Source organism: Mytilus galloprovincialis, chromosome 13 (genome assembly GCF_965363235.1).
Source record: "Mytilus galloprovincialis chromosome 13, xbMytGall1.hap1.1, whole genome shotgun sequence".
NCBI classification, from domain to species: Eukaryota; Metazoa; Mollusca; class Bivalvia; order Mytilida; family Mytilidae; genus Mytilus; species Mytilus galloprovincialis.
In genome coordinates, this window is record NC_134850.1 from 35,071,807 (window position 1) to 36,225,239 (window position 1,153,433).

Sequence of the window (1,153,433 nt, forward strand, 5' to 3'; positions counted from 1 at the left end):
AGATGCATAAAATCCTTAATCAGCATTCATTTAACTAAAAGCCCACATAAACAGATGTAAACAATTCAAATGACCGATTTTGAATGTTTTGCCTTCTCTAATTAAGAATTCCGTTTCTGTTGTTTAATTTCAACTGTATTTCCGCCTGATAGTACTATGTTTGTCATAAAATCGACTTGGGTGTACTCGATATGGTTAATTGTTAAAACATTTTTTCTTCACATGAATTTGTGTTTACATGTTTTCCTATTTTCTCTCATTCATTTATAAAATTGGAAATAAAACCCAAGAGGGAATATATAGGAGAGGACTACATTTTAAAAATATATAAATACATATATATATATATATATATAACTTGCAATTATTAGCTGCTAAAACTATATCCATTTCGTTGTCCGCCATGCAATCGATTATATTACACGTTTAATCTTAAATCAAAGTAAGAACAGCATGATCAATAATTATTGCATCACTTTCTTTTTTTTTGGCAGTAAGAATATTTTTCCATCGTCTTTATCCATTTTGAAACACACAACGCATGTTTTGAGATAAAAAACTTAGTCCGAACGGACGCAAAAATACAAACTGATTCGCATAAACACATAGCAATACATGTTGTTTACTCTCAAATGTACTTTATTTTTGAATATTGTTTAAGTTAGGCTACGGTTTAAAAGGGGCAAAATGTAGGATACTGTAAATACAGTTTATCCACAAAACAATTAACACTTGGTGAAAATAAATCTCAACAAAACTTTGTAATTGTTTGCTTGTTCACCTTTTTACATGATAAACAATGTGTTAAGTAAAATAAAAGTCTCTTACAGTCCATTCTGTAAAATATTGGACTGTTATCAGCTAATACCTTTTACAATAGATCCATTCCCAGGGGCTCAGTACTTATATATCCCGTCATTGTGTCAATTTACTTAATAGGTAAATGTGTGCATTCTTGTCTTTCCTTTTTGCTAATGTGCCATGTCTATATGCCTTTTTGTTTTTCTTATTTGACAAATGTGTTTGTTTAAAGTGGTTAAAATTAAAACATAAAATTGACTGCAGTACCCATATTTTTTACATTTGTTCCTTTTATATCTGTTTCGTTCAAAAATCTTCGCCAATATGATGGAAATTAAGTGGCTGTCATTCAAGTGGGAGGTTTAGTTATTTATAAAATCAGGTTCAATCCACCTTTTTCTACATGATAATATGACATTTGTTGTCCATTCGTTTGATGCGTTTGAGCTATATTTTGTCATTTGCTTACGGACTTTCAGTTCAGAACTTTTCGCAGAGTCCGGTTATCTTGTACTTTTACTTTATACTCCCTCAAAATATCCATCTTGTTTCGTATAACATCAAACTCATTCAAGTGATCGTGAAGGCACTTAACATAATTGACGATTTTAAGGTAAGATATTTCGCATTTTGCGTTTAATTCATCATTTATTCGAAAATCTTACTTGTTTTCGTGTTTTTTTTTTTTTTTATTATATCTAAGAGTGATTGTTTTGCTTTTCAATTCATTCCTGATATTTTATCTGAATGTTTTATAATATATTTAAGACGTCAACTATATTTTTGTTATTACATTAAAAATAATGTTGAAGTTTTAGGGACACCACTCATTCGAACAGCTGGCACACACTTTCCATGAGTAGTCTGTGTGCATCTCAGAAAAAAATAATTTCACTATGTGAGAAACAGTACAATTCCTTTTTGTGGTCGTGAACTTCATAATATTCATTGAGATGTATCTGAAGTGGTTGGTATTTTTATATCCGCTGCACGATGGTTCTGTGTGCACCGTGTGCCCTATGTGACTGTGGTTCTGATAACAGCTAATACAAAGAGGCTCTTTACAGTCAATACAATATCTAGCTATTTTTCTTTTGCTTTTGAATTGTTATGGAATGCATGCATTTTTTAGGTTAATTGCAGGGACTAATTTGAAAATCTGACAAAGTGAGAAAATGCTTTTAAAAACAGGATTCTTTCATCTCTAATCTTATCAACAGCATATCTAAATCCAATTAGTAATACGTGATCATCAATGTATTACATACTTTGCAACTATTTGTAGCACTAGTGAAATCCATTAAATGATTATAACATGTAAAATCCCATACAAATGTCTTCTCTTTTTTCCCCAATCATATAATGGAGATGAAATAGAATTATATCTTTGATATTTTAAAAAATACGCAAGAAGATTAATAGGTAGTATCTTTACAGCATAAAAATGATCTTTATTTTATCCAACTTTTCAATTTCAAAAAGATGATTGCAAGAGCATGAAGAGATGGGGTAAGATACTTATTTGTTTGTTTAAATGTGTTCCTCTTGTTTATCTTGTTATCTATATTATCAGTTCACATTGTATAATGTCTATCATATACTTTTTTATTTTATGTAATTACATGCTTGTTATAAGCCCTATGATTAGGAAATAAAATACCTTTATCTTTATCTTATATACGGTGGCATTTTGTCTTAAGTTATATACTAGTATATATCACTTTGACACGGTTACGAAAAGGACAAAACATTGTCTGAATTTTCAGTTTTATGCTCGTATGAAGCAAGACAACACCAATAGAACAGTCTGTTCTTGCATACATAATTCTACTTAATTTTCATCCTATTGTATAAAATACTTATGGTTATATTTTCACGAAAATCATTTCGTCGAGAATACTATTTTTGAAAATTGTGCAACCCAACTATTTCCAAAGGTTTATTCAACTCTATTCTGCTTCCAATTTCTCCAAACAAATTGTACTTGCAATATACATAAGTAATGCTGTTCAGTTCAAATTCTCATTGGCATGCATTCTATAATTTATTTTAATTTCGAATTAATTTACAAATACAGTATTTTCTGTAAAATTAAACAATATATGTATTTTCCTGTTCATATTTTTACACATAATCAACTAAGCATGTTTAACAACAAAATTGTTTTCATTTACCTGACTGTGTATAATATGACGCGAATTTCTTTCGAATTTGATGTTTTTCTAAAATTATTAAACATTTCACAGGACTTTTATACTTTTAGTTCAATAATTCATCCTTTATTTTTATTAACTACTTATTAACATTGTATCACAGATCAAAATTATTCGTTCATTATGGGTTTATTTTTGTCACTTTGTTTTTTGTTTGAGTTAAGTCTTTCCAATTGATATTTTATAGCGTGTCTTTCTGTGTTGTCATGTTATACTACTGTTTCAAAAACAGGAGATTGTTTGGTACCATTAAAACGTTTAATCCCGCTGCCATTGTTTCCATCTGATGTTCAGTGGTTGTCGTTTGTTTATGTGGTTCATAAGTGTTTCTCGTTTTATATATAGATAATACCATTGTTTTTCTCGTTTGAATGGTTTTACATTAATTTCTTGAGCCATTTATAGCTTGATGCTCGGTGTGAGCCAAGGCTCCTGTTGAAGTCCGTACCTTGACCTATAATGGTTTACTTTTATAAATTGTGACTTGGATGGAAAGATGTCTCATTGGCACTCATACCACATCTTCCTATATCTATTTTTTTCACATGCATACAGTATATATATTTTTTTCCCTAAACATGCATGCAATTTATGTCACTGGACATTACGCGACTAACAATTTATCAATACAGTATTTATGATAATACAAATCCAAACTAAAAACCATTGTCTTTTCTGAATAGCTACTCTCATTAACCTTTAACTATGTCAGACGAAATTTCAGCATTATATATTGTGCCGTTACCTTTTTAAAATCAACTTTAAATTTGTATTTGCAGTGTCAGAAAGAAGAGAGGGGAAAAAATGAAAAACCATAGGCAATATTTGTTTTCAAAAATAAAAGTATTCACACAATCTGTTCTTTTTTCGTAAGCGAAGACCATTGTTCAAATAACATGGATATATTTCAATAATAAAATGTTCAATAATGAAATAATTCAGCTGGGTTTTTCTGCATATAACCTATTATACCTTAATTTAATTTATTCTTTTAGCAGCAATATATATACGTAGGCAAATGATTTAAGATACCAACTTCAACAATGCTGTTCATCTATTTCGTGATCCAAGTTGTTTTAATCATTTACAAGTGTGAATGCGCAGTGTTGTGTCCCGATCTTTGTTCCTGTTCAAACGTGAAGACATCGTGTACCAGTAAAAAATTGACGTCAATCCCTAATGATATTTACGAGCAAACCGAAAAATTGTAAGTAACTTTCTGATCCTAAAACGTCGATATATATACAAATGTTGAATATTTGGGTCTTATGTTGACAAATTAAAAAATAAATATCATGGAAAAAAAAGTTGAATACATATTGAAATTGAATGTTGAATTAGAAAACAACTTTTGAATATTGAAATCCAATGTCGAAATCTTTTCTTTTTTTAAACAGGCTTTGCAAATTTAAGGTAATACATACCTATGCAATTACGTATCATATATTTACATGAAAACCTTAATGTATTGGTAATTAAAATTAAAATCTACGTTCAGCTGATGAAATACTATTAAATCTTTTGAAATAAAAAATTGAAATAAAGATCAGTACATTTGTATCTTTTGAAACAATATGTTACAAATTTTTAATAAATTGTGCAAATTAATATGCGTTTTCATTAATATATATATACAAATGTATATTGTGTATTATTATAATATTGTATGTACTAACAAATATGGTATTATTATTTTGAGGACTCTACAAAAGATAATCAGATTATCCTCTTGAAATAAAGATTATTTTTTATCTTGATTTTTAGCTTATAAACGACACAAGCAAATAGCTTAGGGCTATTTCTTTTATATTTCAAAGTGACCATGAAAAAATCAAATGAATAAATAATGCATTTTAATTGTTTTGATAACGGCGATGACTGATGACAACACCAGTGGGAAAAGATCAATGTTGCTCATGAAAAAAAATGCTTTTAACGAAAGTCGACTATCTTTTTTTTTAGATCATTATGTATCATTTTTCTGCTTTCTGTTAGATACCTGGGGGACAATGCCATCGAAAGTATTCATAATGAAAGTCTAAGCGGATTGAATAACCTGCAAGTGTTGTAAGTAGTTACATTTGATAAATATAAAATTATGTATAGTGTGATGAATTACATCTCATTTTGAAAATGTTGTGAGACACTAATTGGAACATAATTATGGGGAATAATAGTATTATAATATTGTTTGCACTTATACATATGGTATTATTTTTTTGAGGACTCTCAAAAACATTAGTGAGATTATCCTCTTGAAATAAAGATTGTTTTTATAAATTTTTTTTATAAGTTATCAACAAAACATTAACATTTGTGATGAAAATGAAATAGCTGTTTTTCTTTTATGTACTCAATTCAGGAATCCATTCAATCTAGAACCATGGACTTAAAAAATGTGCCTAAACTATTCTATAAAAAGATATTTGGTTCAATAAGCTAAGTTTAAGGCATATTTATTAAAAAAAGACAAACAAAGTACCGCAGAAAATTGACAATTGAATTTAAAGGCAAATATTAAGATAAACTTAACGCTATGAAAAAGTTCTATGTTGTACAATACTTTAATCAGCCTTAATACTTAAAAAAATAAATGGGCTTGTTTTTTTTTAATTTTAGAGACTTAGAATCAAATAACATCAAAGATATACCAACCGGAGTCTTTTCTACTTTATATACCTTAAATCATTTGTAAGTATGAATATCATTGATTTTAATGCAGAGATAAATGCTTTCTTAAATTCAAGATTTTATCAAGCATAATATGTTTTAAAATATTTTGTTCTGTGATACGATAAGACCTTCATCGGACTTTTAGCTCCTGGGTTATAAAAAGTCCTTGCTTATTCAATGTCAAATTTATCGGATATTTTTGTCTTTCGTTATATTGTTTTATCATATACACCAGAGTAAAGTATTCATTTTTCGTGACTTTTATCATTTGGAAAATACCTTAATATTGATAATGAAATACAACACACGCAGATAGAAAGGTAACTCATTAAATTTACATCAATAATACGATTTATTCTTTTTGTTAATTTGATATAGGTACAATATATATTTTAGGAACTTAAAGGAAAATGACATAGAGACAATAAGGAATGATACATTTAGTGATTTGGGTAATGTGACATTTCTGTAAGTCTATTTTGTAGTTTGTAAGCTTTTGGTAAACTTAATCATTGTTAATCAAATTTGTTCTTGTTACTTAGTTTTAAAAGCTATTTTTTTAAGTTAGACGACGAGGATTTTTTATGTTCGCTGACTAAACTTCATGTAGTTTCGAGTCGATCTTTTTTGTTATCTCTAATTGCGTATTTTTAAATATATAAACAAGGATAAAATACGATTAAGACAGGCTAAGAAATGAAAAAAAATCAAGGAATTGCATATTTTTTTTACCCTTCAGTTTTATTCGTTATAAAAAGTACTTGATTTAAACTAATGCTGTTATATTTGATAATATATGATATTTGATATTTTTATAGATCTTTGGAATCGAATAGAATATCAGAATTGCCAGCAAAAGCATTTGTCTCTCTAAAAAAGCTGACACTGCTGTAAGTATTGCTGTGGAAACTGCTTATTTGAAAATGTAAAAAATGTTCATAAGAGTACAATTCAGCCAAGCTTTTAGATTATATGAATTCAAGAATGGCATATTTCATTTTGTATTATTGATTCTTATTCTTTAAAAAAAAAATTTACTTCACTTCAACTCATTATTTCTTTTATAGATCTTTGGAATCGAATAGAATAACAGAATTGCCAGCAAAAGCATTTCGCTCTCTAACAAGTCTGACTGTCTTGTAAGTATTGCTTTAGAAAAAGAAACAAAATGTAAGTCGATATTTTTAAACATTTATAACTTGTTTTTTAAAAAGCTTCAAGAATACATGTTTCTTGTGAAACTATTTCTTTCGAGAGTATAAAGCCTATGTTAAAACTCACCTTAGTACTTAACAGTCTTGTTTATGTTTAGATTTGATGATTATTCAACCTAAGCTATAAAATCTTTTAGAAATATAATACTTATAGTGACATTTTATCATCAAACAATGATTGCTATGCTTAAACATTGTACAGGTTTATACATCCGTGAATTGTGATATAAATAACATGTTGAAAAGCTGCAGTTCCTCTAACATATTTAGATGTATAAAGCTGTGGTATGAGTGTCCATGAGACAGCTCTCCATTAAAATAGCAATTCATAAAAGTAAACCATTATAGGTCAAAGTACGGCCTCGAACACAGAGCTTTGACTCACAGCGAACAGCAAGCTATAAAGGGCCCTAAAAATAAACAGGAAAACCAACGCTCTAATCTATCATGTCTATACAAAAACGACAAACGGGAAACTCATTTGAATTACATAAACAAACGACAACTACTGTAAATCAGATTCCTGATTTCGGACAGGTGCAAACATTTGCAGCGGAATAAAACGTGTTAATGGTACTAAGCCTTCTTCCTTTCCTGAAACAATAGTATGACATTACACTATAACATATCAATTGGAAGGCTTAACTCAATAAAAAAAACGCAAATTAACGCAATAAGTATACATAGATTACGTTATTGCATTTTACCGAAGACGAAGCTTAACATTTACTTACACTCACGTAATATGATGTAAATCATTTTGATTTTTCAAGAAATTTAGCGGGAAACTTCATTAAAGCTATCAACGAGGAAGTGTTCTTTGGTTTGCACAATCTCAACTATTTGTAAGTGTATTAACTCTATAGTTAGAGCTGATAACATTTGTCAATGACACAAATATACAATTCTTAGAAAAACCAATTGCAAGAATTTTGAATTATATTTTAAATAAAGTAACTTACATGTTTTAATGGCAATGTTTAATCAAATAACATTAATTTAAGCACTGTTTACCTGGATATGGGATTGAACAGCACATCTCAAAGTACATTCAAATACCTTGTGTTAAATACAATTTAATATATAAGTTCTATCAATGCCTCTAGTGTGATACGATATTTATTCACTCGAAATATTAAATCTAAAATTCAAAACAAGATGGTCACCGATTAAATTTCGAGAGAGGACAAATATTGAATAACATGAGAATTGACGGTGAAATCGGTTTCTATTATGATTTTTATACAATATGCTGGCAAACGTATTCCGTTTTATAATATGATCTGCAACAGGAAGTGTTTTTTTTTTTATCTGTATGACGTCGCAATAAGAAAATCGAGAGAAAATTTGATGTCTCAATTGAATTTTGATCAATGAATAACGTAGATCAACCACATCACACGTTGATTAAATAATAATAATCAACAGGTCAGATAAGGATAAATTGGGTAAGAATTAGAGAAACCATTATATCAAACTATTAGCAAACGACGCAAGAAAATAGCTGAGGGTTATTTCTTTTACATTTAAACATTACCAGGAAAAGATCAAAAAAATAAATAATGTATTATAATTGTTTTGATAACGGTGAACTCTACTGACGACAATACCAGTGGGAAAGACCACCGTTGCTCATGACAAATGCTTTCAACGAAAGTTGACCATCGTTTTTAGATAATTATGTATGAACCTTCTGCTTTTGTTCTGTTAGATACCTGGGTGACAATGATATCGAAAGTATTCATAATGATAGTCTACGCGGATTGAATAACCTGCAAGTTTTGTAAGTAGATGCATTTAGTAAATATAAAATTCATTGCACCGTGATAAATTACATCTCATTTTGAAAATGTTGTAAGACACTAAATAGAATATGAATATGGGGAACGATGTATTCATATATAATAACAATAGATGTATGTTTCATTACAATACCTTATTCTGATTGGCTACAATGCAACCTCGCGTTATTCTTTAATCAACTTCATTACACAATGAAATTTATCATTCATGTTGACACGAGGTCCCACTTGATAAAAATCGTGTTTTCATAATCCTGGCTAAAAAATGTAATTATAAGTATTGAATGCTTCTTTTTGTAGCTTCATAGGGTTGTAAAAGCGTTAACCGTGCGCACATTTTTCGAATGGTAGCCCTTCATACAAAATGTACTTTTGTCAACGCTTTTACACCCCAAATGAAGTTTAAAAAAGAAGCATTCAATACCTGAATATTCTGCAGGGATTGCAATGGGATCAACTACGACTGAAAATCCAACACCCGGAGGTAGACTTTCACTGTCAAAAAAACGAATTTGTTTATTAGTCCATCAAAAATGTACTACATACTTAACTACAAACTATATAATAGATATAAATATCTATAAATACAACAAATTCATAGACAATTCAATCTCAATTGCATGAGTATATCGAGTGCATTATTATTTCCGATGGACTTGTATCGTATCTTGATATTAAAGAATCAATTGACAACAACTAGTAGGAACATTATTGACAGGTGAGTTTTTTTTCATCACATTGTTTGGAATATACATTTTGTATAGTAAGCCCTTCTGAAGTACATGAGTTCACCACCATAGTTAAATGGAAAAAAGGTGCTTTTTTTATTTTTGTATAAGGTAAACGCTCGTAATACACTAACCTAACATAAACATATTTTATGATAAGGTGAACCAACATAACCAACTTTCTATGTTTGTTTGACTTATTGACGATTGCAGTTTATGATATTACATCTCCTAAATAAAGTGAAAATTTTCATCCGCATGGAACCATATTTCTGTACAATTTGTCATTCCGTTTGTATCTTGACGCATATCTTAGTTGAATCTGCCATGAAGATTGTTAACCAATTCCTCATGACAATGTATACAACATAATTTTACGTGTGAACATAGTTTTTCAGTATTTAATTTTAGCATAATTTGACACGATATTTATACATGTAACCTTTGAAAATATAAAAAATCCGCTATTGAAAGTTATTTAATGGAACTGATTGTTTGCATAACTCAAAATTAATATTTCGAATTAAAGTGTTTTAATTTATTTTACAGTTTTAAACACGTATACATATACCTAAAACATAAAGATAAAAGTCATTTTAACAAATTCAAAAACATTTCCAAATGTACACGAAGTTTATTTTATAATTTACACAATAACATTACGCAAAAATAAACGCAAGTGCACGTAAAAACCAACTTGTAAGATCTATAGTAAATGTGCACGTAATAATAAACTTGTGAAATCGGAGGTAAACGACCGTTTTCTTCTGACTAAACGGACTCAGAGTAAACACGTGTTTTACTCGGGTAGACATTTATAGTTTCAATTTTGACATCGTTAACGTAATTATAGTAAACGCGAGAATTTAAGTTAACTAACGAAATATGTGTACGCGGCGTTAACGTGCGTTTACTTTAGGTTAAACTGGCTCTGTACCCAACTGTATGTCAACTCTTTAATAAACAAAATGACAAAGCGTGCAGAATTGAATACAATTGTAAAACATATGTGCACAATTGTCTAGAATTTACCAGGAGTCTTCAGTATACCTTCAATTGACTTTGTTAAAACTGGTTATCTTAAATTTATGTAAAATATGGGGTGTCATGAAACATGCTTAGCAGCTTTAATTCTAAAAAGTAAAGACACACTATATTTCTCTGGGCCATTGGTAAAAGTCAATAAATATACAGAGAGATTGCAAGAACTAACCTTGAAAGTTATTTGTACCATAACTATATGGCATTTATCCTTTTTTTAATCGTTAGAAATGTTCAAAGAAACAAATTACAGTATTTGCAGAGTGGGGTATTTGAGGATTTGTTAAACCTTGAAAAACTGTAAGTTTATGTTTGTTTCATTGTTTATAGTTATATTATTAATGCATTAGTACATGTAACATTTATTGATTTTATCTTTCTCATTTTGAGCCATGGCTTTTTTGTCTCTCTAAACAAGTTTGTCTAGGCTCAGACGAAAGTCACAGAAGGTTAGACATGCATCATGTACGTTTTGGTTTTCCTGCGGAGGCATTACAATTTGTTAAGTTTTCTCTTTAATTCAGTTTGATAGGAACTACTGATTAACGTGAGATAGATGTGATATAGATGAAGGATTTTTTCTTTCCAGTATGATTTTTATAAAACCTTATTAATGGCTATTTCATTGGTCTGCCTCCTTGGTCATTGGCTACTGACTTTGGATTAATCATTTATTTTCAATGTTATTATTTTTGTTGAAAACAACTGATTGAACTAATTGTAATTAGGACAATATTTCCTATAAAGTTTACTTACCATCAGTACATAGTAGTCACACTATAGTATTGATTTGAATTAACATCAAATATACCAAAATATAAAATCGTGTTAAAGTTTAACCTTTTCTGTTACGGTGAAAGACGCATTCTTGATTACGAGTATGAACATATATATTCTCTTCTCTTCTTTCGATGAAAGTATATTTTATCATTGAGCATGTCTTCTTATTTTATTTGTAACATATTAAAATAAGCAGTATATACGTGAAACAGAAAATCACTTTTGAGTATGTAGGACCATTTTGCAAAAGTTCTAAAAACATAAAAGTGCTACGATGAGCATTGCATTCTACAGCCTTATCAAGTCACTAGTAGGGATATTAATATGTAATGGCAGCTAAAGCAGCGGGCTCGAATAATCAATACATGAACTTTCTTTATGTTAATTTTTTTTATGTTTTAAAATTAGGGATGTCCGCTACTCTCTATCAAAATAACAATATTTTAAAATTGATTGTATATATAAATAAAGGAACTAAAAAAGCAATTTGAAATAAGGATCCATGAGATTGTTTAGAAATATCAGCCATTGAAAATTTGGCAGGAAATAATTCTCTCTAGACTTTCCTTACATCAACATTGATAACATTTCTTTTCTCAAAAATTATGAAAAAAACAAGGATGTTATAGATTTTTCAAATATGACGTTTTAAACTGTTTAGATAAATTTATCCTGCAATTGGGTGTTCTGCTATACAGATAGAGGCGTACATATCTCGCTATGTTGCATCTGTATACTATACATATATCGCTTTAAAACTCCGCCCACTGCCGGACTAAGTATTGTATGAACCTGTGTGACCTCAGAATGTGTATTGCAGTTGCATTCCAATGACGTATCAATTGCGAATCAACAATTTCTTTTGTTCGTTCCGTTTGTTTTCAAACATTTCTGTAGAGCAGTAATAGTTATTAAAGATACCAGGTTTATAATTAAGTACGCCAGACGCGCGTTTCGTCTACATAAGACTCATCAGTGACGCTCATATAAAATTACTCATCAAGCCAAACAAGTTCATATAAGAATCACACCAATTGTCTGACAACATACACACATGATTTCAAAACTTGAATGTGAATGATTGAACAAAAACAACTATGTCAATTAACCATGCATGTTTAATGAATTTCGAGTCTGAAGCGTAGGACAACTCGTCCATTGAGTTGTTTCAAATTTGACAATGTTTTGTTATTTGTCCATTGAGTTGTTTCAAATTTGACAATGTTTTGTTATTTGTTTTTACTGTTGAAATTAGTTGTTATGTTAAAATAGATAGTTATTCACTTTGAGCGATGTATTATTGTTGATCATTCGAGATTCTTTTTTGTTTGTGAACCCGTTTCCAGCTGAATTTGTGATTACTGTATCGTATTACTACACGGGCCTCAATGGATTTCAAATCGAAAATAAATGCAAAACATTTGTTTTTGTGTCTTTCAAAACACAAATAATATACATAATTAATTGCAGTATAAAGACAATAACTGTTTAGTGTCTTTCAATATTAGCTGTATTTGTACTCGGCATGAAACAGGTGTAATAGCTCGATAAAAACTCGCAAACACCTTGTTTCATAGCCTCGTACAAATACAGCTAAAATTTAAAGTCACTAAACAGTTATTGACTATGAATACTTTATTGCAAAACGCATATATATATATATATGCTAGCTATATAACAAATATATGAAAAGAAAAGCATGGTTTAGTAGGGAAGTGTTTTGAATTGCACAACATATATAGATAAAACCAGAGGATTTTGGATATCTGGTATATATTCAAAAACAAGAGGAATGAATATCCTTAAACATCACCCAATTTCAGATATAAAGAGTACTTTACTACTTTTAGCATCTTAATACAAAATGAGATTACGGATGTTGGTGCGGGAGTGTTTAAACACTTTTCTACAATGACCCAAATGTGAGTTTACCTAGTTATAATTTTGTGTTATTTTTTGTGTTATAGTTTTTTAACTAGTCATGTTCATACACATCCTTGGCTTTCAAATATTCGGTTTTGAGCTTTTCTAATGGAAGTAAATCATGAAAAGTGCTTCGCACGAATTTAACTTACACGTGTTGTTTTCTTTTTCACATCATTCGGTGGATACCTGTATTGGAGGACTTTCAGTTCCTGACGTAATCGTCAGTTCGGTATTCAGTTTTTCGGTACAAACACAATTTAAATCAAAACTTTTCCGTTAATGTATTTCAAGTTTTTTATAAATAAGGGTTTCAACTCCCATCAGGCAAATCTGGAATTGGTTTATTTCTTATTTACATGTAGCTTTTCAACTGTTTATGATCTTATACATCCTAGCCTCCAAATATTCGGTTTTGAGCGTTCCTGATGGAGGTAATTCCGAAAAAGCGCTACGCACGCATTGGAACGTGTTGTTTTCTTTCTTTAAAGTAAAGTGTTAATTCAGTTGAATAGTCATTACCTCGGTACTGGCATTACCATTACCAAACCTTTTTGAAATTGTTCGTTTATAAATATCGATTTTTTAGAAACTCGGTTCCAACTCTTTAGGCAAATTTGATCACAGATAGAATAGGCTATTTTTTTAGTTCCTTCATGTTATATAACTCTTCAAATGTGCTAGTACTTCTTTTGCATTCAATATTCGGCTTTAAATATTTCATATGAAGGTAAAACAAAAATCGTGATTCGGACGCATGGTTATTGTACCAAGCTGAAAAAAAATCAACACTGGGTGAATAACTCAGATACCGGACTATACGCTCATGAGATTATCATTAACGCTGTAGTTAGTACCTCGGCTCTGATATGATTTATAACTAACCTATTTTTAAACTTTTTGTTAATAAATTTCAAAAGTATTAGAAATGCAGGAGTCATCTCATTCAGATGCAAAACAATTATTCAATATTTTTTTAGGAAACTACATGTGAATCTTATTCATACTTTGAGAAATGGAACTTTTGAAGGAATGTTGCATCTTCAACTCATGTACGTAACTTTGCTTAGTTTTTTTTTCGGAAGCCTCTTATCAGCACGAAGCCAAATATATTAAACAAGAGATAAGGAAAACATTACTTAACGTCTGTTACTTTTTGATAAGAACAGATTAAATACAGAAAATCATATAGACAAAAACAAAAATTCTTTTAAATTCCTAATTCTTTGGTTTTATTGGTTTATACGTTGTAAAAAGAAATAAAACTTCCAATGTGAAAGCTTTCAGCTAAGGCACACGGATCTTTTAACAGGTAATTTACGTACTTACTCCATTTGAAGTTCATATGCGAAATGGATTCGCAGGATTTGAATATAAGTAACATACTTACGCATATGTAGTATGATACGATATTCGTTACTTATCCCAATTGATAGGGAGTTGCTGTTAATAAAACGGTCTCAAATCAAAGCTTTGAAAGGGGTAGAATTATCTCGTTTAATTTTCTTATAGTTTAGAGGACATATTTACTTTGATCTGTAAAAACAAATATGATATTTCTAGAAATTTGAACCGCACAATTAGTTAGAAAATAACATGACCGATTAAACGAGTTGGTTGATTACTAATGAATGCCTGTTCAATTGAGAACCACAGATGTCTTCCAATTGTCGTAAAAAAGACCCGTCTTGTTTCCTTGATTAGGACATTACCAGGATTATTGAATGCTATTTAGAGTTTTTAATATTATAATATTTTATGAATGGCTTCGTCTTTCTTAATATCAAGCTTATTATCACAATTGAACTTTGAATTTTGAAATGTATGGTAATAACAAATATTGATAAATCTTGAATTGTGTCTAAGACAGTTTTATTTTTCACCAATGGTAATGTTTTAAAAAAACTTTGTTTTATATTTGTTCGTCAGAAAATTATCAAGAAATGATATCAACTTGGTTGAAAAGGGTGTTTTTCGAGGACTTTATGAGTTGGAAGAATTGTAAGTAACTATTGTATAGAAAAAACGGCTTAACTTGTTGGATTTATCTAATGACATTATATATCATGTGTCAATTTGCATGATTCAGGGGAAGAGTTGTCTGTGTGCGATGGAATTGCCTATGAATTTGTTTCTCAGTATTTATGCGTTGTTGTGAATTTTTTTATTACTTTTCTCATCATGATTATTTCTCATTATTATTTTGATTCGTTTTATATTATAATATAATTTTAACGTCCGAAGTTATGAGGTGCTAACTTTAAAAGATCGGTACAACAACTATCTAATTCCTAAACTGATATATATTGTGGCCACTTCGTGAAGGATAAGTGGCTCTTGCATTGACAGTTATGTTTTTACAATTTACGTATAGTTCCAAACTTATTATTTTGGTAGACTATTTTGCAAAAGAAACATATGCTCTGTTCTTTCCTCGTTCAATGACTAAGAATTTGAAATGCAGAAAAGCACAAATTAGATAGTCACTAAAACTTTATTCTGTGTTATCATTTCCATAAAACAAGCGAATTCCGACTAGTTTACATTTGTACTGACTGAATGCGATCCAAATCGCAACTAAGGAACTTGTCTTTGACCAAAAATATATCTGTACACTTCAATCATGTAATTATAACACAAGGTACTTAACTCTTATATCTTAGAAATGTCACCAGGTAGCAAAATGTCAATATATTTCGATTTGGCGGTTGTCTGTAACACTGACAAGTGTTCAAATTTTGTACAATTTGGTGTGTAACATGCCTATGTCTATTATCGCAAACATTCATAATAGGCTTTATGGCATGTCAACCGTTATTATTTCGTCTTTGCATAGTATTTAAAAATATTATGTGGCTTTGAATTGTTAATTTTCATTTTCCCTTTGGTGTGTTTCCTCCTTCTGATGTATGTCTCAGTTCTGATTGGTCAAATCTTATGTTGAAAATAAATGATTTTTAGTTATCTGAATTTAATATAAAAGTCAAGAGAAAAACTGAATACCATGGATGAGCTTGAAATATTTGATTTTAAAATGAAAAAGCAAAACTCATTAATTGATATTTAAAATTAGATTTTTCAGGACATCTTTTTAAAATTTGCTATCTAGTTGATAATATAAAACAAAATATGTGGTATAATTGCAATTGAAACAACTCTCCACAAGAGCCAAATGACACAGAAATTAAAAAAATATAGGTAACCGTATAAATTTCAACAATGAGAAAAGCCAATACCGCATAGTCGGTTCTATAAAAATAAAAAGAGCTATTGTTTAGAATCTCTCCGGAATAAAGTCTAAATTAAAAGGAAATGTGTGATCTTTCAACTAATTTTGACTGCAAAAAAAATTATCATTAAAATAATCCGGTTTAATAAGAAATAGTAAGTTCATTTATCAAAATTTATACTTGAATGTTAAATAAAATTATACATTCTTCTTTGCAGATTGATGGCATTCAATAGCTTGAGTGATGTATCCGGTTTGTTCGAGGATTTGAAAAAATTGAAACAGTTGTAAGTTTGAAATTGATGAATAAACAGTATATTTAACGAAAATTTTGATCTATTTTGTTTTATAGAAATTGTCTAACCTAACTGACAGGTCTGTACAAGAAAAAGAAACAAATTATTAGTATTTCTAAATTTAACAATATTTTACATTTTTTGTCATAACTGAACGACACTTCATCTTTTTACGTTATATCAGTTTGCTCTTACTTCTCACGAAAGTTAAATCGCTGATTAACATATCATAAACAATACATGAAAACGCTTAAACCCGCTGCAATTGTTTGCACCTCTCCTAAGTAAGGAATTTGATGTTCAGTAGTTGTCTTTTGTTGATGTGGTTCATAAGTGTTTCTCGTTTCTCGTTTTATAAAAAAAAGAATAGACCGTTGGTTTTCAACTTTGAATGGTTTTACACTGGTGATTTTGTGTGCCCTTCATAGCTTGCTGTGAAGTATGTGCCAGGCTCCGTTTTGAAGATCACACTTTGACCTATAATGGTTTACTTTTATAAATTGTGACTTGGATGGAGAGTTGTCTCATTGGTACTTAAACCTTATCTTCCTATATCTATGACATATTTTATGACCAATAAGATGACAAATGATAACTGATAACGTACGGAATATCTGAGCAAATAACTGTGTATCTATGCGATAGGTTGATCCCTTTTCAATTAATTTGTATTGTTTGTTTCTATGTTGTATATTTACGCCACTATTCCTAGGGTTTAGTGTCAAAAAACTAATTTAACCCCGCCACATTTTGTTTGTGTCTGTCTCCAGTATGGAGTCTGTAATTCAGGGGCTGTGTTTTGTTGCATTATATCTTTATTTTTGTTCACTGTTTTGTACATAAATCTAGCCGTTCAATTTCTGGCTACAGCTGATCCCTTACCAAAACTGTGTTCTAGTTCAGTGAAAATGAACGTCATACTAAACATATATTCTTACTGAAATTCAAAACAAACAAGACAAGCAATGGCTACTAATTTGGGGCAGCGCAAACAGAGGCGGGATTGATAAATATAAGAATGTGTGGTATTAGTGCCAATGAGAAAACTCTCCATTTAAGTTATAATTTGTAAAAGTAAACCATTATAGGTCAACACGGAACCTTGGCTCACCCCGAACAGCAAGCTACAAATGGCCCCAAACTTAAATAGCAAATGGTTTTGTGAGATCTCACCCTTCCCCGGTAGATTAAATAAACACACAGCAATACGCACAGTAAAATTCAGTTTAAAAGGAATCTCAGTCCGATGTCAGAATAGGTAACGGAAGAAACTAAGCAAAATGAACTAAATACATAAATTAACCAAACAAAACTACTAGCAGTTACTCCAACTCCAGACCACAGTTAAACTGTTTGTGTGTTTATCATAATGAAATCAAGCACTATCCCTCCCGTTAGGTTTTATCATATACCATCATAAAATAAAAACATAACCCATATCATGCTTACAGCTGGTTTTAGAAAATAAAAGTGTTTATTTCCAATGCAAGGACCCTTTCAAGGAAACAATATAAATATTAAAATATGCCATCTTCAATTACCTGACAACAGGATCGTAACTGTATCCTTTTGAAAAAAAAGTATTGTTACCTTTCGAGGTGAATGCCGAAATTTTGTGCTTTGCAAAGATTGGGTGTGAAATACCGGAATGTATAAGAAGTCTGCATGTTGATATATATTTACGAATAATGTCCTTGATCGATGATAAAATTTAGTTTATGTTTTGACTAGTTAGTGATATTGAATACCCTGCTCTTATCATTTTTCAGTTATACATTTGTTTTCCCCGTTAAAATCAAATACGTTGTTACATACACGAGCGAATCGAACAAGTTGAGATATATAAACGCTGTACGATGGTTCGTAACCATCTAATATATATCTTTTGTATCATAAATTTTGGTATTAAGCTTCCTATTATGATGTAAATCTTAAGGAAAGAACAGTGTTCATTGTTAGCACTAGAAAGACAATATGATAACATTACTACTCTTTGATTATTCTAAAATCTAATTATTTTTTTTTTCATGTCAAAAGGGACTTGCAAAACAACCTAATAACATCCATAGATATGAAGATGTTCAAAGGACTAACAAATTTAGAAATTTTGTAAGTATATTCATTTATGAATTATTCCTTAAGGTAGATAGGGTGTCTTCCTCCATTTTGGATTTTGAAATACCAGAAAACAAGGTCTAGATTTTTGATAAAATGTGCAAATTTTGAAATTAGTAGGTAATTCATGAGTAAGATTTTTCACTATAATATAGAATATGCCATGTTTTATCATATTTATAATTGTATTTTACCAAAAAACAAATGCTTTTGTTTGATTCATTTTTTTCCAACTTTGCCAAATAAGGGGAGACAACTCAAATGCAAGGGCAGATAATTCAGATAGTGTTACTTTTACTATAGAATGTGTTAGGAATTTACCCATTTTATTATGTAGCAAGAAAACGAGTCCGGTGACCCCATTTTTTCTTCTTCTCATCTGATAGAATAGCTTTGGAGCTATCTTCTCATATTTTATCTCAGAATTCTATGGTGTAGTTTTCGTTTTATGACAAAAAATTGGGTTTTCCATGCATAATCTATACAAAATTTGACAATTTTGTACAACCTGTAGTGTGAAAATAAGTCCGGTGACCCATTCTTTTTATTAATGTTCTTAAACAAGCAGGATATAAACTACATTTTGGCAAATTATTAAGAAATTCTATGGATTATAATTTAGACACCCCATCTACCTTAAAGAAATGTTGCATTAATGATATCATAATCAAGAAGTAATAGTGTAAATTTTACTAGTTCCATTTCATACTAGTGCATGCATTCTTCTTCTTGATTAGAGCGCGTTCATTAACGGTAATTTGCGAAGATTTTTTTGAAATTGACAATTGCATGTTCATATATTTGCTACTTTAGATTAGTGTAACTTATTTATCGCAAAGAACAACAACGATTTCTTGAAAAATAGGAGAGATCATGTCGATGAATTTACACAATGAAGGATCAAAACACAAATATGTCTATGTTGTTTTAATAAATGCAAAAAAACTACAATTAAACTATACCTTTATCCTGGAAGTGATTCTATTAAACGACCTTTTGTTTTTGTTGTTTTAAAAATGGATTAAATTTGAAATGGATTTTTGTAAAACATAAATTATCATTATGCTTCACTTTCTATTTATATATAAATTGTGTATATTAATTCTACTGAATAAAACCAATTCAATGGAATACATTTTACATGGAATTCAGCTTCAAATACATGTACGACATTTTTTCTAAACATTCTACGCAATATAAAAAAAAGACATTATTATATTGTATATAATCCTTTACAAAAAAGGTCAGCACATGTCAATAACATACGTGTGCAAAAATATTCTTTGAAGGGATCTTTCTGACAATCAGCTCATTTGTAACTGTGCCCTAGTAAGCTTGAAAGACTTATATATTGTTCTGGATCATGGTGATGGTATTATCTGTCCGGACACCACAGGAGTCGATCTTCAGACCATTCCAGATTATGACCTGTGTACAAACAAAGGTAAGGTTTTTTTCACCCAGAATACCTATGTCGCGTATTGCATTGACCTATCGAATTAGACTATTTACCGAATTTGTTATCACATAATCAACACGACGGGTGCCACATGTGGAGCAGGATCTGCTTACCCTTCCGGAGCACATGCGATCACCCCTAGTTTTTTGGTGGGGTTCGTGTTGTTTATTCTTTAGTTTTTTATGTTGTGTCGTGTGTGCTGTTGTTTGTTTGTCTTTTTCATTTTTAGCCATGGCGATGTCAGTTTGTTTTAGATTTATGAGTTGGACTGTCTCTTTGGTATCTTTCGTCCCTCTTTTTGCACCCTCATGCGTGCTGGTATTGGTATAATTAGTTTAAATACTTATCATTTTTGTTCTAGAAATGTCACCATTTGACCAGGAAGACTATGTTTTGGTGTTGGACAGATTAACACTCACTTTGACTTTATCATAAGTTATGAGGTCTTATTCATTGAGGGTTAAAAAAATTTAAGAAAGTTAAGTAGTTCTAAACGGTACTCTTTTTTCTGTATCCTTTTTACCTTCTGTTTGTTCGAAATAAAGGCAACAGAAGTTTTCCTTCGTTCAAATTCATAAATAGATTGAGATAAAACACATCCGGGTAACATGTTTAACCTGAGGGAAAACATCAAATATAAGAGGAGAACAACGACACAACAGAAACACTGAAATTCAACACACACAGAAACAAACTATAATATAACAATGGACATTTTCTTGACTTGGTACAGGACATTTTAAAAAAGCCTGTTTTGCATTTAATCATTTTAATTACGCTAACTTTATAGTGTAGAGCATCAAGAAATATTACGAAAATTCGTGTCGTGCGCGTCATACAATTAGTATTATAAGTGTACTACATGTATATTATCATTGCTTTTCCTATTTCATAACCGGAATAACCAAAGATTGCATTTCAAATATCAAACAATTGTGTGACAAGAATTGACAAAAGTGTTTTCGAAATTTTTCTTCTTTTTTATTGCTCTCTTTGGTATACTCACTTTTTCTTCTCAGACGGCAAACTAGACGATGCAAAAAACGCCAAACATAAAAGTCGTGAGCAAAATTACTTGATTTTGTTTTGCACACATTTTCTTAATCATTTTAATCAGTTAACAATAACAAATCTATTTTTTCCTTTTAATTGCAGGTGATTTCTGCAGGCATAAAAATGTCACAATTATACATGGCCATTCTATTGATACAGTTTATGGTATCAGTGTCATCAGATGCGCATTCATGTGTGACGTCAATCAGGAATGTAATGCGTTTCAACACGACAATGATCTGCAACAGGTCTGCAATCTATGGAACATCAGGCATAAATCGTCATGGTTAACGAATGTTACGCGATATGTAGATCTTTACGATCGATGTTAACACTTTTACATCATTTTTCTTTAGCTTTGCTCTTTGCTTTAACTTTTTATATTTGCGATTACATTTTGTATCAAACTACGAATATTTTACAATATAGATTAATGATTACATTTGACTTATAAAACAGGCGAAAGATCCAAGTCAAAATTTATAAAAGTTTACCATAATAAGTCAAAGTACGATCTTCACTACGCAGCCTTTGGTAAGCTATAAATGGCTCCACAAATGAGTAGTGTAAAGCCATTTAAACGGGAAAATCAACATTCTAATCTATATAAAAACGAGAAAGAAGAAACACTTATGAATCACATCAACAAACGACAACTACTGAACATCAGATTCCTCAAACTCGTGTTTGGGAAACAAACTGTCCATATCGTGACAGAAAACGAAAAGCGACGAAAACTACAAAAGCACAACATAATTATCTCAAGATTTAGCAACACAAATCTAAACAAAGACTTGACTAATTTCAATTGCTCCGGAAGTGTTACATAATGCTGCACCACATGTGAAATCCGCTTTTTCACTCATTGAACTAATTAGATACTATAATCCAATGATTGGGGCATCACACAATAGAAAATTGGTAACCATCGGTTTTGAGAGTTTATACCCCTAAAACTTGGCAAGGTATGATATTATGAAGTTAAAACTTTTTTCATAATATAGGATTGACAATACTTGAGAGGTGGAATGTCCCTTTGGGATACTAAAAATCCAACAAACCGTGGATAATGCAAAATAACAACAACAACAAAATATCAGATGGGTTTCACAAATCAACTTACAAAATATAAAATACTATGCACTAGACTTATGATACACTTGAGAGCAAGAACATCTTGTAGTGGTTATTATTTAGTAGTGTTAACTCAATTGTACATAGACTATTGATAAGCATTACAAAATCAGTTGATGTTAAAGATTTGGTTCTTTTTTTTTGTAATGTTTGATCATCTTCAAATACATAAATAATCATCATGTTCGAAGAAAAATTTTAAAAAAGAGACATTTTACTTTCGTGCATGAAAAGTGCTCTCTTTAATTTACTATTTGAAATTTTGAACCTTTGATGTTTGAATAAAAATATCTCTCAATTTTTTTTTTAATTTGATGTCTGTTAAATCTTTTAATATTGGAAGACAATTTTTTATCTTCATACAGCATATTAAATCGAATTAATAAACTATTTAGATTTATTAAAAGAAGATATCATAAAAAAACAATGAAAATATGAGATACTAATTTTACTATTGCATCTTAATACATGGGTTATAGTATATTTTTTGATATTTTTCCTACATGTTGTAAGGTTGATATAAATGAAATACGAAACAGAATTAAAATGTCAATTGTTCCTTGAACAATTGAGAGGTCTTTCCTTTTGTAATGTAAAATACATGTTCCAATAGACGTAGAATGTATTGAAAAGTTCTAACACAGGTTATGCCCCTTACATAAAGGTCAAATCTCTTCGGTCAAATGTAAAAAAGTTACACCTCATCCACCTCAACGTTTTTCACTATTTACTATTTCTGTAAGTACAATCGTTTTTGAGATATCGACTAAAAAGTTGTAAGGTCAAAGGTCAAGGTCAACCTTAAAAAGCTGTAAAACACACTGAAAATCCTTTAAATAGGGTCAAAAACACATAATTCGCTATATGGGACATGACCTTGACCTTTGTCAAGGTCATTAGTCCCCAATGTCATTGCTGAAGACCCCATGGGTCTAGGACCTTTTGTTATATAGTAAAAGCTGATTTTCTCTTTTCAGAAACCTAAAACAGGGGTTATGCCCCTTACAGAAAGGTCAAATCTCTTCGGTCAAAATGTAACAAAGTTGCGCATTAATGACCCAAACATTTTCCACTATACAACACTTCTGAAAGTATTAAGGTTGCTGAGATTATCCGGTAACAAGGTGTTAGGTCAAAGGTCAAGGTCAACATACACATTTGACCTTGAGGTATTTTTCAAAGTCACATGAATTGATGATGAATGGTGAAGATCCTAGGTGTCTACGACTTACGGTTTCTGAGTTTTGGTGGCCAACCGACACCGGTTAATTTTAATAGGGGCATAACCCTACCAATGAGTCGTTGAATCTTTTCGATCCAAATGTAACGAAGAAACAGGGTCTGGTCCTGAACAAATTTCACCCTTCGTTTTTTTTCTTCCTATTACGGTTACGGTGTTGGAACGATAACAAGGTTTTTGGGTTTCGGAGGGATTACTCCGAACCAACAAAATATTTCGACTCACAGGGTGAGTTCCGGATAGGTATTCATGACACCGATACAAAGTGTGAACATGAAAGCGACACGTCTTACAGTTAACGCGGATAAATTTGTCAAAGTTTGGTGGAAGAATAATAATAAACAGAAGAAATACAGTAAGGTCTTTCCCTTTTGAAAAAGGAAAGACCTTAATAATAAATTTATTAAAATTTTAAAACGGATATTGAACGAAATAATGGGGAAAAAATATTTGATTTTTTTAAAAAAGTTTTAGTTTTCGTGCGATCATTAGGAGCAAATGCAATACAAAACTGTCTGTCATCTGTCATACAAAATCGTTAATAATACAACCTGTCCGTACATATATATGTCTCGCCTTTCTGTAATTTTCATATTGCAAATATTAAAATTAAAACAGCAATCCCTTGAAATTTTAATTATGCATATATTCAAAGTTTATGAACTATGAGAAAAGATACATGATTATACATCGGCAAGAAAATGAGATGTGCCAATGCTTATACAACTGCATACCAAATTCCATAGACTTATCATTAGTTGTTCTCTTTAAACAAACATGTACAGTAGTTGTCGTTTGTTTATGTAATATATACGTGTTTCTCGTTTTGTTTATATAGATTAGACCGTTGGTTTTCCCGTTTGAATGGTTTTACACTAGTAATTTTGGGGCCCTTTATAGCTTGTTGTTCGGTGTGAGCTAAGGCTCCGTGTTGAAGGCCGTACTTTAACCTATAATGGTTTACTTTTTAAATTGTTATTTGTATGGAGAGTTGTCTCATTGGCACTCACACCACATCTTCCTATATCTATAAACACGAATACTAACTTACAGACTATGTAAAAGTTTCGAAGTCAGTACCAATGGGTGGGATTATACAATCTCTTTGATAATTTGACTTGCAAATTCTAACAAATTTGATTACAAAAAATGAAATCACAAAAATACTGAACTTCGAGAAAATTTCAAAACGGAAAATTCCTAATCAAATGGCAAAATCAAAAGCTCAAACACATCAAATTAAACTAATGGATGACACAAGTAAAAATTATATTTATAGTTCCATTGAAATAAGATGTACCAATACTAATACAACTACATACCAAATACCATCGACCTACTGCTAGTGGGTCACCATAATCTAGACCTAATCAAAACATTATACATTGTTTACACCGCCACTGCCGATGCCGCCGTCGAGGTCTGAAACAGCGTGCATATGTATCACTTAGACTCTCAGAAAATAGAATAATATTAAACAACAACGCATATTCCCTCGATTTTGAAATGAAAGGGCTTAAATGTATGTCAATAAATATTTAGTTTTCCCGCATATCATACACTAGGAGTAAGCTTAAACAATAACGTGACCGATTTTCATTGATGTAGATCGCTCAAACCCCAAAACGTTAAAGCCATGGATGTGAATATACCACAATGCGTTATGATATATATAACCATTAATAGGCCAGGTGTAAAAATGATGATTTAATCATCTCCGGATAACCTTACCCAAGGGAGTTTGAACCTTGGTTTCTGAATAATTTCATAATCTACCTATGGTCAATCTGTTTAACTGATGTTAAAAATTATGTCAGTACCAACACACTGTCCACTGAGTTGATAATGCAGTCAATCATTAATGCCATCGACTAAGTGCTGGTAAATGCGGGACAACACGATGATAATTTAATTCGATTTTTATCAATTTTCTAGATCAATTTTCATCATGAACGCTCAAACTTATTATCTTAAAGCAAGGGAAATTATTAGGACCGAAAGGAGCCGTAAAACATCAATTTGAAATTAAGCTAAGAAAACAAACGTAGAGCCATTAGGAAACACCGACTAAAAAGCACCACAAAATTAAAGCGAAATTTATATGCGGTGAATTTAAAGAAAAAAGGATGATATAAACATGATTATCCTGTCAAGACTGTAGTGCTGATTATTAAACTGGAGATACCATTAACCACATAACAATCAATCAGCAGCCATAATAAATTAAGATAAATCTTTATACATGTCGTGCATCCGAAGCGCCTTTTTTATCGAGGGACTCTGACACCTATACATTTAAAAGAACAGTATGTTTTATTTATGATTTTTGCACCTCGTGTTTGCAGTTTACCATTTTCCCCGCAAGTTTACTATTTTCCGCTTTGTTAAAATATATCTTTTCACTCTTTTGTCGTTTTGAAAATGTTGTACTGTATTAAGACCCTTCTATAATTTTGTTATGCATGCACACGTATGAAAATTGTAGGTTTTATCCAACGGAATCAAAGGTTTGAACATTGTTTTCAATAAGTTTGTTTTATAATGTATAATTATATACGTAAATAGTTATCAAAGGTACCAGGATTATAATTTAGTACGCCAGACGTGCGTTTCGTTTACATAAGACTCATCAGTGACGCTCATATCAAAATATTTATAAAGCCGAACAAGTACAAAGTTGAAGAGCATTGATGATCCAAAAGTCCAAAAGGTGTACCAAATACGGCTAAGGTAATTTATGCCTGGGATATATATATATAAGAAAATCCTTAATTTTTCGTAAAATTCAAAGTTTTGTAAACAGGGAATTTATAAAAATGACCACATTATTGATATTCATGTCAACACCGAAAAAGCCTTATCAGTAATTTAACTGAAAATATATGAAAAAGCAAGCAAATGAGTTCAACACCAAAAACTGTCATATAAGAAATCAAGTCCTTTTCATTATTCATGATAACAGAACAATGTAATGAAAATATAATGCAATTCTCAAATTATCCATACTAATATTTTCCTTACTTGTCAAGAAGTTTCATTTTGAAATTGTATTGTGGTTCAAAAGAGTTTTAAGGGTAACATCCTCAATGAATGGCTTTTAACAGAAATGCGCAGATTGTCAACACAACGTATGACAAGATGCTCAATTTTGCTAGAAGATAATTAGATAATAAAGTAAAACTAAACTATATGTATAAGATTTATTTATTTGCATCATGTTTGTAGGTAATCACAATATATCCACTTTTTATAACTAATTTAGTTTTAAGACAATAATAGTTTAACTTACAAAAAAGAACGAAAAAGTTACATTTTTTCACTATCATTATACATGACATACTGTATCTATTAACCATATTATTTTCACAATATGATTGGCTTGTTTAGATTTCGGTACTATACTGTTAATCGTTAAAAAAGTTTTACAGTTCTTTAATTTGTAATGAAACTAATCTGAGGATAACGAACCTAAACTCAATTTACTAATTCATGGAATTGGAATACAGATTTACGGACGAAAGAATATTCATATATAGTTTGATTTTACTCTAAGTAAGTCATGTTCAATATGACACTGTTTACTATAATCATATCTTTATATGAACGCAGCTTAAAGGGAAATATATTCATAAAAAATAATTTCTATTCATGTTTGATAAAGAATCTATGCATGTTTAGACATTGCTTATTTTTTTTTTGTCCTATTTTTAAAGTAATTAGCCCATGTTTTATGACAAAAATCAAACTGTAATCTGTACAACACTTAACAGTAATTAATACTTTGAGAAAACGTGCAGCCCTTAATAACCTTGGTGCTACATTAGGGTTCACCATCATGTTCTAAAGAACACCACTATTATTAAAACTTATGAACTCTCAGAAAATATGGAGGAATCATAATCAATCAATAATAAAATAAAAGCTTGTCTAGTGTCACCCTAGTTCATTCACCAAATTGTTATCTATAGGTTCATGGAATTTATCTTATCTTAATACTTAATTTATACGAAAATGTGAATAGAGTAAATATCAGCTTTTTATGCTGACATACACGAAAGTTATATAAAGAAACACGTGTACATTGAAAAAAAAAAGAGTAAGCTAAACAACATCTTTACAAACACTAAAACCAACATTAATGTTAGGCAAAATACGTCAGTAGCTATGGTGGGGTAGTTATTCTACGTAGAAGCAGTGACTATATACGTCATATTAAAGTTAGTTTATATGATTTGCAAGTCCGGTAAAACCTTCCACTTAAGCAAGTACAAGGCTTTACAAATTCCATGATAGACTAAAATTACCAAAGCCTTAAAACATTTGATTCTAAACACTTCACTACAATTAGTGTTACTGCTTTGTTTACTTTGGAGTTCTATAATTCACCTCTTCGTAATGGTTGCCGATTGCTTCTTCATATGAAGGCAGAGCATAATTGATATCACTAGAAGTATCGACTCTGTCCAGCATTGTTTGGCTGTATCCTGTGTAACTTGGATTTGAAGCTGAAATCTGGTATGCAGTTGGGTTTTCAAAGCCGTTATCATAATCATGATTCATATGATTGCTGCGAGCCATAGGGTTTGGTCTTTGTTCATGTTTGTTTCTCCTAAACAGTAAAATATAATAAATCTTATTTCAAATGTTTGGCTTTAAGCGTTCCTGGTGAAGGTAAATCCAGAAAAGCACTCCGGACGCAAGAAACTCATAATGTTTTGTTTTCAATTTTTTGACATAGCATGCATTGCAAGTCCTCTGGTACATTAATCATTAAATCAAATTTAAGAAATCTCTAAAACCAAGAAATGAATATCCGAATGATGACAATATTAACTTAACATAAAAGAACCTAAACAATACAAATATAAATATACATCATTTGTTTTATTGGTAATATAAATATAGCTTATACACATCATAGTTAAAAACATCGTTGGTGTTTTATTGTTCTAGATGAATATCAGTTCAGAAAAGCCTATCGACCCGACCGTAAAATATGTAATATGGATAATTACTGATAAGGCAATTCTATCAACTACAAATTATACAAAGAAATAGGTAATTGACTATTCGGAATTAGTTATTTGACATTATGCAACAAATCAATTAATGTAGTAATACCGATTTATTAGCAGGTAGTTCGGTTGAATATTAACAGATAAGTGAAGTTACTTAATAAAGATCGTAGATAGCAAATACAACAACAGATCGAGGGTATATCACAACACAGAAAAAAACAAATATCAACGTGAATACCATAAAGTTTTTTGGTTCATCTATTTTTCATTTTCAATCTGGTTTTTGTTTCTCTATTAAAATTTACTTCATCGATATTGATAGAATTTTTTTCAATAATTCAAAATATGATATTTTCATTGTATTTTTCCCAGAGAACCTGAAGTTAAGATCAATTACAGCGAGGTCTACTTTATTACTTGACGGATATTCACAAATCATGTTTATTTTCTTGGTTGATTTACAATTTCCGTATACGACTGCTATCCAACGTTCTGTTATAAACACCATGTTATGTGCCACTAGTTAAAAACCTGAGCTTAAAGACTAACCTTGATTTTAGAATACAAAGCAAAGCAATAATTGCTATAAGCGATGTGATTCCAACAGCCGTCCCTAGACAAATTTTCACTGAAAAAGCCAACACAATTTTGAAATTAATTGACATGCAAGGAATTTTATAGGTAACATTTGTGAACTTCTCAAAGGTTGTAATTACATATCTTTGCATAATTCGTTCGAAAAATTCAATCACAGGGAAACTTTAAAACAAACAGTATTGACCTAATATTTGGCTGAGATAAATTCCAAAGTCGCAGAGTGCATCTTCACATGCAAATTATCATTTTTTGTAAAATTTCCTTAAGTTTAGAGCATTTTGAAATGTTAGACATTATTGCTGTGTCCATGGCAACGGTGGCCATTTTGAAATTCAAAACTCAAAGAGTTCATCTACACATGCCAGTTACTATTTTTGTAAAATTTCTTTCAGTTTGGAGCATTTTTGAAGTATTTGAAATTTTTGACGTTTTTGCGGTTTCCATGGTTACAGTGGATAATTCCAAAATTCTAAAAGAAGACATCTCATTGCCACATGTCATGTTATATATCCATACAGTTGCATTGACTTTAATTCAATACTCTCTAAGAAAAGACTGATAGGATAAGTGATAAATTTGCTCTTAGTTTCCATGACAACGACGGCAATTTTGGAATATCTTAATATTCTCTACACATTTCCAAAAAAGTTGTGTCTTTTAATAAAAGATTTAGAATTTTTCATTATAGTGAAGTTCCATCAACATTGGTCTATTGTAATCCGAGAAACACGACGGACAAAATGTGTGGAAGAATAAGAAAAATAAGGGAACAAAAGAAACGTAAAATAACAATATGTCAACCCAACGCCGTTTAGGGTGCCATAATAAACTTTAAAAAAATTGTAGTAACCCTCCAATTACTACTGACTAAACGTTTTAAGACGCGTATATACTCAGGTAGACATTAGACATTTCCATGTTGACCGCGGTAACGTATTGACAGTCAACGCAAACATTGAAAGTAACTAAGGAAACATGCACACGGGGCATAAATGTGCATTTTATTTATGCAATGAATGATCTGAAATCAAATGTATCAAGGAAAGGTTTACATACAAGATTTGTTGTTTTGGCTTTCGTTGTGGATTTTGTCATCGTCGTCATCGTCGTCGTCATCGTCATCTTTTTTCTTGTGCTTATGATTTGGTGAGTTGTTAGCTTAATATAGAATATATATGTATAAATATAATATACAAAATATAAAAGAGATTTTAATTAGACGTTTTGTTTTATAAACTTATTTCAAAATACACAATACACAATACTACTCAACATTATTCACAAAATAAAAAATGAAAGCGTTTAAAATGACTAGACGTCAATTTTTAAAATTTATATCTTTCATTAAAAAAGATATAATGAAAAAACAAAACAAAAGCGGAGAATTCAATAACAGCTACCCAAATAAAAATTCATCAAACAACAGAACGCGCGAAAAAGCAAATGTAATTTCTTTCTCTTTTTGACACTTTCCTAAGAAAATGCTGGATTTCACCTGGTTTTGTAAAAGAGTTATTATAACCTCGATTATGTTGACAAAATAGGGATGTTAATGTACATTAATCATTATACGTATACAAAATGTTTCGTGGAGTACAACACATTATGTGATGAATAAATTGTTTAATACTTTATATTATTTGTATCGTAAGGTCAACTAACAGTTCGTGAAGGACGTTGAAACTATAACATAGCATAACAAGACAGCAAATTGTTTTAACAGCCTGTTTTTGAGAGGTGTAATCATATTCAAGGTAAAGTTGTCCTGTAAATAAATCGAACATTTGATATACTGAAATTTATGTATTATATAATTTGTGCACGATCCTCTTTTTTTAACTCGAGATAACATTTTTATTCAAAATTCTGTGAGGAAAAAACAAATTGCCAGATACGCACAAGAATATTCTAAATTTTGAGAAGAGTCATCCTATTTGTCGTAATTAGTTTGTTGTATTTGTAATAATATTCTAAATCTGAATTAAGTAAGAACAGATACATTCCAACTTTCACATATACGGATATATTGATTTTTGGACATATTATATATTTCGATAAAGTGCACGTAATAAAGAGGTTGATGTGGATTGAATCAGTGTTATAGACATCATAACATTGATGGTTCAAATAGGTTGACTATAAACATACCTTTCTGTGTAGATGTAGATGTTGGTATACCATTGGGGTAGTATTTTATCAGTGGAACAATTGTTTCATATCTTGATTCTAAAAAAACATATAAGATATACATTTTTCGCTGATTTTAATGTCAAATTATATTTAATTTATGTTATTAAAACAATGAACTCTCAAAAAAGTATTAAAAAAATGAAAAGTCAATCAGAAAAACCTTAATTTTCAATTACTTCTCACAAATAAAGGCAACAGTAGTATACCGCTGTTCAAAACTCGTAAATCTATGGACAAAAAACAAAATCGGGGTAACAAACTAAAACTGAGGGAAACGCATTAAAAATAAGAGGAGAACAACGACACAACATTAAAATGTAACACACACAGCAACGGACTAAGCATTAGACAAAATCCGACGAAAATAACCAATATAACAAAAACCTTAATTTTTCCTAACATGCGGATCTTACTGCAAATGTTTGATAAATAAACACTGATGAATTAATTTCAGAAACGAAAGAATTTTGTGTAAAATCTGCATATTAGAGGCGTAAAATAAACTTGTGAAGGTAAAATTAAATTTCATTTAAGGACATACAGCGATACATTCATAAATGATGAACGAAAGATACCAGAGGGACAATCAAACTCATAAATTGAAAATAAACTGACAACGCCATTGCTAAAGATGAGAAGACAAACAGACAAACAAATGTACACATGACACAACATAGAAAACTAAAGAATAAGCAACACGAACCCCACCAAAAACTAGTGGTGATCTCAGGTGCTCTGCAATGGTAAGCAGATCCTGCTCCACATGTGACACTCGTTGTTCTCATGTTATGACAAATCCGGTATATAGTCTTTTTCGGTAGGTCACGTTCATGAAAGGGAAGGGAATGATAGTTACGACGTAAGGAAAAATCCGATATCATCTGGGAAACGGTTATTCCATAATTGTCAACCAACTCGTGATGGCGTCCGTAAAATGAAAGGACGATTTCAACTACACCATTTGGAACTCTTGGTGTAATTGCTTCCTTGTGAGCAGCAACCCTCTATCAAGAAAATCATAAAAATCAAGTAAAGTGTGATATTTTTCGTTGATATATTATAAGAATAAGATGTGGTATAATTGCCAATAAGACAACTCTCAAAAAGATATCAAATGAAAAAGAATTTAACAACTATAGGTCAGCACATGCGTACGACAACCAACAATAAACAAAGCCCTTACAGCATAGTAAGCTGAAAAAAAATGACAAATGTTAGATAATTCAAACGAAACTTCTAAATGTAACGGTCTCATTTTTGTACTAAATAATGAACGAAAATTTAATATGTAACACAGCAACATTTGAATACCACTTAATTAAAGGTTCCCGACTTAAGACAGCCACAAACACAATGTGGCCGGGTTAAACTTGTTTGTTTACGCAAAATCGTATTCCTACTTTTACTTCATGATTGAATGTAAAACTTATTGATTTTTTTTAATGCAAGTTTATTGTACGTACAAGAGTACCAAAACTTAAAAACAGCGCTTCCAATGATTTTCTTCATAACACATATATGAGAAACTTCGAACATGGACCATCATTTTTCAAATTAACTCAAGTTGATTATTTAATCTATTAATTAATATCCATATCAGATATTCAAACCTCTGTATTTAGAGATTAGATACCAGGACTTTAAACTAACGTATACCGCATGAACATGTGTATTCCTATTAGAAAACTTTTGTTATTTGATTTTGCCATGTGATTATGGACTTTCCGAATTGATTTTCCTCTAAGTTCAGTTTTTTTGTGATCTTACTTTTTAGCAGTTTTCTGTTCGCTCCATTTCAAATTTAAAGCAACTAACTTACAATTTTATGTTTTAATATGTATTATCTCTATAAAAAGTAGGCGTGATTGCCTGTGATATAACTATCTGAGTATGATATGGCGGCAATAGTTTATCGATGGCAACATTTAGTGAATCAAATAGGAAGATGACGTTCAATAGGGAACACGGTAAACAAATAAATAAACTGAAATAAAACCATCACCTTCAAAGTAAAAAAAGACCTGGTGCCTAAAAAACTAACGGCCTGATATATGTACAAAACAATAAATGAAAAAAGATACAAACGACAACCATCACACTTAAGGATCCTGAATTTGGAAAGGTACATTCATGATATGACGTGGTTAAAGTACTTTTTGGCATCACACCTTCCACTAAATTTGAACAGTGGTGTATTAGTTCAACTACAGAAATCTGTTAAAAGGGCTCAAATACTCATATCGATCAAAAGCAGAAACGCATCTAACAAAAACACAAACCTTGTAATGTACGTAGCAGAGTATTTATGCATCTCAACAACAAAAAAAGACACTTAGTACCGATCATAGAGTACTTGCAGTTACTCACAGTCAGTTCAAAGACAATAACAACTAATAAAACAATCATTGAAAAGGACAGTTATTAACGTTTTCTTTAATTAATTTTAATATTCGGCAGTATATTAGGAAACTACTTGATTATTTTGACAAATGATATCATAAAAATATGAATGAATGTAATTGAACTTTTTTATTTTTGGACATCCAAATATTGTTGTTATATGCATAACAACCATTCATCATAACGGATTGTGTTTTATTATCTCAAGTTTCAATTTCGGTATTTAATTACATCTATCAACCATAATTTGTGAGAAGAACATTAATTAAAACTAACCTGAACATTCATAATATATAGTAGCATACAACAATGGTGCTAATGAGCATGGATGGTAGTTCATTGTCACTGTACATGTATCTTCCCCTATACACTGGTCTTGTAAGAGTTGGTAGGAAATTGAGTATTTGCAATCATTCCATGAATTGGTCAATGTTTTACAAAATAACGGATTAAATAACCTCCATTCAAAAAATTTCCACTTCGTTTCGTACAGTATATTCGTTATAACAATAGACTGTCTGTGTGGACATTGTAAGTAAACGTCGCTATCCATGCATACACTTTCTACAAACAGCAATGTAATCATAGATAAGAATTGCAAATAGTTTTACATATCGAATAATTATAAGAAAGACACGTACGATCCTACATTTAATTTACAATATGTATGTGTTGATCGAATACGCTTTCCAACGCACAACATAGTGCAATAAGTTTGAGAGAAAAATAGTAGATAACAAGAGTATCGTTTTACTTGCTTTGGACAATGTATGAATATTTAAAGCAAGTAAACCTTCAAAATTTCAAGGTATGCAAGTTGTACTACAATCGAAGTATGAAATTAAAAGCTGTTGTATAATTTGAATATCTGATGAGGTGTATTTAATCTGCAGTACATCAAGATGTTTTGTTTGTTATGTTTGCCTTTTAAATGTTTAATCTGAGGTAAATTATTATAACTTTAAATCTAGGACAAGGGGTTTTGCGCAGAGTTGTTGAATATTTATATTGCATAATAGGATTGCGTGTAATCAGTTTGTATTTTCGTTGTACTGTACAATTGGGACAGATTGCACAATAAATGACATTTTCCGATTTACAGTTCATGCTTTTATTCGGTTTGATTACTGTGCCGGATTTCAGAGTTTTACTTTGTCCCACTTCTAGCCTTCGCACGTTCGACATCTGGGATCCCCGCATTTTTGTATTGTTACCTTCTGTGTACTGAGTTTTGCTCGTGTAAGAAGTTTCTTCAGATTTGGTGCGTGTCGACAGCTCCCAATAAGCTGTGATTCGTAGACAAGATACTTCATTTTCTTTGATTGATGTAGAATAGGTCAAGACCCTTTAACAGAATTTAAGATCTGGTGATTACGTGGATTATCAGTTATAACAAACGAAATTGATTGTTGTTTATCTTTTTTGGCATCCCTTGATACTGTTTCTTAGTTCAGCGACTGGAATGCTCAAGGCATTTTTAATTCCATTGTCAATTAAACTGACTGGGTTGTTTTGTATTTTTAGATAGTTTTTCAATTCCTGTAGTCTCTTATCACGTAACTCAAAATTTATTACTATTGTGCATATACGTTGGGCTAAATTAAAAGGAATATTTCGTTTGATATGTGACGGGTGACATGACCTAAAATCCAAATATTGATGGGTATCAGTGGGTTTACAGTATAAGTCCGTTATTATTTGTTCACCTTCCTTGATAATATTGATGTCTAAGAACGGTAGTTTTGCAGAGCTGGAATCGTAAGTGAACTGTATTGATTCATTTAAGGCATTCAGCATTGAATGAAATTTATCTAGTTCAACTTCACTTTTTGTCCAGAAAATGAAACAATCATCAAGATATCGCTTCCAATTTTCTTCAATATAAAGCCTGAAGTTTTCATCGAATTCGGAAGGTATCTTTTCGTATAGTTTTGTTTCTATGTAACCCATAACCAGAGTGGCATATGTTGGTGCCACCTTGGTACCCATCGCGGTCTTTGATTTGAAGGTAATAAGTGTCGTTAAACTGGAAGTAGTTGTTCTCAAGGATCAGTTTTAATTCTTTGATGATGAAGTCATTGGAAAAACGTTCCGGAATTTCATCTAATTACTTTTCCAACCAGTATTGTACAGCTTGTAATCCTAATTCGTGATGACTGTTCGTGTAAAGGCTTATTATGTTAAAACTCACTAGTATTGTATCAAGAGGTACCCGGTCTGGAATATAGTTAAGAAAATCCATGTCATCTCTGACAAAACTTGGCACTTTTATACAAAGTGGTTTAAGCAGAATATCAAGGAGGTTGCTTAGCCTTTGGGTACTTCATGAAGGTCCTGCAATAATCGGTCTTATTTTAAGATCAGTAGGTTGGTTGATTTTAATATACATAGAATCACAGTTTTCTATATGTTCTTGAATTTTTCTTGGATTTGTGGATTTTCGGAAGGCCGTAAAAATTGCTGGTTTTAACCTCAAAATTTTTAAGATAATCTATTTTCTTATCGGTAAGGTTGTTAAAATATTCCATTATTAGTTTTCTTATTTTCGACATTGTGCTTTTGTCTCTATTTCCATTCAGTTTTTGGTAGAATACACCGTCTTCAAGTTGATAAAGAACCTTTCTGTAGTGATCTTTGTCCATACTATACCCCCGCCTTTATCCGACTCTTTTATTATAATTGATTCATCATTTTTAAGTTTCTTTATAGTCTTTTGTTGAGACTTCGGCAGATTTGATTTTACAAGTGAATTGACACTACATGTGTTGGCGGTTTGTTTTAGACAGTTGATATATTCTTCTAAATGTTTGTCCCTATTCGGTTGAGGATTAGTACCCTTTTTGTTCCGTACCTGGGATCCATCTTCATGATTAGTGTTTCCAAAGAATTCACTAAGTCTGAGTTTTCTGCAGAATTTGTCGGTATCGCTTATAAGATCAACATTGTCAGATATTGGTGTTGGGGTAAATTTTAAACCATGTTCCAAAAGATTTATTTCCTGGTCATATAAATGTCTACTCGATAGATTAATTACCGTCGGTTTGTCTTTGAGAAGTTGGGAAGTTTCCTTTTTTCCTGCGTTTTTTCTACATCTGACCTTCCCCTAAAAAATGATTGTTATTTCCGGGATTAGGTGTTCTATCTCTAGAACGCTGATAAGTATGAGCATTCCTTTGTCCTTTATTGGAAATGTTTTTAATTTACCTTTGTCTACGTGGTCTTTGCGGCAAAGCGTCAGGACGGTTATGAGTACTTTGCTATATTATTTGATGGTTCTCTTTCGTTTTTAACCACTGAGGCATAAGTCTTCTTATTTATAATTGACCTGGACCTTGATCTACTCCGAGGAAGAGACTGTCGGCCTTTCTTTTTTAGGGACTGACAGATTTGACGGGTTCGTTGCCGTAATTTTCTTCGTATTTGTCGAACCACTCGTTCTTTGATTCTAATATTCGTTCTGACTTTTCTTGAGTGTCAGAGTGCCATAGTTCAAGGAGTTTTTCTTGAATTTTCCTACTACTCCTTTTCTTCATTTCATCTTGAATGAAATTGTCCACTTTTTCAACAATTGCTTTGTATTTATTTGTTATAACGTAACGTCACAAGTCGTTACTATTAACGATAACAATTCTGTGAGATTAACCGCAGGAGATGCGGTGAAAGCGCTAACAGAAACAATGTTCTATTTATGATGTGATTTTTTTGTGTTTTTTACTTTTAAACTATTTATATATATACAACTTTCCAATGCAAAGAAACAAGTGCCTAAAGTCTGTAAGCATCCTACATGTCTGTTACCTTTTTAAAGGTTATGTTTTGATTTTTTTTATAATTATGTGTAAAAATAAAGTGTAATTACCCCCCCCCCCCCCTTTTTAGAAGCTTTAGAGAAGGGAGTGTATACTGTTTCACCTCTGTCTGTCCATCCATCCATCAGTCAGTCCGTCAGTTCGTCTTGCCGTCCCATGAATATTTTCGTCCTATTTTTCTCAGGAACTACAAAACAAGGATTTCTAAAATTTGATTTCAGTGTATATATACATGTAAGTCAGCTATACTTTGTGATATGTTTTTAGATTCATCAATTGACAACTTCCCGTTTACCGAACACTTACATATATTTACACTTTTAAAATTATCTACTTGCTGCGGGGTATCATCAGTGAGAAGTAGCTCAGAGTTTCACTTGTTTTAAAAATGGGATTAGAATTTGTTGTTATGCCCAATCTATTGCATTATGTTTTCTTGTCTGTGCGTCCATTTGTCCGTGCTTATGTTTGTCTGTTCGTCTGATCGTTCTTCTGTCCCGGTTCAGGTTAAAGTCTTTGGTCAAGGTAGTTTAATCTAACATCAGACTCAGACTTCTTTTTTAACTGCGTTTTCCCCCGAGGGTATTACAAGCCCAGTAGTCGGTACTGTTTGTGCTGACATGAACTATCATTGATATGGTTATATTTATAAATTAACTGTTTATAAAATTTAGATTTTTTTAAAATACTATGTCTTTTCTACCTCAGACGGAGATTACCTTAGCTGTATTTGGCAAAACTTTTAGGAATTTTGGTCTTTAATGCTCTTCAATTTCGAACCTTATTTGGCCTTTTTAACTTTTTTAGATTCGAGCGTCACTGATGAATCTTTTGTAGACGAAACGCGCGTCTGGCGTATATACAATTAGTCCTGGTATCTATGATGAGTTTATGTACTGTGCGTATTGTTGTGTTTGTTTTTTTTTCTACTTTAGCTAGAGGTATAGGGATAGGGGGTTTGAGATCTCAAAATAACACGATTAACCCTGCCGATTTTTTGCGCCTGTCCCAATTCAGAAGCCTCTGGCCTTTGTTAGTCTTGCGATTTGGGCATCTAAGTACTAAAGACACATTCTTATTTTCGACTATTTTGACATATATATAATGAATATTGTCATACTAATCAAAGACCATGTCATACGTCAAACAGATTAGTGAAGGTGAAAGAACTAGTCACAATGACAAGAACTACAATAAAGCAAACAATATATATTATGAATATAGAAAAATTTTAGTATACAGATAGTAGCATGTACCAGCTTCATCCTCTTCATATATCTAGATGGGGAAGGGTGTACTTCAATTTAATACCTAATTGATAGTGGTGCCTTGTTGTGTTACCTCACCCTGTTTTAGATTTTAAAGGTATATACCTTTCCATATATTGTGCTCGAAAAAAAGTAACCTCGAGCTCTTCCCATATTGATTTGGTTTCATGTGGTTTTATGTTAAATTTGAATACTTTAAAAGTGTCAAAAGAGAAAAATTGGTTGATAAAGACACAGCGGGAACACCAAACAGGTTGACAGTCGAAGAAATTATTGGAACTTTATTGTCCTTATCATAAATATTTGATATCTTTTTTAACTTTTCACATATTTTAAGCTTATAAAGGTGACCTATTCCAGAGACACGTCCTATCACCTTGTAAACAGAAGTGCTCCAAATTCCAACCTCAACCCCTACCTGAAACATAAGTACTGAAATGGAATTACACCGATATTCGAAAACACCCTTTTATGCATGTGTCTGTATATTTTTATTTTAGATAATTAATATTAAGATTTCTTAGCACTAAATAGGTGGTTTGTCGTTATATTGTCTTTTTGTCGCTGATAAGTGTGACCCCTCCCAGCACTAGATGCACAATCCGTATATATCAGCAATACCTGGTGGTTTTGATTTGTTTGTTGATGTTTCAATATTGCTTATCCCCTTAACATTTACTTAGGAGTTTGTTACTTTTTACAATTTGCATCTTAAATTGCCCTTCTGTTTGAACATATTTAAAATTAAATCTTGTCAAATATAAAACGAAATAGCGTTGCGATGGACACAGATGTGTTGCTAGGGAGAAACAACAGTGAATTTGGCAAAAATGAGCATTTGATTATGTAACATATAAATAGTGTACAAGTGTAAAGTTCACTACATGCTTAACAGGTTTAAATTCAAATATAAATAGATTTAAGTTGTATATTAATCACACTTGATTACTTTAAATCCGCCATTATATTTGTTGCTAGGCAACATAATAAACGAGTCAGACCCAAAATGCATTTCTTTTCAGAAGGTCTATGGTATAGAGTTACAACATGACAAATTAAATTAAACTGGAGGTGGGGCCAAAAAAGGCCCTTATAGCCCTTAGTCCTTTAGGAAGTACAAAACACTTAATTTATCATGTTTATACGTCGTATCACATATTTTAACTAAGTTTCAGATGAGTCGCGGCAATACAAATCCTCTTCCTTTACATGCTTTGGAAGTATAGATACGCACGCAGCACGCAACACAGTCAAAAACTTATGTTAGATATAGTTCAAACATATAAACAGTATTGCAGAGTTATCTAAGGGGCTATAAAAACGTTTAACAATGTTGATTTTCTATCTCAAAGTTGTTTTATATTTTTTTTTATCACAGCGAAAATTGAAATAAAAATCGAAAACCAATAGTACATGTATGATTCAAATATTGTGTATTAACCTGGTTTTCGTTTTGAAACATTAGTGGTGAAAATATCACAAGGTTATAAGTATCAAATGTAATGAACGGATATGATAATTCAGTGGTGATTGCGACATAAATATTTGATTATCCAGAACCTAAACATAAAAGACTAACATGTAAAGAAAAAACCTATGATCCACAAAATTTGTAACTAAAATACGTTAAACAAAAAGTTACGTATACACTTTGACTTAATAAAGAAAATAATCAGTTATTGCTTACTATGTAAGACCTGTCGACTTGAAGCGCTTTGGACGAACAGAATCATAATCATCAACTTTATTATTTCTCCCACCATTTTGAAATCGTTACGATTATCTACGTATGCTTCCGTTTATCTGTGTTTTATTTGCACAAAAATCGATGAATTGTAAGTTATAACCGTTTCTCCACTGATAAGCGTGATTTAAGACAGGGAAAGGTGAATACATATAGAAAAGTAAATACATTTGTAATCAATTTAGAAATTGACGATGGCGGATATATTTGATATATCTTTATATACAATGTTATGCATTTGAGATATAAATAAGTTTTAAAATAAAAGTCATATTAAAGCAGTTAAAGCAAACAGGTATATTTATATATCTATCTATTTTCAACAGTTGGTCAATGTAGATATAAAAAAGGTAACAGTATTTAAATACAAAACGACACCTGCAAGTATAGAAATCAACCTTAGATCTGTCCAAATATATACTTTTTTCTTTTCGCCACATTATAAACCGTTAGTTTTCTCGTTTGCATTGTTTTACATTGTCATATCGGGGCCTATTGTAGCTGACTATGCGGTATGGGTTTTGCTCATTGTTGAAGGCCGTGCGGTGATCTATAGTTGTTAATGTCTGTGTCATTTGGTCTCTTGTGGAAAGTTATCTCATTGGCAATCATACCACATCTTCTTTTTTATATTTATATGAAGAGAGGCATGGAATTTCTATCCATAACGAGGTTTGTTGCTATATTTGCATTTGGGTTAAGCTTTCACTTTTAGCGGACTATGTTTTAAAAGTATTGAGAATTGTGTATGAATACCTAAGGTTTTCTCGTTTTTGTTTTGTTTTTTTTTTCATCGTGTTTTTTTTTTTTTTAATTATGTCTTTAATATGGGTTAAATATGATTTTCAATTTTACATTCTCCAATGTACGTTTTGAAAAGAGAATTTTTTCATGTAAAACCAATCTTTATCAACTGTTGGATACAATATTTGTTCGATATGTCATGTGTATGGCAGACCACTTTCCAATGTATACACTACAAACACGGAGTAGGGATACTTTTCACACCAAAACATCCAGAAAGCAAGAAATACTTGCTTTTCCTATTCATTAACAAATTCATTTGAAGTTATTGAACATTATTAAAAAATCTTTGTACTGTGTATCTTTAATTTTCTGGAGACTTATTTTACAATGAAGGCTTTCAAATATTTGGCAAAAAGTCCAGCACAGATCTTCGGACGCATCAGCTTTATAACGTGTAGTTTTCAATTTTTAACTGACAATGAACAAACTTGTTCAATAGTAGTTAAAACTCAACTGAGAAAAGTAAAGACTAAGTAATACTAATTTCACAAAAGCCGGGGGTTACATGATATCAAACAAATATACCTGTGATGAACATTAGCAGTAGTTTTGATAATTATGTCAACAAAACTTTGAAACATAGAAGATAATTTCAGCTTCCCGATTGCGAACCTTTACATTTCTAGGCAGCAACATTTCAGCACCACCTGCATACAGAGTATATATCTTCAAGTTGATACGATATGCAAGGGCTTGTACTTCCTGTCTTGATTTTATTTTAGAAAGGAAACTACTAAACTAAAAGTTCAAAGTGGTAAATGTGAAACTATTCTTTTGTAGATTTTAAGGAACTCATAACTAGTTGGTTGACCGTTGATATCGGACGCGTTCCAAATGTCGTAGCAACAATCCCGTTCCTTTTTAATCGAACGTAATTAACCTACCGAATCAGACTTATGTCTGGGTTTGTACCAACACGATCAACACGACCCTTACAGTGTACCTTAGAACACCCCAGTAATTGGTGTGTTGTTTTGTTACTCAGTCTTTAGGTTTCTATGATGTGTACTAGTGTCTATTAATCTTTTCTTTAAAGCATGACGTGGTCAATTTTTTTTCGACTTTTGAGCCTGAATGTCCCTTTGGTATATTTCACCGCTTTTATGTGAGTCAAAGTTAGAATGTCGTGCCGTCTAAGCCGCTTTTTGCATATAGCCTCAACAGGTGTGATAACCATATTACCAATAAGAAATAAATATTAACATAGATATTTTATGATTAAAAGTCAAATCTGAATACACTTATTACAATAGAGATATTAAAGGGAAAGTCCTATAAACTTTTTTTAAATATGCAGGAATAGGGATATCAGGTGCGGAAGTCAAAACTGTATAATAAAATAGATATAAAGATACAAAAACTCGACTAGAAAGGCAAGAAACAGAAACCGGACAACTTAAAATGTAATAGTTGGTAAGATGGGATGGTCGATATAAAACACACAACACTTACAAAGACTAGAGGTTCCTCTTTTGTGACAGATGTACCTATAAATCGGGATGAGACATGTTTTGTGATATCTCAACCCTCTCCCTTTATATCTACATAACGCGAATCTCCAGTTCTGAGTCTGAGTTCGGTGTTTGATAGGCAGGAAACAGAAAAAATAGGTAAGACGACAAAAACAAATATTACGCAAAGATAAACTACTAGCTGTTACATATGCGCCAGTCCCACACCTGAATTAAACTTATACAAAGATTGTGTCTTTGTCATATATATGAAATCAACCACAATCCTTCCCGTCGATTATTTAGTAACAATCCAGTATGAATCAAAGGTGATTAACCGTATCATGCCAACATCTATTTGTTAGAATACATAATTTTATATTCTATGTAAAGACTCGACGAGTGGATCAGTATTGATTAAAAAAAACATCGTTAATATTTTGACAACAGTATCGTAATTAATCCTTTTACGATAAGACTATGTGTAAAGTCACAGTACAACTAGATAAGTTTTGGGAGGGTGAATGGCGACATTTTTGTGTTATGTACAGAATACTACCATAGACAATAGGATATGAAATATGTAAACGTATTAGTTGTCTGTACATGATTTGTATTTAGAAATAATTTCGTTGTTAGGACGATAAACAAGTAAAGAGGTTGACAAGTTTGCGTTGAAATCTTTTTATAAATAAAAATAGATATTAGCTGTGTCGGTCACAACTGTTCAAATATATATGAATAATGTATATGATCTTGATACAAATACTGTATAAATGTATCAAAATATTTTAGAAATGACTGCAATTTTTTTCTGTCTATAATGAAATAACATACAAATGTGGGGCACACTGAATTACCCGCATGGCGTATCATTTTAAAGTGTGCACCACATTTTTTTTATTACGAATAGATAGAAAAAATATTACAGTTATTTCTCATAATTTAATTCTAAATTCCATTTTAAACCGGAGTAAACTATGGAAAAATCGTTAATAACGTCACAGTCACATGACTAAATTATGTCTTTGAGCTGATAAACATAACAACGTCAGCCATTCAGATGATGCATTACATCCAAAATTAAATTATAATAGAACAGAGACTATAAGAAAGTTTCAACACTCGCCTTGTGTTTTAGAAACTACATACGGGTTTACTGCTGTCCGATACAATATGTCTCCCAACTCATTATAGAAATGTTTTGTTTGTGTAGATCCTCAGATATTAAAAGCGAAAGGCGAAAGTCAAAAACAAATTGAAAATGGCATGGCAATAAAAAGAAAAAACAACCGAGAGAAAATTATTCGTTTACAAAATACTACGAAGAAAACAAAAGAACAACAACAACCCCACAACAACAGGGGGTTGTCTCAAGTGCTTCTATAGGGTAAACAGGTTTTGATCAACGTGTTGCTCATTGCTTTACCAACTCAGTGATAAGTCTAATTCAGTAAATCATATTTGAGTATAAAAGGATGTGGTGATGGTTACGACCATAGGAATAGTAATCTGATTATTAAATATATCAGTTATCACCTTTATCCAACCATAACATTTTAACTGAATGTAATTTGACATGAAGAGTGACGAATGCTTAATGTAGAAATGATTAATCTATCGAAATTTGTGTGATTCCCGTAGATTTCAAGATCATCTGTGAGTTATGGTTTGAGTGGTTTGAAAATGCATTATAAATATATTGACGCATATTTTTTCATTCAATTATGAACGTTTCTTGTAATACTTCTCTATAAAATATATCTAAGACCATAAAAACGTTTAAATAAAATCAAATAAATCAATAAAGTAGTTATCAAAGGTACCAGGATGATAATTAAGTACGCTAGACGTTCGTTTCGTCTACATAAAACTCATCAGTGACGCTCATATCAAAATATTTATAAAGCCAAACAAGTACAAAGTTGAAGAGCATTGAGGATCCAAAATTTTTAAACGATTGTGCCAAATACGGCTAAGGTAATCCATGCCTGGGATAACAAAATCCTTAGTTTTTTTTAAAAATTCAAAGTTTTGTAAATTGGAAATTTATAAAAATGATCACAAAGGTAATGATTTTTTTTAAATATTGCCGTTATTTTTAGAACAAGTTCCTGAGTTCCTGTCTATTTCATTTATACTGAACTGCCTCTCATTTGTTATGTTTACATAAAAATCTTCACGGATATATATGTGGTTTATCATATCGAAGTGTTTAAAGATGTAAATCTCAGTGATAAAACACATCTGTCATGCCATTGCTGTAATTTCGTATTTGGTAATGGTCCTAGTTTCCATGTTATATCAATAGACCTAAACATCATTTGTGACCGAGATTTGAAATCATTCCCAAGTAAGGAATTGAATAACCTTTTTATTGTCCCCGTCAGTTATTAATTTGACTGAGTGTCGTAACATAAACCACGACTCACCCCGCACTTTCTTGATAGAGGGTTGCTGCTCACAAGGAAGCTATTAAACCAAGAGTTCCAAATGGTGAAGTTGAAATCATCCCTTCGTAAATTGTACGAACGCCATCACGAGTTGGTTGACCGTTATGGAATAACCGTTTCACAAATGATATCGGATATGTTCCTTACGTCGTAACTACAATCCCCTTCCCTTTCATGATTGTGACCTACCGAATTATACTATTTACCGGATTTGTTATCACATAAGCAACACGACGGGTGCGACAGGTGGAGCAGGATCTGCTTACCCTGATATCACCCATAGTTTTATGGTGGGGTTCTTGTTGTTTGTTCTTTAGTTTTCAATGTTGTGTCATGTGTACTATTTTTTGTCTGTTTGGTTATTTTTATTTTCAGCCATGGCGTTGTCAGTTTATTTTCGATTTATGAGTTTGACTGTCCCTTTGATATCTTTCGTCCCTCTTTTTTCTGCTTTAAGTGAATAAAACGAGAAAATGGTGATAAGAAATCCGTAGATTATTTTTTTAATTCAGTATTGAACATAAGTGATATAAGTAAACAACAATTTTTAGATGTAAGTCAAGATGTGAGGCAGACTTAAGTAAGTCTCTTGTATCCTTTATCCCTAGTTCGATGGGATAGATGCGTTCAACATAGTCACCAAGTCTTGAAATATTTAGTGAGAGACAATCATCTTTATAGCGGAAAGCAAAGTTAAAAGGATATTGCAAACTTCTTTTCGTTCTTTCTCAGAAGTTCCTGTATGAAGTCAGCCTCATAAGAATAAACTTGACAAGAAGAGGGGCACCAATGGTTCCCATGGAAAAGTGTGATAGTTTGTGAAAAAACACGTTCTCCAGACGTAAAAAATATGTTGTCAACCAAGAAATCCAGCAATTTGGTAATGTCGATCAGATGCTGCGAATTGTTGTCTCAATCAGAGTGATACACTTGTACCCGTATACGTCGTGAAGAATTATTCAATAATACCCATTCTTCTTTAATACAGGCATACGTATACTTTTTCTGCATTAAAATTCTGAAGACACTGTTAAACAAGATAGTCGTTAATGTGTAAATACGAATGGTTGTTATGACTATCAAACCTTCTTGACCATTATCAAAACGTTAATATGTTTCTTCCAAAAACATTATTCAGTATTCGTTCTTTGGTGCAGTATTGATTGACCATATCTGGGCTGAACTAGTATATATATTTGTTTAGGGGCCAGCTGAGGGACGCCTCCGGGTGCGAAAATTTCTCGCTGCATTGAAGACATGTTTGTGACTTTCTGCTGCTCTCTGCTCTATGGTCGAGTTGTTGTCTCTTTGACACATTCCCTATTTCCATTCTCAATTTTGTTTTTAAATCTTCACTGCAGTCATATAACATAGTATTTTTTTCTATTTGAATAACTGTGCCGGAATGACAAATAAAATATACTGAACCCAAAAAAAATTAGCAACACTTTTTTTTTTGTTTTGTTTTTTTTTTGTTGTTTCTGGAAAAAAAATATATGAACATCATTGATATAATCGTTAGTGGTGATTGATTTGGGGCCATTTCGTGTGTAATTAATGTTTTACCTTCTGTACCTGTATTTTTTAAACGATATTAAAATTTCTTTTTCATAAACGTTCAGAAACACACCATTGGTAAGAAAAACACATACACCTTTGAGACAATTGCGTGGGGCATCAACGAGGCCACCCCAAAAATGGCCAGAATGAGTGTTGCTGACATCTTGGCTCGATTTAATGAATAAGGAAACAGCTTAGAGACTAACAAACAGATATCGACAAATTGCAACTGCACAGGTTATGTCGATATCTCGTAGACCAATCAAACTATCGTCAGGGGAGAAGCGCTACCTTCGCTTTACGTCAGAACGTGACAAGTTTTTTTTCCGGCCACAAAAGTGTTGCATGACTCAAGGCAGCTGCTGGTGTGCCTGTCAATCCTTCATTGGTGTACTTAGGGCATGGCTGAGAAATTTATTTTGAAAACACTATTCTCATTTCCGCTTTTTTACCTTCCCGCGCTGCATACAAAGAAAATCCTAATGAATGTAAATAATACATATTCATGTTGCTTCTGACAAGTCATTATTCCATTTTGTTATTGTTAAAATTAGATGTTATGATTTTGTAATAAAATACAATTTCGCATCTGTGTTGCTAAACTTTTTTGGCTCAGTATAGTATACAATAAAAATGAAACAATAGAAAATGACATATAATACAATATATAAGTTAGGTTTCTGTCGTACTGTCTCTTATCTGTTAATCATATTAAGAAAATATTATTAAAAAACGAATAAGTCAGCGATATAAATTTCTGCAATTATGTTTCCTTGGAGCAATAATATTCATAAATCAAAGAAGGACTCTTTATGAATATTGGATTTATATAAGTGGAAGAGTTCATGATAATCACGAAAGCACGTGTACATTAAAATAAATCACTGAAACGCAGGGTTAAACATGGTAGCAACAATTATATTTCCTAATCTACGAATGACATTTTCAACATGTTACGGGAGACAACTTTACATGGACTTTGTCAATATTTTACTGTTAATCTCAACTATAGCATTGAATGAAACTTGGATTTACATATAAGTTGACATGATACTCATAAGAGCATATGTACATTAAAACAAATGTTCCTCTATAGTTATATGCATTTCTGTATGTATGATAGACAGATTTAAAAGTAGCTCTATAATGCTTGATTGTGATTGGTCAGTCAGTTTATGCAATGCCTACAATAGTATTCAGAAACTAATTGTATGTTCTACCGAAATTCATATTCTTGTATGAGATTCATCTGTAAAGGCCAAATTATTATGCTCTAGTGTCCCATAAGATGGTGGTGCTCCATTATCAAAAGGTTTATTCAGTTTAGAATATCGTCCGATATTGTAGTCGATGATATCGCCATTTTTCACCGATCCAATTATCGATGGTTGTTCTTCTTTATATAGGTTGCCTTCCTTGTCAACTGTAAATTCCTCGTTCTTTTCTTCTTCTTTTATATCCTTCAGAATACATTATTATTGTTATTATTATTATTTTTTTCTATTTCTTTATTATTATTTTTTTTTTATTATTATTTTTTTTTTTTATTATTATTATTATTACTATTATTATTATTATTTCTACTTCTTTATTATTATTACTATTATTATTATAATTTCTACTTTTTTATTATTATTATTATAATTATTTTTATTTTTTTTTATTGTCTTTATAATTATTATTATTTTTATTATTATTATAACTATAATTATAATTAATATCACAAAATACGTATCTGGAGATCACTAAATACAATCCCATATAACTCATATTTAATCGATTCCTATATCGATATATTTAGTAACTTTGTTTGCATTTAAGAAGAATTTGATTTAGTTTCTACCCGTCATATGAACCCCAATTTTTCATAGCACCAAAAAGTTATTTTTTAAGTTAATAGTGTAGGTCTATCTGACCTTTTGTTTCGAATTGTCTCCCAATAAAACATTAAAAAAATCAATTATATTAAGAGATACATACTTAATTGTAAATGCACTAAAATTTCGGATTACACATCGATATTTATAATGTTTATAAAAAATAATTAAATGACAGCCGATATAAAGGTTAATTAACGATATGAATTAGAAACACAAAACTGTCAGCGTCAAAGAATAATTCATACTTAAATTAATCTAACTATGTAGAATGTTTATACAAAGTATTTTGAACTTAAACAGGCAAGCAGCCCGTGAAAAATCAAACAAACTTTCTGCTTGCTTTGCATCACGGTGTGAAACAATTTATTTCATTCATAATTCACGTCATCTTCTTGGAATTATCACCTAACAAATATCATTTTGAATCGTTGCCGTTTCATTTGTTCAAATAAGGGACTTTCCGTTTTGAATTTTCATCAAAGTTCGTGTTTTTGTGATTATTCTTTATTTTTTACATTTTAACATCTTACCTCGGGATCCTCGAAGTCTATATAACATCTCAACCACCGACGGAAAGATGATGGCAGGCAGCAGAAAATTCTATCAAACAACGGAATCAAATATTTTGGATCAACATCAGATTTTCTTGTAAAGCCTATTAATGTAAAGTTGTTATGTAACGCAAACATGTCTCTGTTTATAACAGCAAATTACAACGGTCAATGTTATGTGACAACACAGTCATTATAGTTGATTCAAATACCAGGGCAAATTTTGTATACTGGGTGTATAGTAATAAATGTGATGTATATCTAATGTGAAATGGCAACTCTGTAGAAAAATAAATAGAGATACTTGTAACACTTTCTGTGATAAAATGATTTGATTTTGATTTTTTAAAATTTTAACGCCACTTTAAAGCACACACTTTCGGCTATTTTTGGCGGTCAGTTTTTATTGATGGAGGAATCTGGGATGCACGGCGAAATCCATGGATCTTCGATAAGAAAAACTGACAAACCTAGTCAATAAGAATGGATCCGAGAATGGAGAATGAACGTCTTTAGTAAAGAACAATTAACTGCTTATAACTGTGATATGGCATATTCCTATTTATAGGAATGATCTTCTTGTATAATATTTATTGTACAATTATACTTGTGTACCTCATTATTATCTACTCTTTATATTTAGTGCTCACCTTTCTCCAAGCACTTTTTTTAAGTCAGTATTTTCTATACTATAAACTACATCTAGACCCGCATTAATGTCATGCAAGGTCAGAATAACGCATTTTTAGTGGACAAACCCAAACTCATGTATAAATACAAACCTGTTATTGCGCTAACTATCATTCCGACTACAACAACAGTGGCAGCTCCTATAGATGGGTACCATAAATATGATACTTTGTATAGATCTGATATTCCTCCTGACCTACAAAATGTAAAACAAATACGTTTTTAACACCAATTTCAGAATTTTCATTAAGTCATTCGAAACCTGGTACAGTTGAAGACGATCGTAGTTTACTGACGCTTTTTTTGTTTTAAAGTTTCCGATTTTTTTTTAATTTTCTTATTATTGCTACGAGTTTTTAGGAAACGTATGTTTCAGAATCTAAAGTTACTTATTCATTCAAAACTTTCTTAATTTCAATCCTGTTATCTAGGATGAGTTTTTTTTCTTCTGAAATAACACTACAAATAGAAAAACTTTTGGTTACTTTACATAAAATAATCATTTGCACATACGTCAATAACACGTTAAGTTAAAGTGTCATTCTTCCAAACACTATTAAGGGAACACCAAAAGATGTATTCCATAGCGACAAAAAATATTTATCTGATTTATTCATTAAAACCGACTGTGTCTATATAGTACATTGTAGTACATACTCATGTAGTTAGCGTGTGAAAAATGCCGTTAAAAGTATATGTAACTGATAGCCGATGTATTTGAAAATCGTGTTGACACATGTCACACATTTTTTTTAAACTGTTATTATCTTACTTTTTTTTTTTATTATCTGGACGCTTTTCACTATTTTTATTCGTTTCTGTTGTCTTATCCTTGTTTATCTTTTTTAAGCCATGTGGTTTTTTTAATATTATTCGAGTTAAGGTTTTGGATTGTCTATTGATAATTTTCACTTCTGCTTTTAAGGAGATTATAAAAAATGAAAAAAAAACTCTTTTCACTTAATATTATAACATAAAACCTACGATTCATCTGGCATGACAGTAGTAGATATTTCTGTGGAAGTGACGTATGAGCTCGTGCTGTTGTCTATTTGGTTGTACATGTAGCACAGTGACGTATTTGTTGGGAGATTTGTTTTTCCTCCAACGCTGTATGCACCTATACTAATCCACATTGGGAGAATAAAACCTAAAATACTCCCAATAACTGCTCCCTACAAAAGTGATGTTATGTTTAAGAATTATCATCTGCCTTGCATTGAGAAGTTGTAGAAAAAGTATCTGTTAACAAAATAACCAACTTCAGTACAAGATATGGACACAAAGTTGCATCTGCGGTTAGTTTAAAATAATGTCATTTTGCTTGTAGACGATCTCAGATTTTTTCAAACCTTTAGTTTATTTTATTTTTTGATAATGCAATATCTACACAATTATACGTACGTTAAGTAATATCGCTGGATTTTTTTTCATTTTTAAGATTGGCTTTATTTTCATTTTGTATGCGTACCTTACCTGTTAAAACAGTATCGCCTAATGGTCGTCGTTTGCACCTGTACTAAGTCAGTAATCTTATGTTCAGTAGTTGTCGCTTGTTGATGTGGTTTATAAGTGTTTCTTGTTGGCTTTTTATATATATATAGATCAGACTGTTGGTTTCTCGTTTAAATGGCTTTACACTAGTCATTTTTGGGGCCCTTTATAGCTTGCTGTTCGGTTTGAACCAAGGCTCCTTGTTGAAGACCGTATTCTCACCTATAATGGGTTACTTTAACAAAATGTGACTTGCATGGAAAGTTGTTTCATTGGCACTCATACCACGTCGTCTTATACTTATTTAATACTTATAAACATTTCAAAATAAAACGGTTTGTGATTCCTGCATTTACGCATGTGCCTAGTGTCAAGATGTTCGAGTCCAGCACCCGATTTTTTTCAAAGTCGGTTATGGAGAAAAATTGTTTCGTATCAAATACGACCTCTGATACTTTTTGTATCAAAAGTTTGCTGTTTCATTGACGTATATCCAATACATACTTACAAAAACCGACAAACCATGAAATACTCACGATCCAGTTGGCCCATGGAAAGAAAGCTCCAAGAACAAATATGCCTAACAAAGGACCAGAAGCAGCTCCGGTAAAACTCAGTGAAGCCTAAAATCATACAAAGATCAAAGAAAACTGTATATTTTTTATATTATTTCAGTAATCCATTTGATAAATATGACGTGGCTTTGTACTTATACATTTCGTCATTATATTATTGTGTTATTGCTAATATTTGTATTCTTGTCTTTTGTTTTTTATAATGTGCTTTGTTTCATGCCTTTGTGTGCTTCTTTAGTACAAACTTGTTTGTATTTATAGTGATTAAGATTATATCATAATGTTGACCGCTGTACCCCTATTTTTGACATTTTTACCTTTTATGTCTGTTTGTTTTGTTCACACATCGTTGTCAATATAATGAAATTTGATGCGACTGTCATACAAATGAGAGGTTTAGCAAGCTATAAAACCATGTTTAATTCACCATTTTCTACATTAAAAGAATGCCTGTATCAAGTCACGAATGTGACAGATGTTATCTATTAGTTTGGTGTGTTTGAGCTTTTGATTTGGCCATAAAATTATGATTATGGACTTTCTGTTTAGAATTTCTTCGGAGTTCAGTAGTTTTGTGATTTTACTTTTTCATACTTTTTTAGCTTTCTCATATTATCATACTGCATTAATTCATGAATATGTTGCTTTGGGGTTGGTTTGCTTGATACAGTGACCATAGGGTATATTATAATTAATAATGAAATTTTTCATTTAAATATATATTAAATAGCTGAACCCATAAACTAATGTGGTACCTGTTGTATTCTAGATTTATTCCAAGTTGATATAGCATTTATGTGGACGGACTCGAACAATAATGATTTATCTTAGTCGTAAAAATCTAATTTGTGATAATGAGTAACCTAATTCGTGAAAATGAGTTTGTGAAGTATTAATAACGAGCTAGCTAAGTTGTACTAAAAAATCTCATGACACTTAACAGCTTCTATTCGTTGGTACACGAACTAACTATTTTATAAGTTTTTGCTGAAAAACTTAACTAAAAATTAGAAAGACAACCAAATATACCACCAAAAGGTTACATTTAGCCAATTAGAAAAAACAAAGCTCACTTTCCTTCAATTTGTTGAAAACATCAAATTCAGATGGTATGCACACCTTGGGTGTAGTTAATAACTATCGTTCTGTATGAACTGAATGAGGAAACCAATTATTTTATGTTATGGAACGGACGGGAAAAGGACGAAAAAGGAACAGAAGAAAGACATGACAGACAGCCACGACTGAAACAATATGGCTATTGCTTATCAAATAAAATAGTTCGTACAAAGTGTTCATAAGTTGAGCTGCGTCGAATAGAAATTGACCTTATACAACTACACGGATACATGTGCATGTGCAAGACAGAGAGATTTTAGAACATTCAATAACGAAATAAAAGATTGTTTTGCTCCTTTTAGTTGGGTTTTTATATCAACTCATTTTTGCGAACAGTTACAGACTTCGCATAGAGATTTTGTCAACCCTAAATCGGTTAACAGACGAATAGATATTCATTTGCATAAGGTCGAATTATATCAGGCGCAGCTCATATACATTGTATCAATAAACGAAATAATATTTTTAATGTACAATATAAAATACCTGTAATACAGTTCCTCCAAGGTTCATTGCCATGAAGGCCATACCTATACCACAACCTCCATAAAACACCACTATCAAATTGTTAAAAAAAAAATAAGGTATCAATTAATACTTTGAATACACATTTTTACTTTTTTACCTGAAGACTAGGGGAAACAACTATGTTTGAAGACTTCTCGGTATATTTATATATGAAAATAAACTCAACATAGATACCAGGATTGAAATTTTATATATACGCGTTTCGTCTTCAAAAGACTCATCAGTGACGCTCGAATCCAAAAAAAAGTTTAAAAGCCAAATTAAGTATTAAGTACGAAGTTGAAGAGCATTGAACACCAAAATTCCTAAAAGTTTTGCCAAATACAGCTAAGGTAATCTATTCTTGAGGTAGAAAAGCCTTAGTATTTCAAAAATTCAAAATTTTGTAAACAGTTAAAAACGTCACATAGCATTCTACTTTTAAATGAGAATTCCGCTTTCTCACTGTAAAAACTACCACTTATACAATGACATAAAAATACACATAAGCTGTTTTAACAAATTATAATTATCTCAGATTTCAGAATAACAAAAAATATATGACCCTATACTTCTATGTTTAAAAACAACACGTCATCAATCATGCAAATATTACTATGGATTTTCGTACCAAACACCTGCATGGACAAAAACAATTGGAGACAGCCAGAATCCTTGTAATAAAATAGTTTTTCTATTTTTTTTTTTATTTTCAAACATATTCATTAAACAATTTTTTCAGTTTTTTTTGGGGGAAAGATATAAAGCATGTATATACAAACCTAATATTCTTGTCACCCAAATTTTCTTATCTTCTGAAATATTGCCCCAGAAAGGTTTTAATATATCTTCCCACGTGACTGCAGCTAAACTGTTTAAACATGAGGACATTGTACTAAAAAAATAAAACAGTAAAAAGTTGTAAAGAATTGTAGTTATTGATATACATTGAAAAGGTCCGTTTTAAATTTTGAATGAAAGATAAATATGTACAATAAAAGTACCCTTTTCAGGTTAAATAAGTGGTATTGGTTTTAGCTGTTCATAGTTGGAGGCTGTACGGTGTCCTATATGTGCTAACTTCTACTTAATTTGTCTCCGATGGATAATTGTCACAATGACAATCATACTACATCTTACAATTGTTTAACTTATACGGGAAAATGTTCAGTTATTAGTGTTAACAGATAAAAATATGAAAGTTAATGTTAATTTGTGTTCAACTTCGATATCTGTATCAACCAAAATATCGTCACTGTTTAATGTTGGACGTTATGATATGACAATAATGAGAAAGCGTCACAAAGAAACTATGGAATAGTCACCTACTGAAGAACATTTATTTTTATCAAATTGTTTACCTGAGAGCTCCGCTGAACAAACATGAGACAAATAACCCAGGTAATCCGGGGTAAGCCAATGTTTTCATGACAAAGAGTGGAATTATCTGAAATGATATCAATGAACACAATCTATACTGGTATCTGGCTACACACAAACAATGTAGACAATTTCAGTAGTTTAATTGACACAATATACGCAAACACTTAAATGAAACTGTCAATTATAATTATAATTCATGAATCAATTTTATTGGACATTAATATTGTTCTTTTGAATTCCATTAAATCTTTGTTTGCCTGTGATGTCTTGGTTTTGGGGGTTTCACTTTAAATTTGATAGTTTGAGTCCATACTTAATGGTAAAAAATCTGTAAAGTTATATGAAAACAGTCAACTTCTTGAAATGATTCTATATATGACAAATATATTACTTGGTTTTTTTTTTACAATTTGCTAACTATGAGAAATGCTTGTATGTATGTGTCTGTTCTAAGTTAGGAGCCTGTAATTGAGTAATGTCGTTTGTTTATGTGTTATGTATTTGTTATTCTTTCTTTTTTTTTTTACATAAATTAGGCCGTTAGTTTTCTCGTTTGAGTTGTTTTACATTGTTATTTCAGGGCCTTTTATAGCTGACTATGAGGTATGGCTTTGTTCATTGTTGAAGGCCGTACTGTGACCTATAGTTGTTAATTTCTATGTTATTTGGTCTTTTGTGGAGAGTTGTCTCATTGGCAATCATACCACATCTTCTTTTTTATATTGTCCAAATGTTTAACCTACCTGATTTTCGTTGCTTACTTGTCCATTGGCCAATGGATCACAGCCAATCACTCCATTATAATATGCAAACACAACAATCCCTGCCAAGCAGGTTACAACTAACAGTATTACAACTCCAAGAATGTTTAACAACACAGCGCTAGAAAAGGGGAAATGACTATCAAAATACACAAATCCTTTTAGAATTTTCGAGTGTCAATAGTAAAATGGTAACTGCTTCCCTCACAAAGTACATTATATTAACCTGGGGTTCCTATTGTTTTCTTTTCTTTTTTTTTTAGTATATTTTGTTGGTTGCATTTTTTCGACTTACAGTTCTTGGTGGTCCCTTGTAAATGTTAATAATGTTCTATATGACATTGTATCTTTCTATATTGTTAACCTAAGTATACATATGATATGGCTCGGCATTTATACACCCCGCCATTGTGTTATTTTGCTATGGTCTTTTTCTGTTTTCGAGTTTTTCATTTTTGCTTATGTACCTTGTCTATACAGTGTCTTTTTGCGTATTTGCCTTTATTTGTTGAAGTAGTAATTTGTTGTTTATAGTGATTGGAGGTTGTAACACAATGTAGACTGCTGTTCCCAAATTTTTCACATTTTACCTATTGGATTTTGTTCTTTTGCTCATATATGATTGTCAATATAATGGAATTCTATGCGACTGTCATGCAAATGAGAGGTTATTAAACCGAGCTCAATCCATCATTGTCTGTATAACAAAATTAAACTCCTATATCAAGTCAGTTGGTTACACTTCATATTATGTGTTTCCACTCATACCACATTTTCTCATATCAATTAAGCTTTTAATTTAGCCATTTGATATAAGAATTTCCGTATTTTTGATATTCTACTTCAAAATTTTGAAACATACAGCTTTACCTGGAAAGGTAAAGACAGTAGGCAGTTTATCTAATCACTAACTTTGTTTACAACCAAACGACATATGAGCTGCTTCAAATAGAAATCGACCTTATGCAACTACACATGTATAAAAGACTATTTACTGTTTTTGGAACATTTAATTACGAAATAAAAGATGAATTTTGCTCTTTTTGATAAGTGTTTTATATCAACTCAACTTTATAAACAGTTACAGACTTTGTATATAGATTTTGTCAACTCGAAATAGGTTAGCAGATGTATTGATAAAATTGTGAATGAAAATGGAGAATGTGTCAAAGAGATAACAACCCGACCATAGAAAAGACAACAGCAGATGGTCACCAACAGGTCTTCAATGTAGCGAGAAATTCCCGCACCCGGAGGCGTCCTTCGGCTGGCCCCTAAACAAATGTATACTGGTTCAGTGATAATGAACGCCATACTAAACTCCAAATTGTACACAAGAAACTAAAATTAAAAATAATACAAGACTAACAAAGGCCAGAGGCTCCTGAATAATCATTTGCAAAAGGTCGGTTCATATCATACGCAGCTCATATATCATAAAACATACAGCTTAGCTTTTGCTAGTGTTGGTACTGAACAGTATCTCTGTACACTGGCCTGATTCACACCATATGTCGCTGTCCAGCCTACCATACCACCAACTATCAATGACCAGAAGGAATGGCGCTGAGTGGGATCAGGATTAAAGCTGTTAAATAGTAATAAAAGTATACATTATAAAAAAAAAACATGGGGTTAAAAAGATTAAAGCTACATACTGGTATATTTACAAATATATAAGACAGAACTTAAATTTAGGGTTATGTTGATTAAAGAAAATAATCTTACAAGCCTGTAGAGAGTTCATCTCAAATATTATAATTTGCTGTAACAAAATTTAAGAAACAGTTACTATTTAATATTAAGGAATGCATCTTTCTCGTGCAAAGGTCTGATTTCTTGCCCGGCTTTGGCTATACTTTTTGGTTTATAGCTCTTTTTATGAATTTATGAATTTTATGGAATTATTTGGCCTCGAGCATCACTGCAGAGGCTTTGGCTGTCGAAATTTGAATCCAGTTCAGAAAATTTGGTACCGTTTATGTTATAAATATTAGTGAAGACACCGAAATCATTTTATGATGCAAGACTGTTTAATGTATTGTTATCAACAGTGAGTCAAATCAGTGTGGTCCTGTATATCTAGATACTAACTTCATCATGCCAAGATTTTTCCTGCTCTAAATCAAAATCACAAATTTGCATTTCATAAATAGTCAAAACTTTTCTTACTCAAAGAAATCGATCCGTCCCCACTTGTCGTTGATTTCCCACACGTCACCCATGCTTCCGACTTCTACCACTCCCTATAGGTACACAATAATTCATGCTTGAATACATTTTCTTCATACGAAACATTTTTTTCTGACACAAAACTATTCATCTTTACGAAAACTTTTAATTTCTGATACAAAATAGACCTTTTTTTACCTGAATGTATAAACTATTGAAAGATCTTTTTTCTTGGTAACCTTTTAGAAAAAATAATAAAAAAAACAATGTCTGTTTACGGACTGATGTAATTCCAGACAATAATGTACCAAAACAAAAAGGATGAAATCTTCTAAATTTCCCCAACCTTGCACTTTAAAACCATGCTTAGCATGGCTCCAAATGAAGCGTACTTGACATATTAAACTAGTTATCAAATTAAAAGCTATTGCCATTAATAGATGATTCTCTAAGGTATTTTTACAGAGCAAATATATTTTCTAGCATATAAGTAATGTGTAGCATATGTAACATTGTAATGGTAAATCATTTATTCAGGTATAAATATATAACAAGTATTTGAAGCAGTGAAGACGTGCGTTTTTGTTTTTACAAAAACGCTACTTAAGACCTTTTAATGCATGTAAACTACTTGCATGGTAACGGCATCAATGATTAGTTATCCCTACCTGAATTACAATGGCTAGTAATCCGGCTATCATAACTAATGACTGGAATACATCTGTCCATACAACAGCTTTCATTCCACCCTATAAATGTGTAAAAATAATTCATTATGATTGCGTACAAAATGTAAGCAATATAAGTTGAACAGTACTATTAATAAAATATTAAAATTTCAAGGGAAGTTTTTTTAATTTTAAATCAGTAAAGATAATTTTATCTGCAATGCAGTTTACATATATTTATTTGATAAATCTACGGCAAATATACATTCAAGAGTGTTTTTTCTCATTTGGATTTGAAAAGGATTCCGTTTTAGTATTACTACAATGATCATTGAACAGGCAGTATCCTATATTGTACTCTAGACTGTTCCTTGTCCTTTATCTGAGATACCCGTATGTTGCAAAGGGGGGCCAGCTTAATGGATGTCTTGTCACAAAACAATTCGATTATGTGAACTTGTGAATATTAGTTGGTAAATAGATTAACAACAGATGATACATAAAGCAAACTCACCAGAAACGTATACAATGTAGAAACAAGACCAACAGTAACAATTGTTGCCCAAGTTGGAAATCCAGTTACTGTTAATTAAATAAAATATATCATTATGTTTCTTGCTAAATTGTTTGGATTATGAATTGTATCTAAAACAAAATAAAAAGAAGAAGAAATCATTAAAAGAAATCATAATATAAATGTATGTTAAAGACAATAAAAGTATTAAGGTTTTATATGACGGGATATTTATTTTCTTTAGTCTGACTTGTAAATCTCATCAATTTAATAGTTTCGACATCACACGATATCAATTTTGAGTTAACTCACCAGCTTCCAGTGCTGTGGATGGAGCAAATGATGCGATTCCCATATAGATGACCTACAAAATTAAACCATAATATTTTGGCATATTTACTGAGCTTACAAAAAGTACTACTCAACGGTGCCATTCGTCTCAACTCGGACCATTCCGTACCCTAATTTAGTTGCAGGTTATACCTAGGATTGCTGAATGCAACGGTGTAATAGCTGTCAAATTCTCAGTACCTTGATCAATCGGCAATCCTCGGGTTAATCCGCTACTCTGGTACGGAAACGGCCGAGTTGTGACGTATTGTACTTGGCTGTTTTTTCAGTGTTTTATTCGTAGACTTTTCTCTAAATTTTGTTTGAGATCACTTTGGTGTCATATGACCTATCATTTTGTTGTTGGATGTATTAGTAGAGCAAAAACGGAATTTTTTACTTCATAGACCCCAGTGAGATATAAGATATTTTATTTTTAATTTAAATTGTCTAAACTATTATTAAATCTTTAACATAAGAATAAATAGGTGAGAAAGATAACAGAAACTAATATATAAACCATTAGAAAGTAAAACAACTTAAGGATTGAATTAAAGAATTACTAATCGAAGAATTCAAATCACGGTAGGTTTAGTGTCCGGCTAGGATTTAGGTTTTTTGAGTGATTTGATCGTGCTTTTTCGAGTGTTACCACTTTTTTCGAGTGATGTTGATCGAAAATGTAAACAAACAGACCTCCTTTCTGACAAGACGTGATATAGACGCTTTAGTTTAACATACAAGATATACAAGTTGTGTTAGCATTTAAGATAAAAAAAAATATTATCAATCCGATATTATTTTTGTTAAAAAAAAGTTGAATTTAGCCTTACAATGCTTTTATTCCAAAAACAGAATAAAGCCAATTTTATACAAATACCAATGCAAATGTTGATGTAAATGCATTCATAGAATCCGTATATCCTTAGATGTACAGACACTTTGCAAAAATTCTTGTTATTACATTGAAAACGACATTTTAAGACTAAATTGTTCGGAATTTTTCGAGAGCAGTCCGGGCCTTATCGAGTGCGTCCGTGTTTTATCGAGTGATTATACATATTTTCTACAGCTTAAAATGTTGACTGCCACATTTTTAAGGAATGGGACTACTGACTTAGCTATGCAAATGACCCACGTTGACGTCACACCATCTATGGCGTAACGCTCACTACATTGAGCGCCAAATTTGACTCAATCCAGTTTCTCTATCTCCGTATTAAAAACGTCTTATATTTAACTACCTGTATGGTTCTACCAAAAGTAGTACCCTACACCCCGTAAAAAATATGTAAAATTTCCAAATTTCAATAAAACTTTATTAGATAATGAAAAAAACGTTGTTTTCACGTTACACTTTGTACCCGAATTTTCATAAAACTCGCCCGATTCGGACTAAGACCGGGGATAAATTCGTTATCTACGTTCATATCCGTAGATATGGCTATTTTAACACCCTTCAGTACCCTGTACACCCTTCGGCTACGCCTCATGGTGTACTAGGGTACTTCAGGGTGTTAAAATATCCATATCTACGGATATGAACGTAGATAACTTATAATATTTACGTTTAAAAACAATAAAAAAAGAGTTCAAATTATGCACTTGTTAAGGCACGAAACCAACAATTTCATCAGTTTAATAATGTTGTACTATACTTAAACTTTATATACAAGTATCGTTCATTTGTAAATATTGTTGTTTGTCACTTCTTATAAATTACATGTTTATTATATATATTCGTGATGCCAAATATATAATGTAGGCATAGACACTTATTTGAATTGAGACGTACGTACGTACGTCTGTAAAACTGATAAACTATTCATTTAATTGTTAACTGTCAATATAAAATTCTTTCATTAGAATATTTCTTATTACATAGCATATTTCTGATTTTACTCTCCTGTCCAGTAGGTTTCTTATTGCGTTTTCTGAGAATAAAGTTCATTCTCATATGGTTGTGGTTTATTATCTGCACAGCGTGTTATACGAAAAAGAGATACGAAAATCTGCGTTTATTTGATTTGCTTATCCAGAATCATAAGATGATATTACGACATCTCATTTTTATTTAACATAACGAGAGTGTTATATTGACCATATTAAGATGAATAGGTTTAGCAACTTGTGAAAATGGGAAACAGTTGGACATCAACTATTGTTATTTAATTCTCATAAAATAAACTCGCTGTATTTTATTGACATTAAATAACTAGAGTTGGTATCAAGCGATATCTATGAAAACTATCAATAATTTCGTAATGTCATATTAAAACTTTATAAAAAAAACGAAAGGGAGGTTACCGTATTATATGTAAAGCCGTCACAAAAGTTTCGTGAAAACTTCTTAAAGCACTTTGAAAATATTGTCTGAAAACTGTAAAATCACCTCTTTTTAGCTCATCTGGCCCAAAGTGTCAAGTGAGATTTTCCCATCACTTTACTTTCGTCGTTACTTTTTACAAAAATCATTATCTCTGAATCTACTGGACCAAGTTCATTATAGACAGAGATAACTGTAAACAGCAAGAATGTTCAGTAAAGTAAGAATAACAAGCAAGTCACCATCATCAAAACAGAGAATTCTATCATAAATTCAATTGTTGTCTTCAATGTTGATAAGTGTCCTTTGATTGATATGCACTGCATTACAAAGACCAAGGTGGGCGACACATGCTTTTTAAGGTCTTCAGTTTGTTTAATAAAATCCAATAACTCGGAAATGTAAAATCTAAAATTTATAAAATCTGAAAGGGAGGATACCTAAGTAGATACAAACAATTCTCCGAAGTTTCATGTAAAATGGTTACAGCGTTTTTGAGTTATTTTCCAACTTGCTGACGACGAACGGACAACGGTATACCATGAAATGTCCCGTATAAAAACTCTAGGTTCACCACAAAAAATATAACTAGCTGTGACAACGTTAACAAAAGAACCATGAATTGAAGTTGAAAAGATTACGAGTCCCCTACACTGTGTTCTAAAGACCTTTTTTATAAAGGATCCAATAACTCGTAATTCAATACTGGAAAGTTGTGGTAGAACGTTTTCCGAACAGAATTAAATGATCACCGTAGTAATATGGTTTTGTGATTTGTTTGGAAGATATGATATTGTTCTTCACGTGTTTACATTCATAAACTAGAAAAAGTCATATTTTTAAGTCAAGAATACCTTTTTTTTATCACAATTTTCTTTGAAAAAACCATGACCATTTGTTAAAAAACCCGGACGATTTCACAGTTGCTCTCGAAAAGAAATACATATTTTTTGGTTAGGTGCAAGGAACTGTGCTACTTTGTTGATCAAAACATGTCGAGTAATCAAAATAAGTTGTGTAGTCATGAAAAAAACTATTATAATTAGGAATTAGCTATTAGTTGACCTTATTGCATGTTTTTTCATTCGAAAAAGTCCGATCGACACCCGAAAAAAACGGACTGAATCACTCGAAAAAGCACGATCCTAGCCAGACACTATACCTACCGTGAAATATAGAAAAAATTGCAACGAGTGACTAACTTCTGCAATGAACACAAAACAAAATACATATACGGGCAAATGCGTTCATTCAATCGTTAAATCAATTAGAAAACTGCCGGGAAACACCCAGTTTTATTTATTATCCTTAAAACCAGACAATTCAAGAGAGTTATGTTTTACTGCACTTTGTTTGGTGTTTTACTACATGTAAGTACAATAAACTTCGTATACATTATTTTTACAACCTGTTAGACAGATGAATGCACTTCATATTTAATATATTACAAGACAAAAAAAAGTAAACGCGTAAAATCAGTTAAGTCAACAAAAAGTAAATTTTAGACATTCAGGAATAAGTTATAAATAAACGCATAATGTACTTTTCACCATAAACATTACAAGAAATAGTATGGCAATCTTAGTGTCGTTTTCCCTTTTTTTTTTTTTTTCGTTTTCTACGTTGTTTTTTTTTTTTTTGGGGGACAAACATATGAAACTTGAGTAAAATTCACAACAGAAACCGTAAAATAGAAAAATATCGGTATTTTTGTTTGGAACTATTTTGATATACGTGCTTAACAACGCCGTCACTATCTTTTCAACGTCATGGTGCAAAAACTAATTATATTTTAGAAATGTATTAGTTTGAAGGAAACTTCATTGTTTCTTATGTTACGGACTTTTAGATGAAATGCTGCCATAAATTAGAATATGATATGGAGCATTGGCTAAGACTGAACAACAAGTTCTGGCCCCGGACTGACTAATGTAAAACAATTTCATCAGTAAAACCAACGATCTTAATAATTATCTGTATAAAATAACGAGAAACGAGCAACATATATATATCTTAATATGAACCAAACCAACAAACGACAACAATCGAACAAAGTATCTAACATATAATTAGGTCAGGTGCATAAAATGCAGCAAGACTAAACTAGTAAGATGCAACTAAAGTTAAAACTCTCGCCTACCTGGGATAGGTGTTCTCAAACATTTGTATGCACCACATTATGGCTGGGTATGATTTTTTAAAAACAAATTTGTTTCTAATTTTTAACTGTCGGGGTACCTTTTCGATCGACACCTCAGTCACTTGTATAATACTTTAAAATTCTACTAGCAGTAAAATGGGAATGTACTATTTCCTTGTTTGGACTGACATTTATATAACCAGAGATTCTCTAATTTGTTTTTATCTACCACACCATACCTGTTGCAAGATCATCATTATTGTCTCCGTCAATTTAGCTGCTTTCGAATCGAAACGTTTTTCTAGATACTGAAATTAACATTGAAAAAATGATAAAATACAAAAACGTTCACCAAGTTTCTTTTCTCCACTTAAGGAGGATTGAGGGTATAAAAATTTCAGAAAAAAATTAAACATTTCTTTTTTCATATATAATCTTTTACTTTATTAGTTATTACTTTATCACAAAACTCCTTCAGAAAAAAACAATTCGTGTAGGCCCCAGATGACTTTTAAAATGTATATATCATTGAAAAAGCTTGAAATTATCTGCCTTTGGTGCAAAAATGCCATTTGTTGGCATTAAAATTGAAATATCTATTTTAACTCATCGGTGACCTATATTTTTTATTATTATTTTCAAATAAGCTGTACTTAAACTAAACTATTGTAAAATTTGAGCGATTTCTGTAATTTAGTTCTTTTTTTATTTCGATATTGCCTTTTTTTTCTCATATTAGTTCAATAGAAAAAAAGTACTTTTACAAAAATGTATGCTTCTTTCGAAGGGATATTGTTAGTTTAAATGAATGGTGACCCCATTTTTTTATTTTATTTTTCAATTAAGCATAAGATGAAGTTCATTTATAAGAAAATATAGCGAAATCCTATATTTTAAAAAAAAATGATTTATACCCGCGAGCCCCCTTAAATAATCTTATTTTTTTTATGAAAATCAATCTTAACTCATTTCGATTTATTTCGATTTATTTCTGATACCAATATAATACATTTAAAACAGATCCTTACTTCAATTCCTGTCCCCTTATATTTCATTAGAAAATAAGTAAACCCAATTACCCTCATAAGAGAAGAATCATGAGAATCTTTTTACCCTTCAAAACCTCCGGTATTTTCCGCGGTTTTTTTTCTGTTATTTTTTTTTTTTTGCATTCATGTTGCTCTGGTACGCTCTTCACATTTCTTAGCGTGGTTCCTCTTTTTGAGATTGCATTGCCTTTTTTTAATTGTGATGAGTTAATGAGCCTTAGTTTTAATATATATTTTTCTATTCGATATGGCATACGTTTAAATTAATTTAATTTAAATGCGGTAGAACAAACCTAAAAAGTTCAAATAAACTAACCTCAAATGAACTTGTGAGATTTAGAGGATAAAGCAGAGGAACGAACAGTTGAGAGGCCAGGATAACAGCCAGAATCATTCCAAACAGGTAAACAAAATACTGGGTTCCCTGTGTATACATTTCTGCTGGAGTTCCAAGGATAAGAATAGCTGACATGAAAGAAACCAGTATAGATATAGCGACTGGTATCAACAGCATCTGTCTGCCTCCCATCAAAAATTCTTTTGTTGAGTTTTGTTTCGCTCCTCGTATAGCATAGTATATCCCAATGGCTGCTGAGACTGACAACATTGCAGCAAACAGAAGCCAGTCCCATTCGTTAAATTCATCTCTTGAACGTGCCATCGTGTCTCTTATACTTCACAATTGTTAATCTTTAATAAATTGTTCCTTTTTTATTGTATTCTAAATCGTTTTGGTCGCAATCTAAATGCAGACATTTACAGCACTACAACCATAGCTCTGTAGTAGTTAGGTCAATTATTGATGTATTCATTAGTTGCAAATTTTTCACACCAGTCACAATATAAACACCGACAGACAATTCACACCAGTAACAATTTAAACACCGACATACAATTCACACCAGTCACAATCTAAACACCGACATACGATTCACACAGTCCACAGAACCTCAATCTATTCTCAGACGGCTGATTGTAAATTTAAATTTACCGTCGTCCTCCATATATATTATTTTAATCTCAATAGATACTCATCTCCACACTGTACAATTTATATTTATTTACATGTCATTGTATATATAGATAACGGCCAGTAAATCAAACTTTTTATCTAATATATTATATTTAATTACCATTGGAGGACTTTCCAAGTGTAGCTGTATTTTAATTGTCCGTCTTCATCGTGTTTGGAAATGATATGAGAACTAAATCTAATATATGTGTTTGCCCAAAATACCATATTATTTTTACACTTTCACACCAATATGAACAACAACAAGAATCACCTTCCATCTCATTGTTTATAATGAGCATTTTGAAATTGTTCATTTGTAATGAATAAAACATAAGAAATTGAACTAATAAACTGACCACAAAAAGCCCGCGCTAAATCCCCCCCCCCCCCCCCCCCCCCGTTTTTTTCACCTGCTGTACCATTAACATACATTGTAACTGAGAAATAAAAAAAGAACTAAAATAATATGAAAAAGGGAATGACAGCTGATATATAGTATGTCAAGTCATTAATTTTTATTTAATATTCTGAATGTTCCCTTTTCACATGTACAAAATCTTGGCCAAGAATATTGCAAAGGTGAAGAAATAAATGACAAATATTTCTTACATACATTTTTGACAAAGATGACGTTGATATCATTAATTCAATTTGATCCTATTTCGGACAAAAACCATATTTGGCAATGTCTAAGTTTATGCTGACAAAGAAAGTGGTGTTGGAGTACCATCAATTAAATAATTGCTACATGTAAATCTATATTACTTAAGGTGGTACCCAACACTTTCAATAAAATTAATTTGACTCGTTTAATTTTCATAAAATTTTGTCAAAGTAAAGTATTTACTTTGACCCTTTAACAAAAATATAAAAATATAAAAAATTTTGAACCAACCGTTTTGTCAGAAAAATTACACTGGTTATTTAGCAGTTTGACAAACACCAATTTTGATCACTGAGAAGCTTAATATTCCTTTTACAACACAACGTAATTAAAACGTTTAGCTGACGTTACAGAGTTATCTCCCTGTAGTGTTAGGTTCCACTTTAAGGAAGAGGCTGATTTCATTGAGCTGCATGTTCTCTGAAACCAAACAAAATGTACCTCCTTTGAAAGTGTACCAAAGTGTCTCTGAAACCAAACAAAATGTACCTCCTTTGAAAGTGTACCAAAGTGTCTCTGAAACCAAACAAAATGTACCTCCTTTGAAAGTGTACCAAAGTGTCTCTGAAACCAAACAAAATGTACCTGCTTTGAAAGTGTACCAAAGTGTCTTTGAAACAATCTTTCACTAAATACGCATTTTTGATATACGCTTTCACCAAATGCAAAACATCCTCGTTTAGGGTATTTTGCCTTATGCGACAATACTAATATTTTCTGAATTTACCACTTTTTATATTAATCCTGGGCAAAACAGATATGTTTGGTGTTAGTTGTTTATCATCCTGTTTTAAAAATTGAAATCAAATAGTATTATGATCAACTTCCAACGCAGTATCCATGAACATCCATGCTCACCGTCATTTTAAAAAATAAATCAATAAAAAAATATATATTGTACCCTTACATCCAATCACAGCGCTTCTAAGTGGCAATTTGACTTCCTAAATCTGCTACTATTTTCCCTTTACACTTGCCCAGTTGTACCGCGACATCACGGCATTTTCTAGTAAATACAAATTCTGCTCCAGAATCGGAATTAAACATATGTATTCTAAAACCAGCTGTTGGCATGACACGGGTTATGGTCTTCTCATATATTTTATGATTGTATAATACTAAACCCCGAACGGGGGGATTGTGCTTTATATTCATATGATGAAGACATAATCTTTCAATCAGTTGAATTGAGGTCTGGAGATGGCATGTCGGTAACTGCTAGTAGTCTGTTGTTATTTACTTATTATTGTCATTTATGTATTTTCTTTGGTTACATCTTTTGACATCGGACTCGGATTTCTCTTAAACTAAGTTTTACTATGCATATTGCTGTGCGGTTTTTTTTCTACATTGGCTAGACGTATCTGGGGAAGGTTGAAATCTTATAAACATGTTTAACCCCGCCACATATTTGCGCAGTTCCCAAATTAGGAGCCTCTGGGCCTTTGTTATTCTTGTGTGATTTTTAATTTTAGTTTCTTGTGTATAATTCGGAGTTTAGTATGACGTTCAATATCACTAAACTAGTACAATATATGTGTATGGGCCAGCTGAAGGGGCGCATTTCATTTGCGCCAATTTAAAAAACATCTTATCTTTCATTTGCGCCACAAGGTTATATTTCATTTGCGCCAAAATATAATAACTTCATTTATGCAAATTTCACAGGTAATACAGGTAACAGAAGACAGAAAAGTTAAATATTCATTGCTGTATCGTGAATAAGATTTGTTTCTACAGTTTTCCTCCTGGATAATTGTTTATACTCATTTCTTATTCAAAACTGAGGTTTAGATTTATAAAGTGTTCACATGTTTGAGATTGAAATTGTCAGTTCAAAGACAAACAGGGGAAATAAGTCTGTATTTTTATTATGACCACACAAACGGTATATAGCTAATCATATGCATCATATTAACAATCGTTTAAGTGTACCACAACACTTGCTAAGCCAGTATAACAAATGGTATGGACAGAATTATGACTTTACTAAAGTGTATAATGTTTATAACTGTCTCGCAATTTTACTCCTTTTTAAATATGTTCAAAGTAAAAGAACTGTGTTTGAACATATCCTCGTATGGTTTTATGATCACTGAATTTTTTAGAAATATGTTTTATTATGCATAAAAAAAGCTGTCTTTATCATAGTAATTCTTTTTTTGAAAAAAAAACGCCATTCCTTATACTATTTACCTGTATTTATCTGTATTATTGGCGCAAATGAAAGATTTTTTAGTGCAAATTAAATGCAAATTGGCGCAAAAGCAAATCAACCGAGCTGAAGGGCTCCTCCGGATGCGGGAGTTTCTCGCTGCATTGAAGAACCATCGGTGGCCTTCGGCTATTGTCTGTTCTATGGTCGGGTTGTTGTCTCTTTGACACATTCCCCATTTCCATTCTCAATTTTAAAGTTTTTATTTCAGTTTTTAACCAAGTTTAATTGGAATAAAGATAATTAGTTGTAATATTATCATAAATCAAGTTTAAAAAACTATTTAGTGTTTTTTTATTAGGAAAATAATTGAAAAACATTTCGTTTATTTTGTTCTTAACGTTGAAGGTTTTAGATTTGAAACTTATAGTTGTCAGTCGATCCCAGCCTGCCCCTATATCGACTGCAATGCCATACACATTCCTAGGCATTGTTAGCGTCTAGTCCCCACCATGATGCACCTACTCTCACAGAATTAGTTCTTCTGTATAGAGTCTGGGGAAAATGAACAGTAAACATAATATATTACATTATTACGCGAATATCGACCTACTCTTTATTACAATAAATGGAGTTTCATTCTTTTTACACAATACAAATACATAAAAAGATGAAGAAGAAAAGCATATATCATTTATATATTAACATTGTAGATATATTGAATTAGTTTGGTCATTAATTTGGACTCGCTAAAATGAAACAAACCCTTGATCTATAAAAAGTAGAAATATAAACAAAGGTATTTGTTAAATTAATATCGAACATATATTTTCTTTCGTCTAGAACAATTGTTTTATACACTTAAATTAATTTTCTGTTTATGTAGTCTATTAAAAACCTGAAGAAGCAAAAGAGCTTATAGGTTTATCATAAAAGTATACATGTATATCATTATAACAGAACATTTTAAGTCTATAGGAGGCAAGAGGGTCATTTGTCCTTTCTGTGTTTTGTCTTTTTAGATAAATATATCCGAAATGTTTGTATTCGGAACATATCGGTTATTTTGCTTAAGCTGAGGTTACACATATACAATTTTTACTGCTGTCCTTGACAGGACCATTCCCGATTAAAATTTGTCAAAAGACTGATCAAGATCCTGTGAATGAATCGTGGATGGAAATTCAAACCTTAATTAAAGTTTGTAATGCGGGGTTCACACATTGACGATCATTGCTCCCGTTTAGGATCAGACAGCAATAGGTCACGAAAAATGAAAAAGTCGGAGTACTATCCTCAATTATGTGGAATGTTATATCATTGTCTAACCGCAGTCGTTTAAGTTCGTTAAAGATTCCTACGGGTCGGGAATGGTCCGGCTAGTTCGGTGAACCACCCCGACAGTTTGGTGCGTCCCGTAACATTCGTGGAAACTCAGCGGATTACAAGCGTGACTATGTCATGACAGATTCTGCTGTATCAAGTCAAAATCCTAACAATGTTATGTGTTTTCTTGATGGTGTCATGTGGAGCGGGAATGATCTGGAGAATTTTTTCATTGCTGTTTTTCTGCCGATTGAGTCCAGATTGCATCCAGATCTTGTCGATTGCGAACCGTCTGTGCCAAAACTGTTTCGGAACAGTCCCATTATTAATAAGAAATTCGTCAATGATACCCACGTCAGAATCCCGACAATTACAGAATACAATACGACTGAGACCAGACAAAGCCGTTTGCAATGCGAAAAGAGGACCGTGATAGGATTACGTTCCGACAGTACCTGATCATCCCGAGTATGTTGACAGTTTTCGAAAGCATAACTTCCATCAGCGTCGGTTCACTGTCTGGTCACTGTCTGAGCTATGTCGGATTACATTCGGTAGAATCAGGACGCAGTAATGACAGACTCGGTCGAATTTTACCATGCGAAAGATACAAATCGGATTAGAAGCGGATTGAGAACGGGATTATCGGGACAAATTCGCTTGGAAACGGTTGAATATCGACGCTTCCTAAACAATATCCGATTGTTGTCGTGATTAGATTTAATCTGACTAGACAAAATCGGCTGAGTTTTCCCGAATGTTAGGGGGTACTTCGCCTTACTATTCGGACCCATCCCGACCCGTACGGATCTGTAACGAACTCAAACAACTGCGTTCAGACAATGATAGGACATTTCAGATAATTGAGGATAGTAATTCTACTTTTTCACTTTTCGTGTCCTATCGCTGTCTGATCTCAAACGGAAGCAACAATCGGCAATGTGTGAACCCCACATTAATGGAGATTAATGTATTCGTATACAAAATGTAGCAAGTTAGAGAAGAGACTGTAGGTTGTTTTAAAGATAACCGGAAGTGATGTAATTGTAGTCTTCGACTGGCGGTTATAATATGCTTCTTCTCTCTTGAATGGATCTCTGCTTATCTATATTTTACCGGTAAGTATAACATTAACGGTACCAATTTTTTTATGCACCAGATGCGCATTCCGAAAATAAAAGTCTCATCATGGATGCTCGAGGCCAAAATATTGAAAACCAAAATCAAATGAAGAACTATAATAATCCAAAATAGTACAAAAAGTATAGCCATAGCCGGGCAAGGAAACAGAGCTTTGCATGAGGGTGATACATTCCTTAATTGAAAATTTTAAAAATATGTATATAAAAAACAATACAAATCAACATTTACCTTTAATGAAGACTAAAGGTCTCCTGGAAGAGTAAACATTTTATGTAAATAGTTATAAAAGGTACCGGGATTATAAAATCAACTAATACATCCGTTTGAATTTTAAATATTATCCATATAAACCTCATTGTTTCAACGCTAGTCATTTATTTATTGCAAACTTCATGAAAAGATTGAATTAGCAAATCGTTGCAACAGTTGTTTCTATAAAATTTATTTGAATCACTCTGGCCCTTTTGGTGCTCTTGGAGTTGAACTTCTATAATTCACCTCTTCGTACATGTTTCCGACTGCTTCTTCATATGAAGGAAGAGCATAACTGCTATCGTTAGCTATATCGACTCTATCCACCATTGTTGGACTGTATCCTGGATTTGAAGCTGAAATCTGGTATGCCCTTGGGTTTTGAAAGCCGTGATTATAACCATAAGTCAAATGATTGCTGCAAGGTGTAGGGATTGATCTTTGCTCAGGTTTGTTCCTTCTAAAGAGCAAACACAAAAAACCAGTATTTTACTACTCTGTCAATCGCAAGTACTCTGTTATATCAACTATTAATACAAATTATCCAATGAATGTTGTACAATACTATTTAAAACGATATTATAAAACAAGCAGCAGTACAAATCTTAGCTTAACATTATAGTTACTAATGTGTTTCTTATAACTGTTGATGTAAATGTCCTTTGGTTTTGTGAGTCTTTGTTTACTCCTTTGTTTTGATTGTTATGGTGTTGTTTAGTTTGACAATCAGGAAATTTATGTTATTAACTTATAAGAAATAGTATTCACATATAACAATTTTAAACCTGTAGTTTTTTAATCAACATATTCTGGGCCTTTTAAATTATTTTTCAGTTCGTAGTCTCTTGTGTTTGCCATGGCGTTGAGAGAGTTTCTCGACTTAAGGTGGTACCAAACACCTTGACTAAAATGAGTTTGGTTCGTTTAGTTTTTATAAAAGTTTGTCAAAATCATTACTTTGACCCTTTCACAAAAATATAAAAACTTTGAACCACACACTTCCACGGGAAAAAATCATTGGATATATAGCAGTTTGATAGACACTGATTTTGATCAATGAGATCATTAAGAATACAATGTGAGTAAAACGTTAAGCTGGTAGAGTTAGGAACCACATAAAAAGTCTTAAAAGAGGGACGAAAGATACCAAAGGGACAGTCAAACTCATAAATCGAAAACAAACTGACAACGCCATGGCTAAAAATGAAAAAGACAAACAGAAAAACAATAGTATACATGACACAACATAGAAAACTAAAGAATAAACAACACGAACCCCACCAAAAACTACGGGTGATCTCAGGTGCTCTTAAATGTTCTTTGGTATCTTCCATCTTTCTTTGGCATCATTGTAAATATAACGGAAGACTGTCATCAAAGTGAGAGTGTTAGAGCTATAAAACCAGGTTTAATCCACCATTGTCTACATTTGAAAATGCTTGTACCAAGTCAGGAATATGACAGTTCTTGTCCATTCGTTTTTTATGTGTTTTGTTATTTGATTTTGCCATATGATTATGGACTTTCCGAATTGATTTTCCTCTAGGTTCAGTATTTTTGTGATTTTACTTTTGTCCACATAAACAGTCTTAAATGTTCTTTTGATATCTTCCACATCTTTTTGTTAATGTTTGTTTGACACAAAAGAAACTATATTTGATACAAATGTTACGTTAGTTATATAAATGTAACCCCTATGCTTTCTTGTACGTACACATCGTTTTTTGTTCTAGCATTTCTACTAAATTAATCATGCCCGTCAGCTAAAACACGATGATTTCAAATGTTTATTTACAACCAAGAAAAAAACACATTTGAAAAATGAGGTCAACGTGAAAACCGTAAAGTTTTAATTCATCTATTTATTTGACTTAAAGTTTTGGTCACCAGTCAGTCAGTTAATAACAAAATGGTTACATCAAAATGATAAAAATTAATCGTATAACTTGATATTCGAATATATTTATTGTATTTATACCAACTTTAAATCTCCGTTTACGACTTACTTTCAACCAAAGTCATAAACAATACGGTATGTGCCACGTGCTTGGCTAAAACTGGTTATCATTCCGCAAACATATAGTTCGAAACTGTTTTGTTTGGGTTATTCTGTTGGGTTGTTTGTTTTGTTTGATTTGTCTATTTGTTCTCTCTGATAAATCTTATTGCTTAGGTTATTATGTGTCTTGTCTTCCTGCTAGATTTTTGCCTTCTTTTTAACTAAATCAATCACACACAAGAGAAAAAAAACCAAAAAAGCGAGCTTCTCCACTTACCTGTATTTAAGAATGCAAATCAGAGCAATAACTGCTATAATCGATGTAATGCCTAAAGCTGTCCCTAGTCCAATTTTTACTGGAAAAGTTCAGAAAACTTTCAAATTAACGAAATGAGTTGTCAGTTTGTTGTGGTGTGATCAAAGTCCATTAAATATAATAACAAACTTCACTGAATAATTCGGAATATTATATAGAAGACACTAATTGACTTCTTAGAATTAAGATCGATATTTGTTTTTGCATTATTGATCTATATTAAACGTCCATATGCTTTTTTGAAAGTGTGACGCCACTGCTGGTGGAGATTTATTTCCTCGAAGGTATCATCAGCCCAGTAATCAGCACGTCTGTGTTGACCTGAGTTATCATTGATATGTTCATAATAATAAATTTACTGTTAACAAAACTTTAAATTTTTGAAATACAAAGACATTTCTACCTCAGGAATAGATTACCTTAGCTGTATTTGGCAAAACTTTTAAGAATTTTTGGTCCTCAATGCTCTTTTACGTCGTACTTTAATTGGCCTTTTAAACATTTTTTTATTTGAGCGTCACTGATGAGTCTTTTGTAGACGAAACGCGCGTCTGGCGTTTTTATAAAATTTTAATCCTGATGATGAGTTTATTCATAATTTCACTATGCTATTCAATTGTATAAAGAATGAGATAATATTGCAGGTTATTGTTAAACTTGTATTTGCTTTAACTGCAAACATAAATTCAAAGGCAGTTTAAAGGTAAAGTATTTTAAATAACATTTTAAGAGAAAATACTATTTACTTATGTATTTGATTATGTATTTTGAATCTACAAAATAAATGTTTACATACATGAGTTGCTGCTTTGGCTTTCGTTGTCGTTGTCGTCGCCGTCATCGTCATCATCATCTTTTTGATTATCCAAATGAGGAGTTGATTTATCAGCTAAAAGTAGAAATATGTATAACTTTAAAAAAAATCCAATAGGTGATAAGGTTTCAGTTATTACGTTTAGTTTAATAAACTATTCAAAAATACTTTTTCATGGGTTTGGGATTTTCTGGTATTGTTGAAGACCAATTGTTGGCCTTCGGCTTTTTTCTGCTCCTTCGTCTGGTTGATGTCCCTTTGACTGAGTACCAGTTTCCATTCTGAATTCTCAATGCATTAGTAAACCTGTTTCATGTCGACATGTCACTATAGATTGCATTTCTGTAAATATTTACAATGCAATTTCCCATAGGAACTCCTTTCACGGCTAAAACTGTACCACTTTTACTATGAAGTTTTGAAATCTTATCCTAGAATAGAAAGTTCATATGCACTACAATTTTTTTAAAGGTCAAAATATAGGGCTATGCGGCATATTTTCAACGTTTATATGCTCTGAACTTCTCAGAGTTAAAACTAACACTAATTTTCTTAACTACCCCTACCTCGGATGAAAGGTTACCACAGATTTCAATGCTAACAATATGCACATGTATATTTACTGGTAACATTCCCAAGTTATGTATCTGTGAGATGGAACACAGAGAGCATAACTGGGAACCAGTATGTAAACAAAATTAATTTTTTACGAATATTTAAGAGGTTTGGTTTGAGAAACAGCTATATTTACAAAGCGCAACCTCTAATTGGCATATATGTTTCGAAATTAACATACGTTTGCTAAGAACAATCATTGGCAATTTTAATGAGTATGCCCTGGTCTCTAGAAAATAAAAAAAAAAGACGCGTCCATATACATTCTGTCTTTTATGAGACCTGTCGATATACGCTGCTTTCGTAGCAGTTATGAACATATAAGATATTTTTATTCAGCACTTTGTACATAATTTTTACGTTTCAAATTGTGTTTTTACTAACATAGCTAATGATATACATACGATTCTGTACATGTGTAGATGTAATATGCGGTATTCTACTGTCGTAGTATTTAATCAGTGGATAAACGTGTTCATATCTTGGATCTAAAAATACATGTGATGCTTACATTGTTAATTGAACATAAGGTAAAATCGGTGTTTATGTACAAACAACTAACTTAGGGAAGTGTGATATAAGTGAGAATTATAAAAATTCAAATTAAGTTACCATGGTAACACTCACCTTAATTTTCAAATAATATGCGGATGTTTTGGTGCAATCCGAATTATAGAAGCTTCGATGATCTTGTTAAAGTTAACTTATTTTTCATTGTATTGGCATAAAACGATGCATTTAAAATAATCAAGTTTATTGTGATATTGCTCCTTGCTATATTACTGTGAAATTGAATAGAAAAGTTATCAACTAGCTTTACACAAGTTCATTGTACGTCCATAAGAACTAAAAGCAAGTGAAAAAATCTTTTCTTGCTGTTCATCATTACAAAGTCTCAAAGAGAGGCCTTGGAAATGGAGCAACATCTTTCAAGGAACTTCATGTCTGTGTTTTGAATCAAGTGTGGATTAATTAATTTTTAGATATTATATATCTGAATTTTAAACCTATGCATATAGCGATTAAACACCTCGATTTGAAATTTACCCATGTGTAATTTTGGTCTCTTGTGGACAGTTGTGTCATTGGCAATCATACCACATCTTCTTTTTTTATATTAAATGAGAGATTGGCATGAAGTCCAAATGCGATAAAGACTATGTTTCTTTGCCTTAAGTTAACGCTACTTAAAATGTTCTGTTCCAAAACGGTATTTATGAAATTTTCTTTATATGAGTACAACAACAAATGTAACATTGTGTCAATTTTCCCATTTTTGTTGAAATTATTAAAAGGAAATAGTAGTGCAAAACCTAGAAATGTCAATCATTTATATAAAATGCAAAAGTGTAAAAAAAAATTATTAAACAGCTACACATGTTTCATGTAGATAAGAACTGTAGACGTTTTAAGAATTCACATCTGATTGACAACGTAAGTAAAATATTATTATAACAGTATTTGTCAGAGAAATGTGTTTAGAACTTTTAACATATACTAAATCGAATATATTGATGACCTTGCAATAAATCATTCTTTATACGATTTTTGGTGAAGTTAAGATGTCCAGTTTAAAGATATGAGATTGTTATCGTTCTTTTTATGTTGACACGAAAAAGGACATAATTTTGAAACTAAAATCAATGAACACTGTGTATGTCTTTGTCTGCTGTAATAACAACATATTTGTTGTGAAGTGAAAAAGACTTCCACAACCTCAAGAATTTTTAAAGGATCAGAAACAAGTGACCTTATCGTGCATTGTAGATTTGAATATGCTTCTTAATTCAGCTTTGAGCGGTCAGGTGTCCATCTTTTACGAAAGCTTCTTTTCATAGACATGATAATAATTAACCTTATGGCTTGTGTTCTATTGAATTTTATTGTATATCAATTTCGGTAATATTTTTAAATAATATCCTTCAATTGTAATTTTTAGGAACTTTAATGTAAAACAAACCTATGCATTTATAGTATATTGTAGCATACGCCAAAGGTTCTGAAAAACATGGATTGTAGTTCATGACCACGGTACATGTATCTGTCGCCATGCACCGGTCCTGTATGTGTGTGTAGGAAATTACGGATTTGCAATCATTCCATGTGTGATCCAATGCTGTACAAACAATCGGAGCAGAAGGCTTCCAGCTAATATCATTCCACTTTGAATTGTAAAATATTTGATATATACCAATAGACTTCTTGTATGGACATCTTAAGACAACTTCGTTTTGCATGCATACATCTTCTACAAACATATTGATTATGTGTATAGATTGATAATGGTTTTGCGCAATACTCATTATTAGTTTGACAATCCTTACAAGTTATATGTCTACATAAAACAGTTAGATTACATTTAGAAATAAATAAAAAAAAAATGTAATCGTAAACACCCTTTTATTTTATACAGGTAATGTATGAATATTCAAATACAAACTTCAAAATCTCTATTTTACGAAGTACGCAAGTTGTAATAAAAGAGAAGTTTGAAATAAATTAGAATTAAAACTGAAATTGATATTTGATTTTAACAAAAATCGGACATTTCAATTTTGTATTGGCAATTGCTATGAAAGGAGAGACTACAGCAAAGGGGCAATCGAATATATCAGTCAATGAACGATAAAACAATCAAGTAGTCTAATATCAAGACACCATGGCGTAAAAAAAGAAGAATATCATCAAACACAACATTCTTCAGATGACTCAGCATACAACTAATTTGTGAAAACAAGAATCAAATCCACAAGTGTGAATATAAGACAAAGGAAAAGAAAAAATAAACATATTTTGTTCTATTTTGTGTTGGTTTATCCCTTTGGTATATTTCATCTGTCGTTGATATCAAGACATGACACTTAATTTCGAAACGACACAACCAATTTTAAACTTTAGGTCAAACGTACTCTAATTATAACAGATTGATTTAGCAGGCATGAGAAACATTAAAATCGTTTAGCTTGTTTTGAATCTCAAACTATCTTTCCCATTTTTTGTTTACAGTGAAAGCTGAACAAATGTTACCAAGTCAAGAAAATGGCCATTGTTATATTATAGGTTTCTATGTGTGTTCATTTTAGTGTTGTGTGTTTCTGTTGTGTCTTAGTTCTCCTCTTATATTTGATGTGTTTCCTTCAGTTTTAGTTTTTAACCCGGATATTTTTTTCTCAATCACTACTGTTGCCTTAATTGAATCGATATTTTGATTCATATGTCCATTCAATCCACCATTTCTACATAAGAAAATGCCTGTACCAAATCAGGAATATGACAGTTATTATCCATTCGTTTGATGTGATTGACCTTTAGATTTTGATTAGAACTTATATCTAGAAATTTACTATCAGGGTCGGTTGAAAACAAAACTTAACAAACACACACGATGATTTCAGCTTCCTGATTGTGACCATTGCATTTTTAAACCAAGAGTTGAAATGGTGAAGTTGAAGTTATCTCTTCGTAAATTTTACGGAAGCCACCACAGGTTGACCGTTAAGGAATATTCGTTATAAATACAAATGATATCGGATATTTTCCTTATTTCATAACGACCAACCCCTTCCCTTTTCACGAATGTGACCAACCGAATTAGACTATTTACCGCCTTTGTAATAATATGAGCAACACGACAGGTGCCACATGTTGAACATGATCTGCTTATCCTTCCGAAGCACATGTAATCACCGCCAGTTTTTGGTGGGGTTCGTGGTGTTGTTGTTGTCCTATTTGTGATATTTTGTTCATTGTCGTTGTCAATATAATGGAATTTCATGAGACTGTCGTACAAGTGAGAGGTTTAGCTCTATAAAACCAGATTCAATCTACCATTTTCTACATTTGAAAATGCCTGCACTAAGTCCGGAATATGACAGTTGATGTCTATTCGTTTGATATGTTTTGTCATTTGATTTTGCCATTTGATTAAGGACTTTCCGTTTTGAATTTTCCTCGGTGTTCAGTATTTTTGTGATTTTACTTTTTATTACACCTGTTTTAGTAGTCTCCAAACATTAACAGAAATAATTTTTACAAGATTAACTGTATACATTGTAATGAACCGGAAGTGCATTTTGACAATTTATGTATCTTTGGTGATGATTTTAATATATTGTGGCATAGATATTAGATTATAATAAACCTGCCAAAAAGGACAAAATTAAAATCAAAACCCGGAGTTATGCATTTCTTAATTTTAACATGGTCCACCAGTTTTGTAACAGCAAAACGGTAAACAAAAGAGACGTATCCATCATATGTTACTAATTAATACAGACGAAAATTAATTATTACTTACGTTCTAAGGAACGTCCATTTGGAACAATTTGAGCGAATAGATTAAGAAACAACAAATGTAGAAGATGTCCCACCATTTTTATTTCATTAGGTTTATCAACGTATGTTTTCTTTTTATGTGTGTGTTTATTTGCACAAAAATCGATATACTGTTAATCATACCCGTTTGCTAACAGATAAGTGAGATTTATGGCATTCAAAGGTAGATAACTATATTAAAGTCAATACATGTGTAAAACATGAATCATTTTAGAAATTGACGATTGATGAACTACTTTAGTTGTTAATTTCTGTGTCATTTTGGTCTCTTGTGGAGAGTTTTCTCATTGCCAATGATACCATATCTTCTATTATTGATCTCATTATTATATTCATATAACATGTTAATCATTTAACATATCAATTAGTTTCAACCAAACAGTCATATTAAAGCAGTTATAGCAAACATATATATTTATACATATATCTAGTTTGCACGGAATGTCAATTTAGAAACCATTAAAAAATAAATCAAATATAGCAGAAAGCTGCTCCAAACCAAACATGAGAAATAAGCAGTATTTAGTAAAAGAAAAATAGAACTTAACTTTACACATAGAACGACACCTGTTAGTGCGGAACATAATCAACAATGTTCAAATGTAAATTTCAATTCTGGTATCTATGATGAGTTTATCTACACCCACTTGGTCAAGGCCTCTGTTGGTGGAGTTTATTTAAAACCCCGAGGGTATCACAAGCCCAGTAGTCAGCACTTCTGTGTTGACTTGAGTTATCATTGATATGTTCATAATTATAAATTATCAGTTAAATCTTTTAAATACTAAGACTTTTCTACCGTAGCCGTATTTATTATTCGAGCGTCACTGATGAGTCTTTTGTAGACGAAACTTAATTTCGCGCGTCTGTCGTTAATATAAAATTTCAATCCTGGTATCTATGATTAGTTTATTTACTTGAAGGGACGCATAGTATTTCTATCCATAATTAGGATTGCATTTGGAGTAAGCTTTCACTTTCAGCAACCTATGTTTTATAAATATTGAGTTTTGATTATGTATATTTATGTTTTTTTTTCGTTTTTTATTTTGTTTTCTTTTTAATTGTTTTGTTTTGTATTTTAAAGTTTTTAATAGGGTTTTATAGAATTTCCCATGTAATTTCTACAATAAACGTTTTGAACTTTTTGAATGTATTAACGACAAAACCATCACTCCATATTTTAATGAATAATATTCACACCAAAGTGTCCGAAAAGCAAGAGATTCTTATTTGCCCTATTTTTAAATAATGTCATTTCAAGTTATTGAACATTATTAAAATGATTTGTATTATTTATTTTAAATTTTTGCAGCTTTATTCTGCAATGCAAGCTTTTAAATATTCGGCTATGAACGTTCTTGGTGAAGTGAATACAACAAAGGGCTTAGGACGCAATAAATTAATAACGTGATGTTTTAATTGTTTTATGGAAATGAACGAACAGTAGTAGATAAAACACTAAATTGGAAAGTAACGACTGGGAAATACGAACCGTAAAAAAAATGGGATGTAAATGATATCAAAAACATATTCCTGAGCTGAACATAAACAGTTGTTTCGATATAGATGGAAACAAACTTTGCTACAAAGGAGATGATTACCGCTTTCCGAATGTGAACCTTTACATTTCTAGGCAGCGACATTTCAGCATTAACTGCATACGGAGTATATATCTTCAAGTTGATACGATATGCAAGGGCTTGTACTTCCTATTATGATTTTATTTATTTAAACATTGTTGTGACGTCATTCTATTGTTTTACCCGTTCTTTAGTTCAGTGATTGGACTATCATTTACCTGTAAGAAACCATTATGTTACCTTTAGCTGTCCAATAGTTTTAGGAATATCCCTCCTTACGCTAAATGTAGAATAACTTATTCTTCCAGGTAAATGATAGATTAAAAAAAACATTTTATAAAAGTCATCTTCCAATACAATAATTTTGTCACTCATCAAAACGGTTTCTTGAGAAAAAAAATCATTTTCAAATTAATTTAAACACTACCAATACTTATATGACACCCATTTTTTTCATGTTTTTTTGGGTTGTTTCATTTAGCACTTATTCAATAAGTTGATAATGCTTGTTGTAAGTCTTGTTTTTGCTGGTTATCAAAATTTACCTCTGGTTTTGCTCTGATTCTTCTTAACATTATTTTCAACTACAATAAAAATGAAAAAAGCAATAAAGAAATGCTTCTAAAATTTGATGGATCATGTTGCATTAAAAGTTCCATGAACAACCTAAACCTTATCCAGTTTACAAAATGCGAATCTAGAACTTCCTTCATGAACTAAGGGACTACAATAGTTATGTAATTTCCAGGCGTTAATTTTCAAGTTGTTGTTTTTTAAGTTTGATATTATTGATTTAATGCAACACTTCGCTTATGAACGACGATGAATATGGGAAGCAGAATAAAGGAAGACATTACCGCATTTTATCTGTTAAGCAAACCAATCGTGTTTCCGATTCGCACTTTTTCGCAGTGATCGTTTTATAATTATTTATTTCTAAACAAAAATCAAAACAAAACTCAATAAACAAATAAACGAAAAAAGAGCGACATGACATTGTAGAAACAAAATAGAAAAAGAGGGGGGTTATTCAGGTGGTATCGTTTGGGTAAATATTAACAGTCTCTTAAAAATTCCAACAGAAGAATATAACTGATAGCATGTTGTTATAACTATTGTTATCAGTTCATTTGTTCATATTAATTGTATATTTGAAATAAAATCGACTGCAGTGCACTCGAATTGGTTTAATAAGAACCTGTTTCCATATGTTATTCTTTTTTTCTTAATCACCTCTTAAAAAATAAAACCCGAGAAAAAACAACAATGGATTGTTATCGGCTTATATCCCTTACAGAGGATCACAAAGAAACTACAAAAGCATAATATCTTATTAGTGAATTTTAAACCTTTTTTTTGTAAATACTACGGACGCCATCACTAGTTGCTTGGCCGTATATCGTTTCACAGATGATAGCAGATATATTCCAAATTTCGTAACTACAATCCCGTCCCCTTTTCCTCAAATGTGAACTACCGAATCGCACCTATTTCCGGTTTTATACTCACACGATCAACATGCAGGTGTTCTACATGTTCTATGTTGTGTACTTTTGTTGGTCTTTTGGTCGTTTTTTTTAGCTGTGACGCTGTCAGTCCATTTTCGACTGATGAGCATGACTGTTATTGGTATCTTCCTCGTCTGTAATAGTGAGTCAAAGTTTGAATGTCCTGCTGTTTTATCTGCTGTCTGTGTGAAGCCTCAACAAGTTTACTTAACATGTAACCTATGAAAGTCAAAACTATAAAAATCGATATCTTATAATAAAAAGTCAAAACTGATTCAATATATATCACAATAGAGATATCAAAGCTTAAGAGGAAAGTCATCAAAACTGTATAAATATGAAGGAAAAGGGATAGCAGGTTGGGACATAAAAACTGTATAATACAATAGATACAAAGATACAAAAACTCTACCAAAGAGCAGAAAACAGCCTTTGGCCACCATCGGTCTTCAACGCAGCGGAGCAATTTCAAAACCGAAGACGGACTGTAACTTAAAATTAAACAGACATTTATCACAAGACTAAAAAATGTAAATTTCATTGTTTCTTGTTGAAAAACAATGGCATATGTAGTAGTGTTATTTTTACGCTTATTAAATAATAGTAAACATATCTTTAGAGTACTTCAAATTAATTGTATTTAATATAAACGTTTTACTCTTAAATTTTGATAAAGGAATAATCACTTAAGTCCAAATCTACACTTTACTTTTTATATTTAGTTCATGAATATTCAAAGGGTTCTTTTTTTAAATTACGTATCTGATTAGTCATTGTGATTTCGCGGTCAATTTATATTGTGTATTGATAAGTTAGATTTGAACGAGATTGAAAATTACAGTCGCAGGAAATTGTATCCCGAATTTATATTTCCTGTATTATTGTTATTTTTTTCATTCTTGTAGACACAATATATTATCTGATTAATGTAAGTTATGTTCTTTGCTGTATAATTAATATTTTCACATGAAATAACATTAACAGTACCAATTTTCCTGCACCAGATGTGCATTTCGACAATACATGTCCCCCCAGTAATGCTCGTGGCCAAAATATTTGAAATCCAAAGCTTATATAAAAGATAAAGATCTAAATGATAATTTTAGCAAAGTTTCTATTGTATGACTTCTTGCTATTAATGTTTGGTTATTAAATTACTATATGCCACTGCTGGTGGACGTTTCGTTCCCGAGGGTATCACCAGCCCAGTAGTCAGCACTTCGGTGTTGACATGAATATCAATAATGTGGTCATTTTTATGTTTACAAAACTTTAAATTTTTCGAAAAACTAAGGATTTTCTTATCCCAGGCATAGATTACCTTAGCTGTATTTGGCACAACTTTTGGAATTTTGGATCCTCATTGCTCTTTAACTTTTTACTTGTTTGGCATTATAACTATTTCATATGAGCGTCACTGATGAGTCTTATGTAGACGAAACGCGCGTCTGGCGTACTAAATTATAATCCTGGTACCTTTGATAACTATTTACACCACTGGTTCGATGCCATTGCTGGTGGACGTTTCGTCTACGAGGGTATCACCAGCCCAGTATTCAGCACTTCGGTTTTGACATGAATATCAATAATGTGGTCATTTTTATAAATTTCATGTTTACAAAACTTTGAATTTTTCGAAAAACTAAGGATTTTCTAATCCCAGGCATAGATTACCTTAGCCGTATTTGGCACAACTTTTTTGGAATTTTGGATCGTCATTGCTCTTCAACTTTGTACTTGTTTGGTATTATAACTATTTTGATATGAGCGTCACTGATGAGTCTGATGGAGACGAAACGCGCGTCTGACGTACTAAATTATAATCCTAGTACCTTTGATAACTATTCCCATCGCTGGGTCGATGCCACTGCTGATGGACGTGTCGTCCCCGATGGTATCACCAGCCCAATAGTCAGCACTTCGGTGTTGACATGAACATCAATAATGTGGTCATTTTTATAAATTTCATGTTTACAAAACTTTGAATTTTTCGAAAAACTAAGGATTTTCTTATCCCAGGTATAGATTACCTTATCCGTATATGGCACAACTTTTTGGAATTTTGGATTCTCATTGCTCTTTAACTTTTTACTTCTTTTGGCATTATAACAATTTTGTTGTGAGCGTCACTGATGAGTCTTATGTAGACTGGCGTACTAAATTATAATCCTGGTACCTTTGATAACTCTATATAGATGTACCCGAGAATATTTTATTTGGCTTCGTGCAACATATATCTTATTATCTACCGTAAATTTGTCACGATAGAATATGGAACAAGATAATTTACATAGCTATTTGATAATTGACACAGAAAATTGATATTTCAAAAATGGCGGTATATTAGACAAAATAAGGAAAAGTGTAAAAGTTGATATTTATTAGAACACTTACATTATACATTGTAATGTAAGAAGTATAACCATGAATGGACTTATCTTGTCATATTGAATATTTTAATATTTTATGAGTTCGAATGTTTATGATTACATTTTTGTTTTAGGGCCCCATTGATGAGGTAGTGTATAGAGGTATACTTGTGAATTGTGCTTAATCCTTGCCAGTATATCTCACTCCACAAGTGGTTAGACAGAACGTTATGGATTATTTCCCTTTCAATATGCGGTTTGAAGCATATTTAATATATTGGCTTAATTAGTTTTTATAAAAAAAGTATTTACAACTTAATGAGTGTTGTAATGTAATTTAATCTAAAGAACAAATAATATCTTTTGTTACGATTAGTTTAATGTAATATCAACAATGAGAAATAAAGTACACGTGACATCAATTAAAGATAAAAACGTGACACGTGACATCATTTTACTGAATGCATTTAATATTGAATTAGTTATAAAGTACACAGTGTTAAAGAACATTGTATTTTACTATTACCATAGGTGATAATGTGTAATTAAAGATACTTGTGTTTTATAGTTAGTCACCACTTCAGTTTAATTATGTATATCTATTATATAGTCATTTTATAAAATTTACTGTTTGCAAAAGTATGTATTATTCTAAATTCTAAATAATATTAAAGGATGGTCTTGTCCCAGGTGGATAACCCTCACCGTATTGGTCACAATTTTTTGGAACTTTTGGTCCTTAGTGTTTTTCAGCTTTGTACTTGTTTTAGCAAGTTATCAAATATATATATGTATATAAATCAAATGAAATAGATGGTGATTCCCTGGGCATCAGTTATTGTTAAACCCTGCTTCATATAAATTATTTTTGGGGTTTCTGTTTGAAAAACACGGACTTCGCCATTGCCTTAAACATGGGAGTACCCTTGTTGTACACTCAATTCATTATTTCTATATTAATTTAGCAGTTAACAGTACATTCTCTCATTTCAAAATTCTTGTATTTAAATTACAGGTAAAGTTAATTGGAGTAAAGCTTGGGCGGAATCTGTTTCTTAGTAATTTGTATGTAAAATCAGAATACCAAGTTAGAACAGTGACAGAATTAATAGAAAAAATAGCATCAACATGTCCTTGGATAGAGATTTACAGTCGAAAAAGAAAAACAGACACAAAAGAAAAGGAGACCAGCACAAAAAAAGCTAAAGTGATCATAGATGAGATAGACACTATAGATTATGTAATGAAAAAGCTATCACCCATACCAATGGGAAACAACTACCTGGGTAAGTTTTTTATGGCCCACTTATGATAGTAGAGGGGCATCATGTTTTCTGAAGTCTTGTTTACTGAACACTTACATATTTTAACACATAATAAGTTCTAAATTTTCGTCACAATTTTCTCAGGAACTGCAGATCACAGCTCTCTGCAATTTGGTATCAAGGTTTATATAAGGGACCTCTACCCTGTGATGCGTTTTAAGAGTCACTCAACAACTTCCTGTTAACGCTTGACTTGTTTTTATACCAGAGTTGAAATTTGAAAAAAAACAAAAACATTTTAACATTTTTTGGTTTGAAAGCATCCATTCACCTTAAATATAATTCTAGTATACTGCATCTTTAATTTAATTGATAATCACTTTATTCTTTTTATTCTAGGAAAATTTGAAGTTAATATATTAACATTAATGCCTCCACCAGAAAAATATTCGGTTAGAAAAGTGAACCATGATTGGGTGAGACTGCTCAGACAAAAAATAGAAAAATATCCAAATGTTGTTTCAACAATTTTCCCAGTACTGATAGATCCGTTGCAGGTAAGCAGAAAGCTATTTATGTTTGTAGTACAAGAATGAAATGCATTTTATATAGATCTATATCGGATTAAACTCATTATTTTGGAGGTTATTGATTTGTAAACTTGGTTGATTAAATCTCAAAATGAATACCAGTAGTTCTAAATGAGAACATTACTTATAATTTATTATATTAAACTTTCTTTACACATCTGAATTCCATTATGTATTGCGCATGAATACACTACAAAGTTCTCTTTCCAAAGGAAGAAGCTCTTACGGTCCAATCACATTTAAGTATTTGTGGATATGCAAATCATATAAGAAATATTATAATATTTAATGTTTGCACATTCACAACTTATGGAAATGCCTACCCTGCCGGTGCACCTGATTCCACTCCTGGTTTTTAGTAGAGTTGGTGTTGTTTCTTATTTATTATTTTTAGCTCACATGGCATAAATTTAAAAAGACTATGCGTCCATAATCACAATCCATAATTCAGAGAAGTATTAAGCTTGAGTGTTATGGATCAATACTTGCCCAAAATGATCAGGTTTGGACTTCTGTGTTCTTATCAGGCTGCTCCTTTATGTGCATTTTATTCCTCCATCAAATTTACAACTCATATGATATGTATAAACTATTATTCAGGTGAAGGAAAGATCAGAATTTTCAGCAGAAAAGTTATCCACATACCAGCTATATACTTTAGGTGGAAATCATTTAAGAACTGCCATGCAAAATCTGGCAAAGGAAGCCTATCTGGATGAAATTAGGTATGAATTAATGTATTACACCATTATTTCTTCAAATATACACATACGATACAAATCATGCACATTGTGATAAGGTCAGTTGAAGAGGGCCACTGATGAGATGACAATACATATAAAAATGTTGTGCCAAATATGGAGGTAGAAAATCATTAGTATTTCGAATATTTCATAGATTTCAAAAAGTAAATTTATAAAAAAATGAAAATACCATTGTTATTTCATATCAACACAAAAATGTTGACTACTGGGCTGTTGATACCCTCAGGGACGAAATGTCCAACAGCCGTGGCATTGAACCAGTGGTTGTAAATACATGTGCATTCAGTTTTTGCCATTCAACAATCCAAGGCAAAGGATTGTGTTTTGAATGATTTAATTTATTTTAAATTATTAACAAATATATGAATATGTTTTTTCTTTTAGAAATGTACAGATCCATCTCTACTTTGGATTGAATGAACAAGAGGCAATGACTGTTTCAAATAGTCACAATGGCACACAAGCTTATCTCAAACCAACATTTCAGGTAATCTAGATTGTTTAAAAAAACAAATCATGTCATATTGTTATGATAATTTTTTGACATATCAAACTCAATTATCTTTGAAATGATTAATATTATGATTGTCCGTCATCCAATCATTTTGCATCAATTTTTTTTATAAACACCTTCAAACATTGAGCTGGTATATTATCTGCAAGTGATCATGTTTGATGAGTTATAGTTCAAGGTAACTATTCATAACTCTGCAGATTTTTGTCAGAAAATCCTGCCATGGACTTTTGTAGATATTGACATTCCTGTAGTTCAGTCACATTTAGCTTTTTGAAAAAAAAATATTGGTTATATAAGATGGAAATTTGATTAAAAATATTAATAATGTAATTTTGCTAAAGAAGACATTGTTCTTTAATGACCCATTTGTTGAACAATAACATAAGTTGACGTACATGCATTTTTTTTTACATTTAAGTGTTGATTTTTTATATTCAGGACACTGTTTACCAGGCTTTAAAACTAAAAGAAGCAAACAAAACATCTCTTCCAGCAAGTGTGGCACAGATGCTTTCTGAAATAGAAATGAAGGTGAAACTATTTCTTTTTTATTATTATTATTATGCAATAACAAAAAAGGTATGATCCTGAATGAAAAGATATTTGCAATACATTATTTATAATTCACTTAAATGGTGCTTCAGACGGAGAGGCAACTCAGACAATTTTGTATACATATATAAAAGAATTTCAGTAATACACTATGTTGTAGCAAAAAAGATACACACTTTTTAGTGGCAATTTGAAAACTTTTCTACATTGGTTAGAGGTATAGGGGGAAGGGGAGATCTCACAAACATGTTTAACCCCGCCGCATTTTTGCGCCTGTCCCAAGTCAGGAGCCTCTGGCCTTTGTTAGTCTTGTATTATTTTAATTTTAGTTTCTTGTGTACAATTTGGAAATTAGTATGGCTTTCATTATTCCGGGTGCGGGAATTTCTCGCTACATTGAAGACCTGTTGGTGACCTTCTGCTGTTGTTTTTTTATTTGGTCGGGTTGTTGTCTCTTTGACACATTCCCCATTTCCATTCTCAATTTTATTTTATAAGGTGTAATAAGATGACATCTCAATTGAGCATTGTTTTAGGCCCCATGATTGTAGAGAGTATTTTGTTTTCTGGTCCATTCATCAGTCTGTCTCTCTCTCATATATCCAGGATCAGGGGAAAATTTTAAATTTTGGTAGTTTATGATGAGCAGAAGTGCAACCAACTAAAAAATAAGTTAACATTTCATATAAGATTAGTTTTTTCTTAATTAGATGCTGAAAAGGGTTTTACCACATCTGCAATTTAGAGTGTCCCTGCTGATGAGAAAGTTTTAGGGTCCCTAAAAAATTTTGCCATTGCAACAGCCCAAATAGCCTACTCTTAACGAAAATACATGTATTTAGGAGTTTTTTTACATGCACAGAGAGTAACATATCCCTATACACTGGGCCTCAGATTTAACGTCCCATCAAACTGACATGGTTTAAACATGGCAATTGACAGTGCAAACTCTGCCTCGATGTTCTATTAACATATTAAATTCTTTGTAGGAAGTTGCAAAGGAAAGTGTTGGCACCATTGTCAGTGTGGCAAACTATGGACAAGTTAACATGAAATTGTATAATTTGCTTGTCACAAAATTTCAACAGAAAAATGGAAGTTTTAAAAGCATCCCTCAGAATGTAAGTACTTATAAAAAAGAAGATGTGGTATGATTGCCAATGAGACAACTATCCACAAAAGACCAAAATGACACAAACATTAACAACTATAGATCACCATACGGCCTTCAAAAATGAGCAAAGCCCATACAGCATAGTCAGCTATATATATTCATGTAAATAAAATAAAAAAGAAGGAAAAACATATATGTAACACATGAACAAACGACAACCAACATGTGTAACCCTGCCAGATTGTGCACCTGTCCTAAGACAAGAACCTATAGCCTTTGTCAGTCTTATATATTTTTTTTCTTCTAGTTCATCTCTGTTGAAGGCCCATTCCGGTGGGCTTAAAATTGTTTTTGTACGTTTTGGTTTGGTTGTTGTCTCTTGACATTTTCCATAGTTTCATTCCTATCCAATTTTATACAACCACAAAAAAAATGTGTTTGTATATTGCTACCACGTTGTCGTCGCCTGTAGACAGATTGGTTTCCGGACAGTAACTTTAGTAAAATTTTATGGATCTCTATGAAACTTCACCCAAAAGGTTCAATACCACATGAGGAAGGTTAGGATTGTTTTTGGGGGTGTTGGTCCCTCCCATTTGGGAATTTGGGGCAAAAAACAAGCATTTTTGTCGAGCCTGCGACTTTAGTTGAAGAAAGCTCAACATAGGGATAGTGTTCTGGCGGCGGCGGCTACGGCGGCGGCGGCGGTGTTAGCTCTCTTCTTAAAAGCTATATATTTTAGAAGGTGGAAGACCTAAATGCTTCATACTTTGTATATAGATGTCTCATGTTACGAAGTTTCCGTCAGTCACATGTCCAATGTCCTTGACCTCATTTTCATGGTTCAGTGACTACTTGAAAAAAAAGTTAAGATTTTTTGTAATGTTAAATTCTCTCTCATTATAAGTAATAGGATAACTATATTTGGTATGTGCGTACCTTGCAAGGTCCTCATGCCCGTCAGACAGTTTTCACTTGACCTCGACCTCATTTCATGGATCAGCGAACAAGGTTAAGTTTTGGTGGTCAAGTCCATATCTCAGATACTATAAGCAATAGGGCAAGTATATTCGGTGTATGGAAGGACTGTAAGGTGTACATGTCCAACTGGCAGGTGTCATCTGACCTTGACCTCATTTTCATGGTTCAGTGGTTATAGTTAAATTTTTGTGTTTTGATCTGTTTTTCTTATACTGTATGCAATAGGTTTACTATATTTGGTGTATGGAATGATTTTAAGGTGTACATGTCTATCTGGCAGATGTCATCTGACCTTGACCTCATTTTCATGGTTCAGTGGTCAAAGTCAAGTTTTTGAGTTTTGGTCTTTTATTTTAATTCTATATGCAATAGGTCAACTATATTCTATGATTGGAAATATTGTATGATCTATATTTCAGTCGCACAAGTTTTATTTGACCTTGACCTTCTTTTCATGGTTCATTGCACAGTGTTAAGTTTGTGTGTTTTGGTCTGTTTTTTTAATCTATAAGCAATAGGTCAACTGAAATTGTTGTATTGAAGAATTGTTAGCTGTATATGTCTGCCTGCCATTGTCCATCTGACCTTGACTTCATTTTTATACGGTTCATTGCTCAATAAAATTGAGAATGGAAATGGGGAATGTGTCAAAGAGACAACAACCCGACCAATGTTTAGTTTTCTTGGTAAATGTTAAGTTTATGTGATAATTGTAGTAAAGCTATATAGTTAGCACTATCAACATAATATCAATGATAAGTAAAGAAGGCGAGACATTTCAGCATGTGCACTCTTGTTCTAGTTTCCAGACAATAACTTGTGAATCAATTTTTTTATTGCTCTGAAATGGTACCAAAAGATTCAATGCTGCAAGAAGAAGGTTGGGATTGATTTTGAGTGTAATTGCCAAAACCATTCTGGAATGAGGGGCAAAAAGGGGCCAAAAAGAAGCATTTTCTAGTTTTTAGACAATAACTTGTGTGAAAGTGTATGGATATCTCTAAAATTGTACCACATTTAACAAAAATAAAAATTCTTTAAAAAAAAGGGGTGGTGGGGTGTCAGAAAAAAATAAGGGGGGGGGAGGGGGCATTTTTTTCTTCTTCAGGATGTCTATGTAGGGTAGGCATGCAACAGATGTAACCAGAATATAAAGCAAATGGTTGGGTTTTTTTTATTTTAAAATTTTATTTGCACCTGAAGTAAGATTTGCATCAAGCCATTGACCTGAAACTTTATGATGTATGATTTAGAATGACTATCAATGAGACATCTCTTCATCAGTCAAAAAATACAAACTGATGTAATTTTTTTATTAGTTTACTTCTAGGTCACTTTATAAAAAGAAGATTTGGTGTAATTGCCAATGAGACAATTTTTAACAAGAGACCAAATGACACAGAAATAAACAACTATAGGTCACAGTATGGCCTTCAACATTTTTTCCCAACAAAAGTCTGACTATATAAGCAGCTTCAAAGGATAGAATCTGTTGTATTAAATTTTAAAACATTAAACATCAAGAAAAACAACTGCCTTTATTTAAAGGTTTTGACAAAATGTGTATATTTTAATATGTTGATTCAAACTATTTATTACTGTGCATTTTTGTTGGCAAAATTAATAGCATTAAAATACAGAAAATAGTTTGACAATCAAATTTTGTTAATCAAATAACTGTATGTCACTGCATGGTCATTTGCCATGATAATGAAAGTGGCCGTGCACAATTAAGGATTTGATTGTTAATAATTTGAAAATTCAGTGGTCTTAAATTTATACAATCAAATAAAATTTCAGTAGGCTTAACTCTATACACATCTAGTGTTATCATGAAAATAAATTAAAAATAATCTAGCTTGTCAACCAGTGAATAAGAAATAGTAATAAATTAAAACATCAAATCCATGTTTGTTCAACTGTGACTTATATCAGCACACACAAGTGTATTAGCAGCATTTTGTTTTTGTTTATTTTTTACATACTGCGTACCTTACACAAATATACGACTTGCACAGAAAAGGAAGAGGACAACAGGGCTTGCTCTTCCTAATTTATCATGTTGCTTTGTACATGTAAAAATTGTTTGTGAATTGATTTTGTTTTTCATTAAATTTTGTATATTATCCTTTTTAAAACTCTTTTCTCAATGCATACATGTAGGTAGAAAAATTTGGTTGACAAAAATGCAGTTTTTTATTAATTATCCTCTGCTTATATATTTTAGCTATTCAAAGAACTTCAAGGCATCAAAGATGAAGACAGGACATCTTTTCTTCAAGATGCCCTTGACAAGTCAATTGAAGTGTCACTTAGAAAAGTTAAACTTGCAAAGAAAAGAAAAAAATTAGAGGAGTGTATGATGAAAATAACAAAATGTAAAACTCCAGATTCGTGTAAAGAGATATATCCAGACCATTGGGATGGAATTGACAGATTTATAGGTATTAGAAATTAAGTTGTATTACAATTACCTGAAGATAAAAGCAAAAACGTAATTTATAAATATTTAAACAAGGGTTCAGTTTTCATAATACCTGTAAATTTAAAGAATAAACTGAATTAACACAATCATAAACTTATCTGACACCCTCAAATCTAAAAGCTGCATTATAAAGAATTTAATATGACAAACAAGTTCATAGTTGGGGCTAATAATGTTTTTCGTGTGGTTTGGGTATGTTTTCTATTTCTGGCATGAATAGATAGTTCTCATATTACACTGTCCTGTGTGTTATACAAAAATGCCTTTATTTGTTTAGCCAATGAAACCTCCTGAAACAATATTGCAGCATTTTCATTGGCTATTTGTTAGGTCATTGGTGACAGTTCAAGGTCACAATGATGTAATTTCTTCCAAACGTTTAAAAATGTTTGAAAAGGACATGTGACGTCACAATGCAGTTTTAATGTGAAAGCGACTGGTCATACATTTCATTGATTTTTTATAATGCAAAAATGAATGTTTACCATAAGAAAAATAGGTTCAACAACTAGTGAGAATAAGATAATATTAAGTACAAAAACAATGATAAGTACCAACTACAGGTGTCAACCATTGTGTTGCTCATGCAAGTTTAAATTTGATGAAATCTCCTAACTGTTTGTAATTCTTTTTAATTGTATATTTGCAGGATTGGAAATAACAAAGAATGTGATTCCTGCAGTATTTGTAGAATATTGCCAGGAAGCATCTGAAACTGCTGATTTGGATGATTGTGTGCTGAAGGATTTTAATCCTGAAATTAAATTCACAGTGACTTTAAATGGAAAAGATATAACGCAAATTTGTAACATTGAAACAATCATGAATACAAATAAAAAAAAGGCTTTCTTGAAATTAGTAAAAAAACAAAATGAAATACTTAAGGCTGTTGATGAATCCATATGTACTGATAAAGATGACACCATGACCATCAGTAACGACTCGGGTTTTTCTGATACAAGTATTGATATAAGTGACAGCGCTTTTATTCAAGATGAATCTCTTACAGATTCACTCACTGATTTGTTGAATGAAAGTAATGCTGAAACACAGCCGCCAGAAAACTGTACATCACAAGATTTATTCAGCAATTGAAAATAATTGATATTTTGTACAATTTAAGGTGGTACACAACACTTTCACTCAAATGCATTTGGCTCCTTTAATTTTCATTAAATTTTGACAAAACATTTACTTTGACCTGCTCAGAAAAGTATAAAAAGTTATAGATTTTGAACCACATAATTTACGGGCATGATGTCACTGGATAATATAGCAGTATGACATCATTGAGAAGCTTAATTTCTCTTTACTATTAGTACAAGATTAAAATGTTCAGTTGATTTTTCAAGAGTTGTCTCCCTGTAGTGTTACGTACCACCTTAATAATTTTTAATATTTTATAAATCAAATGTGTACATAAAAAATGTAAAATGGTAGAAATAAAATTACAACATATGTAAATTATTCATCTCATATATATTTTGTAATACAAAGTAAAACTATTCTGTATCAAACTAGCATGTTTTATATGTACTGTAGAGATAAAAATATGAAAAATAATGACTGCACAGGAAAATTTTGTGTTTTATAGAAGGAAATAAACTTCTTGTGTTATATATAAAGTCATAGATATTTGTGTTTATCTTATTTTATATTGAATTTTAACTAAGGTTATGATCATTCAATGTTTTGTGGGTTTGTCATTCTTTTAATAATCTTTAAATGGTTTAACTTAGATTTTCTCAAACATTAATTAATAAGGAAAACAATAAACATAGTTGGTTAATTGACATAGATTTTGGGGGGAAATTTAAAAAAAAAAAAGTCTTGTATACTTTATTTTATCACAAAAAGCATCTAATTAAAAAGAGAAAATGTTTGTTCTTAGAAAATAAATCCCAAAAGAAAAATGGATGGTTTGTGCCTGAATAGTTAATAAGAAAGGGAATAAAAAACATATGAATATCTTGTATAGACATAATTACACTTGTATGCAAATTAATCCACCATTAATGAAAAACACACAAGTTCCCATAAAAAATTGCATCACAATTCAAAAGGTTATTTGGAGACAAATCTGAGGTCATTTGGAGACAAAATTCAGCTGAATACCCAAAGTGTAAATATATATTGTTCTCTATTTATCACTTGAAATGGATATTTTTTTTTGTACCAGTAGGTTTTAGTTGCTTCAAGTACTTTTTGGTATGTCATTTCTTGTTATTAGTCAGGTTCTGTAAATGATGCTGTTGACCAAAATGCAAATTTCATGGTTTAAGTCTGTTTATATGCAAGTTTTACAAAGTTTCAGTCATAAATTATATTCCACTAGTGTTTCAATTTTTTTTCAAAAGTATAGTGTTTGAATATAGAAATAAGAAGATGTGATATGATAACCAATGAGACAATTCTCCAACAGAAAACAAAATTGAACAGTTTATTACTCATATTTTCATGGTCTTTGTTACCTGATAGAAATGAAACTCCCACGATGCAAGAAAGACAGTGATGCTCTGCTTAAGTTATTACTGCTGCCAAACAAAAAAAGATCCATATAGTAACAGACCTAAGACCATTCCAAATTGGTCAATGTGATATTGCCATTCCAAAAAGGTCAATGTACTGTCACCATTCCAGAATGGTCCATCCCATGTTGCCATTCCAGAATGGTCGATCCAGTATTGCCATTCTAGAATGGTTGGACCCAGTATTGCCATTCCAGAATGGTCAATGTACTTTTACCATTCCAGAATGGTTGATCCAGTTTTCCCATTCCAGAATGGTCAATGTACTTTTACCATTCCAGAATGGTTGATCCTGTATTGCCATTCCAGAATGGTCAATGTAGTTTTACCATTCCAGAAGGGTTGATCCAGTTTTCCCATTCCAGAATGGTCAATGTACTTTTACCATTCCAGAAGGGTTGATCCAGTTTTCCCATTCCAGAATGGTCAATGTACTTTTATCCAGTATTGCTATTCCAGAATGGTCAATGTAGTTTTACCATTCTAGAATGGTTGATCCAGTAATGCCATTCCAGAATGGTCAATGTACTTTTATCCAGTATTGCTATTCCAGAATGGTAAATGTAGTGTTATGATGTACTCATATAATGATTACCATTGGCCAACAAATGATTAAAAAAAATAATATCTGCTCAAATTACCATGGCATTGGACACAACAGATATTGGTATTTATGTTTTGCATGACACAATCTCAGTTGAAATTGAAAATGCATATCGATCTACTTTCTAGAATTCTTAATAAACTCTAAATTAAAAAAATTATCTGTTTTGTATGTAAATCGATTAAATTTCTATTCTGGTAAATCGATCAAGAGCCTCAAAACTAAAACACAATACTGTCGTGGAATGATTGACATTCCACATCAAATTTAATCATGAATGAATTTTCCCACGGTCGGTCAGTAAGGTCACCTGTGTTTACTGTTACGACATTTCCCGCCATATAAAAATCTCGTGCAGTGGACAAAATCGATCTTTAATATCTTTTATTAGCATTCAATATTATTGTGAGTGGAGTCAAGTTAAAGTTCAACCACGTGCATACGCTGTTGATCACTGATATGTGTATCATGGAATTGTCTTTTCACGGCAATTTTTTCTTTTAGATTGCTATAAAAAATATAACATACAAGTTTCCTTTGTTACATGGATTGTGCGTAAATTAATATTATGCAAATAAGTTCGGGATTTCGGGATTAACCCTTTCGGGATCTGGGAATTCTTTTTTCGCGAAGTCGGGATTTAAATTTATTTAAATTCGGGACCTTGTGACTTCGTGTTTTTAAGCCCGGGATTTCGAGATCCGGACCCCTTTTACCCCCAACCCCCAAATGCAGATCAATTATATTAATTTAGCATAATGAACAAACACGGAAATCTTAAAATAAACTTATGCCCAGGAAGAATCAATATTTTCTTCGAGTGTTATTATTTGCGTTCTATTTTAGTCATACATCTCCAACTTTCGGACAATATTTGTTTACAGTAAAAAGTAAAAACTACAAAGAATCATCAAGCTACTAATAATATACAAGTGTTGCTCACTGTAATTATTTTTATCTCGGAACTGACACAACAGACTGAATATTAAATACAAATTTTAGAAATATTTTGCATGTGACTGCGTCAAACTAAAATGTATGCAGCAGCACTTGAGATAGCATTCTGCTAATCAATGGATTTACGTGGAAAATAAATCAGTAAAATAAAAATAACCGTAAGCTTCAAGAAATAGAATACATGTAAAAATATATATGTTTAAACAATTTATGCAAACAAATAACAAAAAGATACAAAAAAAAAAAACAAACGAAAAGGAACATAAAATAAAAATAATTTTTAGGAACAAAGAAAATAAATATTAACAGTTGAAATATCAAAACCATAATTAACAAAAATAGGCTATTTTTATTAAACAAAGTTTTCTCCAGTACTTCACCTGTAAAAATATTTTATGTCAAATACGATGTAGAACTAATATAATCAATAAAGTGACTGAGAGGTTAAAATTACAGGTAATCTGATTCTGAAATCAGTGAACCGTAATTTTAGCAACACGGATTAAGATGAAAGGACCATTCACACCTGGATCTGTTGTTTAATGAACATACTACCTACCATAAAAATGTCCGATTATTCATATCCGACTAGACGGATTAAGACATCCATAAAAATAAGTCCCTACCCGTACTGTGTAAGTATAAGGTCTAGTACATGACTTCCAACGTTGCACTGTGAGATACCTTTATATCAGTCAAATCAGCTATGATTGCTCTGATCTTTGACAGCTTGTTTTGTAAAAGGTTGGGCTATGGCTCTCAAGAATCCAAACAGTTCCCCAAAACAGTCCTTTAGAATTTGATACATATTTGAATGCATATTTTTTTACAAACGAGAAAACTAACCTCCTTATTTATGTGCAAAACAATAAACAAAAAAAAATAAAATCGGATATACATTGTACAGCAGCAAAAACCACTGAATTACCATGGTTACAGACTCCTGAAAATGGGACAGGCACATGCAGAATGTGGTTGGGTTAAACAAATTTGGTGGTACCAAATTCTGTGTGTCACATTTGCCCTTCAACAAATAGTATGCTATAAATATGATAAAAGGCCATGAAATGATTTATTTTAAACAATTGTTCAAACGAGAAAACTATTAGCTTGATTGATGTACAAAACAAGAAACTAAAAACAAATATGATAAACAGCAGCAAATAACAACCCCTTAATTACCAGACTCCTGAAAAGGGGACAGGCACATGCATTGGGTGAGGTTAAACAGGTATGCTCGATGCTGGTGCGAAATCTTGTGTGTCACATTCACCCTTCAACAATGAGTTAAACTCGTACCAAAGAGTTTTCTATAAAAGGTCAGGAAATTACTTGTGTTAAACCATATTCAAACGAGAAAACTAACGGCCTGATTTATGTACAAAACAAAAAACAAATATTAAATAACAACAACCACTGAATAACAGACGCATGAAAATGGGACAGGCACATGCAGAATGTGGTAGAATTAAACATGTTTAGTGGTGCTAATTTCTGCGTTTCACATTTACCCTTCAATACTGAGTTTAAATAGTATGCTATAAAAGGCCAGGAAATGACTCCTGTAAAACAATATTAAAACGAGAAAACTAACACCAGATTTAAGAAGTAAATAGTAAACGAAAAACAAATATGTATACAGCAGCAAACTACAAGCACTGAATTTCAGACTTTTGAAGATGGGACAGGCATAAGCAGAATGTGGTTGGGTTAAACATGTTTGCTGGGGTCAAATCTTCCCCCTAACCTAGGGGACAGTGGTGTAACATGTCACTTTTTGTGTGTAGCAGTACAGCATAAAAAAAACCTACAAAAAAGTTGGAATGGGCTTTGTGTTTATTTTATTGTTTATTTTTTGTATTTTAAGCTTCAGCATGTAAAGTCACTGAGAAAGAAAGTGTTGGCTTCTACAAAACCAGAGGAGTTTACTGTTGAAGTAGCTGATAGTGGTGTTGTCATAGGAACAGGAACTATTCATGATTCTTATTGGTCAGTTACTATTCCTGAGGATGGCAATCACTTTGATGGAGATTCGATTAGTTGCACTTCACAAGACATTTTTGAGAATGAACATGCTGATTTAGATTTAGAAATTGTTGTTGATGAAAATTCGGCTGAAAACCCTTGTATACAAATAATTGGAGAAGTAGAGAATAGTTTTGAAAAAATAGATATAGAACATTTAGATGAAAATTTGGCAAAAGAACATGGTATAATAATAGATGGAGAAGAAGAAAACAGTTTAAAAACAAATCAATATGTTGGAATTGGCAATGAGATGGTTTCATCTGAGAGCAATGAGTTATCCGGAGTTATTTCCCCTATAGCATCATATAATGATAACAATTACAACACTGTTCAAACTGATTGTTTAAGTGAAACAGTTCAATATGTTGAAATTGGCTCTGAGATGGTGTCATCAGTTATTGATAACAGTTACAACAATGATCAAACTGGTGGTTTAAGAATAACTGAAAAAATGGAAAATAGTTCTGAAACAGTTCAATATATTGAAATCGGCTCTGAGAGGGAGTTATCTAAGAATAATGAATTATACGGAGTTGTTTCCCCTATAACATCTTTAATTGATAACAGTTACAACACTGATCAAACTGGTGGTGTAAGAATAACTAGAAACGAGCAAAATAGTTTTGAAACTGGTCAATATGCTGAACATGTTGAAATTGGGTCTGTTATGGCTTCATCAGAGAATAATGAATTAAACAGTGTTGATTCCCCTTTTCCATCATATAACAGCTATAGTGCTGTTTTATATAAAAATAACAGTTACACCACTGTTCAAACTGACATTAGTCAACAGGATTGCAATGATGTATCAGAGAGCAATGAGTTAGGGGGAGTTATTGCCCCTGTAACATTATATAACAATAGCAGTTACAGAACTGTTCAAACTGACATTAGTCAACAGGATTGCAATGATGTATCAGAGAGCAATGAGTTAGGGGGAGTTATAGCCCCTGTATCATTATATAACAATAGCAGTTACAACACTGTTCAAACTGACGCAAGTCAACAGGATTACCATGATGGATCGGACACTGACAGCACCATATCAAATGATTTTGTCACTGTTAAAGTTGAATTACCTGATGGAACTACAGAATTATTAGAAACTATTCCATATGAAAATTACCCAACAGTTCAGTCTGAACATGCTGAGATAGACCTGTATGGTTCACATACTGAAAATGTAAACATTCACAATAATAAGATTATGTCTGAATCAGAATTGTTCAGAATAACACATAATGTGAATGCTATTCCTGATCAGTCAATGCCAGGAACGTCAACTCAGTCTTATATTCGTGATAATGATCAGGTTGAGGGAGGTCAAGACAATTGTCAGGAGTGGGATATTGGAATGCTTCCATTTGTTATGGAGACTATGAAGGAACAAGAAAATACACAAAGTAATTGCTTGTTTTGTTTTTTTTAATTTTCAAACATATAATTTTTTAAAGGCTTTTTTATTTTACTATGTGAGTTTTTTTTTAACAACACATCAACTAATGCGTTACCATGGTTACAGAAGTAATATTAATTGCTTTAAGATACACTTTTTAGGTCCAGAAAGTTATCAATGTAATAAATTCTCAGAAATCAGAAATTCAATTCACAAAATGATGTTATAATTTTATTATTACGTAATTTGGACAAGGGTTAGAAATCAAATATCTGTTCTTTAATAGTTCAAGTCATATAAATTGGAGTTATCTTCCTTTATCTAGAATTGTAATTGAATCGAACACAACCAATGCTTTATACATGTTATACAATGCAATATTTGTTTTAACTGATTTCCTAATGCTGATTTCCTAATGCTTGCAAAGTAAAACTTTGTTTGGCTTGCTTGCTTTGTTTGTATAATTGTTAATACAAGCTTAGTAAATAAGATTGACATCTTTAAACAATATATATAGGCATTGTTTAACCTGAATATATTATATTTGAATTTAATTGGGTGTTATCCTATGGATTGTACAATATAAAAACCAAGCAAGCAAGCTAACCAAAGTTTTGTTCTACATGCATAAGGGAATTAGCTGTAACACTGATAAATTAAAGCAATCTTTACCCTTCAGTGCTTACAAGCACTTTTATTTACTAGTGTTTCTGTTGAAGGTTCTATGTACAATGAGTTGTTGTTTTGTTCAATGGATTTCCTTTACTTTTTGTTTATATTTTTCAGGTTTACTTGACAAAAATATGCAAAAGGCCAAGAAAAAGAAAGTTCAAGAAGCTAAATTGAAGGCTGATATATGTAGTTTTAATAGGTGCTGCCCAGGATGTGATACCTTTGGAAATCATGTACGGAAGCCACCAAAAACCAAGAAGACAAAAACTACTAAAATTGATTCAGGTAATTAATGATTTCTTAACTTAATTTATTTGAGCCATGTCAGATAGAAAACCGCCCTTATGCAAATGCACATATAAATGTACATTTAAGGTGGTACCTAACACCTTCACTAAAATTAATTTGGCTTGTTTAATTTACATAAAATTTTGAAAAAGAATTTACTTTGACCATTTGACAAAAATATAAAAATTTCAAAAAATTTGAACCAACCATTTTATCAGAGAAATTACACTGGTTATATAGCAGTTTGGCAAACACTAATTTTGATCATTGAGAAGCTTAATATTTTCCTCAACGACACAACGTAATTAAAACGTTTACTTTATTTTACAGAGTTATCTCCCTGTAGTGTTAGGTACCACCTTAACATACTGTGATTGATTTTGGAACATTCAAATTTAACATGAAAGTCAGAAAGATGAGTTTGGATCTATTTTGTCATGTTTTTAGGGTTTTTATATCAACTTAATTTTCAAACAGTTACAAATTGTGCATAGAGATTTTTTCCACCCAAAATAGATTAAGAGATGTATTGGTAATCATTTGCATAAGGTCGATTTCTTTCTAAGTCAGCTCATTTGATGATTTTATGGCTCTGCATTAAATCAAAATTTATATGAAAAAATAAAGAATCAATAACAACAATAATATTGATTGATGAATTAATTGGTGTTAATGCCACTTTCAGCACTATTTGCTGTTTTGCTCCGGCCTTTTCTTGTTGATGAAGCAAGCCAGAGTACCTGGATAGTGGGTCTCATTGGGGTCTAAGCGTGACGCGGGATTGCCGATTTTTTGTAAGCGTGACACGTGAAAGTCAAATTATTGTGTCGGGGAAAACAGGAAATAAGGTCTAGCGGGACCCGGGAAATGACCAAAAAATGAGAATTGCCTACGTACATAGTGTAAGCGGGATACAGGAAATCTGACAAAACAGTAAGCAGGATCCGGGATCGGAACCCCCCCCAATGAGACCCCCTGGATAAAACTGCATGCCTTTCCCAGGAATACTGACTATCCTAGTCAACTAAAATTGGAGTCAAATGCATCTGTTTATGTTTGGGGTTGGAACTGTTTACTCAGTGTTGACTAGCTGTGGAACCGTAGCTCTTATGTCTTTGTTATTTTTTTGGGATACGATTGCTTTCAAGCAATCTGTAGACTTATACCGGTGGCTCAGAGCATTGCCCTCACGTCAATCGTTTTATTCTAAACATTAAGGAACATCTCAGATTCTTATGATTGTCTTGCTTTAAAAGGTAAAAACAAACAAAGGGATTGAACTTAAACAACTTTCCTATAATGTTCTTTTCATAATCTTCATGTTTGATAATTCCTTTGACTAATACGTGTTTTAAACAACACGGAAAATCAGATTTAAGCAGTATTTATATTTAGTATTTTTATAAATTTAGAAACACGTCAGAGGGAATTCCCAGTTTTGATAAAATGCGAGAGTTCTCTGAATTCCGATAAATCTATTTCTGTCATTTAAGAACTGAAGTGGAGTTTTTCTTATATGTTACCGTTATGAAACTGATATTTGAGATTGTACTTCCATAAAGAAATAGAGAACCATCTAGGTCAATTAATAAACATTTAATATACGTTCTTGCTCCAGGGTTTGTTTTGGATTATGCGCATGCGTATAGTTTTCTTGACTTCAAGGGGTTTCAGATTGAATGGTTGCTCTGGATTCTCCACTCAATTATTTTTTTTTAACTCATGGGATCTTTTCTATGTATGTCTGCTATTGAAGGTTATTGTTGTTGCATAATTTTAAATCATATGCATCATTTAAATTAAAATAAATGTAGTCCTCATCGTAGAACACCCCTTCAGGCGAAATGGAGTCTTCCATATTATCGTTTCGAGTTGTCTCCCTTCCGGAAGTAACTTCCGTGAATTCTCAATCAAAACACCACGTCGAGTATTAGCTCGTTCTGTCAATAAACGTCGTATTATAATAAAAACAATCACATTTTAAACCGATAAATGTGTACGGAAAGGAGTCATGATCACTGACCCAAAGGAAATTAAATATTTAAAGAGTTAGGAATGGGGTTCCTCCTAGAATTAACGTAGGAAAATAAGTGATAAGATACGAAGTGAAATACCTTCTCTCAGCCTGAGTCTCAGTGACTGCTGTGGAAAGTAAACTTGGAATTGATAGTACAAAAATAAAACATATTGGCTATTTTGTAACTATTTTAAATGTGCAGTTGAATTAGTTTTGAAAATAATATTATCCAGCTACATGTATACATGTGTCAATGAAACAACGGCAATTGTATCCCTCAGAGCAATCTGCTCTTTGATTACTATTTGCGGACTGAAGATATTCAAAAAATAACAGAAGGATCTTCGAGCTACAGTTCCTCAGCTAGCTATTGACATCAAAATAATCCCTCTCAGATTTGTGTTGTTATTTGTAAAAATTCTATGCAGAACAATGTTAACATTGTTAAAATAAATGTGTATGGAGAATAAAACAATAATAAGGTAGGTAGTAGATAGAGAATTGATATAGGAAGATGTGGTGTGAGTGCCAATGAGACAACTCTCCATCCAAATAACAATTTAAAAAAGTAAACCATTATAGGTCAATGTACGGCTTTCAACACAGAGCCTTGGCTCACACCGAACAACAAGCTATAAAGGGCCCCAAAATTACTAGTGTAAAACCATTCAAACGGGAAAACCAACGGTCTAATTGATATTAAAAAAAAAAAAAAATATATTAAAAGTACAAAAAAAAATAAAGGTAAATTACATGAAACATGGAACCATAAAAAAACAATGGTAATGTCCTTAATGGTACCAAAAAACAAAGGTGTTAACATTGATTGTACCAAAAAATACCAAAGATAATATTATTAATGGTACCAAAATAATGCAAAAGGTAATAACATTTATAGTACCAAAATAAAACCAAAGGCAACAACATGAATGGTACAAAAAAAAACACAGGTAATAAATAACATGAATGGTACAAAAAAAAAACAAATGCAATATAACATGAATGGTACCAAAAAATCAAAGATAATATCATTAATGGTACCAAACTATAAGGTAAAGACATTAACAGGATTAATGATACCAAAAAAAAAAGGTAATGACATTAATTGTATCTTCAAGACAATCGTGATAACATCAACATCTCGTTTTCATTGGTACTTATATTCTTTATTAGCTTTAGATGAGGAGAAAAGTCGGAGTCCGAAAGTTTATAGACGCAAATTTCCTATGGAAAGATGTGATTTTTGTCCTATGGTATTTAGAGGTGCTTGGCCAAAATATAAAAAGCAAAATCATATCATCGCTGAACATTGTTCGAAAGGTTTGTATTACTACCTAAGTATAATCCTAAAATTTTTATACAACCACTAAAATTGAAATTATTTTGGTAGTTTATTGGTATGACGTTGTCGTCGTTGTCCAAAGACATTTGGTTTTAGCACTCTTAACTTTAGTATAAATAAATAGAAATCTATGAAATTTAAACACAAGGTTTATGACTATAAAAGAAAGGTTGGGATTGATTTTGGGAGTTTTGGTCTCAACGGTTTTGGAATAAGGGGCAAAAAAGGGCCCAAATAAGCATTTTTCTTGGTTTTCGCACAATTACTTTAGTATAAGTAAACAGAACTCTATGAAATTTTAACATAAGGTTTATGACCACAAAAGGAAGGTTGGAATTGATTTTGAAGTATTTTATTATTTCTCTGGCTAGTCCCACAACAGTTTATATTAGAGAAGAAAAAAAATCATGTCCTATTAATATCCACAATTTTTTTTCCATAGATTTAATAAGCAAATATTTCTCACTCTCTTCTCAAAACCTGGAATTTTAATATTGTCAGAACACCACTGGACAAGATTTAATTCTGTCTAACATCAAAACACATCTATATATTAAATACAGAGGATGCAAGAGTAGTACCCCTTGAAAAATCATAATAAACTGCTGATGAGCATCAGTTTGCGATGTGGTTCACTACTGAAATAAAAGGATAGGAATCTGTTCCCACATGTATACCGTGTGTGTCATTTACATTGTTAGGTTCAACGAGGCCAAACATAATAATACTATGCCAGATTTTTCACTGCCATTTTTACTTTAAGATAATTAATCGGCAAGAACACATTTCTATTACGACCCACGAAATGCATAAAATTTGCATTAGTTTATTTTCATATTTCTTACACAGAACTAAAACAGAAAATTAAAAAGCTGAAGATTTAAGTACTATTCTACATATAAAAAAAAAACATGCAGGCAAATGATTTCATTTGGAACCTTTTTTCTGCTGTCATCGATAGAAAAAAATTAAAAGTTTTCATAAAATAAAATGTTTTACCTACCAACCCTACCGTATTTTTTATACGACCGCAAAAATTTTAATTTTTTGGTCGTATATTGCTATCACGTTGGCGTCGTCGTCTGCGTCGTCGTCGTCGTCCGAATACTTTTAGTTTTCGCACTCTAACTTTAGTAAAAGTGAATAGAAATCAATGAAATTTTAACACAAGGTTTATGACCACAAAAGGAAGGTTGGGATTGATTTTGGGAGTTTTGGTCCCAACATTTTAGGAATTAGGGGCCAAAAAGGGCCCAAATAAGCATTTTCTTGGTTTTCGCACTATCACTTTAGTTTAAGTGAATAGAAATCTATGAAATTTTTACACAAGGTTTATGACCACAAAAGGAAGGTTGGATTGATTTTGGGAGTTTTGGTTCCAACAGTTTAGGAATTAAGGGCCAAAAAAGGGCCCAAATAAGCATTATTCTTGGTTTTCGCACAATAAATTTAGTATAAGTTAATAGAAATCAATGAAATTTTAACACAAGGTTTATGACCACAAAAGGAAGGTTGGGTTTGATTTTTGGAGTTGAGGTCACAACAGGTTATGAATTAGGGGCCAAAAAGGGGCCCAAATAAGCATTATTTTTGGTTTTTGCACCATAACTTTAGTATAAGTAAATAGAAATCTATGAAATTCAAACACATGGTTTATGACCATAAAAGAAAGGTTGGGTTTGATTTTGGGAGTTTTGGTCCTAACAGTTTAGGAATAAGGGGCCCAAAGGGTCCAAATTGAACTTTGTGTGATTTCATCAAAAATTGAATAATTGGGGTTCTTTGATATGCCGAATCTAACTATGTATGTAGATTCTTAATTTTTGGTCCCGTTTTCAAATTGGTCTACATAAAGGTCCAAAGGGTCCAAAATTAAACTTAGTTTGATTTTAACAAAAATTGAATCCTTGGGGTTCTTTGATATGCTGAATTTAAAAATGTACTTAGATTTTTAATTATTGGCCTAGTTTTCAAGTTGGTCCAAATGGGGGTCCAAAATTAAACTTTGTTTGATTTCATCAAAAATTGAATAAATGGGTTCTTTGATATGCCAAATCTAACTGTGTATGTAGATTCTTAATTTTTGGTCCAGTTTTCAAATTGGTCTACATTAAGGTCCAAAGGGTCCAAAATTAAACTAAGTTTGATTTTAACAAAAATTGAATTCTTGGGCTTATTTGATATGCTTTATCTAAACATGTACTTTGATTTTTTATTATGGGCCCAGTTTTCAAGTTGGTCCAAATCAGGATTCCATATCAAGTATTGTGCAATAGCAAGAAATTTTCAATTGCACAGTATTGCACAATAGCAAGAAATATCTAATTGCACAATATTGTGCAATAGCAATTAATTTTCAATTGGAGTTATCTTTCTTTGTATAGAATAGTAGTTGATAATATATGTTGGAAATTTGCCAGACATGACTATGATGTCATTTTGTATTTTTATTTGCCAATAACTTTATGTAAATAACTTCATTGGAAATTTGCCAATATAAAATGTTGCTGATGAAGCTTTTTTTCCTTATCTTATCTAAAATGTTTTTAGATAATGTATATTGGACATTTGCCAGACATGACTATGATGTCATTTTCTATTTTTATTTGCCAATAACTTTATGTAAATAACTTCATTGGAAATTTGCCAATATAAAATGTTGCTGATGAAGTTTTTTTTATTGTTTTATACAATAAACAATGTATATTCACTTTTACTATCAACCAATCTTTACCATTCAGTGATAACAAGCACTTTATTTTACATTTTAATATTTTATGATGTATTTAAAAGAGTAGTTATTGTTGCAAACCCCATTAGAAATTTGAATTGATATCAGTTTTGGAAAAAGGGAAACGGGGATGTGAAAAAAAGGGGGGGGGGTTAAATTTTTCTCATTTCAGATTTCATAAATAAAAATTTCTTCAAACATTTTATTTAGAGGATTAATATTCAACAGCATAGTGAATTGCTCAAAGGCAAAAAAAAACTTTTAAGTTCATTAGACCACATTCATTCTGTGTCAGAAACCTATGCTGTGTCAACTATTTAATTTTAGATTTAAAAAGTTTGAAGAAGAAATCTTTAATTGATTTGTAAAATCTTGACATTTGTTTTGTGTAAAAAAAAAACCATGCAATGTCAAAAATTTGATCACAATCCAAATTCAGAGCTGTATCATGCTTGAATTTTTTGTCCATACTTGCCCCAACTGTTCAGGGTTCGACCTCTGCGGTCGTATAAAGCTGCGCCCTGCGGAGCACCTGGTTTCAGGATGAAATAGGAAACACACTATTTATTTTGGCCTAATCAACTAAAAATGTAAAAAAGGTTGTTTTTAATAGAATTTTTTTTGGACAAGTAGCAATTTCATTCGGACAAGTAAATTTTAGACAAGTTGGAAAAAAAGTTATTGTAGAGGCATGTAAAATTGAATATTATTTGATATCATCAAAAATTGAATTCTTGGGGTTCTATGATATACTGAATCTAACCATGTATTTAGATTTTGAATATTGGACCATAAAAGGTTAATGTCAAATTTAGAATTTGCCCCAACTGTTCAGGGTTCGACCTCTGCGGTCTTATAAAGCTGTGCCCTGCGGAGCATTTGGTTCATTATATTCCCATTTTTAAGTAAATTGTATTTGGTATGTAGTTGTATTATCATTATCATTGGCATTTTTAATTTCACTGCGGTTATTAAGGTGGTATGGGTGTCTTCCCCCATCTTGGATTGTAAAAAACAGAGAACCAAAGGTCCAGATTTTTTATCAAGTTAGCAAAATTTGATGCAGGAATGCAGATATTTAATGTGAATTTTTATTTAAAAGAACTAATTTATAAAAATATAACTTATAAATATTGATATTTTTGCAAATGATGATTGGTTGTTTTTAGAAATAAATTAAATTGGCATTTTAAGGGGAGGTAACTCTAAAACAGTGCATTTTCTGAAGGATTCTACATGGAATTTTCCTATTTTGTATTTTAGCAGGAAAAAACGTACGGTGACCCCATCTTTTCTTTTGATATTCTCAAAGCATTGTCTGAAAGCTATCTTTTCTTTAAGTATTTAACAATTCTATCATTTTGTTTAGTTTCTAATCACAAAATTGTGTTTTTTCCTGTATAATCTATACAAAATTTGTCATTTTGTTACGCCCTGTAGCTTGAGAAAATGCGCGGTGATCTATCATTTTTATAACATTTTTCAACATATATCAATAGATACTACATTTTGGCAAAGTATGAACAAATTCTATCATTTTTATTTTAGACTCCCATACCACCTTAATGTCTTTCAATGTTTTGCATAAATAATATGAGATTTTGTCTTTTGTGGAGATATATCATTGCAATCATGCCACATTTTCTTTTTTATACATTGTATTACATCATATTTAATTTTAGAGAACTATTTATCGTATCTAATGTAAGAGTGTTTTCACTCATTTAATCAGTTTTCAATACTGTTTTTAGTCATGCTTGAAGATATTGACTTGATATTTTCTTTTTGTTTACACCATGACAAGTTATAGAACAAGTTAGCATTTTGTTCAATTATAATGAATGTTTACCCGGTAGGAGACTGTATTGCCAGAATGTTTATTGAATAATGAACATGATATCCGGTTGCGTATGAAAAAAGGTTGTAATAAAAAAATCCCTTGAATTTGACGTTGTAAGTAATTTATTCTACATTTCATTGCAGTAAATTATTTCTGAGTCATAAGCATATATCTTTTTGAAAATACCATTGGTTTTTTTTTATTTGAGGTTTCTATAGAATATTTTGGAAACTTAAGGTTACATGGTTACTAAAGCTTGCACATAGATAAAAAAGATGTAAAAATTTGATTGGTTAACTTTTAGTGATCATTGTGATGGTTATTTTTTTATATGCAAGACATGTTATGTGTAATTTTGTCTGTGGTACTGGACAGGATAAAGCTTTAATCATCTGCTCCTGCCAAATATATATTTATTGGAAACTAAGATAAATTCTGCATAATCTTTTTAAAAGTGCAAATTTAACAAACAAAGACTTATAAATGTTATAGGTGAAAATTAATAGTGTTATTACACCTATAATCACAGACATTTGAATGTATTTTTGATGCCCCCACCATAGCGAAGTGGGCATTCAGTTTTACCCTTATTCTCCTATAAACTTCTGTACGTCCCATAGTTCGTTTTTGCTCTCTAATATTTACAAATTTTCAATGCAGATGTCCTGGAAGAGCTCCGGAAAAGGAAAAAGAAAAATGAAGTCTTATCTGAACCTAAACCGAAATTTGTGGAGTACTCGAAAAAGCCAAAGTATGAAATGATTAGACTAGATTTAGAGTTTCCAGATTACCTCTATGGGATGGAATGCATAGAATGTAATAAAGTTATAAGAGAGGAACATTTTAGGTAGGTGGTTAAGGTACTAAAATTATTTCCCCTTCATCAATCTCTTTTCAGTATAAATGTTTCAATAGGCTGTTTGTTTTCTCGTTTGAATTGTTTTACATTGTCATTTCGGGCCTTTTATAGCTGACTATGTGGTATGGGCTTTGCTCATTGTTGTAGGCCATACGGTGACCTATGATTGTTAATTTCTGTGTCATTTTGGTCTCTTGTGGACAGTTGTCTCATAGGCAATTGCAATCATACCACATCTTCTTTTTTTTATGAACTTGTATGAATGTACATGGTTTAAGATAATTTCAGCCAATTACGAAGGATAACCTACGATTTCATCCAATGCTATTTCTTGATCATGAAACTATTTATTAATATCTCAAATATTTTATCTTTTGAGATTCAAGCATAAATTATGGTTTTGCAAATGTTTACTGAAAGACATCCAATGACATCACATTATTTATACTTACATGACTTAACTTTATTTTCTTATTTCAGAAAATTTTTAAAATGTACAAAATGCAACTATTCCACAATGTGTTCAAGGGCTTACATAGAACACATGATTAATATGCATGGAACAAAAAACAGATCTTCAAATAAATATGTTCCATGTTCTTCAAGATTTATGGAGTGTGCCTGTGGCTTTGTTCATATTGAAGGCAATAAAATGGGTAAGGTTTATATATATAGATTTTTATTTGATTTTTAAAATTTGAGTTCCTAATTTCCATACATAACAATATAAATTAACACAAATTTGTATTAAAAAATGGTAAGCAATGATCAAATAACACATCAATAGTAAAATCTGATCAATCTGTTTAAAAAACTAGGCAGATTGAAAAATGAGATGTATTTGTGTTAAAATGACTCTAAAATGCATAGAAAATTATAGTTTGATGTTTCGAATATAAAAGAAACTATAGTCAAAATTTTTATGGAGCAATGTCGGCAATCTTCTGTCATAGATAGTTTTATCGTTTACTTTTATTATCGCGAGATTTCTATGAATGCAAAGCAGAGCTAGCGTGCAGTAGTCACATATGCAGTGGAATGAACATCTAACACAGATAATTTCTAAGTCCGTGGAAAACTCACTCAATATTGAGCTAGGAACAGGAAACAAATCTATTTTTGTGGTAAGTTTTTTCCATCAATCAGCCAAAGCATTAAGGTGGTACCAAATACTACAGGGAGATAACTCTGTAAAAATCAGCTAAATGTTTTAATCACAGTGTATTGTTAGGGAAATATTAAGCTTCTTAATGACCAAAACTAGTGTTTGTCAAACTGCTATATATATATATACATGATATAACCAATGAAATTTTTCGGATAAAGTTGTTGGTTCAAATTTTTAGAAATTTTATATATTTTTCTCAAAGGGTTAAACACTTTTGTCAAAATTTTATGAAATTTAAACGAGCCAAATAGATATAAGTCAAGGTGTTTGGTACCACCTTAAATGTTAAACTTTGTAAGATCTGGACGCGTACTCATTTCTTCAGCAAATTTTCAAAAGGATGGGTTATCATTTTTGTTTTTTCATCTAGATAAAAAAGTTGGCGAACCTATTTAGATTGTGCACACATTCCATTATGAAGTTGTTGAATATAATATTTTTAATACTTTCTGACACCAAATTACCTCTGATCATGACAAAATGATACTATTATTACTGTTCTTCATCTGAAAGTCACAATTTTGCACACCAAAATAATCAACCAAAAAATGGAAAGGTATTGTATTCTCCATTGTGTATTTACTCAATTCATTTAAACATTATTAATAAACAAGTAATTCATCAAAATTGTATGAAACAGTGGATAATTGCCAACATTGCTCTGATTCTGCTTTTCCTGTTTGGTGATTGATATCGTTTAAATTCTGATCATTCCGCAACTTTTGGTCAAATGGTGTGCGCATAAGCTTACTGTAAACCAACCTAATTTTGCGAGCGATTAATTTTTGCGACTTTCTCGAGTAGAAAAATAATACAAATATGTATAACTTGGATCTTTCCTTATTAAACTACATCAAGTTAATTAGAAAATCGCGAAATTAAATCACCGTGAAGTAGACTAGCTGGAGATAAACGCGAAATAAAGTATCCACGAAAATAAGTTGGTTTACAGTATATAACGAGGAATTTATAAAATTATTTACAAACAAAATGTGCTGTACAGATATATTCAGATAAAAACAAACGGCTTTATTGCACACCAAAAAATACTTTCAAATTATAATTTATCTTACATCCATTTCTAGTAAAATGAATTTACTTGCTTAAGCAAACATATAGAGAAAATCATAGATCTTCTTCAAAGTTACAAATATACATAACAAATTATCTTCAAAACAAAGTTAACATGAGTACCCAAAGTAGACAGAAATGCCAAGGCTTACTAAAAAAGTATGTGTGGTTCCAGTTACATCTGAAAAAAAGTTAGGGTAGGTAGGTAGGGATTTTTTTTTATTTTATGTTTTTTTTTACATTGAGTCTATGGGAGCAACATTCTGACTTTAACAGTGCTTAATGAAAAATGACAATAAAATCTTTAGGGTAGGCTATTTTTAAGCTGAAAAAGTAGGGACAGTAGGGTTACTGGAACCACACATATATTTTTATTTGGCCCAATCGACCTTCAACACAGCTAGAAAAACTAACACCTTGAGGCGGGCTTCAACTGGCACCTAACAAAAAAAGTGTACTTGTTCAGCAAAAATGGATGTCACATTAAACTACAAAACATATAAATGACTCAAAATTAGTTCCAATTGCAAAATTGTATTCCAAACTTTTCATACCAGAGGAAGCTTGCAATCCAACTGTGTAAATTGTTTTTGAAATGTCATCAGATAAACTATAAGTTAACCAATTTCACAATTGATATTGTTTTAAATAAATATACTTTGAAATGCAAAATATTAACCTCTATATGATGCACTTGAATTATAAATAAATTCATTTATTTCAGCTGAACACATAAATTTATGTCGGCAAGGGAAAAAGTCTTGTGAAGTGCTGAACATAGGTTATAGTTTTCCAGGTCATTTCATAGTATAGTAAAACCTTGCTATAGGTTATAGTCATCCATGAAGTTCATGTTATAGTCCGTTTGACTTCTATAAATCTTCAAAAAATATCTCTTAAAAATTCATTTTTAAAGATAATAATTTTTTTCTTCATGTATGTTAATGTATGATATATACGAACTCTGACTATGAATATCATAATTTTAAACCTAAAATCAAGAAAGTTACTCATTAGGTCTCTATGTTACTTCAATTTATTTTAAATATAAAATACTCAATGGAGTACGTATGAGTAGTGTAACAGCCTTCCATTCAAAACAAAAACATAAGACATGTGCTCTTAACCTGTTTCATTGTACCATGTGACTTTACTCATTTAAATAACTCTGGTCATGTGTGCATGCTTTTGTATTTCTCATTGAATACAGAAAGCTCAGTATAAATCACATGACCAGAGTTATTTAAATGAGTAAAGTCACATGGTACAATAAAACAGGTTAAGAGCACATGTCTAATGTTTTTGTTTTGAATGGAAGGCTGTTACACTACTCATACGTACTCCATTGAGTATTTTATATTAAAATAAATTGAAGTAACATAGAGACCTAATGAGTAACTTTTTTGATTATAGGTTTAAAATTATGATATGCATAGTCAGAGTTCGTATATATCATACATTAACCCTTTCGCCGATGAGTCCCAGTTTACCGGGATTCACGCTTCAGATAGCTGACGATGAGTCCCGTTTTACCGGGATCGGAATACATCTTTTATATTTCCCGCTCAAAACAGTGCAAACATGAGTTATCTTTCTTTGATGAATACCCGGATGAAAGTGTAAACATGGCGCTTCTGTTTGTTGAAAACCGTGTCAAAATCAGACGAATTTACGAGAATTTGAAATGAGGGAACATTTTTTTTGAAAGAATATGGAAGAATTGAAGCCAAACTAGTATACTTTTTTTACATAAAATGTCGTTTTATGTACAAAACACTTGGAATGGACATCGTTCAGTGTGAGGAATTTCTACAGCCTCATAAATTTTTTCAAAATTTGGCCGTTTTGGGTTAAAAAATTGTGATTTGGGGTCTAAGAGCAGAATTTTGAGAATTTCACCTAGATAATGCCGAAAATTTGAAAATTTGAATATTTTATGAAGAAAAAATTATCACAACATGAACAAAACTGTGAACATGGTGTTAGTGCATGAAATAAATACACAAATAACTACAAACAAGTTTTTATTGACATTTATTATGAAGATCTCCCACTTGAGTAATAGTAGCCAGGGAAGCCATCATCTCAGAGTAGCTTCTGTCTGGGCAGCAATCGGTGAAAGGGTTAACATACATGAAGAAAAAAAATATTTATCTTTAAAAATGAAGTTTTAAGAATTATTTTTTGAAGATTTATAGAAGTCAAACGGACTATACAGTAAAACCTGCTATATAGGTCACCTACATTGTACACAGGCAAATTTCCCTCATCTGAATAGAGATTCAAAAGAAACTTGAATTGATTCCATGTGAGTCTCAATTACAACTCATATGAATATTACATAAATTTGTATTCACATGAATTTCGCAAGACTTTTCCAAATAGATTTATTCAAATAACATCCAAATTATTTATTTCAAATAAAATCTGGAAAAAATCTTTTTTTTTATATAAGTTCATGTTAAATTTAGCATTGTTTAGGGGGGAAATTCCACATCATAAATTCTTGTGAATTACAGGTATAAGCTCATTTGACGTGGAAATTTTATTCATATGAAAAATTTCAATTGAGAAAAATTTGCATGTGTATATTTAGTGAAAACCTCTCTTATCACCTTGTCATCCTCTTCTTTTATTAATAGTGTGCAATTGTCCTAATAGGGGAATTTCTAAAAATGTAAAAAAAAAAATTTATTAAATCAATGTGATATTAAGGGAGATAATTCAAATTCACTTAATGAAAAAATGCACTGCTATTTAAGGTAGCACAATACAAAGATTTTTCATCCCCAATCCAACATCTTTAAACTGATGTAATTCCACTCATCTTTCTTTAAATTTTATAAATGAGGTACCAAAAGAAAGAAGAAGGATTAATCTTTCTAATTGTGATAATTTCATTATGACATAATTATTACATAATAAATTGTTATGTAATTGGTTGCCATTCTGTGATGTCCATACTTGAATGAATTTAGCTTCTTTGTTCTTCATAGCATCCTAAAAAAATTATAGATTCTTGCACAACACAGTTTTACCTCCAAAACTGTGTCTCAGATTTTTCCTATTGTATTTCATTCTCTCATAAATCTTCAATGATGTTGGCAACATCAATTCATTATAGACCACAAAATTCAATTGGGTATAAAATTTGTTCTATTGATGTTTTTGGAAATCTGAGACCAGTTTTGGAGGTCAAGCTGTGTTGTACAAGAATCTATAAAATATTTTAGGATGCTATGAAGAACAAAGAAGCTAAATTCATTCAAGTGTGGACATCACAATATAGCGACTAATTACATAATAATTAATTATGTAATAATTATGTCATAATGAAATTATCACAATTTGAAAGATTAATCTTTCTCCTTTCTTTTGGTACCTCATTTATAAAATATAAAGAAGGATGAAATGAATTACATCAGTTTAAAGTTGTCTGATTGGGAGTGAACAAATCTTTGTATTGTGCTACCTTAATAGGAGAAAATCAGCCAATCTGATTGGGAGAAATTACTCTGAATCAGGATGATTTGAATATGAAAATTGTTTAAAATGTTTAAAATCTTTCTTGATTCAATGTATTAAGGGAGATAATTTCGAATTGGCTTTATTAAAAAAATCATTATAATTTATTAGGACAACATCAGCCAATCGAATGGGGAGAAACTACTCTAAACCAAATTATAAGTTTGTGTTAGTAGTCATTGAGGCAAATTATATATTCCAATGCAAAATAAATGTGAATCTTCTTTTTATGCCCCTCTATGATGCTACCTACGATAATAGAGGGGCATTATGTTTTCTGATCTGTGCGTCCTTCAGTCTGTCTGTATGTTAGTCTGTTTGTTTGTCTGTCTGTCCGTCTGTTCGTCCCACTTCAGGTTAAAGTTTTTGGTCAAGGTAGTTTTTGATGAAGCTGAAGTCCAATTAACTTGAAACTTAGTACACATGTTCCTTATGACATGATTTTTATTATTTTAAAACCAAATTGGACTTTTGACCCCAATTTCATGGTCCACTGAGCATAGAAATTAAGAGTGTGAATTTCAGGTTAAAGTTTTTGGTCAAGGTAGTTTTTGATGAAGTTAAAGTCCAATCAACTTGAAACTTAGTACACATGTTCCCTATTGGTTGATCTTTTTACTTTTTTAGGCTAAATTAGATTTTTTACCCAATTTCACGGTCTATTGAACATGAAAATGATAATGCAAGTGGGGCATCCGTGTACTTTGGACACATTCTTGTTTGAAAATACTCTGACAGTTTAACCAACATTGGTACAAAGTTATCCTCATTTGGTCCTAGCTGTTTGGAAAATATTGATAATGTTTTGCAATCTTTGATTCTGACTAATATTTTAAATTATTTTTCTCTGCAACTACAAGATGAAATGTTTTCAAACTTGATAAAATTAAAAAAAACTTAACCCCCAATGGAAATTTGATATTAGCAATTAAGAGATAAACTTGCCAAATAAGTGATCATATTTAAAACTCAGATAATATTAGACAGGTCTAGATAGATGCACATAGAAATTGTTATAAAAAAGTATAAACAAAAATTTTTGATCTATAAAACAATTCTATATATTCAGTGATATTGTTTGCCTTAAATTACCGGAGAATAAAGGCTTTTCCCCTGGAGAAGAATCCCAATTTGAAAAAAAAAATGGCTTAAAATTATTCCCAAAAAGACTAACTTTTTCCCAAATAGTGTAGTCTCAGTAGTAATTGTGCATGAATTCAAACTGAAAAACACTTGTTTAAACATTTTCATGCCTAAAATGACTATATGATCAGATTTGAGAGTCGATTTATGTATCATCACTGACAATGAGGGGTCTTATTTCAAGTGAATGTTTATTTTTTGAAAGGGGGTCTGCAAATTGAAGTTCCAGTCAAATTCATGTTTTATTATAAATTTCCCAATTTGATAAAAATGACGCTTATTTTCCCAATAAAAAAGGGTTGAAGTAGTTTTGAAAAAAGCCAACAATATCACTGATATTCTTTATTTTTGTAACTAAAATCATATTTTGTTTATATAAAAAAAAGAAAATGTGGTATGATTGCAATTGAGACAACTCTCCACAAGAGACCAAATGACATAGACATTTACAACTATAGGTCACTGTAAGGCCTACAATAACTAGCAAAGCCCATACAACATTGTCAGCTATAAAAGGCCCTGAAATGATAATGTAAAACAATAATGTCAATTAGACTGGTACACTAAAACCAAGACAATAAAAGGCATCAAGACAGCAACATACATTGATCAATCAATCTATTTACTCTTTGGAAACCATATACTTGTTCTGTAACCTAGACCCAAAAAAGAAAATCTAAAAAGAAACTCTGTCATTCCAATGTTTCTTGAAAACAATATGGTTGTAAGGTATTGATTATTATGTTGTATTCTGTTTAGAATTTGTTGAGTTTATTAGCTGTAACAGATGCTTCTTTTGGAAATTCAGATGAGATGACGGAGGTTTACATTCCACAAAATGGATCGTTCAATATTTTTTTTTGGAAATAAGAAAAACATTCTAGGGACGATGGGTTTATTAACTTAGAGTCTGTTGATCAACTGAAACTACACGTCATAATATATTTTTTTTATTGGCCTTATCATATTTCATCATTTAATTCATTGTAAATACCTTTTCAGCTAAACTTAAACATGGTAAGAAACGAGGCAGGAAACCAGCTACCGAATCTCTAGTAGAAGATGATAAGTTATCAAAGGAATTTGATACGATAAGAGTGAAAACAGAAAACAATGTAGAAACATTGGATAATACACCTCTTCCAAAAGGCAAAGCCTTGGACACTTATAGTCATGCTAGTATTAATCATAATAGCTCACCTTATCTGACAGATATACAACATGTTAGAATGGCCACGGAAGATGATTCAGGAACATTGGATAATATTCCCCTTCAAAAGGGCAACGCCTTGGACATTTATAGTATTACTCATAGTAGCTCACCTTATCTGACAGATATACAACATATCAGAAAGGAGGAGCAAGAGGAGGAGCTAGTAAATTCTAATTTAAATAAACAAGCATCAAATGAGACATCAGATAAAGATTGTTTTTTAAACACAAACTTATCTATAAAAGCTACACAAAGTATTAATCGGCAAATAGTTTACAAACAGTTGCCACAACATATGCTTCAACAAAGTGAAGATGAATTTAAAAAAGTAATAAATTATTATAATCCTTTGTTTTACCATAGCTATAGCTTACCTTATTGGTGTGAACCTGAAAAATCTAAATCCTCTAATCAGAAGGATTCAATATTTATTGATAAAAATAAGTCCAAATCTTATTTGTTAAATGAACAGAACTTATTGATACCATCACCATCGGCTCATATGAAGGATGTAGAGATAACAGTAGTAACATTGAACCAATTATCCAAGAAGACGAAAACAAATGCTTCTGAAGGAGACCAGAATGGCTTCAAACAGGTATCTATAATGCCAAAGATTAATGAGAAAGGACAATTGGTATTAGCGATAGATAAGAAAGGTAGTAAGATGAAGATAAACATGATAAAAGATACAGAAGATAGTAAGAAGAGAATAATAGATTCCGAAGATAGTAAGAAGAAGAAGACAAAAGTCACGCAAGATAGTAAGAAAAATAAGACAGTTGCCATACGTGATGATCCAACATTATTGCCATATTTAACAATTTATGAAAAGGAGATGCTCGCATTAAAGAATTCAAAACAGAATTTATTGCAAATTCAGAAAGAAGAAAATTTGATTTCTTATACTTGAATGCAAATTTGGAAAATAACCTTTAGGATGGTTAAAGCAAAAACATTACTGTGAATTCAGAAAATATTGCGAGGTTTTTATTAATGTTATTATTGTGAATAATGCGACTGGGTGAGTATCACAATAATAAGAACTTGTATTCTGATATCCCCTTCCCTTTCATAAATGTGTATACCAAATAAGACTATTTACCAGATTTGTCATCTCATAAGCAACACGACGGGTGCCACATGTGGAGCAGAATCTGCTTACCCTTCCGGAGCACCTGAGATCACCTCTAGTTTTTGGTGGGGTTCGTGTTGTTTATTCTTTAGTTTTTTATGTTGTGTCATGTGTACTATATATTGTTTGTCTGTTTGTCCTTTTCATTTTAGCCATGACATTGTCAATTTATTTCGATTTATGAGTTTGACTGTCCCTCTGGTATCTTTTGTCCCTCTTTTATACATATATCTGTATGCAGATTTCCCTGATTTCGCAATAATTAATCTCACTTCTGTCTTCATCTGTTCTTCAAACATTGCAATAAATTAATGCACACAATAATTTCTGGATTTACAGTATGCAAATGAAGTTAGTAAGCTGGTAAGCATGAAGAGAATAAGGATAAGGATGTGTTACTATAGGGTAACCATGGTAACAGACCTTGGAATGTTTTACCTGGAAATTGGGCAGACTTTTTTCAAAAATCCTTTTCATGATGTGAAATTAATTATGAACATAAACCTTTTCTTATTATATGTTATGGAACTAGTCTGAGCAAATTAAAATTTGGTGGCCTTGGGAGGGCTGAATATATAGTAATAGGTCAAATTGCCCGCTTATTCATTCATGTCATTAGTCAAAATTCAATTATGATATTAATTTTTCTTGCTTTCCTCTGAATGATGCCATTAAAAAAGGGCAACCATGCCTGATGACATCACATAGAAAGAACACATCTTTATTCAGATCTTTTGAGAAGAAGGCAGAAGTTTGCCTGTTTACTGCATAAAAATCATAAGAGAAACTGATTCCACCACCAAATCTCGTGAAATACAATATTTATCCACTCTGGACAGTTAAATTTTACAAATTTAAAAGGCTTGCAAGCCTCGTGTTTTAAATTTGAAAAACTTAACTGTCTCGAGAAGCTTTATGTATAGTATCACACTCAATGCAGTGGAAGAATCTATATTTATTCAACAACATTTTAGGGTCTGAGACCTTGAAGCCATAAAATGAGAAAGATATAAATAAACAATTAAACATTTTTTGAGAAACAAAATTGTGTAAAGATTCTCATCCCTGATGGTACCAGTAGGGCAATTGATGATAAAGTCAATCATTAAAGATTCGCAACCCTGATGGAACCAGTAGGGCAATTGATGTTATTGTAACATTTATTTACACATCTCAGAATATCATGAATATTTAACATCAGTTGATTTTACAAATTTTCTTTTATTGTCAAGGCTAATATTTTTGTAGCAAAAGCGAGCCATAGTGATCCTACATCCATTCAGCATCAGTGTCCACAAATGTTTTCTCTATGGTTTTTGAAATTTTGATATCTTTCTTGAACTATCCTGGATTTCTACCAAACTTGGTATTTGTGGTATTGTTGGACCAAAAATTTGTATCAAGAAGTATATGTTTCTAAACCCCGTGATAAATTACATGTTTACTCCCATAATTTACCATTGGGTTTTGAAATATATACTTTTTATAATTTAATAAGAATTTTTGTTCAAACAATACCTATTATATGTATTTATTTTGTAAATGAATACAAATAAATGTAAATACAATATAAGTATTTTGATATTTGCTCATTTAGTTACATAGATTTTGTAAAGATGTAATCATGTTTGATCATAATTCTTTTAGTATTTTCAAAACATTAAAACTTTCATTTCTATTTTGTTTAATCAATCTTATCATACAACAAGAAATGATGTTCAAATATATTGTTTACATTAAACTAAAGACTTAATCATTTATTGTAACTCAAACTGAATAAGTTGATGAATATTTGTGAAATAAATATATATAGCTGACTATACTGTATTGATTTTTTTCTAATTGTTGTATATAAAAAAAGAAGATGTGGTATGATTGCCAATGAGACAACTCTCCACAAGAGACCAAAATGACACAGATATGAACAACTATGGGTCACTGTACCACCTTCACAATGAACAAAGTTCATACCACATACTAAGCTATAAAAGGCCCCAAATGACAACGTAAAACAATTAAAACAAGAAAAATATACAGAACTCTATAGTTTTGTACATGCACCTTGTATAAACTCTGGTAGATAGTTGTCTCATTGGCAATCATATCTCATCTCCTTACTTTTGTATTAAAAAAAAATCAGATGCATTTTGATTCTCAATGCTCTTCAACTTCGTTCTTTATTTGTCTTTTTTAACTTTTTATTTGAATCGAGACTCACTGACTGGTCTGTTGTAGACAAAAAGTGCATCTGGCGCAAATTAAAAATTTCAATCCTGGTATCTATAATGAGTTTTTTTTACATACATTTGAACATCTTCCTCATTTGACTCATTGGGTTAACATATTTGGGCAAGTTTAACTTATCAGATGCTATCAATTTAGAAACAATTAACATCATGTGAGTTAGTAATGCCTCAAATATCGACTAACATGTTAACTCAAAGCATTGTGATATAAACATGATAAAATATACATTCAATACAATCAGATTATTACCTTTTCAATACTGATAAGGACAGGAGTTTTATTTACCATCCAGCTCCTTTGAATTGATGTCTTTGTCATAAATTTCAAACAAAATAAGGACTTACAATAATACGAGTCACAGATTTAAATAGTAGACTAGCCAAACAGATAAGAAATCTATCTCTCTGTAGGACTAAGCTACTTTAAAAGGAGGGAAGTTTACCTTACCTAACAATGACTTCACGGTTCAGCTAACAAGCAAGCTAACCAAAGATATTACCATTAGCTACATACTGACTGAAATGTGCTGTAATTATAAAAATTGATTTATGATAGCAGTGTTTATGTAAAAGCTAGACCTTCTAAATCGGTGACTCATTATATTTAGTCCTTATTTTGTTTGAAATTCATGAAAAAGACAACTAACGGGGGCTGGATGGTAAGTATAACTTTTTATTTCACAGCACTGACTTCAAACTAACAACCTTTCACTTGAGCAATCTGTTAAAATATTTTACTAATTGATCAGATTGTTGGACAAGAATTCAAACTGCAATTTGGTAAACTGTTTTAGCCATTGCTAATGATATATCAAAAGGTTACTAGATAAGCACAGTTAAAAGGTGTGGGATTTTTTTTTGATTTTGTGAACAAGTTAGATTAACGTAACATATTCGTTTCCCAGACCTCAGACTTCAATTGACTAAATAAAGGCAACAACAGTCTGATTAAAATCAGCCCCCACTATCCACTTGTGTTGTAGGCAAGTGGATAGGGGGGGCTTGTTTTAATCAGACTGAGACAACAGTAGTATACCCTTGTTGGAAAGTCATAAATCGATTGAGACAACATCAAATCCCGAGTAACAAAGTAAAACCGAGGGAAACACATCAAATATAAGAGGAAAACAACAGAAACACTGAAGTGAACGAAAAACAAACAACAATGCAACACACACTGAAACGAACTGAAAGATAACAGCTGCCATTTTCCTGACTTGGCCCAGGACATTTTAAGAGAATATGATGGGTTGAATCTGGTTTTGCGGCTAGCCAAAAACTCAGATGTTAACTATTTAACAAAACTTTTAAGAAGATTATGTTCTCTATTCTCCTCACCTTTTATTTAGCCTTAAAACTTATTTATCCAAGCGTCATTAATGAGTCTTGTCGATAAAAGCGTGTCTGGCATACCAGATTATAATCCTGGTAACTAGGATTAGAATACATAGATTATGAGACGGAGTCATCTGACCTTGAATCTATTTTCATGGTTTATTGATAAATGTGAAGTTTCTGTATTTAGGTCTATTTTCCGTATTTTAGCGGTAAGTTTTTAGTATTTGTGTCCATTCGTCGGTCTATCTCGCTTACGGTTAAAGTTTATGGTGGAGGTAGTTTTTGATGAAGTTGAAATCCAATCATCTTGAAACTTAGTACACATGTTTCCTTTGATATGGTGTTTCAAATGTTTATGCCAAATTTAAGTTTTGACTGCAATTTCAGGTTCCACTGAACATAGAAAATGAAAGTGCTAGTTGAGCATCCGTGTACTATGGACACATTCTTATTTTTAATTTGCCCGATGGTGTCATCAGCTAAGTATACAGAGCTTCTGAATAATTTTGGTTTAATTCTACCTGTGTTAATTAGAAAAGTATGACGGAGTTTTGTTTACGACTACCTCATTCAAATGTGCCTCACATCAACATACTAATCATCGCCTTTAATTTGATACTACTACATTGGTGAAATTAGAATGTTTTGATTAAACAAAATTGTGTATGGCAGTGCAACAGCAATAAAACAAATTCACACAGGGATATTGCTCTTTGCGCACACCAGCTTTAGATCCAATGTCCTGCTTTGACATTCCTCAAATAATGTTTTGGTTTAACCGAACGTGTTTTTTTTATCCTTATCTATTTTTGCCCCAGATGTAGGGGAACTGTCATTCAGTTTTATCCTGGTGACTGTCTGTACTTCTGTCCATCCGTACGTCCCAAAGTTAGTTTCTCTAACTGTAGTTTACTTCAACCAGATGTTAGGAAACTTATACACAATGCTAATTACAACAAAACGCAGATCAAGTTAGAATTTAAGTGGTTTTCCTTCAACCATTCTAGAGTCATGTCCGTTTACAAATGGAAAAAACTGTTTGAAATTTTCGTTTCTGTTCTCTTGAGTTTGACTCAACCAAAAAAATAAAACTAACAAACAATACTACTCACCACAAAACTCGGATCAAGTACACATTTTGGTAGCCCCATTATAAACATTATTCGGTAATGTCCCTAATAAACTTATATAACATACAAGAGTGGCATCATCTATGTCCCATTGAGACATGGGACATATTCTCCATTTATTTAAATATACGAGAGTCATGTGTAACCATACTTCAAGAAAGGATATTTTCAAGTTTTCTTCTTTTCCATTTGCAGCGGAACATTTACTTTTATGTGAATACAACCAGTTGAGTTGTAAGATAGTTAATTCGAAACAAATCAGCAGCCGACGTGAAGATGGTGAGTTTTATATTTGGTGCAAAGCTAAATAATGGTGGATTCTTTTTGTTGGTTTACCAAAGTCCGCATCAACCAAATTGAAATTTGTATTAAGTTAAACATTTAAATTCGTGGCACACATATGCATGTACCCACGAAAACCAGGAAAATTGGTATTCCACTAATAGTAATGAATCCACAGTAGTGGGCACTTTATTTTCTGTGTTCGTATAAAGCAAATTCCTAATCAACATGTTAATATGAAAAAAAGGTAAAACTAGCAAGTTTCAAAGACGGTGTTATACTGTCAAACTGGTTTACATTTGCCCGTGTTTCCATCCTTCCCATACAAATGTAGTTGTGTTTTTTCTCTACAAATCAGAGCTACTCAAATTTAGGTATAAAGCTTCATGTGAGCTTATATTATTGTGTGATATATTTGTAGATTTATCACTCACAAGCTCCTTGATTATTGAATAGTGATGTATTTTCATAGAAGCAATTCTGTGGACTCATTTATTTTCATGGGTACCAATTTTCGTGGCTTGAGTAAAACTTTCATTTTCGTGGATATTTGAATTCCTAATTTTTGCCAAGGTCTGCATACATTTATATATAACATTTGCAATTCGTTGGATATTGAAATTCGTAGTTCCCAGGTAATCATGAAATTCACGAAGATTTTTTATCCAATGAATAATATTGAATCCACAGTGTGTAAAATTTTCATCCAATTTTATTTTGCTTGGGAACTTCCAAGTTGGGTCTTTATGAAATTACGAATTAACCTCGTGTGTTCATATTACATGTAGTACACAGTAAGATGCATTTTCCATGCTTCAATCATCAGATCATGTAAAAACTCAGTTCAACATTTTAATTTTGATACTTATATTCCTTTACAACATGTTTATAAACCAGATAACAAATCTCACTTGAACATCGATTGAAAAGTAATTGATAAAGGCAGGTGTATACTAATGAATTGGGCGATTCAGAATCTAAGGAATAATGGGTAGTTTCATTATTTGTACCCTTAAATAAAAAGAACGTCACGTCATTGGTTGAATTTCCGTTGTTTATGACATTTTTAACCAATCACGATGTTCTGGTGTACACTTTTGAAAATATAACCAATTCTGAAAAGGCGAATTAACAGATAACATCACTCGCTGACTTAATTATTCTAACAAATTTCACTGGATTGCTCTTTGAGATAATGTATAAATGCCAGGAAATGTTGGGTATTGTACAATGAAAGAGCAACCAAACAATACAAATGACCAATGCCATGTGGATACCAGTCATTCTTTTCTATATTTTCATGACATTTTAGACCCAGATATCGATGTAATTACCATTGAAGACTACATAAATGAAACATCTCAGGAAATAGAATCTACAGAAATCAGTGATGATGCGGCACTTCAAGAAATACCAATACTATCAAAATTACTTCACAATTATAAAACACATAAATGCAGCAAGTGTTTTATCATACTTAAAAAACAAATTGAAGAAGAAAAACAACGACAGGCAATACAAGAGCTGAATGAACACCATAACTACAGTAAACCATCATGCTTATCACTTCAAGCTGATTCAAAAGATGTTTATGTCTGGGCACCTCGCTTCTCGTCTGGTATTCCAAAAGTCGTTAATGAGTCACTTAGTACAAACTGCGTGATTTCACCAGTTAGTACAAACCGTGAGATTTCACCACTTAGTACAAACCATGAGATTTCACCAGTTATAGAAAATCAAGCACTACAGTCTGTAAGACAGTGTTCTTGGTCTATGGAAAATTGTACCAATAGTCAACGGAGAAAAGATTTGAAAGAATTGATTCAGGAAAGACAAAATTTGGAAATATTGATTCGGCAAAATTGGAAAGCAACAAAAACAAAAAGATGTAATGTCCCTAACAATTTGGAACATGTATTTGGGCCAACACCAATAGAAACAATTAATAAACTAAGTAGAAAGTTGACCTTGGAATTTTACCAACACCAACACCAAAAAAAATAATTACGAATATAATTAGAAGCACAAACCATAACGTTTTGGAACGTGAAAGTAGGCGAAAAATGGCTGATCTTTTCACTGGATTGAAGCATAGTGTTAAAAAATATTCTGATAAAAAACAGTCGATACCAAAAATTAAAATTTTGCAAGAAGCAGAAAAATATATAATAAGTCTTACGAAAGAATCGTCTGACCTTGAACATGAAAAAGAAAAGCTGCAAAGGCAAAACTTTCTACTCAATGAAAATTTAAAGCATTGTCACAGTGAAAATGTGATAACTGTTTTACCATTAACTTGATCTTTAAATCAAACCTGATTATTACAAGATCACTGGTATCTTTCCTCAGTTGTCTGACTACACATCTACATTCTCTTTTGAGTGTTAGTTATAAAAAAAAAAAGACTTTAAAAAAAAATAAACTTAAAATTATTTTTTTTGATGCAAAGTGTACAGTTGCACAGATATTAAAGATCTTGTACTATATAGACAGATGTTGATAAATGTTTGATATGTTCTTGTTCAGAAGCATCTTATTCTTACTTTTCAAACCATAGACATAATTTTTCATTTATTCAATGTAAGATTAAGTAGTCATTTTAAATGAAAATATGGGATCCTCCTTATGTTTTTTTTTAATTATGTGATTACATTGCTGTTTGTACAGTGATTATTTGAAATATTTCATGTTTATTTTTATAATATCTAGCACTATATTTTTTATTATTTGATTATTTTGTTAAAAAAATAAAGATTATGTGACTATATTCAATTTGGCAAAAACAATTGTGATTATGTGATTACTATGTCACCCACATGAGGGGCCTCAAACATACAATTTTAACAACTAAGACCAGACAGGAAGACATAAGCGTGCAATCACTTATCTCAATGCTCTTCAACTTTGTACTTAATTTGGCTTTTTTAACTTTTTTTTATTCGAGCGTCACTGATAGTGTCTTTTTTAGACGAAACACACGTCTGGCGTACATATTTAATTTAGTCCTGGTATCTATGATGAGTTTATTTGCACCTGTAGTGTTAAACACTTGATTTCATTTTTGATTTAATTAGTTGAAGAGGTATTGGTTTGTCAATGATGTTTTATTTTAATTTGTATTATCATAATACAATGGGGAATGGTAGCTTATCTAATTTTAATGGGGATCATTAGATTCATCCCCTTTAGTCAAAGTCCAATGAGTCTGAAACTTTTGCATATTTTAGAGTGTTATTAAACTACAGTACATGGCCAAAAGTATTCTTCACCTGCATTGTTTTGCTACATATCATATAATAACACATTTTTTTCAAAATAGATATTTTTTTATGGTTGGATTTTTATCACTAAGGCCTAAAAAAATGTAGAATAGTCTAAAGCATGTTTGTTTGTTTTTTTAGTCATAGGTTTGCCTTCAGGTTTGTTTTCTTATGATTGAACATTTTATAATTTAATTTGGTGGAATATATAGCGAATTTCTGAACAGAAAATAATAGTTTTGTGATCTTGTGAAAAAAAAAACGAAAATGATCCACAAATAAATATAACAAAATAAACCTGTGACAATTCTGCTTCTTTTTTTTTTGCTTTTAAATCAAACCAAAATGCAAAAAAAATATTGTTTAAATAGTTTTATATACAATATATGAGTGAGATAGCGGCAATCTGTATCTATATAGTTAAAGACAAATTGCTAATGATAAGTCCATGGTATTTGGTAGACAGATGTTAAAGTATTTCATGTATTTAGAATATTTCATTTTGTTGTGACCATGCATTCTCAATCATGGTCTATAATGTATTAGAATTATTATGTATAATTTTTTATTGTATTTGGTATACAGTTTTATCAGCATTGGTGCGTGTCACTAACTCAGAGTGGTTGAATATCCAGCCATGATTGTTTTATATGTAATTTACAATGGGGTGCTAGTTAAACTTGTCATTTAAAGTTAATGACAGAGCTTTTTCTTGAAAGATTAGGAACTCTGGTACATCTAAGCAATGTGTACCTTTCTTCAACAAGGATAGAAGAAAACCTTTTGACATTTGTTTCGTTTCCAATAGACTTTGACTTTGAAGTTTTTTTAATGTAAATTATCAAAAAGAATACAGACATGACCTGCTTTTTGTGTGCCATTTTTTTTCTCTTAATATGATATGGACATACAGTTGCTTCTGAGATACAAGGCAGATTAATTCCTGTGTGTGCATTGTTGCAGATCATGAAGTTTGTGGTCATATTTCCTGTATTTTGCAAAATAAAATCTGCTTGGTTACTGTTATTTTGTTATGATACTGCATGTTTTTCACTCTAACTCTCCATGTAGAAGTTTCATTTGTTTTAAGTTATTACAGTTTTTGTTATTTGTATCACTTTTTATTATGACTTGGTTTACAATGAATTTTAATTGTGTTACTTTGAAAAAAGCTTTTTTAATTTTTTTTTTCTTTTTTATTATAAGGAAATTTGTTTGTAAAAAACATATACAACAGTCATTTCATGTACGAACCTTAGTTAAATGCTTTGCACTCTTCCTTAGCATTTTATATTATTTCTGAGCATCAATTCTGTGGTTTTATAAAAGGTTGACAGATTAATTGAAAACAGCACTGATGTGAAACCATCTTTGGAGAATTGTGTCCAAAAACTTTGTACTTTTGCTGTCAGTATCAAGCATAAATAGAAGTTGCCCGTCCCGTGTTCATTATGTTTTGTAAACTGTTTTTATTTCGTGCCAAATCATTCGTTTTTGGAAATGCAGTTTTTTATGCCCCCGCATTAAGTTTTACCTTTTGTCCATCTGTGCATACGTAAGTCCCAAAGTTGGTTTCTGTTCTCTAACTTAAGTTTGTCTCAATCAAATGTAATGAAAATTATACATAATGCTTCTACCACAACAAACAAATCAAGGTTGAATATTGGTTGTATAGATGTAACCGTTCTAGAGTTATGCCTCCTTACAAATGAAAAATTCATCATCTTATATTACTCGATTTATTTCACATGACTGGGCGGAGTTTAACCGATTCGCTCACAATAAACCAGTCCATCTATAGATAGGTGTTTTAGGATAAACTCATCAATGAAGTGTCCAGTCATTGTTTTTATGCCCCACCTACGATAGTAGAGGGGCATTATGTTTTATTGTCTGTGCGTCCGTTCGTCCGTCCGTTCGTCCGTTCGTTCGTCCGTCTGTCCCGCTTCAGGTTAAAGTTTTTGGTCGAGGTAGTTTTTGATGAAGTTGAAGTCCAATTGACTTCAAATTTGGTACACATGTTCCCTATGATATGATCTTTCTAATTTTAATGCCAAATTACAGATTTTACCCCAATTTCACGGTCCACTGAACATAGAAAATGATAGTGCGAGTGGGGCATTCGTGTACTGAGGACACATTCGTGTTTAAATTCCTTTGATGACACTGATAGGTGATTAGAAATCAGTAATAATTTTAACGGCTATCATCCTTATTACACACATCTTCAAATAGACTGTCCTTATGCAAATTAAAATGTAAGCTCCGCCCGATCAGTTGAAATGACATTGGTAATAATAATAATCCAAAATAAAAATACATTTATTTTTATCTGTAAATAGCTGTTTATGTTACTTTGTTGAGGTAAATTAGTGTTAGCAACTAGCATCATAAATAATTTTTTAAAGACTTTGGGAAAGTTATCTGTAATTTCACCCAACCATGAAAACTTGAAAACATCGTGGAGATTACATCGACACAATAGGTTTGGCTGACTATGCCACCGAGATTTCAGTAACTCTAAAAGGAAACCAGCGACATCAATGTGGGAACCAATTCAGTGATGAGGAACCATGCATAAACAATCACTAAGAGGAAAAGCACAGTTATATAAAGAAGAACGTCAAATTGACAACCATTCGTACCGAAAATATACATCCTTATACAAAGGCTCCAGAAGATCAAAGCCAACCAGATACAGGTAGATGGAGAAACTCTACGACCTTCATCGAAGATGCACAGTAACATAAACAGGCTTTAACAATGAATAAATCATATTTTTTTTCAAAGGGAACTTATAGTCCATGGATACTACATCCAAGCCATCATCCTCCATATGGATGATTGATAGATATTTGTTTTGTGTTTAAGGTCCAGAACGTCGACAATCATAGACAATTAAGATACATTTTGTAGGAGTCGAACAGATCTGTCTTTTTTGTGAGATGCAAACTCTAAAATCTGAGCAATGTCTGACAAATGATATAATTTATGTTTATGGACCACTCTGCCACCGATGCCCCCTTCCACAACATGCATAGAAATTCAACAATAGTGTGCAGTGTGTTTTATTGACATTTTGCAAACAGTCTCAGTTTATTTGTATATTTTTATTAAATGCATTACTTGTTTATTTTATAATCATTGATTGGGTTTAATTTCAAGAATTTATAATCTGGAATGTACTGTATACCGTATAGCGGGTTATTTTTGCGGGGTGTAAATTTTCGCTTATTTTCGCTTATAGAACAAAATCGCCAAAATAAATTCCGCCAATTTAAAGGTGCATATGCAAAGGTATTGAGAAAAACTTTGAGTCCACCAAAATAATAACCGCCAAATTATTTGTATATCTAATTCAACGACAATCGCGAAATTATACACCCTCTAAAATAACCCGCCATACGGTAATACAAATTAAGTGTCTGTAATGAAAGTTGTATCTGATGCAAATATATTTTTCAATACATAATGTGGCGATTTTATCAATCTTTTATTACATTGTTCGTCATTTTATACGAGGAATAAGTTGTTTTTTTGTAAATCTTTGTAAATTTTATATTAGTCCACATTGATGAAATAAATGAACAGTTTCCATATTTTTACTTTTTTTCAAAATATTAATCCGTTAATATGATTAATATCATTCAATAGTTAATTTGAGCGGGATAATTTGTAATTATAATCACATGTAAATAATATATCCCTTATTATTGATTTTACTGATCTTTTTAATGAAAGTCATATTCACTTTTTTTTTATTTTCATGCCATTTTAGACCCTGAAACATCATCATGGAAAAAGAAATCAGTAGGAATCGTGGATGGTGTTACACTTCATCAAATATCGAAAGGAAAGATTTGCGGGAGCTTCCCATCAAAACCACTTAAAAAATTTAGAAGACATAAATGCAGCATTTGTTATGCAGCCCTCAAAATACGTATGGATGAACAACAACGTTTACAAAAAGCAGTATTAGAGGTTAATGACCACCACAATTATAGTAAACCAGCATGTTCTTCACCTGGCACTAACTCAAAAGGAGCACCAGGATGTTCTCCACCTAGCATTAACGCAAACGAAGCGCCAGTATGTTCTTCACTTCGCACTGACGCAAACGGAGGACCATCATGTTCTGCACCTCGCACTAACCCGAACGGAGGACTAGCATGTTCTGCACCTCGCACTAATGCCACCGGAGCACCATCATGTTCTTTGCCTCTCACTAATGCAAACAGAGCACCGTCATGTTCTTCGCCTCGCACTAACGCAAACAGAGGACTATCATGTTCTGCACCTCGCACTAACCCAAAAGGAGGACCATCATGTTCTTCAATTCGCACTAACACAAACGGAGCACCATCATGTTCTTTGCCTCGCAATAAAGCAAACGGAGGACCATCATGTTCTTTGCCTCGCAATAACGCTAAAAGAGCACCAGCATGTTCTTCAACTCGCACGAATGCAAACAAAACATCATCAGGTTGTTTGCCTTGCACTTACGGAAACAGAGCACCAGCATGTTCTTTTCCTCTCATTTACGGGAATGGAGCAGCAGAATGTTCTTATCCCTGCACTTATGGAAATGGAGCACCAGCATATTCTGATCCTCGCACTTACGCAAACGAAGCACCATCGCTTGTTAGTAAATTGGATAATGTACCCTCTACATCTGATGATCAACATATCTGTGATGCGTCACATGATTTACAAGTTCAAAATGATCAGGCACCGCATTACCCTAGACCTAATTCGTTTAAATCGTTCAGCCAAGATTGGGCCAGCAATGAACTATTGCAATTAAAAGATACCAAATTGAATGAGCAAAACAAGAACAAAGAAAAGGAAAAGAAATGCACATCAAAGAGAAAAAGAGGCAAAGGAAAGGGAAAGAAAGCTAAACCAAAGAGAACATATAACAATGGCAAGGCAAAGAAAGCTGAACCAAAGAGAATATATAACAATGGAAAGTGGGAACGGAAGCCAAGCGCAAAGTCAATACATAATATAAAAAATCGTGAAGAAAGACAACTTTTGGCAAAGCTCTTCCATGAATTGTTATGTTGTGTTAATGGAAATTCTTCCGTTAATAAGCAGAATAAAAGAATAGCAAAAATACGTATTTTGAAAAAGTCAACGGACTGCATAAAATTTCTTAGAACAGAATCTTCGAAACTTAAACTAGAAAGAAAATGGTTAGAAAAAGAAAATTTGCTGCTTGTTGAAAATTTGCAAACATTGCAAAAAAAATTTAATGTAAGTTGATTGATGCTATATCTGGTGGTTTTTTTTTAAGTAAACTTGATCTTTTTTCACCAAACTTTACAGAATGGTGACTTTAAATTACCTCTTCTGTATTTCCATAACATTCCGAGAGATGTGATATGATTGCCATTGAGACGACTATCAACCAGAAACAAAGGGACATAGGTTGTGCATTCATTAAAACTTGTTATTTATAGACAATCAGATCTAAAAAAATAAATGAATCATTTGGGTAACTTGTTTTAAAAATGTGTGGCGTCACCCTGCCAACCAACCAAGATGGCCGCCATGGCTAAAAATAGTACATAGGGGCGAAATGTAGATTTTGGCTTATATCTCTGAAACCAAAGCATTTAGAGCAAATCTGACCGTGAATAAATTGTTTATCAGGTCAAGAACTATCTTCCCTGAAATTTCCAGACAAAACAGACAGCATGTTGTTGGGTTGCTGACCCAGAATTAGTAATTTTAAGGAAATTTTGCAGTTTTTGGTTATTATCTTGAATATTATAATAGATAGAGATAATCTGTAAACAGCAATAATGTTCAGCAAACTTAGATCTACAAATAAGTCAACATGACCAAAATTGTCAGTTGACACATTAAGGAGTTATTGCCCTTTATAGTCATTTTTAAACAATTTTCATAAATTTTTGTAAATTTTTAGAATATTTTTTCCACTAATTACTGGGCCAAGTTCATTTTAGATGGAGATAATTGTAGCAAGAAGAATGTCCAGTAAAGTAAGATCTACAAACACATCATGATCACCAAACACAATTTTGTCATGAATTTATCTGTGTCCATTGTTTAATATGCACATAGGTGAGCGACACAGGCTCTTGAGAGCTTCTAGTTTTATTCGAGCGTCACTAGTGAGTCTTTTGTAGACGAAACGCGCGTCTGGCGTTAATATAAAATTTCAATCCTGGTATCTATGGTGAGCTTATTTGTATCCGATTGTCATATGCACACATTATGTTCTGTTTTCGGATCCCCAATGCTCTTCAACTTTGTACTTGTTTTGGTTTTCTAATTTTTTATCTGAGCCTCATTGAATAGTCTTGTTTGTTTCTAGTCGTATTTTTCTTTGTCATGGCGTTGTCGGTAAATTGTATGTAAGAAATCTGCGACACTTGGATTATTGACGTTTAACAACAATCGCTTTTGTTTGTTGCGTCAGACATTTTCTACTGTGAAGGCACAATTTTTCAGGTACATTTGTCATGTTTGTGATGTTTAGCAAGGACAAACAAATATTAATAAAAAGTTATCAAAGGTACCAGGATTATAATTTAATACGTCAGACGCGCGTTTCGTCTACACAAGACTCATCAGTGACGATCAGATCAGAAAAGTTATAAAGACAAATAAATACAAAGTTGAAGAGCATTGACGACCCAAAATTCCAAGAAGTATTGATGTGTATTTGAATATTTCTTGGTATCTATAGTCTCGTTGCTTGATGAGCAGATGAAATCGATAGAAACCAATTTAAAAAAGAATCAGTATATATTTAATTTTGGCAGATTTCTGGTGCAGAAAAATTAGTACAGTAAATTTTGTTAAGGAATGCCGTTCAATGGGTATAACAAACTGTTTGTTCTTGATTGCATGTAATTAAATTACATTTATTTTAGCGAATATATTAAATTATTATCATACCATCACCTTTCTTTGTTAACGATTGAAGATACAATTTTTTTTTATTTCTATGTATATTCGAAGGTGTAACTTTTCAATGTGATATTTTATTCGCTGAACCTTTTTTTACAAGTAATAAATGAAGTGTTAAACCTGTTCATGTAGCAGATATTGCAAATTATTGATAAGAATCGCTTATGTAGTAACATTGTACATGTTTGATTATATTGAAGTCATTTGTAATTAAAATATTGAAACAGTAAATATTTGTTTTAATATTAGCTATTATATGTTTACACTTTACCTACTAGCCATACAAATGATTAAAATATTGGGCCAACAATTTGAGCGGGGGAATACAAGGGAAAAACTGTAAATAGCTAATTAGTTTCTGTCTTTTAAGGAGTTGATATTTCCTTTAGTACACTTCAGAATAATAAGACTACTGACTGTTACTTAAACAAAGAGGGACGAAAGATACCAGAGGGAGAGTCAAACTCATAGATAGAAAATAACGCCGATGGCTAAAAATAAAATGACAAACAGACATATAAAAGTACAGAAGACACAATATAGAAAACTAAAGACTAAGCAACACGAACCCCACCGAAAACAGTAACTTTGGGTGATCTCAGGTGCTCCGGAAGGGTTAGCAGATCCTGCTCCACATGCTGATATTATATGTATATGTTGATTGGTTTGAACGTCCCTTTTTAACTGGTTCCAATTAGATCAAATATAAACCATTGGCAGTTAGATAAAACGAATTTCTAGTAGTATTTTCAATAGGAACGACCAAGTTAAATATTTTGGAAACAATACTAAAATGGACCGAAACAAAACAGGAAAAATCGTTCAGCTTTTCTCCCATGTTATAATTTTAAGTGACATTTTTCTTTGATCCATATAAGTAGAAAACAGATGTTACTGAAGTAATGCAATACAATTATTTTAACTTTGTGAACCCATCAAAAATTACCATATCAATGATAACTCATGTCAACACAGTAGTCCTGACTACTGGGCTGGTGAAACCCTCCGAGTATTAAAACTCCACCAGCAGTGGCATAGACTCAGCGGTTGTAAATAAACTCATCATTGATGTCCACAATCAAACGGCCAAATTAAAAGCTCAAAAACATCAAACAAATGGATAACAGCTGTAATATTCCTGACCTTGTACAGTCATTCTCCTTTGTAAAAATAGTGGATTAAACCTGGTATTATAGCTAGCTAAACCTGTCAATATTCTTGACTTGTTATGCACAGACATTTTTTTATGTAGCAAATTGTAGTGGGTTAAACCTGGTTTTATAGCTAGCTAAGCCTCTCACTTATACGACAGTCGCATCAAATTCCATTATACTGACAACTATGTGTGAACAAAACAAACAGACATAATAGGTAAAAATGTCACAAATAGGTATACAGCAGCCAACATTATGTTATAACATTAATCAATATAAAACAAACAAATATGTAACAAAGGAGAACATATAGGCAAAACACATTAGCAAAAATTAAAGGCAAGAAAAAAAACCTTACAATAGCATAATAACACAATGACGGAATGTACAATGTATACGTACAGAGCCATTTATGCGTCATACCGTATAGCGGGTTATTTTCGCTTATTTTCGCTCATAGAAGAAAATCGCCCAAATAAATTCCTCCAATTTAAACATGTTAAAAGTGTACTTGCAAAGGTTTTGATAAAAGCTTTGAATCCACCAAAATATTTCGTATACCTTTTTCAATGAAAACACCCGCAAAAGTAACTCGCTATATACGGTACCTTGTATGTAGATACCTTATGTTAGGAAATTTTCGTCTGTCATATGTCTATCGTCATTGACCTCATTTTGATAGTTCATCGACTACTTGAAAAGAAACTAGTTTTTCGTCTTTTGGATTTCGCGCTATTTGTCCCAATATTAAGCAGTATGTCAACTAGATTCAAAGATTGTCAGATGAACATGTCTGTCTAGTCGGTATCATCATGACCTCATTTTTTAAAATGATTTATTTGTCAATTTTAAGTTTTTTCGGGGGGGGGGGATTCTGTTCCCTCTTAAAATTCTGGTTGCAATAGGTCAGCAATACTGATTTGAAGTAAGGTGAAAATGTCTGTCTGTCAGGTTAATCTTTATAGTTCACAGGCCAATGTTAGTTTTTTGTGTTATGATATATTTTAAATTCCCTTAAGCCAGGTCAACTATATTAAGTGTATGGAATAATTGTAAGGTGAAAATGTCTATATAAGAGAATTAATCTAAACTTGATCTTCTTGTCTTGGATTTTTTTTAATGTGAAGTTTATCTGATACCTGTGGTAAAAACTTTATCTTTGGGACTCCTACATGAATACAATGGTTAGTAAAGCAGGCGAAACATTTCAGCGTGTTCACTCTGTTTGCAATACCGCTCAGAATTAAAGCAATTTGGTGAATCATTTTTCGGAACTTTTCAAAGTCACATATACTATCCTGTAGATCGCAGCTGTCTTGATATATACGCAAATAAAACGAGTGAGCAACAAAATCCATACTGAAATTTTAATTGCCTATTGTTAATATTGGTATTGACAATTTCCTTATATGTATTATACCTAAGAGGCCTAATACTAATGTGGTTAAAACATACTAGATTATGATTATGAAAGAGTTAAAATATGATACATATATCAACAAGACTGCAATTGTATTGAACACAAAGAATTGTCATAGAATGGAGGCTTGAAATCTAATTGCAATTGCATTTTATTGTAAAATTTTACATCGAATTAAAGTATGTTTGATTGATTGACTGACTGATGTTTAACGCCACTTTTGACTTAACTATTTTGTCAAGGTATATTTTTTATTCATGGAGGAAACCGGAGAAAACCACAGTATTGCGGTAGGAAAACTGAATATATATGTTTATCAAGAATGGAGTAACCTGCCACCTGCGAATCAAAATGAATTTAGTCAGAATTCGAAATGTGACACAGCGATACTTCGCATAGAATATTTGTTTGAGTTGCTTTTTATATGTCCTTCTAATTTGTTTGTAGATCCAATGTGTAATTGTAAAACATGTAACATGTTTAAATTTAAATCACCTGTTGAAATGAATGCATAATGTCTGAACCCCTACGAAAACAAATGAGACTATGAACCTATGACTGTGGTAAAGGATTTTAAAATTACCCTTGATGTGAATCAGATTCAAGATAAACTATCCCTTCATTATTTGCATTCCAAATGCCTGTACCAAGTCAGGCATATGACAGTTGTTATCCATTTGTTTGATGTGTTTTAACTTTTGATTTTGCCATTTGATTGGGGACTTCCTTTTTTAAAATTTCCTCTGAGTTCAGTATTTTTGTGATTTTACTTTTTACTGAAAAGTGTTGGAACTTTGTTTGAGGACAATGGAATTTAATATACAATAGCCCTCTGAGGTCATATTTAAATCTTAAAATGTTTTATTTTGCTGTTGTGTATATGGGAACTTTGTTTGAGGACAATGGGATATATACAATAAATAGTCCAAACAGTTCATTTACATTTGTGAAATTGTTAGGTTTTTATATTTGTTGATGCATGTATCTTCTTTTCCGGCTTTTCTTTTCCTGCATTAAGACGTTCACTGAAAAATCATTGCTTCCAGTTTAAGACTTATGCACATTAACTGTAATAAGGTACCAAACGGCACGCTCAATGAAAGATATCCTTTAAATTACATTCTTAAATCTATTTTTTTATTTCATTATTGTTTACGTTAAAACATATTGGAAGGAATAAATAAAATATGCATTTTTATTTAATACTGACGATTTTTCACAAATCAGTTGTTGCCGATGTTAATTTAAAACATCTTGAATCTTAAAATATTTGTTTTATTCTTACTTTGCAAAAGAAAAAAAGACAAACGGTGAAACAGAATATGTTTAATTTTACTTACAGCGAATTATCATTTAACAGTTTTATTTCTGTTATATTGGAAAAAATTAGACAACAAAATTACCGAATGACAAGAAAATATTAAAGTCCATCATCAAATTGCAAAATCAAAAGTTCTTCCCATCAAACGAATGGAAAACAACTGTCATAATCCTGACTTAGTACAGCCATAATCTATACTATTAAACGAGAAGACCTCATTTTGTGTGTCGCTTCTCTTCCTTCCACAATAAATCAATTATCATGCCTCTAAGTCCTATAGGTAACATGCATAGTCGTATTATATATATGCGTTTACTTTTCTTTTCAATCATCATGCCTCTAAGTCCTATAGGTAACATGCATAGTCGTATTATATATATGCGTTTACTTTTCTACATTGGTTAGAGGTATAGGGGGAGGGTTGAGATCTCACAAACATGTTTAACCCCGCCGCATTTTTGCGCCTGTCCCAAGTCAGGAGCCTCTGGCCTTTGTTAGTCTTGTATTATTTTAATTTTAGTTTCTTGTGTACAATTTGGAAATTAGTATGGCGTTCATTATCACTGAACTAGTATATATTTGTTTAGGGGCCAGCTGAAGGACGCCTCCGGGTGCGGGAATTTCTCGCTACATTGAAGACCTGTTGGTGACCTTCTGCTGTTGTTTTTTTATTTGGTCGGGTTGTTGTCTCTTTGACACATTCCCCATTTCCATTCTCAATTCTATCGTATTTGTCATCCATTCTTATGATTATTCAGATTGAGTTATTTTGAGAGAAAAACGACAATAAGTTTATAACTGTAGTGTATATGACAAAGATGTTTTTTTTCTTAATTTAACAAAACACTTTGATAAAACTATGCAGTGCTGTGGAAATAAAATTCAAAACAGGATATCCATTAGTTTAAGAGTTTAAATACATTATTGTGACATGATTTAATTTTTACAGTTATTCAATTTTGAACTGAAACGGTCATATCAAGAAAGTACGAAATTAGGAAAAAATGTAGCTCTGATGTTTTGGCAGAGTTCATTTTTGTTTTTTAATATTTCAACGATAATTTTCCAATAAAAATTTAGAATTTCCACCTTTTGAGGAGCATAATTGAAAAAAAATCAGGAAGAGAATTTTGTCTTGAATAAAAAGCTGAAAATTTTAAGTTAAACCGGAAACAAGCTGTAAGTTGACCGCATTTTCCGTATAACCTGCTCTGTATTGACCAATGTTAGATAAATACTACATACCAAACTCCCCGGCAGTTCAAGCTCCGATCCGCATACTACTCTACACTAATGGAGTAAAGAAAGATAGTTCCGAAACGGAAACGATCACTGTACGTATTTTGACTACTTACATGCAGAATGGTCAGAAAAGCGCATGCAATTCACAGAAAAGTTTTTATGTATTTATCTGTTACATTTAAAAAAAAAAAAATACTCACACCTTGTATATCATATCGTAAAACTGTCTTCATAAAAGTTGGAATACTTGTAACTAACGCATATAAAACCCAATTAACACACATGCGAGCTAAAAGAATTGCAAGAAATGGTGGATTTTTCGCTATCTGACACCATGGAACAACAGCTGTCTGAAATGAAAAAAACACAAAACGTCTTTTAGAAATAGCAATTATTCTTAAACATTTAACTCTGACTGAGGGGTCTACAAGATTTGATGACAAAAAAGGCAAAAAAATAAAGATAGTTTACGTGTATCTCTGTCAGCATTATTCTATTATGAACACATTTCTGTTTAGAACTATTTTTTTAATTAAATGTTAGTATATAATACAGCAGAGATAATAAAGGTGTAGTCATTTTTACAAAAAGTTTGAGATACCAAAAACAGCAAAACGTATAAGCTGGGATAAGACAGACAACATTCTACAATGGTCTACTCAAATAAAAACGGAAAAAAACCAATCAACGGTCTACACAACTCAATAATAAAGAAACGTTTCGATTATTTGTTTACAGTAAGATAAGAATTTTAATATACTCACACTTTTTATATCATATTTTAAAACTGTCTTCATAAAAATTGGAATACTTGTTACTAATGCATATAATACCCAGTTTACACAAAAGTGAGCTACAAGAATTGCAAGAAATGTCGCTATCTGACACCACGGAACAACAGCAGTCTGAAAGAAAAAAAATATACAATAAAAAAAAAACATTTGAGAAATCGTAATTCGCACAAGATCAATGAACTCTTAATGTAGGGTTCTCATTATTTGATGAAATAAAAACATAAAAAAACAGAACGTGTAAATATATCAGCATATTCTAAAATCTGATATGACCATACTTCTGTTTAGAGCATCACCTTAGCAGTTTTGTGTTTTCTTTAAGTGCCCGTTTTAATAAAATAAAGCCACGAATAATAGTTACTTCTTGTATGACAATTCAAATGACTGAAACATATAATGTGTTCAATGTAGACGATGTCAGCTTTTTCATGTCATCTGACAGCCTACTAATACAGAAATGGCAGAAGACGAACAAAACAAAAACCTGCATGGCAAAAAAAGTCTCGACAACAGCATATCGAATTTAAAAACTGAGCAACACGAATCAAATCACAAAAACCGTGATTAAATTTACATTTGTAAAAAGAACAAATAATGTCGAATAAAAATATTACCCGTTTGCTTGTGTCAAATTGTATGTTCGATTTGATATAATTTAATTCTTCTTTGGAAATCCATTGATTTTGGTCTGGTGTATCCCGAGCAATTAAAAACCATGCTACAGCCCATAAAACGGTACATCCACCTGAAATTATATATAAAATATAATTATGATTGTGACTTTATGTTTTGCATGAAAATATATTTGTTATCTCACTGTGCGATTGCGTGATATGAATGAGTGATACGACAAATATGCGTATTTGATTGGCTTATCAATCATTAAATAGTATAACAACATATCCGGTGTGTATTTATTCCATCACAGAGGACTTTCAAAGGTCAAAAGGATGTTCATATCTTCTGTGACAAAGAAAATTTGTGATTTCTGCAATGATACATAAATAAGGTCGTTAGTTTTCTCGTTTGAATTGTTTTACATTGTCATTTCGGGGCCGTTCATAGCTGACTGTGCGGTATGGGCTTTGCTCATTGTTGAAGACCGTATGGTGACTTATAGTTGTTAATTTCTTTTCCATTTTTGTCTCTTGTTGACATTTGTCTCATTGGCAATCATACCGCACCAACTTATTTTTTTATATCTACACTCAACTTTTATTTCTATCGACTTTTGATACCTTCTTAAGTGTTCAAAACGTTTTAAAACGTATAATGTTAATGTTTGATGACGTAACAGGACATACCACGTCATACTGGTTTATGAAATAGACTAGATCAACAGGGGCAACGGATACTATGTTACACAAAGAGAATCTTTATGATAAGATAAATAGGTTTTACAACTCCGACGAATTGGGTATCGCTCATCATGATGTGATTTGGATAGTTTTGAAAAACAACTCAGAGCCAAATTCAAAAAAGTTTACTCTTTAAAAATTGACAAAACCAAACCTCTCGATCGACAAAGAAAATAGTGGGTTTTTATATTTCTTTAAAAAAAAGTGTCTCAACTCAATAGCAAAATTGATTGGTTATCTGATTTCTTCAGATACCACGTACATACGAACTTAAATAATTTGGACATTTTGACTGAACATTGATACACATGATACATGTATAGCAGCAGATAATTAGGGGTATATGTCCCTTTGAAGAGCACACGATTACCTTATAATTTGAGTGTTTAATTTTCTTTTTCTTAATCGATTCATCAGATTTGAACATCGGTTAAACCAATCTGTTCACTAAATTATATTCTAAATTACTAGTTTATCTCACTACATGGCGATGTGACAGTCCCTAGTTAGGAACCTCAATGACGGTTGTTGTTAGACGTAATATTATGATTTTGTCCTTACAAAAGTATTGCAAGACAGTCTTTATTTATGTCGATATAAATTATTTTTGCTATGAAACAGTTTTCAGGATACAAAAAAGTATATTAACCACTTTGAGGTTAACTTAATTGACTCAAACCAAAAGTGTTCTTTTGTTCTCTTTCAATAATGCCAATCTAAATGACTATTGTAGCTCTTTATTTCCTGTTGCTTGAAAATAAAACCACTACCCAGTGTGTTTATTATCCTCGCGTGATATGACTGTGTTAAACAATTGGTGTAATGTTCTGTTTATTGTTGTGCAATGATTGATGCCTTTTGATTTTCTTTACATTGGTTTTATTAGCAATAGTTAATATTTTGTATGAAGACTTTCTTATATGGTGTTTAATGATTTGAATTGATATATTAAAGCATGTCTGTTTAAGTTGCGATGTAACACTATTGTTTCTGATACGGGCGAATGTTTGTACCTATCAAATCGTTTAAACCCGCAGCATGTGTTTGCACCTGTCGTAAATCAGGAATCTGATTTTTTAGAAAATGTCGTTTGTTTATGTGGTTCATAAGCGTTTCACGTTTTTATATAGATTAGACCGTTGGTTTTCCCGTTTGAATCGTTTTATACATGACATTTTTAGCCCTTTATAGCTGGCTGTTCAGTGTGTGCCAGGGCTTCATGTTGAAGATCATACTTTTATCTGTAATGGTTTACATTTACAAATTGTGACTTGGATAGAAAATTGTTTCATTTGCACACATACCACATCTTCTTATATCTATTTTAAATCAACAATTAATCAACAAAATGATAAATTTAAACATCACTCACCTGTTAAGTAGAAAATTGATCCCCAGCCATTGTCAAAGCCATGCTTACACAGGTACCCAGATGTTATAAATGATACCACAATACCAAATGCCACTCCTGTAACAGAGTTACTCAATTTTTGAAAATGGCTTCAAATCGGAATACTTATTTTTCTAATTCTTAAAAAAAGCAGAGTCGTATATAAACAACATTCTGTATGAGCCAAGGCTCCACATTGAAAACCCTACCTTGACCTTTAATAGTTTACTTTTTCAAATTGTGACTTGGATGGAGATACTTCAAACCATCACAGCAAGGCAAACATGTGCAATTACTATAGATTGAAATATTTGTCAATCGTCGTTTTTTACTTGTGAAGGAATGATTCCTGTGGATTTAATCAGTCAGGAGTATTTTTCGTCCATCTTTCTCTTTTAATGTTGACATTCTTAACTTTTGATAGCTGAACACGCCTAGTTCATGATTTAACAATCCCCAACTGAGAGTTTAAAATGAAGGTCACTAAAATACGTAATAAATGGGGTTGAATAATTGACTTTCAAATCCGTAATGCATCGCAGATGTTTTGGGGCTTATCTTGACAACATTTGGATCAAACTGAAATCTTATATCGAGGTATTATTTCAAAAAATTCAACTTTTATTGATACTTGAAACAGAAAGATAGATTTCAAATGTTTGTCTAAATAGTAGATAATGCTCCTTTACGTATTGACTGTTAACTTATTATTGGATTCAGTTTTTAATGTTATATGAGATAGTTTTCTTACATGTTTTAACTTTAAACCCATTATTCAAATACAAACATTGAATTTATTACTTTATTTTCTTTTTGTATTTTGTTGTTGTAATGCAGAATAAAAGGTTATAGTATGACAGTAATTTCATTAAAAAACCATAACAGTTTTGGAAATAAGCTTTACTTTTTGTAATTTTTGGTGAAAATTCACCTAAATAGGACAACAAATTACGTTTATAGAAAATCTTAGTTTTTGGATGAGTATTATATAAAAAAATAAATTAAAAGACCAATATCTCACTGTGATTTCAGAATGATTGTAATGTAATACCAGAAGATGTTGGTCGTCCCAAATACCAAGTTTTACAGTAATTTAAATGGCTTATTATAAAAATTACTATTGTTTATTATTGTTCGGGTACAAAAACAAAACAAAAATAGAAATACAGCGGCCTTTTAGGTAATTATAACTAAAAGTCCTGCATGGAACATTCACAAACAGTATCTAGGAAATTTGTTGAATATATACACAGCAAAAGATCTTTCTTAACGCATGGAGAGTTTGAATTAAGTAAACAAGCTCATAATACATAAACATGTTTCTTACCTAAGCATGCAAAAGACGTCAGTTTGCTCTTTTCAAAAAGTGGTGCCCAGCGACCAATAATTGAATTGCCAGAAGGAAGAACAAACTCCCTGTAAATAAACTAAAGTTATTGATCAAAGAATTGAAACGAAATATATTATATGCAATCAAAAGAATTAGTCAAACAAGGACAAAAACATCATAACTCTTATATATTCAATACGAAAATGTCAATCAAGATATATATATAACATAAACCGACAAAAAGAATTGAATCTTAAACGTCGACACTGTAAACAAAAACCACCAACCAAATCTTTTATAAACATCAAAATCTAAAGATTTTGAAACAAGAATGCTATCACAATATTTTACGAACTAACATTATACAGAAGGTTAAGCTGCTTCCGCTACTTTTTCCATAACACTTAGCAATAAAGTAATAATAGGAAAATAGAATACAGTCGTGATCATTGGAAACTGAGAATATGTATGAAATAATAGAAACATGCTTCGTTTGTTGAAATATTATTAGATTTTGATAATCTATATAATGCCGTAAAAGACATTTCAGTGCATCAAAGAAGAAAAATGGTAAGGAGACAAACTCGATGACGTGCCCGGATGATAAAATGTGTGGGTTTTGCGTATAAAAAAACAGCTCAAGCGTCAAATGACGTGAGTTATTTAATCCCCCCAATCATAATTGCAAAGAATGTTGTGATAAAATTTGTATTTAACTCATTTCTCAGCGTTTTCAAATAATGTAAGTGAAAATTTTTGTGTGGCTGTTAACGGACATATTTAATTGACCGATCTGAATGAACCACACGCAAAACAAATAATGAAATATTTCTTATTTTAAAAAATTTGAATTATCCGACTTTTGATAGTAGTAGTTTTATCCCTGTCTAGGCCAGGCGGAATATACAGTCGTTTTGGGGTTATTTACCACGATTTCACGTTTGTATTATGTTTTATATTTTTATACATTTGTCAACAAGCCACACAAAAAAGAAACGGTTACTGTCGAAATGAGTATGTGTTGCATTAAACTTGGAACCATTATCAACAATCAGCATAAGATCAATTTTTTTCTTGGGGTTTTTCTTTTCTTTCATTTTACGCTGTTTTCTCGATTATAATTTTTTTGTTGATAATAATTTATGTTTCACCAAGTTCTGCACTTTGAATGGAATCAATGTATATTTAAACATTCAATATGTTTTTGTTGTGATCGTTTTTTCGTTAAAGTATAGGTTAAATTTAGCTCGCGTGTCAGTTGGGAAATGTCTATATTGTCCAATTTTCTTTCGATTTAATCAATACTTTTTAATTCAAACTGGACATCCCGATGTAAACTCTTTAGCAAAAAAGGAAATATTTCTATTTCCGTTACCTTATTAGACCAATATCCTTGGATTCCTTATTGTACGCATCTCCAACAAAATAATCAATGTTTCAAGGAAATATGGAGTTTAGGGAAAACTTTAAAGTACGCTGAAATAAGAAAATGAAAAATAATATCTGATTTTACTTGATTTTCATCATGACGACAAATATAATTATTAAATTAGACAATATTGCACATGGTTAAATAACGGCTCTTTCATAATTACAATTTCCAACTCGGATTTAAAATCTGCATTATTGTATTTGCCATACTCCTCCAATTGTAACGAGTATGAAAGCGACAAGCCATGCTTCATTACACGGCATATAGAGATGAAAAGCATGTAATTCACTACAACTTCATAATATGTTTACATTTAATATTATTAACATAAAATAATATTGTAATTGCTAATAAAATTGTAATATGTAACCCAGAAAGTTTACTTTTAAGTGGTGATATACAATTACGTTCAATTTGATTTTTCCATTTCGTGTTAAACTTTCACTTGCGCAGGACACAAAGCAACTGCTAATAAATCTATCAACAAACATATGGTATGGAGTCTATTACTGTCTTTTTGAAAGCTTTACATTGCATCTATACAATGACTTATGATATTGTACCCCTTACAAAGAGTTGTTAAAAGATAAACGTGAGTAGGAAACAATATTCTGAACACAGATTAGAACTAATCGGTCAAAATAAAACAACTCAAATTAAAGTCAAAATGTACATGCAACTACAGAAAGCAAATAAAACACCTGTCTATATAATTCAACCCCTCATGAAAACAAATACATCATAAATAACCCTCTTGGGGAAAATACTGTGGCTTAGAAGATTGTAATGGATACTGACTTGGTGGAAATCGTACACCATCTTCATATACTATGACATGTATTTAGTGAATATCATTAAAAATTATAAAATTATAATGAACTGTGAAATTGAAGATGTCGTCTAGATCGATATAACTTTCTCGGGAGATATTATAGATGTGATATGGGTCGGGTAGACGAACAACAAATAGTCTGACACTTGATTGAGTTTCGTATCACCATTTGTAATGGTAACAAATTCATAGTAAAAAAAACTAAAATCAATTTGAGGACTTTCCTTTTTTGAATTTTCCCCGGAATTTTGTATTTGTTTTATTTTACTTTTTAATGTAATTTAAAAATACAAGATTAGTCAGAAAAATAGAAGGGAAACTCTTATTTCATGTTTAACAATAATGATGATTGTATGACGTTATTCTCTTCCCTTAATAACACGAATTTAATCATCTAAAGGCTTTTATTATCAAGTAAAATATTTGGTGGATTTAATTGCTATATTGTTTAGCAAATACATGCAGGTTGTTGCCATACAACAAACAGAAAATAAATATCTTTAACCATTCAACTACTGGATATCAAATAATGAAAAATACTGATTACATACTTATGCACATATATGACACAGTACGCTTTGTTTGTAAGAAAGCACGAAAAAGGGGATGGTATAAAGTTTATGTATATTGCTATCTAACATAAGTACTAATCCAGTGATAAATCTCATTTTGTGGTGTTATTTCCAAAAAAGGGCCACACAACTACCATTACATAGCAGTGTCCACTATGAAGAAGTTTTTATAAGCATTGGGTTCCTCTTTGTTGAGTTAGTACAAGTCTTTCATACTGCCCACACAGTGGTCGTCGTGTCAGCCACTGCCTCACCTAGATTTCTCGGCGCCCGTTGCTGTCTACACCATCTTGTTCGTCTTCTATGAACTCTACAAGCTCCTTCACACGATAAACCTGTCTCTTTGAGCTCTTACCATCTTGCCCACAAATCCAATTGCTCTATTTCTATGTAGATATTTTATATGTATGATTTTACTCGGACCTTCTACCGAATAAAACCAAATAAACGGAGAATGTGTCCATGGGACAATTAAAATGCCCTAGCTAGCATATATAACATTATAAAGGGTCATTACTAAAAAACGACCACCCAAATTCGCATTCGAACTGTGTTTTATGGTAATAAGCATTGTGTATACGGCTTTCATAAAATTTGGTTGAGGTAAAATAAAATTAGAGAACGGAAACTAATATTGTTGGGACGTATTTACGTACGGACTGACAAGGGTAACACTTTATGCCCACTCCGAAGCGACATTTGTATACTAAAATTGTGCATACCCGACAAATTCTCGATAATTCCTACGATCCATATACGATCAGGTCGATCTGGTCTGGTCGAGATCAGGCTGAGATCGTGAATAGTTGATTTGGTCTACTTAGTCGAGTAAAGATAGTGAATTGATCGGAATTATCGAATAAGTATTCATTTTGTTGTCGGGATAGAGTCATTAAGGAGTCGTGAATGGTCGAGTTAAGGTCGTGTACAGTCGGATGGCGATCGGGTAAAAGTCGTAAACAGGCCCGAAACAGGAATTTGGTTGAGCTTGGTCGTGGAAATTTGGAGAATCGGGATCATCGAGTTGATCTGATCGGCAGTGTGAACCTAGCTTTAACATCCTGACTACGTTCATACTACGACCATAACGAGTTCTAGCCATGCTCATTTACATTGTCACATAAAGTATATAAAAGCTCTCCATGCTTTGTTTGGCTGTATTTTATTTGGACCTCATGTCCCTAAATTCCAACAGCTCAACCATACATGTACTTGACACATCTGTATCATTCCCACTAATGTTCAATGAAATATCGTCATTTGATCTTGATGGACCAGCAATACGTTGTGATTCAGGTTGGATAGGTTGATCCGACATTTCTTCTGGATCAGGCTTCCTATCAGATGCCCTATTGACTCTACCTCTACACCTACCACCAAGCCTACGACTTCTGGTAGATTTTGGTGGCATGCATGTATTGTTTCCGAGAATTCTACGTATAGATGACAATAAGAAGGGATGGAACAGTATTTTTATGTAACATGATTTTGACGTTATTGCTGATAGTGTAGTTAAAATAGTTAACTCTTTATAAATTATAAAGTAATTATAAATACTATTTATGAGTTACATTTTAATATTTTATGATGTATTTAAATGAGTAGTTATTGTTGCAAACTCCATTAGAAATTTGAATTGAGATCGGTTTTGGAATAAAGGAAAGGGGGATGTGAAAAAAAAATTGGGGGGGGGGGAGGGGTTCAATTTTTCTCATTTCAGATTTCATAAATAAAAAGAAAATTTCTTCAAACATTTTTTTGAGAGGATTAATATTCAACAGCATAGTGAATTGCTCAAAGGCAAAACAAAAATTTTAAGTTCATTAGACCACATTCATTCTGTGTCAGAAACTTATGCTGTGTCAACTATTTAATCACAATCCAAATTTAGAACTGAATCCAGCTTGAATGTTGTGTCCATACTTGCCCCAACCGTTCAGGGTTCAACCTCTGCGGTCATATAAAGCTGCGCCCTGCGGAGCATCTGGTTAGCTAATAAGTACCTGTCTTTTAAGGAGTTAATGTTTCTTTAGTACACTACAGAATAATAAGACTATTGACTGTTACTTAAACAGGTCGTGACCACTACCTTATATGGAAATGCATAAATTAGCATACTTATGTTCTCGCACATGTAATTGTTTATTATCATGTGACGCAATTTATTTTCACCTAGGTTTTTGACCAATCCACTAAATGAGTCACAATGCATGATGGACTACTACGTGTTTACAATCAACCAAGAACACGTGTTATTTACTGAAATACAACACATTTTTTCGTGCAATGCGGGATTCACAATTTCGCTTAGTTTTTCATTTTGTGTATCCTCATTTATAGTTCGTGATATAAAGTATTACTTCCATGCTCAGATTAACGGAGAGTTGTTTCTATGCGCAGCAAAAAGGGTTTGAATTACCCGATATATAGCCATTAACATGTTTGATGATAACACGGAGATGTCATGTATTCCTCCACCAGACAGCAACGAAACAACAGCGAAAAACACAATTACCCATGAGAAAAACTTACAAGTGTAAAGTAAGCCGTCGATAACAGCCGGTGCTAATATTCACGAGTACAGCAATTTTCGTATAAATATTTAAAGGCAAATGTGTGATCCTTGAATTTTGTGTTCGGTAAAAATGCGAAGAAATATTTACATACATGGCATTGTTAACAAAATCTATAAGTATTTATTTTTGTCACATTTCAGTATATTGGACTTCCAAACTGTTCCCTTTGTTTTGAAGGTAGTGAAGTCAGCAACTGTAGTTTCAGTTTGTATTCGTTTTTTAACGGGCTCGGACATTTGCCAAACTGAATAAAATCATTACAGCTGATTTCTTATGCCTGCAAAGTAAAGTCTTGGTTGGCTTGCTTGCTTTGTTTGAATACTTGTTTATACAAGCTTTTAAAATAAGATTGACATCTTTAAACAATATATATATAGGCATAGTTTAACTTGTATATTTTATATTTTGTGCAATATACAAACAAAGCAAGCAAGCTAACCAAAGTTTTGCTCTACATGCATTAGGAAATAAGCTGTAATGATGTTATCCATATGTATGTGCGACAAGGTGGAAAATTTGATATGTTTTGTGAAAATTGCAGCGATCTAATATAAAAAGAAGATGTGGTATGATTGCCAATGAGACAACTGTCCACAAGAGACCAAAATGACACAGAAGTTAACATTTATAGGTCACCGTACTGCCTTCAACAATGAGCAAAGCCAATACCGCATAGTCAGCTATAAAAGGCCCCGATATGACAATTTAAACAATTCAAACGAGAAAACTAACGGCCTTAATTATATAAAAAATGAACGAAAAACAAATATGTAACACATAAACAAACGACAACCACTGAAATACAGGCTCCTATAGAAATCTATATATTTTTTTTTTGATGGGATAGATTTCTTCTCCTTTTATATATTTAATTGGGCCGGGTGTTTTTTTTTTGTTTTTTTTGTCTGGATTGTTTTACACAAGTAATTTTGGGGTCATTTACAGCTTACTTTTTAGCATTGAACCTATGACTGGTTACTTTACTAGATTATGTCTTTGTTGGAAAGATGTCTCATTTGACACTCATACCTCATCTTCTTATTTCTATATACAAAGCACGTTTTAGAAGAAGAAAAAAAGGTAATATGGCACCCACTATGATCCAGAGACTTTAAATATTGGAGATGTATTTAGCTATATACCGTAACCGCTCAGTGGCGGATCCAGGGGGGGGGGGGTTTCCGGGGGATGGAACCCCCCCTTTTTTTTGGACGATCAATGCATTTGGATTGGGACATGTAGTTGGAACCCCCATTTCGTCCAGGGTTAGGACCCCCCTTTTTAAAATGGCTGGATCCGCCCCTGCCGCTTTCATAACACTTATTTTTAGCATACTGAATATTATGATGTTCTTGCTTTTAGTTCAGGTCCTGATAAAAAATTTACACATCCAGTACAGAAAGAAGTGTTTCAATGAAAGTTTTCTTGTTTTTCTAGGCAGAAATGATTTTGGAATGACATTATACAGGTTTAAAAGAGCTCAACAAATTTCATAGTGGACAGTGGTCATTTCATCTGAAATTTCACTGTTTCAGGTCGTAAAATTATTGCACAGGTACAATGGAAAAAAAAACTGTTCAACAACTTTAACAAGGCGAAAAGAAAGTCGAATAGTGCAGCCCGTAAACAATACTTTTTTAATCTGAGCATGCAAATTGAAGATTATATTATATATTTTACAATAATCACATTCACAGAACAAAAACATATATTTTGAGAATCCCAGACACATTATTAGTTGACAGTTCTTCCACTAATTCCACGTGTTTTCAGTTTATAGTAAACTCGTAGTAGCCCACAATGCATTGTAGCTCATTGAGTCGATTGGTCAGTTTTTCAAGGCCGTATTGGCCTTGTGTTTTGGAAATTACTATGCAAATATATTCTGACGTAAAGAAATCTAGAGTTCTCGACCTGTTACAGCAGATTTCAGTCAGTATGTAGCTAATGGTAATATCTTTGGTTAGCTTGCTTGTTAGCTGAACCGTGAAGTCATTGTTAGGTTAGGTAAACTACCCTCCTTTAATAGTAGACTAGCCCAATAGATAACCAATGTATCTCTCTGTAGGACTAAGCTACTTAAAAAGGAGGGTAGTATACCTTACCTAACAATGACTTCACGGTTCAGCTAACAAGCAAGCTAACCAAAGATATTACCATTAGCTACATACTGACTGAAATCTGCTGTAAACTGCTGATGTTATATGTATTACCAATGTTATTTCAACTGATCGGGCGGAGCTTATGTTTTAATTTGCATAAGGACAGTCTATTTGAAGATGTGTGTGATACGGATGATTGTTGTTATAATTACTATTGAATTCTAATCACAATCAGTGTCAACAAACGCATATACAAAAGAACTGAGTGTATGATATGGGACGAATAACTGGACACTTGGTCCGAGTACACAGTTATCGTCCTTTGATTTTCGTTGTCCCCAAATATAGTCCTTAATGTGGACAGTGTGTTACTTGCCAATTTTTGTTATACCCCTTCCAAATTTAATTCTCCATGTTTTATGCCTCATATAGCAAGTTGGGGGGTGAAATGACACTGTAAAAAAATTTGGGTCATAAATATTTAGGTAAAGTAGTGATTAGGTCCAGCTGAAAAAGGTCAAAAATTAGCACTTCGGAAGCTGTCAAAAGATTTCAAGACCCCCTTAACACAAAATTGTCCATATTTTGAGTTAGAGCTGATGAAGTTTTCTATAAATTTGATATAATTTGTCCCAAAAGTAGTACAACATACTGTAAAAATGTTATTGAGAAAGCGCAGGTGGGATTTTTTTTATTTACATTTATTGTCTAAAAGAAATGCACTACGAAATAACTGTGTACTCGGACCACTTCATTGATGAGTTTATCCCAAAACTCCTGTCTATAGATGGACTGTAATATATGCTGATTGATTTTAACGTCCTTTTGACTGGTTCCAATTAAATCAAATATAAACCATTGGCAATTATATTAAACGACTTTCTAATAGCATTTTCATTAGGAACAACCATGTTAAATATTTTGGAAACAATACTAAAATGGACCAAAACAAAACATGAAAAATTGTTCAGCTTTTCTCCCATGTCATAATTTTCAGTGATATTTTTCTATAATCCATATATAAGTAGTAATGCAAGAAAATGCTTTAAATTTAAATATTTAAACTGTTTTCTGTATATCCACTTTAACAATTCGTAGCAGGATACACGGAAACTCAATAAATGCAGAGCGAGGTAAAACTAATGCTGAAGGCGTGTAATTTAACAAACATGCTTTTATTAGATCACCTGTATTACAAAAAGAAACTTACAAAAAGAAATGTACATAGACGGACATGGTTTAATATAAGAAGGTTGCTAAATTCACGTAATTTGGTATCGGGTGGAAAGTTTTTGAATAAAAACAAAAGATTTTGTTTTCGGTTACCGTATATTGTGAAATTCCTTTATAAAAATCATAAATTAGAGGCAACAGTTATTTTCTGATGTTCAAATCTCATAAATTCATTAAGAAGATAAGTCTAGGACAAAAAGAAAACATTCAACTCCAAAAATAGCGAGACCATCTTAGCCGACAGCGTAAAATTTGTATAATACATCAAAATGATATGATATATTTATATTCATATAATATTCAAGATATGTTATAGATTCTACCAGATATATGTGTTTTACACATTTGTTAGAGTTGTCACAGATTTTAGAATGTATGAAATAAAAACATAATATACGACTGCAAGGTAAGTTTTTGTAATACAACCTTGCAAGAAGCAGTAGAGGAAAGACGTCGCCCAACTTATGAAAACTGTTTGTTATATAGTCTGGAAAACGAGAAGTCTAGGGGCTAAACAGTGGATGCGGAGCTTCAACAAAGTTACATGAATGGAAATATGTGTGTCTCGTATTATGCGAGATATGGGGATTACTATCCTGCGGCGGCATAATCTATTTATATACAGCTTGATCATATTTATATTTCTTAAGATAGAAAAAAGTAAAATCACAAAATTACGGAACTCCGAGGAAAATTCAAAACGGAAAGTCCCAAATCAAATGGCAAAATCAAAAGCTCAAATGGTCCGAGACCACGACAAATATAGTCCCTAGTGTTGACAGTGGGTTACTTGCCAATAATGTTTATACCCCTTCAAAATTTATTTCTCCATGTTTTGAAGGGGGGGAGGTGAAATTACACTAAAAAAATTTGGGTCCAGAATTTTAAAGGAAAGAAGTGATTTGGTCCAGCTGAAAAAGGTTAAAAATTAGCACTTCGGAAGCTGTCAAAAGATTTCAAGACGCCCTAAACATAAAATTGTCCATATTTTGAGTTAGAGCCGATGAAGCTTTCTATAATTTTGATATAATTTGTCCCAAAAGTAGTACAACACACTGTAAAAATTTCATTGAGAAAGCGCAGGTGGGATTTTTTTAATTTTTATTTATGTTCTAAAAGAAATGCACTACGAATTAATTGTGGTCTCGGACCAAACACATCAAACAAAAGAATAACAACTGTCATATTCCTGACTTTGTACAGTCATTTTCCTGTGTAGAAAATAGTGGATTGGACCTAGTATTATAGCTAGCGTAACCTCTCACTTGTACGACAGTCGCATCAAATTACATTATACTGACAAATATATGTGAACAAAACAAACAGACATATTAGGTAAATAAAGGCAACAGTATTATACCGCTGTTCAAAACTCATAAATCCATGGACAAAAAACAAAATCGGGGTAACAAACTAAAACCGAGAGAAACGCATTAAATATAAGAGGAGAACAACGACACAACACTAAAATGTAACACACAGAGAAACGGACCAAGCATCAGACAAAATCCCACGAGAATAACAAATATAACATCAAAACCAAATACATGAATTTGGGAAAGACAAGTACCGTGACACGTCTTATAAGGTAAAAATGTCACAAATAAGGATACAGCAGCCAACATTATGTTAAAACCTTAATCAATATAAAACAAACAAATATGTAACCAAGGAAAACATAGGCAAAGCACATTAGCAAAAATAAAAGTCAAGAATATAAAAACTAACAAACGCACAATAACGGGTTGTATAAGAAAAAAGTAAAATCACAAAAATACTGAACTTAGAGGAAAATCAATTCGGAAAGTCTATAATGACATGGCAAAATTAAAATACAAAACGCATCAAAAACGAATGGACAAGAACTGTCATATTCCTGACTTGGTACAGGCATTTTTCAAATGTAGAAAATGGTGGATTAAACCTGGTTCTATAGCGCTAACCCTCTCACTTTCATGACAGTCTCGTCAAATTCCGTTATATTTACAATGACGGAATTGAGTCATTAATTCGTATGTAGATACCTTATGTTAGGAAGTTTCCGTCTCTCATTTGTCTATTGTCATTGAACTCATTTTGATGGTTCATCGACTACTTAAACAAACTATATTTCCGTGTTGTGAATTTCGCACTATTGATGAGTAATATGATAACTATTTTAAGTATATGAGTTCCTTGCAATGTCTACGTTGTCTTTGGACAGTTATCAAAGTTAAAGTTACGTGATAAGGTTCGTCTCTCCGATACTTTAAGCATTAGGTCAACTATGTGGTGTATATTAAAAGATTGTAAGTTAATTGTAAATGTCTGTCTAGCCGGTATCAACATGACCTCATTTTAATGATTAATTTGTCCATGTTAAGTTTTTTGTATTCTGTTTGCTTTTCAAATTCTAGTTGCAATAGGTCAGCAATCCAAATTTGATGTAAAGGTTAAAATGTCTATCTGGCAGGTATCATCTGACCTAGGGCCAAAGCTAAGTTTTTGTGTTTTGGTATATATTTAAAGTTACCATAAGCCATGTCAACTATATAAGGTGTATGGAATAATTGTAAGGTGAGCATGTCTGTCTAAGAGAATCTATCTGAAATTAACCCTATTGTCTTCTATTTTTTTTTAAATGTGAAGGTTATCTGATACTTTTAGTAAAACCTTTATCTGTGGGACTCCTACATGAAACTAATGGTTAGTAAAGCAGGCAAAATTTGTCAGCGTGTTTCTCTGTTAGCAATACCACTGTGGGGAAATTAAAGAAATTGGTTAAAGCATTTTTCGGAACTTCTAAAATTTTATATAATCCTTTAGATCGCATCTCTCTTTATATATATATGCAAATGAACCGAGTGAACAGCAAAACTCATGCTGAAATTTTAATTGCCTGTTGCTGATATTGTAACGGACAATTTCCATATATTTATTTTACCTTAAGAGTCATATGCGAATGTGGTTAAAACTAATCGAATATGATTATAAAAGAGTTTAGATATGATGCACATATCAACAAGACTGCATGGAACCTAATCAAAATGTATTAATAAGATTGAGAATGGAAATGGGGAATGTGTCAAAGAGACAACAACCCGACCATAGAACGAACAACAGCAGAAGGTCACCAACAGTTCTTCAATGCAGCGAGAAATTCCTGCACCCAGAGGAGTAGTATAGTATGAGGAGTATGAGCCCCAAAACCTTGGACACTGGACGCGCGCTGCGCGCATGCGCTGACGCTATATTTGGGCCTTAGCGTGGACACCGTAGTTGACTCTGAAATCTAAGGGAATGACTCACAGGCCGACACCATATTTGGGCCTTCGCGCGGACGCGAGCGCTTTAGTTGGACCTGAGCGCGGACGCGAACACTATATTTGGGCCTTCACGCGGACATCGGGACACCCACTCCATATTTGGACCTGAAATCGAGACGCGAGACGTTATAGTTGGACCTGCGCGCGGACGCGAACACTATATTTAGGCCTTCGAGCGGACATCGGGACACCAACTCCATATTTGGACCTGAAATCGGGACGCGAGACGTTATAGTTGGACCTGCGCGCGGACGCGAACACTATATTTAGGCCTTCGAGCGGACATCGGGACACCAACTCCATATTTGGACCTGAAATCGGGACGCGAGACGTTATAGTTGGACCTGCGCGCGGACGCGAACACTATATTTAGGCCTTCGAGCGGACATCGGGACACCAACTCTATATTTGGACCTGAAATCGGGACGCGAAACGTTATAGTTAGACCTGTGCGCGGACGCGAACACTATATTTGGGCCTTTACGCGGACATCGGGACACCAACTCTATATTTGGACCTGAAATCGGGACGCAAGACGTTATAGTTAGACCTGCGCGCGTACACTAACACTATATTTGGGCCTCAGCACGGACATCAGAGTTGGACTCGACATGGGGATGCATATCTAAGGATATGACTCACACGAACGTCGTATGTGGGTGCAGAGGCTTTAGTTGGGCTTAAGCGCGGGCGCTTTACCTAAATATTGGACCAAGCTACCCTTCAAGTTGGACGTTACGTCACACCCTTAAAAGTAGACGGTATACCCTCCAAAACGGACGTGCAATTTTGCTTTGCTAAACGCTTACCCAACACCTAGATAATACGTCTGTGATAAATCTGAAAAAAAAATATTCTACCTCTTTAAATAGTTACTGCTTATACATGCTTATAACAACTGTAAGAATTCTCCAAGATATCCTATTTATATTAATCAGATAAACTGTCACTCAATCCAGTAGGCGGTACTATAAGTAGATGCACGTGTAAAGATAATTGGATTAAAATGTTTGAAATCAATACATAAAATAATTATCTTTTTCTTTTTTATTTTTTGGATTGCTTGTCTTATTAACATGACAATCGTCAAACATTCAGTAGTATTGCTTTGCGATTTCTTTCAACCACTTAATTAATATCATATGGTGCTGATTAAAATGACACCTCAAATAATTAGATGAAGAGATAAAGCACATCTGGTGATTAAAAAATCAGTATCTTTATACACTTTCTTTCAATAACATGTTTACAGGTGTACACTATTTTATCTGCTCCTAATTAACGGACAGCAACTATAAAAATATCGTCTGTGACATGAAATACTTATCTTTCGTTTTTAGATTTCTTATCTTATAAGCCGTAAATATTCAGTAGTATTGCTTTTCTACTTCTTTGAACCACTTATAATTAATATCATTTGATTAAAATTTTACCCCGAATAATTAAACCAAAACCACATCTTGTTAATACAAATTGTTTCTCATTTAACATATCTTATCTATATAGTTGATCCACTGTCGTCATTTTTATCTTCAAAAATACTCGGATAATGTATTTAATCAATCTATATTTATATACAAGGAGTTTGGATGGGGTTTACGGACTAGGGAATAATGAGCAAAAAAATAAAGAAAGAAAGAATAGAGAAAGATAGGGGAGAAAAAAACAAAGAATAAAGAAATATAACAAAAAATATAAAAATAGTGAAATATGGGCTGCTAGAATATAAAGAATAGAGAAATATACGGCTGCTAAACTATAAGGAATAGAGAACTATGGGCTGTGAAACTATAAAAAAAAAAGGAATACAAAAAAATATGACTATATTTAATTGCAGTAAGATTTCTCTTTTTCTTATCCTCCGTTGTTTAAATTGTTGTGCACGTGAAGGAGTTATTTCTGTGCAGAGAAACAAGAACCGGTTTGAACCGGTTGAAATTAGAGGATACTGGCTATGTATGTGGGATCAACATGATTAATTGCAATCTTTGCCGGAAAGTGTATGTGTGGCCGCACGATCTTCAAAGACATATGAGAAGTAAGCATTCTTCAGATGAGCAACTATATCAACAAGTTCTAACCCAGCAGCAGCAGCAGCAGCAAAAACAGCAGCAGAAACAAAAGCAGCAGCAAAAGCAATAAAAGCAGCAGCAGCAATAGCAGCAGCAGCAAAAGCAGCAGCAGCAATAGCAGCAGCAGCAAAAGCAGCAGCAGCAAAAGCAGCAGCAGTAATAGCAGCAGTAGCAAAAGCAGCAGCAGCAATATCAGCAGTAGCAAAAGCAGCAGCAGCAATAGCAGCAGCAGCAAAAGCAGCAGCAGTAATAGCAGCAGCAGCAATAGCAGCAGTAGCAAAAGCAGCAGCAGCAATATCAGCAGTAGCAAAAGCAGCAGCAGCAATAGCAGCAGCAGCAAAAGCAGCAGCCGCTGCTGCTGCTGGGTTAGAACTTGGTGATATAGTAACTTAAAGCAAAGACCGGGAACATTATCGAAAATAACCGAATATAAATGCCAAACCCATGGTAAAACAGATATATAAAAAAAGTAAATAATTACTTTGTTTTGGTGCAAATGATTTTTTATTCAAATTGCTGCAAATTCTATACGCTGATTTAATATTTAATTGCTAGCCTAATGAAAACAAATGTGTGGTGCAAATATTGTGCAAACATTGTTTGTCTTCAAATTGACTCAAATGCAATAAATACGCTTATTTAATATATAATTATTGTAAAAAAAGGGGGAATTATTGTATAAATTCGGTCATATGATTACATTGTATTTAACAAGAATTTACACAAATTACGCAAATCTTTTACATTATCAGTGCTGAGAAGTTGCACTAATTTGAACGACGATGGACGTCTATAATAATAAGGTTTAATAAACTGTCTCCTTAATTCTCTATAATAGCATTCGCATTGTAAAACAAAATTGAATTCAATGAAAGGTTGTTGATATATCGTTTACTGCACCTCTTACTCGGTTTGCTGACACTGAGACTACTTTAACACAGTGTTGACAGAATAGTTTTATGAGGGACAAAATAAACAGTTTCAATTCGTCTAAGTCCTTATTCAATTAAATATTATCTCTGACATATTGTAATCAATACCTAATTAATATTCAAAACTCATATGAATAATTTATGCTAATTTAATTAAATATGCACGTTAATACAATTAAAAACCTGCAATTATTTCATATGTATTCTTAAATTGATTGATTTCCTAATTGTTTTGTTACCCGCTGGGTAATTCCAATAACATTAATTTTTCACCTATTAAGAAATTAAAGAAACTAAGACAGGTCGAAATATGTAACTGGACATCGGTCAAGCTTGACCCGTTACCAATGTCAACAAATACAAACAATATAATATATTGATTACACAATAGATAAATGGTCACTCTCTCATAATCTACACCGGATTGTAATCATGAACCAACAAAAAGGTAAAAGTTTTTTTTAATATGAATGTTATGGAAATTGTTGAAAAAAATTATCATCTTTTTAAATTTTTAAAGAATATTAAAATGCTACAAAATTTAAGAAAAAAGCCATCAGACTGAAATTTTGTATATCAATTTTATACATGTATAATAATATACAGCCGGCTACATAGAAGTGCAACGGGAAATAAAAATGCGTGCAACTAAACGGTATCATATTCTCGAAATAGATATAAATCATAAAAATTATCCATATAAAATACAGGAAGAGATACAAAGCAATCAATGCATGATCAATCATGATATATTATGCGGAATTTTATCGATTTTGAATAAATTACAATTCATGGAAACATAAATTTTTTTACACGTATTTAATTAATAATAATAAAAATGTTATAATGGGATATTCAGATAACAAGGGAGTGGAGAACGGCGTTGAGGGTGTTAAGAAGCGCCACCCCTTTCCGCAATTTATAATTGAAATTTGTTTTTCTAAATTTATATTTTAGTTCCATGTCCCGTTTTGCAAATTCTCGGTCCACCACTCTATTGGATTAAACATGAGAATTTAAAATCATACAGATCATGTCTGGACGGGCGTATGACATTTGCGCCGATTTTGAAATTTTTCACTCTTTCATTTGCGCCGATTTCAATTTTTCATTTGCGCCGATTTTATTTGTTCTCCTAATTGGAATTACAGGTAAGTTACAGGTAAGTTAATACTTTAACATGGACTGAGCACAGAGTATAAAGACAAATTAAAGTCATAAGAAACCTCAAATAAAAAAAAATAATGCATATGTTTATTAATAACTCAATGGATAGTTTTTATTATAAAACTTATGTACATATACTTTTTTCTGAAGAAAATTCTTTAATTTATTCATATTTAGAAGCAGACGAAATCACAAGCAAGGAATATATTAGATGTGTTGCTTATAAACACTCGACAATTTGTACAACTGGCTAACGGAAGAGGTTGATAAATGATAAATGAAAAATAACATGACTGGGATAGAGAGTTGTCTCATTGGCACTCATACCCCACCTTCTTATATCTGTTCACCTGTAATTTACCTGTAAAAAAATAGGCGCAAATGAAAAAAGAAATCGGCGCAAATGAAAGAAAAAATCGGCGCAAATGAAATGCAAATCGGCGCAAATGCAAAACGCCGGTCTGGACGCATCAACAAACTCTCTAACGATTGTTTGTATTCAAAAATCGGTCATATTTCAACTTGAACATTATAAGTGTTATGTTAGTATAATTTCGACGTAATCAATATTTATACATTAGTTATGTATTTATATAGTATATTTTTATTTAATTCATTTTAATATGATGGGATTGCGAGAGTATCGATACAAAATAAATTTTTAAAAATCAAACAAGCGACATACAATCGCCAATTACAACTATCGATTTTGAATAAATTACAATTCATTGAAATTTATTTCTCTATTAAACAAGTAATTTTTAATGAACAATACTGAAATTTAGTATTATAATGTAATACATAGATAGCATGGGAGTGGAGCACGGCATTTAGAGTGTCGAGAAGCGCCACCCCTTTCTGTTTCGTACAAGAATATATAAAACTTATTGTTTCGGGGTGGGGATCTTGATAGTTTACAAGTTCTTAAACAGGAGGGGGTGGGGTGACACTCAGGGACTCCCCCTATATTTCATTTGATTTGTTTTTTTGTCCCATACAAGAATATATGTAACTTTAATTTGTGTTTTCTATAATTTTTTAGTTCCATGTCCCGTTTTTGTCACGAATATTAAAATATATATTTAATTTATTTCAGTACATCCCGGACAAGATGGGTCGCAGCCACCAGCATATACCAACCAACAACAACCATATACCAACCAACAACAACCATATACCAACCAACCACCAGCACTGCCGCCAGGTTTGTTGTTGATAGCTATACCGTTCTCTGACCTTGTCTTACCGTTCTCTAACCGTTCTCATAACGTTCTCTTAATGATCTCGTTAGAAGCCACGAAGTTTGTTGTTAATAGCTATACCGTTCTCTTATCGTTCTCTGACAGTTCTCATAAACTGAGCCATAAGGTTTGTTGTTAATAGCTATACCGTTCTCTGGCCGTTCTTTTATCGTTCGCTGACCGTTCTATCGTTCTCTGACCGTTCTCGTTAGAAGCTACCTTGTTTGTAGTTATTAGCTATACCGTTCTGTTGTCGTTCTCTGGCACTTCTCTCAACCTTATCTGACCCTTCTTTTGCCGTTTTCTGACAGTTCTTTTTACCGTTCTCTTTAGAAAATTAACCACCGAAGAACACAATTTCGTTTAAGAGAATAAAACGGTCATACAAATAAACACGTGTTTGTGTACAGAAGAAACATATTTTTTTAACATTGTTTTGCGTATTCTTCCTTTATGATATACATGTATGAAGTTAAAACACCGAACGATTCATTTATACATTGTAGTTAGAAAATGAAGAAAAAAAGTACTCATTCAATGGACGTTAAGCAACCAACATTCACTCAGTCTTCAGTTTGATAACCTCAAATTGTCAATTTTCGTTGTGTTCGATACTGATTGCGAAATCACCCCTGCCAGTGCTCATAAAGTTATATAACGTCAAATTGTCAGTTTTTGTTGTGTTCGATACTGATATTGGAATCATCCCTTCCAGTGCCCATTATGGTTGATGATAAGAAATGTTGATCTGCTAAAGTGAAAAATTCATTTCAAGATGAATTATTTAAACAATTGGCGAGGTATCAAGCTTACACAACAATATAAAATGTTCCGGATCTAGCCATTTTTAAAAGGTGTGTGTGTGTGGGGGGGAGTCACAACCCAGGATAAAGATGGAGATCCAACTATACATTGTATTTCCCCATTCAAATGCATTTATCGTTCAAAAAGGGGGATTCCAACGCCCGAACCATCCCCCACCCTGGATCCGCCACTGTACTCGAGCATTTTACCAGTCTTTGTTGTTGTAGCGTTTGTATGACAGGGAGTACGTATGGACATCTAACTATACAAATCATTGTGAAAAACCAAGTTGAATTCCTTGCGAAACATCACTGTAACAGTTACTATTTATGCTGCAAGATAAAAATGGTTGGCTTTATACATTTTGTAGTTATAAAAATTAGAAAAAGGAGTTAGGAATTTATTAATATCCAAGTGTGTACAAAGGAATTAAAAATTAAAATAAATATTTGTGGGATAAGTTTTGTCCGGCGCTTTTAACTGTTTAATCACTTGTTTTAAATATTCCATTTGAAGTATAAAGGATTTAAATTGGACTGTTGTACTATAAATGGACTTTAACATGATGTTTACATTTTAATACAATGACGTGTTCGAGCAAAAATCGAATTAAATTATGTCATTTGAATTCGATTTTATAATTATAATCATTGTTTCTTGTAAAGGATAGTTTACCTTGAAAATTCTCCTAGGGGTTAAACATTTTTTTCTTGCGGTTAAATACCACCATTGTTTTTCCCGTATTAGACTGTTAGATTTGCAGTTTTGTTTTTAAATTGTGAAGATTGTATCTTTGGCACGAGTAAAGTTTTATAATATCCAGTACGATAATAGACAAAGTTTCACATAACTCATTGCATTTAAAAAAAAATTAATCACCACTGGAAGTTAACCAGTCAAATTTCTACCCTTTATTTTCTGTCTTAACCATGTAACCTCAAGTTTCATTTTTTTTAATAGAAACACCCCCAAAAAATTAATGGTGCTTTGAAACACCCAATACATGTATGTATGATTCAGCATTTTTTTTTACTGCAATGAAATGTAAGATTAATCCCCCCCCCCCCCCCCCCCCCCCACACACACACAAATGTCCTGTGAATATTGTTTTTTTTTACCCTTTTTCGTATGCAACTGGTTATTGTATCACACCTTGATATTGGATGGAACTCGAAGTATTATTTTCGGTTATTAATGAGGGGCCTGGTGGGTTATTTTTGTTCTTCGTGATCGGCGCATTTTCGCTATCGTGATCCGTTTTTAATGTCACACAAAAGGGCGGTTAAAAATCCAAATCGAATTCTCAATGTTGAAAATACATTTAACATGATACGTAATTTTTTACTTTACTTTATTTCTAGTTATGCCCGCGAATACCTCTGTTTTGCTATGTATTTTTGCCCTTTGGTAGTGTAATGTATACGCTATATATATATAATTGGATATTTAGTTTGTTTCAAGCTTGCATAAATGACAAATATTTGAAACTTTCTGTGTTTTGATATATCAATTTTGATAATTGCGTAGGTGTTTGTAGCTGTTCTTATCTATTCCAATTCTTGAACATACTGTTAATCTGTTTTCATGTGTCACTTCAATTTTTGTCCTCTTCAATCCGAATGACTGATATTTGTGTAGAATAAAATTGAGAATGGAAATGGGGAATTTTTTAAAGCAACAACAACCCCGACCATAGAGCAGACAACAGCAGAAGGTCACCAATGGGTCTTCACTGTAGTGAGAAACTCCCGCACCCGGGGTCGTCCTTCAGCTGGCCCCTAAACAAATATGTATACTAGTTCAGTGATAATGAACTCCAAATTGAGTATCTGTATCTCTCAATAGATTTGTTTCATTATTTCAGGATTACCACAAGCCAACCAACAACAATGGATGCCGGCTGTAGGTGCTTCTGCAGGCTGTCCGTCTGGTCTGGAATATTTGACACAGATTGACTCAGTTATAATCAAACAGCAAGTGGATTTAATTGAAGGTATGGTTCATTTTGATTATAAATCAATACAAATATTTTTTTTAAATTGATGTACAATGTAGTTAAATTTAAATAGTGCTGAGCAGAAGGCAATGCTTACACGACGGGTGCCCCATGTGGAGCAGGATCTGCTTACCCTTCCGGAGCACATGATATCACACCTAGTTTTTGGTGGGGTTCGTGTTGCTTAGTCTTTAGTTTTCTATGTTGTGTCATGTGTACTATTGTTTGTCTTTTTCATTTTTAGCCATTTCGTTGTCAGTTTATTTTCGATATCTGAGTTTGACTGTCCCTCTGGTATCTTTCGTCCCTCTTTTACACTAATCCGTTTTCTATAAAATGGACATTTAGTTTGTCAGTACTATTTCTTTGATAAACAACCAGAAGTAAAAGTATTAATCATAAATTTTCGAGGGCAATATCAATGGATTCATTCGTTTTTCACATACAGTTTTCTGTTCTAAATATTCGAAGATTTTTGGGTAAATGAGATATTAAAAAATAACAAAAATTAAATAAAGTTTAATACTAAAACATGTCTGTTATAACCTCATGTAAAATGTCTTTAAAAAGTTCCGATGAAGTCAATCTTTCTGTTCACAGAACTTCCTGTTTGACTATAATTTTGTTATAAACAATAGATGCTATAATATTTGTTCCTGTTGGAAAAATGTTCTCTACCCTTTATTCCACCAAGAGCAGAACAATGTTGTAATGTTTTTCCAAGTGGAAATGAAATAGTTCCAATATGCTTCTTCCATTATAAAGGAATGTAAGGAATTTCTATTCCATGACAAGGTATATCACTCAGTCTAATGTATTTTCTTCCAAGTGGAAATAAAATAGTTCCAATATGCTTCTTCCATTATAAAGGAATGCAAGGAATTTCTATTCCATGGCAAGATATATCACTCAGTCTAATGTATTTTCTTCCAAGTGGAAATAAAATAGTTCCAATATGCTTCTTCCATTATAAAGGAATGCAAGGAATTTCTATTCCATGGCAAGGTATATCACTCAGTCTAATGTATTTTTCTTATAAAATTTATTTAATTTCTGATATTTTCTTTTTAGCCTTTGTTGGATGGGAACAGGCAAACAAATATCAAATAACCAATAATCAAAACCAACAGATCTACTTTGCTGCTGAAGGTAAGCTTTATTTTAAATTGTCGTTCTGTTAAATTATGCTCATACAATTCCTTGTTATAACACTGAAATCACCATACAATAACTATTATTATCGATATTTTGTGCATTTTTCCTTTGATCTTTTTTTGTGGTAATTTTCATATCATGCTACTCGCTTGAGATGAAAAATTATCACTAGAAACTAAGCATGCACGTGGTGTTGCTAACGAAATTGACATGAAATTGACAACGTCGTCATATGTAAAATAGCGATAAAAAGATTATCATTGTTCATCTCAACTCGATTGCCTTTCTCGTTGAGATGATCACCGATAATCTATAAATATAAAAACAAGAAGATTCCACACGAGAAAAAATAACATAGGGACACTAAGGTCTTAAATAATGAGCCAAACTCATATGATACCTCATAGTAAGCTACAAAAGGCCACGAAAAGTGAAAAAAAACTTCTTATGTACAATTCATCTTATTCTGTTCCATATTCAATTTTATTACATAATTCATATTTATCCGGAACAAATTGAACTGGACCGATTTCTTAAATCACCGTATTTATCGACTACCTATAATTTATGTGACACCGTCCGCTTCAATATTTTCAACACATGGAAATGGACGACATTTTAACTTTCTGAGGAAATCGAGACATACCACTGTCAAGTACGTTTGATTCAATCATAAACTGTGAAAATTAATCTGTTTAACTCCGTTATATTTGGATAAGTAATTTATAAATACATACGAACTGTAAGTTATTTATTTCCGAGAAATGAACTGTAAATTCTACTTTCGTTTTTGACTCGATTAATAATCTTGTATTTAACTTTCATATTTAATTCGTACACATTGTAAAATATTGTATTTTTATTTCTTTCAGTTTACCAATCTACTGACTACTTGAAACCTTTCTGGTGGAATATATTAATTACAATTTATCAAAACAAGTTGTGTTCGTTATATATTCATCGAGATTGCGATTGCAGTCACCTGGTTAAGCTAGTTGAGTCCGGCTCAGCATAGTAAATTGACAACAACTTGTCTACACATCTCCTGATCAAGAAATACAACGGAGCATCGTTCGTAGCTGTTACATCGACACTACGCAACACAGCTTGTGCGTCCTAGGCAGCAAACCAACAACGTTGAACAAACATTGCCGATTTACATCATGGATCCCAGTCACGCGGAACAGCAAGAAGAGGTTCAGCCCCCAGAGGAAAATGTCCCAGATCTAGAACTACTACAAAATCCGTCTAACGCAACACCTTTAGATGAAAGCGCAGAGACTAGGCGAGTGCGCGAACTTACCGAAAGGGGACAGGGAGCCTTTATAGAAAAACGCGACAAGTTCTATAACGACTTAGAGGCCCTATGGTCAAACCTAGAATCTAGATTATTAGAAACGACCAAGCCTCCTAACGACCTTCAGCAATTGTTAACAGCACAAGATAAAATTGTACAAGCCTGTACTAATTATCGCAGGCTCACAGACGAGTACTTGCAATTTCTCAAAAGTACAAAAACATTAGACAGCCTTCAAGACATTGATACCTGCAAATTGTCAACGGATATCCGAATGTCTAAAGTTGACCTAGCAATTGAAACTTTGCACGAACATCGCCTTACCTTGACAACGGCTAAATCAACAAAAACGAGGATATCTAAGGCCAAGAAAAGCTCGCACAGCGGTAGCTCCAATGTCTCTGACATGTCAAGTCTTGCACGGAGGAAGCGCGCCAAAGCAGAGGCCGCTAAATCAAAAATAGCCTTTGTTGAACAACATTCACTTATCCTACAACAAGAAGCAATGTTAGAGGAATAAGCCCTGTTCAGACAATCTGAATTAGAACAAGAGGCCATACGCAGAAAATCACAAATCACACAAGAGTCTGCACGTGTAAGCCGAGAAAAATCCGAACTGAAGGCCAAGTTAAACCTTCTAGAAGCACGCAAAGAGGCTGCAGCCGCAGAAGCCGAGGCCCGTATCCTGGAATATGATGACAGCCACGCGTTTAGCGATCTCCCTGACGATAAGGAAGACCCGCTCCAGCGTGTGCAAGATTTCGTCAATAAACTTCCAGTATCACCCGCTGTAAAGGAAGTAACAGAACCTCAAAAGAAAAAACAAATTCCTGTTAAAATTGAGCTGAGTCATGAAGCGCCAGCGTTCGTGCCATCTGTGGCACTGAACTTGCCATCACAAACACCTAAGGTCTTGCCTACACGTACTAAGTCACCAAATGTTAATGTATACCCAGACCTGGGAACTATAACTGGCACAGGAAAACAGGGCGTTTCAGAAAAGATCCCTGTCTTACACCAAAATCAAGGCGTCATAGAAGAGATCCCTGCTGAACACCAAAAACAGGGAGTTATAGAAGAGATCCCTGTTGCACACCAGCAACAAATCAACCTCACATCGGAGATAACTAGATTCCTCTTACGTAAGGACCTGCTTTTCTCCCGGTTAACAAGCTTTAACGATCGGGCAGAATCCTTCCATACTTGGAAAGCAAGCTTCAAGAATGTGACTGATGAGTTACAAGTCTCTGACTCAGAACAGATCGATTTACTGATCAAGTGGCTCGGTCCAGAGTCTGCTAAACACGCCATTAGCATAAGAGCGTCGAACGCCAATAATCCTACCATAGGGATACAGAGATTATGGAAGAGGCTTGACGAGCGGTATGGTGCTCCAGAAATGTTAGAAGCCTCTCTCATGAGTAAGCTTGCCAAATTCCCTACCTTAACAAATAAGGACAACACACGTCTCTACGAACTATCCGACATTCTATCAGAAATAGAATATCACAAGGAAAATCCCAAGCTGGGATGTTTGCTAGGATATTTTGACTCCTCATCCGGGATTAATCCTATTGTTGAAAAATTACCGTACGGACTCCAAGAAAAGTGGACCACAAGGGCTACAAGATACAAGTCCAAATATGAAGTTGCCTTTCCACCTTTCACAGAATTCTCTGCCTTCGTCAGAGAAATAAGCAAAACAAAAAACGACCCTGGGTTCATCTTTGGGTCAAAAGCCACACCAAATACAAAAGGTGCTGCGCCAAGGTTTACGTCTTACCCCAAGACTAAAGTTGGCACCCATAAAACAGCGATTGAGCAGCAATCTGGAGACGCCAGCAAACAAGGTCTTTGTATTCTGCACAATACAAAGCATTCCTTAAATGAATGTCGAGCGTTCCGAGCCAAGTCAATAGAGGAGCGCAAAGGTCTTTTGAAAGAAAACAATGTATGTTACAAGTGTTGTGATTCTACCACACACAGGAGCCGGGAATGCAATGCACGCATAAGTTGTAAAGAATGTGGAAGTAAACAACACACTACCGCACTTCACATCACTAGACCACAGCAACCTGCAAATTCTCAGTCTAGCTCGCCTAAGCAAGCCTACGGCGGGGAGCCTATAGAATCGGCTGAAACTAAAGCAACCTCAGTTAACTCTACATGTACTGAGATCTGCAAAGATACATATGGCGGGAAATCTTGTGCTAAAATACTTCCTGTGAATGTTCATCACAAAGATAATCAGTACAAAGTTATTCGCATGTACGCCATCATTGATGACCAAAGCAACCGGTCACTAGCATCGCCCGAATTCTTTAATCTCTTCGACGTCAAAGATAAACCGGAGAACTATACTTTATCAACATGCTCCGGCAAAGTAGTCACTTCCGGCAAAAGAGGAAGAGGTTTCGTCATGGAATCAATCAATGGTTATGACAAGTTTGACCTCCCTGTACTGATAGAATGCGATCATATTCCCGATAATAGGGACGAAATACCTACTCCGGAAGTAACAATGCATCACCCTCATTTAAAAGAACTTAGGGGTAGCATTCCACCCATAGATGAACATTGCCAAATTCTTCTCTTAATTGGCAGAGACCTTATAGAAGCACACCATGTGCTTGACCAGCGCATAGGACCACCCAGAACTCCATATGCACAACAATTGAAGCTAGGTTGGGTAGTGATAGGAGAAACTTGCATTAATAAGCAGCATGTGCCTCTCGAGTTAAATGTCAAAATAACCAACATTTTACCTACGGGACAACCTTCAACCTTTCAACCATGCACAAGCAAGTTTGACATCCGAGAAAACTACACAGACCCTGTAACGAAAGATTTACAATCGCCACTCTTTGAAAAAACGAGGGACGATGATAAGCCTGGACAGTCATATGAGGACAAAATGTTCATGAAGCAGATGGACAACGAATTTGTGAGAGACTCGGAAGGAAGTTGGGTAGCACCGTTGCCGTTCCGGGTGCCAAGACAGCCATTGCCAAGCAATAGACAACAAGCTCTTCATCGTGCTAATATGTTAGACACCAGTCTGAATAGAAACCCAGTTAAGCGGGAACACTTTCTTACGTTCATGAGTAAGATCCTAGACAATAATCATGCAGAGCTCGCTCCACCATTGGACGACCATGAAGAGTGCTGGTATTTGCCATTATTTGGTGTTTATCATCCAAAGAAACCCGATCAGATCAGGGGAGTGTTTGATTCTTCCGCCAAATGTAACGGAATTTCACTCAACAGTGTCCTGCTAACAGGTCCAGACTTGACCAATGATCTTCTTGGAGTACTGCTGCGTTTCCGGAAAGAAATGGTCGCAGTAACTGCAGACGTTCAACACATGTTTCACTGCTTTGTAGTGAGAAAAGACCATCGAAATTATCTGAGGTTTTTATGGCATAAAGACAACGACCTACAAGAGAACCTTGTCGAATATCGCATGAGAGTTCATGTTTTTGGAAATAGTCCGTCACCTGCCGTTGCTACACTTGGACTCAGAAAAGCAGCTCAAGCATCAGAACAAGAGTTCGGCAGTCACGTGACTAGTTTTGTTACAAGAGACTTCTATGTCGACGACGGTCTTACGTCATGTCCTACAAAAGAGGAAGCTGTTAAGCTCATGAAGGACACACAGCAAGCATTAGCAAAGTATGGAAACTTAAGGCTTCACAAGTTCGCCTCTAATTGTGCAGAAGTTATGTCTGCGTTTCATGCCAGTGATTTGGCTTCAAATCTTAAGGATCTAGACCTAGAATCCGATAGCAAACCCCTACAACGTAGTCTTGGTCTCAGCTGGGACGTAAACACTGACAAATTCTTATTTCAATTATCTTCAGAAAACAAACCGATCACTCGGAGAGGAATTTTATCGACGATAAACAGTCTCTACGATCCTCTGGGATTTTTGGCTCCGGTGATTATACAAGGGAAACTCCTATTAAGGAAAATAGTATCAGAAACCGTCGATTGGGACCAACCTCTCTCTGATGACACAGCAGCTGAGTGGAAATCTTGGAGAGATACTCTAATTGCTATAGAAACATTGCGCATTCCACGTACCTACGTGCCGTATCTCAGCAAAACCGCCACAAAGGAGTTACATGTCTTCTCTGATGCATCAGAAAAAGCCATAGCAGCTGTTGCATATCTACGAACGACCGACAGTAGTGGTGAACCTAACATAGGTTTCATTCTTGGGAAAGCTAAAGTTGCACCAACAAGTGGTCATACTATTCCACGACTTGAACTATCTGCTGCCGTATTAGCAGTTGAGATCACACAAACGATTGTGGATAACTTAGATTTACAAATAGACAACGTGAAATTCTACACAGACAGTAAAGTTGTCTTAGGTTACATCAGTAACGAGACAAGAAGGTTCTTTATCTATGTCGCTAATAGAGTGGAGAAGATTAGGAAATTTAGCTCTCCAAATCAATGGAATTATGTACCAACTAACCGTAATCCCGCAGATTCGGGAACGAGGTCCGTACCTGCTCACGAAATTCATAGCAGTGAATGGTTATTAGGACCAAGACAACTTCTTTTCTCAGAACAGAAGAATTCTGAGGACATATATCAGCTAATAGACCCAGAGGAAGATGGAGAAATACGTGCAACTGTTAATGTTGCAAAAACATTTGCCACACCTGAGCGTAAAGGTATCGGAACTGATAGATTTAACAGATTCTCCAACTGGACATCACTTGTGCGAGCTATAGCCTTTTTAGAACGCTTCTCCCGTTTACACGGGTCAAAACAGGCAGCACCAGCGACTTCTCTGGAAGGCTTTTTGAATGCCGAAAATTTCATCTTAACATCTGCTCAATATGAAGTTTACGGAGATGAAATAGATTGCATTAAACGTCAGGAACAAATTAATAAGCGGAGCCCGATAGCTAACCTAAATCCGTTTTTGGACGAACAAGGACTATTACGAGTTGGAGGCCGTATTGCTAAATCTGACTTAAACCTCCGTGAAAAGAAACCATTGATCGTCCCTGGACGCCATCATATAGCGACATTATTAGTCCGACACTACCATGACAAGATAAAACATCAAGGTCGCCACTTCACAGATGGAGCGATTCGATCCGCAGGATTCTGGATCGTCGGAGCAAAGCGTTTGATCTCTTCTCTCATTCACAAATGTGTGACATGCCGCAAGCTAAGAGGAAAAACTGAGTGTCAAATCATGTCTGATTTGCCAGAGGACCGTCTTGAACCGTCACCTCCGTTTACCAACGTTGGAATAGACACATTTGGACCCTGGACAATTGTTTCACGTAAAACACGTGGTGGATACGCAAACTCAAAACGTTGGGCAATTCTTTTCACATGCTTAGTGACTAGAGCTGTTCACATCGAACTAATCGAGGAAATGAGCTCTTCAGCTTTCATAAACGCCGTCAGAAGATTCGCCGCTATAAGAGGTCAAGTTAAGACTTTCCGATCCGACCGTGGAACAAACTTTATTGGCGCAATCGACGATCTAAAGATTGACTCTATCAACGTCGAAGATGGACCCTTCAAGAACTTTTTGTATAATTCTGGTACAACTTGGATCTTCAATCCGCCACATTCGTCCCACATGGGTGGAGCCTGGGAAAGAATGATAGGTATCGCAAGGAGAATACTTGATGCTATGCTTATCAACGCCGCTGGAAGGAGTCTAACGCATGACGTGCTTAATACATTCATGGCAGAAGTTTCAGCAATAATCAATTCAAGACCTCTGGTACCAGTATCAACAGATCCAGAGAATCCGCTAATCTTAACACCAGCTATGTTATTGACACAAAAGACCGATTACATCTTTACTTCAGATCAGCTTGGAGAATTCGACAAACGGGATCTATGTCTAGCCGAATGGAGACGTGTACAGGCTCTGGCCAGTGTTTTCTGGTCCCGTTGGAGGAAAGAGTACCTGCCGTTACTACAACAACGACGAAAATGGACCGAAGATCGTCGTGATCTCATCGAAGGAGACGTCATTCTTCTAAAGGACAAAAACCTTTGCCGTACCCAATGGCCAATTGGAATTATAGTGAACTCATTTTAAAGTTCAGACGAACATGTCCGAAAAGCAGAAGTACGAATAATTGTAAATGGAAAAGCATCCGTCTACACACGACCGATCGTGGACATGATTCTTCTCATCGAAAACGACTGTGTATAATTAATATTACAGTGATACCTTGGATTTATATCATCAGATATTCAAGTGTGTGATATATTTGAAATAGTGATATCAGTTAGACATCAGACGGGGAGTATTCTGTTCCATATTCAATTTTATTACATAATTCATATTTATCCGGAACAAATTGAACTGGACCGATTTCTTAAATCACCGTATTTATCGACTACCTATAATTTATGTGACACCGTCCGCTTCAATATTTTCAACACATGGAAATGGACGACATTTTAACTTTCTGAGGAAATCGAGACATACCACTGTCAAGTACGTTTGATTCAATCATAAACTGTGAAAATTAATCTGTTTAACTCCGTTATATTTGGATAAGTAATTTATAAATACATACGAACTGTAAGTTATTTATTTCCGAGAAATGAACTGTAAATTCTACTTTCGTTTTTGACTCGATTAATAATCTTGTATTTAACTTTCATATTTAATTCGTACACATTGTAAAATATTGTATTTTTATTTCTTTCAGTTTACCAATCTACTGACTACTTGAAACCTTTCTGGTGGAATATATTAATTACAATTTATCAAAACAAGTTGTGTTCGTTATATATTCATCGAGATTGCGATTGCAGTCACCTGGTTAAGCTAGTTGAGTCCGGCTCAGCATACATCTAAAACCGGATAGTTGTTTCAATGGTAATCACACCAAATTTCCTTATTTTTATATTTAAGAATATGGCAAGTACAAAAGAGAGACAAAAGTTACCTAAGGGATATTCTTAAGTCGAAAACAAACTATCAATGTCATGACAAAAAAAACAGTACAAAACACAACATAGAAAACTAATGACTTCAGTAACCATGGTAACATGAACCAATATGTGATATTGTTATTTGCAAGAATTGCATATTTGTCAAACTCGTTAGGGCAAAATTGTTCGCACAATTTATATTTGTCAATCATAATTTAAGAAATTTGAGGAAATAATTTGGAAAAACGCTATAATTTGTTTTTTAAAAAGATTTGTTTGGGATATTACAATGACCAAAAACGCACAAACGCATGATTTATATTATATATTATGTTCTAATTCATAACTTCAAGCGAACATAAATTATTTACAAAATAAACTCAACACCTTTGTATGGGATCAGCTCGCCTGACAGTGTGCAGCAAAGCTTTAATTTTATTAAAGACAAATGCAACGTAAAAAATGTTCATCAGTGTTACTGTCTGCCTAGGCCGCTGCAGGTAACGAACACAAAAACCAATCTACAAAAATAAAAACAATTTTCATTATGTACGAAAATACATATTATGAATCAAATAAAGATTCTGTTCTTACACACATTATTTTTGACATAATAAAAAATAACACAAATAAAATACATTAAGTCGGGTGGGAGGGTGGGAAACTTTACTGCACCAAAAGCGAACCTCGAATGACAATATCTTTAATTTACAAAACCGCCAAACGTATAGCACGAAATATTTGAAATGACCTTATTCAAATATTATGGTCAGTTCTACCTCGACCAATGAAAAACATTTAACCTATTATATACTTTCAAACACGTGTAATTTCATAAACAAATACACGTGGTAATGTTTACATACCGGTGTACATAACTTTAATAAATATATTTATGTTCTAATTCATAACTTCAAGCGAACATAAATTATTTACAAAATAAACTCAACACCTTTGTATGGGATCAGCTCGCCTGACAGTGTGCAGCAAAGCTTCGAAAAGAAAGGGTAAAGAAAAAATACAAGAAAAAATACATAATTAAATCCCAATATTATTTGTTACAGACAGTCTATCCTTCAAAGACTCTTTAACATAACCGTCTTTTGCCGTGTCACTTTTCCACCGACCATGCTTTTTAAACAATCTGTCCTCTACACCAGCCGCTGCAGCAGCCGATGCCCCTCCTGAACGGAGACTATGCAGTCCAAATTTTTTACTATCTAAGCCTATACTCTGTAAACTTGAAAGTAGTATTTCCCGAGCTCTCGTGTATGACAACGGACCTGTACTTCTAAGTTTATAAGAATTATCAGACTTACAAAAATTAACGGATCTAAAAATAAATTCATCAGAATTTGATGTAATACTAGCTAATTTGAGATATCGTTCTAGCATACAGACAGGACAAGTTACAAGATTAGTTCTAGAAATAACCACATCCCTCCCTTCTCTGTAAATATCAGTTTTACTCTTCGCCAAATAGAAATTTGCATGTGTAGAATAAATCTTTATATCGATACCTCTCAAATTAACTAGTTCTGAAAACCTTAAAAAACCTGCATAGCTTAATAAACACATACAAACAGTTCTTAAGTCTTTAAGATTACTATTAAGATGACCATAAGTATGAACAATCTTTCGCAAAATGTCTGGTGTAATAGGATCTTTCTTAGTGATAAAATGTCCCAATTGTCTCTGTGCTCCTTCGTTTACAAACGTTACTAATTCAGATGTACAAGGATTATTAAATCCAGCCAGTTTATGTGCCCAGCTAATGGCGTATATTACTTCATTTGTCTTGCTTGCCGATTTTGCATTCTGTGAAATGTGAATCAAATATAGAGAAACTGTATAATCAGATGAAGGTAATGGAGTAATATTATGTATTTTAGTCCACTTACAAAAAGCATTAAAGGCATACTGGTACTTTTTACGAGTGTTCAGAGAACGTGAGCTCAAGCAGTACTCTGGTAGTCTAGCTTTCAATGTAGAAAGTTCATCCGAAATATCTGAATTCTGTTTCCATCTACCAACTCGAAAAATATCTGAAAAATGTGCAATCGTGAAACAAACATTATAAAATGTCAAAGTATTAAAAACTTATATACAAATGAACCATGCCACTGTAAACATAACAGGACCTTGTCCAATATTTATTTGACCATGCCAGCTACAATGCTATATACATTAGTGCCGTGTTGAATACAACCATGCTTTCTACAATGTATATACACACTAGGGCCTTATCAACAACAACCGTGCCTGCTACAATACACATTCATGTACTAGGGCCTCGTTACTTTAACCTCGCCAGCTACAATACACATCAGTGTACTAGGACCTCGTCACTTCAACCTCGCCAGCTACAATACACATTCGTGTACTAGGGCCTCGGAACTTTAACCTCGCCAGCTACAATACACATTAGTGCACTAGGACCTTGTTATCCTTGTCGCATCTAACTTCACTGCCAATACTGGAGCAATAAAAGGCTCAGTGCCAAAAATGGATTTTCTATTAGAACCACTGACAAAAATACCACTTGTATTTTTAAATTCAATAACATCAGATATGTAATCTCTGTAATTCATATTTTTATCAAAAATGAAAGGCCAATAGGTCGCAGATATCCATTTTGGTACAATTAAAGTACCTCTAGCTTTACAAGCGATTACATGTTTTATAGCTCTCAATACTAAGTAAATAGGTGGTACAATCCAATTGTTTTCACCAGACCAGTTCTGAGTAAAACAGTCTACAGCTTCTGTATTTACATTCCAGAATAAAGAGTTAAATCTTTCTAATTTTGTGTTACGAGAACTAGCAAAACGATCGACTGTATAAGGACCCCAAAGGTCGTTAATAAAAGTATAGAAAAATTCTGAAACTCCCCAGTCTTCATAATCAATGATTTTACTGATATAATCAGCTTTCGAATTTTCACCTCTCGGAATCCATTGTATGTTAATGGAGATTCCCTTTTGTAAACAAATAGAAAAAATGGAAATTGCTATATCTTGCAGTTTTTCTTTCATGCTTCCTGCTTGAACAATTCTGACACAAATTTGATTATCAGTTAGCCATTTTAAGGATTTTCCAGCAAATGCATGTTGATAAGACATCAACGCCAATTCTATGGCCTTTAGTTCCCTCCACGTGGAACTCTCTAACATTTCAGTGGATTTCCACATAGTGTGAAAAATTTTACTTTCCAACTCTACTGTACATGCTCCGGCAGCTATGCTGCTAGCATCAGAATATACCATTACATGTGACTGACTATATTGATTTAATGTTTTAAAATTTACATTTGCAATGTTATCAAGCCAGAACTTTAATTCTGATATCACAAAACTTTTACTTTCTAAAACTAAATAACTATCCCATGACATTCTACTTTCAATAGACATATAGCAATATCTAGTCATTATTCTAGTAATATTTCCGATCACAGGAGACATACTTATAATTCTACCCGTTACCTGGGCTAAATTTCTGGCAGAAATATATGGAATTTCTCTGAAAACATTATGAATAGATTGTAATAATTCGTCAATTCTTCTTTGAGGAATGCATAAAGTGAAATTACATGAATCCCAAATGATTCCCAACCACTCCAACTTCTGTACAGGAGTAAAAACTGATTTTTCTTCGTTCAGAAGAAAACCCGCACTCAAAGGTGATTGTTTCACAAATTCAGCATCTTTGATGCATTCATTATTTTCGTTATTCATACCAAATCCATCATCAAGATATAAAACTATTTTTAAACCATTTTTTCTCCAAAACTTGACCAATGGTCTGAGACACTTTGTAAATATGTAAGGACCCGTTGAAAGACCAAATGCTAAAACAGTGAAGCAATAAAATTTATCTTCCCACGAAAAACCTAGATACGTGTGCTGCTGTGGACATATATCCAAATGAAAATAACCAGATTTTAAATCAAATTTATACAGATAATCATTTTTCTGAAAGTATTGCACAGCTATTTTCCAATCTTCAAATTTAATCTTTTCCTTTTTTACCGATAAATTCAAAGTGCTCAAATCTAAAATTAGACGCCTTTTCCCGGACTTTTGAGTAGCTACACTGAGCGGATTAACAATGTAAGGATGAAATGGTACCTCAATGACGCAACCTGAAAGAACAAGTTCATTTACAGATTTGCTAACAAATTCATCATTCTTAAGAGCAGATTTGTTATTTTTCATGTACATGCTCGAAGGAGTATCAATAAATGGAATAAGATAACAATTTTTCAGTGTGTCTAAAATAAATGAGTTAGCACCAATATGCCCCCAGTACTGAATACTTTTAGCTAACCTTCCCTTTACACCATAAAAAATACCCGTGTTAGATTTGAAATCTTCAAAAAATCTTACTTGTCTAAGCAAAATCTCAATATCATGATTTAAACAATAATCACTATCAAATTCAGAAAATAAATATAAATACTTATCATTAACTAACTGTTCATTGTTAATTGTTCTGTTGTGTATTGTTGAAGTTGAACTGGTTGCGTTTGACAAGTGGACAGTTCTTCCTCCAGTGGCCAAATTGTTTACAGGCATGGCACATGTCGTGCTGGGACGGCTCACGCCGCCCGCTGCCAGCTCTAAAGGGCGGCGGGTTCTGACGCTGATACTGATTGGAATAATAAGGATTAGGAGCAGTTTCAACGGGAGCCGGTCTAGAAGTTGTCTTGTAGGGATTTGGGCGTCGGGATTTGTCTTTAGTCGAACGCATGGCTCTGGACTCCGCCTGGCGGATTTTCTTTTCATCTTCAGAGTCTGAAGCGATAACATTTGCTTCATACTCTCTGACAGTAGCCCAACCACCGGCTGAAGTATCTGCTATGCGTATCAGTTTGTTTCTGCCCTTAACCTTATCTATGAGGTCTATGATGATACGTGACACCTTGGTTTCTGAACGGGGAACAAAGCTATAAACCTTGTTTAACTCGGTAATAGTTTCCTCGTTAAATTTGTATTGTATTTTGTTGCCCTCGTGCTTGAATTTAAGGGAAACCTCTTCTTTTAACTTTTTGGAAATTACGTCCTGTTCACGGACCAAATCTGATTTAAGATCTACTAGCTTATTGTCAAAATACACTTTAAAAAGTTCAAAAGTATCAGCTAAATCACGGCGCTCTTCTAATATGTGGTTTCTACTTTGAGATTTACCGGTTGAAATGTGTGAATGCTCAGTCTCACCTTCGGACATTGGACTTCCTTCTCTATTCTCAGACATACTCAGGTTAAGCACAAGCTTACAACTTTACTGCACCAAAAGCGAACCTCGAATGACAATATCTTTAATTTACAAAACCGCCAAAAGTATAGCACGAAATATTTGAAATGACCTTATTCAAATATTATGGTCAGTTCTACCTCGACCAATGAAAAACATTTAACCTATTATATACTTTCAAACACGTGTAATTTCATAAACAAATACACGTGGTAATGTTTACATACCGGTGTACATAACTTTAATAAATATATTTATACAATTCTCATTGTAGAATCATCTATGTTACAAAGACAATGTTGTGGACCAAGCAGAGGGTTCACTATTCACATAACAGACAATATGAACCAGGTAGATACCATATTACTTCAAGGGTCTGGATCAGGGGTTCCTCATTCTACTTTTTTTTTTTTACCATTTTTCTTTATTCTTTTATTTTGTTTTCCCATCATTCTCCATCATTATTGCTTTCGCATATTTTCTCTAAACTACCTTTTTTGACATTTATTCAGCAATGTTTATTCATTATTCTCCATTGGTCTCTATTCTGTAAACCCCATTGAGACTCTAGACCAACGCTTGAATTTGTTACAACACACTGATTTGAGGGAGGGATGAGACCGGTGATGAGACGTAGTTTTTGTGTCGGATTTCAATTTTCTCTAAAGAATAGCAATGTATAATATTCATAAATACAGTCGCTACTATCAGAAAAAGATATTTTGCATAGAACTACTAATCGTAATTTATCAGACTTAAAATTATTTAAATAATTTTGAGCTTGCTATAATGGCACAAATTTCATAAAGCCGTAAATTGATGTTTTCCAGGTTTAAATGTCTATAAAAAGTTTATAAAGTTGAATACAAGTACTAGTACATAAAAATTCAATATTTACTGCATATTTTCAGGAAGTATTACGGCTTGTAAGGGATTTCAAAATGTTTGCTGGATGTTGCTGGTGCGCAACCGGAAGCTGTAACTGCTGCGCACATGAAGTGCGCGTGGAAGCACCTATTGGACATGTTATCGGATACGTACGACAAGAGTAAGTACCAATTATTATTTTTTCAAATGCCCTGTTACAGCTCAATGCATAGCACATCTTATTTTGCTTTGTAGTTTTTTAAATATCTTTCACAAATGTCCTATCGTTTACAGGTAATAAAGCGCAAACGTCCTGTGCCCATAAACTTTATTTTGTTTAATGAAATCAAATTCTAATGGGTGCCGTAGGAGCACCACTAGAGTTTTGAGCACGAATTTCTTGTCATATGACAGATAGAAATCTTGGAGTTATGATATTTCATGTAAATTTTGAACACTGGGAGGATTACCCAGGCATCCTTTGCAAAAAAAAAATCTTCTATGAGACTTCGGATTTTATGTTTTGAATTGTAGTTCCACTTTCCATATTCAGTGTTTATTCGGAGTCAAGTGCCTGTGCGAAGACTCCAAGTAGACAACATGCATGTGTATAACGGTATAGTAGCCTTTTCTTATAAAATGATTAATTATTGTTGCCTGTACGGTACATGAAAAGATCGGTTTAGAAAGCAAGGTTTTAATTTTACTAAGATTGGAAAGCTTATTTCGAGGGTTGAAAATGGAGCGAAAAAAGTGGGATTGGGGTGTTCTACCGGGGTTATTTTTATTTCATAAACGCTGCATTTGAAAGTTTTATATTTTTTTTATTTAATCTTTAACTACTATTGGATGTCGTAGGAGGTCCATCGGAGTTTTGAGCAAGGATTTCTTGGCGTAACAAAAAATATATTGGTCCGAGAAACGTGAACACATAAACCTGACCAACATTGAATTTCTGCTGACCAATGTCCTCACTGAGTGAAAGTTACATACGTTTTATTAACATATAAAGAAAACTTTCAATGTAAAACATATAAAAATATTAAAATATATAAGTTGAGATTTTTTTTTTCAAAATTTGAGAAAAAAAATTTCGAGTTACATTTAAAAAAAAATACATCATATCTTACTGTAAAGAGAAAACAAAACACAAAATGCATTTTTTATCTCCACATTTTAAGGGAGAAAAAAAAGAAATTGCAAAAATTAACTCGGTATATTTTTAGGTTCGTTCGTTCTGGTTTTTAGTGAAACTTTCGCCAATACATGAATAAAGAACGTTTTAAAAGCCTCTAAATACACAGAAATGTAAACAGTTGTGTTAAATTTACATATATCTGCATTTTATATCATTCCTTATCATTGAAATTGTATTGAAACTGTTTATTGGAGTATATTTGGGTATATTGGGGTAAAAAGTCATTTTGTGATCGTAAGCGGCTGACATGAATTGGACAAGTTACGATGAAAAAGTGATTTAAGATTAAATATATTTATAAAATAAAGTATTATTTGTGTTAAAATAACCTGAAAATGCTTAAAATTTATTCAATAATAATATGTTGAAACTGGTTTTTTTAGGTATATTGGGGTATATTGGGGTAAAAAGTCACGCCGTTCATAAACCAACTCAAAAATGATGTTGATCAAAATTAAGTACTATTCATATACCGTATATATATGCTACTTGGGCAGGTGCCAGTATGGTTTAAGGGTACATAGTTCCAGCTGAAAATGTTTGAATAGCTGAACATGGTAGAAACATAATAAATATGTTTTTGTATCTCAATTTTTGAAAATATGTACATATTTTCAAAAGCATGAAATTTATATTTTCAAAAGCAAATAAATTCAACATAGCTTGCCATTGTTGTTCAAATGATGGACATTCCCCAAGAAAATGAAATTAATCTTCATTTCATCTGAAGATATTATGAGGAGTATCTATTTATCAAAATTTCTATTATTTGACAGACAGAGTTGCTGGGCTCCCAGATTTACCATTAAAGATGCTGACCATAATGATATACTGAAAATAAATGGTCCTTGCTGTGTACTTAGTATGCCATGCTGTGAAGATGTTTTCATGGTAAGTGAAGTAAAATATTACCTTCTTATGATATATAGATCTCTATGCAAATTTAGAGAGGGCCTTTGGGGATACACGCCTTTTAAAATGAACTGGTAATAAAACAAAGAATGTGTTCCCAATTTTTCATATTTATACCGCTTGTTTGTTTTCATTCATTTTTTTTCATTTCAATTTTAGTTGATATATTAACTAACAATGACTAATAGCAGACGACATATATCACTGTATTCCTTTATCTGTTCAAATTCAAAAATCAAATTGAGGTAAATATACCAATATAAATACAAGCTCTTAAACAGGTGTAATACATGCTATTGTACATTTTTAGCTAAAGAATGCAGAAGAAACAGCAGACCTTGGAAAGATTTCGAAAAAACCAGGCATGGCTGAAATATTTACTGATGCAAATACATTCGGAGCAAACTGTAAGTATCTTTAAAGCACGTATGAATTTCCAGTATTCTATACCCCTTAAGAAATTAAGCATACTTGTTGTCCACCCACCTACTTATTCTTATATAGATGTTTTTGTAGTCTAGTATTAAAGTTTAATTTAATATTTTCATAATGTTCATGACAATGCAGAGCTTTTTAGTTTCAAAGCCTTGATGAAAATAATTGTCGAGCTTGGCTTAAAGTTTCGAGGAATCTTTCGACTAAAGTATCCAGATTCTAACTAAATTACATATTTATATAATATTGTTATATTGTACTTGTAGTTCCCATGAATCTTGATGTGAAAGCAAAGGCATGCGTTTTGGGAGCAGTTTTCCTGATTGTAAGTTTATTTATTTTTGATTTAAGATTTTTCAAACGAGAAAACATAGAAAATTATGAATGTATATTATGTAAACAGTTGAAAAATTTCAGAAAATCACATAAACAATGAACAATACCATGTAAACATAAAGCAGATCATGCAGTGATATTGTTGACTTTTTTCAAAACTACCTCTACCCTTTTTAATTGGGAAAATATGCGTCATTTTTATCAAATTGGGAAATTTATAATAAACTATGAAATTGACTGTAACTTCAATTTGTGGACCCCCTTTCAAGAGATAAACCCTCATTTGAGATAAGACCCCTTATTGTCAGTGATGATACACAAATAGACCCTAAAATTTGCACATATAGTCATTTTAAGCATGATGTGTAAATGAGTGTTTTTCAGTTTGTAATATGATGCATAATTACTACTGAGACTGCTCCGTTTGGGAAAAAGTTGTCTTTTTGGGAATAATTTTAAGCCATTTTTTTTTCAAATTGGGATTCTTCTACAGGGGAAAAAGCCTTTATTCTCCAGTAATATAAGGCAAACAATATCACTGCAGATGGGATAGGATTGCCAAATTGAGACAAATATTCACCACAGTTCAAATGAAAAAATGTATTAAAGCAATAGTAAACTTTCAAAATAAGAAAACCCAAACTGTATAAGCTATGAAAGTCAAGGCCCGGACATGAAAATAATTCAAACAACAAAACGAACATTATATTATATTATAATACGATTTTGCAAAGAATTAATTAAATTTAATCTAAAAATGTGTGATCAGAAAAAAAAACAATGAATGTGTCCTGGATAAAAAGTGTTGAATGATGGTAAAAAATAAATTTTATATACAGTCACACCTGTCTTAAAGACCACATGTATTAAACAAAAACCTGTTTTATTTAAGAATTGCATGCTTCTTTTTGTAAATTTATTGGGGTGTAAAAGCGTTGACCGTGCGTACATTTAAAAATGTACGCACGGTCAACGCTAAAACCCTATAAAGTTACAAAAAGAAGCATTCAATACTTATAATTACATTTTTTAGCTATGATCATGAAAACACGAATTTTATATATTCTATTATTTAATTCACCTGTGCACTTTATTGTTTGAGCACGTGTTATCACGAGTGAAAAGTTGTATTGAGCGATGGAACTGCTTACGGAATAACACGTGATGTGCAGTTAGCCAATCAGAATAAAATATTATAATGAAACATACATCTAATGTAATTATAAGACTATCAATTTTAGATCCCTATGTAGTACTTTTCATATAGTTTGAACCTGTATGAAGAGACCACCTGTATTAAAAGACCACCTGTCTTAAGAGACCAAATTGTTGTTCTCCCTTAAGTAGTCTCTTTAAACAGGTTTCATTGTAATTATAAAAAAAACTAAATGCAACATTTCTTGTTACAGGATTTCATGTTCTTCGAAGGAGCTGGAAACAAAATGATGAGCTATAATTAGAATCAAAAGTGAAAGGGAAAGGACTCTTATTCAATACTCCTTAATTCTACTTCTTTGGTAACATTTTCATTAGTCTGAGAGAAAAATGTACAGAAAAAGTCAAGTTGTAGCAACTAGTGCTTCATATGTATTATGTAAAATGAATACTCCTCTGGTCCAATAAATTTCATTGCTTAGAATAAAGCTACATGTATTTGTTATGCCCCAACCGCTAGTCGAAAAGGTTGCATTCAGTGTTCGTCTGTTCGTCCGTCCGTACATACATGTGTATGTTCCGATATTGGTTTCCATTCTCTATCATGGGTTTGCCTTAACCCCATGAAAAGTATACACAATCAAGTTTATCACCCCAAAACACAGATATAAATTTAAGTGGCGTCACTTTTACTGTTCTAGAGTAATTTCCTTTAAAAATATAAACAAAATGCTCAGTTTTTCATTTCCATTCTCTATCTAGTTTGGCTTAACCAAATGTGACATGTGGTTATACATGTACGCACAAAAACAGCCACTTTTACTGGTTTTGAGTTTTGTCTTTTTCTAACGTTATTTGCAAGCGGAGGCTTCATCTGTATCCCATGTACGCATTTTTCTTAAATCTTTTCAAAAGTGGCATAACAATCTTTATAAAGTCACTTATACTCATACGCATTCAATGTGCATGTTTTTTATCAATCAATTTTTTTTCTCGATAATTTAAGAGGGGGTAAAGATACAGAGGGACATTAAAATTCGTTATAATAATAAACAATTTTAATAACAAAAAAACTAATCAGATAATTCTAAAAACAAATAGATTCATTGCAAAGATTCAATTGAATCAGGACTAATCCTTGTACTAATCCTTGTACGAAGCACAACACATTGTGTACAAAATTGTTTATTGTACACAAGCCAAATATGGTTATATTTATGATCAAGTTCAATCATGCATGTTCAATGTTTGTAAGCATGTTCAGCCATGCATGAGTCACCGCATGTAAATTATACTGCATTTTTTATATTTTAAAATGTGTATTTACAAAAGATAAAAAGAATGGTTGTGGTATATGTATCCGTACGTTTATTAATTAATGTGGGAAAATAATGTATCATTTCGGATGAGTGCTCCAACTTGTTAAACTTTAATTATTTGTGCATTACACATATACATTTTGACGAAAAAAGATCAGTAGATAACTAAAGAAAACTTGAATAGTAAACTCACCATATATAATCGTTAAATCCAGTGGATAATGTTTATATTTAGACGACACACATCAAAACTATACCCAATAACGCACATGCGAAAAACAACACTGTGCCCAATAATAATGGAAACACGGATCATACCGATAACGGAGTTTATTCCGGAAAAAATAAATACTATGAAAAAGAGAAAAAGAAACAAAATGTAATCAAGGATTTGTATAGTAAGACTTACTATACAAATCCTTGATGTAATGTATGCGTATAATCACAATAATTTATCAAATATATTTTGTGAAATGTCTTATGCTATGAATACTAATATTATGAATAAATATATCTTGCCAAATAGTGCTTCCCTTAACTATTAGGTAAGCTAACATGAGGGATACTAAGTTAAAGCTGTAAACTTAGTAAATTGTTTCAGCAAATATGCAATAAAGATATTGTTACGTTAAAAAAAAAAAAAAAATCGTTATTCGAAAATAAACATCGCACAAGGTCATGTTTTTCTCTGACTGTTTATGACGTCTTTACACTAAATCCATTGGATGTTGGATGATAACTGATTGAAAATTTAGTCTAAGGTGCAAGATTTAAAAAAATAAATTATTAGTTGTTATAGGCTTTGAACTAACAGTCAGTAACTGCGAATACTCTCAGATCAGTTTGTGTATTTTTGTTGTTGGGATAATAACCCAGCCGTGTCCACTCTGTGGTTATGTAAGATGTATTTTTATTTGTATCCATCTGGTGAGTTAAGTCTTTGACAACTGATTTTTATAGTTCGTTCTTATGTTGTACGGTTCCACCACTGTCCCAGGTTAAAGGGAAGGTTGGGTTTTCAACTCGACTCTTCGACGTAGACGCAGTCATGGTCATCGTCATTATACATCACCTTCTCTGCATGATGTCTCTATTAATGACTTGCTGTCATTCATACAAAAGCCATTAGGTATTCATTATATTAGCACGAAACTTTATTCATTACCCCTTTCAAAACTTCATTCTCTAATCAATTTATGTTTGGAATCCACTGTTACAAACCCTCATTCAAACCAATACAAACTTCAAGCTATAATTTCGGATATTGCAAGTCACAGACTTTTCAAGCCAGTTCGCATTGGAAAAGATGAAAAAGAGAAAAGATCTTTTCTAAATCTTTCCTTTGCCAACAAAGATCTCGATGGCGTCAACCTAGGCAATATCCTTCATCATAAATTAGTTCAATCGAAAATACCTCCTTATTTCAAAGACCAGTCTGTACCAATAATTTATTATACCTATACCAAACCTATTGCAACTAAAATTTTCAATTACAAACGCGTTTTGCAGAATCTCGATATTGACGACTTCAAGTCTAAACCTCCTGATTGCACTTGTGCTAGTTCCCAATTCATATATAATCCTGCTGGCCACGTTATTACCGGTGACCTTAACATTGTTAATAACACTTCTCTACGAAATGTGTTATCGAAAGGTCCGAAATATCGTGAGCCTAAATCCATCAATTGGAAATACAACTTTAAAATTTTGATGGACTCAGTCGAGGATTATGCCAGGCAATGGGCTAAACGTGAAAAGGAAGACGTAGACACTCTATCCGAAGGGATTAGGGCAGTGAGGTCGTTAATACAAATCAGAATCAAGAAACTGAATGGGTCCATCAATGCCCATGTAACGTCAATCTTTAAAGACCCAAATGTTGCTATACACTTATCCGACCTCCATGATAAATATGTTGTTGTCCCCGCAGACAAAGCCCCAAATAACATCGTTTTTGTCTGTAAAAGTCACTACACTAATTGCTTGATAAACGAATTAGGTATAGACAATTCACTTGGAAACTCAACGTATACCCTCACGACACTTACCAAAGAGGAAATCCTGGATAATCATAGGTCTGTTCTTTGTTCCTTTGGTATTTCAACCAAAGATGAAGAACTGGATCTTCCATCACTGTATTGGATAACTAAACTGCATAAGTGTCCTTACACACAACGTGCTCCAAGTGCTCCACGAAACTTCTTTCTAAATTATTAACATCTATTTTATCAGCAATCAAAGACGGGCTTAAAAGTTATTGTGAAACTGCCTAATCTAGAGGTGGCGTGAATCAGATGTGGATACTTAAAAATTCCAAAGATCTTTTAGAGTACATACAATCTAACTCTCTTTCATCTTGTAACAGTATTAAAATATTTGACTTTTCTACTCTTTACACAAGTATTCCACATTCCAAACTAAAAGACAAATTGAAAGAGTTGGTATTACTTTGCTTCATAAAAAAGAATGGCCAACGTAGATACAAGTATCTTGTCTTAGGGAGGGATAAATCATACTTTGTAAAGAATCACTCTGATTCAAACAAAAAATTCTCTGAAACCGATATTATCAAGATGCTTGATTTCTTGATTGAGAACATATTTGTAACGTTCGGAGGACGTGTTTTTCAAAAGACTGTCGGCATCCCAATGGGAACAAACTGTGCCTCTCTACTTGCCGACTTGTTTCTTTATTATTATGAGGCTGACTTCATTCAGGAACTTCTTAGGAAGAAAGATAAGAAGTTAGCAATATCCTTTAACTCTACTTTCCGCTATATAGATGACGTTCTTTCACTAAACAATTCAAAATTTGGTGACTATGTGGAACGCATCTATCCCATAGAATTGGAGATAAAGGATACTACAGATACAGTTAAGTCGGCTTCATATCTTGACTTACATCTAGAAATTGACAATGATGGTCGGTTGAAAACAAAACTTTACGACAAAAGAGCTTTCCAATTGTGAACTTTCCATTTCTAAGTAGCAACATTCCAGCAGCACCTGCATACGGGGTATATATCTCCCAATTGATACGATATTCCCGTGCTTGCATTTCCTATCATGATTTTCTTGATAGAGGGTTACTGCTCACAAGGAAGCTATTAAACCAAGAGTTCCAAATGGTGAAGTTGAAATCATCCCTTCGTAAATTTTACGGACGCCATCACGAGTTGGTTGACCGTTATGGAATAACCGTTTCACAAATGATATCGGATATGTTCCTTACGTCGACACTACAATCCCCTTCCCTTTCATGAATGTGAATTAGACTATTTACCGGATTTGTAATCACATAAGCAACACGACGGGTGCCACATGTGGAGCAGGATCTGCTTACCCTTCCGGAGCACCTGAGATCACCCCTAGTTTTTGGTGGGGTTCGTGTTGTTTATTCTTTAGTTTTCTATGTTGTGTCATGTGTACTATTGTTTTTCTGTTTGTCTTTTTCATTTTTAGCCATGGCGTTGTCAGTTTGTTTTAGATTTATGAGTTTGACTGTCCCTTTGGTATCTTTCGTCCCTCTTTTGGGATCTCGCTAAAATGTTAAACGTGTCACATTCTGTATGTATGTGCCTGACCCAAGTCAGGATCCTGTAATTCAGTGGTTGTCGTTTGTTGATGTGTTACATATTTGTTTTTGTTTATTTTTAACCGGATTTTTGTGTCAAAAATGTCGGTTATTGATTTGGGGATGTACGGCGGGCGGGCGGGCGGGCGGCCGGGTCGCCGGGCGGGCGGCAACCAAATGTTGTCCGTGCATTTACTCATGAAGCGTTCAACAAAACCTTTTAAAATTTAATATGTTGTTACTGACAACAAAATGGAGGTCAAGTTCAATAATGACGATTTTGACTTTTACCTTTCAGGAGTAACGGTTCTTGAAAGTTTAAAAAAAAGTTGTGTCCGTGCATTTACTCATGAACCGTTCAACCAAACCTTTTTAAATTTCAATATGTTGTTACTGACAACATAACGGAGGTCAAGTTCAATAATGACGATTTTTACTTTTACCGTTCAGGAGTTACGGTTCTTGAAAGTTTAAAAAATGTCGTGTCCGTGCATTTACTCATGAACCAGTCAACCAAACCTTTTAAAATTTTAATATGTTGTTACTGACAACAAAATGGAGGTCAAGTTCAATAATGACGATTTTGACTTTTACCGTTCAGGAGTTACGGTTCTTGAAAGTTTAAAATTGTTTTAGATATTTTCAAAATCCTACATTTTGTAGGTAGAAGGACTTAGTAATTTTTTCTTACTTTATGCATTAAGGGCACACAGTTTGTCCTGCTAGAGGGTCATTTTCTATCTAGTTTATATGTTGTTATTGTTGACAACATGGAAGTCAAGTTTGATATTGATAATCATAAATTTTACCTATTAGAAGTTTTGGTCCTTGTAATATTGATAAATGCCAGAACACGAATAAATGTTAAAGAATCCGGTTTACTGTCATTTTGACAGCTCTTGTTTGTACATAAATTAGGGCGTTAGTTTTCTCGTTTGAATTGTTTTTTATTTTTGTCATTTCGGGGCCTGTTAAAGCTAACTATGCGGGATATGGAATTTGCTCATTATTGAAGGCCGTACGGTGACCTATAGTTGTTAATTTCTGTGTCATTTGGTCTCTTGTGGAGAATAGCCCATTGACAATCATACGACATCTTCTTTTTATAACGCTCTGCTTTAGAAATAAAAGACAAGCAGACCAACAAAAGTAAACACAACAGAATATAGATAACTAAAGACTAATCAACACGAAACCCATACCGATGTGCAAATACCTCATATTAGTACCTCACTGAAGGAAAATCCGAATCACACGAACTTAAGGCGGAGCGAGAACATGTACGTCGACAGGGTCAACAACATCTGTTACGTGTATGACAGTAAAACATAGTGCTGGATTCTTCAGTGTGTTGAAGATCTGTTGGTGGTCTTGGACTGTTGTGTGCTCTTTGGTGTACAGGTAAGTCAACCTCAAGTGAATGTACCAAATGGGTGAGTAAAGTAAAACAGATAAAGACATTGAAATAATAATCTAGCCTTACTTACCTGTACATGTCTAACTATTAATGGCGACTTCGAATTGAACATCATTCAGGATAAAACTGTATATACTTTTACTAGGATGTTGAGCGAATGAACGTTTTTTTAGTATGACAATTAACATGAACACACTTAGAACGAACCATTAAAAAATAGAATTAAAAAACACTCAAATAAAATATCAATTTCTATATGCCAGTTGAATATACTAGCACTAAGTTTTATAAATACATAAATATGGCTTACATACATATTTCATATAACTGTTAAATTCAAACTCTGTATAATATAACAAATACTTCATGTTACTCAGGGTCAAACAGGAACGGATCGAGCAATATCTAAAAGAGGAATCCCAACTCAGGGTAAAAGGGGGGATCCAACTATGTGTCCCCATTCAAACGAATTGATCGTTAAAAATGGGACCGACCCCCGTAGTCCTATCCCCGTTGGATCCGCCTCTTTGCAAATTGTAGTTTCTGGACCATTTGGTCATCTCCAAACACCTTGTAATATTGTTTCTTAAAATAATGATGTCCAATTATGAAAACATGATAATTTTGTCATTTTTATAATTGCATGAACCCCCTGAGGGGTTCATGCTTATATATTGGCGAGTTTTGGATGTGTCTATGGGCCACTCGATTTCTCTCGGCCGGTAGTCAGAATAAAATTCTCGGAACATCTCTAAAGTTTTCGGTCATTCATACAGGTCTTAACAGGTTGTTATCTGTGACGTCTTTCATGTGGTCCCTTGATGGCCCTTGACGACGCATTTATATTTATTTTAAAACGACCACTGTGCACTGTGTGTATCTGGGTCAATTATAACGTAGTATTGTCTGTTGTCTCGATAACATGTAAACTAATTATGTTTGAAGATTTAACCACGGGATACTGTGTATTTCATCATACTAGACTTAATGGGAGATAACATTCTGGTTAAAATATTAATATTAGATCGGAAAACAGAAAGATAATATTCTTATCAAAAGTATTTAATTCAATAGGAATCAAACAAATGTATACAAAATAAATACTGTATTTATGTTTCTGGAGAAACTAACAATGATTGAAATCAGAATATTTTCAGAGTTGCAATTAAAGTATTTTATATGACAAGATACTCTGCTTTGGTATTTCTAAATATTCATTTGTAAAGGAAACATAAAAATTAAATCCAAATAAATTCTTGCATCCTACAAAAAAAAATGTGTATAAACAATAATCATTATATTTCTACATTAATTATACCATTTTAGGTTTTATGTTTTATGAGTATTTATTATTTTTTTTTGTATTGTATCCATAAAACGGAAAGTAAGATCAATTTATTGAATATTTAAATTTTAAACGGTCGTGAATAAAAATACCTTTCAATTTATAAAGCATGATTTTAAATTTTTTACAATATTTTCAAACTTATACAAATCATTGCAGCTCACAACAACCGTACAAATAATTTACAATAATTACAACAAAATTTAATTACAACTATCGGTTTGCGTTCTCAAAAATTCCGGATAAAATGTTAATGAATCCGGAGTCAAAACATTTAATGTAGGCCGTTTGACATTCGATTTCAACTATTAGATTAAGATATGTGATGACGCAAATGCGTATTCTTTTCCTGAGTATCAGTGAGATGCTTGCTATTTACTATTTCGTGTGCTAAAATACTACTTGCATGCAATACTATTAAATTCACTCGTGGAAGCTTATTTTTGTTTTTGTTATCTAAATTCAGGACACGATAGAAAGAGCTTTACATGTGACCTTCAAGCACGGTCATCATTACTAACGGTGTTCTGACCTCGAGTTGTTTCTCTTTTGTTTCTTTTTTGAGTCACTGTCCTATTATAAACTTTGACCTTTTCAAAAAGCTTAGGATTGTCTACCAAGGAATAGATTCCTTAACTTTGTAATGTATTTAGCCTTTTAAATTTTTTCATTCGAGCGTCACTGATGCTTTTTTTGTAGACTTAACTCGTGTCTGGCGTTTTTCATATCTACATACCTTTTTATATAAATTGGTTATTTTGAAAGTGTGTACAGGTATTCATAAACTTCTGAATAAGAAATTTTTTGGCAAAACTAAGTTTCTCTGTATAATTTTTGAATTGATTTAAGTAAAATCAAGAAATCCTTAAAATTTGAGATGTTTTATGAGACCAAAATAAGTCTCTTCATAAGAGGTCCCAATCAATTGCATGCTACAGGTTTAATCGCATACAACATCCACCATGAGTAAAGACAGCTTCAAATACGAGTTGAGAATATAAAGGCATTCATTTAGGAAACAAAATATAAAGATATGAAAGATAAAATAAATGCATCCAGAATTCCAGACTATAAAGCAAACTGAGTGCATAAATTTATATTGCGATAGGTTTGAGCAATTTGCATAAGTCATCCGGTTAGTAGAAATTAGGATTTGCCAATGGGTTATAATCGGGGAAAATATGTACATTCCCAAGTAATATATAAAATAGTCGAGCTTTAAAATAACTATTCAAATAGAAGCTGTAAATGTATACGTTCAACTGGCTTCTTCTATTCACAGTCCATTGTTTCAATTCAAAAGCGAACACAAATTCAGCAACAATCTTTTGGTGACCCGACAGTCAGCGGTCTTTGGTTCATGTATTGCTTTTTTTTTTTTTTTTTAAAGAAAGCAACTTAACATACAACCAATAGACATTTGACAGTGGCGGATCCAGGGGGGGGGGGGTTCCGGGGGTGCGCACCCCCCCTTTTTTTTTGTCGATCAATGCATTTGTATCGGGACATATGTTTTGCACCCCCCCTTTGCCCTGCTTTGCCCTGGGTTAGCACCCCCCCTTTCGAAAATTCCTGCATCCGCCCCTGTTTGATGACGCATATTGATAAAGGGGTTACAGAACACCTAAGGGAGTTCATGCACTTTTAAAAATCGGCTGAGTATTAGTCTTTCGTTTGTGTGTGTCTGGTAATATCAAATAACTCGGTTAGAAAATTGGTTAGAATGATAGCAAATTACAGAGTTATCTCCCCTTATTCGATAATTTCTAGTGCATTTCAACCAAATTGTATCTTCTAATACCAGAACAGAAAACGAAAATGAATGTTATTTTTGTGCATAACTACATATTATGAACTGAAATCAATGTCAAATTGGTGGGGTTTTTTGGTCATGTTTTCACCACTGCCTGATTCTTAGGCAGACTGGCACTTAATTGTGTTAATTGTTCAAATTTCTAGAAATTTTTCATATTTTTGCAAACGGGTCAAAGTAAATATTTTGTCAAAACCTTGTTAAAATTAAACGAGCCTATCTATTTTAGTCAGAGAGATGGATACCCTCTTTATATAGTTGTAGAATTAAGAATTGAAACAAAGAATGTGACGCTGAAGAGAAACAACCCGACCAAAAAGCAGAAAACAACTTAACACCACCAATGGGTAGTACACACAAAGAAAATCCTACACACACTGGCCCCAAACAGTAATTTATACTACTCTGTAAAATAGACGTCATACTAAACTCCAAAAATGTCATCTGCACGTGCAAGCTTTTTCAGTACATGAGATTCAGAGTATTCCAGCAGTAGTCAGTAGGAACAATTGATATTAAAAGATAAACAAAACTGACAAATATTTTTCACGTTTTACACAGGGAATGTATGTTAAATGTCAAATAAAGACACAATCATGTAACTTAATGAAGGAATGATGGATTTATGTCAATACGTACAATAACATGACGTATGAGAGTTTGAAAAAACGTAAACACAATATTTAGAACATTTTGATTTGTTTATTGCTTAATCAGCATGATTAGTATATTTCGGAGTAGTTTCATTTTTTTGTAGACACAAGCACCTTATTTAATTTTTCCATTATTTCCGTGCATTTCAAATACATTGTTCTGACTAAATAAGTTTAAGAGAAACTTTTACTTCTAATAGATTTTTTCTTTAAGGAATGACTGTAATATTTTTTCTGTCTGAATATCGCGCGTAGCGGGTTATTTAACAGTGTGCACCACATTTTTTATGTGATTTCGAATAGACAGAAAAAATATTACAGTCATTTCTTATAATTTAATCTTAAATTCAATTTTAAACCGTAGAAAACATGAAAAAACGTTGATGACGTCACGGTCACATGACTAAATTATGTCTATGGGCTCATAACAAAATAACGTCAGCAAATCAGAAGACGCGTTTCATTCAAAATTAAATTATTTTGATATATTATTAAAAATATGTTTTTAAAAATGTTTTATAAATAAGAGTTGAATATTAGGTAACACACTTTAAAAGAAAACCACAAATAATTTCTTTGCACAGAACACGTTTCTGCATAAATTTTGTCATTCTTACAATATTGATTATATAAAATGAAAAGGACGAATCACGTGCGATTCAGATTTGGACAAAGAAAGAAAGTAAAAAAGGTAAAAGTTCTATGATAAATTAGTACCACGATTGAATATCTTAACTTTAAAAGTGGTTTTGTGCACATAAGCATTGGACCTACATGTATGATAGACTTCTGACAATATACTTAGGTCTAGTAAAATGTCCCAGTCTTATTTGATCTTTGATAAAAATCTAATAGATGTATATTTTATTTTTCAGTAGTTTTATAACTTCACTTCGTGTCTAGTTTTAGGCATTGACAATGCAATTTCCCATAGGTCCTCCTTTTACGGCTAAAAGTGTACCACTTTTACTATGAAGTTTTGAAAAAAAATCTTATCCCAGAATTGAAAGTTCATATGCACCACAATGCTTTGCAAAGGTCAAAATATAGGGCCGTGCGGCATATTTTCAACGTTTATGTGCCCTGAACTTTTCAGAGTTTAAACTGACACTAATTTTCTTAACTACACCTACCTCGAATGAAAGGTTACCACAGATTTTAAATGTAAACAATATGCACATGTTTATTTTCTAGTAACGTTCCCAGGTTATGTCTCTGTGAGATGGAACACAGAGAGCATAACTGGGAACCAGTATGTAATCAAAATTAATTTTCTATGAATATTCGTGATCTCCCCAAAAGAGGTGTGTTTTGAGAAACAGCTGTATTTACAAAGTGCAACCTTTGCCAATAATCATATTTAGTGCAATCAGAAAAGTTATATAAAACAAGAACATGTTATAAATAGTCATTTGTCACAACTCGGCCGATTTTGTATCTCCATCTAAATGGAGAGAAGCGGAGTCACCCGAGGTTTGCCGATTGATAAATAGTATGTCATTTATTTAAGAATTGAATGCTCTTTTTTGTAAATTTATTGGGGTGTAAAAGCGTTGACCGAAGTACATTTTGTATGAAGCGCGGAAGAGCTTCATACTTAAAATGTGCGCACGGTCAACGCTTTTACAACCCTATAAAGTTACAAAAAAAAGCATTCAATACTTATAATTACATTTTTACATGTACCTATAGGATCATGAAAACACGCCTTTTATCAAGTTTTTGTTTCATTTACCTGTGCACTTTATTGTGGGACCTCGTGTCATCATGAATGGGAAGTTTTATTGAGCGACACAACTGCTTAAGGAATAACACATGATGTGCAGTTAGCCAATCAGAATAACGTATTGTAATGAAACATACATCTAATGTAATTATTACATATCGACAGAGACATATAAAACATCATATGTCCTTGATATTGAATATCAATATATAATTCAACATTAAGATAATGTACATGCACATGCGAGGATAAGTCTTAATTGGCTAGAATGCTACATCAATTAGTCCAAACGTGCATCTCCCGTCTGAGAAATACTAGCCTCAATTGTCTTATCACCTTTGCCTCAGGGAATTTTAACCCGCTAGCATCTTTCCCTTATTTGATGTTAAAGAATGTATAAAAAAGCATAAGTTATATAAGCGTAAGATTGATGATCAGTCATTACTGGAGACATGCAAAAAATTGCTGCATTCTTAAATATTTATATTTAGCAATAAAATGTGATTCTTAGTCACAAACATTTATTTATGTAATTGTTTTATAATAAAACCGCTTATATCAATGTATATTAGGCTGTCAAAAACCTTTTTTTTTATTGATTTATAAATATAAAGTACAAACTTGTACATGTAGGCAGTTGCAGGTAAAATCTATATTGTCAAATGTATCATTTGTAAAACCATTTGTTCTATATGATGTATTTAGAGTTTAATCAATTTGAATCCTGATTTTTCAAAAATATCACCTTAATTGTGGCCTTGACAGTTTAATTGAGAAAAAACTAAAACACAAGCTTTTCCCTTTTTGTAAACACGACTGTAAATAATCCAAATATTTTGTTTACAATTTTGCTGTTTTACCAGTCTTGCATGAAGCGGCCGGATTGATCACATCCAAGCATCTCCAACTCTACCCCATATTGGATATCTATGTCAGGACAAAGAAACCTTTTGTTTAAGAATTGAATGCTTCTTTTTGTAACTTCATTGGGGTGTAAAAGCGTTGACCGAAGTACATTTTGTATGAAGCGCGGAAGCGGAAGCGCTTCATACTAAAAATGTGCGCACGGTCAAGGCTTTTACAACCCTATGAAGTTACAAAAAGAAGCATTCGATACTTATAATTACATTTTTTTGGCAATGATCATGAAAACACGAATTTTATTATTGTTTTTATTTAATTCACCTGTGCACTTTATTGTGTGACCACGTGTTATCATGAATGAAAAGTTTTATTTAAGAATTGAATGCTTCTTTTTGTAAATTTATTGGGGAATAAAAGCGTTGACCGAAGTACATTTTGTATGAAGCGCGGAAGCGCTTCATTCTAAAAATGTACGTACGGTAAACCCTTTTACAACCCTATAAAGTTACAAAAAGAAGCATTCAATACTTATAATTACATTTTTTAGCTATGATTATGAAAACACGAATTTTATATATTTTATTATTTAATTCACCTGTGCACTTTATTGTTGGAGCACGTGTTATTATGAATAAAAAGTTGTATTGCAACTGCAACTGCTTACGGAATAACACGTGATGTGCAGTTAGCCAATCAGAATAAAATATTATAATGAAACATACATCTAATGTAATTATTGAGCAATGCAATTGCTTACGGAATAACACGTGATGTGCAGTTAGCCAATCAGAATAAGGTATCATATTGAAACATACATTTAATGTAATTATTAAGCCTTTGGGACTGCTGTACTTTAGTTATAGATTATCGTTGATCATCTCAACGAGATTGATTTTCTCGGTTGAGCTGGTACAGCGAAAGTGAGAAAAGCAATCGAGTTGAGATGATCAATGATAATCTGTTTATCGCTATTTTACCTATGACGACATTGTCAATTTCATGTCAATTTCGTTAGCAACGCCACGTGGCCTCCTCAGTTTCTAGCGATAATTATTCCATCTCAAGCGAGAAGCATGATTTGAAAATTATCACAAAAAAAGATCAAAAGAAAAATGCACAAAATAGCGATAATATAATTTATTTGTATAATATCTATTTCTATTATATTTGTGTTATACTATAGAATATAAAAGGGTCGAAATATATCAGAGGGACATTCAAACTTATATAACGAAATTAAAGTTACAACGCCATGGAGAAAAGAGAAGAAAAAAACCCAAATAGACAACAAATAGCTCACAAGACACAGCATAGAAAACTAAAGACTACCAAAGCAACACGAACCCAACCAAAAACTTGGGGAGATCTCAGGTGCTTCGGATGAAGATATGGGCGTTTTGTAAAATTATACTGTTACAATCAGACTAAAAAAAATGTTTACAGCAAAAATATACCCGGCATTCCAAAATAACCCAAAGTTTCGTGTTTTCCTCTCCAGAGAGCGATACGAAGTTAACCCTAGACCGATGTGTCGTTGTTTGTCAACTTTTTCAAGAGCAAACACGAGAAAAAAAGAGACAGAACACTTACACAAGAAGATGTGGTACATGATAACATTTATACCAATGAGACAATGAAATCTCTCTCATAAACCAAATGTATAGAAATTATGGGTCATCTTACAGCCTTCAATAATGAGCAAATCCCATAGCATGACATCAATATCGCTGATAACTTTAACTATTTTTATTTTCATATTATTGCTAATATTAAGACAGTGGGATATGTGCAGGAACTATTCTCCACCATATCTACAAAATCGTCCCTTAAATTTTATCCATTACGAAATTGGGATGAATTACTATTTATCTTTTTGTAGACTTTCATTAAATTATTAAGTAGTTCCCTCATCTACAACCAGATAATGGATTAAATTATACCACTCTTCTTCTCAAGCAGACAACTGAGGATGAAGAACTTAAAACCTTTAAATACTCGTATAAATGGTCTATTGTATTGGTAAGATTTCTGACCTATCTAACTGATCCTCCTTTTTTTCCACAGGATAGTTCATTTAATGACTTCATCCTTGTTTAAACTTTGCAAACTTTTTTATTTCTATATGTTGTTGAAATATTTGTCGCTGGACATTATGCAAACACAAATCTATTAGTTAATCTATTATATATTATATGGTATATTTTATTTTCTGTAACACGCTATCGGATTATACAGTTTGTATTGACAGTTTTGTTCCGCCAAAAAGCGCTTAACTGATTCAAGATTACTAATTTTCCACAAAATAAATGCAAAGAGGTATTAACATTTCTTCACTTTTCTTATGTAAATAGTACTAAGCCATATTATTATTTCATGAATTATATCCGTTTTTGTGCTAACTATCATCATGATTTTTTTTTTAAATGAATCAATATGAAACCTCATAGTCACCACATGTACAGGACAATATAGTCTTTCGTTGTTTTTCTTTTTAAACTTCTTTACATTTTGGGGAGTTATGAAGAAATGGAAATCTGAAAGTTTATTATATTTATCTGATGGTAACTTCCTAGATATTTAAGGTGCATTACATTAGTGAGATGCTGGCAATGATGATTTGTTTGAAATTAAGATTACTAATATTAATTGATAAAACCCCCGAACAGTCCGGGCACAGTTTAGATAATTTAGTACATGAAATAAAGGTTATTAATGATAATTTTAATAAAATCCCCGAATAGTCCGGACACAGTCTAGAAAGACCACAACACACAATAAGGATTACAAATAAAAAACTTTTGACAAGAGATTTAAAGATAAATGGAAAATCCAAACATCTACATGTAGATATTTTTTGTTGGCTTATTTTGTCATGAACGAATCACCATCCCGAACAGGTGAACACAGTCTTCTTTATAATACTACTACAATTAATTTAGGAATAAGACATATAAAAATGAACTAAACCGTAAATAAATCATGGTTTAATGATAGAATGCACTTCATAGATTTGCTTGTTACTAACTATCTCAAAGGACGCATATATAAGTAAAAATCTAACTTATACTTCCTTGCAATATCCTTCCACACAAAATACATTGCACCATTTGGTATGATTAAGTGTCTTTGAAAGAATCGGGCAATTTAGTAGAATTTCAGAGCATGGTCGAAAAAAAAACTCACCGACCTTACAATTCTATTTTGAAGGTACCCTCATCCTGAATTAAAAATGGTAGTTTCTTTTTTTTCTGCGTTTCTGGTAATTCGAGAAATCTCTAGATAACTTTTGGTTAGAATGTTAGCAAATTACGGAGTTAGCTCCCCATAATTTTTTTTTTTTTTAGTGCATTTCAACCAAATCATATCTTGAAAGACAGGAACATGAAAAGGAAACGAATGTTATTTTCGTGCACTATTATACTTTTTGAACATAAATTAATGTCAACTTGAGTGAGTTTTTATCGTCATGTTTTCAAGGCAGATTGGCATTTAATGTCAAAGATGTTTGGAGACATGTATTTGTGCTTCGCGTTCAGTTCTTCATCTTCATCAATGATCATCATGATGTTAATTTCTACCACTTGTCCAAATCAATTAACACAGAAGTGTCGAAATTTCATGTTACAATCATAAAAAAGTTCATTTTGATAAAATAAATTACAGAAGATATTTCTTGTTTGTATTGAATAAACTTTTGTTTATGAGAAATGGATTTTTATAAAAAAAAATCCTTCAAAAGATACTTTGTATTTCTTGTCCGCATTGAATAAATTTGTGTTCATGAAATACAGCAATGTAACTTTTAAATAGAATGAATTTAAAGTGGCCAAATAGAACTTGTTTTTAAGTATGCAAACCAAACATAAAACTTTTCAAAGTCAAATGGCGAAACACTATTGACCTCTTTGTAAATGAATTTGTTTTAAATTTAACAATTTCTTGTGTTCGAAGCGATTTTCTGGGTGTACTTTATGAATCATCAGAACGTTTAAAAATATCAAAAGAAGAAATTGAATAAATGCGGTTATTAAATGGGGAGAATTCCGTTTGCCCCAAAAATGGGTCCTTTTTGTGGCTCAGCTCAGAGATATATTTTCTAAAATTTTAATTATATTTACTTAGGACTTTAAACTTTAAGCACTGTATACAAATCTGTCAAAAAAAAGAGAGAAATTTTTCAAGTTCTTGTCATAATTTTATTTTTTGAATAAGGACCACAACATAACTCAAAAATATTTAGCTGAAAGATGTTTACTGCAACTATGTTAATGACGATAAATTAGAACAATTACAGGTCAGGAAATGGTCTCGCGTGTATATATACGTTTTTGTGTGAGGCACAGCAACAAATAATTAATACTAATGCAAAACAGCAATACATTATATTTTTGTATTTTTGGCAGTCATTTAAAAATCTACAATATCTCTTCCAGACCGTGTGCCGTAAATATATTTTATTTTTTTGGAAACAGAACTCCAAGGATAAAAGATCCCTGGCTTTCTTTCTGTGTCTGCCTATTTTCTATGTTGTCAAGTTTTATCAATCATCAAGCAGGATACTAGTGATTTGAATCTTCAGCACTTACTTTTTAAGAGAATATGTCTTGTAGTATAGGTGCACAGTCATGCCTTATTTTTGCCGATTTGAAAATGTTGATGTATCATAGAGATCTTCAGATACATCACCACAAAAAGAATACATTGTTTTTGTGTTGATTCAGTACCACTTTACAGCTAGTGTCTGGTTTCTCGTTTTCTTTCAATTGACAACTTATCTTCGATATCAGATGTATGTTTTCACTCTTACTGATGAAATATTTTGAGGTCTGAATTTTTTTTGGACAGGATTTGTGCCATATTTGCCCAGTGATTCTGGAATGCTTCTGCAGTTTCATAGCCTTCATTCAACTGTTTCAAATTGAGCGAAAGGAAAACCAATTCATGACCCAACATCTTCGTTACTTGCATTAAAGGAGTAATTGACAACTCAAATGTCTATGTCTGTACTGTTGACATTGCAAACCCTCACATGTCCTTTCTTGCCGTTTCACACATTCCTTCTAGTCTATTCGTGCATTAGCTTCTTCTGATATCCAGCTCCAGTGTTTTCGAAATCTACAATTTTGATCCTTTCCAACAACAACTTTCGGTCATACATTATATCATATATACGTAATTTCTGTTTTAAAAAAATTACTTAGGCAAACATGTAAGTAACAGTAATTCTGATATTTATATCTTTATTTCGTAAACATGTGCATGCCTTATCTGACCACTTTGTGAATATCCAATATAAATTAACAAAAGAGATATTTTTAGCGTCAATTGAGATCATTTGAGCAGTTGATGTTCTTATAAAAATACTTCCAGATATGAAACTCATTATGTCTGCAATCAAGGATTTTGGAAGTTGTTCCATATAAACGCTAGGCATTGTACTTTTTCAACAAATGTTGCAGACAAAGAAAGTTAATAATTATCATAATTATTCACACATATGTTACAGAACATTTAAAAATTCTATTGATTACATGTAAATATTTCCAGTTGTACATGTACAACGTGACAAAATTCAAAAAATTCAATTGACAAATTCAAAGTGATGTTTTTTGGCATATTTGATAGATTTTTCATATTTAAGCTTGAATCAGAGCGTTTTTAATGACTAAATCAGTTAAAATCTTTCACGTAAACTAATCGAATCAATTGAAATAGACATTTAAGTGTTTAAAAAGTGTCCAAAAACTTTCGTTAGATGAACTTGAAATTTGAGGCCAAAATCGGCCCTTACCGGACCTACTCCTTTGTTTATTTTTCAATATATTTCAATGTACATATAATGCATTTTTTTTATTTTTATCGAATAATGGCTACCTATTTGGGCTTAAAAATTTCAAGATTTTTCAAGATGGCCACCTTTCAATATGGGTAATATTTTCAAAAATGTTGTTCAACCAGACAATTGGAATCAACATTGTTATTCTATTAACCAGGTTTCATATCAAAATCTTCTCTAATATCATTTTCATGATTTTTTTTATAAATTTGTAGAGATTTTAAAATGGCCACCTCTCCCGTCATTATCGACTTTCAGAGTGGGTCCATAGCTTAAAATGTTGTCCATGACATATACTATTACTATGCCAAATTTCATGCTTTTACCAAAATTTGAGCAATTTTGTTAAAAATCTGCACAAATCGACTGGACTAGTAGTGGTGCCGTGTTACATTCCTTTATTAAAACAAAACGGTACTGAGAAAAAAATCTTAAAAGGTTTCAACAGACGAATAACTTGATGATTAAGATGGAAATAAATTCATAAAACACATTTAAACTTACAAGTTGTTATTGTTTACATCTGTTTTTGTAGGATCAATGGAAGTATAGTATCTTAATGCTAACGCTATTGAAGACTTGCTCATAGGTCACTAGTCTAAATTTCACACGTTAAGATAGTCGGTAAGATAAATTCGTTCCATAGTGTGCTAGTGACGTAATACGGTATATATGGGGTCGGTAAATTCCATATGGGGATTTGAACTTCGCTCTCACCCCATATGGAATTTACTGACCCCATATATAGCGTATTAGGTCACTAGCACACTATGTAACTAATAATATTTTATATGATAAAATGTAGAATTCAAATGGGGAATGTGTAACCGGGAGGCTGGCTACTGATTTGAAGTTGAGAACGAGATGCATCCCACGACCGCTTGCAGATGTTGGCAATGCCAACGGTAGACAATGACTATGGGATCTAGTCACTTGACTGTGAATACTCGCTTTAACTCCACTTGTAGTATTATACACTAGTTCTAAGCAGTAGTTAACAATTTGATGATTCAGGATTGAATACATGTAGTTTTACATAATGTTACAAATTGATGTACTTTTACAAATTGAACAAATTGATACAAATTGAGCGGATGATGCCAGTAAGAATGCCCGACTCTCACTGAAGTTAAAACTTCAGAAAACATATTTAAATCAAGAATTTACATGGTGACAATTTCATAATAGAAACGAGATTACTGAATGACAATGAAATAATACGATAAGGATTAACAAAAGAATATAAGAAAAAACTATTACAATACTTCCAGATATGAAACTCATTATGTCTGCAATCAAGGTTTTTGAAAGTTGTTTCATATAAACACTAGGGGCATTGTACTTTTTCAACAAATGTTGCAGACAAAGAAAGTTAATAATTATCATAATTATTCACACATATGTTACAGAACATTTAAAAGTTCTATTGATTACATGTAAATATTTCCAGTTGTACATGTACAACGTGGCAAAATTCAAAAAAATAAATTAAATTATCATAATTATTCACACATATGTTACAGAACATTTAAAAATTCTATTGATTACATGTAAATATTTCCAGTTGTACATGTACAACGTGACAACATTCAAAAAATTCAATTGACATTTCAAAGTACTTTATAGGTACAATGTATCACCTTCCCCATTATCAACAAAACAAATTATCCTATAATCAGCCAACTATTATAAATGAAAGGTATACAAATCTTTTCTTGCTTTAGTTGTACTTGTAAAATAAATTTCTCCTGTTATTCTATGTTGAACAAACGGTAGTATGAATATTGCTTTTAGCGTAATAGACCTTAATATCCTTTTCGTGGTTGGCGTTTTAACTATGTCGATTACTTTTAAGCATTTATAAGACCATGATTCAGATTTTAACAACTCAAGCCTCAAGTGTTGGGTGTGAACTTTTGGATAAAAACAATAAAAGTACATTGTCGGAAAATATAAAGTTATTTGTACTACCCGCTACAAAATAGAAGAAAAACTCGAGAGGGGGAGGGGGATAGGCTCGCCTTTTGTCCTCTTTATATAGCTCAAACAATTAAATTTGTATATTTTTGTCAATGTACATATAATGCATTTTTTTTTTATCGAATAATGGCTACCTATTTGGGCTTAAAAATTTCAAGATTTTTCAAGATGGCCACATTTCAATATGGGTGATATTTCAAAAATGTTGTTCAACCAGATAATTGGAATCAGCACTGTTATTCTATTAATCAGGTTTCATATCAATATCTTCTCTAATATCATTTTCACGATTTTTTTATAAATTTGTAGAGATTTTAAAATGGCCGCCTCTCCCGCCATTATCGACTTTCAGAGTGGGTCTATAGCTTAAAATGTTGTCCATGACATATACTATTACTGTGCCAAATTTCATGCTTTTACCACAATCTGAGCAATTTTGTTAAAAATCTGCACAAATCGACTGGACTAGTAGTTGTGCCGTGTTACGTCCCTTTATTAAAACAAAACGGTACTGAGAAAAAATCTTAAAGGTTTCAACAGACGAATAAATTGATGATTAAGATGGAAATAAATTCATAAAACACATTTAAACCTTACAAGTTGTTATTGTTTCGTCTGTTTTTGTAGGATCAATGGAAGTATAGTATCTTAATGTTAACGCTATTGAAGACTCGCTCATAGGTCACTAGTCTAAATTTCACACGTTAAGATAGTCGGTAAGATAAATTCGTTCCATAGTGTGCTAGTGACGTAATACGGTATATATTCGCTCTCACCCCATATGGAATTTACTGACTTCGCTCTCACCCCATATGGAATTTACTGACCCCATATATACCGTATTCGAGCTTCGCTCTCACCCCATATGGAATTTACTGACCCCATATATACCGTATTAGGTCACTAGCACACTATGTTACTAATAATATTTTATATGATAAAATGTAGAATTCAAATGAGGGAATGTGTTAATAACGAGACAACCGGACCAAAGAGCAGAAAGCAATCAATGGGACTTCGACACAGAAAGTATATTCGGCACCAAGAAACGGGCTTCAGCTACCCTCTAAAACAAAAATGTGGAATTATTCAATGACAATGGACGTACCACTTAATTTCATTTCATATAAGATTTGTGCTTACTGTCCTTTTGTTGTTTGGGTGTAGAAGCACAAAAAATTTATCCGGTCACGTACACTCTGCAAGTGTTTTTGTCAGATGTACTTCTATCTGTACCCATCTGATGAGTTAAACCTTTTACAACTGATTTTTATAGTGCGTTCTTAGGTTGTACTGTTACACCACTATCACAGGTAATGGAAGGATTTGGATCCCGTTAACATTTTTAACCCCACTAAATTCTGTATGTATGTTCCTGTCCCAAGTCAGGAGCCTGTAATTCAGTGGCTGTTGTTTGATGCGTGTTACATATTTGTTTTTTGTTATTTTTTGTACATAAAATAGGCCATTAGTTTTCTTGTTTGAATTGTTTCACACTTATCATATCAAGCTGGCCTTTGATATAGCTGAATATGCGGTATAGGCTTTGCACATAGTTGATTTGCTCATTTGTGATGGCCGTACGGTGAACTATAGTAATGTTGTCGATTTCTGTGTCATTTGTTCTCTTGTGAAGATTTGTCTCATTGGCAATCATACTACATCTTTTTTTGTATGAAAATAATGAGAATACATTCAAGACTTACAAAGGCCAGAGGCCCTGGGTTTGGAAAGGCGGAAAATTGCGACTGTGTTAAACATGTTTTGTGAGTTCTCAACCCGCGAAATTAATTTTTTTTCTCAATTGCGAATTTTTAAAACATAATTTGCAAGAAGTTCACAGACAATGTGTGGAAATGGTTTTGATTTGTTAGGCGAGAGTAGCTACATGTAATTATTATTTAATTCTTGGTTGCTTCAAAGTGCCAAAAAAATATGATTGGTTTTCATGCATACAACTCGAATTTGTATGAATTGAACACCTACTATGAATTTTGAAGTTGTCAAGGGGTTTATCGATTTTTTTAAAATCTTTATTTCCAAGCATTTTTGTTACTTTGTCATGGAGAGCACGTGAGGTCAGTTTGTCTTGTGGCTTTTATTAGGAATAAAACATCATGCTTTAAAACACTTTGTCATTATTCCAGCATATAAAATGGTAAAATCGGTTATGATCAATGACATTAATATACTGAAGAATTTTAGTATTTTTTTCCTATTTCAGAGGCTTCACAAGGATTTTTGTCAAACTCCCTTATTTGATTATTTCGCTTAATCAAAAATAATAATTAAAAAAAAAAACACGATACGAAAGAAAGCTGGGAGAACTACCTAAATAAACCAACAGCCCCTAAAACACAAGAAGTAATATAATTTTTCTATAAAATTGTATCGAATCATCTGTCATAGACAAAAAGCGGTGTATTAATTGCATTCCAAGTTTGCAATGCACTGGAACACATTTTTAATTACATAAACTGTGCATATATACATACTAGCCAGCGATAGAATCGTTCATATACCGTAACGTACTAATCAGCGATTGGACCATTCATAAAATAACTCTGACGGCTTAATGTCCATCTGTATTATACTTCCTTCTTCCGCACACATAAATCAATCATAGCCCATTGTTTTAGTATGTTATTTTTATATGATATTAAGTGACCACTTATTTAATCACCTGTACTTATCAGAATAATAAATGCCTTATGGTTACAATAATGACTACAATAACATATTTGTTTATGATGGTCCACTAAAAAGGTTTGACCGACAAAAGATTATCAATGTGTCATCCCAAAATTTCAACTTTTGTCCAAAATGTATTTATAAAAAAATATTAGAAAATCTGGTATGGTTACCAAGCCTATGAGACAACTCTACAAATGGCATATGTATCAGTTAACAACTATAGGTCAACGTGCGACTTTCAACAATGAGCAAGACCCCTACCGCATAGTAGACTTAAAGACCATGAAATGACAAATGAAAATTCATACGAGAAACTAACGGCCCGATTTATGAACAAATCAATAAACGGGGAAAATATCACAAACAGCAACAACACAACTGTATCACAGAACGTCTTCTCATTTTTACTATCATTCACATCTATCTATTTTATAAAGGGATTTCAATAACGCTGTAGCGATTTTCAGAACATGTTATACATTTTTAAAAAGCTTAAACATTTGGTAGACTTTGATAAATTGATTTATTTTTGCAATGTCTGAATAAGATAATTGCGTTCCTTACACATTGAATGTATAGTGAATGGTTGGGAGTTAAGATACAAATCATTTCCTGTTTAATGAAGCCACTCGTTGCAAAATTTTGCAAAAACACACGAACAATATTTAATATATTTAAAAAGTCCTCTGAAACAAAATGAAACGCTGAATATAATTTAAGGACTGTGTAAAAACTCAAAATGTTTGAACTGATTTTATTGATAACATATTTGTTACGTTTGGAGGGCGAGATTTATCAACAGACAATCGGCTGTCCGATGGGAACGAACAATGCTCGTCTTGCTTGGACATAGACTTCTTTCCGTAGCTTATCGAGAAGAGTGAAACGAACATGAAATTTTCCTTACATCTTCATTCAGCTATATAGAGGGGTTTCTCCCACTTAAAAAATCATAATTCGGTGACTATATTGAATTAATCTATTCCATCAAACTCGAAATAACGGATGCCACAGAAACAACAGTTCAGTCGTTCTCATAGCTCGAATTACATGCAGTTGACTATATCAAGGCATGCGAGCTCTAGAATCAGATGAAGTCAGATGATAACAAAGCTTAAAGTCAAAAGAGATGATTTTAGCTTTCCAGTTGTCATTTTTTTATTTCTATGTTGCGAAAGCTGCATATATATACACATGGAAAAAAGTATTGCAACACCTTGATTTTTTAAAATTTGAAAAATCAGCCTCTTTTTTTGGATGAAATATAATAAAATATGTGTATAATATTATTGAAACATAGTTTATAATAACATTGGCATCGAAACGAACAAAAAATGTTTGAAAAAAAATAATTTATATAACCACAATTTTAATACCAAAATGGAGTGGTTTTTGTACAAAAAAAAATGCATTTTACAACTTTTACTGTAGTCGAACTTTACAATGTCATACATTTCAAAATTAATCCTTAGATGACTGTTCATATCATGGTTGATTGTTATACGCCAAAGAATTAGTACTTTATGCGCAGCCTCCATTCAAACGGATAACCGCATCTAAACGTCTTCTGATTCCTGTCATAAATCGACTAATTTGTTGCTAAGGTAGCAGCAACCATTTCTGATGAAGGGCATTGTTTATTTCATGATGTGTTTGAACTGGGGTGTCCTTTCGCGCACTTTCCGCCCCAAAGTGTCCCAAATATGCTCGATATGGTTGAAATCCGGGCTACGATCGTGCCAAGGAAGATGAACCGAATTCCATTTGAACATTGAATCTTCCTCCACGATGCTAATTTCCAACTTTGGCGAGCTCTGCACTACATTGGATACGGAAAACTGTTTGTCTGTTTGTTAGCAAAGGTCTCCGAAATGGTCTTATCGCACGATCACCAGTAGCGATGAGTCGATCTCGAACAGTTCTTGTTAAAAAGCTCCTGTATGGCCACCACTCTCTTTTTAGGGGGTCTTCATTATCTCGGAATGTCTTTAACAGTGTTTATTGCCTGATTTATTCTCAAAACGACTTATAGTGAAATGGTGATGACCAACAGTACGTGCAGTTTTTACATCGACATCCCTGCTTCCCTTATGCTGATAATCTGCCATCTGGCTGCAGTTAAGAGTTGTCAAGGACCCATTATAAGGTGTCAATCACATAACTTTAAAAATTTGGTTATTTAAAGGGTTGAAAACAAAGAGGATAAAAACAACTATTTTGCTGTTTACGGGTACAGTAGCTGCATGTGCAGATAAAAAATTATCGAGTCGATATTTTTTGATTAAACTCAGGTGATACTTAAATAATGTTTAACTAGTTTTATTTTACCAAATTATATCCCAAAAAAATGAAAAGTGTTTTTTTAATTTCAATTTCAATTTGGTGTTGCAATACTTTTTTCCATGTGTATAGTATTTATCTTGCGGAAAGATACGGCATTGCAGAGCTTGCGTTCGATATCATGCTTTACTTGCTGGTTGAATACTGCTTGCAATAAAGATATTGGACCAAGGATTCCAAGTCGTAGATTGAAGTCACAGCGTCGGAAGGTTTATTGACGCAGTCATGAGTTGGTAGACAGTTATGGAATTTCTCTGTTGTAGATTACGATGAATATGTCTGAACTGTCGTAGCCATTTTCCCATACTTTTTTCCACGAATTTGACACCACCAAGTAAGACCTAACATTTTTTTCGGAGCACATCAAATAATTCCAGGTTTTTGGCGGGGTGTGTGTTGCTCGATCTTTAGTTTTTTATGGAGTACTGTTGTTTGTTTTTTTTGTTTTTTCTTACTTTTCCGTATTTGTCGTGACTTTTTCGGTCTCTCTTCGACACGAGTGTTGATGCTTAATTTGGGTTTCTCTGACTCTGTTTAAATAACAATATATTTGTATCACATAAATATCTTTAAAATGAAATGCTATAGGAAAAAACAAAATTTTGAGAAAAGTCTACCACAAACTTTTAAAACTGTTTCAAAGCTTATTAGAACACACCCGCGAAATCGCGGGCATTTAGTGCGTGGTTGAAAGTATGTTAAGTGCTGTAGGATGAATTTTCGTTAAATATTTTATGACTGCATGGCTAATTTTAAGAAAGGTATCAAAAGTCTTAGTTTGCGGTGCCGTGTTTACAGGACAATTTTGTTTTAGCCCTCCCCCTTTTTTCCAAAGACCGTTATTGTTTGTTTTTTGTTTTTTATGTATACTATGAACATGTATGTACATATACTAAAAATAAAGTGTATTTGTTATTTACTTTTCCTAGTCTACTATTTATGGCAGTCACTGATTTAGTATCTATAGACACTCTTTATATAATATATCAGCAACCACGTCAGCGACCGCCGTGGACAGTAAACTTGTCACTGAAGGTAAATAGCAAATACATTTTATTAATAGTATATGTATGATCATAGTATACAGAAAACCTAGGAAAATATTGTCCTGCCCTAAGTACTTTTGAACAGTTATAAACGGAAGTCTTGCTTATATATATGACTTAAAATATAAAAAAGAAGATGTGGTATGATTGCCAATGAGACAACTATCCACAAAAGACCAAAATGACACAGACATTAACAACTATAGGTCACCGTACGGCCTTCAACAATGAGCAAAGACCATACCGCATAGTCAGCTATAAAAGGTCCCGATAAGACAATGTAAAACAATTCAAACGATAAAACTAACGTCCTTATTTATGTAAAAAAAATGAACGAAAAACAAATAGGTAACACATAAACAAACGACAACCACTAAATTACAGGCTCCTGTCCGTCCGATGACGGAAACAAGACTCGCGCGGACGTCTTTTTTTTCGTTTGTCTCCCAAAATAACCTAAACTGAATAATCATAAGAATGGAAGACAGATGCAACTATGCATGGTACCTATAGGACACGGGGGCATAATGATTAATTTATTGTGGAAGGAAAAGAAGCGACACACAAAATGAGGTCTTCTCGTTTGATAGTATAGAAGATGTCTGACTTTAAGCAACATGTACAGCAACATACAAGAATGCGATTTTGTAGATTGATTGTGTAAACAATGAGATTTCCAAAAGCTATAAAACATATCACTTCCATTTTTTTCAATTTTACTTATATTATATTCATATATTATATTTTGCACGAATTGTCAAAAACGACAAAATTATTACCATAATTACAAAAAATCATGATATATATGTATATGTAAACAAAAACCACATCGTTAGCAAAACACGACATAAATGATTGTATACCTTACATAGGTAAGGGCTTATTAATTGAAAGTATGTCATCTATAGATATTAATCAAACACCTTCGAGAAATCTATTCTATGTCTCATGACTTATGTGCCTATTTATAAAGGGAGGTAATTAACAGGTGATCTCATTTTTTGTAGGACTTTCTTGTAGTAGACACAAAGCAGATATGAAGACATATCTTCAATTATCCGTCTTAATTGTGGCTTTAGTTTTCATGTGTGCTTGTAAGTATATTAAATATATGAAATATCTTTTAGCATTTACGTAAAATTTTGTATACTCAATATTCAATTATCAGTTTTGATTTTGGCATTAGTTGTCATGTGCGCTTGTAAGTATATTGAGTATCTTTTAGATTAGAAATTACAAACAATATATTGCATACTCAATATCCATAATATTATTAACACATACAATGTAGATTTGTTTTTGTTTGATAAAAAAAAATGTTATATATCCAAGATTAAAACAATTATGCGTCAAATAGTTTATCTAGTAAATTCAAGACAAAAACAAATAAAACCATTACTCGTAAGGGCCAATACGTACATAAAGGTTCTACTACATGGTCAAACAGTATGAAGTTCGAGAAATGTTATTAGAAAAAGAGGGGGTTGGGTAAAAGTTTGAAAGCAAGCACGCCACATTCAGCCCTCATGTAATATTCGATTGAAGAACTAAAGGGACATTTCCTTTCAGATTAAATATTACAATGTATTTTTGAATAACGTATGTAATTAACTAATTATGCATGTTCAATCCGATATTAAACTATTCATATGATAAGTATTACTACAACACATCCGAATAAGAGAGAACATGGCCATAGTATGAATTGACAACAGAAGCGCATGAATTTGTATGTAACCGAGAAAGTTAAAAATATGAAGATCGAGTCGTTAAATAATGTTGTTATCTCTCATTACAGCAAAGTTTGTTTTTCTCAATTGTAATGCTGAAAAATAGATAACAATTAATAAGAGTAGATAGATATTAAATTTAAAGCATGAAGATTTGAAATAAAGTATATTAACTTTCACTTAGTTTAAAAGTCACGAATGGCTGTTTTCTTTTCGGGAAACTATGTGCATTATTCCCTTCACTTAAAATAGAAAAAGAAAAAACAGAAAGAACATGCCGAGATAAGAATTGGCTAATTTGCTTTAAGTGTTAACTTTTGCAAAAATCTCAGATATTTACATTAAAACATGAATTCATATTTTTTTCTTTTTTAAAGAGTATACAATAAATGCATTAAGGTTTCTGTTTTAAATTGCAGATTTCTAAAATATTTTTGACACAGACTTTAAGATAAGGCAACATTTTATGTAGGAACTATTTTGTTTTAGTTAAACGTGTGTACTAAATGTACTTTCTTTTTGAGCGTCTGCATTTGGTGGTGTAACATGTTGCAAAGATTGACTATTTGAATTATTTTGCAAATGATCTCGCTCATACCGGGTCCGGGTACCGTCTTGAACATGCAGATTTTTTGACTCCGTGTTGAAGGCCGTCTTTTAGTCAAAGAACAACAGATTCTTTGTTTTTTCTAGGATGTTTCTTGCTTATTTTCTTATGCTGAGTTCACACGTAATTCGAATTTGATTCGCATTAACTAATTCGAATAAGTTTAATTCGCATTCGAAACATTTTACGTCCTAACGTCAATTCTAATTCGAATTACAATGCGCGTCAAATTCGCTTTACAGTCTAAACGACGTTAACTTTTAATTCGTATTAACAAAAACGAATTTCTAATTCGAATTGGGTATTTCGAATTAGCGAATTCGAATCAATTCGAATTAAAAAAGAAGAGTGTGGGAACGCGTTTAGCGAATTCGATTCGAATTCAATTCGAATTAAATGTCCGTGTGAACAAGGCATTAGGTTAAAAGTGTCTATCTCAGCAAGTTAAACATGTTTTTTTTTCTTCTCTCCAAACCGTACGAATCTTCTTCATACATGTATCATTTATATTTTACATAATTTTACCGTGTTAATTTATGTGATGTAATTTAAGTATGAAAAATAATTTATGTTTTGATCCCCAGTTAAACTTTCGTTAAATTTATTAGGTTTACCACACATTTTACATTTATTGTGAGCATCTAAAATCTATGTAATATTTGTTCACATTGGCTCGGTAAATAAACAAAGCATTCATTTGCATTGTGTCTTCTTTTTTTTCCGAAATCGGGACATTGCTAATCCATTTTACCTGTGGCTAAATATCGAATCCCCTGATTTTCCGTTTCACATCCAGTGGTTAAATTTTTTTTTGTTAAGTCTTTTGTTACATTATAACCAAAAAATACAGGTTCATTATACTACGATTATCAGTTACTGTAAATTAAGAATGCTCAAAAGAAAGGAAAAGACATAACACGGATTCTCCCTTTTCTGTGACCATAAAAAGCCCCAACCCAAAGCACTTGTTACTAAGTTTTACAGTCAATCCGCAACACCTTTTTTATATAGCGTCGCGGTTTACTGTCATATTTGTAACAGTTATTTCTGTGCTATTACCTTCTCTGTGCATTTATAGACAATATCTGTTAAGTGTCTTTATTTGAACAAGGCTAAGAAACAGGTGTAATGCGAGCTTTAGCGAGATATTACTCCTGTTTCTAGCCGAGTACAAATACAGCGGATATTTAAAGACACTAAACAGTTATTGTCTTTATCCTGCAATTAATTTAAGTGTATTGTTTGTTTTTTTTAAAGATACAAAAACTCACATTTTTTTTGCATTTCTTTTCGATTTAAAATCCCTTAAGGCATGCGTAGTAATATTAAAGTCACAAATTCAGCTGAAGATGGGTTCCGAAAAAAGAATCTCCAATGGTCAACAATAATACATAGCTCAAGGTGAATAATTATCTATTTTAACATAACAAATAATTTCAACAATAAAAAACAAATAACAAAACATTGTCCAATTTGAAACGGAAGTGAACGAGTTGTTCTACGCTTCACACTTGACATTCACAAAACATGCATGCTGAAATTGACATGGTTGATTTTGTTACACAATCATACACATTCAACTTTTGAAATCGACTATTGTCATCGTAGAAAAGACTGCTGTTCATGCGTGTATGTTATCAGAAAATTGGTGTAATTCTTATTGCTCTAAAGAAATGTTTGAAAACAAACAGAACGTATAAAAGTAATCGTTATTTCCATAAGGTCAAACAATACGGCTTTGGAATGCAACTGCAATACACATTCTGAGGTCACGCAGGTTCAGACAATACTTAGTCCGGCAGTTGGCAGAGCTTTAAAACCATATCTGTAGGGGTTTATCTGTAAAGAAGAACACCCAATTGAAGAAAAAAACGTTGTATGCAGCCTGCTTTAGTATGTTAAGGGAAAAACAAGACGACTGCAATTAAACAATGAACGCCATTTTCTAAACAAGGGTGTAAGTAAGATCACAAAAATACTAAACTCCGAGAGAAATTCAAAATACGAAAGACCATAATCTAAGGGCAAAATCAAAAGCTCAAACACTACAAACGAATGGAAACACGTGTGAAAACAGTTGGTTTCCTTTATTTGATTCAAAATTATTTATTTACACAGCATACATTTACTGTTCACGGTTTTACCATGACGAACAAAATGATTTCATTCGTTATAAATCGCTATCGAAAGTGCAGACAAACCCACTAATCTGGCACAAAATGTCAATAATTAATTTATAGAAGGTTTGAATTTATCAATTACATGACCTGTAACAAATTAATATTACATTTAAACCCGACAAAAACGCTTAAGAAAATAATAACCGTCGCTGTCGTGTCTAAACCAAGCAAGGACAGCTACATGTGAGGTTTTTTTCTATATGTTCAAAACAATCCAAGATCATTTAATGTATACGAAGATTTAATTGATGTCACAAGTATGGAACGCCGTAGCTGCCTTATGTGTACTTGTTTTTAGATACGCTTATACTTTTCAATATATGCACATAGTTTTTCTATATATGCACATACTTTTTCTCTATATGCACATATTTTACTTTATATAGTTTACTTTATATGCACATAGTTTTTCTATATATGCACATAGTTTTTCTATATATGCACATAGTTTTACTATATATGCACATAGTTTTTCTATATACGCACATACTTGTTCTCTATATGCACATAGTTTACTTTATATGCACATAGTTTTTCTCTATATGCACATCTGTTACTTATTCGTTTTTAATGCGCGGAGTATACGGTTGCACTTTGAATTAAATCGTTTTTCAATTGTGTTCATGTCTCTGGTGGTAACAATGTGTTCTTACAGATGAAATGACCCTATAAGCGCGATTGCAACCGTTCCAGTGCTCGGTTAATACCCTGTTACTTATTCACTTATTATACGTTTGTTGTACGTTGCACCTTTTAAAAAAAAAATTCAATTGTGCCCATGTCTCTTGGTGTAACAATGTGTTCTTAGAGATGAAATGACCCTATTAGCGCGCATGTACCCGTTCCAGCGCTCGGTTGACACCCTGTTATCTATTCGTTACCTATTCGTTATCTATTCACTTATAATACGTTTGTTGTACGTTGCACCTTTTAGAAAAGGATTTTCAATTGTGTTCATGTCTCTGGTGGTAACAATGTGATCTTAGAGATTGAATGACCCTATTAGCGCGTATGTACCCGTTCCAGCGCTCGGTTAATACCCTGTTACCTATTTGTTACCTATTCGTTACCTATTCACTTATAATACGTTTGTTGTACATTGCACCTTTTAGAAAAGGATTTTCAATTATGCCCATGTCTCAGGTGGTAACAATGTGTTCTTAGAGATGAAATAACCATATTACTGCGTATGTACCCGTTCCAGCGCTCGGTTAATACCCTGTTACCTATTCGTTACTTATTCGCTTATAATACGTTTGTAATACTTTTTATGTGTAGTGTAGTATGTTCAGACTTATTTTTGTTTGTACGTTTTGGATGATTTTGTTTAAATATTCCATGTGTAATGGCAGTGTAAACATTCAGAGCTTGAATTTTTTAGAATAGTAAATTTAACATTTAAGAGAAAGCTGTAGTTGTCACAAAGCTGCCACCAAAAAATAGGGACATTGCTTTAATCTACAATTTACTATGACAATGATATATGTTCATTAAGAAGAGCAAATTTTTATCTTTTATTCATCATATTTGATTTTCAACCATATTTGTCAGGGTTCTCCAAGGAAAAAATGTGCAAAAGCAGAAACATGTAAATACTTTAATTTTATATAACAGGTAACAGGTTATTTACCGAGCGCTTGAACGGGTACATGCGTGCTAATAGGGTAATTTCATCTCTAAGAACACATTGTTACCACAAGAGACATGGACAAAATTGAAAATCCTTTTCTAAAAGGTGCAACGTACAACAAACGTATTAAAAGTGAATAGGTAACATGGTATTAACAGAGCGCTGGAACTGGTGCATGCGCGCTAATAGGGTCATTTCATCTCTTAGAAAACATTATTACCACCAGAGATTTATAATATCAAAAATAGGACAACGCGTGACCGAACGACGCATGGATTAAACGAGTGCGCAGCACGAGTTTAATCCATAGCGGCGTTCGGTCACAAGTTGTCTAGTTTTTGATATTCAAATACGGCGATTAGTTTTTCTTTTTATTACATTGGCAAATGGCTTTTTTTAATGAAATTAATGTAAAAAATGTAAGGAACTATATCTTTTTCCTACGCATTGACAATTTGTTTTGATCCGACGTTATCGACGTCTTGACAACGCCTATTGTTGTATGACGTCAGAGAGTGAAATAACCACGTTTATTTCACATGTGAAATTATCGGTTTTTATCTAACTGGGAAATCAATGTAATTCATTGCAACCAATGTAATAAATGAACTTAATTGAAAATCCTTTTCTAAAAGGTTCTACGTACAACAAACGTATTATAAGTGAATAGGTAACAGGGTATTAACCGAGCGCTGGAACGGGTACATGCGCGCTAATAGGGTAATTTCATTTTTTAAAACACATTGTTACCATCAAAGACACGGACACAATTGAAAATCCTTTTCTAAAAGGTGCAACGTACAACAAACGCATTATCAGTGAATAGGTAACGAATAGGTAACAGGTTAATTACCGAGCGCTGAAACGGGTACATGCGCGCTAATAGGGTCATTTCATCTCTAAGAACACATTGTTACACCAAGAGACATGGGCACAATTGAATTTTTTTTTTAAAAGGTGCAACGTACAACAAACGTATTATAAGTGAATAAGTAACAGGGTATTAACCGAGCACTGGAACGGTTGCAATCGCGCTTATAGGGTCATTTCATCTGTAAGAACACATTGTTACTACCAGAGACATGAACACAATTGAAAAACGATTTAATTCAAAGTGCAACCGTATACTCCGCGCATTAAAAACGAATAAGTAACAGATGTGCATATAGAGAAAAACTATGTGCATATAAAGTAAACTATATATGTGCATATAGAGAACAAGTATGTGCGTATAGAGAAAAACTATGTGCATATATAGAAAAACTATGTGCATATATAGAAAAACTATGTGCATATAAAGTAAACTATGTGCATATAAAGTAAACTATGTGCATATAGAGAAAAAGTATGTGCATATATAGAAAAACTATGTGCATATATTGAAAAGTATAAGCGTATCTAAAAACAAGTACACATAAGGCAGCTACGGCGTTCCATACACAAGTATTTTGAAATCATAAATCTTAGGTGGTACATACATAATATAAGATAACATGTGTAAATGTATTAAAATTACACAAAAGTCATTGCAGGGAGACATATATATTTGACAAGGTGATAAGAACATGCCTTTTAAATTTTATCGGATATTAATCAGACAAGCTACTCAATTTATCATAACTAATGAATTACAACATATAAGGTTTTGTGTGATGGTGTGTCATTAACATAATTTCCAGTTCTTAAAACAGTTTTAATAAATTGAATTTATTAAGGTTTTTTGGTTGGTTTATTTTTACAAATAAGGACGCATTTGAACTGTGCAAACGCTTTACTTCATGACACTTACAAACTTTACTAAAATTGTCCGTTTATAGATTTTGAAATTATTATGAAACTAAGGTTTCAACTCCCTCAGGCAAAGTTGGCTTTAGATGAATTTGGCTATTTATTTTAGGTATTTTTAACATATAGCTCTTCAACGATTTTCGGTACTTATACATCTTCGGATTTCAAATGTTTGGCTTTGAGCGTTCCTGATGAAGGTAAATCCAGAAAAGCGCTTCGGGTGCAATAAATTATTAAACGTGTTGTTTTATATTTTTACATCACTGGGTCGATACCTCTGCTGGTGGACTATCAGTCCCCGAGGGTATCATCAGCTCAGTAGTCAGTGCTTCGGTACTGACATGATTAAACAAACTTTACTAAAATTGTCCGTTTATAAATTTTGAAATTATTATGAAACTAAGGTTTCAACTCCCTCAGGCAAAGTTGGCTTTAGATGAATTTGGCTATTTATTTTAGGTATTTTTAACATATAGCTCTTCAACGATTTTCGGTACTTATACATCTTCGGATTTCAAATGTTTGGCTTTGAACGTTCCTGATGAAGGTAAATCCAGAAAAGCGCTTCGGACGCAATAAATTAGTAAACGTGTTGTTTTATATTTTTAAGGATATTTGACACACCTACTTAAAATTTATTAATAAAATACTAAAACGTATATTAAAATTACAAGAAAATATTCAAAAGATACAATTTTAGAATAAGCATCGACTCGTTAAAACGAATCAGCATATCTTTGTATTATATACAAAAGCCATCTTATTAACCACTTTGATGTCCATAGACTGTCGATAGTCATATGATCCGAAATTAATATAAACGTCTATAAATAGACAGAAGAGAAGATGACGACTGATTAAGATCTGTTCAATTTGTCTTAGATTAAATTAAAAAAAAATGTAAATAATTATTATTCCTGAACAACAAGGAATTATATAAGCTTAATATCATATATAAAATTACAGATATAAATTTAGAAATGAGGAATTTTTGTATGATTGCCAATAAAATAAAAAAAAAACACACCAAAGGCCAAGGATGCAAGCAACTATTGGTCGTGGTACCATCTTACATTTAATTACATAAGCAAATGATTTTTGTTAACGGTAACCGAAATGTTTCTATTGGAGATGACTTGTGCTGCTGGCTGACTTGACAAAAAGACACAATGTAACAAAGAGTTACAGATAAAAGTAGAAGAACATAATTTCTTTGACATGTAAATTATTACATTAATAATATTATTTCAGTGGCAAAAAGTATGAATGTAATTATAAAAATCTATGCAATAAAAAAGAAAAATCACAAAAATACTGAACTCTGAGGAAAATTTAAAAAGAAAAGTCCCCTATCAAATGGCAAAATCAAAAGCTCAAACATATCAAACGAATGTATAGCAACTGTCATATTCCTGACTTGGTACAGGCACTTTCTTATGTGGAAAATGTTGGACCAAACCTGGTTCTAAAGCTAGCTAAACCTCCCACAGTAACCCATCTATCCACATATTAATGATTCATATTACTATTTTAGGTACAGTTTACGCTCAACAAGAAAATGAAGCTGAGTGTCGCTGTGACTACTCCTGCGATGACAACACTGAAGAAGAAGGTTCAGATTACATGGCTAGAACCCAATGTGATAACTACTATCATAAATGTTGCATTCTAATGAAGTTCTGGGTTGATTATCCATCGTCAAATAATTTTGGATAATAAACTAATTAGTGCAATGGTAGGATGTTACAACAAAAACAGATTTACAAATACTGATTACAATCATCGAACGTGACATTTTGTATTAAAGTTTATATTTTATATTTTGTATTTCATATTGTTATATTAGGGAGCTACCATTTGATTTTTATGGGGAAGGGGGGGGGGGGGGCTAGGATGAAAAATTTTGTCCTGCATTTTTTTTTCACTCTATTCGGTCCTGCCTTTTTTTTATTAGTTTATCCTGACTTTTTTTTACCTAAATTTTCATCCTGCCTTTTTTGTTTTGCAAAGTGTCTCATCCTGCCTTTTTTTTTTTACTCAAAACTCCTGTCCTGCCTATTTTTTTCAAATTTCATCCTAGCCCCCCATAAAAATCAAATGGTAGCTCCCTTAGCGTGTATACAAAAGGAATAGGTTATCGTAAAACAGTCACATGCGCATTTTTATCACACAAACATATTTATAAATACTGATTACAGTAATTCAACATGACATTTTGTATTTAAGTTTATTTTTGTATAGTTCATATTGTTATATATAAGCGTGTAAGTGAAAGAATGATATATGATAAAGCAGTAACATTCTTATAACAATGTATAAAACGGACACGAACATTAATATTTGGTGTGAAATGACAATTAAGTTCCAAAACAAATTATATAAATTGCTTTTAATATAGTTTTATTCATCTTTATCTTATGAAAGAATCTTATAAACTGACACCACCTCTCTGAAATTTATGTTTTCTGTTTTCTTATTATTGTGTAAACACATATCACAAATACACTTAGTTTTCTTACATTAAAAGTGTGTTGTGTAATGGTTGCGTCTGGTTCAATGGATTTATGCAACCGGGTTCAAATAATCAACAAAACTTATCCCAGGAAAAAACATCAACTTTCAATCTTAAATATTATTATTTAAAGATGACAGGCTTTTAATCATTTACGCCTTACGTACGTTTCATCTTCAAACGACTCACGAAACAAACATATTAAACAGAAGTATGAACCAAATAAGGTTAAGATTCATTTTCAGATTTTAGAGATACAATCACTGAAACTATGACTTGGTTGCAGAGGCGATGGTTGCAAGTCGATGCATACAAAGCCGCGATAAAATTGAGAATATCGTTGAAGCCCATTTATGTCCAAACTGTTCCAAAAGGTTTAGACAATTAAAGCAAATGTTATATTTTTTTAGGCAAAAATTCAAACAATTCAGTTTTGTAAACAGTTAATTATTAAATTATATATGAAAATGAACATATCATTGATAATTCATGTTAACATGGTTAACGCAAAAGTGCACACACGCACACATATATCATTTTTTTTTTGTATCATATTTCCCAAACTTATATAAGACAATTAAAAACGACAGATATAAGATATCAAATACCCTGTGGACACCCGGAATTAAAAGAGATGAACAACAAATTAAGTAAAAACTATTTATGTTTAGTTTTTAAATTTTCCCCAAAATTGCAAACATAGTAAAATTCTTTTAAGCTTTTCAAACATTTGTCAAGTAGGAGTATGTTAATTGCATTAATAAATAAATCACGTGATGTAATCTGGATAGTTAAATGCAGAAATGTTGCTGGTTATGTCACTATGTAGTAATAAACATGTCGACATTGGCATGTTTAATATATTTGGTATGTAGGCAAACTAGATATCAGCTATAAGGTCCTACTCCAAAATGATATTTTACCTACAGTTATACATGTTATATCTTTGAATAAGACATCTCGTTGCAATATATACTAGGCTTATAACTTAATATTAGAGACAAAATTTCAGAGTAAGGCTTATTTCAAATTGGCAGTATTTGCATTGAATGCAAGAAATTTGAATGCTTTGCAAATTTCTATCACTGATGAGTCTTTTGTAGACGAAACGCGCGTCTGGCGTACTAAATTATAATCCTGATACCTTTGATAACTATTTACACCACTGGGTCGATGCCTGTGAGTCTTATATAGACGAAACGCTTGTCTGGCGTACTAAATTATAGTCCTGTTACGTTTTGTCCCCGAGGGTATCACCAGCCCAGTAGTCAACATTTCGGTGTTGACATGAATATCAATAATGTGGTCATTTTTATAAATTTCCCGTATAAAATTAAGGTTTATTTGTGGCACATATGCGCATTTCCCTTGGTAAACATATTGATTTAAAATGATTGTTACATCTAAATCTGTGAAAGAATAGCTATGAAATATACTTGAATGTTGATTTCTCATTTCACGGATGCATGGATTATTTATGTCAAACTACTAAAACTCGTATGACATGCCGTTGACGTGAATATACGTATAGGGGCTTCTAGTATGATAATCAAATATTTGTTTGATAATGTTCACAAAAACCGAAACGCATAATTCAATTTTTTGACTAATCCGACATAAATGTTTCGACTTAAAGAACAAATAATGATTTGCACTGATCAGTTTACAACAATATTTAATCAATCAACCCCAAAATACACATATAAGTGTTAAGCTTTTGCTTATAAAAAAATAGAAAAATTGAAAATTGATGTAAGATATAGAGACAGACCATAAATACACGTTGACATATCAATCTTTAGATCACAATGTTATCATTTGTGCGTTCTTTCTTACTACATACACAGAAGACACTTTGGTGAGCAAAAGTACTACACTAAACATATGTATATTAAATATAGTTCAACTGTGCCGTGGCTCTAGATTTTAATCGCGTAGATTAACAATACGGTAGAATTTTATGTTTATTTGAACCTGAGGGAACACATTAACTATAAGAGGAAAACAATAGAAACACAGAATCGCAACTGACGACAACATACATAGAAACTGACTATTTAATAGCAACTGGCATATTCCTGACTTGGTACACGACATTTTAAGAAAAAAAAATACATGTGAGTTGAACCTGGTTTTATGGCAAGCCAACACTCCCGCTTATGTGGCATTGATAGAGAATTAACTAGGAACATTTTTCTCCATGAATCACCGTGGATCGTTTACTGTGTACCATTCAACGAATTCACATTTCAATAGACACATAACTCATATATCTAATATAGCTGACTACATTAAAGAGCCTCATGTGACAATTACATCTGCAAGAGCACTTACATTCTGTAAAACGCATTGAACAAATAACTATTCAGATTTATGATTTGTTTCTCCAGACCAAATGAATATTGGTGAAAAGGACTATCACATTAGTTGTGTTGCATATAGAAAATGAGATAAATGAATAACAGTTTTTTTTTTGCACTTCGGTGTTCTTGTTGTTCCTTTCTTTTCTTCTTATAGTCGATGTATTTCACTTGTTTTGGTTAGTAAGCTTGATTTGTTTTTTCTCAATCGATTTATGACTTTTGAAAACCGGCCGTATACAACTGTTTGCACCTTCTTTATACTTTAACACACATAATGTCTTGGCCCGATTATATAATCATTTGTTAATGATCATCTGGTGCAGAATTACTTGTACCATTAATGTTCTTAATTATTTCTCATTGATTAAAATACACTGCGTTGTTGAAAAGAAAATTTAAGTGTAAAAGGGCAAAGTACACTATGTATACTAAGTAAATATGAGTACCAAAACAGGAAAAGATACTGAAGGGCCAATTAACAAATTCAGGTCGGGAAAAAAACTTATCCCCGACTTAGTATATTTCTAGGATTTTGATTTGAAAACGCACGTCGTTACAAAACCTATAGCCCCTGTGTGTTGCTAAAAATTTCAGCGGACGTTGCTTACCTACCCATTACAACGGAGAACTTCACACACGCGTTTTCCTAAGTATCATTGTTGTTCCTTATGATATATTGAATTCTGTAGATTATCCATGTTGTCTGTTTATTTAGATACTTAATACACTAATGATTTAATCTTATTATTTCAATTATTCGTACTCATTTTTGTAAATACATCACTATGCTGACACATTGTCAATGAACGTTGACGTCACACTGTCTATGATATAACTCTAACAACATTGAGAGCTTAATTCGGTTTATTTCAGTTTCTCTCTGTCTAGCATAAAACGTCTTATATATGTCTACCTGTAGGGTTCTTCCAAAGTTCGTACCCTACACCCCGTTAAAAATATGTCAAATTCCCAAATTTCAATAAAATATATTTAAAAGATGGAAAAAAGTTGCTTTCACGTTTTTACTTGTTTTTTTATTTGAATTAATCTGTTTCTGTTGTTCCTTTTTTCCTCTTAAAGTTGATTTTATTCACTCGGTTTCAGTTAGTAAGGCGGATTTGTTTTTTTTTCTCAATCGATTTATGACTTTTGAACACCGGTATACAACTGCTTGCACTTAATTTAACTTTTACACTAATAATGCGTAAGCATGATTATATAATCGTTTGTTATTAATCATCTGGTGCAGAGCAATTTAAACATTAATGTTATTAATTATTTTTCATTGATTAAAATGTACAGCTGTTCATCTATAATAAAAGACACCATATTATGTTGATCATTGTTGCTTCGTTAAAATTTTATCGGCGGAAAAAAAAATATTAATGCATTTACATTTATCAAATTACCCATCCAAAGATTGGTGAAACTAAGTAAATAGCGTGTTACATTACAAATAAACAAGTTGAGGACATGAATCTTCTTCAGTCTTTATTTGTAACCTTTATCTGTACATTTATCATTCCTTTTCAATTAATATCTTTTAACATTGGTTACCTTGCTGTCTAACTTTTTTTGTTCTAATTAAGGTCACTTTATATGTAAAATTACTAAAGATACATGTATAATAGAAGACATTATTTCTTGTTCATTTTTTTATTTTTACTAATATAAAATTATATCGGCAGACAAAAATAGTAGCTTTTGCATTATATCAATTAAATAACTATTTCGAAGATAAATAAAACCAAGCAATTTTAAAACATGAAGCACAGTAAGTCAATATGATGTGTTCTGACTTTCAAAACTATCTCGATTTTTTTTTTTTTTTTTTTTAAATTATTCGAGATATATTTATAATTTTGTTAAAACAGTCATCATAAATAACCAACACTGTCACGTTTAAATGTTTTTTTTTCTTCTAAAAGTTGTTTATGTGTGAGGTTAGAAAAAGAGTTCGTCATGTTATTGTAGGAAGATTATTACTTCTTAACATCAGCAACAAATTGCATGGGCTACATTAATCGTCACAACTCGGCCGATTCCGTACAAGAGAGTAACGGATTCACCCGAGGATTGCCGATTGGGGCTACATACGCCGAACAAATGACCATACGGATTCACCCGAGGATTGCCGATTGGGGCTACATACGCCGAACAAATAACCATACGGATTCACCCGAGGATCGCCGATTGGGGCTACATACGCCGAACAAATGACCATCCGGTGCACATGGTTCGCTCACAGTATTTTAGCGGGGTTTGGGTGTAAATTAGTCTTTACTTTTTCTATGTAGTATTTTGTCCGACGTTATGTCTAAATTCTGTTAGCGATGCTGTTATCCTTTTTTTGTAGTATCCCAATTATACCTTCTTATTTGTTTTTCAGTAATTTATTTATTTATACTTGTACACGAAAAATTGCACAGGCACAATTGTCTAACGTGACGGTATCCAGATTGTACCTATTTAGACATTTTTTGTTCACCCACGTATAAAAAATGAACCTGACTTAAGTTTCCAGTTTTGTGTTTATTTTGCCGATGTGTCATTATTTACTAAATGGTCACAGCAATTTAATTTTGAATCCGTATTGAATCATAGAAAAACGGATTTGAACCGACCTCCGAACGATAAATAATTCTATAAACAGAAGTAGCCAAATTGTATTCTTGCTTCAATTCACATTCATAAAAATCGAATAACAGATGTTTTGTTTTATTTCATCAAATATTTAAAAAAAAATGACATAAGACCATGCTTACTATCAATTTTTTGATAAATTGTAGCATATCTAATTTGCTCATTTTCAAAAGATTACTTTTTATATACGTCTCATGGCGACGTTTTCGTAAATTTACTCTTTCCTGTAAAAGCTTCATCTGTTGATATATACTGTAAACGTTTTGTGTATATTCAAATATATTTACTTTTGTTAAAAGACGTGTATAATGTCAAATCATAAATATGCCAATTGTTTATTCTCAAAGAAACGTGATGTAATCTGGATAGTTAAATGCAGAAATGTTGCTGGTTATGTCACTATGTAGTAATAAACATGTCGACATTGGCATGTTTAATATATTTGGTATGTAGGCAAACTAGATATCAGCTATAAGGTCCTACTCCAAAATGATATTTTACCTACAGTTATACATGTTATATCTTTGAATAAGACATCTCGTTGCAATATATACTAGGCTTATAACTTAATATTAGAGACAAAATTTCAGAGTAAGGCTTATTTCAAATTGGCAGTATTTGCATTGAATGCAAGAAATTTGAATGCTTTGCAAATTTCTATCACTGATGAGTCTTTTGTAGACGAAACGCGCGTCTGGCGTACTAAATTATAATCCTGATACCTTTGATAACTATTTACACCACTGGGTCGATGCCTGTGAGTCTTATATAGACGAAACGCTTGTCTGGCGTACTAAATTATAGTCCTGTTACGTTTTGTCCCCGAGGGTATCACCAGCCCAGTAGTCAACATTTCGGTGTTGACATGAATATCAATAATGTGGTCATTTTTATAAATTTCCCGTATAAAATTAAGGTTTATTTGTGGCACATATGCGCATTTCCCTTGGTAAACATATTGATTTAAAATGATTGTTACATCTAAATCTGTGAAAGAATAGCTATGAAATATACTTGAATGTTGATTTCTCATTTCACAGATGCATGGATTATTTATGTCAAACTACTAAAACTCGTATGACATGCCGTTGACGTGAATATACGTATAGGGGCTTCTAGTATGATAATCAAATATTTGTTTGATAATGTTCACAAAAACCGAAACGCATAATTCAATTTTTTGACTAATCCGACATAAATGTTTCGACTTAAAGAACAAATAATGATTTGCACTGATCAGTTTACAACAATATTTAATCAATCAACCCCAAAATACACATATAAGTGTTAAGCTTTTGCTTATAAAAAAATAGAAAAATTGAAAATTGATGTAAGATATAGAGACAGACCATAAATACACGTTGACATATCAATCTTTAGATCACAATGTTATCATTTGTGCGTTCTTTCTTACTACATACACAGAAGACACTTTGGTGAGCAAAAGTACTACACTGAACATATGTATATTAAATATAGTTCAACTGTGCCGTGGCTCTAGATTTTAATCGCGTAGATTAACAATACGGTAGAATTTTATGTTTATTTGAACCTGAGGGAACACATTAACTATAAGAGGAAAACAATAGAAACACAGAATCGCAACTGACGACAACATACATAGAAACTGACTATTTAATAGCAACTGGCATATTCCTGACTTGGTACACGACATTTTAAGAAAAAAAAAATACATGTGAGTTGAACCTGGTTTTATGGCAAGCCAACACTCCCGCTTATGTGGCATTGATAGAGAATTAACTAGGAACATTTTTCTCCATGAATCACCGTGGATCGTTTACTGTGTACCATTCAACGAATTCACATTTCAATAGACACATAACTCATATATCTAATATAGCTGACTACCTTAAAGAGCCTCATGTGACAATTACATCTGCAAGAGCACTTACATTCTGTAAAACGCATTGAACAAATAACTATTCAGATTTATGATTTGTTTCTCCAGACCAAATGAATATTGGTGAAAAGGACTATCACATTAGTTGTGTTGCATATAGAAAATGAGATAAATGAATAACAGTTTTTTTTTTGCACTTCGGTGTTCTTGTTGTTCCTTTCTTTTCTTCTTATAGTCGATGTATTTCACTTGTTTTGGTTAGTAAGCTTGATTTGTTTTTTCTCAATCGATTTATGACTTTTGAAAACCGGCCGTATACAACTGTTTGCACCTTCTTTATACTTTAACACACATAATGTCTTGGCCCGATTATATAATCATTTGTTAATGATCATCTGGTGCAGAATTACTTGTACCATTAATGTTCTTAATTATTTCTCATTGATTAAAATACACTGCGTTGTTGAAAAGAAAATTTAAGTGTAAAAGGGCAAAGTACACTATGTATACTAAGTAAATATGAGTACCAAAACAGGAAAAGATACTGAAGGGCCAATTAACAAATTCAGGTCGGGAAAAAAACTTATCCCCGACTTAGTATATTTCTAGGATTTTGATTTGAAAACGCACGTCGTTACAAAACCTATAGCCCCTGTGTGTTGCTAAAAATTTCAGCGGACGTTGCTTACCTACCCATTACAACGGAGAACTTCACACACGCGTTTTCCTAAGTATCATTGTTGTTCCTTATGATATATTGAATTCTGTAGATTATCCATGTTGTCTGTTTATTTAGATACTTAATACACTAATGATTTAATCTTATTATTTCAATTATTCGTACTCATTTTTGTAAATACATCACTATGCTGACACATTGTCAATGAACGTTGACGTCACACTGTCTATGATATAACTCTAACAACATTGAGAGCTTAATTCGGTTTATTTCAGTTTCTCTCTGTCTAGCATAAAACGTCTTATATATGTCTACCTGTAGGGTTCTTCCAAAGTTCGTACCCTACACCCCGTTAAAAATATGTCAAATTCCCAAATTTCAATAAAATATATTTAAAAGATGGAAAAAAGTTGCTTTCACGTTTTTACTTGTTTTTTTATTTGAATTAATCTGTTTCTGTTGTTCCTTTTTTCCTCTTAAAGTTGATTTTATTCACTCGGTTTCAGTTAGTAAGGCGGATTTGTTTTTTTTTCTCAATCGATTTATGACTTTTGAACACCGGTATACAACTGTTTGCACTTAATTTAACTTTTACACTAATAATGCGTAAGCATGATTATATAATCGTTTGTTATTAATCATCTGGTGCAGAGCAATTTAAACATTAATGTTATTAATTATTTTTCATTGATTAAAATGTACAGCTGTTCATCTATAATAAAAGACACCATATTATGTTGATCATTGTTGCTTCGTTAAAATTTTATCGGCGGAAAAAAAAATATTAATGCATTTACATTTATCAAATTACCCATCCAAAGATTGGTGAAACTAAGTAAATAGCGTGTTACATTACAAATAAACAAGTTGAGGACATGAATCTTCTTCAGTCTTTATTTGTAACCTTTATCTGTACATTTATCATTCCTTTTCAATTAATATCTTTTAACATTGGTTACCTTGCTGTCTAACTTTTTTTGTTCTAATTAAGGTCACTTTATATGTAAAATTACTAAAGATACATGTATAATAGAAGACATTATTTCTTGTTCATTTTTTTATTTTTACTAATATAAAATTATATCGGCAGACAAAAATAGTAGCTTTTGCATTATATCAATTAAATAACTATTTCGAAGATAAATAAAACCAAGCAATTTTAAAACATGAAGCACAGTAAGTCAATATGATGTGTTCTGACTTTCAAAACTATCTCGATTTTTTTTTTTTTTTTTCTAAATTATTCGAGATATATTTATAATTTTGTTAAAACAGTCATCATAAATAACCAACACTGTCACGTTTAAATGTTTTTTTTTCTTCTAAAAGTTGTTTATGTGTGAGGTTAGAAAAAGAGTTCGTCATGTTATTGTAGGAAGATTATTACTTCTTAACATCAGCAACAAATTGCATGGGCTACATTAATCGTCACAACTCGGCCGATTCCGTACAAGAGAGTAACGGATTCACCCGAGGATTGCCGATTGGGGCTACATACGCCGAACAAATGACCATACGGATTCACCCGAGGATTGCCGATTGGGGCTACATACGCCGAACAAATAACCATACGGATTCACCCGAGGATCGCCGATTGGGGCTACATACGCCGAACAAATGACCATCCGGTGCACATGGTTCGCTCACAGTATTTTAGCGGGGTTTGGGTGTAAATTAGTCTTTACTTTTTCTATGTAGTATTTTGTCCGACGTTGTGTCTAAATTCTGTTAGCGATGCTGTTATCCTTTTTTTGTAGTATCCCAATTATACCTTCTTATTTGTTTTTCAGTAATTTATTTATTTATACTTGTACACGAAAAATTGCACAGGCACAATTGTCTAACGTGACGGTATCCAGATTGTACCTATTTAGACATTTTTTGTTCACCCACGTATAAAAAATGAACCTGACTTAAGTTTCCAGTTTTGTGTTTATTTTGCCGATGTGTCATTATTTACTAAATGGTCACAGCAATTTAATTTTGAATCCGTATTGAATCATAGAAAAACGGATTTGAACCGACCTCCGAACGATAAATAATTCTATAAACAGAAGTAGCCAAATTGTATTCTTGCTTCAATTCACATTCATAAAAATCGAATAACAGATGTTTTGTTTTATTTCATCAAATATTTAAAAAAAAATGACATAAGACCATGCTTACTATCAATTTTTTGATAAATTGTAGCATATCTAATTTGCTCATTTTCAAAAGATTACTTTTTATATACGTCTCATGGCGACGTTTTCGTAAATTTACTCTTTCCTGTAAAAGCTTCATCTGTTGATATATACTGTAAACGTTTTGTGTATATTCAAATATATTTACTTTTGTTAAAAGACGTGTATAATGTCAAATCATAAATATGCCAATTGTTTATTCTCAAAGAAACGTGATGTAATCTGGATAGTTAAATGCAGAAATGTTGCTGGTTATGTCACTATGTAGTAATAAACATGTCGACATTGGCATGTTTAATATATTTGGTATGTAGGCAAACTAGATATCAGCTATAAGGTCCTACTCCAAAATGATATTTTACCTACAGTTATACATGTTATATCTTTGAATAAGACATCTCGTTGCAATATATACTAGGCTTATAACTTAATATTAGAGACAAAATTTCAGAGTAAGGCTTATTTCAAATTGGCAGTATTTGCATTGAATGCAAGAAATTTGAATGCTTTGCAAATTTCTATCACTGATGAGTCTTTTGTAGACGAAACGCGCGTCTGGCGTACTAAATTATAATCCTGATACCTTTGATAACTATTTACACCACTGGGTCGATGCCTGTGAGTCTTATATAGACGAAACGCTTGTCTGGCGTACTAAATTATAGTCCTGTTACGTTTTGTCCCCGAGGGTATCACCAGCCCAGTAGTCAACATTTCGGTGTTGACATGAATATCAATAATGTGGTCATTTTTATAAATTTCCCGTATAAAATTAAGGTTTATTTGTGGCACATATGCGCATTTCCCTTGGTAAACATATTGATTTAAAATGATTGTTACATCTAAATCTGTGAAAGAATAGCTATGAAATATACTTGAATGTTGATTTCTCATTTCACAGATGCATGGATTATTTATGTCAAACTACTAAAACTCGTATGACATGCCGTTGACGTGAATATACGTATAGGGGCTTCTAGTATGATAATCAAATATTTGTTTGATAATGTTCACAAAAACCGAAACGCATAATTCAATTTTTTGACTAATCCGACATAAATGTTTCGACTTAAAGAACAAATAATGATTTGCACTGATCAGTTTACAACAATATTTAATCAATCAACCCCAAAATACACATATAAGTGTTAAGCTTTTGCTTATAAAAAAATAGAAAAATTGAAAATTGATGTAAGATATAGAGACAGACCATAAATACACGTTGACATATCAATCTTTAGATCACAATGTTATCATTTGTGCGTTCTTTCTTACTACATACACAGAAGACACTTTGGTGAGCAAAAGTACTACACTGAACATATGTATATTAAATATAGTTCAACTGTGCCGTGGCTCTAGATTTTAATCGCGTAGATTAACAATACGGTAGAATTTTATGTTTATTTGAACCTGAGGGAACACATTAACTATAAGAGGAAAACAATAGAAACACAGAATCGCAACTGACGACAACATACATAGAAACTGACTATTTAATAGCAACTGGCATATTCCTGACTTGGTACACGACATTTTAAGAAAAAAAAAATACATGTGAGTTGAACCTGGTTTTATGGCAAGCCAACACTCCCGCTTATGTGGCATTGATAGAAAATTAACTAGGAACATTTTTCTCCATGAATCACCGTGGATCGTTTACTGTGTACCATTCAACGAATTCACATTTCAATAGACACATAACTCATATATCTAATATAGCTGACTACCTTAAAGAGCCTCATGTGACAATTACATCTGCAAGAGCACTTACATTCTGTAAAACGCATTGAACAAATAACTATTCAGATTTATGATTTGTTTCTCCAGACCAAATGAATATTGGTGAAAAGGACTATCACATTAGTTGTGTTGCATATAGAAAATGAGATAAATGAATAACAGTTTTTTTTTTGCACTTCGGTGTTCTTGTTGTTCCTTTCTTTTCTTCTTATAGTCGATGTATTTCACTTGTTTTGGTTAGTAAGCTTGATTTGTTTTTTCTCAATCGATTTATGACTTTTGAAAACCGGCCGTATACAACTGTTTGCACCTTCTTTATACTTTAACACACATAATGTCTTGGCCCGATTATATAATCATTTGTTAATGATCATCTGGTGCAGAATTACTTGTACCATTAATGTTCTTAATTATTTCTCATTGATTAAAATACACTGCGTTGTTGAAAAGAAAATTTAAGTGTAAAAGGGCAAAGTACACTATGTATACTAAGTAAATATGAGTACCAAAACAGGAAAAGATACTGAAGGGCCAATTAACAAATTCAGGTCGGGAAAAAAACTTATCCCCGACTTAGTATATTTCTAGGATTTTGATTTGAAAACGCACGTCGTTACAAAACCTATAGCCCCTGTGTGTTGCTAAAAATTTCAGCGGACGTTGCTTACCTACCCATTACAACGGAGAACTTCACACACGCGTTTTCCTAAGTATCATTGTTGTTCCTTATGATATATTGAATTCTGTAGATTATCCATGTTGTCTGTTTATTTAGATACTTAATACACTAATGATTTAATCTTATTATTTCGATTATTCGTACTCATTTTTGTAAATACATCACTATTCTGACACATTGTCAATGAACATTGACCATGTTGACGTCACACTGTCTATGATATAACTCTAACAACATTGAGAGCTTAATTCTGTTCATTTCAGTTTCTCTCTGTCTAGATTAAACGTCTTATATATGTCTAACTGTAGGGTTCTACCAAAGTTCGTACCCTACACCCCGTTAAAATTATGTCAAATTCCCAAATTTCAATCAAATATATTTAAAAGAAGGAAAAAAAAGTTAAAGTTGATTTTATTCACTCGGTTTCAGTTAGTAAACCGGATTCTTTTTTCTCAATCGATTTTTGAACACCGGTATACAACTGTTTGCACTTTATTAAACTTTTACACTCATAATGCGTAAGCATGATTATATAATCGTTTGTTATTAATCATCTGGTGCAGAGCAATTTATACATTAATGTAACTTATTAATTATTTTTCATTGATTAAAATATACCACTGTTCATCTATAATAAAAGACACCATATTAATATGTTGATCATTGTTGCTTCGTTAAAATTTTATCGGCGGAAAAAAGATATTAATTCATTTACATTTTAAATAATTACCCATCCAAAGATTGGTGAAACTAAGTAAATAGCGTGTTACATTACAAGTAAACAAGATGAGGACATGAATCTTCTTCAGTCTTTATTTGTAACCTTTATCTGTACATTTATCATTCCTTTTCGATTAATATCTTTTAACATTGGTTACCTTGCTGTCTAATTTTTTTTTTGTTCTATAATTAAGGTCACTTTATATGTAAAATTACTAAAGATACATGTATAATAGAAGACATTATTTCTTGTTCTTTTCTTTATTTTCACTAATATAAAATTATATCGGCAGACAAAAATAGTAGCTTTTGAATTTTATCAATTAAATAACTATTTCGAAGATAAATAAAACCAAGTAATTTTAAAACATGAAGCACAGCAAGTCAATATGATGTGGTCTGACTTTCATAACTATCTCGACTTTTTTTTAAAAATCATTCGAGATAAATTTATAATTTTGTTAAAACAGTCATCATAAATAACTAATGCTGTCACGTTTAAATGATTTTTTTTCTAAAAGTTGTTTATGTGTGAGGTTAGAAAAAGAGTTCGTCATGTTATTGTAGGAAGATTATTACTTCTAAACACCAGCAACAAATTGCATGGGCTACATCAATCGTCAAATCTCGGCCAATTCCGTACAAGAGGGTAGCGGATGCACCCGAGGATCGCCGATTGGGGCTACATACGCCGAACAAATAACCATACGGATTCACCCGAGGATTGCCGATTGGGGCTACATACGCCGAACAAATGACCATACGGATACACCCGAGGATCGCCGATTGGGGCTACATACGCCGAACAAATAACCATACGGATTCACCCGAGGATTGCCGATTGGGTCTACATACGCCGAACAAATAACCATCCGGTGCACATGGTTCGCTCACAGCATTTTAGCAGGGTTTGGGTGTAAATTAGTCTTTACTTTTTCTATGTAGTATTTTGTCCGACGTTGTGTCTAAATTCTGTTAGCAATGCTGTTATCCTTTTTTTTTGTAGTATCCCAATTATACCTTCTTATTTGTTTTTCAGTAATTTATTTATTTATACTTGTACACGAAATATTGCACAGGCACAATTGTCTAACGTGACGGTACCCAAATTGTACCTATTTAGACATTTTTTGTTCACCCACGTATAAAAAATGAACCTGACTTAAGTTTCCAGTTTTGTGTTTATTTTGCCGATGTGTCATTATTTACTAAATGGTCACAGCAATTTAATTTTGAATCCGTATTGAATCATAGAAAAACGGATTTGAACCGACCTCCGAACGATAAATAATTCTATAAACAGAAGTAACCAAATTGTATTCTTGCTTCAATTCACATTCATAAAAATCGAATAACAGATGTTTTGTTTTATTTCATCAAATATTTAAACAAAAATGACATAAGACCATGCTTACTATCAATTTTTTAATAAATTGTAGCATATCTAATTTGCTCATTTTCAAAAGATTACTTTTTATAAACGTCTCATGGCGACGTTTTCGTAAATTTACTCTTTCCTGTAAAAGCTTCATCTGTTGATATATACTGTAAACGTTTTGTGTATATTCAAATATATTTACTTTTGTTGAAAGACGTGTATAATGTCAAATCATAAATATGCCAATTGTTTAGTCTCAAAGAAAACTTGTAAGATTTCAGCGATTTTTGTTGAATAGGTGCTATTTGGGTACTCGGTACAATTTGGGTACTGTGACTGTTAATCGTTTGTCAATCTGGTGCAGTACAACTTATACCGTTATTTTTCTAATAATATCATTGATTAATTGTTCTGTTGTATTTACAAGAAATTTAATGTTTTTAATCATTTAAGCATTGATTAAATGTACTGTAATATTTAAATGAGATGAAAGTTGTCAATTTGTGATGTATTAACATGTTTGTTAAAAAGTACAAAATATATCGAAATGTCATTATTTCATTGGACACCCAACATTCATAACGTACTATAAAAATCTACAATTTCCGATTTCTTGCGTCAAATACAGTTTTGCCGAAATCAACGTTCACATAATTTGACAATTACATCTGCAAGAACACTTACATTCTGTAAAACGCATTGAGCAAATAACTATTCAGATTTTTGATTTGTTTCTCCAGACCAAAAGAATATTGGTCAAAAGGACTATCACATTAGTTGCGTTGCATATAGAAAATGAGATAAATGAATAACATTTTTTTTTGCATTTCGGTGTTCTTGTTGTTCCTTTCTTTTCTTCTTATAGTCGATGTATTTCACTTGTTTTTGGTTAGTAAGCTTGATTTGTTTTTTCTCAATCGATTTATGACTTTTGAAAACTGGCCGTAAACAACTGTTTGCACTTTCTTTATACTTTAACACACATAATGTCTAGGCCCGATTATATAATCGTTTGTTAATGATCATCTGGTGCAGAATTACTTGTACCATTAATGTTTTTAATTATTTCTCATTGATTAAAATACACTGCGTTGTTGAAAAGAAAATTTAAGTATAAAAGGGCAAAGTACACTATGTAAGTAAATATGAGTACCAATACTTATTCAAAACAGGAAAAGATACTGAAGGGCCAATTAACAAATTTAGGTCGGGAAAAAACTTATCCCCGACTTAGTATAATTTAGGATTTTGATTTGAAAACGCACGTCGTTACAAAACCCATAGCCTCTGTGTGTTGCTAAAAATTTCAGCGGACGTTGCTTACCTACCCATTACAACGGGGAACTTCACACACGCGTTTTCCTAAGTATCATTGTTGTTCCTTATGATATATTGAATTCTGTAGATTATCCATGTTGTCTGTTTATTAAGATACTTAATACACTAATGATTTAATCTTATTATTGCGATTATTCGTACTCATTTTTGTAAATACATCACTATGCTGACACATTGTCAATGAACGTTGACGTCACACTGTCTATGATATAACTCTAACAACATTGAGAGCTTAATTCGGTTCATTTCAGTTTCTCTCTGTCTAGATTAAAACGTCTTATATATGTCTACCTGTAGGGTTCTACCAAAGTTCGTACCCTACACCCCGTTAAAAATATGTCAAATTGCCAAATTTCAATAAAATATATTTAAAAGATGGAAAAAAAGTTGCTTTCACGTTTTTACTTGTTTTTTTATTTGAATTAAGGTGTTCCTGTTGTTCCTTTTTTCCCTCTTAAAGTTGATTTTATTCACTCGGTTTCAGTTAGTAAGCCGGATTTTTTTTTCTCAATCGATTTTTGAACACCGGTATACAACTGTTTGCACTTTATTAAACTTTTACACTCATAATGCGTAAGCATGATAATATAATCGTTTGTTATTAATCATCTGGTGCAGAGCAATTTATACATTAATATTATTAATTATTTTTCATTGATTAAAATGTACCACTGTTCATCTATAATACAATACCATATTATGTTGATCATTGTTGCTTCGTTAAAATTTTATCGGCTGAAAAAAATATAGATTCATTTACATTTAATAAATGATCCATACCAAAATTGGTGAAACCAAATAAATCGTACATTACAAGTAAACAAGATGAGGACATGAATTTTGTTCAGTGTTTATTTGTAACCTTTATCTGTACATTTATTATTCCTTTTCGATTAATATCTGTTAACATTGGTTACCTTGCTGTCTATTTTTTTTGGTTTTAATTAAGGTCACTTTATATGTAAAATTACTAAAGATACATGTATAATAGAAGACATAATTTCTTGTTCTTTTCTTTATTTTCACTAATATAAAATTATATCGGCAGACAAAAATAGTAGCTTTTGCATTTTATCAATTAAATAACTATTTTGAAGATAAATAAAACCAAGTAATTTTAAAACATGAAGCACAGCAAGTCAATATGATGTGGTCTGACTTTCAAAAATATCTCGACTTTTTTTTTAAAATCATTCGAGATAAATTTATAATTTTGTTAAAACAGTCATCATACATAACCGACACTATCTTGTTTAAATGATTTTTTTTCTAAAAGTTGTTTATGTGTAAAGTTAGAAAAAGAGTTCGTCATGTTATTGTAGGAAGATTATTACTTCTTAACATCAGCAACAAATTGCATGGGCTACATCAATCGTCAAATCTCGGCCAATTCCGTACAAGAGAGTAACGAATACACCCGGGGATCGCCGATTGGGGCTACATACGCCGAACAAATAACCATACGGATTCACCCGAGGATTGCCGATTGGGGCTACATACGCCGAACAAATGACCATACGGATTCACCCGAGGATCGCCGATTGGGGCTACATACGCCGAACAAATAACCATACGGATTCACCCGAGGATTGCCGATTGGGGCTACATACGCCGAACAAATGACCATACGGATTCACCCGAGGATCGCCGATTGGGGCTACATACGCCGAACAAATAACCATACGGATTCACCCGAGGATTGCCGATTGGGGCTACATACGCCGAACAAATGACCATCCGGTGCACATGGTTCGCTCACAGTATTTAAGCAGGGTTTGGGTGTAAATTAGTCTTTACTTTTTCTATGTAGTATTTTGTCCGACGTTGTGTCTAAATTCTGTTAGCGATGCTGTTATTTTTTTTTTTGTAGTATCCCAATTATACCTTCTTATTTGTTTTTCAGTAATATATTTATTTATACTTGTACACGAAATATTGCACAGGCACAATTGTCTAACGTGACGGTACCCAAATTGTACCTATTTAGACATTTTTTGTTCACCCACGTTTAAAAAATGAACCTGACTTAAGTTTCCAGTTTTGTGTTTATTTTGCCGATGTGTCATTATTTACTAAATGGTCACAGCAATTTAATTTTGAATCCGTATTGAATCATAGAAAAACGGATTTGAACCGACCTCCGAACGATAAATAATTCTATAAACAGAAGTAGCCAAATTGTATTCTTGCTTCAATTCACATTCATAAAAATCGAATAACAGATGTTTTGTTTTATTTCATCAAATATTTAAAAAAAAATGACATAAGACCATGCTTACTATCAATTTTTTGATAAATTGTAGCATATCTAATTTGCTCATTTTCAAAAGATTACTTTTTATATACGTCTCATGGCGACGTTTTCGTAAATTTACTCTTTCCTGTAAAAGCTTCATCTGTTGATATATACTGTAAACGTTTTGTGTATATTCAAATATATTTACTTTTGTTAAAAGACGTGTATAATGTCAAATCATAAATATGCCAATTGTTTATTCTCAAAGAAACCTTGTAAGATTTCAGCGATTTTTGTTGAATAGGTGCTATTTGGGTACTCGGTACAATTTGGGTACTGTGACTGTTAATCGTTTGTCAATCTGGTGCAGTACAACTTATACCGTTATTTTTCTAATAATATCATTGATTAATTGTTCTGATGTATTTACAAGAAATTTAATGTTTTTAATCATTTAAGCATTGATTAAATGTACTGTAATATTTAAATGAGATGAAAGTTGTCAATTTGTGATGTATTAACATGTTTGTTAAAAAGTACAAAATATATCGAAATGTCATCATTTCATTGGACACCCAACATTCATAACGTACTATAAAAATCTACAATTTCCGATTTCTTGCGTCAAATACAGTTTTGCCGAAATCAACGTTCACATAATTTGACAATTACATTTGCAAGAGCACTTACATTCTGTAAAACGCATTGAGCAAATAACTATTCAGATTTTTGATTTGTTTCTCCAGACCAAAAGAATATTGGTCAAAAGGACTATCACATTAGTTGCGTTACATATAGAAAATGAGAGAAATGAATAACATTTTTTTTTGTTTGCCTTCGGTGTTCTTGTTGTTCCTTTCTTTTCTTCTTATAGTCGATGTATTTCACTTGTTTTGGTTAGTAAGCTTGATTTGTTTTTTCTCAATCGATTTATGACTTTTGAAAACTGGCCGTATACAACTGTTTACACTTTCTTTATACTTTAACACACATAATGTCTAGGCCCGATTATATAATCGTTTGTTAATGATCATCTGGTGCAGAATTACTTGTACCATTAATGTTCTTAATTATTTCTCATTGATTAAAATACACTGCGTTGTTGAAAAGAAAATTTAAGTATAAAAGGGCAAAGTACACTATGTAAGTAAATATGAGTACCAATACTTATTCAAAACAGGAAAAGATACTGAAGGGCGAATTAACAAATTCAGGTCGGGAAAAAAAACTTATCCCCGACTTAGTATATTTCTAGGATTTTGATTTGAAAACGCACGTCTTTACAAAACCTATAGCCCCTGTGTGTTGCTAAAACATTTCAGCGGACGTTGCTTACCTACCCATTACAGCGGGGAACTTCACACGCGTTTTCCTTAGTATCATTGTTGTTCCTTATGATATATTGAATTCTGTTGATTATCCATGTTGTCTGTTTATTTAGATACTTAATCTACTAACGATTTAATCTTATTATTTCGATTATTCGTATATACTCATTTTTGTAAATACATCACTATGCTGCCACATTGTCAATGAATAGGACTACTGACCTAGCTACGCAAATAACCCACGTTGACGTTACACTGTCTATGCTATAACTCTAACAACATTGAGCGCTTAATTCGGTACATTTCAGTTTCTCTCTGTCTAGATTAAAACGTCTTATATATGTCTACCTGTAGGGTTCTACCAAAGTTCGTACCCTACCCCCCGTCAAAAAATATGTCAAATTCCCAAATTTCAATAAAATATATTTAAAAGATGGGAAAAAAAGTCGCTTTCACGTTTTTACTTGTTTTTTTTATTTGAATTAAGGTGTTCCTATTGTTCCTTTTTTTCCTTCTTAAAGTTGATTTTATTCACTCGGTTTCAGTTAGTAAGCCGGATTTGTTTTTTTCTCAATCGATTTATGACTTTTGAACACCGGTATACAACTGTTTGCACTTTATTTGACTTTTACTGTAAACGTTTTGTGTATATTTAAATATATTTACTTTTGTTGAAAGACGTGTATAATGTCAAATCATAAAAATGCCAATTGTTTAGTCTCAAAGAAAACTTGTAAGATTTCAGCGATTTTTGTTGAATAGGTGCTATTTGGGTACTCGGTACAATTTGGGTACTGTGACTGTCAATTTGGTGCAGTACAACTTATACCGTTATTTTTCTAATAATATAATTGATTAATTGTTCTGTTGTATTTACAAGAAATTTAATGTTTTTAATCATTTAAGCATTGATTAAATGTACTGTAATATTTAAATGAGATGAAAGTTGTCAATCTGTGATGTATTAACATGTTTGTTAAAAAGTACAAAATATACCGAAATGTCATCATTTCATTGGATACCCAACATTCATAACGTACTATAAATATCTACAATTTCCGATTTCTTGCCTAAATTACAGTTTTGCCGAAATCAACGTTCACATAATTTTTATTACTTGAATTGAAATGAAGATTCAGTGTGTAGCTGCATTACTTTGCTTGCTTATGTTTTTACATTCAGAAGGTAAGTGTTCGATTCGATTGTTTTATAAGATCTGTTATAAGTATGATAGTCAGTTCCCGCAACTAGGAATAAAAAAGAGGAAAACTCAAACGTACAATTATGTTATTTTGCATAATTATATACTTATATAAGATATTTTTAATTAAAAAAACAAATTTTCATTTTTCAACATCTTGTTAAACATCAAATAAAGCATACAGTGCGATAAGGTCCTTATTTTGCAAAATTATCTATTGGAATCAGAATTTAAGAGCCAGTCATGCAATTGTAAAGTTAACATAACATTGAATCTCAATAGGTTAATTGTTCTGTCTAAAATTCATAATAGGAAAATACCGGGGCAGGGGTCATTACAGAGGATGGACCAGAGGGCATTACAGAGGATTGACCAGAGGGCATTACAGAGGATGGACTAGAGGGCATTACAGAGGATTGACCAGAGAGCATTACAGAGGATGGACGACCAGAAGTCACTACACATCGAGTTACAATGGCCAATACGAACATGGTGGTAAAAGATACTATCATCACAAATACAAAAGCCAAGGTAACTCACCTAATTCGTGTGAAGGTAAGCATCAAATAATTTCATTAAATATTAGATCTGTTATATAGACAATAACTGTTCAGTGTCTTTAAATATCAGCTGTATGTGTACGAGGCTAGGAAACAAGGTGTATGCGAGCTTTTATCGAGCTACTACACCTGTTTCGAGCCGAGTATAAATACAGCTGATATTTAAAGACACTAAACAGTTATTGTCGTTATCCTGCAATTAATTCTGTATATTATTTGTGTTTTGAAAGACACAAAAACACATGTTTGCATTTATTTTCGATTTGAAATCCCTTGAGGCCCGTGTAGCTATACGATACAGTAATCACACATTTAGCTGAAGACGGGTTCGCAAACAAAACGAATTTCAAATGGTCAACAATTATACATCGCTGAAGGTGAATAATTATCTAACAACTAATTTCAACAGTAAAAACAAATAACAAAACATTGTCCAATTTGAAACAAGAGTGTACGAGTTGTCCTTCGTACGCTTCAGACTCGACATTCACTAAACATGCATGCTGAAATTGACATGGTTTTTTTTTGTTACACAATCATACACATTCAAGTTTTGAAATCGATAGTTGTCATCGTACAAAAGAGTGCTGTTCACGTGTTATCAGAAAATTGGTGAGATTCTTATTGCTCTAAAGAAATATTTGAAAACAAACACTTTACAGAACGTATAAAAGAAATCGTTAATTCGCAATTAATACGTCATTGGAATGCAACTGCAATACACATTCTGAGGTCACGCAGGTTCATACAATACTCAGTCCGGCAATGGGCGGAGATTTAAACCGATATCTGTATAGTATTAAGATACCGCATAGCGATATCTGTAGGGTTGTATCTGTATAGTAGAGCACCCAATTGCAGGATTAATACATGTATTTCGTTAATGAAGATTTAACATCTGATATAACTTGGTAAGAATATATTTTTGTGTGTTTATACCAACTTGATAAGAATAGACAAAAACTACATGCTGTTCAATCTGCATTCAGTATGATCAAACTACATATATAACATCATGGCAGTTATCAATTAACGGCAACTATAAATAGATAACAATTAGGGAAATAAGTATACCAGCAGGAAGGTTACACAATTATACGGAAGCGTATTAGCGCCACACAACTTTTTTTAATAGTTGTTCCTATATTTGCGTTATAACGCAAACATTTGCGAAATAACGCAAACCTTTGCGATATAACGCAAACCTTTGCGAATAGCGCAAACATCTGTTTTATTTTATTTCTTATTTAAAAATCAAAGACAAGAGCAGTTATTAATTGAGGAGGCTATATATATTAAAATTTATTACCTTTGTAGTGATTGCAAAGTAAAATGCTTGAATAATTAGAACATATCATTGACTAATATTGAGCAGAATAATATAAGAAGATTTGGTATGAGTGCCAATATGAAAACTCTCCATCTAAGTCACTATTCGTTAAAGTAAACCATCAAAGGCCAAAGCAGCAAACTATAACGGTCCCCAAAACCGATATCCATGTTATTACTAGTATATATAATACAAAGAAAATTGAGAAAAAGTCAGGTTTTACCGATAAAAAAAATCAACCCTGCTGATATAGCTATAACAGAATATAAATATACTTCGAAAGTAAGCGCTCGTTTGAGAGGTGTGTAAAGTTGGTTAGAAATAAGCTACCCTTTGGCAATAAATGTATAGAATGAAGATGTTTTATTAATAAAATTATGTTCTCTCCATTCAAATTGCTACCCAAGCATCTTACACATACTTCACTATATTGAAATGAAAATTCAATGACTTTCCATAAAAGAATCTTTAGATATCATATTCTGAGATTTATTCTTGCTTCAAAATAAAAAAAAAATGTTTCCTTGTTAATTCATTTGAAAGCAGAAAGATCATTATGCTATTTGACTTGGAAGTTTAACAATTGTATGACATTGTTTTTTGATCTTTTAATTTAAATATGCCTATATACTACACTATATCTATTTTCTTGTTAAATTATAAACTTTTCTGATGCACTAATCAGTCTTAATTTATGTATAATTTCACTTCAAGTATTCCAGTATTCCAATGCATATTTATCATAATGATTTGGCCTTGTATGTATGTTTCTTTTTTATCTACTAGTAAATCACAACCGAAATGAACGACAGACGGACATATATGCAAAACTTAATGATTAATTAAAATCAAGATGTTTGCGTTATAACGAAAAGGTTTGCGTTATATCGCAAAGGTTTGCGTTATTTCGCAAAGGTTAGCGTTATATCGCAAAGGTTTGCGTTATAAGGTAAAGATAGGAAGAAAAATATAAATAAAAATGCGTGGCGCTAATACGCTTCCGTACAATTATTTTTTTTTTTTTTTATAAACTTAGAAGTGGACCTTATGTATATATGTATATATAACTGTGACGAACACCAATTAATGAAATAATACAAAGTTTTATGGTTCTTAACATTATTATTAAAGTGTCTTCTATTTCAGAAAAAAAGAAAAATCTGAAAAAATGACCATTCATCTATAGTATGTTTTTGAAAATGACGATCAGCAAATGTGCTAAAGAAAATAAATGATTCTTTAATTATGTTTACAGCTCCCTGTAAATCTCTTCCAACGACATGTCCCGAGGGATATACGAAACTCTTTGATCAAACTATAAGCCAAAATTGTTACCTTTTTGGAGGGAATACTACGCTGAATTTTACAAGCTGGCAAGTTGCACTTGTAAGTTTGTCAAATTATCCATATTACACCTGTTGCTTTGATAAACTTTCCTTCAGGTTTTTTTTTGCGTGTAATTTATCGTGTTGGTCTATTTGTCGTTTTTGAGTAATACAGAATGCGGTACTAGTATTCAATACACGGTGATACACTGATGCCTTTTTCATATTTGGAGTTCGTGCAATTCACCAGTTTGTGTTTTATACCTTAGTATGTCTCTTTTTAATATATTTATGATGTTTAAACATCAACAAACTATTGTTACCTTAATTCAAATGCCTGTACCAAGTCAGGAATATGACAGTTGTTGTCCATTCGTTGGATGTGTTCTATTGTTTGATTTTGCCATTTGATTAGGGACTTTCCGCATTGAATTTTCCTCGGAGTTCAGTATGTTTGTGATTTTACTTTTTATAATAACACTAATTTGAGAGGGTTTTTGAACGGTTAAGTATCTCTGAAAGGAAATATTTGTACCCTTTTAGTTGTAAATGTGCCGATCTCATATTTGCAGGCGAGATGCCTTAATACACCTGGTGCCTACTTGTGGATTCCAGAAACACCAGAAGAGGCCGAAGCAGTTAGAGTCAAATTCAACATAAGTAAATCTTTAGAAATATTCATTTCACGAGCGTTTTTTGTTTGTTAAATAAGAATGTTATACATGTAGGATCCTCAAAATACAAAAAAAGATGACCAAAGGCATAACAAATAACAGAAAAATTAATTGACTAAACATGTTATCTTCAGGCAGATAATTAATTGATTACAAAAACATTTTTCTAATCCAGTGATAACATGGCTTACCATTCTTTCAATGTTGAACTGACAATTACAGAGAGACACAATAACACCAAATATATCACTGCAATCAACCATAAACAGACGTTCAGACAGACGTATTACAAAATACATTTTACAACAAATTGCGATTTGCGTAGTTTTATTGGTTAATAATATTCGTCATTTCAACATGAACCAAAAACTTATTAAATCAATGTAGGTTAATATGACAGAAATATTCGAAAACTTAAATAGAAACAACAGCCAAACCAAACATAAAAACAAAAAACGAATGAAAATCATGTGGTTTAGATGCTATTTTTTAATTTAGTTGTATTTTCCATCTAATATAGACAACGAAACTTAACTGTGCGTCAGGCGTATTAAATTATAAGCCTGGTACTTTTTGATAACCATAGACAATGTGTAATATTCAATTTTAATTGAATATAGTTTTTATATGAGTCTTATTCAAGATATTGATCAGAAATGGGCACAAATATATGGTCTCAATATTCAAGTTCTGTTTCAGTGCTGGCATTTTTTATAAACAAATATACTGCAATACATTTTGTAAAAGAGTTAGAGATTCAAAATGAATGCAAAATATTTGCTTCAAATCTGATTTGATTCGTTATGCATATGCAGATTTTTTTCTATAAAATTAATGATTAAATGTTGCCATATTTATTTGCTCTTATAGTTGAAGCTAGCTTTGACGTATATACCGGTGCAAACAATCTAGCTGATAATAATACATACGTTTATGCAGTAACAAATGACTCATTTAATTGGGACAACCTTCCATTTGGAATAAGTATATATATTTTACCATTTAAATAAAGATAATGTACAAGTATTCCATAAAAATAACCCCACTTTGACAACTTACTACACATAGTCCTTTCTTAATTAGCTTCAATATAAGGATAGAGTGATTGCCAATTAGACTCCTCTGGATCAGTGACCAAAGGACGAGCATACAATCAACTACTGGTCAACTTCCTTCAATAATGAGCACAACTCGTATCGTATAGTAAGCTATACATTTAATTTGATTTTTGGTGTTTAACGCCACTTTTAAGCAATGCCTTTCGGCTATTTCGTGGAGGTAAGGGATTTTTTTTGGTGGAGGAAGCATATATATATATACCCTTTTTTGCTGCTCTGGATGTTTATCCCTAAATGGAATATGTAAACGAACAAAATGAAAAAATAATCCATTGTTAATACACATCTATCATTTTTGCTTCAATCTCAATATAAAAAGACAGTGATTGCCAATTATAAACTGCAGGACGAGCATGACATCAATTACTTGTCAACTTATGTCCTTCAATAATAAAACTCGTACCGTATACTACGCCATACAAAACAGTGGCATTGAAAATGTGAAACATGTCAAAAAGAAAAAAAAAATCCCTTTATGTATGTTGAAAAAAAATAAAGGAAAACAAAAATAATGAACAGCAAACAACAATAACCCTTTTTTCTATAGGTTCCAGACTTTGGACATGCGCATAAAGAATGTGGTGAATAATGGGGTGGAGCTATACATTTTTTAACACTTAACCTTCTTCTCTCCGGTGCAGAGATCATATCCGTTCCGTTCAATACTTAGGAATACTACACTCAATATGTTTTGTGTTTACCTTCATATTTGGCGAGAATCCTAGTTGAAGCAGATAAATTTCATATTCCTCCATAATTGCCACATTACTCAAACCTTCCGCTTAAACATTTTCGGCAGTCCCTGGTAGGTGATGTATTGGGCATCGAACTTTGCAGAAAACACCGAACTCTTGTCGGCCATGAGTCAAAAAAGACAATGCATGGCATATTAAGTGCACTATTGCGGAGCATGTATGGAACGGATATGAACTCTGCGCCGGAAATTGTTAACCTTCCTCTCACCTATCTTCTCTAGTACTCTTGACATATGGTCTTCCCTTCACTTTATTATAACTAAATACTAATTTGCACTATCCCTGATTAAAATACTTTATAATCCATTATAACTTAGCTCGTATATAATTTTGTTTCGTGGCCAAATGAAGCACGCCTCCGGGTGCGGGAACTTCTCGTTTTAAAACCAATTGGTGGCATTCGGCTGTTAACTGCTCTTTGGTCGGGTTGATGTCTCTTTGACATATTCCCCATTTCCATTTTCAATTGTATACGTTGATCCCCATTGTGACTTGTAAAAAAAGGATTTTTTCGATAATTTATTCTGATCTGGGTTTTTTTTCAGAAGATGGATTCGGAGGCCTTGAAACCTCAAATGGCTGATTCGAATTACAATTCGACTTTTATGATAACGGGACAGCTTTTTTTGCATGGGATTCTGATATATGTTGTGAAGAATCCGAGGCATATATTTGCGAATTTCCAATTGTAAGTTTAAATTAAACAAATATAAAACAATGATCTAAGATTTTTAATATTTCTTAGGTCTACATTTATTTGTTAATACGTGACTCCGAAACCAACCTTCACAGTTCTTACACACAGAATGGATGAGATCATCGTATGTGATTTTCGGTTTCGATATTGAGATGGAAGACAGATTGTATATCCCTGACCATGTGGTCCTGACATGATATCGTTAACTACTAGACAATAAGCATTGTGTACATTGTATATCAAAGAAGAAAGGCTGGTCTGGTTTTTATTACATCATTGCAATTCGCCGTTTCAGAATCTAATGCAGCCTGGGTAATATTTTCAAAAGTGTACACCAAAACGTCCTGATTGGTTAAAAATGTCAGGAACAATGGCAATTTAACCAATGAAGTGACGTTATTTTCATTTTGGGGTACGAACAATGAAATTACCCATGCTGCTTAAGATTCCGAAACGGCCAATTACTATTTAACACTTTGATGATTTTATCGTCCGTCTGAATAACTTCGGAGCTGCAAAGTTTTACATGTTTTAGTATAGATAATCACACGTCAAGTTCATGTATGTGGATGTTTAAGTTTTTGTCGTTTCATTTTGTTCTAGTTATAGTTTGTCTTTGTTTTCTGTCCTTCATAATTTTAGCTTTTTTTTCTCTTGTACAAACTTTCGATAACACCTCGTTTTCAAAAAGTCAAATGTAGCTTCTTTTTATACTGAAGCATATGCTCATTTCAACAAGTCGATAATGAGTGTGTCATTGGCTCGAGACCAAACGTTTTGATATTTGTAAAGAGAGCGAGAGTGATCAAAAAGATATTCAAAGTCATAAGTTGAAAACAAACTGACAATGCCAATTCGTCTCAACTCGGCCGATTCCGTACCCTCATCTAAAGAAGGAGGAGAGTAGCGGATTCTACCGAGGATTGCCGAATGTGACAATGCCATGTCAAAAACGAAAACAATGAAAAGGCAAACAGTACAAAAAACATAACAAAGAAAAAAACGACAGAGCAACAAGAACCCCTCTAAAAACCGAGGATAATCTCAAATGCTCTGGAAGGGTAAGCAGAAAATCCCTCTAAAAATCTAGGATAATCTCAAATACTCTGGAAGGGTAAGCAGAAAACCCCTCTAAAACCGAGGATAATCTCAAATGATCTGGAAGGGTAAGCAGAAAACCCCTCTAAAAATCGAGGATAATCTCAAATGCTCTGGAAGTGTAAGCAGAAAACACCTCTAAATATCGAGGATAATCTCAAATGCTCTGGAAGGGTAAGCAGAAAACCCCTCTAAAATCCGTGGATAATCTCAAATGCTCTGGAAGGGTAAGCAGAAAACCCCTCTAAAAATCGAGGATAATCTCAAATGCTCTGGAAGGGTAAGCAGAAAACCCCTCTAAAACCGAGGATAATCTCAAATGTTCTTGAAGGGTAAGCAGAAAAGATGTATTAAGGTGGTACCTAACACTACAGGGAGATAACTCTGTAAAATCAGCTAAACGTTTTAAATACGTTATGTTGTTAAGGGAATATTAAGCTTCTCAATGATCAAAATAAGTGTTTGTCAAACTGCTATATAACCAGTGTAATTTTTCTGATAACACGGTTGGTTCAAATTATTTGAAATTTTTATATTTTTGTCAAAGGGACAAAGTATATACTTTGTCAAAGCTTTATGAAATTTAAACGAGCCAAATTAATTTTAGTGTTGGGTACCACCTTAATACAACCAGTGATTATTATTTATAAACCATAAAGAGATGATTAAATAAGAAAATAAAAAGGGCTGAAATTATAACACAACCCGAAAAGGAATCAGAGCTAGGCTTGAGGGAGGTGCATTCTTTTATATAAAATAATTTTCAAAAGCCTGTAACAGAATTATATTGTTTAATGTCAGACAATAATCTAATCGTTGCTACCAGGATTATAATGTGTGTACGCCAGACGCGCGTTTTATCTACAAAAGACTTATAAGTGATACCGGCGTCACACATCAGCGTATAGCACCGACTTATGCAGGGCGTGATTAAAAACCCTGAACACTGACAATACGCTTGTTATTTTGGACGCAGTCAACTTGTCAATCCTATCTGTATCGTATGCACAGTGAGCTTTAAGGGAGTTCGCTTTTCAGTTTCAAAGTAATTAACTTTTCAAAAGACTAGTTTATATTAATAGGGGATTAATAAAGGAATCCATAGAGCCAAAAAAAAATATATAGGTCGCCGTGCTCGTTTTCGATATATAAGTCATTGAAATTTTGGCGGGAAAATATTCTCTCTTGATTTTCCATAGCATTATCATTGACAAATTAAAGTCCTCAAAAACTATTAAAAAGTAATTAAAATTTTAAAAGAATTCAACAGACAGCTTAAAACTAGAAAAAGTAAAAGAATTATAAAAAGAAAAATGGGGGTCACCGGGCAAAATTTGTTAATGCATTCCAATGGATAAAACCAGAGGATTCCGAAAATCTGACCAATTTCATAAATGTGTTTAGGACGAAGGAGAAGCTTACATAAGCATTTATTGGGCGTTGAATAACTTATGTTGACATATGTCTGGCGTAAGTCTTACGCAGATGATGTGCACTCTACGAAGAAAACGTCCCTTGAACGTACATGTATTTCAGACGCATATCGGTGATACCTGAGACGATAATCTGTTTCCGCGTGTCTGGCACGTGTTATCATGAGGTGTTATAACTACTTCTGGATACACTGAACTTGGTCTTTAATTTTAACTGGATTTGTTTTCAAAAATTATTATAAGCAAGGGTGGATCCAGGGAGTGTAGAGCTCGTGCCCCCATTTTGATCGCCATAAAGGAAAACGAATAAAATCTCATGTTTTTTTTTACGATATAGGCCTACATCAATTTGTTTTATAAAATCGTTATTATGTTTTTTTTTTACTCGATCTGATCATCGTTGTATATTCAATTGTCGGGAATAACACCCTCTTTCAAATGTCGTGGATCCGCCTACCCTGATGTGTATGTTAGATGAGTCAGATATTTGAGTTAGGTTCAAGTAATGCCACACTGCCAGATTTGTTAATTAAGAGGTACTTCAAAACCATTATCAACATGATAATTGTAATGCGACACACTAAACTACAAAACATGTAAATGAACTAAAATTTAGAAAATATACAAGACTAACAAGGGCAGAAGATCCTGACTTGGAACAGGCGCAAAAATGCGGTGGGGTTAAATAATTATTGTGAGATCTTAACCCTCCCCCTATACCACTAGCCAATGCAGAATATAAAGTTTTAGATCAGACGGTTGTCAACATACAAGACCGACCTATCAATTACACAAATGATATAATTATGACTTAGTCTAATGTCATACTACTATTAATCAATGTTTCCCTAATCGTAACATAATTTAGTAATCTAATATCTAAATTTTATTTAAACGGGAATACACATTATTTTATCTTTTTATTCAGTGTTCATTGATTTTAGCATTTTTGTTTTGTTTTATACATTTGTTTATTAATAACGTTTTTAATGATATAAAATATAGAACGACCGACAAAAGTGGAAAATCTTCGTTACTGCCGTACACGCCAATGACATACAAGAGCAGTTAGTAAGTAAGTAAAATATAGAAATCTACATAGATTGAATTATTACTTGGTTTTCTTTTATTGTTGTAATACTTTATAATAAAGCATGTTTTCTTTTACAGGCATCATAAAGTTAGTAGTCATGGAGTTCAATGAAGAGTACAATCTAAGTTTTTTGAATAAAAATAATATCAATTTATAATATACAGTCATGTGTTCCGCATGTGATAAAAAAGGAAGCCTCCCATATATGATTAATTTATCCCTTCTGGGATTCTGATTCTGGAGCGATTTGCTGCTTTCACAACAGTCAAATCTGAAAATTGCTCCAAACTTACGTTTGTTATCATAAATCGGAAGATGTGGTGTGAGTGCCAATGAGTTTGTCTTCCTATATGTATGTCTGTCAATTCTTCTATGTCGGACGATTAAACCAATTTCAATGATTTACATATTGCGTATTAAATACTGTAATTTCAAAAGTCCCCTTCGTTTTTTTTTTCGTTTTATTTTTATTTTATCTTGTTAAAATTACAACAAAAAGGTGATATTTTTGTCATATTTTGATTCCCAGGGAAGTTTTTCTAAAAAGTTACTACATAGGTTACCATATACAATATACTGGTGCCACATGTGGATCAAGATCTGCTTACTCTTCCGGAGCACCTGAAATCATACTCTTTTTTATTGGGTTCGTGTTGCTTAGTCTTTAGTTTTCTATGTTGTGTCTTGTGCACTTTGATTTGTCTGTTTGTCCTTTTATTTGTTAGCCATGGCGTTGTAAGTTTATTTTCGATCTAGGAGTTTGACTGTCCCTCTGGTATCTTTAGCCCCCCTTTAATAACAATAAATATCAACAATGACCTGTCAATTTTCAAACAAAATTATACGAACAAAAAATCATGTCTTATTTTTATATGTTATTGACGATAACATTATATATCCTTGTTTAACAGGGAAATATTCAGGTTTTTCTTGTCATTACATATTTTGCAGATAATATTTCTTATGTATAAAGATTTCTCAAATACACAGCTTTCTCTTTAAAAACGATCCCATACTTTATTTCCAAATAAATTGTTCTCATTTTCCTCAACTCATTATTACATACTAAGAGTTGAAAACTTTAATCGATATCACTGAAACATGTGTTTTGTTTGTTATAAAAACTTATAGCAGTAGAAGAAAAAGTCCAACTACTTGTCCAATTGTTGTTTGTGTTTTGTTTAATTACTGCTTCGATATTAAAATATAAAAATATTGAATAAGTCAGGATTACGATTACTGTTAAAACTCCTGTTTGATGTGTTTGAGATTTTTACCCGCCATTTACTTCGGGGCTTTCCGTAAAGAAATGTCCTCGGATTTTTTTTATCATTTTACTTTTTACAGGTTTTTCACGACATGTATGTAATTACCAGATAAATTAGTGTTGTTTTATTTATATCCCGAAGTAAATGGTGAATAAAAATCTCAAACACATCAAACGAATGAATAACAGATATCGTATTACTGACTTGTAATATATAGGAGTATGCAATATTTTCAATATTTTAAATGGACATCAAAGCAGTAATTAAACAAAACACAAACAGCAATTGGACTTTATCTTCCAGCGTATAAGTTTTTGTTATAAACAAAACACATATTTTAGTGATATTGATTAACGTTCTTAACACTTAGTATGTAATAATGAGTTGAAGAAAATTAGAACATTTTTTTTTATATTAAAGTGAGTGTAACAATGATAATTGTTTATCGTTTTTAAAGAGAAAGCTGTGTACTTGAGAAATCTTTATACATAAGAAGTATTATCTTCAAAATATGCAATGACAAGAAAAATCTTATTATTTCCCTGTTAAACAAGGATATATAATGTTATAGTCAATTACATATAAAAATAAGACACGATTTTTTGTTCGTATAATTTTGTTTGAAAATTGACAGGTCATTGTTGACATTTATTGTTATTTTCGCGATGGAGGGTAGATGGTAGTGGATCCTTACCCTTGGCAAGCAAAGATGTGATTAATATAAAGTGGAGGAAACCCGAACGAGTTTATAAAACACAACATAGAAAAAAATATCACCTGGTGACGTCACGATCAAACAAAAGAGGATCGGATTGTGACAACGACACTAATAATATATATGTGGTCATATGTAACAAAAATATCACACAACAGTCAACCAACGCGTCGTGACGTCTGTAAATTAATCAAATGGATGTTTGTTAAAGGGGGGCTAAAGATACCAGAGGGACAGTTTAACTCATAGATCGAAAATAAAAAAGACAAAGAGACAAATCATAGTGCACAAGACACAACATAGAAAACTAAAGACTAAGTAACATGTACCCACAAAAAAAAGGGGATGATTTGAGGTGCTCTGGAATGGTCAGCAGGTCCTGATCGACATGTGGCACCGAATACTGTATATTGTAACCTGTGTGGTAATTTTCGATGAATTCCTAGCACAGACAAATTTATTCTCAAAAGCTTTGTACCTTTAACAATGCTTTAGCTAGCTGTAAAACCAGGTGCTATCCACAATTTTCAACACAAGAAAATGCCTTTACCAAGTAAGGAATATGAAAGTTGTTATCAGTTCGTTTGATGTGTTTCAGCTTTTGATTTTGCCATTTGATGACAGACTTTCCGTTTCCTCGGAGTTCAGTATTTTTGTGATTTTAATTTTAACAATATTTTACGGCAATGCCTTTTCCTCAGTTGAAAAAAAATAAATTTTTTGAGAATAGGAGTTAATTTTTGATAACATATTATACCTATAAATCTATTTGTGTCTAAATCCTAACACAAAATTTGTTTCTCAAAATTTGTTAACTTTTAGAAAATCTAAAGTTTTTCTGCAATTATTCCCTGGGAATCAATATGAAACAAATATCACCTTTTTGTTGAAATTTCAACTTAATAAAAAAAACTTTCTTAAAATTGTTAAAGAGAAAAAAGAAACAAACGAAGGGGACTTTTAAAATTATTTAATACGCAATACATGTATGAAAATTATTGAAATCGGTTTAATCGTCCGACATAGAAGAACTGACGGACATACATATAGCATGTATAGGCAGACAAGCTGATAACAAAAGTATTTTTATTTCTATATTTTACTTACTTACTGTTCTTGTACGCCTTTGGCGTGTAGAGCAGTACCGAAGATTAGAGGGGGAGGAGTAAGATCTCACAAAAAATGTTTAACTCCGCTGCATTTTTCCAACTGACCCAAGTCAGGAGATTCTGGCCTTTGTTTGTCTTGTATGTTTTTCTTTTTACATTTTAATTCATTTATATGTTTGGAGTTTAGTGTGACGTCCATTTTCACTGAACTAGTATACAATTTTATTTAGGGTCAAAGTGAGAACCACTTCCGGGTGCGGGATCATCTTGCTGCGATGAATACCCATTGGTAGCCTTCAGTTGTTGCCTGCTCTTTGGTCGGGTTGTTGTCTCTCTGACAAATTCACTGTTCCCGTTTTTCAATTTTATTTGATAAAAAAAAATGTGTGAAACTGAGGACATCAAACCTTTTGAATTCCAGTTTTCCAATACTTTTTTGTATGATATGGATTTATGTACTTAATCAAATTAGACTACACCATGGGGTCACCAATAAGAAATTTATAATGCAAAAGGCATTTAAAATAATGTTGGACCAAGAATTACAATGATCATGTTAATAAAGGTTTTGAAGTACGTCTAAATAAAAATGTCTGGACGTGTGGCATTACTTGAACCTTACTCAAGTATCTGAATCATTTAACATAGATATAGGAAGATGTGGTGTGAGTGCCAATGAGACAACTCTCCATCCAAATAACAATTTATTAAAGTAAACCATTAAAGGTCAATGTACGGCCTTCAACACGGAGCCTTGGCTTACACCGAACAAAAAGCTATAAAGGGCCCCAAAATTACTAGACAAGTGTAAAACCATTCAAACGAGAAAACCAACGGTCTAATCTATATACCGCCTCAAAAGAAGATACAATTTAGTTATGTTTTAATTTGCTAATGACAAAATCGATATTAGTGCCAATGTAAACTATATTCAGAGATCTAATTACAATATTGGTACGATAACCCTTACTTATAAGTTGGTTTAAAGGTTCGATGAGTTTACATGGATCACATAGTGATTTCCTCGCTTTATGTAGAATAGTACCGTAACATTTAGAATGTGAAATACAATTTTTAATAAGTTTTCTACAGGTACAGCCAAAGAATTTAGTAAAAGTTTTAAGTAATTTATGGTATCGAAATCCCTGACACAATAATTTCCCAGTGATGCATTGATTACGATCGTTAAATTCTATGACATCAGAACACACACGGGCATACCGAACAGTTGGGATATATAAACACCGTATGATGGAGCCAAAGGAAAAAAAGAAAATTAACAATAGGAAATGAAGAATCGTCTCTTTTGTCGTAAATTTTAGTATGTAGTTTCCCGTTAGCAATTGAAATGTCTAAATCTAGAAAAGGACAACTGCTGCTGTTTATGTTAGATTTAGTTAAAGTAAGTTCTTTTGGGTAAATTTCGGAAGTATATTTAGAGAACTCTGGATTATTCAACGAAAAAATATCATCCTGATAACGGTAGGTATTTTTGAATGTATCAACCAAATATAACAATGATGGGTCTTTACTGAGTTTAGTCATAAACTGAGATTTATAGCAATATAGAAATAAATCTGCTATTAAAGAGGCACAGTTAGTGCCCATAGGAATACCTACTACCCGACGATACACTTTATCGCCGAAACGTACATAAATGTTATCTAGCAGAAAAGTTAAAGCTTCAATCAAATCCTCACATTTTCAGTAAGTGTATCTAGCATACTTTCCTTTTTCGTTACAGAAAAGGCTTTAAACGAGTTACAGCAAATATAATTACAATGAGATTTTTCGAAAGACCATTTTTATAAAATACAAAAACCTTTTCTTTATAAGATTGTGTGGAAGTGTAGTGTGCAGAGTAGAAAAATCATAACTGTCAACAGAATTATAAGGACCATCAAAAGCATGTATTTTATCTAAAACCTCTAAACAATTTTTAACACTCCAAAAATAGTTAATACCCATTATTTTCATAAGCTTTATTACAAAAGTTAATAACCAGTTCTTTGATAGTAATAAAGGAGGTTGTTAGAAGTACTGATAGATAAGTAGTAGAACACTTACTCGATGCGGAGATGAAACGGAATTTAAATGTTTTTTTGTGTAATTTTGGTAACCAGTACATGGTAGGGTCTTTCAAATGTTCGGAAGATGCTTTAAGCTGGGTAGTTGTAGTGTTATGCTTGTTAACTCTTGTTGACTCTCTGTGTAGTATATGATTCACACCACCACTACATAATTGGCTGCCTTGTCTTCCGGTACCAACACAAACCGCTCTGCGAATACCTTGAGTTTATTTTCTATTCTAGAAATGGGAATATCATGGTTCCTTTTATTAATTTCAGAATTGTTTTCTAAATGAGATATTCGAATATTAACAGTATTCATAATTTTATTCAAATAACTGTCTAAAGATTTTTTATCAGATTGTTCACGTTTGCACCAATTTTTACAGTAGACAGACGTCTTTAATGACCTGACGACACTGTTTCCTATCTATTATATGGAGGATGGTATTTCGGTCCTTTCTTTAGAAAAGTTATGACCTCACGGTCTTCGAAGATGTTGAGGTCTCCTGTAATAACATGACCATAGGGAACTTATCTAAAACTAGATGTTTCGCAGTCTCAAGTGGAAGGAACATTATTTTCTATATTGACGTCTGCTGAAATTGAAGTTCTGCTACATATCCGGGGCGGAAACACGACATTTTAAAGGGGGTGTTATTCCTGACAATTTAATATATGACGCTGATCGGATTAAGGCAAAGAAAAAAATGAACGATTCTATTATAAAGTTTTATCTAGGCCTATATCGTAAAAAACATGTTTTACGCCCCTTTGATCCACCACTGCTTATAATGATTTTTGAAATTTATTAAAACAAATCTTGTAAAAAAGAGGCTATCCAATTAAAATCAGGATCCATAATACTTTATAACGATGTGACTCATTTCAAAATAAAATCTGACGAGAAAACCCATTTCAGTATAAATTAAGATTAATTTTCGTCGTAAAATAGCCTTTGTAAAAAGAGCACAAATTTACGTTTAGAATATGCCAGCAGTCCGGACATTTATATTATGTATTAAATACTGTTGTGTGTCATTTGTATTCATTCATAATTTACCATATAGTTGTAATTAATCCTGTTATTGTTTGATCTCTTATTTTTTTGCAGTATTTGTATGTCATCTTTATCATAAAGGATAATCATACTTCTTCAATTTGAGTTATGTTACTTAGTTTTAGCATTTATATAGTAAATTAGCCATAAAAAGTTTATGTCAGTTTTCCTGTGGTAACTTAGGGACGACACATTGACATCTTTTCTGTTAAACCCTTCCAGAGCATTTTAGATCACCTTCGTATTGCTCCGTCTTTATTTTTCTTTATTGTGTTTTGTGTACTGTTTGTATCTTCGTTGTTTTCGTTTTTGACATGTCATTGTTTTCGACTTATGACTTTGAATATCCCTTTAATCACTCTCGCCTCTCTTTGCAATTACCAAAACACTCATTGTCGGCATTTTGAAATGAGCATATTATGCTTCAGTATTAAAAGAAGCTACATTTGACTTTTTGAAAACGAGGTGTTATCGAAAATTCGTAAAAGAGAAAAAAAAATAGCTAAAATTATGAAGAAAAGAAAACAAACTATAACTAGAACAAAAGAAAATGACACCAATTTAAACATACACATAAATGAACTTGACGTGTGCTTATTTACATAAAATAAACATGTAAAATTTAGAACTCCGAAGTTATTCAGACGATAATGTCTGTTTGTTTTTGTTGACATATCGTTGTCAATATCATGGAATTTCATGCGACTGGCATACAAGTAAGAGGTTTAGCTAGCTATAAAACTAGGTTTAATCCACAATTTTCTACATAAGAAAATGCCTGTGCATACCAAGTCAAGAATATTAACAGTTTTTATCCATTCACTTGATGAGTTTGAGCTTTTGATTTTTCTATTTGATTACGGACTTTCCGTTTTAAATTATCCTAAGAGTTTGGTATTTTTGTTATTTTATTTTTTTCTACCTCATCCATTGATTCACTTGTTGAATATATCAAATAAGTAAGTGGAAATATATATAACCAAGTATAGACAATCAGTAGACAGTCAGGTTTCAGGTTTATAATACCACATGAATAAGTAATGCGATCTTGACCCACTGTACAAACTCACAATCTGTACTTAAAAAGTTTAAATATCTCTTTGATTGATCGCTATACATAGCAACAATCACCACTGATTTTCCATTAAACATTTCTTTCTTTCTAAATTAGGAGTAATGGTTACTCTTAAAATTAAAATCGAATAAACTGGATATTTGATACCATCAGACATATTGTAAGGTAAATCAATGTAGAATTGGGTTATATGAGTTAATTCTAATTTAAGGTGGTACCTAACACTACAGGGAGATAACTCTGTAAAGTTAGCTAAACGTTTTAATTACGTTGTGTTGGAAAAGGAATATTAAGCTTCTCAATGATCAAAATTGATGTTTGTCAAACTGCTATATAACCAGTGTAATTTTTCTGATAAAACGCTTGGTTCATTTTTTTTTTGAGTTTTTTATAATTTTTTTAAAAGGGTCAAAGTAAATACTTTGTCAAAATTTTATGAAAATTAAACGAGCCAAATTAATTTTAGGGAAAGTGTTAGTTACCACCTTATGGTTCCCATATATTTGTTATTACTTTCTATGTTTATCGATTATCATTAACAACATTGCCCCCCCCCCCCCTGGTGTGTCTGATAAGGGTAATATGCCATATCTGTCCGCAATTCGTGGGTAAGTCACGATTTATAATTTATAATACAATCTAAACTGTCTCTGGTTTTTATTTAAGACTTATATCTCTAATTTGACATACGCAGTCATCTAAGTACCAGAATCTATTACAAACGAGACTATGTTAATTTTGATATTATCATTTCCCATACCGTAATTCTAGCTTCACCTATGATTTATTTATATCCCAACTTATTCAGTAATCAAGAGCTTACAGCTGCCATTAAAACTTGTTAAAAGATGCCAGTGTCTGAGTAGAATGTTAATGAACCAGGGGTATGACATAGAAAGTCTCGTCTTTTTTCTATAAAAAGTTCATCGGAAGGTACCAATACCTTGTCCGTATCAACTTCACAAAAATACACGATGGTCTTGAAGTATAGATTCTGTGTATTGACGTTGCTTATCATTCTATTATGTGTCTTGATGATTATGACTTTTACTGTTATAATGAAATCCATTTGACGTTGCTCTAGCTGTACTTGTACATCCTGTCATTGTGTTATTGTACTATGGTAAACTATCATCTTAATAACGTGTTGTTGTATTCTTTTATTTGTCCTTAGGCATATTCCGTTTACTGTTTACTCTATTTTTGGCGGTATCCATTAGGTGTGGCTCTAAACTTATACTCTATATGTTATTGTGCTGTAGGAAATTTTGAAATTCTTGTTTTTTATATTTTGGATAATTTTTCTTATCTATATAGATAAAGGAATATGTGGTATGAGTGCTAATGAGACAACTCTCCATCCAAAAAACCTCACAGGCAAACAACCAATAACTTAAAATTAAAAGGGCATACACTACACGCACGGGGACATATTATACTGCATCCACACAGCACGAGTAACAAACCCTGCAGTAGATAGATATATGAAGATGTGGTATGAGTGCCAATGAGACAACTCTTCATCCAAATAACCTCACAGGCAAACAACCAATAACCGAAAAATATAAAGGCATATATACATGCCTTTTTGTGTTTCTTTGTAATATATTTATTTGTTTTTACAGTGATTAAGATTAAACACATTATTGACTGCTGTACTTCTTTTTGACATTATTATATTTATTTGTTCACACATCGTTGTTAATATAATGAAAAACAAATGATCGGTTAAGCTACAAGTAGCTATAAAACCAGGTTGGTCGACCATTTTCTGTTCATCCGAAATGTCTAGACCAAGTCAATCCATTCCTTTGATGTGTTTGAGCTTTTGATATTGACATTTGATTACGTGCTTTCCAATTTTGCTTTTCGTAGGAGTTCGGTATTTTTGTTATTTTACTTTTTTCTACCTACTCCAATAATTCATTTGTTGAATATTTCGAATTTGAACTGGAAAATAGACACAACCCAGTAGACAATCATTTTTCTGTTTTATAATAAGTTATGAGATTTTGACCCACAATCTGTATTTAAAAAGTTTAAATATCTTTTTTTTTAATGATCGCTATACATAGCAACAATCACCACTGATTTTCTTTTACATTTGTTTTTCTAAATTTAGAATAATAGTTACCCTTAAAATTTAAAATTGAATAAACTGGATATTTGATACCAACATAAAATCAGGTAAATCTATGTAAAGGCGGTTGTGTGATTTAAAACGGTAATTAAAATAATACGACAGATAATTGAAGGGTTCCAATATATTTTTCATTACTTTCAATACTAATCGATAATTATTGACAACATTGCAACCCTGGTGTCTCTGATAATGTTATTCGGCCATTACTGTCCTCCAGTCGTGGGTATGTCATGATTAATAGTTATGCTGTTTCTGAGCGTTTGACTGATATTAAGTAAGTATGTCTTTATGCATCTCTTTGAATGTTATTCTGCCATTACTGACCTCCACTCGTGGGTATGTCATGATTAATATGTATGCTGTTTCTGACGGATATTAAGTAAGTACGTCTTTTAACATCTCTTTGAATGTTATTCTGCTATTACTGACCTCCACTCGTGGGTATGTCATGATTAATATGTATGCTGTTTCTGACGGATATTAAGTAAGTACGTCTTTTAACATCTCTTTGAATGTTATTCTGCTATTACTGACCTCCACTCGTGGGTATGTCATGATTAATATGTATGCTGTTTCTAACGGATATTAAGTAAGTACGTCTTTTAACATCTCTTTGAATGTTATTCTGCTATTACTGACCTCCACTCGTGGGTATGTCATGATTAATATGTATGCTGTTTCTGACGGATATTAAGTAAGTACGTCTTTTAACATCTCTTTGAATGTTATTCTGCCATTACTGACCTCCACTCGTGGGTATGTCATGGTAACGTTATTCGGCCATTACTGACCTTCACTCGTGGGTATGTCATGATTAATATGTATGCTGTTTCTGACGGAGATTAAGTAAGTATGTCTTTTAACATCTCTTTGAATGTTATTCTGCCATTACTGTCCTCCACTCGTGGGTATGTCATGATTAATATGTATGCTGTTTTTGAGCTTTGACTGATATTAAGTAAGTATGTCTTTTAACATCTCTGTGAATGTTATTCTGCCATTACTGTCCTCCACTCGTGGGTATGTCATGCTTAATATTTATGCTGTTTCTGACCGTTTGGCTGAGATTAAGTAAGTATGTCTTTTAACATCTCTTTGAATGTTATTCTGCCATTACTGTACTCCACTCATGGGTATGTCATGGTAACGTTATTCGGCCATTACTGACCTCCACTCGTGGGTATAGCATGATTAATATTTATGCTGTTTCTGACGGAGATTAAGTAAGTATGTCTTTTAACATCTCTTTGAATGTTATTCTGATATTACTGACCTCCACTCGTGGGTATGTCATGGTAACGTTATTCGGCCATTACTGACCTTCACTCGTGGGTATGTCATGATTAATATTTATGCTGTTTCTGACGGAGATTAAGTAAGTATGTCTTTTAACCATCTCTTTGAATGTTATTTGGCCATTTCAGTCCTCCACTCGTGGGTATGTCATGATTAATAGTTATGCTGTTTCTGACGAAGATTAAGTAAGTATGTCTTTTAACATCTCTTTGAATGTTATTCTGCCATTATTGACCTCTACTCGTGGGTATGCCATGATTGTTTTTATGCTGTTTCTGACGGAGATTAAGTAAGTATGTCTTTTACCATCTCTTTGAATGTCCGTGTAATACATGGTCATTCGTATACATAACGTTTTTGACTGCTGCATAGGTTATACTCATCAAAGATAAATTAAGATTTCCGCCTTTAAGATTGCCTTTCTTCTATCACAAAAAGCGATTTCAAACGGCTTATATTTAACAAAATTTTCGTAGCAACTAATTGAACAAAGTCGCTTATTCTCTCTTCAACTTTGTTCGTCTTTTTAACGAATTTCTAGTTTTACCTCTGAATTCCTCTAGTTCCAGCAGAATCCGTTCAAACTGACAATCATAAACACGTTTATAATTATTTACAGGTTATATATTAGTTGGACAGTTTTGGTAATTTCAACAAATAAAAGGAACGAAATGAGATAGGTTCGTGATAATAAAATAAATTGATTTATTAAAAAATGGACATTTTCTGCTGGAGGTACAAAATAATCTTGTATATATGATACTCGCTCGTTTTGAAAAGCTTACAATGTTGTATAAATCATCTTTTCTAAAATTATATAATTTTCAATGTTGACAATAAATTGTTATTGATCTTTACAAAACAATACACTAGTTCCGTACATACAATAAGTTCTCCCTATGTTAACGAAACGTGAGAAATTATTCTTGTACATGCATACGTTTACTAAATTTTGACTGTTATTTCTTTTGTGCACAATTTCCACTTGTGTATGTGTAATATTGTATCTAGATAAATTTTCATAATCAATTGAAACATATACAATTGTTTACATGTATCATCGTCTGAATTATTCATCCTGTATACTATTTAAGGTAAGGTTTGCGTTCACAGGGAGATAACTCGAATTCAAATAATTGAAAAAAAGAAGGGACCCGCCATTTTGAATTGCTTTGGTTAACCAATGTTCGATAACTACAATATTATCGAAAATAAAACAACAACAATAATCGTCCTTTTGATGTAATTTTATCAAAATTTGAATCGTACAAGTAACGTTATGACCTTCAGTTTGTTAGTTTAAATTTATATGACGTCACGTTTAGCCCTAACGTCTTTGTGCAAAAACAAATCATGAAGTTTCGCGGAGTTTTATTTTATTTCATAAACGCACATTTTTACACCCCCGCCGTAGCAAAGGGGGCATTGAGTTATATCATTTTCTGTTTGTACGTTGATCCGAAAGTACGTATCATAGTGTACGTCCGTTTTTTACAAAATTGGTTTCCATTCTCTAACTTTAGTCTTCCTCAACCAACTGATATAAAACTTATGCACAATGCTTTTTGCCACAAAACCACAGAATAGATTTGAATTTTGATGTCGTCCCTTTTACAGTTCTAGATTATTGAATGGTCGAACAGGGGATACATTTCTCAATTCTCCCGTCCCCTTTCTCTTGTCACCCGCCATAAAACCTTAAAAAAAACCCTAATGTATGGGAAGCTGATTTCAATAGAAATCGGTCTAATTTTTTGTGTTTTTATGGCTTGACCCCGTCTTGTCCTTTCACAAGATAAAAGTGTTGTTTATTCTGCTTCAAGAACCCCGGTAACTTTTTTACTGACTGTTAAGCTGTCTTTTTATTGAATTTGTAAGTCTGATGCACGCCGTTTCCGATTTTTTATACAATATAAATACAAAGTATAGACACGCAGGATTAAATGAAAAACGGCACATTTTTGTGAAACTTTTAGTCAATTTAGTTTAAAAATTTACATAATGCGCCATGTGTTTTACTGATAGAGGATGCATATATCTATTCCCAGATATTTGTATTGCATAATTTTTACGAATGACAGAATGTTGAACTTGGTCTTTTCCGCAAATACGCACACAACTAACACGTTTACATCATTCGAAATGTATTTTATTTTTATCAATCACTTTTACAACTGACGGAGTGTTCTAATAGTAATTTTTTATGGATGCATTAAGACACAACTATTAAATTGTGTTGTCCTGAACATGCCTGAAGTATTTGCCACTGGACATTTTTCAACTTCTAATCAAACAAACTTCTATGCATATCAGTCAACTTTGAATCAATTTATCTAAAAACAAGGATGGTAATAAGTGTCTCTACACACGTACTCACTATTTGTTAGTTTTTAGTCTTTCTCTTTATATAAGAGATCATAATAAAGTAGAGACGACGCTCGGAGTATTTTTATGAGGTCGTTTTCTGAATTTTTCGTTTCTGTTCTCCAACTTTAGTTTGCTTTTACCAAATGTTATGGAATTTATACGTAATGCTTTATAATGTTTCATGTTTATGTAAGAGGGGCATCATCAGTGTCCATTTATTCCAAGCTCTAACGTATTATTTCTTTGTGTAATGCATTATAATCGGAATAACATAACTGTGGTTGAAGAGTAGCCACAGTAAATTTTGATTTGACGGTCGCAAATTTCCTTTTTACTGTCTCCCCTAAGCGTGGACAGTATAACTGCATTTGCGAACATCAAATCGCCAGTTGACGATGGGGATTCCTCAACTACAGTGCCGTTACTCCTGTGAACTTTATTGAACTGATTTCAATTTATTGAAATGTGGAGGATTTTCATATTACAGGTCTACATAACTGCATTTCTTATTTTAAATATCAACAATACATATACGGCTGGTCATTTGTATTCCAAGGCCATCGTCTCTTTCATCATGTATAAGGAGCATGTAGTTTGTTTCTGAACATCATGTGTAACAATTGGACAAATAATACCAGTAATCTTATATTTCTCCCGCAAGGCTTTCCCCTGCTTAGTCATAAATGTTTGATCATATTTGAATTACATTTGTTGATGTCTAGATTTAAATGATTGGAATAAACACGGCTGCTGTAAATGACTTTACTATAGTCAAAAGTGATGTCTTTTCATCCAATTGCTGCATACAAACAATTTACTAAACATGGGACAATGAAGCAATTTTCATTACTTTTAATGGCAATTTGAATGCTTTTCTAAGATTTAAAATATTACAGTTTGAAGCAGTGAAAGAATATAAGTGTTTCCTTCAAAATCAGAGTCTTGTACATGTATATCAAAATACGACAAGTATGACCAAAGTTAAACACCTCCCCTTCCAACTGATAGTTGTGGGCATAAAAATTAAGAGACGACATCAAAAGTTTAATGTAGGTTAAAATAGTTTGTTCACTGACCCTTCCCCTCCCCCTCATAACCTAATTTGGGAAAATTGATTAACCGATATGACTATATGTAAAACTATTTGAATTAAGTTTCTTATCCTACATTGATCTTTTGATGTCATCCCTAAGGTAATCACTGTTTTCTCCCATTGATTATGGTCAATCAAAGTGTTACAAGACAAAATGATTCTTTATAAAAAGATGCTATTAAAGATGACTTTTTTTTTTGCAGATCAACAAAAAAAATATTTTTGTGTTTTACAGAAATGACAGATAAACACATATAGTTCGGGGACATACCAATTTTATTAGCTCATTACAATGCAAATAGTTAATTCCTTAAGTTCACTGTTTTTTTAACAAAAACGGTGGACCCGGAAAAGGGATATTTTTGGCTTTTTGTTGCCATGGCAACGTTTTTTTTTATCCCAAAATAAAAAAATCTTGTTTTTAGGAATTTTGAGCTTTTCACCTGAAAAAACGGGACGGGCGATTTTCGATTTTTTTCATTAAATGATTGGTAGTGAACAAAATGATGTATCACATTGATATAATAATACTAAGAAAAAAATCCAGGTTTTATGCAACCCTTACCTTAAGAAGTAATTCATGGCTTTTCATAGATTTGTTTTCATTTAACCATGGGTTGGGCATTTATATTCAAGTATTTTACCCCGGCTGCCATGAATTATTTCGATTCTAATAGGACACGTTCGGTAATTTGGTTAACCGTGAAAGACCTATACATACGTTACTGTTTTTGATGTTCCGTTTTACCAAATTTTGATAATATTAGTATAATTATATAATTCAACGATTATTTGTTTTAATCGCTTATTTTCACGTATATATTATCTTCCAATGTAATTTTTTTATTCGTTCTGAGGCGAACAAAAAGCTTTCTAAAACGCCCGGTATCAGTTGTCAGGATAGTCATATATGTTTATGTCAGCTATACATGTAAACAGTAGGCTTAATTTGGTAAAAACCAGGAGCAAATTGTGGCTTTTGAAATTATAATAAGAGTCAATTTAAATGTTTTGTAATTTTAATTGCTACATGAACGATTACCTATACAACTGTATTTTAAATTTTCTGTAATTTTGATTGCTACATGATAATATATCTATATTGTACATGACCTTATGACATATGAAAGACACATATTGTAAATTAGTATATTGCATATTTAAAAAAAAGAAAATTGTAAATCAAATTTTAAGATAATTAGATTCCTTATCCACTATTTACATTTGTAGATGGGATCTTCATTATTGTTTCCCACCAACATGGTACTATACTTCCATATAAGTAGTTTAGTCATAAGTGTTGTTTATTTATGGTGATAGATAATTGAAAACGGTTAACAAATGGTTTTTCTCAATTTTTACAATTTCTCAATTTTTTTTATTTTTTTTAACTTATTTTTTGAAAAATATAAAAAAGGACTCAAACATTTTATTCTCATTATTTTTTTACACCAACACAGTACTTGACTTCAATACAAGTAGTTTAGTCATACATGTTGTTTTCCTCTGATGATGGATAATTGAAAACTGTTAGAAACTGGCTTTTCTCAATTTTTACAATTTTCTCTACGTTTGCATTTTTTTTACCTTTCACCTTTTTTATTTTAAAAAAATATAAAAAAGATCTCAAAAATTTTATTCTCATTATTTTTTATACCAACATAGTACTAGACTGCAATATAGGTTGTTTAGTCAAAAGTGTTGTTTTCCTCCGGTGATGGATAATTGAAAACTGTTAATATATAGTATATAGTTATCAAAGGTACCAGGATTATAATTAAGTACGCCAGACGCGCGTTTCGTCTACATAAACTCATCAGTGACGCTCTAATTTTAACTGGCTTTTGTCCCATACATTTCAATGAAAATTCGCAGTGTTTGCGCTTATATTGAATTTCATAGAAAGAAAGGTCAAATTCGCAAAAAAAATAGTGAAAAACATATATTCCCAGTCAGTAAGTTATACAGAAAGGGTAAAATATATTTTTGACCAAACTAATTTTGTTTAGTTGAAGAGTCCTGCTTGTTGCTCTCTGATATTGCTTCTTAAATAGTTATTAACGGTACCAGGATTATGATTTAACTGTCTTTGGTTTTTATGTTAATGGTTCCATTTTCTACCTCATATAATGATTCAAATGTTTAATATTTCGAATTTACAAGTAGAATATAAACAACGTAGTAGACATTCAGTTTTCTGGTCTATAATAAGTGTTGAGATCTTGACCTACAATCTGCATTTAAAAAGTTTAAATATCCTTTTAATTGAATGCAATACATAGCAACACTGATTTTCTTCTACATTATTTCTAAATAGAATAATTGTTACCCTTAAATATCAAATCGAATGAACTGGATTTTGTACCAACATAAATTCAGGTAAATCTAAGTAGAATTTGAACGTAAGAGGCAATAATAATTTAAACGATAAACTTGCAGCAATTCTGACCTCCACCCCCAAATTAAAATGTTTCCTTTCATCATGAATTAAAATGTTTGTATAGCTTAAGTTTTACCGTGAAATAATGAAATGTTTTCAAAACGCGCAAATCTTTCACTAGTATTTAAAACTGATCAAAACGGGGAACACTATTGAAATTTACTGGATGCTAATTCCACGGTGAAAATGTGTATGAGAAAAAGTTATCTGTTCTTGCACTGAATGTTTGATATTGAATATTATCGATAATTACTGTACTCGTGTTATTTGGCTTGGAATATGGCTAGTTTTACGCCTATTTGTACTCGTTAAAAGAGGTGGATGCTAATTGTCAATAAGTCGTCAATAAAAGCACGTGTTCGACTTGTAAAACTTTTTTCTTCATTACTGGATTAAACATTTATTTTTTTAATCTAACGTTCTATTTTTTATGAAAACTTCATTAAAGGAGCACGCGGGTCTAAATCTTCTTTTTTAGCTCACCTGGCCCGAAGGGCCAAGTGAGCTTTTCTCATCACTTGGCGTCCGTCGTCCGTCGTCCGTCGTCCGTCGTCCGTCGTCTGTCGTCCGTCGTCGTCGTCGTCCGTCGTTAACTTTTACAAAAATCTTCTCCTCTGAAACTACTGGGCCAAATTGAATCAAACTTGGCCACAATCATCATTAGGGTATGTAGTTTAAAAATTGTGTCCGGTGAACCCGCCAACCAACCAAGATGACCGCCATGGCTAAAAATAGAACATAGGGGTAAAATGCAGTTTTTGGCTTATAACTCAAAAACCAAAGCATTTAGAGCAAATCTGACCGGAGTAAAATTGTTTATCAGGTCAGGATCTATCTGCCCTGAAATTTTCAGATGAATTTGACAACTGGTTGTTAGGTTGCTGCCCCTGAATTGGTAATTTTAAGGAAATTTTGCTGTTTTTGGTTATTATCTTGAATATTATTATAGATACAGATGAACTGTAAACAGCAAAAATGTTCAGCAAAGTAAGATTTAGAAACAAGTCAACATGACCAAAATGATCAGTTGACCCCTTTAGGAGTAATTGCCCTTTATATTAAATTTTTAACCATTTTTCGTAAATCTTAGTTATCTTTTACAAAAATCTTCTCCTCTGAAACTACTGGGCCAAATAAAATCAAACTTGGGCATAATCATCATTGGGATATCTTGTTCAAAAATTGTGTCCGTTGACCTGGCCAACCAACCAAGATGGCCGCCATGGCTAAAAATAGAACATAGGGGTAAAATGCAGTTTTTGGCTTATAACTCAAAAAACAAAGCATTTAGAGCAATCTGATATGGGTTGATATTGTTTATCAGGTCAAGATCTGTCTGCTCTAAAATTTCCAGATGAATTTGACAACTGGTTGTTAGGTTGCTGCCCCTGAATTGGTAATTTTAAGTAAATTTTGCAGTTTTTTGTTGTTATCTTGATTATTATCATAGAAAGAAAGCGCAAAAATGTTCAGCAAAGTAAGATTTACAAATAAGTCAACAGGACCAAAAGGGTCAGTTGACCCCTTTAGGAGTTATTGCCCTTTATAGTCAATTTTAAACCATTTTTCGTAAATCTTAGTTATCTTTTACAAAAATCTTCTCCTCTGAAACTACTTGGCCAAATAAAATCAAACTTAACCACAATCACCATTGGAGTATCTTGTTTAAAAATTGTGTCCGGTGTCCCAGCCAACCAACCAAGATGGCCGCCATGCCTAAAAATAGAACATAGGGGTTCATTGCAGTTTTTGGCTTATAATCAAAAACCAAACATTTAGAGCAAATCTGATAAGGGGTTGATGTTGTTTTTCAGGTCAAGATCTATCTGCTCTGAAATTTTCTGATGAATTGGACAACTGGTTGTTAGGTTGCTGCCCTTGAATTGGTAATTTTAAGGAAATTACCGTTTTTTGTTATTATCTTGAATATTGTAATAGATAGAGATAAACTGGAAACAGCAATAATTTACAGCAAAGTAAGACCTAAAAATAAGTCAAACATGACCAAAATGGTCAATTGATCGCCTAAGGAGTTATTGCCCTTTATAGTCAATTTTTTACAATTTTCATAAAATTAGTAAATGTTTACTAACATTTTCCACTGAAACTACTGGGCCAATCTTATAGATAGGGATAATTGTACACAGCAAGAATGTTCAGTAAAGTAAGATCTACAAACACATCACCATCACCAAAACACAATTTTGTCATGAATCCATCTGTGTCCTTTGTTGAATATTCACATAGACCAAGGTGAGCGACACAGGCTCTTTAGAGCCTCTAGTTTCATATAGGATTTCGCTATATTTTTCTATAAATAAACTTGATCTTACACTTAATAGAAAAATAAAATTTAAAAAATGAGGTCACCGTTTATTTTCGCTTTCAATCTGCCTTCGAAAAAAGCATACATCTTTGTAAAGGTACTTTTTTTCTGTTGAACTAATAGGAGAAATTGAAGTAATATTGAAATAAAATAAGAACTAAATTACAGACATCGCTCAAATTTTACAATAGTTTAGTTTAAGTACAGCTTATCAGAAAATTATAATAAAAAATGTAGGTCATAGATGAGTTGCAAAAGATATTTCAATTTTAATGCCAAAAAATGGCATTTTTGCACTAAAGGGAGATAATTTGGAGCTGTTTCAATGATATATATCTTTTAAAAGTCAGGCAACACGAATTGATTTTTTTTATCGATTTTTGTCCCATATGATAAAGTAACATCTAATAAAGATAATAAATAAAATTTGTAATGAAAAATAAATGTTTATTTTTTTTCTGAAATTTGTATACCCTCCAGACTCCTTAAGTAATTCAATCGGTTGACTATCTTGATCAATAGTTCACCTGTCAGGTGTGTCGATCTACCAGTATACGTAATGAGTGATTTTTAGCTGTTTATCCATCAGGGCTTGAAAACTGTACCCTAACCCTAAACTAAACCTAAACTGGAATATAACACAAAAATCCTAAGGGTTAATCTATTATAATTGCAAACGAAAATGGCGGCGGCTAGAAAAACGAAAATAATTTTTACAATGGCGCCTACAAAAACCATTTTTTTTATAATGGTGGGTATCATTTGACTGTGGTGGAAGATAATCAACGATGACGGGGAGCTTTTGACGTTGGCTAGATATGTTTTAACGATGCTTGGCTGACATCATTGAACAAGTTATGGTGATCCATGGATATTGTAGTGAAATGGCGAATCTTGGGTTTTTGAGTGATTGTGGTGAAGGGTAAAGCTACAGCTATAAGTTTGTGTGTGATTTTGTACTTGATTTTACTCCATTGATGTTTCTCCGATTTTAAGTGTCTTTCATTTAAGATGGTCAATCATGGAAGGGACATTAAGAACGTTGTGATATGGTGACGGCGCGTGCTAGCTGCCCTACCCAAGATAATACTTGCTTAGCAGTGATGTTCTTAAGATTGGCATCCCATGATATGTTGTTAGATAAAGTTATACCAAGATATTTTGATTTGTTGACAGATTAAAAAGGGGGGTCTTTTAGAACATATAGTTATGTTTTTATGCATGTAAATGTCAAATATTTACAGTGAGTAAGTTGCATTTTCCCTGATGGAATTAAAGACCCCAAGTACAAAAGAACTGAATTAAAAAAAAAACAAATCCATTTTTAAGCAAATTATCAAAAAAAGCACTGTTTATAAATATCTTGATTGCCAATTAACAGTTGACTTTTTCTACACATGAAAAAACAAATTTGAAACATTTGTTTGGTGAAAAGAAATATTCAGTTTGAATATCTAAAAAGGAAAAAAGAAAAAGGAAAAAGGAAACAACTTGTGTCTGGTCACTTTCACCTACTTTTTAATCAAGTAAGTTATTTTTGTATGACAAAAGCCTTCCATTCAATGGTGAAAGACATCTATTAAAGTCATTAGAGTTCGGAAGAGGTGTACTAATCTATCCAATTTTCTGATAAATCCAAGATATGCAAAAGCTTAATACTAAAAACTGACTGTAAAATTTTAGACAGCACTCATACGCACTACATGTATTATTGACATAAACAACTCAAGACTGAACAACACAACCCACACAAAAAACAAGGGTGATCTCAGGTGCTGTGACAGCAGGGTAATCAGATCCTGTTCCATTAGAGGTACCTGTTGTAAGAAGTTACAAACCTGGTGATCAATCTAATTTGGTAGATCACAATTACAGACAAAGAGACGAGAATGGGGTCAAAAAATTGGAATACTATATCTATAATCATCTGTGAAAGATGGTCAACCAACGTTTGATGGCATAAGTTTTTTAAAAGTATAAATTCAAGTTAACGACTTAGAATTCTTGATTTGATATCTTCCTTGACGAGCAGTGACTCTTACAATAAAATTGGTAAGGTACAACAATCATTACTATTTTCAACAGTATAAAAAAAGTCAATTTTGAGTTCAGTCAAAAATCGAAAGTGAATTTGATAGGATCAATGCTAGCAACTTTTTCTCAAAAGTCCCAAAATCGGAAATATTCAGTTTATAGATAATTTGTATAAAATTCTTTGTGTTTTCTTCTTTTCCAGAGTAATGGGTTAAAATTCTTTCGTGATGGCTACGAATTCTCCGAGAAGAGACAGGACACCTCTGTCTGCTAGAAGCGACAGGTCATCAGTATCAACTAGAAGCGACAGGACATCTGTGTCTGCTAGAAGCGACAGGTCATCAATGTCTAACAAAAAGCCCGGTATAAAGTTTAATGTTAATGAATATAGATTTTTGATTGTCCATGAAACAGATGGTATTTAAAAAAAACTAACTTTTATCTCTAGAGTTTGATAAATATATACTTGTAGATAAATAGTTGTTTAAAGCCTCGGTCACACCTTACCGGATAGCACGAACGGACGCCTAACGGATGAAAATAAAAGTTGTCCGTTGACAAAATTGTTATCCGTTGGGCGTCCGTTGATGTACTGACCAAATAAAACGGACGTATAACGGATGCATAACGGACACACACACCGGATATGCAACGTACGAGAAACAAAAACGTACCGGACAGAACGGATGTCGAACGTACATCCAACGGACGAGTACCGCATAAAACGCACACCTAACGGATGCGTACCGGATAAAACGGATGAACAAGATATACAAAAAAATCAAAGGCGACAATAATAATACATGTAAATCGCATAAATATTTAAAATGTTTCTATGTAACTGGTTTTGGTTTGGTCTTCAAATTCCGTCAAAGGGCAGTGTCTGGCCTGAATAAGAGCTGTTGATTGTGAAGACGTGCATACACTCTAAGATCGATTATGAATGATAAGAATTCTTAAACCTTAAGTAATCTGTCATACCAATAATTTGCATTTCTGACGCGAAATTTTCAATTGCCATTTATCCGTTTCAGATCCGTTCATCATCCGTTTATCCGTTATACGTCCGGTAGGAGTCCGTTTCTCATCCGTTCAACATCCGTTTTATCCGTTAAACGTCCGGTTGAAGTCCGTTGGTGAATTTATCTTCCAGACCTCTAACGGATGTATAACGAACACGTAACGGATACAAAACGGAAACAAAACGGAAGAGTACCGTACAAAATGGACGCCTAACGGACGTTCAACGGACATGTTATCCGTTGGACGTCCGTTCAAAGTTTTGAACATGCTCAAAATTTTCCACCGGACAGAACGGACGTCGACGGATAAAACGTACGCTTAACGGACATGCAACGGATATGGACAGACGTCTAACGGATAAGAACGGACGTCTAACGGACATAAACGGATTGAAAAAAGTTATCCGTTAGGCGTCCGTTCGAGCTATCCGGTAAGGTGTGACAGGGGCTTTATGAATGTACTAAAATTAACTTGTCTATATTGCTAATTAAAGAGAGAATATCAGCCTCTTTCTGTTATGCTATTACCGCCCTTTGTTACATTGTTTGTATTTTATATAAACATTGCTAAAATGAAATGTCGCCACACATCATCGACGTTTGTCTATGCTGCACGCACTAATGATGTTTTCAGTTAATGTTTCGTTCGTGTTCGTGAGATGTTATGGTTGAGAAATTACAATTATTTGTCGATCCAGTTTGAATTTTTATGAACAAAACATGCCAATTAAAAGATATAGTATTGACTGCCATGAGATAACTATCCATAAAGACCACAATGACTAAAATGTGAACAACTACTGGTCATGATACGACCTATCAAACCTATGCGGTATATTGTAATTCTGGATTTAGCAAAAGGTAAAATAACTAGAGTACAGAACTCCAAGAAAAAATCAAAACGGATAGTCTTTTCTAAAATGACACAATAAAAAGCTCAAATGCATTTAACAAATGGAAAACAACTGTCATATACCTGACTTGGTACTGGCATTTCCTTATGTAAAAATTGGGGAATTTAATCTAGTGGTATAGCTAACTAAACCTCTTGTTAACTGCTTCAAAAATCAAAAAAAGAGAATTACATGACTGTTCTGTCTTCATGGTCTATACAAATAGATTTTACTTCGTTCTATTTGTGAGTTTTATTTTTTTTATCAGTAGATAACAATAATGAGATATCATACATATGTATCTTATAATTTTCATAGAATTCAATCTGCACTTACAAAATTCTAATGTGTTTGTTATTGTTTTTTTGTTTGTCATTAGGTAAACCACGAATGTCATCCTTAGTTGAAAATTTAATGGTCAAGAAATCACAGTCAGCAAAATGGAAAGTGGCAAAACCTGTTACAAAGTATGTCTTATACAACTTTCTCCATTACATATTATTTCATTCATTTTATTCAAGAATCACCGATTTTCTCTTTAATTCGCTGTTATCTTTACCGAAGTGTGACTTGATTTAAGTTGACACATGTAAGCTTTTTAATTTGTTCTCGTCCCGGATATGCATGTCACTGGACGATAAACCAAAAAAAATGAACATAGTTTTCCTATTTCCCGTCTTTCTGAAAGTCTGTTTACGCACTTTATATCCTTATAAATAAGAGGATGTGGTATGAGGGTCAATGAGACAGCTCTCCATCCAAGTAGCAATGTTTAAAAAGTTAACAAATATAAGTAAAAATACGGCCTTCAACACAGAGGCTTGACTCACATCGAACAGAAAGCCATAAAGGACCCCAAAATGACTAGTGTGAAACAAATTAAACAAAAAACAACAGTCTAATCTATGTAAAAAACGAAAAAACTAGAAACCCCTGTGAAGCACACTAACAATTGAGAAGATATGGTATGACTGTCAACGAGACAGCTGTCAATCCAAGTCACCAATATACAAAACGTTCATAATCATAGTTCCAAGTATGGCCTTTAACACAAAGCCTTAGTTAAGATAAATAAACAATAAAAAAAAAAAAAAGCAGTCTGATCAAATAAAAAAGAATTAAAAAAAGGAAACCCCTATGAACAAAACCTTAAAACGACTTCCACTGAACACCCGGCTCTTTACCTAAAACAGTTGCATACAAATGCACCGGGTTTTAACGTTTCAACTGGCGTAATCTTTCATCCTAAACTTGGATAGACGTGTAACATTACAACATTAAAAGACACACTTTGAAATATCAATCTTGATTGTCTAAATATTGAGCTTAGTTGTGTCTCATTCTGATAGGTTGTTGATCTGGCATGCACGAGGTAAAACATTTGATCCTTGACTTTGACTTAAGGAAAATTGCTTGTGATGTTTTGGAATTTTTTGGCAGACATACAGAATCCTCTGGTTTTATCAATTCGAAAGCCTTAAACTGTTTTGCTCATTGACCCCAATTTTTCTTTTTATAAATGTATATGTATAATTATAAGCCATGTGTAAAAGTCTAATAAAATCTTTGTTATTTAATAATAGGTTTTGAGAACTTAAACATGTCAATGATAAAGCTATGAAAAATGAAGAGGGATAATTTTACTGCCTAAATTACAATGGCTAATATCTCGAAAACAAGCACATTGACCTATATATATATTTTTTGCTCTTATAAACTAGTGTTGCGAAAGGCTTGTTATTTTGAAACTGAGTATTGAACTTCTTTTAAAACTTTTTGATACTTCCCGCAACATGCTGCATTCAGCAGTAGATGCCAAACCTTTTTTAGATTTTGGTGAAAAAATAATGTGCTTTGTTGTGCTAACATTTCTTCTGCCAAACTATAATCTTTTGAGATAGTAAGTTTGAAGATCTTGCACAGTCTGTACATCTGTCATGTAAAAAGGCAGAATATGTATTGAAATCACATTAACATGGTCTCATCCTTGTCTCTAGCTTAAAGGCATATGGAACGAGTTTCTTGTAGTTTTGATATTATCAAAATTATTGAACAGATCCATGCATATACACTCAACTGTATAATAATTCATAGATTTACAATGAATCTTTATGATCGAAAAATACTTTTCCATTCTGTGACTGTTCCTTCCAAGCTGTATAACTGTCACATGTGTTACCAAAATTTACCGGATCGTGACAATACATTTGATAAACAATCAACACACATCACATGGATGTTGGAGCACGTAACAAATAAGTATTTGTTTATACTTACCCTGTCTTCCCATTTGTCCATTTAATTTTCCTGAACTTGTTGTTTAAGATTTGTACTTAAGAAGGAATCATATTTTTCCAGTACACATATCTTTACATTCTTTCAACATGGTATTCCCATCGCACTTGCGCAGTGCTATTATGGAAGTTCACCGATACTGGAATATATCGGCGAATTATACTTCTTCGGTATTCAAAGTCAAAAGTCTTTCATGAGAAGAAAGAATATGTTCAATTTTTTTTTTAATACTATAGTAACATATCAGTGTTCATTTACAGTTTTATCTGTTTTAGCTTTGTGATTTATGACACCAAGCTTAATCTGGTAAATCCATATAATATGACATTATTTCAGTTATTTTGTGGGTTTTTTTTCTGTGAGACGAACACTTAGTTCTTTAGATTATCGTCCTTCCCATCGCCTATCACACCCTGCTTAGTCGCTCCGTAATTCTTGTTTATCAGCTTTGATAAAAGAACAGACAATGACGTCACAATGTCTGAGGAGAAGTTTTCAAACTTGTTTTTGTCAAGCCTAAAACTGTTTTCGAGAGGGAGGAAAGACCAGTAATAGAACAATAAATAAATAATCGGGTTTTCTTCGTATAGATATCTTAAAATATCAGCCGCATCAGTATTTTTGCTCGTTCGCTACGCTCATTCGCCAAACAGGTTCACATTGTGGCTTGTGGCTGATATTTTACGATAATTATCATTGTGTAGAAATCCCAATGAACTGTACATATCATGCACATATAGGTAATTTCCCTCACATTGAATGAACTAGATAAATTGATATGACTTCTTTCCTGTACATCTTGTATTTACCCTGTATATTGTATTGTGTTTAACTTGCTATTTAATTTAATTTTATCAATATAAAGATTGAATATTTATCTCTTGCAGAAATATACAGCGGACAATAAGTAGAGAAGAAAGTTAGTTCCTTTATATTTCTTAAAGCATTGTGTTGTATATACATCATTTCGAGAATGCAACGTATTTCATAATAAACAGACAAATCTATTGTAAATATTCAATTGGTTGGATTCAAATTACATTGCTATGAGAGAACTCTCCACTAGAGACCATTAGGCCATGGTATCGCAATGCGCATAGCCAATACTGAATAGTCAGATAGGAAAGGACCCGCCATGTAAAATAAATAAAAAGAGAAACCTAATGTTTTTAAATTTAATCAAAAATATCAGTCCAAAAAGGTTATGCTCATAAGAGAAATACACATAGGAAGGCATCTAACAAAAAAGAAGAGTGGACGTTCAACGCTAATTAAGCATCTGCAGTGAAAGACGTAGGGTTAAGATCCGAAAATACTTGCAGTTACTGACAGCTAGTTCAAAGCCAATAACAACTTATGCAAAACCAATCATGCATCTAAGACGACCGAAATATAAAAAAGAAGATTTGTTATGATTGCCAATGAGACAACTGTCAACAAGAGTTCAAACATGACACAGACATTTACAACTATAGGTCACCGTACGTTCATTGAGGGTGTTCATAATCACCTTTTCGTTGGCCCAAAATACACTTCATGTTGAGAAACTTTGGTCAATAATCTTAATTGGATTTCCATCAACTTTTTTTTTAATATTACAATTTAACTGTCACGAGTGGAGAAATATCGTGGAACACTTGTTGCAGTGATGGAATCTTTATATTAATATAAATACAATGAATTTTTGGCAGGTAGAATAATGGAAGAACAGACAAAGAAAGCTGAAGCTAAGTTTGAGAGGTTATTAGAAGGATGCTTGGATGATTTACCTAACTTACCTCACTCTACAGTTAGGATATTTATGAGCTCTACCTTTTCTGGTATTTATCACATTATTCATTGTTATTGTAGCCCATTTAAAGAGGTGGTAGTAATAGAAAAATTATATTTGTCGAACCTTTCATCTCCCATAACCAAAATGACGTTGACCTATAGTTGTTAATTTCTGTGTCATTTTGGTCACTTGTGGAGAGTTGTCCCATTGGCAATCATACTGCATCTTCTTTTTTTTATATATTATATCTATAAGCTTTTCTCATTTTTTATATGTATTTTTGCCTGGCAGCCAGAGGATATTAAGATTTTTTTTATAAGTTATAGCCGTCCTAATTTTAGATTTTTAATGTTAGAACTAATTAGAGAATTAATTGCATGATTTAGCACTACAAAAATGAGAATGCATGACATCCTAAAGATTCAAAAACAAAAAGATCACAATTACATTTTAGTAAGTCTGTCATAGGCGGGTGCATGCATACTATTTGTTGGGTCTCTATGAACATGCTTTCTATTAGATGTAGAAAATGGCTGCCTGAGTAAAAATCATTGGTCATCTCTGAAATCACAAGGCACATTTAAAACATGAATTATAGATCAGACGTTTCTTGTATTTCTCTTTAAATCATGTAAATACAAAGCAAACTTAAAGGAAGGAGACTGGCTCTGTTTTGATTTTACAAATACTTTTCTTCTGGTTTAGGTTATATTTGTTATGTTAATAATTCAGATATGAGAGCTGAAAGAAATGCCATCGTCAGAGAGGTCATTCCAATCCTAGAGGAGTATTGTGCAAAATATGACCTTGACTTTCAGATGGTAGATATGCGCTGGGGTGTAACAGAAGATAGTATAAATGACCATAGTGTGGGAAAAATTTGTTTGCTAGAAGTTGAAAATTGCCAGAACCTTTCTTTAGGACCTAATTTCATTGTAAGTTGAAGACATTCAATCAATACTTTTCTAGTCATGTTTCAAAACGTATTTTACTCTAATGTACTAAAATTTCTTCCAAAAGTTATCGGGTTTGATGATAGTAGATACTCAAATTAATTGAATATTGGTGGTTGAATTGCCTTTAAGATTTTTCGGTCTTTTTTGCGCGTCACTGATTAATCTTTTGTAGACGAAACGCGCGTTTGGCGTATATACTAAATTTAGTCCTGGTATCTATGATGAGTTTATTTACAACCGCTGGGTCGATGCCACTGCTGGTGGAGATTTATTTCCCCGAGGGTATCACAAGCCCAGTAATCAGCACTTTTTGTGCTGACATTAATTGTCATTGATATGGTTATATTTAATAATTTACTGTTTACAAAATTTTGGAATGTTTAAAATACTAAGGCTTTTCTACCTCAGGCATAGATTACCTTAGCTGTATTTAGCAAAACTGTTAGGAATTTTGGTTTTCAATGCTCTTCAACTTAGTGCTTTATTTGGCCAGTTTAACGTTTTTGGATTCGATCGTCACTGATGAGTCTTTTGTAGACGAAACGCGCGTCTGGCGTATATACTAAATATAATCCATGATGAGTTTATTTGCAATGAATGAACTTGGACCTTTACCATTTGATATTTAAAATCATTTTTTTCATTTCACTAGTAGTGAATATTTTATTTACAAATACATTTGTTATATTACAGCAGTATTTACTTTATGATACTACCGAATAATGACAAAACGGGAGATACTGACTGAACATTTAAAAAATAACAAAACTAACATTTTTTACCCAAAAAAAATCAATAATCGCATTTTATCAACACGTAATGAACGAAAATATATATCATTCCTAAATTCTTGCAACTGGAATTGTGACTTTCGTATCTATCATATCAGGAGACGGGTAGTACCTCATTTTTGAAATCATAGATATGCTTAAGGTAGATCCCGACACGAAGGGAAATAACCCAATTACGACTGGTTCCCTATATTTACGCGCAAATGTGACGATTAGAAATCGGAGACCTGGGAACAGTCATAGTGTCGACTGGTAACAAATAAACAACAACGATGGCTCGTTTCCGGAAGAACGGGAAACTAAATAAAAAGCTCTTGAAATGCAAGAAATTATTTGCAAATCTGACTTTCAATGTAACAGACAGATAATCATGAACTTTGTCTTCCACTTTCTTTGTAAACATTTGTTTTAGATATTGTTAAGAGAAAAATAGAGATAACAAAGTTTAACTGAGCTCAACCATTTAACTGTACAGTTAAACATAGAAACGGAATTGATCTTTATCAACTTGTTTTCATTGATATCACAATTAATTTATTATATACACATAGAAAAAAGTATTGAAACACCAAATTGAAATTGAAATTAAAAAAACACTCTTTATTTTTTTGTGATATAATTTGGTAAAATAGAACTAGTTAAACATTATTTAAGTATCACATAAGTTTAATCAATAGATATCGACTCGATAAGTTTTTATCTGCACATGCAGCTACTGTACCCGTAAACAGCAAAACAGATGTTTTCATCCTCATTGTTTTCAACACTTTAAATAACCAAGTTTTTAAAGTTATGTGATTGACACCTTGTAATGGGTCCTTGACAACTCTTAACTGCAGCAAGATGGCAGATTATCAGCATAAGAGAAGCAGGGATGTCGCTGTAACAACATACGTATTGTTGGTCATCACCATTCCACTATAAGTCGTTTTGAGAATAAAAATCAGGCAATAAACGCTATTAAAGACCTTCCAAGATAATAAAGACCCCCTATACCATTTGCTAGGGAAAATCAAGCATAATGAAGGTTGGTCAGAAGGAAACCCATTGCATACAAGACAATTCTAAAAAAAGAGTGTGGCCATACAGGAGCCTTTTAACAAGAACTGTTCGAGATCGACTATTCGCTACTGGTTATCGTGCGACAATACCATTTCGTAGACCTTTGCTAACGAACAGACACACAGTTTTCCGTATCACACGTAGTGCAGAGCTCGCCAAAGTTGGAAATTAGCCTCGTGGAGGAAGATCCAATGTTCAAATGGAATTCGGTTCATCTTCCTTGGCCCGATCGTAGCCCGGATTTGAACCATATCGAGCATATTTGGGACACTATTGGGCGGAAAGTGCGCGAAAGGACACCCCAGTTCAAACACATCATGAAATAAACAATGCCTTTCATCAGAAATGGTTGCTGCTACCTTAGTAACAAATTAGTCGATTTATGGCAGGAATCAGAAGACGTTAAGATGCGGTTGTCTGTTTGAATGGAGGCTGCGTACAAAGTACTAATTCTTTGGCGTATAACGAACAACCATGATGTGAACAGTCATCTGAACATTAATTTTGAAATGTCTGACATTGTAAAGTTCGACTACAGTAAAAGTTGTAAAATGCACTTTTTTGTACAAAAAACACTTCATTTTGTTATTAAAATTGTGGTTATATAAATCATTTTTTTTCAAACATTTTTTGTTCGTTTCAATGCCAATGTTATCATAAACTATGTTTCAATAATATTATACATATATTTTATTATATTTCATCCAAAACAAGAGGCTGATTTTTCAAGTTTTAAAAAATCAAGGTGTTGCAATACTTTTTTCCATGTGTATATATACTTTCCTACATGTTAAATCAATTTTAAATTTTGAATTTCATTGTTTACACGTTGTTTTTTTTAATTTTATTGTTATATTTTAGTTTATATCAGGTGACAGATATGGATTTAGACCAATCCCAGTAGAAATTGATGAGGAAGAATTTGATACTTTAAAGAAACTAGCCAAGAAAAACTCTTTATCTGATACCAAACTATTGGATATTTGGTATTTATTAGATAAAAATGCTATACCACCACGGTACATTTTACAGGTATGTTTAATGTTGGTATTGTGCTTTGATTAAAATGTATTCATAAGTATCTTCAGCTTTAAAAAAAACCCATCACGTTACAGTTTCAAATGTGGCTGGTGCTGGTAAAACGTTTTTCCTTGACCGTAGTACTGATATAAAGTGATGCGATACTTTATGAACTGATGTTGATAATTTTGATTTAAACTTATCTAGTCAACTTCATTTTATTTTCTGAAATTGACAAAAACGGGTCTATTGGTGTAATAATGACTAGAAATATATATAGTTATATGTATATGTAAGATAAATCAAATACCATTTATTGGGGTTAAGTGTAAATGTTCTTTTTGAATGTTAGATAGAAGAAAAACATGCACAGCAACAAAAACCTGATATTCAAGTTTTTCTCGTTAAAGCCATTCAAAGACAAACAAAACAATACAGTGAGTGACTTTATATGTACTATTTCTTCTAACTCTGCCATAACCCTTGAAAATGTTTTCAATTGTAACTCTTTCAGCCAATCATATCAAAGTTTATTTGTTTTTACTATGCCATAACCTTGTAACTGTTTTAATATCAATTCTTTCAGCCAATCAGATCACAGTTTAAACACTTTGGAGATCACTCTGGTGGATGTGATGAACAAAGAGCTAAAGATAACACGGGTTGGTCGGAAACCTCTACATCTCTACAGACAGTGTTAAGGAAAGCAGCAACGTTAGCCTGTGAAGCTAAACAACTCAGCAAGGACAAACTTCACACATACTTATATTCAGGTTGGAATTCTTTTTAGAAAAACAAATTGAAAAACAAACTTCAATTAAGATTTCAATAAAGTCAACTTAATTATTTCAGAACATAGAAATACCATGCATTCATACCAAAATGTAGTCTCTAGAATGTTTTGAGGACTGATCAATATGTGATTGAGTGGGGAGGACTGGAGGTATTTAAATTATTATATATTTTATGCCTTTTAAAAGTACTCCTCTCCATGTCCTTTATATGTAAATGTATAAAGATAAAAGACTACTTAATAAAAAGCAATTTTAAAAAAGGACGAACGATGCCAGAGGGACAGTCCCACTCATAGATCGAAAATAAACTGACAACGCCATGGCTAACAATAATAAGACAAACAGACAAATAATAGTACAGAGGACACAAGATAGAAAACTAAAGACTAAGCAACACGATTCAGATCAAAAAATGGGGGTGATCTCAGGTGCTCCGGAAGGTTAAGCAGATCCTGCTCCTCAGGTGGCACTCGTCGTGCTGCTTAAAATACATTTGGCATAGCCCTTTTTAATTTTTATTTTCTTGAAGGCTTAATAGGAATGTAACAGGACGACATAAACATTTTCTAACTTAACTATAAATTCTAATATGACAAAATTCTTTCGCTTTGTGAACAAACCCATGCTCTTAATCCAATACAATTTGTTTGCACATGCGTATTTTGACTTTCTCAGAATAATGAATTTAATCAAATTATAATGCACTTAATATATGTCCTTAGCTTTAAAACACTTTCAAACTCTTAAAAGGTGCACATGATGTTACCAATTCATTTATTATGATTGTACATGTAATGTATTGCATTTCGAAATTGACATATACAACTGTTTATGCTGGCTGTTCAAACTCCTTTCTCTGAAACATCACAGTGCCAGCCGTTTGCTTCTTTACAAACCAAAAAAGGGAGGTTCATGGAAGAGCCTCAACAAACGCTTTTACACTTATACTTATCGGATATAGAAATTACCTTCATTGTCCTATTCAGAATCTTTAAACATTACATATAATGCTACTTTTTTGTCATACATGTACCTATATTGATGTTCCCTTATACGTCTTAATTTAATTTGCACTTTCAAATAATCGTACAAAATAAATCTTTGTTTCAAAAAAGAAATATCTCGCATGAGTCTCGTTTTATCCTGTCCAGAACTATAGAAAAATATTCACATAACATTTCATTGCATATAAGAAAATAACCATTACTGTAAGTTAACCAATCAAATTTCCCCCTATCTTAACCTGTGTACCAGCATTAATAACCTTGTAAACTCAAGTTTCCAAAATATTCTATAGAAACCCTAAATAAAAAAGTTATGGTGTTTTGAAATACCGAAGATATATGTTCATGACCCAGAAATATTTTACTGCAATGAAATGTAGGATTAATAACTTACAACTGTCAAATTCAAGGGAATGTTTTTTTTGCGACCTGTTTTCGTATGCTACCGGATGTGACGTACTATGATTTGGTGATATTGCAACTAAACACCGAAAAATTAAAACGTTTACATACAGTATAGACATATGTCTATAATTAGATGAAGACCTTATAGAGACCCCAATATTATGTGTTCTATGTTATTATTGCTGTTGAATTTAAGTGGACATTGCATCTCCATTAATACATATTTCATAAATGTAATGGAACCAGAAACGAAAGGTTTCAACCTTACTCAGCAGTAATAATGATGTCCATTGCGAAAGTTTTGCATGGAATTCTAGTCTGTTACAACCCAAACCTTCTTTAATTCATGCTTTTGTCAGACATTCCATATTTTACTCTGTTTAATGATAAAGAGACTCAGCAGTTGCAGATGTGACTCAGGGGTCTGTGTATTTTAGTTATTAATTTAATACAATTTGTTTTAAAGTTACTGAGATTGAAGTCACTAAAGGTATTTTGACTGCCAAAGAACCCAACCGTCATACCAGTATCTATCAGAGAGACTTACATGGCTTGGATGTCACAGATGACACAATCCTTTTACCTAATGACAAAACTTAAATTAAAACTGTTTTATAAACATTGCAAGTATTAATTTAAGAATTTCATAAAAAAATGCAGACTTTTTGTTATAAATAACAAATAATTATATTATTTCCCATATAAAATTTATATTCTTGTTCCTTTTGCAACAAAGGTAATACATGCATAGACTAATCAGATATCTGTCATATATATAACTCTCAGAAACGTGTTCAAATAATATTTATTACGATGTTAAAACATTTTCCAACTTGTCATGAACACATTGTACTATATCTGAAAACTCTACTTTAAGTTAGTATTTGATGACGAAGCAAGGTTGCTTAGAGAGAAAATAAGAAAACAAATTCCATCTGCTTTGAAGAAATCTGCCCGAATCCATCAGTATCAAGTTAAATGGCATAATGGTGGAATTAATCCTGAAAAACATGTGGAGCAACGTGATTATATCAAAAATCTTTGTGCCGATCTTATCAAGGACATTTGTGAACTTATTGATCAGGCCAGAGAAGACCAAAAAGATCTGATAAAAACAGAATATTACACAGACTATCAAGAAGTACTTCACCATCAGCACTTTTGTAAACTTAAATGCGAGATTTTCTGTGGTAGGAAAGATATTTTACAGCAGGCAAGAGAATATATCCTGAAAGACATGTCCGGAAAGCCACTTATTTTACATGCTCCTTCCGGTGCTGGAAAAACATCTGTTATGTCCAAAATTTTGCAGAATCTCCCAGTGTGGTATAAAAAGGAGCCTCACATTGGAATTATTAGATTTTTAGGCACATCTCCTTATAGTTTGAACATATATGATGTACTATATGGAGTTTGTGGACAACTTGCTGACTGTGCAAAACTAAGGATGGAGCCAGTAGGGTACAGCAATATGAAAAAAAATAGTCGAATACATGCCAAGATTCTTTCGTCAAGTATCAGCGAAAGTGAAAAAGCCAATTGTTATTTTGCTGGACTCTCTAGATCAGCTTTCAGCAAAAGATGATTCTTACCTGTTAAATTGGCTACCTACAGTGCTCCCACCAAAGATGAGAATGATTGTATCAACACTACCTAGAGAATATGAAATTTTGGACACATTACAGAAACTGATTCCAGACACTACCAACTTTATAGAAGTTCCATCTCTTCCAGATGATACATGCTTTAAGATAATCGACGAATATCTAGCAAAAAAGAAGAGAACTGTTACACAAACTCAGAAAAACAAGCTTGTCAGAGCGTTCAGAGAATGCCCAGGTCCATTATTTCTCAAACTAATTCTCGATGAGGCTGTTAACTGGAACTCATACACAACAATTATTGGAGTAATTTTAAAAGATTCAGTACAAGGAGCCATAAACTTGCTGTTTGAAAACATGGAAAAGAAATTTGGGCAAGTTCTAATAAGCCATGCTCTCGGTTACATAACAGTTGCTGAATATGGAATTTCTGACCCTGAATGGGAGGACGTGTTATCCTGTGATGATGAAGTATTAGATGATATATACCGCTATCACGACCCTCCTGTCAATGGCATTGTACAAATGCCGCCAGTACTTTTAGCAAGGATAAGATATGATCTTAAAGAATATATTGTTGAGAGACGATCATTTGGTAAAACAACATTAAATTGGTATCATAGGCAGTTTACTGAGACAGCTCATGAAAGATATGCAACTGGCAATGCAGGCAACAAATTACATAAGGTATTGGCACAATATTTTATTGCCAATAATGGTATAAAACGGGACATAAAACTTCACAGACGAGGACTAACAATTGCGAAAGCAGATAGACAAGTCATAAAACAACCTCTTGTTGTGAAGAATCAACGAAAACTGATAGCTGTTCCACATCACATTATCCGTGCAGGGGATCAGATAGATCCTTCAATTGCCAAGTCAAAATGCTTTTGTAATTTGAATTTCCTCACAGTGAGAATACAATCATTGCCATTATCAACCTTGGTGGACGACATGACAGAATATGTAGACAAAACAAAGGATAAAGAGGTGGCCCTCTTAAGAAAATTCTTTCTTGCCTCAAAAACAGGAAATGACAGCGGAACAAACCTTTCAATCAATCTACTGTCGCATTTACATGTAACGGAGAGTCAGAAATATCTAATGGAATTACTACAGCAAGCTAAGGATACAGTCTATGCTAGTAAGTCTCCATTACTTATACCAGTATTTCCATATCTGGCACCGAGTAAAGATGCTTCGTCAGCTCTTTTGAAGATTTATGATGATGTTGTTGATATCATTTCAAGTGGTTCAGAATCAGTTTTGATGACACATGCGAAAGAGGCAAATGACGATCAAAAAGGGTACCTTGTTTTTGATTCAAATAGTAATGATGTCAACCAATTAAGCCATGACAAAGGATTCAAGCCAGTTATGCCACCCATCTTGGATCATTCCACGAAAAGAATAATAAACATAGGCAGAGACAGCTTTCAGATTTTCCATTTAAACAATCACGTTACAAAGAGGATGAAGTTTTCCGACATTTTTGAAGATCTAGGAAAAGAGATGTACCCTACAATGAGTTGTCTAAGTACCGATTTCTTACATTTGACCATTTTATTTAGCAATGGAGAGGTTCTAATAATGGATACAAACAGTTTCCAGAAAGTTGACTTCATCACATTGAGAGAACAAGCAAATGATGTTTCTAACATTATTACTACAAGTATTGACAATTTAAAGATTATTTTCACTATTAAAACTGTTGCAAGTGAAAATGAATATGAACAAGAGGGCGTTGTTAGAATCCATCTTGTTGGTGCTGCAGAAAATGGAAAAATAGTGAAAACGAATCATACTTATACCAGAGGTCTTGCTGCAGTTGGTTTTAATGAGAACCTGCTTGTAGCAACTGGTGATAGAGAATCAGATGATACTTTGACAGTTGTTAACCTAGATAAGGTCAGGATTTCTATCACACATAAATGGTCTTCTAAAGTAATGCAGCTATCTGTAGCACAATATCATGCACTGGCTGCCATTTGGTTGGAACAAGGCTACGTAGCTGTGTTCGACATTTCAAATGGAGAGGTTGTCCAACAGTTAAACATAGATAATTATGTAACAAGCTTTGGAGTGAGCTGGGAATATGATTTAATCGTAATAGGTGACAACCAAGGACAGTTAATTATGTACGAAGCACAGACAGGGAAACACTTTGAGGATTTCAAGGCAGAAAATAATGAAATCGTTAAAGTGGCAATACTTGAAGATCAAGTTGTTACAGTAAGCAAAAGAAAATCAGCAAAAGTTTGGGTGCGAAGAACATTACTAAATACTGATGCTAATGAATCATCAAGAACAGATGTCAATGGAGAAGGTTCTGAAAAGCTGGGACATAAGGATATCATTAGTTTTGACGTTGACCTTAAAGGACACTGCATCATAACTTCATCAGACGACAACAATTTGAGAATCTGGTCAATGGATAGTTTTCAGCTAAAACAGAAGATTTACATTGGAATCACTGGCCATAAAGTATCAGCAGCAGTTAATTCAATTTGTATTGTTTTCGACAATCAAGCCCAAACATTAAAAGTGTTTAATTTCGAAGAAGGATATGAGGAAAAAAGCTTCCGAGCTAGACCCGTTTTAAGTTTCTGCCTGGGAGAAGATCATAAGACATTATGTATCCTTATAACTGACGAAAACAATCAATTTATTGAAATAATAGATCTCGTTCGTCTAAAATCTACAAAAACCATTCCGTTGAAGCAGGAGCTGACTTATGAAAGTATAGATCTGTCTATAAATAAATCAGAACGCTATCTTATCCTTAGAATTGCAATTCTTGGAAAAGAATATGCTAATATCCGAACCTTATGTCTTAGGCAAAGTGGAGGATTTTTTCCGCAGTCTCATAAACACAGGTTTTATGCTATAGACAAATTGCACGCTACAGGAGAACTAATTCCATGTACTCGAGTTCTCACGAAAATTCCACATCTAGGAGAAGTTGTCTGCCCCTATCAAGGAAATGTCATGATGGTCACAACTGGTGACAAGGTTATGTTTTGGGATATTAGTACTGGCAACTGTGAACAAATAAAGACAAGAGGAGAAAAACTAGGATTTATCATGTTTATGCACCGACCAGACCACTTGAGAACATCATGCAAAGGTACAAGTCTAGCAATGGAACAAAGTAGCGATGGAAATTATGTTGCTATAGGATATGAAGATGGTTATATGATTGTGTGGGATGCCAACACTGGCTACCCAGTGGGAAGAAAAGAACAAAAGAAAATGCACAAAGCTTCGGTAAGATTATTTAAAACTTTTTTTGGGTCAACTGCTATCAATGTAACAAGAGCAAGATTTATTGTTTTCCATTTTGATTGACATCTTCATTGTTGTGTTCGTTGTTAGATTTTGTTATCTGGTAAAGTCAATTTTAATATAGGTAAAGTTTATATGATTTAATTCATATATATATTATACTCAATGCATTGTATATTCAGAAATTAATTCAATCTGTTTTAAAACTATTCAAAATGTGAAACAGAAAGTGTTGCTAGTAGTATTGTTCTCAGTCGGAAACCAGGTTGAAATTGAACAAAAGAATCGAAGCTTTTTGTTAGAGAAGGCGATAAATGTTTACTGTATTGTTTACTATAGTGACACATTTTTTAAAAGTTAATAGAAACAAACAAAATTGCAATTTTCTTCTCAATAACGAGGTGTTTTATTTTAAATACACCATTTGCATAAGTACATAGTACATGATCATGTACATAGTTAAGCAGAACAATTAGATATCAAGTCGACGACATGGGTATCTTTCAAGTTGGATGAAGAAAATGCATAACCTCCGATTTTTTTGAAAAAATTACCACGGACGGAAAACATATCAATCTATTAGTTCAGTAATTTTCGTGTCTGCCCTTCCATTATGTGACTGAAGAAAAAATTCCAAAAAAAAAGTAACAATTGTATCGAAAAGAGAAAATCGAGTGCACCTTTTTATGATAGGGCGTGTTTGAGTTGAGTATTTTGTCTTGATATCGTACGAAGTAAGAATATTTCATACATCCTCTCGCTTCAGATTCTATCATTTTTATATATTAAAGCTACAGGTTGACTTATAACACAAATTTTTTTTTCTTACTGAAAGTACTTGACGACAGTCTTACAAGTTGGATGATGAAAATGCATATCTTCGAAAATTTCTAATTTTTTGTGTGTGATAACTAGGGTTTATAGTCTTCATACACTAAAAAAAATCTAGTCTGCCCCTCCACGAAATATTTAATTAGAATTTTTTTAAATGTTTATGAATTTTCGAAAATTTCACCTGATAACCGATCAGACAATAGTTTTAAGTTGAATCAATGCAGACAAGATCATTAACTGATGCTCATTAGCGAGTTGATACATTTGTCTTTTAAAATGCAACTGACATATAAGGATCGTACTGGTTCAATGTGGATACATTTATCGGTTTCCAAGACCAAAATTGGTAGCGCGTCATCCCTACAATGGCTTCCATTTCTACGATTGTGAAAATGAACTGGCGTAATGGGGAGATAATTTTGACGAAGTAGGATCCTCATTGTTCTATAACATGCAGATTCAGAATTTTAGTGGATACCAATTTGTGTTGATATTTGTTGTAGAATATGCTGCATTAGCACCTTTTTCATTTTACTGACCACAAAGAATTTATGGTTTACTTATTCTTGCCAAAAAAAACAAAGAAAAATAAAAAGTATTGTAGCATTTTGAAGACTATTTTGGCTTCTAAGTAAATAGCGTCTCTGACCTACATTTCCTACTTCATTTTAGATTTACATCTCAGTATCTTTGACTAAAAGGTAACTTAGAACAGTGTTGGACTCATATTGTCTAAAATTGATTAGGATGTATCTTTAAATAGATATGATAACCATCCGTCTCTAATGACATATTGTCCACTTTGAATTACAATTGCAAATTACTTTATTAATCCGTATGTATTGCCTTTTTTCTGAAATTCAATAATTTAACAGATAGTTCAACAAAAGAAAAACTATGAATGATCTATTACCTGTGTTATTCAGTCAAGCTTTATAATCGACTCTGTGTAGTATTTGTATTTCTATCCATCTGATGAGTAAAACCTTTTTGAACTGATTTGTATAGTTCGTTCTGTTACACCAGTCCCAGGTTAAGTGGAGGATTGGGATCTCGCTACCATGTTTTACCTCTCCACATTCTGCATGAATGTACCTGTTCCAAGTCAAGAGCCTATAAATCGGTATTTGATATTTTGTTTATGTGTTCGGTATTTGTTCTTCGTTCTTTTTTTTTTGTATTTAAATTAGGCCGTTAGTTTTCTCGTTTGAATTATTTTACATTGTTATTTCTGGTTCTTTTATTACTGACTATGCAAAATTGGCTTAGCTAATTGTTGAAGACCGTACGGTGACCTATAGTTGTTAATTTCTGTGTCATTTTGTGTCTTGCGGAGAGTTGTCTCATTGGCTATCATACCACATCTTTTTTTTAATTAATATTAAAGTGATGTTTTTATTAATTATAACAATGGATTGTTGATACGCATTAGATTGACATGTACTATTCACTTTTTTTTTTACTTTGTATCAGCAGTCTACTTATAATATTCTTGTTTATATAAAATAACAGATTAACATCTTAGCCATCAGAAATGCAAACAATAATTTCTAGGACATTTTTTTCTTTTATTTCTAATATTGAAAATATGTGATCAAATTTTAAAGAGTTTTTCAGCCATAACTGGAAAGATATTTTTTATTTATATCAGAACATATCTCACTCATCTAAAAATGAATAATTTCATAATATAAAAGAAGTGCACTATTTTGTTTGTAGGTGGTTACCATAACAATATCACCAGACAGTAAATGGGTTGCGTCTAGGTGTCTTAATAACATGCTGATATTTTGGGACATCACTACTGGAATAGACGTCATACAACTAAAGATCCCCTCTGATGTCCAACAGATGAAGTTCACAGCTGATTCTAAACATCTTGTTATCAGGATAGGAGTTCAGGCTACTAGAATTTTAGTGTACAAACTTCATCCCGGTCAACAGTAATACTAAGGCAAAGTTTACACGACGGGTGCCACATGTGGACCAGGATCTGCTTACCCTTCCGGAGCACCTGAGATCACCCCACGTTTTGGTTGGGTTTGTGTTACTTAGTCTTTAGTTTTATATGTTGTGTCTTGAGTACCATTATTTGTATGTTTGTCTTGATCTTTTTTAGACGTGGCGTTGTAAGTGTATTTTCGATCTAGGAGTTTTAATGTCCCTCTGGAATATTCCCCCGTTTTTACATTGGCAACGTATAATTGTACATGTTCCGCCTAAAAATTAGTTCCACGAGAATCTTTGTTACAAACAAATGTCATAATATCTGTTTCTGTTTGAAAAAATAATTTTTACCATTCATTCAGTTAGGAAAATAGAAATTCACTGAAAATAATATTCCAGAATATATTTTTTCCATTTTGGAACTTATATTATAGAGGAAAACAATCTTATTTTGTTTTTAAATACTCTACAATTAATAAGCTTTAAACAAACAGTTGTCTGATTTTGATTTTTTCCATAGAGGAAACTTACAACTGATTTCAATTACTGATATATTACGGATTTCATTAAGGGGAGGTAACTAGGGTACTGTAAAAAAAAGTTTTAAAAATGCAGAATCTTTTGGAGTATCACGTGTAGTAATAGACATTGATAACACTGTTGACTATTTTTTATTGAAGATTGTTATATATAAAATAATAGGTAGTTGAGTTTTTGATTCTGACTATATCATGTGCAATATCTAGACGAGCCCGTTAGGGCGAGTTGAAGATATTCAACATGATATAGTCAGTATCAAAAACTCAACTACCTATTATTCTGTTTATCGGTAATTATGACGTCACGCAATGTTATGACGTCACACAATGTATTGTCTAATATTTTCAGTGATACAGCCAGTACGTTGATACTCGAAAATATTTGGCAGTAAGATCAAAGGGAAAATATACTAATTACCGATAAAGTTAAGAGGGTGTCCATGGAAAAAACAGGCAGTGGATGTCACATGACATATTTTGTTTTCAAAATTTTTTCTTCTATTTCATATTACAAATTCATTCTTCCTCAAAGTTACATTTTGTTTTTTTATTAACTGCAACAAATAATGACAAAAAATATAAATAGAAAGCACTGAAAATTCATTGAAAAAGGGAGATAACTCTTCATTTTGTACAGAATTTTTTGCTTTGTTAGTGAACTTTAAAATTATTTTCTGAGCCATCCACTGTTAATTCAGAAATATCTTTGACATATATATGTCTTTTGTATGATAAAAACATTGCATCGGAACCAAATATTCAGTGGGACAAAAATTATGTTGTGCCATCCATATCATAGGATTTGCCTGATATTTACTTGGATAGCCTCTTAAATTATTAATAAAAAAGAACAAAAAATGTATGCATTTTTTCAGTATTGTAATATTTTATATTATTTTATTATTGTATTAATTGAATGACAAATCAAGAAAAAGGTGCCGTGTCTATTTCTAAAATATGTTACTGTGGATTTTTTTTCGTGGATTAAAAAATCTTTTCGTGGATATTTGATTTCGTGGTTTGGTCAAAGTCTATATACAACCTGATGGCAAATTTGTGATTCGTTGAACATTTAAATGCGGGGTTCACATGTTTCACCAAAAACAACGAAAATTGATATCCCACGAATAATAATGAATTCACTGTATATAAACTTCAACCTATATATTTTACTATGTTTAACATGTACTATATAACTTGATTTATGTTCATGTGTAAATAAAAAGAAACTCATTTAAAAAAGGTGCATGTTTATTTAACAACTTTAATGGACCTAAATTACTGCAGGCTAACATTGATTTCTTTTGTAAGCCATTACCGTGATATTGCTTTTTGCATAGTCTTAGCTTTTTCATAAAATGGAAAGAAAAAGAAAAAAATATGTTGACATTCAAAATGCAACTCAACAAAATATTCACTTTTGTTTCTTTTTTAAAGTCTCCACAGTGTTGATTTGGCATTAACTTAAATTTTAAATACTTCTTCAAATAATAAAACTATATTTCCTTTTATTTGGCTTTACTATATTCGTTTTAACTCATTTTTAAAGATATGCACACTGTCTTATTTCCACTGAGTGTTTAAAACAATTGTTAGTTTACATTTCATCGATATTTTTGAACTGGTTTTGTTAAAAAGTAATAAAACTACATTTGGTATAGTTATGAGGCCTTGCCGGCTCAATTTTTCGAATAAAATCATGTTTTTCGACATATATTTGATATACATATAATTCAGTGAATTTCCGGATTCATTTCATCGACCTATCCGACAATATCCGAAGTTGATTTACTTTTAATTGACGAATTGCTTTAGCACTGCATCATATTATTGTTTTGTGTTTATACCAATTAGATATATTTTTATTGATAGTATCATAGGTTTTATTGAACAAATGTGTAAAAAGATTTGTCTGATAAATTTCGGTCAACAATGAAAACAGCTTTCAGGAGAATACAGAACACACGTTTAACACGAAACAAAAGCATGGTCTATGACAAACATGTAATACATCCACATAATTGACTATTGGGATTATATAAAAATTGAAAATTGTAGTCATTTGTTTTGTTAGAATTATATATTCATATATTTGTTATTTGTAGAATGTAAAATTTATTTTTTGTTTTTAAAATAGAAAATTAGAAATATTGTTTGCTTAACCTTTTTACTCAGTATATGTATATAATATAGATTTTATACCAAAGCTGTTGTTATCATTTTTATAATTTTTTATGGGGCGAAATGTCCTATGTCGATTTCTATCTACTCTCACACACATGTTAGTAAGAAGCATTAAAACTAGGTTAAATCCTCCGTTTTCTGCATAAAAAAAAATGCCTGTACCAAGTCAGGAATAGGACAGTTGTTCCTGTTGTTATCCATTCGTTTGATGTGTTTGAGCTTTTGATTTTGCCATTTGGTTAGAAACTATCCGTTTTGAATTTTCCTCGGAGTTTAGTGTTTTTGTGATTTTACTTTTTCATGCTGACTGATGAACCCTCAAAAGTTTGGGCCAGTAGATACTTTATAATTGCGAAAAAGTAAACTACCTGTTAAAAAAGGGTTTAACCAGTAAGCTTGCAATGACACTTAAAAATTAAAATCACAAAAAAACAAACTGATCTCCGAGGAAATTTCAAAACCATAATTCCCTGAACCAATGGCAAAAGTCTGGGAGAACATAATATATGTATTATTTGTAATTGTTTCTGACCTAGCTTTGAAAAACTAAGAACAAACATTTAAGCGTATATCGAATCTTTTCTGATAGTTACTTATTTTTGGGTTTCATATCGATCTATTACTTTAGGTCAATTGCAAGTGATAAATACAGTTATGTCATATGTTGTGCTGTTACATGACTGTTAAATGCTAAAGGGGAAGAGGGACGGAAGATACCAAAGGGATAGTCAAACTCATAAATCTAAAAAAACTGACAACGCCATGGCTAAAAATGAAAAAGACAAACAGAAAAACAATAGTACACATGACACAACATAGAAAACTAAAGAATAAACAACACGAACCCCTCCAAAAACTAGGGGTGATCTCAGGTGCTCCGGAAGGGTAAGCAGATCCTGCTCTACATGTGGCACCCGTCGTGTTGCTTATGTGATTACAAATCCGGTAAATAGTCTAATTCGGTAGGTCACATTCATGAAAGGGAAGGGGATTGTAGTTACGACGTAAGGAACATATCCGATATCATTTGTGAAATGGTTATTCCATAACGGTCAACCAACTCGTGATGGCGTCCGGAAAATTTACGAAGGGATGATTTCAACTTCACCATTTGGAACTCTTGGTTTAATAGCTTCCTTGTTGAAGTTGAACACTTACAAACATGCTTAACCCCGGCCGCCACATTCTGTATACAATTGAGAATGGACATGGGGAATGTGTCAAAGAGACAACAACCTGACCATAGAACAGACAACAGCAGAAGGTCATGTTCATTTTCGTATTCAGTGAGTGTTGATGGTTAATGTCTGTTATATCTGTTTTTCATAAATTGTAACGTTAACGATTAAGCCGTCAGTTTCTCGTTAACAAAGTTTCACACACACAAATATGTAAGTCTATTATGACTGACTAAATGGTATGAGTTTATCTGATTGTTGCGGACCGTACCATACCATGACCGTTAATTGCTAACATAATCACATTAGTGTCAATCATAAAACATCTCCTTTATTTTTCATTTTTATATCAATTATAAAAGAACTTGTGCATTACTTGACATTTCTACAGTTCCTTTGTTATTCCTATAATAAATTATGATATGAACCCTGAAAAGAGAAGGCTGTCATTACCCATTCCCCGATTCAATGAGTATAGCATTTAGTCATCTTTTTCTCGAAACCTCTGTACTGAATGAAACCAGTATGAAAGTTTTTTTTTTAAATGAAATCATTTGTCATTTTCTTTATTGTTTCAACAGGATTTTTGTATCTTAAAATGTCGGATCCTAATTGGAGTTTTCATTTATAACCTGGAATTGCACCGAGCTGGTGTTGTATCGAGGTATTGTCATTTATGCACCGGCGAAAATGTCAGGGGCATATTAAATTACCCCTGTCCATCCGTCTGTTCGTCCGCCCCTCTGTTCGTTTGTTTTTGTTTGTCTCTCCGGGCATACATTTAGATACATGTTATGTCCAACTATCTTATCCTACAGTTTTTGAGCTACAACTTAATATTTTGAAGGTTTGTAATCGACGCGTTCACGTGCACATGATTTTGATTTATTCAATATATAAAATCCAAGATAGTTGAACTTAGCCATTTAATTGTACTAAAATGAGAAAGGGGATGTTAGATATTCACAAACACCGGTAGATGGACTTCACTTCCTTTCGCACTAGCTATATAATTAAAAACATGGTTTGTAATATAAAAGTATGTGGAACTATACTCATTCATAACTTTGACAGGACACACATGGCATAGTCTATATTTAGGTTTTACTTGAGTAGAATTTTTTTAATCTTTAGAGTCAATATAAATGGTTACTAATTCATATTTTGTCGCAACACTTTAATAGTAGCCGTACATGAAAGATGCTGAAAATAGAAAAATAAAAATACTCTTTATTTGTTACCGTTTTTTTATTGTTTGGCTCGGGATAGTCAAATAATCATGACGCCGTAAAAGGCTATTTTTTGTGTGCTAATTTTACATAGCTTTAACACATTCAGAACTGCAACAAAGAGAGATATAAAAGAAACGATATTTTGCAATTGTTATGATTAACAGAATCCTCCAGTCTCTAAATACTAAATAAGTCGGAGTAGTAAACTAGTCCGTCTTTTTTTAATTAGTGTTTTTGGCCACTGGTCCGATCTTCTTGCCTAAAAAAAGAATGTTTGTATTTGATATTGACTTTATCATGTTTATTGTTTATTTAATACGTTTGAGTAATTTAAATCATAAATGTCCAACTTTTAACTAGGGTACGAAATTTCGATTCTAATTGTTCGTTACCAAATATTTTTTCTAACAACATACATAACTTCTATAGTTGTCAGTTGCTGCGAGTACTCTCATGTCTTTACAATGTCTCTTTTATGTGGAGATGTATAAGTTCCACGCCACGTCCACTCTGTTTCTGTTACTTCTTTTTGTGATTTGTTTGGATCTCATAAGTAAAGCCCTTTCAAGTGATTTTTATAGTAACTTCTATTTTGAACTGTTACAACCCTGTTAGCGAAGAGTTGGGATCACTCTAATGTTTTGTAACCCTGCAATTTTATGTATTTGCCTTTTCAAAGTCAGGAGCCTGTAATTCCTTGATTGTCGTGTGTTGCTATTTATCATATTTGATTTTCGTTCATAATTTTTTACCTAAACCAGACCGTTATTTTTTCGTTTTAATAAGTTTGTATTTATCATTTCGGGGACTATTATAAAATTGAGAAAGGAAATGGTGAATATGTCAAAGCGACAACCACCCGACCATAGAGCAAACAACAGCCGAAGGCAACCAATGGGTCTTCAATGTAGCGAGAATTCCCGCACCCGTAGGTGTCCTTCAGCTGGCCCCTAAAATATGCATAATAGTACAGTGATAATGGACGTCATACTAAACTCCGAATTATACACAAGAAACTAAAATTTAAAATCATACAAGACTAACAAAGGCCTTACTATAAAACGTTTACAGTATATATCAACAGATGAAGCTTTTACCGGAAAAAGTTAATCTACGAAAACGTCGCCATGAGACCTTCACAAAAAGTCATCTTTTAAAAATGAGCAAATAGGTATAATTTCTCTAACAATTATTAGGTAGCATGGGATAATGTCAACTTGTTTTACATTTTTGAAGATATAAAACAAAGCATCTGTTATTCAATTTTTATGGATGTGAACTTAAGCATGGATGCAATTTGGATTCTTCTCATTATAAAATATTTACCATTTAGAGGTCGGTTCAAATCCGTTTATCTATGATTCAATATGGATTCAAAATTAAATTGCTGTAACCATTTAGTAAATAATGACACATCTGCAAAATAAACACAAAACTGGAAACTTTAGTCAGGATAATTTTTAAACGTGGGTGACAAAAACTGTAAAAATAGGTACCATTTAGGTACAATCACGTTAGACCATTGTGCATGTGCATTTGGGTCGTGTATAAGTATAAATTAATTATATATTACTGAAAAACAAAAAAGAAGGTATAATTGGGATACTAGAAAATAAAAAGATAATAGCATTGCTAACAGAATTAAGACACAATGGAAATAATGTCGGACAGAATATTACATAGAAAAAAGTAGACTATTAAACCCAAATCCTGCCAAAATACTGCACTCCTTCTTAACAATCATAATTTATTTATCATACTAAAACACAAAAAGTATTTCTTTATACAATTTTAACTTTCACATTTGACTGTCTAAGTATATGAGTATTCTTCTATATGTTATCTATCCGAAATTTTTGTTATTATGTATATTATTGTTTAAACGTCTCTGTAACCTTGGTACTATCATGGTTTTATGAGAATAACCTAGATATCTGTCATTTGTTCAGCTTTTGTATCCCCAATCGGCAATCCTCGGGTGAATCCGTATGGTCATTTGTTCGGCGTATGTAGCCCCAATCGGCAATCCTCGGGTGAATCCGTTACTCTCTTGTACGGAATTGGCCGAGTTGTGACGATTGATGTAGCCATGCAATTTGTTGCTGATGTTAAGAAGTAATAATCTTCCTACAATTGCATGCAGAATTTTTTTTCTAACCTCACACTTTAACAACTTCTAGAAAAAAAATGTCATTTAAACGTGAGAGTGTTGGTTATTTATGATGACTGTTTTAAAAAATTACAAATATATCTCGAATCAATCTTATTAAAATAAGTTCTCATCACTTGCTCCTCGATTTTTTATATGTCGCCGTGTGAGCACGGCGACATATAAAAAATCGAGGAGCAAGTGATGAGAACTTATTTTAATAAGATTGCAATCATTTCGGACTATTATTAATAATTATTATTTTAATCATGCGTTTCGGTATTTGTGAAAATAATCAAAAGATATTTCTATTATCATCCTTGGAGACTTTGCATATATTTCGTCAACGACTTGTCAAACAAGTTTTAGTAGTTACGTGTATCCGTGAAATTAGAAATCAACATGTATAGTCATAGCTATTCGTTCACATATTTAGATGTAACAAGCATTTTAAAATAATATATGTTAACCAAGGGAAACATACCGAATAGATATAGGAAGATGTGGTGTGAGTGCCAATGAGACAACTCTCCATATAAATAACAATTAAAAAGTAAACCATTATAGGTTAAAGTACGGCCTTCAACACGGAGCCTTGGCTCACACCGAACAACAAGCTATAAAGGGCCCCAAAATTACTAGTGTAAAACCATTCAAACGGAAAAACCAACGGTCTAATCTATATAAACAAACCGAGAAACGAGAAACACGTATATATTACATAAACAAACGACAACTACTGTACATCAGATTCCTGACTTAGGACAGGTGCAAACATTTGCAGCGGGATTAAACGTTTTAATGGATCCAAACCTTCTCCCTTTTTCTGAAACAATAGCATAACATCACAACAAAGACAAACATACGATAAAATATCAATTGGCAGACTTAACTCAATCAAAAAACGAAGCGCATATGTGCCACTATAGAAACCTTTCTGTGTCCTTTCTTCGTTTTTCAACCTATAAATAGATTGTAACTATGACGAGGTAAACAGTAAAACATAACAGGAAGAAGGAAAATTTAAGGTAAGATTATGGTTAAATGAATTTTAAATTTAAATGAAACCATTTTATTCAAGTTTATTTTGATTTATTTCAACTGAACTGTTCGTAGGATTTGAAACATATCTATTCAATTGAAGATAGATAACATTATTTACAAAAATATATTGGCATGTCCATCCTAGTGATGTCAACTTTTTTGGAATCCAATTACAATACAATATCGACGTTAAGCATTTTGATCATTATTGTGTAATTTTTTAATGCTTAATGTAGCAGAAAGAAAACAGCAATTATCATGTGATTATAAAGACAAATCTACCTAGTAAAAAAGAAAATGTTTATTTAAACAATCAGAGTTATCTCTCCTCATTCACTTACTGGAATTTTATGATTTATATTTTAATTTTTATAAAGCCAAACAAGTACAAAGTTGAAGAGCATTGAGGATCCAAAATTCCAAAAAAGTTGTGCCAAATACGGCTAAGGTAATCTATGCCTGGCATAAGAAAATCCTTAATTTTTCGAAAAATTCAAAGTTGTGAACAGGAAATTCATACAAATGACCACATTATTGATATTCATGTCAACACCGAAATGTTGACTACTGGGCTGGTGATACCCTCGGGGACGAAACGTCAGATTTTAATGTAATGTTCTAATGTATCGTATCTGATTAGCATATTCAGAGCGATACGAGTGAGAGAAAAAATGTATGAAAGTGTAAATGTTCGTTATAAATTTTGTAAAGTCCGAAAGGGCCTTGTGATTAGGTTTATGTAAAAGAGTTCAAGTTTTAATTTCAAGGATAAATTGTAACTTCATTCAACGTACGCTGAAAGATTCAAAGGTCTGCAAATACATTCAAGGTGGGTGTTGTTGATGTTGACCGTTAATAGTCTCTTATAACGTAGTTGATTACTATACACTTTTCTGGCCCTCATCTGGTATTAAACTATTGCTATGAATACATCAAATCATATCAAATTTTCCTAAATTGTTATGAGCCAAATTGTTTATTTTTCTACTTCCTTTACATATAAGTATATTATAATTTTTCTGTAATTAGTACCACTTGTTTATTCAGTTAACGATATCACTAATATAAAATAAAATCATTCAAAAAATCATTTGTGAAAATAATGAAATAGTCATGGTTTATGTAGTGGTTAATACCTGAAATAATATTATGTATTTTCCCTTCACATTAACAGGTTCTAAACTACGCCAGTCCTGATTACAATGTCTGGTGCAGGGGAAAAGTATGACGATGGGGACAAAGACTTAGCTCCTGAGGTAAAACGTATGAAATCGAGCTTCGAAAAGACAGACATAGCACTTATTGTCGATGGCAAAAGACTGTATATTAACAAAAATAAACTAATGGAGAAATCGCCAGTTTTTAAGACAATGTTAACAGCAGATTTTAAGGAAAGAAATGCGCTTGAAATTGAATTACCCAAAAAAGACTTGCATCATTTCTTGATGTTTCTAAGGTGCACCCTTGACGGGCATGATGATCAGATAAATAGTAAGTTTTAATAATAACATTTTTGAAAAGTTTGTTCCTCAATTGTAGTTAACATATTGATAATTGGTAAAATTGAAGGGTATTTTAAAATGGATTCACATAAAATGTGACATTTTTTGTAACGAAACACAAATATGACAGACGTGAACCAACGACAATCATTAAACTACAGGCTCATGAATTGGGACAGGCACATACATAATGTGGCGGGTGGAATATGTGTGTTTGCGTTCAACCCTTCTCTTATAACATTAACGGTACTAATTTTCCTGCACCAGATGCGCATTTCGACAATACATGTCTCTTCAGTGATGCTCGTGGCCAAAATATTTGAAATCTAAAGCTTTTATAAAAGGTGAAGAGCTATAATCCAAAAGGTCCAAAAAGTATAGCCAAATCCGTGAAAGGAATCAAAGATTTGCATGAGGGAGATACATTCCTTAATTTATTATAATTCTAACATTTTGTAACAGCAAATTTAAATAACACAAAAAATCCGTATTTACATGCTAGTACCGAAGTACTGGCTACTGGGTTGGCGATACCCTCGGGGACTAACAGTTCACAAGCAGAGGCATCGACCCAGTGGTAGTATAATAACATTAACGGTACTAATTTTCCTGCACCAGATGCGCATTTCGACAATACATGTCTCTTCAGTGATGCTCGTGGCCAAAATATTTGAAATCTAAAGCTTTTATAAAAGGTGAAGAGCTATAATCCAAAAGGTCCAAAAAGTATAGCCAAATCCGTGAAAGGAATCAAAGATTTGCATGAGGGAGATACATTCCTTAATTTATTATAATTCTAACATTTTGTAACAGCAAATTTAAATAACACAAAAAATCCGTATTTACATGCTAGTACCGAAGTACTGGCTACTGGGTTGGCGATACCCTCGGGGACTAACAGTTCACAAGTAGAGGCATCGACCCAGTGGTAGTATAATAACATTAACGGTACTAATTTTCCTGCACCAGATGCGCATTTCGACAATACATGTATCTTCAGTGATGCTCGTGGCCAAAATATTTGAAATCCAAAGCTTATATAAAAGGTGAAGAGCTATAATCCAAAAGGTCCAAAAAGTATAGCCAAATCCGTGAAAGGAATCAAAGCTTTGCATGAGGAAGATACATTCCTAAATTTATAATACTTCTAACATTTTGTAACAGCAAATTTAAATAACACAAAAAATCCGTATTTTCATGCCAGTACCGAAGTACTGGCTACTGGGCTGGTGATACCCTCGGGGACTAACAGTCCACCAGCAGAGGCATCGACCCAGTGGTAGTATAATAACATTAACGTTACTAATTTACCTGCACCAGACGCGCATTTCGACAATACATGTCTCTTCAGTGATGCTCGTGGCCAAAATATTTGTAATCCAAAGCTTATATAAAAGGTGAAGAGCTATACTCCAAAAGGTCCAAAAAGTATAGCCAAATCCGTGAAAGGAATCAAAGCTTTGCATGAGGGAGATACATTCCTTAATTTATTATGATTCTAACATTTTGTAACAGCAATTTTAAATAACACAAAAAATCCGTATTTTCATGCTAGTACCGAAGTACTGGCTACTGGGTTGGCGATACCCTCGGGGACTAACAGTTCACAAGCAGAGGCATCGACCCAGTGGTAGTATAATAACATTAACGGTACTAATTTTCCTGCACCAGATGCGCATTTCGACAATACATGTCTCTTCAGTGATGCTCGTGGCCAAAATATTTGAAATCCAAAGCTTATATAAAAGGTGAAGAGCTATAATCCAAAAGGTCCAAAAAGTATAGCCAAATCCGTGAAAGGAATCAGAGCTTTGCATGAGGGAGATACATCCTAAATTTATAATACTTCTAACATTTTGTAACAGCAAATTTAAATAACACAAAAATCCGTATTTTCATGCCAGTACCGAAGTACTGGCTACTGGGCTGGTGATACCCTCGGGTACTAACAGACCACCAGCAGAAGCATCGACCCAGTGGTAGTATAATAACATAAACGGTACTAATTTTCCTGCACCATATGCGCATTTCGACAATACATGTCCCTTCAGTGATGCTAATCTGTTACAGTGGTGTATCAATATATCATAAAAACAAACTTCAAAAATCAGTAGACGGATATAAATAGAAAGACATCTAACAAAAACACAGAGTCAACGTGAACTTTTACTTATACATCCCCATAACACAAAAAAAACCAAAGTACAGATCTGAGAATACTCACAATCACTGACTTCTAGTTATAAGCCAATAACAACTTATACAAAATTATGTATCTAAGACTAAAATGTCAATCAGTACATATCCAACATTAAATGGATTTATAGTAAAGACGTCTTAAACAGTGAAAGAAAACATGACATTATGTGATGCCAAACTATAGGTATCGGAAGATTTAATATAGTTCATGTGCATATGTGTAATATTTAGTATAATTTTAATTTACTGATATCAAAATCAATATTCATACCAATAAACTAATACTCAAAGATTTAATAACAGTGTTGAATAGGTAACCTTTTAAAATAAGTTCATTCAAAGGATTGATAAGTTTACCCGGGTCGAATTTAAACTTCCGGGCCCTGTTTACAACATCACTTTAAAATTTGGTATGTGCTATTCCGTATAAAATAAGTTTTCTGCAGGTACAGCCAAACTTGCAGACCAAATCTGTGTATCTGTGGAAGATTCAAGTAAATGTTTTATGTTATTTGTGTTAACGAAATCCCTGCGTTAATGATTTACTTGTAATACATAGATTGCGCTCTTGAAATGCAAAGCGCCAATACAGACACGAGACAGTCAGTATATTTAACGATTTGGGCTTCGACTTCCTGTATTTTCCTCTTTAAAGTCATAGGAAATGAGTGACTAGCGAAAATAAATATTAATCCAATTCTTGAACCAATGCATGTATATATCATATACTTAGCCTTCTGAACACGATTTAATAATTTTTTATGCCTTCATATCATATAATTGTAGAAAAGATTTTTTCTCTCTGTCTGTTATGATATGAAAATATGGCAGCTAATTTATTGTTGTGTTCTGATGCCGTAGTTTACTGGTTGTCACCTTATATAAACAACCAACAAAGAAGCATTGATTTTAAGCACGTGTATAACATGTACATTAAGATAATAGTGTATTTCAATGACAGATCTATGCGTATTGCGATCACTGGATGTTCACGCTGAATTCACTGCTTATGGAAACAATTGGCGAAATGTTTACTGGAAGCAAACAATTAAAAAAAATCTTCAAAATTTTTACAAATTATAATTTTTTTTTTAAAGTATATGTACATAATAGTTATCAAAGGTACCAGGATTATACTTACATAAGTTTTATAACAAAAACTAGCTATTTAATTATAAAAAAAACAAATGCATCATTTTTCATTTTAATCTGAAGTTTCATACGACTTTAATTTTGGTAGTTTGCAGGTTAAAATGAAATGTAAATCCTATCTTTCTATCAAACATAATTTTAATTCGTTTAGAATAAACTGCCTGATATACGAACTTACTAAAATTGAGGGACTAGACGTGAGGGTATTGCCTGATTTTTCATTTCAGAGGTACAGAAAATTTGACGTGACCTCAAATATATCAAACGTTTTCACATGAACTCAATTAGATGGATAGTCCGATATTACTTTGACGTCAAACGGCTGTTTTGTTAGACAAGCTATGGCAATATGACCTTAGAGAGCGTTCAATATCAAAACATTGATATTTGCCCGTCCAAAATTGATGCGCCACTTCGATGCTGGACTGATGTCCTTGCAATCATATAAATGGAGCCTTAATTTATTATTTTTTCTTTATCACTTATCTATATAAGTTTCTCGGTTTTGACATAAATATCAATAAGTTGGTCATTTTTGTAAATTTCCTGTTTACAAAACTTTGAATTTTTCGAAAAACTAAGGATTTTCTCATTCCAGGCATAGATTACCTTAACCGTATTTGGCACAACTTTTTGAAATTTTGGATCCTCAATGCTCTTCAACTTTGTACTTGTTTGGCTTTATAAATATTTCGATATGAGCGTCACTGATGAGTCTTATGGAGACGCAACGCGCGTCTGGCGTACTAAATTATAATCCTGGTACCTTTGATAACAATTTCTTCTTCTAAGATAAATAGTTGTGTTTAAATTTAACAAAAAATTTCATTTCACAAGATTATTATAAAAACGAGAAATGCTAAAAGGAAAATTGCAGGCTCAACAATTACTTAAGCAAAGTTTTGCATCAATGATTGGTTAACATATGAGATAGTGCATATTGGTATCCTTTTGTTTAAGCAACAAATATAATTGTATTGTGGTATTCTCCAAATATCACAACCAAAGATCTAGAAAGTCAAAAAACTTTAGGCCATTGTGAATCTTTTTTTAATTGATAATTATTGATTTTTATGACTCGGATTATTTGTGAGACAAGAACTTGACCGTATGCGATGTTTCACATTATTCTGTTGTATGAAAAAGCTTATTTCCACTTTTATTTTTCAGACATCAATGTTCACTGCATCATTCCAATAGCACACGAATATCAAGTGAAGGAAACTTTAGATAAAGCTGATATATTCTTGTCAAATAAATACCTACAAAGAAGTCTGAGGGATTGTTTAAGTACAGATATAATTAATGGTATTATCGAAGCCGAAAAATACGGTCTCACTCGAACGTTGAAAGAGTTGATAGACCGTGCATCAAGAAAAAAGTTTGAAACTTTTTCTAAGACAAGTGATTTCGATGCAATTTCAAAAGGAACTTTATATAAAATATCGATGGCAAGATGGCATAATGATATTGATGGTAATACTGGTGAACCATGTTCATTTACACTTGCTACAATCAATTCCGGAGTTCGAAACTAGTATTTTTAATAACAAAAAATTCATCATGATGAATTCTTAACTATATATTTTTCTGTCTTTTGCATTATGGTGAATATTATATCAGGAAATAGATATCAAAGTATTGACTAAAACTACAAAGAGCAATACTTATACCAGAATTAACCAGCAGTATATGACACAACAGGAAGAGTGGGTTGGACAGTTATTTTTTGCCGTGTTACAAAACTGTCATGAAATCATATATTTTTTTTGTCTCATTTCTTCTTTTAACAAGTATTAATTATCTGTGATTTCGCAAATAAATTTGAAGTTAACGTGTAACCTGTGTGGCTATTCTGTATCAAATGTGTGGATCATCAATTAAGAAGAAAGCAAAATATTGCCACATTTAAATGGTCATTTGATTATGACAGAATTGCTCCGTTTTTGTAGATCTCTGTTTTAAAATAAATAAAAAGAAGCTGAAAAAATTTCGCATAGTTAATCATATTAATAGAATGTTTTCATTGCATTTTGAAATGACGAATTTTGGTCGATTTGATTTTTTGTTGTTGAAAAAAATGAAAGAAAATGTCAATGACAATTACACTTTATATAAACTGTGTCTGAAATGCTTTCCTGTGATTTCCTCTACAGGGAGTGGTCAAACACTCCAAACAATAAAAACCAACGATATGTAATACATAAATAACATTTCGTGTTTGACCGATTAAAAAAAGAATAGTTCTTTTTATTATAAAGTTAATTCAATGATTACCAAATTCTTTATAAGCCCTTATTTGCATCACATGGAAGGAAATTCTTAATTTTGAATTTCAAAGTCGCAGGAAATGCCAAACATTAAATAAATCCTACCATTAATATTTCTATTTGCTATGTTCTCATGAACAGATTGACGAACGTCAATAACAAACTTACGCTGGAGGAATATTGAAATGTTTGCCCCTTTCTGTGTAATATAGAACGGATCTATAGAGAACATATATTCAAATATTGAACACCAAGTTAAACGGCAAATGAACTTTCCGATAAACTCTGTCAAAAAGTCACAGACACATAATCGTCCTTTAACGAAGTTGTTCATAACAATGTAATAGTCCTGGAAAATCATCAGATGAATGAAGCGCTAGATAATATATCAATGTTAAAACTTTCCTTGCTACTTATTTTTTAGTTCAAACGTTTGTTGAAACAGTGTACAGAATTATATAAGTAAGAATATTTGTATACAGATTACTGTACAACATATTTCGTAAATTAGATATATAATTTAAACTTCTTCCAACATATTTATTCAGTAGCAAAATTATATGAAGTTTCTTCCCTGCATCCAACTTTTAACTTGATATGTACACGTACGATATAGCTAGTTTTGCAAAGGCAATGTCGTATTTTTTTTCATCGCATTGTAAATAGTTCACATTCATAACATTAAAAGTGTTAAAATTACATAACTAGGAAATACATATATCATGATTTTAAATAATGCCGTGATTTTCCTCATTTGTGCTAATTTAAAATATTCTTTCCACTATACATATCAAGTAACAAATTACCTGTCCATAGCGGTATTAATCTTAATTGTTCACAAATGTTATAAATACATTTGTACTAAAAAGGAACTTGTGCAAATTTGTCCCATCTAACACTCCACCCCCCCTCACCCCCTCCCCCTATAGGACTATGATCCCGCAACGACTTCAGACCTTATAAAATTTTTAGAAGTTGAAGTAAGAACGCGATATTCTTAGTTAGGACATGCCAAGGTCTTCATGTTCGTGGAGGTTCACAACCAGATATTGAAGACCCCGTTTAGTGCGCCCTTAAAAGAAAACTCCAGTGTGGGAATTACGGCCGACTTATAACTGAATTTAAAGATGTAAAATCTACACTCACTCTTCAATTTGTTAGGGATGCCTGTAGATATGTTTGATGTATAATGGAACACGCCAAGTCATTCACAAGATAGACACCACGTAAGTGTCAAAATTAAAGGAGGGCTTGGAAGATATATAAGGCTTTTTGATTTCCAGAGTCAGATCAATAAAGTTTCTCGCAAGCTCTCCCATAATTTCATATTTTACGTTATAGTTTAATTAAATATTTTGTTTGAAGAAAAGGAGTAGTTGACATTACAAAGATTACACACTTGTTGTTGATACATCATATGCTTATTTTGCCATATGAATTATTAAAATTGATCATATGTGGGTTTTTAAGATCGCCTGGAACGAAGGACCAAGTGAGCTTTTTTCATCACTTGACGTCTGTCGTTTGTCGTTTTTAACTTTTACAAAATCTCCTCAGAAACTACAGGAAACAATGTAACCAAAGTTGACTTTATACGTCATCGGGGTCTTTAATTAAAAAACATGTGTCCGATGACCTCTCCTGCCAACCCAGATGGCCGACATGCCTAAAATTAAAACGTTTGTGGGTGAATTGTCAGTTTTGTCTATTATTTTGAAACCGTTATACTTATCAAACAGCTGCTATTACAACCTTATTCTCCGAAGAACAACTACTAGATGTTTGGAACAGTTTCAATGATTAAATTGATCATTGTGCAGATTAGATATACATATGTTTCACGTAAATAAACTCATCATAGATACCAGGACTAAATTTTGTATATACGCAAGACGCGCGTTAACGTTTCGTCTACAAAAGACTCTACATTTTGTAATTTAAATTTGGTTGTTCTAGAGAATATCGAAGAAAGAGTACTTAAAATCGAGAACCATGTGAAATGTGACTTGGAATGGAACTTTAGTTTTTTTACTTTCACTCAGTTGGCAACAGATGCTAGTGGAATATTAGTTTACCGTAGAGTACCAGTGATCCGTGCAGAAGCCATTGATTTTCATACTTAAAGTATGAAGTTTGTCTGTTAATTCCTTTGTAGAAGTTACGTAATTATATAAATATTACGGTTGACAAATTTTAATGTCGTGTGTAGAGTCTCTTAGACAAAAAGGAGTCAGTACGCATATTTCAAAATATTACGACATACTTCAGTTTTCTAGTAAAATAAGATGGCAGAAACAAAATGAAGGAAGGTGATTTTGAAGAGAAGGTGCATCAAACGTTATTACATTGTTGGTCTGGCAACCTCTTTTATTGAAAACCTTATTTAGCATTTGTCTAATAATCAATCGCCAGCAGAAGTTAAAGCTCAGATACACATGATACAGTGTGGTGATTAAATTTTCATATTTCTAGGAATTATATTCTTTATGGCCATCGTGATGTCGGAACCACAGCTTGTCTGAAGACCTGCATGTTAATCGTGGTTCAAAAATGACCACATTACTGCACTCAGAAACCATTCGCAGGATAAAATATTTTAAAATTGCAACACAGAATCAAATTTTATATACTTGAAATATAAATCGTATAATGCTGAATATCATACTTCATGTGTGGTTTTCGTTTGTTGCTCGTTTTGAATTAGTTAGGCCGCGACCTTTTTTTCCCTCAATTTTTTATATTTTGATATGTTGTGACCTTTTATAGATTTATATATATACGGTGTAAGTTTTGTAAATTGTTGAAAGTCATACGGTAACACATAGTTGTTATCATCTACATCATTTGGTCTCTAGTCAATTTTTGTTTCCTTGCCAATTATACTACATCTTCCTTTTTTTCTAGAAAAAAATTTAGGTATACGTTTTAAAAATAAAATGACAAAAATACCGGATGAACATTCAAACCGGAAAGAATGTAGTAAAAAGGCAAAATTTAAAGCCCAAACACATTGAACGCATGGATAACTGCTATATTTCTGACTATGTATAAATTGTTGGATTAAGGGGGCTCCTGGGTATAAATGAATTTTTTTTCTAATATAGGATTTCGCTATATTTTTTCATAAATGAACTTTATCATATACTTAAAAGAAAAATGAAATAAAAAAATGGGGTCACCGTTCATTTAAGCTAAAATCTGCCTCTGGAAGAAGCATACATTTTTGTTAATGTCCTTTATTTCTGTTAACTTATAGGAAAAAAAGAGGAAATATCGAAATAAAAAAATAACCTAATATAAGAAATCACTTAAATTTTACAAGTATTTAGTTTATGTACAGCTTATTTGAAAATAATAATAAAAAATATAGGTCACCGATGAGTTAAAAAAGATATTTCAAATTTAAGGCCAAAAAATGGCATGTTTGCACCAAAGGGAGATAATTTGGAGCTTTTTCAATTTTTAAAGTCATTTGGGGCCAAACCAAATCAATTTTTTGGGTTGTTTTTTGTAGCATATCATAAAGTTACAACTAGTAGTGTAATAAATAAAATTTGTAATGAAAAAATAAAGGTTTAATTTTTTGCTAAAATTTTTGTACCCATGAGCCACCTTAAACCTGGCTGTGTAGCTAGATTAACCGCTCACATATATGACCTTCTCTTAATAACTTTTTCGTTAGTCTGGCATAGCGCATCACTAAAGATACATTAATTTTCAAAATACGCATCTGGTACAGAAAAATTGGTATCGTTTATGTTATAACTACCTCTGGGTCGATTCCCTGCTGGTAGACTGATAGTACCTGAGGGTATCACCAGCACAGTTGCCAGTACTTTAGTACTGGCATGAGCATATGGATTTTATATTATCAAAATTTGCTGTAACGAAATTTTGGAAATTGTTTAAAATTTAGGATTGCATCTCCCTCTGATTCCTTGCCCGGCTTTGGCTATTATTTCTAGTCCTTCTTTGTTAATAGCTTTTTATATTTTTATTAATCTTTGGATTTTCAATATTTTGGCCTCGAGCCTCGAGCATCACTGAAGCGACATTGATTGTCGAAATGCGCATCTGGTGCAGAAACATTGGTACCGGTTATGCTATTAAAGAAACATATCGGTATTTGATATTATATTCTGCAGATATAGGTTTCTGACACAGAATAATTGCAACAAATACTTTCTTGTATAAAGTTAAACTTAAAGATTCAAAGCTTTGTACTTTTTGTAAGATTTCTGATGAAACCATGGAGCATTTATTCTATGAATGTCCAATAACACATTTTATATGGCAATCTTTTTCACAAAAATTGAAAAGATATTTTGTGAACTTTACATTATCTAAGAAGCATATTTTTCTTGGTCTTCAAAATGAGAGTTTACTGTTGAATTTGATCATTATTATTGCAAAGAACTATATATACAAATGTAAGTTGTATGAAAAGAAACCAAGTATTATAGGACTATTAGCAAAAATAAGAAAATATCAGGAAAATGAACATTATATAGCAAAGAAAAATGGTACCACACCTTATTTTCAAAAATTCTGGGCCCCAGTAGATTACATTTTTACTGATTAGTAATAATTACTTTTGATTCAAATCATATAAAATAAAAAAAAAATGAAACTTAATTTATAAAGAGCAGATCTTTACAAGGATAACATTTTTCTTTGCAATACACAAGTTGATATATATGTTTTGTTAATGCAATTGCGAGAATGTGTGTGTGTATGTGTGTGTGTTTTCTTTTCCCCTTTTTATTATAATGTTAATATTCAAATAGTATATATTCACAGTAGAAGAAAAAAAAATGTAGTCAATTTTTTGTTGTATATATTAAACCCCTTAACACCATAGTCAGGTGGTGATGTAAAGGGATTGTAAAAGCCTGACTACTGAAAAAAAAATAAAAAAAAAAAAAAAAAAGTTTCTGATACGATTTAAAAGGAGTTATTGAAAAAAGGTTAATCAATGTAAGTGTGGTTTTCACGCATCGTTGACAATGTAATGGAATTTGATGCGACTGTCATACAAGTGAGAGGTTTAGCTAGCTATAAAACCAGGTTCAATCCACCATTTTCTACATTAGAAAATGCCTGTACCAAGTCAGGAATATGACAGTTGGTATCCATTCTTTTTGATGTGTTTGGACTTTTGATTTTGCCTTTTGATTTTGTACTTTCCTTTTTGAATTTTCCTCGAAGTTCAGTATTTTTGTGTTTGTACTTTTTTCTTCACTATTCAAAGAATTGTTCTAGCGACAAACAGATGTTCAGTACATGGTATCAAAGTTTTACCTCGGGAACTTATAGCAGAATAGTTTTAGTTTTCTCGGCGTAAGATTACCTGTAGTTTTAACATATGTGCCTTTTTTTGATAGTTTTGTTTTCATTGACAATCACTTTTTATGATAAAATTCATTATACATGAACTTTCGTTTTTATGTAAATGTTAATACTAATTAGGTAAAAACAATTTTTAGAAGGAATATTAAACACAAAGTCTCCCTGATTGTCCGAAAATGGCTTATTTTACTGCACTTAAAACTAAAAAATTATAATTAAAAAATATAATATCATTCTGCTATGCAAAACCTGAGTAATATCTGATGACAATTATATAAGCTCTAACAAACAGACGAACGGACAATGTAATTTTAATATGACATTTATTTAATGAATGGAGTTAAAAAATTTCGACATTTTGTGTTTCACCAGCTGAACAGTGATATTCAATTCAAAAGTTCATATTTCAGAGAAAAAAAAAGATTGTACTAAATAAATCGTATCTTAGTATTCGTGGTAGAAATAGTCAACCAGAAAGCGTAAACATTTTTTTTAAGGAGAATGTGCCTTAAAACGAGCCCATGTTTTGATGACGTTGTACAAAGCTGTGCCTGGACATGTAGAGGTACTAACATCTCGATGTCCAAACAAAGCGTAGGATGATGAAACTTTTCCTTTAGTGATTCCACATTGGATCAACTTTTTAACAGCATTTAAAGCAGCAGAATTGGGAGAACGGGTAGCAAAATTTCCCATAAATGAGGCGGCTAACCCACGGCTGTTATAGCCTGAAGTATGAGCCCCTACTTTATCCCAGCCTCTTCCCTCATAGATTTTTCCATCTTCACCAACAAGGAAGCTGTAACCAATGTCTGCCCAGTCTGTAAATATTAAATAATTTTTATTTAATTTGGTATTTTTTTTGTACATGAACAAAGGTGGTATTAAAGACCATTGTAAATATATCACGTTTTTTAATGTTTAACATCATATCGTTATTTGCATGCTTTCTCCCTTGTTTTCGTCTGCCTGTTGTCACACGTTTTAAGGACAAGGAACCAGTCGAGAGTTTGCTATTGTTAAGTGAAATTACAAATGCTGTTGTCGCATTCTTTTAGTGATCGTGAACATTCTTTGATACAGTATCATCTTGTATTGCTTAACATTCAGTTGGGTTTTTCAAACAAGATATTGTAAGGCAATATCTAACGTTATACTAGGGCTTTATTTCCTCACAAGGAATGTATAAACCAATGTTGCCGAGTGATGATGCTAAATTGATCTATAAATACATTTTACGGACACCATTACGAGTTGGTATATTTCAACTGTCATAACTACAATCCTGTGTCCCTTCCTACAAATGTAACCTAGCAAATAAGACTTACCATCGTATGTGTACTTGTATGTGCAACACGACGGGTGCCACATGTGAAGCAACTGAGATCATCTTCATTTTTGTGGTAATCATGTTTCTCAGTCCATAGTTTTAATGCGTTTTTTTTTTATTTAATGTTATCTTCTATTTTCTATTATCTTTTTTATACATAGATTGTCAGTTGATATGTCCCTTTTGGTATCTTTGGTATCTCTTTTTTTTTGTTACGTTTTCTAGATAACTTTTATTATTTTACCGGTCGCTGTAGCTTGAGAATTGGTACTTTTGTATATCTAAGAAACATATCGAAGTACAAGCACATATTTGGATATCGAAAACGCTTAAAGCGTTAGGACCAAAATGATTTTTATAATAAAACCTAAATCCAGCTAAGGTAAATTTTGCTTTAAAAGTGAAACATAATTTCCTAGTTACAACATATCTATTGCTACTGATTCCTACCTAACTTTGAAAATAAAAGCGAAGCAAGGGGAATACAAGATGGGCAACTATATTTAATTTTTAGTTTTATAATTTTTATTGAATAACTCACTGCGGCTATCCATGTGGTAATTTTGTATTCCTTTCATTTTTGATATGCATGTAGAAAACGATGTACAATATCCACCAGCAGTATGATGTATAAAGAAGTCGGGAACTGGCGTATATATTGTCGATGTACTTCCTGGTCGTCGAGCTCCCCAGCTGTCACGTGATATTATCTTTACATCAGAACAGTCACCAGTATCTTGTTCTACAAACGAATTCAATAATATACTAATAACTTGAACATATTTATATTGTCTAATGGGCATGTTCCTACCATATGAGCTTGATGAGTGTTTGTACCATACGCGTATAATCCAACCTTGTCCTTATGGTCGAACTATATGAGTATTATACACGTTTGTTTATTGACGGAGTGGACCATGTTAGTATTAAGACCATGTAGGTATTTTTCTAATCAAGTTTTCTAAGTTGCTAATTGAATTAAGTTATCTTAGTGTAAAAATAATGTTTCAGACAAAAACTTCTTATATAAGAAGAGGATTTAATAACACAAATTCATGTGTGTTAAGCAACTGCATTCTTGCTAAAAAGTTCATTAAAATATTCTTTTTTCTTTTTATTAGGACAAATGGAGAAAAAAAACAATTCACTACGAATCTAACTTGTAAATTGATTTCGCTGTGTCCATTTATCACGTCACAATCCCTTCCATATGGAATAAATCAACATTCCCTTTGTAGAATCTTTTAAATAATAGGACTGTTATGCATGGTCCGGTAAAAAAATATTGATAAATACCCGATCAATGCGAGTATGTTAGTACCATACGATAATTCATGTATGTTCCAAATAGAACCGGTTTGGTTTCTTTATTCATGTCTAAATGAATGTATTTCAATGACATGAATGAGAAAGTACGAATTTATCTATATAATTATGTGAAATTATGTACATTTTGAAAATCTCTAATATTATAATTTTTATAGATATCTTCACTAATTATAGGTTATTTGTCATGAGTCATCAGAAAAGAAAACTAATTTGACTAGTCCTTGTTAAATTTCCCATTGTACACAATCGAATGCAATAGTAAATAACAAATTCTTTTACAGCATATGCCCTGTATGCATTTGGCTGTCTTTAATTTGGCTGAAACATAAGCAACACGACGGATACCACTTGTGGAGCAGGATTTGCTTACCCTTCCGGAGCACCTGAGACCACCCCTAGTTTTTTTGTGGGGTTCCTATTGCTTATTCTTTAGTTTTCTATGTTGCGTACTATTTGTCTGTCTGTCTGTCTGTTTTTTTTAATTTTTACTTTTTAGCCATGACATTGTCAGTTTATTTCCAATCTATGAGTTTGACTGTCCTTCTGGTATCTTTCGCCCCTCTTTTGTATAAAAAAAAAACCATGTAATAGCATGTGATTGCAAAATGTATCATGCTTTAATGCTAGGCAAATAAGCTTTCTTTAGCTGTATATCCCGTTCTCAAAATATAATCGACTTTGACTCACGTACTGTCAAGATATACTACGACCTAACTCAACAAGAAATGCATCTAAATAACCCGAATAATGGTTCAAAGGTGCCAGGATTATAATTTAATACGCCAGACGCGCGTTTCGTCTACATAAGACTCATCAGTGATGCTCAGATCAAAATAGTTATAAAGCCAAAAAAGTGCAAAGTTGAAGAGCATTAAGGACCCAAAATTCCAATACAGTTGTGTCAAATACGGCTAAGGTAATCTATTCCAGAGATAAGAAAATCCTTAGTTTTTCGAAACATTTAAAGTTTTGTCAACAGGAAATGTATCAAAATAAGCACATAATTGATATTCATGTCAACACCAAAGTGTTGACTACTAGGCTGGTTATACCCTCGGGTATGAAAGTCCACCAGCAGTGGCATCGAGACTTTCTTTGAAAAAGGATTGCACGAGTTGTTTGAGAGTTGAATTTCTTATGATAGTCTGCTGTACCATGTTTGATATATTTTATGTTACGTACCAACTGCTGTTGTTTTACAACAACGTATGGTCGAACTACCAGTACATTTCCCTGAGTAGTATGAACCACTGCATGTGTTGCTGTCATCCTGACAACTACCGCCTAGATCGGTGCATGGCTGGTCAACATCTGAAATTAAAAAATTGAAAAAAAAGTAAAAGCACAAAAATACTGAACTCCGAGGAAAATTCAAATCGGAATGTCCCTAATCAAATGGCAAAATCAAAGGATAAAACTCATCAAACGAATGGACAACAACTGTCATATTCATGACATTTTCAAATGTAGAACAGGTGGATTGAACCTGGTTTTATAGCGCTAAACCTGTTACTTTTATGACTGTCGCATCAAATTCCGTTCTTTTTACAACAATGCGTGAACAAAACAGACACAGTCGGTAAAATAGTGAAAATATGGTTACAGCAGTCATCACTGTGTTACAATCTCAAGACAAAAAAACATATACAAAAAAAACACAAATCTTTCCTATGTGCCTTCTTTTCTTTCTATTTGTAGTTCCAAGTTCTATACATCATCATGCAGTTGAAGTGTAGTGAACACCTTAGCGCCTGGTTGAATGTATTACTGAGACATTGAGACCCCGTCTTTTTTTGCTTTGATTTTGTCAAATTTCAGCACGTATTCTGTGTCATTAATATCTGTACCGTACTTATACTTTTTTTCTATTTAATTTATTTGTTTAAACTGTTCTCTTTCTTGATTTGCCTGAAGTTTGCGTCAATTGGTGTTAAGCAAACAAATTTATAAAAATTAAACATTGTTAAACTAATATGTAAACTCTAACACACATACATAAACATGCAGAACCTTTTTCAATACTGTTTTGTGCCATTTCGTTTTGTTTATTAACTTTCTTATTCGTGAACATATACATGTATGTCTACACTTCTGTGCGTCTTCAAGTTTCATTGATTTTGGCTGTAATATTTTGATAGAAACATGTGTTAAGCAGCTTTAAACCCCGATCTGTAAAATACACTCTACGTACCAACTGCTGCTGGTTTACAACAACGGTTGGATGCACTACCAGAACATTTCCCTGAGTAATATGAACCACTACATGGGTTGCTGTCATGCTGGCATTGCCCTCCAAAGTCTATACATGACTGGTCACCGGCTTAAATTGAAACAAAAATAAATACCTTACATATATGCCTTGTCTTTCTTATTCTTTCTATCTGTGCTTCTAAGTTCTAAAGGTTGTCGTGCAGTTGCAGTTTGGTGAAATGTAATGTTGTGTCATCATTATGTTTACTAAATTCCTACTCCAAACCAGTCCCGATCCCCCACTCCGGTCCCTGCCATCCGACCCATCCCCATTTTGTTGGTTTATTTCACTCGTTTTCTTGATTAAAGTACTTGTCTTTTTGCGTAATGCAAACTATTTAAAGTTTATATAGATCAAATATAATATGTATATACAAAACAAATAAACGAAACGCTTACACTCATGAATAAAAATACAGAAACATTTTAACTACTCTTTGGTGTCATTTTATTTTAGTTTACATTCCTTATTTATGTAAACATGTGTCTGCCTTTTTCTATTTTTTTTTCTATCCATGTCACGAAATTTGTTAAAATTGCCCCAATTATTACTCAAACGATGGTTTACATCGTCTTCTTTGCGAGTAGCTATTCTATTGACAGTCAATTGCTCCATGTTTAGTATATATGTCACGTTTACATACCCACTGTTGTTGGTTTACAACAACGTCTGTTTGTACTACCAGAACATTTCCCTGAGTAGTAAGAACCACTACATGGGTTGCTGTCATATTGGCAATTGCCTCCGAAATCTATACATGGCTGATCACCGGCTTAAATTGAAAAAAAAACTTTTAAAAGTTACAAATATGTCTGATCATTCATATTCTTTCTAGTTGACGTTTTAACTTCTATAGACTGTTGTACAGTTGTAGTTTTGTCAAATGTGCGTTAACATTTTGGGTCATTGGTATGTTTACATATTAATTGAAGACCCATTTGTGGACTTCGGCTGTTATCTTCTCTTTGGTCAGGATGTTGTCTCGTTAGAGTAAGTTCAATCCTGGTATCTATGATGAATTTATTTGACATACTCCCCATTTGTGTTGTAAACACAAATGATCGAAATGACTATCTTCATAAAATTATATTAATTCCATTAACTATGTCAAATGTATGTGACAAGAATTTCCATATGATTGAAAAAGTCAAAATTTGAATTTAAGAAACGTTTACTTTTAAAAGACACCTTTTCAACGTTCATCATGCTAATTATACGTACCATTAGCATGGTATTATCATATTGTATTGTGTCTCAAGTACTGTCAACGTCAAAAAAGGAATAATTGTAATTTTTTTTTCTGTCTATGAAGTGATTACATCAAAAATGTGTTGAACACTGAATATCCCAAGTAGCGTGTTATTTTGAAGTGTGCACCACATTTTTATGTTATTTCGAATAGACAGAAATGATATTACAGTCATTCCTTATAATTTAATTCTGAATTCCGTTATAAATCGGAGGAAATCATGAAAAAACGTTGATGACGCCACGGTCACATGACAAAATTATATCTATATAAAGCTGATAAACAAAAGAACTTCAGCTAGTCAGAAGACGCGTTACATCCAAATTAAATTATATTGCGATAGATTTAATTCAAAACGAAATATAAAAGATATGAATAATGACTGACGACTTCTTTGAAAGTCCTGATTCTATTGACAAGCGATTGAGCCATATTACGTACCCGGTGTACAACAACGGTTAGAAGCACTTTCAGAACATTTCCCCGAGTGATATGAACCACTACATGGGTTGCTGTCATGCTGGCATTGCCCTCCAAAATCTATACATGGCTGGTCACTGGCTTAAATTAAAAAAAATATAAACAATAATGTTTAATTTTCTAGTTCTTTCTAAAAGAAAATTCGCACATCTTGTCGGGGCCATACAGTCTTACCCTAAATGAGCCTTCTACAGAAGGAAAAACAATAAAATTAAGTCATACCCTTTCTTTGCTTTTTTTTAAAAGATAGCTTCCTGTTTATATGATAGATGTGAGTATGTATGTCATCAATATCTTTCATAGATATAATTTTGAGTAGTTTAAACGGTGAAAAATAGTTTCTTGTTAGTGTATCCATGGCAACAATATGCGTTCATATACTATCAAATATGTGACCCGCCATGACATTTGCAGGCTTATGGAGGTAGAACGTCATTGTTAGAAAAATTATAAACATGATAAATATCGAGATTCAATGAAATACGTATTTGTGAAAAAGAGATAAACACTTTCCTTGTCTTCTTTTTTGCTGACGCCGAACTATACATCATATATAAGTTTTGAAAAAGTTTAACTTTATCGTTTGAAGTGAAAAATATTTGAATCTACATTTTAAATTGATACAAAAAGAATAAAATTTCTGCTCTATAGATTTCCTTTCATAAATGAAATCTGAAATATATCCCTAACAAATGCACCGTATAAAATGCATATAAGAGAACACCTACTTTTAAACTGTTACGCGTCGCATACTAAGTATAGAGACATGCATAATAAATCTAAATTAAAAAAAGGAATTCTTAAAGCTTACTTTGACAAATTTAAACTAACTTCATTTCAACAAGTTTAAATTACATGTTCTAAAATAGAGCTAAGAATTGTTTGTATTATAGTAAATTTAAGTCTTTGAAATTTTTATTTTTTAAAACTTTTTTGGATTCGAGCGTCACTGATGAGTCTTTTGTAGACGAAACGCGCGTCTGGTGTATATATAAAATTTAGTCCTGGTATCTATGATGAGTTTATTTACAATCACTGGGTCGATGCCACTGCTGGTGGAGATTTATTTCCCCGAGGGTATCACAAGCCCAGTAGTCAGCACTGTTTGTGCTAACATGAATTATCATTGATATTCTTATATTTATAAATTAACTGTTTACAAAGTTTTGAATTTTTTGAAATACTAAGGCTTTTCTACCTCAGTCATAGATGACCTTAAAAGTTAGCTGAATTTGGCAACACTTTTAGGAATTTTGGATCTCAATGCTCTTCAACTTCGTAATTTATTTGGCTTTTTTTTTAAAACTTTTTTGGATTCGAACGTCACTGATGAGTCTTTTGTAGACGAAACACACGTCTGTCGTATATATAAAATTAAGTCTTGGTATCTATGATGAGTTTATTTACTAAGAGCCAATAAATACAATAATTTTGTATTTTATAAATTAGTGCCTTCAATAAATAAAAGCCGTCATAGAACAGTCTCATTTTCATACCGATATTCGAAATGACTATTACAACAAATATGTCATAATAACATGACAGAGAGTTTTGTTTCGGAATATTCTAGATAAATATACAAAAAGCAAATTTTAGACATTGTACCCTCCCAAGCCTGGAAGTGGCTAGTCACATATAGTTAACGGCGTTTTTCTCACAATGACGTTCTACCTCCACAAGCCTGGATATGTCATGGCTGGTCACATATTACGAAACAGAAATTGTATGAAAAATGTTGGCAAAGGTTGAATAATTTGTCAGATGAATTCTTTAATTTATATTAATCCATAGTGTCATGTTTTGACATACTCGTATTTATTATTTAGAGATAAATAAAGCAATTTGAATATTTTTTGTTTAACTTTGGACTGTAATTTTATGGTCGAATTAACATAAATTTTGACTCACCCAGGTCTAACTCATCAGGAGTTAAAATAAAGATTTCTTTTAAGGAACAAAGTATGAGTATCGGTAAAAATTCGATTCCTCCGAAATTGAGAGCCAAAAAGGTTCGAGACAACGAGCGATACAGAATCGATCTAAAGATTAAATTAAAAAAGTGTTCGTAAACTTTAAAAATAACTTGCTTACCTATGAACGGTCGTATATTGAAAAAACGGACAGTAAAAGAGACAATGGTCCTCCCCCCCCCCAAAAAAAAAAATTATATAAGAATTATAATGATAGTCTTATTAACCCACTTTAAATGCTTTGTTAGTCATCATATGTTTACAAATAAAATATTTTGCACAACAATATTGACGACCACAAAGGCAAAAATTCAAAACCACGCTCTTAAATGTGTATTGATACAGAATCTGTCATTCTGCAGTTTTATTGACTTTTTTTAAACCCATTAACATACTGAGATACTTTTAGAATATGGGTTAACTATGATGAGTGACGTTTTTTGACGAGCGGGCCCATTCGTGTCGCTTGTTATACACTTATCCGTAACTTTTTAAAGTCATGAAATCACATATTTAGTGTCATGATATGAGGTCACCTTAGATTTCTGCATCATCTCGAAATGCGGAGTGATCAAATAGATCCGGCATGGCTGAATCAAAAATCCTGTGAAAAAAGGGCTAAACTCGTCCGATCGATACAAAGCAGGAAAAACAAACATCTTACAAAAACACAAACCGGACGCAATAATGTATTTGTACATGTCTCAAAGTTCAAAGGTATTAAGAAATTTTACGATATAGTTTTAAGTGAATATTATTTTTATCTACGTATTAAATTAATTTTTAAAAGTCAAAATTATCTGCTCTATAGATTTTCATTAGCGAAATCTAAAATGCGTAGTAAAATATAAACCATTTCAAGTGCATATATGTAAACAACTACTACTTAAAAAATATTACGCTTCTTAGGCAGAGTGGTGTAGAGATATTCATCATATAAATCAAAGTTAAAAGGGAAAATAAAAAACAATAATTACAAAAGCTTTTTTGGCAAAATTCAAATTACATTTTGAAGTACATTTGTGTCTTGTGTACTTTTATTTGTCTGATTGTCCTTTTATTATTAAGCCATCGATTTGTCAGTTTATTTTCGATCTTTGAGTTTGACTGTCCCTCTGGTGTCTTTTGTCCCTCTTTGTTTCTTTTTATTCTTGAATTATGATGTATAAAAAACAACATTTATGAAAATCTTTATTCTTCAAGAATTAATCCTTTTACACATTTCCTCTTATATCTATATCATCGATATTCTAAGTTATGTTGTTCGAATCAATTTAAGATATCAATTAAAACATTAGTCATTCATTTATTTACAGATGATCATTTAACCATGGATACTACTTATAATTACAGATAACGGTATCAGGATTCGTTTGCAAGTAATTCCATACCCACTGTTCTATGATCCAATATATTAATTCAAAATCAAGTTGTTGGAACTATAAAGTAAAATAGGGATGCATCTACAAATAAACACAGAATGGAAACTTTAAACTGGGCCATAATAGGTTCAATTTGGGGTACCTTAACTTTAGAGTTTTAACTGGCAATTATACAAATTCCGATGCATTTTAACACGTATGTACGAAATTAGAACTACTGTATCCTGTAAAATTGATAAACATGTTTTCAAAGTGTTTGAAATTCAAAATTATCTGCTTTACAGAGTTGTCGTTAGTCAGCCCTGATCTTTTACGTAACACATGGTTATAAAAAATAAACTTCATCGTAAGTACGTCTTTATTCAGTCTCTTGTGAGAATTTTATAATCTCCAGAAAATTAAAATAATTTTTCATATCATTAAAATTGAATAATAAAAAAATCAACCGTATCGATTGAATATTTGATAAATAGTTTTGTTAACTACTTCTTAAACTGTTATGTGTGGTCGTAACACGCATAACGAATCTGTAAAACAATAAAATGTTAAGAAAACTCGACTAAACGCTCCCATTTAGACAAATTCTCAATGAATGTCTTTGTACGGCAAAACTGCATTATGCATTCATCTGTATTTTTCACTTTAACATTATTCAATTAAACTGACCTCCATCCATCACTGTCTTAATAAAATGCAAAGAATTACTATTGTGATAATTGTTTTAAAAGTTTCTCGTATTCAGTGCATTAAATAATTGCCACTAGACGTTACGAAATCAATCAATCTAAATGAATATAACTCAAAATATATCATTCAAAATTCTTACCCAGACAGCAGCCATGACATTCAAAATTTGGAAAATTGTATGAACATATTTCCTGATGGTCAAATTCATGCAGCTTTAAACCAGAAAAGGTTAGAATTAGAAAATATTAGAGGAAAAAAAATGAAGGTGTTTTTTTAAGATCCCACGCTAACTGGCAAGAGAATGGGGAAAAGTGTTCAGAGTTTTTTTTGTAAATTGGAAAAGAAACATTTTATTAAAAAAAAACGATAACTGAGCTCATAGACGAAAAAGGAAAACATATCTCAGATCAATCTAGAGTTTTACAAGAAGAAATGAATTTTTTTTAAACATTATACTCAAGTAAAAATCTGGAATGTGATGATGAATCCTTTTTCAAGCACAATGTTAAACTCACAGAAGAAGAGAAGGATTTGTGTGAGGGTACTATTTCTTTTAAAGAATGTGCAGAATCACTAAAATCTATGTCAAATGGAAAGAGTCCAGGCTCAGATGGGTATACTGTAGAATTTTACAAAGTCTTTTGGCGAGATATTGGACCTTTTCTTTTTAGATCGTTATATTTTGGCTATGAAAATGGGGAATTTTCTAAATTTCAGTATCAAAGTGTCATTACATGTATTCCAAAAGAAGATAAAGATAGACGTTATTTAGCTAATTGGCGCCCAATTAGCCTTATGAATACTGACACCAAGATTGCTTCTGCTGTGATTGATAATAGAATAAAACCTGTTTTACCATCTATTATCAGTGACTGTCAGAAAGGCAGTTTGTATAAAATATCCAGTTTATTTCATCTTATATTAGCGCTCCGATTTGTTGAAAACATCATTATCTAAATTTCATTTCTAACCTCAGTAAAAATGTATTAACCCCAAAAAAGTAAAACAGAAGTTACTAAAAAATTCGAAGTACACTTTGGTCGTTTTATAGTTTGTGTGTACTTACTTATAGAAAGACAACTATTGTGCTTGATACTCATATGATGAAGACATAATATTTCAATCAGTTTAATTGAGATCAGCTGGAGCTGGCATCTCAGTAATTAACTTCTAGTAACCCTTTGTGAATTTATGTATCATTGTCATGGAATCGGACTTCTTTTGAACTGAGTTTTACTGTGCGTATTGGTGCGTTTTTTTTTTTTTTTTTTTTTTTTTTTTTTTTTTTTCTTCAACATTGGCTAGAGGCATGGAGGGAGGGTCGAGATCTAAACAAAAAATTTATCACATAAACAATTGAATACATCCGCACCGTTGTCTACGTACAAGTTACTTTCAAAATAAGTTAAAAAAAAACACACACACACACACACACGTATATCTTTCATCATTGTTTTAAACAAAATAATGGAAAAAATAGCTAAATTCCAAATAATTAATTCATCATGAGAAATGGAAAAATAAATAAAAATGAAATAATTAAAAGACAGAGTCAATGTCCTGTTGAATAAATAATAAAATAATAAAGAAACGGAAAATATTCAGGTTGACTATGAATTAACTTTGTAAATGTACTACTACAGACAAATACATTTGTTACTGACAACTGAATGATAAAAATTGTAAGCTTATCATGATGTCGGAACTTGAACGCTTTCACTGTATATTTAGCATGTTTAGTCAGCTTTCTAGGGTCGTTTGTCATCAAAAAGAACATTTTTCCTCGTTGATTATATCTATTAATTCATTGTTAAAAAATACAGTGTTAAATGAACTCTCTGTCTCAAATCATTGTAAAACGGGATCAGTGGAGAGAAAAGGTGACACTCATTCTCCGTGGAGCTGCTGTTACAAAAAAATACATTATAAGTGTTCATTCGTTTGCTCGCCGTTATATCTTCCCGTCTCTAGCATCAAAAGAAGAATTCCACAATATAAAAAAGAAGATGTGGTATGATTGCCAATGGGACAACTATCCACAAAAGACCAAAATAACACAGACATCAACAACTATAGGTCACCGTATGGCCTACAACAATGAGCAAAGCCCATACCGCATAGTGAGCTATAAAAGGTCCAGATAAGACAATGTAAAACAATTCAAACGAGAAAACTAACACAACGCAGTTAATTTGTTTGATAGTTTCAAGTAAAAATTAAACACACGACAAAAAAAGGGGGGGGCGGGGTCGACTCCACTCAGAAAGCGCTTGTGCCTTAATTGGCATCTTGATCACAATAGATAACTTTTGTATAATTATACCCATAGACTAATAGAGACCCCCTTTCTTATGGAGCTACTTATATAATTGTACGCGTTTAATTTAAATAAAGTAAAACTCCAAAATTATGTAACCTTGTTCAAGTTTTTGCCTTACCCTTTCAAAAATTTTGATCCGTGTCTTATTACAATATGAAAAATAAATTTATCAATAACAATAAATAAATATATTTTATTTTATATGAACAATTGCTATTTAATATGTAACAGTATGCAGCTTGTGAGCATGTGATTATGAAAGATCTTCCCAGATCATGGGGATGAGATCGAATTTGTTGCGATTATTATAGGCAGATTCAATTGAACCAATCAAAAATAGGAAATTGTACGGCGGCCAAAATGGTGGACAATTTCGAAAACAGAGGTTAAATGTGGAGAACCTTTATCATTTACATCAAACTGTCTTCTCATTTGCCAAACAATATCAATAGATAGAATAACAAACTAAATATATCACTATTTAAGAAATTCTCAACTGGATAGACAGTTCCATCCGAAAGAAACAACCAGGTAACCACGTACGCTAAGTTTTATCGAAGCAAAATAACATGCACAAACTTGCTCTTCTTTCGTCCAGATGATCCCGACGTCTGCTGAGGGTGAATTAAAAAAGCATTACAGACGCAAATAGTATTTCCACTAGTTTATGAGATGTTATTTTTATATTGATAAACAATAAACATATCGTCGTGTCATATGTTTTCGTATGTCATATGTTTTCGTATCTGGAGTAATTGCATTGCTTTGTTGTACTGGTTAAATTTTCAAATCCTTTCTGAAAAAAAATCATTAGACTATTCTCTGTATATACAGTAAAATATTTAATACTATATTTTCATAGCGTTTTCCTTTGAAGGCATATGCAATCTTTCTTTTATTCATTCCATACGATTTCCTTGGTCGCCATCTTGGAAGTACACAAGCGATCACCAGAACCACGACTTTAGAAAAAATTTATTTCCGGATTTTGTAGTCATTTCCTGTCCGTGTACTGATCCAATTTTTATTTCATACGAAAACATATGACGCTGTTTTTTTGACATACAAAAATCGCAAAGTAATCGGAAACAGTAAAAAATCGTAGAAATCATTGACAAAAAAACTAGATACCTAAAATCAATCTACAGAACATGCTTTTTAAATCTGAGTAAACACCTAAATAAAAACTCAACAGTAAAAACCGTAAGCAGTGAAAATTGTTATTAGTACGAAAACACATTACACGATGATAATAAAGTTATATTCTGGTATCTTCAACGTTATTATTGTGTTGAGTTATCTCCCTTAGTCAGCCAGATTTATTCTTCTTAATTATTTGGAAGGATTTTGAAAAAAGGTGCAATTCAATCTCATTATCTTACTTGTCTCAAAAATTTTATTTAAATGTATTGAAACTTAATTTCATCTAACATGTCTTGAACAATGGTAGTTTTATTTTTCTATATATATCATTATTAACATGAGGAAGCAAACTAAGTAACGATCGACTGCTATATTACAGGGTCAGTATACCAAGGTCAACCTTGATGTCACCACACCGTGTCAAACCACAAAGGAGGAGTCAGTATGAACCTTCGGATTCAATGGCTTTGTCGAAGGTAATGCTATATTTTGTAATGATTTGATCATGTTGATAAAAGTAATCATACAGGTGATTTTATAAAAAAGATTTGTATCCTATGAAACCTTAGCTATAAATTCAGAAATTATTGTGGCATTCATTTAGGGGCCAGCTGAAGGACGCCTCCAGGTGTGGGAATTTCTCGCTACATTGAAGACCTGTTGGTGACCCTCTGCTGTTGTTTTTTATTTGGTCGGGTTGTTGTCTCCTTGACACATTCCCCATTTCCATTCTCAATTTTATTATTGTGATTTTGTTATTTAAGACTAAAATGCGAGAAAAAAAATTGCAGTATTGAGAAAAATCGTATTTAGTTCATATAAAAATTAATGCAATTATAATCCTGTCGCATTTTTGGCAAAAAAAAAACCATTGCAATAATTTCTGAATTTACAGTATATGAACCTGACAATGGAGGTTCAAAAATTCTGTCATGAATGGCATGAAGATATTTTGGCTTCCAAATGATATGTTATTTTTGTTCAAATTCGAGTTCCACTGTACGTGTAGACTTGACATAACCTTTTTTGTTTGTTCTGTAAAAATGGCATTTTCAAATGTCAGTCTGGTCATACAAATGTCAGATTTGAATTCATTAAATATATAGAGACTTCCATAAAAATTTAATAGAATTGCAGTTATGAATATAAAATAATGATAAAGATTTTAAACTATAAAAAATATTTGCCATCAAACACACGTGAATATAAGTTAAAGTAGTACAGTGAAACCTGGCTAAACTGAATCCTGCATACACCAAAAACCTGAATAAACCTTAAGCTCTGTCATATCAAATTGTATGCGTTGTGAACCTGACAAAATTGAACACAATCTTAAGTCCTGAAGAGGTTTGGTTTAAACAGGTTTCACTGCAATTTCCTTTTATATTTTTATAGCATTGTGTAATGGGATATGAGAGCTCCATCCCCTCAATGGTACCTGCTGCTTCAAACGTTGGTTTAAAGGATGCAACAACAGGAGTCAAATCTAAACTTCAGACGGTATGTTCATTATTTATACACTATAGTGTTGATATTTTTGAGTGAGCTGCTCGTTTTGCTAATTACAATTCAGAATTCTGCATTTGCGATAGGTTGTATGAATTTTATTACATCAGACATTCAGATATCAGAATGTTTGAGTTATTTCCAGAATACTTAACGGAGTTATCAAACTTTTTTTTTTAATTCTTTTAAAAAATACTACCATAAAACCCCCAATTTTAAAGATTTCAATTTAAATGGTCATGCTGTACATGATGTAAATCCACTAATTCTTATGCACACATATTTCTTTCAAAATAGAATATTTTGATATCAAATGAAAGCTTAAGGACTGATGATTGCAGTTGAACACTTTTGACTGATTATGTTTTTAAAAAAAAAAGCATGACATTTCAAAGGTGGACATACTTTCCCTGTTTCTCAGGTCGGAAGTACACATTTTCTGTAGTTGTGAAGTTCTAGGAATGTTGGCTTTTTTCAGCAGAAAACAATGAAATGTTTATCCCTTTATTTGAATTCAAGACAAAAGCATTTACAAGTAATGCTTGAAATCAAAGAGTTTAACATAGGAAAAAGTAAAATAACAAAAATACAGAACTCCAAGAAAAATTCAAACCAGAAAGCAGGAAGTAATGGGTGGAGAACCATTGATGTTCGTCAAGGAAAATTTCTTCAAAACAGATCAGTGGCAGACAAACTGAATTTTGGTTTTAGTTTTAGAAAATCTTCCAATCTGTTTTGATCTTCATGTGAATTTTATATTTAAATTTTATTTTTTTTAGTTTTAGAAATGAATTTTGTTATTGGTGTAAACATGGTCTATATACCATGCAATTTGTAATTAAAGTGCATTTTAAAGGCTTCCATTTACAAAATGATTTATGTAGTATTTTATATTTCAATTCCAATTATTTCAGGTTTCAGATGACTTTCATCAAACTGTTATAAAGGTGGTCATTGACACGATTTGCTTCCATTTAATAATATTAATAGTTACAAATGTTCACTAGTTATGTTTATTATATTATATATGTGTATTGTGTATCACTTGTCATCCATCATACAAACATCTTTTTAGTGGTGTTGTCAGGTTACTGTCTTATTGACATTTACCCAACTCTTCATATATCAGTCAGGGGACTTACTTAAACAAGTGATTTTCTAAATCACTGATTCAAGTAACATTATTTCCATAAAGGTTGGAAGTTAGAGTTGTCTTTCTTTAATAATCACCTATTTAAGTAGTACAAATTAATCACTAGAAGAAGTGATTTAATATTAGTGTAGCTTTAAATATAGAATACTAATGATCCAGGGACTAATTATGTTTCTAAACTTATCAGAACCAACATCTGTGTTGTCTAGGATGACCAGGTCATTTCAGGTGATGACCGTGTACTGAATCTAGGATAATGACATAAATATCACTTGTTTAAGTATCAGACTCAAATTCCTTCCCAAAAATCACTTCTTTAAGTATCATTCTTTTAATAACCCCCACTAATTTCAACACCCCCGAACAGTGAAATTTTTATCGCGAACAGTAGAATTTTATTACATAATCTGAAAGATGAAACCTTGAACTTCACAGGAAAAATACTCCCACTGCTGTGAAAAATCTTTTAAGAAAGTATCAGTTCATTATGCAAAGCCATTATTATAGCATTTTTTCAACTAAAATAGAATTTTCAGGTAAATGATAGCATCAGAGGCATAAACCTTGCTACTTAAAAGAAGCAAAAAGTTCATATTTTTAAATTTTATTAATTAAAAGATGTTATTTAAACCTATGTGTTTAAAATTTTGAAAAAAAATACAAAATCCCAATTTGTGACAAAACCTTGAATTTGCTACTCAAATAAGTGATTTAAAAATCACTTATTTCAGTAAGTCCCCTGACTGTATATTAAGTAAGCAAATTAATAAAAAAAAAAAAAAAAAAAAAAGAAGCAAATTTTGAATTCAATTAACTAATAAGACCTAGTTTTCCATTCAAATGTACATTCTGGGGAAGCACACAGGTATAGAACGGTTGTTCAGCGCACAGAAATATGCATAATTGCTTCCTCCCTGCATATTGTACATGAGAATGCAACAGTCTTTTAGTTGTTGGAATATTTTCACTAAAAGTTAATGTAAATTAATGTAAACCATTTCCTCTTGTAACCAGGTGAAGCATACACATTTTAAACATATTTATTTAATATGAGTAATTCCAGATATTACAGTAATACAGCTTTGATGTATTTAACATTCTAGATATTTATTAAGCTATGAAATTGTTAAAAAGGGATTATATCCAATTTTACATTTGGTTGTTAGTTTTATAGTGAATTCCCACAATTTTTTAAATACTATATCGAAGATTTCAGCTTAAGATGGTTGATTCTTTAATGATAAATTATATATCCTGATATATTATTAATTCGTATATTTTAACAAATTTGATTCGTTTAGGGATAGTCACATGTTAAACTATATTTTCGAAGGTAAAGAAAACGGCGGATAGCAAAACGCATATTGACCTGAAAAAAGCATATTGCACGGTTATTTTTAGAATTTCTAAAAACCAATATACTCTGTGACGTCATGTAATGAATTTCAGGATATTGTTTAACGTTTGGAACACATGATATCTGTGATCGATTATTTGACGAAAAAAATCTTCAAATACATAAAATGTCCAAAAAAGGGTAAATGAAATAACAACTAATATGTTGTTATTGTCAAGGAGACAATGTAATATCTATAAAATTCCAACAAACCTAAATGACGATTTTTATACAAATATGGTCAGAAATTAATAATATAACAAATATAGCCTTTGTATGAGGTCAATACAGGATATATCGACCCAAAGAAGTATATCGACCTCGGACTTCGTCCTCAGTCAATATACTTCTTTCAGGTCAATATATCCTTGTATCGACCTCATACAAAGGCTATATTTGTATAATATTATAATCTTCATGATTCTTAGAAATAACAATCTTAAAGCACTTTCACAATACAAGATATATTAAAGTTTGTGAAAGAAATTGTTGCACTACAAAAATTTCTGGAATGACTCATTTATATATGATAATAGTGTTTGATACCTCGTAATTCAGTTTATATACAGATATATTGCATGAATTACAAGATTACTGTTTATATGTTAAAATTGTTTGATTTTTGCTGTGTTTTTTCCATTGCTTAATTAACAAGTTTTCCTTCCAACAAATAAATATAAAATATATATCAAGAAATATTTAACCTTTCAGAAATGTGTAGCTACTAACAAAGTTGTCAAGCTTTAAATTTTAAAATCTCCAGTTTTTCATTCAAAATATAAAAAAAAGTTTAATATTTGGGTGGTTTGTATGTACAGCTTTGATAAAAAAAACAGGTATTTAGAGGCAGTTGAAATTAATCTCTTAACTATAAAAGAATACAAATGATATATTTGTCTTTACTTTTTTTTGGGAGGGTTGATTACTACAAATATGAGGTCAAACCCAAAATATAACATTTAATAGTAAATTGTCAACAAATTAGACATACTATGAACTTATTTACACATATGTTTGGTACTTACTTTCAATGATATCGTTGGTATAGACCACAGATCAACATTTAACCCATTGACAAATTAAGGTGAATTTGAATTCAATAGTTTCTGTGGTTACCATGGTTACCAAATTTCATGGATTGAAGAAGAAAAAAATATTTTCCTGGATATTTAATTTTGTGGTTTTAACAAGGGTTTGCAATGAACCTATAGGATGATAAATACAAACCAAAATATGAGAAAGAAAATGATTGCAGACATACATTTATTTTTAATGTTCCTGATGCTTTCAACAATCAACATTTACCTATATGATCTTTAATATTTTGTCAGACACGTAAATAAGATTTATTGACCATACATAATTATGAAGTGCTGCCTGACATTTAATAGTATCTATTAAATGTAATTTTAAAATGTTCTTTAAAGTGTTATATGTAGAGTGAATGCCAATTGTGTATATTATGTTGAATAATTTGTGTATAATTGTAATAGTGATAAGGACAAGGAGAAAATGCATTATAATAAGTTTGGCAAAATGTGTGAATTTTACTTTTCTTTTTATGGTGTTGGGAACTGCTCATAGTTTAGTTTTCATTAATCTCTCTACGATTCTTTAAAATTCTGTTTTTCTAATATTCCAATTCTATTTTTAGACATTGGCTGATGCGGAAAGAATGGCGACCAGTTACCCATTCCCTTACACGTCACATATGTCAAGCGTGAGAAAACCAACAAAAGAAAACACAGATTTGTACAAATCCTATATGGACATGACCCTACCTAGCAGTATGAAGTCTAACATTCCTGGAGTTGGTGAAGAATCTGTGTTACTGAAGAAAGCAACGGAAGATCTGCTTAACTCTACCTACTCAATGATGTATGAACTCGATAAAATCAAACAGGAGAGAGATTTTAAAGATTCTAGAAGTCTAGGACGTGTATAAATTGACTTATATTTTTATTTATTTTATTTATGACTATACTGACATTAAAAAGTAGAAGGATTTTAAGACATATTATGTGTTCTTTTTCTGTAAACTTAAAAAAAGGGACAAAGGACAAGTCAAGTTGTTTGATTTTATAATTTCAGATAGCACAGAACAAGAGCAATCATATTTATTCCATTTAAATCAATTTTATTATAAAGGTTGAAAGATTCCAATCAAGACTTGTTATACAGAATATCTGCCAGACTAGTAAAAAAAAATTGGGACTTCAAAAGTGGAGAATCCCTTCTTTCATCTTAGCCATTGAGAATCAATTATCCAGAAATTTTAACTGATTTCGTAGATGTTTTTAACATACAAAATGTATTCATCACAGTTCCCATACTTTCAATATCAGTTTCTAAAGTTGGAACTGATGTAAAGATTACTTTGAAAAACCCAAGTTTGCCGCAACCTTATAACAAATGCTTTATATGTGCTTGTACCATGTAGGTCTATCTTCCTGTCAAGGAGTAGACCAATTTTGAGTGTAAAATTTCCAGCGTGCTGAAAGGCTAAACATTTTCAAAGTATGCACCATTAAAATGAAATCTGTTTATACAAATAAAAAGTAAGATGGTATAAATTAGTTGAGGAGTAGTTTCGACACTCTGGCAGCTTCAATAATGTGTTGGCAATGGTCCCTTGACTGGGAAGCTAGAATATCTTAGAGGTAGGGTATTCCAAGATATGAGGATGTCATCTGCAAATAGGCATATGGTAGAATTAAAGCCAACTGATGTGTCATTGATGTAAAACAAAAATTTAGAAAAGACCTATAATCGACATTGCATCACTAAATTCTGCAGATGCTCCTGGAATACTTGAAGCAAAAGAAGATAATCTGTCTTGATTTTGAACATTTAAAAGCTAATGATGGGACTCTAAATCTGTTAATGGTTTAAAATTTTGATTGGTCCTCAGTAAATTTTTATTGGTCCTCAGTAAATTTTGGTTTCTTAATGTGTTGTAATAAAAAGATGCAGTGTCTGAAAAGGTGTGTGTTATTCAATGTATTGCTCATAATTTAGAATTAGCCAATCTAGATACTATTAAAAATTAACTATATGACAAAATTTGAAATGAACATACTTATGGGGAGATTTAAAGCCCTTTTCAACTTTACTTTTGATTCGCTTGATGTAGTCAAAAAGCGAGACATACATATATAAGTACGCTGTTTCCAAGTCGGCGGAGTCAGCTTCAACAATGTGGTAGGTCAATCATATTAGGTATGCAGTTATTTAAGCATTGGCACATCTTATTTCCATGGAGATTATTTAGACTTGCCCCCTCAGTCATGGTCTATTGATTTTGAAACTTGCTTAAAACCATTAGTGGCAGGCCAATATTAATTGGTATTCATTTGTATAAGCATTTGCGCATCTCAATTCCATTGAGAATATTTGACCAGCCTCCTAAGTCATGGTCTATCGACTTTAAAACTTTTGCTTAGTTTACACGTATTAGTGAGTGATTAGGACAGTTTAAGATGAACTGCTAATGTTAGGTCAATGATACTCTAGTATTTAATTTTTATGCGACAATTCTTTACTTTATAATAAAGATATTTTTCGCTGGAATTTACTGATTGTCAAAGTCATGTGATTTGCTATGGTGGAGTTGACCAGTGAGTCGAAAAAACGTCGCTCAGTCATTTTGAAATTCAAATTACAGTAACATATTGCTTAGGCTGAGGATGACAATCATGACACCTTCCGGTGAAAGCAACATAGGCTTGAGCAAGAACGTATTGACTTCCATTTCACTATTCCACCAAACAGAAAGTAAATACTCTATAGACTAAAAAAGTTCCACGGCAATATTATTTACCTACGAAAACATGTTTAACCCCAAACGCCCCGGCCTATTTTAATAACATAGCTGAATAATGATCCCCGGTCAGTATAAGCTCTAGATATATTTAAAGTCTAAGGTACGAACCATTTGATTTGAGGATACAGTCGGAGATATTTGAGAGAGAAAAAATTACTGATTTTTGCTTTAAATAAAAATTTTGGCTTTAGCTGGATTGATAACAATAATCTTGTCCACTGTTTTTGCTATTAGAAACGAAAATTTCCAACAGAATTATTTAGCATTAAATGAACATGATGAATAAAAACGGGTATATTTTTTTTGAGGCAGGGGTTTGCATGTCTGACCGAAATGTCTGTTTCGCCGAACGGATATATTAAATACTTTTTTCAAGACCAGACTGCAACCTGCCTGCTGGGTGTGGTGTGGCCTTTTTGTCTCCATTTGTCGACCGTCGTTCATAAATTCGTTGTCATTTCAGACTCATTCGTAGCTTTTGGTTGATTTGGAAACCCTCACTTCCCTTAGTTAATTTTGTTGGGTGAAACATATCAACCAAACATCTGGACAAAAATTGCTTGTTTGTCTTCTTTAATTGGTGTCGTATTGAAAATTGCAATAAACTTGTGGCCAAGATGTTATGCCACAAACATAAGGTGTCAATAATTTTTAGTACACCAGATCCGGATTTCGACAAAAATGTCTCTTCAGTGATGTTAGGGATCGAAACGGTAATTGGAAGGCCATAAAATTTACCCTCAATTTAATATAGAATCTTGAATTTTAAGAGTCAATGTAGGATGAACGGATCATATAAACCGGAGGGAAAATATGATACCAGCCCAAACGAAAAAATATAAACAAGTCTAAATTGAAAACTATGTTCAAACCTATGATTGCGATGGATAAAAACCGCAAGCTTTGTACGTGTGCATGTAAAACAAATTTCGTAGTAGAAGGGTCTAAATACAGCACAAACAACATTTTCCAAAAGACCAAAAAAGTGAAAAAGTATTATTTAAACAAAACGGCTACGCATTTGACTTACAGGTCGAACAACTGATGTTCTTTAACCGTGCTGACTGCCATTGGCGATTGCCAAATAAAATTGATCACAAGATGTAACAAAATGAATCTAAATATAAATTTATACTAAACAGAAAACAATAAACTTGTGGCCAAGATGTTATGCCACAAACATAAGGTGTCAATATTTTTTTAGTACACCAGATCTGGATTTCGGCAATAAATGTCTCTTCAGTGATGTTAGGGATCGAAACGGTATTTGGAAGGCCATAAAGTTGACCATCAATTTAATATACTCTAGAATTTTAAGAGTCAATATAGATATAAACCGGATGGATAATATGATACAAGCCCAAACGAAAAAATATAAACAAGTCTAAATTGAAAACTACGTTCAAACCTACGATTGCGTTGGATAAAAACCGCAAACTTTATACGTGTGCATGTAAAACAAATTTCGTTGTACAAGGGTCTAAAAACAGCACAAACAACATTTTCCAAAAGACCAAAAAAGTGAAAAAGTATATTTAAACAAAACGCATTTGACTAACAGGCATGCAGGCCGAACAACTGATGTTCTTTAACCCTGCTGACTGCCATTGGCGATTTCCAAATAAAATTTATCACAAGATGTAACAAAATGAATCTAAATATAAATGTAATACTAAACAGAAAACAAGAAACTTGTGGCCAAGATGTCATGCCACAAACATAAGGTGTCAATATTTTTTTAGTACACCAGATCCGGATTTCGACAATAAAAGAGGGACGAAAGATACCAAAGGGACAGTCAAACTCATAAATCTAAAACAAACTGACAACGCCATGGCTAAAAATGAAAAAGACAAACAGAAAAACAATAGTACACATGACACAACATAGAAAACTAAAAAATAAACAACACGAACCCCACCAAAAACTAGGGGTGATCTCAGCTAGGTGCTCCGGAAGGGTAAGCAGATCCTGCTCCACATGCGGCACCCGTCGCAATGTCTCTTCAGTGATGTTAGGGATCGAAACGGTAACTGGAAGGCCATAAAATTTACCCTCAATTTAATATAGACTCTTGAATTTTAAGAGTCAATATAGATATAAACCGTTGGGAAAATATGATACAAGCCCAAACGAAAAAATATAAACAAGTCTAAATTGAAAACTACGTTCAAACCTATGATTGGGTTGGATAAAAACCGCAATTTTTAAACGTGTGCATGTAAAACAAATTTCGTTGTAAAGAAGGGTCCAAATACAGCACAAACAACATTTTCCAAAAGACCAAAAAAGTGAAAAAATATATTTAAACAAAACGCATTTGACTAACAGGTCGAACAACTGATGTCATTTAACCCTGCTGACTACCATTGGCGATTGCCAAATAAAATTGATCCACAAGATGTAACAAAATGGATCTAAATATAAATTAATACTTAACAGAAAACAATAAACTTGTGGCCAAGATGTTATGCCACAAACATAAGGTTGTCAATATTTTTTAGTACACCAGATCCGGATTTCGATATATATGTTACAGGCATTTTCTAAATTTAGGCATTTTGTAAAATGGTTGATATTTTTAGGCATTTTCTAAAATGCCTGCATGATTTAGGCATTTTACAAATTGACTATTTTTTTCAGGCATTTTATAAAATGCCTGAAAAAATTGTAAGGCATTTTACAAAATGCCTAAAAGACTAAAACTGAATATTATGTACTCAAAATTAAACGACTTGAAATATCAAATAGATACTTTTATTCTATCATTAAATAAAGCATGCAATTTAAACAGTTACAGATTTTTAATTGTAATTGAATTATTTACATAAACAGTGAAGTTGACAATTATTTGTTGCTTCATGTAAGGTTTGGATGACAGCGACTGTTACACATTTGTCCCGACTTTTTGCAAAGACAACGTTTAGTGTTACATCTAGTCTTACCACTAGCACTACAGCCACATTTTATGTAACCCTGACCATTACATAAAGAAACTTTACTGACAGCTTTTCTAAAGGATATTTCATTATCATAATTTACAGATTGAATAGCAATAAAGTTACTGTCAGACAGTTCAAACTGATTCCTGGTGTAAAGTCCACGTAGTATTCCTTTTTTAATTCCCAGTTGATAACGATGCTCTTCCTTTCCAGTCACAACAGCCATAAGGTTAGGGGTCATCCATAATTGTCAACCATTTTCCAAAGTGTACAAAACGTACACTTGGATGGAGGGGGTTAAACAATCAAAATTTTACCGTATGCCTTTTATAAGTAAAACAGCCAGATATTTTTCAATCTATTTTCAATGCAAATTTTGATATGAATCTGAACAATAATAGACAGGATCTTCTTTTTATTAGGAATGATTGATTCTTGTCTTGAAATCTGAAAATGGTTGATGTACACTTTTTGAGGGAGGGTGGGGGGTCGGAAAAAGTGTATGTTTTGTACACTTTGGAAAATGGTTGACAATTATGGCTACATTTTTAAAGAATAATCTTTAATTTATTTTACTTAACCCTTTTGTGTAGCTTTACAATATATTTTTATCATCTATTTCATGTATTTCATATTTACACAATTTGCCTGAAAAATTTCAGGCATTTTACAAAATGACTAGGTTTTTTTAGGCATTTTGTAAAATGCCCGCCAACTTTAGGCATTTTAGAAATGGCCTAAAAATTCAGTCATTTTACAAAATGCCTAAATTTAGAAAATGCCTGTAACATATATATATATATATATATATATATATATATATATATATATTGAGTATATATATACATTATGTACACAGCCATGTATCACCATCATTGATGGCGATCCGATGGATACATCTGTTGTAGAGTTGTCACTGACTCAGACGTACTTATGAATATAATTATTTTCTGTGACTGTATATTACATTAATTTGTAGGATCCTTTACTATAGATAATTTAGCTGATCTGTAACAATAACATCTTCATGCCTTATATATCATGCACTGTAGTACGCCGCTAGATTAAAACTGACGTGGAAAGGTAACACATGCCCACCGAAAGCTCTTTTTTTGAGAGCCCAGGTGGTCGTGTGGTCTAGCGGGACGGCTGCAGTGCAGGCGATTTGGTGTCACGATATCACAGTAGCATGGGTTCGAATCCCGGCGAGGGAAGAACCAAAAATTTGCGAAAGCAAATTTACAGATCTAACATTGTTGGGTTGATGTTTAGACGAGTTATATATATATATATATATATATTGAGTTTCATGAATGACTAGTTCTGTATTTATCTACACGGGGTACACTGGCAAATTTGCATTGTGTGAAGGTTGGTTCCTAAATATTTTCTTCCCAAAAGGATTAAGCGATTATTGGTGGAATTAACAGCTAAGAAACATTCAGACTATTCTGTCGTTTGCAGTTTTAAGATCAGTTAATTCTGTAAACGAAAATTGAGTTTGCTCATTGTTTGATCTCACTGATCTGCCAGTTATAGTTAAGGAAGTTTTTCTACATTGCAATCTTAGTATTTGTATGAGGTGTTTTTCTCTACATAGACGTAACTTGGTGTGTGCTTTTTTGCAAGGTAAGTGGATCAGATATCTGAAAGAAAATACAGATGGGACAGCATCAATTATAACAGGAATTTACAGAAATGAGAATAATGAGACAAAACTAAGAAAAATGGATAAAAAAATAAAGAATAGACTAACGGAGATACAATATACTGACGGCTGGTTGCTTAATGTCCAGTGGCAAATATTTCATGCATGTTTATGACGATATGATACAATAGAAAGAATGGAGAAAAGTGGTGTGCTATAATTTGAAAAATAGATAATAATGGTATTGTATAGTATGAAGATAAGAGAATAAAGTGGACTAGTGTGAAATAATATAAGAATATATAGATTGATTTTAGGTTATACTTGGTTAATGCCGTCTTGCGGTAAATAATGATAATGTTAATGAAAATAAATTAACAATAAAGATACTGAAAAAAGGAGGTCCAAAAATTGTAGCCCGTTCGGGGTACAGGTCGGAGAAATTATGACTCACTAAAAAAATAGGGTATATTATATTGGGGCAGAAATATAGATTTAAGTGCAATGGTCCACCTATACGGACCCCTTTTTTAGCGCGCAGAGAGCGTGGTATCTTCTATACATGGACGGATCCAGAACTTGTTATTAGGGGGGGGGGGGGCACAACACTCACTCATGGTATACAGTGTTTCCCTATATAATCCAACTAGATTTTTCAATCGAAAAAAAGGGGATGGATCCGCCTATGACGAGTGCTATAAGATTTAGATAGGGCCGTAACGAGGGAGGCGTTTAGGTGCCGTCGTCTGCTGTACCCAGGAAAAAAAATATGCGTTTGGGTAATCGAGACTAATCAACTATAAGAGGAAAACAACGAAACAATAGAAATACTAAAGTGCAACAAAAAACCCAAACGAAAATGTAACACACTTCAGTTTGAAGGACTTTTTTGGAAATGTTATCATAGGCAGTTTAGTGAACTAAAAATTGTTTAACCACTATACACAAAGTAACCAGCTGTTCGTGCACACAGAGTCTAACGTATGATACTATGCAAGTGATTAGAAACATTTCTGAAGTTTTTTTGTATTGTTTTATTTAATCATTTGAACAAGGTTTTTTTCGCATTGGACTAGTTACAATACGTTACATCGATACTTATTTTATTTTCACAACTGAATTTAAACTCACACGAATTAATAATCCAACAGTGTATGGGTGTTATTTCGACAAGATTGAATAAATCAAACAAATATTGCATAATTTTCAACTTTTTGTTCTATTTCAAGTTCCTTTGATTCTTTCATTCTAATTCAGTAGATTGTATTTCACCCTGTTCTGGTATTTAAAAAGTTACGAATAGACTATTGATGTGTAAAAATACAGCATTTAAATTCGTTTATAATGAAGTTAAACGGATGAACTAAACATAATTAATAGGACTGATTTCAATGGAAATATGAAAATTTTGTCCTCAATGCTCTTCAACTTCGTACTTTATTTGGCCTTTTTAACTGATTTGGATTCGAGCGTTACTGATGAGTCTTTTGTAGACTAAACGCGCGTTTTAAAATTCAAAATTTAATCCTGGTCTCTATGATGAGTTTATTTATTTCTTTTCTTCCAACAAGGCATGTTGTATTGATCTGACGAGTCAAGCAATTTTCAACTTATTTTTATAGTTTGGTCTTATGTTATTCTATATCACCGCTGTGTCAGATGAGGGGAGGGTTGAGCACTCACAAACATGTTTAACAGCGCCACATTCGTTATATGCCTGTCCAACATAAGGAGTTTTTTATTCAGGGGTTGTGTGGTTGGTTTAAAATGCCTGTTATGCTTATCTTCGTAAATTGTTTATGTTAAAAATCGGGCCGCTATATTTCTCAGTTAAATTGTTTCATATTTTTCAGGCCGATTATACAGTTACGGTTTGCTCACTGTTGATTGCAGTATATGAGGGTGGTAAAGGGTTATTTTCGTGCAACGTTTTCGGCCTTTTTATTTCACGTGTTTTCGTGTTTTGGCGTTTTATTTCTCGTTTTCTCGTGTTTGGCTCGATTTGCGTGCTTCGTGTTTCCCCTTATTTATTTTCCGTGTTTCGTATCGGTGCTCTAAATTTCTCGTACATGTCCCGCATTTGATTAAAAATTCAGTCTGTTATAATACCTTCTGAAACTTGTGTAATCCAATAGAAATTGATGTATAAATAAAGGCAACAGTATAATCGTTACCATTGTACTTTTGCAATATGTGTGGTATTAATGAAGTCCATCAAATTACTATGAATAATATTTGTTTTCAAATAAGATGCAAGAAGCGGATGCTAAAAGGTGACCACAAGGTCTTTATGTCCATTAATAATGGCTGCATGATCTCCAAGAACGGCTGAGTAATAACTTCTGGTACTTTTTCCCTTAAAATTTACGATTCTATTTTACTATTTATCGTGCTTCGTTTTTCCCGATTTTTATTTCTCGTGCAACGTTTTTGCGATTTTTATTTCACGTGTTTCCGTGTTCAGTACCCCCCCCCCCCCCTCGTATATATGTTGCTTATACTTGCTTACATTTATTGCATTTGAACTTAGGGCTAAGGCGGGTAGTTGTTTCATTGGCACTCATACCACATCTCCTTATTATATATGATACACATAATGTAGGGGAGTTCATAATGCGTGCGTGCAAAAACTCAACCCCCTAAACGAATACCGTACGTAGTGTAAAAGCACAACACTAAAACAAACTCCGAAAGTCACTCAAAACGGTCTTGACGCATGAGATCGGCACGAGGCACACAAAAATAGCAAAAAAGGCAAAAGACAAAGTGATGTCGTAGTTATTTTTCGCTATTTTATAGCTTATTACAACTAAAAGATAAATAATATTTAATCTATTATATTTGAAAAGAAAAAGAAAAGTTATGTATGGTTATGTAAACCACATCGTGATATCATGCTTAGAAACATTGTGTGCGTGAGAACGCTTATCAGCACACTATATATTTGATAAAATTATGACAGTATATATAGTATTGAATTTGAAGAAGATAAACTGAAAATACGACATGTTTATTTTCAGTTCGTTGCTTTTTTCCTGTTGAAAAACACCCGGATCCTAAACAAGAGAAAGGTTTTGTGCTCAAGGTCAATAGATACATTGATTCGAATTATGTATGTCTATGTAGCAACATACCAGCAGCGCCTGCATACGGAGTATATATCTCCCAATTGATACGATATTCCCGGACCTGTATTTCCTATTATGATTTTCTTGATAGAGGGCTGCTGCTCACAAGAAAGCTATTAAATCAAGAGTTCCAAATGGTGAAAATCATCGATCCGTCGTAAATTTTACGGACACCATCACGAGTTTGTTGGCCGTTATGGAATATCTGTTTCATTATGTCGTAATTACAATCCTGTTCCCTTTTCACGAATATGACCTACCGAATTAGACTATTTACCGGGTTTGTAATAACATGAGCAACACGACGGGTGCCACATGTGGAAAAGGATCTGAAGCCCCTGAGATCACCCCAGTTTTTGGTGGGTTTCGTGTTGCTTAGTCTAGTTTTCTTTGTTGTATCTTGTGTTTTATTATTTGTCTTTTTCTTTATTTAGCATTGTCAGTTTATTTGCGATATATGAGCTTTGACTGTCCCTCTATAGTGTCTTTCGTCTCTCTTATGTATCTCAATCAGTAAACTAAGTTAAGAGTTACAAGTTTTTGTCATGGACTGATTCTAAAAAATAGTTTAATCCCACCCGATATTCAAATGCGTTTCCTTTGTCGAATGGTTTGTCTTGTGTCATACATACATTTTATTTTATTGTTTCGAGAATAGTGTTTTGACGTCTCAGTTTTCGAAAATGATATTTTTAAGGGTTGATATATAAATAAAGGCAACAGTAGTATAGTCATAAATCGAATAAGAGAAAACAAATCCGGATAACAAACTAAAACCGAGGGAAACACATCATCTTATATTTTCAAACTATGTATCCTATAAGACAGAGCTGTTTTAATACAAATTAAGCTTATTGTCCTCTTAAAAACTAATTTAACCCCGACACATAATTACGTGTCTGTTCCAATTCATAACCCTCTTAAGGGATTAATTGCCCTATGTCTTATCGAAATATCTCCTTTTTTTTTCTTTCTTTTTTTAGAATTCAGTGTAATTGGCTCAATTAACAGTTGTGAAACAGTTAAGAAAATTTATTATAATAATGAATCGAAATAGTTTAAGAAAAAAATCTGCCCCAATTTAAAAATCTATTCTGCTGTAAATATACTTAGTATGTTTATTTTGTTATATAATAGTGTTCAATGTTAATAATGATTACCATCATATATAACTGGGAATTTCATGATAAGAAGCTAGCAAAATATCAATTTCCTTGAAATATGTTTTTTTCTAGTAAAGATAAGGGTCTTTCTGGTTGTGATTTTACATATTTTTTCTTAATCTACTAGTCTCAATAGTTAAATCCATCACATATTCATTAGATTTGTATAGTGTGTGTTGCATTGTCATTTGTTTTTTTACACTTGTTTCGGGGTTTTTTTCCACTTATAGTTGATGTGTTTCCCTCGGTTTAAGTTTGTAACCCAGATTTGTTTTTTTCTCTCAATCGATTTATGACTTTCGTACAGCGATCTACAGTAGTATACAATGTTGCCTTTATTGAGTTTGACTTCTATTTTGATTATTAACAGTGGACGAACTAATGAAGCGTAAACAATAGACCGTTGTAACTCTTTTAACATTTAATAGCGCTGACGGAATTTTTTGTTTGTTCACGCCAGAGGGCATACTTACTATTAAAAAATTATTTCGAGCACATTACTTATTTTTTTAAATACTGTCTATCAAACTATACCATGCAGCTAGAAAATGCATGCAAACCCATATTATGTTTCAGTTTTATTCGCGATGTATAGAAAATAACCTTATAATACTGATAACGTTTTTGCTGCATAGTAAGGGGGAAAACAGGAGGAATTGAGTGCATACACAAAATAAAAGCGCTTCTGATTTTCAGAGTATTCTTTACAGTCCTTAGCATTGTACAATTTCCCGAAATCTACCTATAGAACAAATTTCTTCTTCTTCTTTTTCTTCTTCTTCTGGCCTCTCCGCGTCGTTCTTGGAGACCTTTCCAACCCAATTCGTTAATTATGTCCGTGTGTAGCGCTTGATGATGTATCGCGCAGCCCTCCTTTGAACTTTTTTAATTTGTTTCTGTGTGTGAATATACCGATTTAAAAGTCTGTTCATGTTAAGATATTTAAGGAAATTATTATCTGTGAAATTATTTTACATTACGAAGTCTAGACTTAACCTGTTTCGTTTGTCATTTGAAATTACATAACTTTCGAATATAAACTGGTACCCATGAACCCAATTTTAAATGATCAAAACTGAAATATTAATTAGAAATTAAGTGTTTATCTGTTTCCAATAAACAAATCTTACCACAACATTATTGGGTTACATCATGTTTGCTTGTATAGAAATTTTACAATTGAGCTGACTTGCAATAAATTAAAGAAACACGACACCCATTGATAACGATCGAATTTTGATGTGTAATTACAAAAATATATATCGATTTTGATGTTTAATTAAAAAATATATCATCTGTTATTAAAGAAGAATTTAGAAATGTATGCATTTTTGATTGTATTTATAGCACTAATGTGACTTGATTAGCATGATAATATAATTCGGAGAAAACACTGTGCGATATTTTTCATTCTTATTTCTTAAGACGGATAAAAATACCTAATTCAAACATACTTCTTGCAATGATTGATTTTTATAGTGGAAATGAACGCATATTTCTTCTATGATTATTTTGGTGTATTTGAAATTACAGACACAATTATTTTTATTGATTCTATCAATATACAAATCAGCATATATTGTATGATTTCCCAATGTGACCAGGAGTTTCTTAGAAAGTATACAAAGGGATAGCACTATCCCTTCACTTCACGTTTATAGATATTGTCATGTCACTAAGTTATCTTAGGTTGGTGATAATCGATTATTCGAATATCATTTTGGTATTCGATACCCGGTACTATCGAGCGAAACCCGAGTACCGTACTCGTTGACATCCCCTTAACTTTACGTTCCGCTATATAGATGATGTTCTCTCACTAAATAATACAAAATTTGGTGACTATATTAAACGAATCTATCCCATCAAACTAGAAATAAAGGATACTACAGATACAGTTAAGTCTGCCACATATCTTGACTTACATCTAGAAATTGACAATGAGGGTCGGTTGAAAACAAAACTTTACGACAAAAGAAATGATTTCAGCTTCCCAATTGTGAACTTTCCATTTCTATGTAGCAACATTCCAGCAGCGCCTGCATACGAAGTATATATCTCCCAATTGATACAATATTCCCGGGCTTGTATTTCCTATCATGATTTCCTTGATAGAGGATTGCTGCTCACAAGGAAGCTATTAAACCAAAAGTTAAAAATGGTGAAGTTGAAATCATTCCTTCGTAAATTTTACGGACGCCATTACGAGTTGATTGACCGTTATTGAATAACCGTTTCACAGATGATATCGGATATGTACCTTATGTCGTAACTACAATCTCCTTCCCTTTTCACGAATGTGATCTACCGAATTATACAATTTACCGGATTTGTGATAACATAAGCAACACGACGGGTGCCACATGTGGAGCAGGATTTGCTTACCCTTCCGGAGCAACTGAGATCACTCCAGTTTTTGGTGGGGTTCGTGTTGCGCAGACTTTCGTTTTCTATGTTATGTCTTCTGTACTATTTGTCTGTTAGTCTTTTTATTTTTAGCCATGGCGTTGTCAGTTTATTTTCGATATATGAGTTTGACAGTCCTTCTACTATCTTTCGTCCCTCTTTTTTAATATCCATGCATTTGTTTAATAATTTCTTAGAAAAATATAAACAATGCTTTGAAAATATCATGTGTCCTAATCAGGAACGATCAAAGCCGAATATTTTAAAGCCAAGGATGTAAGAGAATCGAAACAGTTGATCCCAGGCATAGATTACTTTAGCCGTATTTGGCACAACTTTTTGGAATTTTGGATCCTCAATGCTCTTCAACTTTGTACTTGTTTCGCTTTATAAATATTATGATATGAGCGTCACTGATGAGTCTTATGTAGACAAAACGCGCGTCTGGCGTACTAAATTATAATCCTTGTACCTTTGATAACTATTTACACCACTAGGTCGATGCCACTGCTGGTGGACATTTCAACCCCGAAGGTATCACCAGCCCAGTAGTCAACACTTCGGTGTTGACATGCATATGAATAATGTGGTCATTTTTATAAATTTCCTGTTTACAAAACTTTGAATTTTTCGAAAAACTAAGGATTTTCTTATCCTAGACATAGATTACCGTAGCCGTATTTGGCACAACGTTTTTGAATTTTGGATCCTCAATGCTCTTCAACTTTGTACTTTTTTGGCTTTATAAATATTTTGATATGAGCGTCACTGAGATGAGTCTTATGTAGACGAAATCTAATAATTATGAAATATTGACATACTAATGCATTAAATATTATATTCCCAAAAATAAGCTATAACCTAGCGATGTCGACCTGTTTATAATCATATTTTAAAAAAGTTTAAACATCACACAAGTATCAATTGAACTTATAATTGACAATCTTTAAAAATCTGTGATTTCGAGGGTGTTATTGGGGTTTACAACATAGATAATAATGTACCAAAAAAATTAAGAATAGATAGAAAAAATAAAAAATAGGCCACAACATACAAATAGTGATGGGGGTTCTAATAAATTATGTAAATAAATATCTGGCTAATTCTATACAGAATATAGAAAAATAGCCCTCACGATTAAACCCCATGTTATATTCTAACATGCGACTATCATTGTTATATATTAACTTAGTTAACCCACGTTTGATACGCATTTGTTAATCCACATTTGCTCGGTAGACATGGAAAAGATTGTAAAACTTTTACTGTTTATAATATCTCACGCAGCAATTCCATGTTTTGGACAGGCGGGTGGAGGGGATGAGGCAAAGACTCTTGTCACTAACCTGTTTTCAAGTTATAGTACTATGGTCCGACCTAACAAGGATTATTCGGAACCGATGAACGTTTATCTAGACATGACCCTTGTTGGTATTAATGGTTTAGATGAAGTCGAGGGTAAATTAACAACAACTGGTTACCTATCCGTTAGATGGATCGACGAATATTTAGTCTGGGACAATGATATCATGCAACTGTACATTCCTCAAAATAAAATATGGAAACCAGATTTGACACTTAAAAACGGCTTTACAAAATTGACCACACTTGGGTCCGATTTTATCCTAGTCCAGGTTATGCAACTGGGATTTGTATGGTGGCAGCCGTTCGAGGTTTTCGAATCTAAATGTTCGATTGACATTACACACTTTCCTTTTGATCAACAAACGTGCGACCTTGTTTTTGTAGTTTGGTCATACTTCATAATGGACGTGAATGTTACAAAAGGTACCAACGGAATTGAAACAGAAGATATGGAAGAAAGTGCACAATGGAGCATAGTTTCAACTTCTGCAAGAGAGGATAAAGAAGGAACAGAGTCAAAGGTCACATTTACACTTACAATACAACGGAGCTCTGGGTATTATATTTTCAACATTATCATCCCAGTTATATTTCTCGGACTACTAAATGTGTTTACCTATGTCCTTCCAGCGGATAGTGGAGAAAAGATGAGTTACGCTATGACTGTTTTCTTATCATTCGCCGTGTTCCTGACAATCGTAAGTTCGGAATTACCCAAGTCATCAGGATCCTATTTCGGATATTATTTAATGGTCTTATTAAGTTTTGGTGTGATAACAGTTTGTGTTACGGCACTTGAGCTCCGCCTGCATCACAGTCAGCGCAAGGTGCCAAGTTGGATAGAAAAGGTGATGCAATGTGCATGTTGCTGTTGCGAAGACAATCGCGTCGATGATTTGGGAAACACTAAGAGGAAAAAGCACGTGACTTGGTCTGATTTTATCGCTTTTATAGATTTTGCAATGTTTTGGATTTTGTTTATGTCATTCGTAGTTTTAACAGTAATTGTAATGATTATTTTGAAACTTAGGATTAAAATGTGATTTTGATTCGTAGAATCGTTTCTAAGGATTTATCTGTCTGCTTTACATGTGTAGCGAGGTTTAAAAATAGACAGAATGTAATGGGCTCGAAGATTGTTAATGCTTTGTCATAACCGGGGTCTTTATATCTCCGTTCTGCAATTTTGTATACTATTTTTCTTTCGTCTTTGTCTATTTTGTACATTATTCTTTATTCTTAGTATTTTAGCAGCCATTATTATATCTTCTTTATTATTGTGGTTCTATTTCTGCATTATTTATTTTGTTTGCCTTTCTATTGCACTTTTTGACCATTATTCTCTATTCTGTAAACCCCAGTAACTTGTTTTTGCGCGATCTATCTTTCAAACATAATTTAATTATATTTAAAGTAAACGTATGGTATTCGACAAGTAGAATTAATTCAATTTATCGCACCGCGGGTAAATTATGACGTTATGATTGGTTTAACGCCGTCACGTGGTGACCCCCTATGAGACCGTAGGGGGGTAGTAAATTTCATAGGGGGTTCATGACGCGTTAATGGTGACGTCATTTATTAATGTTGTTGTGTTTCATTGTTATTTTTCAACAAAACGCAGCAGAAAAATTCAAGCGTGCGATAAATTCGTTATACGGTAAACTTCTGACCCCCTACGGATCCATAGAGGGTGAATAAAATTCATAGGGGATTCGGCCTCCGGAACATGTAGGACAACCGGAAGCGCCTGAGTAAGGAAAATCAATGTACTGTAAACAAACAAGAACAAAAACGGAATGATGGTGTGATTAGCATACGCAACTTACATTTCGGAGTAGTTGAAACAATTAGTAGATGTCTGACAGATCTGACAAGCGCACATACGCTTACAACTCATTATTGACATCCTACTAAAAGGACATTATTTTGCTGATATATCGCAGAGAAAAGAGTCACGAAATTTTGCTTTTTAAACGAACTGACGGACAGAGAAGAACTGACTAGTGTTTGCTTAACGCCCGAATGACAAATACTTCATTCGTATTCAAGACGAGAACGAATACACTTTCAACAAAGGGGGTTCGTACGAGATTCAGACTTCTGAATAAAAACCAGCGTGACACTCTACCAACATGATGCAATTTTACGTATCATTTCGACTACATGGATTTTACCGTCGAATGGAAGGAGGCATGGCATTACAATATATAAAAATCACATTCAACAATGACTGGGCTACTCATTTCCTTCATATACAATACAAGAAAGTAACTCAATCATCCGAAATTTTCTTATAACTGTATCATTTCACTCCTTGACGAGGTCCTTATTGAAAGTTTTATTTAACAAACATCTGGCGGAAATTTGAAATTAACTAAGTATTTGCTCTTTTTTAAACAACATATATTCAAACATCAAAATATTATTCAGTGCTTATAAAACATATTTGATATGCCTTTGTCAAACTTAAAATAAACTAATGTCAACGATAAGTAAAATGAATTAATTTATATAATTAAAGGTGCACTAGCTTCGAGATATATAAAAAATATAAAGTTTGATTTTATTCTGTTCAATCAATAATGAAAGTAAAATAGTGAAATAACAATTCGCTTTTTGCAGCCAAAAAGGTTCAATTTTGTCAAATTACGTTAAGAAACATTGATAATAAGTTGTTCATTTGCAAGTGAATGAGTCAACCTCTTTAAATCCGTATTCATGTGACCTTCAATTTAATCCCTAGCTAGAGATTGACAACGCATGCATTGTACGTGTACTGGTTATTTAAAGAAAAAGAATGTCAACAATGAAAGTGAAACTACGGTAAATCATTTGATTACTAATTCGATGCACATAAAATCATTCTTATACGGTTAAAAACAATGAGAAACATCTATTTTTAATCTATAAAATCAAATCAAACAGACCTATAAAAATACAATTGCACGTGTTGGTTTAATCTATTCATATCTTTATTTATGTTTACATCGCTTATATGGTCATCTGAGGTCAAATCAATAGTTGATTAGATGGCGTCTGGACTAAAATACACACGAAACGAACCTATATATTGTCTACCACATGCTCTTTAAACTGTTCATTTTAGACTTTTGATAGTTTGGATAAATGTTTTACATTGTTATAAATCAAACATGAGAATTTGAGTCAAATCGGTGACCATAAATTTGACAGCTAGTGCCCCTTTAACATAGTTACTTGCAAAACAAGTTTGGTTTGGGTTAATAATAGCTTATTTATTGGGAAAATCTTATAATTTGGTGAAAGCTTACAAAAAGTGCACAGTATTTAAACTTTAAAATTTGATAAGTAATATGATAAAATGCTGTAATAACCTAGAACTATGAACACACTTATACTTAATGTCAATAAAAGGACTTTTTCAAAAATAATTCAGTAGAGAAAAGATATAATAGGTATGAATTAAAGGCATTCAAAACGTATGACAAGGGTGAGCTACTTGTAAGATCTCTGTCGCTCACAAATATCAAAACAGGCTACTAGTATATCAATGTTTATGTCATTCAACAACTACATTATGATTTAAATGAACTAAATAAACTAACTGTGCATGGGGTAATATAGCAGAAATTTAATAAAAATCAAACATAAAGATTGCCGCATTATTCTCAAGTCTTTTCTCTCTTTCTTTTCGGTTTAATTCAGTCAATTGTAAACACCTTTGTTTTAGTTAAAACCAGGACAACTTACGAAACTATCTATTTGGACAAATATAGCATTTGAATTCGTCTACAATTATTGTTATATCGAAGGAACAGAAAGGTTTTGGTGGCAGCGTTGAAATATATATATTAACGGTTTTTCCCCCTTCAAGTCGTTATATCATACAACGGGCATGACACTTGAGGCGTTGTCAGTTTATTTTCGATTTATGAGTTTGACTGTCCCTCTGGTATCTTTCGCCTTTTGAGACACCATATTGCACACCCCCATTGCGACAAGGCATATACATCTTTTGTTACCGGGCTGTTGCAGCACTAGTGTCATTGCCCGACATGATTAGTCCAGATGACCATATTTCTTTTCACCAACCAACCAGTGTAGTTATGAAGAAGCTAGGCATTAAACTTTAGAAAACAGTGAGAAAAAGAGTTATTTCAACGAACTGTCGGACAGAGAAGAACTGACTAGTGTTTGCTTAATTTCATAAAAATTAATCCAATAGAAACCTTGGACAAAGATGGTTCGCCAGGGACTCAAGACTTCCAAATGAAAAATGATGCAATTTCGTCTCCTTTCGAAAATATTCGGCTCCAAAGCATGGATTTTACTGCCGAATGGAAGGAGGCATGACATTACAATATATCTAATTCCTTAAAATAAATGAAGAAATCAATGTCTAGTAATTGAATTGACACAATTGTTTGTCCCAATAAAAACTGAACAGCCATCAGAGATGAACTATCGGCACCTAAATAATTTTAATGCTCTTCAACTTCGTACTTTAATTGGCCTTTTAAACTTTTTTTTATTTGAACTTCACTGATGAATCTTTTCTAGACGAAAAGCGCGTCTGGCGCAAATACAAAATTTCAATCATGGTATCTATGATGAGTTTATTTACGAACAATTAACCATAAAATTAAGACTGAACAACACGATCAGATTTAGAAATAGGTTTTGAATTCGAATTTCAAAATAGGGTCAGCATTTATGAATTATACTATATAATTTATGTTTTTGTAATGTGCTTATTTGCAAACTACATATATAAATATCATAGTTACTCATAGTATAAAGTATACTTGTGGTAGTAAGTCCATAGTACATCAGTAAAGTATAAACAAATAAAAAATTATTTTGTTTAGTCATTTTTACAAACTTATAAATAAATAATAATAGTGTACAAATCTCAGGCAGCGTGAAATACCAATTATCAAGTCTTGCAAAGTGATAAAACCTACAACCTCCTATAATCGACGTGAGCTTACTTCCAATAAACGAGCGAGCCGTTAAAGGTAATATCAAAGTTAACGCCCTTCAATCTGTTTAAAAAGTGATTGAAAAATCTCTTTCCATCTCATGTATTTTGAGAATTCAGAGTTTTTTTTGTGTTTTTTTTTTCAATTATGTTTTGGTCACATTAGCATGTAAACACAAGGTGATAATCCGTTTGCCAGTGTGGAAAGAAATAAGTACCGAACAGGTAAAACATTCTGTTATTCATTGTAATGGAACAAAATTCTAATTTGATCTATAAATAGTCATGGTGTAAACTACATAAAAATATCAAGTCAAAATCTTCAAGCATGACGACAAAAATGTTGAAAACTGAATATTTAAGTGAGTTTTTTATGTCCAAAAAAAAAAAAAAAATTAACTCTGCACAAAATCATTAGACCGGAACAAAATAACAACTTGATCTGTAACTTGTCATGATAAATCTGTATACAATTTGATAAGACTGTCATTCAATAAGGAGAGGTTTAGTAAAATAAAACCAGGTTTAATCCACCATTTTCTACATTTGAAAATGCCTTTACCAAGTCAAGAATATAACAGTTTGATGTGTTTTATCATTGGATTTTTCCATTTGATTAGGAACTTTCCGTTTAGAATTTTCCCTGGAGTGCAGTATTTTTGTGATTTTACTTTTTAATTATCAAATCAACATCTTCAAGAATGACAAACAAAACTACCACTTAAATATTCAAACAATTTACCTAAGACAAGAAACAAAAATGTCATTTTGTCTTTTAAATAAAAAAAAAGATTAATTTCCCTTTGAACAGAAATCTACTAATTAATAAGTATTTCATCAAACATTAAATTATAGGAAAAGGGCTTTAAATGAACAAAGAGAAAAGGTTAAATCGTGAAAATTGAACTTGACCTGTAACTTGTCATGATAAAACAAAATAATGAAATATCAAATAAAAATCTTCAAGCACAAAGAAAAGTCTGGAACACTGATTTGCCGGACAGACAGACGGACTGAATGCAAACCTAAAGACACCTTCGACTTCGTCGGTAGGGGACTAAAAATAAAAGATACAGGGTTTCTGAACCATGAATGCTGAATACAGGTGTATGCGTAAGAACGTTCAACAGCACACTATTTAGATCAAAATGCCATGCATAATACTGAACTAAAATACAACATGAAGATAAACCAAACTGATCTACAATCTAGATTGACACAACTAAGCCAAAGCGATCTTCACTCTGGACTAATTTTTATGGTCTCTCATTTGAAAATAAACAACTTTTTTATTCCCTTCCGTTTATTTCCACTTTTCTTTGTAATTTCCAGTTAAACAAATCTTGGACACTAATATGTTCAAACCGTTAATTTGCAAGTGTGAGATTTTTTTATAACATCAATATATAGTCAAGCTATTTATCTCAATCAGAAAAATAAGTTTTAAGTTTTTTTTAATCTGATGATGCCTATCAACAGATCTAAACGGGTTAGGCTATAAATTGAATTGAGTTCTATCTCCTGTCTATTTTTTTAATTTGCTTCAAAGGATTCTACATGAGAAAAAAACTACCAAGTCAGGAAAATAACAGTTTTTATCCATTCGTTAGATGTGCTTGAGCTTTTGATTTTGCCATTTGATTAGGGACTTTCCATTTTGAAATTTCCTCGGAGTTCAGTATTTTTGTGATTTAAGTTTTTTTCAATTTGGCTCAAAAATAAGTCACTATACTGTAAGCAGAATTATAAAAAACTTTTGTTACTCTTTCTGGCAACATTATGCTTTAAGCATGTTTCAAATATATATTGTAACATACATAGAAAACACCATTTTTATTAGAAGAAATAATTCAAAAACGCAAATTTCAATATTTATTTTTTAACAATTCAATATTACTATCTTGCTCCTTCCAAATGACAACTACAGTAGACATATTTAAAGAAAGTCCTAAAATTCATTTTCATAATATCAATATAAATTGAAAATAAAATGAAATTGACTTATAGTATGATTTATTTGATCACCTTGCACTTTCACAATGTGACTGGTTTGCTGAGGCTTTTCTATACCTCAGGAATAGATTACCGTAGCTGTTTTTGGCAAAAAATTTAGGAATTTTGGTCCTCAATGCTCTTCAACTTTGTACTTTCTTTCGCCTTTTAAACTTTTTCGGATTCGAGCATCACTGATGAGTCTTTTGTAGATGAAACCCACTTCTGGCATACAAAATTTAATCCTGGTATCTATGATGAGTTTATTTTCTACATCAGTTGCTAAAAATAACTGACCAGTTAAAAAGTTTAGTTTGATTCAACAAATTGTAATTTTCATAGAATTTTGAATAAACTCTAAAAGCTGGAGAGCAACACTAACAGACACGTTAGAGTAACAGGATCCAGCATCAGTTTACACACATAGTATCATCTGGTTTCAACTATAAAGTATTGAGGCCCCTCATGGGGGGGTCCTAGTAATCACATAATCACCATTTTTTTGCCAATATAATCACATAATCATTAAATATTTGCTTATCTTTAGTAATCAAATAATCATAAACTAAAAATACAGTCCTAGGTAATCAAATAATCATGAAATATTTGGCTTAATAATCAAATAATCATTAAAAAAACGGCCAAGTAATCACATAATCAAAAACCCCATGAGGGCCCTCAGTATTGTAACCAGTAAACTAGTCAATAACAATGGTCCAGCAATAGTAAACATAAGAGTTCAGACTTTAAATTCTTTAGTTTTCCTATGAAAAAGGTGTCAGGTCATGTAATAAATTGACGTCAGTACTCTATCTTTAGATGTAGAAAGCTAATCTATATAGGTTTCACCTCTAACAAGAATGTGTCCATAGTGCACGGATGCCCTGTCCGCACTATCATTTTCTATGTCCAATGGACCGTGAAAATGGGGGAAAATCTCTAATTTGGCGTTAAAATTAGCAATATCATATCATCGGGAACATGTATACTAAGTTTCAAGTTGATTGGACTTCAACTTCATCAAAAACTACCTCGACCAAAAACTTTAATCTGAAGCGGGACAGACAAACGAACGAACAGACAGACGCACAGACCAGACAACATAATGCCCATAAATGGGGCATAAAAATAGATTATAAGCATGAATTCTGAACCAATTTTCATTAGTCTTTATTCAACAACTTTAGCTCATATCTTTTGTTTCTTAAAATGCGTTCTAATCATTACTATTTTTAATGGTTTTCCTCAAACTGCTTAAGACATTAAACATATTACTATGTGAGAAATATTGGTTTGAGAAATTACGGTATTTTTTATACTGTAAATTCAGAAATTATTGCCATGTTTTTATTTTTTCGAAAAGTGCAATGATGGTTATAATCGCAGTAATTTATACTCTCATTTTGAATTATTTTTATTTGAATTAAACAGGATTTCTCTCAATATTGCAAAAATTAAAATCCAATTTTAGTCTAAAAGGACACATTTACAATAATAAATGCACGCAATAATTTCTGAATTTACAGTAGTTGATTTTCATTTCTGACATTACAATATATTGCATTCAATGATGAATGATACGTATACAGTAACCTTTTTATCAATATTTACTACTCCTAAATTGTCAGCAATTACTAGATGTCACTTGAGTTACTGTGATTTCAGAAAGTTTTGCAATGTTTTTATTAATGCAAAACTTTAATGGAATGTTATGGAAGTTTTGCATGTTGAATGGTATTTAATTGATTTAGGACACTGCAAGAATTTTATAGCATGGAATTTGAATTGCTGCTACATTCAAACAAACCAGTTATTGGACAAACTGGAAGAAATACATGTAAATAAAGGTAGATCTATAAAGACTGAATATTTTATTTTGGCCATATTTGTTGTCTTTGAGATTTGTCCATTTTTCCAAATGTTGAACTCTTCTGCGATTTAGCTGTAGAAAACTGTGGCTTATAAACCTAAAATTACACAAATAAACTACAATTAGCACATTGAATACTGTATCTGAATATTTTAATATTGAGAACTTTCAACATACTGTGGATTAATTAATATTAGTTGGATACCAATTTTCGTGGATTTAGTGGGTACAGGTAAACCACAAAGTTAAATGATCAACGAATAACAAATTAAATATAGGCTTGTGATCAGACTTTGGCAAAACCATAACATTTAATATCCATAAACATATATTAAAGTTTTCCTTTAACAACTAAAATTGGTAACCATGGAAATAAATGAGTCCAAAGTATCTACTACAACTTACACAATATCTTCTATCTAGATCTATATTTGTACACTTAGAAAAATGAATAAAATTATATTTCTTCTCAATTCACACTATGGAGAGTGCAAATTTTATATTAGGGTTGTATTCACTTTACAAATGCACTAAAATGGGTAACTGAATTAGAATTAGGCATAAATCTAAAAAAAAAAAAAAGGGATATTTGTGGTTGAACTATTATTCAAAACATAATCAGAGGGTTTCTGTGGTCTAATGACATCTTATATATAAGTGTCCTGGATGGCTAGTATAGTTTTCATGTGTTTCTTTTATAAGAACATTGTTTTTATTTCACGATCTCCAGGGTATACTGTAAATTCAAAAATAATGCATGCATTTATCATTATTGTGATTTTGTCATTTTAGACTTAAATGCGATTTTAATTTTTGTGATATTGAGAAAAATTCTGTTAAATTCAAATAAAAAATAATAAAATTAAAATGCAAATTTTAATTATTGCGATTATAAACCTATGTGACCTGGAATAATAAAAACATCATAATAATTTCTGAATTTCCAGTTTGCAAAAGGATATGCCTTTTTTGCCCATTTTGTCTTGGTATTTGTCAAAAAGTATAGGCCTCTTTTAACCCTTCAAAGAAATGTTTGATAGGCCCTGATAGATATAGGAAGATGTGGTATGTGCCAATGAGACAACTCTCCATCCCAATAACAATTTATAAAAGTAAACCATTATAGGTCAATGTAAGTCCTTCAATACGTAGCCTTGGCTGTATGTATGCAGTTCATTTTGCTTACATCTTGAAGGCTAAGAATAATGAAATTATTGGATTAATTTACTTAGTTTAAACATATTTATTTATAGTGGATAGGGAAACAAGTTTAGCAACTTATATTAATACCCTTCCACTTTGCGGGTGCGAGTGCTGCCTTGTAGGGGAATCGGATTGCCATTTATGGTCCCCTTCCGATGGACTATTCAAGACCATACTCGCAAATGGTGTCAAGGGAGAGCCTAAAAATTCAGTCCCTTAAAATTTCATCCCAGAAATTATTGGATGCTTAACTTAACCACCTTTATTCATAATCAGTGTAATTAAACACATATGTCATTATCACGAAATAGTTGGTTGAAAATTATTACTAGTGGTCATAATTGTAGTAAAATTCCCATAATTTTCAATACAGGCACTGTCATCATTCACCCTCGTCTTTAAGGATGCAATGGCGTCACATCATTTGGAATCAGGACACAATAACCATTAACCACTTTTTTGCCTCGGGCAGCAATATGAGTAGGACAATTTTGCAGTTATTACATATACATATGCAAAACCCAATGTTTTCGTAACAAATATGTGATAAATAGTCTTACCTTACTACCCCTTCCTCTTCTTCTCATTCCTGCATTTGGATCAAAGACTTTTTTCTTCCCTTCTTTAGAGGTCCCTCCTACAGTGAAATAATGAAAATATTTAGTAAAATACTTGGATTATATGCTGCCCATTTAAAAAAAAAAACGTAAACTGCTAAGCTGATATGGAAAGAAATTTGTGAATGTTATTACCTTTTAAGAGTATTAAAAGTAAAATCTCTTTAAAACCGATTGGCAGTTAGCACTTCCTCTGATCACTGTATCTTAATAAATGTAAGTTCTCAAATTATTAGTTGAATTTATTAATGTGATTGCTCAACAAACAACACAACTAAAAGTTTTTTTCTATTTTCTAATGTTGCATAAAAATATGATTTTAAAATTTAAAATGATTTATTTTTATTTTTGTGACACATATCTTGTAGCCTCTTTCACAATAAAAAGCATCTAAAAATGTCTTTCTTAATTGAAGTTTCTTTACAGAGTAAAAGTAAGAGATGAAATTTGTTCCCAAACTATATGGTGTTGATGGTTTGCTTCTCTTCTTTCATAATTAATTAAAATACCCATTTGCTACTTTAACAATAGTTTTGAGAAAAAAAATCCAAAGACAATTTAAATTTTAAAGGTATAATTTAAAGCTCAGTTTCACTCCAATCTAAACTCCAAAATTTGAAAAGTACAATTACTTCAAAGATTATGGTACACTTTGACATTTTTAATTTCAAGTTTATAAAACTAGATGCCATGCATTTGTAGTATCTTTTGGTACTTTCCAACTTTATATAAATGAATAATTCTTTCATTCAATAAAGCGCTGTTAAAATCAATGAATAGTTAAATTTGAGGGGGTCAGGTCACTTCTGAATTTACCAATATTCAATAAATTTCACATGTAATATAAAAAACAACGAAAATGTCCAAACCTTCAAATATATTCAAATTAACTTTGCTGTAATCGTATGGTGTAAATTCTTCTGCAGGCTCCTCCTCCTCCTCTTCCTCTAATTGTAATTCTCCTTCTTCCATTTTCCTCTTCTTTTTCTTCTTTCTGCTTGTTTCAATATCTGTATCTTTGCCAAGAATTCTTCCATGACCACTTTTGAGCTTCAAAAATATAAAAAATAGAGTTTAGGGCTTAAACATATTAAAACAACTATAGCTGTCTGCAGAGCATGAAATATTTCCACCATTGGCCCCTTTTTAAACATCTATTTTATAGAAATATGTCATAACGTAATTTTTTTTAAATTGTTTTCAAGCTTTTCAAGTAAGAAATATGTAGTAAGAAAATTAAAAAATTCTCTTCCAGTCCTATGATAAGTATAATTAAACCATGTCAAACCTGTTTATGCTAACCAAAAATAAATTGTTTTGTGCTTGCCTAGAGTGTGGATATCAGTCTAGTACAAAGCAGGATATGTACATTTCATATGGACATATTATCAATCAATCATTGAAACAATTCATATGCTGTTGACAATGTCACATACTTTATTTATATCAAAGTCTGTCTACAGAATTTGATGTGACTGTCATACAAGTGAGAGGTTTAGCAAGCTAAAAAACCAGGTTTAATCCACCATTTCTTACATAAGAAATGCCTGTACCAAGTCAAAATTTTGACAATTGTTATCAATTCGTGTGATGTATTTTGAGCTTTTGGTTTTGCCATTTGATTGGGGACTTTCCGTTTTGAATTTTCCTCACCGTTCAGTATTTTTGTGATTTGACTTTTTATGTAAATGCACAATTTAACTTCATACATAGATACCTTTCCAAACGGCTGTAACAAATCTCCAGTATCTTTAACTTCAACCTTTTGTCGCTTAGCAGCAGGTGGTCCTAAAGATTCAGAATAAAATAGCACAGTAAGAATTAAAAATTTCTTCCCAAAGGAAATTCAGCATTCCTTCAGTTTATTTTTTCTAAATAATTAGTATGGTTTTGGTAGCATTTTTATAGAACTATATATGGTAGCAAATTTTAGTTAATCAAGTTTTGAAAAGAGACTAAACTTTAGTTTTGAAAACTATATTTATTCATTAGTTGAAAAATTGAGAATGAAAATGGGGAATGTGTCAAAGAGGCAACAATCTGACCAAAGAGAGGGAAAATGCAACTCCCTGATGTGTGCTTCAGCTGGCCTTGATCAAAATTTGTTTTGAATTACATGCTGTTTGAACCTATCAAGAATTACTCTTATTTCAGTACTTTGACTGTTTTTTGGGGGGGGGCTTCATTCTGATCTAACGAGTCAAGAACTTGCCTTTTGTTGATCTCAGCAATATATGTTTTTTTAAATTTATCTACAATAAATCACCCCCATAAATATTATAATATAATTATTACAAATACCTGATGATGTTGCTGGAGTAGGGGGTGTTTCTTTTCTTTTTACTGCTGTATGTTTCATTAACATCCAGTTATTAAACACCTATAGCCAAAAATAAAATAAATCTTTAAATAATGTTTTTTAATTTTATAGAAATTATAACCTACATCTACCGGTATACTGTTCCATATAACATGTATAAGTGTAATTAAAGTACTTTTGATAACTTTTTCTTGGACAGTCGAAATACAAAATTGTGCATCAATTCTTCTTTCAGCAACTTCTGTGTTTATACAACAATAAATAATCAAAGTGATGGATATCACTCATGGAAAGATTAGAAGAGTAGTTTGGATAATTTCATATTAAGGTATGGTGGGGACAAAAGAACATAAATAAAGCACTACTGCTGAAAATTCTTCTAGTAAATGTTACCAACTACTCTTATAAGACATAAGCTATTAAAGAACTTTAAACACAGTGTCAACAATGATAATCTAAAAATGTTGTTTTGGGGCATTTTGTAAGTTAAAACATAGGTTATATGACATTGAAGATTAAAAGTTGTAGAATGCTTTTTGATCAATTTATATTTTTTAGACAATAGACAATACTTTATTAATAAACCTCAGACACATAGGTGTACAAGAGGACATCATATATACACGTATACACATGTTTATACATTCACACTAAACATAATAATGCTACATACATGGTAAAATATAGCAAAATGTCAATTTACAAACTACCATAACATTCAACTCAAAACAGACTAACATAAATCACAAGTATCGTGTAAGAATTTAAAAAAATATTGCTAAGTTTTTGTAAAGTTCTACATGACAAAATGTTAAAAGCTGTTTCAATTTGTACTCCTTTGGATTTGCAGTATAATATTGTGGTATATATTTATTTCTAAGCAGTTTTATTTCTTGTTTTTGACATTTAAAAAGATAATTAAATTCATCTCCTATTCCATTTCCACAGAGATGACAAATTCGTGCATTTTTTGGAATTCCGGACCATCTTCCCGTTTCTACAGGAATTTTTAAATTTGAACATCTGAGTTTTGCCATATAAATCCTGTCACACAGCTTCAACTTTATCAAATAGGTTTCCAAACGAAATTCCTCTTTATAAAATGAATAAAATGCACCTCTTGAAGAGTTATTCATTTGTGAAAACCAATGTTGGATGAATTGGTCATTCAGTTTTTGTGAGATAATGTTCTTTAAACACAGTTTATCCAATGGAAGTTGATTTTGCCAAATAAAACTAATTCCATTTTCTTCAAATATGGATTTAACGTACGTAATCCATTTAAATTTTGTGGGGTTTTGAAAATGTAATTTGAGCATTAATTTATACATAATGGAAAATAACTTGTTACTTTCCGATAATAAGTTATTCCAAAACACCACCATTTTTAGAACAGGGCATTGAAAATGTACTTTTTCAACGTTAACAAATTAAAAAACTTATTTTATTGAAATGCGGATTTTTTCTTGATTGCAAAAATATATATCCACTTCTTATAAAAATTCAAATGACTAAAATAGACATAATGTTTGATGGGGAATAAACTAATAAAAAATGGTTTGTTATAATCAAAAGTTTTAAAATTTTAAACTGTTTCAAGCCAATTACTGATAAAAAATAAATAAATGAACTAACCTAAATTGTTGATTAATTGCAGATGATTATTGGAAATAACTTTTATATATTCATATTTATATTTCATTTTTTTTAAAGATCTTGTTAATCCTTAATAAATCATTTATCTTTCAGACATAATTTACAGATTCACTTTATGTAATGTAGATCAAAAGTAATAGGCAATAAATAAATCTATCATCCTTATATATCAAACATCTAATATACACATTTGTGTATTCAATTATGAGGTCAAATATTCATTGATATTTGTTTTTTGGGATGTATATTGAAGCATAGATGTAATAGGGTCTGTATAATTATGTAAGACTGAGGTTGATAAGTAATGTGGTCAATTTGATTGACAGTTTAGGAGGTGGGGTCTGGTAATTACATGTTAAAGGTCCCTGTCCCTGAATGGTTGATGATAATGACAGATGTCAATCATCTTGTATTGTATCAATACTCAATTACCTAATCAAGATGTTTAAAAAAAAAGTCTTTCTATCAACACATCTTAATGACATATATTCTTGAATGAACTGCTCCAAAAATATACCCATTTGTTTACGGTTTTTATGTATACTATGTGCACATACATGAGAACTATAGGGAACTATATTTCAGTGTGAATACATTTAGTAATAGTAGCTAACCTGTCCTATTGTTAGGGAGGCCAGTGCCTAAGGAAAGATTTAGAACAAGTTCAAATCTTTCCAAAAAAAATCCTAGGTGCACAGGTCCTGTCAACAGTTTATGAGTAGCACAGTAGAGAAAAATAATTAATATACAGTTAAAGCTGTTTAACCTGTATGTAAAGGTCACCCTTGAAAAAAGTAAAAATATCTTAATAAGATGATGATGATGGAAGTGTTTAATGACCTTTACAATATTGGTGTGCTTAAGGGGGTACAGAACAACTAATGGAGTTAACCCATAAAAATCAGCTGCATGTTTTAATCACATAATATTACTAAGGAAAAATCAAGCTGTTCACCGATCAAAATATTTGTTTGTCAAACTGCTATATATCCAAACAAATTATTCCTGTAAACATGTGGTTCAAATGTCTAGAATTTTCATATTTTTGTCAACAGTCACGGTTATTATTTTGTCAAAACTTCATGAAAATTAAACAAGCCAAATCTGTTTAAGTGTTGGGAACCCCCTTAAGAGAAATATCATTGATATAGCAGTTAGACTACCAAGTCACTGAGAAGTGCTACAATGTTTATATATAAGCAGAACATACTCAGTAACAAAAAAGTTAGACTATGTAATTGACTTTACACCTTACCTGCTCATGTTTACCATCTTTAGTTTCTGGAAGATACTGTAAAAAAAATTATGTATAAATATTAGTTATTTTTTTATTACATCACCAAATTATAACCTTCCTGGAATACAAGAAAAATTAAGGGGTAATGTTTCCATGGGACACAGATGATGCCCACGCTTGCATATCACATAAAGTTATAAAGGGACATAACTGAAGAACGGTAAAAGTAACGTTACCCAAATTTCAACTTGATCTGATTTTGTGGTAATAAACATTGTGTATAAGTTTCATAACATTTGGTTGAAACCAACTATGAGATGTACTTTCTATATAATGTCATATTTCATACAGGATAATTTTCTTGCTGAAATTCTTCTGACATCCTATTTCCCTCCAATGCTGTTTCAAAAAATTAGGAAAAACTGAAATTATTACCTGTGAAATTGGACTAACAAAGGTGGCTGTTATTGCTGCTGCCATTCTCTGGGCTCTTGTAAATTCTTTAGGTGACTGAAATTCAAAACAGGTTGATCTATTAGAAACCAACATTAATATTCATCTCATATTCCCTTTTTACAAATCTATCATTTATAATAATGGGGGACAATAGAATTATACTTAACTTAAACAGTTACAATTCAAACAGAACACCAACTTTAACAGTGCTTATTTGTTTTCACAGGGGTTTGTATCCCTCGAATCCCGATGGCTATATATGGATGTGAAATCTACAAGTTTGAATGAACATAACTACAACATCAATTTTTCCTCTCTCTTGTTTAAAATTAATGAAACAGAGCTCATATCAAAGTATCTTTTAAATCGATAATCTTTAAAATGTGCACTTTGCTTGTGGTTGGAGGCCGTGTGGTGACCTATGGTTGATTGTTTCTGTGTCATTTGGTCTCTTGTGAAGAGTTGTCTTTTTGGCAATCATACCTTCTTTTTTATACTTACATGATTTTCAAATACTGTTAATAAAGGTTTTTCCTTCAGTATAGTAATATTTTCTTTACTATTTCCAAACATAGTTGGATTCTCTTTCAGTAACGTAGGATCTGAAATAAAAGAAATATAATGTGATTATCTTTATTGATGGCAGAAAACTTGTAGTTCCATGGACATGATGAACACTTAATTTCTAGAAAATTCTGCATATTAGCTTGTATAATTTTTTTTTTATCTCGTTGAACAATTAAATGTGTTGTTCATCTATACCCACAAAATCAACAAAACAAAATAATTATAAATTCAATGGCATGGTGACCATTACATGATATATTTGGAGAATAAGCTACAATGCTAAATATGATTAATAATTTGACTTGCTCAATAAAGATATAGGAAAAAACTTTATGCTGATTATGAAAGTAAATCTACAATGTATAAAAGTATTTTTTTTTCTTTTTCTCGTCCTGAATATGCATAAAATATTTGCCACTGGACGTTAAGCAACCATCAATCAATCATTATAAAAGTGTTTTGAATTCAGCAAGGCTATATATATTTTATCAATGAAGTAATTCTATAAGTTTTGACAAAGATATATTGTAGGGTATCAACAGCCTATGTTCAAGATATTACCATTTTGAAAATCAGTTATAAAAATATTTTGATAAGTTTTTGCAGTTTTTGCAATAGTCTGGTCAATCTAGCATAAATTTGACCCTAACCATGAAGTAATTGCAACAGAAGATTGTTAAGTTTTACTCTTTAGCATTATACCTAAAATATACACAGAAAAAAGTTCCATAAAATCTAACTTTCAAGAGGGAAACTAAAAAATAATGATCTTAAATGTCCTATGGAGATTTGCATTGATATGGGAGCTAACTCTGCCAAAAAAACAGAAATAACAATAAAAATTGATACAAAATTATAACTTCTCCGCTTCTATTCAACAGAATGTATTGATTCTTGATATCTTAGCCGTATTGAGAGCATAACAAACAACTCTTAATGTGTATCTTTTATCAAGCTACAACCTAGATTTCATAATTCATTAGTTGACCGTAAATTAGATTTTTCAGCATGTCATGGTAAAAAATCTCAAATTGAATAAAACTAATTTAGCATATCTTCTTTTCGTAGTTTAAAATTTCTTTTAACAGATAGATGCTGAACAAATACATGTATAATTGACAGATATAAACAATACCAAATATTAACATTATTTTTTTTAAATGGTCACAAAGCCATAAACTTGAAATTCTTTAATGAAAAATGTGCAAAAAAAATTTACCCATAACGCTTCGGTTTTGTACATTTCATGAGCAGAAGATTATATAATGTAGTAGAATACGAACTTATTACCCCATCAAAGTATCATATTTTACATAAATTTAAAGAAAATCAACCTAAAACTGACCAAAAAAAAAAGACTCAGTTTTGCGGAGTTAGTTCCCTTTCCAATGTTAATTTCCATAAGAAATTCAAAATGCAAAATTTGAGTTTTCCTCAAGTTAGATTTTATGGGCCTTTTTTCTGTGTAGATTTGGCACTTAATGCTATAGATTACAGTTAAAACAAGAATGTGTCCTCAGTACACGAATGCCCCACTCGCACTATCATTTTCCATGTTCAGTGGACCGTGAAATTGGGGTAAAAACTCTAATTTGGCATTAAAATTAGAAAGATCATATCATAGGGGACATGTGTACTAAGTTTGAAGTCGATTGGACTTAAACTTCATCAAAAACTACCTTGACCAAAAACTTTAACCTGAAGCGGGACAGACGGACGGACGGGCGGACGAACGAACGGACGGACGGACGGACGCACAGACCAGAAAACATAATGCCCCTCTACTATCGTAGGTGGGGCATAAAAATTATGTTGCAATTAGTTTGCGGTTCAAACTTAGTTTGACTGGACTACAAACATTTTGATCTCTCTGGGGTATAATTTATCTAGAATCATTCAGCAGTTCAAAACCCCTTACAATTCTGTAAACTTGTCTTTCCTACCAACCAATTTTAAAAGTTCAGTCGCAAATTGAAAACAAATTTCAAGTTGGTGTAAAATTAGTCCAACAATATCAATTGTTTAGGCTTACCCAGTAAACATGGTGTGTTTCCCAGATCTTGGTACTTCTGTTGGTATGACATATCATGTGTACAGTTTAACAGACTGTCAGGGTTATATTTGGGATGTTTGTACATACTCGGTTCCTTGATTTTAGGTGTTGAGACCTGAAAATATAAGTATAAGATCTATATTCTATTCTTACTGCAATCTTTTTGTTGTCTTCAATTTGTAAAACAAGTGTTCGCATCTTATTGTATAATTTATTTGTTAATATCAATGTGTAAATGATGTAAGTGGTTCTGAAAAACGGTAAATGGGTGAGTGATGAATCTGAAAATGCATCCAGTCTTCATGATCCAGAAGCTCAATTCTTTGAATATTTTAGACGTATTTTGTTGGCTTGCTGTGCCATCAAAGGTAAAGCTGACCTATATAAACCCTGAAACCAAATTTCAGAAATTCTTGTAATATAGATCTTGAAAAAATGTTTTCAGTGTTCACTAAGTATATCTGCATTGAGATAATATAAAAATAACTGTGCAATATCACTTTTGCTATCTGACGTTTTCTATCAACCTTCAAAAATATAGATCAACATGTGAATATCCCTGATAAATTCAAATAAGTTAAAATATACAAATAAGTAATAATATAGGGTTATTGCATGAATATTGGGGAATATTGTCCCGAGTAGAATTTTATATTGCACGAGCTTGCGAGTGCAATATATGTTCAATGAGGGACAATATTCCCCAATATTCATGCAATAACCCTTTTATTGTATAGCAATATATGTTCAACGAGGGACAATATTCCCCTATATTCATGCAATAACCCTTTTATTGTATAGCAATATATGTTCAACGAGGGACAATATTCCCCTATATTCATGCAATAACCCTTTTATTGTATAGCAATATATGTTCAACGAGGGACAATATTCCCCTATATTCATGCAATAACCCTTTTATTGTATAGCAATATATGTTCAACGAGGGACAATATTCCCCTATATTCATGCAATAACCCTTTTATTGTATAGCAATATATGTTCAACGAGGGACAATATTCCCCTATATTCATGCAATAACCCTTTTATTGTATAGCAATATATGTTCAACGAGGGACAATATTCCCCAATATTCATGCAATAACCCTTTTATTGTATAGCAATATATGTTCAACGAGGGACAATATTCCCCTATATTCATGCAATAACCCTTTTATTGTATAGCAATATATGTTCAACGAGGGACAATATTCCCCTATATTCATGCAATAACCCTTTTATTGTATAGCAATATATGTTCAACGAGGGACAATATTCCCCTATATTCATGCAATAACCCTTTTATTGTATAGCAATATATGTTCAACGAGGGACAATATTCCCCTATATTCATGCAATAACCCTTTTATTGTATAGCAATATATGTTCAACGAGGGACAATATTCCCCTATATTCATGCAATAACCCTTTTATTGTATAGCAATATATGTTCAACGAGGGACAATATTCCCCTATATTCATGCAATAACCCTTTTATTGTATAGCAATATATGTTCAACGAGGGACAATATTCCCCTATATTCATGCAATAACCCTTTTATTGTATAGCAATATATGTTCAACGAGGGACAATATTCCCCAATATTCATGCATTAACCCTTTTATTGTATAGCAATATATGTTCAACGAGGGACAATATTCCCCAATATTCATGCAATAACCCTTTTATTGTATAGCAATATATGTTCAACTAGGGACAATATTCCCCAATATTCATGCAATAACCCTTTTATTGTATAGCAATATATGTTCAACGAGGGACAATATTCCCCAATATTCATGCATTAACCCTTTTATTGTATAGCAATATATGTTCAACGAGGGACAATATTCCCCAATATTCATGCAATAACCCTTTTATTGTATAGCAATATATGTTCAACGAGGGACAATATTCCCCTATATTCATGCAATAACCCTTTTATTGTATAGCAATATATGTTCAACGAGGGACAATATTCCCCAATATTCATGCATTAACCCTTTTATTGTATAGCAATATATGTTCAACGAGGGACAATATTCCCCAATATTCATGCAATAACCCTTTTATTGTATAGCAATATATGTTCAATGAGGGACAATATTCCCCTATATTCATGCAATAACCCTTTTATTGTATAGCAATATATGTTCAACGAGGGACAATATTCCCCAATATTCATGCAATAACCCTTTTATTGTATAGCAATATATGTTCAACGAGGGACAATATTCCCCAATATTCATGCATTAACCCTTTTATTGTATAGCAATATAATATTTTAAAGTAAAAATTGAATTAAACTAAGATTTTGTCGTTGATGACGTCATGAATTTTGAAAATTTATTGCACTAGTCAATATTGGAATTTATTGCACGCTAACTTTTGGTTACTTTCTGTGGGAAATATTATATTGCTATGCAATAATATGGAATATCCTTACTGTAGTAAGAGGTACTTTTCTGGCTTCCATTATAATATTGTGTATTTCTATCAGATACTGTCTAACCAGTGGAGGTATAGGATTACTTACTGTAGTAAGGGGTACTTCTCTGCGCTTCCATTATAATATTGTGTATTTCTATCAGATACTGTCTAACCAGTGGAGGTATAGGATTACAACAAGCTAGCACACCTTGTCTCTCTCTTGGCAATATTTCACTTATTTGTAATAACATGTGGTTTGGTAATACATAACTGTAAAGAAACAGACATAAAACAATTACATGTACCCCGGTATACAGATTATGCAGATAATTACATTTTTCATATATCAAAAAATTTCACAAGCCTGCACAAGTTCTAGATATTACCCAAGCTACCTTGTTAATAATGGACTTGTTATGATTTTTGATTCATCAAATATAAACTGAAAGAAGACACATTTAATCTTTTCATTGCAAACTTGCTAATATTTGTCATTTGAGGAGCCTTAAATAGCTAGCTAATGTGTATAGGTTTTACTCATTGTTGAAGGCCGTACAATGACATACAGTATCTAAATTCTAAATCATTTTGTCTTGGATGGAGAGTCGTCTCATTGGCAATCAAACCTCATCTCCTTATTTTTACATATTAAATGTTGTTTTTCATATCAGCTCAATTTCTTAATATTGAAGCTTAAACAAAGACAACAGTTAAGGAGTATCAATATGAAACCAGTGCTGATATGAACAAGGAAAAGCATAATAAAACATGGTTTCTTACCCTATACTTTCATCCTCCACTCTGGCTACCCTTACCGAAAAAATCAGCCTCCTGCAAATAGTTGCTGCAGGTCTGCTGCGAACTTGCTGCAGACTTGCAGCGAACACAGAGTCTGTGTTTGCAGCGTGTTTGCTGCAAATACGCTGCAGGTCTGCTGCAAACAATTTACCATGCAAATGAGTGTTTGCTGCAGACCTGCTGCAAACATTTATATGCAAATGAGTGTTTGCGGCAGACCTGCTGCAAACATTTTTATGCAAATTAATCTTTCTCCTGCGTGTTTGCAGCAGACCTGCTGCGTGTTTGCTGCAGACCTGCTGCAAACATTTATATTCAAATTAATTTTCTCCTGCGTGTTTGCTGCAAACTTGCAGGAACTACATAAATGGTTATACAATATTAACTAATTAAGTCATGTTGTGTATACACATCACATTATCTTTATTACACAGTAAATTCTGAAAAGTTTGGTTACATACATACATACAATGATTCGAATAATTTATCATTTGCATAATTATCATAGCAAAGGTTTATTCCTTTAAAAAATAATTTAAAGATTTCTTGTTGTTCAAGTAAGTGCTAAAATGAATTGCATGCATATCTACAATACGAAAAAAGGTTTATTTGAAATTTATTTTGTGCATATATACTGCTTTTTAATTAATATTTTCACATAAATCAACTTGAATTATAACAACACAATATTTTAAAATAAGTTATAATCTCCAAACATTCTTGAGTGTACTGTATAGTTGTTACATGTTTGAAAATGTTTTTTCAAAACTTCATGCAGATATTTATTGATGGGACGAATTTCATATATTTACACGTCAATGAAGAATCAATACTTACAACAAATGTCTTTGAAAAATTTTCTTTTAATTTCCAACCTAAAATACTCCCTGCATACTAATACATTGTATGATAACATGACTCGAACACCTTCAACATTTTCAAATTTCAAATCTGTATCTTCCAGGAAGTTACCAATGGGCATGCTCATTCGTTTTATGTTATTCTTGCAATGCTCTTGCAAACATATAGAATTGTCAAAGATTCCTGCAATCTAGCTGCGAACATCACTTAAATTCTAGAGTTTCCTGCAATCTTACTGCAAACATAAACGTTTCTGCAAACTTGCCGCAAGCTTGCAGCAAAAAGCTGCAATGTTTGCAGGAGGTTAGCAGCTAGCTGCAAACTTCTGCAAACATTATTCAAAGGGTTCCTGCAAGCTTTTTGTTTGCAGCAGACCTGCAGCAAGTATGCTGCAGACCTGCTGCAAACATTTCAGTTCTGTAAGGGTATTCTGTCTCTCCAGGAATATAAGTTTTTTAATGCAGCCAATTGTCTAGAGTTGAACACTTTCTTACTCTTCTTGTATAATTCCATGTATAAACCATCTGTGTATATAGGTTTTCTGTACACCTATAATCAAGGAAATATTTAGATGTTTTTCCATGAGATTTTTTAATGCATTACATTTTGTGTGCAATAAATAAATTCAAAATTCTTCATTTCCCTCATTTCATGTGATCATAACCAACAATACTTAGGTAGCAAATTGTGAAACCAGATTAGGCAATGCAAAGGTTGAGCATGTTTTTTTTTTAAATCATTTTTGAAAGCAGAATAGTTGCCAATAATTGGTAAAATCCATCTGCAAAAAATGTCTCACTTCCGGTAAAATAAAAAATTGCGGTTATCATACTTAAATCCGCCCTTTACCGAAGGCTAATATGTGAAAAGGTATTATTATCATGCTACTAACATAATATTAAGTACTAACCTTTGTTATCTACTACCTTTGGCTATATGATAGAGATTAATTGTCTTCAAAACCCCTACTTCTGGTATAGTCCAACATGGCGCACATACTACTAGAATAAGCTTGTTTTTAGGGAGGGTAAATAAAATGTGTTTTAATGTATTGCTACTATCATTACATTGTGCAGCAAACCTTTCTTTTGTGTCTCTCGTGGATACAATGTATAAGACATATCTCTTTAAAAACATTACTTCCGGTAATATCCAAAATTGCGGACATAGAAATATCTATTTTCTATTTCAACATTCAACTGTTTTCAAAATAAAAAGAAAACACTTTTGTTGTGGGTTTTGTTGCTTGTCATTAAACTTTGTTTTCTAGTTCTCCACTAAATTATTCTGATCTACATTTTGTAAATAACACTTCCGGTAAAAAAAAACATATGGCGTAGATTTAAGAAAAGAGTCCCCAAACCACATCTTTGATTTAAAGTTTTAGATAGATTGATTAAAACAAAATAAAATTAATATAACACTAAAAAAAATCAAATTACTACTTTTTGGCTAAAAAAAACCATATTCATTCATTGTCACCACCACATGAAAACAAAGCAGTGCAGGGTAGACCTGACTTTTCACATTAACAACGACCGCGACATCCTCTGTATTTGTATCTGTATATACAATTGAGAATGGAAATGGAGAATGTGTCAAAGAGACAACAAACCGACCGAAAAAACAACAGCAGAGGGGCACCAACAAGTCTCCAATGTAGCGAGAAATTCCCGCACCCGGGGGCGTCCTTCAGCTAACCCCTAAACTAGTACTAGTTTAGTGATAATGAACGCCATACCAATTTCCAAATTGTAAACAAGAAACTAAAATTAAAATAATACAAGCCTAACAAAGGCCAGAGGCTCCTGCCTTGGGACAGGCGCAAACATGCTGCTGGGTTAAACATGTTTGTGAGATCCCAACCCTCCACCTATACCTCGATCTAACGTAGAAAAGTAAACACATAACAATACGCACACTTAAATTCAGTTCAAGAGAAATTCGAGTCTGATATCAGAAGATGTAACCAAAGAAAATGAACAAAATGACAATAATACATAAATAACAACAGACTACTAGCAGTTTACTGACATGCCAGCTCCAGACTTCAATTAAACTGACTGAAAGATTATGATTTCATAATCCTTCTCGTTAGGGGTTTAATATCATACCATCATAACATAAATGAGAAGAACACAACCCGTGTCATGCCAACAACTGTTTTTTGATAAATGTGTTTAGTTCCGATGCAAAGACCCTATAAGTGAATCAATATTAACACCAAAATATGCAATCTTTAATGACCTGACAACAGTATCGTAACTATATCCCTTCTTAATAAGTCTATTCAAGGGTTTTGTTTGTTTCTGAGGTAAATACTGACACCTTTGTGCTTTATAAAGAATATTTTCATAAAAAATGAATACATTGTCGATACCCATTCTGGATTTAATATAACGGTTTGAGAGAGCGCGCAGATATATTGACGAGCATTAAGAGCAAATTTTACGCTCTCTACGCTTGATGCGCACACTTAGTCTCCAATGTTGTGTAGCTGATTCGACGCGATCACTGTCTTTTCAAAGAGTGAGTTTGAGTATTGTGGTGTTTTGCTTAGTGGAATAAAAGAGAAATAGTTTAGGAAGGTCTGTGCCAAATTTCATGTTTGTAGCAGGATGTGCCCAATTTTTCACAAAGATGTCGTACTATATCAACCATATAAGTTATGTAAATGGTATTACAGCAGTCTTCCATCTACAGCTTTTTTTCCCGCAGACGGTCATGGTATAAAAACCATTCAAACCCCCAAGAAACTAAAATTGAGAAAGGAAATGGTGAATATGTCAAAGCGACAACCACCCGACCATAAAGCAAACAACAGCCGAAGGCTTTGTTTGCGGGGACAACAACATATTAATATTTAACTTTTTTCCCAATGTAAAGAAAATGTTTTTTTAGCTGGTCACTAAATTTTTGGCTTTAAGTCATCCTCAAAACCACTAGTATAATTAGTGATCTTGCAAACCAGCAATCGCATGCAAACATATCTCAAAGACTAAGACGGTAGGCAAATCGATCGAGAGGTATGAATAAATGACTTATCACAAATCAGAATTAAGAAACTGAATGGGTCCATCAATGCCCATGCTACGACAATCTTCAAAGACCCAAATGTTTCTAAACACCTATCCGACCTCTATGATAAATATGTTGTTGTCCCCGCAGACAAAGCCCCAAATAACATCGTTTTTGTCTGTAAAAGTCATTACATTAAATGCTTGATAAACGAATTATGTATAGACAATTCACTTGGAAACTCCACATATACCCTCACGACACCTGCAAAAGAGGAAATACTGGATAATCATAGGTCTGTTCTTTGTTCCTTTGGTATTTCAACCAAAGAGGAAGAGCTGGATCTTCCATCACTGTATTGGATACCTAAGCTACATAAGTGTCCTTACAAACAACGGTATATTGCTGGGTCTTCCAAGTGCTCCACGAAACCCCTTTATAAATTATTAACATCTATTTTATCAGCAGTCAAATACGGGCTTCAAAGTTATTGTGAAACTGCCTATTCTAGAGGTGGCGTGAATCAGATGTGGATACTTTAAAGTTCCAAAGATCTTTTAGAGTACATACAATCTAACTCTCTTTCATCTTGTAACAGTATTAAAACATTTGACTTTTCTACTCTTTACACAAGTATTCCACATGCCAAACTAAAAGACAAATTAAAAGAGTTGGTATTACTTTGCTTCATAAAAAAGAATGGCCAACGTAGATACTAGTATCTTGTCTTAGGGAGGGATAAATCCTACTTTGTAAAGAATCACTCTGATTCAAACAAAAAATTCTCTGAAACCGAAATTATCAAGATGCTTGATTTTTTGTTTGACAACATATTTGTTACGTTCGGAGAACGTGTTTTTCAACAGACTGTCGGCATCCCAGTGGGAACAAACTGTGCCCCTCTACTTGCTGACTTGTTTCTTTATTATTATGAGGCTGAATTCATGCAGGAACTTCTTAGGAAGAAAGATAAGAAGTTAGCAATATCCTTTAACTCTACTTTCCGCTATAAAGATGACGTTCTTTCACTAAACAATTCAAAATTTGATGACTATGTGGGACGCATCTATCCCATTGAATTGGAGATAAAGGATACTACAGATACAGTTAAGTCGGCTTCATATCTTGACTTACATCTGGACATTGACAATGAGGGTCGGTTGAAGACAAAACTTTACGACAAAAGAGATGATTTCAGCTTTCCAATTGTGAACTTTCCATTTCTAAGTAGCAACATTCCAGCAGCACCTGCATACTGGGTATATATCTCCCAATTGATACGATAATCCCGTGCTTGCATTTCCTATCATGATTTTCTTGATAGAGGGTTACTGCTCACAAGGAAGCTATTAAACCAAGAGTTACAAATGGTGAAGTTGAAATCATCCCTTCGTAAATTTTACGGACGCCATCACATGTTGGTTGACCGTTATGGAATAACCATTTCACAAATGATATCGGATATGTTCCTCACGTCGTAACTACAATCCCCTTCCCTTTCATGAATTTGACCTACCGAATTAGACTATTTACCGAATTTGTTATCACATAAGCAACACGACGGGTGCCGCATGTGGAGCAGGATCTGCTTACCCTTCCGGAGCACCTGAGATCACCCCTAGTTTTTGGTGGGGTTCGTGTTGTTTATTCTTTAGTTTTCTATGTTGTGTCATGTGTACTATTGTTTTTCTGTTTGTCTTTTTCATTTTTAGCCATGGCGTTGTCAGTTTGTTTTAGATTTATGAGTTTGACTGTCCCTTTGGTATCTTTCGTCCCTCTTTTCTTCGAAAACGGACTGCCAAGTCTGCATTCGTTTGTCCCATGCAAAGCTGGCTCACCTCTCTAAAGGTTCAAAAGATTACCACCAAAAAGGTACTGGTGGAATGAATCGGAAGCTGAGTACAACCCAAATGAAGGTAAACGCAACAAGTAGGTGGATATCTACCCATGTTGGCAGGGCTGGAAATAAGGGCACTCCCCATGGTAGCAAAAGACCATTCTACCAGCCTTGGATGTTAGAGCCATGGGCAGTTTGGGTGGTGAAGCCGTCAACAAGGCCTTAAGGTCTGTATTGTACCTGTAGCGTGGTTGATGCGTTTGCGCAGTGAATCCCAGTGTCAACGGTCTCTACCTTAAATCCTCAAACGCCCGGATTACCTATGGGACTGGACTTTACTTGAAGCGTGGTCAGCAATTCCACGACGGAGCTGGTCTGATCTTATATTTGGATGCTAACAGCCTCTTCAAAAACATTCCCCTCCTCGGTATGCTCCTATAAAATAGATGAACGATTTAGATTCTGGGTACCGGCGACTATAGTCGAATGTGTGTAGAATCAACTCGATACAGAAATTGAAGGTATCAAACTACATTTAACGCCTATGTACGTCTAGACAAAGCTGTATCTGTAACACTGTGTGCTTGTTCTGTGGGTAGTACCCTGGGTTCAGCTTTGACCGGCACAGGTGTTAAAGCCACCCTTCCTCTGGGATTTCTATCTTGCTTGAATGCTATCACCGTAATGGATCTCACACTATTTGCTAGGCATGTAACCAAAAAGAAAAAGAAACACCACGATACTTTGCGATTGGCCCAGTCCAAAAAGTCCTTGGTTGAACAATGTGTCAGATCGGCTTTAGCTGATGATGACCTGATCGATGATGCCGAGTTTGACTCCAAAACTACTACGACCTTAAAGATCAGATGCAGCAACCCATGTCAAGTTTCAGCGAGGATCTGTCAAAATGCTCCTTTTAGGTTTTTCCTACCATCCCCAATTCAACGGTTTGAACCCCATTTTCAGGCCTAAACAACATATTCTTACACTTCCAATCATACCATTTTTATTAAAAATATAAAATTTGTCGTAGTCATACCCTGTGCACCTGTTCTTAGCTCACTTGAGTGAGCTTTTCTCACCATTTGGCGTCCGTCGTCCGTCGTCGTCCGTCGTCGTCCGTCGTCGTCGTTAACCTTTTACATTTTGAACTTCTTCTGGAGAACCACTAAATGGAACAAAACGAAACATGGCATGAATGTTCCTTATGAGGTTCTGACCAAGTGTTGTTACTTTGTAGCCGATCCATCATCCAAGATGACCGGCAGCGGGGGGGGGCTTAGTTTAACATAGGACCCTATGGGAAATGCATACAAATGACTTCTTTTAGAGAACGACTGAATGGAATGAAACCAAACATGGCATAAATGTTCCTTAAGAGGTGCTGACCAAGTGTTGTTACTTTGTAGCCGATCCATCATCCAAGATGGCTTCCAGAGAGGACTTAGTTTCACATAGGACCCTTTGGGAAATGCATACAAATGACTTCTTTTAGAGAACGACTGAATGGAATCAAACCAAATATGGCATAAATGTTCCTTGAGGGGTGCTGACCAAGTTTTGTTACTGTGTTGCCGATCCATCATCCAAGATCGCTGCCAGAGGGGGGCTTAGTTTCACATAGGACCCTTTGGGAAATGCATACAAATGACTTCTTTTAGAGAACCACTGAATGGAATGAAACCAAACATGGCATACATGTTCCTTAAGAGGTGCTGACCAAGTGTTGTTACTTTGTAGCCGATCCATCATCCAAGATCTCTGATAGAGGGGGACTTAGCTCACATAGGACCCTTTGGGAAATGCATACAAATGACTTCTTTTAGAGAACTACTGAATGGAATGAAACCAAACATGGCATGAATGTTCCTTTTGAGGTGCTGACCAAGTGTTGTCACTTTGTAGCCGATCCATCATCCAAGATGGCCGCCAGTGGGGGAATTAGTTTAACATAGGACCCTATGTGAAATGCATACACAAGTCTTCTTCTAGAGAACCACTGAATTGAATGAATCAAATATAGCCTGAATGTTCCTTTCCTTATGAGGTTGTGTTGTTAGTTTTAGCCAAATTTTATATTTGTTTATATGATTTCAAAAACCCAAGTAGAATCAGGTGAGCGACACAGGCTCTTGAGAGCCTCTAGTTTTTCATCTCATAGCTCACGATTTGTCTTTGTCCAGACGGTGTTTAGCTGCTTGTTAAGTCTTTCACATCCCCAAGTGCGGATATTTTTCTCTTTCCAGCACAAGGTTATAACTTTTGCGAACCAACACTTCATGTCAATATTTTAAATGTCTTTGACAGTCCAGGGTGAGTACTGACCTACTTCTCGCCAGTTGAGGGTTTCCTCATCAGTATTTTCCAAAATTTCTACCTCTTGCGCCATTAACTCTCTGATCAGACATATTTGTAATCTTACAATCCATTGTGTTTATTCTATCTGTGGATTTGTTTTGGTGTATTTTTTTTTCTCCACAAAATTACATTTTCCCACGACCCCAACCCCCACTTTTTCCCTTCGAGCGTATTTCGATTTTTAGTCCCTTGTTACTGCACGGAATAAATTTACTATATACCATTTGTTCCTCTTTTTATAAGCTTCCAAATGAGGTAAAAGGTATGTCTGTAGTTAAGGGCGGAAGGGTCCCAGCAGTCCTTTCCATTATTAAAAATATCCATTTCATTATTCAAAATAGACTGTTTCTTATTTTTCACGCGTATTTTAGCATTTACGTCCCCCGTAACCCCTCTTATGGTCATTGCAGAACATATCGTTTATACTCAGTCTATTTCTCTATCAATAAGCTTTTATTTGGTGTATACATTTTGCCTTTATTAGGGACTGTAGGATTTCAGAAGTTCATTCTATTATTCAACATAAGCTATTTCTTATTGTTCAAGCGTATTTCGATATTTAGGTCGTTCGTTACTTCTCTAATATGCGTTGCGGAACTTGTTGACTATATCCATTTTGTTCCTCTCGTAATAAGCTTTCGAATGAGGTATAAGGTTTATCTATAATTAGGGGCAAAAGGGTCGCAGCAGTCCATTCCATTATTCAAAATATCAATTTCAATATTCAAAATATTAATTTCATTATTCAAATTGGCTATTTCTTAACTTTCACGCGTATTTCGACATTTAAGTCCTCTAATATGTGTTGCGGAACATGTTGACTATATACATTTTGTTCCTCTTGTTATAAGCTTTCGAATGAGGTATAAGGTTAATCTATAATTAGGGGCTAAAGGGTCGCAGCAGTCCATTCCATTATTCAAAATCTCCATTTCATTACTGTAAAAGCAGAAATTTTCGTGGAGGATTTAATTTCGTTTATTTCGTTGAAAGAATATATCCACGAAATTAAAACCCCACGAAAATTTAACTTCCATATAAAACCACATACAGTTTAAGGAAACCACGAAATTAAATCCCCATGAAATCTTACAGAGGGACAAAACCACGAAATTTTAACCCCACGAAAATTAATGTTTCTACAGTATTCAAAATTGGCTATTTCGTAATTTTCACTCGTATTTTGACATTCAAGTCCTGTAATATGCGTTGTGGAACATGTTGACTATATACATTTTGTTTCTCTTGTTATAAGCTTTCGAATGAGGTATAAAGTTTATCTATAATAAGGAGCTAAAAGCTCGCGGCAGTCCATTCCATTATTCAAAATATCCATTTCATTATTAAAAATTGGCTATTTCTTAATTTTCACGCATATTTCGACATTTAAGTCATCTAATATGCGTTGCGGAACATGTTGACTATATACATTGTGTTCTTCCCGAAATTAGCTTTCAAATGAGGTATAAGGTTTATCTATAATTAGGGGCTAAAGGGTCGCAGCAGTCCATTCCATTATTCAAAATATCCATTTCATTATTCAAAATTGGCTATTTTTTTTTTAACTTTCACGCGTATTTCGACATTTAAGTCCTCTAATATGCGTTGCAGAACATGTTGACTATACGCATTTTGTTCCTCCCGAAATAAGCTTTCAAATAAGGTTGAAGGTTTATCTACAATCAGGGGTTAAAGGGTCGCAGCAGTCCATTCCATTATTCAAAATATCCATTTCATTATTAAAAATTTGCTATTTCTTTACTTTCACGCGTATTTCGACATTTAAGTCATCTAATATGCGTTGCGGAACATGTTGACTATAAACATTTTGTTACGCTCATTATAAGCTTTCGAATGAGGTATAAAGTTTATCTATAATTAGGGGCTAAAGGTTTGCAGCAGTCCATTCCATTATTCAAAATATCCATTTCATTATTCAAAATTGGCTATTTCTTAACTTTCACTCGTATTTCGACATTTAAGTCCTGTAATATGCGTTGCGGATCATGCTGACTATATAAATTTTGTTACGCCCGTTATAAGCTTTCGAATTAGGTATAAAGTTCATCTTTAATTAGGTACTAAAGGGTCGCAGCAGTCCATTCCATTATTCAAAATATCCATTTTATTATTCAAAATTGGCTATTTCTTAACTTTCACGCGTAATTCGACATTTAAGTCCTCTAACATGCGTTGCGGAACATGTTGAATATATACATTTTGTTTTAAGTCCTGTAATATGCGTTGCGGAACATGTTGACTATGTACATTTTGTTCCTCTCGTTATAAGCTTTCGAAGGAGGTATAAAGTTTATCTTTAATCAGGGGCTAAAGGGTCGCAGCAGTCCATTCCATTATTCAAAATATTTATTTCATTATTCAAAATTGGCTATTTCTTAACTTTCACGCGTATTTCGACATTTCAGTCCTCTAATATGCGTTGCAAAACATGTTGATTATATACATTTTGTTCCTCTTGTTAAAAGCTTTCGAATGAGGTATAAGGTTTATCTATAATTAAGGGCTAAAGGGTCGCAGCAATCTATTCCATTATTCAAAATATTCATTTCATTAATCAAAATTGGCTCTTAAATAATTTCACGCGTATTTCGACATTTAAGTCCTGTAATATGAGTTGCAGAACATGTTGATCATATACATTTTGTTCCTTTCGTTATAAGCTTACGAATAAGTTATAAAGTTTATTTATTATTAGGGGCTAAAGGGTCGCCGCAGTCCATTCCATTATTCAAAATATCCATTTCATTATTCAAAATTAGCTATTTCGTTATTTCCACGCGTATTTCGACATTAAAGTCATCTAATATGCGTTGCAGAACATGTTGACTATATACATTTTGTTACGCTCATTATAAGCTTTTGAATGAGGTATAAAGTTTATCTATAATTAGGGGCTAAAATTTTGCAGCAGTCCATTCCATTATTCAAAATATCCATTTCATTATTCAAAATTGGCTATTTCTTAACTTTCACTCGTATTTCGACATTTAAGTCCTGTAATATGCGTTGCGGAACATGTTGACTATATTAATTTTGTTACGCCCGTTATAAGCTTTCGAATTAGGTATAAAGTTCATCTATAATTAGGTACTAAAGGGTCGCAGCAGTTCATTCCATTATTCAAAATATCCATTTTATTATTCAAAATTGGCTATTTCTTAACTCTCACGCGTATTTCGACATTTAAGTCCTCTAATATGCGTTGCGGAACATGTTTTCCTGAATACATTTTGTTCCTCCCGAAATAAGCTTTCAAATTAGGTATAAGGTTTATCTACAATCAGGGGTTAAAGGGTCCTAGCAGTCCATTCCATTATTCAAAATATCCATTTCATTATTCAAAATTGGCCTTTTCTTAATTTTCACTCGTATTTCGACATTTAAGTCCTGTAATATGCGTAGTGGAACATGTTGACTATAAACATTTTGTTCCTTATAAAATAAGCGTTCGAATGAGGTATAAGGTTTATCAATAGTTAGGGGCTAAAAGGTCGCAGCAGTCCCTTCCATTATTCAAAATATCCATTTCATTATTCAAAATTGGCTATTTCTTAATTTTCACGCGTATTTCGACATTTAAGTCCTCTAATATGCGTTGCGGAACATGTTGACTATATACATTTTGTTCCTCTTGTTATAAGCTTTCCAATAAGGTATAAAGTTTATCAATAGTTAGGGGCTAAAAGGTCGCAGCAGTCCATTCCATTATTCAAAATATCCATTTCATTAATCAAAATTGGCTCTTAAATAATTTTCACGCGTATTTCGACATTTAAGTCCTGTAATATGAGTTGCAGAACATGTTGATCATATACATTTTGTTCCTTTCGTTATAAGCTTACGAATAAGTTATAAAGTTTATCTATTATTAGGGGCTAAAGGGTCGCCGCAGTCCATTCCATTATTCAAAATATCCATTTCATTATTCAAAATTAGCTATTTCGTTATTTTCACGCGTATTTCGACATTAAAGTCCTCTAATATGCGTTGCAGAACATGTTGACTATATACATTTTGTTACGCTCATTATAAGCTTTTGAATGAGGTATAAAGTTTATCTATTATTAGGGGCTAAAATTTTGCAGCAGTCCATTCCATTATTCAAAATATCCATTTCATTATTCAAAATTGGCTATTTCTTAACTTTCACTCGTATTTCGACATTTAAGTCCTGTAATATGCGTTGCGCAACATGTTGACTATATTAATTTTGTTACGCCCGTTATAAGCTTTCGAATTAGGTATAAAGTTCATCTATAATTAGGTACTAAAGGGTCGCAGCAGTCCATTCCATTATTCAAAATATCCATTTTAATATTCAAAATTGGCTATTTCTTAACTCTCACGCGTATTTCGACATTTAAGTCCTCTAATATGCGTTGAGGAACATGTTGCCTATATACATTTTGTTCCTCCCGAAATAAGCTTTCAAATGAGGTATAAGGTTTGTCTACAATCAGGGGTTAAAGGGTCCTAACAGTCCACTCCATTATTCAAAATATCCATTTCATTATTCAAAATTGGCTTTTTCTTAATTTTCACTCGTATTTCGACATTTAAGTCCTGTAATATGCGTTGTGGAACATGTTGACTATATACATTTTGTTCCTTATAAAATAAGCGTTCGAATGAGGTATAAGGTATATCAATTGTTAGGGGCTAAAAGGTCGCAGCAGTCCCTTCCATTATTCAAAATATCCATTTCATTATTCAAAATTGGCTATTTCTTAATTTTAACGCGTATTTCGACATTTAAGTCCTCTAATATGCGTTGCGGAACATGGTGACTATACACATGTTTTTCTTCCTGTTATAAGCTTTCGAATGAGGTATAAAGTTTATCTATAATTAGGGGCTAAAAGGTCGCAGCAGTCCATTCCATTATTCAAAATACCCATTTCATTATTCAAAATTGGCTATTTCTTAATTTTCACGCGTATTTCGACATTTAAGTCCTCTAATATGAGTTGCGGAACATGTTGACTATATACATTTTGTTCCTCTCGTTACAAGCTTCTGAATTAGGTATAAAGTTTATCTATAATTATAGGCTAAAGGGTCGCAGCAGTCCATTCCATTATTCAAAATATCCATTTCATTATTCAAAATTGGCTATTTTTTTTAACTTTCACGCGTATTTCGACATTTTAGTCCTCTAATATGCGTTGCAGAACATGTTGACTATACACATTTTGTTCCTCCCGAAATAAGCTTTCAAATAAGGTTGAAGGTTTATCTACAATCAGGGGTTAAAGGGTCGCAGCAGTCCATTCCATTATTCAAAATATCCATTTCATTATTAAAAATTGGCTATTTCTATACTTTCACGCGTATTTCGACATTTAAGTCATCTAATATGCGTTGCGGAACATGTTGACTATATACATTGTGTTCTTCCCGAAATTAGCTTTCAAATGAGGTATAAGGTTTATCTATAATTAGGGGCTAAAGGGTCGCAGCAGTCCATTCCATTATTCAAAATATCCATTTCATTATTCAAAATTGGCTATTTTTTTTTAACTTTCACGCGTATTTCGACATTTAAGTCCTCTAATATGCGTTGCAGAACATGTTGACTATACACATTTTGTTCCTCCCGAAATAAGCTTTCAAATAAGGTTGAAGGTTTATCTACAATCAGGGGTTAAAGGGTCGCAGCAGTCCATTCCATTATTCAAAATATCCATTTCATTATTAAAAATTGGCTATTTCTTTACTTTCACGCGTATTTCGACATTTAAGTCATCTAATATGCGTTGCGGAACATGTTGACTATATACATTGTGTTCTTCCCGAAATAAGCTTTCAAATGAGGTATAAGGTTTATCTATAATTAGGGGCTAAAGGGTCGCAGCAGTCCATTTCATTATTCAAAATATCCATTTTATTATTCAAAATTGGCTATTTCTTAACTTTCACGCGTATTTCGACATTTAAGTCCTCTAATATGCGTTGCGGAACATGTTGACTATATACATTTTGTTCCTCTTTTGTTATAAGCTTTAGAATGAGGTATACAGTTTATCTATAATTAGGGGCTGAAGGGTCGCAGCAGTCCATTCCATTATTCAAAATATCCATTTCATTATTCAAAATTGGCTATTTCTTAACTTTCACGCGTATTTCGACATTTAAGTCCTGTAATATGCGTTGCGAAACATGTTGACTATATACATTTTGTTCCTCCCGAAATTAGCTTTCAAATGAGGTATAAGGTTTATCTATAATTAGGGACTAAAGGGTCGCAGCAGTCCATTCCTTTATTCAAAATATCCATTTCATTATTCAAAATTGGCTAACATGTTGAACCCCGTCGAATTATTTATGTATGTGTCTGTCCCATTTCAGGAGTCTGTAATTTAGTGGTTGTCGTTTGTCTTTGTGTTACATATTTGTTTTTTGTTCATTTTTTAAAATAAATAAGGCCGTTAGTTGTCTTGTTTAAATTGTTTGACATTGTCTTATTGGGGCCTTTTATAGCTGAATATGCGGTACTGATGGGCTTTTTTCATTGTTGTAGGCTGTACGGTGAGCTTTAGTTGTTGATGTCTGTGTCATTTTGGTCTTTTGTGGATGGTTGTCTCATTGAAAATAATACCACATCTTCTTTTTTATATTTCCTCATTTTTATGCATATTGTGGCATTTAGGTCGTCCGTAAACCCTCATATGGTCATTGCGAATCAAAATATAGCTATAGTGTCACGGTCAATTTTTTTTATATTTTTTTCACTATTCACCGCTTCAATTTGAATAATGAAACATAAACCATTTCATTATTCATTATTCATTTTTCAATATTGAATAGTGAATAAAGAAATATTTCATTATTCATTATTGAATAATGAATAATGAACTATGAATAATGGACGTACTTCAGCCCGGTAGATTTCAGTGAGTATGAAGCTAAGAGTGATATCTTTGGTTAGCTTGCTTGTTAACTGAACCGTGAAGTCATTGTAAGGTTAGGTAAACTACCCTCCTTTCATAATAGACTAGCCCAACAGATAACCAATCTATCTCTCTTTAGGACTAATCTACTTTAAAGGGAGGGTAGTATTTCTTACCTTACAATGACTTCACGGTTCAGCTAACAAGCAAGCTAACCAAAGATATTACCTATAGCTTCATTCTGACTGAAATCTGCTGTAGATTAATTAACCTTGAAGTTCTTCAATACTTCATATATTTTTTGGGATTATAACAAATAAATTATTGACATAACTGATGTTTCGCGATCATGAACCCATCGCCTCATTTTGCTTTCCACGTTTTTTTTTTGTTATGGTGTTTTCTTTCACGTCCGCATTTACGCAGTTAAAAATAGAACAGAAATCTTTAAATAGATGCATGTATAAACAGTATATTGTTTGAAGAGTTACAAGCATGACTTAAAGCAAAGTTGATACATCAAATTTTAAAATCCTGCCTCTAACTTTTATTGCAATGAAACGAAAAATAAAAAAATATCTTCTATTTCTCTTTTTTTCGATTGTCGCATATAAGAATCCAACCTACGTAACGCGTATTTTGGAACGTACTAACCAAGAACAAATCAAAATGATGATTATTACACTGAAATCACCCATAAAGCTTCTCAATAATCAGTTTAAAGAAAGCAACTCAACAATATTGTTACATATTTCCATGTATAATGTAAATAAAACTAACCTCCGTTTAAATAACCTCCGTGACGCAGTTATCTACAGTTAAGTTGTCAGGCTTTTTTTTCAGTATCAGCGGCTGCTTGCACTGCCGAAAGTCATTTTTGTAGCAGACAGCATTTATTATTAAGGAAACAGACAAACAAAATACAGATTTTGAGGAAAAAAAAATTGTTTTGAGGAAGGTAGGTTAACTTGTTTTTCCCTTTTATGTGAGCAACATTATAACGTTTAATAAACGTTATATCAGCCATTTTCTTAGATGTAAAATAGTCTACAACACAACTTGTGTAATTACGACGACAATCATAACTTTAACAGCGGTTTATGGCAAACATTTTCAAGATCATTTAGGACTCATCAACATAACGGAGGTTATGCAAATAAAAAAAATCTAAACATGCATGTAAACACAATCATACCAATTGAAATGCTTGTACATTGTTATAGATACCAAATCAGTCCATCAATTATCACTAATAAATATCCTAAGGTGATGTCAATCATAGACGACATCATTGATTTACGTTACGGAGGATAGAAATTTTAGGGAAAAAAGTTTTTTTCTCTAACAGGACTTTACTCTTTTTCGATAAGGATTTACTAAGAAAAATGTTTAATTCTGTTGTCTTGTTTGTCATTTAATTCCAATATTTACATTCATTTATATGTTGGTAAGAACTGGAATTGTCCGTTATGGAGGTTTTAAATGTCGTTACGGATGATAGAAATTTTTGAAATGAAACTATTTTGACCCCAAAACTTCATAGTTTAGTATAATATATACATAATAGTGTGAAGGAAGATGACATTATCTGTATAAAGCTAATAAAATTAAGTTGAACAGTTTTCGGTTTAGGTAAAACATATTTTTGACTGAAAGTTCATGAATCGTTACGGAGATTTTGACAAGAACAAGTCCATTTGACTAAAAGAAACATATAACTTGATAGAAAACAGTTTTTTAGTTTGTAATGTCAATAAATTGTTTAGAAAAGCTAGCATTAAAGAGTTAAGTGTTACTATGTATCAGCATTTAGATACTGGTTTGGTATTAACCTCCGTAACAAAGATGGGGGTGTGGATTAATGCAAGCATAAAAATACATACAAGTGATTCAAAACATATATAATAGGGTTTTTCCTGGAAAGCTGTATTATGAAACTAAAATATTATACAGCATAACATTTCATTAGTTTAAATTCATTACTAAATAAGTTGTGAAAACTACTAATTTGAATTATTTTTTAAACGCTATATTAATTCAGACCTTAAAATTGGTATTTGCTTTCAATATATACAGAATAATACGTATAAATCAGTTTGCTATGGTGGTAAATGCAAGATAGTCGAAAAGATTTATGAATTGGTTACCAAAACATGAAAAGTTCAACTATCTCCCATAAGAGCAAATAATTTTAAAAATCAAAACCATGACCACATGCACACCTTTCGTAAATTTGTACAAACGGACAGCAAAGTGAAAACTTCCTGGGATTTAAACTGTATGAAGAGTTGTGTGGAAAAACTATAAATATAGGAAGATGTGTATATCTATTATGGGACGGAAGGACAGACGGACAAGGGTAACGCAATATGACACCCCACCCCCACTTTCAGTTAAAAAAAATATTCAATTTGCTTTAATTTTATCTTTTATTAAATCAAGCAATAATATGAGTGATTAAATCTATTTTATGTTTTACTATTTTTCGACGTGTATGTACTTACAAAGTATTTTTGTCTAAACTGATATTTTTCTTCAACATGTACATATTGATAATGAACATATTGGGTTTTTTTTTCAACATTAAATATCTTTAAAATACGTGTCTATAAAAGACGGTCTGATTTAGGGTTTACGGAATACAAAAAAAAAGGGGAAAATTGCAGAATAAAAGGCCAAAAAAAAGAAAACAGAATAATGGGGTGCTAAAATATAAAGAATAAACTAGAATACTGGTAATAAAAAATAAAAATTAATGGTAATTACCCAGACTCTTATGATAAAAAGAATCTATCAATACAAATCACATAATCTTCGTGCATAATCAACATGAAGAACTTTGAACATTATAAGCATGATAACTTGACCATATGTAATAAAAATAACGACGTCAAGATTTTTGATTTTTTTTTGCCAAAATGTTGAGTTTGCGTCGCTTCTACAGGCAAAACGAAGTCGGTGACCGTATCTTTTTAAAGCATCATCTAATTTTTAGACAAAGAGGAAGAACATATTGTTTTTTGTTGAAATTCTATGGAGCGGTTCACGTGATTTATTCAGGAAACCGAAAATTGTTGAAGAAAAATATTGATTTTCCCTATATATTCAACGTAATTTAGTACCCTATCGGACCATTTGAAAAATGGGTTTTTCTCGAAAACGAAGTCGGTGACATATACTTTTTTTTTTACATTTTCTGATGTATATTTTCAATATCTAATTCAGTTGTAAATTTAAAAAAAACATCTATGGACTGGTCATTTACTGATCCTTGACCTTAAAGACAACTTTGACACATTTCCCCTTGATTTCACTAAGATGTAGTTTTTGCCATAATCCAGTTCTTAAAACAGTGTCAAAAGCTTTTCTTAAGTCAATAAATGTACCAAAAAGTTTTTTTCCAAATGAAAAATATAATTCTACAAGTGCATGTAACACAAAAATATTATCTGTTGTTGCATATCCTTTCCTAAAGCCAGCTTGATTTTCTGATATAAGCGAAATTTTATTCGCAAAAAAATTTAGTCTAGTATTGATAATGGAAGTAAATAATTTTCCCAAACAGCTGATAAGTGTAATAGTCCTAAAATTGTCAGGATCTGTAGGATAGCCTTTTTTTTTTTAACACAGGTTTAATAATGCCATTTGTCCAAGAGTCTGGAATAATTCCAATAAATAATACAATATTAAATAATTTACAATACAATGATATAAAATCAGGTGGTGAATTTAAAAAAAAAATCATTTTAGTATTTTTTTCAGAACCAGGAGCCTTGTTTTTTTTTTTTTTTTTTCATCGCTTGTAAAACTTCCAGTTCAGCAATACTTCTATTTAGTATTTCATCATAAATGGGGTTACTAGATACCTGACTAATGTCAAGATCGGGTAAATGTATATCTTCTTCTTCACCCGCATTTAAATCCTTAAAATAATCGTAAAATGTATTTATATCTATTGGTGGAGATTCTTTTTTAGTGTAAGACATTTTTTTTTGTGTTTTCCCAAATCCTTTTGTGTCATGCTTTGACAATGTTCTCAGCTCATTTGAACATTTGTCTTTTTATTTGTGATAATTAACTTGTAGATTTTTTTTATATTCTCGAGCTGTGTGATTTAATGGTACCGATTTAATACGGCTGTGTTTGCATCTGATTTTGCTTTTTTATATGTACTTTTGCTTTGATGAAATGCATCTCGTTTGCTTCGACATTCTTTGTTAAAGCATGGTTTGTTTTCATGGTCGGGTTTGTGAAGTTTCTTTTTTTATTTACCAAATACAGTCTCAGCCGTGTCTAAAAGTACACGACCTAGGTCATTTACTAGACCGTTAACACTTTCACTGTTGGCTGTGTCAATTTTAATACTATTCAAAATATAATTTAACTGTTGTAATGAGCTACCTGTATCGTTTGTCAACACCTGAGTGAAATCGTCTGTTTTTGTACTGTCCCACCTGATTACTGTTTATTGTATTAATATGTGAATTGTTTAATGAATTGCTCGAGGGAAACGAAAATGAAAAATATAATCTATTGTGAACATCAGAAACCATAGAATTAAAATCAACAATACCGAAATCTGATGTTATATCAAACATACTTAGAACATACTCACCCCTTCTCGTCCAATGAAAAGTCAGTTTTTTGCCCTCTAATTTTCATAGTACATGGTTTTCCATGCACTATGAAATGCCATACATGAATGACTTTTCATTGTCAGCTAATTATGAAAGCGAACTCCTAATAACTGCACTAACAAAGTGTAAAATTCCCTGAGGCATTTCCCTTGGAAAAAAGTCTACTGATGACAGGTTAAAGAGCTAAGATTAAAACAAGACATTTTTAATTTTGCAAATGTTCATACATTTTCTAATGGTACACATACATGTATATAGAATTATAAACAAAAATAATTAGAGTAACTAAAGGATATATTTAAATAGTATTCATTTAATTTTATACCCGACATTTGAGGGATTTTGTTTCTTTCAAGAAAACAATGCCAGACTGGTGATATATAGGTGTAATACTACCATTGATTTTCCCCTATAAGTCTTTGTTAAATTTGCACTTTTCAAAAAATTGTGCAGAATTTATCTTTGTTTCAAATAAAGAAATACTTGGCATGAGTAAAGTTTCATCCTGTCCAGTTCTATAGAAAAAGTTTCACATAACATTTCATTGCATATAAGAAAATAACCATAATTGGAAAATAACCAATCAAATTTCTCCCCTTATTCTATCTGTGTACAAGGTTTAGTCACCATGTAACCTCAGGATTACAAAATTTTCTATAGAAATCACAAATAAAAAATAATGGTGTTTTGAAATACCCAAGACATATGTTTATGACACAGAAATAGTTTTACTGCAATAAAATGTAGGATTGATTACCTACAACGGTCAAATTCAAGGGAATATTTTTTTAGACCTACTTTCGTATGCAACCGGATGTGACGTACCATGATTTGGTGGTATTACACCTATACAGCAAAGGATTTTTGTTTTCAGAGAAACACAATACATGTACATTTATCAATAGAAAGTATTCTTTTAATGTTGAATGTTCTGAAATTAAATATCTATAAGGAGAGTTTTATAATTATAAAAAAAAATCAAAAAGGGAATTTATATAATATTGTGTTGCTTTTTTAAACAAAAAAATCTTAAGATAAATAAGTATTAAATTTTACCTGAAGCAGAAGAAAACAATTTATCCATTTGGTTCTGACAAACTATGCCAGAGCTATTTCATTCCATCCATTGAAATGATGATTACCTATGTTTTACATTTAGTTCATTATAAAAAGTGAACTCTTATTTGGGAAAGGGAAAGGATTATTTTGTAAGGTCACTCGAAAGTGTGAATATGTTCTAAATTGGTCAGACTATACTTGGTCATGTTTTATGAAGATTTAAGCCCTCGGCTTCGCCTTGGGTTAAATCTTCATAAAACATGACCAAGTATAGTCTAACCTATAAATGGAGACATAATTAAATAATCTACTAAACTTGCATCTTTACAAGTTGTGCAACCAATATGTTTATCAGCAAATAATCTGCCATTACAAATATAAATACCATTTCTTTAATTTACAAAGTTCTGTTAACATATTACCATATTTATTTACTCTACCACGATCTTTACTATCCTCTCAAGAGGGATATTTTTATCTTTAAGATGAAGGTATGAAAAAATATTATCATCATTATCATAAAAATCATTGACATCTAAAATTTCTAATAAGTTTTCGTCAGGAATAATGTAATCTGAAACAGTAGAAGTTCTGGCGTTAAAATCACCGATTATTGCAATATTTTTTGTATCAGTTGAGTATTTAATTAATTCATCTTCAATTTCCAAAAACGACTCTTCAGAAGCATATCGTGTATTTTTGGGGGGTATATAAATACAACATAGTAAAATGTTTTCTCGCAAGTTTGATATATTCTTTGAAATTTCTACCCACTGAACAAATTCAGATTCAGAATTTATGAAATTTAAATATTTCGACAGGTGTTTTCTATAAACAACAATACCACCTGATTTCTTTTTACATTTTTTTTTCTATGTTTTGCATAAAAAGTATAATCGTGTGGTAATTTCATGTCATCTAGGTCACCAGTTTTAGTTTCAGTAAATATAAGAATGTCATAACTCTTTATTAATGTAGCAAAATCTGGATTCAGCAATTCAGAATTAATACCACAAACGTTAAGATATGTAAATTTTAAGTTGTCCACTGTCCAATTTAAAGGTCCTTGATTCACAGTGTAGATACTATTCTGTACGCTTTCCGGAAGTCGCGATTTTCGAAGCGAGAACTTTTTGGATCACATTTTAAATTTGTCGGATATACTATATTAAACGGTAAGATGTTCATCTGTACATTACTTAATGATTAGTTCAGTTGACATCGATACTCACAAATGGTTTATAAATAAATTTAGCACATTCATTATTCGTATCTTTGCCTTAATTAAGAGATTTTCAAGTGCATCACTAAGGAAAATCAGTTGGTGAACCTAAAAACAATCTTTTTGCACTCTTACTGTACAAATTAACGTAAAATCCAGACTTAATTTACTAGATAAAGTGTATTTTAAGTGGTGGTAAAAGTTTCAGCCAGATCTTTGAAGCCAGAAATAAGAAAATTACACTTGTTTGAATTTCTCACTGTACGATCAGTCTCGCTTGTATATTTTGAAACTATGATCAGTCGTTATTTCACTGTATTCTAGTAGTGATTTCAAAGTTATTTACGATACATTAGAAGATGACATTTTTCTAAATAACACAAATATATTTTAATAAATTCACATTCTGTAAACTTTTCAAACATGCTTTAGCTTGATAGGGTGTACTCGACTTACTACATTAAGTATAAGGATGTTTGAATGTGGCTGAAATAAGAAGGTTTGTTTGTTTATAGAAGTTTCAGAAATGTCCTCCGTTATACTTAAAATTGTACAAACACATAGATTTAATTGTTACTATATAAAAATGCATGAATTTACAAACATTCGAGGCCGTACTGTAGCCTATAATTGATCACAGTTCCTTCACTTTGTTTTGGATGTAGATCTGTCTCTTTCACAATCAATTGTACACCACTTTGTAAAGCGATGGTTTATAGTGATAATGAAGTCCGTCTTTCCGTTCGTCCGTTGGACCGGTACAACATATGTTTCGCCGGTTTTGCAAGCGCATCTCCTCATAAACCACTTAATATACATTGGGGTTTCCAGACATTTTTAAATGGAGAGGGGGTCCAATCCAGGAGAAAAGAGGATTCCAAATATATGTTCCCATACAAATGCATTGAAAGTAAAAAAAAAGAGTTTCAAACCGCCGGATCCCAATTTTCTTGAATCCGTCACTGGTATAACTATTAATTATTTTTTTCTCGGATTCCGCATCATAAATATAAAAAATATAAAAAAGAAGATGCGGTATGATTGCCAATGAGACAACCGTTCACAAGAGATCAAAATGACACAGATATTAACAAATATAGGTCACCGTATGGCCTTCAACAATAAGCAAAGCCAATACCACAGAGTCGGCTATAAAAAGCCCCGAAATGACAATGTAAAACAATTCAAACGAGAAAATTAACGGCCTTATTTATATAAAAAAAAAGGAATGTATTTCTTATTTTATTAAAAATATTTTATGGGGTCTCTTTATATAAGATACGGACTTGAACATTGCATTATATGGGGGCACCCATCAGATATTTCCAACCGTGACCTCCAAAACCAATTGTTAAACTTTTCTAAAATTGCTCCATTTGTAATCTATTAATGTACTATGGACCTTCTATTTCGATTATTTTGTAAAAATATTTTTGATGTTTCTCTATCGTAAATACGGCCTTTGTCATAACCTTCTATTGGGCGTACCTATTTTATATCCACAACTTCCTTCAGACACTTGTCATAGCTTAATGAATTTTTTTTCCAGATTCCTTATCATTTAATTCAATTGTGTACCTCTTATTTTGGTTTTTCGAAAAATCATCAGTTTTTTATTTCCATGATATGGACTTTTCCATTACCTTATTGGGTGGTACCCGCTTACTATACGCAACTTTCAAAAACTTACCATATACTAGTATTAATAAAACTTTCTGATATTCGTTATTAAATGATGCCCCTGTGCACCTATAATTTAGTTTTTCTGGTGGTTTATTTTTTTCCAAAACATGGACTATAGAAGTGGCGGGGTATATTTTCGTTAATTCTTTCCTCAATACCTAAAGTTTTTTAACAAAGCTTTCTCTATCTTTTTTTTTTTTCATTTTAAAAGAGACAGGCTTGATGTATGTAATCACCAATTGATCAACGGTAGACGGTGTAAATAGTCTTTGAAAATGTAATGGTTAAACAGATAACTGCAACGACACACTAATACAAAGTCCACAAGCGAATCATGTATTGCTTTTTAGGCATTTGATTTTAAGTAAGACTGACGGAACAAAAATTAATTTGCCGTCTACAAAAATCATCAGAAATATATTTGTATTGTCTGATGAAAGAAATAACACGTTATAGTTCCATGGACACAATCATAATATCACATAGACACGTATATACCTTCAAATTGCCGTTGTTTTTCAGTCAAGGTCGTTAAAAACTTCCATTTGTTTTTGTTTTTTTCTTCAAAATCACGACTGGTCATACAGACAAAAAATCTGAAATCGCTACTAGAATACAGTCAGTTTTAGACTGATCGTACAGTAATTTATTTTGGGATCCTCAAGGAAAGCATATTTTTTTATTTGAAATACGAACATTCTACTTATTAATACGGTAGGAATATTGAAACAGTATATATTTTACTGTAAACTGATGCAAATATTCGCAATAAAAGATTATTTGCTTTGTACTACGAGAGCAAAATTGTCAATCGATTTCACTTTTTTCTATGAAGTTGGTGTGATGCACGCGAATATTTTATATTCTACTGCATGTTTTTGTTACAGTTACTCATATTTATGATGTTATACATACATTTAAGATGTGCAAAGCACTTTATAGATATAGGAGTAAACAAATGATGAGAAAAAGCACCAAAACAAACCCGTTCTGTTATGCCAGTTTGAAATCCTCGCTTCGAAAATCGCGACTTCCGGATAGCGTACAGAATAGTATCTACACTGTGTGATTGTCTGATGTGTTGTCCTTACTCAGTCGGAAACCAGTTTGAAATAGAACAAAAGAATCGAAGCTCTTTGTTAGAGAAGGCGATAAATGTTTACTGTATTGTTTACTATAGTAACACAATTTTTAAAAGTTAATAGAAACAAACAAAATTGCAATTTTCTTCTAAATTACGAGGTATTTTATTTTGAAAACACCATTTGCATAAGTTTTCAATTTATCTAGTACATAGTAAAGCAGAACAATTAGATATCAAGTCGACGACATGGGTATCTTTCAAGATCTTCCAAATTGGATGAAGAAAATGCATAACCTCCGAATATTTTGAAAAAAAATATTTTGTCTTGATATCGTACAAAGTAAGAATATTTCATACATCGTCTCGCTTCAGATTCTATCATTTTTATATATTAAAGCTACAGATTGACTTTATTACACAAAAAAATCACAGTACTAAAAGATGAAATATATGGGTCAAGTGAAATACCTATCTAATGAGTCACAAAAACAGAGAAGGTGTGTTCGAATAGCTATTTTTTTACTGAAAGTACTTGACGACAGTCTTTCAAGTTGGATGATAAAAATGCATATCTTCAAAAAATTCTATTTTTGTGTGTGTGATAACTAGGGTTTATAGTCTTTATGCACTAAACAAATCTAGTCTGCCCTTCCACGAAATATTTAATGATAATTTTTTTTTAAATGTTTATGAATTTTCGAAAATTCCACCTGACAACCGATCAGACAATAGTTTTAAGTTGAATCAATGCAGACAAGATTATTAACTGATGCTAATTAGCTAGTTGATACATTTGTCATTTAAAATACAACTGACATATAAGGATCGTAATGGTGCAATGTGGATAAATTTATCGGTTTTCAAAAGCAAATTTTAAATTGGCAGCGCGTCATCCCAACAATGGCTTCCATTTCTACGATTGTGAAAATGAACTGGCGTAATGGGGAGATAATTTTGACGAAGTAGAATCCTGACTACCGTTGTGTATTGGGTTAGGAGGCTCATCACGGGATGGATTGTAAGGTTGTCCGTCTACCATTATTTGGTTGTAAATTAAGGAAGCTTTCATGGTACCTCGGCGCTGGAGTTTAGGGATCAACGCTTTACGACGATTGCTAATTTTGATTTGATACTGTTGTTCACTGAGAATTGTGGTTTTGATTTAAGTTTATTAGGCACAGATTTACGTACACGTTCGTGGTCACAGTAATTTGTAAATCTAGCGATAATATTGCGTGGTTTCCCATCACGACGTTTTCTTAGTCTGTTTTGAAATTGAATAGCATCTGCATTTGGGATTTCCAGTTCTTTTTCTAGAAAGTTTTTAATCACAGCTTCTGTGTCTTCGTGATTATCATCATGGGGCTGTGGAATTCCACCAAAAATAAGGTTATACTTCATCGAGTGACTCTGAAGTTTTAAGAAATCTTCCCTGATATTGTTTGAATCAATTTCTATATTTTGTGTATAGTTTTCTACCACTCGCATTCTATCAGAAATTTCGTGACGATGCGTTTCTTCAGTTTTTAAAATGTCATCATGCATTTTCTGTGTCTCCTTAATTTCATCTATCTTTTGCCTCCTCCCTGTTAAATTTTGATCTATTGCTCCGAAACGTTCATCTATTTTTTTGTCAAGTTGAGAAAAGCGGTTAGTAAATTCCAAATCAAATTTTTCAAATCTTTGGTTCATCACATTAATTGACGAGAACAACATTTCCATAGTTATATGGGTACGTACACTATCAGTTGAGACAGGAAATGGTTGAGATGCAAATGGAGGTTGTGAATTGTGATATGCAGGATATGTAATATCTGTTGGTATACTTGTATATTCAAACGTCTGGTTCATAGGATTATGTTGATATTGTGGTGGAATGGGCACACCTCTGTTAGATAAATTATGTGGTGTGCTAGTATGCAAAGTGTCATGAGTTTGGTTCAGTACTTGAGAAAAACTTTTGTTGCTGTTGTTGAAAGGGCGACGCCATATTTGATTTTGTTTTGTTTGGAGGTGTAAAACCTGTTTGGCTACCAGTGCTCCTTGTTCTCTTTTTGCCCATTTAGATCAAGATGCATATTAAATGTTCAGTATATATCACTTTCGAAAACAAAATTCGTTTGAAATTCATGTTTTTCAACAAATTCAGTCGAAATTTTTCGGGAGCTCTTGCATACCGACCTACTCACTCCGCCATTATGTTTATTTCTTGATCAAAGCTATTAATCTGACGTTGAGAAAAAAAACAAAAAAACTGTCATCTTTTAAAAGGATAAAAATGTTGGTAATTTGCCTTAGGAAAATAACACTTAAAGTGTTAATATTGTCCACTTAATAATTCTGCAAAGTAAGTAAGGATTTTGAATAATCCTTTTATTGCATTTACGTAACTTAATAAAATATATGTCAATCATATAAATCTATAAAAGAAAAAGAGAATAGTTGACCAATAAAAAGTAACTTTAGAAAATTCAAAATTGACGCTTAAATTTCATAGGTGAATAAAATAATTCCAATCAGCACGTGATGTTGGGGTTAAAAAGGGGAGACCGCAAACTCCCAACATCACATATCACACTTCAATATAGATACTGTTTTGGAATAAATAACTGAAACATCATTTTATTTTATTCACCAGGTATGTAAATTGTTTAAGTGTAAACTATCTTAAATTGTATTTTAAAAGTAAGAATTTGGCTTAATTCTGATTTAATAACTTAGTTTCGTATTTAAAACTTACCTTAAATTTATAAAAGATTTTCATTAACAGAAATAAGTTAAAACAAAGTTAACTATTTGATCACTATTCACACTTCAATATAGATAGCTGTTTTGGAATAAATAATTGAAACATCATTGTATTTTATTCACCAGCGGCAGGCCTCGAAAGGAGAAAGTGTCCGAGATTAGGGACACGACAGCAGACGGCATTACTTAGACCTGAAATGAGTGAGCTAGTCTATTCCCCTGATTTTTTTACGAAAGAAGCTAGAATCCCCGTATACATAAAAGCGAGTCACAGTAGTCCCTAGTGAAAGACGTTAGTCCCCCGACATTTAAGTTTATAATCGTTTTGGAGGGAAAGGGGAGACAACATGATAGAGCAGCGATTCTTCCCCCTTTTCCTGCATTACAGATCTTTTCCTGCATTACAGTGGTATGAAATCCAATGAGACAACTCTCCATTCAGGTCATAATTTGTAAAACCATTTTAGGTAAAAGTCAGGTCTTTCAAACGGAGCCTTGGCTTACACCGAACAGTAGGGGCTCCACAAATGCCTAGTGTAAAACCATTGCAACGGTCTAATCTATCTAATTTTAGAAACGAGAAACATTTATGAACCACATCAACAATCGACAAGAGCCATATTTCTTGCACATTAAGGACGCCCTTGTAGATTTCGATAAAGATTAGAATAATGACACTACAAGGCAGCACTCGAACCCGCAAAGTGGAGAGAGATTAATATAAGCTGCAATATCGTGTTACCCAATCTGCTATAGAGAAATATGTTTAAACTAACAAACGGCAATCATGTCTGTCGTAGAAAAAAGGGGACATATATATTCTCAATGTGCTATTGGTCTAGTTCTGATTTATTTATTAAAATAAAAAAAAACCTTCATATACATGTACTATAGTGTCATAAACATGTAGACTAGTTTTTATAGTTCTAACATACTTTTGAGTTTGAATAATCAGCCAAGAATTTCATAATTTTTTTCATAATATCACGGACCGAGTGCTAATTTAACAATTCTTATTTCTCCTATATTCTTTATGGCATTTTAAAAAATCTTTCACAAAAATATCTTTATATGTGGCCATCTATTATTGCATAGCTAAATCCTTATTATGAATATTTTTTGTCGATAATTTCCGTACATAAAGATTTTTATTTCATTTCTTTAAATACATGTTGCAGGCAAGGGTATGTAGCACTAACTTCTTGTTAATCACACATAAATATGACTAGCTGTATTTGTTGAGCATTACTAGTGCATGCTTCCATCGAATACATTTCTCAGTTAACACGAGAGACTACCGAGATATTGTCCAAAATTAATTAAATTTTTGACCTTTGACCGCAGTTTTCAAAAATCTGTACCACTTTTGCACTCTACGAAATGCCTTAATCAAAGGATATTATATTTATCTACAAAGTAAGACCAAAATTAGCCGTGAGGTATTATGGCCCATTAAATTTTCAAAGAGGTAGGGCCAATATGCCGAGGATTTTTTTCACAGAAGGGCCAATTTCAAAAAGTGCCAACATAGTAAAATTTCCTATAAAAACCAAAAATAAAAATGCTTTTTGATCAATATCTCGATTTACATATAGTATGATATGTGTGATCAATAGTTAAGTTAACCCTAAAAAAGGATGAAAGTCCAATATCCGGATTTTCGGGTGTTTTTATGTGGAAAAAACAGGGAATCCCCCAAGAAGGACATTTCAAACCAAAGAAAAGTTATGCTTTTTATGATTGTTGTTATTCATACTACTTTTTACTTCAAAAATGAAATTGGTTTAGTGTGTCCTTATTACATAAAAAACAACTTTTTAAAGAAAAAATTGTAACATCGATAAATTGTACCAATATAGCTTCTAAATAAGAGACATAATGATAAGAATCGCTGTAGCTCCACCAGTAGAGCACATAACTACTAATAAATGACGGTTTTGAAGAAAGGGTTCGAACCTCGCTCAGAACTTTTGCATTTTTTTGTGTTGTTATATTAAATTTTAAAGTTTCTATCATATTTTTTCGGTTGTTTGCTTGATTCATAGAGTCATTTTGGTTCATTTTGACTATTCAGTTAGTGTACTAGTAAATAATTTTACGTGTATCAAAGAAAAAACAATGTATCGCTTATTGTGTGTAATCCTATGACTGTCCATACTCTTTCTATTCATGTGTTTACGTTATTACATATATCCAAGGGACAACTGCCGTCAAACTGATGTAGGTGCCTGTACATAACCAATAACACGAGAATTAATTCTATAGAAATTAAGCCTACATGTTGCGGGTGTAATATACACATAACTTAAAATAAGGCCATTGTATACAATTTTCATAACAACAAAACACATTTCGTCGAAACTTTTTTTGAACATGGTATTATATGTAACAAATGCAGTCAACAACAATTTTGTCGCCAAATCATAAACTGTACAGATACTAGTACTGAAATTTTTACCACCGTCTATACACGGGTACATAACTCATCAGAAAAATAAAACAACATAACAGAACAAATCAATTACACTACAAATCGTGATTGTAGGTAAAACATCAAGAAGCTGTTGCATCTGTATCACAACGAAGGGCTGATTTGTTAAAATTACAGAAAAGGCAATACAACATGAAGTAGTAACACAGGGTGATCTATGACCAACTGATGTAAGATGTTCTCCGGTTAAAATATATACATGTACATGTATTTTCTTGTCTAATCTTATCGACGATAAAACCTTAAAAGACCAGGACAAATACTGTGTAACAGATATACATATTCAGAATGAGAAAATCAACATTTGTGAATTAGTTCGATATTATTTGGCTCCTTGAGAAGTTACATGGTATGGCACCTTGCATAAAGGATGTTAATAATAAAATAAAATCAATATTAAAAAATCAATAGTCATGGCCTTGTTTTTGTAGGAATACCTGTTCAAGGTATGAAAATAAATGATGTGACGTATTTTTATGTACTATAAATAGCATCTATCGGGCTATTTAAAACATGATTTACCTATCTTATCGAATGAAACAAATTGCCGACAAATTGTCCCTACCTCTTTTCTTTACTTGCCACCGTACTAAAATGATTGCCGATGAGATAAGTCTTTACAAAAAATCCAATGACACAGAAAAAAACAACTATAGGTTACGGTACGGCCGTGAACAATGAGCAAAGAACATACCACAAAGTCAACTATAAACCCGAAATTACAAATATAAACAATTCAAACTATAAAACATACTGCCTAATTTATGTACTATATAACAAATATGTATCACAGCAACAAACGACAACCACTGAAATACAGGCCCTTGACTTGGGACAGGCACATACATTCAGAATGTGGCGGGTTTAATCATGTAAGCAGGATCTCAATCCTCCACTACCATTGGACAGTTATATTTCATCATGTGTTTTTCTATTTTGTGATGTTATGCTATTGTTTCAGAAAAAGGGAGAAGGTTTGGATCCATTAAAACGTTTAATCCCGCTGCAAATGATTGCACCTGTCCTAGGTCAGGAATCTGATGTACAGTAGTTGTCGTTTGTTTATGTAATATATACGTGTTTCTCGTTTCGCGTTTTGTTTATATAGATTAGACCGTTGGTTTTCCCGTTTGAATGGTTTTACACTAGTAATTTTGGAGCCCTTTATAGCTTGAAGTTCGGTGTGAGCCAAGGCTCCGTATTGAAGGCCGTACTTTAACCTATAATGGTTTACTTTTTAAATTGTTACTTGGATGGAGAGTTGTCTCATTGACACTCACGCCACATCTTCCTATATCTATATAAAAGTACAACATCACAACGAATTAAAAGACTTTAAATTATATGTAATGTTTTTTATTATCATGTCCATTGGATAATTTTATTTTTGTTTACAGTCTTATCTTTTACCATTGAACAGATACCGTTTGGATGCTCCTTTGGTATGTATATAGAATACAAAATTTCAATCTTAGTATCTAGGATGAGTTTATTTACATCAATCTATACAAGTCAATTGACAGTAAATTATGCAGTCACAGTTGAATTTTTATTTATACAATTTGTACAGTACTAGTGTATTAAATTAAATACCATATTGTTTTACTGTTACAAAAAGTCTCGTGTTTTTACAATTTTCTCTTTAAGATCAAGGAACGTTTTTAACAAATTAAAACTATAACATTATTTGAAAATGAATATTTTATCCGTCTGAAATTACCGTTTACAGTTTGTTACAATTACTGTTGATGATTAAAGCTTCCGTATTTGTATACATGTGTTATGTTCTTATTTCTAGAGAAGATACATCCCTCTCACCAGCCTGGTTAACACCACGTCTTTTGTAATTACATAATTGTAATTTCTTTTCATTTCATCAATAACAAGCAGCTGTCAGGGGTGTTTTGGCCATACCAGCAACCTGTTCAAGATTATATACTAGTACTTTTTTCTTCAAGTAACTGTCCTATCTTAGCATTTCCTCCGTTATATGCAACCACTAGATGTTTCCCTCTCTCATCACATCCTTGGTCGTGAGGAAACTGTACAATCTTTTCATTTCCTCCTCTAGATGTATAAGCTGCTTCCAAAGGTATTACTTCCATTCCATCTACCTGGTTGATAACACATCATCTTTGTATAAGTAATTGTACTTATGTGTGACTACTTTCCACACAAACAGCTATCAAAGGTCCACTATTATCAACTTGGTTAACAACACATCCTTTGTCAATAAGTAACTGGACTATTTTCTCATTTCCTTCCCAACGAGCAGCTGTCATAGGTCTATCTCCTGAACCATCAGCCTGGTTAACATCAAATCCTTTGTCAAAGGCTAACTGGACTATCTTCTCATTTCCTTCCCAACGAGCAGCTGTCATAGGTCTGTCTTCTGAACCATCAGCCTTGGTAACATCACATCCTTTGTCATTAAGTAACTGGACTATCTTCTCATTTCCTTCCAAACGAGCAGCTGTCATAGGTCTGTCTTCTGAACCATCAGCTTGGGTAACATCACATCCTTTGTCAATAAGTAACTGGACTATCTTCTTATTTCCATCGCAACGAGCAGCTGTCATAGGTCTGTCTTCTGAACCATCAGCCTGAGTAACATCACATCCTTTGTCAATAAGTAACTGGACTATCTTCTCATTGCCTTCGCAACGAGCAGCTGTCATGGGTCTGTCTTCTGAAGCATCAGCCTGGGTAACATCACATCCTTTGTCAATAAGTAACTGGACTATCTTCTCATAGCCTCCCCTACAAGCAGCTGTCATAGGTCTGTCTTCTGAACCATCAGCCTGGGTTACATCACATCCTTTGTCAATAAGTAACTGGACTATCTTCTCATAGCCTCCCCTACAAGCAGTTGTCATAGGTCTGTCTTCTGATCCATCAGCCTGGGTAACATCACATCCTTTGTCAATAAGTAACTGGACTATCTTCTCATTTCCTTCTCTACAAGCAGCTGTCAAAGGTGTGTCTGTCTCCTGAACCATCAGCCTGGTTCACATCACATCATTTGTCAATAAGAAATTTGACTATCTTTTCATTGCCTCCCCTACAAGCAGCTGTCATAGGTCTGTCTTCTGAACCATCAACCTGGGTAACATCACATCCTTTGTCAATAAGTAACTGGACTATCTTCTCATAGCCTCCCCTACAAGCAGCTGTTATAGGTGCGTCTCCTGAACCATCAGCCTGAGTAACATCACATCCTTTGTTAATAAGTAACTTGACTGTCTTCTCATAGCCTCCCCTACAAGCAGCTGTCATAGGTGTGTCTCCTGAACCATCAGCCTGGGTAACATCACATCCTTTGTCAATCAGTAACTTGACTATCTTCTCATTTCCTTCCCTACAAGCAACTGTCAAAGGTTCGTCTGTCTCCTGAAATATCGGCCTAGTTAACAGCACATCCTTTGTCAATAAGTAACTGGACTATCTTCTCACTTTTTCCTAAACACGCAGTTGTCATAGGTGTGTTTCCTGAGCCATAAGCCTGGTTAACATTCCATTCTTTCTCAATTAGTAACTGGACTATCTTCTCATTTTCTTTCCAACACGCAGCTGCCATAGGTGTGTCTCCTGAACCATCAGCTTGGTTAAAATCACATCTTTTGTCATTAAGTAATTATTTGACTATATTCTCATTTTCTTGCCAACATGCAGCTGTCATAGGTGTGTCTCCTGAACCATCAGCCTGGTAAACATCCCATCCTTTGTCAATAAGTAACTGTGCTATCTTCTCATTTCCTTCCCTACAAGCAACTGTCAAAGGTGTGTCTGATTCCTGAACCATCAGTCAGTGTAACATCACATCATTTGTCAATAAGTAACTGGACTATCTTTCCATTTTCTACCTAACACACAGCTGTCATAGGTGTGTCTTCTGAACCATCGTCCTGGTTAACATCAAATCCTTTGTCAAGAAACTGGACCATCTTCTCATTTTCTCCCGTACAAGCATCTGTCATATGTTTGTCTCCTAAAACCATCAAACTGGTTAGCATCACATCCTTTGTCAATCAGTAACTGGACTATCGTCTCATTTCCTCACCAACACGCAGCTGTCATAGGTGTGTATCCTGAACCATCAGCCTGCTTAACATCACATCCTTTGTCAATAAGTAACTGGACTATCTTCTCATTTCCTCCCCAACACGCAGCTGTCATAGGTGTGTTTCCTGAACCATCAGCCTGGGTAATATCAAATCCTATGTCAATTAGTAATTTGACTATCTTCTCATTTCCTCTCATACAAGCAGCTGTCATAGGTGTGTTTCCTGACCCATCAGTCTGGGTAATATCACATTCTTTGTCAATAAGTAACTCTACAATCTTCTATTTTTTTCCGAAACGCGCAACTGTAATAGGTGTGTCTCCTGAACCATCAGCCTGGTTAACATCAAATCCTTTGTTAATAAGTAACTGGACCATCTTCTCATTTTCTCCCCAACAAGCAGCTGTCATAGATGAGTCTCCTGAATCATCAGCCTGATTAACATCACATCCTTTGTCAATTAGTAACTGGACTATCTTCTCATTTTCTGTATAATACGCAACTGTCATAGGTGTGTCTCCTGAACCATCAGCCTGGTTAACATCACATCCTTTGTCAATTAGTAACTGGACTATCTTCTCATTTTCGGACCAACACGCATCTGTCATAGGTGTGTCTCTTAAACCATCAGCCTGGTTAACACCAAACCCTATGTCAATAAGAAACTGGACTATTTTAACTTTTTCTCATCTACAAGCAGCTGTCATAGGTGTGACTACTGAAATATCAGTCTGTGTAACATCACATCCTTTGTCAATAAGAACCTGGACCATCTTCGCATTTCCTCCCGTACAAGCATCTGGCATATGTTTGTCTCCTGAACTATCAGCCTGGTTAGCATCACATCCTTTGTCAATAAGTAACTGGACTATCTTTTCATTTTCTCCCCAAAACGCAGCTGTCATAGGTGTGTATCCTGAACCTTCAGCCTGGTTAACATTACATCCTTTGTTAATAAGTAACTGGACTATCTTCTCATTTTCTCTCCAGCACGCAGCTGTTATTGGTGTGTCTCCTGAATCATCAGCCTGGTTAACTACACATCATAATTTTTAATAAGAAACTGGACTATCTTTTCATTTTCTCACCAAAACGCAGCTGTCATAGGTGTGTCTCCTGAACCATCAGCCAGGATAACATCACATCCTTTGTCAATAAGTAACTAAACTATCTTCTCATTTTCTCTCAAACACGTAGCTGTCATAAGTGTGTCTCCTGATTCATTAACCTGGTTAACATCACATCCTTTGTCAATAAGTAACTGTACTATCTTCTCATTTCCTCCCCGACACGCAGCTGTCATAGGTGTGTTTCCTGAACCATCAGCCTGGGTAATATCACATCCTATGTCAATAAGTAATTGGACTATCTTCTCATGTCCTCTCCTACAAGCAGCTGTCATAGGTGTGTCTCCTGAACCATCACCCTGTGTAACATCACATCCTTTGTCAATAAGTAACTGGACTATCTTCTCATTTCCGTCCCGACACGCAGCTGTCATAGGTGTGTTTCCTGAACCATCAGCCTGGGTAATATCACATCCTATGTCAATAAGTAACTGGACTATCTTCTCATTTCCTCCCCAACACGCAGCTGTCATAGGTGTGTTTCCTAACCCATCAGTCTGGGTAATATCACATCCTTTGTCAATAAGTAACTGGACTATCTTCTCATTTTCTCTCCAACACGCAGCTGTTATTGGTGTGTCTCCTGAATCATCAGCCTGGTTAACTACACATCATAATTTTTAATAAGAAACTGGACTATCTTTTCATTTTCTCACCAAAACGCAGCTGTCATAGGTGTGTCTCCTGAACCATCAGCCAGGATAACATCACATCCTTTGTCAATAAGTAACTAAACTATCTTCTCATTTTCTCTCAAACACGTAGCTGTCATAAGTGTGTCTCCTGATTCATTAACCTGGTTAACATCACATCCTTTGTCAATAAGTAACTGTACTATCTTCTCATTTCCTCCCCGACACGCAGCTGTCATAGGTGTGTTTCCTGAACCATCAGCCTGGGTAATATCACATCCTATGTCAATAAGTAATTGGACTATCTTCTCATGTCCTCTCCTACAAGCAGCTGTCATAGGTGTGTCTCCTGAACCATCACCCTGTGTAACATCACATCCTTTGTCAATAAGTAACTGGACTATCTTCTCATTTCCGTCCAGACACGCAGCTGTCATAGGTGTGTTTCCTGAACCATCAGCCTGGGTAATATCACATCCTATGTCAATAAGTAACTGGACTATCTTCTCATTTCCTCCCCAACACGCAGCTGTCATAGGTGTGTTTCCTAACCCATCAGTCTGGGTAATATCACATCCTTTGTCAATAAGTAACTGGACAATCTTCTCATTTTCTCCCAAACGCGCAACTGTAATAGGTGTTTCTCCTGAACCATCAGCCTGGTTAACATCACATCCTTTGTCAATAAGTAACTGGACTATATTCTCGTTTCCTCCCCAACAAGCAGCTATCATAGGTGTGTTTCCTGAACCATCAGCCTGGTTAACATCACATCCTTTGTCAATTAGTAACTGGACTATCTTCTCATTTGCTGACCAACACGCATCTGTCATAGGTGTGTCTCCTAAACCATCAGCCTGGTTAACATCAAACCCTATGTCAATAAGAAACTGGACTATCTTAACTTTTCCTCTTCTACAAGCAGCTGTCATAGGTGTGACTTCTGAAATATCAGTCTGTGTAACATCACATCCTCTGTCAATAAGAAACTGGACCATCTTTTCATTTCCTCCCGTACAAGCATCTGGCAAATGTTTGTCTCCTGAACCATCAGCCTGGTTAGCATCACATCCTTTGTCAATAAGTAACTGGACTATCTTTTCATTTTCTCCCCAACACGCAGCTGTCATAGGTGTGTATCCTGAACCATCAGCCTGGTTAACATTACATCCTTTGTCAATAAGTAACTGGACTATCTTCTCATTTTCTCTCCAACACGCAGCTGTCATTGGTGTGTCTCCTGAACCATCAGCCTGGTTAACATGACATCCTTGGTCAATAAGTAACTGGACTATCTTTTTGTTTTCTGCCATACAAGCTGCAGTCATTGGTGTTTGTTTCCTACCATCAGCCTTGTTAATATCACATCCATGATCAATAAGTAACTGGACTATCTTCTTTTTTCCTCCCATACATGCAGCTGTCATAGGTGTGTCTTCTGAACCATCAGCCTGGGTAACATCACATCCTTTGTCAATAAGTAACTGGACTATCTTCTTATTTCCTTTCTTACAAGCAACTGTCATAGGTGTTTCTCCTGAGCCATCAGCCTGGTTAACATCACATCCTTTGTCAATAAGTAACTGGACTATCTTTTCATTTTCTCTCCAACACGCAGCTGTCATAGGTGTCTCTCCTGACCCATCAACCTGGTTAACATGACATCCTTTGTCAATTAGTAACTTTACTATAGTCTCATATCCTTCCCAACACGCAGCTGTCATGGGTGTGTTTCCTGAACCATTAGCCTGGGTAACATCAAATCCTTTGTCAATTAGTAACTGAACTATTTTCACGTGTCCTCTCCTACAAGCAACGGTCATAGGTGTTTCTCCTGAACCATCAGCCTGGGTAACATCACATCCTTTATCAATCAGTAACTTGACTATCTTCTCATTTCCTTCCCTACAAACAGCTATCATAGGTGTGTCTCCTGAACCATTAGCCTGGGTAACATCAAATCCTTTGTCAATTAGTAACTGAACTATCATCACGTGTCCTATCCTACAAGCAACGGTCATAGGTGTGTCTCCTGAACCATCAGTCTGGATAATATCACATCCTTTGTCAATCAGTAACTGGACTATCTTCAAATGTCCGTTGCTACAAGCAGCTATCAAAGGTGTAAATTTCGAACAAATAGCCTGGGTAACATTACATTTTTTTTCTATAAGTAACTGTACTATCTTCTCGTTTCCTTGATAACAAGCATGTGTCATGGGTGTATGCGTCTCACTATCAGTCTGGTAAACATCACATCCCTTGTCATTAAGTAACTGTATCTTCTTTTTTCCTCCGCGACCTGCAGCTGTCATAGTTGTATGTTCCACACCCTCAGCCTGGTTTACATCACATTGTTTGTCAATGAGTAACGTGGCTAGGTCATAATTTCCTCCAACAAACGCAGCTGTCATAGGTGTTAATTTCGAACCAGCAGGCTGGGTATCATCACATCGTCCTTTGTCAATAAGTAACTGGACTATCTTCTTATTTCCACTCATACAAGCTGCTGTCATGGGTGTGTCTCCTGAACCATCAGTCTGGGTAACATCACATCCTTTATCTATAAGTAACTGTACTATCTTCTCGTTTCCTCCCCTACAAGCAGCTATCATAGGTGTGTCTTCTGAACCTTTAGCCTGGGCAACATCACATCCTTTGTCAATAAGTAACTGTACTATTTTTTCGTTTCCTTGATAACAAGCAGCTATAATTGGTGTATGTATCTTACCATCAGTCTGGTTAACATCACATCCTTTATCTATAAGTAACTGTACTATCTTCTCGTTTCCTCCCCTACAAGCAGCTATCATAGGTGTGTCTTCTGAACCTTTAGCCTGGGCAAAATCACATCCTTTGTCAATAAGTAACTGTACTATTTTTTCGTTTCCTTGATAACAAGCAGCTATAATTGGTGTATGTGTCTTACCATCAGTCTGGTTAACATCACATCCACATCCTTTGTCAATAAGTAACTTTACTATTTTCTCGTATCCTTTCCAACACGCAGCTGTCATAGGTGTGTTTCCTGAAACATCAGCCTGATTAACATCACATCCTTTGTCAATAAGTAACTGGACTATCTTCTCTTTTCCCCCAATACAAGCTGCTGTCATGGATGTGTGTTTGGAACCATCAGCATGGGTAACATCACATCCTTTGCCAATAAGTAACTGGACTATCTTTTCATTTCCTCCCATACAAGCTGCTGTCATGGGTGTGTGCATGTTACCATCAGTCTGGTTAACATTACATCCTTTGTCAATCAGTAACTGGACTATCTTCAAATGTCCTTTGCTACAAGCAGCTGTCATAGGTGTGACTCCTACAACATCAGCCTGGGTAACATCACATCCTTTGTCAATAAGTAACTGGACTATCTTCTCATAGCCTCCCCTACAAGCAGCTGTCATAGGTGTGTCTCCTGAACCATCAGCGTGGGTAACATCACATCCTTTGTCAATAAGTAACTGGACTATCTTCTCATTCCCCCCTATACAAGCTGCTGTCGTGGATGTGTGTTTGGAACCATCAGCATGGGTAACATCACATCCTTTGCCAATAAGTAACTGGACTATCTTTTCATTTCCTCCACTACAAGCAGCTGTCATAGGTGTGTCTCCTGAACCATCAGCGTGGTTAACATCACATCCTTTGTCAATAAGTAACTGGACTATCTTCTCATTTCCCCACTTACAAGCTTCTGTCATGGGTGTAATTTTGAAACCATCAGCCTGGGTAACATCACATCCTTTGTCAATAAGTAACTGGACTATCTTCTCATTTCCCCCAATACAAGCTGCTGTCATGGATGTGTGTATGGAACCATCAGCATGGGTAACATCACATCCTTTGCCAATAAGTAACTGGACTATCTTTTCATTTCCTCCCATACAAGCTGCTGTCATGGGTGTTTGTCCCCAACCATCAGCCTGGTTGATATCACATCCATGGTCAATAAGGAACTGGACTATCTTCTCATTCCCCCTTATACAACATGTACAAGCTGCTGTCATGGGTGTTTTTTTCGAACCATCAGTCTCGCTAACATCACATCCTTTGTTAATAAGTAACTGGACTATGTTTTCATGTCCCATCCAACAAGCTGCTATCATGGGTGTTTCTTTCGTACCATCAGCCTGGTTCATATCACATCCATGGTCAATAAGTAACTGGACTATCTTCTCATTTCCCCCTGAACAAGCTGCTATCATGGGTGTTTCTTTCGTACCATCAGCCTGGTTCATATCACATCCCTGGTCAATAAGTAACTGGACTATCTTCTCATTTCCCCCTGTACAAGCTGCTGTCATGGATGTATGTTTCGTACCATCAACCTGGTTAATATCACATCCATGGTCAATAAGTAACTGGACTATCTTCTCATTTTTTCCGCAACATGCAGCTGTCATGGGTGTATGTTTCGTACCATCAACCTGGTTAATATCACATCCATGGTCAATAAGTAACTGGACTATCTTCTCATTTCCCCCTGAACAAGCTGCTGTCATGGGTGTATGTTTCGTACCATCAGTCTGGTTAACATCACATCCGTTGTCAATTAGTAATTGGACTATCTTCTCATTTCCTCTACGACAAGCAGCTGTCATAGGCGTTTTTAATGAATAATAGTTCTTCAGATCAACATATTTGGTGAAAAAGAAATGAACTATATTATAATATCCTCGAGAGCATGATGTTATTAAAGGTTCAGACAAATCGCCATCGGCATCAGCACCTGGAGAATCTTCATTGTACTCTATATTTGGTTCAACATCAATATGTTCTTTATGTTTTGAAGTATATTGCAAACATTTTCTCGAAAACATTTGGTCAAAAAGAAAGTTGTCGTCTATAGTCTGTAATACTTTGAGAAATTTAGCTCTATGTTTTTCATGCTTCATCTGTGAATTGCAAAAGCATTGATTTATTTTTCCGAGATGTATATCATCTTTTATTCTTTCAAAATATTCCTGTTCATTAGTCTTTGATATCAATATAGTAAATTTGTCATATTTTTCATTGATAGATTCTAATTGTGTTCTTTCATTGAAAACTCGGATGTCTCCGTAACGCAATATAAATCTGACCAGTGTATCCTTCGAACCAAAATAAGAACATAAAAAGTCAAACATGTTGTCATGTAATACGCTGTATTCACTTTTTGTTTTCACTAAGTAAGTTCCAATCATGCTGTCGAAGGTTGATTTCATTTTTATTCTCGATGTACCTCGATTCAATTCGCAGATTTCATAAATGTTTTTCCAGATATTTTTATTTATGTTATTGCTTTCATTAGTGATGTCAAATAAAGACTTCTTCATAATGCCATTGTGAATTACGCATAAAAGTAGTGAGCAATATTTGTGTGGATTTGTTGCTATTAACTTTTCCCATTCTTGTTGGTATGTATCGTAGGGACAGTGTAAAAATTCTGTTAAATTGAATTCTTCATTTTTTGAGTATAGATAACACATTAAAGGTGTAAACTCTACCTTTTGATCTTTCAACATCTCACAACTCGTTTTTGATAAATACTTCATACATATCTTTAACTTGTCATCTTTAGAGTATTCTTCAGATAAGTTGAAGATATTTGGTTGAAAAACTGTACATGATTTACATACGGTTCCCTCAAGATAAATATCTAAACGGCATGTTGCTACTATTTTCATTTTCCCCTTCTCAAGCATCCGTTTTAACTTTTCTTCATTTTTTATCAACCATTCAATGGCCGACAAACTAGGTGTAAATCGTCCACAAAAATCATCAATAACAAACATCTGCTTTCTGTCTATAGTATAATGGTTAAATATATCCTGCATTCCTGAACATGGTACTATACAAAAACTTGTTGTCGAATGTATTTTTAAAGCGACATGCTGCATCAACATGCTCTTACCGATGCCAGGTTCTCCTACTATTAATGAAGTATGTGCTGATTCAAGTGACTGTAAAATCTTTATAACAGCAGGTGTTTCAACGAACAGTTTTTCTTCCTGCTTCCAAAATTCCATCTCACTAAGTTGAAAACCTGAAGACAAAAAAAATGAAATGAAACTAGTATTCAAAATTGTCGTGGAAAGCCTTGATTGTTTACCACGTAAATTATTTGTAACATGTAGCAGGTTGTTTTTTCGAATAGGTAAATTCCGGTTAAGGGCGTAAATCATCTTTATATTTCCATTAATTGATTTGAAATCACATGCAAAAGAGTGCATGAAAATGTACAAAATCATATAGTAGTTTTAGTTTAAACATATTTATTTATAGTGGATTGGGAAACAAGTTTTACAACTTATATTAATCCCTTTCCACTTTGCGGGTGCGAGTGCTGCCTTGTAGCGGCATTAGCCTACACTTTTTTCGAAATCCACAAGGGTGTCTTTAACGTGCAAGAGATATGGCTCTCTCTTAACACGGGTCAGCCATTTATCGTCCCCGTCCGACGGACTATCATCGTTTCCTCAAGACCATACTCGCAAATGGTGTCAAGGGAGGGCCGAAAATTGAATTCCTGAAATTTTCATCATCATATAGTAAAATGGAATGAACAGGTTTCAAAACAAAGTTTACTTTATGATGACAATTCATTGATTTTTCAGATAAATCTACTCATTTGATTGACAAAAGCCACGCTATCACCATGTAGTAAAACGTATTTTTATATTTGATACTTTTTCATAGTTTTAGCCCAGCGCGACTAGTTTAAGATAGACTTTTACTGAACTAATTACGATGCCTTGTTGTATAATATGGAACTTGAAGCACAGGTGGTAAAACAGAAATCATAATAAAAGTTTTATTCCTACATGCTTTTTTGCTGCTTGTGGGTTAACAATTTAAATAGCACACAACGTACTAATCCTAAACTCATACAACACTGTCTAGATTGAGTTGGTCTGTTAAGCTTGGTTACGGACGTACGTTTAAGAAAGCAATATGTAATAAAGAAAAGAGAAGAAGTAGCGGATTCCTAAACGATAACCAATGAACGACGTTAGTTGCAAATTGATTATCGTTTCCGATAATCTACTACTTCTTACCAGTTGTCTAGCTTAACACATTTCTTATAAAACGACTGTTTTTTTTTAATGATTTGACAATGAATCAATTGAATTTCATAAAAATAATGTCGTATTTAGTCTTTTTTCATTCTATAAGAGCTGGAAATGATTATATCAACTCGGTTAACTTCTTAATTTAAGTTAACATAAGTGAAATATTATTAGTTAAATGGGTTGTTACATGTGGCTTCCCTTTATATTTTTATATACTTGTATTTGTATATATTTAGTTTTTAATCATTACATTAAATTATATAGATTTTGGTATTGATGATTTATAAAATTGACATATATTATGTATTGAATTTATTGATTTTTTTTAAAGTATTTTTTTTTTAATTAAGAATCTTTTGAAATTTATATATCGCGCATTATATTATCACTGAAAAAGCGTTACGATTGACTACAATTTAGACGTACTCCATCAGGTACACAAATTTAGCGTAGTTGCAACAATAATATCATGTTATGATGCGCCACATGATTGTGCTCGTCTCATTTGACCAATTATACATCATTCTAATTTGAAGTGCTTCTTTCGCTTTATGAACAAACCCTTGCGCTAAATCCAATATTTTTGTTTGCACATGCGTATAATGACTACTGAAGAATAATGAATTTTATCAAATTGGCATGCATTTAATTTATCTCATTAACTTAAAACACTTCCAAACTTTTATATGATGCACATGTTGTTACAAATTTATTTATTTACGACTGTAATGTGCTGCATTCCGAAATTGACATATTTGACCTAGATAGGACGACCGTTCATGCTGGGTATTGAAGAACTCCTCCCTCTGAAAAATCACAGTGCCAGCTGTTTTCTTCTTTTCAAACAGAAAAGAAGGTTCATGGAAAAAGCTACTCAATCGCTTAATACTTATTTACATCGAACATAGAATTTACCTTCATTGTAAATTTTTTTTCTCGACCAAAATATTGATAAAATTTTATCGGTATAATATGTTTTATTTTCAGGGCGATTATTTTATTTCTGGTTTAATCGTCAGAAGAAGTTTCACGGTCGTAGCCGATGTGTCACACTTTATTCAAATTAGAGTCCGTTCAATGTTGATGTATATTTTGACCATTCATAATAAATAAATGAAACAAAATATTGATAACGTAATATCTTTTTCAGACTAAAACAATAAGTAAGCATTTGCTATGATGAAAGGGAACTAAAGTTCATTTGAATTAATAGTGACAAGTTTAATGGGCTTATGGATATTTATTTTATCAAAGAATTGTAATATTTTTTTTTCTAATTCTTCGTCAATATATCCCTCTCTGCATTCATTGTATCAAACAATTTAATCAACGTGTGGTTCGTTTGTTAAAATTCGATTATGACGTCGAATTTTGTTTCTTCGTAATGTCCTATTGTGACGGCATGAAAAAGGCGACTATGCCTCATGACGTCACATAGAAAGAACACATCTTTTGGCCGGCCATTCGCAAAGAAGAAATAATTTTGCCTGCGTATTGTTTGAAACTTATAAGATTAGATTACAAAAGCGAATTATCTATGAGATAGAAAAAAAACAGTTTATTGACACGTTTTAACAGTTATGCGTTTTTAGAGTGTTATTTATAAATAGTGGAATAGTTGTATCCTGCATGGAATAAAGACTACTGATTTGCAAGACAATACACGCGACATCGAACCCTTCATCGTTTTGTGAGGTTCAAATATCGTAATATAAAAGTTAAAAGTTATGACATAAGCTATCCTAAGTTAACACAGTGGTCGGTTGATGCTAGAAAAATAATCTACTGTAAGAACAATAGACTGACGTCAGAGAAATACATAAAATGATATACATGTAAGATCATGGCAAGACTATAACTGTACATATTGCTTTATCATTAAGTTAATTAAAACTCACCATGGCATGGGCTCTGGCTACTGTTTTCTCTTAGTATCTCTGAAATAATAAAGGGTAAATATCAATAGTATTCTATCAAAAATATGATCCTTTTTACACAAAGATCGATTATTAAACCTGGTGTGATCGTAAAACTTTTTTTTACAGGTATTGCACCTTTTTCAAAAACCTTAAGTATTACTCCACCTACCTAAGAATGATGCAATATGAAGAAAAAGTGATTTACCCCATGTAAACCAATTACTATATTTTATCACCGGTGTAAGGAAATAATTCGTAAATATAACTCAACATGCAGACATCTTATACGTTCAGGTATTTCACATCCAATTTTTTATGGAAATATTCTTTATAAAGCACAAAAATGTCAGTATTCTCCTCAGAAACTAACAAAACCTTTAAATAGACTTATTAAAAGGGGATATAGTTACGATACTGTTGTCAGGTCATTAAAGATTGCATATTTTGGCTTTAACATTGATTCACTGATAGGGTCTTTGCATCGGAACTAAACACATTTATTTCTAAAAAAAACAGTTGTTGGCATGACACGGGTTGTGTTCTTCTCATATATTTTATGATAGTATGATAATAAACCCCTAACGGGAGGGATTGTACCTGATATTCATATGATGAAGACATAATCTTTTAATCAGTTTAATTGAGGTCTGGAGCTGGCATGTCAGTTAACTGCTAGTAGTCTGTTGTTATTTATGTATTATTGTCATTTTATTTATTTTCTTTTGTTACATCTTTTGACATCGGACTCGGACTTCTCTTGAACTGAATTTTAATGTGCGTATTGTTATTCTTTTACTTTTCTACATTGGCTAGAGGTATAGGGGGAGGGTTGAGATCTCATAAACATGTTTACCCCCGCCGCAATTTTGCGCCTGTCCCAAGTCAGGAGCCTCTGGCCTTTGTTAGTCTTGTATGATTTCAAATTTTAGTTTCTTGTGTATAGTTCGGAGTTTAGTATGACGTCCATTATCACTGTACTATTATGCATAATTTTAGGGGCCAGCTGAAGGACACCTACGGGTGCGGGAATTCTCGCTACATTGAAGACCCATTGGTTGCCTTCGGCTGTTGTTTGCTCTATGGTCGGTGGTTGTCGCTTTGACATATTCACCATTTCCTTTCTCAATTTTATGCTTGATATTTGGTTATGTGACATAATTTGAGTCAAAAATAACATATTTTCAACCATAATTGTTAATGCCAACTATAAATGTCATTTATACCTTAATAAAAATTCAGATGGGCATGTTTTTCTCACTATATAAGTATTGGAAATATGATGGATGCTATAACATATATCTCCTGTGAGCAGACGAGTTATAGTAAACCATTTAGCATTTCAGAAAATATGGAATCTCCCAAACAACATATCAAAAAATATATTTGTAGCATATTATCAGAAGAAGGTTATTTTCATTTTAAATTCACCGCTTTTTCTTACTATTTCAAGATAGACAACTCTTGTTGAACTTCAAAACAAGTAAAAAAAATAATTTCATACAGTATTCTGCAGTTTTTATACAACTGCAATTAACAGTGTTAAGATATTGATAATTTAGTAAAGATTCAGTGTTTATTACGTTCAATTGGTTAGATTATTTTTACTGATGATTTTTGTTCAGTGCATCGTGTCTTGAAAACACTTTATAACTTCCGGTTCTGCTGAACTACATGTGGAGGCAAATTTACGATGTTGTTTATCATACAATCTGCAGCTGTCATCAAAGATATTCTAGTTGTGTTCATTACTAATGTTACTCTAAAGACACAACTAAAGCTAAGTTTGTGTCACAGAGATGTTAAATTTCATTTCAAATTAGCTTTTGGACCGAAAGTATCGCTCCGTAAAAATTACAAATTATCAAGAAATAACATCCCACAGAGAATGGATGTTTACCACTTATTTTTCACTCAGAGTTTATAAACCACACTGTAACAAACTTGGTAAAGAGTTTCATCAGAGTAATTAAAAGTTACAAATGGAAACTTGTGTAACGGAGGGGGTCGGTGACGACACCTTCCGGGACGTGTAGCGGCCAGTACTTCGCCCCTATTCGACCATTGGGATACCTGATATCAGATTATGGCTGAACAACAGACAATGAATCAAACGAAACTATATTTTATTCACAAATGTACAATAATTGCATGTATTAAACAAATTCGGATATAAATAGGAGTCAGAAAACTTTCTAAACTGAAGTTCAAAAATAGAGTAATTTCAAAGGTAAAATGAAAATGAATTGTTCCCAGAGTTAGTCTTAAAAGTAAAGTAAATTTTACTTCGCGTAGTGTTTTAAAGTAGTCAAATTTGCACCATAGAGGGGTGACTCTGGCGAACTGCACCGAAGTGGTGGCTAACTCTAAACTCGAGTGGACTGATACAGTCCGGCGAGTATTTGGAGGCCTGTGCAAGGCCCGACTCCGACTCAATATCAAATGATATTCTAAACTTTTCATTAAACAGGGTAACTTTAACTGAAACGGTACTGAAGAAAAGTTGAATAAATAAATATTCATAAAACATTATAAAAACATTGAAAGTTAAATACCAAAACAGTTAAATTAACAATCCATACTTTTATCTTACTATGTTTAAATCAAATTAAACTTAAAATAAACATTTAAATACCAAATAATTAATCTGTCCAAATTAAGGGGAATTAACCTAGGCAAATCAAGGCACATCTATTACATTCCTCCCCCCTTAGGACAAATATTAAAGAAATTAATATTTGGGAAAAAAATATTTAAAATAGATGTGTTGAAAACAATAAACAATATAAAACAATACAAACAAAATGTCAATTAATGTCACAAAAATGTAAAATTAACACACGGCCCAACCATCAGGAAAGTTCCACACGGTATAAACGTCCAGGAATAGGCGGTAAACACAGTTTATAGAGTACAATAATCCATAGCATATATATCCAACGGTAAATGGACACAGCATATGTACAGCATTCCACAAATATTCCTTCAAACGGAAACGGAATGTAAATATGGCTAATCTGCATGGTTCAAGTTGTACCAGGTATAGTACACCAATTGTTGATCTCACAAAAAACACTTTTAACTTGTGTTTTCGGGTTCTTGAAGTCCATCGTTGTACCAGGTTTAGTCCACCATTGTAGATCTCACAGAATCACGTTAAACATGTGATTCCGGGTTCAAGATGACCAAACGTTGTACCAAAAGTAAGAAAGGTGTTCTCGGTACAAGAACGGCTTACTATATCAGCTGGTTGTCTTCGCACATAAACTAACTGCCACTCAATAGATTTCTGCCATGACTTTAAAAAGTCACAAAAGGAATACCATAACCCAATGAAACAAATTTAAAACAATAAAACTTGTTCAGAGAGGTTAAAAATCCAAATAAATGAGCAAACTCATAAATAAAACTATTCCAACAAGAAACTAAGCTACAATCTAAACAAACCAACATCTAAAGAAAACACAATCTAATCAAACAACGTTTTTGAGGGTGGTTTCGATAACAAAACCGGCTCATTAACGTGACCAAGAAAAACAACAAATCCAAAAACTTGGAAACCATACCTTCTAAACAATAATATAAACTGACAAAATAAGTAAAATACTAAATATACAAATTAAAACAAATAAAACATATTATATGAAAACTTTAACTGGCTTATCCTTCCAACAAGAAAAATCATCCATGCTAGAAATCAAATAATCAGATAAAGAACTATGCAAATCAGTTGGAAATAAACTTTGAACTCTTTTGACAACTCTACATGATTTTTTCACATTCTTATTACATGTATTAACTGAAGTAGAAACTGTTTTTTCTGGTTCAACAACATGAACAGAATTGACACTTTTACAAACTTTATTGGGACACTTAGCTCTGATATGTCCAACTACCGAACAATTAAAACATTTTCTAACTTTAAACTTCCTACAAACCAGGGCCCAGTTTCACGAAGCTGTCTTAGGACTAAGACATGTCTTAGGATGGTCTTACGACATATCTTAGTCCTAAGTGGGTTTCACAAAGTGGTCCTAAATTAGGACATCTCTTAAAGTTGGTCATAAAGTTAGGACAACGCGAGAGGTGTCTTATGATGGTCTTAGGATAGTTATACGTTTATTTATACAAATTACAATTATTTTTTATATTAATTTTGAAAAAAATATCTTATTAACATCTAATTATCTATTCTCCTGTTCCTGCTTTAAATGCAATTTTTCTAGATTGACGTATTATCATGATTTGTCAACAATGTAAATTCGATGTATAATTGATATCAAGATTGCACGATTTTATCCCTTAACCTTTTATAACCAATAAAGTCGAAATTGAATTCAACTCACTTGTACCAAAATAATTATCATTTTATATTCTTGTTTTCTTAATTTTTCATTAAAAATTTCATATTTATATTGATGTATTGTTTAAAGATAATTTATAAATAAATGACTTTTACTTTTTTTATATTTATTTTGCAAATTATGTCATTTATATTGATCAATACGTTTAGAATAATTTATTGTAAGACATACTACATTTACATGATTTTTTCCCGTAAATCATATTTATATTTGAAAATTTAAAGAACTTGAGACAGGTTTAGGATGTCTTAGCTAAGATCATCCTAAGACAGCTTCGAGACGAGGTTTGAGATATGTCCTAGGATAGTCATAAGAGGATCATAAGACATGTCCTAAGATATGTCTTATGACATGTCTTAGGATAGCTTCGTGAAACCGGCCCCAGCTTCTTAAGAACTTTGACAATTTGATCAAAACCAGACTTCAAACAACTTAAATCTAAACTTTCTTCACTTTCCTCAATTTCACATTCAACAGGTTCAACTGTCAACTTAAAAGACTCAAACTCTGTAGCCAAAAATATAGCATCATCAAAAGTTGCAGGATGCTTAAAACGAACAAACTCTCCCATTTCCTTCTCTAATTTGTCAATGAAAATGTCCATACCATAAGGTTCCATACTATGGAAATTATCTGGATATGCACGATGGCATAAAAGTTTTAATCTATGTCCAAAATCAAACACAGATTCATCTGGCAAAATTGTACAATTTTTCAGTTGAAATTTATAAAAAAGTATCCTTTCCTTAGGATTAAAACGTTGCATTGACAACCTTTTCAAAAAACTGTAGCTTTGCAACTGACCAGGAGTAAGAAGACGTAAAATTGTTCGTGCTTCTTCTCTTAAATTTATTACTAACTGAAGAGCCATTTCAGAAAAATTCCAGTTATTCCAAAAACTAACTGCTTCACATTGAATAAAATACTCTTGTACGTCATCACTAACACCGTCAAAAGTACAAGGTTTCTGTTCAAACTTTATCATTTTGAAAATCAAAAATTTAAATAATTTGAAAATCAAAAGAAATTATAATCAAAAATAATGTTCAAACCAAAACCTGAGGGATCAGATATCCTGGTCACGGCACCATTTGTAACGGAGGGGGTCGGTGACGACACCTTCCGGGACGTGTAGCGGCCAGTACTTCGCCCCTATTCGACCATTGGGATACCTGATATCAGATTATGGCTGAACAACAGACAATGAATCAAACGAAACTATATTTTATTCACAAATGTACAATAATTGCATGTATTAAACAAATTCGGATATAAATAGGAGTCGGAAAACTTTCTAAACTGAAGTTCAAAAATAGAGTAATTTCAAAGGTAAAATGAAAATGAATTGTTCCCAGAGTTAGTCTTAAAAGTAAAGTAAATTTTACTTCGCGTAGTGTTTTAAAGTAGTCAAATTTGCACCATAGCGGGGTGACTCTGGCGAACTGCACCGAAGTGGTGGCTAACTCTAAACTGGAGTGGACTGATACAGTCCGGCAAGTATTTGGAGGCCTGTGCAAGGCCGACTCAGACTCAATATCAAATGATATTCTAAACTTGTCATTAAACAGGGTAACTTTAACTGAAACGGTACTGAAGAAAAGTTGAATAAATAAACATTCATAAAACATTATAAAAACATTGAAAGTTAAATACTAAAACAGTTAAATTAACAATCCATACTTTTATCTTACTATGTTTAAATCAAATTAAACTTAAAATAAACATTTAAATACCAAAAAATTAATCTGTCCAAATTAAGGGGAATTAAACTAGGCAAATCAAGGCACATCTATTACACTTGATATGAGAATGAAGACCAAACACAGACATTCAGAGACCTTTTCAGAGCCAGAGGAGGCTGAAGGAATATAAAATACTTCTCCTAGTTGAAAGTGGTAGGTTTAACAACATGATTACTTTTTTTTTCTTAAATGTGGAATAAAAGTACATTCATAAAACAGGGTGGGTTTTTTTTGGAAAGGGGGAGGGGCAATGACTCAATTTAGTATATATGTTTAAGTGTTTACTGGGTTCCATGGAATCCGGGTCTGTCCGCCCTGATTCTGGTTCGCCCTAGTTTCTGTTCGACCTAATACCTGTTTGCCCCGAGTCCTTTTGCCCTGATTTATTTTTTTAGTATAGTGTTGCGTTGTGTGTATATAATTGAATGTGTTGAAGTCAGACTACAATTTCGACGAATATTTACGATGTTTCATGTTAACTTGTCTAAAGCTAGCTGCTATACTAGGTTATCAGTTTCAGTACATTTCAGGACTAAAAGATATTGTGACTTCAAGGTATTTAGGACTAAGTTTGTATCTGTATGTAATAACGTTACTATAAAATATAAGTTTCTGTGAATTTCAGCACTACATTATATTTTTAAATGTTAAACAACTGAAAACTAATTTATTTGTATGTGATCATGGTAATTGAACATGTTGAAGTTTACATTCACCGAATATATATTAATTGATACATTTTAACAATTTAAAAATACAATATACATATAATAAATGAATATAGGACGAACGGACTATCAGGGCTAACAAACTCAGTGCGAACGAACCTAGGGCGAACATGTAATCAGGGAGAACGATCACAATACCGGTTCCACGTACATTGCAACAGTGAAATGCTAGACATGAAGTCATGACAGTTTACCTGTTAAGTTAAATTATTTATTTTAATTTTATTAATATTAAATAAGCCTAAATATTTGAATTGAAATATACAAATAGGAAGATCTGGAATGATAGCCGTTCGCCCTGATTCACGTTCGCCAAGGGTTCATTCGCCCTGATTTTCAATTTTTTTTTTCAAAATGTTTTCTAGTTTCTTTGTTTATTATATACAGTGATATTGTTTTGCCTTAAATTAGTGGAGAATAAATGCTTTTTCCCCTGAAGAAAATTCCCAATTTGAAAAAAAAATGGCTTAAAATTATTCCCAAAAAGACAACTTATTTCCCAAACAGTACAGTTTCAGTAGTAATTGTGCATGGATATTAACTGAAAAACATTCATTTAAACAATTGTTTTGTCTAAAATGACTATATGTGCACATTTGAGGGTCTATTTATATATAATTACATGTATGTATCATCCCTTACAAAATGTGGTCTTATTTTAAAGCACAGTTTGACTCTTGAAATGGGTCTGGAAATTGAAGATTCAGTCAAATTCATGGGTCATTTTAAATTTCCCAATTTAATGAAAATGACGCAAATTTTCCCCAAAAAAAACGGTAGAGGTAGCTTTGAAAAAAGCTAACAAGGTCACTGAATATATGTGAACAAAATATGTTGAAAAATTACCGTAATATTTGTATTAGCCGAAACCAATTTATTTTTTTCCTTTGATTTGTTATATGTCATTGATCAATAATTGATCCAAAACAAGCCATCAACTTTAAAATATTTCCATTATACAGTTTTCATAAAGGAGTAGGTTCAGTAAGACCTCTTTTTGGCCCCAAAATAAAGCAGTTTTACAAAATTGTTAAAATTTAAACTTTTTTTTTAGTTATTGGATAGTAGAATGGTTCTGCTATATAAATATGGGCTGTTTTTGACAATACAATGCACATATATTGGGTACTAGCACCATGAAGTCGTGCTAGATTACTGAAATCTTCACAATTCCAGCATTTTAGTTAAATTTTAGACGGTTTCCGGGTAAAACGAAAGTGGCCGCATTCGTGTTCATCCAAAATATTGAAATGGAAGTTGTATTTGATGATAATACATAACATATGTAAAGATTGAGGATGAACACGGATGCGGCCACTTTTGTTTTTGACAAAAACCATCTGAAAAGTGAAATTTTTTCGCATATTTGGTAGATTTGTCATATTTGAGCTTGAATTGGATCGTTTTTGATGACTAAATAAGTTAAAATCTTGCACATAAATTAATTGAATCATATGAAATAGACACTTAAGTGTTTAAAAAGTGGTCCAAATCTTTTGTCAGATGAAACTTAAATTTGAGGCCAAAATCGGTCCTTACCGGACCTACTCCTTTAAAAAATAAAAATATCTTTTTTCAACTTCAATGCCCTCATGTCAATATTATTTTTTTTAATCATGTTAGTAAGGTGAATAGACTCTATGGGCAATTTTAACCCAGGGTGAACATGTTATTAGGGCGAAAGGACCCAATAGCAATGAAAGCATTCTTTATTACCAAGATAACAGGTAGACATGCTAGAGATCAATTGACAGTCTGTCACAGTCAAATACTTTCTATGTTACTGTCAATAACACTATCATGTCACTTTACAAACTTTAACAATGATCAGGTAATCCATACTGTAAGGTATATACATGTAGTAAGATCTAAATAACCCAGAAATAACAAATGTAAAGCATTCCAAACAGAAAACTATTAAACGGTCTGATTTTTATCAATTTTTGTTATATAAAAAACAAATGCTGGTATGATATATAAATATATATACATGAGACGCCTCATGGTACGGGAATTTCTTGTCATTGAAGAACTGTTCAGTGTTGGTGACCTTTTGCTGTTGTCTGCTCTATGTTCGGATTGTTGTCTCTTTGGCACATTCCCCATTTCCATTCTAAATTTTATGATACCGGGTATATATTACATGTATATATACAACATTTAGTAGTACATGTACATAAACAAAGGACAACCACAAGCACTGAATTACATGTATAACAGACTTTTAAGGCTGCTTTTAAAGGTCAATATAAGTGTGTAATTTGTGTGCTTTCACAGGTGGTGAGCGCAAAGAGCAGCAGAAACAATGCTCCCTTCATGCGACTGAAGGGCATAACAATTAAATTGTCTCTTTGGCACATTCCCCATTTCCATTCTAAATTTTATGATATATTTTACATGTATATATACAACATTTAGTAGTACATGTACATAAACAAAGGACAACCACATGCACTGAATTATATGTATAACAGACTTTTAAGGCTGCTTTTAAAGGTCAATGTAAGTGTGTAATTCGTGTGCTTTCACAGGTGGTGAGCGCAAAGAGCAGCAGCAACAATGCTCCCTTCATGCGACGGATGGGCATAACAATTAATCAAAAAGTTTGAATTATTTTTGCATTATTCAAAACAAGTATTCAATTCTTGTTATATTGTTATGATACAACCATTACATTCCGAGTTTTTGGAATGCCTCACGATTGTTGTTTGTCACTGAAAATAACGGATTCAAATGAAATGTACATTTGACATGAGTAGTGTTGTTATTCCAAAGTATATGTTGGAAAAATAATGTTATCGGATAAGACAAAAAAGGGATTGTTTCGAATTGACACAATTAAAAAGTCTTTTTTTTTAAATGTATAGAAGTGTTGTTATTTGTTATCCCATATTAACATTATAGTTCGGGTAATGATTAAAGTCAACTGTTGGAATTTGTTGAATACTACAAATCTGTGTTGCTTCCTGTCTTCTTTTCTATTTATCAACATGAGTCCATTGAATGATTGACCAGAACTGTGACATAAGAACAGGACCATTGTACGGGATTATGCACAACCGATTTTACGAATTTTAAAAGTAAATTGTATTGTTATGAATTAAACCTATATTTTTTTCCAATAGACCACTTTCTAGTTCCTTCCATTCACTTCATAATCTCTGGTTTAAGTGAATATCATTCGTGCATATAGGGGCATTATCACGTCATTCCCATGTTGACCGAGCGGTTGAATAAATATTTATAGATTATCACATGCCCTTTTCCATATTGACTCAACACTCCCATTTCAGCCCGATGCTTATATTATTTTTTTCACATCATATTTAAGTTTTGTAGAAAAACGTTCAATTATAACTATTTGAAAAAATTTCGTAACAATTAAAATCGAAAATCATTTATCACATTTCCCATTATTTTTTCTACTTACTGCTTTATTGTAATATTTCCACTTATTTTTCAACATCGATATTTAAAATAACAGTGACGTTTCGTTATTTGGAATCGGGGCATATTAACCAAGAACCACTTGTTTGCCCAAGGCAGCAATATGAGTAGGGCAATTTTACTGTTAAAAATGCAAAATCCAACAATTCCTTACCATATATATGTGATAAGATCGATGCTAATATTGCACGAATTATGCGGCAAAATAAACTCTGATAATAAAAAATCAGCGTTATTGTCATGAAGGAATGTGATTAAGTACATACAGAACAATCATTAATTATAGTTTGTCCTGTATAAAGATGGCGATCACGAGAACACTCGAATGACTATAGAAATGTAGGGATACAGTCAATTCCCTCTATCGGTTAACGACGTCATAATGGCGCATATTTTTTATGAACTTTCACAGTGAGCGCCATTACTCAAACGTGGTCTGTTGAATTGTTTCATAAATTCAATGAACAGGGATTTTAATAGCCGACTATACGGTATATGTTCTTCTCAATATTGAGGGAAGTACGTTTGCCTTTAATTCTTATCATATGTTTTTCATTGTCCATCTGCCCAAACTTATTTCTTTTAAATAGTTATATTACTTACTTAATTGTGTATCGTGATCCACGAGCACCTGCAAATATTGAAATTTATACTTTGTGCTTTTACTAATACATTTATGTTATAAATGCCATAAATAATTTAATCCGATACCTGTCCTTCCATCGAACATTTAAGAGAACCATAGATCAAAGATTTTATGTATAACAGGTTGATTTGATGATTAAACAAATATAATGTAAAGTTAATTCGAAGAATGTTTTAAATTCAAAATGTCAAAATTGTCACATGGACTCGTAATTGCATGGTGGTAAATATTTTTAAACCTACTAGAACCAGTTTCTACATTTAAAAATGCCTGTTGCAAGTCAGGAAAATAGACTATAGTTGATGAGCTATGCCCTCGTGTAACAATACTTATCTCTCTTGGGATTTAAACACATTGAGATTGAGATTGCATTGTCTCCATTTGAAAACAGCCAGTACCAAAACACGATTATTTGTTTGGTGACTGTTTTATTGATAAATAATATTTAAATAAAGGAAAAGGATAATACTTTCAATTTCGAGGTCACACAAAGGCTTTTCTCCGATTATTCTAATTTTACATTGAAAACCCAAATTAAATTGAAAAGGCTATTAAGTATACCATAAGACATTACTGGTTGAGCAACTTCAAAAGGGCAAACACTAATTTCCAAAGCAACACTACGTCGTTCGTTTTTTATTTCGTTTTTGAAAACATGCTTTTTGCAGAAGTGGAACTATTGCCGCTGATGTGTTCAACGTAAACGGGACATAATTAGCTTTGATGCATATATATTTCCTATTTTGTCTTCTGAGACAATGGACTGATTTGTAACTTGGACTTATCGAAAAAGCCACTTACAAATCTAAAATAAAGTCAAAATGATCAAAATGGATATGACGGAGACCTTCCGAATATATCTGCAGTCTTACTCACTTTATCTATTTCAAATAATAGTTTCTCTATATCTTTCTTTAATTGGTCTAGGTTATGGAGGAGGAGGATTTCAACTCTTTTCAGTTCATTCTGCATCCTTATAAAATTATCATCTGTTTCTGTTGTTACCAGTTGTAAATATTCAGCAAGCGCACGTGTTTGTTGCCGAAACTCGTTTACTAATTCAAGACCATAAGTTGTTCCACTAAGAAAACGTGGACCTAAACAAACAAAAAAGTAAATTTAAGTATAAATGGGTAGTATTGCTTACCTGAACAGTAATAAAAAAATGTGTTTTCAGTAGATTAAGATACATTAAATGCTTCGCTGAGCGCAGCTTGATACGACAGCAGGTGTCCAACCTTGAACGGTTTGGTCCAAAATGGACACGATATTCACACTGGATACAGGTCTGATATTACATATGCATGGTAATTAAATTTTTGGACACATAATAGCTTTCTGACTCAGAATAACTGTAGTCAAAGAACTTCAAATTGGTTATATAATTTGAATTTATATTAATTTTTTTTGGCTTTTGTACAATACATTATGCTGTTGAATATTAACCCCCCAAACAAAAAATTGAAGAAATGTTCTTACAATTTCTGAAATCTGAAATGAGAAAAAATGCTCACCCTTCTTGATTTTTTTCTCCCGTATTCCCGAAAAATAACTTTCCCTCAAGCTATGGTCAGTATCTCAATTTCTTATGGAGTTTGCAACAATAATTACCCAATCAAATACATCATACAAGTTTTAAACTATGAAATAACACACATAGTCATAGTTAAAGTCAATATTAATTATTAGTAAAGTTTTGTTAAAAATAGATTGACAGCTAAACATCCAAGACAATTATCATTTCTTAATACAAGCAGGGTAAGCGAGTTAATCAAACATTGGTTTAATTGATTTGGAGTACCTCCCTCACACTGCTTTTCAAATGTCTATATTGTCATTCAAGGTTGTCCCCGTCTGTTGCCACCTATTCCTAAATGTTTAAAGCCATAAGCACTCAACGTCAATCCTAAGCATCCCTTTGTTATATGAAAACTTGTGGTATAAACTTTAACATATGTCATTATTTAGAAATGCTTATTTGGGACTCTTTTTGGCCCCTTAATCCTAAACAGTTATGATCATAACCCCTAAAATCAATCCAATTCTTTTTTTAGTGGTGAACAATTTTATTGATTTCTATCTACTTATACTAAAGTTAGTATCCGGAAAGTATCTGTCTACGGACAATGCTGACGACGACGACGACAACGTGATACCAATATACGACAATTTATTTTTATTTTTGCGGCCGTATAGCAAGAAAAGATGAGGTATGATTGCCAATGAGACAACTCTTCACAATATACCAAATGACAGAGAAATTGAAAATTATATGTCACTAAACGGTATACAACAATGATCAAAGTTAGCAATTAAAAGCCTCGAAAGTCAACTGTAAAACATTCAAACAAGAAACACGAATTTTTACTCTGGAATGGAAATTTTTTCGACAGGTTACTCACCTAGTGGTAAGAAGATCCTGAAACTCGGTCAATTATGAGGGACCAACATAAGTTATTTGATAATATTTTAGTAAAGTGTAAAATAACTTTATTCTGTCTATATATATATATGTCTACATTGTCTCTTAAAATTCAAGAGTCAATCTTAAATTGAGAGTAAATTATATGGCCTTCCAAATACCGTTTCGATCCCTAACATCACTGAAGAGACATATATTGTCGAAATCTAGATCTGGTGTACTAAAGAAATATTGACACCGAATATTTGTGGCACAACATCGTAGCCACAAGTTAACAAAATTTGTTTTCTGTGACATATTAAATTTATATTAAGATCCATTTTGTTACATCTTGAATGTGATCAATTTTATTTGGCAATCGTCAATGGCAGTCAGCAGGGTTAAAGAACATCAGTTGTTCGACCTGTAAGTCAAATGCGTTTTGTTGACATATACTTCACTTTTTTGGTCTTTTGGAAAATGTTGTTTGTGCTGTTTTTAGACCCTTCTACAACGAAATTTGTTTGACATGCACACGTATAAAAATTGCGGTTTTTATCCAACGCAATCATAGGTTTGAACGTAGTTTTCAATTTAGACTCGTTTATATTTTTTGTTTGGGCATGTATCATATTTTCCCTCCGGTTTATATGATCCGTTCATCCTATATTGTCTCTTAAAATTCAAGAGTCAATCTGAAATTGAGAGTAAATTATATGGCCTTCCAAATACCGTTTCGATCCCTAACATCGCTGAAGAGACATATATTGTCGAAATCTAGATCTGGTGTACTAAAGAAATATTGACACCGAATATTTGTGGCACAACATCGTAGCAACAAGTTAACAAATTTTTTTTTCTGTGACGTATTAAATTTATATTAAGATCCATTTTGTTACATCTTGTGATCAATTTTATTTGGCAATCGTCAATGGCAGTCGGCAGGGTTAAAGAACATCAGTTGTTCGACCTGTTAGTCAAATGCGTTTTGTTTAAATATACTTCACTTTTTTGGTCTTTTGGAAAATGTTGTTTGTGCTGTTTTTAGACCCTTCTACAACGAAATTTGTTTGACATGCACACGTATAAAAATTGCGGTTTTTATCCAACGCAATCATAGGTTTGAACGTAGTTTTCAATTTAGACTCGTTTATATATTAAAAAGAAACTTTTTTTTTATATATATAAACGAGTCTAAATTGAAAACAACGTTCAAACCTAATCTATGATTGCGTCGGATAAAAACCGGAATTTTCATACGTGTGCATATAAAACAATGTTCGTTGTAGAAGGGTTTAAACACAGCACAAACAACATTTTCCAAAAGACCAAAAAAGTGGAAAAGTATATTTAAACAAAACGCATTTGACTAACAGGTCGAACAACTGATGTTCTTTAACCCTGCTGACTGCTATTGGCGAATGCCATATAAAATTGACCACAAGATGTAACACAATGGATCTTAATATAATTTAATACTAAACAATTTTTTTTTAACTTGTGGCCACGATGTTATGCCACAAACATACGGTGTCAATACCTTTTTAGTACACCAGATCCAGATTTCGACAATAAATGTCTCTTCAGAGATGTTAGGGAGCGAAACGGTATTTGGAAGGCCATATAAAAGTACCCTCACTTTTAGAAAAAGTACCTTCCATATATATATGTTCAGCAAATTAAAAAACAATTTTCAAAAATACGTATTTTAAACATTACCATTCATTTCCCATTTTTCTATTTCCCCGATGATTCGCGTTTCCTCATTGAGACTGAGCTTAAGGTCCTTGACCAGCTTCTTCATTAGTTGGAATGAATTGGAATACTTAACAGCATCCCATTCAGTAAAATCACAATGAGCCCAAGGATTTCTTATATATCGTCGTACCTGTCATAAACAAAAATTGTCATTTAGGGCATACGATACAGTTTTGATCCAATGATGAAAATTTGATGGAAAATTTGCATATCTGCTATATTTTACATTTCTTGATTTAATCACAGTATGACATGTTCCTACATTTTCTTTTCGCAGTCATTGCACAAATGAATGATGTCCAATTTTGTCACATGGAAAAAAATTATAACATGAGTTTAACGAATTTTGAGGAAACTGTCATGCCACTTAAATTTTAAAATTGGGTCATGTTTACCGGTAAAATTAATTAATTTAAATATGATCTAAATATACAAACAATCAACAACAGATGATTTATCAAGATTTTTCAATTTAGTTAATCAAATTTTGAAAATGAATTATCGAGAATTTTCAAATTTGATTAATCACACTTAATATAAATGAAGACTTCTCACTTCCCAAATTATGAATGTCTCAAATTTTTTTCTAGAAATGCGTAGCTGACACCATGCATTCAATTTGTTAGTGTAACATTTTAAGGCCTTTTGAAACCTCTCGTTATAAAAAGATTGCGTTTGGATTAAAATCTTTTTGGTTTCATTTTACTACCTTTAAAATACCACTGGTTTCACAAGTAAATAGAATACTATAAAACACATTTAACGAATAATATAAGTAACGGATCATGCCAGAAGGATGGTTCTATGGGGGCCTACTTTACATTGATATATCGAAAGTATATTCATTCAAGTATAATGATACTAGCGACGTGCATGTAAAAAGTGTGTGTTTACTTGTTGAAAATTTCACGATGTAAAATGTATCCTTATAGAACCATCCCTTTTCTGACATAATCATGGGGTCAAAGAATAAACCGTATCATTATTGAACTTGTGTTTACAAATGTAAAGGGATCAATTAAGACATATACTTAACGTACATCCTCGGCAACCGATTTTACTACTGGATCGAATTGGTCAATGTTGATGATCAATCCTAGCAAAGCGGAGGAGTCGCATGTGTCATCAAAGCCTGTGTAATGTGCCATATGTGTTTGTAGGAATAGCTTGGATAAATCCAAAACACTCTTGATCTTGTAGTCGTACTTTGCTTTGTTATAACCATGTTTGACTTTGTTGTTGTTGACTGCTTCGTAATTAAGTAAGGTCCTGTTTGTAAGTGGGTGTTTTTGTAAACGTGTTGGAAATGTTTGTGTTTCAAGTTTATGTTTAATAGATAACTTATAACAAAGTTTTGTTAAAGTTGGAACAACATAATTCCTGATGGCTGGGGATATTACACTGTGTAGGCATATTCCAACAACCAACCATCTTTTCTGATTCTCGTCTAAATCTGCTGGTTCTGCTGTAAATAAGGTTTAAATAAGAATCAATTATATATCCTGTCAAATTTAGAGAGCATGTGAATGAATAACAGGGATGGAATTCTTACATTTGATGTGTAACTGTTGTTGGATAAGTGTTTCCAACAGAAAATGCGCATTTTTTGTATGTCTTTTGTACTGTCATGCGTCGATGAAGTTCTAAAAATTCAAATCGTTCAAATATTTTGATTTCAGTCTCCTTGCGAATTTCTATCTATTCTAAATAAAGCTTTATCTGTTAGACTTGTCTGACTCAAATACGACAACTTATTTAAACGTTACAGTCCTTGGATGGTGTAAACTTCCCAAAAAAACGTGTATGGTGTAATGGTGTATGGCATATGGTGTAATGGTGTAAGGTTTATGGTGATATGGTATATGGTGTAAGGGGAATGGTTTAATGGTGTTTGAGGAATGGTGTGATTGTGTAACGTAAGATCGGGAGTGGTGTGAATGATGGTGTACGACATTTCATTGGTTGAAAACGAAGTTCTTTTTTTTTTAAATTTTTTCGAATTGTAAACATAAACAATAATAATAATCTTAATATTTGAAATTTAATTGCATTATGGGTAATTTCGGATCGTGTGTAGAATGAGGAGGGGTGCATTGTGTAATGTGTAAGGTGTATGATGCAAAGGTGTAACGTGTATGGTGTATTTGTACAAGGTGTATAGTTAACAATGGTTAATGCTGTATGGTGTTAGTGGAAAGTTTACACCATCCAAGGACTGTATATAAAATTCACAAAAGACACAATTAATAATGCATGATTTGATTATAGTATACTCCATCCTAGGAATCATATAGATGACCTCTGTAGAAGTGCAATGACCTGAACCGATATAAACATTAAGTTGAACATAAATATACTAAAATCATACGATACCGATTTGAGTGCGTCTTACTTTGACATTAAATGTCTCTCCAGTGATGTTTGAATACCTATACAAGCATATGTAACAGTGTAATGACATATTGCATGTTGATCTGTCTGAAAATCATTGATGTCACCTGTATTGAAGTTCTTATGTTTTTAAAACGTAACCAAAGAGAAAAGGATACCAAAGGGACATTCAAACTCTTATGTAACCCATCTCAAGCGTCACGACATATAGTAGAACGCATCAATCCGGATGCAAATGAGAATGATATTGTTTTACTTGCAACTCAATATAATACCGGAGATGCTTTTACGTATATTTAAAAGTTACAGTAACTGCTTATTATGACATTTCCTCAAATATTCCGATCTTATATAATATGTTAAATATTGAATCATATTTTAGTGTTTGGTCTGAATAATAGATAATATGAAACAAGATGAGATATAATTGCTTGTGAGAAAACTCTCAACCATGACCATTTAAAGAAATTTTTAGGTGAAGCAACAGTTTTATTTTCTAGATAAGATGATATATTATAGTTTAACACGGAGAAGAGGCTTTCAGAACAATATCTGCCCTATTGGAAATTTTTTCTTATTAGACGACGTGGTTCCTTTGGTCCTTCTTCATGTCCTTACAGCAAAAATAGTCCAACATAGTTTGTTCTGTTCGTTTCTGTCATTCTTACTGAAGTGTTGTTTTAGATTTTAATAAATGTTATCTACGTATACCATGGACATCCTAAAGTTATGGACATATTGATGACAAGCTACTTTAAAACAAAACATATTCTTTTTATAGAAACAAAGTACTACTATTGCTTGGAGGTTTGACTGTAAATGTAGAACACTTATTGTAACTTAATATCAAATAAATTTAACGGGGATTAGTTCTAACTGATACACCGGTTAGACATGTCAGATATGTAAACATATTGATTCTTTGGATTTATGTAGCATGTGCACGTTTTTAAACTGTAAAAATGCACATGATCAACCAATCCATATCAATCAATTTATTATTTATGCTTTCTCTTAAGGAAGTTCGCTACTCAGTTTTAAAATAACAATCTTTTCGTAACATTTGTATACATTGATAGGGGATTAATAAAGAAAAATTGATAGCAAAAATAAGATAAAGATCAATGTACTTGTTTTAGAGATACAAACCATTAAAATTTTGGCGGGAAAATGTTCTCTCTTGATTTGTCATAGCTTTACCATAGACAATTTAAACCTCTCGAAAACTTTAGAATTAATTAAGATTTTTTAATACTTTTACAGATAGCTTATAATTATGCATGTACCATGTTTATAAAATGAATTATTGGTGTGAACGGGCATTTGTTTTAAACCATTCAAATAGATAAAACAAGAGGATTGCGAAAATGGGACAAAAATTCAAAACATGGCAAGCGAATTTTCTTTACAAAGGGACCATTATTTAACGCGAAACTTTAACTTTAAAGTATGGTCACACTTTGTTTATTATATGATGTAGAAATACCTGTTGCTCGTGGTTGTTTTGAAACTATTTCATCGATTTCATCTCGTAACTCTTGCGGGATTGAACGTTTTATGCCACTTGATGTCGAAGGTTCTTCTTCCATGTTCTGTAGGTAACAAGGCTATGTGTTGTCACTGCATGTGCTTTTATAGATTGTCTTCCATTTCTAGATCTTTTTAACCACAGCGATTTTTTAATTGGCAATTTCTTCTAGGAAAATAATATTAAGAAGCATAAAGTTTGTTATTTGGTTTACAAAAATGTTAACTCCTTAAGTTATCATAAACGATTTACAAGATAACACTAAAGTTGTTTCATTAAAAGGCTGTTCCGCATAAAATCAGAAGACACTTAAAGACAATTAGAAGAAGTATTAAAACAATCGAATATATTCTTAGAAGATTTAAAAACCGGTTGTATTAGATATGAACTCCCATCAAATATGTCTAACAAAAATATTAAAAAAACCAAAACTTTTACATACAGTACAACCTGTGAAGTCCTCTTAATTATGTCGAACCTTTTGTATGGTCACCATCAAATGTTGACCATTTATTGAGGTATTCAATCATTAGATCTTGGCCATTTATTTGGGTCATAAAACAAAGGTTGATTTTCATTCTAACTATGTTACCTGCTGAAATCAATCAGGGATGACGTTTTCAGCTTGTAAGTTTCATTACAATTTACCTTTACAGGTAGCTCAGGTTTTTTTTTTAAATTGACATTTCACCTTCTTTTGAAAAATAAAGTATAAAATGTTGTTTTAGTCTTTGTTAACTTCTATTATTTGTTGATTTTTGTGTTTCAAAATTCATTTTTATACATATATTTTATTTTGTGTTTTATTTGTGTTTTATTCATTTTTGTATGGTTTTCTTTTTCTTTTATCTTTGTAAATTCTCTTTAACTTGAAATAATGAAAATACCGAAAATCATATAAAATGATACTTTATAATTTGTCATGAAAACTTAATCTACTATAGAACCATGAAGCAAATAGTTTTTATAACAAATAAAAATTATCACTATCATTATCCCTTTACAATAAATTCTGATAACACAGTTGTACAGACTATCAAGAAAACTACAAAGATCAGTATGTGGGTTAGATAACAACTATTTTTGTATATCTTTATTTTTTTTTGTAATCTCATTACAGGAGCTGCGCATGAAGGATCACTGAAGAGACTTTTTTTCCAAATGAGAAGGTTGCTAATTGCTCAATAAAATGCTAAGTATAATGTAAAATGTTCTTATCTCTGAATAAAGTGAATATTTTGAAAAGAATTTATTTAAAGAAAAATTGTCTAGTTTTTTTTGAAGCAATTGTAGACTTATCAAAATTGTTATCTACAGTTTGGTTAATATCTGCCGGTAAACAGCCAAAGTATGTATCCAGGAAAACATAAATTCTTCTTCTATAGATTGTGACATTTTAATTGTCTATTAGTTAAATAACTTTTCGTTTCTGTGTATCATATTGTCGAAACTGCTGGACTGGCATGATAAATATTCTTAGTATATATTTGCATGGAATATTTCACCCAACTCTTGCCTTTAAGATAACGTTATTAACTGATTGGACTTGAATGAGTAAGACTCTTTAAAGCCCTGGATTAAAAATAAACAAGTTTTGAAGAAACTGTAAACTCAAATGCTTCACTAAGAAAAGAGCTAGTGGTCAAATTTAGAAATTGAAAATATTGGATAATATAAAACTTATAGAAAGGAAAGAATATGTCAAGTATGCTACTTCCGGGGCGATGAAGAACACTTCCTCTTTGATTTTAAAATTAACAGAACAACTAAGAGATAATCTGTTTGATAAAATTGCTTACCTTAATTCCCATGATATAGTCTCTTTCATAAGACTGAACAAACGCTTAACCTCTATAACATAGAATGTGTTTTGATTTCGTATCGAATAAATATTTCTTTGCATTATAATGTTTGTTTTGAATTTACTGTAATAAAATTTTGAATATATTTATTCTATAGAAAAATAATGACTTGTCTAATTTTTATTAAGAAAAAGTCCTAACGATAATCTTAAACGTTTTTTAAACAATGTTGAATGAAGATCAGTCTCTCTAAGTTTTAACAATTTTAATTTTAGAAAATAAATTGGAGAAACTCCTTTTCAATAATAAGAATAAAATCCGCAAACATTGTGAAAATTTGCATTATATTAGAACATGATATTCATTTTTCTTCACATGCCAAAAGGAACATGTAAAATAATACTTAAATTGATAGAAATATTTAAATGGTAAATCATCGAAAACAAACAGTCATGAGACAATTATAATTTCAACACATCAATGCAGTCATTATTTCCCTTTGTCATTTACTAGTTTTGATCAATACCCTGTCTTTTAAATACGCAACAGGGGTTATGATGATAGATATATAGGGTCATCATGGTGGACATAGCCAGCATTTATCAGATAAAGTCACAAGAAGTACTGTATTACACATTATATAATAAATTTTAATACACTAAGCTTGTCACGCTAAAGAGAGGCAAAAGATACCAGATGGACATTCAAACTTATAGATAGAAAATAAACTGAAAACGCATTGGCTAAAAGGGGAAAAGACAAACAGAAAATAATTGTACTTAAGACACACCATAAAATCTAAAGACTAAGCAATAAGAACCCCACAGTACAGATTGACATGTTTTACTTGGAAGAACGAAATCTCTTATTTCGACCTATGAAATCATTAAATCGACGACCGATACCAAATTAGACCTGTTTGGCAAAACCTTCTAAATACAGAAGATATCCACAAATGAACAACTATCCTGCGAATTTGGGATAATTGAAAAGTTTAAAGAATTAATATTCCTGTAGTGGATCAGAATTTACATTGAAAAGTCAAATTATGAGATAAAATTAGATATTGGAAGTGTTTCTTTACGACAATTATCAACGACCTCAGTCAACGACACGCAATTTCAAAATGCATCGTAGAGTATGAATTTCAAGCAAAGTACAAACTCCGAAAAATAAGGTTTTACTTACAACGTATATGTCAATAATGTCTCAACGCCATTTAAATAGGGAAGTAGTATGAAATAGTTTAGTTATGCGTCCTCAGTAAGTTGATATCTTCATCGTGATTCTTTCGTGCTATCTTTCATTTGAATAACAATAAAATCGTTTTTTAACAAATAATGTTTTGTTAAGGGCCTTTCAATGGGGAAGAACATAATCACACAATACTCATTTGTATTGCTAAACATTAAAGCTCGCTGTAGTGAGATGTTTAAGATAACGACTAAAGATTTCTTTTTTTCTTTTTATTGTTTCATTTGAAAAGAAAAAAAACATATTAGGATGTAAATTTTTAGAACATGAAGTCATTCAAGATAAAATAGAATGTTATTTAAAAACAGAATCCAAGACCTCAATAAATTTATTATCTTACTCTGAAATAGATAATTTTGAATGGAACAAACTATAAACCGTGCGATCGCATATAAAACTCATATGACAATGAGTTCATCATGATTATTTAAGTACTAAGGTATTTATGCAAAATATATATTATTCCTGTACGTACAAGTTGGAAAATCAGACGATGCTTTAAAATATTAAAATAGATTTTTTTGTTTGGTTGAATATAACTTAGTTGAGGACAAAACTTAACATTTTATAAAAATCAATGTAAATAAGGTTGATATTTTGATAGCCTATAGTTGTGTTAATTTTCTGTGTCATTTTAGACTCTTGTGGAGAGTTGTCTCATTGGCAATCATACCACATCTCCTTTTTATATTTATAGACAAAGAATAGAAATAAAGGAAATGTCGGGTACACACGAATGACACAGCATCTAAGCATGACATATTTGAATGAGGAAACAGTTCATAAAAGAAACTTCTGCCTTTTCAGTGGCATCGTGTAATATCTAACTTCATCATTGCTCGGAAGTTGAAACTTGACAGAAATAAAAAAAACATGTTCGATATGTTATCATGTAGGATATAAAAAAAACACAAAATACGAAACTACATCAACAAAGAATTTATGAATTGTGAACACATGTATACTACAGTTGCCTTTATTTAGTTTTTCTTTTACTTCTACACTTTAGATTTGTAATCGTTGTAAATTGTTTAACGCAACAGCAACAATTTCTCTTTTTCAGGACAAAGCTGCATATAAACTATTTCAATTTCAACTATTTCAACATACCTTTATTGTCTCATGATATTTTTATCCAAGTTATTAATTTTCATATTTTATCACTCACTCTTAAAACAGTTTATCGGCATTAATACTCCAGGAGTTAGACAAACCTTGTAAAAAGACTATCAAAAGGAATACGATGCGGTCATACTTCTTAGTAAATTAAGAAGACAGATGTTCACTGATGAGACCGAGAGCGGCGACAGGTTTAATTGTATTGCATGTATCACTTGCCATGCGAATCCACACTCGTTCAAAATTTCACAAAGCGGGAACAGGGCACCATCATTCAAATTACAAATCAGACGATTATACTGTGATCTTTAGATCGAAGAACGCAAAAGCAAAAATTACTTGAGACATCAAAACATCGAATAAGTGTTAGTGACTGTAATGTACTGAAGATTTTATTCGTGCTTCGTGACACGGGTTATGTTCTTCTCGTATATGATGGTATGCTACTAAACCCCTATAGCTAACGGGAAGGATTGTGCCTGATATTCATAATCAATATTTTAATCAGTTTAATTGAAGTCTGGAGCTGGTATGTCCGTTAACTGCTAGTAGTGTTTTATTGTCATTTTGTTAATTTTCTTTGGTTACATTTTCTGACATCAGACTCGGACTTCTCTTGAACTGACTTTTACATGTGCGTATGCATATACTTTTCTACCTTGGCTACAGGTATTGGGGGAGGGTTGATATCTCATAAATATGTTTAACCCCGCCGCATTTTTGCACCTGTCTCAATTCATCCGAGTGCGGGAATTTCTCGCTACATTGAAGACATGTTGGTGACCATCTGTTGTTGTTTTTTCTATGGTCGAGTTGTTGTCTCTTTGACACATTCCCGATTTTCATTCTAAATTTTATTCTTCATATCTCTATTGGAGGAGTTTGTGTGTGAGGAACAAATCCAAATTCCATCTGAGATGGTAATTTTTATCTGAACAGATGTATATAGAATGACCATAAACTGTTCAGTCAGATTTAAGACTTTTAAAAGAGGGACAAAAGATACTAGAGGGACAGTCAAACTCATAAATGGAAAATAAACTGACAACGCCATGGCTAAAAATTTTTAAAAAAACCAGACAAACAATAGTACATATGCCACAACATAGAAAACTAAAGAAAAAGCAGTACGAACCCCACCAAAAACTAGGGGTGATATCAGGTGCTCTGACAGGGTAAACAGATCCTGCTCCACATGTGGCATCAGGTTGCTTATGTGATAACAAATCCGGTCAATAGTCTTAATCGGTAGGTCACATTCGTGAAAAGGAAGAGGATTGTAGTTACGACATAAGGAACATATCCGATATGTGAAGCAGTTATTCCATAACGGTCAACCAACTCGTGATGGCGTCCGTAAAATTTACGAAGGGATTATTTCAACTTCACCATTTGAAACTCTTGGTTTAATGGCTTTCTTGGGAGCAACAATTCTCTATTATGGTAATGCAAGCATGGGAATATTGTTTCAATTGGGAGATATATACCCCGTATACAGGTGCTGCTGGAATGTTGCTACTTAGAAATGGAAAGTTTACAATTGGAAAGCTGAAATCATAACTTTTGTCGTAATGTTTCGATTTTAACCGACCCTCATTGTCAATTTCTAGATGTTGGTCAAGATATGAGGCCGACTTAACTGTATCTGTAGTACCCTCTATCTTTACTTTGATGGGATAGATGCGTTCAACATAGTCACCAAGTTTTAAATTATTTAGTGAAAGAACATTATCTATATAGCTGAAAGTAGAGTTAAAGGATATTGCTAACTTCTTGTCTTTCTTCCTAAGAAGTGCCTGTATGAAGTCAGCCTCGTAATAATAATAATGAAGAAACAAGTTGGCAAGAAGAGAGGCAAAATTTGATCCCATTGGATTGCCGACAGTCTGTTGAAAAACACGTCCTCTGAACGTAACAACTATGTTGTCAGTCAAGAAATCAAGCATTTTCAGTTTCAGAGAAATTTTTGTTTTAATCAGATTGATCCTTTACAAAAAGTATGATTTATCCCTTTTAACAGATTTAAACTGCGGTAAAGTCGGTGCTGGTCAGACATTTGACTTGTAGTCAATTGATCTACTCAATCTATGTTCAGACTGTTTATTAGTTGTTATGTACCGCTACACATAGACGATATACTGAAATATCTGACCGCTACTTAACGATTAACTCACCCTTATCATTATCTCTAGCAATGCTAGGGTTTGTCTACTGTGTATAGTCAAGTGCGTGTATCAATTTTAGTTATTAATTAATGTACATTTGCCTTACCTGCCAGTAATGCATCTTACGTTTTGAAAAGTATTCTAAGTATCTTTGATGACGTAAACAATCACGTGTTCGTTACCATAGGCTTACGTTTCATGTCCGAGGATAAAACTATCTGAGGGGTCAACAACTTTGTGGCATTGGTCGGGTCTTCAACTACAAGTTTTTGTTCATTTAACTTTAAAATTCTTTCGAGACACTTAGGTTGTTCTATTCTAAGCGTAAATGGTATTAACAATATTTTCTTGGTTTTAAGAACTGAACATGGTTAGATTATTAAAATTGTTGTAAATTTTTAGATTGTTATGCATACTTTTTTACTGTTTTAAGATAACGAAAGGCTATTTACTCATGCTATGATTGAAGAGTTAACAATGAACAACTCTCAATAATATATCGATGCAAGACATTTACATGTACTGTATTCAATGTTTGAAAAGAGGGATGAAAGTTATATATTTACTTAAACCTGATATATCAATTGATACACGTGTGGTAATACATACTCTTTGATATGACAGAAAGTAATATTTATGATATTTGGATATAGAAAAAAACAATCCGAAAGGATGAGCTAGTTTCTGTTAAATTAAATACTAATATCATTCAATTACAGAAGTAAGCAAACATATCCATGAAATACGAAACAATTGTGATCATACTTGAAACATAATACTAACTCATTTAATCAAATTCATTTTCTCTCTTAGTAGTATTGAAATAAATAGGACGTAAAACGATACAACTTATTAATTTAGATGATACTTGTTCACATTTCAAATAATTGTAATACATGTAATGATTTAATTACTTTGTACAATACGATTATATGCTTTACTATGACAGCAGCATAGGTAATCGTTATTGTCCAATCACAACTGAGATTATAAAATCTTTTTACAGGATTGATTAGCGTCGTTTTTCAAAATCAGAGATTTGTGACGTTACATTTGTTTAGTATTAATGTATGCTCTGTGGGCGGTACGGGAACATATATAACTCTATCCTATACATTGCTTTTTTCTCTTGTAACAAAAGTTAATGAATTGATAAAGACAATACAATTATAGCAGAGCCAAAAGAAGTGAAGTTGTAATAGAATAGAATTATGAATTTCAGCAAAAGTTTATCAATTATTGTAAAGTTTTTGACAGTTTTACTGGTACTGGTATTATCGACAAATGCACAAATGGATGTTGACGAAAAGGCTCTTTCAACAGTAAGTTCATAAAGTATTTTGTAGTTACTCTTTCATTTTTGTCACTGATTATTGCAAAGTTTTCATCAAAATAAAAATGCCTTTTTAATCAGTAAAACAGTTGAAATATTTACGATTTCAAATTTGTATGAAATTAACGAACAGTTGAAAACATTGGAATTTTTATTTCAGCTTTAATATTAAACACTTGTAAATATTTATTAAATACTTTCTTAACTATGTTTGACTTTGAAGGAATACTATTACATTTTTGCCTTTGATGACAGAACGAGATTGATCAATCCTAAGTGTATTGTCAATATTAAAGATTAAGACATAGTTGATTTGATAACAAAGAAGAGTTAAAATGAAAAAAATATGTAGTTAAAATATCAACGGAAACACAACCCAAAGAATGACATCTTAAATTGATAATGTTATGTACGAATAATGCTTCGGATGGTATAATACCACAACTAGCTTTGGAACAGAGAGCAGTGGCAATTTTTACATTTCTAATATAGATGTCCGTATGCGAGTAATCCCGTTATTTACACATAAGATGTTTTATAGAAAATAAGCAAAATTATCGTTTATGTGCTAGGTTGTTTGCTTTTGCAACGTAGTGGGAGTTAAAAATATTTTTTTTAGGAATATGACAGTTGTATTCACTCGTTTGATGTGTTTTATCTTTTGTTTTGCTATTTGATTAGGGACTTTCCGTTTTGAATTTTTCACGCAGTTCAGTAATTTTGTGATTTCACTCTTTTTAGAGCTGCAAGGCATTTTACTTTATTTCAAATCCTTTTTAATAAAGCTCTTCAAACAAAAAATTATGAAAACAGTTGTTTATTTGTATTATATAGTATTGTCCATTGTTAAGCAGTTTTTCTTAAATATTTGTTTCAGTTTTATTGGTAACGTTAACATATATAGGTCATATATTTCAAGTTTTGTTTCATGTATACATATGAATAATTCGATAAACACTACGCATACTAGTAATAACAAGCCATTAAGATAGGTCATTCTATCATTTGTTATTAAGTTAATCAAAATAAAACCAAAAGTTTAAGTAAAGTTTCATTAGTACTAAACAATACCATACTTTTATGCTTAAATTGGAAATTTCTTTTATTGCAATGGTTTCGCTTTCTTTGAATATAAGACTAGCCAGTCTTGTATCATGCGGATACATATCAATAATAATTCAATGGCCTTCTGGTTTCGTAAAGATAAATGCAACAAAGAAGCAGGAGTTTCGTCGTCGAAGCAGTACATTTATTTATTTTTCCACAAATCACACACATTTAAACTAGTGCACAGAAACATACAAGGAAACGTCCAATTCTTATAAATTTCAATCAATGTTTGATACCCAAAGCAAACATATGACATTCCTAACCGGATATTTTGAAATCAAGTGTTCAATCATACGCCTGTTAACATTTTTCATGTGCAATATCATCTCTTTAAAATTTGGTAATCTGTAATGTTTGCACAGGTTATAATGTCCGTTTTACCCAGCATGAGGTGTCAGTCCTTATAAATAAAATAACGTCCCACACATAATATTATCGCTAACAAATATATTATCAAACATATTTTAATTTGCTCTTATTTATGATAATACAGATAAACAATGGTTTAGATTTTACATTTATAAATACCTGGTAATTTCTGTCATTATATAAATGACAGGATATGTTTTCTATTTGTTCAGCATAGATTCCTTAAGAAATCATCCAAAGTTTGATCATCTGCTAGTTTTGTCATTTTCCTGAGCGGGATTTTTTGCTTTTGTGATGTTTTTACAACCCAGTCTGCTCTATGTGCAATACTCTACACCATTAGGCCTTTAGCCGTAGGTTTCATTTAATTTAATGGTTGATGGCATAAACATCTATTTTTCGTCAGTCTTAAAAGAATTACTGACCTCGAAGTGGCGTCACTATGTTTCACTTTCTCACAAATTTTATATACGTCGAAAAAACATTGTCATTCTGATATATCATGCATTATACGGGGCTAACACAATGAATACATATACTGGATCTGCAATGATACCCAACAGTTTAAGACAGTCACATTCACTATCAATTCTGGTAATAACATAAGAGGGATTTGGATACAGAATTATGTGACATCATGACAACCTTCTAAACTGTTTGCATAGTTCTAGACCATTCTATCAACTATACAATACAACTTTCGTCATATTGAATTAAAATATTGTACACGATGTATATTTGCATGAATCTATATGTGATAAACTGACTTTTAAAGAACTGTGTAATAATGGGTGGAAGGAACTCATAACGTGTTTTTTTTCGAAAGTAACATTTTGATTGATAGGATTTAATCGAAATTATAGATCGCAAATGCAATGGGTTTTATTATAAGTAGTCATGGGCGCCCATAAATAAGATTTCTGAGTTGATGTGGCAAAAACAAATTTATTATTTTCACCGTGTTTTTTGCCATTCTATAAAGATGAAATTGAATTTTCCAAAACGAAATTCAATAGTTAGTATGAATGCTAGCTTATATAGAATTATTATTGCTGATCATGTTCTTTGTTAATGATTAATACAGTCCTTTGATCTTATTTATATTTGGCTATCAATAGTAAGTCTGTCAATTTTAATGTAAAACAAAGCTGCTCTTTTAAAGGAAAAATAACATCATACAGATATATATCCCTTTTTTAGACATATCAACGTCAACACTTTGCGGTTATAAATATCAACGTGGAAGTTAAACTTAATAAAAGAGTGCAATTATGTAATATGAAACGTGATAGTTTTATGTGATATGCCATTTGTGAATATCAGAAATATAAACGTATTTGTAACTTATCAATCAAAATCGAAAACTAATCCTCAAATATTGTATTATTTATGACTTTCAACTGATTTTACTCGGAAGATGGTCTTTGAAAATAATTATTGGTATAGTTTTGCCGATACTGACAGCCCCTATGAGACATACTAGCTCTAAATTTATATCAACAAGGGAAATGGGAAATTAAAAACTCATTACGCATTTACTAATTCTTTTCCTTTATTTCTATCTGTTTAAATGCACTTGATTGTTTTATTTAAGCTTTCTAAATTGACGGAAGTCATTCAAGCATAATTAAATTCAAGAGCTTTGCAATTTGAGTCCTACTTTTATTTTAGCATGTGTTCTATATATTGGCAAAAGGACCTATTTAATGGCTCACACCACCAATTATAATGCACCGGAAGTGTTTTTTTGAAAAAGAAATTGTCTTTTTATGTTTAAGTTTTTCCGTTGAGATAATTGAACCAGATACAGATGTTGATAGTTTTGTCTGACCGACTTGCATGTTTAATTGATACACATATAATCAATATGATTTTTATGGTAACATTAAGAATGGAAATGGGAAATATGTCAAAGAAATAACAACCCGACCAAAGAGCAGATGTAATTGTTGTATATTATATGTTTATAAAGCTTGAACTAATTTGTATATTTGTTTGTTATATACATGTGGATATGCTTATATAAAAATGAAACATGGAAACGTGTTATGAAATGGTGGTGTAAAACATCGAATGAAAATGTTTATAACAAAGCATCTTCTACTGTATATAAAATAAGAATGACAATAATGAATACAATGTACGAACATATTAATCGAACTTTCAAAGGAAGAAATACATTCTGTGATCTACCTGATAGGATAGTTTGATAAATTGCCATAGTGGTTATTGGTTGGCATGTAACTGTAAATAAACATTCTCACCTTTAAAAAAGTATTTTTCAAAATGTTATGAAAAATTCAAAGTAGATGTTTTTATTACAAAACATCGTATAAGTATCGGACGAAAAAGCGATGAAGAATAACGTTGACGCAAATAGTTGAAAATGTTTAATAACCAATGTTAAACATCAAACGTATTGAGATAAGTTTGGAACAATTTCTGTATTACAAAACATGAAAGCGATTTAAAATCAAACACAATGTTACATATATGAAGACATTGAAGGAGATAATAACATATAGTGTAAACTTGACGTCAAATATAAAAAGAAGCTGTGATAGGATTGACAATGAGACCACTATCCTCAAAAGACCAAAATGACACAGACATTAACAACTATAGGTCACCGTACGGCCTTCAACAATGAGCAAAGCTCATACCGCATAGTCAGAGCTATAGAAGGCCCCGTCAAGACAATGTTAAACAACTCAAACGAGAAAACTAACGGCCTTATTTATGTATAATAATGAACGAAAAACAAATATGTAACACATAAACAAACGACAACCACTGAATTACAGGTTCCGGATGCCATGAAAAATACATATTTAAACTGTTTAGCAGTAATGTTTCGTTAAGCATATCAGACATGTCAGTACCATAAGTAAGACTTATGTCTCTTCTCCTTGTGGTCGTTCATCAATATATATATATTTGTAACTACAGGCCACAGTTTTTCCCTTTATGATATTAAATCGAATCGTTTGATTCCCTAGTAGAGTCCAAATAGTGTCATAACTATTCACAACCGTTCCGTTTCCAGTTTTGATAAATATCGTGAAAAAAAACTTCTTTGCATTGTTGTCCAATCGTATCATACTATATCATGTTGAGTAAATGTATCAGACGTTATGTAATCATTCGTTGATATTGTCTTCATGGTACCCTGAATTCCTGAAATAATTGACACTCTAGTGTTATCGGATTCCAAACCCCTCGGTTGAAGATATGATGATCTATGTTATAAGAGTTGCATTCCTATAGAATCAATTGAACTTGAGCTCCGGCCTTGTTATATTTTAGTTCTATTACCAATATTTTTAAAAAGGCCCATAAAACCGTTAATTGTCTTTTATAAGAACATTTCGTTACTAATACAATAGTAACTATAAATGAAATTACTTGCTAGCTAAATATTATTTACGGATTTTACACAAACAAGAGAGATGAAGAAACTCATCTTAGTTACCAGGACTAAATTTTGTATATACGCTAGACGCGCGTTTCGTCTACAAAAGACTCATCAGTGACGCTCGAATTCAAAACAGTTAAAAGGCCAAATGAAGTACGAAGTTGAAGAGCATTGAGGACCAAAATTCCTGAAAGTTTTGCCAAATCCAGCTAAGGTAATCTATGCCTGAGGTACAAAAGCCTTAGTATTTAAAAAATTCTAAATTTTGTTAACATATAATTTATAAATATATAACCATATCAATGATAATTCATGTCAGCACAAAACGTGCTGACTACTGGGCTTGTGATACCCTCGGGGAAATAAATCTCTACCAACAGTAGCATCGACCCAGTGGTAGTAAATAAACTCATCATAGATACCAGGACTAAATTTTGTATATACGCCAGACGCGCGATTCGTCTACAGAAGACTCATCAGTGACGCTCGTGAAATTTCTTAAACGGTAACGGATCAGCCACTATCCAATACAAATAATAAAAAGACAGATATAGCGAACAATTTAAAAATGTTAAGCTGTGAATTTACCGACATATAAGAAGAAACAAGCAGATTTCAAACTGATGTTTTATTTGGTATTATTTGATGGAGCTGTTTTTCTTTTGTCGTTTTATTTTTGCAAAAGGTACACGGTATTAATTAATTAATTAATTAATTGTGACTGTTTATTTAACGCATCATGTAAATATAACGGAATTTGATGAGACTGTTATTAAAGAGAGAGGGTTAGCGCTATAAAACCAGGTTTAATCCACCATTTTCCTCATTTGAAAATACCTGTACCAAGTCAGGAATATGACAGTTCTTGTCTATTCGTTTTTGATGAGTTTTGTTATTTGATTTTGCCATGTGATTATGGACTTTCCGTATTGATTTTCCCCTGAGTTCAGTATTTTTGTGATTTTACTTTTTATCCGTTTTCATTTTAAAGTTATAATAAAATTAACGGTACCAATTTTCTTGCACCAGATGCGCATTATATAAAATATACGGTATCTGGACAAAACATCTCAAACAAAACCCATTGTGATATGACAAAACGTAAGTAGTAATGAGGATCGTGATCTCCTATAAACACATGCATGAATTAGGAAATTCAAATAATAAATGGCTGATGAAATGAGGCGACAGTTGCGTACTTATGTTCAAATCGTTAAAAGCAAACAGAGCGTACACGCAGAAGATTTTTAAGCTACAATAAACAAGTAAAATAACACTTTCAATAGCACCAGAAAAACCTCTACGATTTCCTTGTGTTTGTTGAATTAAGAATACTTTAGTCTGTTCTGATTGAAAATGAGGTTCTGATTACTTTAAAAACAAATGATTTATTTCCAATGACATTATTTAGATGAAAACGTAATATATGATTGAAAAACATCTTATAAATGTCGTGTTTCCGAATCAATTTGTGGATTTAAATTTCCAACTTTTGTTACCAAATACAAGCACGTAAAAGTTTAATGATCTTTACACATACTCCTTCGTCCAAACGACTTGGCATTTCCTTAGGACATTTTGTTTGTATACGATTGTTTCTTTCCTGTTATTATTACTATATAAATTTGCATATTGCATATGAAGTTTTAATGTCAAAAAAACATTGTGTATGCTTAGTAGTAGACTTTGTCTAAACCTCTTGTCTTGTCTTGTCTTATCAATTTTATCAAGGTTTGTTGGAATCGAAAGATTTAATTTTTGCTTCATAGATTTCCATTTTTAGTTCTAGACAAACAAGTTTTTCCAATACTTTTTCATCAAAATGATATTTGGAACATTGTGGGGATGATCCTAAAGAGGATCCAATTGAACTAGCACAGCACCCAACGTAAAATACACAAAGGCACATAGCCCAAACTAAGGTCACTATGGCTATATATCTATCCATTACATACGTGTAAATGTTTGTATTAATTGTGTACAGAACAATTTATACATTTCGTTTGTCTAGACACAGAGCTGACCCCGATTCAATTGGTAATAGCGAAGTACGAAGAAACAGAAATGGCGTTTATCAAATTCCGAAGTGAATTAGAAATTTATCATTTCATCTAATTGGATAGCATGTGTTGCATATCTATTAATTAAAACGGATATTTGGGAATTTTACCACTAATAATTTTAAGCATATTAGATATCACATCAAATGTATACCTAACACTACATGCTTAGATATGTGTTCGTGCTGTTATTTGTTTATTTTTGTTTCACGCCAAATCTATGAATGTTTAAATTCTAAAGCTTGTCTATGATTGTCAAATTTTCATATTATGCAAGGCCTAAGATTCAACCCATGATTGTGTGACAAAAACATGCATTCTTTCTTCTTTATAGTTTGTCTGTTAAAAACACAATAATATATTGGCCCAATTCTAAAGTTTGGACCATTATATTTTACATATGTCTTTTCAATTTGTATTTTGAACAATTCAAATTATCATGAACAATGATGATATATAGGAAACTATTTACAAATGCAGGATTGTAGAATCCAAAAAAATAATTGAATTTAATTTCACTTGAGAATATTTTACCGTTTTTGTTAGTTATCCTGTCGTTATCCTTACAGATAATATTTTGTGTTACTCGTGTAATCTTATGCATAACTCGGGTCGGCTATTGATCAGATATAATTGTTATGAGAACGAAAACCTACTAGAATAAGGTCAATAAGTTGTTTCTTGGCTTGTCATCGTCCTACTTATCCGTTATCAATTTTCTATATTTATAAACAAAATGCTTATATTGGGCGTTGGTCGATTATTGTTTCAAAGAAAATCCTTACATATCTCCTTAGATTTGTAGGATATATATACTAGTCAACAAAAGTAACGATATCAAAGTTTGAACTCCAATTTATCATTTCTTGTGACACACGGAGTCATATTTGGCAGAATAGTCAGGACTGGTAAAATCTTTAGAAATAATCTTGTCAACGACATGATCAAGATGAATATTGTGTCCACTACTAAGGATATACAATTGTTTCATGTTTTTACGGCGCAATATTTTAGTTTGTGTCATATAAGAAGAAGAGTTACTTAATTCATAATAGTATTATGTCAATCATATATATTCAATATAGGTATCATCCTGCAATATCCACAATAAAATTCACATTCTTAATAAAAAAAAAATACAAACCCTTTACCCACACAAACATAAACTTTCCACTGCGTGTAGTCAAAACCTGTTTTAAACTAAATGATTAAAGCTACATGAAAACAGCAATTTTTATTAATAGGAACATAATTGAAGTGAAGTGACAATATACAATATTTTTTTTACATCCATCACTCCAAACGTTGGATAGCACACACACTCTTTTACATGTATCACTCCAAACGTTGGATAGCACACACACCCTTTTTACATGTATCACTTAAAACGTTGGAAGGCACACACACCCTTTTTCAAAAGTTTGGAAATGCAATTTCAAATTTAATAAATTCACTAAAATAATACGAACATTATAATGTCCTTCTTTTCACCATATTATCAAGATACAATTCAAATATATTCTATACAATGTAAAATATTCAGTCTTCTTGTTTTATTTGAACAATTGGACCATTTATATACTTGCTTGTATACGATTAAAAATCTTCTGATCATTATTTGTGTAGGTGCTTTTTTTTTATGAAATGGCTGAGACATTTGATTTCTTTCTGACAGTTTTAAAAATATGAGACAACCTCATTCTACATTCATTACACATCATTATACGTTTCATAGTTATAACAACGGCAAATGTATGTAATACCATTACCACTCGTAAACATTTTGATACGCAGTCGGATAGTGGCTTGAACCTCAGAAACACTTCATAAAAAATAATTGTTATAACAAAACGAAAAGCTTGTGTACAGTTTTTCAGCGACACAATTCAGATTGTTTTGTTGATTCGTGTATCACATATGTTAATGTTAAGAAAACATAAATTCAGGTTATCGGTAAATGTTTTTTTTATAATTTTAACTGACATTTACTAAATGAAAAATACCATTCTAGTATTACATCAAGAAACTGGATTTAAAAATGCAAGAGTTGTTGCTCTTTTACTAGTCAATTATATGTTCTTTTGTAGCAGAATTTATGAAACAGTTTAATTATCATGCATTATAATATATAAACAGCAATAAAACATTTAGGTATTTTTATTGTTTGTTTGTTTGTTTTGGTGTTTTTCCCCATTCTGATGCGAATTACAGTGTAATGTGTTCCTAACGAACAATATGTTATTCAAAATGAGGAATCAAACATTCCCAACTACAGTCTATTATGGATACACCACATAAACCAACATATATGTCATATTAAAAGATAAAAAATATAAGTAGATAATTAGGTTTCTATAAATTTCGAATAATGCCATATTTTTATTTCAATCGAAATAATTGTAGATTATAAAATGTCCTTTTCCATACTGGATCTGATATCATTCCAAGACTCCCACATAAGCCTTAGGCGCTAGACACGGACTCGAATGGACCGATATATGATACTATAGTCCATATTGAAGAGTATATGGTATTATCTATTTACTATGAAAACATTTGTTTACATGTATAAACAAAGGCTTCAAAATGGTAATAATGGAATTAATCCGTCGACTAAGATTGTGCATTGTTTTCCGTCATTGAAACTCTTCTTTTATTACAATTTAACAGTTAATTTAAAATTCTTGTACTTATTATTTGCTTCTAGTTGTTTTCATATTGTTTTTCACAAATTTATTTTGATCGACATTGACAAAATTACGATCGTCCTCGTCCGTTGTTCGTATTAGAACAAACGGTTAAACGACCCGGATAGAAATAAGAATAATCACCCAAAACAATTATCTCTGTCTTGTTAGGGCGACATGATAACGTTTGACTAGCAATACACCAACGTTATATTGTTGGTTTTGTTATCAAATTCAACTTCACAAACAACTCCTTTTGCCTTTCAAACAACTGAAGTCAGAAGTGTGTCTACAGTAATTTTTTACCAAACCATTGACACACCCGTTGAACGACGATCTACATAGTCGCCATTTATGTGACTGTTACTTTTATACTGTAAACCATAACTTTGTAGACTTACAACGTCCTACAAATATCATGTAAACGGCATTTTTTTTTATCTAGTGTACGAATAATGATCATCCGCCATTCCTTATTAATGATGGCATCTGCAAAGGTGAAGGTAAAAATCCTGTAAACATTATTTAGATCCGATGTCATGTTGCCTATCTGACTATACAATATTTGTATGAGGACTAGAATGTGCCGCTAAAATATAGTATCAAACGTGTCGACGGAGTTATAGATTTTTTTTCTCTGTCGTTCAGTAGTTAAACCGGTGTTACAGTGCGGTGTTCAATTAGCAATATGAAATTATGGCATTAGATCCAATGCCGTCTGTAGACAGTGCAATCCTGTACGAATAACCCTTGTAACATTTCTCTAATGGATTTGTTCTATGTGGGTTGCTGTTAAGCAAAACCTCTGTCGCTAACCATCATACCCACATTTTCCAATGAGCATCCAAACTGCCCCCCCCTTTTCATGCTGATGAACTTTTCCCTTACAGGACCTACAGATTGAATAATACATGTTTGAAATGCTTGCCAATGCACGTGAAGCAAACCAATTGTTATCAACCAATCTGACATAACGCAACTGATATATGCTCTCTGGAATCAAATAATTAATTAGATCAATCAATTATACATGTTACTCTTCATTAAATACGATACTATTGATTTTAAATATGAATAAGTGATAATAAAATCATTCCTTTTATTACGATTTATTGCTTGAGCTATAATATTAACTATTCACAATCGTACATATTTGCAATTTTGGTGAAATTCTTTAAGAATTTGTATGATAATCTTGGTACAATCAACTACCTTAACCTGGTTATCTATTTGTTGGTGGGAAGGGCTCAGACAGCAGGAATTTAGTATTTTGTTTATTTGCAATTTGAATATGAATTATATATTATATCATAACTTCAAAGAAACTGATATCAAAAATAAATCGAGTAATTGTCCTTTCGCCAGTATTTTTTTTTCATTCTGAGCAGACTTGATATATACTACCAATGCAATTTGTTATAAATGACTTTATCACAATGGAATACAGAATGAAAGAACCAATACTAGCATTTTAGTGTAACATATATAAAATAAATAAAAATCAAGGATAAACAACATCAAATCCACTAGATAGATATTTGTTCACTTCTTTCTTCTACGGTACCGCCTTCAAGTGAAAATTCATGCAAACACATGTATGAACAAAACTATATACATATACGAACATATGCTTTGAAGACGTGATAGATATGAAAATAAAAACCATTATCGAAACATTCTGGCTTTATGCTTAAATTCCACTGGAATTTAACACAATACAATGCATGAATAAGCTAACGTTTTTATTTTTTAAAGTACCTATTAGTAATATAAATGAATTGTTCATGTAAAAAGTAAAATCAACAAAATACTGAACACCTTGGAAAGTTTAGTAAAAAAAGTCTCTAATCAAATGGTGATATTAAAGGTCCAAACACATCAAACGAATGATACCAACTTTCATATTCCTGACTTGGTACAGATATTTTCTTATGTAGAAATAGGTGGATTGAACCTGATGTTATCGCTAGCTAGACCTCTCACTTGTATGACAATCAAGTCCAATTATATTGACGAAAAACGTATTTTGTATGTCTTTGAAATGCCAAACACAACTATAAAATGTTTGACACATTTGTCGGGTTATTATTATTGTGCAATTATAGCTCACAGAAAAATTTGTATATTGATATCCCTTTGACAAAGATAGGTCGGTGTCTTCTAAGTGTTATTTTGTTTAAATCTTTTGTGATCAAAGCTCAGAACAAGTTAAATCATACAGTACAGTTTGCACCTTATGTATTCATCTGCACTAGTCTACCCCAATATAGTATTACAACTCATCTATATCCCATTTGTCTTATGATAAAACCTAAGTTATCGTAACCTTTTCATCTATTGTATACATATAAGAAGATGCACATTTGTCGTGCAGATACGATTTAGGTTAAATAGTTCTAAACATGCAAAAGGTTAAATGTTTGATCTTACAAACCGCCTTAATGTACCCAATATATCTGATCTTATCAAAGTACTGTTAAATGTTTATATATTTATTGACAACTCTTAATACCCTTGTATAACCTCATGATTGGACATTACTATATTATATTGTTCCTGCCTATAATTTTTGTACTGTATTGTAGGAGTTTGATACTTTGAGTTACAATCATGTTGTTTGCTAGCCTTATAGAAATGTTAAAATAATAGTTTTTAACTATAATGAACAGACTTTAATACATTGTGATTTGACTACAGAGTTGGTTCATTTGCACTCATATCCCATATTGTTATTTATATCGATACCAATAAAAATAGAAATAGATGAAATTATATCGTATAGAAAAAGAAATATGTCAGCATAATACAGACTTACAGTATTGTTCTTTTTTCCAAAATAAAATAATACATTCTAGAACATTCTTTGAAGTCCCCTGAACAAGTATAAAAACATTAAGTATAATAACAAAAAATATCAAAGTCAGAGAAAAATTCCAGTCATTTATTCGACAATTTGTACAAATATTTCTCATGTAGAAAATGTTGGGTTAAACTTGTGTTTATAACTAGCTAAACGTGTCATTTGTATGATACCCTTTCCCTTTTCACAAATGCGACCTACCGTATTTGTAATAACATAAGCAACACGACGGGTGCCCCATACGGAACAGAATCTGCTTACCCTTCTACAGCACATGCTATCACCTCCAGCTTTTGGTGGGGTTCGCGTTGCTTAGTCTTCAGTTTTCTATGTTGTGTATTCTGTACTTTTATTTGCCTGTTTGTCTTTTTATTTTTTGAAATTACAAAATGTACATGTATTTTATAATTTATGTTAATAAGCCATCATCAACATTTGCTTTACATTTTGTCTTCGGTTTATAGTAAATATATTTAGATAAACATGGTTTTTTTATAGAGTAAAATAAATGTTAATGAGTAGGAAACATATTTTATAGAAATTTGTCTACGTCTTAAAAGCATTAAGTGAAGGAAAGCAGCAAAAATAGGGGGGTTTTCTAAACCTGTTTTGCTATGTTGAAAATGAAAAATAATAAAATACAAATATTGTGCTTCCTAATCGCTTTTCAGGAACTACCTTTCATGTGGCTAAGCCTTTAGTTTCTAAGTTGTGTCTTTTGTACTATTATTTGTCCCTTTATCTTTTTCGAGTTTGACTGTCCCTCGGGTTTCTTTCGCCCCTTTTTACACCAGGAGCGCATATGTCCAATCATTTGAAAACACGGGATGTATGAGAAAACATAGAAACATAACACTAATATATAAATTTTTAAATGAATTAAAACATTTTCATCTGAAAAAGCACATACTTTTACTAATCTAAACTCATCCGCATAGTTTTCAAGCTATTGTTATAAACATCCCATGATTCATTAACGGATATATAAAGATCATAACATTGCATGTTAGGTATATATTAAAATTAAATGATCTTCGTAAAGTCAAACTCCGCTTTGTTACCAAATTGATGTCAAATGATCTCTTTATCTATAAATTGATTATGTCAGACAAGTTCTCTTAGTACCAAACCATTTGGAAAAGCCAGAAAATTCATTAAGGTATGCAACAAGATCCACCTTTCCGTGATAAATTGTAAAGATTAAAGGACAACAAGGTTGCTGTATTTCTCAAGTTGATGACTATAAACATTGAAAAACCACTATAGGTTATGTTATTTAACTGATCTAATGCATATTTCAGATAAGGTATTTGAAGGATTAAATCTAGCTTTAAATTCCAAATTCACTATATTTTTAAGAAAATGTAACACCCAAAAAAGAAATTGCGTTCCTGGATTTAGAGTGTTTAACTAATCTACTGCATGTTTTTGGAGGATTAATACAAACATATAGTAGCTCTTAATTTTTAATAAAGTATAGCATGTTAAGAAACTGTAACACTAAAAGAAATGGTGTTCCTGGAATTTAGTTAAATTAGTAGAAAAAATAATAAATAATAAATGAGTGTAAATATTTTTTTTATTTGGTTTAATTTTTAAAGCATTGTCATTTTCAAAGAGTTTTTCAATTTTATTTAAATTGACGTTACCTTGGAGACATGTATATTTTTGCCTTTCTGACATTATACATAGCATATTTCTGAACCGTTGATTACTTATAAACGCCTGAAAATACTTGAAATAAGAATTTTAAAAGGAGGAATTTTATATTCGGATACAAAATTATATCCCCTTGTAAATCATAATTGAAACCCTTAAAACAACTTGGACTAAAAATAATTGTACTAGGTTGTCACAACGGCATTATTGTTGTTGGTGATTCTGAGGAAGTTTCTTTGAATATTAGTTAGAATAAATCATATGGTGAGATTCCGAGAATCTGCCATTCAACACTGATCATGGCAAACGATTATGGGTTATTGGATATCGGATACAACTTGGTAACTGTTCTATTTGTATTTAACCACCACATTATAAAAAGGACAAAACAAATCAGAAAGGATAAATCTTTTGACTCAAATGATACAAATTCAAAATAAAAACAAATAGTGTTAAAAAAAAATTCTATTAAATACAAAAAATCAACTTTAAAACCAAGCATAGAATGAAAACTTCCAATATTACTAGAATTTAACATATTAAAACAATGTGAAAATATGTCTGAACAGTCAAATTTAGAATTTTGCAATGACGTAAAATGTCTTACATGTCTTTTTTGTAAGATAATAAATCACACTGAATTTTATAATCATGTCAGGTTATACATTGTTTCTGCTAAGCCATTATGATAGTTATCTTATTATTTCTAAACAAAAAACTTCAACTACGTCCTTGCCAAACTCCGTTTCCTCACCGTACAACCGTTTTAAAGCCTAAGAAATATACACAATCACCTTACGATTTCATCTATTTAACCTGTCTTTCAATTTTAGTTGAACCATTATATCACTGTCACCCATTTAACAATGACAACATAGATTACCAGTATGATAATTATAAGGAAAGGATGCGAACAAATGAGGCGTCAGTTGTTATCCTTGATAAACACCGATGATAATTTCAAAGGTGAGAATTTGACAAATTACTTTTATAATTGTGTCATTCAGATTTATCATTTGTTAAGACTGTTATCTGCAGTTATAAAGCAACTATCCAGTACACATATTTTAATTATTTCATAGGAATTATAGTTAGAGTGCTTTCAATCAAAGATTTTATTTTGCAAAAAAAGCCGGATATTAATCAATCAATTACAGCTGATACATGCGTATACCATACTCTGATCAACTGATCAAATCGCCTACTTTGAAAACTAAAAAAAGTCTTCTTTTACTTTAATTCATCATATACCTAAATGTCTAGATCTTGCTGTGCAATTGACAATAACATAGGAATATAAATGAGGGGGGGGGGAAATACTAGAAGGACATTCAAGATCTCTTATCTATTTGAGCGTCCTTCTGTTTCAAACGAGGGTATTCGGGCAAAACGACTATAATATATATTTGATATATATGCACATTGTCGGAAAATATAAAATTTAGTAGTATAATTAAAAAAAAAATACAAGAATGCTGAATGATGTTTTACATCCTTCTAGTGTGCGTTTTGTTTAGCATTAAACAAAAATCAATGTTAAAGAAAACATAACTTAAAACATTGATATAGAAATGAGCAACAACAACTAATTTAAAAAATATTGCACTACAATTGATTGTTTGAATAAAAAAAGAAGCAAGTTATGATCTTCCTAATAATTTCAAATTGTTTCGAAGACGACATCTCGTTCTCTTCATCCGAAACTAAGTTAATTGTTAATTGCTGATTTTATAATGTTTGACATATTGTCTGATGGTAAAGCGACTTTTACAGCAACTTTGTGTGTGAGGTTTTGAATTTTGTATCAATTAAATGTCTGATAGGAATTGATTACTTGTTGATACTATGATCTTTATTCGAATAAGATATCGCTCTTAACACCGCTAGGGTTCGGTCATAATTGCAAGTTTTTCTTTCAGCATCAAATCCAGATATTGAAAAGTTGGTATTGGCACAAAACACTTTCAACAAACAACAAAGACAAATATACTGATGTGTGCAGTATTACGTACTTGATTTATATATTGTGCCAGTTAATCCGATAGATTGAAAATTAATTTAGTTTTAGACAAAAATCATTGTTCTTTTTAAATTTGAAATTCTGCCGACGACAAACCGATCCCGCGGTCTATATTCTAATGAAATATCTCAGTTTAACTATATCAGTGTCATAAAAATTTATTAGATTGATATACTTCAAACTATTATGCGTCTTTTTAATCATAAATTTCTGGATGCTAAGTGTCCAGTGGCAAACAGTTCATGCCGTTTGTAAGGAAAAGTATAATGTATCAACTGGTCTGTGGTAAGTATTTATAAATTTGACAGCGGATGGTCCAATTGTGTGACTGCAAAGAAAGACACTTACAGAAGGTTAATAACATATAGTAAGGCCTTCCCCCGAAGAGTTGTTGCAATTCATTTCATATTGTCTTCAAACTTGTCCCACGCGTGATTTGTATAAACAATTAATCAAGATAATGTTCGATTGTAATACAAGCCGAATCGCTTATCGTGTACTGTTTATAAAATGTACTTTCACAGGCATATTTATTGGTGACCACCACACCTCTGCCTTTATTGTAAGGTTCGTCATTCTTAAAAACAAATAGGCAATATATCTATTCATTCTGTTAGCGAAAGTTACTTTCATACAGAATTTCTATTAGATGCGTTTCCATGATGGAATTCCTTCTGCATATTCACGATGAATTACACAAACGCTTTAAAAGTTAAAACATCCACGAGAGGATGATATCGATATACGGAAATGAAAAACATGGCTGATTAGATGTCCGATTTCATCGACAAAAATATATAAAAAGTTGTAGAATAGAAATGTAATATTAACAGCTCGAAGTGTAAAGTTTTTTTTACAAAATGAAAGCATATAGATAAATTAACAAGAGGGAAAATGGATACACGCGTGAATCTCAATGGTATCTGTTGATAACTGAGAAACTTTTTCATGGTTCATTACCTCCCTTTGAAGCGATGGTAGAAATTGACATCGTGAATTGTCATTAGTGTTTTAATTTAATTTGTCAGTAATGTTTTCAAATGAATGGAACATTTTTCTCAATTTGATGAGAATATAATGTATTGAAAATATTCACATCTTTATTGGAAACTTTCCTGTAATGTTTTGTCAGATTCACGTCTTCCGTTGAATAACAAAAAGTACAAAATGTTAGTGAATAGACTAGCAGGTATAGATAGGGAATATATGTTTTCTTCATACTAATGCTATTTTTATTAGACAAGAATTCAAGTTAGAATTCAAATTATTCTGAGCAAAAATCCTGCAGATCGCTGCGAAATTAGTAAACGACATAGTTTTAAACAAACTTTGCATTCAGATTTTTGAAACGTAAACTAATGATGGCGAAAAGGAATCGAACTCAAAGCACATCCCACTCATCGGTTGGGAATTTGAAAACATCATGATATATTATACATTTCATTTTCTCTATCAATGACAAAACTTTAGCGACTTTATGCAGTCTTTCTCCTTCCCATGATTTTTTTTTATTTGTGATGCTTTCAAAAAAATATAAGACGACCTTAAAGTACCATACCATGATGGCCTTTTTTATTTCGGTCATTCTCTTTGTTCTTGGTTTGTTGTTTCATCGAAGTTGACATTTTATTCCCTTACTCAACTAGGTAACAACAATGAAAAAATTCTAGAGTATCTGTTTTAGTCAAAGTAAAGTTAGAAGTATACGGAAGCTCAAGTTTTTGCGTGATGTAAATTGCTGTCCATTCTATCTGTCAATCGAGACATACTCGCCCTTTCCGATACCAAATTAGTAGAGAACGTAGCAAAAACAAGCTAAGACGACTTCTCATTACTAACAAACTACTAACAAAACAATACAGTCTCGGGATCCACAATGATAAGATAATTAACCGAAATTGACATCTTCCTTCTCTAAGTTGTCAATCATCCAAGAAGAATTTCAATTTCTTTATACGAAATCGACAAATTCGGTTTCATCCTGTTTGCAGAATGCGTGATTATATGAATCCTATATTGCCCATTTGGGAAACTGTCTGTCGCTAAAAGACACTCCGGATTGACAACTCACAACACTGATTATACATGACAGTGGGGATAATTGATCCTTAAGTCGGGTGATGCTCTTTTAATTGCCATTTTAACACTCAACGGAAACAGAAATAGTGCCCTTTACTTAAAGATACACTTAATTTGTCGGTCCAGAGATTGTTAACTGGATCTGTAAGCGCAATTTCTTTCTGTCGATGATTTGTAGGAGTCTTGGGGTTAATGATAGTTCTGATATACATTTGTACATTGGGATGCGTTTCCTTGTACGAATACTCGAAGTGTGTCTTTGTATTGTGAGCAGTGCAAGGGGAAGACTTTTTCATTTGTATCTTTTTAAAGGACGCTAATTGTAGAATTGTATATACCTTCCATGTATTTCTTTTAGACTTTAATCAAATCAGTTTTTATGTAAGAAACTTTATATTAATTCGGAAATGAAGTCTCCGTATTGCTCTAGAATATGTCATCGTGTATAGCAAGATATAAAAACTATTTGCTCAGTTGTGGAAAACAGCATCATATATTCGCACTTAAATTAATTTATTTCAATAAATACATATAAGGCAGAGCATGAACCGTTTAAGGAAATTGTTGCTCATTAAAAAAAAACCCTTATAAAACCAAATTAAGTCGTCGGAAAATATTTATTTTTTAAGTCCCTTATTCGTCTTGAAATAAGACACTGCACGAATTACGTCATGTTCAGCTATGGGTACATCAATTTTACCAAAGACGTCTTTTAATATCTACATTAATTTCTAAATAAAATAGAAAACGCTAGTGATATCTCTAATATCGAACCTTTGACAGAATGACTTTCCATCTTCAAAAATTTGATTATAACCATATTGAAGATTGGCAATTCAGCATATTGTCACTGCTAAATTTATTGTTTCAAAAATAACTGATGACATTCTATATGATCTTGGGACATTTCGAAGATGAAGAATATTATTATCAATAACTTATTTTTGAGAAAGAAGTGAAATCTGATTATTTGGTGATCAATCTTTCCATGAAAAGAAATTCATCTTTTTCATTCTCTGTGTTGGTGTCCATATAAAGCCTACAGAAGCAATTACAGCTTTTGTCTCCAATCTTTTTCATTTTTCTCTATCTTATTTGCGTCTTCTTAACGAGTTTTGGCATTTGATCTTATCCCTTTATTATGCATAATGGACAATTTCCAGAAGAAATCTATTCGTCTTATTTTTTTGGCATTATAAAATTTCGCTAAGTATCTTTCTCACGAGAAAGGATTAATAAGATATATTTGAAGACTTAATTAATTTTATATTGTGTCAATAATAATTAATTTCGTAGTGCTAAACAACGCTAATCCATCAGTTGAAAATTAACAAACATTACCAAGACGTTCCTTGCCAAGTGCTATCAACAATCAAAGACCCGGATAATGACTGATAATGAACGATAAAAACAGCTAACCTCGCAAAGTGGATGCCATTTCTATCAAACGCAGCAGGGATACAGAAAGGTGATGTTAGACATATCAACCACTAGCACGAGTCATTGAACGAATACAAAATTGCATCTAATTAACAGAAGAAAGTACCTTTAATGGCATCTTTATAGATTGAATTTATATCTCTTAGTAATAGAAACTCATCTGTGCATACTACCTGTTTTGCACGTAAAGCTTCAAAAAACGATGAGTTTTTCCTGGGAATCTCTTAGATTAAAAGACCATTTCCATGTAAAATAGAAGTAATGGATTCCCATGTTTCCAGATCATGAGAAAATATCAAGTCTTCTGAAGAATTCCTCGAAGACAATGCAGACGAAATGAAAAGATTAAATAAAAAAGGAAAGAAAGGATTGTTAAAGATCCTGGTGGTCTTTGAGAAAATAGATTGAATACACTTAACATCACTTCTTAATACAATAGTAAATGAAGTAGTATATCTTTATAAACGACTCGTCTAGGTTGAAAAATAATTTCACACAAGATTGGTTTCTGTGAAATTCAGAAGTTTGACATTTTAAAAACATGAAGAGTATTTTAGTTGTAAATAACTAAACATAATGAAGGTTTGAGTACTAAGTTTATATTATTAAAGCCTTTATAATCATGACAGAAGTCAGTGCTACTGATATTCCCTAAATGAATTAGCTGGACGACTTTTGTTCTTAATCATAAACCAATGTATAGAACTAATGGATGCTCGGCGTTTGTAGTTTAACGGATTTGAAATAAATTGAGTATGCATTGTCTAGATAAATAAGATTTTAGTGTTTGAAAAACATTTCGATCCTGTGAATAGAACATTCGGTGCAGTTTCATCAACTATTGTTGGTTCAACAAATGTCTGAAGCAAAAAATAAATATAAATAAATTCAGAAATAACGTCACTTATTTCTCCAAAAATATTCAACTTGCAATAAACTGAATCACACAGAACCATAGATAAAAGCATCAAACAATTGAACGTCTTTTACTTATTACACGGACGTAACGTTTAAGATCATGGCTGATATGCATTAAACCACTTACGCTAAGATATCCAGTCGTAGTACCTATTCATGGGCTTCGTTTTAAATGGATAAAATTTATTATTAGAGTTCTTTATAAAAAAATACTTGACATAATATCCTGACCAATGCCTGGACTGTGCATTATTGTATACGAGCAATGCATTAGTATATGTTTATTTATAGAAAGGCTCAGTTAAAGCAGTTAACGCAGTTTTTGTTTTTATAAAGGAGTATTTATGTGAGACAAACGATTGGGCCTCCAATGTTGAATTAATACAACATAAGTCGAATAATCGTAAAGAAACTAAAATGAGTAGAATAAACCTTCAGACCAAAAATTCATAATTCGGATATACATCTGCATTTTTTTTAATTTTATTTACTGTTTAAAGAAAAAGAACTACTGTTATGAACTCTGATATAGAGGCAACCATGCCATATCTTCTAATTTTCCTATATATATAATTTTATTATGTTTATGTGATAACAAGGCAATGCAATTTGCGTTTAAAAATACTCTTTTGTCATTCGTAGGATGTGTTTGAGCTTTTTGTTTTGCCATTTGATTAGGGACTTTCCGTTTTGAATTTTCCTCGGAGTTCAGTATTCTTGTGATTTTACTTTTTTATATTGCGTTATACAGCTTGTGATTACATTTTATTCTTTCTATCTACATTATAACGACTTATCAGTGTTTGATATACTGTGTGTACATTTGTTACAACTCCCCGTGTCACATTCCTCAAAAGGTGTCCATTTTCAATAGTAATCGAATTAGAGGCCATCGGTGTTACTTTTTTAAGCAATCAAAATAATTTTACTCTTTATCTTAAATTAAATTAAGTTGCATATTCAGATTTTTATTTATTTAGTGCGTTTTACTGTTAAAAAAGTGTTGAAATAATTAAATTTCAAAATAGAAAGTTTTCTTAATTTCTTAATTAATGTTATCGTTTATCAGAAAATTAATGAGGTTAAATAATTAGACTAGGACCACAGTGCAAGCGTGGGAATATATCGATAACATACAAGGTATGAATGGAAAAATGATCAGATATGTATATACTTCTTGTATCATGTACGGTAAAAACGCGAAGCTGTCAATCAAACCAATGGCTGACATTCCATTTACGGAAGTGACTAAGACTCGTCACGATCGAGTACCCAAATCAAATATGTATTTAATATATTTATCATTTTCTTATCAAGGATGAGTCTTTAAAGTGTCATAGGGGGTACATTACATTTATAAACAAATTATCTCTTAATCGTACCCAATACCCTATGCTTAATGTATTGAAAAAGTGTATGGAAGACCACCCCAAGATTTATTCACGAGGTATTGGTACGGGTGCTCAATTGTTAAAGGTTTTTTCAGTGTTATTCATCAACGTCAAAAAATGTATTTTGTTCGGATTAATACATCATCATTATGGCCCTTTGTAGTCTTACGGGTGGACAAATGTAAAAGCAGGCAGACGATTTTGTCAACCGATGTTAAGACACATTTTTGTTTTGTATAAATAATTTTCTATGTCAGTGAATTTGAATTAAAGAGATAATTGTTTGTTAGTATGTGATTTAGTGAATGACATTTCACACTTTTTTCCCGTTTTTAAATCATAGTTTTGACATTTGAATAATTTTATCAGTAAGCATCTTCATGTCACCATAAAATATTTCAAAAGGTTATTGATTTTGACAAATAAATCACATTACAACCGCAGAAACTGTGAAAAATACAACCCATGTATCGCACAATACGTCCTTATGTTTTCAAGATTAAAAACACCCTCGCAGTAGATATTCTCTGGATTAATCTTCAATTTGGTAAACTCAAGGCCAAGGGTTTGAATAACAATTATGATAAACAAAACAAGATGGCAAATAGAAAGAATAGAAGCAAAACCCTATTAAATGAGCTAAATCATTTAAAAAAAAAAGTGTTGCTCGAGTCATACGTGTCATAGAAGAGACAGATCTAAGATATTTAGCTAGCTATAAAACCTGGTTTAATCCACCATTGTCTACATAAGAAAATGCCTGTACCAAGTCAGGAATATGACAGTTGATTTCATTTGTTTCATTTGTTTGGGCTTTTGATTTGGCTATTTGATAACTGACATTTTCATTTTCATTGGAGTTTGGATTTTGTATTATTTTACCTTTAAAAAAAGTTGCGATTCTTAGTACCTTTAGTAATTTAATCGTTTTATAGTTGAACAACAATCAGAATCTTAGTAGTCACGTGCAAAAAACAATGCCATTCTTGACCTGTTTCGAAGCACTGATGCTTTGCAGAACGTCTTAACATATACAACCTCGAATATCAAATTCATAACGTTTTCATGGTAAACTAAAATAAGGATTCCCAATATGACAAAAGAGGGACGAAAGATACCAAAGAGACAGTCAAACTCATAAATCTAAAACAAACTGACAACGTCATGGCTAAAAATGAAAATATACAAACAGATAAACAATAGTACACATGACACAACATAGAAAACCAAAGAATAAACAACACGAACCCAACCAAAAACTAGGGGTGATTTCAGGTGCTCCGGAAGGGTAAGCAGATCATGTTCCACAACTATCACATACTGCAAATGACATGTACAAAACAAAAACCGAAAAAAACAACCCAGATATAACATACAGCAATCACCAACAACCACGCATTACAAGCATCAGATTTCGGACAGGCACAAACATAATAAGGTACAACACTCCCCAATACTGACCTTTAAACACATCGATCTTTGGTTTTAAATGTTCAATTTTTAGAAAAAAAAAATATCATCGTCTCAGCATTAAATTCTAAATTCGAGTTGACGTGCTAGATCTATCCTGTATCGGAAGTCTGAGTATGGGGAAATCGGAAGTAGTGCGTGACAGATCATGAAAACAGGATAAAGTGTCAGACAGTTCCGGAAACGCAAAAACGTTACAACTCATCACAGTCTAGCTGCTGGTCAAACATGAATTCATTCTGTTTGGTTTTACTGGCGGAACGAGTGACGAAATATTTCATATTTTGAGAAATGAAAGTATCAGCAATCAGGATTCGAGAGTTAAAAATTGGAACTGTTCTTTTATGGTTCAACTCATCTCTGCCACGTTATTGCTAAATACGACGCCATTCTGTTCAATGGTACGTGTATCTGCGAAAACAGTGATAACATGTTTGACGGAAGAACGATCCGATGGACTGAAGAACAAGGTTACTATAATCGAGGCCTTGATATACTATAGTAATTTTGTAAATGATATGAATATATATACTCATATTGAATTCCTCATTGGTTAACGTGTACTATATACATAGATAGTTCTTTTCTTGATCAGAATAGTAGTGTACTATTCTAAAGAACGATTTTGAAAAATTGAGATATCAAACAATAAGTTTCACCTCATAACAGAGGGACGACAGATACCAGAGGGAGATTCAAACTCATAGATAGAAAATAAACTGACAACGCCATGACTAAAAATAAAAAGACAAACAGACAGAGAATGGTACAGAAGACACAACATAGAAAAACTAAAGACTAAGCAACACGAACCCTTACCATAAAATTCGCTTTGACTTCCATTAGTGATGGACATCTTCAGTGGTTGGCTTTATTTATATCGAAATGTGTTATGAAGAAACGTGCGAATTGATTGTAAGTTGTTGATAGAACAGTCTCCAGGACAAGTTTGCAATTCCGCTGAATGCAAAATTTGGCATCTTAATTATTGAAAGTAGATCGAAATGAAGTTGACTACTTGGTTGGTATTGGTTCCCTGATATTTGTCCTTAAACAATTTGGCTTTGCACCTATGTTGAAGAAGTTTTGCCCCTTGTGTTAACAAACTTCCACAGAGGAAAAGTTATTTTTTGCTAAAGGGAATTAAATTTCTTTAATGGAAGAAATTTTTTCCTCGAGGGAATTTTTTTCTCCCTTAAAGAAAGGAGATTTCACGGAGGTATTTGCTGCATAATGGGGATTCAAGTTTTTCTTTCTTTTGGGGAAGTCTATTTCCTCGGAGGAATTTTGCTGCCTCAATTCTTTTTTCCTATTGGAAAATTTTGTCAACTACCATTTGCTTTGAGGACATTTTTAACAACATTTTTCCTTAAAGGAAAATTCAAGACAGCAAATTTCTTTTAAAGAAAAACTTGATCACCAAAATTCCCCTAAGAAAATCTTTGTACATCAAATTACCTCATAGGGATTGTGTTCCCCTATTATTCCTTAAATGACATTATTCAACAATACAAACAGTATGAGTATAATAAATCTTATTACATTGTTTTACCTTTCTAGACTCTACATTTGGTATTGTTTTTTTGTGTCATTGGTTTCTATCTTATTGATGCATTGCATCAATCTCCTTGTATTAATGCCTATTGTATTAGACAACTTTAAATTTTGAAAACATAATGTTACGACATTCATCTTCCCTGTTACCGTTCGATTAATTATCCAACCATTCAAATCGCACTTTCATATGCAGAGTCAATCACACTATTTAAACTACTAATAATAATTCATTGAAATTTCGCATTTAGACAGATCATACTTATTTCAGTATTTTAGGCGAAAAAAAAATTGGGGTCACCGATGTTGTTTTCGAGATATGACGTCATCAAAAAGTAAAGAATTGCGTTATACTGTAATATAGAAATAGGGCTCAAAAATGCTAAAAGAAGGCAAAATTATTGAAAACCTATGTTTAACTGGTTTAACAAAAACAGTCAATTGTAACTTTAATCTAATGCACATTTTTTTTCTCACTTTCCTTATTTTTTTAGGCCTTTTTCCATTTCCCGCCATTTTTAATTGCCGTTTATTAGAGATTTTTCTTGAAATAAAAAAAATCTACTAATGTTTTTTCCTTCAAACTTCTGCATTAGTTGCAGCTTCAGGGGAGATTTTAAAAGCATTAATAAAAAAGGGGGGTCACCGATAATTTAAATCCGCTACAGTGGGAATAATCTTATTATCATTTTTTGGCGGGAATTATAACTTTTTCTTCTAACGTTACGTTATGGAACGACGTTGCTATCATATCAGCATTTCTTTCAATGCTTGGAACTATTGGGTTAAAATTATATATTTTTATGCCCCACCTACGATAGTAGAGGGGCATTATGTTTTCTGGTCTGTGCCTCCGTTCGTTCGTTCGCTCGTTCGTCCGTCTGTGCGTCCGTTCGTCCGTTCGTCCCGCTTTAGGTTAAAGTTTTTGGTCGAGGTAGTTTTTGATGAAGTTGAAGTTCAATCAATTTGAAACTTAGTTCACATGTTCCCCATGATACGATCTTTCTAATTTTAATGCAAAATTGTAGTTTTGACCCCAATTTCATGGTCCACTGAACATAGAAAATGATAGTGCGAAGTTCAGGTTAAAGTTTTTGGTCAAGGTAGTTTTTGATGAAGCTAAAGTTACATCAACTTGAAACTTAGTACACATGCTCCCTATGACATGTTTTTTTTTCTAATTTTAATTCCAAATTAAAGTTCTGACCCCAATTTTCACGGTCCACTGAACACAGAAAATGATAGTGCGAGTGGGGCATCCGTGTACAATGGACACCTTCTTGTTTTTTTCATATTTTCATATTTTTCTAAGGTATTTTGATTATTCATTATTAAACATACAGTAACAGTTTATTAAAAACAGGGACGTATATAGAACTTGTTAAAAAGTAAGTGTCAAAGTTGGAGTCATCTAAATTTTTTAATTGTAATTGTTGTATAGGAAAACTAATGTGTGGCACATGCTGTATATTAAAGAATTAATATCACGGCTTTCAGATTTAGAATCTTCTACTTCGGAAGATTGGGGGTATCTGGGCTGAAAAGTAACACGTTCCATTTAGACTACAAACAGAATAAATTCACTTACTTGTCCATTGTACCGCGGGGAAGATAAAACACGAATTACCGTGTTTAAAAGCCACAAACGCGGCAATTTAAAAGAAAGGCTCTCAACAATGACACTGTTTTCGGAAGAAATTTAAAATTGTCTAACATTTCTGTTATTACACAACGCTCCATAATCGACACAAATTAAGTTCGAGTTTCAGTTTTATTTTGATTTCGAATATTTTTTCCAGAAAGATTTCTAGTTTAAGCTCGAGTTACACTTAGAACTTCTTGAGTTATTCTGTTAGATAGAGTAAAAATTCTGTTGAGAGTTTAAATTTTGATATCCGATGAAATTAAGAGTAAGAATGTGGTTTCTGTTTTCTGTTGGTGCACCTCTTTTTGTTTGAATGTATATTCTTTTATCAAATTTATCTTTCATTGTCACAGTTGTAAATGCACCTATTTTTGCCAATACTTATTAATGAGGGGGCTGGACCTTTTTAGGGACGTCGGGATCAAGTGTTTTTAAGCTCGGGATCCGGGACTTCTTTTTCAATGTTCGGGATGTCAGGAGTTTGTTTTTTTTAATTCTGGACCTCGGGATTTCATGTTTTTAAGATCGGGATTTCGGGATCAGGACCCCTCTGCCCCCAACCCCTCATTAATCATAGTTAATTTGAAAATAATTAATTGAATTTGTGTGCCAATATTTAAGCACTCTCTGATATATCATGTTGGCTATTTTTGTGTAAAGAACCAACAAATAAAGAGTAAAAAAACTGGACGTCCTTTTCAGTCACGGTCTCCGACAATATACCTTTATCACTGTCGACAGTGATCACATTGAGAGATGCAAACTCGAACCTACATTTGAACTTTTATTACTACATGTATTTATTAATTTTTTTAACCATTGTTTTCTTGATTTTTGCAAAACTTTCAGTGGCAAATATTATATGAACATCAGCACAAAACATTTGTCTATATGAGTGGAAAATTCTTTCACCAGGCGGACCATTAATGTGTTTGTTACAGTTTAGCAGAACTCTGAGACATGTGTATATCTCTACATAAATACATGTGTGTGAGTGTTAAATATATCTCTTGTTGGAGACTGGTAAAGCCAAATGTATAGTACGTGTTGAATTATTATACGCCCGGTTACGGAACATATTATGGTAAACATCTGTACGTCCGTCCATCGTCAACATGTCGGACATTAGTTCAAGAACGCTTTGATAAATTGTTTATATCTGGTGATACCCTTTTGATTTTCATAAATTTCTAATATGACATTGCTCAAAACGTTCAGGAATTAGGGGCCACAAACAAGCATTTCACTAAAATTACTATTAATAATTTTACAATGACTTGTGTTATGGATCTATCTAAAATTGTACTACAAGGTTCCATACCAGACAGGGAAGGCTGGGATTGTTTTTGGTAGTAATTACTCCAAAAGGGGAGGGGTGGCGTTTCATTTTAAAAAAAAAATTTTGCAAATTTTTTGAAATATCTCGAAAAGAAATCTCTAATTTCACAGTATTGCACAATAGATTTTTAATACCTTTGGCCACATTTATTTTGTGTCAGAAACCTATATTATGTCAAAAATTGTATCACAATCTAAATTTAGACCGTATCAAGCTTTAATATTGTATCCAAACTTGTCCCAACTGTTCAGGGTTCAGAGGCGTTAGATATCAAAGGAACATTTGGGAAAGATGGACGACTCTTATATCATTTATGTCGCCACATGTGAAATAAATAACGATTTCCAATAGGACTTCACACATTTACGTCCAGTTGCAAGTTTAATGCATATTCAGAACTAGAACATATGAACTTGACTCTGCTTCATAAAATACCCGACAGGCTGAGCCGGATAAATACTTATATAAAATGAGATGATTGATGAATTATTTATACATGTAGTATAGAAGACTATAATAGTTATGACGTTGCATGCATGTGATATGAGCTATACGCTAACATGCTGGTACTCTACATGTACACCCCCACCCCCCCCGAAAATATACGCTGAACCCTACATAACCACATCGCGGCGATACGCTGCCAAAGTTGTGCCATTTCATGACAACTTTCGGCTAGTTTTGCCATACATTTTGTCAATTTCGAGTAGCATTTTCATTTTTGCACTTAAGATCAAGATAAGTCCATAATATTTTTGGAAATTTACAATTCAATTAGATATTGAACATATACATCAGAAAATAAAAAACAAACAATATATGTCACCGACTTCGTTATCGAGTAAATGGTCGGAGATGGTACTAAATATAAGTTACATTGAATATACTATGCAATTCCAAAGTTCTTGTGTTGATTATGCATGATGATTATGTGTTTTGTATTGGATAGATCTTTTTATCATATTGGTCTCGATAGTGGGTCATTCATTTATTAATGTTTATTTCGTGTTTCCAATATTTTTTATTCTTTATATTTTCGCACCTCATCATTCAACCTTTTTTTTTTTGCCTTTTATTCTGCAGTATTTGCCCATTTTTTGTATTCCGCAGGTAAACCCCGATACAATCTAGAAACTCGCTAGTACAATATATCAGTTGTAAAATATATGATATGTCCATTATCATTTCTCCTGCCGAAAGTTTAGTGGAACATGACTTCGAGCGTTCGCTTTTTCATAAATTAGCAACATTTACGGCGGAATCGAAAACGGCGACGTCATAATACAGGTACGACACTATGGCGGCGCCGAGAGCGATGCGTATAAACAATAGTGTGATTTCCCTTTAACTCCTCGTTAATTTTTTTTATATGCACGCCTACATTAGGTGTAGATAAAATGGCCGAGTATAATATAACAAATAACTTCATCAGGAAAAACGTAACGTTGCTGCATTTTTCCTTACATCATTGTCTAATATTTTCTAATATTTTCGAGTGATACGTCCTGTCCATGATCAAACAAATATAAAGAAGACGGATCAAACAAGAAATATACAAACTGCCGATAAAACATGAATACAACCATATTACAAAATGTACTCGTTGGATCTAGATTAACACTTTCTGCTTCTATTTTAACACCCGTTCCAGTTAGTTCATGTTAATATATTTGTATAATTTATAGGATTTATAACGGATTGTAAGATATAAACAAATTATTAACCATAAGATCGTGTTATTTGTCTTTAACTGCTGACAGATGACTTCTTGATTATTTATCAATTATACATTGTACTAACAAAGTTATATTTTGGGCAAAGTTGATCTCAATTCATGTTTCTTTTTTTTTTACAATCTGGGGCTTTTTTCGGGATTTTTTTTCTTTCTGTTTAAACATTTTAACAACTATTATTGTAGCAGTTATAGTTGCATTACACAATTTTTTTAAGATTAATGTCAGAAGGAATATCATTTTTTTTTCTGTATCTGAAATGAAGTTGTTGAATGGCTAAGTAAACCTTGCATTTCCTCAGTTTCTAAGCCTTATGTCATAAAGTTGTTAATAATCTGACATGATATTAACCTTATATTGTATGTTAACCTTTAAAATGACTAAATGTGAGGATTAGAAAAATGTCAATACGAAGTGATTTTCGAAACAAACAAAATACAGCAAGACCGACATGTCAATTTCGTCCTGATTTCAGTTTACTGCTTTACATATGAGGTATGTTTTAGAGCTAAAAATGAGAAAGGTATGCAGCTAAAGTAGATGCCGCAAAAGTACTCAAGGAAAACAGTCGAATTACCCTGTAAGAGGACCGTATTTTAAGGTAAGGTAATATAAAACTCGACGAGTACAAAACATAGACAATTTAGGTTCATAACTTAAAGGTAACGTCTTGTGACATTTGATAAGCGATCTGACCTTATATATCATTCTTCTTTAAACAGTTCATAAGTTACAAAAGTCCCGTGTCACCCTTTCAATAGTTATGAATGAAAGACAACAAATTGCCCAATATCATATCACACACTAATTGTTTCTAAATGAGCCGCTTATCTCCCCTTAACAATGACGGTGTCATCACGCGATACGTTATTTAGCGATACCAGTCATTTATCGTTTTTCTAAATGAATAAAAAACATAAATTTAAACAGTGTCATTTAAAGAAGAAAAATGATTTAAACGATTTTAAAATATGACATTTGACAATCTGTAATCCGTACTTTGGAGGACAAATTTTCGTATAAGGTGTGGGACCACCTTCAGTTAAATGTTAATTGAAGACCAAAGAGTGTGTATGTTGGTGGGTGTTTGACAGATGTTCAATTATTTGAAACATTGATATTATCCGCCTTCAATCCTGGTAATAAGCGCGCATTTTCAGACGATCTTCATGGACAAAACAATAATTAATTTAAAATGTGTTCAACGTTAAATACAGTAGAATTAACATACACGTTATTCTTGCCCCAGTCTTTAAATTTCCATTCTGTAAACCTTTTTGTGTATAAAAACAGATGTGGTATAATAACTAATGAAAAAACTATCTACCAGAGACCAAATGGTCTAGATGTAAGCAAATATATAGAACAGATAGACGATAACATATATGCTCTTCTCAACGCTGTCATCCTCTCTCTGTACTAACCCAATTCTACAGCCAGGCTCCGGGGTTAAGGTGAATTGTGTTGCTTATGACAATTAGAGCGTGCTTTTACAAAACATCATATACTATATTCTAAGGGTAATGTGTCTGTTTTTTTACAAGACTTTTAAGGGTACACATATCGACGTAGGTGTCACAGTTTATGCTGAGGTCACTAGCTTACATCGGGAAACAAATGCAGACAAATCATAGATATCAATAGATTGTAATATTTTTTTATCTTTATTTGACTTTTTAGAAATACAACGTATTTTTGTTTTATTCTTTGTGTACAGGACCGTTATTCATTATGATCCCTTCGTTAGAACGTTGGGTAATTAGTATTTTAACGTTCCATATCTTAGACTTATGTTATGTTGTTTGTAGCGGGTGATACGCGATCCTAGTTATTCTCACTTCATTTTCTATCATTATTGTTATTATTATATCAGAATCCTCAGAGCGTTGACCTTTCAAATTGTCTTGTATAACATGAGAAGTTATTTAGTAATTATATTTAGACCAAAACTGTATCGTCGGTGCCAGCTAGCTGTAGAGAACAGGATTGATACAATTTGAAGGGTGACAATGATGTAGAGGACATACATGTTTTCGTATATCTATTCTTTGTAGGGATATCGACCCATTGCTGTAAAAATTAAAATAACACTTTATACATTGCATACTTCCCGGGCTCTTTTCTTGACTGCCCCACTAGGTTCCCAGGAAATCGTTTTATTCTTCGAGCACAACAACCAAGCATACTTAAAAAGAAAGTGAGGGGGTCTAATATAATTTCTTTGGCACAATACGCTTGCGATGTTTTTGGTGATGTAAAACTAAAACATTTGCTTTTCACTCTAAACATGATGGACACTCACGCTTTTTATTCTGCTAGCTACATGCATTTACGATAACTGGACATTTGCGCTGTTTACCTGTTATGATATTGAGTTGCAATTACTTAATATAATTCACGCAAGCGTCTTATCAAATACCCAACAAAGGGCTATTAGAACTTCTTAAACTAGTCCTTCACTGCAACAATTTCACTTTTAACAATAGAACTTATCTACAAGTCGGTGGCACAGCCATGGGCACCAACGTGGCTCCGTCTTTTGCTAATATCTTCATGGGACATCTAGAGGAGAAACAACTAAGTGGATTCCCTCTTAAGCCATTCTTATACCTTAGGTTCATTGATGATATTTTCATTATTTGGACACATGGTAAAGAATGGCTCAATAACTTCATACAATACATGAATTCGCAGCATAGAACAATCAAATTTACTGCTGAAATATCTGAAGAACAAGTTGAATTCTTAGACACTATTGTGAAATTCCATAAAACATTAGGCACAGTAGAGGTTGAACTATATACCAAACCCACTGATACCATTCGTACCTCCACTACGATTCGGAACATCCAATACCATGTAAAAAGCTGGACCCTATGGGCAGTTCCTTCGGATGAAAAAAAAATTGCACAAATGACGCAGACTTCCGTAAACACTCGGCAATTTTTTTGAAATATTACAAATTCCGAGGCTATAATGAAACTCTTCTCAATACTAGCCTTAAAAAAGCAGAAGCAAAAGACCGTAAAGCATTACTAAATCCTGTCAAAAAAGACCCCCTAAAAATGATAAGAATTCCACTAGTGTTGAGCTATACAAAAGCCAGTCCTAATAATAGACAGACTATAGACATAACTTGACCACTGTTGCATATTAAAGAAACAATCAAACATATTTTTAGTGAACAACCTCTCTTTGCCTACAAAAGAAATAAAAACCTCAAAGATATTCTAGTTAGAGCGGCATTCCAATATCCGCCCATCACACCGGGGACATCAGGTATTAGTACACTAAATAAGTTGACCAAATGCAGCAACGACGAATGTAGAGCCTGCTCTATTGTCCTTGGATTAATTTCCGAAGGTCTTTCACAAGCACATTCACAGAACGCAAATATAGAAAAAAAAACTATATTGGGGACTGCAACACACCAAATATCATGATATACATGCAGGTTTTGCAAACAACGATTTGTTGGCAAAAGCAAACATCCATTTAAAGCTCGGCTCGGCGAACATCTCCGATATGTCAAAAATAAGTCATCGGAGCCCACTGGCAAACATTTCAACCAGACAGGGCACAACATCCACCATATGTCTTTCGAAATCATCGAAGTCCTCTGGAACGATCCTAATGACGTCAGACGTCCTTAGGAGAAAAAGAGAGGATTATTGGATACTCCAACTCAGAGCGCTAAATCCCATTGGAATCAACAGCTTAGAGACTTCCAAATTTCAGTACATCACTCACTCTATTCTCTATAATTCACGAAAGCAACTTGGCGATTGTTATAAAATTAAGAAAATGTGGTATGTACTAATAAATCACAGTTTTATCCATCAGAGATGTAGGCAACAACAGTTTATGCTTTACATCGGTAAACCAAAGCAGACGAAATATGTTTTTTTTTATGATAAAAATTTATAAATTGTTCCTTTTTTATCTTTATATGACTGTTTAAGAATGTTTTTGTTTTATTACTAATGTAAAATGTTGTTTTGCATAACGATTCGACGCTTTCGTAAAAATGTTTGTGAATTTTTATCTCAACGTTCATTATCTAAATGCTGTCAGCTGTAGAGAATGACATAAGATTCTTATGATTCTTACTCAATTTTCCACCTTAGTTCTAATTATTATTTCAGAATCCTAAGAGCTTTGACACTGTACAAAATGAAAACGATACTTTATAAATCACATGCGCCCTAAGCGATGTTCTAGATGTACCCACTAGCAGGTTCTCAGAATGGTTGGTGCACAACAAAGAAGCATATTCAAAAAGAATGACAGGAGTTCGTATTATTTCTTTGGCACAATATGTAAATATACAATATTTGGTCAATATCTGAAAAATACTTTTTTGTATGAGGCTGAAAAACTGGGGAAAGGCGTTGTTCTACCGAGTCCTTCCACAGTTTGGTGCCAAATACAAAAAAAGTTTAAATTTTCTGACATTGACCTGATATTGTTTTGATACTGCAAATTAAATTAATAAATCGATAGCTTTTTAAATCAATACACAAATGTCAAACTTATTGTCATCCCTAAATACGGGCGCACTACGTTTGCGCGCATTTGGGGATTAAAATATTTTACGTTTGCGCGCAGCTTTTGATTACATTTGCGCGCATTTATTTTACAGGTAATCTCAGGTAAAAATATAAATAAAAATTAAAAATTATATTAAGTTATGAATAACTATTTTGTTTTTGTATTTTCATATTAATCAATTATTAATTTTAAAAATAGTTTGTTTATCAGTCAAATTATATACTGTTCATATTGAATTCTAAAAGCAAGTAAAAACTCCGTTAAAAAAATGCGGGCAAATGTAATGGAAAGCTGCGCGCAAACGTAATGATTTTTGCGCGCAAATGTAATGGTAATGCGCGCAAACGTAATGCACCGCTAAATACACCCTTGATTGTTGAGAAAGTGTTCCATGATGAAACTGACATTTTACAAAACATAGCTTTGTTACTACATTTAGGAAATAAACATAACGACTTGCAGTATAAAACTAAAAGGACATTTGTTTTACTCTCCAAACATGACGGACACTTACCCCTTATTGTTACATTCCTATTTTTGGTCGGGATTGCCTCACACAATTCATCTATCATGTCGGAAAAGGTGGAACATGTTTCAGATATTAATGTTAACGTTGGTTGTCTTCTGCCAGTGCATTAAAATGGCCTTGTAAGGAAAATTATTGAAGTAAAGTGTGGAGAACAGTTTATCCGTCAACTCGTTATTTGGACTTACCATAGTCCCCAAGTCAAGTACACGATATTGTATTTTGTTAGCTACATGCATTTACCATATTCATTGGACATTTGCGCTGTTTACCTGACAGTGTTACAATATTGAATTCAGAATTCATTCATACAATATTGAGAGAATAAATGATAAAGGTTCCGATTTTTGTTTCTAGTAGGATAACAAGAATTACCTAGTACCACTTCAACATCTAACTTATCCAATAGAAAGCACGGAAGCACCTGATTTTAAGAACACTTTGTACCTTTGACAGTGTTTTACTCCCAGCCGTACACATATAAGAATTTATAATTGTTTTTTCTATTTCCTTATATTTAATAACCTTATTTAAATCATTAATAGTTATCAAAGGTACCAGGATTATAATTTAGTACGCCAGACGCGCGTTTCGTCTACATAAGATTCATCAGTGACGCTCATATCAAAATATCCATAAAGCCAAACAAGTACAAAGTTGAAGAGCAAGAAACAGTGAGTTGAGAGAAGATTGAATAACAATACCGTTAGAAAAGATGAAGAAAATTAGAATGAGAACAAATTGAAATATCCCTTGATATAATAGCATAAAACAAGCCATTCTATTGATTGCCCTAGTGTTTAATATCTGGTGTGTAGATGACAACTTAAACAATTATCTTTATTGATGTCCAGGTACACTTGATGCTTATCTCTATAACTAGTCTTTCTTAAATAAACAAGCATTCTGAAGCCCTTGCTTCCTTGGCAACCACGTGATAATGATGCCATTTTATCGTCCTTTGTTGACTGAATACGGACGGAAGCTGACAAGAGAAAATAAGGGACATCTTGTTTTATTTGTTTAGGATGACGTCCGATTCTCATCAAATAAAATTTTATTCCTTCAAGATTTTTTTATTGAAAGATAAAATGACGGTAGTAGAAAATGTTGCAAGTAGTAAAATATTATATTGCACTTGTTCAATATTAATCTAGAAGATAAAACATGGCTCATTTTATTGTCATACTAACATGATGTAAGGAAGAAACTATCATGTTTCTGTCAGCCCTTCCGTTTTAAGCGTAGGCAGTTCTTCCATTTTAGGTGGCATTTCCAACTTGCGTGGTAACAGGACTGCATAAATTTATTACCGATGGCATACTAATATTCTATCCATAAATGAGTAAAATGTCACTTTAAACTGTTTGTTGTATTCTTTTATGTCCAAGGTACTGGATACCAGGATTGAAATTTTATATTTGCACAAGATGCGCGTTTTGTCTCCAAAAGACTCATCAGTGACGCTCAAATCAAAAATTGTTAAAAAGGTCAAATTAAGTACGAAGTTAAATAGCATTGAGGACCCAAAATTCTTATAAGTTTTATGTGTCTGTTTATGTTTCGTATAAAAACAAATGGAAGTTTTTAACGACCTTGACTGGCTATACAGCAGCCCTTGCACGGTCGGTTGTTTCGTATGTAAAACATCGAATGGTAAACAATTTAGCCATGTTCAGAACGCAAAAAAATATAAATATAAATCCAATATTTAGGTTTTACAAAGTTGGTTGATGAGGACCAATTTAGATTGCCACAGCATAAAAAAGAAAGTATATTAGACAGGGCTGTTTTTTTTTTAATTTTATGGACATGGAGTAAACATACTTGTATTGTTGTTCTTTTGTTTAACAATTCCATATACCATGTATGCTCGCCTTACCCTGAACAACTCGACTAGTGTTACATGTGGGGCAAGGTATCTGCTTAACGTTCCGGAGCACATGATTTTACCTCCGATTTTTTATGCGGTTCGTGTTGCTCAGTCTTTAGTTTTCTATTTTGTATACTGTTGTTTGTCTGTTGATCTTTTTCTTTTTTAGGTTTTCCTTTTTTTAGACTTATGCATTTGAAGTAAAATTCCAAAAAGTACTGAACTCCGAGGAAAATTCGAAACGGAAAGTTCCTAATCAAAATGTTAAAATCAAAAGTTCAAACACATCAAACGAATGGATAACAACTGTCATATTCCTATATAGGTACAGATATAGGAAGATGTGGTGTGAGTGCCAATGAGACAACTCTCCATCCAAATAACAATTTAAAAATTAAACCATTATAGGTTAAAGTACGGCCTTCAACACGGAGCCTTGGCTCACACCGAACAACAAGCTATAAAGGGCCCCAAAATTACTAGTGTAAAACCATTCAAACGGGAAAACCAACGGTCTAATCTATATAAACAGGCATTTTCTTATATAGAAATGGTGAATGTCCCTTTGATATCATTTGTTTCTCTACAGAAATCTGACTTGATAAAAAAGAATGGATCATAGTATTTTTATTTTAAAATTAATTTGTGTGGGTACTGCATGTGACTACAATATATTTTAAGATATTTTCGAAATGTCCGGTAAATCAAATAATAGAATCATGTCATTGTGTTTCGTTGGTTCTATTGTTTGATTTAAACATATTTATTTATAGTGGATTGGCAAACAAGTTTTGCAACTTATATTAATCCATCCCTTTTCACTTTTAACGTGAAAGAGAAATGGCTCTCTCGCAACACGGGTCAGTCATTTATCGTCCCCGTCCGACAGATTAGCATCGTTTCCTAGCATCGTGGTACTATTGTTTGACTGCAATATAAAAATATGATCGCCATGAGATCCCCCAACAAACCAATCCGTTAAAGAGCGCGAGGAACGTCCTGTAACAGCATTTTTAAGCAGCCGTGGTTGACCTTTAGCAATGATCAATATTCACCATACTTTTAGTTTACATTAACATCCATAGTCCTCGTGCTTTATCCATGTTGGCTTATTTTGCAGAGCCAAACTTTTTGACTTGTCTTTTAATTTATCGTCCTAAATAAACATGCGGGATTTTCTCGCTTTGTTGAAGACCAATTGGTTGATTACGGCTGTTGTCTGCTATTTGGTCGGGTTATTATCTCTTTGACGTATTCCCTATTTCCATTCTCAGTTTTCTGAAATATTTGCTACTGGATCTTAACAGTCATTAAGGTGTCGTTTGTTTGATTTCGTAAATGCCTTAGGTGTGTTTCGTTTGTTTACTGACTTATATTCCGTGTTGAATCTGTGTGTTAAAGCCCCGAAGGAAAACCAGAAATAAAAATTTGTCCAGGTTCCTCCAATCTGCTCTATATGAGCGTCTGTACGAAATGTTTATATACACATACACGTCTGGTCGAATATACAGACTTAAAACGTTTAATCCCGCTGCAAATGTTTGAACCTTTCCTAAGTCAGGAGTCTGATGTACAGTAGTTGTCGTTTGTTTATGGAATTTATACATGTTTCTCGTTTCTCGTTTTTTTTATATAGATAAGACCGTTGGTTTTCCCTTTTGAATGGATTTACAGTTGTAATTTTGGGGTCCTTTGCAGCTTGTTGTTCGGTGTGAGCCAAGGCTCCGTGTTGAACATATAATTGTTTACTTTTATAATTTGTTATTTGGATGGAGAGTTGTCTCATTTGCACTCATACCACATCTTCTTATACCTATTAAAACCCGATTAATCCATTCAATATGTGCATTTTTTTTATAAATTGTAACTTGGATGGAAAGTGGTCTTATTTGCACACATTCCACATCTTCCTATATCATAATCTAGGGGTTAGAAGGTAGCTTCTGCATGACAAACGTGTTCCCTAGTTTTCAGATGAAGTGCCGATTTTTCTCAATTCATGCCGGCCAAAAAAAACCAGTATCAATTTTATTGTTCGTATTCTGTCCATCTTGTTCCTTTCTCCAATCTGTTTTAAATAGCATACAGCTGTACTCATTAACAATTATGAAATATTTTAATGCTTGAATGTAAAATCCGTTTGGCATTTTAAATAACTAACAATTCAAAAGCAACACAAATTAAAGACATTAGGAGAATAAAGGATTTGAGAAGTATTCACTAACAACCTATATTATCTTCCGAGTCCTTTCGACTTCATCCATTTTTTTCCATCCATTTAGAAAATTTCTATTCGCCAAATTCATCGATATCTTCTTATCTTTTGCATATAATTTAAGATATCAGTTAATATTTTATTGATACATGTAGTAAGTCATGTTTTAATCCTTTAAATATGTGACAAATATAAGCTATATGATTTTTGTAATAGATGCAAAGCGCATGTTTTATCAACAATGTTCTGCATTTATCTGCAATGACCTTAATATACAAAAGATTTTATCATTTGGCGCAATCTATGTACTTTTTTGACAAGTCAGGAATATGACAGTTGTTATCCATTTGTTTGATATGTTAGAGCTTTTGATTTTGTAGTTTGATAAGGGACTTTCCTTTTTAATTTTCCTCGGAGTTCAGTATTTTTGTGTTTTTTGGCTTCCGTTGTCCTATTTTTGTATTATCATGTTTTATTTTTATCTGTCTCATTTTTGATGCAGTATATTTTAGCACTATCTGTTAACGCAATTATTTTTTTTCTTTTTGATATACATTAAATTTTATATTAATAAATATTGTAACAATTAACAGTTAATACTGCATGAATCATAAGGATACAGCTAAATATCCGACCTTGCTATTTCATTGAACAAAAGTCTTTTCACTCGTATGTATTTCATTCGTTTACTTATTTATAACAGGGTTCATATTAGTATTTCTTCAGTGTACATTTGATTTGTTTAATAATACGTTTATAATGTAAATTTCCAATACGATTAAGTTGTTAAATTAAAATGTCACTCTCTCTTCCTTGGTGGCAGCAGTCATACCACAAAATCATTCGTTTTCAAAATGCATATTTTTTATTTATTTTGTTACAGGTTTCACCAAATAAACTTTTTAATGTTTGGCGAATTTGCTAATGCATTTTTTTTTTTAAATCACTTGAAGAAGGAATGTTTTTAATTCTTATACTTTAAAGCAAAACAAATTCGAAAAATTAAACGGAATAAAAACAAAATGTTATGCTAATACCTACTTTGAAGTATCAAATATCACTCAATGTCTAGAAAACACAAAAACAATACATGCAATAATTCATGCCTTAACTTCATGTGCTGTGAAATATTTTAATTGGTTCAATAATGCTAATTTAACGAAACATGTCAATCAAGTGTGCATTTCAACATTTCGAACACTAAAGATATTGAAACGATAAAAACTAATACGGGTGAATGTGTTAACATTGTACAAAAACAAACATTGTAAAAAAAGGAGAGTGCCTATTGGACCGTACTGTACCGCCCACTGTTCGTGATTGACAGTTATGAATCAATGACATTTAACCACAAGATTTAATGGAAAATATGCCGGTGAAAATACCAGTAATTAATAGGTGATTCTAACAGGTGTTACTGGATACTTTTTTTAGAGAAATTGTAGAAAGAAAAAACCAAAAGAAGAGAACAAGAATGGACAAAGAAGGTAGATAAAGTCATTTATTTATTTATTTATTCCCTTGTCTTAATTTTATTGACTCTTTTGATATTCTTTTAGATTTGTATTTATTTTTAATATGATTTTTTCATATTTCGTTTGTTTGACAGTCATTCCTTTTTTTTTATCTTAATCCCTCCTTGTTTAATAAAAATAATAAAGTATTGTATTTAAGTATATTTTTTTAGACTCATTATCTATTTTAAATAAATTTCATTTAGTGGAAATAATTCATGAAAAAGAACTTAATTGTATCAATAGTATTTTAATATTTAACTTTCACCTATTGGTATATAAAAGAGTAAGGATTGCCGTGTATATGAAAGAAGTCAAAAAGTCATGTAAATCATAAGGTTGTTTTTTTTTTTTTTATTATTTTCTTTATTTTTTCTTCTTTTTTTTAACAACGCTTGTTGCAGTAATTTCATTAAGTATAAAGTTAAAAGGTCAAAATTAACAAAAAAATTTAATACAGAAGTTGAAAACTTAAAACTATATGTTTTTAAGCAAACGAATAAATCTATTCTACTTAGAAATACAAATTTACCACTTTAAAACATTATTAATATTTGAATAATCGAGTCCATAGATTTGTAACTTTTTTGGCCACTTGAAATTCTTCAAATATCTACTTTTATCTTAAAAAATACTTAAAGAAGAAATGAAAAGTAGTTTGTCTATATTAAAAGTTGTCAATTGCATGGCATATATGCATACGTATTGCTATGGCTATATACATATATAATATATAGATACGAAATAAAGGATATACTATCCTTCACATAAGCAAATGTGCTGTACCGGAGAAATAAAATACAAATTGTTCTACATGCTGTACGTGTAGCAATAATAAAATATGTATTTTCAACATCGATAAATCGTTGCAGTGTTGCATTGCTAAGAATATTGGACCTACCGGGGGGAAAAATTGATACTTTTTGTATAAATGCAGCCACTATCTAGACTGTTGACCCTGTAGAAACGGTAATATTGCAATTCAATTTGAAGATGTTATTATTTACATTTTTGTGTGTAGGTAGTTATATGTATGTGACTGTCATCATACAAGTGAGAGGTTTAGCTAGCGATAAGACCAGGTTTAATCCACCATTTTCAACATAAATCAGGAATATGACAGTTGCTATCCATTCGGTAATGTGTTTAAGCATTTGATTTTCCCATTTGATATTAAGGGACTTTCCATTTTTAAGTTTTCCTCAGAGTTCGTTATTGTTGTGATTTTAATTTGTATTTGACAAAGAGTTATATTGTCCTCCTAAATTTTACACATTTAATTAAATGAAAGATTAGATAATAAACACTCATTATAATAAATAGTGCATTGTCTTTTTCGATAATGTAAGTAAAAAATCGAAAAGAAAAAACTAAGTCTTTGACATTTTCAATTTTAATTCAAATATAAAAATAATGAGACCAGAGTGCAAAATGACGTGGATGTCATCTTACGGGCTTTAACAATGAGCAAAACCCGTATCATATACATGTAGTCATGCAGCTATAAAAGACCCCAATATGGTAAAATGTAAAACAAAAGAAGGTTGCAAATTTATATATCTTAGACTGTAAATTGCGTATAACAATTGAATAAGCAATATTTCTAAACAAATATAATTTGACATACAACACTTCGTAATACTGTCAATAACGTATAGATGTGATGGACCTTTTACACAGTAAACATGTCCGGTCGTTTTCTACAGTCATTTTGCCTTTACTAAAAAAGAGAAAGAATTGCTTAAGTTTATCAATATGTAACACTAGTGATGTTATGGACATTATATACATTAAAAATGTCCGGCCACTTTCTACAGTCCTTTAGCTTTTACTAAAATTGAAAAAAGAATTTCATATGTTTATGAATATATATCACATGACAGCAACCTGTCAAACATCATGGCGTCGCTTGTTAGTCTTGTGTGGACGTGGCGTGCGTCTGGCGTATTAATGTTTTAACCAGGTACCTTTTGTTGGCTATTAATCGTTAGTTTTTCCTATATTTTCTCCCATTTATTTGTATTGTAGTCCTGTCATGTAATGTTGTCATTTTAATGTTATAATTAACATTGCCATTAAAGCGGGATGTTTGGCATGCCACAAAACCAGGTTAAATCCATCATTTTTGTCTAAAATGCCCTGTACCAAGTCAGGGAAATGGCCATTGTTATATTATAGATCGTTTCAGTGTGTATAACACTTTAATGTTGTGTTTCTGTTGTGTTGTGGTTCTCTTATGTTTGAGGCGTTTCCCTCAGTTTAAGTTGGAAACTCGGATTTGTTGTTTCTCTATCGATTTATAAATTTCGAACAGCGGTATACTACTGCCTATATTTATAATAGAACTGTTATTTATAATTGTGATATTGTTATTTCAGAGATTATTTTCTATGTGGTATTAAATCATCCGAACCCTAAACAGAGTTAGTTTTAATTTGACCCAAGAATTGACTCTGTTTCAAAATGGCGCCCAACGTAGTAGTATGAATAGATGGCATAGTCAGATTATGGTACCCGTGTGTGTGTAGTGACCACCGAAGCAGACGACAAATGAGACCACGTGATGTGTTTGTTTACCAACCATGCGCAGATGTTCGAAGAGGCACGTGCCAGTGTTTAAATCCGTTGATGTCCACATGTCTTTATTTACATTGACAGTGTATCCTGTTTAAAGATTGGAGATTTTCATCGTCCTTTTTTATGTTGATATCAAGGAAAAGAAGGACGGAATTTTGAAACTAAACAATCAAAACAAATATTGTCTTTGTCTACTGGAACAATAACATATTTGTCATCAATAGAGAATGGCTGTTACAACCTCGGGATTCTCAAAGGTGTCAGAGACACGTCAACTCTTCGTACATTGTAGATTTGAATTCGCTTCTGAATGCAGCTTTGTACGTTCAGGTGTCATTCAAATAAACTTTTGCTTTATCTTGTTTTACATATTTTCATACATGTTCCTCGACCAGCTTTTATCACCATGTTAAAATCTGTTAATGTATGTAATTAAATTAGGATGTATACAAACTACGAATTTTATTTTTTTTATAAACATGTAAACTATTTGAAACTGTATGGCTTTTGTTTTATGGAATCTATCACTTTCGGTAATATGTTTTAGAATAATATCTATCAACTAACAATATGTATGAATCCATAATTTAAAACAAACCTATGCATTGATAGTATATTGTAGCATACAAAGGTTCTGACCAACATGGATTGTAGTCCATGACCACTGTACACGTATCTTTCCACATGCACTGGTCCTGTAGGCGTTTGTATGAAATTGTGGATTTGCAATCATTGCTTGTGTGAGTCCGTCCTGTACAAAAGAACGGATTAAAAGGCTTCCAACCATAATAATCATTCCACAATAAATCGTACACTATGTTCGTTATACCAATAGACCGTTTGTACGGACATGTTAGGACAACTTCGTTTTGCATACATACATCTTCTATAAACAGAAATGTAAGTTTGTGTAAGAATTTAAAATGATTTTGCACAATAATCATTGATAGTTTGACAATCCTTACAAATATATGTCTACATCAGATTGTTCATGAAACATCTTTTTTATATTAATAACACCCTTTTATTTGATACATGCAATGTTGAAATTTTCAAATGCAAACTTAAAAATTTCCAGTTTACGAGGTGCGCAAGTTGTATTCAAAAAGAAGTTTAAAATTAATTTGAATTTAATTTAACATTTAATCTTGACAATGACTGTTTTAGCTATATAATTTAATTGTTTTTGTTTTGGTGCCCTAGGATGATTTTGGTGGTTTCGCTTCAAACACAATTGTTCGCAAAAAATCCTTATTTATAATTCTATGACTATGTGCTTTGAGCTGAAAATATCGAATGCTTACATCGGACAATACGATTTTGTATGACCAATTGTTATGAAAGAGGAGACATTAACAAGGGGTAGTCGTATGCTTTTCAACTTTGTACTTTATTTGGCCTTTTTAACATTTTTGAATTCGAGCGTCACTAATAAGTCTTTTGTAAACGAAACGCGCGTCTGGCGTAAATACAAAATTTAATCCTGGTATCTTTATACGATGACTTTATTTATCGAATAGATCAATCACAGAACGATTAACATTGTAATAAAAACAAGACGATCCTCAAACACAACATTCTACAAAGGACTAAGCAAACTACTTTTGAAACAAGAAACAAACTCACAAATGTGAATATAAGACAATGGAAAAGAAGGGATATGTATTTTGTGTTTTATTTTGTGTGTTTGTTTATTGCTTTGGTCATTTTGTTTGTCTTGCAAAAATGACATGCAACTTTAGGTCAACAAACGTAAATTACTACAGATTGATTGAGTGGGCAAAAAAACGCGTTTAATCCCTTTGTCTTGCTTTTGGATCTCAAACTTTCTTTTACATTTCTTGTTCACAGTGAAAACTGAACAAATAACAACCGATCTTATGATTCAAATGTTATATTAGTTTCCAAAAATTATAAATTACATTTACCAGATTAACTGTATCAATTGTAATGAATGGATGTGCATTTTGACAATTAATGGATCTTTGGTGCACGTGATGGCTGCAGCATAAATATTGATTCATCCAAAACCTATTAATAAGGACAAATAAAAGCAAAACCTGGAGTTATGCATTTCTTAATTTTAACATGATCCAGCAGTTTTCAAACAACAAAACGTTACTCAAAAGATACGTATCAATTATATGTCAATATAGAAGAAAATTTGATAATGCTTACTGTGAAAGACATGTCCACTTGAAACACTTTCAGCGAATAGAATAATAAATAACACATTTATGATTTGTCCCACCATTTTGATTTCGTTACGTTTATCTACGTAAGTTTTCTTTTTTGTGTTTATTTGCACAAAAATCGATATACTGTTAATCATACCCGTTTGTGAACTGATAAGCGTGATTTAGGGTATTCAGAGGTAGATACCTACTAGCATATTAAAGTAAATACATGTGTAAAACATGTATCTATTTTAGAAACTGACGATCGAGGAAATATTCATATCCCATGATTAGCATTTTACATATCAATAAGTTTCAAACAAGCAGTCATATTCAAACAGTTATACCACAAAGGTATATTTATACATCTATTCAGTTTGCACGGAATGTCAACTTAGAAACCATTCAAAATTTAATTTATATAGCAGAAATATATTTCCAAAAGCTGCTTCAAACCAAGCATGAGAAATATGCAGTATGTAGTAAAAAAAAATAGCACAACTTTAATTTACACACAGCACGGCACCTGTTAGTGTGGAATATAACCTTAGACCTAAATAACATTTTTAAATGTATACTTTACTTGAAGGGATGCATGGTATTTATGCCATAATAGGGTTTGTATTTTGAGTAAGCTTTCACTTTCAGCGAAATACGTTTTATAAAAATTGAGTTTTGTTTATGTATACCTATTGTTTTTGGCGTTTTTGTTTTTGTTTTTATTTTCTTATCATGTTTTTTTATTATTATTATGCTTTTATCTTTAAGTCGTTGAAAGAGTCGTATATAAGTTTCTATTTATATTCTCCAATGTACGTTATGAAATTAGGAACATTTCATGCTAAACTAATCTTTGTCAGCTGTTATGGTGACTTGAGTAACACGGTATCACTTAGATTACAATTCTACCTTGACAGGTAAGTTTGTATTTAGCCTATAAAATACTTATTTTAATTGAAAATTGAAAGGTCAGTTTATCCCATTCATACAATAGAAGTTTACCTATGAGGGTCTGAAAGGGGTTTACAGAATAGAAAATACATGTAATAGCAACAAAAAATATTGAATAGAGAAAATGAACAACAAAATAAAGAATAGAGAATAATGGGGTGCAAAAGTATAAAGAATAACTGTGCAAAATAACTGAAAAGGTAACTGTAATGCAATACTGATAATATAACGATCAATGTACAGAATTGATAAATTATCTTGTAACCGAAAGACTAAATAGTAAAATCCTTTTCATGAGAATTTTACAGAATGAGAGTTATTTTTAAGGCTATTAAAAGAAAAATGCCCTAAAAATTTAAAGAATACAGATATTTAAAAAACCCAATTCAGGTCCTCATGTCATTTACATTGTCAAAATATAGGACACACTATTGTTATTCCAAGACTATAGTACATCTAGTCAAACTGGTTTTAAACTAGACATATAGTCAAACTGGTTTGGTATAACTGACTGTTGCTTTCCCTAGATGTCTATTTCACAGTGACCTTATGTGTTTGTGCTAAGAGTACATTGTACTGTCATATTTATTGATTTTCTGTTGGGATATGACCTATATTGTAAACATGCAAAACAGAGGCTTGAGATTTCAAGTTTATAGGAATTAATATAATCTTTAAAAGTTTATTCTATATGAACTGATATTAGTATAATAAATTAATATTTTGAATTATATATCCTGGTTGATGATGTTTTTTTGGGGGACCAAGATGTTTTCTTCATTCTTGTTCACATTATGATTATTTTAACCTTCAATGCACATTAAAAAATAGAAAAAAAATCAGCTCTCATTTAGAATATTTTGCAACTAAATAATAATCTGTCAGATTTGGTGCAAACAAAAAACAAGACAGTGTAATAGATAACCTGCAAGCATAGTCTATTTCTATAAAGTCAAGCAGATATTTTTTTTATATCTGAAAAAAAAACTACCATGTAAAGAAATATGCAATTAAAGGCCGAAAATAACCCCAAAAATTCAACATTGACAGATTTTGAACAATCAAATGTTTAAGTATTGGTCAGAATATAGGGATCTGTTGTACTTTAACAATATCATAATAACAATAAAGTGACCTTAATTTTGGGCAAGGTAAATGGCATGAAGCCAAATGTATCAACTTCTATTGTACGAATGGGATAAACTGACCTTTCAATTCTCAAGGCTAAATAAGTATTTTATAGGCTAAATACAAACTTACCTTTCAAGGTAGAGTTGTTATCTGAGTGATACCGGTGTTACTCAAGTCCCCATAAATAATTTTTTTTTTTTTTTTTGTATGACAGTCTGCTGTTAAATGTATTCACGACAAGAAATAGCACTCTCTATTTTTGACGGATAATTTTCACAACAAAACTTCTGGAAAGCAAGAGATACACATTTGCCCTATTTATAAATAATGCCGTTTCAAGTTATTGAACATTGTTAAAATTCTTTGTACTATGTATATCTAGTTTTCTGAAGCATTGTTCTGCAATGCAAGTTTTCAAATATTCGGTTGTGAACGTTCTTTTGAAAAACGTATTGTTTTCATTTTTTTACTGACAATGAACGAACAGAGGTAAGGGAAACACTACACTGAAAAATAACGACTAAAAACCCCTCAAAAACGGAAGGTAAATGATATCGAAAATATATTCCTGTGCTGAACATAAGCAGTGATGTTGATAAAGATGGAAACAAAACTTTGCAACAAAGGAGACATTTCAGCTTCCCGAATGTGAAATTTTACATTTCTGAGCAGCACAATATTAGCAGCGCCTGCATACATAATATATATCTCCAAGTTGATACACTATTCAAAAGCTTGTACTTCCTATCATGATTTCATGTATAGAGGATTGCTGCTCACAAGAAAATTACTTAACCATGAGTTCCAAGTCGTGAATTTAAAACCATACCTATGTAAATTACACGAACACCATCACTAGCTGGATGACCGTTACTGAATATCCTTTTCACAGATGATAGCAGATATGTTCAAAATTTTGTTACTACAATCCAGTCGCCTTTTCCTCAAATTTGAACTACCGAATCAGACCTATTTCCGGGTTTATACTAACTTGATCAACACAACGGGTGAAGCATGGATCTGTTTACTTTTCTTACCCTTTCGGTGCACATAAGAAAACCCCCTGTTTTTTGTGAGGTTTTTGGTTTCTCCGTCGTTTTAAGGTGTACTATTGTTTGTCCTTTGGTCTTTTTCTTTTAGCTATGACGATGTCAGTACATTTTCGACTGATGAGTATGTATGTCACTTTGGTAGATTTTGCCTCTTTTGTAGTGAATCACAGTTTAAATGTCCGGCTGTTTTAATCGCTTTCTACATGTAGCCTTAATGGGTTTACTAAACATGTAACCCATGAAAATCAAACTATAAAATAGATATCTTATAATTAAAAGTCAAAACTGAATAAAAGTATTATACTAGAGATTTCAAAGGGGAGAGTCATCAATACTGTTTAAATATGAAGGAATAAGGATAGCAGATGGGGACGTCAACACTGTATAATGAAATAACTACAAAGATACAACAAATTGACAAAAGAGTAGAACATAGCCTTTGGATCTCAATGGTCTTCAACGCAGCGAGGCAATTCGAGATTTAATTAAAAATCATAAACAGTAAACTGCATTTAACCCTATGTATTATTTTTACCCATGTTGGCCATCTTGGTTCGCGTGCGGAGTCATTGGACACATTTTTAAAACTAGATACTCTAATTATCTAATTAGGATTGTGGCCAAATTTGGTTAAATTTGTCTCAGTAGTTTCAGAGGAGAAGATGTTTGTTAGAGATTCAAAAATTTACAAAAAATTGTTTCAAATTGACTATCAAAGGCAATAACTCCTTAAGGGATCAACTGACAATTTTGATCATTTGACTTAATTGTAGATCTTACATAACTGAACATTAATGTTGTTTACAGTTTATCTCTATCAATAATAATATTCAAGATAATAACCAAAAACGGCGAATTTTCCTTAAAATAACAAATTCAGGGACAACAACACAACAACGGGTTGTCCAATCAACTGAAAATTACAAGACAGATAGATCTTGACCTGATAAACAAATTTACCCTATGTCAGATTTGTTCTATATGATTTTGTTTCAGAGATATAAGCCAATGACTACATTTTACCCTTATGTTCTATTTTTAGCTATGGCGGCCATCTTGGTCGGTTGGCCGGGTCACCGGACACATTTTAAAAACTAGATACCCCAATGATGATTGTGGCCGAGTATTATTAAATTTTGCCTAGTAGTTTGAGAGGAGAAGATATTTTTAAAGTTAACAGACGGACGATGGAGGACGACGGACAACGACGGACGACGTAGGACGAGGACGAAGGATGACAGACGCCTAGTAATGAGAAAAGGTTCACTTGGCCCTTTGTGCCAGGTGAGCTAAAACAAGGGTGGTGTAAATATATGAAGATTGGGACTAGATTGGATCGAGGAGGAAATGAAAATATACAACGTCTGACTACATACCCGAAGGAATTGTTGAATAAATGGTATACCTGCAAATGTAAGCAGTATCAAAAGAACATTTGAAATGACTAAAAGTTATCAGAATTGAGATTCACTTTTTCAACTTTATATGAAATGAGAACTAATAAATGGTGTTTTATTTTTTGGTATCTGTATTGCTCTAATTCGTTAACAGATTTGTCGACCATTACATCGGTTCATAGTAATTTCTAACCTTAACACTTAAATTATTTTACATGAAAACTTACAACGATAAACAAAGCCTGGACCGATACATTAAGAAATGAAAAAAAAGCCCGAATATACCATGCATAAATTACATAAAACTTTTAAAAACAACTTGTTCTCTGTTAGGATTCCCGGTTTCTAATAAACTAGTGCCCGTAAACACAGTGTACAAGTTAATTTATAAGATGTTTATTCAAACATTTAATGCAGGCAGATGCACAACACTTTTTTCCTTTGCAATTGTCATGACAATGTTAAGTAAGTAATTCCTTAAAGTATTATTACAAAATACACCAATGCAGTCACTTTTACAGATTTGACACTTTTGGTGCTCTATAGTTCACTTGTTCGTATGTGTTACCGACAGCTTCTTCATATGAAGGTAGAGCACAATCGTACGTTGTATCTACTCTGTCTCCCATTGGGGTGCTGTATCCTGGATTTGAAAAGGAAATCTGGTACATGTATATACCAGGGTTTTGATCTTGGTCATACGACAAATGGTTTCTGTGAGGCGTCGGGTTCGGTCTTTGTTCGCGTTTGTTCAATCTAAACAGAATTGCAAAATAGAATAAAAAGGTATTTGATAGATTCGTTCATGTTAATCATTAAGTATTTTATTCAAAATAAAATTTTAACGATATCTCTTTAAATGTCATTGTCCTTAATTATGATTATTGTTGAAAAATAATTAAAAAAAAAATTAAACACAAAGGAATTCACGGTAACCTATTAGAGACATACATACTCAACAGCAAAAGAAACGAAACACCTCCATTAATTTCGTTGGTGTAAACATGTCTTCTGCATGTAATTTTGTCAAATTGATTAAGAATTAGTCAAAAGTTTGACATGTTACTGAAGTTATCCACACCAAATGCCTCTGTGAAGATGTGAATTTTCTTAATTCAAATTGTTGACATTATAAAAGAAACAACATTTTAATTTAAAAACAACATGGTTGTTTCTAATTGTTTTTGAAAACTTAAGTTCGGGGTATCTCTTTTTTTCTTGAAAACAACAATAATGACTGTATTTATAGTTTAACCTAATAATTAATGCGTTGACTATAAATGATTGATTCATCTGATCGAAATATTTATCAGATAATCCAACTCCTACTTTTTTACGTTTTACTTTTAAATTCGAGCGCCACTGCTGAGCCTCTAAGAAAAGTGTTTTATGTATCTTGACCTATATAGACAATATATATGTACACGGGGGTATTTGGTGAATGTTGTTCATTCTGTGATGATTTTTTGTTCAGAGTATTTGCTTTCTTTACTTTTTCTGGTGAGCAATTTGATTCTGTCTTCTGCTAAAGTAGTATATGTTTGATTTCAAAGAATAAGTAACATTTATAATTTAAGAAAAGTGAGCTATTAAACTAACCTAGACTTTATAACGGAAATCAGAGCAACAATCGCTATGAACGATGTGATGCCTATAGCTATTTCTAATCCAATTTTAACTGAAACATATAACAAACCTTAAATGTAATTGACATTTAATTTGTTAGCGCATTTTGGTGGAATCCGAATGCAATGTGATATTTTTCTAAACGAATACTACCACACAAGTGCCAGGAAAACCGGTTAACGTTTGAAAGCAGATACACAACAAGGACCAATAAAGCCTGTTTAAACGATCTAAAGTAATCATTTTTCGAGAGAAATTTAACTTTAGTTGTGTAATACTACATCATTCATGAAATAAAAATTAAGAAGCAAGATGTATAATATTTCTTTTGTACTACTACATTTGTTTCCTGTAAATTGTAATTTGTTTTACATTTTATAATAATTGGAATGTTAAACACATACAAAAACATAAACATATTACGAAAGTAACAACACAGATCGTTTTTAGCGTATTCTGATTGATTTAGAAGGCTTCAAAAATATCAAGTATATAATCTCATATATCTTTTGATTTTTTTTTTAAACATATCATAAAAATGTGTACATACTTTGCTTGTTGTTTTGGTTGTCGTTGTTGATTTGATGATTGTTGTCTTTGTTGTCATCATCGTCATTTTTATTGTCCTTATAAGTTGCTTGTGAATCAGCTTTATATAGAAGAGAAATATGTAATATCTTAAAAAACAAAAACTGACAGGATTTTATTTGTCATAGTTTAATTTAGCTAGGTTACGGTGATATGTCAATACAACCAGTGAAATAACCAAACGTAATTAAATATTTGTGATAAACAAAAATCAACCAATTGTCGATATTCTTATCAGTCCGGAATGCGGTTCGATAAAATTGCTTCCCTTGTTTATTTCGCTCTCCTGTCAAATCATGTAATTTCGCTACCTCCAATGGTAGACGCTACAACGATGGGTGTCGTCAAGAAAAGTACGATTAAAGGAATCAGCTAGGAATTAGACGATCACCATTGGTATAGGTGAGTTGTTTAATAGTTGTTGCTTTGGGATAAATGCATGTTTTGGATTTATTCATAATCAGGAATAGCTGGAAAGGAAAGAAACGTGTTGCTACGTGAACCCGGAAAGGCCGGGACGAATTTTAAAAAAAAATCTAGAGACGATCGTTCTGAGTGTGCCACCTACACATTCAAACGTGTACACAAGCACAGTATTCCCTATCTATGTAATGTGTTTTCATAATTATGTGATATAGGGCAAAAAAAGGTAGCAGCTTTTTGTATCTTGTTGTTAAGCATTTCCAGGGGAGATAATGTTATTTTTCACGGTGTGTTCGATTGGTTTGTTACATTGTAACATTATATAATTGTTATGATATTGTAATTATTATGTTTATTTATGTTGGCCTAATTTGTGTTGTATGGCCTGATAGTTGTTTACCAAATAATCTTATAATTGTGCAGTTTAGGAATCACTGGAACAATCACAGAATGATTGGAACTTTCTAGAATGATCCTTATAAAAGATGCGTAATTTAAACTTCTACGTTATTCCAGAAACTTCCGTTGTAACTTTCCAGGATTTTCCACAATGTTCCATTATAGAGTGTTCTAGAATTTTCCATTGACAACACTATATATACAGACACTAAAGTTAAACTCTCATAATTAAACTTGGACATAGACATTGATAGACATTAGTATTCACAGCATTTGGATTGACACTTTTATTCTACAAACAATATCATACTGGATTGTGACATTAGTAGTGAACGTAATATTCAAATTGGATTCCGAAAGATTTCCGGATACAGATAAAGATAACAGATTGGACTCATATTTTGACAGTTAAGTTAACAGTTATATTTGTGTAATACCTTTTGTAAACTTTTGTATATTAAATATTGTTAAATTTTACTATTGATTTGTGTCTTTTGTTGGCTACAATTTAAAGGCGATTTCTGGCCGTAACAGAAATTGGGGGCTCGTCCTGGGATCTTAAAAATATTTTATTCATAATTTGTTTAGTATTTGTATTATAACTAGCCAACAAAATTCTACAAAATGGCATTTGATGCTGGTAAATTTTTGAAAACGCCAGACCTGGAGAGTTTTGATAATTTAAAGAAAGAGGAATTAGTGTTGCTTGCTAAACAACTGAAATTAGTTTTTAAAGTATCTATGAGAAAACAAGTTATAAAAAATTTGGTTATAGACAAATTAGTTGAATCAGAAATTTTAGGTGAAGAGGCTCTTGATCTTAAGGTTGAAAACGTTGACGCCTTTAAACTAAAACAGCTTGAATTAGAACATGAACTCAAATTAAAAGAACATGAATTTAAATTAAAACAAGCAGAGCTGGAAATGAAGGAAAGGTTGGAAATAGAGAAAAAAGAAAAAGAAGATGAATTTAAATTAAAAGAACTTGAAATGAGAGAAAGGCTAGAGATGGAAAAACTGAAAATTGAAATGGTCAAAGAAGAAAGCAACACTAAAGTCCAGTCGAAATCAGAATATTTTGATGCAGCAAAAAATATACGTTTGGTTCCCAGATTTTGTGAAAAAACAGTCGATAAATATTTTCCACAGTTTGAGAAAATTGCTCATAATTTGAATTGGCCAAAGCCATATTGGACTACAATGCTACAAAGTGTTTTTGAGGGTAAGGCCGCTGCAATATACTCCGCACTTCCATCAGAAAAAAGTTCCGATTATGACATGGTAAAACAGGAAGTTTTGAAAGCTTATGAGCTAGTACCAGAAGCATATAGACAGAAATTTAGATCTTATAAAAAGTTTGATTCACAAACCTATGTAGAATTTGCTCGAGAAAAAGAAGATCTATTTGATAAATGGCTTACTTCAAAGAAAACAGATAACAATTTTGATCAACTAAGACAATTGATGTTATTAGAAGAGTTTAAACAATGTGTTCATTCAGAATTAAAAACACATTTAGACGACAAAACTGTTGAGTCAATACATGATGCGGCTGTAATTTCAGATAATTATACCCTTTCACATAAAAGAAGTTTCAAGGGTCAAAATGTTAATACTTCCAGTGGAAATTACAAAAATCAAAGCACTGAGCATACTGATAGTAAGCCTGTTCCACAGAATAAGAGTCAGTCCAGTTATAATATGTCTTGTCCAAAATTTGATACTTTTGAGAAGAAGTCACTGACTTGTGCTTATTGTAAGAAGATTGGTCACCTGATGGCTGATTGTTTTAGACTCCAGAAGAAGAATGAACGAGATAATAAGCCGAAGTCCAGTGCTTGTACGACACCTTATATTACCAGTACGGTGGAATGTCCTGCGAGTCAGGCTTTTAAGTCCAGTTTTTGTGATTACATGGAGGAATATAAACCCTTTATGTCTGATGGGTTTATTTCTATTGTTGATGATACCACTCTTCAGCCTATTAAGATTTTACGAGACACTGGAGCTTCTCAGTCTTTATTGTTAGAAGGTGTGTTGCCTTTGTCCGAGAAGACTTCTGTTGGTGCCTCCGTTTTGTTACAAGGTGTAGAGTTAGGTTGTATAGATGTTCCTCTCCATCGTATTTATCTGAAGTCAGATTTGATAACTGGACCAGTTAATGTAGGTGTTCGTCCTAATCTCCCTGTTGAGGGTGTTACCTTATTGCTAGGAAATGATCTAGCTAGGAACAAAGTGGTTGCTGAACCAATTGTTACCAGTGAACCGGTAGTGGATGTTAAATCACCTGAAGATGATGCTGAATTATATCCAGCTTGTGTTGTTACTAGGGCGATGGCTAGAAAACAACAAGATGAGAATTTGCAAACAGACAAGTTTGATTACATGGACCTTTCTGACACTTTCATAGCTGATATTGAAGATCCTGGTAACTCAGAAAAGGCTATTATAAAACCACCTAGTGTTAACAAAAATGTTATTATGCCATGGCCAGATGTAAACAGCCATTCATTAGACCGAAATAATTTACTCGAAGAACAACATAAAGACCCTGAGGTTCTTCAGCTCAGCCAGAGGGCTCAACCACAGGAGGAAGCAGACAAAGTGGCCGAATGCTATTACCATCAGGACAGTATTTTAATGAGGAAGTGGAGGCCTCCTGATGCTACCCCAGAGGAGGAATGGAGAGTGGTATACCAAGTTGTGGTGCCTAAAGTTTATAGGCAAGAAATTATTGGTCTTGCCCATGACACCCCCTTGGCTGGGCACTTAGGTATAAGGAAGACTTGCCTAAAAATATTGCAACATTTTTACTGGCCCAGACTTAGAAATGATGTCGCAGAATACTGCAAATCATGCCATATATGCCAGGTTGTTGGTAAACCTAACCAGAAAATACCACCAGCACCACTTCTGCCTATTCCAGCCTTTGACGAACCTTTCAGCAGAGTTCTAATTGACTGTGTTGGACCTTTACCAAAGACCAAGACTGGAAATGCATATTTATTGACAATCATGTGTACATCTACCCGCTTTCCTGAAGCTATTCCGCTCAGAAATATCAAGACACCTACTATCGTCAAAGCTTTGATCAAATTTTTCACATTAGTAGGACTTCCTAAGTCTATACAGTCCGACCAGGGATCAAATTTCATGTCAGGTTTATTTCAGCAAGTCGTATACCAGTTAGGGATTGCTCAGTACAGATCAAGTGCGTACCATCCAGAATCTCAAGGTGCCTTAGAACGTTTTCATCAAACGTTGAAGAACATGATTAGAACTTTTTGTCTTTAATTTGACAGAGACTGGGATGATGGAGTTCACTTTCTACTTTTTGCGGTTCGAGAGGCTGTTCAAGAATCCCTTGGATTTAGTCCCTTTGAGTTGGTATTTGGTCATACTGTAAGGGGACCGTTAAAATTGATTAAGGAAAAGTGGCTTACTGAACATACTGACTTGAATCTTTTAGACTATGTATCTAGATTTAAAGAAAAATTGTACACTGCTTGTCAAATTGCTCAGAAAAACTTAAAAAATGTACAGAACAAGATGAAAATATGGTATGATAAAGATGCCAGGGACAGAGTTTTTGAGCCTGGTGATAGGGTACTTGTATTTTTGCCAGTCCCTGGACATCCTTTACAGGCTAAATATTGTGGTCCTTATACAATAGAGAGTAAAATCAATGATTTGAATTATATTGTAAAAACTCCAGGTCGGCGTAAACAAAACAGAGTGTGTCATATTAATATGTTAAAACCATATTTTGAGCGTACTAATGAATGTGAGAGTAAACCAGTTGCCACTTTAGGCATGGTTAAATTTGAGAACAATCATGACAAACCAAATGTAATTGAACCACCTTTTAGTTCTAAAACTATGGAAGAGACGGTTAGATTGAAAAATTCAGAAATTTTGTCAAATTTAGACTCAAAACTTGCACATCTATCTTTTGATCGTAGAGAAGAAATAAAAACTTTGGTATTTTCTTTTAAAAATCTTTTTCCAGATGTGCCAAACAAAACCACTGCTGTTTGTCATGATGTTGATGTAGGAGATGCTTCTCCAATTAAGCAACATCCTTATCGGCTTAATCCACTCAAACTTGAAGCTATGAGAACAGAAATTAAATATATGCTTGACAATGATATTATTGAGCCGAGTAACAGTGAATGGAGCTCTCCTTGTCTCCTTGTGCCAAAACCAGATAAAACTTTTCGTTTCGTGACTGATTTCAGAAAAGTAAATTCAGTCTCAAAATCTGATTCCTATCCGATTCCAAGGATAGACGATTGTATTGACAATATTGGTCAAGCAAAATTTGTGAGCAAATTTGATTTATTGAAAGGTTATTGGCAAGTTCCATTGACACAGAGAGCTCGTGAAATATCAGCTTTTGTTACACCAGATGGCTTATTTCAATATACTGTAATGCCATTTGGCATGAAAAGTGCTCCAGCTACATTTCAAAGAATGATCAATAATGTTATAAAAGATTTAGACTGTTGTTATGCTTATATTGATGATCTTATTGTATGTAGTGATAGCTGGGAACAGCATTTAACACATTTATATGATACTTTTGATAGATTGTCAAAATCAAATTTGACTGTTAATCTTGGTAAAAGTGAATTTTGTCAGGCCACTGTTGATTATTTAGGGCATACAGTTGGCCAAGGTCAAGTAAAACCTATTATGGCTAAAGTGGAAGCTATTTCCAAATTCCCACCTCCTACAAATAGAAAACAACTTATGAGATATTTAGGCATGATAGGATTTTACAGGAAATTCTGTTCAAATTTTGCTACTGTTGTTCAACCATTGACTCATCTTTTACGAAAAGATTCTAAATTTATCTGGAGTGAAAATTGTCAAAAAGCTTTTGAAAATAGCAAATCACTTTTAATTAATAGTCCAGTTCTGATTACTCCAGACTTTGAAAAACAATTTAAACTTGCCGTTGATGCAAGCGATGTAGGAATAGGAGCTGTTTTATATCAAGAGACAGATGATAATGTTGAAAAACCTATATCATATTTTTCTAAGAAATTGGATAAACATCAGAAAAATTATTCAACTATTGAAAAAGAGTGTTTTGCAATGTTGTCAGCACTTCAACATTTTGATGTATATTTGAATCCCACTGTATATCCTATTCTTGTTTATACTGATCATAATCCTCTCACCTTCATGCATAAAATGAGAAACAAGAATCAGAGGTTGACTAGGTGGAGTTTATTGTTACAGGAATATGATGTAATTGTAAAACATATTAAGGGTAAAGATAATGTAATAGCTGATGCTTTATCTAGAGCTTATTAAATCACTTTGTATATATTATGTATTTTTGTTCATATTATTCATGATAAGTTTTTGTTACACTAAAACTTCTTTTAAGGGGGGAGGTGTTATGATATTGTAATTATTATGTTTATTTATGTTGGCCTAATTTGTGTTGTATGGCCTGATAGTTGTTTACCAAATAATCTTATAATTGTGCAGTTTAGGAATCACTGGAACAATCACAGAATGATTGGAACTTTCTAGAATGATCCTTATAAAAGATGCGTAATTTAAACTTCTACGTTATTCCAGAAACTTCCGTTGTAACTTTCCAGGATTTTCCACAATGTTCCATTATAGAGTGTTCTAGAATTTTCCATTGACAACACTATATATACAGACACTAAAGTTAAACTCTCATAATTAAACTTGGACATAGACATTGATAGACATTAGTATTCACAGCATTTGGATTGACACTTTTATTCTACAAACAATATCATACTGGATTGTGACATTAGTAGTGAACGTAATATTCAAATTGGATTCCGAAAGATTTCCGGATACAGATAAAGATAACAGATTGGACTCATATTTTGACAGTTAAGTTAACAGTAATATTTGTGTAATACCTTTTGTAAACTTTTGTATATTAAATATTGTTAAATTTTACTATTGATTTGTGTCTTTTGTTGGCTACAATTTAAAGGCGATTTCTGGCCGTAACATAATACACACAAATAAAGTGGATTAAAATAGCCTCCCACACTCAATTAACTGAATTTCAATTATTCTATTCACCGTAGTGCTATTATATAAGACTTCGGAGGTTCATATCACTTATATTCAACGTTTTTATATCGGATTTTTTTTTACTATTGATGTTGAACGGTTCAAAGTAATAAAAAGAAATCCGATAAAACCGTTGAATGTAAATGATATGAATCTCAGAAGTCTTATATATTGTCCTCTAATATAAGACCGGAGGTTCTTATCATTTACATTCAACATTTTTTATCGAACTTTGTTTACTATCAATGTTGAACGGTTCAACGGTTCGACATTGATAGTTAAAAAAAAATCCGATAAAAAATAACGGTTCAACATTGATATAAAAAAAAATCCGATAAACATGTTGAATGTAAATGAAATGAAACTCTGAAGCCTTACATTAAAGGACTATCGTTTATTAGTTCTTTATCCTAACTAAATGTTTTTTGAGGTGTACATTACAAAAAAAAGGGGGGGTCAAAAACACCAAACTACCTTAACAATCTTACAATATCTGTTTACAGAATGAGAGAGATATTTCGTATTCTAAAACTAATTTTTCTCACATGTTTGTTAGATATGTTGAAAATACAAACAAAATTTTTAATGTTTAGTACGTATATCCATCCCCTCTTTTTCAATTCATTAGTTCAAGATACAGCTCTGAAGAATATGCAATAACCTTATTCTAACATGTGAAGACCAATGAAAACATTTGATATGATTTGGAAACATGGCAAGGCCAATTAAGTAGGAACTTTGGGTTTCGTAGACATAAATTATAATTCAACATTTTCGATTAATATTTTAAATTTTCTTTATTTCATATTCTAGTATATTTAATAACATGTTTATATTTTGTGATGCATCTGATGTATAAATCCAGTGGCAGATCCGGGAAAGAGCTCTTAGTTCCGATCCGTTTGTACGGGGAACATGTGGTTGCAACCCCCTCTTTAATTGCCTGTTCGATTTTTATGTTTGCAGTGTCGAAAAGGGAGATAGACAGCAGTTTTATCAAGAAGTTATGTGAAAGTTCTGTTATACATCCGACAGTCAAGAATTATTCTGAAGTACACATGTCGACCAGAGGAATAGAACAGAGAGGAGAGGTTTTAAAGTACCAGATGCTTGTCAGAGATTCCAATTTGAACTAAAGAAAGCAATATATAAAGATATGTAGGAGAAATAATCTATATGAATAAAGTTATGCAACAAAAGGAACTTGTTTTTTTTATATACATAATTTGTCAAACGTATCCATAACAGAAGAGATGTGAATGCATCCTTCATAGCCTTGTAATACTGATGGTAATAATTTATATAATTTCTGAGATGATATAGCAGTGCCATTGGTTTCCCATTTCTCCTTCTTCAAAGAACTTGATCATCTGAACCCTTCTTTTTTTTTTAGATTGGAGCCCTGTTGAAGAACAGTTAAAAGAGCATATGCTTAATTTTCGTTATCTTTTAGAATCATTTTTTTTTTAAATAAAACAGGTTATACATTCTACATAAAATATACCAGTCAACCGTAAATGTTAACACTCACAAAATGTCTTTAAATAAGTATGTTCATTTTTCAACTTACAAAATATGTCAAAGGTTTAAGCATCCCAATTACCATTACCATGTGACTTGAATTTTTTATTTGTCAATATCAAGCAAACTCGATATTTCCCATAACATCATAATAGTTCCGTTTTTATTATTAAAACAACAAAGGACTAGCTCTTGTACAAAACTGTAACAGATTATCAAAAACTGTCTAGTCAGTACAATTTTAACCCAAGCCGCTGCTCTTTTAAGCACCGTCTTAGCAACGGCTTGGTTGATCTGTGATATTGTTTGCCTTAAATTACTGGAGAATAAAGGCTTTTTCCCCTGGAGAAGAATCCCAATTTGGAAAAAAAAGGGCTTCAAATTATTCCCAAATAGACAATTTTTTTCCCAAACAGTGCAGTCTCTTGTAATTGTAGTAATTGTGCATGAATAAAACTGAAAAACACTCATTTAAACATTTTTCATGCAGAAAATGGCTATATGTTTAGATTTGAGGGTCTATTTTTTTATCATCTTTGATAATAAGAGGTCTTGTTTCAAATGAAGGTTTACCTCTTAAAAGGGGGTCTGCAAATTGAAGTTCCAGTCAAATTCATGGTATATTATAAATTTCCCAATTTGATAAAAATGACGCATATTTTCCGAATAAAAAAGGGTAGAGGTAGTTTTGAAAAAAGCCAACAACATCACTGTTGATTGTAAGTGTTTGGTGAAAGACTGAAGACTTGAGACAATAACATGGAGGTAAGTATGTATAAGAACAACGTTTTAAAGAATAAAGGCGGATTCGGGGAGGGGGGTGGTGCTTTCGTCGGAAAAATGTGTTTGATTAAACATAGGAAATCACTGAAGCATGACTGGAGCGAGCTCCCCTTAGCTCAGTCAGCCCCCCCCCCCCCCTTTCCCTCCTAGTGTAAAATTCTAGATCAGCCACTGAATATTGGTTTGAACAGTGCGATGGAAGTCTTCAAATGTATATAAAAAAAAGAGTCTTTGTGCTGGTTATTTACATACGGGAACGAAAATTTAACTTCAAATTGTAAAAAAGAGTGAGGGGTAAGATTCATTCAAAAAAAAATATCGTCTGATCCAAAATTCGTTCGAAAAAATATTGTTGTCAGGCAAAATTTAAAACCAGAAAAAATATTATGAATTCTGATCTTCTTAAACCTTAAAGTGTTAAGTTTTGAAAGAAAAAAATATTTGATTGGTGGAGGCGGACAATAAATGGTCGCGCTCAGACGAGAAAACTATACCCCCTTTAAAGTTAAATGATTAACTTACTTCCATGTTGATGGATTGTTTCCTGGCTTGCTTTGGTAGAGTATTGTTGCATGTTTCACATTCGAGTAATATATATACGCATGTGTAGTACATGAAATATGAAGACACCGGTGTACTTCTATAGTACTTGACTTGTAATAGTGAGCATGTATGAGAAAAATAGAGTGAGCCAATTGTAAGATGCTATAAGATAGACTAACAAGAATGTGTCCATAGTACACGGATGCCCCATTCGCACTATCATTTTACATGTGAAATTGGGGTCAATACTTTAATTTGGCGTTAAAATTAGAAAGATCATATCATAGGGAACATGTTTACTAAGTTTCAAGTTGATCATGTTGATTGGACTTCAACTTCATCAAAAACTACAATGTACCTTGACCAAAAACTTTAACCTGAAGCGGGACGAACAAACGAACGAACGATCGGACGCACAGACCAGAAAACATAATACCTCTCTACTATCGTAGGTGGGGCAATAAAAATGTCTCGAAAATATAGCACAAAAGAAATCATGAAATAACTCAGTGCAATCCCAATCTAAGATGCAAACACATCAAAAGAAAAACAAAATCACACTATATCTCCACATGACACAAAACAAAAACCAACTGCAATCAACAAATAAGACGCAAAGAGTCACAAGAAATTTAAAAAAAATCCATTCGCGGGCAACTACCGACTTATACTGTATGATCGAACACAAACATAGCCAAAATATGACACCAAAGAAATAAGACGCAAACTAAATTACAAGAAATTACAAGATCAATAAATGATGTATAAAAAATAATTCCGAGCGACAATTGGTTAACACAAACAAAAGGAATACAACGATATAAATATATGCAACTTCACAATGATCAACCAATCTGGGATACTATAACTGATCATAACTAAGATGTAATTAAATGTGTAACAAAACTTTTTTTAAGGGAGTGACCAACACCTGAATTTTGACGCCATTTTTTCAAGAAAATAAAATCGCAATTTTGTTTTTGGCTATTTCTTTTTATTCTGAGAACCGTCGTTCCCGAAAATATCCCCGTAGACGCTCTGTACATGTATCTTGAAGATAACATTAAAGTTTGATAAAAAAAATATATTTGAATGTGTTTTCTGTGCAGCTAAAAATTGGGTCTGCGCGGGTACATATGCTGGATTGAGTGTGGAAGCTGGGATTGTGTTCTTACTGTATTTATAAAGTTTAACATCTTCGTCAGGGCAAAGGCAAGCCGGAATTTTGATTTTCGTTTTCTGCTGTGCACATTTTGCACTTCTTCAAAGCATCTGTTATCGCAAGTTGACTTCCGGTTTTACGACAATTCTTAAATATGCTATAATTTAATATATAAACTTAACCTGATTTTTAACATTTTTCTAAGTTAAAATCTATCACGTTATTAAGATATATACAATATAAAACCTGATTAATCCGTGAAAAGGTTTTGGAGTGTTTACGTGAAAATAGCGCAAAATTTATATCAAAAATTGCATTAGATTCCTACGCTTGAAAATTATTGGTGCAATGCAATAACATTGTAATTATTTCTTTATACAAAACATGCATAATACTTCTTTTAAAAATATTAATGCGGAGCTTGGTTTATTTTATACGAACTAAAGTAATTCAATCTATTTTTGCTTGTGTATGTAGGGATTATATTTTGTGTAGTAATATCCTGTACTTGCAATTAGGCAAACACAGAATGAGATACTGTAAACAAGATAAGGATTTGTGTCTTTAGCATGAAATCAATAGTCTTTTCATATAAAAGGTATAGGTAATAGACACACACAACATATTCTTCGTCTATTTAGCTAAAAATTATATTGATCGGCCTATCCGATCTTTTTTATTTCACTATAATCAAAATGAAATGTGCATACTGGGCAACGTTCACGTGATGACATATTTTCTTTTTTTAGAACTCTCGTTGCTATTAAACTTTTTCCCTTTATTATATATTTTTTTCCCTATAATTGTGTGTACTTATTGTGCATTTCAAAACAGTTTTGCATATAACCAACAAATAAAAATGTATTTTAATAGCAAACCATGTGTGTTGTTTACATTTACAATTTTGTATGGTGGTCCACAGACTGACATTGATATTTTGAAGAATTTATTTTTATTATTTAGTATTTATAAGGTCATTTTTCAATATGACCAGAGCAAGAAGGTCCTGTAAAGCTGGTGGTAAACCCTATCGTCTAACAAGTACACTGTACAGAGTGAAGCCAGGGAAGGGGGGGTTACGTATGATATTGAGACCAAAGCATGCTTCCTTTCCGTCTGTTTGTCCACCTACATACACTGTTTTGCCACCAAATGAAGGTCTTAAGTTAAAGATATGTAAGAATAAACCTGTTCTAGCCGAAGGCTATAGGTTACTGAACTTGGATCTACTCAGGAAACACATATTACAAATAACATTGCATGTAATTCAATGCCCAAAGGTATGTGATATGAAAGATATTGAACCACTAAAGCTCTTTTTTGATGAAAGAAATCTTGGTCTTGCTAGTGTTATGTTTGCAGAGTGTCAAGGTTGTCACAAGCAGTTCAAGTTCACATCAAGCCCAATGTTGAGCAATGACATGTTTGATGTCAATGTATGAGGGGTATGGGGTTCCATGGTAACAGGTGATGGTGGTGCCCAGTTGGGTGAAACCATGGCAACTTTTAGCTGTCCAAGTATTTCGTCAAATTCATTTACTAAAATAGAGACAGAAATAAGCAAGTGGTGGTTAGATACCCTCCAAGAAGACATTTTAGCTGCCGGTATTGAAGAGAGAAATCTAGCTATTGATAGAAATGATTTTTTTCAGGGTGTCCCTGCAATAACAGTTATTTGTGATGGTGGCTGGTCAAAAAGGGCGCACAAGCATACTTACAATGCTTTAGGGGGCGTGGCCATCATCATCGGCGCAGCAACAGGTAAAATTCTCCACGTAGGTGTGAGAAACAAGTTTTGTTACATCTGCAAAACTGCCCAGACAAAAGGTGTACCTCCAAAAGCTCATGAGTGCTTTATGAATTGGACTGGCAGCAGTCAGGCAATGGAGGCTGACATCATTGTCGAGGGTTTTCTCGAGGCTGAACGAAAACATGGTGTAAGGTATATGCGTCTTGTTGCCGATGGTGACAGCTCTGTTGAAGCTCGAATAAGGCAGCATGTTCCAGTCTGGGGACAACGTGTCGAGAAAATAGAGTGTGCTAATCACGCATGTAAATGTCTTCGTTCACACCTTGAGCAACTGGTAATGGATAAGCCTAGCTATAAGGGAAAGAATAAGTTGACAAAAGCTAATCGATTACGCATTACCAGTTCCATTCGCTGCGCTATCCGTCGACGAGCACAAGAGGAAAATCGACCACTGGCTATAAGGAAACTGAAGCATGACATCCTTAATACAGTGAATCATGTATTTGGTATACATGAAAACTGTAGTGACGATTTCTGTAAGGTAGCAAAGCAAAGGAAGGAATCAGCTAGCACAAATGAAACTTTACATGTATGCACTCAAAATCAAACTTTATTATGTATGTTATCACAGTCAGTTGTCGAGGATGAAATTAGCACAAATCCCACTGACAATGAGGATGTTATTGCTTCAGTTTTAGATGAGCAAAGTACACTTTGGTCCGAAATCTCATCTTTGACCGCCCAGGAGGAGTCGCGAGGCGATAGTTTAAACCCTGTCTCCCATGTTGACCCTGTTTTAAGACAAGACATTTCGCGTTCGCTTGTAAGGTTAGAAAATAAAGCCAGCAGTTTGATAACTTGTCAGACAACCAATCTTGCCGAAAATTGGATGTCGATCCTAGCAAAGTTTGACGGAGGCAAGTTTTACAACAGGGTCAACCGTGGTTCATGGCATGCACGATGCTATGGTGGTGGGCTTAGGAAAAATTTCGGTCCTAAGTGGTCACCAACGGTATGGGAGAAGGTTACTGGCACTAAGGCTGGTCAATGGTTTGATATCCATTATAACCGTAGGTCGAAGAAGCTTCTTTTGAACAGGTTGTACAAAAGTCGCCCTGAATACAAGGCCAGAGCTTACCAAAGAAAAATTAAATCTGCTGCTGTATCTGCCAAGAGTAAGTCTACTCTTGAGTATGGCAAAGACGCCCTTGAATGTATTCCTGATGTTAGTTCTGACACTCTGCAGGCTGATATTCAGGAATACCTTGGTAAGCACATCAATGTTGATGAGGCCGTATTGACTGCCCTAGAGACCCAGACCAAAGAACAGTCTCATAGTGGAGTCTGGCATGAGGAAAGGCGTAAGCGGATCACTGCATCTGCTTTCGCTGATGTTGTGCGACGTAATCCTGGGATCAAGGTTGAACCTCTTGTCAGACGATTCTTGTATTCAACCTTTCGTGGTAATTGTTTTACTAGAAAGGGTTTACAAGAGGAAGCTAATTCAAAAAAGGATTATATCCTTAATAGGGCAGTCAATTGTATTAACGTGGTTAGGATAGAGGACATGGGATTGGTCGTTTCAAGGGAACATCCCTTTCTTGGTGCCAGTACTGACGGCAAAGTCTTTGTTCAAGGGGGAGAGTGTGGCTTAATTGAAATAAAAAATGTCTTGCATAACAATACTATGTCTATTGTTGAAGCCACACAGAAGGTAAGTAATTTCCCCCTTGAACGGAAGAATGGGAATTTTTTCATTAAAAAATCCCATTCTCATTACCACCAGATACAAGGGCAACTGAATATATTGAATTGATCCTGGTGTGACTTTGTTGTAAGACGTACCAATCCCTTTGACATGGTAGTGCTTAGAATAATTAAAGATGTTGATTTATGGGTAAATACAATGGTTCCAAAACTGAAGGCATTTTATTTTAAGGCTCTTTTACCAGAACTTGTCCATCCGCGTCACCGAAAACAGCCCGGTATTCGCGAACCTGGAGTTTGGTTTGAACAACGCCCCAAAGCAAAACCCAGAAAAAGGCATGCAAGTTGCCCTGACAGTCCGTTGCCCTTAATTTCTGCTCCTGTGGCCAAATCTTCTCGTAAATGTCAATCTAAGACAAAATTTCTGAATCGCCGCATATCACACAAATGGATTATAGATGAGGCTTCAGGGACATCAGAATGGTATGCTGGTACTGTTACTAGCATAGTTTCTGGTGTTGATGGTGCCCCAGATACAATTTATGATGTGCAATATGACAACGAGTCAGAAGCTTTTGAGGTTGACCATTTACAGGAAGATTTGAGCACAGGATCTTTGAAATTTTTGTAAGGCCTGTATAGCAATATCTTGTATAACATTTATTCTACATACTGCTTTCTGTTGATTTAATATAAATACATATAGATATAATATTGTATTGAGAATTTGCAGTTTATTTTTTAATCAGTATTAATTTTAATTTAAAGTAATTTCACATTCAATGTTTGCTATACAGGCCTTATCTAAAACACCTTTTGATCAATATTACAACATGTACCCCTAATCTGCACATATCAATTTTTTGCTATTCAATATTGTTGAAAACTGGTTTTATATTTAATTAACACAAACTTGTACTTTTAAATTTGATCTGCAATTTCTTTATTCACAATCATATTTATGATTATATTTTTATCCCTTTAATTAATAAAGTGCAACTTGCATGATACCTTTTAGGACAACGGTGCGAAAATGACAATATAAGCATTAATTAAATATAACATGTATGCCTTTAGTTGTGGAACCATTGTGTCTGATAAAAGTAGGTAGCGCTAACTCTTAATACTGTATTCCTTCAATATTTAACATACAATATATACACAATTGTTGTTTTGTATAAACCACAATGCCATCATTTTCTTTGCATATGACATTGTAAAAAATATCTCAATCAACATTGATAAGAAAAAAGGGTGCTTTTGCGTTTCCCTCGGTTTTAGTTTGTTACCCCGATTTTGTTTTTTGTCCATGGATTTATGAGTTTTGAACAGCGGTATACTACTGTTGCCTTTATTTATACTCATATTAAGGCAAAAAAATAAAAGATCCATTTTATATATATTTTCAATGACTAATTCAATTTTCATAATATAAGGGTGTGTATACATTTTGCTAATTTATTTATTCTCAACATCTTTAATTATCCTTGATACTGCATGTTGACGACATGGACACCATTGTGTATTCAGACAGATAGACGACATTGACATAAATACAAAATTTTGGGAGTGCATACATGTACATGTATATGAATATTTCAAACTATACATTTTATCTTTGTTCATTTTTGCATATAGAGTTTGAAAAAGTTAAACTTCTTCAGTAATTATCATTTTGAATTGATTTCTTAATATTATATTATAAATAAAAAAATCAAATAAGTTTTCATTATTAAAACAAAAATCTTGATAAAAATTTGTTTGGTTACAGTCTGCAACGTTAGTTTGAGATTATTAAAACAATTAGCACAGGTACATGTATGCTCTATATATATACATTGTACGCAGAACCTTTAGTTCATTTGAGTTTCTGCTTATTGATTAATATTATCTACATAACAGGTACAATGTACATACAGTATGTAGCAGTCATACAATGTAGTTTTTTTCATTATTTCACAAGGTTGTAAAGCCATTTTAAAAAACAGGAATAATTTAACCAAATTATGGGCCTGGCCTCAGGCTCACCTGAATTAAAAGTTCTACATGGTGCCCCTATTCACTTTTAAATTTTTTGTTTTAACATTTCTTATTTTCAATTCATTCATTTGTTACATTTAAAATTGAGATATGAAATATTTTACATAAATGTAAGCAATGTATGTACAATGTACATATCTAATGCAACGTTGCATTTTTTGGTCAAGTCTTGCAGTTAACAAGAAGTAATGCAGAATTTTTTAATATCAGGTTTTAAAAGGGTGCTTGGAAAGGAAAAGTGCAATGTACTTGTATAACAACATAAATTTTATGTTTATCAAAGTGATGGTGATCTTGATTTAAACAATTACATAAAATGTACTCATATGTTAATTAGATTCATGAAATAAATTTTTGTTCATATCTGACACAACCTTTTCATAATATAGGCCACACTTAAGGTTTCAAACCACTAAAACGCTTTCCCTCAGAAGTTTGATGGCATAAAGTAAACTGTACTAAGAAAAAATAGTTACTGTGATTTGCTGTATAAAATGTATCACAAGCTGTATTTCCACAAAGTTGGTATTATTTGAAAGATAATTAATTCTGGAATACTCACATCCAAATATAAAAGATTATTTAAAGTTTTAAAAAATATGAAAGCCATTTGCAAAATGTGTATATTAAGAATTTTGGGAAACTATTGTTTGTTTATTTTTGACAACCGTCACTTCTGGATGTCAGACTTTTCTTATATGCTTGTTAACCTATGGTGATTTTTTGAGAGCTGTTAGAAGGCATAAATACATTTGAGGAAATCATAATGCCAGTCTAGTTAAACTTAAGGTAAATAAAGGAAAGAGGGTAGAAAAATCAAAATTTACAAAGAGTTATACAGTAAAATTCTTTGGCGGTTTGAAACCTTAAAAGTGTTTATTATTTTATATATTTTTTTCATTTTTACAGTAGTTTGATTAAATCTCAATACCTGCAGTTACACTGTCTTTTTTTTCAGTGTAGAAACACACAACTTGTGTTAAAGTATTTTGAGAAATTGATACTTTAAATCTTTGAGAACTAAACAATACATGTAATATGAAATTAAACAGTATTCAAATATACATTGATTTTTTATAACTACATAATTTTTTAAAACTAGGTTATAACAACCCAATGCAATATTAACACCCTCAAATGAAACATTATACCAGTACTAAGCTGTTATCTGTCTCTGTTTTAGTAATATAAATTTAACTGCATACAAAATTTATAACAGTCTATTTAACAGTAAATATATTGATATCAGAATGGTCTATATATGATAATAATAATAATTAAATCTGTGCAAAAAAATGCATGCAGCTTTGACTGCTCTAGTGGCTATCATCATGTTCATTATGATGATTTGTATTGTATATAATGAACATTTGTTTAATAAAGTCTATATCAATATCTGTCATATAAATGAAATACTTGGACAACAATATAGTTGTGTATGGTTGATGTCGTGCTCACATTGGATTGAATTACACATTTTGTTATACTTTTTAAATGGGGTGTATACTATACCTGTACGTCATTACCCGACTGTACATTTGATAACCTTAGAATGATAGATAAGAAGTATATGTGATACTACAGGACATTTATAGTTGTGTAGCTACAGTATTTAGTTGTTTTTAGCTTGTGACATCTGACCCTTTGCAACCATAACTCATATAGATACATGTACATTTTTGTATATGCAACAAAACTTTTAAAAACATTTCACAGCGAGATACATATAAATGTATCTGTTATAATAAAATGAAAATGTTATACACTAAAGTTTAACCTTTACACAATGTGCTCAAAGTATTAATAAAAAAGTACATTCACAAGTACATGTACATGTAGCCGAAGACCAGGGTTTTGATTTTATCACTAACTTTTTAAAAAATCATATTTTTATGCCAATGCTTTTACAAGACCTGATTTATATGTTTGTGATATTTTTCATAACTTTAAATTAATTTCCCTAATTACAAACTATTGCCTTTTTAGTCCGCCTCAACGAAGTTGTGAAGGACTATTGTACTACCCCCGGCGTCCATGTCCGCGTCCGAGGTGTTTTCTCAGAGACCATGATAGCTAGAACCATGAAACCTAGCTTATTGTTTCAGAAACAAAAATTGGAACTTGCCCATACTAAAATTTGATGACCTTGACCTCAGCTTCATGGTTCATTGAACATTGAAATTTTCCAAGTTTACGTCTTAGTTTCTGTTTTTTCAAAGACTTTTATGGCTAGGGTCATGAAACATTACCAGTAGGTGCAAAATAAAATTACGCACATACCCATGACAAAATAAGATGACCTTGACCCAAAAGTCATGGTTCATTTAACATAATTTCTCAAAATGCAGTTTTACGTCCGAGTTTCTGTTTAAGCAAAGACTTTAAAGGCTAGGGTCATGAAACTTTACACATATGTTCAGAATAAAATTCCTCACAGACCCATATCAAAACTAGATGACCTTGACCCCAAGGTCATTGTTCATTGAACATTGATTTTTTCAAGATGCAGTTTTACGTCCTAGTTTCTATTTTTACAAAGACTATAATAGGTAGGGACATGAAACTTCACCAATATGTTCAAAACAAAATTACACACCTACCCATGGAAAAATTAGATGACCTTGCTTTCAAGGTCATGGTTCATTGAACATTGATTTTTTTCTCAAGATGCAGGTTTACGTCCTAGTTTCCGTTTTTATAAAGACTATAATAGGTAGGGGCATGAAACTTCACCAATATGTTCAAAACAAAATTACACACCTACCCATGGACAAATTAGATGACCTTGCCTTCAAGGTCATGGTTCATTGAACATTGATTTTTTTTCTCAAATGCAGTTTTAAGTCCTACTTTCTGTTTTTACAAAGACTACAATAGCTAATGGCATTAAACTTTAAATCACAGTTTTCAGAATAAAATAACGCAACTACCCATGCCAATATTAGATGACCTTGACCTTAAGGTCATGGTTCATTGAACATTGATATTCCCAAGATACAGTTTACATCCTAGTTTGTATTTTTACAAATAATATAATAGCTACAGATGTGAAACTTTGTCACAATGTTCAGAATAAAATTATGTACCTACCCAAACCATAATTAGATGACATTGACCTCAAGGTCATTGTTCATTGAACATTGATTTTTTTTTTTGGATGCAGTTTTACGTTTTAGTTTCTATTTTAACAGACTATAATAGCTAGGTCATGCAACTTCATATGTATGTTCAGAATATAATTATACACAGACTCATATAAAAATTAGAAGACCTTGACCTTGATGTAATGATTCATTGAACATTGGAACTTTTTTTTAGGATAGTTTTACAACCTTGACTTGGGTTAAAAAACTTCACCAAGAGTTTCAGATTAAAAGTATACACGATCCAAGGCCAAAATAAGATAGGCTTTATTTCAAGGTCATTGGTCAATGATCATTCAACTTTGATTGATGCAGATTTACATCATAGTTTCCACAAGATTCATATCCAAAAACCATGGTTAATATTGAATAAATAAAGTAATGAAGCATCATTTTTTGCCAGAACAACATGGCATTTTGTGAGATAGCTGAATGTTACAACTTGCATTATTAAGGCGGACTCAGTAATCTGTGATTACCTATGTTTTCTAATTCTTGTGCTTTGATAATACTTTATTGTTAAAAACTGATTCAATATGTTACAGAAATTAATATAGGAAATGATGTGAGTTATTTAAAAATGAAACCTGAGTCTTATGTGGTTCACTATCTTGATGATTACAATACATGTAGTGTGGTATGTTGTTATTGAGTAGATCCAGTTCATTTTATATGTGTCAAAATAAAATAGGTGAAATTTAAATAATACTTTTGGGACAGCACTTGAAATGTAAAGATATTTCAAATAGTTATTGATTATGAATATGAAAAACATTAATCAATTCAGATATAAATACTAATGACTAAATACATGGACATGCAGTAAACACTTGCATGATCATTAAACTGATAGGACATATTAAAAGTGTCATCATAATTCATTTTGGTTGTAATGAATGATCTTCCATAAACAAAACAAAAATAATAGTCTTGGAATACCTCATATATTTATCAGAAGTTTAAACTTAATTTTACTACAATTTAAACAACGTTGAATCAAGTTTTCATTTATTTGTTTTAAATTACTTTATTCTGAATGTAGCATACAGATATTAGACATGTCCATTACGGCGTTGGTATCTGTTTTAGTAATTGTTATTGTTAATTTTTTTTTTTACTAAAAATGTATCCATGCTAAAAGGTCTGTTACAGTACATATCATAGGTGAATCCAATGGGCTCCCCCTTATGCTATAAAAGTTTGGTTGATTATTTAGTAAAAATTGGAAATCACTGGAGTGGGCCCTCCCTTTTTTAATTTCTGTATCCGCCACTGCATATTTTTCATATTGGCTATATAATATAAAGAAAGGTGTATTTTTTATCGTTAAAATACCATGAGTGGGATGCAAGTATACAATCTTTTATTACAATACACATTCTTAACATTCATATAGAGTAACTTATTAGACCTTCATTTGTGGCAGTACAGGAGCTTTAACCAAAATGAGTAAAAAGTTTTTTGTATTTTACTTTGCATATTCATGTAAATGCCTGTGTGATTCAGTGTATATTTATTCTTATTATATGCTCAATTAACTGTTTGTCTGAATTCTTATACGGTTATGCAACTGTGTCATAATGTTGAATTTATTAACTGTGTTCTCGAAATCTGTCAGTTATAAATGACCAAAACATGCAGGACTCTTAATATTTTAGATAATTTATATAGCAATCAACTGGTAAAATTATAAAAAACTGATAAGCAAAAGCAGATGTCAAGATCTCATTATTTATAGACTTTACACATGCTCATTTAATTTATTGTACATATGTAGCAAGTACTTAAATCATGTTAAACTGGGTGAAAATTTTAGATACTCAATTTTCGACTCTTCCTTGACACCATTTGTGACGATGGTCTCGAAAAACAAGGATATACTGTCAGATGGGGAGGAAAAATGACAGTGTAAGGGGATAGCAATTCCCCAAGCACTTAAAAGAGTACCTTGTAGATTTAAAAAACAAAACAGTAGGCTGATGCCACTACAAGGGCTGATCCTTTACACTGCAAAATGGAGAGGGATTTATATAAGTTGTAATAACTTGTTTCCCAATTCACCGTGAATAAATAAGTTTAAAGTATTATTATCATATGCATTTTGACATGTTTAGTACAATACATGTTTAGTTATTTTTGTATTCAGATACGAGTTTATAGATGTGGCAATAGATTTGTATTTCAATGAACATGAATGTGTATGTCCTGGTTTCACTCTATTCATAATATTAATTAAAATAATGCAAGGATGAAAGGTACCACCAGTTTTGCAGCACCAGTGCTATTTAAAGTTATAAAAAAATAATTAGTTATCAAGCATTAAATTTATGCATAATTTAACACAATAATACCTACATGTATTCTTAAACTATTTTTATTTTCATATACACTTCAAGGACTTAAAAACTTACTGACGGACTTGGACCACCACTAATTCACTGATGTACATGAGTGTATCATGAAAGCATAAAATAATATACTGTACTTACATGTAAACAGTATGCATTAAAAAATATGTGCAATGTACATCATACTACATGTATTGAAAGAATTTAATATGTATATTTATAGAACCTTTTGCAGGTTAGTATTTCAATTTTCCATTGATAAATTATACTTTTTACATACATGTATGATAAGTGCACAAATAACTAGCACAGTGACACTAAAAAGGTAACAATCAAATAATAAATTATAGCTGCCTAAAAACTGTGGATAAACATACATGTATTGCAAATAGTCCTTCAAATATGTATATTTTTTACTGTTTTTATTTTTTAGGCTAATATATTTATGGTGTGATTTGATATCATTAACATGAATTGTGAAATTGCTTCCACTACACTTTCATCAAACCTCATGATGTTCACCAAAATTTGTGTGTGTAAACCATGAGCCTCAAGTTTACTAGTTGATAAAGTTTTGCAACAGGACATCAAAAGTGTATCCATGGTTTGATGAAGTACATGTAGCAAGGTAATTATTGTATATGTTTAAAATGTATGTTTGCATAAAAGACAATTGTTGGGATTGACTCAACATCTGATATGTGTCTGTCTTAATTGACATCAACTTTCATCTAAGGTATATGATCATTTTGATGCTGTTTGCTATTGTTTTTAGCACATCAGAAGTATTAATTTGTGTTGCTTCCATTTCAGAGAATTGACACATGCATGTTTTCTTTTTTATTTGAATGGTAATTTAATTACATTTACTGTACAAAAAAAGCAATTACAAAAAAACATCATACTTTTTTTTACAATAATTTTACAATTATTAAAAAATTGCAAGTAAAATTACAAGTAAAATTTATAATTGTAAGATTACAATTACAAAACTTTCTATTTTTTCTTATACAGCTAACATTGTTATTGTTTGCTCCTATATACAAGTACATGTATATGCCACTGCACATGTATCTATGATGGAAGTCCTCCCAAGAGACATCAACACAGAGAATTCACTGAACATTTAAATGGACATGGATGTTTGTCAAAGGTCATGTTAGATTGAACACCTGTATTACCTTATAATTATTAATGAACAGTAAGTTGTTATTATCTGTATTTTTTAAAGTATAACTAATTTGTCTTATTGATTATCAAGAATATATCACCAGCAAAGTAACTCAAGAATGTGCCTAGCATGAGTTAGTTTAAGTCTGTTTGACGTGTGTGGTATATTTTTTATTATTTGAAAAACAAATAAGTTTTACTTTTAATTATATAGATTTTATATTTATGTTTTAGACAATATCACATGTGCTATTAATGAATAGTGGATGATTTGATTTTGCCATGTTGTATCACGTAAGAATATCTGAGTGGAAATGTGTTTAATATATTGCTTGATATTATGTGTTTTATTCACCCTAGAAGGTTAGAACCGTCATCTATATACATGTAATAGTTAAATTTTAAACAAGGTACAAAATAGTATAAACAAATATATGAAGAACTATGTGGAGATGTATTTAAAATTATTTCTGATTGCAAAATCTACACCAAAACAACAGAAAATATTGATTTAGTGTTGCTTTATGCTAACCTTAGCAATATTTCAGCTATATGACACAAGCCAATTATTGACAGCAACATTATTTAAACAAATGACATTTAATTAACACCTTTTCATAACTTGCATAATTTATTGAAAGGCATTACCTACTTGTAGATTACAAATATTATAATGGATTATACATGTAGATAATACTAAAGGATCAAGTATGTTGGATTCTAACCCATTCTTATTCATGAGATTTTCTGAAAAAAAAACTTGGTTCAACATATTGTTGTACTTGGGGCATATACTTGTGATATAAAAAAGGGGATAACAGCAAATGACTACAATGCCACACAAAACATCAAAACACACCTAAACAACTCCCCAACACTCAACCTCACTCAAAGCACAAATATAGAGACAGAGACAAGACAACAAGAAGCCGGGAAATCCTGACTTGGTACAGGTATTCCACCAGTGGAATAGTTGGATTGAACCGGTTAGTGAGTACTCAAACCTCTCCATTATATTCCCGACCAAATTCAAACACACACACTGAAAGACACACAATAAGATACCTGCACAGTATACAGTCAACAATATCGACCTCATACTATAACAACCAACAAATCAAATAAAAGCATTAAAAAACTGAAGAACACCTACATTACAAAATGCCAAAACACAAAAATAGATTTAAACCGGTCCCAAATACACTAAGTAGAGACGACTTTGACTCATAACCACACGTAGTATGCCTATAAAGAAACAAGTAGGCAAGTACAAGCCAAGTGTGTACTGTCAATTTGAACACGTTGTGTGTGGGTATGTAATAAACCATCCCAAGCGTCCACGGGACCTGTTTAAACATATTATAAAATAAAATAAGGCAATCATAACCGGAATTTAATAAGTTTAATAAAATATATTTATAACAGTGCTAAATCACTGCCTATTGTGATGGTGATTAAAGGTGAACTAAGTCTTGACGCTAGACGCGTCATTTATTGATCTTGAAACTTATCGAATGCAAAAAATAAGAATAGATTTAAAATAGCCAGTACTGTAAAACTGATACACAAATAATATAAAAAGACAATAATTACAATAATCACAAACAAAAGCAGGGTCAAATTGTGCTCGCAACTACTGGAAGCTAGCTAAGACTAATATATCTGTTGGTATAAAAACTGTCGCACAATTGAAAAATTATCACAAATTACACTCCAATTGGGATTGGTTTGGTGCCATTCAGTCATCAAAATAAATTGAAATCGGCAGTTTTAGTGAGAGGCCAGTATTTATTGAGAATCTTCAAGTCATTGGAACATAGTGTTAAATTAACCGATACAACCAAAATATCATGTTTATATCCTTTACAAACATAAGATTTTAAAGTTTTACCCAGTCTTGAAAGTTGATTTTTCAGTTTTTTACATTTATTTACAACATTGCCATAAAATTTAGGATGCGAAACACCTTCTGAGATAAGTTGTCTACGGGTTACATTATATTTAATTACAAGATGTTCATACTTGTTATAAAATTTTCGGAAAGTAGCCAACAGTTTATGAAACCTAAATCCTTGTTGAAGTAATGTTTTAATTAAGTGTCATTATTTATTTTTACAAATGTTTTTGTAGGATACCACTGTATGATTATTGTATAGTTCACATAGTGACATAGTGTGTATGTTGGTGAAACAGTTTTACTACCACAATGAACATATAATTATGATAATACAAAATTTGAAATTGTAAGTATAGAAGTATTCTTAATATTGTTTTAAGTGTATAATATCAATATATGAATATGGAACAGCAGTATTTGAATACACAACATCTGACAACTTAGCAGTAATATCTGGAGTTCCACAGGGAAGTGTGCAAGGATGTATTCTTTTTCTTATGTACATAAACAACTATCCACCGAAATTTATAACATTTTGAAAATATTGATTTATAACATTACAAAATAATTTTTTTTCAAATTAAATGAAAACAGTGGTAATTTGCATATCTGAAACCCCCGCTTTGTATATTACAAAAAAGGGTGCACTCGACTTCCACACATATGTGAAAAAGTTGGCCGGTTACTTGCCCAAGGTCGGCGGTTTACTCCGGGTACTCCGGTTTCCTCCGTCAGTAAAGCTGGTCACCATGATATAGCTGAAATATTGCTGAAAGTGGCGTAAACCACCAATCAATCAAACAAATAAACAAACAAACATATCTGAAACAGTGGCTATTATTAAGATGTCAAATTTTTAACCAAACAAAGACCTATGTTGTCATTTTGTAACACAAACAATGTCAGCAGACAACATTTTGAAAGAGGTCTGTCCAAGGAGAACCTAAGCTAGGTTTTGTATAATTTGTCCCGGTTGTTCTGGAGCACCAAAATTAAAGTGTTGATAATGGACACCTGAGTGATGGCAAACATCACCTGAGCCAAGGCTCTGGTGAGAAAATCAACATGTTAACATTATACCACATTAACACATTGCATCATAAAATATTCTGTTTCAATTTAACAAAACTGTTGCTTATAACAATTGTATGTAAAATCAGAACTTCTACCTTATTTTGAGGCAAAAATTATTTTTGTTGAGAAAAAATTTAGTAAACATCATAGGCAACTATGATTTTCAAAAACCTTAACCAGTCACACAGTTGTTACCTTTATTTAATACATTAATTCAAATATTGACAATGCATTGAAACATTGTATATATATATATATTTTTTTATAATTTCAGATAATGGAGAAGATGATGTATGTTAAGAGATATTGAACATGACAAATAATAATGGAAGTTAATTTTGTTCTTGTCTTTTAATAATGATGACAGCTTAATGTTGGAAGGTTAACTTTATATCAGTACAGTCCATCTGATAAGCACATAATGGTGTTAACTTGTTGCGCATATTGTGCATAAATGTATCTGGAACCTCTGTTTTCATGTAGTGTAAGCATTATCAAGGGAGAAAATTCAAACACAAATATTGTTTTGCTATTCCTCTATGTTACAATATATAATACATAAATTGGAAACAATATAACATAAAAACTATTGTTCCTGAACAAAAGTTTGTTATACAAACTTTTATATTGTACAATAGTGTTAATAGTGCAATATAATGCTGTAGTTTAATATTTTAAAATAAAAAGGATATTAATTGAGACCCATTTAACCAGTATCTTGGTATAGATTATGATTATTTTGTCATGGTCTTATTTGTATTATGGTGTGAGGGGCATTAAGTTTTACTACTGTAACAGAATTTTTAAGTATTGATCAACTAATTCTTATATTAAAAGTAAGCAGGGAAACTAAAACATAAGGGATAAGACTTTTCTTGTTTTAGAGTTCTAAAACTTTAGTGAGAAAATATTTAAAAAACAAAAATGTTATTCATTTAATATTAAAATTATCCTGAGCTAAATTGTGGACAATGCTTAAAAGGACGAAAATAAAGGTTATGTATTTTGGGGTTATTATAAAACAAAACACTGAAATTAGCATTGTTTTCTTGTAGTTTTTCTCTTTATGTGGACATGGCCATCCATGTTCCTTTTTTAGATATGTTTTCAAACTAAAGCTTAATATTAACTTATTTATAGAACATATGTTATCACATTGTAGTTCTTGTGTTGTATTGTAGAGTTAATTTTTTATTAGTCATAACCAATTCCTGATGTATTTTTGTAAGTATTTTATGTAATAAGATATAATTTAGGATTTGTTTACACAGGGTAAATGCTTGATAAATTATAATACAATTGTTAAATATTTACTAAATGTTCTGTCATAATTAGTTATAACCACTCTGTGGCGCAATTGGTAGCGTGCTCGCCTTCAAGAGTGGGAGACCAGGGTTTGATCCCCGGTCGGGTCAAACCAGAAGACTTAAAAATAAGTAGTTGCTGCTTTTCCGCCAAGCATGTGGCATTCAGTTGTGAGAGCAACGGCTGGTTGGCTCAGAATCAGTATAATGTGTCTGAGTGGGGTGTCTGTCTAACTGCGGGCAGTTCTCCAGTGTGCTAGCACTGTTGAAACAAATCCAGCTCAGCGTGCTGGTCTAGTCACAGCAGACAATTTCAATGCACTACACCTTGTTCTCGTCATGATATAGCTGAAATACTGCTCATTTGACGTAAAACACCATTCAAACAAACAAATCATGAGTAGTTCATTTTTAATCTGTCTGGACAAAGTTGCAAATGACAATTATACCACCCCAGTGCACATCCGAGTTGTTAATGCTAGCCTATTGTTGAAGATAAAATATATTGAACTTTCCAATACAATGCATTTATTATGTTAGGGACAGGCACATTTAATTCACTGTAAAAATGATAAACTTATGCCATGTCTAAATGTTTGTGAAACCATGTCTTTTATGTTTATTAACCTATACAAATGTTGACCAGAAATTGATATTGACCTTATTTGAAATAGAGGAAACAAGTAAATAATCAAACTCTGATACCCAAACATGTATATATCTGTTCAAACATGCATATATCTGTATATATATGGTAAATTTTTTATGACCCCTTGGGAGGACCTTGACCTGCACACAAAGCATGCCGGTTAAGGCATGACGTTACAATGACATCATTTAAAATGATGTTCCTATATCATACTTCAAAAATTTTATGATTTGCACACACCAGGAATCTTGGGTTACAGTTTATATTAAAGTCTCTGGTACTAGGATCCATCGGAGACAGTGATTTTTTAAATCATCATTAACCACCGGACACCCTATCTGTATATAAATATATATTTTAAAATCTGGTTTTGGTAAACATTGTGCTAACTAAGTTATTTTCACCCACTGTAGACATGAAAAATTTGTCATGCCTAAAATGTCGGGACCTATCAAGTATATATTTGCTGAAGGTGCAAAAAGTTTCCTTCAAATTTAATAAGAAAAAAGAATATGTTTTGCTGCTTCTCTTTGAGTATAAATCCATGTAAACAAGAAGTGGATTGGAGTGTTGATGCATCCTGATGGGTGTATGTCACACAGGCATTATTCACACAAACTTTGCATGCACTTGTCATGTTCACAGACTACTGGTAGGTCAAAAATATTTGTTAAGTTGATGCATCCTGATAAGAACATGCTACATGGACATGTGTTGTTTCACCTAAACCTCAATTTCATGGTCCAGTTTTCATATAAATTTTTACCACTGCAAACTGCTCAGGTTTTTTCATCACTTTTTGTTCGCTGTTGTCTTAATTTTGTTAACTTTTTCACATTTTCATCTTGTTCTCAAAAATGACTTGTGCAGAGCTACACAAAACTTTGCTTGAATACTCATCTAGGTGTTCTTCAAAAAATAATGTAGGGTAACCTTTCCCCCCATTTGAGATTTCCACCAAGGCCTCTCATTTGTTGAAATTAAGAAATGTGAGAAAAAAATTCTTCTTCAGAACCAGTAAGTGGAACAAAAATTGTTTTTACCAAAAAGTCTATGAGTGATCATCCAGTCTACTATCCTAGATTGCGAAAATGGCTGATGTGCAAATAAGCAATGTTTCCAATCAAACAAATATCTTTTTAGCAACCAAATGGCCAATCCATACCCAAATTTGCGGAAAATTAATAGTTCTATCATGACCCCATTTCAAAATGTTCAAAGGAAAAAAAACATACAAATGTTGTTCTCAAATACAAGAAGATAAATTGAACCCCCTTAAACTAATTGTTTTACAAACATAGAATTGGTGGAAGACAAGCATAGAAATGTTGTGGAAAAGAGATTTTGTACACATATTTATTGAAACAACTCTCTATTACCTTGTGTTTGAAATTGCCAGTATTACATACGTGCGATACCTAGTTTCTATCCGAGAATTAAGCTACCTGTCTGATTGGTGAAGACATTTTGAACTTCCATCTCCAGAACATCTCGAAAGAAATAAATGTAAATTGCATAAAATGTTATGTCCCTTACATGATAAGGGGTTGCCAAATGCTTAGGTGAACCATTACAGAATACCAGGAGACTCGTGTTTATTTTAATTTTTAACATATTGAGAGAGTGCTATGTCTTGGTCATGTCTATTATTAATTTCTGCATACGATTTTGCAATATCTGGTAGACTTTTAATGTCCATGTAGATTATTTATAATGGATAAATGTTGTTGCAATAATTGTCTGGCTGTTTATGAGAGTATGAAACATACAAGACAATAATTAAGAGGGGGACCTCCAGGATTTTTATATTGCAGCATCCGCCCATCTCAAAAGAATAGAGAGCAAATAGCACAAACATTATAAAGCATCTGAAACTGAAATTTATAAACACAACGTCCACAGTTGACCACTATCATTATACAAGGTGACAACAATAAGCAAATACATTTGTTCTTAACGCAGCTGTCCGAAAAATTATGACGGTATTAAGCAGGTTTTATTTTTTTGCACGTCCACATCTCTTTATTAAACGGAATAACGACGAATGACAACAGTGAAAAAAAAATCCGCCCACACACCAAGGACAAGACAACAAAAATCATTTGCTTTACGGACGATACCTAATATATAACTGAGTAATTATGCACTATATTTAATGAAGATGTTGGTTATGAGTGTACGAGTAGGTAAGCATTTGCCACTTAATATGTGCCTGCAGCATTATAATTATGACGAACTTCATCTGTGAGCGAAAGTGAAAATTGTTGTATGTGAATTTTCCACTACCCTAATTGCATGACGTTTTCATAATTTTGTCTAAATATCATTGAACAACACGCTATGTAACCAAACTATATCAATTTCCATAATTTGATAGGAACAGGTCGATCTGGCAAAGATTTGTCGTGAAGAGGGCTTGGTTTGTCGTTTGCCTATTATTGATGGGTATATCATTGTTGTCCTTTCCTGTTTTCTTTTTTTGTATTGATGCTTATTTTGTTTTGATCTTCCAGGTGTGGCCTTTACTATATATCATACCAGACACACGTAGCCGTTTCCGGAGATATCATAATATTTACGTTATTGTCAAAGCTGGCTTGCGAGTGTAATAAATTGTGGCCGGGTAATGTGTGCTAATTGCGAAAAACTCTCAACAGCACTGCCACTATTAAAAAATATACAAGTTCAATGTATTACACCTTATTCTTGTCTTGATATTGTTGAAATATAGGTCCAATTTTACGTTAAACACCATACAAAGTAACTAAAAAAGATCCGTTTCCTGTAAATCCTTGTGTAGCAGGTTCAATAAATTAACAGTAAAAATGCAGCTCTCACAAATTAAGCTAAAATAGCTTCGAACACTGGATCCGACTGACAATCATGCGTTCTATATGTCTTGTGGACAATGTGATTTGCTCATTATTAAACGCTTCACGGCAATTGTACAATGCCAGCAATGAAATCGCTGTTCCAATACTATAATGCATAACTATGTGTACAGTTCAGGCTCATTTGTTTTTATTTGCATTTTAAGCAATACAAAACATTTTTGATTTTGAGATTACAAAATAAAGTTGAAAATCGTCTGTGTAAGAATAAATTCGGTACAATTTCATTGAACACAGCTGGTTTGTAATTTAAAATTAAACGGTAGGCAATATAGGCCTGAAAGAACAATCGGTGTGTTAGTAATGGTATCCCAGCAACACATTGCCGAAAAAAATTATCCGTTATCCGATGATCGCCTAATTTGCAATCTTCTGTTACCGGAGGACGAAAGTTGACCCGCGAACCCTTTTTTAATGGTCGATATTGAACGCTATATGTATTGTCTATCGTTTTACTATTCGTCAAATCAGAAAAACTTCATTACAAATTACCGTCAGTGATCATCCTACACATTGGCGTTTGCTTCTGCGTCAGTTGAACATCAAACAAACGTCATATATGTGTATTTTTATTTATAGGATAAACATTCATTTCACTATTCAACAGCAAACCACGCTGTTGTAGACACTCATTTGCTGATCTTTTCTGGAGCTTAATTTAACACATATATGCCTTATTATCGTTGGTTGACATTATAAAGATGTTAGTGTGACAGGAACAAATAAATTAAACATTTAAGACAACTGCACACCAATAAATACATATTTTACCCTATTTATATACTCATTACTTTATTTTATAAACAGAAACAAAAATTGAGCAGAAAAAAAAATTTAGTTTCCATTCTTACCGACATTCTGTATTTGAGCAGAAGTGCGCTCCATACATTTTTCAGAAAGTAGTTCCAGTTCAAAATGGTTTCAAATTTGAACAACCACCACCCGTGTTTCAATGAAGATATCTCATGAATGGAGTACAAATTGGAAATTCTAAGACGCCTTTGTTTTAGATAAATGGTGAAAGAAGTGATATTCACTTGTTTTCTGGAAAATCGTTCGTACAATAGGGCAGCATATGTACCCGCCCAGAGTCAATGTTTGGATGTTAATAATTTCTTTATTTTATCAAAAAACAACTTAGTAAGTATATATATGTATGTCAACTATTGTGTTGAACATTTGGGGAAAGATTCATTAACTTTTTTCATAAGTTTATTAAGATATACACTAAAATGTGTTGGTCAATATCTGGGTCAAAATGGCGAAATGTTGGTGTTGGTCACCCCCTTAAATAATACAGAAATTATGATAGTCGGTGTAAATGTAATTGTTTAAGAAAAACACATGTCAAACATGCAAATATTATTTAAAAAAATTTAGTTTTAATCACTTAAAAGTCATGTGATGTTACATATATAGGACGGGTGTGTTCGATGCCTAAATTTATTAACAAAACCCCGTCATATAACATCCAACTTTGAAATTTCGTCCAAATGTCAATTTTAGGTGTGCCACTTTGGGAATGGTCTTAAACGATTGACAATTCATTTCTCAATTTTTGTAATTTTCCCCAGATTTTTTCTATGTCGGGCAAAAAAAAGTAGCAGTTTTTAAGGAGACCCCCTAAATGACGTAACAGCTTGACTTGTGGTCGTTTTAAAAACGATTGTTTGCAAGTTGCATTGTTAACAATTGTACAATATGAAATTAAAACAACGTGAATGCAAATATTTATAATGACTTTACGGAAAGTAACTTTTGTGACATCTTGACAACCGTATACAAAGTTTGTTTTACTTTTCTACCTTCTAAACACAAGAGGTCGAATTCTTTTGTTCTATTTAAACCGCATATCGGACTGTTATGGCAATAAACTGAGCCTCTCGTCGACGACTTCTTATTTTCACATGAGTCGGACTAACTTCAGTCACTTGTCAAAAAACAGGAAGACCAAAGACGCCGGGTTAATTAATTGTATATTACAATTTATTGATGATGCTCTTTCCGTTAACAATTCAAAATTGTCTGATTGATTTCCATAAATATATTCTCCACTTTTAATTTAATTTTTTTTTTTTTTATTTTTAATTATCAAATTCCTATACCTACATAGCTATATACATACTCCACATGTTAATGCACTATACATTTCCAAACTTATTCAGTATTCAAGACTTTGTAAAACGTCACCAGTGTCCTAGCAGAAAGTGGATACACTTCGATTTATTAGTATGTGTTTAGATGACAAGAATTGAAATGAATAAATCCATTCAGCGCATCAAAAGATTTGATGTACAATACAATGTATTTACATAATTATATAATACAAGTGTTGAGTAATTCTTTATAACGCTGTTCAAGGAAAAAATACTAGTAATCAATTGTTTTAATGTATAACCACAAAATCAAAATATAAATGAACTATTCTTAAATGCGTCATACCTTTCGTTTCTTCCTACCCTTTACAATTGAAAAGATCTTTTATAAAATAGACATGATCACTAACCTATGCTTTTATAAGTTTATTACAAAAAAAAATGTGTACTCGGATTGAACCTGTGTTTCAAATTCTATAACAATGACCTTAAATTGAGTTCTAACAACAAATTTAAATGTTATATACATACGAATAGATGTAGTTGAAGAGGCAGTTGATGATTTGGTTGGAGATGTAGTTGAAGGTGCAGTTACAGATGTTGTTGTCGGTAATCTGTTGCCATAAAATTTGATTAGTTGATAGGGATCAGTTGTTCCATATCCAGATTCTTTAAATAAAATTAAAGGGTATTTGTCACAGTACACATGTGATTTAAATGTTTAATGTTAGTGTAAAAAGAAATATGATTCCATCTACGACACTTGGTCTTTGATTGATAGATACTCAATAGGAAATCACACCACATCTCCTTTTTTCATAATTAAAGAACCATGTAAGTAACTTTTATATAATAATATTTTCAATAAAACGTGAATAGTATAGACAAAATATGACAAATAAATGCTAAAAGTGTTCGATTTGTTTTACAAAAGAAAGATACATATACTTTGGTTTTATTAAAATATTTTCTTGAATATGACAGTTATTTGATATTTATGTTAAATATTACATGTAACTGAGAAATGAAATATTCTGTATGAATTGAGTGTCAAAAACACATTTAATGAGAAAATTGCCTTGCAATATGTCTCTTCCATGACTATTAGTAAACAGGGCAAGTGTTTTGGGGAATTTTTTTCTGAATTTTTATCCTGATTTCTAATACTCTGCTAAAAAAACATTTCCTAAGCAATATTTTAATAAACATAGTGAAACATATTTTCAAAGCAGTAACAACACATTATTCACTAAAAGTCATGATTTGTATGTCCCTCTCTGGCACGAGACGTAAATTTAATTTAAGGTAAGGACATATTAAAACTTTCCTGGAGATAGTTAACTTTTATATGGATAGTTCATTCAGCTTGAAAACATCAATTATCAATCATAAGTGAGTGAGTGAAAGTTACCACCAACTTTTTTTATTTTCGATTATTTATTGGTCCACAATAGATTCAAACATGAAGCAACTTGGTTTGGATTTTTTCAAATCAATTACACAATGTTACATATTAACCAAGATGTTTCTCCAGATTACGAGAAATCTTCAGTCACATACAGCTTATTCAACAAAAAAGTTTTTTTGAGTATAATACCATCAAATCATAGTACCTCACATCCGGTTGCATTCGAAAAAGGGTCAAACAAATTATTCCCTTGAATTTGACAGTTGTAAAAAATTAACCCGACATTTCATTGCAGTAAAACTATAAAGGGTCATACACATATATCTTTAGGTGTTTCTAAGAACCATTATTTTTTTGTTTTGTGTATTTCGAAATCTAGAGGTTACATGATTACTAACGCATGTACACAGGTAAAAAAGAAATAATAGTTTGATTGGTTAACTTTCAGTGCTGTTTATTATTTTCTCATATGCACTGAAATGTAATGCAAAATTTTGTCTCTAAGTATATTTTTTTTATATGAAACAAAAATAAATTCTGCACAATGTTTTGAAAAGTGCAAATACAACAAAGACTAATTGGGGAAAATCAATGTGGTATTACACATCTAAATGGTAAAATGTACTGTTGAATATATATACCAATTACTATTTATAACAAGAACTAACTCATTCAGTTGTACATACCTGTACATTTATAGTAAATAGTAGCATACAACAAAGGATAGTGTGAGCATGGATTGTAGTCCATAACTATTTTACATGTATCATTCCTCTGACACAGGTCTAGTAAAGGTATGAAATCAATAGAAGATTTGCAATTGTTCCATGGTTGCGTCCAAACTGTACATGAGCTTCTGTCCCAAAAATTTTTCAACCGTATTCTAAATAAAACATCGGTAACAGCGATAAACAGTCTGTTAGGACAATTTAACACAACTTCGTCGTACATACATACATTTTCTGTAAAATAAAAATAAAAATGTAATTATATATAATAAATAAAATCAGATTTTGCATGCAAATGACCCCCATTTTCATAAGCTGAGTTGTCTGACATGATTTGTAGCAAACCTGTCTTTGTTGCATGGTTCGTTTATAAAATTTTGAATTATAAAGAAAATAGTTTAACCCTACACGTGCAGATGAATTGTATGAACCTTTTTTTCATGTCCCCTTTGATCAAATAACACGTGTTTCGGTACTTATACTTCCTTGGCTTTTACAAACATTTAGCTTTCATCAATCCTGATGAAGATTATTCCAAAAAAGCGCTTCCTTGGCTTCATAAGTGTGTAATTTTAATTTTCTTCTTAATTTTTATGTTTTGATGTAAAATCTCATCGTTTTCAAAGAATAAGAAGAAACATTAATTATTTTGTAAAATAAAAAATTCTCTAGCAACAAGTTTCTGACAAAATAAAATATGTAAAAAGTAAACTCAGAGGAAAATCAATTCGGAAAATCCATAATCACATGGCAAAATCAAATAACAAAACGCATCAAAAACGAATGGACAAAAACTGTCATATTCCTGACTTGGTACAGGCATTATCAAATGTAGAAAATGGTGGATTGAACCTGGTTTTATAGATAGCTAAACCTCTCACTTGTATGACAGTCGCATCAAATTCCATTGTATTGTCACCGATGCGTAAACAAAACAAACAGACACAATAGGTAAACATGTCAAAAATAGGGGTGTCCTAGTAAACTCCTTGTATTATACAGACACGATCAAATTTATTCGTTCAGTGTATGTTATCCTGTGTTACTATGTCTTTTAATTGAGTTAATTTATAGTGTTTCTTTCTATGTTATGATGTTACACTGTTTTTATAGATAAGGGTGAATGTTTGGTACCATTAAAACGTTGAAACCATATGCAATTGTCCTGAGTCAGGAATCAGATGCTCAGTAGTTGTCGTTGGTTAATGTGGTTCATAAATATTTCTCATTTCTCGTTTTTTATATAGATAAGACCATTGGTTTTCCCGGTTGAATGGTTGTACACTAGTATTTTTTTGGACCCTTTATAGCTTGCTGTTCGGTGTAAGCCTATGCTCCGTGTTGAAGACCATACATTAACCTATAATGGATTACTTTTATAAATTGTGACTTGGATGGAGAGTTGTCTCATTGACACTCATACCACATCTTTTTATCTCTATATACGGTATGAATGAACGAACGCAAACAATTAAAATTTTCAATAAACAAAATGTAATAGTTTTATTTTAAGTTCGTTTGATAATTAAAACAAAATGTAATATTAATTTTTTCTATAGGTTGTATTTCTATAAATACATATGCAATTATCCTTGAATGGAAAGCTCATTAGCATTACTTTGTTTTCAAAGGTCAAAACATAGGGCTGTGCGGTATGTTTTCAACATTTATATTACCAGAACTTCTAAGAGTTTTAACGAATACTCAAATTATGTACTGCGTGGTACCCATACCTTCACTTTCAACCTTATCTTCAAGATGATCGCTATTTATGTTTATTTATACTGGTAACATTCCCAAGCTATATCTCTATGAGAAGATACATATAGATCATATCTGGGAACCAGTACATTAACAAATCAAACTACCTATGAATAGTATATATCTCCCAAAAAGAAGCGTGGTTTTGAAACAGCTGTATTTACAAAGTGCAACCTATAGTATCCGCATGTTACTGAAAATGTTACTCGACAAGCAAAACAAATCAATTTGACAAATAACAGTTGACCAAAATGTACTTAGAAAACAAAAGTGTGTATGAGATAAAAGAAAATCACTTCTCAAAATAATGTGTATTAGATAACAGAAAAGGAGAAAGGTAATACATCAAACCATGACATCTGATTCATACACTTGACACTATCAAGGGCAAATAGATATAGGAAGATGTGGTATCTTCAGATTAATATAATGCGCAAGTAATTACTGATTAAACAAAGGACCATAAAACGTTTAAAACCGTTGTTTTAATTAATTTAAATGTTTAGTTATAGCATTAACGTAAAAGATCTGAAGATATAATTATTCGGAATGTATTTAAAATGGATTCGTTTTCGAAAACAATCAGACAACATTTATATTTATAAAAGTGATCAATCAATTATAAACAATCTCTTTAAAAGAAGATGACAAATTATTGCTTACTTTTTAAGACATGTGTACTTGGAACAACTTGTGTGGATAGCATCATAACAAACAACAAATATAATATTTTGGCCACCATTTTGAAACCATTACTACTATCTAAAAACTTGTTCTATTCATTTAAACAAACATCAGTATTCTGATAACTGTTAACCTTTTTCAAAATGTTGACAAAAGAGGTCCAGATAAACGTATAAATGGTCTGACCTCACGGCTGATTGAATTATATCAGTATTTCTAAAGATACATGTAATGTTTTCAATTTAAGTGTATTATTAAATGCTAATGGGGTGTAGATTTTGAAATTGTGATAAAGGATTTAAAAAACATCACAATTGTTTAGACAATTTTCTGGAATTCCTATGATGAAAACAAATTGAAAAATTTTTACCAATTCAACCCCCTGATTAGATCTTTGAATATTGTTTTATTGGTATTGATAACAATTTTGTTATCACTTAAAAAGAATTAAATTAAATGGTTTTTTATATCTATTGGTAGGTATAGTGTGCGGCTAGGCTCGTGGTTTTTCGAGTGATATGATCGGGCTTTTTTCGAGTGTGATCTCTTTTGTTCGAGTGAATATGAACAAAAATGTAAACAAACAAACTTCATCTCTATCAAGACGTGATATAGACGCTTGTGTTAAATATACAAAGTTATATTATGAATGATTGTATTTGATATAGAAAGATATCACTAACCTGTCATTATCTTTCGTTAAAAAGGTGAAAATAAGCCTTTAGATGGTACCTAACAATACAGGGAGATAACTCTGTAAAATCAGCTAAACGTTTTAATTACGTTGCGTTGTTAAGGGAACATTAATCTTCTCAATGATCAATATTGGTGTTTGTCAAACTGCTATATAACCAGTGTAATTTTTCTGATAATATGGTTGGTTCAATTTATTTGATTTTTTTTACATTTTTGTCAAACGGTCAAAGTAAATACTTTGTCAAAATTCTATGAAAATTAAACAAGCCAAATTAATTTCAGTGGATGTGTTGGGTACCACCTTAAAATGCTTTAATTCCAAAATACAGAATAAAGCCATTTTTATACACATAACACTGATAATGTTGAAGAAAATGCATACAAGGAATTTATATATCCTAAGAAATACAGACACTTTACAAAAATTCTTGTTTTTGCATTGAAAATGACATTTTGTAACTAAATTCATTTGTTTATGTTCGTTTTTTTCGAGATCAGTCAGGGTGTTTTCGAGTGTGTCCAATTTTTTTCGAGTGATTATACAAATTGTTTATAGTTGAAATGTTACATGTCTGACACTTACATGTTTTAAACATTCGTTCATTTGTATATATTTTGCTGTTTGTCATATTTTATAACTTTCATGTACAGTACATATTCTAGATGTCAACAATATAATGTACGCATAAATAACTTGGATTGAGACGTACATACAGATATTTGTATTCCTGATGAGCTATTCATTTCATTGTTTATTGTGTATAAAATCTAATTTAAATGTGTTTGTCAATTGGAATAAAAATAGAGCGGATTAATTGTGTCTGTGTTACTTTTTTTATGCATGTTTTTTTTTTTGTGTTGGGGCGGGGGTCAGGCCTCCATTAGTAGAATGTGTTTTATTGAATAACATTTTTCTGATTCTTCTTTGCTGTCCAGTACTGAGGTTTCTTACTCCGTTTTTTTAATAAACAGCTGCGCCATGGTCGCATGATACACCTGTCACGTTTTCGTTTCTCTTGTGCATGGTTGTGTCTTATTATTTATTTCTTAATTAATGTGGTTTTATAATATCAAATTATTAATCACATACAGGAACGTCTTCTGTTTGGCCTTTTTAACCTTTTTATTCGGGCGTCAGTGAGGAGTTTCGTACAGCCCAAAAGCGAGTCTGACGAACAACATTTTAAGACCGGCATATAAGATAAAAACAAGACAAAGAAAGAAGATGGAAATGGATAGGACATGTCTTAAGGAAGGAACGATCAAACATCGCTTAAGTGTCACTGAGATGGTAAAAAGAAACATAGAGAAGAACAGTGGAAAGCGAGATGAAGGAGGTTGGGGTATCATGGAGAGAAGTAGAGAAGAAAGCACAAGACAGAGTGTTATGGAGAGAGCTAGTGTCGGCCTCATGTGCATAGAATCACGAAAAGGATTAAGGAAGTAAGTATATAATATTAGTTTTTTTTACGTATCTTTACAATCAAGTGCTGTTTCGTATGTGTCTTCGTTTGCGACAGACCACTAACTACAGAAGTGACAGTACTATGTAACACGGTGTAACACAAACATTGACATATGTTGAGCAGGAACGAACTGGTTTTTTTTTTATTTTGTTTTTGTGATGTACCTTTCGTTTTTATCTTGGTTTTTTCTAGGGGTGGGGGATGGGAACAGAAGTGGGTGTTTGATGTAAGTTGTACATTTTTTATTTTCTGTTGACTGTTCTTTTGATTAGAAATATTGTTTTCATTATTTTTTCTTGTGAGCAATTGGAATCTTCTTTTAATCAAGTATATGTTTGTTTTTACAGAATGACAAAAGTTCATAAGTTTTAACAAACTAACCTAAACTTCAGAACGTAAACCAGATCAGTAATTCCTATGATCGATGTACATGTGATGCCTATAGCTGTTCCTAATCCAATTTTTACTGACACACAGTAAAAACCTTAAAAGAAATTGAAATATGTAATTGGTCAGTATATTGTGTGGTATCCTAGCTAAGGCATTGTAATGCACGCGACAAAAGTTAACTTACCAGGTATAAGAACTATCAATATTCCTAGCAATATCAACCTAACCAATTTAATAACTGAACCTTTACACATATTATACATGTTATATTGGCATAGTAATTCCCCAATGCAAATTGTAAGTATGTGTTAATCCACACATATTAGTTTTATCACTATGCTTACTCTTTACAAAATTCAAAATGCAGATGATTTTGTTCTAAACAAGTAATAACGCATATTTGTCAGAAAAAACCGTTTAACGTTTGAAAGCAGATATACATGAAGGACCGATAAAAGCCTGTAATAGCATTTTCCGAGAAATGTAACTTTGGAAATGAAGAAGCAAGATGTATAATATGTCCTTTGTACTACTTCAACAAGAATACACCAAAATAACATATACATATTAAATAAATAACAATGCATATCGTTTTTTGATATAGTTCTGATTGACTTTGGATTAGATTTGTAGGCTTCAAAACATCTAGTATATTATATTTTTGGTGTCTAATCGGTTGTAGTTATAGTAATACTATTTTTTATTTTCTATTCGTAAGTGAATAAAGGCAATAAGAGTATATCGCTGTTCGAAAGTCATAAATCGATAGAAAGAAAACAAATCCGGGTTACAAACTAAAACCGAGGGAAACGCATCAACTATAAAAAGTAAACAACAGAAACACTGAAGTTAACAAAAACATACGACAATGCAACACACAGAAACGAACTATAAGATAACTGTATTTCTCATTTTATGAATTCCTAACAAATTCATATTTATGCTTCAAAACAGTAAATTGTCATATGTCTTGCTACTTATAAGTAAAAAACAATATCAATCGTTTCCACTAGCCTGAAAATAAAACGAGAACTGTTACCCATAAAACAATGAGGACGGTATAGTCGTTATGACAAATGGGACATATTTTATACAGATAGGAAATAAGAGTCCATCTAATCATGAATAAGTATTGTTTAGATGACCAGAATCGAAATGAATAAATCAATTCAGCGCAAAGTAAGACTTGATTCACAATAACATGTCTATACATATATAATACAAGTGTTGAGTAGTGCTTTATAATAATGTTCAAGGTAAAATAATCTAATATTCTAATGTTTTTTCGTCATGTATAACCACAAAATTAGGATATTAAAGGAAAAATGCTTAAATGCGTCATAATTTTCTTGTCTCCCTTCCCTTTATTTTTGAAAAGATCTTTTTCAAAAAATCAATGATCACTAACCCATGCACCCATATGTTTAGTACAAAACTGTAAACACTGATTCAACATGTGTTACAATATTATAAGAAAGACGTTTCAAATTGACTTCTTGAAAAACGCTTAAATAATATACATACGAATAGATGTAGTTGAAGATGTAATTGCGGGTAAACGGTTGCCATAGAATTTGGTAAGTTGGTAGTGATTAGCTGCTTCTTGCGGTATATCTTAGGATAAAAATAAAATGGATATGTTAAAGTTAACTAAGGATTCAAATGATTAATGTAAGTGTAAACAAGAATGTGTCCTCAGTACACGAATGCCCCACTCGCACTATCATTTTCTATGTTCAGTGGACCGTGAAATTGGGGTAAAATCTCTAATTTGGCATTAAAATTAGAAAGATCATATCATAGGGAGCATGTGTACCAAGTTTGAAGTCGATTGGACTTCAACTTCATCAAAAACTACCTCGACCAAAAACTTTAACCTGAAGCGGGACAGACGGACGAACGAACGAACGGACGGACGGACGAACGAACGGACGCACAGACCAGAAAACATAATGCCCCTCTACTATCGTAGGTGGGGCATAAAAAAGAATTATGCAGACATTTGGTCTTTGGTGGATAGTTAATCAACTAAAAATCAAACTCCATCTCCTTATTTCACAATGAACGTACCATATTCGTAACTTTTTGTTAACATATTTATTATTTCTCATTCCAATAATATTTTCAATAACGTGTGTGTATTATAGATATTAACTTTTTGGAATTTTGGATCCTCATTACTCTTCAACTTTGTACTTGTTTGGCTTTATAAGTATTTTGATTTGAGCGTCACTGATGAGTCTTATGTAATCGAAACGCGCGTCTGGCGTACTAAATTATAATACTGGTACCTTTGATAAACTATTTACACCACTGGGTCGATGCCACTACTGATGGACGTTTCGTCCCCGAGGGTATCACCAGCCCAGTAGTCAACATTTCGGTGTTGACATGAATATCAATAATGTGGTCATTTTTATAAATTTCATATTTACAAAACTTTGAATGTTTCGAAAAACTAAGAATTTTCTTACCCCAGGCATAGATTACCTTAGCCGTGTTTGCCACAACTGTTTGGAATTTTGGATGCTCATTGTTTTTCAACTTTGTACATGTTTGGCTTTATGAATATTTTGATATGAGCGTCACTGATGAGTCTTATGTAGACGAAACACGCGTCTGGCGTATTAAATTATAATCCTGGTACCTTTGATAAACTATATAGAGACACACCTGACAAATATATGATCAAAGTTTTCTATTCATCTAACAAAATAAAGATCTTTTGGTTTTATCTGCATGGTAAAATGTCATTGTAATAGTATTAAAATTACAGTTTTTAATAAGAACGTATTCAGCTATACATACTTGTACATTTATAGTAAATAGTAGCATACAACAAAGGATCTTGTGAGCATGGGTTGTATCCCATAAATATTGTACATGTACTTTTCCTCATGCACTGGTTTTGTAAAGGTATGAAGTCAACAGAAGATTTGCAATTATTCCATGGTTGTGTCCCTACTGTACATCAGCTTCAGTCCCGAAAAATATTCAACCGTGATCTGAAAAACACATCCGTTATAAAATGGCCAGTGAGAGTCCAATCACAGAGTTGTTTATTTGCATTTAAAGCTCGACGAATACTAACCTAGAAAAATCCAGCTTATTTCTTGGTAAAGAGAGATATCTCTTTCATTTGCAAAAGATCTGTATTGAGTTACCAGTAATTAAAAATGTTCAAAATACTTTGGATGATTAAGATTACCTGCTTTTGATGACCCTTCTGATTTGATTGACAGTCTTGACTTTTTAACCATTTTTACTTTAATCTGTCCGCACAATCTTATCAAACAAATTTTTTCCTATTTAATGAAATGGACGTTTGCCAAATCTGCTTGCAAAGTGTTTCCCGCAACTCATATAAAGCTTTTTTTCTCAAATATGCTAAATTTACTTTCTTGAGGTATAAATAGATGATTTCAGATCTAAATTTTTCCTAAACACCATTAATGACAGTTTCAGCAATGAAGTGTATTGACAGGATGCAGATATTCCTATGGGCCCTTATTTTGCCCCTTAAAAAGCGGACTTGTTTCTTTACTGTTAGGAGTAACAGTGTGTAACAGTCAGTAAAGAAGCGTCCAAATTACATTTAATTGATAATTTCAACAACAACTATCGTTATCTTGATGATATTTTTTCGTTAAATAATCAAGAATTCTTTTGATAGACTGCTGAATTCAACCAATGAACAAACTTACTTTAAATAAATTCAATTTTAATAGCAATACCTGTCCTTCACTAGATTTTTATATTTCAGTACTACACCAGAATCACAACGACAAACCATAAAGTATACCCCGATTACAGACCACTTGGTCAACTGGCTATACTTAATTGAGTGTTTGTCTTTCAGGTAATGCCAGGAAAACTTTATCTATTCTTTTTTCAATGTGCATGATAAATCGCTGAATGTAGAACTGCAAAACAGCAAATCAGCTGTGTTGTCTATCGTTGAGAATATAAATAATGACTTCGCAATCCCATCAATATCATATTTTTATTCGTCTATATCAACCTTATAAATGCCGTTTACCATTGAATAAACTCATTTATACTTCGTCTGACATGTATAGCAACAATTATTTCAAAATTTTCTTCTGTCACATCGTGATACAATTTCCTGCTCTGTGTCCGGCACCATATAATATGCATGCATGTGTGTATTTAACATACTATATAGTAAAATATTATTTCCATCGATCATCGCGGTGGGAAGGCGTCAAGAACCACCCGATGCAACTGGAGTTTTCCTATTCAATAGATGTTAGGTTATGTGGGGTTATGCTGTTCAGCCGATAACATAGTATACTATGTTACTATATAGTATTGGGTTATCCTGTTGAATAGAATGATTTTATGCAGCAATTATAACCAATCAATTGCAGTTTCCCAGCATGCTTTTCAAAGAGTTCTAACATTAGCCATTTTCAAATAACATAAAAAGCACGTTCAAGTTTTCCTTTTATTTCTCGTACATCTCAACTAGACATGTCGGTAAGCTATTTTAATGTTTTATCATCTGTCCGACTAGAGATATTTGAAATATTACAGGGCTGAACCTGTGCCCATCTTTATTGCAGACTGAAATGTGATGTTGCAGTGCTGCGTTATCCATACCCTATAATGGTACTATGAACTAAGCAGATTTTCTTGTTATAATAATGATATATGAACGTTGCTTCCTTTGTGCGTACTGGATGCACTATATATGCAGACTATGCAACTACTTTCTAGAAACTTCGTAGCAATTGAAATTGAAAAAAATAGACGCTTGCAACCAATGATGCTCTCATACAAAATCTATAATATTATATATATATGAGATTTATTACATGATTTTAAAATGTTTTCCAGTAAATGTAAAATGCTAAGAATTTGTCCGCGGCGGGATTTTTACTTTTGTCACGTGACCGTTAAGTCAAAATGGCGGACATCCAGTAATAGGAAAGTGGCCGCTACAAAAAATATTAGTTGCGGTTTATCGGAGGACCTCCAATGGATTTTAAACGGGAAGCTTATTTTCTTATATACCTTTGAAAAATAACATATTAATAGAATTGACTACCGTTTACTCACAGACAGTAGTTTCTGTCAATGCAAAAAAGGGGGATACTATCCACATTCGTATGTTAAATAACTCGCACTTGTTTTTGTTAATGGGGGATGGGGTGAAAAACTTTTCATTTCTTTAGTGTTAATTGTTTTCACTTATTATTCTTTATCTTGGATCTCCTGTAGTTGGTAATCGCAATACTGGTATACCACTATTGTCCACAATACTGGTATACAAATTTTGTACCAGTATTGTTACTTTTTTTTGGTAGATTAGTACCATAGTCACTTCAGAACCATATATATGGGCAATACAATTTGTAACAGATATATCTTCTTCTTCTTTAATTGCACTTGTAAATACTGAGCACGCAGGTTGACGTTTGCACAGCAGTATCTGCGTTATGGATTTCCACTGCAGATCAATAGTGTAGATGTAGATGTGGTACAAATACTTATACATTTTTGTACTTGGCAAGCACTCCGACAGTTAGAGAGCTGTTCAGGTGATATCTGAAAAAGTTTATAATCTAGTAAGAGAAAGTACACAAAGACTGAATACCTAAATATCAATATAGGAAGTGTGGAGGGAGGATTTGCAGAAATACCATCTTAATAAAATATAGACACTAAAATATACTACTGAGACCTGAAAAGAGATAGCTAAAAGAAAACATAGAAGAAAGTAAAGAGTTTGTTAAAATGCTGAGACAGTATGGTTTCCTTAAGCAATGTTAAGGAAAAAACATCAGAAAATTCAAAACTTCCTTTATGACAATCACAATGTTCCATCAGTTAAACATACAATTATTCCTTATTAAATTGTCATGTCATATTTCATTATGCATATATATTTGACACCTTTGATAAAAGATTAATTACCTATATATGTATTGTTTATTTAAGAAAACACAATACTGGTACAAATTTTTTATACCAGTATTGTGCACAATACTAGTATACCAGTATTGCGATCACCAACTACAGGAGATCCTTTATCTTTAAAACACTGGCTATTATGTAATCACATGAATTACTATTATCTTCAAATGATATTTTCTGTCCTTTATGTCCACCCACTTCATTATTTTTTTTCTTTTTTCCTATCCACATCCTCATAGGGATATAAGCCTTATTATAACAAACTGACCACTTAATAGGAACTATGGCTGTGTTGACATCTAAAATAATACTCAGAATTACCTGAGCAGAGGAAAACATCTTGACTCTTGAGGCCTTTATTTCTAATTGCTTTAATTATTTTAATTTACTCTTAAACTTGACACAACGACCAATGATATAATTTGTTGAATTTATAAAAATAAAGATTAGAACTACTACTGCACTAAGTGTGAAAATTAAGATTAAAACAAATTGCATCCATAGTATTCTAATAATGGTTAGAAAAACAGCAACTTCTTCTTCTTCTTCTTTTTTTATACACATGAAAAATATTAAAAGAATGGACACGAGGAATGTTTAAAAGAGTCAACAAACCAACTATAAAGCACAAAACAGCCAAGGGCCATCAATGAATATGCTTAAGCTTGTAAAAGAATTTTTTTATAGATGACCTTATGCTGATATTAGAAATATTATTTATATTATTTGATAACCATATTTCCTTTATAATTATGTAATATTCTTTTCATTGATAAAACCAGTAACAAATAAAGTTGAGAAAGGAAATGAGGAATGTGTCAAAGCGACAACAACCCGACCATAGAGCAGACAACAGCCAAAGGCCACCAATGGGTCTTCAATGTATCAAGAAACTCCCGCACCCAGAGGTGTCTTTCAGCTGGCCCCTTAATAAATATGTATACTAGTTCAGTGATAATGGACATCATACTAAACTCTGAAAGATACACAAGAAACTAAAATTAAAAATCATACAAGACTAACAAAGGCCAGAGGCTCCGGACTTGGGACAGGAGCAAAATTGCAGCAGGGTTAAACATGTTTATGAGATCTGAACCGTCTCCTTATACCTCTAGCCAATGTAGATAAGTGAACAAATGCTTGTTTAAAAGCATTACTTTAAGGTTCCTTTGACTAAAGGTTTCACCTCGATATGAAATGTATTTAGTATAAACATGATAAAGTTAATACTAAAACCGCTCACAGTGTAAATATATTTCAGAAAACAAACTTATCAGAGGAGACCAAGGATATTTTGAAGGAGCTGTTTGCCCAAGGCATGGACTGCAAAGGTATAAAAAGCAGTGTGCTGCACAACAAGGCTGTTGAAAGAACAGGACTGCCGTTACAGGTTATCAAGGTATTTTAATTTATATGTCAACTTGGCAATGGTGACTTTAAATTTTCATGTAATACATTGCATTATTAAATAGGCTTTCAAACTGTAACAAAGGATTTGGATTTGGATTAATACCAAAACACTGTACATGGTGTATCCAGTCATATATATTAATTCAAAGTTTATACATGTTAATAGTTTTTCTGATTTTGATATTCTATTCAACTGTTTTGATGGAATTCACATGTATGTTGTATCATTGTGTCATTTTACAATACAGTGTACATGCATTTGCTCACATGCAATACCAATCTTGAACAAACAATTAATAAATTCATACCTATTAAATATTATCCCCGGCTTAATATACTTCTATGATTTTGATTGGTTAACGCACGTCATTACAAAACCCATAGCCCCTGGGTGTTGCTAACCCATATTCCTGGACATTGCTTACTATTATCCCAGGGAACTTCACGCTTGTGAAATATAAAATTCTGTAGATTATTCATGATGACTGTAATTTAAATATTTTAATAATTCATTAATGATTTGTCCTATTATGCCGATCATTTACACTCATTTCATTAAATGCATCACTTGACTGCCTCATTGAAGGAATGGGACTACTGACCTAGCTATGCAAATGACCCACTTTGACGTCAGTCACGTCACACCATCTATGACATAACTCTCACAACATTGAGCACCAAATTTGAATCCATCCAGTTTCTCTGTCTCAGGATTAAAAAACGTCTTATATTTGACTACCTGTAGGGTTTGACCAAAGGTAAGTACCCTACACCTTGTAAAAAAAATGTCAAATTTCCAAATTTCAATTAAACTACATGTATTTTAGATCATGAAAAAAACATTGATTTTATGCAACACTTTGTACCCAAATTTCCCTAAAACTCTTCCAATTCAAACTAAGACCGGGGATTAATTCGTTATCTACGTTCATATTGCATAGATAATTTATAGCGTCATTCTAATAAAATCAGGAAAAAAAAACTATAGTATAAAAATATCCATATGAATAAAATTGATTATGGACCTTATATACCTTGAATGATTCTACATATAACATGTAACCACTCAGATAAAATAGCTTAATAATTGTGAGATACTAAAAGTCTAATTTGATTTTTTTACAATTTCACCTTTGTCATTTTGGAGTCATATGTGCCTGATTGAATTTATTTTATACTAATAATTTAAGGACTGGATTGGCAATTATAAAAAAGTCGTGGAGGGAAGGAAATATGAAGCACAGCCACGGACATTATACCTCAAAGGAATGACTGGGTATAATTGTTTTGTTAGAGAGAAAAAAGGTAAACTGCATACATGTATGTTAATATATATAGCCTATCGTTATTTTAACTGGGGCTAAAATGGCAAGAGGTTAATCTAAAGGAAGTACACCACTAATTAATGGCCCCATTGCTTTCTATGTTAAATTCCTCAATTTCGAGTGGTCACAGCTCTTTTAACTTAAGTTCAAATAAAGTGACAATCATTACATGTCAAAGCAACACCTTCTGGTGTCCTGTACTGAAAAAATCAACATAAAACTACCCATAACACTTTGGTTTTTTTTTTTTTTTTTTTTTTTTTTCTTGAATATAAATTTATTGCACTAAAGCTGTTAACAATGACCTTACCGCTACAGCTTTAACTGTAAGGTACCCTGAAATAGTTAGTATCTATAAGAACAGGGTTTCATATAGATAAGTATTTTTTCTTAAATTTTATATTAGTATATTACAATTAAATACAATGTTCAATAATAATGTAATACAATTCAGTACCCTGATCTGAAATAAATGATATATTTTCCTTCTATACATATAATCAAATTAAATAACGCCCATTTAATACTCTTATCCGAAATTGAATGTTTGGTGTCAATTATCTCGTTTAAAAATTACATGATTTAAGAGTGTGTGACATCGATTTTCTTGATCGGAAGGTTTACCTTGTTTAAAGGTGAGAGAGAGCATGCTTTTTAATGGATGTATGTTGAATTAGGCTACTTTACTTCTTTTTTATTTGGATTTTAAACATTTTAGGTGAGTCTTTTCTTTATTTTTATTTATTTAGTTAAAGTGTTCTAGAAATATCTTCTTTAAGAGTGTTTTATTTTGGAGAAATTAAAGTTTGAAGCACTTGGACTGTAGTATATTCTTGTAGATTGTAGGATCTTAAGTATTCGTCCAGTTCAACTTTAAACAGATTGAATACATTAGTAGATTTATTTCTCTGATCGGATACATAGTATGATTTGTAGATAGCAAATCCTATAAGTGTCAGAATTATATTGAATCCGATATACTCATTATCTGTTATTTTGTAGCCTATTACAATGTCTTTTAAGTTAATGTTTTTGTTAAAATTCATTTGAGATAAGATTTTATTAATGATTTCCCAAAATTCTTTTAGAAATTTACATTCGATAAAAAAGTGTTGATACGTGTCTTTGAGTTGACAAAGTTGACAAAACGGACTAGTTACGATTTTCCATTTATAGAGATTATCTCTATTCGGTAAAATGCAAGTTATTAGTTTCCACCTAAACATTTTAAGTTTATTAAGTTTTAAGTGTTGGTGTATAAACTTAAACATATATTTGGTAAAGTCATAATTTATTTCTAATTCATTTTTCCATTTATTTATGCCAATGTTTGGAGAAATTTTTTTTTGAACGAGCAATTGATACACGTTTTTGTTGCTTAAATTTTCAATTTTAATGTTTTCTTTGTTTATATTGATAAATAATCTGTTAAAATTTACTTTTGATTTGATGGATTCTTCTGTAGCTAAAATTTTTAGCCATGAGGTTGGAATTGAGTTTTTTACTTTTGAAATTTCTGCTATCCAATTTTTAGTGTTTCGCAGTTTTCTAAATATTTTATCTTGGGCAATTTTTCCATTATCGTCAATAATATCGTTAATGTAAATAAAATCACTGTGTATCCAGTTATGCATAATAAGCGGCTTGTTTTGAAATTTTATAAATTTATTACCCCAGATAACTTGCTTTCTTATTTCGACAAAGTTTTTCAATTCTGTGATGTTCGTTTCATGAAATAAAATCCAACTTTTTATTATTTCTAAGTAAAATTCTGGAATGTCCTTAGTTATGTAATCTAGTTTTTTTAAAGTTTGGTTATTTAAATTCATTCTAAAAATGAGGAAATTAGAACCTAATTTACTTAAAAATAATTTTGGTATCAATGTCCAATTTTCTTGTTTTGCCTGTAGCAATCTAGAGACCCATCTTATTTGAAGAGAGGAGAAATAGCTTTTTATGTCGGTCATTTTAAGCCCTCCCTGGTTATAATCTGCTACCAAAGTATGTCTTTTAACTTTGTCTTTCTTATTGTTCCATATAAAACCAAAAATTTCTCTTTCTATATCAACTATTTTTGAGTTACTTAAAGCTGTAACATTTGTTAAAAAAGTAAATTGTGGTATAATGAGAGTTTTAACTATTAGAATTTTGCCTAAAATGGTTAAGTTTCTTTTTTTCCACGATGTTATCAGGTTTCGACTCTTTTCAAATCTTGTATCCCAATTTAATTTTTCACAATCTTTTTTATTAATGCCGAAATATATACCTAGCACTTTTACAGGTTTGTCCGTGAATTTAATTTCATCTACTTTATCTCTACAATGCTTTAGTTTACCAATCCAAATTCCTTCCGTTTTATTTTTGTTTAGTTGTAATCCAGAAAAAGTTCCAAAAATTTCGATTATATTTAATGCTGTTCGGATTTCTTCTTTAGATTTTAGGAATAGAGTTGTATCATCAGCCACTTGCGTGATTTTTAAGCAATGTGTTTTACTATCAATTTTTAATTCTATGCCTGTTATATTTTTGTTTTGCCTTAGTTGGTTAGCCATTATTTCTACTGACATTACGAAAAGTATAGAAGAGCACGGGCATCCCTGTCGGATACCTCTTAGGGGTCTAAAGGGGGCAGATATCCAACCGTTATTAAATATAGAACTATCTATATTTGTATACAAGGTTTTTATCCAGTTTATGAAGGGTTTATTAAAACCAAAATATTCTAAAGTATGATACATAAAATTCCATTCTAATGTGTCGAAAGCTTTCGAAAAATCTATGAATAAAATTGCTCCTTCTATATTAAACTTATCTGCGTAATCTATAACATCTTGTATTTGGCGCAAATTAAAACCTATAAATAACTGGGGCTAAAATGGCAAGAGGTTAATCTAAAGGAAGTACACCACTAATTAATGGCCCCATTGCTTTCTATGTTAAATTCCTCAATTTCGAGTGGTCACAGCTCTTTTAACTTAAGTTCAAATAAAGTGACAATCATTACATGTCAAAGCAACACCTTCTGGTGTCCTGTACTGAAAAAATCAACATAAAACTACCCATAACACTTTGGTTTTGTTTGGTTTGTACATTTCATGAGCAGGATATTAAATAATATAGTCAAACACATACTTATAACCCAATCAAAGTCTCATACTTTACATGAATTTCAAGAAAAATAACCAAAGACGGACCAAAAAAGACTCATTTTTGCAAGAGTTATCTCCCCTTCCAATGTCAATTTCCATAGGAAATTTAAAATGCTGATTTTGAGTTTTTCTCAAGTTACATTTTATGGGACTTTTTTCTTGTGTATAAAAAGGGCATAATGCTATAGATTAGAACTAAAACATTTTCTGTTGCAATTAGTTTGAGGTTAAATCTTAGTATGACTGGACTATGTGTACCTAAATATAGATTCATGACGTCTTGCAAGTTCCTGGTTTTATGATTTTTTTTTCGTTATGGTGACAAAAAATATTATATCAACCTCATCAAAAGTTAATAATTGTATATTATTAGTACTGTTGTTCAAATCTTCAACCCTATAAATATATTGTATACATTAATTAATAAGTCTGTGTTGTAAAAAAAGATTTAAATTGTAAATTAGTCTTTTAATTCATTACTTTTTTTCCAATTAGTTTTACATTTTTGTGATAATATTTTATAGAAATGTTATATATGATTAATCATTGAAAAAGACAATCTATAGATAAATATATACATTGTACCACCTATACCTGCATATATATAAATAAAAAAGATGTTATGATTTGCCATGGAACAAATCTCCATGTTATCTCAAATCCTTTTGATATAAGCCATTATTAGTTATGGCTTTCTAAATGGGTTATTTTATATTGCCCTTGGTCGTGGATGGGATGAAGTCATGAACAGATATTTATATTAACATTGTAAGTGTGATTTTCTATGCAGTTTATTATATTTCTACAGCCTGCTATTTTTGCTACATCTGATGGATACAGTATACTTGAAGTCAATTTACATGTGGACATATTTAAATATATAAATTCATGGTGATTTTATACTAAAAATTATTTCTGTACACCTATTATACTTTGTGTATAGTGATAAGTCAGCATGTACAAAATGAATTTACATCTGACAAAGTATGCATATGCAGGAGTTACTTTCACTCATGACTGTGCATTTAAAAGAAATCTAACGTTATTTCAACTCTAAAATAAGTTGAATTAAAAATTTGTTTAAAGAGAAAAGCATCCCAATTCCTTAAAAAAAGCAAATAACATATTATTGATCATGCAGTTACTTCTTACACTTGACTGCAGGGATGGGGTCAATTACTTTAAAATATAATCGATTAAATTACAATTACTTTGCTTATAAAATGTAATCCATTACATTACAATTACACCTTATTTCAAATGTAATTGATTACATGAGATTATTTTTCTTTAAAGTAATGATGATTACTTATGATTACATTGTATATGCAATACTAAAGAATTTCTAATAACTTTTTATCCTCAGGAAAAAGCTAATTTTTGTATCTTTTTTTAAAGCCATAATTTATTAATCTTATTTAAAAGAATTTAGACCAGTACAGTGTAACATGTGTAATTTTATAACATAGCTATAGACAAGTGTCTTTTCTCTATGTAAGAGATATAACTTTGTTTTTTCTACAAGTTTTAACCAACTCGGCAACTGCCTAATTTTTAAAAAACTTGGACAAATAATAAAAAAATCAATCAAGTATTGTTTTATTGTCTGTGAGGACATAATTGACACATCCATATATATTTTTACAGGACTGGTGTTATTCACTACCTTCATTTTTTAACAAACAATAGAGCTTGAGTATTAAAATTTTATTGTCTTAATTGCAATATCAATAAAGTTATAAGTGGTTATAAGATGATATCACATTAAGAAAAGTCCCATCATAGTGAATACTAGTTTTATGATTTTTTATTCATGCTTTACACTTTCATATTGTCTATCAAATACTATTTTCCAATATACCAGTATACAAAATTTGTAACCAGCAAGTAATCATTTGAATGTAATCTAAAAAGAATAAAAAAATAATCATGATTACACCTTTTTTGGCAATGTAATTGATTACATTGTGATTACTTGTAATCAGAAATGACAGGATTACTGATTACAGAGGACTTCACTTCAAAATGTTATCGATTACAGCTGGTTAAGATTATCCCATGCCTGCTTGACTGACTTCACTAATTGCAGTAGCCTAAAGAATATTTACTTGAGCTGCTCATAAAAATTTGATGAAATTTGGCATCAATGAATAGTAGCCTCAATTGAAGGTTTAAAAAGTTTTTCTTTTGACCTTTTTTAAAGAAGAATTAATGGAAAAACTTGTGTTTGCTTATTCTTAAAAGAATCAGTCAGGTTAGACAGTTGATTAACCTAATTTTATATTTGTTTATTTAAGATCAATTCAATGACATAGCAGACTGGGCACCTGCCTGGAATTTGTTAGGGCAGGAGGAAAAGGAGGCATATAAACAGAAGGCAAAGGAAAATCCAGTGGTACCACCTCAACCACAACAGAAAGATGCCTTTAAAAGGCTTAAGATTATCAGAGAACATGTGAGACTTATTTTTTTTAATTATTATTTGATTTAAGGGGGCTCGCGGGTCTAAATCGATTTTTAACCGGATTTTTGTAACAAAAATGTCGGTTATTGATTTGGGGATGTACGGCGGTCGGTCGGTCGGGCGGGCGGCCGGGAGGCCGGGCGGGCGGGCGGGAATCAAATGTTGTCCGTGCATTACCTCATGAACCGTTCAACCAAAGCTTTTAAAATTTTAATATGTTGTTACTGACAACTAAATGAAGGTCAAGTTCAATAATGGCAATTTTGACTTTTACCGTTCAGGAGTTATGGTTCTTGAAAGATTGAAAAATGGAGTTTCCAGTCGTGTCCCTGCATTTACGCATGAACTGTTCTACCTAAGCTTTCCAAATTTTAATATGTTGTTACTGATGACAAAATGGAGATCAAGTCCCATAATGGCGATTTTGACTTTTACCGTTCAGGAGTTATGGTTCTTGAAAGATTGAAAAATGGAGTTTCCAGTCGTGTCCGTGCATTTACGCATGAACTGTTCTACCTAAGCTTCCCAAATTTTAATATGTTGTTACTGATGACAAAATGGAGGTCAAGTTTAATAATGACGATTTTGACTTTTACCGTTCAGGAGTTATGGTTCTTGAAAGATTGAAAAATGGTGTTTCCAGTCGTGTCCGTGCATTTACGCATGAACTGTTTTACCAAAGCTTCCCAAATTTTAATATGTTGTTACTGATGACAAAATAGAGGTCAAGTTCAATAATGACGATTTCGACTTTTACCGTTCAGGAGTTATGGTTCTTGAAAGATTGAAAAATGGTGTTTCCAGTCGTGTCCGTGCATTTTCTCATGAACCATTCAACCAAAGCTTTTGAAATTTTTATATGTTGTTACTGATGGCAAATTAGAGGTCAAGTTCAATAATGACTATTTTGACTTTTACCGTTCAGGAGTTATGGTTCTTGAAAGATTGTGAAATGGCGTTTCCATTCACGTTGTTGCATTTACTCATGAACCATTCAATCTAAGCTTTTCAAATTTTAAGATGTTGATACTGATGACAAAATGGAGGTCAAATTTGATATTGACGATTTTCACTTTCACCATTCATCAGTAATGGTTCTTGTGATATTGCCAGGACACAAATAAATATTAATAAATCCGGTTTGCTGTCGTTGTGACAGCCTCTTGTTTTATTTAATATAGGATTTCTCTATATTTTTCTATAAATTAACTTTATCTTATACCTAATGGAAAAATTAAATAAAAATATGGGGTCACCGTGCATTTACGCTCACAATCTGCCTTCGAAAAAAGATTACATATTTGTTAATGTCCTTTTTTTCTGTTGAACTAATATGAGAAATATTGGTAATATCGAAATAAAAAAAGAACTAAATTACAGAAATTTGTTAAATTTTACAATTTTTTAGTTTATGTACAGCCTTTTGGAAAACAACAATAAAAAATATAGGTCACCGATGAGTTAAAAAAGATATTTCATTTTTAGCCAAAAAAATGTCACTTTTGCACCAAAGGGAGATAATTTGGAGCTTTTTCAATGATATCTAAATTTTAAAAGTCACCTGGGGCCAACATGTATTGATTTTTTTTAAAAAATTCTTGTACCATAAAATAAAGTAACAACTACTAAAGGTAATTAATAAAATTTGTAAAGAAAAATGAATGTTTGAATTTTTTCTGAAAATCTTATACCCGCGAGCCTCCTTAAACAATTTTATTCTGATTTGCTTATAAAATAAACTTTCCTGAAGACCCAACTTGTAATATGATGGCAACATTTTTTCAGTTACCGGCAATATGTGTATGTGTTTTGATGCATGCTAAAGTGAGCATTTTCCATAACTTGGCATCCACCATCATCTTCGTCCGTTTAATTTTAATGCCAAATAATGGCATTTTTGCACCAAAGGGAGATAATTTGGAGCTTTTTCAATGATACCTACATTTTTAGTGTCACATGGGGCCAACAGTTAAGCCGCCAACTATTGGAATTATTTTTGTACCGTATGATAAAGTAACAACTACTAAAGGTAATTAATAGAATTTGTAATGAAAAACAAATGTTATTTTTTTCTGAAAATCTTATACCCGCAATCCTCCTGAAAAGGCATTTTTTAAGCCACAAATAAATGTATATTGAAAGTCAAAAATAGTTATTGATAAAAGATTTAAGCAAAAAATTACAGGTGCGCAAACTAGGCTCTTGATAAATAAATATCAATAAATATCAATAAATAGTGAGTGTGCACAATTTTTTTTTTATCTAGGTTTGTTTGATATTATTTTAATCCTCAGTCAGACCATAAAAAAATATTTTTCTTTTTCCCTTCAGATTGTTGAACTTGAAAAGCATGGTATAGATGTAGCTCTGGTAGGCATTGACACCAACACTGGATCCCAGATCCTTTTAGGAGATGGAAAATCTGCTGCCTTCCTTAAATCAGAGGACATCCTGCAGAATTTGTTTGCTTTTCATTCACTAGGTCAGAATTTTAACATTTGTATGCCCTATTTATGGGCATTTTGTTTTCTGCTCTGTGCATTTGTTTGTTTGTTATCTTTTGTTTGTTTTTCTGTCTGTTTCACTTCAGGTTTAAGTTTTTGGTTGAGGTTTTTAGCTTTTGGATTAAATTGAATTCCAATCAACTTGAAACTTTTTATACATGTTTCCTGTGATGATCTTTCTAATTATAATGCCAAATTAGAGTTTTTGTTCCATTTTCACAGTCCACTGAACATGGATAATGATAGTGCAAATGGGCATCCATGTACTGGGGACACATTCTTGTTTAAATTACATACAAGTTTAATTCAGTTTACCAAAAATTGTCACTACCTGTACCTATCGCTTTTTGTCTGAACTAGACAGAGCCAAAAAACCAGACATGGTGGGGGAGCATTAACAATGTATAAGTTTGTGATTACATCTAGTTTATAGTGAACCACTTTTGGTATGCAGTTGTATAAGTGTAGGCATTTCTTATTTCCATGAAAAATATTTTCCTCTGTCCCTATGTCATGGTTTATTGACTTTGAAACTTTTGCTTAGTTTACTTGTTTTATTTTGTGATTAGGTTCAAGGGGATTCATTAGTGGCATTAGTATTATTTTATCCAAATTTCAATAGAAGAAGTAACGAAATTATTTTCAGTTTGTAAGTTTTTATTTGTATAACGTCATGTTTAGCAATGAAATCTATGCACCAAAATCATTTATGAAGTTTTGCAGAATTTTATTTTATTTCAAGTTTATACATTTTTCCAACTGTTACAACTTATTATTTGTTTGTAATGCATTAGATTTGGAATAACAGTACGTACTATAGTTGAAGAGTTGCCACCTCAATTTTGATTTGATGGTTACAAATATCCGTTTTACTGTGTCCACTACCTGTCACCAGTTAAACTGCATTTACGAATCACTTCAACTAGAGTACTTTCATTCCTATGTGTGAGGTTGTGCATCCAACTATGGAATGGTCCTTTATAGACCTAGTTACCATGGAAACTGTTCAAATATAATAAAAAATATTGGCAAGGTAGCCTGGCATCATGAAGTGACATCTGCTATTGCTTGCCAATTCTAGTTATTTTTCTTTTTGTATGGTTAACAATCTAGTTTTAATATTGTGACTTGACATAACTTTTTTCTGTAGGAACCAAAGAAGTACCAAAAGACTTAAAAAGTCTTCAACAGGAGGCTCAAACCCACATGAACAAGTTGTATTGTAAGTGTAATGTCTTTTACTCTACTTCATATGAAATTTCAGCTGCAATGTGGAAAACCTTAATGCTGAGTTTATAAATCTCGTAATAATAATGTTAACTTGAAGAAAAAATAAAATTAAGAATGGAAATGGGGAATGTGTCAAAGAGACAACAACCCGACCAAATAAAAAACAACAGCAGAAGGTCACCAACAGGTCTTCAATGTAGCGAGAAATTCCCGCACCCGGAGGCGTCCTTCAGCTGGCCCCTTGAAGAAAAAAGTCCATTTATAAGTTTAATACGGATTAACAGGTACAACGTTTTAACAAAACTTCCTTCTGGATATTAGCTTTTGATCATAAACAAGTTTTTATTCAAGTTTGGTACAAATCCAGAATAGCTTAAAAGTTATTAAAATTTTTAAAACTTTGACCACAAAATAGAAATAAAATAGAGAATGGAAATAGGGAATGTGCCAAAGAGACAAAAACCCGACCATATAAACAGACAACAGCAAAAGGTCACCAATAGATCTTCAAATTCTGGAATGTATTGTTTCCTGGCCCAAAAAACTAAGTCAATTTATAATTATGTACAGAAATTTTTTTATTTTCTTTTTAACAAATTGACTTCTGAATACTATCTCATTGTCATAAACAAGCTTCTGTCCAAGTTTGGTAGAATTTGAGGAAAGTCATTAACATTTTAACCACAGAGTGAATTTAATGCTTCCCAGCAGAAAAACTAAGTCTATTTACAAGAATATGTCATTAAATTTTAAAAACTTTAAACACAGATTGAATTTAATGTTTCCAAGCAGAAAAACAGGGTCTATTTCGTGTAAAATACGGAAAGTTGAATTTTATTTTTACAAAATTTACTTCTGGATACTATTTAATGATCATAAATAAGCTTCTGTCCACGTTACAAATTCAGGATAGCTTAAGAAAGCTATTAACATTTCAAAAAACTTTAACCACAGAGTGACTATTTGTGGACGCGGACGAAACAGAATGTAGGATTGCTTTGTCTAACTTTTTTGTTTAAACTTAAATGCTCAACAAAAATAATCAAATGTGTTTTAGTAAATACTGTTTTATATAATTTTTTTTTTAGCAAAAGCAGTGGGAAAAAAACAAGCTTTCCCGTACACAAAAGTTAAAAAAGGAATAATAGAAGTGAATGGTATCCCCCTTGATGTTCTCCCCCTTAAACCTATGTCAGATTATGGGGAGAAAAAAATGAAAATGTTTTTAAACATAAAGGAAATTTCGGTAGAAGTGTAAGTACAATTAGACATTTTAACTTTTATATCCATCCTGCAATTAATAGAGTGGAACAATGGTGAACAGTGTTTTTGGTCTGCACATCTTCTCAAGTTAGTTAAGTCTCCGTCCTGTACACTAGAAAACCAACATCATTTTACGCTTATTGATATAAAATACCATTTGTCAACCATGCATCTTCAATGTCACAAATTATTTTTAAAATTATAATTAATTAAAGCTATATAAAAAGAGTCAACAAATACATTTTTATAGTTATTGCCCTTTGACAGACAGGTATATAAACTAATGCACATACTTAAGAAATTTATGCATGTTTTAGAAGTAAATTTTACCAGTTTTTCAATTTTATTGTTTATTTCAGGCCCACATCTCCTGAATATGAGGTATTATCATTACCAGTTGACAATGGTAAATAAATATAACATACTTTATTTAAATGTCTTTTATAAATTTTGTCCTGATTATGCCTGAAATATTTGCCACAGCAAATGACAATCAATCCTATTTTAATTGCAAGCTTTAGTCAAAATGTAACTTATACACAATGCTTATTACTACAAAACACAGATCAAGTTTGAATATTGGTGGTGTCACTGTTCTAGAGTTATGCCCCTTTATAAATGGAAAAATTGCAATTTTTTTCGTTTCCATTCCCTTACTTTAGTGTACCTCAACAAAATATTATGAAACCTTATAAACACAAAATACAAATCAAGTTTGAACTTAGGAAGCGTCACTTTAACCATTCCACAATTATGCCTCTTTATAAATGGAAAAATTACAAAAATGTGAGTTTCCATTCTCTTATTTAAGTAACTTCCAAATTTTTTTCAGATGAAAATGCAACCACCTGTTAATTGTTAATGTCAGAGATTTGATTGAAACAATAATGACAGGTTGTAATGGGCATTATTTGTGTGCATGCAGTTTTATTGGAATTAAAACTTCTAGTTTATGTCTATTATCAATTATCTTTCAGCTATAGAAACAGAATTGAATATAAAGGTGCAGAAGGCTGTTGAGGAGGATAACTTGATTGGTAGTAATTTTATTTTATTTAGTGATTAGTTCATAATAACATCTGTAAACATTAAAAATATTGAAGCAAATTTCCCAAAAAATCTGCCAACCGGTTTTACATAATGGTGTTTTTATCAAATTTCATTCATTGCTATATGTGTACCAAAATATATATATATTTTCCACAAAAATATATTTATTTCTTCATAAAACTGTTGTTACATTATCAGAAGGTCAGTTTATTTTTAAGTTAACAAAAAATAGCAGGACTTTAAGTTATATATGTAATGAGTTTCTGGGCAAAAAATATATTCATTTAGTTATCCAATGATGATACTGACCTATATACATTAACCTTATATGATCATATTTTAACCTTTTGATATCTTAACATACATCTATAAAGTGAAATTAAATTTTCTGATCAGCTCTGATCTAGTCTGATCTGTTTACATTGCTGAACAATTGACCTGTTCAGTCTGCTGCAAACATCTGACCATACATCAACTAAAAAAAACATTCCAAAAGTTCCTAAAATTAACCTTACAACAACAACAGCATACAAGAAAGACTAAAATACATTAAAAAATATAACTCTCAAAAAGTAACTCAATTAAATAATTCATTATTCTGTGGTAAAACATAGATTAATAAGAGCAATTTATATATCCCTCAGCTAGATGACTTGCTAAACTGGTTCAAAATTGCATGTACAGTGAGATTTTAGAATTCTTATATGAGTATATACCATTTGCCTAGATTGTAAAAGGCTACCATAAAAAAAAACTTGAAAAATCATAAGATTACTTTGACCAAGAGCTATTCTGTTCCATATAGAAGTCATAAAATACATGTTTTATTAATTTCAATCAGAAAAAATGCAAAAATAAGAACATGGATTCAAGTCTTAACTGCATGCATGTTGTATGACCATAAAAGGCTAACATACTTGAGTATGCCAATTTAAGAGCTTAAATTTCCCATAAGCAGGACGGTTGACCAAAACAGAAGATTAAACATGATTACTTACATCATGTTTGACTTATTTTCATTGGAATAGGTACAACTTCTAAAAATTGGATTTCTGGTGATTCTCTGTAATAGGAAGTACACTACTAATTAATGGCCCCATTGCTTTCTATGTTAAATTCCTCAATTTCGAGTGGTCACAGCTAATTTATCTTAGGTTCAAATAAAGTGACAATCATTGCATGTCAAAGCAACACCTTCTGGTGTCCTATACTGAAAAAATTAAAATACCTTAAATGGCATATAAGAAAGAACTGGTTCCCGGAACTTCGGATGTACCAAAACAGGTACTTCTGATCTGACAAAAAGGCAAAATGTACCCTCCTTTTTAAATTTCATGCCATTTGTGTATTATTCAAATTTATCAGTCAAAAAATTTTCTACAATGATCACCAGTCATGCAGCTTTCATTTGATAACAAAATTAATAAAAAAATCTAAATATTTTGAAAGTTATGTCCATGCGTAGGAACTATTTTGTGTTAAATATGTATTACTTTCTGGTATGTGCTTTCTTGCTGGGCCCGAATTAGTGGTGTTACACCTAGAGCACAAAAATTTGGGAACGAAATTTGGGACACCAAACATGTCTGCTCTATGGTCGGGTTGTTGTCTCTTTGGCACATTCCCCACTTAAAAAAAAAAAAAAAACTATAATAGAACTTTCGTCATATGTTGTTTTCATGGTTACAAGACGAAGTTAAATGTGAATTTGGTTTTTATTTTCTAAATATCTTTTACCCAAGTCTAGTTAATAGAAAATGTATTATTTTCTGATGGATCATGACTACAATACACTGTCGCAAAAATTCTGAGATTTTAAACCAGGTTTTTAATCCTGCTTAGTCTGAAAATTCAATAATTGATTTAACATTTTTAAAATATATTTATCACAATTAAAAAATGATGTGTTTAGTGAGCAAAAGATTGGATATAGGGAAATGTAGTGAACATCACAAATTCTTATAAGATGCTCCTCTTTCGCTTTGTAAACATGGCCATGTTCAATTCAAATAGATCATGGTAAACATGTGAATAACATATGTTGTATTTTGAACGGTGCAGGAGATCAAATCAGACATTTCTATTACTTAATTGAAAAAAAGAAGTGAAAACTAACTATGGCACTGTAATTCAAATTCAAATTCATACACAATGATACAGATAATGATTATAATGTTATGCATATTTCCTTTAGCAATGCTTTATGGACAATACTTTGTTTTATAAAAACTTTTTTTTCAAACCAAGAAAATTTGGTAATGAAAAGTAAATATTGGAGATGCAGTGAAAATTACCCTATTAATGATTTTATTTTTGTAGAACCTGGAAGTGAAGAACTACTCTACAATTTACTGGTGACTCCTGAGGTTGAAGAAAACCTGTATTCACTTGCATCACCAGCAGTCACACACATACTCCCATCACAACCAGTCACACATACACTACCATCACTACCAGTCACACAAACACAACCAAACAAAACAACAGTCAAAAGATCATTAAAAAAAACATCAGCCAAACAAACATTCACACTAAAAAAAACACCAGCCAAACAAACACTCACACTAAAAAAAACACCAGTTACTCATGCATTCACATCACCACCAGTCACACATACAGTACCATCACCACCAGTCACACATACACTACCATCACCACCAGTCACACATACACTACCATCACCACCAGTCACACTAGCACTCACTTCACCACCAGTCACACATACACTACCATCATCACCAGTCACACATACACTACCATCACCACCAGTCACACATACACTACCATCACCACCAGTCACACTAGCACTCACTTCACCACCAGTCACACATACACTACCATCACCACCAGTCACACTAGCACTCACTTCACCACCAGTCACACATACAGTACCATCACCACCAGTCACACATACACTCACTTCACCAGTCACACATACAGTACCATCACCACTAGTCACACATACACTACCATCACCACCAGTCACACATACACTCACATCACCACCAGTCACACTAGCACTCACATCACCACCAGTCACACATACACTCACATCACCACCAGTCACACATACACTCACATCACCACCAGTCACACATACAGTACCATCACCACCAGTCACACATACACTCACATCACCACCAGTCACACATACAGTACCATCACCACTAGTCACACATACACTACCATCAACACCAGTCACACATACAATCACATCACCACCAGTCACACATACACTACCATCACCACCAGTCACAACTACACTACCATCACCACCAGTCACACATACACTCACATCACCACCAGTCACATCACCACCAGTCACACAAACACTCACATTATCACCAGTAACACTAGCACTCACTTCACCACCAGTCACACATACAGTACCATCACCACCAGTCACATCACCACCAGTCACACTAGCATTCACATCACCACCAGTCACACATACCAGCAAAAGACCAAGGGGGACAGCTGCTAACAGGACAAAAGCCACTAAAAAGAGAAAGAACAACAAAGGTAATAAAAGTGCAAGTTAGAATTTCAATTGTAACTAGAATGACACAGAAAAAGCTCTGCATTATCTGGATTTATCAGTCATCTGTTATTTTCTAATAATTCACTTGAACAGAAATTATTTATATGATATTATGTATTTGGTATATTTATAACATGTCAAATATCTTGACAAATTGTGTTTTTGATGTTTATGGCATAGTTAAAATATAAATTTTTGATTAGAAATAATGCAATTGAATGTTAAAATTAACTTCTTCTAATTAACAAACTATTAAAATTGATATTTTGACTAACTGACATTTCGTTTTTGTTTAAATTCATCATTAACATTGCTGTACATATAGACTTAGGTCAGTTTCACCAAAAAGATGACTAAGATTCATATAGATCACTTTGCTATGAAATAAATGAACTTCTTTATTTTTCATATAACTACAATGTTTTATTTTTCTTTCAGAATGGGGAGTGAAAGGCATCATTGCCACAAGAACAGTAGAAAATTCACGACAATATTTGATTCATTGGGATGGATTTAGCCATGACCATGATTCATGGGAGCCAGAATGTAATCTGACTCCAAGTCTAATTGGACAGTTTTTTGCCAATAAAATTTGAATTAAATTTTTTATATAATAAATACAATTTAACAACTGACCACCAGCGATCCTGGATTTAAGCCAATATATAAGCTGCGTTGAATAGAAATCGACCTTATGCTAGTACACATTTATATGTACATATAAACAGCTGTGATTGGTTTTAGGAACATTCAACATGTTCAAATATGAAATATCTAATATTTAATGTTCTTAGTACAACTTAAAGTTTCTAACAGTTATAGACTTTTGATATAGATTGTTTTTCCAGCCAAAATAGGATAACAGATATCCAGTTGCATAAAGTGTATTTCTATCGAAAACTGAGCATACAATGTTATAGAGTCTTCAAGAAAGAACATTATTTGCAATAAAACAACTCTTCAACAGTTATCATGGATTTAAGTAATTGTACATTATTTGGCCTTCAACAATAAATAATCTGTACACTAAATCAAGTATCCACCGAAATACTTGATTTCAAGCAATAATATGTAATCTGGCCTTCAACGATGAAGCATTGTTACAATAAAACAACTTGCCACCAGAGACAGTGAATTTAAGAAAATGAATGTTACATAGCTGGTCATAAACAATGAATAATAGTAACAATAAAACAACTCTCCAACAGATATTGTGCATTCAACAATGAATAATCTGTACAAAAATGCAATTTTCCACAGAGTATATGGATTTAAGCAAATAAAAGTTATCTGGCCGTCAACAATGATAAATTGTTAACTTACAATAAGTCAGCTCTCCAAAATGTATTGTGGATTTAAGTAATTGTATGTTTTCTGACCTTGAATAATAAAGAAATAAAACAACTCGCCACCAGAGCCTTTAACAATGATGAATTATCACAATAAGACAACTCTCCACCAGAGCCTTCAACAATGATGATTATTACAATAAGACAACTCTCCAAAATGTATCATGGATTTAAGCAACTGGATGTTATTTTGGTCTTCAACAATGAATAATCAGTACAATTATACAATTCTCCACCAGAAAACCTTGATTTTAGCAATTAAATGTAATCTAGCCTTTAACAATGATTGTTTTTTGGCGAGCCTGCAAATTTTATATCAGAAACCTTGACATAGGGATAGTGATCAGGTGGTGGAGGCGCTAGCTTTAGTTTTCACTTAACCTTGACCTTATTTCACATATCAGTGATAAAGGTTAAGTTTTGGTGCATGGTCAAGTCCATATCTCAGATACTATAAGCAATAGGTCATCTATATTCAGTGTATTTAAGGACTGTAAGGTGTAGATATTCAACTGGAATGCATGGTTGGGTAAGGACCTGTTTAATTACGAATGTAACAATAATTATTGAGGCTACGGTTACATTGCGTTTATATTGTTACATGGAAAACAGCGATGTACGATGGGACTAGTAATATGTACTGAATAATAAAAGTTGAAGACATTCATTTTATATTTACCATACATACAATTTCTTCATTGTAATTTTTATTTACAATGACAGTTTCTACAAATCCAGTATTACTAAGTGTTTTTTAAAAGCATGTATAAGTCCTACACATTTTTGATGAACGAAAATACGTCCTCCATGGATACATGTACATACAGAAGTTCCCAGTATTTTAATTAAGTTACAGTTAGCAAACTTTGCTTTTGATGTATCACCTTTTTTAGAACTGCGTTTGTATAGTTGTATGAAATTTGTGTCTTAATATTGTTGTTTCATTTAAAACGCATCCCAACTGCCAAGTTTTAATTTGTTCACCCTAAACAAAATTGGTAATAGAAATATCTTCATCCATTGTTCAAAGTATAATGACAGTAATAAGAGTAGGTGTGCAGTGCAGTTAAATACTTTAAAGTGAAACCATTAACCCATATTTTTCGCCTTTGACATTACTAATGTGAAGTAGTATCTAAAGTTAAGAAAATCAAAACCATTAATACGTATAACTATAATTAAACACCATTTGTTGAATAATAATATTTATTATTTATCATTATTTAATTTACAAGTATTATTTAGTACATATGAAAGAATTAAGCAATAAAACTATTATAGAAGATTTGAGTTTAATAATCTAGCGTACATTGCTGTTTTTCATGTAACAATAACGTTATGTAACCGTAGCCTCAATAATTATTGTTACATTCGTAATTAATCGGTTCCTTACCCAACTTTGCATTCTGACAATTAGTCCCCAATGTAACAATATTATTTTTATTATTGTTACATTTCCATGTAACCGTAGCCAGTGCCAACTTATTAATGAATAAATGCATGATATATATGTGGCTCGATGTCAATAACCATTTAGTTCTCGCCTTGCCTTCCCGGTCATTCAATTTGATGAACTGCACTAACTTTTAATTACATGTACATACGTCAAAAATACTTATAGAGCATGTTAACATTGTCAGAAAAAAAATTAAAAAATTGTTTGCAGTCTCGATGAAATATGATTGATGACAAAGGCTTTATGCACGTTCTGTACCTGTCAAATTTAAATTATGAAAACATTACTTAGTATTCTACAGTAAATATCTAGCTAGTAATGGAAAACCGATCTTTCTGTATACAAAAATAATGAGTCTGCGGTTTTTAGATAGTCTGTAAGTATTGTCTGTAATTCTTAGATACAGTTTGTAAGTATTGTCTGAGGTTCTTATATACAATTGTAAGTTTTGTCCAAGGTTCTTAGAGTTAGTCTGTAATTCTTAAATACAGTCTGTAAGCATTGTCTGTAGTTCTTAGATAGTCTGTAAGTATTGTCTATAGTTCTTAGATAGTCTGTAAGTATTGTCTGTAGTTCTTAGATACGGTCTGTAAGTATTGTCTGTAGTTCTTAGATACGGTCTGTAAGTATTGTCTGTAGTTCTTAGATAGTCTGTAAGTATTGTCTATAGTTCTTAGATACAGTCTGTAAGTATTGTCTGTAGTTCTTAGATACAGTCTGTAAGTATTGTCTGTAGTTCTTAGATAGTCTGTAAGTATTGTCTGTAGTTCTTAGATACGGTCTGTAAGTATTGTCTGTAGTTTTTAGATACGGTCTGTAAGTATTGTCTGTAGTTCTTAGATAGTCTGTAAGTATTGTCTATAGTTCTTAGATACAGTCTGTAAGTATTGTCTATAGTTCTTAGATACAGTCTGTAAGTATTGTCTGTAGTTCTTAGATACAGTCTGTAAGTATTGTCTGTAGTTCTTAGATAGTCTGTAAGTATTGTCTATAGTTCTTAGATACAGTCTGTAAGTATTGTCTATAGTTCTTAGATACGGTCTGTAAGTATTGTCTATAGTTCTTAGATACGGTCTGTAAGTATTGTCTATAGTTCTTAGATACGGTCTGTAAGTATTGTCTATAGTTCTTAGATACGGTCTGTAAGTATTGTCTATAGTTCTTAGATACGGTCTGTAAGTATTGTCTATAGTTCTTAGATACGGTCTGTAAGTATTGTCTATAGTTCTTAGATACGGTCTGTAAGTATTGTCTATAGTTCTTAGATACAGTCTGTAAGTATTGTCTGAGGTTCTTATATACAATTGTAATTTTTGTCCGAGGTTCTTAGAGTTAGTCTGTAAGTAGTGTCTGCAGTTCTTAGATACAGTCTGTAAGTATACTAGTCGGAGGTATTCATATACAGTTTGTAAGTATTGTCTGAGGTTCCTATATACAGATGTAAGTTTTGTCTCAGATAATTAGATTTAGTCTGTAAGTATAGTCTGCAGTTCTTAGATAGTCTGTAAGTATTGTCTGTAATTCATCTTTAATATTATCTCGTCTTGAACATGAATGAAATATTTGCCACTGGACGTAAATAAATTGCTGGACAGACGTCTAGCGGTTACATGACCGAATTATTGTATTCATCATTAATATTTTATCCGACGTCCTGAACATGAATGAAATATTTGTCGCTGGACGTACAGCCAACATTAATCAATCAGTCTAGCGGTAATATGGTCTAACTATTGTATTTATCTTTAATATGATCTCTTCCTGAACATGAATGAAATATTTGCTACTTGACGTAAATAGTTTGATGGACAGACGTCTAGCAGTGGTTTCATGACCTAACTATTTTATTTATCTGTAATATGATATCTTTCCGCTGACCATGAATAAAATATTTGAATTCGGGACGTGAATAGATTGCTGGACTGACGTCTAGCGGTTACATGACCGAACTATTGTATTTATCATTAATATGATATCCGACGTCCTGAACATGAATGAAATATTTGTCACTGGACATACAGCCAACTTCAAATAATCAGTCTAGCGGTAATATGGTCTAACTATTGTATTCATCTTTAATATGATTTCTTCCTGAACATGAATGAAATATTTGCTACTTGACGAAAATAGTTTGATGGACAGTCGTCTAGCAGTGGTTTCATGACCTAACTATTTTATTTATCTGTAATATGATATCTTTCCGCTGACCATGTATAAAATATTTGAACTCGGGACGTAAATAGTTTGCTGGACTGACGTCTAGCGGTTACATGACTTAACTTTTGTTTTCATCTTTGATATGGTCTCTTCCTGAACATGAATGAAATAGTTGTCACTGGACGTAAAACCAACACCATTCAATCAGTCTAGCATTAATATGACCTTACTATTGTATTCATCTTTAATATGATCTCTTCCTGAACATGAATGAAATATTTGCCACTCAGTGACGTAAATAGTTTGCTGGACAGGCGTCTAGCGGTTACATGACCGAACTATTGTTTTCATCTTTAATATGGTCTCTTCCTGAACATAATTGAAATAGTTGTCACTGGAAGTACAGCAAACATCAAGCAATAAATCTAGCGGTTACAAGACCGGTAGCAAATCTGGTAAAACGACACACTAAAAGACAACTTCAATGGAAATGCCAAATGAATTTCCATTTTTCTACAGAGTTATTCGATTCGTATAAGCTATATATATATATATATATAAAGTTCATACACCATATCACCAATTAGGCATATACTATTCCATGGATATAGACGCTATATATCGTCCATACACCAACAGACCAATGAGACATACAACAATGGGATACATAATTATTTCAGAGCCACCGCGTCCGTTGTTTTTATTGAACCACTTGGAAGATTGTAAGTTACATTCTGGTAGACCTTAATGATTTTTACCGATTGAAACCGTCAACACATCGGATTTATTTTTACTTAATATGTGTTATACTTTGTCCACGTCCCTTCTTTTAAAAGATTTTTTTTTTCACAGTTCTACACAACATAAATTTATTTCGCTGAACAGTTGGGACAAATTCAAACTCTATCCCACTCTTTCTTTTGTAATATGGAACCTTGTTGTACAATTTTAGAGAGACCCATGCCATACACAAGTTATTGTCTGGAAAATAGAAAACTTGAAATGCTTGTTTTCGGACTTGTACCGAAATCCTGGCATGTTTGGGCCAATAATCCTCAAACTCAATCCCATTCTTCCCTTTGTGATAAGGAACCTTGTTGTACGATGTTAGCCGCGAGATCCATTCACACAAGTTATTTTTCTGAAACTACAAAAATGCTTGTTTTGGTCCTTAATTTCTGATCGTTTGGCACCATAAGCACACAAAAAATCCCAACCTTCCACTTGTGGTCAAATTTCAGAGCAGTCACAATACTTATTCCTAAAAGGTTAGGACCCAATCCAAACTTTTGTATTGAACCCAAGACTATATGTGTTTATTGTGTTATAGTAGTCTCAGATTGAACCTTCTTAAAAAAATCAAAGATCAATTCACTTAAAATAAAGTTATTGTCCGAAAAAATTTTGGCAGTTGCATAAAAATGCATGTATCAAGTCAGGAATGTGACAGTTGTTATCCATTCTTTTGATTAGGGACTTACCGTTTCAATTTTTCCTCGGACTGTTCAGTATTTTTTAGTTCTTTGTTTTTATGGATATTGTATATACAAGTACAATCTAAATATCATCATGCTATGCTCACAAAGACGAGTTATAAAAGATTAGAATTTGAATCAGAATGGGAAACGACTTCTTTCTAGTGTGCTGGATAGGTGAAGCCAACTGCTGATGTTTACAGATATAGTTCATATCTCTGGTTACTTATATAAATTAAATTTTTAATTCTACTTTCCCTGTTCTTCTCATGTACAAGTCCCAGTTATTAATAGTAAGGTTTGTTTGATTGTTGTTAATAATCGAAAGAGTGAGTTTAAGAAGACGACAACTAAATTTTGCTGTCCTACACAAACTTTATTCTACAATAATTGGACAATTACTTGTAAAAGAATTGTCTCCCTAGTAACATGAGGTACTGTTTAGATGGTGTGCAAGAAATGAAGTGATTTTTCAGGTTTTATTACAGTAATGTGGTTACATCATATTGATATAGATATACACATATTGTAAGGTGTAGGTCCAAGTCATCGATTATGGAAATGAGATCTTAAGACTGGTTTCTTGAGTGATAATTATGGTATTTTAACTTTGGGTTTCCTTTTCCTTGTATTTACACCAATATTCAATATTCCAATTTATTACACATATTAGTATATGAATGATAAACTATGCTCGTCTCTGCAAGTGGAGTCATGTGAGAGTTAAGCATGTTATTTCATGCTGGTTTCAGTTCATGAATTGGAAGATAAGTACATTATGTCTTTGACGAAGAGTTGCCTCAATATCACACACACTTCATATTAATTTTATAGTCATTTATTGTGGTTCCATATTTTTCTCTTCCAAGATACCATAAGCAATTGTTGACATATTATATGTAAGAAATAATTGTATGGTGTCAGCTGTCGGAATTAGACCTTGACTCAAGGTTCAAGTTACATTAGTCACTGGAATAATTTTCTTTGATATATACTAAAAGAGGGGCAAAAAAAAATGTACCATCCTGTCTCAAGTCTGCATAATTACTATTCAATGTAAAGAACAACATTGGGTATAGGTTATATAATTTTATTTATAAAGATATTTAGGTTCCTTAAAGTTGTTAAACATCTGTACAATATCATTAAATCAAAAACAATCAAGCAATAAAAGTTTTAAAAAGCATAGTTTGATTTGCAGCAGGCCAAGTTTACAGGCTTATTCCATCCATGCCAGGGACTTATAACCTTACGACCTTTCACAGTGTGCCAGCGGGTTATATCCTGTTCTGCAAATCATAACATGCAATCCCCCTCCCAACTTTCGTTAAATTCCTACCTGAAATATATTAACAGCAAGTTTTTTTTACCAAAACAAACATCTCTATAGTCAAGAATGTTATTAGTTCTATATTAAAAAATTAAAACAATAATGTTTAGGGTTACTTTTAATTTATCATCATCAAGCAACACCAAGAATTTTGTGATTACAACCAATTCACATGATCTATTCAGACATATATAAACTGCATATAAACTTGTCCAGATTGTATTAATTCCAAAACAATCAATTATAAATAAAAGTTTTAAAAAGCATAGTTTGATTTGCAGCAGGCCAAGTTTACAGGCTTGTTCCATCCATGCCAGGGACTTATAACCTTACGACCTTTCACAGTGCGCCAGGGGGTTATATCCTGTTCTGCAAATCATTTTATGCACCCACTCCTAAAATTTCAACCTGATTAATCTCAACAGCAAGTTCCTCTAAATAGTAAAATTAACAACTCATTTGTTTTAATAACCTTTCTATATTGCAAAATTTATGAATTAAAAATGCAATAATTTTAACTTTAGACGGCCCACCAATAAGAACAAAAGGCATGAAAATTAAAGAATATTAATAAACTTTAAAAAAAAAATCACCTTTTTTTTAACCAGGTACATTTTCTGACATGATTTTTTTTAAAAGCTTCTCCTGTTGAAATTGATCTAATCTAACACTAAAAAATCATTGTTCTCAATTTCCTAAAAAAATATTGTTGTCATTTCTTCTTTGGTTGGTAAATTTAAGGATCTGGACAATTCAGTATTCAATTTATCATGAACTATTCTTGGTACAATAGAAACATCTGTAACAGTGTGTTCAAATAATGTGAAACATGAATGAAAAAGTGTTTCAATCTAAAAATGTTTCACAAGCAGGTAATTAATTTTGCCTAAATGGAACCGGTTTCCTTTTAAAGGTAAAAGATTGTTGATTGTGTCAAAAATTTCCTTACTCTGTTTACTTAAATAAAGTAAATATTTATTTATTTTAATGTCAATATTATTACTTTCTTCTTCTGCATGGTCAATCAAACATTTGGACTGAACAGCCTTTTGTTGGTTTTCAGATATCTTTCTCGATTCCAACTGATCATATATTTCTGATTCAAGTGACAAAAATTGTTTAGAATCCAAATTTGTGTTGTTAATAGCATTCAGTTAGTCCACTCCTTTTTTTATCTTTAGAAAGTTGCTTGAGAACTGTTTGCTTATACGGATTCCAATGGCTTGACCCTCTGAAACCAGAAATTGTTTAGAATCCAAATTTGTGTTGTTAATAGCATTTAGTTTGTCCACTCCTTTTTTTATCTTTAGAAAGTTGCTCGAGAACTGTTTGCTTATACGGATTCCAATGGCTTGACCCTCTGAAACCAGAAATTGTTTAGAATCCAAATTTGTGTTGTTAATAGCATTCAGTTTGTCTACTTCTTTTTATATCTTTAGAAAGTTGCTTGAGAACTGTTTGCTTATACGGATTCCAATGGCTTGACCCTCTGAAAAATTGAGTTTTAAAACCAAGTGCTATTTACTGACATGGTTTAAGCTTTTCCTTTATTTATCGATCTAATAATTGTGTCGTCAACACAAAAAAGCACTGTTATCAATTTAAATATCATCTTCATCTAATTCCTCGTCACTGTCCTTTTCTATATAAATACTGTTCAAATCATTAGTTTCAAACTGCTCAATTTCCTGAAATATTGTTGTCATTTCTTCTTCGGTTGGTAAATTTAAGGATCTTGACAATTCAGTATTCAATTTATCATGAACTATTCTTGGTACAATAGAAACATCTGTAACAGTGTGTTCAAATAATGTGAAACATGAATGAAAAAGTGTTTCAATATTAAAATGTTTCACAAACAGGTAATTAATTTTGCCTAAATGGAACCGGTTTCCTTCTAAAGGTAAAAGATTGTTGATTGTGTCAATAATTTCCTTACTCTGTTTACTTAAATAAAGTAAATATTTTTTTTATTTCAATGTCAATATTATTACTTTCTTCTTCTGCATGGTCAATCAAACATTTGGACTGAACAGCCTTTTGTTGGTTTTCAGATATCTTTCTCGATTCCAACTGATCATATATTTCTGATTCAAGTGACAAAAATTGTTTAGAATCCAAATTTGTGTTGTTAATAGCATTCAGTTTGTCCACTTCTTTTTTTATCTTTAGAAAGTTGCTTGAGAACTGTTTGCTTATACGGATTCCAATGGCTTGACCCTCTGAAAAATTGATATAACAAATTATTGATTGGCTCTCAGAAAAAAGGACATAACACTGATAAAAATAATGGTAACATGTTATTAACGTGTCAAGTAAAACGGTAAATAGAGAGTTGTACAGAAAAACATTTGTGAACAGTTCGCAATGAAAAGCAGGTTATATGACACTTGATTTTGTATTTTGAAGGACTCATTTGTAGTTTGAGAAAAATGCAATAAAAAATTCCTATATGGCTATTTACAAATAGTTGCTGAGAGGTAAACCTTAAAATTTAACACATTGTATAGCTTGACGTATAAAGCTTGAATCACAACTTCTTAGAAAGCCATACATAATTATAGAAAAAAAAATGTCAATTCATTGAAAATTGAATTGAAATTATAAATTTGACTCTATGGGTGATTAATTAAGTTTTGAATTGTCTACCGATGGTACCATGTAAGTTTAAATACATGTAGAACAGCTCTTCTGAATATAATACTAGTTATACATTTTCATACCTGCATATTTCTTCATCAAGCTAGACAAATATTGCCGGTCAGTTGCAAGTTCCTTTAATTTCACTAAACATGCCCTTTTTCTCTTTGTCTGAGCTGATTCTAAAAGCAGTTGTCCTTGATCTGAAGTAAGCTGAAGCTGGGTGAAATTTGTTTTTTTCTTCAACTTTGAACAATCTGATATTAGCCTAGAAAAGAAGACATTATAATAGAACAAATGAATTTTGTTTTTAAGTGGGGTTAAAATTTCACTCCATAATGTAAAATTGAAAACTTATAACATTTTTAATTATTGCACAACTAAACTGTAATCACAAGTGTATTTAGCGTAAGATCTAATGATAAAGTATCATCACATGTTTTAAGTGCAACCCTTACAAATAAAAAAAAATAAACCAAATTTTTTTTTAAAGTTGAAATTAAAAGTTGAAGTGTTCATCCATTTGCAGTTGAGTTTTTTATGTTTTTTTTTAGTTTGAAGGTTAAATTCATTTCTTCAGTTGTATAGGTTATACGGCCATGAGCTGATATTTGAAAAGTTCACATATTTAAGGACGACATCAAAAGTTCAATGAAGGATAAAAAAAACTTAATTCGTATAGTTTTTTCAATGACCCCCCCTCCCTCTAAACTTAATTTGGAAAAAAATGATTGACCCATATGGATATCTTGCAGAAGTTCAACCCCACCCCAAACTATTTTGAATTAAGTTTTTTTTTTTTTATCTTACATCGATCTTTGATGTTATCCCTTAATGACTGTAATAATATCCATATTCAAATTAATGCATGTACACATTTTTTTCCCAAAGCATGTTTCATCTATGACAAACAATCATCAACAAATGCCAGAAAACTTTGTAATGTCTCTGTATGATTACAGAAAAGGTTAAAGTGCTAGTGCTTACATAATAATAAGGAATATAACAATAATATATTAAAAATGTTACATATATATGTGTCAAATTCACCTTTCAATGCGTCTTTCCATTTCCACCTTTTCATCATCTGCTTCATTTATATCTAATAGTTGCCTGTAAAAAAAACACAATAGTGTAACAACAATGCACAAGCATTGTAGCAGTTGTAGCAGGAACTACCACAGCAGACTAAATTAAATCATAAAAAAAAGGAAAGGTAAGTCAGTATTTTCATTTTTTTTATATCTTATTTTGGCACTATGATTTTGGATGAAGTGATTCATATTTCCATGGTCTGAGTTGTCTATAGGCCAAATTGACCTGTGTATTTAATGAGTAGATTTTGAATGTTTTTTTTTTTATTTGATACTAAAATAAACTCGAGTGTCTTGTTGTTAAATCTAAAAACTAAAAGGAACAGAAAATAGAATTATCAAAAGCATTTATGTAGTTTCTTATTTAATCCCCCCCCCAAAAAAAAGAATCTAGTTGCAATTTAACTACCACCTGGAATATTGGTTGTATTTCCCAATTTCATTGATAACCGTGTTAAAATTCCAATAACTGGCCATGGTCCTTTTTCGCAAAATACCCAGATATACCCCTTATGTCCAACAATTTCAATTAGTTACTTCCTAAATAACAGAAATTAAATGATGTAGTCAGCTGGTTCTACAATAAGAGTTGGTTGGCTTACTGTGACATACATATATTCTGTTTTGGATTTGATTTAAGACTTATTTTAACACTGATTTGGGGCATTTTAAGGCAGCCAGTCATTTAAGATAAGAGCAGAATGGGTTTAAACTCCTGACCTCATGTTGACTCACTAGTGATTATAGTAATAACTTAAATCACTCAGCCATCAAAGTTCTAATTTTGTTTTGGCCTTCAGGAAAAAGTTGTAGATAACATTATATTCTGTCCTAAGATCATGTTAGTTTTCAAAACTAGCTTTTAAGAACATAAACCCTCAATCCACCTTTTTTTTTTATTTCACAATGGGTTCTAAATGTTTTACAAGGATGAGCCACATGATTTGTTTTTCATTCAAGTTCTCAATTGAACTGCTTGAAACTCACTTTTTGGATTCAATCTGATGCAGGAGTTCAGCATACTGCTCATCTGTAGTCAAAGGCAGAGCTAAATGAATAAATTTAAAGAACTAGTATAATATATTTAAAAATAAATAATATAAAGTTGCCTGCATTTTTCCAAAAATAGAAAAGATTGTGAGGTAATAGTATTAAGTGTATTTTGAGATTCTGGACTTGTGTTACTGTACTAATTTTCAACCAATATCTTAGATCATTCTTCATAGAAAGTAAATTAACCTGTCAAGGCTTTTACTTTGAATGAGTGGCAAATGTGTAGTATGTGCAGGATGTTGCTGCACAACAAATCTAAACATTAATTACACGTTACAACTCAAAATTATAAAATATTTCTTATGGAAGGCTACCAATGAAAACTATTATAAATTATTTCGTATCGGTTGGGAATAAGATTCTCTTATTGGATAAAAAGGGGTCATGACATTCATTAATCTTCAGTAATAAATTCCATTGGTCATTAACAGAACAATATGGACCAGAAAACCGGTTGTTAATGAACTTTTACATGATATGGACCGGTGGGGCGTGGTTTAGGTCTGATAATGACCGTTGGGGCGTGGTTTCCCTTTGATAATGACTGTTGGGGTGTGGTCTCTCTGCTATTAATGACCAATGGGGCGTGGTTTCTCTGTTTAGAAAGATGTACTTTTTATAAAGCATGTTCCTGATTTTAATATTGAATTTAAGTTGTTGAATTGTTTATTATATGTTTTCGTTAATAGTAAAATTAAAGAGAACTTAATTAAGAATTTATATACTGAAAAGTTGCACTAAAATGAATGGCAGTATTACTACGACTGGTCTTCACTCTTTGCTATAGAAATCGTACAACTACTCGAGTTCGCTTTAGGCGTTTTGAATTTATGAGAATTTCCTAAAACATGGTTTCTCAATGAAATAACCATGATAGTTCTTGAAAAACTGGTCATTATCATGATATATGTACTTCCCACAGGACAGTGGTATTGACTAAGAAAGTGATAATGACTGAGCCAAAGGCGAGGTCATTATTGCTGTTGCAATATAAGTTTACTTCCCAAGGTCTTTCCTGTAAAATGCATATTGAATCACGCTTAGTCAAATATTTATGCAGAGGACTATGCATTATACCAGACGTACCACAAAAAGCATTCATATTATTCCTCACCTTTCCTTTCTTTTCTGTTGGATTGTGTTTTCCATTCTTCCTTCCAGGTTTGAATCACATTTTTAGATTCTGTAATAAAGAAATAAGTTTAAAGTTCTGTCTACTCTTGAATAAATATATTGGCCATGACGACTTGAAATTAAATCTCAGTCAAAAGTCTGGAACTGTTTAAAAATTGGGTTGTTATAAGAACCCTATAACAAAGAACAAAATTCATCTTACTTTGTACTTGAACATGATAAATTTTCCTTAAACTAAGCAAAGTTATATACATGTAAATGTGCACTTGCATAAGGTCTATTTCTATCTGACGAAGCTCATATATTATCAATCAGCTTTTTTATGAATACTTCTTTTACAAATTAATTTGACTTTTATACTGCATTTTTAAAATTGGTAAAGATTCTGTCAATAAATATTACTCAATAAAATAACAAAAAAAGCATGTTATTATATGACTATAAAACAATAGTTAACTTTTGATTTTAGTTGAATATCATATCTCGGGTTAATAAATATTGATTCTTACATTGATCTGTTAGCATATTTTGATTCATCAAGTTAGCTAAAAAATTTATGACCCTTAAAATCATCCAACAATCTCCGAGATCACCGTCATCAAAAGTCAATAATTGTATATTATCAATATAAATATATTGTTTGAGTGCCAGTGAGAAAAAGACCTATGTATGTACTTCTTGAGAACTATATCTTGCATAATTTCATCAAAAAGTATTGAAACAGGGTATCAAATTACTTGATATTAATAAAATAAAATGGGTTAACTTACATTAAAACTAAACATAAATATTTGACTAAGCGTGATTCAATATGCATTTTACAGGAAAGACCTTGGGAAGTAAACTTATATTGCAACAGCAATAATGACCTCGCCTTTGGCTCAGTCATTATCACTTTCTTAGTCAATACCACTGTCCTGTGGGAAGTACATATATCATGATAATGACCAGTTTTTCAAGAACTATCATGGTTATTTCATTGAGAAACCATGTTTTAGGAAATTCTCATAAATTCAAAACGCCTAAAGCGAACTCGAGTAGTTGTACGATTTCTATAGCAAAGAGTGAAGACCAGTCGTAGTAATACTGCCATTCATTTTAGTGCAACTTTTCAGTATATAAATTCTTAATTAAGTTCTCTTTAATTTTACTATTAACGAAAACATATAATAAACAATTCAACAACTTAAATTCAATATTAAAATCAGGAACATGCTTTATAAAAAGTACATCTTTCTAAACAGAGAAACCACGCCCCATTGGTCATTAATAGCAGAGAGACCACACCCCAACAGTCATTATCAAAGGGAAACCACGCCCCAACGGTCATTATCAGACCTAAACCACGCCCCACCGGTCCATATCATGTAAAAGTTCATTAACAACCGGTTTTCTGGTCCATATTGTTCTGTTAATGACCAATGGAATTTATTACTGAAGATTAATGAATGTCATGACCCCTTTTTATCCAATAAGAGAATCTTATTCCCAACCGATACGAAATAATTTATAATAGTTTTCACTGGTAGCCTTCCATAAGAAATATTTTATAATTTTGAGTTGTAACGTGTAATTAATGTTTAGATTTGTTGTGCAGCAACATCCTGCACATACTACACATTTGCCACTCATTCAAAGTAAAAGCCTTGACAGGTTAATTTACTTTCTATGAAGAATGATCTAAGATATTGGTTGAAAATTAGTACAGTAACACAAGTCCAGAATCTCAAAATACACTTAATACTATTACCTCACAATCTTTTCTATTTTTGGAAAAATGCAGGCAACTTTATATTATTTATTTTTAAATATATTATACTAGTTCTTTAAATTTATTCATTTAGCTCTGCCTTTGACTACAGATGAGCAGTATGCTGAACTCCTGCATCAGATTGAATCCAAAAAGTGAGTTTCAAGCAGTTCAATTGAGAACTTGAATGAAAAACAAATCATGTGGCTCATCCTTGTAAAACATTTAGAACCCATTGTGAAATAAAAAAAAAAAGGTGGATTGAGGGTTTATGTTCTTAAAAGCTAGTTTTGAAAGCTAACATGATCTTAGGACAGAATATAATGGTATCTACAACTTTTTCCTGAAGGCCAAAACAAAATTAGAACTTTGATGGCTGAGTGATTTAAGTTATTACTATAATCACTAGTGAGTCAACATGAGGTCAGGAGTTTAAACCCATTCTGCTCTTATCTTAAATGACTGGCTGCCTTAAAATGCCCCAAATCAGTGTTAGAATAAGTCTTAAATCAAATCCAAAACAGAATATATGTATGTCACAGTAAGCCAACCAACTCTTATTGTAGAACCAGCTGACTACATCATTTAATTTCTGTTATTTAGGAAGTAACTAATTGAAATTGTTGGACATAAGGGGTATATCTGGGTATTTTGCGAAAAAGGACCATGGCCAGTTATTGGAATTTTAACACGGTTATCAATGAAATTGGGAAATACAACCAATATTCCAGGTGGTAGTTAAATTGCAACTAGATTCTTTTTTTTGGGGGGGGGGGATTAAATAAGAAACTACATAAATGCTTTTGATAATTCTATTTTCTGTTCCTTTTAGTTTTTAGATTTAACAACAAGACACTCGAGTTTATTTTAGTATCAAATAAAAAAAAAACATTCAAAATCTACTCATTAAATACACAGGTCAATTTGACCTATAGACAACTCAGACCATGGAAATATGAATCACTTCATCCAAAATCATAGTGCCAAAATAAGATATAAAAAAAATGAAAATACTGACTTACCTTTCCTTTTTTTTATGATTTAATTTAGTCTGCTGTGGTAGTTCCTGCTACAACTGCTACAATGCTTGTGCATTGTTGTTACACTATTGTGTTTTTTTTACAGGCAACTATTAGATATAAATGAAGCAGATGATGAAAAGGTGGAAATGGAAAGACGCATTGAAAGGTGAATTTGACACATATATATGTAACATTTTTAATATATTATTGTTATATTCCTTATTATTATGTAAGCACTAACACTTTAACCTTTTCTGCAATCATACAGAGACATTACAAAGTTTTCTGGCATTTGTTGATGATTGTTTGTCATAGATGAAACATGCTTTGGGAAAAAAATGTGTACATGCATTAATTTGAATATGGATATTATTACAGTCATTAAGGGATAACATCAAAGATCAATGTAAGATAAAAAAAAAAAAACTTAATTCAAAATAGTTTGGGGGTGGGGTTGAACTGCTGCAAGATATCCATATGGGTCAATCATTTTTTTCCAAATTAAGTTTAGAGGGAGGGGGGGTCATTGAAAAAACTATACGAATTAAGTTTTTTTTATCCTTCATTGAACTTTTGATGTCGTCCTTAAATATGTGAACTTTTCAAATATCAGCTCATGGACGTATAACCTATACAACTGAAGAAATGAATTTAACCTTCAAACTAAAAAAAAACATAAAAAACTCAACTGCAAATGGATGAACACTTCAACTTTTAATTTCAACTTTAAAAAAAAATTTGGTTTATTTTTTTTTATTTGTAAGGGTTGCACTTAAAACATGTGATGATACTTTATCTGTTGATCATTAGATCTTACGCTAAATACACTTGTGATTACAGTTTAGTTGTGCAATAATTAAAAATGTTATAAGTTTTCAATTTTACATTATGGAGTGAAATTTTAACCCCACTTAAAAACAAAATTCATTTGTTCTATTATAATGTCTTCTTTTCTAGGCTAATATCAGATTGTTCAAAGTTGAAGAAAAAAACAAATTTAACCCAGCTTCAGCTTACTTCAGATCAAGGACAACTGCTTTTAGAATCAGCTCAGACAAAGAGAAAAAGGGCATGTTTAGTGAAATTAAAGGAACTTGCAACTGACCGGCAATATTTGTCTAGCTTGATGAAGAAATATGCAGGTATGAAAATGTATAACTAGTATTATATTCAGAAGAGCTGTTCTACATGTATTTAAACTTACATGGTACCATCGGTAGACAATTCAAAACTTAATTAATCACCCATAGAGTCAAATTTATAATTTCAATTCAATTTTCAATGAATTGACATTTTTTTTTCTATAATTATGTATGGCTTTCTAAGAAGTTGTGATTCAAGCTTTATACGTCAAGCTATACAATGTGTTAAATTTTAAGGTTTACCTCTCAGCAACTATTTGTAAATAGCCATATAGGAATTTTTTATTGCATTTTTCTCAAACTACAAATGAGTCCTTCAAAATACAAAATCAAGTGTCATATAACCTGCTTTTCATTGCGAACTGTTCACAAATGTTTTTCTGTACAACTCTCTATTTACCGTTTTACTTGACACGTTAATAACATGTTACCATTATTTTTATCAGTGTTATGTCCTTTTTTCTGAGAGCCAATCAATAATTTGTTATATCAATTTTTCAGAGGGTCAAGCCATTGGAATCCGTATAAGCAAACAGTTCTCAAGCAACTTTCTAAAGATAAAAAAAGAAGTGGACAAACTGAATGCTATTAACAACACAAATTTGGATTCTAAACAATTTTTGTCACTTGAATCAGAAATATATGATCAGTTGGAATCGAGAAAGATATCTGAAAACCAACAAAAGGCTGTTCAGTCCAAATGTTTGATTGACCATGCAGAAGAAGAAAGTAATAATATTGACATTGAAATAAAAAAATATTTACTTTATTTAAGTAAACAGAGTAAGGAAATTATTGACACAATCAACAATCTTTTACCTTTAGAAGGAAACCGGTTCCATTTAGGCAAAATTAATTACCTGTTTGTGAAACATTTTTATATTGAAACACTTTTTCATTCATGTTTCACATTATTTGAACACACTGTTACAGATGTTTCTATTGTACCAAGAATAGTTCATGATAAATTGAATACTGAATTGTCAAGATCCTTAAATTTACCAACCGAAGAAGAAATGACAACAATATTTCAGGAAATTGAGCAGTTTGAAACTAATGATTTGAACAGTATTTATATAGAAAAGGACAGTGACGAGGAATTAGATGAAGATGATATTTAAATTGATAACAGTGCTTTTTTGTGTTGACGACACAATTATTAGATCGATAAATAAAGGAAAAGCTTAAACCATGTCAGTAAATAGCACTTGGTTTTAAAACTCAATTTTTCAGAGGGTCAAGCCATTGGAATCCGTATAAGCAAACAGTTCTCAAGCAACTTTCTAAAGATATAAAAAGAAGTAGACAAACTGAATGCTATTAACAACACAAATTTGGATTCTAAACAATTTCTGGTTTCAGAGGGTCAAGCCATTGGAATCCGTATAAGCAAACAGTTCTCGAGCAACTTTCTAAAGATAAAAAAAGGAGTGGACAAACTAAATGCTATTAATAACACAAATTTGGATTCTAAACAATTTCTGGTTTCAGAGGGTCAAGCCATTGGAATCCGTATAAGCAAACAGTTCTCAAGCAACTTTCTAAAGATAAAAAAAGGAGTGGACTAACTGAATGCTATTAACAACACAAATTTGGATTCTAAACAATTTTTGTCACTTGAATCAGAAATATATGATCAGTTGGAATCGAGAAAGATATCTGAGAACCAACAAAAGGCTGTTCAGTCCAAATGTTTGATTGACCATGCAGAAGAAGAAAGTAATAATATTGACATTAAAATAAATAAATATTTACTTTATTTAAGTAAACAGAGTAAGGAAATTTTTGACACAATCAACAATCTTTTACCTTTAAAAGGAAACCGGTTCCATTTAGGCAAAATTAATTACCTGCTTGTGAAACATTTTTAGATTGAAACTCTTTTTCATTCATGTTTCACATTATTTGAACACACTGTTACAGATGTTTCTATTGTACCAAGAATAGTTCATGATAAATTGAATACTGAATTGTCCAGATCCTTAAATTTACCAACCAAAGAAGAAATGACAACAATATTTTTTTAGGAAATTGAGAACAATGATTTTTTAGTGTTAGATTAGATCAATTTCAACAGGAGAAGCTTTTAAAAAAAATCATGTCAGAAAATGTACCTGGTTAAAAAAAAGGTGATTTTTTTTTTAAAGTTTATTAATATTCTTTAATTTTCATGCCTTTTGTTCTTATTGGTGGGCCGTCTAAAGTTAAAATTATTGCATTTTTAATTCATAAATTTTGCAATATAGAAAGGTTATTAAAACAAATGAGTTGTTAATTTTACTATTTAGAGGAACTTGCTGTTGAGATTAATCAGGTTGAAATTTTAGGAGTGGGTGCATAAAATGATTTGCAGAACAGGATATAACCCCCTGGCGCACTGTGAAAGGTCGTAAGGTTATAAGTCCCTGGCATGGATGGAACAAGCCTGTAAACTTGGCCTGCTGCAAATCAAACTATGCTTTTTAAAACTTTTATTTATAATTGATTGTTTTGGAATTAATACAATCTGGACAAGTTTATATGCAGTTTATATATGTCTGAATATATCATGTGAATTGGTTGTAATCACAAAATTCTTGGTGTTGCTTGATGATGATAAATTAAAAGTAACCCTAAACATTATTGTTTTAATTTTTTAATATAGAACTAATAACATTCTTGACTATAGAGATGTTTGTTTTGGTAAAAAAAACTTGCTGTTAATATATTTCAGGTAGGAATTTAACGAAAGTTGGGAGGGGGATTGCATGTTATGATTTGCAGAACAGGATATAACCCGCTGGCACACTGTGAAAGGTCGTAAGGTTATAAGTCCCTGGCATGGATGGAATAAGCCTGTAAACTTGGCCTGCTGCAAATCAAACTATGCTTTTTAAAACTTTTATTGCTTGATTGTTTTTGATTTAATGATATTGTACAGATGTTTAACAACTTTAAGGAACCTAAATATCTTTATAAATAAAATTATATAACCTATACCCAATGTTGTTCTTTACATTGAATAGTAATTATGCAGACTTGAGACAGGATGGTACATTTTTTTTTGCCCCTCTTTTAGTATATATCAAAGAAAATTATTCCAGTGACTAATGTAACTTGAACCTTGAGTCAAGGTCTAATTCCGACAGCTGACACCATACAATTATTTCTTACATATAATATGTCAACAATTGCTTATGGTATCTTCGAAGAGAAAAATATGGAACCACAATAAATGACTATAAAATTAATATGAAGTGTGTGTGATATTGAGGCAACTCTTCGTCAAAGACATAATGTACTTATCTTCCAATTCATGAACTGAAACCAGCATGAAATAACATGCTTAACTCTCACATGACTCCACTTGCAGAGACGAGCATAGTTTATCATTCATATACTAATATGTGTAATAAATTGGAATATTGAATATTGGTGTAAATACAAGGAAAAGGAAACCCAAAGTTAAAATACCATAATTATCACTCAAGAAACCAGTCTTAAGATCTCATTTCCATAATCGATGACTTGGACCTACACCTTACAATATGTGTATATCTATATCAATATGATGTAACCACATTACTGTAATAAAACCTGAAAAATCACTTCATTTCTTGCACACCATCTAAACAGTACCTCATGTTACTAGGGAGACAATTCTTTTACAAGTAATTGTCCAATTATTGTAGAATAAAGTTTGTGTAGGACAGCAAAATGTAGTTGTCGTCTTCTTAAACTCACTCTTTCGATTATTAACAACAATCAAACAAACCTTACTATTAATAACTGGGACTTGTACATGAGAAGAACAGGGAAAGTAGAATTAAAAATTTAATTTATATAAGTAACCAGAGATATGAACTATATCTGTAAACATCAGCAGTTGGCTTCACCTATCCAGCACACTAGAAAGAAGTCGTTTCCCATTCTGATTCAAATTCTAATCTTTTATAACTCGTCTTTGTGAGCATAGCATGATGATATTTAGATTGTACTTGTATATACAATATCCATAAAAACAAAGAACTAAAAAATACTGAACAGTCCGAGGAAAAATTGAAACGGTAAGTCCCTAATCAAAAGAATGGATAACAACTGTCACATTCCTGACTTGATACATGCATTTTTATGCAACTGCCAAAATTTTTTCGGACAATAACTTTATTTTAAGTGAATTGATCTTTGATTTTTTTAAGAAGGTTCAATCTGAGACTACTATAACACAATAAACACATATAGTCTTGGGTTCAATACAAAAGTTTGGATTGGGTCCTAACCTTTTAGGAATAAGTATTGTGACTGCTCTGAAATTTGACCACAAGTGGAAGGTTGGGATTTTTTGTGTGCTTATGGTGCCAAACGATCAGAAATTAAGGACCAAAACAAGCATTTTTGTAGTTTCAGAAAAATAACTTGTGTGAATGGATCTCGCGGCTAACATCGTACAACAAGGTTCCTTATCACAAAGGGAAGAATGGGATTGAGTTTGAGGATTATTGGCCCAAACATGCCAGGATTTCGGTACAAGTCCGAAAACAAGCATTTCAAGTTTTCTATTTTCCAGACAATAACTTGTGTATGGCATGGGTCTCTCTAAAATTGTACAACAAGGTTCCATATTACAAAAGAAAGAGTGGGATAGAGTTTGAATTTGTCCCAACTGTTCAGCGAAATAAATTTATGTTGTGTAGAACTGTGAAAAAAAAAATCTTTTAAAAGAAGGGACGTGGACAAAGTATAACACATATTAAGTAAAAATAAATCCGATGTGTTGACGGTTTCAATCGGTAAAAATCATTAAGGTCTACCAGAATGTAACTTACAATCTTCCAAGTGGTTCAATAAAAACAACGGACGCGGTGGCTCTGAAATAATTATGTATCCCATTGTTGTATGTCTCATTGGTCTGTTGGTGTATGGACGATATATAGCGTCTATATCCATGGAATAGTATATGCCTAATTGGTGATATGGTGTATGAACTTTATATATATATATATATATAGCTTATACGAATCGAATAACTCTGTAGAAAAATGGAAATTCATTTGGCATTTCCATTGAAGTTGTCTTTTAGTGTGTCGTTTTACCAGATTTGCTACCGGTCTTGTAACCGCTAGATTTATTGCTTGATGTTTGCTGTACTTCCAGTGACAACTATTTCAATTATGTTCAGGAAGAGACCATATTAAAGATGAAAACAATAGTTCGGTCATGTAACCGCTAGACGCCTGTCCAGCAAACTATTTACGTCACTGAGTGGCAAATATTTCATTCATGTTCAGGAAGAGATCATATTAAAGATGAATACAATAGTAAGGTCATATTAATGCTAGACTGATTGAATGGTGTTGGTTTTACGTCCAGTGACAACTATTTCATTCATGTTCAGGAAGAGACCATATCAAAGATGAAAACAAAAGTTAAGTCATGTAACCGCTAGACGTCAGTCCAGCAAACTATTTACGTCCCGAGTTCAAATATTTTATACATGGTCAGCGGAAAGATATCATATTACAGATAAATAAAATAGTTAGGTCATGAAACCACTGCTAGACGACTGTCCATCAAACTATTTACGTCAAGTAGCAAATATTTCATTCATGTTCAGGAAGAAATCATATTAAAGATAAATACAATAGTTAGACCATATTACCGCTAGACTGATTATTTGAAGTTGGCTGTATGTCCAGTGACAAATATTTCATTCATGTTCAGGACGTCGGATATCATATTAATGATGAATACAATAGTTCGGTCATGTAACCGCTAGACGTCAGTCCAGCAATCTATTCACGTCCCGAATTCAAATATTTTATTCATGGTCAGCGGAAAGATATCATATTACAGATAAATAAAATAGTTAGGTCATGAAACCACTGCTAGACGTCTGTCCATCAAACTATTTACGTCAAGTAGCAAATATTTCATTCATGTTCAGGAAGAGATCATATTAAAGATAAATACAATAGTTAGACCATATTACCGCTAGACTGATTGATTGATGTTGGCTGTACGTCCAGCGACAAATATTTCATTCATGTTCAGGACGTCGGATAAAATATTAATGATGAATACAATAATTCGGTCATGTAACCGCTAGACGTCTGTCCAGCAATTTATTTACGTCCAGTGGCAAATATTTCATTCATGTTCAAGACGAGATAATATTAAAGATGAATTACAGACAATACTTACAGACTATCTAAGAACTGCAGACTATACTTACAGACTAAATCTAATTATCTGAGACAAAACTTACATCTGTATATAGGAACCTCAGACAATACTTACAAACTGTATATGAATACCTCCGACTAGTATACTTACAGACTGTATCTAAGAACTGCAGACACTACTTACAGACTAACTCTAAGAACCTCGAACAAAAATTACAATTGTATATAAGAACCTCAGACAATACTTACAGACTGTATCTAAGAACTATAGACAATACTTACAGACCGTATCTAAGAACTATAGACAATACTTACAGACCGTATCTAAGAACTATAGACAATACTTACAGACCGTATCTAAGAACTATAGACAATACTTACAGACCGTATCTAAGAACTATAGACAATACTTACAGACCGTATCTAAGAACTATAGACAATACTTACAGACCGTATCTAAGAACTATAGACAATACTTACAGACCGTATCTAAGAACTATAGACAATACTTACAGACTGTATCTAAGAACTATAGACAATACTTACAGACTATCTAAGAACTACAGACAATACTTACAGACTGTATCTAAGAACTACAGACAATACTTACAGACTGTATCTAAGAACTATAGACAATACTTACAGACTGTATCTAAGAACTATAGACAATACTTACAGACTATCTAAGAACTACAGACAATACTTACAGACCGTATCTAAAAACTACAGACAATACTTACAGACCGTATCTAAGAACTACAGACAATACTTACAGACTATCTAAGAACTACAGACAATACTTACAGACTGTATCTAAGAACTACAGACAATACTTACAGACTGTATCTAAGAACTATAGACAATACTTACAGACTATCTAAGAACTACAGACAATACTTACAGACCGTATCTAAGAACTACAGACAATACTTACAGACCGTATCTAAGAACTACAGACAATACTTACAGACTATCTAAGAACTATAGACAATACTTACAGACTATCTAAGAACTACAGACAATGCTTACAGACTGTATTTAAGAATTACAGACTAACTCTAAGAACCTTGGACAAAACTTACAATTGTATATAAGAACCTCAGACAATACTTACAAACTGTATCTAAGAATTACAGACAATACTTACAGACTATCTAAAAACCGCAGACTCATTATTTTTGTATACAGAAAGATCGGTTTTCCATTACTAGCTAGATATTTACTGTAGAATACTAAGTAATGTTTTCATAATTTAAATTTGACAGGTACAGAACGTGCATAAAGCCTTTGTCATCAATCATATTTCATCGAGACTGCAAACAATTTTTTAATTTTTTTTCTGACAATGTTAACATGCTCTATAAGTATTTTTGACGTATGTACATGTAATTAAAAGTTAGTGCAGTTCATCAAATTGAATGACCAGGAAGGCAAGGCGAGAACTAAATGGTTATTGACATCGAGCCACATATATATCATGCATTTATTCATTAATAAGTTGGCACTGGCTACGGTTACATGGAAATGTAACAATAATAAAAATAATATTGTTACATTGGGGACTAATTGTCAGAATGCAAAGTTGGGTAAGGAACCGATTAATTACGAATGTAACAATAATTATTGAGGCTACGGTTACATAACGTTATTGTTACATGAAAAACAGCAATGTACGCTAGATTATTAAACTCAAATCTTCTATAATAGTTTTATTGCTTAATTCTTTCATATGTACTAAATAATACTTGTAAATTAAATAATGATAAATAATAAATATTATTATTCAACAAATGGTGTTTAATTATAGTTATACGTATTAATGGTTTTGATTTTCTTAACTTTAGATACTACTTCACATTAGTAATGTCAAAGGCGAAAAATATGGGTTAATGGTTTCACTTTAAAGTATTTAACTGCACTGCACACCTACTCTTATTACTGTCATTATACTTTGAACAATGGATGAAGATATTTCTATTACCAATTTTGTTTAGGGTGAACAAATTAAAACTTGGCAGTTGGGATGCGTTTTAAATGAAACAACAATATTAAGACACAAATTTCATACAACTATACAAACGCAGTTCTAAAAAAGGTGATACATCAAAAGCAAAGTTTGCTAACTGTAACTTAATTAAAATACTGGGAACTTCTGTATGTACATGTATCCATGGAGGACGTATTTTCGTTCATCAAAAATGTGTAGGACTTATACATGCTTTTAAAAAACACTTAGTAATACTGGATTTGTAGAAACTGTCATTGTAAATAAAAATTACAATGAAGAAATTGTATGTATGGTAAATATAAAATGAATGTCTTCAACTTTTATTATTCAGTACATATTACTAGTCCCATCGTACATCGCTGTTTTCCATGTAACAATATAAACGCAATGTAACCGTAGCCTCAATAATTATTGTTACATTCGTAATTAAACAGGTCCTTACCCAACCATGCATTCCAGTTGAATATCTACACCTTACAGTCCTTAAATACACTGAATATAGATGACCTATTGCTTATAGTATCTGAGATATGGACTTGACCATGCACCAAAACTTAACCTTTATCACTGATCTGTGAAATAAGGTCAAGGTTAAGTGAAAACTAAAGCTAGCGCCTCCACCACCTGATCACTATCCCTATGTCAAGGTTTCTGATATAAAATTTGCAGGCTCGCCAAAAAACAATCATTGTTAAAGGCTAGATTACATTTAATTGCTAAAATCAAGGTTTTCTGGTGGAGAATTGTATAATTGTACTGATTATTCATTGTTGAAGACCAAAATAACATCCAGTTGCTTAAATCCATGATACATTTTGGAGAGTTGTCTTATTGTAATAATCATCATTGTTGAAGGCTCTGGTGGAGAGTTGTCTTATTGTGATAATTCATCATTGTTAAAGGCTCTGGTGGCGAGTTGTTTTATTTCTTTATTATTCAAGGTCAGAAAACATACAATTACTTAAATCCACAATACATTTTGGAGAGCTGACTTATTGTAAGTTAACAATTTATCATTGTTGACGGCCAGATAACTTTTATTTGCTTAAATCCATATACTCTGTGGATAATTGCATTTTTGTACAGATTATTCATTGTTGAATGCACAATATCTGTTGGAGAGTTGTTTTATTGTTACTATTATTCATTGTTTATGACCAGCTATGTAACATTCATTTTCTTAAATTCACTGTCTCTGGTGGCAAGTTGTTTTATTGTAACAATGCTTCATCGTTGAAGGCCAGATTACATATTATTGCTTGAAATCAAGTATTTCGGTGGATACTTGATTTAGTGTACAGATTATTTATTGTTGAAGGCCAAATAATGTACAATTACTTAAATCCATGATAACTGTTGAAGAGTTGTTTTATTGCAAATAATGTTCTTTCTTGAAGACTCTATAACATTGTATGCTCAGTTTTCGATAGAAATACACTTTATGCAACTGGATATCTGTTATCCTATTTTGGCTGGAAAAACAATCTATATCAAAAGTCTATAACTGTTAGAAACTTTAAGTTGTACTAAGAACATTAAATATTAGATATTTCATATTTGAACATGTTGAATGTTCCTAAAACCAATCACAGCTGTTTATATGTACATATAAATGTGTACTAGCATAAGGTCAATTTCTATTCAACGCAGCTTATATATTGGCTTAAATCCAGGATCGCTGGTGGTCAGTTGTTTAATTGTATTTATTATATAAAAAATTTAATTCAAATTTTATTGGCAAAAAACTGTCCAATTAGACTTGGAGTCAGATTACATTCTGGCTCCCATGAATCATGGTCATGGCTAAATCCATCCCAATGAATCAAATATTGTCGTGAATTTTCTACTGTTCTTGTGGCAATGATGCCTTTCACTCCCCATTCTGAAAGAAAAATAAAACATTGTAGTTATATGAAAAATAAAGAAGTTCATTTATTTCATAGCAAAGTGATCTATATGAATCTTAGTCATCTTTTTGGTGAAACTGACCTAAGTCTATATGTACAGCAATGTTAATGATGAATTTAAACAAAAACGAAATGTCAGTTAGTCAAAATATCAATTTTAATAGTTTGTTAATTAGAAGAAGTTAATTTTAACATTCAATTGCATTATTTCTAATCAAAAATTTATATTTTAACTATGCCATAAACATCAAAAACACAATTTGTCAAGATATTTGACATGTTATAAATATACCAAATACATAATATCATATAAATAATTTCTGTTCAAGTGAATTATTAGAAAATAACAGATGACTGATAAATCCAGATAATGCAGAGCTTTTTCTGTGTCATTCTAGTTACAATTGAAATTCTAACTTGCACTTTTATTACCTTTGTTGTTCTTTCTCTTTTTAGTGGCTTTTGTCCTGTTAGCAGCTGTCCCCCTTGGTCTTTTGCTGGTATGTGTGACTGGTGGTGATGTGAATGCTAGTGTGACTGGTGGTGATGTGACTGGTGGTGATGGTACTGTATGTGTGACTGGTGGTGAAGTGAGTGCTAGTGTTACTGGTGATAATGTGAGTGTTTGTGTGACTGGTGGTGATGTGACTGGTGGTGATGTGAGTGTATGTGTGACTGGTGGTGATGGTAGTGTAGTTGTGACTGGTGGTGATGGTAGTGTATGTGTGACTGGTGGTGATGTGATTGTATGTGTGACTGGTGTTGATGGTAGTGTATGTGTGACTAGTGGTGATGGTACTGTATGTGTGACTGGTGGTGATGTGAGTGTATGTGTGACTGGTGGTGATGGTACTGTATGTGTGACTGGTGGTGATGTGAGTGTATGTGTGACTGGTGGTGATGTGAGTGTATGTGTGACTGGTGGTGATGTGAGTGCTAGTGTGACTGGTGGTGATGTGAGTGTATGTGTGACTGGTGGTGATGGTAGTGTATGTGTGACTAGTGGTGATGGTACTGTATGTGTGACTGGTGAAGTGAGTGTATGTGTGACTGGTGGTGATGGTACTGTATGTGTGACTGGTGGTGAAGTGAGTGCTAGTGTGACTGGTGGTGATGGTAGTGTATGTGTGACTGGTGGTGAAGTGAGTGCTAGTGTGACTGGTGGTGATGGTAGTGTATGTGTGACTGGTGGTGATGGTAGTGTATGTGTGACTGGTGATGATGGTAGTGTATGTGTGACTGGTGGTGAAGTGAGTGCTAGTGTGACTGGTGGTGATGGTAGTGTATGTGTGACTGGTGGTGATGGTACTGTATGTGTGACTGGTGGTGATGTGAATGCATGAGTAACTGGTGTTTTTTTTAGTGTGAGTGTTTGTTTGGCTGGTGTTTTTTTTAGTGTGAATGTTTGTTTGGCTGATGTTTTTTTTAATGATCTTTTGACTGTTGTTTTGTTTGGTTGTGTTTGTGTGACTGGTAGTGATGGTAGTGTATGTGTGACTGGTTGTGATGGGAGTATGTGTGTGACTGCTGGTGATGCAAGTGAATACAGGTTTTCTTCAACCTCAGGAGTCACCAGTAAATTGTAGAGTAGTTCTTCACTTCCAGGTTCTACAAAAATAAAATCATTAATAGGGTAATTTTCACTGCATCTCCAATATTTACTTTTCATTACCAAATTTTCTTGGTTTGAAAAAAAAAGTTTTTATAAAACAAAGTATTGTCCATAAAGCATTGCTAAAGGAAATATGCATAACATTATAATCATTATCTGTATCATTGTGTATGAATTTGAATTTGAATTACAGTGCCATAGTTAGTTTTCACTTCTTTTTTTCAATTAAGTAACAGAAATGTCTGATTTGATCTCCTGCACCGTTCAAAATACAACATATGTTATTCACATGTTTACCATGATCTATTTGAATTGAACATGGCCATGTTTACAAAGCGAAAGAGGAGCATCTTATAAGAATTTGTGATGTTCACTACATTTCCCTATATCCAATCTTTTGCTCACTAAACACATCATTTTTTAATTGTGATAAATATATTTTAAAAATGTTAAATCAATTATTGAATTTTCAGGCTAAGCAGGATTAAAAACCTGGTTTAAAATCTCAGAATTTTTGCGACAGTGTATTGTAGTCATGATCCATCAGAAAATAATACATTTTCTATTAACTAGACTTGGGTAAAAGATATTTAGAAAATAAAAACCAAATTCACATTTAACTTGCAGTGGCGGATCCAGAGGGGGGGTTCCGGGGGTCCGCACCCCCCTTTATTTTGGCCGATCAATGCATTTGAATCGGGACATATGTTTGCACCCCCCCTGCACCCCCCCCCTTTGCCCTGGGCTAGCACCCCCCCTTTCGAAAATTCCTGCATCCGCCACTGACTTGTAACCATGAAAACAACATATGACGAAAGTTCTATTATAGTTTTTTTTTTTTTTTTTAAGTGGGGAATGTGCCAAAGAGACAACAACCCGACCATAGAGCAGACATGTTTGGTGTCCCAAATTTCGTTCCCAAATTTTTGTGCTCTAGGTGTAACACCACTAATTCGGGCCCAGCAAGAAAGCACATACCAGAAAGTAATACATATTTAACACAAAATAGTTCCTACGCATGGACATAACTTTCAAAATATTTAGATTTTTTTATTAATTTTGTTATCAAATGAAAGCTGCATGACTGGTGATCATTGTAGAAAATTTTTTGACTGATAAATTTGAATAATACACAAATGGCATGAAATTTAAAAAGGAGGGTACATTTTGCCTTTTTGTCAGATCAGAAGTACCTGTTTTGGTACATCCGAAGTTCCGGGAACCAGTTCTTTCTTATATGCCATTTAAGGTATTTTAATTTTTTCAGTATAGGACACCAGAAGGTGTTGCTTTGACATGCAATGATTGTCACTTTATTTGAACCTAAGATAAATTAGCTGTGACCACTCGAAATTGAGGAATTTAACATAGAAAGCAATGGGGCCATTAATTAGTAGTGTACTTCCTATTACAGAGAATCACCAGAAATCCAATTTTTAGAAGTTGTACCTATTCCAATGAAAATAAGTCAAACATGATGTAAGTAATCATGTTTAATCTTCTGTTTTGGTCAACCGTCCTGCTTATGGGAAATTTAAGCTCTTAAATTGGCATACTCAAGTATGTTAGCCTTTTATGGTCATACAACATGCATGCAGTTAAGACTTGAATCCATGTTCTTATTTTTGCATTTTTTCTGATTGAAATTAATAAAACATGTATTTTATGACTTCTATATGGAACAGAATAGCTCTTGGTCAAAGTAATCTTATGATTTTTCAAGTTTTTTTTTTTTTATGGTAGCCTTTTACAATCTAGGCAAATGGTATATACTCATATAAGAATTCTAAAATCTCACTGTACATGCAATTTTGAACCAGTTTAGCAAGTCATCTAGCTGAGGGATATATAAATTGCTCTTATTAATCTATGTTTTACCACAGAATAATGAATTATTTAATTGAGTTACTTTTTGAGAGTTATATTTTTTAATGTATTTTAGTCTTTCTTGTATGCTGTTGTTGTTGTAAGGTTAATTTTAGGAACTTTTGGAATGTTTTTTTTAGTTGATGTATGGTCAGATGTTTGCAGCAGACTGAACAGGTCAATTGTTCAGCAATGTAAACAGATCAGACTAGATCAGAGCTGATCAGAAAATTTAATTTCACTTTATAGATGTATGTTAAGATATCAAAAGGTTAAAATATGATCATATAAGGTTAATGTATATAGGTCAGTATCATCATTGGATAACTAAATGAATATATTTTTTGCCCAGAAACTCATTACATATATAACTTAAAGTCCTGCTATTTTTTGTTAACTTAAAAATAAACTGACCTTCTGATAATGTAACAACAGTTTTATGAAGAAATAAATATATTTTTGTGGAAAATATATATATATTTTGGTACACATATAGCAATGAATGAAATTTGATAAAAACACCATTATGTAAAACCGGTTGGCAGATTTTTTGGGAAATTTGCTTCAATATTTTTAATGTTTACAGATGTTATTATGAACTAATCACTAAATAAAATAAAATTACTACCAATCAAGTTATCCTCCTCAACAGCCTTCTGCACCTTTATATTCAATTCTGTTTCTATAGCTGAAAGATAATTGATAATAGACATAAACTAGAAGTTTTAATTCCAATAAAACTGCATGCACACAAATAATGCCCATTACAACCTGTCATTATTGTTTCAATCAAATCTCTGACATTAACAATTAACAGGTGGTTGCATTTTCATCTGAAAAAAATTTGGAAGTTACTTAAATAAGAGAATGGAAACTCACATTTTTGTAATTTTTCCATTTATAAAGAGGCATAATTGTGGAATGGTTAAAGTGACGCTTCCTAAGTTCAAACTTGATTTGTATTTTGTGTTTATAAGGTTTCATAATATTTTGTTGAGGTACACTAAAGTAAGGGAATGGAAACGAAAAAAATTGCAATTTTTCCATTTATAAAGGGGCATAACTCTAGAACAGTGACACCACCAATATTCAAACTTGATCTGTGTTTTGTAGTAATAAGCATTGTGTATAAGTTACATTTTGACTAAAGCTTGCAATTAAAATAGGATTGATTGTCATTTGCTGTGGCAAATATTTCAGGCATAATCAGGACAAAATTTATAAAAGACATTTAAATAAAGTATGTTATATTTATTTACCATTGTCAACTGGTAATGATAATACCTCATATTCAGGAGATGTGGGCCTGAAATAAACAATAAAATTGAAAAACTGGTAAAATTTACTTCTAAAACATGCATAAATTTCTTAAGTATGTGCATTAGTTTATATACCTGTCTGTCAAAGGGCAATAACTATAAAAATGTATTTGTTGACTCTTTTTATATAGCTTTAATTAATTATAATTTTAAAAATAATTTGTGACATTGAAGATGCATGGTTGACAAATGGTATTTTATATCAATAAGCGTAAAATGATGTTGGTTTTCTAGTGTACAGGACGGAGACTTACCTAACTTGAGAAGATGTGCAGACCAAAAACACTGTTCACCATTGTTCCACTCTATTAATTGCAGGATGGATATAAAAGTTAAAATGTCTAATTGTACTTACACTTCTACCGAAATTTCCTTTATGTTTAAAAACATTTTCATTTTTTTCTCCCCATAATCTGACATAGGTTTAAGGGGGAGAACATCAAGGGGGATACCATTCACTTCTATTATTCCTTTTTTAACTTTTGTGTACGGGAAAGCTTGTTTTTTTCCCACTGCTTTTGCTAAAAAAAAAATTATATAAAACAGTATTTACTAAAACACATTTGATTATTTTTGTTGAGCATTTAAGTTTAAACAAAAAAGTTAGACAAAGCAATCCTACATTCTGTTTCGTCCGCGTCCACAAATAGTCACTCTGTGGTTAAAGTTTTTTGAAATGTTAATAGCTTTCTTAAACTATCCTGAATTTGTAACGTGGACAGAAGCTTATTTATGATCATTAAATAGTATCCAGAAGTAAATTTTGTAAAAATAAAATTCAACTTTCCGTATTTTACACGAAATAGACCCTGTTTTTCTGCTTGGAAACATTAAATTCAATCTGTGTTTAAAGTTTTTAAAATTTAATGACATATTCTTGTAAATAGACTTAGTTTTTCTGCTGGGAAGCATTAAATTCACTCTGTGGTTAAAATTTAATGACTTTCCTCAAATTCTACCAAACTTGGACAGAAGCTTGTTTATGACAATGAGATAGTATTCAGAAGTCAATTTGTTAAAAAGAAAATAAAAAAATTTCTGTACATAATTATAAATTGACTTAGTTTTTCTGCCAGGAAACAATACATTCCAGAATTTGAAGATCTATTGGTGACCTTTTGCTGTTGTCTGTTTATATGGTCGGGTTTTTGTCTCTTTGGCACATTCCCTATTTCCATTCTCTATTTTATTTCTATTTTGTGGTCAAAGTTTTAAAAATTTTAATAACTTTTAAGCTATTCTGGATTTGTACCAAACTTGAATAAAAACTTGTTTATGATCAAAAGCTAATATCCAGAAGGAAGTTTTGTTAAAACGTTGTACCTGTTAATCCGTATTAAACTTATAAATGGACTTTTTTCTTCAAGGGGCCAGCTGAAGGACGCCTCCGGGTGCGGGAATTTCTCGCTACATTGAAGACCTGTTGGTGACCTTCTGCTGTTGTTTTTATTTGGTCGGGTTGTTGTCTCTTTGACACATTCCCCATTTTCATTCTTAATTTTATTTTTTCTTCAAGTTAACATTATTATTACGAGATTTATAAACTCAGCATTAAGGTTTTCCACATTGCAGCTGAAATTTCATATGAAGTAGAGTAAAAGACATTACACTTACAATACAACTTGTTCATGTGGGTTTGAGCCTCCTGTTGAAGACTTTTTAAGTCTTTTGGTACTTCTTTGGTTCCTACAGAAAAAAGTTATGTCAAGTCACAATATTAAAACTAGATTGTTAACCATACAAAAAGAAAAATAACTAGAATTGGCAAGCAATAGCAGATGTCACTTCATAATGCCAGGCTACCTTGCCAATATTTTTTATTATATTTGAACAGTTTCCATGGTAACTAGGTCTATAAAGGACCATTCCATAGTTGGATGCACAACCTCACACATAGGAATGAAAGTACTCTAGTTGAAGTGATTCGTAAATGCAGTTTAACTGGTGACAGGTAGTGGACACAGTAAAACGGATATTTGTAACCATCAAATCAAAATTGAGGTGGCAACTCTTCAACTATAGTACGTACTGTTATTCCAAATCTAATGCATTACAAACAAATAATAAGTTGTAACAGTTGGAAAAATGTATAAACTTGAAATAAAATAAAATTCTGCAAAACTTCATAAATGATTTTGGTGCATAGATTTCATTGCTAAACATGACGTTATACAAATAAAAACTTACAAACTGAAAATAATTTCGTTACTTCTTCTATTGAAATTTGGATAAAATAATACTAATGCCACTAATGAATCCCCTTGAACCTAATCACAAAATAAAACAAGTAAACTAAGCAAAAGTTTCAAAGTCAATAAACCATGACATAGGGACAGAGGAAAATATTTTTCATGGAAATAAGAAATGCCTACACTTATACAACTGCATACCAAAAGTGGTTCACTATAAACTAGATGTAATCACAAACTTATACATTGTTAATGCTCCCCCACCATGTCTGGTTTTTTGGCTCTGTCTAGTTCAGACAAAAAGCGATAGGTACAGGTAGTGACAATTTTTGGTAAACTGAATTAAACTTGTATGTAATTTAAACAAGAATGTGTCCCCAGTACATGGATGCCCATTTGCACTATCATTATCCATGTTCAGTGGACTGTGAAAATGGAACAAAAACTCTAATTTGGCATTATAATTAGAAAGATCATCACAGGAAACATGTATAAAAAGTTTCAAGTTGATTGGAATTCAATTTAATCCAAAAGCTAAAAACCTCAACCAAAAACTTAAACCTGAAGTGAAACAGACAGAAAAACAAACAAAAGATAACAAACAAACAAATGCACAGAGCAGAAAACAAAATGCCCATAAATAGGGCATACAAATGTTAAAATTCTGACCTAGTGAATGAAAAGCAAACAAATTCTGCAGGATGTCCTCTGATTTAAGGAAGGCAGCAGATTTTCCATCTCCTAAAAGGATCTGGGATCCAGTGTTGGTGTCAATGCCTACCAGAGCTACATCTATACCATGCTTTTCAAGTTCAACAATCTGAAGGGAAAAAGAAAAATATTTTTTTATGGTCTGACTGAGGATTAAAATAATATCAAACAAACCTAGATAAAAAAAAATTGTGCACACTCACTATTTATTGATATTTATTGATATTTATTTATCAAGAGCCTAGTTTGCGCACCTGTAATTTTTTGCTTAAATCTTTTATCAATAACTATTTTTGACTTTCAATATACATTTATTTGTGGCTTAAAAAATGCCTTTTCAGGAGGATTGCGGGTATAAGATTTTCAGAAAAAAATAACATTTGTTTTTCATTACAAATTCTATTAATTACCTTTAGTAGTTGTTACTTTATCATACGGTACAAAAATAATTCCAATAGTTGGCGGCTTAACTGTTGGCCCCATGTGACACTAAAAATGTAGGTATCATTGAAAAAGCTCCAAATTATCTCCCTTTGGTGCAAAAATGCCATTATTTGGCATTAAAATTAAACGGACGAAGATGATGGTGGATGCCAAGTTATGGAAAATGCTCACTTTAGCATGCATCAAAACACATACACATATTGCCGGTAACTGAAAAAATGTTGCCATCATATTACAAGTTGGGTCTTCAGGAAAGTTTATTTTATAAGCAAATCAGAATAAAATTGTTTAAGGAGGCTCGCGGGTATAAGATTTTCAGAAAAAATTCAAACATTCATTTTTCTTTACAAATTTTATTAATTACCTTTAGTAGTTGTTACTTTATTTTATGGTACAAGAATTTTTTTTAAAAAATCAATACATGTTGGCCCCAGGTGACTTTTAAAATTTAGATATCATTGAAAAAGCTCCAAATTATCTCCCTTTGGTGCAAAAGTGACATTTTTTTGGCTAAAAATGAAATATCTTTTTTAACTCATCGGTGACCTATATTTTTTATTGTTGTTTTCCAAAAGGCTGTACATAAACTAAAAAATTGTAAAATTTAACAAATTTCTGTAATTTAGTTCTTTTTTTATTTCGATATTACCAATATTTCTCATATTAGTTCAACAGAAAAAAAGGACATTAACAAATATGTAATCTTTTTTCGAAGGCAGATTGTGAGCATAAATGCACGGTGACCCCATATTTTTATTTAATTTTTCCATTAGGTATAAGATAAAGTTAATTTATAGAAAAATATAGAGAAATCCTATATTAAATAAAACAAGAGGCTGTCACAACGACAGCAAACCGGATTTATTAATATTTATTTGTGTCCTGGCAATATCACAAGAACCATTACTGATGAATGGTGAAAGTGAAAATCGTCAATATCAAATTTGACCTCCATTTTGTCATCAGTATCAACATCTTAAAATTTGAAAAGCTTAGATTGAATGGTTCATGAGTAAATGCAACAACGTGAATGGAAACGCCATTTCACAATCTTTCAAGAACCATAACTCCTGAACGGTAAAAGTCAAAATAGTCATTATTGAACTTGACCTCTAATTTGCCATCAGTAACAACATATAAAAATTTCAAAAGCTTTGGTTGAATGGTTCATGAGAAAATGCACGGACACGACTGGAAACACCATTTTTCAATCTTTCAAGAACCATAACTCCTGAACGGTAAAAGTCGAAATCGTCATTATTGAACTTGACCTCTATTTTGTCATCAGTAACAACATATTAAAATTTGGGAAGCTTTGGTAAAACAGTTCATGCGTAAATGCACGGACACGACTGGAAACACCATTTTTCAATCTTTCAAGAACCATAACTCCTGAACGGTAAAAGTCAAAATCGTCATTATTAAACTTGACCTCCATTTTGTCATCAGTAACAACATATTAAAATTTGGGAAGCTTAGGTAGAACAGTTCATGCGTAAATGCACGGACACGACTGGAAACTCCATTTTTCAATCTTTCAAGAACTATAACTCCTGAACGGTAAAAGTCAAAATCGCCATTATGGGACTTGATCTCCATTTTGTCATCAGTAACAACATATTAAAATTTGGAAAGCTTAGGTAGAACAGTTCATGCGTAAATGCAGGGACACGACTGGAAACTCCATTTTTCAATCTTTCAAGAACCATAACTCCTGAACGGTAAAAGTCAAAATTGCCATTATTGAACTTGACCTTCATTTAGTTGTCAGTAACAACATATTAAAATTTTAAAAGCTTTGGTTGAACGGTTCATGAGGTAATGCACGGACAACATTTGATTCCCGCCCGCCCACCCGGCCTCCCGGCCGCCCGCCCGACCGACCGCCCGCCGTACATCCCCAAATCAATAACCGACATTTTTGTTACAAAAATCCGGTTAAAAATCGATTTAGACCCGCGAGCCCCCTTAAATCAAATAATAATTAAAAAAAATAAGTCTCACATGTTCTCTGATAATCTTAAGCCTTTTAAAGGCATCTTTCTGTTGTGGTTGAGGTGGTACCACTGGATTTTCCTTTGCCTTCTGTTTATATGCCTCCTTTTCCTCCTGCCCTAACAAATTCCAGGCAGGTGCCCAGTCTGCTATGTCATTGAATTGATCTTAAATAAACAAATATAAAATTAGGTTAATCAACTGTCTAACCTGACTGATTCTTTTAAGAATAAGCAAACACAAGTTTTTCCATTAATTCTTCTTTAAAAAAGGTCAAAAGAAAAACTTTTTAAACCTTCAATTGAGGCTACTATTCATTGATGCCAAATTTCATCAAATTTTTATGAGCAGCTCAAGTAAATATTCTTTAGGCTACTGCAATTAGTGAAGTCAGTCAAGCAGGCATGGGATACTCTTAACCAGCTGTAATCGATAACATTTTGAAGTGAAGTCCTCTGTAATCAGTAATCCTGTCATTTCTGATTACAAGTAATCACAATGTAATCAATTACATTGCCAAAAAAGGTGTAATCATGATTATTTTTTTATTCTTTTTAGATTACATTCAAATGATTACTTGCTGGTTACAAATTTTGTATACTGGTATATTGGAAAATAGTATTTGATAGACAATATGAAAGTGTAAAGCATGAATAAAAAATCATAAAACTAGTATTCACTATGATGGGACTTTTCTTAATGTGATATCATCTTATAACCACTTATAACTTTATTGATATTGCAATTAAGACAATAAAATTTTAATACTCAAGCTCTATTGTTTGTTAAAAAATGAAGGTAGTGAATAACACCAGTCCTGTAAAAATATATATGGATGTGTCAATTATGTCCTCACAGACAATAAAACAATACTTGATTGATTTTTTTATTATTTGTCCAAGTTTTTTAAAAATTAGGCAGTTGCCGAGTTGGTTAAAACTTGTAGAAAAAACAAAGTTATATCTCTTACATAGAGAAAAGACACTTGTCTATAGCTATGTTATAAAATTACACATGTTACACTGTACTGGTCTAAATTCTTTTAAATAAGATTAATAAATTATGGCTTTAAAAAAAGATACAAAAATTAGCTTTTTCCTGAGGATAAAAAGTTATTAGAAATTCTTTAGTATTGCATATACAATGTAATCATAAGTAATCATCATTACTTTAAAGAAAAATAATCTCATGTAATCAATTACATTTGAAATAAGGTGTAATTGTAATGTAATGGATTACATTTTATAAGCAAAGTAATTGTAATTTAATCGATTATATTTTAAAGTAATTGACCCCATCCCTGCAGTCAAGTGTAAGAAGTAACTGCATGATCAATAATATGTTATTTGCTTTTTTTAAGGAATTGGGATGCTTTTCTCTTTAAACAAATTTTTAATTCAACTTATTTTAGAGTTGAAATAACGTTAGATTTCTTTTAAATGCACAGTCATGAGTGAAAGTAACTCCTGCATATGCATACTTTGTCAGATGTAAATTCATTTTGTACATGCTGACTTATCACTATACACAAAGTATAATAGGTGTACAGAAATAATTTTTAGTATAAAATCACCATGAATTTATATATTTAAATATGTCCACATGTAAATTGACTTCAAGTATACTGTATCCATCAGATGTAGCAAAAATAGCAGGCTGTAGAAATATAATAAACTGCATAGAAAATCACACTTACAATGTTAATATAAATATCTGTTCATGACTTCATCCCATCCACGACCAAGGGCAATATAAAATAACCCATTTAGAAAGCCATAACTAATAATGGCTTATATCAAAAGGATTTGAGATAACATGGAGATTTGTTCCATGGCAAATCATAACATCTTTTTTATTTATATATATGCAGGTATAGGTGGTACAATGTATATATTTATCTATAGATTGTCTTTTTCAATGATTAATCATATATAACATTTCTATAAAATATTATCACAAAAATGTAAAACTAATTGGAAAAAAAGTAATGAATTAAAAGACTAATTTACAATTTAAATCTTTTTTTACAACACAGACTTATTAATTAATGTATACAATATATTTATAGGGTTGAAGATTTGAACAACAGTACTAATAATATACAATTATTAACTTTTGATGAGGTTGATATAATATTTTTTGTCACCATAACGAAAAAAAAATCATAAAACCAGGAACTTGCAAGACGTCATGAATCTATATTTAGGTACACATAGTCCAGTCATACTAAGATTTAACCTCAAACTAATTGCAACAGAAAATGTTTTAGTTCTAATCTATAGCATTATGCCCTTTTTATACACAAGAAAAAAGTCCCATAAAATGTAACTTGAGAAAAACTCAAAATCAGCATTTTAAATTTCCTATGGAAATTGACATTGGAAGGGGAGATAACTCTTGCAAAAATGAGTCTTTTTTGGTCCGTCTTTGGTTATTTTTCTTGAAATTCATGTAAAGTATGAGACTTTGATTGGGTTATAAGTATGTGTTTGACTATATTATTTAATATCCTGCTCATGAAATGTACAAACCAAACAAAACCAAAGTGTTATGGGTAGTTTTATGTTGATTTTTTCAGTACAGGACACCAGAAGGTGTTGCTTTGACATGTAATGATTGTCACTTTATTTGAACTTAAGTTAAAAGAGCTGTGACCACTCGAAATTGAGGAATTTAACATAGAAAGCAATGGGGCCATTAATTAGTGGTGTACTTCCTTTAGATTAACCTCTTGCCATTTTAGCCCCAGTTAAAATAACGATAGGCTATATATATTAACATACATGTATGCAGTTTACCTTTTTTCTCTCTAACAAAACAATTATACCCAGTCATTCCTTTGAGGTATAATGTCCGTGGCTGTGCTTCATATTTCCTTCCCTCCACGACTTTTTTATAATTGCCAATCCAGTCCTTAAATTATTAGTATAAAATAAATTCAATCAGGCACATATGACTCCAAAATGACAAAGGTGAAATTGTAAAAAAATCAAATTAGACTTTTAGTATCTCACAATTATTAAGCTATTTTATCTGAGTGGTTACATGTTATATGTAGAATCATTCAAGGTATATAAGGTCCATAATCAATTTTATTCATATGGATATTTTTATACTATAGTTTTTTTTTCCTGATTTTATTAGAATGACGCTATAAATTATCTATGCAATATGAACGTAGATAACGAATTAATCCCCGGTCTTAGTTTGAATTGGAAGAGTTTTAGGGAAATTTGGGTACAAAGTGTTGCATAAAATCAATGTTTTTTTCATGATCTAAAATACATGTAGTTTAATTGAAATTTGGAAATTTGACATTTTTTTTACAAGGTGTAGGGTACTTACCTTTGGTCAAACCCTACAGGTAGTCAAATATAAGACGTTTTTTTAATCCTGAGACAGAGAAACTGGATGGATTCAAATTTGGTGCTCAATGTTGTGAGAGTTATGTCATAGATGGTGTGACGTGACTGACGTCAAAGTGGGTCATTTGCATAGCTAGGTCAGTAGTCCCATTCCTTCAATGAGGCAGTCAAGTGATGCATTTAATGAAATGAGTGTAAATGATCGGCATAATAGGACAAATCATTAATGAATTATTAAAATATTTAAATTACAGTCATCATGAATAATCTACAGAATTTTATATTTCACAAGCGTGAAGTTCCCTGGGATAATAGTAAGCAATGTCCAGGAATATGGGTTAGCAACACCCAGGGGCTATGGGTTTTGTAATGACGTGCGTTAACCAATCAAAATCATAGAAGTATATTAAGCCGGGGATAATATTTAATAGGTATGAATTTATTAATTGTTTGTTCAAGATTGGTATTGCATGTGAGCAAATGCATGTACACTGTATTGTAAAATGACACAATGATACAACATACATGTGAATTCCATCAAAACAGTTGAATAGAATATCAAAATCAGAAAAACTATTAACATGTATAAACTTTGAATTAATATATATGACTGGATACACCATGTACAGTGTTTTGGTATTAATCCAAATCCAAATCCTTTGTTACAGTTTGAAAGCCTATTTAATAATGCAATGTATTACATGAAAATTTAAAGTCACCATTGCCAAGTTGACATATAAATTAAAATACCTTGATAACCTGTAACGGCAGTCCTGTTCTTTCAACAGCCTTGTTGTGCAGCACACTGCTTTTTATACCTTTGCAGTCCATGCCTTGGGCAAACAGCTCCTTCAAAATATCCTTGGTCTCCTCTGATAAGTTTGTTTTCTGAAATATATTTACACTGTGAGCGGTTTTAGTATTAACTTTATCATGTTTATACTAAATACATTTCATATCGAGGTGAAACCTTTAGTCAAAGGAACCTTAAAGTAATGCTTTTAAACAAGCATTTGTTCACTTATCTACATTGGCTAGAGGTATAAGGAGACGGTTCAGATCTCATAAACATGTTTAACCCTGCTGCAATTTTGCTCCTGTCCCAAGTCCGGAGCCTCTGGCCTTTGTTAGTCTTGTATGATTTTTAATTTTAGTTTCTTGTGTATCTTTCAGAGTTTAGTATGATGTCCATTATCACTGAACTAGTATACATATTTATTAAGGGGCCAGCTGAAAGACACCTCTGGGTGCGGGAGTTTCTTGATACATTGAAGACCCATTGGTGGCCTTTGGCTGTTGTCTGCTCTATGGTCGGGTTGTTGTCGCTTTGACACATTCCTCATTTCCTTTCTCAACTTTATTTGTTACTGGTTTTATCAATGAAAAGAATATTACATAATTATAAAGGAAATATGGTTATCAAATAATATAAATAATATTTCTAATATCAGCATAAGGTCATCTATAAAAAAATTCTTTTACAAGCTTAAGCATATTCATTGATGGCCCTTGGCTGTTTTGTGCTTTATAGTTGGTTTGTTGACTCTTTTAAACATTCCTCGTGTCCATTCTTTTAATATTTTTCATGTGTATAAAAAAAGAAGAAGAAGAAGAAGTTGCTGTTTTTCTAACCATTATTAGAATACTATGGATGCAATTTGTTTTAATCTTAATTTTCACACTTAGTGCAGTAGTAGTTCTAATCTTTATTTTTATAAATTCAACAAATTATATCATTGGTCATTGTGTCAAGTTTAAGAGTAAATTAAAATAATTAAAGCAATTAGAAATAAAGGCCTCAAGAGTCAAGATGTTTTCCTCTGCTCAGGTAATTCTGAGTATTATTTTAGATGTCAACACAGCCATAGTTCCTATTAAGTGGTCAGTTTGTTATAATAAGGCTTATATCCCTATGAGGATGTGGATAGGAAAAAAGAAAAAAAATAATGAAGTGGGTGGACATAAAGGACAGAAAATATCATTTGAAGATAATAGTAATTCATGTGATTACATAATAGCCAGTGTTTTAAAGATAAAGGATCTCCTGTAGTTGGTGATCGCAATACTGGTATACTAGTATTGTGCACAATACTGGTATAAAAAATTTGTACCAGTATTGTGTTTTCTTAAATAAACAATACATATATAGGTAATTAATCTTTTATCAAAGGTGTCAAATATACAGTGAAACCTGACTAAACCGAACCCTTTCGGGACTTGAGATTTTGTTCGGTTTTGGCAGGTATTCGGTTTCATCAGGTTCACAATGCATAAAATGTGATATGATTGGTCTTCAGAACAAGTTTGGATTAGACAGGTTTCCGGTTTATTCAGGGTTCGGTTTAATCAGGTTTCACTGTATATGCATAATGAAATATGACATGACAATTTAATAAGGAATAATTGTATGTTTAACTGATGGAACATTGTGATTGTCATAAAGGAAGTTTTGAATTTTCTGATGTTTTTTCCTTAACATTGCTTAAGGAAACCATACTGTCTCAGCATTTTAACAAACTCTTTACTTTCTTCTATGTTTTCTTTTAGCTATCTCTTTTCAGGTCTCAGTAGTATATTTTAGTGTCTATATTTTATTAAGATGGTATTTCTGCAAATCCTCCCTCCACACTTCCTATATTGATATTTAGGTATTCAGTCTTTGTGTACTTTCTCTTACTAGATTATAAACTTTTTCAGATATCACCTGAACAGCTCTCTAACTGTCGGAGTGCTTGCCAAGTACAAAAATGTATAAGTATTTGTACCACATCTACATCTACACTATTGATCTGCAGTGGAAATCCATAACGCAGATACTGCTGTGCAAACGTCAACCTGCGTGCTCAGTATTTACAAGTGCAATTAAAGAAGAAGAAGATATATCTGTTACAAATTGTATTGCCCATATATATGGTTCTGAAGTGACTATGGTACTAATCTACCAAAAAAAAGTAACAATACTGGTACAAAATTTGTATACCAGTATTGTGGACAATAGTGGTATACCAGTATTGCGATTACCAACTACAGGAGATCCAAGATAAAGAATAATAAGTGAAAACAATTAACACTAAAGAAATGAAAAGTTTTTCACCCCATCCCCCATTAACAAAAACAAGTGCGAGTTATTTAACATACGAATGTGGATAGTACCCCCCTTTTTTCCATTGACAGAAACTACTGTCTGTGAGTAAACGGTAGTCAATTCTATTAATATGTTATTTTTCAAAGGTATATAAGAAAATAAGCTTCCCGTTTAAAATCCATTGGAGGTCCTCCGATAAACCGCAACTAATATTTTTTGTAGCGGCCACTTTCCTATTACTGGATGTCCGCCATTTTGACTTAACGGTCACGTGACAAAAGTAAAAATCCCGCCGCGGACAAATTCTTAGCATTTTACATTTACTGGAAAACATTTTAAAATCATGTAATAAATCTCATATATATATAATATTATAGATTTTGTATGAGAGCATCATTGGTTGCAAGCGTCTATTTTTTTCAATTTCAATTGCTACGAAGTTTCTAGAAAGTAGTTGCATAGTCTGCATATATAGTGCATCCAGTACGCACAAAGGAAGCAACGTTCATATATCATTATTATAACAAGAAAATCTGCTTAGTTCATAGTACCATTATAGGGTATGGATAACGCAGCACTGCAACATCACATTTCAGTCTGCAATAAAGATGGGCACAGGTTCAGCCCTGTAATATTTCAAATATCTCTAGTCGGACAGATGATAAAACATTAAAATAGCTTACCGACATGTCTAGTTGAGATGTACGAGAAATAAAAGGAAAACTTGAACGTGCTTTTTATGTTATTTGAAAATGGCTAATGTTAGAACTCTTTGAAAAGCATGCTGGGAAACTGCAATTGATTGGTTATAATTGCTGCATAAAATCATTCTATTCAACAGGATAACCCAATACTATATAGTAACATAGTATACTATGTTATCGGCTGAACAGCATAACCCCACATAACCTAACATCTATTGAATAGGAAAACTCCAGTTGCATCGGGTGATATAAAGGTGTCGTCCTAAAGTTAAACAACGAACTGACTAGTGTAACTTAAAATATAAAGTTAAAACTTTATAAAGTTTATATTTAAAGGTCTCCACCCTAAAATAGTGATGGACACAAAGACCTTTAAACACAGGCCCTCTTTTACAGATGCTGTACCCTCCCTACCTTTCTTGTAAACCTTCTGACGCTTCTTAGTCATATACTTGTTTGAAACAAGTACAAACTGATATTATAATTTATGTTTCTTAATAAATCAACCATTACTACAAGGCATTGATGAACACATTTTATTAATTGTAGCTGCTTCATGTCCAGCGACAAATATATCAGTCACATTTCAAAAAAGATAGTAACATATAGGTGTTGCAAAAAATTGCTTTAGTTAATTTAAAACTCCAGTTAATAGATCATACAAAGCATTCAAGAAGAACTTTTAATCATCGATGAATCTGCTTCATGTCCAACGACAAATATATCAGTCATAATACATGTATGTGTTGCAAAACATTGCCTTAGTCAATTTAAAATCCCTTCAACGGATTCTTGTTTACCAAACCAAATACGGTGTAGGAAAGGGTCTTGATAAACCCTGATTTATTTAATTGCTTTTTTGGTGTTTAATGCCACTTTCATCACCACTGGATTTGTCATTGCGGACAGGTTTTTTTTATCAGCAAAAAAAAAAAACAGCTTGAAAAAAAACCAAACAAATGGTAGCATCAGCAAAGTGAATATGTCATTCATATATATCTGTAGTCGTTGGGATGCTGTCTCATTGAGAGAAACTCGCATCTCCTTTTCTCCGTTCAGCGTCCACATGTCGTTTGCATATTTTTGTCACTAGGTTGCGGTATCATTGACGTTTACCCCACAATCTGTTTGTCGCACACTATATATTTGCAAACATGCAGTTAAAAATGTTATTGCATATGTATAATAAAGTGAGAAAATGCAGAAGAGAAGACCAAAGGACTTAATAGAAAAAAAAAGCAACGATATTTTTCTTTCTTCAAAAACGACCTGTTTGGTCACTCGTATATTGGTTGTCTATAAATATAGTTCCTGACATATTTATGAATGTAAACTATAAGTATACTGTGTCTTTTATGTGAAAATGTATAGCTTAACATTATAAGTTATTTGTTTGATAGTGATATGTATCATCATTTCTTGAAATTTGAACTTTTTCGGATTGCATTGTGGGATGAAGTGTCAAAAATGTATGAAAGGCAACTCTGTCTACTTAATCAGCGTAAAAATCGTTGTTTTAAAAGTGCGACTTTTCCCATGTGTCTAAATGACTTTATATTTCATGTCATTAAGCAGTTCATAATAAGTAAGCACACGAGTTTGTTTTAAGATGTACTACAGATTTCAACTTTTGTTTTATTTAGTAACTGTAAATCTTAAAAAATGTGTGTTTGCCAAAAAAAAAAAAAAAAAAAAAATATGTCTTCACTGGGAACTCCAGAGCTGAAACCTACAGACTTCAGTTTAGCAGGGACGTAACTCTATTGCCATTTTGCGCATATAATCTTTACAGACACAGTCAGTGTATCACAATTGTGCTTCCCAACGAAATGTCTACTTAGCAACCGAATGATGCATCCAAATAATGACTGCGCGATACATTCTCCGAAATTTTGCAATCCTTGGTCATAAAACACACCCTTTCGTAGTAAGACAAAAAAATCTATATATAAAGCTTTCGTCCTAAAGTTAAACAACTAACTGACTAGTGTAACTTAAAATATAAAGTTAAAACTTTATAAAGTTTATACTTAAAGGTCTCCACACTAAAATAGTGATGGACACAAAGACCTTCAAACACAGGCCCTCTATTACTGATGCTGTACCCTCCCTACCTTTCTTTTAAATCTTCTGACACTTCTTAGTCATATACTTGTTTGAAACAAGTACAAACTGATATTATAATTTATGTTTCTTAATAAATCAATCAATACTACAAGGCATTGATGAACACATTTTATTAGATGTAGCTGCTTCATGTCCAGCGACAAATATATCAGTCACATTTCAAAAAAGATAGTAACATATAGGTGTTGCAAAACATTGCTTTAGTTAATTTAAAACTCCAGTTAATAGATCATACAAAGCATTCAAGAAGAACTTTAAATCATCGATGAATCTGCTTCATGTCCAACGTCAAATATATCAGTCATAATACATGTATGTGTTGCAAAACATTGCCTTAGTCAATTTAAAATCCCTTCAACGGATTCTTGTTTACCAAACCAAATACGGTGTAGGAAAGGGTCTTGATAAACCCTGATTTATTTTATTGCTTTTTTGGTGTTTAATGCCACTTTCATCACTACTGGCTTTGTCATTGCGGACAGGTTCTTTTTATCAGCAAAAAAAAAAAACAGCTTGAAAAAAACCCAAACAAATGGTAGCATCAGCAAAGTGAATATGTCATTCATATATATCTGTAGTCGTTGGGATGCTGTTTCATTGAGAGAAACTCGCATCTCCTTTTCTCCGTTCATCGTCCACATGTCGTTTGCATATTTTTGTCGCTAGGTTGCGGTCTCATTGACGTTTACCCCACAATCTGTTTGTCGCACACTATATATTTGCAAACATGCAGTTAAAAATGTTATTGCATATGTATAATAAAGTGAGAAAATGCAGAAGAGAAGACCAAAGGACTTAATAGAAAAAAAAGCAAGGATATTTTTCTTTCTTCAAAAACGACCTGTTTGGTCACTCGTATATTGGTTGTCTATAAATATAGTTCCTGACATATTTATGAATGTAAACTATAAGTATACTGTGTCTTTTATGTGAAAATGTATAGCTTAACATTATAAGTTATTTGTTTGATAGTGATATGTATCACCATTTCTTGAAATTTGAACTTTTTCGGATTGCATTGTGGGATGAAGTGTCAAAAATGTATGAAAGGCAACTCTGTCTACTTAATCAGCGTAAAAATCGTTGTTTTAAAAGTGCGACTTTTCCCATGTGTCTAAATGACTTTATATTTCATGTCATTAAGCAGTTCATAATAAGTAAGCACACGAGTTTGTGTTAAGATGTACTACAGATTTCAACTTTTGTTTTATTTAGTAACTGTAAATCTTAAAAAATGTGTGTTTGCCAAAAAAAAAAAAAAAAAAATATGTCTTCACTGGGAACTCCAGAGCTGAAACCTACAGACTTCAGTTTAGCAGGGACGTAACTCTATTGCCATTTTGCGCATATAATCTTTACAGACACAGTCAGTGTATCACAATTGTGCTTCCCAACGACATGTCTACTTAGCTACCGAATGATGCATCCAAATAATGACTGCGCGATACATTCTCCGAAATTTTGCAATCCTTGGTCATAAAACACACCCTTTCGTAGTAAGACAAAAAAATCTATATATAAAGGTGTCGTCCGAAAGTTAAACAACTAACTGACTAGTGTAACTTAAAATATAAAGTTAAAACTTTATAAAGTTTATACTTAAAGGTCTCCACACTAAAATAGTGATGGACACAAAGACCTTTAAACACAGGCCCTCTATTACTGATGCTGTACCCTCCCTACCTTTCTTTTAAATCTTCTGACACTTCTTAGTCATATACTTGTTTGAAACAAGTACAAACTGATATTATAATTTATGTTTCTTAATAAATCAATCAATACTACAAGGCATTGATGAACACATTTTATTAGATGTAGCTGCTTCATGTCCAGCGACAAATATATCAGTCACATTTCAAAAAAGATAGTAACATATAGGTGTTGCAAAACATTGCTTTAGTTAATTTAAAACTCCAGTTAATAGATCATACAAAGCATTCAAGAAGAACTTTAAATCATCGATGAATCTGCTTCATGTCCAACGTCAAATATATCAGTCATAATACATGTATGTGTTGCAAAACATTGCCTTAGTCAATTTAAAATCCCTTCAACGGATTCTTGTTTACCAAACCAAATACGGTGTAGGAAAGGGTCTTGATAAACCCTGATTTATTTTATTGCTTTTTTGGTGTTTAATGCCACTTTCATCACTACTGGCTTTGTCATTGCGGACAGGTTCTTTTTATCAGCAAAAAAAAAAAAACAGCTTGAAAAAAACCCAAACAAATGGTAGCATCAGCAAAGTGAATATGTCATTCATATATATCTGTAGTCGTTGGGATGCTGTTTCATTGAGAGAAACTCGCATCTCCTTTTCTCCGTTCATCGTCCACATGTCGTTTGCATATTTTTGTCGCTAGGTTGCGGTCTCATTGACGTTTACCCCACAATCTGTTTGTCGCACACTATATATTTGCAAACATGCAGTTAAAAATGTTATTGCATATGTATAATAAAGTGAGAAAATGCAGAAGAGAAGACCAAAGGACTTAATAGAAAAAAAAGCAAGGATATTTTTCTTTCTTCAAAAACGACCTGTTTGGTCACTCGTATATTGGTTGTCTATAAATATAGTTCCTGACATATTTATGAATGTAAACTATAAGTATACTGTGTCTTTTATGTGAAAATGTATAGCTTAACATTATAAGTTATTTGTTTGATAGTGATATGTATCACCATTTCTTGAAATTTGAACTTTTTCGGATTGCATTGTGGGATGAAGTGTCAAAAATGTATGAAAGGCAACTCTGTCTACTTAATCAGCGTAAAAATCGTTGTTTTAAAAGTGCGACTTTTCCCATGTGTCTAAATGACTTTATATTTCATGTCATTAAGCAGTTCATAATAAGTAAGCACACGAGTTTGTGTTAAGATGTACTACAGATTTCAACTTTTGTTTTATTTAGTAACTGTAAATCTTAAAAAATGTGTGTTTGCCAAAAAAAAAAAAAAAAAAATATGTCTTCACTGGGAACTCCAGAGCTGAAACCTACAGACTTCAGTTTAGCAGGGACGTAACTCTATTGCCATTTTGCGCATATAATCTTTACAGACACAGTCAGTGTATCACAATTGTGCTTCCCAACGACATGTCTACTTAGCTACCGAATGATGCATCCAAATAATGACTGCGCGATACATTCTCCGAAATTTTGCAATCCTTGGTCATAAAACACACCCTTTCGTAGTAAGACAAAAAAATCTATATATAAAGGTGTCGTCCGAAAGTTAAACAACTAACTGACTAGTGTAACTTAAAATATAAAGTTAAAACTTTATAAAGTTTATACTTAAAGGTCTCCACACTAAAATAGTGATGGACACAAAGACCTTTAAACACAGGCCCTCTATTACTGATGCTGTACCCTCCCTACCTTTCTTTTAAATCTTCTGACACTTCTTAGTCATATACTTGTTTGAAACAAGTACAAACTGATATTATAATTTATGTTTCTTAATAAATCAATCAATACTACAAGGCATTGATGAACACATTTTATTAGATGTAGCTGCTTCATGTCCAGCGACAAATATATCAGTCACATTTCAAAAAAGATAGTAACATATAGGTGTTGCAAAACATTGCTTTAGTTAATTTAAAACTCCAGTTAATAGATCATACAAAGCATTCAAGAAGAACTTTAAATCATCGATGAATCTGCTTCATGTCCAACGTCAAATATATCAGTCATAATACATGTATGTGTTGCAAAACATTGCCTTAGTCAATTTAAAATCCCTTCAACGGATTCTTGTTTACCAAACCAAATACGGTGTAGGAAAGGGTCTTGATAAACCCTGATTTATTTTATTGCTTTTTTGGTGTTTAATGCCACTTTCATCACTACTGGCTTTGTCATTGCGAACAGGTTCTTTTTATCAGCAAAAAAAAAAAAACAGCTTGAAAAAAACCCAAACAAATGGTAGCATCAGCAAAGTGAATATGTCATTCATATATATCTGTAGTCGTTGGGATGCTGTTTCATTGAGAGAAACTCGCATCTCCTTTTCTCCGTTCAGCGTCCACATGTCGTTTGCATATTTTTGTCACTAGGTTGCGGTATCATTGACGTTTACCCCACAATCTGTTTGTCGCACACTATATATTTGCAAACATGCAGTTAAAAATGTTATTGCATATGTATAATAAAGTGAGAAAATGCAGAAGAGAAGACCAAAGGACTTAATAGAAAAAAAAAGCAACGATATTTTTCTTTCTTCAAAAACGACCTGTTTGGTCACTCGTATATTGGTTGTCTATAAATATAGTTCCTGACATATTTATGAATGTAAACTATAAGTATACTGTGTCTTTTATGTGAAAATGTATAGCTTAACATTATAAGTTATTTGTTTGATAGTGATATGTATCATCATTTCTTGAAATTTGAACTTTTTCGGATTGCATTGTGGGATGAAGTGTCAAAAATGTATGAAAGGCAACTCTGTCTACTTAATCAGCGTAAAAATCGTTGTTTTAAAAGTGCGACTTTTCCCATGTGTCTAAATGACTTTATATTTCATGTCATTAAGCAGTTCATAATAAGTAAGCACACGAGTTTGTTTTAAGATGTACTACAGATTTCAACTTTTGTTTTATTTAGTAACTGTAAATCTTAAAAAATGTGTGTTTGCCAAAAAAAAAAAAAAAAAAAATATGTCTTCACTGGGAACTCCAGAGCTGAAACCTACAGACTTCAGTTTAGCAGGGACGTAACTCTATTGCCATTTTGCGCATATAATCTTTACAGACACAGTCAGTGTATCACAATTGTGCTTCCCAACGACATGTCTACTTAGCTACCGAATGATGCATCCAAATAATGACTGCGCGATACATTCTCCGAAATTTTGCAATCCTTGGTCATAAAACACACCCTTTCGTAGTAAGACAAAAAAATCTATATATAAAGGTGTCGTCCGAAAGTTAAACAACTAACTGACTAGTGTAACTTAAAATATAAAGTTAAAACTTTATAAAGTTTATACTTAAAGGTCTCCACACTAAAATAGTGATGGACACAAAGACCTTTAAACACAGGCCCTCTATTACTGATGCTGTACCCTCCCTACCTTTCTTTTAAATCTTCTGACACTTCTTAGTCATATACTTGTTTGAAACAAGTACAAACTGATATTATAATTTATGTTTCTTAATAAATCAATCAATACTACAAGGCATTGATGAACACATTTTATTAGATGTAGCTGCTTCATGTCCAGCGACAAATATATCAGTCACATTTCAAAAAAGATAGTAACATATAGGTGTTGCAAAACATTGCTTTAGTTAATTTAAAACTCCAGTTAATAGATCATACAAAGCATTCAAGAAGAACTTTAAATCATCGATGAATCTGCTTCATGTCCAACGTCAAATATATCAGTCATAATACATGTATGTGTTGCAAAACATTGCCTTAGTCAATTTAAAATCCCTTCAACGGATTCTTGTTTACCAAACCAAATACGGTGTAGGAAAGGGTCTTGATAAACCCTGATTTATTTTATTGCTTTTTTGGTGTTTAATGCCACTTTCATCACTACTGGCTTTGTCATTGCGGACAGGTTCTTTTTATCAGCAAAAAAAAAAACAGCTTGAAAAAAACCCAAACAAATGGTAGCATCAGCAAAGTGAATATGTCATTCATATATATCTGTAGTCGTTGGGATGCTGTTTCATTGAGAGAAACTCGCATCTCCTTTTCTCCGTTCATCGTCCACATGTCGTTTGCATATTTTTGTCGCTAGGTTGCGGTCTCATTGACGTTTACCCCACAATCTGTTTGTCGCACACTATATATTTGCAAACATGCAGTTAAAAATGTTATTGCATATGTATAATAAAGTGAGAAAATGCAGAAGAGAAGACCAAAGGACTTAATAGAAAAAAAAGCAAGGATATTTTTCTTTCTTCAAAAACGACCTGTTTGGTCACTCGTATATTGGTTGTCTATAAATATAGTTCCTGACATATTTATGAATGTAAACTATAAGTATACTGTGTCTTTTATGTGAAAATGTATAGCTTAACATTATAAGTTATTTGTTTGATAGTGATATGTATCACCATTTCTTGAAATTTGAACTTTTTCGGATTGCATTGTGGGATGAAGTGTCAAAAATGTATGAAAGGCAACTCTGTCTACTTAATCAGCGTAAAAATCGTTGTTTTAAAAGTGCGACTTTTCCCATGTGTCTAAATGACTTTATATTTCATGTCATTAAGCAGTTCATAATAAGTAAGCACACGAGTTTGTGTTAAGATGTACTACAGATTTCAACTTTTGTTTTATTTAGTAACTGTAAATCTTAAAAAATGTGTGTTTGCCAAAAAAAAAAAAAAAAAAATATGTCTTCACTGGGAACTCCAGAGCTGAAACCTACAGACTTCAGTTTAGCAGGGACGTAACTCTATTGCCATTTTGCGCATATAATCTTTACAGACACAGTCAGTGTATCACAATTGTGCTTCCCAACGACATGTCTACTTAGCTACCGAATGATGCATCCAAATAATGACTGCGCGATACATTCTCCGAAATTTTGCAATCCTTGGTCATAAAACACACCCTTTCGTAGTAAGACAAAAAAATCTATATATAAAGGTGTCGTCCGAAAGTTAAACAACTAACTGACTAGTGTAACTTAAAATATAAAGTTAAAACTTTATAAAGTTTATACTTAAAGGTCTCCACACTAAAATAGTGATGGACACAAAGACCTTTAAACACAGGCCCTCTATTACTGATGCTGTACCCTCCCTACCTTTCTTTTAAATCTTCTGACACTTCTTAGTCATATACTTGTTTGAAACAAGTACAAACTGATATTATAATTTATGTTTCTTAATAAATCAATCAATACTACAAGGCATTGATGAACACATTTTATTAGATGTAGCTGCTTCATGTCCAGCGACAAATATATCAGTCACATTTCAAAAAAGATAGTAACATATAGGTGTTGCAAAACATTGCTTTAGTTAATTTAAAACTCCAGTTAATAGATCATACAAAGCATTCAAGAAGAACTTTAAATCATCGATGAATCTGCTTCATGTCCAACGTCAAATATATCAGTCATAATACATGTATGTGTTGCAAAACATTGCCTTAGTCAATTTAAAATCCCTTCAACGGATTCTTGTTTACCAAACCAAATACGGTGTAGGAAAGGGTCTTGATAAACCCTGATTTATTTTATTGCTTTTTTGGTGTTTAATGCCACTTTCATCACTACTGGCTTTGTCATTGCGGACAGGTTCTTTTTATCAGCAAAAAAAAAAACAGCTTGAAAAAAACCCAAACAAATGGTAGCATCAGCAAAGTGAATATGTCATTCATATATATCTGTAGTCGTTGGGATGCTGTTTCATTGAGAGAAACTCGCATCTCCTTTTCTCCGTTCAGCGTCCACATGTCGTTTGCATATTTTTGTCACTAGGTTGCGGTATCATTGACGTTTACCCCACAATCTGTTTGTCGCACACTATATATTTGCAAACATGCAGTTAAAAATGTTATTGCATATGTATAATAAAGTGAGAAAATGCAGAAGAGAAGACCAAAGGACTTAATAGAAAAAAAAAGCAACGATATTTTTCTTTCTTCAAAAACGACCTGTTTGGTCACTCGTATATTGGTTGTCTATAAATATAGTTCCTGACATATTTATGAATGTAAACTATAAGTATACTGTGTCTTTTATGTGAAAATGTATAGCTTAACATTATAAGTTATTTGTTTGATAGTGATATGTATCATCATTTCTTGAAATTTGAACTTTTTCGGATTGCATTGTGGGATGAAGTGTCAAAAATGTATGAAAGGCAACTCTGTCTACTTAATCAGCGTAAAAATCGTTGTTTTAAAAGTGCGACTTTTCCCATGTGTCTAAATGACTTTATATTTCATGTCATTAAGCAGTTCATAATAAGTAAGCACACGAGTTTGTTTTAAGATGTACTACAGATTTCAACTTTTGTTTTATTTAGTAACTGTAAATCTTAAAAAATGTGTGTTTGCCAAAAAAAAAAAAAAAAAAAAATATGTCTTCACTGGGAACTCCAGAGCTGAAACCTACAGACTTCAGTTTAGCAGGGACGTAACTCTATTGCCATTTTGCGCATATAATCTTTACAGACACAGTCAGTGTATCACAATTGTGCTTCCCAACGAAATGTCTACTTAGCAACCGAATGATGCATCCAAATAATGACTGCGCGATACATTCTCCGAAATTTTGCAATCCTTGGTCATAAAACACACCCTTTCGTAGTAAGACAAAAAAATCTATATATAAAGCTTTCGTCCTAAAGTTAAACAACTAACTGACTAGTGTAACTTAAAATATAAAGTTAAAACTTTATAAAGTTTATACTTAAAGGTCTCCACACTAAAATAGTGATGGACACAAAGACCTTCAAACACAGGCCCTCTATTACTGATGCTGTACCCTCCCTACCTTTCTTTTAAATCTTCTGACACTTCTTAGTCATATACTTGTTTGAAACAAGTACAAACTGATATTATAATTTATGTTTCTTAATAAATCAATCAATACTACAAGGCATTGATGAACACATTTTATTAGATGTAGCTGCTTCATGTCCAGCGACAAATATATCAGTCACATTTCAAAAAAGATAGTAACATATAGGTGTTGCAAAACATTGCTTTAGTTAATTTAAAACTCCAGTTAATAGATCATACAAAGCATTCAAGAAGAACTTTAAATCATCGATGAATCTGCTTCATGTCCAACGTCAAATATATCAGTCATAATACATGTATGTGTTGCAAAACATTGCCTTAGTCAATTTAAAATCCCTTCAACGGATTCTTGTTTACCAAACCAAATACGGTGTAGGAAAGGGTCTTGATAAACCCTGATTTATTTTATTGCTTTTTTGGTGTTTAATGCCACTTTCATCACTACTGGCTTTGTCATTGCGGACAGGTTCTTTTTATCAGCAAAAAAAAAAAACAGCTTGAAAAAAACCCAAACAAATGGTAGCATCAGCAAAGTGAATATGTCATTCATATATATCTGTAGTCGTTGGGATGCTGTTTCATTGAGAGAAACTCGCATCTCCTTTTCTCCGTTCATCGTCCACATGTCGTTTGCATATTTTTGTCGCTAGGTTGCGGTCTCATTGACGTTTACCCCACAATCTGTTTGTCGCACACTATATATTTGCAAACATGCAGTTAAAAATGTTATTGCATATGTATAATAAAGTGAGAAAATGCAGAAGAGAAGACCAAAGGACTTAATAGAAAAAAAAGCAAGGATATTTTTCTTTCTTCAAAAACGACCTGTTTGGTCACTCGTATATTGGTTGTCTATAAATATAGTTCCTGACATATTTATGAATGTAAACTATAAGTATACTGTGTCTTTTATGTGAAAATGTATAGCTTAACATTATAAGTTATTTGTTTGATAGTGATATGTATCACCATTTCTTGAAATTTGAACTTTTTCGGATTGCATTGTGGGATGAAGTGTCAAAAATGTATGAAAGGCAACTCTGTCTACTTAATCAGCGTAAAAATCGTTGTTTTAAAAGTGCGACTTTTCCCATGTGTCTAAATGACTTTATATTTCATGTCATTAAGCAGTTCATAATAAGTAAGCACACGAGTTTGTGTTAAGATGTACTACAGATTTCAACTTTTGTTTTATTTAGTAACTGTAAATCTTAAAAAATGTGTGTTTGCCAAAAAAAAAAAAAAAAAAATATGTCTTCACTGGGAACTCCAGAGCTGAAACCTACAGACTTCAGTTTAGCAGGGACGTAACTCTATTGCCATTTTGCGCATATAATCTTTACAGACACAGTCAGTGTATCACAATTGTGCTTCCCAACGACATGTCTACTTAGCTACCGAATGATGCATCCAAATAATGACTGCGCGATACATTCTCCGAAATTTTGCAATCCTTGGTCATAAAACACACCCTTTCGTAGTAAGACAAAAAAATCTATATATAAAGGTGTCGTCCGAAAGTTAAACAACTAACTGACTAGTGTAACTTAAAATATAAAGTTAAAACTTTATAAAGTTTATACTTAAAGGTCTCCACACTAAAATAGTGATGGACACAAAGACCTTTAAACACAGGCCCTCTATTACTGATGCTGTACCCTCCCTACCTTTCTTTTAAATCTTCTGACACTTCTTAGTCATATACTTGTTTGAAACAAGTACAAACTGATATTATAATTTATGTTTCTTAATAAATCAATCAATACTACAAGGCATTGATGAACACATTTTATTAGATGTAGCTGCTTCATGTCCAGCGACAAATATATCAGTCACATTTCAAAAAAGATAGTAACATATAGGTGTTGCAAAACATTGCTTTAGTTAATTTAAAACTCCAGTTAATAGATCATACAAAGCATTCAAGAAGAACTTTAAATCATCGATGAATCTGCTTCATGTCCAACGTCAAATATATCAGTCATAATACATGTATGTGTTGCAAAACATTGCCTTAGTCAATTTAAAATCCCTTCAACGGATTCTTGTTTACCAAACCAAATACGGTGTAGGAAAGGGTCTTGATAAACCCTGATTTATTTTATTGCTTTTTTGGTGTTTAATGCCACTTTCATCACTACTGGCTTTGTCATTGCGGACAGGTTCTTTTTATCAGCAAAAAAAAAAAAACAGCTTGAAAAAAACCCAAACAAATGGTAGCATCAGCAAAGTGAATATGTCATTCATATATATCTGTAGTCGTTGGGATGCTGTTTCATTGAGAGAAACTCGCATCTCCTTTTCTCCGTTCAGCGTCCACATGTCGTTTGCATATTTTTGTCACTAGGTTGCGGTATCATTGACGTTTACCCCACAATCTGTTTGTCGCACACTATATATTTGCAAACATGCAGTTAAAAATGTTATTGCATATGTATAATAAAGTGAGAAAATGCAGAAGAGAAGACCAAAGGACTTAATAGAAAAAAAAAGCAACGATATTTTTCTTTCTTCAAAAACGACCTGTTTGGTCACTCGTATATTGGTTGTCTATAAATATAGTTCCTGACATATTTATGAATGTAAACTATAAGTATACTGTGTCTTTTATGTGAAAATGTATAGCTTAACATTATAAGTTATTTGTTTGATAGTGATATGTATCATCATTTCTTGAAATTTGAACTTTTTCGGATTGCATTGTGGGATGAAGTGTCAAAAATGTATGAAAGGCAACTCTGTCTACTTAATCAGCGTAAAAATCGTTGTTTTAAAAGTGCGACTTTTCCCATGTGTCTAAATGACTTTATATTTCATGTCATTAAGCAGTTCATAATAAGTAAGCACACGAGTTTGTTTTAAGATGTACTACAGATTTCAACTTTTGTTTTATTTAGTAACTGTAAATCTTAAAAAATGTGTGTTTGCCAAAAAAAAAAAAAAAAAAAAATATGTCTTCACTGGGAACTCCAGAGCTGAAACCTACAGACTTCAGTTTAGCAGGGACGTAACTCTATTGCCATTTTGCGCATATAATCTTTACAGACACAGTCAGTGTATCACAATTGTGCTTCCCAACGAAATGTCTACTTAGCAACCGAATGATGCATCCAAATAATGACTGCGCGATACATTCTCCGAAATTTTGCAATCCTTGGTCATAAAACACACCCTTTCGTAGTAAGACAAAAAAATCTATATATAAAGCTTTCGTCCTAAAGTTAAACAACTAACTGACTAGTGTAACTTAAAATATAAAGTTAAAACTTTATAAAGTTTATACTTAAAGGTCTCCACACTAAAATAGTGATGGACACAAAGACCTTCAAACACAGGCCCTCTATTACTGATGCTGTACCCTCCCTACCTTTCTTTTAAATCTTCTGACACTTCTTAGTCATATACTTGTTTGAAACAAGTACAAACTGATATTATAATTTATGTTTCTTAATAAATCAATCAATACTACAAGGCATTGATGAACACATTTTATTAGATGTAGCTGCTTCATGTCCAGCGACAAATATATCAGTCACATTTCAAAAAAGATAGTAACATATAGGTGTTGCAAAACATTGCTTTAGTTAATTTAAAACTCCAGTTAATAGATCATACAAAGCATTCAAGAAGAACTTTAAATCATCGATGAATCTGCTTCATGTCCAACGTCAAATATATCAGTCATAATACATGTATGTGTTGCAAAACATTGCCTTAGTCAATTTAAAATCCCTTCAACGGATTCTTGTTTACCAAACCAAATACGGTGTAGGAAAGGGTCTTGATAAACCCTGATTTATTTTATTGCTTTTTTGGTGTTTAATGCCACTTTCATCACTACTGGCTTTGTCATTGCGGACAGGTTCTTTTTATCAGCAAAAAAAAAAAACAGCTTGAAAAAAACCCAAACAAATGGTAGCATCAGCAAAGTGAATATGTCATTCATATATATCTGTAGTCGTTGGGATGCTGTTTCATTGAGAGAAACTCGCATCTCCTTTTCTCCGTTCATCGTCCACATGTCGTTTGCATATTTTTGTCGCTAGGTTGCGGTCTCATTGACGTTTACCCCACAATCTGTTTGTCGCACACTATATATTTGCAAACATGCAGTTAAAAATGTTATTGCATATGTATAATAAAGTGAGAAAATGCAGAAGAGAAGACCAAAGGACTTAATAGAAAAAAAAGCAAGGATATTTTTCTTTCTTCAAAAACGACCTGTTTGGTCACTCGTATATTGGTTGTCTATAAATATAGTTCCTGACATATTTATGAATGTAAACTATAAGTATACTGTGTCTTTTATGTGAAAATGTATAGCTTAACATTATAAGTTATTTGTTTGATAGTGATATGTATCACCATTTCTTGAAATTTGAACTTTTTCGGATTGCATTGTGGGATGAAGTGTCAAAAATGTATGAAAGGCAACTCTGTCTACTTAATCAGCGTAAAAATCGTTGTTTTAAAAGTGCGACTTTTCCCATGTGTCTAAATGACTTTATATTTCATGTCATTAAGCAGTTCATAATAAGTAAGCACACGAGTTTGTGTTAAGATGTACTACAGATTTCAACTTTTGTTTTATTTAGTAACTGTAAATCTTAAAAAATGTGTGTTTGCCAAAAAAAAAAAAAAAAAATATGTCTTCACTGGGAACTCCAGAGCTGAAACCTACAGACTTCAGTTTAGCAGGGACGTAACTCTATTGCCATTTTGCGCATATAATCTTTACAGACACAGTCAGTGTATCACAATTGTGCTTCCCAACGACATGTCTACTTAGCTACCGAATGATGCATCCAAATAATGACTGCGCGATACATTCTCCGAAATTTTGCAATCCTTGGTCATAAAACACACCCTTTCGTAGTAAGACAAAAAAATCTATATATAAAGGTGTCGTCCGAAAGTTAAACAACTAACTGACTAGTGTAACTTAAAATATAAAGTTAAAACTTTATAAAGTTTATACTTAAAGGTCTCCACACTAAAATAGTGATGGACACAAAGACCTTTAAACACAGGCCCTCTATTACTGATGCTGTACCCTCCCTACCTTTCTTTTAAATCTTCTGACACTTCTTAGTCATATACTTGTTTGAAACAAGTACAAACTGATATTATAATTTATGTTTCTTAATAAATCAATCAATACTACAAGGCATTGATGAACACATTTTATTAGATGTAGCTGCTTCATGTCCAGCGACAAATATATCAGTCACATTTCAAAAAAGATAGTAACATATAGGTGTTGCAAAACATTGCTTTAGTTAATTTAAAACTCCAGTTAATAGATCATACAAAGCATTCAAGAAGAACTTTAGATCATCGATGAATCTGCTTCATGTCCAACGTCAAATATATCAGTCATAATACATGTATGTGTTGCAAAACATTGCCTTAGTCAATTTAAAATCCCTTCAACGGATTCTTGTTTACCAAACCAAATACGGTGTAGGAAAGGGTCTTGATAAACCCTGATTTATTTTATTGCTTTTTTGGTGTTTAATGCCACTTTCATCACTACTGGCTTTGTCATTGCGGACAGGTTCTTTTTATCAGCAAAAAAAAAAAAACAGCTTGAAAAAAACCCAAACAAATGGTAGCATCAGCAAAGTGAATATGTCATTCATATATATCTGTAGTCGTTGGGATGCTGTTTCATTGAGAGAAACTCGCATCTCCTTTTCTCCGTTCATCGTCCACATGTCGTTTGCATATTTTTGTCGCTAGGTTGCGGTCTCATTGACGTTTACCCCACAATCTGTTTGTCGCACACTATATATTTGCAAACATGCAGTTAAAAATGTTATTGCATATGTATAATAAAGTGAGAAAATGCAGAAGAGAAGACCAAAGGACTTAATAGAAAAAAAAGCAAGGATATTTTTCTTTCTTCAAAAACGACCTGTTTGGTCACTCGTATATTGGTTGTCTATAAATATAGTTCCTGACATATTTATGAATGTAAACTATAAGTATACTGTGTCTTTTATGTGAAAATGTATAGCTTAACATTATAAGTTATTTGTTTGATAGTGATATGTATCACCATTTCTTGAAATTTGAACTTTTTCGGATTGCATTGTGGGATGAAGTGTCAAAAATGTATGAAAGGCAACTCTGTCTACTTAATCAGCGTAAAAATCGTTGTTTTAAAAGTGCGACTTTTCCCATGTGTCTAAATGACTTTATATTTCATGTCATTAAGCAGTTCATAATAAGTAAGCACACGAGTTTGTGTTAAGATGTACTACAGATTTCAACTTTTGTTTTATTTAGTAACTGTAAATCTTAAAAAATGTGTGTTTGCCAAAAAAAAAAAAAAAAAAATATGTCTTCACTGGGAACTCCAGAGCTGAAACCTACAGACTTCAGTTTAGCAGGGACGTAACTCTTTTGCCATTTTGCGCATATAATCTTTACAGACACAGTCAGTGTATCACAATTGTGCTTCCCAACGACATGTCTACTTAGCTACCGAATGATGCATCCAAATAATGACTGCGCGATACATTCTCCGAAATTTTGCAATCCTTGGTCATAAAACACACCCTTTCGTAGTAAGACAAAAAAATCTATATATAAAGGTGTCGTCCGAAAGTTAAACAACTAACTGACTAGTGTAACTTAAAATATAAAGTTAAAACTTTATAAAGTTTATACTTAAAGGTCTCCACACTAAAATAGTGATGGACACAAAGACCTTTAAACACAGGCCCTCTATTACTGATGCTGTACCCTCCCTACCTTTCTTTTAAATCTTCTGACACTTCTTAGTCATATACTTGTTTGAAACAAGTACAAACTGATATTATAATTTATGTTTCTTAATAAATCAATCAATACTACAAGGCATTGATGAACACATTTTATTAGATGTAGCTGCTTCATGTCCAGCGACAAATATATCAGTCACATTTCAAAAAAGATAGTAACATATAGGTGTTGCAAAACATTGCTTTAGTTAATTTAAAACTCCAGTTAATAGATCATACAAAGCATTCAAGAAGAACTTTAAATCATCGATGAATCTGCTTCATGTCCAACGTCAAATATATCAGTCATAATACATGTATGTGTTGCAAAACATTGCCTTAGTCAATTTAAAATCCCTTCAACGGATTCTTGTTTACCAAACCAAATACGGTGTAGGAAAGGGTCTTGATAAACCCTGATTTATTTTATTGCTTTTTTGGTGTTTAATGCCACTTTCATCACTACTGGCTTTGTCATTGCGGACAGGTTCTTTTTATCAGCAAAAAAAAAAAACAGCTTGAAAAAAACCCAAACAAATGGTAGCATCAGCAAAGTGAATATGTCATTCATATATATCTGTAGTCGTTGGGATGCTGTTTCATTGAGAGAAACTCGCATCTCCTTTTCTCCGTTCATCGTCCACATGTCGTTTGCATATTTTTGTCGCTAGGTTGCGGTCTCATTGACGTTTACCCCACAATCTGTTTGTCGCACACTATATATTTGCAAACATGCAGTTAAAAATGTTATTGCATATGTATAATAAAGTGAGAAAATGCAGAAGAGAAGACCAAAGGACTTAATAGAAAAAAAAGCAAGGATATTTTTCTTTCTTCAAAAACGACCTGTTTGGTCACTCGTATATTGGTTGTCTATAAATATAGTTCCTGACATATTTATGAATGTAAACTATAAGTATACTGTGTCTTTTATGTGAAAATGTATAGCTTAACATTATAAGTTATTTGTTTGATAGTGATATGTATCACCATTTCTTGAAATTTGAACTTTTTCGGATTGCATTGTGGGATGAAGTGTCAAAAATGTATGAAAGGCAACTCTGTCTACTTAATCAGCGTAAAAATCGTTGTTTTAAAAGTGCGACTTTTCCCATGTGTCTAAATGACTTTATATTTCATGTCATTAAGCAGTTCATAATAAGTAAGCACACGAGTTTGTGTTAAGATGTACTACAGATTTCAACTTTTGTTTTATTTAGTAACTGTAAATCTTAAAAAATGTGTGTTTGCCAAAAAAAAAAAAAAAAAAAAAAAATATGTCTTCACTGGGAACTCCAGAGCTGAAACCTACAGACTTCAGTTTAGCAGGGACGTAACTCTATTGCCATTTTGCGCATATAATCTTTACAGACACAGTCAGTGTATCACAATTGTGCTTCCCAACGACATGTCTACTTAGCTACCGAATGATGCATCCAAATAATGACTGCGCGATACATTCTCCGAAATTTTGCAATCCTTGGTCATAAAACACACCCTTTCGTAGTAAGACAAAAAAATCTATATATAAAGCTTTCGTCCTAAAGTTAAACAACTAACTGACTAGTGTAACTTAAAATATAAAGTTAAAACTTTATAAAGTTTATACTTAAAGGTCTCCACACTAAAATAGTGATGGACACAAAGACCTTTAAACACAGGCCCTCTATTACTGATGCTGTACCCTCCCTACCTTTCTTTTAAATCTTCTGACACTTCTTAGTCATATACTTGTTTGAAACAAGTACAAACTGATATTATAATTTATGTTTCTTAATAAATCAATCAATACTACAAGGCATTGATGAACACATTTTATTAGATGTAGCTGCTTCATGTCCAGCGACAAATATATCAGTCACATTTCAAAAAAGATAGTAACATATAGGTGTTGCAAAACATTGCTTTAGTTAATTTAAAACTCCAGTTAATAGATCATACAAAGCATTCAAGAAGAACTTTAGATCATCGATGAATCTGCTTCATGTCCAACGTCAAATATATCAGTCATAATACATGTATGTGTTGCAAAACATTGCCTTAGTCAATTTAAAATCCCTTCAACGGATTCTTGTTTACCAAACCAAATACGGTGTAGGAAAGGGTCTTGATAAACCCTGATTTATTTTATTGCTTTTTTGGTGTTTAATGCCACTTTCATCACTACTGGCTTTGTCATTGCGGACAGGTTCTTTTTATCAGCAAAAAAAAAAAAACAGCTTGAAAAAAACCCAAACAAATGGTAGCATCAGCAAAGTGAATATGTCATTCATATATATCTGTAGTCGTTGGGATGCTGTTTCATTGAGAGAAACTCGCATCTCCTTTTCTCCGTTCATCGTCCACATGTCGTTTGCATATTTTTGTCGCTAGGTTGCGGTCTCATTGACGTTTACCCCACAATCTGTTTGTCGCACACTATATATTTGCAAACATGCAGTTAAAAATGTTATTGCATATGTATAATAAAGTGAGAAAATGCAGAAGAGAAGACCAAAGGACTTAATAGAAAAAAAAGCAAGGATATTTTTCTTTCTTCAAAAACGACCTGTTTGGTCACTCGTATATTGGTTGTCTATAAATATAGTTCCTGACATATTTATGAATGTAAACTATAAGTATACTGTGTCTTTTATGTGAAAATGTATAGCTTAACATTATAAGTTATTTGTTTGATAGTGATATGTATCACCATTTCTTGAAATTTGAACTTTTTCGGATTGCATTGTGGGATGAAGTGTCAAAAATGTATGAAAGGCAACTCTGTCTACTTAATCAGCGTAAAAATCGTTGTTTTAAAAGTGCGACTTTTCCCATGTGTCTAAATGACTTTATATTTCATGTCATTAAGCAGTTCATAATAAGTAAGCACACGAGTTTGTGTTAAGATGTACTACAGATTTCAACTTTTGTTTTATTTAGTAACTGTAAATCTTAAAAAATGTGTGTTTGCCAAAAAAAAAAAAAAAAAAATATGTCTTCACTGGGAACTCCAGAGCTGAAACCTACAGACTTCAGTTTAGCAGGGACGTAACTCTTTTGCCATTTTGCGCATATAATCTTTACAGACACAGTCAGTGTATCACAATTGTGCTTCCCAACGACATGTCTACTTAGCTACCGAATGATGCATCCAAATAATGACTGCGCGATACATTCTCCGAAATTTTGCAATCCTTGGTCATAAAACACACCCTTTCGTAGTAAGACAAAAAAATCTATATATAAAGGTGTCGTCCGAAAGTTAAACAACTAACTGACTAGTGTAACTTAAAATATAAAGTTAAAACTTTATAAAGTTTATACTTAAAGGTCTCCACACTAAAATAGTGATGGACACAAAGACCTTTAAACACAGGCCCTCTATTACTGATGCTGTACCCTCCCTACCTTTCTTTTAAATCTTCTGACACTTCTTAGTCATATACTTGTTTGAAACAAGTACAAACTGATATTATAATTTATGTTTCTTAATAAATCAATCAATACTACAAGGCATTGATGAACACATTTTATTAGATGTAGCTGCTTCATGTCCAGCGACAAATATATCAGTCACATTTCAAAAAAGATAGTAACATATAGGTGTTGCAAAACATTGCTTTAGTTAATTTAAAACTCCAGTTAATAGATCATACAAAGCATTCAAGAAGAACTTTAAATCATCGATGAATCTGCTTCATGTCCAACGTCAAATATATCAGTCATAATACATGTATGTGTTGCAAAACATTGCCTTAGTCAATTTAAAATCCCTTCAACGGATTCTTGTTTACCAAACCAAATACGGTGTAGGAAAGGGTCTTGATAAACCCTGATTTATTTTATTGCTTTTTTGGTGTTTAATGCCACTTTCATCACTACTGGCTTTGTCATTGCGGACAGGTTCTTTTTATCAGCAAAAAAAAAAAACAGCTTGAAAAAAACCCAAACAAATGGTAGCATCAGCAAAGTGAATATGTCATTCATATATATCTGTAGTCGTTGGGATGCTGTTTCATTGAGAGAAACTCGCATCTCCTTTTCTCCGTTCATCGTCCACATGTCGTTTGCATATTTTTGTCGCTAGGTTGCGGTCTCATTGACGTTTACCCCACAATCTGTTTGTCGCACACTATATATTTGCAAACATGCAGTTAAAAATGTTATTGCATATGTATAATAAAGTGAGAAAATGCAGAAGAGAAGACCAAAGGACTTAATAGAAAAAAAAGCAAGGATATTTTTCTTTCTTCAAAAACGACCTGTTTGGTCACTCGTATATTGGTTGTCTATAAATATAGTTCCTGACATATTTATGAATGTAAACTATAAGTATACTGTGTCTTTTATGTGAAAATGTATAGCTTAACATTATAAGTTATTTGTTTGATAGTGATATGTATCACCATTTCTTGAAATTTGAACTTTTTCGGATTGCATTGTGGGATGAAGTGTCAAAAATGTATGAAAGGCAACTCTGTCTACTTAATCAGCGTAAAAATCGTTGTTTTAAAAGTGCGACTTTTCCCATGTGTCTAAATGACTTTATATTTCATGTCATTAAGCAGTTCATAATAAGTAAGCACACGAGTTTGTGTTAAGATGTACTACAGATTTCAACTTTTGTTTTATTTAGTAACTGTAAATCTTAAAAAATGTGTGTTTGCCAAAAAAAAAAAAAAAAAAAAAAAATATGTCTTCACTGGGAACTCCAGAGCTGAAACCTACAGACTTCAGTTTAGCAGGGACGTAACTCTATTGCCATTTTGCGCATATAATCTTTACAGACACAGTCAGTGTATCACAATTGTGCTTCCCAACGACATGTCTACTTAGCTACCGAATGATGCATCCAAATAATGACTGCGCGATACATTCTCCGAAATTTTGCAATCCTTGGTCATAAAACACACCCTTTCGTAGTAAGACAAAAAAATCTATATATAAAGCTTTCGTCCTAAAGTTAAACAACTAACTGACTAGTGTAACTTAAAATATAAAGTTAAAACTTTATAAAGTTTATACTTAAAGGTCTCCACACTAAAATAGTGATGGACACAAAGACCTTCAAACACAGGCCCTCTATTACTGATGCTGTACCCTCCCTACCTTTCTTTTAAATCTTCTGACACTTCTTAGTCATATACTTGTTTGAAACAAGTACAAACTGATATTATAATTTATGTTTCTTAATAAATCAATCAATACTACAAGGCATTGATGAACACATTTTATTAGATGTAGCTGCTTCATGTCCAGCGACAAATATATCAGTCACATTTCAAAAAAGATAGTAACATATAGGTGTTGCAAAACATTGCTTTAGTTAATTTAAAACTCCAGTTAATAGATCATACAAAGCATTCAAGAAGAACTTTAAATCATCGATGAATCTGCTTCATGTCCAACGTCAAATATATCAGTCATAATACATGTATGTGTTGCAAAACATTGCCTTAGTCAATTTAAAATCCCTTCAACGGATTCTTGTTTACCAAACCAAATACGGTGTAGGAAAGGGTCTTGATAAACCCTGATTTATTTTATTGCTTTTTTGGTGTTTAATGCCACTTTCATCACTACTGGCTTTGTCATTGCGGACAGGTTCTTTTTATCAGCAAAAAAAAAAAACAGCTTGAAAAAAACCCAAACAAATGGTAGCATCAGCAAAGTGAATATGTCATTCATATATATCTGTAGTCGTTGGGATGCTGTTTCATTGAGAGAAACTCGCATCTCCTTTTCTCCGTTCATCGTCCACATGTCGTTTGCATATTTTTGTCGCTAGGTTGCGGTCTCATTGACGTTTACCCCACAATCTGTTTGTCGCACACTATATATTTGCAAACATGCAGTTAAAAATGTTATTGCATATGTATAATAAAGTGAGAAAATGCAGAAGAGAAGACCAAAGGACTTAATAGAAAAAAAAGCAAGGATATTTTTCTTTCTTCAAAAACGACCTGTTTGGTCACTCGTATATTGGTTGTCTATAAATATAGTTCCTGACATATTTATGAATGTAAACTATAAGTATACTGTGTCTTTTATGTGAAAATGTATAGCTTAACATTATAAGTTATTTGTTTGATAGTGATATGTATCACCATTTCTTGAAATTTGAACTTTTTCGGATTGCATTGTGGGATGAAGTGTCAAAAATGTATGAAAGGCAACTCTGTCTACTTAATCAGCGTAAAAATCGTTGTTTTAAAAGTGCGACTTTTCCCATGTGTCTAAATGACTTTATATTTCATGTCATTAAGCAGTTCATAATAAGTAAGCACACGAGTTTGTGTTAAGATGTACTACAGATTTCAACTTTTGTTTTATTTAGTAACTGTAAATCTTAAAAAATGTGTGTTTGCCAAAAAAAAAAAAATATGTCTTCACTGGGAACTCCAGAGCTGAAACCTACAGACTTCAGTTTAGCAGGGACGTAACTCTATTGCCATTTTGCGCATATAATCTTTACAGACACAGTCAGTGTATCACAATTGTGCTTCCCAACGACATGTCTACTTAGCTACCGAATGATGCATCCAAATAATGACTGCGCGATACATTCTCCGAAATTTTGCAATCCTTGGTCATAAAACACACCCTTTCGTAGTAAGACAAAAAAATCTATATATAAAGGTGTCGTCCGAAAGTTAAACAACTAACTGACTAGTGTAACTTAAAATATAAAGTTAAAACTTTATAAAGTTTATACTTAAAGGTCTCCACACTAAAATAGTGATGGACACAAAGACCTTTAAACACAGGCCCTCTATTACTGATGCTGTACCCTCCCTACCTTTCTTTTAAATCTTCTGACACTTCTTAGTCATATACTTGTTTAAAACAAGTACAAACTGATATTATAATTTATGTTTCTTAATAAATCAATCAATACTACAAGGCATTGATGAACACATTTTATTAGATGTAGCTGCTTCATGTCCAGCGACAAATATATCAGTCACATTTCAAAAAAGATAGTAACATATAGGTGTTGCAAAACATTGCTTTAGTTAATTTAAAACTCCAGTTAATAGATCATACAAAGCATTCAAGAAGAACTTTAAATCATCGATGAATCTGCTTCATGTCCAACGTCAAATATATCAGTCATAATACATGTATGTGTTGCAAAACATTGCCTTAGTCAATTTAAAATCCCTTCAACGGATTCTTGTTTACCAAACCAAATACGGTGTAGGAAAGCACTACAAACCATTAAAAGTCTGAAATGGCCTATATCTGTACTCGACTGTACTGATTTTTACTCGACCAGTCTGAATTCGTCTGAGATTTACTTGATAGTACTCGACTGTAGTCTGAACCATACTTAACAGTCTGAATGTGTACTTAACCATTTTATACGAGTCTGAACCGTACTCGACATGGTCTGAACCGTACTCGACCTAGTCTGAACCGTACTCGACCTAGTCTGAACCATACTCGACCAAGTCTTAACCAACCTAGACCTACCATGTGTATCTATCAACTGAATTTTATCAATTTAGGAATTCTTTTAATAAAAATGAAATTTGAACAGCAATTTGAAATTAAAAATGAATTCAATACAGTATTGAAATTAAAATTTCACAATAATCAATCATAATATAACTTCAACTCAATATTAATCAACACTTACATAATGATGTATATGTATATGTATATTTTCAATATTATTCAAAATTTTATAAATATTTCGGAACTATTTTATGTTAACTGGACTATTTTTACCATTAACTTCAGCCTAGTACAGATATATGGTGTCAGTTGAGTTCAGGTAATAATGCAGTGAATGTTTTTATTAAGATTTATATAAAATAGTATATAAAACAACTAAATAAATTTTAAAAAAATGAGAGCTTAATTGTTTTGTTTTATTAAACCAAGAATTTAATATAATCATGATAATAGAATTTCCATAGCAATCCTTGATAACCTTTTTAAAAAAGGAAATGTACTCCAAAGTAACAGTAAAAAAATATTTCAATTAATTGAAGTTTTTTTTTTTTTGTCAAATTAACATGGCATACATAAAGCACTTTAATATGTTCTTATTACCTCAGTACATGTGTGTTTTACAGGTAAAAAGAAAACCCTATTTTCTTAAATTCGTGTATTACTTATCTAGTACATACATGTATATTCGAAAGGCCTTGTTATTGAATTTAAACAGGATGTTGCAATTTTGAATCAATGTTATTTAGAATTTAATACCTCTGGCCAGGTGTGATCTTATTTATGAGTTTGCCCCCAAGCAGCGGTTATACTTTATATTTCACCACTAATCAGAAAAACACTTTTATTTATTTATTTAATTTTATCCCTTTTTTATATAAGCTATATATCATATAATTTTTTTTTATCCTAAATATAATCAGAGATATATTTCTTTTATAAGGTTAATTTTTTTATAAATTTTGTTGGCTGTTGTTATATATATATATATATATATATATATATATATATATATATATATATAAGTTAAAAAAAAATTATTTTAACAGTTTTTTGGTCTAGTATGGTTCAGACTGGTCGAGTATTGTTCAGACCTTTGGTTAAGTATGGTTTAGACTGGAAAAATAGGTCAAGTACATGTCGAGAATGGGCTAAGACTGTTTCAGACTGGCCGAGTAATAGTTCAGACTAGTTTCAACGGCAAAGATAAGGGTCAAGTACGATTCAGTACAGTCAAGTATGGTTTAGACTGGGGTCGAGTAATGTCAAGTAAAAGTCAGACCAATTCAGACTGGTCGAGTAAAAATCAGTACAGTCGAGTACAGATATAGGCCATTTCAGACTTTAACGGTTTGTAGTGAGGGTCTTGATAAACCCTGATTTATTTTATTGCTTTTTTGGTGTTTAATGCCACTTTCATCACTACTGGCTTTGTCATTGCGGACAGGTTCTTTTTATCAGCAAAAAAAAAAAACAGCTTGAAAAAAACCCAAACAAATGGTAGCATCAGCAAAGTGAATATGTCATTCATATATATCTGTAGTCGTTGGGATGCTGTTTCATTGAGAGAAACTCGCATCTCCTTTTCTCCGTTCATCGTCCACATGTCGTTTGCATATTTTTGTCGCTAGGTTGCGGTCTCATTGACGTTTACCCCACAATCTGTTTGTCGCACACTATATATTTGCAAACATGCAGTTAAAAATGTTATTGCATATGTATAATAAAGTGAGAAAATGCAGAAGAGAAGACCAAAGGACTTAATAGAAAAAAAAGCAAGGATATTTTTCTTTCTTCAAAAACGACCTGTTTGGTCACTCGTATATTGGTTGTCTATAAATATAGTTCCTGACATATTTATGAATGTAAACTATAAGTATACTGTGTCTTTTATGTGAAAATGTATAGCTTAACATTATAAGTTATTTGTTTGATAGTGATATGTATCACCATTTCTTGAAATTTGAACTTTTTCGGATTGCATTGTGGGATGAAGTGTCAAAAATGTATGAAAGGCAACTCTGTCTACTTAATCAGCGTAAAAATCGTTGTTTTAAAAGTGCGACTTTTCCCATGTGTCTAAATGACTTTATATTTCATGTCATTAAGCAGTTCATAATAAGTAAGCACACGAGTTTGTGTTAAGATGTACTACAGATTTCAACTTTTGTTTTATTTAGTAACTGTAAATCTTAAAAAATGTGTGTTTGCCAAAAAAAAAAAAAAAAAAAAATATGTCTTCACTGGGAACTCCAGAGCTGAAACCTACAGACTTCAGTTTAGCAGGGACGTAACTCTATTGCCATTTTGCGCATATAATCTTTACAGACACAGTCAGTGTATCACAATTGTGCTTCCCAACGACATGTCTACTTAGCTACCGAATGATGCATCCAAATAATGACTGCGCGATACATTCTCCGAAATTTTGCAATCCTTGGTCATAAAACACACCCTTTCGTAGTAAGACAAAAAAATCTATATATAAAGGTGTCGTCCGAAAGTTAAACAACTAACTGACTAGTGTAACTTAAAATATAAAGTTAAAACTTTATAAAGTTTATACTTAAAGGTCTCCACACTAAAATAGTGATGGACACAAAGACCTTTAAACACAGGCCCTCTATTACTGATGCTGTACCCTCCCTACCTTTCTTTTAAATCTTCTGACACTTCTTAGTCATATACTTGTTTGAAACAAGTACAAACTGATATTATAATTTATGTTTCTTAATAAATCAATCAATACTACAAGGCATTGATGAACACATTTTATTAGATGTAGCTGCTTCATGTCCAGCGACAAATATATCAGTCACATTTCAAAAAAGATAGTAACATATAGGTGTTGCAAAACATTGCTTTAGTTAATTTAAAACTCCAGTTAATAGATCATACAAAGCATTCAAGAAGAACTTTAAATCATCGATGAATCTGCTTCATGTCCAACGTCAAATATATCAGTCATAATACATGTATGTGTTGCAAAACATTGCCTTAGTCAATTTAAAATCCCTTCAACGGATTCTTGTTTACCAAACCAAATACGGTGTAGGAAAGCACTACAAACCATTAAAAGTCTGAAATGGCCTATATCTGTACTCGACTGTACTGATTTTTACTCGACCAGTCTGAATTCGTCTGAGATTTACTTGATAGTACTCGACTGTAGTCTGAACCATACTTAACAGTCTGAATGTGTACTTAACCATTTTATACGAGTCTGAACCGTACTCGACATGGTCTGAACCGTACTCGACCTAGTCTGAACCGTACTCGACCTAGTCTGAACCATACTCGACCAAGTCTTAACCAACCTAGACCTACCATGTGTATCTATCAACTGAATTTTATCAATTTAGGAATTCTTTTAATAAAAATGAAATTTGAACAGCAACTTGAAATTAAAAATGAATTCAATACAGTATTGAAATTAAAATTTCACAATAATCAATCATAATATAACTTCAACTCAATATTAATCAACACTTACATAATGATGTATATGTATATGTATATTTTCAATATTATTCAAAATTTTATAAATATTTCGGAACTATTTTATGTTAACTGGACTATTTTTACCATTAACTTCAGCCTAGTACAGATATATGGTGTCAGTTGAGTTCAGGTAATAATGCAGTGAATGTTTTTATTAAGATTTATATAAAATAGTATATAAAACAACTAAATAAATTTTAAAAAAATGAGAGCTTAATTGTTTTGTTTTATTAAACCAAGAATTTAATATAATCATGATAATAGAATTTCCATAGCAATCCTTGATAACCTTTTTAAAAAAGGAAATGTACTCCAAAGTAACAGTAAAAAAATATTTCAATTAATTGAAGTTTTTTTTTTTTGTCAAATTAACATGGCATACATAAAGCACTTTAATATGTTCTTATTACCTCAGTACATGTGTGTTTTACAGGTAAAAAGAAAACCCTATTTTCTTAAATTCGTGTATTACTTATCTAGTACATACATGTATATTCGAAAGGCCTTGTTATTGAATTTAAACAGGATGTTGCAATTTTGAATCAATGTTATTTAGAATTTAATACCTCTGGCCAGGTGTGATCTTATTTATGAGTTTGCCCCCAAGCAGCGGTTATACTTTATATTTCACCACTAATCAGAAAAACACTTTTATTTATTTATTTAATTTTATCCCTTTTTTATATAAGCTATATATCATATAATTTTTTTTTATCCTAAATATAATCAGAGATATATTTCTTTTATAAGGTTAATTTTTTTATAAATTTTGTTGGCTGTTGTTATATATATATATATATATATATATATATATATATATATAAGTTAAAAAAAAATTATTTTAACAGTTTTTTGGTCTAGTATGGTTCAGACTGGTCGAGTATTGTTCAGACCTTTGGTTAAGTATGGTTTAGACTGGAAAAATAGGTCAAGTACATGTCGAGAATGGGCTAAGACTGTTTCAGACTGGCCGAGTAATAGTTCAGACTAGTTTCAACGGCAAAGATAAGGGTCAAGTACGATTCAGTACAGTCAAGTATGGTTTAGACTGGGGTCGAGTAATGTCAAGTAAAAGTCAGACCAATTCAGACTGGTCGAGTAAAAATCAGTACAGTCGAGTACAGATATAGGCCATTTCAGACTTTAACGGTTTGTAGTGAGGGTCTTGATAAACCCTGATTTATTTTATTGCTTTTTTGGTGTTTAATGCCACTTTCATCACTACTGGCTTTGTCATTGCGGACAGGTTCTTTTTATCAGCAAAAAAAAAAAACAGCTTGAAAAAAACCCAAACAAATGGTAGCATCAGCAAAGTGAATATGTCATTCATATATATCTGTAGTCGTTGGGATGCTGTTTCATTGAGAGAAACTCGCATCTCCTTTTCTCCGTTCATCGTCCACATGTCGTTTGCATATTTTTGTCGCTAGGTTGCGGTCTCATTGACGTTTACCCCACAATCTGTTTGTCGCACACTATATATTTGCAAACATGCAGTTAAAAATGTTATTGCATATGTATAATAAAGTGAGAAAATGCAGAAGAGAAGACCAAAGGACTTAATAGAAAAAAAAGCAAGGATATTTTTCTTTCTTCAAAAACGACCTGTTTGGTCACTCGTATATTGGTTGTCTATAAATATAGTTCCTGACATATTTATGAATGTAAACTATAAGTATACTGTGTCTTTTATGTGAAAATGTATAGCTTAACATTATAAGTTATTTGTTTGATAGTGATATGTATCACCATTTCTTGAAATTTGAACTTTTTCGGATTGCATTGTGGGATGAAGTGTCAAAAATGTATGAAAGGCAACTCTGTCTACTTAATCAGCGTAAAAATCGTTGTTTTAAAAGTGCGACTTTTCCCATGTGTCTAAATGACTTTATATTTCATGTCATTAAGCAGTTCATAATAAGTAAGCACACGAGTTTGTGTTAAGATGTACTACAGATTTCAACTTTTGTTTTATTTAGTAACTGTAAATCTTAAAAAATGTGTGTTTGCCAAAAAAAAAAAAAAAAAATATGTCTTCACTGGGAACTCCAGAGCTGAAACCTACAGACTTCAGTTTAGCAGGGACGTAACTCTATTGCCATTTTGCGCATATAATCTTTACAGACACAGTCAGTGTATCACAATTGTGCTTCCCAACGACATGTCTACTTAGCTACCGAATGATGCATCCAAATAATGACTGCGCGATACATTCTCCGAAATTTTGCAATCCTTGGTCATAAAACACACCCTTTCGTAGTAAGACAAAAAAATCTATATATAAAGGTGTCGTCCGAAAGTTAAACAACTAACTGACTAGTGTAACTTAAAATATAAAGTTAAAACTTTATAAAGTTTATACTTAAAGGTCTCCACACTAAAATAGTGATGGACACAAAGACCTTTAAACACAGGCCCTCTATTACTGATGCTGTACCCTCCCTACCTTTCTTTTAAATCTTCTGACACTTCTTAGTCATATACTTGTTTGAAACAAGTACAAACTGATATTATAATTTATGTTTCTTAATAAATCAATCAATACTACAAGGCATTGATGAACACATTTTATTAGATGTAGCTGCTTCATGTCCAGCGACAAATATATCAGTCACATTTCAAAAAAGATAGTAACATATAGGTGTTGCAAAACATTGCTTTAGTTAATTTAAAACTCCAGTTAATAGATCATACAAAGCATTCAAGAAGAACTTTTTATCATCGATGAATCTACTTCATGTCCAACGACAAATATATCAGTCATAATACATGTATGTGTTGCAAAACATTGCCTTAGTCAATTTAAAATCCCTTCAACGGATTCTTGTTTACCAAACTAAATACGGTGTAGGAAAGGGTCTTGATAAACCCTGATTTATTTTATTGCTTTTTTGGTGTTTAATGCCACTTTCATCACCACTGGCTTTGTCATTGCGGACAGGTTTTTTTTATCAGCAAAAAAAAACAGCTTGAAAAAAACCCAAACAAATGGTAGCATCAGCAAAGTGAATATGTCATTCATATATATCTGTAGTCGTTGGGATGCTGTCTCATTGAGAGAAACTCGCATCTCCTTTTCTCCGTTCAGCGTCCACATGTCGTTTGCATATTTTTGTCGCTAGGTTGCTGTCTCATTGACGTTTACCCCACAATCTGTTTGTCGTACACTATATATTTGCAAACATGCAGTTAAAAATGTTATTGCATATGTATAATGAAGTGAGAAAATGCAGAACAGAAGACCAAAGGACTTAATAGAAAAAAAAAGCAAGGATATTTTTCTTTCTTCAAAAACGACCTGTTTGGTCACTCGTATATTGGTTGTCTATAAATATAGTTCCTGACATATTTATGAATGTAAACTATAAGTATACTGTGTCTTTTATGTGAAAATGTATAGCTTAACATTATAAGTTATTTGTTTGATAGTGATATGTATCACCATTTCTTGAAATTTGAACTTTTTCGGATTGCATTGTGGGATGAAGTGTCAAAAATGTATGAAAGGCAACTCTGTCTACTTAATCAGCGTAAAAATCGTTGTTTTAAAAGTGCGACTTTTCCCATGTGTCTAAATGACTTTATATTTCATGTCATTAAGCAGTTCATAATAAGTAAGCACACGAGTTTGTGTTAAGATGTACTACAGATTTCAACTTTTGTTTTATTTAGTAACTGTAAATCTTAAAAAATGTGTGTTTGCCAAAAAAAAAAAAAAAAAAAAAAATATGTCTTCACTGGGAACTCCAGAGCTGAAACCTACAGACTTCAGTTTAGCAGGGACGTAACTCTATTGCCATTTTGCGCATATAATCTTTACAGACACAGTCAGTGTATCACAATTGTGCTTCCCAACGACATGTCTACTTAGCTACCGAATGATGCACCCAAATAATGACTGCGCGATACATTCTCCGAAATTTTGCAATCCTTGGTCATAAAACACACCCTTTCGTAGTAAGACAAAAAAATCTATATATAAAGGTGTCGTCCTAAAGTTAAACAACGAACTGACTAGTGTAACTTAAAATATAAAGTTAAAACTTTATAAAGTTTATACTTAAAGGTCTCCACACTAAAATAGTGATGGACACAAAGACCTTTAAACACAGGCCCTCTATTACTGATGCTGTACCCTCCCTACCTTTCTTTTAAATCTTCTGACACTTCTTAGTCATATACTTGTTTGAAACAAGTACAAACTGATATTATAATTTATGTTTCTTAATAAATCAATCAATACTACAAGGCATTGATGAACACATTTTATTAGATGTAGCTGCTTCATGTCCAGCGACAAATATATCAGTCACATTTCAAAAAAGATAGTAACATATAGGTGTTGCAAAACATTGCTTTAGTTAATTTAAAACTCCAGTTAATAGATCATACAAAGCATTCAAGAAGAACTTTTAATCATCGATGAATCTACTTCATGTCCAACGACAAATATATCAGTCATAATACATGTATGTGTTGCAAAACATTGCCTTAGTCAATTTAAAATCCCTTCAACGGATTCTTGTTTACCAAACCAAATACGGTGTAGGAAAGGGTCTTGATAAACCCTGATTTATTTTATTGCTTTTTTGGTGTTTAATGCCACTTTCATCACCACTGGCTTTGTCATTGCGGACAGGTTTTTTTTATCAGCAAAAAAAAAAAACAGCTTGAAAAAAAACCAAACAAATGGTAGCATCAGCAAAGTGAATATGTCATTCATATATATCTGTAGTCGTTGGGATGCTGTCTCATTGAGAGAAACTCGCATCTCCTTTTCTCTGTTCATCGTCCACATGTCGTTTGCATATTTTTGTCGCTAGGTTGCGGTCTCATTGACGTTTACCCCACAATCTATTTGTCGCACACTATATATTTGCAAACATGCAGTTAAAAATGTTATTGCATATGTATAATAAAGTGAGAAAATGCAGAAGAGAAGACCAAAGGACTTAATAGAAAAAAAAAGCAACGATATTTTTCTTTCTTCAAAAACGACCTGTTTGGTCACTCGTATATTAGTTGTCTATAAATATAGTTCCTGACATATTTATGAATGTAAACTATAAGTATACTGTGTCTTTTATGTGAAAATGTATAGCTTAACATTATAAGTTATTTGTTTGATAGTGATATGTATCACCATTTCTTGAAATTTGAACTTTTTCGGATTGCATTGTGGGATGAAGTGTCAAAAATGTATGAAAGGCAACTCTGTCTACTTAATCAGCGTAAAAATCGTTGTTATAAAAGTGCGACTTTTCCCATGTGTCTAAATGACTTTATATTTCATGTCATTAAGCAGTTCATAATAAGTAAGCACACGAGTTTGTGTTAAGATGTACTACAGATTTCAACTTTTGTTTTATTTAGTAACTGTAAATCTTAAAAAATGTGTGTTTGCCAAAAAAAAAAAAAAAAAATATGTCTTCACTGGGAACTCCAGAGCTGCAACCTACAGACTTCAGTTTAGCAGGGACGTAACTCTATTGCCATTTTGCGCATATAATCTTTACAGACACAGTCAGTGTATCACAATTGTGCTTCCCAACGACATGTCTACTTAGCTACCGAATGATGCATCCAAATAATGACTGCGCGATACATTCTCCGAAATTTTGCAATCCTTGGTCATAAAACACACCCTTTCGTAGTAAGACAAAAAAATCTATATATAAAGGTGTCGTCCTAAAGTTAAACAACGAACTGACTAGTGTAACTTAAAATATAAAGTTTATACTTAAAGGTCTCCACACTAAAATAGTGATGGACACAAAGACCTTTAAACACAGGCCCTCTATTACTGATGCTGTACCCTCCCTACCTTTCTTTTAAATCTTCTGACACTTCTTAGTCATATACTTGTTTGAAACAAGTACAAACTGATATTATAATTTATGTTTCTTAATAAATCAATCAATACTACAAGGCATTGATGAACACATTTTATTAGATGTAGCTGCTTCATGTCCAGCGACAAATATATCAGTCACATTTCAAAAAAGATAGTAACATATAGGTGTTGCAAAACATTGCTTTAGTTAATTTAAAACTCCAGTTAATAGATCATACAAAGCATTCAAGAAGAACTTTTAATCATCGATGAATCTACTTCATGTCCAACGACAAATATATCAGTCATAATACATGTATGTGTTGCAAAACATTGCCTTAGTCAATTTAAAATCCCTTCAACGGATTCTTGTTTACCAAACTGAATACGGTGTAGGAAAGGGTCTTGATAAACCCTGATTTATTTTATTGCGTTTTGGTGTTTAATGCCACTTTCATCACTACTGGCTTTGTCATTGCGGACAGGTTCTTTTTATCAGCAAACAAAAAAAAACAGCTTGAAAAAACCCAAACAAATAGTAGCATCAGCAAAGTGAATATGTCATTCATATATATCTGTAGTCGTTGGGATGCTGTATCATTGAGGGAAACTCGCATCTCCTTTTCTCCGTTCAGCGTCCACATGTCGTTTGCATATTTTTGTCGCTAGGTTGCTGTCTCATTGACGTTTACCCCACAATCTGTTTGTCGCACACTATATATTTGCAAACATGCAGTTAAAAATGTTATTGCATATGTATAATAAAGTGAGAAAATGCAGAACAGAAGACCAAAGGACTTAATAGGAAAAAAAAGCAAGGATATTTTTCTTTCTTCAAAAACGACCTGTTTGGTCACTCGTATATTGGTTGTCTATAATATAGTTCCTGACATATTTATGAATGTAAACTATAAGTATACTGTGTCTTTTATGTGAAAATGTATAGCTTAACATTATAAGTTATTTGTTTGATAGTGATATGTATCACCATTTCTTGAAATTTGAACTTTTTCGGATTGCATTGTGGGATGAAGTGTCAAAAATGTATGAAAGGCAACTCTGTCTACTTAATCAGCGTAAAAATCGTTGTTTTAAAAGTGCGACTTTTCCCATGTGTCTAAATGACTTTATATTTCATGTCATTAAGCAGTTCATAATAAGTAAGCACACGAGTTTGTGTTGAGATGTACTACAGATTTCAACTTTTGTTTTATTTAGTAACTGTAAATCTTAAAAAATGTGTGTTTGCCAAAAAAAAAAAAAAAAAATATGTCTTCACTGGGAACTCCAGAAGAGCTGAAACCTACAGACTTCAGTTTAGCAGGGACGTAACTCTATTGCCATTTTGCGCATAGAATCTTTACAGACACAGTCAGTGTATCACAATTGTGCTTCCCAATGACATGTCTACTTAGCTACCGAATGATGCATCCAAATAATGACTGCGCGATACATTCTCCGAAATTTTGCAATCCTTGGTCATAAAACACACCCTTTCGTAGTAAGACAAAAAATTCTATATATGAAGGTGTCGTCCTAAAGTTAAACAACGAACTGACTAGTGTAACTTAAAATATAAAGTTAAAACTATATAAAGTTTATACTTAAAGGTCTCCACACTAAAATAGTGATGGACACAAAGACCTTTAAACACAGGCCCTCTATTACTGATGCTGCACCCTCCCTACCTTTCTTTTAAATCTTCTGAAACTTCTTAGTCGTATACTTGTATAGAAACAAAATAAACAATTGACAACACTCGCGATATTAATGAATTGAAAAATTTCGTCGAGTTGAATAATGACCGTTCACTCTATACCTTCGGAAAGTGAAACAACACATTTGCGCTTTTAGCAACAATATGTACAGATTTAATTTAAAACATTCAACACTGAATGAAAACAATATTGTCATTTATATAGAAACGAGTTAAGCAATCAATCATTGAAACTTTAAATAAAATTATAAACAATGACACCGTTAAGATAATGTAATACTCGAACACCATCATATAGTATGAATTGCGATGCCCATTGTATTAAGCGAACGATATGGAAAGTTTACAATGAAAGAAAAACGTACTAAACACCTCTTCGTCTTAACAATTATTTATTACGAAAATACATTGAACATATTAATTCATTCAAAATGTTTTGTTTTATCCCTTTCACATATACGACAACGGGGGATGTTAACGAACTACCCATAAGGGTCTTTCACGGTTGGCCTTTACACATACTACTAACTTCTATTAAATTATTAGTTCCTCTAATTTGGAAGTATACTTTTTCAACTTTTTGGTATTCATATGAGAACGAACTGTGTGCCTCTTTTTTCATATAAGTAGGATTACCTATTATTCTTTAAAAGACTAGAAAATCAAAAACGTCAGATCTTTTATTTTCAGATTAAGATATATTGGTGATGTTCTTTTCATTAACAATTTACGCATCCCGTCATTGCGTTATTGGGCTGTGGTCATTTTTTGTATTCTTGTTTTTTATGTTTGCTTAAGTGTTTTGTCTATAGAGTATAAAATTGAGAGTGGGAATGGGGAATGTGTCAAGAGACAACAACCATACCAAAGAGTGAACACACACAACCAAAAGCTACCAATGTAGTATTTAGTTGCTATTTTATTTTTCTTTGTTGACAAAGTTGTTTCTTTGTAATATGTTTAAGATAGGAACACAGTGTCGAGTGTCATACAAAAGAGATGTCTAGCTAGCTATAAAACTAATTTAAACCACAATTCTCTACATGCCAAGTGAGGAATATGACAGTTGCTATCCGTTTGTTCGATACGTTTGAACATTTGATTTTGGAATTTGACACGAGACTTTCCGTTTTAATTTCCCTTGGAGATCGTTTGGGTTTTTTTTTTTTTTATTATTTTATTATTATTATGTTAGCTATTATCAATTTGTTTCCATTTAATTGAACTATAAAACGGTCACTATATTTTAAAATATTTCTTTCAAAATTAACGATAAATTAGAAATTACAAAATTTGTTTAACGAATTATATTGATATAAAATGTGTATTGTACATGAGTTAGCCGCTCAATTCTTGAATTGGAGTTTGTTACTAAGCAACTTTGAACATGAACGTACCTCAATCAAAAAGTAAAACCGTTGATACACTCAATTACACAATAGAACAGTTGAACAAAGTTGTAATTGAAAGGATAATAAACAACTAATGCTTTATTCAATATTGGAATCATTTTAATAGGTTTTTCGAAGAACTAGATTTTGAATAAAACAGCATATTCACCTGGAAAAAAGTCATATGCATCGCGTTAAACGTCACGCGTTTTCAAATGAAACGTTTTGGTAAAATGGTTGATGTACAATTGGTTTTAGTAAATATTTGTCATTGAATACATTGTTTTCTCTCGGAATATCGATCCGAATAATTCAATTACTATCTTTTGTTTCGGTAAATATGTGGTTAAATGGACTTTTGAAAAACTTATAATCACTTCGGCTGTCGTAGTCGGTGAATATCGTATTTTTTTTCAAAAGTCAATAAATTCGTATATTTACCTTACTAAAAGACATTAATTGTATAATATTACTTGCCATATAATTTTATTTTGTTTTTATTTATTTTAACAAGACTGTGTTCTTTATCTTTTGATACGAAATGATGATAACATTTGTTAAAGAAACAATTTCATTTAGCACTAAGCAAGGGTCAACCATACACGATGTTATAAAGATAGGCAAATCCGTCGTTTAAATTACTAACTAGCAACCTTTCTTTTGTCTTATCAAAGTAAATTGATGTCGGATAGTGTAATCCACTTCCCTTATTGAGTAATTCACTACAATCACGACCATTATTCTCAACAACAACCACATTGTGTGACGCAAATGCAGTGACAAAAATATTTCCATGGATATCAGAGGTTATTCCCCTTGGCTGATTAAATATGTTTTTCTGAAACTGCCATTGAACACTACCATTCAAGTTAATGCTAACAATGTTCTTGGGAATAAATACTGAGAAGTAGATATTCTTTCCGTGCGTTGTTATATATTAAATTTGGTCAAATTCGCTTCCTACGGGAATTCTTTTGATAAGTTTTCCTGTTAGCGTTAATACTGCAACATAAGTACCATAGCCGTCAATGACCGCATACAAATGTTCACCGTCATATGAAAGTCCCCAGCAGTTTACGTCTGAGTGTATTTTGGTGCCAACTTTTGTATTTATATTGATTTTTTCAATATATCTATTTCTACCAAACGAAACTGCAACACTTTCATCATCTAAAGCCACGATATCGAATGGTTCACTAGAAAGTGAAATGTCCTCAATATGATTGCCAGATCCATTGTGTATTATAATCCTTTTGTTTCTTTTGTCAGTGAATAGTAGCTTATCGCCACTTATAGTGCAACCTTTGATATCAAAATCTTCGTTACTAGGATGAAGTTTGATCATGTTTTGTTGAATCTGTATCCTATTAGCATTCACTGTAAAATTATAATGCAGAAATATTAAACTAAATTTATTCTAATAGTTTCCTGTCTACAAGTATTGAAAGTTAAAAGAAGAGTATGTGTTATTTTTATTTTTATAATATACGTACGCCGTGTATTTTTTTATAAACGAATCACATCAGTAAATGATTTTTTTTTTAAATACAATATCATCAAGCTTAAAAATCCGAATGCGTATACCAAAACACAAATACATAAGAAATGCCTAATTCAATAGAAATAAGCCATTGACATGCCAATCTTTCAGATTCTCAAACACCAAGTTTGTTTTACATGCTACTTCACTGCTAGACTGAACTTTATTGAACACAAAATGACAGATATAATATGCTCCATCAGCAAAAATTGCTCATGTGGCATAGTAGATATAATAAAATGACGTGTTGCAGTCTGAAACATGTAATGCTCTTTAGAATTGGAAGCGTTATACAATTACAAACAACTTCTTTAGAAGCAAGCGTTTATGATATGCTATGTGTCACCATTTGACAACCAATATTAAAGTCAAAACTATTAGTGGACAAGCGTTACGTAAGAACAGCATCCCCTGTTTATAGTAGACTAATAAAAATTTGATCAATTGATCAAACTAAATAAATAACTTGTATTCACGACTTCATTGATTGCTTTCCTCTTATTTACGGCATATTTTAAACTATGACTTTTTTCAACATTTCGGTGATTCAAAGAAAATAGAACAAGAAAAATGAAAGCAAGTACAGTATGTACACAAAAATTAACAAAAATATTTTATGACTTTACCTGCAATAAAAACCAGTAATTTTACAGTCAATATGAGATATATTTTCATGGTGTACATATTGCAACTATTTTCAAAATAATACATAAATGACATAATTTATGAACATATGTAGGATATTAGGGTCTGAAATATATCTGTTCTAAAACATCTCGTGCTATTTACATTGTTTAATTTTGGTGTACATTACACTGAAAACGTCAATACTGTTGCATATTGGGTTTGCAAAATCAAAAACTGTGATGAAATCCGTTAAGTCTATTGAATTCCGGTGTTTTATTATAATATTGTTTATTACTAGTATTATTATTTTGCATTTGCTATGTAAAACGTATCGTTTTTAATTAACCGTTAGGGATTTCAAAGGTTTTTATTTCTTTGTTTTAGAGGTTCATCAAATACTTGGATGATGTTCTCACGATTTATGTTCATTGATTTATTTTTTTATCAAAGTTCTCCAAAAATTATACCAGCCTTTTTCATGAAACAATGAATTTTCAACAGTTTTTGAACTTCTTTATTAGGGAGTGCTATGTTATATTCATAAATATTTTGTAATTAATCAGTTGGTGCGTGTACATTTGAGAAAATTACCATTATATTTAATTAGTTGGGGCTTCTTTTTTCTTGAAAATTTGGAAAATTTATAAGACACTGTTCAAAAGGAAATAATATCAATGGTTTGTCTCTCCTATTAACGTCCGCTTTTTCATGCACATGCACTAACTATTCATTGTTTTTTTATGTTCTATTTCATTATTACAATGTCATAAAACAAATCGTTGTATGAAAATTAAAACCCACTAGTATCTTTAATTGGTCAAACAAAGAATTTCTATCTCTATTTCTATAATTATATATAAATAACATGATATTCAAAGCTTTAATTGGTAAATGTATCCAATTGTGCCATTAAAAAGCGGTTTCAAGTGTGTTTTATACATTAGGAAGTCATATATTTCTTCATTATCAATTATTTTCAATGAATTATGGATAGTCGATAATCTTTTTTTCTTAATCATTGGTGGCTGCTGATGACATGTTTGTTGAGTAATAAAATATAGATAAATAATGTATAATTAAATCTTAAGACATTAAGGGTGTTATATGATTGATCTTTTGAGTTACTACGAATTGGAAATATTTAATGAAAATGAATGTATGGAATTATTAGCGTTATCAAAATATGGTTCAAACAAAGCTCTTCAAAGATATCAGGCTAGTATAATTAAGTCCGTCAGATGAGTGTTTTCTCATCGTATGAATTATCAATGGCGGTGAAATCATATACCAATAATTAGGGCACTGAAAACCTAAACTCAAATTGACAATTTAAATCTGAATAATATTATATTTATTTTGATGAAAAACCTAATGCGCTTCGATCAATTTAACATTGTATATCAATTAACATTACAACAAAGGGTGATATCAATACTATGTACTGTCAGCGCATGAGTCTTTATATCTGCAGAACCGGGAACGAATTATCCATCAATGGTGACATGGATGTAGTGGTAATAGACTCGTCAATGATAGATAAGACCATTTAAGGACATTTTGACTAAGAATTTTGATATAACAATAATTTCAAAGTAAGTTAAAAAAAAAAAAAAACAGTCGACACGATTCGAACTGATGTTTTGTACGTTGCAGTTAGTTTTGTTTTACTTTGTTTTTTTCTGGTTTTTTTTTTAATTGAGTTTTGGATGGGTCATGGGATCCTGTTGTATTTCCCAAATGTAGTATGATTCATGTTATCCTTTTTCCTATTTGTTTTCTTAAATCTGCGTGCATCTTTCATGGAGAACTTGAAGAAATTGATTTGACGACGTCAAAGCTTTGTAAATTAAGCATTGATACTAGTATATACTTGACATTTTTATCTAGTGGCAATTATAATGATACATATTTTAATTTTTGGTCAACTACCTCGATATATATTTGTGGATGTTTTAGTTTCTATGTATGCTGCATTGTCGTTTGTTTTTGTTACACTTCTTTGTTCTTTTGTTTCCTTGTTTTCCTCTTATTGTTGATGTGTTTCGCTCGATTTTAGTTTGAAACCTGGATTTGTTTTCTCTCAATCGATTATATATGACTTTTAAACAGCGGTATACTACTGTTGCCTTTATTTAAAAACAAACATGAGCCAAAGTAAAGCACATGCTAACTCCTGACTATGGTTATAAAAATTTGTGTTGGGATAAACAAATTTACGTTACCGCTTGTTCATATTACGTAAATAGTAAGAGGACAAAAGATGCATTTTTGTTATTACATAAAATAATTAATACAACATGAACAATACCGTAATGCATATATCAACGTTCACAATGAAGAAACCATTGTAGTTTGAGTAGCGTTTATACTGCGATATCGTTTATAGAGTGCAAAAAAAATTACCCTCAATGCCTAAAGTATTGTATGCAAAAGAGAAATAGAAAAGAGATAAAGGTATGAAAAACACATTGGTATTACACTATAGTTCGTATTCGTCCAGGAATCGGTATGTCGTAAATAAAACAAACAAAACTGAAATATGTAATTAACTCGGAATGATGATCTTTTACAGTTATTAAAAAAACTTATTGACCTCTCACAAATACTGTAGATTTCAATTTAATTTTTTAAGGGAAGTATTCAATCGATACGTGTGGCTACCCTGGTTTTGTTCTGATGGTAACGAGCACATGTTGATCTGCGTTTGTTTTTTCGTTTTGTTTTATTATAGGCTATATTTGATTTCCTAATTTTAGTAATTGCCTGTGTAAAATAAGATTAACACCACTATATTGTGTGCCTGTACTAGGTCAAGTCATATGCTTTTCCTTGTTTTTGTCTTTGTATATTTACAACATGTATTATTATTTTCCAAAGAGTCTTCTTCAAATTATATCAATGTATAACATTGTATAATCAATAGAATATTGAATATTTTCTTCGAACTTAAACCAAAGCTCTGCTTCTTGGCGACTTGATTTAAAGTAGAATTGTAAATGTACACCAGAGACAACATAGCCATATTGCCAAAGTTCAAAACCAAAACAAGAAGATATAACACAGGGTTTAGAAACTAAAAAAATTTAATTTAATTTCTGATCAATAAATTTCAATCAATCTTGCACGGATATGTGTGTGAAGTGTTTACCAGGCAAGTAAAGTAACAATACCGACCTCCAAGTCAAATTCGGTGCAACGTATATTAGCTCCTATTACGCATTTCTATAGGATAACGTTTTATACACAAACGATGCCATTAAACTAAAATTTCCAGTGGCCGTAAAATACATGTTTTCTATTAAAGTGATAAGGGGAAGTAATATCACCTACTTTGTATGCAGTATAGTAGAAATTGATCGGACAATCACATCCACTTTATTTGAACTTTGTTGGATAGTTGGCTCATTGGCAACCATAACTCATCATCTTTATACTTTGTTTTAAATGCGAAGATATTTGATACAATGCCCTACTCATGTTGTATTACTATAAAAGAGGGGCGAAAGATGTCAGAGGGACAGTTAAGCTCATTGATTAAAAATAAAATAACAACGCTTTGGCTAAAAATGAAAAAAGACAAACAGACAAGTAATAGTACACAAGACACAACATGGAAAACCGAAGACTAAGCAACATAAACCCCACCAAAAACTGGGGGTGATCTCATGTGCTCCGGAAAGGTAAGCAGATCCTGCTCCACATGTCGTATTGCTCATGTCATTACAAACCCGGTAAATAGTTTAATTCAATGGGTCACATTAATGAAAAGGGAAAGGGATTGAAGTTATGACGTAAGGAACATATCAGATATCATCTGTGAAATGTATCATAATTTGAGCCATTTCGTGTTAAAATTCTTGTTAAGAAAGGGAGAGGCGAAAGATCCCATATGATTATTCAAAATAATAAGCTGAATGTAAACTCATACTACAGTGACATAAATTAAATACTACTTAAAAAAAAACACATAAACCATATAAAGATAAATATGTTCTTTACACTGTGGTGCTCATTCTTGATGAATCACATTTTCCACACCTTTCCTTGTATACTTATATTTTATTTAATGCACTGACAACGTGTATATTAAATGAGATGCATGTAATCCAAATCATTAAACTTATACATGAAGTACCATATTACCAACTTTTGTCTCTCTGTATCATTCACCTAAAGGATACTGTTATTCTGAAAAATGTGTTATGTATTATAACTGCATAACGTTTCGCAAACATTTAATTTTACGCTTTCATGTTAGTATTATTGCAGCGTTTTGTAAAATCTTCATAATAAATCCTGCATTTGTGTCACCTTATTTAATTGAGAGCACTTATCCAAACTTCAAACAGAACTACAAGTATTCTGTTGATAGATAGATATGTCAAGCCTAAAGAAATATGTCACTTTTCAAAACAAACACCTACACTCATACTCTCCGAATTAGGCACATTTGTTCCAACAATGACACCACAACACGGAAATAAGGGAAAATACGCGTCTTATTCACTTTGTTTTGCAGTATAAAAGACATCCATCGAGTCGATTTATGGTCAGGATGTTAAACTGCTAGCTCATAAAGGATCACGAGCAGATGTTTTTTGCCATCAGTTTTAGAAACTTTGATTAGTACTAATACCGGAACGAATAGGTACACAGTCACCCCTTATAGTCTTCAGGTAAAATGAGGAATATTAAATAACAACAGGAAACCTTCTTTCGCTTCCACATGTTTCATGACGATCTTTGTGAGATGTTTTATTCAATATTCTTTCGAGTCTGTAATCTTTGTGATAATCAAAACTCGTAAATCGAGATATTGTTATGTATTAGGGTTGAATTCTGTTCGAGGTCGGGGCTATTCCAGGTAAGGGTGTAATGTCAGACCCGTAATGCTGTTTTTTGGTGTCTTTAGTATGAACGTGCTTATGGAGAATAAAGACGTGTTTGTAATGATGTCTTTCCAGTTATTTAGTCCCCGTAAAAGGCAAGAACATCTCATGGTGGAGGACTTCTAATGGATTAATTTGTTTTGTAAACCACTTTTGACAATTTGTTTCAATTTGAAAAATATTTTTGTGAATTACCACGAGGATCGATTTGCGTGCACTGAAGCGTGACACTACATGTAGGCGGCAAGCACATGGTTTTTACACAGAGACAATTTTATTTCCGTTGGTTGTTGAAATTTTTGTACGCGAATGAGTCTTATTTCTAAAGCCGAGAAAAATCTCACCAACTTAAGTCCGAGGTTAGAAAATTTGGGAACTTTGAAAAATATACCTGTCGTTTTATCTGACAGTAAGGGAAGGTATTTAAAGGATCAGACTGTAAATAAACACCCTGAACGGAAAATTGTATGGTGGATACATCCCGGCACGACAGTACAACAGAATTTACAATGGTCGAAAGAAAAAGCTGTGAAGACATTTCAGGACTTAGGGCAGATACGCATTACTTTTTTTATATGGTTGGGCACCTGTGACTTAACATTCAAGACTGGTAAATATATTTTTTTGAAATCATCTGATTTTCAAGTGGTAACAGATCTTTGTCAGGATTTACGTGATATCTACACCTTTATACACAAGTTCCCAACAGTGCGATTTATTTTTCTTCAATTTCCGTTTTATTCTATTTACTGATGGAACAAGTTTCATAACCACCCTGACCCCGACCAGTTCTTAAAGAAGGAGCAGTTATTAGAGGTGAATAATTACATCATCACTTTAAACGAATTTTTAGGACAAAACTCACCGGATTTCAATTTGGACATTTTGGCATCCAGAAAGCGGCACTACGATCTGTAAACGAGTTATAGTACATCGTTCGCTCTGTACTTGGATGGGATTCATCCGTCACCTACACTAGCGAAGCTTTGGCTTCTCAGACTTTGTTTAAGGCTTAATAAAGATTGTAATTAAAACATTTACCTAACTGATTGGTATGCTTTTCACAGATTTTCAGTTTTGTATGTGATAATTTATCTCGTTGCTCTTTGTATTGATACATGCACATGGTTGTATGTATAGTGGTTCAGTGTATGTGAGAATTAACTCGCTACACAAGGCATTAAACAAAGCGTAATACATTTAGACTGAAGTAAACATATAAAATCGTAATATCATTCTAGCTCGCTAGACCCACAACTGTTGATTTTTGCTCTTTATATTAAAATGGCATCTTATGAATGTGTATGTGTATGTGGCGGCTATCCCCATGAAAATGCTGCATTATTTATTGCTGAGTTTGAATCATATGCAACCCTACATAACATTTCACCACTGGACGACAACCACATAATAGCGGCGCTTCATTTACATTTGACTGGTCCAGCATTAACCTGGTTTAATTCAATATTGTCTGAAAATAAGGCATCATGGGAAGCTATAGTACATTTGTTCACAGATAAATATATTGATTTAGACTGGCAAAATCCTACAGTTATGCTTGATAGTGAAATCTTTGAAAACATGTCTTTATCGTCAGGCCAGTCAATTGATGATTTTTATTGCCAACTTTTGGAAAAAGCAAATACATTGAAAAAACCTGATCACGAAATTTTAGTTAAATTCATTAAAGGGTTACCCGAACAACTAGCATTTTTTGTAAGAGCCGGTCACAATAGAGACAGTCCATCGGCATTAGCAGCCGCTAAAATGGGCGAAGCTTATGGGTATAGGAAGGCTGAGCTACTAGTAGCTGCGGCAAGTAAACAGGCAAAACCTAGTGATAAACGTGACTCCGAGTTCGCCTCCTTACAGTCACAAATAGACACTATCACTAAGGCAGTCCAAAATTTAACTGCATCTAAAACTGATGAAAGTAAAACACAAAACAGACGTATTGATCGATTTGCTTATAGTCGTCAGCAGGCAACTTACCCCCCTCAGGCAACAAACAGTCGTCAACAGGCAACCAACCCCCCTCAGGCAACCAACAGTCGTCAGCAGGCAACCTACCTCCCTCAGGCAACAAACAATCTTTGTTTCAATTGTAATTCGCCAAATCATATCAAACGTTATTGGAACTGGAACGGACAAGGAGTTAGCAGTTCCGATATCACATGACAGTTGTGTGACCAAATTGGTCATTCAGCGGTTAATTGTAAGAGACTTTCGGGAAACAGAACAAACCCGGGGGACACCAGGCACGGTCTTTCGGGAGGACTGATATAGGTGCCAGATGTCGTAGTCGTTCGCCTTCTAGGTCATTTATTAACACTGTTCAATCTGAACATATTCAAACTTCCGATGATGAAATGCAGTCTTCTACATCAAATATGGAAAGCCGGAATAAGTTTTTTTATTTGACTGTACAGATTTTTAATTTGAAAATTGCAGCCCTAGTAGATACGGAACCTCAATAAATGTAATTTCACAACAATTATTTAATTCAATACCTGAAACTAACAAGTCATGGGTAAATTCAACTAGTGAGAAAATTGTTTTAGCTAATAACCAATCTGTTAACATTATTGGTGTTTCACGACTTAAAATACAAATTCCACAAGGAAAACATTGGATTTTAGTACATGTATTTTCACAAACATCACATACGTTATTATTAGGCACAGACTATTTGGTCTCGAAGAAAATAATGCTAGATTTTTCAAAGTTGACCGTATGTTCCCGTTTCTGTAAAGTGAAAAATCAAAAGCGTTTGTCAGTTTTGCCAAATTCTGAGATGATAGTATGGGGCAAAGTTCATAATGCTATTTTACATGGTATGCAAGGAATATGCACGAACCTTATTTATTTGTTTAAATTAGGTGTTTTGACAGCGAAATCGGTAGTTTCTGTAAATAAAGATAAACTGGTGTCTGTCAAACTGTTTAATTCTACAAATGAAATAGTTGATATTCCAAGGGGTCAGATTGTTGCGAAATTTGAGATACTTGACAATGACTCTGATTTAATAGCTACATGTATAGGAAATAGAGAAAATCCAGAGGTTAATAATGTACGGTTTTCGACCGAAAAGTGTGAAGATGGGGAACTTAGTGGGACAAAATTTGTCTCCTATTTTGATATTCCAAAACATTTATCTGAGTCTGAACAAGGGCAATTGAAAGGGTTTTTAAAATCGCATGACAACATATTTGTAACAGATGAAAATCCTGCTTTAGGTTTCACGGACGTAGTGCAACACAAGGTTATACTAAAACCGGATTTCAAGCCAAAATATCAGCGATCGTATCGCCTCACCCCAGATAAAAAACTAGTACTTCGGGATCATCTTGATCATTTGCTAAAACAAGGAATAATTTCCCCGGTTGGTGAAACCGAAGATATACCCATCACAAGTCCCATAGTGTTAGATTCAAAAAGAGCCAAGGAGTCCCGAAATAGCCAAAATAGCGATTTCAATCAGTCTTCAAACAGTCCGTTATTTAAATTCTCAGTCTCATCAGTTTTTTTATGGACTACCAGAATTACAGATTTTAACAGAGTCTTTCTCAAACAGGACCTCGAATTTCATAACTCATATCGATTGAAGTTCAGGATTTTTTCAGATGCCTATATCTCCAGACAGCCAACGATATACCGCATTCAACACTTGTTACGGTACATATCAATTTCTCCGCCTACCAATGGGTTTTTCATCGCCAGGATCATTTCAACTTTTAATGGACAAAGTGCTCCATGGGTTAACATTCAATTCTTGTCTGTGTTATTTAGATGACGTTTTAATAACATCAGAAACCTTAGAGCTACACCTTAGTGATTTACATGAGGTATTTAATCGTTTACAAGCCGCTGGCCTAAAATTGGGCCCTAAGAAATGTCATTTTGCACAGAAATCTTGTTTGTTTCTTGGCCACCTTATTTCTAAAGACGGTATACAACCACCGCCTGATAGAATTACAGCAGTTCAAGAATATCCGTCACCCCGATCAGTACGTGAACTTCGCCGTTCACTAGGTCTGTTGAACTGGTTCAAGAAATTTATTCCAAATTTTATCGCTGAAATAGAACCTCTAACCAAACTTCTTCGGAAAAACGCCAAATTTCGTTGGACATCAGAACAAGAAAATGCATTTACCAAGTTGAAATCTTTATTGATAAATTCTCCGATCTAACCATTTCCAAATTTTCATACTGAGTTTTATTTAGCAGTGGATACCAGTTCTAAAGGGATAGGATACATGTTGTACCAGTATCAGGAGTCATTAAGCAAATGGCAAAGATCGTACGGACCTACAAAATTAGAATTGCTAGGGATGGTAACAGCTATTTTAGATTGTGCAATGTATGTGAGGGGTCGTCAATTTATTGTCGAGTGCGACCACCAGGCCCTTCGGCCTATATTTCAAAAACAACTTAAAGGGGCCATATATGAACGCTGGGTAGCAATATTGCAACAGTTCAATTTTGAACTACGATATAAACCGGCAAAAGATATGCAGGTTGCAGACGCTTTATTTCGGTCAACTCGATTGACTAGTTGTGACGGTATTGATAGTCCTGATCAAGAGGACCCATTTTTTCCGTACATTCCCGAACATGTTGGTGATATACAATTTGAAGGAAAGCGTGTTAAATTTCCGAATTTTATGGATTCTGAAAGTACTGATTTTCAAGAACACAATCTTCCGGCAGTTAACAACGTAATGAAAAGTCACGACTCCATTAGGAATTTAAAACATTTGAAGCGCAGTAAACAATTTCAAAACAAACAATTAGATTGTTGATATGACGCTGATACAGAAGATTACGATTTCCAAAATAAAAAGTCAGTTACCAGATTATATAAAATATCAACAATTTACGGACAAATGTGACTCTGCAGACCGTAATATAACAGCAGATACAGGAAACCGTGATTTACCGGAAACTTCATCTCAAAATATTGACACTGAAAATCAGTCAGAATCAGTCGATCCCAAAACAAGTGCTAAAAATCAGGATACAGAAATTTCTACGGAAAAGGAAGATCATTCAAATTTTACAACGTTAAATACCGATGGTGACGAAACCCAAACTAATCTTAGTACAGAAACGGCTACAAGTGAGAACAATACGCAGGTTAAATTCACTGATTCAATTGAAATTTTTAGACAAAGTGATTTTAGTAAGGACACTTTTCAAAAACTGCAAGTGCGGGACCCATACTTTGGACCTTTTATATCATATTTTGAACAGAATAAATTACCCTCTTCACAGAAAGCTGCTAGAAAACTTCTACTCGAAACTCCAAATTATGACATGGTGGATGGATTACTTTTTCATACTCGTACAGCAAAGTGTAAACGGACAAAAATTTTCACTTCGTATCAACTAGCGTTACCAGAGGTCGCTATTAAAACCGTTCTACGATTGTACCATGACTCACCGTTAGGTGGACACGGTGGAATTCAACATACAGCGGACATGTTAAAAGAACATTATTATTTCCCGAAATTATTACAGAGTGTGACAGATTATGTTAGAAGTTGTCACGATTGTCAGAGCCGAAAAGTTACTCAAGTTAAAACAAAAGCAGGTATCGTCGCTTTTAAGACACCTGAAGTGCCTTTTCAGATTTAGCAAATGGACTTATACGGACCTGTACCAGTGTCAGCAAAAGGAAACTCTTATATATTTACAGCCGTCGATGCGTTCACAAAATTTTTAGTTGCAGAGCCTATACCAAACAAAGATGCGTTCACAGTTGCGGAAGTCTTGTTTAAACTTGTATCTCAATATGGAGTTTGCGATACTCTGATCAGTGACCGTGGTTCGGAAGCCACCGCTCGTGCAATTAAGGAAGTGTGTCGATTACTGGAGATAAATCAGCAATACACACCGAGTTTTACTCACCACTGTCTTGGTTTGTGTGAAAGAACGAATAGAACGTTTGCAGAACGCATGACGCCTTACATTCAACAGGGAAAACATTGGGAGGATATGGTACCATCTATTTTATTTTCATTAAATTCAACTGCCAATGACAGTGTAAAATATTCACCTTTTGAAATTCTTTACGGCAGTCGTCCTAAATTTCCTTTGTTGGGACACGTTCGTGATTCGAATTTAGCGTCAATCCCAAAAGATTATCATGACTATCTTAAACAATTTTCCGAAAGATTAGATATTATTCAGAATGAAGTACAGGATCACGCAGTAAAGTCGCAAACAGCAATGATGAAACGCGCTAATCAAAAAGTTCATAACTTAACATTAAGACTTGGCGACTTTGTATACATGAGTAAAGACCCGACAGGTCCAGGACATAAATTTCAATTCAAATTTGCAGGACCATATGTTGTTGAAAATTGTAAAAGTTCACACTTATATACATTAAAAGACCAGACTACATCTAAAATGTTCCCGTCAATCCATATTAACAGACTAAAGCCGGCATATGTTGGCAAACCTAATCGGTGTAACTATTTCATGGATCCAGTTATTACAAATGTCAATCAGTTCACAGTAGAACACGATTTACTATCAGATGAACATTCGGAACACAGTGATAACGATAGTCCATGCAATGATCTTGTTTCATCCGAAAATAAATAATCCAATGTCCCGGATGTAAGCACATCAGAAAATTATTTACCCGTGCGACGTTCTAAAAGGACACACAGAAAACCCATACGTTTCCGAGACACTAATTTTACGACACCTGAATCGTCCACAGATAGACATATCAAAGACAATGTTAAAATCAAATGTATACTAGCTTGTAAATTAGTGAACGGAACACAGAAATATTTAGTTCATCTTTGTGGCGAACCTGCCCAGAACTCACAATGGATGGATATTTCTGATCTCAACGTCAAAGCCAAAGACATTATTAGTAAAAGGCCCCCGCCTATAATAAATTAAGTGTATTATAGTTTGGGCGTGTGGAAATTATTCCGCCGCTTACAATGAAATAAATGATCAAAGTAGCGTCAGCTCGTAACTGCATAAGCGTGTGGGATTTTCACTGCCGCTAATTCATAAGTATCCAGAGATAAAGTTTGCGTAACAAAGTAATGTAAGAAAAAGAAGAGAAAAGAATCACCAGCATCATCTCTGTTGCACCTGATATTTGTGTGAGGGTTATCTCGCCATCATTCGTATTCTTGTATAGATGTCCAAAAATTTGATAAACTTTGAACTGTTAATTGAAGCACTTTATTAATGTTAATCGTTTGTTTAAATTTATTGCATTTCATTATATTTTTGGTTGACTTGGAATAGCCCATTTTTTATTTTTTTTTAATAAGTGTGCATAAATTCATTCAAGATTTGCATATCAGTTTTCACTATTTGCACATAACTGATTTTCATCAAATTTGTTCATGATAACGGAAATCATTTGATAGCGTGTACATTTGATACAGTAGAATGAATGTTCATGTGGAATATTGTCAGTAGCGGTGTGATAGAAATCATGAATTGCCGTTTCAATAGGTGTTGCTTTTCTGAAACATGTTTCATTAACTATAAATACGGACCCACGAGTCTGTGAGAGAGAGTAGGGGGTGGGGGTATGAGAGTGTGAGAGAAACAGTTATGGTGAATGAAACCTATTGTGGAAAGCTCATTTTCAATAAGAGGTAGCGGTCTCTGTTGGTTCCTTATCGATGTATATTAAACAGCTACAGTCATGACAACATTGTTTCACTTATATATATGCTATTTTACAAATAATTGTATTGTGATTTCATAACGTTATCAAATGTTACTAGAGCATATGGAGTAAGATGTGAGATTATAGAGCAAAGAGTTGAAACGTATTTCAATAAGATTTTTGCATATGGAGTCGTATAATACTGGAGATTGTTTTTTATAAATTGATATTTACATAGTATTATGGTTTGAACTGAATTCAACCTGTGGAAAAAAATTATCTAAATGTTTACTAAGCGGGGGGATGTTATGTATTAGGGTTGAATTCTGTTCGAGGTCGGGGCTATTCCAGGTAAGGGTGTAAGGTCAGACCCGTAAGGCTGTTTTTGATGTCTTTAGTATGAACGTGCACGTGCTTATGGAGAATAAAGACGTGTTTGTAATGATGTCTTGTCCAGTTATTTAGTCCCCGTAAAAGGCAAGAACATCTCAATATACAATATAAAAGAACAAAATCTATATCGCTTAAATTCTAACATGAACGCGTTTTGCTATGCATGCCTCACCTGCAGTGCGAATCAAGAATCAAAGAGTACACAATTGTATGATAGGGGAAAAGAAATGATAGTATTTCATAGATCAGAACACTGAACTTTTATTAAAGTTCATGGATAAAACTTCGTAAACATGATAACTTTCTGAGTCAGCAAGGAAAAGGTCCAAGAAAACAATACAAATTAGACATTTCTCTCTTGGAATTTTGACTTATTCTTCCTCTTTCTTTTGTTACAGATAGAATGTTATCTACAAATGAAACCGTATTGCAAATGCATTCAAACAGTCAAAATATGATGAACTATTTCAGTACAATGTAAAATCTATGATTTATCGTAATTTCAATTACAGAATAAATACAATGTGACACAAAATGACTTTATACACAAATACAAAAAAGACAAAAAAGACAACAAATTAGCCAAAAAGAAAAGGTACGAAAAACTATACCCACTCTATCTACAACTCTAAAGGAATCGAAAAGAATTTGGAAGGCTATTTAAATTACCTCAATTTAGGATAGACTCTTAAATTTTATATGTATCATGACTTATGCTCCTTTAATAAAAAAAAAAGATAATGCCAATAACAAAAACACTCAACTGCAAAATATACTCTGATAACATTTGAACGTTATATTACGAAAGAGATACATTCCATTAAGCTAACATAACCATTTGATTTCAAAATGACGGAACTTTGTGCTAAAAATACATAGGCGGTATCTAAATTGAGATAAGTCAGGTAACTAACTATAACCTAGGTATTTAGAATTATTGTTTGTTCTAAAGTTATATAACGACAATTAAAAGAAATGACATAAAAAAATGGCCTATCAAAGTCTTAAATGCACCATTTGTGCAATAATACTCTAATAATCTTTTAATCACGTTTACTGGATAAAAGCCTTTTAGGTCTTGGCTGAAGTACCCGATCTTCCCGTTTCCGTTTTTGAGGTGATTCTAACTGCCTTGGCGGACATGATGATATAGGAATATTCATCGTACAATGACTTATGCAAGGTTTTATCTCCTTTCTGACAGCAGATATCAATTCCAATGCGTCAGAAACTTTATACACCAAATAAGATTCTTCGTCAGCCCCCACAAGAACAAATGCTGCCAAACTTTGTTCTGGGTAGTTTACGTCTCCAATGCAAATTATTGAGCCACTGTCTCCAGGTTTTGCAAAGTCTTTATTATCGACCTTTAAATAGACGTAAGGTCCATCATACTTACATCCGGTACACCTACCTATTTGCATGTTTGGTTCGGATGCCCCCCATTTGTATATATTTCGATGGCGTACATTGAACAGATCATCTCTAAATATGTGCATGTTGACGAAATTTCCGACTTGTGTTTTCAGCCCAAAAGTACAAGTCAGAGTTTTATCGGGGGACACTTGCACCAAAGAAAAATCAAGTGATGGTTCTTCTGATTTTGATCCAGGTGTTCGCGAATGTGGGTACCGAGTAAAAACATTTCGACCAAGCGTAGCTTTGTCCACATAAGAATATGCCTCTTCGTTTTTTCCAATGACATGAGCACATGTTGTAAAAAAGTAAGTACCTTTCTCATCTTTTAGGAACAATCCGACTGTTCCGTATTTGTTTTGTCCTTCATTCGACATATCAGGATTGATTTTGCTTCCCTGCTGTAAAGATGTAAACAAGGTAATCTTTGTACTTCTAAATTCAACATTGATTTTGTATTTTAAAGTGGTATCATCAAAAAATTTCTTAATATAGTTTAAGACTTCAGTTTTATCCTTGTCGTTGTCCTGTTGTAGGTAAAGGCAGATTGTATCATCCATACACCCAAAACCTTTTACTTTTGCATTTCTGTAATATAGAAATACATCGATTCATGTGTATAAATAAAACATTAGATTAATTTAATTTGCTTTTTGCAATTATTTCAGATAAGCATATTATCATGTTTAAAAACAATAATATGTGTGATTATTACACCATGCCCTGCTTGCACTATTACATTTCCATGTTTATTGACCAGTGAAATCTTGATCAAAGCACTAGTTTTCATATATAAATCCATTTATTCTATGTTTTAAGTTAGTGTTACCTTAAACCAAATCTTGATCCTGTTACAGGATTGATGGATGCACAGACTGGAAAGGATAATGCCCCTCTACTATCATCGGCGGAGCAAAAAAAATATATCATACAAAGACGTTTCCCTTGCCCCTAAAATTTCCAAAGGCGATTTCAATTTTCCTTATATTTTTTTTTTCTTGATTATCGCTTTAAACACTGAGCTAAACTTTAAACGTGCTAGGTCACAACATCACTGTTCGCAGGAATTCGTAACACCATACCATGCAAACCCTAACACAATATTCTGACTCCTATCAGAATGTTTTAACTCCTCGTGAATATCGCGTGATTATTTGAAAAGCTGCACATACTTATTTTTAGGTCTTTATTTTGACCTGTTTAAATATCAAACCTCCGACCTATCGAAACTTTAACTGTGATCGCAGGGTCATCAATATTGCGTTTAAGGGTTTTATTATAAACTCTCAATTCTGTCTGGTCGTAGACAACTTTCAGAATCTTAGTTGATATCAAAGTATATTTTTTTTAGTTTTGGATATTGTATTACTTGAAAAATTTGAATAAAAAGCAATGAAACTTTTATTTGTAAACATATTCATCTCAACGAAATACAGGAAGACTGGTTTAAGTTTGAAAAATATTGTTTTGAACATATTGTTTTATTACATGTTATTAGATAATTATCTCTTCCTTCTTTGTCTTTTGTACGCCTCGAAATATTCCTCTATTTTTCAATCTGCAAAATTTGAAGTTGATACACCTACATTTTGTTCACACTAGATAAAAAGAAAGCTCATTGTAAAATCCATTCAGCGTTTCTTACTGAACATATCCCTGAAAACTATTTTTAAACGCGACGACGGACAATTACCGAAAAAACTTCTTAATAGTATGTATTACCTTAATGAAACAGTCTTCCACTCGTGTAGCATTATGCTATCTCCTCTTCTTGTCAACTCATCAGACAGGCTTCTAGAAAAAGACGACAAATTATCTTCGCATTCGGTAACATATTGAACGATTCCTTTGAATATTCCTTTTGCTGCTTTATTCTTTTCAGTTTTATTCAGTTCCATTTTGCATTTGTCTGTACACCTGTGCCTATTTGACGTCATGGATGAGGTCGACGCACATACTGACTTGGATAACAAGGTTTTCTCTCTGTGATACGGATGTTTTGTTGTTCGAGCATTTTGTTTGCCTGTAACCGCCGTGGAATTTCTTTTAACTTGACATTCTTTTAAAACTAGTATCTTATCTAGCAATACTTTGTCGAGATTTTCCTTCAGTATTTGAAAAACTCTATCAATTGCTGCTACATCAGATGACACCAACGTACTTACTAAAAGTCTTCTGTGTGATATTTCTACCAACATATTTTGTGATAAATCTTTGAATATCTTATTATTAGATTCTTTCAATGGACTTATACAAACATTGAGATTTTCTCCGGTCAGCATTTTCTTTACAAGGCTAATGAATTTGGCACGATGTTTACTCCAGACTCCTCGTTCCAGGCTCATTTGATGCTGTATATCTGATACTTTATCACTGACTACTTGTAAATGGGTTATAATACTAGCATGAACGCAAAGACCTACACGAGTTCGAATTTCTATTTGATCATCTGGAAACCGATATATCTTCGGAAATATTCTATTTCGAGTTTTATCACCATGAATTTTCTGGTGCAACTCGCAGCTAAGATGTTGCAATGTATTGACATGTTTAAAGTTACCTTTTACAACATAAACTACGTAATCAATGTTTTGAAGAATATGTCTCTTCTGTTGCACCAACCTGCAGTCCTGCAAAAAGAGAAAACATTGGTTTAAGACAAATAATTATAAATTCCTTGATTAAATACAAAAATGTAATGGTATCCAGATTAAAACATCAGAACGTAAAACACAAACTAATGAATACGTTTATCTTCTTTCTATCCTGTTCCAACACTGTGTTCACAAGAGTTTGCTGCTTTATTTTATTTTTACATGTGATGTTTTGTAATGTATTCAATACAATAGAAAAAGTATGGTATATTAATTCAAGATACAAATTTACTACACATAGTAATATTTAACCCATGAGGACGCGTTGTGTTGGTGTTAAGTCATCCCGATGGCCGGAGGACAGAGGTAGATCTTACATTGACACACCAATTCCGAATGGGACAACTATAATACATCCCAACAGCTCTATATTAGTTAAAAAAAACCATTTACACTTCATAAAATCTAGTTAGAACGCCACATAGTTTTTTATAATATACTTTATATAGTATATACCTTTTATGAACCCCGGACACAATGCTTAAGTATGTTAATTAACACTGAGTTCGTATCCAGTCGTCCTGGTCTAGGGGTTTGAGTTGTGGGATGATCTGCTAAAGGTCTTGGGTTCGAGTCTCAGCATAGACACTGGCATTAACATAATTTGTGATAGTTAGTCTTTTCTGTATAAAGAATGCTAAGTTGTATTGTGGATTAGGCATTCCCAATACACAGTTAGGAGTTTGGTTCCGCATTTTGGCCCGGGTGGATTTTTCAAATATGAAATTTATTGTGTACTAAAATTCATTTTTAGACAGGTGATTTTCATTGGATTTATTGTGAACAGTTTCAGAAAAGGTATGACTTCAAGTGATTGAAATTCTACTTTTGGCCAAATTTTGTGGAAATATGTGACATATGTTCCTCCCTTTTTGCAATATTTTATAACAAATAAATGCAGATTGTTGCCATGCATTCACCTAAAAGATATTAAACTGGATATAAAATCTATGGAAGATTCTTATTATATACATATATAAAGGTATAAAATAAAACTGGAAATCAACATCAAGTTTAGAAAACCTCCATTTCTTTTTACTGTTTAATTTCATGATGTTAGTTAGATTATTTTTTAATTTGATGTAACTATATTTTTTTTTACTTTTTAGCTGACTTTTTCATATCCAACCTATTTATTATGATTTAAAGACATATTGTGCATTATAACTTACCTTAAGAAATAAATTACATATTATCTTAATGTGAAACCACAAACAGAAAAATGAATAGAATAAGTTAAAATGCCTATAAGCTACGATTTAGACAAACAAACAAAAAATGTTCTTGCTTTTTTAAAACATATTTGAAATTGGGATATTGAAATTATATTTTGTCATTAGCAGTCGACAAAACTGGTTTCACATTGTCATTTAAATTATCGATTTAAAAACTAGTACCATTTTATCTTAAGTTATTGAGTTCCAATTGAAAATTAAAACTCACTGATTTTTAAATCATTGATCTGAAATAAATTTCATTGCATTCTAAAGAGGAATTCTCAACAAGACATAACAAAATAAAATATGATTTGTTCATTAGCAGTCCCTTTGATCAGTTTTGTCAAAAAAATGCTACTCAATTATCTCTGATGTATAATTGGTTTGCCAGGAGGACGTGTTTTCCAACAGACCTGATTTTATACAAACAATCGACAAGACATTGGGAAGCAACCGACTATTTCTTTTACTCATATAGGTCTGATTTCATTTAGCAGCTTCTCAGAAGCTAATACTGTCCTTAACCTTGCTTTTTCCGCGACATATATGAAGTAATCTAACTAGATAATTCAACGTTTGATGACTGTTCAACGCATTTATCCAATCGATCTCGGAATTAAGAATACAACATTTACAGTAAAGCCAGCCTTAAACTTTGGCTTCCATCTAGATATAGACAAATAACAAGCAAATAATTTCCGCCATGTCTTGGAGGTTTTCATTGTCCACAGTTAAAAAAAAACAAACTTTCTTTTAAAAAATACAATGTACATACAATAAAACTCGAAGGAAGAAAAGTTTACAGTTACAAAAAAAAACACTTACATGTTTACTAAGGTAGCATAATCCCTGTTTTTCTAAAGGATTCAGAATAATTATTATAACAAATGGTCTTTCCACTGTTTTGGTTGGGTTGATTTTCTCTGGTTTGTGTACTTTTCTACCAGTATGACTGTTACTGACAAAAACAGTCGCATCCTGCGATGAAAAAGTAGTACTTGAATAAATGTAAACATAAGGATTTTCATTTATATAATTAAGTTCTTGTATACCTTTGATTTTCAAAATGTCGTTATTTTTGTCATTACAAATATTTTGTAACATCCACAGCGAGGTAAAGGCATCGGAATCATATTCTCTTACATCTTTCTTTGCCATCACAGTTACAGATTACATTACAATCCTAAAAAGACAACGTGTAATACGTATTTCAGTGTAAAGTGTTTTTAACTTTCCACATTACGTCATATATGCAACAGCTTTAAAAGTCAATTCAATTTTTCCTACAAAGAAATAGAAATATCATTGGTCGGTGTCAATTTCTATTTGTATCCAGTGTTCATATTGATCTCGGGTTATGATCAATATGAACACCCGGTACAAATTATTGACACAGTTGATCTAGATATACCTGAAATCAATAAATCAAGCACTCTGACTGATACGAAAATACGATTATCTCCGGGAAGTATTTGATTGAAATATGTTTGCGATAGATCACAACATATATAATGAAAAAACCCGTTCGGGAAAATTTAAATAATTTTCTATTTCCTATGATAAACCATTGACGGCCATAGTTGTCGTTTATGTGATCGCAATTTGTTGGTATTTTCCTACACCCCAACATATCAAAAGCATTTCTATCGAAAATCAATATTATAAATATCTTAAAGAGAAATCTTCTACTTATTTTAACATTTTTACTAAAGTGCCCATAAAGTAGAATGGTAAGTTTTGTGGATTTCTTTGGAAATTCTACGTTTTCTGTATAAAAAAAACACTGTATGACTAGCTATGATATCACACACAAAAATGGTCAATTGCTTGGTTGAAAAGATCAAATTATAAATATATAATGCTATATTACGTTACATTTATTCTTGTATAACAGATGTAGAAAACGGACATTGATTCGTAATGAAACAGTTATTTGTTGTGGAGGTTAATCTTAAAATTTAAATAAAAACATATTTCCTTTTTATCATGTTTATGAAGATTTCTCAATTAATTCGACATATAAAAAATAAGAAGAGTGTATGACTGCAATTGAGACAACTCTTCATTATAGACCAATTGATATAAAAATAAACAACTATAAGTCCCCTTGGGTCTTTCGACAATGCGCAATACCCATGCCGCATGATCAGCTATAAATGGTACCGAAATAACAACTGTAAAACAGTTCGGACGAGAATTGGGACAGATATGAGCGTAATGTTTAGGGATTACACTCGCTTGTACTCGCCAGCACTCCCACTAACCTGGGACAGTGGTGTAAAAGTATCACATAAGAGCAAACTAAAAAAAAGGCTTAGTTTATCAGAAGGGCACTTATAGAAATATATCAAGCAACAACACAGAGTGGTGACAGGGTACTTATACATCCCATCAAAAGACTACTTAATTTCAAAGGTGCCTTTTAATGTAGGATCTCCTTACCCTTTCGGAGCACCTGATATCACCACTAATTTTTAGTGGGGTTCGTGTTGCTTATTCTTTAGTTTTCTATGTTGTGTCATGTGTACTATTGTTTTGTCTGTTTGTCTTTTTCGTTTTTAGCCATGACGTTTTCAGTTTATTTTCGATTTATGAGTTTGACTGTCCCTCTGGTATCTTTCGTTCCTCTTTTTTAATGTACCGAAGAACAATTGATATTTGATTTGATCCCAGAGATTGATAAAAGAAGCCGTTAGGTATTCGTCACACCATTTTTTACATAAGAAAATGCCTGTACCAAGTCAGGAATATGTCAGTTGTTATCCATTCGTTTGATGTGTTTGAGCTTTTGATTTTGCCATTTGATTATGACTTATATCTATAAATTGACTATGAGGGTCGGTTGAAAACAAAAATTTACGACAAAAAAGATAATTTCAGCTTCCAAATTGTGTGAATTTTCATTATTAAAAACGGAGTTCTAAATGGTGAAGTTGAAATCATCAATTTGTAAATTTTACGGACGCGATCACGAGTTGGTTGACCGTTATGGAATATCCGTTTCACAGATGATATCGGATATGTTCCATGAATTTTAAAAAGTCTATCTGGTATATCATATTTAGCGGCCGCTGTGGCACCGCCTGCTCTGAAACTGTGTAAACCAAATTTGTTTACATTTAAACCAATTTGTGATAAGGCCTCTTTGACTAACTCTCTTGCTCGAGAATACGAAATTTTTACATTTTTACTTCTCAATATAAAAGAGTTAGTTTTCTTTAAAAATAGACAATGTACGAAATATAAAGAATTCTGAATTATTCTCAATCTTTGCTAAAACTACATAACTTTGCAAAATCTTTACAGGACAGTAGGAACTATCCAATCTAGAAATGACAACATTATTACCATGTCTATAACAATCTGTTTTGCTCTTACGAATAAAGATATTGACATGCGAAGTATGAAGAACTATGTCTTTAGCTGTGATGTTGCACAACTCATTGAAACGCAAAAATCCTGTATACATTAACGAACACATTAACAATAAACGCACTTCTTAATTTACGATCTTGGTATTTATCAAACAGTTTAATCATTAAATTCGAGTCAACTGGTTCTTTTTTCTTTTTCGGACGAGATAGTATTCTCTATGCACCTTCTAGTATACTCTTGACTAGTTCAGATTCGCTTCGATCAGTTACGCCAGCAATACAATGAGCCCATTTTATGCTATAAAATGCTGTATCTACTGAACTAAAACCTTCGGATGACTCAATCAAATGTTGCAAGTATAAACTCACATAAAGTTTATTACACGGAAGTACTGAAGTTATCTCTTTGTATTTTTGTGTCCACTTTAGAAAACGTTTGAAACCTTCAATATATTTTGTAACAGTCGGCTTGGCCCTCGAATCTAAGACAGTTGCATTTAGATTTCAGTAAAGTAATCTGAGTTCTGTGTGCTTAACCGAACTTAACTGTGACCAGAATCCAGTCGAAAAAATGTTCTAAAAATACATATACAGCAATTATAATCTTTTTATAAAAAGATAACAATTCTATTAAATGTATTACATACATAACATATTTACCTGAATCAATGCATATCAATCAGGTCCAGTGACCATACAGTATTACTAAAAGACTTAGTCCAGTGACCAAAGAGCATAACGTCCAGTGACTTCCAACACGCACACATTACATCAATATTCATATAATTCATAAAGTAAAAACAATTCTGTAAATAAAAAACTTAATATTAACAATATGAAGCGTCCAACAAAACAGCTAATATAGTTCCTTTGTAATCTCCTCTCACAAAAAAAGTTCAAATTATTTCCGGATTCGAAAATTCTCTCTGGTTCGTTGAACTGAGCACATCGTTTATGTACTTTCTATATTTTAGACCAGTGTCAAAAATCAACGGCCAAAATGGCGATGAAGGCCAATTCGGAACTATCAAAGTTCCTTTAGCTTTGCATTTTACCAAATGATTTATAACCCTGCTAACCGCAGTTACTGGAGGTACTAGCCAGTTGTTCTCACCGGACCAGTCGCACGTGAAAGCGTCTACGCATAAAGAACCTGGGTTCTAATATAAAGAAGTAAACTTTTGTAATTTCGTATTGTCAAAGCTAGCAAACCTATCCACTGAAAATGGACCCCATAAATCATTCAAGAATGCGAAAATTCATCTGAAATACGCCAGTCGTCAATATCGACAATTCTACTTAGCAAGTCTGCTTGTTCATTCTATTCCCTTGGAATCCAGTTAACAAAAATAGTAATATCATTTTTGCGACAGCAATCGTATATTGATAAAGTTAAGACTGTAGTTCTGGTACTTTACTACCCTTGTGAACTATTGTAACAGCGTTTTGATTATCTGTATAAAACGATACCGTGCAATGTTTAAGCAAACGTGCAAAACTTAATATAGACAACTCTATTGCTTTGACTTCCCCCCAAGGGGAGCTCTTCAATTTCTCATCGTCAGACCAAGATTTATGCATAATCTGTTTTAGATTATCAATATATCCAGCAGCCCCTGTATTGCTTGTATCTGTAAATATGTAAAATTCAGAATCCAGTCCTAACAAAGAAACTGGTTCTAACTTAAAAATTTTATCTCTCCAAAATATCAGATCTCTGATACAAGCGTTACAATGATTTATATTAATAGATTGGTTCCATTCTTGTCTTAAATTTATAACTTCGACATGATCTGTGTAATGTGACATAAAGCAGGCGTAAAAGAAATAATTTTACCAGCTGCTTTTTCTTACAATCTTACTTTCACTTTGCAGGAACTGTTAAGTATAATATTAACTAAGTCAATTAAATCATTCTTTTTTCTATCTGGTATATTGAGTTTACATATGTCTAAATTCCATATAAAACCTAACCATTCTAATTTTTGTGTTGGTGTCCAGTGACATTTATCTCTGTTTGGTACGAACCCTGATGATATAAGATCTGACTTTATTAAATCAGAATGCATTTTACATGTGTTTTCATTATCGGCTAAACCGAACCCGTCATCTAAATAAACAACAACTTTGATTCCTTTCTTACGTTAATGTTTTACTTAAGGTCTAACTACTTTAGTAAAGATATATCCACTAGATTTCAAACCAAAAGGAAAATTTCTCATCGTCAGACCAAGATTTATGCATAATCTGTTTTAGATTATCAATATATCCAGCAGCCCCTGTATTGCTTGTATCTGTAAATATGTAAAATTCAGAATTCAACAGTCTTAACTTTATCAATATACGATTGTTGTCGCAATACAGTAAAAACAAAAAACTTTGTTACACCTCCTAATTTCCAGGAGAAACCTAAATATTTCTCATGCTCGTTAAAAATATCAATATGATGATATCCTGATTTCTTATAAAACACGAATCCGAAACAGTTAGAAGAACTACTTTCCAATCTTCAAATTTAATCTTGCTATCGACTACCTGTTTATTTACGTGTCGTAAATCTAAAATTAACCTGTGTTTATTTTTCGCAGTCGAGACGGTCAAAGGATTAACCACGTGGGGTCTACTCGATACCTCACGTATCAAGCCCCCTTTCATTAAATCTAAAATAGCTTTTGAGACAAATTCACTGTTATGAAATGCTGATTTGTTATTTCTTAAGAATATTTCAGAATTACAATTTTCATATTCATAAAATGTTTCAACAATATCATAATCTTGTACCTTGAAAATGTCACTGTTATGGTGTTTAAGAAGAAGATCCTCTGGGAGGTCCTGTCCTTGCCTTTCCCTTCCTGCAGTCTCTTGCCCATTGCCCTTACATGCCACAGTTGTAGCAGACGTCTGAGGTCTTGAAGCTATTTTGGTTGCCGAAACTTCGAAAGGGCTACAGGCGAAATGTAGCATCAAAATTACTTGTACCATTATCTGGCATTTGAGCTGTTGAACCAGATGCTTCTGCCGGACGCTTTCTACTGCTGCGTTTATCTGTTTTCTCTGCTTTGATCTTTTCAACTGCCCTGTTATCTGCTGTGCGTATTCTTTTCTCGTCTTACGAGTCAATGGCCACTTCATCTGAAAGGTATTCGTTCAACGTTCTCCAACCGCCCTCGGACTTATCCGCAATTCTAATTAATTTATTTCTCTTCTTGAGCTGCACAGACGAATCTTCTAAAACCCTAACTGCCTTTTTAGGTATATTCGTCTAAATGTAACCAATTGCCGTGTTGATACTGTCTTGAATATCAGAGTTAAGCTCAAATTGTACCTGATTCCTCTTAAATTTAAAGGTATTCTCTGCCTTCTTTGCTCTCTTTACTAACGTCTCTGTAGTATCTGAGAAATTCTTTTCTATGCCGGAAAGTTTATTATTGAAATAAGTTGTCATCAAAGAAAACAAAACTGCATTTGAAACGTCAGGTGCCCTATCTTGTTCTGAATTACCTTTTCTCTTCGTTGATTCAGCAGCAGAACGTAATGATTCAATTGACTTGTCAGGAGACTTGGTTAATTCTCTATCGTCGAGGTCTAGATCTGAATCGGACATCTTGAAAAATTGTCTGCAAGTCGAGTAGTCACCGCCCAGCCTTCGATAAACTTAAAAACTCGTTTTCAATCTATTATATACCTTACTATTTGCATAACTAGTTTATTCTATTGTTAAACAGTAGACTAAAATAGATCCGAAAATGTATACGCCTACCGCGCATAAATTTATTATTTACCCCTATTTGTGTCATTTTTACCTATTGTTTTTGTTGTTTTGTTCACACATTGTTGTCAATATAATGGAATTTGATGCGACTGTCATAGAAGTGAGAGGTTTAGCTATTTTTAAAACCCGGTTTAATCCACCATTTTCTACATAAGAAAACGCCTGTACCAAGTCAGGAATATGACAGTTGTTATCCATTCGTTTGATGTGTTTGAACTTTTGATTTTGCAATTTGATTGGGGACTTTCCTTTTTTACTTTTCCTTGGAGTTCAGTATTTTTGTGATTTTGCTTTTTTCGCGCGAAGCTTTATTCATTATCCCTTTCTAAACTTCATTCTCTGTTTAATTTATGTTTGGAAACCAATGTTACAAACCCTCATTCAAACCAATACAAACTTCCAGCTATAATTTCGGATATTGCAAGTCACAGACTTTTCAAGCCAGTCCGCATTGGAAAAGATGAAAAAGAGAAAAGAGATTTCCTTAATCTTTCCTTTGCCAACAAAGGTCTCGATGGCGTCAACTTAGGAAATATCCTTCATCATAAATTAGTTCAATCGAAAATACCTCCTTATTTCTAAGACCAGTCTTTACCAATCATTTCTTATATCTATACCAAACCTATTACAACTAACATTTTAATTACAAACACGTTTTGCAGGATCTCAGTATTGACGACTTCAAGTCTAAACCTCCCGATTGCACTTGTGCTAGTTCCCAATTCACATATAATGTAACGTTCCGGAGTTTTCTTGTCGGGATATACACCCGTAGTTACTTTTGTGGGCCTCCGGTGAAGGAATTAATAATAAAAACCATAATGGAAGTTCATAAGTTGTATTGTTTCTATTTAGACAATACATCAAATACAGTGATGCATGAAACAAAATACGTTAATTATATAATAAGCATTACGGCAAAGGGCATTACTTGCACCACTGCAAGTTTAATAAAAACAATTGCTCGGTGCAAGAATATCTACTTGGTGCACGGCATTCAAATACTCAGCGTACTCGATGCAGCAAATCTACTTGGTGCACTACATTTAAATACTTTGCATACCTGGTCAGGGAAATATACTTGGTGCACTGCATTACTTGGTGCACGGCATTCAGATATTCTGCATACTCGGTGCAGGGAAATCTACTTGGTGCACTGCATTCAAATACTTTTACCAAGCAACTTTACTTGGTGCCGCAAATCTGCTTGGTGCACTAAACATTATCACCAAGTGCTCTTACTTGATGCATCAAATTCTAGATAAAAAGAGATTAAAGACAGACTGCTAGCTGCATGGAGGTTCTTGGAGAGAAGCTCAAATTAGGAACATCCGTTCCTTATTTTATACAACGTGTGACGTGATACAAAGTTATTCATAACCAAGAACACGTAACGTTACATTTGGCGCACTATACTAACACTAAGTATAAACAAATACAAAATGAACAATTACACATAGAAATAAAGTCATATATAGATTTAAAGAAGTCATTATATAATTTAAGGTCCAGGTAAGCTATAGTATTTCTTATGTAAAATATGAATCAGAACACAACAAAGGACATCTGCGTGTATCAAGTGTGGAACGGAGACCACTGTAAAAATATATCAGCTTTCAAATCACCGGGGCGTAACATTATACCTATACCAAACATATTGCAACTAAAATTTTCAATTACAAATAAAGGCAACAGTAGTATACCGCTGTTCAAAACTCATAAATCCATGGACAAAAAACAAAATCGGGGTAACAAACTAAAACCGAGGGAAACGCATTAAATATAAGAGGAGAACAACGACATAACACCGAAACGTAACACACACAGAAACAGACCAAGCATCAGACAAAACACCACGAGAATAACAAATATAGCATGAAAACCAAATACATGAATTTGGGATAGACAAGTACCGTGCCACGTCTTATCTCAATTTCTCAAAAATAAGAGAAAACACAAACACGTTTTGCAGGATCTCAGTATTGACGACTTCAAATCTAAACCTCTTGATTCCACTTGTGCTAGTTCCCAATTCACATATAATCCGGCTGGCCACGTTATTACTGGTGACCTCAACATTGTTAATAGCACTTCCCTACGAAATGTGTTATCGAAAAGGTTCAAAATATCGTGAGCCGAAATCCATTAATTGGAAATACAACTTTAAAATTTTGGATGGATTTAGTCGAGGATTATGCCAGGAAATGGGCTAAGCATGAGAAGGAAGACGTAGACATTCTTTCCAAATAGATTATGGCAGTGAGGTCGTTGATACAAACGTTGACACTTACCAAAGAGGAAATCCCGGATTAGCATAGGTCTGTTCTATGTTCCTTTGGAATTTCAACCAAAGATGATGAACTGGATATTCCATCACTGTATTGGATATACCTAAACTAAAGTGTCCCTACAAACAACGGTATATTGCTGGATCTTCCAAGTGCTCCACGAAACGTACCTCTTTCTAAATTATTAACATCTATTTAATCAGCAATCAAAGACGGGCTTCAAAGTTATTGTGAAACTGCCTATTCTAGAGGTGGCGTGAATCAGATGTGGATACTTAAAAATTCCAAAGATCTTACAATCTAATCTCTTTCATCTTGTAATAGTATTAAAACATTTGATTTTTCTACACTTTATACAAGTATTCCACATTCCCAACTAAAACACAAATGGAAAAAGTTGGTATTGCTTTGTTTCATAAAAAACAATGGCCAACGAAGATACAAGTATCTTGTCTTAGAAAGGGATAAATCCTACTTTGTAAAGGATCACTCTGATTCAAACAAAAAGTTCTCTGAAACTGACATTATCAAGATGCTTGATTTCTTCATTGACAACATATTTGTTACGTTCGGAGGAAGAGTTTTTCGACAGACTTTCGGCATTCCAATGGGAACGAATTGTGCCCCTCTTCTTGCCGACTTGCTTCTTTATTATTATGAGGCTGACTTCATACAGGAACTTCTTAATTAGGAAGAAAGATAAGAAGTTAGCCATATCCTTTAACTCTTCTTTCCGCTATATAGATGATGTTCTTTAACTAAATAATTTAAAATTTGGTGTAAAAAAGGTCGAATGCATCTATCCCATTGAACTAGAGATAAAGGGTACAACAGATACAGTTAAGTCGGCCTCATATCTTGACTTACATCTAGAAATTGACAATGACGGTCGATTGAAAACAAAACTTTACGACAAAAGAGATGATTTCAGCTTTCTAATTGTGAACTTTCAGTTTCTAAGTTGCAACATTCCAGCATCACCTGCATACGGTGTATATATCTCCAAATTAATACGATATTTCCGTGCTTGCATTTCTTATCATGTTCTTCTTGATAGCGGGTTGTTGCTCACAAGAAAGCTATTTAATCAAGAGTTCCAAATGGTGAAGTTGAAATCATCTTTTCGAAAATTTTACGGGCGCCATCACTAGTTGATTGGCCGTTATGGAATAACCGTTTCACAAATGATATCGGATATGTTCCTTACGTCGTAACTTCAATCCCCTTCCCTTTCATAAATGTGACCTACCGATTTAGACTATTTACGGGATTTGCTATCTCATAAACAACACGACGGCTGCCACAGATATGCTTACCCTTCCAGAGCACCTGAGATCACTCCTAGTTTTTGCTGGGGTTTGTGTTGTTTATTCTTTAGTTTTCTATGTTGTATTATGTGTACTATTGTTTGTCTGTTTGTCCTTTTCATTTTTTGCCATGGCGTTGTCAGTTTATTGTCGATTTATGAGCCCCTCTGGTATCTTTCGTCCCTCTTTTGAATCATGAGGTAAAAACTGATTACGTTGAAAACGTATTGGGTATATATTAACTAGACAACCATCAAACGAGATAAATAACTAGAACATCTCAGTGAAACATGCAGTTGACAACATATCCCAGATGTCTATGAAATATGTTAAGGTCTAAATTGCACCGAGTCAACCAATTTTTGATAAGGTTCAACATAATCAATCAAGGATCTGACATTAACACTAAATACGTATAACTGAACTTAACAAATGAAATGGCTTTTCTTATCCCGGTAATAGATTACCTTAGCCGTATTTGGCACAACGTTTTGGAATTTTGGGTCCTCAATGCTCTTCAACTTTCTACTTGTTTGGCTTTATAACTATTTTGAACTGAGGGTCACTGATGAGTCTTATGTAGATGAAACGCGCCTCGGGGTATTAAATTATAATCATGATAACTATTTACCGGATACATTATATACACGTACTGAATAGATAATACATTTTTAACATTGGAAGGACTTCATGAAAGAGATAGATATCGTAGCTTTTGGGGCTAGCAGGTCACATATGAATTTTAATCGTGTTACATTGACATTTTTGTAATATTTTCAACGTCGTAGGAATAAACGCAGAAAATAACAGGATATTTCAACTTGTGTGAAAATAATTGTTCACATGTACAATGTTAACAGTGTTTTTTCACATATACACAACAATTGTAGAAGCACATAAATTTTGAGAGTTGTTAGATTCTCATCAGAAATAAACCACATGACATCAAAATAATTGAAATCACAAGATAGCACTTATCGATTGAATATATGTTATAAAAAATATATCTTAATGAATAACAAAAATAGAATTCAATAATTTGTTACAAAAACTTCGAGTACAGTAAAATTAACTCAAACTATTAATAATGTAGAAACGAAAACTGATATTTCCTAAATGTAATGACGAAAACGATATTATTGTTAACGTTGCAACCTTCATTTTTATTTCGATAGAAATGAGACCTTGTATTTTAATCTGTACGTCCGCCTGTTAGTCCGTCTCGCATCTAGTTAAGGTTATGGTTAATGTAGTTAATCATATAAGCAGTCGTATTGACATAAATTTGAGGAGATTGTACTATAATCATGATAATGTAAACTTCTTTATATATAAAAAAAAAAAGAAGATGTGGTATAATTGCCAATGAGACAACTGTCCACAAGAGACCAAAATGACACAGACAATAACAACTATAGGTCACTGTACGGTCTTCAACAATGAACAAATCCCATACCGCATAGTCAGCTATAAAAGACCCCGATATGACAATGTAAAACAATTCAAACGAGAAAACTAACGGCCTTATTCATATAAAAGAAAATGAACAAAAACAAATATGTAACACATAAACAAACGACAACCACTGAATTACAGGCTCCTGACTTGGGACAGGCACATACATAAATAATGTGGCGGGGTTAAACATGTTAGCGGGATCCAAACCCTCCCCCTAACCTGGGAGAGTGGTATAACAGTATATACCCATTACACTGAACATAGAAAAATGATAATTAGATATAAGCCATTCTCAGGTTACAGTTTTGGTTCATATAGTTTCTCATTTAGTTTTTTTAACACCATCTTACATTTTTGCAAGTATTGTTTTTATTTTTCTGTACACATTTGCTACCTGCAGTATTCATGTATGTTTTCATCCTTTTTTGGGGCAAAACTATTTATTCTTTGAAATACATATTTCAAGACTCCTCATGCACCCGTCAATGAATCGTCCCTTTACTATATGAAATTGTCTTTTGACACATATTCCGGTGTTCTTGAATTCGTTCCAATTTTATGCAGTTCATATTTTTACATAAACTTCTTTGATATTCAAATTATACTAATATTGGAAGATCTCGTGTTGTTTTGTTCCTTAGAGTAAGCTCTGGTAGACAATATTAATAACAGTCAACGTTTTTCTATATTACCTCTTTAAGACCATTTGTAGATTGCTTTAAAATGTTAAGGTCCTGAATTAAAACTTACATAAAACCACTGGCAATTTTTCAGTATAAATGAATTCATGTTTATTTCAGACGTTTTTTACACTGATCATTGAATAGGTCAGCACGTTCACACGCTACACAGATAAATTTTACGAAACCCTTCTACTTATTTTTTTTTTTTAGTAACTGACGAATTTAAGCGTGTTAAATTGTTTCGTAGCTTTCTAAACGAACGTAATTTCTGTTACTGAAGAGGCCTCGATGGCCAAGTGGTCATAGCAGTTCATCTACTGTATCACTTGTCACAAATAGTGATGAAAATGGGTACAGTTTTACTGTAAATAAGTTTAACACGTTTAATAGACTTTCTGTTTTTAAGAAAAATCATTCATAGTACACCCAATGTTTTTGTTGGGGTTCGTATTGCTCAGTCCTTAGTTTTCTATTTAGTGTACTATTGTTTGTCTGTTTGGTTTTCTTTTTCTTTTTTCGCCAAGACGTTGTCTTTTTGTTTTCAACTAATGATTTTAAATGTACCTCTGGTATCTTTTGATTCTCTCATATAATAAATAAAAACACGTTTAATAAGACTTTAAAGTCTATACCACATGTTGATTCAAAATTGGTACAATGTTGGTGTGCTAAGTTATCTTATACACATGTTATTTTTTTTCATGGCCAATGATCTTCCCTATTAGAAAGAACCAAAGAAAACACTTAAGGTGGTATGGGTGTCTTCCTCCATCTTGGATTGTAAAAATCAGAGAACCAAAGGTCCATATTTTCAATCAAGTTAGCAAAATGGGATGCAGGAATGCAGATATTTAATGTGATTTTCATTTAAAAGAACCAATTTATAAAAATATAACTTACAAATATTAATGTTTTTGCAAATGTTGATTAGTTTTGGTTGCTTTTAATTTTTTTTAAATTGGCATTTCAAGGGGAGGTAATTCTAAAACAGTGCATTTTCTGAAGGATTCTACATGAAATTTTCCTATTTTGTATTTTAGCCGGAAAAAACGTACGGTGACCCTATCTTTTCTTTTGATATTCTCAAAACATTGTCTGAAAGCTATCTTTTTCTTAAGTATTTAACAATTCTATCATTTTGTTTAGTTTCTAATCACAAAATGGTGTTGTTTCCTGTATAATCCAAACAAAATGTGTAATTTTGTCACGTCCTGTAGCTTGAGAAAATGCACGGTGACCTATCATTTTTATTATATTTTTCAACATATATCAATAGATACTACGTTTTGGCAAAGTATGAACAAATTCTATCATTTTTATTTTAGACTCCCATACCACCTTAAGTGCACAAGAAAATAAAAAAAACAATACGAATGGAGTTAAATAAAAAAAACAATGCATTTCTATCAATGCCATATTTTGTTATTGGCTCACTCAACTACATGTAGGATAGACAATTTAGAGTATTCATGTTCTTTTTTTACATTGTAATTATATTTGCATCTTTTTTTATTTTATTTTTTATTTTCGAGAATTACAACAAATACAACACATCAAACATGCATTCAGTAATATCAACACATTTGAATATATATTTATTTATAAATATCAACTTTGTTGTAAATTTAATTTTATGTATATATGAAAAGAGATTATAATTACAGTAAGAAATTTGAGTTAAATATGTATGTACCACACGAGAAGGGTAAAGTATTTTTGGAAAAAGGAAGAGGTTAAAACATCCTGTAAGATTTCAATATACAATAAATTGTGCTATAACATAAAATGATATGTTATGCTATTGTTTACAATAAGTATTTGTGAAAAATAAATGACAAAATGAATCATTAAAAATAATTCTTCAATGGCATTCCTTCATAGTATCAAAGTGGCATTCATACCTTTTATCACTTCAGCGCTGCTTGGACCAATCAAATCAATGATCACATAACCCGTTGAATTAAAACTCCAAGACACAAGAGGAAATGAAAATAAAATAACTGGATATATTTGTTACACGAAGTTTATAAAATGAAAAAAATATAACGAAATTAGGAGCTCAATCTCCAAAGTTAAACGCTACAGAACACTGATTATTGGTGCATTTCCTTTTCATCTAAAACATATAGATATGGTATTAACATTAGCAGTACAAATTTCATTGCAGCAGATGCGCCTTTAGACAACAAATGTCTTTTAAGCATGTTCAGTGATAGAGGCCTTAAATATATCAACATCTAATTGTTTTTCAGAAATTAAAGGGCTGATAACACTAAAAAGAACAAACGTCTAACCAAAGTCTTGCAAAAAATTAAAAAATGGAAAAAAAAGAACAGCAAATTTGACAAACACAATATCCGTATTATCATGCCAGTACTAGTCACAGGTCTTGTGATAATGTCGAGGACTAGTACATGCCTCACTTGTCATGATAAAACATTCGACATGTCTTGCTTTAAGTAGTGTACGCAAATTTCTGAAGAAAAACGACATATTTTATTTATTATAATTTTCCTTTGAATCACCGTTTTTAGCAACATTATTGACATTTGAAAATGTTAACAGCTGTTAATTGTGTTTGCTTGATAATAGCCTCTTAGGTCTTGGTTCAAGAACTCGGTCTTCCCGTTTTCGTTTTTGTGATGATCCTAATTGACATGAGGATGATGGTGATATTTGAATTGTCTTCGTGCAATGGCTAATGCAAGGTTTAATCTCTTTTCTAACAGCGGAAATCAATTCCAACGCGTCAGCCACTTTATATACTAAATAAGATTCCTCATCAGCACCGACAAGGACAAATGCTGCCAAACTTTGGTCAGGATTATCACCAACGCAAATTATTGCTCCACTGTCACCAGGTTTAGCAAACTCTTTTGTATCGACTTGTAAGTAGAGGAACGGTCCATCATACTTACAACCTGTGCACCTACCTACTTGTCTGTTTGGTTCGGATGCACCCCATTTATAAATAGTTCGATAGCGCACTTCTAGTGGATCTCCTCGGAAAATTTGCATGTTGATGAAATTTCCTTTTTGTGTTTTCAACCCAAAAGTACACGAGAGAGTCTTATCGGGTGATACTTCAACCAAGGAAAAATCTAGTGATGGTTCTTCAGATGATCCAGGTGTTCGCGAATCTGGGTACCGAATGATAACATTTCGGCCAATTGTAGCGTTATTAACATTGGAATATGCATACTGATTCTCTCCAATGACATGAGCACATGTTGTGAAAAAGTAAGTACCTTTTTCATCTTCTAGGAACATTCCAACTGTTCCATAACTTTTTTTACTTTCATTTGACATTTCGGGATTGATTTTACTTCCCTGCTGTAATGATGTAAACAAAGTGATCTCTCTACTTTTGAATTTAATACTTATATCGTATTTTAAAGCAGAATAGTCAAAGAAGTTTTTCATATAGTCAGAGACTTCTTTTTCATCTTTAATGTTGTTACGTTGAAGATAAAGGCTTATTGTATCACCCATACATCCAAAACCTTTCACTCGTTCATTCCTGTAAAAATGAAAATCATATAGTAATGTTACAAATAAAAAATAAGCGTCACTTTTTTCAATTAAAGGAAAGGCAAATAGTCAGAAACAAAATGTGCTTCTTGTGATCCTTACATTTATATTTACAAAATTTGTACATTATGAATAACTTTATTTAGCTCAGTATTCAGTACATCGGTACTGACATGATTTGTAACAATCCTTTCTAAAATTTTCCGTTAAAAGAGCCAGAAACTCAATGAACGGCCATGTAAAAATGTTTAAATTTAAACTTCAATTATCAAATAAAATCTGATGGGTATGTATGTGTCAGCAGCAATAAGTGCATTATGCATAAGCTTAAATCCTAGGCAATAAGCTAATGCATAGACAGTAAGTCTATTGCCAAAATTATGTTAGGCATTAGTCTTAAATCCTAGGATTTAAGCTTAAATCCTGAAAAATGTGTGCAGGCATTAAGCTTAATGCCTTATTAGTTATCAAAGGTACCAGGATTATAATTTTGAACGCCAGACGCGCGTTTCGTCTACATAAGAGTCACCAGTGACGCTCACATAAAAATATTTATAAAGCTAAACAAGTACAAAGTTAAGGAGAATTGAGGATCCAAAATTTCTAAAAGTGGTGCCAAATACGGCTAAAATATACATGCGAGTAAATAAAAGACATTTAATCATATAGTAAATAAAAATATGTTTGGTACATAATAACATTATGAGAACTGGGACCTGCTTATCGATACTGTCTTATAAAACGAAAGTTGTATATCTGCTCAAAATTTATAAATATGTTAGCTTTAAATAGGAAGAGATTAAATTTCCGTCCATTTTTTACCTTTTTTCATGATTTTGTATTTGGCGCAACTCCTCGCCCATTGAATCTTATATTGTAAAGTTAGTATTCAAAAAATATTTCAGCAAAATATGTATGGGCGAATGCTGGCGCCACTGTTAATTTTCCAAAAAAAATATATATACTTTTGCATTAATCTGCTAAAAATCATGTTTTTACAACATTTCCTTTAATCATGACATCACATCTCTCTCATTCATGACGATATTAGTGAAAATTATGTTTTAACTAAAACAATTAGACATTCCAACATATGATTTTATCATGGTTCCACTACATTATCACTGTGAATATTTACAGAATTGTAGGGCAAAAATGTTGAAGTAAGTAAACCAACTCCTTTCGACATAAAAAAAGAAACTAAGGTTTCAACTCTGTCAGGCAAAGTTGGGTAATTATAAATCCTTGGCTTCCAAAAAATTGACTTGAATTTTATACAACGTGTTGTTTTAATCTTTCATTCCAGATTATTTAAATTTTGATTAGCATGGATCATGTTAATAGTTGAATACATCGGTTTCAAATATATTTCCGACTTTTTTATTGCTGTCATATTTGTATTATTTTCGTCTTTTGGTTTGTTAAATACCTGGCTGTTTGTTTGGGGATTTTATTTATTTTATTTTATTAAGATGGAGGGTGGGGGTGGCGGGGGTGTTCTTTTGTTTTTTTTTAATTGTTTAAAATTTGTTATGTTAGGGCCTTTTATAGTTGACTACACTTTTTTGTTTTCCTCATTGTTAAAGTTCATATGTTGCTTTATAGTTGCTTATATCTTTTTTCTTTTGGACTCTTTTGTATAAATGTATCATTGGCAAGCATACCATTTCTTCTTAACCTATATAATATATTTTGTGAATTCGTGCACATTAAAATTTTCGACAGCAAACAGACATGACGAGAATAGTAAATATGAACCATGAACAAACATATTTTATATTATAGATTAAGATTTCACAACTCATTCAATTATATTCTTTATGTAGGTTTTTAGCTATCGTTATATTAATTTTTTTTTCCAACCTGCAACTTCGTTACATCTACACAACTTTTATCATATCATATAAAATTTCGAGTATAAAATGTGATGGCATCAGCACTTTTTATTAAATTTATCTCGGGTATAACTCAAATGTTTAAACGACAGTTTATTGTGACTTACCGTAATGAAACAGTCTTCCACTCGTGCAGCATTACGCTATCTCCTCTGTTCGTCAATTCATCAGACAAAGATTTGCAAAAAGCAGACAAATTATCTTCGCTTTCGTTGAAATATGTACAGATTCCCGTGTACATTTCTTTTGCAACTGTAGCTTTTTCAGTTTTATTTAGCAATATTATGCATTTGTCTGTACATTTGTGACCATTAGAGAACACGGCTAAAGTAGATGCAACTGAATCTGTTGATGGCTTTGATGTTTTCTTTGTAACGTATGAGTATCGTGCTGTATTAGAATGCCGTTGACGTGTAGTCTTAGAATTTGTTTTACCTTGACATTCTTTTAAAACTGGCGTTTTACCTATTAATACTTTGTAGATATGTTCCTCCAGTAAACAACAAACTCTATCAGCTGATATATTCGACATCAGTTTAGATCCTAATAGTTTTTTGTGTGAAATTTCTCCATGAATATCTCTTGATAATTCTTCAAATATCTTGTGATTAGATTTGTTTAAAGGCAAAGAGCACGCATTAAACGTTTCTCCTGAAAGCTTTTTCTTGACATAGCTGGTTAGTTTTCCGCGACTCCCATTCCACTGTCCTCGTTCCTGGCTTATCTGATGTTGCAGATCTAATATGATATCATAAACTACTTGCAAATGTTCAACTATGCTAAAATGAATACAAAGGCCTACACGAGTACGTATGTCTACTAGATCTTCTGGAAACCTATATATCTTTGGAAATATTTTGTTGAGAGCTGTATCACCATGAATTTTTCTTTGCAACTCATAACTAAGAGGTTGCAATGCAGAAACTCTTCTACACCTGCCTTTTACAACATAAATTACATTATCAAAGTGTTGAAGAATGTTCTTGTTCTGTTGAACCATTGTACAGTCCTGAAAGAAAATTGAATTGGTTTTACACGATTAACTAATTTTGAGAGTTTATTCTCACTAAAGCTATTAATTCGACAAATATAAACGTTACTTAAGTGTATTGCTCTAAACAAAATATGGTTAAGACTGCTCAAAATGTATCAATATTCTTGAGAAGGTTGTGCATCGAGGAAACTCGTTTACATTGAGGCATTAATAATGTAATCGCTTAGATCGCTGACGAGTATCATTTTATTTTGTCTTTATAGGAATTTTGTTGCAAAAATGCAAACACTGTTTCACTCAAGTATTGTTATAGTTTTTAAAAGACAATTTCAGTTCATTAAAGCTGTGTATGTGAAATTTTCCTCTCCTGGTTAATATATATAATTCTTTCACAAATGTACTGTGTATAATATTGTTTTATATACTTATTGTCTTTAAATATTATAAGTTTTATGACAATTAAATCATTCGGAGTTTTATTTTGTTTATTTAAGAGTTGATTTATGGCAGCCGTATATTTGTTTTCATTTAGTTTAAACATATTTATGGATAGTCGATTAATATAACTTTTGCAACTTATATTAATCCCTTTACGTGTGCGAGTGCTGCCTTGTAGCGGCATTAGCCTACTCTTTTTCGAAATCTACAAGGGTGTTTTTTGCGTGCAAGAGATATTGTTCTCTCTTAACACGGGTCAGCCACCCTTCCGACGGACTATCACAGTTTTCTCAAAACCATACTCGAAAATAGTGTCAAGGGAGAGCCAGAAATTCAGTCCCTGAAATTGTCATCCTGGAACAGGAATTGAACCAGTTTTCATTTAACCATGGGTTGGGCATTTATAGTCGATTATTTTACCCTGAGCGTTAGCGAGGGATAAATAAAATTGAGAATGGAAATGGGGAATGTGCCAAAGAGACAACAACCCGACCATAGAAAAAAACAACAGCAGAAGGTCACCAACAGGTCTTCAATGTAGCGAGAAATTCCCACACCCGGAGGCGTCCTTCAGCTGGCCCCTAAACAAATATATACTAGTTCAGTGATAATGAAAGCCATACTAATTTCCAAATTGTACACAAGAAACTAAAATTAAAATAATACAAGACTAACAAAGGCCAGAGGCTCCTGACTTGGGACAGGCGCAAAAATGCGCCGGGGTTAAACATGTTTATGAGATCTCAACCCTCCCCCTATACCTCTAGCCAATGTAGAAAAGTAAACGCATAACAATACGCACATTAAAATTCAGTTCAAGAGAAGTCCGAGTCTGATGTCAGAAGATGTAACCAAAAAAATAAACAAAATGACAATAATATATAAATAACAACAGACTACTAGCAGTTAACTGACATGCCAGCTCCAGACTTCAATTAAACTGATTGAAAGATTATGATTTCATCATATGAACATCAGGCACAATCCTTCCCGTTAGGGGTTTAGTATCATACCATCATAACATATATGAGAAGAACCTAACCCGTGTCATGCCAACAACTGGTTTTTGAATAAATGTGTTTAGTTCCGATGCAAAGACCCTATAAGTGAATCAATATTAACGCCAAAATATGCAATCTTTAATGACCTGACAACAGTATCGTAACTATATCCCTTCTTAATAAGTCTTTTCAAAGGTTTTGTTAGTTTTTGAGGTGAATACTGACACCTTTGTGCTTTATAAAGAATATTTCCATAAAAAATTGGATGTGAAATACCTGAACGTATAAGAAGTCTGCATGTTGAGCTATATTTACGAATGATGTCCTTATACCGATGATAACATTTAGTATAATGTTTTGACTAGTTTGTGATATCGAAAACCCTGGTGTAATAATTTTTCAGTAATACATAAATTTCTCTCGTTAAAATCTAAAACATCGTTATATATACGAGCGAATCGTACACGTTGAGATATATAAACACCGGAAGATGGTGACAAGGGAACGTCACCATCTAAAAATGGATAATTAACGATAGGAAATGAAAAATCATCTCTTTTATCATAAATTTTAGTATTAAGCTCCGTTAGTGATATAGATATCAAGATCGGGGAAAGGCAGTGGTCATTGGTAGTATTAGCTTTATTTAAAGTAAGTTCAACAGGATAAATTTCTTTAATATACATACTGAAGTCGTCATTATTGAGAGCCAAAATATCATCCAAATATCTAAAAGTATTATTAAATATGTTTATCAGATGTTGTTTTGATGGGTCTCTACTTATTTTTGTCATAAATTGTAACTCATAGCAATACAAAAACAGGTCCGCAATAAGTGGTGCACAGTTAGTCCCCATTGGAATTCCGATAATCTGACGATATACGGAATCCCCAAAGCGAACAAAAATGTTATCTAGTAAAAATTCAAGGGCATATATAGTATCAAAGCATGTCCAATTGACATAGTTTTTTTGTTTATTGCTACTAAAAAATGACCTTAAAGAGTTTGAACATATATATATTTACATTCTGACTTTTTAAATGCCCATTTAATTAGGTGTGTGAATTTTTTCTTAATGAGAACATGGAGAATGTGAGGCAATGTGGTAAACAGGGTAGAAAAATACGAATATAAATGCCCAACCCATGGTTAAATGAAAACAAATCTACGGCTGCCATAAATAATTTCGATTCTTATAGGACAAATTCGGTAATTTTGTTAACCGTGAAAGCTCTATACATACGATACTGTTTTGGCTGTTTCGTTTTACCCAATTCTGATAATATTAGTAATATCATTTAATTCAATGATTATTCTTTTTTAATCGAATTTTCTCTTATTACTTTTCTACCAATGTAATTTCATGTGTTCTGAGGCGTATAAGAAGCTCTAAAACGTCCGGTATTTACATTTGATTTTTTGTTTACGGAAACATACATGTGACGTCACCTTGTTTCGTTGCCATGTCAAGACAATAACATCATTTCGTGGAATTTTCGTTTAATGAAATTTTACCATGAAAAAAAATAGTTAATTTTTCTATAAAATATAGATAAATAAATTAAATCTGAGTCTTTCTCTACGTAAACAGGGGGTTTTCATGACGAAAATTGAGAATCTCTGATAGTAAAAATAAGCGAAACAGCCGTTTTTTTGTTTGTGTATTACTGCGTTTGCGCTATAGGTAGATATATTGCAGCGCTTGTAATATTTCATTTAACGTTTTCTAATTATTCAAACCAATACAATACCAACAACATGAAAATAAGGTATGCAACACTTCAAATAGTTATCAAAGGTACCAGGATTATAATTTAGTATGCAAGACGCGCGTTTCGTCTACATAAGACTCATCAGTGATGCTCAGATCAAAATAGTTATATAGCCAAACAATACAACGTTAAAGAGCATTGAGGACCCAAAATTTCAAAAACGTTGTGCCAAATACAGCTACAGTTATCAGTTCCTGGGATAAGAAAATCCTTAGTTTTTCGAAAAATTCAAAATTTGGTAACAGGAAATTTATAAAAATGACCATATAATTGATATTCATGTCAACACCGAAGTGCTGACTACTGGGTTGGTGATACCCTCGGAAACTAAAAGTCCACCAGCAGTGGCATCGACCCAGTGGTGTAAACATTTATCAAAGGTACCAGTATTATGATTTAATACGCCAAACGGGCGTTTCGTCTACATAAGACTCATCAGTGACGCTCAGATAAAAATAGTTATATAGCCAAACAAGTACAAAGTTGAAGATCATTGAGGACCCAAAATTCAAAAAAAAATTGTGCCAAATACGGTTACGGTTATCTATTCCTGGGATAAAAAATCCTTAGTTTTTCGAAAATTTCAAAATTTGGTAACAGGAAATTTATAAAAATGACCATATAATTGACATTCATGTCAACACCGAAGTGCTGACTACTGAGCTGGTGATAACCTCGGGAACGAAACGTCCACTAGTAGTGGCATCGACCCAGTTGTGTAAATAGTTATCAACGGTACCAGTATTATAATTTAGTACGCCAGACGCCCGTTTCGTCTACATAAGACTCATCACTGACGCTCAGATCAAAATAGTTATATAGCCAAACAAATACAAAGTTGAAGAGCATTGAGGACCAAAAATTCCAAATACGGCTAAGGTAATCTATTCCTAGGATAAGAAGATCCTTATTTTTTGAAAAATTTGGTAACAGGAAGTTTATAAAAATGACCATATAATTGATATTCATGTCAACACCGAAGTGCTGACTAATGGGCTGGTGAAACCCTCGGGGACGAAACGTCCACCAGCAGGGGCATCGACCCAGTGAAGTAAATAGGTACCATAGGTATCAGTATTATAATTTAGTACGTCAGACGCGCGTTTCGTCTACATGTGTAATGATGGAACTTTCATCAGTGAGCTGTAGTTAAAACACACTTGTTATATTGAAAACAATAGGTAAAAATAAAACAGGTAATTAATCATCTATGAAATTTTGTAACATATGCATAATTTGAATATATACTAGTCAACAAAAGAAACGATACACGACGTTAGAATAAAATTTATCAAAAAGTATTAAAACTAAAACAATAGGAGATACACTATTTGCAAAAGCTTTCATTTGCAAAGTATGCACATATGATAATGAAAATCAAAACCTTTCGGAAAGTAAATAAATTCCATGTAAACGATCATAGGGTGCAAATTATTTTTGCGGAAAGTTGGACACAAAATCAACACACAAGTTTGTAAGTACCAAAATAATTTTTAAATTTGTTTAAAAATATTCAATATGCTAATCAAGTTATGGTAATGTTGTAACTTATGGTTGAAATATTTTTTGTTTTAATTTTGGGTGAAAAAAGTGTTTTTTGAAATCTCAGAAAATGCAAAAAAAGAAGAACTTGTTTTCGTCTCAAATCAATGTTTTAGACATGCAAACAACACACTTTAAATTTTGAACCTTTCGAATTAGTTTTTTAAAAGATGGTTAACGTTTTTTTTAATTTCACTTTACACATACTGTCAATGGTAAATCAAATGATAATGTTTACATTTAAACGATTTCTTGTGGGGCCAAACTTTGCTTTACAAATAAACAAAGAAACTACGATTTTAAAAAAGAATTGATGGCAAACATTGTCTTTATCTTTAAATGAGTGGTTGACATCATTAGTTGGAACTTCTGTTTTTAAAATTGTCGTTTTATGTAAATTATGTCAATAAACTTGAATTTCCCCAAATGACGTCATGAAAGCAAACAAAATCTTTTTTTAAACGGATTTATATTTCCATGGTCATTAAATATCACTACCTTCAATATTGGTCCTATAAAAGGAAAACTTCATCTTCAATTGAAAAAAAAGTCGTGTTTCGTTTCTTTTGTTGACTAGTATATATGTGTTCGAACTAGATGAAATTAAGGCTTGTTCTAGATAATCATGTTTGAAATAGAAATTCAGTATTGATTTTATTTTCTATCATAACAATATTTATAAGAATATGTGGTATGAGTGTCAATGAGAATATGCTTAAAAAAAAGTGTCATCTCTGTTAATTTGTGGATCTCTGTTTGAATGATAATAAAACAAATAAAAGGTTATTGAAAATGTCTTAAAATGGTCAAAATTATAACTTTGAAACTGTGATAACTTTGAGTAGACAAAGTCAATTAATTATTTGTTTGGTTTACATTTCATAAATAACTGAATCTCACATGGTATTCAAAGCCTTTTGATAGTTGAAAGTTATTTCCCTTATATGTAGTCATTAGAAATTCTCAATAGTAATAAACACGCTTACGATGTTTGCAGCCCTAACTTGAACCATAGCAATAAAAATGATAATATTGTATTCATCTCGTGGTTTTGTTAAATATTATCGGGCGAACATAAAAAGGCTATTGTTAAAGTATATATAAGTTTCATGTCGGAACTCATTCTTCAGTTTCAATTTTAATTTTGCAATTTAAATTGTATTTTTGAAATATATGATATGTACCGATAAATGTCTAGAAGTATTTTAACTGAATGGGTGTCCATCGCGTAAGGTTAATGTGAAAGTTAATAATTATTTTGAAAAAAATATGGTTTTTGTCCATAATAAAGACACAAAAATGTTTCAACGGTAAAGTTGAAAAGAGCAAAAGCATGTATCAATTGATTAAAACCCGAAGTGTGATATTGTATGTTCCTGTCAGAAAAAAATATTACCTATGCGTAATATCCCGTAATTAATCCTATTGATATTGAATTACTGATAACCCCAATTATGACATAGCAATTTACAACTTGCAGTCGTTACTAAAGAATAATTTTATTCAATTCAAAAAGGTAAATCGTATCTGATATTCTGCAGTTTATATTATTAATTATTTTTCGCTTGCAATTGATGTGTTTGAGCTTTTGATTCCACCATTTGATTAGGTACTTCCCTTTTGTGATTTTCCTCGGAGTCATTAAATACACAACTGATAAGCGAGTGCTTTCGTAATTATTAAGTCATGCATTAACAAATGCAATATTATGACAACCACCAGTTGACATATAACCTTTAAATTTAATCCACCTTAAAGAATTGATACCCAAGAGGGCTGAAAGAAGAATCATGTGTAATTTTGTCTTATACGAATCTTTTTAATTATTGTTCTTCTGTGTAGGAATTTAAAATATATAAAACTAAATCTGATATGATATAATGAATTATGAAATCTACTTAGTGTAATGTTGGTAAAGTGCGTTCCATCAATCTATCATCTTCTCAATATTTAGAGTATGGACAATGAGTGGTATTTTTTCTGTAATAGCAACATTGGTTTTGATTTTCCACGTATATATAGCGTATATATAAAAAAGAAGATGTGGTATAATTGCCAAAGAGACACTCTTCACAAGAGACCAACATGACACACAAATTAACACCTATAGGTCACCGTACGTCCTTCGACGATGAACAAAGCCCATACCATATAGTCAGCTATAAAAAGCCCCGAAATGACGATGTAAAACAATTCAAACGAGAAAACTTACGGCCTAATTTATGTACAAAAAAATAACGAAAAAACAAATATGTAACACATTAACAAACGACAACCACTGAATTACAGACTCCTGGCTTGGAACAGGCACGTACATGGAGGATGTAGCGGGGTTAAACATGTTAGCGGGATCCCAACCCTCCCCCTAACCTGTGACAGTGGTGTTACAGTACGAAATAAGAACGAATTATAAGTAGAGGTTCTTAAGAGCCTGTGTCGCTCACCTTGGTCTATGTGCATATTAAACAAAGGACACAGATGGATTCATGACAAAATTGAGTTTTTGTTTTGGTGATGTGTTTGAAGATCTTACTTCATTTAACAATCTTGTTGCTTACAATTATCTCTTTCTATAATGAAATTGGCCCAGAAGTGACAGTGGAAAATATGTTAAACAAAAATTTACAAAATTTATGAAAATTGTTAAAAATTTACTATAAAGGAAAATAACTCCTTACGGGATCAAATGACCACTTTAGTCAAGTTGACTTATTTGTAGCTCTTACTTTGTTGTACATTATTGCTGTTTACAGTTTATCTCTATCTATAATTATATTCAAGATAATAACCAAAAGCTGCAAAATTTTCTTAAAATTACCATATCAGGGGCAGCAGCCCAACATCATTTTGCCCGACTCATTAGGGGTTTTGCTCTGTTTTCTGCTCTTTAGGCGGGTTATTTTCTCATTGCCACATTTTTCGTTTCAATTCACTGTTTTTCTCACAAGCAGTTATGTGTTACTATTGAGATACTTTCGATAATATTTATTCATCACAACAGTATATTTTCTGTAAAATGTTCGTGGCATTTCTTGCACAATCTGACGTTGATACTACTTAAAAGAGGGACGAAAGATACCAAAGGGACAGTCAATTCTTAATATATGCAATCCACTTATAGTTTCCACTTTTTCTGTGTATGCATTGCATTTGCGGTCTACGAAGCGTCGGTTGGAATCTGATATGGACATTAACTTCGATCATCAGAAATAGGCACGTAGAATCGTCTTGAGGTAAAGAGGAATCAAATCCCTAATATTATATTACATTACAATTAAATTGGATGATGTCTCAGAAGAAAAAAATGTACTCTTTTGTAATACTGGGCCAACTCATTTAACATAATTTATTGGTTTACTTTAAGTTTATTATCTACCAATACGCTGATCGCATTTATCAGATAATTGGTATAAATGTTATTCACAACTAAGTTCATATTAAAGATAAGATATCTATGTTTAGTTATGTATATATTCAGTTATCAGCACATTAAGCTATGTTCGTCGGGTTACATATGTCTCTTATTTTATTGGAATTTATACAAGATGTATCATATGATTGTCAATTAGACAACTGTCAACAAAGACAAAACACAAAGAATTTAAAACAATTTTCGATGATCATCAGTGACATAGTGATTATTATCTACCAATACAATGCCATAGTTCAAATATATATGTCGTAAACATGCATTATTCATCAATCAAAGCCTATTAAAGATAACATGTCTATGTTTAATGATGTATATATGTGCATATAATTTACATGATATATATGCACTTGAGTGAAACAGGACGCGATTTAATCTACGCTTATTAAATACAGATAAATATTAAAGAACTATTTCTACTTAATCGACAGATTTAATTGCGTATTAACCTGTCCACTTAGTAGAATTACTAAATAATTTTAGATAAAATCAGTTAATGTTCTGTCGCACTTTTTGTGTAATAGTTGCCATATTTATTCTGTTTGGTCAGCGACAGTCCGGTATCGACTTTTATATATTTAGATTCTAGCTTCACTGATGAGTCTTTAGTAGACAAAACGCGCCTTTCGAGCAATTTCTAAATTTTAATCCTGGTATCTTTGATGAATGTATTTGCACATAGAAATCTCCCGGTATCATTGAACTCTGTCTAGTATTTGTAAAGTATCATGCACTCTGGTCTTTATTTTATACTTTTATTTAATAGTGTCCATGCACTGTCTTATATATGCATTACATATAATAATAAGACAAAGTGGTACAATTTCCAATGACACAACTAATAACAAGAGACGAAATAAATAGACGTTGATATCTTCGGTTAATATCAGCGAAAAATGTTGAAGATAGTGCTAGGTAATATAAACTTCAATGGGATCTAGCGTTGTGTAAACAGAGGTTATTGTAACCGTCAAAGTTGATGAATCTCGTGATTTTAAGAAGTTAACTATCCTGTACTGAAGATATGGCACTTTTTCGTGTAACAGTCTTCAATCTTGATCTCGATGGCGAAGTTGTAAATGTCTGTGAAGAATTTTGCCTCGTTATCTGCATTATTTTGCTTTGTAACTAGCATTTAGGAAGAAATGCATCGACGTCTTTGCCAGGTTATATATGCTGCTTCAACAATATACTCCTAGTATACCAATTTGGTTTTAATTACTGTGTCGTGACTTAGTGAGATGTGATGTGATAAATACCAAAACGTATCAAAGGAATTTATTTTGTTTTAAATTTGTACTTGCTTTGCTTGTACTACTTGCCTTGCGTAATTGCTTGCTTCTCTAAACATGAGCAACACGACGGGTGCCAAACGTTGTACAGAATATGCTTACCCTTCCAGAGCATCTGAGATCACCCCTAGGTTGTGGTTGGGATCGTGATGCTAAGTCCTTAGATTTCTACTTTATGTCGTGTGTACTATAATGTGTCTGTTTTTCTTTTTCATTTTTAGTCATAGCGTGGTCAGTTTATTTTCGATCTACTGTCTCTCTGGTCTATTTCGCCCCTCTTGTAAGTTCTTTTTGATTGGGTCCAAGTTTTTTATGGTTACATCTTACATAGTTTACCCAAACTGTTTGCCCTATATATACGTCATTTCCTGTTAATCTTCGTGTGCCCCCTGGTTGTCTAAATGGTTGTTGTATTTTTTACACGCTGAAGTGTGATTTTCGAGTTATATTATGGCAGTACATGTTTGACATGTTTATATTACTCCATGGCTTTGTTCATCAATTCACTGATTTGGTTTTGATCGTCAGTTTGCAAGCAATCCTTAAAATCTGGTGATATATGCCATCTTAAAATTGCAGTGAGATGAGAGTTTTTTTGGTATGTGTTGAAGACATCGTCGTGACTTTGAGATGAAGGATAGCAATAAAACCGCTGTTTTTCTGCTAGTATTGTGGCAAGGACGGATACCCTATATAGTTTCATTTTATTTGTAGTTAGGCATGCACATGCTCTGTAAAATGTTAGAGATGTTGATTTGTTGAAGCACAATAGATGTCAGAAATATTCTGTGGTTATCACATAAAACCTTTGTTTGTAGAATTGTAAACACCTTCTTGGCTTGGAGGTAGTCTTCATCGCTAGTCTGATCTTTGTTTGGTTCGTTGCAATAGGCCTTTTTTTATTTTCTGAACAATAAAATATGTTTTTAATTAATGGTCTTGTTTGGTTGTAGTCAGTATCTGATAAACTGTGAAGGGCATCCATGTTATGTAAGAGATGTCAAAAATTCGCGCTGACCGCAATCATGATGTTATGATTACATGCATCATCAAAATGTCCAGCCAGTTTGTTATGAGTTGAAACGAGTCGACGAGTTACATTTCGAATTATCTTCTGGTTGACAAAAGAAATATGAACTTCCTTTCAACGAACATTTACGACATGATGAACGTTGAACCGTCTAAGATTTCGAAACCCGTTGAGAACAAACCGGTTTGGTTTGTCCAGGTGAATGTGGTTCAACATGTGGGTATTGTTTTTTGAACTGATAAATCTTTAAACTGGAAATCAATTTAAAAAAAAAACGTTTGATAAACGCTTTTAACCCTAGTTTCTGGCTGAGCCTAAAGTTATATCCGAATCTTGAAGGTATGTATTAGTGGTACAGCTTTTTGTACACTATCGGAGGTTCGTACTTGCTCTAGAGGACACAGCTTAAGTAAAGGTTTTCTGTTGAACACTTCTATTGCGTAAGTTGAATCTAAAGTTTAAATTTGATTAGAAGAAACAAGGTATTACGTATCATTAGATACAAAAATTAATTAACCGTTGATGTCGTGTAGAGTCAGCTAATAACACATTTAATTCATATAAAAATAGTTTATCATTTCCGTCATTTAGTAGATAAATGATAAAGCTAGAGGCTCTAAAGAGCCGGTTTCGCTCAACCACCGGTTTCGCGTCACTGATGAGTCTTATGTAGACGAAACGTGCGTCTGGCGTATTAAATTATTATCCTGGTACCTATTCAACACATATATATATATATATATATATATATATATATGTCATAAACTATGAACGACTATCAGCTAGAATATGATTAATGACTAAAATCTTGTTTCTGTTCAAGTTTCTTTCTTTCCACCATAGTTTTTTGCAAAAAGTGCAAAAAGTGTAAAAAGATGTCGTTTAAGGGCAATAACTTCTTTAAGAATTCTTACCTTTTTGCAGATCTTTTCATTGTGATTATATTTGATATAACATTTTCTATCTACTAGTATCTATTATAGTTTTCAAGATAATAAACTCAAACAAATGGTAAAAACTGTCATTTAAGGACAGTAATTGCTGTGAGAAGTAAACTGGAGATTTCATAAAAAATTAAGTATTTGCTTAAGTATACGTTATCTACGTATATCTTATCTGGCTGATCTGTTTTCATATTTGAAAACTAATATGTGTCAGTAATATTTTTTTAGGTGAGGTCAAAAACGCAGACAAATTGATAAAAAAAAATCGTCATAAAAGGGCTAAAACTCCAAAAAGGTGTATATGATGGATTTCTTCTATGGTGACTTATTTGTAGATCTTGTCTTGCTGTTCTCTTATGTTAGTGCATGATTATCTCTATGACCTAAATTTTGTTTGATAATGGACATAATGAATAAGTTACTTTTGAACATCGGTGCACTACTGTTGCCTTTACCATTATATCAAAAACCTAGGATGCATCATGATATGTCGTTTTCACAGACTGTCCATACTAAATCATTGTTATTAAAGTTTAACTCGTAAAGTTAAATTCCCCTACCACAACTACTTTAAGTCCAGAAAATAGCAATATATAAATATATATAAAAATATATACTTTGTTTTAGTATAATCAGTTTAACTGTTATTTAAAACATCATTCAGGATTACAAACATTGATAATCAATCACTTCAGAAAAGAACTAAACAATATAAATTACGGGGAGATGAAAGTTATCATTAATCATGATGAATTAATTCTATAATATTTAATACAATATATGGTAACAATAAAAATTGTATGTCCTGCAAGGAGTAAGAACAAAATCAGGAGTTATATGCCACTAGCGGTGAATGGTTGTATCCGTCGGGTTTCAAACAAAACAGCAAGAGTCGATGTATATTGATCAGTGTATTATAAAAGAGGGACGAAAGATACCAGAGGAATAGTCAAACTCATAAATCTAAAATAAACTGACAACGCCATGGCTAAAAATGAAAAAAGACAAAAAGTATCATTGAAATTATACAGGGGCAGAACTAAAGTGCGAACACTTAGCGACCAAACAGAACAAGTGACACCTTAAAGACAATAGATTAAGCGGAAGTATGACAAGAAATACATTGTAATATTGTAGGTTGGAAAATAATGGGGGGCGGGGTTTATATGAAAGGAGTGTTTATTTGGCTTTGTTAACAAACATTAATAGAACGTGTATGTGTTAAATATTTGTTTTTCATTAATTTTTTTATAGATAAGGCCGTAAGTTTTCTCGTTTGAATTGTTTTACATTGTCATATCGGGGCCTTTTATAGCTGACTATGCGGTATTGGTTTTGCTCATTGTTGAAGACCGTACGGTGACCTATAGTTGTTAATGTCTGTGTCATTTTGGTCTCTTATGGACAGTGGTCTCATTGGCAATCATACCACATCTTTTTTTTTATATAGACTTATAATAAATCAGTAAAAAGTAAAGGAAATAATTATTTAAATGTTGGCAATTATTTCCTTCTATCATCATATTGCCAAATACACTAATAAGTATGATAAGCATCAAAGCAGTATCTACCTTTCGACCTAGCCATGACTTTCATTCACAATTTTTCTAATTCTCACTTTTTTAATATGATGAACAATGTATTTCGAGGGAACAAAATATAAAGGAAAACTTACATTTTCACTCAGGAAACACTTTCTTTTTTTCATAGATGGATTCAATACAATAACTACAGCAAATGGTTTTTCTGTTGGTTTCTTTGGATTTAATTCCTCTGGCCTGGGAACCTTTCTGCCAACATGACTGGTACTAACAAGAAGAGAGGTCACCTCAGATGAAACCGGTGTTCTATAATATACGTAAACACAGGGTTTTTGTAAAATGTATTTAAGTTCTGGTACATCTATGACTCTCAGAATGTCTGTATTTTTGCCATTAATACAAGTATTTTGTAACATCCACAGCGAGGTAAAAGCATCGGAATCATATTCCCATACATCTTGTACTGCCATCACAGTAGACATAAAATTCCAATAATGGTACTTGAAATATATAGAAGCGTGTTATACCTTTAAAAGTTGAACTTTGATATCCCTACATATATCTTCTAGGTGCGTTTTAGTCACGATTGAGTACTCAGTTATTTATATACTACTTATGAAATTGAATTCTTTTACTTTTTAAACGAAATACAATACATTTACAACATTGAATAGAATTTAAAAATTTATGTTGTAAATTGAGGAAGAAATTTAAGTAGATGTTACATTATACATACATATAAGAACGTTTAATTTGATTGCCTATGGGACAATATTCATCGAGGATCTAGGTACAGTACACTGATGTGTGTGAACGGCCCTCAACCATAGACAGAAACTTATAATACGAAATAAACAGAACTACGGAGAATTCACGATTTCAACATCATAACTCAAAGATAAACAAGAGGGAGTCAAAGACTCTTATAATGATCTACAAGTAGGGAATGCCGTGCTTATCTACCTTTTTTATATTCGAAAAGGAAGAGAAATCATTATACTTTATTCTTAAAAGAATTCAACATATAAGACTACACATTGTCTATATGGCAAGGTTACGACAAAACATACAATGAACACAACAAAATAGATTATCTTAACTCGTAATTTCATGGTTTTATCATAAAAATATAATAAAGTATGAAGTTTGCTCTTTTAAGGTGTAATACCAACAAATCATGGTACGTCACATCCGGTTGTATACGAAAAAAGGTCGAAAAAACTTATTCCAATGTAATTGACAGTTGTAGGTAATAAATCCTACATTTTATTGCAGTAAAACATTTTCTGTGTCATAAACATATGTCTTGGGTATTTCAGAGCACCATTATTTTTTATCTTGGGTTTCTGTAGAATATTTTGGAAACTTGAGCTTACATTGTTAGTAAAGCTTGTACACAGGTTAAATAAGGGGAGAATTTTGATTGGTTAACTTCCAGTGATAGTTATTTTCTTATATGCAATGAAATGTTATGTGAATTTTTCTATAGTACTGGACAGGGTAAAACTTTACTCATGCCAAGTAATTCTTTATTGAAACAAAGATGAAATCTGCACAATTTTTTGAAAAGTGCAAATTTAACAAAGACTAATAGGGGAAAATCATTGGTGGTATTACACCTAAAACATGTAGCTTCAAAGCAGCCTTTTTTTTCAAAATTGCATAATCAGAACCTACAAAACTGTATCTTGGAAAATAAAGATCGGTCTTTCGTGTCTAATTTTTTATTTGTTTGGAAAACTATAGCAATGTGTATACGTATTGGTGGCAATATTTATGTTCTTTTGAGAAGAAATTGAAACTATAACATACCATACATAGAGTTTAAGGATGTTCGCTAGTCTGTTATGAAGTAACAAACTTTTTAAAAGACTGTTATTTATTGTTAATAAATGAATAATGGACCTTAAAAAGAGGAAAATTGTAAGTCCATGTGCTTGTTTTTGTGATATACAGCCATTGAAAATTTGGCGGGAATTTTTCATAAAATTCACATTGTCAGCATTTTTCTTACAAAAACTATGAAATACTAACAAGTTTTTTTACGATTTTCAAATAGGACTCTTAAAACTATATGTCATCAAATTATGAGACAAAAAAGAAGGGTTTGTAGGGATTTGTTTTTAATTTTTAATAGGCACTAGATTGGTAAAACCAGAGGAATCTGAATATCTGACAAAAATTCAAAAACAAGAAGATCGAACATCATTTAACGGGATCCGTGTGACACTATAATTCCGTCATGTTTGCTACCCGTTCCATATTGAATGACAAATTTATCCTTAAAAAATTCTATTTAGTTTTGGGGATGAAGATTGGTGGAAATTGGCAAATCAGAATTTAAGTATATCTGACCGCAACAAAACGAAGATCATTAGTAGTAGACATTCAATGCATCATTAATTCATACCAAACAAATGGATGACGACGACGATGGACTCATAATGACTCGCATGGACCTTTTTGGCCAGAAATCGTTCGTTTGGTTCTTTATTTGATCAAACGTTTTGATCACTTGTTCAAACGATTTGCAAAATTATGCAAACAATTTAAAAAATACACAAACTTTTTTTTCAAACGTAGAATTCAAAATTTGGTTTCACCCAATTAACAACAATAATACAAACAATTTTAAAAAATCTCTCAAACGATTAAATAAAACAGTTAATATTGATATGGTATGAAGATTCATCGTATCGTTTGCTGACTGAAACAACCCTTTCCTCACACAGCAGGCTACTATGAGACCACAGAAGAGATGTATGCTATGATGCAAATAAATGTATGACTGAAGCAGAATTCATATCTAACATGGCTAAGGTTGATATGTTTATTGATAAATATCAATGATATCAGATGATAATTCCTTGAAAGGAAATCGTATGTATACTTGAAAAAAACATAAATGCAAAACTCCGACATGTATTGAAAAGAAATAAATGGAAATGTCGACGACATCTCTTGTTTAATAGATAAAATGTTGGATAGTAATACAAAATCGGTCTACTTTCTCGTATCAAATCAATGAGTTAGTGCATTTGTGTTTGATAAGCATATTGAATGGAATTATTCCTCTCTCCGTCAATCCTCTTGCATACCGATTAAAAGATTGAGTAAGAGCGCAAATGGTCGTTTGTGTAAAAAAAAATAGCTATTTTTTATTGCTATTACCGATTTTTAACTGTTTTGAAAACCGGAAAAGGACTTCTTGTTTGAAAACGAGCACTTAATTCAAAATCAACTGTGGTGTGTTCAAAATGTTGTAGGTATTTAATATTAACACTGGTGTATCTATGGGTAGAACTTGGCTTTAAATTTGCTCCCGGTAACTATGGGTACTCTTCGATCGGTACTTTTTTCTTTGTCTTTTTGTTTGTTGATACTTGATATGGTCTTTAATTTTTTTATTCGATGGGGTCTTTTGTAGACGAAACACACGTCTGGCATACACGATCATTTTGTGGTTCAACCCACCACTTTTATTCCCCTTTAAAAGTGTCCTGTACCAAGTCAGGAAGATGGTCATTGTTATATATTGTTCGTTTCTCTTTGTGTTGCATTTTAACGTTGAGTCGTTTGTGTTTTCTCTTATTTTTGAGATATTGAGATAAGACGTGGCACGGTACTTGTCTATCCCAAATTCATGTATTTGGTTTTCATGTTACATTTGTTATTCTCGTGGTGTTTTGTCTGATGATTGGTCTGTTTCTGTGTGTGTTGCATTTCGATGTTGTGTCGTTGTTCTCCTCTTATATTTAATGCGTTTCGCTCGGTTTTGGTTTGTTACCCCGATTTTGTTTTTTGTCCATGGATTTATGAGTTTTGAACAGCGGTATACTACTGTTGCCTTTATTTAGTATCGTTTATGAATTTTTATAAATTTCCTGTTACAAAACTTTGAATTTTTCGATAAAACTAAGAATTTTCTCATCCCGGGAATAGATTACCTTATCCGTATTTGGCACATTTTTTTGAAATTTTGGGTCATCGATGCTCTTCAATTTTATACTTGTTTGGCTTTATAACTGTTTTGATCTGAGCGTCACTGATGAGTCTTATGTAGACGAAACACGCGTCTGGCGTATTAAATTATAATCCTGGTACCTTTGATAACTATTTAATATGTTCAATATCTATGGTTTTGTTGCAATTCGGATTTGAGGCAGAGAGCTCTACTAGCTTGTGAGAAAAAGTATAATAAAAAGTACCAACTCAACGAATAGGTACGTGCATAAAAATTTGACCAAGCCAAACACTAGACTATTTTAATTCATAGAACGACTTGAAAACAACAGCCATATCCATGATTTGATTTTTGCATTATCCAAAGAAAATGGTGGATCAATTACATATAAGAAGTTGTGGTACGAGTGCCAATGAGACAACTCTTCATCCAAGATATCTTGATGATATTTTCCGTTAAATAATCATATACTAACAAAATTTACCCGAAGAAACCTATTTTAACTTAATCTAACATAACAGCAGTTGTTGTCCTTTTTTTAGATTTAGACATTTCAAATTCTAAAGGGGAACTCCATACTTAGATTTACGACAAGAGAGACGATTTCTCATTCCCTATTTCTTATTTGCCTTTAACTGCCCTTTAATAGCAGATTTATTCCTGTATTGCTATGAATTTAACTGTATGACAATACGTCATCGTTACATTTGGTTGATACATTCAACAATACCTATCAAATTACCTAGAGTTTTGTTATCGACATTAAGAGACACTCACACGCAGTCAATGTCATTATGCACTTCAGTAGTGTAGTATGTCTGATACAAAAGGAGTTCTAATATAAATGGCATTGATGTTCAGGACCTGAAAATATACTAGTATATAATATTTGCAAGAAGATACGTAATAAGGAAAATTATTGATTACTTGGTTTCTATGAATAAATTTGAAACTCGTATAGTCGTCATACTGAACAGTAAATATCGAAATATGTTTGTGAAATTAAAACTTAAATACTTACATACCTAGACTAATAAAAGATTCGCTTATCAGGGTATATAGGGTTCTTGAAGTGGTTAACCGATATTCATATAAACTGTAAATAGGGAACGGTAAACTTAGACGATTCACTCAAGGCCAGTATGCCATTTTAATTGTATAATGCAAATATTTGAATTAAAATGTCAATACTCTAACCTTACTATTAATGCTGTAAAACAATAAAAGGTCGCCTACTTAGTGTTTACGGTAACACAAATTGCACTGAGTACCCAATTGCACTGAACAAAAATAGATGCGCAAATCTTATAGTTTTATTTGAGACTAATAAATTTGTTTTTGTACGATTTGACATTATACACGTATTTCAGAATCAGTAAATACATTTAAATATGAACACAAAGTTCACAGTATATCTCAACAGATAAAGTATTTACTGTAGAAGTCAGATCTATAGAAACGTTAAAAAAGTTCATCTTTTAAAAATGAGCAAATAATATATGTTACAAGCATCAACTTCTTAAAAGAGGATTGGTAAGCATGGACTAATGTCAAATTATTCTAAATATTTGAGGAATTAGAACAAAATATCTGTAATACGATTTTTAAGGTTGTGAATTTAAGCATGGATGCAATTTAGGTACTCCCTTTTACAGAATCATGGATCGTTTGAAATTGAATTCAGACCCATTTTTCTATGATTCATTACAAATTCAAAATTAAAACGGAGTAACTATATAGTAAAATAGGATACATCTACAAAATAAACCCAGAACAAAAACTTGTGTTTGGAGCATAAAAAAAAACAGATGAAAAAACTCTCAAAATAGGTACAATTTGGTACCCTCACATTAAACATTTAAAGGGCTGTTCAGCTTTAAGGTGAAAAAATATCGTAATGGTTTCTTCGGAACAATGTGTCTCGCCTAAAAATGTTGCTGATAGTGTAACGGTCAAATATTGACTTTAAAAAAGAGTCCATGTATCAACAAAATACAGTATTTACAGTGACTTGACTGTTAGTGTTGCTATTCACCAATTGCAACTCATTCAAAATTTTGACCCAATTGCAATTTGTTTTATTAAATCAAATTGTTCAACTGGTCAAAAATTTGAACAAACTGTTCAGCCAAAATGTGAAAGTGCAAGGTGATAAAATAAATCATACTTACAATCCTATAAGTCTGTAACTCCACTGTATTGATGTAATTCCTAAATCAGTCTATCAATCTGTATAGTTATATTACAGCCATTACCATACTAAAGGTGAACTGTTTTATTTTGAATTGCTATAAAAATGTCAAAACTAAGCTTTTATAGAGTTTTTCTTTCGAAAAGTATTCTATATTTATAAGTATCACACATTATGTGTATGCAAGTTTCTTATGTTGGGAAATTTCTGTCTGTTTTGTGTTGTCTGCTCTTGATCTCATTTCATGAGATAAAACAATATTACTGCAGTAAACCTAGGACTATGGATAAAGAGACTTTAAACTCAGGTCTTGTTTTTTTTTTTACCTTCCAAAATTTCCCTGTGGCTTGTTTTTTGCATGTTTACATGTATAGTTATGTTCTACTAAACAAAGCTACAGACGAAGGCATAGTTTTAGTTGGGTAATTTCCATATCAATTTATAAACTTAATATCAAGTTGTTATTCTTATGTCCAAAGAAGAAGAATTTTAATTTTTCAGGCATATTCTTTGAAAACATGTAATGTAAATTCAGAAATTTTTGCTTGCATTTATTATTGCGATTTTCTCATTCCAATGTGATTTAAATTTTTGCAATATTTAGAAAATTCATTTAATTCATGTAAAAAAAATCAAAATGAGAGTTTAATTTATTGCGCAATAATAAAAACATCTCAATAATTTCTGAATTTACAGTATTTCAGTTCTAAAAAACTACACCTTTTTTTTCAAACCGTCTAACCGTTTTGTTCAAGGTTATGGTTGTCTTCCTTATATTATTTAACATCTAACCCCTTATTTTATTGATTTTGTATTTACATTGTGTCATAGATCAAATTTATTAATTCAGTGTATGTTCACTTGTTTTTGTTAATGATATTTCTTTTGATTGCCTTTAAGCCCTTTCTATGGATATTTTACAGTGTGTTTTTCTATGTTGTAATGTTACACTATTGTTTCAGGAAAGGGTAAAGGTTGGTACCTTTATAAACGTTCAAACCTGCTGGATTTGTTTGCACCTGTCCTTGGTTAGGAATCTGATGTTCGGTGGTAGTTGTTTGTGGATGTGGTTCATAAGTGTTTTTTGGTTTTTTATATTTATTCGACCATTGGTATACCTGTTTGAATGGTTTCATACTAGTTACGTTTGGGGCCCTTCATATCTGGCTGTTTGTTGTGCGCTCTGTGTTGAAGACCGTACTTTGACCTATACTTGTTTACTTTTACAAATTGTGACTTGGATGGAGAGTTTTCTCATTGGCTCTCATACCACATCTTCTTATATCTATTGTCATTTATTTATGTCAGAAAGAAATTTTGGAATGATTTTTTTGCATTTGGTATCAAGTTTTTAACATAAATATTTCAGACACTATTTTTTGTTAAATGGGGGTTAAATTTGCATTGAAAAAAAGGCATTTCCTTCTGGGGCGTAGAAGGGTCCTTTTGTAGTGCACGCCAACCAGGGCGGGTTGGGGGGGATTGCCCCCCCCCCATGATTTTTTTTTGGCTAGACGCAAAATGGTGCGTTCTGAGGGCCTAAAATTGGTTTGAATAGCAAATAAATAAGACTGTATTTAATAATTTTTTATTGAGAAACATCAAAAATCTGCCCTTCCTTTTTTAGCTGCAACAAAAACGTTCATGGCCTTGTCTAAATTGACCTGAAATTCACGATGGATGTGCATTAAACCCAAAGCTGACAATCTGTCATTTCTCATTGTGGAACGGATGTACGTTTTCAAACCTTTCAGTACGCTAAACGGCCTTTCAGTTGTAGCACTAGCAACGGACATTGTTAGAACACACAGTATTAATTGTATCAATAGACGGATACAATGCGGGATTAACGATATCAAGCGTTTGACACAGTGTTGTCGGCACTTTATCACTAGGTAGGATTCGACAGCGAGCTCGCCAGCATTCAACCTCTTTCTTGAAGTCTTGAATGCGTTGACGCCTTATTTCGACAGGAAGGTGTCAAAACAGAACAATATGAAGTAGCCTTTCAAAATATCACAATAATTTAAAGAGGGAATTCAGATTACCGTTATCGTAAATTACGCATAAAAGAGGGGCGAAAGATACCAAAGGGACAGTCAAACTTGTATAAAGGTTACTGTAATTCATTAAATTGTTTAGGGTGGGATCCAAAGTTGCGAGATAAAAATGGAACAAAAGTCAATTGGTTATGTTTTGCCAAAATTATGTACGAAATTTACAACCCTTATATCCAAACAAAGACGTAGGTTTACTGCAGCCCTGTTAGTTCCACGAAGCGCATTATATATTTTTTTTTATTGAAATAGAGTTAATATACCTTGTCGGAAATTTGAAGGTGTGGACATCTTTCCATTTGTCGGTCAAAAGTTGTAATTTTACATCTTTTCCTAAGGATGTCGAATCTTTCAACAAAGAAATATCTGGATAAGATGGTCCCAGATTTTTTTGTACTGGCTTTGACATTGACACTGATGTGGCGCTAAAGCTAAGTTCTGACATCGTCAATTTTTGACGTTTCAGAGTCTATATTGTCCTGATTTGTTGCTGGTTGTGTTTCTGCATGACTATCACTGTTGGTACTGTTAGTCGGCGTTTTAGTGAAAAAATCGTCTAAAGTTTGCCATTTAGGCTTGTCACGCTTTGAACTGCTCATGTTTATGTTGCTTTTTATGCTTTTTACGTTGAGTACCGGAAAATTCACGCAAATAAATTAAAAACGATTTCGGTCAGAGTTGATTTTACATATGGAAATATTATTGTGACGTTATTAAAATAGTTATACTGTATCGTTTTCTAATTTGCTTGGTTAAGTTAAATTTTATATTTCTTACTCGTTTGTATTTTTATTTTCCGGCGTAAATTATTTTTTTAGACCCCCCGATGTGCACGCCATGGCGTGACAGCGTATATGGAGCTACGCCCCAGTCCTTTATTAAAAAAATATCAAAATATACTCACCCCTTTCACTGATTATTTTAACCTTAATTATGGATTAATTACAGATGATTGTTGCACATATTTTATAAGTAAAATAGATCCCACTTTGATTTTTTTATTCATACTGTAGGTTTTCGTTTGTCTTTTTTAATACATTTAATTTATTAATAATCATCCTTGAGGCATAATTTACAGGTCTTTTCATGCTATATAAATGAACAATAATTCTCCACTTGCTGTACGTAGTATATTACAATTTATCTACAAATACATAATTGTATCTTTATATATTGTTCTATCCAAAGAATAGCTTTGAAATATTCGTTCTATAGGTGGACATAAAATCATTATTATCATATTCATCAAAGCTTGTGTTTGCTTATGGATAGTATTTTTGAATGCTGCCGTTCATACATCATAACTTTGTGACTATTATTGTGTATCAATGTTGGCATCAAGAAAAAATAAATTTATCATTCTTCAACATTTATTACTCTCAATTAAATTATCACTTAACAAAATCTTTATTGCAATAATCTTCTAGTTGCACTAATAAAATGAAATGTTATAAAAGGCATTCAATCAAAGGCAATAAAATTGACTGTAAAAAGCAAGAAAATGCTTTTTTGCAAACATTTCATATAACTGCCTAAACCTTTGTATATTCACCTGAATATCAAGTTATAATTTTAAAAACAAATAACTTGATGTTTCATTGCATAAAAAAAAGACCCAACTAACGCATATCTTTTTCAAAGTTGAAAAAATTACTTCACTTTTGGCTAAAGTTCATATTGTACTTGAGTCAGCCTTGAAACTTAAAAATAAGTTCAATGTACAATATATATATCTATAACTATTACAGGTGAGAAAAATATATAAAAATCTATTGTACAGCATCAGCTGCACCTCAAATGAAGCATTTTACAAAGATAATTGAAAGAGCCAACAATTAAGAAATGCCTGACAGCTGCCCATCTCCTGGTGAGGATTTTTTTCGCTGTGTTGCAGACCTTTTGGTGGCCTTGACCTGTTTTCTGCCCTTTGGTCAGATTGTTGTCTCTTTGATACATTCCCAATTTCCATTCTCAATTTTATTCAGAACTCTGATAGTTATTTCCCTTTGTATCAAGTTTATTAGACACATATACATCAATATCTGTATCTTTTTAACATATATAATTGTAGGACATTCATGGCAGGTAAGGATAAAGCAGGAATCCTAACAACATCAATAAATATATTAATTATAAAAGTAAATGCAAATAAATCATCTTTTAAAATATCACATATGAGTATAAAAAATATATATGCTTACACTAAATTAATCTTTCATTCTTTGGATTTGTGAAAGACAAAAACAGCTGGAAACTGGTTTTATTTTTGATGTTTATTCCTAAAACAAATTTTAGTAAACTAAATGATATAAGGAAGGGAAATGTTCAAATAAGCAAATATTAAAGCTTTAACAAGGGACAATCAAAAATAGAAATATCAAAGTATGTTAAGATAATAACCTCCTTTATTTTAGTAGCAAATAGTTTCATAAGAAACATAGCAACAATTGAGGCTTTCAAGCAAATTGGCGTGTAACATGGAGATCTGATATATATTCAACATCTAACCTTTCAAATTAAGAAAAAATCCAAAGAAAAACAAATTAATTTGGTGTGGACTAACTTACAAATTTGACTAGCATAACTGGGCAATATTATAATAAATAAATTATACTTCATTCTCATATTTGTACCAACAGCTAAAAAATTCTGAGTAAAAGCATTATCAGGATTTCAATTAAAATACCACTAGTAATCACATTACAGTATCATGATTTTCTGCCTAAAATGTTTGCTATCCTTTTTCTAGTGTCTGCTATAGATCCGCCTTTCATTTTTCCTTGAGGCTTAGCAGCATCACCGACATATGAAACCGAACTATGAGAACTGCTGACCGTTGCTGAGCTCATTGTTGATATCTCTCTTGATTGTACTGGCGGTGTTTTCAGTGGGTTTAAACTTTTCGATGATGATGTGTAGGTCCCTTGTCTATTTAAATTTTTATTATTTTGTTTATTAAGATCATCATTAGAAGTTCTCCTTGCACTGTTTATATCACTAACAGAAGTGTTTCTAGCACTATTCATGTTTTCTGTAGTTGCTGTATTGTTGTTCACTGTACTAACAGATTTCAGCGACATGTTACTATCTGCAGTAGACTGTCTTGGAATACTGCCTCCACTGTACCCACCTATACAACACAATGCATAATTTTCAATATAGATCAATATAAAACACTCTGAATGAACAAAAAAATATCCTTATCTGTCCAAGTTGAGTAAGATAATTATCTGCCAAAGCTAATCCAGTGAATACTGGATGTTGTCTCTTCAAATACCTATAACAACTAATCTTACAAAACATCTATATACTGTAAATTCAGAAATTATTTTAGCGTTCTTTACTATTGCAAAACATGGGATTATGTAATATAAGTATTGTAATAATAAGAATTCTTATTTTGATTTCTAATACTCATATCTCTATGCAGCTTTACATAAATTAGGCTGTTAGTTTTTCTTTTTTGAATTGTTTTACATTTCAGACCCTTTTATAGTGACTATGCGATATGGGATTTGTTCATTGTTGAAGGCTGAATAGTGACCTATAATTGTTAATTTCTGTGTCATTTGGTCTCTTGTGGAGAGTTGTCTCATTGGCAGTCAAGAAGGAAAATTTCTATGAGTAAACTTCTTCCTTAGTAATCACAATTTAAATTTTAATCAATCTTTCCCTGGTAAAATGTCAATGATTACATTGTTAAAACAAAAAGATTTATATATTTTTTCAAGATATGCATAATTAACATTTACTTTAAATCTTTAAACATGAATATTCAATATTAATTTAACTTCAGTCTGATAACTTGGTTCAATAAAACAGGGAAAATGTTTATTATTTGCTGGACCCTGCAAGTGTCAAATTTTAAAGAGCTACCTGCTGGTTTCTTTAGTTTCAGAAGTTCTGTCCTTGCAGTACTCAGTGCTTCTGTCAACTCAAACCTTTCCTCCACTTCCCTTTGTACAGTTTCTTGTAAAAACTTCACCTGTAAAAACAAAACTCTATTTGCAATTGATTTTGTCAAAGCTATTCATATTATTTTCTTGGTAAAAATCCAGGGTAGTTTAAGAAAGTTATTAAAATTTTAAAAACTTTAACCACAGAGTGAATGTAATGTTTCCTGGCAGAAAAACTAAGTCTATTTATAAGTAAAATACAGAAAAAATGGAATTTTATTTTTACAAAATTTACTTCTGGATACTATCTTATGAACATAAACAAGTTTCTGTCCAAGTTTGGCAAAAATCCAGGATAGTTCAAGAAAGTTATTAAAATTTCAAAAACTTTAACCACAGAATGAATATTTGTGGACGACGCCGACGAAATGTAGGATCGCTATGTCTCGCTTTTTCGACTAAAGTCGTAGGCTCGACAAAAACCGGACATGCAATTCCACCAAATGTAATTATAAAGTTTAACTAGTATATTTGAATAATATTTTTTTTATATCAATACTCTAATATATTCATGCATTTCTACATTTTAATATTTCTTAATCCACAGTGCATGTATTTTTCTCAACAATTACTGACCATGTACTAAAAGAGAAAGAAATATTATCATGATACCAAAGCACACTTGTATCTTTGACATAAAAAACAAAAAAGTTTTAGGTTAGAACTGTATTCGTGGTAAACAAATTTCACATTTTATTCATACATGTAGCTATCTGTACAATCAACAATCTGATATTTTCCACATACCTCATTTTTTGTTGTTTTTAATAAATCAGACTTTTGAGTAAGTTCCTCTCTAGCCTCCTCTAACTCCTCATGAGTTTCTTTGAGCTGTATTTTCAGGTCAGCCATCTTTTCATCGCTCCCATGATCTAACCGAGCTGTAATTTAAATTAAATAATATTTTAATCAATATGTATTTGAAAAAAAAGCAAAAATTAGACACATAATTTTTTCTTCTTCCATAACTGTTTCTATGGTGTATTTGTTAATATCTGTGTTGAGCATCAATAAGTAATGAAAAAATATATAAAATACATAATATCGAAATTTTTATAATTACAATATGTTATTGTCATCAATACTTATACTTTTTTTTCAAATACATATTTCAATGCTAAAAATGTAGCAGAAAATTCATCATACCTTGACAATGAATTGTCATTCAGCAGTCATGACAATTTATAAAAAGACTTGATGCATCCTTTATGGATTTTTCATAATGGAAGGCTGACCTTAATTATAATTACCTCATATAAAAGATTATTTCAGCTAAGCTTTATTGTCAAAATAAAATCATTGGCAGATTAGGAAGGCGGGATCAGGGGTTAGAAACCTCCCCCTTTTTTTTTACATTCAATGCATTTCAATGGGGACATACATGTATAGTTGGAAGAACCACCACCTGGGTTATGAACCCCCCTTATAAAAATGGCTGGATGCACCCCTGAAAATGCAGCAATAATAAGTACTTAAGAATGTAGTTTTACCTAATCTATCCTCTAAATCTCTAATAATTGATTTTAAACTTTCAATTTCTCTTCTCAAAGATTCTTCTGTCTCCTTAGCTCTAGTTTTATTATCAGCTAAGAGTTTCTGCAGATCCCTGATTTCAGCTTTGTACCTATTTTCCACATCATTTAGCTGTGATTTTAACTTAAAATAAAATGTGAATAGTGAAAGCATGCAGAAATTTGTGAATATATATCAAGTGAAAAAGAAATATACCAACTGGTTAGTTCTGCTCTATTTTTACAAGAAAACAAATCCCATGGTGAAAAGAATCATTGAAAGATGTTCATAAAGGTATAATGATATGTAACAACGTATTAGATTTTAGCGAGAGAAATTTGTGTATTACTGAAAAATTATTACACCAGGGTTTTTTATGGTAATATTCTTTACAAAGCACAAAAATGTCATTTTTCACCTCAAAAGCTTACAAAACCTTTAAACAGACTTATGAAGAAGGATATAGTAATGATACTGTTGTCAGGTTATTAAAGATTGCATATTTTGGTTTTAATATTGATTCACTTATAGCCTATAGGGTCTTTGCATCGGAACTAAACACATTTATTTTAAAAAAAAACAGTTGTTGGCATGACACAGGTTATGTTCTTCTCATATATTTTATGAAAGTATGATACTAAACCGTTAATGGGAGGGATTTTGCCTGATATTCATATGATGAAGACATAATCTTTCAATCAGTTTAATTGAGGTCTGGAGCTGGCATGTCAGTTAATTGCTAGTAGTCTGTTGTTATTTATGGATTATTGTCATTTTATTTATTCTCTAGATCTTTTGTAACATCTTCTGACATCAGACTCGGACTTCTCTTGAACTGAATTTTAATGTGCGTATTGTTATGCCTTTACTTTTCTACATTGGCTAGAGGTATAGGGGGAGGATTGAGATCTCATAAACATGTTTAACCCCGCCGTAATTTTGCGACTGTCCCAAGTCTTTGTTAGTCTTGTATGATTTTTAATTTTAGTTTCTTGTGTATAATTCGGAGTTTAGTATGATGTCCATTATCACTGTACTAGTATACATATTATTTAAGGGGCCAGCTGAAGGACGCCTACAGGTGTGGGAGTTTCTCGCTACATTGAAGACCCATTGATGGCCTTCGCCTGTTGTCTGCTCTATGGTCGGGTTGTTGTCTCTTTGACACATTCCCCATTTCCTTTCTCAATTTTATAATGATATGAAATGATAAAACAGTAAAAATGGTCTAAATCAGTCTACTGCAAACCATCCTATTTTGTATAATAAAAAAGTAAAAACTCAGAAATATGGGCCAAATTGTCTTACTGCAATTCTTTTTTTATAAACCTGATATAACTATGCATAAAAATTGTGAAAAACTTACATGCAGCATAAATTGATCAATAAAAAAAATTATATACATGTAGACAAACAGTTCACATGCAAATTATTACACCTTATGACATACAAATCTGTTTACTTACATGTATCTAATCTGTTGAAATCTTTATTGCTACTTTTCAACAATTGAATAGTTAATCATTTAGTATACATAAAGAAATTCTTACCATTGATTCCTGGTTTTTAGTAGAACCTTGATATTTTTCTAATAATTCTTGATATTTCTGTTTCTCTATCTGCATTTCCTGTAAGATAGAAATTTATTTTTTCAACTAAAATGATTACATTTAAATTTATTTTTGATAAAAAAAATATAAAACAAGAATCTGTCCAAAGTACACGGATGCCCCACTTTAACTATCAATTTCCATGTTCAATGGATCGTGAAATTGGGAAAAAAATCTAATTTGGCATTAAAATTAGAAATATCATACCATAGGCAACATTTGTACTAAGTTTCAAGTTGAATGGGCTTCAACTTCATCAAAAACTACCTTGACCAAAAACTTTAACCTGAAACTTGCACTTTCATTTTCTATGTTCAGTGGACCGTGAAATTGGGGTAAAATGTCTAATTTGGCATTAAAATTAGAAAGATCATACCATAGGCAACATGTGTACTAAGTTTTAAGTTCATTAGACTTCAGCTACATCAAAAACTACCTTGACCAAAAACTTTAACCTAAAGCAGGACAGACGGACAAACAGAAGGACGAACAGATCAAACATTATGCCCATAAATATAGCATAAAAATCTGATTTGCTATCACTCTGACAACCTCTTGTTGATGTTGTATGTATTGGAAGTGTCTTAATTTAACTTTAAAAGTTTTGAAGTATGTATGTTGAATAAATCCATTGAAAATACTATTTCCCTTCATTATCTAATATTTTTGGAGCAAACCACTTCCGTGATGTTGTGTAAGTGTGCTTGCATATTTAAGTAGAGAAGGCTATAGGTTTGAAACCTGGCTTTTTCAATTCCAAGGCTTTAAACTTAATAGTTCTCTGCCATAAGATTATTTTTTATCCTCCACCTACGATACCACCTACGATAGTAGAGGGGCATTATGTTTTCTGGTCTGTGTGTCTGTCCGCTCGTTCGTCTGTTTGTTTGTTCGTCTGTCTGTCCCGCTTCAGGTTAAAGTTTTAGGTTAAAGTTTTTGGTCGAGGTAGTTTTTGATGAAGTTGAAATCCAATCAACTTGAAACTTAGTAAACATGTACCTTATGATATGATCTTTCTAATTTTGATCCCCAAATTAAAGTTGTTACCCCATTTTCACGGACCACTAAACATAGAAAATGATAGTGCAGATGGGGCATCCGTGTACTAGGGACACGTTCTTGTTTATCATTTATTTGTGTCCTGACAATTTTTCAATATTACAAAGACCATAACTCCTCAGCAATAAAAGGGACAATCATTGAAATTGAAATTGACCTCCATTTTGTCATCAGTAACAACATATTAAATTGAAAAGCTTTGGTTGAACCGTCCATGAGTAAAAACACTGACACAACTAGAAACACCATATTTCAATCTTTCATGAACCATAACTCCTGAATGGTGAAGTAAAAATCGTCAATATTAAACTAGACCTCCATGTTGTCATCAGTAACATCATATTAAAATTTGTAAAGCTTTGGTTGAACAGTTCATGAGTAAAAACATGGACACTGTTTGACTGACTCCCACTTGCCATATATCCCTAAATCAATAACCTATTTTTCCTTCAGAAATCTGGATAATATTTTTTGAAGACTCTAAAAAATTGGGCATTTAAAACTGCATTCCACTTCTACAATATCATGTTTGAAGATCAGTTATATGAACAGTTCTTACCATGACAAAATTTTCTACTAGTCTGTCTTCCAAACTTTTCAAAGCTGTCTGGTGTTTCTCTCTCTCTTTCCGCAAAGCTTCCTCTAACTGAAATGTAAAATGAAAAAAATAAATAGTAATTTCTTAACTTATTTGAATCTAACTTTTTTAAATTTTTACATATGCTTAATAAATTAAATGCATAACTAAATAAAAATTATGGAAATTAAGGTACTTGAAAAAGTTTGCAGATGGAATTCTTATTCTGTGATTTTCCACAAGTTTCACATATGTTTACTAGTGCAGGGTTCTCACTAGGAATTTTTCATGGTGAGTCCTGGGACTCATCACTTATAGAAATGGTGAGTCCCAAAAGATTTTGATGAGTCCAGGATGCAATGTATTTTTTTTGTGTCATAAAATAATGAAATTTGACGAAATACAACTTAAACCATGCGTGTCGGGTTGGTAGATTTTATTAAATCAATAAAAAATATGACCTCTTAATAGTTATTGTTCAAAATATACATGTAACAGACTTCTTTCTGGGTCTATATCAATTATCCTTGATGTAGGGCCACATTGAAAAAAAATTTGGTTTGCCAAAGCCAGAGTTCCGTTAAAAAGATCAGGGCGATAGGTAGGGTTTTAGTTTTTTTTGTTTTTTTTTTTATATGAATGGACTATTTAATAATAAACCCAGTTAAAGAATTTGTCTTGTCATTTTTAGTTACCAAAATTTATTAAAATTAAAAAAAAATTAAAAATTTACAAATTTTAAACCCCTTCCCCTCAACCCTCTTTTCCCAATTAAATTAGTGTAGATTGAATTTATACACCAAGTTTTACAACTTTCATGGCACAACCATATCATCTGTTTATTTTGAATGTCTATAAATATCCAGACAGAGTTATGAGTTGTCTGTTACTTAGGTGTTTCCCCAAGTATTTTTCCCGCCTAAAATGATCATGTGACATATTTGTAAACAAAACAAACCATGTGGTCAAGCAATTCATTTATTTTCTGGATTATTCTGCTTTTCATAATTTAGTTTGGATTAATATTCACTTCATTTAAGGTACAGTCATGCATTTGTATTTAAAAAAAATAGTTTGCAAAGAATTTTTACTTTTCAATTTGAGAAATGTCTCATGATCGCCGTTCATTGGCTTGTTCAACCATGCAGACAATGTAAATTATGTAAATTATAAATCTATTAGCTGTCAAAAATATTGATCTACGCATCACATCGATGTTTTGACGTCGACTTCCGGTTTAGTTTCTTGTCAAAACAATGTCATATCATTAATCTTCTAGGCAAAACGATGTTTCTGGGACTCAGGGGATACAATCAGGACGCGTCCCAGGGACTCACGGGTTTCAAAAATGACGCGTCCAGCTCGATTTCCATGCGTCTAGGACGCGTATACGCGTCTTAACGAGAACCCTGCTAGTGTATAGCATCATGGTAGACACAGAATTTGTTATACTATCTTGTTTATAAAAATAATAGCATCATATCCATAACATATTCTATTAGAAAATCTTTTAAGAAATCATCACATTCAAGCAATATAGCATCACACTACCATGATGTTAAAAGTCCCTGAAAAGAAAACCTTCTCATTTTCCAAAGATTAAAAGTTAGACTTGGTTCTAGGACAACATAAACTTAGTGTATTCTGATAGAGTAGCATATATATTGATAAGAAGCAAACATGACTAAAACATTTTGAAGAATCAAAAACAAATTGTGAAATCCATCTCAAGTCTATTTAAGGAGGCACAAGCTTAGATTTAGGTCTTGTGTCAACAGTTATTTTGATTGGTATTATTGTTATATATTTTTCTAAAAAGATGCTCCTTTCTGTTTGAATATAATGAGTGATCAGTCACCAGTGGAGCACAGTTAAACACTTCCATTACATAAATGAATTCAAAATATACAACATACCTTTTCTGGCCATTTATCTGCCTCAAATAGTTTATTTTGGAAGCTTTGTCTAAGTTGTTCTATTCTGTTTTGATGGGAGGTTATCATCACTTCTCTGTTCAGATAGAAACAATGTATTTAACTTCTTACCATGGTATAATGAAAACACAGGTTGGTTACTCTTGAAAGTTATTTCATTAATAACAATTTTTGATATGATCAATCTTGTTTTGCCGAAGCTTAACTATCCTGAGTAAAAATATCCAAACAACATATACAGAAAAAAAAATGTATGGAGACTTAAAAAGTTGTTAAGAGTAGCAAGCACATTATAGGAACTGGTATAATGAAGAGTCAGCTTGATTTTGAAGTGTTGTTTTACTTTTTTATGTACTTTTAGCAATTAAAAAAATCAAGAACAGAAACAGAATTTTGCCTTTTTTAATACATGTATAAATCCTGCATTCATTTCTGAATTTTCACAGATTTACATCAAATATAGAGTAGGGGCCATCTCAAAATGACGGTTTGATGGATTTCAGAGGGGCATAAGGCACTTTTCTTTTATTCCACTATGAATATAAAATAAACTGTATTTCTTTTTTTCCCTGAAGATGGAAGTTCTCCTCATCCATGAATCTCTAAACCCATGCTAAATATTTTACCTTTCAGATTTTAATTGTTCTATCTCTGCCTTTGCTTGGTTTAATACATCTTTAAGTTCCCTACTTTCCGCTAAAAATAGCATAACATACATGATTACATATTTGAATACAGTTGTAATGATAAGAGACAAAAAGGTAAAAAAACAAATATTTATACACACAAGGAATCTGTTCTAGATTGGTGTCTCTTCAATTAAAAAAATAATTGAAAGAGTAAAATCACTTGGACTTAAATATTTAAATTTATTATTAATTGTAAATTGTCAGCTGCTTATCACAAAATACAACCTATCAAATGAAGTTTAAAGCTTAACAAACAGTAGATAGGATCACTTTGTGTCAAAGTAATCGAGTTAAACCACTGAAGAGTATTATGGTATTATTGTCAGATCAGATCACAATAAATCAAAATAAGCAATTTGGACATCCCAAAGTCATGATACTGGAATTACCAATGATAATCTGTTAAAGATTTGGATGAAAATTAACATAAAAATAAGAAGATTTGGTATGATAGCAAATCAGAAAACTCTCCACCAGAGACCAGATTTTTTTTTATAAGAAATGATATTGCAAAATTATTTGCAAAATATGTATACTTGTATTCTGAAATTATTGTTGATATCAAATTTCAGCTGTTATAAAATTCCTTTACAATAAGACTCAAGACAATTTATGTCTATACAGTCGATTCCACTTAATTGCATACCGCTTAATAGCATAATTCGGTTAATTGCATAGTTTTCTCCTGCACAAAACCATTTCCCATTCATCTAATGTTAAATTGTCCGGTTATATGCATAGCTCTACAAGTGGCCTTTCGGTTTATTGCATAGAAAATTATTGCCGTCTAGATATGCTTAGTTAAAACTGACGAGATTTTTGACCGGAAACGGTCATTTGGTAAGTATATTTTTCTTGAATGCATCCTTATTTTCGTTATTATTTCATATTTACTTTTGTGTTATTGAAATAAAGTTTTAAAACAGTTTCTTTCGTGTTTATATTATGGAATTTGATTTAAAAATAAACCTCGATGTCTACACAGGTAAAGTTCCCCATGTTCTATTTTAAGCCTCGAGGTCATAAAAATGTCAAACAGATAATTGTTGTAAAAACACTGACCATTCTACTTCAAAGGGTGTTAATAATTGATTGGATTTAAACAATTGTCCATAGATTACATTTGGGGTTAATTTTTAAAACAAAAACTCCTGCTAATTATCGATCATAACCAATGTGAACTCTATTGGGCTTGGGGTGATCTGTATTAATGTTAATATTATAGGGCATTTAAATATGGTTAAAGAATTTTATACATCAATCATTTGTTTTTAATATTTTATGAAAAGAGCATTTACTTTTAATTATTATATTTTCTCACTTTCAACACTTGTGTCCAGCAATTAACCCGTACAGGGCCCCACCATTACTGCTTTGCACATACGAAACTAACAAGTTGTTACTTCAGTGCCCAACTGCATATCAACAGCAATTCATTACACATCTATTGTTAAAATAATTATAAACTGTGAAAAATTGTTTAAAAGTTTATTTTAATCAAAGCCTAACAATGTACATTGTACATATGGGTCATAGAAACAAATCTATTTTTAGAACAGATTATTTTCGTATCCCAGGTAAAGGAAAGTCTGAATGCAAATAAACTAAAACTAAATGTGTTTATAATCTTTATTTAAAGAAACAAAATAAAATAACACATATGACACAAGAGTAGACATAAAATTTTTATTAGAATAAATCAACATTCAGTATATATTGTATGTGGATTACAGACGTTCATCTTTCTTCAGGGATTTCTTTTACTGATCTGTTCTATCGATGTTATTTGACTCTGTCATTTGCCATTTCGGATATAAGCATACTCCGCTTTATTGCATAATTTTGTCTGACAAATAGGCTATGCAAATAACCGGAATCTACTGTATTAGTGAACTTGTGGTGTTGGGCTGCTGACTCTATAAATTATCATAATCCATTTAATTGACATGTAGTCATATTTGTACCCATACTTACTGACAGTAAAAGTAGCCTTTCTGTGAATCTCTTCTTCTTTTCTCTGTTGTTCATGAAGTCGGTTTTCTAAGTTTTTATAATCTTTCAAATTTGTGGCAAGTTCTGCTTGTTTCTTTCCTAATTCACTTTGTAATCTATAATTTAAAAGTGTTAGCTACATGTACATGACTACAATTTTAAACTGAGTATGTGATTATTGAATTCAAATAAATTGAAAAAAAATATAACAGCAATTTCTTCATGTATTTGAAAAACAGTATATTTTATTTTATTTCATTGTCAAATGTTAATTGCTTTTTAAATCGATTTTGTAAACTTTTTCTTACAATTTTAAGACAGATTTAATGCTGCAGAAATTTTGGGAATCATTATTAAATATATAAATAATATCACCATTATACTATACATTTTTCCGGTAAGACCCCTTTTTGGCCCCAAAATATAACAGTTTTACAAAATTGTTCAAATGTAAACTTTTAGTTATTTATTGGACAGTTGAATGCTTCTGCTACATAAATATGGGCTGTTTTTGACCATACAATGCACATATATCGGGTTGTAGCACCATTAAGTCATGCTAAATTACTGAAATTTTCAAAATTCTAGCATTTTAGGTAAATTTTAGACGGTTTCCGTCTAAAACGAAAGTGGCCGCATTCGTGTTCATCCTTAATATTGAAATGTAAGTTGTATTTTATGATAATGCATAACATATATAAAGGTTGTGGATGAACACGGATGCGGCCACTTTCAATTTTGACAAAAACCATCTGTAAAGTGACAATTTTCAGCATATTTGGTAGATTTTTCATATTTGAGCTTGAATCGGATCGTTTTTAATGACTAAATCAGTTAAAATCTTTCACATTAACTAATTGAATCAAGTGAAATAGACACTTAAGTGTTTAAAAAGTGGTCAAAATCTTTCGTCAGATGAAACTGAAATTTGAGGCCAAAATGAGTCCTTACCGGACCTACTCCTTTATCTAAGAATTTTACTCTATCAGCTATCATTAATATATGGTAATAAAATTGAGAATGAAAATGTGGAATATGTCAAAGAGACAACAACGCGACTAAAGAGCAGATAACAGTGGTAGGCCACCAATGGGTCTTCAACACAGTGAGAATACTAACTTTTGTATTGTCATTTCAGAGTTTTGTTCCTTACGTCTGATCTGGGCTGTCTGATCCTCCATGTCCTGATTTTTATTCCTGAAAAGAAAATGATAATAAAAATTGCAATCAAGTAAAAAACTATTCAATGAATTTATTCTTTAAACGAGATGTTTTTCTTTTAAATACAGTGATTTTGTCAGAAAAGATAATGCAATGAATCCCATTTTGATTTTGATACTCCAAATCTAAAGTAAAGAAATTTTCAACATACTTTTTATCTCAACCTTCTCAATTTTTGAACTTGTCATAAGTTTTCATAAAAATTCTAATAATAAAATATTGTCAATAAATACATAAAAAGAAAGCTGCTGGTAGGATCATTCAATGGATATCATAATTACAAGATTTGTCTGTTAAAACATGCTGTATGCACTTTGCTCAATGTTGAAGGCTGTACAGTGACCTATAGCTGTTAATTCCTGTGTCACTTGGTCTCTGGTGGAGAGTTGTCTCATTAGCAATCATACCAAATCTTCTTTATTATATGTAAAAAAGCTAAATCCACATGTCTGAGAGTTCTGGTTTGTATCTTTTCCTGTCTGTTATGAGTTGAATATTTACCTTAATTGATCTTTGAACTGTTGAGATTCCATTGTTAAACTTCTACATTTAGATACTGCTTCGTCTAATTGATGTTGTAAATCTGTTGAACAAAAACATTTTTATATATTAACCCTTAAATACTAAATAATGTGTATAAAAACCAAATGGTTGAACTGCCTGAATTGGCATTTCATAAGTTGAAAGAATTTGATTGGATGACAGAATATAGAATAGTTTTTACATGCTATGAAGACACAGAGACTGACTAGAAAAATAGCTTGAATACATTATATAGTTAAGAATTAATTTTGTTCAATTTGTTTACCAATTTTTGGGTTTATGGGATCCACCTGCATTTTTTTCACATCAATTTACCTATCTATATACAATTGAACTAACTGCTGATTAGTCCTCTCTCCCAATCAAAATCCAGAATTGATGAAGAGTGTTTTGGTGTATTAAGATACCAAACCCCTTGCAAGTAGGAGATTTGATTTTGAATTTTGGTGTTTAAACGCCACTTTTAGCACTGAATTAGGCTATTTTGATAGGAAAACTGAAAATCCTAGTCAATTAAGATTAGAGTCCAGTGCACCGGCAGGAGCAGGGTTCAAACTCACAACCTCAGTGTTGACTGGCTAGTGATTACAGTAGTAACTACTTTGACCATTCGGCCACCGAGGCCCCCTACAAGTAGGAAATATCTCTTACATGGAGATACTGATAAATTCTGTAAAGGTGTGTATCTCATTGTATTACCTCTAGTCTTTGTTTCTATATTTGATAACTGTTGCTGTAGTTTGTTGTTTTCATCCACTAAGATTGAAAGTTGCTGTAAATCTTGTTCTTGACCTTTAACCTTTTCCTTCATTGCTACACTTGTCAACAGCGCCTCACCCTTTTCAGTTTCCAATGAACTAATCTTTTCCTGTAGTTTTATCTTTTCTAAATAGGAAAAAAATGTACAATTAGATTGAGTTGTCTCCCATTGAATGTTCTGTTTGGGTAAAGAAAATTCAGAAAAGGAATAAGAGAACAACTGGTACTGGTATTATATTTATGAAGCAACATTCAGGCAATAACCTTGCAGGCGAAATGAAGATTTCAGGTAAACAAACTAGAGGCTCTAATTAGCCTGTGTCGCTCACCTTGGTCTATGTGAATGTTAAACAATGGACACAGATGGATTCATGACAAAATTGTGTTTTGATGATGGTGATGTGTTTGTAGATCTTACCTTACTAAACATTCTTGCTGCTTACAATTATCTCTATCTATAACAGTACTTTCTGTGGAAAATGTTATTGAAAATCTTCAAATTTTAAGAAAATTGTTAAAAATTGACTATGAAGGGCAATAACTCCTTAGGGGTCAATTGACTATTTTGGTCATAGTGACTTATTTTTAGTTCTTATTTAGCTGTACATTATTGCTGTTTACAGTTTATCTCTATCTATAATAATATTCAAGATAATAACAAGAAAACAGCAAAATTTCCTCAAAATTACCAATTCAGGGGCAGCAACCTAACAACCGATTATCCGATTCATCTGAAAATTCCAGGGCAGATAGATTGTGACCTGATGAACAATTTTACTCCGTCAGATTTGCTTTGGTTTTTGAGTTATAAGCCAAAAACTGCATTTTAACCATATGTTCTATTTTTAGCCATGGCGGCCATCTTGGTTGGTTGGCCGGGTCACCGGACACATTTTTTGAACTAGATACCCCAATGATGATTATGGCCAAGTTTGGTTAAATTTGGCCCAGTAGTTTCAGAGGAGAAGACTTTTCTAAAAGATTACTAAGATTTACGAAAAATGGTTAAAAATTGACTATAAAGGGCAATAACTCCTAAAGGGGTCAACTGACCATTTCGGTCATGTTGACTTATTTGTAAATCTTACTTTGCTGAACATTATTGCTGTTTACAGTTTATCTCTATCTATAATAATATTCAAGATAATAACCAAAAACAGCAAAATATCCTTAAAATTACCAATTCAGGGGCAGCAACCCAACAACGGGTTGTCCGATTCATCTGAAATTTCAGGGCATAGAGATCTTGACCTGATAAACAATTTTACCCCATGTCAGATTTGCTCTAAATGCTTTGGTTTTTGAGTTATAAGCCAAAAACTGCATTTTACCCCTATGTTCTATTTTTAGCCATGGCGGCCATCTTGGTTGGTTGGCAGGGTCACGCCACACATTTTTTAAACTAGATACCCCAATGATGATTGTGGCCAAGTTTGGTTTAATTTGGCCCAGCAGTTTCAGAGGAGAAGATTTTTGTAAAAGTTAACAACGACGACGGACGCCGGACGCAAAGTGATGGGAAAAGCTCACTTGGCCCTTTGGGCCAGGTGAGCTAAAAAGACAACTGACATGGAAAATCTAGATTTTAAAACGATCAAGGCCTAATTCTGTCGATGACTGCACGAAATAAATACAACTGCGACTTTGATCATCATCAGATTTAACATTATAACTAGAGGCTCTAAAGAGCCTGTGTCGCTCACCTTGGTCTATGTGAATATTAAACAATGGACACAGATGGATTCATGACAAAATTGTGTTTTGGTGATGGTGATGTGTTTGTAGATCTTACTTTACTAAACATTCTTGCTGCTTACAATTATCTCTATCTATAACAGTACTTTCTGTGGAAAATGTTATTGAAAATCTTCAAATTTTAAGAAAATCGTTAAAAATTGACTATGAAGGGCAATAACTCCTTAGGGGGTCAATTGACTATTTTGGTCATAGTGACTTATTTTCAGTTCTTACTTTGCTGTACATTATTGCTGTTTACAGTTTATCTCTATCTATAATAATATTCAAGATAACAAAAAAACAGCAAAATTTCCTCAAAATTACCAATTCAGGGGCAGCAACCTAACAACCGATTATCTGATTCATCTGAAAATTCCAGGGCAGATAGATCGTGACCTGATCAACAATTTTACTTCCTGTCAGATTTGCTCTTAATGCTTTGGTTTTTGAGTTATAAGCCAAAAAATGCATTTTACCCCCATGTTCTATTTTTAGCCATGGCGGCCATCTTGGTTTGTTGGCCGAGTTACCGGACACATTTTTTTAACTAGATACCCCACTGATGATTATGGCTAAGTTTGGTTAAATTTGGCCCAGTAGTTTCAGAGGAGAAGATTTTTCTAAAAGATTACTAAGATTTACGAAAAATGGTTAAAAATTGACTATAAAGGGCAATAACTCCTAAAGTGGTCAACTGACCATTTTGGTCATGATGACTTATTTGTAAATCTTACTTTGCTGAACATTATTGCTGTTTACAGTTTATCTCTATCTATAATAATATTCAAGATAATAACCAAAAACAGCAAAATTTCCTTAAAATTACCATTTCAGGGGCAGCAACCCAACAACGGAATGTCTGATTCATCTGAAAATTTCAGGGCAGATAGATCTTGACCTGATGAACAATTTTACCCCCGTCAGATTTGCTCTAAATGCTTTGGTTTTTGAGTTATAAGCCAAAAACTGCATTTTACCCCTATGTTCTATTTTTAGCCATGGCGGCCATCTTGGTTGGTTGGCCAGGTCACCGGACACATTTTTTAAACTAGATACCCCAATGATGATTATGGCCAAGTTTGGTTAAATTTGGCCCAGTAGTTTCAGAGGAGAAGATTTTTCTAAAAGATTACTAAGATTTACGAAAAATGGTTAAAAATTGACTATAAAGGGCAATAACTCCTAAAGTGGTCAACTGACCAGTTTGGTCATGTTACTTATTTGTAGATCTTACTTTGCTGAACATTATTGCTGTTTACAGTTTATCTCTATCTATAATAATATTCAAGATAATAACCAAAAACAGCAAAATTTCCTTAAAATTACCATTTCAGGGGCAGCAACCCAAAACGAAATGTCCGATTCATCTGAAAATTTCAGGGCAGATAGATCTTGACCTGATGAACAATTTTACCCCATGTCAGATTTGCTCTAAATGCTTTGGTTTTTGAGTTATAAGCCAAAAACTGCATTTTACCCCTATGTTCTATTTTTAGCCATGGCGGCCATCTTGGTTGGTTGACCGGGTCACCGGACACATTTTTTAAACTAGATACCCCAATGATGATTGTGGCCAAGTTTGGTTAAATTTGGCCCAGTAGTTTCAGAGGAGAAGATTTTTGTAAAAGTTAACGACGCCAGACGACGACGGACGACAGACGACGGACGCCAAGTGCTGAGAAAAGCTCACTTGGCCCTTTGGGCCAGGTGAGCTAAAAATGTAGAAAGCTAGACAATTTAGAGTGAATTTATATCCATAGCATTTTTGACCAATAGAGCCTCCAACAGCATATAAAAAAATTACCAAAGATACTAGACTTATAATTTAGACCCACAGACCCTGGTTTTGTCTACAGCAAGTTTCAGCTTAAATAAAAACAGAACAAGGCCAAATCAGTAAAAAGGTTAAAGAGCATTGAAAGTTCAAAAAGTTCAATGTAATTCCATGTCAATACCATTTTGGAGGAAATAGTCACCAGCAGTGCATTTACAAAGTGGTAAAAAAAAATGTATGTCAGATTATATTGATTCATGATATTATAGATAATAATAATAATAAAATATCAATGTACCATTATCCCTTTGTTGACAAATTTGTTTCAAATCAGAAAACATTAACATCATTTCTTCTTTTATCTTTTTATTTCTTTCTTCTACAAACTGATGGACATTTGTCACTTTTGTCTTCTGTTCTTGTATCTTCTTTCTTATCAGTGGCAGCTGCTTGTCAAATATTACATTTCTTGATCTGAAATACATGCATCATGAATATTAAACATTAAACTACAATAACCTGATCATTCATAAACATGTAAATTTCAATTTAACACTTGAGACGTACAGTCATTGTGACAGTATCATATTATATGAAAGAGTATGTTTTAAAAAAAATTATACCAATAAATTTTATTCCCTGATAAATAGAAATAAACTAGGTGGGTTTTTTTTTACAAAAGAAAGACTGTAAGTGCAGACAATTAAAGATTACAAAAGTTTAAGTCTCTCCTGGAAGTCTTGCTTCCTTAATCACTGAAAACCGATCGCCGAAATATACCCAATTATGCTGAAAGTGGTGTTGCAATCAATCAATCATCAAATCTTTTGTACGAACTTGTCAGAATCAGGACTTGTATTTTCCTTTTTTACTTTCAGCTGATACACATATAGTAAACTCTTCTCCTAGCATTCTTTGCATTTGTTGTTTCTGTTCTTATGGTAGCCTAAGTTGGCGTTCTATGTATTTGTTGTTTGAACTTGTTTCAAAGTCTTACTTGAGTTTCTGTTGTAAATCATCTTTGACTTTTGTTGTGTTCTCTAGATTCTTCACTAATTCATGGTTATGGTTCTGTAACTTAATTGTCATATTTGATTCATTCTCTAAACTCTCTTGTAATGTTGTTACCCTACAAAAAAAGTACAAAGTAGATATTTAGGCTGTAGTTAATTTCTATATCAACATGAACTGTAGCAGATTTTTTTTTTGGCATGTGTAAAAAATGTTTGCTACAATTGAAAAAGAATATGAAATTAAATTTAAACAAATACAAAAATTAAAAAATTAAAATTCAGTGCCTTAGAAAACAATTTAAATAACAGTTTCAATCTTTTCAAAAAGTATGTAACTTGGTTTTTTTCTGAGCCTTCTAAAAAAGTGTCTTCAAGGACTCAAAAAGGAGTTTCAATTTCTTAATGGTGATATCTTTCTCTAATTTAAAACATGTTTATCTACATTTACATCACTATCAAGTTGAAATTTAATTTGTCAATTAAAATCAAACAAAATATAATCTCAAAAGGCATGTGCATCAAATTACCAGCAATATCAATTGCAGAAAAAAATGAAAAAAATTATTAAAACTTACATTAAACTTTTATCACTAATAATATTTTGTAGATCTGCAATCTCAGACTTTAATTGAGTAACTTGTTCTTTTAGTTGAATTTCCCTGACTTCACATCCCCTCAAATGTTCCAGTTCCTTTTCTGTAGCTTTCAGTTTCTCTTCTAACTTTTTAATCTCATTGTGTATGAGGTAACTAACACCACAGTATTTGCACACTGTCTCGTCCCGCTCCATTTTATTGATCTCTTCGGGAAGAGGGTACTGTGGGTTATAGTGTTCAAACATCTCCTGGTTGTTGATTTCTTTCTCTGACATATTTACATCTGTTTTCATTCCGTTTCTGTTAAATATAATACATATCATATGTCTTATTATTTTTTTATATTATGTTTGTTTTATAATAAACCCCAATCTAATCAGTTTGAAGGTCTAGTATCCTCTTAGACTAATGATTTTTTTTTTAATTATACTTTGAAATCAACATATCTATTATTTTGTTTTTCAATTTGTATACCCTAATCAAAAATAAATCTTTATATTGTTCTTGTATGAGCCTCCTTAAGGGCCATAGCGCCAAATGTGGAGCAGGATCTGCTTACCACTCCCAAGCACCTGATATCACTGCTAGTTTTGTTTTAGGGTTTTTTGTTGTTCTTCATGCTTTTTTTCAATCCCTGTGTTATTAATAAGGCTAACAGTCTTGTCTATACCTACAACTAGGTCCCTGTCATGAAAAATGTGTTTCTATTTCAAATCTTTAGTCAGCAAGGTTTCAGTGTGAGAACATTAATTACTCGCCTGATGGTTTATTAATTTGGTCAGGATTAGATAAAAGTCAAGCACAAATCTGCTGATGTGTGATGCTTATAAATCACTACATAATTCATCAATGTATCTTATGATTATGATAAAGTGTCGTATCATCTATGCTACCTTTCCAGAGTACCAGAGAGTTAGTAAAAGTATCAGTTTGTAAAAATTGGGATGACATGCCAGTTAAGACTTGACAATGATAAAACTTTACATAGTTGATGAGATAATTGGTTATTTTATCATTTCATTGAGTAATATTACTGTACCATAGTTTTCATGATACAAGGGGTTGTCCAGTCATGCAAGACAGGTGCCTTGTTCCACGTGTTCTGCTTTTTTAATTTTATGTGCATTGTGATTTTCAAATGTTTATTTTGCATACTCCGTATTTTTCAAATTAATTTCAAACACTAGGCAGGGATCATCTAGAGAGAAAAAAATGATTGAATTTAGTTTTTTGATAAAGCAGAAAGACCTATTATGTTGTTCCTTTATTTGCAGTTTAAACGTTCAGAAGATTTTAATATACTTTTTGAAAAGCCGTAAACCATTTATATCATAAATGTGCATACTTAACCCTAAATATCAAAGTAAATCAGAATTTATATATGCATGACTGACATGTATGAGAACAGTGACTCAATCACAAAAGGTTCACATCAAAGTCTTTATTTTTCATGCAACGTTCATGACAGAAATTATTTCACGTTCAACATGAAATTGTGTCTTATTTCACGTTTTTTTCTGTGCATGCAGTTCAGTTCAGTTTCTTGTATATTCCTCCATTAATTTTGGAGCACTACCCAAAGACAAGCACCCCCTCCCTTTAGTTTAAACATATTTATTTATAGTGGATTGGGAAACAAGTTTTGCAACTTATATTAATCCCTTTCCACTTTGCGGGTGCGAGTGCTGCCTTGTAGCGGCATTAGCCTGCTCTTTTTCGAAATCTACAAGGGTATCTTTAACGTGCAAGAGATATGGCTCTCTCTTAACATGGGTCAGCCATTTATCGTCCCCGTCCGACGGACTATCATCTTTTCCTCAAAACCATACTCGCAAATGGTGTCAAGGGAGAGCCGAAAATTCAGTCCCTGAAATTTTCATCCCAGACAGGAATCGAACCAGGAACCTTTGTGTTAGTAGCTGATGTGCTAATCACTACCAACCCTCCCTTTACCACCCTCATACATGCATGTATGCCATATAGTAACTGAATCTGAAAACGCACAAGTATTGAGTACTCATTACTGAGTTTAACTACTATATCTAAGAAGAAGATGTCTGCCATCAGTATTGAACTATGATACTTTCGAGGTAGGGATTCCAGAGTCTGTACAAACTCAAACAGTCAAATGTGTTAATTTTATGCAGATTTATAATCATTTTAAATTCGCAACAATTTAGAGTTTATTGTTTGGTTGACCTACTCTGGTGTAACTTGGTGAACAGGGACTTGTTTTATATTGTATCAACAAGTTATTTGTATATTTCAATAGGAAATGTGGTTTTAGCATCTACATTTTATGCATTTTCTTGTTTTGACTCCATTTTGAAACCAATGAAAACATTTACATCCGGGGAACTTGGCCACTGTAAAAAAAAGTCGATTTCGGAATTAGAATGAAATAATCCGGAAAAATCAATTATTCAAAAACTTAAGGTATAAGAATAAGATGACAATGGAATTATAGAGAATGATAATCACATTAACATACACCAAAAGTGAAAAAAACACAAAAGAAACTTTAACCAGCAACAGGCGCATTGGGAATAAACCCCTTTTTTCTAAATAGTTTATTGTTCAGTAACTGGGCCCGGCTATACGAGGCCAGAGACATGTATATTATATGTGTATATATGTCTCAGACGAGGCCTATGTATGGGACATAATTGATATTGACAGATAATTGTACTATACCGGTAACTATTAAATGAAAAAATCATAGGACAACGCAAACTGTCTAAAACTTAATGGCTTTCATAACAGTAGAATCTGTAATCTAACATCGCTGCGACGTACGGTATAAATATATATCTATATCAATATTTATAATGATATTCGAAATACTTTAAAATATTGCATCATCAATTTTGTTTACAACTGACATATTTTTTATCTAAAAAATCACCAATGGAATGCATATTAATAAAAAGTATTCAACATTTTTTTAAGAATAAAACAGGAAAAAGTAAAATCACAAGGATACTGAACTCCGAGGAAAATTCAAAACGGAAAGTCCCTAATCAAATGGCAAAATCAAATGATAAAACACATCAAACGAATGGACAACAACTGTCATATTCATGACTTGGTTCAGGCATTTTTAAATGTAGAAAATGGTGGATTGAACCTGGTTTTCTAGCGCTAAACCTCTCCACTTGTATGACAGTCGAATCAAATTTCGGGAAACTCCCCTTACATATGGCTTCAGTAAAATATTAGACAAAACTGTTTAACAAAATGTACGCATTTACATGAAATACCGCTGCTGGTCAGTTTAATTTACCTAGATGTAAACATGCTTATACATATATAATGTACGAATAGATAACGACTCGGAGATACCTACAGCTGTCAGGTCAATATTTGGATCATGGCGAAACTAACAAACAACAACAAAATACCGGTAAAGTATGACAATATTTTATATATAATCTTGATCTATTATACTTCTGCATTTTTCTTTCATGTTTGTTGTCAACTTGATCATTTTACACAGTGAGCGTCTTGAAATAAAACATATATAGTTTCTATGTATCAACGTTACTTGAATACACATTTTAATTTAAACTGTATCGGATAAATGATAATATTCATATGAATGATAACACAAAATGTTATACAACATAATAAAATGGATGCGGTAACGCATTGACAATGAACTCAATGGACAATGTTTCGGGTTTTCTCCTCCTTCTAAAAGCAGGTTATATTATATATTTGGTCAAATTAAAAACCTTTTGTTTTGTCTTCTGCATATACCTTTAAGTACAAATTACTGTGTTTTGGGGTTTGTTTTTTTTTTTTTTTACATCACAGTGACATCAAAAAGAACAAACAGCGGCAACTACAGCTAGATTCTTGTTTTGAGACAGTTTGTTTTAACTGAAATGAAGTAAGTTTTTGCTACGTTTGAAAGGCGTGTTGTTTCCAACAGACATTCGATTCTACTTTGGGAACCAATTGTACACCTCTTCTTACCGACTTCTTTTATTTATTTTATATGACAAAATGCACACAGGAACTTCATGAGAAAGATGAAAAGAAGCGAAAATTTACCTTTAAATTCCCGTTCCACTATATACAGATATTCTCTAAACTTAGTTAGTGTTTAAAGAGTATCGTGATCGCATATATCCCATTTGAAATTGAAATTAAAAAATAAAAAAAAACTATATTCTTTCATATCAAGACTTAACTCTAGACGAATAAGTTCAGAAGTCACTAAAATTTTACAACAACACAGACATGATTTCAATTTTCCTATTGTCAACTTTCAATTTGTGTGTAGCAACATTCCTGTATATATGGAGTAAATATCTCTCTTTTGATAAAAGAGGGGCGATAGATACCAGAGATGGGTCCGATTACTTTCAATGTAATTGATTAAATTACAATTACTTTGTCATTTGTACGATTAAATTAAATTAATGATTACATCATTTCTGAAAGTATCTGATTAAATTAATGATTACATTGGCAAAGTAATCATGATTACATCTGATTACAATGAATTTAAAAACAAAACATTTTGAATGATGTGAATGAATAAACGTTCAATATAACTAGCATTTTTGAGAAAGTATTTTATTTGGTTCAATTATAAAATGATAACTTCAAATTAAACTTCATCTATTTAAATAAACACCAAATTTCACTACATACATATACATGTACATTACACTTTCTCACCAATGATCTCTGAATTATTTTGAATTAAATTTAATAAAGATATATTATAATCAAGTGTTTTTTTGTTTGTCTTCTGACCTCTTTCATAATTTATATGTATTCCAAGTTGCAGTTTATGGAAGTTTAAATATGGATGAAATAAAGTTACCAGTTAAAACTATGTTAAATGTTAATACAAATGTTTAATCAAATTGTAAACAATATGTAACATGTGTAAGTACTAAAAATCATTGCATTTTACATGTCCAGTCCAAATACAAACAACATATTTGTCCAACTTTTAAATTTAATTTGTGCTAATTAGATAAATTTTCATGTCTGACATATCTTTTATCATATATATTTCCCTACAGCTATACTCATTGGTAATTGCAATAAAAACAAACCTTAATTAGTCTCCTACCTGTCAATTCAAAGTTGACAAAAATCACAAAAATTAACAAAAGATTATAATTCAGGGTTAAAGAAAAGTATTACTTGAATATATAACAGTTATTATCAAATATTAATATGAAGATCATTATAAAACGATGAATATACATGTATGTACAATATCTTTTACCAAGATAAAAGGTTTATAATTATATTATATGTCTCTGCTTAGGCTAATGATGACTTTTCAATACTGTAACAGTTTATTTTTTACTGAAGTAGACATGCTTAAAGTAACCAAACCATTTTAGCATGTTAAAAATTTATCAAATATGAAGAACAAAGAGGTTCATTTACTGACCAAAGCACAATTTTAGATTTTTTTCATTGTAATCAGAATGTAATCAAAAAGTAATCATGATTACAGGGTATTTTGAAAAGTAATTGATTAAATTAAATTACATGTAATCAGATTTTTGGCTGATTAATGATTACACTGATTACTTGAAAAATTGTAATCAATTACAGCTGATTAACGATTACAATTACAATTACCCCAAGTCTGATAGATACATGTACCATATGGACATTCAACCTTTAAAATAGATCTAAAATTATTGAAACCGACATCGTGTATATATACAAAGATACAAAGATATGATTGACCTGAAAGAAGTATATTGACTGAGGACGAAGTCCGATGTCGATGTATCCTGTATTGACCTCATACAAAGGCTATAATATACAAATATAGCCTTTGTAGGAGGTCGATACAAGGAAGTATATTGACCGAGGACAAAGTCCGAGGTCGATATATGTCGATACATTCTGTATAAACCTAGTACAAAGGCTATAATCGCTATATTATTATATTTCCGACCATATATTTTGTATCAAAATCGTCATTGTAATATATTCGATCATTTGATTTTGTTTTAATACTATATATATATCACATTGTCTTATAATAACAATGGCAACATATTAGTTATTATTTTACTTTATTTTTATGTTGTTGGGGTGGTTTTTTTTGGGGCGGGGTGTACAGGTTATGTATTTGAATGTTTTTTTACTTTAAATAATCGATCATGAATATAATTTTTTTCAAAACTTGTAAAAATTTCATGAAATTAATTAAAAGACATCACAAATTATATCGGTTTTTATATATTCTTAAAATAACAGTGCAATATGCTTTTTGCTATCCGCCGTTTTCTATCTACCTTCGAAAATAGTTTAACATGTGACTATCCCTAAATGAATCAAATTAGTTAAAATATTCGAATCAATAATATTAACGTCAAGTTAATAGTTATTCATCACTGATATTTTCAAAATCTTATTCATTTCGTAGTTCTTGTTTTAGCAGCTAGCAGTTACCTACACAACTCAATACCTGGATAGGAAAAATGAACCACGGAACTGAATTTAGTCTGGGTGCACTGGCAGCAGTGTGTGCAGCATGTTTCACAAACCCTTTAGAAGTAGTGAAAACACGAATGCAGTTACAAGGCGAGCTTAAAGCTAGAGGTCAATATATAGTCTTCTATCGGAATACTTTCCATGCGTTATATACCGTGGCTAAATACGATGGCATACGAGGGATACAGAGTGGTCTTGTCCCAGCATTGGGGTACCAGATATCGATGAATGGAACCAGACTTGGTTCTTTTCAAGTTATGGTTGACATGGGACTAACAGACAGTGTTGATTGCACTTTCTGTGGATTTCTCAGAACTCTGCTGGCAGCGGGACTCTCAGGGGCAGTTAGTAATGCCGTCGGCAGCCCATTTTTCATGGTAGGTAAATATTTGTTTCTTTGGAATATCATGTACGTACGTATTGCATTTTATAAAAGTGGTACAGTTTAGATGTTGCAAACTTTTATCAATTGTCATTGAAAGTTTTGTAACTTATATCTTTTCTATTTTGTTTGTCATGGATTGCTACCTTTCGTATATTTAAGGATCCACAACATGAGACATGCTTTGACAGTTGTTTAATTTCGACATCGCGTTTCTCTTGAATGTTCAGGTTTTTTTAATGCATGAATTACATGAGCTTATATGATTTACATTCCGACAACGACAATAACTTTGTCCTTTTTCACTTTGATATTAGAATTTCACAAAAAGGTCTTCTTGCAAGGTAAGATACATCTTTCCTGTTGTAACGTCGATTTTATTTTACTCAATAACTGCATGTGCAAAATTAAGATTCTTATATATATATATATATATATATATATATATATATATATATATATATATATATATATATATATATATATATATATATAGGTTAATTTTTTATTTCTCATGGGGTTAAAGGAGCTCATGAATTTCACCCAAGATTAAGAACAAATATTAGCTTTTGATTATCAGGTTTATACCAATGAATTTTTCTAGCATAAGCGGTTTTCTCAAAAAAATGTCAAATTCTACCGCAGATGATTAATCAAAATTAAGAGAGAGTCTCAGAATAAAAACAAATGTTTGAGAGTCAATTTAAATGCTGGTGTCTGGCGTACCAAATCATAAGCCTGGTATTTTGTTTTTATGCCCCACCTACGATAGTAGAGGGGCATTATGTTTTCTGGTCTGTGCGTCCGTCCGTCCTTCCTTCCGTCCGTCCTTCCGTCTGTCTGTCCGTTCGTTCAGGTTAAAGTTTTTGGTCAAGGTAGTTTTTGATGAAGTTGAAGTCCAATCAACTTCAAACTTAGTACACATGTTCCCTATGATATGATCTTTCTAATTTAATTGCCAAATTAGAGTTTTGACCCCAATTTCACGGTCTACTGAACATAGAAAATGATAATGCGAGTGGGGCATCCGTGTACTATGGACTCATTCTTGTTTTTCTTAATTTACTACCCATATGGGTCGTTGTATATTTTTATCTCAATATTTTATCCATTCACAGATCAAAACTCATATCCAGTGTAAAACCGATTCACAGATAGCAGTAGGCTTTCAACATACTCATAAAACAATGTATCATGCAGTCAAAGAAATTGTGCGACAAGATGGCGTGAAGGGGCTCTGGAGAGGAGCACATGCTGGAACATTGCGAGGATTCATCGGCTCAGCGGCACAACTCGGAGCTTTCACTTCAACAAAAAAATATTTAATTTCTAAACAGGCAAGAAATAGGTCGAATATTTATAAATAAATAGATTTTTAAAAATATGATGATGTGTAGCTTCAACAGTATAGCTAGGATAAAACATGAAACATCAGAGCAATATACGTGGACTTTAAATACATGGGCATAACAAAAAGAAACATACTTAAAACTTCTTAAAAGAGGGGTGAAAGATACCATTCGAACTCATACATTAAAAATAAACTGACAACCCCATTGCTAAAAAGGAAAAAGACAAACAGACAAACATTAGTACACAAGACACAACATGGAAACTAAAAATAATAAGCCACACGAACCTCACCAAAAACTGATCTCAGGTACTCCGGAAGGGTAAGCAGATTCTGCTAAACATGTGGTACCCGTCGTGTTGCCTCAGTGATATGATATTTTACCTCAAGCTCAGGGGTCAGTGTCAGTTAAGTGGTCAATGTAAAGATAAGGAAACATATTGATGAAGACCCTGCAAGAAAGTTATGATCATTTCAACTTGGTTAAAGTAAAATTTAATGAACATTTGTTTTAAATTTCTGCCAAATAATAGCTCAAATAACGATGTTGCAGTAACTTATTTACAATTTGCCACCATTCGAATCTCGAGCTTTACTCTTTTCAGATATTTGATGAGGACAGTATAATGATATCAATATTAGCAAGTATGGTTGGCGGAATTAGTTTGGCATTTTTCATGACCCCATTTGATGTCGTTTGCATTAGACTGTACAACCAAAGAACAACTGAAGCTGGAAAAGGAATGTATTATAAAGGCATTTCTGATTGTTTTAGAAAAACATATAGAAGTGAAGGAATAGCAGGACTTTATAAAGGTTGGGAACCATCATTGATACGAATATGGCCACACACGGTTTTGTGCTTAGTATTTTGGGATTGTTTTCGAGACACATATTACAAATGGAATAAATCAAGATCATAGAAAACTGTAAGAGTCAACCATTTGTAAGTCACTTTTAATTAAAAGATAATGAAAAAGAACACTGTTATGACATGTTTCTGAATGTTTAATGCTTACAGAACTGGAACGAATCATCAGTTATGCAATCGTTTTGGATAGTCTCTTGTAAGTGTTAGATAATGTTTGAACTGTCTGTTTCATTAAAATGCTACTTCCAAGTGGCATTTGTTAGATATAAAGCACGTCATTAACGGATAAACTTACGCATTTAATGCACTAAAATTGCTACATGTGTAACTTATATATGTAACCTTTTACCTATTTGTTATTTTCGACCTTTCTATGTGACACTCCTGTATTGGACAATAATGAAATGATTTTAAGGATAACTATCTTTATGTCGAACTGTAGAGCAATACTTAAATGATCTTATCATAAAAATATAAACAATTCTGCATCTTCGATTATAGATTGTTCCTCGGTTTTTTAGCTTCCCCTCGAATTATATAATGTTTTTTTTTTTCATTACTTGTGTTCGTCTTTATTTTGCCTACATCACACGGACATCGGTCCTTAATATTATGCATTTTGTTTAATCATTAATTTTCATTTCTTACATGTCCGAGGTACGGACCGAGACCGAACAATAGCAACTTCCGATATTAAATTTAATTCACTGGTCTAAGGTATTCTTTAAATTCCTATCACTGTGACAAATGAACAACCAAGGGTAATCACAATTCAATAAAAAGTGTTAATGCACACTTATTTGTATAACAGATGTTAGATCTTTCAAGGATCCAAAGTAAGAAACAAAAACAATATTTTGAAACCCTTTCTTAATTTTTTCAACAGTTAAACCATTTTGTTAATCAGTACAAATTTGTTTCTATTCATGCTTTCCAAATAAATAAGTGCCATTCTTTATTTAAAAACATATTTTGAACAGTATTTGACGACATTTTGTTTGTCCATCGTGATATGTTGCTAATAAACAGAGTAAATATTTTGACAACGACCATAAGACAGACCTTTTAATGTTACAATATGTTAAAACACCTGACCAAAAAATTAAACCTGAAAAAAATTTCATGTATTGCTTATATCGAGCTATACAATTGAATTATCTTATAAAGTTACATTAAATCTTATGGCTGATAAAAAAAAAAAGAGGTTTTCAGTTACAAGAAGGTTGAAAATATGTTTGATTATGTTAATTGTCGTATATGTATTTAAAAAAAATCAAAACATACATTTTATTTTTTGTGAAAGTTGCAACGTTTAACACGCCATAAATACATGTACGCATGAACAAGAATTTGTACTATTCGTTTCATTTCAAACATATTCAATCATCAATTGACATTGATGCAATTTTCTAAGAACAGATGTATCATTCTCTTTTTCCTAGTTTTTTCAAACAATCTGATTTGCCTTTGGTCTCGGTATGTCAGCATTCTGTACTTGTATTGCTCTGAATGATCGCTTATTGCTGCTTAAATTTGCCTAAAATTTATGCCAGCGATTAGGAATATGCAAGTTGAATAGAACCTGTGTGGGCAAAAATCTGATTATTTTTCCTGACATTTTTTCCCAAAGATATCAGAAAAAAAGTGAAAAAAACAAACTTTAATATTCATCTCCAGGGATTTTAATTTTTCGACTTATTTGAAGATCCAGTGTTTCTGTTCAAAATGTCAGTCTATCTATCAAATGATTCGAGGAATGAGATAAAACCAACGAAATGAGTACAACGGAAATCAGCATGTAAGGGTAATTACTCCTATAAGGACTCGAATTACGATTTCGATCTTATGACTTAAGTTATTTGTGAATCTCAAGCTGCTGATTCTTTTTGTTGTGTACAGTTTCTCTAAACATGATAAATTATCTCTTATCATAAAATTGGGAAAGGAAATGGGGAATGTGTCAAAGTGACAACAACCCGACAATAGTACAGACAACAGCCGAAGGCCACCAATGGGTCTTCAATGTAGCGAGAAACTCTCGCACCCGGAGGCGTCCTTCAGCTGGCCCCTTGAAAATATGTATACTAGTTCAGTGATAATGGACGTCATACTAAACTCCGAATTATACACAAGAAACTAAAATTAAAAATCATATAACAAAGACTAACAAAAGCCAGAGGCTCCTAACTTGGGACAGGCGCAAAATTGCGGCGAGGTTAAACATGTTTATGAGATCTCAACCCTCCGCCTATACCTCTAGCTAATGCAAAAAAGTAAACGCATAACAATACGCACATTAAAATTCAGTTCAAGAGAAGTCCGAGTCTGATGTCAGAAGATGTAACAAAAGAAAAAAAACAAAATGACAATAATACATAAATAACAACAGACAACTAGCAGTTAACTGACATGCCAGCTCCAGACCTCAATTCAACTGATTGAAAGATTATGTCTTCATCATATGAATATCAGGCACAATCCCTCCCGTTAGGGGTTTAGTGTCATACTATCATAAAATATATGAGAAGAACATAACCCGTGTCATGCCAACAACTGTATTTTAATAAATAAATGTGTTTTGTTCCGATGCAAAAACCCTATAAGTGAATCAATATTAAAGCCAAAATATGCAATCTTAAATGACCTGACAACAGTATCGTTACTATAAGTCTGTTTAAAGGTTTTGTAAGTTTTTGAGGTTAATACTGACATTTTTGTGCTTTGAAAAGAATATTACCATAAAAGATTGGATGTGAAATGCCTGAACGTATATATAAGATGTTTTCAAGATGAAAGTCAAGAAGGTTACAAGAAATTATAACGGTATTTTATTAGTGAACATTTCAAAAGATTAAATCAACATTTGAACTTATTCCTTGTGTTAATAAAGCATAATAAATAAAACTTTTTGATATTTCAAAAGAGAAAGATTGTTTTTTTTTCATTTTTTTTTAAATATAAGGTGTTTTTTTTTTGTGGTTTATCACAATAACTAATCTTTGACAAATATTGAGGCTTGAATGAGACCAAACTATTCCTTTCCTTCTCCTTTTAACATATTCATTTTATGTCTCTTCATAATTTATTTATGACGTTCGCTTACTCTATAATTGATATTAGCTTCATATCACAATTGTACTGTAGATTTGATCAGTTTACCCCAGCAACGATGTCCATAAAGAAACTGAGGTTAGCAAGGAATAAAACGACACTGAATATTACAATAAAACATTTGTCCAAAAATCTACTGACATCTTTCCAAGAAACGTCATCCTTATCATCATTAGGAATACCGAGTTTTTCTGTTTCCTTGACGCCTTCTGCATGTCCGACTTGAATCCCATTGTTTTGACGCTTTTTACAGGGCCGACATTTCTTTGATGTGTTAACAAGACGTCGCCACATCGATGTGACTGGCTTTGCGTCATCTCTATGGTGAATGACAAGACCTAAAATCGTGCAAACAACAATCAGCGAACTTATGGTCAAATCGGCGACGAGTTTTATTCCTACTGACGATAATCGTGGTGATGATGTCGATGGTAACGAATCAGAAACGATCGTCATAAAAACGGCAATAGACAATAAAAGGGTTATACTAAAACCAACACGCTCCCCTGAATCGGCCGGCAGAGCAAACACAAAAATGTTCAAAATTCCAAGTAGAATGATTGGAAATATTACATTGATCATGAAAAATGTTGGTTTTCTTTTGAAAGTCATCGAAATATACAAGGCATTGACACTGCTTCCATTATATAACGTAGAGGAAACATAATCCCATTGTGGGTTCTCACTGTAGTAGGTTGTGTCAACTGTGTAAGATTGTATAAGTATACGAATTTCATTTGCGTCATATTGCCACGGTAGCACCATCATCTCACATGTCTGAGAATCAAAGGGATAATAAGATACGTCGGCGTCACATGCCATCTGAAAACTGTCTGCTGGACTCCAGGTAGCATCGCCATTTTCATAAAGAGATACCGTTGACTCTTCCAAAGAAATAACAACTCCTTCTTTGTACGGATTTCCTAAAATAAGATGTGGGGTCCATATGTGTTTTGTGGGCATATGCATATGTATATCACCACCCCCGTACAAATTCCGATTCCAAACAAGATTATTATCTCTCCAGTTGATATTAAAAAATCCTGCGACAGAAAATAGTCCTGTATTTTCATCTAAATCTTGAAGGTTTGTGAGATAGAATTTGAATCCAACAGATGTTGCCGTATTTAGGTCTGTTTCCGGACGGATATATCTGTAACTTCTGCTTACAAGATCGTCATAAAGTGAAACCACGTTTGCAAATGACGCCGTATATCCAGGATGTATTGTTCCAAAGATAATCAATAAGAAAATCAGTGAATAATACTTCATTTTTAATTGTGGAGTATAGATATCAAGATATTTACTTTAACACTGAACATTAATGTTTTTAAAATAGAAATATTAAATACCACGTGATTATGGTTCTTTGTTATACTTAATATGTATACGTATTATCTTTCTTATTCAACTGTTTTGAACCGTACTTATATTGACTATATCCCAAGAAAAGTTTCTATTAAATGCACTCATATATCAAAATTTAAAATCCAATGCTTATGTAAAGAGATAAAAACTAGTATCAATGCTTTCACAATTCCAACATTATAACTGAACTCGGTTTATTATTAACACTCAATGATCGGATGACCAACCCACCCCCCATCCCCACCCCACCTCAAAAAAAATCAAAAAAGAAAATCAAAATATATTAAAAATTAAAGTTTAATAAAGATGATAAGCTTTATCAGTATGTCTGAAACGCTTTTTTTTTACATAACCAACATTATAGGAACGCCATAAGAAAAATTATAAGCAAAGGACGGAATTGATACGATTTTCCAGAGCTTACATTTCCTATCATGATTTCCTTGAACTATATTTTTGATTACAACAAAACCTATTTAAACAAGAGTTTCAAGTGAATAAGTTGAGCTAACCTTTCGAAATCTAACGGACGTCATTAAAAAAATTATGAAAAATCTGTTTTACAGATAACGACGGATACATTCCAATGATTTGTAACCACAATCCCGTTCCCTTTTTCTCAAATGTGACCTTCCTAACAAGAGTAATCACTAGGTTTGTACGTATACATGTTATAAGAGCAAAACTACGAGTGTCACATGTGGAGCAGGATTTGTTTATCCTTCCGTAGCACAAGAGAAATCCGGATTGTGGTAGGGTTTGGTTTGTGTTACTTAGTTTTTTTCTATATTGTGTTTTGTGTACTAATTATTGTTTGTGTCTTCGACGTTTAGCCATGACATTCTTAGTTTGTTTTCGACTAACGAGTTTGAATATCCTTTTGGTATTGTTTCCTCTTTCTTGCAGACTATGATGAGAAAAAAAATACCTTAAATGAAGAATAAACTGAAAAAAGGACCTAAGTTCTCAATAATTTCCTTGATAGTTTATCTATAGACAATTTTCAAAAATGTATGTGGTTTATTTATCATGGAAGAGGAAAAGCATTTACTTTAACTGGTTGACAAATATAAGAAAAATTACAAAACAATTAGGCGATAAAATCTTAGGGTTGAATCCTAATAACAATCTTTGAAAGCTTTTTCACCGTTCCAGTTCAATGTTGTAGATTAATGTTGAGCCTGGTAATTGGTTCAGGATAGATTCTATAATTATAGTGTATACAAAATATAGAGAAGACATTGCACAAAGTACACACAATTAGATTCTTAAAGAACAAGCCACACGATCTTTTGATTAAAATGGGGTTTTTTTATATATTGCTGTTTTTGCACACCACTAAAGTTAAGGGGAAGCACAAACATCATTGCGCGATGGTATGGTGATACCAAGAGGTAATATAAATAGTCAAACAATAGAAAAAGGACAAAGACAGTACAAACGAAAGACGAACAATAATCGACCAGACCTTTTTAATCACCTGATATTGTTGATTGTTCTTTAACTATTTTATTGTATATAGTACTACTAGTATGCGCAATGTCTTTTCTGTGTTCCTTTTCATGTTTGCGGTATCAAGCCATCATTTCTTTTTTTTCCCCTTACAGCTTCTTACCCTTCCGGAGTACCTAAGATCCCCCCCCCCCATTTTTTGGTGGTTTTCGTGTTGCTCAGTATTTCGTTTTCTGTGTTGTTTCTTGTGGACTTTTATTTGTCTGTTTGTCTTTTTCGCTTTTAGCCATGGCGTTGTCAGTTTATTTTCGATTTATGAGTTTGACTGTTCCTCTGGTATCTTTCGCCCCTCTTTTTGTATCAATATCAGCCCGATCTTATACATTATTCAAGAATCTATTCGAAGTGAAACTACGTTTGCAAATGACGCCGTATATACAGTATTAATCGTTCCAAAAATTACCCATGAAAAAATCAGTGAATAATTCTTCATTTTTAATTGTGGAAAATAGATATGAAAAAGTTGACTTTTACACTGAACATTTAAATATTTTAAATAAAAATTTTAAACACCACTTGATTTAAGTTCTTTGTTATACGTTACATAAATAAACGTATTCTATTTCTTATTCAACTGTTTTGAACCGTACTAATATTGACTATTCCCAAATAATTTGTTTCAATCAAATGCACTCATATATCAAAATTTAAAATCCAAACAAAAAATATTATTAAAAAGAGGCTTGTTGTAGTTGACCTTATTACCGGTTTTCTTTATTGTATATACTTGTGTAAAGAGCTAAAAACTAGTATCAATAAAATTGTGAATGAAAATGGGGAATGTGTCAAAGAGACAACAACCCGACCATAGGGAAGACAACAGCAGAAGATCACCAACAGGTCTTCAATGCAGCGAGAAATTCCCGCACCCGGAGGCGTCCTTCAGCTGGCCCTTAACAAATACATATACTAGTTCAGTGATAATGAACGACATACTAAACTCCAAATTGTACACAAGAAACTAAAATCAAAAATAATACAAGACTAACAAAAGCCAGAGGCTCCTGACTTGGGACAGGCGCAAAAATGCGGCGGGGTTAAACATGTTTATGAGATCTTAACCCTCCCCCTATACCTCTAGCCAATCTGGAAAAGTAAACGCATAACAATACGCACATTAAAAGTCAGTTCAAGAGAAGTCCGAGTCTGATATCAGAAGATATAACCAAAGAAAATAAACAAAATGACAATAATACATAAATAACACCAGACTACTAGTAGTTAATTGACATGCCAGCTCCATACTTCAATTAAACTGATTGAAAGATTATGTCTTCATCATATGAACATCAGGCACAATCCTTCCCGTGAGGGGTTTAGTATCATACCATCATAACATATATGAGAAGAACATAAGCCGCGTCATGCCAACAACTGGTTTTTAAATGAATTTGTTTAGTTCCGATGCAAAGACCCTATAAGTGTTCAACAGAATACATTTTTTTAGAATACATACTGAAGTCGTCATTATTGAGAGCCAAAATATCAACCAAATTTCTAAAAGTATTATTAAAATTGTGTATCAGATGTTGTTTCGATGGGTCTTTGCTGATTTTTGTCATAAATTGTAACTCATAGAAATACAAAAACAGGTCCGCAATAAATGGTGCACAGTTAGTCCCCATTGAAATTCCGATAACCTCAATATATACGGAATATCCAAAGCGAACATAAATGTTATCTAGTAAAAATTCAAGGGCAGATATAGTATCAAAGCATGTCCAATTGACATAGTTTATTTGTTTATTGCTACTAAAAATTACCTAAAAGAGTTTGAACATATATATTCACATTCTGACTTTTTAAATGCCAATTTAATTAGGTGTGTGAATCTTTTCTTAATGAGAATGTGAGGCAATGTGGTAATAGGGTAGAAAAATCAAAACTTTGAACAGAATCAAAATCACCAATATAAGCATGCAATTTATCAAGTACTTCCAACGAGTTTTTGATACTCCAAAAGTAATTAATTTCACTGTTTTCGAAGGCCTTATTTGAACAATTCATATCAGGTTTTTGATTGTACCAAGTGTACTTGTAAGAAGAATAGATAATTTAGTAGCGGAACAATGGCTTGAAGACAAAATACATCTATATTTGTAAGGTGTTTTGTGTAGCTTTGGAAGCCAATACATAGTTGGGACTTTAATTGTTTTTGGTTCTGCTTGTAAAGCGGTAGCTAAAAGTTTATGTTTGTTACAAATGTCGTTTTCTGAAAATGGAGTCAGTTGGAATGTTGATGAATTGGTGATTTCTTTTTGTAGAACCTCAATGTAAAATTTACGTCAAACAATTATAATATTAATTGCAGCTTTATCGGCAGGGACAAAACAAATTCCTTGGCTTGTTCTTTTAATTTATGTTTGATACGCGAAATGGGTTTACTTTGGTTATTGTTAATAGTAAAATGTTCTTTAAAATGTTGAATACGTATATCAACTATGTTCATTACTGAATAAAAAAAACCAATGCTTATACAATTCAAACATTAGTACTGAACTAATTATCTCAATTATCACTCAATGATCGGATGACCAAACCTACCCCCACCTCCCACCCCACCCACCAATAAAACAAATCAAGTATATCAACGATTACGTAAATAAAAATGATAAGATGGACCAGTTTGTCTGAAACGCTTTTGTACAGTAACCAACACCACACAAAATATATAAAAGCGACGGACGGAATTGATACGATATGTCAGAGCTTAAATTTCATATCATGATTTCCTTGAAATATATTTTTGCTTACAACAAAAAACATTGAAACAAGAGTTTTAAGTGAATTAGCTGAATCCGCCTTTCGAAATTTTAACGGACGCCATTAAAAAATTGTTGCACGTTATGAAAAATCTGTTTTACAGATAACGACGGATACATTCCAATGATTTGTAACCACAATCCCGTTCCCTTTTCCTCAAATGTGACCTTCATAGCAAGAGAAATCACGAAGTTTGTACTTATAAGAGAAAAACTACGAGTGTCACATGTGGAGCAGGATTTGTTTATCCTTCCGTAGCACAAGCTAAATCCAGATTGTGGTAGGGTTTGGTTTGTGTTACTTAGTTTTTTTTCTATGTTGTGTTTTGTGTATTGTTTGTGTCTTTGACGTTTAGCCATGATATTCTTAGTTTGTTTTCGACTAACGATTTTGAATATCCCTTTGGTATTGTTTCCTCTCTCTTGCAGACTATGATGAGAAAAAAATACCTTAAATGAAGAATAAACTGAAAAAGGACCTAATTTGTCAATAATTTCCTTGATAGTTTATCTATAGACAATTTTCAAAAATGTATGTGGTTTATTTATCATGGGAGAGGAAAAGCATTTACTTTAACTGGTTGACAAATATATGATAAATTACAAAACAATTAGGCGATAAAATCTTAGGGTTGAATCCTAATAACAACAATCTTTGAAAGCTTTTTCACCGTTCCAGTTCAATGTTGTAGATTAATGTTGAGCCTGGTAATTGGTTCAGGATAGATTCTATAATTATAGTGTATACAAAATATAGAGAAGACATTGTACAAAGTACACACAATTAGATTCTTAAAGAACAAGCCACACGATCTTTTGATAAAAATGTTTTTTTTTATATATTGCTGTTTTTGCACACGCTAAAGTTAAGGTGCTGTCAAACATCAACGCGCGATGGTAGGGTGATACCAAGAGGTAATATAAATAGTCAAACAACAGAAAAGGGACAAAGACATTACAAACGAAAGACGAACAATAATCGACCAGACCTTTTTAATCACCTGATATTGTTGATTGTTCTTTAAATATTTTATTGTATATAAAACTACTAGTATGCGCAATGTCTTTTCTGTGTTCTTTTTAATGTTCGCGGTATCAATTGAATTAAGCCATTATTTCTTACAGCTGCTTACCCTTCCGGAGTACCTAAGATCACTCCCATTTTTTTGGAGGGGTTCGTGTCGCTCAGTCTTTAGTTAAGTCTCCCAAACAAAGTTTAGAGACTTATTGTTTTTGATCAGTTCTTCTTATTTTTATTATTATGGCACCCTCAACGGAGTTGGGGTGACATATTGTTATTCTACGTTTCTTTTTTTCTTATTTTTATTCTTCCACACTTTTTGTCCACGCTATTTCTCGGAATTGACATGACCAATGTTGATGGAATTATACCATAATGTGGAACACCATGTGAAGTTGTGCTGCAGACTTTGGTATGTGCAAGATGGCCGCCGTTACTATGAAACAGAATAAATGTAAAAAATATGTTTTGGGTTTTTGGTGAATAATTTGAACATTCCTGAACTGAAAATCATCAAATTTTTATATATTGTAGGTGTCCACCATATACAGGTTTGAGATGATTTTGGAAATCTTTGGAACTACTATATTGCCATGGAAACTAAATATGTTTAGCATTAAACCCTATGGCGAAAATCTTAAAGTAGTATTTAAACTGTTAATATAGTATATCCAACCATTGAAACTTTTATGGTATGTTCTTTATTATGTGCCAATGTGGTAGGTGTCTTTGGAATTTTGGAAATGGTCATCGTTACCATGGAAACAGCAAAAATGTCCAAAAATTTCAAAATTGCTCAAAAAACTCTCTGAAAACTGACAGACATGTTAAGTGGCACATTAAGAGTTGGTATTCGACTTTGGAATTTCCAAAATGGCCGCCGTTTCCATGGAAACAACACAAAATTCAAAAATTTCAAAATGCTCCAAAATTGATGAAATTTTTTACAACAATGTTGATAGACATCTGTAGATGCGCTCTTTAACTTTGGAAATTTCAAAATGGATGCCGCTCGCCTGGCAATGGGGGTCTATTAAGGGGTATTTTGGGGGGTAGAAAGGAGGAAGGGGTTTACTATAAAACCCTATGGGATTTTATTTTCTAAAATTTTCAAATGAATTTAACTTGAAAATTGTAAGTGATAGACACATGCAGTCTTCAGAAATGATTATAGGACAATAAAACAAATCACATGGAGTATTAGGGGAGTCACTGGGAGTTCATCCCCACCCCCTTCAATTTGAGAATATGCTTATATCTTGAAAACGCTCCAGATCCCCACCCCTAAACCATATATATTCTTGAATGGGACGATGAAACAAATCAAATGAAATTAAAGGGAGGTCCCCAGGGTCATCCCCACCCCGTTCAATTTGAGAATGTGCTATTATCTTGTAAACGGTCCAGATCCCCACCCCTAAACCATATATATTCTTGTAGGGGACAATAAAACAAATGAAATGAAATAAAAGGGAAGTCCCTAAGGGGTCACCCACCCCTTCTTGTTTGAAAACTTGTAAACGGTCAACATCCCCACCCCTAAACCATATATATTCTTGTATGGGACAATAAAACAAATCACATGAAATTAAATGGAAATCCCTGGGGGTTACCCGGCCCACCCCGTTCAATTTGAGAATGTACTATTATCTTTTAAACGGTCCAGATCCCCACCCCTAAACCATATATATTCTTGTAGGGGACAATAAAACAAATGAAATGAAATAAAAGGGAAGTCGGGAGGGGATCTACCTACCCCCTCTTGTTTGAAAACTTGTAAACGGTCAACATCCCCACTCCTAAACCATATTTATTCTTGTAGGGGACAATAAAACAAATGAAATGAAATAAGAGGGAAGTCCCTAGGGGGTCACCCCACCCCTCTTGTTTGATAACTTGTAAACGGTCAACATCCCCATTCCCTATATATATTCTTGCATGGGACAATAAAGCTAATCAAATGAAATTAAAGGGAAGTTCCTGGGGTTCGCCCCACCCCGTTCAATTTGAGAATGTGCTATTATCTTGTAAACGGTCCAGATCCCCACCCTTAAACCATATATATTCTTGTAGAGGACAATAAAACAAATCAAATGAAATGTAGGTAAATTCCCTGGGATCATCACCACCCTCTCCTGTTTGAATACTTGTAAATGGTGGAGATCCCTACTCGTAAGCCATATATATTCTTGTATGGGACAAAAAAATCAAATCAAATGAACATGGGACCATATGAATGTCGAGTTATGGGAGCTTTGTTTGGGAGACTTCGTAACAGCATCCTGTTACAATTACTTCTTATTTTCTATGTTGTTTCTTGTGTACTATTATTTGTCTGTTTGTCTTTTTCGCTTTTATCCATGGCGTTGTTAGTTTATTTAAACAAACAAACAATAGAACACATGACACAACATAGAAAACTAAAGAATAAGCAAAACGAACCCCAACAAAAACTAGGGGTGATCATCTCATGTTCTCCGGAAGGGTAAGCAGATCCTGTTCCACATGTAAACTTCATCACATAATGACTGTTACAAGTCAGACTATCTTTGTTTTTAATTACTTGTATGTTGTTAGTATTTCGATCTTCTAAGGAATCGTTGTTGTTGTCTGATGTACCATAGACATTAAATGATACATAGCAATATGATACACCCATTCTGTACTGTAAAAAGTAAAATCCCAAAAATACTGAACTCCGAAAAAAATTCAAAAAGGAAAATCCCTAATCTTATCAAATGGCAAAAGCAAATGACAAAACACCTCAAACGAATGGACAACAACTGCCATATTCTTGACTTGGTACAGGCATTTTAGAAATTGGTGGATTGAACCAGGTTTTAAGCGCTAAACCTCTCACTTGTACGACAGTCGCATCAAATTCCATTATATTGACAAAGAGGCGAGAACAAAGCTTAGAATTCCTATCATTCCATTTTATGAATTACATTTAAAAATTACTTACAAAAGTACTGACCTCCAAGCTACATCCCATTATGGGGAAGTAAAAAAAAACAACTTCCGACTATCCGTCTGTAAAACAACTATTATATTCCAAACTTGGTACAATCATTTACCGAAAAAAAAAAGAATGGGTCGAACCTGGTTTTATAGCTAAAACTCCCACTTGTATGACAGTTGTTAATAGTTCAGATTTATTTAAACTAAATCATTTCTCTTATGAACTTGTCCCTCGTGAGAATTGGTGTGTTTGTAAAAGTTTAATTAATAAATCACCAAAGACAGCTACAACAATAGTGTAACCATTGCATATTTAGTACGAACAAAAGTAAAATATATATTTTATTAACTTAGTAATAACGAAAGCGAGGAACCTAATTGATACCAGCAACGATATCCATAAAGAATCCAATATTCGCTATGATCAAAATACTGCTAAATAAGACAATCAAACATTTATCTAAGAATACTCTTATGTCTTTCCATGTGACAACATCTTGTTTTTCATCTTTACCATATGTATTCTCGTCAGTTTTATTTGCAAAATCCGTAAGTGCTATTCCATTGGGGATTTTGTTTTTTTCGGCATGTACAGCATTCGTTTTAGACATTCTACAATCCAAGAAACATTGCCGAAACCTAACAAAACACTTCCAGAATCTTGTTGCAGGAACATTATCAGTTCGATGATGAAGAATTAGTCCCAAGATCGTGCAAACCATCATTAACGCACTGATTATTAGGTCAACACTCAATTTAACGACCACTGATGATAGTCTTGGAGAAGACGTATTAGGCAGTGAATCTGCTATGATTGTCATAAAAACGGCAATTGACAGCAAGAGTGTTATACTGAATCCGACACGTTCTCCAGAGTCAGCAGGTAACACGAACACAAACACATTCAACACTCCAAGTAGAATAATCGGAAATATAATGTTAATCATAAAAAATGTAGGTCTTCTTTTGAATTTCATGGTAAAATGGACACCGTTTGAACTACTTTGTGTATACACGTTTGACGAAACATAATCCCACGTTGGATTTGGGTTGTAGGAAGACAAATCTACTGTGGTTTGTGTCAGGGTCACATTTATTTCACTTGCACCGTGATCCCATGGTAACAGCCAGATCTCACATGTCTGAGAATCAAATGGAAAATAAGACACATCAGCATCACAAGACATCTGGTAACTATCGGCAGGGTACCAGTACGCTGAACCGTCAGAGTAAACACGGATTGTAGATTGCTGTAAGGATATCACAATAGCATCTGCATAGGGGTTTCCAATAAGCAGATGAGGTTTCCACATGTATCCCGACGGAATACGGATTGAATCTGTGTTATCATAATATGTTGGATCCCATGTTAAATTATTGTCCCTCCAATTTATTTCAAAAAACCCTGTTACAGAAAATTTGCTGTTGTTGTCATCTAGATCTTGAAGGTTCACAAGAAAGAACTTGAACCCAACTGTTGTTGCTGTATTAAGATCTGATTCTGGTCTGATATAACTGTAATTGTATGTAGTCAATCGGTCGTACAGCAAGGTTACGGACGAATGTGAGGCAGTGAGGCTGAATTGTATATTACTGATAAACGTTATATAAATTACTGCTAGTTCACAAAACCTCATGATTGAAATGTTCACTCACTACGATAAACAAGAATCCGAAGATAATTTGTTTGAATGATATTAAAATAGATTGCTAATAGTTTGGTTGCAATTTACTTTTTAACTTACCTATTATGAAGGTTTTTAAACCATGAAATACACAAACGATCATTTCAATATTCTTGACCTCTATTGAAATTTATTGTTCCGATTCAAAAACATGAACATTATAGGTATAAAACGTAAAAGATATTCGTGTATGACGTACGTTACCTTAAATTCAACCCAACTTGAGGTAATTTCACCTGTAACGATCTTCATTGACTTTTTTGTTTTTCTTTGAATAAAAAAGAATTGTCTTGTCGATATATAGATAGAACTGCACAATAAGCTATATTGAATCGTTTCATAATTTTCTTCTGCTCTGATCATCTCATTATAATTGTTATATGCAGTGTGTCGATTAAACTGATTCTGAAGGGTTCTACTGGAATTTGAATATTGAATATGGTCTATAACATATACTGAAAAAAATTAAGCAATTGTAAATAATTTTGATAAAATCAAAATGATTTATACAACACTACATGTTGCTGTTATAAAGCTGTTTGAAACACAATTACACGACGTGTTTTAATAGTTTCTATGTGAGCAGCAATCCTTTTTCAATGAAATCATGATTGGAAATAAGCCCGGGAATATCGTATCAAATGGGAGATATACACCGTTTGCAGGCGCTGCTAAAATGCTACTACACAGAAATGAACAATTCACCATTGGGAAGCTGAAACATCTCTTTTGTCGTTGAGATTTGTTTTCAACCTATACCCTCATTGTCAATTTATAGATGTAAGTGAAGATATAAGGTAGACTTAACTATATCTGTTTTATTCTTTTTCTCTAGTTCGATTGGATAGATGAGTTCAACATATAGGCACCAAATTTTGAATTTTTTAGTGAGAAAAAAAACATCTAAATAGCTGAAAGTATAGTTAAAGGAGATTGCTAACGTCTTTTCTATCTTACTAGGAAGTTTTTTGTATGAAGTCAGCCTTATAAGAATAAAGGAACCTGATTTAATTATTTTTTTTATCATTTTCCAAATGTTAGAAATTTTAGAAAAAACTAAAATCACAAAAATACTGAACTCCGAGGAAAATTCAAAACAGAAAGTCCCTAATCAAAGGCAATATCAAATGATAAAACACATCAAACGAACGGGCAACAATTGTAATATTTCTGACTGGGTGCAGGCATTTTCAAATGTAGAAAATAGAAGATTGAACCTGGTTTTATAGCGCTGAACCTCTCACTTGTATGAGAGTCGCATCAGATTCCATTATATTTACAACGATGCGTGAACAAAACAGACATAATAGGCAAGATTATCAATAAAGGGGTAAAGTAGTCTTCTCCGTGTCACAATCTCAATTAGAACAAAAACAAACAAATATTTAACAAAGAAGCACAAAAAAGCATCTATCAAATTTTACAACCACATCCATTGCTAACTTATATATGTATTTTAAATCAACCCATAAAAGATTGAAATATTTGGAAGTCCTGTGACTGAATGGCAAGGTTCACATCAACTCTAGTGAACAGTCGCGTGTTTGACGTCAGAATGTAAATGCACATTACTGTCTTTGTAAGTAGCCTATGCAGTCTCTGTTGTAAATACCTAACCTACGCCATTTTTTAAATTTTAAAATTGTACAAGAGTTGGTGGGTTCGGCTTAATTGTATCAACTTTTAGAATTGTTATAGTAAATTCAGAATATATCATATATTTCATTTTACATCAAAATCATACTGATTAAGGATATCTGTTATCCGAAATATTTATACAAATTATATTTAATGTTTCTTTTTAAGGTCTTTCGACTATGCAAGGAAAGACACTCAAAATTAGCTTAAAAGCGTAAAATTAATGGTTTTGGGGTATCTTTAAATTCAAAAATTTACTCTTTAAAATAGTCAATTTCAAACAAAACATATTGGAGTGTACGTGATTCTGTTAATGCAAGTTCACAAGAGACAATATATCTACCAAATTTAAATTCAAACCCATAAGTCGAAAATAATTGACAACGTCATAACAATAAAAGAAACGCCCAAATGACAAACAACAGCATATAAACAAAGCATATAAAACTAAAGACTAAGCAACACGAACCTCACCAAAAAACTGCTGAGGTTTTCAGGTGCCCCGGACGGGTATGCAGATCCTGTTGTAACTATTTTATAATTTCTGTACATGTATTCTTGTCTTTCATTTTTGCTAATATGCAAATGCCTAGCTATATGCCTTTTTGTGTTTCTTTCTTACATATAAAGTGGCTCGAAAGGAATCTGTGACGTACCCATCCATATTACAGAAGTGGGAAATACAGATACAGATAAATCCCGTCGTTGTATTATTCTGCCATTATTAATGATTGTTAATATATTTGTTTGTTTTTAGAGATGTTTATATGCGAGTGTGAGTGGTTTTTTTTTTGGGGGGGTGGGGGGGTGTCAGGTCAATGTTTCTGTCCTTTTTTTTACTTTTCACTTTATAATTTATTTTCCTTCAAATTAATCTTTATTATATTCGTCCAAAACATGCTTCAAATAATTGCCACTAGACGATCTTTTATAGATAGCATTTATTAGAAAATGGGAAAAGGAAGATAATAAGAGGTATTAAAAATAAATTGTTTAATTTGCTGATGACTTAATTCACAGTTTTGAAGAGAAAAAATAAATTCACAAGAAATGTTATTGTGCGTACTGTATTTTTGGAATGAAGAGATACCCAAATATAGATGCCGTATACCAACATTTATATCGACATTAAACATATGTTTGTTCATGTATATTCTTCAAAAACACCAGTTTAAGAAGTCAAATCAAGCTGTGATTGATTTCCGCTCTAGATAAGAAGATTCAGTTGCAATACAGTTATGAAAGAAAAAATATGTTGGTGACCTGAACTGGGGGCACGTGCCCCCTGTGCCCCCCGGTAAATCCGCCACTGAACAAGGAAATCGTAATAGGACATACAAACCCTGGAATATCGTACCAACAAGGAGATACATGAACACTCTATGCAGGCGCTGCTGGAATGCTGTTACATAGAAATGGAAAGTTCACAATGTGGCAACTAAAATCAACTCTTTTTGTCGTTAAGTTTTGTTTTCAACCCACCTTTATTGTCAATTTATGTATCTTTTATCTTACGTTCTTATGATAGATGCGTTCAACATAGTCCACCGTGACACTTCGAATTATTTAGTAAAGGCAGCATCGATATATTATGGAAGCGCATATGGTACATCCCTTGTAAAGTTATTTTGTTGTTTATAAGTCGGAATTATAAGTTATGTTGTGTGTAATTGTAAGCTGGAATCTAATCATCATGTGGAGTCAACTTGTCGGAATGATGAAGAAATAATTGCATTACAATGTCGACTTGCTAATATAAATGTAATGACATAGTAATAAGAAGTCGACATGATGAATTCAACTTGTTAATTGATTAAGTCGACAACTTGTTTATTTGAAGATGAGGTAAAACCACGTGACTACTTTGGAAAAACATAGGTCTTTTTTTAAATCGATTTTTCCATATTTCGTTTGTTTAATGTGCTTCGGTTGTGTGAGTTATTTTGTATGAAAAGGGGGAACGGCAGTCAAATATCAGAAAAAAATAACAATATGTCGGACAAAAAGGGGATATACCCACAGGCACTTGTTTCTATCCATACGAAGGTCGACTATCCATATAAATAGATGGATAGTCGACCTTCGTATGGATAGAAACAAGTGCCTGTGGATATACCCCACCATTTAGTCAGACCGTTTATTTTCCTTAGTTCTCAAATGGAATCATGCAATATAATGATAAATTCGTGAAGGATTCAACGGAACCTTCTGTTGTATAAGATTGCTGCTGTCAGTGTAAAATTGTAATGTTGACTATAAAAAGTCATTTTTTCTGTAACATATAAAATTTAAAAAATAGTGGGGTTTTTTCTGTAGAAGCTTCATTTTGTTTTATTAAATCCAAGCATCTACAAAAAAAAAATATTTTTCAAAATCTTGTATGATCTAGAATATTAACTCCTGTAACAATTCAAATTCATGGAGATTTACAAAACAGTTTTACTTACTGCAAAAAAAAATATCCAGTTCCCTAGTATCTATGTAGAATCGCAGTGAATTATATCGAAGGAAGAGCACGGGGAGGGATCCGCTAGCTAAACAAATAAGGAGATCAGTAAAACCTTTACCGTATATATAGTAAGCTATGAAAGAATCCGAATTTACATGTAAAACTACATCGGCGGGAAACCTAACAATCTAAATGACGAAGACGCCGACGCCACTACCCAATAAAGTTGTGAGATCTGGTGTGATTGCCAACGAGACAACTAGCTACCAGAGTTTAAATGAAGAGGATTTCAGCAATCATAGGCAGTTGTACGGTCTTTAACAAATCGTATAATCGGCTATAAAAGACCACCACGTGGAAATGTGAAACAATTCAAACGAAATATGTATCGGCCTTATCTATAACAAAACAATTTACAAAAATCAAATATGAAACACATGCACCAACAGCAACCATTGAACTACAGGCTCTTGACTTGTGACAGGCATAAGAAGAATGTGGCGGAGTTAAACATGTCTGTAGCGCTCAACCCTAACCCAAACCTGGGACCGCCGTGTCACAGCACAACAAAAACCATAAAAAATCAGCTGTAGCTGGATAACTCAAAAGATCGGTATTACTGGCCAATATATATTCATCAAAATCTGGCGAAGATCCCGAAGAGTGAGCTGATCCTGCTTTACGTGAGTCACCTGTCGTGTTATATTCGTGAAATTACAAACCCAGTGATTTGGTCGAATGCGGTAGGTCATCCCTGAGGAAAAGCGGAAGGAATTCTGGTTACGACAATTGGAACATATATTATTCGTTTTTTCCCTGTAATTGAGTGTGAGATGATTAAAAGTGTTTCATTTGTTGACAATAAAGTACTAGTCATTTGATGTGTGTCAAGCCAGCGACATTAATGTCGCGGAAGTGAGACAAAGCAATTCAGTCGTCGGTATTAATGGCGTCGGCGTCTTCGTCTTTTAGATTGTTATGTTTCTCATTTTTTTTTCTTCACATTTATCATTTCGGGATCTTTCATAGCTTACTATGCGGTAGGGGTTTTGCTCATTGTTAAAGACCATATAGTGACATATAGCTGTATACTTCTCAGTGATTTGGTATGTTTTGGAGATATGTCATATTGGATGATCATACCACATCTTCATATTTTTATATAAGTATATAAAGAAAGAAGACGTGGTATAATTGCCAATGAGACAACTTTTCATAAGAGACCAAATGACACAGAAATTTACAATTATAGGTTACCGTACGGCCTTCAACAATGAGCAAAGCCCATACTGGCTAGTCCACTGTAAAAGACCCCGAAATGATAAACGTAAAACAATTCAAACGAGAAAACTAACGAACTTATTAATGAACAAAAAGTGCACGAAAAACAAATATGTAACTCATCAACAAACGACAACCACTGAATAACAGGCTCCTGACAGTGGGCAGGCACATACATATAGAATTAAAAATGTTAGCGGGATTCTAACCATCTCCTAACCTTGGACAGTGGTGTAACATTACAACATAAGAATGAACTATAAAAATCAATTGAAAAAGGCTTAACACATCAGATGGATACAAATAGAAATAATACACAGAGTGGACATGGCCGGGAACTTGTATATCCCAACAACAAAATGACACGAAGTACAATTCTGAGAGTTTTGTTTTGCAGTTAATAAAACTTTTTTGTCCTGATAAATTTTTAAATCTACATTTATTTTATAAAACCGTGTATCGTTATATAGGAGTTATCTTTTAGATCAAGATAAAGCATCTACAGAAATGTATTTTTTAAATCTTGTATGTTACAGAAAAAATGAACTTTTTAAAGTCAACAGCAATCTCAGGCAAAGAAAGAGAAAGTTCCGTGGAATCTTTCAAGAATTTAGTATAGTACTGATTCCATTTGAGAACTAAGAAAAATAAACGGCCTGACTAAATGGTGGGAGTATATCCCCCTTATGTCCGAAATATTGTTATTTTTTTAATTACTTTTTTCTGATATTTGACTGCCGTTCCCCCTTTTCATACAAAATAACTCACACAACCGAAGCACATTAAACAAACGGAATATGGAAATCAATTTAAAAGTAGACCTATGTTTTTCCAAAATAGTCACGATATCATCTTCAAATAAACAAGTTGTCGACTTAATCAATTAACAAGTTGAAGTCATCATGTCGACTTCTTATTACTATGTCATTACATTTATATTAGCAAGTCGACATTGTAATGCAATTATTTCTTCATCATTCCGACAAGTTGACTCCACATGATGATTAGATTCCAGCTTATAACACACAACATAACTAATAATTCCGACTAATTAGCAACAAAATAACTTTACAAGGAGTGTACCATATGCGCTTCCATAATATATAGTGCACGTGGTAATTAAGTCAAGTTAGAGGATAATGCATGCCAACATCGAATTCTCTTCTTTCTTTCTTGGAAACTCTTGTATAAAGTCAGCTTCATATGAACATAGGAACAAGTCGATAAGAAAATGAGCACTGTTTATTGCATTGGGAATGCCAATTACATTTTTTAAACACGTCTTCCAAATGTAACAAATATGTTGTCAATCAAGTAATGATGCTTTTTTGTAAATGAAAATTTAAGATGCAATTGATTTGGTATAGGTACACTACAATTATTATAAATGATGTACAGAGTACACTTTTACAAAGGGAGCTTTTTTCTATTGAACTGACTAATGATGAAGGATATTGCCCAACTTGATGACTTCGAACCTTTGTTCGCAAACAGATTTTAGAAAGCCAGATATTTTCTCCTTTTCTTCTTTTCCAATGCTTATAGGTTTGAAAAGTCAGTGACTGGCAATATCCGAGTGTTTTTGTTTGGATAAATGGGTGAGAATGAAGTATTTAAAGGGTTCATAAAAAAAAGGTTCGTGCAAATTATGAAGAACAGCCAACTGCGGTTGTTTAAATGGCAGAAAACCATCATGAAGACTTAATGGTGTATAATGACGATGATTATCCGTGACGACTTCATCTACGTCGAAGAGTAGATCGACTAGTTAAAAATGTGCATAACATTCACCGAGCTGCAGGAAGGACTAGATATAATAATTTTATCATAAACTTTATCATTGCAACCATACTTGTGGCGTCGAAGGTTCCCAATTCCTCGATGGTCTTCCTGTTGTCTATATAGCTAAGGAGATGTGTTGCAAGATGAGAGATGTTAGTCCTGCAGATGGTATATATTTTCACTTATGTGAATTTGCATAGACATGATTGAAAGATCAAGCTGATTAAAATGCAGGTGAGGCAATTTAGCTTGAAATATTGTTGATTTCTGATCTATGGCCGCAAATACGTTTTATTAAGCCTTCTTTTCGTTTCAACGACATGTACCAATGGTCCGCAAAGACACATAAAAAGTCAGTATATATATATATCTATTAATCTAATGATTTATAAGAATTATAAATGATTGCTCAACGTCTCAATAAGCATGATCCAGTATAAGCATTCGCCGTTTTTTTTAAAGTTGAGCATACTCACTGGTATCATTTTTGTTTTATTTTTCAAAAGAATTTTTCAAGACTTTATCTTCTAATAAAAATCAAACTTTTGGGAATAAGACAAAATTCACAGTCTATTTGAGTAAAAATCACCTATTTTTTTAGCAAAACTGGTAGCTTGAAGAGATTTTTTACTTTTTATATCATTTTGGTAAATATGAAAACATGTCAGTTTAGCAACAATCAAGCTGAGCTGGTTACCGCAACAACAAAAAAATATAAAAAAATCCGTTTTTCATAATCCCTATCGCGTACCGTATGGGTTTTGTCAGTTATAGACAACAATCACATTGACGCTTTGATAAAAAGTTGCTTTGCATTAAAACACGCATAAGAGGTAGAAATCCCGGCACGGACAACCATCGATTTCGCCGGTAGTAATCAGGTAATTCTTTTGCGCTTTCATACATTGTGTGGTAAACATTATATGTCATTAATTCTCTTCTAAACATGAAGGTCTTTAAGGATCCGGGTCGTATCGCCAAGATTTTCGAACTGACCCATAGTCGTGACGTCCCTATGAAAAAGCCATCCCAAGATCAACATCTCAACTTTCAAAAGCTTATTATTTATATAACTTTAATAAGACTATAATTTGTATACAGACAACTTAAGATCCATTGAGCTTTTAAATCTTCTTCTTCTTCTTCTGCTCCTTCCATTTACATGCATTCCACCTCTGCACACTCTTGTGAATTGTCACATTTTCATGATTTTACTACTCATGCCAGCTAGTGACCCTTTAAAGCACATTAAGCTGAAAAACATTATAGTTCAAAGCATTAATTTTTTTTTTAGGCATTTCGTGATGATAAGAATAGGGTACCCCACATGACCAATGAGGGTGAAATATTTTAATGTTAATGTATAATGTTAGCAATAAACATTTTACTCTTTTTGATCATGTTGATGTGGTTACAAAGTGAGATTTGAAGAATAATGATAAAAAGTTAAGGCTCATTTGACGCTAGTGAAAAACAGACTTTTGACATTTGACAATAAAGGGCATTCATACATTTTCCCTCTTTCATCAGCATGTACTATCATTTTAGGTAACAATAAGTATAAAAAAAATAGGTTAAAATCGTTGTTTTCTCTAAAACTCTGTCCTTGCGGTCATAAAACTTTTGAGCACAATTTATGTACTAGACTCAAGAATCAACCAATCAAAATACTGGATTTTGTGTTTCGAGCATGATTTTTGTGCTTTGAGCACTGAGCAAAGTTTTATGACTTCAACCCCTGGGTTAATTCCAAATCTTTGCATCGGTGCAAAGTTCTTGATATTTTTGTTCCTTGTGGTCCAGACTTGTGATGAAAGACATTTAAGATTTAGCAATGAATCACATAATCATTAATACTAGTCGCTAGTTATGTATAAATAATTTCCTGATTCATTGTTAAATCTTAATATGGAGACGAAGTCCCCAAAAACAGTAGAAAAATCAATAAAAAAAAAAAAAAAAATCAGGGAAAATTTTCCTGAAATTTCATTGTACTAATGAACTCAAAATCGGGAAATTTTTTGGATGTCATGATTCAAATTCCTGCATCTGCGCAGAAATCTACAATGTATTTCCTTTTTCCGGTCTGGTATGTATGAAACTTTGAGTAAAATATATATTTATCAGTCTAGTATAAAATAGGAAGGAACACAATACCAATTTCATTTTTAATTATTCCTTGATATGAAAAAACGTTACCTGATGATAGCATTTCTTTGTTTACATTGCATATGACGTCATAACTTAAATAACGTCACAACTAAAATCCCTAACAACAGAACCAAAATCGGAAACGTTACGGTATTTCCGTTTCTTTTTTTTAACAAATATTTAAGTTACAAAAAAATAATTCATACAGACTTCGTCCCCATTTACAGGTAATGTCTGCCTCATATTAAATCTCATATTTGTTATAAATCAAAAACAACAACAACAATATTTTATTTTAAGAGGGTTACACAGTAAGTTATATACCTAATCTTCCCTGAGGCCCTCATCATAAAAAAATCATAAACAAAATGCAAACCTATACATTGCATACATCATATATCATTAGTATAAAAGTCAAGTATGTTAACAATTTATGCTCTATACAACTTGATAAAATGTTAGGACAAAAATAATTATGATGACATAATCAGTTTTCAATATTTTTTCAACATTTATTTAGGCCTACAGTATAAAAATAGTAATATGTAGTAATGATTGCAATTAGGAAACTATTCATCAAGACCATACAACAAAAATGTGTACACTTGCAGAATTCGCCTTTTCAGAATCTAAAGGACTATGTGTAATCTCATTGTTCGTACACCAAAATGAAAATAATGTGACGTCATTGGCTCAATTTCCATTGTTTAGAACGTTTTACACCAATCACAACGTTTTGGTGTACGCTTTTGAAAATACTACCCAGGATGCATTATATTCTGAAACGGTGAATTCTGTAGGACCTTCATCAATGATCAAAACTCATACTTTTTGTTCTTATTTGTACATATATATGTACATAGGCAGTAAACTATAACATGCACAAGAAATGCATGTACTAAGTGACAAAAAAAATGAAATTGTTTTTTTAATGTTTTAATATTATTTGACAAAAGTTTTGCATACCACATATACAGAGGGGGGATAGGAGGGGTCCTGATCCCGAAATCCCGGACTTAAAAAAACGAATTCCCGAAGTCCCGAATTTAAATAAAGTAAATCCCGATGTCCCGAAATCCGAAAAAAACGATCCCCGGATCCCGAAAGGGTCAATCCCGAAATCCTGAGCTTAAAAAAACCCGATCCCGGAGTCCCGATAAAGGTCCTATCCCCCCTCTATACAGCTATAGAAAGCCCCAGAATGACAAATGTAAAACAATTCAAACAAGAAAACCAATGGCCTAATTTATGTGCCAAAAAATGAACAAAAGACAAACACATCAACAACCGACAACCACTAATTACTGGCTCCTGACTTGGGACAGGCAAATACATACAGAACACAGTTTATTTGAGAAAAAAAGGAAAAACAACAAAAATACTTAAGTCTAAGAAAAATTCTTAAACAGAAAGTCTAAAACACCTCAAATGAATGCAAAACAACTGCTATATTCTTGACTTGTTACACATGGTACATACATTCTCTTATGAAGAAAATGGTTTGATTTAATTTTGCAACATTTAGCAATCATGGTAGTACTAGTCACTGTGTTACCCACGGCCGTTTAAGCACAGTGACTAGTAGATTAACTGTAATATATCATGTATATATTCCATTACATTACAATGCATGTTTGAAACTTTACAGGTTCAAAATGACAAAGTGATTGTTATAGAACATCCAGTGCGCATACAACATGCCTGGAAGGCCCCATGAAGAAATGCTGCTTGGTGGGTTTGCAGCTGTCGGAGCAGGGTTTTTCACCAATCCCCTTGAAGTTGTAAAAACACGTATGCAACTGCAAGGTGAACTTAAAGCAAGAGGACACTATGCTGTTCATTATCGCAATTCTCTTCATGCCATTTACACAATATTCAAAAGTGATGGAATCTTTCGACTACAGAGTGGACTGGTTCCTGCCCTGTGGTACCAGTTGTTTATGAATGGGATGAGGTTAGGATCATACCAGATCATGACTAATTTAGGACTATTAAATGGAAGTGATGGTAAAGTCAGTTTTCTAAAGAGTATATTAGGTGGAGCTTCCGCTGGCTGTGTTGGGGCAATAGTTGGAAGTCCATTTTATATGGTAAAATATACGAATTAAATATCTCAAAATAACTGGCCCCTGCTGAAGTTAAATGAATTTAAGAATTATGAAATAACATTAAATTTGATTATACTTCACGTTAAAATGCCATATTTTGATTGGCTTATACGAGGGTGTAAATTTACCCTATCACATGGCTGAGCGGGTGACAATTTTTTTGAATGTCACCCTCTCGTCCAGACCAATCAAAAATCGTAATTTAAAAGACAAAGATTTGAATTTACATCAATTTATTAAAGACAATGCTGAGGTTCTACTTTTTTGCTCAGATTTCTATTATTTGACTGTCAAAATAAAAAAAAGTAAAATATCTGGTTTCACTTCAGTTTATTTTTCTAATACCAATAACATTGCTGTGTACGTGACGTCATAGAAATTACTTTTAAATAAAATTCATCTGTAAAAGACAATAATGATAGGACATTCAGTATAATATATTAAATGACACATAGCTGAGAGGGTGATAGAGCAGATTGTTACCCCATCGAAAAAGCATTGTCAACCTTGGCTTCACCGCGGTTGACAATGTTTTCTTGGGTTAACAATCTGCTCTATCACCCTCTCAGCTATGTGTTATTTATATAATATTCCTTTATGCCCTTGTCACTTCTTCAATTGTGTAGGAAATACATGTAGATCCACAATCATTTTCAACAGCTGCTTTAGTTAATTTATTAGTGATAGGTTGAAGATTTTGTTCAAACAAAACAAATCTACAATGTAGAATTTCTAATGTTGTCTTTTCTCCATTTTTTCAGGTTAAAACACAACTTCAGAGTAGATCAGCTAGTTCTATTGCTGTAGGATACCAGCACGGACATGGAAGCATGGTAGAAGGATTTTCTAATATCCTTAAGGAGCATGGTATAGGAGGCTTATGGAGAGGAGTAACTGGTGCCATGTTCAGGGTAATGATTGGATCTGCTGCTCAACTCACAACTTTTTCTACTGCCAAAGAATATATACTTAGTTTGAAGGTAAGTAAAAGATAAGTTTGAAGGGTACTTTGGTTTGCTAATGATTTAAGATTAGTTACCACACAAAAATATTCTTAATACCATATACTGTTAAGTTAACCATTCCAAAATATAACAGACTGCTGACAAAGATATCCAGTTTGCTGTCTTTTGAATGTTTGTACACATCTTAAAATAAAAAATTGACATCATTGTTATACACAAATATATATCATGTATATAGAAATCATTAATTTATGTTAATGGAACAAAAACACATTTTCAAAAGACACCTAGTAGGCAATATAGTCATTCCGTCAATTTAAACATAAAGGCATGACTTTCACATAACTTTTCTTTACATCAGCATTCACAATGACAAAATCCTTTGACAGGGGAGCCTGAAACTGCAAATATTAATGTTAAAATTTCTAAAGAAAATGTAAATTTTTTTTAAAAATCAGATCAGTTATTGGTTATTCTTGTTCTATATGTATTATTATTATGTACATGGGGGGAACATATACTTGCCTCTGCATATCACTCAAGTTATACATGTATTGCTATAGAGCAACAAAAACACATCTATTACCATGGCACGTTTATTCCACAGAGACAGAATACATCACTTTACAAATATGCATCGCTATACAAAGGGACACAACTCTCATGACTTACTGTAAAACACATACCGTGTATATACATTACGTTAATCACCACTATCATTCTTAGCTTAAATACTTATGATTTTGCCAATTACGATTGTGAACTATACTATACCTACATACTTCTTACTTTTCAGGTATTCAATGACACATCGATACTCATTCCATTCTGTTCTAGTATAGTTAGTGGTATTGTATTGACAGTGTTTATGACTCCGCCTGATGTAATGTGTACTCGTTTATATAACCAAGGAGTGGATGCTAATGGAAAAGGACTGTATTATAAAAACCTACTAGACTGTGGTGTTAAAATCATGAAAAAGGAGGGACCATGGGGATTTTATAAAGGCTGGGGACCATCCTTTTTAAGGATTGCTCCTCATTCTGTTCTTAGTTTGATGTTTTGGGACCAGTTGCGAAAAACATATGAAAAACTTTATCATAAACATATAGAAATTGATATTCCAGATTCTGTTAAATCCTCAGAATAGGTGTTCTAAAAGTGGTGTCACTAGGAAGATGTATTATTAATCAGATTTTTACAAACGGGTGATCTTGATTTCCTTATTTATAGGTCTTTATATGGTTTTTTGCCCTACCTGCATCAGTGGGGAGGTATTGTCTAATCTGTGCAATTGTCAATGTCTATCGGTTATTGCAGCATAAAGCAATCAACTATCAATCATCTATCCAGTATTGGGTATCAGGTTGACCATTAAATTGTGGTCATATCAACTTGAAACTTAGTTCATAATTATATTCTTATCTCATCTTTCTAGAAAATATACCTGTATTGCCAAATAAGAGTTTTCGCCTAGATTTTGCGGTCAACTGAAAGTAGAAAAGTAATAGTGTGAGCAGGGCATAGTTTTCTATGAAAACATATATTTTTACTACATGTATACCTTTATGTTTCATTGGATTGCATGGCCTCTGTTGCTGAATAGTCAAAAGTAGTCACACTACAGTATCACTAGCCTTTCAACACTGAGGTTGTGAGTTTGAATCCACTAAGAAGCAGGTGCATTCGTCTCCAATCTTAAATTGACTTAATTATTTATAGTTTATCTCGTGCAAGTATATTTGACTATTTATTCTTCCCAAATAGAATTAGTAGACTTAAAATATTTTTAGAAGTTGTTTTGTTCAGTAAAATGTAGCACTTAATGACTGGTTATGAGGGTGAAAGCAAGTTTGATAACAACTATTGTGCTCTGCTTTGCCTCAAACAATGGTTGCTATCTCAGGGACAACAAACTTGATATTTCCCTCATAACTAGTCAATAGGTGTAAACTGGTACTGTTATATTTGTTATATCTAGTAATCATTGTTGAAATACTTTAAATATAATTATTGTTATTTGTAGTTGTATCTGATTTTATGCCCCATCTACGATAGTAGAGGGGCATTATGTTTTCTGGTCTGTGCGTCCGTCCTTCCGTCTGTCCGTCCGTTCGTTCAGGTTAAAGTTTTTGGTCAAGGTAGTTTTTGATGAAGTTGAAGACCAATCAACTTCAAACTTAGTACACATGTTCCCTGTGATATGATCTTTCTAATTTAATTGCCAAATTAGAGTTTTGACCCCAATTTCACGGTCTACTGAACATAGAAAATGATAATGCGAGTGGGGCATCCGTGTACTATGGACACATTCTTGTTTATCATGTTTATGGATAGTATCCAGTAATGAAATTATGTTAAGCAGGGATGCATATACATGTACTGACAATTTGTTAATATTTGTGGGATACCAATTGTTGTGTATTTCCTTGGTTTATATTAACCTAGAATTATGTGTTCAATGAAGATGTGTATGCAGACTATTAAAATGATGAATAATAATACATGTAATATTTTTGTATATTGGTGTTGAAACATGCATTCAAAATGTATGAGAGTGTTTAAACTTCAATGTTTTTTAATGATAACATGTTAAACATGGAAAAAAGTGTGAAGATTATCTGTAGGTAGAATTTCTGTCTTTTTATCAGGTAACGAATACTGTAAGAAATAAAACATTTATTGTAAGAGATATTGATGTCAATTTCATAACCAATATTTATCATGTTTAAAGAAAGCCTGAAAATGGTTATTTTTATTTAGAAATTTTGTAGATAAATGAGGAACATGGATTTCTCACCTCTTTTCATTAGTTGTGAAGTCTGAGAAACTAAAATTATTTTGTGTTGCCTCTATCATATCTATGAATTAACTTATATGCTTTAAATTATACCCAATTCAAAATATGGTTGTGTTTTTGTATAGGATCTGAGTGTACCAATATAAATTTCAGGTGTGGTAAACCGTAAACAGCCACATTATAATCTCTATTTTTTATCAGAGATCTGTTGATGAATTATTTGTTTAATTTTATATTTAAGAGTTGTTACTTTATCTTGTATTGTATAATAAAATTACAATCAGCATGTATGTTTATTACTTATATTAAATCTATATAATTCATTTCTCAAAATGAATGTTCAATTTCCTCCCAGGATCCAGGAGTGTTCATCTAAGATGCCCTAAAATTGCAACAAATAAAAAAGAAGATGTGGTATGATTGCCAATGAGACCAACTATCCACAAAAGACCAAAATGACACAGACATTAACAACTATAGGTCACCATACGGCCTTCAACAATGAGCAAAGCCCATACCGCATAGTCAGCTATAAAAGGCCCCGATAAGACAATGTAAAACAATTCAAACGAGAAAACTAACGGCCTTATTTGTAAAAAAAAAAAAAAAAATGAACGAAAAACAAATATGTAACACATAAACAAACGACAACCACTGAATTACAGGCTCCTGACATGGGACAGGGACATACTTAAATAATGTGGCGGGGTTGAACATGTTAGCGGGATCCCAATCCTCCCCATACCTGGGACAGTGGTATAACAGTACAACATAAGAACGAACTATAAAAATCAGTTGAAAAAGGCATAACTCATCAGATGGACAAAAATCTAGTGGAGGTGGCCGGTACTTATACATCCCGACACAAAAAGACACAATGAACAGATCTGAGAGTACTCGCAGTTATCTGACAGCTAGTTCAAAGCCACTAACAACTAATAAAAAAATCATGCAACTAAGACTAAACTATCAATCCGTACACATCCAACATCCAATGGATTTAGTGTAAAGACGTCATAAACATGCCAAGTTACAGGTTTCGATAGATTGTAGATCCATGAATATGTATATGCAAATAAGATTGCATTGCATGTTGGTTATCTGAAACTATGGCTATTGGCCATGTGTCAGAAGTACTAACAAAAGAAAAAGTGGATAAAATTCCACTTTAACAAACCAGAAATTTAAAAGTGATTTGTCACAAATTTTTTTCTGGCTTAGATGATGAAGTATCCTGAGAAGGCAACTTGTAAACCTTATGTCCATCTTCTCTCTGTTCTTAGCTTCAGAATGCTCCTTAATAAGAATTAAGACTTGATTTTCACTTGGAAGGTCATTTTTGTGGATATTCTAGAATCTCTGCCATCTCTGTGGGCCTCGCTGAGAATAATATGTGGTAAAAAGTTTGTATCTTTATCATAGGACATGGGGTTGTCAACTGACACCAAAGTTTTTGACCTTGACATTTGACCTAGGAACTTGGAAGTTGTACATTCATTATGACACACCCTTTGGTGTTGGTTAATATACATATAAAGTCAACATGTGTCATATTGAAAGTCAACTCCTCTATTAAAAGTCATTGGAATAGACAACTTTCAAGTTGATGCATTTCCGTCAAAAACTTTGGTTTTAGTGAATATCATTTGTGCGTTTAAGGGGTGTCGTCACTTCCATTCCAATGTTGAGCGAGTGGTTGGAAAACTATAAAGCTATATTACACAAATAAGTCGTAAAATTGAAATCTCATAATTGTCTTTTAGCACAGCTGTCATCAGGGAATTGTAATTAAGTACCTACAGAACTAATATTATTTCTAGTTTATCCTGCACAATGACAATCACTTAAGACCCTTGATGAACTTTTATAGAACTTTTATAGTGCAGGGATACAGGTTATCCCCTCTATCTGGTAAATGATGTCACAAAGGCACGCATAATTGACGAGTTTTTTCCGGTGACACAAACTTGAAAGTGGTCTATTGAATGAATGATTTTTTACCAATTCGTGTGTTTTGTAGAAACTAGAGAAGCTAGAGAGAAAATCTTGTCAGCAAATTGATACACAACATCTCTTTTTGTTCATACTTTTAAATTGACAATAAAGACAGACAATTTGATGACAGCAGTTAGTTGACAATTGATGACATCAGACTTTTAGCTTTGTATACTTTAAATGAGCAAAATCGAAATAAAGATACAGATGCATGTACTGAAATAGTATTTTATTATAAATATATATATATAAACATTAAAATTAACTCTTTCATTATATTCAACAGGTATATCAAACCATAATTGTATAATTAACAAAAGCTCACCTATAAATTAGCCTATATCAGCAATAGTTGTATAAATTTACAGCACTGTCAACATCACTGTATAAATTGTACCATATACCACCTCTCCAATTATACAATGAAATATTTCATACATGTCATACATGTCATAATTCATGATCAACAAGGAAGATGAAATTGTATTTATTTCTATCAGAGCTCTGATTTACAAAATTCATAACAAACAACCTGTCTCTCTCAATACTGAAATCTAGCAAAAGAAAACAAGTGCTATAATATGTTCAAACATTTGATTAAATTTTTTTCTCAACTGAATAGAAACATATTTGAAATAAAATAAGATCTGACTCTGTAAATATATCTGAATAAAAAAGTCCAGACCATGTGAACATTTCAAATAGATCATTGTATTGCATGAGTTATTTCTTAAATGAATTATGTATACAATCTCTCTTAAATCAATCCATATATTCAGTTGTACAGAGAGTTTAGTAAAGAACAGCAATTCAGCAACTAATGACATAAAACCTATGGTTGTTTAATTAACTTGATGTAAACGTAGGAATTTTATAAGCATTTCTTGGAAACTATTACATTTAGAGTTATCCCCCATTAAGATTAAGAGTTGTCTCCCATTCATGTTTTTCATCTTTGAATTGTTATATTCATTCTAAAAAGATTAAAAAACAAGTTAAAAGTGATATAAAAGGAATTTGAATTTCTATACAGTCATGAATATTATAATGTCCTTTTTTCTATACATTGTTGATTAATACATTATGGAATTGGCCATTTACAAACTTGGCTGCTTAAGGAGGTAGACCTAGGTTCAGGGAGATAACTCTTTAAATCAGTTATGTGTTTGTAAAATTCAAGTTTTATCTATGTATTTCAAAGCATTTACCTGAAACAGATTGGAAATAATCTATGTAACATAGAAGCTTATAATATATTTATGAAAATGGTTGACAAAAACGTACTGATGATTTTAAGAGTTATTTCCCTTAGCCAAGGTCTACCTCCTTAATTTCTTAACTTTACATGATTAGGCATTTTATCCATATAACAAGGGGATATTTACCATTTCAGTAGTTTGAGGGATTATTTGATTGTTAGTGGAGTAAGAAACATGTTAAAACAGTCAATATGGATCAAATTATTGTACTTATTGTCAATGAAGAATGTTAAACTCTGATAGTAGTCAGTGTAAAAATGTACATAAAAGACATACAAAGTAAAATAGGACTAGAAAAGTAGTGATCATTGATGCACAATGAAATAAAGATTAAAAGATGACCTGGCAGTAGATTGGTAAACAAGAAAATAAATTAATCCTCTGTAACTGATTTTTGTTATTATAATCACAAGTCTATTGTGACTAAAAACATGAACAAGTCATGAATATTTATCATTTATATACCGGTACTAAATGTGATCACTTGGCAGTTTTTGGACCCTTTATGAAAAGAGTTAATCAAACAATATGACATTATTTGATATGCATTTAAATACTTAAAATTCAATGAAATCAAGCGTTAAATTATGCTAAGCTTGAATGAGTTGGTTTTGACACAAAAAGTTGATTAACAAAATGATTAGTCTAAAATATAAAACATGTACAGACAAAATATGGCTATTGAAATATTGAAATATTTAAAGAAATAAAATTTCTAACATGTGTTAAAAGTCTTTAAAGAAACAACCATACAAAACTAACTTGAAATGAAAAACAATCAGTAATTTATTCTTCAACAAATAAAACATTAGTGATTGTCTTTCAAACATCTAAATTAGATCATAGCTGACAGAAAAATTCAATATTACAAATTTCTTGAGCACACAATATCTTTTTCCATTGACTGAATAATACAAAGCAACATATATAATGATCACAGCCTTGATTTAAATCCTACATGTTTTAAAGCTTCCGATAATGCTCGGAGAACACGATTAACATTGTCAGGTGTAGCGTTGTATCCCATAATTCCTATTCTCCATATCTTTCCTGCCTGAGCTCCCAAACCTCCAGATATCTCGACCTTATACCTAACAAAAAATAATTAACATTTGATATATGAATTCTATCTTAAAAGTATAAAATCACTTGTTCATTTTATTATAATGCTTAAGATTGATTTACTCAATAATTTAACTTAAAATGTAGGTTCTGCACGTTTTCTTACCAACTGAACTTCAAGAACCATTTTCTTATCACTACTTTGTAAGATGAAAATTGAAGCAAGAGGCTCCCAAGTGCCTGAATCGCTCACTTGTAAATTTTTGCCTAAATCTTTTATCAATAATTATTTTTGCTTTTCAATCTATATTAAGGGAGCTCGCTTCTCAGTTTCAAAGTAATTAACTTTTCAAAACACTAGTTTATATTGATAAGGAATTAATAAAGGAATCCAAAAAGCAAAAAAAAATATATAGGTCACATGCTTGTTTTCAAGATATGAGCCATTGAAATTTTGGCGGGAAATTATTCTCTCTTGACTTTTCATAGCTTTATCATTGACAAGTTAAAGTTCTCAAAAACTGTTAAAAAGTAATTAAAATTTAGAAAACTTTTACAGATGGCTTATCATTATACATGTAAAAGAATTTCAAAAAGAAAAATGGGGGTCACCGGGCAAATTTTTTCAAGGCATTTAAATAGATAAAACCAGAGGATTCCGAAAATCTGACAAAATATCAAAAACATGACAAGCCAGCTTCCTTAACGAGTGGCTTGCAAATGCCATTTAAATGTTTTTTGTATCTATCATATTTTCTTCAAAAGCAAAAAAAATGTATTTGACCCCTATGTTCCATTTTAGCCAGAGTGACTATGTTTCTTGACGAACAAGGAAATAAAATACAAATTTTTTACTAGATACTCTAAAACTCATTCAACCAAGTTTGGCTGAAATTGAATCAACAGTTCAAAAGAGCAAAAGAGAAGATTATTAAAACTAGGCAAACTAGATGAACAAATTGTGAAATATTGTCTGTAAAGGGCAATAACTCCTTAAGGGGTCAATTGATAATTTTGGTCATATAAACTTATTTGTAGATCTTACTTTACAATATATATTAAAATTTTTCTCATACTTTAGCAAAATACTAATAAAGAAAATCTCAAGACAAAAAAAATCTTACTGATTCATGGCATAATCAGCTACTTCTTTCCAATTAACACCTGCTGGTACTTTAACACCAGTGACACATGGGAGACGGACAGACTGAAATTGAAACATATTTTAATCATACCATATTTCATAAAATGTAGAATATACAGCCAAGAATATATATTTTGTTTCACTGAAATTTTCCATATTTAATTGACATACATCAAATGACCTGTTCTATAGGAGGAATGGAAAAAAAGCAGTGTGTGCTTCCCTTTGCTAAGATAGTACATACTGTATGGCGGGTTATTTTCGCAGGGAGTAAATTTTCGCATATTTTTGCAGATTGAACACAATGTCCAAAATAAATTCCACCAATTTTAGAAGTGTATGTGCAAAAAACACACATTACAACTCATTTCTATTTAGTTGCTGACAGAATATACTATCAAGAAATTTCTGATAAAAACTTATTGGAAATTCATTCAACATATCGAAAAAATCAGGGAATCAGTAAATAGTGAGTACGTATCTGACAGTTTCTTACAGGTGGAAACTATGCTAACCAAGTAAATGAAGTCATTTTTTACCAAAAGTTTCTGATAAAAAGTATGAAAAAATATTTTCTGGATGAACAGGCAGACTAATGGACAGATACAGGGATCGCAATACAGCCCCAACATGAGTGGGGATATAATAATAAAATGACTTCTAATTCTTCACATTTTCTTCACTTCAGACTACCATTGACTATGTTAATAAGTTGTTTTATTTTCAATCAAACCACATCTTTGTATTTTTAAATTGCTTATCATACATCTTCATTTGATTGAAATATTTCTCAGAGCACCTTGCATTTTGTGTACAATTTGTGTAAACAGTGTCAAATCTGAAACTACGCTAAACTTAAAATTTTCTTTAACTTGTATAATCAAAGTTGTTAGAAAGTTATTTAACATTGAAACATTTGAAGTAACAGCCAAATGACTTTGAGTGTGTAGGTTCCAAAAAAATCTTTGGCTACCTTGCTTGCTAGGTTAGGTATATTACCCTCTTTTATTAGTAGACTAGTCTATCTGTCTATAGGACAAGACTACTCTGAAAGGAGGGTAGTATATGTAACATAATAGTGATTTCACAGCTCAACTACCAAGCAAGGTAACCAAAGATTTTGTTTGAACCTACACAGCTGTAAATGACTTAGAATTTTACCTTATCTTGTACAAACAGTTCCAAACCCATTCTCTCTACTCCTTCATGTAACATCTCAGCACATTTCTTGTGTGTAGCCCAGCTATTTTCTAAACCCTATAAAAAGAAGATTTACCATCAATAATGATTTCCTTGAATAAAATCATGCTTGGGGTTATAATAAAATTAAGGTATGTAACTGACTCTCAAAACTGCATAAATAAGCACTTATAAAAAGATATTGCTAAACTCATATTTAACCTTTAGGGTTAAGATCACCTGAATTTCATCCATATTTGTGAAATAATCTGAACTTTAAAGATATTTTTATTCACATGAATTTCATATGCATTTCTCATTACTTTTTTTTAACTATTATCCATCAAAATTAAAAACAAAGCAAAATACCCCTAATAACTTCATTAACCAAACACACAATACAAGAAAGTTAAATATCTTCAATTCCTTTTCATAGCCTAAAATTTTTTTTTTAAATGAAGCTCCAAGCAGGCAATTTCTCGCTGCGTTGTAGACCTATTGGTGGCCATTCATCTGTGATCTGCTTCTACTCTTTGATCGGATTGTTGTCTCTTTGACATTTCCATTCTCAATTTAACACTCAAACATTTATTTTGTTTGTTCAATTTCTATGAAATTATAATTACATCTTCTACTAGTCGTGAAAATCCCTCTCTCAAAGCATAAACACTCATTATAGGGCCTGTGTGGTGATATCTACAAAAGAAATAACATGTATGTTTATGATATTATTATTGTTTGAATATATAAAGAAAGACTTGATAAACCACAGCCTCTTAAATTTCTTGTTGGTAGACTTCTCTTAAGCGGATGCTGTTATGTAGGGCTGTCAAACAAAAATAATGAAATACAGCTTAATTGACAATAATGCTTAAGAAATCTAAATATTTTATTGGTTGACAAGTTAAGCCTATTCAATCTGCATCTTCTGAATATTTTATTCATGAAAATGTACAGCTTGATATTCTGGTCTCTTGAGGGCAAAAAAGTCACTTGTGATATCATAAACACATATCACAATGATACAAACAATTACAGGTTACTCTACAGCTTTTGTATTCAAATAGATGCAAATGAGGAAATCTAAAACGAATTTCACATACCTTACACCAGTCATGTGTGCCTTTTTGATTCAGATGAACTGACTTTAAAGTGAAAAGCTATCAGAAGATGGACAATGGATGACTGATACTCAATAGCTCTCACTGAGTCTCAGAGCCCTGTGAATTACCTAGAAATCTCTCAAGAGAACGCAATTACCTTCTAGGATTCTCCTCACATCCCCAATAGTTAGATAGATGATTCATATCAAAGTAGAAGGATCTAACTGGTGTCTTCCTCTTTAATACCTTCTCTCTGCAAGAAAATGTATATCTTTAAAACTAAATAATGGAATGTCTATTTAGAACAATGATTTATTTAAACTTGCTATGAAAACGATAATGTGAAAGTGTAGGCATTGAATTTCCTTTTCTTTAATCAAATATGTAAAAATTATTGATTTTTTTCTCCTTAATATTTCCAATCATTTATCTTAAATAAACAGTGATATCTCAGTCATAGCAGATGAAAAGACTGCTGGACTTCATTTCAAAATAGTGTGTCCATATAAGATGACATATTGTTGCTTTGTGACCTTGCAAAATAAAAATCTTTTTCTAAATGTCCCTCTTCTATAAAGTATTGGTGTCATATTTTCTCTGATTCAATCATCAGTCTTACTAAACAAGCTAATCAGATGCACAACTTACTTCCCTTTTTCTGAAAATGATATTGGACTGGCTCCTGGTGGTGCACTTAAAACTTTCTGGGAACCAGTGTATATACAGTCAATTTCTGCAAAAGAAACAAAATTCATTTGTCAAGTGGGTTTATATTTAGTGGATAACTGATGTTAAAGCAATCACAAAGGTTGAAAAATACCTATTTTAATAATTTAGAATCAAATTTATTTTTTTCCTAATTCAAGGGAGACAATAATATTTTATGATATAAATAGTATTTTCAGACACAAGGTTTACAATATAAATGATATCTTGTCAATGTTAACTGTATTTTTGGACTTAAGGGACAAAAACATATGGTAAATTGAAATTGTATTTTCTAAATCATTGTAGACAATAGTATTTTGTGAATAAGAATTGTAATTTTTGAATAAATTGAGACAATAGTATTTGTATAATGGAAATAGTATTTTCTAAATAAAAAACACTATGGTATTTGGTATGTAAATATTTTTTTCTAAACCAAGGCAAGGGATACAGTTATAAAAAGTGAATAAAAATTGCATTTTCTGTATCAAACAGACAATAATCTTTTAAGAGAGTGAATTGTATTTTTGAAATAAGGGAGACAATTTGTGATGTTTTTGTATTTTCTGAACCAAGAAAGTCAATGGTATGCTGTAAGAAAAAGATAACCTGTGAATGTAAATGAAATTTTCCTTATCAACGGAGAAAGTGGTATCTAGTGACTGAAAATTTCAATGTTTCAAAATCAAGGGAGAAATTGTATCCTGTGAATATAAATAGTATTTTTATTTCTAAATCAAGGGAGATAATCTTATGAATAAATGAAAGTCAACATCTTCCTAGGTTTATATCTTTAATTATAAGGATGACTGATACCTGAAATGTATATATGCACAGTACATTAGTAAATGATAAGTGAATGAATGCAAATTGTAATTTTTAAAATCAAAGTGAGACAATTATCGTATTCTGTGAATGTAAATTGCAATTTTCTAAATCAAAGGAGAAAAAGGTAGTTTGTATATTTAAAATTTGTTTTCTAAAAAAAACTAGAGGCTCAAAGAACCTGTGTCACTCACCTGTTATTTTTTGTAAACTGTGTTTTACCCCTATGTTCTATTTTAAGCCATGTCCTCTTGTAAGTTGTCAGACGGGGTCATCAGACACATTTTTAAACTAAATACCCTAATGATGTTTGTGGCCAAGTTTAATTAAATTTGCCTCAGTAGTTTCAGAGGAGAAAATTTACAAAAATTTACAAAAAATTGTTAAAAATTGACTTTAGAGGGCAGCAACACTGTAAGGGGTCAATTGACAATTTTGTTCCTTTTAATTATTTGTAGATCTTACTTTGCTAAACATTATTCAAATTAGATACCCAAATGAAGATTGTTGTCAAGTTTGGTTAAATTTTGTTGAGTAGTTCCAGAAAAGAAGATTTTTGTAAAAGTTAACAGACGAAGACGGATGCCAAGTGTTGAGAAAAACTCATTTGACCTTTTAGGCCAGGTGAACTAAAAAGAAGACGATGGTATTTTGTGAAAGTAAATTGCGATTTTTTTTTTTAATCAAGGGAGATAATTGTATTTTGTTCAATACAAAAAATGAACTAACCCCAATCATCAGCATATAATGGTACACCACCGGCTGCTGCCACTGAGTCTACCAATAACAGACAATTATATCTGAAAATAAAATAATAATCCACTTTAACATAACAATTCAGCATGCATTTATGATTGATTTAGGTGAAAATGTATGTAGTAATATTTTTTCATAAGACTTTATAATTAAAAAAAAAAAATAATTTGCTTAAATATATGACTTATTAAATAACACACTACAACAAGGATTACTTCAAACCACATTGATTTTTAATTAAGAAAAATATGACAACAATGATTGCCATCAATCTCTCAAATGAATAATTTTGTAATCATTGTAAAAAAAAAAATATTTTATGCACAAGCTTTTTCAATCAGTTTTTGTTTATAGCTTTGTTTTGATTAAGCACCTCAAATAACCTCCAATTTTTCCAATCTAATGTATATTTGAAATGAATCATAAATTCTATTCAAAATCAATTTAGCTCCCCTTTCTTTTCAGTTAAATTCTAAGAAAGTCATTCATTCATTCATTCATTCAAATTTTGGTACACAGTTAAAACAATGGTATCACTCATCAACAGCCAAATAATTCTTAAAAATACTAGCTATCAAAGGTATATATTTGGTGGTGGTTTTTTTTTCCAAAGATCCTATAAAATAAATCTAACCAACCTATGACAGAGTTTTCCTACACCTTCTAATGGTTGTACAGTGGAACCTGATGACTCTCCATGTGTTAAAAACAATAACACAGGTCTATACTTTTGTAGTCCCTGAAAAGATCATGTTTATTGTTAGATTCAATTTTAGTTTAAGAATACTTCTTTATATTGAATGATTTGAAGGTGGTAAATAAAGTAATATTTTTTACATAGTTTGTGCAGTGGAGATTGGCTATCTTTTCTGAATTTTATGCTTTATAAAATGAATTACACTGATTTTCTAATCATTTTTTTAATGACATATTTTTTTCTGAAGTAGACTTTTGATATGAAATTCCAAAACAGTCATTGACTTTTAACCTCTGAAGTTAATTTTAAAACCCTGCCTGGTTAAACTTTTCAAAATATCTTACTTCTTCTATTTCTTGAAGATTAAAAACTTGACCCATTGGTTTATTTATTGTTTCAGCAATTGCACCTGAAAAACAAAACAAAAAACAATATGCTAATCATAAATGCACTTAATATGTAATAATTGCTAAAAAATATTGGGGATTCTTTTTTTCTTGCACATACCAATTTTTCTAGTTAGAGGAGTTAGAGGAGTTATTATACTTTTATGGATATTTGATTTTGTGATTATGCAAATTTCTTAATACATGTCATACAAGCCTCTATAAATTTGTTTTCGCTTAAGGTAGCACAATACAAAGATTTTTTATCCCCAATCAGACATCTTTAAACTGATGTAATTCCACTCATCCTTCTTTAAATTTCATAAATGAGGTACCAAAAGAAAGAAGAATGATTAATCTTTCAAATTGTGATAATTTCATTATGACATAATTATTACATAATTAATTGTTATGTAATTAGTTGCTATATTGTGATGTCCATACTTGAATGAATTTAGCTTCTTTGTTATTCATAGCATCCCAAAATATTTCTGACATAGATTCTTGCACAACACAGTTTGACCTCCAAAACTGTGTCTCAGATTTTTCCTATTGTATTTCATTCTCTCATAAATCTTCAATGAAGTTTGCAACATCAATTCATAAGAGATCACTAAATTCAATTGGGTATAAAATTTGTTCTATTGATGTTTTTGGAAATCTGAGACACAGTTTTGGAGGTCAAGCTGTGTTGTACAAGAATCTATGAAATATTTTGGGATGCTATGAAGAACAAAGACGCTAAATTCATTCAAGTGTGGACATCACAATATAGCAACTAATTACATAACAATTGATTATGTAATAATTATGTCATAATGAAATTATCACAATTTGAAAGATTAATCTTTCTTCTTTCTTTTGGTACCTCATTTATAAAATATAAGGAAGGATGAAATGAATTACATCAGTTTAAAGTTATCTGATTGGGAGTGAACAAATCTTTGTATTGTGCTACCTTAACAACTAAATCTGAACTTCATCTATTCCCACATCGTATTGTTATACTTTGAAAATAAGGAATCAATAGTAGATGAATGGCAAGTAAGCCACGAGATACTCCATAAGTTGCACTCGGCAATAATTTTGATACACAATTAAAGCAACATCCATTAAATGTCTATTTTGGCTTAACCTTAGGTCCTTTTCATTCAAATCAGCTTTTCAACATTTGTATTAGGTTAAGGATAATAAAACATTTTAGCCTGGTAAATCACATAAGTGTTATAAATTGTCCGAAAGCACATTCTGGTGCGGTAAAATTGGTACCATCAATGTTATTAATAAATATCGAACATGTAAGACAACAGGATATCAGTTTCTTAATAGTGACATCTTTTGAAATAAACAAACCATTTCTTCGTGCCATGTCAGCGTATCTTTCTCCCCATAATCCATTTACACATGATAGAGTAGTCTCCCCTGGTTCAAGTAAGTTACAAACTGCTGCTTCCATTGCTGCATGACCTAAAGGATAAAAGACAATGAGAAATAAGTTGACAATTTTAATAAAAGAAGTGTCAATTTTCTTCCTTTTCTTTGCTGATTTTTCTGGTGCAATATATACAGTGTAACCTGAGTTATCCGACACCTGAGTATGCCAACATTCTGCTTTAATCAATACATTTTCATGTTCCCAAAATCATGAAAATATGCCTATTCTTGCATAAAAAACTGAGTATTCCAACACCATGCTTAATCCGACATTTTTTCTGGTCCCCCAGTGTGTCGCATTACACAGGTTGCACTGTACATGAAATACATGATATATATATTTATAAATCATGTACTGTGGATTCGTTAATTTTCATGGGTACCAATTTTCTTGGATTGAGTAAAATTTGCATATTCGTTGATATTCAAAATTCATGGTTTTGTAAAGTTTACATTCATTCCTTTAGAAAATTTGCATTGTGTCGAACATTAAGATATATGTATTTCTCCTGTAATCACAAAATCCACGAAAAAATTGGTATCCAACTGATATTAATCAATACTCAGTATATATACATATGTATTTATATATAGTATGTTTAAAGAGAGTATCTTGTACATGTTTAAAATATTGTGAAAAAATGACTTCTGGCAAAAATTAAGTCACTTAGTTCATTCAAGTACATTCAATACATCATGTACATCAACAGTTTACCAATTAAATTAAATTATAAAAATAAAATTGAATGGACAGCAGGGGCGGATCCAGCCATTTTAAAAAGGGGGGGGTTCCTAACCCAGGACCAAGGGGGGGGGTTCCAACTACATGTCCCCATTCAAATGCATTGATCGTCCAAAAAAAAGGGGGGGTTCCAACCCCCGGAACCCCCCCTCTGGATCCGCGCCTGGACAGGGTACATAAATTAGATAGCAACCAAATGGTATAATAACCAAAATGTGTCTGGAAAAAAACACAATCTTGTTTATGTGGCTCCTTTTTCTCCTTTAAATACTAGGCACAAGTGTCTGCTTGTGTGGCTGATTTTTTTGTGATCAATTTTTTTTAGAACCAAACTTGTGCCAAATAAAAATATATGTGTGGTTCCAGTAACTATACCTTCCCTACTTTTTCGCCTCAAAAATAGCCTACCCTTTTTCATTAAGTACTGTTAAAGTCAGAATGTTGCTCCCATAGACTCAATGTAAAAAAAAAAAACATAAAATAAAAAAAATCCCTACCTACCCTAACTTTTTTCAGATGTAACTGGAACTACACATACTTTTTTATTTGGCCTTACAACAATACAAATAAGAACAGTTAAGCCTTGTTTGATAAGGCCAAACTTTTTACTTTTTACACACGACAAGTTACAGACATGACAGAAAGATTTGGGGAAATAAGTTTAACATGAATAGTGGTTATGTATTTACTGTTTATCATATATCTTTGTGATACAAACCTGTTCCTGATACACATACAGTCCAATTGTTTCTGGTCTGAAATAAATATCTTGTTCCTTCTTTGACTTCATCCATTATCTACAATCATTCAAAAAACTTACATTATTTTGCTTACCGGTATACATTGAGGTTGTACAACAATGTACAATGTACATCAATTTGTACATGTATGTAAAATACTTAAATACATGTACACTTGTAAAACTTTAAAAAAAAAATACATTGCAAATGTGTGAATACACATGCTGAAATTCTTACTATGAAAATAAAACCTTAACAAACAAAACTGGTCAGTGGTGGCTGTCAAGGGCATGCAAAGCTCACCAGTACTATGTGCATGATGTTTGTCTTCAACATTTGCTTCTCTCCAAACATTGTAAACTTAAGAATACAATTCATTGAGTACTGCAATCTCTTTTTGGGAAATCATGTTCTGCTGATCTTTTTAACTGTTTACAGTTTCTCTCTACCATCTATATTTCTGCTTAGTCATTTTTTTTTTAGATTAAAATGGTCACTTTACAAAATGCTTTAGAGTAAAACATGCATTAAGCAGCAACCATTTGATTTTCAGGGTTTTTTTTTGGAGAAAAAAAGTTTGTTTCCAGTTTTTGGAGAAAAAAATAATTTGTTTTTGATTCTGAGAAAAAAAAATTGTTTGTTTCACCCTCAGCTGCCACTACATGTAATGCTAAAATTGAAAGAAAAAAATTGTTTTCAACTTGTCGCGAAAAAAAAAATTTGTCCAGAAAAAAAAACCATAGCCCCCCAGAAAATCAAATGGTTGCTGCCTTAGTCAAGGCTCTGTGTTGAAAGCCTTACTTTGCCCTGTAATGGTTTACTTTTATATATTATGACTTGGATTGAGAGTTGTATCATTGGAACTCATACCACATCTAATGATCTTCTTACAAGTGTATATCTATGACATGTAATTCATATTAGGAGGCAACTGACAATTTCAGCTACATTAACTATACATGTATTTGCATTTTACAGTTCTTCTTTATCCCCCAAGTTTTTCACGAACAATCAAATATTTAAACATGCTAAAAATCATTATAAAAGGGCAATAACTCCTATGACGAAAAAAAATGATAAAATATTGTCATAAAAGCTAAGGTAAAGTGCAGTAACCATTGTAATATGTCACTGACTTGGTAAAATTTGCCCACAACTTTGTTTATAAGCATAGTTACATTTTAGTTCAATTAAAAATTGATGAAAGAGAGAGGAAAATAATAGATTGTTTTTCTTTAATATTACAATCATGACCAGATATAGTAATATATTGAATAATGATATATTTCTATGGCAAGCCAAAGTGGACAAAAAAAGCTATTTTTTTATAACTAAATGATTTTCTAATACTAAAAAAATATTTTTTTTGAATTAAGAAATCATAATTTTCTAATGTTACTAGAATTCATTTAAGGAATGACTGAAATATATTTTCTGTCTATGAAGAAATAACATCAAAAATGTGGTGCACACTGAATAACCAGCTTAAAGTGTGCATGCACCACATTTTTTTATGTTATTTCGAATAGACACAAAATTATGTCTATGAGCTGATAAACAAAACATTGTCAGCCAATCAGAAGACATTTTACATCCAAAATTAAATTATTTTCTAATGCCAAATAAAAACAATGAACAATATATGTGTGGTTCCAGTAACCCTAGCGTCCCTTATTTTTCGGCTAAGAAATAGCCTACCCTAAAGATTTTATTGTCATTTTTCATTAAGCACTATTAAAGTCAGAATGTTGCTTCCTTAGACGTAATGTAAAAAAAAAAACATAAAATAAAAAAAAAAAATCCCTACCTACCTACCCTAACTTTTTTTCAGATGTAACTGGAACCGCACATTCATGACATTTTTATTTGGCATAATATATCAAAAAGTCATTTTTCTAATATTAGAAATTAGGGTATATTTTTACATGTTTTATATTAGAAAATGATTTTCCAATGTAAGAAAATGAATTTTTTTTAAATTAGAAAAAAAAATAATTTAGAAATCCATTTTCTAATATTAAGAAATAGCTCTTTTGTCCACTTTGGCTTGCCATATATTTCTGAATGAACATGAATATGTAGGCAAAGAGATGTGTAATGTATAACACACAACAAAGTGGCAACATTTTGTTCTTAAAATTTTATCTTAATCTTTATTTTTAATCTTTGTTATGTCATATTTTGACCTTATAAAAAGGTTATGATGTTTTTGTGTTTTGAGATGGTCCCTGCGTTGAGAAGTATATTAATATAAGCATGATAAGCAAGATAAACAAGCTTGCAATCTGATACTCACTGATACGGATGATAGCATTTCGGATGTTTAAATTAATATTACATGATCGTATGACAGCATGTGAAACATTTAAAATTATTCACTTTCCAGTGTCCAGAATCTAGCACATGTTTGGTGTCAAAATATAATCACCTTAGTAAATTCTGGATGCAAATGTCCAAGCATCGGTAAGGCAGAAGCACTTAAAATCCGTGGAGAACTATTTGAAGGTCCTGGTCCCATGAGAAGCTTCTGTGGTATTACCATTGGCTTCAAAAGACTTTGTGGGGGATTAGAAACAGAACTCATCTTTGACTTTGGTATTCTGAAACGGCAAGTTTTTTGTTTGCACAAAACATTCAAAACAATCCCGGTACGGGGACGAAAAAGAATACGTAGTTTTTCCATTATCTCACCAGCAAAACAGTACTGGTCTTATAACTTCTTCTTTTTAAAGAAAAGTACAGAAATTCTTATCACACGTTTTATAAGTCTATTCTCTTCAGGTAAACGTCTACGATTTCTGAGTGATCTATTTTCACTCTATCAAATTCAGCAAAATGTTACTGGGTCAAGGTAGATATGAAGAAGACACCATGATGTTTATCTCTATTAATTCAATGTTTATTTTATAAATATCGCGACGAGTTCAGGTGTGATATGATATAAGTGGTATCTCCGTCAGTTTAAATTTCACCGTGAGAGGGAAAGATCGAGAAGGGAAACAAATATGATGAAAGTTTAGACGTTGTGAAATCTCACTAAGCATTTTTGACTTCATGAAAACTACCTACAAGGAGGTCTATGAATGTTGACTGATTTGAGCTGGGACTTGACATAAGATCTTACAACAGCTTCCAGGTTTTATTCATGTGCCACACTTTGATGTCATGATATAGATACGGATATATTAAAGATCATTTAAGTTGCAAAAAAACTTTGAAACAGAAGAGATACAACGAATATATAATACCTAGTGGAATAGAGTGCATGGGATATGTGATTGAATGAAATGGTTCTAGATGCGAGCTGAGACTAATAAGTGAAATACATCATATATTATTCCCAGATTAGATTGGATTGGATGATGACGGAAAAGTAAATTGATAAGAAAATGAGATTGAAAATGATTTTAATGGGAAGGAGAATGAAATGGAATCTGGATGTTATCGAACGAAATGTTCAGAAACCAAACCATTCAATCACTCTGCTCCGTTAAAATGTATGTTGTGCTCTCACGGGGAGTTCATGCTAGGCACTCAATTTTCTATAATAGAACAGGAGTAACAAACTTTAAAATGCTATTATTTATGATCCTTGCTGCAAATGATGTAAACGGCTGAAATAAGATAACCGTCCACATACTTTAGATTATACTGGTGATTTTTTTTTTCTTGGTTGGTTGTTTTTTCAGTCTTCATTTTTAAGGGGAAGAGGGGGGGTTAATCATGCATATACGTATACTAGGCTTATAAATACGTCATAAGTACGTTTTCTTAACACGAGACTCACAAGTGACATTCATTTAGTGGGAATTTTTGGCGGACATCAATATTCAAAAAAATATCATATCCAAAATGCATACGACAGAAAACACGGACTTATTTACGTTATAACCAATGACTATTAGACTGTTTATGTTTTATGTCCCACTGTCATCAGTTAATGGAGTATAAGTGGTTATTAATTTCTGATGTTTCTTTGGACTTTCCAAGAACACCGACTTTAATTATGTGGGATAATATGTGTTCGTCCCACAAGCGTTTATGGAGTGGACCCCCCTTTATTTATTTTTAGTAAAACAAAATATGTTTCCCTCTATCCATATCGTGAAAGATACAAATCTTAAAAATTTTACTAATATTGTTAAATCGCATTGAAAGACTTTGAACACCTGAAATAAGTAAACCTAAGATGATATAAGTTGAAATATGGAAAACATATTTTTAAATATAATGACGACAAGCTACAAGACTCCGTACGTACAGCGGTATCCACTGTACCAGATAAACAAAATTATTTACAAACAACAGAGACTATATTTAGAGCCTGCTTATTTATAAAGGTTAAAAGTTGGCAACGAACAGAAGTAGTCAAGATACATGAAAACTTAGACCCTTTTCAACACATTTTTAAACACAGCATGATGATCTATTTGAAGCAAGTATCAAAAAGATAGCTATACATAACACTTTATAGAAAAATGAGGACTAATAAACATGACTCACGGGGGAATATGAAAACAATCAGATACAAAAAGCTCACAAGTAGACGTACGAAAATGAAAAAAAAGAGATATGGCTAGACAAAGGTTTTAAAAAAACCCACACACTATTGTAGGTCAGACAAGCTATAAAAAATCCATAGAAGAAATCAGCACCAACTATTACAATCTAATTAAAATATATAGATCTCCGATTTCGTTATACTACATATGAGCTCATATGTAGTATAACGAAATCGGGGATCTACATTTTAATTAGATTGCAATTATAAAGACATCTGAAGAAATAGTCGTACACCAAGAGCAAAGAACAACAATGGACAGAAGAGGCACCATTAAAGAAAAACAGAATTTCTAAAAAGTTATACTATTATAAAACCAAAGCTCAATGAATAATTCCAGTAGGTATTGACAAAGGAGAACCTAAATACCATCCCCAGTAATTAAGGAAACAAGCAAAAAAGCAAAATCTCGCCATGGAGAATATACTAAAATCAACACAACAAAGGAGCCCACTAACTGATGAAAAATCTCAGTTACTCTCTGATTACAACGTAAAGATCCTTTTCCACGACCTTTATTTGGAACTTAGTGTTACGCTGCCTTGTACTAATTACTACTATAGTATTTATAACGTCTCACATGCCAAGAAATTGCCTCCGTTGAAAGTCTGCAAACACCCCATAGAGCAAATTACATGGATGATGAATATTGACCATTCGGTATATGGCCGTGTTCTAAGCGACACGTACATGAAGGTCATAAATTAATTTCTTGAATGAAATCAAATCTTTAGCTACTAATGACTGCCGTAGGAGGACAGGTCGACCGGAATTTTTAGCGAGGATTTCTTGGCATGGAGTAACAGATAGAAAACTCAGGGTTAGAATTCATAGAACAGAAAAGGGGCAGTGGCAAATATTTCATGTATATTTTTTTAGCGAGGATTTCTTGGCATGGAGTAACAGATAGAAAACTCAGGGTTAGAATTCATAGAACAGAAAAGGGGCAGTGGCAAATATTTCATGTACATTTTGAACACAAAGAGAATTTACCCGCACCCTTTGCCAAAAAAAAACCCTTTCAAGGCTTTTTTCTTATTTGTGCCTTCGGACTTTATGTTTTGAATTGTAGTTTCACTTTCCATATTCGGTATTTATTCAAATGTAAGCTCCACGTGGTAAAAATCACGTGATACAGGAATATAGTATCTTGGAGTTGGGGCTATTTCTTTCTTTTCGGGCGGGGACTCCAAGCAAACGACATGCATGTGTATAACGGCACTGTAGATTTTCGTATTAGATAAAGAAAGTTGCCGGTCCGGTAAATGAATAAATTGGTTAGAAAGCAAGCTTTTAATTTAAATTAGATTCCTAAGCTTAATTCGATGGTTGAAAATAGAGAGCACAAATAAAAGGGGGGAGGTGTCCACAGGAAATATTTGTATCTTATGAACTCTACATGTATATTTGAAAGGTTTATTTTTTTTATTTAATTAAAAAAGAGAAAAACAAATGTAAGGCAAATTGTGAATGGTCTTTCTTCCTTTCTCCCATGCCAAGAAATTGCCTCCGTTGAAATTCTGCAAACACCCCATAGAGCAAATTACATGGATGATTAATATTGACCATTCGGTATATGGCCGTGTTCTAAGCGACACGTACGTGAAGGTCATAAATTAATTTCTTGAATGAAATCAAATCTTTAGCTACTAATGACTGCCGTAGGAGGTAGACCGGAATTTTTAGCGAGGATTTCTTGGCATGATCATCGGAGTCGACGCCTTTCTGACTATGCAAAATCAAAGTGTCGGACCGTCACCTACTAGTCTACACATACGAGAATACTAAGGTAGCTGTCAACTATAAAACCAATAGATTATTTGAGTATGCAGTATGGGCTTTGCTCACCTGGGACAGTGATGTAACAATGCAACATAAGATTAAGAACGAACTATAAAAAATCAGTTTAAAAAGGCTTAACTCATAAAAGTGGACGTGGCCGGGTACTTGTACATCCCAACAAAAAGACACTTATAAAATAGAGAATGGAAATTGGGAATGGGTCGAAGAGACAACAACCCGAGCAAAGAGTAAAACACAGCCGAAGGCCACCAATAGGTCTACAACGCAACGAGAAACTCCCGCACCCGGAGGTGGGCCACAGGTGGCCAATGACTGACATTAAATGTTTACTAGTTCAATGAAAATGGACGTCATACTTAACTCCTCACTTATAAATGAACTTCTTTTCGTCTCTCTATTTTTAACAGTTTTTATACATGTTTAGTATGACTATAAATGTTCATTTCTGTTCTCGTACTATCAAGGATTTGTATAGTAAGAACTTGTATAGTAAGAAGGTCTTGCTATACAAATACTATACAAATCCTTGGTATGTACTATGAAAAAAAGAAGTATTTTGAAAACATTTTCGTATTTCATTATATACTGTATATCTTACAACAAAATTACTTTCGTTTACCTGTGTACATTATTTTATTTGGTGGCATGTTGTCCAAGGTTATGGTTTTCTTTCTGATATCGTTTAATATCTCTCCCCTTATTTTATTGAATTTGAATTAACATTGTGTCATATATCAAATATATTCGTTAGTGTATGTTCACTTGTTTGTGTTACTAGTAATATGTCTTTTGGTTGAGTTAAGCATTTCAATTGATTTGTTAAAGTGTTTCTTTCTATGTTTTTGTGTTTGCGATTGTTTCATATAAGGGTGAAGGTTGGTACCTATAAAAACGTTTACATTTGTTTGCACCTGTCTTAAGTCACAAACCTGATGTTCAGTGGTTGTCGTTTGTTGATGTGGTTCATAAGTATTTCTCGTTTTAATCACGTCGTCGTCGTCCGCGTCGATCGTCCGAAGACATTTGGTTTTCGAACAATAACTTTAGTATAAGTCAATAGAAATATATGATATTTAAACGCAAGGTTTATGACCACAAAAGGAAGGTTGTGATTGATTTTGGGGATTATGGTCCCAACAGCTTAGGAATTAGGGACCAACAAGGAGCCCAAATAAGCATATTTTTTTAAATTTCCAGACAATAACTTGTGGAATGGTGTATGGATCTCTCTGTCTGAAATTATACCACAAGGGATGGTAAGAATTGGCTTTAGGGGTTATGGCTCAAACCGTTTAGGAATTAGGTGCAAAAAGGGGAAAAACAAGGGTGTCCTGGTTAATGGACAATTACTCAAGTACAAAACATAATTTTAAAGCAGTATAAGGGAGGCGATTCAAACACAACATTGACAATTATCACTTGTAAATTATGTACATGTATAAAGAAATGTTATATTGTCTTGAGGTTTTAGGGTGTTTTATTTAGAGGTTACTATTTTAAAATGCTGATGCAGGTTATTTAATTTTAGCCATGATTATGTATGTCATTTTCTATTTACGACTTTTATGATGTATCTAAATGGGTTATTATGGTGGCAAACTCCAATTAAGATTATGACCATATCTTGTCAAAATAACGGAATTTGATGCGACTGTCATAAAAGTGAGAGGTGTAGCGCTATAAAACCATTTTCTACATTTGAAAATGCCTGTACCAAGTCAGGAATATGACAGTTGTTGTCCATTCGTTTGATGTGTTTTATCCTTTGATTTTGCCATTTGAAAAGGGACTTTCCGTTTTGAATTTTCCTTGGAGTTTTTGTGATTTCACTTTTTAAGGGAAAGATATTTTTTTGGAAAAAGGAGGAGGGTAAAAAAAATGAGTGGATGGGGGTCAATTCGCAACAGCATAGTGTATTGCACAAAAGAAGAAAAAAATGAATATAAATTCAAATTACATACCCAATTCAAATTCTTAGACTACAGTTATTCTGTGTCAGAAACCTATTATGTGTCAAATATTTAATTACAATCTAAATTCAGACCTGTATTGTTGTCTTCTAGTCCCTCCACTATGGTGTTGTTGGTGCCCATTTAGCCTTTCGGACTTGTCTTTTGCATTCTCTTTTGAAAGTGCCTTTAATTTGATTATGCAGTTCTTGGTTCTCTTTCAAATTTTCTGGTTGGTATTGCCTGATGTTTTTTTTTTACATTTTCCTAATTTTGTGATTTATCCAGGATATTAAAGCTTAATGTTTTAGAGAAGATGAGTTTTGGTGGTATGTTCGTGTCCAAATTTCAGTAGAGTTCGTTTTTTAATGTGTCCCATAGTTCTTGTACTGTGCCGCGTCATTTAGGTACATGCCTCTGATTTTGTTGGATAATATGTATCCATGCAGTTCTTGATGGAGATCATCCAATTTAGCTTTTCAATAAATGAAGCATTTACGTGGTCGTGTCCTCTGGTAGTGTGGTTTTGTATCACAGTCTGTTATGATCATGTCATGGTCAGATAATTCTGGATTATATATGAACATATATCTTCAACATAGTTACCTTGTTTTATGCCCTCCCCCTTTAATCATCAGTTTAGTTAATAGAGAAGATCAGAGAACATCATCTTTATAGCGGAAAGTAAAGTTAAAGGATATTGCTAACTTCTGTTCTTTCGTCTTAAGAAGTTTTTGTATGAAGTCAGCCTCATATAAATATAGGAACAAGTCGACAAGAAGAGCACAGTTGGTTCCAATGGGAATGCCAATTGTTTGTTGAAAAATACGTCCTGAAACGTTACAAATATGTTATTAAGTGAATCAAGAAATCAAGCATCTTGATAATATGGAGACGAAGTCCCCTATTACAGTAGAAAATTCAATAAAAAAAAAAAAAAATTAGGAAAATTTCCCGAATTTTTCATTGTACTAATGAACTCAAAATCGTTCAATTTTTTTTTGTCGTGTTTTTTAATTTCCGGATCTGCGCAGAACACTTAACTCTACTTCCTTCTTCCGGTCTTGTTGTCGTGAGACTTTGATTAGTCTAGTAAAATATAGGAACTCAAGGAACACTATACCAATATTTCATTTTTAATCATTCTTTGTCTTTGGTATGAATAAACGCTGTAATATATAAACGTTTATTCAACTGTGCTCTTCTTGTCGACTTGTTCCTATATTTCCGTTTCTTTTTTTAACAAATATTTAAGTTACAAAAAAATAATTCATACAGACTTCGTCCCCATTTACAGGTTATGCCTGCCTCATATTATTAAATAATTTTTTGAAAAGACCCGCTTCAAAAACTTATTGCAGAAATTATCAACCAATCAAATGAACGTTTACAAAAGTGTCGTTCGCTGCTCCTGTGACTTCCGTTTTACTTTATTTTTGACAGGTAAAAATAAATAATATTACATTTCTCATTTGAGGGTTGAATACAATAAGTTGTACCGGTTTGTCATACATGATTTACTCTTTGACAATTGCACAAGGAAAAGACCTGAGACTGACAAGTTATGCCTAAAAATATCACCTTTAAATTAAGCCTGGAGGCTCTGACCTCAGATTCCCATTATAGAAATGAACTCTGTCCCATTGCATTGTATACGGAAGAATCTACCACTGTAATAATATTTTGTGGGTCGGAGATATGTGACTGTTCACTGGAATATCGTTTTCTGTTTTTTTTTCATTGGTACTCAAAACAATTATGATTGATAGGAACCCTCATAATAACTCCAAGTTGAGCATACAAGCTGAAAGTCTAAAGAGTCCTTGTGAAAGGGATTCCTAGATTTAGACAATAACATTCATTATGTCTGATCATCTCTTTATACTCAAACTCAGCAATTCACAACATTTGAGGAACCAAAATAGGTAGAAAAACATGCACACATGTATGGTTATATTACATGTATACTGTTATAACTTATGGTCCACCATATCTACTTTTCATTACAAGAATTTGTTTACAGTACTTTACAGTACATTTGAAAATGCCTGTACCAAGTCAGGAATATGACGTTCTTGTCCATTCGTTTTTGATGCGTTTTGTTATTTGATTTTGCCATGTGATTATGGACTTTCCGAATTGATTTTCCTCTAGATCTGAGTTCAGTATTTTTGTGATTTTACTTTTTACACTGATTTTTTACAAAATTTAGATCTTTAATGTGCAAATTGCTATATACAACTTCCACATGTAACATATATACTGCCATTTTAACTTTTGATTGAAATGAAAAATTATGACAGTGAAATTAATGACTATCACAACCATGAATCCTGATCTCTTCAAGACTGTTGGCTTAATTAATTACATTATATAAGGTGTAGAATAGTATTACACTCATACTTTACTCCAAATTAGTTTTAATCAGGAAAGGTGAAACATAGGTTACGGGTATAATCCTACTTATATATAAATTTTGATATTATCATTTAATTACAGATGTGTCAAGTTACACCCTATTGAATATGGCGACTGAGGCTGAGGGTAAAATTCAGGTAAGAGGTTCAAAATACTATCTCTTAGGCTCATATACATAGAAATCTTTTTAGTTCATTGTTTTTATTTAACATGTTCATTTTTTATGGTTACTGCAAATCTAATGAAAGTTTATTACAATTTTCGTTTGCTGAAAAACAAACTTTTCTTTAGATGATAAAAATGAAAATTCTTCAAATTTCTCCACAGATTTTTACTGCTGTATACATTGTTAAAACAGTTGTTTAGTTTCATAAATGGAAATTAAAATGATTGTAAAAAAGATAATTTTCATATTTTCTAGAAAAGTGCTATTTTGTGAGGTTCTTTTTATTTTTAAAAAGGTTATACACTGTTATTACATGTAAGATCAGTTGAAGATAGAGTATTATCTGGTTTTAATATATGCAAAAAATAAAATCAATATTTTATTTTTATGAACATTATGGATCACTGTACATGCTGTATCTAGTCAGTCTTTTTGATTGAAGAAAAAAAATCCTGTAATCTTAAGGTTTAATTTCCCTTGTCTAGATATCATTGGCCTAAATTTGCATGAAATATTTGCCACTTGACAGTAAACTATCAATCATTTTCCAGATATCCACTACAAAATTATATCAATATTTTCAAATTTAATCTCTATAAAACCAAGAGAAAATTAAAGAATTATTGAGTGATACAGAAATTATTTCCCATTTTTGTGTTGACACCTTTTATATCTGACAGCATGGAATTTTCTTTATTGTTAAAGGCCTTATGTCCTATAATTGCATACAAGTGCATGAAATTTGGTAAATATTGTTTTATTGGCAATCATACCGCATCTCATCTCAATGCTTTGATTTTGATGTTTCCTTGGGTAAACAATGGTACAAAATGCTTAAATGCTTATTAACATAGAAGATGTAACAGTTCAATGATGACTACTTATTTCCTGTTATACATAATTCACAAAAAAAAAAGTAGCCACAAAATTTAACGATATCTATAATTCCACTTCTGCAATAGTGAAGAGTTTGAATGGGGTTTAAAGAATATAGACTAAAGGGCCAGAAAATAAGAATATGAAAAAAGCCCAAAAGATTACAAAGAATAGAGAAAAACAACGTAATAATTTAAACAAAACAGGAATGAAGACCCCCTCTTTCCAGGCCCTAAAAGTAAGGAGAACTATATTTTCTGGTCTGTGTATTGGTCTGTTATTCCATTCGTCCAGTCTGATAAGATACATGTATTATGTATCAGGTTTAAGTTATTGATTAAGGTTACGGTTGACAAGGAAGTTGATGTCACATCAACTTGAAAGATAGTGCACATATTCATTACGATATGAACTTTTAAAAGTATTACACAAGAGCTTTTTAAACTAATTATGAGTGTACTATTTTGACCCTTATCCCCTGGTTCCCTGAGCAAAGAATTGTGATGGTGTGAAACCAGTTCATTCTAAGGTTAAAGTTTTAGGTTATCAGGTATCTAGTATCAGGTTCAAGGTTTTGGTTAGGATTTTTTACAAGGAAGTTGACATCACATCATTTGAAAAATGAGTACTGATAATAATTTTGATGTATATTTATTTAAAATTTAAAATCATTTGCCAAATTACAGTTTTGACCCTAATTTTACAGTTCACTAAACATAGACGTAGGATGTAGTGCAGGGAGGACATATGGTATCCAACGGAAACATTCTTGTTGTGATGAAGTTCATTCATAATCAGTTTTTCTATTGAAAATTAAGAAATGTAAATGAAAAGAGATATAAAGATCACATTTATATATACTAGTAAGCTTAAAATAAAATGTAGAAAACAGAGTTTCATCATTAGTGAAATTTTGATTGGTAGGAAAAGACCCCAAAATAAAGAAGAAGACGACGAACTTAACTGGCTTCTATTAGACTTCTAACAAAAACACAATACAATAAGATTTAACCTTATTTTTACTTAAATTTTTAATATATGTAACAATATTAGTTGAGATATAATTTTTTATCAAACAGTGTCAAAGCAAAGGACATTAATTAAGGATGTTAAGTTCTGATAGAAAAAAAAAGTCTTAAGAAATTTTATTTAAGATGTTTACCCTGCTCCTAGTGCAATTTAAATAAGGATTCCAATAAGATTTTGTATGCAGTTAAGTATAGTAAACGGTGTGTCTGATTTATAAGTAAGTCCATTTCAGTACTGTAAATGAAATGACTTATATATGATGACTGAAATTAGTGGCCAGCATTATACTGTTAGGATGGATATTTCTCTTATAAATCTCATAAACTAAACATTTCTTAACTTGTACACAATGTAGCTCTGTTTGACACAAATGTTTGGAAGAGGGATATAAGTACAGGTATTCAAGTGTTATGAAAGACATGGAACTCTTGTCATCTCAACATGAAAATCATTAAATCTCATTACAAACATTTTTGTACTTTTATTAATAAATTTGAAATGAGTCATAATTGTCATCTTATGTTGTGTTGTGTAATTTATAGACTGGGATAAAATTCAAAGGTCAATGTTTGACATATCTTGCACTTGCATAGCTGTGAGAATCACTGTCAATATCAAAGCATGTAGTAGGGGCCTCAATGGCCAAGTGGTCTAAGTAGTTACTACTGTAATCACTAGCCAGTCAACACCGTGGTTGTGAGTTTGAACTTCGCTCATGCGGGTGCACTCCAATCCGATCTTTATTGACTAGGATTGTCAGTTTTCCTATCGAAGCTCTGTTGTTTCCTCCGGGCACTCCCGCCCTGGCTTCCTCCACCAATAAAAACTGGCCACCACGAAATAGCCTAAATGCAGTGCTTAAAAGTGGCGTTAAAACACCAAAAATCAATCAATCAAAGCATGTTGTCAAAATAAGGTCAGTCTTACCCAATTGTCATTATAAATGGAATTTGTAACTTATAACAAGACAAATTAAATACCATAATGTATGGCATGCTACAAAGCAACCAGATTTTTACCATAATGTATGGCATGCTACAAAGCAACCAGATTTTCTGTGTACTGTGGGATACCATTTTTTTTGTGAATTTCTCTGTTACAGGTAAACCATTAATATAAATACTTATCAATAGACACATTTTCTATAAGGTTGTATGTAGACTTTGATGAAAACCACGAAATTAAAAATCCACCAAAATGCAAGTTTCCCTCCATCCTCGAAAAAGTTGGTAAGGGAAATTAATGAATCCACAGTTACTGGGTTTCTTTACCTGGCCTTGAAGGCATAACACTTTGCTCAGTGCTCGGAGCACAAAAATCATGCTAGAAACATGAAATCCAGCAATTTGATTGGTTGATTTTCGAGTCTGAGTACAAAAATCATGCTCAAAAGTTTTATGACCGTGAGGCCAGGAGTCAGTTTCACAAAAAAAATTGTATGACTATGAGTATACTGAAATGTTCATTCATGACTTACAATTGATATAAGCTGTCAGTTTCTTTTGTGAAACCTACTTCTGAATCCTTGAATACTATATGAGATTTGTATGAATGAAAACCTCAACATCTTGACTTCAGAATACTACCAAATGTCTTTTTTTATAAAGTAAATTTAATATTCTCCAATCAGAGATTGACATAAAACATCTTAAAGAAATAGAATCATTAGCCCAATGTATTAGTTAGGTGGAATTTCCGTTTGCAAGCTTCAGTGTCTCCTGAATATGCATGAAATATTTGCCACTGGACATTAAGCAACCATCAATCAATCAATTCAGTGTCTCCTGTTTTAGCCTTTTGAATTGTAAATTACATATATGGAATTAGTACTTTATATACCAGAACATTTTATTAACAATAGAAAGTTAATATTTCCTGTGTGTATCTATACACATTTCAAGTACAGAATCAAGGCCAAATTGATGTTTAAAACTCGAATAATCATTTAAAACTAACACATAACTTGGCAAATGGGTAACAAAATTAAGGAAAACAATAACAGTCTGTTTTTACAGTTTGATAAAAAATAAAAGGAGATATGGGTCAAACTTCAATGATACAGCAACCAAACAACAAAAAATACCAGGAATACACTTAAAAATGTACATCATTTATATAATCACACAGAGATTAATACAGGTCAGGGCCTAGCTTAATATTTTCATAACTCCTTCTTAATATCAATGACAACTAAATGCTTAATTCTAGGCTCATCTTTTTAACTAGATAGACCTCTTGATAAAATTTAATGGAGCCTACCATTTGTAATTTATCTGACATATGTAATCAAAATTACATACATCAAATGCATTTATTGCAAACATTAATCTACAAACACAATACATGTGTAAAATGATTAGGTCAAGTAGAACATCACACTTTATGTAACGACGCAACGAATATTTAAATTTGACTGGCCTTATTGAACTCTTTTTGAAGTTTCCCAATAATAATACACATGTGCTGTAATAAATATAATCTTGTTTAATTTAATGGGGACATATATTTCATGCAGACAATCTTAAAAGGTAGGTATACATGCATGTACATGTAAACGGTATAATACTGTATTTAGAAGGTGATTATGTTGTGAATTATTTTCATTTAAAATGTATGCTTTGATGTCTTATTGATGTTGTTATACACATGCTATCATCATAAAAGAATGTTTTGAATCTGAAACATGTTAATTAAATATCATGATCTTTTTTTTATCTTTACTGGAATAAGTACATGTATGTGTATTAATGAAAGTGCTTAAAGGCAATTTGAATGTAATGAATCTTTAATCATCATGATCCTTTTATCTTTATGGGGATAAATATGTACATTATTAATATAACTGCACCAATGCAAATGTACAGGCAAACGAAATCAAAAGGAAATAAAAATATTGGTACATGTATTACCATTTATATCTAGTATTATCCAGAAAAGAGATTACCCCCAGTACAGCAAAATGCCTAGTGTGTAGGTAAAGGTAATATCTTTGTTTAGCTTGCTAGCTGAACCGTGAAGTCATTTTGTAGGTTAGGTGTGACTACCCTCTTTTAAGAGTAGACTAGTCAGACAAGCCAGATAACCAATCTATCTGTGTGTAGGACTAGACTACCTCAAAAGGAGGGTAGAATACCTTACCTTATAATGATTTCAGTTCAGCTAGCAAGCAATTTTTTTTTAGGGGGTTCGGGTGCTTGAAACGGGAGAAGCTTAATTATTTCAGCATTACTATGGGAGAGGTCAATGTATTTATAATAAAAAACAAAAAAAATATAACAAAAATGCGTTTTGTTTTTAATTAGCTAGCCTAACAAAAGTAACAAAACAAGTTTCAATATTAAAGTTAATCTCTGTTGGTCTACCAAAACTCTCTGATTCTCCTACTGACCTGTATTTTGAAAAGCTTCAACACACTTTCTTTGTCAGCTGTATCGTTCCTATGCACATGGAGCATGGCAAGCCCACAAAGCCTGCCACCACCCATTGTAGCCCGTTCCCAGGTTTTCAAACGCCTTAAACTTGAAATCAATCTCTAATAACAGACTGATGTGACAGGCAGAGTTAAAAGTCATGGATTTTTCTAGCATTCCACAGGGTCCGGTTTTCGGACCCCTTCCCAACGGCAAAAAACCTACATTTTTCCCAATTTTGGGAGTAAAATTCCCACATGATCACAAAATTAAATAGAAACGGGATATATTTTATACAGAACTCAAAATATTTTAGTTCAAAAATTTTCATGTCAAAACAAAAAAAAATGTAACAATCCTTTAAGAAGTTAGAACTCATTATTTTGATACTCAAGTAAACTTTAAAGCCATGTTGTTATATTTAAAAACAAAGAAGGTGTAGGTAGTCCTTACTTTATTTTCACCAACAAAACAAAATTTAATGAACAAAACACATTAAAACTAACATCCGGTATATTGGTTGTTTTTCCCAATTTCATTGAAAACCGCGTTAAAAAATTCCCAAAACTGGCCAGGGTCCTTTTTCCCAAAATACTCAGATAAACCCCTGAAAGTACTTCTAATATTATGAAAGTTATAAGCGTATAAAGGACGAGAACATGTTAATGTTAATATGAATATGAACACAGTCACTGCTTTATTATATGTATTTATATATATTTATGTCCAACAGCAAGTTATAAGCTTATAAAAGACGAGAACATATGTTATGAACATCAATTAGGATATATTTATTTTTAATACATAATCATTAACCATGAGAATTGATACAGAGAAGACTAGACCAACATTGTTACTTAACCGGATTTGACGTGCTGATGTCACAAGTGATCACAAGTTACCTGTAAACATGCCACTGGAAGACACATCAACCTGCCTGGACACATTATTCTACCAATTTTCAAGTCATTAGTTTGACCTACCGGGGTTCGAACCCCGACCTACTGCACTAAAATCAATGGATCATGCTAGCATACAACCAATCTCCGTACAGCGAGGTGTTTATACTCATGAGTTACCTTTTTCATCTTTTTTATCTTTAAAGAACCCGTCTTCAACCAGTTTTGTAATGACATTAAGATTTGTTTCATTTTTTTTAATTTTGATTTGTATTCGGAACACTTATGTTTTTACCGTCACCACTATGGTAAAAGCTGCAATCGCTGCTGCAGATTGGACATACTGTATGTAGTGTGCTGGTATATAATTTGAAACTCGAAACTCTCATATTGATAATGTAAAATACATAATTGGAAAAAAATGACACTTTTAAAGTTTGGTCGTTGTTTCAATAGTGAGGCATTTGCCTCGGTTGCCTCCATTACGCTACGACCCTGTGGATGCTGGTTGGAAGTTTAAATCGACTGCCAATAGCAACTTAGGTCAGCTTTCTCATTGAAACCTTTTATTAGAAATTACATTTTGCATTTATTTTCAATAACAAGCATTATAAACAAAGAATTATTTAATTCTGGAATAATATTGAATTCTGAAAAAATGATGAGAAATTTATGATGAAAACTAACCCAACTAATAAGGGTTAGCCATGCATGCACTCATGGCTAAGGGGGGTTGGTTAATAGTTCGTACTGAAGTGATAGTGATAGTAAAATTAAACTTAGCCAGACATACATGGCTAACAAGCATGGCTAACCCTATTTAGTTGGGGTAGTTTTCATTATATATTTCAAATAAATTTTCCAGAATTCAAAATTATTCCAGATTCAATTATTTCATTGTTTACAGATGAAGGTCAATGAAAACGATCCATTCAGATATATACTTCCTTCAAATATATAAACTTAAGAAGGTACTTGTAATTGTCAAGTATTGTTTCTTTTAAAAGTTTTAAATGTGGTTCATTTGTTACATTATAATGAATCAAATTTTTGATTCTTTGTTTTTCAAAACAGTCTGTATAATGATTGATTATGAGGGTGGTTGGTAGGCATAGGGGGTGAGGGGAATGTCTGCATTGAATGTGAAACTGTGTTTTTAAACACATCTGCATTGTTTCTTGTTTTTTTCTCAAATTATAATTTTATTTATGATATTTGAATGTTGGGCTAACTCTACATGAATGATAATGACTATTTGCTATTTTAAGAATAAGAAAGATGTTTCATTATCAGTCTATTAGCTATACATAATTTAGCTTTGCTTAATCATTAGTGTGCTTGATCAGCTACAAGTTCACATCATGTGACATTGGAATCATGTGACTTGTTATGCATGTATTATAAACTGGAGATATATACATCCCTGTCAAAGAACCTGAACCAACACCTTATGCAGTTCATGAGATTCTGTATAATTTTTATGTTTACAATCTTAGAATTTACTGAACAACAAATACATACATGTACCTACTTGGTGTATGTAAAGATAAGGAGACGGGGTTTTATCTCTAATGAGGTAACGATCCACAAGAGACATAGGATCAGGATCTAAACAATAATATTTTATATAGCTCTGTACAGTCCTCACAATGAGCAGAACACATAAAAATTGTGATGGTGACAGAGAAAGCAAGGAAAGATCCTAAGAAAAAAATTTAAAAATCAGTTGGAAAAAATCGGACCTGTCATTTATTCTGAATAGAATTAAATTTGCACACAAAAACCCTTACAAAAAGACAAGAAATTGTTTTTTTGACTAATTCTTATATACTTTCTTTGTTTGAATCCTGATACATATGTACGTCTATGTAAGTTTCTGTTTTTTGAAACTTGAATATTTTCATGCAATCTAAAACAGTTGACTTCAAGTTCTGTATTTCTTCAATTAGTCTAGATACTTAGATCGTATTTATTCTGTACTGAAACCTTAAGAATTTAAGTGTATGAAATATAACCATCTTCATTAAATCCGAATGGAGTTATATGAGACCAGGACAGGAACTTCTTGGTTGATAACTAAACTAGACTTTAATTTTGAGTACTTATAATGATGGTTGATGCTGATCCACTTCCATTGAGTTCTGTATCTTTGGATTTTGAACATGGATTGGAACTTTTTTTTTTAAGGGATAAAGCTTTCTAAAAAGGTTGGAAAGACTTATTTTACTACACATATATGATATTATTCCTTAGGTATTAAGGGTAAGTTTAATATTTATGAGTAAGTGAAATACAAATAAAATATATATCTTATACAAGTCAATAAGTGTTGAAAAAAGAAATATTTTCAATTGCTTACTGTGGATTTATTTTTTGTTGGAATAAAATTGAGAATGGAAATGGGGAATGTGCCAAAGAGACAACAACCCGACCATAGAAAAAAAAAAAAAAAACAACAGCAGAAGGTCACCAACAGGTCTTCAATGTAGCGAAAAATTCCCACACCCGGAGGCGTCCTTCAGCTGGCCCCTAAACAAATATATACTTGTTCAGTGATAATGAACGCCATACTAATTTCCAAATTGTACACAAGAAACTAAAATTAAAATAATACAAGACTAACAAAGGCCAGAGGCTCCTGACTTGGGACAGGCGCAAAAATGCGGCGGGGTTAAACATGTTTGTGAGATCTCAACCTTCCCCCTATACCTCTAGCCAATGTAGAAATGGAATAAACTATTTGTGGGAATTTCATGGATACATCGAATCAAGATTTCAAATGTTCAAAGAAATACTTATTTTCTATAGGTTTGTATGCAGACTTTAACAAACCACGAAATTAAATATTCATGAAAGTGTAAGCCACGAAAAAATTGGTACAACAAAAAATAAAACCAACAGTACTTAATTATAATTGATTAAAGTATTTTGATAGAATTTTTTATAGTTGTCAATGTATGTGATTATTTATAGGATAGCAGTGATGATGATACTGATCGTGGGATTTATTACGATGCTATATCTACAACCTCAGCACTAGACTTGACTGATGACTCCATTGAACCTGATTCTCCAACGAATGTGGAACCTGTGACTGTCAGTAATTTCTTCGAAGCATCTGTTGAGACAGTCAAAGAAGATACTGATTCTGAAAATTTAATAGAATTAAAGATTACAGATGAGGACTTGGAGGAAGCACTTAGACAGTCAGATTTACTTGAACCTGAACAGTCAAACATAGTTAAACAGCCAGTTTATGCTAATGAAACTGAACAGTTAGATTTAGTTAAAAAACAGTCAGATTCAAAACTTCTTACAGAACAGTCAAATGTAGTTGAGCAGCCAATTTACACTAATGTTCCTGAGCAGCCAGACTTGAGTAAACGACAGTCAGATTCCAAACTTCTTACTAAACAGTCAAATGTAGTTGAACAATCAGATTACACAAATGAAACTGAACAGGCAAAAAAAGTTAAACAAAAGTCAGATTTAGTCAGTAGTGTAAAACTGTCATTTGGTCAGGTTGGTGTAAAAGGACAAACAAGTAAAGTAAGCGTGAAAGAATTGAGTAAGAAATTTAAAGTTGAAGATGACACTAGGGGTACATACTGTTTAGCAAAACCTCTTAAATTAGACTCAGACCAATATTGTTTGGCAAAGCCTGTGACTGAGGACCCTGACGGAGAAGGCTACATAAAGGCAAACAAAGTAAACAAATCATTGGTACGAAAACCAGCTAAATACAAATATGACCCGCCATGGAACAGTGAGTTTCCCATGGTTATGGTTCCTGGTAAGGTAGATCAGGGCGAACAAAAAAAAACTTCTCAAAAGAAAACTGAATTAGTTCAAGGAGACGAACAAAATGAAGTGTTTACAGAAGTGAAACCTGACTTTGTTACGAGTGGAGAATTAGAGAGAAGTGGAAAGTACAATCATTTATTTGAAGGATCAGTATCAGAAGAGCCAGTAATGAGTAATTTGTATGGGATTTATACTTCACCACCAGAGGAGGAAACTGACCAACCACAAGAAGAAGGTAATTATCATTGTACAACTAAGTATATTTATCTACATTGTACTTGACATATCATGCATCTTCTTAATTCTTAAGTTTTTCAAGTAGAAATTATTATGAAAGGCTTAAATATCTGTTTTTTATGTTTGTTTTTCTAAGACAATTTTTGAATAGTATACAGGATGTATTGTATTGTATATATTTTCTCAAATTATAGGTGTTCGTACTAGTTCGAAAGCCAAAACAACACAAAAAGGTATTTTGTATACAAATTTTAAAATTGCAAAGCTTAGCGCTTATACCTGCATAAAGGTAGAACATATATTGGCAGAGATTACCCATAGCTTTAAAAATGGGGTAGGTTACTACCATATCTTTTTAGAGACAAAACAGGATCATTTCCCTTAATGCATGTACATGTATATTATCAGAAGTTTATTACCCAGAGAAGTGTTCAACATTTGTTATAGTTTTGAATAAACTGATTAAAATTAATTGCTCCCTTTCTGATATGCCAAATCAGAAAGGGAGCAATTTAAGGATTTCATTTTAATTAGATTATGTAAAAGGTGAATGGTACCACGAATTGAAATATTCAGAAATGATAATTTCTTAGTTAGAACAAAATTTTACAGCATGGATTCACAGCATGTGCTAAAATTATGATGTAATTATATACTGTAAATTCAGAAATTAATGCGAGGTTTTTATTAATGCGAATAATACGACAGAGTTGTAAACGCAATAATTAAAACTCGCATTTTGTAATATTTTAACTGAATTAAGCATGACTTTTCTCAAAATCGTAACAATTAAAATCGCATATAAGTTTAAAATGACAAAATCACAATAATAAATGCACGCAATAATTTCTGAATTTACAGTATTGTATTGTTTTGTATACTCTAGTACTTTTGAGGTTGAGGGATGATAAGTGGTGGCTAAGTGCAATGTACCTATCAAAAATATTGGTATAGTACATGTAGTTAATTGATAACTACTTACTGGTACTAGTACATACATGCATGTAGATCTGTCTTGACACTGAGGTATTTCAATTATATAGATATCAGGGAGATGTTGTTCAATGTACATGATGTTGAATTATAATATACATTGTACCAACATAAACTTGATAAATGTACAAAGTTACATGCTCTTTCCTATATATATGCTATATAAATGTTATAACCTGCTTTAATTGAAGTATTTTTATCACAAAAAGAGCATTTTCATGGGGGTCCTAATAGGGGTAGCCTGGATACCTGGCCCAATCATACTGCGTCGATTAATAGCGGAGCTAATCAGTAGCCAGGACCCCAGGCTACTAATAGGGGTACCTTTGTGATGAATTATAGTAAAAAATCTGCCCAAATGAAGTTAACCTTAACATTTGGTGCATGTCAATAAAATGTACACTGTCTTTATGATGATAAAAAAATCAACTGATTTTGACGAGTCACATCATATTCTTACCAAAAATTATAAAAGTAGGATTACAACTACATTTATTTGCATACTTAAAAGAAAAAAAACATGAAAAGAAACAATAAAAGTTGATTTTCTAATCTTTTAATTTTCAGTACAAAATTTGGGGGCATTTATCAAAAATTGAAAAGCTTTATCTTGTATAGATTTGCAGATTATTTATGCAATCATTTGATACTGTTATCATGGTAATTCAGGAAGCAAAACCATCTTATCAAAAAATAAAATTTTACATGTTAGGTCACGAGGAATTGTAAGGAATAGATTTAGTTACAATTATACCCTAATTTACTAGCTAGATAAAAATAGTGGGTTTAAATTTTGTGTCCAAAAGAACAGAAATTAGATTGTGATAAGCAGATCAATTGTTATCTTAACTTTTTTCTTACCCATTTAATTTGCTCCCATATATGAGAAATTAAGCATGTATGTTCTTGACAAAGGTACTGTAACTTAGACTTTTTACTTTATTTAAAAAAAACTTCTTAAATTCATCTGATGATAGTTCTGAATGAAAAGATTTTTACAAAATAAGGTAAAAAAAATCAGTAAGTAAGGTAAAAAAAAAATTATAAACACAGTCATGACTGAGTGATTTCAAAATTGAATTACATCATTTGTAAATAGATTAAATTTGACCTTTGAAGATAGAATAACTGATAAATCTTATAAGTTGTCACTAATGTGTTAACATGTACATGATGTAACTGGATAAAACAGTAGTTTGGAAGTTTACCCATAGATTTAAAGCTGTAGACGGACCATACACATGCAAGCATTGAATCAGATATTGGCACCGTTATCATGGTTATATGTAATCACACCATTTCTGTACTTAAATGGCTATCTTTGAGAATTTAACCTTTTGGATTTCCTATTCACATTTCCTCCTATTGTCCATATGTTATTTTTTTGTCATTTTTGTCAACAAATTCTTCCTGCTAATTGTGTAACAGTTATAATTGATTTAAGATGTTTAACACTTACTGATGACCAATCCAAGATTTCATTAAGTGATATATGTTATGTGTTTCATTTTTGGCATCCTAATAAGCACAAAAAATGGAATATGTTTAAAGACAATCCTGAAGTTTTTATAAAACATGAAACTGTTGTGATTAACTGGGCATATGAAGAGCTATTATGTGATATGAAAGTTATTATTCACGAGGAAAAAAAGAATTCAAAATAAGGAAATAATATGGTTTAAAACAACATTTGGTCTAAACATGTTCTTTCTTTTGAAATTATTGTTCGATCAACATCCGAATTCAAAACGTTACCACGGTTACATGTATGACAAAGAATATTTCTAACAGAACTGTCATCTGGGAAATTGAGATGAAATGACTGGATTTACCAGTTATTTCAGTTACAAATAATCATATAAATGCTGCATAGATGATGTTTTTTGAACACACTGTAAGAGCTGTAGTTGCTAAGATACATAAGTAAACAATGAGTGTATACTTAGGATTTGAGTTAATTTCTGTTGCAGACATACAGGATGCACAGAGAGTTCCAGCATTACCTATACTGATATCATCTGGAGTCTATTCAAATGGTAGGTACATGCTATTGTATATAGATTAGATACTCTTTTTTGATGAATTGTAAAAGTTATCTCCCATTTCCTGCACTATGTTTTCTTTTTTGTCGAGCCTTCAACTTTTGTCGAAAAGCGAGACATAGCGATCCTACATTCCGTCGGCGTCGGTGTAGGCATTGGTGTCGTCGTCGTCGGCTGCGTCCACAAATATTCACTCTGTGGTTAAAGTTTTTGAAATTTTAATAACTTTCTTGAAATATCCTGGATTCTACCAAACTTGGACAGAAGCTTGTTTATGTTCATAAGATAGTATCCAGGAGTAAATTTTGTAAAAATAAAATTCATTTTTCTGTATTTTACTTACAGATAGACTTAGTTTTTTCTGCCAGGAAACATTACATTCACTCTGTGGTTAAAGTTTTTAAAATTTTAATAACTTTCTTAAACTATCCTGGAATTGTACGAAACTTTGCCAGAAGCTTGTTTATGATCAGAAGATAGTATTTAGAAGTAAATTTTGTAAAAATAAAATTCCATTTTTCCCGTATTTTCTTATAAATGGACTTAGTTTTTCTTCCAGTTTACATTACATACAGTCTGCAGTTAAAGTTTTAAAACATTATTAAGATCCTTTTAAACTATCCTGGATTTTTACCAAACTTGGAGAGAAGCTTCTGACAATCAAAAGATAGTATTGAGAGGAATAATTTTATTGATTTTTTTCATCATTTTTGTTGAGTGTGTGATTAACAGCAAAAGTAGGCGAGACACTGGGTTTCGCGGAACCCTTACAAATTTTAACTCTATCCAATGACTCAAATTGCAAGTAAAGTTTTGCTCTTTGAGTTAAATATATATTCCTTTTGTTGCACCAAAATTGATATGGTCTTATGAATTCCTGGGGTACATGTACCTTTACCCAAGCTATATGTTCTTCCAATTGATTTTTTTTCTGGAAAAATTTGACATCAAAAAGCAAATATCTTTATGTCACAATATGCATAATCGTATGACACATTGTTCCAAAATGACCCATTTAAAATGGGGCTGATCATTCATGAAATTGAAAAAGAAATCTGTATTAATATGTCATGTATGTTGGACTTAATTATTAAGTTAATAATGTCATGACTCTTTAGTAAAAATGTATAAAACTTTTAGTCTCTGTTGAAAAGGTTTTCAAGTGGTTCAGAACTGATTTTAGAGACTGACGGATTAACAAATTAAGGTCAGATACATTGTAATGAAATAATTTCAGTGGATAGCTAAGGACCTGTTGATTTTCACTTTTAAAAGTTACAAGGACTTACCATTGATTTAAACCTGTTTTCTTGTGTTTTCAGTAGGAAAATTTTGTATAAAATTGAGAAAGGAAATGGGGAATGTGTCAAAGCGACAACAACCCGATCATAGAGCAGACAACAGCCGAAGGCCACCAATTGGTCTTCAATATATGTCTTTTCTTACAATATTAATCGAAGAAAAGAAGGAAACTAAGAATGTAAGAAGACATCATGTATTCAAATTTGGGATTTGTTGAATACCTCTGAAAAAATTATTCATTATAGGATTAAACACATTTTTTCTAGAGGTTATTGATGTGTAAACTGGGGCGATTAACTCACAAACTGAATAAAAGTCCAAAGGACTTTTATGTTAAGTTTGTGAGTAAGAGACCCGGTTTACACATCAATAACCTCTAGAAAAAATGTGTTTAATCCTTATTATTCTTCAGCCAAACATACGCCATTATTAATTTACAATATTTGGTTGACAGCTACTATATTTACCATCAAAAGCACAATGGCATGTTGTAACTAAGGAGTACGTTGCCATCTAGACTTTCTAAAAACCATAAATGTCTGATAAATGCAACAGAATCTAAAATGAAAAAGCACCTACCTCAAAAACTTCATTTTAATTAGATATTATTCGAATTTGAAGCGTACACATTACGAAATAATCTTTCCCTTGAAAACTTTCATTCGTGTGACGTCATGTTTTGCCATGACGTAAATTCGCCAAATCCTTCATGAAATTTCGCTGAATTTTATTTAAATTTTATTTTATACATTTTCGAAGCTTTAGAGCATTTCTTTTTTGTTGTTGTTATATATGCATTAGAATGGAAACAACTGGTATGCAATTGTTTTATAATCTCAATTTGCTGAAAATCCCAGTATCCTAGCAAGAATGTGTATCGTGCATGAATAGATTACGAAAGTAGTTTCGGAAACATGGTTTATCGAGGTGTAAACCAAGATAAATATTCTAATTTACCAATCTAATTCAAGTATTTATAGATATTCAAATGATATAAGAATTATATAGTTTGAAATGACATAATTTTATGCTGCATGCTGTAAAAAAATGGTATATGGTATATATGTGTTATGGTATGGTGGTACTATGGTACTAAAAGACGGACATTTGACTGAAGTAAATTGAGAAGAAGAAAAAATGATTAACAAAAGATAAAAATATCCTTGTAGGTCATTTAATATCTATATAGCCTTAAAATATGTAAATAGTTATATTATTCACTAATTAAGATTGATTTAATCAACCACCAGGGTAATAGATAAATCCGGCTGATGTGATCTGTCAGTAAAAATATACATAGCATGACAAATTAGATGACTATATGTTGCCAAATAGTATAACACTTTTAGTAACTTCATACTGAGTCCTTGTCATAACAAGGTTAAGAATCTAGGTAAAAATAAAACGAATCTTCAAAGTACGGCCAAAGCTATTTATTATTAGATGATGGGAATATTTTGGATGAATTTTTAAATAACAGGTAATATTTGATAAATATTCAAGTTTAAAATACTTCTATAAATGTATCATATTCATATATTCAATACTTAATCTATAATTTGTCAAAACTTTTTTTTATTTGTTTTGTATGTGGACAGATTATTTGGAAAAGTGTCCAGACCAAGGGCAATATGGTGAAACAAATGTTTAGCATTGAAAGAAAATCACTATAAATACTTATTCAAATCAATCCATAAAATGAACAGAAAATAATAACATCAATGATACAGCTTCTGTAAGTCTTAAAAAACAGTTTTCTACTTTAATATCCTCGTAATTCCCTTGAAAATCTCAGAAAAGTGATGAAAACTGGATTGATTTAGTTCTGGGGGTACCAATGTTCTTGAATTGGCCCAAAAGAAAACAATGTTTTTTCATAGATACTTGTTTTTTGTTGTCACATACAAGCATTGAAGGTTAGTTTAAATGGTAAATCCCTGCATCTCATTAAAGCTTTAATTTATGATCATGCTGATTACTGTAATAGTTCGCACCCCCTTCTCCCCTTGAAATTTTAGGTAAAAAAACTTTTTGTACCTGTTAGAAAAGGTCTCATGAAACTCCAGTAATTTCATATAATGCAAGGTCGTTTTTGGAGAATAAAACTGCGGACTATTATGTAACAAGCCTTTTAACGGTATTGTGGTTGAATAAAATTATTCTGAATGGTTCATACTCCTACTAAATTAGGCCTAAAATTGATATTTCCCTTGATATTAAATCTTATATATCAAATACAACACAGTTACACAGTATAGTAATAATAACAAGAATTACAGTACAAGTTCTCATTACATGATGTGTCAATGAACAAGTGTCTTCTTGACTTGAGTCTATAGCGAAAGTCATTGGCCAGAAAGATGACCGCACAGGTTTTAAGTGCAATGATCACATGATATAAATAGTCATAAACGTCTGACAAAAAACTAAATTTTATTAATGACTAAAAGAGGAAATTGTAGCTTTATGATTGGTTTAGGGTTAATATTCAGTCCAATAGTTAACCATCTATATATATATTTATGTTTTGTAAATGAAAGCATATCTATGTTTTTTAATAAACATTATTTTGACGATACATTAGAGCTGTATCATTGAACAGATTAGCATTAAGGTGGTTTTAATATTTTTTACTTATTATAGGCTTGCTGATATTTCACTCGAGTTGAAAGATACTGCGGAAATATGCTTCAAGTAATTTGAAATAACAAAGTTTTTGTTTTAGCTTTGGAAAATTACACAAAATTTGTTATTATTTTAGGAAACAAAGAGCAAGACACAGATTTTTTGACAAACTTTAATCTTCAGTTTTTCATTTTATTATCCTGATCCTTTGAACAATTAACAATGATTGTATATTTTTACCTGTATTTAACAGCCTATGAAGGTAACTTCACCTCTAGTATGCGTAGTTCAGCCACTATACGTAGCCAGGAAAATCCATACGAAGATGTCCATAGTCGCGCCAGTGAAGATGTTGGCTGGAATAGTTCTGAATTTGAAAGTTCCGGGAGTGATACAGATTTTGAGAATGCCCCTGGACCAGAAGATGCGATATTTGACAAGCCTTTACCACCAACACCAAAAGAACTGGCAAAATTAACCCCTGAGGTATACTTATACATGCATGTATAACATATATAGATTAGACCGTTGGTTTTCCCCTTTGAATGATTTTACATTAGTAATTTTTTTGGGCCCTTCATAGCTTGCTGTTCGGTGTGAGCCAAGGCTCCGTGTTGAAGGCCGTACCTTGACCTATAATGGTTTACTTTTATAAATTGTTATTTGGATGGAGAGTTGTCTCATTGCGACTCATACCACATCTTCCTATATCTATGTATTAAAGAATGACAAGATTATTCAGATATACTTTCACAAGTTAATGTTATTGGCCGAGATTATCAGAAGATACTACATTTGTAAAAAATTTCACTATCACTATGAGGACAATGTTTCAAATTTCATTAAAAAATTTGTTACTCATGGACGTCAAATTTTTATTGCTAAGCTTTATTCAAAATTCTTTTTTTATTTTTTTGTCGAAAAAAATAATGCTAAATTTTGTTTTAATTCATTGTAACTAAAGAAAATATCTAGAGATTTTACCTAGATGTATTAATTTATAAATACCTCTTAAGGTGGTAATTAACCTAACACTACAGGGAGATAACTCTGAAAAATCAGCTAACCATTTTAATTACGTTGTGTTGTTAAGGGAATATTAAGCTTTTCAATGATCAAAATTAGTGTTTATCAAATTGCTATACATGTATAACCAGTGTAATTTTTCTGACAAAACGGTTGGTTCAAAATTTTTGAAATTTTTATATTTTTGTTTTAAGGGGTCAAAGTAAATACATGTACTTTGACAAAATTTTATGAAAATTAATGAGCCAAATTAATTTTAGTGAAAGTGTTGGGTACCACCTTAAAGTATTAAAAGTAATGATAGAATAAGTTAAAATTCCTTCCAATGTATCAATGATATATTTCTTTTTAAAATGGTTTCACAGATTTCTTAAGAAAGTTTCAGCTTAGTATATTGAACTAGAATTTTGGATCTGTCAAATTTTACAAGCTTTGATTTAAACATTTGTTTTATACTCTCCAAAATCGAAGGATCTTGTATATACCCCCTCAAGACGTCACAATTATTTGAATTTATATACCTCTATAATTAGTAACTATTTGTGTGAAAATTGTACATATTCAGCTTCATTGGTTAATAAAATATCATTTTGATATATGACATAATTTTTCAAGTACATCAGATGCTAAAACGGAATTTAGATAATAATTTCCTTTATCTAAAAATAATAAATATAAATCATGAAAAGCTGTAAGCTTGTTATAAATATATATATATGACACAAATACTCTTATTAGTATCTTTTAAGAATAAACTTCTAATCAGGAAGTCATCAATTTTCTAAAAGTGTCCAATACACTAAGATTATCCCTCCCTATAGTAAATGTGTAATGTAATTGAAATGTGTGTTAATTAAAGTTTATAAAGCTGCATTTGTCTTCTTGCGAAAAAAAATGACGTTGTTGACTCAAAATTCAGGGAGAATAAGTGCTAATTTTAGGAAGATTTGGACAATAGAGGAGGTATAGTAAAGTTTTGTATGATCGTAATCAGTAAACATGATTAATAGATTATTAATGAAAACAGTGGTTCAAATAGAAATAATAACATATAAACAAATTAATGAGGGTTGATTGTTGATTGCTTTATGTCCAGTGGCAAATATTTAAAAAATTAACACAACAAAATTAATAATGAAAAAGAAAAGAAAAAAGAAAGAGAAATGTCTAAATAAGAACAAATCCATTCATTAAATATTAATAAATATCTTAACTGAAAATGTTTATGTATTTTCATAGGCAAAAATTTCATAACTATGTTGAATGAATCTGTATTTTCCTAGTAAGTGTATAATGCTTAACTTCAGTGATGATTGAGATGAATATATATATATATATAATATATATATATATATATATGTCAAAACTTAGTGTCAACTTGATGCATGTATTACATGTATTAAGAATGTGTCAATTAGGCATTCATTTCTATATAATTCTAGATAAGGGATTAAGTTATACTTGTGAAATTGTTTTTAACGCCTTTAAAGTATTGAATGAAAAATTAACTATCAGTCAAATTAAAAAAAAATCATTTAGTTATAAGGGTCTGGAAAGAGGGGTCAATAATATCTGTATTTAAATTTTAACAATATCTTTTTAAATAACCCTTCTTCTTTAAATTTCTCTCGAAAATGATTTTACTATTAAACTTTTCTGTAAATGGTTTATTTATTTTGTACATGGTTTATTTCTGTAATATATAGTACATTTAACTGAATACTTTTACCTTTTTTGTTAGTTTTTAAACTTTTGCATACCATTGTTTTCTATTATTATGTATATTTTTTTATGCCCCACCTACAATAGTAGTGGGGCATTATGTTTTCTTGTCTGTATGTCCGTTCGTCCATCCATCTGTTCGTTCTTCCATTCGTCCCGCTTCAGGTTAAAGTTTTTGGTCAAGGTAATTTTTGATGAAGTTGAAGTCCAATCAACTTGAAACTTAGTACATATGTTCCTTATGCTATGATCTTTCTAATTTTAATGCCAAATAAGAGTTTTGACCCCAATTTCACAGTCCATTGATCATAGAAAATGATAGTGCGAGTGGGGCTTCCGTGTACTGGGGACACATTCTTGTTTATCTTTATTTTCTTTCCATTATTTTCTATCCTGTATAAATTTCCCCCTATCAGACACTTAGTAATGAGGCCCAAACCCCATTATGAGGATTATCTAATCTCCAGTTGTTATTTGACAAGGTTGTCACATGTTTTGAAATGGCACTTGTATGCTATAGCTTATATGCCATTTTTCTATTGTAAATGGGAATAAAGGTGTGTTTTTTTCTTACAAAATAAATTCTTTTCAATAACAGTTTTATTAAGAGAAAAAAATATCTCTGGGAACCCCTCCCCTTTTGGGGATTTATGTATTTTGATTGGTTAGGTAACTAAGCTAGTAGTATTGAATATATATGTCATTGTTTGAAAAGGGTTGTTTTTCAAGTTCAAGAAAAAAAACCATAAATCTGAAAAAAGTGTTATTCTAAAAAGCTTGGATTAATATATGAACATTTTTCCTGGCAGTTTTTGTGTTAAAGGATATATTAAATCATGGTGAACTTAGACATGTTAGAGTCATTCAATACAAATATGCTATACAGTGAGAATGTAATATATATATATATATTTGTGAATAATTAATATATGAATGATGAAAATCTAACTTCTTGTTTTCTTGACTATCAACTGTATTGCCATAGACAACTGGACTATGCCCTACCAACAAGAATTCTGAGTTAGTTCCTCTGTAAATAACATGATCAGAGCAAGGACACATTTGAAAAATCATAAAATATCAGCAAAATAAGACTTATAAGTCTTTGTTGGTCATGAGTGGTGCTTTATTTTAGTAATGCCTATAATTTTAACAATTACAATAGATAGGTATAAACTGTAAAAGGGGCACTAGCTGTCAAATTCATGTTCACCGATTTAACTCAAGTTCTCATATTTGATTTATAACAATGTAAAACATTTATCCAAATTATATATAGTCTAAAATAAACAATATACCAGCTTAGGCTCGAAAATATGCAGGTTTGTTTTGTGTGTATTTTTGTCCAGACGCTATCTAATTAAGTGTTGAGTTGACCCCTGAAGACCTCCAATTGTCATATAAGTACATGGGAGAGATCCGTTTGCGCCAAAAATGCGTCCTTTTGCGCCACATCTTTTTTCTCCAATGCTACGTTTGCGCCACCTGTTTTAAAATTACATGGTATCATTTGCGCCAAAAATAAATCATACGATTGCGCCAATTAGAAGAAAAATTACTTCCCTCCACCTTTATTCGGACTTGGAAACAGCAGTTTAGACAACAAATGTTTCCTTTTCTGAAACATACTTTCTTCTTACTGCTGCTGCATGGGTACTTCCTAATTTAATGTATGTAGTAGCTTGTAACTTCACTTCATTGTCCAAAAAGACAAACATTTGAAGGATGAAATACATAAAACAGTTCATAATAATTCCCCGTGGAATGCTTCTGCTCTATTACTAGTACGTCTTGCGGTAGATAGAGTTTCCGCCCATACGGATGGTGGGAGCAAAGCAAAACATAATCAGCAAAAGCTTATATTTTCTTCTCTTTTGGCATATCTTATATAAAATATTCAGCAAAGCAATACGTTTTCTTCTCTCTCTGTACATGGACTGTCTACTGCATTTCAAGTCATTTCTCTCCAGATGCTCATCTTCATGGTGAAATATCTCCGATCATATGATACTTTTTAAGCCAAAAATAGGAACAACTATTAACCATTAATATATTTATGATTGATATGTGTACAGGTAAATTGGCGCAAATGAGTTCCGATTATTTGCGCAAATGATACATTTTGAAAATAAAATTTGGCGCAAATGATACCCCTGAAAAACAGTAATTGGTGCAAAAGGACTGCTGCCAAGTACATGTGATACAAACAAAAATATAAATATCAGACTCGTGCCTTTCAATTTTTCTATGTCTGTTTAATTTCATATTATATATTAAAAATAAATGTTTATCATCGTTTTTACCTGCATAAGAATGATTTATTAGAGGATCAAATTAGTCAATCAATGATTTACCTTTGTTTCACTTTCAATGTTCAATGCTGACATTCTTTTCCTTTGTTTCACTTTCAATGTTGACATTCTTTTCCATTAAATAATTGAACACCACAATGGATTACAGTATCCATCTCTAGCTAAGGGGTTAAAATGAAGATCATATGAATATGAATTTGAATTCAATGAGGTCACATTATTCCCTTGCAAGTCATATATTGTAAGACATAATAGTGTCCTGTGAAAAAGTGTCCATGAGGACAGTTTTTCATAGAATTTTGGTATTTAATAATGTCCATTCCCATGGAATAGTGTCCCTCAAATGGACAGATTTTTACTGTAAAAGATATGAAATAGTGTCCACCCACAGGACAAATTTTCATAGAATTTGCTATTAAATTGTGTCCTCCAAGGGAAGTAATACAAAGGTTATTAAAAAGTTTTATTATACTTGAATTTTAATTAAAATGTGAAGGATTGATGCAAAATTGAATAATATACAAATGTAAACAAACAAATAATGGATGCCATCATGGAAGTGAATATAGAGAAATTTAAGTTCTAAGAAATTTCCAACAAATAGTTAAATGACAATGAAAGAATAACAATAAGAAAGAAGTTTAAATCTGAAGATCTTTACTATATTTATTATGTCAGAGAAGAAGCCAATTGAAAATAAATAATAATGTCCATTGCCATGAAATATTGTCTCCTAAGTGGACAGCATTTTGCAGCAACAGAAAAATTGTCCATCTACAGAACACATTTTTGTAGTGAATGTTAATAAATTGTGTCCTCCAAGGAAAATAATACTGACAGCATCTGTTACTTATTCGAGTTTGAATTATACATGTATATATTATATTTAAAGATATGAAGATAAGGATGCTATGAGTGCCAATGAGACAACTCTATGTCAAAGTAGCAATTAATTAAAGGTCGCAATTAAAAGTTTAAATGCTTCCAGTAATAACAAGGCAATGAATATCATTTAATACTTTAATCATATCAAAAAATGTGAAAAAATGTCCCCCTTGACAAATTATGGTCATGAATCATGTCCATGTTCATGGACACTTTTTCATACCTAAGGACATATTTTCATAGGAAATTGTGTCCAGGACACATTTAAATAAGTAAATATTGTCCATGAACAGTATTTACTATGAAAATGTGTCCAGTGGACATTTTTTCATGGAAGACATTATTAATATTATTATATTACAATATTATTACAATATTATTCCCTTGCAAGTGAATAATTCATCATTGATGTTTTTTTTAGCTTATTTTGACAAAATTGAACCATACTGGATGTTAAAAGCAATATATTATTTCATTATTTTACTTTCATAAATAATTGAAGAAAAGTCATAACAGAAAATCATATTTCATATTTTTAACATATCTAGTAGCTACAACATGTATAAAAGTAGGCAAATGTTTAACAGTAAAAATTATCATCAATTCAAAAATCTACAAACATGTCACTTACTGAGATGGACAAATAAGCAAACATAATTAATTGCAATAAAAATAAAATACATATCAAAATAAAAAAAATGCAAGGTGAGCAATTCAAGCTTTTTGGAGCCTCTTTTTCATATTTGATAAAGCTTAAACTATTGGATTACAGAGTGATTTTAAACATTGAATTTCTACAATTAATTGAATATTTCCTTGATTGAAGTAGGTAATACATAATTTCGGTTTTTATCTACAAGCATATAAGAGGTAAGATTATGAACAATATTTGATTTTGATTATCAGATATAAAATGGAATTAGATAATTCCTGATGATATTCATCTTTCATATATATATTGTAAATGAAAATTAACATTGCATAAGATTGGGTAAAAGATTAATGTAATTTACAAAACAACTCTGTATTACAAGAATTCAGATTAACATTGACATAAAAAGCAAAATCAGCAAAAATAAGTACCCCATAAGAAATGAAAATTCACATTCAGCTATTAGCAATAAATTTTAAAAGCATTATGCACTTTTGTACAAAAGTACTGGATTGTCTTCAAACTAGTGTTCACAGTCAGAATTTAGGAATAGTACTAGCAGTTTAACATCAAATACTCCATTATAATTCAGGATCTTCAGTTAAAATGGGAAATGGTTAGATCATTTTCACATAACCCGGATGATTATCTGGAACATTTAGCTTATCTTATTTATCATACCGAGGAGACTCTAAGAATGGTGAGTTAAGTGCCCTAACAGCTTTCCCAAGACGCTTCTCAGTTATAAATCAGATTTCCTTATGGACCTCAGTACCTGTCATAGCATAACCATGACACCTTTCATTTATAAATCAGACTTCTCATTAACCCTGGTACCCAGTACCCTCACAGCTCACCCATGACACATATCAGATAAAAATCAGAGTGCCTTTTTTTTGGACTGCAAAAAAATGTTTGCGTCGTATAATGCTATCATGTCGTCGTCTGTATCTGCACATTTAGTTTCCGGACAATAACTTTAGTTTTAGTGAATGTATTTCTATAAATCTTTACCAGAAGGTTCAATACATGTACCACCAAAAAAGGGGCCCTAAATTAGCATTTTTGTATTTTTTAAACAATAACTTGTGTTTAAGTGTATGAATCTCTCTGAAATTATACCACAATTTTCCATACCATGAAGAAATGGTTAGTACTGACTGGGTGGGTGGGGGTTATGGCTCAAAATATTTTGGTATTAGGGACAATAAAAGGGGAAGAAACTTCTGGTCAATGGACAATAAAAACAATTTAAAAGCTGAAACTCAAAAACATTTGACATACCATGTTTGGTATGTTTCACATTTACCTCCTTTACACTACTTGTAAATTATGTATAAAGAAATGTCAGGTTTTGGACTAATTGGCAAAAAAAGGGGGGTGGTAGTAGTGTAAAATTTCCCCCCCAAATTTCTCAAATTCCAAATTTTTTTAAAGTTTGAAGAAGAAATCTTTAATTGAACAATATTGCACAATAGATTTGTTAGATCTTGACAATTGTTTTGTGTCAGAAACCCATATTATGTAAAAAATTTGATCATAATCCAAATTCAGAGCTGTATCAAGCTTGAATGTTATGTCCATACTTGTCCCAACTGTTCAGGGTTCGACCTCTGCGGTAGTATAAAGCTGCTCCGTGTGGAGCACCTGGTTGGCCCTTGTTACCCAGTAACACCACAGCTTACCAATGACACGTCTCAGATATGTATCAGATTTCCTTTTTGGTCCCAGTGCCCATGTTCAGTTCCCCTTGTTTCTTACAGCACACCCATTACACTTCTTAGTTATAAATAAGATATCCTTATTTACCAATTCAGAAAATTTTAGTTCTTTATTTTTTCACTGCTTATTAAAAATCTGTTTAAAAGAGTTCCACATTCAATGCATTGACTACTCATACTCCACTCCCCTTTTTTTACAAAAAACCTTGCACAATCGTTATTGAAAGTTTAAATGGTAAGGTAAGAGTACGTACCATACTCAGTTTATTGTAATTCAGAGAATGCATGATTTTTACTTGACTATATTTGCACTGCTTCATTATCTATGCATTTTATGTGATTTAAAGTGGGAAATTTCCCCTAGGGTTTATTTTTACATTGATAATTATACAAATAAGATAAAATTGTGTAAAAATTCCATGATATAAATTTTGTTATAAGGAGAATTCTGAAAGAAAAACGTGAAAATAAAACATCACAAAACCCTTTGCTAACAATACCATTTTACAGTACATGTATTTAATGGTGTTTTATTTGATTTTGTACAATTAGATATAACTGTGGCACATGAGTGATGTGGGCTCACTATTCCATCTTAATTAAGTTGCAGTAAAATCTTTGATATTTCATATTTTGAAACAGAAACCTGAGTACCACAAAACGCCCAAGATGTTAAACCGAAATAATAGCATCATTACAAACTGACTTATTATACAATTTCTTTGTTCCATTTGATTGACAGAAAGTAAAGAAGAAGGAAGAAGCTGCTTCTAGTGGAAGAATAAGTCAGATACTGCCAGTAAAGGTCAACTTAGAAAAGCATCCCCCTCCTTGTCTTCCGCCTGCTCCAGAGAGTATGGAAAATCATCAGGTATGTTTTATTTGATCTACAAATAAGTCAAATTTTGCTGAAACTGTTAGAAGACTATGCAAGAGTGATTGCCCTTAAATGGCAATTTTTTTTTTGGTACATGCACCTTGTTTTGTGTGTGGGCAAAACATAAGAAGTAAGAGTTTAAGGTGGTACCTAACACTACAGGGAGATTACTCTGTAAAGTCAGCTAAACGTTTTAATTACTTTGTGTTGTAAAAGGAATATTAAGCTTCTCAATGATCAAAATTGGTGGTTGTCAAATTGCTATATAACCAGTGTAACTTTTCTGACAAAATGGTTGGTTCAAAATTTTTTGAATTTTTATACGACCGCAAAAATTGAAAATTTTTTGGTCGTATATTGGTATGATGTTGGCGTCGTCGTCGTCCTAATACTTTTAGTTTTCGCACTCTAACTTTAGTGAAAGTGAATAGAAATCTATGAAATTTTAACACAAGGTTTATGACTACAAAAGGAAGGTTGGGATTGATTTTGGGAGTTTTGGTTCCAACATTTTAGGAATTAGGGACCAAAAAGGGCCCAAATAAGCATTTTCTTGGTTTTCGCACTATAACTTTAGTTTAAGTAAATAGAAATCAATGATATTTTGACACAAAGTGTATGACCACAAAAGGAAGATTGGGATTGATTTTGTGTGTTTTGGTTCCAACTGTTTAGGAATTAGGGGCCAAAAAAGGGCCCAAATAAGCATTATTCTTGGTTTTTGCACAATAACTTTAGTATAAGTAAATAGAAATCCTTGAAATTTAAACACAAGGTTTATCAATACAAAAAGAAGGTTGGGTTTGATTTTGGGAGTTTTGATTCCAACAGTTTAGGAATTAGGGGCCAAAAAGGGGCCCAAATAAGCATTATTCTTGGTTTTCGCACCATAACTTTAGTATAAGTAAATAGAAATCAATGAAATTTAAACACAAGGTTTATGACCATAAAAGGAAGGTTGGGTTTGATTTTGGGAGTTTTGGTCCCAACAGTTTAGGAATAAGGGGCCCAAAGGGTCCAAAATTGAACTTTGTTTGATTTCATCAAAAATTGAATAATTGGGGTTCTTTGATATGCTGAATCTAACTGTGTATGTAGATTCTTAATTTTTGGTCTGTTTTCAAATTGGTCTACATTAAGGTCCAAAGGGTCCAAAATTAAACTTAGTTTGATTTTAACAAAAAATGAATTCTTGGGGTTCTTTGATATGCTGAATCTAAAAATGTACTTAGATTTTCGATTATTGGTCCAGTTTTCAAGTTGGTCCAAATCGGGGTCCAAAATTATTATATTAAGTATTGAATTTTCAATTGCACAGTATTCAGCAATAGCAAGAAATCTTCAATTGCACAGTATTGTGCAATAGCAAGAAATTTTCAATTGCACAGTATTGCACAATAGCAAGAAATCTTCGATTGCACAGTATTGTGCAATAGCAAGTATTTTCAATTACACAGTATTGAGCAATAGCAAGAAATATCTAATTTCACAATATTGTGCAATAGCAAGAAATTTTCAATTGGAGTTATCTTTCTTTTTCCAGAATAGTAGTTGAATCAACTTAAATCATTGTTTTATTCATTATACAATGTATATTCACTTTTACTACCAACTGATAAATTTAAACAATCTTTACCATTCAGTGATAACAAGCACTTTTTTTTACATTTTAATATTTTATGATGTATTTAAATGAGTAGTTATTGTTGCAAACTCCATTAGAAATTTGAATTGAGATCAGTTTTGGAATTAGGGAAAGAGGGGTGTGAAAAAAAAAATTGGGGGGGGGGGGGGAGGGGGGTTAAATTTTTCTCATTTCAGATTTCATAAATAAAAAGAAAACATTTTTTTGAGAGGATTAATATTCAACACCATAGTGAATTGCTCAAAGGCAAAAAAAAAAATTTTAAGTTCATTAGACCACATTCATTATGTGTCAGAAACCTATGCTGTGTCAACTGTTTAATTTTAAATTTAAATAAGTTTGAAGAAGAAATCTTAATTGATTTGTAAGATCTTGACATTTTTTTGGTGTAAAAAACCCATATAATGTCAAAAATTTGATCACAATCCAAATTCAGAGCTGAATCAAGCTTGAATGTTTTGTCCATACTTGCCCCAACTGTTCAGGGTTCGACCTCTGCAGTCGTATAAAGCTGCACCCTGCAGAGCACCTGGTTATGTTTTTGTTAAAGTGTCAAAGTAAATACTTTGACAAAATTTTATGAGCCAAATTAATTTTAGTGAAAGTGTTGGGTACCACCTGAAAAGAGACATTGTAAATTGAAAAAATTATCAATTAAGCAAGATCAACAAGAAATTTTTTGTTATGAATTCTATTCTAGTCTGCTATGTTGGAGAGTGTCTATCTTTAATGCTACAGTATATCACTGATATTATGTTATTAAATTCATTTCATTGCCAAATTCTATTTTCAAACATTTTTGTCACCCTAACCTACACTTATTTTTGAATTGATTGTTCTGAAGTTTTGAAAATGTACCTTTTGTTTATTAATTTATTCATGGCAGGCGATTTGTTTCATATAGTGTCTCCAATGTTTTGTTTTATTGTAGATGAAAAGAAGATTTGCCATACAGTCCTTGATAGATAGTGAAAAGTCTTTCATAGATACACTTAGGAGACTCTCTGAGGTAGGAAACAGTCAGTTTGTTATGGAAAAAATATTATTCATTTATTCAACATCTTGATTTATTTTTCCCCATTTTTGGAATATTTTCACCAGACACACTAGTTTTTCCAATTGTAACAATGACCACAAAGTAAATGTATTAAATTCCAAAATTGTTGTTTTTGTAAAATTTTAAAAATCTTCTTCTTCTTCTTCTTCTTCTTCTTCTTCTTCTTCTTCTTCTTCTTCTTCTTCTTCTTCTTCTTCTTCTTCTTCTTCTTATTCTTCTTCTTCTTCTTCTTCTTCTTCCGCCACTTTAAAAATGAACTTGTCCGCAGCGTTTCTCCAAAACCCCTTGTCAGATTTACTTAGGGTTTCATACCATGGTAGACTAATATGTCTAGGTGAGCCATCAATCTTTTGTTTGTGCATTGAAGTCTATTAAGGAGTATTTTGGGGGGTAGAAAGGAGGGAGGGGTTTACTGTAGAACCCTATGGGATTTTATTTTCTAAAATTTTCAAATGAATATAACTTGAAAACTGTAAGTGAAATATACATGCAGTCTTCAGAAATGATTATAGGACAATAAAACAAATCATATGAAATATAGGGGGAGTCCCTGGGAGTTCATCCCCACCCCCTTCAATTTGAGAATATGCTTATATCTTGAAAACGGTCCAGATCCCCACCCCTAAACCATATATATTCTTGAATGAGACAATAAAACAAATCAAATGAAATTATAGGGAAGTCCCCGGGGGTCAGCCCCACCCAGTTCAATTTGAGAATGTGCTATTATCTTGTACACAGTCCAGATCTCCACCCCTAAACCATATATATTCTTGTAGGGGACAATCAAAGAAATAAAAGGGAAGTCCCTACGGGGTCACCCCACCCCCTCTTCTTTGCAAACTTGTAAACAGTCAACATCCCCACCCCTAAACCAGATATGTTCTTAAATGGGACAATAAAACTAATCATATGAAATTAAAGGAAAGTTCCTGGGGGTCACCCCCAACCCATTCAATTTGAGAATGTGCTTTTATCTTGTAAACGGTCCAGATCCCCACTCCTAAACCATATATATTCTTGTTGGTGACAATAAAACAAATGAAATGAAATAAAAGGGAAGTCCCGAGGGGTCACCCCACCCCCTCTTGTTTGAAAACTTTAAACTGTCAACATCCCCACCCCTAAACCATATATATTCTTGTAGAGGACAATAAAACAAATCAAATGAAATAAAAGGGAAGTCCCTCTTGTTTGGAAACTTGTAAACGGTCAACATCCCCACCCCTAAACCATATATATTCTTGTATGGGACAATAAAACTAATCAAATGAAATTAAAGGGAACTTCCTGGGGGTCGCCCCCACCCTGTTCAATTTGAGAATGTGCTATTATCTTGTAAACGGTCCAGATCCCCACCCCAAAGCCATATATATTCTTATAAGGGGCAATAAAACAAATGAAATGAAATAAAAGGGAAGTCCCGAGGGGGTCACCCCACCCACTCTTGTTTGAAAACTTAGTTACAGAAATGCTAGTTCAATTATTATAATTTCTAAAAAATCTGCATACTGATCTTTGTAACATTTATTATAATGCAAGTTCTTATTATTGTGATACATGACCCAGTCTCATTGTTCCCATTCATAAAAACACCGACATGATTTCTGAATTTACATTATTAGTTGAGATGTTAGGCCTTTTGAGAGATATGATATCTCAATATTTTTATTTTGAAAGGTACTAGCTAGTCTCCTTCGAATTCCTAATACTAGGTAATGGTTTTCAATTTATTTTGTAGGAATACAAGGAGCCTTTACTAACTACATATGGGTTACAAGGCAGTATTGTAGATGTGATACTAAGTAAAGCTGAACAGATCTTAGATATACATAAAATGTTCCAGATTGAATTAGCTGATAAGGTCAAAAATTGGGACAAGGAAGAAGAAATTGGAACTTGTTTCATTGGATTTGTAAGTGAACCATGAAATATGAATATTAGTATAAAAAGTTAGTTCAGCAGTAATGATATTTCCATTACAAGTTTGCCATTTCTACCAGGATGTTTGACCTTTAATTCATGTAAACAAGTTATAAAATGTAACTAAAGCACTCATGCTGATAATGTAATCCTTTTTTTCATAAAATTTATCAAACTATATTTCAGATTTTATATGAGTAGCTTTAAAGGGATACTTTTGTTTAGATACTGTACATTCAAAAATATTGCAACGTTCAAATTAATGCAACTCGGCCAGTATCACAATAATAACAACATTCATTCTAGTATCTGATATATATATACATGTATATATATATATATGTATGCAGGTTTTCCAGAAATCCCAATGATTAAAACTTGCAGTCTTGTCCATTCTTCAATAATCACAATAATAAATGCACGCACTAATATCTGATTTGACAGTACTATGAGAGTTTTCTCTATCAAGTCAGTGTCTAATTCCATGATCTCTCTTCTGTTATCACCAGAAAACATTTGGCTGTCCAATAACAGATGTCTTTATTTATAAAAGGAGTGATCTCCCTTGAGAGAGAATTCTACTGTATGTGCATTTGATTTTCAATATGTAAAAAGGACAAAGAATTATGGACTTTTTATAGATTATCGTTGATACTCTCAATGAGATAGATTTTCTTCACTTGATCCAGTATGGTGTAAGTGAGAAAAGCAAGCCAGTTGAAATAACCAATGATAATCTGTTTATCGCTATTTTACCTATGACAGTGTTTTTAATTGACAGTTGCACGTAGCCTTTAGTTTCTAGTGATAGTTTAATCACATCACTCTACTGTGCTGAAAAAGGAAATTATCAGTCAGTAAAATCAAAGGAAAATTTCGTAATATTAACAACTTATAATTTATTATTGTTGCAGCTTTCTATAGAGATGGTAATCGTTCTAGAAGTATAAAGTGGTTATATTTATAGATTATCGGTGATCATCTCAACGAGAGATGGTGATAGAGTTATACAGTGGCTATGTCAATAAATAAATACTTTTGACTATTGTAGTTTTCCAGAGAGATGGTGATAGAGTTATACAATGGCTATGTCAATAAATAAATACTTTTGACTATTGTAGTTTTCCAGAGAGATGGTGATAGAGTTATACAGTGGCTATGTCAATAAATAAATGCTTTTGACTATTGTAGTTTTCCAGAGAGATGGTGATAGAGTTATACAGTGGCTATGTCAATAAATAAATGCTTTTGACTATTGTAGTTTTCTAGAGAGATGGTGATAGAGTTATACAGTGGCTACGTCAATAACTTCTCTAGCGCTATGGAAGAATTAAAATCTCTACAGAATACCAAGCCTTCATTGGCAAACTTTCTTACTGTAAGTTTAATTGTTAAAAAAAACATTATTTTGGTTACTTCAAAATATCCTTTATTTAATCATTCCTCAGTCTTGCAAAGAAAGGGACACCATATTTTATACAACGGAGATTAAGTCAACATTGCTTAGTAGTCTTAGTGAAATTCTGTTTTGTGAAATAGATAAAACTTTGTTTTGAGATTTTCCCTTCCTTACAACCTCATATGGAAGCAAAAGTCTTGATCCTTATTTCTAGTTCTATAATGTGACTTTCTTAAGCCTTTATTTGTATTTGTTACAATATTTAAAACGTTTTTAAATCAAAAAGTTAAAAATTTGAAAGTTTTAAAATTTAACATGTTCACTTTACATTTTAATCACTTAAGATAATGTTCTTGAATGGACCTAGCATTTTGTCAATATTCTCTGAATATTTTATTTAACAGAATATGTATCTTTTTTTCACAGTATATGCAGGTATTTTTCACTTGTATTAAACTTACTATTCACAGTCTACTCGCTAGCAAACAGGATCCTATTATTAGTTAGTTTAGTTCTAAAATATTTAAGAAATATGCTCATTGGCTAGTATAATCTTTTTGAATTTGTTTCCTCAAATTGTGTTTACACTATAATATCTTTTGATGTGTTCATTTGCAGTGGATAACATATAACATCACTCATTAAAATGCTCTTTTCACACACAAACAAATAACAATAGCATTTATTTTAACATGGTTGGATATTTATAGTATATGTTCTAAGAGGTAACTTTAAACATAAAGCAACAATTTATAGCTCAATGTTTATGCATTTTTCTAAAGTATTTTGTCCACTACAGAAAATAATTTTCTACATAACAAATAAAGTATTAAGTAAGCTATACAAGTCCTGGGTATGACAACATCTTAATAAAAAAAGCCAACACCCGATTTATGCTAAAATAATAAAGAGAATAACTGGAAAAGTCAGCAACCAACAACAAACACTGAATTACAGGCAACTAGCTAAGAACAAGCACATAAAGATTGTTGCAGGGTTAAACATGTTTGACATCACTTAACCAAGGAAAATAGTGTAAGATCACACCATTAAGGACAAACTGTACAACATCAGTTTGAAAGGGTTGTCACTCATTAGATCAGCAGGATGCACAAAAACAACTTAAAAAAGAGAACCAATGTACTGGTTACTGAAAACTCAATACTGTACAACACATTGACTAAATGTTACTTACACCACGCAAAAACATTTAAAAACTTTTTTACTGAAACATCCTGCCTTGATATAACTGTTTCTGTACAATGGTCTAGTTAAAGAATTTGTTGTCATTGTTATGCAAAAAGTTTTCCTAAATTAGGTTCATTATATATCCATTATATAATCAGTTGATATTTTGTTTAGTTTTGAAATAAAGTTTCAAATGTTAGTGATAAATGATATGCTGCCTTTCTCATTAATTCTTTATGATTTTGAAATTTATTTTTGTTGAACTGAATATATTTGGTTTTAAATCTTTGAGCAAATGCTTGAAGTCTGTTATTAGGCTTTATACTGTAAACCAATTGATTTTGCAACAAAACTTTCATGAGTTGAAAATGATGCAAATGCATATCGTCACTGATATGTAAAACTGTGATAATTACTCATATAACTACATCTAAAGAATTTGGAAATGGTGAAATTTAATTACTGTAAAGTGTGCTTTAAAGGGTAAAACACAAAATTAAAGTGGTTTACATTAATTTATATTTACATTTATGTATGTATTCACATTTCATTTACTTACTCTTATGTTGTTTTGTAGGAAAAAGCAATGAAGAGTCCAGATAGACTTCCACTTTTTGGGTTATTGGTCAAACCAGTACAAAGATTCCCACAATTCATCACAATGATGCAGGTTGGTACTAATATACATAGCATTTTGGATAACTGTCCACACAATACATGCAATAAGAACAAACTGTTTATTGCTCTCAGACTTATCTCAGATAAGTGTTTATATATGTATATTTTTTGAAGAAAATGAACCCTCAATTTAAGATTTATAACTTTGAGAGAAAATAAATGGTACATGGATTCCATTGTTAAGAAGCTTATTACTATTGATTATGATTTATACATTTATGATTGGTTTTCTGATTTGTTGATTTACCAAATGGCTATTTGTTACCTATTCATAATTTTGACAATTTGCCTAAGTGTGGATTGGAACGGTTAGCATGATACATTTATCATGTCAATGCACTTAATCATGCTCGCTCCTTTTGAAGTTCGTGTATTTTCCCCAGGTTTTGTTTTGTGCCTGGATTTATGAGATTTGAACATCAGTAAAATGAGTGTCGCCACAAATTTGCATATTACCGTATTCACATGGATATTTTTTTAAGGATTTATTGAAGTATACACCACATCAACACCATGACAGGTCATCATTACAGACAGCACTGACTGACCTTGAAAATGTGGCTCACAAATTAAATGAGTCAAAACGTTTGGCAGAACAGAAACTTCAGGCAAAGAAGGTGATGAAAGAACTGAACATCAAGAACCTCAGACCAACACTAAGATTATTGAGACAGGATGACTTAGATCAGATCTGTGTAAGTAGTGGTGTATGAAATACAAAGTTTTACCTAGTAAGAGGGTCTCATTGGGGTCTAAGCGGTATGCAGGATTGTTTTTTTTTTGTAAGCGTGACATGTATAAGTTAAATTATTGTGCCATGAAATCAGGAAATAAGTCTAGCAGGACACAGGAAATTTGAAATGTAAGAATTGCTTACGAACATAGTGTAAGCGGGGTACGTGAATCTGACATCAGTAAGCGGGATCTGAATCAGAACTCCCTCAATGAGACCCCTAGTAAGTTCCCTAAGGGCTTTGAAAACAAAGTTCTACCAAGTTAGTTCCATAAAGGATTTGAAATACAAAGTTCTAGCTAGTGAGTTCCCTACTAGAATATAACATATTAAAAAAGTATGGATTATTGAAATCAATTTTGAAGAATTTTATGTTATATATAGTATTTTCAAGCATGAAATAATGGATGTATTATACTGTCATCTTATTGTCTGGATAATTTAACAAGCATGATTCAATTTTGGATAGAAATTTGGAGATGTCACTTATAACAGGGTTCCCATGTCCTTGGGAAAACAGGGAAAATCATGGAATTTTTTAAGAGGTGTTCCCCGTTTGGTAATACACGAAAAAACAAAAAAATCTTTGCTTAATCCTGGTAAGTTTAAATACCGGAAGTCTAAAAACAATTTGAATTACTTCCCTTGTGCTTGTTGATTTGTCTCTCGAAAGTTGGTACCCGTATGATTAACAAATACTCTTGAGCACATTGCTTTGGACAATATGAATATATACTTAATAGAGGTGAATTCTTATCTCCATTACACTTGATGCAAATGGTCTTGAACTAATTTGCAATGTTAAATATCAAGCCCAATTTCAACCACGATGCAAGAAGCACTATCCTTGAAAACTAGAAAGATGATATTCCTGGATAAACCCTTGAATTTCATGTCTGAAAAAGTGTGACAACCCTGTTTTAAGGGTATATATTATAAATGTTTTGGAAAACTTCTTCAAAAATTATCTAGGATTGCCTTCATCTATTCAAAATATTCCTCATCTAATTATATAATTTGAAAACTGAATGATTTGATTTTTTTTTATAGGAAACGGGGAACAATAGGACAAAGGTCAGAAGACTGTTCCTTACAGATGCTTATCTTATCTGTACCACTGTAACAACCAGGTTTGTTTGTTTTAAAACTATCAGATTTGAATCAGTAATAAAAATAAAAAAGGTTCAGCAGAAAATACAGAAAAATGAAAAAAATATTTCTAAAATTTTGCTATGAATGCATGCTGCAATTCCAATATATTGTAATATCAATAAACTCTGCTAAAACAATCAACATAGAGGTCAAAAGTAGTCTATCAACAGAAGAATCTACTGTTCTAATTGTATGTACTTGGAATTATTTTTGATGTTTGCAATAGAAATCCAAAGATTACAAAAGTAATGTTGTAAATTTTGGGGCTACCTACATATAAGTGGTTTTTCAGGTCATATAATGCAAGTCAAGATTGCAGTTCAGTCAATTGATAAATATAAATGTTTGAATTTGTATTTGTTTTGTGCAAAGCATTAGATATACCAAACAGAAGATTTATTTGTTAAAAATTTTGATATCCAGCTTAAAGGTCATTACTAACGGTTGTTACTTATTTATTTTTAAAGGGAACAGGATGGAAGACCAGTGGATAGGATAAGATCAAAATGGGCTTTACCTATATCAGAACTGGAACTAAAGGACAATGCCATCTCTCCTGAAATGTCCTGTTCTGTCAAGTCTAATGGGGGCATACTAAGTATACATACAAGAAAAGGTAAGAAAAGAAATAACTGCACTTGATTTAAAATATATTTTTTTGAATATAATTATATGATAAAAAAGAGTTTTATTATACAAAACTTTATGAATAAGATCAATTCTTCAAGGGATTTTGATTGTATATTCTGAAGACAGGCAGAATGGTATACTAGTTTACCTCTGTTTACAAATAATAAGTACCGGTAGGTATAAAAAAAAATGTAGGGAGAACTAGAAGTTCACACACAAATAAAGAAAAACATGTCGTGTTACATGATGAGGAGCTTATCATTCCACTTCTCCTTATGTTATAATGACAGGGGCTTTATTTGAAATTCAGAAAAGACTTAAAAAATAAAAATAGAAACTAGTTAAGGACTGCACCAGTTTTTCTCAGGAACTACAAATCAATGATTCCTCAAATTTTTTTTATAAAAATTTTTGTGAGCATGCTTTACCATTTGATTTGTTTTCACCACTAGTGAAATTACATTAACCTAATATTTATATATTCTTGATATAATAACCATGTATGAAATCCATCTGATATTTTTCAGAATCTATTTACCAAGAAACTGATCCTCTGAACCTTCAGACTGACCTAGATGATATGGTTTATGATTATAATATATTAAGCCAGATATCATCCTTAGTGTCTACTCTGAAATGTGCCCATGATAATCTATCTGAAGAAACGTGTTGTGAAGTTATCAGTGACCTACAGAGAAAGATACAAGTTAAAAACCAACAATTACAGATTATCAATAGTTGTACGGTTGTTTTTGAACATACCAATGCTACAAATAATAAGTAAGTATATAGAATGCAGGAAGAAATAGAAGTACACACACAAATAAAAAAAATGTCATGTGTTACAGGCTAGGGTCAGGGGTTTAAAATTATGCAGGTTGCATGTCCCTTTACTTTTATTTCCAAATATAGACCTTCAATTACAAAGTCAAGGACATTCAAACAGACTATTGTGTTTATGCCCCATTTATAGGCATTATGTTTTCTGGTCTGTGCCTCCGTTTATCCGTCTGTTTGTTTGTTTGTTCGTCCTATCGTCTGTCAGTCCCGCTTCAGGTTAAAGTATTTGGTCGAGGTAGTTTTTGATGAATTTCAAGTCCAGTCAACTTGAAACTTAGTAAATATGTTCCTTATCATATTATCTTTCTAATTTTAATGCCAAATTAGAGATTTTATCCCATTTTCATGGTCCACTGTACATAGAAAATGATAATGCAATTGAAAGTACAAATAGCGAGTGAATGTTGCAATGAAAGTTAATATCAAAGCAAAAGTTAAATTCAAAATATGTGTTCTGTATTTTATTTATGCCTGTATTTGAAACCTTTTGTTTACAAAAAAAAGTAAATCAATTCTTTCAAAATTTACCAATACCCATGAAATCCACAAACATTGGTATCCCAGGAATAACAATGAATCCACAGTACATAGTAATTAGTGATATACATCTGTATGTACACCACTATTATTTACACATATATATTACAGGAAAGAAAGATATACATTCCAGACTATTTCTCCAGAACTTAAACAAGAATTGTCTACAGATTTCTTACTATCAAAGCTTGCTCTAGGTAAATAATTATTGAAAACTTAAATCACATGTCAAGAGTCTTATTGTCTTGAAAGTATTATTATGCTGGACATTTTTGTTCAAGCTTTCAAAGTATTGTACAACAGAAAATTATTGATAAATACTTAAGAACGTTTAAAAAAAAATTAGAATATGAAAGTCTTTACACATGATAAAACAGCAAATTGGACCAATAATCAAACAAATACAAATTATTATTGCTTAGCATGCATTGAGAAAAAGTTATAGATATATTCTGTACAGTTTCTTCCATGTCCACGTTTAAAAGTACAGTCTTCAACATGAGATTATACCTATTCCCATCTCAAGTCAAATTTGCAAAAAAATAGGAAAAAATAATTTTATTAGAAAAGTTACAGATTTTGATGATGATTAGCAAAAGGGTTTTACAGACTGACCAAAAACAGACTTACATGTCTTTGGTAAAATCACAAAAATACTGAACTTCGAGGAGAATTCAAAACAGAAAGTCTCTAAATAAATGGTAAAATCAAAAGCTAAAATACATCAAACCAATGGATAACAACTGTCATATTCCTGACTTGGTACAGACATTGTCTTATGTAGAAAATTGTGGATATGGCTTGCTAAACCTCTCACTTGTATGACAGTCGCATCAAATTCCATTATATTGACAATGATGCAAGAAGAAAACAAACAGACATAATAGGTAAAAATCTCAAAAATACAGTAGTCAACATTGTGTTATAATCTTAATCAATTTTGACATGAATCATCACAGTAAACCAAGTTATAATTGGAAAATAGTGATTTTTAATTCACAAATATTTGATTGACAGATCCTATCAACAATCCGTCATGGACATCATTAAGCCTTGGAGAAGATGTTACTATGCAACCAGCTTTGTTTATGAAACATTTACCAGTAGATATGCCTAGATATTTTACTAAGGTAAGGCAAAAACATTTAAACAATCTTAAAAATAGATTACTGATTTAATAGTTTCTTTTATTCTCCTAGACGTTTAAAATTAAAAAAACCACAAACCCCCAAGTCTGATATATTTACAATTTTACATATTTGTAACTGATAAAAATGAGTTCCACTTATGAAATCCTTATGATCAATCTTTATTATACTGTAAGGATGTGTCTTGTAGATTATTCAAAAACGATTGATTGTTTGTTTGTGTTTGAGGCCACTTGTAGAACTGTTAGCTATTTTATGGTGGCAAGGTTTTTTTTATTGATGGAGGGAGCCAGAGTGCTTGACCAACCGTCAGTCTTTCGCAGAAAAAAATGGCAACTTATTTTAAAAAACAAAAAAGCTAACGAAAGAAAAATAAGAAATAAGCAATACAACCCATATGAATCTTGAAAACATTTTTCATCAATCTTCTGACACAAAAGTATAGAAAATTATTAGTAAATATCTTCACCAATAGATTATGTAGATTTTAAACGTTTAATTCCACTAATTTTAGATGAAGTGTGCTGTGCCTGTGTATCTGGCATCACATGGATCATCAGATATTGGCATACAACATTTATGGGTTGTTATGACAACAGACTTGAGAACACAGGTAGCACTTGTATCAGTACAGAATACAAGGCCATCATTGGTTGAGTCCTTTCAAGCATGCAGTGAAGAAGTGGTAGCCGTGGAAACAGTTCCAGGTTATGCTGTCAAGGAGAGTGGTGATGCTTTCATGGAAGATACTGTCTGGATGTCTACTGTCAAAAAAGAGTAAGTTCTATATAAGATGGACTTAAATCTAAATCTAAATCAACAATTTTCGAGTTCATTGCAAATCTGTCTAAAACTTTTGTTTAATAAAAATGATTCATGCGTTTAGGGGCGTCGTCACATCCGTTCCTTTATGAGCGATTGGTGGAAAAAAGATAATGCTATATTGCACGAATTATTCGGCAAATTAAATTCTTATAATTGATATTCAGCACTGCTATCATAAGGGAATTGTGATTAGGTACCTATGGAACAAATATTATTTCTAGTTTATCCTGCACAATGACGATCACTAACATGCTTGATGAACATTAATAGTGCAGGGATACAGGTGATCCCCTCTATCTGGTAAATGACGTCACAAAGATACTGTCCCAACAAATACTTAGATGATGACTTTGCTGATAAATAAACCTTAAAAAACAAAACTGACATTGTTTCTTAAAAAAAAATGAAGACTATTAGCAATATATTTTTTGTCATTTCAGAGTGTTGATATTTAGTGTGTTCAATGAACAAGGATTACGAGATCAGACAAAACTGAATCGTGTTCCAAAGAAAAAATTTCACTGCCATGGTATTGGTCAACAGATACATTATACGATAGAGCGAGTATTTATAGGAACAGACGAAGGGGTACTGGTCATCTATGACAGAGATCAAGGTATGTCTTGGTCAAGAATAATCCAAATTAGTTTCCATGTATAAAACTCTCATCTTATGTTTATTGACAGCTTTTCATAAAAAGAAAAAAATTCTAACAGCTGTACATGGTGGAAATCAGTAGATAACTTTCCAAGTTGTTATTATGGAACACTAAGTATGACCAATTTTTGCAATTCCAAATTTAAGGAGAAGGGGCAATAATGCCCTTGTTTTGCCCAAATATTACTTCAAATTTAAAGGTCATCATAGATATACTTAAATGTGTCATAACTTGACTAAGGTACCAGGTATTCAGAAAATAAAAACAAATGTCACGTTTAACAAGTTACCATGGCAACAAACCATGAAGAAATTTGTATATTATGCAAAATTTCTTGATTTCCTTGTTTTTCATCAAATTTTAAGTATATTTTAGATTGGCAAAGTATGTGCGCAATACAAGAAACAACTTTATATTTGGTATGATTATGTCAATAGTTATAATAAAGCTTCTCTGAAATTATTTTGTTGTTTCTTGGCTGTACAAAGAAAGATGGAAAACTGCACATAAATTCTGTATTTTTCATCATTTTCGTGAAAACGGTAACATATTATGATGTATTTGTGACGTTATCAGATAAAAAATCTTAAATTTTTCATTTATATTTCTTGATTCTATGTATTTCCAAACAATATGTGCAAATTTGAAATAGTTGTCAAATGTTTTATTTTCTTGGGCCAAAACTGGGCCTAAATGCCTTCTCCTTTAATAACTTTTTGTCACATTATAAAGAGCATTTTAGATGAAAAATTTTTAAAAAATTATCAATTTTACTGAAGCCATTCCAATGAAGACCAATAACTTAACACTTATTTGAATATTGGTTGTAGGTTAAGATGATATTTAATATAGTGAGTAAAATGACTTCTGAAATGGGAAAAGGGTTAGCAAGTAGATAGTTTGTGTGTTGGTAAATGTTTTCTATTATAATTTATTGCTGTCTGGTGAAAATACTTTATTTAAGAAAAAAAACTGAAGTACACAGTAGACTTGATCTTCATTTGCCTGGGATTTTTTTTTTTCAAATACTTTGAATTAATCAATTGAAAGTTAAAGAGCCTTGAAAACCAGTGTGTAAAACCAAATAGAAATGACATGTTTGTTTTAGAATATTCTTGCAAAAAGTAAAATCTAAAATATACTGAACTCCACGGAAAATTCAAAAAGGAAAGTCCCAAATCAAATGGCAAAATCAAATGATAAAACACATCAAAGGGACGGACATCTGTCATATTCCTGACTTGAAACAGACATTTTCAAATGTAGAAAATGGTGGATTGAACCTGCTTTTATAGCGCTTAACCTCTCATTTGTATGACAGTCGCACCAAATTTCATTTTATTTACAACGATGCGTGAACAAAGCAGACATAATAGGTAAAATAGTCAAAATATGGGTACAGCAGTCATCACTGTGTCACAATCTCAAAACAAACAAATATTTAACAAAAAAAAAACAAAAAAAGCATCTATCAAATTTAAAAACCACATGCATTGTTTTGCTTGTTTGACGTCGTAAAAAGTAAACGTCACATATGAAGAAATATAAAATAAAATTTCTATCAATACACAATTACTCAGTCTGTGTGCTAGGAATTATCTCAATTGTTAAATACTCAATCAAATAAGGTCTTATCTTGTTTTTACCATTAATGCATAAAAAACAAATCAGCATTTTTTTCTGAAAAAAAGAAGAAAAGATAACAAAAACTGTATAAATAAAAAAGACCATAATGCTGATTGCTTTAAATTAACTTTCAAAGTATGAAATAGAAACAGTTAAATTAAATTAAATCGAATTAGCTTTTGCCTCAATATAGCCTTTTTGTGCTAATGCGGCGTAAATTAAAGCAAAAAACAATCAATCAATAAATCAATCAATCAATCAATTAAAAGTGTTAAAATTAGATTTTCTCATTGATTTTATAGGTTTATGCTAATATAAAAGGAATGAACCATTCTAGTTTATTGTGTAGTTTGGTATTTAACAAATAGTCTTCATTAAACTTTGTTAATGTATTGCTTTATTTTTTAGAGGGTGTATGGAATTTTGAATCCCCCAATGTGGTACAGTTGGCCTCCAGTCCTATAAATAGTATCATTACACTAGATGAGGAGGTCTGGGTGGCATGTGGACCACACATATACATTATACCTGTGGAAGAATCTTGTTATTTGGTAAGTCACCTTGATATTCCTTTCTTTTAATTAGATATAGAATATGTAGTATAAGTGCCGATAAGACAACTTTTCATCCAATTCACAACCCATAAAAGTAAACCATTATAGGTCAAAGTTGGCAAATGAGCTTTGCTCTACACTTAGGGTCAGTTTTCAGTTAAATTTTACAACAAACTTCATCAAAAGAGAAACTGTGAACAGTAAAAAGATCAACAAATTGTAGTCTGTAATTTTGGAGAGTGACAGTCGTTCAAGATGCCCATTGATCAGGATGAGCTGCACATCGTTACACCCTACTGTTATTCTTGTTAAACAAGATCAATAAAAGACGTACTGGTCAAGTTTATAATTACTTGAGGAAATAGATAATGGCATAATATAGAAATCTACATTTTAATAATATTATTTCTGTAAGATTAATCAAACTCAAAATAACTAAGACCATACTTTGTAGCCCTGACATACGTTAATGATTATTAGTAATGACAATTTTTGTATCTTTTTAGGAGCAGATAGAAATGTCTTGTAAAGATGGTGGTGACATTTCCCACATGGTCAGATCTGGAGTGGGATTGTGGATAAGTCATAAAGGCAGCTCTTCTATACATCTTTATCATATAGAAACCAAGAAACAAATACAGGAAATTAATGTGGCTCAGTCTGTTAATGTTCTAGTCCAAGGTAATTCAGGGTTTGCGATGGGGTACCATGCATGATGAGATTTTGTTATTGAACGAAACTGTCTTATTTATACTTGGCTTTGTCAGACATTTGCATGTAAAGAAATGTTGAGACTGACTCAATATGAAATAAGAAGATGTGATATGATTGCTATCTGTCTACCAAAGTCCAAATATTGTGGATTTAAGCATGTTACTGTATGGTCTTCTGACAATGAGCAAAATCCATACCGTAAAGTCAGCTGTGAAAGGCCCTGACATGACTAAAACTTCAAAGAATTCAGAACGAAAAAAAATTGATTTAGGAGGAGTCATCTAGTTTATGTTTTAGTCTTTTGTAATTATGAAGGGTAGATAACTCGCTGCACCTGCTGATTTATACTTGTAACATGAATTGTTATGATTGTAGAGTTGGACACAGCTTGTGAAACTTATTGAAAATATTACTGTAGATTAATAAATTTATGATTTTTTTTTACCTGTAATGTGAGTGGTGCATTTAAAATTTAATCCAACGCATTTATTGTGTTGTCTAAACTTAAATATACATTTCTAACAGAAAATCTTTTTTGACCAAATTATAAAAATACTTTAGCAGAAATTGGTATTTACATGTTGCAATGATTTGAATTAGAAATATTTGTTTTTTTTCTAAACTTATACAAAACAATAAAAGACATCCTTTATTTTCAGCCAACACTGACCAGTCATTAGGACAGGAAAGCAGTTGTGTTATTAGTAGTTTAATGGTCAGTAAAGGGTTCCTCTGGGTTGGAACCAGTTCAGGCATACTTTTGACATTCCCACTGCCACGTCTCAAAGATGGAGTCCCAATAATTAGTGGCAGGCCTTTTGTGTCATATCATGGCCATAATGGACCAGTCCAATTTTTAATTCCAATTTATTGTGGGACTGTAAATTTGTGGCATAAAGCCAAAGGACTGGATTACAGTACTGTTGATTTAAGGAGACAGGTTAATTTGGAATCTGACAAGAAACCATTGGCAGATTTGAAACAATGTGAATCAAAACGTCATTCCAGTAGTGATTTGGAAAAAACAGTATCACAAATCTCTTTAGAAGGAGACTATATAAAAATGACACATAAACCAACGCCACCGGAAAAACCTCCAAAGAATTCAAAAACAGGGGACAAGACTTTAGGAGGAGTTGACAAGGAAAACAGATTGTCAAGGTCGGCAGACGATATAACAACACTGCTGCCTTCTAAAACTGCTGAAGTGAGTTGTCAAAGGGGGAAAACATTAAAATACCCTACAAAATTAGCCTCAAGGCAAAATATAATGAAAACTTTAGATCCATCTATGGGTACTGGTGATGACGATGTCAATGAAGTTTACAGAGACTTGATGAGAAATGAATCGATGACATCACCGGTCAAACCAGTCGTTGAGAAACAAACCAGATCATCTATGAGGAAACCATCCTTCAACTCTTTTAAACTAGGAAGTTCTAAAAACAGGAGCACAAAACATGCTTCAGTCAGAGTATCAACAGATGAGCCTAAGTTACGTGCCCTTGATACATTATCAAAAAGGGGCTGTAACTCTGTTATGATTGTAATGGGAGGAGATGGTTATATTGATTGGAGAAAAAAATCTTTGTCTGCTTTTAAGAATTTAGAAGCTGCTTTAATAATATGGCTTTATAAGTTTTGATTATAAATACAAACTTTTCTTACCAAAATGTTTTAATTTATACAGTTGATTCTGGTAATAATGGTATAATCTATATTGAGTTTTATGATTTGTGATTAATCTCAGAAGATTCAATATACACTGTATGTCGATCTACACTCTTTGGTCTTTGTTAATATCTTCCATGCAGGGCTACTTTTTAGTTGACTTAATTATTTGTACATGAATATCATTTTGAAGGTTCCTCAATAAATGTTAAGTTTTGGTCATCAGGTCAGTTTCACAGTAAGTTTAAGTAATAGGTGAACAATACTCTTTCTAATCAATCATTTAGAGATATGCAAGTCTAACTGACAGGATTCTGTTGACCTGGACCTAAGTTTCTATTTTATTTGTAAGAGCTCAGCTTCATGATTAAGACAGTTTCTCAATTATTGTAAGTAGCAGGTCTGCTTACTATTTGACCTATTGTCAGATGTACATACAATATATCAGGCAAAAAGGATTCAAATGTCCTTGACCTCATTAGAATGGTCTATACAGCGATACAGTAAGCAGGAACCATGATCTTAATGATTTGAAACACACATTTCAATCTTATTCAAGATTTTTTTTAGTGTCTACTGTGGTCTTATATAAATGATTTTCTAAGTATCTTGTGTATATTACTGCTATAGGTTGCTTTTCTGTTTTTGTTTCAATCCTGGCTGGCTGACCAGATTATTTTTTTTGCAGACAAATATCTAGATGCTTAAATTTTCTATAAAATAAGTTCATATATGTTTTTTCTGATAAGCCTTGTTAATTTTTCACGAAAGTCATAAAATTGAATATTTGGTTATTATGTCTAAGCACATTTTCCAACAGTGGAAAGTGTTCATATTTTTATGTCATTTTAGCCTATTATAGCATTGAATAGGACAATACTTAGATGTTTGTACCTCTTTGTGAAATATTTTTGTAGATTCCATCCCAAAATGACTTGTAATGTTTAATATAATTGACTGCCTGTTTTTATTCTCACTGTCAGTTTTTTTTTTTAATTTGATTAGAAGAATCTAGCTGTCCAATATTTTGGTTGACTATTTAGTCTTGGCAAGCACCTGTTAAGTTGTTTATACCACACACTATACTTCACTTGTTGTTCTTACCATAGAGATTACTGATGTATTTTTTATTCAGTATGTACACATACTAATAAGATGTTTTTTAGTGATGAGATATGTTCAAAGGAATACCATTTTTGTTTTAGGCCACAATTAAAAATATTTTGGTTTGCCCAAACCCTACCCAAAGCTAGTGGGTAGGTAGGTAGGCATTTTCTTTTTTTTTCAACAAAAAGAAATTATAGTATCCATGGTTTATAAGTCTTCATGGCTATCTGATTAAAAAAAAACTTCTTAAATAAGTCAATAAAAGATTTTTAGTAGGCAGCTTTTTTCTGGGTAGGTAGTGTTTGGGCAAGCAATTTTTTTTTATGGCCTTAGATGTATTTGAATGACTACTATGCATATGCATATTCATGTCAAATGAATCCCTTTTAATTCAGGACTTATTATTAATGAAATATTAGCATACCATGTCTTACTAAAGGAGAGTATGTTAATAGTTTTCAATTATGAATCTACTTCTCAAAGAACATGGAATTATAGCATTTTGTAAGTCTTTACTGCAGATGCATTGTCTGAGATGTACTTAAATTATTATTGATGATGAAGTTTAGTTTCTGTAACATTCCATGAACAGATTTTATGCTTTTTTTGTTCAATCAATTAGTGTTCAGGTGGTATCAACACCTTGACTAAAATTAATTTGGCTTTTTTAATTTTCATAAAATTTTGACAAAATGTTTAATTTGGCCCTTTGACAAAAAATATAAAAATTTCAAAAAATTTGAACCAACCACTTTATCAGAAAAATTTCATTGGTTATATAGCAGTTTGACAAACACTAATTTTGATCATTGAGAAGCTTAATATTTTTCTAACAATACAATGTGATAACAATGTTAAGCTGATGTTTACAGAGTTATCTCCCTGTAGTGTTAGGTACCACCTTAGGGAGCAGACTGTGGTTAAAGTAGATGGCTTTAAACCACTACTACCTCTTTAATTAGGAAGATTAATCAATGCTTTTGAAACATTCCCCTTTCATTCAGATCTTAATTTATTTCATTTGGTGAATCTTTAAAAGATTAATTTCACATTCATCAATACTTTTAAAACTACCTGTATGTATGCTTTAAATATTTTTTTATTTTCGTAAAAGGTGTACCTAAAGGACTGTAAGAGTTTCAGGGATGTCATTTTACTTTTACTTCAGCATTCTAGCTTCTAGAATAATACAAATAATCATATTTTGTAGACCTTAATAATGCTTTATTGAGTTTAGAACATTACCATTCATCAAACAGTTTCTGATTTGATGTGCATATGCAAGAAGCACATGAAAAACTATCATTCTTTAAAAAAAAATCTCGCATGATCCAATGAATTGAATTAATTATACAGATTACACATAAAAGGTTTTTGATAAGATGAAGTTTTTAAGAGAGATAAATATTTCATATTGATATACAGTTTCTCAACTGTTTTAGTTTGGTCATAAAACCATTGAGAAATATCTGTGTAAGTAGTATTATATTGATTTTATATGCCTAAGTCTTGTCATTAAATTTAGAATCATTTTCAAAGAGAAATATGTGTCGGACAAAAAAGTGAAGAATTATTGGTGAGCTTCATGCCTAAGAAACAATTTTTATTAAAACAATTTAGGGATGCTTACAGTTATTCAGAATAAAATATGTGACATGAAGGCAAGAAAAAACATTATGCCTCATGAACAATTTATAGTTTAAATAAATCAGGGAATTATTGGATCATTACTTCATGGTTAAATGTTTTGACAAATTGATTTTTTAATTGGTAGAAGAAAGAAAACAGTAAAATTTTGTAAAAGTTAGGGTTTGAATTTTGTAAATACATGATATACGGAAATATTTCAAAAACATTTGTTTTTGTCAATTTGTAAATATTTTAATTATTTAGGCATCTTAAATGTAATAACAAATTGAACATTAAATAATTATAGGAATTATAGTAAGTTTATTGTTATTTTGCTTCATCCTTATTAGCATATTTTGGTTTGTGTTACAATACTTTGAAGGAAGAAGTTGATATATTTAAGACTTGGTTTGATTGATATATGAAAAACAAAGAAACATATTTGTTCAATGACTTGAAAATTCTAAGGTATTCTTGTCTCATTCTCAATAGTCCCAAGAAAACTAATGGTTTCATTTTTTTAGCCCTCGTAAGGATGGTGTGTTTTGTTTTAAGTGTTTTTTGGAATTTCCTTGATGTTTATAAATATAAATTGTTGCATCTATTGATTTATGCATTGAGGTTTAATTTCTTAAAGATGCCTTATACACTGTAGTATATACAAAATAATCATATTTTCCATGTTAAACCCCAATGGATGGTAATTTGGTCAATTAAAAATATTGTAATATCAAAGTTGTAAAACAAGCATTAGAAAATTTAAATATTGCAGAAAACAGGACAAACACCTAATTTTGATGAATTTAGAAAAAAGGAATTTGTACCTTTGTACTAATCACATTGAAACAAATATGATTGAATTTATTAAAACAAACTATAGTCTTCCAAAGGATCCTTGTTAAAAGTAAGTTTTGTCTTTTTGTAGTAAATTCAAGTCACTAAGTAAAGGCATATTTGTATGAACAGTTTGTAAGTGATTATTTTGTCTTGATTGAATTGTTAAATGACTTTTTATCTTTTTTGTTTTTAATTTTTAGATATATATGTAGAGATTTTTTTGGGTTTATTTCTTAGAAATACCTAATCTATGTTTTATCAAAGATGTCATTATTTGTTTTATCTACTGTAAGTGCCATTGATTAAGAGTTTAATTGTTATGTTTCATTGTAAGAGAGACTTATTTTCAGGTCGGTTTTCTTATTGTTTAAAGAGAACTTTTGGAATAAACGAATTTGAGAAATAAATACTAACTTTAATTTTAAGACTTAGATACCTAAAGTCTGTTTCTAAGAAACAAAAATTTTAAAATAGAATAAAGGTATATTAAGAATTAAATGCATTTTTTTTTCAACACTAAAATGGACAGAACGAACAATGCAATAAAAAAATGAATCATATTTGGAGGACAAATGATTTATCAATCTAAACTTTTAATTGTTGGTTAAATATGTCATTTATATGTTCATGGATTTAACTGACTTTCCAACATCGAATTAGCATTCCACTTATTTGTTGAAGTAACTAGGCACTTGTATGATACTGAAAGCAATAATGTGTTTTAGTTTTCCAAAGGCAATAAAATATTAATTATATAAATTGTTATATCTTTAATTTGTTACTTTTAGACATATTTTAACATAGTTTTTATTGTAAAGAACAAAGATTTTATATTTATATTAACTGTGATACATATATTAATATAATAATTTTTACTGTTACATTTATAAATATTTTGTATTATAATAATAATTAATGATTATGTTGTTTGATACCTAGCATGAATATTGCATAATTTTCATTCCTGACCAGTATCAGCAATATTGCATTTTGTGTTGAAGTATTTTTATCCATTCATATGTTCGACTCTTTGTTTAGGTGTGGTTAAATTTCTGGCCTTAAGGTCCAACACTTTTGAGTACGTTTTTTGACTGAATTTGGTGTTTCAAACACACATTTTGTACTCTCAGGTACTGAGTAAAGTGGTATGACCGAAAGGCTTTAAGGTTTACGGTAGCTAGGCACATATAATAACATAGTGAACCTGGTTCATAGTCTACAGTCTACACCATAACATAGTCTACAGTCTACACCATAACATAGTCTACAGTCTACACCATAACATGAACTACTGTGGATTCATGTATTTTCATGGGTATCAATTTTCGTGGATTGAGGATAACTTACAATTTTCAGGATATTTGATTTTGTGGTATTGCTATTCTCTGCTTTGCAAAACCCAAAGAAAATTTGTTATTCGTTTAACATATGAATTTGTGGTTCACCTGGATGCAGGAAACCCTCCAAAATTGGTATCCAACAAATGATAATGAATCCACGGTTTCCAAAAATACAGGCTTTAATTTTCAACTAGGTATAAATAGACTCAGTATAGGGCCATGAACACTTTGACCTAAATTTAACGGTTTATTTATCATAATTATCAACAACAAAATTTTGATGATTCCCAATTTTATTATCAAGTCAGATAAAAGTTGTAGTGTCCAAAAATCTAAAAATGGAATAATTTTTCTTTGTGTAGGTGCTTTTTGTCAATATGAGTTATTTTAATTTTACATTAACATGTTTTTTTTTTATCGTAGTTAATTCATCTATGTAGCATGTGTATTCATTAAAAGATCTCTATTATTGCAGTGTCATTGTTGATATATTTCATAAAACAAAATCATTGATTGTTATGTAAATTAGATAATTAAAATCAAATTAAAATAATCTATTTGTTGCTTTTATTTTTAGCTCACCTGGCATCCCGCATCCGGCGTCGTCTGTCGTCGTCCGTCGCTGTCGTCCGTCGTCGTTAACTTTTACAAAAATCTTCTCCTCTGAAACTACTGGGCCAAATTTAACCAAACTTGGCCACAATCATCATTGGGGTATCTAGTTTAAAAAATGTGTGGCGTTACCCCGCCATCCAACCAAGGTGGATGCCATGGCTAAAAATAGAACATAGGGGTAAAATGCAGTTTTTGGCTTATAACTCAAAAACCAAAGCATTTAGAGCAAATCTGACAGGGGTAAAATTGTTTATCAGGTCAAGATCTCTCTGCCCTGAAATTTTCAGATGAATCGGACAACCGGTTGTTGGGTTGCTGCCCCTGAATTAGTAATTTTAAGAAATTTTGCTGTTTTTGGTTATTATCTTGAATATTATTACAGAGATAAACTGTAAACAGCAATAATGTTCAGCAAAGTAAGATTTACAAATAAGTCAACATGACCGAAATGGTCAGTTGACCCCTATAGGAGTTATTGCCCTTTATAGTCAATTTTTAACCATTTTTCGTAAATCTTAGTAATCTATTACAAAAATCTTCTCCTCTGAAACTACTTGGCCAAATTATTCCAAACTTGGCCACAAACATCTTTGGGGTATCTAGTTTAAAAAATTTGTGACGTGACCCAGCCAACCAACCAAGATGACTGCCATGGCTAAAAATAGAACATAAGGGTGAAATGTAGATTTTGCCTTATATCACTGAAACCAAAGCATTTAGAGCAAATCTGACATGGAGTAAAATTGTTCATCAAGTGAAAATCTATCTGCCCTGAAACTTTCAAATGAATCAGACAACGGGTTGTTGGGTTGCTGCCCCGAAATAAGTAATTTGAAGGAAATTTTGCAGATTTTGGTTATTATCTTGAATACTATTAAAGATAGAGATAAACTGTAAACAGCAATAATGTTCAGCAAAGTAAGATCTACAAATAAGTTATATGACTAAAATGGTCCAGTTGACCCCTTAAGGAGTTATTGCCCTTTATAGTCAATTTTGACCAATTTTTCATAAATTTTTGTAATCTTTTACAAAAATCTTCTCCTCTGAAACTACTGGGCCAAATTATACCAAACTGGGCCACAATCATCATTGGGGTATATAGTTAAAAAATTGTGGCCTGACCTGCTAACCAACCAAGATGGCTGCCATGGCTAAAAATAGAACATAGGGGTAAAATGCAGTTTTTGGCTTATAACTCAAAAACCAAAGCATTTAGAGCAAATCTGACTGGGATAGAATTAATTATCAGGTCAAGATCTATCTGCCCTGAAATTTTCAGACAAATCAGACAACCTGTTGTTGGGTTGCTGCCCCCGAATTAGTAATTTTAAGGAAATTTTGCAGATTTTGGTTATTATCTTGAATATTATTATAGATAGAGATAAACTGTAAACAGCAATAATGTTCAGCAAAATAAGATCTACAAATAAGTCAACATGACCAAAGTTGTCAATTGACCCCTTAAGGAGTTATTGCTCTTTATAGTCAATTGTTAACAATTTTGATAAATTTTTGTTAATTTTTGTAAATTTTTAGGAAATATTTTCCACTGTAATTATTTGGCCAAGTTCATTATAGATCGAGATAATTGTAGCAACAAGAAAGTTCAGTAAAGAAAGATCTACAAACACATCACCATCACCAAAACACAATTTTGTCATGGATTTATCCGTGTCCATTGTTTAAAATATGCACATAGACCAAGGTGAGCGACCCAGGCTCTTGAGAGCCTCTAGTTATTTAATTTAATAGCTTAGTTTGCACTGTTTCTTCCCCCAAAAGTTCTGAGGACACAGTTATGGCCCTTTGGTTTTCGTTGTGTACAAATATTGTACCCAGTGTAAACAGTGTATAACTTTTTTTCTTACACTTTCCCGATTATTTTTTTATATTTTATGCATGAAACAGTAATATTAAGTAGGGGTATGAAATTACATGTTTAAACAAAAGAATGTGTACAAAGTACAAGGATGCCTCACTCGCACTATTATTTTCTATGTTCAGTGGACCATGATATTTGGGTCAGAACTCTAATTTGGCTTAAGAATCAGAAAGATCATATCATAGGGAACATGTGTACTAAGTTTTAAGTTGATCAGACTTCAACTTCATAAAAAAATACCTTGACCAGAAACTTTAACCTGAAGCAGGACAGTTGAACGTATATGAACGAACAAAGGGCTGAACAGACACACAGTCCCAAAAACATAATGCCCCAAGATAGGGCATAAAAATAATGGGAGCTCAATATTTATGTTTTTAAAGTATTGATTTGGTCCAGTTATAAAATTTGAAAAGTTAGTATGTTTGAAGCTCTGAGACTGCATTTCAGACCCTCTTTCCATAGAATTGTCCATAGTTTGAGTAAGAGCTAGTATCCTTTTCTATAATTTTGATAATAATTGTCCCTATCATAGAAAACTACACAGTAAAAATCTTTTTAAGATAGAGCCCGTGCAATTTGAATTTGAATTTATTGTTTATAGAAATGCACTACAAAATGAATGTGTTCTTCGGCAAAAAAAAGTACATTCAATTGTATGATGTTATTACTATTTACATGCTTTAAGCATTTTAAAGAAGTCTTTGAGAAAATGTGATACTGTTGAAAAACATTTTGAGGAAAAGTTGAGCATTTTTTTAATACAAAATAACATGAAACATTAAAAATGAATTCTATCAAAAGTAGGGGTGGATCTCTCTTCCATTACATATTTTCTTGCCTCAAGTAAAGTTAAACCATAAAAAAAACCCATTTTTTGCTCTTTCTCTGCTGATAGCTTGTCAAGATTTCCAATGTAAACAGGTGAGAATTAATTATGTCAATACTAACTTTACAATCCTTGGTATATATTATATATGAATATTATTTACCATTCAAATCATGTAGGATACCTCTATATTAAAATAAAGTAACACTGGAACTTGCCAGAAAATTACTATCAAAAGAGTAAAATGAGCAATAAATTTTACCAAATGGTCTTGAGCTTGAACAGCAATTATGCTATTCGATAGGATTCAGGTTAAAAATAAGTCCCCCATGCCTTTTGGATGGATCCAATTGAACAGGCAATTCAAAAACCATGAAAATCGGACAACTGTCTTTACCTTTTTAATTGAGACAACTGTCCTGCAAAGACGACAGATAGACACTATATCACACTCACAATAAGGAATCCCAAAAAATAAAACAAATATATTTTCACTCAACCATGTGGAAATCGTCAAGGTTCTTCTCATGTTTAGTTTTTTTGTCTACCTTATAAATGAAAATTATCCAATGACATAAGAAGCCAGTTTTGAAAACTTGAACAAATGTTTAAAATATCCTCAATCATTTTGTGATTATCTTGGCATGACCGCCAAATTCTTGAATCAGAATTATTGTTTTAACAGTTTTACAGATCTTGGTGCTTTCTTCAGATCGAAAAAATTTAACATGACATGTTTTTATTTGATAATCTGAAACAAGGACCGGGATATATGAGTTATGCATCATTGACTGAAGCCATTCAACTTAGCAGAATGATTTTGCATATATGTTCAGCTAGAGATTTATCGGTAAAATGTATAAAACCGTCAAATAATTTCGATAAATTTGTCTGTGTCCTAACATTTTCATCATTCATAAAAATAATTGGGAATCCCAATTTCAATCTATTATGTTGACCGACTTTCCTGTTCGTATCCGGGATAAAATTAATTAGGCCCGGAGTCTATATTCAATAGATTTACAGTTAACAGTATAGATCAGGAATCATTACACTATATATTTGTTTAACTAATTTGTTTTGAAGTTTTAAACAATTTTCTTACGGCTATTGTTCGTGTTCATTTAAATGTCTTATTCAACCGTTTTATATTGCTCAGTCAAAAGATATCTTTATACCTATGACCTACTTATTTTCAGTGTAAGAAATATATAATATTTGTTGATCGAAAATGGATTTAAACACAGAGCAAAGTAAGTTGCATTTTATTTCTTTAACAAATGATGGGTTTTTTTTACTTTTCATATACGAGGAATCAACAAACAAATGTAAGTTTAGTAGCATGAAGATATATATAAAAAGGAAGTTAAGTTCGACCTGTCGGGAATATATGTTGACCATTTTATTTTCCGTCGGAAAAAGGGGGATATACTCAATTTTGTCCTGCATTTTGGTGGACATACTATTTATTGGTGTGTTCCATGTGTATAGCCAAATATAACGTAGTTATTACTAAAAACATGTCAGAGAACAAATCAAAGCGATCTATAACAGTATAGTTCGAATTGTGATTGTTAAGTTACCGCAATTGAATAAAATATATGAATTCGTTCACTGATATTTAAAGATTCACTTTTAGATGAACGACTAAACTTACCAGAGAAGAGTAGTTCTTCCAGTACTGGAGATACGTCGCAAGGAAAACGAAGCTCAGGAGAGTCTGGTGAAAGTAAAGTATCTCTTTAGATTTTAGTTTATATAAATTTATATCATTTGCTATCCATTTACGCACTGGTCCTATTAGTGTGTCTCAAGGAAAATTACAAAATATTTTATATACTTTTGTTCTTGAAATGTATAATGTCAAATATTTCAAATATTGCAATCAAGGCTCCGTGTTGAGATTACCGTATTTATTTTCGGCTGCACAGAAGTGTTTCAGACTAAGTGTTTCTATATTTCTATATTGATGCGAACTTATATACTTACTATTACTTATATACTTACTTTTACATAATTTAACTAATGTGTGCTGGTATATCTTCTGCTCGCCAGTCTTTTCTTCTTGTATGATTTCGGAGTCTAGAGAAGCGTCCATTTCTAGAACCAGTACAATGTAGACTGATTGGTGGCCTTCTGCTGCTATCTGCTCTTTGGTCGGCTTGTTTTCTCTATGACACATTCACTATTTCCATTCTAAATTTTATACATTATTGTTTATGGGCCAATTGAAGCCAACCTCCGGTTACGGGATTTTCTCGCTGCAATGATGACCCATTGGTGGTCTTGGTGTTGCTCAACTTCCAAGCAAGGACCGAAGCTCATAAACTCGTCAATCAATTAAACGCAGGACTTCGGGAATGTCCGGAGAGCCGACAACCTTGCTTCGGAAGTTGGGTGTTGCTATTTGGTCAGGTTTTTATCTCTTTGAGACATTCCCTGTTTCCATTCCTATTCTAATTGTAATAGTTTATCTCACATCTGCCCTTAATCAAATGATTATTTTAATAATAGGTATATCATTGTTTCGGGTTAAAGATTTAGTTTGGTATTGATCGACAAGTAACATTTATGTTCAATTACTTAACAGGTTCACAAAGAAGAAGATGCATAAGTACAGCTTCAAGTACGGATTTTTCATCCAAAGATGACCCCCACCTGGACACAGGTACTTTCTATTCTTAACTTTTCTCCAAAAACAAACTTACAAATGTTGGACTACACAAATGTACTTTTACCAGTTTCTAACAATGTTCAAATGATCAAATGAAAAATTCAAAACAGTTACAAACTGCTGTAGTAATAATTAAAAAAAAACTAATGTTAAATGTTTACACTGGACTTTTTGTTGCTTCCCTCTCTTTTTGAAATGGATGGCAACTCCATAATATTACTATTTTTATCATGTGTATCGTGCCAAAATTCCACATGGAAGTCTTGCTATATGTACCTAAGTGTGGACTCACATCAATGTTGATAGTAATTGTTTGATTAGTGTTTAAAAATATAGGAGTCATCGTAAGTATACAGGGTCGACGATACTATAAAAACTGGCTTTTGAGCCTGTTAGCAGCCTTTCATCTATAAAGTACATCTATAAAGATTTATAAAGGTATGATTTGTATGTTGTAGGCATTTGTTTTTACAAGATGATGATATCAATAAAATAAAAAAAATAATATTGGTTTCTAAACATATGTTATTTGCAGATCCATAAGCATGCAGTGAATCTAATCATAGTAATTAAAGCCCCTGACCTAGCTCATCAAACAATGTATATTTATCAGGGAATATGACACGAGAAGACAGTTATTTATAGCGCATATATAGTCATTAAACACATTTTTGACATATAATATAAAAACTACTATAGCTCAAACTAATAAAATGGATAATTCTATGTTAAGGGGTCTATAATTAAGTTTAATAGCTTCGGACATTGTAGTTTTTGACCTTTTTTTAACTGGAACAAATAACTACTTTACATAAAAGTTTTTCACATAAACTTTTAAACATATAATTCATCTCATGCATTAAGTATAAAGAGATATATTTGGAAAGTGTATGAAACCAAAAAATGGCAAGTTATACACGTTCCACACTATGACTATATTTGTGACCGAGCCTGAATGCTGAATAGAAAACATGAACTTTTGTGATAAGCAATGGTAACACTACCTCAGTAAAACTTCCTTTAATTGGTTGAGTGATTGGCACCACCTGCCAGGCACATGGTCATCGAAGGATGTAAAACATGGTAGTGAGTTTGGTTGTAACCCTAGAAAACTTATATCAAACGGAATAGCACATTCTATTTTTTACGGAGTTATTGTTTATAGCGAGCCCGGATATTTAGATGCAATCTGGGTAAATTAATCTATTCTTTAAATTTACTTATTATAAAAGTGTACCAATTTAACACTTTGAAAAAAATCTTAGATACCACTAGCAGTGGTAAAGAATTTACAATTTTTTTTTATAGTTACTCAAGTGTATTATGTTTGTTTTGTTTGTTAGCTTGTGTGTAATGTAAAAGTATCCTCTCATACATTATCATGTTTATATTTTAACCCTTTCAGTTTCCATACTGACAAATATTGGCACTGATGATACACACCCAGTAGGAGACAGATCACTACACGGAGATGACTATTCTGGAAGTATGTATAATCAAAAGTGTCATTTTCCCTGTTGATATAAAAAATTAAATTCTCCCTCGCCCTGCTCGTCCGAATTTAAAGTATTTAATCTCTAAATTCAATAGGCTATAAACAAGACAAACACAGATATAGGATTAGTTGCTCGCAGTAACATCTTATTTTCACTGCGATACAATATTTTATCTTTATTGTACATATTTCTTCGATTGAAACAATATATAAATACATGACATATAACATTGTTCCTCTTTCGCATCGTTTTCTTTTTCATCGGCTAATACCTCAAACGCCTGTACGTACAATAAACATAGCAGCAACTGCATATATATCTATGTGACCAACTTCAATTCGACGTAACTGCGAGCACCTTCGATACTAATACATTTAAATGCCAAACTTTATATAGTATCATTAAACCTCACCCGTAAAAACCGCCAAAACTTTCCTCGTGTCTTCTGCACCTAACATTAAATTTATAAATAGTACATACTGTTACAAAACCAGTATCCGAACTAGTTATACTAGTTCCCATCTATAAATAATTACTACAAATAGCAAACGGGAAAAACCCCATTTCAAACGAAATAAAATACATGGAGTTTTAACTTTGGTACAATCCTTCTAAGCCAGTGAGATCTTTTGTAGACAAAGTTTCTAAGTTTATCCAAATAAAACTATATACAAACTTAACACATAGTTAGACTCTTATGTAAAACACAGGAAACAGTTTTTTTTTTCAATTGAAAATATCGTGTAGAAAACCCATGTCTAGGCAACAAACAACAAACACACAATATCTGTGAAATTGCACTAAATTAGCGGAACAGGGTGTGTAGTGTTTAAAACTGACCACAGTTAAATTTCTTCGAGTCTTTATAAGTGTTAAATAGTATTGATATACACCAAGGATACATGTCTTTATTCGCACTTTTTTATTCGTCTTTTTTCCAGACTTGGAAACTTAGTCACACATATTGCAATCTGGCCATTTGAGACTTTGACTGGTCTTTTTTAATTTGGCATCAACGTTGATATTGTAATCTAAGCTATGCGTTATTTTTTTACTTTAGTCGTCTTAAATATTGTGTGCTGAAATCATTTATTATCACAAAAGCGTCAATAAAAATGACTATAAATAGCAGTTATTATGGTACATCTTGATATTTTTCTTTTAATTACAGGTTCACAGATAAATGTATCGGGAAAAACAGTATTGATTGGTGAAACTATTAATTATATTATCCAAAAAGCTGAGGAAGATGAAAGTATACAGAGTAAGTGAATTATATATTTGATTGCACAAGTTTTAATAATTGAAAATATAACTTTCTGTTATTTTGATTATCAATGAATTCAAAATATACTGCTAACTTGCTTCTACTTCACAAAAATAAAAATGAACACTAGAAAAAAATAAACAAAATATTGTCTTTTCTCTATTCAGGAGAAGAGATCTTCAAAGAGCAATTTAAGTCAATGGAAGACATTTTTGTTGAAACGAAAGGGTATGCTAATGCAAAGGAGAAATTAGAGAAAAAACACCATGTTTTGATAACAGGATCACCAGGAGAAGGCACAACGCTCATAGCAAATAAGCTTGTAAGCGATAAAATTTCACAGGGTTATTCTTTGAAAGAAGTTGACGATGTCAGACAGCTACGTCAAGTTCACTGGAACAAGCACCAAATAGTTTTAATGGACGATCTATTTGGATACTCAGGAAGCAAAGTCGACCAAAATCAGAAACTAGTTTTTGAAATTGGACACATTATTGAAGAAAGGATGAGGTATGATGAATTTTTGTTTATAGTGATGACATGCAGAAATAGTATTCTTCAGCGAATCAAAACAAGCTTGAAAAGCCATCGAGTTTTAGATAAATCGAATGTTGTAGATTTGTCGGAGATTGAATTATCGCAACAGGAACGACTAGAAATACTCGACAAACATCTTAATAAATATCGATTGCGCCAACCTATAGACCCAGTAATAAAGCAGGCGATCAGCAAGTGCAAACATCCAGGTTTCCCTTACTGTGTTTATATGTTTACTAGGATCGACAAATTATTCAATCAAGGAAAACTTTTTTTTGATTCCCCTATTCAGTTTGTTCGAGAGGAAATACACGTTCTTTCTGAAAATGATCCCGATATTTACGCTTTATTGTTGTTTCTTTTGATAAAAGACGGGGAGATTCAAGAAAAAACACTGCAATCGCTTGACGATAACTGCAACGAGTTCCATCTTTTACAAAACATTGGTAACTTTCCAAATGCTACACAGCTTGGTCGTCGTCTTTACTCTGCAATAAAAAGGGTTGATGCAGCGTTTGTCGTACAAGAGAACTCCAACATACACTTTAGACATTCATGTGTGTTGGAAGCTATTTGCTTTTCGTTTAGCCAAACTCTCGAACATCAAGCAGTTAAGTGGTTACCGTTTGATTTTGTTGTGAAACGAATCAGAACTGACAGATCTGATAAGTCAAATGATAATGAAATAGTAACAATAGGTCCGTCTGTGTACGACTATCTGGCAGAGAGATTTATCAATGAAATAAAATTGGGAAATTTAGTCGAAGTGTGCAAACATGAAGCATTTCGAAATGGAAGATTCGTCACAAGTTTTTGCGCAATTTTGGAAGGGTTATTGATTAACGACATTGACCAGTTTCGATTTATTTTGCAAATTACAGAAAGGGAAAACCATCTAGGAGCTTTATTTAATGGCTCTTTATTGTACTGGTCGTCCTCCTTAAATTCAGAGCTATTATGTTCGACATTACTTGCAAAACATTTCTATGATAACATAAAAAATCAGTTTTGGGTTCGAATTCAAGCTTCTGCTGCCCTTGTACCAGCCTGCTTGTATGGTTTCCAAGAAACGGTGTTGAGTTCTTTGCTACAATTAAATGCAGATATCAACAGTGCAATGCATAAAGAGCGCAGGTTACAAACCTATTTGTGTGATTTTTGTACTGTTCACGATGACGAAGGAATGACTGTTATTCAGGCTAGTGTTTTCGGAGATAATTTACAAAAACATGTTACTCTTGCTTATCTCCTGAAAAAAGGGGCACGTTTTAAAGAATTTTCCTACAACAAACCGTTGATAAAAGCCATAGAAATCTATGACGAGGTATTAAAAAACGGTTCGAAAGATATAGTTACTGCAAAGATGACCATACAAACATTATTAGAAGGAGGCGCTAATGTTAACTGGAAAGATCAACATGAAAACACGGCTCTTTGGTATGCCGTCCTCAACGACAATGTTGAGATTGTAGAACTGATTATTGCTAAATCACAGTATATTTTACCTCAGCCTCTACTTCCATTTTCAAGAAGTTTACAAATGGTGAAATTGATAGAACAAAATAATATCGATAGAGATTTTGACCAGACTGACATTAGTGGTAAATCTTTGCTGCATCGGGTCCAACACGAAAGTTTAATATCTTATTTCATCAACAAAGGTTGTTCGTTAAATCAAAGAGACAAGAATGGAAGAATTCCTCTGTTTTACTGTAATTCGATTGCTATTTACAAAGAACTAATTGCAAGAGGATCTCCTGTCAACACTACAGATTACTATGACAAAACAATTCTCCATTTTATAAAGCGCCAGGATATAATTGAATGTATATTAAATACTGCGTCCGACGAGGACATTAAACGAAACATAAATAAAGTTGACAAGCTAAACCGTACTCCGATTTTTTCATGGACATCATCACACATTATAAAGCTACTTCTGGAACACCATGCAAATGTTAACCATCAAGCCGAAAAATATAGCGTAAGCGAAAGTGAAGCAAGCAAAGGAAAGTATATTTACGAAGTAGTAATAGATTCTGCAAAGCAAATGAGGTTGTCATACATTTATTCAGCTAGATTTATAATGAGCCTTGACGATAATCTGTCCGAGGTTTTGTCCAATGAAACTGGACAATCTGATGATGCAGCAAATACAATTTATAACAGTCACCAAACGTCTGGTATGTCGTCAGAATCAAATAGTTTAACCAAATCAACAAACGCAAGTAGCAGCAGCGATAAAAGCAACGAAGACAATATTGAAGAAGCAGATACAAAAAACTATTCAGTTGCAATGAAACTAGCTCTGATTGGAAAACTATCAGTTGAAATTGTAGACATTTTGATTTCATACGATGCAGATTTCAGTTTAAAAGACTGTGAAGGTAAAACAATTCTTCATTGCATACTTGCGCCAGAAAACAAAATAAAACAAGTAGCAGACATTGTTCAGAAAGTTCTGGGAGCCTCAAAATCAAAGGATTTACTGAATATTCAAGATTCATATGGAAATAGTGCAATTCATTTGGCTTGTTCATGCAAAGAAATAAATAAACTATCACAAGAAAATAAATCTGCAGTTATTGAGATTTTATTGAAAAATGGAGCAAATATGCATTTGTTAAATGACAATCACGAAAGTCCTTTACATTGTTTGTTGAAGTGTAATTGTTTAGGAAAGAAAAACATCTTAGTTTTAATAGAGAATTATTCTCAAGGGAATTTGAACGTTTACAGTCAAAATAAATGGTGTGAAATACCACTTGAAAGTCTTTGTTCAATTATGGATCAGTCAAAACATTTTGTAACGGACTCAAGAAGAACAATTTTGTTTTTGTATAAAAATGAACTGTTGAAGGACTACTTGTTATCACACCTTGATTTCGTTTTCAAAAGTTGCAATATAGCACTACTAGTTGCGATAGTTCAATGTTGTCCTGAATTTCTCTCAAGGGAAAATGAAGAATTACAGGATTACTTCAAAGACCATCAAAATTTCCAAAGCGTTCACTTATGGGTACTTTTGTCCTTGATAGATTTGACTGAACGAACATTTTGGTTAAAACAAATAGAACTTCAAGTTGATGAAATCCATTTCTTGCTTAGGGAATGCATCCTTCATATTCATGACGGGAAAGTTTTAATAGCTGTACTGGAAATATTACTTCGCCATGTTCCGGATATAAATGAACTCAACACAGAAGGAACATCTTTGCTGATAACAGCTACAATGGCAAGTAGATATCAAAGTAAGGAAATTCACCGGATTGTTCGACTTTTCCTTAATTTGGGAGCCGACCCAAATGTACAAGATAAGGACGGATTAACTCCATTTCATCACTGCATTTTATCCAGCACCAGAGACGATCGAGTTCTTAAATGCGCAGAAATATTCAGAGAAAAGAAAGCAAAGTTTGATATTGGGAATTCCCTTTTATTAGCGGTTGATATCAACAGGCTTAGAACAAAAACGATAAAATATTTGCCTTCTAGTGTACTTCCTCATCAGAAAGATGAAAAGGGAAACGCTTTGCATCATCTAGTTATAGCTTATTCCAAATATGGACGTAGTTTCAGAGTTTCAACGTCCTCGTTAGTAGCTCTTGTTGATAGAGGTGTTGATATCAATATGTACAACAATGATGGAGAAACACCACTTCATCTTGCAATGAAACGACAAGTACAATCCCATGTCATAATAGACATGCTACGAAATGGTGCAGATGTAAATAAAAAGAAAGGCCACCAAGCTTGTAGGAATTCCACTCGGGGACACGACAGAGAAATAATAGAACAAAAAGACGAGACTTGTCTAAATGATGAGAGTAGATCAGCATTTCAATATATGCTATTGTATTTAGACACAGCAAACATGGCGGTAGTCAGAGAAATGCTAAAATATGGGGCGGATCCATTCTACAAAGACATTCATGGTCAAAATTCCTTTCATCATATCACAAGCATGATGAGACCGACTTCATTAAAAATTCTGCTCCTGCTTTTACACAAGTTTGAAAATTCTCAACGTGACATGAACATTCAAGACAATTATGGAAATACTGCATTACACAATGCATGCACATTTGGTAAAAAGGACGATGTATGGTGTACTTCTTTACGTGTTGTTGTTATCCGCATACTTCTGGCCAAAGGTGTGAATTTAAACGAGGTAAATAGACATAATCAAACTCCCTTTCATTCACTTATCTTTCAATATCATAAATATGTCACATGTTTCCGAAGTGAAATTAAGAAATTCATTCATAACATTGTAGCTTTGATTAGCTTGTTTCTTTCATACGATGCTGATTTGGGGATTAGAGACGACCAAGACAAGTCGGCTTTGGACTATGTTGAAATGTGGAAACTTGATGATATAAAACAACTGATAGACAATACAACGACACCAGAGGATTTATTCAAGAAATTAGAGGTTCTAAGTGCTACATAATCGACGAATGAAGTCACGGTTGATTCTGAAGTTGTTCACGGCACATAATTTTCTGTGAAAAAAGCAACTGTCTAGATATTTTCAAGGCATCATATGTCACAAGATATATTCAATAAGATAACAAATGATGTATATAATTAAATAATAAAATAAAGGAATTAGAATTAGATCGAAATGAAATGGAATGAGAAAAAGTAAAAGCAACTAGATGTAACAGGTTTGATATTACTTAAAAATTGAATAATCACACTGTAAGTTAAACAAACCCATAATGAATTCTGTTTTAAAGTTTTGAACTAACGAATAGACATGTTCTTCCACTCAAAGTTATATTAAAGGAGCCATAGTACACACATTTGACACTGGAAAATGCACACAGTTCAGGAGAAGTAAACGTGTTCATTCTATTAAGTATTCAATTTATGTTCTAATTCACGTGTTCAAACGAGCATAAAGTATTTATGTGCACATCGCTACTTATTTTCTGAACCCTACTTCAAACTCAAACTGTATACTATATCATACTTGTAATAAAATAAGAAACACATTTCTGATTTTGTCCAGGACGGTGACCATGTCGATATGCTTTGCAATGCATATAAAGAACTAATGAATGAACATGTATTTAAATTTTTTTAAAACGTTTACGAAATTAACATATCCAAGATGGAGGATGACACCGTAGCCACATTAAATGTCAATCAGTAAACTAAAATAGAAACAAAACAGAATAAGTAATAAAAATCAGATAAGAAAAGCATGTTACTTTTGAACAACGACACAACAGATAAACAAAAACTACTAACAGAAAAATGATAAATAATAATTATACTTTTAAAGCAATATTAACAGTAAATAAAACGAAGCTCAACATTCTTAATCTTCTGTTATGTCTGCTTTGATGCACGAACGATTTTGTCATTATAACCGAAATATGAACACAATCCATACAAGAAAGAGTCTTTATTTTTCAACGTCTTGTTTTGTATACTATTTTTTGTCTTTTTATCTTTTATCTTTTTTCTTTTAGAGGGGCGAGTTTCAACATGCATTTCATTTTTTTGTATCTTTTTTTATCTAGTTATAAAATCAGGATAACCCCATCATTTATTGAAAAATGCATCTACCAAATCAGTTACATGATAGTTATATTTCATTCTTGCGATTGGTTGATAAAGTGGAGATTTTGATTTGTTCATGTTGTATTGACTGTTTTCTGTATTTTTGTGAAATCAAGAAAGTTTTAACACTAAATTGTTTTGTTACTTTTCACTTAAGATTTCATCCAGGAAAGTCATAAACACCACAGAAATACACGTTCTTGTGGAATTCATGGAGAATTCGTATGTTTCCGGAATAAAATTGCAAACTTCTGATCCATTATTTCTGGAAAAAAATGATCGAAAACCTTTCAAAGGAAATTCAACTCCTACGCCTATACTGTATAGTTTCCCTAAATTTGGTCAAAAATAAATTGAATTTTTGTATAAAGTAGATTTTTCTCAGGATCTCTTTCTAAAAGTACAAATTGAAACAGCACCCAAAATAATTTTTCAGCAAAAATGAACTTTTTGGGTGACGATAGACATACGGCCAAATTGTATTTTCAAATTCAAAAAAACGTAGACTTTCAGTATAGAAGTTATTACTTAACAATATAAGTGATATCAATTAAAACTGTAGGGAAGGTTGTCAATTCACTACTTGGATGTTGATACCAAATAATAAACTCACGTTGTTAATGTCTGTGTCATTTTGGTCTCTTGTGGGCAGTTGTCTCATTGACAATCAAACCACATCTTTTGTTTTATATCATCATAGATACCAGGATTGAAATTTTGTATTTGCGCCAGACGCGTTTTTCGTCTACAAAAGACTCATCAGTGACGCTCGAATTAAAAAAAAGTTAAAAAGGCCAAATAAAGTACGAAGTTGAACAGCATTGAGGAACAAAATTCCTAAACGTTTTGCCAAATACAGCTAAAGTAATCTATTTCTGAGGTAGGAAATCCTTAGTATTTTTAAATAATTTCAAAGTTTGGTTAACAATCAATTTATAATTATGACACTGTCAAAAACTCATGTCAACACAGGAGTGCTGACTACTTGGCTGGAGATGAATAAAAACTCAACCGGCAGAGACCATAAGTATAGTGTTATCAAACTCTTTTCAAAATTTGGTTGCTGGTCCATATATTCGGAGGATAAGAATGGATTATTTCCCTTCCATCACTGTATAATGTCAAGTTCAGGTGACATAATTTGTGTATCAAATATCTACAGGACAATAAAGAAAATTTATAAGTAGGTCCTCCAATGAACATATCTGTTTAAGTAAACAGGTTACGGACAAGAAATATAAGATTTTTTCCGAGTATTGTTTCGCCTTATGAAAAATATGAAACGGGAAATGCCATGCATCATTAAGTTGTGTCATATTCAAAATACGGACAGTTTTCAAATATTAACAACCTTAACAGCGCTTGTTGAACGGGGAGTTGATATTAATATGTACAACGATGATGGCGAAACACCTTTACATGTTGCTATGCGATTACAGTTCCAACCCCACGTTGTTATGGAAATTCTGAGAAACGGGGCTGACGTAAATAGAGAAACACGAGAAGCAGACATGTCACTGGGATCAGAACCAATGGAAATATGTGATTCTATACAACAAGAAGAAATATATAATAATCAAAACGGAAAATCATCCTTTCATTACATGCTAGTATATTATAAACGTAACAGTCTTTCGGTTGTGCATGAAATGTTAAAATACGGTGCAGATCCATTCCAAATAGATACACAAGGACGAAATTCATTTCATATTATCACCACTATGATCGCATCAGATTCGTTTAAAGTTCTGCTTTTACTTCTAAATCATTTTGAAAATTCAGAGGTAGATAAAAGTATACCAGATATATTAGGAAATATACCATTGTATTACGAGTGCTCTATTGGTGATTTCAACGATGGATATTGCTCATCCTTGCGCGCATCTGTTATCTGTATTCTGTTAGCGACAAGATGGGACATTACTATGAGTAACAGTCTTGGCCAAACTCCGTTTCATCTACTGGTTCATCAATACCATCAATTTACTAACAACTTGAAACCCGAAAAAGAAAGGTGTTTACACAACATCGTAGCTATTATGAGTATTTTTCTTGCAGAACACTTTGATCTTTCAATAATAGTTATCAAAGGTACCAGGATTATAAATTTAATACGCCAGACGCGCGTTTCGTCTACATAAGACTCATCAGTAACCATGGTAACGCTCAAATCAAAATAGTTATAAAGCCAAACAAGTACAAAGTTGAAGAACATTGAGGACCAAAATTCCAAAAAATTGTGCCAAATATGGCTGAGGTAATCTATTCCTGGGATAAGAAAATCCTTAGTATTTCGAAAAATTCTAAATTTTGCAACAGGAAATTTAAAACGATGGACACGGAAATAGCGTTCTGTATTATATTGATTCTTTTAGAAACAGCGAGTTAAAACATCTGGTTTAAAATACCAAAAGTCCAGAGGATTTACTGAGATCTTACGAATATCCACTCAGTGACAGTCGTTACTGATTAAGAGTATTATGTAAACACCAACGGCACTTTTTATATTGGAAGACTGCTATCAGTGTTGAGACTTCTACCATTAAGTTATTTACCTTAATGTTATTGTTACACTTTTGCACTGATTTTTTAGCCATGGCGTTGTCAGTTTATTTTTTTTTTTTATCTATGAGTTAAAATGTGTCTCTGGTTTTTTTCGCCCCTTTTGATACTGGACCTTTATATAAGTAGGTTCTGTGACAATAATCGTGCTCTTTCCGGTGATTTCATTCTTTTTGTATATGTTTTAGGAAATAAAGGTGAATCAATTGTCAGCTTTAGACACAACATGGAAGTGATTCGGGTATTTTATTCCAATCAATCTGAAACTTAGAAAACATGTTCCCTATGATATGTTCTTTCTAATTTTAATGCCAAATTAGAGATTTTATCACATTTTCACGATCCACTGAACATAGCAAATGATAGTGAGGATGGGGCATCCGTGTACTTGGGACACATTCTTGTTTATTTTTATTTTGCTGTTGTTTTATTGCCTTTACATGGTTAGTGTATTCGAAGTAGGAAGTCCCAAATTAAGCCCAAATATAAAACAAATTAATTATATATGTCAAAGTTTCATTAATTTGTTTAAAAGACAGATCTTAATTCAAGAAATTAAAACTCGGATATGGGTCAAGTTGAAAATATTGGCTACTTTATAAAACAGTCTTTAATTAGGAACTTTCCTTTTTAGAAATTTCGTTTGAGTTCAGTATTTTTAAGATTTTACTTTTTTCAAAATGAGGGTAGAAGTCTAATAGTTTTTTCCATGTCTTCATTTCTTTTATAATTGTTATTTCTTTACGTTGTTATTTTTGTTTTTTGTTTGTTTTTAGTTTTCTGTTATAAACTAATTGGTTTACTCCTGGTTTGCCCACTTTTAATTCTACCAATTATCTATTAGTTAAGAAAACAAAAAAGACAAAAGGTTTAATGAGCATACAATTGTATAGTCTGTTCCAACTTAGGTATATAGTTTGTAAATGTTTTTCTAGATATTCAGGTTGGTTTTTTTTGTATAGAAAAACAATTAAAAAAATCAAATATTTTTTCTCAGAAATTAAATATCAATTCAATCAATTATAATTCAACATCCATATACAGCAAGTAACTAAAAAATGATATTCAGTTATAAAATTGTCTTTATGTTCATTAGTTTCTGAATGATTTTCATGATAGAAATATATTTATACACTGAGTTCTCTTTTATTGCAAACTTTATTTAATAAATTAATTAATTTTATAAATGCATTGCATAAGGAAATCAATTAAGCACAAAAAAGTAATAAGGGCACTATATGTAAAATGATGAGAAATACAATCTTTGATATATACATCAAAAGTCACAAAACATTTGATATATTTACAAAGTCACAATTAGCAATAATTCACTTCATTGTTCAGTTCAAATGGAGAAGATGGGATGTTGCGTCAGAGTATTCTACCATGTTGATGGGTCCTTGTTGGTATTTGTATATGAGTCTGGTGTCTATTACTCTGTATGGTCGTCTTTAAGGTGGGCTGGTTCCTCCTGCTGCATACTGGATAATGTTACATTATGTTAGTGTCTTCTTCAGTAGCTCAATGATCTCGTAGATGTTTGGGTGAGCGTGTTTGAGTCGCTTCTTATGTTTGTTGTGCCATCCTTCCAGGTGATTTGTGCATGGTGCAGGGTCCTTCTGTGTAATAGTGGTTCCATAGAAAGCGGTAGTTTTCAACCAAAAACCCTGTCACGTAATCTGTAAATGAAGTTGTAGCGGGTATGTTTTCAGTTTCTCCAATGTCTTCTAAAGTGTTTAGCCAAACATCGTCAACAAGGTGGGTGGAACAAGAGGTACCAGTAGTACTGCGGCTCGTCGTATCAGTTAAGTAATGTCTTCATTTTGTTTATAATAGAACTGTAGTCCATATTTCTGTGCCTTTCGCCATATACACTGGGTGAAGTGGAAGAAGCAGCCTTTCACGGTTACCCCTGGACATACTGTCTGTGTTGCGTTGTTGGTGGCTGTCTCATAGTCAATAGATAGTGTTTCTGGTTGAAGTTGTAACTGGTGTTGTTGATCAATGACTACTGAACAGTTGCATTTATATTCTAGTTGTTAAATTTAATTGGATAATTTTATATTTTACTAAATTTTGAAACAGCGTATTGCATTGAACATAAAAAAAATCATAAGTTGAATAAATTAAAAGATATTCAAATGAGATTTATTCTATTAAATCTTTAGTTTCATTATTTTACTTTTCACCTTTTTTTCAGAATGTACCAATAATTAAAAATATTTGTTGATAAATTGAAATATTTATTCATTTTAGTACACATTTTTTTTTTTAATAAAATACATTATCCTGCCAAATATATATAAAAAATATAGAAAATTTTTGCACATTTTCCTTGATTTATTAGCAGAATAAAATATTCTTTTTTAATTTTACAGGTAAAATAAAAGGTAAAAAATATGACCATAATTCAGAAATAAACTATAATTGTTAAAACAACAATTCCCTCTATGTTTACATATACATGTAATTAAAAGTGGGCAAACCAGGATGACACCAAACTAATTATGTCTATAAGACAAGAAAGATATTATTGAATTATGTTGTGATGCATAATTTGAAATGTCAATAGAGAGAGAATACATTACTTTAATTTTACCTAATGATAAACTCTTAAAAAAATATCTTAAACATACTATTATTCGATAATGAATGGTTATCAGTATCTATAAATCTGTACACTTTTGATTTCATTAAAATAATTTTAGAAATACCCTTTTAAATATTAAAAAAGCGGACATTAGATATTGGATGGGGCATTATCTCATTGGCACTCATATCACATCTTCTTATGGCTGTTTATAATGTATAAAAATTGCAACAATCAACATCCAATCTATTCAGACGTGGACCAGTTTGTAAAAATAAACTGATACAGTTACTAAATTAAAATTATATAAATGTCTAAGTTTTATTAGATTTTAAATGGAAATACGCAATATTTCGCTAAACAAATTAGCTTCATCAGGCGTGTGCATCTCTCAAGGTGAAATCGAATTATTTATAATATATAAGATCAATAAATGAAATAGAGACTGTGCATGCTTGCAAGTATATAAGAGGAAGAGATGCATTCATTGTCTAAACTATACATGTAATATGAATGAGGACCGCTGGGATCCCTTACATCCGAAAACTTTCAATTGAATCATAAATAGTTTGTAGTAAAGACTATATTCTATTTGTTGTTCTGTAATAAGACATGTTGTTGTTCATGCCGCTTACGACTGGTATTTGGCTTCAACCATCTGGCCTGAAACCTACTAAAGATGATTTTGTTTTGTTTTTATACTCATTTTCAGACAATAAAATCTACTCAATTATAGCAGAAAAAAATAATAGAAAGGCAAAAAATGCGAAGCGAGAAAATTATTAAAAAATAAACCGAAAAAGTATACCAATGTTCTATATACTATGTGTAAGCTAAACAAGGTTTGTAACCCCTCGTGTCGTTACTTTTGGGTACTATGCGCTTTTAAACCTTTCAAAAAGCTTTAAAGTTCACAAGAGAAATCATTAACCTTATTATATCACACTAGATACGATATAGTGTTAAATATAATAACAATAAGCGATTTTTTTAGTAATCAATCGGTGCAGGTGTATTTTTGAAAATAAAACAATCATTTCGCTATAAAACCAGGCTCAATCCACAATTTTCTATATTTGAAAATGCATGTACCAAGTCAGGAATATGACAGATGTTGTCCATTCGTTTGATGTGTTTTATCATTTGAATTTGCCATTTGATTAGGGTCTTTCCGTTTTGAATTTTGCTCGAAGTTCAGTATTTTTGTGATTTGACTTTTCAGTTTCTGTATTGTTCAAGGTCGCCGGCACTGTTTAATGACAATTTAATGTTGAGGTCACTATTCCATATTGATATGCAAATACTTACTGCACGCCATAGAGATAAGTAATTGTCTGAACATCAATATCTTTGTCATTGTTTAGACTATAAACTATCAACAATGAGGCTAACGACAATCTTTTTTGTTTTGGCGGTCTCAGTTTGTCGGGTGACTGTTTTTTGTTTTAACATAAACGCTGGATTGTCAAAATCACCTCTAGATATGTCCGACACTGTGGCGAAAATACTGGAGGACAACCAATTCTTTAAATCACAGTTTAAAATTATGTCAGACGAAATGGAGCAATATAAATCAAGGATTAACATACTAGAAAATGAACTTGCATTTACTAACCGTGATCTTGAATTAACGAAGCAGAATGCAAAAGATACCAATAATCGAGTAAAAGTGTTAGAACGCGAACTTCTGTTAACAAAGGAAATGTCTAAAACAAGTGCTGAAATCCCAACGTTTGATAAAGACGATTTAATGAGTCCTTCCCATTCTAAAAGAATACGTACCAACGTGAAAAATAGAAGTAATGACGGATACGAAAAAGATGCGATGTACCAAGAATTCAATATGCCTGACAATAGTGAAATTTCAAAGGAGGTTAAGCGGATATTGTGTAAGTCCTTGTAATTAATTTCGTGTTATGGAATATTACTTTTGTATATATTGTTAAGACAAATTTTAAGGGATGTTCAGTATATGCATAATGATATATTGATGGGTCAGATTATACCTATTATATAGTCTCGAAATTATAGACCTTATACACGGTGGGTATGGTTGTCCTGCGAGAGAACGTTCTGTGTTGGTGAGTTGGTCCTGTCAGGTGCTGGTGGGTCCTGATTCTGTGCTGGTGGGTTTGTTTACATTGTATCAGAACGGCAATAAAACGAATGTTTGTTGCTTAATTTTTCTCTGATGCGTCATAAGTACCATGCAAAGTATATTACAACAATATTATATTGCAAAAGTCGTGCAAGTTCGTTAAACGGAATTGTCCTGACGCTGTGCTGGTGATAAGGAAAACGGTCCTGGTTCTGTGCTCCTATGTCCTGGTTCTGTGCCTTTATATTTTAGTTAAAAGTGGCATATATTCAAGATCATTGATACTGTACTGCTATTGACTAATTAACTGTTGTCTGCTTTCTTGAAATTGACATTGTTGTGAATCTGTTTACTGTTATTATGAGAGAAAGAATACCCCTATTTTTTATTTTTTTTAAATTAACTGTAATCTTATTTATTGGCCTGTTAATGGAACCCTTCTTGCCCCCTTTTAAGATAAGAAAATATGTTTACGATTTTCGGGATTACGATCATTTTGCAAGATCACCAAAATACGTTGTAATTTATATAATACTTATATAAAGTAGATGATGTGGTATGTTTGTTGTCAATGGACAAAATTCCATAAGAAACCAAGGGAAGTATGTGTTAACAACTATACGTCATCGTACGACCTTCAACAATAACCCATAAAATAAAAATGTAAAAGGTTTTGCATAAAAATGGAGAGCAAAAATATAGAACAAAGGACTTTCTGAGCGTTTGAATCATATGTCTTTAGCAGCTTAAAATACATTTGTTTGTGAACAATGTAGTGCTGACTATAACAATGACAATAGTATTGCGGGTTTGTTTGTTTGGTTTTGGTTTTTTTTTAGGGGGGGGGGGGATAAGTTAGAGCGAGGTTACAGTGAATGTTTTAAGCTTGGAATAGTTTCCCGTAAGATTTAAAAGTTGTATTTTAAAAGAAAAATGTATCTTATAGCTATTAAGAATCACTTGCTGTACCTGTAAGATTTTTTCAACATATTTTTTTTGTCTGAACGGTTATCAGGTATTTTGTTTCGAAAGTTCGATAGAACACTAAAAAAAATTCACTATTTTATGAAAGGGCAGACTAGAATATGTCAATTTCAAAATTTAAAATATCTCGTAGCTTCATACTACCAATTGAGTATAAAACAAGTATATAAGTTTAAAAAAGAAATTCTTAGATTAAACACCTACATTTAACTTTAAAAGGTCAAAACAGTTTAAAACAATACAAATCTACACACACAAAAAACTGACTTAATTTCAACTGGTTATCAACCCGAATCGCTATAAGATCATATATAAGCTCACCTGTGTCGTGTGAGGTTCATGTATTGTCTAGGCGTCCGCAATTACAAAAAGATCTTTTCTGAAATTACTTGACCAAATGTTACCAAATGATTTTTCAAAAGTGAATCTAGGAAAAACAATATTCATCAACAAACATGACCACTGTCTGTTAAAATGTATTCGAGTTTTTAGTTACAGCTGATTCCATTGAGTATGTAGGCAAATGTAAATTCTTTGGTTAGCTTGCTTGTTAGCTAAACCGTGAAGTCATTGTTAGGTAAGGTATACTACCCTCCTTTCGAAGTAGCCTGGTCCTACAGACTGAAAGATGTGTCATTTGTCGGACTAGTCTACTCTTAAAGTAGGGTAGTTTACATAACCTAACAATGACTTTTCTGTTCAGCAAGCAAGATAACCAAAGATATTCCCTTTGTCTACACACTAGTTAATTGAAATCGGCTTTAATATTGCAAAAGTTTAAGCAATTAGGGCAAAACTTACCGAGTAAAAAAAATCAAAAGGCCAATGTTTATCTACCTTGCACATTTCAGAAAATTCAGATCAGATAACAAAACTGGGTCCAGCAACATTTATAAGCAATTTAAGATTTTGACCCTCACAGTTTCCATTCACCACAAATATTCTCGTTACAACGAATCATGTTAAATACAAAAATACCAGTTGCAGCCTTTTGTTTATATATTAATATATACGGATAAAGTTATGAAAGGCAGCAGGGTCACCAGGGTGAGGATTCCATGTCATCTGAAATAAATGCTAAGCATAGATCTAGAAAGCGACAGATAATCATGACATTAAAAAAACTCTCTTCTTTTCGACTTTTTTCGAACAAATTGACACATAAAATGAATTATATAGTATTGTGGAATTTTAAACTTGTGTTCAATTCATTGGTTACACCTTTGACTAGGATAACAATCCTGTCAAGTATGAGCTGGGTAAAATATTTCAGAAAAGAAGATGGAAATGTGAAAGTTTCCGTGCGTCAGGTGCAACAGCATACGAACAGCTGACATGCCTCGTCAGGGTGGAAGCTAAAAAGTCCACGAAAATTTAATTTAAAACCTTTATTCGTTCCAACAAAGTTATTGAGATTTTGTTGAGGATTTAACCATCTACGACAGCAAGAATTTTTTTTTTTAGAATTTACAGCTCTTCTATAAATATATGCAAAGCAAACCATTGATCAAATTGCTTGCTATGATTGTTTGGATGTTTGTAAACGACAGGTAAGTAGTCTGTTAACTATATACTAGAATTTGTTTGGACAATAAACATTAACTTCAATTCCTGTCAGTTTGTTTATGTCCAATCAAATCCCAGTATGTATTGAAACTCCGCCTACCTATTGTTTGAAAACATCCAAGCAAACACAGCAAGCAAGTCAATCAAAGTTTTTTTTTTTGCATGCTTTTATAGAAGAGTTGTACTACTAGTATATAATGCAAAGAAGCGTTTAAGTCATTCGCCAAAAAATACTATCAATTTCTTTTTGTCCTATGTAAACTTCCATACCATTTTCTTCCATTCATGATCATTGAATTGAACTGTAAAATATTTCTTGGTACCTTCTTAATTCTACAAAAAGAAATTGATAGTATTTTTTGGCGAAAGACTTAAACGCTTCTTTGCATTATATACTAGTAGTACATCTCTTCTATAAAAGCATGCAAAAAAAACAACTTTGATTGACTTGCTTGCTGTGTTTGCTTGGATGTTTTCAAACAATAGGTAGGCGGAGTTTCAATACATACTGGAATTTGATTGGACAAATACAAACTGACAGGAATTGAAGTTTATGTTTATTGTCCAAACAAATTCTAGTATATAGTTAACAGACTACTTACCTGTCGTTTACAAACATCCAAACAATCATAGCAAGCAATTTGATCAATGGTTTGCTTTGCATATATTTATAGAAGAGCTGTAAATTCTAAAAAAAAAATTCTTGTTGTCGTAGATGGTTAAATCCTCAACAAAATCTCAATAACTTTGTTGGAACGAATAAAGGTTTTAAATTAAATTTTCGTGGACTTTTTAGCTTCCACCCTGACGAGGCATGTTAGCTGTTCGTATGCTGTTGCGCCTGACGCACGGATACTTTCACATTTCCATCTTTTTCTCTGAAATATTTTACCCAGCTCATACTTGACAGGATTGTTATCCTAGTCAAAGGTGTAACCAATGAATTGAACACAAGTTTAAAATTCCACAATACTATATAATTCATTTTATGTGTCAATTTGTTCGAAAAAAGTCGAAAAGAAGAGAGTTTTTTTAATGTCATGATTATCTGTCGCTTTCTAGATCTATGCTTAGCATTTATTTCAGATGACATGGACTCCTCACCCTGGTGACCCTGCTGCCTTTCATAACTTTATCCGTATATATTAATAGATAAACAAAAGGCTGCAACTGGTATTTTTGTATTTAACACGATTCGTTGTAACGAGAATTTTTGTGGTGAATGGAAACTGTGAGGGTCAAAATCTTAAATTGATTATAAATGTTGCTGGACCCAGTTTCGTTATCTGATCTGAATTTTCTGAAATGTGCAAGGTAGATAGACATTGGCCTTTGATTTTTTTTACTCGGTAAGTTTTGCCCTAATTGCTTGAACTTTTGCAATATTAAAGCCGATTTCAATTAACTAGTGTGTAGACAAAGGGAATATCTTTGGTTATCTTGCTTGCTGAACAGAAAAGTCATTGTTAGGTTATGTAAACTAACCTACTTTAAGAGTAGACTAGTCCGACAAATGACACATCTTTCTGTCTGTAGGACCAGGCTACTTCGAAAGGAGGGTAGTTTACCTTACCTAACAATGACTTCACGGTTTAGCTAACAAGCAAGCTAAACAAAGATTTTACATTTGCCTACATACTCAATGGAATCGGCTGTAACTAAAAATTCGAATACATTTTAACAGACAGTGGTCATGTTTGTTGATGAATATTGTTTTTCCTAGATTCACTCTTGAAAAATCATTTGGTAACATTTGGTCAAGTAATTTCAGGAAAGATCTTTTTGTAATTGCGGACGCCAAGACAATACACGAACCTCACACGACACAGTTGAGCTTATATATGATCTTATAGCGATTCGGGTTGATAACCAGTTGAAATTAAGTCAGTTTTTTGTGTGTGTAGATTTGTATTGTTTTAAACTGTTTTGACCTTTTAAAGTTAAATGTAGGTGTTTAATCTAAGAATTTCTTTTTTAAACTTATATACTTGTTTTATACTCAATTGGTAGTATGAAGCTACGAGATATTTTAAATTTTGAAATTGACATATTCTAGTCTGCCCTTTCATAAAATAGTGATTTTTTTTAGTGTTCTATCGAACTTTCGAAAAAAAATACCTGATAACCGTTCAGACAAAAAAAATATGTTGAAAAAATCTTACAGGTACAGCAAGTGATTCTTAATAGCTATAAGATACATTTTTCTTTTAAAATACAACTTTTAAATCTTACGGGAAACTATTCCAAGCTTAAAACTTTCACTGTAACCTCGCTCTAACTTATCCCCCCCTAAAACAAAACCAAAACCAAACAAACAAACCCGCAATACTATTGTAATTCTTATAGTCAGCACTAAATTGTTCACAAACAAATGTGTTTTAAGCTGCTAAAGACATATGATTCATACGCTCAGAAAGTCCTTTGTTCTATATCTTTGCTCTCCATTTTTATGCAAAACCTTTTACATTTTTATTTTATGGGTTATTGTTGAAGGTCGTACGATGACGTATAGTTGTTAACACATACTTCCCTTGGTTTCTTATGGAAATTTGTCCATTGACAACAAACATACCACATCATCTACTTTATATAAGTATTGTATAAATTACAACGTATTTTGGTGATCTTGCAAAATGATCGTATCCCGAAAATCGTAAACAAATTTTCTTATCTTAAAAGGGGGCAAGAAGGGTTCCATTAACAGGCCAATAAATAAGATTACAGTTAATTAAAAAAAATAAAAAATAGGGGTATTCTTTCTCTCATAATAACAGTAAACAGATTCACAACAATGTCAATTTCAAGAAAGCAGACAACAGTTAATTAGTCAATAGCAGTACAGTATCAATGATCTTGAATATATGCCACTTTTAACTAAAATATAAAGGCACAGAACCAGGACATAGGAGCACAGAACCAGGACCGTTTTCCTTATCACCAGCACAGCGTCAGGACAATTCCGTTTAACGAACTTGCACGACTTTTGCAATATAATATTGTTGTAATATACTTTGCATGGTACTTATGACGCATCAGAGAAAAATTAAGCAACAAAACATTCGTTTTATTGCCGTTCTGATACAATGTAAACAAACCCACCAGCACAGAATCAGGACCCACCAGCACCTGACAGGACCAAATCACCAGCACAGAACGTTCTCTCGCAGGACAACCATACCCACCGTGTATTTAGCATATACGATAACATAAAACATTAATTTAGAAATTAACATTTGAAAAAAAAGATTATTTTAGAATGCCAAACAGTTTTAATTGAACCTTTACGAACTTATTTTATGTATTTAAATGTATCAGGACTTCCGAATACAATATGTGGATATAAAATTACACTTAATTGAAGACTTCAGTTCTGCCAAACACACCATACCCGAAGAGAACATTTGCCACACATCATTAAGACATATTTTAATAATTTTATTTCAGTTGATCGCGGCTTACCGCCTGTTGTTGCATTTTCTTCCGCAATGGACAGCCACAAAGAAAACTTAGGAATTGGACAAACTGTTTTGTTTGAGCACGTTATAACTAATATTGGAGGTGGATTTGATCAAAACACCGGTACTTTTAAAGCGCCAACTGCTGGTGTTTATCATTTTGACGTCATCATAATGAGCCATTTAGGAGAGGACATGGAAACCGAAATAGTTAAAAATGGACAAACTCTTGTCAGACTGTACTCCGGTAATCGTGATACTTATGGTGTTGGCATGCAGGCGATAGTAGTCCAGATGAATGCAGGAGATGATGTTTGGATTAGAGTTTTTGACTTTCCACCTGTTAATAACGGAAATGTTCGTGTTTTTGGAGGTCTCTGGTCATCTTTCTCTGGATTCTTACTTCAATAAATGAACTATAGTGTGTTAATTTACGTGTTTTGATTGAGTTAAGCCTTCCAATTGATATTTTATCTTGTGTTTTTCTCTGTTGTGATGTTATGCTATTGTTTCAGAAAAAGGGAGAAGGTTTGATAACATTAAAACGTTTAATCCGGCTGAAAATGTTTGCACCTGTCCTAAGTCAGGAATCTGATGTACAATAGTTGTCGTTTATTTATGTAATTTATACGTGTTTCTCGTTTCTCGTTTTTTATATAGATTAGACCGTTGGTTTTCCCGTTTGAATGGTTTTACACTAGTAATTTTGGGGCCCTTTATAGCTTGTTGTTCGGTGTGAGCCAAGGCTCCGTGTTGAAGGCCGTACATTGACCTATAATGGTTTACTTTTATAAATTGTTATTTGGATGGAGAGTTGTCTCATTGGCACTCACACCACATCTTCCTATATCTATATAATGCACAGCTTCAGTTCTTAAAGTCAACCTATTGTTGCCCGATGTACACCATCTTTTACAATTTACTTATTATGTCTGTTTGTTTTGTTTACACATGGTTGTCAATATCATGGAATTCTACGCGACTGTCGTGAGAGTGAGAGGTCATGATAGCTATAAAACCAGGTTTAATCTACTACTGTCGATATATGAACATTACAGTACTAAGTCAAAATAGGAGTTGATATCCATTCGTTTGATGTGTTGCAGCTTTTGATATTGCCATTTGGTAAAGGACTTTCATTTTAATTTTTTTTTGGAGTTCTGTATTTTTGCTTATTTACTTTTTATTTGTTAACTTGCATTTCGATTACTAGTACTGTAGTCTTTGAAGTACATAATAAGTGCATAATTTGTTGGTGAAACAACATGCATTAAAACAGTGGTATGACTATCTTTTTTTCCAATGTGTGTGCTACGTATACATTTAGATGAGTGTGGGTTATATGTTTCTTTTTTTGTGTGTGTCTTGGAACAGTAAAAGTACTACTACCGATAAAATCCACCGAAGTACAATGATGTAAACAACGACTATACTAATTCATCGAAGATCACTAGACAAAGAGTTAACCTATAGAGTAGTAGAATCTATAAAGGTGTTACTTTGACAATCTCAAAATTAAAAAGACACTGCATGATCTTCACATTTTGATGTACTAAACTATGCATGTCAAATACCAGTAATGATATTCCAAAGTTCTTTTTGAGGGTATAAGAAGAATTATTTCTTCGAAGCAAGGTATTTTGAAAATCGAGTAGTGTTGTTCATGTTGTTACTAAATTACAAGAACCAGTCCAACTGAACGTTATGAGTTGAGTTATAAACAGTTGGAAGGACCAACTGAAGGTTATGAGTTGAGTTATGAATAGTTGGAAGGAGTGATTCTACAATATTGACTGTTTTACATTAAGACATGATGCGTTGCATGCACCTACTGATCAGTAAATATTTTTTTAACATTTTGGCCTTCAAACTGTTAAGATGTGCCTATGTTGTTGTTTCACAGCCTGTTTTCGGACAGTATAATAGTGCAGTCATTGCAGCAAACAAAATAATGGAAAAGGGGAATGTATGATGCAATGCAAGAAAGTAACGATAAATGTTCCATTTACTTCTATATTTATATTAGCTAAACAAGATGGTGGGCCCTCTCGTGGCGTTGCTAATGAGCATCATGTATTTTTAAGTCGTTAAAAACAGTATCTGAATTTAAAGTTCAACTTTTTGTTTTTATTTTGATAATACGGAACGGAGAAATCTATTACTTATTGTCTCACTAAAGGTTTGCAGATATAACAACAAGGGTTATCATGAAAATAAAACTATTATTGCGTTGTCTGTATTGTTTAAGGGTAAACGATACAGTTTTGATCCCGTATTTACAGTTTGATGAAAATTTCCATATAGGCTATTTTTTTCCTGATTAAATCAAATATGTAATAAAAAAATATACCTTCATGTGCTACTTTTTGAGATAAATGAGGTCGAAATTTTGTATATTTGCTAAAAATTCGAATTTGTGAACATATCTTCCATTTCGAAAGAAAGCCATAACTTTTTTGTTTTAAAAGATAAATACAAATTGTTTTTTGTTAAATAATTTGTATTTTATAAAAGAGGGACGAAAGATACCAAAGGGACAGTCAAACTCATAAATCTAATATAAACTGACAACGCCATGGCTAAAAATGAAAAAGACAAACAGAAAAACAATAGTACACATGACACAACATAGAAAACTAAAGAATAAACAACACGAAGTATCCTAAAACATTATGCATTTTTTATTCAGAAATAACTCATATTTATCAAATGGTCATAAATTAAGAAAAAACGTAATTCTTAGCTGTATATTTATTAAATTTAAAAAAACACTATTTACAACTTAAAAGTTTCTAAAATTTGGTCCACATAATCTCCCTGCAAAATGAAACAAAAGGTCGTTTTAAAAAATAGGGGTCCATGCACTCGTTTTCAAATTAAATCAGTTTGATTGATAAAAATTAGTCGAAAAATGCATCTTTTCCCGATATGTCACAGTTTGATGTCGCGAAAATAACATTTTACGTAAGCAACGTCATTACTTTCCCCTGTAACTGTATCGTATGCCCTTAAGTTCGCCGGCACTATAGTTGTAACAATTTATAGTCGAGATAACTATTTCAGGAGGATAGGCAAAACTTACATTTATAGTGTGTCATAACTATATTTTCCATTTGTGATTTCTTATAGTGATTTACATATACATTTAGTTAACATAGGATAACTGTTGTTTGTACAACAGTTTCTCTAACTTCCATTTAATTTTATCCAACACTGATTAATGCGGTTGAAAACTGTGGAATACACAATTGCAAGGTTAACGTTTTATGGTAATGGATGTTAATGAGATCTATCAAATACCAAATGATAATGATTTAAACAACTATTGGACTAGGTCACCATAAATCATGGAACAATAAATTATCCTATTGAGATATAAAAGACAAATATTTTTTTTACAGAGAAGCATTCAAATGTTCAATTTACCACTTTTCAGGTTAAACAAGCTTTTGTTCCGTCTCGTGTCGTCACCAACATGAGCTTTTAAACCATCAGACTTTAAGTATAACTGTCAAGAGTTATAAAGTTTTGGAGTTTAGTGTGATATTCATTTGGACTGAACTAGTACACATTTTGTGTAGGTACCAGCTAAAGCCCTCCTAAGGTTTAGGAATTTTCTCGCCGTGTTAAAGACCCTTATAGGTTGTTCTCGGCTGTTTTCTGTTCTGTGGTCTGGCTAGTATCTCTTTGACACATTCTCCATTTCCATTTTTATATCGATTTCATCAGATGAGAAATTGAGCATACTGTCTAACAAAAAGTATTCAGATATTAAAACAATAAGCGATTTTTATATGGACATCAAGTTGGTTACTTATTCCTTATTCCTTATTCGTTACCTATTCGTTACTTATTCCCTATTCGTTACCTTTTCGTTACTTATTCCTTATTCGTTACCCATTCGCTACTTATTCCTTATTCCTTATTCGTTACCTATTCGCTACTTGTTCCTTATTCGTTACTTATTCGATGTATCCTTCCCCCTTTTTAATTGTTTATATTCTTATCTCTGGTAATAAATCTAAATTTGTTGAGGTAAAATGACCCTTCTATCACATATTTATACGTGTGTGTGCTCAACCGATCCTATTACTTTATGTTCGATACTTATTTGTTTCTTATTTGATTTTTATACGTTCTACCTTTAAACTGCTTTATATTTGTATGTTTGAAAATGATTCTTTGTTCGAAGAGGTGAAATCACCCTTTTAGCGCTTGTATAAAAAAAGAAGATGTGGTATGATTGCCAATGATACAACTCTCCACAATAGACCAAAATGACACAGAAGTAACAACTATAGGTCACGATACGGCCTTCAACAATGAGCAAAGCCCATACCACATAGTCAGCTATAAAAGGCCAAGACATAACAAACGACAACCACTTAATTTCAGGCTCCTGACTTGGGACAGGCACATACTTACATAATGTGGCGGGGTTAAACATGTAAGTGGGGTGTACATCATTACGAAGCTAGATTAATACCTTGTCTAATTCGTTCCTTACTCGCTAATAATACGTGTATTATACGTTGCACCTTTTAAAAATGATTTTCAATTGTTTTCTTGTCTCTGGTGGTAGATTTGTGTTCTAAGAGGTGAAAGAACCCTATTAGCGCGTATGTACCCATTCCAGCGCTCCGTTAATACCCTGTTACTTATTCGTTTCTTATTCGCTTTTAATACGCGTGGTATACGTTGCACCTTGAAATAAATCGATTTTCAATTGTGTTCATGTCTCTGGTGGTAACTTTGTGTTCTTAGAGATGAAATAACCCTATTAGCGCGTATGTACCCGTCCCAGCGCCCGGTTAATACCCTGTTACTTATTCGTTCCTTATTCGCTTTTAATACGCGTGGTATACGTTGCACCTTGCAATAAATCGATTTTCAATTGTGTTCATGTCTCTGGTGGTAACTTTGTGTTCTTAGAGATGAAATAACCCTATTAGCGCGTATGTACCAGTCCCAGCGCTCGTTTAATACCCTGTTACTTTTTCGTTCCTTATTCGCTTTTAATACGCGTGGTATACGTTGCACCTTGAAATAAATCAATTTTCAATTGTATAAATGTCTCTGGTGGTAACAATGTGGTCTTAGAGGTGAAATAATCATTTTAGCACGTAACTATGTACCGTTTTAAGCGCTGGACTGAAACTCTGTTACATATTCGTTCCTTATTCCCTTATAATACGTGTGTTATACGTTGTACTTTTCAAAAGAAATGTTTTCGCGTCTCTGGTTGTATCTATGTGTTCTAAGAGGTGAAATAACCCTATCAGAACCTATGTACCCGTTCCAGCGATCGGTTGATACCCCCTGGTACTTATTCGTTCCTTATTCGCTTATAATACGCGTGGTATACGTTGCACCTTGAAATATGTAGATTTTCAATTGTTTTCATGTCTCTGGTGGTAACTATGTGTTCTTAGAGATAAAATAATCCTATTAGCGCGTATGTACCCGTTTCAGCGCTCGGTTAATACCCTGTTACTTATTTGTTCCATATTCGCTTTTAATACGCGTGGTAAACGTTGCACCTTGAAATAAATCGATTTTCAACTGTGTACATGTCTCTAGTGATAACTAAGTGTTCTTAGAGATGAAATAACCCTATTAGCGCGTATGTACCCGTTGCAGCGCTCGACTGATACCCTGTTACTTATTCGTTCCTTATCTACTTGTTATACGTGTGTTATACGTTGTACCTTTTTAAAAAGAAATTTTGTTTTCTTGTCTCTGGTGGTAGATTTTTGTTCTAAAAGATGATATAACACTATAAGCGAGATGTACCTGTTTCTTATTCGTTATTTATTTGCTTATAATACGTTTGTTACAGGTTGTACCTTTTTAAAAATTACCGATTATTATTTTTTCTTGTCTCTGATGGTAGGTTTGAGTTATTAGAGGTGAATTGACATTTTCTTTTTTATATTTAACATTCTGATTAGTATCCGAAAAAAGTCAAAACATAAAAGTTCACCGTTTTTACACAAGAGTGCACACGCTAAAATGTATCGCCTTCTTTACTAATCACTGATATTGTCTTGATTTTCCTAAATATAAAGCTTTACTTCAGCTATCACATTATCTTAACATGATCCAAGAAAATGAGGTCACGATTATATAAACCAGACAAGAAATACATTTAGACCTTACAATTATTCAATACACTAAGTATAGTTGACCTATTGCTGATAGTTTCTATGAAACAGACGTAACCCAGAAAACTCTTCAGCAATGAACCGTGCAAATAAAATCTGTCAGACTGACATGCACATTCTAAAACTTTTCCATACACTAAATATAGTTGATCTATTGCATATAGTGTTCATAAAAAAAGACGTTTTTACGTTGCCATATCTGGAATCTATGCATGCATCGCAGACATACAAACCAGCTTCATTTAACGTTCAATACATATCAGAAGATTTGATATGAGTGCCAATGAGACAACTCTCCATCTTAGTAACAATTCGTAAAAGTAAATCATTATAGGTCAAAGATTGGTCGTCAGCACAGAGTCTTGGCTCACACTGAACAAACATACTAACAATCGATTCAAACAAATACGCAAGCCAAGTAAAAGAGATTATGCAGTTAATTAGAAAGCCAGTATAGTTAAGAATAACTAAGGATCTCCTTGAGTGACATGTAAATATAAATATGTTAGTTTGCCGGATATTAAATCTTGCACGCACCAGACGATTTTTGAACTTGTGCGCAGGATTTTCAAACTGGTGCACAAGACTTTCGTAGATAATCAAGACTTTCGTAGATGATCAAGACTTTCGTAGATGATGTGAAACTATAAGGACTGGCGCACATGACTTTCAAACTTGTGTTCATGACTTTAAGTTCACATATCTTTTAAACTTGTGCACATGACTTTCAAACTTGTTCATATGACTTGCAAATTGGCGAGCACAACTTTCAAACTCGTGTGCACCAGTTCAAAAGTCGAACGCACTAGATTTTGAAAGTTATGCTTACCAGTTTTTTTATGTCTTGATCGTCGTCAAAGAAAGATATTTCTGTTAACTTGGCACTTAAAGGGCTCCACAAGAGACTCTTCTTATAATGACATATACGCTAATCCGATTAAGTTCATAAAAATATAAAATATAAGTAAAAAGATATACAAAAGATCACAAAGGAAACTACGCTATATAAATTATAATGCGTCCTTATCGCATTGCTGGACCAACTGACATGAAGAACGCCAAAAGTAAAAAATCTGAAAGCTGAATGAACATATACCGAACCACGACAAGAGAATTACGATCAAATGGAATATAGTTCTATAGTTGTACAAAGTAAATCAAATTGCTGAAGTACTGAACATCGGATGACCGCAAGTTCTTATGGATGGTCCGACAAGCACTTGTCCCAGTAAATAAAATCATCTCTATACCTGAAAGTGAGGTTAATGTAAAGATATGAAAAAAAATAGGTCGTAGATGATAAATTAATGACATGGAATTATACCTCATCGTAATGACTATTATATTGTAGTGATGCACACCAGTATACTTTGGTTTATTATAGTTATGTATATATATCGAGGTAAAGGGTTGAATTTAGAAAAAAGAAATGAAAGATTGAATGTTTATTATATCAAAATAGCTGCACGCTTCCATAAGTTGATAAATATCAATTGGTAAACAAAATTTTGTTTTCTAATTGTTAAGTCTGGTCACGCATGGTCTTTCACGATCATAATATGCGTTGCCTGATCTTTTACGATCCAGTTTGATGAAAAATTGACAAAATTCAAAGTTTTCACAAACAAATGAACGTTTTCAAGGAAATGCTTGACCACCATTAGTTATTCTTAATAAATATTTCTTTTTAAAAGTACAACGTATAACACACGTATAATAAGCGAATAAGGAACACATAAGTAACAGGGTACACTACCAAGAATTTACTCACGTTTTTTCAGTACTTATTTCGTCAGTACTGCTTCAGTACTGATTTTGATAGTACTGTTTCAGTTCTGATTTTGACATTACTGTTTCAGTGCTGATTTCGTCAGTACTGGTTCAGTTCTGATTTAGTTAGTAATGTTTCAGTACTGGTTCAGTTCTGATTTCGTCAGTAATGTTTCAGTACTGATTTTGTACTGTAAGTATACCGATTTTTTTTAATTCTATTATTGAGTTGATATTTTCATTCACTGTTTTAGTAATACACTTACTTTTTACTGCGCACCTTATCCATATGAAAAATAGTTATTTCTTTAGGTATAGTTGCAGCAACCGATTTGGTGTGGTTAATCATTTCAATTTGAATGTGCATTGTTTCAAAAATATTTGGAACGGAAAACTTATATATCTAGGTAAGTATAGTATGGTACATAATAATTGTGACATATTTTTATCTTGTGTAGAAATCTCTGATTCAGTGTTTGTCTAACATTAGAGAAATTTTTACAATATACATTTCAGTACAATTGATATCCAAATATAGGTTTGATAATTCTGTGACAATATTCCTATTATCCTTTTTTATCTGGTCGCGTTTTTCTGTTCGACTATATCACCCTGATGAGCAGATTTTTGTTTTGCCACGTGAACATGACCAAGGAAAATTATCAAGCTTACTTTCGTCTATCGAAAAACTATTGAAGTGAAGGGGGAAAACAACAGAAATGAAGCAAGATAAGCAGTTCATTGGATTTTACCCATTAGGAGCACCTAAATTCATTCCCGGTTTTTAATGGAGCTCGTGTTGGTTTGTTTGTGTATTTTTCACAGTGTTGTTGTAAATGCTCTTTAGTTTTGTGATTCTTTGTTTACTTCTTGATTTTGATTGTGACTCTGTCTTTCTGTGTATAAAAAAAGAATACACACTCGACATCAGAGAGATTCACACTGTGCTTCGAGGCTGATATTTTACAATATCAATGTGTATAATAGCGCACAATTTATACATATACCAAACAAGATTAGAATACTGTTCATATTTGGTATTTTGCTATTGCTTAAAACATGTTGTAATTAATGCAGTCATATATTTCTATGTTAGGCAATGCATTATAATTAACACAAAACAATGTCTCGTTTAACTTTTTTTTAATCATAACTGGAATTTCTTTAATTTATCATAACCATTTTTTTAATATATAATAAAACATTCAATGTCATACAAACATGTGGAGTTTGTGACAAAAATCTCTATCTTTTTCATGCCCCTTTAAAGTTCTTTAATAAAACAATCAAAGAAACAATTAATTTTGCATGTATTATGTTTCATTGCTCTCTCTCTTTGCCATCTTTTCTTTGGAATGCTTCGTAAAATGTCAGTTTCCTGGCTCTTTTCCTCAATTCAGTCCCGCATATGATGTGTCTTGCTACATGTACAGTGGCAATTCAAGGGAACACTTTAGTTCTAATATGAGCTCATTATAAGCATCCATCTTTAATGTTTTGGTACTTGTACGAAAATCAGGATGCAATGGTTTATGATTAAATGTTGGTTTTTTTTCTGATGAGTGCCATATAGATACATCATTTTGTTTATAGGTCTTCAATTTTTACATCGAACATTCCCATTTCTGCTCCTGTCTCCATTGCTGTTCATCATTCTGAGGAAAGAAAATGAAATGACTTTAGAAGGGCTATTATAAACTTTCTTATGTTTCCTCATTTCAGTGTTATGTAAAAATGAAAAGAATGCACAAGTATGGAATGGAATGGTCATCAAAATGTACTTCTTACTTTATATACTACCAGAAGTCCAGTACTGGACTGGACCTCTGATACTACATGTATATATAATCAATCAAAGTTGAAATTTGTTGCTAAATAAAAAAAAAAGAAAATATGATAATTCAATTCATCATCATCAAAGCATTGGTGTTTGCCAGTGGCAAGTATTTCATGCACGTGTAGCTTTAACTATCAATCTATTTGTGTGCTCTTTATAATAAGATTCGTAAAACAACGACAAAAAGACAAAAAATATATACTCATTACTTTATAAGTACAAAAGTACATTAATGCTTAATAGATTGAAGTGGAAATTCAACTTAATTGAAAATTTAACGTACATATGTAGCACTCAGAAACGTGTCCGATTCCCCCAAAACGTGTCCATGTGACGTCAATTATCTGATAGACATGTCAAATTGCACGGGCGCCAAAATGGGTTCTGTTTATCAACGTCTAATTGTGTCTTTTTAAAGCACAGAAACCACTTCTGCGGGAAGCCGGTCGTGCAATACCCTCATAGTCATACATTTAGTAAAAAGACATTTAGGCATCACCGGATACTATTAGAACAAAAGAACTTACTTACTATTAACCTTTTCGCGGCGAGTGTATCCTTAAGGATACACAATGTGCAGGGCGGATGTATCCTTGAGGATACACGATGCGCAGGGCAAGTATATCTTTCAGAATACATAAATATTGTCCCAATAAAAGCCGCAATTTTACGCTATTTGCCGTACTTAACAGTTGAAATCAATGTTTCAATGAAAATCTACGATATCTGAGGGTATTATTTCAGTTCTTCAACAACATTAAAAACATCGTGAAAGGTAAATAAATCAAATCGGAAAATTTTATTTTCTAAAATTAGAACCGGAAACACGTTTTGAGGTCATGTGGGGTTTCAAAATGGATCCTCTCGATAACGTGGAGTGGAAGTACAGCTGTTTTCTGTGTTTTGATGAAACCCTTTATAATTCTTAGGTAGTTTAAACTATATAATAAAAATAAATGGTTCAATATATCTTAAATAAATATGATAGCGATCTTTTTAAAGCCTTTGATTCCCCCCACAAATCGGAACTAGACAAGTAAGTTTTTTCGCGTTCATGGCTTTGCTACAAAAACAATTTTCGATTTCGAGGGAACAGAGATATGGCTTTGAAAAGCTGGTACTCGGGTGACACATACACTTTGATTGGGTATCGGGTGAAATAAGCGGATAGGGCTGTGAATGAACTGGAGAACAATGCACGAAATTGAAAGTAGTTTAGGAAGTGAAACTTCGTCTGCTAGTATTGCAGTGTGAAAATGTCGTCAGACGAAACTGATGTAGAATTTGCAGGTTCAGTGAAACTGATGTAATTCATGCCGGACAAGAGGTCTCACTTAATGAGGAAAGGTTAAGAATTGGTCAGAATTGGCAGGTGAAAGATGACAGTGAGGGCTATAAGGAGTCAAATAATGAGGAAGCCAAAGGGAAGCAGGAGGTTAATATTAATTGGTGAGGAGATGGTGTTGATTGGTGGCACAAACAATGAGATTAGTAGTGTTGAAAAAGGTCTACATATATATTTGCCCTTTGTATGAATACTGGGCTAAGTCATGTCATTGGTGCTGAAAAGGAGGTGTCAGATTTCGGTCAACTTTATAATGGACAATCCTTTTCTTGAATGCATTCTAAATCAACAAAACTGATAACTTTAAGCTTGATTTTTTATAGGGGCTGTTATGTCACTATCCCAGATAAGGGGGAAAGGTTGAGCGCTCACAAACATGTTTTACCCTGCAACACTCATTATGTGCCTGTTCCAAGTCAGGAGCATGTAGTTCACTGGTAGTTGTTGGTTCATGTCTGTCATTTTCATTTTAGAATAATCAGTCTGGAACGGGTACATACGCGCTAATAGGGGTATTTCACCTCTTAGAACATATAATTACCAACAGAGACATGAACACAATTAAAAATCGATTTATATCAAGGTGCAACGTAAACCACGTGTATTAAAAGCGAATAAGGAACGAATAAGTAACAGGGTATTAACCGAACGCTGAAACGGGTACATAAGTTCTAATAGAGTTATATCACCTCTTAGTGGGAGATATTATGGACATAATTGTGCAAATCGTGATACAAGCATGAAATTTGGTATAAAGGTTGACTACATGATACTTATAAAAAATCCGCTGCTGACCAGAAAAAAAAATCATTTTTTTAAGATGGCCACCACAAATTTTGGAAATGGCGTCATTACAAATTGGCAATCATTCGTTAATCCGTTGAATGGTATGTTATATGTAAAATCCAATGTTAGATTAAATAAAAAGTAAATGACAGTTCCTAAATTACGACTAGACAATACATTAATGAAACCGAAAGGTGACTTCCGGTTTCAAAATACCGGCAAAAAAGTTAGAAAATTGTATTTTTATACTTTCAAGCAACTTCACAAGGGATGTAAATCCTTGAAAGATGTGATATAGGTATAAAACAATGTAAGTTATGATAAAACGTTAAAAACAGTTCCTAAGTACGACAAAACAACACATAAATGTGAAAAATAGTGATTTCCGGTTCCAAATGGAGGAAAATACGTAGAAAATATTTTTATAATTTCCATCAACTTGATGATAACACTCTTTATTAAGTTTAAATGTCTAGTTTAGTTAGAAAGACAGGTTGCTTATCTTAGAATTATTTGACAATTGGCTTTACAAAAACCCGTACAAGGAAAGCCAGAAGGGTAGCATTAACAGATACCAACACAGCTGGATTTTTGCCTCCGCATTTCAAAAGTTCCTGAAACGAGGATGCAACGGAAGTCACAGAAGTCCTGTTTGCAACTGTCATTAATTCTTTCTTTCATCCAACCCCAGTGTTCATGACTTGGTACATGTACCTGTCGAATACATGAATCAGGCTGAACTTAAACAACACCTTAATTTACTTCTCTTTTGATGTGCACTGGAAAGGAACCTCTTGTATACGGATTTGCATCACAATGCCGTTGCTTCCTGGCAAACAATTCACATCGTGCCTCGCTTCATACTTAAGCCAAAAATTAACGTCCTTTATATCTGACAAAACCTTCCATTGTTAGCCGAGCTGACCCTTTTTCTTTCCCTAGACAATTCGACAAAATGTCACATCCACTGAATGCATGGACGAAAGGAAGAGCAGCTACACAAGGACCAAACGCATTTGATATGTCACGTACAGGAAGCCAACAAAAGTCTTTATTCCTTCTATTACCTATCCACAATGTGTTCTACCTAGTTTTGCGATTGCTGCAATTACTGATACTATTAAATCTGTGTCAGTACTACCTAAAATTACATTTAACAACACTTTTCATAATCATGCCGAACATGGACAAACATTCGTGTATCTGCTTCTTCATGATTACAAGTGGTAGATAGGAAGTATCCTTATTGAAATTGCAAAGAATATTTTCACAATGAATAACATACACATTTTAGTCTCTTTTGTCAGCAAGAAACTTGAACAATTTCATTTCGTTGTCATCTTCACAGAGAAAACTACTCCAAACCCTTGGTGTTCTACAGAACCATCACCTTTCCATCTGGCACAAAAACCTTGCCTTTGTCTTGCCTTTGATTTGTCACAGCCTTTAAATTATTCATTTAGTAAACATCAAATACAATTTCTACTCTTGAATACTTATCGATGCAAGATTTTATGTAAAGCAGTATGACATAATTTGCATAATCATCAACTATTGTTGCCAAACCTTGTGACCTGGAATTAACCATTGCTGCCCACCAACGATCATTGCGTCCCAATTTGGATCAGCAAATCGCAGAATGTTTCAAGTAAACCCATTTGTAGCGATTTAATACCACTATTTCAAGAAACATCCTGAGATAAAGACGGAGGAGAAGTTTGGTTTTTATGGATAAAGAAATATTTCAAGTAAAATTGTCTACTGTGACAAGAAATGAAAAGTCTAGAAAAGATATTGCAATCACTTTTAAGGTTCTCTAGCTTTGTTTTTGACAAAGACGTTTCCAGTTTCAATTTTGAGGTAAAATAAGACGTTGTTATTTTTATTTTGTTATAAAAAGCAGGTTCTCCTTCGTTTTGTATTTGCTTCAACGATCTTCGTATTGTTTGGACCAATATCTTGGAGTTTACTTACATATCTTACCTGTTCAACAATTTCTTAAATGGAGTATATTTTTTCCTAATCTGACGACTCTTCTAGAAATGAATTTCCAAACCCGTTCATCACTTTACAAAGCCTTTAAATCTTTTCGTGTTTTTGTAGCGTCTTCATTAGGTCGTTCATCTGTTATAGAATGACCCAAACCACAAGATCTTTCAAATTCATCTTCTAGTATACTGACTCCTGGTCCAGCTACCAATCATCTGTCTAAATGGGATCTTCGGTTAATCCTATGGCACCAACATCGCACTTCACAATTGCATTATTCAGTTTTTGTGACTGATCAATTGTGTTATAAGAAAGAAATTTGCTGGTCTTACGTACAGTGAAATTATCATTTTCAAATTCCATTGACACCTGTGGGTGATGTTCGGGATGGGAAGTCATATCTTGGAGGTGGATCGGTAACGATCGAGCATAATTTACACGATCAACACCGAAAACATTACGCTATCATGCTTTATATTGACTGTTTGTAAAGAACGAAATCTCACTCATGAAATGAGCATAATACCAAAACTAAAAGAAGTTCTAATTTTTAAATTGAACGTCAGGAATGAAACTGTGGTCGAGATGACTCTATACACTAGTATTTAAATCATTGTACGTCACAGAGTCATGACATAATTATATATTCTAAGTTTAGCTTTCATAATCCGAAATTAACAGTGCAAGCAAAATACATGCAGTTGTCTGATGCGCCTGTCTAGTCCTAGGTACATTTGACCATACATAAAAAGAATCTGCCGTTCTTGGTGCTGCAATATTGCCTTCAGTAAGACAACATGTCCATCCCCTATCACGCAATATATCACCCAGAGTTTTATAACAAGTCATTTGAATGTGCAATCCACCAAACACGACGATAAACTTATCTTTTCCGTAAAAGTCAGGCCATTCCCAGTGAATTTGCTCAGAAATTTCCAAAAGTGGCTGATCTGCAGTTACAATTGATGTTTCTCTGGGATTCACCACATTTTCGCCTTATCCATCGAATACCTGAGAATTGCCTGGTAGTGCATACAAAGCGCTCTTGATGTCTATAAATAGTTTGCACATACGCAAAAGTGTTAAACACATGTGTATCATAACCTTGAAAAATATTATCAAACCAATTCATAATATCATTAGAAATCCAAAAACACTAAATTTATAGCAAATAGTTCAAATATTTTTGAAAGAATTTTGTAACCTTTCCGCGCATGCGCAAATACTGGATATATCAAATATTTATTTTTAATAAATATGTGATGTTAAGAAGGTATCCATCCAACCTGACAATTGGTTTTTACTGAAATAAGTTAAATAAAAAAAAAATTCCAGAAAAATCAGTATTTTCAAACTGAAGAAACAGCCATTTTAGAAAATGGACGTGGCCATCTTGAAAAAAATATTTTTTTGAATGGCCAGCAGTTATTTCTTAAAAAGTATATAATAATGATGCTTTGTGGTAATTTTCATGCTTGTATCATCATTTGAACAAATTCCATTGATTTTGCTTGCTAATATCTTCAACTATCTAAGAACACATAGTTACCACCAGAGACATGTAAACAATTGAAAATCGATTTATTTCAATGTGCAACGTATACCACGCGTATTAAAAGCGAATGAAGAACGAATAAGTAACAGGGTATTAACCGAGCGCTGGAATGGCTACATACGCGCTAATAGGGGTATTTCACCTCTTAGAACACATAGTTACCACCAGAGACATGAACAAATTGAAAATCGATTTATATCAAGGTGCAACGTATACCACGCGTATTAAAAAGTAAAATCACAAAAATACTGAACTTAGAGGAAAATCAATTCGGAAAGTCCATAATCACATGTCAAAATCAAATAACAAAACATATCAAAAACGAATGGACAAGAACTGTCATATTCCTGACTTGGTAAAGGCATTTTCAAATGAAGAAAATGGTGGATTAAACCTGGTTCTATAGCACTAACCCTCTCACTTTAATGACAGTCTCATCAAATTCCGTTATATTTACATTGATGCGTTAAATAAACAGACACAATAAATAAAATAGTCAAAATATGGGTACATCAGTCATCATCGTATAACAATTTTAAAAGGAACAATTTAACAGAACGCAAAAACATCTACTATCTACGAACACATTCATTGATTTGAGTGACTGACGTCAGAAAATTTTGTACGTCACATAAATTTGTCGTTCAATGTGCATACAAACGATTTTAAAATTTTACACAGGCAATGTTAGCATACAGGCATTAAAAATCAAATGTATGTAAAAATAAATTTCAGAAATAGACCGAGATTTAAACTAGTCCAAAAGTTATATATAGAATTTAAAAGAATCCACAAATAGTTAATTCCACTACGCGATTGAATGATTTTGACGTTTGTGTATAGTAATTCATAATAGAAATATATCATAATGACATATAATAGAACCATATCATACTGACGGGATCTTTTAAAGTACAGAGTCACGTTATAAGAACAAAAGAAATACAAAAAGTCGCATATACAAAACAAACCACCAAAAAACGAAAGCCAATACAAACACATTGACGAGATGTATAAGTACCGAGCCACGTCAAACGAATATCACATAAAACCATTCAACAGTAAACGTAATATTAATAATAGAACAAAGACAAGTAAAAGAACTATAAAACACGTTGTTAAGATTATAAACAACATCAGTACGCAGATACTATACATCAAGACAATCGTGTATTATTTGAGAAGTTGATACGGAATATTTATCAACAAGTTCTTGGTACCTTCCGATGAACTTTTTTAGAAAAAGGACGAGACGTTCTTTGACATAACCCTGGTTCATCAACTTTCTACTCAGACACTGATGACGTTTTACAAATTCGGAGTATGAGCTACAAGCTCTTGAATATCGAATAAGTTGGGCAATATATATCCCATATGCAGGTGAATTTGGTATATTGCTACTAAGGTGGGGGAAATCTATAATTTCGAAATTAATATCGTCTCGTTTGTCATAGATTCTGGTACTGAGATGACTGTGTAAGTCAATTTTGAGATATAAGTCTAAAAATGAGGCGGAGGAAGCCGTGTCTGTTGTTTCTTTAATCTCTAGTTCTGGGGGATATATTAATGGAACCCAATCAGAAAAGTTCGGATTGTTAATGGAAAGAACATCATCAATATATCTGAAAGTGAAATTAAATAATCTGGCTTCTTTGATCCTCTTGTTTTTGACAAGTGTCTGGAGGAACTCCGATTCATATGAAAATAAGAAGAGGTCGGCAAGAAAAGGCGCACAGTTTGTCCCCATAGGAATGCCGACAATTTGTTGGAAAAGTCTACCTCCAAACTCAACAAATATGTTGTCGATAAGAAACTCCAGCATACTGATCACTTGTTCTTCTGTGTAGCATGTTTTACCTTTTTGTTTGTCACTATTAACGAAATATGCCTTATGAAATCCCAAAGTAATCAATTTATAGCGTATGCTACCATTTTTATGTTGAAAGGCATTGTGGATTATTTCTTTTAGCGAATAAGTAACGATTAAGTAACAGGGTATTACCCGAGCGCTGGAACGAGTACATACGCGCTAATAGGGGTATGTCACCTCTTAGAACATAAAATTACCACCAGAGACACGAACAACGTATAACACACGTATTATAAGCGAATAAAGAACGAATAAGTAACAGGGTATCAGTCAGACGCTAAAATGGATACATAAGTTCTAATAGGGTTATTTCATCTCTTAGAACACATAGTTACCACCAGAGACATGTAAACAATTGAAAATCGATTAATTTCAATGTGCAACGTATACCACGCATATTAAAAGCGAATAAGGAACGAATAAGTAACAGGGTATTAACCAAGCACTGTAACGGGTACATACCCTCTAATAGGATTATTTTATCTCTACGAACACATGGTAACTTACAACCAGAGACATGTACACAATTGAAAATCGATTTATTTCAAGGTGTCACGTATACCACGCGTATTTATTTTTTCTTTTAGCGAATAAGTGACGATTAAGTAACAGGGTATTAATCGAGCGATGGAACGGGTACATAAGCGCTAATAGGGGTATTTCACCTATTAGAACATATAATTACCACCAGAGACATGAACAACGTATAACACACGTTTAACAAGCGAATAAGGAACGAAAAAGTAACAGGGTATCAGTCAGGCGCTGAAACGGGTACATAAGTTTTAATAGGGTTATTTTATCTGTAAGAACTCATAGTTACCACCAGAGACATGTACACATTTGAAAATCGACTTATTTCAAGGTGCAACGTATACCATGCGTATTAAAAACGAATAAGTAAAAGGGTATTCACCGAGCGCTGGAACGTATACATACGCGCTAATAGGGGTATTCACCTCTTAGAACAGATAATTATCACCCGAATCATAAACACAATTAAAAATCGATTTATATCAAGGTGCAACGTAAACCACGCGTATTGAAAGCGAATAAGGAACGAATAAGTAACAGGGTATTTACCGAGCGCTGAAACGGGTACATCAGTTTTAATAGGGTTATTTCACCTCATAAAACACAGAGTTACCACCAAAGACACGAATATATTTCTTTTTAAAAGTACAATGTATACCACGCATATTAAAAGCGAATAAGGAACGAATAAGTAACAGGGTATTAACCAAGCACTGTAACGGGTACATACCCTCTAATAGGATTATTTCATCTCTACGAACACATGGTAACTTACAACCAGAGACATGTACACAATTGAAAATCGATTTATTTCAAGGTGCCACGTATACCACGCGTATTTATTATTTCTTTTAGCGAATAAGTGATGATTAAGTAACAGGGTATTAACCGAGCGATGGAACGGGTACATAAGCGCTAATAGGGGTATTTTACCTATTAGAACATATAATTACCACCAGAGACATGAACAACGTATAACACACGTTTTACAAGCGAATAAGGAACGAAAAAGTAACAGGGTATCAGTCAGGCGCTGAAACGGGTACATAAGTTTTAATAGGGTTATTTTATCTGTAAGAACTCATAGTTACCACCAGAGACATGTACACATTTGAAAATCGACTTATTTCAAGGTGCAACGTATACCATGCGTATTAAAAACGAATAAGTAAAAGGGTATTCACCGAGCGCTGGAACGGATACATACGCGCTAATAGGGGTATTCACCTCTTAGAACAGATAATTACCACCCGAATCATAAACACAATTAAAAATCGATTTATATCAAGGTGCAACGTAAACCACGCGTATTGAAAGCGAATAAGGAACGAATAAGTAACAGGGTATTTACCGAGCGCTGAAACGGGTACATAAGTTTTAATAGGGTTATTTCACCTCATAAAACACATAGTTACCACCAAAGAAACGAATATATTTCTTTTTAAAAGTACAATGTATACCACACGTATTATTAGCAAATAAGGAACGAATAAGTAACAGGGTGTCAGTTGAACGCAGAAACGGGTACATACGTGCTAATAGGGTTATTTCATCTCTTAGAACACATAGTTACAACCATAGACATGTATAAACACAATTGAAAATCGATTTATTTCAAGGTGCAACGTATACCACGCGTATTAAAAGCGAATAAAGAACGAATAAGTAACAGGGTATTAACCGAGCGCTGGAATGGCTACATACGCGCTAATAGGGATATTTCACCTCTTAGAACACATAGTTACCACCAGAGACATGAAAAAAATGAAAATCGATTTATATCAAGGTGCAACGTAAACCACGCGTATTAAAAGCGAACAAGGAACGAATAAATAACAGGGTATTAATTGAGCGCTGAAACGGGTACATCAGTTCTAATAGGGTTATTTCACCTCATAAAACACAGAGTTACCACCAAAGACACGAATATATTTCTTTTTAAAAGTACAATGTATACCACGCATATTAAAAGCGAATAAGGAACGAATAAGTAACAGGGTATTAACCAAGCACTGTAACGGGTACATACCCTCTAATAGGATTATTTCATCTCTACGAACACATGGTAACTTACAACCAGAGACATGTACACAATTGAAAATCGATTTATTTCAAGGTGCCACGTATACCACGCGTATTTATTATTTCTTTTAGCGAATAAGTGATGATTAAGTAACAGGGTATTCACCGAGCGATAGAACGGGTACATAAGCGCTAATAGGGGTATTTCACCTATTAGAACATATAATTACCACCAGAGACATGAACAACGTATAACACACGTTTTACAAGCGAATAAGGAACGAAAAAGTAACAGGGTATCAGTCAGGCGCTGAAACGGGTACATAAGTTTTAATAGGGTTATTTTATCTGTAAGAACTCATAGTTACCACCAGAGACATGTACACATTTGAAAATCGACTTATTTCAAGGTGCAACGTATACCATGCGTATTAAAAACGAATAAGTAAAAGGGTATTCACCGAGCGCTGGAACGGATACATACGCGCTAATAGGGGTATTCACCTCTTAGAACAGATAATTACCACCCGAATCATAAACACAATTAAAAATCGATTTATATCAAGGTGCAACGTAAACCACGCGTATTGAAAGCGAATAAGGAACGAATAAGTAACAGGGTATTTACCGAGCGCTGAAACGGGTACATAAGTTTTAATAGGGTTATTTCACCTCATAAAACACATAGTTACCACCAAAGACACGAATATATTTCTTTTTAAAAGTACAATGTATACCACACGTATTATTAGCAAATAAGGAACGAATAAGTAACAGGGTGTCAGTTGAACGCAGAAACGGGTACATACGTGCTAATAGGGTTATTTCATCTCTTAGAACACATAGTTACAACCATAGACATGTATAAACACAATTGAAAATCGATTTATTTCAAGGTGCAACGTATACCACGCGTCTTAAAAGCGAATAAAGAACGAATAAGTAACAGGGTATTAACCGAGCGCTGGAATGGTTACATACGCGCTAATAGGGATATTTCACCTCTTAGAACACATGTTACCACCAGAAACATGAAAAAAATGAAAATCGATTTATATCAAGGTGCAACGTAAACCACGCGTATTAAAAGCGAACAAGGAACGAATAAGTAACAGGGTATTAATTGAGCGCTGAAACGGGTACATCAGTTCTAATAGGGTTATTTCATCTCAAAGAACACATAGTTACCACCAAAGACACGAACATATTTCTTTTTAAAAGTACAATGTATAACACAAGTATTATAAGCGAATAAGGAACGAAAAAGTAACAGGGTATCATTCGAACGCTGAAACGGGTACATACGTGATCATAGAGTTATTTCATCTCTTAGATCACATAGTTACCACCAGAGACATGTAAACAATTGAAAATCGATTTATATCAAGGCGCAACATAAACCACGCGTATTAAAAGCGAATAAGGACCGAATAAGTAACAGGGTATTAACTGAGCACTGAAACGGGTACATAAGTTCTAATAGGGTTATTTCACCTCTAAGAACACATAGTTAACACCAAAATCACGAACATATTTATTTTTAAAAGTATAATGTATAACACACGTATTATAAGAAAATAAGGAACGAATAAGTAACAGGGTATCGAGCGAACGCTGAAACGTGTACATACGTGCTAAAAGGATTATTTCATCTCTTAGAACCCATAGTTACCACCAGAGACATGTAAACAATTGAAAATCGATTTACTTCAATGTGCAACGCATACCACGCGTATTTAAAGCGAATAAGGAACGAATAAGTAACAGGGGATCAGTCAGGCGCTGGAACGGGTATATAAGCCCTTATAGGGTTACTTTATCTCTTAGAACACATAGTTACCACTAGAGACATGAACACAATTGAAAATCGATTTATTTCAAGGTGCAACGTATACCACGCGTATTAAAAGCGAATATGGAACGAATAAGTAACAGGGTATTAACTGAGCACTGAAACGGGTACATAAGTTCTAATAGGGTTATTTCACCTCTAAGAACACATACTTAACACCAAAATCACGAACATATTTATTTTTAAAAGTACAATGCATAACACCCGTATTATAAGCGAATAAGGAACGAATAAGTGACAGGGCATCAGTCGAACGCTGAAACGGGTACATACGTGCTAATAGGGTTAGTTCATCTCTAAGGACACATAGTTACCACCAGAGACATGTAAACATTTGAAAATCGATTTATTTCAATATGCAACGTATACCACGCGTGTTAAAAGTGAATAAAGAACAAATAAGTAACAGGGTATTAATTGAGCGCTGGAGTGGCTACATACGCGCTAATAGGGGTATTTCACCTCTAAGAACACATATTTACCACCAGAGACATGAAAAAATTGAAAATCGATTTATATCAAGGTGCAATGTAAACCAAGCATTTTAAAAGCGAATAAGGAACGAATAAGTAACAGGGTTATTTTATCTCTAAGAACACATAGTTACCACCAGAGACATGCACACAATTGGAAATCGATTTATTTCAAAGTGCAACGTATACCACGCGTATTAAAAGCGAATAAGGAACGAATAAGTAACCGAGTATAAACCGAGCGCTGGAACAGGTAAATACGCGCTAATAGGGGATTTCACCTTTTAGAACACAGAGTTACCACCAGAGACAGGAAAACGATTAAAATTTCGATTCATATCAAGTTGCAACGTAAACCACGCATTTTAAAAGCGAATAAGGAACTCATTAGTAAGAGGGTATCATTCAGGCGCTGAAACGGGTACATACACTCTTATAGGGTTATGTCATCTCTAAGAACCCATAGTTCCCACCAGAGACATGAACACAATTGAAAATCGATTTATTTCAAGGTGCAACGTATACCACTCGTATTAAAAGCGAATATGGAACTAATAAGTAACAGGGTATTAACCGAGCGCTGAAAGGTTACCTCCGCACTAATAGGAGTATTTCACCTCTTAGAACACATAGTTCCCACCAGAGACATGAACACAATTGAAAATCGATTTATATCAAGGTGCAACGTATACCACGCGTATTAAAAGCGAATAAGGAACGATTAAGTAACAGGGTATCAACCGACCGCTGAAACGGGTACATAAGTTCTTATAGGATAATTTCACCTTTAAGAACCCAAAGATAACACCAGAGACCCAAAAATATTTCTTTAAAAAAGTACAACGTAAAACATAGTATTTTAAGCGAATAAGGAACGAATAAGTAACAGGGTATTAATCGAGCCCGCGAACGGGTTGATACGCGCTTATAGGGTTATTTCTCCTCTAAGAACAAATAGTTCCTACCAGAGACATGAAAACAATTGAAAATCGATTTATATAAAAGTGCAACGTATACCACGCGTTTAAAAGCGAATAAGGAACGAATAAGTAACAGGGTATTAACCAAGCACTGGAACGGGTACATACCCTCTAATAGGATTATTTCAACTCTACGAACACATGATTACTTACAACCAGAGATATGTACACAATTGAAAATCGATTTATTTCAAGGTGCAACGTATACCACGCGTATTAAAAGCGAATAAGTTACGATTAAGTAACAGGGTTTTAACCGAGCGCTGGAACGGGTACATACGCGCTTCTTGGGGATTTCACCTCTTAGAACATATAATTACCACCAGAGACACGAACAACGTATAACACACGCATTATAAGCGAATAAAGAACGAATAAGTAACAGGGTATCAGTCAGGCGCTGAAACAGGTACATACACTCTTATAGGGTTATCTCATCTCTAAGAACTCTTATCGGACCACAGATAAATTATCACGTTGTGATTGGTTAAACGCCGTCACGTGGTGACCCCCTATGAGACTGTAGGGGGTTAGTAAGTTTCATAGCGGGGTCATGACGCATTACTGTTGACGTCATCTATTGCTGTTGCTGTGTTTCATTGTTTATTTTTCAACAAAACGCAGCAGAAAAGTCCAGCGTCCGATAAATTCGTTATACGGTTAACTACTGACCCCCTACGGATCCATAGAGGGGAATAAAATTCATTAGGGATTCGGCCTCCGGCCTCACCCCCTATGGATTTTACTAACCCTCTATGGATCCGTAGGGGGTCAGTAGCGAACCATATAACTTATAATAGTTACCACCAGAGACATGTACACAACTGAAAATTGACTTATTTCAAGGTGCAACGTATACCACGCGTATTGAAAACGAATATGGAACGAATAAGTAACAGGGTATTCATCGAGCGCTGGAACGGGTACATACGCGCTAATAGGGGTATTTCACCTCTTAGAACACATAGTTATCACCAGAGACAGGAAAACAATTGAAATTCGATTTATATCAAGGTGCAACGTATACCACGCATATTAAAACCGAATAAGGAACGAATAAGTAACAGGGGATCAGTCAGGCGCTGGAACGGGAACAAAAGGGCTTATTGTGTTATTTCATCTCTAAGAACACATAGTTACCATCAGAGACATGACACAATTGAAAATCGATTTATTTCAAGGTGCAACGTATACCACGCGTATTAAAAGCCAATAAGGAACGAATAAGTAACAGGTTATAAACCGAGTGCTGGAACAGGTTCATACGGGCTAATAGGGTTATTTTTATCTCTAAGAACACAGTTACCACTAGAGACATGCACATAATTGGAAATAGATTCATTTCAAGGTGCAACGTTTACCATACCACGCGTATTAAAAGCGAATAAGGAACGAATAAGTAACAGGATATAAACCGAGCGCTGGAACTGGTACATACGCGCTAATAGACGTTTTTCACCTCTTAGAACACATAGTTACCACCAGAGACATGAAAACAATTGAAAATCGATTTATATCAAGGTGCAACGTATACAACGCATATTAAAAGCGAATAAGTAACATGGGATCAGTCAGGCGCTGTAACGGGTACATAAGCGCTTATAGGGTTACTTGATCTCTTAGAACACATAGTTACCACCAGAGACATGAACACAATTGAAAATCGATTTATTTCAAGGTGCAACCTATACCACGCATTTTAAAAGCGAATAAGGAACGAATAAGTAACAGGGTTTTAATCGAGCGTTGGGACGTTTTCATACGCGCTAATAGGGTTATTTTATCGTTAAGAACACATAGTTCCCACCAGAGACATGAATTCAATTTAAAATCGATTTATTTCAAGGTGCAACGTATACCACGCGTATTAAAAGCGAATAAGAAATGAATAAGTAACAGGGTATAAACCGAGCGCTGGAACAGGTAAATACGCGCTAATAGGGTATTTCACCTCTTAGAACACATAGTTACCACCAGAGTAAGGAAAACAATTAAAATTCGATTTATATCAAGGTGCAACGAAAACCATGCATTTTAAAAGCGAATAAGGAACGGATAAGTAAGAGGGTATCAGTCAGGCGCTGAAACGGGTACATACACTCTTATAGAGTTATGTCATCTCTAAGAACTCATAGTTCCTACCAGAGACATGCACACAATTGAAAATCGATTTATTTCAAGGTGCAACGTATACCACGCGTATTAAAAGCGAATGTGGAACGAATAAGTAACAGGGTATTAACCGAGCGCTGAAACGGGTACCTACGCACTAATATGGATATTTCACCTCTTAGAAAACATAGTTCCTACCAGAGACATGAACACAATTGAAAATCGATTTATATCAAGGTGCAACGTATACCACGCGTATTAAAAGCAAATAAGGAACGAATAAGTAACAGGGTATCAACTGACCGCTGAAACGGGTACATAAGTTCTTATAGGATAATTTCACCTTTAAGAACCCAAAGATACCACCAGAGACCCACAAATATTTCTTTTTAAAAGTACAACGTAAAACATAGTATTTTAAGCGAGTAAGGAACGAATAAGTAACAGGGTATTAATCGAGCCCGGGAACGGGTTGATACGCGCTTATAGGGTTATTTCTCCTCTAAGAACACATAGTTCCCACCAGAGACATGAAAACGATTGAAAATCGATTTATATCAAGGTGCAACGCATACAACGCGTTTAAAAGCGAATAAGGAAAGAACAAATAACAGGGTATTAACCAAGCACTGGAACGGGTACATACCCTCTAATAGGATTATTTCAACTCTACGAACACATGGTTACTTACAACCAGAGATATGTCCACAATTGAAAATCGATTTATTTCAAGGTGCAACGCGTATTAAAAGCGATTAAGTAACGATTAAGTAACAGGGTATTAACCGAGCGTCGGAACGGGAACATACGCGCTAATAGGGGTATTTCACCTTTTAGAACATATAATTACCACCAGAGACATGAACAACGTATAACACACGTATAATAAGCGAATAAAGAACGGATAAGTAAGAGGGTATCATTCAGGCGCTGAAACGGGTACATACACTCTTATAGGGTTATGTCATCTCTAAGAACTCATAGTTACCACCAAAGACATGAACACAATTGAAAATCGACTTATTTCAAGGTGCAACGTATACCACGCGTATTCAAAACGAATAAGTAACAGGGTATTCACCGAGCGCTGGAACGGGTACATACGCGCTATTAGGGGTATTTCACCTCTTAGAACATATAATTACCACCAGAGACATGAATACAATTGAAAATCGATTTATATTAAGGTGTAACATAAACCACGCGTATTAAAAGCGAATAAGGAACGAATAAGTAACAGGGTATTAACCGATTGCTTAAACGAGTACATAAGTTCTAATAGGGTAATTGCACCTCTAAGAACATAAATTTACCACCAGAGACATGAACACAATTAAAAATCGATTTATTTCAAGGTGCAACGTATACCATGCATATTAAAAACGAATAAGGAACGATTAAGTAACAGGGTAATAACCAAGCACTGGAACGGGTACATACCCTCTAATAGGATTATTTCATCACTACGAACACATGGTTACTTACATCCAGAGATATGTACACAATTGAAAATTAATTAATTTAAATGTGCAACGTATACCACGCGTATTAAAAGCGAATAAGGAACGAAAAAGTAACAGGTATTAACCGAGCGCTGGAACGGGTACATACGCGCTAAATGGGGAAGTTCACCTCTTAGAACATTTAATTACCACCAGAGACATGAATAACGTATAACACACGCATTATAAGCGAATAAAGAACGAATGAGTAACAGGGTATCAGTCAGGAGCTGAAACAGGTACATACACTCTTGTAGGGTTATCTCATCTCTAAGAACTCATAGTTACCACCAGAGACATGTACACAACTGAAAATCGACTTATTTCAAGGTGCAACGTATACCACGCGAATTAAAAACGAATATGGAACGAATAAGTAACAGGGTATTCACCGAGCGCTGGAACGGGTACATACGCGCTAATAGGGGTATTTCACCTCTTAGAACACATAGTTACCACCAGAGACAGGAAAACAATTGAAATTCGATTTATATCAAGGTGCAACGTATACCACGCATATTAAAAGCGAATACGGAACGAATAAGTAACAGGGAATCAGTCAGGCGCTTGAACAGGTACAAAATGGCTTATTGGGTTATTTCATCTCTAAGAACACATAGTTACCACCAGAGACATTACACAATTGAAATTTGATTTATTTCAAGGTGCAACGTATACCACGCGTATTAAAAGCGAATAAGGAACGAATAAGTAACAGGTTATAAACCGAGTGCTGGAACGGGTACATACGGGCTAATAGGGTTATGTTATCTCTAAGAACCCAGTTACCACCAGAGACATGCACACAATTGAAAATCGATTTATATCAGGGTGCAACGTATACCTTGCATATTAAAAGCGAAAAAGGAACGAATAAGTAACAGGGGATCAGTCAGGCGCTGTAACGGGTACGTGAGCGCTTATAGTGTTACTTTATCTCTTAGAACACATAGTTACCATCAGATACATGAACACAATTGAAAATCGATTTATTTCAAGGTGCAACCTATACCACGCGTTTTAAAAGCGAATAAGGAACGAATAAGTAACAGGGTTTTAATCGAGCGTTGGGACGGTTACATACGCGCTTTTAGGGTTATTTTATCGTTAAGAACACATAGTTCCCACCAGAGACATGAACATAATTGAAAATCGATTTATTTCAAGGTGCAACGTATACCACGCGTATTAAAAGCGAATAAGGAACGATTAAGTAACAGTGTGTTAACCGAGCGCTGGAACGGGTGCCTACGCACTTATAGGGGTATTTCACCTCTTAGAACACATAGTTCCCATCAGAAACATGAACACAATATAAAATCGATTTATATCAAGGTGCAACGTATACCACGCGTATTAAAAGCGAATAAGGAACGAATAAGTAACAGGGTATCAACCGAGCGCTGAATCGGGTACATAAGTTCTTATAGGATTATTTCACCTTTAAGAACCCAAAGTTACCACCAGAGACACGAAAATATTTCTTTTTAAAAGTACAACGTATAACATACATATTTTAAGCGAATAAGGAACGAATAAGTAACAGGGTATCAATCGAGCCCGGGAACGGGTACATACGCGCTAATAGGGTTATTTCACCTCTTAGAACACAAATCTTCCACCAGAGACAAGAAAACAATTGAAAATCATTTTTTTAAAAGGTGCAAGTATAACACACGTATTATTAGCGAGTAAGGAACGAATTAAACAAGGTATTCATCTAAGTACGAAACGATGTACACCCTGCTAACATGTTTTCCCCCGCCACATTATGTAAGTATGTGCATATTCCAAGTCAAGAGCCTGAAATTAAGTGGTTGTCGTTTGTTTTTGTGTTACATATTTGTTTTTCGTTGATTTTTTGTATATAAATAAGGCCTTAGTTTTCTCGTTTGAATTGTTTTACATTGTCAGGTCTTGGCCTTTTATAGCTGACTATGCGGTTTTGGCTTTGCTCATTGTTGAAGGCAGTACCGTGACCTATAGTTGTTAATTTCTGTGTCATTTTGGTCTATTGTGGAGAGTTGTATCATTGGCAATCGTACCACATCTTCTTTTTTTATACAAGCGCTAAAAGGGTGATTTCACCTCTTCGAACCAAGAACCATCTTCAAACATACGAATATAAAGCAGTTAAAAGGTTATAAAAATCAAATAAGAAACAAATAAGTATCGAACATAAAGTAACAGGATCGGTTGAGCACACATACGGATAAATAGGTGATAAAAGGGTCATTTTACCTCAACAAAATTAGAAATATTACATAAGATAAGAATATACAATTAAAAAGGGGGAAGGATATAATAAATCGAATAAGTAACGAATAAGGAATAAGTAACGGATAGGTAACGAATAAGGAATAAGGAATACATAACGAATAGGTAACGAATAAGGAATAAGTAATACGTAACGAATAAGGAATAAGGAATAAGTAACGAATAAGGAAGAAGAAATAAGTAACGAATAGGTAACGAATAAGGAATAAGGAATACATAAAGAATAGGTAACGAATAAGGAATAAGGAATACATAAAGAATAGGTAACGAATAAGGAATAAGGAATAAGTAACGAATAAGGAATAAGGAATAAGTAACTAACTTGACGTCCATGAATCAATTCATATTTACAATTTTGTGATGAATAATGTAAATCAACAAATATCATTTCAATTGTGTTAAGTGCAAGTGGCCGGCACAATATACTAACAAATCAAAGTCGAGGTGATTATTTCATACAGATAAGCACACACTTACTACAAGTTTTCAGACGTAAAGGATTGTTTGTTCATATATAGCTCTATTTTTCATTGTGTCAACTTTATAAATTATTCAAAAATGTTGATAGCTACATTTTTCTTGTTGTTTGTCGTCTCATTTAGTCGGTCGGCTTTTTGGTGTTTCAATATCAACGCTAAATTATCCAATTCTCCTTTTGATATATCTGAGGCTGTTTCGAAAATATTGGAGGACAATCAAATCTTTAAATTGCAGTTGAGAATCATGTCAGACGAAATGGAACAATATAAATCAAGGATAGCCGTATTAGAAAGTGAACTTGCATTTACTAACCGTGAACTTACATTAACGAAGCAGAATGCAGAAGTTACCAATAATCGAGGAAAAGTGTTAGAACGCGAACTTATGTTAACTAAGGAAATGTCTAAAACAAGTGCTTAAATCCCAAAGTTTGAGTCAATCCTATTCTAGTAGAATACAAATCAGTGGGAAGAATAGAAGTGATAATGAATACGCAAAAGATTCGGTTTACCAAGAATTCAATTTGCCTGACAATACTGATACCTCAAAGGATATCGAGCGGCTGTTGAGTATGTTCTTGTATTGGATTTTGTGTAATACATGTCGTACATCTTTTTAAAGGGTGATACATATTTCGTATACACAAGAATATCTAGTTTGGTCACGGTTAACACTACACTACAAAAGCGTTGTTAGAAGATGTATTATCCTTTTGGATATAATTGCAAATGAAAAATTACCAATTCCATTACTTTATCAAAACCTGTCCGCTAGGCTACTTCATTATACCTTTTCACGTTGTTGTTATTATTTGTGTTATGTCACAAGTATTATTTTACTTATTTGTTAACAAAGAATTAGTAATTAAAACCCTGTACAATCATTGTCAGGAAGTATCATCTATAATGAATTCTGGCACAGTGTAAATATTTGTTTAATCAAAGTGACAAAAAGTGTTGATTTTGATAAAAAGAACTCCCATACCACACAACACATGTGTATCTAAATTATTTAGTGAGTTTTATTTCACATTCTAAATGAGCCACAGGGCGTATTAAAACCTGAACGCATTAGAAAGGAATATCCCACGTTAGTGTTGTCGGTAAAATAGGATACTAAATTTTACAAATCTTTATAAAATTAATATTTTTTGACGGTATATAAGTCAGATAATGCATATTTTAAGGTTTTTCTTGTCGTAGAACACACCTCCCTCCGGTCGGTCTTTCATTTGATCAATCCTGACACCCCTCGCTGTGTTTTACGACAGTGACCATCGGTATAAAATGTGTTTATTAAAGTTTTGACAAGTAAGTAAACTTCACTATGTGAAACTTCTAATTTTTATTTAACTTATCTTTTCATTATAATATAATAATAAAATTACCTATATGCTAGCGTCTTTTTAATGAACGGTCATACCATATGAAGAGTTTAGAAGTATTAAAAGTAAACTGTTACAGTGTGTTAATTATCCCGACCATACGCGTACGGTCGGACCATACGCGTATGGTTGGACCATATGAGTATATACCCATATGGTCATGACCATACGCGTATGGTCCAAATACTCATATGGTCCGGAACATATACATAACGGCATTTAAAAAATGTATATAAAAAACCACGCAGCATAAAAATAAGAATTCAAGAATACCAAGTGGTTTTAATCGAAATAAAATCATTTTTGCAACCAAAAGTATGAGGTTTTTGTTAAAAAAATATCCATGAAACTATATGAAATTATGCATATTTTATCTAGATTAGACTTGAGCTTTGTAATTAGCGTATGAAATAATTTCCCACAACTAATACAGAATTATTATATTTAAGTTGGAGATAACTTTTTCTCGTTGCATTTTCTTCTACTATATGGACAGCTACAAAGAAAACTTAGGTATTGGACAAACTGTTTTTGTTTGAGCACGTTAAATTAAATATTGGAGGTGGCATTGACCCAAATACCAGTATTTTCAAAGCACCAATTACTGGTGTAGATCATTTCGACGCCATTGTCATGAGTCACCATGGCGAGGATATGGAAACCAAAATAGTTAAGAATGGAAATGGGCTCGCCATACTGTATTCCGGTAATGGTGACACTTGGGGTGTAGGCATGCAGTCGGTAGTGATCCAGATGAATGCAGGAGATGATGTTTGGGTTAGAGTTCTGGACAATCTACATATTAATGACAGAAATATTCGTGTTTTTGGAAGTCTTTGGTCCTCTTTCTCTGGTTTTTTGGTTCAATAAATGAGTCCTCATATATAGCTTTATGTCCTTGCTAGGCTTTACCTTTGGTTCAGTATGTTTGTATTATTATGAAATATTGGATTTTTAAATACATCTTGGCTTCGAGCCTTACTTAAAAGAATTTAAATGTTGAAAGGTTGATCAGGGAAATAAAATTGATATGAGCATTTACTACATTTGAAGATAAATTCAAAAGCAGTTTACTGAAATGCTAAAAGATGTTACCCCTGAATAATAGAATAATGACAAAGGATAAACTGCAATGATAGTCATAAATCCCAGTTTGAATTTTTCCATCTGTGTCAAATTTGAGAATTAGTTGAGGAAAATGTAGTCCTTAATGTCAAGTCCTCTACGATATATGAAAATGTAGAGCACTAGTATTGATTGACTTCGCTTTTTTTTGGCCAAACATTTTTTGAAGTTTGTGTCCTTAACGCTCTCCAGCTTCGTATATATTTGGCCTTTGAATTTTTTTTTATTCGAGCTTCACTGATAAGTCTTTTACAGACAAAACGCGCATCTTACGTACAAAATTTAGATCCCCCATTACTGGACATAACAAATGTTCTCGTAAGTGTTGACGTGAAATTTAAATTAAAAAAAAAAAGACGAAAATTTAGATCACCTGTTACTGGTCATCACAAATGTCCTCGTAAAATGTTGACGTAAAAATTAATTCAAAAAAGATGAAAAAGCAACCTATGTTTTATTTACCATTTGTTATCTAAAAAAGGCCCTCTCATGTCGTTACTTTTGAGCACCATGCGCTTTTAAGCCTTTCAAACAATAGGTTTACACATATATATTTGCTTCTCAAGAGAAATCGCTTACATTTTGTATTACAATATATAAAGTATATATAATAATCATGTCACTTTTTGTTGGTTATTTTTATAAATTTCCTGTTACAAAACTTTGAATTTTTCAAAAAACTAAGGATTTTCTTATCCCAGAAATAGATTACCGTAGACGTATTTGGCACAACTTGTTGGTGAATTTTCGGTCCTCAATGCTCTTCAACTGTGTACTTGTTTGGTTTTATAACTTTTTTGATCTGAGCGTCACTGATGAGTCTTATGTAGACGAAACGTGCGTGTATTGTTCAAGGTCGCTGGCACTGTTTACTGACAATTTATTTCACAAGGAAAGGCTTATTATACACAAGAGATAAGGAATTGTCTGAATACAACTATCTTTGGCATTGTTAAAAGACTATAAACTGTTACAAAATGTTGCTAAATAAATTATTCTTGGTTTGTATCGTCTTGATATGTCCGGTGATTGTTTTTTGTTTTAACATAAACCACGGCCGACACTCGGCTAACCGAGAGATTGGTCGGTTAATCTATATTGAGTATGCGGCTATATGGGAGATTGGTCTGTTAATCGGGTTGGTTATACGTCTGTTAAGAGTAAAACGCACAATTTAATGATAAACTGTATCAAATATACAGATTTTTGGCATATTATAAGAACCAAATCAAAAAAAGAAAAGTGTCTGACAAAATGATATCTATCATAGAACATTTTCCACTTGTAAAAACATTTCATAGTCTACGCAGTTTTCAGTAAAATTAAAAGGCGTCGCGCAAGTATGCAGTATTTATGCTTATACGCATAGGAATTTTTTAATAAAAGTCGAAACAAACAATTTTAGATATCATTTAAAGGACACAAAATAGTACTTTGGGGCTAAAAAACAAATTTGCATTGGTGAATATTTCATAATTGTAATATAACGTGAATATTACCACGTTTTAGTGAAAATTATGGGAATAAAGTCTGTTAATGGGTTAGACAATTGAAATTGTGTCAGTTAAGAGTTATTTAGCCACAGTTATTTTTGCTACCTTTATATTTTCCCATAGAAAAAGTTAAGAATGAGATGTTCCTAAGTAATAAAAAAATGATAATACGGTGCAACAGTATCCTACGGAAGCGAATTAGCGCCAAACATTTTTTTTTAAATTTTTCTTCCTACATGTATATTTGCGTTACAACGCAAACTTCAAATATCTTGATTGCAATTGTTCATTAAGTTTTGTAAAAATGATGTCCGTCTGTCATTCATTTCGGTTGTGATTTACTAGTAAGAGCATTTTTATTTTGACTTTCTTTGCATTTTATTGAAGGGTGTCACTTCAATATAGCGTGATATAAATTGGCCGCTGGAATATGCATGAATTTATTATTAATGTTTTCAATCAGCCTCAATTTTTGTGTATGTTCAAAGTAGTACGTTCTCAAATCCGACTGAAAGTGTCTTTCTAATACAACACAGGGTACCGGTAAAATAAATATAAACTGTAATCTGTCCAGTGCATATAACGTGTTGTCATTCTCATATGCACATGATATTTGTCACTGGACGAAAAACCCTAATTCGTAAGCAATAAATAAAATAGTCACAATATGGGTACATCATAAAATTGAGAATGGAAATGGGGAATGTGCCAAAGAGACAACAACCCGACCATAGAAAAAAACAACAGCAGAAGGTCACCAACAGGTCTTCAATGTAGCGAGAAATTCCCGTACCCGGAGGCGTCCTTCAACTGGCCCCTAAACAAATATATACTAGTTCAGTGATAATGAACGCCATACTAATTTCCAAATTGTACACAAGAAACTAAAATCAAAATAATACAAGACTAACAAAGGCCAGAGGCTCCTGACTTGGGACAGGCGCAAAAATGCGGCGGGGTTGAACATGTTTGTGAGATCTCAACCCTCCCCCTATACCTCTAGCCAATGTAGAAAAGTAAACGCATAACAATACGCACATTAAAATGCAGTTCAAGAGAAGTCCGAGTCTGATGTCAGAAGATGTAACCAAAGAAATCAGTCATCATCGTATCACAATTTTAAAAGGAACAATTTAACAGAACACAAAAACATCTACTATCTACGAACACATTCATTGATTTGAGTGTCTGACATCAGAACATTTTATACGTCACATAAATATGGCGTTCAATGTGCATACAAACGATTTTAAAATTTTACATAGGCAATGTTAGTCATTCTCAAGAAGTAAATGGAAAGGAGCGAATGCAGCTACATTTGGTCATCTTAAGTTTTAATACATTTTATTCCGTTTAGTTCCTTTCTTCATAAGTGTAGAGGAGAACGGCAGTTGTCCGCATGTAAACTTCTAGCATTTGTCACCAATATGAGTACATCGCAATCCGTTACTGTTTCAACACCCAGGGGTGTTTCATGTGTGTATTCTTAAACAATTATTATTTTTTCTCTCTTTTTTTAGCAATGCATCACTCTCTACTGTCCTTACCTATTATTCTATATTCTACTACTCCATCCAGATTATCGTGTATACCATGATGTTGTTTATTTCTGTATTCCTTAAATTGTTATGTCACGTTTCTTCCGTGACGTTTTTTCTCTTTACCTTTTATTTATCTTACTCGTTATTCTTTCTCTATTCTTTATATTTTAGCATCCCAATATATTTTACTTACTGATGTTTAGTTACATTACGACGTTTATCTCTGATTTATATACTGGTTACCAATGTAGATGACAAGTTGGTGTCATGCATGACAATTAAACAGAATCCACATGACATATGCGACCACTCTTGGATGAAATTAACATTACTTTAATATAACACTTTTTGAAACCGTTTTTATCAATTTTCTATTTCCATTGTTTAAATTGTTCATTGTTCACAGTGGCGGATCCAGCCATTTAAAAAAAGGGGGGGGGGGTCCCAACCCAGAGTAAAAAGGGGGGGTTCCAACTATATGCTCCCATTCAAATGCATTGATCGGCAAAAAAAGGGGGTTCCAACCCCCGGAACCCACCCCCCTGGATCCGCCACTGGTTCATGTGTTGTTTCCGTATATTTTATGTTTCATTGCTCATGTGTTGTTTTCGTATATTTTAGCCGCTCGTCTTGAGCCTACCCATTTGATCCGATAACACCCCATATAGCAATAAAATTATACTTTTATTGCCATTCATAACTCTTAACAGACCAATTAACAGACCGGGTTTTATACATCCGACCCATTGACAGACTAAGTTTTAATTAAAGATTGATTTATGTCACCAAAATACAGATTTTTTGTGAAGATTTTTAACACAATGATTTCAGTATGGTAAACAAACATAATGCCTGTCTTTTTTCGATGTTTAAAATATTGCATGCACGTAAATTCAACCAACGTGTCATTTTGTGTACAGTTTGTGTGTGTAAAATGTGTATAAATTTATTGATGAGTAACCCACCTTTTCATTTTATAGATCGTACATTGAAGCTAGAAAAATAATAATTACACCACTGGATTCAGTACATTAAATTGTTTTGTTAGACATTAATATTTTTTATGATAAACATATATTTAAAAAGTTATACAGTGAAACATGCTGAACTTTCAATGATTTTCTCGATAACACCTGATTAACAGACTTTAGCCAACCCGATTAACAGACCAACCGCCGATATAGCCTCATACTCAATATAGATTAACCGACCAAACTCTCGGTTAGCCGAGTGTCGGCCGTGTAAACGATGGATTGTCAAAATCACCTTTAGACATGTCCGAGACTGTGGCAAAAATAATGGAGGACAATCAGTTCTTTAAATCGCAGTTTAAAATTATGTCAGATGAAATGGAGCAATATAAATCAAGGATTAACATACTAGAAAATGAACTTGCATTTACTAACCGTGATCTTGATTTAGCGAAGCAGAATGCAAAAGATACAAAAAATCGAGTAGAAGGGTTAGAACGCGAACTTATGTTTACAACAGAAATGTCTAAAACAAGTGATGAAATCTCAAAGTTTGATAAAGACGGTTCAGTGAGTCCTTTTCAATCTAATAGAGTATATATCAATGTAAAAAACGGAAGTGATAACGGATACGAAAACGATTCGGAATACCAAGAATTCAATTTGCCTGACAATAATAATATTTCAAAGGATATTAAGAGGATATTGGGTAAGTCCGTGTATTTTTGGTGTTATGATATATCATTTTTGTATGAATTGAAAAGAAAAATTGAAAGGGTTATAAGTTTAGAATATGCATTAGGATAGATTGTTTGGTCAATATATACCAATAAAACTCGAATAATAGACCTTATACCTTTACATTCAAGAAGGACTCATTATAAAAAATCTGTTGCACTATTTAACATATACGATAAAATTAAAACAAAAGTTAATTACGCAAATAACATTTAAAAACCCGAATTATTTTAAAACATCAAGCAGTATGATATGAAACATTAAGGACTAATTTTGTGTATCAAAATCACCCCTAGTTTTTGGTGGGTTTCGTGATGTTTATTCTTTAGTTTTCTATGTTGTGTCATGTGTACTATTTTTGTCTGTTTGTCTTTTTCATTTTTAGCCATGACGTTGTCAGTTTTTTTCGATTAATGAGTTTGACTATCCCTTTGGTATCTTTCATCCCTCTTTTATCAGGATTTGCGAATAAAATATGAAATATGAGGAAGACATAAAATTATACTCAGTCCAAGACTTGAGTTCTGATAAAAACACCACAATCGTAGAGAAAAAATTTCCACAAATCATTTAGAAATATTTTCATGATTTTATTTCAGTTCATGGCAGCTCACCGCCGGTTGTTGCATTTTCTTCCACAATGGACAGCCACAAAGAAAACTTAGGGATTGGACAAACAGTTTTGTTTGAGCACGTAATAACTAATTTTGGAGGTGGATTTGACTCAAACACCAGTACTTTCAAAGCGCCAATTGCTGGTGTTTATCATTTTGATGCCATCATAATGAGTCATTCTGGAGAAGACATGGAAACCGAAATAGTTAAAAATGGGAATGCCCTTGTCAGACTGTATTCCGGAAACGGGGATACTTGGGGTGTTGGCATGCAGGCGATAGTAGTCCAGATGAATGTAGGAGATGATGTTTGGATTAGAGTTATGAACAATCCACCTATTAATAACGGAAATATTCGTGTTTATGGAGAACGTTGGTCTTCTTTCTCTGGATTCTTACTTTAATAAATGAGCTATAATGCACAGCTTTAGTTCTTACAGTCTACCAATTGTTGACTGGTGTATCCAATTTTTCTTTACAATTTTGCTTATTATGTCTGTTTGTTTTGCTCACATATTGTTATAAATACAATGGTAATTCTATGCGACTGTCATGCAAGTAAAAGGTATAGCTAGCTATACAACCACCACTTTATAAATAAGTAAATGCATGTGCCTAGGTAAAAATATGACAGTTGTTTTCCTTTCGTTTGATGTGTTTCAGCTTTTGATATTGCCACTTTGGGATACCATAAAGCATATTTTGTTAATAGTGAACAAAAGGGTAAAACATGCTACACAGAAGAACAAGTGATCAGTATGCTGGCGTTTCTTATCGACAACATATTTGTTGAATTTGAAGGTAGACTATTCAACAAATTGTCGGCATTCCAATGGGAACGGACTTTGTGCCTCTCCTTGCTGACCTCTTCTTAATTTAATATGAATCGAAGTTCCTTCAGACGCTTGTCAAAAAAAAAAGAAGATCAAAGAAACCAGATTAATCAATTTCTCTGATTTATGATTGGGTTCCATGAATATATCCCCCAGAACTAGAAATTAAGGAATCAACAGACACGGCTTTTTCCGCCTCATTTTTAGCATTATACCTCGAATTTGACATACACAGTCATCTCAGAACCAGAAACTAACCCATACGAGACAATTTTAATTTTGAAATTATCAATTTCCCCCATCTTAGTAGCAACATGCCAACTTCACCTGCATATGGGATTTACATTTCCCAACTTCTTCGGTATTCAAGAGTTTGCAGCTATTACTCAGACTTTGTAAAACGTTACCAGTGTGAGCAGAAAGTTGATAAACCAGAGGTATGTCAAAGAACGTCTTGTCCTTTTTCTAAAAAAAAATGATCATCGGAAGGTATCAAGACCTTGTTGGTGAATATTCTGTATCAACTTAACAAATAATACACGATGGTCTTGAATTATAGATTCTGCATACTGACGTTGTTCATCATCTTAATAACTTGTTATTGTGTTTGATTATTTGTCTTTTCCTTTGGTGATATCCATTTTTGTTATTGTTCTATGATAATATTTGCATTTTTGTCTTTCATATTTGCTAATGCTTTGTCTATATGCCCTTTTGTGTTTTTTTGATACATAATTACGTGGCTCTTTTTATAAGAGGAAATTTTCAATAAACATAAAGAAAAGCGGCAAGAAGACAAGGTAAATTTCTAATTTACATTCTGCTGGGGATATGCCTAAAAGAACTAGAGACTATATTCTGTTCATACTTTGAACGACAAAATTATTTTATATATCTACCTGATTCTAATCAACTGATGTACGTCAAACACGCGATTCTACGTCAGATTTAATGTAAATCTAACCATGTGCCTGTCAGGGTAATGATTCGGTCCCAGTACTTAAAATCGTTCAATCCTTTATAGTTGGATTTAACATACATAAATAAAATAAAAAAATAAAAAAACAATGAATGAAATTGTTAAATAATATAACCAGCTCAGGAGTCAGCACTTCGGTGTTGAAATGAATATCAATTATATGGTCATTTTAAGAAATGAACTGTTTGCAAAAGTTTGAATTATTCGAAATACTAAAGATTTTCTTATCCCAAGCATAGATTACCTTAGCCGTATTTGGCACAACGTTTTGGAATTTTGAGTCCTCATTGCTCTTCAACTTTATACTTATTTGACTTTCCAACTATTTTGATCTGAGTGTCACTGGTGAGTCTGATGAAGATTAAACACGCGTCTGTTGTCTCAAATTATAAGCCTGGTACCTTTGTTGATGGGCGTGAGGGTAAGCCTGGTACCTTTGATAACTATTTGTCGGTTGACTGTTTTTTGTTTTAACATAAACGACGGATTGTCAAATCACCTCTAGACATTTCCGAGATTGTTGCGAAAATATTGGAGGACAATCAGTTCTTTAGATCACAGTTTAAAATTCTGTCGGACGAAATGGTGCAATACAAATTAATGATTACCATACTAGAACGTGAACTTGCATTTTCCAATCGTAATCTTATATTAACAAAGCAGAATGAAATAGTTACCAATAATCGAGTAAAAATCTTAGAACGCAAACTTGAGTTAACACATAAATTTCTTAAACAAGTGCTGAAATTCCAAAGTATAATGACAACCATTCAGTTAGCGATTCTAAGACATGCCAATGTGATAATAGAAGTGATAATGAATTTGAAAAGGAATCGCTTGATAAACACCAAAGATTCAATTTGCCTGATAATAATGAAATTTCAAAGGATATTAAGCGGATTTTGGGTAAGTCCTTGACTGAACTTTGTGTTATGATATATTATTTTTGTATAAATTGTAAAGAAAAATTGAAAGAGTTATAAGTTCAAAATATAAGTAAGAATAGATTGTTTGTTCATATTATATCAATTAGACTCAAGAAAAAAAATATAGACGTTATCTTTACGTTCAAGAAGAACTCATCCGCAAAATGTGTTACTTATTTAGCAGATACGATAACATTAAAAAAAATATTTCGTAAATAACATTTAAAAAGCTAACTAATTTTAGAATACCAAGCAGTTTTAATTTAACCATTAAGGTGCTGAAGAAGTCCTTTCTAGTATGCAACTGTCGTCGATTGTTTTCTTTCATCCAACCCCAGTGTTCATAACTTGGTACATGTACATGTCGAATACATAAATCGGGCTGAGCCCAAACTTGCCCTCCTTAATATGCTTCTTAATGTCTTAATTCCTTAATATGTTTAACCCCGCCGCATTTTTGCGCCTGTCCCAAGTCAGGAGCCTCTGGCCTTGGTTAGTCTTGTATTATTTTAATTTTAGTTTCTTGTGTACAATTTGGAAATTAGTATGGCGTTCATTATCACTGAACTAGTAATTATTTGTTAAGGGCCAGTTGAAGGACGCCTCCGGGTGCGGGAATTTCTCGCTACATTGAAGACCTGTTGGTGACCTTCTGCTGTTGTTTTTTTCTATGGTCGGGTTGTTGTCTCTTTCAAGTTGGCACATTCCCCATTTCCATTTCAATTTTATTCTCTTTGGATGCGCTCCGGAAAAAAACCTCTTGTAGGCGGAACTGCATCACAATGCCGCTCCTTCCTGGCTAACAATGTACATCATACCTCGTTAATAGCAAATGTTGATGTTGTTCTGTCATACATGATGCAAACAAATGCTTCTGTTATGTCCATGTATGTGTCTTTATACTTCAGCGTAGAAAAAAACGTCCCTTACATCTTGAAAAACTTCCCATGTCATCCAAACTGACCAATTCCCTTTCCCACGAAAATCCGACAAAGTGTCACATCCACTGAATGCATGGACGAAAGAAATAGCGTAGCTACACGAGGACCATACGCATTTGATATGTCACGTACAGGAAGCCATCAAAAGTCTTCATTCCTGCCACCACCTATCCACAGTTTGATAAAATTACCGTTTTACAACATTTTTCATAATCATGCCGAACATGGACAAACATTCGTGTATCTGCTTCTCCGTGATTATAAGGGGGTAGCTGGAAAGTATCCTTATAGGAATTGCAAAGAACATTTTCACCATGAGTAAAATTTGGACTGCCACTGGAAAATGAGGGTATATTGGATAGGGACAGAAATTTTGCCTTGCAACAGGCCGCCTACGGACCCCTCAAAGAGTTGTTTCAAGGGTTCTTAACGTGCAAAGAGCGTGGCACTCTCCTTACACGAGGCATCGGATTTAACGTCCCCAATCTGACCGGACGTGACTGCGAACTTGATACATCCCGCACAGCCAAACGGACGCCCCACTTCGGCAAGCGTTTTACTGCCGGTCGGAAGAAGACCAAGTGACCATATATCTATTTCCCAGTCACCCTTGGGGGTGAACAAAATAGAAGTGGTAATGGATACGCAAAAGATTCGGTTTTCCAAGAATCCAATTTGCCTGACAATAGTGATACTTCCGAGGATATCAAGCGACTTTTGGGTATGTTCTAGTATTATATTTCGTGTAATATATGTAGCTTGTTATTTTTTTAAAGGGTGATAAATGTTTGGTATACACCAGAATATCTAGTTTGGTCACGGTTTACACTACACTACAAAAGCGTCGTTAGAATATGTATTATCCTTTTGGATATAATTGCAAATGACAAATGACCATTTCCATTACTTTATTAAAACCTGTCCGCTAGGCTACTTATTATACCTTTTCACGTTGTTGTTATCATTTGTGTTATGTCACAAGTATTATTTTACTTATTTGTCTACAAAGAATTAGTAATTAAAACCCCGTACAATCATTGTCAGGAAGTATTATCTATAATGAAGTCTTGCACAGTGTTAATATCTTTTAAATCAAACTAACAAAAAGTGTTGATTTTGATAAAAAGAACTCCCATACCACACAAAACATGTGTATACATAACGGCATTTAAAACATGTATATAAAAAAACCATGCAGCATAAAAATAAGAATTCAAGAATACCAAGTGGTTTAAATCGAAATAAAATCATTTCTGCAACCAAAACTATGAGGTTTTTGTTAACAAAATATCTATGAAACTATATGAAATGATGCATATTTTCTCCAGATTAGGCTTGAGCTTTGTATTTAGCGTATGAAACAATTTCCCACAACTAATACATAGTTATTCTATTTCAGTTGAAGATAACTTTCCTCTGGTCGTTGCATTTTCTTCTACTTTAGACAGCCACAAAGAAAACTTAGGTATTAGACAAACAGTTTTGTTTGAGCACGTTATAACAAATATTGGAGGTGGCCTTGACCCAAACACCAGTATTTTTAAAGCACCAATTACTGGTGTATATCATTTTGACGCCATTGTCATGAGTCACCATGGCGAGGATATGGAAACCGAAATAGTTAAGAATGGAAATGGGCTCGTCAGACTGTATTCCGGTAATGGTGACACTTGGGGTGTATGTATGCAGTCGGTAGTGATCTACATGAATGCAGGAGATGATGTTTGGGTTAGAGTTCTGAACAATCCACATATTAATGACGGAAATATTCGTGTTTTTGGAAGTCTTTGGTCCTCTTTCTCTGGCTTTTTGGTTCAATAAATGAGTCCTCATATACAGCTTTATTTCCTTGCTAGGCTTTACTTTTGCTTCAGTATGTTTGTATTATTATGAAATATTGGATTTTTAAATACATCTTGGCTTCGACCCTTACTTAAATTACCTTAGCTGTATTTGGCAAAACTTTTAGGAATTTTGGTCCTCAATGCTCTTCAAATTCGTACTTTATTTGACCTTTTTGACATTTTTGGATTCGAGCGTCACTGGTGAGTCTTTTGTAGACGAAACGCTCGTCTGGCGTATATACTAAATTTAGTCCTGGTATCTATGATGAGTTTCTTTAAAAGAATTTTAATGTTGAAAGGTTGATCTGGGAAACAAAATTGATATGAGCATTTACTACATATAAAGATAAATTCAAAAGCAGTTTACTGAAATGCTTAAAGATGTTACCCTGAATAATAGAATAATGACAAAGGATAAACTGCACTGATAGTCATAGATCCAGGTTTGAATTCGTCCATCTGTATCAAATTTGAGAATAAGGAAAATGTAGTCCTTAATGTAAAGTCCTCTACGATATATGAAAATGTAGAGCACTAGTATTGATTGGCAGGTACTCCTCAATAAACCTAAATATTATTTCATCGTACATGACGAGATAGAGCAGATTCTGTTTAACGTTGACTTCGTTTTTTTGGGGGGTCAAACCTTTTTCGAATTTTGTGTCCTTAACGCTCTCCAGCTTCGTATATATTTTGCCGTTGAAATTTTTTTTTATTCGAGCTTCACTGCTAAGTCTTTTACAGACGAAACGCCCAATTTACGTACAAAATTTAGATCCCCCATTACTGGACATCGTGTTGCTTATGTGATAAAAAATCCGGTAAATAGTCTAATACGGTAGGTCTCATTCATGAAAGGGAAGGGGATTGTAGTTAAGACGTAAGGGACATATCCGATATCATTTGTGAAACGGTTATTCCATAACGGTCAACAAACTCGTGATGGCGTCCGTAAAATGTACGAATGGATTATTTCAACTTTACCATTTGGAACTCTTGGTTTAATAGCTTCCTTGTGAGCAGCAACCCTCTTTCAAGAAAATCATGATAGGAAATGCAAGCACGAGAATATCGTATCAATTGGGAGATATATACCCCGTATGCAGGTGCTGCTGGAATGTTGCTACTTAGAAATGGAAAGTTCACAATTGGAAAGCTGAAATCATATCTTTTGTTGTAAAGTTTTGTTTTCAACCGACCCTTATTGTCAATTTCTAGATGTAAGTCCAGATATTAGGCCGACTTAACTGTATCTGTAGTATCTTTTTTTTCTAGTTCGATGGGATAGATGCATTCCACATAGTCACCAAATTTTGAATTATTTAGTGAAAGAACATCATCTATATAGCGGAAAGTAGAGTTAAAGGATATTGCTAACGTCTCATCTCTCTTCCTAAGAAGTTCCTACATGAAGTATATATAAAAATCATGTCACTTTTTGTTGGTTATCTTAATAAATTTCCTGTTACAAAACATTGAATTTTTTAAAAAACTAAGGATTTTCTTATCCCAGGAATAGGTTTACGTAGACGTATTTGGCACAACTTGTGGAATTTTCGGTCCTCACTGCTCTTCAACTTTGTACTTGTTTGGCTTTATAACTATTTTGATCTGAGCGTCACTGATAAGTCTTATGTAGACGAAACGTGCGTCTGCCGTACTAAATTATAATCCTGGTACCTTTGATAGCTATTTGTATTGATCAAGGTCGCTGGCACTGTTTACTGACAATTGATTTCACAAGGAAATGCTTATTATACACAAGAGATAAGGAATTGTCTGAATACAACTATATGGTATTGTTAAAAGACTATAAACTGTTACAAAATGTTGCTAAATAAATTATTCTTGGTTTGTTTCGTCTTGGTATGTCCGGTGATTGTTTTTTGTTTTAACATAAACAATGGATTATTTAATTTACCTCTAGACATGTCCGAGACTGTGGCGAAACTATTAGAGGACAATCAATTCTTTAAATCGCAGTTGAAAGTCATGTCAGACGAAATGGGGCAATGTAAATCGAGGGTACAAGTACTAGAAAGTGAACTTGCATTTACTATCCATGATCTTGAATTAACAAAGCAGAAAGCAAAATATACCAATAATCGAGTAAAAGTGTTAGAACGCGAACTTCTGTTAACTAAGGAATTGTCTGACAAAAGTGCTGAAATTCCAAAGTTTGACAAAGACCATTCAGTGAGTCCTTCCCATTCAAGACTTCAATTTGCATGACAATAGTGAAATTTCAAAGGATGTTAAGCGGATATTGGGTCCTTGTAATGAATTTCGTGCTATAGAATATTGCTTTTGTATACATTGTTAAGAACAGTTCAAAAGGGTTATAAGTTCATTATATGCATAATGATATATTGATGGGTCACATTATACGTATTATATAATCTCAAAATTATAGACCTTATATCTTTTCATTCAGGAAGAACTCATCCAAAATATGTTTTATACTATTCAGCATATATGATAACATTAACAAAAGGATTAACAAATAACATTTAAAAATACCAAACAGTTTTAATTGAACCTTTAACAGGTAGGGAACACTACCTTATATGGCAATGCATAAATTAGCATATTTATGTTCTCGCACATGTAACTGTTTATTTACGTGTGACGCAATTTATTTTTACCTGGGTTTTTGACCAATCCACTTAATGAGTAACAATGCATGATGGACTACTACGTGATTCCAATCAAACAAGAACACGTGTTATTTACTAAAATACAACACATTTTTTCGTGCAATGCGGGATTAACAATTTTGCTTAATTTTTCATTTTTTGTATCTATATGTATAGTTCGTGATATGCTCAGATTAACGAAAAGTTTTTTCTATGCGAAAAAACAAGTGTTTGAATTACCCGAAATATAGCCATAAATATGTTTGGTGACGACACGGAGATTTCATGTATTTGTCCACCAGACAGCAACAAAACAACAGTTATAAACACAATTACCCTTTTGACAAACTTAGTTTAGTAGATTGCGTCTTGGATGGAAAGAGATCTCATTTGGCACTCATACCTTATCTTCTTCTTTATATATACAAAGCACGTTTTTAGAAAACTTAAAAGGTAATATAGCATCCTATATGATCCACAGGGTTTAGATAATTTGAGATATTGCACATACGTCAAAAGGACAGTAGCCGAACGATAAAAATACCTCTGAGGTATATTTTGGGATAAATACGCAACCGACGGATTTTATCAATGGATGAAATTATACAAAATATGTTTAAGCTTTTTACCATACAAAATTGAGAATGGAAACAACCATTGAGCAGACAGCAGCCGAAAGCCAACAATGGGTCTTCAATACAGCGAGAATCTCCGCACCCGGAGGAGTCCTTTAGCTGGCACAAATATGGTTACTAGTTCAGTGACAATGGACGCCATACTAAACCCCGAATTATACACAAGCAACTAAGATTAAAATCAGTCAAGTCTATCAAAGGCCAGATGCTCACGACTTGCAGCGAGGTTGAACGTGGTTTTTTTTTTTATCTCAACGTCCCCCTATAAATCTATCCAATGTAGTGAAAACAAGCACACAGCAATATGCACAGTAAAATTCAGTGAGAGAGAAGTCCGAGCCAGAATAGGTAACAAACGAAACTATTGGTAAACAAAATGACAATCATACATAAATTAACAAAGGACTACTAGCAGTTATTTACATGCCAGCTCCAGACCTCAATTACAGCCGATTTCATTGAGTGTGTAATGAAAGGTAGAATCCTTTGTAAGCTTGCTTGTTAACTGAGCCGTAAAGTCGTTATTATTTAAGGTGTACTACCCTCCTTTCGAATTAGTTAAGTCTTACAGACATGTAAGTTGGCTATAATCAGACTTGTCTACTCTTAAAGGATGGCAGTTTACCTAACCTGAAATTGGCTGTAAACTGATTGCAAGATAATGTCTTCATAACTCGAATATCCAGCACAATTCTTACCGACTTTTATAACACTTATTTTAGCATACTGAATATTATGATGTTCTTACTTATAGTTCAGGTCCTGATAAAAAAAAATACACATCCAGTACAGATAGACGAGTTTCTGTGCCAGTTTTCTTGTTTTTCGATGCAGAAATGTTTTTAAAATGACATTATACATGTTTAAAGAGCTCTAAACATTTACCATCTGGAGAGTGGTCACTGAAATTTCACTGTTTCACGCCGTGAAATTAGTGCACAGGTAACATGCATAGCTATGGAACAAACCAGTTCAACTGCTTTTACAAGGCGAAAAAAAGTCGAATTGCGAAGCCCGTAAACAATACATTTTTAATCTGAGCATGCAAATTGAAGATTATGTTACATATATTTCAATAAACATATTCGCAGAACAAAAAGATTTGTTTTGAGAATCCCAGACACTATATTAGATTTCACTTTTTCCACTAATTCTACGTGTTTTCAAGCGATAGTAAACTTGTAGTAGCCTACAATGCATTGTAGTTCATTGAGTCGATTGGTCAGTTTTTCAAGACCATCTTGGCCTTGTGTTTGGGAAATTACTATGCAAATATATTCTGACGTCAGGAAATATAGAGTTCTCGACCTGTTTAAGGATTTTTCAGGATTTTGTGTATTCAAATTCATCATGATTTCCGAGTACAATAAGTAGATATAATATGATTACGCTACATTGAAGACTTCAGTTCTGCAAAACACCCCATACCCGAAGAGAACATTTTTTACAAATCATTAAGAAATATTTTGATAATTTTATTTCAGCTGATCGCGGCTTACCGCCTGTTGTTGCATTTTCTTCCACAATGGACAGTCACAAAGAAAACTAAGGGATTGGACACGAAATAACCAATGCTGGAGATGGATTTGACCCCAAAACCAGTATTTTAAAGCTCCAATTACTGGTCTTTATCATTTTAACGTGATAATCATGAGTCACCATGGAAAGGACATGGAAACCGAAATAGTTAAGAATGGAAAAAACCTTCTCAAAGGTTATTTCGGAAACGGGGATACTTGGGGTGTTGGCACGCAGGCAATAGTAGTCCAGATGAATGCAGGAGATAATGTTTGGATTAGAGTTTATGACAATGCAAACGCTAATGATGGAAATATTTGTGTGTTTGGATATAATTGGTCCTCATTTTCTGGATTTTTGCTTCAATAAATGAGTTAACATGTATAACTTTATTTCATAACTTGGGATTACTTTTAGTTAGTTATATTTGCATTACAAGTTGTTTGAATTGTAAACATGTTGATAGCAGTACTAAACTTACTTTTTTTCGGAAGATAAAATCAAAGGCATTTTAAACATGGATTTTGTAGTTGAAAGAGAGGCAAAAGATGCTACAGTAACATTCAAATTCGAAAACAAACTGACAATGATATGGCAAAACTTGACAAACGACCAAAAGATAAACATCAATATACAAAGCACAACAAAACGAATAAAGACTGAGTGACACATTCCCCGCCAAAAACCGAGTATCTACAGTATCTACAGTAGTAATATTTCAGTAAAAGCAAACTTGAAGAGCTTAAGTAAATTAACACGTTTATCGAACTATTCTTAGTATATGAACATGTAGGAGCAGGCAACTTGGTTTCTGTCAATGTCATGACTACTTAATTTAAGCTGACTATGCGGTATTGGCTTTGCTCATTGTTGAAGGCCGTGCGGTGATTTATAGTATAGTTGTTAATATCTCTGTCATTTGGTCTCTTATGGAGAGTTGTCTCATTGGCAATCATACCACATCTTCTTTTTATATATTTATTTATAGTATATTATGAAAAAGTTCTTGCAACTTTTATTAACCCCTTTCCAATTTGCGAGTGCGAGTGCTGCCTTGGAGCGGCATTAACCTGCTCTTTTTCGAAATCTACAATAGTGGATTGTACGTGCAAGAGATATGACTCTCTCTTAACACGGGTCAGTCATTTATTGTCCCCTCCCGATGGACTATAGGTTACATTTCTGTAAATAGTGACCATGCATTTTCCCATAGGAACTCCCTTTACGGCTAAAACTGTACCACTTTTACTATAAAGTTTTGAAAAAAATCATATCCTAGAATGGAAAGTTCATATGCACAATTTTTTTCAAAGGTCAAAATATAGGGCTGTGTGGCATATTTTCAATATTAATATGCCCCGAACTTTTAAGAGTTTAAACTAACACTTCATTTCTTAACTAGCCCTACCTCGACTGTAGGGTAACCACAGATCAGAACTGGGAACCAGTATGTTAACAAAATTTATTATCGATGAATATTCTATTTCTCCCAAAAAGAGGCGTGGTTTGAGAAACAGCTGAATTTACAAAGTGCAAACTCTAATCGTTTCTCAAGACCATACTCACAAATGATGTCAAGCGCTTAGTAACCATGTCTGCCTTTTTCGATGAATGTGTTTGTTTTGTTCTGGCTTTCTTACATCCACTGGGAAATGTTTCGTGCATATTCAGGCCGATCGAGGATATTTAAAACATACGTTGATAGATAAAGCTCATTGATTATCAAGTTAAGTAGATGTTATGGACTATTGCGTTAATCTTTAATTGAATATAAAAGTTTGGTCCATTTTGTTTAGTACACAACATGTGTTAAAGGAATTATAACCCAAGGTTGCAAAGACATAAAAGAGGGACGAAAGATACCAAAAGGACAGTCAAACTCATTAATCTAAAACAAACTGACAACGCCATGGCTAAAAATGAAAAAGACAAACAGAAAAACAATAGTACACATGCATTTGTGCGCATCAAGAAGCATCAAAAAGCAAAGTATAAATGTATTAGACTGAATTCATTATAAATGATACATCCCGAGAATGATAACATTGGTTTTCAATGTGAAAAGTTAAAACAAAACAGCCAAGTAAACAGGTTTTGATATAGTCAGGGTTAAAAGGAAATAAAAAAAAAAAATACTGAACTCCGAGGAAAATTCAAAACGGAAAGTCCCTAATCAAATAGAAAAATCAAATGATAAAACACATTAAACGAATGGACAACAATTGTCATATTCCTGATTTGGTACAGGCATTATCAAATGTAGAAAATGGGGGATTGAATCTGGTTTTATAGCGTTTAACCTCTCTCTTGTATGACAGTCGCATCAAATTCCATTATAGATATAAAGATGCGTTAACAAAACAGACAAAGTAGGTAAAATTGTAAAAATAGGGATACAGCCATCAATACCGTGTCAGAATCTCAATCAAAACACAAACTAACAAATACATAACAAAGAAGCACAACAAAGGAAACATAAAATTTCATTCGCAAAGCTATAGTCTAGTAAGTTACAACCTACTTTGGCAGTTGCTTGTACATCTGCATAACCTAGTATATTGTGGATTAGAATGAATTTAGTATGGCGTCCATTATCACTGAACTAATATATATTGTTTTAGGGGCAGCAGAAGATCTTCTTGCTGCATTGAAGACCCATTGGTGGCCTTCGGTTGTTGTCTGCTCTTTGGTCGGATAGTTGTCTCTTGACACATTCCACATTTCCATTCTAACTTTTATGATGTAAAAATTTAGCATTGACTAATTCAGAAGCACTTAGCCCTAAATTCCTAAATCTGACTTATCAATATTAAAACTAACAGCTGCATATTTTAGGACAATGTTAGTGATAACCGAGAAAATATGGGTCATAGAGCAGATACATGTCATTTGAATACGATAATTCAAATCATAAGAAGACACGAGTTTCCAATTCTTTGTTGCAGTTGAGACTAATTTTAACTTCTGTAAGATAAGCCTGTACCTTATGCACTTTTTATCTTCTGTTTGCAGATTTCTACTTTGTGAAATTCCTAATAATTTGTTGATAAATGGTTTGTTCAAGCCTGGTACCTGTGATAACTATTCAAGGCCGATATCATAAAAATGCTGGACAACATATTAGTCAAGTTTGGTGATTGAAAATTTAAATTTTAAAGATCTTGTCGCTTCTTGAGAAATTGTTACACTTGACCCGATACTTTGAGACACTTGAACATGCCAGGGTTCATTCAACTATAGTACGCGTGATATAGAAAGAACACAACCATAATGCTTAACATTTCATGAAATGCTAAGGAAACGTAATTCTTCTTCATAACTCCTGTAGTATTCTCAACAGATTTGTTTCCGTCATACATCAACCACTTTTGTATTGTGGCGTCAGACATTATCTTTCGTGACATATTTTACGGGACGTTTGTGATATCCAGTGGTAGGAACTAGAAGGGGTCATGTATTTTCAAACTAGTACACATATTGCAACCTTTTGGTGTGCTGGTCTTTGTATTCATATATTCCACCATTTTCTTTGGCAAATACATGTATCAAGTTCTAATATGGCAGTTGTTTTTCAGTTGTTCAGTTGATTTGTCAGTTTTGTGGACCCTCATTTTTTTGAATTCGCATTGATTTCGGTATTTGTGTTATATTTTTTTTTTAACAAAGTCTTCTCTTACAAAGAATGACAGAATAAAATTGAGAATGGAAATGTGGAATGTGTCAAAGAGACAACAACCTGACCAAAGAGCAGACAACTGCCGAAGGCACCAATAAGTCTGCAATAAGTCTGCAATGGCCCCTAAACAAAAACATTTATACTAGTTCAGTGGGGTTAAACATGTTTTTTGAAATCTCAACCCTCCCCTACACCTCTAGCCAATGTAGGAAAAGCAAACACCCAACAATACGCACAGAAAAACTCAGTTCAAAAGAAGTACGATAAATCTCCCCAATTTCGGTAAAATGACGTTTAATTATAAATTAAAAAAAAAAGATTTCCTGACAATAAAGGCTACCACCATTGTTTTCAAATTGATACAGATAACTATATATGATTTCAGTTTATCAATATTTCATTTTCTGCGATAAATAAACTCGTTATAGATACCAGAATTGAAATATGTGTACGCAAGACGCACGTTTTGTATATAAAAGACTCATCAGTAAAGTTCGAATAATAAAGTTAAAAAGGCAGAATATACAAAGCTAGAGATCGTTAAGGATGCAAATTTCAATAAGGTTTGGCCAAATACAGTGAAGTAATCATTACACAAACTCTACTCTATGTCAGAATGAAATGACACGTTATATATATATATATATATATATATATATATATATATATATATATATATATATATATATATAGAGTCTATACGAATCTACCAACCAGTAAATCTTTCAGACTCATATATAGCCTATTTTAATAATAAAGGGTAGACAACTCCCTTCACTTGATGATTTAAACACGTAACATGGGTTTTTAATGACTGTAGAGTTAGACACAATTTGAAACTTATTGAAAATATTACTACAAGTAAACATTTATGAAATCATTTTACCTTGTAATTTGAGTGGCGGTTTTATCATTTAATCCCAAGTTTAATTGTGTTGTCAAAACCAAAACATACATTTTCTAATAGAAAATCTTTTTTGACCAAATTATCAAAGCACATTAGCAGAAATTGGCCTTAAAATGTGGCAAGAATTTGCATATCTTTTTCTTTACTTGAACAAAACAATTTAAGCCTGATATTTTTTATTTTTTAGCAAACACTGACCAGTCATTAGGACAGGAAAGCAGTTGTGTTATTAGTAGTTTAATGGTCAGTAAAGGGTTCCTCTGGGTTGGAACCAGTTCAGGTATACTTTTGACATTCCCTCTGCCACGTCTCAAAGATGGAGTCCCAATAATTAGTGGAAGGCCTTTTGTGTCATATCATGGCCATAATGGACCGGTCCAATTTTTAATTCCAATTTATTGTGGGACTGTAAATTTGTGGCATAAAGCCAAAGGACTGGATTACAGTACTGTTGATTTAAGGAGACAGGTTAATTTGGAATCTGACAAGAAACCATTGGCAGATTTGAAACAATGTGAATCAAAACGTCATTCCAGTAGTGATTTGGAAAAAACAGTATCACAAATCTCTTTAGAAGGAGACTATATAAAAATGACACATAAACCAACGCCACCGGAAAAACCTCCAAAAAATTCAAAAACAGGGGACAAGACTTTAGGAGGAGTTGACAAGGAAAACAGATTGTCAAGGTCGGCAGATGATATAACAACACTGCTGCCTTCTAAAACTGATGTAGTAAGTTGCCAAAGGGGGAAAACATTAAAATACCCTACAAAATTAGCCTCAAGGCAAAATATAATGAAAACTTTAGATCCATCTATGGGTACTGGTGATGACGATGTCAATGAAGTTTACAGAGACTTGATGAGAAATGAATCGATGACATCCCCGGTCAAACCAGTTGTCGAGAAACAAACCAGATCATCTATGAGGAAACCTTCCTTCAACTCTTTTAAACTAGGAAGTTCTAAAAACAGGAGCACTAAACATGCTTCAGTCAGAGTATCAACAGATGAGCCTAAGTTACGTGCCCTTGATACATTATCAAAAAGGGGCTGTAACTCTGTTATGATTGTAATGGGAGGGGATGGTTACATTGATTGGAGAAAGAAATCTTTGTCTGCTTTTAAGAATTTAGAAGCAGCTTTAATAATTTGGCTTTATAAGTTTTGATTACAAATACAAACTTTCCTTACCAAAAAGTTATTTTTTATAAAGTTGATTCTGGTAATAATGGTATAATCTATATCAAGTTTTATGATTTGTGATTTATCTTTGAAGATTAAATAAACACTGTCTGTTGATCTACATTCTTTGACCTTGACATAGCTGTAATTTTCCTGCTTTTATCTTGCATGCAGGAATGCTTTTAAGGTGTCTGAACTATTTGTACAAAAATCTCATTTTGAAGGTTCCTTAATTAAAGTTAAGTTTGTGTGATGATGTCAGTTTCACAGTTACTTTGAGTAATTGGTCAACAATACGTCTTTATGATAAATCATTAAGAGATATGCATGTCTATCTCACAGAGTTCAGTTGACTGTAACCTTATTTTCTGTCATTGATAAATGTTCAGCTTCCTGAACAGATCATTTTCTTATATATTAATTGTAAGTAGAAGGTCTACTTACTATTTGACCTATTGTCAGATGTACATACAATGTATCAGACAAAAAGGATTCAAATGTCCTTGACCTCATTTGAATGGTCCATCTATCAGTATATTTTTTTTTGTGATACAATTAGCAAGACCATGATCTTTATAATTTGCAACATATTTGTCTTATTCGGTTCAGCTGGCAAGATATTTTAGATTGCCCACTGTGGTCTTATACAAATATTTTTCTAAGAATCTTGTTAGTATTACTTCTATAGCTGGCTTTTCTGTTTTGTTTCAATCCTCGCTTGTTGACTGAATTAATTCCGCATACAAATAAATATATGCTTCTTTAAATTTTCTCTAAAATAAGTACAGGTAAATTTATTCCAACAAGTATTATTATTGTTCAGGAAAATCATAAAATATGAAATTTGGTTATTTTTTCTAAGCACAATTTCAAATAATTACAGTGCAAAGTTTTCATATTTTATGTCGAATATGCCTAAATAGGACATCACTTAAATGTATTAACCACAATGTGTAATATTTTTGTAGATTTCATCCCAAAATAAATTGAAATGTTTAATATAATTGACATCTATTTTGTTCTTTCTGTCAATGTTATGTTCTTTCATTAGAAGAATCTTAAGGTGGTACCTAACACTACAGGGAGATAACTCTGTAAAGTCAGCTAAACGTTTTAATTACGTTGTGATGTAAAAGGACTATTAAGCTTCTCAATGATCAAAATTGGTGTAGGTCAAATTGATATATAACCAGTGTAATTTTTCTGACAAAACGATTGGTTCAAAATTTTAAAATTTTTTATATTTTTGTCAAAGGGTCAAAGTAAATACTTTGTCAAAATTTTATGAAAATTAAACGAGCCAAATTAATTTTAGTGAAAGTGTTGGGTACCACCTTAAGTTAGCTGTCCAAATTTCTCTTATGTAATATTTTTTATTGACTACTCATTCTTTGTATGCACCTGTTTAGTTGTTTACACCACAAATTATACGTGTTATTGTTACCATAGAGATTACAGATGTATTTTTTATTCAGTAGGTACACATACTTATAAGATGTTTTTAATTTTGAAATATGATCAAATAAAAACCTTTTGTTTGCATAGATGAGTTTGAACTGCGCTAGCATACATATGCATATTCATGTCAAATGATACCCATTTATTAAGGTCTTACTATACATGAAATGTTATTATACCATGTCTTTCTAAATGAGAGGTATATACTTTAATAGTTTTGAATTATGAAAACTGAAACTGGATTACTCCTCAAAGAACGTGGAATTAAAGCAGTTTAATAAGGCTGCTTCACTTCAGGTGTATGTCTGAGATAAACTTAAAACTATTATCGAAAAAAAAGAAGTTTAGTTTCTGTAACATTCCATGAACAGATGTTCTGCTTTACTTGTGCATATGATTAACGTTAAGGGAGAAGACAGTTGTTAAATTAGATGACTTTAGATCAGTACTAAATTGGTAAATAAGAAGCTTCATCAATGCTTTTCTAACATTCCAAATTCATTCAGACCTTAATTTATTTCATTTGACGAATCTTTAAAAGATTAATTTCACATCCATCAAGGTCTTTATCATACCTGTATATATGCTTTAAATAATTTGTTTTTTTTCATTAGAATTGTGCCTAAAAGACTCTAAAGTTTCAGGGATGTCATTTTACTTTAACTTCAGCATTTCTAGCTTCTAGAATAGTACAAATAATTATATTTTGCAGATCTTAATAATGCTTCAGTGATTTTGTAATTTTACATTTCATTTGTGAGGAATATTAAATTGAATTTATATGATTTTTTATGCCAAAGTTTTGCCATTAAATAAGCATCATTCACAAAGAGAAATATGTGTCATACATAAAGCCATGATTATTGGTCAGTGTCATGCTTAATGAGCAACTATTATTTAAAAAAATTCAGGGAAGCTTGTTCTCATTTTAAGCCCCCCCCAAAAAAAAACCTCCCAAAAAAACAAAAAAACAACAGCACATGAGTTATCCAAAACAAAACATGTGACAAAGGCAAGAATAATCCCCAGCATTCTGCCATCTTGAAAAAAATTCAGTGAAAAATTGGATCATCACTTTATGTATGGTTAAATATGTTGATCTTTTGTTTTGTTTTTTGATAGGGGGAGAATGAAAACATAGGACACCCTGTAAAATTTGGTAAAAGTTTGAGTTGAATATTGTTAATACATAATGAACTGATATATTTCAAAACATTTTTTTTTCTTCAATTTGTAAATATTTTTTTATTATCTAGGCATTTTAAAGATAATGAAAAACTGAAAATGAATAATTATAGGATTTAATTAATTTGTTGTTAATTCTAGTGGATTGTATGCTTCATCTTTATTAGCATATTTTGATAAGTTTTAAAATAGTTTGAATGAAGAAGTTGATATATTAGACTTGGGTTATGATATATCAAAAAGCAGAAAAAAACATTTCTTGAGTTGTTTATTAACTTACTGTTTCTGAGGTATTCTTGTCTCATTGTCCTTAGTCCCCAGCAAATTTATGTTTTTAATTTTCTTAGCTCCCATAAGCATGATGTGTTTTGTTTTAAGTGTCATAATCTTAGACTATGGATTTCTGCATTCTTGTCATTAAGAGTTGAATTCCTGAAGGATGCCTTATGCATTGTAGTACAACATTATCATATCTTTTTTTTTAAGACTTTCCCTTTTATTAAACACCATGGCAATTGAGTCAAAATAAAAAAAATGTATTATCAAAATTGAAGGACAATTTGGAATCTTAGAAAATGTAAATATTATAGTAAACAGAACAAATACCTAATTTTGATGAGTTTAGAAAAAAGGAATTTGTAGATGTGTACTTATCATATTGACACAAATATGATTAGGTTACAAAATGATGACAACAAACCCTAACCTTCCGAAGGATCTTTGTTAAAAGTAAGTTTTGTCTTTTTGTAGTAAATTCAAGTAAAAGCATATTTGTATGAACAGTTCGTAAGTGATTATCTTGTCTTAATTGAATTGTTAAATGACTTTTTTTTTTATCTTTTTTGTTTTATATATATGTAAAGATTTTTTTGGTTTATTTTTAGAAATACCAAATTTAATTGTTGATCAAAGATGTCATTATTTGTTTTATCTGATGTAAGTGCTATTGATTATAAGTTTATTTAATTGTTACGTATCATTGTAAGAGGGACTTATTTTCAGGTCAGTTTTCTTTTTGTTTATTGAGAACTTTTGGAAAAAAACAAATTTGAGAAATAAATACTAACTTTTATTTTAAGACTTAGATACCTAAAGTCTGTTTCTAAGAAACAAAAATTTTAAAATAGAATAAAGGTATATTAAGAATTAAATGCATTTTTTTTTCAATACTAAAATGGACAGAACGAACAATGCAATAAAAAAAATGAATCATATTTGGAGGACAAATGATTTATCAATCTAAACTTTTAATTGTTGGTTGAATATGTCATTTATATATTCATGAATTTAACTGACTTTCCAACATTGAATTAGCATTCCACTTATTTGTTGTAGTAACTAGGCACTTGTATGATACTGAAAGCAATAATGTGTTTTAGTTTTCCAAAGGCAATAAAATATTAATTATATAAATTGTTAAATCTTTAATTTGTTAATTTTAGACATTTTTAACATAGTTTTAATTGTACAGAACAAAGGTTATATATTTATATTAACTGTGATACATATATTAATATAATAATTTTTACTGTTAGATTTATAAATATTTTGTATTATAATAATAATTAATGATTATGTTGTTTGATACCTAGCATGAATATTGCATAATTTTCATTCCTGACCAGTATCAGCAATAGTGCATTTTGTGTTGAAGTATGTCTATCCATTCATAAGTTCGACTCTTTGTTTTGGTGTGGTTAAATTTCTGGCCTGAAGGTTCAACACTTTTGAGTATGTTTTTTGACTGAATTTGGTGTTTCGAACACACTCCCAGGTACTCGGTAAAGTGGTATGACCGAAAGGCTATAAGGTTTACGGTAGTTAGGCACATATGATAACATAGTGAACCTGGTTCATAGTCTACAGTCTACACCATGAACATGAACTACTGTAGATTAATTTATTTTCATGGGTATCAATTTTCGTAGATTGAGGATAACTTACAATTTCTAGGATATTTGATTTTGTGGTATTGCTATTCTCTGCTTGCAAAACCCAAAGAAAATTTGTGATTCACCTGGATGCACGAAACCCTAAAAAATTGGTATCCAACAAATGATAATGAATCCAAGGTATCCAAAAATACAGGCCTTAATTTTCAACTAGGTATGAATAGACTCAGTATAGGGTCAAGAACACTTTGACCTAAATTTAATGGTTTATTTATCATAATTATCAACAACAAAATTTTGATGATTCCCAATTTTATTATAAAGTCAGATAAAAGTTGTAGTGTCCAAAAATCAAAAAATGGAATAATTTTTCTTTGTGTAGGTGCTTTTTGTCAATATGAGTTATTTTAATTTTACATTAACATGTTTTTTTTATCGTAGTTAATTTAACTATGTAGCATGTGTATTCATTTTAAGATCTCTATTATTGCAGTATCATTATAGATATAATTCATAAAACAAAATCATTGATTGTTATGTAAATTGAATAATTAAAAAAAAATAAACAAATTAATTTGTATTTTTTTTTGTCTAAGCTTTTGGGGCTTGTTTGACCCTGTTCATTCCCCAAAAATAGAACCTTCATTTGTAGAGACTGTTACTTTTTACATATTTTAAGCATTAGATAAAAGTCTTTCAGAAAATGTGAGTATACGGCAAGCTTTATTCACATGATTTGTCTTTGACATCATTGAAGTGATGACATAAGTTCAAATTTTACCCCCAAAAATTAGGATTATTTTAGGAATACTGTTGCTGAATTTACATAGAACACAAACACCCAAAACAAATGTTAGCTTGTTATCAATAAACTATTGAAATATTTGTTTGTGGAAAAGTTGAGCTCCACCTTATTTCTAAGCTTGTTAAAGACAAATAGTCAAGATTCTACATAATTTTGATATTTTCATTCATTACCTTTTTTAAAAATCCTTGAAATTTAGTAGAATAAGAATTCCTTCTAGCCTGGATAATTTCAATGAAAGAGATGCACATCTTTTCTATGTTTTTCCTGCTCTACGACAATAAATCTGATGTCCAGTCATGTGAGAGAACCATGCAGTCTGTAAAATAGAAATGTATAGGAACAACTCTTAGGTAATATGTAGGTAAACAAGGATAAAGGATGGGAAATTCATACCCAAAATTTGAATAGGATAGACATTTTTCCTTGCAATATAAGGACCCCTCATAGAGTTTCTGCAAAGGTACTTTAATATGCAAAGAGCAGGACAGTTACCTTGTACAGATTGATTGATTGTTGGTTGCTTTACGCTGCATGATACCTTGTACAGAGCCTCCTATATCTATTCTCAGTAAAGAAGTGTGCATATTTTTACACCAGGTACACCCAAACAGAAGCACAGCTTTATCAAAGGGTAACTGACAAAAGGGAGAAGTCCATGGGTGATCTTATTTCTATACACCTTTCTATAACCAAATCGATCCCTGGGGATGACATGTTCTTAAAGTATTTGAATATTGTGATTGGTATTTGTATGAAGTGCTGAGATAAATATTACTATGGTAAAATTGTATTCAGATGTCGCATATTATTCTGATGGTTCGATTGATCAGCACATTACACCAGACTTCTTCATGGAACATTAGCATAAAAGGAGGTGTCGATGTATTATTATTTACACTCTAGAAATAGAGGTAGAAGATACCAAAGGAATACTCAAACTCATAAACTACATCCACTAAATTGGCCAACAATATTTTAATAATGTCGTTAAATAGTTATCAAAGGTACCAGGATTATAATTTATTACGCCAGACGCGCGTTTCGTCTACATAAGACTCATCAGTGACGCTCAGATCAAAATAGTTGTAAAGCCAAACAAGTACAAAGTTGAAGAGCATTGAGGACCCAAAGTTGTGCCAAATACGGCTAAGGTAATCTATTCCTTGGATAAAAGATTAGTTACTACACACTGGGCTTTAAGCGAATTAAAAACGATAAAAGAAAATGTCATAGCAGCATGAACAGACTTTTAGAAAGAAAGAACTAAGTTTTGTATGTATATTATATATGAATATCATTAAGCATCAACAAATCACAAAGTCAAGTGAAAAAGGAATAGCGCGTGCAGGTAGATAACGGAATTTATGTTCATCTAACTTCAGGAATGATTATGAGTTGTAAGATAATGAATAAGATTTACCAACTAGCTGGAATCAATCAAACTACTCCGCTGGAACATATTTGTATTATAGTATTTTAATTACCAATATGGTACCATTTCGTACATTCCATTCTGGAACCATGAAACAACATAATACATCAAACCTAGCAGACACCAACATCTTCAGCCAGAGCTTCTATATACCATAACAATTTGGGGTTTTAAAATTTGATTAATAGGAACGTATCCACCCCAGATTTTGTAAGTTAATTTACAATTAAATCAATTTGCTGATAATTGAATATCAAAAAGTTAGGAAAAAAAAATTATAATATAAAGAATTGTGTCAGTTATGCATCAACAAAAATGTTATGCTATAGAACTTTTTATACTTTGTGCATTTGAGGCAGAACGATTGCATTATATTTCAAGAGACGATTCACATACTATGTTTTATTCAATTCTACAAATACTGTACAATTAAAAAAGCTTTGAACATTTAATAAAATCATTAATGTGAAAGTATTTGCTTCGAGTTACACAATATAACTAAAATGTAGTATTTTTATCGATATGAACTATTCTTTGTAATTTTGTATTTAGTTTATGCGTATATAGGAAGAATTTGTAGATTAATAGGAGTTAATCTATCTGTATAAGTCTAATAACAGTTGTTATTGTTATAAGTAATCAAAGTTTAGACACAGTCGATCATGGTTTAAATATGCTTGGTTGAAATCAGTTCGTAGTAGTGTTTGTGCTGCTCAGATTTGTCTAAGTAAGGCTTGCATATTCTGCAGGTTCCGTCGGAACTGGGGTAGATTATTTCAATATATGCTCTTGTTACGGACAAATAAACTCATCATAGACACCAGGATTGAAATTATGTATTTGCACCTGACGCGCGTTCCGTCTTTAAAAGACGCATCAGTGACGCTCGTATTAAAAAAGAGCTAAAAGGCAAAACAAAATAAAAACACATTCATTGCTATGTAACTTGTTCCGTCTTTATATCATGTATGTCTGTCATTAAGTAACATAAACTAGCTTATTTGACTGAGTTCGGATGAAACGACAACACATACTACAAAAGCCTCTTTACATAATTCCATTTCTGGCACGACTGCCACCAATTACATTTATTTTTATTACCCAACTGTTACAGTAAGGCAATTTGCTTCATACGGTGAAGTATCTTATTCCTAACATCACAAGAAACAAAAGAACTGTAGTTTTGAAGTAAACGGAAGTGGATAGTCCCAGGGCAAATCCGGCGTCTCCAAAGAGGCTCAGCATCTACAAATAAAAAAATCGATTTCTATGCTGGTTAAATTGATCGGTTGCTGTTAGCTTATTCATGCATATTCAGGATGAGAACAAACCAATAATAATAAAAAAGATCGCTTCTGCAGAGTGTGTTATTTATGATAAACAACAGGATTTGTTCCGGGCCCGGATTGCTATGTTTTTATACCCCAATCCGTCCTTGGAGTGTTTTCATCAAAAGTATACCCGGTCAGCATGATAAGTACAATTTTTGGACTGCCAGTTGGAAAAGATGACATTATGAATTGAAACAGAAACATTGTCCTGTACTACACTCCCTCCAAGAATTGTTACATAAAGCGTGTTAATCATCTTACACAAAGCATACAATTTAACGTCAAACACATTTCGTTTAAGTCAATGCGAAAGTAAATGACAAAATTATGAGCACCTCTAAAGGTTTCGAGCTATTAAAGTTTACGATTGAATTTATTTACAACAAAGTATAATTTGTCCATTCCTAATATAACATATTTTTATACGTATACGTTCGTCATGGTTTTATGAAACAAAGATTCAGTTTTTGTGTAAGTAAGTAATGACAAATACTTGTATCATTCTATTTGGATACACGTATGTCTCTCTTGATTAACCTTACTTTAATTTTTATTGGCCAAAAAGTGATGAGCATTTCTGTCTTAATGAAAGCTACATAATTGTCATGTTCATGTATTTAAACTATTAGTGTGACTCATGTATGAAAACTATTAGTGTGACTCATGTATGTAAACTATAAGTGTGACACATGTATGTAAACTATAAGTGTGACACATGTATGTAAACTATTAGTGTGACTCAACATTGTTTATAATAATCGCCTTTTTTTATTATAAAGTATCTCATCATGTCGCATGTCAAAATTGTGTTAAGTAAAACGAAAACTTCCTATTTCAACGTAAGAAGACCTTAATTTCTTTTCGAAGGAACTAACCTTGAGAAAATTTTATGATAAAAGTTTTGACTTTTACCATGTGATTAATGATTACATTATGATGTCTATTCAGGATAATTTTTACACTATAAGATCCACACGATAAAATGTAAAGTTTTATTCAATTCGACAAATACTGTACAATTAGGAAAGCTATTAAAATCATTATTGTGAAATTATGACCTCCTAAACTATAAAACTAAATCATGTAAATGTAGTCATAAAGGTATGTAGTTATTATATGTATAAGTATTTATAGATATTTACTATTTTCTTTAATTTTCTATTTTGTTTATGAGTATAAAGGAAGGTCCATATATTCATTAGACATAACATATCGGTTGGAGTCTGAATGCCGTTGTTATTCTTTTAAGTAATTAACGTTCAGACACAGTCGTTCATGAATTGAATGCTTGGTTGAATCCAGTTCGGAGTAGGGTATGTACTGCTCAGACTTGTGTAAGCTGGGAATTCACTCAGTAGAGTTCCGTCGGAATTGGAATACATTATTTCAGCATCTGCTCTTGTTACGGAAAAATAGATATGGCTATTTAACTAGTTTCGTCTAAATATCATGCATGTCTGGTGGAATTGGGTCATATTAAGTAATACAAACCGGCTATTTCAGTTAGGATAAACGACAACGCGTACCATAAAAGCCTTTTCTCATAAATACTATAATTCTGATATGACTGTCACACATTTCATTCATTTTTTATTACAAGCTGTTATAAAAAAGCAATTTAGTTCATACAGTGGCGTATCTTGTTCCTTATTTCAAGAGAGAAAAACGAGCTGTAATTTGGGAGTCAACACCTGAACGCGAATCAGCTTTGGAGTGGGTTGATTAAGGGCAAACCCGGCGTCTCAAAGGAGCTTATAGCATTCACAGATGAAAATAGTCGATTTCAATACAGGCTTGATTTGTTGGTTGTTTGACTAACCTATATAAAAAGTAAAATCACAAAAATACTGAACTTAGAGGAAAATCAATTCGGAAAGTCTATAATCACATGGCAAAATCAAATACCAACAACAATGTGTCCAAAGTACACGGATGCCCCACTTGCACTATCCTTTTTCATGTTCCATGGACCGTGAAATTTGGTAAATATCTAATTTGGCATACAATAAGGAAGATTATACTATAGGGAACATGTGCACTAAGTTTCAAGTTGGTTTGGGCTTAAATTTCATCAAAAACTACCTTGACCAAAAACTTTAACCTGAAACCTCAACTTTCATTTTCTATTTTAAGTGGACAATGAAATTGGGGTCAAAAGTCTAATTTGGCATTAAAATTAGAAAGATCATATCATAACCAACAAGTGAACTAAGTTTCAAGTTGATTGGACTTCAGCTTCATCAAAAACTACCTTGACCAAAAACTTTAACCTGAAACTCCAACTTTCATTTTCTATGTTCAGTGCACCATGAAATTGGGGTTAAAAGTCTAATTTGGCATTTAAATTAGAAGTATCATATCATAAGCAACAAGTGTACTAAGTTTCAAGTTGATTGAACTTCAGCTTCATCAAAAACTACCTTGACCAAAAACTTTACCCTGAAGCGGAACGAACGAACGAACGAACGGGCGGACGAACGGAGCCACAAACCAGAAAACATAATGTCCCACCTACTAATGCCCCACTACTATCGTAGGTGGCGCATAAAAAATATTCCGTGCATAATTTTCATTAAACATTTTCATTGAACTAGTACTTTTTTTAGAGGCCAGCTGAGGTCCGCCTACGGGAACAGGGTTTTCTTGCTGCGTTGTAGACCCATTGGTGGCCTTCGGCTGTTTTCAGCTCTTTGGTCGGGTTGTTGTGTCTTTGATGACATATTCCCACTTTCCGTTTCAAATTTTTATTAATAATCAAATTGATCGGTTCTGCAGAGTATATCTTAGTCTCCCTGGGATTTTTTTCATCAAAATTATACCCGGTCATTATTTTAGATAAGAACTTTAGACTATCAATTGGAAAAGATATGTTGGATTGAAACAGACATATTGTCCTTAACAACAACCCCTCCAAGAATTGTTACATAATGCTTGCTAATCACGATACACAAAGCATACAATTGTACATCCAATACATTACGTACAAGTAAATTCGAAAATAAATGTCAAAATTATGAGCACCTATAAAGGTTTCGTGCAATTCAAGTTTATAATTTTTTTTACTTCAAAGTATTATTTGTCCGTTTCTTATACAATTTATTTTTTACACGTATACGTTCGCCGTCAAAGTTGATCAAGCAATTTACCTCTTTTTGAGTAAATAAAGACCAATACATGTATCGTCTACAACTAGTCGATTTTACCCGTCCAGAAATTGCTTACAAAAATGCGAGGAAAAATTGTATTGCAAATCAAATTGTTCACCATTTGTTCACATGTGCAGTTTGGTAGTTCATATGTGCCCCCCAAAACATTAACATATTATATATATCTAGAAAATTCTATATTAAAAGTGTGACTTTTCCCGTGTGACCAGTGACTAATCATTTCATCTTATGTCTTTTCAATTCCGGATACTACTTACATCATCAATAAAATTAATTTGGGATTCCCAATTTAGTTTAATAATGTTGACCGATTTCCTTGTCAGTTAACTTCCGGGAATGTACTAGTATGTCGATCAGGGTATATCAATTTGGTTTTTGTATACCTTACATTGATTTTTTAAACTAGTTTCTTATTGTTCGCTGTCATTTAAATATCTATATAAAGAACCATTTGAATGCCTTTATTTCACAAAATATAAGTATGCACTTCGTCCTTCTATGTATGTAAAATGGATTTTAATACAGAACAAAGTAAGTTTCATTTAATTTTATTTTACAAACTAGTATGTGTAATTCTGATGCATTACAATTTTGAACATGAATATCATTTCTCATTATGAATATCCTTTGCCAAAACAATATCTTTTGCTGTGCCTAAGAACACGCAACCCTACCTTGACAACGAAATTCTAATATTTATTTTGTTTTCAAACATTTTTTGTCAGTGTTAGCCAGGTATATGTTGTTTATGTTCTATAATGGATTATGGAAAAAAATATGCGTTTTGTCTGCATTTGTTTGTATCCGAATACAAGATATAGCATTGTTTCCAACACATATGTATTTTCAACCGGTTTGGACAATTCCCTTTTCACAATTTTTTTTTATATTAACTGCTAAAATCTGTAAAAATAAATGCGTTTTTGAGCCATCGGCATGTGTTTATAACTTTGCCATCTGTATAGAAAAAATATATTGTTAGAATCTTCAAGTACATACGCGGAGTTATAAAACGTCAAACTATAGTAAAGATTGCAATCAATTTGTTTGCAAAAAGCCTTGTTTTGAAATAACGTCGTAATTTTGGAACATTTTTTAGTACCTTATCATATCATCATATTTAGTTTTTTCATTGTTGAAAAATCTCAATTCTCCAATAACTATGCTTTGCTAAAATATTCCAGGTGAACGAAACATCCTATCTGAAAAGTCCTGTAGCACTGGTGATGGATCACAAGGGAAGAGAAGTTCAGGAGAGTCAGGTAAAAGTATATATATATACATTGTAATGTTACTGTAGATCTTCTCGTTATGTTCATCTTTAGGAAGATTGGTTTAAACCAAGCGGTACTAAAATACTCGCATGGAATAATTTCTATACAAAATAAGAACAGAAATAATACAACAATGATAATAATATGCGTTATGAAACACTCAATGGATTAGCACTGATGTACGAGAAAAATCCATTTAAATACCAGTTGCATCTTGCTGTGATCGTTGTCACTTAGGAAAATAAAATTAGAGCAATTTGTAATTCATGTTTAACCATTTACTTTGTAACTAACTACTCTCATGATATTACAATAAATAATTTTTATTGAAAGTTTGTATTGGTTGTAACCCCCTCCCTAGAAAAAATTCTGGACAAGGTCGTTGTCTAATGGACGTTAATATCTAAAATTATTTGAACGCTCATAGAAAAAAATATTTTATGAAAGAGGTAAATGTCCTAAAAGAAAAACGACTAGTCGAGTATCATTTTGATAATTACCGAGCGATAATCTGGTATTCAAGTACTTGTTGACGTCACTACTTTTTATTGTTTGTAATTGTGTGAATAAGTTGTGTACCAGTACACTATTGTTCAATGTTATCTCTAACAAAGTCGTGAATCGTTGTTTTTGATTATCAAACGACTATCACGGCAATAATTCAAGTAATATCTGCCTTATTCAATTCAACATGTTCAAGTTGAATTTTAATTTACAAAAGCAATATTTCATTTAAAATAAAATTTAAATAGGATTGAGCCATTAAAAAATTAAAGTATAATTTATTTTATAGGTTCACACAGAGTCAGATATACAAGTACAGCTTCAAGTACGGAATTTTCATATAAGGATGAAATACCGCTGGACACAGGTACATTTTACTTCAGATAAATATTTTTTACTGCAGTGTTTACGGAATAGAAATCAATTAAATTTGTAAACCATACGCAATATAAATTAAACCATTTTTTGTATTTGCTTACGGATGTTATCTATGTTATCTTAACTTGTATACATATTTTGTCTTGATTAAGCTGATACGATTTAAATATATAACTAATAATCGAGGGTCGGGGTGGGGGTCCTGCAATCTGTATTCTTTATTTTTTATGCCATTTTTCTCTATTCTTTATACTTTTTTTTACTTTTTTTCTCTATTCTTTATACTTTTTTTTACGTTTTTTCTCTATTCTTTATACTGTTTGCCCATTGTTCTTTATTCTTTATACCTTTTGTCCATTTTTCTCTATTCTTTATATTTTTTGCTCACTATACTCTGTAAACCCTCATCTATACCCTTATATTACAATGACTTACAGGGTGTTAATTGTAATGTATATACAGTACACTTGATACGGTTCAGCTAATCGATATTGGATTACGATTGTTTACAAGTATAATTAATCAAAATCTCTTAATTAGATGATGTTTAAAATATCTTATGAATTATTATTTTTCCCATTGTATTTTCAAAAGATTTGAATTAAATAATAATGCTTATTAATGCGGTGACCTATAGTTGTTAATGTCTGTGTCATTTTGGTCTTTTGTGGATAGTTGTCTCATTGGCAATCATACCACATCTTCTTTTTTTATGTTGACTAGTATAGTATAGTAAAACATACAGAACTGTGATATGTGTACGTGTGCCTGTCTGTGAGTTGTTATGTTATATTAATATTAAATTAATGTTTATGCAGTCGCTATTTTACCATTTTCATGTTAATATTCTAACTATTCCAGTTTCCTTTATGACAAATTTTGGAACAGATGATTTTCACGCTGCAAGAGATCCTTCAGTACCTGGCGATGACTATTCTGGAAGTATGTACATTCACGTGATTTATTTCTAATACGGGGTACAGATACATGTATGTAAAAAGATAGAATGATACAAATTAAGATATATAGTACAAGATATTGGATTTAAAGGCTATAATTAAAATTGCTTCTTTTTTACATTAATTATTGAAGAGACTAACCCACTGACTTTAAACAGACGGGAAGGTCTTTTGCAGCGTTTTATGGTAAAATTCAGTCGAGCATTTCCGATTCACAAAAAAACAATAATTCAAACATATAATATTGGTTAAGGGTTAAATTGTACCATATTATATAAACCAAAGACATCGACTTTTGAAGAAGAGAAGAAAGATAGAAAATTTACATTCAAGACTCACGAGTCAAAAATTAACGGACAACGCTGTGGCAAAAAAAAAAATGATGAATTATAACGAAATAATCAACTCATCAACAAACCACTACTTAAGACTGAAAAGGCTGAGCAACACGAACCCAACTAAAATATCGGGGAATCATAGGTGATCTGGAAGGGTAAGCAAATCCTACTCCACTAGAGGCTCCCGTCATGTAGTTCATGTCTTGTGAAGAATCATGTTAAAACTCGTTTCATTGTGTCGTGCCTGTCGAGTGCAAATAAAGGTTCGAATTAAATCGTTTTCGTTTTGATATATATGCATGCAACATTTCGTAATGGACATTAAACTCTAATTTACAATTATAAATATCACCATCATCGTCATAATTATCTGTGTCTATGCATTGTCATTGAAATGACGCATGTATATTATGCTGAACATTTTGATATTTTTATAGGTTCACAAATAAATGTGTCAGGCAAAACAGTCTTACTTGGTGAAACTATCAATTGCATAATTCGAAACGCTGAAGAAGATGAAAATAAACAAAGTACGTACTAATAGCATTGGCATACAACCTAAGTTTACTAATTTCAACAGAATTTTCTTTAGTTTAATCAACGATTATAAAAATACTATACTGCTTGCTTTAAGTATCTCATAATGATAAGATCAAACATAAAATTACACACAAAGCATCATCAAAATATTTTATGACTTTTTCATGTTTTCAATCGTTCCTTCTTTTTTCCTTTTCTGTCCTTTTTTTGGCCTTTAGCGCGTATTATATTCTAATATTCTATAAACTGTTTGCTTTACATACATGCTCATTATACCTATTATACCTATTATTGTATATATTTATATTATCTTCATAAGTATGATTTAATTTTGTCTAATCCATTTTGCTTTAATTTAACTGAACACAAAGCAAAATATTTATGCGAAATATTAGGTCAATGTTCGGACACTATCTACTTTCTTGTATGTTTTTTAGAAGGGCGAAGTTAACAGACCTCTTCAACAGTTTTGTACCGGACACAAACATTTGATATTTTCTGGCATTGATCTAATTTTGTTTTTATACTGTCGTTTAAAAAAACGGCTACACTTTTTATATAGAAATGTTAACACGAACATGAAACTTATTGTCTATTCATAAAAGAGCACATAACTATTAAGAAAAGTGATGTGAGGAAAGACATCTAGAAGTGATCTAGCTATAGTATACAAAATAATTTCACATGTATTTTCCTATCTAGGAGAAGAGATTTTCAAAGAACAGTTTCAGTCAGTGGACGATGTGTTTGTGGAGACTAAAGGTTATGCCCTAGCAAAAGAAAAGCTAGAAAAAAATCACATTGTTTTGATAACAGGATCATCTGGAGCAGGTACCACACTCATAGCAAAGAAATTGGTAAATGAGAAAATTTTACAAGGTTTTACTTTGAAAGAAATTGACAATGTAGCACAGTTGCGTCAAATTCATTGGAAAAATCAGCAAATCGTTTTAATGGACGATCTTTTTGGGTACATAAGTAGCAGAGACGACGAAAATCAAAAACTTCTTTCTGAAATCGGATTTGTTATTGAAGAAAGACGTAGAAATGATGGATTCTTATATGTAGTCATGACATGCAGAAGTAGTGTCGTTCAACGGATCAAAGCATGCCTCAAAAGTAATCGAGTTTTAGATAAATCAAATATAGTCGAATTGTCGGAGTTCAAATTATCTCAACAGGAACGATTACAAATACTAGAAAAACATATTAAAAGATACAGACCTAATGAAAATGTAGACCAAACAATAAAACAGGCGATCAGCAAGTGTAAACTTCCGGGTTATCCTAATTGTGTATATATGTTTACTCGGAACGACAGATTATTTAATCAAGGGAAATATTTCTTCATTTCCCCTACGGAGCATGTGCAGGAGGAAATACACGTTCTTCGTATAAATGATCCAGACGTTTACGCATTATTATTATTTATCCTAATTAAAGACGGGGAGATCAAAGAGAAAACATTGCAGTCGCTTGGCGATAACTGTAACGAATTCAATCTTTTGCAAAATATTGCTCATTTTCCAAGTGCTATACAATTGTGTCGTCGACTTCACTCTGCATTAAAAAGGGTTGATGCAGCATTTGTCGTACAAGAGAGCTCCACAATACAGTTCAGACATTCATGTGTTTTGGAAGCTATGTGTTTATCGTTTAGCCAAACTCTTGAAAACCAAGCAGTTAAATGGCTACCGTTGGATTTTATTGTAAAACGTATCAGAACTGATAAATTTGAGAAATCAAATGATTATGAAATAGTGACAATAGGACCTTCTGTATTCGATGATTTGGCAGAAAGGTTTATCAATGAAATAAAATTTGGAAATATAGCTGAAGTTTGTAAACACGAGGCATTCACGAACGGTAGATTTGTTACAATTTTTTGTGCAATTTTAGAAGGTTTTTTGCAAAAAGATGTTGCCATGCTCCGATTCATACTACAAGTAACAGAAAGGGAAAACCATTTAGGAGCATTATTTAATGGATCTTTATTATACTGGTCGGCTTCTTTAGATGCAGAACTGTTATGCTCGTCATTACTTGCAAAACATTTTTATGACAACATCAAAGACAAGTTTTGGGTTAGAGTTCAAGCATCTGCAGCCCTTGTACCAGCATGCTGGTACGGGTTTCAGGAAACACTTTTGGATTCTTTGCTCCAATTAAATGCAGATATAAACAGCGCAATGCACAAAGAGCGCAGGTCACAAACCCACTTTTGTGATTTTTGTACTGTTCACGACAAAGACGGAATGAGTGGTATTCAGGCCAGTGTATTTACGGATAATTTACCAAAATATGAAACACTTGCTTATCTACTGACAAACAGGGCATGTTTTAAAGACCGTTCTGACTACAAACCGTTAATACAAGCCATACAAATTTACGACACGGCACTTCAATCCGACATTAAAACTGTAGCAAAGATGACAATAGATGCATTATTAAACGGAGGTGCTGATGTAAATTTGAAGGATCGACATGACAAAACAGCGCTTTGGTATGCCGTTTGTAATGACAATATAGATATTGTAGAACTGCTAATTGCTAAATCACAGTTTATTTCTTCCCAATCATTACTTCCTTTTTCGAAAAGTTTTCAAATGATGAAACTAATAGAACAACATGGTATAGATAGAGCCTTTGACCAGACAGACAACAGTGGTAAAAGTCTATTGCATCGGGTCCAACACGAAAGTTTAATTTCTTATTTCATCAACAAAGGTTGTTCTTTGGAACAAAGAGACAGATATGGTCGAACCCCCTTATTCTACTCCAACACTTTGGCTATTTATAAAGAACTCATTGCTAGTGGGTCTTCTATCAATATTACAGATTACGATGACAAAACTATTTTTCATTTTATTAAAAGGCAGGATATCCTAGAATGTATCTTAAGTACCTCCTCCGATGAAGATATTCATCAAAACATTAACAAAGTAGATAAGTTAAATCGTACTCCGATTTTTTCATGGACATCACTTAATGTTTTAAAGCTATTCCTAGAACACTATGCCGATGTCAACCATCAAGCCGAAAAATGTACTGCCAGTAAGAGTGAAACAAGTCAAGGAGATTGTATTTACGACGTAGAAATAGATCCTACAAAAAAGCTAACAAAACCGTCAAATATTTATTCAGCGAGATTTATTTTAAGCCTTCAAGATAGTCCATCTGAAGTTTTGTCCAATGAAGCCCGCCCATTTGACGAAGCAACAAATACGATTTATACTGGACAAAACACGTCTGACATATCTTCAGAATCACTTAGTTCAACCAAATCATTGAACGGAAGTATCAGTAGCGAGAACAACAACGGGGAGAACTTTGAAGATTATGATACCAAAAACTATACAGTTGCAATGAAACTTGCTCTTATCGGAAAGCTAACAGTTGAAATTGCAGACATTTTTATTTCATATGGAGCAGATTTCAGTTTAAAAGACTGTGAAGATAAATCGATTCTTCATTGCTTACTTGCACCAGAAAACAAAATCAGACAAGTAGCAGACATTGTTCAGAAAGTTCTTGGAGCTTCCAAACCAAAGGATTTACTTAACCTGCAAGACGCATATGGAAACACTGCACTCCATTTAGCATGTTCATGCAAAGAAATAAATAAAATGTCGCCTGAAAACAAAACTGCAGTTATCGATATTTTACTGAAAAACGGAGCAAAGATACATCTTTTAAATATCAACAACGAAACTCCTTTGCACTGCTTGTTGAAGTGTAGCTGTTTTGGAAAGTACGATGCCTTAGTTTTGATAGACAGCTATTCCCATGGAACCTTAAACGTTTATTGCCTTAATCAAAGGGGTGAAATACCACTTGAACATCTTTGTTTAATCTTGGATCAGTCGAAACATTTTGTAACAGACGCTAGAAAATCAATAATTTTTTTGTACAAAAACGAATTATTTAAGGAATATCTGTTATCAAACCTTGATTTTGCCTTCAAAGATTGCAACATAGTATTACTAGACGCCATTGTACAATGTTGTCCCGAAATCCTTTCGAAAGGAAGCGAAGAGTTGATAAATTATCTTAAAGATAGGGAAAACTTTCTAAGCGTACGATTTTGGGTACTTTTGTCTTTCATCGATATACCCGAACGTTCAATTTGGTTAAACCAATTAAACCTTCAAATTGAAGAAAGCCATTCCTTGCTTAGAGATTGCATATTGCAAATTCATGAAAGCGAAAGACTCACAGCTGTTCTTGAAACATTACTGGACCATGTCTCAGATATAAATTCACGAAACAAAGATGAAACACCTTTACTCATTACAGCCTTAATGGCATGCAGATATAAAAGAAGTGATACTATAATCCACCGAATAGTTAGAGTTTTTCTTAATCTCGGAGCAGACCCCAATGTACAAGATAAAGATGGATTAACCCCGTTTAACCACTGCATATTGTCCAGCGCCAGAGATGACCGAGTTCTTAAATGCGCAGAACTGCTCAAAGAAAAGAAAGCAAAGTTAGACATGGGTAATTCACTTTTATTAGCAGCTGATATAAACAGACTGAGAACAAAAACGATAAAATGTTTGCCTTCTAGTGTACTACCATATCAGAAGGACGAAAAAGGGAATGCTTTACATCATCTTATATTAGCTTACTCCAAATATGGACGCAGTTTCCGGGTTTCGACGTCGTCATTAATCGCTCTTGTTGATAGAGGAGTTGATATTAATATGTACAACGACGATGGGGAGACACCACTTCATGTTGCAATGAAACAACAAGTAATGTCTCATGTTATAATAGAATTATTACGAAATGGAGCAGATGTAAATAAGAAAAAACGTCTTCCGGTAAATGGAAATATAAATCAGGGTAAAGACTGCAAAGCTCTACACAAACTAGAAGAAACTTGTCTGAATGATGAAAGTAGATCTGCGTTTCAATATATGCTGTTGTACTTAGACACCACAAACATGGCAGTGGTGAGAGAAATGATGAAATATGGAGCGGACCCATTTCAGAAAGACATTCATGGACAAAATTCTTTCCATCATATCACAAGCATGATGCGTCCAAATTCGCTAAAGATTTTGCTCTTGCTCTTGCACAAGTTTGAAAATTCTAAATGTGACATAAACATTCAGGACAATTATGGAAACACTCCATTACATAATGCATGCACATTTAGTAATAATGACAAAGTATGGTGCACCTCTTTGCGTGTTGCTGTCATTCGCATATTACTAGCCAAAGGTGTGAACTTAAATCAGGTCAATAGGTACAGGCAAACACCCTTTCATTTACTTATCTTTCAATATCACAAATTTGTCACAAATTACCGTTGTGAAAATGAGAAATTCGTACATAACATTGTAGCTTTAATAAGCTTGTTTTGTTCATATGATGTTGACATTTTGATTAACGACCAAGAAAATAAATCAGCTTTGGACTATGTTAAAATGTGGCAATTGGACGATATAAAACAAATGATGGACAATGATACGACACCAGAGGAGGTATTCAAGAAATTTGAAGTTGAATGTACGACGCGATCGACGATTGAAACAATTGTTGATTCTGAAGTCAATTGATCACAGCTCATCAATAAATAACGATACATTCATTAAGCAGCTAGCAAATACATGAATAAAAAAAACTTAACGGGAAAATTGAATAAAAACACTGTAAATGAAATAAACAATAATTGATTACTTTATCCATTTTTGAACGTGAACATGCAAAAAGTCATATTACTTCCGTTAGTACTTATCAATATAAGATAACAGGAACCGACATAATGACACTTGAAAAAACACACATGTACATCCGTTCAAAAGGGATTCATTTCTCGTTTCATCGATTCGTTGTTTGTTTATCTTGTTTCTTTTCTAACCGTTAAACAATGTATTAATTCTGTTGTTTTTATTAAGTGTTTAGAAATAAAATTAAGATTACACATGCAGGTTAAAGGAAAATTCTGTTTCATGGAGTGATAAAGTAAGACGACAATAGCTTACCGACGTTAAAATCTGATAAATCGATTAGAAAGACAGAAATCAAGATAACAAACAGAATTTGAGGATATCGCATGAACCCCAAAAAGGAACGCGACCGGGTGCACCGGCAGGGAAAGCTTCCCCTGCTTTACAGATGCACATTTTGCTGTTTTAAGGGGACAGACCTTGGTTCAGGGAGATAACTCTTTAAATCAGTTAAGCGTTTGTAAAAGTCAAGTTCATCAATGTAATTTAAGCATTTACCTGAAACAGATTGAAAATAATCTATGTAACCTAGAAGCTTAGAATATATTTTTGAAAATGGTTGACACAAACGTATTGATGATTTTAAGAGTTATTTCCCTTAACCTAGGTCTCCCTCCTTAAGCATGGTTTTGTCAGTTTGTTTTAGACTTGTATGTTTGGATATCCCTTTGACATTTTTCGCCTCTCTTATACAAAAAAAAGTAAAATCACAAAAATACTCCAAGGAAAGTTCAAACCGGAAATTCCCTAATCAAATGCCAAAATCAAATAATTAAACGCATCAAACGAATTGACAACAACTGTCATGTTCCTGACTTGGTAAAGGCATTTTCAAATGAAGAAAATGGTGTATTGAACCTGGTTTTATAGCGCTAAACAATAGGTATATTGATTGCATAGTATATAACTATCTTCATATGCAAAACGATTGAAACAAATTGAAACGCTTGTTAGATTCCATTAAATGCCATTTGCCAGCATATGAATTGCTTTACATTGTAATTTCGGGGCCTTTTATGACTAAGCGGTATGGACTCATTGTTGAAGACCGTACGGTGACTATAGTTGTTAGTTTCTGTGTCATTTTGGTCTCTTGTTGATATTTGTCTCATCGGCAATCATACCACATTTCTTTTCTAACTACGAGAACACGTGAACATCAAAAGACTAGACTGTCGTTATCCAATGTCTCATGGCATATAAGGGAGAAAATCCTACTAATCGATATCGCAAAGCACCATGAAACATTTACCTGACAAATCCAAGGAATCTGCTACTTTTAAATTTTTACTCTTTCTTTAGAGATGAACATACTATAAGGTGTTTTTTATACAAATTTTACCAATAAAAATGGACAGTAGCAATCCTATGTTAAGGTAACCCCAATAATTGAATCGTAATATTTGGTGGATCAAATTATAGTAGCGGTGGCAACCTTCTCGCTAGTCGAACACAGAGAGGTAATGCACTACTATAGTTCATGTCCACACTCAAACATTAGAGCAAATCAAAATAAGGAAAGGAGTACAACGACTATACATGTAATGTCGTGGTGGGGGTGTTATTGTTGTTTCACAAACATCTGTAATGAAAGTTATACAGGACAAAAAAAAAATATTGATATACTTAGAGCAGTTACTATTGTATAGTCATCTGATTTTTAATATAATAATCAACAAAAGTAATGTAAATTTTGCATACAATAATTCAATACACAGTTTACATTGTATGATCTTTGGGACTAATCACCTAGCTTTTCAGATGGCAGATGCATTTATAATCGCTTGGAAATATCAAGCCCAGACAGATATCATTGAAAGTTACACTTGATAGATGTTGTTTATAGAGATACTGTGTTCAACTCTTTAGTTGGTTTTATATGATGTCGTCTTTTCCATATGCCAAACCATTCCTTAAGCGGTAAGGATACATGTATATAATTACTCAGCTACGTCTAGTTGCAAAGGTATTCTCTGTAAAAAAAAAAAAGAAGAACCCATGCAATAACTTTGATGGAATGTCTTCCCCTAAACAACATACCTTCATTCCCAGACCCTCATGGCTGTCGACCCAGGTTTCAAAGCCAGCCGGTTAGAGTTCCTTTTTGCAAAAACCCCAAACATGCATGAAATACTTGGAGCTTAAGCAAGCATGCATAAATTTATAAATGCAATAAATAAATCATGCATCCTTGAAATTTTAAATTATGCGAAGGAAATTTGTTTAATAAATGAAATCTTTGCTGTATTTCATATAAATTTTTGTTTTGTTCATACATTTGGCCGTTACTTTTCTCGTTTGAATTGATTTGCATTTGTCATTTCAGATCAATTATATTATGCTATGTAGAATGTGTTTTGCTCATTGTTGTACTGTGAAATATAAATGACAACTTTTACGTCATTTTGACTCCGGCGGGGGTTGGCTCATTTGTTGTTCTATCACATCTTCCTTATTATATATCAAGAGTGAATTGTTATAGTACTACTAAAGTAATAAACCACTTCAAGTTTTTTTGACATCATGATATTCTTTTTTTTAATTCTTTGTGTTTTCCCCGAAGTATATCTATAATTGACTCTGAGTACAATATGATAAGAAAATGATACAAAAAAATTAAGTACAAAGTATTGTATTTGAGAACGGAAAACTCCGAAAGGTTTGCCAAATACCGCTAAGGCTTTTTAATGTTATGAAAGTATGACCTTATAAGGTTTGGTCTATTTCAATTTTTATAATTTATTTATGCAAGTTATTCTTTCTAATTATATATATATTGCCTCTGAGCGTTTACAAAAAAATCAATATCAACAATGAAAATAGAAAAGTAATGAGTGGTACAAATTGGTACGACAGTTGAACTAGTTCTTAGTATGGGGAAAACGAAAAATATAATATGAAAGCTTCGGAATTATCCATAATACATGCGTGTATAGACAAGAAGTTCCAGTCTCTGTCAGTGTTAAGTTCAATATGAAAAAATCTATAATTACGATCAAGTATACACATACATATAGTTTTAATCATACGTCAACCGTATGTAAAGACTTAAATAATTGTTAATTTTACAAAAGCTTCAATACAATTCGGTTTTTTAAATTTCCGCATGAGTTGACTGAAATTCTAACCGATTTCTACAATAGTGTGTTGACAAGTATTCTAACTCGGTCATGTTTAATTATTAAATAGTTTATAGATCCAGGATATAGAGAGACGATGGAGGAAAGCGATAATGATTCTGGTAGGTTTCATCTGATTTCATATGTTTACTGTAAATTTTATTAAACTAATTGAAGAGTTCAAATATTTTGGAAGGAAAAGAAACTCAGATTAACGTTAGTTATTCGTTAATGATACCCTTTTGGTAAACAGTTTCTGTTATTTATGTTTAGATATCAAAACACAGAATTATGAATTTCGACATTTCGGTATATTTATAGATTTGCACGACCTTAAATTTCTAACACTGATATGATATTATAGTAAAGTAAACATGCATTTTAATAGTGCAGAGAAAACTATTACTGTTATCTGATAAATAATTTTCTATTAGATGTAGATCAGTATAATCAACGTTAACAAAATCAATAGATAAATAGCTTATTGGCGTATGCGATACTCAAATGTAGAATAAAAAAAAAACCATTAAGTGAAATTCAGACGAAGAGTCAAAATCAAAAGTTCAAATACAATAAACCAATGGAAAATAACTGTCATGTTACTGTCTTGGTACGGACATTTCCTTGTGTAGAAAATGGTACCTTCAATATGATTTGGACAGTGGTATACTATGTGTGTCTTGTTTTGTTATAGATACCTAAACCTTAAATTGTATGACAGTCGCAAAAATTCTACAACTGACAATATGTGAACAAAACAAACAGACATAAGCGTAACAATGAATGTGTCATGTAAATCAGTAAATCAAGGAAAATATACACACATTGTGACTGTCGTATTTGGTACAGCATACAACTTTGTTAAATGACATTTAAGGTTCGCCCCAGTTCCGATAATGGCTTGATTGACCTTTTTATAGTCTAGTACATAAAGTTGTTATTGATCTATCGTTAAAGAACTTAAAGATTTGGTAAAATTAAAAAGTTTAAACCCGCTGCAATTGTTTGCACCTGTCCTAAAACAGATATCTGATGTTCAGTAGTGAACGTTTGTTGATGTGGTTCATAAGTGTTCTAGTTTTTCGTTTTTTATTTATAAGATGCAACCGTTGTTATTTTTCGATTGAATGGTTTGACACTTTATTAGTAAGGGCCCTTAAATTTTTTTTAGCTTGCTGTACAGTGTGAGCCGTGTTAAAGACTATACTTTGACCTGTAATGGTTTATTTTTATAAATTGTGACTTGGATGGATAGTTGTCTCATTGACACTCATACGACATCTTCTTATATCTATTAAACCATTGAATTTATAACTAACGTTAATAATTAATCAGTTAAACCTAAAATGAAGTGAAGAGCGACTGGGAATTAGCTTACAGCATTATATATATATATATCTTTTAAAGTGGCATAAGCTGTCAAATTCGCCTTTCAACGACATACGATAACGTATATCCAAATTACAAAAAGTATAAATGAACAATTAATAATGCATGGACTTGATACTATTTATTAACATTTTCGTTCACACTATTTGTAGAGAAATTTTGTCTAGACTTCATTCAATTAACCATCGAGAGACATCCGAAATCTGTCGACAGTCATATAAACTGATATAAACTTTTTATGTTGACATTTATTTTTCCTTTAATAACTGAATACGCATAATGCATGCGTAACCCATGTTCTCTGAGAGGTTAAATTGTACATCACACGAATTTGGATTCAATGAGGTGGAATCATTCACATGCAAGTGACTGATTCATCAGCGATGTATCTTAGCTATTTTTGACAAAATTTAACAAAATAGGCTGCTAAAAGCGAATTGTTATTTTAGGAATTTGTTTTAGTTATGATCGAACAAAAAGACACAAATTGTTTTTAATATCTCGTAGCTATTGTCCCTATTAAAATATCAATACGAACTAGTATGAATAAACATCACGAAATATTTGCTGCTCTTCTCGCTAACAGTAATTTGAAATCATAACAAGTTATGAACATTTCAGTATTACTTAAAAATGATGTTAATTTTACAAGAGATACAGATACCTAATTCATTATGCAAACTTTTTTTACACATGCACATTTCAATGGCGCTCAATAATCATTAAAAAGAGACAAGAAAATACAAACATGATTATATCTATTCCTGAACATTGAAATTACTTTAAGTTAGGTAAGGTGATTAATTCGTTTTCATTCACAATTTATTTTCTCTTTGTTTCAGAACTACTCAAAAGCAAGAAGCGTAGTATGAGTCCAATTGAAAAGGACAAAGATTATAAAAAAGGTGCTGTGAATAACATTTTTCATAATTTATGTTTCACAAATATCATTTGAAAATAAAATGTCGGTATAAAATAAGAAAGACAGTAGGTCATCGATATTTCAATCTTTCAAAACTGAAAAGTTGAATGAGTATTTTTTGTATTTGTTTTTATGAGTTGTATGCTTACTTTAGGTATGAAAAGGTTAAACATTCACTCATCTTTATAAATGCTATTTGTTTTTCTTTAGTATGCAACGATACAGAACCGCAATGTTCTAATTCAATGGAGGAGTCGACATTTAAATCACCAAAGGTTACTGAAGGTATTTAATGTTTTACGAATTTAACAGTAATAGTTGTCACATTGACTTCAAATATTAACGATTAACATAATTGAATTGTGAATGCTTTTTGCAAACAGTTTATTTTTTTTTAAATTATCAACCAGATTTAATTTTGAAAGACACCTTCTACAAAAGTTTTAAACTATATTGTTTTAAATAAAAAGAAAAACTAAACAACATAAACTAAAAGAACTAGCCAAGAAATTTGTTTTTGTCCCGGCCGATAAAGCTGCTAATAATATTATTATTGTTTGACGTAAATTTTACATTGAGGTTCTGAAAAAAGAAATCACCAATTCACCAACATTCCAACTGACTCCATTTTCAGAAAACGACATCTGTAACAAACATAAACTTTTAGCTACCGCTTTACAAGCAGAGCCAAATACAATGAAAGTCCCAACTATGTACTGGCTTCCGAAGCTACACAAAACACCTTACAAATTTAGATGTATTTCGTCTTCAAGCCATTGTTCCACTACTAAATTGTCTATTCTTCTTACCAGCACACTTGGTACAATTAAAAACCTGATAATAAATTGTTCAAATAAGGCCTTCGAAAATAGTGGAATGAATTACTTTTGGAGTGTCAAGAACTCGTTGGAAGTACTTGATAAATTGCATGCTTATATTGGTGATTTTAAATCTGTTCAAAGTTTAGATTTTTCTTCCCTGTATACCACATTGCCTTACATTCTCATTAAGAAAAAATTCACACACCTAATTAAATGGGCATTTAAAAAGCCAGAATGTGAATATATATGTTCAAACTCTTTTAGATCATTTTTTAGTAGCAATAAACAAAAAAACTATGTCAATTGGACATGCTTTGATACTATATATGCCCTTGAATTTTTACTAGATAACATTTTTGTTCGCTTTGGGGATTCCGTATATCGTCAGATTATCGGAATTCCAATGGGGACTAACTGTGCACCACTTATTGCGGACCTGTTTTTGTATTGCTATGAGTTACAATTTATGACCAAAATAAGCAAAGACTCATCGAAACAACATCTGATAAACAAATTTAATAATACTTTTAGATATTTGGATGATATTTTGGCTCTCAATAATTACGACTTCAGTATGTATATTAAAGAAATTTATCCCGTTGAACTTACTTAATATAAAGCTAATACTAACAATGACCACTACACTTTCCTTGATCTTGATATCTATATCACTAACGGAAAGCTGAATACTAAAATTTATGATAAAAGAGATGATTTTTCATTTCCTATCGTTAATTATCCATTTTTAGATGGTGACGTTCCCTTGTCACCATCTTACGGTGTTTATATATCTCAACTTGTACGATTCGCTCGTGTATGTAACAATGTTTTAGATTTTAACGAGAGAAATTTATGTATTACTGAAAAATTATTACACCAGGGTTTTCGATATCACAAACTAGTCAAAACATTTACTAAATTTTATCATCGGTATAAGGACATCATTCGTAAATATAGCTCAACATGCAGACTTCTTATACGTTCAGGTATTTCACATCCAATTTTTTATGGAAACATTCTTTATAAAGCACAAAGGTGACAGTATTCACCTCAAAAACTAACAAACCCTTTGAATAGACTTATTAAGAAGGGATATAGTTACGATACTGTTGTCAGGTAATTAAAGATTGCATATTTTGGCGTTAATATTGATTCACTTATAGGGTCTTTGCATCGGAACTAAACACATTTATTCAAAAACCAGTTGTTGGCATGACACGGGTTATGTTCTTCTCATATATGTTATGATGGTATGATACTAAACCCCTAACGGGAAGGACTGTGCCTGATGTTCATATGATGAAATCATAATCTTTCAGTCAGTTTAATTGAAGTCTGGAGCTGGCATGTCAGTTAACTGCTAGTAGTCTGTTGTTATTTATGTATTATTGTCATTTTGTTTATTTTCTTTGGTTACATCTTCTGACATCAGACTCGGACTTCTCTTGAACTGAATTTTAATGTGCGTATTGTTATGCGTTTACTTTTCTACATTGGTTAGAGGTATAGGGGAGGGTTGAGATGTTTAACCCCGCCGCATTTTTGCGCCTGTCCCAAGTCAGGAGCCTCTGGCCTTTGTTAGTCTTGTATTATTTTAATTTTAGTTTCTTGTGTACAATTTGGAAATTAGTATGGCGTTCATTATCACTGAACTAGTATATATTTGTTTAGGGGCCAGTTGAAGGACGCCTCCGGGTGCGGGAATTTCTCGCTACATTGAAGACATGTTGGTGACCTTCTGCTGTGGTTTTTTCTATGGTCGGGTTGTTGTCTCTTTGGCATATTCCCCATTTCCATTCTCAATTTTAAGAATTCATTGCATTTTAAAAATTTGTTCGTAAAGCACTAGTATTCGAATTTCAGAATTTGTATTCAATTTTTTCATTGAATAATACTCTCATAGATAAGAGATAAAAGGTACTGAGATACTAATTGAAATTAAGACAACAGAAGTCCGCCGATGTATATGAACTCATTCAAGACAACCAAAATCAAAATAAAAAGAAAACGTGGATGAAGAAATCGCTCACACTCCAATAATGAGCGAGACCGGTTCGCCGACAGGTAAAGCGCGTCGTCGGCCATACATGAATCAGCTGCCATGCCAAAAAGTAAAATCACATAAATACTGAACTCCGAGGAAAATTCAAAACGAAAAGTCCCTCATTAAAAGGCAAACCACATTCAGTAAAATATATCAATTATATTCTGGTAGATTATGATCTTAGACTCCATATTGCTAGTGAGTTGAGACAGAGAAACATTGTATTAGAAAACAAATTTAGGATGGTGATTGTAAATATTATGTATTGGCGATTATGGCTGTTCTTCCACGTAACCGTATAGGGGCAGTGGATGTGGCAGGAACACACTCTTGCGTAATTTGTACATGCAAAAGAGTGTAATCTATGATTTTAATAGTTACATAGTTTATTTCAAACCAAAAGCAATACAGCTTATAGGTATATCATAAATATGTATATTTATATCAGAACAGAACATGTTATATACAATTGGAGGCAAGACTACATATTATAAATCATTCAGAAGATTGTCATGGTGTAGTTATGTTAACATAATGCAGTGCTGATTATGTGTTAAAAAAAAAAACAATCCAGCAAACTCAACACATATGTTGTCAATCAAATTTCCAGAATGTGGATGATATCATCCTCTGTATATATTATGTTGTTGGAAATATTTTTTTTCACAAAGTATCTATAACCTCAAACAATGAAATTGTATCTTTAATTCCCATTTTTATAGAAAAGGCATTGTTAAATGAAAATATGTAGTCAATCTCTTTTTAGCTAGAGTAAATACAGTGTAATAGTTCTAAAATTTTAGGTTTTCTCCATTCACAGTTTGGTTAGTCTCTGGATAATTCCGAGTATAGTTTCGTCACTATTTTCAAATACCGTTACAATTCCAGATCCAGATAGGAAGGACGTTTGGTCAGCGCTTGTGCTAAATTTCTTGTGTCTTTTTTAGGTTTCATTATGGTTAAGAACTTATGATTTACCCTTTACCATAGATCTACTTATTTATATTTATTCATAATAATACATGCATAATAAATGTTTAGAGTTCATACAAGCCAGACAAAGTATACAAGGAAAGAGCAGTTCATCGGGAACTGGGGAGGGATGTAAAGACAGACGCAGTTCAGATGATACTAGCAGTAAGTTATATAACAAAATATTGTATAATGCGTTTTTGATAATATCATTTAATCCGTTTTGGCGATGCAATGCCATAAGAAGTAGGTATTCGGAATCAATAAAGGCAACAGTAGTGTACCGATGTTCGAAAGTCATAAATCGATTGAGAAAAAGCAAATAGCTTAAAAAACTAAAACCGAGGGAAACTCATCACTTATAAGAGGAAAACAACGAAACAACAGAAACACTGAAGTGCAACAAAAAACAAAAGACAATACAACACAAACGAACTATAAGATTACACTTGCCAAAACGCAAAGATTGGATAATGCAAAGTTTGTACGAAATAAATGCAACTTACAAATCACTGAAAAACAAACCAAATGAGTATGCCCACATTTTCCCCATAAGTTTTAAACAATATTGTTATTTCTCTTAAAAAGTTCAATGACTGTTTCATGTAATATTTTAAAATGCTTTGTTATTCTTCGATTGTGTAATGATGTCAGCATTTTGTTAGTTTCTGTTAAATGTAATCACGACTTTTATAGATACCTTATGATTAAGTGATTGCCTTTTCTATAGATAAAAGTGTTATTTTGTAGAATGTATGTGCCCTCTAGATGTGTTTTGTTACTGTCCTTATTGGTTTGCTCTGTCATTAACTCTTAGATAACATTTATTATTCATGTGCATTTCTATAAGATCTTGTTCACATATGTGAACTGATCTTCAAAGTGTTGGTTTTTTTTACAGTTGAAATCAAGACTTAAATATAAATAACACTTTAATAAACGCTTTTCACAATTTACTATCATCATGAACGCTTAAACTAAATCATTTTAACCCAATGATGTATAACAACCTAACACAAAAAGAGTTATGGACAACATGGACATATAAATTTCGCCACATTTACGTCGCGTCGTAACTACAATCCCCTTCCCTTTCATGATTGTGACTTACCGACTATTTACCGGATTTGTTATAACATAAGCAACATGAAGGGTGCCACATGTGGAGCTTACCCTTCCGGAGCACCTGAGATCACTCCTAGTTTTCAGTGGGGTTCGTGTTGCTTATTCTTTAGTTTTTTATGTTGTGTCATGTGTTCTATTGTTTGTCTGTTTGTCTTCTTTCATTTTTAGACAGGCGTTGTCATTTTATTTTCGATTTATGAGTTTGACTGTCCCTCTGGTATCTTTCGTCTCTCTTTTATCTTAGGTCGAGTTTACCTTAAGGAGATGGAACCTTAGTTTATTCGAGAATATCATTCTGAGAATTAAAGAACAATGTGTTAAAAATCTTCGCAGTGCAGACGCACTAGCTACTAACTTCTACCTCGCGTACTAATATTGCACCAACAGTTAAATGATATAAAAATGCATTTAATATTTCCAGCAGGTAAATCAAAACGTCGTCAACATACGTGGAGTACATCTAGCACTGATCTGTCGTCATCAAGGGAAGAGGTTCCTTTGGAAACAGGTAGGACAAACAAAAGTAACATAGCAATACGGTATTCTTATTAACCAATCCTATCTATATGTAGCTATACATAAATAACTGAATCAGCATAACTAAATTTCTAAAACTAAAGGTACTGTGAAAAGCTCACAAAATAATATCACTTGAAAAGTTTATAATTTGATAAGGGAAATACACAAAGTGAAAGTTTCGACTATATAAGACTCATAACAGTTTTTGATTAACACTTTTAATTCCTACAATTCTCAAATTTGTCAATTTGCTTCATTAATGAAGAGGTTTTTGGGTTCCTATCAATCATTGTCTTAAGTTTCTTTTTTTCTCTTAAGTTATTTTTTGTAATTTTGGTTTGCCTTTTCGTATGATATTGTTTGTTTTTATAGTGGGCTTATGATTTTTGAATGTCTTATTTGTTTCTCAACTCTTTAAAAAATATATTTCAGCATCGATGGAGAGTAACATGACTAATGACCGTCCAATGACTGGCGGTATATCATCTGTGCTAGGTGATGGCTGTACTTCGGGAAGTAGGTATAGCATAATGGAAGGGTTGTATTTTTCATAGACGTAAATAATCAAATATCTAATTGTTTCAGCTACGATTTTGTTTTGTAACGAATATTTGTGTTTTTGTACACTATGACATTCATTCCTGTAACTAGACAAAATTAATTTGCTATTTTTCATCAGAATTGGAATTAAAAATCATCAGCAAGATAATATAGAATAGAATAGAATATTTTCATTTCCCAAATTACAGGGCCCATAAAGGGCATCAAATCAGATACAATTGATTTACATAATTGGTAACATCAACAAAAATAGTCACATGTAAATATATATTTAGTATATTTAATATATATAGGTACTTTGACTTATAAAAGTTTACTTTTACAAATTATGACTTGGATGGAGAGTTGTCTCATTGGCACTTATATCACATCTTCTTATATATAAATAATGTAAATAGAATATATAAACTTAATACAATTTGCATCACTTTTTTTCAGTTATACATTTAATATTGTTTGAATAGAATGGTCATTTTGTTCAATATGATATATGTTATGCCTTAATTTACTTTCTTGTGCAATTTATACCACCTCTCCATCAATCATGATATCTTTTATTAGATAGTAGTATATAGTATATATATTATTTCTTGTATAGGTTCAGTTTTAAACCTTAAAGGAGAAACGTTTATTTTTGGAGACCAGAAAACAATAAAAATAGCCAGTATAACTTACAACATACGACGAACTGAAGAGGAAGAAAATATACAACGTGAGCATGAGTTAACAACTATTTTATTTGTAATTACAAAACCAGCAACGGTCTACCTCACAAGATTCACATTATTTGCTTTATTTTGTTATAATATATAAACGAGTTGGCTATTAGTTTTCAAAACAAGACAATTAACTTGACTCACTTGGGAAAAGTTGCTTGTTATTTATCATAAAGTCTTTATCGTCACGCGATTTATTCCTAACTCATGATGGTGAAACCACAAAGATGCAAAATCACTTGCATGTTTATTCAAGCCAGATTTAAAATATATTCAGAGATCACAATAAACATACTAGTACCTGCATTACATTCTCTATCACACGAATTTTTAAAAAGCAAGAACAAACATGATCACAAACACATTATAGCTGTAAAGAGTTATTGTAAAGTTCCTGTTTAATTTCAACAGGAAGGAAATATATAACCAAACTTGATAATAATCTGTAGGCAATATGGAAATAGTTCTGTTCGTTGAGTTTATTAAATTTTGTATAGCGAATGTGTCTTGCAGGGAATATTAGAATGAAACGTATGCAGCTAATTCTAACCATAGTGTAATGGTAATACCAAAAACCCTCATTAGGTACATTCGAGATCTTAATATACATAAAACATTCAAGAGCATTTAAACAAAACCGGCACGAGGTACGATTTTGCTAGGGGAAGTGAAAACCTTATTTTGATCACAATACAAAATATTATTGATAAACTGAAAATTAAACATTGAATTTTGCATGCTACACTATGAATAGATGAATTTAGATATACAAAAAAACTTTTAAAAAATCTTATATTTCTGCTTTTGTAAACACAGAAAACCACATTACAGTTAATGTTCTAGACATTTTAGTCTCTTTATTCGACTCTATTATTCGATCAAATACTTTTGTAGGGGAAGAGTACTTTCTGAAGCAGTTCAACGCAGTAGAAGATTTATTTGTGGAAACTAGAGGTTATATTGATGCAGAGGAAAAACTCAATAAAAAACATCACGTGTTGATAACAGGTTCATCAGGTGAAGGGAAGTCGTTTATAGCAATGAAGCTTGCGAATCAAAAGATGTCTGAAGGGTACAGTTTAAGGGAAGTTGACAACATTACACAGTGGAGAGAACAGGTTCAGTGGAGAAAGAAACAGGTTGTTTTGATCGATGATTTATTCGGGTTCACCTACTGTTCAGACAGAGATGATGATAATCAAAGACTAATTACTAGTATTGGTATAATCTTCGATGATGAAATAAAAAATGAAGATTGTTTGTTCGTTATAATGACATGCAGAAAAAGCGTTCTGTCCAGAATCATGGAATATCTCAAGTCAAATCAGGTACTTGATAAAACCAACATTGTCGACCTGTCGGATGTCGGGTTATTACCATCAGAACGTACTGAAATTCTCGACACTCATCTATCAAAATATAGAGCACACAAAACAATTTCAGCTGTAGAGAAGCAGAAAATAATAAATAGCAACTGTCCAATTGGCTATCCGAATTGTGTCCATATGTTTACAAAGAACGATAAGCTTTTTGATAAAGGTACTGAATTCTTTACATCTCCCGTTGAATATGTAAGAAAAGAGATACATCGTTTACATAAGGCTGATGCTGATGTATATGCTCTCCTAGTGTTCTTATTAATAAGGGATGGAGAAATCAAAGAGAGTACGCTTAACCGACTTTGTAGCGAAAGTGATGAATTTTATTTACTTCAGAACATCGTTCATTTCCCAACTGTAAGACAGTTCACCACGCGCCTAAAATCAGCATTGAAAAGGGTTGATGATGCATTTATTTCCCAAGAAAGCATGACTATACAATTTACACACTCTTGTGTGTTAGAGGCCGTTTGTTTTTCTTTCAGTGAAACATTAGAACACGAGGCAATAAAATGGCTTCCATTTCAATTCATTGTTAAGCGTGTCCGAACTACTGATTTTAAGAAATCAATTGATGATGAAGTTGTAACGATACGAGAGGCCGAGTACGAAAATCTTTCAGCAAGATTTATCGAAGAAATTAAACGTGGAAACATCATTGAAGTCTGTAAACATCAAGCGTTTACAGTTCCACGGTTTGTGAATAGCTTTATTGTTCTGTTGGAAAGTTTAAGAAGAGATGATATAAACAGGCTTCGTTTTATTTTACAAGTCACTGAACAGGAAAATCATCAATTGGCATTGTTCAATGGATCTTTGTTATACTGGGCTTCTTCTCTCAATGCTTTACAACTTTGTTTATTGTTGCTTAGTCGCAAGTTCTATGACTGTGTTGAGGACAAATTTTGGGTTCGTATACAAGCATCAGCTGCATTTGTACCAGCCTGCTGGTATGGATTCCCGACTCACATTTTAAAGGATTTAGTTAATTTGATGGCAGACGTTAATAGTTCAATACATGAAAATAGAGTATCGCAAACTCATTTCTGTGACTGGTGTACGGTTCATGACAAAGAAGGAATGTCTGCTATACAAGCAACGGTCTTCGGTGAGAACCTACGTAAACATGAAACATTGTTGTTTTTGCTTGATAACAAAGCTAAATTTAAAGCTAATTCAAATCACAGACCATTGGTGAGAGCAGTAAAAAATTTCGTGAACGATATGGAAAACTGTTCGTCGAATTCAGATAGTTCTTTGAAAACTATATCAACTTTACTTGATGGAGGAATAGACATCAACTGGAAAGATGCACATGACAGAACAGCAATTTGGTACTCTGTTGTTTATGACAATATTAATATTGCAAAATTATTAATATCAAAAGCTCACAATATTACAACCCAGTCGTTACTGCCGTTTTCAAAAAGTATAAGTATGGTTAATTTTTTGGAAGATCGAAATATCGATACAGATTTTATGCAAACAGACGGACATGGTAAAACATTGTTGCATAGAGTGCAACATGAAAGTTTAATTCAGTATTTCATAAATAAAGGTTGTTCAATTGAGCAAAGAGATAAAGACGGACGAACTCCAATTTTTTATTCTAATAGTGTGGCCATATGCAAGAAAATGTTAGAAATGGGCGATTCAATAAGACTTCAAGATTTTGATGGCAAGACAGTCCTTCATTTCATTAAAAACATCGAAATTATAGAATACATTCTGCAGAGCTTTCCCGAGAAAGATGTACAGAGAGTATTAAACACAACTGACAAATGCAATCGAACCCCAATTTTTACTGCAACATCACTTGAAGTTATTCATTTGTTTGTAAAGTATAAAGCAAGCGTAAATTATCAAGTAAAGGAACACAGTATTAGTGAACAAGGTTACATGGTACCAGACGATCAACCAGGATCGAAAATATATGTCATACCAAGAGATTCAAAACCGTTTAAGGCTTCTTCAATTTACTGTGCCAACTATTTGAAGAGTCTTCCAAATATTAGCCCGAATTTACAAGACGATGACGTTGAAGAAATGGAATTTTTAACGAGTACATTATGTCCGACAATGTCATCGGAATCTTCCGAAACGAATGTCAGTACACAAGTTACTCGGGAAAGCACGGAATATGGCATAGAGTCGAGTGAAGAAGACACACGAAGGGAGCGATACACAATTGGTATGAAACTTGCTTTAAATGGGAAAATAACTAAGACACTTGTTCAGGATTTAATTGACAGAGGGGCCGATTTTAGCCTCACAGATGACGAACAAAACACATTTTTTCATTACATGGTTTCCCCAGATCATAAAATTACTGACACACCAGAATTAGTGAATATGGTATTAAATTCAATGACACCACAACAACAAAAGCGTATCATAAATCACCATAATTCTTCTGGAAACACAGTACTGCATTTAGCTTGTTCTTGCACAGATGTTAATAAACTTCTCCATTCAAAAAGACATTCCCTTGTCAGTATCTTGTTAAATGCTGGTGCCGTGACTAATACAGCAAATCATAATGGCGAAACGCCCTTACATTGTCTATTCAAATGTACATGCTCAGAAAAATTTGAAATCGGTAAACTGCTAAAGCAGAACACACAATTAGATCTCCAAGTATTCACTGAGAACCGATCAAAAGAAATTCCACTTCAAAGACTATGCTGTATACAGGACCAATCAAATCGTTTCACTAAAGATGCTCAAAACGTAATTAAACTATTGTACAATGTAGACTTTTTTAAAGACTTCTTCCTTAAACATATAGAATATTTTTTGACGAACTCTAACGTTTTGATAATTGAAACTGTATATCAGTGTTGTCAAGAACTATCGCAAAGCGAAAAGGATTCGCTTGTCGATTTGTGTTCAAGCGATTCACACAAATTTAATGTAAGAACATGGATAATATTGTCACTGATTAAAACAACAAACAAGAAAGATCTGCTAGCAAAGATGAACCTTCAAGATGACGATAAACATATCGTACTAACACATTGTATTTCAAAAATACAAGAAAAACACAGACGACTTTCAGTATTGAATTTATTACTTACCAATATACAAGACATCAATGAAAAAGATAGTGAAGACAGACCACTGCTCATCAATGCACTAATTGCATGCCGATACCACAGAAACGATATGTATAGAGTAATTAAACTCTTTTTGAAATTTGGTGCTGATCCAAATATTAAAGATAATGATGGATTATCTCCCTTTCACTACTGCATTATGTCAAGTTCGGGTGACGACTATGTTTTGAAGTGTATCAAACTTCTACAGGACAATAAAGCTAATTTAGAAGTAGGCCATCCATTGATTTTAGCTGTACAGGTAAACAGGTTACGAACAAGAACCATAAAATTTCTTCCGAGTATTGTTTCGCCTGATGAAAAAGATGAAACGGGAAATGCCATACATCATTTAGTTGTGTCATATTCCAAATACGGACACAGTTTTCAAGTATCAACAACAACCTTAACAGCGCTTGTTGAACGGGGAGTTGATATTAATATGTACAACGATGATGGCGAAACACCTTTACATGTTGCTATGCGATTACAGGTCCAACCCCACGTTGTTATAGAAATGCTCAGAAACGGCGCTGACGTAAATAGAGAAAAACGAGAAACAGACATTTCAGTAGGATCAGAACCAATGGAAATAAGCGATTCTGTACAGGAAGAAGAAATGTTCAATGATCAAAACGGAAAATCATCCTTTCAGTACATGCTGGTATATTATAAACTTAACAGTCTTTCGGTTGTGCGTGAAATGTTAAAATACGGTGCAGATCCATTCCAAAAAGATACACAAGGACGAAATTCATTTCATATAATCTCTACTATGATCGCATCAGATTCGTTTAAAGTTCTGCTTTTACTTCTAAGTCATTTTGAAAATTCCGAGGTTGATAAATGTATACCAGATAAATTAGGAAATACACCATTGCATTATGCGTGTTCCATTGGAGATATCGACGATGGATATTGTTCATCCTTGCGCGCTGCTGTTATCCGTATTCTGATAGCGAAAGGTTGGGACATTAATATGAGTAACAGTCTTGGCCAAACTCCGTTTCATCTACTGGTTCATCAATACCATCAATTTACTAACAACTTGAAACCCGAAAAAGAAAGATGTTTACACAACATCGTAGCCATTATGAGTATTTTTCTTGCAAAACACGTTGATCTTTCAACAAAAGATGGAGACGGAAAATGCGTTCTGGATTATATTGATGCTTTGAGAATTAGTGAGTTAAAACATATGGTTAACAATACAAAACGTCCTGAGGAGTTACTGAGATTTCAAGAATATACACTCAGTGACAGTCGTAACTGATGGATTGTATTATCTTAACACCAGTGTCACATTTTATTTTGGAAGCTTGTTATCGTTGTTGAGACTTCCATAATTAAGGAAATGTTTTTCTTAAAAAAAAAAAAAAAAATATTAATGTGATTGTTAACTTTTGCATTGTTTTTTTTAGCCATGGCGTTGTTAGTTTATTTTCGATCTATGAATTTGAATTTCTCTCTGGTTTCGTTCCCCTCCCTTTTTTTATACCAGACCTTTACATAAGTAAGTTCTGTAACAATGATCGAGCTCTTTCTAGAATTTGTATACCTGTAGAATATAAAGGCTAATCAATTGTCAGCTTTAGACACTTTAAACACTCTAACAAGTAAAACTGTATCTTTTCTAACATTAGGAATTGAAATTCAAATAACATTTTGCAATTTTTGAACTTGCTTTAGGTTTATTTGTAAAATTGTTCGATTTCACTCACATATTTTATTTTTATTTTGCTGTTGGTTTATTTCATTTACCTGGTTAGTTAATTTGAATCAGGGATTATCAAACATAAAACAAATCATGTATATATGAAAAAGCAGCATGAACGTGTTATTCAGCTTTAATTTAAGAAATTAATAATATGATATGGAATATGTGAAAATATTGGCTACTTCACAAACAGTCATTTAAATTGAGGGCAGAAGTCTATCATTTTATTTCCATATGTCCTTTTCTTTTAGAATTGTTATTTCTTAACGTAATTATGTTGTTTTGTTTTTGTGTTTTTTTAAGTTTTCTCTCATAAACTAATTATGTCTATATGACAACAAACATATAATTGAAGTATATAGAATTGAATCTTTTGTGCTGTCAATAGAGAGAGAATGATTAACTGGTTTTTGGCTTTCCAATCATCGGGCCTAAAACTTTCTAATATAAGATGATTTTGTTTTGTTATAGGACTCATTTTTTCAGACAATAAAATCTACTCAATTATAGCAGAAAAAAATAATAGAAAGGCAAAAAATGCGAAGCGAGGAAATTATTAAAAAATAAACCGAAAAAGTATACCAATGTTCTATATACTATGTGTAAGCTAATCAAGGTTTGTAACCCCTCGTGTCGTTACTTTTGGGTACTATGCGCTTTTAAACCTTTCAAAAAGCTTTAAAGTTCACAAGAGAAATCATTAACTTATTACATCACAATAGATAAGATATTAAGATATAGTGTTAAATACAATAACAATTAGCGATGTTTGTAGTAATCAATCGGTGCAGGTGTATTTTTGAAAATAAAACAATCATTTTGCTATAAAACCAGGCTGAATCCACCATTTTCTATATTTAAGAATGCATGTACCAAGTCAGGAATATGACAGATGTTGTCCATTCGTTTGATGTGTTTTATCATTTGAATTTGCCATTTGATTAGGGTCTTTCCGTTTTGAATTTTGCTCGAAGTTCAGTATTTTTGTGATTTTACTTTTCACTTTCTGTATTGTTCAAGGTCACTGGCACTGTTTACTGACAATTTAATGTCGAGGTCACTATTCAATAGTGATATGCAACTACTTACTACACACCATAGAGATAAGGAATTGTCTGAACAATTTTTGTCGTTGTTTAGACTATCAAAAATGAGAGTAACAAAAATCTTTTTAGTTTTGGCGGTCTCAGTTTGTCGAATGACTGTTTTTTGTTTTAACATAAACGATGGATTGTCAAAATCACCTCTAGATATGTCCGAGATTGTGGCGAAAATATTGGACGACAACCAATTCTTTAAATCACAGTTTAAAATTATGTCAGACGAAATGGAGCAATATAAATCAAGGATTAACATACTAGAAAATGAACTTGCATTTACTAACCGTGATCTTGAATTAACGAAGCAGAATGCAAAAGATACCAATAATCGAGTAAAATTGTTAGAACGCGAACTTCTGTTAACAAAGGAAATGTCTAAAACAAGTGCTGAAATCCCAACGTTTGATAAAGACGATTTAATGAGTCCTTCCCATTCTAAAAGAATACGTACCAACGTGAAAAATAGAAGTGATGACGGATACGAAAAAGATGCGATGTACCAAGAATTCAATATGCCTGACAATAGTGAAATTTCAAAGGAGGTTAAGCGGATATTGCGTAAGTCCTTGTAATTAATTTCGTGTTATGGAATATTACTTTTGTATATATTGTTAAGACAAATTTTAAGGGATGTTCAGTATATGCATAATGATATATTGATGGGTCACATTATACCTATTATATAGTCTCGAAATTATAGACCTTATATCTTTTCATAAAGGAAAAACTCATCCAAAAAATGTGTTTCACTATTTGGCATATACGATAACATTAAACATTAATTTAGAAATTAACATTTAAAAAAAAGATTATTTTAGAATGCCAAACAGTTTTAATTGAACCTTTACGGACTTATTTTATGTATTCAAATGTATCAGGACTTCCGAATACAATATGTGGATATAAAATTACACTTAATTGAAGACTTCAGTTCTGCCAAACACACCATACCCGAAGAGAACATTTGCCACACATCATTAAGACATATTTTAATAATTTTATTTCAGTTGATCGCGGCTTACCGCCTGTTGTTGCATTTTCTTCCACAATGGACAGCCACAAAGAAAACTTAGGAATTGGACAAACTGTTTTGTTTGAGCACGTTATAACTAATATTGGAGGTGGATTTGACCAAAACACCGGTACTTTTAAAGCGCCAACTGCTGGTGTTTATCATTTTGACGTCATCATAATGAGCCATTACGGAGAGGACATGGAAACCGAAATAGTTAAAAATGGACAAACTCTTGTCAGACTGTACTCCGGTAATGGTGATACTTATGGTGTTGGCATGCAGGCGATAGTAGTCCAGATGAATGCAGGAGATGATGTTTGGATTAGAGTTACTGACTATCCACCTATTAATAACGGGAATGTTCGTGTTTTTGGAAGTCACTGGTCATCATTCTCTGGATTCTTACTTCAATAAATGAACTATAGTGTGTTACTTTACGTGTTTTGATTGAGTTAAGCCTTCCAATTGATATTTTATCGTGTGTTTTTCTATGTTGTGATGTTATGCTATTGTTTCAGAAAAAGGGAGAAGGTTTGGTACCATTAAAACGTTTAATCCGGCTGCAAATGTTTGCACCTGTCCTAAGTCAGGAATCTGATGTACAGTAGTTGTCGTTTGTTTATGTAATTTATACGTGTTTCTCGTTTCACGTTTTTTATATAGATTAGACCGTTGGTTTTCCCGTTTGAATGGTTTTACACTAGTAATTTTGGGGCCCTTTATAGCTTGTTGTTCGGTGTGAGCCAAGGCTCCGTGTTAAAGGCCGTACATTGACCTATAATGGTTTACTTTTATAAATTGTTATTTGGATGGAGAGTTGTCTCATTGGCACTCACACCACATCTTCCTACATCTATATAATGCACAGCTTCAGTTCTTAAAGTCAACATATTGTTGCCCGATGTACCCCATCTTTTACACTTTACTTATTATGTCTGTTTATTTTGTTTACACATGGTTGTCAATATCATGGAATTCTACGCGACTGTCGTGAGAGTGAGAGGTCAGGATAGCTATAAAACCAGGTTTAATCCACTACTGTCGATATATGGACATTACAGTACTAAGTCAAAATAGGAGTTGATATCCATTCGTTTGATGTGTTGAAGCTTTTGATATTGCCATTTGGTAAAGGACTTTCATTTTTATTTTATTTTTTTGGAGTTCTGTATTTTTGCTCATTTACTGTTTATTTGTTAACTTGCATCTGGATTACTAGTACCGTAGTCTTTGAAGTATATAATAAGTGCATAATTTTTTGGTGAAACAACATGCATTAAAACAGTGTTATGACTATCTTTTTTTCCAATGTGTGTGCTTCGTATACATTTAGATGAGTGTGGGTTATATGTTTCTTTTTTTGTGTGTGTCTTGGAACAGTAAAAGTACTGCTACCGATAAGATCCACCGAAGAACAATGATGTAAACAACGACTGTACTAATTCATTGAAGATCATTCAATAAAAAGTAAACCTTTAGAGTATTAGAAGCTATAAGGCGTTTAAATTACAATTTCAAAATTAATTGAACAATTGAAGGTCTTTCCACCAGTAAATATCTATTTTGATATTGAAATATTAAAAATCAGTCTATAATGTCAGTTCCTATGGCTTTATGATGTATAGATATGAATTTTAAGCAAAGGTCATAATCAAGAACATCACATTTACCAATGACCTTGACCTCAATTTCACGGTCACAAACGAAGGATATCAAATCAAAAGACCCTAGGTCTCTAATATGTATGGTTAATAAGTTATATCACTTTACGCATAATTTTGGATATGATAGGGGCTAACACTCCCATTTAATGTCTACGCACCTTTTCAACCAAAATTATTAAGTTACGACATGTCGCAACTAACAATTTAGTAAAAATTAAAAACCAATCGTTCAGAGAACAAATGAAGGTCTTTCCACTAGTAAATATCTATTTTGATATAAAAATATTAAAAATCAGTCTAAATGTCAGTTCCTATGGCGTTATGATGTATAGATATGAATTTTAAGCAAAGGTCATAATCTATAACGTCAAATTTACCTATGACCTCGACCTCAATTTCAAGATCACAAACTAAGGATCTCAAATCAAAAGACCCTTGGTCTCTCATATGTATGGTTAATAAGTTATATCACTTTACGCATACTTTTAGATATGATAGGGGCTAAAACTCCCATTTTTTGTCTACGCACCCTTTCAACCAAAATTATTATGTTACGACATGTCTCAACTAACAATTTAGTAAAGATAATTTGTCGATATCTTATAAGGTTAATGAAAATGAGTGCAAATAAGGCAAAATCTAAATTTAGAATATTACCTTGACCTTTGACCTTGACCTAATTTTCATTTTTTATGGGACCAAGGATCTCAAATCAAAAGACCCTAGGTCTCTATCACTTATGGTTTTCCAGTTTCAAAAAACAAGAAAAACAGTGTTCCGGGAGATAACTCTTATATGCGAAAGTATTCAGTTAAGCAGAGTTGGTTTTAAAAGCGTATAAACTGTTCGATATCATATTCCAAATATCTAAGCGACATCTTGCGAAACAAAAAAACCGCAAAGGTAAAAAATTAGGCAGAAGAAAAAAAAATAATAATCAGAAGAAAACCAATAGGTCTTTCAACGGAAAAGTGGAAAGACCTAATAATTTGTCGATATCTTATAAGGTTAATGAAAATGGGTGAAAATAAGCCAAAATCAAAATTTAGAATATCATCTTGACCTTTGACCTTGACCTAATTTTTATTTTTGGACCAAGGATCTCAATTTAAAAGACCCTAGGTCTTTATCACTTATGGTTTTCCAGTTTAAAAATACATTTCAAAATTTCAAATACAAAAGGGGAAATAACTCTCATATGGAATCTCGAAACGGCTTCGGTCAAAATAGAACAGAACATCCTGAGGATATAACGAGCAATTTGGAATAATAAATTTGTCGGCTTCTTATACGGTTGCAAAGCCTTAGAGATAACAAGAAAAACAGTGTTTGGGGAGATAAGTCTTATATGGGAAAGTATTTGGTTAAGCAGAGTTGGTTTCAAAAGCATATAAACTGTTCGAAATCACATTCCAAATTTCTAAGCAACATCTTGCGAAACAAAAAAAATTAAAAAAAATTAGGCGGAAGAAAAAAAAATAATAATCAGAAGAAATCCAATAGGTCTTTCCACGGAAAGGTGGAAAGACCTTAAAAGACACTGCATGATCTTCACATTTTGATGTCCCAAACTATGCATGTCAAATACCAGTAATAATATTCCAAAGTTCTTTTTGAGGGTATAAGAATAAATATTTCTTCGAAGCAAGGTATTTTGAAAATCGACTAGTGTTGTTCATGTTGTTACAAAACTACAAAAACCAGTCTAGCTGAACGTTATGAGCTCAGTTATAAATAATTGAAAGAAGGAGTGATTCTACATTATTGACTGTTTTATATAAAGACATGATGCTTTGCGTGCACCTACTGTTAAGGTAGCACAATACAAAGATTTTTCATCCCCAATCAGACATCTTTAAACTGATGTAATTCATTTCATCCTTCTTTAAATTTTATAAATGAGGTACCAAAAGAAAGAAGAAGGATTAATCTTTCAAATTGGGATAATTTCATTATGACATAATTATTACATAATTAATTGTCATGTAATTAGTTGCCATTCTGTGATGTCCATACTTGAATGAATTTAGCTTCTTTGTTCTTCATAGCATTCTAAAAAAAATTATAGATTCTTGCACAACACAGTTTGACCTCCAAAACTGTGTCTCAGATTTTTCCGATTGTATTTCATTCTCTCATAAATCTTTAATGAAGTTTGCAACATCAATTCATTAGAGACCACTAAATTCAATTGGGTATAAAATTTGTTCTATTGATGTTTTTGGAAATCTGAGACATAGTTTTGGAGGTCAAGCTGTGTTGTACAAAAATTTATAAAATATTTTGGGATGCTATGAAGAATAAAGACGTTAAATTCATTAAGTGTGGACATCACAATATAGCGACTAATTACATAATAATTAATTATGTAATAATTATGCCATAATGAAATTATCACAATTTGAAAGATTAATCTTTCTTCTTTCTTTTGGTACCTCGTTTATAAAATATAAAGAAGGATGAAATGTATAACATCAGTTTAAAGTTGTCTGATTGGGAGTGAAAAAATCTTTGTATTGTGCTACCTTAAGTGTGGGTTATTTTCCCAATATTTTGGCCTTAAAACTTTTAAGATGTGCTTTGTTGTTGTTTCATAGCCTGTTCTCGGACAGTAGAATAGTACAGTCATAGCAACCAACAAAAAAATAGAAAAGATGAATGTATGATGCAATGCGAAAAAGTAACGATAAATGTTTGATTTAAAACTATATTTATATTAGCTTAACAATATGGTGTGCACTCTCGTGACGTTTCTTATGAACATGTTGTATTTAAGTCGTTTAAAAACAGTATCTGGATTTAATGTTGAACTTTTTGTTTTAATTTGATAATACGGAACTGAGAAATCTATTACTTTTTGTTTCACAAAAGGTTTGTAGATATAACAACAAGAAGCGATATTTAATCGTATAATTGGTACATGAGTTATTATGAAAATAAAGCTATTATTGCGTCGTCTGTTTTGTTTTAAGGTCGACGGCATTACAGTTGTAACAATTTATAGTCGAGGTAACTATTTCAGAAGGATAGGCAAAACTAACATTCATACAGTGTCATAACTATTTATATTTTCCATTTGTGATTTCTTATAGGGATTTACATATACATTTAGTTAACCTACGAACACTCATTAATGCGGTTGAAAACTTTAGGATACACAATTGCAAGGCTAACTTCATTGCAAGGTTAACTTTTTATGGTAATGGGTGTCAATGAGATCTATCAAATATATCAAATATGTGACGTTCATTTTCACTGAACTAGTACACATATTGTGTAGGTACCAGCTAAAGAACTAGTACACATTTTGTGAAGGTACCAGCTAAAGCCCTCCTAAGGTTTAGGAATGTTCTCGCTGTGTTAAAGACCCTTATAGGTTGTTCTCAGCTGGTTTCTGTTCTGTGGTCGGGCTTTTATCTCTTTGACACATTCTCCATTTCCATTTTTTATATCGAATTCATCAGATGAGAAGTCGAGCATACTAGCATATTGTCTCACAAAAAGTATTTAGATATTATAACAATAAGCGATTATTATTTACAATTTTGTGATGAATAATGTAAAACAGCAAACATCATTTAAATTACGTTTAGTTCAGGTGGCCGGCACAATATATTTACAAATCAATGTCGAGGTGACCATATCATACTGATAAGCACACACTTACTACAAGTAAAGGATTATTGTTCATATATAGCTCTATTTGTCATTGTTTCAACTTTAAACTATTCAAAAATGTTGCTATCTACCTCCTTGGTGTTGTTTGTCGTCTCATCTAGTCGGTTGGCTGTTTGGTGTTTCAATATCAACGCTGAATTATCCAATTCTCCTTTTGATATACCCGAGGCTGTTTCGAAAATATTGGAGGACAATCAATTCTTTAAATCGCAGTTAAAAGTTATGTCAGACGAAATGGAGCAATATAAATCAAGGATTACCACTCTAGAAAATGAACTGTCATTTACTAATCGTGAACTCATATTAACGAAGCAGAATGCAAAAGATACCAATAAACGAGTACAAGTGTTAGAACGCGAACTTCTGTTAACTAAGGAATTGTTTAAGTTTGATAAAGACGATTCAATGAACCATGCGCATTCTGGTAGAATACAAACCACTGAGCAAGATAGAAGTGATAACGATTACGAAAAAGAATCAATGTACCCAGAATTCAAATTGCCTGACAATAGTGATACTTCAAAGGATAGCAAGCGGCTTTTGGGTAAGTTCTTGTATTGAATTTCGTGTAATACTTGTTGTACCTTATGTTTTAAAAGGTGAAACATTTTACGTAAACTCAAGAATATTTAGTTTGGTCATGGTTTACACTACACCAAGGCGTCGTTAGAATATTTATTATCTTTTTGCATAAAATGTAAAAAAAAATTATCATTTTCATTATTTTATCAAAACCTGTCCGCCAGACTCCTTTATTATAACTTTTCACGTTATAAACGATGTTATTGGTTTTAAACGAATAAAATAATGTGTGTAACCAAACGTATGACGTTTTTGTTAATCAAATATCGTTGAAATGATTTAAATTATGTATATTTTCTGCAGAATTATGTTTTTTTTTCAGTTGGAGATAACTTTCCTCCGGTTGTTGCATTTTCTTCTACTATGGACAGCCACAAAGAAAACTTAGGTGCCGGGCAAACGGTTTTGTTTGAACGCGTAATAACTAATGTTGGAGGTGGCCTTGACCCAAACACCAGTATTTTTAAAGCTCCAATTACTGGTTTATATCATTTTGACGCCATAGTAATGAGTCACCATGGAGAGGACATGGAAACCGAAATAGTTAAGAATGGAAATGGGCTCGTCAGACTTTATTCCGGCAATGGTGACACTTGGGGTGTTGGCATGCAGGCTATAGTAGTCCAGATGAATGCAGGAGATGATGTTTGGGTAAGAGTTTATAACAATCCAGGCATTAATAATGGGAATGTTCGTGTGTATGGATTTCTTTGGTCCTCTTTTTCTGGATTCTTACTCCAATAAATGAGCCATCAAAAGTATAACTGAGTTGTGTAGTGTTTGAAGTATATAAAACTGTGTGGATAATTTGTTGCGGAAAACTCTTGCATTCATACAGTGTCAAACTATTTATATTTTGCATTTGAGATTTCTTATAGTGTTTTAGATATACATTTAGATAACTGAGGATATCTTTTGTGTTAGAACACTGAAGTGTCTTCACCTAATTGTATAGAACAAATTTGTACAACAGTTTCACTAACTTTAAAAAAGAAGATGTGGTATGATTGCCAATGAGTGAGACAACTGTTCACAAGAGACCAAAATGACACAATAGGTTACAGCACGACCTTTAACAATGAGCAAAGCCCATACCGCATAGTCAGCTATAAAAGGCCCCGATATGACAATGTAAAACAATTCAAACGAAAAAACTAAAAACCTTATTTAAATAAAAAAATGAATTTATATGAAAATAATTTTATCCAATTCTGATTAATTCGGTTGAAAACTGTGGAATACAATATTACAAAGTTTACCTTTTATGGCAATGGGTGTCAATGAAAACTATCAAATACAAAATGATTTAAACAACTATTGGACTAGGTCACCATAAATCTTTCAACATAAGTTACCAAAAGAGTTCTAAAAGACAAATACAATTTTTACAGAGAAACATTCAAATGTTGCATAACGTTTTGCGGTTTAGTGTGATGTTCATTTTCTCTGAACTAGTTCACATTTTGTGTAGGGGCCAGATTAAGCTCGCCTGAGTTTCGGGGATTTCTTGCTGTGTTGAAGACCTTAATTGATTGTCTTTTGCTGTACTATATCCTTTGGTTGGGCTGTTGTCTCTTTGAAAAATTCCGCATTTTCATCGATAAACCTTATTATCAATTTCCAAAGGCGAAACCACTAGCATATTGTCCCTCAAAAGGTATGCTAATAACAATACGTGATTTTTATTTATAGTTTTGTGATGAATAATGTAAAACAGCAAACATCATTTCAATTACGTTTAGATCAGGTGGTTGGCACAATATAGTTACAATTCAATATCGAGGTGACTATTTCATACAGATAAGCACACACTTACAACAAATTTGAAAAGATAAAGGACTGTATGTTCATATATAGCTCTATTTGTCGTTGTTTCAACTTGAAATTATCAAAAAATGTTGCTACATTTTTCTTGTTGTTTGTTGTCTCATTAAGTCGGTCGGTTGTTTGGTGTTTCAATATCAACGCTGAATTATCCAATTCTCCTTTTGATATATCTGAGGCTGTTTCAAAAATATTGGAGGACAATCAACTCTTCAAATCGAAGTTGAAAGTCATGGCAGACGAAATGGAACATTATAAATCGAGGGTAAAAGTACTAGAAAGTGATCTTGCATTTACTAATCGTGATCTCATATTAACGAAGCAGAAAGCAAAAGATACCAATAATCGAGTTCAAGTGTTAGAACGCGAACTTCAGTTAACAAAGGAAATGTCTAAAACAAGTGCTGAAATTCCAACGTTTGATATAGACGATTTCCCTTTCTGGTAGAATACATATAAATATGAAAAAATGGAAGTGACAATTGAAACGAAAAAGATTCGGTTTACCCAGAATTTAAATGGTCTAACAATACTTATAAATCGATGGATGTTAAAAGAATATTAGGTAAGTCCATGTAATAAATTTCGTATTATAATATATTATTTTGGTATAAATTGAAAAGAAAATTTGAAAGGGATATAAGTTCAGAATGTGCATAAAGATAGATTGTTTGGTCAATTTATACTAATACTAATGAAAAACTAGACGTTATACTATTACATTCATGAAGACCTCATCAGAAACATGTGTTGAACTATTCAGCATATGTGATAACATAAAAAACAATAGTTTAGCAAATAACATTTAAAAATCGAATTATTTTAGAATACCAAGTTTTTTTTATTTGAAACATTAAGGTCCTATTTTGTGCAACCACATTTATCAGGATTTGCGAACACAAAATGAGAATGATATGAAATTGTACTTAGTTTAAGACTTCAATTCTGTAAAACACACCATACTCGTAGCAAAATTTCCCACAAATCAATAAAAAAAATATTTCTATGATTTTATTTCAGTTAATGGCAGTTTACCGCCGGTTGTTGCATTTTCTTCTACAATGGACAGTCACAAAGAAAACTTACGGATTGGACAAACTGTTTTGTTTGAGCACGTTATAACAAATTTTGGAGGTGGACTCAACCCTTCAACAAGTTTTCAGAGCACCAAATGCTGGTGTTTATCATTTTGATATCATCATAATGAGTCATTCTGGAGAAGACATGCAAGCAGAAATAGTAAAAAATGGAAATGGGCTCGTCAGACTGTATTCCGGAAAAGGAGACACTTGGGGTGTTGGTATGCAGGCGTTAATAGTCCAAATGAATGCAGGAGATGATGTTTGGGTCAGAGTTTTTAACACTCCCATCAATATTAGAAATGTTCGTGTTTTCGGATTTCTTTTTCTCCGTTATCAGGATTCTTACTCCAATAAATAAGCTATAATGCAAAGCTTTGATTTCTACCCCATTTTTGATAATTTTATTTATTATGTCTGTTTGTTTTGCTCACACATTGTTGTTAAAATAATGGATTTATATGCGACTGTCATGAAAGTGAAAGGTTTAGCTAGCTATAAAATCAGGTTTAAAAAGTAAAATCACATAAATACTGAACTCAGAGGAAAATCAATTCGAAAAGTCCATAATCACATGGCAAAATCAAATAACAAAACGCATAAAAAACGAATGGACAAGAACTGTCATATTCCTGACTTGGTACAGACATTTTCAAATGTAGAAAATGGTGGATTGAACCTGGTTTTATAGCTAGCTAAACCTTTTACTTGTATGACAGTTGCATCAAATTTTATTATATTGTTACCGATGCATGAACAAAACAAACAGACACAATAGGTAAAAATGTCAAAATGTTTAAACCAGCACTTTCTACAAAAGAAAATGCCTGTGTCTAGTCAAAAATATGACAGTTGTTTTCCGTTCGCTTGATGTGATTTTTCAGCTTTTGATATTGTCATTTGATTTTGGAATGCGGTATTTTGCTATTTTAATTTTTATTTGTAAACCTGATTACAGTTTCAAGCAACTATATGTACACGATTTATTTGTTTTAAAGTTTGTATTTAGCAGATACATTTTTTACTCAGGTGAATCAATCAATCAGTGATTCTCTTATAAGAAATTTAAAGGTCCGAGTGAATAAACTATACAGAGAACAGTAGCTTTTGTATTTGTTCAATGGGACAAAAGAACTGCCAAAGTTTAAATGGACAGGTCGCTCTCAAGTGAATCCGTGGAAAAGTATCATTGGGTTCGCAATAATATTCTTGTAATTGTAATAAAATACATCAAATGACATAGTGACAAACCTGATCTTGAACAGTATCAAAATGTATCGAAATTTACCCGTCACGTCACTTTTGAGGCGTTGATCCAGTCGTGTGAAAGACAGTTCGTGGTTCAGTTGTGCTGATTGTGTATGCTGTCCTATTTTGTTTTACGTGTTCGTTTTTATTCTGTGGTTAGCCTGTCGAAATGTACTATTGTATTGTTTATTTGTGTATCTATCTGTCCTGTATCTATTTGTACTTTATCCAAGTTATGTAATGGTGTCATTTCATTGTTATATTTAACATTGCCATAAAAGTGCGAGGTTTTGCCAGCTACAAAACTAAGTTCAACCCACCATATTTTTTTATAAAATGTCCTGTACCAAGTCATTAAAATGTCAGTTGTTATCTAAAAGTTCGTTTCTATGTGTGTTGCATTGTCGTTTGTTTTTGTTAACTTCAGTTTGTCTGTTGTTTTGTTGTTTTCCTCTTATAGTTGATATGTTTCCCTGGGTTTTAGTTTGTAAACCGGATTTGTTTTCTTTCAATCGATTCGTGACTTTTCAACAGCGGTATACTACTGTTGCCTTTATTTACAGTAGTATTTGAAGTATATGATCCTGTGTGTATAATGTTTTGGTGAAAAAACAGTTGCAAAGACTATCTTTATTTGCAATTTGTGATTTCTTATTGGGTTCTACTTATACATTTACATGACTTGGGATATTTGTTTTTTATGGGGGTTATTAGAACACAACAAAAACCTTTTCAGAATAGAATAGAACACATTTTACACCATATTTCACAAACTTCCAATTAATGTTATCAAATTCACGATTAACAACTCTTTAATAGAACATTGCAAAGTTAACTTTTTATGGTAATTGACGATGATATGCACCAAACACCGAGGGGCAATAATTTGAACAACTAGGTCACCATGAATCATTCAACAATGAGTAAACCTATTAACTACTAGAGGCTTTATATGCTTTGTTGGATGACGATTCCACCGATAAAACCCACTGCTTGATGTAAACAGTTTGATGTACCAAACTACGCATATCAAATGAAATTGTTAATGATTAAAATTGTATTTTGGTGAAAATATGAAAACTAAAGTTAATCTTAAAGATCATATAGAAAATCAAGTACTGTTTTTACTAATTTACTACATCAAGTCCAACCGAACATATATATTATGTACTGTTCCATATCAAGACATTTTGCATTTCATGCACCTTCTGATTAGTATTTGTTATTTAAACATTCTGGCCTTAACATTTAAAAAGATATTTTTTATGGCCGTTATAAGACAATAAAACGAGTACAATGATAGCAGAAAAACAATAATGGGAAAGAAAAATGTATGATGTGTTGCGAGAACATAAAGATGACTTTATATTTTACCACTATATTTAGCTGAACAAGAGTGTGTACCCTCTCGTGCCATTAATAGTACGCATCATGTACTTTTAAGTCGTTCAAAAACAGTAAAAAGATTACAAGTTTTTCAGATTTTTTTTAATTGATTATTTGGAACAGAGAACTCTATTACTTATTATCTCATAATAGGTATGCAATCTAACAACTAGACGCGATATTTAATCTTATAATTGATACATAAGTTATTTTTTAAATAAAACTATGATTGCACTGACTATTTTGTTTAAGGTTGCCGGCACTGAGTACTTACAATTTATAATCGATGTCACACTTTCCAACGGATAGACAAATCTTTACTACACACCTTAGATATAAGGAATTGTCTGAAAATAGCAGATTATTTTTCATTGCTTAGACTTTAAATTATAACAAAAATATAAGATGCTGTATCCATAATTGTTGGGGAGAAAAAATGCATTAATACAGTGTCATAACTATTTACATTTTTCATTTGTTATTTGTTATACTGTTTAACAAATACATTTAAATAACTAGGGATATCTTTTGTCTTAGAGAACTAAAATCTCTGTTTCGATTTTGATAGTACAAATGTGAACAACAGGTTTAACTAACTTATAATTTTATTTAACACTGATTCGTGTGGTTGAAAACTGTGGGATACAATATTGAATGACAATGAGATCTATCAAATACAAAAAAAAATAATGATTTTAAGGGGGTAGACCTTGGTTCAGGGAGATAACTCTTTAAATCAGTTAAGCGTTTGTACAAGTCAAGTTCATCAGTGTATTTTAAGCATTTACCTGAAACAGATGGAAAATAATCCAAAATAAAGAGTGCATTTCGTTCTAACCAAAATTTTGTAAACGTTGTTTGGCGTTTGATGTTGTTTTCTAAACGCTACAAAAGTAGAAACAAATACATTGTTTAATCAGTGTTTACTGACCCTGTTTGAACTTCAATAATGCATGCACATTTTGTTGGTAAACAAACTTTTTTACAAACGTAGAAACAAATACATCGTTTAATCAGATTGAAGTTAGAAACAAATGTAGCGTTTGTTTTAACAAACGATGAATGACAAGCTGTAGACACATTTTTAGCAAGTGGATAGTTTGTCAAAGTTTATGTTACCTTCGCGAACGTATGTTATAAACAAATGATCAAAACATGTGCGCGCTTAGCCGCTTGTATCGTTTGTGTTAGACATTAATGCACTCATAGTTTTGGAGTTCAGTGAGACGTCCATTTTCACTGAAGCAGTAAACATGTGTGTAGGGGCGGCCAGCTTAACCCCGCCTAAAGTTGTGGGATTTTCTCGATGTGTTGAAGACCCAAATTGGTTGACTTTGGCTGTTTTCTGTTTCTCTGGTTGAGCTGTTGTCTCTTTGACACATTCTCCATTTCTATTTTTTTTTTTTTTTTTTTTAATAATTTCATAAGATGAGAAAGCGAAATCACTAGCATACTGTCTAACAAAAAGTATTTAGAAATGATGTCAACAACCGACTTTTATTTACAATTTTGTGATGTATAATGTTAAACAACAAACATCATTTCAGTTGTGTTTAGTTCAGGTTGCGGCACAATATAGTAACAATTCAATGTCATACAGATAAGCACATACTGATTACAAACTTTAAGAGATAAAGGACTGTGTATTTCTATATAGCTCTATTTGTCATTGTTTCAACTTTAAACTATTCAAAAATGTTGCTAGCTACATGTGTCTTGTTGTTTGTCGTCTCATTAAGTCGGTCGACTGTTTGGTGTTTTAATATCAACGCTGAATTATTCAATTCTGCTTATGATATATCTGAGGCTATTTCCAAAATATTGGAGGACAATCAGCTCTTCAAATCGCAGTTGAAAGTCATGGCAGACGAAATGGAGCATTAAAAATCGAGAGTAAAAGTACTAGAAAGTGATCTTGCATCTACTAATCGTGAGCTTATATCTACGAAGCAGAATGCAAAACATACCAATAATCGAGTAAAAGTGTTAGAACGCGAACTTCTGTTAACAAAGGAAATTTCTAAAACAAGTGCTGAAATACAAAAAATTGATTCAGTAAGTCATTCCCATTCTGGTAGAATACAAATCAGTGAGCAAAATAGAAGTGATAATGGATACGCAAAAGATTCGGTTTTCCAAGAATCCAATTTGCCTGACAATAGTGATACTTCCAAGGATATCAAGCGACTTTTAGGTATGTTCTGGTATTAAAATTCGTGTAATACATGTAGCCTCTTATTTTTTAAAGGGAGAAAAATGTTTGGTATACACAGGAATATCTAGTTTGGTCACAGTTTACACTACATTACAAAAGCGTTGTTAGAATATGTATTATCCTTTTGCATATAATTGCAAATGAAAAATTACCATTTCCATTACTTTATCAAAACCTGTCCGCTAGGCTACTTTTGTGTTCGTAGATAGTAGATGTTTTTGTGTTCTGTTAAATTGTTCCTTTTAAAATTGTTAAACGATGATGACTGATGTACCCATATTTTGACTATTATATTTATTGTGTCTGTTTATTTAACGCATCAATGTAAAAATATCGGAAATTGATGAGACTGTCATTAAAGTGAGAGGGTTAGCACTATAGAACCAGGTTTAATCCACCATTTTCTACATTTGAAAATGCCTGTACCAAGTCAGGAATATGACAGTTTTTGTCCATTCGTTTTTGATGCGTTTTGTTATTTGATTTTGCCATGTGATTATGGACTTTCCCAATTGATCTTCCTCTAAGTTCAGTATTTTTGTGATTTTACTTTTTATTATATACCTTTTCAAGTTGTTGTTATTATTTGTGTTGTGTCACAAGTATTATTTTACTTATATGACATCAAAGAATTAGTAATAAAAATTCAGTACAATCATTTTAGGAAGTATTATCTATAATGAAGTCTGGCACAGTGTTAATATCTTTTTAATCAAAGTGACAATGAGTGTTTATTTTAATAAAAAGAATTTCCATACCACACAACACATGTGTTTACCTAACGGCTTGAATTTGTAATTTGCGTATGAAAATTTTTCCACAACTGATACAGAATTATTCTTTTTCAGTTGGAGATAACTTTCCTCCAGTCGTTGCATTTTCCTCTACTATGGACAGCCACAAAGAAAACTTAGGGATTGGACAAACCGTTTTGTTTGAGCATGTTATAACTAATATTGGAAATGGCCTTGACCCAAACACCAGTATTTTTAAAGCTCCAATTACTGGTGTTTATCATTTTGACGTCATCATAATGAGTCATTTTGGAGAAGACATGGAAACCGAAATAGTTAAGAACGGAAATGGGCTCGTCAGACTTTATTCCGGTAATGGTGACACATGGGGTGTAGGCATGCAGGCGATAGTAATCCAGATGAATGCAGGAGATGATGTTTGGGTTAGAGTTTATAACAATCCAGGCGTAAATGATGGAAACATTCGTGTTTTTGGTGGTTTTTGGTCCTCTTTCTCTGGCTTTTTGCTTCAATAAATTAGTTCTTATACACAGCTTTATTTACTATTTGTTTAATATTTTTGCATATAAAATATAGAATTCTTAAATATGTTGGTTTCGAGCCTTACTGAAAAAGAAATTTAAACGTCGAAATGTTCATCTGTTGAAATAAAATTGATACCGTTATTGCTTTAAACGTATACTAGTATATTTATATAACTTGTTTTCTTCCATTGAAGGGATTCTCTCTCTCTCTCTCTCTCTCTCTCTCTCTCTCTCTCTCTCTCTCTCTCTCTCTCTCTCTCTCTCTCTCGCATTTATCACAGCCTTTGAAGTATATGCACCTGTGTGCATGCGCATTACCTGTGAACATTAATTTTTGGCGTAATGGTTGTCTTTCTGATACTGTTAAACATCTCACCTCTTATTTTATTGATTTTGAATTGACATTGTATCATAAGATCAAACTTCTTCGTTCATTGTTCACTTGTTTGTGTTAATGTGTATTTTGATTGAGTAAAGCCATTACAATTGAAATTTCATAGTGTGTCTTTTTATGTTGTGATGTTACACTAGATATTGTTTCAAATAAGGATAAATGTACTATTAAAACGCTTGCATTTGTCCCAAGTCAGGAACCTAAAGTTCAGTGGTTGTCGTTCTTTGATTTGGATCATAATTGTTTCACGTTTATCGTATATATATATAAGTACGTCTCAGCCAGTGACAACTCTACAACAGATTTATCCATCGGATCACCAACAGTGATGGTGATACATGGCTGTGTACATTATGTATATGCAACTCGTCTAAACATCAACCCAACAATGTTAGATCTGTAAATTTGCTTTCGCAAATTTTTTGTTCTTCCCTCGACGGGATTCGAACCCATGCTACTGAGATATCGTCTGCACTCTAGCCGTCCTGCTATATATAAATCGTCTGCACTCTAGCCGTCCTGCTATATATAAATATAATATATATATATATATATATATATATATATATATATATATATATATATATATATATATATATATATATATATATATATATATATATATATATATATATATATATATATATATATATATATATATATATATATATATATAATGTTTAAATATACTTTTTCACCTTTTTGGTCTTTTGGAAAATGTTGTTTGTGCTGTATTTAGACCCTTCTAAAACGAAATTTGTTTAACATGCACACGTATAAAACTTGCAGTTTTTATCCAACGCAATCATAGGTTTGAACGTAGTTTTCAATTTAGACTTGTTTATATATATATATGTGTATAGATTAGACCGTTAGTTTTCCTGTTTGAATGGTTTTACACCAGTCATGTTTTAGGCCCTTTATAGCTTGCTGTTCAGAGTGAAACAAGGCTCCGTGTTGAAGACGGTACTTTGACCTATTATTGTTTACTTTTACAAAATGTGACTTGGATGGAGGGTTCACTTGTCTCATTGGCAAACATACATCATCTTCTTATAAATATTGTTTAAAGGGGAGACAACTTGCTTTCCTACAGTGCCATGACTACTTATAACTTATTAATCAAGTCTTTTCCGACATATTTCTATGTGTTCTTATGTTGTGTTGTTGCTTCACTTTCCCATGTTAGCTGAGGTTTAGTGTAGTGCACTCACAAACGTGTTTAACCCCGGCACATACTATAGGTGACTTTCTCGAGGAATTAGTTTGTTTTTGTGTTTTTGGAAAGTTTGCTATAGCTTGCTATAGCTACTTTCCATAGGCGTCGGCCTTAACTTCTGACGAGACAGACTATCGCAATGTTCTGCTCCATGATAATGTAGTACTAGTGTTCGAATTCGGATTCTTGGATATTTTGAGTTGCTAATTTTTTGAAAAGATTACAGCTTGAAAAAAAAGGAATAAATGTTCACCGACAATTCAGATGAGTTAACATCATTTTGAAAATAAATATCACAAACACTACTTTGCGGATCGGCCATTGGCTGAAGAGAAAATCAAAAGAAATCTACGCGAGACAGCGTTTCATTCATGAATATTTCATGAATGAACATTTTCCCGCACTATTTTTTACTATGTACGATATTTACAACTGTTTATTATTGAATAAGTAAAAGCCCGAGTGTATCGAAAGATTCCGGTATGCGAGAACAAGTAGATATTTGACCAAGTTGTCAGATAATTGACAAGTGATAATGGTTTGATTTATTTTAACAATACACAGGTGATAGAATATAAAATAATCGATAACTATATGGCTTGTGTCTCACGCCAAGGACGAGTAAAGGTAAATACCGGCTTTAATAGAAAAGTGCATTGTTTTTGTCAAACTGACATTGATCTGAAAATTTGATGCCAAAAATCATTTGAAAACTTTATTGCGTTATTTAAATATCTAACTGTTTCACATTCTAATGTGGATATAAGGACCTTCACTCGTTCAGCATGCTCAAGTGGATCAAACTGACAACAGAAAAACATTGTCTTAATGACAATTATCATAGCATCAGGTATAATTTAAAAACAACCGAGTCATCATCTACTTCTTATAATATTATAGTTCAGTGTATCAAGACCGAGGTCAAGCTAAAGACAAGTGCTGTAGAAATTATTAAATGATCTAATGACATTTGTCCATGTACTAGCACAATGACTTTCTTAGTGCTTAACAATGCAGTGGCGGATCCAGAACTTTTTATCCTCACACTTTATTCCTGGGGCAGTATGATTCTTTAAGATTGACCTATAATTAACAATGTGTCGTCCTAACACAGAGGCAATGATTACTAGTATATCAAATAAATGGCTTAACACAAAAATCTCAAATGTCATTGCTTCAATGGTAATTACACAGCAGCAACTAAAATGTGTTACAGGGTTATAAGCACCTCAGATCAACATTGTATGAATCTAGTGTATATAAACGTTTTATTCCTGAGGTCATACTACTATTTTTATGCCCCCACTATATTGAGTTTTATCCTTGTTTTTTTTCTGTAAGTATGTACGTCCCTTACTTGTACATATGGCCATGCATCCCAAAATTGATTTCTGTTCTCTTACTTTAGTTTGCATGAACCAAATTTTATGAAACTTATACGCAATTCTTATATTAAACACAAAACACAAGTCAAGTTTGAATTTTGTTGGCGTCACTTTTACCATTCTAGATGTAAAGGGGTGAAATTTTCAGTATACCCTATCAAGTATATTTGGTTTAGTTTGAAAAATCAAAACTGTGATTAAATACATATTTGAAATAATACACGTCTATAGGTTGCATTTCTGTAAATATTGACAATGCAATTTCCCATAGGAACTCCTTTTACGGCTTAAACTGTACCACTTTTACTATGAAGTTTTGAAAAAAATCTTATCCTAGAATTGAAAGTTCATATGTACCACAATTTTTTTCAAAGGTCAAAATATAGGGCTGTGCGGCATATTTTCAACGTTTATATGCCCTGAACTTCTCAGAGTTTAAACTTACACTAATTTTCTTAACTACCCCTACCTCGAATGAAAGGTTACCACAGATTTCAATGTAAACAATATGCACGTGTTTATTTACTGGTAACATTCCCAAGTTCTGTCTCTGCGATATGGAACACAGAGAGCATAACTGGGAACCAGTATGTAAACAAAATCAATTTTCTATGAATATTCAATTACTCCCCAAAAGAGGCGTGTTTTGAGAAACAGCTGTATTTACAAAGTGCAACCTATAACCTATTTGAAATAATGCACATATACAGTTGCAAACTTTCCAGAGGTGCTATCCAGCACTTTGATTTTTATATCCAGTGGCAAATAGTTCATAAAAGTTCGGTACAATCAGTGGAATTTAATAGATCTCGAACGATGATTATCAACGTTCGATTGATGTCATTGACTATTGCGGTATTTTTATTTAAATATAAAAGTTAGATACTTGTTTCAAAGTACACATAATGTGTTTCTAGAATAATGACCCAAGGTTGCAAAGACATTTGCATAAAGCATTTCTGAGCATCAAAAAGCATAATGTGACAATCACGTCTTGGTTTGGCAAGTTACAACCTTAGTTGGCAGTTGTTTATACATATGCATCAGCTTTTATATTGAGGAGAAGGATTAATCGATTTACAAATGTATCCTTGACTTATTTGTAGCACTAAGCCCTATATTCTTAAATCTGACTAATCAATATAAGACAAACAGCTGTATAATTTGGGACAATTTCAATGATAACAGGGAACAGTGGGCATATCACAGATCAATGTCATTTGGTTACGGTAAATTCAAATCAAAAGAAGATACGAGTTTACAATTCTTTGTTGTAGTTGTGACTCATTTTAACTTCTGCAAGACAAGTATAACAGCATGTACTGTATGCATTTTTTTATCCAGTTTTCTTTTTTTCTACTTTGTGTGAAATTTCTATTAATATGTTGATTAATGGTTTGCTCTATCCAAAGAAAATATTATAAATATGCTGGACAACAAATTGGTCAAGTTCGGTAGATTGAAATTTCAATAAGCAATTGTTATAATACCTTATCGCTACTTTGACAACTGCGGAACTTGACCTTAGAATTTGAGACACTCAGACAGAATTAAAGAAATACATATCGCAAATTTCGGTAGAATTACGATTAGATATATAAAAAAAAAATGTCCTGTCAATGCAAACAATAAGGGCTACCCCTTTTGTCTTCAAATTGACAAATAAAGACGATCTAAAACTATGATTTCAGTTTGTCATTTTTCAAAATTTCATTTCTCTGTGATGAATACACTCATCATATATATTTGGATTGAAATTTTGTACCCAAAACACGGATTTCGTCTGTAAAAAACTCACCAGTGAAGCGCTAAAGGTAAAAAGGCCAAATATACGCAACTAGAGAGCGTTAAGGACCCAAAAATTCCAAAAAAGTTTGGTCAACACTAGTGAATTCATCCTTACAAGTAATAGACTCTTAATCAGAATGAGAGAAATATATCTCGTCATGTTCCATGGAATGACGTTTAGATATATGGACAATTTACAGTCAATCAATATTCTACATTTTCATATATCGTAGATGACTTGATACTATGGACTTCCTTCTTTTAACTTGGATTTTTCTTAAACTTTACACCGATGGACGAATTCAAACTGGAATCTCTATGTATCATTGCAGTTTATCCTTTGTGAACATTCCAATACTCAGGGTTAACATCCCCTCAGTTTCATCGAATGATTTTTCCCTATCTGTATTGAAACGTTGTCACATAATACGGAACGGACTTTATCATCAGGTATATGAAATTTAAAATAAATTAAAGGCAACAGTAGTATTCCGGTGTTCATAAGTCATAAATCGATTGCGAGAAAATAAATCCAGGTTACAAACTAAAACAGAGGGAAACACATCAATTATAAGAGGAAAACAAGGGAACAACAGGAACACGTAATATTCCTGACTTGGGACAGGACATATTAAGAAAAAATAGTGGGTTAGACATGGTTTAATGGCTAGTCAAACCTCCCTATTTATGACAATGTTATAAAGATATCGCTAAAATGGCAACACAACGCAATAGAAATACTAAATAAACACACACAAAAACATTCATCACAGAGAAACACACAAACAAATCATATAATAGTCGACACAACATGCAAACCGCATAACAACAACAAATATAGTTCACCGACAGACACCACAGGATATCACAAACAGTGACTTGCTTACGTGACTAACATGCAATCTCGAACTTTATACAATTTTTTTCACAATACTTGTCCAAACAATTGTCATGACAATGATGTTACGGAGTGGCAATTTTATAATGATTTGGACTACAAACGATAAGATATAACAGGTTATCCAACCGAACCATAACAGCTACATCAAAAATAAAACATGAATGTTGGATGCATAAAATACCGAGATACATCGTATAGCAATGCTAAATCACACTCCATATAGCAGTAATATTCGGGAATATGGCAAAGTTGCTGTTAAAAGGCAATTTTATAATTAGTTGTACAACACAATAAGACGTTTGTAACACATTCAAGTTATTCAACCGAAACCATATCAGAAACATAAAAAAAATGTGCAAAACCATCCCACCAGTGTCATGTCTTCGAAGCTTTTTTTAATATGACAAGGCGCTGTGAGTTACTTATAATTGCTTAATCATTGCAATAACAAACATAATCTTGTGAAATATATCCTTTTTTAAGTTGTTTGCTGGTTGATGAAAATCTACTTCATTACAGCAAATATAATTTACAAATAAATCATTGTCACGAAGATTGCAAAAAATATTAAAAATAACAGAGGGAATTGATAACCTGGATTAAGGACAAGCACCGTGAAGTAATTAAAGCAATTCCGGATTTTTCAGATTCCAATAACTGGTAAATGATTGATATAAAGCCTTTCCTTAGAATCTTTTCCTTTGTGATGGATTAGTTATTGTATATTATGACATTTCGGTCACGACAAAGCTTAACAACGTCATAGAAAAAATAATAACAAATAATACAAGATATTGCTTACAAAATGAATGGTATATATGTGAAACTTGATGTCACATTTATGAGATAATCATAATTATTATTATAAACCAACTGTTTACAAAACTTTCAATTTCTGAAATACTCAGGCTTTTCTACCTCAGACATAGATTGCCTTAGCTGTATTTGGCAAAACTTTTAGGATTTTTTTTGTCCGTAATGCTCTTCAACTTCGTTCCGTATTTGGCCTTTTAAACTTTTTTTTATACGAGTCTTTTATAGACGAAAAGCGCGGCTGACGCAAATACAAAATTTCAATCCTGGTATCTATGATGAGTTTATTTACATAAAATAACATAACATTACAACTTTTATGTTTTCAATTTGTTTGTTTAGCAAGTAAATCTTATATCTATAGACTAAGTTCTACCGTTGACGTCTGGAAATTATACACGAACAAGCTGTATTACATGACGAAAAACGTACATAACAATGCAATTCAGTTGCGGTAGTTAATTAAAGTGAATGAATCTAAGAAGAGTTTATTTTGGCCTCCTTATTAAGAACTTTGACGGTAATGAAGCCTTGAAACGTTAATTTTACGTTTATTAATTTCTTGTTTTCCAGCTGTCGTGGCAACTTTTCATTTCAAACTGTCACATAACGGTTAGCAATTACATAACTTCTGACTGTTCACTAGTTATTTGAATTTACAAGACATTTAAGCATTCTGAGGTATAATAAAGCCGGTCCCTGACCAGAAACTACTGGATTTTAACATTAGTCAGTACAGAAGTTGTCGTCAGTGGTAATGGAACAGTAAGTACAGATGCTTCCTGCAGAATAAGAGACATCGTTGGCTGTGTGGTGTAATAGTCAAACTTCTGAATCAATAACCTCTCGACATGGAGGTTGAGAGTTCGAATCCGGCTTGTTGAATGTGTGTTCTACTCAAATCCAAATTGACGTCATCAATAAAAGATGGCCGCCACGAAATAGCGAAATACTGCTTAAAGTGCCGTTTGTTGTTTTCTTTATTGTGTTGTGATGATTGTTGTTTGTCCGTTTGTGTATTTCCTTTGGTCACGATGGTGTCTGTCTTTTATGTTTTTGACTGCCTTATTTTTGCGATTTCTTCTAAAGATTATTATGAAATACCATAGTAAAGTTAAAAGTTAAATGAGAGAAAGAAGGACAACTTTATACATCTTCTTTGACCTGGTTATTAAATTATATTTTTACAAGAATCTTCAAAATAATGATTGGATATCATATATCATTTAGCGATTTAATTCAAGTGTGAAAGGAACAAGAAATAGGGATTGGATTATTGCCACAAGAGGGCTATTTTGAAAAGGTTTCATTCTGTATTAAAGTTATCGCAGCCCCAACTTCATACTATGTGAGATTGAATAAAAAAAATCTTTCGAAATAATGTTCCGAAGTGCAAATCATAACTGCAAAAAGATAGCTCAACATCTGAATATTACAGGTTTTGGCAACTTTTGAGTTTTATATGTCAACAAAACCAGCTTTCTTAATAAAACAGAAATAAATGATGGATATGAGCTGTGTATTTATCTGTCAGTGGCTTATGAAATCATTTTTTTAAAGATTTAATCAATGCAAAAAAGTCATGAAAAATATGCAATAGTGTCTTTAACACCAAAACCTAGAACTGTATTTAAAGTTAATTTAATAGATACATGCGAAATGATTAAAAAAAAAAAGCCAACATGGAATTCAATAAAACTTTTAATATACACATTCTGTTAAAGTCTTTTCTGTATTTTTTTTACAGCCCATATAAGTAAATCAAACACAGGAAAGTGACCATTGCTCTTGCATGGAAATAATGATGCGTATAGCTCAGACACGAATTTCTTTTTTTTTATATCTTGACAGCAGACATACAAAATATTGGACATCTTACAGCCTTCAACAATGAGCACAAGTAAAACAAGTTAAGATACATAACCTCTAAGTTTCTACTTGTTGTTTTATCGCCTCAAACGTGTATCTTCAAACACAATGTTTAATAGAAAAAAAGTAAATGCTACAACTATATTTTTTCACTTGAATGTAAAAAAAGTACCTTACATTTAGAATTCAACAAGTACAAAAATTGTGATAAAAATGACAAAACCTAATAAAATATTCTGACAGCAATATGAAAGGAAAATTAAACTAATGAATTTTAAATCGTCTTTATCGAATTTTTACACTATAATATTCCTCAGTGTTGTGTACAGTAATAATGACGAATTGTTATGTATGTATACCGCCATCTTGGATTGTACAATCACAGTGCAAGATCGGTCTAGTTATTTTCCAAAATATGCAAATTTGAGGACAGATTTGCAATTTAATAGTAAGACTGCTTATTGTTATAAAGAAAACTTGGTGATTTATTGTTATATCCAAAATATTTAAACAAATACCTTTTTTTTTTGTTTTAAGAATCATTTTTTTCATATGAGACATTTAAGGGAAGATAACTCTTTTAGTAAAAAAAAATATATTGGACAAATAGGGATTTTTTTTCATTTTTACTTGAAACAAGAAAACAAGTTCAGTGACACCATTTTTTCTTTCTATTTTCTTAAAACATACAATAAAACCTATCTACTCACAATTTATTTCAAAATTCTATCACATAGAAAAAATATTATGCACACAAATGTGTATTTTCATGAACAATCTAACCAAATTTAGACAATTTTCAACGACTCATAGCTTTAAAAATAGCACGGTGACCCATACTTTTTATAATATTTTTGAAAAAAAAACATACTAAAATCTTTATTTTGACAAATTATAAGAAAATTCTGTCTCAAAAAGTCTATTCTTTTGATCTACCTTAAACTGGTAAAAAGAGCGTTAAACTATAATACCAATGAAGAACTACACATATACATAATATGATAGCTAAAAAGTTGTATCGTCAAACTTTAGACGAAACTTGTTCAAAATGATAGTTTGGTCCACATGACATGTTTTCTTCTCGTAGTTTATACAATTTTGGTTCACTGTTGAATACAGCATTGCTTGGTAGTTTCTTTTTCAATAAACTTTCACTGTTATAGACTACTTTATCTGGAAGCAGCTTTGTATTCATTAAACTTTCACTTGTATAAACTCCGTTATCTGGTGGAAACTTCGATTTCATTGAATTTTCATTCTTGTATTGTTTATTATTTGGAGTTTTCTTTCTCGACAAACTGTCACAGTTATACATTTTATTATTTGAAGGTGTCTTTTTCATTAAACTATCCATATCGTTTGTTGAGTAAGAATTTGTATTATTAAACTTCCTTTTGTAACCTCTCGGAACACCAGGTGCTGTATACTTGGACATAAACGGACGAGGTGCTTCCGAATCAGCAGTCGAATCACTCACTTCCGTATTATTCTTCTCAACGTAAACAACTATCAGACGATACAGTAACAAAACTATCACCAACGAATTCTTGGAAGTGAAGAACATATTTGTGTAACTTAGAACTCCGTACTTGAATATAAGCAAAAGTCGCAGCACAAGAAAAGGAGCATCTTGTAAAATAATTGATATAAATATTCCATACACATCTGCGGCACAACATCCTGTCTTTTGAGCCTTGTCGTAATGTCTTGTCACCAGACCAGATTGATCTCGTCTCGCTCTCGCTGCTGTCAGAACGAGGGTGAATTGAATGAGACTCAATGACCATAGTCCAAGGATTATAATACAGAGAAGTTTGTTGTAACGGACCTAAAAAAGAGTAATTAAAATACATTAAAAGCAAAAAAAGAAACAAAAATGAAACAAAAATAAAGATTTTAAATATACGTTTGTGATATTAAGATTTATTGGTGTAGAATTACGATGGTCTGTGCCGCTGGGGTTTAATGTATGCTGTATTATCTGATATCATCAGAATGGTGCGCATATAAAACATTGATAATGTAGAAATAAACAAAGTGTGCTAAAAATTATAGCTTCAGGTCCTACCATTTCAACTAAAATTAATATTAAAAAAAATCTTACCAAGTAACTACATGATTGATTTATATGAAATAAATACCATAATATGTTGAAATATTTAAGGTATTAGTGTTTATTTGGTCATTATATTATTCATGCTCATTTTATTTTTCTGACGAGGTGAACTAAAAAAAAATATTTCTTGAAAAGTTTGCTATGTATTCTGTTCAAATTAGAATAGAAAAAAAAACATCTTTTGAGTTAACCCATCAGATAACGAAAACGAACCTCAGTTAATTTGTAACATGTTTTTGAAAAATATCGCTTATGGATGAAATAATAGGACATTTTTTTGAGTTGAAACTGACTTTTTCCTATGACTTTGCCATCAAAAGAGAATAAAGTAATCAGACCAAATTCGTTAAGTATCAACTCTGCCTAAGACAATTTGAAATGCTTTTCCATTCTGTACATTCGATTCCAAAATCACCTTTCAACAGGAAGTTTTAATTCTCTTAGAATTTACAAACATTATAACAAAGCACTGGAATTAAATTTTCATTACCTGCTCTTCTTTGAAAGCTTCAAAGAATTCAACGATGTCTGCTGCAGTGCCAATATAAACCAATAGCAATTGAGAGAGCTGGTCATGTGTCAATTTTCCTTTTGGAAGTAACCATCTTCCCACTATTAGTATCAGCAGTAGTATTTGCTCGAGAGTACGAATCCACTGATCCGCAGACAGCAGAATTGGAAGCCTGATTTCAAGATGAACCTGTAGTGAGATATAAATCATGATTTTTACTAAATAGAATAATATGCGAATTTTTATTAGAAAGAGTTTTTGGTGATCTTCCGTTGCATAAATGTTCTAAGTATAATGGAGGTAGAAGAATATACTATGAAATTGAAGGGACTAATTAAAGACAAAGGGACATGCAACTGCACATTTTTTTCAATTTCACTGCCCCGTAAGGTTGAATTGTAAATGTCTGTTTTGGGGGCATTTCTCTGTTCAAAAATTAGTTTACAATTTTTCAAAGCGAGTGTTACTTTTCCAATGAATAATGGTTACTGTCTCATCGACGTATATCATTAATTGTCCCTTGTTCATTTAATTTCTGTATTCAATATAATGCTCTATTATATACATGTAGCATTATTCTTTTATTTAATTATAAATTTGAAGTAATACTAATTTTAAACAGTTTTTTAATATAAACCAAACTTACCCCTAGTATGCTACCTAAGTTTGCACTGAGGGCTTCTAACGTCTCGTTAAATGCTGTAGTGTTATTGGTGCTTACTTGATGATTAATTCTCAAGTCAAGCTCATGTAACTCTAGGAACCATATGGCTGGTACAGTACTCGTCATGTATATAAACACACTAGGGCAAAACCTAAATAGCAGACATCAAAATTAATTTTAAAAGAAGATGTGGTTTGATTGCAGTTACAATGTCTTAAATTCTCCATTTCTTACAGCTGGTTGCATTGAGTGTGTAGATAAAGGTAATATCTTTGGGTAGCTTGCTTGCTAGCTGAATCATGAAATCATTATAAGGAAAGAAAAACAACCCTCCTTTAAGAGAAGACTAGTCCGACAGATAACTAATATATATGCAGGACTAGGCTACTTCGAAAGGAGGGCAGCTAACCAAAGATATTACCTTTTCCTACAAACTCAATGCAATCGGTGACTATTTAATGAAAGGGTATAGATAGCCTGAATGACGTGTAAATAATCAACGTATTATAATAAAAAAGAATATACTAAAAACGATTTGTCATGATCGTTTATGACGAAAATTAAAGCGTCAAGGAATTTTTTATTCACTTAACGTGCTTTGTGCAAGGTAATAGTTTCAATACACATGCATTATATAACATTATTAAGGATACGGAAACAAACGCAGTTGACATGGCAAGATAAATAGTAAAACAATGAATCTCTGTGTATCAATTCAAGCCGATGTGATTATTCAATATGTGTTTTCTATTTAAAAATAAGTGACAAAAAAAAAAAAAACCAAAGCAGATGCAAGCTGCGTCCGGCACAGTAGATATTTTAGCGAAGTTTGATGTTACATTTGGTTGTTTTTTCTATTTAACATTTCTAATGGTCATAGCCATACTCTAACTTGAGCTGACTCAGAGTCGAAAGCTTATTGATCGAATATAGACAGCACCTCGATTATACATTTCTAAACTGCCAAAATGCAGTTTACACTTATACAAATGTTGCATACCATTTCCATTCTTTTCCCAGTTTCTTTACCATTGTGACCGTTGTTTCTACCAAGAGTAACCCTAATGAAGTAGCCAGGTACCAGTATCGACTATCTTTGGTGACGTAATAAAGGCGCCATATTGAAACGAGACCATGGCATGCAAATAAAAGACGAACAAACACTGCACGCAATATTGTCAAGGAACTTGCCATGTTTAAGACATCATTCAGCTGCTAATCTGAAAGAAAATATATATTAAGTTGAATTATTAAAACAAAAGTGTCCTTTATACTAAATTGAGCAAAATAGAAAACGCTGTATTGGAATATAATGACCGCAAAAATATACAGAAGACCAGGTTTTAGCCATTGCTTGGATTAATACCCAATGCCAACATTAAAACAACTTCTTCATGTTGCTTATTTTTTAATAAGGCCATCATAAACCATATATTGTCCTAACACAGAACTGTATCCCAAGACTGTAGTGTAGCAAGATGTTCTTTTTATGACTAATTCAAAACTATATCAAGCACATAAACTTGCAACATTAGGAGAGTTAACAGCTAAGCCTATTGAACACAATTGCACGTTGTCTGTGGTTGTTCTCTGTCATATTTTTTTGTTAGTTTATAGTTTTTCTTGCTGAATTGTTAAACATTTTGTGTTGTATAGTTTAGTGTTAGGTCTTGGTTTTTGCTCATTGTTGAAGGCCGTATAATCGCTTACTCTACGTCAGTTGGTGTCCGATTGATAGTTGCATCATTGGAAATCAAATTACATCTCCTTATTTTATATAAACCATATTATTATATCGGTCAGTATAATCCTATGTCTTTTACTACGTCCGAAATTGGAACAATATGAGACGTGATATAACAAAGTAATGAATATTCTTTTGCCAATCAACATTATTGCATTGTTATTTATACTTTTCAAATCAGTGCTATAATGGTATTGTAATCCACAGATTTCAGATCAGGAGACGTAATTTTATCTTAATTACACGGCTTAATTACCATTGGGATAGCTGATAAAGCGTAAAACTATGCAATGTTGCTTTTATGAGAGAGAACTATACCCACAATATGCAGGGTTAATCACCTTCTCTCAGTTACCGCAAAGACCAAATCATTACGCGATAAAATGGATAATTTACATCTGACAAAACACGCTCCCGCCAATTTACAAGATTAAAGAAATTTGTTATTTTAAGATTATAGACGCTAATTTTAATCATCATATTTCTAGGTATGTTAGTTTTTTGTTGCTGTGTTGATAAAACATTGCATTGGAACAAAATCTGATTGTGGAAGGTATTGGATATTCGCACGTTTTATTTTGTACGAGTCAAAGTCACGTCAATATCAAAGATTCTAATGATTAATCAAAATATGGATTGTCTTCAAAAACAGAACAAAAGGTATTTCACTTAGTATAAGAAATGTGCATTATGACCTTTTGCATATTTAAAAAAATCAGTTAACACATAAAAAAGACAACAATTTCCAAAAGAATTCATTTATATTCTAGTTAATGTTCCAAGAAAATTAAATTTTTATTTTTTCAAAGATCAAATATGCATACACTACACATATATTTGTTATTATTAACGCAATTAACTATGTTTTAACCAACTGAAATGAAAGATGTCGTATTCTTTCAGAAAATATCAAGTTACTGTAATTACATTTGAATACTTGCAATTCGAGTAAAACCGTTTCTTTTAAAACCAAAAAAAAAAAAAAAAAAAAAATGTACATGGTAATGCATGCTATTGAGAGTTTATCCTTGATCTTTGACAGTCTACTGCGCATGACTCCTTTTACGGTGTATTTACTCCCCCGCACATTTAGATGAAACCCATTTTGTCTGTCGCTGAATAGTCATACAGAGGATAGATAAAAGCAAAACTACAAAGACATTTTTTTTGGGAACAACATTTAATAGACATGATATCAAAAGCAGACCAAAGTCTTTTTTGTTAAAAATCCTTAAAAAAGCAAAATTTATAATCAAGCAAATGCACGAACATACATGTAATACGTATTAACGGAATTCCCAAAACACATGGTGAGTAAAAACTAAATGCAAAGAACGGGGAGGATTTTTATATTATTGACTGATTTTATTACATCATATTTATATGCAACAAAGTTCTTGAAGTGCTTCCTCATTCCATGTGTTCTGTCCTCGACCTACATATTATTTTACGCCTACAATTTCGAATCACATAATGTAATACTGTAAATACTGTTCTGTGATTTTTCAAAGCTTTAGAATAATATTAATGTACTACAAGTAGTTTTATTAGATATATTAAAGCAAAGCAAAGCCCATACAGCATAGTAAACTATAAAAGGCCCTGAGATGACAAACGTTCAAAAAATTCAGGCGAGAAAACTAAGATCTGCTACCACAAAGCTTTCTTTTTTTTAAACAGCAAATTAAACAAATATTATGCTTATTCGGAGTTTCGTCTTTTATTGAAACCTTGATAGTTTTTGCCTCCTTTTATACATTACTTTGAACTGGCTTTCGGTTGAAGATCAATAATAACAAAATTAATGAACTCCGAAAAAAAAAATTGAAAAGGATTAATCCTTAAAAACTGTCAAAGCTAAATACTCGACTATAAATATCAACCAATGAAACAACTCGAAAGCAACCGTCATATTCATGACTTAGTACATGCATTTTCCGAAGTTTTTTCAATTAACTTTTTTTCTTACTTTCAGAATTAGTTTGCATATTGGGTTCAATAGCCTATATTAAGTACGAGATCTAATACTAATACGATGTTGAAACAAACATTTTTAATGACTACAGTAAATATGGTGTAAAATATTATTGGTATTTAACTAAGCAATTAAACATTCTTGTTTGCTGAAAAAATATTCTGAAGTATTTTATATGATAATTTAATTATCTTAAGCATTAGAAACAAGTTACATCATAATATGTTGGTGGATTAAACTTTAAAATATCAAAGCGTAAATTGAAATACAACCAGGAAGTTCGTAATTAAGGTAAACACGTGACACTAATTTCAAGTTCTGAAGCAAGGTCGTCTGCTATCGGAACTTAGATACGTAACACATACATTATGATACATAAAGCTTTCTGAATTTGACTATTTGATACATTACGATACATAAAATGTCCATGCAAAATCAAGGTAATCGGTTCCCCGAGTTCTCCCGATTGCAGAGTCACAAGCTTTATAACTTGCCGAAAAAGTCGAGATCATTGGTTCTCCGAATTCTCCCGATTGCAGAGTCACAAGCTTTGGATCTTGCCAAAGTCAAGATCATCGGCTTTCCGAATTCTCCCGATTGCAGAGTCCCAATCTTTGGAACTTGCCGAACAAAGTGAGGGTCATCGGTTCCCCGAATTCTCTCGATTGCAGAGTCACAAGGTTTGGAACTTGCCGAACAAAGTTTAGGTAATCGGTTCCCCGAATTCTCTCGATTGCAAAGTCACAAGGTTTGGAACTTGCCGAACAAAGCCAAGGTCAAGGAGAGGAGGGGTAGCTCCGGGTTTGGACAGACTTACGTGTCATACCGTTAATATGTTAATAATAAGGAGATGTTGAAAAATATTGCTGAAACAACTATCAACATGACTTCCAATGACGTAGATAATGACAACTTTATGTTGCCGTACGACCTTCAACAATGAGCAAAACGTATAAGGCGCATAGAAACCTATAGAGTGTCCCGACATTGAAAGTGCAAATCAATTCAAATAAGAAAAAAAATAAACAGCCTAAAATGGGTACAAAACAATAAACGAAAAACATGATACATTGTTATCCAATCGTATAAAAGTTTTTTTTAATCTGCAATTCATCTAAACTTAGCTATGAATACTCATACAGAAAGACAACATGAAATACGTAATCGGCTTATACAAGTAACAGTCCTTTTAAAAAGCAATTTTCATTTTTTTTCAAAAGTGCAAGTATGCATTTTAAAATCCTGGAATTAATGATTATAAAATCTCAAAGTATTTCAAATTCATTCATCAGAAAAAGTAGATGGCTTCAAAGTAAAAGTAACGATGATTATGAATGCATTAGTTATAGAATGCAATACGTGCATTATTACACTTGTATCAAAGTAATGTGCTTGATTTATTTCATTTTTTCCCTTAAAAAACGCATTATTTAAAAGTTAAGGCACAAAGTAAAACCATCAGTTTTTGTTAGCTTTCGCTGATTAAAGCATTTCATTTTAGATAAGTATACTGGGTAGCTCTAACATGACTAAACATAAAAGGCTGTTGGTTGTTATGGATATGTTTTTATGCATATCAAATGTTTTGAATTGATTATTATATTGACAGACAAGTTTCACACTTGGGTATTGCAACGATACAGTTGAAACAGAAAATGTATGTAGGAAATATCGATACTATATAGTTTTTTTTTTTTTTTTCTTTTTATTTTAGACATATCATTAAAATTGGCAGCAAGAAAAAGTGGCTGCTATCTTGATTGGCTGCTGAAAGTGGCTGCCAGCTTTAGTTTAGTCGTTATACGTTTGTGAGAATTTGCCCTACATTTGCGCGAGAAAATGAAAATACATTTACGCGAAGTTTACATGTTGAGAAACTAAAACGTTTATGCTGATTATAATTATGTTTCTAATCGAAATAATTGATTGATGATTTCTTGATGTCCAGTGGCAAATATTTCATTCATGTTCAGGAGTAGTCCAAATAATTGGAAAATCATAGAGCTTTTATATAAATATTATGAATTGTGAAAAAAAAACCCAAACAGAATGAAAAATTGAAATAACAATGTGTAAATCGACATTGAGGTTTAAGATTATAATTTTTGATAAACTAAGTGACTTTTCGATGAACGGCACACTTTTCATCTCGATATAGAGTTTGGAAATGGAGACATTTTTCTTCGATATTCACAAAGAAAATATGCAAATGTAGATTAAAGGTTGACATCGAACGAAAAAGATCTTTTCTTTTCTATTAAGCTATTTGAAAATTAAACATTTTGAATACGCTTGTATATATAGAAAATTTCATTCGAATAAAAGCCCCCCTTCTTTTCTAACAAAAAAAAAATAAATTTGTAAACAACAAAAATTTACTTAAATAGCCCATATAAAATCATAAAAACGTAGTTATTACCTTTCGTTATTGAGACACTTCCACTCTCTGGTGACAATATTAAAATAAGAAGATGTGGTATAATTGCCTATCGCACAACCATAATAAGTATTGTTTTAAATTGCATCAGCTTTTATCTTTAAGTGTATATGCACTCACAACGATCATTGCAGAACGGTATATTTAAATTAACTTGTTACTATCTAGTATCAAATTAAAAGAAATACATCTTTTAATTATTCAGAATCCAGCATTTCAATTGACTTTAAACATGACGTTTATACGCAATTAAGCTTATTGAATTTAGACACTATATTTGAGTAGGTTCTTTTAATATTGCATGATCAAATTCACTTTTTGAACAAGTCATTGAATATAGATTGTTCCCGTAAAACGAATTCCATAAAACGTATTATACAACAGCAATTTTCATTAATGGTAAAAGTTGTCGAGTGTCTATTGTAGGTTATATCCAATTGTCATGACACGAGAGCAATCGAGTGTGCCTTATTTTTTATTCAAAGAACTTTGCTATCGTTTTTATAACTGAAAAGGTTTTCATGCTTCAAAGGTTTTATTTGATGGATTCAGACGGACATATATGATATAATGAAACTTTTGTGAAGTATTTTATTGCACCAGAATTTTGGTTGCAACTTGAAAAGTTTTATTGCTAAATATAATGAAAAACTTACTATTTACAAGGGGAAAATCTAATGAGATTGCTAATGTATATTATCCGTCTCGCTTACTTAGAATATGATGCAGATTTTGATAAGATTAATAAAAAGAAAAACGAAAATGCGTATTATTTCAATTAACTGGAAAATTTTATTTTTGCAAACAAATAGCGAGCCGAAAAATGAATTGATCCTGAATTTGCTACAATTTCAAAATATAGTAAATAAAACTCACTTACAGTCTTATATGATTGTAAACACTTTCACGTATTGACTATCCAACGATCATAAAAGCATAACAAGCATCTGCCAGAATGGATAAATATGCAGTAAAAAGATTTCCCTTTATATAACACAACTGATTTGAAAGGCTTTTTAATTCTAGCACGTGCACTTATTGCTTGAAGTCAATATCATATAATTTGATAATGCACCAAGTAAACCTGTGATGCTGAAATGCTCTTGAAGGAGTTTTTTTTTATGAGTTTCCCTTCCTTTAAATATGAATTATGTTATAAACATCTAATAATATTAGTTAGATAACTTCAAACTCGTTAACGAGATTGTTCGTATTTGCACGTCGGATATGCCTAATTATGGACAAACTTTTTTATGAGAAGATGTGGTATGAGTGCCAATGAGAAAACTCTTTATCCAAGTCACAATTTGTAAAAAGTAAACAGTCATAGGTCAAAGTAAGGCCTTCGATATTGAGCCTTGACTCACACAAAAAGCAAGCTATAAAGGGTCCCAGAAATGACTGTAAAATCATCCAAACAGTAAAACCAACGATCTAACATATAGAAAACAAACACTTGATACAGGCATGTTCCAGAGAAACAAATGGTGCGTTAAACTTGGTTTTGTAGCTAGCTTAACTTTCCTCTTGTGTGACAGTTGTTTATAAATTCGTTATAGTGGCAAAATTGGTTGATCAACCCAAAAAACAAGCATACGAGGTTAATGTGACGAAACATGATTTTGATAACTACTGAAGGAAATTTCGTTTTTAAAAATCAAAATCATAGGGTCTGACTCACTTCAAATGCATTATTATAAAAAAAAAATTGATTGCCAATGAGACAATTCTCCACAAGAGACCACATGACATAGAAATTAACAACTATAGGTCACCGTACGGCTTTCCGTTTAGTTTCGTTTTGTTAACAAGTTTAAACAAAAATAGATGTCGTTAGATTACCAATGATACGACTATACAGACCGAAAAGAAAAATGTTAAAACAATTAGAGGTCACCAAATGGCCTTCAACAATGTGCAAAACCAATTTCTTAAATTATATAGATGCAAAAGTTCCTAGAATGACAAAATTGTAAAACATTTTAAAAGACAAAAAACAACGGCCTGATAGATAATTCAATACTGTACGAAAAGCAAAGAATGACAGACAGCGACTAGCGAAAGCCACTGAATAACAGGTTCCTGGCTTGGGATTGGTACACAATGATTGTTGTTTGGCGCGCAACCTACCCCTAACACGTGACTGCGCCGTTCTGTTGTTATTTGCATGTTATGAGAATTCATATAGACTTGCAATTGCAAATAGCAAAAACAAAATATTATGTGAGCCGAAGTTCTTTCATTCTCCCTACACTTCTTGTTGCAACTGAACAGTTTTTAATTTCATCATATAGAAATTATTCAAATTTGTGTAGAAAACCCAGTTTAAAGACATTGATACATAATGGCGATTAAATGAAGCTGAAGTTTTATATAAATATTGTGCGCGTTCATTGACACCGCGTCATTTTCAAATGTTTCGTAGGACGTTAACGTAATAATTGATTATCCATTACTACCACGCGCTGTTTAAATTGTATTTGTTTTGACAGGCTGTCGACAGGACCAGTAGCAACTGCAAAAACACTGCACTCAAGGTAACATGGATGTGTAAACACCCCTTGCTGTCTAATTACCATACAGATAAGACGGTAATATACATAGCTAGCTCAAATAACCAGTGTAAAATGCTACATCGAATTACGTCAAAAGGAAAATTGAAACCTGATGAACTTTAAAACCAAAAAATAAAAAAAATATGAGATTTGTAAAATTTATTGTTAACGCGACTCGATTTGAAAGTACGATATCCTTGCGTCAAGTTGTGTTGATAAAAAATAATCAAAATGAAGAAACATGTAGTTTGTGAAAATTGTAGAAGTCTAATTCAAAATTAAGAGAATCAAAATAAACAGCAAATTAAGATATCACGTTTTGTTTTACTGTTAAAAACATAGCATATATTATCTAGTAGAATACTACTTTATCATTAAAATTATTCATTTTTCCAGAAACAATCCAAATAGCACACTGTACCCCGATCGACATACCTATAATAAAAATAGTTCTTTTTATTTGTTCTTGTCCTAAATGGAGTATTTGCCACTGGACTCTGAACAAGTACATGCATTGAATTGAAAAATAAAATGTAGTAATTGTTTTCCTATATAGTTCTGCTTCTCAAAGACTTCAACACAAACTAACTCAGTATACAGGTAAGTCAAAGCAAATCTTCTGCCCATAACCTGAGTACAGTTTGCATGCTTACTAAAACTATTCCTTCAATGGTCGAACCAACTAAAGACTCGCACTAAAACCTTAAAACCGTATTCTTGAACATAGAAATTCTTACTCGTGCGGTTGAAATAGTTACACTCATGCCACTTATAATGATCACATATTAACTCTAGATGGTAAATGATAAATTCAGATTGTTTGACACTGTATTAAACAAAAACAAAGACGTATATTTTTTCAGAAGGCATTTATATGTCTGGACGCGAGCATCTGACGACAGAACATTGTTAGTTACTTTATTATTCCGATATGATTGATAAAAACAAAAAGACAATATCAAAATTATACAAAAATGCTCACACGACAATGTTAATATACAAGGTAGTGATTACAATATACATAGAGAAACTCGAATTACATATAAATGATCAGAGATGTCATCAATTACGAATTTCTGAAATTGTATAAAAACCGTTCGACGACATTAATATTAGATTTAAGAGACAACAGTATCTTCAGTTTGTCTCAAAGACTCAAAGATATATGCAGCATTATTAAAGAGAGCATTCAACTATATTGTAGACTGGTTGATTGTGTCGGTTTACTTAAAGTCCAGTTACACATACTTCATGCTTATTTCTGTTTGCATAAGTGTTACCATAGGTGAACAGTTGTGGCACTGATATTTAATATGTGTTCCTCTTTTTTCCATGGTGGGCTCGTTGGCCGAGTGGGCTTCGTGTGTTTTCGTTTTTGCTTTTGCCATTTGATTAGGGACTTTCCGTTTTGAAATTTCCTAACAGTTAAGTATTTTTTTTATTTTTTTTGTCTACGCAGTTCATCTACCGTACCACTAGTCTGTCAACACCACTTGGTCAACCCAGAGGTTGTGAGTTCCAACCCCGCACGATGCAGAATCGCACAACTCCATCTTTATTTGATTAGCATTTTTAGCTTTCCTGTAAAAGTTGGGTGCTGGGTTCAATTTAGCGTTGTGAGGCTAGTAATACAGTATACATAATGTTTTTAACAATAGGAAGATGTCTGTGTAATATTGCAAACTCTAAATTGAAGAAGATTATTTTTCCAGTTCTTAAAAGAAGAAACGATGAATTTGAATTTTAACGATTCTTATTGCGTTGCAATTGCGTGATATAATCGAAATCAATGCTTTCTCGATTCACACATGGTAAAAACAAAAATGATTGCTACCTAAATTACAATAAAACAATATGATATAAAATATCAAGGCTGTTGAAAGTTATTTCAACCATGCATTCAGACTCTTTTGTTTTTGCAATCAAACTTTTGAGATCATTAATGTCAAATTCTCTAACAGATGTTAAGACACTTCGTATCATCTTTGAATTGTAAAGGTGGAAATATAACTCGACTACGTCATGGGAAATCTCATCAAATTAAACGTGTTGATGATCGGGTAATTTGACGTAATTACATAAGATTATGAACATCCGGTATTTCATCATACGAAGGGTGATGATGATTTAAGCAATGTTGGTATTTCATGACTTGTTGCTATCGCACAAGAAAATTAAATATGCATAAAATATTATCATAAAAACAAATTAAACATATTTTCGATAGAGAGGATGAGTAGTGCTGGTTTTCTCGTTTGAATTGTTTGTTCACATTTTATCATGTAAGTGACTATACTGCAATTGATTTTTCCTCATTAAAGGTGTTGCGCAATGTAAGGCGTATCTAAACATTCTCAGTGTGTTTTCATATAGTAATTCAAACTATTTGGTCCTTTAAATGGCAAACGTAATATTTGCAACACTCGTAAAGTATAGTCTGATCTTGATACATAAAAAAGCCTTTTGCCCTCAGCAAATATTAATCATAGTGTACTTTTCCCAAAATACACAAAACCACTCAATAGAGTCAAATTTCGAGTAAAGACCCCAACATTGTCCCAACATCTTTTTTTCTATAGCTACTATGATTATGTTTCATTGATTCAAAAAATCAAAGTGTATAGATCGATAGCATGTGAAGCTACTACCGTAACCGTAGGTGGTGTCGTCACAGACATATAATCCTTTCAAGATCCACCAAAGGCAACAGTAGTGTTATTCAATATTCATAAATCGATTAAGTGAACAAAAAAATCTGGGACACAATCCAAAACCGATTGAAACCCAACGGAATAACAGAAACAATGAACTGCTGCAAAATGAAACGCCAAAATATATAGGAACGGACTATTTAATGACAACTGCCATATTCCTGACATGGTACAGGACATTTTAAGGGGAATATGTTAGGTCGAATCTGGTTTTATGGCTAGCCAAACCTCCCGCTCATATGGAAATTTAAAACAACACAGTTAAAATGACAATCTTAAATGTATGGCTTCAATAACTGTAAAATATGCATTTAAGCATTGTCGCTCATTGCAGCTTCCCTTATTTTCAGTCAAAGTATCGTCATTCAAGAACTTTTATAAATCCCATTCAAATTGTGTTAATACTTCCCAATGTTTGTTTCCCAAATAACTTTAAAAATCCAAAGTAGGTCTCGTTATTTAAATGGAATTGACTGATCGTATATTTGGGATTATCTTACATGAAAGTTAATGCAAAGTGCAAGCTTGAAAAAATGCCATCTTTTAGAGGAAATTAATCGTTTAGTATTACATGCCATTGAGTATAGGCATTGTCCAAACTCAATTAATGTTCATCGATGAAAGTTGTGTGCGCGGGCACCTGTCATTATGAATAATAGTTTGCCGATATTTAAGAATTATCTTGGTCCTATCTATTACAAATATTCACCATTTTAGTTTCTTTCTAAATTGAATACAATACCTCTAAGACATAATTTATGACATGTAAGGAAAAGTAGCATTAACAAACTGTGAAGAGCAACCAAAATGCATTAACCTGTAATACATACGTTTAACTCGCATAATAGAGTGGAGTAGTGTAGTGAACTTTTGGAATGGAATTGAATACAATATCTAAAAGACATGATTTATAAAATGTAAGGAAAATTAGTATTAGAATGTGAAGAGTAACTATTATACATGATAAAAAGTGCATGAACTTGTAATGCATGCGTTTAACTATGTAGTAATGATGTTAACGTTCGATAAAACAACCGTAGGTGTAATTGAACTATTTACTGCAAAACATAAATTCTAAATTTTCAATAATGGTTTGGTACACTGTACCTATTACAAGATTACACATATTTTATACTGAAGTAATTAGTAAGATTGTTGCATCTTATATCTTTTTGTGTCGATAATTATTTTGCAACTTCACAACGAAGTTGTTTCTAGAAATCGACATTAAAACGTTTAAAGGGCGTCAGTTGTCTTGTCTTTTATGAAGGCATGCGGAATAACTTTAATATCCACAGCTAAATCTTGTTTTTCTATACTTCAAACGAATTTACAGTAAGATTGGTAGAAAATTAACCGGGATTCGTGTTGTTATATACGAAACACTTATTTTTCAAATGTAACTAATGGAAAGCTTAAAATACATGATTTCAAAAATAAAAGGTTACAAGGGGCCACTCATCGAAGTTTGACAAACAAACATTTTGATAATGCCAGAGTTTAAGAAAGAGATTCGATTCAGTGTGTTTAATGATTCAAAAAGTAATGTTCCTATATCATGACTTGTTGCTATCGCACAAAAAAATCAAATAAGCGTAAAATATTCTCATAAAAACAAATTGAACATATTTTTGAACTACAGTAGGTACATCGCTGATTTTCTCGTATCCACATTTTGTCATGTCGTTGCTTTTATGTAATTGACTACAAAAAGGGGCTTTGTACTTTTTAAAGGCAAAATGTAGAGCGTAAATGTGTTTTCCTATGGTCACTTAAAGTATGTCGTCGTTCAAATTGGGAAAGTAATATTCGAAACACTCGTAAAGTATGTCAGATCTTACTTCATGAACATACCTTTTGCCCAAAACAAATGATAACTGTTTTGTGACTAGTGAACTGTTCTCGAAAATTCATAAAACGACTCCATAGAGCCACATTTCGAAAAGAATAACTTAATATAGTTCCAACAACTTTAATCGATAGCTACTTAATTTGCTTTTTATTAGGAAGCTAGTACCGTAACCTTCTACGCTGTCATCACAATTCTGACTAGATCTATAAAGGCAACAGTAGCATACGCTATTCAATAGTCATAAATAGATAAAGCGAAAACAAATCCGGTTCACAAACTGAAACCGAGCAAAACACATCAACTATAAGAGGAAAACAATGGAACAACAAAAACACTGCACTGCTGCAAAAACAAAAATAGAAATAGACTATTCGAGAACAACTGCCATATTTCTGAATGGTGAACGAGACATTGAAAAAAAAATGGTGGGTTGAAGATGATTTCATGGCTAGCTAACCCTCCTGCCGCTTATATAGCAATGTTAAAAATACCGTTAAAATTAAATGACAACTTTACGCGACAGGATTTAACAACTGTTAAATATGCGCATATACATCGTCGCTCATTATGTATATCTGTGCCTTTTTTTTATATGGAATGCATCAGTCTAAAAAATACCAGTTTAGTCGAAGTATCGTCACACAGGACGGTTTATAGGGACCGTTCAAAGTATGTTAATTTTTTCCAATGAATGTCTCGCCTATGAACCAATATGACTGAGAGAAAAAAAATCAAAATTGTGTCTTGTTGTCGTAACGGAATTGATTGATCGTATATTACAAATCATTTGTATTAGTTTACATGATAGTTGATGCAAAGTAGAAAGCTTGAAAATAGTCATCTTTAAGAGATTATATATCTCATAATGTTTTGGCATTGTCCAAACTCAATGAATGTTCATTGTGAAAGTTGAACGCGTGGGCACCTGTCATAAGAAATAAATACTAGTTTGCTGATATTTTAGAGATGTCTTGGCCATATTTATTACAAATATTCAAGATTTCGAGTTGAATACAATACCTGATTTATGCAATGTAAGGGAAAAGAAGCATTAGAATGTGAAGAGCAACCATGATACATGATAAAAAGTGCATGAACTTGTTATGCGTACGTTTCTCTGATATAGTGTATTGTTCATTGATGAAAGTTGAATGCGAGGGCACCTGTCATTAGAAATAATAGTAAGCTGATATATTAGAAATGTCTTTACCATATTTGTTACAAATATTCAAGATTTTGAGTTAGATACAATATCTCCAAAATATGATTTATGAAATTTAAGGGAGCTGGCTTCTCAGTTTCAAAGTAATCAACTTTTCAAAACACTAGTTTATATTGATAGGGGATTAATAAAGGAATCAAAAGAGCAAAAAATATATATAGGTCACCGTGCTTGTTTTCGAGATATTAGCCATTGACATTTTGGCGGGAAAATGTTCTCTCTTGATTTTTCATAACTTTATCATTGACAAGTTCAAGTCCTCAAAAACTATTAAAAAATAATTAAAATTTTATTAGACTTTAACAGACAGCTTATCATTATACATGTAAAAGAATTATAAAAAAGAAAAATGGGCGTCACCGGGCAAAATTTGTTAAGGCATTCAAATGGATAAAACCAGAGGATTCCGAAAATCTGAAAAAATTCCAAAACATGACAAGCGAGCTTCCTTAAGGAAAAAAGTAACATCAGAATCAAAATGGAGAACAACCATTATACATGATAAAAAGTGCATGAACTTGTAATGCATACGTTTCTCTGATATTGTGTATTGTTCATTGATGAAAGTTGAATGCGAGGGCACCTGTCATTAGAAATAATAGTTTGCCAATATTTTATAAATGTCTTGTCCATATTTGTTACAAACATTCAAGATTTTGAGTTGAATACAATATCCCCATGCATAATTTATGCAATGTAAGGGAAAGGAGCATTATAATGTCAAGAGCAAACATTATGCATAATAAAAAGTGCAACTTGTAATGCATACTTTTCATAATTTTGCTATGTTATTTGCGTTAACGTTCGATAAAGCAAAGCAGTTGGAATTGAACTATTAACTGCAAAACAAATTCTTATTTGTCAAATATTTGGTACCTTGTTACAAGATTTCACATATTATATCCTGCAGTAATTAATAAGATAGAAGCATGTTATATCTTTTTTGTGTCGATATTTATTTTACAACTTCACAAGAAACTTGTTTCTATGAATCAACATCAAAATGTTTAAAGTGAGTTGGTTGTCTTTTATGAAGGCAAGCGGAATAACTTTAATACACCCACCTACATGTTGTTTTCCTATACTTCAGTTGAATTAATGGATGAAAATTAACCGAGATTCGTGTTAATATATACAAAACACTTTTTATCAGTGGAACTAATGGAAAGCTTAAAAAAAACATTATTTCAAAAACAAAAACCCTGCAAAGGGCTAATCATCGAAGCTAGACTAATTTCAAATTTGATGTCGTCCAAGTTTAAGAGAGAACTTATAAGAATCAGTGTGTTTGATAGTCTGAACCAATGCATTTAAATTCTTGCCATAAATAAAAGTAGTTAAATTTGATTTGGTTTAAAGCTTCTGATAGTAAAAAACAAATAGGCAATCTCTGAGAAATGATTTCCTAAAACGGTATACTATGTTTAATGTGTAATGTTACAGAAATCTTACTGGTTACCGTGAAGTAATGCATTTTCTCAAAAACCTGTTTCGTGCTTTTATTTTACTCTAAAACTGATTACCGAAACCGTTTTTCTTACTTGCTTTCGTTATATCGGTCTAGGCATAAAATGTTTGACGAAATATTAATGTCGTCATTGTAGATCCTTGTATTATTATATTCACGAAGCCCGTTAATAAACCTCATTTTATATTCTCATTCAATGCAATTCTACCACCATTACCAGATATATTATCTATAATACTAAAATTACGAGGTCCAATTTGTCAGCCGTCATCACGTAAAAACGACGAATCAAAGAATTCAACTTTATATATAACTAATATAGTACAAAGGTGTAGATTAAAAATTACACCACTCCTGGCCCTTTTGTTTTCCACGTAATTAATATTGCCAATAATTAAGAAGTTCCGGGTCGAGTCCGATACCAATAGTATATTCACCTGTTACCGATTACCTTATCTGTACGTTCCGCATTTGACAGGCGCACCACCAAACGGTGTATTCAGGATTAATATGCTATATAGTATTACACGGGTCATAATCACAGGGTTGACACTACTTAATTGTCAAATTGTTACCTATTGTAGTATTTTAATCAGTTAAACTTTCTAAGATAACAATACGAATCTATAATACTAAAATTACGAGGTCCAATTTGTCAGCCGTCATCACGTAAAAACGACGAATCAAAAAATTCAACTTTATATATAACCAATATAGTACAAAGGTGTAGATTAAAAATTACACCACTCCTGGCCCTTTTGTTTTCCACGTAATTAATATTGCCAATAATTAAGAAGTTCCGGGTCGAGTCCGATACCGATAGTATATTCACCTGTTACCGATTACCTTATCTGTACGTTCCGCATCTGACAGGCGCACCACCAAACGATGTATTCAGGATTAATATGCTATATAGTATTACACGGGTCATAATCACAGGGTTGACACTACTTAATTGTCAAATTGTTACCTATTGTAGTATTTTAATTAGTTAGACTTTCTAAGATAACAATACGAATACTAAAAATCTGGACTAAAATAAGGCGTATAGGTACATTTTTCAATTAGCGGGCATGACGTAAAACAGCGAATCAAAGAATTCAATATGTATAACTAATATAGGACAATGCTGTTGATTAAAAAATACTCCATTCCAGGACCTTTTGTTTTCCAAATAATTAATATTATCAATAATTGATAAGTTCCAGTTCGACGGGTTCAAACAGAAAGATTTGAAAGCAGAGAAAACTGTGTATCTTATAATCAGCATGACTTTATAATTTATCAGATGACAATACTAATACTAAAATAAGGCTTGAGCATAGTTATATACTTTAATTCAGTCACGGACCCGCGATATACGGGTGTGTTCTAGTATAAATAACACATAGCTGAGAGGGTGATAGGGTAGATTGGTCCCCCGAGAAAACATTGTCAACCGCGGCGAATACGACATTTTAACGTGAAGTATAATAAAATTATTTGTTTTCTTAAGCTTGTTATTGAAAAAGGGTGCTTAAATTTCCTTTATTTACGAAATCATGATCATTGCGACATCATATCCGTTCTGAACAATCATTAGCCCTATTAATCGTATTGATATTACCGATAACCAACGAATGAAAGAAATACTAAATATCTGCAAAATATTGACCTCGTCTGGTAAAACATGTAACAAATTAAAAATATTTTAAGTTGCACCTAATTTACTCTATATGGCAGTGAATTCGTACAATCCAGGTTCGATTTTGACATTTTCTTACATACATTTTAGTTATGTTCTAAAGAGGATTATTGGATTAAAATATAATCTCATAATGTCACCTTCTGCTCTTGTACCCTGAGATTTAATCATGTATTGAATTATTGTCAATCGTGATGCAGACATTTTGATTAACTATGAATAATTGTTTAATGAAATATTGACCACAAATGCACCGAAAAATACATTTCAACAAAGTCTTTGGAGTCAACTTGTACGGAAATATGGATTCAAATAAAGTGGTTATAATAAAGTTTTTTACATGCGATTTATGAATAAAGTAGGAAGTCAGTAGAATGCATTAAAGAAAAAGAAAAATATCCTCGGTGTTAATAATATGTATTAGAACATTTACAAAGTTTAAGTTACTGCAAACCATAAAGATTTTTTTCAATCGTTCGTTATGGTAACTTTTTGTTGTTTTTGGTGTGTTGATTTGTATTTCTGTAGGTGTTTTTGGTGTGTTGATTTGTATTTCTGTGGGTGTTTTTGGTGTGTTGATTTGTATTTCTCTGGGTTTTTTTTTTTATAAGGGACCGTTTTTTTCTCTCTCGCTTACTGAAGTTAAATTGCAATAAGCATCGACAAAATGCATTGTGGTCGTTGAATACGGTTGACCACGTATACGAAGTTGTTAACATCTTTTTTAACGCATATTTGCTTTAATCTCAAAAGTCTTCGACTTTAATGCAGTATGTCAACACTGAAACCACGATGACTATTATATGCATGAAGCTCGATATTTGTGACTCAACATTTCTTTTGTGTTCGGGTTTTTTTTACGGGGATCTTTTGTCAAAAGGAGATTTGTTAAAATCGTTTCGATGAATTTCTATGTCTTGCTTATCACTCCTTTTGCAACGTGCGTAAAAGAGGACACATATTGTGTTTTAAAAAAAGCCAAAAACCTTTGTTTCATTTGATAACTTATAGGACGTTTTTCATAGAAATCCTTATGCTGCAAGGTCGTGGAAGAAAAATATACTTGATAAATGAGAGGCAACAGATCCAACAGGACAGTTAACATTTTCTAATAAGACGAAAACGAACTCACAATGACATGCTTAAAACCGAAACACAACTAAAATACAAACAGCAGTCCACAAAACACAACATAAAAAGTAAGAGACCGAGGAACATCAACACCAACAAAAACTAGGGTAATCTTATGTGCTCCGTAAAGATAAAAAGATGCTCAACCACATATGGCACCCGTCGTTTACAAATTTAAAGCCAGTGATAAATCACATTAATGGGAAATACCACCGCATTGTGAGACGTTATTGTGGTTATGACAATTGGAACATAAAAAAATTCCATGATAGTTAAAGTCGTTACTGAAATCACGTATTTATTCACAACATGAGTAAAATCATAGAATTCCATCACCAAACAAAACATTCCAGTACCTAGCTTTTGAGAATCGAAATAATTTCAGGTGATTATATTCAAGGCTATCTGTAGAATCAATAATGGAATAATGACACCTACATCGTGTTATCAAACACCATCATATTTTAGTTTTTGAAGGTGGATTGCAGGTGCTGACATTTTATAAAACAAGCATAAAAGAAAAAAGCATTATTGTATATATCTGTCTTCAACTATCTGAAGTTTTTTGATATAGAAAATGTGCAATTAACCAGATGTATGCAAAAGGTGTTTGCTTTCATCAAATGTATGCCTTCATAGATTACAACTTGCGAAATAAATAATAAAAACTAAAATTTGATCAAAGGAGAGCATGTAAATTCATTGGTGAAATATCATTATAAAATAAAATTCAATGGAAGGAGAGGTATATCGAGAAGTCTTGTAAATAATAGACATTTTTTAGATTATCTGTATGTTTCAATTTCGCTTGAGAAAAAAAAACCTGTACTAAAATGTAACATGTATATACGATGTTAAGAACATTATCGTAAATCTAATATAGTAATATTGTGCTTTTGTTTTTTCTACATTGGTTCGATATAATGAGGAGGGTTGAGATCCATTATCACTGAACTAATATATTTTTGTTTAGGGGCCAGCTTAAGGACTCATCCGGCCTCCGGGTGCGGGAGTTTCTCGCTGCATTGAAGACCCATTGGTGGCCTTCGGCTGTTGTCTGCTCTATGGTCGGGTTGTTGTCTCTTTGACACATTCCCCATTTCCATTCTCAATTTAAATAGTATGCTGGTATAATATAACAAAGTTAAAATTGTCGCCAATTTAATCTTTGAAAATGATAGAAATAACATTGTCATTCAATTAATATAATTATTTTGACATGATTGTTAAAATTTTACCGATAGTGCAATATTTAGATATGAGGGTAATCAAATTGTCGTAAATGTAATACTTAAAGATTATTGTTTTAACATTCCCGAAATAGAATTGGCTTTACATGATTATGTAATAGTTCAATTGATTGGAATTACTTTGGTTAATTGTAGTATTTCAAAATGATATAACTAGCATTGGTATCAATGTAATGTTACAAAGGCACTGATCATTTTGTCTAAAAGACAAATATGAAACAAGTATTCACATCCAGGTATTAGAATGGGTTGCCAATTCCGTCTGTGTTGGATTTATTTGTTAGATGTTTTTTTTTTGTTGTTGCTTTGTATCAATCTGATGAATTAATAAAATTGTGAATGGAAATGTGGAATGTGTCAAAGAGACAACAACCCAACCAAAGAGCAGACAACAGCCGAAGGCCACCAATGGGTCTTCAATGCAGCGAGAAACTCCCACATCCGGAGGCGTGTTTCAGCTGGCCCCTAAACAAAAATGAATACGTCTAGTTCAGTGATAATGATCGTTATACTAAATCTTTGAAAGTCTTTTTCAAATGATTTCTGTATTTATAGTTTTTTCTTATGTTGAGCTGTCAGGATTAGGAATAGGTTGATCGCTACAACCACGCTACATTATTTATGTCCCTCTTCCAAGTCAGGAGCCTGTAGTTCATTAATTAATAGTTGTTAGTTTATGTCTATCATATTTGTTTTTCTCAATTGAATTGTTTCTTATTTTGCATGTCGGTGACTTTTATAACCGACTACACGGTTTTGGATTTTCTCGTTGTTAAAGGCCGTATGGCTGCCTATAGTTTTTTACATCCTATTAATTGGAACTTGCGATGATAGTTTTTTGGCAATCATACCACATCTCCTTGTTTTCATATCAATAGAAGAAGAAGAAAAATCAGACAAAATAAAGCGTATGCAATAAAAACTATCAATTATAAATAAATTGCGCCGATAAAATGCAAATGAAAGTTGATTGGCATTACATATTACCGGCTATCATTGTGGCGTATACCGGGTTGCCATTCCAAACAGATGTATTTGCTGTCGAGTACAGAAGATTGTCGTTTGCCGTTCCGATTGCCATGAAATACAATAGATTTTACAATCGTGTATTGCAGATTTTACTCTGTTACCTGTAACAGTTACAGTTCAGTGCTAATAATCAGTAATATAGTGATTTGAAAAGACTTGAAGGCTTTACGGTGACCTATGGTTGTTAATATCTGTGTCATTTTTGGTCTCTTGTGGACAGTTGTCTCATTGGCAATCATACCACATCTTCTATTTTATATTGGTTGCTAATTAAAAAAAACTTAATTAGTCATTTTACTATTTTTCAACACATTAAAAAAAAACTAAAACAGGGAAAAAGAGTACCCCCACGCTGATGTTGTTTAACATTTTTGGGACATCTGTACTGACACAGAAAGTAAATTTAACTGTCCTGAAATCCTGTCATAGTCATACATTTTTCATGTATAAAATGGAATCCATGTATTCATCTACAACCAAATCACATGTAAAAGCATATTACGCAATACTGATTCGATAACAATCATACATTTAAGTAAATCAAACCATGCTACAATGACTTCACAATTACATCAGGGACTCACTTTCATTAATCAAACAAATATTTGAAAAAGAATATAGACAACAGAAAATTTTGGTCGAATTTATTTTTTGTCTAAATTTAGATCACATAAAGAGACGGTGATGAAGATTTTAATTACAAACCCAGTAGGGCACGCTTAAGTGAAATCCATATCCAAAGGGAATGAAATTCTGTGCATTGAAGATAATTTAATTATCACGCAGTAGTGTGTGTCATTATACCTAAAATTCAAACAAAGTCTGAGTTGATTGTACGATTTTTTAAACTCGGTATTTGTTTGGTTGTCCAACTGTTTTGATTCGAGCGCATCTGATGAGTCTAATGTAGACGAAACGACCGTCTGGCGTACTAAATTATAGTGTTGTTTTTTCAAACATTTTTTTGTGATGTAAATGAATATCCTAGAAAATGTTCAAACCAATTTTGAGTTGATTATACGATTTTTGCAAACTTCGTAATTGTTTAGGTTTCCAACTGTTTTGATTCGAGCGTATCTGACGAGTCTAATGTAGAAGAAACGACGGTCTGACGTACTAAGCCTTGTTTCTTACAGTGTTTTAACAATGCAATTGAATATGATGGAAATTACATTTTATTTGGACTAGATATTCTTTTATATATGTTCTTCTGTATGTCTGTATTTAATTAAAATGAAACAAGCGGTACACATCAATGATACAAAAACCCAACAATACAAGTTGGTTAACATTTGAATTTGGTTTGTGCATATTTATACCTTGATCTACTTTTATTCATTTATATGTACATTTAAATCTATTTGATTTTTCTGTTGTAGACTTGAACTCGGGCGGTTTCAATTAATGTCGACGGTTAAATCCAAAAATATAAGCAAGATGCAAAAACAAGGTATAAACAGTGTTTCTTGTGTTTGTTTTTGTTATACCATTGCCCAAGGTAAGGAAAGGTTGAACATAAACAAACATATTTACTCCACTACACTTACTTTGTGCCATCCAAAGACAGCTTTTTTTTTTGTTTCTAGCTTATTTTTTTGTCCAACATCATGTTAGAATTTCATACAGAGCATTCAACCTTACAGTCGATTTCATTGAGTGTGAAGGTAACATCTTTCAAAAATTTGGTTAGCTTGCTTGATAGCTGAACCGTGAAGTCATTGTTCGGTCAGGCAAACGACTAGTCCAACAGATAACCAATATATCTGTCTGTTGGACTAGGCTACTTCGAAAGGAGGGTAGAATACCTAATCTAACAATGACTTCACGATTCAGCTAACAAGCAAGTTTACCAAAGATAATACCTTTGACTACACACTCAATAAAATCGGCTGTAATAAAAGCTAATGTAAAGGCATACAGTACTACAAGTAGCTAGATTACTTTGATGTCTTATGCAGAGGCAATAATGCAAAAATAGTATACATGTGTTACGCAGATTACTTATCATCACGAAAACTCCTAGAGGACTTAGGTTCCCAACTTCGCCTTTTGAATCTGCCATAATTATTTTAAAACTTAAAAATTAATGAATTGCAAAAATGAAGTGTCGACCTTATATCGTTTAAAAATGTATATATCGGTTGCTGCCTGTCGCAGGCTCGAAAAAAATAAACACTTAGTATTTTTTATATATTTTGTCAGAGTTTGAAGTTGGAATTATGAACAAAAAGACGACTATAAATCGTTTTGATTCACAATTTTTACAAGACGAAATGACAATTAGGTTCCCTTTATTTATGTCCCGTAAACATTCACAAAATTGTGTTTTAAACCATAAACCGCCAATGCTGTCTTCTGTTTGATTTCAAATCAATTTAAAGGCACTCCCCATGTGAAACCATATCTACACGAAAGGAACCAGATACCGAAATCTTTGAAGTAGGCATTTGTATCACTCACAGAGACAAAATTTAAAAGCTGTCAGACATGTTCTATCCAATCAGAATTTACGTTCTATTCCTTTCAATGTAGTTATATGTTTAATTACGATAGCTTATGGTATTTTCATACGCTGTATATATTTTTTATTTGCACGCGACTATCCTTTACCACAATTAATGTTGTTGTTCCTTATATTGCGTCTTTGTCATTCATAAATATTCGTGCAGAGTGTTTGCAAATATGATATAACCATAATATTTATAACAAACAACGGTTCTTTTAATTTAATTTCAACTGCCAAAATCAGTAAATTGGGAATATCAATTCCTTCAGTTCATAATTATTGCATGTTTTTATGCAGTTATTGGTTATCAAAGCATGTCTTATTAAATTATTTGTCACCCTCTGAATTGAAATTACATGTATTACGTTAAAAGTTGTTATTCAAATTTCTTTATTTTGTAAATTAAATTAAAAGTTCTATATCATGGTTCTTTATCAAATGTATTTGCCTACTAAGGAAAAACAGACTTGATGCTGAGAGAGGGTTATAAAACATGCAAAATGTAAAAACTTATTAAATTCAATGCATTTTAAACTTAGGTTTTTACTTTAAAAAATTCAAATTTTTGTTTGAGAATTAGGAAAATACTTTGATTTAAACAATAACAACACGATAAACTAATTATTAGAAAGGCAATTAAGAATTAAACAAGGAAAAGTATAACATGTATAATAAGAAGAAACTTGTAAGTCAAATATTGCATGTTAAATGCCAGCAAAAGACTTTATTCTCAAACAAACATTTCGCCATTTTTTTTAATACTGAATGGATCCATTAGTAATATATATATACCGTTTACCACTGAATTTCGTGTCCTATGCAAATGGTGTGGGTTTTTTTTTTTTTTTTTAGCTTATTGACCTTTAAGGGATAGTCAATTATATGTTTGTTGACAATAATATTGGTTCACATGATAGTGGACACATGGTGAACATAACAATACATTCTACAGTTTTGTTTAAGTGTCATCTGAAGGACGCATCCGGGTGCGGGAGTTTCTCGCTGCATAGAAGCTTCATTGGTGGCCTTCAGCTGGTGTCTGCTCTTTGGTCGGAGAGTTGTCTATTAAACACATTTCCCAGTTCCATTCTCAATTTAACATGAGTTTAGCCAGAGAGTAGTTACTTCGTCTAGACGCTATTATTAGTTTTTCCAAAATTTATTTTCTTTTAGGCAGGAAATGTTTTTTCTATTGTAGAAATAAATTACCGTAACTGACATTTTGATGATGGGTTTACTATGTGATATGGGATTTAAGTATTGTTGAAGGCTGAACCAAGTCAATAACCCATAGTTGATATACCACGTCATTTGGTCTCTGGTGGAAAGTTATCTTATTGGCAACCACATACCACATCTTCATATTTTTATATTGTGGGACAAAAATTCAAGATACGATTGCAGTTGTTTTATGATTTCAAGACTTTATAGTTAATTGCACATCTTTGGCAGGTAAAGTTCAATTCATCATAAGCTTTGAACCCATTTTGGTACAGACTTTTTCCTATTCTAGTCTAGACTAGATGCTCGACATATTCACCAGAAATGTGTTTGATATTAAAATCAGTATTTTTACATCTATTTTCAATTTTTGTCATTGGCTTATGCATGTGTACCCCAAGCTCCTTTTGTTTATCAATTTATACATTTGCATCGATTTTTTTCTTCTTTTGTCGACTTGAATTTTGCGATGATTTCATGTTTGTCTATGGTTGATTATAACAGTAACAGTGTGCTTTTAAAAATACGAGAAAGAAGATAAAAAAAATCTATTTCTAAACTATAAAAATGTAACATAAAATGTATATTTGTTTAATTGACCCAACAAAGATAATTCACAGTGTAAAAAAATCAAACTCCTGTTATTTTTTTTTATTGGTATTTCATTACTTTCTATATAACAATCAAAACCTTTGTTTTCGTGGTATAAAATTAAGACGACTTATGTTTGCCAATGAGATAGATATCCCCCAAAGGCCAAATGATATGGATGTTTATAATATAAATCATCGTAAGGCCTTCAACAATGAGTAAATCGTCAGCTATTCAAGGTTTATTTGTTACTGTCTTAAATTTGTTACTGAGGCCGCCTTATGGTTTGAAAGAGGGACGAAAGATACCAGAGGGACAGTCAAACTCATAAATCTAAAACAAACTGACAACGCCATGGCTAAAAATGAAAAAGACAAACAAACAACAGCACACATGACACAACATAGAAAACTAAAGAATAAACAACACGAACCCCACCAAAAAACTAGGGGTGATCTCAGGTGCTCCGGAAGGGTAAGCAGATCCTGATCCACATGCGGCACCCGTCGTGTTGCTTATGTGATAACAAATCCGGTAAATGGTCTAATTCGGTAGGTCATTTGACGTCTTTTTGTAATGTTCCTTTGGTTACGATATCAACATACCTATGTCTGGACAAATCTCATCTTGTCATGTGTGTTTATGTTATGTTATATAACTTTTGATGAACTTCTTTGTAACATTTTAACGTAATGGTGTTTGAGAAATAAAGAATCTTGACAAATGTGTGATTGTAAAATGATCTCTATTCGTTTGAGTTATTTGAGCTTTTGATTTCACCATTTAATTAGGCACTTTCCGTTTTGCATTTTTCACAGAGTTCAGTATTTCTGTGATTTTACTTTTTATCTATCGAACCATCGTCCGAAACTGCATTGACTGTTAGCGGACATGTCCGTGCATCAGTACTGTTAGTTTATTGATAAATTGTTTCTTTGAACATCTTGGTTGTAAAATATCCAATATCTACCATCTTAAACAATAATTATATTTGCCAATTAGATAGATATGCAGAGTTTCAGTACACATTCAACGTTTCCTTTGAAATTCTATATTAAAAGTAAAGACAGCTGATAGTAACACTATAACGCCCATCTTTAAACAGTTTAAGCTTTGAATCCTTGCAAAAAATGTACTAACAGAAAATACACTTGTTGACCGAAATATTGGCATAACTTTTAAAGTAAGAGAAATATTTGTTTTGAAACGATGCATATCAGAAAGAGATATGACTATCAAATGTTAATAAGAATGACATAATATTACTAAAGAAAATGTGATCCCTAGAGAAAAATATTACATAAAAAGCTTATTTTTATAAAATTTCATGCTTAAACCATGAATTATGAGTGAAAACAAGCTGTTCTTTTATTTTCCAATACAGTTCTGTAACTTTTTTTTACGGAGAGAACGTGCTGTTATAAATGTTGCAGTTCGTTGGGTAATACAACATAATATATTGAAATGTCTCATGAATATTGTCTGCCAATTAAAATTAAGGAATCTTTTGAAACATAATAAAATGGAAAATATAAATGGGGAAAGTGTCAAAGAGACAACAACCCCACCAAAGAGTAGGACACAGCCGAAGGCGATTTTGTGATTATTATGAAAATGAATGAAAATTATTATCGATTGTAAAAATTCTTATCACACCCGTCCACGCTTATATTTCCAGTTATATCGCCGATAAGACATATAATCGATACTTTACCATTATCAGAAATAATTATATAATTATTTATCATCGTTATTCATAATTATATGTTTATTTGGAACCCAGTTTGCGATAAAAGTTATATTTTAGATTGTCTGTTAAGAGTCATTATTTTTTTTAAAATGCGTTCATTCTAAATATATTCAAAGTATTGTAGATATTTCTTAAAAAGGCTTGTTATGAGAAAAAAGAAATACAAGTCGCTTCCTCACTATCACTGAAACGTTCATAGCAAAATTTTATACTTCAAAAATGAAAATAACAATGTCGAATAAGTAAATTAACAGTTGTCATCACCATGTCTGTTCAAGAGTCGTCATATGTTGGACTTAAAAGTGTTGTTTTCTTGTCTTTTTCATATTATTATCTTTCATTAAAGAAATAATTTTAAATACACTGTGTATTTCTATTCATCTTGCGGAGGAGTCCAATTCCGCAAAAAAATAATCAGATAATAATGTCAAAAACGGGGGAACATCAGTAAACATTGTGTCATAATCCTGATCACCTTCAAAACAAACCAGTATGTCCAAGAAGATAAATAAAAAGGCATATATAGACATAGGACATTGGCAAAAACGAAGGACCAAATGATTTATGTTTACCATAGAACAATACCACATTGACGGGATGTATAAGTACCAAGCCACGTCAAAAATAGTCTTACGATTAGGTGATTTTTACCACTTTCATTTGTTTCATATCGGTCTTCTACAATCTTTCCTAAAAGTATTTGTTTTTGATTGAACTTTAATTTCATTCACGTTGTTAATAACTGTCAGGTTTTGTTTTATTCTTTAAATGAAAACATTAACTTCCTATGAATTGTATTTTTACATTTTCGTTATTCCCTTTACCTTTATCACAGACCAGTTGCCCAAGGCTTGTGACGTTAGAAAACATCATATTAGCGACATCACAATGTGTGTGTGAACTTATCTCGCAAACATTTGCTGACACATATCATTATGGAGGCAAAAAAATATCACTAGTACAATAATAAACTGTTAAATGTCTGCCGTCCGACAGCAAGTTAGTTTGTTAGTCATGTTGGCTGAGCTGACTCGTCAAAAAGGTTCACATTGTCACTCGCGTCTGATATTTCACCATATCCACGTGTAGAAAAAAACCACGATTATCAACAATAAATTGATATATTTTGCAATGGTTTCATAGAAGCAGAGACGAGACGAATTCCTTTTTAAGTCTACATGCATCTTTCAAATTGGCGTGTTTCTAATATTTTCTTAATTGTTTTATAAACTTGATGGTTTATTTTGTTTTCAAAAAGTTAATTTGAAACATGTATTGTAAAAACATCTTCAAAATAGCACATGCCCAATCAAACAAAACATGCTTGATTGACGGTCGTATTTTTCAAATTAATAAACATATAAGATACATAAAGATAATAATTATAGCTAGATTTCCTTTGAAGATGTTTCTATCATGTATCAATTTACAATTAGAGTAGTTCCAGTTCGATTAGTATATTCTTTAAATATTTTCCCAGATTTTCTTGAGTAAGCTTACAACTGCTAAATAGTCTGAAGTACCAATGATTTGCAGTTTTGCATAAAATGTGTTTATGCAAACAAAATCTTTCAACAAGGTTAACAAGCTAAACGATCAGATTCCAAAACATTGTATATCTGATATCGTTTGTTACATTAAGATAAGATATTGTTTATAAAAACAGCATTTAACAAAATGACCAAAGCGTGTTATCGAAAACGAACATTTGTATTCAGTAGTTAGTATACGTCGTTCTATAAATAACTTTACGCGACTACGAACATAACCTTTAAACAAGTTAGTTATAATAAATGTATTGAAAAACATAATATTTTTTTACCAAGTACAAATAATTTTTAAAAAAGTATCACGAAACCCTAAGTAAGATTATCTCGGACTCTTGACTGGTCTAGTGCAGTTATTAAATAACGAATACGTGTGGATGTTTTTTAATTCCAGGTCTTGATAGTTATCTAAGGTACCAGGATTATAATTTAATACGCCAAACGCGCGTTTCGTCTACATAAGACTCACCAGTGACGCTCAGATCAAAATATTTATAAAGCCTAACAAGTACAAAGTTGAAGAGCATTGAGGACCCAAAATTCCAGAAAGTTGTACTAAATACGGCTGAGGTAATCTATTCCTGGGATAAGAAAATCCTTAGTTTTCCGAAAAATTCAAATATTGTAACAGGAAATTAATAAAAATGACAATATAATTGATATTCATGTCAATACCGAAGTGCTTGAACTATAACCGACTGTGTTGTAACTGAACGAAGCCACTTTAGAAGCTTATGCATATATTTGATAAGCTGCATTTCTATTGTAGCAAATGGTAGGTTAAAAATGGATTTGTAGCGGCAAAAACCTCTCCCATGTATAACAGTGGCATACAATTCCATTATATTGACAACAATGTGTGAACAAAACAAACAGACATGATAGGTAGAAATGTCAAAAAGATTGGTACAGGGGTGGTCAACATTGTGTTATAACCTTAATCATTATGAACACAAACGAACAAGGCATATAGACAAAGCACATAAGAAAAAAGGAAATTCATAGCTAAGTTGATTGTGTTTGTATCCTTATTGCTTTGTTAAATATTAACTTTCACTTCAATTATAAGAGTCACAAAAAAACGGAAACGTTTATAAATGTATAATTTCATGAAATCACGACTGTTGAATTCATAATTTGTTATACATGCGAATAATTAAAAAAAAATGTAAAGATTTTTTTTTATCTGGACATAATTTTCAGCATCGCAGTGAACAAATTTTATTTCCCATACATTGGAAATTTGATATTGAAAAAGTTTCATATTTCTAGAATACCCATATTAGAAATAGTTATGAGGTTTTTTATAAACACAACTTTTTATACTGTATAGCATTTTACATTGTAAATATGTTATTATTAATATTCTGATCATAAGAGGTTATACTAATTAAAAATAAACTGTCCTAAAACAACAAAATTTGCTATCACAATATAGAAAAAAGTAAAACGGTCCACAAAGTTACTGAACTCTGAGGAGAATACACAAAAGGAAAGTCCCTAATTAAATGGCAAAACAAAAGCTCAAACACATTAAACGATGCATAATAACTGTCACATTCTTGACTTAACGTGGAAAAGTATATGAATATTACAAAAGTATGTATATTATATTTCAAAATAAATAAGGGGAACAAATCAATAGACTTACCTTAAAGGTAATTTGCAAAGTTATTTCATTCCATATTTGATATATGTTGCGGTTTCACATTATTTACTTTCAAGTTGTAGAATTATAATAAACAGATGTTGAAAGTAGAGTCAAATCTCTACACTGCTTACTAAATCAAATTCACATTGATTCAAATCGAACTGATTGGAGCACAGTGGGACGAAACTATTGGCAAATTATTATCTGGTAAATATTGGTAATATTATTGTTTTGCGATACCATTTGAATTAATTAACCAATCAGCTTGCAGAAAAATCCCTGTGACGTTGTTTATGGTAATATAAATCTGAATATTATATAAAATAAAAACAATTGAAAAAAAATAATACCTATTAAAAGTATAGCTGACAGTTAATGTAACTTTAATCTGTTTTTGTGAAAGACACTAACATAAAAATGGAGATGTGGTAGGATTATTAATGAGAAAAATATCCACCACTGACCACAGGACGTGGATGTTAGCAAGTATAGGTCATCGTTTGCGTTTTGAGTCAGCCAATGCCCAACGGGATGTGATCGCATGCCTTGAATGGAAACGAACATTGTCGTGGTTTGCATTTGGTTCTATTTTCTTTATGTTGCTGTTTCTTAGGGTTTTGAGGTGGACGACTGAATGATAAGAGAGTTCGTTGGATTATTTATAACTTCTCCGACTAGCGGAGATTTATTGTTAACATCAATATGTTTCTGTTTTCGGGTTGCTGTCTCATTGACAATACTCTATATCTTCTGTATTCCTTTCACCGCTTCTTTCCTTATGTTGAATTGACTGTTTAATTTATATCACTTGTAGCCCGGTGTTGACATGAATATTAATAATGTGGTCATTTTTACAAATTTACTGTTAACAAAACTTTGAATTTTTCGAAAAACTAAGGATTTTCTTATCCCAGGCATAGATTACCTTAGACGTATTTGGCACAACTTTTTGGAATTTTGGATCCTCAATGCTCTTCAACTTTTTACTTGTTTGGCTTAATAAATATTTTGATATGAGCGTCACTGATGAGTCTTGTGTAGACGAAACGCGCGTCTGGGGTACTAAATTATAATCCTGGTACCTTTGATAACTATTGTGATAATGCAGCAGATACCAAATGGAATTGAAGCCGAGATCGAGATCAAGAGATAATATCATATAAATAGCTCATTATTACATTGAGTCTAGAGAAATAGTAAATAGCTGAAATAAAGACGGTGGCTTATTTAACCGGGTACAAAGGACTCGCAGTGCAGTTATTTATACTGATATTGTTATACTTGAACAGTCAAAATGTGTTTACTTTATATCTTTGTAATGATATATAGCCACCGACTGTTTATTCCATTAAGCCACGCCCACCACCGGTACATGCTTACATGTTGACCGACATTAAATATAAACAATGTGCACGTAATATAAATTTGTTTCTTGTACAGTTATTGCACAAGCATATTTTTAATTCGTTTAATTTGTTAATTAAACTTGTTTTACTTGATACGTTCATTACTTTTTATTGACAGTTTAATCTTTAATCAGCCGAACTCGTTCACCATCGGACTGATATCACAATATATCACATTTCATTACGTCATAACATTATTCCGTCAAGTAAGAGGCTTTTTTAAGGAATGATCCTTTGAAAGAATTTTTAAACTTTATATCTGTAGCATATAAAACTGGAATTTGGTTTGTCAGACTCTGACTTTTCAGAAATATGTTTATGAATATAGATAAACGCAAATGTTTAACGTATTAGGCTTTCGTTTTATAGATTCATTATACTATCAATCCTAAAATTCTACAACAAGAATATCACAAAATTCAATTCAAGTACTTAGTAGTTACTCAGTTTACTTTGAATGTAACTAACAAATTTGAGTTGCTGTCCCCCTCGAGCACGATAGATTCACAATAGTGTCCGAAAAAGATGATCGACACAATTATGTTAACAAAATCATTATAGATGCCAGGAATGAAATTTTGTATTTCCGTCAGACGCGCATTTTGTCTACAAAAGACTCATCAGTGACGCTCAAATACAAAAATTAAAAAAAAAATAATAATAAAGTACGATGCTAGAGTGCATTTAGGACTGAAAATTCCTAAAGTTTTGTCATATAAAGATAAGGTTATCTGTTCCTGAGGTAGAAAAGGCTTAGTAAGACAGTGTACCAAAATCAGATCATGCATGCAGATATACATTCTGAAACATAATATATGCTTCAAATCATTTCAAACATAATTATTTACAATTCAATATGTTTTTTGCATCTTTGTATTTATGGCACTATGATTTAAAAGACGATGAAACATTATGAAGGTTAAAACATGTTTAAAGGTCAGAGCTCTTAGAAGTGTTCCTGTTTGCAGAAGTATAATTTCCTAATTTTACTTCATAACGGAATACATAAACGTAATAATTTACATGAATGGAGATTCTTTGATTACAATTATTACAATTTTGTTTTCAATCTGTGTACTTTAATATAGTAAAAGAACATTTTCCCTTCCAATTCTTGTAAAAGTACATTATGTTACGGGAAGCCGAAGTATCCTGCGATGTTATGAATATGAAAAAAATAAGTAAACCCATAATTTGCCAATAATTCAACATATAAAGAATTTGGTAATTTAAAGTCCAAATAATGGTTCTCTGAATTGCTTAAAGATCAAATTCTAAACAGAGATGACAATAAACTCATCAAAGATATTATAAGAATTCAAAGTGTGTACGCCAAGACCGATCACATTCCATTGGCTTTAATGATAGGAATTATAAAGCGCATCGGCGACGAATGAGATATTGTGACATAATGTTTGTAATAAATATTCGATCTTACTTAAATATTCCGTTCACTAAAAGTGTCCTTAGCCTAAATGTGGTAGAAACCACTAAGTATCTTCATTGACCAAAAATTGGAAATATATGTCAACTCCTTTTTTTCGATAATTTTGACCAAAAAAAATCACCTTTTTACATGTTTATGCATCAACTTGATACTATTTCTCATTTAAAATTTATGAAATTGATATATGGGAGCTCTCAGCTCCTTTATAAGGCTTACTAAAATAACATTGTGTTTTGTCACTTGTAATCTTTGGTCTGTTATTATGCTAAATACGTGTACCGTCCTTTACTTGATTTTTCTTCTTGTTACTTGCTAAACGTCTACTCGTTTCCTGAATTTTTGGCTTTATATCTGCAAAATGTCTACCTTTTTCTTTGATTTTTTTGTTAGCATCCTGCTTATAGTCTACTCTTTTCTTTGAGTTTTCTGTTTACTTCCTGCTCAAAGTCTACTCTCTTCTTCGAGATTTCGGCTTTTTTTTTTACCAAATGTCTACTCTTTATTTTATTTATAGTTTTTTATCTTGCTAAAAAGTGTATAGTCCTTTCCTTTTTTATTTCTCGGATAGTAAACTGCTAAAGGTCTACTCTTCTTTGATTTTTACCTTCTAGAGGTATACTATTTTTCTTTGATTTTCACCTTTTAGAGGTATACTATTTTTCTTTGATTTTTACCTTCTAGACATGCTAGAGATGTACTATTTTTCTTTGATTTTTACCTTCTAGGGGTATACTATTTTTCTTTGATTTTTACCTTCTAGAGGTATACTTTTTTTCTTTGATTTTTACCTTCTAGAGGTATACTATTTTTCTTTGATTTTTACCTTCTAGAGGTATAGTATTTTTCTTTGATTTTTACCTTCTAGAGGTATACTATTCTTCTTTGATTTTTACCTTCTAGAGGTATAGTATTTTTCTTTGATTTTTACCTTCTAGAGGTATACTATTTTTCTTTGATTTTAACCTTCTAGAGGTATACTATTTTTCTTTGATTTTTACCTTTTAGAGGTATACTATTTTTCTTTGATTTTTACCTTCTAGAGGTAAACTATTTTTCTTTGATTTTTTTTCCTTCTAGAGGTATACTATTTTTCTTTGATTTTTACCTTCTAGAGTTATACTATTTTTCTTTGATTTTTACCTTCTAGAGGTATACTATTTTTCTTTGATTTTTACCTTCTAGAGGTAAACTATTTTTCTTTAATTTTTACCTTCTAGAGGTATACTATTTTTCTTTGATTTTTACCTTCTAGAGGTTAACTATTTTTCTTTGATTTTTACCTTCTAGAGATATACTATTTATTTTTGATTTTTACCTTTTAGAGGTTAACTATTATTTTTCTTTGATTTTAACCTCTTAGAGGTAAACTAATTTTCTCTAATTTTTACCGTCTAGAGGTATACTTGGAACAAAAGTTGGGCTATACAGACCCGTGTGTTTATCATGACTGATGTCTTAGTTTATGCATTTATTTATTAAGATATTCAGAGAAATTCAGTCAAGTAGAGCTAGTGCTTTCTGTCGTATCATTAAATTGATGAACCAAGCTTTGAAGTAATGTATATAGCAATGATAAGATGGTGTATGCTTAACTGGCAACAATATCCAGCTAACCCATGTGTGCACCATTAATATGTTAAGTTCTCGAAAGAGACATTATCACCAGTTTTCACGGTTTTTTTTTTTATTGAAATATGTTGCTAATTTTTTTTTAACACTTTTATTTTGGAAAAGTTTTTCTATCTTGCATTATTTTTTGTTCTCTTTTTCGTGGTTTGCTTACAAAAAATGTAGTTGTTGCTATTTTTTGCATCACTGACTAGATAGTAATAGCCGAATTGCGTATCTGTTGCAATATAACATTTATACTATAAATAGTGTAAAAACAATTTTGAGAATATCGCTATTTGCAAATGGGTATGCTCATAATACGCAGATTTGATATTTTGTAATTTCAGCAATGCTTTTTTCCAGTTGAGGCTATTCATTTTTTTTTTCCGTTGACATATTTGTTTGTTTTTATGGTGTTTGAGATAATAACAAAATGTTAGCTGTTCTTCCTCTATTTTTTACATTTTTACCTGTCACTATTATGCCTGTTTAGTTTGCTCACACATTGTTGTCAATATAATGGAATTCTGTGTGACTGTCTTACAAGTTATAGATTTAGCTATCAATAAAAACTAGGTTTACTCCACACATTTTTAACATGAGAAAAGGCCTGTATCAAGTCAAAAATATGACATTTGTTTGTCATTCGTTTGATATTTTTTTTTTTTTGGTGAATGAAAAGGTTCTGTATATTTCTTTAATTATTGTATCCAGCTTCTCATCATGTATCTCTTATAATTTATAATAGTGAGCGTAACAGAAATACTTTGTAACGGGGTGTGATATGCACTGAGAAGACAACAATCGAGCAAATCAACATCAATTCCTTCTTTGAATTAACAAAACCAAAAGAATCGAATAAGAAAAAACATAAAGAATTCCACCGCTGAAAGGACTCCTGATTAATATACTGTCGTTTTAATTTTTGTGCCATGTGCATTGTCCGTTTTGTTCGACGGACGAGTTAGAATATCCCTTTGGTATTTGTCTTCTCTCATTTAAAGCAGTCAAAATTATATGTTACAATATCTATTTTGGCGTATTTAACTGCCTCAATCTGTGCATTTATTATCGTTACTCAACGATTGATAACTAAACATATGTTCCGTCAAAACGATTTTGTTCATATAGACAACAGCAAGAATACAAAGAGGGACAATTCCAGCACACTGTACATACAAATCGTCTACGTAAGTAAAGAAGTAAAGAAAACTATTTGTTAAAAAATAAATGTATTGCTAAATTTTGAATAATATAAAACAATAATGTGCAACTCATTTCGGTGTCAGGATATATAACTAAAAAACAAAGATATTGAAATTAAGTGAGCTAGAATATGTCTAAATGCTGTTTTAGCTTATTTGACATTAATGGTTCCAAAATATATTTGACATACCCATTGCGGTTTTCTATAAAGTTCGCTTTACCTCTGTTACAAAATATAATTGTATCCTAACGTCTTAGCTATGTATAATACCTAGTCTATTAAAGTTTATGCGTAATAATCCTCAGTTCTTGCTCGTCGACAAAAACTGTCACAACTCCCATTCTTATGTGTTTGTTGTCTTTTTCGAATTCTCTACCAAGCAAAGCTGCACATTCATAATAAAATTATTACATAAACCTTATATAGGTTTTGAAATTTAAAATTTGGATACACTAACCAGAGCTACGAAACAACATAAATTTCACAATAAAAATTAAGTAAGGTACATATTGTAACAATCAAATGTGATGTCATAATTATATAGTTTGCAAACATAAGGCGGAATTTTTCATTCAAACTAATAAGTCGAATAATAATACCTGCTACGGAATGATAAGCAGGTCAACCTCTTATCCATGTGGAACCTATCGCGGTACTTATGTAAGTAAAAACCCGGTGATAAGTCTAATTTGATAAATTACATTCGAGGAAAACAGGAGGTTTCAACAATTGGAATATATCCGTTGTCATATATGAAAAAAGGTAAAATCACAAAAATACTGAACACCGAGGAAAATCAAAACGGAAAGTCCCTAATCAATTGGCAAAATCAAAAGCTCAAACACATCCAACGAATGGATAACAACTGTCATATTCCTGACTTTGTATAGGCATTTTCTTATGTAGAAACAGATATTCAATAACATTTAACTTCACCTCATTAAACTCTTGGTTCAAGATCCTTGTAGGCAGTAACCCTCTATCAATGAAAATATGAATCAAATTATGCAAGCCCTGGAATATCAACTGGTAGATATTTACTCGATATGCACTTGCTGTGAGAATGTTGGAATATAGAAAATGAAAAATTTACAATTGGGAAGATATCTCTTTTATCGTAAAGTTTTGTACATTGTCAAGTTCTAAATATATGTGGCAGAAATAACTGTATATGTTGTATCATTTAGTTAAGGTTCGATGGGATAGATGTGCTCAACAGGGTATTTTACAACAACAACTACAACAACAATACTTTATTTTCAGAGGGTGACACAGTTAGCTATATAACTAAACTTTCATGATGCTCTCATCAGAGCAAAATATAAACAAAAACTTAATCATATTACAGTGCTAGAACGATTTTTTTAATCGGAAGACTGTCTTGTGGGGCTATTACATTTGAAAAATATCAACATGTTTTAGGGCCTCATGGCCCTTCAATTGCGTACTTGTTTTGTCCTATAACATTTGTTATTCGAGCGTTACTGTTTTGTATATATAAATGCGCTTCTTGCGTAACAAATTTTAAGCAAAGTGTCTATGATATGTTTGATTTCAGACGTTTTGAAGTACATATACATTCTTCGCTTTCTATTTATGGTTTAGAAACACCAATCTGGCATAAAAAAATGTCAATACTGGTGTTTATGATTTTTTATTTACCTATCGAAGCAACCGGTCTGGCTCCTTTTGGAGTTGATGTGATTCCCTCAATTTCTGTTTGTTACCTTGGTTTGTCTCTTCCTCATCAATATACGAGATTTGGACATCAGTATTGCATTTCAATGTTGACTGCTGTAACCCTTTTACCTATTATGTCTGTTTGTTTTGGTCACACATCGTTGTTAATGTAATGGATTTGTTGCGACTGTCCTACACGTGAGAGGTTTAACTAGCTTTAAAACAAAGTTTAATCCAAAATTTTATACATAAGAAAATGTCTGTACCAAGTCAGGAATATGAAAGTAACTGTTGTCAAATGGTGAAGTTGAAATCATCCCTTCGTAAATTTTACGGACGCCATTACGAGTTGGTTGACCGTTATGGAATAACCGTCTCACAAATGATATCGGATATGTTCCTTACGTCGTAGCTACAACCCCCTTCTCTTTCATGAATGTGACCTACCGAATTAGATTATTTACCGGCTTTGTTGAAACATAAGCAACACGACGGGTGCCACATGTGGAGCAGGATCTGCTTACCCTTCCGGAGCACTTGAGATTACCCCTAGTTTTTGGTGGGGTTCGTGTTGCTTATTCGTAAGTTTTCTATGTTGTGTCGTGTGTTATATTGTTTGTCTGTTTGCCTTCTTTCATTTTTATCTAGGCGTTGTCAGTTCATTTTCGATTTATGAGTTTGACTGTTTCTCTGGTATCTGTCGCCCCTCTTTTGTTATCTATTCATTTGATGTGTTTGAGCTTTTGCTTTTGCCATTGGATTAGGGACTTTCCTTTTTGAATTTTCCTCGGAGTTCAGTATTTGTGATTTTAATTTTTAAGCTACTGTCGCATTGGTTTACCTCAAAGTTATAGCATATACTATTAGTCATGATGCCATTCGGCAAGATAAGATGAAAATGACTGTTATATCTTGAAAGTACAAATATAAGAAAATTTTGTTGATCGGGTTCTTATTATCTTGCATATACAATATCAAATATTTAACAAGCATACAATATCAAAATACAAATGGTGTTTTATAATGCGTAATGGAAATCCGTGTGGTTTAAAAGGAACTGATTCTGAATACAAAAAAAAATTGTGGCAAAATGATTGTAGAAATATCTATATACAATGAATTTTGATTACAAAATTAAATGGTGAATAAATTCTAGCAAAGACTTCAGAGAACAACGAAAAGGGATTATTTTAAGTCGGGTCAGAACTAGATGGCTTTAACCTATTTCTGATGACAAATTTCAAGGACGAAAACGCAAGCTGATAATTGTCAAGTAGGAGACACGTGTAAATTAAATAGTACGAATCCAATAGGATGTTTTCATTGATATTGAAAGCGGGTAAAACATAAATATGTAATAGAATCCTATGTTTGCAGTTCTGGTTAACCTGATTTAATCTCCAAAAGTTATATATTTCAATTATCCGAAATGTACCTATTTTCATTTACAGGGTGATATTTTACACAGTTAGGAGTAATGCATATCTTGACTAAATCATAAGTAGTTGATTGCTAGAGTCGGTTGACATCTCATCTTTCAGACATGAGGATACGTTGGTTACATTTTTTAAAAACTTTCCCTTTTTGTAGAAACAGTAACTATTCAAGTTGATACATTATCCTAGAGTTTACATTATCTAAAATAATTTCTACATTAAAGGACGCTGTAAAAATAAGAGGTAATATACATTCTTCGTTTTCTTTTTATATATTGACTGTCGTCTTCATGAAAATAAGTTTCGGAAAAAAACTTCAGACACAGCAAATTGATTTGGTGTTAATTTTCTTTTGGTAGCTGTTTTATAAATTCATATTGTTTTATCAATGAACAAACGATTTTAACCAGTATGATACGGCAGGGAGCTCTATTTTCAATTAGGACATGAGATTGTAACAGCATTTACAGTTTGAATGTCCCTCTGGTATCTTTCGTCCCTCTTTAACACGAATATTGTCACTATTCGTGAACTGCGTTATCCTATGAGCAGTGTTTTCTTTTGTTTAATTTTCTTTTTCACCACCTCTTTCGGCAAAACAATATATGTTATGCCACTTTTATTGTAATTTTTTCGCCGACTAAAATAAGAACATTTTTTGTTTACAGTTATTCTTTTCAACAAAAATAAAATAATTTTTCCACAATGTTTTCTATTATAAATCTATATATCTATTTTGTTCAATCTACAATGAAAACACTCAATAATGACAAACATATAATTTTTAAAAGATACTTTAAATTACAATATAGATCATAAAATCATATTTTTTTACTTCTTGAATTTATCTTCAATAAGTTTATCGGCATCGGCTACTTCCTGTCTAGTTAAAGGGTGAAGACTAAAGTCAGAGATGTTTATTCCTTTAAAATATATTTTCTTCATGTCCGGACAATTGTTAAAAGAAAAAATGAAACGTAAAACTTTGCTTCAAACACGTGCATAGCTTAAACCAATTGTGAACTACTCACTTCATAGCAATCAGTTCTATCAAAGTAAAAGAATAACGTCTAAGGTCATGGAATTTTAAATCTTAAATTTTACTTTTTTGTCGAAATAACAACAGTTTTATTTTCCGGTCTTCGTTTAAAGAAAAGAGGTGAGGTAAACCTATGCTGAGTCACTTGAGTGTGTGACCTCTTTTTGGGCTTTTAAGACGAGGTTACTTCTTAATTATCTTGATTGACTTTGAATATCAGACATATAAAGAATAAAAAAAAAATGTTTGCTTTGTGAGAGGATGCTATATGTAGGTGTTTTAATATTTTTGTGTATATAAGAACACCTTTCAGGAATTTCATAGGGAACATTTAATCGGTTTAACAACTGTAATGAACATAATATAAAAACACAAATAGAGAATCAAAAATTGTAAGGCTGTACTTGGACAATTAAGGAATACTCATTTATTTCCTGGTCTATAACTTTTAAAGAATCGTTTAGTAAGGTACACTAGACTTACTAAGGATACTAAATTACCAAAGCCATAATGATGAACCGACATAAGTGCGATAACTCTAAGACGTTTAAAAGTTAAAAAAATATAATCAGACCGTCAGACCAGATTGTCTTAAACTTTATTTACTTGAAGAAACAAGAAAACAATTTTTGAATCTCAAAATATCGAAATTGGTGAACTGTAATTCTGGATATAAATTACGTCATTGTACGTTTATTGCTGAACAAATGATACCAGTTGGTTGCACATTCTCCATTACCAGTGACTTCAGGAAATATGCTACCAATACTGTAAATTGTTAACAAACTTGTGTTAAAGATGAAGAGAATGTAACTAAATTGCCGCGATTAAATAATTTGGGTAGGATAAGCGTCAACAGCAAACTCACAAGACTAGTAAAATTGAAATAACAAAAATACCAAACTGCGAGGAAAATTCCAAACGGAATGTCCCTACAGTTAAACCGCTGCTCATACGGTATCTTTGGTGATGTTGCACCAGTTGAAAAATGTTAGCGTCTAGTTCACAGTTGGTCAAGGATATAATTAATCTATCATTGCGTGGACGACCAACTGAACATCAAATGTACCAGGATTATAATTTAAAACGCCAGACGAGCTTTTCGTCTACATAAGACTCATCAGTGACGCTCAGATCAAAATAGTTAGAAAGTCATATAGTTGTTAATGTCTGTGTCATTTTGTTCTCTTGTGGACAGTTGTCTCATTGGCAATCATACCACATCTTCTTTTTTATAAGTATAAAGTTGAAGAGCATTGAGGATCCAAAAGGATAAGAAAATCCTTAGTTTTTCGAAAAATTTAAAGTTTTGTTACAGGAAATTTATAAAATGACCATATAAGTGATATTCGTGTCAACACCGGAGTGCTGACTACTGGGCTGGTGATACCCTCGGGCACGAAACGTCCACTAGCAGTGGCATCGACCCAGTGGTGTAAAAAGTTATCAAAAGTACCAGGATTATAATTTGATACGCAAGACGCGCGTTTCGTCTACATAAGAATCATCAATGACTCATAAACAACACATTTCTAAAATGGCCAAAAATTAAGACTTAAGCAAAATGTTTTTAATTTGGATATTAGATAACAAATATGTGTTTAGTGCATTTCGATGCCAATTTTAAATGTGTGACACAAAACAGTCAAGGATGTGACTTACAAGATTAACCATAGTGTTTCACTTCACATTAAACGAAAATGCACGCCCGTCAAACAAATTGCAAATTAAAAGATGTTTTCTGCTTTCGTCAAGGTGTAATCCAAATGGTTCTTTTAAACCAGAAGATGTTTCGAGTAAAATTTTTCTGTCAGTACCATCTGGTAGCACACGTGTCAGAGAATTTGATTTGCTGTCACAGAACAATATGTTACCCTTTATATCGATTTGAACACCACGAGGACACTGCATGTCATTAAACATTATATTCCATAACTCAACTCCAAGAAAATCGTGACAATGGACAGATCTGTGTTTACTGTCGGTATATACCAGTTTTTCTTTTGAAGCAGCTACATAACCAACATCAAAAGTGATGCATCTGATCAGAATTTTAACATTGGTATCCATAGATAAGGTACATATACCTTTTTGTCGTACAGCAGTATAAATTATCCCTTGATTACAACAGACCCCAGAACAATGAGCGTTTACAGGCATTCGTTTTATCAGCTGGTCATTAGAAAAATCAACAACCTCAATATAAGCTAAAGATCCATATGAAATGACCACGTGTGTATCATCAAGTAAAGCTACATCATACGGGCTACCAGAGATACTAACTGTAGAATTTACTTTTCCAGTTGGATCTTGTGTAACGAGGTAGTTTCCATTCCGATGGACAAATAAGTATAAATCATTTGGAAGTATTATACAGCCTGTTACAAGATGGTTTTCAACATTTGGTAGAACAGCTATTTCTTGCTTTTGGGTTAAAAGGGTATTTGAATGAGTCGATCGTGGTCTTGGAATAGGAATTTGGGCTTGTCGCTGCTTAAAATCACGCATTTCCATCGCCATTGGGAGTTTGTCAAATTTCACAGTTTCCAACGATTCAGTCATTGTTCTTAATGATTCAAAAATCGGATCGAATGACACTGATAATTCATATTTCTTCATGTGTTCCATCCGGTTTTCTAAATTTCTCTTTAATTTTACAATCTTATTTTCAACGTTATGTGTTCCAAGAAAACATGTTTCCTTTGATGTTATATTTTTAATATAATCGATTTCGATGTTAAGTTTTATAATATCTATTTTATACTGTTCTATTTCTGTAAGTGAACTATCTATTTCCTTTATACAATCTTTGTATCTCTCTTCCATGTTCTGTAACATTTTAATCTCTAGTCTATCGAGATATTCATTTACCTTCCGACGCAAGGCCTTCATGTCTTGTTGTTTTGAAGCCTTATCCAAAGTCAAAGCAGTTTTATTTTCCAAACAAGTACTTACTATATTTTCAGTGTTATACTTTGTGTCTGCCAAGCTGTTTTGTATGTCATTGAAAGCTTCTGAACTCTTCCAGCGTTCTGCTATTTCCTTGACAGGAATGAAATTCTCGCAATGTCGATGTTTTTCGGAAATGCATATAGTACAAACCGGTTCATCGTGAGCTGGACAAAACAATTCTAACTTCCGTCCATGGTCAGCACAGTTCGTATTTACCTCTGAAGTAGATACATGGGTTAAGGTTAAAACATATTCTTGTATTGGAATAACATTATGTTTCTTAGCGGAAACAAGTGCTCTATGATTATCTAGACATTCCTTACAAAGACCTTCTTGGCATTCTATACACCACCTGATTGCATGGTTTGTTTTTCCTTCAAATAAACATGGGCTGCATCTAATGTCTGGTGAAATATTGGATCTTTTGTTTTCTTCGTCCATTTCAATGAGTTATCTGTAATAAAAAAAAAGGAAAAACTTTTCTGATACGGTTACAACTTGAATAATAAACAGACATGCATGAGGATTCTGAAATCTAATTATAAAAAATTCTATTGTACTTAATCCCGGGAGTTACGTTTTAAAATGGCCTGCATCTGGAGGATTCGAGTCGGTTTGAACACTTAAAAAACTAATTAGGGTTCATTAAAATAAAGCAATGTAAATGGTGTTTATTAATAAGATATTTAATGTCTTATTATAGCACTAGTGACATTTGTAAACGTGTAGCCACTACATGCTGTCTTATCACGCGAAAAACTAAGTTAAATGTTACTGAGTAATTTTTAAAATTCAAAACAAATAGAAAAAAAATCTTATTAAAGTCTCCTCATCCCAAATCTAAGTTATAATAGATATAATAATAAGTGGTATTAGTGCCCATGAGACAACTCTCCATCAAAGTCAAAATTTGTAAAAGTAAACCATTATAAGTCAAAGTACGGTCTTCAACATGGAGCCGAACAGCCAGCTATAAAGGGACCCAACAATTGCTAGTGTAAAGCCATTCGAACGGGGGGAAATGGATTTATTCTGATCTATATACTGTGGGAGAAAATTAATAAAACGACTATTTACCTTGTTAGTATATCCATTCAATCCTTTGTCAGCCGTTGTACCTGAGGACAAATATGACTAATTAACACAGTCACATCCTTGAATGGAATGATAAATACTATATATACAATTATTACCCTCTAGTTGAATGCATTTGAGGTATTTTTATTATCTTAAGGAGTTTTGATAAAATGCATAGCATATTTTAAAGTTACTTTGCCATGCTTAGCAGTGGAAACAACTAAGTATTAACTAGTTCGAAATAAGTTAACTGTTTAATAAGGATGTAGATATTGCCCTTTATACGTGTATTCAACAGAGTCAATCTAGCAAAAAGTAACCGAAACAAGCTAGCAAACGTTAATAGAAGCTAGATATCATTATTTATAATAATATGAAGAACAAAGCTAGCAAACCATAGGAATAATTATTCTTGCAAACAATAGGAAGATTCAATCTAGAAAACAATAAAAAAAAATCAATCTAGCAAATATTAGGAAGAATCAAGCTAGCAAACAATAGGGAGAATCGAGCTAGCAAACAATGAAAAGAATCAAGCCAGAAACAAAAGGAAAAATCAAGCTAGCAAGCAACAGGAGGAATCAAGCTAGCAAACAATAGGAAGAATCAACCTAGCAAACAATAGGAAGAATCGAGATAGCAAACAATAGGAGGAATGAAGCTACCAAACAATAGGAGAAATCAAACTAGCAAACAATAGGAGGAATTAAACTAGCAAACAATAGGAAGAATCAAGCTAGCAAACAAAAGGAAGAAACAAGCTAGCAAACAATAGGAGGAATCAAACTAGCAAACAATAGGAAGAATCAAGCTACCAAACAATAGGAAGAATCAAACTAGCAAACAATAGGAAGAATCAAACTAGCAAACAATAGGAGGAATCAAACTAGCAAACAATGGGAAGAATCAAACTAGCAAACAAAAGGAAGAATCAAGCTACCAAACAATAGTAGAAATCAAACTAGCAAACAATAGGAAGAATCAAGCTCCCAAACAATAGGAGGAATCAAGCTACCAAACAATAGGAGAAATCGAGCTAGCAAACAATAGGAGGAATCGAGCTAGCAAACAATGGGAAGAATCAAGCTAGCAAACAATAGGAAGAATCAAGCTACCAAACAATAGGAGGAATCAAGCTACCAAACAATAGGAGAAATCGAGCTAGCAAACAATAGGAAGAATCAAGCTAGCAAACAATAGGAAGAATCGAGCTAGCAAACAATAGGAGGAATCAAGCTACCAAACAATAGGAGAAATCAAACTAGCAAACAATAGGAGGAATCAAACTAGCAAACAATAGGAAGAATCAAGCTAGCAAATAAAAGGAAGAATCAAGCTAGCAAACAATAGGAGGAATCAAGCTAGCAAACAATGGGAAGAATTAAGCTAGCAAACAATAGGAGGAATCAAACTAGCAAACAATAGGAAGAATCAAACTAGCAAACAATAGGAAGAATCAAACTAGCAAACAATAGGAAGAATCAAGTTGGCAAACAATAGAAAGAATCAAACTAGCAAACAATAGGAAGAATCGAGCTAGCAAACAATAGGAGAAATCGAGCTAGCAAACAATGCGAAGAATTAAGCTAGCAAACAATAGGAGGAATCCTGCTAGCAAACAATAGGAGGAATCGAGCTAGCAAACAATGGGAAGAATCAAGGTAGCAAACAATAGGATGAATCAAGCTAGCAAACAGTAGGAAGAATCAAGCTAGCAAACAATAGGAGGAATCAAACTAGCAAACAATAGGAGGAATCAAGCTAGCAAACAATGGGAAGAATCAAGGTAGCTAACAATAGGAAGAATCAAGCTAGCAAACAAAAGGAAGAATCAAGCTAGCAAACAATAGGAGGAATCAAGCTAGCAAACAATAGGAAGAATCAAGCTAGCAAACAATAGGCGGAATATAGCTACCAAACAATACGAGGAATCGAGCTAGCAAACAATATTAAGAATCAAACTAGCCAACAATATTAAGAATCAAGCTAGCAAACAATAGGAAGAATCGAGCTAGCAAACAATAGGAGGAATGAAGCTACCAAACAATAGGAGAAATCAAACTAGCAAACAATAGGAGGAATTAAACTAGCAAACAATAGGAAGAATCAAACTAGCAAACAATAGGAAGAATCAAGCTAGCAAACAATAGGAAGAATCGAGCTAGCAAACAATGGGAAGAATCAAACTAGCAAACAATAGGAAGAATCAAGCTAGCAAACAAAAGGAAGAATCAAACTAGCAAACAATAGGAAAAATCAAGCTAGCAAACAATAGGAAGAATCAAACAAGCAAACAATAGGAAGAATCAAACTAGCAAACAATAGGAAGAATCAAACTAGCAAACAATAGGAAGAATCAAGCTAGCAAACAATAGGAAGAATCGAGCTAGCAAACAATGGGAATAATCAAACTAGCAAACAAAAGGAAGAATCAAGCTAGCAAACAATAGGAGAAATCAAACTAGCAAACAATAGGAAGAAACAAACTAGCAAACAATAGGAAGAATCAAACTAGCAAACAATAGGAAGAATCAAGCTAGCAAACAATAGGAGGAATCAAACTAGCAAACAATAGGAAGAATCAAACTAGCTAACAAAAGGAAGAATCAAGCTAGCAAACAATAGGAAGAATCGAGCTAGCAAACAATGGGAAGAATCAAACTAGCAAACAAAAGGAAGAATCAAACTACCAAACAATAGTAGAAATCAAACTAGCAAACAATAGGAAGAAACAAGGTAGCAAACAATAGGAAGAATCAAACTAGCAAACAATAGGAGGAATCAAACTAGCAAACAATGGGAAGAATCAAACTAGCAAACAAAAGGAAGAATCAAGCTACCAAACAATAGTAGAAATCAAACTAGCAAACAATAGGAAGAATCAAGCTCCCAAACAATAGGAGGAATCAAGCTACCAAACAATAGGAGAAATCGAGCTAGCAAACAATAGGAGGAATCGAGCTAGCAAACAATGGGAAGAATCAAGCTAGCAAACAATAGGAAGAATCAAGCTACCAAACAATAGGAGGAATCAAGCTACCAAACAATAGGAGAAATCGAGCTAGCAAACAATAGGAAGAATCAAGCTAGCAAACAATAGGAAGAATCGAGCTAGCAAACAATAGGAGGAATCAAGCTACCAAACAATAGGAGAAATCAAACTAGCAAACAATAGGAGGAATCAAACTAGCAAACAATAGGAAGAATCAAGCTAGCAAATAAAAGGAAGAATCAAGCTAGCAAACAATAGGAGGAATCAAGCTAGCAAACAATGGGAAGAATTAAGCTAGCAAACAATAGGAGGAATCAAACTAGCAAACAATAGGAAGAATCAAACTAGCAAACAATAGGAAGAATCAAACTAGCAAACAATAGGAAGAATCAAGTTGGCAAACAATAGAAAGAATCAAACTAGCAAACAATAGGAAGAATCGAGCTAGCAAACAATAGGAGAAATCGAGCTAGCAAACAATGCGAAGAATTAAGCTAGCAAACAATAGGAGGAATCCTGCTAGCAAACAATAGGAGGAATCGAGCTAGCAAACAATGGGAAGAATCAAGGTAGCAAACAATAGGATGAATCAAGCTAGCAAACAGTAGGAAGAATCAAGCTAGCAAACAATAGGAGGAATCAAACTAGCAAACAATAGGAGGAATCAAGCTAGCAAACAATGGGAAGAATCAAGGTAGCTAACAATAGGAAGAATCAAGCTAGCAAACAAAAGGAAGAATCAAGCTAGCAAACAATAGGAGGAATCAAGCTAGCAAACAATAGGAAGAATCAAGCTAGCAAACAATAGGCGGAATATAGCTACCAAACAATACGAGGAATCGAGCTAGCAAACAATATTAAGAATCAAACTAGCCAACAATATTAAGAATCAAGCTAGCAAACAATAGGAAGAATCGAGCTAGCAAACAATAGGAGGAATGAAGCTACCAAACAATAGGAGAAATCAAACTAGCAAACAATAGGAGGAATTAAACTAGCAAACAATAGGAAGAATCAAACTAGCAAACAATGGGAAGAATCAAACTAGCAAACAATAGGAAGAATCAAGCTAGCAAACAATAGGAAGAATCGAGCTAGCAAACAATGGGAAGAATCAAACTAGCAAACAATAGGAAGAATCAAACTAGCAAACAAAAGGAAGAATCAAACTAGCAAACAATAGGAAAAATCAAGCTAGCAAACAATAGGAAGAATCAAACAAGCAAACAATAGGAAGAATCAAACTAGCAAACAATAGGAAGAATCAAACTAGCAAACAATAGGAAGAATCAAGCTAGCATACAATAGGAAGAATCGAGCTAGCAAACAATGGGAAGAATCAAACTAGCAAACAAAAGGAAGAATCAAGCTAGCAAACAATAGGAGAAATCAAACTAGCAAACAATAGGAAGAAACAAACTAGCAAACAATAGGAAGAATCAAACTAGCAAACAATAGGAAGAATCAAGCTAGCAAACAATAGGAGGAATCAAACTAGCAAACAATAGGAAGAATCAAACTAGCTAACAAAAGGAAGAATCAAGTTGGCAAACAATAGGAAGAATCGAGCTAGCAAACAATGGGAAGAATCAAACTAGCAAACAAAAGGAAGAATCAAACTACCAAACAATAGTAGAAATCAAACTAGCAAACAATAGGAAGAAACAAGGTAGCAAACAATAGGAAGAATCAAACTAGCAAACAATAGGAGAAATCAAACTAGCAAACAATAGGAAGAATCAAGCTAGCAAACAATAGGAGGAATCAAGCTACCAAACAATAGGAGGAATCGAGCTAGCAAACAATGGGAAGAATCAAACTAGCAAACAATAGGAAGAATCGAGCTAGCAAACAATAGGAGAAATCAAACTAGCAAACAATAGGAAGAAACAAGCTACCAAACAATAGGAGGAATCAAGCTACCAAACAATAGGAGGAATCAAACTAGCAAACAATAGGAGGAATCAAGCTACCAAACAATAGGAAGAATCAAGCTACCAAACAATAGGAGGAATCAAGCTACCAAACAATAGGAGGAATTGAGCTAGCAAACAATGGGAAGAATCAAATTAGCAAACAATAGGAAGAATCAAGCTAGCAAACAATATGAAGAATCGAGCTAGCAAACAATAGGAGGAATCTAGCTACCAAACAATCGGAGAAATCAAACTAGTAAACAATAGGAGGAATCAAACTAGCAAACAATAGGAAGAATCAAGCTAGCAAACAAAAGGAAGAAACAAGCTAGCAAACAATAGGAGGAATCAAACTAGCAAACAATAGGAAGAATCAAACTAGCAAACAATAGGAAGAATCAAACTAGCAAACAATAGAAAGAATCAAACTAGCAAACAATAGGAAGAATTAAGCTAGCAAACAATAGGAAGAATTGAGCTAGAAAACAGTGGGAATAATCAAGCTAACAAACAATAGGAAGAATATAGCTAGCAACAAATAGGAGGATTCAAGCTAGCAAACAGTAGGAAAAATCAAGCTAGCAAACAATAGCATCGCAAGAATCAAGCTAGCAAACAATAGGAAGAATCAAACTAGCAAACAATAAGAAGAATCAAACTACCAAACAATAGGAAGAATCAAACTAGCAAACAATAGGAAGAATCAAGCTAGCAAACAATAGGAGGAATCAAGCTAGCAAACAATGGGAAGAATTAAGCTAGCAAACAATAGGAAGAATATAGCTAGCAACAAATAGGAGGATTCAAGCTAGCAAACAGTAGGAAAAATCAAGCTAGCAAACAATAGCATCGCAAGAATCAAGCTAGCAAACAATAGGAAGAATCAAACTAGCAAACAATAAGAAGAATCAAACTACCAAACAATAGGAAGAATCAAACTAGCAAACAATAGGAGAAATCAAACTAGCAAACAATAGGAAGAATCAAACTAGCAAACAATAGGAAGAATCAAACTAGCAAACAATAGGAAGAATCAAACTAGCAAACAATAGGAAGAATCAAACTAGCAAACAATAGGAGGAATCAAACTAGCAAACAATAGGAAGAATCAAACTAGCAAACAATAGGAAGAATCAAGCTAGCAAACAAAAGGAAGAAACAAGCTAGCGAACAATAGGAGGAATCAAGCTAGCAAACAATGGGAAGAATTAAGCTAGCAAACAATAGGAGGAATCAAACTGGCAAACAATAGAAAGAATCAAACTAGCAAACAATAGGAAGAATCGAGCTGGCAAACAATAGGAGGAATCAAGCTACCAAACAATAGGAGGAATCAAGCTAGCAAACAATAGGAAGAATTAAGCTAGCAAACAATAGGAAGAATTAAGCTACAAAACAGTGGGAATAATCAAGCTAACAAACAATAGGAAGAATATAGCTAGCAACAAATAGGAGGATTCAAGCTAGCAAACAGTAGGAAAAATCAAGCTAGCAAACAATAGCATCGCAAGAATCAAGCTAGCAAACAATAGCATCGCAAGATTCAAGCTAGCAAACTATTGCATCGCAAGAATCAAGCTAGCAAACAATATCATCGCAAGATTCAAGCTAGCAAACAATAGCATCGCAAGATTCAAGCTAGCAAACAGTAGCATCGCAAGAATCAAGCTAGCAAACAATAGCATCGCAAGAATCAAGCTAGCAAACAATAGCATCGCAAGAATCAAGCTAGCAAACAAAAGCATCGCAAGATTCAAGCTAGCAAACAATAGCATCGCAAGATTCAAGCTAGCAAACAATAGCATCGCAAGAATCAAGCTAGCAAACAATAGCAACGCAAGAATCAAGCTAGCTAACAATAGCATCGCAAGAATCAAGCTCGCAAAAAATGTACTAAGAAATAGTAGGATGAATCAATTTACCAAATTAAAAAAAAAAAAGAAGCCCCAATAATAATACGTTTTCGGAGATTCTGAAGAGTATATATGCACTAAATGTTGAATTTGACTCTTCGAAAATAAAATTGCAGTAAAACGACAACTTGAAAAAACATTTAAGAATTGAATGCTTCTTTTTGTAAATTTATTGGGGTGTAAAAGCGTTGATCGAAGTACATTTTGGATGAAGCGCGGAAGCGCTTCATTCTAAAAATGTGCGCACGGTCAACGCTTTTACAACCCTATAAAGTTACAAAAAGAAGCATTCAATACTTATAATTACATTTTATAGCTATGATCATAAAAACACGAATTTTATATATTTTTTTTATTTAATTCACCTGTGCACTTTATTGTTGGACCCCGTGTTATCATGAATGAAAAGTTGTATTGAGCAATGCAACTGCTTACGGAATAACACGTGATGTGCAGTTAGCCAATCAAAATATCGTATTATAAGGAAACATACATCTCATGTAATTATTTATTGACAACTTCAATTGGGAACGTCGATCAATATAGGCTATAGTATAATAGTATTAAAAGGTCGTTGTTCTTTTCAGAATAACAATTCTATTCTATACCAAAGCTAACATAAATATGGAGATTGTTATTGTAATGAGGATTGCTGACATTTTATACTCAATACAAACAAGTTAATCCATACATTTGAATTGTTTCAAGTCTTATAATTAGTATTGCGTTCCTATCTTAGTTTGGGGAAAAAATATATTTATAACAATAGTTATTAACTTCTACGCCTGTTTGTGTTTTGTGTAGAGTTGTCTCATTGACATTCATACCACATCTTCTTTTATTATATTAACAAAAAGGAATAAAAAAAAAAAATAAACAAAAATAAACAAAAAATATTGTAATAAATGTACACAATATTCTCATATTTTGTTTACTTTAATAAATAGGTATGACAAGTTTTGTTGTTGACGCTTAGCGGTGGTTGACCAAATGTTGTCCTGCAATTCTACCAACCCCGCAAAGAGTTGTTGCAAGGGGTTACATACAGTATGTAGAACGACAATAGCAGGGACTGGTGATTTTGTGAACCCCTCTAGATTTTATATCAATTAATTTCAACAGTAGAATATATTTCGTTTTTAAATAAAAGTCGTAGACAGGATTTCGAGAAAAGTTATATATGTGAAATTTGATGACTTTTTTTTTCGGCTATTTTATTTTCTATATATATATAGATAAGAAAGGATAAAAGTTATGTAGATATATACTTCGATGTTATATTTCGATGTTTATATGCAGTTAGTTCCTCATGTTCTAGTTTTATGCCAAATTCCATAAAATTTTGTGCAAAATCGTCCATTTATGTACGTATGTTACCTTAAATAAATAACTGGAAATAACAGGCTTTTATTCAAAAGCAAAACAGCTTAGAATATTATGATAGGAACAATGTGCTAAAATTAAATCAAGCTGTGGTAAAAGAGTCGACATTGAGACCATAACAGGCATTTCCAAAAAAGGCTTCCTGATGGTTTTTTGTTCCTCAACTTCCCCACTTAAATTGACGCTCTATTTCCAATTCTCATGCAATATCTAAATTTGTTGAATAGTAATGATAAAGATTGAAATTGTATGCTTACATTTTTTGTTTTGAAGACTGGCCATGATTAAATTATTGAGAAATGCTAGGATTGAAATATTCATATCTTTGCAAGGAATCGCGTGTCTTGTCTGCGATTCTTTTCCTGTTTGAGGAAGGTGACTTGAAAAAAAAGAGAAGAAACACCCATCATTTCCACCTAGATCCTCAAATGAAAGAAGATGACAAGTTTCTTATACACAATTATATATTTGAATGTCCAAGCTGTAAGACACGGCGTAATATAAATGTTTCCCAGATTCGTGATGATTAAAGGAGGCCAATTATTGTTTTAACATGTATTCTATTATTGTCTAGTCAGTTTTATTATGTTTGTCACGTTTTGTCTATCAGTGTATTTGCTATGACCAACATTGGTTTTTGTTTAATTTAGTTGTTTTGCAAAATTGAAATAATGCATAATTCATACAATTTCACAATTTTATATATACATGTACTTATAGTAAACTGTAAAATTAAACAAAAAAATATATGTCAAATCAAGGATTTGTATAGTAAGACACTATACAAATCCTTGGTCAAATTAATGAAATCCATTTTACAACACAATTTTTTTCTCTTCTACAGTCAGAAAAAAAAACAGCTTTCCAATACAGATCAATACAAAATATTAAAATCAATAATTTTTTGCAAACTTTTGCTTCCAGTTATTTTCGTTTGCAGTCATATCTTTTATTATATAAAGTATTCAAAATTCTGACACACGATTTTAATTGGGTCTTTAAGATCTACCGAAAGAGGAAATTTTTACGGTAAACTCCATGGAGAATTTTCACCTGGTCGATAACCGGAAATACACAAATGACGTCAGGCATTAGCATAAACACAAACTAGCCAGCCATTTTACCATAACTTGAGGACGATCTGTGTGACAATTTATAGTTTTATTGGAATACTTTAAATACATGAAGGCTTAAAAATGATACGAAGGACATATTTATATTTATTATGTTTATTTTTAACAGAATACGTTATTTGTATGTCTGGTAAGTATATAATTTAGCTTCGTATTTCACGAACAGGTGCTTGATATATTTGTATTTATATTTTAATCAATTAAGAAAATAGTTTCCTGTCTTAAGAAAAATTCATGTTTTCACTAATTAAGAATCATTTCAAACATTATCAAATTAGACCGTCTAAAGATTATAATAAAGGCATGAAAAACCCAGGTATGAACCAAAACTTGGGGTATTTATCGACATAGTGCACATAATTTTCTCCAAGTGAAAGATAATTCAGGTGCACTTGCATAAATCTAATTTAGTGGGGTCTCGTGCAATATTTACATTGAAATTGTAAAGAGAAGACATGATAGAGCACAATGAAATTGTAATTAGCCAACTAAAAAATAACAATATGAAAATAAAAAAACCTCCCCTCAAAATAGCTCTAAATTCTGTAATTTTTGACTCATATGCCGGTTTCTTATCTTTAAAAAAAATTATTACATAATATCCCCTTATTTTTTTTCCTTTTGGTCTGTAGAAGGAATGATACTTGACCTGAAATGTCATTATTTTAGACATGCGTGACAGTCAAAGTTCGATATTGGTGTACATGCAGGTTGCTGCCCAAAAAAATCATCAGCATCTTCTTTGTCTAGTGTTGGGTGTCCTGCATTTTTTTAAGGTAAAAAAACAAGGACTGACAGAGTTCCTACTTAGTTGATTAACAGGTTACATAGCAATTAGTGAGAAATGAACTTAAAAATTATACATGTTATCGATGTGTACAAGTATATGTTTACCCTGTTCTTTTAGTCATTATTTCATTCAAAAAGTGAACAAGTTATTTCAAGAAATAATGTGTTATAATATTTTTTCCATACAAGAATATGTACCACCAAAATGAAAACTACATTTGTAAAACAAAACAACCCTCAACATGCTCAAGATCCCACTCAAGGAAAATGTAAAAGTACAAAAAAAAGAATCCTGAACCCAAATAATTTTTGTACGAAAAATAATTATATATGTACAGGTATGTCATTGAGGAAAATACTTTAATCTTATAGAAAGGAAAGAATGTGTGAAAAAACATTATCAAGGAAAATTGTACATGTTGTATTGAGAGTAACCAGATTGTCACTCACCAATGTTTTATAAAAAAAACATGGATGATTCTTACATTGTCTTAGAAAGGCATATTCTTGCTAGTCCATGATTAAGTACATCGTTTGAACTTTGAATCAAATACATGACAATCATGACAATGATGACACTATATATATGAATAACACATAAAAGCTGAATTTAGCCTGTGATAGAGCAGATTAATGTTATGAGCACTTCTCGTGTACATGTATCTCCCTATGATTCTAAAGTAAAAAAAAAATGTACATGTAATGTGAGCCCTGGCCTTTGGCCCGGAAAGATATATTGCTACAAAATGTACATGTTTAGTGGGCATTTTAGTTTTCAAGAATCAGTTTCAGCCATTATCATGCATATGATTATAAGTCCTAAATCATGCTAGAGGTTATATAATAAAATTAATGTTTTCAAATCAATTCCTATGCAATTCTAAGACTATAAATCATAAAAAACAATTACAAATTATAGATTTATGCAGTATAACAAAAAAAGACCAGATTCTAAAGCTTAAAAATTGAACTATTTTTACAGGTCAACCATAAAAAAGGTCCATATATTTCATTTTTGTTTTACCAGATAAATCTTTTTCATTTTTGTTTTACCAGATAAATCTTTTTCATTTACATATTCAATGGTAAATTGTGTCCTACCCTGTGTTGTCATAATTGAGTTCAAGCTCCTGAATGATCCATCATAATAGCTCTATAGGAATTTGTGATTAAATTTGTATGTTGTTATTGGACGTCATCTCAGGGATATAGTGTTTAGGACTGTGTATTGATCCTGTCTATATGTGACCATTGGTTTATTTCGCTTCATAGAAAAATTACATTATTTCAGCTGAATAGTAAAGAATTAATATCATTACTTTTATTAGTTGTTAAAGAGGTAACTGTCCAAGTAGAAAGATATATTTGTACATTTTGTTTGTATTGATGGAAAATACATTGCTGCTGTTTGTAAACAGAATAACTTTGTTATGATATTACATTAGGGGAAGCCATCCAGTATTATTTAATAATGAGTGTTTGTTGTTTGGTCTTAGTGTCCACAATAACATGGTTAAGTCGGTACTTCAGAAAATATTTCATTTCTGTGCTGTATTTCATATATTTAGCAATTTGTCATTCAAACTCCTAGAATCAATGTCTGACTGAGTAAGTTTTTTCAGGATTGGAAGTAAATTAAAACATAAACATGATAAAGACCTACAAAAAAGTACATGCACAAAATGTAGTTACTTGCCATGGCCAACACTGGTATCAAAATGAAGTGACCAATTCTAACATTTTTTTCAGTTCTTAAAAGTGAATAATTTCTGGGCTGGCTTTGCAAATAAAGGGTTGTAGAGTTTAAAACTTGAAGTTTATTTTGGTTTTTTTATGGTGTCTAATTTATGCATTGACAAAGGCTACCATCATGCCCATGAACATCTTCAATAAATGATTATCATTGATATAGAATAAATTAAGATAAGTCTTTAGCTTTTATCATATTCCATTATGGCTGATCGAGTCCATAAAAATATTATATATTCAACAAAGTTTTAAATGGTATGAACTAGAAAATCCTAGACAAAATTAGACAGTATTCTATAAAAATGTATTAACATAGATATAAAAAAGAAGATGTGGTATGATTGCCAATGAGAGACCAAATGACACAGAAATTATTACAACTACAAAAGAATGTATGAATAAGTTTCCTGGAATCATTGGCATCCCATTGTTCAGACAGTTGTTGCCTTATTGATGTTTTGTGAATGTACATGTATACATTGTATTTAGCCTTGATGAATATCATGTTAAAAAAGATTTTTAACAACATTTTAATAGACTCTAACCCAAATCATGTTGTATTTTATGAAATAAAGTACAAAACAGTTAAAACAATTATACATGTACATGTGTATTGTCATGATTGTTTTCCCTTTATCATGTTTATAATCGTTATTGTCTAAATTAATTTATATCATGTGTTATATACATGCTATAGTTATGGTTGTTATTATACATGTACATGTAGCATGTTTCCATGTCAATGTTAACAATGTTTGACAGTTTCTGTTTTGTATTTGAACTTTACTCTCCTGAACTAAATTCAGCTTTGTTGAAGTGTTGAATTCTTTGAATTCCTTAAGCTTTCTACATTTATAGTTTTGGCACAATACTACTGTTGCACTAGTTGTCAGCTCATTAGCGTAAACATTTTTGCATATTTTTTACATGTACAAATTGCATATAAATGAAGTTCTCTAAATTTATTTTGATATTTTAACATGGATTGTAATACAAGGTTACCTCACATTGCAACTTACAGGAGAAACAGTCTAATATTGGTGTGGCTACCACAGATTTTCTACATGTATGGGTTACACTGCCAAAGTTTATACCTTTATATTTGGTAAACCAGGAAAATCAAAACAGTATTTTCCTGCAATTTTCAAATTAACTATATCCCGATATATATATGCCAGAAATTGTTGACATCATGATAACTAGCTGGATGTTATTTTTAGCTCATTCAGGTTAGGGATTTCCTGGTCTCAGATCCCAACTGCTAGAGATTTTTGATTACATGATCAATTTGTGTACTTAAGAATGATTATTTGAAAACTTATTATTTATAGTATTAAAATCAAGTTACTGTATTTTTGCCACTTTTTGATTAATTGATTTCCTTTTATCATGTTTATGAATAAATAAATACCTGATTTGATAAAACATGTACACATTCATGACATGCATACATGTACATGTACACCTCTTTTATGAAAATGATAACTTCAGAGTAGTTTCTGAATTTTTCTAATGTCATACAGTGTATAAACATGTTCACTGAAGGTCCTTATGGATTATAAAAATTAAAATATGGATTTGATATTAAATGTACATGTATATGATTTTATTAGTTATTTTTGCGAATACCCATTCACAGCCTCATCTCTCCACTAAGAATGTACCAATGTATACATTTGTACATGTAGTCAGGTACAATACAGTGTCTTAATCAGATATTTACATCAGTTTTGCTCAGAGGATATATATGACAGACAACTGGTACCACCTTTACCCCAAGCTAAATAATATTGTTGAATGAGTACACCTGTAAAATTAACATCTTTTGTGTTTTAGTCAAGTGTACATTTCATACAAATGTTTATAATATGTTTCGAGTTAAAGATTGATTATTGTTTAAGGGTAATATGATTAAGAGTTAGGTATTCATTTTGGTAGTTATGATTTATGTGGGCACCCTCTGTCAAAGATTTATATCTTATAGTCTATTGTACTATAACAAGGACTTTGGGTTCATATTATTAAGATAATATAAATAACCAGATTTTTTCAACAGATGCACTTTAGACTGGTTGAAAATTTGACTCATGCAGAAAAAGAAAATTTTCATGTGATTAAGTATTAAAAATTGGGATACTTATCTTTTCATCTGAGAAGGCTATATTTTACAATCTTGTCTAGTATAGATTATATGAGGCCTATGGTAAATTTGTAGTTGATACATAATTTGTATTAATTTATCTGAAACATATCGGGACATTCATTAGTTGGCAGTAACCAGGACTTTTACCCTTTTACAGTTGCAATGTTTGTTACTAATTACAAAAATGTATATAGTAATTAAAAAATTTAGGAATTTAAAAAAGGGTATTCATGTAGTAGATAAAACAAATATATCTCAAATGGGAAAAGTACCTGTTGACAGGAAAGATAATAAAACCACTGAATTATTGTCATAAATAAGATATAAGGACATTTTGGTTAAAAAATGTTAGAGGCAGATGTTTTCTTACCATAACCACCTACAATGTATTATGTAACTCTCCGTACGTGTAGTTCTGTAACTACCATAACCACCATAACCACAAAACTTGCATTTACAATTCACATTTACATGTAGCCATCGGTAATTAATTCACAATTTACATGTAACTAGAATAATATTCCTAGGTTTTTATTTTTAAAAAGTTAACACAACTGACACAAACTTTTACAAACTTTGGTGACAGCTTTATTAAAATGTCTTTTCCACTACTGGCACTTCTAGCCTAGTACTGCTCTAGACCTTAAGCAAGCAACAATCAATCAATCTTTTTGACTTGAGGTGAAACAGTCATACATTCATACATTATCATAATGTCTTTTCTGTCCTCTGTCTTATTATATGTACATGTCAAAGCAGGGTTTTTACATTTACTCAGAAAAACATATATGCATTTGTCTAGATACTATGAAATTGCTATGGTATTGTTCATTATTGAAGGCCTTGTCTTCTTTCACCAATAGATACTACCATCTACGAGGGGGGATAGGACCTTTATCGGGTTTTGGGGATCGGGTGTTTTTAAGCCCCCCCAATCTACATCATTTGGAGAGATGTCTCATTGACAATTATACAATGTACCATATCATTTGCACATCTTCTTATTTTTATTTTGTACTTTTACTTGTCCTCAAATGTAAGATAAGAACAAATGAACAAGTAGTACAAACATTGTTGCATTTTAAAAGTGCTCTTAAAAAGATCTAAAAGACAACAGCATTTAGGTGATCATTGAGTCCTCTTCAAGTAACTAATGTTATGTATAAAAGATCAAGAAGAGTACGGAAAGGTTCTGATCTACATGTAGTAAAATCTGAAGGGCAATATATTCAAAGAGTTAGACTGATGTCTAAAAATAAAAACTTCTTAAACTGATATCTAAAAATAAAAACTTCTTAGACAAGTGTCTTAATTGAAATTAAACTGAACCCAATACTAGGACTGAACTTCTCCGCTTAAATGCAATGTACAATGTATGCCTTGTACATGTATATATACATATGGTCTTTTGTAATATTTATGATAATTTCAGAAGGCCACAACAATGATATAGATACTGTAACAGAACATTTGTATGGAATGTTCTCCCTTTTCTGAATCATCATTTTTGCTTGCAAATGAAGTATAGAAGCAATTTACATGAAGTTCAAATTTATGCGATAACATTGTCCATTGTATGATCATTCAATATCATTTTAATTTTGGTTTTTTTCATAACACATTTATAATTTTTATTTCAGAACCTAATATCCATGATCCTGTTATTGTATCGAGAATAAAGAACAAGCGAGGCGTTCCAGTGTTTCGTGGAACAATTTTAGAAAATGAAAGTTCAGTTCAGTTGGATCAGCCTTTACAGGCTACTGATGCTGATGAAATGGGTGGAGCAAGTAAGTTATATATCTTTTTCTAAACCAAATTCCTTGAAAATTGAAAAATGACCTTTAACATGTACATTTATAAGGAATAGGAACCCCTGGCACACATACATGTTCATGTGAACTTTAAAAAGTGAGTACAATAGTCCCGCTATTAGGGGTCTTGACACAACCTCCAGATGAAGAGAAGAATTGAAATTCTTGCCCAATATATATTACCCAATCTCCTGATCTGAGTTTTACAGTCCATCATATGTATAGGCACAGATAATTATATCAAAAGACTAGTCTACTATTGCAATGGGCTTAGTGACATATACATTTGTATATGTATTTACTCAGTTTCATTTCACACAACTGGCACTTTAACAGACAGACAAAACAGTGGAAGTCTTGGATGCAACATATTTCTTATGAACAGTAATGATGTGTTACAAAATGTATTTGTATTTTAATTGACATATTCTTGCTTCTAACACAAGTGATAGACATGCATTGAAAGTCTTGCCAAGTGACTTTTTCTTCATTGATTATGGAGTTATTCTTTTATTTTAAAACAGCTATTCTTTGTTTATAGAATATTACTTAAAACTTAGGAATATATGGAATAATGTGAGTCAGAATTTTGAGCTACTAGAGATTTATTTTTTCTTAAGACAGATTTTTTTCATTAATAGATTATTACTCCAATATTTAGAAACACAGGATAAAGAATGGTCAACATTTTGAGGATTAATCTTAAATAAACTGTAGAAATCATTAATGTACTGTGTTGCATAATTAAAGAGATTAAGAACTGTAGATAGACAAGAGTAAATGTTATTGATAAATATTTATACAGGGATTAACTACATGTAATAATAGATAACATTTATCTACTAAATAAGATTATCAAATATATGCCTCACACCAGTCTGAACATAATAATTTTATGCACACAGAATGTAAACAAATGCATCAATGCATGTACAAACTGCAGTTTATGGCTTTATTGATTGAACATCTTAGAATTAAAAAAGAAACTGCACCTAGATTTGAAATATTTTACTAAAGATCAGATTTACATGTAGTTGTAAATTTATAAACTTTATGTACAGACAAATTGACTACCAAGTATCCAGGTAAAACAGAAGGTAAATACCTTGATTTGTAAATTCAAAGACAAACAGGTGTTCCTGTGTTAAAGGAATGCAGACATATTTTGTAAAATGATTAAGTCGTAAATCATTAATTTGTCACTAAGTCTTGTATATTTCAAAGGAGAATGTAAAGAAATATAATGAACTAATTGTGGAGAGAAATAAAGATTTTTCATTGACATTTATCAATTCATAGTTTGAATGGTTTACAAATGGTTTATAACCTAAAAAGTTAAACTTTATAAATGTACCTTGCTGCGCTGGAAGAACATTTAACAAAAATGACTTTCTCTGTTAGAAAGATTGGTTTGAATGGTTTTAAATTTATAACCTAAAAAGATCAACTTAATAATTGTACCTTGCTGCGCTGCAAAAACATTTAACAAAAATTACTTTCAGATTATATATCCTTTAAATTTTGATTGATGACTTTTTGATACTTATGTACCTGTTAAATTAAGTAGGAAGATTTTGTTGATTTTGTGTACCTAATTCAGATAAACATCCCATAAATGGCTTCCCTGTCTGACAACCAGAGATAAAAGATTTAAGCTCTTCCTCTATAAAATACTGTTTCATTTATTGAATCCGTACATAATCATACGTGTAACTACATACGCCTACTAGAAAAGAAATACAATTCAAAGGATTACATATATTTGGTATGACTGCATTTGTATATATATAACTACATACAGTGTATCACGTGTATCACCTATTCAGGAAATTTTTCACAAAAGAATGGTTTAAATTGTAAATTTGTCAGGGGTTCTGAATTCCCCTATAAGATACGTCAATGAACCCTAGACTCCAGCATTGTCTAGAGATTTAGGCTAGACCTGTGATTTGTCTTAATATGTCTTTTGTTTGGTATGGTTAAAATTTTTGGATAATGAGAAAAGGCTTTGGTTAATTGTGTTTTTTCTGAACTTTGGACACTTCAGTTGCAAAAACAGTTAATCTGTTGTGTTTCTAGAAAACATTGACATAAATACATGAAAAAACATCACTTCAGAGCCATATGTATATAGATATAGGAAGATGTGGTGTGAGTGCCAATGAGACAACTCTCCATCCAAATAATAATTTATAAAAGTAAACCATTATAGGTCAATGTACGGCCCTCAACACGGAGCCTTGGCTCACACCGAACAAAAAGCTATAAAGGGCCCCAAAATTACTAGTGTAAAACCATTCAAACGGGAAAACCAACAGTCTAATCTATATAAAAAACGAGAAACGAGAAAAATGTATAAATTACATAAACAAACGACAACTACTGTACATCAGATTCCTGACTTAGGACAGGTGCAAACATTTGCAGGGGGATTTAACATTTTAATGGTATTAAACCTTCTCCCTTTTTCTGAAACAATAGCATAAAATCACAACATAGAAAACTACACGATAAAATATCAATTGGAAGGCTTAACTCAATCAAAAAATGTAAATTAGTACATGTATAAGAGTTTAAATTGCAGTCATTTGCAAAACTTGCATGGCGCCTTCAAAATGTATGAACGAGCCTTGTTCAGTAACAGGTTGTTCATCACAGACTGTTGTTAACCCAAGTCATGGCATGTTGAATGTAATTTAATCATATTAACAAGACATCAATTTCTGTCAAAATCAATTTGCCTGGCTACAATGTACATGCAAAAATTTGTTGCTGAGATTTACTGTCCTAACAGGAGGATCTGTGTGGGGTTTACAGAAACGTTAATAATAGGTAAAAAGTTCAGATTAAAGGTAAAGAAATACAAGGAAATAAAAAAAATGACATAAAAATTAAAGTAAAGAGAATAATGGAGTGCTCAAATATAAAGAATAGAGAATAATGTGAATAATATATAAAGAAAAAAAGAAAATTTACTTTAAAACTAAAGAATACAGAATTGAAGGATGCCCCATCCAAACCCTCTTTAACAGTCATTGACAGTACCATTGATAAATTTTGTAAAATAACAAGAGAATCGTAATATAAACAAATATATTTCATTTTGCCTGAAGAAGTTGATACTGACATGACTTACAGTCAATGACATTTATTTGAATGAAAGAAAAAGAATGAAAGATTTAAGATCAGTGACATGTTTTAAAACTAAACAATTAGTCATCGTCCTATACACCAAGGTTCAACCTTGTTATGTCAATGTATCACAGTACATACATATATGGATGTTCCTCTGTCAATGTCTCCATGACAGATCATATTTTTCAATTTTGAAAAAAAAAAAAAAAAAAAAGAAACCTATTTATAACTATATTCTTGCAATTTAAAAGTTAAATTGATAGGAACATAGAATTTCCATTATTAGATCACATGTTTTACAGCTATGTATTTTTAGGCTTATATACTTTGAATTGTACATTGAATTAAGTATTAAATTAGGAATATAGAAACAAGGATTTGCCCATTCAAAGATAAGGAAATGTTGTATGATTGCAAATTAAACAACTATCTATCAATGTTCTTATATATATTAGAAGCCAGCTCTCTTACAAGCAGAAAAACACAAGACTGTAAAATATAAGAGCATACAACCATATATACTACAAGCATGAGGACACATGTACATTCTGCAGCATCTATGCAGCACAAACAACAGATACTGAAAACAAAATAGAATAAGGTCTTAAAGGAGATGTGGTATGATTTCCAATAATTCATTCAAAAAGAATCTAAATTCCATTTGGCCGCTGTAAATGGCACAATAACTATTTTATTAATATTTACGAAGAAAATGGGCATGATGTTGATTACATTTGAAATTTCACATAGTAACAAAAAATATTGACATGAATTATATACTAACAGAATTTTTTTAAATATTCTGGATTTTTTGGATAGTCGTGACAGATTTGCAATAATAAACATCACTCAGCATTTATAAATGTTCGATAGCACACGATTTCTAGTCATGATTTGAGTGGATAGTTTCAATGAAGATTATCCCCAAGACTGCATAAATATTTTATCATTGCTGAAATTATATACACTTGCTAAATTATAATCACTTTTCTGTGTGATCATGTTATCATTTATATGAAGATCATTAGATTAGTCAATGATTATCTTTTGTTTTATAAACAATGACATTTATGATATATCAGATTGTCTGTAAATTAGACAAGGCGATTGTGTAGCTCAGACTGTCTGTTACAAGTTGTTACTTACAACATGGTGCATATGACAAGGGGAGAGTGAAGCTAAGGCTAAAAAATTAAATGTTATTTGTTTCTTTTTTCTATATCTACATGTTCACGTAACAATTGACCCTACCAATTATTTTGTTTTGGGAAAAGAATTTTTCATAATTTTTCAATTGTCAATGTATGAAATATTTTATAATCATTTTAAAAACAAAATTTAAGATCATGACCTTTCTTCCTAGCCAAAGTCATTAATTTTTATCCTCTGCTGAATACAATGTTACATACATAGATCTTTATTTTGAAATAGTTGCTTATGATACATGTATCACCCTTTATCGTCCTGAATATGCATGCAATATTTGCCACTGGACGTTAAGCAACCAACAATCAATCAATCAATGTATCACCCTTTAAACACTCAATGTATGTAGATGATCCATTTTGTATTACTAAAAAATGTTGACAACGCTGGTCTATTTGTCAATTTTGTACATGACATGGATTTTTCTCCCATTGGATTCTGGTTACCGGTAATATATATCTCTCAGCCTCTGTATGTCTGTGCATTTGTCTATCCTGATAAAATAAGGAGATGTGGTATTATATATGATTGCAAATGAGACAACTGTCCATCAGAGACCAAATGAATAAAATATGAGCAAAACCCATACTGTTGACCAAGCTATGAAAGGTCCTAACATTATAGTTTAATATGTAAAACAATCCAATGGCCTGAATAATTATAATGTACAACCATTAGTTAAGTTTGTAGACTTATTATTAAGACAAACAGGAAAAAAGCCAAAGAAAAAAGATTGTGCTATGTAACAGTGAACATAAAAATTCTACTTTATAAGTGTGTCAAATGCAATATTTTTAATTTAGAAATGCACCTTTTATAGCAATTACAAATAGTACAAAATCGAAATCAAATCAGAAGGGGAATTTGTCTGTTATAAATTGTAATTAATGGTTTAATTGTTATGCAATGTTTAATGATTTGATGTACTTCAAAGTGATAGAAAACGTGCTGGAGTTTTATATAGAGTATTCCCAAAACTGTTTTACAAAGTAATATGTATGATTGAACTTATTTGTTTTTGGTTTTAAATAATTCAAATGGAATTTGTTTCTATGGTAACTAAATAATAGAGAAAATTCAGGGCACATATTGATGTTTTTTCATGGTAAATTTGAAATAATCTTAGGGATATTGTCTGAAGACAAAAAAATATGTTACTTTCTTAAGAAAAGCCTCCTTAACCTTAAAGTGGTCTTGAAGTTAAACTTTGAAATTTGTTGTCTTAGTTCATTTATAATACTCGACATTATTTCTAGTAGTTCACTTATAATACTTGACATTATTTCTAGTAGGTAGTTTGTCAAGTAAGGCTTTAGTCCTTTATGATTTGTTAGTTTTAGTAGTAGCTAGCAAAAAATGTTATTGCAAATAAAGACCTGGGTCCTCAGGGAAATTTTTACTTGCATTTAAATTAAATGTATGCTTTTTAAAGTTAACTGATGGTCAGGGTTCTCTCTTGGCAAACTGGCTTCCTCCAACAATAAAAACAGGCTGCCATGAGGCCACAATTAAAAATATTTTGGTTTGCCCAAACCCTACCCAAAGGTTGAGACAGTATGTAGGTAGGTAGGCATTTTCTTTTTTTTTCAAAAAAATAATTTGAAGTATCAGGTGTTTATTCAGATTAAAAAAAATTTTCTTCAAATCAGGACAATAAAAGAATTTGAGTAGGCAGCTATTTTCTGGGAAGGTAGGGTTTGGGCAAACACACCTACTGGTATTCTTTTTTATGGCCTGATATAACAAGAGTGCTGAAAGTGCCATTTAACACGGACAATCAATCAATCAAGAAGTTATAAATGAGAACCAAGATTTTCTATGACTGGTGTGACAAAGCTGAATGTATATATGTATGATTACTTTTCATTCTATAAGAAGAAATTCAATGTCTGTTTCTGAAATCTTAAAAAGGGATAATATAACTCTACACAAGGCAAAAGAAGAGTTTTAATCGATTTGGAAAAGAGATCTTCAATAAACCACCTCATAAAATGTAAAAAAATGCAAATCGGATTTAATCATGAAAGGCTCAGTTTCATCATCAAGCAATTCTTCAGGACTAAATATGGCTTAGAAAATCGTAAGCACTTCACATCTGAAAATTGGATGTGTTAATTGTTTTCTTTGATAAAGTTCCATGATGGTATTCTGAAATGTCAATCGCATCGAGCGGGGAAAAATACCTACTGGCACCTAATTGAACTAGCAATCCAGTAATGAAAAGCTTTTTGTAATCAGTGCACAGAAAATATGTTGTCAAATCATTGGTTGGTATATAATTATTGAAATCATTGAAAAAATTACATCAATATTTAATAGTCCGCAGATAATAATTTTATTTTGATGTAAGTTGCTAAAGGCAAAGTACATTTAATTTATAAAGTACATTTGTGATTTAACTGAAATTCTATTGTCATGAAACAATAATATTCAACATATTTAAGTACAGTTATTAAATTATTTTACTATTTCAACGATCTGAAATTTGAAAAAATAAAATGAAATTGTCATTGCACAAAACATACATGGACTTATTGAAGTTTTCATTTACTCTTATATTGGTGCACTCATTCTAAATATCATTGCTTCAATAAGATCATAGCTATCATGATGGTTTATGTACTATTCTTGAAGGGTTGCCGCAAAAGGAATAAAGATATTTCAATGATGTTTGTAAACAAATTGAATTAGCAGTTTTCTTTGGAGAATTTGAGAATGATTTTGAAATATAAGTTGATTGCAATTTGGGAATTCACATTTAATTCCAACTACAAATAAACCAGAAAGTCAATTAAAGCTGTGAATGACAAAATGTATATTGAGTTTTGAAATTTAAATAAGATTTAAAACCTGTTCACTTACAATTTTGAATACTGTATACATTGTAAGTAAATTGACAAGAAGAAGTAACAGAACTGATTTAATCTAAAATCAAGAACTAATATTTATGTAGACCAATCTTAAAGGTCTGTCAAAGTCATGGCCAGACTTAATTTGACCTTGAGATTATTTGACAAGACCTGGTTAGTCAAAATAGTAGTATCCTAGCTAATACAACATAAACCCTGGTTAATGGCTAAACTGTAAACATTTTTTTGTAAGACCCTCTTTAGCCCTTATAACTTGTTGAAGAAAAATGGATGTATTCATATAATGTTAGATCCAACGTGTACACATTTTTGTTTTTTCTATATTTTGCAAAAGTCTGTATTATCCCTCACATAAATTACTTGATTACAATAAATAAATTAAAATGGTTTAATTCAAAAACAGGGCCTTTTATAGTTTGCTATGCGGTACATGGTTTTACTCCTTGGTGATCTCAGAAGGCATTCGGTGACACATAGTTGCTAACTTCTTTGCATTTACTGTCGGTGGACTGTGATTTCTCGTTGGCAATTATTCACATCTACTTGTATTTATATCGCTGCATGTTACGTACATAATTGTAAAATTTGCCATATTATGTTCATGCTGTAACTAAATGCCTCAATATTTTGTTTTCAAACAGTTCTTCTTATAGAAACATGCAAAGAAGTCATTACTTTCCATGTTATATATCGATTGTTACATCATTAAAAGAAAGTTATAAAATATCAAAAAAGACTGGTAGTTTTATTACCTTATTCAAAATTCAGTTTAAAGTACTAGCGTCACTACAAGACTTCATTAAAAGTCTCAGAACCTCTATCTTCTCTCTACGGAGTTATTGACTTATTCTGAATCGTCAGATAGACATGCAATCACCATTCATCAGAGTTATTAATAATTAAAGGTTTATTATATATGTTTGATTGTTTGCAAGGAAATTCTGATGAGAATAAAATTACATGCAATTTGTCATGAAGTGTTAATGGAGAATATTCCTTTTCAGTGGATCCTGATATTATCTAAGGAATCAAAATTTTTCAATTTTATATGGAGATGTGGTATGATTGCCAATGAGACAACTATCCACCAAAGTTCAAATGATGTGGATGTAAACAATTATAACCAACTGTTGGGCCTTCAACAATGAGAAAGTTCCTTTTATACTATATATATTCAGACTTCGGTGACAAACCTTGTAAGTTTAATTCATTTATCATTTTTTTAATTGGTAGAAATGTTAAAAAATACAGGTATTATTTCTATTGAAAAGAACAAAGTCTTTATTTAAACACCAAATTTCATTTGATGTTCAAACGTTAGGTCGACTTTTATACTATAATTTCATCAAAAGAGTATTTGTTTTCATTTAATCACACAAAAATTTAAAAAGATTGTTTAACAATCTTCAAAACAAAATGTATGTCAAGGTAAATATTACAGTCTTCTGAAAAAGAGTATTTCTTGCATTATTTAAATATACGTGTAACCATTCAAGATTTCATCCACTCTCAGACTAAATAAAATGTATGAGTAATTACTTTATATCCCATACATGTACTTTGACCTATGATGTTTTACTTTAACAAATTGTGATGCAGATGGTTGTCTCATTGGAACTCAAACCACACCATCTTATATCTACATAATCCTAGGAAATCCCAATTTTTATATTGTGTACTGTAAAGTTCATATTTGTGATGAAAATCAGGGTAGGATGAGGGGGGCAGGAGCTTTTCAGGACGTAGGAATCAGGTGCTTTTAAACTCGGTGACACAGGGTTGACTCTTTCAGGATCCTGGAATTCGTTTTTCAGAAAAAATTAATTCATTGATGTCAGGATTTAAATTTCTTTAAATTTTGGACCTCTGGATTTCATGTTTTTAAGCCCAGGATTTCGGGATTAGGACCCCTTTGACCCCCCTCTCTTATGATAGGGTTCATCAGGTGGTGACCCGGACAGAGTGAGATACAGACTGATAGTTAATGGGTCTCAATAAAACTCTGGTGATTCACCCTAGGCCTTCATTCAATGGCACACAGGCCCTGAGATGTGTTACTATCTCTAAAAGGTCATCATGTATAATGTGTAAACTGTTAAAACCAAAAGTGAGCTCAAGTACATGTTAAAAAGGGGAATATAAATTTCAAATCCAAAACTTCAAAATAGGATCTTTCGTTGTGTAAGTAAAAATTGTTGTTTTTGGGGCAGCTGAAGCTCAATCCCTGGGGTTGAAGTCATAAAACTTTGCTCAGTGCTCGGAGCACAAAAATCATGCTTGAAACATTTTGCATTTTGATTTGTTGATTTTGGAGTGTGAGTACAAAAAAGTGACTGGAAATTTTTATGACTTCAAGGCCTGTACTCTCTGTGTTGGAGACCCCTGAGGCCAAATAATAATATATGTGTGGTTCCAGTCACCCTACCTACCCTACTTTTTAGTTGTAATATTAGCCTACCCTAAAGATTTTTTTGTCATTTTCCATTAAGCACTGTTAAAGTCAGAATGTTGCTCCCATAGACTCAATGTAAAAAAATAACATAAAATAAAAAAAAAAATCCCTACCTACCTACCCTAATTTTTAACCGGATTTTTGTGACAAAAATGTCGGTTATTGATTTGGGGATGTACGGCGGGCGGCCGGGCGGTCGGTCGGGCGGGCGGGCGGGCGGGCGGGCGGGCGGGCGGCAATCAAATGTTGTCCGTGCATTAACTCATGAACCGTTCAACCAAAGCTTTTAAAATTTTAATATGTTATTACTGACAACTATACGAAGGTCAAGTTCAATAATGGCGATTTTGACTTTTACCGTTCAGGAGTTATGGTTCTTGAAAGGCGGCAATCAAATGTTGTCCGTGCATTAACTCATGAACCGTTCAACCAAAGCAATTAAAATTTTAATATGTTATTACTGACAACTATACGGAGGTCAAGTTCAATAATGGCGATTTTGACTTTTACCGTTCAGGAGTTATGGTTCTTGAAAGATTGAAAAATGGAGTTTTCAGTCGTGTCCGTGCATTTACTCATGAACTGTTTTACCAAAGCTTCCCAAATTTTAATATGTTGTTACTGAGGACAGAATGGAGGTCAAGTTCAATAATGACAATTTTGACCTTTACCGTTCAGGAGTTATGGTTCTTGAAAGATTGAAAAATGGAGTTTCCAGTCGTGTCCGTGCATTTATGCATGAACTGTTCTACCAAAGCTTCTGAAATTTTAATATGCTGTTACTGATGACAAAATGGAGGTCAAGTTCAATAATGACGATTTTGACTTTTACCGTTCATGAGTTATGGCTCTTGAAAGATTGAAAAATGGTGTTTCCCGTCGTGTCCGTGCATTTTCTCATGAACCATTCATCCAAAGCTTTTGAAATTTTAATATGTTGTTACTGATGACAAAATAGAGGTCAAGTTCCATAATGACGATTTTGACTTTTACTGTTCAGGAGTTATGGTTCTTGAAAGATCGTAAAATGGCGTTTCCATTCACGTTGTTGCATTTACTCATGAACCATTCAATCTAAGCTTTTCAAATATTATTATTTCAAAATGTTGATACTGATGACAAAATGGAGGTCAAATTTGATACTGATGATTTTCACTTTCACCATTCATCAGTAATGGTTCTTGTGATATTGCCAGGACACAAATAAATGTAAATAAATCCGGTTTGCTGTCGTTGTGACAGCCTCTTGTTTTTAGATGTAATAATTGGAACCACACATGTTATTTTATTTGACCTTAGTGGTTTTGGCTGCTTTCTACTCTTAGTTCTAATTTTGTCTTTAAGACACATTCCTTGTTTTAATTCTCTACTAGGTCATGACTGTATGGATTTTTATATGCACAACTGCACAGATCTATTAAAGTTCTTTCATTTAATTAGTCTTGACAATTTTAACTTTGTTTGTTAGGATTCTTTCAATGCAGCACTTACATGACTGATCAAGAATAATCTGAAAGATGACATGAAGTGTCATGGTAACTAAAGTCAATATGGAAATTCAAACAGCATTAAAAAAAAATTGAAATATAACTTCACACTTAATATTATATAAGATTTCTTCAAATTTATTCCGCACTTCATTGTTGGTTCAAAATGAAAATCTTGTCATTATAATTGATAGATTGAATTACAGATTTGTGAAATATTATCAACTGTCAGGTTTCAAATAGATCTTGTATCTTGATTACATTTTAAATAAATTCTGATGAAATTAAATTGAATTTCAATTTGCTGCTAACAGATTTCTGATCAGCATTCAAGCCTATTGATAAATGGAAGGAAAAGGAAATTTTATTTTTAGCAAGATTTCCTGTCTATTTGTCAGATATTTGTGATTAAATGACTCTCATTAGTGAAGGAATATTGTATCTAACTTAAAGGAGTCTGAAAATCTTTCAACTTCATTAACATAATCAACAGTAATGGCTGATGCAGTTAGAATACAAAATGTTTAAATGTTTAAAAGAAGACAATGTTTAAATGATGCAGTTAGAATACAAAATGTTTAAATGTTTAAAAAGAAGACAATGTTAAAATGTTAGAACATGATATAAATAGGGAACAAAATGTTTAAATGTTTAAAAGAAGACAATGTTAAAATGTTAGAACACAATTATGTTAAAATAAAAGGAACACAATTTTAAAATGTTTTAAATAGACAATGTTAAAATGTTAGAACATAATGTTAAAAAGAACAAAATGTTTAAATGTTTAAAAGAAGACAATGTTAAAATGTTAGAACATAATGTTAAAAGGATCAAAATGTTTAAAAGAAGACAATGTTAAAATGTTAGAACACAAGGTTAAAAGGAACAAAATGTTTAAAAGAAGACAATGTTAAAATGTTAGAACACAAGGTTAAAAGGAACAAAATGTTTAAATGTTTTAAAGAAGACAATATTAAAATGTTAGAACATAATGTTGTTTAAATGTTTAAAAGAATTAAGACAATGTTAAAATGTTAGAACATAATGTTAAAATGAACAAAATGTTTAAATGTTCAAAAGAAGACAATGTTAAAATGTTAGAACATACTGTTAAAAGGAACAAAATGTTTAAATGTTTAAAAGAAGACAATATTAAAATGTTAGAACACAAAGTCAAAAGGAACAAAATGTTTAAATGTTTAAAAGAAGACAATATTAAAATGTTAGAACACAATGTTAAATTAGAATAAAATTTTAAAATGTTTTAAAGAAGACCATGTTAAAATGTTAATTCAAAGACAAAATGTTAAAAAGAACAAAATGATTGTCATTCTGGAAGATTATTTCAGTTGTCACAAGTTTGGAAAACCATCATCAAGACATCAACACTGTTGAAAAGTGATGCAGAACTCAACTTTTTATTTATGTCCTTTTTGTTAAAACGAATAAGAATTGCTAACAGACAAAACCTGTCATTATATAACTTATGATTTTGTTTGTATTTTTGTATAACTGCCCAATTTGATCATGTTGATAGTTTGACCAAATTTGTACACAATAAATCAGAACTTGCCAGACAAAATTGTTTACAAATCTTGAAAAAAGTCAAGCTTACCAGTTTTAATAGGTAGTTACACAACTTTCATTGCTATTCTTAATTGATAAGTTTCACTAAAGTGCCAGTTAAGCATTGTAACTTACGTAATTCTTCACTTGTAATTTGCATACTGGGTAAATTTATTGGAACCTTGTCATTATTGTTAAAAGCTTTTTGTTGTAAGTGTTTATATCTTTCAGTCTCTCTCTCAGGTTAACTTTGTGGAAATCTTTATGTTCTATGTGTAGCTTCCGTGTATTGTTCTAATGTTAAGCAACCAATAAAGACAGATCACATGCACAAAGAATTTACCGATAATGTTAAAGTTAAGAACGAAAGTATTAATTGTAAGGAAGTGATGTTGAAATTCAACAGAAAATGTCATGGTTTGCACTTAGATATCTTAGAAAGGCCAAACACAAACAAATATATGTTTAAATTAGTTTTAAAAATCTGTACGGTAGGGTATTTAATATCATGTATAGGAATTTTAAACATTAACGGTACCAATTTTAATGCATAAGATGCACATTTTGACATTATGTCTTTTATGTGATGCTAAAGACCAAAATATTCAGAAAGCAATTGAGAAAGGCTGTTTACTGACATTGATTTAGTTGACCTTTAAACAGGAAATGATGTTGAAGAGTCTTAGGTGATGAAATACAATTGACTGTACATTGATATATTGATCCTTCTAATATTCAAAGGGACACCATTTATCTATATATTGGGCAATTGTAATTAAAATAGCCAGAGCAAAAAGTAATTATTTGTAATTTAAAAGGTAAAAGGTGATATTATGTTCACCAACAATGGCCACTTATTGACCTCAAACAAAGTTTAAATAATGACCTTCATGAAAGGTCTCTTAATGAGCTGTCAACACAAAATAGTATTTGTCTTTATTTTGTTTGAAATATATTCTACAGAACCTTTAGCAAACAACTATCAATGCAAATTTAGCCATTGATGAACCCTAAAAGCTTCCTACAAAATCACACTGCAGCTTTAAAATTCTTTCACATCTTTCAACTTGTACGATAATGTATTATGTAACTGCATGTAATACTGGACAAATAGCACAGAATCATGTTTAATTTTAAAGAATAATTTTGAAATCGATTTTTTCATTAAGAAAAAGCCATTATACACAGGTAGATAATTGTTTCAGATATTTTAATTCTGTGATCTTTCTAATGTATAAATGCAAAGACAGTTTGAATAATGACTTTTTGCAACATTTTGAAATTGATTTTTTCATTAAGAAAAAGCCATTATACACAGGTAGATGATTGTTTCAGATATTTTAATTCTGTGATCTTTCTAATGTTATCTGGAAAAAAAGAGAATAAACTGATCCAATGATCAATAGGTCCTCTTGCTATTGAAAAAAAAATAGATGTTTTCGTACGAAATTGACAACTAAGATAAAGGACCTCATTATCGATTAATATTGATCTTGTAAAACACATTAACCATCTTAACTCTTACACTATAGGAGATAGCAAATTCCTTTAAGGTCTTAGGTTGTTTAAGATAATATCGCAATATTTTTATTTTTAGCCTGTTGACATTTAAACATGAAATCTAAGAAAGATTGACTATTTTCCTAAGTCGATAGAATTAATCAGGCATTGATGCTGACAGTGTACAATTATTGGTCCGTTGTCACCTGAAGCTATTTACCGTAATAAACGATGAAGAATCAACAAATCAAGAATTACCGCAATAATTCAATGTAGTATAAGGAAATCTCAAAGAAGACATAGGATAAATGATCATTTAGGGAATTGTTTGTTGTTAGGATGTCATTATGTTTGTAAATATGACAGAAGTTCCTAAGCTATAGTTTTATCTTTTGTAAACAGATTATTATATAGATTTTTCAACCAAATTGATTGAAGGTTTTGAGGGTTCATTGTCATGTCAAGTGGTAAAAAATATATAGATTGGGATAAAGAGTTGTTCTTGAAGGTTACCTTCTATATAAAATCAGTAGAAAACGTTATTAAACGTGTAACATTATTCATAATTGGATCAGTGAAAAAACCAAATCTTGGTAAAAACCATGAATATTTTGATTGGTAATTACATCTGAATAAAATGACTATACATGTAGAACTTTGAACACACATCCACAGAGGTGAAATTTATGGAGCTACGTACATATATACATTTGTTTAGGGGCCAGCTGAAGGACGCCCTTTGGTGCGAGAATTTCTCGTTGCATTGAAGACCTGTTGGTGACCTTCTGGCTTCTGCTGTTGTCTGCTCTATCATGTAGGGTTGTTGTCTCTTTGGCAGATTCCCCATTTCCATTCTCAATTTTATTAGATTGATATATAGACTTTTAACAAATCCTATGCTAAACGTTGCCTAAGTTAAACCTTAGACCTTAGCTATCATTGTAAAAAATCTAATGATGTCATAAAATCATAATTGTGTGTTAACAGAATATTTGTTTTATTTTGCAGAAATAATATGTGGATATAGAACTCTATCAGCCAAACGCAGTAGCTGTCCATTTACAGTGCAAATGATAGACAGAAAAAAGGGTACAGCTGAAATTAAATTGAAAGAAGGACAGAAACTAAATTTTGAAAAAAGAATAAGATATAAATTTTCAGTAGTAGCTTATGATTGTGGAGAGATTGCTAGAGAATCAGACAGGTAAACATAAAGCAATACAATATCATTAATATATTATACAATATCATTTATATATTTCCTAAAAATTACGTAAGTTTCAAAAGAATGGCAAAAGATACCAGAGGGACAGTCAAACTCATAAATCGTAAATAAATTGACAACGCCTTGGCTCAAAATAAAAAGACAAGTTGATTCATACATGTATGAGGCAAAACAATTTCCGATTTTTCAGTTTTGTCAAGATCTCATAATGGATAATTTTTGGATGTCTGGATAGGTTTTTGTTATCCATGTAATAAAATTGAGAATGGAAATGGGGAATGTGTCAAAGCCACAACAATAGAGCAGACAACAGCCGAAGTCCACCAATGGGTCTTCAATGTAGAGAGAAACTCCTGCACCCGGAACTTATATAATAAGACTATTATATAAACTTTAACATTGTTTGTTTTAAAGCTAAAAAAAATGTGAATTTGATTTTCTGTTGATAATGGTTATCTTGGTGTTGATTTCAAGATCAGGTAAAACAGGTATGATACTGAGATAGGCCAAAAACGTTTGTTATAATATATGTCATCAAATTTTAACTTAAAATTCTTCCCTCCCCATTATAAAAGAAGAAAAAAATATGTCCTAGCCCAATTCATTTGTAGGAGTATTTAAATATGTACTCTGCTTCTTGTCTTCGACAGTCAGGCATACATGTTAATTTAAGTACATACGTTTTAGTTTCTAATTGTGCATGGTCAGGTTATCCTGTTTATTTAAATATAATTTTAAATCATCCCAGAGAGCTGTGTAAACTATTAAAATTTAAATTGAACAAATCCATTAAAATATACCATTTTGAAATAATTAAATAATTGCATTGGAAATCAATATACTGGTACTGAAATGTAGTGGAAGATTTGATAACAGCCATTAATTTTCACAAGAACTGTAGAAAATTGTTGTGGAGGAGACACTTGTCACCGTTCATCTTGTTAATTCCAACGTCTTTAAGGATTGTATGTATTGGTAATAGGTTAGGAATTATTACATCATCATCTGTGAAAATTAACAACATATTTAAACTTCATGATTAAATTAAATATTTATGCTTAATTGACATTTATTTTGTTTGAAATTAATTTGAGCATCAAATAGTCCTCAAAGAATTGATATCTGCTAAGGAGATGTGGTATAATTGCCATTGAGATGACATTCCACCAAGTTTATATGAAGTGTATATACATGGAAGCCTTCAACAATGAGAAAAAACATGCCATATAGTCGTAGAGAATTCAAGGGTTTTGCACCAATTGAAACCAATATTAAATTGGCATGGATTGTACTATAAATGTATAACAAACAAAACAATAAATCTTGAATATAGCGTGAATTCCCTTCATTAAACGAAAATTATTTTTATTGTTCCGTAAATAGTTACTCTTCTGCTTGCTTGTGGTTTAATAATCTACACCTACAGAACCTATGAGATCATTTGGAATTGAAAATCATGCATGTAGTAAAAATGTTAAGAACAAACTCAAAAGTACTACATGTATACAAAATTACAAGTTTAATGGTCAAGCGGTCACATACATATGTAAATTACTAATGAAACAAACAGTAAATAACTGGCATTATCCCTAGTTATAGTAAAGCTACTCTCCACTATCATAATCTGACATAAGTAATTTTACTGTAAAAGCAGCAATTTCTACAGAAAATCCATATAAATTAGTATTTACCAGATGATAATTAATTCATAGGATCTTTCATGTGACACACTATTTGATCAAAAAGATTTACAACATAAACTATTCATGTGTTTACAAATTCTCTTTTAAATAGTTGGAATTTATAAAGATTATTACACATGCAAAAGTACAGATTTTTATTTTATTTTAAAAAATGAATTATGAAGTGCATGGTATAGGTTTATTCAGTTCACTTTATGTTAAATTAACTTTGCTGTATAGTAAATGTACTTCCTTACAGTATTTAGCTCAAGCTTATTGCTGTTAGCAACAAAGATTATTTTTTTGTAAAATCTATCAATTAAATTTAGCTATTTGACTGTGCAGGATGCAAAAATACTCAATAAAAGAGGACTTGATATAAGGATTAGCACAGGTTTGGCTGTTAAGTTTTGTAAGATGTATGAATATGCAGCCCCTACAGAATTGAGACGTTTACATAAGATTCATGGTAAAAGGATAGTCGTGTAATGTTGGGAAGGACTGGTACACAGAAAAACTTGGTTAAACCCAAAACTTTTCATTTGAAAGCAGCTGTAACCAATATGTTTCATACCCTCTCCCCTTAAATTTTTCAATGAAGACTTAAATTGTTGATGTTGCAAATACAAGTATCTGTCACCAAGGTCCACTCCAGAGCACTGTTAGATAAGGGGGAGCTAACTCGTATGTGCTGGAACCAAGGGACAGGGGGTCAGTCTATCGCTAGACTTAATGTTCTGATAGGCATAGCTAAAACGCAAGGAAGGTTTTCATAATTTAATTACTGTAACAATTTAGACGAATGATGATAAAAAATCAACTAGTAAACAATTCTAAATAATAATAATAATAAAAATCTAATTAAAGTATAAAGTATCAAATCTAAATATCAAATCCAAAGTAAAACTATAGTTCTCCTTAAAATGTAAAATATAAAATAAATGCCAAAACTACTAAAACATAAAATGTACTTAATCTCAATTTCAAAATATAAAAGTCTCAAAATAAAAGTTTCTCAAAAGTATTTTCTAAAGTTAAATTTATGAGTCAGAGATAAATTTTGTCTCAACACTACACCGCCAACTGGTAGACTGGTAGACAGTCTTATAGGTCCAGTATAATGACGTGAGTAGTGTGAGGTTACGCTTCCAAAACACTGACTGCTTTTCCAAAATTTACCAACAATATTTATACTAAAATCCAAAATAAATAAATATGTCTCGACATGACACGAGATGTTAATATTACTCTCACTAGTAAAAAGAGACTTTAATTAACAAAGCCTAATCCTAGTGACATATGCTAATTACAATTAATATTTCAAAATAAAGTGCTTTGAGCAAACTGTGACATTTCGAGTACTAATGCTACAGCATAGGTAAAATTAATTAAACAGATTAATAAATTTTTACAAAATACAAACATTAAATTTTCTATCTTAAAATAAAACATATTTTTATCCAAAATAACACTAACACAAATATATGCCAAATAACACACCATGACATATTCCCCCCTACTCTTATATGTTTGTCCCTAAACATGATATATGCATTCACATATTAACACCTAAAATATCTCAATACACTCTGTACAAACTATATATAATCTGGCGCCAGAAAATTTTTTATGTACAGTAAAACATATTTTTATCCAAAATAACACTAACACAAATATAAGCCAAATAACACACCATGACAAATATAACAGGCCTTGTGCCCCTGTCTATGGTTGATTATAAGATCTCTATACTTGTAGAAGTAATTCGCTGTTTCAGAAGGCCTATATATGAGTAAAATTATTATTCTTGAAATTTTGGTGTACGAATAATGGATAATTAGCCATTAATGACGTTACGTTATATTGTTCCTAAACAAATCAAAATGTTTTGGTGTACGTTATATTGTTCCTAAACAAATCAAAATGTTTTGGTGTACGCTTCACCAACAATTGCATTAGATTCTGAAATGGTGAATTGTTGAAACAATTTTGAGTCAAGTATTGTTATATGTGTCGAACCAAGTAAGAATTAAGTTTGATTAATCACTAATATAATTTATAAATATCATTTTTTTATTGTTTATTTCAGGGCTGTTGTTTACGTAAAAGTTTTAGACGTAGATGAATTTTCACCCAAGTTTGAGAAAACCAATTTGTTTGCTGATTTGAGAGAAGGAAAGGTTTACGATTCTCTGGTTAAAGTTCAGGCTATAGACCAAGACGAATCACAACAATATGGGAAAATCTGTTCATATGAAGTCATCACACCGGGAGTGCCATTCTCAGTTGATAATGAGGGTAATTTTATGTTTCAAATATATATATGGGTTAATTTTAGTATGCTGTATAAAAGAGTTGTTTAGGTCAAGTGCAGGTACATTTGTAAAGCTCAGACTGTATGTCCTCTGAAATTGTAGATGACAGGCTTTTCAAATGTTTCTATATAAGCAATGAGTAGAAATGTTACATACTTGAACTTTGATCAGACATGTCAGATGTAATAGAAATTCAATATCTTGGAGGTGTACCCAAGTTTCTAACATGTATCAGCAGAAAAACTTTAAAAGTTATTTTTAAGATTAGATGCATGTATTAATGCATTGTTGATAAAAAAAAATCTAGAACAAATTTCATATACATGAACTGTTTTTTGCATAATATGCACATTGTAAGTTTTAGCAACAAATAATAAAATATAAAAAATTAAATAAATTGAATATAGTTTTGCTTTGGGGTAAAATACTTCACCTGTTTATCAATATGAAGAAATGAATCCAAACTGCAACTTTGAAAAATCACATAAGCCAATTGCTATTGTGATAAAGGCTTTTGGAATAAGCACAGTTGATTAATTTAACATGGCAGTAGGAATCTTTGAGAAATAACAGTTTTCTGTAGTAATGGTCACTGTCCTAGTTGTATCTTTAGTAACCATGGAAATTCATTGTCAAGAGAATAGATATAGGAGATAGTAATTACCAACAATAAAATGATAAATTAATATCGCTAGGTGTAAAACTCAGACTAAATTAATGATATTTTTGTGCTATTGATTATGAAATGTGACCCATGTTACGAAGGTGAGGTCATCGAAAGTTTAGTTAATTAAATATAGTCATTTCTTCCTCCTTAAGATGAAACTAGACATGCTATATTAACACCCACAAGATCAAAAGTGTAAACTGAATACTGTTAATGTAGAAAGTTTTGGTATGATTTTAATGTTGCGAAAAATTGCCAGGGATAGAGGTTTAGCAAAAAATCAACCTTACAATTTTAACTGGATAGCACTATTCCTATGCAGCTTTGAAAGGCCAAAAAAAGTATGTGTGTTAACTTTACCCCTACCTACCCTAAAGTTTGTTTGGCCATTTTTGATTAAGCACTGTTAAAGTCACAATGTTGCTCCCATAGACTCATATGTGCAACAATTGTACAGTAATTATTATTTTTGATATGTGGAATTACTGCTGTTATCTGATTAGAGCTAATTTCTAAATGCTTGTAGAGTAAACCTTTGGTTGGTTGCTTGCTCTGTGTGTTAAACCTGTCCTCAAGCATTGTAATTAGAATTGACATCTGCAAACAATATCAATGAAATTGAATGAATATAGATAGGCATAGCAAGACCTGTATAAACTATATTTAAATTTGATTGAACGTCATCTCAAATACAATTGTACAAAATACAAACAAAGCAAGCAAGCTAACCAAAGTTTTACTCTACATGCATTCGAATATCTGCTCTAAATATATACAATAAAAACATGTCAAATACATGCTCAAGATCCATCAATTTTGGCCAATATGAAAGGCGGAGAAAAAAACTTCTTCAAAACCCAAATTTCAGAATTAAATATTGTAGAAAAAACTTCCACATGTTCCATACAACATAGCTTTATACTGTTTTATAGTTACATAAGAGATTTGGCTCACAAAAAATACAACTAAAATAGTAGCATTGATTCATAGTTTTAACAAAGTCAAATATTTTCATTCTTTCTCAAAGAAACAGATACTGACAGGACTTGTTTATAGTCACATTTTGGTAGGAAATTCATTTATCGTGTTTATAAGCAATTATTTACGGACTAATTTTATTTAGAAACCTTTTAGCAGAAAATACTTAATCAAGCATTGACCTGGAGATGAGGTGATCTTTCTAATTTCTAATGCTGTCCAAGAACTTTCAGACTTAAGATGGCAACTAAATCTTTATAACAAGTACTCTTTGGCTTCTTAAGAAGACATCTATATCCTTATTAAGTACTATTATTATAAGACAGTACAACTCTGAGTACTGTAGAAAAAACAACTCCAGCATCGTATTGATTTGTTTTGAAATAACCAATGATATAGACACTGGTATACTAATTGAATACGAATCGTGAAGTTATATTGATGGCTTAGGATCAATAAATGTCGTGATCTAAAGAAATGTGACTCATCTCTTGTATTTATAGAAGTACGTCTGAAATTGTAATGGGATGGGGGTATGAATATCTTCATTCGAAGGATTTTTTCCCTTTATTGGTGTAGATGAGTTGTCAAGATCTGTCATTCATCTCTTTAAAGCAATGAACTTTTCTATTTTATGATGTGATTATGTTTTTGTAACGTAGAGAATCCTTATAGGATGGGAAGATATGTTCTGAAAAATCTGTCTGTCTGTTTATTGTTATTTTTTTGTTTTTACTTCAAAACAAAATTGTAATATTTCTCAATTTCATATTTAGTTTTAATGATAAGGGATAAAGGAGTAGGGGTATAATGCTCTGACTAATTTGCCTCAAGTATAAGGTCCATTTAAAATTGAAATAATTTCTTAGTTATTTTTTACTAGGGGTTAATTAAGGACTAAGGTATTATGTCCGTAACTAAGTAACTTGCCCAAAATATTAAGTCAATTTGATAATTTTAAGTTGTTAGAAAGTAAAAATAGAATAATTGTTATATATCTTTTACATTGACACTCTTTAAAATGGTGAAAAAATTAAGATTTTGATGAAAGCTGACTAGCTATATCCTGTTTATCTGTCGAAAAAGTGAACAGCAATCTAAGTATTCAAGTTAGATATAACTGTCCAGTATACATGCAGTTTATGTTCTAATGGAAAGAGGCATTTTCTCTGAATTTGATAGGAAAGTGAAATCCATTCTAATGTTTATGTTGTTTAAAGAATGCTGAAAATAAGAATGAATTAAAAAAAGACTTATTTTCTATTTAGTCATTATTTTAACTTTAATACTATGTGAAAACACCCATTTAATCCTAATTAGTTATTAAATAGTTGTTACCGATGTATGGGGGCCTTATTGAACATACTTCTTTTGTACCATTGTAAGTGTACAGAAGCTTAAGTTTGTTTCTTCTTAATATTGATTCCAAGAATAATGTCTTCTGTCAGTGAAGCATATCTTTTAGTTGTTCTATGTTAGCTGTCAAAGTGAAATAAAACTGTTATAATTCTAATCGAATACTATCATGACTATGGAGGATCTTTTTCCAATTTCATGACTGGATGAGTCATCTTGCTGAGTTGGCAAAATTTAGCAAAATTTGTCCTGATAGGTTATTTGTATAGTATTTAGATAGAATTTCTGTAATGTCACCTTTCAGAACAATAAATAATTAATTTTGTAATGTATCTCATTATTTCAATTACCAATTTAAATTGGTAGCACTGGATATCAATGAAAGTGCCATTTCTAACGTAACAATTAAACAACTGTTACGACACAATAAGATATATTTAGATGTCTGGAGTTACCAGATTATGCATAGTTTATTGAGATTTATAAATAATGAGAGGTTTTTTGTATAGATTTTGTCTGAATAAAATTTAAAAAAAACAATACATTATAATATTCTAAACAATTGTTTTAGATGCCCTTCCTTATCTATGTTAGACTGTATTTAATATGGATTTCATCTTTAGATCTAAGATTGTGAAAATACCCCTGAAGATGATACAATATATTTCAAATACTCATCTTCTATTTAGACACTGTAACATTCCAATGGTATGAACTAGTTTTCTGTTTCACATATATTGGATTCATTTTATATGGGGTTACCAGTTTTCATAAATTATTAGGGAAAAGTTGTATTTTCATGGACATTTAAAAGAATTTTGTTATATATTTTTCAGGAACTGTTAAGAATACAAGGGCATTATACTACAATGAAATGCACAGCTACATCATACAAGTGGTGGCCAAAGATTGTGGAGGAAAGAAGTCCAAACCAATCTCTATCAATATAAGGGTCAAGGAAGTCTGTAAAAATGGATGGAAAGGTGAGATAGTATAAGTTGTATAATGGAATCTGTCCCAAACTTTGAACTAATCCTTACCTCTCTGAATAGTACTTTTCAATAAGAATGAATTGCATATTTCTCAATGAATTTGCATAGCATTCCTAGAATAGATTGAGCTTTGGTATATAACAATAAAACAAACATAAAACAAACAAAAAAAAAGAAAAAAAAAAGGAAACCAAAACCATAGAAAAGACCATTAATAGAAAAGAAAAGAGAAAGACCCTCAAATTACATACTCAAAATTTGATGAATATCTTAATTTGAAGAGCAAAAGCATTTAAACTCATACCAAAAATGTGGGATATCAAACACCAAACAAAAAAGTACATTATAAATGACAAAGCAGAATTATAAATTATCACAAAAAAATTTGTATTATGATATTTGTTTCAGATATTGGTTTCTAGATGATTTGTTAATAAAGTTACAAACAGCTATACAACAGCATAGAGTTGTAATTTTAATATTTCGAAAACCATTTTTAAATGGTTGTTTTATTTAATTTTAGATTTTCCATCAGCAATGGAATATTTACCCCAGTCTGGAGCCCAGAAGATAGCACCTAATGCTCATCTGGATTGGTGTGATGGCTGTGTGCCAGAGAAAGTCAGCCTAAAGATGCACCTAGCTACCAAACATATTGGTAAAGGATGTGATAGAGACACCTACTCTATAGCCTCTCAGAGGAAACTTTGTGGTAAGGAGCACTAAAGTTTTAAGCCTTTCATTGGATTTTAAAATTCAAAAACATAAAGAGAATAACAAAAGTATTAAAAAAAACCCAACAAACTCCTAGGTAAATTCAAATAGGGAGAGCCATGATAGAATGAAAGGGCATGTGGGGTTAATGCCAATGATGAAACTATCAGAGGTAGACATATAGTCTTTAACACAAGGCAGTTGTTTGTCTATACAATATGTCCGCTTTTCATTGTGTACTGTAAATTCAGAAATTATTGCGAGGTTTTTATTAATGCGAATAATGCGAGCGTCGGACGATCGCAATAATTAAACCTCGCATTCTTACTTTCATTTTTCCAATGTCAATTTGTGATTGATTTATCTCCCTTTGTTCAGTGGTGTGATGTGTTTAACCTTTCACCTGGGCATTTAAGGGTAATATGTTTTTACAACTTATTTCCGCTAATCTGTGTAATCAGTGAAGCCAGGTGACATTTTTATAACACTTCGACTTTTAATTGGTAATGTGTCTGTAATATGTTTATGATTGAACAATATTGCCGGGAACTTTTATGAATGGGATACTAGTACTAGTAATTACTTTTGAATGCTGTTCGATTATTATATAAAGTGACAAATTACGATGTTATTTTATTTTGTTAATATTGTTTGTAATTGTTAACAATATACCACAAGCCAAGCCTTTATGATGAATTTTATTTTTCTCAACTTCGCTTGTATGCATAAAAGGACTAAGAAGCCAAACATAATTTACTACGGGTGATTGCGATTATCAACTTTTAATATTGTAATTTATTTTCTTTTGAAGTTAAAAATATCCTATAATTACCCAAGCCGGGCCTCGTTCTACACTAATCTTCTGCACGTGGTCGATGTTCAATTAAGTTTCTAGATCCCCAAAGTCGGCATGCACAACACATAAGTTCTAGTAATGCATCTTAGTTTCTAGATCCCCTTTACAAGTTACATCAGTTAAGAATTGTGTATTCAATCACAGAAAACATACGGAAGGTAACTAAATGCATAGATTTGAACAAAGCTTTACTTTGCGAAAAGACATGTGAACATCTGTGATTTACAATAATGTTCAGCATAAAAAATTTTTTTTTTTAATCGGCAAGTCGCAATAATTAAACCTCGCATTTTTGCCTGTGGTCGGCACATCGCAATAATAAATGCACGCAATAATTTCTGAATTTACAGTATTGAATTTTATTATTTTAAAATAGCTATTGTTAGATCAAGGATTTCATTTTCTGAATTCTTGAATTAAATATTTTGACTTTGGTGGTAATATAAGTATCTATAATGAACTCTCTGACTAATTTAGACTGGTTGTAGACAGGAACTAAAGCCTATTTGGTTGCTAAGATATAGTCAATAAGAGTATATTTTATAGAATGAGATTACACTTGTATTTCTTGTCAATGAATTTTAAATCATTCACAGTTTTACATTAAATCACATTTGGAAAAGAAAAAAAATCTAATAAAATTGACATTTGTCTATTAGTTCTTAAGAAGAGAATTATCTGGATGTTTGTAGTATTGGGACCAACTTTATTGTGGAATGTGGCAATACTATTGGCAGATTATTGATTACCTGATAAAATAAAGATGTAGATGTAATTGCATATCTTTTCAATTCTAGCTTTTCAAATTCAAACTTAAGGCAAATTATTACATTTCTTTAGTTGTTTACATGTATTGTCATTCTGGATGCTTAAGATGCTTAAGGTAACAACTATGGTGTATTTCAAGTATCTTGTGATAAAAAATTATTGTTCATAGTTATTTCATTTTAATGAGAATCTCTTATGATAAATCTGTGATATTTAGTATACAGTTGCATAAACATTAGAACATCTCAAATCCATAAAAGATCATTATGTCCATCCCCATCAATCAAGGTCAAAATTGTAAGGCATTAGGTTAATAGAATAAGTATTATTTGAGGACAAAATGATGAAAATTATAAGCTCTATATAAGTGATCTTAAGAGGTATTTAAGATAAATAAGTCTGCCACAATAGGGTTGGACTTTACTGTTGATTCAGTATTATGCATGGTGTACTGATTTTTGTGATTTTATTGTAGTATATAGGTGAAGTTTAGTTTTCAATTAGATATAAGTTTCCTATAGCTATAGGCTTGTTTGAAGAATTTGCATAAACCAAAAAAAAAAATCAATGTTTCCTCAATCTAAGAAAATTGGTACCCAGTGAAATAATTATCACAGTGTTTAATAGTTTATTTGTCTTTAATTTAATTCAAACATCTTGCCCTTTGTGACCTTAAGTACATTTTTATTTTCCAGGTGCCAGTGGTGAGAGTATAGACCTATTACCATCTCCCGGTGTGGGAACAGGATGGACCAAAAATCTACCAACTGACGATGGCAAGGAAAGTGACCAGATTTTCTTTTTTGATGGAAAGACAAATGCTGTAGAGGTCCCTAAGGCTTCGTTCAACCACACATTACACAAACATTTTACCATCTCTACATGGATGAAACACACCTTTTCAGAAGACACAGAAGCGAAGAAGAAAGCACAAAAAGAACATATTTTATGTAACAGTGATGGGGATGGTAAGATTTAGTGTATTTTATAAGTGTATTAAAGTGCGAAAAAGATTAAATAGATAAGTATGTATCACAGATCAGGAAGATTATACTTTTCTGTGTCTCAAGTCAGGGAGGGTATAGGACTGTCAAGAGAAAAGGGGGATACCTAAAGGAATGTTCAAATCTCGCATGAGAAATTGACAATGCCATGGCAAAAAAAAACCACAAAATAAACTGACAAAAAGAACAGCAACACCCTACAAGGTACAACATAAAAAAACAAAAGACTGAACAACATAAACACAACCATAAACATAAATGATTTCAGGTGCTCTAGAAGGGTACACAGATCGGCTCCTCATGTAGAACAATTCCAGATTGTACAATCTGGTTGCCCCACTGAACAGAAATGATAGCAGAAAGTAAACTCAGATAAACATCCACATTATTATGTTAAGAAACACGAGATATAATAAATTGATATGTGTAGGCTAGGTATCATGGAAGCATTAACATTTCATGTTAAAATTGGTGTACATGTGTAGGCTAGGCATCATGGAAGCATTAACAATTCATGTTAAAAGTGTTGTACCTCAGAGATGACATAATCAAGATAAATATAGAATCAAATAAATGCATTTAAGTCAATTAGGTGTATTCGTTAGTTATGGCAGTATTTTTAATACAATTTTCTCAACTTTTAGTTTCAATTTTTAATGTAGAATTTGTCAAATTAGGTTAGGCTTGAAAGGTTGACATTCCACCAGTTAATCAATCTTTTTTTTAACACATGGGTAAACATCAATGAAACAGCAACCCAACAAAAAGGGTCAGTAAAAAAACCCATCTAGTTTGAATTGTACACTAAGATGGTACTAACTTGATATTATCTGGATGAAAATTGCTATCCAGATTACTTTAGTAGCATTTACCTTGTTTGAATACTGCCTTAGTGATATACACTCTACTTTGCCTTTTATCTAAAGATTACCATATTGGCATAAGACAACCATAATTGACCGTGATTATAATATTACATGTGTAAATGTTTTCAGGAATGGACAGACACCATTATTCCATGTTTGTACATGGAGAGAAATTTGTCTTCTTACTGAGGCGTGAGGCAGAGGATGAAACAGACATGGATGTGTTCAAACCAGCTGAGTGGAGGTGGCACATACCACAAATCAATGATAACCAGTGGCATCATTATGCTGTCAGTGTGGACTTCCCTGAGGTAATGCCACTATCTGTAAAAAAAATTGATCATGAATACTGACATTTCTTTTAATTTGTACCAATTATAAATGATGCAAAAATGAAGTGTTATTTTCATTTACATCATCAGATTTTGTCAACAAATGCTTATTAAAGTATCTTGATTAGAACTGTTGTAAGATGCTATACTTTTACTGTTATTTAATCTTAAGACTTGTAAGAGTAAGTGGCCTTCTTGATTAACATGTCATGAGGCACTGTAGCATAAACATATCCCCTCTAGGGAGTGGTGAATTAACATGAATTTGAATAGGAAACTCAACACTGTATTCATGTCTATAGGCAAACAAAATAGTTTGTGTAAATAGGAACAGTTCCTTTACAAATATGATTTCACAAATCAAGCCAAAACTTTTTTTAAATCGCCTGGGAGTATTACTAAATCAGATTTAGACAATACATGTTAAATACCGTCTTGATTGGAAGTGCCTGATGAGAATTGAATTTCAGACTAAACTTTTTCGTTAAAAAAGAGCATATTAAAAAATGACAAGTTTGATGCAAGTACTAATATATTTGTTATTTGCTCATAGGATAGATTGTATATTGATGTTATGTTAATAAAATTCCCAGATTTACTAATATAATTGCTATTTGTTTCTAGGTTAGACTGTATATTGATGGCATGTTACTGATCCCTGATACATCTAATGAGGAAATCTTAGATGACTGGCCAATCCATAATTCTAAGAAAGTCCATTTTACAAAACTGGTGGTTGGAGCTTGTTGGCAAGGTAAGAAGGAAAATAAATATTATGGAATATTTGACTAATTTGTGTTACATTTGTAAGTGTTTGTATTTAGAAATTGTAAAATCAGCAAAATGTGTTAACCAATACAATAATACATAGGAAAGATATAATGAAATATTAAAAAAATGGACAATACAATAAAAACAAAAATTACTGCTGAGTCCTCAATGAAAAAATAAAATTGGACATGATAGACAAATACCAAATTAAATGTAAAATATGTGTAAATTACTGTGGCTTTATTTTGTGAATTAAGGGAAAATGGTATTTTTGTGGATATTTGGTTTCTTGGTTCTGGTCAAAGACTAAAACATGCTTATTAAAATTATACTGTTTAAGGGGGCTCGCGGGTCTAAATCAAATTTTTTATTTAATATAAGATTTCGCCAATTTTTTCTATAAATGAACTATATCTTATACCTAATAGAAAAATAAAATCAAAAAGGGGGGTCACCGATCATTTATGCTCACAATCTGACTTCGAAAGAAGCATACATTTTTGTAAAGGTACTTTTTTTCTGTTGAACTAGTAGGAGAAAAAGAGGTAATATCGAAATAAAAAAGGAATTCAATTACAGAAATCGCTTAAATTTTACAATAATTTAGTTAATGTATAGCTTATTTGAAAACAATAATAAAAAATATGGGTCACCGATGAGTAAAAAAAGATATTTCAATTTTAATGACAAAAAATAGCATTTTTGCACCAAAGGGAGATAATTTGGAGCTTTTTTCATGATATAAACATTTTCAAAGTCACCTGGGTCCAACACGAATTGATTTTTTGGAATAATTTTTGTACCACATGATAAAGTAACAACTACTAAAGGTAATAAATAAAATTTGTAATGAAAAATAAAAGTTTATTTTTTTCCTGAAAATCTTATACCCGCGAGCCTCCTTAAACATTTAAATTTGTTGTTCACCTGTACCTTCAAACGCCATGGAAATTTGTATCCCACAAATAACAATTAATACTTATTATTTGTTATCACTGGATTATTGCAATAAGTTAAATTAAAAGTTAAACAAAAATACATTAAATGCAACCTTTGATAAAAATGTATAAATTGTAGATTATTAGTTGTAATATAATGACCATTTACATGACTTTTGCAGGAAAAGAAAATGAATTTGGTAAATATTTCCATGGATATTTAGCTGGATTGTCTATACTGAAGGATAAAACTGAGAGTGAAAGAGTAATCAGATGTTTAAATGACTGTAAAGAAAACTTAGAATTCCATGCTCTGTCAGAAATGGAGAGCGGAACAGTAAGTATAAGTATTCTCAGATTACAGAACACTGCCGAATGTAAAGAAAATGTGGTATGAGTGCCAATGAGAAAACCCTTCATCCAAGTCACTATGTATAAAAAGTAAACCATCATAGGTCAAAGTACAACCTTCAACACAGATCCTTGGCTCACACAGAACAGCAAGCTATAAAGGGCCAAAAAATAACACACATGCCTGGTCCATGACATGAACCCTGTCAGTATTTAGTCTATTAGTAGTGAAATAAGGAGATGGGGTATGATTGCAATGAGACAACTTTCTAAATGACTTGGATAGGTACTGTATGAACTTTAACAATGAGAAAAAATAATACTATATAGTCATCTTTGCCATCATGATAAAATGTGTAACAAATTCAAATTAAGAAGCCAATAGCCTGATTAATAACAAAAAGGAATAATGAAAAACACTGATGTTTTGTTACATTTTTAAGTTTTTTGTCATCTAAGGAATTTGCAATTTGTATTCATCGGAAGACTTTATTTAATTATGTATAATTTTTCGTCTTTTTTTGGAAAGCAAAATATATAAAAAAATAAGTGAAATGAATTTGAATTTGAAATGAAAATGGGTATAGTTATGGTGTTCTTAAAAATGCTAGTGAAATCATTAATTTGGAATTTAATTCTTTAACAGAAATATAGACATCAATCCAATGCATTACATTAACATGTATTCTAATTTCAGTCCGTAAGCTTCAACAGTGAAATGACAGAGTTTAGTATTACCAGTCATAATATAACTGAGGTAGAAAGACTACTGCATGAAGTATCCTATATCAACTCCAGACGGTATCCTACACCTGGCAGACGTAATGTTGATATGAGGACTTCTATCTTGTAAGTGATAAAAAAAAAAATTGAAGATGAAAATGTCGACAGCAGAAACTTTATATATATTTTTACAAAAAGTAAAATTTAAATTTTTTTGTCCATCTGGAGGAAGTCCAGATAAATCCCTGAATTCCTCAAGAACTGATGTTGCTGATACGTTCACATCTCAAAAAAAAGTAAAAAAGCAAGCAAAAAAATATTACATCATAATTGAATTTTGACCAATTAAGAAACAAGAACAATTGAATTTCATATTTACCAAAGAATAAAATGAAAAACCAGTTTGGCAAAATTGTAACATGGCTAAAATTGAAGAAATGTAATTCTGCGATTTAATCCAAATGTGGACAACGCATATATACAACCTTTAACTATAAGTTAAGAGACATATAAAAAGAATATATGCTAATAACTAAATTTAGTCTCATGCAGGGCTTCCAAAACGGTCATATATTCCGTACATTTGATTAATGTCCGGTAAAAGTCCGGCTGGGCAAAGCATGAAACGGTCATATACATTTTAGTTTCCAAGGCTTTTTCGGTCATTTTAACACAAGTCACGCTCTTTTTGACCCAACCTTTTGCCTTTAACATCTACACATTTCCGGTCATACAAGTGACATGATGATTAATTACTATCAAAACAACCCCTACTTCAATACTTTCTAATTTTAATCAAGGCTAATTAGTTGTTGGACAGGTGATATCTACCGGTTCAGTTGACAGGTAAACTATGTTCAGTACCGGACATCGTATAAATTGATCGGTCTATTCACAATTATTTTCTTACATTTCAGCGGTTTGTAGCTCATTAATTTAGTCCAAAAGATTAAAATTATAGGAAATTAGTTTATCTACATGATTTCAATGATTTGATAAAAAATTTTAAAAGGTTTAAATGAAAAATCGTGAGAACTACGTCGAATGAACTAGAACACGTGTGCGCATGGGCAAAGGTGGGAAATTTAATTATGCAGCCTTCATTTCTTCAAAATGCTAAAATTATCATTGATACCTGTATCTTAACGTTCATTTCAAGCATTTTGTTGAAGAAATAACGTGGAAAGAGCTTCTTCACTCAGTCATGCTTTGCAAACGTACATGGATTTTACGTATCCGTTTACGGTCCATGTTTTACCATTGTCAAGTCAACATCCGGTTTTAGAAAAACGTGATTTTCAAAACGAAAATGAAGTTTTTGACATGTCATTTTGCACAAATAAAGAGTCTATGGCAGATATGAGCACGCTGAAGTGCACACTTTGAATGATGCACTGCCAATTTAACAGTTTACATCCAAACATCCAAAACAAAGTAAAGTTTAAAATCGTTTTTTAATCTAATGTCATTATCATTGGAATGGCCATCTGATTACCATAATTGTGACTTAGTCTTAAGGGATTAAAATCGGGATCAGATATAAAATGTCCGGCTGGCTCAAATGCTTTTTGGAAGCCCTGGTCTCATGATATGTTTCAAAAGAATTATTTGATAGTATTAGAGGTTATCTGTTACAACTATTTTGTTTATTTTTCCTTTGATAACTTTTCCAATCATGCTACGTACTGGCTAGAGAAAAAAAAAAGATATATTGCTAGAAACTAATGATTCATGTGCAATTGTCAATATAAACATCAATGACCTCATAGGCAAAATAACAATAAACAGATTAACAATGGTCTTTCAATCTCCAGTTTGTTTTTCAGCCACATCTCAACTCAAGTCTGTTGGTAATCTATAATTACACATTAATTTTTCCAGATGTAAAGAGAAAGAGACAATCCTACCTCTTTCTGAGAGTTATATAATGGTACAACAATCTACTCAACCAACCCTGACCATCCAAGGAAAGTCAAATATAGATGCCTCAGTCAAAGATCTCAAAGCTGGACGCAGAGTATTCGAAGATATCGGCATCAATGTCGACATGCATATTCAAGGTGACTTTGTGGATGAAATTTTGGATGATACGAATAATGCGGTTCAGGATGACTTAAATAATTTAAATTATAGAGCTAAAGCTTATAAACTACAGAAGAAATTAGAGAAAAAGTTAAAATCACGTAAGTATGGCTCAGTACCGTAAGGACAAGAAGAACCAAACGTAAGCATTTTCACAACTGTATTCAAGGAATCTGCACAGGGTCAGAACTCGATCTTAAAACCTTACTCAGTACTCAAAATACAAAATTATTGCTTGAAGCACCAAAACAAGAAGTGGTTGGATTCTAAATCTGATTACAATAATTAACACAAAATATTTATGACTTCAAGGCCAGAGCTTATTTTATGGTCCAATTTTGTATTTAAATTTTTCAAAAGGTATTTTTGAAAATTTTGAAGTTTAAAGTTTTTTCATTAAATTATTTCCAATAAAGATGTGAATAAACAAACACTGAATTGATTATTCCCTGTGCATTTTCTTTGATTTACTAGTGCATGCTTATGTGATGGGGCAGCAAATTCTATAGAGCTTTTCTTGCATTTTTCAGTTTAGATTATTATTCTTATGAAAACAGTGCTTCCTGCTTAAATGAATATTTGGTTTTGGTGAATATCTTGTTTTTCAAATGTTTATAGTTTTAGTTTTATGTAATTGTACAGTTTTATACTATTTAATATAACATAATTTTTTTTTCTTTAAAGTTAAGTTTTTCCTCTTTAAGTTTTTCCTCTTTAAAAAAAAACATGATTTAAATTATGAAAATGTTTGTAACTGGTTTGATAAATATTGCGAAAGATAGTGTATCAGTATATGATTTTATTCACTATGCATAATTGCTCAAAATGAAAAAGAACAAAATAATAGAAAATTGTTTGAGATAGGTTCTAGAATACAAGTATTTTGATAAGAAAAGATCCAAGATATATATTTGCAACTTTATATGTTAGTGTAATTTCTACTCTTGCAAAATTTGAATTTTGTTAATAACAGTATTAGGATAGATGAAATGTGCATGTTGAGAAGAAAGGTATAACATATTTTATAGAAAAAACTGTGCCAGATGATGCCTTGCTACTTGACAGATGTACAATTAAAGCAGAGCCTCCACTTGATTTCCATGTAGAACATATGACGGTCCCTGTAGATATCATGACACAATTCAACATGAAATTAGAATCCAGTGAAACTAACAGTGGATTACAAATTACAAGTAAGGGTTTATGAGAAGACTTGTCATTGTCATTGAGGTCAATAGGTTAAAGACGTCTTACGATGGACATCTTATAATGCATTATGTCTTATACTGTAGATTCATTCAATTTCGTTGGACACTAATTTCCGTGTTTTTCGTGGGTACAGGTGAACCTCAAATTCAAATGTTCAACGAATTTCAATTTTTTTATAGGCTTTAGATGCAGATATTAGTAAAACCGTGGTATCAAATATCAACGAAACTGCAAGTTTTTCTCAATCCTTGAAAATTCATACACACATTAAATGACTCCACAGTATTCGTTGATTTTATTATATCTTAAAGGCTTGTATGTAGAATTTGATAAAACATTGAAATGAAGTTTCCATAGAGATGTATTTTTTCTTTAATCCCCAAACATTTATATCCATGGTAATACATAAATCAAATACAATACGCTTATATTGCTCTACAGTAAATTTGATACATAGGTAATATAAAAGTGTAAGATGTTCTATGTATTTCTAACAAAAAAACTTTTTGTACTTGTCTTTATATATGATTAGTTTTCAATATTGAAAACCTTTCAACATAAATATTTCAAGTGACACTGATAGATATATAGGAAGATGTGGTGTGAGTGCCAATGAGACGACTCTCCATCCAAATAACAATTTAAAAAAAGTAAACCATTATAGGTCAATGTACGGCCATCAACACGGAGCCTTGGCTCACACCGAACAACAAGCTATAAAGGGCCCCAAAATTACTAGTGTAAAACCATTCAAACGGGAAAACCAACGGTCTAATCTATATAAAAATAAAAAACGAGAAAGGAGAAACACATATATAAATTACATAAACAAACGAAACTACTGTACATCAGATTCCTGACTTAGGACAGGTGCAAACATTTGCAGCGGGATTAAACGTTTTAATGGATCCAAACCTTCTCCCTTTTTCTGAAACAATGTATATTTTGAATTGTACAACAAAAGATCTATCATTTATATTATGGATTCATTTACTTCAAAATCTTACTACTTTCTTGTACAATAATATCATTTGATCTAATATGATTCAATGTTTCCTTATTGACAAATACAGAAATGCTATTATCATCAATAATTAAGTAGACTGTTAGAGGGTTTGTCTGACTGAAAAAGAAATTTGACATTTTCTACTATATGTTCAACTAAACAAATTCTAAAAAATTTCTGTCTGACGGAATGATATTTTGTCGGTCAGACAGAGATTGGGATACGCTGATCTAAGGTGAATTATGAGTCATATGTTTTGTACTACTTCCTGTACAAGAATATTTTATGGTTTTATATCTAGAATATTAAAATTCAAATCATACATTATTTTTCATTCATGATTGATTGTTATTTACATTTGTGTGTAATGTTACTGGTCTGAGCTGTGCTAATGCTCAACAATGTTTGTTTTTCTTATCAATAAACCACTGTAGATGTGGAAAACTTCTCAGATTGTCTTTATATGTAAAATGTACAAATAATTTGTACAAATCAATGATGAGAAGGGTGCACACATTTAATCTGTTCAAAAGTTTTATGCATGGAAATATGACTCAAGTTGGAATTAGGGTTAAATAGTTCCAGTTAATTGGACGATTCATACACACAAAAAACATGAAAAAAGTCAGTATAATTATGTCATCTGTTATTGTCTCGCCTTGACGAAGTCAAAAAGTGAGACATATAGGTATGTTGTTTCCGGCGGCGGCGAGGTCAGTGTCAACAATGTATTAGTTTGTGATTAGGTCTAGTTTATGGTGAACCACAAGTGGTAGGTCAATCATATTTGGTATGCAGTTATATAAGCATTGGCACATCTCATTTCCATGGAGATAATTTAGCTCCGCCCCCTTAGTCATGGCCTATTGACTTTGAAACTTTTTCTTATTTTACATGTATTAGTTTGTGATTAGGTCAGTTTATGGGAAACCATAAGTGGTAGGTCAATGATATTTGGTTTGTAGTTGTGTAAGCATCGGTATACCTCATTTCCATGGAGATAATTTGGCTCCACCACCTTAGTCATGGTCTATTGACTTTGAAATTTTTTCTGAGTTATCATGTATTATAATTAGTTTGTGATTAGGTCAATTTAAGGGAACCATTAGTGGTAAGCCAATGTGAATTGGTATTCAGTTCTATAAGCATTGGCACATCTCATTTCCATGGAGAATACTTGGCCTAACCCCTCAGTCACAGTCTAATGACTTTGAAACTTATCTTTGTTTACATGTATTAGTTTGTGATTAAATCAGTTTAAGATGAACTGCTTATGTTAAGTCAATGATATTTGGTATGTAAATTTATTGGCATTTGCAAGCATGGTTTCCATTGAGATTATAGCGCCACCCCCTCTTATTGACTTTAAATTTTTTCTATAGTTTACTTGTTAATGTTTGTATATAGATTTGGGAACAACTTATATTAAGTCAATGGTCATGATAGTATTTGGTATGCAGTTGTATAAGCATTGGCACATCTCATTTACATGGATTGTGTAGCCATGTAACTCAGTCATGGTTCATTGACTTTGAATATTTTCATAACTTGTGTAAGATGTTAAAGTATTGCTATTTTGATTTCAACATTTGCATAATCAAAATTACAAAAAGGCGAGGCATATCTCTGTGATAACAGTTTATTAAAAAAAGTTTCCATGTCTGCATTGAGCATTAGAATGAATTCTAGTGAGTTTAATATACAATTATGGCCTGTTGAAAAGGTGAATATCCAAAATTGTCACACAAGAAGGTTATTTCAATGAGGGGGCAGCCCTAAGTGAAATAACTTTTAAGGGTTGACAATTTTGGACATTCATCGATTCTAAAGGCCACAATTTTTTTATTATACCGAACAAACAGTGGAAGGGCATTTTGAACGCTTACTATATTCTTTACATAACAAACAGTGTCAGTGAAACACAAACTGATGTTTTCAGAAATTACATTTGTGTTCTAGAATTTCTCGACTGTACAACAAAGGTAGAATCTTTATTGTAAAATATTGATGGTCCTGAAAAGGACTGTTTATAAGATATATCATCAGCTGCTGGCACTCTATTCATGCCTAAACATTATTTCCTCGTCTCTCTATGGGCTTATAGTGTAACGTGAACGCTGCCATTTTGTTTATTTACGTCTGTGACATCATTTTCATGGGAGATAACTCAAGTGCAAATCAAGGAACTGAAAAGGTTATTCGCCGGTGAATAATAGGTTTATTCAGTGCTGGTGTACATTTTTAGGGTTATTCGTCCTTCCTTGAAATTAAATGAAAATTACCTGAATTATGCTATGTCACTTGATAAGGTGTTACCCAATAGATTTGTTTGTAATATATGTAAGGTATAATAATAACTTTTATATGTTGAAGATGACAGCAGGTGATCAGCAGTTGGAACGTTCTTGTTTACATAAATAACAACCCAAAAAACATGTTTTTAATAATTGAATATTGGAAAACTTTGTTTTGATATTTTGTTTTTAATTACAGATGCTGACAAGATGAAGAATTATGAGTTGGTACTCCAAGGAGTGACCTACGTCCATAGTAATGCTGAAATGTTAAGCAGCAGAAAGTTTGTACTCAGCTGTTCATCACAGAATGGTAGATTTATCAGCAATGATTTCCTCATTAAGGCAAGTGTAGAAAAAGGAACTTAAGGATGTTCGCTTGTCCTGTTTTGGAATTTTTGTCCGATTTTCAAAATCCTCTGGTTTTATCCATTTGAATGCCTTAAAAATTTTGGCCAATTGACCTCCATTTTTCTTTGTATAAATCTTTTACATGTATAATTATAAGCCATTTGTAAAAGTCTTATAAAATCTTATTTATTTTTTAATAGTTTTTGAGAACTTTAACTTGTCAATGATAAAGCTAGGAAAAATCAAAACAGAACATTTTCCTGCCAAAATTCCAATGGCTAATATCTGGAAAACAAGCACATTGACCCCTATATTTTTTTGCTTTTTTGCTTCCTCAATTCATCCCCTATCAATATATACTAGTGTTATGGAAATCTATTTATTTTGAAACTGAGTAGCGAACTTCCTTAAAACAAGGATTTTTTTTATCATTGAATAATTTTGAATTCTGGAAAATATATGAAATATGAAAATATATTTAGGATGAAAACTAACCCAACTAAGGAGGGTTAGCCATGCACGCATGGCTAAGATTAATTTTACTTTCACTATCATTTCAGTATGAACTAACTAACCCTATTTTGTTGGGTGAGTTTTCATCATACTTTTAAAATCAATTTTTCAGAATTCAAAATTATTCCAGATTCAAATAATTCCTTGTTTTAACAGCATTAGAATGCAAGCACATTAGGTTTATATGTTTCTGGTATCTTATGAAAAAATAAAGATGCTGTCTTAAAAAATATAAGATTTATATATTTAAAAGTTGTTCATCACTGAAAATGTTTGACGCACATACAATTCTCCTTTCCTGAGGTAAACCAGGTCCTTTTTGTTTTGGAACATAGAAAACATAAAAAAATTCAACTATATACATTACAGGAAGGTCTTATCAGGCAAAAACATGTCCAAAAAAAACATTCTTTTCAGATTTTCTTAATCATCCAGACATGACTACCCATATCTTTATTATATATGTCAATTTGAAATCATGCAATTATTTTGTGCCTATCCCATTATTTAATGATGATTTAATTTGGTTGATAACAGGTTGTAGCTATGCACCAGGAACCAGTTCAGCCAGTAGCTGCCCATGCTGAGAAATCTGTACAACATGTCCAACAATCACAACACATGAACATGCCAGTCAACTCTATGGGAATGGTCAATAGCTCTTCTCCAAGTATGTATACATAGTTAGGATATTGAAATCTTGGATAGTCAGTGGAAAAATGAAATTTAAACAATTAGCATTTTACTTTTAATGCTGAAGCAAGTTTTTAAAAGAATAGCTTTTGCCTTTATAGTAACTACCAATTATTTTCTTCTAACCATTTCGATTGTGTACTTCCAAAATATCAAAATTCATGCTTAATAGTAAATTCTAAGAAACAAGAACAGCTAATCTTGGTTTACTGTGTGGTTAGCTTTTTCTGTAAAGTACAAATTACTTCTGTATTGTTCCATTTCAATCAAGATTTTCAAAAAAAAGTTTTATTCTGTTGATGAAAAAATCTCTTAATCAAATGTTTACCTAATCAAATTCCTATTAGATCAGTGAACTGAATTTAATTTAAGTTCCTGAATCATTGAAGCCTTGTTGCTGACGTTGCATCATTTATATTTCAGATGTTGGTATGGTAGCTATCATTGTAGTGTGTGTTGGTTTTCTGATGTTTATGATTATCTTGGGAGTAATCAGGATAAGAGCTACACATAGGAGGACACAAGTCGTACAGGTCGAGGATAAATTAGATATGGAATGGGATAATACTGAACTAAATATCACAGAAAATCCAATGGAGAAAGAGGTATTATTTTTCATGTAACATTATAAAAGTGTTAGGATATTCCATACTAAATCAGTATTATACTTTTTTGTCCTCCGCATATAACAGGCAATCAGATAACTTAAAAACATTAAATATATTGCAAATTGCTGTCAAGTCCTCAAAACTCCAGTAAGACAATTTTTAAAAAGTTTTAAAGAAAAATTATCTTTTTTAGTTATTGCCGTTACACAAAACAGAAAGAATATGTGCAATGCAGGGACAATAGAACACTGTTATTTCATTTATTATAGTAATTGTTTAATAAATACTTATAATCTATGTCTTGTTAGTGATTTAACTTTCCAAACTACAATACTGTAAATTCACAAATTATTGCGATTTTGTCATTTTGGCCCTAAATGCGATTTTAATTTTTACGATTTAAAGAAAAATCCTGTTTAATTCATATAAAATATTTCAAAATGCGAGTTTAATTTATTGCGTTTACAACTCTGTAGTATTTTTCGCAATAATAAAAACCTCGCATCAATTTCTGAATTTACAGTAATTGCATACCAAACTGTTCCTTATGACAGGAATACTACAGATATATGTGCAGCATACATGACCTCTAAATACAAAGTTGTCTGTGTAGTTCATCAACAGTGTAACTCATTCATAAAAAACAACTGGAGATTGGTTTATTACTAAGGAGTATTTGCATTATTGACTTGATTCAAGTTTCTGTGTTTTAACGCCACTTTTAAGCACCTCTTTTGTGCTATTTCATAGCAGCCAGTTTTTATTGGTGGGGGAGCCAGAGTGCCTGTAGAAAACCATCACCTTCAATAAGAATACAAACAAAGAGTCAAGTGTACCTGCACAAGTGAGGTTCAATCTCACAACCTCAGTGTTGACTGGTTAGTGATTGACATCATTTATTACTAAGACCACTCCCCCACTGAGAAATAGGTGTATATTTCTCAGAATGTAAATACAACAACTGCTTCCTACCAATATTTTATTTTTCCCCAGGTATTTGATTATGAAGAAGAAGTCAGAAAGCCATTGCAGGATGACAGTGATTCAGACGATGATATCAGTAGTTACCATGACAACAGTGATAGCTCGGGGGAGGAGGAGGAAACAGAAAGAAAACAGAAAATGGGCGACTTAGAATGGGACGATTCTACTATGTCCATTTAAATACTGTTACATTGTTTTGTTGAACTGTTATCAGCATATTGAGAAATTTGTAATCTTTCTTTTTAAACCATGTGAAAGTTTTATTATTATATAATTTGTTCACTTTTTGGGCATTGGGTAACAAAAACGAACAAAGTGCACAATTTTTGTTAAAGCTTAACGGTAAGCTGTTGGATTGTTTGTAAAATGACGATAAGATTTTGTGAAGGTCAATTCATGTCCAGTTGAAAAAAAATGTCCATATTTAGCAAAGAACTTGTTTTGAATGATCAATGGTGCTTATTGTTTGTACTTATTCACAACTATTTTATTCACTCAAACAATTCATGTGTTAATACAAATGAAAAGGACATAAATTCCTGGCCATATCTATAGAATTATCCTTGGACATAACTCGTTGATATTTTCAATTTTTACTATGTTTTACATGGTTGAAATAATAATTCATGAAATAAAGATATATTTGCCAGAGTAAAAATATGGTGGAATATATTGACATCAAATAAGGCATAATACTGTATTTATAGTGTCAAATATTGATATGCTTCTACACAATGGTTTTATAAAAAGAAATTTTGGGAGGGGGAGGGACTAATTTGAATTGTTTTTATAAAGAATATTTTTATCATTCATTTTTATACATTTCATAAATCATAATTGAATCATTAAATATATATGTGTTGCACATCATTATATGTTACAATAGAACACTCGCTTGTACATTTGCTTTCTTTTCAAAGCACAAACTATGATAACAACTGTATTTGGACTATTTTCATGTGCATTTATCTTCACAATTTATGTACTAGAGTATCACTGTACTTTATGGTTCAAAGTTCATTAAAAGTAACTTAATGTGAAATAAAAACTGCTAATAAAAACAAAATACAATGAAGATTTGGATGTTTTTAAGACTGAGTTTTAAATGGAATCATCTGAACAAACCACTAGTTAAAATCCTACAATATAAACATGCAGGAATGATTGTTACAGCAAAGTCTCATAAATAAATTGACTACGAGGATCTATATAGGTTTCAATGGTTTAAATGAACTATCCGTAGCTAAAAGTCATTCTAATAAAATCTGATAGAAAATTATATTTTTCACAGTTTGTGCTTTGAAAATTTGTACATTAGAGAAACAGAGAGTACAATTACCTATATATCATTTTATTTATTATAGTGCTTTAATTTTTTTGTAAATAATTATTGTTCAGAGTATGACTGATAAATATTTGTACATTGTCTTGTTTCACATTGTTTACAGTTGAGTGAGGGGGAAATAACGCTGCAAAAAATTCTACATGTAAATAACATGTTTATTTTTATCATTTAATATCCATTGTTAAAGATTAATACTTAAAGTGACTGTAATGTATTTAGTCAAATACCGATTTGACATTGTAAGAACTGCATAACTGTTCAGTGAATCACTTTATATCAATAAATATTTAAATACATTGCAAATATAACTTCAAGATAACAATGCTGAAAGCTAACTGATACCTATATAAAGAAAATTCTAAAATGTTGAAGGTATAAAAAGTGTTTAAAAAAATTGGCTTTTATAAAATTTAAATGGAAATTAAAACAAAGAAGTTTATAGCAGCATATTAATGTTTTCGTCAACGATTTTTATTTTATTATTGTTTTTATCATTGTTTCATTACATTTCCAAGTTTTTCTTATGTACAAAGTAAGAATTTAACTAACCTTTTTCTCAAAGACAGGTGATCAATTCAACAGCATCAATATATATAACTGCACATGATGGGTGTTGGACAATTTAACTCTGTTAACTTTACAATACATAATAATTACAGTTATATCGCAAATCATCTTAGAGCTTTTATGCTTTTGAAAACACCCAAACCCATCATAACACTCATTTAAGGAATGACTGTAATATTTTTTCTGTCTATGAAGAAATAACATAAAATATTTGGTGCACACTGAAGAACGCGCGTAGCAGGTTATTTAACAGGGTGCACCACATTTTTTATGTTATTTCGAATAGACAGAAAAAATATTACAGTCATTTCTTATAATTTAATTCTAAATTCCATTTTAAACCGTAGAAAAATATGAAAAAACGTTGATGACGTCACGGTCACATGACTAAATTATGTCTATGGGCTCATAACAAAATAACGTCAGCCAATCAGAAGACGTGTTACATCCAAAATTAAATCATAAAGAAATAATATAACTATTGATAAAAGAACAACATAAATAACATACTTCATTTGTGTTATTTCGATAAAACTTGATTATAAAAAGTACACTCTAAGACTAAGATAAAAAAATCCCTGTAAAGATTTAAACTTTTATAACATTGAATGTTGTATCAAATGGGAATGCTATTTTTAGATTTTAGTTTTGTTTAAATTGCTCACTTATCTCTCAGAAGCAATGAGCTGCAATCAAAATTTTTATCTTTTGTAAATAAATTTCCAGGAACACATTCCTCACAAATGCAGAACTTGTTAAGGTGTAAAATTATATAAAAAAAAGTTAAATAAACATATCAATTACTTTTGCTTTACATTCCTATGTTTTATTGCTTCATAGATTTTAGAGCTATTGAGGAGAAAATTTGATTATAGAAATTATTGAAATTTAGATAGTATACTGCATGCCAAAATAAATTGTTGACAAATAACAATATGAGACCGATTTTGTATAGAAGTGTGCAATAATATTTCTTATCTTATTTACACTTTGCTATAGGCAATAAGAAGAAAAATAGTTGAATTCAAAATTATTTTAAAAGAAATATTTATATTCTTTGAATAAATAATAGGAGATTATGTCAATATACTAACTACATTGATAAGGATAGTTAGTAATTTTTCTCACATTATTTTGTCTTGTTTACAGTTTTTTACTTCCTGATAGGGACAACTTAGACTTGATTGAAATAAATAACATTTATACATAAATCATCGTCAATGTGATAATTGTTCAGTGTTGTGACTTTTGTGTATTTTTATTTGTTCTGTGTACATTGTTTTAACAGGTTGTATGTAAATAAAATATGACCACTGGCTCAGTGGCAGGATACAATTTGTTATTCTTACCATAACCCAATTTTACACCTCTTCTATTGATTTTTTATTTTCGTAAACTAGCATAATGACTTTTGAATTTATGAATACCAATTTTCTTATTATGGTGCGATATATTGTCAGTCACGCTGGTAGGCAAATTTATAGGATTAAAAATTTGGTAAAAAGTTATACATTTGTACGGGCTTGACTATTGATGCTTAATCAGAGTTGGAAAAAGGAGAGCTTAGGAATTTATTTAAAATAAAAAGTATAAGCCATACAAACAAATAATGTGAAAAGGAATGTTCTTGTATTTCCTTTCTTGTGCAATATATAGCTGAATACAACATAATTTGTATCTGAAAATGAAAAACATGCAATTCATTTTAGAAAAGCTAGAGTTAGCCCCCATTTTTGATAGTCATGGTTACATTTTATAGCATAAATTGCAGCGTAAAAAGTCTTTCAGTTGCTTTGTCACAACTTTATCGTTGAGACATTTGTTTTGAAAAGTTTGTTTGTTTTAAGCAGAGAAAAAAATCATAAAATGGAAAAATTCCAGAACTTTCTATTGAAATTAGATACATGCTCTAATATACTACCTAAAAATGTGTTGTAAGAAAAACTTATAAATGGTTGAAACTATTAACTTTAAGATTTGTAACACTAATGCTTCTGTTTTCTGTCTTGAAAGATGATACCAAATTATTTTTGTTATTTGAGTTTCTCTATGTTTAAAGGGTATAAGGATCATTCAAAATTTGTGTTTCAGATGTAATTTTTTACTTGTTAGATTTTATCCTTGTACCAAATAAAGTACCAAATTAAAGAAAAAACCTCATTGGAAATTATATAAGATATGTATGGTTTTACAGTAATAGGTGCCAGCTATTTTTGTTACTGGTCAATTTATTTTATTTTAAGCTTACAAATTGCCATAATGAATTAAATGGTTTTTTTGAAGACATTTTTATGGCCTTCTTTCTGTTAGTATTTTAAAATAAGTTATCTACCTCCCCAATACTTGTAAAAAGCTAGAGATATATGATTACTTTCAAGCTGTATTGATTTGAATTGCTGTAGAGCAACAATTGAAAAACTTTCAAGTGGACAAAACCAAGCCATGATCTCTATGTTACTAACATGTTTGATGTATAAGCCTGTTCAATTCGTTGTATGGAAAAATTTCAGATCAATATTGTTTAATTTATTTTAGAGGTTAATTCTTTTACTAAAAAACGATAATAAAGAAATTCATTATATAAAATTATATTTGAACTCTTTCAAACAATGATACATGTACATTAAGAAACAGTACATGTGAATTATTTTAATATTTATTTGGGCCCTAATGGCTAGAATGGCCCATTTTCTTTGACAAAATGAGAGTCTGTTGTAAAAGGTTATTCTATTACCATGTTAGACCTAATATATAACTTATTTCCACACAAAAGGTATTAATAGTTCTGTAATATTGCAAGAAAAATTAAAGAATAATGTTAATAATATGTATGTATGAAACTGTTTTAGTTCCAACTGATTTTCTGTCTGCAAGGCACTACATATAAATATTAGGTTCAATATGGTATAACAGCTGTTGTTGACAGGATGTACATCTTTAGACTGTGTGTGTCTTCCTGTTTCAAATAAAAATACTTTACAAAAAAATGTCTTTTTATATATTGCAGAATTACAAAGTTGATTACGTCCAGTGGCAATTATTTAGTGGTGAATTATATTGAAAGGAATAATGTAAGCAAGTAATTAGTTTGCTTGTCAATCTAAACTCACCAAACTGCACATTGATAGATAATTACTGACATATTCAATAAGGTTTAACAATAAGAACTACATTCTTCTACAGGAGCAAATACCCTGGTTTTTGTTGGGGTTTGTTTTGCTAATTCCTTTGCCTTCTATGTTGTGTGTTGTGCTCTGTTGGTTGTCTTTTCAATGTTTTATATGACATTGTCTGTTTGTCATCGACTTAGGATTTCTAATATACCATCTGTATCTTCTGCTTTGCTTTTACCACATTAAAAGCTTTGATTATTTCGATCTGAAGATGTCAAAATGGAAAAAGGATTTCATGCATCTATTTGGCATACATTTGTGCTTTTAGAAATTAGTAGAGCTGCCATAGTTCGGGAGAGACTAAACGTAAAACCAAACTTGTGATGATTGGCGATTGACTTTTGATTTTTGTCGAGCCTGCAACTTTTGTTGCAGAAAGCTCGACATAGGGATAGTGATCCTGCAGCGGCGGCGGCGGCGGTGTTAGCTCACTTCTTAAAAGCTATATATTTTAGAAGGTGGAAGACCTGGATGCTTCATATTTTGTATATAGATGCCTCATGTTACGAAGTTTCCGTCAGTCACATGTCCATTGTCCTTGACCTCATTTTCATGGTTCAGTGACCACTTGAAAAAAAAGTTCAGATTTTTTGCAGTGTTAAATTCTCTCTTACTGTAAGTAATAGGATAACTATATTTAGTATGTGCGTACTTTGCAAGGTCCTCATGCCCGTCAGACAGTTTTCACTTGACCTCAACCTCATTTCATGGATCAGTGAACAAGGTTAAGTTTTGGTGGTCAAGTCCATATCTCAGATACTATAAGCAATAGGTCTAGTATATTCGGTATATGGAAGGACTGTAAGGTGTACATGTCCAACTGGCAGGTGTCATTTGACCTTGACCTCATTTTCATGGTTCAGTGGTTATAGTTAAGTTTTTGTGTTTTGGTCTGTTTTTCTCATACTTTATGCAATAGGTCTACTATATTTGTTGTATGGAAAGATTGTAATGTGTACATTTCTAGCGGGCAGGTGTCATCTGACTTTGACCTCATTTTCATGGTTCAGTGGTTATAGTTAAGTTTTTGTGTTTTGGTCTGTTTTTCTCATACTTTATGCAATAGGTTTACTATATTTGTTGTATGGAATGATTGTAAGGTGTATATGTCTAGCGGGCAGATGTCATCTGACCTTGACCTCATTTTCATGGTTCAGTGGTCAAAGTTAAGTTTTTGAGTTTTGGTCTTTTTATCTAATACTATATGTCATAGGTCAACTATATTTTGTGTATGGAAATATTTTATGATCTGTATGTCAGTCGTGCAGGTTTTATTTGACCTTGACCTGGTTTTCAAGGTTCATTGCTCAGTGTTAAGTTTTTGTGTTTTGGTCTATTTTCTTAAACTATAAGCAATAGGTCAACTATATTTGTTGTATGGAAGCATTGTTAGCTGTACATGTCTGCCTGGCATATGGTTCAACTGACCTTGACCTCATTTTCATGGTTCATGTTAAGTCTATGTGACAGTCGTAATAAAGCTTTAGATTTAGGAGTATCAACATAATATCAATGATTAGTAAAGAAGGCGACACATTTCTGTGTGTGCACTCTTGTGGTTTATTATACAAGAAGAAAAAACAGTTCCCATAGTTTTTGAGATTTTTTCGTCCAAATATTTATCTAATATTCTGTCATCTTTACCCTTTTTACAGACTGGTCTTATCATGCTGGATTTAGATTGTTCAGGTGTTTATTCTTATAATATTGATCAAAAGTAATTAGTGTATTGTATGATCGTTTCTCCTGCTGAAAAAATAAGCCATATCCATCTCCTGTTTTTTATGAGTTCCATTATTTATTTAGCTATCAAAAAGTATAATGCTTTAATTTGAAGATCTTCCTTATTAAATTGGATGTTTGAGACAAGGCAAGATTTATGTAACACATAACAAATATATCACTGTGTATCAATGCATGTTTTTGTACCATCCCTAACTTCATTATTTATAACAGATATTTTTTTTTTATTTTACAACCCAAATTTCTGTTTATCAGTTGAAAGAATGTTTTGATGACGGATATTATTATAGGCGAGCGCCAAATCAAGGATTCGGAGGTTTTTATTGCACCTACCTAACACACGGCTATATGATATCTCATTTGAAAGGTCTTTTATCGTACATTCAGAATTGCCTGGTCGTCAAATTGGGAAATGGTCACATTTTTCTAAAAACGGCAAAAAAGGGGAAAAAAATAAAAGTCATAATTTGACGATATTGTTCGAAAAATGCAGTTTAAAAACAAATTCAACTGCAATATTATTTGAAATATATCATTTGATAAATATAAACAATAGTCTATCTAGTTTTTGATTCTGAAATTTTTTTTTACAAAAAAGTGTTTAAAATGAAAAAATCTCGTATTTTTGTGAAAATCATAGTTTTTACGAGTATTGACGCAAAACGATCGGTAATATTTAATTTTGCATCGAAAACACACAAATTCTATTGGTTTTATATTAATAACATATATAATTTGTTTTATAAGTTCTAATGTTTCGCCTAGCATGTTTTTTATACCGACAAAACATTGATAAAACTATATTAAAACATACCGTAAAACTGCTTCAAAGCGCATATTTACCATGTTTACAGCACAGTTAAAATATATGTTATTTTGGTCTCCTGTTAGTTCGACAGTTATAAATACATTATGATTTAATTGTCTTAAGCTTGCCAACCACGTCAAGGTCGAAGATCAATACCAAGGTTGTTTTTAGCTCACCTTTCCTAAAAGGAAATGTGAGCTTTTGCCATCACTTGGCGTCCGTCGTCGACCGTCGTCGTCGTCCGTCCGTCGTCGTCGTCGTAAACTATTTCAAAGATCTTCTCCTCTGAAACTACTGAACTAATTCAAACCAAACTTCATCTGATTGATTCCTAGGGTATCTAGGATAAAGTTTAAATGTTTTAATTCCCATTTCATCAAAAAACATGGCCGCCATTGCTAAAAATAGAACATAGGTGTAAAATGCAGTTTTTGGCTTATATCTCAAAAACTAAAGCATTTAGAGCAAATCTTACTGGGGTAAAAATGTTCAATAGGTCAAGATCTATCATCCCTGAAATTTTCAGAAGAATCAAACAACCAATTGTTGGGTTGCTGCCACTTAATTGGTAATTTTAAGGAAATTTTGCAGTTTTTGGTCATTATCTTGAATATTATTATAGATAAAGATAAACTGTAAACAGCAAAAATGTTCAGTAAAGTAAGATCTACAAATAAGTCAACAGGACCAAAATGGTCTGTTGATCCCTTTAGGAGTTATTGCCCTTTATAGTCAATTTTTAACCATTTTTCGTAAATCTTAGTCATCTTTTACAAAAATCTTCTCCTCTGGAACTACTGGGCCAAATTAAACCAAACTTGGCCACAATCATCATTGGGGTATCTAGTTTAAAAAATTGTGTCCGGTGACCCGGCCAACCAACCAAGATGGCCGCCATGGCTAAAAATAGAACATAGGGGTAAAATGCAGTTTTTGGCTTATCACTCAAAAACCAAAGCATTTAGAGCAAATTTGACATCGGTTAAAATTGTTTATCAGGTCAAATTCTATCTGCCCTGAAATTTTGAGATGAATTGGACAACCCGTTGATAGGTTGCTGCCCTTGAATTGGTAATTTTAAGGAAATTTTGCTGTTTTTATACGACCGCAAAAATTTTAATTTTTCGTCGTATATTGCTATCACGTTGGCGTCCTCGTCTGCGTCGTTGTCGTCGTCGTCGTCGTCGTCCGAATACTTCTAGTTTTCGCACTCTAACTTTAGTAAAAGTGAATAGAAATCTATGAAATTTTAACACAAGGTTTATGACCACAAAAGGAAGGTTGGGATTGATTTTGGGAGTTTTGATCCCAACATTTTAGGAATTAAGGGCCAAAAAGGGCCCAAATAAGCATTTTCTTGGTTTTCACACAATAACTTAAGTTTAAGTAAATAGAAATCTATGAAATTTTGACACAAGGTTTATGACCACAAAAGGAAGGTTGGGATTGATTTTAGGAGTTTTGGTTCTAACAGTTTAGGAATTAGGGGCCAAAAAAGGGCCCAAATAAGCATTATTCTTGGTTTTCGCACAATGACTTTAGTTTAAGTAAATAGAAATCAATGAAATTAAAACAAGGTTTATGACCACAAAGGAAGGTTGGTATTGATTTTGGGAGTTGAGGTCTGAACAGTTTAGGAATTAGGGGCCAAAAAGGGGCCCAAGTAAGCATTATTCTTGGTTTTCGCACCATAACTTTAGTTTAATTAAATAGAAATCTATGAAATTTAAACACAAGGTTTATGACCACTAAAGGAAGGCTGGGTTTGATTTTGGGAGTTTTGGTCCCAACAGTTTAGGAATAAGGGCCCAAAGGGTCCAAAATTGAACTTAGTTTGATTTCATCAAAAATTGAATAATTGGGGTTCTTTGATATGCCGAATCTAACTGTGTATGTAGATTCTTAATTTTTGGTCCCGTTTTCAAATTGGTCTACATTAAGGTCCAAAGGGTCCAAAATTCAACTTAGTTTGATTTTGACAATAATTGAATCCTTGGGGTTCTTTGATATGCTGAATCTAAAAATGTACTTAGATTTTTGATTATTGGCCCAGTTTTCAAGTTGGTCCGAATCGGGTCTAAATTAAACTTTGTTTGATTTCATCAAAAATTGAATAATTGGGGTTCTTTGATATGCCAAATCTTACTGTGTATGTAGATTCTTAATTTTTAGTCCCGTGTTCAAATTGGTCTACATTAAAGTCCAAAGGGTCCAAAATTAAACTAAGTTTGATTTTAACAAACATTGAATTCTTGAGCTTTTTTGATATGCTGAATCTAAACATGTACTTAGATTTTTGATTATGGGCCCAGTTTTCAAGTTGGTTCAAATCAGGATCCAAAATTATTATATTAAGTATTGTGCAATAGCAAGAAATTTTCATTTGCACAGTATTCAGCAATAGCAAGAAATCTTCAATTGCACAGTATTGTGCAATAGCAAGAAATTTTCAATTGCACAGTATTGCGCAATAGCAAGAAATCTTCAATTGCACAGTATTGTGCAATAGCAAATATTTTCAATTGCACATTATTGCGCAATAGCAAGAAATATCTAATTGCACAATATTGTGCAATAGCAAGAAATTTTCAATTGATTGGAGTTATCTTTCTTTGTCCAGAATAGTAGTTGAATATCTTAAATCATTGTTTTATACAATATACAATATATATTCACTTTTACTACCAACTGATAAATTAAAACAATCTTAACCATTCAGTGATAACACGCACCTTTTGTTACATTTTATATTTTATGATGTATTTAAATGAGTAGTTATTGTTGGAAACTCCATTAGAAATTTGCATTGAGATCAGTTTTGGAAAAAGGGAAAGGGGGATGTGAAAAAAAATGGGGGGGGGGGGGGGGGGGTTAAATTTTTCTCATTTCAGATTTCATAAATAAAAAGAAATTTCTTTAAACATTTTTTTGAGAGGATTAATATTCAACAGCATAGTGAATTGCTCAAAGGAAGAAAAGTATTTTAAGTTCATTAGACCACATTCATTCTGTGTCAGAAACCTATGCTGTGTCAACTATTTAATCACAATCCAAATTTAGAGCTGAATCCAGCTTGAATGTTGTGTCCATACTTGCCCCAACCGTTCAGGGTTCAACCTCTGCGGTCGTATAAAGCTGCGCCCTGCGGAGCATATGGTTGGTTATTATCTTGAATATTATTATAGATAGAGATAAACTGTAAACAGCAAAAATGTTCAGCAAAGTAAGATCTACAAATAAGTCAACAAGACCAAAATGGTCTGTTGATCCCTTTAGGAGTTATTGTCCTTTATAGTCAATTTTTAACAATTTTCATAAAATTTGTAAATTTTAACTAACATTTTCCACTGAAACTACTGGGCCAAGTTCATTATAGATAGAGATAATTGTAAGCAGCAAGAATGTTCAGTAAAGTAAGATGTACAAACACATCACCATCACCAAAACACAATTTTGTCATGAATCCATCTGCTTCCTTTGTTTAATATTCACATAGACCAAGGTGAGCGACACAGGCTCTTTAGAGCCTCTATTTTTTTTTTTAAATTTTAACTACCACTATCATCGCATACGGAACTTAAGTATACAACCAATTATTTTTGTTGGTAGAGCAATTACAAAAACACAAAAAATAAAAATAAACATATTTACATTGAATAATAGTGAGGCAAAACAAACTTTATGTTGCCCCTTTGCTCAAATGCTCTTTCGTTAGTCAATGGTATCGTTTGCATCTTCATCATCGTCATTTATTTGATCTTCGAGGTCGAGGTCCTCTTTAGAAAATATATTTTGGCAGGTATCACTACCCTGACATGGACAAAGCTCAGTGCAAGACATCTGCTGCTCTCGGCAAATACATAACTTGCTACATATATATTTCCCCTTGCAAGAACATATTAAATCTTGGAGGAAATCGGACGTCATCATGCCTAAACAGTAGACTAGATCCGGGCCATGTGAACTCTTTTTCCATCCGTATTCATAAGGAGACAAAGGATTTGGGTGATCGAGATGTGAGGACATCCAAATTTTCGTTTGAAGACATGATCGCAAAACATGTTCTTTGAATACTGGTTCGCTTGGTGGCAATCGCAACAAACCTGTGTCTTTGCATGTTGCAAGTTTAACACGTAACTTGTTTAAGTCAACATGTGATGAAGCGAATTTGTGTTTTGGGTCATACAATGTTTGTAAACTTACTCGGAGATTTTCTTATCAATTTGAAGACGGTCTTTTTGTCAAACCCAAATATAGTGGCAGTGCTATCACAACCAGTTGAAGCATGAACTGCAGGGAGAATATTAGCTAGCAAAGGTGAAAGAGATTTACTTAACTCATGGATTGGTATGTACCTTCTACAGTCCCTAAGAGAATTAGTTGACCCCGTCAAAAACCACATTTGTTCAGTCGACACAAAAACCTTGAAATAATGAACATAGAGCACAAGAACATCTGTATCGGAACACTTGACTATGATTCGTCCCCTTATGTTCAACTGTTGAAAGATTTTATCAGAGTGTATAACATGAAGCAAGATTCTTGTGTCTGCTTCTTCGTGCGAACAGAAAAGGTCTGGGAGATCGACTACATGCTCATTAGAGAGTTGTCGCACTATTTCTGGATTGGAAAATGCACCGGCAAGAACTAAACATTTATTTTCCTCCTGGAACATATCAGACAAATTGCTGCTCAGATAATCACCAAGGAAAGTAATCAATGCTTGCTTGTTTTTGTTGCTTGATAGAAATTTTTTCCAGTCTGGAACAGTTCGGCCTTCAGCGATATGATAAACTTTTTGCGTAGATGTGGTTGACGATCGTCTATGACGCTCTGCTGATTTTATGGAATGTTCAGTGTCATAGCGATCGAAGACATCAACAACCTTGTCTGTGAATCGGAAGCATGATTGTAACTGCATAGTATAAGATTTGGCCAAGTCTCCAAATGTGGACATCCTTTTGACACCAAATGATTGAACTAAGCTCATGCCATCTCTTATTAGTACGGTAGCACTGTGGTCGAATGGAGGAATGTTAGCTACTGATCCTAATAAATTTTCCAATTCATGGGCAAGATCAGATTATTTGTCTTTTTCATAGTTCCATCGTCATGAAATAATGCAGTGGGAATGGGACAAATTGGATAGGACAAAACAGTTTCCACAGGTACGTCATCTCTACATTTAGTAAGAGATAGTGCACGTCTAAACACAAGCTCGGGATTCAAATGACCTTTTACAACTTGCCCAGATTTGCATTTAAGTTGTACTTTGGGGTTCATATCTTCAAAGGTCTTCAGTCCTGATCTTTGGATAGGATGGTAAAAGCTACCTGCCTTATCTGTTGATAGAGATGACTCAACAAACATCTTCATTTTAGTTCTTCCAGTTTCAACTGATTTTAACAGTGAATCTTCAATGTCGTGACTTGCATGGAGACCAGTTGAAATGTTAATAAGCTGACGGGGGTGATTATGAACGTCAAATGGATTTGTCATATTTTCTGTTATATAAACAATCAGATCTTGTACATGTTTTTCATCCCTTTTTATTGCAGCTGGTTTTGCTTCATCGTGACATTGGTCATCAACCTGGGCAAGACCCGCACGTGCTCTCATTGCCGATGTTATCTGACTAAGCACATGCCTTGTAAGATTCCATCTTATCAATGAAGCCGTCTTCCTTGTTAAACCAACAATACCACCGTCTCCTTTTGAATCTTTTATCACTGTTTTTTCTGTTGCCATGTCGCTCCAAACGCCATTGAACGATCCAACTTTTTGACGAACAGAGAAGAAACCCATCGAAAAAAGACTTCCTGCCTCAGTTGGTAGGTTTAGCTTATCTAAAAGGTAGACAGGAGTCCATCTGGAATAATTGTGTTTGTTGGCTACAAAGAAGTAAGGAAGCATTGAGAAAATAGAATGCAAATGAAGAGACCAAAGACCATTTCTTTCAGCTCGGATATTTATCAGCATAATTTTATAAAGCATGTAGTAGCATATTCCAATAACGCAATGTAGGAGAAACATGACCACCCCATTCTCGAAACTGGTTCATTTTTTACCTAAGGTCGTCATTCAGAGCTTTTTCTAGACTTTGAAGCATGTCAAATGTACGGCCATTACTCGCAAAACTTTCATGACACTCTGTGAAGCCTACAAAAAGGCTTTCAGGGATTTCTAAACATTGTTCTTGTCTGATCCAAACAAAGAACGAACAGATCCAAAGTGTCTTCAATGTCTCATAAAGGAGTGTGAGTCCTCTAACTGCACGGTTGAACTGTTTTCCTGAAAGCATTTGGTCTACTTTTGCAGCTGCGTACACACCGGAATCAACTAGCAGGTCGCGGAGACCACCATCTCCCCATATCTTACCTATTGATGAAATAAAACAAGATAGGGTATGAAAGCCATCAAGACGTAAAATGTGTGATTTAAACTCAGAAGTTCTATCCCATTTTACCTGTTGTGCCACTGCGTACAATTGTAAATCAAAAGTTTGAATAGAAAATGGTTGACCAGCCTTCTGGCACATATATATATATATCAGCACACCTCTTCATTGTTGTATACACAGTGCCCATGTCGGAAGGTTTTGCGTCAATGATTGGCGGATAGCTGACAACATGATAAGTGGTACTTATATTCGAGATCTGCTTGTTGAATCCAGTCCAGAATGGAATTTGTTGTCCTTCAAACGAAGGTTGTTTGTATGGAAGGTCAACAATAGTCCTTGATAAATTTCTAAGGAGCACCCAGATAAGATCAGAGGTATCAGCATAGGGAAGTACACACGCAGAAAACTTTGAATAAACGTCATTCTTGCGGCTAGGTTCAGCTCTTTACTTTGGCTCTGTAAAAGGAGCACATGTGGTAAGGGAAAATACTTTCTCGTCTATTGGCAGGGTTTTTAAGCGACCTCGGGTGACGTTTTGGTGTTCCAGATGCTCAGTTTCACCATTTATCTCCTCACATACCTGGAATACCGCTCTTGCCATTGAATGGAAAGTATCCTTTCCATCAATTGTTTCTGCATTGATGTCGACATTATCAGCTCCTTCATGTATGACTAAGACTGTGCCGTTATATTGGCGAATTCCACTGGGAATGTATGTATTGTTTTGAACTTGAGATAATTCAGAGCACGCAAGGCTTATAAGGTATCGCTGTACCTCATGATATGATGCACAAAATCCATGCGAATGTAATGTCTCGATTAAAGCTTTCGACCCATGCATGTAGGTGTAATGCAAGGCCAATGTAAAGAGGTGATAAAGCTTTTTTGTGCAATGAAACTATGCATTCAGATAAAGCTAAGCTTTTCCTTATACTTTCAAATGGAATGTCAGAAAAATGGTTTTTAATATCTACTTGGGTGTGAGAGTAATCGATAAGCCAATTTATAAAGCCAGTCAAAACAGAAGGCACGGTCTCTAGAGTTTTCGATAAAGACATTTCATCAACTGAAGGATAAGTATCCATAGGGACAACGGCATTTTTAATCTCACGTCTGAGAATTGAAGCAGCTGAATATAATATTTGATTTTCGTCGGTTTGGTCGTTTTTTTAAGTGCACGCAGACATCTGCAGTTTAGTAAACTTTGTTTCGGCCTTGAAACGAATAGCAGTTCTAACTGCCTCGCGTAATGTGAGAGAACTACTATATACGAAGTTAGACTCCCCTTGACCGTGATTTACATCAACCACAATATGTTCTCGGAAGTGATTTTTTAATCTGAGTTGAAGTCTATAAGAAGTGTATTTAGATGATACGTCTTCTGGCAGAAATGATTTTAATTTAGAAAGGAGATAAGACAAGGAGAACACCATTTTGTGAACGAACAATTCATCGCTTATAGACTCAACAAATGAGGTAAATGCTTTATCGTACATGGTACCAGTATTATTTTCATCGGTTTCTGCTTTAATTTCTTTTTCTCGCAAAAGGTATTTTGTTATGTAACCAGAGTGATATAAAGCATTTGATGTGAAATCTTTATCTGCAATTTGAAAGAGCATTTCATTGTCAGCATGTTTAGTTGCTGTTTCAAAAAGGCTTTGAACCCTCATAGACGAGGAAACAAGATGAAGTTTTCGATCGTTTTTAAAAGTATTGTTTTTACAGAAGATGCAACACAAAAAATCTAGTGATAGCCTAGATCTAGTAAGGATATTTGGAGATGCACATGAACTTGTAGTTTCTGCTGGAGACTGCTGTTGCTTGACTTTTGCAGCAGATATACGACTTGATGGAGACGGTATGTTGTGTTTGCTTGTATATGTCCTATAACAAGTTTTGTGATATTTTATGTTGTTCATAATAATGTCATCTAATGTATCAACCTCACTCAAAAACAACCTAAACACACCATCTTGTCTTTGCTTTACATCATTCATTAAGGTTGTAAAACCTCTATCAGTTGTCATACTGAGACTCTCTTGTGTAATATTTTGACAGATACGAATAATTATTTAGTAATATGTTAAAACACGACTTGTGTTTTGGCAACTCAAAAGTTACCTGTGCATATTAATAGATACTCGATTTATATAAATTTTGAGCATCTGGGATAAACACGATACAGATCCGGAATACCGTTAAATAATGCAGATTTTAGAGAAGTCGTCAAACATTTATTATCCGTCATTGAGCTTCGATGTGTGTCGCAATCTTTTCAAGGTATATGGAATTTATAAAAAACAAATCATGAGAGTTTTAATAAGTCATTGACACTGACAATCTTAAAAAAATTGGATATTTTTTTACATTTTAGGGTTGGTCTGACAAATGCCTCTGAATTAACTATTTTTTCATAAAATCTTCTTTTGTTTTTTAATTCGATGTCTTTTTAGAATGTATTCAAAGTTATCTTATATAAAAATGAATAATATATTTACAACTATGCAGATATATTCAATGTTAAATTTCGCCGTATAATCCAAAGAATTTCGAAATGTCTGTGTTCTCGTGAGATTTCCAAGAAACGTGACCATATGGAACTTTGAGGACCACCCAAATCGTATGCTCTAGACGTTTTTCTTTCAAATGATACCAAAATAAGCTGTGTGTTAGATAGGTGCATTAAAAACCTTAACGAGAGGCTTTTTCTCAAATCGGCGCTCGCCTATTAAGTTGGCTGTACAAAACAATGTCTCTCAATGACTTTCTCCTTTCCACAAATGTTTCTGGTATTATATTTTGGTTCTTGAAGTTGTTTGTTTTTAATCCTTGGAACCTTTTTTTCGGTCAGTAAGATCCCATATCTTAAAACAGTTTTCGCTAATGTTAAAATGTGTTATGAATAATTAAAGTTTCAGCTGAAACCTTTAAATTCGGAGCAATTGATCCTTATGTTTTCCGCTTTTATACTTAGACAATAACTTATCATAATTTAAATCATTAAACTGTATTATGTTTTATAACTCGTGCAGGATTATTTTAAGACAGTGAATAATAATTGCAATTAGTACACATTAAGCCTGTGATGATGCAAGCAAAAATATTTATGTTGGAGAATATTTCAGAGTTATTTCTCTTTGCAAGTTATTATGCGATTTTAGTTTTTCGATGTGTGTTTTGTATACTTGTGATTGATTTTTGTTATTTTTCTTTTTTCTGCCATGGCGTTGTAAGTTTATTTTCCACTGATCAGTTTAAATGTACTTTTGGTGTCTTTCAGGTTTCATTAATAGTAGTAGAGAAAATACGTTTTTTTTTACTCAAAAAGTAGTTAAAAGTCAAGGGACAGCAAAAACTGTTTGAATCGTATGACCAAATGGTAAAGTGTATCCTGTGGTGTGCATGGATCAATTTTTGCCATACGAATCCACACCATAACACTTATAAACACGTAGTGTCTATTCAGGTCGCGATCGTTCTCAATCATTACTCTTCTGGAACAGTTTTTGTTAGATACACAGTTCATCTAGTAGGAACATACAGTTGTGTAGCGTATAAATTGAGACATGTTAAAGTCGTACGATGAGACAGGGGGTATGTTACTGTAAAAAACGAGAAGAAGACAATTGGAAATTTGAACTCATCATAGAGTCTTATTGAATAATTGATATATTGATGTTTGTTTTTTTAACGCCACAATAAGCCCTTTTAGCTATATCAAGGCAGTCAATTTTTCTGTAGAGCAGGATAACGGATTGTCTGAAGAGAACTACAAACCTCCAGCAATCCGTTTCAACTAATAACGAATTCGAACACACCTGCCACGTTTGGTGGGATTCGAACTCGACATGTCGTTGTTGATAGGCTACATGTAGTGATACAGAAGATGATAAACTACTTATACAACTCATCTATCGAGGACACCCCTTAAGTCGTCCATTTGTGTCAATATCGAGGAATATATTTTTATAACAACCATTAATTCTAGTGTCAGTAGTTTCCTTAACATCAAGTTCAAGTAGTTTTTCATTTGATTGATGTGTTTGGGCCTTTGATTCTACTATTTGATAAAGGACTTTCTGTTTTGAATTTTCCTTGGAGTTTTGTATTTTTGTCATTTTACTTTTTTAAATAAAAGATAACACAATTGAGTTTTGGTTATAAAACTCAAAACGCTTCGTGCAAAAAGATTGTCAGGTAGTTCAGTTGAGCGGTTGAAATGAAATCTAAGTTTGATATTTAAAATTTAAAATTTGAATTTGAAATTTAAAATCTAAACAAATTGATATCTAAAATTTGAAATTTGAAATTTGAATTGAGTGTAGTGTTTTATTGAAGTATTTATAAACATTCAATACTACTTCTAATGTTCTAATGTGTTTTCAATGATTTGTTGAAGTATGAGCAGTTTGAATACAAAGAAGAAAAAAACATCAGCTGAAAAAAAATTTCAGTGGTATAATACTTACTTTAAGACGAATGCATTTTCTTGAGTGATGTCGTTCTATGAGAAATATTTTGAAAATTTGATACCAAATACAAACTTAAACCCTAAAAGAACTGAAATTTAGAAGGTCAATGTAATGAGTTTTTAAACAAAGCATATGGAATTTAGAATATAAACCACACTCAAGTATTACAATACCACTTATTTGTCCCTATGAAACTGATATCTTCATAAACGTATTTTATGTAAATATTAACCATTCTAGAAATGAATAGTAATATGATTTATCTGTTCAATCGTTATTGCCACAAATAAAAAGAGGCTGACTATTTTTGAAGTGAGGCTAAAATTGCATAGTTACAATAAACACAACTTCTTATTGTTTTATTGTTAAAAACAACTCATGCAAATGATTTAAAAACGATTTTGAAAAAAAAAATCGAATGTATAGACAAAACGATTTGAAGATTTATGTTTTAATCAAAGAATATTGTATCTCACATAAAACTTAAACAATTGAAGCAAAGATCTAAAACAAAGATGGAACTTAAATGAAATTCCTTAACTATAATCCCAATAATACCACTGTTAACTCTTTTCAAAACCCATTTGAAGAAAAACTCAGCAATTATTCTGTCCCCGAAAATAATAAAACAAGAAAGTAAATCAATCATTTTTTCTTATTAGTAACCACACTTGATCATCATTTTCATCTCCACTTCCGTTCAGTTCGTCTTCATCAGCGGCATAGAAAATGTTGTCGTTGTATACTTTATTAATGATGCGAACAAAGCCTTTGTTGTCGCCGTCTTCTTCGAAAACCCAGAGGGAGTTGTCACGAGCTACATCCGTCATCGACAATGCGCAGCCGTCATAACATAAATGCTTCCGGTCTCTTACGATGGAATAATAACCGTTAGATTTCTTTGAAATAAACCACAACTGATCTTCAAACATCTCTCCGTCAAAACACCCAAGATCCTCTCGATCATCGTTGTAAAATAACCGGAATCCATTGAGTTTGTTCTGAATAAAGTATTTCCCTGCAGCAACATCAACCATGATGTGTTGTTTGTCTGAGTTAGGTTACCTGAATTGTAAATCAGTAAATTAGTTTTTGTCAAAAAACATTATTACGAAAACAAATGTTGTTCTCCCTACTCAAGCTCGTAAAATGTTTCAAACAAAAAATATACCCTTGCAGCAATTAAGTCCATACATATCAAAAAAATTATCGCAGTGAGGTGATGGGATAAAAAAAAGCCTTTGTCATATGCTTTCGCGATAACTTGACCATGTTATAGTTTGGGATTTCGCTCTCACACAGATACGTTTGAAATATCTGTGTTTAAATTTGTTAAGAATTGCTATATCTTTTTTAAATTGGAGTGCCGTATTAATATAAAATATGTATAAATTTCATGCATCCGAGGCGCTTTTCTGAATTTATCTTCATCTGGAAAACTCAAAGCTCAATATTTGAAAGTCAAGGTAGTATAAGAGCAAAAACTGTCGAAGAGCTATGCGATCAGAAAAGGACCACACAATAGCCAAATCCATCTCGGGTCATCTTTCCCTAAATGAATCGAAAGCTTAGTATCTTTATTATTTCAAAAGTCATAAACGAATAAGTTTGTTATAAATCCTGTCAGTACCAAAGTACCGACTACTGAGCCGAAGATACTCTCGGGGACTGATAGTCCACCAGAAGACGTATCGACCCAGTGCTAGTTGTTAAAAGGGAAACAACATGTTATGAATCTCATGTGTCCAAAGCTCTTTTGCTGATTTAGATATTTGCAAAAAAAAAAAAGATGCAGGAGAACCAAAACTAGCTATGTGATCAAAATGAAACTTGAAAAATAGCTAAATCCATCCCATATTGATTGTCATCAGTCATGTAAATTATGTTTATATAATAATTTTCACACAAGTAGATATTTTATATGCTGCTTTTTTGAGTCATTTAAAATGTTGTATCATTGAATGAAGTATGGACGAAAAAAGGTGAAACGTCATTAATTTGATCAGTTTGCTCTAGGTTAAATATTGTATATTCCAAAGCTGACTTTTTTTCGATACCAAAGGTATAATAGACTGACAGTATACTTTGATTGTGAGTTTTCATAAGAACTTCATATTATGATACTATATTCCAGGCTTACGTTTATCACTTTGATTACGTGATATATCATTTCTGCTTACAAGGAAGCTATTGAACCAAGAGTTCCATGAGTTCCAAATGATAAACCTGACGTCATTATTTCGACAGTTTTACGGACGCCACCATGACTTCGTTGACCTTTCTGAGTCACCGGTGACCACGAATATGTTTCACTTGTAGCCATGACCCCCGTCATCACTACCACAACGGTTGTGTCCGCTGGAGAAGGAACCGCTCACCCTATCGGAGCTTCTGAGATCATCCTCAGATTTTGGTTGGTTTGTGATGTTTAATCTTTAGATTTAATATGTAGTGTTATATTTACCTTTTTTTCTTGTCGTCATTTTTATATATGGCTATGGTGTTGATTGTTTTTATGGGACTTTTGATTTTTGACTGTCCCCTACATTGCTACGATTATTTTGACCTGAATCCGAATGTTTAGTACATGTGTTATACCTGGGAGAAACTTACATAACAATTACTCCAAATGGTTTATAGGCTATTGAACTAACTTCAAGATGATATTAAAACCAAAGCAGTAGTTCTAGATTTTGAAAACATTTTGGATTGTTTATGTTGAGGCATTGCAGTGTCTATACCAAAGGTGCATGCAGTTTATATCTGAAACGTTCGAAACCATCCGAAAAGACGCTTTCACGTTATCATAATGATAATCCTTAAATTTCAGTTCTATATGTACAACAAACAATATAAATTGAGTCTGGACTAAAGAGATAAAGGTTATACATTATACATCAAATTAACCAAGAGGGAAGCTGAAAAAAGTATAAAAAATACATTACATTTTTATGATACAGGTAATAATGGTTTTGGTTCACTTCGAATTTGAATTGAACAGGACCAACACTTGATGGTCATCGTGCCGGACAAATTCAAAAATGTGTTTCTTATTCTATATCAAGAATGATAGAGTATGCAGTTTGCGTTTGAAGTAGGTTTCAGAAATTAAGTAGCGTTGTGCACATACTTTATGTTCGTTTGAACAAGTGAATAGAACATAATGTAATTTTACATACGTACATAGTATAAATATCAAACAGTACGTGCAATAATTTTAAATGGATACCACACACTGTCAAGCAAACGTTTCATAAATAAACTGATTTTGGAATATGCCGTTGTACTATTCTTACATAATCGTCTCATTAACTCTGTGAACAAATATGTTTGCAGAGTTTCAGTGAAGATTTAAATGTATCTAAATGAAAAATGAAGAAATTCTTAACAAGAAAAATAAACTAGAGGCTCTAAAGAGCCTGTGTCGCTCACCTTGGTCTATGTGAATATTAAAGGAAGCAGATGGATTCATGACAAAATTGTGTTTTGGTGATGGTGATGTGTTTGTACATCTTACTTTACTGAACATTCTTGCTGCTTAAAATTATCTCTATCTATAATGAACTTGGCCCATTAGTTTCAGTGGAAAATGTTAGTAAAAATTTACAAATTTTATGAAAATTGTAAAAAATTGACTATAAAGAACAATAACTCCTAAGGGGGTCAATTGACCATTTCGGTCATGTTGACAATCTTACTTTGCTGAACATTATTGTTGTTTACAGTTTATCTCTATCAATAATAATATTCAAGATAATGACCAAAAACAGCAAAATTTCCTTAAAACTAACAATTCAGGGTCAGCAACCCAACAACGGGTTGTCCGATTCATCTAAAAATTTCAGAGCAGATAAATGTTGACCTGATAAACAATTTTACCCCATGTCTGATTTGCTCTAAATGCTTTGGGTTTTGAGTTATAAGCCAGAAACTGCATTTTACCCCATGTTCTATTTTTAGCCATGGCGGCCATCTTGGTTGGATGGCCGGGTCACCGGACACATTTTTCAAACTACTAACCCAAAGATGATTGTGGCCGAGTTTGGATTAATTTGGCCAAGTAGTTTCAGAGGAGAAGATTTTTGTAAAATATTACTAAGATTTACGAAAAATGGTTAAAAATTGACTATAAAGGGCAATAACTCCTAAAGAGGTCAACTGACCATTTCAGTCATGTTGACTTATTTGTAAATCTTACTTTGCTGAACATTATTGCTGTTTATAGTTTATCTCTATCTATAATAATATTCAAGATAATAACCAAAAAGAGCAAAATTTCCTTAAAATTACTAATTCAGGGCCAGCAACCCAACAACGGGTTGTCCGATTCATCTGAAAATTTCAGGGCAGATAGATCTTGAACTGATAAACAATTTTACCCCGTCAGATTTGCCTTAAATGCTTTGGGTTTTGAGTTATAAGCCAAAAACTGCATTTTACCCCATGTTCTATTTTTAGCCATGACGGCCATCTTGGTTTGATGGCCGGGTCACCGGACACATTTTTCAAACTACTAACCCAAAAGATGATTGTGGCCAAGTTTGGATTAATTTGGCCAAGTAGTTTCAGAGGAGAAGATTTTTGTAAAATATTACTAAGATCTACGAAAAATGGTTAAAAATTGACTATAAAGGGCAATAACTCCTAAAGGGGTCAACTGACCATTTCAGTCATGTTGACTTATTTGTAAATCTTACTTTGTTGAACATTATTGCTGTTTACTGTTTATCTCTATCTATAATAATATTCAAGATAATAACCAAAAACAGCAAAATTTCCTTAAAATTACTAATTCAGGGGCAGCAACCCAACAACGGGTTATCCAAATCATCTGAAAATTTCAGGGCAGATAGATCTTCACCTGTTTAACAATTCTACCTCTGTCAGATTTGCTCTAAATGCTTTGGTTTTTGAGTTATAAGCCAAAAACTGCATTTTACCCCTATGTTCTATTTTTAGCCATGGCGGCCATCTTGGATGGTTGGCCGGGTCACCGGACACATTTTTTAAACTAAATACCCCAATGAGGATTGTGGCCAAGTTTGGTTAAATTTGGTCCAGTAGTTTCAGAGGAGAAGATTTTTGTAAAAGTTAACGACGACGACGACGGACGACGGACGACGGACGACGGACGACGACGGACGCCGGACGCCAAGTGATGAGAAAAGCTCACTTGGCCTTTTAGGCCAGGTGAGCTAAAAAGGGATAGTTAATAAAAACTCAAAACATTGATAAATTTACGTCTTTTCACAGCAACATATTGGTTTAGTATAAAATAAAGAAAATCAAAGCCGTTTTTTAAAATTCACACGTTAACGAATATTACAGTCTATAGGCTTTATACATGCTATAGGCAACTAGTGATATATATTTACCTGATGCGGTTAAGACAATAGTCGGAGAAAAAAGCACACCGAATCGTGACACGGCTTCAAATGGAATGAAATTATAGCAATGACGTATGGGCATATAGTGTAAAACAATGTATCGAAATAACTATTAATAAGTGTTTTGTATGACATTTATAAAGTATCATTTGATGATAATGTTTATTTACCGCTTATGTAAATAGAAAATAGTTGCAACAACCATATGTTACAATCGGTTATATTTGAGTTACTTTAATGCTTGTCCTCTTAATTTGTAATACTGACTTTTAAAAAGAGAATGCTATCTATGAATAGTTTTAGTCACGAGAACCTGTTTTTATTGTCCTCATTGATTATATCAAAACAATATTTCATGAAATTTTATTAGCAACGTGCCTTTGAAGAGAAAATGATCTAAGTAAGAAATGTAGCTTTAAAAAGAACAAAATGCTAAATACTGTAGTAACATTAACATAATTATGTTCTGTTTCTTGAATGCAAAAATCGCGTCTTTTGTATTCATGACTTATCATAATACTTAAAATTAATGAACAATATTTTTTTTAACGAAAAACCAATATTCAACACACCAACAAACGACATGCACTGAATTACATGCTCTTGACTCGGGACAGCCACATTCATTGAACCAGCTTCTACCTTAACTGAAAAAACTTATTGTAAGGTACAATTGTCACGATATATACATAAATGATCTATTGTAGGGTCGATATGGGTTGGTCCATTCAAGGGTTTGACTGTCAAGATTTCCTGTGATTTTAAATGCACGTATATGACACACAACATCCTAGTCTTTTATTAAGAATGGTAATTATTTAATATCGGTATAAATCTTAACGTTCTGAAATTCAGAAGTTATCAATATTAAACATTGTTAAAAAAGCAAAATTCATTACCACCAAATTGATTTAAACTTTTAAACTTGACGTATTTAATAATAAAATATTTACCAGAATAGAAAGCAGTAAATAAACTCATCATAGATAACCAGGACTAAATTTTATATGTACGCCAGACGCGCGTTTCGTCTACAAAAGACTCATCAGTGACGCTCGAATCCAAAAAAATATGCATGAGATTGTAAAATAGGTTTAGCATTTCGTACGTATTTAGGGACTTGGCGCCATACTATTAACATAGAGATAACCTCCAAAGACTATTGATGGCAATTTGACCCGATATAAACATAACAATATCAATACAGACAAGCACGAACAATCGTATAATGACTATTACTCTAGGTCAAATTGATTTCATGTTAAAGGTTAAAATACATTTATATATGTCAATCATCGTTCTGTATCAGAAAGATTTTGTGCTTTGGAGAATATCATTAACTGTAATTGCTAATAGCGATTCATTAGGTCAATATTTCGCTTTTATCTATTTTTCATAGCCCTTTTTTGCACAATTTTTTTGAATTTTGGGTCCTTAATGCTCTTCAACTTTGTACTTGTTTGGCTATATAAAATATTTTGATCTGAGCGACTTATGAGTCTTATGTAGACGAAACACGCGTCTGGCGTATTGAATTATAACCCTGGTACCTTTTTATAACTATTTACACCACTAGGTGGATGCCACTGCTGGAGTACTTTTCGTCCCCGAGGGCATCACAAGCCCAGTAGTCAACACGTCGGTGTTGACATGAATATCAATGTATATGGTCATGTTTATAAATTTCCTGTTACAAATGTTTGATTTTTTTTAAAAACTAAGGATTTTCTTATCCTAGTAATTGATTACCTTAGCCGTATTTGGCACAACTTGTTAGAATTTTGGGTCCTTAATGCTCTTCAACATTGTACTTGTTTGGCTTTAAAACTATTTTGATCTGAGCGTCACTGATGAGTCTTATGTAGACGAAACGCGCGTCTGGCGTATTAAATTATAATCCTGGTACCTTTTATAACCAATTAGATAGAAACAAGCATTCTATTTTTTTTTTGTCTAAATCGTGCCAATCGTAGTTTTCTTTTGGTAGATCATTAAGGAAATGTACACTTAAGGACAGACATATGTTATCTTTTGCGTGAAAGTACCATCATACACGTCTCTTACCTGTATCAAACCAAAATACAAAACTACATTAGTTAAGTAACTAGATCTTAATTGTGATTAGATTAAATATTAAGTTTAAATTCACCAAACATATTTGTTCTAAAGAAGATAATCAGATGCAACTGATAGGGAAAACTCATCAATTATCAGCAAAGGCCATTAAAGTCAAATTGTTCCATGCGATTAATCATGTTAATGACAGAAGTGACTACAAGATTCGATAACAGATTAAATGTTCACGGCTATAACTTTAAGCATAGGAATGAAAGTTGGATACCGATTTCCGTGGAATAACACATTTCTGGATAAACTTGTGTTCGCCCTTGTAAGATTAGTAACTTACATTTACCTTTGTATATCTGTTGGCTCTAACTTTGTAAAGGACAGGAGCCAGTCTACCTGTCAGAAACAATCTTTAACAGGTACGCTCTTGACAAAAGGTTCTTTCAGTCTTACAATCACATGGAGTGGTAATGCTCAGGGATCTCCATGGATGAAAATTGAACCATGGAGGAACTTTCACCATTACAAACCGTGTCTACGCTGTACAGTGTAGCGCGATCGGAAGTATTTTATCCCCCCATACAAGGAATGGTGAACATGCTAATTCATGGCTTATTTAAATTATATTTATTTGAATTTTCATTATAGAATTAGAAGTATCAATATGTTCATTTATTGCCGTTTTTAACCATTCAAATGCCAAGTCTTCATGGTCCCCCCTTAGTCGAGAATGACCAAAAGCTGTCATGAGGGTCCCCATGTAGATTTCTTGTATTTTTGGTAATTGTTATGGGGGTTAAAAATCATATGATGTGGAGCTTATTTTTTATGGACACTGTCAAATTCAGAACCCATTACCGGTATAGCTGATTTGCAGCAACAACAAAACGATTCGTACGGGTTATGTAAAAGGTTAAAGAGATTTGTAAAGCAAATGAAAAGGTTTTTAATGACTTTATCTGACAAATTGATGCTGTGCAACATGCATCTTTCGGGTCTGAATAGAAACCGGAAACGCGGATGTATCAATTTGATTGTAATATACGAAATGAATTCGGAATTACGATACGATATTTCTTTCAGGAAATATTTATAAGTTTTTTACTTTTAAACTTTTAAAGTAGTTCTAAATTATCGTTACAGCAGTACTCGAGTTATTTGCGATGAAATAATATTTACTGTTTTGCGTCTTATTTTGTACTTCTTAAAAAAGGGGGATGCTGATTGCGTAAGTCAAAATAAAGCACGTGTTCGACTTGTTAAACTGTTTTCTTTGTAACTGGATTATTAATTTATTTATTTAATCTAAATTATCATAATCATTTGCTGAAATTTAGTTGATTCAATTCGACAAATGGATCGTCTATCCACAGATAGTATTCTCCTGTCTGGTTTGTTGATCTACCTGTACAAGCTCAGGTACAAGTGATTAGCGATCTTACTCCGGATATCCCTCAGGCGTTAGAACTGTGTTGGATTATAACATAAAAAGCCTAAGGGTTATGCAATTACATGCATTTGATTATAATTGATAAAAAAAATGGCGTCGGGCTACAAAAAATGATGAAGTTTTGAACGATGGCGGAAGACAATTTAACGATGGCGCAAGACAATTTAACGATGGGGCGAGTCATTTGACGATGGCGCAAGACATTTGAACGATGGCGGGGCGCCATCGTTAAACAGGCCATGGAGATCCCTGAATGCTATACTGGAATATTTAGGTATGTGGTACCGTTGGTAGTTAATAAAACCTGAATAGGACTCTATATTTGTACTATCATTTGGCATGGGTCAATTGCTAACGGCTTAAAAAAATTTTATGGGTTGACTTTAACCCCTTCAGCACTGAAGATCTCTACTGGAATTTAATTTTTATGCTGAAATGAATTACACTTTTGCACTACAATCCTTGTCTTTTATTATTAAACGAGAATCAATTGGTATTTGTAACGTTCACGTTCCGAAATTCAAAAGTCATTAAACGGATATCAATATTAGAATAGGTCTATCTTACAAATACATAACCTTCGAATTGACTCAAACATCCAAACATGATGTCTTGAATAATAGAATATTTACCAGAATTGGAAACGGTAAAAAATGCATGGGATCGTCATACAGTTTTAGCATTTTGTGCGTATTTAAGGTTTTAGCACCATCATGACTTTATAATTAACCATATAGATAATCTCCAAAGACTATTGACCACTGCAATAATACATTTAAAAATCACTAGACAGATAAATGTTTGCAATCGTATAATGACCTTTCATCTAGATCTAGTTCAGATCAAGTTGATTGCATGTTTAAAAATGTTAAAATACATGTATACCTTATTCATCATTCGGTCTAAATAAAAAAAAATTGTTTCTGGGCGAATTATCCTTTACTATATATATAATTGCTAATTGCGATTCATTAATTCAATAGTTCGCTTTTTTATATATAAAAAATAAATCGTTCTTAATTTTCTGTGTAAACCGTCGAAAAATTCTTTCATAAATATTTCAAGGAAATGACATTTAATGATTCAAATGCATAAACTTTTGCGTGAATGTACCATCATACATAACACTTTCATGTATCAAAACGATATGCATTTTTTTTCATTTTAGTACTTAAATCGTTAATGCGATTAAATCAAAAGATAAGTTTAATTTTAACAGACATATTCGTCCTACGAAAGATAGTTGGATTCAACTGATAGTGAAAACTCATCAATTATTATCAAAGGTTATCAAAGGAAAATTATTCGATGCGATTAATGACAGAAGTGACTACTCGATAAGTTAACAGATTAACTGTTTAAACGGCTATAACTTTAATAATAGGAATGTAGGAGAGATACCGATTTTCATTGCATGACAAATTTCTGGATAAGCTGATTTTTGCCCTTGTAAGAACAGTATCTAACATTTACCTTTGTATGTCTGTTGGCCTTAAGGAGGCTCGCGGGTATAAGATTTTCAGAAAAAAATTAAACGTTAAATTTTCATTACAAATTTTATTTATTACCTTAAGTAGTTGTTACTTTATCATGTGATACAAAAATCATTCCAAAAAATCAATTCGTGTTGGCCCCAGCGGACTTTTAAAATGTAGATATCACTTAAAAAGCTCCAAATTATCTCCCTTTGGTGCAAAAATGACATTTTTTGGCATTAAAATTGAAATATCTTTTTTAACTCATCGGTGACCTATATTTTTTATTGTTGTTTTCCAATAAGCTGTACATAAACTAAATAATTGTAAAATTTTAGCGATTTCTGTAATTTAGTTCTTTTTTTATTTCGATATTACCGCTATTTCTCCTATTAGTTCAACAGAAAAAAAGGACATTAACAAAAATGTATGCTTCTTTCGAAAGCAGATTGTGAGCGTAAATGAACGGTGACCCCATTTTTTTTATTTCATTTTTCTATTAAGTATAAGATAAAGTTCATTTATAGAAAAATATAGAGAAATCCTATATTAAATTAAAAAAAATCATTTAGACCCGCGAGCCCCCTTAAATAGAAAAAAGGCAGAAACCAGTCTAATATTTTGGAACAATCTCAAACAGGTACGCTTTTGACAAATAATCTTTCAATCGCATGTAGTGGTAATGCTTTACAAGAATATTTCGGTATGTGGTACCGATGGTAGTGCATAAAATCTAAAACTCTTTGGCATGGACCATTGGCTAATAGCTTCAACATTTTTCTGGATTGACTTGAACCTCTTCAAGACTGAATATCGTTCCTGAGAGATAAACATTTTGCTGAAATGAATTACACTTTTGTTGCTTAATTCCAAATTATACTTTCTTAATCTGTCAAACGAAATTGAGAATGGAAATGAGGAACGTGTCAAAGAGACAACAACCCAACCAAAGGGTTGAAAAAAGTTATCAAAGGTACCAGGATTATAATTTAGTACGCCAGGCGCGCGTTTCGAAAACAGCCGAGATAATATTCCACCTTTTACCTATGTTATTTATACTAACACACGTTTTTAATTTTTTGTCTAATCGAGCCAAAATGTATTTTCCTTTGATAGATCATCAAAAGAATTGTAGAATTTACGATTATCAAGCTATATCTTTTGCGTGTACGTACCGTCATACATGCCACTTTCATGTATCCAAACGAAAATGCACACTTCATTATTTAAGTAACTTAATCTTTATTGCGATTAAATCAAATGTTAAGTTTAATTCCAACAGACATAATTGTTCTAAGGAAGATAATTAGATTTCGCTGATAGTGAAAAATCATCAATTATTATCAAAGGTCATCAAAGGAAAATTATTCGATGTGATTGATGACAGAAGTAGCTAAACGATTAGTTAATGGATTAAAAATTTTCACGGCTGTTATCTTAAGTGTAAAACGTATGACGGATACAGGTTTCGTGGAACGACACATTTATAAAAAGGCTGGTTTATTCCCTTGCAAGAAACAGTAATTATGTCACCCATGTATATCCGACATCTCCGATTAGATGAAGGACAGGGAACCAATCTTGTTTTGTTGGAAATATCCTTATACAGGTACGCTCTTGACAAATGGTTTAGTAAACCAAATTATTAGAGTCAAGAAAAAAGGACAAATTCTGCATACGAGAGTTGCAACCTAAGTTTTACTCAACTTACTATATACGTTTACCTGTAGTGATGCAGAACGTATCGGTAATATCATGCTTATATTGCAATACTGACTTCTAATGGACTGGTATCATCGGTCCCTTGAAGCTATTAGCCATGCTACCGTAAAAGAAGTAGTGAAACGTTAGAAATCGATATCCGTGCGAAGAATTGAAAATATCAGGCTTTGGACTCAATTCATCTTGACAAGACGGATATTCTCCTTTCTGATACATCGCGTTGAAATGCAAGTATTTGATTGATTAATATAATTGAGCTATTTTACTCTATTCCTTTTTTATGTTTCTATTAACATCACGGAGATGCTTGATGATTTCGAGCCGATTAAATACGGATGATTGTAATGTACACGACGCCATAGTTTTTAGGGTTCGTGTTGCTTAGTCTTTTGTGTTCTATGTTATGTCTTATTTGTCTGTTTATAGCTTTCAAAAACTTCGCCTCGATTAAAAAAAATGGTCACAAATCTGTTTTATCACACTCTCAGCTATGTTTTTGTCGATATACTAGTGATCTTAAAAGGTTGGACCTATTTCTGCTGAATTTATTTTCAAAACGTTTTTCAACAGTTACTTGAAATGACAGAATCATAGATTTATTTGTGAACTTTAAGGTCCTAACAATATTATAACTCATAACCACATGTATAAGATGATAATTCTTACACCAAAATTTTGTAGGAAGTTAAGCTTATATTATCTTTCATTTTGATGAAATACAGCCTTCGATGCTTGCAATTGTGTATAAAATTCCTCTATGTAAATATAAAAAAGAAGATGTGGTATGAATGCCTTGATACAACTCTCTACCAAAGTGACACAGAAATTAACAACTATAGGTCACCGTATGGCCTTCAACAATGAGCAAAGTCAATGTAAAACAGGTCAAACGCGAAAACTAACAGCCTAATTTATGTACAAAAAATTAACAAACAACAAATATGTAACACAGCAACAAACGATAACCACTGAATAACAGGCTCCGCATTAAGGATTTTACATCTTTTAGATATTGACCCTCTGGATAAAGAAAGACTGGACAACACGAAACCCATCAACATCTGGGGGTGATCTCCGATGCTCTGGAATGATACACAGATCTTTCTCTACAGGATTAGACTCTACAACTGTTTTTGTGCGGTAAGATGTCTAAAGCCTTGACATTATTTATACAATTGTATTCCCAGTATTTATTTTAAGAGTCCATGAATGTCTTAGATTGTAAATGATATAGTTTGACATAGAAACATTAATTGAATTGAATACATCATTAACCCCAGACAAAAGAATACTTGCAGCTCTGCCAATTAGATTCAATATTTACTCTTAATCACCTACAGGCTGTCATCTGTTTTACTGAATAAGCCATTCAAATGAATTCTATTCGTGTTCCTGTTTTACTTGTGGAAGTTGGAAAAGTGATTTAGAAAAACCTCATTATCAACAAGCTATGATATGCAACCTTTAAGTTGTCTTGTTTAGATGTCATTGTTAAAAATTGTCGCATAATACTGCTATATAAAAAAAGAAACAAAGTCAAACTATTCTATAGAAAATCATTGATTAAATCCTTCGGGGCCATATAATTTAGACAATAAAATAAGTGTGTAGTACTTACAAGAACACAATCGACCGATGAATACCAATGATATTTTGTAATATTATATCTCAATGACAGTAACGTTTGGTAAATAAGAACACATGGTGAATGATGTATGAAACAACATTTCATCAAAGATTGTTGATTTCGTGTCACTTTTCACGTGTATTAAGGTAGGCATTATATACACACCAGTCAATATACAATCAAAAGGCAAGCATGCAGCCGGATAAAATTCCAACGCTAAAAAAAAATTCATGCCAAATATTCACGTTTTTAAAATAAACTCCTCCCATTGAACCTGTCTAACAAAAACAAAAAACCCTAATGGTTGCACTTTGTAAATACAGCTGTTTCTCAAAACACGCCTCTTTTGGGGAGTAATTGAATATTCATAGAAAATTCATTTTGTTTACATACTGGTTCCCAGTTATGCTCTCTGTGTTCCATATCACAGAGACAGAACTTGGGAATGTTACCAGTAAATAAACACGTGCATATTGTTTACATTGAAATCTGTGGTAACCTTTCATTCGAGGTAGGGGTAGTTAAGAAAATTAGTGTAAGTTTAAACTCTGAGAAGTTCAGGGCATATAAACGTTGAAAATATGCCGCACAGCCCTATATTTTGACCTTTGAAAAAAATTGTGTTGCATATGAACTTTCAATTCTAGGATAAGATTTTTTTCAAAACTTCATAGTAAAAGTGGTACAGTTTTAGCCGTAAAAGGAGTTCCTATGGGAAATTGCATTGTCAATATTTACAGAAATGCAACCTATAGGGTGAAAAAGGGGAACATTCAGAATTTAACCAAATTTGCTTTATTTCACAGATTTCAAAGAAATTAACTCAAATAAGAAGTTTTATAAATATTTAATGAAGATTGATAGAATCCTGGGCCTTAAATATGATGACTCAGCATAAATTCACAGTTTACAGTATGCATAGTTTACTTAAAGTTCTGGATACAAAATTAAATCATAATATTTGCATATTTGTAAGTTAAATTGTTAAGAAGTGCTTATATTTAATACTCTTTGCAGTCATTGAAACTCATAGATCCTTCCTGAATATTATTTATGGGGTATTTGTGTCCTTTCGATAACCCAAAAGTAAGCCGCAACACCTAAATCTGCTTTTTTGTCACCACGGCATAATAAATACAAGCTAGAAAAACAAAAATATCTCAAGAAAACTTACAATAGTGTGTTCTATCCTGAATATGTACTAAATATTCCAAATTGCTAGAAACAGCAGAATTATTTAGGAAATTTGAGGCCCCAGGGGCAAGAAACATAGAAAATTGCCTACCCCCTGGGTCATAAAACAAATAATTTAACTTGTAAATGCTATGATTTTATGATTTTAAAGTTCTTGATATAGAAAACAATAACTATGCTTGGAAGTTATGCAAAAATCAAATGTTAGCAGTCATCTCTACAACATTTTAAGTGAATTTATATCTCAGACTGGTATCTGCATACATACAACTATTGCAAATATGGCTTTGTTTGAACACTTCTAGTATATATAGTAGCTAAATTGTGTCAGATATATGGTTAAAGATTATACTGTTGTGACAAGAATTCTAAATTGACCATTTGAGGCAGAAAATGTGTTCTTTAATTGACAAATAGGCATACAGTAAGATAAGGACTGGAGATAGAGGCTGGATTGGATACTTTATATAATCTTGAATGTTGTAATGATTGACTGCTAAACATTACATTTATGATATTCTGATATGCTTTCAATATGTTATCAAAACAGTTTTTAACAGGTTCTAGGCATTTTTTATCAGAAAATATGCAAATAGGGTAAACTGGCAATAATTAAAGTCTTGTTTTCAAATTCTTTAAAAAATTGAAACAGGGGAGGGGGTATAAAATGTATAGTAAAGAAAAACTTAGAGTATACACAGTGATTTCTTTAAGACTATAATTCTGATAAATGAGTATTAATGTGAGAAAAACTGATTTTAGCGAGTTTTCTATTTGAATAAATGTCTGTATAGGTTGCACTTTGTAAATACAGCTGTTTCTCAAAACACGCCTCTTTTGGAGAGTAATTGAATATTCATAGAAAATTCATTTTGTTTACATACTGGTTCCCAGTTATGCTCTCTGTGTTCCATATCGCAGAGACAGAACTTGGGAATGTTACCAGTAAATAAACACGTGCATATTGTTTACATTGAAATCTGTGGTAACCTTTCATTCGAGGTAGGGGTAGTTAAGAAAATTAGTGTAAGTTTAAACTCTGAGAAGTTCAGGGCATATAAACGTTGAAAATATGCCGCACAGCCCTATATTTTGACCTTTGAAAAAAATTGTGTTGCATATGAACTTTCAATTCTAGGATAAGATTTTTTTCAAAACTTCATAGTAAAAGTGGTACAGTTTTAGCCGTAAAAGGAGTTCCTATGGGAAATTGCATTGTCAATATTTACAGAAATGCAACCTATAGGGTGAAAAAGGGGAACATTCAGAATTTAACCAAATTTGCTTTATTTCACAGATTTCAAAGAAATTAACTCAAATAAGAAGTTTTATAAATATTTAATGAAGATTGATAGAATCCTGGGCCTTAAATATGATGACTCAGCATAAATTCACAGTTTACAGTATGCATAGTTTACTTAAAGTTCTGGATACAAAATTAAATCATAATATTTGCATATTTGTAAGTTAAATTGTTAAGAAGTGCTTATATTTAATACTCTTTGCAGTCATTGAAACTCATAGATCCTTCCTGAATATTATTTATGGGGTATTTGTGTCCTTTCGATAACCCAAAAGTAAGCCGCAACACCTAAATCTGCTTTTTTGTCACCACGGCATAATAAATACAAGCTAGAAAAACAAAAATATCTCAAGAAAACTTACAATAGTGTGTTCTATCCTGAATATGTACTAAATATTCCAAATTGCTAGAAACAGCAGAATTATTTAGGAAATTTGAGGCCCCAGGGGCAAGAAACATAGAAAATTGCCTACCCCCTGGGTCATAAAACAAATAATTTAACTTGTAAATGCTATGATTTTATGATTTTAAAGTTCTTGATATAGAAAACAATAACTATGCTTGGAAGTTATGCAAAAATCAAATGTTAGCAGTCATCTCTACAACATTTTAAGTGAATTTATATCTCAGACTGGTATCTGCATACATACAACTATTGCAAATATGGCTTTGTTTGAACACTTCTAGTATATATAGTAGCTAAATTGTGTCAGATATATGGTTAAAGATTATACTGTTGTGACAAGAATTCTAAATTGACCATTTGAGGCAGAAAATGTGTTCTTTAATTGACAAATAGGCATACAGTAAGATAAGGACTGGAGATAGAGGCTGGATTGGATACTTTATATAATCTTGAATGTTGTAATGATTGACTGCTAAACATTACATTTATGATATTCTGATATGCTTTCAATATGTTATCAAAACAGTTTTTAACAGGTTCTAGGCATTTTTTATCAGAAAATATGCAAATAGGGTAAACTGGCAATAATTAAAGTCTTGTTTTCAAATTCTTTAAAAAATTGAAACAGGGGAGGGGGTATAAAATGTATAGTAAAGAAAAACTTAGAGTATACACAGTGATTTCTTTAAGACTATAATTCTGATAAATGAGTATTAATGTGAGAAAAACTGATTTTAGCGAGTTTTCTATTTGAATAAATGTCTGTATAGGTTGCACTTTGTAAATACAGCTGTTTCTCAAAACACGCCTCTTTTGGAGAGTAATTGAATATTCATAGAAAATTCATTTTGTTTACATACTGGTTCCCAGTTATGCTCTCTGTGTTCCATATCGCAGAGACAGAACTTGGGAATGTTACCAGTAAATAAACACGTGCATATTGTTTACATTGAAATCTGTGGTAACCTTTCATTCGAGGTAGGGGTAGTTAAGAAAATTAGTGTAAGTTTAAACTCTGAGAAGTTCAGGGCATATAAACGTTGAAAATATGCCGCACAGCCCTATATTTTGACCTTTGAAAAAAATTGTGTTGCATATGAACTTTCAATTCTAGGATAAGATTTTTTTCAAAACTTCATAGTAAAAGTGGTACAGTTTTAGCCGTAAAAGGAGTTCCTATGGGAAATTGCATTGTCAATATTTACAGAAATGCAACCTAATGGATGATCCTGGAATATACCTCAATTATGATGAATTTGTAAGATTTCCATTTTGTCGAAAAAAACAACCAAGTATTGTCATTCGTACTAGAAATACACTGTAAAACTGTTTTAGTATTAATATACAAAAATATGCTTAAACCAATTTCAAAAGATAAAACAATTTTTTTCTAGTGCATTATTTATAAAATAAATAAGAGTTTTATTAATTCAAAAGTGCATTTTTATTTTAAAAATTTACACATCCGGATGAAATATCTTTTATGTTTTTATGCGCGAAAATGGCTCATTTTCATTACCTTAGGATAAGTTTCCATCAATATGTTCTTCAAGAATACACGAACATAAAGTACATTTGATTTTTCATTGAAATCAATGTTTAATAGATTCGTCGCATCTGAAAATTTGTATTGAAATGAAAGGTTTCGTGTGAAATTATTTTCATGTTACTGTATTTTAAAGTATTGAAATTTTGAAAAGTGTTTAGAAATAATTATACATAGATTTTAATGAGACGTGATTCTTACACATTATACAATGATTCGGCTATGATCATTGTCCTTTAGCTGCCTTCTCAATCTCCTCATTCTTTATATTCTTGGGTATGACTGTGAAATCGTGCGACAAATGACGGTGAAAGAGCTGGTGATGTCGCTCTACATGGTATCAAAAGCGGAGATATATCGCATGTGAGTAAACATGAAAACTAATTAGCTGTACAACAAGCCCCGGGTTTGCTTCGTTGTTGCCAATGAAAATGTCGTTGAAATAATTAAAAACACACATTGATTTTGCAATATCCCTTGATCAATTTAAGAAGATCTTTCAATTTTTAAAACTTCAAAGAAAAAGCTTCATGTTTGTATTTCAATGTTCCAACCTTTTCTAACAGGTGCAAATATTTTCCTCATAGATAATAACCGATAGCTTCGAACTATAAAAAGTAAGAAATGACCTTATTCGAGTACTGGGTTATATTTATAAATTTACTGTTTACAAATTTTTGAATTTTTTGAAATACTAAGGCTTTTCTACCTCAGGCATAGATCACCTTAGCTGTATTTGGCAAAACTTTTAGGAATTTTGGTTCTCAATGCTCTTCAACTTAGTACTTTATTTGGCCTTTTTAACTTTTTTTGGATTCGAGCGTCACTGATGAGTCTTTTTTAGACGAAATGCGCGTCTGGCGTATATACTAAGTTTAGTCCTGGTATCTATGATGAGTTTATTTTCAAAAATGTTTAACACGAACTTGATGATAACAACCTTTATTTTGGTGACGGTAACACTTTAATTTGATTTAAAAAAAAACAACTCAATTCTTTTTTTGAATTGTTATAGATCGATATGACCATTTACTAAAACGTGGTACAACATTGTCAAAGTGTGTCAAGAGCATAGATGATTACTACTTAGAACTATTTGAATTTTGTAAAAATGTTTTTTTCTCAAAATGTTTCAAATATTTATATAGTATGTCATGGCTAAAATAGAATAAGGCAATACGAACACATTGTAACAATTATTTGACGTATACGTATTTACAGTGAAACCTGATTCAATTTAGACCTTTTCCAAATGACATAAAACAGACAAGATCATCAGAATTCTGGATGTGAAGCTATGACTGAAACAAATACAGTGGACATTGCCCAGAACGTCTCAGCATCTTAGTCAAATGGTTTGTGCAAATAATGGAAACATACATCATTGACACTTAAGAATACATACAAGTGATAACAAGTTCTCAAACGCATATAAACCATTAGTGTTCAAAATTTCAATAATTGCAGAACTGCGAGCGGACAGGTTTTTTTTTCAAGAATTCGTTATTTCCTATTTCTAGACAGTATTTAACGTAAATTGAACAAAACAATCTCTCTAGTGACATTATGATTATATCGTTGTCAGACATGTCCATATCTGTAGAGGGTTGATAATTGCGTTCATTACTCGTTTGTTTCCCCCATTAGACTAATGGCTAGGACAAAATATATATGTTTTATATATTGCATTCGACTGAATTGTGATAATACTTTTAATATACAATTATAACACTTTCTCTTATTTTCAGCGAGTCTTTCATATTATTAGATTATAACACAACTTATTATGTTAGGTTAACTCTACTAAATATTCAATTTAGTTAATTATATACGCACTACTAGTAGATTAACCCGAAAGAAAAAATAATAACAGTCAATAGATATAACATCAAATTGATCTATACATTTGTTGAATTATTTGTTCTTTTTTATTTCGTGGTTATGCAATTCTAATAAAAGTCTTCTAGCCGTGATACCGACAAAGAAAAAGTTAATCCTAAGAAATCAATATACGTGCGAGAAACTATCAATATAAGGCTTTTGACTCTCTTTACCATGACAATAAGAATATTGTCCTTTCCGATACATCGTGTTGAAATGCCAGTATTTAATTGATTACCATAAGTGAAATATTTTACTGTATCCATTTTCTATTTTTCTATTACCTTAATGGAGATTCTTGATTGATTTCGAGCCGCTTTAATACGGATGTTTGTCATGTACACGACGACATAGTTTATAACTTTGAAATATATGGCCTCGATATAACAAAAATGTTTTCTAGAGGTCACAAATCTGTTCTATCACCTTCTCAGTTATGTTTATTTTTATTTAATGTTACTGTAAAAAGGTTGGTTCTATTTCTGATGAATTTATTTTCAAAACGTTTTTCAATAGTTACTTGAAATGACGAAAATCATAGATTAATTTGTAGACTTGAAGGTTCCAACAATGTTAGAACTCATAACCGCATGTATAAGAATATCATTCTTAACCAAACCAAGTTTATGTAGGTGGTAAAGCTTGTATTATCTTTCATTTTGATGAAATACTTCCTTTTTGCTTAAGTAAAAAATTGCAATTGTGTATACAATTCCTCCATGTAAATATAACAAAGAAGATGTGGTATCATTGCCTTGATACAACTCTCCACAAGCGACCAAATGACACATAAATTAAAAACTATAGGTCACCGTACGGCCTTCAACAATGAGATAAGCCCATATACAGTCAGCTATAAAAGTCCCCGAAATGACAAATGTAAAACACTTCAAACGAGAAAACTAAAGGCCTTATTTAAGTACAAAAAATGAATGAAAAACAAATAATATAACACATCAACAAACAACAAACACTGAATTACAGTCTTCTGACTTGGGACAGGCATATACCTACAGAATGTTGCGGGGTTAAACATGTTAGCGGGATCCCAACCCTCCTCTAATCTGGGTAACGCTGATGCTTTCAGTACATGATATCGACTATTTAATTGAATGTTCCAGTAGGATTTTACATCTTTTGGATATTGACCCTATGGATAAAGAAAATACAGGAAGTAAACGAGAGGCAAAAGATACCAAAAGTACAATCGAACTAATAAAACAAAACTAAACTGACAACGCCATAGCTAAAAAGAAGAAGATAAACAAACAAACGGAAGTGTACCAAATACAACATAGAAAACTATGGACTGGGCAACACGAAATCCATCAATAACTGGGGGTGATCTCCGATGCTCTGGAAGGGTACGCATATCATTCTCTACATGATTAGGTCCTACATCATTTTTGTTTATGCTGTTAGATATCTAAAGCATTGGAATTTTGTATACAATTGTATTCCCAGTATGTGAGTTAACTCTAAGAGTCTATACATGTCTTAGATTGGTAAATGATGAAGATTGACATAGAAATGTAATGTAATTGAATACATCATTAACCTTAGACAATAGAATACTTGCAGCTGTGCCAATTAGTTTCAATATTTACTCTCCACCACCTTCAAGCTATCAAGAGTTTTTGCATAATAAGCCTTTGTCCTTAATTTCATGTTTCTGTTTTACTTGGTGAAGTTGGAAAAGTGTTTTAGAAACACCTCAATATCGACAAGATATGGAACGTACAAACCTTTACATTTTCTTGTAAAGATGTCATTGTTAAAATATTTCACATGATACTGCCATATAAACATAAGAAAATGTTGTATGATTGAACATCGGCCAAACTATTTGAAGAATTAAAAAACAAACTGTTTTAGTTCCACGGGACCTAAATATTTATACAATTTAGGTAGTGCGTAGTATGTGCAAGAAACTCAACCGTCAATGATGTAACTGTTTACAAAAATCTAATGTTTGAAGGTCACACATACGCATTACCTTCAGATTGAAACATACCCATACCTTACAGTATTGCATAAAAGGATACGGCATGGCAAGGATGGAGGCAATCAAGTATTACAAAAATACTGAAGTCCAATGCAAATTGAAAAAGGGAAAGTCCATACAAAACTGACACAGAAATACTATCAATCAATAGAAAAAGCAAAAAACAACTACCATATCCGTACTTTTTTAAATGAGAAAATAGTCGACCAGATTTTTCGGAAATCAAAAAATAGGAAGCGTAATGGTTGCTCCCTTGTTAACTTCTTCCATGTTATATTAATGAACACATGTTGAATTGGCTCGTCGCATCTGTGTCTATTTCAATGCAATAAAAGATTTCGTGTGAAATTATTTTCATTATTCTGTATTATCTATTGAAAGTTGGAAAAGTGTTGAGAAATAATTATATATTGATTTTAATTAGACGTCATTCTTACAAATTATACCATGATTCAAATATGACATTTTGATTGCCTTTTAGTCATCTCCTCATTCTTGTATTACTTGAAATGATTTTGAAATCGTGCGACAAATGACGCATGAAAGGCTCGAGATGTCGACGCACATGGTATCGGGATATATCGCATGTAAGTGAATACAAAAACTAATAAGCTGTATAACAAGCACCAAATTTGCTATGTTGTTGCCAATGAATTAATTGAAAAAATCTTTTCATTTTTAAACTTTCAAAGGAAGATCTTCATGTGTGTACTTTGATATTCTAACATTATTGTGGCTTTTTCTAAACTAATGACCAACATGGATAACAACCGATAGCTTCAAACTATATAAAAAAAATATCATACTTCGAGTACTCGATCAAAAATGTATGACGTATATGTTTCTGAATTTTTTTTCTGGTGACCGTAAAGTTGAAATTATATTAAAAAACATCTTAAATATCTAAGTTTAAAGATATTCGTCGATGCGACCATTTACGAAAACGTTAAGAGCAAAGATGATTATTATTTAGAATTATTTGAAATCTGTAAAAACATAAATCAAAATGTTTCCAGTATTTATATAGAATTTTATGGCGAATATTGAATAAGGCTAAACGAACACATTGTAACAACTGTTTGACCTAAAAGTATGTCATTTGTAGCCTGTTTCAATTTATACCTTTTCCCGATGACATAAAAAAACAAAAAAAAACACCATCAACATCATACTCGATGTGAAACTATGACTGAAACAAATTCAGTGGGCAATGGCCAGAACGACTACCACCAATCTTCAAGGTTTATGGACAAAAGATGAGTACTGCAAAAAAGTAATCAAAGGTACCAGGCTTACAATTTGTTACGCGTTTCGTCTACATAAGACTCATCAGTGACGCTCAGATAAAGAAAGTAAGAAAGCCAAACTAAAATTAAAGAGCACTGAGGACCCAAAATTTCTAAAAAGTTGTGCCAAGCGGCTAAGGTAATCTATGCCAGGGAGTATTTCGAACAATTTATACTTTTGCAAACAGTAAATTTAAAAAACTGACCATGCATACAATTGATATTTATGTCAACACCGAAGTGCTGATTACAGGTATGGTGATACCCTCGGGGACGAAACGTCCATCAACAGTGGCATCGACCCAGTGATGTAAAATGTTGTCCAAGGTACCAGGCTTATAATTTGTTACGCCGACGCGCGTTTTGTCTTCATAAGACTCATCAGTGACGCTCAGATAAACAATGTAAGGAAACCAAACAAGTATAAAGTTGAAGAGCATTTAGGACCCAAAATTCCAAAAAAGTTGTGCCAAATGCGACTAAGGTAATCTTTGTCCGTGATAAAAAAAATCCTTAGTATTCCAATAATTGATACTTTTGCAAACAATAAGTCTATAAGAATGACCATACAATTGATATTCATATCAACATCGAAGTGCTGAATACTGGACTGGTGATACCCTCGGGGACGAAACGTCCACCAGCAGTAGCATCGACCCTGTGATGTAAAAAATTATCAAAGGTACCAGGCTTAAAACATATTTCACTCCTACATTGTTTTATTAGCCTGTCCTAAGCCTAGACCACGGAACAGTTGGTCGTCTTTACCTGCAGCTCTACATATCTGTAGATAATCTCATCATAGACACCAGGATTGAATTCAGTATATACGACAGACGCGCGTTTCGTCTACAAAAGACTCATCAGTGACGCTCGAATCCAAAAAAGTTAAAAAGGCCAAACAAAGTACGAAGTTGACGAGCATTGAGAACAAAAATTCCTAAAAGTTTTGCCAAATACAGCTAAGGTAATCTATGCCTGAGGTAGAAAAGCCTTAGTATTTTAAAAAAATCAAAAATTTGTAAACTGTAAATTTATAAATATAACAATATCAATGACAATTCATGTCAGCACAAAAAGTGTATTTATTGTTTGAGATATATATAAGCTGCTTTTTCAGATAAATTGTTTCTAATTTTGTCATGAAGCTGAAGTTCATGTCCATTTTACGTGATCTTTCGTATCGTTACATTCTGCTGGGACAATTAGAGTTGATTAGGTTTTCTTTATGCCATAGGCTTTCATACGGTATTGGTTTTGCTCATTGTCTGAAATCGTATGATGAACAATTATTGTTAACACACTCGTCCTTTGACATCTGATGGATAGAAGTCTCATTAGCAATCATACCATATGTTCTTACTTTTATTCAAAACATAAACAGCCGTATAAGAACAATACAACCAACTGATCTATGTTACTTCAGCGAGTTGCAACATAATCTTTGCACGAATACGAATGAATTGAAAATGATTAAAGTATCACCCACTTAATAGTCCGTAGACTTAGTATCGAAATAAGCCATGATTTGCTTGTAATTTTTCAACACGTAATTGCAACCTTTCTCAGCAAATAATGACTTAGCTTTAAGGTGTTTCTTTTGTTTGAGTTCGAATGCGTTTATTTCTGTGTTCCTGATATTATAGTTGTTGTAAGTATTCTCAATAATAGATAATCCAAAAGTGTGAAGTAAAATTGAGAATGGAAATGGGTAATGAGACAACAATCATACAAAAGCGCAGTAAAAAGCCGCAGGCCACCAATGGGTGTTCAACACAGCTAGAAAATCCCACACCAAGAGGCGGGCTTCCGCTGGTTCTTAAACATATGTGTTGTTAATAGTTCAACGAAAATTGATTTGCATTCAGCAAAATGTTCATCTGATTTGGACTCAGAATGAGGAGAAATAAACCCAATAGTGGTATTGTAGTAGCTGTTCAATATGATTACGAAATATGAAAATCAAAATAAAAAAGACACAAATTTATGCATGGCTTGTAGGTTAACAAGCGTAACCGAAATACAAATGGCAATAAATCTGTCTGTTGAAACAAGAAATAAATGCTCTCAATTGAAAGCACAATAGCACTTAACAGTATTGCAAATATACCAAAAAGGACGCTTTTCATTTATAGTAATTAAAATGTTATGTAGTATTTAGATTGTGATGACGATAATTGTTTAGACATTTACTGAACACATTAACAAGCTTACACAATTTCAATTATTTTTTTTTAATGACAGACCATAATTATTATATAAATATTATTTTAGGATCTGCATGTACCAAGCCCGGAACATGATAGTTCTTTTGAAGTATTTGAGTTTTTCGATTGTGCCGTTTGATAAAGGACTTCCCGTTTTGCATTTTTTATGGAGTTCGTTTTTTCTTTCTATTTTATTTTTTTCAATGCAATGCACGGGTATATCACCATGATGATTAACTGATAGAGTCAGAGTATAATTAACATAAAAAATAAAATAAACAAATTGACTGAACTTCAAAAAGGATAATCTCTAATCAAATGGCACAATCACAAGCTCAAACACATCAAACGAATTCGCCGTTTCAGAATCTAATGCATCCTGGGTAATATTTTCAAAAGCGTACACCAAAGCGTTTTGATTGGTTTAAAACGTTATAAACAATGGAAATTCAACCCATGACGTAACGTTATTTTCACTTTGGGGTACGAAAATGAAAGCAGATTCAATGTTACTACCAAAAAAGAAATACAACCAGAAAAGATTTTTGAGTGTTCAATTAACATAAAAAGTTAAGAAAAAAAATATCTAGGAACTTAAAAACCTTTTCGTTTTAGTTGTTATAAGAATTCGTGGAATATTATATAGCTGTAAGGTAAAATTGTAAAACACAAAATGTCCCTTACGCTCTAACTTTTAGTAGTGTTTGTATCCTAAACATAATTCCAGTTTTGTACATATCTTTTGGTGGGGTTCGAGTTTCTGAGTCTTTAGTTTTCCTTGTTGTGTTATGTTAATGAAAATAACCAAAATGATTTCTTAGATAATGACATTATGATAATAATTTTACATAAGGCATTTAACTTCAACATATGAAATTTAAAAACAGATGCAATAAGTGTTCTCACAAATCAATCGTTAATTAACTATTGACATTCTTGCACAAATCCTAATGAGTTCAGATGTTTCCAAAAATGAAAAATAAAGGCAGTAAGCTACACCTTGCACAATCGATGACTTTTTCGAACTGAACTATTTATAATCAAACACCAAGTTATATGTGTGCTTGTCTTGGGAAGTATTGACGTTAAAGACATACATACACAAAGACCATGTTAGCTTTTAAACGCACACAATACAAAATATTGTTATGACAGCAACAGCAATGTTTATTGTATTAGCCTGCATAATGACGACCCTTATTTTGAAAGGAATGGCAACTAAAAATGTGTTCTTCTTGTTATTAGATGATGAATTTCACGTCAATCTTATAATTTTAATAATTTCACGAAGCTGTGACTAAAATTTGATAACACGAATTTGAATAGCATTGCAATCCAAAATGTCCGAAAAGTTGTGTCAACTACGGTTAATGCTATACATTCCTCACCAATCAGGCCGTTCGTTTTGCCGTTTGAAATGATTCACATTTTTCATTTTGGGCTTATTTATTACTAAATAGCTTACTATGCAGTGGCAGGCCTCATTGTGAACTATATAACTTCTACGATTATCTCAAAGGCAAACATACTACATGTTTTTTGCAGTTTCTAAAAGCAATCAAACACTTCTCTTAACTGGTTAAATATATATATTTCCGTTCTGCTATGACATTTTGTGAAGTCACGAACATATTTCATACATCTGCATCATGAAGAGTTCAGGACACAATCTGTAAAGAGATAATATTGTTAAAGCAATATTTTACTTTCTGTTCACACAAATTGATATTAATCATTTACAGTTCCAGATATTATTTAATTTCCTCTAAAATCCTATTAAAAATCAAAAGCTACTGAATTATAATTTGTATTTAATCAAATTGTTTCGATCAATCATTTTGTTTTATGTTGAAAGGCAACAAGTAATTTACCGTATTATACTGGTTATACAAGAAATCAATGTAAAGCAATTTCTTTAACACGCTTTGGTGATTAACTTGACATGTTTTAAGGAGGCAATTGCATTATCTAATCGTGCATCCGCCTTTCATAAGTACCTTCAACGTTCAACTCACAACTGAATATGATAGAATCATGATGTTGTACAAAATTGCTTTTTGTTTGGGTTTTAGGCCTCTGACCTTATCTTTTAAATTGCTACATAACTGCCCGAACTTTAATTTAATGTTGTCATTTCTGCTACAGGGATTTTTTAGTTATATAGCTGTCGTAATAAAAAATACTATCAATTATGAATTCCATTCCATGGTTTAGTTTACGTATTTTTTTATTTTCGATATTGCAATTACAGGTTTTATCTACAAAGCGCATCAAAGATACCAGGCTTATAATAGTATACGCCTGGCGCACGTTTCATTTAAATAAGAATTATCAGATGTAATCAAACAAGCCGAAAAAATGTTATTATAAAGGTGAAGGTCATGATACATTTGTAATTTTGTAATACTGATATCTCTTTAAAATGTAGAAAAAAAATTCGAAAAATACAAACAAAATTAATTTTTAACATTTTGACAAAATTATAACTGTTTTTGAGTTATATTATAATAAACAAACGTCACAATACCTTGTTTCAAAGCTCTGAGTTGAGCAAACGTCTATTACATTAAATCTGTCGTAAAGACAACCACAGTTATACACAGAGTTAGAAAATAAATGAATAAGCAAATGTCAAACAAATTAGGAGAAGATTTTATGAAATATTTTAGAAAAAAAATGATTGAATTCCAAACTGTGTGTAATTTAACACCAAACCATTATTTTTGATGAAATATGTCATGCAACTTAATCAAAAGAGATGCATTTCTAATTCATTATAGAACAAAGAGAAACCGACCAATAGAATCAAATTTGATTTTTTATTATCAAAAAGGTAAAAAAGGAGACGACATATAAAGGAGGAAATAACAAATATCAAAAGTCTAAATACACAAACAACACAACAACATAAAAACAAAAGCCACAAAACACAAAACACTATAATAAAATGTATACAAAAAAAATAAAGTCTGAGCAACACGAATCCAATCAAAATAACATGATGAGAGACAGCTGGATAAAGGCAGTTCCTGGTCCACATTAGATCCCCGTCAAAAGAGAGTTGATTTTCGATAACCCATTGAATTGCGGAAAAAATGCAGAAAAATGTTCTACGTTTGCAAATAACATCTTGTAGGATTTTTCATGATTTGTCAAAGATAAGTGAAAAGCAAAAAGTTATGATTATTGCTGTGTTTGTGTTTATAATTACCCACACTCGTAAATCAAAGCAATTAAGCAATTTACTCTTTGAATTTCGCCTATTATTTATTCATACTTTGTGCTTTCAAAATGTTGTATAGAGTTAACACACTACTTTTAGTTTCGAAATTATGAAAAACTAAACACGTATACACGTTCGTCTACGACCTTAAATTTAAGAGTGTATATCAAATAAATTATTAACCTTTACTGTTTAGCCCATTTTTGGTAATTCGTTTTAACGTGTATTGTTAACTATGCATTCCGCCAATGTGTTGTGCTGTGATAAATTTGATATGCTTGTCTTTTATTTTTGCTTATGTGCTTTGTTTGTATTCTATTTTGTTTTACTCTGTTGGCATGTTGTTTATTTTTATAGTGATACAGATTATAAATCTATGTTGACTGATTTTCCCTTATTCTTTACAATTTACTTATTATATCTGTTTTTTTTTTTATCTAAACATAATTGAATTTGATGCGACTATCAAACACAAGTGAGAGGTTTAGATAGCTATAAAACAAGACATAATCAACTATTTTCTAGATAAGTAAATGTCTTGACCAAGTCAAAAATATAAATTTTCCATCTTCAATATATTGAGATCTAAAAAGCCTAAAGTTTGCCTTCAATAAACTAGCTCAAATTTCAATGAGTTCGAATATTTTATTAGATTGAAAGAAAGGCTGTAGAATTATCTACATTTGTTACGATCTATTACTTTTCGAACAGAAATATTATTAAAAAAAAACAACGATGCTGTGATTTTGGTAAGAACTCAGAATTAGAAGATTAAATCCAATAAGAAGTTGAATTGCATCGACAATTTATAAAATGCCTGAAACAATTGTGTCATTACGGTTACGTCTTTACATGTTACTATTTACACACTTATTTCTTGTTTGAATAGTTAAACATTTGACAATCCCAGGACTTTTATAGATTGCTGTACGGTTTAATTTTTGCTTATTGTTGAAGACATTACGGTAACCTATATAGTTGTTGACTTCCAAGTCATTTTGTCTCTGTTAGAGATTTGTCTCATTGGCAGTCATACCACATTTATTATTATTTTTCAATAAGTGAAAGATTATTTAAAAATACCGTTTTAAGAGATGCCTACATTTTTTTAAATCAATCATTATATACTACGGAAAACCATTAAAGAAACGGTTCTATCATATACTATATTGACGTTTTGAAAAAAAACTTCACACAGCAACGTCATGAATAGTTCAGGAATATAATTTCAAGAGAGTTATAAATCATTGAAGTACATTTTATTCTTTTAAATAACAAATCTATAGTAATCCTTCACAGTTCCAGATGTAATTCTAAAGCTACTGAATAGAATTTTGTAATTAGCATGTAAATTGTGTCAATTGATCATTCTTTCCTTATGTTAGAAGTCAACAAGCCAATTACAGTATTATACTGTTTATAATACGTAAATCTTGCAACCAAGGAATCAATGTAACGCAATTTCTTTTGCATGCATCGGTGATTTACTTGGCAGATTTAAGTAGGTAATTCCATTATCTAATCTTGCATCATCCTATGTATAAAAACTTCCAAAGGTATACTAATTACTGAAGATGATATTGACATACTGTTGTTTGGGTTTTTCTGACCTTATCTATTACATTAATGGTTTCAAATTGACCCGAATTATTCCTTAGAGTGCCATTTCTACCACAGGAATTTTTTTCTATGGCTTTAAAAAGAATACTATCTACATGTGTTTTTTTTTCCAAAATTTAGATTATTAAGTTTTATTGCTTTTCAATATTGCAGCTTGATCCGTCTAAAACCTGGCTTCGTCTTCGTAAGAATCACTTTAACTGTTAAAATCAAACCAGCTGCAAAGTTTAGATAAATAATTTCTATAATTAGTAAACATATTTCAGACAGCCATACATAATCCATATACATACTAATATATACACAAGCCAGAGTCTGAGCTTGTTTCGCTGTATGATATCAAAACTAAATTGACATGTCAGTATCTAAATCATAAAATGCAAAACAATATAATTTAGAATAATTTAATTTTGGATGTAACGCGTCTTCTGACGTTATTTTGTTATGAGCCCATAGACATAATTTAGTCATGTGACCGTGACGTAATCAACGTTTTTTCATGGTTTTCTACTGTTTAAAATGGAATTTAGAATTAAAATATAAGAAATAACTGTAATATTTTTTCTGTCTATTCGAAATAACACAAAAAATGTGGTGCACACCTTAAAATAACCCGCTACGCGCGTTATTCAGTGTGCACCAAATTTTTTATGTTATTTCTTCATAGACAGAAAAAATATTACAGTCATTCCTTAAATACTATTATAGAAAAACCTTACCCATGAAAACCATACTTGAATTACAGTTTCCGTTATTTAAAAAAAAAAGATAAAAAGACAGAAAAAAAGGAGGAAATTACATATCATAAGTCGTATGTCACAAACAACACAATAACGAAAACAAAAACCACGAAAAACTAAATCAACAACAATAAAATGTACACAGAAAAACTAAGTTAAGCAACACGAATCCCATCAATAACCAAGGTTTGGTCATATAAACTTAAAGGGTAGACAATTACCCATTTAATTAGGAAGATGTTTACAAAACAAAAGTTGTACGCATTGATGTGCTGCGCATACCTGCACTCGTAAATCAAAGTATAGGAAACAATAAGTAGGTGTGAGACAGATCTATAAAGCTCTAGCGTTTAAGAAACCTAACTGCGATGCAGTAGGTCGAATCAATAGTCCGTTGTGTACTAGTGAGAGAGAAATGTGTGACGAGAATGTTAAGTTAAAAAACCAAAGTATTAGCTAAATGGTAGGTAATGATTGGCAGGTCATAAAAACGCTCATACGTTTTACATTTGTACTTTATAGCTGCTGTAAAAATATGATTTATTTTGTAGTATTTGAGAAAAAGTGAAGCGAGAATGTTTATTAAACAAACACAGTAACGGGAGAACAATGGAAATATTATTATAGCCTTACTCTTACAGTTATAAAGTTAATTGATATTATATAATTGTTTTACCATATACAGTATCTACGTCTTACCTGATGAACCCCCGATAGTTATCAATCTTCATATTTTAAATTTTATTTGAGCTACCAAACGTTTAGAGCTAGGTTAATCAACTAGCAAGATAACTTTTATTTTTAAAATCGTTAGAAAAAATGGAAAACAACACGTTTTATAATCTATTGCTTCCGAAGAACTTTTCCGGATTTACCTTCATCAGGAACGCTCAAAGCCAAACATTTGAAATCCGAAGATGTATAAGTACCGAAAGTCGTTGAAGGGCTATATGTCCAAAATACCTAAAATAAATAGCCAAATTCATCTTAAGCCAACTTTGCCTGAGGGAGTTGAAACCTTTGTTTCATTATTATTTAAAATATATAAGCAAACAGTTTTTGTAAAGTTTGTTAACTCATGTCAGTATCGAAGCACTAACTACTGAGCTGATGATACCCTCGGGGACTGATAGTCCACCAGCAGAGGTATCGACCAAGTAATGTAAAACATGGAAAACAACACGTTTTATAATTTATTGCGTCCGAAGCGCTTTTCTGGATTTACCTTCATCAAAAGGCTGTCACAAAAGAAACACAATTTTAATGTCAACCGTAACTCATGGAATTGCAGCATGAGTTTTGTACATTTTGACAATGTTTGAAAATTAAATGCAGATTAATTCAACTAGTATTCAATGTTTCGGAACAAGCTCATACTTTTTACAGTTATATATAATTATAGCTGTTTGCTGTTTAGGTAATTTTATTTTGTACTATCCAACTAGAAAATATCACATGCTATAATTACTGGGTTTCAACTATTCACTCCTTTACTTCCGATTGTTATTCATTCCTACTGTCATGGTTTTACAACCCGGGTTAGTGTTCTAAGTGGGCTTACCGGTTGGCTTGGTTTAGAAATTATGAATTATACGTTGGATACAATAAGTAACGGGAAAAACTTAACAAGTCCGCATGTTCAAAAATGTCCTTATCTTTGATCATGTAACTTAAATACCAATTGCATAAGACACATATGTGTAAAGTATGTCTGGTATAAACGAGATGTTACGTAAAATTCTAAATGGAATGTGCAATAACAATTTCCTGCTTAAATTGAAGGATATCAATTAAGACACTTTTATGCCTGTATTTTAATAGAGTACAGATAAGTTAAATTACTAATTGTATTGTAATGGATGAAAAATTGTCGATATTATATGCCCAAGAATAACTTTAAGATATTTCTAAAGTTTCAAATGTTTTGATATAATAGAAAAGTTACGTAAACCTTTATTCTCGCTGAATCCTGTAATGAGATAATTTCCTCTTAAAAGGGAAAGTTTTATAATCATTAATGCGAAAATAGATACTCAGTTTAGAAAACTCGTGCAGTGAGCTGGATAACCATGACTAATAACGAGATAAAAAAAAATATTCTAATCATCATTTAAAATGTAAACATTATACAGTCAAGCGCATCGATTGGAGTTTATGCACTGACTGCATTAGACATATTTTTAGACGGAAAACTTTGAGACAAATTTGAAATTTCTGCTTAATACTCGAGTTATATGAAATAGACTTCTTACAACCAAAATTTCATTTTTTTATAACTCAAATTCTACGAAAGCCTAGGGTCAGCAGCTACATAAACTCAACACATATACTTATAGTTTGGTACGGAAGATTCGTGTCTATTTAGCATAAAACCCAATATGTAAATCTGTAATTAAGAAACTCCAACTTTGATATTCTTAATTTGTAACAGGGCAAATCTACTTGATGGCTTTCATTTTTATTACTAAAAAACGTAAATAAAGACAAAAGTATTATACCGCTGTTCGAAAGTAATAAATCGATATAGAAAACAAATCCGGGTTACAAAATAAAACTGAGGTAAACACAACAACCATAAGAGGAAAACAACGAAACAACATTTACACTTAAAAGTGCAACAAAAAACAAAGACGACAATGCAACACACACAGAAAAGAATTATAAAATAACTATTGTCATTTTCCTGACTTGGTACAGGACATTTTAAGAACAGTGGGTTAAACCTGGTTTTGCGGCTAGCCAAACCTCGCGCTTTAATGGCAATGTTAAACCTAACACTAAAATCACAACATTTCCTGATAGGACTACAGTACAAACAAATGCAAGAACATTCAGGACAGAGAAATACACAAATAAACATTACAATAGGACATTTAGACCTGGTAATAGTTATACATAAGACTCACCAGAGTGACGTTCAGATCAAAATAGTAAAGAAAGCCAAACAAGAAAAGAGTCGAAGAGCATTGATGACCGAAAATTATAAAAAGTTGTGCCAAATACGACTAAAATTATCTATGCCTGGGGAAAGAAGATCCTTAGTATTTAGAATAATTCTAACTTTTGCAAACAGTAAATTTATAACAAAAAACCGACCATATTATTGATGTTCATGTCAACACTGAAGTGGTGACTGACCACATTACAAAACCGAACACGTAAAACAATAAACAAAATAGGACAGCACATAAAACAGCACAAAAGAACCATGAATTGTCAACGACTGGATAACGATACAAAATGACGTCAAAGGTAAGTTTGCTAAAAGTTTGATATAGTTCAAAATCAGGTTTTACACTTTATTAATATTCTATCATTTTTTACATGAACATCTTCTAAATATGTAACACTGATTAAGAGAAATAATTCGTTGGGGCTTGAATATATCGTGATTTTACCACGGCTTGGCCCTTTATGCAAAGTATTTTACCCTGAGCGGCAAAAAGGGACAACCCGTGGTAAAATCTAGGTATATTCAAGCCCCATGAATTATTTCGATTCTTATTGGACAAATACGGCTATTCTTTTGGATCGAAGCACTCCAGGTGGAGGCAAATATTGGCTGTTTCAATAAATAAACCAGTATTAAATTGGCGTAAAAGAACGAGGCAAACAGAATAAGTGACAAGCTCAAACTATTTATAATAACGGAGATAGTTTTGGATGAATTTAAATGATAAGTTTTCTTATATGTATAAAAAAAAAATTGGCTTTTACCACATTTTGGCATCGTTTGTTTACGCTTTCGTGATAATTTACGGTTTCACAAGCAAGTATTTTCCCGTAAAATGATTAAATTCTTACGTATTCGTTCTATGACTTCGGGTAACTCATTCATAAAAAAGCATATGACGTGGGAGTTGAAAACAATTTGTTATTAAACAGCGATGGTGTCTCTATGTATGTGTTCATTGTGTAGAAATAATCTACTTCAATGTCTTTCTTTAGTATGTATAAAAAGAAGATGTGGTATGATTGCCAATGAGACAACTTTCCACAAGAGACCAAATGACACAGAAATCAACAACCATGGTTCTTTATAAAAACTATCTTGTCATTATCCAGTCAACGGTCAAAACGATTTTTTAGTGGAGGTCCGTAAAGACGACATGCCCGTTTGATTGAATTTAAGCCAGAAGAAAATAGAGTTACAAACTATCAATATTATAAATCAACTGTCAACACAGCCTTGCGTGGGAAAATCAAACATGACAAGATCCATGTTACATTTAATCAAACAAAGGGGGACTTAGTAATATCTTCCCATGTAATAACTTTCAATGTCACCATAAATGTGAAATAATGATAAACGGCACAAATTGCATTTCATCGTGAAAAACAGTGTCCTCAATTTATGAATTCATGATATCAACTGACAGTATAAAAATATTAATGTAAACTATTCATTCATTGTATCGGCAATTTATTTATTTATATCATTAGTACAGTACTTCATTGATATCAATAAATTAACTTATCATTTATTTGGAAAATATTTTGATAACATTTTAGAACTGTACTGCATTTATATGACCAGACATATGATACCGTTGCAGAAAGGGAGGTAATTAAACTGCTGATTTGAAGATGGAATGACATCGCAATATAATAAAAGAGGAATTACAGAAAATACAATAAAGTATTAAGTTTTTTACATCTAAAAACGAACATTTTAACTCCCGTTTATTTCGAGTTTACTACTCTTGGAACCCTGTTTGCAACATTAAAACCTAGAATATTCAAAATCGTTCTACTTTCTAGTTTGGAACGTACGTAAAAAGTAAAATCACAAAAATACTGAAGTCCGAGGAAAAATAAAACAAAAAAGTTCCTGATCAAATGGCAAGATCAATCAAAAGCTCAAACACATCAAACGAATAGGTGACAACTGTCATATTCCTGACTTTGTACAGGCATTTTCTTATGCAGAAAACGGAACATTAAACCTGGTTTTATAGTTAGCTAAACATCTTACTTGTATGACAGTTGCATATAATTCCAAATAAACAACATTGATCTCCGATTACGGAACTTGAAAGTTCTTCATTTTTGCATTCTTTTTGGCCTGTGTATCTTTTTTATTCAATCATCTGATGAGTCGGACGTACCATACAAAGTATAAAACCTGTTATCTTGATGAGTTAATTTATTTTACCTAATAAAATAACCTTATTATATATATTATATTTAGTCAGTCTATTATTTAAATTCCAGCTTTAATTACTGAAAATCATAATTTTTAACTATTTACTTTTGATGTTTTAAATTTTCTGATTTCTATTATGTCGTATCTAGTTTTTCAGGTAAATTTTTAAACTAACACTCAAGATGTGTCATTTGAATGGTGGTTAAATATAATATCGAATAGATGTCCGTTACCTTACGAAATTGACTGGATTAGTAAGACAAAGTATCATACAATGTTCAAAAGGCAGTGTTATGTGAAACAAATCAGCAGGCAACCAAGCTTGTATTCGTTGCCATTACTCATATTTCATTGTTGCTATTAATCATATTTGTTTTTCGATAACTTTATTGTACATCAATCAGGCCTTAAGTTGTCTATATTTTGGTTTGAATTGTTTTAAATTTGCCATTTCGGGGTTTTTAATAGCTGACTTTGTGGTATGGTTTTTAATCATTGTTGACCTATAATTATTAATTTCTGTGTCATTTAGTCTTTTGTGGAAAGTTGTTTTGTTGGTCAATACACAACATCTTTTTAATTTAAAAGCTAACTACAAACTAAATATATATTCCTTAAAATTAGTGCTGTCAAATTGTACACTTTTGCCAAACCGGTTACTCGTATAATCGATCGACCGATTAACCGGTTAACCGGTAGTTTAAGTAAGTGTCAATGTGACTACATTCCATCCAAGTCATACATTTACGTTTTTATAATACAATGCATTACAGTCTGGCATTTGGTTTTATAAGGCTTGTCTATGAAGATTCCTGTCGAAGTTTGACTTTTAATTATCAAATACACGGTATCAACGTTTGTACTAACTTCTAATTGAAAAATTAAAAAAAAAACGTCTTGATCTCGTAGGATTGAATATGTCTGAAACCGATGATTCTTCCCTTTTGTCTTGTTGTCTCCGACAATAATGTGAGGTGTTTCATTTAAACTTGAGTAATCTTGATATTTTTACCATCAGGTATACATTGATTACATTCACGTTGGTTTGCTTTTTACAGTTTTTGAGTGTACATTTAGATTAAAGTATGACAAAGACTTGCACGACGGAGATTGCACATTCATATGTAGGTCTACACAATATAAGATCAAAAATGAAATAATGAAGTAAATCGTAAAATTTAATCGTATTACTGATTAAAAATTACTGTTTAAAAAAACATGAAACTAAATATGTTTCCTTAAGATCTTGCTTCAAGCTGAGAGACAAGTTCTAATTTATTTCATATTTTTAGATTAACAATACCAATCAATATACTGGACAATTTATCCGTCAAATTAATGACCACGACGACAATTTTAAAAGAAAACACAACTATTCAATGATTTCAATACAAATTTATATCAAATCTATTAAAACTGAAAAAAGTACGATTAACCGTTTAGCGTTTGTGGTATTCGGTATTCGGTCGTTCGATCAGTTAACCGGTTAACCGGTTAACCGTTAACAACACTACTTAAAATTTATCACAGCGCTCAAACAAATAACTATATAACGTCTGACATATTATTTGATGTTGACATATCGTTTAAAAAAATGTTCTCTTATATTATCATCATGAACCTTTTTGTTCATAGGTATGAAAGTAATTAAGTAAAAGAGAGTTAAGTTGAATGGCTTTCTAGAAAGCAGATTATTTTGAATTTTTAAAACAGTCGAAGTTCTTCTTTGGCCCGGTAGTTTTCATTCCTGTAATCACGTTATGTTTACTAATAAAACCAGTAATAGAAAACTGATGTGTATTGATAAATAAGTTTTATAGTCAATTGCTTTTGTTATCTTGAAAAACAGTTGAAAGTTTTGATTTAGTCCATTCCTTGTCATAAGTGTAATAGTTTAGTCTTCCAACAAAACTATTAATAGAAAACGCGTTTGTATTGACAAATTAGATAACCTAGTTTATCAGTAAGCTAAAATTGTCTCTCTAATAACATGTTGGAAAAACAGGAAAAGATAGAATATGAATGATAACCTACAGAAAGTGAAGTATATTTGTTTTCACTGTTTTGATTACTAGTGAATTATGCAGGTTACCAAAGTGGTAAGTGAAAACCTCATCTACAATTATACTAAGATTATAATTTTGTAATAATCAAATATGCAAAGGCTAATCCGGGTCACAAATCTAAGGGAAACATATCAACTTCAAGAGGAAAACCACGAAATGACAGAAACACCAAACTGCTACAAAACAGAGGCCAACATATACAGAAACGGACTATTTCTTTATAACTGCCAAATAACTGACAAGGAACAGGACATTTTAAGAAAAATTATGGTTTGATTTCGTGTTTACTAAAACCCTCGCTTATATTGTAATGCTAAAAATAAGCTAAATTGACAATACTACGGACAGGAATACAATACAAGTAAACGGTAGAAAGTACAGGACAGAGAAAAACATAAATAAATACAATAGCAGAACATTACAACATGTAAGCTACAGAATAGCAACGAACTCCTTCTACATACAGTACACCACAGTAGAATTATAAACTGTGCGTAAGACAAATGTATCAACGCTACAAAAAGTGACGTTTAAGGTGAATTTCATATTAATGAATTTTATCAGCTAATTCATTAATATGAAATTCACCTTAAACGTCACTTTTTGTGGCGTTGATACATTGATAAAATATCTTAATTTTTTAACATAATATAATACTAGTATTCAAACCGCAAACGATAGGACATAACACAATATATAACCAGACTTACAATAGACACATCATATATATATATATATATATATATATATATATGAATGTTGAATGTATAAATGCTGAGACAACATCAATGCGAATTCACACTCAGCAAAACAAGTATATTAGAGAATAAGTCACGCTGACTAACGAAAAAATTTATAAACCGCAATCTGAGACGTGGTAAAACTGTCGTTGTTTAGTTTAGACACACCAAATCGTATAGATCAATCAATTCGTTATGATGTCCATAGAATTTACGGAGTGTCATTTTTAATTCTCCTCCTCATAACTATCTTTGAGAAGTCTCTACATAAGGAGCGCACTCCTATATACGAAGGCCGTAAAGTGTGAACATGTACGAGCTTATGGTATCGACTGAAATATGTGAATATCATACAATGAGACATATGGTATGCTACAGCTGAGAAATGGGAAATTGAAAATTGTGAAGATAAAATAGTCACGCTTGTCAAAAATTTTAGGTTGAAGTCGTCAATTTGTGTCAATATTGGGTAAAACGTAAAATCACGAAAATACTGAATTCTGAGGAGAATTCAAAATGTAAGGATAGCAACTGTCGTATTCCTGACTTGGTACAGGCCTCATGTAGAAAACGATGGATTGAACCTGGTTTTATAACTATATAAACCTCTCATTTATATGACATTCGCATTAAATTAAAAGACTAAGGTATGAGTATCAGTAGCACCCTTATCATATATCAGATATTTCGACATATCATTCGAAACTATGTAAAAAGTGAAATAACAAAAAATATCGAACTACGAGTAAAATTCAAAACGGAAAGGCCGTAATCAAATGGCAAAATCAAAAGCTCGAACACAACAAAAGAATGGAAAACTATTGTCGTATTCCAGACTTGTTCATGATTTTACTTATTAGGTGGATTAAACCTGTTTTCATTGCTAGTTAAACCTCTCACTGTATGAAAGACGCATACAATTCTATTATATTGACAACGATGTGTGAACGTATCATCTTATAAACCAATCAAATCATATAAAGATCCAAATATTAGTTATTGAAGTTTGAAATATTCATGATATTCCTGAGGTATATATTCATCCTTGTTTTCTTGCATGATTAATTTCCTTGTGTAGTAGTTATATATTTGTCAATTTGGTATAATGATGAATTTTTATTACAATAGTGACATATTCCCCATTTCTTTTCTCAATTTTAATAAATTCTTGATTTTTTTATACAGATCTTGTATAATTAAAACAGAAAGATGTTAGATTTTTTGACTACCACATATGAAATAGATTTTTGATCATAAAGCAACTCAAGGTAAAGTTTAATTCAAAAACTTCAAATAATATGTTTGAAACTTTATCTTTGGTTATATTTTGTTCGAATGGGAAAGATATGTAAAATTTACAAGTTTGTGTATTTCTTTTTGTGACGTTTTTTATTACCTTTAATTCCTTGTTTGCTCATGAATGACTTATTGTTGAATATAATTTTTGTCGGTTCTTGCATGTCATCGAGAAGGTAAAGTCAAGATGCGTCAGATAAATTCATGTCTTCCTTTTTTTTTAACTTCTCACTGCATATGAACATTTAATTTATTTCACCTCTACATTTTATTTGAATAGGTGTATTTAAGGCATTAAGTTTTTAAGTACGATTTATTATGTTCAGCTATATCTAAATACATGGATTACAACATATTTAGATTTTTGAATACGTGCATTTTTTTTTGTTTAATTCTTTTTCCTAGTAATGACATTGAATTGTGTCTAATGGATTTTTTTGTAGTCATTTGAAAAATGGTTTTCCACGATTATTACAGAAATATCGTGACATTATATCAGATTATTGGATAAATAAATAAAAAACATAATTGTGAATCATGTCTAACGAGAACTAATGATGTGTCTTCGCTGTAAAAAATAGATATGGCATGATTAAAAGGGAAACCGGAGGCTATCACGACACGACACATGAGTTTAATAGGGAGATATTTTTGGTTCCATACCTTTATCTTTATCTTGTATAAATCTAATAGATTTCTCAAACAAATTCTGTTTAATTAATCTAACATAACTACTAATGGGGAAAAAAACCGAGATCGTTAAGGGTTTTTAGAACGACTGATTTCAACATAAGTTCTGCACATAAGTTTCGCTATGTAATTTGGCTCGAAAACAATAGTTCATTTTAGAATAATTATATGAAATCATGATTCTGAAATGACCAGTTTATTTTGTCTGCGTTGTTCTAGTCTTTTAATTTACACCATCTCTTTACAACAGCTTATTTAAAATTGTATGTATTTGTTAAAACTTTTCATAAACATATATTCTCTTAAGGTTGTGTTTTGTTATATATTTCTCCCATGAATAGATATTTCTCGTATCACTTTGCAAGAAGTGTGATACAAAAAAAATAATATGAAAATATGCGTTAATTTGATTGGCTTATCCATCATCATAGGACGATATTACGACCTTTTCGTTCGCTATAATTAGGTCATTTGTGACTTTCAAAGGTTACGTTGATGTTAATTTCGTCCTTGGCCACGGACATATGTGATTTATTCTTTAATATACAAAACACTTTTACCTTGAAAATATTCATTTTGTCAAATTAATAACATTCTGAAGCGTACAAAAATGTCCGATCCTTAAGTTTGACATCTGAAAAGGACATATGAATTTGCAAAAGACTAGATCAATGATTCGCGGAATTGTTAATTTCAATTATTGAGAGTGTTGACCATAAGAGGTTAAACAACTTGTTAGAATTGAATATCACTAGATATCGACTCTTGTTATTTAACTTAAATAGTAATAATAAAAGTTTTTTATTATATTGAAAATAAATAACTGAGGTTGATATCAAGTTATGTTGCATTCTCACTCAGTTAAATATCAGTTCTATGTTAAGCAATCAACAATCAATCAATCAATCAATCAATCATATGTATATCCATCCATTGCATTGAATGAAGGCTTACATCAATTACCGCTAGGATATAGTGAATACATAAAAAAAAATGCTCGAAATAGTTCATCATAAACATACTTTTATAGTTTTATCATTAGTTTTAACGAGATTAAATATCTCCAACTGTTAAATATTTTTTATGAACTAAACTGTTATATTTTAATCCAATAACACATCAATTGATTGCTTGTTGGTTGTTGAACATCCAAAATAACCAATTAAAGATCTTAATGCAAAAAATCTTAATTATCAAACTGAAATAATGACTGTCGTCCTCAAAAAAGCATAGGCAATGTTGTTTGTTTTCCGTTCGTGTGACTACTTAAATTGGATTTCTCGTTAATTACTAGGAGTTTAATTGCATATTTTAGAAAAGAAAACAAATTATAAATAACTGGATAACAAAAAAGGAAATTATAAAAAATAATTTCCGATAACATACATGATTATGATGGTAGCAGCTAGACGGTTATTCGTGCTAATATTTAAGTACATGCTCTGATAGAAACTAACTTATCCTCCTTTACAAGATGCTATACGCTCTTATACAGAGCCACACCATCGAAAATATCAAAACAGTGTAAGCATAATTTTCTTCTGATCTATTTCAGAATTTAAAAAAACAAAATACAAACAATAAGTCGGCGATCCGTCTTGCATTTACGAAAGAAATATTAATCGACATAGCCAGGGTTTCCGCTGGCGGTTTCGCAATTTGCGAAAAAATTATAATTGTGGCGATAAAAATTCGTCATTTTCGAAAGAATTTGGCGAAAGAAATATATATTACGATTTATTTTCCTCCATCTTGTTTATTTACTTTTTTTCGAGTTTCTCTTACTTTATCCGATCAGACAATACTCGGAATTCACCTTGACCTCATTATAAGATTTGGACAGAAAATCAATAATCAGCTGATTGCATTTTATAGCTATCGACAACAAAGGACTAATTAATAAAGGTGTTGATTAAATTGTTTGACAAAATGATATGGTTAAATGGCTTCCTCTAAATGTCACATACAGAATTTAGTTACCACTTTGCGACGCACATATTTGAAGCAAACTTTTGACGTCTCCTCTCCTTTTAAAGATAGTTTAGAAAAGAAAGCTGTCAATGTAATGACTACACATGAAATGAGGGATCAATTTCATGTGATAAAAGCTTTTGTTTTGTTGTAAAAACCACTTCTTAACAAAAGGGCACATCAGTATTTTTCTTTTAAAGAAACTTTCCCTACGATCTATACTGGTATTATATGATCAAAACATGTCTTTTAATGTTGTTTTATTCCAGGATTATATCTTATTTTCTAATAAAGGTATAGTGGCCTCCATCATTTAGAAAAGTTGTTCAAAAAACAATGAATATTTTCCCCTTTTAAGTTAAAAAAATTCTGTTGTTTTAAAGTAAATGTTTAGTGTTTATTAATTGAAATGTAGACTCTAAAATAAGTTTGAGAGAATAATCATAGACACAATGGGGCAAACTCATCTTATTTAAGAGAGGGGGGAATAAAAGGTAAATTTTAAACGAAAAATATATTCATGTTACTTGGCGAAAAAAATAATAAAGTGGCGAAAAATATATTATTTTGGCGAAAGAGGTGGCGAATAAAATAATTGACCCAGGGGAAACCCTGGACATAGCTGTGTATGATTTCTGAATTAAAACCATATATACAAAGGGAATGCTAATGCTAAACTCATTTTCTTTAAGAAGCATCAAAACATGTTGACCTTGAATCCATTGCAATTTTAACACACGTTTTTAACTAATAAATAATAACAAAATTAGTGAATGAAACAACAAGATAAAACTCAAAAGAAAGGATAACGAAATATCTCAATGAAAAAAAAAACCTAAGAGCAGACGACTTTATCAGTCAATCAAATTCATAAACAAGGAGTGAACACCAACACTAAACAAGTTAAAGCTTTCTAAAAAGCTATGGACTGCTTCGTTCTATCATAATTTAAGGTGATTTGTATGCATGTGGTTGTTGAATTGGTATTGGAAATGTGATATTTTTAAATATTGCTTGATATTAAATGGATATACTTTAAGAGTGTGCGATATACACCCATGCTTTTCAATTTTTTAAATTACTTGTTGAAAATTGAAACAATCATAAATAGATACGACTCTTGAGGTGTGCCTCTCTGGAGGTGTACTTAGATTGTCAGAAATTATAAAATACAGATAATGTATTTTTGTAAACATTGTATAGGAACATTGTTTAGCAGACAAATCGTGCTAGTTACATAGTAACAAAGCAATTAATAGTTATCAAAGGCACCAGGATTATAATTTAGTACGCCAGACGCGCGTTTCGTCTACATAAGACTCATCAGTGACGTTCATATCAAAATATTTATAAAGCCAAACAAGTACAAAGTTGAAGAGCATTTGAGGATCCAAAATTCCAAAAAGTTGTGCCAAATACAACACGTATTAATAATTGATATTACAATATTGAATGTATCTGCATGAATTAATGATCGGAGCTGAAATACACATAGTTAATTTTCTGGCATTTGATGTTTATCCTGGTCGAGAAAAGTCTGTAATTCTTTATCTTATTTAAGCAAATAGCTGTTGTTATATCTCAGCCGCACCATAATGCAACCAATCAGAATCTATCATGTGATAAGTTATTAATTCAAGATGGCGTATGTTTCGACTGAAACTAATAGCTCCGCACCGTGATGCGACGCAATAATGGACAGACTGGCTGATCGATAAAATAGGCACAAAGGTCACTGTACGGCCTTCAACAATGAGCAAAGCCCATACCGCATAGTCAGCTATAAAAGGCCCCGATAAGACAATGTAAAACAATTCAAACGAGAAAACTAACGGCCTTATTTATGTAAAAAAAATGAACGAAAAACAGATATGTAACACATATACAAACGACAACCGCTGAATTACAGGCTCCTGACTTGGGACAGGCACATACATTTATAATGTGGCGGGGTTAAACATGTTAGCGGGATCCCCCCCCATTAACCTGGTACAGTGGTATAACAGTACAACATAAGAACGTACTATAAAAATCAGTTGAAAAAGGCTAAACTCATCAGATGAACAAAAATACAAGTGGACAACCTTATTTCAAATGTATCATATTTTCGCTTAAGTCGCGGATTGAGATACGTAGGGGTTGCTTTTCCGGCAACGACGATGGCGTTAACTTTGATAAGTTTTGTAATTAAGTCAGTTTCTCAGAAACTGTTCATGATAGGCTTTTGAAGTTTGGTCTATATAATCATAATACCAATCTCTAACCATCAGTGGCATCACACCATTCTAAATTGTTTTCATTTTATTGGAAGGGAAAATATGTTGCAATCGAAAAGTTTTGCAAGAAATATGAATACACTTCTTGATCAATATTGATGAAGTGCATTTGGGACAGTTTCACCATAATTGTCCACTTTTCGACGAGGTGGATTTCCCGCCATCGTGATTTTTTTTTTTGTTATCAAGGAGATACCTCTTATAACAACGAACGTATTTTTTTCCGTTTTCCGTTAGAAGCGCTGATTTAAGTACAAAAATTGTTATGATTCTAAACCATATGTTCATGTAATATTATAAGAAGGATTAGCGGGTATAATACTCATTTTCGCTACATGAATTAAACTAGAGATTTCCAAATATCTGACGAAATCAAAAATGAGAGATGCAAACATCCTTAAGCTAACTTAAAGCTTTATAAACATCCACTATGAAAAACAAATGAAAATTGATAGATTCATTAATTCGTTATCAGCAAACAAGATACATAATGTATATTGATAACTTCGTGATAGGTTCATCAATAATTTATTGATATACAGGATTTTGAAAATCTAATTCTTGATAAAACTGACGAACGATCTCAATCGTGTTTTTATATATTGTGTTTATAACAGTTCAAAGTTAATTCTAACAACAAGACATATCTGTCTTACTGCGATGAGTTCTTAGAAAATTTTCCAGTCATGAGCTCGATCGTTTTATCTCCACTAGTCCATCAGCTGGTAAGGCAAAATTTCAGTTCTGTGTTACACCCCAGGGTACCGCAATTTTTTGGTATAAGTCTAAAGAGTAATGTCCGAAGAATATTTTAAGAGGTGTTAGACTTTTGAAAAAGTGTCCAAAAGGGGTTAAAAGGGGTCTTATTTAAGAGTATATCAAAAATTTTGTTTCACACATATATACAGAAAAAAGAAAAAATAATCAAGTATTCGGTACAATTATCCTTATTAAATTGAACAAATCATATCTTATTAATACGGAGGCTAATTTTTATTTAACTTTTAAATCGTATAGGACCAAGAAAAAAAGGGGGAGGGTAATATCCAAAATTCATGATGTTGAATGAACCAAGGCATACATACTAGTTTTCTTGATAAAAAAAGGTATATTTTTTACATTGAAACATAGAGCATCAAGTAACTAAAGACAGTTGAACAAAATTCAAAGGTAAGAAAGGAAAAAAACATGGAATCATGGCGGTTGGTCTAGCCAATTGATGCTGATCAAATCGTTCTTAACAATCCAATCATGATTGTTTGGCGATGGAACAGTTTTGTGTTATAGAGCAGATTTCCAAATCTTTGCCTGAAAGTTGAATCGTTTGATGTGCTTTAACATTGCATCTTTTGTTGGGGCAGTAGATGACAATGAATGTTTTTTGCATTGCAAAAAAAATCTGAAATTCATTGATGTTATTGTAATCGTATCCATATATAGCACACAAAAACCTCTCGAGTGTTTTTGACAGTTCTTCGCCTACCTCTTTAAAATTTTCATCAAGACGGGATAGAACTTCTGAAAACTCCACAGAACGATTCAAAACGCCAAATGCTTTGCTTTTTCCCTTACCAGACAAAGCACTAACTGAATCACAACCACTAAAGGCGGGAAATCCTGTCAGTGCTCTACAAACATTCTCCCCAAATTTTGCGCACATTGATTGCACATTTAATAATCTGCATTTGGAAGACGTACCTATCAGAAGAATAATATTTGAACTGATGCGATTCTGAAAATAGAAGGCCAATACTTCCACATCAGATTGATTTTATTACAGTGGAATCGTAACCTTTGTCAGCTGCGTGTTTGCATGAAGAAATATTTTTTGTCGGCTTCTTCCTGTTTGCATAGAAGCTCAGTGCAAGCTCAGTGCATTTTACACTTGTCACTATTTCATTTTCAACAGTGATACAAATAAATCAATTCCTTCAAGTGTATAAAATCTATAGGATTGTTTACTCCGTTCCGACACAAAGAATTTAACAAGAGCAACTTTGTTTCTACCAACTGACAACAATTTCCTCCATTGCCGAGGACACGATTGTGATGGTCTCGAAATTATTGTTATTATTTGCCCTCCCAATGACCTGCGATCCCGTTCTATTTTTTTTTTTATGGATATTGTGGGATACTGATCAGTGACAAAATCAATGCGGGGAGCTCTTTTTGAAATTGAAAGGATGGTTTTAAAAACAACATTTGCCAAATCAGAAAAAGTACTTGGTATCCTTGTGATGGATTGAAGGACTGCCATGCAATCAAATATCCACATGCTTTCCTCAGGAATAGCTTGCATTTGTTCAACGCCCTTTTCTAAAAGACCAGCAAGGACAGATTTATTTGTCTTTACTAGTGTACCATCAACGTTTGCAAGAGACTATGGAAGAGGACCTAATTCAAACTTGAGGACCTCTCGCATATCCAACTGTCTTGTCTGTGCTATTACTCTATATCTACTTTTAATGTGTTGTTGTTCATATATCAATTATTAACTGTTTACCTTTTATTTCCTTTGTTGAAAATGTAAGCAATGATTGTCTTTTAATTGGTTTGAAAATGTTGATTTACTTTTGAACAAGCCGTTCACTGATAAATTGTCTGATGACAACATTCCCTTTTTATAGGCATTGCACATTAATTCAGAGGAAGAAACAGTGCCCGAGGACAAGTCTGGTAGCTGCTCAGATGTCTCAAATGGGTTTGTCCACCTTTGCAGTGTTTGAACCAATTCCAAAACGTCAGTTTCATCTCATTTCATTCGAGTTTTGTCAAGTTCTGTTTGTGTGGATGTTTCAGGATTAACTATTCATGCCAAATCTCGACATTTTGATGATATTGAAGCTCTGTCATGTGCATTTAGCAACCAACGTTTAGCATATTTTTATTCAAACTGAAACCAACAATGCCATCTCTTGTTTTGGTATCTCTGTTCAACGTTTGCTCGATTGTTTGGTCAACTGGAGATCTCGAAAGTCCATGAGAGCTTCTCTGAACACAAAAACCACCAGATGAAAGATATACATGGGCATCAGGAAATGTATTTGGCAGATTTTGCATATGAAGCAAATATACTGACATGTATCGTAAATAGTTTCGACGGTCATATACGAAAAACCATGGTAACATTTTTTCAACACATGCCAAATGAAGTTCCCACTTACCTTCCCTTGTTGCTCTTAT

General features: G+C 32.3%; 26 protein-coding genes and 11 long non-coding RNA genes across 52 annotated transcripts; 20 read left to right on the plus strand and 17 right to left on the minus strand.

Moving 5' to 3' along the window:
• Positions 1 to 18,737: 18,737 nt before the first annotated feature.
• On the plus strand, positions 18,738 to 21,710 carry LOC143057648 (uncharacterized). The gene is made up of 3 exons (XR_012972774.1): positions 18,738 to 18,809; positions 20,105 to 20,259; positions 21,430 to 21,710. It is a non-coding gene; the product is annotated as an uncharacterized LOC143057648 (long non-coding RNA).
• Positions 21,711 to 26,887: 5,177 nt separating this feature from the next.
• On the minus strand, positions 26,888 to 40,811 carry LOC143055968 (uncharacterized). Of its 2 annotated transcripts, XM_076229041.1 has the most exons (6): positions 40,671 to 40,811; positions 34,183 to 34,470; positions 31,465 to 31,542; positions 30,373 to 30,474; positions 29,269 to 29,347; positions 26,888 to 28,310 (listed from the first exon to the last, which is right to left on the minus strand). In XM_076229041.1, exons 1-6 carry the CDS (start codon positions 40,744 to 40,746, stop codon positions 28,064 to 28,066), a joined length of 870 nt encoding a protein of 289 aa, XP_076085156.1. In that variant the 5' UTR covers positions 40,747 to 40,811; the 3' UTR covers positions 26,888 to 28,063. The 2 variants fall into 2 exon arrangements, with proteins under 2 accessions (XP_076085156.1, XP_076085157.1); XM_076229042.1 differs by lacking the exon at positions 34,183 to 34,470 and having other exon boundaries at positions 40,671 to 40,784.
• A 7,084-nt stretch (positions 40,812 to 47,895) lies between these two features.
• Positions 47,896 to 66,413, minus strand: LOC143057936 (sodium-coupled monocarboxylate transporter 1-like). Its single transcript, XM_076231388.1, has 16 exons — positions 65,474 to 66,413; positions 64,348 to 64,416; positions 59,625 to 59,676; positions 59,313 to 59,380; positions 58,799 to 58,879; positions 58,131 to 58,204; positions 57,406 to 57,546; positions 55,941 to 56,079; positions 55,176 to 55,261; positions 54,597 to 54,709; positions 53,794 to 53,864; positions 52,150 to 52,236; positions 51,104 to 51,294; positions 50,212 to 50,315; positions 49,409 to 49,533; positions 47,896 to 48,458 (listed from the first exon to the last, which is right to left on the minus strand). Exons 1-16 carry the CDS (start codon positions 65,816 to 65,818, stop codon positions 48,225 to 48,227), a joined length of 1,980 nt encoding a protein of 659 aa, XP_076087503.1. The 5' UTR covers positions 65,819 to 66,413; the 3' UTR covers positions 47,896 to 48,224.
• Positions 66,414 to 71,782: 5,369 nt separating this feature from the next.
• Positions 71,783 to 487,562, minus strand: LOC143056740 (uncharacterized). 2 transcript variants are annotated; one of them, XR_012972486.1, is made up of 6 exons: positions 487,419 to 487,562; positions 485,839 to 486,126; positions 75,861 to 75,944; positions 74,824 to 74,916; positions 73,989 to 74,067; positions 71,783 to 72,172 (listed from the first exon to the last, which is right to left on the minus strand). XR_012972486.1 is itself a non-coding variant. In XM_076229892.1 (6 exons), the coding sequence occupies exons 1-6, from the start codon at positions 79,827 to 79,829 to the stop codon at positions 71,911 to 71,913; spliced, it is 882 nt and encodes a 293-aa protein (XP_076086007.1). In that variant the 5' UTR covers positions 79,830 to 79,904; the 3' UTR covers positions 71,783 to 71,910. The 2 variants fall into 2 exon arrangements, 1 of the variants encoding a protein (XP_076086007.1); XM_076229892.1 differs by lacking the exons at positions 485,839 to 486,126; positions 487,419 to 487,562 and adding exons at positions 77,417 to 77,704; positions 79,754 to 79,904.
• Positions 86,050 to 94,983, plus strand: LOC143056077 (uncharacterized). The gene is made up of 8 exons (XM_076229155.1): positions 86,050 to 86,537; positions 86,916 to 87,073; positions 87,707 to 87,831; positions 88,255 to 88,357; positions 88,826 to 88,918; positions 89,929 to 90,060; positions 93,262 to 93,478; positions 94,169 to 94,983. Exons 1-8 carry the CDS (start codon positions 86,495 to 86,497, stop codon positions 94,612 to 94,614), a joined length of 1,317 nt encoding a protein of 438 aa, XP_076085270.1. The 5' UTR covers positions 86,050 to 86,494; the 3' UTR covers positions 94,615 to 94,983.
• On the plus strand, positions 99,164 to 159,760 carry LOC143057484 (uncharacterized). Its single transcript, XM_076230793.1, has 9 exons — positions 99,164 to 99,172; positions 99,476 to 101,039; positions 101,819 to 101,989; positions 105,183 to 105,329; positions 110,583 to 110,769; positions 111,262 to 111,437; positions 113,745 to 113,816; positions 118,691 to 119,665; positions 159,507 to 159,760. The coding sequence occupies exons 1-9, from the start codon at positions 99,164 to 99,166 to the stop codon at positions 159,758 to 159,760; spliced, it is 3,555 nt and encodes a 1,184-aa protein (XP_076086908.1).
• On the plus strand, positions 160,640 to 185,456 carry LOC143057865 (phospholipid scramblase 1-like). The gene is made up of 10 exons (XM_076231302.1): positions 160,640 to 160,747; positions 162,563 to 162,670; positions 165,376 to 165,504; positions 166,579 to 166,656; positions 180,420 to 180,496; positions 181,057 to 181,193; positions 182,987 to 183,101; positions 183,433 to 183,529; positions 183,824 to 183,882; positions 185,303 to 185,456. Exons 1-10 carry the CDS (start codon positions 160,732 to 160,734, stop codon positions 185,351 to 185,353), a joined length of 867 nt encoding a protein of 288 aa, XP_076087417.1. The 5' UTR covers positions 160,640 to 160,731; the 3' UTR covers positions 185,354 to 185,456.
• On the minus strand, positions 175,931 to 176,545 carry LOC143057859 (uncharacterized). Its single transcript, XM_076231293.1, has one exon. The coding sequence runs from the start codon at positions 176,468 to 176,470 to the stop codon at positions 175,931 to 175,933; it is 540 nt and encodes a 179-aa protein (XP_076087408.1). The 5' UTR covers positions 176,471 to 176,545.
• On the plus strand, positions 212,593 to 221,407 carry LOC143056684 (uncharacterized). The gene is made up of 2 exons (XR_012972459.1): positions 212,593 to 212,748; positions 221,124 to 221,407. It is a non-coding gene; the product is annotated as an uncharacterized LOC143056684 (long non-coding RNA).
• LOC143056791 (uncharacterized) lies at positions 301,469 to 307,832 on the plus strand. The gene is made up of 3 exons (XR_012972508.1): positions 301,469 to 301,527; positions 302,718 to 303,034; positions 307,567 to 307,832. It is a non-coding gene; the product is annotated as an uncharacterized LOC143056791 (long non-coding RNA).
• LOC143055900 (uncharacterized) lies at positions 328,526 to 334,222 on the plus strand. Of its 2 annotated transcripts, XM_076228945.1 has the most exons (4): positions 328,526 to 328,632; positions 329,552 to 329,656; positions 330,577 to 330,609; positions 333,866 to 334,222. In XM_076228945.1, the coding sequence occupies exons 1-4, from the start codon at positions 328,561 to 328,563 to the stop codon at positions 334,154 to 334,156; spliced, it is 501 nt and encodes a 166-aa protein (XP_076085060.1). In that variant the 5' UTR covers positions 328,526 to 328,560; the 3' UTR covers positions 334,157 to 334,222. The 2 variants fall into 2 exon arrangements, with proteins under 2 accessions (XP_076085060.1, XP_076085061.1); XM_076228946.1 differs by lacking the exon at positions 330,577 to 330,609.
• Positions 348,571 to 349,735, plus strand: LOC143056785 (neuronal acetylcholine receptor subunit alpha-10-like). Its single transcript, XM_076229948.1, has one exon. The coding sequence runs from the start codon at positions 348,689 to 348,691 to the stop codon at positions 349,727 to 349,729; it is 1,041 nt and encodes a 346-aa protein (XP_076086063.1). The 5' UTR covers positions 348,571 to 348,688; the 3' UTR covers positions 349,730 to 349,735.
• Positions 357,498 to 370,292, minus strand: LOC143055985 (exosome complex component 10-like). 2 transcript variants are annotated; one of them, XM_076229058.1, is made up of 10 exons: positions 370,158 to 370,292; positions 367,600 to 367,735; positions 365,502 to 365,602; positions 364,980 to 365,054; positions 364,563 to 364,598; positions 361,633 to 361,711; positions 361,049 to 361,119; positions 360,201 to 360,381; positions 359,275 to 359,351; positions 357,498 to 357,608 (listed from the first exon to the last, which is right to left on the minus strand). In XM_076229058.1, the coding sequence occupies exons 2-10, from the start codon at positions 367,703 to 367,705 to the stop codon at positions 357,513 to 357,515; spliced, it is 822 nt and encodes a 273-aa protein (XP_076085173.1). In that variant the 5' UTR covers positions 367,706 to 367,735; positions 370,158 to 370,292; the 3' UTR covers positions 357,498 to 357,512. The 2 variants fall into 2 exon arrangements, with proteins under 2 accessions (XP_076085173.1, XP_076085172.1); XM_076229057.1 differs by lacking the exon at positions 370,158 to 370,292 and adding an exon at positions 370,068 to 370,147.
• On the minus strand, positions 427,372 to 432,106 carry LOC143057318 (uncharacterized). The gene is made up of 3 exons (XR_012972704.1): positions 431,684 to 432,106; positions 430,605 to 430,773; positions 427,372 to 427,581 (listed from the first exon to the last, which is right to left on the minus strand). It is a non-coding gene; the product is annotated as an uncharacterized LOC143057318 (long non-coding RNA).
• A 4,696-nt stretch (positions 487,563 to 492,258) lies between the features above and the next one.
• On the minus strand, positions 492,259 to 537,175 carry LOC143056666 (uncharacterized). 2 transcript variants are annotated; one of them, XM_076229823.1, is made up of 6 exons: positions 531,698 to 531,824; positions 529,232 to 529,507; positions 527,669 to 527,806; positions 494,125 to 494,223; positions 493,548 to 493,626; positions 492,260 to 492,704 (listed from the first exon to the last, which is right to left on the minus strand). In XM_076229823.1, the coding sequence occupies exons 1-6, from the start codon at positions 531,774 to 531,776 to the stop codon at positions 492,464 to 492,466; spliced, it is 912 nt and encodes a 303-aa protein (XP_076085938.1). In that variant the 5' UTR covers positions 531,777 to 531,824; the 3' UTR covers positions 492,260 to 492,463. The 2 variants fall into 2 exon arrangements, with proteins under 2 accessions (XP_076085939.1, XP_076085938.1); XM_076229824.1 differs by lacking the exons at positions 529,232 to 529,507; positions 531,698 to 531,824 and adding an exon at positions 537,079 to 537,175 and having other exon boundaries at positions 492,259 to 492,704.
• Positions 505,553 to 521,515, plus strand: LOC143057868 (uncharacterized). 3 transcript variants are annotated; one of them, XR_012972844.1, is made up of 6 exons: positions 505,553 to 505,666; positions 516,490 to 516,684; positions 517,071 to 517,257; positions 517,461 to 517,520; positions 519,357 to 519,469; positions 520,472 to 521,515. It is a non-coding gene; the product is annotated as an uncharacterized LOC143057868 (long non-coding RNA). The 3 variants fall into 3 exon arrangements; XR_012972842.1 differs by lacking the exon at positions 517,461 to 517,520; XR_012972843.1 differs by lacking the exon at positions 517,461 to 517,520 and having other exon boundaries at positions 505,597 to 505,672.
• A 3,485-nt stretch (positions 537,176 to 540,660) lies between the features above and the next one.
• On the plus strand, positions 540,661 to 559,116 carry LOC143056857 (uncharacterized). The gene is made up of 10 exons (XM_076230025.1): positions 540,661 to 541,609; positions 542,811 to 542,925; positions 548,392 to 548,549; positions 550,890 to 551,040; positions 552,213 to 552,284; positions 553,381 to 553,546; positions 553,915 to 553,961; positions 554,533 to 554,592; positions 556,925 to 558,127; positions 558,585 to 559,116. The coding sequence occupies exons 1-10, from the start codon at positions 541,529 to 541,531 to the stop codon at positions 558,740 to 558,742; spliced, it is 2,211 nt and encodes a 736-aa protein (XP_076086140.1). The 5' UTR covers positions 540,661 to 541,528; the 3' UTR covers positions 558,743 to 559,116.
• Positions 559,117 to 566,763: 7,647 nt separating this feature from the next.
• Positions 566,764 to 571,884, minus strand: LOC143057195 (uncharacterized). The gene is made up of 5 exons (XM_076230452.1): positions 571,815 to 571,884; positions 570,635 to 570,695; positions 569,604 to 569,666; positions 568,637 to 568,821; positions 566,764 to 568,135 (listed from the first exon to the last, which is right to left on the minus strand). The coding sequence occupies exons 3-5, from the start codon at positions 569,621 to 569,623 to the stop codon at positions 567,858 to 567,860; spliced, it is 483 nt and encodes a 160-aa protein (XP_076086567.1). The 5' UTR covers positions 569,624 to 569,666; positions 570,635 to 570,695; positions 571,815 to 571,884; the 3' UTR covers positions 566,764 to 567,857.
• A 1,798-nt stretch (positions 571,885 to 573,682) lies between these two features.
• On the plus strand, positions 573,683 to 578,273 carry LOC143057254 (uncharacterized). The gene is made up of 4 exons (XM_076230521.1): positions 573,683 to 573,739; positions 574,710 to 574,772; positions 575,564 to 575,748; positions 576,250 to 578,273. The coding sequence occupies exons 2-4, from the start codon at positions 574,753 to 574,755 to the stop codon at positions 576,867 to 576,869; spliced, it is 825 nt and encodes a 274-aa protein (XP_076086636.1). The 5' UTR covers positions 573,683 to 573,739; positions 574,710 to 574,752; the 3' UTR covers positions 576,870 to 578,273.
• A 7,362-nt stretch (positions 578,274 to 585,635) lies between these two features.
• Positions 585,636 to 601,461, minus strand: LOC143056882 (uncharacterized). Its single transcript, XM_076230057.1, has 10 exons — positions 600,076 to 601,461; positions 598,759 to 598,873; positions 595,970 to 596,127; positions 593,480 to 593,630; positions 592,236 to 592,307; positions 590,977 to 591,142; positions 590,562 to 590,608; positions 589,931 to 589,990; positions 586,257 to 587,432; positions 585,636 to 585,799 (listed from the first exon to the last, which is right to left on the minus strand). Exons 1-10 carry the CDS (start codon positions 600,154 to 600,156, stop codon positions 585,642 to 585,644), a joined length of 2,184 nt encoding a protein of 727 aa, XP_076086172.1. The 5' UTR covers positions 600,157 to 601,461; the 3' UTR covers positions 585,636 to 585,641.
• A 54,578-nt stretch (positions 601,462 to 656,039) lies between these two features.
• LOC143056813 (uncharacterized) lies at positions 656,040 to 661,966 on the minus strand. Of its 2 annotated transcripts, none has more exons than XR_012972524.1 (3): positions 661,834 to 661,966; positions 658,633 to 659,540; positions 656,040 to 657,498 (listed from the first exon to the last, which is right to left on the minus strand). It is a non-coding gene; the product is annotated as an uncharacterized LOC143056813 (long non-coding RNA). The 2 variants fall into 2 exon arrangements; XR_012972523.1 differs by lacking the exon at positions 661,834 to 661,966 and adding an exon at positions 661,607 to 661,810.
• A 13,372-nt stretch (positions 661,967 to 675,338) lies between these two features.
• LOC143056539 (uncharacterized) lies at positions 675,339 to 693,515 on the minus strand. The gene is made up of 3 exons (XM_076229623.1): positions 693,209 to 693,515; positions 679,197 to 680,098; positions 675,339 to 677,183 (listed from the first exon to the last, which is right to left on the minus strand). Exons 1-3 carry the CDS (start codon positions 693,488 to 693,490, stop codon positions 676,232 to 676,234), a joined length of 2,136 nt encoding a protein of 711 aa, XP_076085738.1. The 5' UTR covers positions 693,491 to 693,515; the 3' UTR covers positions 675,339 to 676,231.
• A 9,123-nt stretch (positions 693,516 to 702,638) lies between these two features.
• LOC143057721 (uncharacterized) lies at positions 702,639 to 724,620 on the minus strand. 2 transcript variants are annotated; one of them, XM_076231090.1, is made up of 16 exons: positions 724,553 to 724,620; positions 722,238 to 722,558; positions 721,647 to 721,778; positions 720,948 to 721,123; positions 717,079 to 717,264; positions 716,338 to 716,419; positions 715,735 to 715,812; positions 714,598 to 714,731; positions 712,561 to 712,630; positions 711,917 to 712,010; positions 709,983 to 710,069; positions 708,305 to 708,382; positions 706,733 to 706,898; positions 705,990 to 706,123; positions 705,163 to 705,271; positions 702,639 to 704,416 (listed from the first exon to the last, which is right to left on the minus strand). In XM_076231090.1, exons 1-16 carry the CDS (start codon positions 724,600 to 724,602, stop codon positions 703,995 to 703,997), a joined length of 2,319 nt encoding a protein of 772 aa, XP_076087205.1. In that variant the 5' UTR covers positions 724,603 to 724,620; the 3' UTR covers positions 702,639 to 703,994. The 2 variants fall into 2 exon arrangements, with proteins under 2 accessions (XP_076087205.1, XP_076087206.1); XM_076231091.1 differs by having other exon boundaries at positions 724,462 to 724,614.
• A 921-nt stretch (positions 724,621 to 725,541) lies between these two features.
• On the plus strand, positions 725,542 to 731,456 carry LOC143057867 (solute carrier family 25 member 35-like). 6 transcript variants are annotated; one of them, XM_076231309.1, is made up of 5 exons: positions 725,597 to 725,661; positions 726,075 to 726,150; positions 728,686 to 729,118; positions 730,242 to 730,460; positions 731,080 to 731,456. In XM_076231309.1, the coding sequence occupies exons 3-5, from the start codon at positions 728,729 to 728,731 to the stop codon at positions 731,395 to 731,397; spliced, it is 927 nt and encodes a 308-aa protein (XP_076087424.1). In that variant the 5' UTR covers positions 725,597 to 725,661; positions 726,075 to 726,150; positions 728,686 to 728,728; the 3' UTR covers positions 731,398 to 731,456. The 6 variants fall into 6 exon arrangements, with proteins under 6 accessions (XP_076087426.1, XP_076087425.1, XP_076087423.1 ...); XM_076231311.1 differs by lacking the exon at positions 726,075 to 726,150 and having other exon boundaries at positions 725,542 to 725,661; positions 728,689 to 729,118; XM_076231310.1 differs by lacking the exon at positions 726,075 to 726,150 and having other exon boundaries at positions 725,564 to 725,666.
• A 12,953-nt stretch (positions 731,457 to 744,409) lies between these two features.
• LOC143056061 (neuronal acetylcholine receptor subunit alpha-6-like) lies at positions 744,410 to 745,787 on the minus strand. Its single transcript, XM_076229138.1, has one exon. It carries the CDS (start codon positions 745,715 to 745,717, stop codon positions 744,455 to 744,457), a length of 1,263 nt encoding a protein of 420 aa, XP_076085253.1. The 5' UTR covers positions 745,718 to 745,787; the 3' UTR covers positions 744,410 to 744,454.
• An 8,022-nt stretch (positions 745,788 to 753,809) lies between these two features.
• LOC143055910 (solute carrier family 25 member 35-like) lies at positions 753,810 to 761,223 on the plus strand. Its single transcript, XM_076228961.1, has 4 exons — positions 753,810 to 753,827; positions 756,715 to 757,156; positions 757,936 to 758,154; positions 758,936 to 761,223. The coding sequence occupies exons 2-4, from the start codon at positions 756,764 to 756,766 to the stop codon at positions 759,287 to 759,289; spliced, it is 966 nt and encodes a 321-aa protein (XP_076085076.1). The 5' UTR covers positions 753,810 to 753,827; positions 756,715 to 756,763; the 3' UTR covers positions 759,290 to 761,223.
• A 3,663-nt stretch (positions 761,224 to 764,886) lies between these two features.
• LOC143057563 (alanine--glyoxylate aminotransferase-like) lies at positions 764,887 to 777,796 on the minus strand. The gene is made up of 12 exons (XM_076230877.1): positions 777,398 to 777,796; positions 774,948 to 775,026; positions 773,407 to 773,520; positions 772,012 to 772,076; positions 771,609 to 771,709; positions 770,944 to 771,014; positions 769,330 to 769,414; positions 768,839 to 768,934; positions 768,205 to 768,274; positions 767,561 to 767,656; positions 766,380 to 766,462; positions 764,887 to 765,284 (listed from the first exon to the last, which is right to left on the minus strand). Exons 1-12 carry the CDS (start codon positions 777,650 to 777,652, stop codon positions 765,128 to 765,130), a joined length of 1,272 nt encoding a protein of 423 aa, XP_076086992.1. The 5' UTR covers positions 777,653 to 777,796; the 3' UTR covers positions 764,887 to 765,127.
• Positions 777,797 to 784,689: 6,893 nt separating this feature from the next.
• On the plus strand, positions 784,690 to 836,722 carry LOC143056390 (rho guanine nucleotide exchange factor 10-like protein). The gene is made up of 22 exons (XM_076229482.1): positions 784,690 to 784,725; positions 785,782 to 785,837; positions 795,054 to 796,119; positions 796,316 to 796,354; positions 799,085 to 799,150; positions 803,337 to 803,569; positions 812,144 to 812,272; positions 814,855 to 814,932; positions 816,722 to 816,895; positions 818,165 to 818,281; positions 820,068 to 820,160; positions 820,651 to 820,863; positions 821,952 to 822,031; positions 822,521 to 822,669; positions 823,211 to 823,463; positions 824,172 to 824,257; positions 825,078 to 825,190; positions 825,723 to 825,985; positions 826,474 to 826,649; positions 828,726 to 828,868; positions 829,378 to 829,552; positions 830,245 to 836,722. Exons 2-22 carry the CDS (start codon positions 785,808 to 785,810, stop codon positions 831,228 to 831,230), a joined length of 4,662 nt encoding a protein of 1,553 aa, XP_076085597.1. The 5' UTR covers positions 784,690 to 784,725; positions 785,782 to 785,807; the 3' UTR covers positions 831,231 to 836,722.
• Positions 836,723 to 840,620: 3,898 nt separating this feature from the next.
• On the plus strand, positions 840,621 to 850,859 carry LOC143056393 (uncharacterized). Its single transcript, XR_012972321.1, has 6 exons — positions 840,621 to 840,751; positions 841,138 to 841,227; positions 842,089 to 842,166; positions 843,578 to 843,658; positions 844,840 to 844,932; positions 845,103 to 850,859. It is a non-coding gene; the product is annotated as an uncharacterized LOC143056393 (long non-coding RNA).
• Positions 850,860 to 900,640: 49,781 nt separating this feature from the next.
• On the plus strand, positions 900,641 to 902,137 carry LOC143056392 (uncharacterized). Its single transcript, XR_012972320.1, has 2 exons — positions 900,641 to 901,072; positions 901,701 to 902,137. It is a non-coding gene; the product is annotated as an uncharacterized LOC143056392 (long non-coding RNA).
• Positions 902,138 to 930,254: 28,117 nt separating this feature from the next.
• LOC143057908 (uncharacterized) lies at positions 930,255 to 934,207 on the plus strand. The gene is made up of 5 exons (XR_012972855.1): positions 930,255 to 930,332; positions 931,138 to 931,215; positions 932,088 to 932,168; positions 932,961 to 933,053; positions 933,766 to 934,207. It is a non-coding gene; the product is annotated as an uncharacterized LOC143057908 (long non-coding RNA).
• Positions 934,208 to 941,835: 7,628 nt separating this feature from the next.
• On the plus strand, positions 941,836 to 956,847 carry LOC143056435 (uncharacterized). The gene is made up of 8 exons (XR_012972339.1): positions 941,836 to 942,042; positions 944,152 to 944,214; positions 944,442 to 944,516; positions 948,138 to 948,233; positions 949,615 to 949,701; positions 950,145 to 950,228; positions 950,872 to 950,985; positions 951,884 to 956,847. It is a non-coding gene; the product is annotated as an uncharacterized LOC143056435 (long non-coding RNA).
• A 7,790-nt stretch (positions 956,848 to 964,637) lies between these two features.
• On the plus strand, positions 964,638 to 965,983 carry LOC143056391 (uncharacterized). The gene is made up of 2 exons (XM_076229483.1): positions 964,638 to 965,181; positions 965,542 to 965,983. The coding sequence occupies exons 1-2, from the start codon at positions 964,695 to 964,697 to the stop codon at positions 965,961 to 965,963; spliced, it is 909 nt and encodes a 302-aa protein (XP_076085598.1). The 5' UTR covers positions 964,638 to 964,694; the 3' UTR covers positions 965,964 to 965,983.
• A 16,079-nt stretch (positions 965,984 to 982,062) lies between these two features.
• LOC143057038 (transmembrane protein 26-like) lies at positions 982,063 to 1,016,375 on the minus strand. The gene is made up of 5 exons (XM_076230260.1): positions 1,016,235 to 1,016,375; positions 986,911 to 987,130; positions 985,893 to 986,061; positions 985,226 to 985,435; positions 982,063 to 984,447 (listed from the first exon to the last, which is right to left on the minus strand). Exons 2-5 carry the CDS (start codon positions 987,102 to 987,104, stop codon positions 983,641 to 983,643), a joined length of 1,380 nt encoding a protein of 459 aa, XP_076086375.1. The 5' UTR covers positions 987,105 to 987,130; positions 1,016,235 to 1,016,375; the 3' UTR covers positions 982,063 to 983,640.
• A 10,969-nt stretch (positions 1,016,376 to 1,027,344) lies between these two features.
• On the minus strand, positions 1,027,345 to 1,030,178 carry LOC143056287 (uncharacterized). The gene is made up of 2 exons (XR_012972284.1): positions 1,030,090 to 1,030,178; positions 1,027,345 to 1,029,466 (listed from the first exon to the last, which is right to left on the minus strand). It is a non-coding gene; the product is annotated as an uncharacterized LOC143056287 (long non-coding RNA).
• Positions 1,030,179 to 1,039,388: 9,210 nt separating this feature from the next.
• LOC143057902 (calsyntenin-1-like) lies at positions 1,039,389 to 1,091,132 on the plus strand. Of its 2 annotated transcripts, none has more exons than XM_076231362.1 (17): positions 1,039,389 to 1,039,556; positions 1,045,748 to 1,045,897; positions 1,061,146 to 1,061,341; positions 1,065,134 to 1,065,342; positions 1,069,197 to 1,069,343; positions 1,069,876 to 1,070,064; positions 1,072,386 to 1,072,658; positions 1,073,690 to 1,073,871; positions 1,074,517 to 1,074,646; positions 1,075,784 to 1,075,938; positions 1,076,650 to 1,076,801; positions 1,078,557 to 1,078,858; positions 1,079,786 to 1,079,950; positions 1,083,466 to 1,083,611; positions 1,084,668 to 1,084,800; positions 1,085,247 to 1,085,428; positions 1,086,425 to 1,091,132. In XM_076231362.1, the coding sequence occupies exons 1-17, from the start codon at positions 1,039,490 to 1,039,492 to the stop codon at positions 1,086,593 to 1,086,595; spliced, it is 2,949 nt and encodes a 982-aa protein (XP_076087477.1). In that variant the 5' UTR covers positions 1,039,389 to 1,039,489; the 3' UTR covers positions 1,086,596 to 1,091,132. The 2 variants fall into 2 exon arrangements, with proteins under 2 accessions (XP_076087477.1, XP_076087478.1); XM_076231363.1 differs by having other exon boundaries at positions 1,078,557 to 1,078,735.
• A 14,229-nt stretch (positions 1,091,133 to 1,105,361) lies between these two features.
• Positions 1,105,362 to 1,110,372, minus strand: LOC143057260 (GM1b/asialo-GM1 oligosaccharide-binding R-type lectin-like). Its single transcript, XM_076230540.1, has 2 exons — positions 1,110,302 to 1,110,372; positions 1,105,362 to 1,105,991 (listed from the first exon to the last, which is right to left on the minus strand). Exon 2 carries the CDS (start codon positions 1,105,961 to 1,105,963, stop codon positions 1,105,568 to 1,105,570), a length of 396 nt encoding a protein of 131 aa, XP_076086655.1. The 5' UTR covers positions 1,105,964 to 1,105,991; positions 1,110,302 to 1,110,372; the 3' UTR covers positions 1,105,362 to 1,105,567.
• Between the last annotated feature and the right edge of the window lie 43,061 nt (positions 1,110,373 to 1,153,433).

Excerpts from the sequence above, each read along its gene's own strand:
- LOC143055968 (XM_076229041.1), bottom strand. The coding sequence starts at position 40,746 with ATGGTGGGAGAAATAATAAAGTTGATGATTATGATTCTGTTCGTCCAA. Across the intron at positions 30,475-31,464 it reads ATCTACATCTACACAGAAAG|CTAACAACTCACCAAATCAT; the intron begins GTATGTTTATAG and ends TTCTATATTAAG. Across the intron at positions 28,311-29,268 it reads CTTTGTATTCTAAAATCAAG|GAGAAACAAACATGAACAAA; the intron begins GTTAGTCTTTAA and ends TTTACTGTTTAG.
- LOC143057936 (XM_076231388.1), bottom strand. The coding sequence starts at position 65,818 with ATGGCACGTTCAAGAGATGAATTTAACGAATGGGACTGGCTTCTGTTT. Across the intron at positions 64,417-65,473 it reads ATCTCACAAGTTCATTTGAG|TATCTAGAAAAACGTTTCGA; the intron begins GTTAGTTTATTT and ends TGTTAATTTCAG. Across the intron at positions 58,205-58,798 it reads TACTAGCCATTGTAATTCAG|GGAGTGGTAGAAGTCGGAAG; the intron begins GTAGGGATAACT and ends GTGTACCTATAG.
- LOC143056740 (XM_076229892.1), bottom strand. The coding sequence starts at position 79,829 with ATGGTGGGACATCTTCTACATTTGTTGTTTCTTAATCTATTCGCTCAA. Across the intron at positions 74,068-74,823 it reads AAGCCAAAGCAGCAACTCAT|TAAAAATTGGACTAGGGACA; the intron begins GTATGTAAACAT and ends GAACTTTTCCAG. Across the intron at positions 72,173-73,988 it reads ATTTGCATTCTTAAATACAG|AAGGAACAAACCTGAGCAAA; the intron begins GTAAGTGGAGAA and ends TTTGCTCTTTAG.
- LOC143056077 (XM_076229155.1), top strand. The coding sequence starts at position 86,495 with ATGAAAAAGCTATCACCCATACCAATGGGAAACAACTACCTGG. Across the intron at positions 88,358-88,825 it reads ATCTCAAACCAACATTTCAG|GACACTGTTTACCAGGCTTT; the intron begins GTAATCTAGATT and ends TTTTATATTCAG. Across the intron at positions 93,479-94,168 it reads TGGAATTGACAGATTTATAG|GATTGGAAATAACAAAGAAT; the intron begins GTATTAGAAATT and ends GTATATTTGCAG.
- LOC143057484 (XM_076230793.1), top strand. Across the intron at positions 101,990-105,182 it reads AACTACTAAAATTGATTCAG|CTTTAGATGAGGAGAAAAGT; the intron begins GTAATTAATGAT and ends ATTCTTTATTAG. Across the intron at positions 113,817-118,690 it reads CATAGGTTATAGTTTTCCAG|CTAAACTTAAACATGGTAAG; the intron begins GTCATTTCATAG and ends ATACCTTTTCAG.
- LOC143057865 (XM_076231302.1), top strand. Across the intron at positions 180,497-181,056 it reads TAACAGACAATATGAACCAG|GAAGTATTACGGCTTGTAAG; the intron begins GTAGATACCATA and ends GCATATTTTCAG. Across the intron at positions 181,194-182,986 it reads ATCGGATACGTACGACAAGA|ACAGAGTTGCTGGGCTCCCA; the intron begins GTAAGTACCAAT and ends ATTATTTGACAG.
- LOC143057859 (XM_076231293.1), bottom strand. The coding sequence starts at position 176,470 with ATGTGTTTATTAAGCTATGCAGGTTTTTTAAGGTTTTCAGAACTAGTT.
- LOC143055900 (XM_076228945.1), top strand. The coding sequence starts at position 328,561 with ATGTCACCACACCGTGTCAAACCACAAAGGAGGAGTCAGTATGAACCT. Across the intron at positions 328,633-329,551 it reads ATTCAATGGCTTTGTCGAAG|CATTGTGTAATGGGATATGA; the intron begins GTAATGCTATAT and ends ATATTTTTATAG. Across the intron at positions 329,657-330,576 it reads TCAAATCTAAACTTCAGACG|GTTTCAGATGACTTTCATCA; the intron begins GTATGTTCATTA and ends CAATTATTTCAG.
- LOC143056785 (XM_076229948.1), top strand. The coding sequence starts at position 348,689 with ATGGTCCGACCTAACAAGGATTATTCGGAACCGATGAACGTTTATCTA.
- LOC143055985 (XM_076229057.1), bottom strand. The coding sequence starts at position 370,097 with ATGGAAGCCAGAAAAGTACCTCTTACTACA. Across the intron at positions 367,736-370,067 it reads GAAAAGTACCTCTTACTACA|GTCTCAACACCTAAAATCAA; the intron begins GTAAGGATATTC and ends TTATATTTTCAG. Across the intron at positions 357,609-359,274 it reads GAAGAGGAAGGGGTAGTAAG|GTTTATAAGCCACAGTTTTC; the intron begins GTAAGACTATTT and ends GTGTAATTTTAG.
- LOC143056666 (XM_076229823.1), bottom strand. The coding sequence starts at position 531,776 with ATGGTGGCCAAAATATTATATTTGTTGTTTGTTATGATGCTATCCACA. Across the intron at positions 529,508-531,697 it reads AAGTACACATGTCTTAAAAA|AAAATGTATGTATGTACGAC; the intron begins GTAAGCAATAAT and ends TTTATTTTACAG. Across the intron at positions 493,627-494,124 it reads CAACCAAAACAACAAGCAAA|TTAAAATTGGATTAGAAATA; the intron begins GTATGTACACAT and ends TATATGTTTCAG.
- LOC143056857 (XM_076230025.1), top strand. The coding sequence starts at position 541,529 with ATGGACTGCAAAGGTATAAAAAGCAGTGTGCTGCACAACAAGGCTGTT. Across the intron at positions 541,610-542,810 it reads TGCCGTTACAGGTTATCAAG|GACTGGATTGGCAATTATAA; the intron begins GTATTTTAATTT and ends TAATAATTTAAG. Across the intron at positions 554,593-556,924 it reads TGAGGAGGATAACTTGATTG|AACCTGGAAGTGAAGAACTA; the intron begins GTAGTAATTTTA and ends TTATTTTTGTAG.
- LOC143057195 (XM_076230452.1), bottom strand. The coding sequence starts at position 569,623 with ATGGAAAGACGCATTGAAAG. Across the intron at positions 568,822-569,603 it reads ATGGAAAGACGCATTGAAAG|GCTAATATCAGATTGTTCAA; the intron begins GTGAATTTGACA and ends CTTCTTTTCTAG. Across the intron at positions 568,136-568,636 it reads CTTGATGAAGAAATATGCAG|AGGGTCAAGCCATTGGAATC; the intron begins GTATGAAAATGT and ends TCAATTTTTCAG.
- LOC143057254 (XM_076230521.1), top strand. The coding sequence starts at position 574,753 with ATGGAAAGACGCATTGAAAG. Across the intron at positions 574,773-575,563 it reads ATGGAAAGACGCATTGAAAG|GCTAATATCAGATTGTTCAA; the intron begins GTGAATTTGACA and ends CTTCTTTTCTAG. Across the intron at positions 575,749-576,249 it reads CTTGATGAAGAAATATGCAG|AGGGTCAAGCCATTGGAATC; the intron begins GTATGAAAATGT and ends TCAATTTTTCAG.
- LOC143056882 (XM_076230057.1), bottom strand. The coding sequence starts at position 600,156 with ATGGACTGCAAAGGTATAAAAAGCAGTGTGCTGCACAACAAGGCTGTT. Across the intron at positions 598,874-600,075 it reads TGCCGTTACAGGTTATCAAG|GACTGGATTGGCAATTATAA; the intron begins GTATTTTAATTT and ends TAATAATTTAAG. Across the intron at positions 585,800-586,256 it reads AAAGAGAAAGAACAACAAAG|AATGGGGAGTGAAAGGCATC; the intron begins GTAATAAAAGTG and ends TTTTTCTTTCAG.
- LOC143056539 (XM_076229623.1), bottom strand. The coding sequence starts at position 693,490 with ATGTTACAAAATACTTGTATTAATGGCAAAAATACAGACATTCTGAGA. Across the intron at positions 680,099-693,208 it reads AGTGTTTCCTGAGTGAAAAT|GACTGTACAATGGTTCAACA; the intron begins GTAAGTTTTCCT and ends ATTTTCTTTCAG. Across the intron at positions 677,184-679,196 it reads TGGAAGACTGTTTCATTACG|GAATGAACGAGTGAAAGGTT; the intron begins GTAAGTCACAAT and ends TCATTTTTACAG.
- LOC143057721 (XM_076231090.1), bottom strand. The coding sequence starts at position 724,602 with ATGTTTTCATTGGTTTCAAAATGGAGTCAAAACAAGAAAATGCATAAA. Across the intron at positions 721,779-722,237 it reads ATTAGTGATAAAAGTTTAAT|GGTAACAACATTACAAGAGA; the intron begins GTAAGTTTTAAT and ends CTTTTTTTGTAG. Across the intron at positions 716,420-717,078 it reads TATAGAAACAAAGACTAGAG|ATTTACAACATCAATTAGAC; the intron begins GTAATACAATGA and ends TTTGTTCAACAG.
- LOC143057867 (XM_076231311.1), top strand. The coding sequence starts at position 728,729 with ATGAACCACGGAACTGAATTTAGTCTGGGTGCACTGGCAGCAGTGTGT. Across the intron at positions 729,119-730,241 it reads TCGGCAGCCCATTTTTCATG|ATCAAAACTCATATCCAGTG; the intron begins GTAGGTAAATAT and ends ATCCATTCACAG. Across the intron at positions 730,461-731,079 it reads AATATTTAATTTCTAAACAG|ATATTTGATGAGGACAGTAT; the intron begins GCAAGAAATAGG and ends TACTCTTTTCAG.
- LOC143056061 (XM_076229138.1), bottom strand. The coding sequence starts at position 745,717 with ATGAGGTTTTGTGAACTAGCAGTAATTTATATAACGTTTATCAGTAAT.
- LOC143055910 (XM_076228961.1), top strand. The coding sequence starts at position 756,764 with ATGCCTGGAAGGCCCCATGAAGAAATGCTGCTTGGTGGGTTTGCAGCT. Across the intron at positions 757,157-757,935 it reads TTGGAAGTCCATTTTATATG|GTTAAAACACAACTTCAGAG; the intron begins GTAAAATATACG and ends CCATTTTTTCAG. Across the intron at positions 758,155-758,935 it reads AATATATACTTAGTTTGAAG|GTATTCAATGACACATCGAT; the intron begins GTAAGTAAAAGA and ends CTTACTTTTCAG.
- LOC143057563 (XM_076230877.1), bottom strand. The coding sequence starts at position 777,652 with ATGGAAAAACTACGTATTCTTTTTCGTCCCCGTACCGGGATTGTTTTG. Across the intron at positions 775,027-777,397 it reads TGCATCCAGAATTTACTAAG|ATAATGGATGAAGTCAAAGA; the intron begins GTGATTATATTT and ends GAATGATTGTAG. Across the intron at positions 765,285-766,379 it reads GCTGATTATGCCATGAATCA|GTATAAGGTCGAGATATCTG; the intron begins GTAAGATTTTTT and ends ATTTTTTGTTAG.
- LOC143056390 (XM_076229482.1), top strand. The coding sequence starts at position 785,808 with ATGGCGACTGAGGCTGAGGGTAAAATTCAG. Across the intron at positions 785,838-795,053 it reads AGGCTGAGGGTAAAATTCAG|GATAGCAGTGATGATGATAC; the intron begins GTAAGAGGTTCA and ends GATTATTTATAG. Across the intron at positions 814,933-816,721 it reads CACTTAGGAGACTCTCTGAG|GAATACAAGGAGCCTTTACT; the intron begins GTAGGAAACAGT and ends TTTATTTTGTAG.
- LOC143056391 (XM_076229483.1), top strand. The coding sequence starts at position 964,695 with ATGTTGCTATCTACCTCCTTGGTGTTGTTTGTCGTCTCATCTAGTCGG. Across the intron at positions 965,182-965,541 it reads GGATAGCAAGCGGCTTTTGG|TTGGAGATAACTTTCCTCCG; the intron begins GTAAGTTCTTGT and ends TTTTTTTTTCAG.
- LOC143057038 (XM_076230260.1), bottom strand. The coding sequence starts at position 987,104 with ATGGCAAGTTCCTTGACAATATTGCGTGCAGTGTTTGTTCGTCTTTTA. Across the intron at positions 986,062-986,910 it reads CTGGGAAAAGAATGGAAATG|GTTTTGCCCTAGTGTGTTTA; the intron begins GTATGCAACATT and ends TCTGCTATTTAG. Across the intron at positions 984,448-985,225 it reads AAGCTTTCAAAGAAGAGCAG|GTCCGTTACAACAAACTTCT; the intron begins GTAATGAAAATT and ends ACTCTTTTTTAG.
- LOC143057902 (XM_076231362.1), top strand. The coding sequence starts at position 1,039,490 with ATGATACGAAGGACATATTTATATTTATTATGTTTATTTTTAACAGAA. Across the intron at positions 1,073,872-1,074,516 it reads TCAGTGTGGACTTCCCTGAG|GTTAGACTGTATATTGATGG; the intron begins GTAATGCCACTA and ends ATTTGTTTCTAG. Across the intron at positions 1,085,429-1,086,424 it reads AAAATCCAATGGAGAAAGAG|GTATTTGATTATGAAGAAGA; the intron begins GTATTATTTTTC and ends ATTTTTCCCCAG.
- LOC143057260 (XM_076230540.1), bottom strand. The coding sequence starts at position 1,105,963 with ATGGTTGATGTTGCTGCAGGGAAATACTTTATTCAGAACAAACTCAAT.